A 1126997-nucleotide genomic window follows, 5' to 3' on the forward strand; every position below is an offset into this window, starting at 1 on the left:
CCCTTTGACCTATATCACTCCATTCCTCCTCTGCACCCCCTCCTAATCCCTGGCAACCACTACACTGCTGTTTCTATGAATATGGCTGTCTTTACATTCCACATTTAAGTGATATCATACACTATTTGTCCTTCTCTGTCTGACTTATTTCATTTAGCATAACATCCTCTGGGTCATCCATGTTGTTGCAAATGGCAGGATTTCCTGCTTTTTTTTTTTTTATGTTTGGATCATATTCCACTGTGTCTGTGTGTGTGTGTGTGTGTGTGTGTTTGTGTGAATATGTATGTATATACACCACATTTTCCTTATCCATTCATCCTTCAAAGGACATTTAGGTCATTTCCATATATTGGTGGTTGTGAATAATGCTGCAATGAACATGGGTGTCCAGCTATCTCTTCAAGATACGGACTTCAATTCCTTCAAATATATATAACCATGAGTGGGATTGCTGAACCATATGATAGTTCACTTTTAAATTTTTTGAGGAAGTGCCATACCGTTTTCTATACTGGCTGTACTAATTTACCTTCCCACCAATAGTGTATAAGGGTTCCCTTTTCCCCACATTCTTGCCAACATTTGTTATCACTTGTCTTTTCAGTAATAGCCATCCTAACGGGTGTGAGGTGATACCTCATTGTGGTTTTGGTTTGCTTGACGATCAGTGATGTTAAGCATCTTTCATCTACCGATTGGCATTCCATTTGTATGTCTTTGGGAAAATGTCTATTCAGGGCATTTGCCGACTTTTTACTGTATTATTTGCTTTTTTGCTATTGAGTTATATGAGGTTTATTAAATATATTTTGGACATTGAGCCCTTATCAGATATATGGCTCACAAGTATTTTCTCCTAGTCTATACCTTGTGTTTTCAGTTTATTGATTATTTTCTTTCCTATGCGGAAGCTCCTTATTTTCACTTTTGTTGCCTGTGCTTTTGGTTTCTTATCTAAGAAATTATTGTGATGACCAATGTCAAAGATCCTTTTACCCCTGTTTTCTTCTAGGAGTTTTATGGTTTCGGGTCTTATATTTAAGTTTCTGATCTATTGGTGAATGGTGGAAGACAGGGGTCCAGTTTCATGTTTTCACATCTAGATATCCAGTTTTCCCAGCATTTATTGAAGAGACTATCCTTTCCATTCTTTCCCTTGTGAATTCATGGTACCATTGTCAAAAATTAGTTGACCATATACATATGAGTTTATGTCTGGGCTCTCTGTTCTGTTCCAATAGTATCTCTTTTATGCCCCCTAACACTAACACACTGTTTTGATTACTATAGCCTTGTAATATAGCTTGAAATCAGAAAGTGTGATGCCTCAAGTTTTGTTCTTCTTTGTCAGGATTGCTTTGGTTATTCAGGGTCTTTTGTGGTTCCATAAAAATTTTAGGATAGTTTTTTCCTATTTCTGTAAAAATAGGAAAAAAAAATGCCATTGAAATTTTGATAAGGATGTACTGAATCTGTAGATCATTTTGAGTTGTATGGACATTTTTACAACAATAATACTTTAAATCCAAGAAAATAAGATATCTTTCTACTTATTTGTGTCTTCTTCTCCAATATATTTCATCACTGTCTTATAGTCTTCACTGTACAGGTCTTTAAACTCCTTGGTTAAATTTATTCCAAAGTATTTTATTATTTTTAATGCTATTGTAAATTAAATCGCTTTCTTAATTTCTCTCATTAAAATAGAAATGCAACTGATTTTTCTATGTTGATTTTGTGTTCTGTAACTTTACTGAATTCATTTATTAGTTCTAATAGGTTTTTTGGTGGAGTCTTTAGGATGTAACATATATAAAATCATGTCACCTGCAGAGAAAATTTTATTTTTCCTTTCTAATGTTGATGCCCTTTAGTTCTTTGTCTTGCCTAATTGCTATGGCTAGGACTTCCAGTACTACACTGAACAGAAATAGCATGTTTGCCTTTTTCCTAATTTTAGAGGAAAGGTTTTTAACTTTTCACCATTATGATGTTCACTGTGGTCTTGTCAAATAGGCCTGTATTATGGTGAGAAGCATTCCTTCTATACCTAATCTATTAAAAGTTTTTATCATGAAAAGATGTTAAATGGTGTCAAGTGCTTTTTCAGCACTTACTGAAATGTTCATATGATTTTATCCCTTGTTCTGTTAATGTTGTATGTCAGATTTATCAATTTACATATGTAGAGCCACCTTGTATTACAGGATGAATCCCACTTGATTATGGTGAATGGCCCTTTTAGTGTCTTCTCAAAATCAGTTTGCTGGGATTTTGATGAGAATTTTTACATCTATGTTTATCATGGATATTGACCTGTAATTTTCTTATAGTATCCTTGCCTTGGTGTCAGTGTAATACTGGTCTTGTAAAACCAATTTGGAAGTATTCCTTTCTCTTCAATTTTTTTGGAAGAGTTTGAAAAAGATTGGAATTAATTCTTCTTTAAATGTTTGGTAGAATTCACCTGCAAAGCCATATCATCTTGGGCTTTTATTTGTTAGGAAATTTTTAATTATTGAACATAAGGGTGTTTGATTTTAATGGAAGCATCCCTATAAAAAGGTGAGGAATGGGAAATAAAATTGAAATTATGATCAAGATGCTGTTATTTGAGGAATATCTATTCTGTGAATCAATGGAAACCAGAGATTCCTCTGATCCTACTGGCTTGCTGAAATCTCAAAGTATTGTCAGCCTCTTAAGTGACCCGCGAAAATGCAATTTAAGAGCAAAGGGAAGTTCATTTGGCCTGATGAAGGCACCACAATCCTAGGCACTGCCACAATCACACTATAAGGATGTGAGAAAGTCAGGCCGCAGAGAGCTTCAAGGAGGAGCCCAGCTTTGTGTTTTGTGTCTTTATTGTTCAAGTTAGGCAATTTCTGGTATTACCAGATTCCCAGCTGTGACTGAATTCCAGGCCTATGAAAGCATTATTGCTATTGTAACTGGGCAAAATTATCCATAATAATGACCAGCACTTGCTTGTGGCTTACAATGCCCTGGGCACTTCATATGCATCATCCTATATAATCCTTATATCAGTCTGTAAAGTAGGAACTACCGTAATTTTCACTCATTTTTTTTAAAGATTTTATTTATTTGTTCATGAGACACACACACACACACACACACACAGAGAGAGAGAGAGAGAGGCAGAGACACAGGCAGAGAGAGAAGCAGGCTCCATGCAGGGAGCCCGAAACTAGACTCGATCTCGGAACTACGGATCACACTCTGGGCTGAAGGCAGGTGCTAAACCACCAAGCCACTCAGGGATTCCCTTCACTTATTTATTTTTAATGAGGAAACTGAAGTTAGGCAAGTGCCTCTAAATCAGAAAGCCAGTAAACAACAGAGTTAGATTTGAAACCAGAGCTCACTCACTCCTGATCCTGGTCTATATTCAGGCAACAATTGGCACATGTGAAGAATGATCTGTGAGGTACATATCTATAAGACTTCACTGGCACCTGAGGCACCTGGGTGGCTCAGTCAGTTAAGTGTCTGACTCTTCATTTCAGCTCAGGTCACAATCTCAGGGTTGTGAGATCGAGCCCGACATTGGTCTTCACATTAAGCTTGGAGCCTGGTTAAAATTCTCTCCTTCCCCTTCTGTCACTCTGGGTTCATGCTCTTTCTCTCTCAAAACAAAACGAATGAACAAACAAAACAAAAAACTTCCCTGGTGCTAAGAACCTTTAGAAATGAAATAATTTCCCTAAGTAAATCTTCTCATTCCTCTTGAAAAACATGATTATTTTTTATTGCTATTATACAACAAACTACAACATGACGTAGAGAGAAGCAAACAGAATTCCCTTTGTTCCATCAGCCTCATAAATATTTCTTATGTTATTATACCAGCCAGAATTCTCTTTGTCCACAGACTGTACATTGATTTCTACCCAGCCTGGGCTGTCCCCTTTTCTTCTTTAATGCGAATCTTGGTCTTTCTCTTAGTCGCCATACATCTCTAAGCTAAGGAAACAAACATCTGAAGAAAGCTCATGGTTTCCATGATTCAGCATCTAAAAATCCTTCATGGCTTTGCTTTATTTAATACTTCCAACAATCTGCAAAGCCAACAGTGTCCTCTCCTTTCATGCACGAAGAAATTAGTCCAGTAGTATTGGGTATCATGGTTAATATCTCGGAGCCAGCCTAGGTGCCCACTGAGTCCATGTCCTTTGACGCCAAAGCCTGCTCTTTTTCTTTGCTTATTCTCCTTGCCCTTTCCACTGCTTCGGTACATTTCAAACATCAATGCCATAAAACCTAAAAAGGGAGGGGGAGTAGAAGGTCAAGACACAAAAGAAATGTTTTAAATAAAAATAAAATAGCTTTTCCTAGTTCTTCAAGGTCTTGGTAGAGCACTTACCCCAGTACCCCATAGCATTGGGACCACTGTTGTCATTCAGCTGAGGTCTCTGAGGATCCTTTCCCCTTGAATTAGCTAGACAGCTATGAATTCCGTGGGTTTGCATATGCGACTGGATGAACTGCTAAGGCCAATTGTACTGTCAATGGTTTGTCTATCAGACATTTGAGTCTGACATGGTGAAAAGCAGTCAGGAAGGTACAGACCCCGTCCCCCCGTGTTCAAACTGTGTAATGTTACACTGCCACCTTGTGGTTCCTTCATCACAAGCTCAAAAATGAAGCTGGGGCTTGACAAAACCAGTCATGGCAACCATAGATTTGGAACAGGGGCTGAAGAAGTGGAAGTTTGGGAGAGAGTACAGAAGAGATGTTCTAACTTGTCAGGGAAAATGTTAAGTCGTGTGTCATAAAATAATTTCCTGGTCAAGGGCACAGGACCTGGAGTTAGACAGACCATGGTTTAAACCTACCCACTAAATAACTCCTTCTTTGGGCCTTCTTCTTGTCTGTATAGTCAGAATAGTAATAATTTCTCAGGACTGCTATAAAAATTAAATAAGACAATGCATGCAGAGTGCTTGGCCTTGAGCCTGACACATGATAAGTTTTGCTGTTACTGTGGAGCCAAGACAAGAACCTCTCCAAAGCCCCAAAAAGGCCCTGCCTTCCCCATCACTCTTTCCTTTTCCACTCTGCTATTCTTTGGTGTGAGGCTTAACCATTTCACCTTTCTCCACCCTTGAAGCGTGACTTTGGAGGAATCAAGCAGAACACATTTCAAATATCATCTTAATCGGCTAGCAGTTTAATGGCCTTTTGCCAAGCCATGTAAACTGTCTGAGCCCAGATTTCCTCTCCTGTAAAATAGGGTGAATATTACTCATGTCTCCAGATTATAGAAAGAACTGGAAATAACATATATAAAGCATCCAGTTCAGTGTCTCACATAGTCGTTTTATTCTTCATGATTGTTATTATTGTCATTATTACCTTTATGCAGTCCAATTCCCCAATCTTTTCTCTGCCCTTCAAGAAGCAGCAAAATCTGCAAGCTCCTCTTAACCATCAAAGGTCCAGCAAATAATTGGAAGAGAAATAACTTTCTAATAATGTGCCTAATAATGCCGCTCCAATAAAACATTGTTCAAGGCATTTGTTCACATTTTGATGTTTCTGATATTGAACTGTACTTTATAATCAATAGCTACTTGTATACTTCTGTTTCTTCTCTCCAGTCCCCAACTCCCTCTCTTTTTGTTAAATCAGGATATATCTCATATTTGATGACAAATTAGGACTTAAGAATGTTAAATTTTGTTAAATCAGGATATATCTCATATTTGATGACAAATTAGGACTTAAGAATGTAAATGGATTCTGTTTTCACCCACTCCAATACCCAGAAGTCTAGATTTTTTATGACTTCTTGAATGTTCCTAGCCATAAGAATAGGAATTCCCAAACACACAATGTGGAGCCATGATGCTGAGGAAACAGGGAGGGGGGCCACCCAAAGGTCTCGCCCACCCAGCAGTATGACAATTCCCTTCCTTCAGAGTACGGAACAAGATTGGAACTCTTGCTTCTCCCACTTCTCCATATCCCAGAAACAAATGACAAGGCCTGAGCCCTCTAAACTCAGGTGGGAAAGATTTGGCTCTGTGTTCTGAATGTGCCCACATTTAATCACTCCCGGGCTACCTGACTTGGCAGCACAGATGCTAAACAATGAAACTGCCCGACCTTGCTCCCAGCAGGGAGCTGTACATCCAGTCACCAAAGAACAGCTGGGATCACTGCCTTGGTTTCTAATGAATGAGGACTTGTTGCATAATTGAAAACAAGCCTAACATGCTTCATTCATTAGTGTCAGAAGAAAGCAAGACAAAACAAAATATGTCCTGATGCTAACTTTTTAAAACCCCCTCTGGTCCATTTGCTTGCATGGAAACTAGCAGCCCATCATCTCCAGCCACTCCACAATTTGGCAATGACTTCTCCTTGGCCACCCCTTGACACTGAAGATAAAATGATCTTTGTAGCTGCTTCATTGGAAAGGTAACATTAGTGTAGTCAAATAACTAATAGGGATAAAGAAATAACTAAACATTTCACTCTGGCCTAAACAGGCTGTTTCAGCCACAGAGTACAGCGGGTAGGTCAGCCAACCAATACTTTTTGCTTGTTCTTTATAAAAAAAAAAAAAAAAAAAAAAAAAAAAAAAAAATGAAGTGAACTTGGACACACACCCTCAGGGCCCTAGAGAATGTGTTGGCAGCCAAACTGAGCTACGATCAGCAGCTGTGATAACTGAAGTGCTAATGGCTTACTCGTTCTTTTCTCTCCTTGATGCATTTCTCCTGAGGTTCATTCACACTATCAGTTGCCCAAGGCCCTTGAGAGGGAGAGACACCTAGTAAGACACAGGGAGGAGCCATCAAATAGCTTGCCACTAGCTGCCATCTTTACCTGAGCTAAATGGAAACTTTGACACCGACACACAGATTTTTTTGTGTGCAAGTCCCTTCTCAAGACAAGCCACTGACAGGCAATTATAGTGAGTGATCACAGCTGAGTTATTATGTCCAGTCACTGCCCCTCCTATCAGTAGCAAAGCTGAAGAGGGCTTGGTTTCAACTGAATAAAGATTTTTCTGAGAGAAGCCACTGCTGGGTTGCCTTCAACTCAACTGTGGGTCTGTGAGAAGTTTCCAACTCATGCATCCCCACAGCCAAAGTCAATCTCCAAAGAAAGCTTATAAAAGAGCTGGTCTAGAGAATGGCCTGCATTCTGGGCTATTCAAAGACAGGAAGACCAAAAAGACCTTAATCCCAAACAATTGAAAACCCTCTGGCTGAAGAGTACCAGACTGGAGAGGGTTAGCAGAAGGATCATGTAAGGCTTACAGAGACAAAAATAGTAAATCATTTATCTTCAAGGAATTAATCTCTCTTGTTGGACAGAGAATCTTACAAGATGAATTAACCATACTCCTAGCATCTTTTAACTCCCTTTCTTTCCCTAAAAGCATCAAGGAGGTAAGCCAGCTTACAACATTGCATATTTCATTTATTCAACAAATATTACCTGAGGTCCTACCACCTGCCAGGCATTCTGCAACAGTGAAGATGCTGAACAGTCCTAGTCTGCACAGAGTTTACAGTCTATCGCAGCTAGGTCATGCAGCAGTGAAGTAAACTGGAAAGAGCACTGGCCTCAGAGTCAAGGCATGTGAGGTTAAGATTAGGCTCTGCCATTGACCTTATATATGTGTCCATGAGCAAATCACATGGGTCTCCCCAACCCTTAGTGAAATGAGAGCTGTTTGTGAGTTGCCACATCATTTAATTTCTGTTGTGTTCAGAGCTCTGAGCATCTTGGAGACAGAGGTTTGTGGGAGCAAGCTGGCCACACAGATCTTCCACCCTCAACTTCGACCTCGGCATTTCTGCTTGCTTCTGGTTTAATACATCAGAGTTCAGAGTATTTGAGGGAAAAAAAATTTCAACAGCTAAAATGAAGTTTGAAAACTCTTGCCCTAAACAATATTAAAGTCTATTCCTATTCTGTGGTTTGTTTTCTCAAAATTCATGTTTTTGCTTATTCCAGCATACACCAGTCCTTTCATCTCTGGCAGATAAATCACCAAGGGAAATCTCTCTGAAAAAAGTTCCTCTCCTTGGAACACAGACTTCTCTCATGAATATTATCCTGCTACAACCTTGCATGGCTTGTTTGTCTCTTCTCCTGTCCCCACATTTCCTCTTCTCAGTCTTCAAATAGAAGTTCACCAATACATGGTCATCACTGGTATGATCAGCTCATTTCCTCTCAAAGTTAAGATACTTGACACCTTTCTCCTTGCATAAACTGCCATGTTTCCTATTTTAGCCAACATTATAGGCAGCTTGTCCTCCGTGGGGAAGATTTCGGTCTTGAGTGTTTGCTTGCTTATAGTCTCCCTTTTCCTCAGAAAGGATCCAAGGCAGTTTATATAAAATGGAATAAGAATGGAATGCATAAAATACAGAAGGTGGAATGAATAAAATACAAGATTGCATGACATCTTTAATTGATATCAAAATAATTTATATATACACAATTTAGAAAATATTCTTTTTTTTAAATATTCTGAACAGAATTTTAATAGTCCCACTTCCCAAAGCCAACTACTTTAAATCACTCAGCTATTTTTTTAAACCTTAGTCATTGCTTTCATATCTCTTAATAATATATCAATATTGCTATTTGTTGATTTTTACATTTTTTACCTGATCCATTGATTTCTGCTATTACGGATGAGGAGTTAACACTCACCTTCCCCATTTTCCCAAGGTAAGTGTGCCACTACTTTAGTTAAATCAATATACATTTTCTACTGTGCTGATTATGTATATATTGTTTCTGGAAAGGCCAAGCAGTTTGCTGAGCATGAAACTTAAATGGGAATCTAAAAGTAGAGAAATAAAGACTGGGGGAGGGGGGGAGAGAAAGAGCTAGAAATAAGATTTAAATGCATACTCTATATGAGTATTTCTCTGCTCCATGAATTAACCATCACTGAGATCATTCCCAGATTTATAATGTGCATAAAAATTACATTGTTAAAGTGCAGATCCTGATGCATTTAGACCTAAGTGGGACCTGAGATTCTTGCATTTCTAACAAGCTCCCAGGTGATGCCAATGGTGCCAGCCCACAAACTACGCTTTCAGTAAGAAGATCACCTCTGGGGATCCCTGGGTGGCGCAGCGGTTTGGCGCCTGCCTTTGGCCCAGGGCGCGATCCTGGAGACCCGGGATCGAATCCCACGTCGGGCTCCCGGTGCATGGAGCCTGCTTCTCCCTCGGCCTGTGTCTCTGCCTCTCTCTCTCTCTCTCTCTCTCTGTGACTATCATAAATAAATAAAAATTGAAAAAAAATATTTAAAAAAAAAAAAAAAGAAGATCACCTCTGATGACTTCCAGCTCTTCTCCACAGAGAGCCCTGAGCCTTTTCAATAATCTCAGTCTGTTCTGTTTTCTATGCTACAATGAGAGGCAACATGGCATTAGCCATAACTACTTACATGGTGGGAGGAACAGGTGTCCCATCTCTGTCTTGCCGATGGGAAATGTGTTGGCAGGTAAGGGACTCATGTGGAGCTAAATTGCAGAATTCTCTGATATAGAAAGAGTCTTTCAATTTCTGTCTTCTTTGCTCACAGGCTCAGATGACGTTTAAACACTTCAAAACAAGCTAAAGAGCATGTCTACCTTGAGTCTGATATAGGTCCAAGTTACTAGGGACCAACCATGCTTCCTGTGTCTTTTTTCTCATCCTTGCTTCTTTTCATTTCTCGAAGGTGCACTTTCTTTGTTCATACCCAACTGGGCTGCCAGCCTTCTGGAGACACAGGTTGATGGAAAAGATATCAAGAGACACCCTTGTCTCCTCGATTATGGCTGTCCTCCACCACCAAAGAAACTTCTTCTGAATATTCTTGGACAGAGGTACCTGTTGTTTATTACGCGGGTAAAAGCCAGGAGTATGCTGCAAATATTTTACAACTATCTGTCAAAAAACAGGCCCTGATTTGTAGCATTTGCTGATTGCCCTGGTGTAAATACTCCCACTCTAGCCAATTTCGAGCAACCAATGTGACTTTTCTGAACACAGAATTAGAAAGACATGAGCACACTTGGCTCTCACAAGCTGGTCCAGGCTGGCTCCTGCACATCACAAGGAAAGCCTGTAAGTTTAAAGACAGACAATTAAAGCTGTATATTCAGTAAAGATTTACAGTTGTTTTATCAACCGTCTCATCACCTCCCTTTACCACCAAATTAAGCTGACCTGGCAAGGTCTCTAACAGTTGATAATTTTTCTTTATTACCAAGCATTTGGCAGAAATTTTCCCACCACATAAAACTAGGCCCCTGGCCTATGGATAGCTTCAATAAATAGCTTTCTTTGTCTCCTGTTGAATTAGTGCCTGGGACCAGAGAAACAGAATTCCTTTCTTGATGGTTCCCATGCATTTGGTAACTGTCTGGAAGGGTGGAGAAAAAAATCTGCTTACTCATATGCTGAAATTAAAATTCAAAATCTTCTACTCAGCTTTCATTGTACAACTCAAGGAATTTATTTTGGACATTGCGAAGGTGTGTTGGAAATAAACACATTTATAAACTGAATTTGCTATCTGAAGGAAATTTGAGACAGAATTTTTACACAGGAACAAAAAGATCTTAAGGCTCTTGATCCACTGTATTTCAAAACTTTGTAAGTGATCAATTTCTACCAGTTTAAGAATAATTAGTTTAAACTGAAATTATAAACTTTAGGCCATATATCTATATTGACAGCTAGTAACAGTGATGGGAGCTCAAACATAGTTGCCCAAGAATAAATGGAAGGTGACTCTAAGAAGATTGCTAACTGGCTACAAATTATTCCCCTCCTTGGATAGCCATGTCCTTTGCAATATGACTTTGCAACTCCTCCCATCAACAGGTGAGGTTTACGTCTAGCTCTTGAACGTGAGCTGGCCTCACAACTTTTATAGCCCATGAGACTATGACAAAGGGCATGTGTGGTGCAAGACTAAGGCTCCAAGAGGCCTTACAGGAATTCCCACTTAAGGAACCTGGTACCGCATGAACAAACCCAGGTTAGCCTCCTGGGGGATAATAGACTGACTTCACGGAGTAAAGATGAACCCCAGGTGAGCCCCCTGCCCTCAGCCCAGCCAGACTTCTGCTGACCCAGCACCTAATCACACTTGAGCCCAGTCCAAATTGCTGAATGACAAAATCTTCTGCTAAAGGAAAGAGTGTTTATTTAAGCCACTAAGTTGTGTAGTGATTTCACAACTAAAACTATCACAATCACTTCTAGATTAGAGAAATCTCAAAAGGCACACACAGCAAAGTAATAGGTGGATTGTTTCTTTTTTGGGTGATGATTGAAATAAACTTGTAAAGGGACAATGTAAAAGGACATTAATGAGATAAATGGGGAAAATTAAAATGGAGTGAGTATTGAGGAATTATTGCCAATGTTGTGTGATGTAATAATGGCATTGTGCTTAGGTTAAAAAAATGTCCTTATCTCTTAGGGATATAAATATATACATATACACACATGTGTAATATATACATATGTATAATAAATACATACATATACACACCTATGCATATATGTACGCATAGAAATATTTAGGGGTAAAGAGCATTATGCTTGGAATTTGCTCCAGCAGAGCAAAGAGAGGGATGGCAGGGAATAGAAGAGATAAAATGGGCAAATGTTACAGTGTTAATGTTTGAGGGTTGAGGGTGACCACATGGCAGTTTCTTATACTATTTTCTCTACTTTTGCATATGTTTGAACATTTCCAAAATAGTTTTTAAAAATATTTCAGCTGGGAAGAGATTTTTAAGGTTGTTCCTGAGATTTTCCAAGTACCGGGAAAGAAAGCAATCACTGAATTGAATAGACCATATACTACAACCACTGGCCTGACTGCTCAGAGAAGCCCATATCATGATGTCACTATGGAAGCAGAAGGAATCAAGTAATGGACTTGGAGGTTAGATTAGCTGAAAAGCCGTGGTAAAAGTCAGACCCAAGAAAGTAAATCAGCTTACAACTGTAAATCCAAAATGCACTGAATGAAAATTACAAAGCTAATAGAGCAAAGACAAGGAAATTGGGTCTTCTGATTTTAGGTCTAATGTTTCCCACTGCAACACTGTCACTCCTTCACTTTATGACATTAAAGTGGCCACGAGTTGCAAGCAGGGCTCTTGAGGTTGCAAGTGAAAGAAATGCAACCTAAATTAGCTTATGTAATGAAAGGTTAACCACTACCTAGGTTAGTTAAGGTATTAATCGCTAGCTGCCTAGTAGTTAAACCCCCAAACATCAGTGTCTTCTCACAATGAATGTTTATTTTTAGCTCATGCCACTGTTCAAGGGTGGTGTTCTAGTCAGATGGCTATAGGATCCACCCTTTCCCTGAAGCTGCAGACTCTTACTCAATGACTAGGGACATGAAATGAAAGATCCCTCATGGGGTATGTTTATGGGCTAAGCCTGGAAATAGGTTATATGTGCTTCAACCACATTTGGTGAGAACTCCAGGCCATACTCAACTGCAAAGAGGTCTGGGAACCATAGTCTAGCTATGGTAAACTAGAGGAAGAAGAATTGGGTTTTGGTGAACATACTATAATTTCTGCACAAGTGGGCTTTATGCTTGGAAAGGCAGGAGTCCTACAGTAGCCACTACTGGGTCCAGGTCCCCCCCGCTGTGATGACAGGTCTCTCTCACATTCTCTTTTCCTATATTGTTTCTATCATGTTCCATCTCAGCTCTGCCTCATTCTGTCTGCTGTTTTTTGTTGTTTTGTTTGTCTACTGCAGGATGCTCGGGCATCACATTGCTTACAAATATAACTAGCAGGGCTGATGTAGGTACTGACTGTTCCTGCATATCACAATATGCAGTTTCAGCCATCCGTTGAAACATCATGGCTTCCAGTGGAGTCCCAGATGACAGAAATTGCAAATGTGACACTCAGGAAAAGCTGAAATAACATGGTCCCTCCCTCTTCATGCTCAGTTTTGTGGGCAGAAGAACATACACATAACCATAGAGAAAACAGAACAAGGTGGAGGGAGTTAAACTAGAATTATAAACGAGGTGCTCAAAGAATCCAGAAGAGAATACATGCATGGCCCAGAGTTGGAAGAACGTCCAAGAAAGGTGATTTCACTTTGCTTTACGGTAGGAAGGATGTTTAGGAAGAGGAGTCAGTGCACACAAAAGCACAGACCTGAGAGACCACGCACATTTGAAGGAGAAAATGCATGTGTTGGAAGCAAAAAGGCCACAGGGTAAGCAAACAGCAACAAACCTATAAGGGAGTCTAAGTACATCAGGTCTTATCCACCAAGCTCAAGACTTTGAATTTGTTTTCCCATAGACTCTCTCCTTGACCAACTCTAGCCAGGCTCTTCTGAGGCCTCTTCCCAGCTAGGCCTCAATCTGGCCCATGGAAATATGAACAAAACACTAACATAATCTCCAACAGCTCAAGGCTGCAGCCCTAGGATGACCCTAGTCCCTCTTAAGGTGCCTGCCTGAGAAAACTCAAGGCTGCCCAGAGAATTTATTGTTCCTTTCAGCCAAGCCCTGAAGGTAGAGCCCCTCCTTGTCCCTTAGCCTCCATGGGAGGGGAGGACCCTAAGTCCAATAAATGCTAATTAGCCAAACAAAGTGGGTTTCACACAGACCAACCCCCTTCCCACTTGTAATTTTTTATTTCCTTGACTCTACTGAGTCCCATAACCCCTTCCCTATTCCCTAAGTCTACCCTTAAGACACCCAGTCACCTCTGTATAAATCACACTTGAATTCATTTCACACTGGATTGTCTTCCCTGTGGTGGTAATATATACCGACTGCAATCTGTCCTCTCCACCTCACCTAGTATCCAGCCTTGTTTATCTTCCCCTGTTACCATATAGGTAATGGGGACTTTTGATTCAGAAAACAACCAAATGGTCTGCTTTGGGTTTTGTGGCTGTTCTTGCTTTATATCTAAGGGTAAGTAAGCTGATGGAGTGTAGCAGGCGATTTGGAGTGAGATGATACCAGACACCTGAAGCCCGGAGAGGAAGGTGATAGAAAATAGTGCAGGCAAGACAAGGTGAAGCCTGAGCTAAGTCTTTGTCAGTCAGGAAAGAAATGAGAACATTTTCTCAGTCAGGATTTGCAAAAGTTGGCTACTGACTGGACAAGGCCAATGAGACACAGAGGACCTGGAAAAGTAGCTGAAGCTTCCAGATGGAAATGTGTATGGAGAACACCATTGATTCGTTACTTCAAAAAGAAATATAATTTGTGTGAGCCATATTCCCACATGTTTAAGCTATAAGAAGAAAATTACCAAAGAAAATTCACGGCAAAGAAATTTGCGCATTGGAGGTTTTCAAACGATTATAGAACACAAGGCAAATTAAAATAGCAGGGATTACATCATGTGAATTTTGATTTCTAAATAGTACATTTGATGTTTCCCAATGAAAACCAAGGTCATAAATCAAGTCAATGACTTTGATATTGTTAAATATTCTAAATTTGGAGAGCTGGACACACACGCGCACACACGCACACACATGCACACATACGCACAGATACACAGAATGTTGTACCTTTAAATAAACCATTCATTTCCTTTTTGCATTGAAAATCCAGATTAAAAATTAAGGGAATCCAGAAAATTATGCTGTCTACTACCCTCAGTAGTTTTAGTTTGTAAATGTTTAACAAAAATAAATCACAAGACTAAACATTCAGTGGAGAATTTCTAAATGACACTAGTAGTAATGCACAAGAACTGGCTATGTTTTAAGAAACCCCTAGTAAAATTTTTAGGAAAAATGAGCCATATTTTTAAAATATTTACAAATATTGGGAACTAAAATTGAGAAAAGTGTCCAAAGTTGCCCTAATCCCTAGTCTTTTTGAAAAAGGATATAAAAGGCCTGATGTTTCCCCAGAGCCAACTAAATGTGGCAAAATTGAGCCCAGAGAAGAGAGCTGGAAACTAGAACACTTCTTTAAGACTATTCAGAAAGGGGCACTTGGGTGGCTCAGTTGGTTGAGCATATCGTGCTTGGCTTCAGTTCAGGTCATAGTCTCAGGGTCGTGAGATGGAACCCTGTGTCAGGCTTTGCACTCAGCGGAGAGTCTGCTTGAGATTCTCTCTCCCTCTCCTTCTGTCTCTCCCCCCATCGAGTGTACACTCTCTCTCCCTCTCTAAAATAAATAAATAACTTTTAAAAAGATTACTTAGAAAAAAGTAATTATGTCCTCATTTGTTCTGAAAATATTTTATATACTTTTAATAAAAATATGATACTTATACCATTAATTGACTTCACTTAATTATCAGTCCCAAAGGTTGGAAATGTAAGAAAATCCCCATCTTGGGGGGCTCCCCATTCCCTTGTTGTGGCTACTACTGTGCTTCCTTCACAGAAAAGGGAGAGAAGCAAACACTTTTCCTTCCAGCTTTGGGAAATCATCCTACACCATAGGCACAGCCCAAGATGGTTTCCTGCAGAACTGCAGGGCCGTGGTGGAAGGTGGGGAGGCCCCAAGAAAGCACTGGATCTGCCCTTCCAAGGCATGGATGGACAGTCTTGCCTCCACCCCCTACTATCCAAGAGACTCAGAGCGAATCACTGAAACCTTTTGTGCCTCTAAATGGCGAATTATTGTCTTTATTAGATCTTTGCTTCTGAGTGGATGTTTGAGGATGAAGTGAGATAATTCATGGGAAATAGGAAGTAGTAAATAAATAAAATAGGAAATAGGAAAGCAGAATGGATTCTTCAGTTGTTCTCATACTATCTGTAACATTATAAAGCTTGGAGAGAAGTGGGATGTATACTGTTGAAGCATAATGTCTGCTCCCTGAATCTTTCGTAAGTCCAAGAATTACACAGGCGATACCACTCAGCATGGTGTACTTATTCAATTTACAAGACAAGTATCACCAGAAGATCATTTTAGGATTTCATTTTTTTCTTCCAAAAATGAGTTTCTTTTCTTCTAGTAATACTGATTCGAGATCTCTATCATACAAAAATCACAAGGCCTATTATATGGGCCTGTGGTTATAATCTATTGAATGACAGAGGTTGTTCAGAGCATCCGTATTCTCAGTATCCCCACTCCTGAGAGGCAAAAGGATGTGGTGAAAAGAACAAGGTGTTTGGGTTCACACTTGCTTTAAATTTGCCTTGGCCACATGCTGTGTGCCCCTGCAACAATGATTTTACAGTCTCTCTGGGCTTTAGTTTCCTTATCTGTAAAACAGGAAGCAGAGGGAATTAATAGTTCAAAAGAACTCATGAAACTTTCTTGAGAATGATCTAGGAGATAAACATATTTGACAACTCCTGGGACATCAGTAATCATTATCATTTTGCTAATAGGAGTGTAATATCTACATAGCATAACATTCAATTCCCTCCCCTTCCATCTAAATTTGCATTCACTATATCTTCACATAAATTAAGGAATTTTAGTAGTTTTTTAATAGTCGTCACCTTTGTAGTTGCAAAAAACAAACGCTCGTTCATTTACTCTTCATTAAAGAACATGAGCAGGGCCTATGGGAGAGGGAATCAACATAGATTTGTTACACCAAACAATAAGCTCTGTCTCAATTCTAGAGAGAAGACCCCATTGTTGGGATGATATAGGCATTTGTAAAACCTCTTTAGTGTCTATTGAATCAGGCACGTGCAAATGTGCTTATGGCAGCAGGTAGTGGCCAAGCACACAGATTTGTGGGTCTTGAATAATGCTGTTTGCTTGTGATTTCAATGATGAAACATGTGATTCTGAAGACTTTTATTGCTCTATGACAACTCATCAAACATGGCCATAATAGCAATCAAGGTATAATAATAACTTTAGAGACACAATTTTTCATCCCACCTCATCTATATCTTAGATAGATCTCTTAGATCATTGCCTCCTCCTCTCCCTCCTGTCCAGTCCCCTCTCACAGAGGAGGACTTCATGTGCATGCCCAGGCTTTTTCTTTTCCTATTAAAGCCATATATTCAATCCTCTACCATACCTCTTCCATCCCTAGATCTATATCTTCTCTCCCCACAAAATAGACTTGAACCATGAAACCATCTGCTACCTAGAACCCCCTAGGCTGGTCAATTTTATTATCTGTGGTTACACATCATTTTGTGTCATGACCCTCCTCGTTGGATGAGATCACTGGCTCTTTTTGTCAGCCATCCCCAGGCTGACCCTCTGTTTACATATGATCCAGAGGCAGAGATTTGACTGTAGTGACAAGGATGGAGGGAAGGGTTGGTTTGGAGCCAAAGGTTGCTCAACTTGAGCACTTTCTCCAAACTAATTCCTTTTCCAAACTTATTAGGCAAATATGTTGACATAATTATTGTTAAGATGGACTAAGCATCGTCACAAAAAAGAATGTAAGGGAAGAACTGTAGACGGATGGTAGTTAACATTCCATCAAAAGGGGGTCCCTTTGGTGCTTGCTTTTCTGTCAATCATCAATGACCATCAGCCCTGGCCCCACTCTCAAGGCTGAGAGACCTGTGTTATTTGTGTGTTTCCTCCTCTGCTGTACGAACATGTCTCTGCTGTGTTTGATATTGGAATGAATTTTTAATTTTCAAAAACTCATCAAAATAAGATAAGATAAACTACATTTACATGCAGTTTGTTATGCTTGCTAAACACCTTTTTATCTTTAATACCTGTGTAGTGGGTATATGTCTCCTTATATTGATGAGGAAACTCAAGTACATGGTAGTGAAAGAATTTACTTAAAGTCGTGCCCATCATTAGAATCCCATCCCTGGACTGAAATTCCAGGTCTCTGGCAAACATAAGTTAGCTCCCAACTTATGTTGGGATTAACACAAGTTAATGGGTCTTCAATTATGAACTATATTAAAAGCGTCTAAAAGAAACCAGACTAAAGGCAAGTGAATATTTTAGGACTTTTCTATTATTATTTTCATTATTATTAATGACCCCCTGGCGGGATATTTTAGGATATTGATGAGCCTTGACCTTGGATGCCACACCATCATGCAATTATTAAGTGTCAGAAGAATTGATAGCCTTTAGAAAGTAACAGCAAGGCTGAAATTAACTCCTAGCCAGCATGCAGTTGACAGCTGCTGATGGATGAGAAGGAGTTCAAGAAAGATGTCGTTGCAAAGGACATCACATGTTCCTGCCCCCTGAATCTACCAAATCAACTTAATTTAGCTCAGATTAGCTTCTGCGCTTTCCCCACTATCACTTGAACTATGGTGATAGAAAGAAGTAAAAGCCTTTCCTTCTTCTTCCATTGATCACTGAACTGAAGGGTACTGATGTGTGGATTCCCTTGTTCAATATAAAGAATTGTTGAACTTGGAAGAGATTTCACAGCCAGTTGGAGTTCAGAAGGCTCCACTGTCTTCTGATTTTGTCAACATGATCTGAATGTTAAGTTAAAAACAAGTAATCCAAATAAAAATTCGGAAAGGGAAAAGGAGGGCAGGAAAAAAATGTCCTTTAACACAGGGAATTTTTTTTTTTTTTTTTTTTTTAGCTCTAGAAGACAAACAATTCCTGGAAGAGTGGGTTTTTTATATCAAAATTAGCTCTGGCCTTTGACTCCTTTGGCATATTCCTTCTGATGACTCTTTTAAATGGAACCTCTACCACTGTGGGGTGATTCTGAGCCCCATTCCTTGGCTACAAATCAGAGACTCTAGTCTCCAGCTCTTGGCACTTGAGCTGGCACTCCATTCCCATCCCTTCTGGCAATTCTCTACTAGATCTAACCTCTTTTGCAAAGCTAAAAACCCAAGGGATATTTTAGAAAAAACTTGCAACATTGGCCTGCAAAGGGCAGTGTGGTGCCATAAGCCCTGGCCAGGACACAAACAGAACCTGAAAAGACATTTAGCCAGAAAACCTCAACCACATAATCGTGAAGATGATTATGACCTTCTCAGGATGCCACATATTTCTTCTTTGGGGAGACTCTGGAAACTGTGGAGGAGGTGAAGTGTGCAGATAAAACCATCTTGCTGTTTAGAGATGCGGCTTCTTGCTGAGGTATTGGATGTGCCTGCCAGTGGTTAAAGGAGAAAGCAGTGCCCCGAACCAGACACAAAATAGGAAACTAAAGATGGAAAGTAATGCCCTCCAAGTGCCTGGACCCCTATGGCTCCTCGGGGAGCTGTGGTCCCCATTCTCCACGGCTCCCCCTGGGCACTGTGATCAGAATCACAGAGCAGAGAGGAGTCTCCGGACCCATAGTAGGAAAGTGAGCTTCCTGCAAGCATTCCGGGAGGCTGGGTCAGGGGGGAATGCAGGAGAGAAACTGGGAGCAGTTCCAGGGCTAGGGAGACCTGCCCATGGGAGTGGTGGTAACAGGAGCTTTCGAGAAGTTTGGTTCTCTTCTATCCTCCACCCCACTTAGACTCCCCACTTGAAGAGCTTCCTCACACTCTATTCTCTGGCCCTCATGTTTTCTACCATACTTTCAACCTCAGCAGACCCTCCTTGTCCCGCTTCCCTTGGTCATTCATCTCTTCCCTCTAGTTTGATGGTTGGGGGCTTGCTGGTCATTGTTCCAAGCCACCCAGGCCCCCTCTTCTAAGTTGTAGGAGTAATTAACTAAACACGTAAGTAAAGAAACTAGATCAGCCTTGATCTCAACCAGTCTCCAGATTTTAACTCTCCTGGTGAACAGGCCCCCCAAACCTGAGTGTTCAGGCCCAAGACTGTCCCACAGGCAGGTCCGCTGGCTGGGCTCTCTGGTCAACATCTCCACCTGAGTCCCTCTGAGCAAAGGGCACCCAGAGCCCCAGAGCCCCAGAGCCCCAGAGAGCCATCCTCAACCTACCTGTGCCTGTGCTCCTGACACAACACGATGATTACCGTCCATCCGTCAACTACACAAACACTCCAGCCACCTGTGATTCCTCAGTCTCCCCTGCCCCCAAATATCCACATAATTGTGAAACATCCTCTCCTTTGAATCCACCTTCTTCTCTCTCTCTCTCTCTCTGTGTGTGTGTGTGTGAACCGTCCCACAGTCACAGAACTCTCTACCTTTCCCTTGGGTACTGAACAACCTCCTTCTCAACCTGCATCTTTTCCTACCACCACACCTGCCAGTGTAGGATGAGCATTCAATTTATCATCCAGGATATTTATGAGTGAAAAGGGCTGTATTCATGATTGCCTCGGGACAACAGGTATAACCCTGGTCTATCCTGGGTATATGGTCACTGATCCTACTACATCCTTCTGACAGACTGACCCTCCAAAGGCTGAACTCTGGTACTGCACAGCCTGGATGAAAACCTGCACTAACTCACTGGTGCTTATCAAATGGATTCTTCTTCTTAACATAGCATTCAAGAACCTAGTGTTCAAAGCTCTGGCCCCAAAAAGAAATAAAAGAAAAAAAAAAAAAAGCTCTGGCCCCTGGGGCACCTCGGTGCTTCAGTCACTTAAGTGCTCAACTCTTGATTTCAGCTCAGGTCTTGATCTCAGGGTCCTGGACTATAGCTCTACATTGGGCTCTACCGTCAACCGGGAGTCTTCTTACACATTCTCTCTCCCTCTCTGGCCCTCCCCCTGCTCATGCAAGCTCTCTTTAAAATAAATAAATAAATCTTTAAAAAAATGCTCTGGCCCCAGCCCTCCAGCCCTCCACCCCGTGTTTTCTCACTACCTTTCTTCCTTCCCTGCCATTCCCACTAAACTCAGGAGCCTATGCTGTCCTCTCCCCAATGTTTGGCTTTTGCCTTTACCTTTGATAACTCCCCTCCCACTACTCCACTTCTTCCTAATATCCAACTCTTAGTGAGTTTTCAAGGTCCACTGTAAAGACCACCCCTTTTAGGAGGCCATTCCTACCATCAACATGGCAGCTCTGGAATCAAGCTGTCCGGGTTGAGATGGCAGCTCATCCACTTACAAGAAGTATGGCATCAGACAGCTTACCTCTGTCTTGTCCTCCTCATTTGTAAAAGCTCAGGGAGTTGTTATGGGATTAACTGAGTATATACTGAAAGGTGTTTAGGGTGGTATCTGACCCACAGAGGGTACCTCACAAATGTGGGCTCTCATCATGGCTTCCAAATCTACCTTTCCTGTGTAGGTGCAGAGCCCTGCTCTTTCTGGAGCCCCCAGAGGACCTCCAGCACATTCTACTCTGTCCTTCAGTGTTTTCCAAGATGAAATATGAAGAGTCTTCATAACAGTAAACAAAACAAAAGCAACAGAGATGGTACTTCATTGGTCCACCCCACCTGATGGGTAGGCCCTCCAAGTGGCCCATGTGACTCCCAAAGAGTAGTCAGAATTTTGGAGGAGGGGTCCCCTCCTGGACTTCACCATACTGGGAGATGGGGCCATAAGTGAATAACCCATCAGCAAATACAGCTGCCCTGAGCACTGTGCATGACAGGCATGGTGATGACAGGAAGCCCAAGAGAGTGACAACAGAGCTGAAGGAAGGTGAGGTAGGATAACAAGTGGACGTGGGAGGGGACAAGGAAATTCTCCACAGGGAGGGAAGCTTGTGTAAAAGTCCTGTGGCAGGAAGGACCACCTCATGTTCAGGTGGTCAGGGAGTGACAGCACTGAGAGCAAAGGACAGTGTGGAGTGAAGTGACAACAAAAAAACTGGGAACCCAGCCACCAGAGCCAAGCCTTGTGAGCCTTGTGGAAGAGATTTCACTTCATCCTGAGAGTAAGGGGAGTCACTGAGGGGTTCTGAGCAGGGACCTGGTGGCACACTGGTCTTCTGAAGCAGTTGCTCTGGCAAAAGCATGGAGGGTGGAGGGTCGTGCTAATCTAGAAAATGGACTTAATCAGAGGGAATCTGCTTCCCTTCTTATGAGACTTCCCGAAGGCTACAAATTGAACACACGTGGTGAATCTCTAGGGAGAGGGAGGGTTAAGATGCAGATTTTCATAAATCTGACCCTGGAACTCTATTTTTAATTCCTGCCATCTATTATCATCTCCTAAAATGTTGTTCCTGGGAACCCCAGTTTAGGAAACACTGATTAGGCTTATACTAGAATCCAGGCCGTGTATGTGAGCCCGAGGGCTCCCTCCGGGCAGGCTGACTCACTGGATTTTCCTCGTGGCCCTCAGCTGCCGGCTTCCCTTGCAGCATTTGTAAATGACGGTCCCAACCACACTATTATGAGGGCTATCGTCGTTATTTTTACTCTGAGTTACTATTGACTCAGAACTTGCTACAGGTGCTCGACTCGAAGGGTTTCACATATCTCATTTTTTCTTCATAGAGTCTCTCTGAACTGAGGGGATCTTTAGCAAGTGCAAATAAATTTCCATGTGGCTTTTTCGCAAAGACTACTGAAGCCACTCAACGACAACCTTAAATTCTTAGCAATTAAGTTCATCTACCTTATGTTCCTTTCCTATTTTCCTTTCTTCTTTTCAAAGTGGCAAGAGGGGAGGGGAGGTGGGGGCATTTTGAAACCATCAGCAAAACCATCCTCTGTAGCATCCTCTGCCCCTGTGAGGTGTGGCTTTTTGGTAACACTGTAATTATAATTATGACAAAGTTGAATGGCTAATTTTAGAAACTGTTTTTCCACAAAGCAGGAGTGAAATGACAGCTTGTTCACAGATGATGAGATGATTCAATATGCAAAGGACTTTTATTTGAGAACCGGGAGCTAGAAGATTTAATGATCAGATACTAAAATCCCTTTTCACCACCTGCCCAGCTGAGGCCCCTCCTGAAGCTCAAGTCCCCAGCAGGCAGGCAGCCCCCCTCCTGCACCTGGGGCTGCTCTCCCTCAGGCCTGGATGGGGAGCCCACCCCACCCTACCCCCGCTGTCCCCAGGGCTTGCAGTAACACCATCTGCCTCCAGGAGTCAGACCCGCTCTATATGCTCTAGAGAAAAGCACCACAGATCATTTAATCTCCAAATCTGGCCCAAATCGCCCCACAAGAGCTCTCCTGAGAAAGAGAGAGTTGGGACCCAATAAATGGATGCTTGCACCTTCATTCTTATCTTCACAAACACCTGGGCTGGTTCCCAGCAGCTGACTGAATGATGATCATGATAATTGGCAGAGCGGGGAAGGGGAGGCAAGGGGTGTTGAGAAGTGACACTAATATCTGTGTGAAATTAGTTTAAAAATGCAGATAAATAAAGATCAAACTGGCAGGTTTATTACTGATAACAGTTGGATGGAAAAATGCGACTTTAGGCTTCCCCCAAATGCCACCACCCCCACCTTGCAAAGAAGAATTTACCCCCCCAAAACCATACAGCTCCCCACAAACAAGACAGACTCTGCCTAGATGAGCTTTCAGTATAGTAACAAGCAAGTGGAAAAACTACTCCATGTGCAGAGGGAGATGAGTGTGCTGGGTTTCTCCCCACCCTCCCCCCACCCCCCCAGCCACCCTAGTCTTTCTAGGAAGGAGGAAGTGTAGGAACAGAGAGAAAGTGAAAATCTTCTTCTGGATCTTTTTATGTCTGGGAATTGGGGTAAAAATACCCAAAAAATCCCTCTACCAAGTCATGAAATGCAACATGTCCATTTTCCACAGACATAATCAGCATGAGAACCACAACAGTAAGGACCAACCCTTTATCTAGACTATGACCAAGCTCACATCAAGGACAGAGCTCACATCAACTCGGGGGGAGGGGGCAGTGCAGGTGCCAGTCCCCATTTTACTGGGACTTTGTGTAGTGGGACTTTGTGAGGCTAATTGACATGTAATTTACCCAGTTAGTAAGCCAGCACTCACCTTCATCTCGAACCTAGACCATTTTCAACCCCTTGGCTATGGTGCCCTGAAGTAAATCCAAAAGGTCTGATCTCCGTAAGAATCAGCAGTTCTAACAGAAATGCTCTTTGTCTGGAATTATCCACTATAAGATAAAGTTATCTAGAAGTGAGTGCTTCTGACTCCCAGGGGTCAAGAAAGCCCTTCAGTGGTTCGGGCCCATGTTAGACCTTGTGAAGCTGTGGGGCTGCTTCCCAGCTGCTTCCAGCAGAGATGCAATGCATCAGGGCCTGACAGCCTGCTGTGTCAGCTGCCCCCAACCACCAAGGACGTGACCTTCAGAGTTGGAATAAGAGCCAAGGGCTGGAGACATTACTTGCAGTAGCAGGATAGAAGTCCCACGTTTGCTTCATGTGGAATGTCTCAGAGGCCAATCCCATGAGGAGCCCATCTGGGCTCTCCTCCCTCCTTGAGCTCCCCTGCTATGTGATTTGGGGCGGGGGGGAACGTTTCCCCACTTTGTCACATTAAGCAAGAGGAGTATCCATAGGTGTAGCAGATGGGCTCTGAGGTGGCCCCTTGGTGAATCCGACCTCCTAGCACTCATGCCCTGATGTAATCCCCTCTTCCTGAGGGTGAGCTAGACCTAGCAACTCACTTCTGAGAAAGAAACACAGCAAGAGTGGTGAGGTGTTACATCCCAGATTAGGTTACAAGAAGACTGTGACCTCTGTCTTGGACACTCACCACCACCACCACCACCCCTGCCACCGTCCTGGTTCAGCTCACTCCAAGTGAAGCCAGCTGCTGTGTTATGAGCTGCCTAGCGAAAGGCCCACTTAGCAGGAACTGATCTAGCCAAGAGCCAGGAAGGAGTTGAGGCCACCAGCAACTGTGCAAGTGAGAGTGGAAGCACACACTCTTCCACTGGAGACTCAAGGTGATCACAGCCCTGCCCAACACTTTGATGGCAGCCTCTAGAGAGGCTTGGGTCAGAGGCTCCCCACTGGGCTGCCCCAGAAGTTTTTTTTTTTTTTTTTAAGATTTTATTTATTTATTCATGACAGACACAGAGAGAGAAAGAGGCAGAGACATAGGCAGAGGGAGAAGCAGGCTCCATGCAGGGAACCCGATATGGGATTCGATCTTGGGTCTCCAGGATCACACCCTGGGCTGAAGGCAGCCCTAAACCGCTGAGCCACCAGGGCTACTCTGCCCCAGAGTTTCCCACAGAAACTGTGAGATAATGAACATCTGTTTGTTTGTTTAAGATTTATTTATTTGAGAGAGAGAGAGAGCACACACACATGCAAGCAGGGGTGGGGAGGGGCAGAGGGAGAGACAATCTTTAGCAGACACCCCTCTGAGCACAGAGCCTGATGCAGGGCTCTGTCTCACAACCCCGAGATCGTGACCCGAGCTGACATCAAGAGTCAGTTGCTCAGCCAGCCGACTGAGCCACCCACGTGCCCCAATAAACATTTGTTTGAGATCACTAAATTGTGGGATAATTTGATTTACGATTGGGAGATACATCCATAATTGAGCACAAACGGTGACCCTAAATTCTTCCAAAAGATCCACCTTGTAATGCTCTTCTCCCTATAATGACCTGTGGGGGAACAGTGGAACTTTTGTAGGTCCCTGATACAGTGGGAAGTGGGACTTGGTGAGCTGAGCACTTATGATTTCAAGTATAAAAAGCTTTTGCTCCCTTATATGCCCTCTCTGTCTAGCCCAGCACCTGACTCTTCCAGAAGAGCAAATCATATCTCATGTCATCAGCTTCCTATCTAAGGACCTCTCCTGCATTATTAAATATCTTTTTTCTGTGTGTTTCTGTTCTATCTATACATAAGCATATATATGACATATTTTCCTTATATATTGACACAAACTGTCAGCTCAATTATAGGAATGAATGAACAGGACTGCATCAAAATCTACTGTATGCACTCAATAAAGATGTGAGTCTATCCACAGAGAAACTGCAGATTCACTGTGCTAAATGGTAAGTGCTGTAGTGAAAAAAAAGGAAGGAAAATTCCCTTCACTTTACTAAGTAGCAGTGGAGCAGGTTTGCATCATACGTGACAATGTATCTCCTAACCGAGTATGAAAACAGAAATCATTAAGTGTAATTTCATCACCAAATAGTTGAATCATTAAGACTTATTTTCAGCATCTGTGACTTTCCCATTATAACCACCTCTCCATGAATTTTATTTTCTTCATATAAAGAGATAATTTTTGCAGACAAATGCTCCCTTGCTCCCATTTGTTCAAACTCGACTCTCAAACTCTGAAAAGCTCATGGACACGTTTGGCGCTGGAAGAGAGAGAATTAGGATTCTTTGCAAATTAACCCTACTATGAAAGGGCAACTAAGGCTTCCATGGTGGGTCAGAGGGATGACCACCACCATGAACAAAGAATAAGATATTTCTGCTCTCATATCCACATACACACACGTGCACACACACACACAAGTACACACTCAATCTCTTCCCCTGAAGTAGTGATTTTTTTCCCAATTAATATTTGAACTGCAATAAGAATTTAGATCTCAGGGCATCATTGATTACTGTGGTGATGCTCAAGAGCTCCTGAAATACAAATGATTTTTCCAAAGCTGGATAGACTCTGTAATGCCAGAGGTAGCCCAACATCAACTTCCCCAGAGGAGAAAACAGATATAATATCTAGATTCACAGGGCAAATGAGGCACTGACTTTCATGCTTTAGGGATCACATTTGCACGTTCCAGAAAACAAGCATTGTGAACAAAACTGCCACCAGATTGACCCTTTTCTCATAATGCTTCGACTTCACGCAATTTCAGTCTCATTAGAGCCATCTATGCAAATAAGATGGAAAAACAGACCCTCCAGGTTCCCATTAAGAACCAGGGGACACAGTGTGGCTGCCAGTGGTGCTTGCTCACATGTAGCTGCTGGAGACGAGGGCTGGGACCAGGTGATGCTCTGGTTTCTTAGCTCTGCAATTCCTCTGCGCATAGGAGGCACTCCATAAATCCTTGTAGAGTGGGACAACTAAATTTCATTTTCACAAGCTAGGGATTAGAGCTAGTGTTTTTCCATTTTGCAGATGGGAAATCAGATTCATGGGAGGAAATGCCTCAAGTTAACATAGCTAGGAAATACAAAATCTGGAAATCAAATCTGGATCTTTTCACTTTTGAGGTCCTGCCTCTTTCTATCATGAAGTAAAATTGCTCCACAGATGGCATCATTATTTCTAGTATCGCATCAGAAGATCTTTTAGATGAACAAAAGGTACGTGAGCTTTGCCTTCCAGGAGGATGTCATTTAGGAAATAAAATAAGATCAGTATATAACTATTTGCTGCAACCTAAATGAGGTTGGCTTGAGCCACTTTCAAGGTTCAACGCCGGTCCCAGATTTTTGCCAGGTCCAGTGGGTGTGGTCACATCCAGGCTCTTGCTTTGCTGCCCACTATAGCTCACTTTGGTTCCACACTGCAACAGGCAGACAGACATATTCACAACCACACACCAAAAGAATGTCTGGTTATAACAGACTTTACTGAAGGGTTACAGAGGTAAGGTTAACATCTGGTGTGCGTTCCATTAAACTTGCAGCTTCAGGTTAGACATTAAGTTTCTCTGTTCTTAAGATGCCTTTTAGCCAACCAAGCATCCAGGAATTTTGGCCACTTGACCCCTGAGGAAATCCAGCCACAGTGCTTATCTGGCCACCTTCTTACTACCTTCGTACACATGCCCCTCTCGCTTCTCTATCCACTCTCTCCTTCCAATCATCTTTTCAAAAGCACAAGGCATTCATCTCATTGTCTCCTTCATTGGAGAATAACCATCACCTTTGTTCTCTGGACTCCTGCTGAAGGCAACACCACCTTTTCCTGCAAGTCCCTTAGCTGTGCATCTGTGGTTTTTCCTCCCTAAGAGTTATTCCAGGACCAGCTGTTAAAATAATCCACTAAATACCTTACTACAACTGTATTATTCCAAGGTTGACCTAAGAAGCTTAAGAAGATAAAACAGAATTTTTAGCTAGAAAGGAAAGGATCACTTCCGGTTATAGATACTGAAATCTGAAGGGAGGAGGTCGGATTGCAAAAGGTCATCCCCACGCAAAGGGGACAGCATAAGCAAAGAAGAGGCATGGTTATATCTGGGAAAGACACTTGTTCCAGGACCCAGGATTAAAGGGAGAGAAATGGGGAAAAAAGATGGGGAAAGCGTTCTGGAACCAGAGTGTGGAAGGGTTTGGAGAGATCGCAATTTCAATCTATAGGGAGCAAGAAGCTATTTTGGAGCAGGAAATTATTTTACAATCTCAGTGTGGGGATGAGAAATCGAGAAGATCATTTATCAGCACAGAAATAACTTTCCACAATAGCAAAGAAATGTGCATGTAGAATGAAGCAAAACCAGCATTCAGGTTCCAGATTTCTCCAGACCTGTCCCTTGACCCTTTAGGAAGCTCCTCAACTGTGATGACCAGAAGGCGAGCACTTTCTCACATCTGCCACTGTTGTCTGTCAACAGTGATCCTCTACTAAGAAAGATTTTTCCAGTGATAGTTTTCCTCCAATTTGGAAAAGAGCAAGGATCTCACCCCGGTGACAATCCTTCTGTGAATAGACTTTGACCAGGAGCAACCAGTTGTGAAGGTGTCTGAGGGCAGAGTATAACCTATTTGTACACCATTTGTGCAGACACTTTGGAGTTGGATGGATTTGAGATTAAACCTGGTTCTACTATTTACCAGCCATGTGACCATGAGCAGCTCAATTAACTTCTTCGTGAGGACAAGATACAATTGTAGCCTAGATTTAATGTGTGAGCCTTTGTCAGACTCATAGAAAGAATGTATGGAAAGTGTCTGGCACACATGAAATGCTCACCAAAGAAAAGCTCTCATCCTCATTGGCATCACCTTACTCTTCTCACTGCAAGATGCTGCAGAGTTGCGCCCTGTGTGTCTGGGTCTCTCCTACTGTACTCTCCTGGGCATCAGGATCCCCACACACATCCCCTTAGGGCCCTGCCTCGCCCTGGCCTTGCTGCTGATGAGACATGGCTGAGCCCAAGTCAGTTCAGCTTTCCGGGTCAGCAAACCCTTCTGTCCTCAGGCCCACCTCCTTTCTCTGTCCACACTCAAACCCTGCTTCTATCGGAAAGCCCTTCCACATCATCTGTGCTTGGCCAAATCCCAATGCTGCTGCATGCAGGATGCAGGGCAGGTGCAGGGAGGAGCAGTAAGACAAACGGGGCCCAGGGGTGCCCTCAAGGAACCCGCAAATTAGCAACAACCATGTCTTAGTCACCATACTGCCTCTGGATCCTGGCACAAAGTACCAACTCCACAATTGTTGTCACTATTGGTGTGGCTTTGGTTAATATTGGAATGCTTGCTAAACTGAGGTAGTAAATGAGTATTTACTTCCAATCCGGAGCTCTTTCATCACATGGAGCATAGTGAAAAGGCTACTGCAGATAGGCAAAGTATAAACCAAAAATGCGTTAATATAGGCTTTTACTGGGATATTTTAGGAGCACAATTTGATCAAAAGTACTGTGGCTGATGAACCAAATGTTAGAAGCAGAATAATCTCTGGTATGCTTATGGGAACTGAGTCTCAGAGATAAGACAGAAATGGGGGAGCACAGTCAGATACAAAATGATCCAAAAAATCTATGAAATAAATAATGAAAAATATTAATAATAAAGATCTAATACATAAATCCATAAAATTGAGCTTTTTTATGACTGTACATTCATTTTGTTTCTCGCAAACCAAAAGCCACTGTGTCTCACTATTTCTTTAGCTCAACAGGTGCTGTGGACTTACACAAGTCTATGCACTAAGACAGTTGTTTAATTCTGATGCAGATGACCCCTTTTGTTGCTCAGACCTCCACAGGATAGAAAATTCTTAAAAAACGGTCAAAGACAAAGCTGCCAGAATAAGTTTCACCATTAAGTTCTCTGGTATCACAGATAGTGGTTATAAGGTCCTCCAATGTCTTGGCTTACCTGAAAAAGGAATAAATGAGGATGCCTGAAATGCTGACTGATGAAGGAACAAGTCATAAAACATCATGGTGGTGTCATCCTCCTCAGCGACACTATGAACGGCTTTATAACGAGGGCTTGGCCAGTGATGGGGTTTGGTGAGAGCACTGAGCTCAGAGTCAGCATCCTGGATTTTAATGCCAGCATCATACCAGAAGCTAAATCATTTTGGGAAAATTATTTAATCTCACTGGGCTTTCTATCCATGACTGAAAAAATGAAGGAGTTTTTAACTGCTGACTCTCTACTCTCCTCCCAGCTTTTGATTCTTTGCTATCTATGGGGCCTAAGAAGTTAAGTCCCCTGAGAAACCTGTGCCAGAAGCAGCAGCTATTATCACCATATTTTCTGTGGTTTTCTCTTTGTTCTCAGCCAGCTGGAAATTTCTGAGACTGTTTTTGCTGCCGGCAGAAACCACGGGAAAGGAAGGAAGCACGCGTGGGAGTTTTGACCAAGGGCATCTAAAAGCTAAAAAATAAAATACGAGAAAAAAATAGATATAATGAGCCAGGATAACACAGCCATAGACCTTCTAATGAGACAATTGTATCTGAAAAACAGCAAAGTAAAACCACATTCAGAACCAAGGAAAACATGTGGGAACAATGAGTGGAGGATGCTTCCATTTCCCAAATCTCTGGGCAATGCCAATATCAGGAGATAACTGTTAGGGCCAAAACTTAGCCAAACTTAGCAAAGCTAACCTTACTTTATGGATCCACTGAACTAAAATTATTTGTGTATCTTGCAACAAATTCAAAAATACATGGTTCAGCTGACGAGAAAATGGGATGAACATCAAATTGATGCTTAAATATTGGGTCTTAAACATTTTGAAACCTAATCATTTGGGAGAATAGCAAGAGTTCACTTGAAATAATCCCAGAACTAAATAATATGAAGGATCTGTCCTGATAAATATCAAGACTTTATTCATATGGTCTTCCCAAATACAGTTTTAGATGAGAAGTGTATATGGTAGTGAGTGGTCATTGAGGTACAGCTGCTTTCTGGTATGAATAGGTTTGTTACACATGACAAAGAGGCCATTATTATGCCTTCTGACTTACAATTTCTGATGTCCTTCATTTAGCGACTGTTTATAGTACATTGATTAAGAGAAACAGAAGTCAGATAGGCTTATATTTGAATTATAGCTCTGCCATTCATTAGCTGAGAGTTGAGTGACATTTGGACAATGTACTTTACTTCTTGGAACTTCAACTTCTACATCTATACAACAAGGATATAATAATGCCTTCCTCATGGAGTTTGAGAAAAGGTTTAGAACAATACCTAAAATATAAAACATGAACAATAAACTGTTTTTTATCTTGTTATTGTTGTTGTTATGACCTACAGGTGCATGGTCCTGGAAGATTTTTTTTAAGTACTGAAAAGTTCTCTGCATATTCGTTTGTGAGTTTCCAGTGACTTAGAAGGGCTTAAACTTGTGGGCCCTGTATGAATTCAGAGTGGAGATGGTTGGAGGAAGCTGCTATGATCTACCAGGGCCAAGATTTTTCCTTCATCTAGGTAGTAAATAGTAGTAGCGACAAGCCATCATGCTAGCTGCTACTCTAGAAACAATGAAAAGACCTTTCTATGTAAACTGAGATTGTTAGCTATTTTCTTCCCTGGAGACATATGCTAAATCTTGTATGAATTGAAACCTAGCTAGACCTCGATCTTCCAATGGGTGCTTCCCTCATCCCATTATTGCCACCCTTAATGACCTGAGGACTGAGACCTAGGCCACACCCACAGGTATTCTTTGTATGGCATAGAAGTTTCTTGCTGACACATTACTGCTCCAGGATGTAGCTTCCCGAATGCCTGCAAAAGCAGATCTTCATTCTTACACAGCCCTAAGTGTTAGACGTTTTTATTTATTTAGAGCCAAAATGTACCTCTCTCTAAATTACAGCCTAATTCTAGTATGAAGCTATTCAGAATAAGACTACTACCACACAACAGTTGTTTAAGTGCAGGGAGGGAGTTCTCTTACACTGCCAGTTGTCTCTTATACAAGCTAAATATCTCCATTTCTTTTAACTACACCTTATTTCTATATTAACTATGACTCTTTGGGATATCTGTGATAGAAACCTAGCTAACCTGGCTTTTAAAGGGGAGAATTTACGACATAGCTGGGAAATTATAAGGGATTAGAATTGGCTTTATGTATCCCTATGCTTTATCTTCCTTGAGTTTACTTCACCTTTTGAGAAGCTGTTTCCAAATCATTGCAAATATGGCTGTGAGCGAAACCCAGTTGATGCCATCTTCATGGCATATGATTGAAGATCAAGCAGCATCTGCTTCTTTGAACCCCAGCCAAAGTCTTGATTGACCTGGATTGTAATGCTTGTCAACTACTAACCAATCACATGTAGCCAGAGTGATAAAGTGTTCTGACTGACCAGCCTTTGTTCTGTGTCAAGCAGAAGAGAGAAGGAAAGCAGCCCCACTCCAAAAAAAGAAAAAGGATACAAATGCCAAAAGTAGGGATAGAGGAAAACCACTCTCATTTAGCAATGTCTTGCTACAAGTTAGGTGACAACGACACCAACAGAGTCATGATTACATTTTTAAAAGCTTGCACAATGGTGCTTAAAGGTGTGAAATAATAAGGAATATATATATATTGGTTTCTGCCCCTGGTTTCTGACACAGAGCTCTTAAAACCCTTGTAACTACCCAAGCAATAGGGGTGCTTGGAACATCTTTCGTTCTAACATTTGGTCTTTGACCCAGGTTCCTGAAAGAGAACTCCTAAATCCCTTGGAATTTTCTAGGTGATAAGAATGTCTTTTGTTCTAATGAGGTGACTCTTGGTGGGCTCCAGAATAGCTCCTGGATGGGGTTGGTCATCAGAAAGACTAGCCATAATTAGCAGCCTGGAATGTTCAACTCCATCCTCTATTCTCTGAGGAGGAAAGAAGGGCCATCATTCCTAAGTTAAGGGCCTAATCTTTCCTAAGTTAATTTGATTGACCCTGTGAGATGAGTTTTTAATGATGCATAATAATCTATCATGGTGACGTATAAAGCCTCCATAGACATCCCTAAAGTAGAGGCTTGGAGAGCTCCCATGTATGTGCTAGGAAATTGATGTACCCCAACTCCACAGAGGAAGAAGCTCCTGTGCCCAGGACCCTTCCAGATCTCACCCAAGGAGAAGGTTGTGGGAACCTCAATTTGTAACCAATTGATCAAGAATACAGGGTACAACCTAGGACTTGTTATTGGTGTCTGAAGTGAGAACAGTCCTGTGGGACTGAGCACTTGACTCGTGGGACCTGATGCTTATTTCAGGTGGACCGTGTCTGAGCTGCACAGAGTTGCAGGACACCCAGCTGGTATCAGAGAATTGGTCGGCATGTGAAAAATTCACATATTTGGTTATAGGGAATTAGTATGAATAGTACCAGTGGTAGGAGAGAACAGTACTAATCCCATCTATAAAGGTCATGACCTAATCACTTTCCTGAGTCCTCACCTCCTATTACCACCATATTTGAGGGTTAGGATTCAACATATGGATTTGGGGGGGGTGGGGGGGACACATGCAGACTACAGCAGGACTTCACATATAATATTTTTTCACAGGGTAACATGTTTCTGTATTACTTATATACATTCAAAATGTATAAATATGTGTATGAGCATGTACACATACACATTCTTTTCAAAAATCTATAAAACATGATGAAAAGCTGCAGTTAGAAAGCGAATACATGAGAAACACATTTCCTTTTTCGTATGACTTTTAAACATTTTTAATATCTAAAATTAAAATATAATAAAGAAAAACTTAAGTCACTTTCAGGGTGTATCCGGTCATATACCCTCTTCTTGAATTTCAATCAGTGAAGGGGGTTGTCTTGTGTCATTTTGATCATTGTCCATTCTGTCAGCCTCCCCATCTATCATGAGACATTATAAATCTGATGAACAGAACTTCTAATCCATCATAAAAACATTTATAAAAATGTTGATTGATACAAAAACGTGTGGCCTTCTATATAGACTGCTCTCCACACTTATCAGGAAGAGTTTTTTTTTAGGGTACAATTTATCTCTGTTGAGATTCCTGAACTCCAGTTTTCCCCATGGTGCTCAGAAGATCTTTGCTTGATGCCATGTTAAAATTAAAGTATATTGCATACATATAAAAAATTCTCCTTATGTATGAAAAGCAGAAAATAAGAATATAAAGCATTTTTGGGGCACCTGGGTGGCTCAGTTGGTTAAGCATCTACCTTTGGCTCAGGTCATAATCTCAGGGTCCTGGGATTGAGCCCCACATCGGGCTCCCTGCTCAGTGGGAAGTCTGCTTATCTCTCTCTGTCTGCTCCTTCGGGTCCCACTCATGCACATTCATTCTCTCTCTAATAAATAAATAAAACCTTTAAAAAGAAGAAAAGAATATAAAACATTGTTTTTTCAGCCAGTGCCATGTGGACCCCTGGAATCTTTCCTAAGTTAATTTGATTGACCCTGTGAGATGAGTTTTTAATGATGCACAAAGGGTACTCCTAGGGTAAAACAAAATGAATAGCCACAAAATATAGTGATCTCAGCTAAAAGAAATAAGAAACAGAACTAAATAATTATAAGTGATTATTTAACTTTCTATATTAACATCAGCCTTGTACACTGACCATTCCCCAATAAATGTATTCACCACAGTATTTCATGCACAAATCAGTTTCTGATTATGATAATCCCTTTAATAATAACCTGAGAAATATTCTTGCATGAAAAGAAAAGAAAAAATAGAATCAGGTAAAGTGCTTTTTGTCATAAAAGTTTAAAAATGATTTTATTTTTATATAATGGCTGTCGGCTGTATAACAAAAAATATGCACATGTTGCATTTTGAAAAATGTTTCCATCCATATAGAATGCAACGGTAATATGATCCATCTCACAAAGTCCCTTTGCTTGAGAAAGATTCATGAGTGCCATTTGAGAAAAATTGGATCCACCTTCTTTCCATTTAGAAGTGACTCTGGCTTATGTAATAAACCACGTTTTTTTTCTCTCCACCCCCCATTTCCTTTGCTGTCCTCAGGAACATTTTCAGAAGATCAGAAGGTTTATGCCTCTCCATTTCTAGAGCTCCTGCTGCTTCTGCTTATTCACCTCCTGAAGTCTTAATTCTCTGTTTGTAACACCACAGTTGGCTACTGTGGAGATAATTTTGATGTAATCACACTAGAATTATGACTTGAGGACAGAGAACACAGAGACATGGATGAAATCTTACAATGGTTCCTAAATCACAACGAAAAACCAAAAACAGGATAATTTTCAACCAACTTATCTGTTCTAGCTTTACTACATTTTAAAATAAAATTCACAGACTCATTTTCCCCCCTAGTGGTCTCTTAAAAATCATTTCTAAGGTTATTATTGCAATCATTAACTTTTTCACAGCCAGAATTCTGACAAGGGAGGCAAACTCAGTCACTTTAAAAATGTCATTACTAAAAATTGGTTGAGTCAAACTGGATGAAATGTGCCAGGTAAACCAGGACTTCAGCGCCAGTCAGAAATGAATTTCACACCTAAATCTCATCCCCACTCTTTCCAAGGTAGATAATTTGCTGCTGGCTGAATCAACATCAGAAGAAATCCATTCATATAAGTCTAAGTGTTAATGTAAGCCGCTGTTGAACGTCAAAGTAAAATTCAAAGCAGCCCACACTACAATTAAATGGAAGAAGCAGACCCCACAGTGCCTCTGTCGGGTGTTGGCAAACACAGATGGGCTGGTACAGAGCCAAAGGCATAAGGAACAAGGAATTGTGAAATCATAGTTGCGACTACTTTTTGAGTTTCTGTGATGTGTAGTTGCTTGGTTTATTTCCACTTTTCCCCACTGGCTTCTATCTCTCAGAAACACCAAAATCATAGTTCAGATCAATATGATGTCAAATAGTAAAAAGGGGGCACCTGGGTGGCTCAGGTTGCGATACCAGGGTCCTAGGATCGAGTCCCGTATTGGGTTCCCTGCAGGGAGCCTGCTTCTCCCTCTGCCTATGTCTCTGCCTTTCTCTGAGTCCCTCATAAATAAATAAATAAAATCTCTTAAAAAAGAAAAAAGAAAAAAAAAGAGTAAAATGAAAGTATGGTGCAAGTGGTTGGGGATATATCTAGTATTGCTACATAAATAAAAAGTTAAATTATTTTGAAAAGAGTAATTTAAAAGACTGTGGTAGACACAGCCTAATGTGCCACCCCACAGGTCACACTCTTAATTAATCCTCTCCCTAAGAGAGCGGGTTGGAACAACATTTTGCTTCTAATCTACAGAATATGGCAAAGGTCATGGAACATCACTACAGTGTTCATGTTACAAGAAATCTACAAGACTCCACCTTTACCAAACTGGAGGGAAACACTGTCCTGCTGGCCCTGAAGAAGCAAGCAATGGTATGAACTGCCTATAGAAAGGAGCATGTGCCAGGGAATCATGGGTTCTAGAAAGGGAGAGCCTTAATTCTACAATTACAAGGGACTGAATTCTTCTTTCTTTAAAAAGATTTTATTTATTTATTTGAAAGAGAGGGCGAGCAGAGGGGCAGAAAGGGAGATTTCTCAGACACATTCTGTGCTAAGCACAGAGTCCAATGTGGGGCTCCACCTCATCACCCTGAGAAGAAATCAAGAGGTGGATACTAAACCAACTGAGCCACCCAAGTGCCTTCTGAATTCTTTCAATAACCACGTGAGATTAGAAGACCATAAACTCCAGAAAGGAAGGCAGCCAACCACCTTGATTATAGCTTTGTGAGACAATGAGAAGATTCGGATAAGCTGTGCTCAGACTTCTGACCCACAGGAAACTGTAAGATAATAAATATGTATTGTTTTGAGCCACTAAATTTATGGCAATTTGTTATGTAGTAATGGAAAACTAATACGGTGACCAAAATAATATTCACATTGGAAAACATCTGCATGACCACTTAAATTAAGGACTGGTGCCATCTACAGACCAGAAATCTACAGGATTTTATTCTCCAGATACAGTCTATGCAGTTCTGGATTTAAAAAAAAAAAAAATTATGAAAGCTGCCCTCTTCCTGAGAATAAGGTCTGGAAGTTAGGAAGAGGAATTAGTAGACCTAGAGCTATTACCTCTATACCAGTGAAGACCCATTTGTATCCAAAGAAAACATCACTGAAAGTGGCTTAACAATAAAGGAAATTTAATGACTTGGAAAAATGTAAATATAGAGAAATGTCTGCCTAGAATCTAACGAGGACAGATTCAGCTACTCAAAGATGTCACTAAATCCCAGTTTCGTTTTATTTTGTTTTTCTAAGAGCACTCTCTCTGCCTTGGTGTCAAATATGTCCTAAGACTAGTTCCTGCACCCCCATGGTCTCAAGACAGCTGACAACAGGTCCCAGGACTGCATGTCTCCTCTTTCAAATCCATCAGGAAAGGGAGTCTTTGTCCCAGTATCTCAGCAAAATTTCTGAGAGTCACATTGATTGGACAAGCTTAGCTCACATACCCATCTCCTAAACAATCTTTGATCTGGTTGTGGAGTAGAGGGGGTTAGTGTTAACCGAGTCATGTGTTCCACTTCTCAAGTTGGTCATGGAATAAGCATGATAGAAACACACAAAATCTAGATGCAAATCACAACTCTTTAGAAAGGGTCATAGAACATGGATCCAGAGAGGCTAGTAAAAAATGTCTACTACAATCCTAACTCAAAATGGTGAAGTCGGCATTGTCCTGAGACTCAAAAAAGAGGAGGACATTGGGAACTCATTGGGAAGCCCAGTACTTAGGACTCTCTCATCTCACCCCTTAAGTAGCATAGGGGCTACATGTGGGAAGGCCTCAGACTTTGTTCCTGCTAAAAGTCTCAGCAAGCAGAGTATTGGGCATAGAAGGAGCTATTGTCTTTGATTCCCACAATGGCGTGAAGCCTAAATGTTGGTTGTGAGTACAGCTGTGGCTCTAGATCCTTCTCCATGCCTTTTAGTCTTCAAAATCAGTAAGCAAGCAATCTGATGATTTAACTATATGTCATTTCTTTCTTTTTTTGTGTTTGTCATTTCTTCCTTCAAAACAAATTCTATTTGAGATATTTTGGCATAAACCCACCAATTATCAGAGCCTAGTTCAACTCTTCCATGGCCATAAATCAATGGCAAGCAAGTAAAAAATACCTCATAGGAACAGAAAATAGAATAAATACAGAACCCAGTAGAATTGTCTACAGGTTGTTAAGAATGAAGTAAAAATTTCTAAGATCAGTAGAGCTACCTTTCTCTAAAATAGAGTTATTTCAAGAAATAGAAAAATTAGAAATTATCTGACTTGTGATTCTTTGACTTTAATTTTTAGACCACAAGTGTACAATTGAATTCATCACATGCCTCAGTTCAGGAAACCTTGAATAATTTGTATTTCAACGTGATTCAAGAAACCTAGAGTCCACACCATGAAAATGGAAATGTTTAGAAAAAAAAATAATTTCACTGGAAATAGTCCTATGTATCTTAAAAGTGAAATTAACGCCAAAGCCATTATAGAAGTACTTAAAAGTAATTTAGACTCTGCAAAAAATAGAATAAGAAAAATAGTAAATGATGTCAAGAAATTCTCCCTAACTACAAGGGATAAGTTAAAAGCAATGAAAATAATGTACAGAGAAGATGAAATATCACAGCCAATAGATAATAGGTCTCCCTTGAAAAAAGAAAATTAAAAAAGAGAAATAATTGTTAAATAATATAGAAATATTTCTTACTTGGGAAAAGTATTTTGACTAATTGAGAGTACATACCAGATCCTAGGCAGAACTGAACCTACTTTGATATATGCTGTTTAAGCATTTCTAGCTTCAAATATAAAGAATCAATCTTTTTAAAATAAAAATACATAGAAATGAATTTATCAGTTGAAAAGATCACAAATAAATTTAAGAACAAAAAAGTATAAAATATCCTCCAAAGAGCCAATATTCCATTGGTCTCCTGTTTCAAATACTAATGACTGAAAATCATGTAAAAATGTCTATAGACCCTTTAGAGGAAAATATGTGCTGCAAGGATTCCATATCCAGGATTCATATGTGATGGCAAAATAAAGACAATCTCAGGTAGGAAACAGCTTCGAATGTGTACCGCCTAGCAAACTTCCTTAAATGAATAATTCAGAGAGATTGAGACATATCTAGGGGCATTGAGATTAATAATTTTAAACATGGTTCTCCAGGAGTTTTATAACCCTAAGACCTACAAGAAAACCCAACTAAGAATCTTAGCCTCTTTTCAAACACTAGGGGAAAAAATTTTTAGAAATTGGCTTATTTGAAGATACATATTAGCTAGTAAGTCACATAAATAAGTAAGTAAATCAGGATGTGAGCTCTCAGCACACACATACTTTTTTAAGGACACTTTGGACTCAAGCAGAACATGCATAGACAGAAAAATGCACATAGCACAAGGATACCAGTGAATGAATCTCTACAAAGACAACACACCCAGGTACCAGCGCCCAGATCAGGAAATTGAATATGAACATCCCCGAAGCCACACTCCAGCCTCTCCCCAAGGATAAGAACTACCATCCCAACTTGGAACACCCTAGATGAACTCTGCCCACTCTTGCTCTTTATATAAATGGAATCATAGAGCCTGGCTTCTTTCATTAAACATTATGTTTGGGATAAAAACAATTGCGCCTTTATTTTCGTAGGGGAACATATCAGGGTATTTGTTGATGATGGAGGTCCTATTTAAATAATTGACATCAGAGTTTTTCCAGTTTGGGGCCATTATTTGTAGTGTTTTGGGAGGAAATCAAACTACATACACAATGATAAATAGGAACCAATGGTAGCCTCAGAGGCACTGTAGGGACTGGCAGAGAATGTGGTGAACTGGATTCTGCTTGTCGCATCTGACACAGAAAACCCGTCCTCAGATCTACTCCTTTTCTATAGATATGGAAATGATCCAATATGGACATAGTGTTGCCAGATTGGTTAATAAAAATATATTTTTTAAAAAGCTTGCAATCCAAATTTTTCTGTAAAATCTCCTAATTTTTGATGTTGGATTAATTTTTTTTTTTTAAGCTAGAGGACCAATCAGGATGCCGCAGCTGGCAGCCTCAGATGTAGATATCCATGATAGAAGACTAGCTTGCTGGGCTTTAGACTTTGCATGAGGCACATCCCAGGTGACCTTGTCAACAACCAAAATTTATCCTGATCAAATAAGCCAGGCAGGAGGCAAAAGCATGCAAAAAGCTGCCCCCTCTGCAGTGTTGGAGAGAATCTTCATGGGCACAACTGAGCCGGAAAGGACCACCTTTGCTTTCAAGGCAATAGCTTCGAGGGTCCTGAAGGAGAGATAGATCTAAGGCCTGCCCATCCTGCAGAATGCCCCTTCCCCATCCCAAATTCCTCCCTGCTGCTCTTCTCCTTAGAGGTTGTGCTATTCCCACCCCCCACCCCCACCCCCAACGGTAATGACTTTGTGACCTTTCTGTAGACTCTTAATTTTCTTATAGAAATTACAACCAGAGGTTGGAAATTTGGGGATGGGGATCAAATATTCCATTATCATATCCCCCCTGGGGAGAGAGAGTTTTACAATCACGCATGCGTGAGGAGACTAGTAGATAAAGCACGACCTTCATTCCATAAACCAAAAGCTAAAAATGCTCTATTCATTTTTCTTTCTTCCTAAAATGAAACACATCATTTCTGGCCTTGACAAGAGCTCAGACTATTTCATACTGGCTTTTGATATCACATTTTTGGTTTGGTGGCAGTGGTGGATGGTAATGGTTGTAACAGAAGGAGGTCAGGTCATTTTCCAAAGTTCTAAGTAAATGATGTCCCAATAAGGCCAAAGTGGGAAGATTAAAGACTAACAGTAAGGTTATCATAAGGCCAAGTTATGTAAGTTAGACTCAGTTTTCCCTAAGGTAACATTTCTCAAATCTCTAACAAATGTAAGAATCCCCCAGGAGAGCATGCTAAACATGCTAAAACACAGACTTCCAGCCCCACCCCAGTGTTTCCAGTTCAAGAGGTGGGGGAAGAGAGGAATTTGCCTTTCTTTTCTCTTTTTTTTTTTTTTTTAATTTAATTTGCAACATATAGTATAACATTCAGGGCTCTCAGTTATCCCATCCCTCCACTCACTTCCCCTTTGACAACTCTCAGTTTGTTTCCCAGATTTAAGAGTCTCTCATGGTTTATCTTCTTCTCTAATTTTCCTCCATTCCCACCTTCCCTTACAGTTCCATGACCTGTTTCTTATATTCCACATATGAGTGAAACCATATGATAATTGTCTTTCTCTGACTGACTTATTTCACTCAGCATAATACCCTCTAGTTCCATCTACTTCAATGTAAGTGGTAGGTATTCATCCTTTCTGATGGCTGAGGAATATTCTAGTGTGGATAGATGATAGATAGATAGATAGATAGATAGATAGATAGATAGATAGATAGATAATATCTTCTTTATCCACTCATCTATCAAAGGACATCTTGGCTCCTTCCACAGTTTGGCTATCATGGAACATTGGGGTGCAGGTGCCCCTTGGTTTCACTACATCTGTATCTTTGGGGGTAAATACCTAGTAGTGCAATTGCTGGGTCATAGGGTAGTTCTAGTTCTAGATTTTTGAGGAACCTCCACACTGTTTTCCAGAGTGACTGCACCAGCTTGCATTCCACTATCAGTGTAAGAGGATTCCCCTTTATCTGCATCCTCATCAACATTTGTTGTTTCCTGTCTTAATTTTAGTCATTCTCACTGGGGTAAAGTGGCATCTCATTGTGGTTTTGATTTCTATTTCCCTGATGACAAGTGATGTGTAGTATTATTTCATGTGCCCGCTGGCCATGTGTATGTCTTCTTTGGAGAAATGTCTGTTCATGTCTTCTGCCCGTTTCGTGGCTAGATTGTTTTTTGCCAATGACATATCAGATAAAAAGCTAATATTCAAGATCTATAAAGAACTTATCAAACTAAACATCCCCCCAAAAAATTCAGAGGATTTGCCTTTCAAACAAGTTCCTAAGTGATGCTGATGCTACTGATCCAGGGACCTCACTCTGAGAACAACTGATCTACAGAAACCTCCACAAAAGTATCTGTAAAGAGTCTAAGCAATTTAAACTTATGTAAATTAGATGATTAGAGTTTGTTTGAATTTGTTTTTATAAAGATCCTGCAGAAATATGTCTTAGTATTGCATACATTCTTAGGTACTGTTCAAATGAGAATGCTGGTAGCTACAAATGTTTTTCCATTCCCACTTTAATTATTTGAAAATTAATGCACACAAATTTGTTCCCAAGTATAATGATCATTTCCTCTATTATTCAATGCTTATCAAAACAGCCCATTCATTAAACAGATCCACATAAACTACTTTAAGATGTGAGCAAAGTCAGGTTGAAAGGACTAATTCTCACAACTTTGAACAGCACAGAACTGTATCACAGAGTAATTGCTGATTATTATTGAACACCTGAAGGTAAGTAAAAAGCTACATTTGCATCATTTCCAAATTGGATCATCCATTGTTCAACAAAAACAAATCATTTTTCTTAGGCAGTCTTAGATTCCAAACTTTCTTCCTTTTAGGCTTTTTCAGAAACAACTAGAAAAGTCTCTAAGGAGGGGAGAGGCCAATTCCTTGTTTCAACTGGCCTCAAATTCCCCTGTACTTGGCTGGGAAAGTCCACTGTTAACAAGTGTGGAACCTTCCAAACCTTAGCCTGGCAGCTCACTCTGGATCTGCTGACTCCCTCCCTGGTCAGGACCCACCTGGATAATGCAGACCACCCCCCTGGTCTTAAAGGCAACATTCTGGGGCTGGCTGTGTTTCCCTCTCACACTTTCCACTTGCTTTAGATCCTGTTGCTACCAGCTTCTCTTGGTTCTGTCTTGCTGGCCTCTCCAGGTCTGAGAAGCATGGTGAAACATTAATATGTGTGATTTTAATTTCGAAGACGCTGAGATTGCTTTCCCAACAGTAAGTGGTGCTTGCTCAGGAGGTCAAAGGCTGGTAAATCTTTTTAAGGATCATTTACTGAGTTTGTCTCTTAAAGAACACAAAGGAGAAGTTTGTCCTACCTTTTCTGTTAACTTTTGATTCCTTACGAGCTCCATGGGAGTAATCTAAAGTCTAGGGAGGGCTGCCCCAGAACCTGGGTGTTATCCACTTAATGCCTGCAACTACCCAGCGAGTGAGAGAGAAACTCTGATGCCCTTCCATAAATGCAGCCTAGCAGCTGCCAGAAAACAATAACTTATCCTAAGTCACAGGCTAGCTGGTGGTGAGGTGGGGACAGCCAACAGGTAGGTTACTCCCAAGGCTATGCTCTCTCTTCTCCTCAAACTGTCTCCCAGAGACCTGCTGTATTTAAAGTGTCTCTGGTTCTGTGGTGAGTCATGCCAGCAGTTACTACTGCTTTTGTTCCAGTATTTGAAACACTGGCCAATCAATAATATTAATGACCCTTAAGTCATATCAGACATCAGGACTTCTACCAGCCACTAGGACTGGAAAGGAAGTCAACACAGTGCCCTAACTCCTCAAAGCAGGAGAAAGAAATCACAAGAACCAGGAGAAACCCAAGTAGTAAGGATTCTGATAGAACTTTTCTCCAAGTATCTATGGAATCATACCAAATTGCTTTAATAGAGTTGTTGCCTAAAACTTGGACTTGGTTATCAAGGAGAAAAAAAATTAAATTTCCTGGACGTGTATGTGTGTGAAAGTACCTGCAACTCTATTCCTCAACTCAGCCCTTTGTCTCTTGGGAGAATGAGGAACTGGCCCCTCCAATGCAGGACCTAATAAAAGACCTTATATCTCTGTTTTCATCAAAGGTCAGAATGGGCCTCTTCATTGTCCTCCAACAAAGCTGGTGTCAGCCTTTAAAGAAGCAGCCAGAAATTATCAATCTAAAACCAAAATCAGTTCAGGCCCACCTTAACTAAAATGTAAGTTTCTTAGCTCTTCTCTTGCCTCCAAAATCAGGATACATCATGCATTTTTGTTCTACATGTGAAGTTTTGTAGCCACTCAGCTCAAAATATTAAAGCTACCCAATATTAAGAATTGTCTAGGGGGATCCCTGGGTGGCGCAGCGGTTTGGCGCCTGCCTTTGGCCCAGGGCACGATCCTGGAGACCCGGGATCGAATCCCACGTCGGGCTCCCGGTGCATGGAGCCTGCTTCTCCCTCTGCCTGTGTCTCTGCCTCTCTCTCTCTCTCTCTCTCTCTCTGTGACTATCATAAATAAAAATTTAAAAAAAAGAATTGTCTATTGCTTTTGTTAGTAAGAGTTGAATTGATTTTAATTCATATCTGAGTAGCTCCTTGAACAACTCTCCAGTCTAAAATCTGGTATCTGTTAGTTTCATTTGATCTTAAACCAGATGAGAACCTGGGAGCAAATATAAGAGAATACGGGGTCACAGTATTGTCATGACCATGTCATAACATTGGACTCCTACTCCTTATTGGTGAGAGTAAACCTAAAAGCCTATGAATCCTGTCTATATGGGGTTCCTGGACTTCTATGCCTGAAGCATTCTGGAAGAAACAAAGGTGAGAGTGGCTGCCATAGGCAAGTATCCCAACTATGATGAGAAATAATGAATAAGAATTTGGGAATACATCAGTGGGAGGCCATTTAATGTGGGGTAAATAATCATATGCTGTAAAAATCTGTAACAGTTATTGTATTCTCCATAAAACTGCAGTAAACATAGTAAAAATCATTGCATGTCAACTAGTACAGTGAGTGATAATCAACATAAGGAGGCCAGGTCATCAAGAAAAGGCTTACTGCTGGGCAGTATTCTCTGTTATCAGGTTGAGAAAGTAAATAATACACTGCAGAAATAGGTCTCCTGAAGTGTTGTCAGCACAATTAAAATCATATAGCACTAAAGGAGAAATTATTAGCGATCCTTAAAATTTGGCAACCCGAATGTGTTCATTCCCAAAGCATTTCAGATTGCTGAGTCTTGCTCTAGAATTACAGACTGGCTAAAACTATTACTGGGGATCTCAGAATATGAGGTCAACTGCTGATGTTTGTTTCTGTAAACAAGCCAAACACAGTCTGAAACCATTTTCCACATTGCCCACGGCAAGGGAAGATGGTTATTACAACTAATCCACATCCCCACACCAGGTCTGTAAATAATTAAGGGTTAACGCTTATGGTAGCAGGATGAGTAAGGATCAATGCTATTCTACACACAACTACTTTCTTCATACGGGAAACTACAAAATCATGGAGTCACCATAAGTCACTGCCATGTGGCCACAGATCAAGTTGTCAAATGGTAGAATCAGCTTACCTTGAGCATGAAAAGAGCTTAATGTAATTCTGCATTGGTGAATCCTAGAAAACACTTCTAATCATGAGAAGTGGGGCATGTGGATGACACTGGATTTTTCTTTTCAAATTTGCAAGTTATTTTTCCAAAACACGAGGATGGATAAAATCTAGAATGCCTTTTGCAAAATACTTAGTAGCAGTATCTCTGAAAACATGTCTCATTCTGTAATTTAAACCTTGAGGGAAGGGGCTTTGTTCTTCTTCTTTTTATATCCTTATATCGCTGGAATACACCAAAGTACTACAGGAAGGAAGGAAGGAAGGAAGGAAGGAAGGAAGGAAGGAAGGAAGGAAGGAAGGGAGGGAGGAAGAAGAAAGAAAGAGAGAGAGAGAGAGAGAGAGAGAGAGAAAGAAAGAGAGAAAGAAAGAAAGAAAAGAAAGAAAGAAAGAAAGAAAGAAAGAAAGAAAGAAAGAAAGAAAGAAAGGAAAGAAAAGAAAGAAAGAAAGAAAATATTAATATATATTTGTCTTAAAATGGAATAATCAAAAAGGGATGAGCTTTGTGCCTTCCAAAAAGTATTGTAGGTCACTAAGGGTTTTTGTTTGTTTGTTTGTTTGTTTTATAAAGATTTATTTATTTGAGAGAGAAAGAGCACACATGAGCAGCAGGAGGGGCAGAGGGAGAGGGAGAGAGAGAATCCCAAGCAGACTCCCCAAGGAGCCCAATCTGGGGCTCAATCCCACGACCCTGAGATCATGACCTGAGCTGAAACCAAGATTTGGATGCTTAACCAACTGAGCTACCCAAGCGCCCCATTACTAAGGTTTTTAAAACACGTTTTGTTTCAACCTGGAAGGTATAATAAGTAAATAGTAAACAAACTTCAACATGCAAACTATTCGGCTGGGAAGGCTGAAATCACTTATGTTAATTATTCTCAAAACATAAAGGACACTAATGACAACCTATCTCCTGTACAAATTAGAGGTTTTCATGTGAAATTTCAGATGCCTTTTTTTTTTTCTTCACACTGGTCTCCCTCATTTGCAACAGACTGCACACTCTGCTCTTCCTCACTAAAGATACAACAACCTGCCTGTAACTATCCTCTGGGAAAGGACAAAGACATACCAGAGGAAAAACAGCACTTGGATTCAGAAAGTGAACAACCCCAGCATGGTCCAGAGAAGAGTAAGTCCAACAATGTCCCCTGGAAGCATCCAGTAATGGGGCCTTTTCTCTACACAGGGAAGATGGAGCCATCTGGCCCAGAGGTACAGACCTAAGGTTGTCCCCCTGAGAAGTCTGTCAAAGCAACACTGTGAGAACCAGAGGAACCTTCTCCACTTTGACCAACAAGCCCCGGGCTGCATCTTTACCTCTCCCACTTTGGAGAGATTAAGGGCAATGGCCTTGGGACTTCACACTTGCTGTCTCAGCAAAAGACCTTGGATATGCCCACCAGGAAGGAGCCTAGAAGCAAAGGAGCCTGTAGACTATCTATGTTACCTCTCCAAGAGTCCACCTGGAAGCCCAAAGAATTCTTCACACTCCCTATTGCGTTTGAGACTCCAATCAAGATGGCCTCTGACCCCAAAAGGGCCCTCAACACAACGGACTGATTTGAACCCCTTCTTGAGCTTCAAGCCCATCACTGAGCAGGCTCTTTTCCAGGCCTCTCTTCCAGAGAAAGGAGGCCACTGACCACCCAGCCCTGCCACGCAGCTCCCCCCCACCCCACCCCAGTCCTCAGGGAACACAGCTCCGAGCCTCCTGTGCTCATTCTGTGTACCACAGAGCAAGATACATCTCTGGGTTCCCATATTACCCCTCAGGCCAGGGCATCCTATGATGGGAGATGGCACAGGAAGTCACTGCCGAGGGGATACATACTTTTCAGGACACATTGGCTCCCAAGTAAAAGGGTACAGTAGTTTGCAGAAGAAGGAGAATGGAAGCCTAGCTCACTTTCTTCTTCTAGAGAAGGTCAGGTTAGCGACGGTCTGTCAGGCACTGGGTAGCAAAGGTGGCCGTCGTGCAAATCCATGCCATTTGAAGACAACCTGGTTTAAAGGCAGAGAAAGAACAAATTGTTCAAATTTCTAATCTTCTCCCCCTCCCCACCAAAAAAGAAAATATCTAAAGCATTTTAGCTAGGATGCTTAATTGTTCTCCTTTCCAGATGTCTGCTTTGGAATTTTGGGTGGACTTGAGCAAAACTAACCCGTGTGTTTTTAAAATTTATTTCTAGGAGAAGAATTGTATCCATGCACGTGTGTATGTCTTTATTTGCTCTGGTGCCATGAAAACTGCTCACTGTTTGCTTTTCCATCTCTGTTTCTGTCCTGACATAGCAGACCTGATGGCATATTAATCAAGGCACTTTGTTTTACAGCCCTCAAGTCACTTAACATTTATGGCTCAGAAAGTCTTAATTTCAAGAGTCTCCTTGAAGAGCACAGCGCTTTGCTGTGGCTTTTTGGGGCAAAGTATGACAGCCACATGCAGTCATGGTTTTCATTTTGAATTGCCAATGACTTGGCCCTGTGGCTTAATTAACATCCACTTAGTAATTGGTTTTGTTAGGTCAAGAAAATATAAAGGCCAGAAACATTCAACAGAGTTTCAAAGAGAACTTCAGAGGACAAGGATAAAAAGAACAAGACGTGCTGTTTCAATCTAGGCCAACCTTTCAAAAGGCCTCTCCTGACACCCAGGCCTTTAGTTAGGAAGCAGGTAGAGTGTGTCACTTCAGAAACCAGCCCTGACACTTGATGGGATGAGTGAGCACTGGGTATTATACTACAGGTTGGCAAACTGAATTTAAATAAAAAAGGAAAAACAGAACAGAGAAGAAAAAAAAAAGAAAGAAAAAAGAAAAGAGAAAAGAAAAGAAAAGAAAAAAAGAAAAAAGAAAAAAGAAGAGGAGAGGAGAGGAGAAGAGAGAAGAGAAGAGGAGAGGAGAGGAGAGGAGAGGAGAGGAGAGGAGAGGAGAGGAGAGGAGAGGAGAGGAGAGGAGAGGAGAGGAGGAGAGGAGAAGAGAGAGAAGAAGAGAAGAGAAGAGAAGAGAAGAGAAGAGAAGAGAAGAGAAGAGAAGAGAAGAGAAGAGAAGAGAAGAGAAAAAAGAAACAAAATGAAACGAAACGAAACCAGCCTGAATTTTCAGCATGGTCCTCAGTTTATAGCAGTGGATTCACCGTCCCTCCCAGGGATGAAGATCCTCTGTGGCAGCAAGGAAAAGATCCATGCTCAATTTCATCCACCCTACTCGCAAGATGGGTAGGAAAGCCCTAATTTCATTTGGAAAATCACAGAGAAAAATCTCAGGAAGTAGCCATTGTTTTATTACCAGACCTCAATCCTCAAGCACAAGTTTGCTGTTCAAGTAGGAAGAATGAGACCCATCTACGTAGTCTTTGTGGACTTTAACCCCCATTGACCTCAACGTGAAAACAAAGGCTGAGGACATTTACCAAGCCGCAGGAAAATGCAGATTATTATGGTAGTGTATCAGTTAGCTGTCGCTACTTGACAAACTACCCCAAACCTCAGTGGCTTAAAACAACAACCAGCTATTGTTTCATATATGTGTGTCTACTGGGTGTGAGTTGATGGAGGCTGGTCTCAGCTGGATAGTTCCACTCAGCATGTTCCTTAACTTTTTCATGGAAACAAAGGGCTACCCTAGGCATGTTCTTATTATGATGAAGGAAGAGGTTCATGAGGACAAGGAAGCCAGGAAGGCCTCTTGCAATACTGGGGTCAGTACTGCACCTAATTCTATTGGCCAAAGCAAATCATATGACTGAACCCAGGGACAGGAAGTTATGTGTCACCAACAGGGGGAGAGCACAGAAGTGTTACTTGGCAAAGGGTACGGATACCAAAGTTGATGAAGAATGGAATCATTAATACAAATCTACACGTGCAGACCGGAGTAAAGCTCAAAAATGATACCTAATTCAGACGTGTCAGAAAAAGGGAAAAAGAGAGTAACCTCAGAGGAAGATGGGGATGTTGTTTAGAGTCAATGGTGCAAAAATCTAACAGGATACTCAAGGTATTTTGTTCCTTAGCCTGAGAGCAGTTTGAAACCACTGAATGGATGGATATGATCAGATGGATACAGGATGGGCATGACATTTAGGTGAGAGCGGACTCCAGCAGAACAATTAGAACGGCCAGATACGAGAAGTTAGTAGGTTAGGCTCTGGTGAACACACTGGAGTTAGAAAAAGTATTCAGCTGAGGAGGTATTTAGGAGATAGAATCACCTAGACTTTGTGAATAGTAGACCGTTAGGGGTGAGAGGAAGGAAGGTGTCGAAAATGACTGACCTCCAAGCTTCTGGGTGGCTTCACTGGGTAGCACATAGTTCTGTTCACTGATTTGGTGACTTTGTGTGGGAGGGTGAGGGAGGGAAGGAAGGGTAGGTGGGGTCTAGGTCTCGACTTCAAGTTTGGGCATGTTGAATATGAGGACCTATGGATCATCAGAACGGAGATTTTGAGGGTGTAGTTGATGAGAGAAGCCATCAGGGATGGGGATACATACCTGAGAGTTTTTAATAAGGCGACGCTTTCTAGAGCAGGTGAAGTCTGTGTCCGGCTCTGATTATAGGATGGAGTTAGCAGACATACAGCTTAAGTGATGGGATGCGTCAGGCCATTCTGCAGAAGATGGCATGCAGGTAATTGTTTCTGACCGGCAGGATCTTTGCACGACTATAACAGAACTAGTCTTGGTAAATTCAAAGGCACAACTTGGTCCAAGGGCTTGAGGCTTTAAAAACACTCTGTGCAGTCCAGTATCATAATCACATATTACCAAATAGTAGAACGTTACCAAAAACAGGGAGTTAGACGGGAGGTAACCTGGACATCTTGGGTGTCCAGGGATGACCCTGAATTAGTCAATATTGTTTCTCCAGGACGTTCTGCAATACTTGGCGTGTGACAAGCAATGTTTGTGAATGAATACATGAAGGCCTGAGTAACTATAATCTGTGAATTAGCATGTTTGATAAACATTTATATATTATCACTAAAATGCAGCAGTTTTTCATCAGTCATAGACTACTCACTCTATACTTTTTTAATTCATGAATTTTTGGTAACCAGCTAAGCATCTGTGGCACAACGATCCTGTCTACCTGCATTTTTTTTTTTAGTTTCAGAGGTAGAATTTAGTGATTCATCAGTTGCAAATAACACCCAGTGTTCATCACATCATAACATCAAGTGCCCTCCTTAATGACTATGACCCCCTCCCAGCAACCCTCAGTCTGTTTCCTAGAGTTCAGCATCTGTTACAGTTTGCCTCCCTCTCTGTCTTCATCTCACCTTATTTTCCCCTGCCTTCCCCTATGTTCATCTGCCTTGTTTCTTAAATTCCACATATGAGTGAGATCATGTGGTATTTGTCTTTCTCTGACTGACTTACCTCACTTAGCATAATACCCTCTAGTTCCAACCACATCGTTGGTTGGAGCTGGCCAATGAGGCCCTGTGGACATCCATCTGCTTTTGTAAGTAGTTTCGTTGGAAAGCAGCCACAACCCTTTCATTTGAATACTGGCCTTGGGGGCTCTGACATCACTGAGGTAGAGCTGCAACACGGTCACTACAGACCGTAGGACCCACAAAGCTTCAAATATTAACTAGCTGGGGCAGCCCGGGTGGCTCAGCGGTTTAGCACCGCCTTCAGCCCAGGGCGTGATCCTGGAGTCCCGGGACCGAGTCCCACGTCGGGCTCCCTGCATGGAGCCTGCTTCTCCCTCTGCCTGTGTCTCTGCCTCTCTCTCTCTCTCTTTCTCTCTCTTTCTTTCTGTGTGTGTCTCTCTCATGAATGAATAAATAAAAAACTTTAAAAGAAAAAAAAATATTAACTAGCTGGTAGTAGACAGAAAAAGTTTGCTGACCCCCTAGTATATCAGAGAAGTGCTTGCCTCTGTGCCTACCGATCAGTCACAGTAAACCTTTTCTGCCTTGTAGAATAGACTCAAGTCCTTTTGCAAAAATACTGATTCTTCTTTTATTGTGGTGTTTTAACACATGGCCTGACAGTGGGGCAGGTTCCTGTAAGTGAGGAGGGCCCAATCTATGACACCCAGTTCTGAAATCAGCTCAGTGTTACGACCTTGATTCCAAGGTTCTCCTTGTGTTTTTCTTACTGTCATTCCCTCTCTCCCTCTGTAATATTCCTCTGAACTCACACTCACTCCAAATTTCTCCTATCACCAAAAAATGCCTTCTGGAAAAAAAAAGAATTTGTATAGTTCTTTCTTACTGAAGTGAGAAGGACTTAAGGCTTAAGAAATATCTGTGCTCATCTTTCTAAGTAAAACAGAGTATTTTTCCCTTTTAGCTTTCCCCACACCTTATACCAAACACTACTGCATTTCTTTTAAATTCCTCTGCTTCCAGAGTCAAGACTTTCCTGAGGGCAGGGACCACTTAAATACCTTTAAAACTCTAGAACCCATTACACAGCAAGAGTCTATCTCCAACAGTATTTATTAAAGGAAAAGATGGGTGGAGGAAGGGAGAAGGGCAGGCTGGCAGGCTGTTTGGCTTACAGTGCCATTATCAATCCCTGATTTATTTGCATTTTGACAGAAAACTGACTTGGAACCAAACAATGAAGCCGCGTTGGTGGGACTGCAAGCGTCAGGAAGCAAGCGGGGGAGATCTCGTGGGTAGGGAGACCTTTCCGGCACCCCCTTAAAATCTATAACAAAAAAACTCTGTTTCACTTCATTTTTTCAGTCTGCCCTGAAGCTGAAAAGGGACATGTACATCCCACGTCTAGGAAAACAAAGGCTAACTTCCTTCAAAATGTAGGAAGAAAGCTAAATATATTCAAATGGTGTAACATCATGAAAACCAAATGAGAGGTATTTTGAAAGTCACTTTAGAAGAAGAAAGAAGACAAAAACATTGAATGCCAGGAAGACATCCCCCCCATCCCGCACCCTCCCCCCAGCCAGATCTGAAGTGGTACAGCATAGTGTTAAGACCTATTGGAATCACACTTGCGGACATTCTCTCTCTTCCTCAGAACTCACACTCACTCCAAATTTCTCCTATCACCAAAATAAGCCTCCTGGAAAACAAAAACAAACAAACAAAAAATCTTTATAGTTCTTTCTTACTGAGGTGTGAAGAATTTAGGCTTGAACCTTACCTGTCTCTACTTCTCTCTGGCAACGTGGTCTCAGGTGCGGATCTCAACAGCTCTAAACCTCCAAGTCTTCATCTGTTGAAATGACGATGCAAATAGTACCATCTAATAGGCTTTTGATATGATCAAGAGAACAACTCAAATATTAGCTTTTTTTTTTTTTTTTTAAAGAAAGGATGTACTCATTCATTCATTCATTAAGCACTTCCTGTATTCGAGTCACCAACTTATCCTTTCTAAGCTATTCTGATTCCAGGGTGGGATGACCCATGCTTGCAGTTCATCTGAGGTGTCTGGACATCAGATTCAATATGATATTATATCCTCCACAGACTTTTATTTATTTAAAACCTGTTACACACCCAGCACTGTCTCTAAACCCTGGGTGACACCGGAGAGGGAGAACACTCCGTCCAGGCTCTTGTAGAGCTTGAGAACTTGTTAAGAAGGTATTAACTAGAGACTAATAAGTAACATATTGGTTGCTGAGTTTTTATTTATTTATTTATTTTTAGCTTTTTGGAAACATTTCACACTCCACAGCATCATATTTTACTGTATCACTTTCTTTTTTCTCCCAATGTTCTTGAGACATAATTGACGTAGAACGTGGTAGAAGTTTAAGGTGTATAATGAATATTGCAAAATGATCGCTGCAATAAATTTAGTTAACATCTATCACCCCTCATAGTTATAACTCTTTTCCCCTCTCATAGGATAGACAGCAGGCTGTTAATTCATCAAAAGAGGAGACTGTGGTCTCAGGGAGACGGGGCTGGACATGGCTGGAAGGTCGAGGATGGCCGGGCAGCTACCCTACACAGCAAGACCCGTGTGTGCTTCTTCCATTGACCTCAGCTCCTCTAGAGTGGAAGCTCCATGGAAGCAGGGCTCTTCTCTGTTTTGTTCACTTCCTATATTCCTAATGCCTAGAACACAGCCTGGCACATAGTAGATGTTCAATAAAAGTTGAAGCACAAAAGAAATCAATTGGTCACTTAGTGAGGTTAGGACAAGCCTGGTAGGGGAAAGTATATGGTCCCCCTTCATTTTGTGTATTTTCTCCTCCAGCTACTTACTTGTCTCCCTCCGCCTCCTTTTAACCCTCCCATTTTCCCAATCGGATCTATGTTTGTCTCTTAAATGTGCTCTGGGTGGGTAGGGATTTGCACAAGTATCATTTGATCCCCCTGGGCAGTATTTTGATTCTCATCCAGCAAAGACAGTAGCCTAAAAAGATGATGAGAGTAGGAGCGACGAGTACCAGCAGCGGCCCTGGGACCCAGAATCCATGTGTATTTGGTGACTGTCACTGACTAAGTCCTGGATGTCACAGCGTCGGGTATGCCCCACAGTGACGAGACTCCATAAGCTGCCTCTGTTCTGTGTTGAAACCGACTTGTCGGGGATGAGTGATGCAAACTCATCAACAAACTTGCTGTTTGTTCACTTACATTCATGAAGGGGCCACTAGGTAGCAGGCCCTGGGCCCTGACCTACAGGTTCCCCATCCTTGCTGCCTTCTCTGGATTCTAGAAAATGGGACATTTGGTAGAAAGTGGAACTAAAGATTACAGTCGCACATGCAAAGGAAAGTTCCCAATAATCTTTTGAGACTCCTAATGGCAAAATATGTCCCAGATTTCACCGAGAGGGCGACAGTTCCGTAACTGGAAAGTTTGCCATTTCTCTGTTGATTATTTTAAAAGGAGATTTTTTTTAAGACTGTTGCTGATTCTTAGTTTGCTCTTCTTATATAATCAACCCATAGTTGCGAGCAAGCATTCCAAATTACACTGTATCGCCTGCATAGACTAAAACACTGTGGTTCTTAAAATAGAATCCCTACCTTTTCTAGTCTCACAACTGCTGGAAAGCCACCTGCTGAAAAAGGTATATTTACCATGAATTTGACTGTCAGGCAAGGACTATCACATCTGAAAAATGAGGCCTCATGAGCTTGCCTGACAGGAAACCACCGGGCATCATTCATAGCAGGGCGAAGACTTAGATAATGCCTTACCCAAATTATTGTACTGTCAATAAGATTTTGACTCCTTTGAGACACACATGTCACTGTAGGACAGTTGCTAACCCCCAGAATCTCTAGCATTTTTCATTATTTTCCTTTAAAATGTACATCCAGGGATTAAAAGCCTTGGTTTAAGCCCACTGGAAAAAAAAATGCAAATGATGCATTAGTCATATTTCTAAAGGAGGAGCTTTAATTATTCATCTTCAAACATTTCTGCCAAGATAAAGGTCACCGTATAATTACTGCTCCCACCCACTGGCCACTGGCAGGGAAATTGATAGCAATGCTCCTAAATTCTTGATTCATAGATCACCAAAGACAGAAAGGGTCTCACCTGCAGTTGTCTTCCACATAAGGAAATTGAGTCCCAGGGAAGTGACATGCCAAGATGAAATGTAATAAAGGTCAGAGTTGGGAATCGGGGTCGTAAGTGGAGCGCCCCTGCCACTCACTTGTACTGCCCCCTTTATTAGTTTCCTATGGCTGCTGTAATAAATGGCCACCAACCAGGTGGCTTAACACACAGAGATTTACACTCTCATAGTTCTAGAGGCCCGAAATCCAAAATCGAGGAACTATCAGAGCTGTACTAATTCCAAAGTTTCTAGGCGAGGACCTTCCCTTGTTTCCTCAAGGTCTTCCTTCACTGTGGCTGCATTTAATCTCTGCCTCTGTCCTCAAACAACCTTCTCTACTCTCTGTGCCTCTTCCTGAGGTGTCGATGGATTTGGGGCACACCCAGATAAGCCAGAATAATGTCATCTCAAGCTCTTTCACTTACTGACATCTGCAAAAAGACTTACCCAAATAAGATCCTATGCACAGGTTCTAGGGAATAGGACATGAACCTATCTTTCTAGGAGCTTCCATTCAACCCACTCCACTTCCTCTTCTACCCAAAGCAGTCACCGTCATTATATCAATCTTAAAAAAACAAGCAAACTTAGTGCTCCCACATGGTCTGTAGTATCTTTTCTCCCTATTTATGTCTTATTAGAGACAGACTTGCATACTCGAACTTGCAATTCTGTCTCTGTCACTCAGCAGCCATGCAACCTTAAGTCGGTTGTTTATATAGCCTTCTCGTTGCTGCGGTTTTCTTGGCTCTGTAATGACAGCAGTGATTTCCACTTTATGGGATGTTTGTGAAAATCTGTGTGATAATGCATGTTAAAGTATTCTGGTGGTAAGTGCCAGCTGATTTTAAATGATAAAATATTTACCAAGACCCATCTATCCCTTACCACGTGTATACATTTGAGGTCCATGGGGGAGACACGTTTCCACCAGCCAAAAATTTTTCTGGCACCAACATGGAAGAGCAAGCTCATTGTTGAGTGTTGACACACGGGTGTGTGGCCTTCTCAGCAGTGGGGGGAGAATTCTCTGGATTCTCTACATTGTTGCTGTCCCAGGCCACACCACGGACATTTGGACCTTCAGCGAGGACAGAATAAGGAGACATTCTGGTACCGGGGAGGAGACAAGGTTATTCCAACAACTATGGGACTACTCTCTTCAAATATGACTGCCTGGAGCAACGCAACTCAGGGTTAGTGTGGTTGTGTTTGGGTTTAGGAATGGGGATGGAGAGGGATGGGCAGGAGGAGGCTGGCAAGCCCAAGCGGGCTGCAGAATCTGGGTCAGGTCTTGTCCACTGAGAACCTCTCAGGTCCAGAATTTTGTTCTGAAGCAAATAGGCAAAATAGCCAAGCATCAAACCAGCAAACAAAGAAGAAAAATGCATTTATCAAGGATATTTGTTTAGTTGTGCTTTTCCAAACAAATAAAGGCAGCATTAAGTTATACTGTGTTTATACAGAGACAGTGGGTTGCCAGCCACACCCCAAACACTTTTGCATTTATAGTTAGTCCATCTCCTAGCTTAACCTCCCTCTGAGAAATATAGGTATAAGAAACTTCTCTCCCCACCCCCCACACAGGATGCCACTGCCCTTCACATGTACCATTTTGTTTAGGGAAGGGAAATAAAAAAAAGTCTGTATTACAGTAATTGCTTCCAGTAGATAATCAGTCCAGAACTAGACACAAGGATCCTGCATGCATGCCATTTTTTTTATAAGAACTAATTACATTTGGAAGAGCAGAAATAATCATTGCAACCATTTGCATTAATGTCATTAATCCAGTGATCTGAATGAGCCTGGCGACACAGACATGGGGTTCTTTCCAGAGTGCCCAGAAATCTAGTCCACTGCCAGGCACGGGAGATGCAGGGCAGGTGTTCTCTACCAATTCATGTCTCTTCATGTCACTATATGCACATGATCTTCCTTACTGCTTTCCTGGGTCTTCATATCATCAAAACTGTGATACTTGATATTTTAATTAATCCATACCTTCTTATGAACATAAAAATGTCATGTCCACAAGATTCTATTATGCCCTTCCAGGGCCTTGCCCACCTTTCTGGAATGAGAACCACTGGGTTTTTAACATGAAAGCAACAGAGCCAAAGTCAAGACTCAAACCTTGTGCCAGCCATTGTCTTCCCTCTGCTCCATACAAACAAATTGAACTCCAAAACCTGGCCTATGTGCCCCTCAAATGGATGCTTCATGTCAGGTCATAAGGGGGTAGGGAAATAAGAGGATAAGGGTAAAGGAAATGGATAGAATAATTTAACCACCTCTAACAAGGGGGGGGACTGGTACTGCATGTTGCTAGATTGTAAATGCATGTGATTATTTATGACTTAGAATGGAAAAGCACCTTCATTTGAGGACTGTCTGTATATCATTCTATAGGTCAACTTGCTTATTCCTATAAGAAGCTTATTCGAATACCAGCTCTATGTCTAGCGCTAGGCGAGCTGCTTAGGTTCTATACTATGTGAGACACAGTATGAGTCTTCAGTGAAATTATTATAGAATAGAAAGACAAGGTGGGGGTGGAAGTGGGAGGGAGAGAGAGAGAGAGAGATGGCTCTTGCTGTGTGAATCAGAGCAGACTTCCGAAGGAAGAGTGTCCAAGTTGGAATTTAGAGATGAATGGGAGTTTGCCAAGCAAAGTGAAGGTAGGCAGGCAGATGGGAACTACCTGAGCCAAGGCATGGAGAGGCAAAGTACAGAGTAGCTTTTAAAGAACAGTGAGCAACTTGCTATTATCACCAAAGGACACATTCTGTGGGAGTTCGCATCAGGAACTGACAGTGATGACTCTGGGCATGTGAGGGTTTGGTTATGGTTTTATCTACTTAGCAAATGTTTATTGAGCTCTTACTAAACAGAGGGATTTACAACAGGAGCTAGGAGCTTAGGGTAAGGGAGGAGATGAGACATAAATCTGCAAAACTACCTTGTAAAGTAAGATACTCCTCACAAGAGAGGACAACATTAAAAGGATGTTTCATTCATTTATGCGCATCAAGAACGATGGATTAAATACCAAATGAGCACCAACCACATCAAGAAGTAACACAAGTTTCTTGCACTGAAGGAGCTGGCAATCTAGTGGAGTGAACAGATACATAAATAGAACATTATATCATAGCATATTCAGTAATCAACGTAATAGCATTTATTGACCGCTTACTAAATTCCAGACACTGATCTAAGTGTTCTATTGATTAACTTTGATAATCCTCATGCAATAGGTAAATATCATTATTGTCTACATTTCACAAATGGCAATGTCAGGTGCGGAGAGGTCATTAACTTGCTTGATCACAGCTAAGATTACAATCCAGACAATTTGACTCTGCATTCTCAACCATCACTCCGGAGAACTATGGACATACGGGAAGATAAGCCAGGCTAGATGTGCCCTCGGAGGACTAGTCTTTCTGTTTCCCCAGTAACGTACCCTCTCTGAGGTCTCCAGGGAATACAAAGATAGCTTACCGAATCTCAGGAAACTACAAAATACTAACACTTACCAGATTGTGAAACATCTAGAGTTCAAGCTCAAGGGTAAACCTTTCCCCCAGAACCCAACGAGGTTAACATTTCTCATTGTATTGTTGTAATTTTTCCAGTCCCCATCCAATTCAGGCCCATCTATTGCCTTAAATCCCAACTCTCTTATTAGATGCCTGTAGGGTCTTTCTCAAGAGAAGTATAAATTTGATGGGGAAGCCACTAACATTTCTTTTCAGGGGTCCTCTTGTGGGCTCGCAGTATTTTATGTTATCTAATGGATTTTTAATAGGACAGTGAAAAGTCCTGGCTGGATTTGCATGCTGTTCATTTCTTATGTGTCAGTCTCAATATTCTCTACCCAATGAAACTGGAATATATCTCCATTCAAATTACTGTAACTTTTCCATTTCCTACCTAATTCAGCCCTCTCTATCCTCATAACCACCACAAGCATTGGGTTGGCAAATAGCAAGACGGGGAGAGTTATAAGAAGTAACACTCTAATGATCTTATTATGAAACCTCATCATAAATAGGCAGAAAAAAAAAGAAAAGTCACAAGATGTCAGAATGCCAAAATATGACCTTTTTCTTGAAAAAGGAAGTCCAGGATGGGGAGATCTGTGTGAGTTAGAATAGTATTTGCCTGTAGATGACAAAATTCAACTAGAATAACCTAAACAAGTAAAGAGTATTTCCTTTTTTTTTTCTTTTTTAGAGAAAGAGAGAGAGAGAAAGAGAACAAGGAGGTTGGGGGAGGAAAGGTAGAGGGAAAGGGAAAGAGAGAAAGAATATTAAGCAGGATCTATGCTCAGAGCCCAATGTGGAGCTCGATCTCAGGACCCTGAGATCATGACCTGAGCTGAAATCAAGAGTCAGTCACTTAACCGACTGAGCCACCCAAGTACCCTGTAAAAGGGAATTCCTCTTGTAATATAAGCAGAGCCCAGGCCAGAGCAGATGTTAGCAGCCTGACAGGCTCCTTGAGTTTTTCTGTTCTGATGCTATCTTTGCAAAACCTCTGGTATCCTTTCAGATATCAAGGTATATTCCAGACAACAAGGAGGGCAAAGACCAAAAAGGAAGAAACTAGTCCACTAGGACACCTTCAAGAAAGTGTTTCCAGAAGCCACATCCAGCAGCTCCTGTTTGAAGCTCATTGCTACATTTGAGTCACATGGCCCCTGCTAGCTGCAGTCAGAGCAAGTGAGTGTGTTAATTCCGCACCTGCATGAGTGAGTGAAGCAGGGTTTTCATAGCCAGAAAAATGGAAAGCCCACATATTGGGTCAGCAGCCAGCAGGGTCTGCAACATTACACTAAAGTTTTCCGGCGAAAATAATAACGAGAGAGAAGAGCAGAGAAAGGGCAAATCAAAGTGGGTTTTAAAATTCAAGGGAACACAGATAATTAAATAAATATCAGCCTAAATTTATTTAAGTATTTTCCCTTTTAAATTACTTACCAGATGATCCATGGCACTAATCTCACAAGATGGGTGGGAGTTAGACAGGCTTGGGGAGGGCGAAACATTGCCAGCTAAGCCACCAAAGTGTGAGCTGTTTTGTGTCGAGATTATGATCCATTCCCTGTTTCCAGAAAATAAATTGCAAAGTAAGAAATACCAGGAAAATAAAGGGTTATCTGTGTATCTTAATAACATGTTTGTCGGGTACCAGATGAAGAGCCACTGAACCATCAGCATCGGGTATCAGATGAAGAGCCATTTGAAGCCAGGAGGGACCAGGTCACACATATGTTTTGGGTAGCTCGGATTGCAAGGGATGCTGGGGGCTGCATCACAGATCCTACTCACCTCTGATCCCAGTGTGCCTCACTGGAACATAATTTACACTGCTGTGTTCAAGGACTTTCTCCTGGTATCCTTCAGGGTCATAACACTTCAGGTATGTGTGTGTTGCCATTTCCAGGTGAGCTCCCCCATTTGAGGGTTAGTCAATAGCATGAACAGTCAATAAGTTTCAAGAGGTGTTGAGGAGGGGTGTGGGTGTCCTCACAGCCCTCCTGGGCCTGGAGCTTGGCGCGGCCTGCCCATCCTTGTAAGAAAGCGGGCATTAATCAGGCTGCTAGCAGTCACTTCCCCGTGCCCAGAGGTCTACCCAAGGACCCTCTATGTGCCAGCTCTAAGATCTCACTTTCCACCTCTTGACTACCAGTTCCTCGAGTGTAGGAGGAGTTTTGTGGTACTCCCCTGGGCTGGAGGTGCTCCCTGGGGCCCTTGTGGTGTTGGAGGGAGCTGCCAATTACCTGGGCCACACACTTGTGCTACTGAATTCAGGTCCCATTCACTCAGCCTTCTTGCATTGCATGCCCGCTACGGGATAGCTATCGTAACGAGGAGGGGAGGAGATCGTCAAAATATTTAGTAACTAGTAAAACATGTGCACTAACCAGCTCGAACCAATGTCTCACCAGTTGGTACAGGCACCGGTCATGAATTACTAGAACCAACTCAATACCAGTCTTGGAATCGGGCACTACCTCACAGAGTTGGAGAACTCTCATCATTGCTGTAACATCACCCCCACCTGACTCCTGGCCTTCAGGGTGGTGGCATGTGGAGGCAGAGGTCTTGGTGACAACAGATTCCTGCTAGAGCAGATTAGAGAGAGGCAGCTCCAGGGCTAAATCTGCATCTTCACCTCACTCGTGAAAGGTAAGAATAACTGTGCTATTCTGGGTACAACCTCCATGATTCTGAGGGTGAAGTTTGAAAGCTAAAGATTATCCTTCTGGTAGTTTTTTTAAAAGACTAAAAAAAAAAAAAAAAGATTGATTGATTGATTTGAAAGAGAGAGAGAGCATGAGCAAGAGGGGCAGAGGGAGAAGGGGAGAGAGAATCTAGAGCAGACTCCCTGTTGAGCGTAGAGCCTGATGTGGGACTCCATCCCAGGATCCTGAGACGGTGACCTGAGCCTAAATCAAGAGTCAGACGCTCAGTCAACTGCACCACCCAGGCACCTTCTTCTGGTCATTTTTAAACTGGTTTTGTTTTTTTAGCAGAGCCATTTTTGCAAAACTGTCCTTGTTTGGAAATCCAATCCAGGGGGTGGAAGCTGGGGTGGGCCCCACAGTCTCACCATCCCCAGAAGCCCTGGACCCTGAGCAACCTAGCTAGGAAACCACCAAGTGCACTCCCCATTCACAAAAGGGGGAAAGTGAGACTCAGAAAGAAGTGACCCAGCCACGGTGCTAACTGGTTCAAGTCAGACAAATGGAATCTAGGCTTCTGACCACTAGCCCTGGCAGGGCTAGCAAGGCGCTTGCAGGGGCAGCTGCAGGTTCTGTGTATGGGGTCCAGAAGCCACAAGTGAATAAATCACAGCTAACATTTGTTAGCTCCTCAGTCTTCAGGGATCCCTTTCACCCCCACTGTCTCACTGATACAATAATCCAAATGAATACCTACCATCTCATAGGACGTAATAACCCAAGTGAACCAACCCAGAGGAGTTAAGTGATCTACTCAAAGACAGGCCCCTAGAAACTAGAGCTTCCTCTGAACACAGCATAACCTTGATAGAAGTTAGTTAGTACATGTTTAGAGCAAATGTCATGTTTCCCAAAGGCTGGTGGTCCCAGAGCAGGAGCTTCCGTATTAACCTGGGAAATTGTCAGGAATGCAGGTTTGAGGCCCACCCCAGACCTTTTAAATTAGAAAGTTTAGGAGTGGAGCCCCTAAAACAGCAATTGGGTTTTTTTAACAAGCCTTCCAGGTGATGCTGATGACAACTAAAGTTTGAGAACCCCCATGCTAAGGAACAAGGTCGTATTTCTATCTCCCCTACAGTCCTACAGCTGCCCTGCGTTGGAGGAGCCCTCAGGAGAGCTGGTGGGAGATGCGCCCTTCCTGTGGGACCTGGGACCTGAGCAGTAATTGGCTCTGCCTGCATGTATGTCAGGAAGGAGCCCGGGAAAGTCTGCACCAGGCCCGGTGCTTCTAAATCCTACTAAGTATTCTTTGTCACATGCCTAGCATCATGGTAAATACCACATAGTAAAAGATGCGCAACATCCTGCACCTTACCTCTCTTCATCTCCTTCTGAAGAATAGATTTTGAATAGATTCCCCAAGTCCCAAAATCATGGTGCACGCAGTGCTTCCCAAGCTTTTTTTTTTTTTTTTTTTACTTTTTTTTGCTTCCCAAGCTTTGATGTGCAAATGCATCACCTAATGATACTGTTGGAATAGAGATTCCGACTCAGCAAAAGTGAATATTTAATACAGATAATAAGATTGCGGGTTCAGTAAAGACTTTAAATCTCCTTCTGAATGCTTGCGAATCTTTCCCAAGGCCCTAAACTTATCCCCAAAGTTAGAAAAGCAGAGAGAAATTGCTAAGATCGGAGACCCCAATTATTGCAGTTCAAATTGGACATAATAATTTACCACCAGGCATTTGGGGGCTGAGCGCCGTGAAAGCTGATTTGTCCCTAAGGGAGATTCCACCTAATATCCCCTTTAAAAAGATCAATAGGGTGGTCAGAACTGGCGGGATAATCAGCTAGACAGTTGCCTTTCAGGGTTCCAGGAGGAAAAGTCCCTGGAGCACATCCTTTGTAGTAAGTGCTGCTTGGGTAATTGCTTTCATTTGATGGGAGTGCTCCGCACAATCTCCTGATGAATTTAATAGAAAGGAGATAGACCCAGAAGACATCGTGTTATATATTGAGCCACGAGACCAGTTCATCTAAACCTGAGAGACAATTCCCAGATTTTTCTGACTAGCATTACAAGTTGATGCAAACGCCATTAAAAAAAAAAAAAATCAAGAGGCCCTAATCTAATCTCTGCTTTCTGAGAATCCCCAGAAATGTGTTACTGGATAATGACTTTCTTCACAACTTAAAGAAACTCCCAAGAACTGTTCGGATGGTAGCCAATAGCAATGAAAAGCCCCAGAATAAAGATGGGTAACACGTGTTGATGGCCCCCCTATTTCCAGGGCTTGCCTAACCACACCTGGGGATTATCATCACAATCTCCACGTATCAAGTTGGGTCATTGCAGATGCTGGCCTGCCTTCCGGTAGCCCAGTGTGACCACGACATTCTGTCTTAAAGGATTTAATGGACTTCTTTATCATATTTTATAAATTTCTCTCCAACTGATGGGGGAAAGAAAGCTAAACAATAATTGGGAAGCAGGACGATATCACCTCGAGGTAGCAATGGGATGCCAACTTTTAGGTTGTGATGTTGCTTTATTTGCTCATCTGCATAAATATAAATATTCATTCTGTGATGCTCCAGAGGAGCACTAAAGCAGGATAAATTCTGTTGGGCTCATTTGCGTCAAGCCCTGTAATGATCTGTCACCAGTTACTTGAAATATTCATGTATTTTCTTTCATTTCACTCAGCAGAATCCAAAAAGCCAAGATGGCCTTTCTCCAAGAGACAGGTGGTGAGTGTTGTGCATTGTCATGTTTGCTTTAAGAAAGCCTCGGTAGCTAAGGAAGTGAGAGATGGCTGAAGAGCCCCTTCATCCCACTTTATCTTTGCGTGATGGCAGATGGCACATGGAGTTTAAACAATATCATCACATCCACGGCAGTGGCTGCCAAACATGCCAAACGATGCCATTGCGTGCAGCGGAACATGCTGATTGCCAGTGGGTAATGAGCTCTGCAAAAAACCAAGCAATGCTAACATTGTGATGCTTGACAACTGCAAATTTATAACCTGATACAGCCTAGGAGGCGGCTCACTCGTTGAAGCAAGCTTGCACAAGGGTATGCCCGGTTTGCAGTCGACGCCGTGCGCATTGGGAACACTGAAAAATTAATGAGATATTATGGAAGCGAATTCCACAAATACACATCTATTTCTGGGAAAGCCAGTTGGACTTGTCCTAGTAGGTTTTTAAAATTCATTCTTGGTTCCATCCATTATTGAAGGGTTATAAATAGAAAGCGGTGAGCCTTGATTCTTTACCACCTAGGACAAGAGTTGGCGGCCAGCCGGCCTTCCCAGTGGGCACGCTTCACTGCTGTCTACACACCTGCAGCCGGCGGAGCAGTAGGGCCTCCTGGGTAGTGGCTGTGCCCCATTCTAGTACAAAAGTCTGCCCACATGGCCTCCAATCACTTTGTCATCTGTGGATACACACACATTGATTTTTTTTTTTTTTTAAGTCCTATAGCTAAATCCGAAGTCCTCTGAGGTTCCAGTCTATGCTGCTCTAATTACTGTTCTGTGACCTTGGCCAGATGAATCATCCTCCCTCGGCTTTGAGTCCTTCCCTCTAGAGGGGGGTGTGGTAATGGACCAGCCTCAGAAGGGGGTCCTGATGAGTAAATCAAACAATGTTTGTGGAGCTTGCCACAGAATGGGACATGTGGTAAACATGGCAATCTATCCTGGCCATAGTGTTGGTAGTATTACTTTAATTAGGATCTGGAGGGGATCCCTGGGTGGCTCAGCAGTTTAGCGCCACCTTCAGCCCAGGGCGTGATCCCAGGGTCCTGGAATCAAGTCCCACATCAGGCTCCCTGCATGGAGCCTGCTTCTCCCTCTGCCTGTGTCTCTGCCTCTCTATCTCTGTGTCTCTCATGAATAAATAAAATCTTTTTTAAAAAATAAAAATAATTAGGATCTGGAAAACTATTTGTTCTCATAACTGAATGCGTGGGTGACTCACATAATTTTTTTCAAGCATAAAAAAAAAATCTCATATAAGTGTCTTAGCTTGGACTGCTGTAACAAACTACCAACGACTGGAAGTCTAAATAACAAATACTTATTTCTGGAGGCTGGGGAAGTTCGAGATCAAGGAGGCAGCATTGTTGGGTTATGGTGAAGGCTCTCCTCCTGGCTTGTAGGTGGCCACCTTCTCGCTGCACCCTCACATGGCTGAGAGGGAGCACATTACTGTCTCTTCCTCTTTGTATAAGGGCCTAGATCCCAACCTGGGGGCCCCACCCCCATGATCTCATCTAAACCTGCTTACCTCCCAAAGGCCCCATCTCCAAATACCATCACATTTAGGGGTTAGAGCTCTAGCATATGGATCTGGGGAGGATACAAACATTCAGTTTGTAGGGACACAGTCTAAACATTACAAATGTTTAGATTCAAATCATAAACTACCGGTACAATTGTGACACCGTCGTCATCAACAATGACATGAGATGTTGCTCACCAGTCACTCTCATTTTGTCCCTGTTTAGAGACTCGATTTGACTATTTTCCTGGCAGATCTGAGACTGCTTTGCCTGGGCTCTTTCATCATATAAATGGGAGCAGGGAGAGTTACCAGGCAGGTGTGAGGTCCCAGGAGAAGGGGCATCTCCCACCAGCTTTCCTCCAGAGGAAGGAAGCTGTAAGAGCTGCCAAGGAGATAGAATGTGCTATCAGAAGGGAAAAACTTACCTAAGGAAGGGATACCCCTACAAGCACACTCCTATAAGATGACCCATCTATTTTTAGATTTTAGTAGCTCTATTATTCCTCCTAAAGAAGCAACATGTCCCACATGTGCCGGGTGACTGTATGTGCTAAGACACCAAGATGCCCATCACCAACTCATAATTGAGAAGGTTCGACTGGCATGTAAATTAGAAGAAAAAATGTGCTGAATAACTTGCACAGTGTTGGAGGTGGGTAGGCAGCGGTGGAGAATAATTAGTGGAATGACAAAACGTTTCAGCAAATGTTCTCAGTAATGAAGGGAAATTCATTTCTTGAACTCAATTTCTTGAAGGCTCATTTTCAAAAGGATACAATATTTCCTCCCTTTAAAATCAACCTGTCTACTTGCTCCTTCATCTTTTGAGGCTTATGTATCACCTAATTCACATCTCTATAAATGATAATCCACAGGAATATAACAAACATGCTGCTACATTGTAATGTCTTTCCCCAATCTATTACAGATTTTTCCTTTCTTACCATCCTTCCTTCTCTCCTTCATTTCTTCCCAACCATCAATAACAATATTAGGGATAAAAGCAAGCACATACGGGATGTTTCCAATGACCAGGCACTGATTCTGTTACATGCATTCCTATTCGTGCATGTCAGGGGTTACACATGTTGATTCATTAATTATTCCAACAACCCATCCAGGTCGGTAATGCTACTGTCCCCATTTTGCAAATGGGTAAGCCAAGGCTCAGAGAGGTGGATTGGCTTCTTGAGGTCGCATAGCTCTTATATGGTAAAATGGGGCCTTGTCCCCAGGGGTCCCACCGTCTGGCTCTGGTCTCAGTTCTGACATTGCCCCGCTTCTCCGCATGACCACCCCCGGACAAGCTTCTTTCCTTTCTCTCATCAGAGCTCTCAAAAGTCTTCCCCATTCTCACCAATTCAATGCCATCTTTGTCAACCACTCCAAAACGTATATATCCACGTATGTCCATTTTGCTGTAGTTCCATGGCACCAGTGGCCACTGCAAACTCCATCCCATCTACCTCTTAAGAGTTATTCAGTTTGAGACTCTAGAACTAACCTTGTCTTATTCCTTTTCTTTGTCCTGTATACCCTTTCAAATACACTTCAAATGCTTCTTATTGCGTCTCCTAGCCAATGCCACCATAGCAGAAGCAATAAGGCCTTGGAAAATGGGTCTCTTACTCTAAAGACTTAATGTGACCTCTGGAAGGACTGTCCCCTCCCTCCTCACTGGTATGTCCACAGAGCACTTTGGTCAGGAGGTTGGTCAGACCCATGGAAAGTAACAGTGAGTGCCCCTCAAGAGAGAGGGCTGGCGCCCACTTTCCCATAGCCCCAACACTGTTTCTATTGTCTCAGCTTCTTTATTTTCTAACTGGCTGCTGATTTTTAAAATTTCCACAACATGCACTCGCTATGGTTTCAGACATCAACAAAAGGCATATGTCCCAATTGCTGTAGGAGGTCTCCAGCTGGCTGCAAGATTCCTTTGCTACCGTGGAAGCTAATGAGCTTCTAACAGATTCCTTTCTCCAGTGCCATAACCCTACCAGAAATACCAGCCACAGCCCTTGAGCACATTCTAAAACTATTATATAGGTCTCCTTTCAGATGCACAGGGAACCATCTAACCACAGCAGCAGGAAACCCATGCCTTCTCTTGCTTATAACCTGTCAAGTTGAGTAACTTCCAGCAAACTGCTTGGATCCACTGGCCAGCACCATGCATCCGGCCTGGGGCTATAGAACAAGTTAAAAAATTATCTGTGATAAACACGTATTTGAAATGCAGCCAAGTTGACTTTAGAAAGACTCCCACATTGTTATGAGAGTTTCTTCCTGGTGAAATGAGCTCTTTCAGTGGCAATTCATGATCTTTCAGCAGAATACTGAATGAGTCAAAAAAAAAAAAAAAGTGAAAAGGTCACACCACATTAAGTTTAAAAACCAAGTTACAAAAGGATGTGTAAGTACAACACCGTTAAAAATTACTTATAAATACGATCAGAAAAATGCTTTCAGCAGTTATCTAGGCATAAAGAATATCGGTAACTTCGATTTTGTGCTTTTCTTTGTTTCTCAAATTTTCTGCAATAACTTTGTAATCAGATTTTTTTTAAGATTTTATTTATTTATTCATGAGAGACACAGAGAGAGAGGCAGGGACACAGGCAGATGGAGAAGCAGGCTCCCCGTAAGGAGCCCGATGTGGGGCTCCATCCCAGGACCTGGGGGTCACGCCCTGAGCCAAAGGCAGACAGACGCTCAACCACTGAGCAACCCAGGTCCTCCTGTAATCAGATTTTTAAAACTAATATTATTAAAAATAAAAATTACAACAAAAATAAGTGAGTGGTCCCATTCTAGTGAAACCAGAGTTTCTAGAATATTCTGGTATTCTGTGGCAGAGAATTATCATGTTGGGCAGCCTTTACCACTCAAGGCTTTATTTAGTCATCTGCTAAGTTGAGGACTTGAGCTAACACACTTGAGGCACCTCTGATGCTAACATGCTGTGATCCAGTATTTGGAAAAGTTAGGATGGAGAAGGACATTCCATCACCCCAGGGCGGGTGCTAGACCGCAGTTAGTACCTGACTGTCCTGAGCCTTGGATTTGTGTCTTTTCTCAGGTAAAACAAGACCTTTGGACTAGACATCCTGGCTTCTGTCCTCTGGGTCTGATACTCTGTGGTTCTGTGGGTCAGACTATGGCTCAGAAATGGCTTTTCACAAAATGTGCATGCAGTCTGTTCCCATACATCCTAGAGAATGAAGTGGAACATACTGAGGCTGCTAAAGCTGTGTCCTTAAAGAGTGCAGGCTTGAAAGTCCCGTTTCTAAAGATCTTTAAGCAAGGCCAAGACGAATCTAAGCACGTATCCCATCTGGAAGGCTCTCTGTCCTCTGTGAAGATTGCAGACCTCAGGGCCTGTGAGCTCCATGGCCCCAAGGTAGCTCATACCTTGTTTGCGGCCGCGGCAGGCCTTCTTTTTGTTGTTGTTGTTGTTGTTGCTGGTGTAGTCATTATTTTAAGTTGTCAAATTATTGCCTTGTTCATAATACGAGCAGAATGTGGGAGACAGAACCCGGTTGGCTCTCTCTGTTGCACACTGAAACCTAGGAAAGCTATTTTATCTTAACAAAGCCATGGCCAAGAGAACACTTGGGGGACCAGAAAGCCCCGTGCAAAATGTCAAAAGTTGCTACCATCATTCACCTTTCTGGGTCTTTTTTGATGAAACAACTTCTAAAGGTCTCTTTAAATGTTAAAACCCTTATTTCATGATTCTTCAAAAGTTAATTTCACAATTGCACTGCTGAGGATTTACCCCAAAGATACAGATGCAGTGAAACACCGGACCACATGCACTCTGATGTTTATAGCAGCAATGGCCACAATAGCCAAACTGTGGAAGGAGCTTCAGTGTCCATCGAAAGACGAATGGATAAAGAAGATGTGGTTTATGTATACAATGGAATATTACTCAGTCATTAGAAATGACAAATACCCACCATTTGCTTTGACATAGATGGACCTGTAGGGTATTTTTTTAATAACTTAATTTTTTATTGGTGTTCAATTTACCAACATACAAAATAACACCCAGGGCTCATCCCGTCAAGTGCCCCCCTCAGTGCCCGTCACCCATTCACCCCCACCCCCCCTCCCCTTCCACCACCCCTAGTTCGTTTCCCAGAGTTAGCAGTCTTTACGTTCTGTCTCCCTTTCTGATATTTCCCACACATTTCTTCTCCCTTCCCTTATATTCCCTTTCACTATTATTTATATTCCCCAAATGAATGAGAACATATAATGTTTGTCCTTCTCCGATTGACTTACTTCACTCAGCATAATATCCTCCAGTTCCATCCACATCTTCTTTATCCATTCATCTTTCGATGGACACCGAGGCTCCTTCCAGTTTGGCTATTGTGGACATTGCTGCTAGAAACATCGGGGTGCAGGTGTCCCGGCGTTTTATTGCATCTGAATCTTTGGGGTAAATCCCCAACAGTGCAATTGCTGGGTCGTAGGGCAGGTCTATTTTTAACTCTTTGAGGAACCTCCACACAGTTTTTCAGAGTGGCTGCACCAGTTCACATTCCCACCAACAGTGTAAGAGGGTTCCCTTTTCTCCGCATCCTCTCCAACATTTGTGGTTTCCTGCCTTGTTAATTTGCCCCATTCTCACTGGTGTGAGGTGGTATCTCATTGTGGTTTTGATTTGTATTTCCCTGATGGCAAGTGATGCGGAGCATTTTCTCATATGCATGTTGGCCATGTCTATGTCTTCCTCTGTGAGATTTCTGTTCATGTCTTTTGCCCATTTCATGATTGGATTGTTTGTTTCTTTGGTGTTGAGTTTAAGAAGTTCTTTATAGATCTTGGAAACTAGCCCTTTATCTGATATGTCATTTGCAAATATCTTCTCCCATTCTGTAGGTTGTCTTTTAGTTTTGTTGACTGTATCCTTTGCTGTGCAAAAGCTTCTTATCTTGATGAAGTAACAATAGTTCATTTTGCTTTTGTTTCTTTTGCCTTCGTGGATGTATCTTGCAAGAAGTTACTGTGGCCGAGTTCAAAAAGGGTGTTGCCTGTGTTCTCCTCCAGGATTTTGATGGAATCTTGTCTCACATTTAGATCTTTCATCCATTTTGAGTTTATCTTTGTGTATGGTGTAAGAGAATGGTCTAGTTTCATTCTTCTGCATGTGGATGTCCAATTTTGCCAGCACCATTTATTGAAGAGACTGTCTTTCTTCCAGTGGATAGTCTTTCCTCCTTTATGGAATATTAGTTGACCATAAAGTTGAGGGTCCACTTCTGGGTTCTCTATTCTGTTCCATTGATCTATGTGTCTGTTTTTGTGCCAGTACCACACTGTCTTGATGACCACAGCTTTGTAGTACAACCTGAAATCTGGCATTGTGATGCCCCCAGATATGGTTTTCTTTTTTAAAATTCCCCTGGCTATTCGGGGTCTTTTCTGATTCCACACAAATCTTAAAACAATTTGTTCTAACTCTCTGAAGAAAGTCCATGGTATTTTGATAGGGATTGCATTAAACGTGTAAATTGCCCTGGGTAACATTGACATTTTCACAATATTAATTCTGCCAATCCATGAGCATGGAATATTTTTCCATCTCTTTGTGTCTCCTCAATTTCTTTCAGAAGTGTTCTATAGTTTTTAGGGTATAGATCCTTTACCTCTTTGGTTAGATTTATTCCTAGGTATCTTATGCTTTTGGTGCAATTGTAAATGGGATTGACTCCTTAATTTCTCTTTCTTCAGTCTCATTGTTAGTGTATAGAAATGCCACTGACTTCTGGGCATTGATTTTGTATCCTGCCATGCTACCAAATTGCTGTATGAGTTCTAGCAATCTTGGGGTGGAGGCTTTTGGGTTTTCTATGTAGAATATCATGTCATCGGCAAAGAGGGAGAGTTTGACTTTTTCTTTGCCAATTTGAATGACTTTAATGTCTTTTTGTTGTCTGATTGCTGAGGCTAGGACTTCCAGTACTATGTTGAATAGCAGTGGTGAGAGTGGACATCCCTGTCTTGTTCCTGATCTTAGGGGAAAGGCTCCCAGTGCTTCCCCATTGAGAATGATATTTGCTGTGGGCTTTTCGTAGATGGCTTTTAAGATGTTGAGGAATGTTCCCTCTATCCCTACACTCTCAAGAGTTTTGATCAGGAATGGATGCTATATTTTGTCAAATGCCTTCTCTGCATCTAATGAGAGGATCATACGGTTCTTGGTTTTTCTCTTGCTGATATGATGATAAAAAAATCACATTGATTGTTTTACGAGTGTTGAACCAGCCTTGTGTCCCGGGGATAAATCCTACTTGGTCATGGTGAATAATTTTCTTAATGTATTGTTGGATCCTATTGGCTAGTATCTTGTTGAGAATTTTTGCATCCATGTTCATCAGGGATATTGGTCTGTAATTCTCCATTCTGGTGGGGTCTTTGTCTGGTTTTGGAATTAAGGTGATGCTGGCCTCATAGAACGAATTTGGAAGTACTCCATCTCTTTCTATCTTTCCAAACAGCTTTAGTAGAATAGGTATGGTTTCTTCTTTAAATGTTTGATAGAATTCCCCTGGGAAGCCATCTGGCCCTGGACTCTTGTGTCTTGGGAGGTTTTTGATGACTGCTTCAATTTCCTCCCTGGTTATTGGCCTGTTCAGGTTTTCTATTTCTTCCTGTTCCAGTTTTGGTAGTTTGTGGCTTTCCAGGAATGCATCCATTTCTTCTAGATTGCCTAATTTATTGGCATATAGCTGTTCATAATATGTTTTTAAAATCGTTTGTTATTTCCTTGGTGTTGGTAGTGATCTCTCCTTTCTCATTCATGATTTTATTAATTTGAGTCTTCTCTCTCTTCTTTTTAATAAGGCTGGCTAATGGTTTATCTATCTTACTAATTCTTTCAAAGAACCAACTCCTGGTTTTGTTGATCTGTTCCACAGTTCTTCTGGTCTCGATTTCGTTGAGTTCTGCTCGAATCTTTATTAACTCTTCTGCTGGGTGTAGGATCTATCTGCTGTTTTCTAGCTCCTTTATGTGTAAGATTAGCTTTTGTATTTGAGTTCTTTCCAGTTTTTGAATGGATGCTTGTATTGCGATGTATTTCCCCCTTAGGACTGCTTTTGCTGCGTCCCAAAGATTTTGAACGGTTGTATCTTCATTCTCATTAGTTTCCATGAATCTTTTTAATTCTTCCTTAATTTCCCGGTTGACCCTTTCATCTTTTAGCAGGATGGTCCTTAACCTCCACGTGTTTGAGGTCCTTCCAAACTTCTTGTTGTGATTTAGTTCTAATTTCAAGGCATTATGGTCTGAGAATATGCAGGGGATGATCCCAATCTTTTGGTATCGGTTCAGACCCGATTTGTGACCCAGTATGTGGTCTATTCTGGAGAAAGTTCCATATGCACTTGAGAAGAATGTGTATTTAGTTGAGTTTGGATGTAAAGTTCTGTAGGTATCTGTGAAATCCATCTGGTCCAGTGTATCATTTAAAGCTCTCGTTTCTTTGGAGATATTGTGCTTAGAAGACCTATTGAGGGTAGAAAGAGCTAGATTGAAGTCACCGAGTATAAGTGTATTATTATCTAAGTATTTCTTCACTTTGGTTATTAATTGATTGATATATTTGGCAGCTCCCACATTCGGGGCATATATATTGAGGATTGTTAAGTCCTCTTGTTGGATAGATCCTTTAAGTATGATATAGTGTCCCTCTTCATCTCTCACTACAGTCTTCGGGGTAAATTTTAGTTTATCTGATATAAGGATGGCTACCTCTGCTTTCTTTTGAGGACCATTTGAATGGTAAATGGTTCTCCAACCTTTTATTTTCAGGTTGTAGGTGTCCTTCTGTCTAAAATGAGTCTCTTGTAGACAGCAGATAGATGGGTCCTGCTTTTTTATCCAGTCTGAAATCCTGCGCCTTTTGATGGGGTCATTAAGCCTGTTCACGTTCAGAGTTACTATTGAAAGATATGAGTTTAGTGTCATCATGATAACTATCCAGTCCTTGTTTTTGTGGATTGTTCCACGGAACTTCTTCTTAAAGGGAAATTTTAAGAGTCCCCCTTAAAATTTCCTGCAGAGCTGGTTTGGAGGTCACATATTCTTTCAGTTGCTGCCTGTCTTGGAAGCTCTTTATCTCTCCTTCCATTTTGAATGAGAGCCTTGCTGGATAAAGTATTCTTGGCTGCATGTTCTTCTCATTTAGGACCCTGAATATATCCTGCCAGCCCTTTCTGGCCTGCCAGGTCTCTGTGGAGAGTTCTGTTGTTACCCTAATATTCCTCCCCATAAAAGTCAGGGATTTCTTGTCTCTTGCTGCTTTAAGGATCTTCTTTTTATCTTTGGAATTTGCAAGCTTCACTATTAAATGTCGAGGTGTTGAACGGTTTTTATTGATTTTAGGGGGGGATCTCTCTATTTCCTGGATCTGAATGCCTCTTTCCCTTCCCAGATTAGGAAAGTTTTCAGCTATGATTTGTTGAAATACATATTCTGGCCCTCTGGCCCTTTCGGCGCCCTCAGGAACCCCAATTAAACGTAGGTTTTTCTTCCTCAGGCTGTCGTTTATTTCCCTTAATCTGTCTTCATGGTCTTTTAATTGTTTGTCTCTTTTTTCCTCAGTTTCCCTCTTTGCCATCAACTTCTCTTCTATGTCACTCACTCTTTCTTCCACCTCGTTAACCCTCGTCGTTAGGACTTCTAGTTTGGATTGCATCTCATTCAATTGATTTTTAATTTCTGCCTGATTGGATCTAAATTCTCCAGTCATGAAGTCTCTTGAGTCCTTTATGCTTTTTTCTAGAGCCACCAGTAGCTGTATAATAGTGCTTCTGAATTGGCTTTCTGACATTGAATTGTAATCCAGTTTTTGTAACTCTGTGGGAGAGAGGACTGTTTCTGATTCTTTCTTTTGAGGTGAGGTTTTCCTTCTAGTCATTTTGCTTAGTGCAGAGTGGCCAAAAACAAGTTGTATTGGGAAAAGGAGCAAAAGAGAGGAGAGAAAGAAGGAAAGAAAAGAGAAAAAGAAAAAGAAGAAAAAAAGGAAAAAAAGAGAAGGAAAAGAGAAAGAAAAAAAGAAAGGGGAAAAAAAGGTGGGGGAAGCAATCAGAAATCAAAAAGAAAAAATAAAAACACGAGGGAGTATCTTCTGATTCTGTGTACTTTAAGTCCCTTGACTTCCCCTGGAACTTGTCCCATCTAGCTGGTCTTCTGGGGGAGGGGCCTGTTGTGCTGATTTGCAGGCGTTAGCAGTTGGGGGAGCTGCTCTGCCCCTGCCTGGTGCAGGGCTCAGTGGGGGTTGTTTACCCCGTGAGGCCCCAGGAGGAACAGCCCCAGTGGCGGGGCCAGCTCTGGAAACCTGGATTCAGCCCCCGCAGTAACCATGGAGCTCTCGGTCTGCAGGGCCTGGAGGCTCCGGGGCGGGGCCGCTGATCTGCTCAGCTCCGGGCAGGAGCGTCCTTGCTGTCCTGGGCCCTCCCGGCCTCTGCCCGTCCCGGGATAAGCCGGATCCTGGGCTGTGTCCCGGCGCCCTGTGCTCCGGATCCTGCGCTGGTGGATTCACGCTCCCGGCCGCGCAGCCCCCTCCGCACGGAGCCGCTTCCTCTGCCGGAGCTGCCGCCCGAGCCGCCCGAGCCCCCCGAGCTGCTCCTGGAACCGCGCAGCCCCCTCCGCGGAGCCGCCCCCGAGCCCCCCCCCGAGCTGCTCCGGGTCCTGCCGTGCGCTGCAGCCCTTAGGGAGCTCGGCGCACTCCCCCGGGGCGCAGGTCCCTGTTAGTGTCCCCGGGAGCCCGAGGGCATCCCCGCCCTCCTGGGTCCTGCTCCACCTCCCTGCGAGCCCCTTTCCGCCCAGGAAGGTCGGTGCAGCTCCTGCTTCTCCGGGACGGGGCTCTCCTGTCCTGGGGACACTCGCCCCGGCCTCAGCCCGGCTCCTCGCGGGGCCCCTCCCCCTCGGAGGCCTTTGTTTCTTTATTTCTTTTTCCCCGTCTTCCTACCTTGATAGAAGCGCGAACTCTTCTCACTGTAGCATTCCAGCTGGTCTCTCTTTAAATCTCAGGCCGAATTCGTAGATTTTCAGGATGATCTGAAGGTTATCTAGGTAATTTGGTGGGGACAGGTGACTTGGGGACCCTACTCTTCAGCCATCTTGCCCCTCCTTTTTTTTTTTCTTTTTTTTTTTAATTTATTTTTTATTGGTGTTCAATTTACTAACATACAGAATAACCCCCAGTGCCCGTCACCCATTCACTCCCACCCCCCGCCCTCCTCCCCTTCTACCACCCCTAGTTCGTTTCCCAGAGTTAGCAGTCTTTACGTTCTGTCTCCCTTTCGGATATTTCCCACACATTTCTTCCCCCTTCCCTTATATTCCCTTTCACTATTATTTATATTCCCCAAATGAATGAGAACATATAATGTTTGTCCTTCTCCGACTGACTTACTTCACTCAGCATAATACCCTCCAGTTCCATCCACGTTGAAGCAAATGGTGGGTATTTGTCATTTCTAATGGCTGAGGAATATTCCATTGTATACATAGACCACATCTTCTTTATCCATTCATCTTTCGATAGACACCAAGGCTCCTTCCACAGTTTGGCTATTGTGGACATTGCTGCTAGAAACATCGGGGTGCAGGTGTCCCGGCGTTTCATTGCATTGGTCTCTTTGGGGTAAATCCCCAGCAGTGCAATTGCTGGGTCGTAGGGCAGGTATATTTTTAACTGTTTGAGGAACCTCCACACAGTTTTCCAGAGTGGCTGCACCAGTTCACATTCCCACCAACAGTGTAAGAGGGTTCCCTTTTCTCCACATCCTCTCCAACATTGGTTGTTTCCTGTCTTGTTAATTTTCCCCATTCTCACTGGTGTGAGGTGGTATCTCATTGTGGTTTTGATTTGTATTTCCCTGATGGCAAGTGATGCGGAGCATTTTCTCATGTGCATGTTGGCCATGTCTATGTCTTCCTCTGTGAGATTTCTGTTCATGTCTTTTGCCCATTTCATGATTGGATTGTTTGTTTCTTTGGTGTTGAGTTTAAGAAGTTCTTTATAGATCTTGGAAACTAGCCCTTTATCTGATATGTCATTTGCAAATATCTTCTCCCATTCTGTAGGTTGTCTTTGAGTTTCCCTATCAAAATACCATGGACTTTCTTCAGAGAGTTAGAACAAATTGTTTTAAGATTTGTGTGGAATCAGAAAAGACCCCGAATAGCCAGGGGAATTTTAAAAAAGAAAACCATATCTGGGGGCATCACAATGCCAGATTTCAGGTTGTACTACAAAGCTGTGGTCATCAAGACAGTGTGGTACTGGCACAAAAACAGACACATAGATCAGTGGAACAGAATAGAGAATCCAGAAGTGGACCCTGAACTTTATGGGCAACTAATATTCGATAAAGGAGGAAAGACTATCCATTGGAAGAAAGACAGTCTCTTCAATAAATGGTGCTGGCAAAATTGGACATCCACATGCAGAAGAATGAAACTAGACCACTCTCTTGCACCATACACAAAGATAAACTCAAAATGGATGAAAGATCTAAATGTGAGACAAGATTCCATCAAAATCCTAGAGAAGAACACAGGCAACACCCTTTTTGAACTCGGCCATAGTAACTTCTTGCAAGATACATCCACGAAGGCAAAAGAAACAAAAGCAAAAATGAACTATTGGGACTTCATCAAGATAAGAAGCTTTTGCACAGCAAAGGATACAGTCATCTTGCCCCTCCTAAGGACCTGTAGGGTATTATGCTGAGTGAAGTAAGTCAGTCGGAGAAGGACAAACATTATATGCTCTCATTCATTTGGGGAATATAAAAAATAGTGAAAGGGGAAAGGAGAAAAAATGAGTGGGAAATATCAAAAAGGGAGACAGAACATGAGAGACTCCTAACTCTGGGAAACGAACAAGGGGTGGTGGAAAGGGAGGTGGATGGGGGGTGGGGGTGACTGGGTGACAGGCACTGAGGGGGGCACTTGATGGGATGAACATTGGGTATTATGCTATATGTTGGCAAATTGAACACCAATAAAAAATTAAAAATTAAAAAATTAAAAAAGTTAATTTCAACAAGCATTGCCAGTGGAACCTGGATTAGACTGCCCAGTTCTGGGTTTGGGGTTCTTTGAGGATAGTCTTGTTTTGTTTGTAATACACTGAGAAGGACTCATGAAATTCAGAAGTGTCATTCAAAACAACATCGATTTGGATTTCTTCTCATTTTAAACGAAAAACAATGTATGTAAATTGCAGCCCATGCTTGGCATCAAGTACAATTGGCATCTCAAAGGCACAGGGACTTATTTCTAACTTATATGTAAGTTCTGTCGTTTGAGTAGTTTGAGGAGCCACTAGTGAGAGGGATGCCAAGGGCCTGCAGTGGGAGACATGGTTTTGGGAATGGCCTGTTCCTGCCATTCTGCAAGCCAGCTCACCGGGGTAGACATGGTTTGTTCTCTCTTTCCTCCCACATTCATGGTGAAACCTGGAACGAAGTCCTGGAAACCCATCAAAAACTTCCCACCGACCAATTAGACTTGAGAAAGCATCAAGAGGCTGTGTGAGAGCTCTTCACAAGTGAATGCACTGATTTCTTGGGCCATTTATTAGTTCTTAAGACTGTGATGCTGGCTCTCAGTTTTGTAGTAGATGGAAAATATTAATTTGATTCTCTGGGGACTTATGGTCCCCTCCATGCTTAAAAAAAATGAAATTGGGGGAAGGGTCTCTTCTTTCAGGGGATCTTAAGAAAATTGCATGTATTGTTCATTTTTGTTTATCTGCTACTGAGTTGGCTCTTTGTTCTTTTTTAAAAACATGGCCTCGCAGGCACAGATGCCCGGGGCAACCATTCCTGGTGTGCGGTGGGGTTGGATGACACAGCATATTCCTGGCGTCTCCCGGGAGCTGGTGCCCCTGAGGTGGTGTGGGGCTGCAGCCCTGATCCAGGGCAGTTCTGGGCAGAGAATTCCCTCCAGGAAGAACCACAGGGCAAAGAATGGGAAGGGAGCAGTGGCCTTCCAAGGCCACAGGGAGCAGGAGCCACCTCACCACAAGGCTGCCTCTGCCCATAAGGCTTTTGAGCTCTGGCCACACTCTTACACAGGAACAACACTGTGTGGGGAGACGTGTGTTCAAGCTCTGGATCTGCCTATGACTTTGACCTTCAGAAAGTCTAGTCCTCCATTTCCTAAACCAGGGGTTGGCAGACATTTCCATAAAGGTCCAGACAGTAGATATTTTGGGCTTTGCAGGCCATGTGGTCCTTATTGCAACTACTTGGCTCTTCAGCCACAGAGCCAAAGAAGCTGCAATAGATAATTAGTTAAAAAAAAAAAAAAAGAGAGAGAGAGAGAAGAAAGAAGAGAAAAAAAAAGAAAGAAAAAAACAAAAGAAAAGAAAGAAAAAAATAAATAATGTGCATGGCTGTATTACATTAAAATATTATTTGGGTAGTAGTCTTGGTTGATCGCACAGGCTGTCATTTAACAACCCCTGGGCTAAGCTATAAAAGAGGGATGACAATCCCATCTCCGGCTATCTCATGACGTCCCATCACTGTGATGATCACATTGGTTTTCTTCAAAATCTAACCGGTCCTATACAAATGTCAGTTAATATCTTCTATAAGTAATATTGATTGTGTTGGTCACAATGTTAAGTACTTTACCAGCAAAATTTAAACCACAAAGACACTCAGGAAATTGAGATTTAGAGATGATACGTATCAGGATATGTAAAAAGAGTTTAAGTGATACAGGATGTTAGTGGCTCATGTGGGTGTACAGTCCACAGATGGGAGAGAGTTCAAGGTTGGTTCGACCAAGGGACTCAAAACCAATGACAGAATTTTTTTTTCCATCTCTTATCCCTGCCTTCCAGGGCGTCACCCTCATCCTATGTTGTAGTCACAGAGTGGCTGCTGCCCTTGAGGCCAGAAAGAGAGAGAGAAAGAGAGAGAGAGAGAAATCACAGCCAAAGTCTTGATTTTCATTCCAGTTGGACTGGCTTCAGTCACATGCCCTCTCCTGAACCAACTACTCTGATAAGGAAAGAAAGTGCTAATTGGTCTAAGGCAATCAAGACCCATCCCTAGGAGTAAGGCCATCTTGATACATGGCACATGCAAGGCATGGGGAAGATTAGACACTGAACTGAAAAGTAGAAGGTACAAGGGAAAGGGAGTACTGAAGCTGGGTGGTAGCCAATAGATGTTCACTATGGGGCACTAACCCCTGGCCTATATGTTACCTCCTTTGCCCAAATAAGCTGCCTAAGAATTTTTTAATTCCACTGCAAACTGCATAATCTTTTCAAACTAGCATTTTCTGTTTTTTTTTAATGCCAATTTGAGTTTATTTATTTTCAAATGTCCCAGTGTATTTAGAGTATATGTATCTCCCTTTGCACAGTCAATACAAGTTCCCCAAGTTACTTATATTTTGTAAGTCAAGTAGTAAAATAAGTATGCCAAAGGATTCAACATCTCTTTAAGTGGCAAAATTTTCTATAATGGAAAAAATATTATAGCAAAAATACTATTTCTTCTAAATGTTCCCGATTTATCTGTAGCAATGACTTCTGTTTCTTACGATTATGTTTTTTAAATACTTGGATATTGCCAGATTTCCAGACAACCAATACTCTAGGCATACCTCAGGGAGATTGTGGGTGCAGTTCCAGACCATTGCAATAATGTGAATATTGCAATAAAGCAAGTCAAATGAAATTTTGCTTTCCCAGTACATATAAAAGTTGCATTTACACTATGGTATAGTCAGTCTTTCCAGTATGCAATAGTATGTCTAAAAAATGATGGTCGTACCTTAATTTAAAAATACTTCATTGCTGAAAAATGTTAGCCACCATCTGAACTTTCAGTATGTCAAAATCCTGGGGTGCCTGGGTGGCTCAGTGGTTGAGCATCTGCCTTTGGCTCAGACCATGATCCTGAGGTCCTGGGATCCAGTCCCACGTCAGGCTCCCTGCATGGAGCCTACTTCTTCCTCTGCCTGTGTCTCTGCCTCTCTCTCTCTCTCTTTCTGTGTCTCTCATGAATAAATAAAAAAAAAGAACCCTGTTGCTGGCAGTGGGTCTTGCCTCAGTGTGGATGGCTGCTGACTGACCAGGATGGTGGTTGCTCAAGGCTGAAGTGGCTGTGGCAATTTCTTAAAATAAGGAAAAAATGAAGTTTGTCATATCAGTTGACTCTTCCTTTCACTTGAGCACGTAGAAGTCATTGTAAGATTATTCACAGGCCTCGTTTCACTATTGTTCTGTCTCAAGGAATAGGGAGGCCTGAGGAAAGCGAAGGAGAGAGATGGGAAACAGCTGGTTAGTGGAGCAGTCAGGACACACACACAATGCTTATTAGTTAAGTTCACCATCTTAAGTGGGTGTGGTTTGTGGAACCAGAAAACAATTACAATATAACATCAAAAATGATTGATCATGATCACCATAACCAATAAATAATAATGAAAACATTTGAAGTATGAGAATTATGAAAATGTGACACAGACATGAAGTGAGTCAATGCTTGGAAAACACACCAAAAGACCTGCCCCATGCAGGGTTGCCACAAACCTTCAATTTGTAAAAACTGGTATATCTATGAAGTGCAAGACTATGAGGGGTGTCTGTACATGGGATGTGAGGAAGCTCTAAGTCAGTGGTGCTCAAAATGGGGTCCCTAGACCAGCAGCATCAGAGTCACTTGGTAACCTGCTAAAAATGCATATTCTCAGGGTGTCTGGGTAGCTCAGTCAGTTAAGAATCCAACTCTTGATATCAATTCCAGTCTTGATCATGGGTTGAATTCAAGCCTTTCATTGGGCTCCACATTGGGCAGGGAGCCTACTTAAAAATATATATATATTCTCAGACCCCATCAGAGACCTACGAATCAGAAATTTGGGGAGTTGGCACTAATCTCTGACTTAACAAGGTTTCTAGGTGGTTCTGATGCAAGTTCTAGAAACATTCACTGCATTAATACATGGAAATGGAAACTAGAGAAGATTGGTGGTCTAGAGTTCTTTTCTTAGCACCTAAACTCCTTGAAATAATTGGTCCTTTTGAATACTTCATCATATTTATACAAAGTAGTCCTGTTTCCATAAGTTGATCTTGGGTGGCTGGGTGGCTCAGTCAGTTAAGCATCTGCCTTCTGCTCAGGTCATGATCCCAGGGTCCTGGGACTGAGCCTCACATCAGGCTCCTTGCTCAGTGGGGAATCTGCTTCTCTCTCAACCCTCTGTTCATGCTTTCTCTCAGTATCTCTCTCTCTCTCTCTCTCTCTCTCAAATAAATAAAATCTATAAAAGAAAGAATTATTAACAAGTTGATCTCTAGTTTATAGAATGAGGGCAGGTTATCTGTGAGAATTATAGTTCCTTCTTGACTTGTTCTAGTTTTCCTACTATATGAAAGCATCAGATCAAGTAATAATAACATAAAGACTGCCTTAATGTTTCATCAATATTTAATGGCTTTATCCAAATCTAAACATCTTCCCAGTTATCAGATATTAACTCATTAGTCCTCTATTTTTAATTTCCTGAATGTACAGGATATTTGGGTCTTTTCCAGAGGAAGGAATAAATGAGAACTCAATTTGAATGCTGTTTTGGTCTCAAGTTAATACCTTTGGCAAGAAGAGAAACTTTGAGATTTCTTTGGCCCCAGAAAGCCAAGAAGGCCCAGTTGAACAGATTCAGTGTTCAACAGGAATTGTGACCAACAGCAACTTTGAACAGAACAGCTCATTTCCCATATGTCCTATGGGGCTTAAATGTCATCTTTTGTATTTAGTAAAATTCTTAAACCTTGAAAATACTGATTTCTACATTGTTTTGTAAAGTTATACTCAGGAGCCTTATGTTTAATGTTCTCTCAAAGGGCAAGTTTCAAAATTGGAAAATAGAAAGTAATATGCATTTTTCTTAAAGATCTTCATGAATACATTAAAATATCTACCAACTCATGAATATCTCCTGGATGTAGATTTATGGAGACTTTTAGCAAACCTACAGGAGTAAGTCAGGTGAATCATAGTGGGAAGATTCCAGTAACTATGTTTTAAAATTCACCAGAGAATCATAAAAAATGTATGCTCATTCTATTCCTGTGGCTTATATTCTATATTCCGTCCCCATATAACCTCATGATCAGGAGTTTGGGTTAATAAGCAGGAAATCTAAATGTCTGTTGACGTCTTTCCAATAGATTGCAGATACTAGTGGGGGTTCGGTAACATTTTTCACCTTGCCATGGCCATTTAAAAAAGTAAACATAGCGCTTGCTTCATTAGCACAAAACTAGAGCCATGCAGAGAATATTAACATGGCCCCTGCACAACAATGACACACAAATTTGTGAAACGTTCCATATTTGTTTCTAGAATACACACTCTGGAACTTCTTCTAGAATATACTCATGAACCCATCTTGTTCACTGCTGTATCCAGGAGACCTAAAACAGTGCCTGGTATCTGGGAGGACTTACTAAATAACAAAAGACTCCTAACTCTGGGAAACGAACTAGGGGTGGTGGAAGGGGAGGAGGGCAGGGGATGGGGGTAAATGGGTTACGGGCACTGAGGGGGGCACTTGACAGGATGAGCACTGGGTGTTATTCTGTATGTTGGCAAATTGAACACCAATAAAAAATAAATTTATTATAAAAAATAATAATAAATAAATAAATAAATAACACTGAATATAGAATTTCCTCAATAAATAATGCTGAATACAAAAAAAAAAGTTAAACACATTCTTAAGATCTCCATCATCTTCATAAATATTTATTTTCACATAAATGTCCTTTTCTCACATATATTATAAATAAATAATATCTTTCCTCTAAAAAGGAAGAGAGATACCAACAAGAATCTAGTTATAAGAAAAACTTATAAGAAAATATATATTGGAGAGTGGAGAAAAGGAAGTCTTTGGATTTTGCCAAGTGATAAATTCAAAATGGAAAACATTTATAAGAGTGATATTCGAAGCTCATCAATTTTTTATTCCTTGCCCCTGGAAGTGTGCCTACTTCTTGTTTTCTTTCTCCCTGGCCCTAGACAAGCTTTGGTTTTGTGAACAGTCTTTTTGGCATCATCAAAGACTATGCCAAGCCTTCAGAGACCTCACTCCCATTGGATTTCATTTCTGTGCTCACGAAGGTGAAATCCTTGTGGGACTTCCCAGCTCCAGGCAATAAATTGACCCCCATCCTGGGAGGGTTGTTCACAGCTGCTTGATTTGAACTACTGCTTGATTTGTGCTACTATGCCTGAGAAAGTTCCACGCGCACCCTCCCACAAAGGAGACATCCTTTCCTCTGCCAGTAAACATTTTCAAAAATAACTTGCAGCTTCTGTTTGCCACTGTCACCTCTCCTGTGTGGGTTTTATTAACACAAAATTCTGCATGCATGGAAACTCCATTTCCAAGTCTGTTTTTTAAATTACTTCAACTTAAAGCAATATTCATGGCAACAGTTTGTGTAGGCTAATTACATGGTTCAATTATTCTTCTAACAAAGTACCAGGCTTGCAGAAAGGAACAAAATAAACCTTCACATCTATGAACATCCTTAATAAGACTTCTGTATGGAAGGAGAAGAGAAAAAGACCCGTACCTCTGGTATGATAAATGCTACTTATTTCCTGAATAAATATTGACCTCCACCCCCATTTTTTTTTTTTTTTTTTTTTACTTTGACCTTTTTAATCCAGTCCCATGCTCAGGGAGCAAGATTTAAATTTTTATAGGCCATTCAAAAAAAAACATAGATGGATTGATATTTATTGAGCACTTACTAAGTGCTCAGGTGTGGGGCTGAGACCCTGTACATGCTAATCTGCAAAATTAGACTCACTCCCTGCTTTGGGGGAGTTATCAGTCATGGGGGAGAAATCGATCCAATAATGACGTTATGATATAATCAAATTGAGATAAATACTGGGGAGGAAAGAACAGAGATATTATGAAGAAAGCTTCCAGGCTGGGGCAGATGGTGAGGTAGTGACATAGGAAATCCTTTGGGAGGAAATGATGCTCAAGGTAAGAGACGAAGGAGTATTTAATAAGGTGAAACAAGCATGAAATTAAGTGAAAGTAAGGAGATCCTTAGTAAAACTTTGAAAACAGATTTGACTAAGAAGTGCTCTGAAAAACAAGAGAAAGAACATAGTGTTGGGAATTAGATAAAAATCTCAGGATTTCTCAGTCCTTCAGAATATATTTAAATTTAGTTTTTAGTAAATAGTCTGGAGAAACATCGACTTCTCATCAAAACACATAAGTTGTATTCGTCTGCTCAGGCTGCTATAACAAAATATCGCAGAGTGGGCAGCTTTTAAACAACATAAATAAATTTCTCATAGTTCTAGAAGGTGGAAATCCAAGATCACGGTGCCAGCATAGTCAGGTGGCGGCCCTCTTCTGGTTCACAGATTTCCCATTGTATCCTCACAGGACAGAAGGAGCTAGAGAGCTCCCTGGAGCATCTTTTATCAGAGTGCTGATCCCATTCACAACGGCTCCACCCTCATGACCTAATCTCCCAAGGGAAGGGCCCCCCTCCTAACACTGTCACATTAGGGATTTGTATTTAACATATGAATTTGAGGGGACACAGATATTTAGGCCATGGCATTAAAGCCCTTATGGCCTGCTAAGCATGGGGCATTAATAGGCTCTCTCCTAAAAGTCTATAGTAAAACCCACATGTGAATGCTTCATATTGTATTACAAATGCGCAAAGATGGGTTGTAAAAGCTTTTCCTAAATTTAAATTGTCCTGTATCAATCAGGTTAAATTCATTTTTGTGCCACATTAACAACCTCCAAATCTCAGTGGCTGGGGGTCCTCGCTCTGGGACCCATGCGGAGGGAACAGCCACCATCTGGAGCGTTACCTGTGTTCATGGCAAAGACGTAAGAGAGGAGGGCAGAGTACTCACTGACTCATCAAGTTTCTGCCTGAAGCAACCCATGGCATGGCTGTTCACAGGGCAAAGGTCAAAGAGAGTCACACGGCCAAGCTGCCCCTCAGTGGAGTGGGTACCTATACTCCTCCCGGGCAAAGGGAACCGGTGAAGAGTAATACCCCGGTGCCTCATAAGAAGCCCACTGGGGGCAGACTGGGGCATTTGTTATTCACAGGTGAGTCATCTGTGCGAGTCACTGAGAAGAAGAAGGAGGTGTGGAGAGGTCAGATCATCTGGCCCAGGTCACAGAGCTTGTGGAACTGGATTTCTAAGACTAACTCTTCATGGTCTTAACAATTGCCTCTTGGTAATGACATCTGTCAAGGCTCTCAGTGCCCTCTGAGAAGTCCTGCTCTCTATTTCCAAGTCTTTCCTGCCCCCATATCAAAGCCCCCAACATGAAAATAAACTCGCATCATCATCTTTCAAATTACTTCTTGCTGGGGCACCCAGGTGGCTCAATCGGTTGAGCATCTGCCTTCATCTCAGGTCATGATCCCAGGGTTCTGGAATCAAGCCCCACATCAGGCTCCCTGCTCAGCGGGGAGCCTACTTCTCTCTCTCCCTCTGCCTGCTGCTCCCCCTACTTGTGCTCTCTCTCTCTCTGTGTCAAATAAATAAAACCTTAAAAAAAAAAAAAATCACTTCTTGCTGAAGCTGAAACGTAACCTTTCTCTCCAGAGTGTTTTGTCATCTGAGGTCCTGCCACAAAATATTTTCTGGGCTTCTGTTATCTCTGTCATTACTCTTGTCACTTCCTTTAGTGGCCTTATAGGCTGGGTCTGCTTTCTCTACTCACTGTAGTGGTGATGTTACCAGGAAGCACACGTACCTTCTTTCTCTCCCTCCATCACATTATGACACTGTTGGAAATCCCTGAATGGGACCCATGACTCATTATTTTAATCAATAAATCTATCAAGGAGCACATAGGGCTAGCAATGTGGCAGACACTATGGAATCCTGAAGAGAGCATCTGCCAGGAAGGAGGCAGATGCATTGGCCATGAGAGAAGGTAACTGTGATTCCAAAGAAACACTTTCCTGAGGGAGTGGCGTGTTGGGTGGTGTGCTCCATTTGACCCTCATATATGTGAACATATACATCCGGATGGGCCATCTGCCCTCTGCTAAAATAAATGTGAGATAGCTTACAAGTGTGAAGTCATTGCAGCAGGTTTAAGACACGATGAAAATTTTACAAGATAAAAGTAACAACATCTAACTCTTCATCAGATTTAACATGAGAACAATGCGGGGGGGGTGGGGGGCAAATTTAATGCTGTTATTTTTGGAAGCCAGCAGGAGAATCAAGTTTATGGATATTTTTGAGGACTAGCTGATGAAGAGGTAAATCACGTACTATCCATGCCAGCTTAACAACCACCAACATGAGCACTGAAATCAAAGGCAATGTTTGTGATCAGGAACCACGTGGGCTGTGTAGACCTCAACAAAGCATAAACAGAGGTAAAGGGTGAATTAAACTAAGCTGTCCAAAGTGAGATTTTCTTTAAGTATAGGAAGTGGGGGGGGGGGGGTGGCTTATTGAGGAGTTACCTGTTTGTTATGGGAATACCGTTTTTGTTTAAAAAGTGTTTATCACAAAGACTGCCTGTTGTCCACAGTCACAGCTCCCACCTGACAGTGGTGACTTTCTCATTTCCCGGCCCTAGCTAATGGTAAAGGTGAAGGGAGAAAGAATGTCTGTGCTCTCCTTGCTTCTGAATTTCCTTCTGTCCTGCTCTTTTTGCAGTAGCTCAGAGAGCCACCAGACCTATTGCCTCAATTACTCAGCCACATCTTTTATCTTGAGAGCCTGAGGCAAAGAGATGACTTTGGAATTTACTTCAAAGTCAAGTACCATTTCCTTTTATGTTTTCCCTAGGACTCTTTGGATGTAACAGGTTCTAAGAGTTATTACAGACCATGTAAAAGGGAAAGAAGAAAAACAAATGATCAATAATATCTTTTAATGACAAATCTGCTTTCCCTGTAAATAACTAGTCCACTGGACACTTAGGAATTGGCAGTGGTGCCCATCCGGAAACATTATATCATCTTTCCTAAAATTTGGGTAGGTAGGGCTTAAAAATGCTCTTTGTTCTTTGGTTTGTTTGTAGAAGAAATCGGTACATTGTGTGGCTTTGTGACCAGACATTTGGCTTTGGTAGGATTTGGCCCCAGGAAAGTCCTATTGCACAGAAGCCCGGAGCACCACTTAGATTGCAGTTTATGGGAATGGTGACCCCTAGAGCACCTCACACCTCACGGAGCACAAAGTTAGTGTTGCAGTGTTGCCCAGGGAGCTGTACAACATGGCAGCCAAGGGTCCTAAAGCAAGAAATTTCTGTAGGGGAACTTAAACATTTGCTAATAAGAATAACTGGAAAGATGGGAAGCCCGGGTGGCTCAGTGGTTTAGCACCACCTTCAGTCCAGGGCATGATCCTGGAGACCCGGGATCGAGTCCCACGTCGGGCTCCCTGCATGGAGCCTGCTTCTCCCTCTGCTTGTGTCTCTGCCTCTCTCTCTCTCTCTCTGTCTGTCTCTCTGTCTCTCATGAATAAATAAATAAAATCTTTAAAAACAACAACAACAAAATAACTGGAAAGAATTTTCCCTGACTTCCCTAATTCCTTTGATCCCTTCAGTATCATGCCAGAGCCCTTCTGTATGATCCAGAGAACATGGCCCAAGCCTTTCCAGAAAACAGCTCTTCCCTGCAGCTGTGAGAAGCCCCTGCCAGAGCACCATCTCAGAGGCATGGGAGGGAAGGTGGCCACGGGCCCGAAACACTTCGCTGTGAATCACTGCGCCTTTGCTGTGGTCCACGTGTGCCAGAAAGCCTGGGTGTGGCCTGGCCAAGATAAGAGAGATGATCTTTGGGAAGAGACTTGGCTCCATTTTTGTAGCTTCAGCCTTTCAGTGTTTAATTTGCTACTCAAACTAAAACCTCATTAGATTTCCAAACGTATAAATAATCCTGTGGCAAAAGTTTTCCCTGGAAGCTGATGGATTGGATTCCTGGCCAGGGCCCCAAACTGGCGAGAATCCAGGTCCATGTCTCTCCCTTCCAAGCTAGGGCAGAGATTAATTTAACCAAGCTCAGCCACTACTTTCAAGTAACTGTGGAAAACCCCATATCAACTGGCTTACATTTATCTGTGAAATGTATATAGCACCTGAGATATTTAAGGAAAAGAACTAGGGAGGGCCATGTCATAGTGGTAACATACAATACTCTCACAACGCGTAAGGCTTTACCAGGCACTTGCTCAAACATCTCTTAATCCTTAGCACAAAACTCTGAAGCTGATTACATTGTCTCCATATGTCCCTGAGGCTCAGAGAGATGATGTGACTCTATAAAGTCACATGGCCAGTAGATGGCAAAAAAGAACCTGGATAAAGGTCTCCAGGAAAAAAAAAAATTCAATGCTCCTTACACCACAATTATTTCTTAGTCCTCAAGGCAATTTCCCATTTCTGGGGAGCTGTTAGCATCATGAGACAAAGCTGAGGAATCAGGGGGAGGCTCTGGAGAAATGGGAGGTGCATCTGCCCTCCACAGCCCCACAGTACAGAACAAAAGGATCATCACTGATAGTTGATAATCATAGTATTAAAATATACAATAAATACAATAATTATACACATAGTGCTTATAACATGGAATAATTATAATACATAAGAAGAAGTAGTAATAATAATAAAGGTGAAAAGATGACTCCTTCTTGAACTCTTGCTATGGCCAGGCACTGTGCTGCATGCTGGGCATGCACCATCTCTTTGTCTGTACAATTCCCCTGTGAGCACTGACATTATCCCCATTTTCCAGGAATTTAGACAAATGAGGCAACTTGTTGGGAATTAGGGTCACTCTGGGCAGAGGGCAGGAACGATTCACACGCAGTCCTGTCTGAAGCAGACATGTGTTTTCCTTCTCTGCTTTGATCTACACAGCATGGTTAAAAAAAAAAAATAATAATAATAATAATAATAATAATAATAAATTTAAAAAATTAAACAGCGTGGTTGGAGAACTGAAATCTGTGTCATGCTATGGGCTCCCTGGAACCGGGAATGCACCTGGAGCCTGAATGCACTGGGATTTACCCTCTGTACCATGTGGGACTAGGCCTTATGGGTGTCTGTATGTGGTGGTGGTGGACACTGATGGGAGTTGAAGTCTCCTTGCTCTTTCTCAGACAGTTGAGATGAGACAGAGAAAGAGACTGGAAACTTGATGCGAGCTCTGTCCATAGGCTTCAACTAAACAATGGCTAAGAGCTCTACCTGCTGTAGACTGTTCTAGGCATTCGTGTAGATGAGCTCAAGACCCCTCAGCAACCTGACAAGACAGGCACTCCTGTTACTTGAATTTCACAGTCGAGTCCTAGGGAGCTTATGTAAATTTCCCAAGATTCCACAAGCACAGGCTGCCCAGCCCAATGCTACATCCCCCTCAAGACAGATTGATGAGAAGAATGTTTTTGTCTGGGGCTCTGAATTCCTGTCACTGTTCCCCTAAACACACTCGATACTTATTATAAAACAAAAGCAGGCTCTATTGATCTAGACTCATCCACGAAAAGGCCTTTTATGTCCAATCTTTCTTGACAGAAATGTTCTTTTCTTCCCTAATGCACCAAAAAAAAAAAAAAAAAAAAGAAAGAAAGAAAAGAAAGCCAATAGGGAGATGAAAGAAAAACTTATGGCTACTTTCAGAATCATCAAATATCTTTATTCTCTCTTCTGAGGCCTTTCAAAATTCTAAAAGCTTCCAATTATCCCTGCCTGGATCTTTGGCTAAATTGTTTACTACTGATGCTTCTTGCCCGACTGTTATCTGGGGGGTTCAGATGTTTTTACAGTCTCCCTGAATCCCAGTGGGTGCTGGCAGCCAGAGCTGTCCCCTGAGGTGTGGAAATCTGGGGCAATGACCCAGGGCTGTGTTTTGAGGAAATCCGTTACTGGGGCTCCCAACCACCCCAGCTGGAATGCAGCTGCCAGTGAGTCAGCATGGAAACCAGCCCTGAAGGCCACAGGTGAACCCCCCCACCACCACCACCACCAATGTCTTTTCTTTCCACTGATTCCACCCCCAGCCTTTCTGCACCTGGAGTCTCTGCTTCCTTCTCTATCCCTTACAGCCTTGATGAGAATCACAGCCGTCTTTGACCTGGCTGAGAACTTGGAGATGATCTAGTACCTTCCACTATTTCCCAAAAGAGGAATCTGGGATACGGAGAAGGGAGGGTGATCCCTCAGCAAGCCTTGAAGCCTGGATCCTAGAGCTCCATCCACCCCACACCCATGTGCTCACTTTCGTGACCTGCCATCTGTATGTGGCAAAGTGGAAAAGACTGTGTCTGCCCAAATTCCTGTGAGGAATGAGCACTGAATGTTTTCAGAAGAAATAATTTCAATAAAGCTGCTAATGTGGGTAGACGAGAACCCCACAGATATGGTCAAACTTTGAAAGACAGGTGCAAATTGCTAAGCATGAGGCTGGGCAAGAGAAGGGATAAGTTCAGCAGTGAGAGAAAGAGCTCTCTTTTCAGAGAAGGAAATGGAACCAGAAAAATGGTGGGGGGCTGTGGGCTGTATATTTGACCCCTCCCCTCAACCCAAAATCTTCAGTAAAATAAATGTTAAATAATAATTCATAATTCATAAAATGTTTTCCCTGAGTGGGTTTACGGTGGAAACCAACATAGGAAACTAACCAAAAGACTTAACTTGGCATTTGGCCCATGCTGTTCAAGAAAGAAGCAGTATGGGTACAAACAGAATCCCAGGGGCCAGAGAAATCCATTGGAATCTCAGTGCCCCTCAGCAAGTACGTGAATATCTACAGAAGGGCTTCGGACGTCCCTGGGCCATTGAGCCAATTGTACCCCCATCTCCAAAGTGCGAAGGTTGACATCTAGGCAGAAAGATGGGCTCAGCTATCTTTGGGGAGGCGAGAGGAGCCTCTACAGTATGCCTTGGGCCCTCCAGAGGCTGGCCCTGAAATGCCAGGGTCATGAGACAAAGGACTTAACTGGAAAGTGGAAAACAGGCAATAGCCTGGGGCAGGAAAAACATTTAGTTAAGGGTAGGACCCTTTTACAGCTCAACACAGGCGTGAGTGGGTGGGAGAAGGGAAGAGGAAGAGAACACATGTCCTTGATGGCACCTAGGTGCGTAGTAGCCAGAAATTTGGCTCCATGAATCATGTGTCACCAAAAAGCCAGGGCCCCTCCGTTCAAGACAGTGTCACGTTCAAAGAAACAGTCCAGTAGATGAAACAAATGGAAGAGCTATTCTCATGTTCGCTTGTGTTTCTCAAATACCTTTTATGGAATCCAGTGCATGAGCCATGGCAGTACTCACTAAGAGTACTGTCTCTGTCTCCCCAGTGCTTGCACACCCTGCAACTGCCTCTTGATCCAAGCTCTCTCTATTGAAAATTGTCTTTGTCTTTGCCTCTCCCCTCTCCTTGCTGCTCTGTATCAGGTAGATCAATTTAACCTCTTGGACTTGTGTTTTCCTTTTCCCTTCCTTACCCTGATTCTCAGCAACAAAAGAAACTCAAGGAACTGTCCCAACTAGCAAAACCCCTTGCTTTCCCATCTACCCTCCAGTGTTCATTCTCAGTTCTCCTAACTATGCATCACAATGAGCATGGGAGCAGAGCTGGTGAAACTAGAAGTCTCCCCCAAGGGCCAGAGAGAGGGAAGAAGCCAATGGGTGAGACTAAAGTCTTAAGTGAGAAGGGTAAACAAAGCTGGAGCCCGTATATTGATACATCTTATCACTGCCCCTGACCGGAACATGCATACTCTAGGACATTTAACAGATTTCAAGTATTTCCTGTGTATCAAAATCTTGATACATTTCCCTGCTTGGTGGAGTGCTGATGGCGGCTGCCTTCACCATCATTACTGGGAAAGCAAGACATCTGAACAAGGATTCTTTCATTTCTTTCATTGGCAAATAACAATGTCAGTCCCACAATAATACTTAACCACGTTTAAGGACCCCATTTTCAACCTTGAATTTGGCACCTGTAGATAGATGCTTGCTAATGACAGTTTAAGATGGAATTTTCAAAACCAAAGTCTAGGCCACAGGCTTATAAACTTGCCCACCAAGCTCACAGGTATATCATGTCATTACTGAATAAAGTCCCTAAGAGTTTCTTGCGTCCAGGCTTCTTGGTGCCTTGATAGGAGAAGTGATATTCTGATATATCTGCTTTTGTCTTCCACAGCGGTGAGAGCAAAAAGAACAGTGCAGCCAGCTTCACTGGCTGAGCTGCTGGTGGCTGCACTGCACAGGCTGACGTGGTACCTACCCTCTGTTATTGCAGTAGGAACTCTACAGAGAAAATCGTGATCGATGCCATCAAGGAAAAGGTGGAGAAGTCCATCAGTAAGTCCTTGAGACAGGTGCCCCAGAGCCCCTGAGTGAGCTTACTTAAAGGGATAGAGGGCTCTGTGGCTGCTGGGAACCAGGAGCACTTCCATCCTAGAAGCTAATTCCATTAACTTGAGGTCATGGCTCTCAGAAACATGGATTTGAGTCTGAGCGCATCGTATGCTCAGACACACAAAACAATGGGCTCCAGGCACACCCTGGCAGCCTCTATGAGAACACCAAGCTTGTGGAGAATGTGAGTCTGTCTCCAAGGCCTTCAAAAGTGAGTTCAGGCAGGAAAAGACCTACTTCCCAGATGACTGAAGGTGAAGGCGCTTTGTTTTTAACATCCATACTGAACCACACACAAAGTAAATGGGGGTAAACACCACAGGGAGCCTTTCTGGAGGATAAACTACATTCATTATATATATATATATATACATATATATATAATATAATATATATATATTTCTTTTTTTTTTTTTAAGGTCACTGAACTCCAGGGCCAATAACATTATGCTAATTGCAGTCTCAAGAACTAAAATTTGAGAATAGGAACTAAGCAAGCCCAACGATGACTTAAGTTAATTTGTGGATCTTTGTATAATTAAATTCAAATAAAGAAATCCATGACACATGCCCATAAACCAAGATTTCCTGGGAAGCATCCAAAAGGAACAACTCAAATTGACGATTATCAGCTCTACAGAAACAAAAAAAAATTTTTTTACAAGTTCTGAAGTAAAATAGCCATTCAATTGGGAGCTTCTTTTCTTCTTAAATTTTTTTGTTCAAATTCTAAAATGACCCAAGGAACTAGAATTGAGCTTCTTGATGAACAAGACAAAAACTCAGTTAAAGACAGATTAAAAAAAAAAAAAAAAACTTTTGAAGTCATTTTGGAGATTATTACCCATTTTGATAGGTTAGTGAGGAAGACAACAGTTCTCTTCTGGAGATTTCTCAATAAAATATGGGTCCTTGTCATTGAGGGAAGAGATTCCTGTGAGCTTCCTGTAAGTCTATGACTTTAAAGATGACGAATTCTCTAGAATTCCACCCACCATGTGATTCTATGAATCTATGATTTTTTTCATATTTCCAAAAATTATTTCAAAACTTCAATAGTAATATGTTTTGTAATTTTTAAAAAGATTTTATTTATTTATTTGAGAGAGAGAGAGTAAGAGAGAGCGGAGCAGGGGCAGAGGGAAAAGCAGACTCCCCGCTGAGCAGGGATCCCAGTGTGGGGCTCCATCCCAGGACCCTGGGATCATAACCTGAGCCGAAGACAGGTGCTTAACCGACTGAGCCACTCAGGTGCCCATAGTATGTTATTTTAAAATGTTGGAAAATTAATACATATCCTCAGAAGGTAAAATGAGTTCTTCTCAAAAAGCAATAATTATCCTTATCATGAAGTGGATGTAGGTTTTATAATTAGTACAAAAAGATATGTTTGTCCTTGTTCATCTGATTTTGTCCCTTCTAATTAAAGGCTGTATGGTTTACAGAATAAGATAAAGCTACCAAAGACTTTATTCATATTATTGAAATAAAAATGCACAATACATTGCCAACTTGCTGAATTACAATAGTTAAGCTTCGTTTTTCTCTGCAAGCGGCTGATTTCAAATTAGTGAGTTTTTCGAAGACATTTAAACAGCAAGCAATATGTTAAATGAACCTAAGATACGGTTTGTCTCCAGGGGCAGTCAGCTTCTCTAAATGATTACTATGGATCTTGGTTATATTTTGTGCTGTAATGTCACATGCATTTAAGACTATATTGATTGTGTCTTGTTTTTTCAGGGGATCTTGAAGGAAAGGTGAAGGCTTGACAATTTCCAAAAATGTCGACCTCTACAAGAGATTAGAGGGTGGCCTCCCCTTTGGGATAGAGATAAAAGATTTTTTGGGATGCCTGGGTGGCAGGGCATGATCCTGGAGTCCTGGGATCAAGTCCCACATCCAGGTCCCCACATGGAGTCTGCTTCTTCTCCCTCTGCCTGTGTCTCTGCTTCTCCGTGTCTCTCATGAATAAATAAAATCTTTTTTTAAAAAAAAAAAAGCACTTTTCATTCCAGAGGTACAAAAAAGATCAATTAAGACTTGTGTCCTTTTCTAGAAGTTTGTCATTTAAGTAGAAATTAATACACGAGTCTTAGAAAGTCCCCAGTTGTCCACTGGAATAAGAAATCGAGTTTTATGAACAAGAAGTGAAGCTTTCATCCATGTGACCTTGTATGTGGGAGGCTGACATTACCAGCCATTCTCGGGGTGGCCCTTCTGAGCAGTTTCCATTCTGTCCCATTCTCATGTCCACCTTCTAGCATTTCTGAGCGTCGCCCCCCTTCTAGCTATCTAGAATGCATTGCCCCAGCTCCTGGGATATATTCTCCTTCGATGACCAACAATCTCTCTCTGCTGTTCTCCCTTAACAAGTGCCTGAAACATTTTTAAGGAACACATGTGTGGCAGAAAACATCGTGTCACCAACCAAGAGACACTTTCTCTCCACAAGAAAATTAACTCCTGCAGGTAAAACACTGCTTCCTTTACCAACTCAACATCCTTGCTTGCTACCTTGTAGCTTGTCCAGTCATTGTGAACAGAAGCGTGGGAGGAATTGTATTTGCCTCTCTACGGCCAAGGCCATGGAAGCTGTGGAGCAGGGCCTCCTGGGGACTCTCACACCACTCTGGTATGATCAACGACTTCACATTGTGAAGGCCACAGTTTCTCCACTTTCTCTCTGTGCAATGAGATAGCCATGTCTATCTCACAGGTTGTTGATCAAATGAAATAATAGACAAAAAGAGCTTAGCTGGTGGTCTGGAACATGGCAAACACTGGGCGGCATCTGCTGCCATCTTGGTTTTACTCTCCCAGTAGGCAGGGCAACCATCCTGTTAGTGTTGGTCGGGCCCCGTTATGTTGTGCTACAGGTTGTGCTAGGTAGGTACCCTTGGAGGACAGGAAGCACAGCAAACCCCTGTCCCTGAGGTGGGGAAGCTCTGCCGCAGCGAGCAGACCTGCAGTGCAAGTTCAGAAAGGTGAAGAGTCTGTGAAGCTGGTGTACCTGACTGAGCAAGGCTGCATGTGGTCCATGGGGCTGCAGGCAGGCCTGAGGCCTTAGGAAGGCTGGAAGTCCCTGGAAGGATAGGTGGGATGACATCCCAGATAAAGAACAGAGCCGGAGGAAAGGATGGGAGGCAGAGAAGCCCCTGAGGATGTAGGTCCTGGCAGCTGGTGGTGTGGAGGCTGAGCCCCAGAGGCCGACTGCCAGCCTCACCTCCTGGCTGTGCCCGTTCTGCCTCTGTGACCCTCGGCCCCTTCCAGAAATCCTGCCGCCCTGTGCTCCCCTCCCTCTGTTGTGAGGATTCAATGAGCTAACGGATGGAGAGGTACTGGAAAGCATGGCTGGCACTGAGTCGGCACTCAATTAATGCCATCATGATCAGAAAGGGCTGCCAGACTGAAATAAGACTTGCAGTCATTCATTTACTCACTTCTGCACGAACTCCTCGACTGGCCCCCTGCTGCGTGTGAAGCCTCGTGGGACACGGGGTTGCCTATTTCCAGTATTTTGTCCAGGGAGGAGGTGCTGGGTGGTAACTCCTGATTGAATGCACATTGTTGAGAACCTGTGATATTTTAGGGTTTGCCCTAGATGTCAGGTTGGGACACAGTGGCCACCTGGCTACTGCTGACCAGGAAGGGTAGACGTGTGTCCAGCATTCTACATCAAGGGGCTGCTTCATGCATTTTCTCCTTCCAGTGAGTTATGCAGAGAAGTTACACTTAATCCCATGGTATAGACGAGGAATCTGTGGCTATAACCATGCTCAAGTTCACCTGGCATGTCAAACAGCAGAGACCAGGCCTGCGTCAGGCCGCCTCAGCATAGGTAGGCTTCCAGAATCACAGCAACTGGCTTGGCAGCCAAGTTGAGGGGCCCAGCCAGGAAACTGCTAACAACAAGAAGTTGAGTTCTTGGACAGGAATGATAGGTTTCCAATGCTGATGAAGAAAGAGTTACCAGAAGCAAAGCGCAAAAGGGCGCATAGAAGGAGACCAAAGTAGAGAGACCTTTACTTTGTGAGTGAAACTCCTCAGTGAAGCAGGGTGAGGTGAGAAGAGCCTGGGCCTGGGCTTCTCAACTGTTCCTTTCCCCGTAAGTCGTGCCCTGCCCACGTCCATTTGAAAAGATGACAATTTTGATTCTTTTAATTATTCGCCACTTCAAAAATAATTATACCACATCACAAAACCAAATCAAAGTAAGGAAGCAAAACAACTCTGCACTAAGACTGCCTTTCCCTACAAAATTGGCCTCCACTTGGCATTATCAGAGACTTTGATTCGCCCCCTGCTCTATCTGCCAACCCTGTGAGGTGTACCGGCCTATCCTAAACTGTCAGAAATGCACATAAATAGAATAAGATAAATGTGAGAGAGATTTCAAAGGTGAAGGCAGGAGGACTTGATGATTGATAAAAAGAGTCAACAGAAAATGAGTCGAAGACACCCTCAGGTGTTCTAATCCTTGTGCCTAAAAGGTTGGTTGAACAACACTGAGGATAGACAAGAAAGTGGGTCAGGGAGTCAGTTTTAGGATTCAAGTGTAGGTGAGAAGTCATGATGAGAAGTCATGTGGAAGCTGGATAAACATGCTCACGACCATCTCTCAGTGAAAAGCCATGTCAGATGTGCATTCACTCGTCACATGGGCTCGGGGTGCTTGCATGGAGTGTGGGGCGGAGGCTGGCTCTGCATCCCTGGGGAATGGCTTTTTCTGCACGGCCCAGCATGAGTCACCAGTGAGTCTACATTCTAACAGGTGGGAAGGGGAAGCGGGGACAGGAGATCAGAGCCCTGCTGTTTAAGGATGTGACCCAGAAGTTACACACTTTTGCGCATATCCATCTGTAGATTTAGTTGCTTGGCCATATTTAGCTACAAGGGAAGCTGGGAGGTGTAGTATTTATTGGAAGTGGACATGTACACACTGAAACTCAGAAACTCCACTACTACAAAGGGGGCGTGAATGGTTTTTGAGGGACAAGCAGCAAGCAGTCCTTGCAGCAGCTTGATTTGTGAAAATGAAAGTTTCTAGTAGTAATAGTTTAAAAAAATATTCAGGGACAATTCAAGATTGAATAAAATGTACACTGTCTCTCCATGCAAGTATGGAATCTTTCCTCTAAACTGACAAGAGGTGAGGAAATAGAAATGAACCCTTAATATTTTATCTATGACTTAACCTTAGCCCCACAGCTTCCTGGGATTTACAGTAAATGAGAAAGAGAAAAAAACAAAGAGAGAGAGAGAGAAAGAGCTTCTAGAATAATATTAAGTATTTTACTGATTTTTCTTATAGTTTCTTTAAACATCTGTTATGTCTACCTTGGAATGGATTGCCTTTTCCTCTGAAATTATTTACATTTAACCACTCCTATTTCTAATTTCCAGGGAAATCGAGTAGACTAGGGAAGGCTAATCCTCATTCTAATACTCGATTTCTCTTCTACTACTATCTCCTTCTTGGGGAAAAGTATAAAAGCCCACTTGCCTGACGTAACTATAAAAAGTGGTATTAGAAAAGTTTGTAAATCTAAAGCTACACAACGAATATTTAAACATGTACAGACACGTTGCAGAAGTTGGGAAACAACTTGGGAATGACTTTTTTTAAAAAAGATTTTATTTATTTATTCATGAGAAACAGAGAGAGAGAGAGAGGCAGGGACACAGGTAGAGAGAGAAGCAGGCTCCACGCAGGGAGGCCGATGCAGGACTCGATCCCAGGTCCCCAGGATCAGGCCCTTGGCTGAAGGCGATGCTAAACCGCTGAGCCACCCGGGCTGCCCAATGACTGTCTTAATCAGTGACGGCTGTCATAACAAAATACCACAGACGAGGCCACGTAAAGGACAGGACGTTATTCCTCTCAATTCTGGAGGCTGGAAGTCCATGATCAGGTCGCCAGCTGGTTAGGTTTGTGGTGAGGGCTCTCTTCTCAGCTTGCAGACGGCCTCCTTCTCAGTGGCCCCACGCGGCAGGGAGAGAGGCCTTTCTTGTGTATCCTCTTTCGATGGCTCTAATCCTATTGGATCAGGGCTCCACTCATATTTAATCTTCCTTACTTATTCCCAGTATAGCCACAGTGGAGGTCAGGGTTTCAACACAGGAGTTTGGGCGGCGGGAGGCACAATTCAGTTCACAGCAATAACAAAATGCCTTTTCTTTTTTTTTAGTCACGTGTACCTTTGCCAATGACCGCCCGGATGAGTCAAAAGGCCAAAATACTGCAAGTTCCATTAGTCGATAGATGTGGCCTAGGCTTAGCTGGAACCACCGCAAATACCATCCGCATTATCTTAGATCCACATGGAATGCATCACAAGTATAATGTCTTTAAAGTTGGAAGCCTGGGCTCACATCAAATCTCTGCTTTCGGCAGAAATCAATGCAACAGTAATGCAGTTTTCTGATCCGCATGATTGGAGCTTCCAGAGGTGTAAGCCTGGTGTGCCCTGATACCCACTCTGTCTTGTTTTCTAGGGGATTCTTTGATTGAAAAAAAAAAAAAAAACCTTTCTGCTTACTATTGCCAGATAGTAATTTTGCCTTTTTCCCCTCCTCGGGAAGCACAAGATTCCTAGTTGTTTATCTGTTTCTCTCCGATAATTTCCTCTTAGTTATAAAAGCGCCACAAAAAGGTAAAATGCTGTATTTCTAAATAAGTCTGCTAAATAAGGTTAGAGATATTCCTAAATAGGCTGTGTTAAAAATGCAAAGATTGTTCTACATCACATAGGTTTCACCCTCTAAAAGAAATAGAGGGGGACCCCTGGGTGGCTCAGCGGTTGAGTGTCTGCTTTTGGCTCAAGTCATGATCCTGGGGTCCAAGGGATCGAGTCCCACATCGAGCTCCCTGCATGGAGCCTGCTTCTGCTTCTGCCTATGTCTCTGCCTCTCATGAATAAATAAAATATTTTAAAAAAATAAATAATAAAAAATAAAATAAATAAAAGAAATAGAAATACATTCTTAGACTCTGTCTGTATACTTGTGAAATAAGTCTCAGAAGCCTAGACTTTTTGCCTGACCTGCCTAAGTAAGTGAAGCCAAACTCCTTTTGCCCATGTTGGCCTTCGTCTACCATCCACGGCGGTGTTATTGGTATCGTGATGAGCATCACTGCCTTCCAGATTGCCCACCAGAGCAAAAGCAGCCAGTGAGCGGAGCTGTGGGCGGGGGTTGAGGGGGGTCTCTAAACTTTCTCTTGTCTTGGGCTGAGGTGATCTTCACCCTCATTTTTTTTTCCTTTTTTTTTCACCCTCATTTTGATTTGAAAGTGCACACAGTCCCTGAGAGACGATGACCGGGGAGCCCTGGGCTCTCAGTGTCTACCTGTAGGTAAGAACTGCAGAAGCCAACTGAGGTATAGCTGGCATCGCAGAATGAGTCAACTCGGGGCTAAAGCCACAAAATCTCTCCTGAGAACGGGCATTTCTTCCATGACTGGAGTATCAGTGGTTACCGTTATGGTGGCTGTTACCATGCATGAGGCCGTGGGGTCTTGCGGTCCACTCAAGGCTTTCTGTTTAATGTTCCCCTTCATAGGGTGCTCCCCGAATGACATGTGTGAGTGGTCGCAGGAGTGGGGACTCCCCCAAGGCTCTTGGGCATCTGCCCCTCAGAGCAGGGAGGAGGGGCTGCAGTGTGTCATAGGCCCTCAGGGGCCTACTGTTGGTTCATCCCACTTCTTTACCAAATGACTCAGCCTTACACAGAGGTAAGATCATGAACTACTTTACATCTTTTAAGAACCAGAGCTTCTAGATGGCATGTTGGCTAGGTGAGCTAAATAATTTAGGGATCTTTACGTAGTAAAATAGATACCCATTAATCCATCTGTGAATAGCTGATCGGTGATGGGGAAGGAACTGGGAGCTGCAGGAAATTAGGAGTCGCAGTTTTGAGAGCTGGATGGCCTTCTTGTGTTTTAAACTACCCAGACTAGTGTGTGTGAATAAGTCGAGCTCTGAGAAATCGTCATCCCCTTCAAAAACCATGAGGCCAACACAGCTTGCCTCCACTTCAAATAGTGGCACAGATCAGAGCATGAGAATTACTGGCAGCCCACAGTAACCATATAATAAGATATGTTGGTTTCATGCTTCACAACTGGATTCCAAAATAAGGAATGTTGGGATGCCTGGTTGGCTCAGAGGTCGAGCGTCCTCCTTCTGCTCAGGGCGTGATCCTGGGGTCCTGGGATCGAGTCCCACATTGGGCTCCCTGCAGGGAGCCTACTTCTCCCTCTGCCTGTCTCTGCCTCTCTCTGTGTCTTTCATGAATAAATACATAAAATCTTAAAAAAAAAAAAGAAAAGGAATGTTATGTTTTAAATTCCTCTATTTTGTTTCCTCTTTGCTATTTGATGCACATTATACGTCATGCAAATCACAATCTTTGACACTCTTTTTTTTTCAATTGAGCATCTTATATTCAGCACCTTAAGTCATTCAATTATTTACAAGCCATAGGCATGGAATCTACTTAGAGTTTAGTGTTAGATTCCACGGACAGAGTTGGCCTAAAGGAGGCTCCCCTTTCTGACTCAACCAACAGAGTACTAGGGAGAGATACTGGAAATGAAAATCTTCCCAATGATGCAATGGAGACTTCAATGTTTCCCAGTTGTGAAGCATCACTCATTATTTATTCAGACAATGAAACTTGGGGATGGGGAACACTATGTATGTTAAAGCTTTAAATCGCTAGGTATTGGACGGAAATGCTTTCCAAGATCCAGAAAAAAAATAGCTGGAGTTCAAGCACTTATTTCTAAAAACTGATTTGGTTAAGGATGCACTTTAGGTATGTGCATCAGTAGTTACTTTCTACTTATTGCACTATTTTCTTCTTTACTTTCAGAAACGTGGAGGCTCCGACACTGGTTTGCTGTGTCCTTTGCTTACTCTTGAGCTGCAAACAGTCATAAAAGAGGGTGGTTCATGCCCATCTCACTAGACAGATTAGAGGACAAAAGTATTGATCTACTCCCCATGTCAGGTTTTCGTTTTTGTTTTTGTTTGTTTGTTTTGTTTTTTGTCTTTTTGTTTTGTTTTGTATCATCCAGCTTCTCTGTTTACCATCACAGAGTTTTGTAGGGTCCTTTTTTGGGGTAATAAGACATGAATCCAATTTAAATCTTCATAAAATACAATGCTGAGTTCCTAGGTGGCTGTCACTCACTCTATGGATTAGTTCTGGAGAAAGTTGGGCTTGGTTTCCAACGCGCGGATAATCCAGCTCTGCCGCTCCCTAGCTGCGTGACCATGAATTTTCTCCGCCACTTGTTTCTCTCGGTAAAATAGGAATATGGACCTCGGTGGGTGGTCAGGAGAAGGAAATGAAATGACGCCTGCAAAGCACTCCGTCAACTGTCGCCCAGTATTAGGATACCGCGGCCAGGGCTATTGCTGTTGGTGGAGAACTGAGGGCCCGCGGCGTGCCGTGCAAGCCTGAGACAGCGCAGTAGCCCGATGGAAGGAAACGTGCCAGAAACGAACCTGTGCACGCGGGCCCCAGACACGTCTGCACGCGCGTGGCTACGACAGAGACACAGGGTCAGCTCCACGGCCTCAAGCCTTCGCTGAGCGCCTCCGGACAACCGGGCACGCGGTGCGCAGCCCGCAGTTACACAGACAAACCAGGAACAGGCCCCGTTTGGGGGAACCCTCCAAACCATCAAACTCGACGGTAAGTCCTGCCGTGAGAGCCCCGAGACTCCGGAGACCGGAAGGCACCCCAGCTCCCGAGCGCCGGGTCCCGGCCTGGGCCTGGGTTCGGAAGGAAGCGGCGGCTCCTCCCGCCGGGGACGAGGCCCTGGGAGAGGCCGAGCCGCGCTGGCAGTGCGGGCGGGGAGCGGAGACGGCGCCGGGCCGGCCGGGCCCCGAGGCGCTGGGCAGCACCCGCGCTGCCTGCTGCTCGCTGCTCGCAGCGCCCCCGCCCGGCCCCGAGCGGCCACCGCACCGCTGGGGCGACCGCAGCCCGCGCAGGTGCCAACTCGCGCAGGGAGGCGCCTCGGCCGCAGAAGGGCCCCCCGCGGCGCCCGCGTCCGGACACGGGCCTTCCGCCCTCCGAGCTTCCCACTTCCAGTAAGATTCGCTGGCGGCGTGGAGGTCAGGCCACGGGGCCTCACGTCCGCATTGGCGGGAGCCACTTGCGGTGCACACAGAGCAGCGTGTGCCGCCGGCAGAGGGCGATCCCACAGAAGGCCTGAAAGCGGCGTCCCGGGGGCGCGGAGCCTCTGCCGGGAGGGGTCCTCCTCCGCGCGGTGCCGGTGCCGGTGCCGGTGCCGGTGCCGGTGCCGGTGCCGGGCAGAGCAGCGCAGGCGCAGACGGGCGAGGCGCTCCGAGGCACCTGTCCACGCGGGGAAGCGTCTCTGGCAGAGGCTACCTGGGGCGCGAGTCTTTCCTCGCACTACAGGGGCCTCAGCTAGAAGATGGTCGGGGGGCCCGGGGCGCAGCGGTTTAGCGCCGCCTTCGGCCCACGGCCTGATCCTGGAGACCCGGGATCGAGTCCCGCGTCGGGCTCCCTGCGTGGAGCCTGCTTCTCCCTCTGCCTGTGTCTCTGCCTCGCTCTCCGTGTCTCTCATGAATAAATGAATAAAATCTTAAAAAAAAAATGATACAGGGACTTGAGGGGAGGAAGCCGTCAGAACCCCGGGGGCAGGGGTGGCGGCTTAGGGTGAGGGCTCAGGTTACCCCACATCACGGATTACCTTGGGAGATGCATGTTGTTGTTATTTTTTTAATGAAAGCATCTTTTTTTAAAGCTATATGTCCACCATTTTATTTTCTGATGTTACTACCATCTCATTATATATATATATATATATATATATATATAATTTTTCCCCCCCATTCCTCTCATCTATTATTTCAACTGTTGAGACACGTAGTGCATGAAGCAAACCAGCGGCAGAATGAGAAAGAATAAGGAGCAAAAAAAGAAGAGATGGTGCTTCGGAGTGATTGACAACCCAGTTTCAAATCCTGGCCATGTCCTTTACAAGCCGGGTGAGCTTGAAAAAACTAAATCAGTTTCCTGGTTCCTAAGTAGAAACTAGAGGGCTTATTCGGTTGGTGTGTGGCTTAATTGACACAAAAAGGAGGAAAATACAGCCCAGTGCCCAGTACACAGAAAGGGCTTAATAAATGGTGTCAGTTATTATAATTATTATTACATTAGAATGTCAGGCAAGAAAAAGGGCAATTCTTGACCGCATATCTCCTCTCATTTTATTTTACAGGCCTAGCTGGACCGGTTCCCTATGCTTATAAAGTCCCCTGTGCCCATATTACAAATCAGACAGACAAGGGATGCCTTGAATAATTGGGAACTACAGTTGCAGTTTTTGAGGCGAATGGACTCCAAATCCAGCCAAGAACAACAACTTGATCTGTAAAGCCTCACTTGCTACGAGGAATTTATAAGGAGGAAAATCAGGGAGTAAAACAAACGCAGTCAGATCTTTTTTCCAGAAAGTCATTTTAATAGTCCTCTCAACCTCAGAAAAGCTGGACAGAATTTCATGACCTTAAGAGGCTTTGTTGTGTTAGAATTTAGGAATTAGGAGGCTTAGACCACTGCGTGGTACCTGTGATACTAGAATAGTTCTTGCAGTTAAGAAAATAAAAGTCTTGGGATCCCTGGGTGGCGCAGCGGTTTGGCGCCTGCCTTTGGCCCAGGGCGCGATCCTGGAGACCCGGGATCGAATCCCACATCAGGCTCCCGGTGCATGGAGCCTGCTTCTCCCTCTGCCTGTGTCTCTGCCTCTCTCTCTCTCTCTGTGACTATCATAAATAAATGAAAATTTAAAAAAAAATTAAAAAAAAAAAAAAAAGGAAAATAAAAGTCTTACATTCGCTTTGATACTGAAATGTGTCCCAGCCCGCTGGCGGGGAGTCTCAGTTAGACCCACACGTTTCATCAAATACAAATAAGACAGCGGACGAGCACCGGCTTAAGGCTCCGCTGGAATAAAGGCCGGTGCCACCTCCTCCACCCCTGAGGGCTACTTGATGTGACCCGAGGACCAGCCTGGCTTGTTTTTCTGTTTGTTCCTACACCTAAACTAACTGTATAGGCTGCAGAATTTTACTCCCTGTGTTGTATTAATAATTCAAGGAAGAAGCTTTCATTTTAAAAAGCTCCTGCTACCAAAAAAACAAAACAAGCGGGGGGGGGGGGGGGTTTGCTTTTCCCAGTATCTCCTGTCATTTTTCTAAGAGACCAGCTAGGAAATGACCCAACAGACTGCTTCTTTTGCAAGAGCAGAAACCACACCAACACTTCTTTTTGTTTGTTTCACATTTCACATAGTTTGGGAGAGGCTGAATTTGGAGTCAATTTTTTGGCCCTCAGATTTGGTATTTTTGCTACATCTTGTTTATAACCCTTGTTTTGCTGTGATTTCACTTTAAATACAAAAGTAACATTTTAAAAAGGAGTGGTGGAAATACAAGAAACAACAGCTACATACTTTTCCATATTTTTATTGTCTATATTTTACACACACACTATCCCCCTAACATGCTAAATTTCTTCTTAAAAGTGCCCATTTTCCACCAAGCCATAATTGCATTTCATAAAACCCCACTAGTCTTCAGCTAAGGAAGGAAGAAAGGGTTTTCATATTTAAATGAGCTCTATTTGGATATAGGTAGTGAAGTTTCAGCCTTTTTTTTTTTTTCAGATTTTTTTTTTTTTGTAATCTATATAAACCCACCACATTCATTAAAAACAAATACTCCAGGTTCTTACACTGAGGAACTGTTGGATTTCATATTAAATGATTTGTCTTTGTGATCTTTTTCTAGCACTTGGGCTGAGAAATTCTTGCCTTGCACAACGTGAAAACAGACATCAGCAGTGGATAGCAGCACTCTTATTACAAGCCCAAATGGAAAACATCAAAGGTTCTATTTGTTTTATAGAGTTTGATTCTTCAGATTTGACATAAGGAAAAAATCTCACTCCAGGCCTTTTAAATAATATTTAATGGGAAATCTTGTGTATTTCCTTCACCAGCTCTTGGGAAGGGCAGATGGTAAGAGGCAAAGGATGTGGACATCTAGTCCATATCATGCAAAGACATTTCAGGAGTTGATCATTTCCTTACACTTGCGTAGTTGACACAGCCGTCATCATGTCCAGGAGGACTAGAGGTTCAAGTGCTGCTTCTAAATTCTGCAGCTTAAATAGAACAATGGGGAAAGAACTGCTTTTACGCTGCATGATTGGCTTTGAAGGTGTTCCAATCAATTTCCAAAGTCCCGGTACACAAACAATGTGATGTCAGCTTAGATGAGGGGCCCCTGCCATAGTGACCTACCTTTGAAAATATGTCAATGGTGATACAGCTATGGAGGGGGTAAAGCAGCTGACTCTGGTATCTCTATCTCAGTCGTTTCCATTTTTGTCTTTCCCCAGGAAGGTTTTCATCATAGCAACAACATGGCCAGACAATTAATGCGGTATTGCATTACTCTTAATAACTCAATTTCCTGGGTCACCTCCCTTGGTCTGTTTTTCAAGTTACGCCACTTGTTAAGAACTATTTCCATACAAAATGGAAATTCAAGAAATTCAACTTTCAAACTTATCTATATTCTCGGCGCTCATTTTTCTAATTAGTCATCATTGACTATTACGGTTCCTTGATTACTCATAACTGTTTTTCCAACTACTATACCATACTCATTTAATCCATTTGCATTTTCATAGATGATTAGATATTTATGATATATTAGATTTAAGAAAGAAAATGGGAAATATGTAAATGTTCCTTAGTCTTCAGTTTTAAAGAGTAAATCAGTAAATACAAAGGTAAATATTAGTCCAAATATGTGAAAAATTCACATATTTTAACAGAAAACATGGATGGCACAAATAACAGCAGCAATCTCGTTTCATCAAGAATCAGGAAACCAAGAATCTATCTTTATTTACATTGCCTGCAGAATCCTCTGAAATTTAAGGATCTAAAACAAGTGGTGCACCTTTTTAGATATTAGGGATTAAGATACTCTTTCAAACCTTTGTAACACTTAATGATGGGTTAGAAGGAATTGTGCATCTTAAAAAAGTTCCAGAATTTGAGAATTTGAGCCAGGAAAATCCTCAGTATAGAGAAATAATGACCAACAAATGTGAACTATGAGGAATTTTTTGGCAGGCATATACTGATACCTAGAGTACCTTATAATGTTTTAGTAGGACTTGAGGGAAGCATGGTGCTATTTAAAATTTGTAAAGGGTGAAAGATCAGCTGAATGGAGCATCAGGAGGAAAGCAATGCCCACTGCTTGTGCTCAGTATGGACTCTAGCATCTCACTTTGTCTATGTCAAGAACGAAACCTAATTTCCTACACGGTTTGTACATCAGTCTTACTGCTTTGGAGTCCTCACATGCAATAATAATTCTGATGTATACTTTGCTCTCCTAACAAATTAAGCAATCAATAAGGTCTATATTTAATAGTCTTAAAATTCCTATTTGCCAACAGTTTCCTCATCTCAGGTATATTTTATAATAATACTCTAACTCAGAAATCCCTGATATTAAATTCCCTTATTTTAAGAAAAAAAAAAAGTATTTGTTCCAGTTTCATCAGATAGCAGTTTTACATGGGAGCTTTTCATAGAAATAGTTAAGATATCCTTCTCTGAACCTCATTTTTTGAAGATTGATGAAGTTTGTCATAAAACTACTTTCTGGTTTTGAGTGGTGTGTGTGTATGTGTGTGTGTTAGCACAGTATAGTCAAGTTTATTTGGCAGAAAGGACTTGAAACATCATTGGTATTTTTAGGAAGAAAGGCAGCTTGAATTATATTGTCATGGTGCAATATACTATTAACTGCATTTAAAAAACTAGTTCTTATAATCAGATTATATAAAAAAGAAATCCACATATTTCAACTTCAGGAATGCTAACTTTTGCAATTTCCAAAGTGGAAGTATTAAATTTATCAATTTGGGCTTTAAGTTTTAGAGGATGGAAAAGAGAGGATGATGCCTGAGGAAGTCACGTGCACAGTTAATTGAGGAAAACACAGATTTCACCACGTAAACCAGGCAGTATAAGAGCAGCATAAAGGGTAAAGCACTGCTAGAAGAGAGTGTCACACTCTCTGTATAATAATCTCAGATATTAGAATAAGTGGAAATAAGAGGGGGCAACCCTGGTGGCTCAGCGGTTTAGTGCCTGCCTTCAGACCAGGGCATGATCCTGGAGACCCAGGATTGAGTCCCATGTCAGGCTCCCTGCATGGAGCCCGCTTCTCCCTCTGCCTGTGTCTCTGCCTCTCTCTCTCTCTGCATCTCTCATGAAAAAATAAATAAAATCTTAAAAAAAAAAAAAAGAAGAGGAAGATCTGGAAAGCAATAACTACATTAATATTTAAGAATAAATGAGGGGTAAAAAAGGGCAAAGAACAGGGACTAGATTTCAAGTGAGTTCCTAGAGATGGAACCCAGATAAGACTGACAGCAATTACGAGCAGGAGAAAACAATATAGATTTATGCAAAGAAGATTTAGGAAGAAATTTCTGGCCAAAAAATAATATACATATTTTTTGAGAAAAAAAATCAACAATCATCTTACAAGAATTTTTAGATATAAGCCAACCCAAGAGGAAGGTAATGGACAGGGATGAGGCAATCTCTTGGAATTCCTTCCTAAAGTCCCGAGTCCACTAAGTGTGTATATATATATGTGTGTGTGTGTGTGTGTGTGTGTGTGTGTGTGTGTATGTGTGTGTGTGTGTATACATATATATATATATTTATATATATTTTTATAGCTATTTTCACCCTTAAATCTCAATCAAGGGAGAGAAAGACTGAGTAAATAAGCATCAAGATATAAAACAGCTTAAGAATACACTATATACAAAGAAATATTAGCATTTCTGTGTTCATCACAGCACTACTCACAATAGCCAAGAAGTGGAAGAAACCTTAATGTCCATCAATATGAATAGAAAAAGAAAATATGGTAGATACATACAATGAAATACTGTTTCAGCCTTCAAAAGAAGGAAATTCTGCAACTCGCAACAATACAGAAGAAACTTGGGCATTATGCTAAGGGAAATAAGAGTCACAGAAAGAGAAATACTGTGTGACTCTACTGACATGAAGTATCCAAAGTAGTCAGATTCAAAGCATCAGAGCAGACAGTGGTTTCCAAGGGAGGAGGAGAAGGGGATTTACCAATCAATGGCATAAAGTTTCAGTGAAGTGAGATGAGAAAGCTCTAAAGGTCTGCTGTACTATACAACTAAAAAGCTGTCAAAGAAGGTAGTGCTCATGTTAGGTATTCTTACCACAATAAAATTTTATAAAGAATCTGCTATATATGTAAACTGGAATTCTATAAAGCTCACAAAATAACATATCTAATATATAATCTAGTAAATTCTTTTTTTTTTTAATCTAGTAAGTTCTTAAAGATATACACATTAAACTCTTCAGAGGCAAGCACATTCGAGTAAAATGAAAGAACACTTCCAGAACTTTGGTTCCTGGGAAAAACACAATACAGAATGATGGCATCCTGAGCCCTCAGAAGTGTATCCTTAAATGGTCACCTGGGTACTAAACTTAGATAAACAATGAAAGACGGAATTACTTCGATATTGTGTAATATTTCTTTGTAGTTGTTAATTTTCCACAATAATGAATGGAAAGGGAATGAATGTCTCAAGCAAAATGGCTTTCGTAATTTCTCTTGAAATTATGAACTTACTATTCTAAGTTGAACATCAAAGCTTACCCACTCTCTACAATCCAAGGGCAAAGTTCTAACATTCTGTAAGTAAATACAAAATGGTTGCTGTTTTTTTTTTAATTTTTTTTTAATTTTTATTTATTTATGATAGTCACAGGGAGAGAGAGAGAAGGGCAGAGACATAGGCAGAGGGAGAAGCAGGCTCCATGCACCGGGAGCCCAATCCAATGTGGGATTTGATCCCGGGTCTCCAGGATCGTGCCCTGGGCCAAAGGCAGGCGCCAAACCACTGCACCACCCAGGGATCCCTGGTTGCTGTTTTATACTCTTTTTTAAATAGACAAAATAGGGATCCCTGGGTGGCTTAGTGGTTTAGCGCCTGCCTTTGGCCCAGGGCGTGATCCTGGAGACCCAGGATCGAATCCCACATCAGGCTCCCAGTGCATGGAGCCTGCTTCTCCCTCTGCCTGTGTCTCTGCCTCTCTCTCTCTCTGTGTCACTATCATAAATAAAAAATTTTAAAAAATAGACAAAATAATTTATAGTCACAGAATACATCTACTAGAAAGAAATGTTTTTTAATATCATCTTTAACAAATTAAAAAAAGCAACAATTCAATAAGGATCCTTCCATTGTTCTTTATACAGTTTTAAATGCTGTTGTGTAATTTATCAGTTATATTTATAATCAATAAACCTTCCACTCACTGAGTTTAGAAATTACTGTATTTACTGAGCTAAACTCTCTCACAAAATAAGGCACAACTACATGATCACAAGTAGTAAACACAATACAAATAATGAGTTCAAAACCTAAATGAAAAAATATTCATGCAAAAGTTTCTATAGAAACTATGAATATATGATCCAGTTCAAGGAAGTACAGAATGTCATATACATGACTGCATCATGTTACAATAAATTCATTACTTCTACACAGAAAGAACCTATTTCCAATTCTATTTTATACAATTTTACATAAATTTAGTAAGTTTATGCACAATATTCACATCTGCAACAATAACAAATTGATCATTAAAATTCAGGCAAAGGGCAATTAAAACACGATAATGTGTGGCACATTATAATTACAGAATACCATTCATCAAGCTCATGTCTAGGAATACTAAATTGATGGCACATTTAAATCTTATGGATCAAATCATCCATGGTTTTATAGCCAAAGTGCATTAAAAAAAATTGCTATAGTCAAATAGCTCATGAATATCAAAATATATGATCATAATTTGCTCTCCACTTAAAAGCTAAACATTTTTATGCAAATGCAAAGTTAAAAAAAAGTGGCTTCAAAGTTCTCAAAACTATAAAATAATCTTAAAGCCTTTCTAAGAGAGATGGGAAACTAACAAATTTGGCAGTTACTATGTGACATTACTGTGAGGAAACTATTACACTAGCTAATTCCACATTAAGAGGTAGTTGAACAAAATATTATTTGTACACTGCATTGAGGTCTTTGTGTTTGTTTCCCTCTTTTTTCTTCAAAATGAACTAATTCTATACCAGCATTTTTGTCTTCTTCCTATTAAAGGAAATCTATAGGTATAGTTTATGGTACACTAACCCAGCAAAACTTGACTTTAATTCACATTTCTGTGCTCGGGTTTGGAATTTACTAACGTGTGATGCCAACAGACTTTGCGTTTAGAGCCAAAAGCTCAGATATGCCAGCCCTAACTCACTGACAAATTGTACCAGCAAACATCTAAAATATAGAGCCAATAAGAACTCAAAGGATGACTTTTTATTAAAAGAAAAAGAAAATTCTGTTTCCAAAACACTTTAAATTCAGAGTTAATATGCAAAAAAAAGTCTTATTTCTAATATTATTAGTGTAGTAGACAATGGTAAATTATTCAGGATCTATAAAATGAGATCTAGTTTTCATTTAGCTAATCAAATGCATATGGTTTTATTTGTTGTCTTCCCCACAACATATTGTGAATATGTGGGTGGGGGACAAGACAGGGAAAACTCCTTCAGTGTACCCAATTAGGAGATGAAGTAAACAAATATTTGAATCTAGAATTCTCATGAATTTTTATGATCTTAAAAAAAAACAACAGTGCTATATCTATTTTTCCAACACAGAAAGTTTCTAAGTTTCATATTAAGTTTCTTATGTGTTAAAGTGTAGAATTAATACTATTTGAAAGGATTTATAAGTATATAAAAATGCATAAATAATTTTAGCTCAATTTATATTATCCAACTATTATTTTTAATAAAAAAACTCATTGTATTTCCTCTTTAAATAAGCTCAAGGATATTTGTTTATCCAAATCTAGGGACTCAATCAGGGTCCTTAATAACTACTGACAACAGGATTTACTTAAATGAACTTTTTTAAATAATTAAATGAATGTATGGCAATCTCTTTTAGTTCACAGATGTTACAGATAAAGCATAAACACAACTTTATTTCACCATGATATCTGAAAGCAAGTGTATATTATAAAATATTGTAAATGAAATATTAACTCCCATCCTTCCCCGCTATTATTACTAAATGATTACTCTGCACAAATGGATAACTTCACATTTTTTCTCTAGAAAGAATAAACCAATATTAATGACCTCTACAGATGTTTTCCAATTTGCCAAATTAATAAGATAATGATAAATTAAAGTTCAATTTCATTTTTCAGGATACAAATAAGCTAGCTTTTAATTACCCTTAATTAGCCATTTTCAGTTCTGATTATAACTTTGGGATTCCCAAATACATTTGTTTTTGGTGATATTCTATTCTCCACCTGTTACTTCGAGATAATTTCACAGCAATATTTTTGGGAAGTAAAAAGATTTACCAGCTGGTATGGAACCCCAAATTCAGAATCATTTTAAATTTAAGTTCACAACTTTCAAAAATGTTTCCCTGTTAGGTAAGAAAAATGTAAAGTAGAATATTTAATGTCTCCTTACCATTTGTATTTGTTTTCACAGATAAGACTAAAGCAGTATCAGTTATTGGCTTTAAGATGCAAAATTATAAATAGTGAAGCTGAGCTATGCTTGGAAAGGTTAAACCAAATAAAGGGGGAAAAATAGATTAAAAAAGCAAACTCAGATACCCAAAGAGGCTGGAGAGACAGTATGAGGCTAATCTCAGATTAAAATGGAAGTTTTTCCCACTTAAACTGAGAATAGAACCATTATACAATTTCTATTATTCATCCTCCAATTGGGGTGAGGGTGAGAAGTTTTATAGAATTCTTCATTGAGAATATGAGAGTTTAAAAATGAGATAGAAATAAGACAAAGAAAAAGAAAAATTAACCCTAATCTTTAAAATACAATCCCAGGATAACCATAAAGTAAGCAAACTGATTTTACAGAGGTTTCCAGAAAATCTACCCAAGAGAATTTAATCAATATTGTTAAAACGAAAACCATGTTCGAATTCATGGTTAATATATATTTCAACATAAACTGCATTTAGAACACTTGAGTGGTAAATTTATAACGTAACAATGCAATTGAGCTATGGATATATATATAAGAAAAACAGAAAGCTTTATAGTTCTGTGCATGACTTCACAAAGATTATTTAATATAATTAATGTGCTATTGTGCAACATATATGATGTGATAATACCGCCCATGTACATTTTTGTACACGAAATTTGGGAGAAAGAAGTAAGCTAAGGAAGTGTATTCATGTCATTTGTGAACAATGAAATTATATTTAAAAAAATACATTGCTATTTTCTGTCCAAAGTTTATTTACATTTCATTGGCTAATTCTAAACTTGGCATGAAAGCTGTTCCAGGGGTTAAAATGGAAAAAAGTGATGAAAGATGAGCCCAAGTCTCACAAAAATAGAAGAGTTTTTACTTGATAACATTCCAAAATATATGAATTCTAATTTGGTCTAATATTGCAACCACTGTCCAAATCAAATAGTAGTCCAAGACCTCTATTAAGTGCATTTATTAAAAATCTAATGTTAGTGTAATACTACTCTGACGTTGTGATAACCCATTATCCTTGCAAGTCATTGAAACATGCATCACAGACACGAACAGGCTTCTTGGAAGAAGGAGTTAAGGCATTTTTGGCTGAACACTCAGCACAGAAGATATTTCCACACTGTCTGCAGTGATGCTGTAAATGACAAAAATTAAACAATTTCAAGCATATGACTATACCAAAAGCATTATGAGACTACAAGAATACTGCAGACTGCACTGTGAAGGCATATTAACTTTCAAGTGATTAGTGTCTTATTTAATAATATTTCAATATGTCAAGTTATCCCTTAGTTATCTGAATGTTTCCTATTTATCAGATATTATGTTAAACATTTTATATGAAATTTATCATGGAATTCTCAAAAGTACCTTAAGAGGCATCTAAAAAGTGATAATAAAGCACTTCATTTTATCAGGTGAAAATCATTCCCATTTGCCAAGTATTTCAGGCATAATTTTGTCAAGGAGAATATAAACCTGAAATATCACAGGGTATTATTTAATTTTTTTTTAATATCTGCTTTTTCTTTAAAAGAACCCAATGATGACTAAAACATATGAGCTTAATACTGGCCCATTGGTTCAGAAAATGATTATTCCAGAGAGTAACCCAGTAGGAAGGCAACAACTAAATTTAAAACTAAAATATGCTGACCAGAAACTAGACTGTATAAAACTTAATGATTCTATACAGTTGCAAAGTAAATCAATAGAAAATATTTTTAATCTGTCAAATGCAAGATATTTTGATGATTAAGACATTAATTGATACTGAGAAATAAAATCCAGAACCATAGCAATATGAACAAAATCATTTACCCGTCTCACTGTTACTGAGAAGCCTTTCCCACAGGCCATACAGTTTTGTACTTCATTGTCTTCAGCCCATTTCCTATTTAACGCTTGTGTGTGTTTGATCTATTAAAAAACAAAACAAAACAAAACAAACAGCTGCCCATATATTATAATATTCAACATTTTAAAGACTGATGCATAATTTCTAATTGGGTGCCCAAGCTTTATAATTTTGACTTATAGGCACCACTGGATAGAATTTTAAAAATCAGAAATGCTTTGGTCAGCTTCCATTGTCAAAAGTTACTACATTCTTAAGTCCGAATGATATAAATAAATAAATAGATAGATAGATAGATAGATAGATAAATAAAGTAAATCAAATTTTAGTCCTCAAAGTCATTGGTAATTTCTAATCTTTAGCGATTTCCCATCCATGTTAATCTTTCAACCTTCCTCAGCACCAAGTCCATTGCTTCTTTAACACATAGTGACTCACCTATTCCTTGGTGTTTCTGAATTTTCCCAGTACTGAAAATTCATGAATGACAAGGCTTTCTAACTAATCCCAGGGGTCTCTCCGGCAAATTCTTTTTGCTTTTATTTAACTATCCATAACACCTACTGTGTGGTAGTATTGACAGTAACCATTCAAAAGTATTTATTAAATACAGGAGTTTGTTTGTTTGTTTTAAAGATTGAAAATATGCTTTTCACTAAGAGTTCATTCCAGTCTGAAAAACAGCCTCACATTACCAGATGACTTACTTGAAGGGATTGATTTTCTCTACCCAGTTCCTGCACCGCTGCAGTGGTATTATCCAGCTTTCTTTGCAATTCTAGGACTTTGGTTTGAAGTTTTTCTATTTCACCTTCTCCTTTAAGATATCTAGAACAGATTGCAAAGACATCATTAACTTTTTTTAATGATAAAGATCTTTCCAGAACATAGATGATAAACTACTTCAGTAATTTCAAATATAATACATTAATTTCAACCACCTGATTGTTTTAAGAGTTAAGTTTCTAAATAGCTACATAAACACCTGCAGGACATATATACTTTTCTTAAGATTCTTCCATTTTAAAAATTGTGGAAAAAGACCATCTTTTCATCACCAAGAATGGAAACAAACTAATTTTACTAGACATCAATCACCTTTCTAGTAGTGCTCTCCTTTCATCCTGATTATTCTGAACTGTAGCTTCCAGTACTGCAATTTCACCCCGTAAGTCATCTGTCTGTTTCTCGAGCTCACTGACTCTCCGTTGACTGGACTGCCACTCCTTCTTTACAGTGCCTAAGTTTTCATTTAATGCTGTAATCTGCATGGTAAGTTTAGCTTCGTTTTCTTCATGCTTCTTCATTCCTATTTCTTTTTCTTTTATTTCAGAATGCTGAGAAAAGAATAACAGAGGGAAAAGAAACCTATTACAAAAGTAATGCAAAATAAATTTATTTAGCTACTGAATTTAAAATATTGGCAACACAAATACTATTACTTATTTAGGAAAGAAGGCAGGATATATTTCATTTTACACTAATTAAATTGATTCCACAAGTATCTGTGACTCTGAACTGGTTCAAAGGCCATCATGCTGAAATGATGGTCAGCAAGCTTCTTACAAGAGCAATTAACATAAAGCAATTTGAGAATTTCCCTTTCTCACTAGAGCAGGGGAAGAACACATAGTTAGGGAGAGCAATGTGCTCTGGACACAAAGTCGGCATTTTCAGTCTCAAAATCCACATGCATCTTTTTCTCTATCAACCTGCCAAAACAAAAAAAACACAAAACAAAACAAAAATACAAATTCTTTAAATCATTGTGAACTTGAAATTGCAAATCTTCAACTAAAACATTCAGCACTCAAGTTATGTGGGGATATTTGGACTTAATTCAATAGAGGAAAGCCAGATGCTTCCCATGTTGGCATGCACAATTTAGGGAAGGAAAAGTAGACTTTGGTCATCAAAATTCCAAACTGAAGTTTCCGTTCTCCCTTATCAACCTTCACTTTGACCAAACAAATGAGTTTAGCGTTATTAGCATTCATGCCATTTACCTCAATCTACATAGCTGTGGATTTGTTTTCCTGGCACTAAAAGTCTTTTTATTTTTTTGAATTATGTTTAATTGAATTTTCACTTATATAAACCAAAATATAATAACAGACTAAAATATTTCCAATCACATATCAGCTCTTTGAACAAATCAGATCTTCTTTCTCAATCAAAAATTAAAATACTAGGTGAGAGCATTTAAATCCTAACTTCTAAGGAGAAAAATCCTCTTACTGGATTGACTTAACAAAATCAATTACAAAACACACTCCCACCATTAACTTACTGACCAGTTTAGCTTCCTTCTCAGTAAATTCTTTCTTGAGCTCATCTTCTTCCTTTTTCATCTGCTCTTTTAGCATTTGCTGGTTTCTCTTCTCCTGTTCAAGGGTGGCCTTCAGAGAATCTACTCTCCCTTGAAGCTCTAATTTCTGCTGAATCAAAAGTTGTTTGGCATCCTTGAGATTTGTTACCTCCTATTGAAAAAGGCCAAAAATAAATCATCCTTTATGGTAAACATTTCCAAGCATAGCTGATATTTATACAAGTTATCATAACAATATATATAATTTGAGTTTTAATCTCTTAGGAGATTCTTAAAGTTCAATATTTTAAGCAATTCGCTAAAAAGATGCAAGATTATTTACTTTCTGCTCAACAACCATTTTAATTCAAGTAATAACTTTACATGCATGTTTTGATTAAAATATGTGAAAAACTTCTACCTCTCTGTTTTCCCATTCTTCACTTAGCAAGTTTACTGGTCACCATCTTAGGCATCACACACTGTGTTAGGTTTTAAGAATATATATAAAGATGAATTATATACATTAATTGCTTTAAGGAAGTCACAGTGTGCAAGAACATAATGATATAAAGTGATAAATTATAAAGCAAAATATGTATATTGGTAGACATAAAAGGTAATGAGAGTGCTCAAGAGAGAATTTAACCTTTCTCTAAGAAAATTAGAAACATTTTACAAAGCAAATTATAGACAATTAGTTTTTTCAACTGGCAGCCTAGTGAAAATGTTCAAAATAGAAAGGGAAAATGTTCAAGACAGATTATTAAAAGATTTCAGGGAAGAAAAACAAATAAAAAAACAGTATTCCCTAAAAATCTTAATTCTAAACTCTTACATATTTTTAAGTTTACTATCTATAAGCATGATTTTCTAAATCAATATCTTTTTTATTTTATTTTCATTTTTTAGGTAGTCTCCTCATCTAGTACAGTTACTCTGCTTTATTCAGTAATCTGAAAACATAAGTAACATAGTTTCAATATACATATAGATAGACACTATTCAACAAAAGGGTGAGAGCATTGTCAAAACAACAAAACAATGTGTGGCATACAGTAAGTTCTCAGTAACATATTTATTTTTTATTTAAATGACAATACAGTACAGAGGAAAGAAAAATGATTATCTTAACATACCTTTATGCTTTCTTGCTTGTGGGACTTGAATTCTTCACTCAATTTAGCAATTTCTTTTTCCTGTCTACACTTAATTTCCTCTATCTCTGCCAATTTAGATTTTTCATTTGCTAGTTCTTTCTCTTTCAGTGACTGTAGAAAAATAATTTATTAAAAACTAATTTTAAAGTAAATACTTAACTGAAAATCAATGTAAGAAAATAACTGCTACTATTTAGGACACTGTCTCTGTCCCTTTCTACTTAAGTTAACTTGAGCAAACTACTTACCTTCACTTGCCTCTATGTCCTTATTTATACAATGTGAACAACAGTAAGATCTTTATAAGCATTAAATACTGTTAATACCATAAAATGAATAGTATCTAGCCAAAATAAGAACACTGCAAAATTTAGCCAAAACTACCATTCTTATTCTCTCATTAATGCTGTTATCACTATTACTATTATTACTAGCAATATCTTTATAAGGCACTAGTTAATAGTATTACATATTACCTAATTTAATATCTATACTAAATAGCTCTTTTTAATCCTCATTTGATAAGTAAAGGAACAAAGGGTTTAGAGTACATCTAAGGAGAGCTATTGAAGATAAAGGTGATGCCTATATCAGGTAAGAGATTTGACTAGATGATTTCTAAAGCCACTGCAACTCTCAGATTCTAGATTTAGTCAGAAAATAAAATAAATACCTTTTCTTTTTGAATATCTTGTAGTGTTTTACACTGCTCCTTCAACTGCTGTTCTTTCTTTGCAGAATCCTGCTCCAATGCAGCCTTGGCAGTTTTCAGTTCTTGAATCAATTTATTTTGGTTTCCAATTTGATTTCTGTTTGAAATCAAGTCCTCCTGTGCTAGAGAAAGCTTCTCTTCTACAGACTTTTAAAAACAATTTTCCCAAATTATTATATGTCTTTTTGTTTTTAGCAAATTTTAACAGAAATACAACAGCATAAGCACAGTAGAAAGCAAAATACTATAAAAAGATAGCTTCTTATACCCTTCAGTAAGATTACGCAAAAGAGAAAGAACACTAGACAACTCTTTTGCCTAAGGAAACAATTTTAGTATAAAACACTTAATAAAATTGAAGCAATTCCAAAACCTTTAGAAATAATCCATAAGTATTAAATATCAAATAAGAAGGGATCATATCAAACACCCTCAGGGCAGCTGGGGGAGAGAGAGAGGGAGAGAGAGAAGGAGGAAGAGGAAGAGGAAGAGGAAGAGGAAGAGGAAGAGGAAGAAGAAGAAGAAGAAGAAGAAGAAGAAGAAGAAGAAGAAATGGGAAGACATGAAAAACAATTTAAAAAGAGATGTATTTAAATGCTACATCTATATTACATATACATATATGTCTTACAGGATCTATGATGTCCCTTGACATGCTGAAATCTTTAATACATTTAAAAAAAAAGTTTTTTATTTTTGGGGAAAAAAAAGAAAAACTGTATTTCACGTCTACCAACCTGATCAAGTGAACCAAAAGAAAATCAACCAGACATCTGGGGCTCTATTTCTGACAAAGCCATTAGCCCAGCCTCTTAACTTCCAATCTATATGGTAGAAGTAGTGTTGTTAGTTAACAATGCCCATAGTTACTGACTCTTCTAAAGCTGAAATATTTTGTGAAGCCAAAGCTGGTGGAAAGGGCAAGCTTTCTGATCTATTATGTTCCATTTCAGGGTAGCTATGGCAACAAGTGGGTGATGGATGGTGGCAGGAACCTTGCCACTCTCAGTTGCAACTGTAAAGAATCATCAGGGAAGGAGAGGAACTCTAAGATGCTCTTCTACCATCTGGAAGAAGTTCATCTTTCTTATTCTGTAGACACAGTTCCTTTGAAAAAGAGGCAGAAGATAAAATCTAGGAAAGATCCCTGCTGGCTAGGCTTGGCTATTCAATGAAAAAAAAAATAGATAAAAAAATTTTAAATGAAGACCTTATTTAAGTAGTTTCTCAAGCTTTCTTAAGGAGAAAGTTTATTCCTTACAAATAAACCCAATTCAGAAGTCTTTCTAATAAAAATGAAATTTCAATTTCCAATGGCTTCCAATGAATACTAAAAAACCCTAAGGTTTCTAAGTCACTAGTCCTTTACTAATCAAGCAGCTAACCATTAACTGAGTGTGCTCCTTAGGTAAACAGGGAGGTAAGAGAGAGTCCTTGACTTAAAGAAGCTGACTCCATACCTGAAAAACAGAACCAGCATGTAAAATGGAACCTATACACACTAGGAGAGCATTTGCTATGCATCAAATGCACAGAAAAACAATGTGTGTGAGAGAACCTTGCCTGGAATGTGTTTACAGAAGCCTTCATGGTAAATGTGGGAACTGGCATAAGTATCACAAAGGGTGAGAGTGATTTCAAGTAAAAATAATACAATTTGACAAAGTCTAGCCCATACAGTCTATAGCAATTATTATTATCAACTAATAGAGGTCCTGATCTAACACTAACTACACCAAGGCTTGCTAAATACTAAGTTAACAGTACCCCCAATCTCTGCCCACAAGAATTCCAAACTGCCCATGGTATAAATGACATCCAATAGAATTTTAAATTCCCAAAATCCCAGTGACTAAATCTTTAAAATCAAGCTCAAAATCTGCACTCTTCTTTTCTGAAGATGCCTAGACATATTGCTCTTATCTCTGAATATTTGTCTCTGTCATTCAGTGATATACTGCCATGCCTTTTAAATATTCCTTTTATCTTTCTTGTTGCAGTCCATATTATTTTCATCTGCTCAGCATCTCTTCCTTTAAGGAACTCCCCTCTCCCACTCAATGTTTTGTGGACCTATCTTTAACCACCCTACTCCCACTGGAACAGGCAAATCCCTGAGTATATCAACTACCAACCTTGACCTTGAATACCACAATCACATTATAGCAGTGCAGTTAAAAAGGAATTTCTGCAGCATTCTGTGGTAACTACTGTTTCTTGCCTGCCCAACAATTTTTCCCTTTCTTCTTTCAAAATAAAACTTAAAATTCTAGTTATTGCTTTTTCTTGATGTCTGGTTAAATGACATAAGGAATGGTATAGGCTAATGGTTTATATTTAATTCTAAACTTACCAGGGTACAAAATATAAGTTAAATTCCACTTCTATCTCTCTTCAACAGTAAAGAATAGCACAGGGCATAGCCAACTTGAAATATCCAGTCAATAAGCATATAAGTATTTCATAAATAATCCAGCAGATGGGGCTAAAGGCATAGATCAGGCCAGCTTGTCTTCCATTCTACTGGTGTCTTGAAGTAGTACACTGTCAGCCCACAGATGGCAGCCTTGACTTAGGCAGGTGTCATGTAACAAAGTTCTCAATCTCTCCCTTTCTCACTTCCAAGCAACAAGATCATATAACATCAATGAAGCAAAAGAAAAATAATGGCTGATAACCATCTCTTATTCTGGTCCATAAATATCATCTGAAGTTCTCCAGGAATTCTTTTTTTTTTTTTTTTAAACTTCCTAAGTAGTTCAGATACTTCTCTTTTTGGATGCATTACTAATAGAATTCAGCAATATTCTATTTTATATTTAAAAATCCTAGCGAAATGATAACAAGAGTAAAGGGCTATGAATCAGAACTGGGATCTAATCATGGGTCTGTCATTGTGCAACTTTGGGCCTGCCACAAAGCACTCCAGGTCTTAGCCTCATCTGCAAAAGGAGGCTTTGGAATAGAGGATCTAGCCATGTCTCTTAATAGTTGAAAAACTCCTCAGTAGCCTTATTCCTCCACTTTCCCTTTTTGTCCAAACATTTCAATCTTTTGAATTTTTCTTTCATGTATAAAATTATTAGTATACAATGTAGTTTTCAAGCATAATAAAAAGAGCTGTTAGCTTAGTGAAAGAATACTGATCTAAGAGCTCTATGTCCTGTCACCAGGTTATGCTCTTGGGTAAATAATACAGCTCTATGAGAAAAAAATTAGTATGATTTCTATAGGACTTCTATAATCAATTATTAAACTTCATCTCTTTGATCAGCTAAACATCCTTCTAACTCATCTACATTCTCCATCCTTACTGTTTCTGCCATCACACATACCTGGATTATGCCATGTGTCCTCTCTAGTCTCCACACTCAGCCCTGTTGCTCCCAATCCATTCTTTATCCTCAGCCAGTCACTGACCTAACCTACAGATCCAAGCAAATCTTTTCTGTGGTCCCTCCTGCCTTTAGGGTAAAGTCCAAACTCTTCCACAGACCTTCCCTGCCTTTTAATAGTGTTACAAAGAAAAAAAATACCAATAATTTAAAACTACTAGAAAACAGAGCAATTGAGACACTCTCTAAATGTCAGGTGGTATTTTCTTCTTATAACAACTTGGCATGAGGAAAATTCTTTGACCCAAGTTTCCTATTTCTTTGTCAAATCATTAGTCACCACTGATTCCTGTGGTTCCATTGTGGCCTATCTGTATTTAGCCCTCCTGTTTCACCCGATCTCTCTCATTCATCTCTTCTGCTCCTTCCTCTTGAACTTTAAGCCCAGTGTAATCAATTCATACCTTCATTAATGGAATTTATGGAGAAAAGAAGATAATAGCCTCTTAACTAATCTCCCTACCTCTAGTTTATCCAGGTCCAATCCAGTAGTCCATAAACCTCTTCCAGGTTAAGTTGTCCAAAGTACTATTTTCTTCATTTTATTCCTGCTGAGACTCTTTATTTCCCCCCTCAAATATAAAGTCCAATCATCTCTGTTAAGCGTCTAAGATACTTCATGATTTTTTGATCCCAATCTTTTAAAACTTAACCACCAGACACAAAATAGCATGGTAGTCAACTGGTAACTGCCTCCTGGCTCTGGTCATTTCCCCTGCAGCACGTTTTCCCAAATGTGCCTAAGTGAAATGATCTTCCTCATGACTCTATATATTCAAATTCTATATATCCTTGAGAATCTGTTCAAGTCCTTTCTCCCTCATAAAGTCTTCCCTATAACAGCCTATAATAAAATATAGACATACTATATTTATATATAACATATAAATATCCTGTGATTTTCAACAAAATTTTTCAATAATGTACTTTAAATTAAACAAATAAAAAAAACTAAACAGGGAAGAAACAAAAAGCATAATACTTCACCATGACAAAAAAATAGAGAGAACTAAGCTGAATCTTCTGGGAGAGAACAAAAATGTTCCATTTATCTTAGAGAACTCATCCTTAATGCTACATAAAAACTATCCTTTTTGTATATCCTTCATTTTAACATGATATTTTAATCATTTTAACATGATATTTTAACTGATTAAAACAGTACTGTCAAGAACAAGGTTTCCATATATGTTTAGATAATTAGGGTTAAGTTTACTTTGAGCTAAATCTCTTAATTTTAATCATTAGACTTTCTGGTAGTCTTGAGAAGTTGACCAATATAAAAAACTAAAGTCAATACTGCCTGACAAACAACAGGAAAATGCTTGCGTTTTCACAAGTGGTTTACATTTTAAAACTCCTTGGATTTTTCCATCAGCAGTCCTTTTTAAAAGTTACCTTCTTCCATAGACAGCGGTCTTTAGATAAGCTAATAATGCAGTAATTAACATATTTCCAAATTATTTTATTATTACAGATGTTATTTTTAAATGCCTGTATTTACCTATACATTTTATAATATAAAACAATTTAAATTTTAAAAAGCATGTTACAAAAAAAAAAAAAGGCACGTTACTCCAAAAATAATAACAGAAAAGAAGCATCACATTCTATAAATACTAACATTCCCTTGCCCATCTGGCTCAAATCAACCATTTAATGAATGTCTATAAGCAACTTACTGAGTTTTTGTGATATATTTTACTATACCTTAAGATCTTGCCTGGTGGCAAGAAGCTCAGATTCCTTCCCATAGAAATCAGACTGAAGCTGCTTTAGATTATCCTGACTTTTTTCATAGGTATTTTGTAACACTGACATTTTTTCTTTCTCTGCTGTAAGTTCCTGGGCTGCTTGTGTGGACTGCTGCTGTAGTTTACTCTCAAGTTCTGTCTGGAACACACAATAGTTATTTAGAACAGTATGCATATCGAAAACCAGTTACAAATATAAAATGAAATCCACACAACTAAGAAGATTCCTGAGAACAAAGTAAACAGCATTTAGGTCCTAAAATTCTTATTTAATCAAGAGTAACTTACTTACTTATTACAAACTTAAAGTATGTACAAAATCCAAAATCTAACAAGTCCCGATTTAAAAACCAAAAAATAAAAAAGCATTAAGTAAAGAAAAAAAGTATTTCACTGGGTGATATCAATGTGTCGGGAGACTGAGAATAATAACCACATTCTGATAGAAGATGCAGTGCTAGATGCTTTAGAAGAGGATGTAATTTAAGGTTGAACTAAAGGAAATTTCTATATGAAAGAAATAAAAGAGTCATTACTGTGTTAAAGTCTATCATTTCTACTCCTTGAAATTCCAGAATAACTTGGGAAATTTTTACAGATTATCTTTATTAACAAGGCAGAAGGAAAGGAAAATCTTGCAAAGGTCTGACTTCTCTAAACTTGTCTTTAGTTTTTAAGATTCAGGAGATATGTACAAATATGACATACTTAAAATTTGTGTGCACATTAGGAAAATAAACACTTGGCTTTTAAAATAAAAACACTACTTCAATGCAACTTTTGTTAACCAATGACCAATGACCCTCCTGCTCCAAAATTCAATATTCATCATCTCCTTGTCCACATCTTACTTAACCTCCCAGTTGTATGGGAGGTTGAAATGGCAAATGATGTTCCCTCCTAGAAACATTTTTCAAGCTTGTTTTCAGGGCACCTATCTTATTGATCATTCCTTCTTAAAATCTTTTACTAGTTCTTTTGTTTGGTCTCTCAATATTGTAGAACCCCAGGGTTCTGTCCCTGTCCTTCTTTTATTCCATACATAGTCTCTTTCTAGAAGATCTCAACTACACTCATGGCTTTAAATATCATTTATTTACAACTGACTTCTGAATTATGTTTCTAGCCCTAACCTCTCTGCCTAAACTTTGGCCTCATTATGATCAAGTACTCCCTGACATCTCCATTTCAATGAGTGATAGATATCTATCTTAAGCAGAACTCTTGATCCTGACACTGCTTATCAAAAAGCTGCTACTTTTCCCCAATAAATATTATCAACTATGCACTTATATAAGCCACAAATGTAGTTATTCTTCTTTCCATCATCAAATGTAGTTGATTCTTCTTTCCATCATCTCTCATCATCTAATCAGCAAGTTCTGATGACTCAACTTCCAAAATATATTCCCAAATCATCTACTCACTCCTAACAACACTTCAGTTCATGCTATCATTATAACTGTCTGGACTACTACCAACACTTTTTCAGTGCCTTCTCTGCTTGCTCCTTTATCCCCCTGTAGTCAGACTGTACCATTTTCCGCTCAAAATTCTCCAACTGATTCTAATTATTCTTAGAACAAAGTTATCATTATTATTGTCTTATAATCTATAAATTTGCATGTATATGCTTTGGCCCCTGTCTACTTCTCTGAGCTCATTTCATATCATTCTTCTACTCTCCCACTATATTTAACCAATGTTGGTCTTCTATTTTTAGAAAATCCCAAGCTTGCTCTAGCTTAAGGTCTCTGCACTAGTTGTCCATCTGGACCTTTGTATACACAGCTCTTGTCTTTCATGTATCAGCTCAAATCTCTTCAGATTTGATTTCTTCTTTGATCACACAGTCTTTAGTAGGACTCTGTCCCATCACTGTCTTTCATATCACCCGCTTTAGTTTCTTCCCCAAAAAGTGTAAGCTCCATGAAAACAGTTTCCTTGTCTGTTCATGGCTGTATCTCCAACACCCAGAATTGTGCCATGGTATAAAATAGGTGCCTAGTAATATTTCTTAAATGAATAAATGACAAATAGATTGGAGGTGGAAAAGCCTGGGATGACTATTAATAAGCTATTCTAATAGCCTGGATAGAGAACAAAATAGCCTGGACTAAGATTGTGGTCATGGGAAATAAGAAAAGAGAATGGATTCAAGAGAGCTAGGAGGCCGACTGACAGGAGGTGGTGCTAATGCCTATGGAGGAAAGGGGGTTTGATCTCCCTATATGTTATCTCATAGAATCCCATGTCACCTCCTTTCCACTTCTTCCAACTTAGATTCTTTATGATGAATAATTCCTGGACTCTTTTTTCATCTTGAGAACTATATTGCTATTACACATTTTCTTTTATAGAATACTACTTCTTTGCTTTAACACTTTTCCCCCACAAATCTAGTTTTCTTTCTCTTTAATCTAATCTTCATGGCTTTCAACTAAGCCCTCTGCAAAATCTCAGTGACAACCTTTAATTAAAGGCCCTTTTGGGCTCATATTTGGGCTATCATTATCCTTACTCTGACAAACTCATTCATTCATTCATTCAAATAATTATTGATGGTTTATTTGTCAAAAGACACAGTTCTCTGACCCTAAGGAACTCAAAAATATTAGTGGGAAATTAAAGAAAAAAAGACATCAATTAAACAGTTTGACAGTTGCTTTAATAGAAGTAAACCCAAACTTCCAAAGGAGAATACAGGAAGGTCAGTCATTTACAATTTACCCTTCACAAACTGACCAGTTTTTGCTCTAAAATTGATCTGATCACATTCCATCCTTCTTAAAAATCTTTATTAATCCTCCAATATTAAAATTTTAAAGTGGAAATGACTATATATCATCTACTGTGATCTGATTTCATCCAATTCTATTGCCTTATCCCTCCCCTCACTTCTCCATTTACCATGTACTCCAAAAGCTAATGTTCTTTAATGACATTTTCTAAGTCTTACAAACATTGCTAATATTGTTTAGCTCCTTGAAATATCTAATTTCCTCTTTTTTAATGTTTTAAAATTATAATCATCTCCAAAGGCCCAGTTAAAATGCTAGCTCCCTAGAAAGCCAGTCAAAATTTCCATTAAGTTCTAATTTTTCTCATATTTCTGTTTAAGTTTGTTTCATTCTCCTTTATACATTAGTTTTTCCCTTACATACCTACTTCCTTATTAAATTATAAGCTACTTGAGAGTTAAGGGTGCTATCCTATTCATTCTGTATTCCCACAATAGATTTCAAATAAATTTAGTATAGGGGCCTTGACTTATTTGCAGGATCCTACTTACAGGATCCTTGATCAGTGGCTCCCAAACAATCATATATATCCAAAATATGTGTGTGGGTTTGTGTGTGTGGATTACATAAGTGCATACACATACATATCTAGATCCATTTAAACACTGTTTTTTTTTTTTTCTATTGCATTGTGGGACAGTTGTAACTTTGTCACAGACCATCACTGCATAGTCAATCATGCACACCGACATACTTCCATGTAATAGCAAACTATTTTGCTTACATACTGCACTGGGGACAGTCCTGCATATTTTAAATATGTTTTCTTAATCTTTACAACAACTCTATAACTCCATTTTATTTAGCCCAGAAAGATGATTCACTTCCTTATGACCATAAATCTAATGTGTGTCACACAAAATTTAAATTCAGATCTTGCCTAACTCCAAAATTTATCCTTCTTTCCATGCTACACAGCTCCCCAACAAAACCAAATTATACTTGCCTTTCAATGATTCTCTAGTTACTCTAAATTCAAAGTCTAATTTACATTGACTATCAACCCAACATTCCCCAAAATGCCATCCACCATCTATCCCAAAGTTAAAAAGTGTGCTTATTTTAGCATCCATACACTAACAGAAACTAATATAGCCATGGCTGAATGTTTGTGTCTCCCCAAAAAAAGTTCATGTTGAAGAAGTCCAGATCTACAATGTGATGGTTATTTGGAACTGTGACCTTTAGGAGGTCATCAGGTCATGGGAGTACAGCCCTCATGAATTAGTGATTAGGGATTAGTGTCCTTACAAAAAGAAACACAAGAAAGATTATCTCTCTTTCAGCCATATGAAGATACAGCAAGAAAGTATCTGTCTACAAACCAAGAAATGGGTCTTCACCAGACACCAGACATGCCAGTGTCATTATATTTGACTTCCCAGCCTACAAAATTGTGAGAAATAAACACACTGCTTACACCACCAAGTCTATGGTATTTTTGTTATAGCAATCCAAACTATGACATCTACCAATAAAAGCATTTCCTTTAAATGATTCTTTTTTTTAAGCTCTCATAATTCTTAAGGTGTAATCTAGTAAAGCCATGCAAAGTATAGGCAATATACATTAATCATAAATCTAAAAGAAATCATATTGTAACTAATAATTTAAGAAAATGTGCTAAAAATAGCTGGGTTTTATTTTTTTTAATTCATGAAGGTATGCTATAAAAATGAAGATCTAGGGAATACATAAATATGATATTAATAGATTGGGGGAAAAGAATTAACTCAAGATACCAAAGCATACAATAAATGTATTGTGATAATTATATCCTGACTTATGATTATATATAACACCAAAAATGCACAGGCAAATTTGTCTACTATTGTTTGTGTTATTAGAAAATTACTCTTTTGTAAAGAGAAATAGAAATAATTGACAGTTGTCAACATAAAATACCTATTTGCAAGGTTAATTTTTTTTCCTCTCATAATGTGATAGCCCACTCTTAATGACAGGACATATTTTGTTTGTTCTACATAAGAGAGATTTCACTTCTCAGGGCGCCTGGGTGACTCTGTCGGTTGGTTATACATCCAACTCTTGATTTCAGCTCAGGTCATGATCTCAGGGTTGCATGTGAGACAAGGTTGTGAGATGGAGCCCACATCAGGCTCCATGCTCAGTGCGGAGTCTGCTTGAGATTCCTTCCCTCTACTCATCCCCACCATTTCTCTCCCCTGCTCTTGCTCATATATTCTCTCTAATAAATAAATAAATCTTTAAAAAGAAGAAGAAAAGACTTCACTTCTCTCTTCTCCATTGACCAACTGGCAAGCACATACCAACAGTAATGAAAAGTTATTTTTGTTCAACTATTAAGTACAATCTATCTTGTCAACTCTTGGTACAGACAAGTACTAAAATATATTTAAGAATAAAAAATAGATGCTCAATAATAAATTAGAATAGTTGAGAAATGAAAACCAATAAGATGCAACTTGAAATATCAAACAATTTTAACCACATAAAACCTACACTCCTGAATTTTTTTAATATGTACCATTTTATGGGTTTTGTTCTTGATTATCTTCCCTTAATAAGGATAATTTTTAAATTCCTTTAAAATTTTCTAATGCACTAGAAATATTATATAAATTATTTCCATAACATTAAGTGTTAATTATATTGTTACATAAAAAGGTAATTTTAGGGCAGCCCCGGTGGCTCAGCACCACCTTCAGCCCAGGGTGGGATCCTGGAGATTGGGATCGAGTCCACATTGGGCTCCCTGTGTGGAGCCTGCTTCTCCCTCTGCCTGTGTCTCTGCCTCTCTCTCACTCTCTATGTCTCTCATGAATAATAAAAAAAAAAGGTAATTTTATATCAGATGATTAATTTGAAATAAAGATTATCTAAAAACATGGTTCTAGTGAATGGAAATCCAGACTTACATACTTAATTACATAATTAAGAGCTTTTATACATTAAAAAATACTTAGAAAAATTACTTAGAAAAATTTTGAACATATATAAATTTTTCTTTGCTGCAACTCATCTGTTATATTATGAACTGCAAAGATTTTCTTCCCATAAAAAGTAAACAAATATCGTATTACTACCTTCTGTGAAATAGCAGTTTTAACTTCTCCTTGGAGTGCTTCAATTTGCTTTTTCTTCTGTTCAGTCAATTGCTTCAGCTCATTTATGGTCCCCTGAAGTTGTTGTTCTTCTTTTTCCTTTTGTTTTAAAGTATTCTGGGCCTGTACAACTTGTCCTTGAACTGAATTGAGTTCCAACTTCAACTGATGAGAAGTCTAAAAGAAAATAAAACCTGTTTATTAGCATTCATCATTCAATCAAGACACGTTTACTGGGGACCTTCTAAATGCCAAGCACTACTCTAGGTAGAAACTACTAAGCCTGGTGGCCAAAGGTGACCAGTGGTAAATCAAAATACCAAACAAAAAAAAATCTCTGCCCTCATGAAGCTTTCCTAATTGACACTATTTGCTATTAGATAACATGCTGGATTAATTTTCAATATGTGTTTAACCTTACCTCCCTTTCTAACTTGTAAGTATATATTTGGTATATATTATATATAAAATAAAAAAATATATATAAATGAGCCAGAATAGTATAAACTTGTACTGTAGAAAACAGGAATATTGACATCAATCTTTAGATTTCTGGAATGTCTACTATCTTTCAAGAATATTCTCAAAATGCCAACTTAGCTTATTAGCCATGATTAATCAAAACGGATAGCTCCATATCAACTATGGCAAAAAAAAAAAATTTTTTTGGCAAATATGTTTAGTCTATGACTGATGATACTGAACTATACCATGTAATAGTTTCCTCATTCAGAGCTCTGGGGAATATTGTGCTACTACCTTGTTTTTATAATCTACTAGGATATAATTCTCAAAATTAGGTATCATACAGAAGTCACATTGAGGTTCTACTATGGTCAAAGTGAATTACAATGATCTCCTGCCCTTCCAGCCAAAGTCATGTTTCCATGTTTTATGCATTTTGCCTTATGAACTTAACTTGAGCATTTGACCATATTCAAAGTTAATTTTGAAAAGTTTCACTCCTAAATATGGTTGCTTCAGCTTATCTCCCACACAAAGGAAAATATTTTTGTGCAAAACAGGAGTCAGGTAGTGTAACAATGATGATTATTATAATATGATGACCAATGATAAACTGATAACTAACATTTGAGCCTTTATTTTGTTATGTTAAAGGTTCCAAGCACTTTGAAATATTTAAACCTATTTATCTCTTATTAATCCTATGGCATACTTTCTCAAAAAACAAGAAAGTTCTCAAATATACAACCTAACCTTACACCTAAAAGAGCTGGAGAAAGAACACCAAATAAAGCCTAAACTCAGCAAGAGAAGAGAGATAACAAAGATTAGAGCAGAAATCAATGAAATAGAAACCAAAAGAACAGTAGAACAGATCAATACAGCTAAAAGCTGGTTCTTTGAAAGAATTAATAAAACTGATAAACCCCTGACCAAACTTTACAAAAAAAAAAAAAGACCCAAATAAATAAAATCATATAAGAAAGAGGAGAGATCACAACCAATACCAAAGAAATACAATTATAAGAATATATTATGAGCAACTATATGCCAACAAATTAGACAATCAGAAGAAATGGATGCATTCCTAGAGATGTATAAACTACCAAAACTGCAGGATGCCTGGGTGGCTCAGTGATTGAGTGTCTGCCTTAGGCTCAGGGCATGATCCTGGAGTCCCAGGATTGAATCCCGCATCGGGCTCCCTGCATGGAGCCTGCTTCTCCCTCTGCCTATGCTCTGCCCCTCTCTCTCTGTGTCTCTCATGAATAAATGAATAAAATCTTTAAAAAAAATAAACAAATTACCAAAACTGAAACAAAAAGAAATAGAAAATCTGAACAGACCCCTAACCAGCAAGGAAACTGAAGCAGTAATCAAAAATCTCCCAACAAACAAGAGTCCAGGGCTGGATGGCTTCCCAGGGCAATTCTACCAAACATTTAAAGAAGAATTAATACCTATTCTTCTGGGGACGCCTGGTGGCTCAGTGGCTGAGCATCTGCCTTTGGCTCAGGCCGTGATCCTGGAGTCCCCGGATTGAGTCCTGTATCAGGCTCACTGCATAGAGCCTCCTTCTCCCTATGCCTGTTGTCTCTGCCTCTCTCTCTTTGTATCTCTTATGAATAAATAAATAAAATATTTAAAAACAATACCTATTTTTCTGAAGCTGTTTCAAAAAATAGAAATGAAAGGAAAACTTCCAAACTCTTTCTATGATGCCAGCATTACCTTGATCCCAAAACCAAAGACCTCACCAAAAAGGAGAATCACACACCAATATCCCTGATAAACATGGACACCAAAATTCTCATCAAAATACTAGCCAATAGGATCCAACAATTCATTAAAAAGATTATGCACCACGACCAACTGGGATTTATTCCTGGGCTGCAAGGGGGTCCAACATCCACAAATCAATCAATCTGATACACTAATAAATGTTTAGTTTAATAAAAGAAAGAACAAGAACCGTATGATTCTCTCAACATATAGATGCAGAAAATGCATTTGATAAAGTACAGCATCCTTTCTTAATTAAAACTCTTCACACTGTAGAGATAGAGTGAACATATCTCAATATCATAAAAGGCATACACAAGAAGCCCACAGTGAGTAACATTTTCAATGGGGAAAAACTGACAGCTTTTCAAGAATACAAGAACACATCAGGGATATCCACTATCACTGCTGCTGTTCAATACTGTACTAGAAGTCCTAGCCTGAGCAATCAGACAACAAAAATAACTAAAAAGCATCTGAATCTACAAAAAAGTCAAACTCTCACTCTTTGCAGATGACATGATACTCTATAAAGAAAACACAAAAGACTTGACCCCAAAATTGCTAGAAATCATACAGGAATTCAGGAAAGTGGAAGGATATAAAATCAATGCACAGAAATCAGTTGCATTCCTGTACACTAACGAGACAGAAGAAAGAGAAATTAAGGAGTCCATCTCATTTACAATTGCACCCCAAACCATAAGATATCTAAGGAATAAGCCTAACCAAAGAGGTAAAGGATCAGTACTCAGAAAACTATAGAACACTCATGAAGAAATTGAGGAAGACACAAAGAAATGGAAAAACATTACAAGCTCAGGGATTAGAAGAACAAATATTGTTAAAACGTCTATGCTACCTAGAGCAATCTATACATTCAATGCAATCGCTATCAAAATACCATCAAATTATTTCACAGAGATGGAACAATAATCCCAAAATGTATATGGAACCAGAAAAGACCCCAAATTGCCAAAGGATTGTTGAAAAATAAAAACTGGTGGCATCATAATTCTGGACTTCAAGCTCTATTACAAAGCTGCAATCATCAAAACAATATGGTACTGGCACAAAAACAGACATACAGATCAATGGAACAGAATATAGAACCCAGAAATAGACCCTCAACTCCATGATCAACTAATCTTTGACAAAGCAGGAAAGAAAATCCAATGGAAAAAAGTCTCTTCAACGAATGATACTGGGAAAACTGGACAGCTACATGTAGAAGAAAGAAACTGGACCATTTCCTCACACCATACACAAAAACAGACTCAAAATGAATGGAGATAGGAATCCATTAAAATCCCAGAGAAGGGATCCCTGGGTGGCACAGCAGTTTAGCGCCTGCCTTTGGCCCAGGGCGTGATCCTGGACACCCGGGATCGAATCCCACGTTGGGCTCCCGGTGCATGGAGCCTGCTTCTCCCTCTGCCTATGTCTCTGCCTCTCTCTGTGTGTGACTATCATAAATTAAAAAAAAAAAAAATCCCAGAGAAGAACACAGGCAGCAACTTCTTTGACCTCAGCTGCAGCAACTTCTTGCTAGACATGTCTTCAAAGGCAAGAGAAACAAAGGCAAAAATGAACTTATGGGACTTCATCAGGATAAAAAGCTTTTTGCACAGCAAAGGAAACAATTAACAAAACCAAAAGGCAACCGACAGAATGGGAGAAGATATTTGCAAATGACACATCAGATAAAGGGCTAGTATCCAAAATCTACAAAGAACTTATCAAATGCAACACCCAAAGAACAAATAATCAGATCAAGAAATGGGCAGAAAACATGAACATACATTTCTCTGAAGCAGTACACATGGCCAACAGTCACATAAGAAAATGCTCTACATCACCTGGCATCAGGGAAATACAAATCAAAACCACAATGAGATACCACTTATTCTAGTCAGAATAGCTAAAATTAACAAGTCAGGAAACAACAGATGTTGGCGATGATGCAGAGAAACAGGAACTCTCTTACATTGCTGGTGGGAATGCATGCTGGTGCAGCCACTCTGGAAAACAGTGTGGAGGCTCCTCAAGAAGTTAAAAATAGAGCTACCCTACGAACCAGCAATTGCATACTGGGTATTTACCCCAAAGATATTGATGTAGTGATCTGAAGGGGCACCTGCACCCCAATGTTTATAGCAGCAATGTCCACAATAGCCGAACTATGGAAAGAGCCCAGATGTCCATCGACAGATAAATGGATAAAGAGGGCGTGGTATATATACAATGGAATACTACTCAGCCATCAAAAAAATGAAATCTTGCCATTTGCAATGATGTGGTTAGAACCAGAAGATATTATGCTAAATGAAATAAGTCAATCAGAAAAGGCAATTTTTGCATGATCTCACACATATGTGGAATTTATGAAACAAAACAGTGGTTCATAGGGGAAGAGAGGAAAAAATAAAATGACAAAATCAGACAGGGAGACAAACCATAAGAGACTCTTAATCATAGGAAACAAAACTCAGAGTAGCTAGAGGGTAAGAGGTGAGGGGATAGGTAACTGAGTGATGGACATTAAGGAGGGCATGTGATATAATGAGCACCGGGTGTTATATATGACTAATGAATCACTGACCCCTACCTCTGAAACGAGTAATACATTGTATCTCAGTTAACTGAATTCAAATAGAATTTTTAAAAATTACAATAATCCTGTGGCATAGATTGTTATTAGCCCCATTTTACTGCTGAGGAAACAGGAGTACAGAGAGATTAAGCAATTTGCCTAAAACAAGGCAAAAGAACATACCTAGCAAATGGCACAGTCAGGATATAAATCTGGACAATCTGGATTCAGAGCTTGACACTAAGCCACTATAATTTTGCCACTTGATGACGGGTATCTAAAACACAGGTGGTCTCCTCTAAATCAACAACCAGACTACAATCACATAAAAGACTTCTGAGGTCTAGGTTTTGCTGCTTTAACAAACCAGATCTCTAGAAAAACTGTATTCCTAGACTCTAACTGCTAGAGGTAGGTCTTCAGAGAATAAGAATTATATATTATACCCATTTAGTTACTCATTTGCTTGCTTATTTTTGATGGATAGTAATAAAAGCATTAATCACAGAAAAAAACTATTGTTATACAACCATTAACATACCATTAAACCTAGACATCCATGAAATAAAGAGCCATTACAATGTTATTTCTATGGAAAGCCTATCAAGGTATTTTTCCCAATCATAATAATGTTCCTTAATCTAAATTATCTAGTTATAATTCTATAGTAAGTTGACTCAATTAACTTTATTAGTTATAATCCTTTATTTTGGGTCTTTTATTATAAACTATCTTAAAAAAATAAAAAAATAATAAAAAATAAAAAATAAATAAATAAACTATCTTAAATCTTTTTAGTAGTAGATAAAACATAAATGACAATTTTAAACTATTTTTGTGATCCATTACATTTCAGAGAAATAAACTTCCTTTGGCTTAAGTGTGAAATTATTTTGAAAATAGACTTTATTATTCTTCATATTTTATTTACAGAAAAAAATCTTACCTGCTTCTCTTTTTCAAGTGACTTCTTCAGTTCATTCTGTTCCTTAAGTGTATTCTCTGTCTGTACCTGAAGCTGATGCTTTAATTCTTTGCAAGTTTTTTCCTAAAAACAAATGAAAACTACATTATACAGAAAGTATTTGTAGTAAGTTTAAGAAGTTTGATTTATATGCTTAGTAAGATCCACACATGGAAATAAACTACAATCACTGATGGTTTAACATGGGATAGAATCATCCATTTCAGTTATACAACAGCCAAATATTATAGCAGTAAAGTAGAGGGACAGAAAAAGGTTAAGAGCTTCTATCATCAACCAGCACAACACTTTAGGAACCATATTTTTATGTCACACAATTAATTGTAATTAATTAACGTGTCATGCTATTTTAAAAGTAGGATAACGAGGGGCACCTGGGCTCAGTTGGTAGAACATGTGACTTGATTTCAGGGTACTGCATTCAAGCCCCATTTGGGCAGGGAGCTATTTTTTAAAAAGCTCATAAAAGTAAAACAACAATATTCAACCAAATGGAAGAAAGGAGGGATGCCTGGCTGGCTCAGTGGTTGAGCACCTGCCTTCAATCCAGGGCGTGATCCTTGGAGTCCTGGGATCAAGTCCCATATTGGGCTCCCTGCACGGAGCCTGCTTCTCCCTCTGCCTGTGTCTCTCATAAATAAATATATTTTTTTTAAAAAAATGGAAGAAAGGAAATTTTTGCAAAAGAAAGTGTTAAAATAAAGAATAATTACATATTACTAAATATGTGATTTATATTACATATAAATATGTTTACGTATACATATATATTATATACACATAAATTCACATAAAACAATCACAACTTAAGAGGAAAGATGTAAAGATAGGAAATATATTCTCCAAACAGAAAGGAACATAAAAGTAACCATACAAATATCATGTATTTTTTGTGCTACTAAATACTTTCACTGACTTTTATATTTAAAACAAGAGAATTTTACTTTTGCTGTTACTCTGTTATTCCATGTTAAAATCTTTTTTTTTTGAAGGTTGATTAATTTATTTTAGAGAGAGAGAGCAAAGAGTGAGTATGAGTAGGGGGAGGGGCACACAGAGAGAAACTCAAGCTGACTCCATGCTGAGCCCAACATGAGGCTCAATCCCAGGATCCCGAGGATCATGACCTGAGCCAAGACCAAGATGCTTAACCAACTGAGCCACTCAGGCGTCCATGGGATAAAATATTTCTGAGAATACAAGCCCTCATTAAGCATTTCCTGAAACTGTGTGACTTTTGTTTCATATAGTTTAAATATGTTTTATGGTATCTCTAAGACATGGTATTATCTAGAGTCTTAGAATATTCAGTAGAAAATTAGAAAGTTTCTAGTACCAGAATTAAAAGTCAACAAGGTCTTTCTGATCTTTTTGGTTTTTTTCAGGCAAGTGAATAACATTTGTACCAGCAGCTACATTCTCTGTGAAAATGTCTCTGTGTACAAATAGGCAGCTATCTCTCCCAAATCCATTGTAACACAATAGAGAAAAACTGTATATCCAACTAAAAGCTTCCTGGGCCTCTGGAAATTTTACACACAAACACTAATATCTTTTTCTCAGGTTAAGCAATCCCACTTTCCTTCCTCATAAGAATTATTTAAAATCACTTAAATGTAGGATAAAAAGTCAACAGTGGGTTTAAGAAGAAAAACCAGTATATTTTAAATAAAAATCACTTCTACCTAACGTAGTGAACATAAACAACTAACCAAATCTAATATAGCAGCTTTTCCTTTCTGATTTTCCTTTTCAAATTCACTTTTAGAGTTCTTCAAAGATTCAGAAACTTTTGAAAAATTCTCTTTTGTTGCAGAAAGCTCTGTCATTAGAGTTTCTTTCTCCATCTTCACTTTTTGTAGTTCTGCTGCTGCTGTCTGAATTTTGTTATTCAATTCCTTGTGCTGCATCTTTGCATCTTGACTTAAATTTTCAATTTCTCGTTTAAGGAGTTTTTTTTCTTCCTCTTGCTCGGTAAGCATTTGCTTAATATTTTCAAGGGCTTCAGATTTTTTCTGTAGATCCAACTTTGTACTGGATACTCTAAATATTTAAGAAATAAGTTTTTAAAATAATGCATAATTTAGCATTCTTAACTTAGCATTAAAAATTAATTGCTATTTTTAAATTAATAATTTTGTTTTAAAACTTTCTTGTGTAGTTCAGATGTAAAAATCATAATTTAATGTCATAAAACTGAAAATCCTTAAATCTGATCTGATCACTTAACAGATAAAGATGGTTTTCTTCAAGTTAAATAAATTAATGGTAAAGCCAAGACTATCTAAGACTCCTTACTTAATCCAGTCTTGTCTGTTGCAATGGATGCCCCCCAAATTGTACATATAGCAGAGCCTCTAGTCTACAATAGCCAGAAAAGGTTTTCCATGTACTTTAAAGAACCTATTCATTGTGTTAACCCCCACGCATATAGAGAACTTTGTCTTCTTCCTTGAAAATATAAAATACATTATGTCTCTTTATATATTAAGCTTCAAAACATGATTAACCCAGAAAAAAAACTAAAAAAAGAGAGAGATATTTCATTTCAAACATAGAGAAAAGACGAACTATTTACTTTAATTCTAGAGCCTAGCAGATTATACAAGAGACTTGTTATCTTTTGTCCCTTAACATAAGTTTTCTACACCTGAGTGAATAAGCTTCAAGAATAAGGAAATGAAGATACAGCTTTAAGAAAGTTAAAAACTGCTGCTGCTTTGATAAAAGGAATAAAATTACTCACCAAAAGAAAAAGACACAAAAAGAAAAAAGAAAAAAGAAAAAAGAAAAAGAAAAAGAAAAAGAAAAGAGAAACACATTTATTAAAGATCAACTATTTTTAAAGTGAAAATAAAACCAGATGCAAAGCAGTATTTCTGGAATGCATACTACTTCTGATATACTTTATACAATCAGTATAAATTTAATAATATGTTAAAGAGAGGTTGTTAAAAGATGTACTAGCCACATTGTGGAAGTTGGGTATTCATACAATACCAGAATTATATTTATACGCAACTCTAAAATTAGGACTTGATATATATAACTATGCTACCCCATAAATAATTATTATAAAATCATAAGACTATGTGAATCAAAGAAGGCAAAACAGAAATAAAGCCTTCTGTGTTCACTGTAAAACTAATTTTAAAAAGGGTCCTAAAGGAAATAATAAATCTACAATCATAGTTGGAAACTTAGCACTCCTTTCTCAGAAACTGACAGAACCACAGGGGGGAAAAAGGCAAGTATATTGAAAGTTAAACATTATCTGGAATGAATAAATCAAGGGAACAAAAAAATACAAAATAGGGAACCTGGTCAATGGTATTGTAATAGTGTTGTCTGGTGACAGATGGTAGCTACCATTGTGGTGAGCTTAGCAGAACACATAGAGATGCTGAATCACTATGCTATATACCTGAAACTAATGTAACATTGTGTGTCAACTATAGTCAAAAAAAAAAAAGAAAAAAAGAAAAAAACCTTTTTCTAAGTATTATTAATCACCTTGCCTAGTTGATATTTATAAAACACTTCATCCAACAGAGAATATACATTGGTACACATGGAAAATTAACCAAGATAAACCATACACTGGGTGATAAGACCATATGAAAAGTCTAAATTTTACAGAGTATGTTCTCTGTTCACAGTAGAATTAAATTAGACGTAACAGCTATCAAGAAAAGCTCCAAATACTTGGGAAGTAAACAACATACTTCTAAATACTCCATGTATCAAAGAATAAAATCACAAAGGATATTAGAAAGTACATTACACTATACACTAATGAAAATATATTTTAAGATCACAGTTGGAAGTAGAGTTGGATACACAGATGGAAGTGGGCTTGATAAAAGGGGAAACTTTACCCTGTTCTTTGGGCTGAGCCCTGGGATCAGGGGTAAAGTTTAGACAAACCCAGATGTGTTTACCTAGTCCTTTTTTCCAAGGTAGTACAGGAGAAATACAATATTCCACACAAAAAATAAAAATAAAACAAAACATTTCCATAAAGTATACAGACAAAAAAAAAAAAAGACTTTAGTATTAAAAGGTTTCCCTATCTCAACATGATAGGGAAGCCTAAGTGAGTTCTAAACATAAGATTAGAACATACAATAGAAATGGGCCCATTTACATTGAGCCCGTTAGAAATGGAAGCACCTTTGGGATTACAGGGCCTTGGGAAGAAGAACAAGAACCAACTTGGAAGTGATCTTCATGGACTGATGACTGGGTTCCAGAAGTAAATTAATTTAATTAAATTACTCAGGGGATGATATAAGGGATCACATGTGCTCCCCAAATACCTATGCACCCTAAACCATGATGCTAACAGTGAGAAGGAATGCCATACAATGCACTTCTATATCCTCAAAGTATCAGGACTTATTTCACTAGAAATAATACAAGAAATTTTTTTTATCATCACTCCCAAACAAAGACAAAAACCATAAAGGTGTCAAACAACTTAATTATCATCAATCTGATGGGTTTTTATTTCATTTCCCTAAAGGATATCTTTCCAAGGCTCTCAGCTTCCATTTTTACTACTGAGAGTCAAAAACCTTCATACCCTTGACACAGATCAAGTCTGTCAACTCAGAGTGGCCTATTTGGCCTTTAAAGGTAAAGTCTACTGAAATGTGACTAGTCATAAGCCCTCCTTTGAAGATATATCCAGATGAATGGAGTGGAACTGATTTTTATCCACCAAAATTCTGGTAAGTATGTGTCCACTGAAGATCTTATGGAAAGACCCAGTGCAAGCATCAAGAACAAGCTAAGCAAGAGACTAATTCTACCTTAGAAGTAAGAAAAGATGCTCCATCTCAGCACTTTTATAAAAATATGGGTTATGTCTGCAGGCACACACCCCTTCTGCCACCAAGGACATCTGAATTTTCATATATCACTGAATCTCTTAGATCCTAGTATCTTCTAAACTAACCTACCCTTATACTCAGAGTTGTCATAAGCCCATTAAGCACTTAGTGCAAATGGGAAAAGACAATCTTCCTCAAGGTAATTTATTCTATCTGTTGAAAAAGTGTCATGCTATACTACGACATATAATAATCACCTGCAGAAACCTGACAAACTACAAAGAGGGTGAGTAACTGAAAATGAAACAGATACTACAAAAGGTGAACAGTCACAGGGAAGCTTCCACATTAAAAAGCTATAAAAAGAAGAACAAACTGAAACCAAAGTCGACAGAAGAAAATACTAAAGAAAATATGAGAAATAAATGAAATAGAAAATTGACAAAATCAGGGATGCCTGCCTGGCTCAGTTGGTAGAGCATGCAACTCTTAATCTCCAGGTTGTGAGTTTTGAGCCCCTATTGGGCATGGAGCTTACTTAAAATAATTTTTAAAAATAAATAAAGTTCTAATCTAAAAAAATTTGACAAAATCAAAAGTTTTTTTTTATAAAATTGATAAACCCCAAGTTAGACTGATCAAGAAAAAGATAGAGAACATAAATTAACAGAGTAAATAATAAAGACATCACTACAGATACTACAGATCTTAAAAGTGTAATGATCTTACTGTACCAATAAATTTGAAGTTTAGATGAAATGGACAAATTTCTTCAAAGACACAAATTAGCAAAACTGACTCGAGTAAAATATTTGAAAACAGTTAATAGCTCTGTATCTATTAAATAAATAGAACTCCAAATTAAGAAACAACTCAGAGGGAACTTCAGGTCAGTTGATTCATTGATGAATTCAATAAAACACTTAAAAAATAAATTATACCTATCACAAACCCTTTCAGAAAGAAAGAAAACTGTCAATTTATTTTTAAGACCGACATAACCTTGATTCCAAAACTATGATGATGATATTAAAGAACACTGCAGACCAACAAATCCCCATGAATGCACAGAAAATTCTAAGCAAAGTATTATCAAGTCAAATACAGCAATATATGAAAAGAATAATACAAGATGATCAAGTGGGAATTATCCCAGGAAAGCAAGATTGGTTTACTATTTAAAAAAACAATCCATGTAATTTACCATATTAACAGAATAAAGGAGAAAAATCATATGATCAATAGATACAGAAAAAGAAGTTGACAAAAAAAGTTTTAACAAAACTAGTATGGATAGGAGTGCCCTCAATCTGATAAAGGAATCTAGGGAAAACAACAACAACAACAAAAAAAAAACACAGCTAACCTCAAAATGAATGATGAAATATTTCATGTTTCCTATCAAGGCCTGGGAACAATGCAAGAATATCCACTATCTTTTTATTCAAAAGTTCACTGTAGATGTCAGCTAACAGTAAATAAAAAAAAAAAAAACTTTTTAATGAACACAAAAGGCCTACAGATTGAAGAAAAAAAGAAGTAAAACTGTTGCTAATTCACAAACAGCAAAGCTATCCATTTAGAAAATTCTAAAAACTCTACAAAACAAAAATGTGAATTTAACAATGCTAAAGGTAGTAAGATTCAATTGCTTTTTTATACAAGCCACAAGAAATCAGAAAATTTTAAAAACAATTCCAATTACAATAAAATTGAAAAACATAAAATATTTAGGATTAAATTTAACAAAAGATATTTAGGATTCCTATTTTTAAAACAACAAAATGTTGATGAGAGATATTAAAGAAAACATAAATACTAAAGATATACCATGTTCATGGACTAGAAGACTCTGTATTCTTAAAACATTAATTCTCCCCAAATTGAATTACAGATTCATTGTAATTCCAATCAAAACCCAACAATTTATTTGTAGAAATGGATAAGTTAATATTAAAATTTATATGGAAAGCAATAAACTTAAAAGACTCAAGATAATCTTGAAAAACAATTAAGTTGGAGGGCTGATACAATATAACAAGACCTATACCACAAAGCTACAAAAATCAACATGCTGGCAGGATACCACACAGAACATAGACCAATGGAACTGAATAGAACCCATAAATAAACCTACATATACTAGGTAAACTGCTTTTGACAAAGGCACCAAAGGCCACTCATTGGGAGAAAGAAGTTTTATCAAAAAATGGTATTAGAACAACTTCATGATGAACGGGAAAAAAAGATGATCCTGGACCCCTATCTCATACTTCTTACAAAAATAAGTTCAGGGCAGATCCTATACTTAAATGTAAAAACTAAAACTATAAAATTTCCATAAGAGAATTCTTCATAAACCATGGGGATAGGCAGAAGTTTCTTAGAAAAGACACAAAACAGTAAACATAAAATAAAACAAATAAATTGAATTCAACCAGAATTAAAAATTTTTTTTTCACTGAAAGACACTACCAAAAAAACGTAAAGCAAAGCTGCTAGGAAATGTCTTGATAATCTAGCTGTCTGTCTGGTTAGCTGGCTGGTTATCTGGAAAAGGATTAGTATTTTGAATACACAAAGAATAGTAAGAAGATCCAATGAGAAAAAAATTTTAATAGGCAAAATAATTTACACTTCACAAATGAAGAAATGCAAATTAAGCCCACAATAAGATACCATTTAATATTCAATAAATAGCTAAAATTAAAAAACTAACAACACCAAATACTGGCAAGGATATGATGCAACTGAAACATTCCCAGTAGGAGTATAAAATGGTACAGACACTTTGGGAAAAAGTCTGGTAGTTTTTCATACAGTTAGTTAAGCATACATCTATCCCACCATGACTCTGAACTTTCACAAAAATGCTTATATAAGAATATTGACAGCACCTTTATCAAACAGACAAAAAATGCAAATAACCCAAAAAATACCCACCAACAAAAGACTAGATAAACAAATTATAGTATATTCATTCAATGGAACAATATTTATTCAACTACATGGATGAATTTTTAAAACAGTACAGTAAGTGAAAAAAAGCCAGTCACAAAAAAAAAACAAAACATACTATATGATTTCAATTCAAAACTACACAACATCAATGTATAGACACTGAAATCAGAACTATAGCATCTACAAGGTTTTGACTAGAACGGCACCCCAAGGAAACTCCATGAGTAATAAAAATTTTGTGGGGAAGGGGGCGCATATTATTACACTGAGTACACACTTAATAAAACTCAAACAAATTGTGTATGTGAGATCTGTGCATTTAATGGTATGTAAATTTTACTTCAATAATTTTTAAGGGAAGCCTGGGTGGCTCAATGGTTGAGCATCTGCCTTTGGCCCAGGGCATGATCCCGGTTCAGGGCTTGAGTCCACTTCAGGCTTCCTGTGGGGAGCCTGCTTCTCCCTCTGCCTATGTTTCTGCTTATCTCTGTGTCTCTCATGAATAAATAAATAATATCCTTAAAAATAATAATAATAATAATTTTTAAAAAGATAAACTGATTCTGGTGTTTTCCTTGTGCTCATAAATACAATCTATCAAGATGCATCACAAAGCTAAATAGAGTATTTCTTATTTTAAAAAAAGGTGGGATCCCTGGGTGGCGCAGCGGTTTGGCGCCTGCCTTTGGCCCAGGGCGCGATCCTGGAGACCCGGGATCGAATCCCACATCGGGCTCCCGGTGCATGAAGCCTGCTTCTCCCTCTGCCTGTGTCTCTGCCTCTCTCTCTCTCTGTAACTATCATAAATAAATAAAAATTTTAAAAAAATTAAAAATATTTAAAAAAAATAAAATAAAAAATAAAAAATAAAAAAAAATAAAAAAAGGTATACATTCCATATTTGGTATAGTCCCTCAAAGAGGAAGCCTGATTGTTCGTGGGTGATATATATAAATACTCCTCTATTTGTTACTTTCACATTAACTTATTCAAATCAGTGAATAACTCAGAACAATTGTTTTAACCCAGAGGAATGAGTACCACATTACTGTTGAAAAGAGACCAGATGACCCAAACTTTCAATCCTTTCTAGTGATAGTAAATTTAACCATATTATGACAGCTTTATTTTTCACTCATTCATATTAACATCAGAGTTTACAGAATCAACATAAGAAACATTTAATAAATCTTTAAGCACTGCAAAAGCAAAACTGAAACCGTAAGATTTTAATACTTAGTTTATAATCCTCTCCCTTAAAGTAGATTAGCTTACATTTCTTTCTCCATTTCAAGCTGTTTACTCAATTCTGTGACTCTAAGCTCTAAATCTGTATTCAGCTGTCTTTGTAGTTGTAGTTCCTGCAAAGCTTGTTCCTTGCTTCCTTTAACTTCAAGAGTATCAGCTTCTAGTTTCTATGGAAGAAATATAATACAGTAACCATTTTAATGCCAATAATTATCCATCTGTTATTAAATATAACATTTTTGTTTATATTTACATTGGTGTTGACAATAATAACCATACAATATTTATGATATAATAAAAACACATTTTTCCTTCCCAGCTATTACTGAGTAAAGGAACTATTTATTTTGGAATCTTTCAGAGGACCTACCAGCAGGCTTTATACATGACAGGCAGTCACTAAGTTTCTACTTTTAAACGTTAACTCTAAAGAGAATAAACTTAAAATAATTATATCTATTATTTGAATAAAAGTTATTAATTCAAGTATGAAAAAACTAGGTAACAGGTTTACACATGGGCCCACTTAAAACATATTATCCTTTATATTCAGTGAACAACACCAATGTAATTATAAATATCCAAAACTAAAATGTAGTTGTCATGTTATCCCTCCCGTTAACACCTATTGGCCCTAAATATAAAGTCAGTTAAATTCTTGGTTTTGCACCTTTAAGTTCTTGGTTTAGAGATGGCTGTTCTTCATAGTATAGTTTCTGTCTCATACACATACATATAGCTGTATTTTTACAAATTTACAAAATCAAGCTGTTAAGTATAAAGTTTAAATATTGATGAGCAAGGCATTTTCTTATACAGTTGTAATAGTTTTGCACCCTAAATATTGTATAAACCAACCTCTGTATCTGTGGCACTTACTCAACACTTATACTGGATATTTGATATAAACTGTAAAATTTTAAAACAGCTATATAAAACACATAGAATACTTCCTAAAATAATTACCAAATGTTAATCACATGAGACATTCTTGGTTCTAAATAACTACTTGTAGAAGATACCCGAAGAGAATTCTCATTAGATGCTTTTCAGTAAATGGTCTCTGTTCTTTTCAACCATTACAAAAAGTCATTTGTCATTACTATTATCACTGACCATAATGAAAAGAAAAAGAAATCCCTAAACAGAATTGTAAACATAAATCTTCTCCCATGTTGTATCAGTGTATGTGTGTGTATGTATATACGTAGTTCTACAGAAGTGTTTCATCTGATTGTGAAGATATAACTTACATATACATAGTCATTTGAGATATAGTTAATTAATAGTAGATCCCATTTAAAGGAAAAAGGACTGAGGTCAAATCCTCTTCTGAAAGGTCTAGTCATTTAATCTCTTTAGTAAATCAACACTTTCACTTGGAATCGTGTTAAAATAAGAAGTAGTTTACCACAGCATAAACTTATCATTAAACTAAAAACAAAATTCAAAAGGTATAAATTTTAAGTTTAAAAAAGGAAGAAGTCTGTCATATGTGAAATATATATTGGAATAGGAGCTAAAGAGATGGGAATGATGGAACAGAAGAGGCTTCATAACAACAAAATGATAAGTTTATATAATTAGAGTAGATCCCTGGTTGGTTGTTTCTTTGCAATAGTTAGTTACACATTACAAAGGAACTAGTATACATGTTAAAGCTGCCATTTGTAAAGCTACCCATTTAGTAGTTCTAACTCTACCAAGTTAGAACTAAAGATGGAATTCAAAAATAAAACTTGAATATTACATATAATTTAAAGTCTTATATCACAACTTCACTCGTGTTTACAAATTTTAAATCTTCAATTCCTTCTAGTTATCAGTTTCCATTACTACAGCAGCAGAAAATATAGGTAAATTTGATATCTTTTATACAAACCTTAATTTGACCTTCTAATTCTTCAGTTTTTTGTTCTAAAGAGAGGTGTTTCTCTTTATATTCTTTAAGATGACTTTCCAGCTGACTGCAATGTTCTTGCTTATCCTGCAACTTTGTAGTGACCTGATCCAACTGAGTAGTGATCTTAGATAACTCCTATAGACAAGCACAATTGAAGAAAACTTTAGTAATAGGAAGGTTTACTTTATTGTATGCCCAAATGTTTCATCAAAGTAAAATTGAAAATTCTAATTTTATTTAAGAAACTATTGGAGTAAGACTAGAAATAAGTCTAATAATGAATCAAAGGTTGTATTTACCAGTATAAAGGACCTGAACTGAAACTGCACACAGTAAGAGCTACCAAGTTTATATGCATAACCAGTCAATAACCTTTTCTAGAAAGAATTATTCTAGGAGCCAAAAGATATAACAATATTAAATAGGCTGATAATAAAGTAACGCTTTTATAATTGTTTTCAGTGTTCAAGATGCCATTTTAAAAAATAACATTTAAAAACAGTGACTACATATATGAAACTTGTTAATTTGTAATATCTAGAGGCACTGAAAGAACAAAATACAAATTACCAGTAGTAAATACCACCCATAAATAGTCACTATTAATGTTTTGATAATTTTCCTTTTAGTCTTTTCTGTTTCTTTGTCTTATACTTTTGAAACAGGAAGAGAATCTTGCTTTACATACTGCTTTATTTTAACCTTTAACATAAAAATGTATCATGAAATTGTGACATCATTTTCTAAAATATAATGATATTTGACTGCATAAATTTCTATTTTATTTGATCCAGATCATTTTTTAGCCAAATGTCCTGCATTAGATTCCTAGATTGCTATAAACTTTCTTCATTTTATTAACAGAAATGTGAAGAGCATCCTAAAAGCTATGACTTTTTTTTTTAAGATCTTACTTATTTATTCATGAAAGACACAGAGAGAGAGGCAGAGACACAGGCAGAGGGAGAAGCAGGTTCCCCGTGGAGATCCCAGTGCAGGACTCGATCCCAGGATCCCAGAATAACGCCCTGAGCCAAAGGCAGATGCTCAACCACTGAGCCACCCAGGCATCCCCTAAAAGCTAGGATTATTCCCTTAGGATAAAGAACTAAAAAGAGCTAAAGAATGAAAAATCCTAAAGTTCTTGAAAAATATTGCCAAACAGCTTTCCTTACCATCATTAAAAGGTTGAACTAACATAGCCAACCACCAGCAATGTATGAAGATGGCTTATTCTTTTACACCCTCTCCAAACCTTCTAGTGTTAAACACAGACATCTTACCTCAATAAGGGCATCTTCTGTTACTATACTAATTTACAATTGATTCTTAATGAACTTGAACATTTGCTAACATATATTTGATCATTTACTTTTTCTGTAGGTTTCCTTAATTCTTATCTAAGTGTTTTAAATAAAAGGATATTAAGCCCTTCATCAGACACATTTTAGAAAATGTTTTATTCTTCTGCTATGTGCTTTCAAACTTTGTTAGTGATATTTTGGGCAGAAAAATGTTAGACTTTTATGTGATTATTCTTATAAATACTCTTTCTATTACAGTTTCTAGCACTGACCTCGTGCTCAGAAAATAGACATATTTAGCAAAAATTTGAGTAAAGTTATAGAACATACATACACAGTAATTCTATGTACATAAAAATAGCAGTGTGTGTGTGTGTGTTGTGTGTATGTGTTTATATATAAACGTATACACATGTATTTATTCAATGCTTATAAAACTCTGGTATGATACATACAAAATTTAAGAGTAAACATTCCATCCAAGGAGCAAAATGGGATTAAAGCTTAGGGTAAAATATAGAAAACAAAGTTTTTAGTTTGTTCACTTAATATATTACTACACTGCTTTAAAAAAAAAATTAGACCAACAACCAGTGTTACCTGTAAAATAAGTATAAATTTTAAAACTTTCTGTCTGGTAAAACATGAAAAATATCTTTCAGTATTTTTATCTTGGCCCTAAAGTAGTAAGCTTTTATTTTATCAGCAGTATTGAGAAAAGTAACTTCTGCACTCCCTATAACCCTCCTTATTCTTACCCCCAAGGTAAAAGAGTAACTCTTACTGCAATGGAATACATGGTGGTACTCTTTTCCTGCTTCCAAGTGGTAAGTATATCCAAGTCATGGCCCAGATTACCTACTAAAAACAGGTGTGAAAGTCTGGCCCTCTTTCCCAATCATTGGCACTTGATGGAATGCAACAATTCAACAATTAGGAGTAGATACTTCAGCTCCACACCATGGCCTATACTAAAGAGTAATATAATATTAAGAAGCCCAACCACAGGTGCACACCAGTTAAGCTTTATCAAAAACAAAAATGAATTTTTATCTTCATCTGTCTGACTCCTGCATCCAACACTCAACTGATTCTGAAATCAGGGAGAAATTAAAGGGAAAAAGCAAGTTGATCAGGACATTAATAAAACTGAGAATCACTTTTATACATGTATGCAATTAATTCATCTAACAAAACATTACATTATCGGATGAAACTGCATCAGGTTTACCTACCTGCTGTTTATCTTGTAATGCATTTTGGGCTGTGTCCAAATGATTCTGAAGATCTGCTCTCTGAGCAGTTTTTGCTGCTTCTGCTGATAGCAGTAATTCAGTTTTGGCTTTAATCTGTAACAAAATTGACCAGTCATTTAATTCATATTTAGTTCTTGATTTCCCCTTGCTTGAATATACATTGCTTCTGTCACTAAATTATTTTAAAAACTAGGTCCTTTGGCAAAAAAAAAAAAAAAAAAAAAGTAAGGATTTAGACATTGAAAAATAAGTATGTGATAATCCCTCAAACAGGAATGAGTAGGAGAAAAGAGACTCCTAATAATGTTTGCATAAATGATGAAGTTTATCATGATATATAAGATGATATATATGCCCCTACATGACACCAAAACACATCTCCCTCTCTCTAATTGGACTCCAAATATTGGGTTAACATACAACTCATCTACAAATATATATCCTCTTCTTCCAAGTTATTAAGTATCCCTTATTATATTATTTTATATTTCTTATTTCCAATTGAATTATTTTCCTAATATAAAATCAAGGCTTAGAAATGTTTCTATAACCTTCTCTACTATAGTATAGAATGAGAAACCAACAATAAGAATGGAAAAATAAATACTTTAATTCCCATCCCATCATCACTGATTCATTGAACAAGACCTATATTGGCCTCTGAAAGAATGTATATTAAAATCATATAATAGTACATAAAAAGGGATTTTTTAATTAAACCTTTAAAATAAAATCTAAAAATCAAAGTCGAAAAGTTTTTAACACAGAAATATAATGGTACAATAGAAAATGACTTGAATTAAAAAAAAACAAAAACAAAAAACAAGGATTTCATGAAAAAAAAAAAAAAAAAGGAAAGAAAGAAAAGAAAAAAGATCGGGTGGTTTCAGATTAGATTGCCAGAAAACATAAAGAGCAAAAAAGGCAAACACAAAAGCTCAACAAACTGTCTAAACACAACCTTTATTTAATTCCTATTCCCAATGTCTTTCCACTAGTAAGTAAAGTAGAAAGAGGGAGAGGGAGGTGAAGATGAGGGACAAAGAAAGACACAAGGAGAGAGAAACAGAATTTATATTTGATGGCTTAAATAGAAGTTTTATTCAGACAAACTCACATTAAATTGCATAATTCAACATTACCTGTATGTCAAGCTGGGAGACCTTCTCCTTGCTCTCATTTAATTGACTATTCAATTCATTGACACTAGTTTCTAAAGAAAGAACACGGTCTTGTGCAGCTCGAAGATGTGCCTTCTGCTCTTGTACTTGGTCATGCAAATTCTCCTGGGCTTGTTTATGGCTTTCTGACTGATTCTTCAGCTTCTCTGTTAGTTGAGTTACCTATCGTATAAGCAAGACTCTAATTATGAAGGTCACAAATGATTTAATAAGAACTAAAAAACAAAACAAAACAAAAAAATTTAAGGACCATGAGAATATTAAAGTGCTTTATGATAAGTTATCTCATATTTTTTTTAATTTATTCACATCTTTCCAAAAATAAGCACTCAAAATTATAACAAATTCAGAGATTTTTATTATTTTTAAAACCACCTCTACAGAGCTATAATTCACATGAAATAAAATTCACCAAATTTAGTCGCACAGCTTGAGATTTAATAAATATATACACTCATTTAACCATTGCCACAGATGGAAAACATTTCGATTACCCCAAAAGGTTTACTTATGCCCCTTTGCAGTCAGTACTCTCTACTCATCTCTAGTCCCAATCACTGATCTAAATAATGAGTTCCTTATATATTCTGAATATTTCTGAATTGTCAGTTATATGTTTTGCAAATATTTTCTCTTAGTCTGTGCTTGGCTTTTACTTTTATCATGATAACTTTTGAAATGCAAGCAATTTTAATTTAGATGAAATCCAATTTATGTGATGTTTCTTTGGTGTACCTTGCTTAGAGTTCATTGAGTTTCTTGACTCTGTGGGTTCATTATTTTTAATCGAACTGAAATTTTTTTCAGCCATCATTTCAATAAATCTTTTTCTCCTCCCCATCCTTCTGTTACATCAATTATATGTATACTAGATTACATGATCCTGTCCCACAGGTCACTAAAGCATAGTTTTTTTGTTTTGGATTTTTGGTTTTTTTTTTGTTTTGTTTTGTTTTTTAGTCCAGCCTTTTTTTCTCTCTGTGCTTCATCTTGGACAGTTTCAATGGTTTGTCTTAATGTTCTCTACTGCTTTCTATTTGGTTAATTTATTAAGCCCATCCAATGAAGTTTCAATTATACGTTTCTATTTAATTCTTTTTTTATCATCTCTACTTCTATTTCCATTATTATAATTTTTCCCTTATAAGCATATTTTAAGAGCCATATATGTTTTCTTCTTCTTTGAACGTCAGCAATTTTTTGATATTTATGGAACAAGTCTTGATTTTGTTGTCGTCTTTCAAAAATACTTAATTTTGTTCTAGCAGGCAGTTAATATACATGAGGTTCAGCTGGATCCTTTTGAGGCTTGTTCTTATGCTTTATTAGGCCAGGTGTACACTAGCTTTTACCCTAGGGCAGTTTAGTTTCCTATGGTGTGACATTTCTGGGGTTTTACTAAATGTCCCCCAAGTGTTCAACTACGTCTTTATTCCCTTGCTGGAACCTGAGCATCTCCCAGTCCTGACCACGTCTCAGTTTGCAGCTTCCTAGTAACTGCTCACGGCCCAGCCTCACGGAATCCCACCGTGCCAATGCAAAGTGCTGCAGCCAGCTAAGGACCCAAGTGAATACCTCAGTAGACTGCTGGGGCTGCTCTCTCCCCTGGCCCCACCCCTCTCTGATAGTCTGTCCTGCACAGGTGAGGTGCCCCACCCTTTGTGAACTCGTCTCTCACCCCTGACTGCAGTGGGACTGCTGTGCTCCCTGGAACCCCCCAACCTGCACCACAGTCTGGAAAATGTCTCCAAGTCAGAAACTAGAATGGTCAAAAGGTTCACTTCCCTTGCTTCTCCTGAATCAAAGCCCCACACTGCTTATTGTACAGTATCTGGAAGCGGTGGTTTTACACACTTTTTCCCTACTTTTCTAGTCATTTATGGTGATAGGACCAAATAGGTATTTGTTACTCCAACAAGGCAGGAAGCTCAAGTAGATAGGTTTGTTTTTATTTATTCTCTTAAAAAGAATTAGAAAAGTGCCATTACCTATTGATGTTTTGTTTTACAATGGTCTCATTTAGATACTTATAACTCTCTTATTGGACAATTCTTCCAAAAAAGTAACTATAAATTCTTTCAGTTTGAAAATATATTAAGTAAAATTTTGTAAATTTCTCTTAAACTACATATAAGCAACTTACCAAAATTATTATTAGCTATGTATTTCACAGACATATAATGACCAAAATATAAGTAACTAGTAAGCCTGCATATTAACCAATACATAGTGACAACTAACAATTAGTACTTTCAGTTTATAAATATACGTTGTTATTCATTCTTTTTTCAAAACATCACAAAATGCCATGAGGCAAGAATGCACTGTTAATAACATCTCTAATTTTCTAATGAGCTGATGACAAGGTGAAATGATTTGCTTGTGGTCACACAGGTAAAAAGTTACATGCTGGGACATGAACTGAAACTTTGTCAGATTATGCTAACTTACTTTTACTACAATAGCAACTACCTCTAAGGTAAATGAGATGTTATTTGTCAAAAAAAAATAATACTTAAAAAGTACTAAAAATTACCAGAATGAAGAGTCATTTAAATAAAGCACTTAGTAAGATTTACAAACCCAATTTTAGAAACAGAATCATTTGTCATGCTTACTTGTTCCTGTAAGTTGTGGTTTTTTTCTTGTAACTGGTTAAGAACAGCAGTCTCTCCTTCACCAGCCTGAATTTTTGCATAAAGATCTTCTCTTTCTTTTTCTAGTAAGGAAATATTTTCTTTACTTTTCTGTAGTAAGGCTTCAAGGTTCTGGATCTTTTGGTCTTTATCACCAATTTGACGTAGTACTTGTTCTAAATCATTCTGTAAAGAAGTGAAAACTACTACCTTAAGGATAAAGAACTTAAAAAATTATTCCTCAACAAAATGATAATACATTTTACAACTCAAACTCTTAGTCTTACATTTTTTAGTTGCTCATTACATTTTAACATGGTAAACTTAAATAATTAGAACTATGTATTTAAAAATATAAATCTGTATTATTGATAATAAACTAGAATTTAACTAAAAACAAAAAAAACAACAAAAAAACCTTCAATTAGCCACATTCTTACTCTAACATTCGGTCCTACTGCCCACTATTATTCTTGTTTAACCCATTTCAGACCTATGAGACTCTCCTCATTCCTTAGCATACCAGGCACACTCCCACCTCAGGGCCTTTTTTTGCACTGTTTCTGCTATCTAGAAAGAATACCTTTCCCACAAAGTCACATGGCTCATCCCCTCTCCTTCAAATGTTTGTTCAAATGTCACTTAATCAGGCCTACCCTAACCATTACATTTAAAATTGCAGCCTTTCGGGGTGCCTGGGTGGCTCAGCAGTTAAGCATCTGATTCCTGATTTTGGCTCAGGTCATGATCTCAGGGTCTTGAGATTGAGCTCCACATTGCTGTGCTCAGCAGGAAGTCTGCTTCTCTCCTTCACCCTCTGCCCTTCCCCCTAACTCATGCATGCACCTGTTCACTCTTTCTCTAAAATAAATAAATCTTTAAAAAAATAAAATAAAATTCCAGCCTTTCCCAATACTCCTTCTCCTGAATGTTTTTTCCATATCCATAGCACTCATCTTTTAAAACACTAAATAATTTACTTATTTTTCATTTTTATTTGTCTTCCTCCACCCCCTCACTAAAATGTATGCTCCACAAGGTGAGGATGTTTGTCTGCTTTATTCATTGATGTATCCAAGATACATATGCTCTAAGATATTTGTTGAATGAAGTGAGAAATAAAGAACTGCACTCTAATACACACACTCAGGAAGGCTCACTTCAATATTCCAATAGGGCTCTTCTATTAATATATCAAAGGACCACTTCTTTTACTCTACCAAGGGCCTAAATGTTACACAGAGCAGGGTGCATTAGTCCGCACCCAGACAATGCCCATTAATATTCTGGAGCTATCTAACCCACAGCCTTTGGCTTGATCCAATCATTCTAAGACAGCCAGAGAGAACCTTTCCCTAGAATCAGGCCCTAACAAGCCCCTCTGCAAACCTTATAGTACACCACACTATCTTGCTCAAACAGAGTCAGCAACCACCAGGTACTCTCAATAATTTGCACCAGTATTGCACCATCTGAGACCACTTTCAAACATGTTTCTCATCTCCCTAAGTTTCAATTACAAAATGATGAAAGGCACCCTAACCTTTCTGTTCTTATTCTCTAACTCCTGCCACTAATGACCCCTTTTTCCACATCCCACTCATCATCTGGAACCACAGCTCCAGGCCTAAGCTTTTTTCCAAAACAGTCACTCTATTTCCAAGTCAGATGTGAAATTTGGTTCACTCTTTACAGATGATGATACCTCCTTAACACTATCAGATACATAAGGACCATTCTGCTAGGCAAGCAACAGAGATTGATTCCTTCCTGGTTTTTCACCCCAAAACTCTCCCCATCATGTAAAAACTTCATGCTGCTTTGAGGAATATGTCACTCATTTATTCTAACCTCTATTCTGTGTTGCTATCATCTATAAACCCCTACCTCATTCACTGAAGACTTGAGACCTGATTTAGTTTTTCTCTCAATCCCAATTTCTGCCAATTTCCTGGGAAACACAAAATACATAGAGAATTAAGAGCACAGCCTCAAATATTCATATCATCTTAATTCCTGGACCTTTACTCATCCTATTCAATCACTCACGCGTAGGATCTTGTAATCACTTGAAATTGTACCAGATGAAAAATTTCAACTCTCCTACTCTATGGCCACAACTTCCTGACCATGTTCCAACTTCATGACCTCATTTCTGTTCTTCAATGTCAAAGAGACATTGATCTCAATTTTCTTCTAGTGTATATAGCTTACATCTCATTTCTCTTTCTGAACCTAATATAATGGATATGGACTAACCTTAACTATTCTCTTAGCTATTCAACATTCTCCAATTGCTTTCACCTCCAAATTCCCAACACAGCCACCCAAAAAAAGGCCCAATCCTAGATCAATATTATAATCTATAATATTATAATCTGCTGACTCCATACCTACATTTCCAAGTACTGTTAGAGCAAAATCATAAATCTTCAAAGATTGCTGCCACTACAGCGTTCTAGAGTCCAACCTCCATTATACTTGTCAATCCTCTCACTTGACTAAGGTTCTCATTCTCAAATATTTGCCTCAGTAACTACTTAAAAGCCTCAAAATTCTCTCCAGATTCTTAATCTCTGCCTGCCTTTCATTAAACCATTACCATCGCCATCTTTATCCAAAAGAAAGGGAGAGGTGGGTGAAGTTTTAGGGGTGATGTGCCTTGATTTTCAATCCCCTTATCTATAAAAATAGGTAGATAGATCCGTATTTGTTTTCTCAAACTTCAAAGAATATCCTACAAAAGAAGATAAATTTTACCACCACCCATTGTTCCTATTACCTCACAGTTTTTTTTTTTACTTCATAGTTTTTCAATACCTTATTATTACTTCAGTCACCTTTCCTTCAATATGCTCAACCATTCCCTCTCTACCAGTCCCTTTGTCCTAGACTATAAACATGTTCGAGTATCTTTTTTTCTTTTTTCTTTTTTTTTTAAAGATTTATTTTTATTTATTTATGATAGACATAGAGAGAGAGAGAGAGAGAGAGAGAGAGAGAGGCAGAGACACAGGCAGAGGGAGAAGCAGGCTCCATGCCGGGAGCCTGACTCGGAACTCGATCCCGGGACTCCAGGATCGCGCCCTGGGCCAAAGGCAGGCGCGAAACCACTGAGCCACCCAGGAATCCCCCGAGTATCTTTTTTTCAAAAACGCTTCCCAGACCAAACTCCACTCATTTCTGCCCAGTTTTTATACAATTCATATTTAAATTTCAAAAGAAATTCAAATTCACTTTTCCAACTCCCCCATCTCTCATTTACTCATCAAAAAGCAGCTTGTTAAATTATGTTTAACAAGGTCAATGACTTATTAACATATAAGAATATATACTTACAACATACAATTACAGTTTAATGGACATTTTTCACTTATCATACTTGGCAATCCCCACTACACATCCACATTGGAAGCTGCTGATTACTCCCAACCTTTGACTCTCCTCACTCTTTTGACTTCCACTCTGCAGGTTCTCCTTAATTACTTTGATCATTCTCCTTCTTTGGGCTGTTCTTCCTCCATTCATCCATGCCATTAGGTGCTAGTATTTCCCAGAAGTTCTGTGTTACCAGTTATCTGTTCTCCTCATTACACTCCCTCCCCGGATGATCATATCTATTCTAATAATTCCATTTACTCCGTATATACTGATGTTTCTCACAGCTAATACATACATACATATATATATATACACACACACACACATATATATGTATGTATATATATATTAGCTCACAGCTATATATATATATACATACATATATATACAGCTAATACATACATATATATATAATACATACATATATATATGTATATATATTAGCTCACAGCTATATGTACAAATATAACATGGTTTTCTCCTCCAAGCTTTAAATAAATATATCCTATAGGTTCCTCAACCATGTCCAAACCTGAACTTATCATGGTGAAGTTTTAGCCAATGAAATGGGCATCTGTCTCACATCCACTCACACAGTGGATGACACCTCCATTTACCATGTACCCAGTGTTATCTATCTGGAAGTCATTCTCTCTCTCATTCCCTACTAATAATTCCCTAATTATTAAGTCCTACTTATTTTCTGCTCAAGTATTACTCAGATTTGCCCTATGACATCTTTTAACAATTGCTTGAAATAAGGACATTATTATTTTTCATCTAAACTACTGCATATATTTGTCTTTTGGCTGAACTCCTGCTTCAGAATATTCCCTCTGAAATCTACTTTTCACACAAACACAGCAATGACCTATTTAAAAATCAAATCTGGCTACAGCAGTTCTATCTTGAGACCTTCAATACCTTTCTATCTTCAAAGATAAATGTCGCCCAAGACCTTCTATAAAACTTACTCATGTCTAATGCTCTGGCCTCTACTCTAACTAATCTCTAAGTTATATTTTAAGCTTCAGCAAAACCTAAAAGTTTAGTTCATGTCAGCTTTAGTATCCTTGTCCTTTTAACTTCTATTTGGAACATACTCCTTACTATCATCATCTTCACGACCCAGAAACCATCTGCACATCCTTTGCAAAAGTGCAATCAAATTGTCACTTTTAAGAGGTTTCCAATGATTGCTCTTTTCCAGACTCTATCTCAGATAACTGCCCTCTGTGCTACCATAGTAATCTTCTATACATATATTCATCTATAACAACACTGATTACATCTCTTTAATTAATTTTAGGACTTTTAATGTTTCCATAATGAAACACTTTGCCTGGCCTCTTTGCCATCCTTTTCTTATTCTTCCCCAGAGAATGAGAATTTAACTAACTGAAAGTTTAGAATAAGGAACTAAAGCATGTTTAACTCAACCCCTTGCTCTCCCCTCAGTCTAAGAGACAACCTGCCTAAAGTTATTGAAAGCTTGTCATTTTCAGCTTGGTCTGTGACCAGATGAATAAATTTAACTCTGGGGTATACTATAAAAAAGCACACTTGGGGGTGCCTGAGTGGCTCAGTGGTTGAGTGTCTGCCTTCAGCTCAGGTCGTGATCCCAGGGTCCTGGAGCCTGCTTCTCCCTCTACCTATGTCTCATCACTTATACCCCTTTCTCATCACTCATACCACTCTAGTCACTGGCTTCCTGATATTCCTTAAACATGCTCCTGCCTTACAGCCTTTTAATGTACTGGTGCTCTCTCTGATATCCACATGTCTCACACCCCCCCTTTCTTCAGGCCTTTCATCTTCTCTGCCAATCTTATCTAACACTGCAGCACCCCTTCCAGCCTCCCAGATTCTTTCTACTCCCTGTCCCTTTTGCATCTCCATAGCACTTGTCACCATCTAACACTACATATTTTGCCTACTTACCTTGGCTTTTCTTTTGTCTCCCTCACTAAACTCCATGAGAGCAGATAGCTTTGTCTATTTCATTTGCTGCCATATCCACAAAATCATTTCCTTAGCCAAGTGTAGACATGAATACACATTTGTGACCCAATAAATGAAATAACAAGTAAATGAGTACAATATTTTTATCTCTATCCATCTGACTCCCATCCCACTCTCCAAACTCAGAAGGGTAAGATAGACAAGTTACTTACAGCCTCCTTTAAATTCCAACATTGTTTCTGTGTGCACATCATTAGACTGCCATTTTCTAGAAGGCAGGCACTGTGTCTTACTCATCTCTTTATTTTCAGTGCTTACCAGTGCCTGACATATATAGCTAAGTAATATTCAATGAATTAATGAAAGACTGAAGGGATAAATGAACATCAAATTCAAATTCATTTCAAACACTTGGGTACCCTCTTCCCCTCACTGTAACAAAACAAAAATTTTACTTCTTTCAATCTTCTAAGGTACACTATAGAATCTATATAAATTTAACCCAATCTCTTATATTTTCTATACCTACAATTCCAAAGTTCATATGATAGCTCTGAAGCAGGGAAAGATGGGACAAATAAATATCAAGTTCTACTGTAGAAAACACAAAATGTTCTTTTTTACTGGGCTAACTAAATCAGGAAATTTTATTTGCAGTTTTTAAATTTTTCAAATATGGTATTTTTAAACTAATAAGTAATAATTTATTTTGTATACATAATTTAAATATATTTTATTTAAATAAACTTAATAGGTAAATTTATTTAGTAAAGAAATTTAATAAAATTTAAATATTTTATATGAATATGTCTACTTATAATAAGTCTAGTTATAATTTTAAAATAGAAAATTTCAAAATAGCAATTGAAAGAAACAGAGTTTCGAATTATCCAGATACTGAAAACTATCAAAACTATTCACAATCAAGTTTTTTGCATTATACAGTTTTACCACAAAAAAAGAATAATGATTTGGTTAATTTCTGTTTAAAAGGCTAATATTTACCTGAGCTTCTCGAAGTTTTGCTGTAGTGCTTTGCTGAAGAGCTTGTTGTTCTTGATGCTGTTGCTTCATTTTATCTAATTGATGCTGCAATTCTGTAGAATTTGTTACTTTTTCCTTCAACTTAAAAAAAATGTAGACTGTCAGTTGACAATTTAAAGGCATAATGCTATCATTCATAAAGATCTGGCATTACTTTAATTCTCAAAATTCTCAAGTCTGAAGAAAAAAACCTAAATTCTGACAATATATAAAATCAACTTTAAAAGCAGTATCTATTACTTATAGAATCTTAATCTCATGATTATGAAAGCATTCTCTGGGAATAGACTCTAACCCTAAGAATAGAATTCTTTCCCCAGGTTGGCATTTAGTTTATTAATGCTTTTTGTATACTAATATGATCAAGGAATTGATTATATACAGATTTTTTGTAATAATAATCTAAACCATAGTATCAATATTAGTTTTATTTTTTTCCACAACATTATCACTGCTTACTAGAAAATAATGGGGTCATCTACCACAGCTAAGATTCTGAATCTAGAATAAAATCTATTGATGAAGTTACAGATTTTAATTCTCAATGTTTGTTCAATCCTAGTAAAAGAAATAATTTAACAATGATAACTTTTACTTTAACCAATAGTTACCATTTTTGGCAACACCTTTAATTAGGAGAGCATTCAATTTTATGCTTAAATTGTAAAAGTGAAAATTCTTAAATGTAAACTCAAAATTTATATGCACCCAATATGTGTCATTAAAGATCCTCACTGTGTTCCTGTTAAGCTGTTTTATTGGGAAGTTGTTCTTACTGGTTAGGAAGACTCCTCCCTTTCATCAGCCTCAAAAAGGTTGATCCCCAGAATCTATCTTGCCTAAAGCTAAAAAAGTAGTCTTCTTATAACACATTTTAGTTGAGAACTTTAGAGAATACAGTCACAGCAAAATGACTTAATACAGTTAATAATAAGTAAGATGTTTGTAGTGAGGAAAAATAAATGTCAATTTAAAGTTTAAAAAAAATGTCCAATTAAAGCTCTTGAAAAAAACTGAACCATAATAATACTTAAGATGCCTCTAATCTATCAATAAACTACTATAAACTCATTTGATGTGTTAGCTTACCTGTTCTTCTAAACGAGAAAGTTTGAGCTGTAGATCAGCCACTTGTTGTTCTTTATCCATCAATTTTTCACTTGAAAGTTGTCTCTGTTCCTTTAGCCTACCATGAGCTTCACCTAGTTGACGTTCTGTCTCCAGAAGTTTGCTATGTAACTTTTAAAAAGAAAATAGTTTGTATAGTACATATATACTATACATCATCCCCACATCACTAACACTACCTACCTACTTTCTTTTTTTTTAGATTTATTTATTTATTTATGATAGACATGAGAGAGAGAGAGAGAGAGAGAGAGAGAGAGGCAGAGACACAGGAGGAGGGAGAAGCAGGCTCCATGCCGGGAGCCCGACATGGGACTCGATCCCGGGACTCCAGGATCACGCCCTGGGCCAAAGGCAGACGCTAAACCGCTGAGCCACCCAGGGATCCCCACCACCTACCTACTTTCTAAACAATGTTTTCTTTTTACCAATATAAGTATAAATCTTAATTTTCATATACTTTGGAGGAACCTAAGATTCAACTGAATTTTAATCACATAAATTATGATGGATCACATAAAACTGTGATTAAACATCACAGCTTTAGGGTTTTTTTGTTATTCTAAACAACAACAACAACAACAACAACAACAACAAAATTACAGTGAACCAAAGGCTCTTATTTGGACTTGGGTGTTAGAAGCATTTGAGGAACCTAATAAATAAAATAATAATAATAAAATAATAATAAAATAAAATTTAAAAATCAAGATGCTCAGGGCACCTGGGTGGCTTAGCAGGTTAAGCTTCCAACTCTGGATCTCAGCCCAGGTCTTGGTTTCAGGGTTATGAGTCCAGTTAAAAAATAATTAATTAATTAATAAATAAATAAATAAATAAATAAATAAATATCGATCAATCAATCAACACACTCACACCTATTCCACAGTATTTTTTTTAATTTCAAGTGATTGTTTTTTCATAGTTATGTACCACCACAATTTACTTCCTAAATCTGAGTATTGAATAGAGCATATAGCAATCCCAAATCCTTGAACTGGCACATAATTTCCAAATAAAGGAGAAGAAAGACTATTTTTTAAAAAACCATTAGGTGGCTTCATTCATTAACTTTAAAATTGCCACCCCGTTAAAACTAAAGGAGAGATCTGTCCTAGAGCTAAGAACCATCACTTTCTCAAATTCTTTATTTTTCTCTAATAGTACCAGAAATCGTAGATCCATTTAAAAAAAGAAAAAAAGCTTGTATTAATTTCAGAAAAATTACTTCATGAGTGCTGGGAATATAGAATGAAAATGAACTGTATGATATTTTTTAAAGTTGCAAAACATTTAGCAAGGCTTACACATTAAGAGTGTTCCTACATACCAGCCTTATAACACATGCAAAGGCATGTGCCTCAGCAAAATTAAAAATTAATAACACCCTGTACAATTGCTTTCAATTAAAACTATTCATGTTAAATGTGAAAATATTAACATGTGTCATGTTTATACTTATATGTGCTACACATGCATATTTCTCCATAAAAATTCATATTTGGTCATGATCAAAGTTCTATCAGAAAAGTGGACACTCACTATTCTCTTATGCTGTGAAACAACCTGTGGCTATTAGAATATACTCTATCCTTAATAAAGAAAACTAATGTTAATTTTTTTATTTTATTTTTTTCTAAAGTTAATTTTTTTTTAATTTTTATTTATTTACTTATGATAGTCACAGAGAGAGAGAGAGGCAGAGACACAGGCAGAGGGAGAAGCAGGCTCCATGCACCGGGAGCCTGATATGGGATTCGATCCCGGGTCTCCAGGATCGCGCCCTGGGCCAAAGGCAGGCGCCAAACCACTGCGCCACCCAGGGATCCCTCTAAAGTTAATTTTTAAAATAAAACATGTTTTCATCTAACTAAAACAAGTCTAAGAGAATGCATTTATTTTAATCTTGTCCTTAGCCAGCACTCTGACATCTTTCTTCTTATGCCTCTTCTTAAAATGCAGTGGATTAGCTCTATAAAGTAAGTTTCAAACCTTCTCACTACAACAATTAGGCACAATTCTAATATGCAAAAGCAAAGGAGGCCTTCAAGGTAAACTCATTTTACAAGCACCTAGACTGTGTGATCTCTTACAAACTGGCATCACTCACATCTAGCGTCTTAAACTTGCTGGATAAGAATCTCCGCTGATGAAGAGGTACAAACTTTGGTTATAAAATAAGTCAGAGAGATGAAAAGTACAGCATAGCAAATGCAATCAATAATATCGTAATAAAACAGTAGAGTGCCAGATGGTGACTACACTTATCATGGTGAGCATTCATTAACATACAGATTTTGCCAAATCACTATGTCGTACACACACCAAAAAATAATAATAAAAGAATCTTCTGATATCATTGTTAATACACAGATAATCAGACTCCTTCCATGTAAGATTAGATTTAATACATTTAAGCTAAAGCCCAGAAATCCATGTTTTCATAACAACAATCAGATGATGTTCAGCTTCAGGAAACTTTAGAAATCCCTTGCCAAAAAGTAATACTTTGAAAAGGAGTAGTTTTCAAGCTCAACAGCACAGTACAGTTAATTACAGGGGAAACGTCTGAATATGCCAGTGCCCAGGACTATACAAGAGATTATGATTTAATTGGACCAAGGGAGGCCTTGATATTGCTAATTTTTTAAATCTCCTCAGGTAATTCTGACGTGCAGACAGAACCAAGAACCAACCAAATTAAAGAGCACTATTGCTCTGAAGTGAAGATTTACTAAAGGGATGAGAAAAAGGGATATGTACTATAAAGTCTCAAAAAAGGCCATCAAAGGGTAGGAGCAGGCCAAAAATCACTTAAACAATGATGCCTATACCATTGTAGAGTAAACATGTTAAAGAAAATGAGGTTAAATCAACAGTAAAAATAGTAAACACTGAAATTATTAATAGAATAGTCTACCCTATTTTGAGATACACATATATATGTATATACTCCATAATAAATTCAATTTGTACACCTATATATATAATTCTTTACTCATTATATTGCTAACAATATCTACTAAGTGCCAAACTCTATTCTAAATGCAAATATTAACTAAGGTGGGCTGGTGCTTAACAAAATCCATCAACACATGGGGTGCCTGGGTGGCTCAGTCAGTTAAGCCTCTGCCCTCGGCTCAGGTCATGATTCCAGGGAGCCTGCTTCTCCCTCTCCTTTTGCCACTCTATGTTCGTTCTCCCCCTCTCTCAAAATAAATAAATAAAACATTTAAATCAATCAATCAACCAATCAATCCACTATGCTATTCAAGATGCAGGTTAGATAATTTTTAAAAATTAAAATGATGACAATCTGGGATCCCTGGGTGGCGCAGCGGTTTAGCGCCTGCCTTTGGCCCAGGGCGCGATCCTGGAGACCCGGGATTGAATCCCATGTCAGGCTCCTGGTGCATGGAGCCTGCTTCTCCTTCTGCCTATACCTCTGCCTCTCTCTCTCGCTCTCTCTCTCTCTCTCTTTCTCTGTGTGTGACTATCATAAATAATAAATTTTAAAAAATAAAAAATAAATAAAAAATAAAATGATGACAATCTGATTTTAAATTACGTAACATCATTATTTACACATCTATGGCTATTTACACATTTGTGCTCATAGACACAAATATGAAGAATATAGGCTGCTTTGTCTTCTTTTGTTGACAGTTGCCAGCTATCTACTTTGTCACTACTGAAATCGGTGCTAAGGACACAATAGAGAGCAAAATAAACCCAGTTCATGCCTATACTCTTTAAGAATATAAAAAAAAAAAAAGGTTTAAGGTGAGATTTATTTCCATCCTTCTAATAAATATTTGCTGAAAGCCCTAAATACACAGGCTGACAGAGTATAAAATAAATTTCTCACATTAAGGAGTTATTAGTCCAAGGGGAATGGTAGACAACATGCAAGTAAACAAAAAACTAATTATACAATGTAGTGTTATAAAGAAGAATAAAAAAGCCTGCTGAAATAAAAAAGGGGTCCAAAATATATGGAAAACAAGCTATTTAAATGGAGCAGTCCTGAAGTTTTTATTGATGAAATGACACCTGAGCCAGCCTTTTGAAGAACCGAAGTCAAGGGCACACTAAGAAAAAAAAAACATGGGCAAAGGACCTAAGGCAGGAAAGTGCTTGGAGCATTGGTGTGTTTGAGGAACTAAAAGGAGATCAACATAGCTTAACAGTGGTAGGAGATGAGTTTGAAGACACAGTGTGGGCGATGCTACATGCAGAACTCACAAGCCAAAGTAAGATATCTGGATTAATTTCAAAGTGTAATGCAAAGCCACTGTAAGCAGACAAAGTGATATCCTTCATGTTTTAAAAAGATACCTCTGCTTCTTCATGGAAAACAGATTAAAGAGGTCAAGAGAAGGAAAACGTTACGAAGGCCAATAAAGTAGCTTAAATTAAGAGCAGGAGCAGTGTAGATGATGAAAAGTGTATGAGACATATTTTGAAGGAAGAATGCTTAAAGAAAGAAGATAAATGGTATCACTTGAAGGTCTTCAGTGTAACTTCTTTATTTATCACAGAATTGTGACTAAACCACTAATCACATGTTCAAGTCTTTATCTAAAAATATGTTTGAGTAGGTTCTCAAAAATTCCTCATGCTCCTCATCCCACTGACAACCAAATAAAGCCCAAATTCCTCGGCCTGCTATTCAAGACCCCACATAATAAGGTTCCAAATGCTCTTTCCAATCACAATAGTCCACTTCTATTACACACACTCTATATTAAGAGATATACTTTCCTAGTTCTTACAATACTTTCCTGACACTAGTTTACTCTCACTAATTCTTCCTCCTGGAAGATTCTCCTACCTCCAAACTTGTCAATATCTACAGAATATTCATTATTTCATGTACCACCTCTGTTTTACACAAAGCTTTTCCTGATCAAATAACTGGATAAAATAATCACACAAATGAAGTACTGTGGGGGAAGAAAACAAATGAGGAACTCTTCCAAATTCCTATCCTATATGGGATCATTTTATTATAATCCTCACATTCTTTCATATAGGATAGTTCTTGCCTTATCCTCAATGAGATTTCACAAAACCATTTAAGGTAAGTATGGTTTCCTTTTTTCAGTTCTACATCTCCCAACAAATAAAACATGATGTCTTTTGGAAACCATAAATGCCAAATTTTGTTTATGTGAAATGAACATCATATATCTAAGTTATTCACTAAAACATCTGCTGATTAACAATCAATGTGAATGGGGTACCCGGGTAGCTCAATTGGTTAAGTGTCTGACTCTTAATTTTCAGCTCAGGTCATGTTCTGAGGATCATGAGATCTAACCTCACATCAGGCCTTGTGCTTCATGCACAGTAGGTTTGAGATTCTTTCTCTCCCTCTCTTTCTTTGCCCCTTTTCAGCTCATACTTGCGTGCTCTAATAAATAAATAAATTTTAAAAAAAAAGCAATGTGCCAAGTAGTGAAAATAAAAAATGAGTAAGACATGGTCTTTGTACCCAAAGAGTTCAGAATCTAGTAAGGAAAGACACATAAGTTATGATAATATACTATACTGTGGCAAGTGAAACAATCAAAATATATACATGCTTAAGCCAACATTAGGAGGTCAAAGGAGGGAGAAATGGCAATGTTCAGAAAAGGACTTCTAGAAAAGTGACAAGTGAAGTAAGTGATGTGTTCAGCAAGGAGAAGAGGAATAAGAAAACTATCTCAGGCCAAGAGACAGAAGGACTGATGCCATAAAAACAAGGATCACTACCATTTAAGTGAAAATAGTTGAATGTTATCAAAAAAGTGGCTGAAGCCTTCAGTGTCCCCTAAATTTCCATTTTTCAATCAATTTTTAATGTTACCTATAAGAAATAAGAATACAGAATTTAAGTTTGATATTATTATAAAAATAGTTAAGACTAACATGGTTTTTGTTTTAAAATATCTAATTTTTATATTATTAGTTTAAGTTTAACCATAATTATATTTTGAAAATTTAGTAACAAGAAAAGAAAAAAGATAAGAATTTCTACAGTAAAGAATGATCAACAATTTGAATTAATTACAATGAACTAATATATGCTGAGTACCTCCCATGTGCCAGGCACCATCCTAAGTAATTTATAGGTTATTAACTCATAAACACTTCACAGGAATACTATATAATGAGGGCTAATATTTTTTTTCTCATTAAGGAAAACCGAAATTAAAGGAAATGAAATCTGACTCAAAACTATCAGTTGTGAAAATTAAGAGTCAATTTTTCTTAATTACAATATTTTTGTAATTTAAAATTGTATTAACACGATTAATTAATTGTATTTTTAATTTAAAAGTTAATTTTTTTAAATGACAGTATTTTTTTAAGAACTATATTATGGTCAAATAACTATCAAGCACACTAAGAAACCATAGGAGGAGTTACAATAAATAAAAGCAACATCTCTTACTTGATTAACTTCACTTTGGAGTTGTAACCCATGCTGGTCTTTTTCTTCTCTTTGCTGTTGTAGCTGTTTAAATTCAGCCTTAAGATGCTGGTACTTAGTCTCCACTTCTGATAATTCTTCTTTGAGCTTTTGTGTAGCTTCTCCCTTTTCACCTAGTTCTGCTTGTATTCTCTGCAGGGAGGTTTCAGATGCAGATAATCTTGACTGAAGTTGCTGACAATCTAGATCTTTTTGATGAAGGCTTGCTTGTATATTCTTTCTACTCACACATTCTTCATTATGTTTCTCCTCTAACTGAGTGAACTCCAGTTCTTTCTTCAGCAACTTTTCAGACAAATTCTGAAATATCAATGTAAAAATTTCCTTTGCTAATATTTGCAATTATTCTAATTATTCAATCTTTATAGCAGTACCATCAAAATTAGTCAAAACTGCAATATAAAAACAGCGAACATATTCTAGCCAAAAAGGATTAAATTATTGCATGCTAACTTATTTTATTTTTGGTCCACTTGGCTAAACTCTACTAATATAATTTAAGAATTACCAACAAAATTTTGACATAAAGTCAAACACTAAAATCTGCTGGATTTCTTAGGGTATGCAACATATTTTTATTCTACCATTTGAGTTAAATATTAAAACTACCTTCCACCATCAAAAATTATTTTGAATAACAATATCTAATGACAATTCTGATTTGGGGTGTTGTAATTTCATAGTTGATAAGAGCTTTAGCATATCAATATTATTCACTGTTCTGGTATGCAGATGCTACTGATTATTTTTGCTCTTCTTGCTAAACACTTTTTTAAGAGTCATAAGTTTAACTTAAATATCTTTTTAGTTACGTAAAAATAGTGATCTAAAAACAATTTACCCGTCTAATATTTTGTCATGTTACTAATATTTTTAAGTACAAAATATAAAAATGACGCCTCCTCAAAGATTTGGATCGACCAGTCTAATCAAATGTCAAAATCTGGTTTAAGTGGAGGTGTTACAACTAATACTGAATGTTTTAAGTCAATACACTTACACATAAGACATAGATCAGAATTTTGACTCAATTCTGTTAAGAAAGATAACTAAATAGGAAGTCACTATAAGCATCTGACAAGTCAATCTGTGTTAAGCGCCCAGACTGTTGGTTTTGGCTCAGGTTACAATCTCAAGGTTGTGGGATCAAGCCCCATAACATGCTCCAAGCTGGGTATCGATACTACTTAAGATTCTCTCCCTTTCCTTCTGTCCCTCCCCTCCTCTCTCTCTCTCTCTCTCTCAAAAAAAAAATAAATAAAATAATGATAATGATTAAAAATAAATGATTGTTAACTCTAATTCATTACACAATTGTCATTGGGTAAACAAAATTCATTCCTTCTAAATGTTCAGTTCTCTTGATTTCCTCATCAATTATTCACTCAACAGATTATCTCAGAGAAAATTTCCCTGTATTACTCCATTTTTCACTTTGTTACTTGCCCAGGTAATGAGAATGAATGCAAAAGGATGGCAATTCTTTAAAGTTTGCTGGTTTACAAAGGAGTTTCAGAGATCTCATCTCATTTGTTCTTCAAAAGAGCTTGGTGACAAAGAACAAACTGAACTACTATAAATTCCCGACATTTAATATTCTTTTATGCTCTTAGGTGTTCCCGTGCCTTTTGCATATCTAGCTCTCAAAATGAATTGCCATTAACCCCTCTGCCATGTGAAATGTTCCTTAGGATCCCTGAAGATTAAGCTAAAAAGTTGTCTTCTATAAAAGCCTTTCCTGATTTAGTAGGCAGTAAGTTGGGAAAACTTCCACCTTCATCTTGACCCAATGCTGTATCACACTTATCAAATAAAAACAAAAACAACAAACATTGAGGTGCTTACGAAAAGCCAGATACTGGTCTAAGCCTAAGGGCTTAGTATTAATTTATTTAAGACACATATCGCTCCTGAGATACAAGTGGGTAAAATATCATCTCTTAGCAGAAGAGGAAACAAACTTGGAGAGGGTGTCACAGTCAGTGGCAAAGTTGGGATTTAAACATGCCTTTGACCACTGTCCTGCAATATTCCTCAATATGCCACTTTGTAATACAGTAGTAACACACAGCAATAGAACTACTAGCCATAGCTGGCTCTTGCTTCAGACTATCAGCAACTTAATAATAGGACTGCTAGAAAGGGAAAAGTAATAAAAGATGGAAAAGGGGTGAGAGGTGAAACCCAAAAAATTACTCAGTCTCTTACAATGACCTATATTAGTAGCTTTAAGTAAGCATATGATTTTTCCAGAATTTATATAAAAATAATTAAACTGAGCTGCAGAATTGTTTAAATGTCAGAGTATGATTTTTATTAGAAACTAAGAAGGAAGTTTCTTCAATATTCCCCTTTTAAGGTTTCAAAAGCAGTTAATTACAAAACACTTATCTAATGCTGAAGATCTTGACAGTAGCATAAAAGCAATTATTTTTTCCATTCGCTGTATATTAAAATATTATCTATCCACCTTGATGCTGCTGAGCCACACACAAAAACAGCCCAAGGCATTTTATGAAATGGCCTTCATAAGACTATGTGCAAAGACTTCCAAATTCAAAATGTAGATATCACCACTGTCAACAATTATGGTTTGCCAAGGACACAGGGTAGGGAGGGGTGAAAGAGGCAAATTGTAAGGATAATAAGAAAAGGATGCATGTCTGTCCTTACTTTAACTGGTGAGCAAACCCTAAACAGGAAAACATTTTGGAAAAAAAAGTGAGGTCTTATAACTTATATAAGGATTATTAAGATTAATAGAAGATTCTATTATTCCCTAGTCAATAATATTCCAATTTTATCAGACTAAATCATCTTGATTTATATATTATTCATGAAATAGCCATAATACTTCCTTTAATAATACGTGTGTATGTATACATATATACAATTTGTGTTTCATTATCTGACTACACATTTGAGGCTATCAATGTCAAATCATGCCCTTTATTAACAGTTTAATGTTTTAAAATTGCATGACAAATGACACTGATCATAAGCATTCACATCATGTACATATCCTGGTCAGTTTCCGAAAAGTAGAACGTCAACTCTGATCTGAAAGGAATTAAAAATCAAACTGAGGGACAAAAATAAAACTAAATTTTATGTAGATGTCTTCTACATATAGCTTGACAGGAGAAAAAGGGAGGTGGAAGGGTAAATAGGTTTTAATAAGCCAGACAAAAAGATCAAGTCAGCATCAAGAATTGACAAAGAAATGAACAATGGTAAGCATATATTTTGTAAAATTATTTGAGATCACCTATTAAATTTGAACATGTGTGTAGCCTCCAATTCAGCAAATTTACTTGGAAGTACATAACAAAGAAATTTTTAACACAGATGCATGAGATTTGTATGTGAATGTTCATAGCTGCAATATTTATAAGAGCAAGGAAAAATAAAATCTATGTTAAAAAGCAGAGAAGTATGCATAGATCACTTCTACTGCATACCAAAGAATATAACTGTCACACAGAAGAGCATTAATAGTATCAAATTATAAGGTGAGCTAGTTGCTTTTTTCATGAAACACCATTTTTACTGGAAAGAGTAACAGACAAACCATTATATTTCAGACTTGGGTAAGAAAAGAACCTGTCACTTAAGAGAACAGAACTGATACTATAATAAATAATAAATATAGTATAATAATACAATTCAGCTTTCACATGAAGCTTAGACTTTTGGAAAACTTGTATCCATCACCATGAGCTTGACACTTCCTCCTACTTAAAGTCTATTCTAAGATTGACGGTGATATTGGCAAATGATACTGTTTTTATATGGTACAATGAAATCTGTCAATATTTGGAAGATCTGCACAACCAATATTTTCCACCTGACTAATGCATGATGTTATAAAATCATGCACCAGAAAGATCCACTCAAAATGCAAGAAAAACTACTAAATTTAATGTTACAAGTATAAAAATAGCATTGGTATGGTTTCAGACTCTCCGTTGTAACTAACTTTTGAGAAACTATGCCTTATCTAGTTTTGGTATAGTATCAGATAAAAATAGCTATATATCTGAAAAGGTTATTAAGATATTCCTCTTTCCAATTACATATCTATATGAGACTGAATTTTCTTCATACCTTTCAACCATATCACAACAGATGAAATGTAAAAGCAGATATGATAATCCATCTGTTCTAATACTAAGCCAGACATTAAAGAGGTTTGCAAAATATAAAATATTACCATTATTTTTTGTTTGGAAAATATGGTCATTAATATTTAAGAAGGTTCTTAAAATAAATACATATATATTTTTTAAATATATGTTTTAATCTTTAATGTACTAAGTACCCATAGATATAATCCAAAAAATCAAACCTCTTTGGGGTACCTGAGAATATGTAGCATTCCTGAGATCAAAAGTTTGAGAACTACTGGCCAATGGCACAAGCAACAAATTACTCTAAAACTTTGCAGGTAAAAATTATATCTATTATCTCACACAGTTTCTGAGGGTCAGGAATTCAGAAGAGCTTAGCTAGTGGTTCTTCCCCAGGGTTTCTCATGACATTGTGGTTAAGTTGTGGGCCAGAGCTATAGTCTGACAACTTGACAAGAATTGGCAGATCTTCTTCCAAGTTCGTTTATCTGACTGTTGGAAGGAGGCTCGAAGTTTATAGTCAATTTGTTTTTTTTCTCCCTCTACCATGTTCTTTTCTTTGGTGTTTCCTTTGTTATATTTCACCAAAATATTAGGTTCAAGCAAAGCCAACAAATTCACTCAGTAAAGTGTTTAATGACTCCCTACTTCCCCACCACCAAAAAAGTAAAAACATAAAGAAAAATACTAATCAATACCTGCCCTGCCCCCAAACTGTTATCTGTTGCTCATCTATAAAGAAACAAGGTGGGAAATATTAACATTACAAAATACAAAATAATGAACGAAGTTGAATGTCTCACATTCCCTGATTTCAAAACTTATTAAAAGCTACAATAGTCCAAACAGTATGGTACTGGCAAAAAGAAAGACATATAGGGGCTCCTGGGTGACTCAGTGGTTGAGCATCTGCCTTTGGCTCAGGTCATGATCCCAGGGTCCTGGGATGGAGCCTCTTATGGGGCTCCCTGCGGGGAGTCTGCTTCTCCCTCTGCCTAGGTCTCTGCCTCTCTCTCTGTGTCTCTCATGAATAAATAAAATCTTAAAAAAAAAAAAACAGACATATAGTATAAGGTATAAGGTATACTATCTGGTATAAGGATAGAGAGCCCATAAACACTCACTCACATACATGGTCTAATGATTTTTAACAATGGGTGCTCACTTTGGCAGCACATATACTAAAATTGGAACGATACAGAGAATATTATTATGGTCCCTGCACAAGGAATTTAAACAATGGTGTCAAAACCATAGGAAAGGACAAGTCTCTCAACAAAAGGTCCATATGCAAAAGAATGAGAGTAAATCCTTACCTTACTCTATTAAAAAAAAAAAAAGTCAAAATGAATCAAAGACCTAAACTTAAGACCTGAAACTATAAAACAATTAGAAGAAAACAGGGAAAAAGCCTCATGGCACTGGATTTGACAATTATTTCTTAAATATGACACTAAAAGCAAAAACAGAGAAACCGGATTATATCAAGTCAAAAACTCAGTGCATCAAAAGTGTGATTGTAATTTATAATAAGGAATATACATTTGGTTTTTCATTCTCATTTCTGGAAGAGCTCCAAAAACCCTTGGAAGTGATAAGAGCAAAGAAAATGTCTTCTGTTATTCATAGCAAAGCCCTTTCAACCACCAATGAGTTCATGTTAATGAAATGATTTTTTAAAAAGCCCCTAACTAAGGATGAGGGCTGATCACCGTGGCAATCAACCGGGATTAAAGGGCTAGAACTTTCAACTGGACCCCCACCACCAACTCCCAACTATCACCAAGACCTCGGGAGGAAAGAGGAGCTGGAAGTCGAATTAATCACCAATGGCAAATAATTTAATCAATCATGCCTATATAAGGAGGTCTCCTTAAAAACCCAAAGGGACAGGGTTTGGAGAGATTCTAGGTTGGTGAACACATAGAAAGCACCCAGAGAGAGCATGGAAGTTCCATGCCCCTTCTCACACAACTTACCCTAAGGATCTCTTCCATCTGGCTGCTCTTGAAGTACCATTTTTTAAATAAACCAGTAGTCTGGTAAGTAAAATGTTTTCCTGTGTTCTGTGAGTCACTCTAGCAAATTACTTAAAGAAAGGGTTGTAGGATGTAGGAGCCTCCTATCTACAGCCATTTGATGCAAAGTACAGATAACAAGATGGACTTTCAATGGGTGTTGGGGTAGGGGCACAGTCTTGTGGGACTAATCTCTTATACTGTGGGATCTGACACTATCTCCAAGTAAATGGTGTCAGAATTGAATTACATTGTATGACACCAACTGGTGTCACAGAACTGCTGTGTGGAGCACTCACACATCTGGTGTCAGAAGTAAAGGTATAATAATACGGTATTGAGATAGAGAAGACAAGACTTCTCAAGGAGAATTTTTTCTTTACAGAAGATGGCCCTGAATGGGTTGTTGTTCAAAAAGTGTAGAGTTTTAGTTCTGCAAGATGAAAAGAGTTCTGGAGATTGATTTCATAACAATGTGAAGGTCCTTAACACTTTTTTTTTTTTTAAAAGATTTTATTTATTTCTTATTTATTTATGATAGTCACACAGAGAGAGAGAGAGGCAGAGACATAGGCAGAGGGAGAAGCAGGCTCCATGCACCGGGAGCCCGACGTGGGACTCGATCCCGGGTCTCCAGGATCGCGCCCTGGGCCAAAGGCAGGCGCTAAACCGCTGCGCCACCCAGGGATCCCGGTCCTTAACACTTAAAACCAGAGTAAGTCACATTGTACTTGTGCCAATATATATGTAACACACACAAGATTAAACTTTAAGATACAAATTCAATTCACCACTATATGTAGTATTTAAATTCTTACCTGATTTTTCTGTGTTAATTCATTAAGTGAACTTTTAAGTTTTTGTAGTTCCTGCACATATACAGCAACTTCCTGGGGGCCTTTGGCAAGTTCACTCCTCAGCTGGCTTATTGTAGCCTGAAAGAAAAGAAAAGGAAGAAAAGGAAGAAAAGGAAGAAAAGGAAGAAAGGAAGGAAGGAAGGAAGGAAGGAAGGAAGGAAGGAAGGAAGGAAGGAAGGAAGGAAGGAAAGAAAAGAAAAAGAAAAAGAAAAAGAAAAGAAAAATGAAATTAGAGAAAACTAAAATGGAAAAGGAAATGGGAGCATCCAAAGGTTTTTAAGTTACACAGATTTTTGTCACTGTTGTTAAATTGAAATAATACTTAGAAGTTTCAACTCAGTTCTTTTTCCTACCACTCCTATAGCCACCCCACATGTCTGAAAATTAACTTTTAAAATTTATCCAAAATGCACTTCATTTATTTAATAATGCAAGAAATGAAGAGCTGGCATCCTACTTTATGTGTCTGAGTCAGCATCAAACTGTAAATTTGAATTTACTGGCTTTGAAGCTCTATACTTCAATCCTTCTGGATTTAAAGAAGATATGCAAGCTATTGCCTATATTTTCTCCCAATTTCTATCGGATAGTCTTTTCTTTTTACTTTAAAAACATGTTAAATAAATGCAAACATACCATACAGAATCACTTGGAAAGTTGGTAAATCATTTTGACTATAAAGTAAAGTCTTTGTCCAAAGAAGTTACATAGTTTTATTAGATAAAGTTTCATTAAGCTGGGTCACTCCATGATCAGGTATAATGGCTGGACATGAATTTGCTTTAATGCGTTTTAAAATGTTTTAATGAAATTAAGACAATGGTCTGATCATTTAAAAAATAACAGAAAACAAGCAAAGCTCTCGGAAATAGAAACTTCCTTTACGTGAGAGTTTCAAACAACTCGAGAGAAAGAGACTAAGTACTGTTTTTAAGTATGGTTTCCTGCAAGTGATATTAACAAAACAACTCTGTATTTCTAATACTGCTTATTGGCTTCACTTATTACATTCCCAAAATTACAATCATTTTTATTGTCTATATTCTTTATTATTAAATAAACTTCACATGAAAAATATAAATTTTTTAAACTTTTTTTTAACACATCAGTAGTTATCTGTATCAAATATTACAAATGAGTACTTTCATTTTCAAGGGAGAAACCTTAGAAGGCTATCAGTTTATCTTGACAATAATGCCAAGAGATCTTCTGGTACTCTTCTTTTGGAAATTCTTCCAGTATGTACAGCACTTTTTGTTTTTTTCAAAGGATTCTTGTTTTTTAAAAGGTATGTATCTTCATCCATGACAGTGCTTTGGCTTAAAGTTTTGGAAACCATCTAGTAAAGGAGATTAAGTAATTGAGCTGAATGATCAAACACTTGGACTTTTATTATTTTAATAGCCCTAAGTTAATGAAATTAGTTTTTTGAGTATTTTCCAAACTGGTTTAAAGTCAGTTAAAAGAGGTTTCAAAAATGTTTTTATGAATGACAGCGTGTCTAAGATATCTTCCTGGCCTGACTTTTTAAGGAAAATATTCATGTAAATAAACCAATTCTGATATGATGAAAAGCAATCTATCACACTGCTTTATAGTTACAGCTTATACAGCATGTTTCAATAATAACAACTGATATATATGTAATATGTTATATGTATATTATATACTTAAAAGAAAGAAATGCTGGGTTTGTTTTCGTTTTTAAGTTTTAAAATGTTTAAAACCCAGCATGGAGCTCAGCGTGGTGCTTGAACTCATGACCCTGACATCAAAACCTGAGCCAAGATCAATAGTCAGATGCTTAACTGACTGAACCACCCAGGCGCTCCAAAGAAGGAAATGTTTAAATATTTATTATTTTTAACTACATTCAAGTTAAAGGTATAACCTAATAACTTCTTTCTTAAACTGATCATGTAAACCTTTTTATTAATATTGGGAGTTTATTTCAATCTAACAACTTTGAATCTCAGATCATTTTCTATTAGTAGCATTACGGGATGTTAATAGAAATATTGGGAACAATTTGGCTATTTTAAATTACTATGTATCAAAGGATTTAGCAAAGTACATAACAAACAGAAATAACAGTATATATTAAGATGCAAATTATGAGTATATTCCATGATTCTGCATTTAAGTTTATAAGATGTAGTAAGCCAAGAGTAAGTAGTATCTTTCTAGTGTCTACCTTGCTGATTAACTCCAACATATAGAAAAAACAAGCAAAATGTAAAGCAAATATATCCAAAAATATTGTTATATTTTATGGTTTTTAGACACATTATGAGTTTATAATTTTAATACCTAAAGAATTAAACATTAGGTGTATCATTTATCCTTTGTACACTAAGTGTATTTATTTAACTAGAATTTTTTAAAAAGCAAGCATTTGAAATTTTTTATTTTACTCAAGGGTGGAAAAAAGAAAGATGTGGGAAGAATTTATACCAAAAGGTATATTTTAGTCATGGGCAAGGAGAGGAGGCGAGTGAATTACAAAACATTCACTTTCTCTGTTGTACATTATAAATCATTTTAATCTTTTACAATAAGCATGTATTATGCTTGTATGAGGGAAAAAATAAAAATTTTTAAAAAGTCAAAATTTGCAAGAAATGGATCTATTCCGGGCAGCCGCAGTGGCTCAGCGGTTTAGCGCCGCCTTCAGCCCAGGGCCTGATCCTGGAGACCCAGAATCGAGTCCCACATCAGGCTCCGTGCATGGAGCTTTCTTCTCCCTTTCTTCTTCTGTGTCTCTGCCTCTCTCTCTCTCTCCCTCTCTGTGTCTCTCATGAATAAATAAATAAAATCTTAAAAAAAAAAAAAAAAAGAAATAGATATATTCTTGTTCAAGTAGGACTATGGGTGAAACTCCAACAAAGATGGTTCTCCACACTGACTTTCCTCAGTGTATAACAGGCCAGACTCATCTGCCCCTTGAGGCTCTAAGTTACACTCCCTCTTCCTGGGAATGATTGCTCTCAATTCTTCACCCTGATTCTTGCTTACTTCTCACACACACCCTCTTTGAGAAGACCTTCCCTGATCCTTCTATCTAAAACTGTCCCACGTTATTGCCAGCTTCACTACTGCGCATACATACTCTGCTTTATTATTTTTTTCCCAGTTACCCCATCCCCCCACCCTTCTCCCTTTCAGCAACCCTCAGTTTGTTTCCTTTGATTAAGAATCTCTTATGGTTTGTCTGCCTGATTTCGTCTTGTTTTATTTTTCCCTCCCTTCTCCTATGATCCTGTTTTGTTTCTTAAATTCCACGTGAGTGAGATCATGTGAAAATTACCTTTTCTGATTGACTTATTTCACTAGGCATAATATCCTCTAGTTCCATCCATATCATTGCAAATGGCAAGATTTCATTTCTTTTGATAGCAGAGTAGAATTCCCATACACACACACACACACACACACACACACACACACACACACCACATCTTCTTTATCCATCTGTCAATAGACATCTGGGTTCTTCCCATCCATAGTTCGGCTACTGTGGACACTGCTGCTATAAACATGGGAGTGCATGTACCCCTTCAGATCACTACATTTGTATTTTGGGGGGTAAAACCCTAGTAGTGCAATTGCTGGCTCATAGGGTAGCTCTATTTTCACCTTTTTGAGGAACCTCCATACTGTTTTCCAGTGTAGCTGCACTAGCTTGCATTCCTACCAGCAGTGTAAAAGGGCTCCCCTTTCTCCACATCCTTGTTGTTTCCTGACTTGTTAATTTTCCTGCTTTATTTTTATTTATAGCCCTTAGCATTAACTGACTATCATGCTTTATTTATATACCGTCTAGCTTCTACAAAGAAATATAAGCTTTGGGGGATCCCTGGGTGGCTGGCTCAGCAGTTTAGCGCCTGCCTTTGGCCCAGGGCGCGATCCTGGAGTTCCGGGATCGAGTCCCATATCGGGCTCCCAGCATGGAGCCTGCTTCTCCCTCTGCCTGTGTCTCTGCCTCTCTCTCTCTCTATCATGAATAAATAAATAAAATCTTAAAAAAAAAAGAAAGAAAGAAAGAAAGAAAGAAAGAAATATAAGCTTTATGAGAGTAGGCACTCTTACTCTCTGTTGTATTCTCTATACCTAAAATAGTTGCTGACCCCAGACATTCAAAAAATACTCACTAAAGGAATGAGTAATTCGTCTCCAAGTTGTTAATAGATTTTTGTTCCCAGTATATCAGACCCAACAAAATAGTCTGCAATTCCCTGAAGCCATGTTATTGAATTCAACATTGGATCTTTACTCTTAAATCTTAAATTAAAAAATTAAGAAAGATATTTTGAGCAAACATCCTTCTAGTGCTTTAGAATAATTATTGCCCTAATACTATATTACTACTAATAATCATTTAAAGATGGTTGAAATTTGCCTGATTCAAAAAAATGAAAGTATCTTTGAAGTTCTGAGATTGCCTTAAAACACAAAATTGCCATATGACAATAGAAAGTTCTATGTATTACTAATATTAAAAACCTTCCAAAAACACATTACCTCAAGTTTAAGCATCTCCATTAGAAAGCAGAAAAAAAAATAATAAAATGATGGATGAAAGGTGGAAGACAAGACTGACAAAAAGTACACAATGAACATACAATACAAATGTCCAAACGTACTAAATCTGATCTCTGATATTTGCATGCTTTTAAAAGATACTTAAGTACTCTCTTTAATAATTATACATGAGTATAATCATTTTTGTTCCATCTTTATAAATACTTTAGTTTTTAAAATGAATTTACTTGGAATACAAATACAAATAAAATTCTTAAAAGATCATTTCCATTTAATACCAAATACAAGTTGATTATGGCTTTGATATTTTCAATAATGTAAATTTTTTAAAATAATACTTTTTTAACCCTTAAATCCTCAATTTCTGATCTATAACATAGCTATTTATAAAGTATTTTCAAATGCTTTGGAATGAGTTTTTTTATATGCTTTCTAAAATATCTGGACCAAAAAAGTGTCAATGATTCATGAGGTATATATAAATAAAGTAATGGAACACAAGAACATACTTAATAATGTAAATTAGATTATGCCTTCAGCCTTAATTAGAAATACCAAATAAATCATTACATTTTTATCTCCTTTAGCTCCTTTTAATGTATTTTGTTTCAGATACCAATATTTAGGTTCAATAAAGTAGTAATATATGAATTTTTTCATTCATAATTCACTAACAAATATGAGAATAAATAGGATTGAATTTTAATAAATTAGTAAAATATAGGTCAGATATTTCAAAAGTAAGCAGAAGCTAAAAACTAATGGAGTTATAAACAAATAAATGAAATGGAATATCTAGACATTAATTTTTTAATATGAAAATGGTATAAAACAAGTCAGAAGTATTTTAAGTTGTATTCAATATAAATATTACAACATACGATATGGCAAAATATAAAAAGTAGTAACAGTATTAGACCAAGATTAACAGCACAGATTTACTTCTAAGGCAATCATCAGACCACCCCATATGAGAGAGAACATGATAGGGACAGACTGCAAGCTTTGGAGAAGACCACAGTTCTAGTCCCAGTTTCCTAGTATGAGGGACATGAACTTAAACAAGTTATTGACCTTCATTGAGCCTCAGATTCCTAACATATAAAGCAAACATAATACTCCATTTGCAGGTTAAAAGAAACAAATGAGACCATATATTTAAAATACCTGGCATTGTATCCAGAACCTAGTGGTGCTCAAAAAGTAAGAGTTTGTTTCCAATAATAAATAATATTACTTTAACTCTTATGCTACTATTTAATAAAGTTGTTCAAAATACTTCAGTATAATGTGAGGTCTCAATCATTACATACCTATTAGCTAACTAAGAAGGGACTATTATCCTTGTTTTAAAAAAAATGTGATTTATTCAGCATGAATAAATCTCTTTATTTTAAAATTTATTTCAAAATACTTAAAAAGGTATGCCTGGGTGGCAGTGGTTGAGCATCTGCCTTTGCCTCAGGGCATGATCCCGAGGTCCTGGGATCAAGTCCCACATTCACAGGCTCCTTGCAGGGAGCCTGCTTCTCCCTCTGTCTCTGCCTCTCTCTGTGTCTTTCATGAATGAATAAATAAATAAATAAACAAACAAACACTTAAAAAGATAAATTTTAAGAAAATGTGAAAGATGTGAAGAATGGATTTCTACGCCATTTTTCTTTTCCAGAAACATCTTTCCAAGAGAAAAAAAAAAATCATTGTTTCCTGCAGGAAGACACTAAATCCTTTTCTCCCAAATCTTACTCTAGTTATACTTTTTCATCTTAAATGACCTCCTCATGACATATAATTTAATCTACATGAATAAAAATACAAATTTATAAAAATCTTCCATATTAAAGTAATTCTTAAATAAAATATTACTCAGAAATATTTTCCCACATATATTTTCCCAAAATGCAAGTAAATATATAAATTTATTCTCCTGTTCTAATTCTACTTCTTTAACAAGTATATTTAGAACTCCATATTCTCAGCAAGAATAGGTCAGAGAGGACTGCACTTTAAAATAGATGTATCATACAAGTGCCATTATTGTGATTCAATTTTAGTCACTCCATTACATTTGTTTTGAAATTTAAGGAATTCTTTAAACAAAAGAGAATATAATTTTTTAAAAATCAGAAAAATACTAGTGGGCAGGCAGATTTAATCAAAAGTAATTCTTATTAAGTACAGAAATAAATGACTCATTTCACCCAGATTGAAGTATTTCTGCTTTCACATTATCAGAATGGGATTTCTTCCTCATGAGACTTATCTGATTAAGGATCTCCTTGATTACATTATTAGAAGCTTTTAACTGGTTTCTGTAAGTTCATGAACTCTCTGAAATTGTTTTAAAAACTGTAGGGTTAGGTGTCATTGGGCTACAAAGATCAATTTTAGGAAATCTGCATCTGAAGTTCATAAACTTTGGGGATCCCTGGGTGGCGCAGCGGTTTAGCGCCTGCCTTTGGCCCAGGGCGCGATCCTGGAGACCCGGGATCGAGTCCCACGTCAGGCTCCCGGTGCATGGAGCCCGCTTCTCCCTCTGCCTGTGTCTCTGCCTCTCTCTCTCTCTCTCTCTGTGTGACTATCATAAATAAGTAAAAAAATTTAAAAAAAAAAAAATGAAGTTCATAAACTTTGAGGTCTGAGGTGTTAAGCACCATAAAGCTTCACATAGTTATGCATATTATAGCCATAAACTTTCACCACTCCCCCATTGACAAGATTCAGGAGGAAGTAAGACAAAGGACAACATGGTTATCTACAATATTGATATTCCATAGCTAATTATGTTACTAATTACGAATAGAGTGGCTTTTAGATCACCAGCTTAAAAGACGCTAGGAGAGAAATGCAAACTGAAATGTCATTATAATTCAGATTTTTAAAGTGAAAATGTGAAAAGCAGAGGTCCACATCACATAAGGGAGCTTCTTAAGAACTACAAATAATAGTTAATAAAATATTAATAGATAACAAAATATCCTCTGTAATATAGTAAAAAGGAAAAAGGTTAGCATTTTTAAGCAAATATATTTATTCCATATCCTAGAACTTGTCCTATACTGACATAATCATATCAAGGATTAACAGGCCAAAGTCAAGTCACATGACAAACAGCAGAAGAACTGAAAATGTTTATCCTGGAAGAAAAAGAACTGAGTAAATATGAACAGTCTTCAAATATCTCATGTGGAAAAAGGAACAATTTATTCTGTGTAATTCCTAAGAAGAACTGGAACTGGTGCATGTAAATTATAGGAAAACAAATGTCAAATCAATGGAATGGCTGACTTATGAAGAAAAATGCAACTCCCCTCCCCCACATACACACACCACCTAGTAAGAATTGGGAATCACCTATCAGATGCTATGAAGTGGAATCTTGAGTAAAGTGTTAGACTAGCTGATTTTTAAGATTTCCTTCAACAACGTAATTCAATAATTAACAAGGAAAAACAAGTCTACTAGAAATTAAGTTTTTCCTAAATACTTTTTCTGAACATTGGTAATACAAGTGTAAAAAATGAAATCATACCCATATCAAACTGAGATAAACTCAATTACCACTTATTGACTAGCTTGGGTCAAATTTAACTCTAAATATCATCTCTCCACAATATACATCATTTATTAAATAAAATAATACTCTTGTACATTCTTTGGATGTCTAGCTTCATAAAGCAAAGTTAAATATTGTCTCTCAGACTAGACTGACCATATACAAATATCAATCAGAACAAATGAAAGTCAAATCCTGTTTTGATAGATCACTCAGAAAAATCTCAAATGTTGGCTTTACTCAACAGTATATACTACCCAAGTTAACAACAATCACTTTTAGGCATACTGAGCTTATTTACCTCTGAGTTAACAAATTCTGCCTGTAACTTTTTACACTCATCTTTGAGTTTTTCAGATTCTTTCTCACGTTCCAATGTCATGTTGTCCATTAGCGTTTGAACCTGGACCAGTTCTTTCTTCAGCACAGCAACATCTTCTATACCAGGTCTCTGAAGCTGTAAAGCACATTGAAAATGAAAATAATCTTTGATATCAATTATTGCACTGCAAACATTGACGACTGATACCTTTCCCCCACAAGCCTCTCTACTTCCCAATATATGTCCTATTTAACAGTATTACCACTTAAGGTATAAAATAGCAAATTCATAATTTCCTTAGCATCTTATTTGCTTGTCGTTCCTTCACAAACTACACCCAATGGTCATAACAATCACTTGATAAATGTCACATTTTGAAGCATAAATACCTCATTTTCTATCCTAGGAAACTGGTAATAAAAATAAAGGAGCAGATGTAAGCATAATTAGGGTTTGCTGCAGGTTGATATGGTTGAGTTTGTTCATATATTTATTGAGTGCTTAATAAAGGACAGAAAGGAGTCAAGGACAGATTCAAGGTTGTTAGACATTGTGAGAATGTTGAAGATGTATGATACCAATGACAGAAATATGGTTGGGGAGAAAATATGATGACTTGATGCTTCACTTGTTGAATTTAAAATAAAAGCTACAAATGCAATCAGAAGTATCTTAATAAAAATTGATGGATTTATAAAACCAAAGTGCAGGGAATCAGTCAGGATCAGAGATGCAGATACAGAAATTAGCAAAAAGACAACATTAAGATAAAAACACCAAAAATGTTAAGATAATAAATTTTGTATCATAGATTCCATCTCTATGTAAAAAATCCTATTAGGATATGTGTAGAAGATAGAACTATAAAAATTTTTATTTTCTCCATTTCCTCCATACTTTCAAAATTTTTTCATTTTTAATTTACAAAATTATAAAAGTACATTCCAATAAATGGTTTCTAAATTACCAATTCAGTCTTCAGATCTTGAATTATAGTTGTTTCTTTGTTTAATTCTTCTGTCAGATGTGTCACTTTTTGTTCAGCAGCTTCTCGAAGACTCCTTTCTTCATCATATTTTGACTTAACATCTAATTACAGATAATTATATAAACATTAGTTTCATGACATTAACTCTAAGAAAGGACAATTTTACAAATTCCTGTATATTACCCAATTTATATCTACATATCATTGATTCAAATTCACATTCCTTAGATAACCATAAATATATACAATAAACTTTTACTTCTGATTAAATGAGATGAACTTAAACTAATCAAATGTTTTTGTCTACATAAATTCCACACAGCAGTTACTAATTAGCATTTTAATGTAGACTTAATCATGTAATTTTACCTAAAAGCATGCATTTTTTTAAAAAAAGTAATTGATTAGCATAACCAAATGTTAAATCTATATACGATGTAACTTCTTCAAAATGTTACTTGTTAATCTTTAAGCATACCCCTCCTCCAGAAAAATTCATCTTCTCTAAATTTCAAGAATTTTACAGGAAAAAATCAGTCCTTTGAAAGGAGGAGGTGAGAAGACAAATAATTTATATAGAAACTCTATTATTAAATTCCAGTAATCACCACCATAGTCTATAACAAATGCCTTATCACACTACAATACAATATGCTAAAATCAATGCCTTATTTCTAGGATATACAATGGCAGAAAGGTAACAAGACTGATTTATTGGCTAAAAAAATCTGATTCAATTTACCTGCAATTTCAGTAGCAAGTTGCGCTGCTTTCTGTTCAAATAAGTCTTTCATTTGCTTAATATTAAAATTTTCTGTTTGGGCTTCTTCTAATTGTTGTTCCAAAGACTGTAGTTCTACAAAAAAGTATCATTGTTATTCAAATACATAATTAATGCTAATTACATTTCTTAAATTGTTATTACTTATATCCTAATCATTGTAGTAAGTAAAGACAATCAACATAAAAAAAGACATGAATCATCCAGTTACAAAGAGTATCTCAACATTTTAAGAATTAAGCATATCTAATTCATTTAAATCATAAGTCATAATTTATAAACATATAAAACAAGTTAAATATTTAGCATAATGCCCAAATAATCTATAAATATTCATGTCAAGCTTATTTTGACTTCACATATTATTTTCTTATAACCATCAACTGACCAGAAAGAAATATACTCTGCCTCTCTAAATAAAATTTATTTTAATGAGAATGAAGTAAGAAATTGTTTAAAATCAAGGTCTTAAATAAAATAACTAAAATATGCAGTCAACTCCTAATACTTCATTCTCATAAAAAGATTTCAGAGAGAAAGTAAATAGAACAGCTAACCTCAAAATATAATTTTAATTATTCATTGAGCATTGCTTCAGTTGAAGTCAATTACAAAGATGCTAGTTTCGTCATTTTATTTCAAGAGAAAAAGAGTACATCACTCCTTAAAATAGATTTAACTTTTCATTAAACTGTATGAATGTAATATTCCAGGAGTCTATTTATAACTACAGAATATAATGAACTAAGAATACACTAAGATTTTTGTTGACTGATTAATTATGGAGTTCAAAGGTAATGCTCTAAACCTAAAATATGACTATTATTTTCACTGTTTTAAAGCCATAAAGTATAACCACAATTCAAATTCATGCAGCAGGCATTAGGAAAAAAGTCAAAAGTAAAAAAGAAGAATGAGCAAGAAGGAAAAAATAAAATAAAAGAAAAAATATCTGTTTTAAGTTACCTGCTGATGAGTCAGCCACCAATCCATCAGGTTTAGATTCCTCAATGAAAACAAAACATAAACAAACACATTAAAAGGAAAAGATAATACTGTTACCATTGTCAGTGTGAAAAAATCTCTAAAGCCACATTCTGTCAGGGAAGTAATAAGATTTTAATGAAATTTTGGTCAGTTCACAATCTTCCAAATTTCTAAACTACCATTAGGCAGACTGGCATAACAATCTAACTGCAGTTACTGCTTCTAAGAATTTTATATTAATATATATTTTATTATGGGTCTTGAAATAGCATCTTAAATTTCATAAATTCAGTAAAGTTTTTTTATTTTTTTATTATTATTATTTTTTAATGTGGACTCCACACTGGGCTTGAACTCATGACCCTGAGATCAAGACCTGAGCTGAGGTCAAGAGTTGAATGCTTAACCAACTAAGCTACCCAGGCACACCAATAAAGACTTAAAAATAACATAAATTATTATGAATTATAAACATAGATTCTAAAGCCAATACTTAAGTCAGCAGATAAGATTCATAATCCTATAAGGGTGCATGGGTGGCTCAGTCTGGTTAAGCATGGACTATTGGTTTCGGCTCAGGTCATGACCTCAGGGTCGCAGGACTAAGTCTCAAGGCAAGCCCTTCACTCAGTGAGATTTTTCTCTCTGCCCCTCCTCGTCAATCCCCCTAATCAATATATATATATTGATTTCTCTCTCTCAAATAAATAAGTAAATCTTTAAAAAAAATGTAAAAGATTCAATCCTATAACATAGAAGATTTGCAAAAGCTAAAATATGCCATAGAGTTATCCCTGGCATTAAAAGCACAAATATTTAATTCAGAATTATAAATCATCTTTTTAAAAGCAGAAATTGGGGCACCTGGGTGGCTCAGTTGGTTAAGAGTCTGCCTTCAGCTCAGGTCATAATCCCAGGATTCTGGGATAGAGTCCAGCATCGGGCTCCACGCTCAGCATGGAGTCTGCTTCTCCCTCACCCTCTCTCCCCTCTCCCTCCCTTCACTCTTGCTCTCTCTCTCATTATCTTTCTCTCTCTGCTGCTCCCCCCCTTGTGCTCTCTCACACTCTCTCTCTCTCTGTCAAATAAATAAAATATATAATAAAACAAAAAAGCATAAATAATATATTCCATAAAGTTAATTTATTATGCACATTAGGAATAAAACACTACACTGACTAGCCATTATTTCCATATTCTAAAGAATTATACATATCTGAAAGAGTTTAATAAGGCATTTCATAGTATATCTGCCTTTTTATTTTCCTACACATTAGATTTAGACATATTGGCTGATAAGAATCATCAATATTTAAATACATTTTCCCCCAAAAGTCAATTTCCTATACCAAGGCAATTTCACCATGCATTATGGAGAATTCATTTATTAAATGTGAAATAGTCATCCCAAATGTAGAAAACAGTTTCCTCTGTTTTCAGGTACAGAAAATAATACAGCATATGTTTCATGTTAATTGTTAATGCATCTATGTAAAACATGAGTAAATGAACCGTAAGTATGGTAGATTACTAAAAACTTCTTTTCACTTCAAATACAGAAGCTGAGTAGTAATAAGAATGTTACCTTGTTCTCATTTGGGGTTTTTTTTTAGTCCAAATGACAATTTTTGGTGAAAAAAAAACAAAAAAGGCAAAAAGCCTGAATTCACAATATACTAATATGCAAAGGGACCACTAATTATTTTATAAAAATATTACAACTATTATTGAAGGGTATCTGCTTTATTATTACAAATGAAAACTATGTTTGATAAAATTCATTATTCCATGATTCTTTAAGTAGCTGTTATATAAAAGCCAATATAATTTTAACATAAAAATCATAATTGGTTAAGGTTTTCTTTAGAAAATATGATAAACTATATACCAACAGAATCTTACCCTAAAAAAACCACTTTTGAGACCAATGATTTGGTTTTCCCATGTATTATTTTTATATAAAGCTGTGTGTGTCCGTACACACACACATATATAAGTATTTTTATTCTATTTTTTTAAAACCCAACATTGGTTAAAAAAAAAAAAAACCCTAAAATTGTTAATATAACCATTCCTCCAATTTTCAATCTGCACTAATGTAAACAAAAAAGTTAATAACTCTTTCCCTACTAGTAGACAATTTAGTGACTTCCAATTTGTCATAACACATGTTCTGAAGAGTTTCACTATTGTCTGAACCTTTATTTTTTAACCATTTAGGAATATTGTCAGAAAATTAGAATTAATGCAGCCTAGTATAAAAAAAACTCCACAGGTAATGGGATTCTTAATGGAACACCTTTAAGAAGTTACATATTAGCTTCCCAAATATTTGTTTGCATTCATTAGAATTACAAAAGACATACACTGTAAGCTATTAAATACAGTAAACTAGAAGTTACTTGTATCAGGCCACCTGCTTACAAAATGCATATTTTCGGGATCCCTGGGTGGCGCAGCGGTTTGGCGCCTGCCTTTGGCCCAGGGCGCGATCCTGGAGATCCGGGATCGAATCCCACGTCAGGCTCCCGGTACATGGAGCCTGCTTCTCCCTCTGCCTATGTCTCTGCCTCTCTCTCTCTCTCTCTCTCTCTGTGACTATCATAAATAAATTTAAAAAAATGCAAAATGCATATTTTCAACAACTAATAACACAACTTCTAATAAACAAACAACTAATAAACACACTTCAAGTATTTAAAAGCATTTACTTGCTGCTGGAGCCCTTGAAATTTTTCTAATTCTTTCTTTAATTCTTCTGAGTACCATTTTTCTTCCTAAGGAAAAAAAAAAAGATTTTTAATTTCAAGAGATTTATTATCTGAAACACTGAAAATAAACAAATATAATCATTGTTATTGTTACCTTAAGTGATGCCTGAAGGTCTTGGATCTCTTGTCTAAGTAGTGTTATATCATCTCTAAACATAAATTGGGGAAGAAAGAAATTAATAGCTAATGTTCTCTAACAACCTGGTCTCTTAATAAATCATGGCTAATGACTGTACATTAATATTCTAGTTTTCTCAATTTAAAAAAAAAACTGCCTTAGAATTTTACGTATAGAATTTTATGTATAACCCTTAGAAAAATACTTTTATTCCAAAAGCTCATTGTTTATAAATGGAAAAACACTTTATCATAGAAATGATATAATCATCAAGTACCTGAGCCAGAAACAAAATATCCCCCATTAATCTACCAATAATAAGGATCAATAGCTTCCTATTGCAGTTAGCATCCAATCTAAACTAATTAACAAGGACTATACAATCTATACAGTATAGTTCCTGCCTTAACACTACTCCTCACTCACTCAGCTCAGGCAACACTGATTTCTTTCTGTTCCTTGAGTCCTGTCAAACCTTCTCACATTCTATGCTCCTGACCTAAGAGTCAATGAGACAAAGAACAGTGAGCACACTACTCAAGGCCCTAACACAGGAAAGAGATCATATCACATGTGTTCATAACAGCATTATACTTCAAAGCGATTGTACTGTACCGCTTCAGAGCAAGAGCCTCTCCTCCATGACTTGAGTCATTACCAGCATCATGAACTACCTCATAGTGTTTGAAAAGTTCATCAGCAGATCCAAGGGATTTCATACACTGGGGACATATGAAACCCTACAGAAAGAGGCAGGAATAGGTTACAAAATGGTGTTTAATACTGTTAAGACAGCAATGTATGTATCACAAAATACAGTCAACTGTTACTACTTACACCAATGGTGCCATTAATAAATTGTAATTTAAGATGTTAGGCCCAAATTCTGGTACTGTGTAAAGGTACTAACTGCCTGCTCTGGTTGAAATTTATAAAACAAAAAGAAAACCTTTACAACCATCTTTTAAGTTGAATGAATCGATGGCTAGAATACAGAAGTCTAATTTGAGAAGTTAGTTTAATCTAGAAGACTAGTTGAAAAGATCTACCATCATATCTTCTCTCTCTCTTTCTAGATATCCCCCTTAGTAAAATAATATCTGCCCCAATCTACTTCATAGGAATGAGAACAAAAAAATTAAAACAGAAAGTATTCTGATCACTGAGGAAGAAGGTAATATAGTAAATAATTTAGAATTACTTCAGAATATTTACAATGATTGAGAAGCACTATAGTCAGTAAATTCCTTGCTAACCTAAGATTAACGCTGTAAAAGCCTAAAGTTAATAGTCCCATAAAATAGTACACATTTATAAATAATCTCAGAATTATACAGCTATGGCATACAAGGTCCTGCATGAGTATTCCCTCAATAACCTAACCACTCTGATGCCTGGACATCTCTCACTCTCTCCAACTATACTAACATTTCCACTCCTCTGACTTAACTATGTTCCCTAACATACCATGGTATTCCACATTTCAGGGCCTTTGCATATATACTGCTTTTTCCCTCCAGCACTATTCTTGGTAGCTTGTCAAGTTTCTACATTCACTATAATACACAACACAACAGAGCTTTCTACCCATGTTGGCTAGTGTAGTATTTTTGAACATACTCTCTATTTTCTACATTGAATATTTATTTCATAAAATAAAGTAACAACCAGCTGGCTCAGTCATTAGAACATGTGACTCTTGATCTCAGGGTCATGAGTTCAAGCCCCACATTGGGAGTGAAGCCTACTTCATATATATATAAAATATGAATGAACCTAACAGGGCAGAATTTGGCGCACACACACAAAAAAAAAACCAGAAGAGCTTTAACAGTTTGCAGATTATAAAACCTTCCAAGGACAGCCTGAGCATAATAATAAATGCTTTAAACAAGTAAAAACTAAAAAAAAATAAAAATTTCTCCTTCATTGGACGCTCACAAACAGCATATCATCATTTCTCATCTACATACATCACGAGGCAGAATCAAGGCTCGCGGCATCTTGGGGATACTGACATGCAGACAAACATGAGCAGACGATGAGATAACACAAGGATCCATAAAGAGCTATGGGAACACAGGAAAAGAGAACTCCACCTGTGCCTGTGGCAGGAGTTAATGCTTTATAAAAAATACACAGATATATAATGTATCTGTGTATATACACTGACTATGGGACACTGGAGTAAGGTACCTTTAAAGACTGAGTGGCAGTTACTTGTCAGAAATAAGAGAAAGGCATTCTAACAAAAGTGTGGAAGGAGGTTTGAAACATAGTCACGCTGCATTTGGGAAACTGGTGTATCCTGGTCACAGAGCCAGAGGGAAAAGGCAGAGGCACAACAGGTAAACGAATGCAATGATCTCCTATGAAACTCCTGAAATGAGCAAAGCTGGAAGTATTAACGATGTAACTCTGGACATCTGAATGATGCCATTAGGCCGTAGAGATCTTTGGTGCTCAGCACTGTCTTTTGGATGAATGAATATTCCCAGCCTATGTGCTAATCTAACTGATGTTATGCTCTTTCTTCAAAATCACCTATTATCTACCATCATGTTTTATAATGGTTCCACGTGATGCTTAACCTGTCATTCTTATAAGAAACTCCTATCCAATACTGTTGAGCTAACATGCCTTCATTGTAACAGTACATCAACCCCTATACTATTAAGCCTGTCATTTCTCTTTTGCATCTCAGCTTCTACTGGTAATTAGAAAGCAAATTATAGAATATTCCTGAGAATCCATATACCAGTTATACTATTTAATCTTTTTAAATCTATTTAATCTTTACAAGTTTGGCTTTTTGACTACTGTCTCTACTTCCAGATTTTGGCTCTAGATACCTAAGAATTGGAGAAAGCTAATGTCACATTAAGGTATGCCATACCTTCTTAGAGCTTCTAAATATTACCAGGTTAATACTCCAGAAAGAACTGATTCATCCCTAAAGAGAAATTTTAGAAATTCAGTAATATATATTTATTATAGAAATATTCCACCTAACTGAATATTCCATATGATTTACCTAAGTGAATTTTCCATGCTTAAATAACACTTTAATTTGGGGACATTTCTGATAAAAAGAAATCTTTCTAAAATACATATACTTTCTCACCTTCTTAAATAGATGATATTAAACTATTGTTTGATGTCTCAGAGACATAAATATTAATCACTGAATGGGTGGCTTCTACTTTATTAATTCTGGCCTCTTTAACTTCTATATCCACATTTTATAGTTTTTTCCTACACCCTGTTTTGTCTTTCCACAATCATTTCTTAAAATTATTCACATGCTCTAATAATGCCCACCTGATATAGATGAGAAGGATAAAGAAAAAAGTTTATTAAAACCACATCACTCATTTAAAATGACAGTAACATAAGCTCAGAATGAATATCTGAGGGATGTCTTATGAATAAAGTGCATGATCTTTATAGTTCATGAACTTTGTAATACTAATTCTGGATATTAAGAGACTGCTTCTCTATTTTTTTCTCAACCACCTCCAAGGGAACTAAAGTTAACTAGATCAATAACTTCCACAAAATGTAGACTACAAGAAAACACTAAAAACTGGCAGTTATATTTCCCTTAATCATTCCAAATTTCTCACCAACTTCCTCCCCCTCCACACACACACACACACACACACACACACACACACACACACACACACTGTACTTAAGATTAAAAACAGTAAGCCCCTCACTCTTAGCTTTCAGTTAGCTCTAATCCTTTCTCAGATACACTGCAGCTAAGAACCTGACTTGACACTTCTGGCATCCCTGTTATACCAAGTGTTCTTTCAATTAAAAAGAAAGTTCTTATTTAAGTAGGTGACGCTGTGTCTTTTCATTTTGGTTAACCCATAAAGAAGAAAACTTGACACACATGTTCTGAAAGGAAGACACTGGTGAAATGCGAAGGAGAATGCTAAGAATTTTTTATGCCTCTCTCCTTGCTTGCACCAGGTAACTAATTTAACTGGTATCCTCCTATAATGCGCCCATTTTCCCCGTAACCCTAGAAAATGTCCTGGTTTAACTGTTTCCCAGTGAAGTTTTTCTGGGGTTCCCCTCAAGTTGAATCACCACTGCATTCTTTTTGCAAATATTTATCACAGAAATTTCCTGGGATAGATATCATATCTTACTTACCTTTTTATCTCCTTTACCTACCAAAATACATGGTACATAAGTTCACTATTAATATGATAAATAAGTGTATGTCTGATAAAATATTTTTCTTATATATGTAATTGCCAGACGGAGAAACAAACTTTTTTTTCTTTCTGGGTACAAGAAGTTTCCTTCTTTTGTAAGATTTGCAAAAGAATGGGAAGAAAAAACTATGTTTCTTTTGTTTTTAGAATACTGCAACAATTTTCAAAGGAAAGAGATCATCTAAGAAATTTTTTCCAGTCTGCAAATGGGCAATAGTTCCCCTCACTGGCTTCCACCCTCAGCCTTAGATAAACCCCAGTCCCACACGCTACAGAGAAACATTTGGGTAATCCACTGTTAATGATGAGTAGTGCCATTCTGTCACCTTCCTCAAGTCCAGGGCGTCAAAACAAAGATTCAAAGAGTGGTAGATCCAGATTCTAATGCCATATATTTTCTCAAATAAACACAGTAGCAATTAATATGCAAAGTCCTCTTTCCATGTAAGAGTAAGGCATTTTAACCTAAAGCATTTTAAAACATTCATCAGCATTAACTAAATAATAAAGATATAACATACAGATGTTGAAATCAAATATCATCCACTCTATATTTCAAATTTCATGGCAAAATTTATGCAAAAATATTAACTTAAACTTTTATATTTATTTACAGATTCACAAAAAAGACAGCTGGAAAAAGTAAGAGCAACCCAACTTCCCAAGAGCCTGTTTTCCTTATTGAACCTTTCCTTAAGCATGCATAATTAAAGCAATCCATATTCCCTTTGTAGCATAAAAAGTTAAGCAACACCAAGGCAAGAAAAAACAAAGCTATTTTGAGCAACCCATAACCAAGCTGCTAAGGCAAAATACATAGGACCCACAGTAACACTGGAGTCATTAAGCAGTTCCTGTCCTCTTGTTTCATTTTCAGTGTGCACTTGCTGGTAATGCTCCGACAAATCAATAGCAGTTATACATCTTTTCATACATAATGGACAGATGAAACCCTGTGAAATAACAACTTTTAGGAGGATATACATAAAAAGTTATCTATAAATCAAAATACAGACAATGAAAACAGACACAATAGGAAAATAATTAATATATCTCTTTTTAGTATATGTAAGGGAAATTTTCACATAGTAACTATATAGAAAAAGTGAAAGATCTATCCAAAATAGGACAACTAAAACTAGTTTCCATTCTTTTGCTGGAAATTCCCATTGGTTCAATTTTATTATAGTTATCAGTTTCTTTAGTTGGAATATTAATTACTCTTTTTGTTTAGGACACTTTGTCCTTATTTATCTGAGAGCCATTATTGGCAAGTTAGCCTTTATTTTAGATCAAGAAATGATTGGCAGTTACAACAAACAGCTCTATGTGAGATAATGCTCTCAACAAAAAAAAGTTCTTAAAATGAAAGCAATTTTTAATCTTCACCATATTCCACTAGCCTAAGTCCCATTTTTGTCCACACTCATAATTCCCAATAGGGGACCCTTCCTTCTAAATGTATACACAAAACAAAATCATTTTCAGTCAATCTCCCAGATTCTCCATACCTAACAATAGCTCTACTTTAAAATGTGGGTTGCCACACTGATCTACAGTTTAAAGTAAATAAAATGAAGACTATAGTGAAGGATAAAGATTATAAAGCTGTGAGTTTTTGTGTCAAAAATAGATGTGGATTTGAGATTCGACCAATGCTGACGATATAACCTTAAGGAAATCACTTTACTTTACTAAATGTCAATTTCCTCATCTATAAAATGGGGCTAATGTTGGCACCTATTCCTCTAGAGTTACTGTGCGGTACATAAAATCCTTAGTGTAGTGCTTGCAACATTTTAAGTGTTCAATAAATATTGTCATTAGATGTGTGGTTAGAGAAGAAAGAAATGAAGTCAGAAGGACTGAAAGGCTAGAAGAAAAGACAGGAATTAAACACCTGAAATATTCAGCAAGGCCAAAAAAGTAATAAAAATATGAGAAGGTTTTTGAGGGGCTAGGTAGTCGTGGGAACATTTGGTCTTAACATCTCAAGTCAACTATTCTGCCCAGTAATAAGGTGGAAGGTACTGTTACGAACTTGAGTAGCTAGAAAAGAATAACATCAATAGCATTGAAAACTTATGAACTGGGAGGCTAGGGTGTTCCTTGAGTCACTAATGTCACTTAGGATAATAGCAAAGGAGACAATGACTATAAACAAAGTCCCAAGGTGGGAGGCAAGGCAGGGTAGCAGTTAAGAGCCAGGCCTGGGCTTGAATCCTGGATTCACACCACTCTTAGTAGCTTATAGGACCTTCAATTTCCTCTTCTGTGAAATGGAGTAATAGTAATACCTATTTCTTTGCCGGGGGGGTGGGGAGGGGGGTCCTCATGAGAATTAAATAATACATGCAACGTGTTTATCATAGCATCTGATACAAAGAAAACATTCAATAAATGTTAGCTATCATTATTATCATTATTCCTTTTGTTAACAACCCTTAAAGGAGATTAGCCAGGGGATGAAAGTGAGGAATATGAATTCTTTTTACTGAAAAAAGGGTTATGTTCAGGCAACCACAGTCCAAAGTGCTGGAAGTACAGAATAATAATTACTTAAAAGAACACATCAGTGCATTTATTTCTGCCATGATGGCTTTATGCTGCCTCTCAATTTACTGGTTTCTTCACCCTCAGCTTCCATGTACAATCATTCAATCTTTCATTCAAAAAGTATGTACTCAGTGTGATTATGAGTGTGATTCCAGCCATTATGCTTTGGTTCTGAGAACATAATTGTAAAATAAGGCAAAGCCCCATCCTCAGGAAGCTTACAGGCTTCTTGAAAAAGTTATGAAAGAAAATAAATTACATTTTAGACCCCGCTAACCAGAAAACCCTATTAGAACTGCCTTCAAAATATATTTAGAACCACAGGACCTCCACTGTCACCACTCTGAGCCAAGCCACGGTACCCTGCACATGGATCACTGCAATCGCTTTCCACAGTCCCTCTGCTTCTCTCCTCACCCCACTAACAGTTTACTTTCCACAGAGCAGCAAGAATGTATCCTATAAAAATGTAAATAAATTTTGTCACTTCCCTAGTCAGAACTCTCCAAGGGCTTCCCATCTCACCAGAAGTAAAAAACCTAAGTCTGCACAAAGGCCTCTGAGGCAGGCCCCTAAGGCCCTGCATGAGGTGAGCCTGATTACCTCACAGATCCAGTCTCTCCTCACTCACTGCGCCCCAACCACACCAGCCTCCCTGCTGCTTTTTCGACAGGCTAGGCTCCCACCTCAGAGACTTTCTACTTGCTCCACGCGAACAGAACAGAACACAGTGGTTCCAGGAACCACATGACTCATTTCCTCACTTCCTTCGGTTCTTCCTGGGCTATGCCTTCCCAGAGAAGTCTTCCCTACAATCCTATTTGAAATTGCAACAACCCAGAACACTTTCTATGCTTCCTTCCCTACTTTATTTTTCTAACACCAATCGTTTCCCTCTGTCCATTTTTTGTATGTTTTGGGGATTTTGCCTATTTCCACTTACTAGAACATCCTCTACCAGGATAAAAATTTTTGACTATTTTACTCACTGCCGTGTCTCTAGCATCCGGAATGATGTCTGACAACAATATATATTTGGTAAATAAATGAATCTTACAATAATAATCATTACCAAAGGATAGAAAATACAATTTCCCAGAAACACACAAAAGAAGCATCTATTCCACATGTGAATCTCAAGTACGGTTTACTGAAAAAGTAATTATCTGTAATGAGACCTAAAGGATAATCAGATGTTAACCAGACAAAAAAGCAAAAGGGCAGGTAAGGTATGGGGATCAGCATATAGAAGCCCAAAGATAAGAACAAATTTGGCACACCTTAAAAGCAGGAGTTCTGTATGCCTGGATCACAGAGCACAAAGAAATACAACCACACATATAAGGTCAACTGATTTCTCATAAAAGGGAAAATTTAAATCAATGGGAAAAGGTAATATTCTCAAAAAATAGTACTGAAATAACCATATAGAAAACTAGTTTCCATATCCATATGAAAAAAAGAGACCTCAAGCACTACCTCATACCATACACAATATTTTAAAATAAATCAGACTTAAATGTATACACTAAAATGATTTTTTAAAAAAATATCAGAAGCAAGCATAGCAGAAAGTCTTTGCAATCCTGGGGCGTAGGCAAAAAAAATTGTAGAAGGACCCAAAAAGCACTAACCAAAGAGAAAGGCTGACAAACTGGACTTGACCAAAATTCAAAACTTCTTCTCTTTGAAAAACACCATTAACAAAATGAAAAGCCACAGACAGAAAAAATATACACATCACATATATCTGATTATGGTGTAAAGTCCAAAATTATGGCCCAATACTATGCCCTGCTTTCTCAGGTGGTGATGGGAGAGCTTCAAATGGCCTAACTGCAAGTGCCCTTCCCACACTGCTCCCACAAAGAGCATCCTCTAGTCAAATACCCTACTCCTGGAGGTTTAGTCTGTAAAGTGCATGACTCTTGATCTCTGGGTTGTGAGTTCAAACCCCACATTAGATGTAGAGATTACTTAAAAAATAAAATCTTAAAAAAAAAAAAAAAAAAAAAACCTCCTCTTCACAGAGCCTGCTTATCCCTAAGTAGCAGGTTTCAGTTCCCTGCCAGCCCACAGAATAATTCAAACAAGCCAATGACAATCTCCTGCAGGAACCAAGGGGCACCCCATCCTCTTGATAATAAGATAAACCCTGCCTCTCACAGCCCGTGGTTGTTCATTTTGTTCCCAAGTTCAGTCCTCATATGGCTCTTCAAGGCATACAGTGTTCTCCTGGGCCATAAGTATATGTGGTTAGCAAACTGCTGTTGACTTCAACCTGTCCAGTGTCAGGCTAATTGTATGTTCAGCCATCCCTATAAGCCTACGACAGCCTTAACCAATAAGGATAAATAGGAGGCAATCAAAATATTGATAAAGGACTTATACCCAGAATAGATTAAAAAAAATATTTTTTATACTTCAAAAACAAAAAGATAAATGATCCAACTTTTAAATGATTAGACTTCAGGGATGCCTGGGTGGCTCAGTGGTTTAGTGCCTGCCTTGGACCCAGGGCGTGATCCTGGAGTTCTGTGTTCGAGTCCCACATCAAGCTCCTTGCAGGGAGTCTGCTTTTCCCTCTGCCTATGTCTCTGCCTCTCTCTGTGTCTCTCATAAATAAATAAATAAAATCTTTAAAAATAAATAAATAAATGAAATCGTTAGTTTTCCAGTTGCAGACAAAATGGAATAGATTGACTTGCCCCATTTCCTCCTGCTAGCTACACCTAACATCCCTAGACGTTATATATAAAACAAAAGAAACATAAGAAAATTCTGAAAGGTGATGAGAAGGTGGACCAGCTAAGCATCTCAGGATCCAAGGACTGACATAGTAATAAATACACTGGATTTTCTTTTGCCTCATATATTCCAGACTGGGTACTAGGGAAGCTGGCAACTAGGTACTAGGGACTAGTACCAGACTAGGTACTAGGGACACTTTAGTGAGCACTTACAAAAAGAGCCTTCCCTCTCCAGCTAAAGGACCAGGAAAATAAGTGAGTAGTTTCAGTGGGTACCAAGGATGGAAGTCAGACTAGAAAGGGATAAAGAGTGAACAAAGATGTTTGCTTCTGGCAATACATTAAACTAAATAGTCTGAACTATCATTCTGATGATAACAACTAAAGAAAAATTGGGGGTGCCTGGGTGGCTCAGTCCATCAAGCATCAAATTCTTGATTTTGGCTCAGGTCATGATCTCAGGGTCCTGTCAAACTCTGCACTCAGGGGGGAGTCTGCTTGAGATTCTCTCTCTCTCTGCTTCCCTCTGCCTCTCTTGAACTTCCTAGCCTCCAGAGCTCTGAGAAATAATAAGTGTTTGTTGTTTAAGTCACTCAGTTTATAGTACTTTTGTTACAACAGCCATATTAAGAAAACATTATATATCAATATATAACAAAATATAAAATATGACATAAATATGATATAAAGCAAAATATTGCTTTATTTCTATTTCTTTAAAGTCCTAAAATAAATAAATAAATAAATAAATAAATAAATAAATAAATAAATAAATAAATAATAAAGTCCTGAAGACCCAAGTGTCTGGGTGGCTCAGTCAGTTAAGTGTCTGACTCTCGATCTCAGCTCAGCTTTTGATCTCAAGGTAATGAGTTCAAGCCCTGCTCTAGGCTCCACGATGGACGTGGAGCCTTTGTAAAAAAAAAAATTAATTAATTTAAAAAATTAGTCCTGAAGACCATATTTCAAATTCCATATAGATGGCTAAGGGGACAAAGTTAAAAAATTGTTCAAAATGGGATGACAACCTTAAGGTAAAGGGGAAACAAACCTGAGAGAGAGAGGCTGATAGAGTTATCACCTGAGACCTTGACACTTATGTACCCTAGCACTGGGCATATGAACCTCTCTACAGCAGTATTTGTATGCTGATAGGAATAATTCATGACATAGGTAGAAACTAAAGTGGCAGGAGGGAAGGAGAGAGAAAATAAAATGAGAATGTGGAAAAGAAGAGAATCCAGAACACAAGAGAAAGGATTGAAATCTGATAGGAAAAGAGAACTATCTTTCATGTATTAAAGTAAGAGAGAATAAAGATGGATGCAAATAGCTTTGGTGACAAAACGATTGGTGTTCACCTAATATTTCCTAATATAGAAGATGCCTGAGGGAAGGTGGGATAGAGTAAGACACAAGAGAGATTTGAGGATAAAGAAGAAAGTAAAACTATCTCCGACAGTAGGAAAATAACACTAATAAGTAAATACAGCAAGACTACCAGGCACTGTTCACTACCCACTGGAGATTTTTTTGTTTTGTTTTGGCCTGACTGAGGTTAACAATTAAATTTGCTCTTAATAAAGTTCAACTGATACTTTTCTCTTAGCTCTCAGGGTCTTGTTAGATCTCATCATGGTTAATATCCATATATATGAAATCAGATGGCCAGAAAGAGACAAAACAGGGAAATGAGTGGATAGAGAGACAAACTCAGAAAGACAGAAGACAGACTCACCAACCAAGAGGTGCAGAAGGGGGAACACAGGAAAGGGGACTGGGTTAACAGTACAACTGGGCCCAGAAAGGGGCAACTGACAGAAATTGTCAGAGTAGAATGTGAGTACATCAATATCTTAGGGACAATATTATTGATGGCTTTTATGCTCTTCTTTTTCCTTTTCTTCTTTTTCTATAATGAGCAAATCTTGTTTGTCAAAAATAATAATAATAATAAAGCAAGGCTTTACTACTAAGGCTGACTTCTCCAAAAATTTGAGTTCTTTCTTAGATTTATTTACTTTCCTCATTAATTTTTAATAAACTTTGATAGATAGAAGCTGTTAAAAAATCATAAATGAAGACAGCAAATAATGTATAAACTTCATAGATAATCTCATTTTTCATTTTAGCTCAGTAGTCATGATAGTGCAAACACTAATCACCTGGTAATTTTTATAAACAGATTTTAAAATCTTCCTTAAGTTGAGATGACATTAACATTGAAGATAAATTCACAATTTAATTTTCAGTCTTAATATACACTTTCTCAGTCTTAAAACTAAATACCAGAATTTTTCTACAAGTGATTCAAAAGTCACATTCCAGTTTGTTAAGAAGGATGAGAATGTTTCCTACAATACAATTACTGACCATTACTCCAAATATCTGTTCATTTTCCCTTAAATAACACTAAATTGTTTTGCCAAATTATTTCCATACCTCTGAAGAGCTTTCATTATTGACATCTACTGTGTTTATAGGAGCTGCTGATGAATCTAAATCAGAACCTTGAGAGCCAACTCTCCCAGGAGTCTGAAACACAGAAAAAAAATCAAAGTAGATATTAATAATATATTCACAAACTATTTAATAACCTAAACAATAATCAGGGCTAGCCTTACACATAAAAGTAGATGTCCTCTCAATATAGTAACAAACTGTACTAGCAGCTATCCTTTATTGAAGACTATGCCTAATATAGCATCAAGATCTCTGCATGCATTCTCTCATTTTTAGTCTTTTTAAATTAATAAAAAGCTTATTTTTATATGTATTGCCTATAGTCTTCAACTCACTTTCACAGAACATTTTATTTAATCATAGTGCCATCTCTGAGAGACGCAGGACATATGTCACCTCTATACATGAGAAAAGAGATTCAAAGTAGCCCAAAGATTTCTCAAGACTGTACTGTTAACAAAAATCAGAAAAAACTAAAACGCTGATCTTCTGATTCCTCTTACATTGTTGTCTATTACACCAACTAAACTATAACATGAGGGTTGCTCAAAAGACCAACACAGATCATTCATGCCAATCATTACCAATTTGTCTTCAATACTTGATATTCCATTATCAAAAATACACAGTTTGGAGGATTAAAGTTCTTTTTTCTTTTTCTCCTGCAACACTTATCCTCTCACATAATTATTCATTAATACTTAGGTGTTACCATAAAGGAACTAAAAATCTAATAAAGTACTGGGCAAGAAGAAAGATTTGGAACACAACAACCAACTTAATAATCCTTAGCAAAAAACACTTATGGTACATACTTTCATCATTCTCACGTCACACAAAAGAGAACTTAGGTGTGGAAACTAAGTAATTTGCCCAAAATCACATGGCCAATCAATGAGAGAAAGGACTGTAACTCAAGCAGTCTGGCCCATAATCACTAAACCATACTGGTGATTTATGGACATTTCCACTGAAATGTACCTCAAGCACCCATGACTGAGAGCAATTCACTATACTTGTCTCAACACACAAACCTCCTATTCCTCACTATTAAATATTCAACACAGATGCCAAATAAGGAGGCAATGATACTTTGAAATTCACTAATTGAAATGATTATAAAAGCTACACAAAAAAATGAGAAAACATATACACTATAATTATGTATGGTGGCTCAGCGGTTGAGCATCTACCTTTGGCTCAGGGCGTGATCCCAGGGTCCTGGGATCAAGTATCGCATCGGGCTCCCTGCAGGAAGCCGCTTCTCCCTCTGCCCCTCTCTGCCTCTCTCTGTGTCTCTCATGAATAAATAAATAAAATCTTTTTGAAAAAAAATACATGGCAGCCCCAGTGGCGCAGCGGTTTAGCGCTGCCTGCAGCCCAGGATGTGATCCTGGAGACCCGGGATCGAGTCCTGCGTTGGGCTCCCTGCATGGAGCCTGCTTCTCCCTCTGCCTGTGTCTCTGCCTCTCTCTCTCTCTCTCTCTCTCTCTCTCTCTCTCTCTCTCTGTGTGTGTCTCTGTCTCTATGAATAAATAAATAAATAATATCTTTTTAAAAAATAAATAAAATAGAATAAAATTTAAAAAATACAATTATGTATAAAAACTATTTATAAGAAATTCAAAGGATATATATATATCCCAAAATACAAATAATGATTTCTGTAGCAAGACACAGTTATGGATATTTTGGCTTTTAGTTTTTCAGGCTTGGGTTTTGCTCATTTTTTTTTTTTTTTAGAATTTTAGATCCACAGTTAAATTATTTGTACACTGAAATTTTTCTTAATATTAAAAATAGTAAAAAAAATAAGTGGACCTTTGCAAAATGGATGATCCACATTCCTGTCATATTTTCCCAAAATGTAGTCTTCTTAAACTTTCTAAGCTTATCCAGAGTGTGGCTTTATTGTTTTCAGTTAAAATCCATAAAATTCTCATGTTTTAACTATTCTGTTAGCTACTCTCCTCTAAAAAACAAAGCAAGATTCTTTCCCAAAACAGCATGCTTTAGACATGAATTTATAAATAAATAAAAGCCAGCTATCTGGATTTAATGATACTCATGCACCTGGCAAAAAAAGTAGCTCAATGTTGAATAAGTCAAAGACCCTTTATATTACATACTTAATATAAAGAATTGTATAACACCAGAAATTCATTTTTGACCCATCAACATTTCAACAGCTTCATGCCACAATGGCTTTTAAAATTAGTGACCCCATTCTTAAAAGCACTGGAAACTAAAGCTGTATCTCCCAAGGATTACATTTTCCCCACATTTCTTTATCTTTTCTTTTTCCAGATTACAGGTGGCTTTTCATTTGAGATTTACCTTCCCTGTGAAGTAAGCAATTCAGAGATACATCTACATAATCCTATTATCCTCACCAAAAATACCTTTTCTTATATTTGCCTAAAATAGTCCTTGTCAACAGATCTAAGAAAGTCCAAGACAATGGGGAGTAAAAGGAAAAACAAGAGAGAAACTATCGATGCTTTTCATACCCATATTTTAAACACATTCTCCCTGACTGTTGCTAAATTGTCTAATAACTTCTTGTTCTGTTAAGTCACTAAAATCCCATTACTTCAATGAGAAGTCCAATTACAGTAATGATGACCCTGAACAAACAATCTAAAGCATTCTAACTTTTCTACTTATAAAAGTTTTACTTTGTGAAAACAAGAGGATAAGTATAATTTGTGCTAGGGGTGCCTGGGTGGCTCAGCTGATTTAAGTGTCTTTGGCTCAGGTCATGATCTCAGGGTTCTGCAACTGAGCCCCACATGGAGCTCCCTGCTCAGCGGGAAGCCTGTTTCTCCCTCTTCTCCTGTTCCCCCTGCTTGTTCTCTCTTGTTTCCTCTGTCAAATAAATAGATAAAATCTTTAAAAAAAAAAAAAAAAAAAGAATAATTTGTGCTAAAAATTTAAATAGGAGATAAATATCATCCAAATTATGTTTTTATAGAAAGTATTACCTAAATTTAGAAATCTTTTATAGTAACCAAAAAGTATGTAACACATTTGTTCATCTCCCTTGGAGTATCTAGCATTCTGTAAGGCTCTGGATGTCAAAAGGACATATAAGGAGACATATAAGGAGACATATAAGGAGACATATAAGGAGAGCATAAGAGAAACAAGGACCATGCCTTGGGGTAGACTAAAACCTGGCCGGAGAAACCAAACTAATGTAAACAAAAAGAAGTAGGAAACAACTTAAAAAATTTAAATGCTAAATGGAAGAGCTCTGAATGCAAGCAGAGTTCTGAGAAAAAATAAATCAATGCTACTTGCAATATTTGAAAAAAAGTTCATTCCTTGAAGGAAAAGTCATTTCAATTTTCAAAATTTAAGAACTTTTTGAAAACCTAACTGAATCTCAAGTTGGTGGTAAAACCAACCACATAGAAAATAATTATTTCAAATGATTTAAGAACTACATAGATAATACAAGGACAAAAATAACTGCTTTTAAAACACAGTAACATTCAATAATCTTATTAATGGTAATATCAGTACTGTTATATTAAAGCTATTTATGTATTTTTTAGGAAAAAATAACAATCAATGTTAAGAATCAAGATACTCAGTATTAGACAAAAAAGATATAAATTCATAGTATAACTATTTCATACTCTTAAATTTGAATTCATGTTTTGTTTTGCCATATATATGGATATAAATACTTCCTAGTTCTTATTACTTAAAAGCAATGACAACCCAGAAGCAATGAGCACCCTTAGAGCCCAAACCATTGTTATCTAAATAGTATTCCCCACTGAAAGGAACCAGGGCTTTTTGGAGAAATGGCTGATTTCAGCCTGGAGGAGAAATGTTACAAGATGAACCTGGGACATACTGTTGTGCCAAAAGCAAAGTAGCTAGTAAATACTAATCAGATCCTGTCAAAATGACAAGTCACTTTGAAGGCACTTCCAGTAGCTAAAGCAGGGCAATTTGCACATCAAAAAATTTCAGACTTCAACTGATTGAAACCTACTAAATATATATAAACCTATGAGTTCATAAAATATATTTAAAACTTCGTGAGTTCTCTTTCTTTAAGGACAGAAAAAGTCAAAAGACAAGCAAGGCTCATTCATCATTGCTAAAGTATGTTCCAATTCTTATCTGAAAATTAGTGTTTAAAGAAAAAGTATTAAACATTTACCCTGCCCTTCCAGAAATTCATGGTAACCAAATGGTCTGCTTGATGTTGAAAGTTCTTTTCAGGAAAATGTCAGTTAATGTATGCAGAAAAAAAGAAATATTTAGAAAATCATCATTTTGCAACTTGATAAAATCAGTCCTTTCCACATAAAGGACATAAAACCTTTCATGAATTTCCTCTTTCAAATAAGAAATTCTACTGTCCTTTAAATTCTATCATGTCTCTTATTTATACTCTTGTAACACTAACTCATAATATAAAGAAGAAAGTGCTATCTGTGTTAAATCATTACAATAATGACCCTCAATGAATCACCCCTATGTTTTAATGCCCTTGTAATTTTCTTGTGTAATTCCCTCCCACATGCACTCTGGCCACTAAACTCACTTTGGCTAATGGTAGAGGAGCAAATGAGATACAAGCAGACACTTGAAAAGTACTTGCACAATGGGATTTGCTCTCTTATTGATGGAAACTCTTCTGCTACAATAATATAAGCCCAGACTAACCTTAGACTTATGTGGCCCAACAAATACAATCAGCAATCTGAGTAAGTACCTTAGACTATCCATTCCAAACTGACAAATAACTCCTGCTTATATGAGTAACTTCAAGAGAGTCCAGTAGAACTACTCAGCCAAGCCTCCCAAAATTGCTGACCCACAAAATCTAGAGCAAACAAAATGGCGGTTAAGTCAAAGCCAAAGTTTGAGTATGGTTTATTATGCAACAGGTACAACTAGATATAGTAGATATAGTAGATGCAATGTGGTAGCTTCTCCACAAAACAGAAAAGGAACCTTTTTGAGGCTGGGGACCCTATACAGAATGAGGTACTCATCACAATTCCTAGTAAGGACACAATAAAAGTGTCTACTTGAATTTAATAGGACATCCAATAGTTTTAGCACATTTTTTAAAAAGGATTAATGTAACTACTCCAAGTTTACATCATTCTTTTTTTCATCTTTTCTTTTTTAACTGTTTAAGTTAAACAAGCAACTGGAAAACTAAATGACAATTGTCAATCTAGTTTTCAGGGCATTTGAGTAATATCAAGATGTTTTATTTTTTGACAGTAGTCATTGGTGGAAATAATGTTGGAAAACCAAGCCTCTCACACATTGTTAGTGGGAACATAACTAAACGCAAAAAAAATGTACATACTCTCTGACCTAGTACTTAGGAAATTACTCAGTGAAAAAGAGTACCACCTATACATGCACAAGCAAAAGTACCGCCTATATATGTACGAGCATGTTCACTGCAGTATTGTTTGTAACAGAAAAACTGGAAACAAAACTAAATGTCCTTCAACAGGGAACTAAATTTTGATAATTCATAGAATAGAATATAAAAGAAATAGTTCTGGGGCACCTGGGTGGCTCAGTTAATCAAGTGTCCAACCCTTGATTTCGGCTTAGGACATGATCTCAGCTCAGGCCATGATCTCAGGGTCATGAGATCAAGCTGCACATGGAGCTCCGTGCTAGGCATGGGGCCTGCTTAAGATACTCTCTCCCCTTCTCCTTCTGCCCCTCTCCCCCCCGACTCTGCCCACTTTCACATGCACTCTCTCTCTCTCTCAGAAAGAAAAGGAAAAAAAAAAAGTAATTCTCAAAGTGCTGGCACTTAAAAACTTCCAAACTATATTAAGTAAAAAAATTTCAAACTCATACAAAGAATAGATCATATTTTTATAATATTAATGGATATATCCATCAGAAAATTCTGGGAAAATACAAAGAAACTATTAGCAATGATTACTGGGGAGGGGACCCTCTACTCTTCATTTTATACCTTCTGTACTCCTCTAATTCTAACTCCTGGATATCAGCCTCAAACTCCACATAAAATTTGTGTCTTAAGTCCTTCCTGCTCATTCTAAGTCTTCAACCTTGAAAATGGTCACTAATACTCTTCGTTCTAATCTCCACTATAATTCTACCACCTTTAAACTTGTCTCATAATTCATTTTTGCTAATTACTTTTTTTTTGTCCTCAGATTTCCTTCTTATTTCTCTGTCTTCTTAAAACCGAATATATCCTGATCCATATCAAATCCTGAAGTAGAAGGCTTACTTAGACTTTTGCAATAATATGACCTAAAAAATTTATGGCACCAAATAACTCCATAGATGCTTCTCTATCCATCATAAAATCACACACAATATTAGTAAGCTTCTTGGAGCACCCAGCTGGCACAACAGGTAGAGCATGTAACTCTTGATCTCAGGTGTGGTAAGTTCAAGGCCCATACTGGGTAGGATTACTTTAAAGAAATAAATTAAGAAATAGCAAGCTTCTTTACCAATATACCACATTTAACTCTAACTTATTTATATCAGCTTTCAGCTGAGAACAATTCTTATTTTCTGAAATGTGAGCAATTTCGCCTAACCTAGAGCCATCCTACAACTTTAATGAGCAAGCAAATACAGCCACCCATGTTGTTAAATTATTAATACTAAACTGATTGTAATCCCTATTCAATTTGTCTTTCCAAGTAACTTCTAAGAGATTATCCCCCCTGTTGCAGCTAATTCCAACCCTCTCCAAAATATCTTGTGTTAATACACAACATACTTCTGCATCCTAAGTCTTTCTTGCCTGACCTACTGACACACAATACTACACTCTGCCAGAGAAGGGGGTCAGAAACATATACTTACCTAATATAACTAACTCTTGTTTTCAGCAGGGCCTATCAAGTGTTCCAAAAATAAAAGTCCACCTATATCCAGGAATAGTGATTCAGAATATAGAAGTTGGAGTCACATGGACCTGCATTCGACTTCTAGTTTACCCACTTAGAAGCTTTGTAGATTTATTTAACTTCTATAAGCCCAAACTCCCAGTTGTAAAGTAGAACTAATGTCAGCCTCATAGAACTCTTGTAAGGATTAAATGAAATGAAACATTTAAAATGTTTAAACCAGTGCCTAACATTTGATATACTACAAATAGTAGTCGCTCTCATCATTATTAAGACTAGAATCAAACTTGAAAAGTTGGAGAGCATCTCAGAAATTATGTTCCAGGGCACCCCTGGTGGCTCAACAGTTTAGCGCCGCCTGCAGCCCAGGGCGTGATCCTGGAGACCAGGGATCAAGTCCCTGGATCAGGCTCCCTACATGGAACCTGCTTCTCCCTCTGCCTGTGTCTCTGCCTCCTCTCCTCTCCTCTCTCTCTCTCTCTCTCTCTCTCGTATTCTCATGAATAAATAAATAAAATCTTTTAAAAAATAATTAAAAAAAAGAAATTATATTCCAATTGTATGACTTCATAGATGATGAAACTAAGCCCTAGAAAGCACATCTGGCTTAGTGGACAGACACCACTCTGCTCTCTAATGGTAAAGTTGCAATTAAAACTTAGGTTTCCCACATCCCAATTCAATATTCTTTCTAACCAAAATATTTCTTAGTCATCTGATATCCATCAAGACACTTAATTTCTCTAATCTCAACTTCTTTAATGATATACTACAGGGATAGATCATGGATCATGATCATGGATCCTTCTAGCTCTAAAATTCCCATTCCCTGATTCATTTGGGTCCTAAACTGGCTAATTTAAAAGCAAGTCCATAGAAACAGTCAACTATATTTCTAATCTCTATATATACTTATGGACATTTCAAAACTCTAAAACGTCTACCAGTTATTATTAATGGTTGCATGAAAATAATTTACCTCTCAAAAGCAGCCAGGTCAAAAAGAGAAAGAAAAGAAGAAAGGAAGAAGAGAAAGGAAGGAAGGAAGAAAGAAACAAAGAGCAGCCGAGTCAGTAAGTGATTGTGATTATTAAAACTATACATAAGTTATTAGTAACTTAATTGGGTTTGCAGACATCATATAGTTAAGTCAATACTAAGTAAAAGAGTAAGTTTTTTAACATTTACTATATTTTGAATATCTAATGCATAATTAAATATCTAACACATAGTTAAAATTGAGCTACATATGTGAAGCAAATTTAGAGTATTATGTGTTTTGATTCAACAAATATGGATAGGCAGACACAAAAATATACCAAAATAAGGGTTCATACTCTAGTTTGGAGAAGAAGCCACTTTTCATTTTTGAAGTTTTAAAATCTCTCAAAGGAACTGGGAATGGTGCTGATAATAAAACTTCCTAAACACAGCATCAATGGGCCATGCTCAAAATCCCAGCAAATGGTCTTACACAGCACTTTAGAATCTAACAGAAATTCTAATCTACTGGCTATGGATTCCTATTATAAAAGATATGTAGAGTATCAGTTTCAAAGAAGTAGAACACAAAGCTCATAAAAATTAAGATCTATCCTGAAAATAGTCATCATTTATAATATAAAAATCTCTAACAAAGACTATTCAAATAGATGACTTATAATTCGAGTTCCCAAGGAAACAGACTCTGAAACTCTGAAATCTGCAAGCAGGTTTATTGGGCAGTGCTCTCAAGAACACCTGTGTGAGCACAGGAGCAGCATGACTGAGCAGAAGGAGAAGATAAACAGCACTGATCAGCAACACAGTTGCCACAGCAGCCTCAGCTAATCCTAGCAAGAGTCCTGAAGCTAGATGGCCCTTCACAGAAGTCCCAAATCAAGGCAAGAAGATGATTCTTTGTATTCTCCACATTGAACAGTAATGAGGCTGCTTCCAAGAAAGGAGCAAAATCTTGCATGGGGCAGCTTTATTTTGTTAGGGCAACTCCCAGAAAAGGATGCAGCTTTATGCCATCAGCAGCCTTAACTCTAATCAGCTAGGGCAATGTGTTTCCATCCTGAAGGAAGATCTAAGTGCTGCATCAAAGCATCTACCACCATGAATGTACCTTACTTGCATCTGAGATACTCATAAAGGGCCATACACCAGAAGGGCAGGGGGTAGATCTCAGCAGAGAAGGAGACCTACTATCTTCTGGAACCTACTACACGCAAATGCCATGACAGTCACCTTACACAAGTTATCAAATTTTATCACTGAATCCTTGCTTCCTGAAGACAGTTTTTCTCAGCAAAGGTGCTAGAAAATAGGGTAAACATTATTTGGATTTGTTACATAACTCACTTAAAATGCTACTTTAGGGTTGGCAAATGATCTTCATTAGTAAAATCTTGGTACTGAAAATCTTGGTACTTTCTTGATTTTCAAATAACAGCTTTAACCTAAAAAGCACTTGAGAAATCACCTAAGGTAGCGCACTCACAGTGGACAGATAAGGAAAGTGAAGCCCAGAAAAACTCAATGATTTGCCAAAGAACGTGAACTCAAATCTCCTGATTCCAAATTACTGATTTCCCTATTTTGCCCTGGTGACTTTATACCTAAAAACTTAATAAAATCAAAACAACCCTGAGGCATGAATCTTATTGTAAAACTCAATACCAGCTTCTTCTGAATCATTTGCATTTTCAAAATCATGCGCATAAGAAACTTGAGTTTTATACTAGTTAAAGAAATGTCAGTTTGGTAGTCTGGCTAAATGAAATATTCTCTGTCTATTAATAGTAATAGCTAACATATAACCTCTCTGACAGGCAAGAATACCAAGCTCTCTGTCTACGTTATGTCATTTAATGCTTAAAACAATCTTTTGAATAAAGTCAAAGGGATTGCTTCCATGTAGCCAAGGGAGGGAAAATACAGTTAAAGAAGCTAAATAAGTTGTTAGCTAAGATTACAAATGTAATGCACAAAGCTGGAATTCCATCTGACTTCAAAGCTTGTGCTCTTAATGTTAAACTATCCACTATACTACACTTTTGCTTCTTTTCGATTTTCCTTCTCAGACCTACTCAAATTTCTGTGATGTACATGGTTTATTTTCATAACCAGAAACAAAATTTTATTTTCAAATATTTTTATTTTTAAAACTAGATTGCTTAAAATACTTAAAAGTTGCAAACAAATATGAGATTATATCAAAAAATAAAGTCCAATGATACTTGATAAAGTATCAACGAGACTCTAAAAACTTCTATATTAGCAGAGTTATGTAAAACTTAGCCATAAACTGAAATGAGGGGATAAAGGATGATTTTAAATTTCAATTACTGGTATAGTCTATGCAATACTTAAACAGATGTCAATGCAACTAAATTATTCATGTTATTGTACTAAATATGTCAATCAATCATAGCGTGGGCAAAAGCCATGTTTCCATCCTAAAGAAAGCTATCTTACCATACGCCATGTTGAAAACATAGTCCAAGATAGCCAGTTATATGACTCTGTGTCTATTGCCAACTGACCAAAGATGTGATCAGCTGGACCAAACAGCAGATATTTATAAGTTAGCTAGCAGCCTATAAAATGGCCCAGTAGAAAATTAACAAGGCAGGAAACAACAAATGTTGGAGAGGATGCGGAGAAAAGGGAACCCTCTTACACTGTTGGTGGGAATGTGAACTGGTGCAGCCACTCTGGAAAACTGTGTGGAGGTTCCTCAAACAGTTAAAAATATACCTGCCCTACGACCCAGCAATTGCACTGTTGGGGATTTACCCCAAAGATACAAATGCAATGAAACGCCGGGACACCTGCACCCCGATGTTTATAGCAGCAATGGCCACGATAGCCAAACTGTGGAAGGAGCCTCGGTGTCCAACGAAAGATGAATGGATAAAGAAGATGTGGTTTATGTATACAATGGAATATTACTCAGCTATTAGAAATGACAAATACCCACCATTTGCTTCAACGTGGATGGAACTGGAGGGTATTATGCTGAGTGAAGTAAGTCAGTCGGAGAAGGACAAACATTATATGTTCTCATTCATTTGGGGAATATAAATAATAGTGAAAGGGAATATAAGGGAAGGGAGAAGAAATGTGTGGGAAATATCAGAAAGGGAGACAGAACGTAAAGACTCCTAACTCTGGGAAACGAACTAGGGGTGGTAGAAGGGGAGGAGGGCGGGGGGTGGGAGTGAATGGGTGACGGGCACTGGGTGTTATTCTGTATGTTAGTAAATTGAACACCAATAAAAAAAAATAATAATAATAATAATAATGTGGATGACTATGTGCTGGACATAGTTCTACAAGCCAGTAATACAGTGATGACTAGAATGGCAACATCTCTATTCTTACGGAGCCTAACATTCTTGATCCAAAAACAGGCTAGGAAGCCCCGATCTAAAGCTTAAGGTAGCTTTGTTATCACTGTTTTCCTTGTATTCCAAAAAATGAATAATTACCCTACTTGATTGGTTTACAAATGAATATTTTCCAAGTCATTTATAAACATTACGAGGTTTTATTTGTTACCATTAAAGAAATAATAATGGGGAAAAAAAACAAAAAAAATAAAATAAAATAAAATGGCCCAGTAGCAAAAAAAGAAAAAGTGCCCAATGCCAAGAGTGAACTACTGCTGAGTTCCATGATTAGGCCTGTGAATTGCGATATATGAAAAGAAATGATTAATTAACACACAAACTGGCACTAAACAGATAAACAGTGTAATCATAAGGTAAAGTAAGAGTACATAAAAGTGTTCAGCAAATCAAAGCTATAACCTCACCAAAGTTTCAAAAGACCAAAGACTCTGAGTATGCAGAAGCTGTGAAGAAAAAAAAACTAGAATAGAGGGTAAGAAAATTAGCTGAAAGGTGAAACAAAAGTATTTAGATACAGGGAACACAAATATATTAAGAGTCACTGAGTCCTTTAACAGTTCAACTCTACAGTGAAAATCTATAAAGCCCAGTAGAGAAAGTCCCTGATAGCACTGCCATGGAGCCTTCAAAGCCTTCCAGTAAAAATGTCTGAGAGGATCAACCCCATATTAAATGTTTGGTTCTGAATTTCCATGAAATTCCATCTTTCTTACTGCTGAGCGCATCCTTATACTCACTACTATGCTACTTTTGAGCTAACCTGATGAATTCTTTATTCCTAGAATCAAATGAACTTAATCATAACTATTATCACTATTTCAGAGCCATGGTAAAGTTTATTTCTAGAAGAACAATGTGTAAATTGTATGTTTACACAACATTGTATGTTGTACCACAACTCCTAGAAGGAATAGTCCTAAGTATTATATGACCACACTCCACTTCCAACCTCAGTTGACTAAACCATCAATGAACGTCTTTGGCCATCCAGAGACCTAAGCATGATCCAACGAGAAAAGATGCAGAGGACATTTTAAAGTCTTCTCTTGGATTTTGGGAATTGAGACATTGGACCAATTGGTTATACAAAGCTAAGGTGAAAAGTATACAGAATTGAGCGGTCAGATGACCATCTGGGTCTTGAACACACTGAGTAAGCAGCAACAAGGAGGATGGTCGCAGAATCAGAGACAAGATGCCAGCAGTCTATGAAAGAGTAAAACAAAGAGAAGAAATGCCTCTGTCTCTAACAACATTCTCTTAAGTCCCAAGTGTACAGCAATTCTTGCTCAATGATCATTTTGAAACTTTATAATAAACCCCCCTTTCAACTTAAACTGATTGAGGAAGTTTATAATCCTTGAAAATAAAAATCATTTATCAGAATCTTGTCCAAGGATGACAAATTTCATTCATGTATTTAATATTTAATTAGTTTCTGCTTCCTCTATTCCATATTCCTCAGAAAGTAGTCTGTGCTCCTTGATTCTACTTCCTTACTTCCCAATTTGTCCCTGTGACTCTCCTAAAACTGAACTAGGTATGACTCAACTGTTCCATTCAATGTACACTTCTCAGTACTTACCTCTCTTCAAGATATGTATTTGTACATATCTTATACTTGCCTCCACTTGTCTCCTAAGTGCTGGACCTATATTTCCACCTACTTTATGAACATCTCCACTGGGATGGGCACTCGTCTAGCTCACATTCATCTTCCTTCCCAAACCTGTTCTTCTTCCCTCTCTATTCTTTACCTTAGTCCAATTCCACCACCCCCTCAGCTGCCCAAACTACTCAAAGGTCAATAAGCCCTATCAATTTTACATCTTAATTTTCTTGAAAATCATTCTTTCTCTATCCCTAAAGCCATTGTCTAACTTCAAGTTTTCTTCATCTCCTGAACTGAAAACTGAAGATCCAGAAATTGATACAATAGAGGGACTTCAAAATCTTCTTTTTTTTTTAAGAATTCCAAATGATTCTAATGTGCAACAATTTTAGGGGCGCCTGAATGGCTCAATTAGTTAAGCGTCTGACTTCGGCTCAGGTCATGATCCCAGGGTCTTGGGATTAAGCCCCACACCAGGCTCCCAGCTGGGTGGGGAGTCTGCTTCTCCCCCTCCCCCATCACACCTGGCTCATGCACACATGTGCTCTCTCTCCTCACTCTCTCTCAAATTAATAAATAAAATCCTTAATTAATTAATAATAATAATAATAATAATGCGCAGCAATTTTAGAACTAAAAAGTTATTATTTTCTAGCCAGTCTCTTCCCTAATGGAGCCACCCTCTCTACAGAGTCACCAAGTAGTCAACATATATTACTGAAAAACATCAAGCATCAAATACTAAGTTAGATTCTACACACTAAAAAAGAAAACAAAATACCTCCCCTAAGGGAGCTCAAGTCTATAGGGAAATGGTCAAATAAATAAATTACAAAAACAACATAAATTTTCTAGAGATCTGAACTCAACTACCATATACTAAATGTCTATTGAATGCTGGATACTGCAGTGAATGCTTCATGAACATTATTTAATCCTTCCACAACACTGTGAGATACATAATATCCTCAACTTACAGATAAAGCAAATTTCAAGCTTTTCAGAAAGCTTGAAATTTTGTACAAGATCTCACCCTCATAAATGGAGGAACACAGGCCTTAAATGATGGTCTAGTACCAAAAGCCTGTTCTAGTTAGTATGGGGATGTTTGGGGAGAAGAAAAAAAAAGTAATCAAAAAACTCCCAGAGTCACTTGAATTGAGCAATGTCTACAAATGAGGTAGGACAGTCTGAACAGAATAAAGCTCTTCTACAGAGGTATGAAAGAATGAGAGAATAGAGTAAGTTGTGAGAAACACAATTAGTGAGAATGGAAAGGTCAAGGGCATGTTCAGAGAGGTAGGTGAAGATGAGCCTAAAATCCTATAAAAGGACAGAGCTTTATGGGCCAAGTGTACCAAGGCAAAGAGTTTGGACATCTCCAAAGGGCAATGATTATTCATCAACATATTTTAGACAGAAGAGCGATACATTCAATTTACTTTTTATAAAGATTACCTACGAAAAATATTTTTGGAGGGTTTTCCTTATTACAAATTTGATAATTTAAAAACTTTCTGGGCAGCCTGGGTGGCTCAGCAGTTTGGTGCCTGCCTTTGGCCCAGGGCGTGATCCTGGAAACCAGGGATCAAGTCCCATGTCAGGCTCCCTGCATGGAGCCTGCTTCTCCCTCTGCCTGTGTCTCTGCCTGCCTCTCTCTCTCTCTGTGTCTCTCTTGAATAAATAAAATCTTTAAAAAAAAAAAAAAACTTTCCATGGCTCCTTACTGTATATAGTATAAAGTCCAAACCTCTTTCTGATCTCATCTCTTATAACTACTCCCATCCACATGCAGAAATATTCACAACTCTTCTAATGCTGTGCTAGACTGTTTCATGCTCTTACATTTCCTTGGTCCCTGTCTCTAAAGATGGCTTCTCTTCCTTGCTCCTCTTTGCTTATCACTTCCAGCCTCTGTAAGGTCCTCCACAATCTCCAGTCCAACAATCTCCCCCTAAACATTCCCTCACAGGATTAGTTACTTTTTCTTTTGTACTCACGAACTCTTCCTCTGGGTATCTATTAACACTTATCACATTATTTTGTAATTATTTAAGTATCTGTCTCCCCCATTAAAACTCCTTAAGAGTTTTTTCATCCCCAAACCCAGCAAAGTAAGTAGCACAGAATGCCCAATGGTGTGATGAATGTCTACACAAACATACACGCATGATTAAAAAAAAAAAAAAAAGTGATAAGAAAAGTATTCCTTAAAGAAATTTGGAGTATATAGTAATAATAATAAAATACCAACATTAGCAGCAGGTAACATTTACAGAGAGCTTACCATGTGCCAGATACTGTCAAAGACCTTGACAGGTACTCATTCAGTCAGTCCTTACAACAACAATCCTATGAGACAGGTACTATTATTATGATCATTTTAATGAGACACAGACAAATCAAGTAACGTGCCCAAAGTTACTCAGCTAGTAAATGGGATACAAATACCACCCCAGGACTATGGCCCCAGAGTTCAGGCTATTAACCACGAATCATACTGTCTCTTTGGCACAAGCAAAAGACCACCAGGATAAGAACAGAAAAAACTTAGTTCTAGCCCTGGTTCTTTTATACCTCAATCTCTATTCTTAAACACACTATAAATAAATCTACACAAAGAGAAAATAATTCCACATTTTAAAATTTAATAAATTAGTAGTAATTCCATCAAACTTAAATGTGTAACCAGACAGGGAAGCCTTCCCTAATATCTCAGTTTAGATCAGGGCCCTCTTGCTTTATGCTCGTGGATCTCCCCATGCCTTTGTGCTTCTTAAGACTCATTCATGTGACCAAAAAGCTATGGGATTCTCTGAACAGTTCCTCTTTCACGAAGCTTCACCACAGGGGTTTATGTCTCTTCACTCATCAGTGTATCCACAGCACACGGTGGGCCCATACTAGACATCTGAGGAATAGATATGCTTGAAAGGTCTTCTGGGGGTGTCTGGATGGCTCAGTCAGTTGAGCGTCCAACTCTTAATTTGGGCTCAAGGTTATGATCTCAGGGTTATGAGATGGAGTCCTACATAGGCTCCACATTCAGCATGGAGTCAGCTTAAGGATTTCTCTTCCTCTCCCTCTGTCCTTCCCCTTGCTTGCATACAGGTGTGTGTGTGCACACACCTCTCTTTCTCTCAAATAAATAAATCTTTAAAAAAAAAAAAAAGGTCTTCTTCCCTATTCATCATCCTTTTTTCTGTCACATTGTCATCATTCTAATGCAAATCATAATTTCTCAGAGCCTAAAATATTAAAATTTCTATCTGATCTCTGCCTATACTCCTTTACGGGTTGTTTGAGGTTTTTTTTTTTTTTAAAGAATTTATTTATTGGAGACAGAGAAAGAGCACGAATGGGGGAGGAACAGAGGGTGAAGGAGAGAGAAGCAGACCACTCACTGAGCAAGGAGCCCAATATGGGACACGATCCCAGGACTCTGGGATCATGATCATGACCTGAGCCAAAGGTAGACGCTTAACCAACTGAGCCACCCAGGCACTCCTCCCCTATGGTGTTAATGTATCACATGCAACTGACCAATTAATCTTCCTAAAAACAAACATTTTTAACTTCTACTTTGTGCCTAAAGAATACCAAGATGTCACCCCCAAAATATGCCACTTTGGCATATTGATTATTTTTAATTAAAGGCACTAAAGCAGCAGGTACACAAGAACACTCTGACCCTCTTTCTTCTTCCTGAAAGGAGATAAAATTCTCATGTGGAAAGCTCCCTCACTGTACAGGGAGAGAAAAAGTTATTCTCATCACCAAAGACAGAAAATTTGGGGCTGAGAAATCTGTATAAACAACCCTGTTAAACTAACCCTTATTATCTTGGCTACTTCTAACATTCGGTATGCAGGAGAGGCACAATTTCATCCACTTTCTTTGGGTGTCTGGCACCCGAATTCTGTAGAAAGACTTTAAACTCTCTTGTGAAGCTGCCCGTGTATATGTAAAAATTTAATAAAACGTGTATCCTTTCTCCTGTTAATCTGCTTTATATGTTTAATTCTTAGGTCCAGCCAGACACCCAAAGAAGGTAGTGGAAAATTTTGCCTCTCCTGCGTACCAAATATATTTCACTGCTTAATAAAATCTTATTGATTTCCTAATGCCTACAGAATAAAGTTCAAAATGTCAGATTTGTCTATTGAAATGAGAAGGAAAGCCACCCCAGACTTGGGTTTCTAATACCATTCCCTACTGTAAGAAATAAGGCTCCTCAGAGAAATGGCTAATTTCAGGGCTGGGAAAGAGTAAGGGATGAATACACTGTTATGCCAGAAAGTAAAGAAGGACTAAAAAAAAAAAAAAAGAAAGAAAGAAAAAAAAAATCATAGGACCATGTCAAAACATAGGAGCCACACTGAAAAGGCTCCCACTGTTCAAATATGAGCACCAAAATAATTAAATATTGTAATGAGTTATAAACCACTTTTAAAAATTGAAATTATGAGTCCACTCAAATAGAAAAGAAGAAAGGAAGCTGAGAGGGAGGAAAGAAGAACAGGAAAGCCAAGAATCACCTGGTAAAGGTGAAGGGAATGCCGGAGTGGAAAAATCATCATTTTGCAGTCATTACGGAGAAGACTAGATCGGGCAAGAATGAACAATGAATGCTAAATTAATGGCAAATTTTGGTAAGGGGCAAGATATGTACATGATCTTCTAGGTAGATGCTATTAACTGTAAAAGAAGAAAAAAATAATATTATATAATCAAAAAATTCGGCTACCCCCGACCTCTGACAAGGTAATCAAAATTAACGGCACCTACGGAGGACAGAAAGACATCATGGGCCTCCAGATGTGGTAAGGGTTAAGCTACTTGAGGCTTAGGACTGTATCTTATTCACTGCTGTGTCCCCAGTTTCTAGCACATAGCAAGTGTTATTAATATCTGTTTATTAAAAGGCAATATGATTCTCCTTCTGCCTGTGTCTTTGCCTCTCTCTGCCTCTCTCATAAATAAATAAAAATAAAATCTTAAAAAAAAAAGGCAATGTGCAAAGGAAGGAGGAAGGGCAGGGAAAAATGAACTTATTCCCAACTCTGCATCTTTGCTTATACTGTAACTCCTTCCTAAAAAGAAACTTTCTTCTCTAAGACCTCTCCTAAACACACACACATTCCTCAAAACCCCGTCTCATGCTCATTTTCTCCAAGAAGACTCCCCACTCACCCAGGTTCATTCTGATCTTTCCTTCTCTGTACCACTACAGCCTTCATTGTGTGTATCATTTTCGTTGGCACTTAATCGCATCCTTAAGGAAGGATATGATATTTTCCCCATATCTTCCACAGTGATTAGCATAGTGCCAATCATATTAATTTGAGTAGTGGGGAAAGGGCAACGAGGTGCCAGAAAAAGGGAAATGGACTGAGTTGGGAAAATCTGGCTCTTGTCTCAGTTTTGACATCTACTGTGTTGCCTTAGATAAATCAGTTAATCCATTTTTACTTCCTCATTTTTAAAATCAGAGAGGGACCTGTTGACTATAAAAGAAGCTGTTTGTTTCTACAATTCTAGAATAATTAAATCCATTTTTTCTTTAGCAATGGTATTTATATATGCCAGTGAAAAGAAATCTAATACACTAAATTACAGTAATTTCTTAAGAAATGGCAACAAAACTTACAAATTGCCTCAAGTAATAAATACTGATCATCTCTTCCTCTGACCATCAAGCACTTTATTTTTCCTTTTAGAGATCTTATTTTTAAGTAATCTCCACACTCAACGTGGAGCTGGAACCTGTAACCCAAAGATCAACAACAGCCAGCCAGGTGCCCCCACAGTCATCAAGCACTTTAAATTCATATTTCTCTTCAGAGGACCATTAAGCAAAACAGTCAATACATACATACTGGAGCTACCTTAATTTCTTTTTTTCTAATTCAGATCCTTTCAAGCCTCAGAAAGCCAACTTTTAGTAAGTTAATGGAAAGAAGAAGAAAAAGCAGCAGCAGCAGCAAATTTTGTCAAGTACCCTGGGACCTCATTGCAAACGTTCAAATACTGAGTTACAACTGATTGTAAGCATATTGTCCGTATCTTCTTTCAAAAACGCTTTTTAAAGGACACTATTCAGAAGAAAATAACAAAAGTTAAAAAGAAAAGGCCATCTAAAACAGAATATTAAAATAATGCAATATAATCCCAAAGCATGGAGACTATTTCAAACAAATCTCTAAATTAGCAATTTTTGTCTTAATCTTGTATCTTATTACCTCTGTTGAGAAATAAGATTTATCAGGGTGGGGTAAAATAAAACGGTTGCCATGTTACATAAAGATTCTAGTTATACTTGTTAGTAAATACACCTGTGGACTTAATAATAATAGTTTAGGTTCTAAACTAATAATACAAGTCACCAGATTTCTTTAAGGTTTTTATCAAAACACCCCTATTATATGCTGAGCAATAACAGTGAGCCATCTGCAAGATAAAGCTGAACTCCTCTGAAGGTAGTCTAAGTCCTCTAGGGATCCAGCCTCTACTACCCCGGCATCTTCATCTCCCACCTATCCCTGCACCTCATTTCACTTCCTAACCTTAATTGTTCACATTCCTCCTACCCTTTCAAGATGCCTTGGCATTTCGGTCTCCCTCTGCCTGACATGCCCCTCCCTCTTTGGAGCTGCGAATATGACCTCCTACTAGAAGCTTCTCCTGAGGATCCCAACACCCTCACACAGAGGCACCCAGGGCACACTTCTTCTATTACACAGCACTGTAATCACTGTTAAATGTCCACTTCCCCTACCTGGCTGTGAGTTTTAAAGGGAGGACCCATACCTTATAAACCATTTCCCAGTCCCTTGCATATGTCTGGTGACTACTGACACTCAATATAAATACACAAGGGGAAAAAGTAACTGTGAGAAACAATTCAAATTTCCCTATAAAAGAGTATACACACTTAACACAATGGTTCTCAATCAAGAGATATTTTTGGGGCAGCCCTGGTGGTGCAGCGGTTTAGCGCTGCCTGCAGCCTGGCGTGTGATCCTGGAGACCCGGGATCGAGTCCCACATCGGGCTCCCTGCATGGAGCCTGCTTCTCCCTCTGCCTGTCTCTGCCCCTCTCTCTGTCTCTATGAATAAATAAAATCTTAAAGTATATATATATATTTTTGGTTGTCACAAAAGGGGAAAGGGGTGGGGGGAGGGGTGGACTGCTAACCACATGAAGTGAGCAGAAGCCAGAGCATCATCTTAGAATGCAAAAGGACAGCCCCCCACAAAAAAAAAAGAACTATCCAGTCATAAAATATCAGTAGTGCCTTGGTTAAGAAAGTTGCCGGGCAGCCCCTGTGGCTCAGTGGTCTAGCGCCCCCTACAGTCCGGGGCGTGTCCTGGAGTCCCGGGATCCAGTCCCACTCAGACTCCTTGCATGGAGCCTGCTTCTCTCTCTGCCTGTGTCTCTGCCTCTCTCTCATGAATAAATCAATAAAATTAAAAAAAAAAAAAAGTCAACTGTCACCTGACTTATTCATATGTGATGATCGCATGTCACATCTCAGCAATGATCAGAATCCCAATTTTGCAGTTTCATTTGAAACTTCTATTAATAGTCGTGCATGCACCAACACATGGTCTTTATATAAGAACGGTCCTTAGACAACGGTAATGCTTAACAACATTAAACCACGAGGACGGGAAAGTATCCCGTATTTCCGAAAACTAGAACTACCAGAAGCTACTCTTTTTTTCAAAGTTTATTCATGTATGTTTTTTAATAACCTCTCCACCCAATGTGAGGCTCAAACTCGGGACTCCTAGGTCAAGAATGGCATTGCTTCTCCAATGAAGCCAGCCAGGCGCCCCTACCAGACGCCACTCCTGAGTCAGGAAACACTTCGTTTTATTTATCAACTTTAAAGCAAACCATAGGCAGACTAATTTTCAGATGTGCAACTATAGCGGAAACACAGTCTGAGGGATGAGGGGATAATCGGTTCCTCCAGGTTGGACTAGAAGGAAACCCTCTCCAAGTACCACAGGTAAATCATGCACACTCGTCTTTACTGCTGGACCCAGGAAGGGACGACAGGGGTAAAGGGCATGTCCTTGCTATTGCTAAAATCATCAGCTTATCAAGATTTCTGACAAAACCACTGCAAAAAAAAAAAAAAATCATCAGATGTCAATACAGGGCGGCAGATACAAAAGTTAACTATTTCTCCCCTGATGCACGACCAAGTCTCACATGACTTGACCATTTCACAAAGCTGTGCAGGAGCCAAGGACACTCCCTTTCCATATAGTGGATGACTCAACTGTCTTTGGCACATTCCTTGGCTAAATACTACAAATTCACTAATTTCTTCCGTCCTGTGAACCAGTAATCCTACTCCCTCAGTAACCAACTAATCAGTTTGCCCCAACTTTTCAATCGTTTACAGTTTGTCGCAGCTTCTCAGATTCCAAAAAAAAAAAAAGAAAAGAAAAGAAAAGCTATCCAAAACAAAACCTTGAGTGACAGCAACGCTTGTAGGAAATGATACTCTTCTTATTCTAGGAGTCGATCTCTAAACAACACACGTACAGCTTTCCCATGCTCTTGGCTTTACAGCTTCAGGTTTTTCCAGCTTTCCAGTAGGAACAGCGCTGGCAGAAAGTGACGGAGCGAGCGTTGAACACTAGACGAAGCGGACTGCGAATTTACTCTCGGAGAGCTCAAAAAAAAGGTACCGGGGCTGAGAGGGGGAAACGCATTTTTAATTGGGGGACGGAAAAAAAAAAAAAAGTTTCCAACAGTGAGTAATCTCCTCCTCCTCGGCGGGTTTCGCCAGGAAGTGTCGGGACCACGACTGGGCCCGAGCTAGGCCGGGCTTGGGCACGTTACCCCGCGAACCCGCGGCCCAGGGCGGCAGGTGCGCGCGAAGCCGGGCGGCGGAGGGGCCGGGCGCTCCCCGCCGGGCGAGGCACCGACTCGGGTCGGCAGCGGCGTCCCCGGGCCGGGGAGGAACGCGCCGCACCACACCCTCCCGCCCCGCCGCCCGCCGCGCGCCGCCCGCCGCGCTGACAGCCCCGCGGGGAGCGCGACGCCGGCCGGGCCTGGGCGCGCGGGGCCGCGGGGGCCTCGGCGGCCGCCCGGGCTCCGGCCCGCCCGCCCCGCCGCCCCGCCGCCGCCGCCGCCCGCCCTCCCCCGCGGCCCGCCCCCGGCGCCGACGGCCGAGGCCTAACCACCTCCCGGCTGCGGGGCCTACGGGAGGAAGGAGCCACCGCCTCGGCCCCTCAGCGCGGCGGCGGCGGCGGCGGCGGCGGCGGCGGCGGGCTCCGCTCACGTGCCGCCCCGCGGACGGCTGCACTCGCTTACCCTCTGCAGAATCCTCCTGAACATGGTTTAAACGCCGCCCGGGCCGCCGCGGTGACTCTCCGGACCCTGCGCGGGCCCCCTCACGACCCGGGGCTGCGCGAGCGGGGGACACGGAGTCGGGAAGGCACCCGGGAGGAGGCCGGGGCTAGGCGGTGGCGGCGGCCGCTCGGGCGGCCCCGACTTCCCCACAGGCGGCGACAGGGAGCGCGCGCCCGCCGGCCGGGCCGCCCCCGTAACTGACAGCCGGGCGGGCCGCCCGCCGCCGCCGCCGCCGCCGCCGCCACGCCCTCCCGGCCTGTCCGTCCGCGGGGGGCGGGGCCTCGAGGGGCCCGGCCCGGGCCTGCGGCCAATCGGAGGCGGCGGCGGCGTGGGCGGCCGCGTGACGGACAGGCGGCGGGACGCTGGCGCCGCCCCTCCTTCCGGCGGGCCGGGGGACGCCGCGGCGGCCGAGCGCACGCCCGCGCTCCGTCAGGGGCCGTGCCCGCGCGGCGGCCGCGAGCCCGCGGGGGGAGGCGGGCGGGGAGCCCCGGGCCCCGCGGGAGGAGGGCCCCGGGGAGGGTCCGCGCCGCCGGGTCAGGCTGGTCGGCTGGACCCTGCTCTTGACCGAGGCTGCACGGGACCCTCACTTCCGCGGCAAAGCAGGGAGTCGCGGACACGCTTCTCCCGTCCGCTGGGCTTCCCGCCTCGGCTTCGATCCCGGGTCTCCTTTCTGTCCTCCCTTCTCGCTGCTGATTTCGGCCAGAGAGAAAGTAAAGAAGCAGAAGGAAGGAGAGGGAGAAACGAATTTGAGTTGGCAAGAGAACTTTAGGGGCGTCCTTTTTGGATCGTCGCATCAGTCTGTAATCGGCGGAGGTCTCTAACCCCTTCTCCTTGGGAAGCCCCTGCGTGGCCCGACTCCCAAGGAATTTCAAGTCCTGTGCTGCTAACAGGCGTATCCACTGAAGCAACGTTAATGCGTCTGTTTCAGTAAAAAAAAAAAAAAAAAACAAAAAAAAGAGAGAGAGAAGAAGAAGGTCACAGATAAACAGGGCGTGTGGACTTCAAACTGACTTCCAGGCACCACGTCGTTACTTAGGTCCAAAAATCATAGCTGGGGTGGCTCGGTCCATGCAGCGTGGGACTGTGGATTTATTCTCAGGTCTGCGATCTCCGGGCAGTGGGAGAGCCCCGCCTGGGCTCCAGGCTGCGCAGAGTCGGCTTGAGAGTCTCTCTCTCTCTCTCCCTCAGCCCCTCCCTCCTCACATGGGCACCTGCCCGGCTCTCCGTCTCTCTAAAATATTTAGATCTTAAAAAAAAAAAAAAAAAATCACAGCTCCAGAGTCCCACCATTCTGCTAGCATTCACAAGCCAAGGTTCAGGAGCTTTACCCTGGGACGAAGAGGGAAGACTTTAATATTGTTTAAATAAGAAAGAGGGATCCCTGGGTGGCGCAGCGGTTTGGCGCCTGCCTTTGGCCCAGGGCGTGATCTAGTCCCACATCGGGCTCCTGGTGCATGGAGCCTGCTTCTCCCTCTGCCTGTGTCTCTGCCTCTCTCTCTCTCTCTGTGACTATCATAAATAAATAAATAAAATTTAAAAAAATAAATAAATAAGAAAGAAAAAAAGGAAGAAAAGAGAAGAAAGAAAGAAGAAAAAGAAAGGAAGGAGAAAGAAAGAAGAGAGAGAGGGAGGAAGGAGGGAGGGAGGAAGGAAGGAGGGAAGAAAAGAAAGAGGGAATAATGTAATTGGCCTTGCTGTGGGAGAGGGGGGAAACCTCAGGTCTACCCCAAGCAATGAATGGGATGCTTTTTTGCAAAGTACTTCCAGATTGTTTGAAAAGATGCAGCAAATATTTTCAAATGAGTTAATATAAAATGTTTTTGTAAAGTGTAAAGCCATTATTATATGGTGTGATATGTTTCTATTCCAGACATGTTCTGTTCTTTATTGTGTGTGTGTCCATAGTGCAGCAAAATAGTCATACCTACAACTAATACGTTATTAATCACCATTGATAATAGTGCACTTAAATATTTCCAGACAAACATAGCAAAGTGCAACTTTCCATCTTTCTAGACACAAGGTGCTTTATTTTCAGACAACATGGGAAATACTTTGACCAACATAGGGAGATAAAACTATGTGCCCTAATAAATATATAATTGGTCTCTGTTGCTGACACAGAGTTCCTAAGACCCTTGTAATTTCCTGATTGAACGGATGCTAGGAGCATCTTTTGTTCTAATATTTAATCTTTGACCCTGATTCCTGACACCAAAGCTTCTAAGACCCTTGGACTAGCCACAGTGATAAGAGTATATGCTAGTGAGATGACTGGTGGTTGGGGGTCCCTCAATAGTTTTAGGATGGAGGCTAATCTGCAGAAAGATCAAGGCATGATTAGAAGGTTGCAATTTTCAGGCCCACGATCCCTCCACCTCCAGGAGGAAAGAGGAGCTGGAAGAGTTAATCACTAATGGTCATTGATTTAATCAATCATGGCTGTTTATGCTATGGAACCTCCATAAAGATCCTAAACCATGAGGATTAGAGAGCTTCTAGGTTAGTGAACACATCAAGGTACTAGAAGGATGATGTGCTCAAAGAGAACAGGACAGTTCTGCACCCCTTCCCCCATATCTTGACCTATGCATCCCTTCTCTTTGGCTCTTCCTGAGTTGCATCTTTTATAACAAACCAGTGACAGTAAGAAAAGTGTTTCCCTAGGTTCTGTGAACTGTTATAGCAAATTTTCAAACCTGAGAAGGGTGTTGTGGGAACCCCCAATTTATAGCCAATTGGTTCAAAGCAAAGTTGCAACCTGGAACGTGTGACCAGTGTCTGAAGCGGGGGTTATCCTGCAGAACTGAGCCCTGACCCTGGAGGGTCTGCACTAACTCCAGGTGCTTAGTATCACAACTGAATTTAATTAGAGGACACCCAGTCGGTGTCCACAGAATTAGCAAATTACCTGCTGCAGAATAAAACCCCACACATTTGGGGTTAGAAGTATTATAAGTAGGGGCACCCAGCTGGCTCAGCCAGTAAAGCATATGACTCTTCATCTTCAGGTGGTGGGTTTGAGCCCCATATTGGTTGTAGAGATCCTTATAAATAAAAAATAGGGGCGCCCGGGTGGCTCAGTGGTTGAGCGTCTGCCTCTGGCTCAGGTCATGATCCTGGGATCCTGGGATCCTGGGATCGTGTCCCACATCGGCCTCTGGCCGGGAGCTTGCTTCTCCCTCTATGTCTCTGCCTCTCTCTCTCACGAATAAATAAATAAATCATTTTAAAAATTAAACAATTAGAAACTTTTTTTAAAAGTGTGTTGTAAGTAGAGATGGGAAACAGGTTTTCATTTTTTCTCCTTTAAAGTCATATTTGTCTCCCTTTTTTGTTTATTTTTCAAAAATTAATCTAGTTTAAAGCTGCTTATTAATGTCACATGCTAAGGCCTTCTACACTGGAATTCTCCTGTGGAATTTTTTGCCTAATAATATAAGACACTCTCATCTGTTCAGCTGGATGGCTTATTCAAAAGTTTGGGTGCTCCCCTGCAGCTTATGATATGACTGGAATAACACACTAGAGAACTTAATTGCTCAAAAGTAAATAAGCAGTGAGTGAGACATAATAATGTAAGAATACCCTTCACTAATTTAGCAGCTCCCACACATAACCGTTGTGCTTACCCTGCCTTGCCACTAATCCCCATCTGTTCAGCTCTTTACATTAATATTCCATTAATTCTTTGACTCCATCAAGACCTCCAGTTGATTGACTCCTCTCACCTTCTTACTATCAGCTGCTTCTAGAACCTCATTTCCATCAAAACCTAACTTCAAGTCCATGATCCAACTTGATAAGCGCCCATTCTTATGAATATGCTTAACTTCTTCACCTCTCTCTTCTTGGTCCGTTGTTTTCATCTAGCAGAACCCAAACCCAGCTCTCCATCCACTGTGTCTGCACAAGGGCAGCTGAATACCGTCAGCGGTGCACAGGTAAAGCGGGGGCTACGACACTTGTTTTACATTAATAACCACAGAGCTCAGACAGGCTCTCGACACTGTCTGGCAGCAATCTTATTTCCCTTTCCTGGTCTTCTTTCTCTTCTCTGGTCTTTCTTTGTCCAAAATGGCTTTTACACCCATGGTGGTTTCACTGTCTTACATCGCACTTTCTTCTTAGGCCACTCCAATCAACCAATCAAGCCTCCTTCTCAAAAATAAAATAAATAAAATAAAATAAAAGCCTCCTCACCTATTCGAATGAGACTGCTCATGTTGTCTAATCCCCGAACAACTTTATTGCTTTGGCTTTATTTGACCCTTGTTTACACCGAGAGCAGTTGACCACTCTTTCCTCAAATTATTTTAGTCTTTTTTTTTTTATTTTTTTTTTTTAATTTTGTTTTTTAATTTTTTTTTATTTATGATAGTCACAGAGAGAGAGAGAGAGGCAGAGACACAGGCAGAGGGAGAAGCAGGCTCCATGCACCGGGAGCCCGACGTGGGACTCGATCCCGGGTCTCCAGGATCATGCCCTGGGCCAAAGGCAGGCGCTAAACCGCTGCGCCACCCAGGGATCCCCAAATTATTTTAGTCTTTTGGCTTCCTTGACAATTCACTTTCTGGTTTTTCTCCTCAATGATCATTCCTTCTCAGACTCCTTTGACTTTTCTACTGCATAGCTTATTGTTCAAAACTCCCTGCTTTGTCTACAGTCCCTCTTTTTATCTGTCCCACAGAGCCTGGAAATGATTTCAACCAATCTCTTGGCTTTGAATTTCATCTGTCTGCCCAAGACCTCCAAGCCTATATCTCAACACTGACCTCTCCCCAGATTGCCAGACCTGCACAACAAACCATCTACACAGCTCTCCTTGGATGTCTCATGAGCATCTCTAACTTAACATGGCCCATACAAAGCTGTTTCATTTTTATTTTCGAAACTACTTCTCTGCCAGTTTGCCTGTCTCACTAGATACTACTACCAGGAATTTAGTTGGATCAAACCAAAAATCTTGGAGTTATCTTTGATTTCTCTCTTTTTCTCATCACTTCTCCTTCTTCCAGCCGATCCACCAGAAATCCTGATAAGTCTACCTCCAAAGTATATCCTAAATCTGTCACTTCTTTCCATTCTTTGCCTAGGCCATAGAGCCTTCATCTCTTGTCCAGACTACTGTAAAGGTTTCCTGGTTGGTCTCCCTGTCTTTACTTTGGCTTCCCTCTACTCCATAAACTACACAGCAGCAAAGAACAGCTTTTAAAAATGCAAATCAAATAATGTCACTGTCCTTAATTGAAGCTTCCCACCACAATCACAACTCCAAATACTTCATCCTGGCTCACATATCTTGTCTATCTGGCCCTGCCTCCTTCTCTGCTTCCCATTTATAGCACTCTCCCCTTGGTTCACTATGCCCCAGCCTCCTCAATCGCACTAAGGTCATTCCTGCCTTGTAGGAAATATTATTCCCTGACATCTTGTGGCTAACTTCATGGCATTCATATTGTACCTGAAAAGTGTCCTCAGGGGGCACCTGGCTGGATCAGTCAGAAGAGCATGTGACTCTTGATCTTGGGGTCATGAGTTCGGGTCCCACACTGGGTATAGAGATTACTAAAAAAATAAATAAACTCCAAAAAATCACCTCCTCAGAGATATATTCTCAAGGATCACCTTATTTGATGTGGTCTCCAAACCATCACATCACCCATTTTAATTCTCTGCATAGCAGAGCAAACTATCATTTCTGACTTTTTTATCTTTGTATTTATGTCCATCCAATAATAATATAAGTTCCCTGAGTGCAAGGACCTTGACTCTTTTTCACTGCTCTATCCTCAATAACTAAAACAGTGCTCAATAGATATTTGTGGAGGAAAGAAGGAAGGAAGGAAGCAAGCAAGCAAGGAAGCAAAGAAGAAAAGAAGGGCTGTTGTTTGTTTATGCCCCTACCCCAAATTCATACTTGCATCCTAACCCTTGAAGGTGATAGTAGTTAGGTGGGGGTCTTTGGGAGGTAATTAAGTCATGAAGGGAAAGCCCTCATGAATGTGATTAGTATTCTCATAAAAGAAACCATAGAGTTCTCTAGTCCCTTCCTCCATGTGAAGATTAATAATAAGTTTGCAATCCAAAAGGTGGTCCTCACTCAACCATGCTGGCACCCTGATCTCAGACTTCCAGCCTCCAGGACTATAAGCAATAAATTTCTAACACTTGATCTGTGGAATTTTGTTATAGCAGCTCAAGCTAAGATAGAAGGGCATATAACTACTTGTGTAACAGTTGCCTCAAAGAGTTCCTCAACTTAGTATCTTCCTACTTGTGAAGATATTACTCAAATCCAATGATCTTGAGAGCAATTTAATAATCTTTTGATCCTACTTGGTGATCTATTTTCTTTTCATTTAGTATGTATGTATGTTATGTGACTCTTGAAAATTTCCCACTATTTATGGGAAACAACTTATACCTGACCTTTAAGTTAGAACATTTTTCTTCTTTTTAATTTCACATGACAACCAAATAATTCATTTGCAATTAGAAGCAATTCTATGAGCAATCACAACACAATAAGCACAGTGCAGGTGATAACGTTGTATATGTAAGGCAAAAATAGTTTAGGAATTCTAAGGAAGGGCAGCCCTGGTGGCTCAGCGGTTTAGCGCAGCCTTTGGCCCAGGACCTGGTCCTGGGGACCTGGGATCGAGTCCTGTGTTGGGCTCCCTGCATGGAGCCTGCTTCTCCCTCTGCCTGTGTCTCTGCCTCTCTCTGTGTGTCTCTCATGAATAAATAAATAAAATCTTTAAAAAAAATCTATATTAAAAAAAAAGGAATTCTAAGGAATATACACAGGACTACTAACCATATATTTGGCATCAAGGAGATTTTTTTTTAGTAGATTTTTTTAACTTAATTGAATTGCTCACTTTTAACAAATTATATTAGCAGCACTGAACCAACTAATTGAAGCCTAGTATCAAGTTGTGCTTCTTTCAGCCCTTGAGGGCAGTAGGAAGAGGGAAGTAAAGGCAAGGACTTCAAAAGAGTGGGGAGATAATATGAATTCTCCAGAAATCACTACTGGTTTCCTCCATACTCTAGTTGACTTAATTAATCTCAAGAAAGGTATCAGGTCTTCACTGGCTTTCTTCAGAAGCAGCTTTAGTGAAGATCCAAAATAACAGTTAATGTTTTAAGATCTATTAAAAATACTGCCCTTAATATTTATGTGATAGGCTATAGCCAAGCCTATTGCATTTAAGTCACAAATTAGTGGAGTACAAAATAGACCATGGAATCATGCAGAGATGACACAAGAAAAATTTCCATCTGTGATAACAGGTGGACCTCTTGAGTCCTGAGATGGCCATCCCATCCAAAATGCATGGTTAGGATTTCTGACCTGGGAGACTTCTCATTCTGCCTAGATTTTCCAAAACCACACGTGTTGAGAACTAGACTAGCAATGGGGTCCAAGATAACTCATCTTTTTTATCTTGTGAATATTCTTTACATTGCCTATTTGAAAAAAAATTCAATAGTAAATCAAAGTGAAATTGGTATGAAGCTAAATCTAAGTCATCATTCTTATCAGCCTTCAAACTGAGAAAGCAATCTGTGGACTCCCTAACTGAACAGCTAACCAGATGCAATAAGGCACAAGGACTTCCATAAGAGATGGTGTGGATGCACTGTAGAACTCAGATACCTGAAGGTGTGTTCTCACAGGCTTCCAAAGCATGTGTGCGAAGTCAGGTGAAGTTATTTCATGAGTTTGGAAGAGAGATGTCATCCAAGCATTGGTCAGGGCTAGCATTTCCTTGGGTTTTCTCAGTCCAGTGTTTTTCTAAATTTGTTCCTTCAAATCCTATGTTCTCAGAGGATGAGGAGAAGCAATTGAGGCCCTACATTATTCACCCTTGCTTAAGCTCATGTAGTTTCACTTTTATCTGTTCTACATAATGGAATTCAGAGTAAGATTTATTTCAACAACAACCACACACACACACACACACAAAAAGGAATGTATCAATCAGGGGCCCAGAGGGAAAAATGTAATTGAAGATATTTTGAAGGAGGGCACTGTTTAAATAGATACAGTCAGAAGTTAAGAAAACCAGGAAGAAATGGGAAAGCACACCTAGGTTAGCAACAGCAGGAGCTACCACTGGTCCATCCCAACAAGGAGCAAGGGAGCCTTGGATTTGATGAGCAGATCCAGTTAGCCTCTAGAAGCTGAGCAATTAAGATCTCATGTTAAAAAGAAGCTGAGCTATCTTTCCTCTGGAAAAATGTTGGAAAATAAACTGGATTCTATATGTTCACATATACTAGGTCTAAATAATTAAAAGCAAAGAATCTGGCCTAGTACTAGACATGTCATCCATGTTGTCTACAACACTATCTAAATATCATACATGAGTGCATGGGGATCAGACGTTGGAAATTAATCCATGCCTACAAAGCTCTGATTCTTTCCATATACTACATTGAAGGTAATAATAAAAACAATGGTTAACATCTTAAAACTCTTCAATTAAAAAGTTCTGGAAGTGGATAGTGGGAATGGCTATACAATAATGTGAGTGTACTTTATGTCACTAAGGGTCCACTTAAGAATAATTAAAATGCTAGATTTTATGTTAGGTACATTTTACCACAATTTAAAAAGATGTGACAGTGAAAGCAAGGTGTTGGAATTGATGCTGGCAGGCCAGGTCTGAGGACCCAAAGTGGGTCCTGCAGGACCATCCAAGAGTGTCCTTGACTACATATAGGATAGAAATCAAATGTGGGGCACCTGGCTGGCTCAGTCAAGTAGAGTATGCAACTCTTACTCTCAGGGTCATGAGTTCAAGCCTCATACTGGGCCTAGAGCCTACTTAAAAATGCATAAAGAAATAAAAGTTAAGGATACAAATCAAATGTGGACCAGAAGGAAGTGAGAGAAGAGTTTATTAAAGATGTAGAGAGAGCATAGACATAGAGGGAATGTCCAGGAGACTTGTAAAGGAAAAGGAGAATGAGTCTCATCTTTGCTTGAGGTCTGGGGTTTTTACTGAGGATGATGGTCTGGTGTAGGTGTCCTTACAGGCATCCAGGAACTGGTCAAACAAGTCCTTGCTCAGGTGTCCTCCATAAGTCACTGATGCTCTGGAGTCAGGAGTCTTGGCATCAAGGTGTCTGGAGTCAATGGTCTTAGAAAACATACATGATGACTTCATCTTGTCAGCCCCTAGATACTATCTATTGTGCTGGAAGGCTCCAAGAAATCATAAACTCCTTGACCTTTATAAGGAGGACAAACATTAAGGCCTCTGTAAGGCAGAAGTGCAGGTCCTAGCGAGAACAGAAGCAGGAAAGAAGCAAGGAAAAAAAACAGTTTTTTTCACAGAGCCCCTCCAGTTTCCTTGTGTCAGAATGATGCAAGGAAGGAGTCATGAGCCAAGAAATATAGCGAGCCTCCAGAAGCTGGAAAAGGCAGGGAAACATTGTCTTGTTGAGTCTCTAGAGGGAACCATCCCTGAAGACACCTTGACTTAAAACCAATTGCAGACGTCTCACCTCTAGAACTGTAAGATAACATATCTGCACTGTTAAAAACAAAACCAAAAACAAACAACAAAAAGCCCCTCTCTTTTTAATGAACAATATGTCCATTGAATTTGGAATTTATTGATTGTGACACAGTGTAACAGTGTCACAGTGTAACTCACTTAACAGCCAATGTCTGTTAAGTGAGTTTTGAAAAATGAATGGAAGGAAGAAAGGAAGGAAGGAAAGGAAGAAGGACGGAAGGGAAGAATTATATTTCAGACCACTTGTTGGTAGTAAACTTACTGGGTATAGCCTCCAAAACACATAGCCTCTTTTTTCCCTGTGGTGATTTTAAAATATGCCTGAAAAAAAAATACATGTGAAAATTCTTTGACATTCCTCCCACCTTAAAAGGTAGACTCTAATTCTTCCCTTGAAGATGAGCAGGACTTCGTGAGTTGTTCCAAATGAATAGTTGCTGTATGACTTCTGAGACTAAAGTGTTTAACAAATACAAGTGGAATGTTTACTTGTTTGTTTGTTTGTTTTATGCGATTGTTAGCTCAATAAATCTTCCAAGAAGCTGCCTTCTTTGGAAAATGGTGTCATGAACTTGAAAGTGAAGCTTCTAGTCATGTACCAGAACTGTTCAACTTTGGAAGGACCTTACCTGAAGGTATACAGAAGAGTGACAGGTATTATTATTATTACCTACCTCCCATACCTTCTCAATAGGTCACCGGGCATTCTTATGGTTTCTATTACATATTATTTATTTGCTGGTGATCCCCAAATATGCAGTCTGTCTCTCTTCTAAATATGAAGCCAAGGGGTGCCTGGATGGCTCAGTTGGGTAAGCAACAGACTCTTGGTTTTGGCTCAGGTCATGATCTCAGGATGGTGCAATCAAAACCCAAGGAGGGCTCCACACTCAGCAGGGAGTATACTTGAAATTCTCTTTCTTTCTCTCTCTCCCTCTCTGTCCCTCCTCCCATTTGCGCACGCGCACACACACACACACACACACTCACTCTCTCTAAAATAAAATAGAATTCTTCAATAAATATGTAAATAATATGAAGCCCAAATATTTAACAGCCTACTGGACAAATGCACTTTGATTTACAGAACCCTCACATTCAGTTTGAAATGTCTAACCTCTAAAGTGACTCATCATCTGCCTCTTCTGCTCACCCTTCACTCAATTCCCTATGACCTCCAGGGTTCCTGTATCATTGCTGGCACCAGCATGCCCAAGCTAGAAACTGTCCTCTTTTTTTCTGTCCCTTTTTTACTTTTGTCCATATTCAATTAATCACCCACTCCCATAAATTCTACCTCACATCATCCCATTTTTCAACTCATTCCATTCTAATCTGAGATGCCAACTCATCTCTGTTTTGGGTCTTGCCTTCCTTTAATTCATTCTTGACACTGCAGCTGGAGTGATCTTTCTAAAGCAGAAATCTGATCAGCATTACTCCCTTGCTTAAAATTTCTCATGAGTTCCCCATCATTTTGAGGATAAAAATTCAAATCCCTTACTGTGGCTTCCATGGTCATCACATGCTCTTGCTCCAGCTACCCCTCTGTCCTTATCTCTTGACATTATTTCCTTTGCACTGGTACAACCCAGGCATACTGAATTATTGCAGTTTTCTGCTTCATTAGTCTTTTCTTTACTCTAAGCCATTACATATGCTACTCCATATGCCTGAAATGTTCCCTACATTCCTGAATGTTCCCTCCATAAGCCTGAAAAGTTCCCTACATTCCTGAATGTTCCCTCCATAAGCCTGAAAAGTTCCCTACATTCATCCTCCCTTTATCCAATTCCTACTTATGCCCAACTCTTGCCCCCCACCCAATACTCCCTAACTAAGCTACACAACCTATGTGCACCTCAGTTTTGTACCCAATCCTTTTACGGGAAAGAAAAGACTTTGGCCAACTCAAAACATTCTAGGCTACAGGACAAGTTTGTCCCTAAGGTACATCATTCAACTACCTCCTCTTGTTCTGATTGCAGAACACCCCCCACCCCACCCCCACCCCCAGAGTTTTCAATTATAATTGGCTTCCCAGGTAGTTTTGTCTGTAAAGGGGAAATGCACTGGTCCTGTTGATACAAGCATAACAATCCACATGAATATTTTATTGCCCATTGTAAATTAATAAAATGACATTTCAGTCTCAATGAGTGGGAAGAGTTTGCCTAGAGAAAACTTTACTTTCAATGTGCTGACAAAAGTTCAAGTTTTAAGCCTGCAAAGCAAAGATTCAGAGCTTGTACTATAGTGAATTTACCAATGCAAATGAACTTCCTGAGGTCTCTTGACAGCCAGTTGGCCTCCCTGGGCTGCATAATTAGAATGATGAGTTGCATAGAATTTAGACCTACCACACTTCAATCGCTGCCTTATGATTTGATAGAAACTCAGGGCTAGAAGATTCCAAACGCCATCTATTTAAGTAATATGTTGCTTAAGCCCATAGACAGCTTTTGAATAGTCTGAAAATCTAAAGTAGAATATCATAGTTGAGATTTAAATAAATGGTCCTTTATAATACCCTAATCTGAAAATGTCTTACCACAGAAATGGTGAGATGAGTGAGGAATGAGAGATGACAAAGTACTTTACTTTATTATTCATAGTTAAATTATTATTGTGTAAAAAATGTTTTGGGTGAAAAAGCAGCTCTCATACATACTTTCTCTCCTCTGTTATCTATTTGTACTTAAAAAAAAAATCAAAACAAAACAAACAAAAAAACCTGGGGCACCTGGGTGGCTCACTTAATTAAGCTCCTGACTCTTGGTTTTGGCTCAGGTCATGATCGCAGGGTCATGAGATTGAGCCCTGCATGGGGCTCCATGAGCAGGACAGAATCTGCTTGAGATTCTCTCTCTCCCTCTCCCTCTGCCCCTCCCTGGCATGCACTCTCGCTCTCTCACTCTCTCAAATAAATAAATAAATCTTTAAAGAATAAATTACATATAGTCTTGCTCTTATAGAATTTCCATTGGGTCATTTTCTGGAATTTCCATTTCTCTGCTGAGATCCCCTATCTGCCTATTCATTTTGAACCATATTTCACTTCAAGTGAAATTAGGAATATGGGTCATGGGATTGAGCCCTGTGTGGGGCTCCATGTTCAGTGGGGAGTCTGCTTGAGAGTCTCTCCCTCTCCCTCTTCCTCCCCACCCCACCCCTGTTTGTGCTTACGCTCATTCTCTCTCAAATAACTAAATACATTAATTAATTTAAAAAATCTTTTTTTAAAAAAGGCTTTCTTTTGTTAAAAGAGAAAAAAATCTATCTGATAACTCAGAGCAGTCACCTCATTCATGTTATCACTTCTAAAAATTTTGAAATATTTAATATCAACATCTTCAAGATGTTCAACATAAAAAACACATGGTACACTTTTAAAAAGAGTTTAAGGACAATGCTTGTTACAGGTTAGTTGGCTAAAAAATGAGATACCAAAAGATATTTCATTAGACAGATTTTAGTCAATATATAAAATGGACAAGCAAACCAATTAATCTGGTGAGAAAATTAGAGAAGAACTTTCAGAAAACACAGTCTCCTTTCTCTCTTTTTTACCATGTAGGTGAGGAAAAACTTTTCCTTGACCTTCTCAGCTTAAGTATCTGAGGATCTGCAAACTGAAGGAACAAAAGACAGGTTAACAGGAGAAAAGACAATTTTTATTGATGTTCATATGTATATGTGCATAAAGACTTCACGAAGAAGAAGAAGAAGAAGAAGAAGAAGGAGGAGGAGGAGGAGGAGGAGGAGGAGGAGGAGGAGGAGGAGGAGGAGGAGGGAGGAAGGGGAGAGGGAGGGGGAGGGGAAGGAGAAAGAGGAGAAGAGAAAGAAGAGAAAACCCCAAAGAAGTAGTTGGATTTGTGGGCATATATATCATTTTACCAAAGGGTGATATGTTGAGAAGTGACTAGACAAAGGAAAAAGAGTTTAGGTATTTCAGGCAGATAAATGATAGGAAAGTGACTGGTGTAGGGGCTGAGGGCAGGTTGCCCCCAAATGGGCTACTTTGGCATGCAGACTATTTCAAGCCAAAGGCAATCAAGACCCTGCAGGCTCAAGAGAAACTTTAACCCCTCCCTTAATCACATAGAAGAATCTAAATTGGAGGTCTTTCCTAGAATAAGGGTCATTAGCAGAGACACATGAAATCTGAGTCACCCATCTGTAGTCCCGGGCAAACATTTGTTTACCAAATATTTACTCTTTTTCATCTTCCTGTGAATGGAGTTACTTCCCTTTGAAGTCCCACACCCCTTCCCCCTCCTTCTTGGTTCAGAATGACAAACATACCTCGGTTTGCCTGACTGTCTTTGGAATTGCCATGTCTGTGTGGATTTCTTGTATATAACCCTGTTAAGTTTGATTTTCTTCTGCTAATCTGTCTCATGCTGACTTGATTCTTAGTCCAGTTGGAAGGCCCTTGAAAGGGACAGGAGTTCTTGCTCCCTGACACTAGCAAGTAGAAGTCTTACCCCTGAGTAGATGGGTGGAATGCTAACCCCTTTTATTTGGCAGTGTCCCATTCTAATCAGCTTTGCTCAAATAAACTCTTAAAATGTTTAATATGCCTCAGAGTTTATCTCTTAATGAGAAATAAGAATAGTTCTCCTCACCTGGTACAGGGGGGAGAAGCTTATGCCCTGCTTTTAGGCGGAAAGAGGGAGAGTAGAGAACTCTGTTATAAAGATGATTTAAGAAGACAGCTTAGGTTTTACCAACAAATGTTATTTAACCCTTCATGAAGTGGACATCTTCTTTCAGAGAACAGCAAAATGGGGCAGAAGGCAGGGGCACCTGGCTGGCTCAGTCAGAAGAGCATGCATCTCTTGATCCTGGGATTGTGAGTTCAAGCCCCACAATTGGTGTAGAGATTACTTAAATAAACAAAACTTAAAAAAAAAAATGAGGCAGAAGGCAAGAAGCTTTTGTAGGATAAAGAATGAAGAACAAGGAAGAGACAAATAGAAAATATCTGTTCAGCGGGGGCCACAGCATCAATTTCAGTGAGAAGGCCTCTAGTTGCCTTGGCCTTTGGGGATTGGTTGACTGGGTATAACTATGTTTCTCGTCAGGCTCCTACCACCAGAAAGGCTGTCTAAGCTTTGATTTGCCTATGTGGCAGCCCCCTTCCCTGCCCCCTGCAGGAGCAGCTACGTCTTGGGACCAGACATTTATTTTAACGAATCTTGATTCTATCTGCTGTTTCCCAACTGCCTTTACCTCAAAATAATTAACATGCCCAAGCAGCATATTCTGATCCCCTTCTATCTAAAACATCTCTTCCGAGGTGTGGAGCACGGTGGGGCCCAATTCACTTGAAATCCAGGTGGAAAATTTGTTCTATGGATAGCAGAATGTCACCCCAAAGTATACCTCTTTGGCATAAGGATTTTTTAGAGCTTCTCCTTTTGAGAAGTGGCTGACCCAGAAGCTGTGAAAACAGAATATAAGTTATCCTTTTGTAAAGAAACCTCTATAAGAGTGTCCTCTGTCAGTACCAGGAAGAGGGAATACCATCCTGGTTCCATCCCATAAATGCATCCCTGTCATCCCCCCAGCGACTGACCAATACAAAAGCTGAAGGTGGTTTTTTAAACTGGTGGCTTAGACTTCCCTGGGGAGTGGCCCATTTCTCCCTGGGTATCTCCCAGGTGTACATAAGGCATATACAATAATACACTATTTGGTTTTTTCTCCACATGATTTTTATTACAGGGTGTCTCAGCCAATAACTTGGAAGGGTAAATGCAAAGTTCTTTTTCCTCCTCTTATGGTTCACTCAACAACCTACTACATAGGGATCCCTGGGTGGCGCAGCGGTTTGGTGCCTGCCTTTGACCCAGGGTGCAATCCTGGAGACCTGGGATCGAGTCCCACGTCGGGCTCCCAAGCAGTGCATGGAGCCTGCTTCTCCCTCTGCCTATGTCTCTGCCTCTCTCTCTCTGTGTGTCTCTCATGAATAAATAAATAAAAAGAAACTTATTTAAAAAAAAAAAAACTGCTACATATAACACCACTGTGTTCTAGGATTTCTTATTCTTTTGTGGCTGAGGCTCTTGGTCACACTGCTGGGAAGAAGGGGGCACAGCATAGTTTATTGGGCGATAGCACAGGGTTCCAAAGAGAAAGGGGACTCCAGAGGGTTGCCTCAGAGTTTCTAAGTTTAGGAGTTTTTATGAGATTGTGAGTGAGCTATTTTCATCTGATTCACCCTCCATGGCTGTCACCTAATCAGGTTTTTGTCTACGTGCTCATCTACCTATCAGGTGGTTGGTTGTTTACGTGGGAAAGGGTGGAGGGCTCCTTCCAGGGTGGTGTAGAATTACAGGATGGGATCTTTTTCCTTTTAAGGGTAGTTTCCTCTTCAGAACGGTGTGGGGGACGCACTAGGCCCCGCCTGCCTTTCTTCCGACCATCTTCCATTAATTGCATTATAAAATCCAAGGATAAAATTTGTTTAAAAAACAAAATTCAGCTGAGTAAGTCGAATTTTAAAGATCTAATTGGCTTTATCCAATGATTCACGAATCAGCATCATCCCATCTAGGGAAGAGAAGGGAGCTCTCCACAAGTTGCACAAAATGAAAGTTTTTTTATGGGCCGGAAGGAGGGTGGGACAAGGAAATGTAGAGATGATTACTTGATGCAAGTTTACCTTCTCCTAGAGAGGAAGACAGGGGTTCTCCTCATACAGATTACCTCACTAGTACTGACCAGGAAATTCCAGACTGACTGGATTAAAATTCCACCTCTGGGAGAGGCAGGAACTGCCAATAGGGTAGGTATGAAGTCCCAGCAGGGCCTAGCAAAAGTGACTTTATTTGGGGCCCAATGTTTCTTTTAAAAAAATTTAAAGCTCACAATAAATAATTTCATCTTCTGGTGGGAAATAAGTGACAAAAAACATCTTCAAATCCTTTTATATGCTGAGGAAAAATTAAGATAGTATGCAACCAACTTAGTGGAGTAATTTGGAGTTGCAAAGTTTAAGCTGTTGTTATGTAAACTGAGATTTCTGTCCCTCAATTTTGGCAACTTCGTTGAATTTAAAATATGGTATGATGGAATAGAATAAAGGGATCTGTTGTATCTTCTGTTCTGACTTGGAAAGTTGAAGACACTTGGAAAGACCAAGCCATTTTTCAAATCTTAAGACATCTGGAAACACCAGGTCATTTTTAAGCCTGCATAGTATTTGCTGAACCTGCTTAGCAAGTTGGCTTGAATCATCCTGTCCATAGTTTCAAAGGAACTGTATCTATTTTTGTTTTCATTTTATTGTATTTCTTTTGGGGGGAAGGGTATTTTTTTCTGTTGTTTGGGAAATTATTAACTGCTAACGTTTGGCAGAAGTAGGTTTACTCATAAATCCTCTGAAGAAATGTTTCCCAGGTCGTTTCTTTGAGTAACAGTTAGTTTAGGAAGTTTCTTGTTCTTGCAAAAAAAAAAAAAAAAAAAAAAAGCACTGTTTGTTGTGACCTAGGTTTGACTAAAAACTAAAGTTGTAAACTGTTCCATTATACTATAGAATAAAGATAAAATATGGGGCTATTTTGGTGGGTAAGAATCCATTTTGATTTGAAAAAAGCTCTGCTAAGTAGAATTTTCCAATAGTGAGAAACATCATTCTAGTAAACGTTGCAAACATCCTGTATTGTTTTTAAAGTAATTTACATGACGATTTAAGTTGCAAAGGGTACTTGCTTGCTCTACATTACTTTGTACGGCCTGACTTTTCATTGCAAGGACAAAGTAACTCCACAGAAAGCTCACAGGTAACAAGAATTTACTAACACTGTTGAGAACTTCCTATGTTATTTCATTTATTCCTCACAATATTCCTATGAGACAGAGATGAAATAACTTTTCCAAACCAAGAAGTGGTTGAGCCAAGATTTTGAAGGCAGGCAGGCAGTCTAACTCCAGAGCCTGAACTATTAATAATTTCAAATACTTGAATGGCTAGTGGACTGATACAAAACACTATTAGAGTAAGCAATATTATTCTACAAGTTCAAATGTTTTATTTATTTACCTATTGCTAAATTAATTAAACATTGATGAGGTGGCTTTAATGCCTCAGCAGCCTACCCAAGAAAATCAAAACCTAAGCCTAAAATGCTTCAAGACTAAGAAATCAAAACCTAAGAACAACCAATCACAAGCAACCAAGTAGCCTTTTCCAAATAGGGCAAATACTTAGTCTGTAGCCAATCAAATAATTTCCTTGCTTTGCTCCTGCACCTTCTCTACAAGTCTTGTCCCCCAGCTCCTGATGGTGGAGTGCCACTAACCACTCCTCATTTGACATTGCCAAGTTTGAAGTGGATTTTTGCTTAAATAAAACTCAAAAAGTTTAATATGCCTCAGTTTATCTTTTAACATTCTATATATTTTTTAAAGATTTTATTTGTTATTTATTTACTTGAGAAAGGAACAGAGAGAGCATGAAGTCAAAAGGAGGGGGACAACCAGACTCCCTGCGGAGCGTGGAGCCCAACGTGAGCTTGAGGCAGGGTTTGATCCCTGAGACCATGACCTGAGCTGAGATGCTTAACCAGCTGAGCCATCCAGGTGCCCCGAAAACTATATAAATGTTTTTAAAACATTCTCATAACCTTTCATCCCTTATAACTGTATGGTCTTCATGGTCTCCATTTTAAATGCCTAATATTCCATCAACATTAGAATATTAAAAATCAGCCCACAAGATTTGTTTCTAGTTTTATTTTTTAACATATATATTTTGAAATATATGTATTTTTTAATTTTTTGTTTGCTCATTAAAAAGATGGTTGGCAAATCAGAGCTAAATATATCAATTTTTTTTGATGATATAGAATTTTCAGGAAGTTAAAAACTGTGATGCTCAGAATACAGATAGAGAGTCAAAGAGCTGTTTATCTTGTTAATGAGAGAGTGAGAAAGGTGATAAGCCACAGGGCATAGGACAAAATATTTCTAGTCACTGAGGGAAAAAATGCCGGAATAAGGTTACTAAATTACATAAAAACCGATTAACACCTCACAGGGCAATAAATCTAATCTTTGAGTTATAATCTCTTCTACCAGACATAAATCATTTGCATCTCTAGGGGACAAGGTTATTTGCATTGCAATCACTTAGGGATTATTTGCATCAATCACTCTCTGGTTTTCTACAATTAACCATCTACTCCTACAGTCATTTTTACCATTTGTCATTCTAATATTACATATTTTACCTATTTATCTTGTTTATTGTCTACTCTCCATTAGGATATTAAGGCAGAGTGTTTTCCACTTTTCTACATTACAGTATCCCCCAATACCTGAAACAGTGCCTGGTACATAATAGGGACTCAAAAACATGTGTTGAATGAATAAATGAGTAGAATCAAATTAGGATGTGGTTCTTTGGCTTTAAGAACACAAACCATTTTAAGAGGAAAAAATTGAAAAAATGTATAATAAATAGGCCCAAAGTAAATTAAAAAGTAAACTAAATTGTGGTTGAAGGATACTGAAGCCCTCAGTAGTGGTGCTTGAGTAGACGAAATTTCCTGTCCAACCTTCCATAGAGAGATTAATAGAAATGACATATGATGAGATAGAAAAACAAGCAGCATCTGTGGAGAAGAAATGTGTGTGTTCTCTGAAGAGGGCTGAGGTGGGGTAGAGGGGACACCAGATCCAGACTGTGAAATTTACTGAGATAATCCTACCTTGAGCAGCCACTCATTATTGAAGAGGACCAGAATATGCCACCCCAAAATGTGGCATGACCATCATTCTGAATTGAAGGCAATAAGAAACTATGGTCATGGGGGGAAAAAAACTCTCTGCCCTCCACCATCTAGCTAAAAGCAGGACAAACTTTGCCATCCATAAAGATGTCTCCTTCTGTACTGGAAAGGGAAAACAACTCTTAATCCTTGGGATTCTTAATCCTTGGAGACAGCTCAACTCTTACCAGACCAGAGACTGGATAAATACCTGAGGAATCTGCATGACAAATTTTGCAAAATACCATTATCTTCCATCTTTCTAGAAATTCAAATCTCTTTTCTCCTTTGTCTTGTCCCTTCTCCACAAATGTATTGTTCTTTGATAAAATGATATATAAGCCTTTGGGTCTGATCTCCTCACTTCATTTTTGTAAGGGCTCTCCATGTAAAAGAAACCTTCTCCTATTTAACCATCTTTGGTCATTTCAATTTGCAGGGCTCCAGGCACCAAACTTTAGAGAATAGAGGAAAAGCAATTTTCCTTGCCTATATTTTCCAGCCACTAATCCCCTTGCTGGCATCTACTGTGAAAATCAGGTAATATTTTTTGACATAATATTTTTAATGCTACCATCTAAATAACCTCAAATCATTTGATCAATAATATATTGTCAATCCAAAACATTTGATAATTATATGAAAAGAAGGAATTTATTGAGATAAATACAAGTTGATAATCATGTATAAACATTTTGTTGTCTCAATTATAGACTTTACTTCATGCCATAATAAGAAAATGTCTCTTAAATGATTCCTTGCATCCTCAAAAAATCCATACACATGGAATATTTCATTCAGTCTTTAGCATAAAAACTTGTAAAATCAAATTTCTAGTGTATAGACATCTACTAAAATAAGCTAGTAACTCCTATAGCTTTTTAAATGTTAATATTTTATGATATAATTTTATTTCTAGGTGTTACAATACACTTATGAGCTTTATAGCAGAGTTTTCAGGACCTTCTCTGTAAAGGGCCAGATAGTAAATATTTTAGGACTTGCCTGTCATATCATTCTGGGTCAACTACTCAGTTCTGCTATTGTAGTATGAAATAGCCATAGACAATACCTAAAGAAATGGGCATTGTGTTCTAATAAAACTTTATTTGTGGATACTACAGTTAGAATTTAACTTAGTTTTCATGTGTGATAAATATTCTTCCTTTAAAAAAACTATTTAATAATGTAAACACAATTCTCAGTTTGTAGCTGTACAAAAACAGGCAGCAGGTAAGATTTGACTCATGGGCTATAGTTTGCTGACACATAGTATTATAAAATTTATATATAATAGAAACAGTAAAGGAAGAAACAGTAAAGTAAACCTGGCTGGCTCAGTTGAAAAAGCATACAGTTCTTAATCTCAGGGTCATGAGTTCAAACCCCACATTGGGTGTAGAGATTACTTAAATAAATAAAAACTTAAAAAAAAAAAAAGTAAAGGAATATCTCTGAAGTCTTTTTGCATGCCCTTCCCCAAACACATACCTCACTATATATTTTTTACTTATTCCTTTTCTTTTCTTTATAATTTTACCACTCATGTGTAGGTATTCCTTAACAAAACATACATTTTTAGTCTTGCCTATAATTTACCTTTCTCTCAGTACAATTGTACTCTATCTAATCTCCTGTTTTCTGCTCTAATTTCAGGTTCTTTAATTCAAATATGCAAATGTATATAGCTGTGGTTTATTTTTTTCTCCTGTGCAGTATACCATTGGATAACTCTACCACAAAAGCAATGCCGTTAGTCCACATATGAGTTTTTCCCAAGTTTATGCTACTGTAAACAGTGCTGCTGTGAATATTCTCATTTTCTGAAGTACATATAAAAGAGCTTCTATAAAATACATGCCCAGGAGCAGAATTGTTGGTGTTTAAACAGCTGAGCCACTCAGGCGCCCCAATCCTGTTGAGATTTTAATTGATATTGATTTCAATCAACTTAGTATTGGGAGAACTAAATATTGACATCATTGAATCCTTCAATCCATAAATATGCTTTGTCTCTCCATTTATTTAGATCTTCTTTAATACCATTTGGTAAAGTCTTAACACTTCATTACAAAAGGATCTTACATGTCTTTGGTTAAAATTATTTCTAAATATATTTTTGTTGCATTTTCTGACTCTAGCTACTATATCAAAATGTAACTAAACTTTTATATTTTGAAATCAAATCTAATGATCCTGTTTAACCCTTTTATCCAATAATAAATGAGCAGATACATTTGTGGGTTTTTTTTTTGTTTTTTGTTTTTTTTTAGATTTATTTATGTATTTGAGAGAGCCAGGGCATGGAGGGTGGGGCAGAGGAGAAGGAGAAAGTCTCAAGCAGACTCTGTGCTAAGAATAGAGCCTGATGTGGGGCTGGATCTCATGACCCTGAGATCACAACCCTGAGATCATGACCTGAGATGAAACCAAGAATCAGATGCCTGACTAACTGCATCACCGAGGTGCCCTCATTTGTGTTTTCTTTAAAGGCTATCCTTTCCTTTATCAATAATGATAGTTTTCAAAACTTTATTTCCAGTCATTATTTCTTATTATCTTGTGGATTGCTTTGGATAAGACCTCCGTTGCAATGTTACATAGAAGCAGCAATAACAAGCAACCTAGTCTTGTTGATTTTAAAAGTATAACTTTAATATTTTACTATTAAAATATGTTGTTTTCTCTATACCTCTTTTCAAGTACTTATAATCAGGTTAAGATGGCTTTTTAAACCATGAACTGTTGCTGAAGTTTATTGAATTTTTTTTCTGTATCTATTGAGATGATTACATTGCCTTTAATCTCTTGATGTGGAAAATCACACTAGTTGATTTTCTTTCTTTTCTTATTTTGGGGGAGGGAGAGGGCCAGGGGAAAGGGAGAGAATCTTAAGTAGGCTAAGCCCCATCATGGCTTGTAGCAGGGTAGGGCTTGACTTCACAACCCAGAGATCATAACCTCAGCTGAAATCAAGAGTCCAACACTTCATAGACTGAGCCACGCAGGTGCCCAATACACTAGTTGATTTTCTAATGTTGAACCCATCCTGCATCTTTATAATCAGCTTGGCAAAATTCTATAGTCTTTATCTGTGTCTTTCTTATGGTATTCAGTTTTCTACAATTTGGTTTTAGGATTTGGCATTGGTGTTCATAAGTGCAAGGGCTTATAGATTGCATTTCTTATACTGAGATTGTCTATTTTTGATATCACCATTATACCCAGCTTCAGAAAATGAGGGGACTGTTTCTCATCATTTTCTATCTATTGAAAGTGTATTAGAACTCATTGATAAAGTACTCTGGGCTTAGTAGGTTTCTTTTCATGCATGGAAAGATGTTAAAATGCCAATTCAATTTTTTATTATTTTAACCACTTTCCCTTAATTTGTTCATTTGTGCATTCTTTCCTTCTAATTTCTGTTTAAATCATTTATTATTATTTCATTATTACACTCAATATAATATTGAATTAATATTGAATACAATATTGAATGTAACATATACAGTATGTTATTGAATAATATAATATTCAATATTATATCATTATTTCCTTTTCCCCCCACTATCTTTGGTTTTATTCTTTTTTTAAGGTTTATTTATTTATTTGAGAGAGAGACACATACACAGAAACAGAGACAGGGCAGAGAGAATCCCAAGAAGACTCTGTGCAAAGCATAACACAGGGCTTGATCTCATGACCCTGAGATCACAACCTGAGCCACAACCAAGGGTGAGGCACTCACCTAACTGTGACACCCAGGTGCCCCGATTTTATTCTTTTGATCTCTCTTCCTATTTCATAGATTATATTAGGGTAGCTCATTAACCTTTTAGTATACTTTTCTTTCTACTATAAGCACAAAGAATTATGCATTTTCCTCTAAGAATTCTTTTCCAGAATGTTTGATATGTATTTTTCTTACCATCCAAGTTTAAGTATTTTTAAATTTCCATTACAATTTCTTCTCTGAGACATGTGTTTCTTCAATAAGTATATTTATAACATTTCCAATCATGTAATATTTTTAAAAATCTTTTAACATGCATTTCTAATTCAATCACATTGTACTTAGGGACATGCTCTGCATATACCAGTTCCTTTTTTAAAAAAGATTTTATTTTTTCATTTTTGTCAGAAAGAGAGACAGAGAGAGTGTATGTCTGTGTGTGTGTGTGTGTGTGTGTGTGTGTGTGTGTGTGTGTATGTGTGAATGGGGAGGGACAGAGGGAGAGGGAGGGAATCTCAAGCAGACCCCACTCAGAATGTGGAGCCTGACTCAGGGCCAGATCCCACCACCATGGAATCATGACCCCAGTGGAAACCAAGAATCAAATGCTCAACTAATTGAGCCACCCAGGCACCTCTGCATATACCAGTTCTTTAAAAAGTTACTCAAACTTGTTTTTTAGCCTGGTAAGTTTTTACATAAATGTTTTATGGCAGGAGTGGATGTAATTCAGTTTTGGGGTATGGGGGTTTATTAGATAAGCTTATTAGTTGTATTTTTCAAATCTATATTTTTATCGGTATCTTTTATGATTGACCTATTGATTATTGATATAGATACATCAAAATCCCCATTATGGTAATGAATTTGCTGAATCTCCTTGCAGTCCTGGCAACTTGCACTTTAAGTATTTCAATGCTGTGCTATGGGGCCCATAGAACTTTGAATTATTGAATCTTAATTAAGTTAATCTTCTATCAATATGTTTATTCTTATCCCAGTAAAGCTTTTTGCTTTAAAATCTATTTTGCCTGATATGAACATAATCATGCTACCTTTGCATTGGTTAGTATTTGCTTATTATATATACATTTTTTACATCCTTTGACTTTTTGTCTTTCTCTCTTTTTTAACAGCTTAGGTAGTGATGCCCTGATACATGCTTAACAATTAGCTCTGGGGAGGAGGAGTGGAGTGGGATTTGTAGAATTTACTCATTTCTGTTGTGTCAATACTTCCACGTGGGTTGCAAGATAATATCCAGGACACCCAGTTAAATATGAACATCAGATAAATAAGGAATAATTCTTCATATAAATATGCCCCAAATATTGCATGGAACATGCTTATTTTTAAAAAGTATTTGCTGTTTATCTGAAACTCAAATTTAATTCGTTGTCCTGTATTTTTACGTGCTAAATCTGGCAACCCTACTCCCACCGATATATCATTGAATGAAAAATTGGGAAGAGATGTTTATCGTCAACTTGTTTTAAAATAACTTTTATTAAGATATCATTCACATATTATACAATTCACCCATTTAAATGGATAGTTCATCAATTTTAACATATTTGGACCTGTGCATCTGCCACCACTACAATCAATTTTCAAACATTTTCATCCACCCCAAAATGAAACCTTGTCCTTAACAACATTCACTAACCTCCAACCATCCGCCTGTCCCAGTCCTAGGCAACTGCTAATTTATTTTCCATCTTTATAGATTTGCCTCTTCTGGACATGTCACATAAATGGAATCATACAACATGCTTTGTGTATGTGTATGCGTTTATAAGACTGTCTTCTTTCGCTTAGTACATATTTTCAAGGTCCATATGTGTTGTATCATGGATCAGTACTTCATTTTCATTGTATTGCTGAATAATATTTCATTGTATGGATATACAACATTTATTTGTCCATTTATCAGTTGATGAACATTAATCAATGTTCCATTTTGGGCCAATTATGAATAATGCTGCTGTAACAGTCAGCTCTTGTGAGCTGATAAGAGCAAGCACAAGACAGCTCTAATACCTACCCTGGTTTTAGGTGGGTCTCTCAGAGACCGCATAGGGCCCTATATTATAATTGCCTAGTTGCCTGTCTCCTTCTAGCCAATCAGCTACACAGAGAGGGATTTTGCTCACTGCTGTACTTGTATTTCCTAATGCAGTTGCCTAATACTTGATGTTTATTGTAAGTATGAATGAAGTACAGTATGGTGGTCAGGAATGAAGAGTTTCTGAGTCATTTAAATCTCAGATATGCCACCTATGTAAATGTGGAAAAGATAGCAAGTTACTCAACTTTTCCAAGACCTGTTTTTTTTTGTTTGTTTTTTTCCTGGTAGAATGTGAAGGACATTCGCACCTCCTTTAATAGAATTTGGAGAGCATTCAGCATTTGCCTGGCATGTTTTCAATACTCAGTAATTTTCAATACTCAAATAGTTACTGTTACTTGTGTTAGACATTTATAACCCACGTGATTCTGTGATCTCCCAGTTCTTCAGCCACCATCATCCCGTGCACAAAATGTGACCTACTCTGGGGACTACCTTTGGCTTTGTCATCACCAAAGCTACTTCATTGCAGACAAACTAAACTCCCAAATCCCACTCTCTGATAACAGCCTTACTCAAGGAAATTGCATAACCAACACTGAGATTGTTCTTTAAAAAAAAAAAAAAAAGGCCAGTTTAGGAAGAAAATACTACCTAGTTGTTATATGCCTTTCTGTTCTGGTTAACAAGGTAGAATGTTTTCAGTATCTTGGAGATACACATTTATTTTGTGACTTTCATGTCTTTTGCCAATTTTCTACAAGTATGTTAATCTCTATCCTTTGGATTTGTAGGAGCTCTTTATAAATTAGGAATATTAATCCTTTGTCCAAGGTATATTTTATAGTTTATATTTTTCCAGTTTTGCATTCATCTTTTAGCTTTTCATGGCACTTAAACATACAGTTTTTCTTATTTCTAGGAAGTCAAAAATTTCAATATTTCCTATTAAAATTATACGATTTAGGATGTGAAATTCCCGCATTATTTTACACTCTGCCCACCCTGTTAAAACCACCAGTAATGATTTAGCATATTCTCAAAACACATGTATTTATCTTCAATGTGTATCACCAACTGTCTACTTTTTTCCTTTATTTTTTAAAGATTTTATTTATTTATTCATGACAGACAGAGAGAGAGAGAGAGGCAGAGACACAGGCAGAGGGAGAAGCAGGCTCCCTGCAGGGAGCCCAACGTGGGACTTGATCCCGGGGCTCCAGGATCACACCCCGGGCTGAAGGTGGAGCTAAACCTCTGAGCCACCAGGGCTGCCCTGTCTACTCTTTTCCATTTGTAATGCTGCCAACTGGTCCAGGCTTGCCTCTCTTCCTCTCCTTCCTCTCAAAATCATGTTCATATCACAGTCAGAATGGTCATATTTAAACATAAGTGACTTTTCTAAACATACGCTAGCATATAGGTCATTAACATACAGTGCATACATACTATTCTCACTTAACAATTTATATTGAACTTCCCTGTCTCCAAATGTTGCATGGGACATACTTATGTTTTTTTTTTTAAAGGCTTCCTTGTTCATCTGAAATTCAAATTTAATTGGGCATTGTATTTTTATTTACTAAATCTCACAGCCCTACTCCTGTCATTGATCCAAGGTGGCTGTTCCAGCTCTAGTTTTCTTTCAGCCACGGGAAGGAGGAGCATGTCTCCAATTCTATTAAGGGCAGAACCTAGACATGTCACATATTTTGCTTTTATCCCATGGTACCTAACTGAGTTACATGGTCTCATGGAGCTTCTACGGAGGCTAGGAAATGTAGTATTTAGCTGGGCAGGTAGTCAGCCAGCTAAAACCCTATTTCCATGAAAGAACGGAAGAATGGCTATTACAAAACAACTAGTGGTCTGACACAGATAACAATCCCTTTCATCACCAGATACAGTCACTAGAGGTACCAAATCCACTTCCCCATTCCAATCAATGGATGGGCATATGACCCAAACTGGGCCAAATCTTGAGCAAAGTGATACAGAGGCTTGAAATAATTCAAGTTCATTCATCCTGTTTGTAGTGACTTGAGGAATTTAAACATTATGGCTTTTTGTTACTCAGATCTCTACTAGAGTTTTCCTGGTTCCTGAGCTTGCCCTTAGTCAGCCTTCCTAGGTCCAGATTGTCCTTGGATGCTGTAAGATATCTTTTTTTTTTTTAAGATTTTATTTATTTATTTGAGAGAGACAGAGGTAGCGACAGAGAGCACAAGTAGGGAGGAGAGGGAGAAGCAGACTCCCCACTGAGCAGGGACCGATGCAGGGCTTGATCCCAGGACACTAAGATCAGGACCTGACCCAAAGACGTGCTTAACCGACTGAGCCACCCAGGCACCCCTGTAAGGTATCTGTTTTTTCCCCTTCAGTTATTGAAAATAAGTTTATGTGAGTTGCAATCATAGAACTCCAACTGATCAAAGGTAAAGTCTGGATGTATTCCAAAGTGAGGAGATATAAAACCAGTTCCCTACCTGAGGCTTTCTGCCTAAGCACATTTTCACTTCAGCATTGCAGTTTTCAGATATAAAGATAACAAGGCAGTTATAATATCAAAGATAGTAACTCAAACAGAGAACAGAGAAGTGAAAATTAAATCTAATTAAGCTAATATTAGCACTTACTCTGTGCCTCCTTGCAGACATTACTCATTTCTCTAATACTTGCATCAGCTCTGTGGTTTATTAAATTTTATATGTATTATCTCATTAAACCCTTTGCAGCAACAACAATAGGCATTATTACTATTATTCCCATTTTACAGAGGGGAAAATGGGGCTTAGAAAGTTAAGTGGCTTGCCTAACATCACATAATTGGTAACAGTTGCAGCCAGTATTCAAAACTAAGTTTAACACCTACTCTTAAACTTTTTACCATTCTGCTACAACACAGACCTTAAAAAGTAAAAATAAAAATATTTGATATCTAAAGATCTTTTTAACTTAATTTTTAACATTTTATTATACATTTTTTTATTTTTAGTTTAAAAAAAATGATTTATCTATTTATTTTAGAGAGAGAGTGCACAAGCAGGGGGAGGGGCAGGGGAGGATGAGAGAGATAGAAGAATACTTCCCACTGAGTGTGGAGCCCAATGTGAGGCTCTGCCCCGGGACCCCAAGATCATGACCTGAGCTGAAATCAGGAGTCAGATACCTAACTAACTGAGCCATGTAGGCACTCCATAGAAAGTTTTACAAAAATAGAATAGTATAATGAAGCATTAATGTACCCATCACCTAGCTTCAGGAATTGTTCCCATTCTACTATTTTTTCACTGATCCTTTTCTCAAATTCACACTTTATTTTCTTTTATCCTACAATATTTAAAAATGAATCCCAGACATCATATCTCGTCACCTATAAATATCTTAGAATGTTTCTTTCTTTTTTTTTTAAGATTTTATTTATTCATTCATGATAGAGAGAGAGAGAGAGAGAGGCAGAGACACAGGCAGACGGAGAAGCAGGCTCCATGCCGGCAGCCTGACACAGGACTCAATCCCGGGACTCCAGGATCACGCCCTGGACCAAAGGCAGGAACGAAACCACTGAGCCACCCAGGGATCCCCCAGAATGTTTCTATAGTGCATGAGAACTTAAAAATATAATAGCATTATCATGCCCTCCCAAATTCATAAAAGCTCCTCAATATATTTAATATCCAATGCAAGTTCAACTTTCCCTGATTGTCTCAGAAATGTCTTTTTACGGTTGTTCAAGTAAAAATTGAAGCACAGTGCACACGTTACATATCCAGGCATTCTCTTAGGTTTCTTTTAACTTATAACAATTCCTCTTCTTTATTCTTTTACACCATGTGTTTTTTGAAGATAAAAGGGATTTTGTCCTGTGGGATTCTTTTTTCTTCTTTTCACTTCAGATGGGTAAGGTGCCAATTATGTTGTGACAAGGTTTGAGCGAGGCACATCTCACATGGTGGCTGGATACGGAATCATGACACTTGTGAACAACAAAAGGTTCTGTCCTGTGGTGTTTCTAATATTCTGGAGTTGATGGATAGCAGCCCCCTGGTGTCATTAGCCAGTTTTCCATCTCCCATCTTTTTCATAACCTGCTAGTTAGTTCAAGAGGCTTGATTAAATTCAGGTTCAGAAATATTTTGTTGTTGTTTTGGTAAGAATACTTTATAGGTGGTATAGTAGCTTACTTTTTAAATAAATGGTGTGATTGCTCTATTCAATGTACTGAGTCAGTGATCATAAGCAGTAAACAGCTTTTCTTCTCCCACTTCTGCCTTCATTTTATTTTTAAAAAATATTTATTTATTTTATATATATAAAGAGAAAGAGCACATGAGTAGGGGGAAAGAGAGAGAGAGAGAGAGAGAGAGAGAGAATCTCCAGCAGACACCCTGCTGAGTACAGAGCCCAAAGCAGGGCTCAATCTCACCACCCTGAGATCATGACCTGAGCCACCATCAAGAGGCAGATGCTTAGCCAAGTGAGCCACCCAGCTACCCCAATTTTATCTTCTTTTTAAATTTTTAAGTTTTTACAAGTAATCTCTACACCCAACATGGGACTTGAGCTTATAACCCCAAGATCAAGAGTCACACACTCTACTGACTGAGCCAGCCTGGCGCCCCCTTCCCCCTCTGCCTTTAAACAAGATCTCCCTTCTCTGCCCCCAGTGACATTTCAGGCAGATCCCTTACCTTTAGGGTCCCTTTCAGATCGGGGAAGAGTCTCATTTTCAGCTATGGGAAATTCCAGTCCAATCTAAATTAACTTTAATTTTTCATCTAATTCAAATTTCCCTGTGTCTCTTATTATAGCATGGCCTGTCCTTTTATCTCATTTGGTAGACAGTCTCCATCTTGTCCCCTTGGTCCATGGAAAATGTTGCTCATTCTCACCCAGCTGAATGGTAGGACCCTCTGTCATCATCATTCAGCCACTAGGAGCAGTTCCAGCAGTCTCCAGTCTACTGTTTCTCCATACTCTTCAAACTCCAGGAGACCCTGGTCAAATTCTTCCCAGAACACACTTGTCTTCCACTACTGTAGCAGCACAGGCCAAATGTGCACATTCTTCCCGCCGGGCAAGCATCTGGCCAAGGAGTGAGAGTCCAGCATTCCTTTCTGGCTAGTACTCCCAGTTCTCTGAAGAGCTCTCTCACTCTGTCCCTCTTTTGGCTCTGGTAGAGGAGCAATGTCCCATGTGCACAGAGAAGAAATGCTACTGTGCTGTCTCCTCTTGGGAAGTCCCCCCAAAGATGCATCTGCCCAACTGAATCTTTGGCCTTCTCTGCTAATGGCTGTGGGAGAGATGGTTGCTGGACTGGAATGTTCCTCTCATGAGACCCATGTATGTGTGTTGAGAACCCTTCTTTAAAATGTGGGGCTACCTCTCACTCATAATCCACACCTCTGAGGCTGTATCTTCAATTCTTATCAACAGAAAAATCTCTATCTACATCCATGCAATCTATTAAGATTTACCCTCATCTTCACTTTATAAAGTAGTTTTCCTAAACGTAGCATATAGAATTTCCTACTTTATTTTAAGCTAAATGATTCAGGGGTGCCAGGGTGGCTCAGTTGGTTAAGCATCCAACTCTTCATTTCAGCTCAGGTCATGATCTTGAGGTTGTGAGATCAAGCCCGATGTTGAGCTCCAGGCTGGGCATGGAGTCTGCTTGAGATTCTTCCTCCCTCTTTTCCCACCCCCACCCCACCCCTCCTCTAAAAGAAATATAAAATGAAATGATTTAGATAAATTCTAACTTAAATAATATGCTCCATGATTATTTTTTTTCATGTGTCAGTGGGATGTTGGTGAACATCAAGCCTAAGTGCTAACAAATGTTTATTTTCTGTCCTTACTCAAGAAGACCTGGGTAGTATACTAAATACCAAAACAACAAAGCAAGGAAGGGACAGCAACAGAGGATGAGGAACCAGATTGACCGTGATACATCAGCTGAATTAAATACAGCCAGTCTTTTTAATATGTCACATGCAGAACTATATACTCATTGGATTCCCATTTTTATTAGATATAGCCTGTAGCCATTTTAACTGATGTATTAAGGTCTATGTGTGTGGTTTTTTTTTTTTAATTAGTGGGTTTAATTACAATTGCTGGGTGGAGAACTGCTTATTCCAGCCTTAACTAGATTTAGAATTAGGAAATAAAAAGTCTTACTGACTCACCGAAGAGTCAGCTGGGTACATTTTTATTCTGAATTCAAAGTAGGAATGAACCATAAACCAACCAAGAACTGCACGATAGTGAATTAGTATGTATCCTTAGATGAATGTGTGTGTGTGTGTGTGTGTGTGTGTGTGTGTGTGTAGGAGCAATTCTGTTACAGCAAATTGGATGCAATAAGGAGTTTTAACATGAATGAAAGATTTCTGGAGAAGACCTGATGTGCAAAGGGGGAAAAAGTAAGAGTTTAATAAAAATCATGTCATGGTAACCATTGAAAAAGCTGACAGCACATGAGTTGGAGAAAGGAATATTAAACATTTGGATTTTATGTTCCTGGCATCACGAATTCACTTTGTAACATACTTAACATTCCAGAATATCAAGCCATTGATCTCTTCTCTTAAAAATCCTTTACCAAATCATATGAATTAAATTACAAATATAGTTAAACACAAAAACATTACTAATGAATAGAAAGCAAATGTTCAAGGAATGTAACATAGAATGCATTTTTTTTTAAAAAAATATTTATTTGAGAGAGAGAGAGAGTTTGAGCAGAGTGGTGGGGCAGAGGCAGAGGAAGAAGCAGACTCCCCAGTGAGCAGGGAGCCCCACGTGGGGATCAATCTCCAGCACCCCAGGATCATGACCTGAGCCAAAGGTAACCTGAGCTCAACCAACTAAGCCACCCAGGTGCCCCCATGAAATACATTTTTACAGCAAACTTGAGGAAACAGAATTTCAGGACAAGGCAGCGTATTAGTCATTCTTTCTAGTTCTGTGTTGTGAAGGTTTCATAATTATTCTTTCGGTCTTCATCCAAGTCTCAGATCCCGACTGCAGAGGCAGCAATAGCCACAGTCCTGGGGCACGCCCTCCGCCCCCAAGCCTGTACCCTTCAGGTCCTCCCCTTCCTCCCCCTGTGCTTTGGCTGCCTGGTGCTGTCCACACCCCATTTCCCCCTTGTGGGGAACTCTTCAAGGACGCGAGGAGAGACCTCGTGAGGTTGCCTCATGGCCAAAGTAGCCCTCCCTCAGGGTGTTCCTTCCATTACTTTCTACAATCCCCCTGGACTGCACTTTTCACAGTGGTCATCAGGGTTTTCGTCCCCAGAACCCAGACTCCATGGTAAACACAGTCCACACTCATTCCTGACTCCCATCTGCTGTGTGCCAACACCGGCCTAACGCTGATCTGTGTTAGATACAACATTTTAGAATTAAACAAGAGAGATGTGCTCTTTGGATTTTGGAGGCGTGCCATCTCCTGAGGAAGAGAGTCTTACGTAAACCAACAGGAGAAAAACGGGAGAGTGCAATTTATGTTAGGAAGCAAGAATCCAGGGTGCCAGGGGCTGGAACAGCAGGAGAGGCAGACTCTGTGGCTTTAGCAGAGCTTCTCCGAGGAACCAGCGTTTAACCTGAGGCCCAGTATGGCTAGAGTGACTCCAGTTACTCAGGCTTGAGTGAGACGCACCAGTGTGTGGGAAATGGGGTTGGAATGGCCAGGCCAAGGAGGTGGGATGGAAGAGAATCCAGGAGGCTCAGAGGCCACATTAGGGATTTTGTATTTTGTTCTAAGTGTAAACCATCGAAGGTTTTAAGCAGGAGATTAATGTGATTTGTGTACTTGAGTGCCTTGTGTTTACTGGTTAGTATTGAATATTTACACATAAACAAATGAGTTAAATACACACAATGAATCCCTGATACAGTTCTATGCCATTTCAGGGTTTTACCAACTCCAGGCAATTAGATTAATCTGATACAGCTTGTTCTTAGGAAACATAAAGTGGGAACTTTTTGACTTTCAGCCACTCACCATTCATTTTTCTCTTTCTAGCAACAGTTTGTTTTATTTTCGGTAACACATCTCTCCATTGTGTACAATCTTGGTGGCCAGCTGTCCCTTGGCCAAGAGGCAGGTTCCAATGGAATCCCTCTCCCAGGACTTAGCATCTTTAGCAGAGTAACCGATGGGGGGGGCGGGGGGAGATGTTGAAGAACTTTGTTTCAGCCATGGCAAATTTTAAAGCACATATTCTGGGTTCCGTGTGTGCCCAGCTTCCTTGGTTCTTGTCCCAGTTTCAAGACGGAGTCTCCAGTCTCTCATTTTTCTTCCCAGTAAAAGTCCCACCAGTTCATCCACTTTTTTTTTTTTTTTCCTTAAAAAGGTCAGTGTTGGTTTCTGTCACTTGAAGAATCATAATGGAAGGAAAATCTATTTTAGTGTTAAGAGGAGATTGTATTTTGGTCTCAAGTTTTTAGAACGTTTCTTTGGATATGCAACTTGTTCATTTCCAATCTAATGTAAAGTTTAACCTTTTCTTTCACTTCTCACAACTGATTTTCATAGTTGGAATATATCTCCTGGGCTGAAAGATTTGAAATCTTTGAAAATAGTCAAGTTCTCTTTTTTTCCCCTCAAAGACAAAACTAGTTTATTGATGTAGTTTTGTCTTGGAAACCATTCTCTTTGCCTTCAAGACAGTTTTCCAAAATGCATTCCGCAAAATACTAGTGTCGATTATTACATAAATCTGGTTACAGTGAAGACTCTACCCTTCTCTTGGGGTCTCAAATGACACTGTAGCATCTTAAGCATAAAAAAATAAATCCTGCAGTAAAGAAATCGGAGTATTTTCCCAAATGTATCTGGTCATGCAAATGTTCTTCCTGCAAAATGTACTCAAGAACTAGCATTTTGTGGAACCCACTTTGAGAAGTGATGCTTTTGAAAATCAAAGCAAAAGTGAGGTTTTTTCATTTTCTTTGTGCCATCTGTTCCTGTTCCTTTGGCAGTAGGTTTATTCTTTTTCTTGTTTTTCCTGCCTTAAATACTCTTTGAACGTTCTTTTTGTTATTGTCCTTTTTAGAATTTTTAAAGGCCTCCATCCCTCCTAGCACACACTATTCTTTGGATTTATTCTAGAGATGTCCCTGAGATGCCGCTTAAAGTGAAGGCCCATCAAAGTGCTCTGAGAGTAGCCACAGGGTTCACATTTCATTTGTTTTATTTATTTTTCTGTGTGTGACTTTTCCAAGTGTCCCTAAAATTAGGAGTGATATGGTAGAAAGAAAGTGTAAACCATTGAAGGTTTTAAGCAGATTAATGTGATTTGTGTATAAGTGCCTTGTATTTACTGGTTAGTATTGAAATCAACATTCGGCCTAGGCATTCAGCCTGAATTTTATGCATGTGCACATGAAAACATGCCCATGAACATACACAAATACATATAATAGAAAAATCACAGTCCAATATGCAAGGTTTCCTTAAAGACATCCAGACTATTCAAGCTGAGATGAAAAAATACGGATCGAGAGTGAGCTATGGGGGCAGATCGTTGTTCTCCCAACTTGCCCTGATTGATCCAGTAAGAACATAAGAAGGAAAAGTGAGGGGCTCCAGAAAAGGCCACTTAGATGGGAGGAGGGGCAGGAGCCAAAGATTAGCAATGATGGCTTTGAGCTTGGTCCACGAGATGACGGCTAAGCAACCTGTGTCTTTCACTCTTCATTCACTTTACTAATTCGTTCAACTAATGTCATCCAGTACTCGTTCTGTAAAGACGTTCTGCTTGGTTCTTGCCTTCAAAACACTAACTGTTGCAAATGGCAAGATTTTTTTCTTTATGGCTGAGTAGTATTCCATTGTGTATTGTGTGCTGTGTGTGTGTGCGTATCACAGTGTCTTTATCCATTCATCAGTGGACACTTAGGTTGTATCCATATTTTAGCTATTGTAAATACGGCTGCAATGAACATAAGGGTACAGATATCTTTTCGCATTAGTGTTTTCATTTTCTTAAGACAAACACCTAGAAGTGAAATTGATGTATCATATGGTAGCTCTGTTTTTAATGTTTTGAGGAACCTCCATACTGTTTTCCATAGTGGCTGCACCGATTTACATTCTTACCATCAGCCCCTTTCTCCACATCCTTGCTAACACTTGTTATTTCTTGTGTTGTTGGTTTTAGCCATTCTGACAGGTGTGAGGTTATAGCTCACTGTGGTTTTGATTTGCATTTCCCTGATGATGAGTGATGCTGAGCACCTATTGTATCCCCGTTGGCCATTTGTATGCCTTCTTTGGAAAAATGTCTGTTCAGACCCTCTGCCCATTTTTTAAACAGATTATTTTTTTTTGTTATTGAGTTGTTTCAGTTCTTTACATATTTTGGATATTAATCTCTTATTGGATATATAATTTGCAAATATCTTGCCATTTGCAATAACATAAGTGAACTAAGTCAGAGAAAGACAAATACCATATGACTTCCATTATATGTGCAATCTAAAAAACAAAACAAAGAAACAAAACAAAACTCACAGACACAGAGAACGGATTGGTGGCTGCCACAGGGGAGGGGGATGGGCTAAAAGGGCGGGAGGAATCAAGAGGTACAAACTTACTGTTATAAATAAGTCATGGGGATATTATGTACTGCATGGCTACTATAGTCAGTAATATTGGACTGCATATTTGAAAGTTGCCAAGAAAGCAGAATGTTCTGCTTTCTTATCATAAGAAAAATATTTTTCTATAACTCCGTGTCAGGATGTATAGTAAATATTCTTATTGTGGCAATCACTTTATAATTTATACAAATATCGAGTCATTATGTTGTACACCTGGAACTAATAAATTTTTTTTGTCAATTACATTTTAATAAAAAAACTTACTGTCATGTTGTGTCACTGGGTACCTAAATAAAAATGTGCAATAGAATCTGCCAAGTGTTATGTTAGAAGTAAGAACAAAGTGCTTTTCTGCATTAAATTTCATATTTAGATTCATTCTATAATTTAAGCTTGTGTTATTCTAGAAATAAAGGATTTGTTTCATGAATGTGCTTTCAGTTTTTTCTACTCGCTCATGTTCATTCATGTTCACTGCTTTATATAGCATCATATTGCAAAATACAATACAAAATTTAAACTACCATAAAATTTGTTGCAAAGTCAAATATCCATCCTATTGATGAATGTTTGGGTAATTTTAATTTTTTTGCAATGCTACAATGCTGTTCTCATGGACACCTGATGCGTGTGAAATGCTCCTAAATTGTGGTTTTAACTTGGCATTTCCCTGACTGCCAATGAAGTTGAGCATCTTTCATTTGTTCATTGACCATTTGGGGTTCTAGAAATTCTTTTATACTTTATTTCCATAAAATATACTACAGGACTATCCCTTCAACACACCTTCAATGAGTATTGCAGACCCTACTTACCAGGGCAAAGTACTTTGGTTATCTCACATTAATATCTTTCAAGTTAGCTCCCTGAAGCCCAGTTTTACAAGGGAGTGGTTCTGAAAATAGCTGTTTTTCTGTAGACCCAATGTTTGTGATGTATTTAGTGGGCCCACTGAGTTATAACACTCCCCTAAATCTCACTATGGGGGTCTGGTTTGCCTTAATTTCCCTAAGAAGGAGATCCCAGCTCTGCTTTGCTGGAGCATTGCCAAGTCTCACCATTCCTCTTCTTGGGGGTCTAGAGACTCTCCACGGGCTCCTGAATTGCTGGCTGAGGTTCTGCTCTTAAAAAAAAAAAAAAAAAAAAAATTTGCAAGTATGATATTAGTTCCCTGCTATTTTGAAATGTCACCTGTGCCTGGAGACTTTTGCTGACACGATTGACCCCCTTAGGTATCAGCTCTGAGTGCAATCACATTTTTTATTCCTCCCCTTTGAACATTAACTTGGACCACTGGCCAGCATGTATGGGGGTCAGAGCCACAGCCAAATCATGTCCCTGAGCCTGGTTTCAGACTCCATTTCCTCCCCACCAGCCAGACTGAGGTCCCGCATGCCCTGAGGCTGACCATCTAGAGTATGACAATCTGTCCTTTTTCCTCAGTTATTAATGTCCCAATTAAATGTAATTGCTATTGATTTGTTCTTTTAAGCAAATAGAACTTATTTTGCTTCTGTGAAAGCTCCTTCTTCCAGGCCAGAAAATGGTGGGTAAGTCACAAATCTGTAAGAGAGAAAATGTTACTTGAATCCCTCATATCCTGTCTCCTCATGTGACTTATTTTTTTTTCTGTCTGGGACTCAAACATTTCAATCCAAGTTAGATACTTATTTAAAATAATTTGGGGGGGGGGGAATGCCGAGGGTGCCTCGATGGGTCATTTGGTTAAGTGCCCAACTCTTGGTTTTGGCTCAGGTCATGAAATTGGGGTTGCAGGATCAAGGGCTGTGCTCAGCACAGAATCTGCTTGAGACTGTCTCTCCTTCTCCTTCTGTCTCTCCCCTACCCCTGCCTGAACTCACAAACACCATCTCTGTCAAATAAATAAATAAATAAATAAATAAATAAATAAATAATATCTTTTAAAAAATAAAATAAAATCATTTTGGGGATGCTAGGCAAGAATGACTATTTAAATTGCAGCAAGAAGATAATCAAGTCTGATATTTCAATAGATTTCCATATTTTGGGTCAACGTTTTTCTTCTAATTTGGGTATGTGAAAGTACTGTGGCATTTAGTTTATAAAATAGGCCATTCACTAAGACAGTCATGTAGACAGAAAGTCCTGTGGAACATAACAGCTCGAGGAAGCAAGTGACTTTCTGCCAAGCTCACTGCAGGCACCCAAACATGGCCCAGTTCTGCACCAGAGAAGAAATAATAATTCTCTAACCCTGTGCCTCCTTCTTCTGTTATTATGCACAAAACTGTACCCCCAACTGCTCCCCTGCACTCCTCTTCCCCCACCCCTGCATTTCCGGGGCATGACCATACTGTTTGGTTTAATTTGTTTAAAAATACATCAGGCATATTCTAAAACTCTGAGAAAGGAAAAATACTGTTCCTTAAGAAATATTATTTTCTGTTGTGACTTGGAACAAATCATTTGCAAACTCAAAGTGTTTTTCATAATATATCTTAGAGAAAAAAATCAAGTTGCATTTTAGGAAGCATTTCAGAGAGAATTTTATCACCACAAATCATTAGTCATATTTTATTGCTTGGATAGTACAAATGAATAAGAAATATTTGTTCCTATAAACACATGAGAACATATTGCAAAAATGTTGATTTTAACTTGATTGCTCAACCCTAAAATGGGAGGGTTAGGTACATCTTTGAATTCTAGAAGTTTGGACAATGTGCTAAAAGGCATGAAAAGGTGAATGCTGGTTTTTGGGGTTTTTTTTTTTTTTTTGGTTCTTTTTTTCTTTTTTAAAGCTTATTTATTTATTTTTAGTAATCTCTACCCCCAACATGGGACTTGAACTCATAATCCTGAGATCAAGAGTCGCATGCTCTTTCTACTGAGCCAGCCAGATGTCCCAAGGTGAATCATTTTTAAAAAGCAAGTTCTGGAAGATTGAAAAATCTTTCTTCAGTTATTTTGCTATTCACTGGGTCGCCCTTATGTATGTAGCTACGAAGCTGTTGAGTGGTTATCGTCCTGACTACTGTTCCAATTCACCGTTTCCACAGAAAGGTGATGTTTCTTAAGTAGGGAGAATGGGATACGCAACTCACTCTGCCGAGCCTCCTGTCATACATACAGAAAAACGTGTATCCTCGGCTGGAAGGGGGACATCAATTTTATATATTGATCAAAATCTAGTAGCACACTGTGAAAATTCATGGAACACCACTGTGCCATGCACCCAGCTGCAGATACTGCCTTGGGTCTGCCTTAAAAACACAGCTTTCCCTGGGACACCTGGCTGGCTCAGTCAGTAGAGAATGTAATTCTCAATCAATCTCAGGGTTGTGAGTTCAAGACCCATGCTGGGTGTGGAGCCCACTTTAAAAAAAAAATTTTTTTTTTAAGCCAAAACAACAAAAACAACAACAAAAACACAGCTTTCCCTAGGTAAGGAGCACTGAGCTACATTTGTGGAGGAGGGTCTTGGGCTTGAGCAGGGCAGTGTTTGCAAAGTGTCATGGAAAACAGGTAAGTGTTACATGTGCATTCAGGTGGTTGCAGCAGTAACTAAAATAAAACCACATGATTCTTTTTTTTCAGTTCTCTTTAATCTTGAGCATATCAAAGACAATATGTCAGCTTGGTCCTCCTGAGGTTTTATCACCTCTCTTCTAAGGAGTGACACCCACAAAAGGAGCAAGGAGGTCTTAGATTCCGAGCGTTCAGTGGGCAATCTCATCTTGTTAGATTTGAACATGATTGGTTTTATGATTGCCTTCTATTTCCCTTTTTTAAAATTCAATTTGCCAACATAGTATAACACCCAGTGCTCATCCCATCATGTGCTGCCCTTCGTGCCCATCACCCAGTTGCCCCAAGCCCCCACCCATCTCTCCTCTAGCAACTATCAGTTTCTTTCCCATAGTTAAGAGTCTCTCCCATGGTTTGGTCTCCCTCTCTGATTTCCCATTCTGTTTTTCCCTCCCGTCTCCTATGATCTTCTGTGCTGTTTCTCATATCCTTCATATGAGTGAAACCGTAGGATAATTGTCTTTCTTTCTCCGATTGACTTATTTCATTCAGCCTGATACCCTCCAGTTCCATCCATGCCCATGTAATGGTAGGTATTCATCCTTTCTGATGGCTGAGGAATACTATTTCCTTATTTCTGACGGTTGGCCCTGGCTGCGTGGCACAGGGCCGAGGCCCAGGGCGGGGGCGCCCTCCCCTGGAGCAGGGCGAGGAGGCGGGAGGTGGTGGGAGCACACGGGCGGTCTGGCCATCACCTGAGCTCGGGAGTGACAGCCCACGGCTCTGCCAAGGTCTGTGTGTTCTAAGCAACTCAATCCAGGCAACACTCAGGAGAGGCGGTTGTACCCGGGCAGGAACGCCAGCAGGCAGCGAGGATTTGGGCCCTCGCAGGTGCCTGCACAGGGGCCTGTTACAATTGCCTCGTTTTCTGCTTTGCGCTCATGGATAAAATGCCCCCGGTTGGGGGGGGAGGGGGGCAGAGAAAGTCGTTCATTGTGGTGTCCCAGCACTGGGTATAGTACCTGTGACTTAAAACTATTCAACGTGGGGATCCCTGGGTCGCTCAGCGGTTTAGCACCCGCCTTTGGCCCAGCATGTGATCCCGGGGTCCTGGATCGAGCCCCACGTTAGGTTCCCTGCATGGAGCCTGCTTCTCCCTCTGCCTGTGTCTCTGCCTCTCTCTCTCTCTCTCTCTCTCTCCTCTGTCTCTGTCTCTCATGAATAAATAAAATCTTAAAAAAAATAAAACTATTCAACGTGCCTTTTGAGGAAACAGGAAAGAAAGGAAGGTAAAAGGAGGGGAGGAGGGAGGAGGAGTCAAAGTGAGAAGATGGAGAGGATGGGGTGTTTCGCTAATCCCTTGAGAGCAGGAGGGGAGGAAAACTGAGCTGAGAAAACTCTGGGGATGGAGTTTGTCCTCTTCCCTAGTCCTGAACACAAACAAGCCTCCGGGGAAATGGAGCATAGCTTTTGTGGATGCAGAACAGTAGAGCTCTAAAATAGCCCAAGAGTCACCCATGGAAGGACAGCCCTACTGGGGTCCTAACAGCAAATTTCCAGGCTTTGCTGTGATCTCCGAAGCAGAGAGCGAAAAAACTGTGCAGTGCTTTTTTTTTTTCACTTGCAGTGAGAAGTCACACCGAATGTGTACAGGCTGCTTTGTCATTTAACCTCAGAAAATAAAGATAGTACTCAGTTCTAGATCCTTTGGAAGCACAATGTATGGTACAGCTGTAACATAAACTGCTCAGCCGTCACAAGGTTGTCACATTCATGGGGCCTTTCCATTTGTCCGCTGTAATGAATGTGTTTGTCAACCTATCTTTTCATAACTGTGACTATCTCTTTAGGTTAAATTCCCAGAGGGAATTGTAGGGTAAAGTACATGCACACGCTCTGTGTGTGTGTGTACGCGTGTGTGCAGCCAAGCTGCCCTCAGAAATGATGAAAAAACTTTCACTCCTGATGCATGAGAGCACCTGCTACCAAGTGCTTGCTGAGACCACGTTGCATGTATCTTTATCAAGTGACCGATCTGATAGCTGAAAAATAAGTTTATTACTGTTTTGATCACCTGTTGTAGCTGTTAGTACTGCACACCAAATATTTCTGACTTTCCACTCCCTGATCACACAATAGGATTGAATTTCATGGCATTTGAGGTTAGGTGGACTGTTCTGGTCACTGAGTTGTGAATACACACCATACTGTATTATCACCTGGACTGAGTATTTCGTTTCCAGTGCAAGACCCTATAGAGCTGTCTCTCACTCAGGCTATTGGTTACCAGCAATAACATTCCAAAAACTGGCCCAGTTCAAATAATTGATTAACACGGCCATGCCATTTTAATCAATTCCATGAAACAAAGCCTCAAGCTAAATCATGAAAAATATGAGCAAAAAATAAACCTTGGTTGTATTAAGCCACTGTGATTTGGGGTTGAGCATTACTGTGGTATTACCTAGACCATCATGAATGATGCATTAAACATCTTAGATCTTACTGAAATTAGGCACACTTTCCTATACTTTTTGGCCACTTATGCTTCCTTTTTTGTGACATTTCTGTTCGTGTCAGCATATGTTAACTTTTTAAGCTTATGGTACTCAACCATACGTTTGGTCATGATTCCTACCATGCATGAAGGGAGAGTGACAAAGTCTGGATTACAACACAAAGCACAGGGCTACCACAACAGCCTTTTTAAAATTATTTTAAGTGACGTGTTTTCCTTTCAATGATAATGTCAAAACTTTAATATGAACATATTCGGATCATTCGAATGGCTGCTTTATAACTGAGGGATGCTATTTACTTTTATGACCCAAATGGTTTTGTACAGTGTCAAGTACCACTACTTGACACACAGACTAATAAATAAAGAACAAATGTGAACTCAAAACATAAATAATGCGTTTGCACCAATGAGGGACAAAATGATGTCCTGGCACAATGTCCACTTAAGATCAGAGGTGTCACAGCAGAATAAGTGGAGAAAACTGTGGGAGCACTGAATCATCACCGAGCCCTACATCAACACCAGCAGGATCAACTCAAAAGAGTCTGGCACAGCACTCAGTACTGTTTTTATGTTGCCACTTGTCTCAGTTATGATCAGTTGCTTGCAAACAACAGAAACAGATTCTGGCTAATTCAAGCAATAAAGAATTGATTGGAATAATACAAGAAAATGCAGGATCGACAGAGAAAACCAGTCTCAGAAAGAACCAAACCAGGACAGCTCCAAGGATCTCAGTACCAGGGATTCCTGGAAGAGGACATTTTGGAGGCTGCCAGCAAAATGATTCAGCTCTGGCCACCTTCCAACTGTGTGTCTTTATGTTCTGAACTCAAATTCCTGGGTTCATTTGGGTCATGTGCTCCTCATTTGCTGGTTGGAGTGGGGCAGGGAAGTCCTATGGGACTTCAAAATGCTCAAGTCATCCAGATATCTGATGAAAATAGAAGGTTATATGATCTCAAAGTAAGTGTGAGATGTCAGGGGTCATTCCTAGAGGGCTTGAGGGATTTACTCCCCCCGGTCAGGGGAGTGCATGAGGTCTCTTCCTTAATTTATTTCTTTTTCTTTTCTTTTAAGTAGGCTCCACGCCCAGCGTTGGAGTCCAGCGTGGGGCTTGAACTCACGACTCTGACAGCAAGACCCTGAGATCAAGACCTGAACAGCTGAAATCAAAAAGTCTGTCACTTAATTGACTGAGCCCCTCCACCCACCAGGTGCTCCAAAGCCTCTTCCTTACAAAGGCTTTTCCTTGTAAAGGAAAGGAAACCAATGAAAATCCAGGGAGGGATTCAGGAAGAACATAAATTACAAAAGAATAACCTGTTGACCTCAGGAGAATGAAAAAAGGACATGCTCCTTGGTGAAATGGATGGTGGAAAGGGGGGTGGATAGGCCTGTTTCTGGCTAGATGGGGCTTCATGAGGTCCTGTGTTGGAGTCACATTCAAAGAAACAGACCTCCAGGAAAATAAAATCAAATGAAAAGTAATTCTTTGCTTAGTTTTTTCATAAAATATTGAAGTTGGGGTATATTTTTAATATAAAGCAAAACTCTTTAAAATACACTTCAGACACCCTCTTATCACTGAGTTCTCTTGCGTGCTCTGCAGTGGCTTCCCCCAAATTCACGTTCTCTGCTGTCTCTCTCTGTTTCAGAAAGTTCTCCTGACACTTTTCCTCCATTTGCACCTCGGTTCACTATTATGGATATCAACCAAGCCTTCTTGGATTTTTTAGTTTTCTTACTTTACCCTATTTCCTCTGTTCTCTACAACAAAGAAGCACCTAGGCAGTGACCTAGAAACCAGTAGAGGGGGAGGCCAAAAAATGGGTGAGCCCTATAATTTAATAATTTCCCTGTAACATGAACTGTAGGTCACCAATATTTTTCATTTTTCTTTAACTCAAAATATTTGGTAATTTCCCTCATGACTTCCTTTTTTTTTTGCGCCACGGGTTATTTAGAAGTGTGTTGTTTAATCTGAAACTAATATAACATTGTATGTTAATTATGCTGAAATTAAAATTAAAAGAGAAAAACTTTTTTATTTTTATTTATTTTTAAAGATTTTATTTATTTATTCATGAGAGACACAGAGAGAGAGACAGAGACACAGGCAGAGGGAGAAACAGCCTCCATGCAGGGAGCCCGATGTGGGACTTGATCCCAGGATCTGGGATCACGCCCTGAGCCAAAGGCAGACGCTCAACCACTAAGCCACCCAGGCGTCCCAAGACAAACTTTTTAAAATTAAAATAAATTTAAAAAGAAGTGTGTTGTTTAATTTCCAAATATTTAAGGCTTCTCCAGATATCTTTCTGTTACTAATGTCTGGTGTATTTCTGCTATAGCTGAAAAGCATATTTTTATATTCTCTTTTGGTGAGCATTTTACAAAGTCAATTCAGTTGATCTTTAAATAAGTGCAGTTTACCTTCAAATAATATTATATCCTATAACAATATGGTCCTGATTCGTGCCTCCCATCTTTTGTGCTACCATGGTGCTAACATTTTACTTTACGTGTGCTGTATACAATTCTCTGGTGTTACTATTTTTGCTTTAATAAATCACCAGCCATTTTAGAAAAAATAGAGCTTAAAAATTTTTCATAATTTACCTTCATTTATGTCATTTCTAGCCCTATTGCTCTGTGCAGATCCAAGTTCCTGTCTGATATAATATCGCTTAAGAAATTCCTTTAAGATTCCCGAGTGTGCAGGACCACTTATAATTCATTCTTTCAGTGTTTGTTTGTTGAAAAAAGTCTTTATTTATCTTTCATTTTTGAAAGATATTTTTGACCATTTTGTTCTCCTGGTAAAGATGACACCCTCCCGCCCTCTGGCTTGCACAGCTTCTGACAAGAAGACTGCTGTAATTCTTTGATCCTCTGTAACCTGTCTTTTTTCTCTGGCTGCCTTAGAGATTTCTCTTTATCCTTGGTTTTCAGTAGTTGAGTAGGATGTGTCTAGGTGCTGGTTTTGTTTTGTTTGAGGAACAGCTGCCTCTTACAGTGATGCTTTTCAAACTGTTAGTGTGCATATGCATCGCCCAGGGATCCTGTTAAAATACAGACTTGATTCCATAGGCCTGTGACTTGGCTTGAGTGTCTGCATTTCTTCTTCTCCTTCTTCAGATTTTTATTTTTTTATTTGAGAGAGAGCCATCAAGAGAGAGTATGAGTTGGGGGAGAAGGAGAGAGAAGCAGACTCCCCACTGAGCAGGGAGCCTGATGCAGGGCTGATCCCAGGACTCTGGGATCATGACCTGAGCTGAGGGAAGATGCTTGACCAAGTGAGCCAGCCAGGCTCCCCAAGTGTTTGCATTTCTAACAAGCTACCAGGTGTAGGCAGTGTAGGCAAGGCATTGGCACACTAGTGGGGTAAAAGAGAGGAGAGGAAATTATGTGGTAGCAGTTTTGGATTTTTTTGCCTCTCACTGGTCAAATTCATCCAGTGGGGTGTTAATACCCATCCCCATCCCCCACCCCCCATAGTTCTGAGTGGTTATTATTGTCCTTCAGGCAGCCACTGAGGAAGGCTTGCCTGGTCGGCCCTGGGTGGGAAAGATGCTCCCACAGCTATGGAGGCCCAGAGCCCAGGAGGCCGAAGCAGCTGTGGGTAGTAGCAAGGGAGGAAAGGGTGGGAGCCACCCCAGGAGAGAAGTGCAGCAAAGTGGGGCAAACAGCACGTTCAGCGTACTTAGCACTGTCTGAAAAAAAATTCCTCTCTTTTCAGAACCTATATGTCAATCTTCTTTTTCTGGTCATGGGAGCGTGAGCTTCATGAAAGCAGGGGTCTCTCTGCTAGAGACTGTAACGGTGGTTAGCACCTTGCAGGCAGTCATAAATGTTGCCAGATGAATACACGTAATGGGAACTGAAGAATACAAGCTTCCCAAAATAAATTGGGGGCAAGAGAGACAGAAAGAGGAGTGGAGAAAGAGACTGTCTCTATTTAACCTCATCTTCCCTTCCCTGTTGAAGTGTTGCTCCAGATAATGGGAGGCAGCCACCAAATTCAAAGAGAAACAAAAGAACCAGTTTTTTTGGCTTTCATGCTGGCCGATTATTTCAGGGATTTTCATGAATAATTTTGACAAATGCGATTTTTTGCCTGAGGCCCTGGCATTAGAAATTTAACACTCTATTGTGAGATATGGTTTCTCCTACTTATGAAAAGATTGGCCTATAGAGGGTGCTAGTTCACTTCACAAAACCAAAATAAGTGCCTAAACTTTCACTGAGTCCTGGAAAGAGTTGACAAAGCAAGCGGGGAAGCAGCTTAGCAAGAGCTAATGAAATACTTAAATTTGCCGCATTTTGCTTCACAACCAAAGTTTAAGAAAAAAAGGAAAGCAGCCTGCGAAAAGGCCAGATGCATTCAGAGACCTCCACTGGGGAAAAGACGTGACACTGTTTTTCAAAAGCAAAGAAGAAAAGCCTAGCCAGGAGAAGCATCTAGAAGAAAATATTGTATGTACTGTGAAGGAAAACCTGAGGCTGGGAGAAGTTGCAAGTCCAAGAGGTGAGGCTGGCAGGCTTCTGCCAAATTCCATCCTGCACTTCATGCCCAGAAATGAGGACTTTAAGGCCTGGTGTGAGGTGTCTGTAGACTCTGTAAATGGGAGGTGTTCTTCTGACAGCTGTTGAACTAAGCACATCATTCCCGAAACTGATGCTGGTTTCAGTGCTCAGGAAGGATTAGAGGGAGGAAGAACCACTTGGGAGTTTTGAAATATGTTGTTGGTCACAGTAGACTTGATAGGAAGCACAAGTGAGACTGGTAGGAGGGAGAAACCTCTTCAGGGTTTAGATCTGCAAAGAAATCTTCAGAGAAGGAAATGGAACCTGCCAGTTTTCTTAGGAAAACTTTTGAACCCCGTAAACAAGCAGCAATGATCAAGGCAGCTTTGATGGCCCAGAGCTAAACTCAAGGTAGAGATTCTAGCCTTCATAGTCCAGTGATCAGACGCAAATTTTCTAGGAAAAGTTGGACTCAAAAAAATCCGTAAGAGTTGTGACACATGCTTATTATGTATGGTCCTTTCAACTGGTGACTGTCCTTGCTTTTGTCAGTTCAAGGTGGATTAGTCACTTTACTGTAACGTTCAATGGCTAAACTTTAAACCAAATCAATAAAGGACAAGGAATGAGTTTGCAAAAACAATCAGCCACCTCCCTCAATTTAATTGTAAAATCAATCAAATCTGTTTTTTTGGCCCCGTGTAGGGAAAACATCTATTTTACCAGTGAACAATTTCATTGATTGAGTGATTCACTTGGAAGACCTAACTACAGTCTAAGATTTAAGTCTTAAAGAAAAAGGTTTATCTTTCAAACACATTTTTTTTCAAGCTTCTGAAGTCAGCTTCTTTTCCCCTAAGGACTTACTCCATCTCAGATGTGCTTCTAACCTTTCTTTTGTGGTTACTTTTAATCATTAGCCATGTATTCAAGGTAGAAAATCTATTTAAATGCTTCAAAGTCCATGTAAGCCCACAAGCCTAAATACCAGCAAGTAAGGATGGAGAAGTACCAGTTATGGAGGTCCTACTGGGAGCCACTGTGTACTTTATCTTATTTTGAGCTCAAAACAACTAAATGAGAGAAGTACCATTTGCTTCGTGCCATGGTCATCAGTAAGCATTGAAGACCACAGACTGGGCAGGTAATGGAAATGAGCGAAGAAGCAGGTGAATTAAGAAGACTTGTTGCTCTTTGCAGAGACGCAAACAATGTTTCTGGCTCCTATTTTTCAAGGGAAGCTAGAATATTTATGTGAGTCTCCTGATTTTTAAAAACGGTGGTTACTAATTAAAAGAAATATTTCTGATACTGTGTGGATCAGATAAAGGAAATCTGGGGCTGAATCTGGCCCAGGAACTGCCATTTGGTTGTCTGGTGGTGGGGTAAAATATAAGGCTTGGGAAGGTGACAGGAAAGTGCTTCCCAGAGTCCAAGATTTTGATCAGTGAGGGACAAGCTCAACTAATCACTTCTGAGGCAAAAAGCAAGAATTTGATGGGGTCTATGTCTGGCTTTGTGATAGGTAAACAAGGGGGAGCTTCATGATCCTTACGGAAGTCAGGTGGAGAGGGCTGTTTCTTGCAGTAAGCCATTCTCCTGACACAAAAGAGTCTTTCTTCACCTTCAAGTAAAACTCAACATAGTCCAAACATAAGCATGAGATGGACAAAGGCTGAGGGTAAGATCATCAGACCCAAACTCAGTCAGTCCAAGGTCAACATTCCCCACAGGAAAAGAGGGAAGGAAGGAAGCTAGGACAATTTTAGTTCCTTGTGCAAAGGGGCAAGCCGTTGTAAATTCAGGACTGCTGGCCCCTGGGGGAACAGAGAAGCTGTCAAGGTTTGCTGGGGGCAGAAACGTGAGGAGTGACATCAGCTCCGCCAAAGTCCTATGAGCAGGCGCAGAACTGGCAGGTCATAGATCACTGGTCTCTGGTCCCCTAAATCCCTGGAAATGATTGGGAGCCACCTCAGAATCAAGAAGCCCAGAGAAAATGTGGGATAAAAAGACTCCTTGGGCTTCATTCACAGCCATCTCCATGGCCGTCTTGAGCCATCAAGTAACACTCCCCCAAATTCCAGGAATTAGTGACAGTGGTTTGAGCAAGGCAATAGTTTTTCTTTTCATTACCATTACCTTGTACCCTCACTCTGTCTCAGGTTCAGGTGACCTAGGAGATTACGTTTGCTGTGTTATGTTTGTATAAATGGTCACACTCTTTGTATGCAAGTTGGCCACTGGGAAAGACTCTTAAATTAACTTTTATTTCATCAGATCCTCCTCCTGTTTGACTTGATTTCATCCCAACCATTCAACTCAGGATTTATTGTCCTTGTCTTACGTTCTCAAGAATGGAGAACTGTCTTTGAAGTAGACATGAAAAGTGTAACCCCAAATAGACTACCCATATATCATTGGGAGTTTAAAAAAACAAACACAACAAAAATGCTCTCCAGTGTTCCAAGCATCCTAGGAGGTCTTCCCATTGTTTAAGCGAGTATAAATTGCTGTCATTCTAGTAAATAAGCTAACATCTGCTGTCCGGCTGGCAAAGGCCATTCTTAAAATCCGAGTACAGGGATCCCTGGGTGGCACAGCGGTTTGGCGCCTGCCTTTGGCCCAGAGCGCGATCCTGGAGACCTGGGATCGAATCCCACATCAGGTTCCCGGTGCATGGAGCCTGCTTCTCCCTCTGCCTATGTCTCTGCCTCTCTCTCTCTCTCTCTGTGACTATCATAAATAAATAAAAATTAAAAAAAAAATCCGAGTACACCCTCAACTAGAGTCATTAATGTCCAGGACAGCTCTGTCTCATAGTAATATAATGCAAAACACATGTCATTTTAAATGTAGTATGTTGTAGTAGTAGCCATGTTAAAAAACAAAAAAAGGTAGAAACCAGTGAAATTAAATGATCAATTTCACTTCAATTAGCCAAGTATATAAAAATATTATCATTCCAGCAGGTAATCAATATGAAAATTATTAATGAGATATTTTACATTCTTTTTTTTCTCATATTAAGTCTCTAGTGTGTATTTTACATTTATGGCACATCTTGATTAAGTTTTGTAACTGAAGGGAATCAGGACACGGCACCCCAAACTATGCCACTATGGTATAAGGATTATTTTGAAATAAAGGGGGTTGGGCATCAACAGATACTGGAAGGATTCTCTGCTCTTCTTTATCTGCCTAAAAGCCAAGGCACACATTTCCTTTTGTAAAGATGATCCCCTCCCTGTGCCAGGAAGGGAAGAACTACTGTTAATCACCGGAGATATGGAGATGAATTTGCAACAACAGGCCTTACTAAGATAACACTTATCTTCCATCAGTTCCCCCATATATTTGCTAGTCATTTCTCTATGACTTATCATCCCTTCAAGTCCAAAACCCTTTCCTCTGTTAAAATGGTATATGAGCCTCCAAGGCTAACCCCTTCTTTGAGATTCACTTCCTTTTATGAACTCCTGGGCACATAAATCATAATACAAATTCTATTGCCTTTTTATATTGCTAACCTGGCTTTTGTTAATTTATTTTGCAGGTCCCCCGTTACTGAACCTAAGAAGATGAAGATTTTATTTTTCAAGCACCCAATAGCCACATATGGCTGCAGTCGACAGTATTGGGCAGAGCAGGCCAAGGAGAATGATATGTAGTATTGTTCTAATCTATAACTTATTTCCAATCTATAATCTTTTTTTCTTATATAAAAACTATTCTTGTCAGGACTTCCCATGGATGCAGAAATTCAGTATCAACAACATTGCATTTTAGCAACTGGTAACAATGAATAGCTTAATTGAGGCTATAATATCTCACTTTTACATTCTTAGATGTTCTAGAGAATGAGAAAAAGGTCAATCCTTTCTTAGATTCCTTCATATTTTGGTCCTGGAAAAGCTGTTATTAATAGCTTACCAAAATGAAAAAAAAAACGTTAGTCTTAATTTAAAAATTATACGTGGTTTTAATTTAAAGACAAATAAAACAAGACTAATTCAAAGTAAGGATCAGATGCATACCTTGCTGGGATTTTCTATTATGTAATCAACTGTGGTTTCTAGCAGTGCTTTACTCTGGATCCAAGGTAGACAAACTCTTCAGAGCCCAAATAAAATAACCACATGTTCTGAAGTTAATTTAAAATATTCATTATTATGTTATAAATAGTATGATATTCCATCCAATGGCTTTAATTATTTCAGATCTTTGAAATAACAAATGGATTTGATTAAACTATAATTTGCTTTATTAAAATTGAATTGAGGGCATATGTTTTGGCATATCGATTATTTTTCCCAAAATGAAAGATGTTCCTTTTCTATTTCTGTATTTGTTGGTCTCATTTAAAATTTATACAAGCAGGATCCCTGGGTGGCTCAGCGGTTTAGCGCCTGCCTTCAGCCCAGGGCATGATCCTGGAGTTCCGGGATTGAGTCCCACGTTGGGTTCCCTGGATGGAGCCTGCTTCTCCCTCTGCCTGTGTCTCTACCTCTCTATCTGTGTCTCAGGAATAAATAAATAAAAATCTTAAAAATTTTTTTTAATAAAATACAATAAAATTTATACAAGCATACAACATCTAAAATCTAAGATTAGGATTAGGTGTAAAATCGCTGTGTCCTTGTCATTTTATTCTTCCCACTATAATGTACATCAGACATAAAGGTGAATTGCCCGGCCTTTCATCCTGCTTTTCTTCCTGGCAATGCTTTGTTTCAGCACTTGTCTCCTCTGCATGAAGAGTGCTGTGGCAGTGAAATGAAAATAATATTCCTTTTCCTTTAACTAGCCTATACCCCCAAAGAACATTGTTTTCATTGTACACTTTCTGGTGAAGGAGGAGATGAAAGTTCACCACGAATAGGCCTGGTTGGATTTATGGTGCTATCAATGAAATATTTCTGTGGTTTTTTTTTTAAAAGATATTTTTAAAATGTATTTATTTGGAGAGGGAGAGAGTGGAGGGGAGGGGCAGAGGGAGAGGTAGAGAGTGAAACCCAGCAGACTCCACAATGAGCACAGAACCTGAAACAGCTCGACCTCATGACCCTGAAACCAGACCTGAGCAGAAAGCAAGAGTCGGACACTCAACCGACTGTGCCACCCAGGTGCCCCTATCCATTAAATATTTGTAAATGAATGATCATATGAATGAGTAGATGAATGGATATAACCATAGCCCAGAATTTAACAACTGCCCACAAAACTGGTAGCAGGATCAATTCCAGGTTCCGGGAAGGCTCTGAAAGTCATCCACTGGCCTTGCCCAGTCTTTCAGGAGTACTTCATGATGACTATACTCTAGAAGATTGTACAAAGGTAAATCTGTAAAAGGTTGTGGGTGTTTTCAGCTGTTAGCACAATTTCTCAAAGGGCCTAAAGGCCTGATAAGATATTGTGCAACTCTGCACTCCTCACACTCAACCACATCACAAACACAAACTCCCTAGCAAGCTGCTATGCAGTTTAGCTGTTACCTGACCTACTTGCCTGAAAAAACTGGAACTGTCAAGAAATTGAGCATTTCCTTCGAGTGAGTCTACTGAAAGTCAAGCCAACCGCAATGTGAGGCTGCCAGCCTTTTTTCTATTCTGGCTTGATCTAAGGAGTTTTATAACCTGTAAACCACAGACCCCTACTCGAACCACGGCTTTGAAATCATGGCTGTGAACTTCTGGAAGTAATGTACCTCTTTTCTTTTTTCCATCTTTTCTGGGAAGAGCTTCTAGCGGATCTTTGAAAGAACCCCTGCTCTGAGCCAACACTCATAAACTGGGAAGAGAGGTGAAGCATTGTTATAATCAGTCAACAGAGAAGAACCCGTGGAGGCTTGGCTGCTAAGGCCCCTGCTCAGCTGCTTTGCATCAAGAGAACACACAATCCTGGCGTGGCATGTTACACATCAGCAATGGGATGGCTTTTGAAGCAGAGACCTCAGTTCACTCCATACAGAACTGTAAACCAGGGCTTTATTAACCAGAAATTTTAGCTATAAAGATCTTGCAGGAGTAGTATATCAAATGGCTGTGCCTGGGTCTCTGTGCCACAACTACACAGAGCTGGCAAATGAAGTTACAAGCATCATCTTTTGATAGAAACAGCAAAGGCGGAACTTGACCACAAGGTAACTGCTCTATCATACAGTGGAATTCGCTGCCTGTGAGGAATGGGTGAGGACACTCCTCTATAGATTAGGTTCAAAGTTTATCATGGTTATTGAACCAAAAAACCGTGGAGCAAAAAGAGCAACAGTTATATTCACTTTTTTTTATTCCAAATATTTACTGAGTTCACAAACAAGAGCAATTTCTTTCCCTGAGAAGTTTCATGTATCTGTCTTGGCCCATGTCCTGTTGATTAAAGACGCAGAGAATGAGAACATACTTTTTCAGCAAAATTAAGTTCAGTTGCACTTTTACTCCTATAATTTAATTGATATGAAAAGTTGCATGCTTTATTCTACATTAGCTAATAAAAGAGAAAATATTGAAGGGTGAATTATAATAGTATATGATTTACTCCAGGAATGTGAGGAAGGCTCTAAGATAGAAAGTTTAGCAATGTAATTCATGTTAATTGACCAAAGGACAGAAATCACATGCTTTTCTCTTATATATGCAGAAAATAATATTTAAATCAATTGTGAACTTTTGAAAAAGTTTGGTTAGAAAAGTAGGAATAGATAAAAAGTTTCCTAACCTGATAAGGCTATCCAGTAAAACTCAGCAGCAAATTTAATATTTATTGAAGAAAGAAACATTTCCTTTAAAGTTGAGAATTAAACTAGGGTGCCTTTTCTCACTCTTATTTTCCATGTGATACTGGAAGCCTTGGCCAACAAAATAAATCAAAAGAAAGAAAAAAAATATAAAGATGGAAAGGGCAGACAATCAAGAAATTCAGTTGTCCTTCTTTACAGATGATATAAATAGTCACAGAAAACCTGAAAAAGATTTAGTAGAAAACTACTGAAAATTATTGATGGAGCTCAGCAAAGGGTCTTGCTAACCTTCCCAACTGTATTAACCTAGGGATTAACCTAACACATAGGCACAAAATGTTGGAGAAATCTTTAAAATTCTATGAAAGTAATTTTTTTAACACCTTCATGTACATGCAAATCACCTGAGGATCTTGTCTAGAAAGCAGATTCTGATTCTCTAGTTTGGGGCAGGCCTAAGAGTTGGCATTTCAGAACCTCCCATGCAAGGCTCATGCAGCTGGGCCACAGACCATACTCTGGCTAGCAAAGTACTGAAACAGAGAATAAATCAAAATATAAGGCACACTCATGTGGAGAAAACTAATCATTGTAAAGATTCTAATTCTCTCCAAAACAATATGTGATTATAATATAATTCCCAATAAAATTTGGGATTAGAGAATGTTTGTTCAATTTACATGAAAAAAAATTACATTTTTTCCCAGAAAAAAAGAAAAACGGGGGGGGGGGAGGGAGAATTCCCTTACCATATGTTAAGATATAAAACCAAGGTAATTGAGATGCAATTTAGTAACAACACAGGAACAAATAATAAAATAACAGAATAGAATAGAGTCCAAAAACAAACCCCAGGATCTTGATCTGTGAGAGGTGACATCAAAACTTATTTGGGAAAAACAAAAACAAAAACACAACAACTTAGTCGGGAGAAGATAAATTGTTTAGTAAATGGTATGAAAAAAACCTGGCTTGCCAAATGGAGAAAACCAAAATTGAACACTACCTCACACACACACACACACACACACACACACACACAGCAAAAGACCTGCAATGGTCTATGTTTCTGGTTGGAATTGATCTAGGCCTTCTGATCCAGAGCCAAGAGCAGGGGCAAGACAAACCCTTTCAGGCAAGTTAGCTCCCCACAAGAACATATGAGATTTGCCACTTAACCTCCTTCATTTACTTTCTTTTGGCATCAGAACTTGTGGAAATTCCTCTGAGGTACTCACAATAAATCAATCCTTGGGTATGGTCTCAGTATACGATATTTTGAGTTTTCAAGATTTTTTTTATCTTCGTAAATATTTTATTGTGAAGTTGGAAAAAGCCACATTAGGAGCTGCTAGCCAGATGCAGGTTTAACTACACTCAGTGTCTTGATTATTGAGCCTAACACATTAGTACTTTGCCCCAACTTTGTATTGTCCTCAGATTTGATTTTCATCTCTTCTTGGTTTTCATTCAAGTTCATACTAAAAATATTTGAATAGATCAGGGTTGTGGAGAAAGGTCTCAGACAAATAGTTAAGAGATTTTCCTCAAAGCTGATATGGATCCATTGATTAATCAACAATGTGTGGAGTAAAACAACTTTCTTGTATCTCTACTCTGTCTATAGCTGAGGCCACTTGACTTGCACCAGTGGGTTTGGCCTCCCCATATGTATAAGAACAATCTTAGGAATTTGAAGATCCCCAGACTGAAACTAGAAGTCAGCACTGGGTCACGTTTTCTCCTAGTAAACTCCTGGTAGTGGCCCTCACTCAAGGTGTAACACACAACTAGGTTTCTGCTATGTGGCCTATTCTTAAATTACTGCCTTGATAAACTGCTTTTAAATTCCTCTTATTCTATGATTGGAGACCTTCTATTTTATCTATCTATCTATCTATCTATCTATCTATCTATCTATCTATCATCTATCTATCTGTTTAGTTTAAGTAGGCTCCACACCCAGTGTAGAGCCCAACATGAACGTGAAGCTTGACCTCATGATTCTGAGATCAAGAGTCAGATGCTTAACTGACTGTGTGTGCCACCCACCCAGGTGCCCTAAGATCTTCTATGTAAAAAAAAAAAAAAAAAAGTCAAATTTGAGATCTTTTCATCTACTTTCCCTAAATCCCCATACAAAGATGCCCCCCTCAACCCCTTGGTCCTAAACTCCAATATAAAAATGGGAACCCTGTAACCTGTGAATTTTTTGGTGGTGCCAGCTCTTGCCTGCTTCAGTTGAATTTCATTTTCATTGCACCTGATTCCCATGCACCATCCATCTTTTAGTATGCCTCACCATGTGCATTGGACGTTGTCAACCTCCTCCATGCTGATTGCTTGCCTGTGCCATCACCAGCTTATTACCTGTCATAGTACCTTTATTTTTTTAAGTTTATTTCGTTTTTTTAGTAATCTCTGTACCCAATGTGGGGCTCAAACTCATAACCCCAAGATCAAGAGTCACATGCTTTTCGAGCTGAGCCAGCCAGATGCCGCTATCATAGCATCCTTAAAATGTCATGACCTGCTGACCAGTCTTGTCTTCCTCCAGCATTTTGTCTTTTCTCCCAATATTTTCCCATCTTGGTGAGCAAGATATTATAAGCGATTTTACCTACTGTTTGCTGAAATCAAGTATTTGATGTCTATGATTTTCTCTGATATGTAATCTACTAATTCTATCAAAAAAAAATAAAAGATTTTAGTTTGGCACACTTGATCTCAGAGAATCCAAAGTAGATCCTACTGTTTGCCATTCCTTTCTCTGAATGCTTCATATAAATGTTCCATACTCTGGGATGACTTCTATATGAATATGGAGATTTGAATATCAGTCTTCAGCAAAATTCTAGACAACAAAACCACCAATTTATAGTCATCAATGTATAAACAATAGGAAAATATACTATCTCATTTAACAAGAAATCCTGGGGTAGCTTAGCTATTAGCTGATTGATTCAGTGACTCAGTAATATCATCCAAGACCCAGATTCTCTCTAAATCTCTCTCCTGCTATCAACACTATATGGATTTGTCCTTGGCTGGATCCCTTCACGGATACAAGGGAGCTTCCACAGCTCGAGTATCATGGCCAGCCAGAAATAACAACTACTTTTCCTATAAGCCTCCTTTTAGGAGCAAGGAAATCTTTCCCAGAAACCCCTTCTAGGGGCATCTGGGTGGCTCAGTCAGTTAAGCCTCTGCCTTTGGCTCAGGCTCAGGTCATGATCCCAGGAACCTGAATTGGACTCCTTACTCAGCAGGGAAGTCAACTTTTCCTTCTCCCCCTGCCCCTGCTCCTATGCTCTCTCTCTGTGTCTCTCCTTCTCACTCACTCCATCTCTCAAATCAATCAATAAATAAACAAATAAATAAATACAATCTTTAAAAAAAAAAGAAAGAAACTCCCTCTATAGCTGATATCTCATTACATTTTATTGCATAAAACTGGTCACTGGCCCTGCAAACCAATTGCTGGCAATCTCAGACTGATCAGAATTTAATCCTGACATGGAGGGAAAAGCGAGGCAGCCCCTTCAAATTGGCTCTTTTCAAGATAGAAGAAAGTGGGCAAAAGGCCTTGGCTAGGCAACCATACTGTGTGCTCCACACAGAAGGAATTACTCCCCGATTCGAAGGACAGGGATATAAAATAGCATGGATTTTTTCTATTCAAAATAGTTTAATGCAGGATCATGTCCAAAACAAAGGGGCTGATTAAGTTATCTCTAAAATTTCCTGCCAACAGTTTAGTGCCGGGATTCTGTTCTCATTGCTTCCACTGGAAACTGCTTGCAGTTTGGAACCGTGCGCATCAGCAGTGTTTGTGCTGCCAACAAAAGTCCATAGTTGCTGATCTGTGAGCATTTCCCCTAACAGCACATTTGTAGAAAACTGAGTCACAGGGATTCTAGATACTATGAATCCACTGCCTGAACAATTTTCTGAGTGCCTTACATCTTAGATACCAGCAGCTTCCCTGTAAATAAATAAACCATACTGAAACAATTAACATATAATGAGGAGTTGGGCAAAGCAGGTTTGGCTAACTGGTTTTTACTGGCAGGGTACCTTTTTATTTATTTGGAGCTGAAAGCAGGAGATTGTGTTAAATAAGGCAGCAAATTAAATGTGGATGTCAGTGCTGCAATAGGAGAAGGCTTTTGCAGAAAAGTAGACCTGACTCATTAAGTCACATGCAGAGTCATTACTGGGCTCCATGGTGAACTATTCACATGAAATGCAATCCATATGATGTCCACCTGAGCAATCCAAGTCCTTCCAGGGCTAACCAGAGTTTGGGGGTGGGAAGGAGAGAAAGTTATTTTTGTGGCACTCAAGGTATGATTACTTGTAGATCCATAAATTATCAGCCAAGGTTCTATCTTCTCTGGTGGTAAGAATAGAGCAGAGTAGCTGAATGCAAGTGACACCTGTAGGGGATCAGTCATCTGGACTCTGAGGAGCCAGAAAGAAGAGTTGAAGATAGTGTTGAGCTTTCCAATTGGGAGATTTTAGCAATATTGTTGAGTGATTGCTACATGACGAGTTCTATGCTAAGTGTCGAATAAGATTATTGCATCTCTTCTCCTGATGGTTCTATTAAGTTTAAGTACTACTGTTATTTCCATTTTACAACTAAAGAGACTGAGGCTTCGAGGAGTTAACTTAGTAAATAGCAAATGTGAGATTAAAATCAAGATCCTAACTCATCACTAACCTCTGCCTTTCTGGGTGAGGAGAGGAAAACAAAGAGATTCCATTTAGGCCTATTGAGTTGAAAGTGCTGGCAGTGTGTTCAATTGAAGATGTCCGGCAGGAAATGTGAAACTAAGTTTAGAGAAGGGTTTAGGATGGAGGCCACGTCTGGCAGTCATTTGCTGAGATGCACAAGTTAAAGTCATGAGCTTGACCTTGAATATCCTGAAACTTACTCAACTTTGCTCTGCAGGTATCTTTATGCATCTCAAACATCAGGCATTAACAATAACAACGAAATACAAAACCAAAAACTGATTGACCCATAGGCTCATTTTATTGGTCTCACTGATGCCCTGACTGCCTGTGTGACTTCGGGTGAGTCACTTGACCACTCTAAACATCTCTGTAAAATGAAGTCTCTTCTAGGACAAATGAGGGCCTGGATGTGAGAGAGGAAAAGAAGATCAATCCCAGAGTTACGTAGAGATGATTCATTGAATGCCAGAACATGAAAGTGAAGGAGAGATAGAAGAGGGGGAGAGCTTTGCTAGTCTAGACGTTAGGACAATCAGCACCATTACCCAAGGCAGGAAGGGAGGGAGTGGTGCCACAGATTTTTGGAAGGTTGATAATAACCTTTATTTAGGATATGAAAAATTTGAGGGGCTATGGTATTTCTTTGGACATTGATGAGCAAATTGCTGGGATTAGAAATATTTATTATATATACACTGAACACAGATTTGAAGTAAGAGGGCAGAGCCAGGTGACATTGAATAACCTTTCAGATCTCTTCAGTCTCTATGCCTCTCAGGCAATAGTCTCCATAGCAATGTGACTCAATCCATCTTGGATTGCCTCATAGTGGATCAGCTGGTTTCCACGCTCCACGACAAAGGACAAAGCACTGTCAATATTTTCTGAATGAGTGGCAATGTGGTCTAGGGTACTTCAGGTATTTTCCCATACCCTAGATTATTACATCTTCCCTCTATCTCCATACCCGTTTCTAATAAGCCCTGCTTTTTTCCCCGATCTTGATCTGCTTTCCTTTATTTTTTCACCCCCCAGGTGCTTGCTCCTTCTGTGGGTAGCTCATCATTATTCCATGCACCTTTTCTCCTCCATTGACTTCTGTTTCATTCATGCCCTTTCTTAAGTCCCATGAAAAGCCTCCTGCTTCCTTAATTACCAATCAAGGTCATTTTACCCTTCAATCTCTAGCATTCTTATCCTTATCTTGGATCTTTATCATCACCTTTAATAGCTAATTTGTCCAAGGCCTTGAATTACATGTTCTACATGCATTAGCTCATTTAATTGTTGTGATAATTCTATGTGGTAGGTTCTCTGTCCTGTTGCACAAGAAAAGGAACTGAGGTTTGAAACGATTCCATTACTTGCCCAAGTCCCACCATGAATGGGGGAGCAGGGACGGACCCAGATTGTTTACTGCCAGAGGCCAGATCTGACCACCACATGTTTCTGCCTTCTCCAGCCAGACTTGTGGTTTTTCTTTCTTATCTTTGCCAGTTTCATTCCACCTTTCTTGAGTGTTTTCCACATTTTCATTAAGATAATGAATACAACTATTTAAGCAACTAATCCTTATATATAGCTCTATAAAATCTCTGTAAGTTTCTTTCTCCTTATTGTTCCCAAACCCATCAGACCTACATATCATATTCTCTGAAATATGTACACAGAAGGCATCCATGTGCTTTCACATCATTTCCTTTCCTGCTCATTTCATTCTGATGAGATGAACAAAGAAGAAGGCTTTACCTAGTGGGGGAGAGAAGTGTGACAAAAGATGAGACCCACATCAAGACAGTGTGGTACTGGCACAAAAACAGACACATAGATCAGTGGAACAGAATAGAGAATCCAGAAGTGGACCCTGAACTTTATGGGCAACTAATATTCGATAAAGGAGGAAAGACTATCCATTGGAAGAAAGACAGTCTCTTCAATAAATGGTGCTGGGAAAATTGGACATCCACATGCAGAAGAATGAAACTAGACCACTCTCTTTCACCATACACAAAGATAAACTCAAAATGGATGAAAGATCTAAATGTGAGACAAGATTCCATCAAAATCCTAGAGAAGAACACAGGCAACACCCTGTTTGAACTCGGCCATAGTAACTTCTTACAAGATACATCCACGAAGGCAAAAGAAACAAAAGCAAAAATGAACTATTGGGACTTCATCAAGATAAGAAGCTTTTGCACAGCAAAGGATACAGTCAACAAAACTCAAAGACAACCTACAGAATGGGAGAAGATATTTGCAAATGACATATCAGACAAAGGGCTAGTTTCCAAGATCTATAAAGAACTTATTAAACTCAACACCAAAGAAACAAACAATCCAATCATGAAATGGGCAAAAGACATGAACAGAAATCTCACAGAGGAAGACATAGACATGGCCAACATGCATATGAGAAAATGCTCTGCATCACTTGCCATCAGGGAAATACAAATCAAAACCACAATGAGATACCACCTCACACTAGTGAGAATGGGGAAAATTAACAAGGCAGGAAACAACAAATGTTGGAGAGGATGCGGAGAAAAGGGAACCCTCTTACACTGTTGGTGGGAATGTGAACTGGTGCAGCCACTCTGGAAAACTGTGTGGAGGTTCCTCAAACAGTTAAAAATATACCTGCCCTACGACCCAGCAATTGCACTGTTGGGGATTTACCCCAAAGATACAAATGCAATGAAACGCCGGGACACCTGCACCCCGATGTTTCTAGCAGCAATGGCCATGATAGCCAAACTGTGGAAGGAGCCTCGGTGTCCAACGAAAGATGAATGGATAAAGAAGATGTGGTTTATGTATACAATGGAATATTACTCAGCTATTAGAAATGACAAATACCCACCATTTGCTTCAACGTGGATGGAACTGGAGGGTATTATGCTGAGTGAAGTAAGTCAGTCGGAGAAGGACAAACATTATATGTTCTCATTCATTTGGGGAATATAAATAATAGTGAAAGGGAAAATAAGGGAAGGGAGAAGAAATGTGTGGGAAATATCAGAAAGGGAGACAGAACGTAAAGACTGCTAACTCTGGGAAACGAACTAGGGGTGGTAGAAGGGGAGGAGGGCGGGGGGTGGGAGTGAATGGGTGACGGGCACTGGGTGTTATTCTGTATGTTAGTAAATTGAACACCAATAAAATATAAAAAAAAAAAAAAGATGAGACCCAGGTTTGCTTAAAAAAATAACAACGGCTTGTATGAGATACAAGATGTGTACACATAAAGCAATTAAATAAATGTAAACAAACTGAATGATTAGGTGTCCCGAAGAGAAATAAAAGCAGTACACGCTGTAGGAATCTGTTGGCGAAGACCTTCAGGCTGAGTGGGATTTGTGGGTGGAGGGGCAGGAAACAGAATGAAGATAGAAATTGGCATCTTCATCACTGACAACTATTTGTGAAGCATCCCCCCCAAGTGTTGGACATGAAATTAAAGTTATCAGGGGTGCCTGGGTGGCTCAGTCAGTTAAGCATCTGCCTTTGGCTCAGGTCATGACCCCAGGGTCCTGAGATGGAGCCCTGCATCCAGCTCCTTGCTCAGTGGGGAGTCTGCTTCTGCCTCTCCCTTCACGCCTCCCCCAGCTTGGGCTCTCAGGCTCTCTCTCTGTCAAATAAATAAATAAAATCTTTAAAAACATTAAAGTTATCAGGATAAAGAGATGTATAAGGTATTGTCTTTCTCCCAAATATTTGGTTTTTGAAGGCCTAAGAGATAGTGAAATAAACAGTACTACAAAGAGGCATGTAATCCACAGAACAAGAGCTTCAATCATTCTGAAAATGAAGGGAATCCACTTTCTGGGGAATGATAAGCCCAGGGGCTGAGGGTTGGCTGGTTTGTACGAAGCAAAGGATTCACTCATTGTAAGAATGAGAGCCTTCTCTAAGCCAGGCACTGAACACAATGGATGCTAAGAGCTCAGAGGCAACAGGAGGAACCCAGAACTCCAATGTGACATGTGGGGGCAGGATATGAGCAGAGGGGTATCTCTCCCACTCAGAGACATCAGAGACATCTTCCCGCCAGAGAAAGTGGCAGTGGGAGTCACAGGGGCCAGAATGGACAAGCAGAATGGAAAGCACAGGTGAGAAGATGTACTCGGTGTATAGAAAGAAAGAACAGAAACTACGGGTCATCCAGTGCTGCCATGAGAGCGTGAAGTACAAGACCAGGAGTGGTGAGACGACATAGAAAACACAGGCTGGACTGGAAGGGCCCAATGGTGAGTTTGCTATGATCATTGTTCTTGCAGTTCAGAGAAGAACTGGGCACTGGATATTCCAAGAAAACAGCCAAATTTGAAGCAGAGCCGCAGAAAATTTATCGGCACAGAAGAGCAAAAGATGCTGTTAATGGATGATTCAGTATTTTAAAGGGCTTTAAAAAGAAAAAAAAGGTGAGATTGCTCTGAAGTCTGATTTCAAAACCCAGTGTCTCCATCTGTATCTCCCACTTACCACTAATTCTGAATAGGTCTAGAGAACTCTGCACTTCCTCTTCTTCTCCCACTTTTTCTTCTCTATCACCAATTTGTTTTAAAGATTTTGTTTATTTATTCATGAGAGACACAGAGAAAAGGCAGAGACATAGGCAGATGGAGAAGCAGGCTCCATGCGGGGAGCCTGATGTGAACTCCGGGATCACGCCCTGAGCCAAAGGCAGAGGCTCAACTACTGAGTCACCCAGGTGTCCTTTTTTTTTTTTTTTAAGATTTATCAGCAACCCTTCTGTTCCTCTTGGGTCTTTGTCTATTCCATCCCCCGCCTCCCACACTGATCATGGACCATGGGTCATAATATGGAGAATGAAGAGCTAAATATGATTACTGCCCACCGAGTGCCTCCTGTGTCCCAGGCCTTGTCTTGGGCACTTTATTTATTTATTTATTTATTTATTTATTTATTTATTTATCTTGGGCACTTTAAAGCATTATTTCATTTAATCCTCCTAACAACAGTGAAAGGTGAGGGCCGCTGACAGGTGAAGAACACAGGGCACAGACAGGATGAATAACTGATCCAAATTCACACCACTAGTAATGGACAGTGGTAGGAGTCACATATGTTTTTCAAGTATGAATTTGAACCCACCTTTCTGATTCAAATAGTTGGTTTGAGGTGACTTCCCAATGCTGTTAGGATTAAAAACAAAAATCTTTGACGTGATTTACAAAGACTCACATGGCGATTCCTCTCTCCTCTTAAAACCATATGCAGAGAGCTGGCCTCCAGGGTCTAAGGTCCCAACCCCTCCCGTACACTATCCCTGGGTGTCAAAACAGTCAGTTTAAGTTCCTTTATGTACTACAAGTTATAAAACCTGCTCTGTGAGTTTCTGATATTAATTTACAGTTCTTTCTCACCAAGGAGATGTTCAGCAAACAAACGGAAGAGAGCCTTTCAAAGCGTGGTCCAGGGTGGTCTGGGTTCCTCACCCAGGTGTCCTGGACTTCAACAGTGTGCTCCTCCCTCCTCTGAGGCTATACTGGTCCTACTGGTCAGTAGAAGAAGACGGCCTCTGCAAATAGGGGCTCTCATCTATTTGCAGAAGAGTGGATGGTCTCTGGGCTGAACTTTGCCTTATCACTAAGTGGCTCTGAGAGCTTCCCATTGCCTGGTGCCCTTTCTCAGCCTGGCTTCCTCGTTGGTGCCAATACCACAGTCAGACTGTCATTTGTCATTTTCAAAGAGCTGCCTGCCTGAAAAAGCTGAGACTTCCATGCAAATGGTAGAAAAGACAATTCGCCAGTGTGTTAACTAGGACCCCACTGGTACTACTGCCCAATGTGATTTCTTAAACTTTCTCTCTTTACAATGTGTATCATTACTTCTTGTAAAGGATAGCTGGTGTGAAGGTCACAAGTTATTTGATGCCTTTAAATCTCATCCAAAGGTACTTTCCAGCCGAAAAATTCCACAATTCCAAGTGTGTATCAGTTTCACATCAGGCAGGATCTGAGGCTTGGTCAATATTGTTTTTTCCACAGTGAAACTGTGTAAGGCAGGAGATCTTACTTAAGCTAACAAATGTGTATCCTTCAAATGGAAGAATAAATAAAAGTGTAATTTGTGAATCTGCAAAGGGTTCTTTCCTGTTGGAAAATATTAACATTTTTCTATTCTTTAGTAAGAACTTGATACCTATGCAGAGTTTTAAATCAAAATGTCTGGGAATTTTGTGTCTTGCAGTCATTTTCTACAAGTTTATTTCCGATCTCCAAACCCAGTCTTCCTTCTCCAAATGTTCTTGAGGCTGTATTTGCATGTATTCATCATCATGGAGCTCTTGAGCTTCTTTCCAGCTCTTTTCTGGCCTCACCAGTATTTCTTATGTATTTCCTAAGTCATTATCTTCTACAAAGAAATCTCCACTAGATATGTCAATGTTTGAAAGTAGTTGATACCTATAGAAAATTTGCTTTCTGTTTACTTGATATAAGGACTGGCCCAAAAGTAAGACCTGACATCTTTTCATCTACTTATTTGTGGGGGAAAAAAATCAAATAACAATTAAGTTGTGATAACTGCAACGATATTGTATTTCAGTTGCCATAATCAAATTGTTTCTAAATATTAACAGGGAAAACTATAATGCAAGTAACTTTCGGAACACCCAAGTAATCCAAAGGGGAATGACTTTTCAAAAAATATAGGACACAACACTGCACATTGCAGTTTTCAGGCTGAGCAGAGAAACACTCACAAATTACCTCTTCCAATTTTGCTATTAAACAGATTGATATAAAACTACCTGCTGTGGGTGAAACAGTCAGCCTCTGCAAATGGTCTCATTCTGAAACTACAGGTGTCACGGAAATTGTGTTTTCCTTCTACAGCTCATTGAAATGGAGATGGGATGGAATGGAGTAAAGGGATCTGCTTTCTAATGAGGCAAAATAAGATTCATTTGAATTGGGGCATGGACTGAAATGAAGGGAAAATCCAATCAGTGCCTCATTTTTTTACATCCTTAGAAAGTCTTTGAGCAGCTGGGCAGAGCACAACTACACCCATGCTCAAAATGTCCCGAGTAAGATACAAAATTCATGAGGAAATTATTTTCAGTGTTCATGGGATGGCTCTCTTGCTTATATTATCAGTGTAGAGGGGAAAAAGGACTAACCTCAGAGGCATATTTTCATATTTTTCATCAACTTAGTTTCTTTGATACACACATAAGAAACCGCTCCAATCATCATAGAGTACATTTGGGAATCTTCACTATCCATAGGATTTATCTGACAGAAGCAAAAATATCAAAGCAAACACATACACAACAAATAAAAACAAGCTACAACAAAATCTTTATAATATAGGAATCAATAAAAAACAGATAGTCTGAAGAATTGTGATACATAATACTGTGTAGCTAGACTATAATCCTATTTCTACCACTGGTGTATATAAATTAATCTACTATTAGGATAGAAGAAAATGAAATTTTATATAACAGATTATGTGAAACACAAGCAGATGAAACCAGCCAAACATTCTGGGCTCTTAGTTTACACAGAATTCCCCTAATTTTGTCTATTTAATCCTCTTACATTTCATAATGAGAGCATTCTTAGGTTAGTGGTTCCCATACTTACATTTTTTAGGACAGAAAACTTCCAAAGCCATTGAGAGAGCTAACTAACATGGAATTGCCAAACGGTTCATTTTGCCAACAATAACAATAACAAAAAGCTACCATTTCCAACATTTCAGAAAGGAAAGGATATTTCAACACCAAAAATGTAGGAAGTTCCTAATTTCAGAACAAAAGAAAGGTCTTCCCAAGAAACACTATTTGTTAACCAGAGATAATTTTTAAAGGATACATTTATAATTTTATATAAATACAGCTGCATTTAAAAAAATACAGCATTTACAACATTACATTCTATTTTATGATACACTGTATGCTAGGTTTCCTTAGTACAAGTTTTCTATTAATTTGGTAGCACAGTATTATATTTGATATATTTGTATGTGATTGCACCCATGAGGATGGGCTGTAATATCCAGTTTGTTCTGCTGTTTCTTTTTTATCACTATGACAAAATTCTCTATCACATTGAAATGAGCAAAAATAAAGACATCAGTCTGAAGACTGTTGCGATCTATTTGAAATGATCTAGGCAAACTGCAAGGCTACAGAACAAGAGCCCCTATGTTCCCAAGCCTTTTCTTCCATTTTGCTCACGATGAGCAGATACGAAGCCCAGGGGCCCATAAGAAGTAAGCTGAGGATGCTCCCCACTTATTGCTCCTCTTTGTAAGACAAAACCATTACGGCCCTCCCTGCCTTATGGAGGGAAGATGGACATTTCTGCAAGGACAGGTAAAAACTTTGTCCCTGACCAGTGTTGGGAACAGCTGCTGTGGGCCATTTAGGCTTTGAATCTCTAAATGCCACATGGTCCAAAACAACCAATGGTCAGTGTGGTTGTAGGTTGAATTCACATCCCTCAGAAAGTACCTTTGCATCTGTAAGTTCCACGGAGTAGAAAAAGCTCTGGCTTTAGGGTTCAAGTCTCTATTCAACATTTAGCTGATTTCTTGATGTTTTTCTCATGCTGGGACTGGAGTTATGAGGTATCAGTAGGAAGAGCACACAGGTAAAGCGCTCTTCTTATCACATCCTATCAAGGGCACCTACTATCGACATAATTTTATCACTGTTGATAATTGACCTTGATCACCAGGCTGCAGTTGTGTTTGTTAGCTTTCTCCACTGTAAAGTTATTCTTTTTCCTCCTTTTCCATACCATACTGTTTGGAAGGAAGTCATCCTCTGTAGCCCACATTTGGGTGGGAAGATATGTACCCAGAGGGTGGAGTACCAAATATAAATTATTTTGAATTCTACATAAAAGATTTTTTGTCTATTTCCCTCCTTTTATGAATTTACTCAATTGTTTATTTCTATCAGTATGTAGTTACTATTTTATTTTAAATATTTTATTTATTTGAGAGTGAGAGAGCAAGAGGGAGAGGGGGAAGCAGACTCCCCACTGAGCAGACAGCCCAAAGCAGAGCTCAATTCCAGAGCCCTAAGATCATGACTTGAGCTAAAGGCAGATACTTAACCAACTGAACCACTCAGGTGGTTGTCACTATTGTCACCCCTGTTGTCACTATTTTAATTTTAATGGTTCTAATATGTGTAGAGTGATGGTCTTAATTTGCATTTCCCTTAATAGCTAATGATATTGAACATATTTTTAAGTGTTTATTTGCCATTCATAAATCCTCTCTGGTGAAAAGTCTCTGCATTTTTTTTTTTTTTTGCCAGTTTTCAAGTTAAAACTTTTTTTGAGGTTAAATTTGAGAGTTCTTTACATATTCTAGATACTGATCCTTTGTCAGATTTGTGACTTGCAAATATTTTTCCCAGTCTTTTGCATGTCTTTTCATTAACAATGTCGTTTGGGGGGTTCCTGGGTGGCTTGATCAGTTAAGTGTCTGCCTTCAGCTCAGATCATGATATTGGGGTCCTGGGAAGGAGCTCACGTTGGGCTCCCTGCTCAGTGGGGAGAGCCTGCTTCTCCCTCTCCATCTGCTGCTCTCCCTGCTTGTGCTCTCTCTTTCTCTCTCATGCCCTCTCTCAAATAAAGAAAATCTTTAAAAAACAGCAATATCTTTTGCAGAGCAAAAATTTTTAAATCTTGATCAAGTCCCATTTTTCAGGTTTTTTTTCTTTTATGGATCACACTTTTGATGTCATATCTAAGAACTCTTCACCAAGACTTGTATCCTAAATAGTTTCTTCTATGTCATCTTCTGAAAGTTGTATAGTTTTACATTTTACACTTAAATCTATGAGCCATTTTGAGTTAATTTTTTAATAAGATGCAAGATTTAGGTGAAAGTTTATTTTTTAATATCAATACCCACTGAGCCAAGAATATTTTTAAGAAAGTGCTATCAGTGGATATGGAGTCTAAGCTAGACAAGGAAGAAAATGAAGATGAGAAGGAGCCTCTCAGATCATTCTTTTTTTAAAGGTAGATTCTAATCAGGTAAACTAAACGTAGCTACAGAACAAGTCAGCTGATTATAGAAAGAAGGTAGTGATTGGAGATTTCAGAAAGGAAACAGTTATTGGTGGTGTGAGCAAAGGTCCAGGGGACCCCAAGAGGATAGATAACTGAGCTGGAGTGGAAGGGAGTGGTGGAGTTATGGAACTAGGTGGTCAGGGTGTAGAAAGGGTCACCTGGGAAAGCCACAGTCGCAGAAGGATGGCAGGGGTAGCGTGGAGAGGAAGTACATGGGTCCAGGGCTCAAGTATTTCTTGAATGAGCAGAAGTAAGAACAAGTCAAGGAAATGACAGGTGCCTTTTCTACTTCTCAGCTGCAAGGTTCAAGGGGCATGAGGAAATAAAGAGAGAGAGAGGAAGGAAGAAGGAAGGGAGGAGAAGGAAGGAAAGAAGAGAGAGAGAAAGAAAAGAAGGAAGGAAGGAAGGAAGGAAGGAAGATAGATTTCCTACCCTTCAAGAAGCTGTGGAGGAAGAAATGTCCTCAGGAGATTTCAGGGTTTCTGTTAAGGCAAACAGGTGAAGGGAATATTTGAAGAAAATAATCGTATTAGCTGATCACCAAGTGGGGAGCCAGACGGTAGCTTCAGAGTCCAGAAGTGCTGGCAGTGAGGAGTAGGCTTTGGGTCCGATTGAAGAGTAGAGCCCAAGTGACAGACTTGAACATCATGAAATTCTGGAGGACACACTGTTGCTGGACAAGGTCTGGAAGTCAAGGGAGAAAGTTCTAGGGGATCCTCAGAGAAGAGGGTGAGCAAATGTTTGGGTCACTAAGTGAGACAACTTCACGAAAGCACTTTGTTTATAAAATTGTATCTTAAAAAGCTGGAGGGTCATCTGGGTGTCCCAATGGTTGAGCATCTGCTTTTGGCTCAGGTCGTGATCCTGGGATCCTGGGATCAAGTCCCACGTAGGGCTCCCCGCGGGGAGCCTCCTTCTCCTTCTGCCTGTGTCTCTGCCTTTCTCTGTGTCTCTCATGAATAAATAAATAAAAATCTTTAAAAAAAATCTGGAAATTACTAACTGCAAGTTAGGTGGTAGAGGACACTATACAAAGCAAGTTAATACATTTGATTCTCATTGTCTAGAAATCACTTATTTATGATTATATTTACACACATACAGTATCTTAGAATAGTCATTGGCCTGGACATGATGATCCTATAGTTAGTCATAGAAGATAAATGTATGAACACACACACATACACAAACACAATGAGGCCAAAACCAGTAAATTTAGCAGCTATACAATGAACAACCAGACATTTCACAGATGGTGTGTTAAGGCCCTCGCTGGTTCAATCCATCTTCTCACTGGTTCCTGCCTCTTCCTCCTTTGTTCCATTTCCATTTTTCATCATGTTTTGACAGGTGAGGTTGCTCATGCAAAGGGATCCAACAAAAATATAGGAATGCCACCTTTGCCTCCTTATCCAGGACAAAGCAACCCTCCCTTTCCTCCTTGCTACAAAGCAGGCTACACACACACTCTGTCAGCACCCCTCCACTGAGCGGGATGACGAATGACGGGGGCACAATTGTTTTGCTTTGCAGGGAGGGAATCTGTGTGCGGTCAATAGGTCACCTGCCCTCTCTGCTCAGGATCAGCTCTCCACCCAAACCCCTGTGCATTTCAGCCTTAAAATGCTTCAAGTTCCAGCCAGCACAAACATGTCACAGCAAGAGGAACAGTGATTGTATTTGCACACGCAATTGGTTTAAGCATAGGCTTTGTTTGATCCTTAAATATATAAAAAAAAATTTTATTATTACATGATAGCCAAAGGAATTTAGCCTTTCATTTGTGGTTTCCCTACACTCAGTTAGATAAAGCCTTCTTTTTTTTTTTTTTAAGATTTTATTTATTTATTCATGAGAGACACAGAGATAGAAAGAGGCAGAGACATAGGCAGAGGGAGAAGCAGGCTCCATGCAGGGAGCCCGATGTGGGACTCGATCCCAGGACCCCAAGATCATGACCTGGGCAGGTGCTCAACCGCTGAGCCACCCGGGCTTCCCAAAGCCTTCTTTTCTGATAAGAGATGAGGGCCCATTGGGTTTTCTTCTTTTCCCTCATTTCTGGGGGGTGAGGGAAAGAACAACTCTTGTGTTATGCCAACTACAATAATAGGAAGGAGGCTTGGGGGACATGGAGGACAGAGAGAGAGAATCTCCTGGCATAGTAATGCAGAGAAACACACAACAGAGGTGACTAATATCTGTAAGAGGAAGATGTTTGTCTTGTAGATCCTTCACCCTGAGGCCATATCAGGTGAGCCCTTTCTGTTTTGACCCTCCAGTAGGCACAATAGCAGAGCCTTGAGTCCTCCCTCCATGGCCCAGCTCCATTGAGGGCTTGAGGGCTTGGGAAGCGAAGAGTCCAGAGATCACTGAGAGAGAGAAGGAGAACAAAGGGAGAGAGAAGAGAGGGAATGTTGCCTCCCACCTCCACTCCCTATTGCTCACCAAGGAGGAGGAATCCTCCAGACTAATTTCCACCAATGGAAAAAGCCCCAAAATGGCTTTGCACCATCCTCTGGACCCTATGTAAGTGTCTGCCTGATTATCAAAGAGCAGAGTTTTTTTTTCCTCTCCAACCATGATCTCTGTATTCATTTTCTATGCTACGTATCAAATTACCACAGACTTAAAATAACACACATTATCTCACAGTTCCTGTGGGTTAGGCTCTCACAACATTGCTGTCAAGGTGTTGGCCAGAGCTGGGGTCTCATCAGTGGCTTAAATGGGGAAAGATCTGTCTCTAAACTCCCTTGAGCTGTCAAATTTACTTCCTTGCCACTGTAGGAACCATGGCAACTTGCTCCTTCAAAGTCAGCAGAGAGAGAGATTCTAGTGTTAGTCTACTGGCAAGATGGTGTTTTATATAACCTGACATAATCACGAGGGTGACGTGCCATCATCTTTGCCATGTTCCCTCAGCTTGCTGCATGTCACAGGTCCTGCCTACACTCCAGGGGAAGGGATTATATGAGGGTGTGAACTCCTGGAGAGTTGTAGGGCCACCTTAGAGCTTGTCTGCCTCAGTCCTCCAGCCTTAGAAATTTAAGGGTGTGGCTAGGGAGGAACCATGGAATGAGGGAAGATATTTTAGATTTACACATATACTCACCCCCAAATAAAATGAATTTAGTAACTTTTCTTGGTGGCATGAGACTTTGCAACCATTCAGCCATGGATTCCAATCCCTGACCTATTGCTGAGTAATTGGCTAACCCTCCTAAACCTCAGTTTCCATCTTTAAAAATGGGAATAATGGTACCAACCTTTGGGTTAACTCTGAGAATTCATCGAGATAAACTAGATAAAACTCTTGGCACAAGAGAAGTGCTCAGAGAATGTGCATGACCATATCCAGGTACGAGGCCTGGATACCTTAAAAAAGGTAGAATTTGCACATGTTCTAGACACAGAGAACTTAATCCCCCAAAAGGGCGTGTCCCTCTGAGGCCTGAGAGGATTTGGCGCTGGTTTGCCTCGATGCTTCCCACAAAGCTGTGGTGTCCTCTACCCTCCTGGGTGGGTGGCTGTGCCAGGCGTCTGGAGCCAACTGTCCTGCATCTTCATCAATGGAACCAGTAAGCCTTTGCAAAGCTGGATGTAAGGTTCCCACAGATGTCCAAACTTCATAACTGGAATGCCTTAGGAGGGGCTGACCTCACTCCAGATGCCTCCATCTACACTGCATCTGGGCAGGAACTCTGGTCACACTCTACTGTTCTATCATAGGCTTCCTATTGGCCAGTCCTACTTAGTCCTTGCAACCCAGTTTGCCAGATGGGTTCACTTAATTGCTCACTCACTGAGCACTTACTCAACATCTACCATGTGCCAGGCACAGGGCTGGGTTTGGAGAAGGAATAGCAATGAACACCAAACCCTTGGCCCGTCAGCAATGCAGAGGCAAAGGCAAACCAAAAAAAACTACTTGTAGACTTTGGACCAGAATATACCTGACACCTCACACCAGTCCCTCGGTCTGTGAACATGGGATGTTCAGACTGGCCCCTCGCTTCTGCAGATTGTAGATCCACCAAGATTTGTACTTCTGGAATACAGTCTCACACCCCTTTTGTGTTTCTAGCTTTTGCTATAGTTATATGCTTCACCTGATCAGCAATGTTCATGCTAGCTGGAGTATTTTCTTTTAATCTCTTGATATATTTTAACTTTATTAGTATTACTGTTAGTGAGTGTGAGTATCAGTATGAGCATGAACACAGGGATGAGTGAGGTGTAAATGACTGGCAAGGCATGGCTGTGCACCTCTTGGACTGTGAGGGAGGCTGGTATGCACCTCATCATGCTGTTTCCTCTACTTGATGACATGTGTCGAATAACTCTTGTGAAATATTAAACACTTCATTTCTCTGTGAAAACAAACTTTTAAAAAGGATATCAGCTGGTGCCCATGATGCAAAGAGAAAAAGTTATGAGCTCTAAGGAAGTAATAGTTCTTAGCTAGAAAGTCATCAGAAATGTGGCATAAACATAGAGTGGGACTTTAAGCCGGCAGTGGCCAAGACTGCTGAAGTGAACAATCCACCACACATGTCATGGAAAATATGGTTTGTGAAACTATTTTAGAAAGTACTCCAGCTAGGGGCACCTGGGTGGCTCAGTCAGTTGGGTATCCCACTCTTGATCTCAGAGTGTGCATTGGGCTCCATGCTGGTCATGGAAACTAAGAAAGGAAGGAAGGAAGAAAGTCAGTTAACCTACTTAGTACTTTGTCCAAGGCCAGCCCTGGCTTCAAGCCCAAGGAGACAAAGCAAGATCAATAGCCACAAAATCCAATGGTTAGCCAGTCACCTGTACTTTAGGAGTATCAGTCACAGCCCAGTTCTGGATATGAGCAAATAAACGACAGCAGTGGATGTCTGTGCAGGAAGCTAATGTAGAATAATCAAGAACAAAGGAGAGTCAAAGGATGTAGGGTGACCTAGCTAGGAAGGACTAGGAAGCAGAGACAATCTTTCAGATAACTCTTTGAATTGAGGAATAAATGCCTTTCTTTGAGCAAGGCTTGTAATTCTGTGTGTTGAGGGTCCCCAACAATGACAGGGACTGATGGGTGTGCAGGGCACTAAATCAAAGACATAGTGGACTTGTGTTTACCCTGGGAAGGATGCTGGCCCGGCACAGGCCTTTGAAGCCACTCTTGCTCACGCAGATCATAATGCACTATGAAGTAATGTCTTCAAAGAAAAGGGGGACATTGAAATATACACGTCTAGCCAATTATTTCACTAAGGCACTTCAAAGAAACATTTCCTTTGATCATTCAGACTTCTCATTAATAATAAATGTGAATATATTACTCATAGAAATTACTCAGAGACCTCGGGCTAATGGAGGCTTCAGTTTGACCCACCAACCTGGGCAATGGCCGGGGATAAAGCAGGAAATGGCATACCGGCTGTAGAGCTTCCACAGGAAGTGACACATATCCCCCTACTCATACTTCAGTGGCCAGAGCAAGTCACACAGCCCAAGAAGCACAACCTTACCTATGCTTGATAAGGGTAGGTGGGACACCGACGATACCTGGTGAATAGCATTAATGGCTAACACAAAGGCCAAGTAAAAAATAGGTATTTTTAGGAGGTCAAATGAAGAAGTATATTCAAGAGAATAAGGCACTCATAAGTTTTATTACATTTCCACAATAATTTCTCAATGGAATAATCCCATAACAGCCTTAACATGAACATCACAACTACTAAGGGAAATAAGGTGTCCTGATCTGACAATATCACCAAGGAAAAATAATACCCCCCCCCAAAAAAAATGTGGAATTTATATAATTGGGACAAGAGCAATCTCTCATGTTTAGGAGGAAGATGAAACTATCCATCTGTCATTCTTGATCACTGGTGGACCTGCCAAGAAAAATTATTGTAGCACTCTGCAAAGGTAAACTAACAAAGTTTGGATGACTACTAACCTTTTTTTTTTTTTTAAGATTTTATTTATTTATTCATGGGAGACACACAAAGAGAAAAAAGGAGGGAGAGACACAGGGAGAGAGAGAAGCAGGCTCCACACAGGGAGCCTGATACAGGACTCGATCCTAGGTCTTCAGGATCAGGCCCTGTGCTGGAGGCTGCACTAAACCACTGAGCCACCTGGGCTGCCCGACCATTAACCCTCTCTCTTGAACTTGCTTATTATCTTGCTATTCTCTAAGTAATTTCAAAGTAAACTTCAGAGCAATTTATTGTATATCATCATATCTGGAGCTTCAAATAATCGGACAATGACCATTTTGTTTCATTCACTTATTACTTCATTCAACAGTTGTTTTGAGGGCCTAATGCATGCAGTATACTTCCCTAGATCTTAAGGATACAAGGATAAGACATAGTTCTTACCCTCAGGGCACTCACTGACAAATCTAATGTGGGAGAAAGATCGGGGATTAGAGAATTATCAAATATTATGTAAGAGCAGTTATAGAAATATGCACCACATATAAGAGAGAGCTTTTAGTCTTGGTATTTATTGAGACCATCACCTGCCTTGGAAGGGAGCAGTGAACCTGTGTGATCCATCCAATACCCAAGGCCCCCTCTTAAGAGTTGTGCAAGGTATTCATCACAAAACTCCAGGCTGCACTATCCCCTTGTAGGCTTCTTAGATTTGTATGGATGCCAGTAAGGTGTCTTGAGCTAGAGGTGCCTCTATTTCCCTCCAAAGTCATCATTTCGCCTAGCTACAGTGTTGCTAGAATCTAACCAACATTTAGTACTCTGTAGTATTTTCATTATAGGCTTACTCTTATTTTTAAAAAATTTATTATTATTATTATTATTATTATTGGCAGGGAGCCCAACCCAGGGGTTAAACTCATGACTCTGAGATCAAGACTGGAGCCAAGATCAAGAATTGGACACTGATCCACCCAGGTGCCTCTTCTTATTTTTATTGATATTGGTGTAATGGTAATCCCTAACTTGTTGATCATCTTTCCCCAATAATCATCGATTATACAACTAGTCTGACTAAGACTCTTCCAGCCACACTGGAAGTCCTAGATGAATGTAAGACACTATCCTTGACCTCAATCTTTTAAACTAACTGAAGAAAGACAAAAATACATAAATCTATTCAAGGTTAATAATCTCTAATCTGTGTAACACCAGTCTAAAAACAATCTGAGCTCTGAGAACCAAGAGATCAGCCTTAGATGACATTTCATTTTGAGCTGGAAGGATGTGGAATATTTGGACAGAGTAGGAGAAAGAGACTTATGAGAATTGTGTAATTCTGTCAATGTTCGTCCATTCCTTCCAGAGAAAACACCTCCAAGCATAGTCCGGGTGTAGAGATTAGCAGCTGCTTGTGTTAGAGCAAAGAGAGCAGCACAGCTGAGAAAGTTAGTTAGATGAACTGTGCTCATCTCCACCCCCACACTCACACCTGCTCTAGCTTCTTTCAATACATCTATTTACCTGTGTCATTCCCCCAAACTCTGCTTAGAGCAAGTCCTTCTCCTATTACCTTGTAGTGGTTAAGAACACGGGATACTCCATTGATTCTCAAAGCATGGTACCCAACAGCAACATGAGCAACACTGGGAACTTGTTAGAAATCCAAATCCCTGGGCCCTACTCCAGACCTAGTGAATCAGAAACCATGACTGAGTCCTGCAATCTGTGGTTCAACAAGCTCTCCTGGAGACTCTGATACACACTAAGGTTTGAGGAGCACTGGGCTCATCACGCATCCTGGCTTCAAGTTCTAGTACTCTTGGTACTTGCCAGCTCCGTGGCTTAGGTAGATAGTTCATTCTGCTGAATTTTAAAAAGTTAAAATAGTATCCACCGCTTTGGGGTCATTGTGAAGAATAAATGAGTTAATGCACGCAAAGCCATCAGCGTAATCTTTGGCAGTTAGGAAGCACTCAACAAAATAGTACATGATCACCTGGCAAGTCTTCCCCTTACTTTTAAGTGACGGTCTACTTTTAAGTAGTTTTCACACAGCAATATGGCTGGGAAATCATAGTTAGAGCTGTGCTTCTTCACTCCTTCTCTCTCTCTCTCTCTCTCTCTATATATATATATATATACACACATACATACATTTTAATTGCATAAACTTACCATGTTAACCACTTCAAGCATATAACTCAGTGACATTAAGTACATTTACATTTGTTAAGTACATTTACATTTGTTAAGTACATTTACATTTTTGTGCTATCGCCACATCCTCCAACTCCAGAACCTTTCTCATGTTCCCAGACAGAAACCCCAGACCAATCAGACACTACCTCCACACTCCCTCCTCCCCCTGCCCATGGCAACCACTGTGTTATGGGGAAAATCATGTAATATCTGTCCTTTTTTCTTTAGAATTTTTTTATGGATTTTATTTGTTTATTTGCAGTGGGGGAGAGAGCACTAGCAGGGAGGAGGGTAGAGAGAGATGCAGACTCACCTTTGAGCTGGGAGCCCAATGCGGGACTTGATCCAGGCTCCTGGGATCATGACCCAAGCCAAAGGCAGACACCCAACCATCTGAGCCACCCAGGTGCCTTTGATATTTGTCCTTTTTGTGACTGGTTTATTTCCCTCAGCACAGTGCCCTCAAGTTTCATACATGGTGTTGCATGGGTAGGGATTTCCTTCCTTTTTAAGGCTGAATAATATTCCATTCTATGTATATGCCACATTTTGCTTATCCATTCATCTGTTGGTGTACACGTCCACTGTCCCCATGTTTTGGCTATCGTGGACAGTGTTGCTGTGAATAAGGGGGTACAAATACCTCTTCAAGTTCCAGCTTAGAATTCTTGTGGGTATATACACAGAAGTGGAATTGCTGGCGGTCTACTAATCTGGACAGGTCCCCATCTAATAAAGATGGGCCTTACTTTCACTCTGTCTCCTCTGTCGAGCTGGTATGGCCATGGCTACCAGAGAGTCACATACCACCCACCTTCTGCATCCAGGAGGATGCTATAGGATTGCCTCATAGTCTTTAAAAGTTGAAACTGAGTGAGCTGGAGAGCTAGTCTTGCTCTAAAACATACCTCCTTGTATCCTACTCCATTTCATCAGAGTAAAGGGCTTTTCTGTCCTACCTATACAGTACTTAACGAGGAAATGTTATTTTCTCCCATCCCACTGGTGACAAGGATTTTAGAATAAAGAGAGGATTATAGGGTGGCCAGTCTGCAATGATAACTTATTTTTCCTCCAGTTGTTTCCAACCAAGCACACCGTGTCATTAACTTTGACTGTGGTCATCACTTTGGCTTCAGGTTTAATTTATTTTGACTAGGAATATTGTCCTGGGAAACACTACAATTTCCTGAAGAGACTGCAAATCAGCAGTCTTGCCTGAAATCATACATGGCCATTATCTTTCCTCTGCTTGAAAGATAGACAAAGGCAGTATGTTATTGTGAAGTGGGAGGTTTTCTTTATTTAGTGTCTGCCTTTTGGCTGAGCTATAAGGTAAGGCAATTAGATACCTAACACTTATAACAGATATGTTTAACTTCCCTGATATGTCCTGCAGAGGTTAAGCCAACACAAAGATAATAGACTTTAACTGGCAGTTAGGTGGTTCAGACTTCAAACCTTTTAGACTGTATAAATGATGATGGCGAGACAATAAACAATGTGCTCATTTACTGCTCAAAACCACCTTGAGCCAAAATATTTCATGTAGCATCATTCCTACCTGTGAGGTCCATAAGAAATGGGTACTAAACATTTTTTTATGCAAGGCTTTTAGTTTTTTTTTTTTTTTTTTTTTTTTGGTTAAGAATAAGCTAAATCAATGTGACCCCTCTAGGAGGCAGTGTTGCGTAGTGGAGAGGTGGTCTGACTCCCACATGGTTAGGTTTCTAGCAGTCTCTATTACCAGTTTATACGACCTTGAGCAAATTACTTAAATTGTTCACAGCTCAGTTTCTTCGCCTGAAAAGTCTAGACCCTAGTAGCATCTACAGGGTATTTCTTGTCATTCCAGAGTAAGTGACACCCAGGAAAGATCACTTCAAATGAATGCACCAAAATGTCATTGAAAACATAAGGTGTTTGGGAACATTTTCTTGGAAAATGATCTAAAAATTATACAGATTATAAAACTTACATTTAATGAAATCTAATGTTTTAGCTGTATCTTTATTTTCAGGGGAAAATAAAATCCCAGCAAACAAATCCCTTAGGAGGTTTCTGCTACATTTTTCAAGCAAAACTGTATGCGTAGCACTATACAATATCCTGCACTTCATATGTGACCTCAAAGGAACATTATCTGGCTCTGCAAAGCTATCCTGAATGTCATCGGTTTACAATGGTCTCTCGTGCTCCCTTGGTGTAGAGCCATGCTTTCAGAAGCCCTTGTCGTTATCCAGTCATTGTTTTCTTGAACTGTCAGCTGGTTACACCACCCAAATCTGCATTTGCCAACTGCTTTGAGACTCATTCTAGTAACTGCTGTATCACTTTCCTCAACCTCATGAAATCCTAAACGGCAAATTGTGCTTTCGCCTTTTACAATTCAGCTGTTTTATGGTTTCACTGTACAGTGTCATTGTAAATATCTAACAAGCAATGAGGCTATGAGCCACAAAGGGGACTGACCCACAGCCGTCTGCTAAAGTTAAACAGGAAGGGGTATTTGAACAGAGACTGATTTTAATAAATGGCAGCTCATTGTGACAATTTCTGCCTTCCTGACAGCTTTTAACTACAGAGATTTGGAAAATGAAATAAGGTTAGGAGAGACCCTAGGTTTCTCATTAAATTGCTGACCCACACCACATGCTCAGCCCAGCGCCTGGTGAATGGTATGTGCTTTAGTTGTTAAGAAATATTCTCATTATTTGCTTCAGAGGATCTCTGTGTTAACAAAGGTGTTAAAGGCATTTAAACACACTTTAATAATACAGGCTAGGAAGGTTATTTTCCTTATGTTAATTCCCCCTTTCCATCAATAAGTACCACACCTAGAATCTGTACGATAAAAGAATCTGTCACTCCCCAACCTACCTTCATTCTTTACCCTGCTTTCTCCGTATTTGTTTTTATCTTCTCTTAGTAACACTTATTGCCATCTGACAGGCCGTATATTTACATATCTGTGTTTTGTCTCTCTCCTGCCACTAGAATCTAAACTCCAGAGGACAAGGGCTTGGTGTGTTCTTTGGTGCATCCCCAGCACCAAGAACAGAGCCTGGCACATGGTAGGTGTTCAGTAAGTATTTGTTGACGGGATGGTGAATGGAAGATTCCTCTCATCCTCCCCAGTGCAGGGCCCCAGTGGCCAGGAGCCATCACAACAGTCCCATGGTAAGAGATCCTAGCGCACAATGGCCTGAAAGAGTCCCCGTTGGGAATTAAGAAGGGACACTGCATGGAGGTTCCAAGAAGCCCACCATGAATGAAAAGCTGTGGCTAGTCACAGAAATGCAGGTGCTCTCTGACTCTAGACCAAGACCCATCCTGATTCAATTCAGAGGGAACAGAGGAGAGTTCTCGGGGGCAAAGCAAGGAGCTTGGAATTCTCCCTTCTAAAAGGAAAAGAATTGTTTCTGGAAATAACTGGAAAGAACTCTCCTGTGAGGGTCAGGAAGTTTGTGTGCTGGTCTCATGTCTGACACTAAGTGGGTCTGTAACTCAGGAAGGTCATCTCAAATTCCCAGGGCTTTACCACTTCCTTGGTTAACATTGAAGTAATGATAGTTTTATATGTTGGGTTAAATAAAATATATCATTTAAATTAAGAGAGTGTGGCAGACTGTGGGTGTTGCAGGTGGAGGGGCATATGGGAATTCTCAGTACTTTCCACTCCATTTTGCTGTGAACCTAAAACATCTCTAAAAAATGTTAAATATATTAAAAACTTACATTGAAAGTCCTATTTCTTTTCTTTCTTTCTTTTTTTTTGCCTATTTCTTTTTATTTTCAAAATCATGACTACCAAAACACTTAAGATTATACATGTGATTACAGGTATGGCTTGTCGGATATTTCTGACAGGGCTGCTCTACAGTCTGAGAGAAGAAAGTATTTCTCTGATCAAACACTGCTTATTGCAACTCCCTGCCCATGTCATGAGGCTCATGATCAGAGGGGCCATATTCAGACTTCTTGTAGTGTACGGTATATAAAGACCCATTTAATTGGCATTTTCTAAATGTATTTGATCACGGACTCCATTTTCCACTGAGCGCCTACTCATACCTCTCAGTTCTGAGGAAGACATTTTGGAAATCAGTGCTCTAGATTTGCTGTAAATTCTTTTTGGATCCTAATAAATAATTTGTGAAATTATGGATCCGTCTATGTGGAAGGAAGCCACAGGTGAGTTTCCAAGATGCTTGTTCAGACAAGGGAGGGTTTTCGGGGAGAAGTCATGTTCTTCCCCAACAAGTCCTGGGAGGGATGGCCACTGAGTGCCTGCTGAAAAGGGAGACAAAGGTCCTGAGGCACAGAACTGGGTTACAGGATTGAGCAGGAGAAGGAAAGCTCAAGTGCGGAGGGTCTTCTCAAAGAGGAGCCTTGTGCTAACTCTACTCAGCTCTCTGCTGCTTGCTCTCCTTGATGCCCTCAAGAAATCGGCACCACAGGAAACATCAAACCCCAGGTAGGACATGCAGGCCGGAGCCCTCAAAGGAGTGGCTGGAGAGCTACAGAAGTTCCACAGTTGAAGGGACACATTATGTGTCAGGGAGGCAAACCCAGAGCGAGAAGGCTGGGCCGCCCCACACTTGCCACCCTCTTACCTCCAGGCCTCCAGGGAGCGGCTGAGGAGAAACCCTTCAGGGCTTATCTAGCAGATAAAGCAGACAAGCCACAGCCTGGAGCTTCTGACAGAGATTGCTGCGGGGGTGATAAGAAACCTATTTCTGGCGCCTGACATTTCTGCCTTGCTTCCAGACGGTGTCCCAAGTTGGGCTCTATATTGCCTAGGATTGCTGGGGTTCCATTACAAGTAGAAGTTTTTCCTGGATGAACCTCAAAAATCCGCCTGTTGCTCACCGACTTCTCCCTTGTTCTCTGTAGCTGCCTCGTAAAATGTGCTGCTTTTTATAAGCTCCAAGCATTTATTCTGAATTAACAGCTTTTACAACTTTATTTAAGTATAATTTATGTATAGTAAATTTCACCAATTTTAACTGTGAATGAATTTTAGTAAATGTATAGTCATGCCTCCACCACCATGATTACATTTTGGAATACTTCCATGACCCCCAAATTTTCTTTATGCCCCCTTGCACTCAATTCCCCTCCCTTCCCTCCCCCTACCCCAGCCTCAGGAAATCACTGGTATGCTGTGGCCACTATAGTTTTGCCCTTTCCAGAATTTCATGTAAATGGAATTATATAGAACAGTATTTGACATTTCTTTCTCGGCTTCTTGAGAAGGATGCTTTTGATATTTATCTGTGTTATTATTTCAGTACTTGGTCCCCTTCAGTTGTCAACATTCCATTATATACGACCATTTTCTTTTTTCTCTCTTTTTTTAATTCTTTTTAAATGGTCATTTGGATTGTTTCCAGTGTGGAATTATTACAAAATAATAATACTCTGAGCATTCATGTATAAGTTTTCTGTGGACAGATGTTTTTCTTTCTCTGAGGCAAATATCCAAGAGTGGAACTGCTGGGTCATCTGGTAAGTATATTCTAACATTTTAAGAAACTTCAGTTTGTGAAATTACTTTATCATTTTGCATACCCACCAGCTACATATGAGATTTCCAGTTGCTTCGTGTCCTCACCAACACTTGGTATTGTTAGTCTTTTCAATCTCTGCTATTCTAGTATGGGCACGGTAGTATCTCATTGTGGTTTTAAGTTGTATTGCTCTAATCACCAATGATGTTGAGACTCTCTTTGTGTGCCTTCTTACCACCCACATATTTTCCTTTGTGTGGTGTCTATTAAAATATTATTTCATTTTATTATGGGATTGTTTTATTATTATTGAGTTACAAGAGAACACTATATTATCTGGATACAAGTCCTTTTTCAAATATATGCCTTACAGATATTTTCTGTTAATTAATAGCTTTCCTTTCTCATTTCCTTATGTGTTTGGCAAGCTAATGGTTTTAGTCTTTTTGAAGTCCAATTTGCTAATTTTTCCTTATGGCTCAAGCTCTTTGTGTGCTACATAAGAAACTTTACCTGATCCCAGATCACAAAGATTTTCTCCTATGTTTTCTTCTAGAAAGTTTATGTTGTTAGCTCTTAGATTTAGGTCTACGATCTGTTTTAAAGTTTTGCATATGCTGTGAAGAATAAGTCAAGGTGCTTTTCTTAATCTAGAAATCCAGTTACGCCAGCATAATTTATTTACTCGTGATTAATTTACTCTTGCCTTACTCCACAGCTATCCTTACACCATCACCACACTGTCCTGATTATTGTAGCTTTTACAGTAAGTACTCAAATCAGACAGAATAAGTCCTCCAATTTTGTTCTTTTTAAAAATTGGTTTGACAATTCTAGATCCTTTGTGAATGCTGGTTTTGTTTGTTTGTTTGTTTGTTTGTTTGTTTTTTGTAATCTCTACACTTACCATGGGCTAGAACTCACAACCCCAACATCAATAATTGTATGCTCCACAACAGAGCCAGCCAGGTGTCCTAAAAGTGCTGCATTTTTAATAATGTTTAATGTCTGGAACATATAGCATAGATAATGCCATACAATTTTACAGACAAAGAAGCCACAGACATAAAAATATGGGTGACTTCACATGATGAAGTTGGGTTCCTATCTCTTTGTGGTCATATCTCATTTTCCTACTAGAATGTCAGTTCCACAAGAACAAAGACTGTGTATGCTTTCTTCACCTTCAAATCCCCAGTAAAACAGTGTTCATGGTAGGTTTCAACAACTATCTGTTGAACAAGAAAAGGAATTGGGGCCAAGAGAAATCGAGTAACTTGTTTCTGGTACCAAAGACAAGAGCAGGAACTGCAGGCAGAACTTCAGTTTCCAAACTGTTGATTTAATATTTTCCCATCACACAATATGCCTGTGGGAGACAGAAGAAGGAGAAAGGAGAAAAAAAAAGTGAATGACAGAGGAGGTAGATAAGAGCATTATTGGAGGAATTTTTTAAAAAGGTTTTAGTTTTGATACATCTCAGTCTATAGTCTGCAGCTCCCCGCCACTAAACGTTTACACATTTATTCTTTCTTTGAGACACTTTTTAAAATGCAGAGGAATATCCAGATGATTCATAGATCTAAAACCATAGCCTAAGCAGGACACATTTCCTTCCTGAGCATGGTGCTAGGAAAACAGAGAACAGATACACAAAGTCAGAAAGGATCCCTGGGGTCAGCAGCAGACAGACCCCAGCTAGACCATCCTGGACTGACAGTCCTATTTGGAAAGATCTTCAGGGAGCAGTATTTGGCAGGGTCCACAGCCCCCTCCCCAAACAATTTAATTCAGAAAGGGCTTCCATATTTTTAAAAAACCTTTAAACTATAGTTCTTGTTTTTAAACCTGGGAAACTAGGTGTAAAAAAAATAATAACAGCATGGTGTTAATCTGAGAAGGAAAGGAAGTGAACGGGATAAGGAATGGACAACTATCTAAATGCAGAGGTTGCTCTGACTCCACAGCCTCTAATTCATGTGGCATGTAATCTTCTTAAACAATGATTATAGATTCTAAATGTGCATTCGAAGGGGCTGGAATTGTCATTAATTACTCTGCAATATCCCGTTGACCAAATTCTTCCCTCAAGTAAATACATGTGGCTTCCACTAAAATTAATGGGTGTCACTTATAGGTAAGTGAAAGAATTTGGTTCTGTGACCTCACAAGGCACTGTGAAGACTGGGATTTATAAACAATGATTAAGGAAGATTTCTACCAGAAGCAGTCAGCAATAGGGAAGAAATGAAATGTCTTTATTTCAACTCAGTAAAAACAAAACAAAACAAAACCCAAAAATTTGTGTCTAGACTTTGTTCAGGGCAAGATGTTAGGTACTGCTGGGGGAATCCAAGCTAAGACATGGACGTCCTCCTTTGACCTGCTGCCAAATCCGCAGGGGAGAGGCCTGATCAACATCTCTTACATCTGGTTCATTTCCTCAATTCTCAGCTTTAAATGCTTAAACTCTCACTTTCTCCAGCTGAGATTAGGTCTTGCTGGTAAGACGCATCATGTTTGTAATGACTTGCTTAATGCCTATTTTCTCCTCCCACTCCAACAAGAGAGCGATCACATTTATCTTATCATGAAGTCTGGGGATATCTTGGTGAGGACAAAGGTTCTGGAGCCAGTAGCCTGTGTCCAAATCTCAGTTCTGTCACTCACTCTTTGTGTGACTTCGGGCAGAAGATGATTATTTTAGGCCTATAGAATATCAGAACTAGAAATAAAAATTCTCGGAGGTAGGTGACCCAATGATCCGCGTTCTAGACAGAACTAACTTTCTCTGGAGTGTAATTTTGAAGCTCCTTAATAGAGTTTTGACTACGTAAATCTTTCTCTTTCCTCTTGAGAAATGCCAGATGCAAATGTTATGCCTCACTACCACATCACCTTCCACCTGTCCTCCAGACAGTCAGCTTTAACTGTAGCACATTCCTACCTCAGGGCCTTTGCACTTATTGTTCCCTCCACCTAGAAGGCTCTTTCTCCAGAGAGCTATATGGCTCACTCCTCCAACTCATCCAGGTCCCTACTAAGTTAGCTCCTCCAATTACCCTTGCTAAAATAGCCTCTTCCCATCCAATCACTCTGCTCGCCTTTTTTAATACTATTCACCCTACCTGGCATCTATACATTAACTTATTTTACCCTTTTTTGTCCACTCGAATGTAAGTACTCTGAGGGCAGAGGTGCTGCTTTGGTCACTGCCATATCTCCAGCACATAGAACACTGTCGGATATATAGTAAGTGCTCAATAGCTAGTCAGTATAGAAGAAACAAATCTCAATCTTTTCTCATTGTGAGACACTCTACAGTGTTGTTCTCAGGCAGGGCACCCTCCCATGGGGGTATACAGACAATGGCAAATCTTAAAATTAGTTTCCTCACAAGTAAATAAACGGTGCCATTTCGCTTTAGATGGGAATGGGACATGGGATTCAGAAGCATTTGACAAACGTGTGAGTGATGAATTCAGCCATTTAAAGATCCCAAAGCTCATATGAGGGAAAATATCTTACAAGAAAATCAAATCAAATTTTAAAATTTTTTAAATATTTTATTTATTTATTCATGAAAGACACACAGAGAGAAAGAGGCAGAGACAGAAGCCGGCTCCCCAGAGGGAGCCCAATGTCGGACTCGATCCTGGGACCCCCGGATCACGACCTGACACTCAAACTCTAGCCACCCAGGTGCCCTCAAATATAAATTTTTAAATTTTATTTAGTAAAAAGAACCTTGATTTTCTTCTAGACTTCTACTCTGTAGGTCATATCCTGCTTTTCATTCTTTGCATCTCAACTTAGACAAAACTTCCCTCTTTAAAACTTTTCCATGACTGCTTCAAATTGGACTTATGTGCCCCCCATATGTCCCCATGGAACCCCAAACTTACCCTATAAAGGCTCTTAACACCATATATTGTAATTGCCTGTTTACTCATTTATATCCCTCATCCCATCTGCTGACCCCCGCCCCCTGTCCCCTGACACACTGTCACCTCTTCACCTCCTACCCCTGGGTCACAAGCTTCAGGAGAGACAAGCACAGGTTAGTTACCTTCACTGAGCAGTTTACATTCAGCACAAAATGTGTGAATAAAATTTGTGAGATCAACTAATCATATAAGTTCCACTTAAGAATAGGCACAGATAAATCATTATTTGTTTTAAATGGAAAATTTATAATGTACAGACTTTAATAATAAAAATGGTGGTGTGACTTTTCAGGCACAATTTTATTCTGGGTGCCTGTGGTTTGGAAGTCACGAGTGGTCAGTTCCAGGTCAGCATTGTTTTCTTGCCTTCCTCTGTATTACAAATCTGCCCATAGATAAAATTAGAAAACAGAAAAATTATAAAATCAGTGAGCACACATGCCAAAACAAAATTTATAATGTAGAGAAGGGAGAGAGGAATGTTCTGGAAGCCCTCAATAGTTCATGTTTCATACTCAGGGAGAAAGAACTTATAAAAAACCGAAGAAGTCATGATGTCACATGATGTCACAGCTCAAGAAGTCATGATGTCACTCGCTCCAATAATTGGCAATTGCCACTCCTGTGAACATCAGCAAGTCACTCACTGAAGGATGAAGCTCTGAAGAAGGAACTTTAGGCTGGATACCATTTCCAGCTGTATAATTCTCTCCCCTTCAAGAATACGGATCAAAGGCAGTAAGCAAGAAGAGCATTATTACAGAAGTGATCCTGAACCCTCTCCAGCTTATACAGAAATAGATAGCATTTGCCTACTTGGTACTTCTCAGTCTATCATGTCAATCATGGCGTGGAAAGTCAGGTCTGGAGCTATTGCTCCCCCTATAGTTTGACTGGGGACAGCTTAGGCAGGGCAAGTTTCTGGAGCCCATATATTCCACTCAATTCCAGATTATAATAAGAAAAAAACCCTCAGGAATGACAAAGACTACAGAAGCAAAAATTCAAAACAAATTTTAGTTAAATCAAGGATAGCGGCAACTGAAAAGCCTGATGGACTCAAGGCAGACTGAGGTGCGCTGATAACAAAGACCCTCCATGAATACAGTAGGAAGTCCAACTATCTGCTTGCACATGTGCACGTGCAATTAGAGTTTCCAACATTGACAAGTATTGCATATGAGCAAACTATCTTAGTGGAATATTCCACAAACTCAACAAAGATATGAATATGAATACCTAATTTTAGAAACTGTTAATAAACTCACTTATACACCAGCAGGTGAGCTGTAGTATATAATAATGAGCATCCAGGAACTCTCAAACAGGAAGGTCTTCCATTGTCTGATTCATTCATTCAATGCCCTCAGATGGATCCTTTTGGACCTTACATGAACCATGGGGTGTATCTTGAGAAACATTGCAATAGGACAATTACCCAATCAGCTATAAATTTTAGCTTCCAATACAGCCAACTGCTTGTGAGGATTAAAAAAATGAACAGGCCTGGGGAGCTTATAAATTAGTAGGCATTCAATAAATATTTAGAGGAATTGTGTATTGAGATCAAAGGAATGTAAATGACTAGTATTGTTGGAAATAATGAAAACATTTTCATTATGTGCAGTATTTCATGTGCAGTCTTGAGAATAAATGCAATCCTTTCTACACTCTGGTCTCCAGATTTATTTTACTGTACCTAGAACCCAGTGACCTGTATCAGTAAGTCATCCATTAACACGTGCAAGATAAATTGCAATGGGAATAGCATCTTGGTGACCAGGTATGAGTCTGCAGTTATAAAACAGGCCCAAAAAAAAATAAAAATAAAAAAAATAAAAATAAAAATAAAAAAAAAATAAAACAGGCCCAAAGTCTGGGTTTCCAGTTAATTTGGCAACAAGTGTGCATGAGCACAAACCATAATTTTATAATATGCTCAAGGCTTGGGAATTGGTGCCTCAGCTAATAAGTGGAAGTAGCTATAAAACACTGTGAGATTTGATTTAGCCTTTTACATCTTGTACACCTGCTATGAAAATATCTGCAGTAAAAGAAAATCAGATACAGTGAATAATTCACAACATGAATTCTCTTGTGTGGATGGGAGGTAAGTGGTGTTTGCCTTTGTCTCATTTTATATGGGAAAGTCTACAGCTATAGTAGAGTCTATACCATTCTAGAATGGCAAACTAGGGGCATCAGGGTGGCCTAGTTGGTTAAGCATCTGCCGTCAGCTCAGGTTATGATCCTGGGGTCCTGTGATTGAGCCCCACATCGGGCTCCCTGCTCAGCAGGGAGCCTGCTTCTCCTTCTCCCTCGCCTGCCACTCTGCCTACTTGTGTTCTCTCTCTCTCTCTCTTTCTGTCAAATAAATAAATACAATCTTTAAAAATAAGTAAATAAATAAAATGGCAAACTAAAGATTCTAAGCTAGCAATAGGTAGTGCAAGGTTGATGTAAATTTGGTGGTTGCCTAGAGTCTTACCAAACTGTATAGCGGGCTGGCTATAGGAAACTCTTTTCCTTGTCGTTGCCTTTTTTTTTTTTTTCTTTCTTTTGTCTGTGCAGGGTAAATAGATTATAAATTGTGTGATACCACAAAGCCTAAGAAAGAATGCAAGGCTACTGTTAGCATAATCTATCAGAGCATACCAGTTTTGCTTTTCTATCCAAAACCACTTGACCTGTGTCCTTGAACTTGATGCCCAGGACTTCATCTATTTTTTTCAGAGAACCTTGAAGGTCAGAGGACCACAGAATGAGAGAGGAGGCAGATAAATGAGTGTATTAATAATGGTTTTAGACTTTCTGTATCTTATGATATTTCAACATTTTGGGGACCTTATGGACCCAGGGGAGAGTGCCCCTGCCAGGGCTAGCTAATTCCTAAAGATAATATCTGATTAATGACCACAACTTTCATGTGCAAACTAATCAATCCTGAGTCCATATCCCCTAAGCATCTCCTTTATCTAACTCTCTCATGCACCAAGCCAATGTTTCTCTTCCCTAAATCATCTCATGGCCAGGCACCAGGAAACTAGAGACCTCCCTTATAATCTGAATGCCACAAGAATTATTCAAACTAGCCAATCTACTACTGACTCTGCCTTATCTTATCTTTTCTGCAGAAACCCCAAGAGTCGTTGGCCTAGGCTTTCCTGACCAAACCTGGTGCTCCTCTTGTGGCCGAATATGGCATGGCATTGCTCCCCAATCTGAGGAAATGTAAGTAATAAATTCTTTTCTCGATGGTATTGGCTTCTCTGTGTTGTCACTCAGTCACCTCCACAAATTAGAATCTCATGGCTACAAATGAGACCATGGGCTTTTGTAGTTATTCTCAGAGACAGAGACATGCTTGCATGGCCTCATATCTGACTCAGAAATGATCTACTCAAAAACAAAAACAAAAACAAAAACAAAACAAAACAAAACAAAAAAAGAAATGATCTACTTTCATAAAGACATCATGAATGACTATAATACATAGGCCAAAAAAAAACACAGGCCAGGATGGGAGCCAGGCCCTCTCTTCATCTCTGCCTATTTCCCATGTGGCCCGCTAATGCATGGGGAAGAACAATCTTATTGACTTTCTATCATGGCACTAAAGTCCAGAAAACTTGTGTAACCTACTGAAAAATGGAGGAGCACGGGTCTGTAGAGGAAGTGAAAAAGTAGAGCCCTGCTCTCCTGATTCCTCATATGGAGCCACCAATGATGATGATAGCTGTAAACATTTATTTACCTAGTGCCTAGCTCTGTGCCCAGTGTTTCACACATGTCATTTCATTGCACTCTCACAACAAAGCTATGAGGTAAGTACATTATCGTTTTAGAGATAAGAATTTAGAGATAGAGATCACTGGTCCAAGGGACCTGGGACCAGACAAACCAACCCTAAACCATAGTCTATGCTCTAAACCTCTACCCTATACTACATCTGTCAAGGCTGAACAAGGCTCCATCTCCCCCATGACACAGAATTCAAGGGCACAGTTCCTTTTGTGAATGAAACATCAGTCTGAAAACTTCAGCCCCTGGTTGGCATCTCCAACTGGCTAGTGGATGGTGCCATATTGCCTTCCAAACCAAACATACTTTTGATAGCTATTCACAAGCATGGCCAGCCTTAGCAACATTGTGAAATAGGCTACTGTCTTTAGTTGCAGTGATTGCTTTCCTTAGAATTCAGTGCTCTTGCTACCATTGCAGATGAACCAGATGACTCCACTTCCAGCATTGTCCTTTGTGGTCTGCGCTTTAGGTTCCAAATTATTTCCTTGTGTCTAAATCCATCAGAATTCCCCCTCTCCCCCCTTTTTCTAGATACATCAAGGGTTCTAGCTTCAAATGGACCTGGATTCTAATGCTAGCTGTACAGCTTTTAGCTGTGTGTCCTCCATCTCCATTTTCCTCATCTATAAAATTACCATGGTAGCATGGACTTCCTTAGCTCTTTTTATAAAGATAAAGATGATACACCATGTGCCCATAATGCATCATGTAATTGATGCTCTATAATGATATTTCGGTCTTGAAGAATTGTTCCCCAATTTTCACCTGTACTATTTCAATATAGAGCAATCACATTGGTTCCTAGAGCCACAAAAGTATCAGCCTCTTTATAGGGTGGACAGACTTCAGAAAGATGGCTTAATAAGCCAGCCATGAAAGTAAGCAGTGACCTAGCATACTTGCTAGGAATTCAAAAGAAATATAAGAAGTTCTGATAAAACTAGACAGTAGAACAAATTAAAATTAAGCAGTGGATCTAAGAAGAGAATGCAGTTTATGATTTTGCTAAATGTCTGCAGCTCTCATGTCATAAAATTCTAGAAAGAATGCTTTTAAATACATTCAGCAGAACTGATACAGGGAAAAGGCAGGAAGACAAGCATCATAAGGCAGAAGTCTTCATCTCTGCTCTGCTACTTATTGGCCATGTGATCTTGGGTATATCACGTGATCTCTATGGATGTCAATTTTCTTCTCTGTAAAATGAGAGTGTTGGACAAGATAGTCCTGGAGATTTCTTTCAGTTGTACCATTCTATGAGGTGATGAGTCTGACTCTACTATTGTACCTCCCCTTGTTCTCTGGAGATATTGTTACCACAATAATTACCATTGCCCCCAAGTAACATCACGTAGCAGAGTCTAGTCACGCACAGGAATTTCAGGCACTGTGACTGTGAATTCTAATCCCTTTTTGGTCACACCGCCATTGAATGACCTTGGGCAGGGCACGTAACTTCAGCTAACTGCCTCAGATGCCTCACCAGACAAAAACCTCCAGGGATTTACAGGATAAATTTCTCATTCCTTGTACTCCACAAGCTGCCCTCCAAATGCTTTTATAATACTTACCTTGGGACTATCCACGACAAATCATGAAATTAAGCTGATTCCCTGAATAATTTTCAATCATGATATGTCCCCACTTCCAACATAGAAGCCTATTTCTCCCTATTCAAACCAGAAATCATCTTTCAGGGGAAGCTAAATTTAAATAAAAACTTAAAAGGCTGAAAAATTGATCATTTTTGTGACAAACTCAAGGCTAAGAAGGAGAGCTAGTATACATTGTATGAACTAACCACCATGATGTCAATAGGCTGAAATAGAGAGTGGAAACCAAGGAGCGTTAATGCCAACCTTCAGCAAATATTTTTGGGCAGATGCATCTTATAATAGGATTGGTACTATAATCCCTTCCCTAAATTTAATGGACAAGAAGTTCAATATTTCTTTAATAATAATAAAATAATGGTAGCCATTTATTGTGCAAATATTATGTTTTACGGATTATGCCAAGGGCATTACACACCATGTCTGTTAGAATGTTTTCAGCTGTAAGTTAGAGTACCGAACTAAAATAGGTTAAGTAGTAAGAGTTTTCTGTCTTATAGCCATTGTTGGTGAAGTGGCTGTTTCCAGGGTTAGTTGATTAAGCAGCATAACAACATCACGGAGGATCCATCCTCCAACTCTGCCATTCTTGGCAGATGGGCAACGTCTCTCCTTGTGGTTGCACAATGGCTGCAATGATTCCAGGGGCCACACAGATATCTCAACATATAGAAGAGTGCACCTTCTACATCTTTCTATTGTTTAGGAAAGCCCTACCCTACAGTTTCCCTCACATCTTATTGTCGAGGATGAAATCACTTACCCGTACCTAAATCAATGGCAAGGGGAATGAGACTGCCAGTATCATCTTAAACCAATCATGATTCACCCCTGGCTCACCTTCCTTGAACACATCAGTGGGACCACCTTCCCATATAAACCTTTCCACAGCAAAGAAGAGAAGGATTGGACTAGGAAATGGCAATTGTGTAGATAATCAACAGTGTTTGCTATGCATATATTATTATTTTAATAAATCATCTTGAATTACTTATTATGCTTAGTTTGTAGATGATAAACTGAAGCTTAAAGAAGTCAAGTAAATTATCCAGAGTCACATACCTAGAAGTTGGGAAATCCTGTATTCTTAGTCACCATAAGTTCTGAAATTTCAATGTATGGGAAACACCAAGAGAGTTAATGAAAATGAGTCCAGAGTCCAGAACTCTACATCCAGAGATTCTGATCCAGTAGTCTAGGGTAGGAGCCCTCATTCTTCATTTTTAGCAATCTCAGATAATTTGATGCTGGGGATTTATGAATCACATTTTGAGAAAGAGAGAGAATGTGATTAGCTATCACTTGAGTGGAGATCTGATTTTTTTTTTAAAAAAAGCTCTGATTTTCTGGAAGCTCCAGACCCACCATCAAACAAAAGCTATTGTCTACACAGGCCAGGCTCCATATAATGTCTATGTCTGGCTCACTAATTTAGAAAGGATGTAGATAAAACATGAAGGTTCAAGAACCTCTAAAAGTTAGGTCTTCTAAGTAGCCATTGAAGAATTTGGGAAGGTTTAGAGTGGAAGATAGTCAACTCTTTCGCTTAGAGAAGAGAGGAAGCCATCATAAACCTTCAAATATTGGCTAGGCTGTCGCATGCAAAGGATGCTTAGAGGTAGAATCAATTATCAGAAATCATGAAGAGATTCATTTTGCTTTATTATAAGGAAAAACAGTCTAATAATAACATTATGCAACAATGCAAAGGACTCTGTCTCATTCAAGCAGAGGTGGGCTGACCTACATCTGTCACAGATATTGTAGAAGGGATTCCTCAATTAAAAGGAAGTTTAAGCAGATGGCTCCTAAAACAGACTGTGGTCCTCTAATCTCATTCTCCACAAACTGACTTGTGCTAGATTTTTACTATGATCATTTCTGCTGAACACCTTGAAGTGCAATTTAATTTTCTTAATGTTGGTTTTATTAATATAATTAATATAGAATTATTTTATTAACACAACATTAATATATTGGATTCACAAATATATTAGTATAACTTCTATCTTAAATTACATTTCTAGTTTAATTTCTAAATGTATAATTCATGGGCAGCCCAGGTGGCTCAGCGGTTTAGCGCCACCTTCAGCCCAGGGCATGATCCTGGAGACCCGGGATCGAGTCCTACATCGGGCTCCCTGCATGGAGCCTGCTTCTCCCTCTGCCTGTGCCTCTCTCTCTCTCTCTCTCTCTCTCTCTCTGTGTGTGTGTGTCTCATGAATAAAAAAAAATAAAATCTTTTTTTAAAAGTGTAATTCATTTAAAAATTTAAGTTAGTTGTTTAAAATGAAAAAAATTTAAATTTATAAGTATCCTGTTTTCCCAAGTTGATGGGACACATCTGGCCCTCTTTTGTTTCTTTGTGGCATCTAACCCATAACCATGCTTATCATAGACACTTAAAAAATAGTTGGTAAACGAAAAGGATGGTCTAGAATGGGGGGTGAGCCATCTAGATATAACACTGCACAAGATGAATATTGAGTAACTTGTAATATTTCTGCTCTTCTTACTACCATTCTTCCCTCTTTGGGCACTGAGCATTGTGGTTCTATTTGCAATATGTATCCTCCTCTCTCGTCGTCATTGATTGGGCCAGAAGTTAAAACAATTTATTATGAGGTAGATACACATAAAATGCAGACTCAGAAGCATGTTCCACTGAAGAAAAATGAAGCCAATGAGAGACAAAGAGTGAGTTCCTTGACTTCTCAACTCCTGGATCCCAAGTTCTTCCTGAGGATCAAGTGTAAATGTGCCTTTGGTCTCTGTGAGAAACCTCTGTGTCTTTATAAAATTCTTTCCTTCTTTTCTTCTTTTTTTCTTTTCCTCCTTCTCTTTTTTCCCTCCTTTCATCTTTTGCATTCTATGGAAGTTTAATTGGCTTTAGTTTATTTCAGCCAGAATCCTGAATCCAAATAAATTTGTCTCCAGCCTTGCTGTTGAGGTGACTGATGACAATACCCCATGTCCTGAAAACTCCAGGAAAGCTGAGAATTTAGAGAGCTCAGATAAAGAGAGAGCACCTGCATGCCACAAAATAGTTTGGAGAGTTGGAGATCAGAACTACTTCAGGCTGATTTCCTTACCACTCCAACCCTGAATCTGCAGGGGCACCAAAGCTTCTATGAAGACCTCACCGACAGACCACAAGTATCCTTATATCAAAAATTCCCCCCAACAGGAACAATGAGATAGGAAACAACCTATCAGTAAGGCAAGACTGCTCAAATGAGAGATGGGAATATTTGAGGTTATCTACAAACCCCTTGTTCCATAAAGAGTTTTTCCATATAACATTTTAGGTCTGCATAAGGCAATGCATCTAAAGTACAAACACATTTTACTATCTGTAAGGTACAATCAAAGGTGATTTTGAAATCACCTTCGTGAAATCACACAAATTTCAAAATCACCTTTATCAGGGTGTCTGGGTGGCTCAGTCAGTTAAGTGTCTGCCTTCAGCTCAGGTCATGATCTCAGGGTCCTGGGATGGAGCCCTGCATCCAGCTCCCTGCTCAGCAGAGAGCCTGCTTCTCCCTCTCCCTCTGCTGCTCCCTCCGCTTGTGTGTGCTCTCTTTCTCTGTCAAATAAATGAAGTCTTTAAAAATAAAAACAAAACCTTTATAAGTGAGAACTCACATGAACTTCGTATTTCAGTTTTGCGGCAAAATTGTTTCCCAGTATGCATGTGTTTTCCTTATTTTGTACCCCATGGCTATTAAGCAGAACATGTTGATGTCACATTGACATACTCACTAAAAAACAATGCCTGAACAAATCCAGGTGACACTCTTCCAAAAACCCCAGTTTCCATGTGAATGGAAAAGCAGCATTGGCTGTAAATGTGGGGCAGAGGGAGATAGGCAGTAGCAGAGTAGGCAGGGAAATCGTTGATAATTTTATGTTTTTCTCTCCTGCAATGAAGATGTCTCTCATGTTGGCCAAAGTTAGCAAATCATTAACACATGGGAGCTAAGGAAGACCTGCTGCTTTCTGGCTTTCCTATTCCTTAGTCTTACTTAAAGCCCAAGACACTTGGAGACCCTCTCCCATGGGTCCTTTTCATCCTCTTTGCTGCTTTTTGATTTTTTTCCCAGGTGTAGTCCCACCTGTGTTGAGTCTGTTTGGGTTCCCTTAGGAAAGGAATCACAACTCAATGATTTTCACATTGTAGATGGAAATCTCCCTGTTGCATATGGTTTAAGAAACAAAATTTTCAGTGTATTTTGCAATGATTGTCCCTATTCCTATAAAATTATTCCTCATTACTGCCTTGTGGATGCAAATTGGTTGCATGTATGAGTAAGTGCTTTTACTATGCAACACTTCTGATCAAATTTGGTCTAAGGAGTTGAGTTGGTTTGCCTTCATTTACTTTTTTTTTTTCTTTAAGATTTTATTTATTTATTGGGGAGAGAGAGACAGAGCACGAGCAGGGGGGAGGCACACAGGGAGGGGGAGAAGCTGACACCCCACTGAGCAGAGAACCCCATGTGGGGCTGTATCCCAGGACCCTGAGATCATGACCTGAGTTGAAGGCAGATGCTTAACCAACTGAACCACCCAGGTGCCCCTTGATTTACTTTTTTTTGGTTAAGAGAATTCAGGTTTTATCCCTGAAGTGATTTTTTTTAAGATTTTATTTATTTATTCATGAGAGACAGAGAGATAGAGATAGAGAGTGAGAGAGAGAGAGAGAGAGAGAGAGAGAGGCAGAGACACAGGCAGAGGTAGAAGCAGGCTCCATGCAAGGAGCCCGATGTGGGACTCGATTCCCGGACCCCAGGATCACACTCTGGGCCAAAGGCAGACACTCAACTGCTGAGCCACCCAGGCGTCCCTCTGAAGTGATCTTTATAAAATGTTTTTTTAAATCCAGAATCCTGTCAAGGTATAAGCACTGTAGTGGCATCATGTTTGAAAATTTTCTATTTCCATTATTTTTCTACAGTTATCAGCTGGCATTCTTTTGTATTCTCCCCTCCCCCACCATCATTATCCTTTTAGATGCTCAAATGGACCCAAGTTTGTCCAAAGGGAGCCAGTATAATATGATTTCTCTATCATTTTGATATTATCCCATTGGTCTTTGAGCATTTACTTTCCAGCACACATTAATCTAGGCTCACCTTGTACTTTTTCTGTCTCAGACCTAGAATCAGGTATTTCTCCAAGGAGCTCTGTTCTTTTTAATAAAAAATGATATTTAGAAACCAAGATCAAGCTTCTAGGTGTGCTCATTGCTGATGGGATGTAACTGTATATAAACCTTTCAGTACACAGAACTAAGGAATACATTTTTTTCAAGAAATCATGAGTTCTTATTGATACCTCCAATTCAAATGCAATATCATAGAACTCTTCCTCTCTTTCTCCTATTTTGTATTTTTATCTTCTCCCACAATGAGAACCTTAGTTTCCAAAAAGTTTAAGATATTTTATCATTTGCTATATGCTTCAATACACTCAAAATAATCTCAGTATTACTCACCAATACCACCACAAAAAAATCTAAGTAAAATGAAATATTTTTAATGGTTCTTTCTGTTCAAAGAATATATTCTGCAAAAGTGTATTAACAATGTGCCTGAATTAATTCCATATTTTTTCTGTAGCTCTACAATTTGATATGCAGTTAAGTTCATTTGTTTCTATTTAGATTCAGTTTTAATGCTTTCCCTGTTTACTCTTTGGAATTAATTTTGTTTTAAAACTATGTATAATTTTTACATGGTTCAAAAGCCAAACTATATAAAAAGATAAACTCAGAGAAATCTTATTCCCATTCTTATCCTTTCTCTTATCATTATCCCTCTAAAGTGGTTATTTTTATGAGTTTATAATTATCCTTAATATTTTTATTTTTACAAATCTCTTTTTATTATTACTTTTTATTTTGATATTTAAGGAGGTTTCTATTTTTACTGTAGTGGTTACCTTTATACTAATACTTTGTAATTTTTAATGGACATAATTCCCCATTTCCTTAAATCGGCTTCTAAAATTGGTTTAGATCTTTAAGTAGTATCTTCTGATTCCCACTTATTACCTACATGCCAATCAGTGGTTTCATATTACTTCCTCTTTTCCCTTTCTCTTCTCCAACATTTTCAGTTGCGCTATTTCTAATTTAGAAGACTCTGTAATATTTACAGGCTATTCTTCCCACTTTGTTCCAGTCTTAGACCTTGAGTTAAATATAGTTGGTGCTCATCAGTAGCACTTTTGTTGCTATTTCCTCAATCATCTCCCAGTGGGATGCAGTTAATCATCTAGCAGACTGCTTGGGATAAGATTGTGATTACATATACTTTGATTTCTTGCATGTTTAAAACTATTTGCCTATAATCGTGATATTTAATGGACAGCAGGGCTACATAACACAGCTGTGTTTTTAAAAGTGGAAATGGAGACCTTTCAAGTAATCAAAAAGCAAAGATTGGTTAAATAAATAAATTATGCTCTAACAGTCTTCATAATGGAACCCTGATCCATATGGCCATCATACATGCTATAACTCCTGTGGAAAAGTATGAAATGATATATAAGCCTGGAATGGCCAAATTTGCATTTGCTTTTAAGGTAGAAGGATGCTGTAAGTGTGTGTATGTAGCAAAAACCAGGTCAGAGATACATTTAAAAATTAGCAGTGATTTTCTCTGATTGATAGAATTATTGATGATTTTCACATTCTCCTTTGTGTGTTTTTTTTTTTTTGATTTTTCAAATTGTACCACTTGTGGGATTCAGTAAACAGTATTTTCTCTACAGAGAGAATACAGTATTTTTTAAAAAGCAAGGCAACGATCTAAAGTTTTCAAGGTTTATTTTTAATGTGTTGGTTTTAATCAATACCACAAGACAGGGTGTACCAAAGAAAGAGCAGCATGATCTAATTAGCAAGCTCAGGACAGTCTAGACTGGTCTCCGTGCTCTGCCATTGCTAAGTACTCAATCAATGTTGGCTGGTGATTCAGGAAACGAAAGTCAGTCAGTTCAGAGCAGAGCAATTTTGGGCAGCAGCATACTGCTTCTGAGTCAAGTCCTTGCCTCCCAGGATTGTGATGAGGATTAAATGAAGTAGTATATATGGAAAATTGTTGGTCTTGTGTCTATCACTTCATCTAGGAGGGAAATCTAGATTATTAGCACCTTATTCTCAATAAGTAATGGGGATGTATCCAGATTTACTTACTCTGAAGAATATAAAAACAAAATGGACAGATAGCCAGGAAAAACAAAACAAAATAAAACAAAAAGCCCAAGGCAGTCGATGAGAGTGTTATAGAGAAACTCCGAGAGGAAGAGAAAGCTTATAGAGCATACATAGAGGCAAAAGCAAGACAGAAACTGTTTAGAAATCATTAGACATTACAGGAGTTAGGGCTTCTAAGTAAGAGTGGAGGAAACCTGTGTCCCTAAATCACAACTGTGTTGTTATAATAAAAAGAAGTAAATGGAGTATACACCTGCTTTGTTAAGTATTCATTACAGGATAGTGAACTCATCACAGGTCTTCCAATGGCTTCCCCCATTGGAGCTGACCAAGAACAACACCCCAAGCAACTGAATTAGAATCTGAGTGTGTAATGCCAGGCCTAAAAGATTTTCTTTAAAAATCTCTTCAAGTGATTATGATGATTATCTGGGTTTAGGAGCCACTGGCCTATATACATGGCACCACCATCCATCTACTGGACAGTCTCAGAGTTAGTATTACAAGAACCCCCTCCTGGTACAAAAATCTCTCAAGAGATAAGCATTATGTGTTCTCCTTTCTGGACCTCAGTCTCTTGAAGACATTCTTGGTGAAGGATTCACTCCCTTAGAGATGGTCTTATACCATTATTTCCATCCATGACTGAAGACAAGACTTAGAGAAAAAAAATCACCCCTTGAACTTAATTTCCCATTAAAATGATGACCAACAGCCAGATTCTCTCTGACAGTGGAAACTGTTGAGGGGAGAAGACAAAGGCATACACATTGGTGAGGAAAGAGAATGAAAAACTTGAACATCTCAAGGACAATTCCTTTGGCTACTTCATCATTTGGTCCAATTAAGAAAGTCAGAAATAAATATGGATTTGATTTTATCTGATGGTTATTTAAGAGCTTTTGCTTATTTCTTTTTTACCTATTTTTGGTCCCCAGTTTTTAGAAGAGTCAAAATAAGATAATCTTCTGACAGTGATGTAATATTGCATTTCACCTGCTGAAAAACCAATCAATACTCCCATCGTGTTGATGTGTCATCCAATTTTGAGTGTTGCTACCTTGTTCTGGTTTAATCCTGATCTGTTACTTGTAAAATAAGGACATGCAAAGATAAAGGTAAAAACTTGAGTGTTCCTAAAAACCATTCACATTATAAAAATGTAAGAGAAAATATTTTTGCTCACAATCCTCAGTACACTGAGTGTACTCAGTGCTCTCCTGTATTCCTCATTATCTCTACCATCACATCCTTGGGATAGCCACCTCCCTTCAGCCCCAGACAGCTCACCTCGCCCATACACTGTGGATATTTTCTATTGTCTTGGCTTATCCTATTTCTAATAGGGGCCTTAGAAAGGATTTTCAGTTACTTGACTCCTCAATTAATATTCAAGTTACCAAAGTTACAAATTTAAAAACCTGAGTTTCATTGATTTCAGTTCAAACTACAGCTCTATTTATAAAACTAGTAAAATAAGAAAATCATTTTCAATTTTTTTCTGAGTTTCCAGAAACTCCATTTGACAGACTAAACTGCTCAAATAATCAGTTCCATCTGCAAATTTGATAAATTAGTCTTAATTTTAAACTGCATTTATAAAAGTAATATACTCAAATTTATTTTTACATGCTTCCAATGTCTTACAGGACAAATTTATAATCCTAACAAGCAAAAACTTCCCTAGTTACACTGTGGTGAGTATAGCATAAAGATTTTGATTCACTATGTTTTACATCTGAAACTAATGTAACACTGTTGTGTCAACTATACTCAAATTAAGAAATTAGAAACAAAAAACATCCCTGGCATTTAAGCCAGGGATACAACTGTAATCCAGTAAATTATTGCAACTGTAATTAAGTACAAAAAAAAATCATAAAGTTCTATTAAGCATTCTAGTTCAACATCTCTTATACTTTTTAATTTAAAGTCTCAAGATTACAAAGTTACCCATTTTATATTGAAATCACAAAGACAACCTTTTAGGGTAGGAATATGTTACATTCTCTTGAAATAGCAAACATACTGGTCCTTTTTAGAGAAGCCTAATTTGGATAGATGGAATTCAGCAACCCCCTAGCCTAGGCTGGATTCAACTAATCTCTTTACTGCCTGATTGAACTCTGCATTCTTTTCATATTCTTTTGTCCAACTCTGTCCCCAAAAGCCCCCATTTGTTTAAAAACCATCATGTTTTCTTTCTTTATTCCAAAATTTGACCAAATCATAGTTCTTCCTTAAGGTTGATGTACTAAGCCTAAAAATCCCTTTGAAATGCACATGTACTAACTTGGATGAAAATCACACCACTACTTTCATCCTCCCAACACCACCAACACCACACACACAGTGGTTTGGATTACTCAAGAAGAGGCACAATGAGGGAACAGGCTATTATGCAATGTGTTTCAATGTCTCCTAAAAACATTTTTTGTTGATATTTGTTTAGAATGCTTTGTGGAAAGAACACAGGCCTTTTTGTAAGCAGTTTTTGAAAGGCTCGTCTCCAAGGCAGTTACAAACTCAAGACATTGCTAGGAGAAATTCTGTTGTATGAAGACTGTTAGAGCTGGAAGGGGTCTTATGGGTCATTTGGTTCAACCCCATGAGGTACAGAAAAGAAAACTGAGCTCTGAAGAGAGAGAACAAAGGAGGGAGAAATGCCTTTACTGAATATCTTCTATGTTCCTGACACTGTGCAATTTAACCTTCAATTAAGATACATAGAATGGCCCTTAACAATCCTTTCGGACTCGCTTTCCCCCTAGGACACACTGTAGTGCCGCCATGCTCCTCACGTTCACCCATCTCCTGGTCCTGCATCCTAAGCACATAGATTGGCCTTCCCTGCCATTCAGTCAGTAGAAGTAATCTGCCATTTTCTATTTTGAATTTCTAACCCAGCCTCATCTGTACCCAAATACTTTGTGATCAGAAGCCCAATTTTGATGGCCTGAAAGGTATAAAAAGGAAGAAAGAAAGAAAGAAAGAAAGAAAGAAGAAAGAAAGAAAAAAGAAAAAAGAAAGAAAGAAAAAGGAGAGAGAGAGAGAAAGAGAGAGAGAGAGATGAATAGCTAGGGACTCTTCCCAGAAGTTTAGAGAAGGGGAAGAAGTAAGACTGGACAGAGCTGGGGTATGAGGGCAGGGTCCAGGGGAGAATGGAGAGAGCAGAGCAGATTCACAGGTGCACAAGTAGGGCATGCAGGAAATAATGGTCAGAGCAGGAGCCCAGAGAAGGAGGATGTGGGCACAGGTTGAATTACTAACTGGAAGGAAGGAAGGATACTTCATTCTCCAAAGCAGGAGGAATGAAGGGGGATTGCCATAAATACCTGCTGAGGATGTCGATGAGAAAACAGTTCAGGCAATCGCCCTAGGGTATGGGTTAAGGGGATGCAGGCTAAGTCGCACCGGGGATACAGACTGAGTGAACATGGAAGAACCTAAGCTCTAGACATCTCCATGAACTAACTAATGAGAGTAAGGACATGAATGAGCTGCAAGGATGCTGGAGTTTGAGATTTGGGGATGGGGCAGTTCTGAGGGATGGCACAGCAGGCAGGGCTTTGGAAAGACCAGCATGCCAAAGTAGAGGTCAGAGAAAAACCACTGGGCTTGAAGCCATGGATCAGTGAGTTAAGGGAGTCATCCTCGTGGACCCTGGCGTCACCCAGGGTTATGGGTGGCAGAATTTTTGGTGAGAGAAAGGTCATGAGTCTGCTGCCAAAATCTTTCATGACTACAGAGACTGATGAGCAGCCCCACATGATAGGGGTGACATAGGGATGAGGTGTGAGCCTCAAAGCCAAAGGGAATTTTATATGGGAGGGGTGGAATGGTAACCAGACAACAGCTTTGGAGATCAAGGCAGATACTGATTCCCAACTCCCAGCCTGAAGGACAGGACAGAGGGCAGGAGAGAGTGAGGCCCCTGCCCTTGAGCAGAATAAAGGGGGAGCAGGGAGCTCAGAAGACACTAAGTCTCAGCTGATGGCAGGAAACAGAAAAACATTTAGTAGAAATGTGAAGGATATAGAAATTCTGTTTATCACGGAAGAGAGTTTCAGAGGGCACAGTACAAAGTTGAATGGAGAGAGGCAGGAGAGAGGGAAAGCAAGCATTCTGGCATGATCTAAATAACAGGATAAAGACTAAGGATGAGAGGAACAGGAGGCAGAGAGACCCCCGGCCTCAGCTTACTAGCCATGTGATCTGAGGTGAGGTACGTGCTCTCTGTGTGCCTCAGTTTCACATTGTAAGTGAGGATAATGCTAGCACATACCCAATAAGGTTGGTACTATGAGAACTGAATACATTAATATATCAAAGTACTTAGAAAATTCATCAGCATATAGTCATAGAAGAAGCACTAGCTTTAGAAGGAAAAAGATTCCTACTCCACACTTTCATTCAAGTGATGGATATCTGGGTATATCAAACATGGAATGACACATCACTGCTTCCTACCACTTCTGTGAAACAAAAACCCAGCATGCAAAAAAGAAAAGAAAAGAAGGGAAAGAAAAGAAAAGAAAAGAAAAGAAAAGAAAAGAAAAGAAAAGAAAAGAAAAGAAAAGAAAAAAATCTGTCAGAGTCACTGATAAGATTCAATTTCTTGCAAACATATCTATGGTAATTAATCATTACCTGTCATTTTTAAAGATTTATTTATTTATTTATTTATTTATTTATTTATTTATTTATTTAAAAGAGAGAGCCCGGTGGGGAAAAGGGGTAGAGGGAGAGAGAGAATTCTAAGCAGACTCCCTGCTGAGCTCAGACCCACCCCCCCTGACCCCCTAAATGCAGGGCTCCATCCCATGATGCTGAAGTCATGACCTGAGCTAAAATAAAGAGTTGGACAGGCAGTGAGGAGGGCACTTGATGGGATGAACACTGAGTATTATACTATATGTTGACAAATTGAATTTAAATAAAAAAATGTAAAAAATAAAATAAAGAGTTGGAGGCTTAGCTGACTGAGCCACTCAGCACCCCTTTTCTGTCTCTTGAAAGGAAGAAGAGATGAAAAAGTTGCTTAAGGACACTAAGAATCTGGAGTTATAAATGTCTAAGATGGACTAAGGACCACCTTACATTTATAATCTCATAAAGCTCTAAGATGTCTAATAGTCATCTAGTATGTAACTCAACAACAAAAATTAGGTACCTCTTCTTAAAAAAAATGGGCAAAGGACTTGGATAGACATTTTTCCAAAGATGATATACAAACAGCCAGTAAGCAAATGAAAAGATGTTCTACATCACTAATCATCAGAGAAACACAAATCAAAACCACAAAGGGTTACACCTCACACCCACTAAGATGGCAACTACCAAAATGAAAACAAGAAGTAGTCTTAGTGCGGGTACAGAGAAATTGGAACTCATGTGTGCTGCTGGTGCAAATATAAACCTGCGGAGCCCCCGTGGGAAAAGGCATGATGGTTCTTCAAAACATTAAAAATAGAATTACCATATGATCCAGTGATCCTACTTTAAGGTATATATTTGAAAGAATTGAAAGCAGGGCCTCAAACAGATACCTGTACGCTCGTGTCGTAGCAGCATTACAACAGCCAAAAAGTGAAGCAACCCAAGTGTCTGTTGATAAGCGAATAGACAAACAAAATGTGGTATATGCATGCAATGACATGTTCAGCCTTTTTAAAAATATTTTTTTAAAGATCTTATTTATTTACTTTAATTTTATTTAGATTCAGTCTGCCAATGTAGAGTATAACACCCAGTGCTCATTTCCAAATTCAGAGAAACAAAAAGCAGAATGGTGGTTACCAGAGGCTGGGAGGAAGGGGGAAAGGGGAGTTGTTATTTAATGGCTATAGTTCAGTTTTCCAAGATGAAAAAGTTCTGGAAATATGTTTCACCACGATGTAAATATACTTAACATTACGGAGCTGCACACATTAAAAATGGTTATGGTGGTAAATTTTATGTTGTTTTTTACTACAATAATAATTTTATTAAAAAAAAAAAAGAGTCATCTAGTATTTCCCATCTCCCCAGTCCACTCTACTGTGGAATGAAAGGAAGCCCGGAGAAGGGAACCGAGTCATCCACAGTCACACAGTTCACAGAGGCAGAATAAGGACCAGAACCCAGGACTCTAACTGCAGCCACAGAGTTCCTGCTGTTTCACTGTGCTCTCCATGAGAGGTGCTGAGGTAGCGGAAAGATGACACACTTGATTTATCAGTAGTGACAGTGGCATTCCACTGAACCTGAAAAGGATAAAGATTCTATCTACCCAGTGCTTATAAATGCTCATGTGCCTGTGCCCTTTCTCCAAATTTCACCACAATTAATCAAACCAGCAGGTTTGAGAGGCCACACTGGATATCTCAAGACATCCAGCTTCTATCACTAGTCTGCAGCAGACCCAAAAGCAGATGAGAGCAGCTTTTCTGTTCCTGGGCTGTCCCCCTGTAATTTAGAAGTCCAGACAGTTACACTGGAAAACAGGAAGAAAAGCTCAGGGGCCCATTTAAAAACAAGCTCAGTGTGGGGTCTCCCGGGTCATGGAGTGAAGCTACTAGTTAAAACGTGCTACTCTGAAATGGGTTCGCTCACTCCTGTCTGGACTCAGACATTGGAGAGTTTTCCTTTAGCTCTTTATTCCAAATCCCATAAAGGAGACAATAGGAAAAGCTGGTCCCACCTCAAGAAGCAGAGATAAAAACCAGATCTTTGTGGGATTTTTTTTAGGGGTGATGTCAATAGGTGGCCTTCTATTTAATATCAGAAATTTCTGTTGTTTCCATGGAAACAATGAGTGTGGCTGAGAATCCCCATGGGATGTGGCTTGGTGATTCCAGAAATCTCCACAGTTTTAAAAGTGCCAGAGCTGAAAGCAAAGACCTCCCTCCCCTGTGCTTCTCTGGTCTCCTTGACACACAAACATCTCAAACATACAACACCTCTCCGAGCTCTCAGGTGTTAGGAAAATCCTTGCATCAATATATCTCATGATAAAGAACAAAATAAAACATTTTGGCAAGAACATTTCTAAAGATCTTTCCACTCCAGAAATATTTTTCTTTGTTTTGCTTTCAGCAACCAGAGTCTGAACAAGGATGCCTATAAAAAGCCTTCTGTGTTCCCCTAAGCGCTCTTAATGAATTGTCAGGAAGGATGGAATAAGATGGGGGTCAGAGAGTCAGAGCCCGTGCCAGATGCTGAGGCTGCCAGCTTGGCTTGGTGCACTGGTGGCAGCACTGGACGCCCTGTTCCCCCGCTTCTCCCATCGCCGTGGTCTCTGCCCATACTCCTTAAGGTAATTGGCTGTGCTCCTGGCTTGTCTTGCCTGTGTCTGCTAGTTATCGAACAAAGGGTGGAATTACTCCCATACCCAGTTTCGCAGATGCTCACAAGCATGGAGCCAAGGGATCAGCTGAAATAGAAGGGAGAATTGAGCTGAGAGGCACGGGTGACAAGACTTGGTCAAAGCTAAGCTGTCATTCCTACAAGACACACCTATCATGTAATAGCCAATGAGCTGCTCAGGAAGCGTCATGTGCCTCCTGTTTAGAGCTGACCCTGGGAAACAAGAACTTTCTTGAGATGGCATCAAGCATAAAAGCAGGGAGAAGAGCCCCAGGGCCCTGGATCCTCTGCAGCACCTTCCCCTGTTGTACAGATTGAAGTCAGGAGGCAAAAAGGCTTTGCTGCCTCTAGGTGTTCTCCCTCTTCCCCTTCTTTCCTCCACTATATGTATTTTTCCCCAAAATCCAAGTACTGTCTTTATAGCCTGAAGCTCTAAAGGAGCTGGCCTCCTGGTAAGACCTTCTCCCCCAAAATGAATGGTGGCAAATGCTTTCTCTGAGCTGAATGATGTCCACCTCTTGGATCATGGCTAGCTTTTGCAAACCAAAAGGGCCTGCAGAATGAGTGTGCATAGAGCCCCTGGAAAGAGAAACACAAATCTCTTATGACCAGAGGCCGTTAGTCTGTCTGAGACTCCTCTAGACATTCTGCCTTCAGGAGCTAATTCCAGAAGAATTTAAAAGATAATTCCTTACCACCATGTCCAAGGAAATCAGGATACAATATCCAAAGAAGACTGTCAAAATAGGGACACCAGAGGACAAGTAGATCTGAGGCTTAAGGAGAGTAGGGGTGTTAGAGGAAGGAAAGGACCAAGAGGAAGACTATTCCAAGTCAGCATGGAAAAGCCACAACTATCAGTTGGGGGAATGGAAGAGCAGAAAACCGATAGATGTTTTGAGGGACACAGGGAGGAAATCATTCCTCAGGCACAATATATGTGTTTAAGGGCTAGAGAGAGAACATATACAACACTGAGTGAAGATGTTGAATTTTCTTACCGACTGCTCCTTCGGAAGGTAGGGAAGGGAATTGCATCCATAGTTATGTCATCCTCTTTATTAAGATGAGGTTGAAAAAACAAACTTGGTCATTGAACCAAGACATTTCTTTTCCTTTTTTTTTTTTTTTTTTTTTTTTTTTGTATAAAGCTATATAATGGCTTGTACACGTAAGGAGAGGCCGCACAGTGTTACAGTCAGTATTGACTTGGGCATCTCCTCCTCTGCACAGTATTTATGAACCAAATCTGGGAGTCAGGGAGATGGTGAGGGAAGGAAACTGTCACAGAGAGAGCATCCACACTTCTCTAGGTACTGCTCTGCGGGCTTTATATTCAGGACCTTTGAACTCTTCTAAGTAGCCCTATAAGTAGCCATCTCCCCAACATCCCCACTTGGATGGCTAAAAGCATCTCAGACTCATCCCAAACTGAGTTTATGATCTTCCCCCAAACTCCTGTTCCACCCACAGTCTTCCCTAATCTAGCTGTTGGCAGCTCCATTCTTCTAGATGCCAAGTCCAAAGGCTTGGAGTCACACTTAACACTTCTATTGTTCTCTTACTCCATTCCCAATCTATTAAGAAATTCTGTTGGCTCTATGGTCAAAATGTAACCCAGAATGTCTCTCCTTTTCCCCACCTCCACTGCCACCAACTTGGTGCAGGCCACCCTCATGTCTCGCTCAGGTTGGTGCGATGGTCTCTTTGCTTCTACCCTTGCCATTTTACAATCTATTTTCACTGTAAAAGGCAAAGGTTGTTTTAATTTTTTTTTAATATGTGAATCAAATGACATCGCCCCACTCCTCAAAATCAGCCCACATCTTCCCTACTTTCCTCAGAGTAGAGTAGAGCCAACATATAGGGAAGTATACTGCTCCCACAATGGGTCTAGAATAAGGATGTGAAGTATATAATATGACGAGGGGTGAGGAATTGGGAGCAAGGGTTCAGTCTACCACTCACGATGATATTAGGTAGAACGTTACAATACGGCCATCTTTTAAGTACAAAATGATCAAATACTAACCATCCCATATGGTTCAATATAACATGAGCTGCAGAACTAGGATTTCAACAAGGCTTTTTGTCCAACAGCTACTAGAACTGCCTAGAAAGCAGCACAAACAAGTGATATGCCACAAAATGCAGATTTGCTAAGCACATAGGAAATGAAAACCATTTGTGATTGACTCTGAAATAGCATTTTGGTTCCCCTTAAGGAGAGTCGTGCTCCATTAGAATCAAGCCACTCAATAGAGTTTAAGAATTAATTGAAAATAAACCTTCAAACCTGAGTCCCAGTAATATTTTTCCCTGGAGAGTCAGAGGTATCATGCTCCCACTGGATGACTATTTTAAGTAGAGCATTAATTACATTTGAGACTTTGTGATAATTGTCCCTGTGGAGTAAGCTTCTCCTGCAGAAACACACCAATAGCACATCCTAATCAAAATTTCCTAGTGTGTTATTCTCTCTTCCCCTTTTCACCAGCTACACATACCTACCCACGAACCTGCTTTCTCTGCTTCCACTTTTGTTCGCCCCCATCTTCTTGGAATACATATCATCTAACTGACTAATTATCTTTCCCACCCCTACTTCCATCCCCATGTGGTCTGGCTTATACATCCCTGTAACACAGGACTTAACATGCTATTACAAAAACATGTAAGGATACACCTATTTCTCCCCTGGATTGTGAGAGTTCTTTGAGTGAAAGACTGTGTTCTATTTATTTATCTTTGCATCTCTAGTACCCAGCACCATGCTTGGCAAACAGTAGGGGCTAAGCAATATTTAACAAAGGAAAGAGAATATTAGAGCAGGCTAATCCCAAGTCCAGTAACAAAGCCTGGTTTCTGCAAAGACTCATGTAGGCTGCAGCAGATGTGCCTGGATGGTCAGCTGTCCTCCAGAAGGTAACTCAGGAATCCAGTCTTCTTCCAACTTGTGACACTGCCTTCTCCAGTATGTGGTCTCAAAGGGCATTGCAAGCAGGAAACAGGACATGGGGAAGCACAGTAGATACTATCTTGGCCCAAAGTGACACCGATGATTTCTGCCCCTATTCCATTGGTCAAAACTAGTCACATGGCACCACTTAGTCATGAGGAGGGGCTGGTCAGGCAAGAACTCACCCAATGGGAAGAGAGAGTGTGAGCCTTTTTCATAGTCAGCTAGCTGTTTCTGCCATGGGGAGAAAGAAGAGAGGGAGGCAGAAAGGAAGGGAGAACTTACTCAAAGCCTAAATTCATAAGCACTACCTGTTAAGCCCTGTTAAAGATTTCATTCAAAATTCCTGCCAACTGGACCCTTACAACCAGATGTAGAAAGCAGTTGAGCAATAAGCTCAGAAAGAACACGCTAAAAATGAAAAATCAAAATAAGAAAAAAACTCATGGCAGTTTCATGCTCAAGCATAGTTAAGAGGACAGCATGTTTCAGGAGTAGAAGACAAGGGTGTGTGTATATATGTGTGAATTCTGTGTCTCAACTTGAGAGAGAAAGGGAGAAGAGAATGTCGGGAAGCTTATGGGGCCCAGGAAGAAGCATCACCAAGGGATCGGACCTACCCTGAAAAAGACTTAGTCCTCAGTGTGGAAAGTAAACCAAAGAATTTGGAGGACATGAATAGGTAATGAATGAATCATGTTTGTCAGGATTTGGGAGTGGGTGATGAGGAGGAGGCCGCTACCCATCGGTAAAACAACCATTTTTCAAGAGACCGTATATATAAGAGAAGGTCTGGTGTCAGAAGCCAGGGGGTGATGAGGAGAGAAAAGACATCTGTGGTGGAAACTGATAGCTCTTCACCAAAATTCATTTCCTCTTCTTCCTGGCATACAGCCTCCCTTGCAGACTGGCATGACCATGTCAATGGAATATGAACAGAAATGACTTATGCCACTGTCAGACCTGGCCTATCAAATCCTCCCATGTGTACTCCTCTATGCTTTTTTTTTTTTTTTTTTTTTTTTTTGGTCTTCTAACAGCTGGTTGCAAATAGTAATGATGTTTCTATGAAGCCACAGATGTTTGTCATCATCCTGACCTCCCTTAAATAACACATTATAGAAGTGGAATATTTCTCCGCTTTCATGGCTATACTAGGATGGCCAGCAGACATGTGCCTTGCTATGTAGGAAAGCATATGCCATCTGCAGTAGGAGAGAATTAGACTAACACACAAGGAGTAGAGATAGACAGAAGGCAGAAAGTCCCAGATGGCTTGAGTTTCTTTCCAGTTTTTGAAACAGTGATTCCTAAAGCTTTCCTTTGAGCTGCTCTAGTAACTTTCCCAACTACAGGAATCAATTAACTTCCTTTTTCCTTTCTCTTTTGTGTCTACATTCACAGAGAAAAGTCAAGAGAAGCTCACTTCCAACCCTGCACACTCCACCACCCATACGAGACAAGGCTGAAGGCTCCATGGTTGAGTCTGGGATGCACCATAGTGTTCTGTCTCCATTCTTAAATTGAGTTTCCTCCACAGGAAATTCATCCTGCTTCAGAGTAAAGCAGTGAGAATGTTCCAGGGTGCTGTTGGGAGAAGCCACCTCTTCACTCCACCTGGGCCAGGCTAAGGTAGAATGGAATGTCAATAAAGGTCACTGAGTACATAGGCCATCCATTAGTGGTTTTTATTGGGATACTTTTTACTATGTCTTCTGTGCATGTAACATCTCTACTGAGAAACATTTCAAGGCTGAAAGATTCTTCTTATTTGCTGCTCATTTCACACCAATTTAACTGGATACCAACTCTGGTACATGATGACATACACCATCTCATTTAATGTTTGAAACTGCCCTGTAAGGAAGGTGTCATTATTTTGTACTGTGGTAAAATATACCTAATGTAAAATTTCCTGTGTTAATGCTTTTTGGGTGTACCATTCAGTGACATTAGTATCTTCATATTGCGCAATCATCACCACTACTTATCACCAGAAATTTCCCATCATCCCAAACTAAAACTCTGTACCCATAAAAAAATAATTCCAGGAACACCTGGATGACTCAGTCAGTTAAGTGTCCCATTCTTAATTTCAGCTCAGGTCATGATCCCACATTGGACTCCATGCTGAGCATGTCTGCTTGAGATTCTCTCTCTCTCTCTCCCTCCGTGCTCCCCAGCTCCCTGCTCATGCTCATGTGCACTCTCTGTCTCAAAAGAAAAACAAAAGCAAAAAACCACCCCCATTTCCATCTCCCCTGGGTGCTGGCAACCACCACCCTGCTTTCTGTCTCTATGAATTTGCTTATTCCAGATACCTCATGTAGTGGAATCACACAGCACTTGTGTTGCTTCCACCTTTTGAGTATTGTAAGCAATGCTGCTATAAACATTGGTGTACAAGTATCTTTTTGAGTCCCCACTTTCAAAACGGAATTGCTGGATCACACGGTAATTTTATTTTTAATTTTTTAAGAAATCACCAGACTGTCTTCCACAGCCACTATATCATTTTACACTCCCACCAGCAATGTACAAGAGTTCCAATTTCTCCACATCCTCAGAAGGTATTATTTTTTTAATCTTCATATTATAGTCAAGGAAACAGAAGTGGTAACTTCTTCACAATTATACAGCTACTAAGTAGTAGATCCCACACAAGAAGCTGAGATTCTTCAAGTCCATCATGCTTCTTGGCCCCACAGCTGCCTCAGACACAGAACAGCAAAAATAGAAGTCCATTGAAACCTAAAGCAAGTAGACCCATCTCTTAGGAAAGGATTTGTTTCTGGGAGTTACTACCGTCTCAGTTGTTCTTTTAATAATGACACCTCCGTGTACACAGCTGGGACTTCTTGGAATAGAAGTGTGTGTACTTCATTGATAAAAACCAATCCTTAGCAAAATTTCATTCCTTAGCAAACTTAGCAAAATTTCATTCCTTCACTCAACTGCTATGCATTCATTCATTCAATGAGTATTTGTTGGGTTCTGATTCGGTACTAAGTATGTTTTTAATGTCTGTGAACAGCTGTGCCAAGGTTCTTGCTCTCAGGGAACTCCAATTCTAGAGAAGGAGATAGGCAGTGCAAGGAAAAAAAATATAAACAGACCATTTCAGTGTTGTAAGTATACTGAAGGACATGAGTAGGGTAATGTGATAGAGGAACAAGGGATAGGAAAGGCAACTTTAGACAGCATGAGGCCTCTCTGAAAAAGATGACTTGTAAACTGAAACTAAAGTTGAGAAGGTACCAGACATGTGAAATCTGGTGTGAAACATGTGGGGCATGTGGAGTAGCAAATGCAAAGGCCCTAAGGTGCGAAAAAAAAAAAAAAAAAAAAGGCATGTTCTAAGAAAATAAGTATGTTAGTCTGGTGGGACCATGGAGACAGAGTTGGAGAGTAGAGGGAAATGTAGTCAGACTCCAGGTCTCCTGATGTTGTAGGACACCAGCACCAGATCAGATGGGTCTTATAATAATGATTGCTCATGTTTATTGAGCACTTGCTATATTTCAGATACTGCTCAAGCAATTTATGTGTATTAGTCATTTATTTAATCATCACAATAATCATAAAACTAAATATAATTATTATCCTCACTTTGCAGATGAGGAAACTGGACCAGAGAGGTTATGCAGCTTTCCCAAGGGGATCCATCTAGCAAGAGGTAGAACTTAGATTTAAAACCGGAAAATCTAGCTCTAGGATCTGAGGTCATAACCTCTCTGTTATACAGCCATCTTGTGATCAGTGCTTTGGATGTTATTCTAAGAACAAGACGTCACTGAAGGGCTTAAAGCAGAGAGGTGTCAGGATCAGTTTTATATTTTGAGGTGATCATACTGGTCACTGTATGGAGCAAAATGGGAGGCAGAGAGATGAGTTAGAGGCTGTTATGGAGGTCTAGGTAAGGGGTAATGATAGTGTGGATAAAGGAGATGATGAGAAGGAGGGACAAAAATAGACATCTCTGGGAAATCTTTTCAAAGTAGATCTGTAGGGGCTTGGTAATGATCTGGATGTAGAGGTGAAGAGAGGGGAGAAATTCAGGCTCAATGCCAGGGTACTGACTTAAGCAACTTGTTGGATGGAGATGTTTACTGAGCTGAGGGAAGAACAGGGTGTGGAGAGGATATGTGTTGGGTATTTGAATGTCTAGCATTTCCCTAACAATACCCCCATTTCTTGTTAAGGAACACCTCTTTCTTATGGGTGAAGTCAAACCAAGAGGTAGTATAATTATTTTTTTTAAGATTTTATTTATTTATTTATTTAACAGAGAGAGGGGAAGTGGCAGGCAGAGGGAGAAGGAGAAGCAGGCTCCCCCAAGGAGCAGGGACCCCGATGTAGGACTTGATTCCAGGATCCTAGTATCATGACCTGAGCCTGAAGCAAACACCTAACCGACCGAGCCACCCAGGCACCCAAGGTAGTGTAATTAGATATTCCACCCCTAGAATCTGAATCTTGAGCAGAAGAACAAAATTCAGCAACTCCAAGGGCAGCCTCCTAACAAAGATTTCCTCTGTAATGTAGTTATTGTGCTTGCAACTTCCTAAGCCCCAATTCTAGCCTCTGTCAATTCTTTGGGTCCCAAAGCCTTCCAGCACATTCTATCTGCCTAAGTTAGCCACCACCAGTTCTTGTTGCTTGTAACCAGAGGAAGTACAGGGTGGAGATAGGGTGGGGGCAGGGTGCTCTGAACTGAGAGATACATTCAGGACAAGTTGTTTGAGAGATCTGTGAGATATGTCAAGGAGGTTATTGCATTTATGCACCTGGAGTTGAGAATTGAGGTCTGGGATGGGGAAAGACATATTTGGGTGTTATCAATATGTAGAGGGCATAGTGTTGTCTAGCATAACGTCCCATGGTTTACTTTTGGGGAAATATTTTTCCTTCTTGTCTAGTAATCTTGATGTGGCTATTAATCAAAGAGGATGACTGCCGGTCAGGTAGCAAGCAGGATCCCAGGCCTGAACAATCGGCATATGCCATCCACATGGCCATGGTGATTCTTAAGAGATGCTCAAGTGAATTAGGCTGATTCAGTAAGAATTAGCTAAAGAATTTTTGATGGAACAATCAAGAGCAGAGAGTTCTCTTTCTGGCATGATTGCTAAACTGGTGCAATGCAAGCTTAGGGCTACCAGGACCTTTTTTTTTCTTTTTTTCTTTTTTTCTTTTTTACACCACCTTGGGGCCATAGCCTGATGAGAATGAGGTCAAGATGGCAGAAAACAGAGTCCAGTGATAAGAGAGACAGGAAACATGCTAATGCAACATTGAGGCTCTCTTACTCTGTCACTCCTGAAACGAACTTCACAATTATGTAAATTGATAAATTCTCATTTTGCTTCAGACAATTCTGTTGATCTCTTACTCACAGGCAAGTGATATCTGACAAGAAATGGCACTTAAAGCCCTGTACCTGGATAAGATTACACAGAAGAGCATAGATAGCAAGGAGGACTGACCTTCAAGACATTGAAATATTAAAGATTAAATAGAAGGGAAGCCAGCGGTTTGGTTAGATTATCTCTTGTCCTTGTTGACAAAAGGGACCAGAAAGGTAATATAATTCATTGTATTGCACAAAGAAAGCCTGTTGGTAGAAATTGATAATTTTTTTAACTGGGTGATAGTTATCAACTTATAGTTAAAAAATTTCCAAATTAAAAAATCCACTTATGATTTTTTTTTTAATTTTATGAATGCTACATCATTCCTGCATTCAAAGGACATCTCTTTGCTGGAGAGCTCTGTTGTAGCTGAGTCATGCCATCCAAGATAGCTCTGGCTACCTGCCTTTTCTCAGCATCCAACTTTCTGAGATGTGGAAATTCAGGGGGTTTGGCCAGGAAAAGACAGGCATATGTGGTCTTTTTGTAAATATGCATGAATTCTCTGTGGTTTTACTGCTTCAAAGACAGGGAGGATTTTGGACTCAGGCTCTGTTGGCCCCTGAATTCACTTTGGCTGAGACAGATTGGTGTCTGCCAACCCAACTCCCCTGTTCCTAACAGTAGCCAGACTGGCATCTTTGGCTTCAAAGGGTACTGTCCCAGTTCCTATGTCAACAGCAGGCTCTGCACCCAACTGATAATCTGAGCAAACTGAACAGAATTACGAGTGGTAGGATGATGAGTTCCACTCAACAGGGAGCTGAGACAACCACATGGACATCTTGGAGTGGGAAGCCAGTCTCAAGGAAAGGAGCAGAGAAATCACAGAGGTTCATGAGTGAAAGGGACTGAAGAAACAGATAACTAAAAGTCTACAACTAGGAGAAAAAAAGTTTAACCTTTTATGAGATATGAAAGATAAAGAGAAGCTCATTCTTTTGTAACACAGGAGACATAACGTGAATTTCAAGCCATCTTACTCTGGGTGGGTAGACTCTGACAAGTGGTCAGAGACAACCAGCTGTCTCATGACTTAAATACCTATCATTGACTCTGCAAATACAAGATCCATTGATAAACAGCCCAGTGAAGCATCCAAGCTCTCAGGCTCTGAAGCTCCACTGCTTGGGTTCATATCCTGGGTTCACCATTTGCTTTTTTAATGACTCTGAATCTCAGTCTCCTCAGCTAAAAAATGAGGATGACAATTTGAACCTGGAAAACATTATGCTAAGTGAAAAAACCCAGACACAAAAGGACTGACATTGTGTGCTTCCACTTAATATGCGGTAACTAGAATAAGTAAATCCATAGAGACAGAAAGTAGAATGGGGCTTAGCAGCATAGCAGGGGCCAGAGGGAGGAGAGAATAGGGAGTTAGTGTTTAATGAGTTTTTGTTTGGGATAATGAAAAAGTTCTGGAGATGGTTAGTGGTGATAGTTGCACAACATTGTGAATGTTCTAAATGTCACTGAATTGTACACTTAAAATTAACTAAAATGAAGAAAGTGATAACTATGGGAGGTGATGGGTATGTTACTTAGCTCGAGTGTAGTGATTATTTCCCAATGAATACATATATCAAAATATCAAGGTGTAACCTTAAATGTATACAGCCTTTGTCAATTATGTCCCAATAAAGCTGAAAAATGGTTAAAATGATAATTTTTATGTTAGGTATATTTTACCACAATTTTTAAAAAATAACACTGTTGCTGCAAACATAACATTGAGCAAAAATGTCACACCAGAGAGTCAGGGCTTTACGGTGTCAACGTGCAAAATTAAAAAATAAGCAGAAATCATCAGTAGAATGTGGTCACCACTGAGGGTGGTGGGGACTGGAAAGGAATTTCTAGGGGGGGCTGATAGTGCTCTGTCCTTTATCTGGGCATAGGTGACCTGAGTGGTTGCCTTTGTGAAAATGATTGAGGTGTCCCTCATGTCTGCAATTTTCTGTATGTATGCTAGACTTCAATAAAAAGGATCTTCCTCCCCTCAAAATGAGGATGACAATCCTACCCACCTCAGAAGGGTATTTTGGTATTCAATAGGTGAAATCATACAGTGCACTCAGAACAGTGCCTGGCATGTTGGGGGTGCCCTTCCGTCTTTAGTGGAAATACATAAAACCAAAAATGTTTCTACCTCTAGAAAGCTTTCTTGATGCCCTCCTACATTTGAGAGGCCAATCATTCCCTCCTTGTCCACACCTGCTAGGCTTCAAGATATTTTGCATTTGTTCCTCCAGATTCCTACCTCACCCCTGTGCTCTGCTTCTGGGTCCTGACCCACAGCGATGTGCCCCCCCTTGCCCTCTGGCTTCCTTCCAGTCATGTTGGACTATAGGGGTAGGAAATTGGAGGAAGGAGAGTGATGTTGATGTATTTATTCCTTTGGTGCCTTCCCTGTGGAGTCACTGTGGCCTGGCTGTATCCCTCGACCAAAGGCCACGCTGCTGTGGACCAGGCCTTTCTATCCAGCTCTCTTCCCCCAAGTTCTGGTCTCTGCTCTTTCCCACTGCCCTTTGGGCCTAGGAGTGGTAATGGTGCCCTATGATCGTTAGCCCAAAGATACTGCTCTACCCACCCTGGCAGTTTCTTACATGTTCTTATACACTGCTTAAACTATTATAAATCACCTTTTAAAAAATCTCCTCCAATTTTCCCAATTTTAGTGTGTCATCTACTTCTGCTGTGACCCTGCCTGCTTCCTACCCTCGTAGAGACCTATGGAAGGGCAGCCATGTATTTCACAGGAGCCCACTCAGGTAGGTCCGTGCTGACCAGATCAGTCACGAACACCTGCCCAAGTTGAACCAACCAGAGTCTCTCCTCTACAAATTTGGAATAAAGCCACAGAAACTGAGTGATTAAGCCAGAGGAGGACTTGAGCATTATAAGATCATTAGAGGCAGGAAGAGTCAGTGGCACGGCCACCCAAAGCCATGAGCAGCCTAAACCTACCACAGGATAGTTGAAAAAAATGGTCTATGGAGGGAACAGAGTCATTTGCTAACATTTTAAAGGCTTTTATATATTCAGAAATAAAATGTGTTTTAACAATGTACAAGAAATATAAAATCATCTCATGTAGATTTCCCAACTATTGAACTACGTCTCTCAAGTACCCAGAAATATTATTTCTACCAAAGTCATATAAAGGAGACTATGTCTAAATATTTACTGCTCAAAATGCAAGAATCCACCTGTTATGAAATCTTGTTAATATGTGCAGGGATGGAAATGGAGTGAGTAATGCTATTCAAGAAACTGTGGTTATCCATTAGTGCGATTTGAATTTAGATCACTAGCAAAATACAATGTAATAGAAAATATCCAAAAGCTTCGTGGTCCTAGGGGTAAATATTGCTTTGTGAAGCCTATTTTAGTGATACCTATACTGGACCACAATGTAAAAGATATTTCTACAGGGTCCAAAAAGTGTGAAAAATTCTGGTTTACTAAGCTCTGTAGTTCAGAAATTACTCTTGTATAGTATCAATGTCAGAGTAAGGAAAGGAAGAAAATACAATAGTGTTTTCACAAATAATTTTGCTAGCATCTATAAGACTCATGTGTTTTGAGCCTTAATAGGTTCTTCCACTGAAGATTTGAAAGTGGGGCTGGCCACCAAGTTACCAATTCATCTTCTTCCTTCCCCCTTTCTCTGTTTTGCAGATTGGAGAAGCTAAGAGCCATTTCAGGATCGTTATCATTCTGGTACATCCCCAGTTCCTGAAACATAAAAGGCTCTAAATAAGCTTTTGATACAGTTTTGAAAACTGATCTGTTCATAAAACCATTGTATCTACATCACTCAATGTTACAAATAAGGTTTTTACAAATTCCATGCATACACTCCTATAATTAAGCACTAATTAATTAATTTGTGGTGCTTTAATGTAGATTTTTTAATCTTTAATGTAGATTTCTTTAAAGACAACATTTTTAGGAGAGGGACTAAGGGCGAGGGAGAGAGAGAATCTTAAATAGACCCCATGCCTACACAGAGCCAGACATGGAGAACAATCTCACGACTCTGAAATCATGACCGGAGCCAAAATCAAGAGTCAGACGCTTAACTGACTAAGCCACCCAGGCACCCCAAAGACAGCATCTGTTTAAAATGAGCTATTGTGTACATTATTGTTACATTATTATTTTTGATTGTCACTTTAATTTTATACACTATTATGTATAATAATAACAGAGTCAATAGTGAGCTTCACTGGCTATAATGGGTTGAATTATGGTCCCCAAAGAATATTTCTACTTAGAACCTCGGAATGTGACCTTATTTGGAAAATGGGTCTTTGTAGATATTATGAAGATAAGGGTCCCTAGATAAGATCATTCTGAATTCAGGTGGGCCTTACATCTAATGACAAATGTCCTTATTAGAAACAGAAAAGAAGACACAGAGACACAGAAGGAAAGCTGCATGAACAAGAAGGCAGAGATTGGGGTTATGAAGGCCCAGACAAGGAATGCCAAGGGTTGTCAGGAGGCACCACAAGCTAGAAGACGGGCATGGAGCAGATTCTCCCTCAGAATCTCCATGGGGAGCCTGGCCCTGCCGATACCTTGATTTTGGACTTGTGGCCTTCAGAACTGTGAATGAATAAATATTTGTTGCCTTAAGCCATCAACTTTGTGGTAATTTGTTATGACAACCGTAGGAAATGAATAGACCAGCTGAATAACTTGCTAACAGTTTATAAGTTACACCAATTATAATTCTGGCCTCTTGGCTCTTGTTTAATTTACATCCTTCATTTAGAGAATGTTGGTGGGTCACCATTGCTGTGGTTTATTTTGAAATACAGTGTTATTTTTCTGTAGCCAATTAAATGCATAAGGTCACACAGTAACTACAAAGACTAGGCCATTGCTTGAATTTTTTTTAAGATTTTATTTATTTATTCATGAGTGACACACAGAGAGAGAGGCAGAGACACAGGCAGAGAGCCTGACATGGGACTCGATCCGAGGACTCCGGGATCACGCCTTTAGCCAAAGGCAGACATTCAGCCACTGAGCCACCCAGGTGTCCCGCTTGAATTTTTTTTTAGTCTTAGAAAGTTAAATAGGTTCAGAGATAAAATTGAAAAAAAATGGACTTTTATTTCAACTGAAAGGCAGAGTAGCAAAGCGACGAGGAACAAGGGATGGGGTCAAATAGTTCCAGATAGGAACCCTTTAACTAAGTGGATAAACTAGAATAAATTACTGAAATTCTCTAGGCTTCTCTTGTTCATTTGCAAAATAAGAACTCCCTGAAATATTATCATATAATTGAATGCAGGAGATATCACCTTGATAAAGTCTTAGCATTTCAGGAAAGGGAGTTCAGAATAGGATATTCTGGGATAGGATAGGGTTTGGAGGTCTTGGTTCAAGTGACTTCAAGTGAATATTTCAAGGAAGGAATTGCCCAGAATTGGGCTAAGATCCTGACATTATGGTTTAGGATCTGTGAGTACAGGGAGGTGAGGGCCTTAAAGCAAGTTTCGATGGGTAACCGTGCTTTGAGAACAAGAAATTTGTTCAGGGTGAACAGACTCTTATCTCAGATAAGTTATCTGCAGGAATTTCCTGAAACAAACAGAGAACTTATTTATTGGTTTATATTATTATCTTTCTCAGGCAAAGTTATAATGGAGCAAATAGCTAAGTCATATTGACACAGGGGGGTCTCAGTTCTAAGTCCAAATAGCTATGTCATGTTGACGGCCATTGTCACAGTTCCCAAGGTAGTGGACATCCACTTCTTGTGGTTGTGGTATGGAGCAGTTCTGAAGGCCACAAGCAAAATCATAGGGCAACAGTCCCTGCCATATCACCAGAACCAAATAAACAATAACCTGTTGTTATTATTATCATTACCTATTTTTATTTACTTAGAAAGAGAAGACAGATGTAGCTGGAAAAGTTTGACACCTCTCACGTTGTTCGTTGCCTTTTATAAGTAAGAAGCAAACCAATGGCTTTTAGTGTTCCTGTAATTCATGAACTATCACTAAGCTGCTAAAGTTGTTGGTAGAATTTGCATTTACGGAAATAAGGGGACAAAAAGGAATGAAAAGTGAGGGTGCCTTTTCTTTGTCGTAATTCTAGCGGGCTTTATATTTGCATTCCCCCAAGGACTCTAGAGTGATCAGCTCTTCACAAGAGCTTACTCTTGCACATGCAGAGGGGCATCCTAGATGATGCAGCACATTGAAGCAAAGGCTTTATGAGACTCAGGGGTCTCTGTTCACTTACCATGCCTAATGTCAGTTAATGAGTACAATTTTCTTGCCAGGGGGGAAACTATACCATACCTTCTGCTTCTGAACATACAAAGCTGAAAGGACTTCCTGAGAGTTTGTACTGGCTATAGACTCTACAGACAGCATCTGAGTCTCATCCTAAGGAACAGAAGATAACTGTTGTGCCCAAGATTGCGAATCCGAGAAACCACCAAGGAGCCGACACCAATGCAAGCGCACGAGGGTTTATTAGCAAGCTCGAGCTTGGGTCCGTCCAAGTGTGCCCGACACAGCGGAGCAGGGACTTGGACCCCGAAGTGGGTTACAGCTGTTTTTTTTATAGGCTGGTCTAGGGGATTTTCAGAAGGGGTAGAGGAATTTCTCAAGTTCTGTTTACATTTTGATATGGGGCTTTTGAGGCCATTGAGCTCTGTTCTCATTCTAATATGGGACTTTTTCTACCACGGGTGTGGGCTCTGTTGTCTTTCTGATATGGGATTACCTGCCGAGGACATTGAGGACATTCTGCAGTTTTTCCCATAAAGTTCAGCTCTCATTCACAGGGGCCTAAGATGGCTGCACTTGTGCTAATGCTAAACTTTAGGTGGGATGGCCTTGATTTTTCTTGGCCTCCACAATAACATGGCCAGATGCTGGCCTGACTCCAAAGATAGTGCTCAATAGTGCTCCCTCTGCTCTCTCCACTGAACCCTGGAGTGGTGTTCTAAAGACAAGAGGGACCACTGTGGTTCAGACTAATAACAGAATTGCGGATCTGAATGAGCAAAAATGCAATGCATAGACTGTGTTTTTAAAAATGAAATGGCAGGGACACCTGGGGATCTCAGTTGGTTGAGTGGCTGCCTCTTGGTTTCGGCTCACGTTGTGATCTCAGGGTCATGAGGTCCAGTCCTGCAACAAGCTCTGCATCAGGCTCCATGAAGAGCATGAAGACTGCTTAAGATTCTTTCCCCTTCCCTCTTCCTCCTCCTCTGCTCTTTCTCGCTAAAATAAAAATAATAATAACAACAAAAATGAAATGGTATATAATTTCCAAACCTACTGTGGGTTTAGGAACCAAGTAGTAGATGTACTTAGCTACTGATTAGATAATATGATATATAATTAGCATTTTTATATGCTTAATTGGTCTGAACATTTGCCCTATACCACTTTTACATTATTAATTTACTCAATCTGTTAAAGGGGTTTCCTAAGCTGTGACTTCATTTCAGTTTTGAATTCCAAATACTGGTATATTCTGGCTTAATAACTGAGTGCCTGTGGCTCAGGGTCTGGGGCCTTACTACTTAGATCTGCATCCCAGCCCAGCATTTTCTGACTGTGTGTCCCTGGCCAGATTACTTAACTTCTCTGTACCTGTTTTCCCAATAACAAAATGAAGATAATAATTACAGTTACCTCAGAGTGTATTTGGAGGATTTAAATGAGTTAATTCACTTGAAGTAATTAAAGAGTTCAATGTATAGTAAGTGTGTCATACATTTTAGCTCTAATTTCCTTGAAATTACCTATAGGAATTTTACCACGTGACATTCATAGCAGCATTGTCTTATGGGGTCAGTATCATGAGAAAAAATTCTGCAGTGCTTTTAGTTCAAACTCATGACTTTAGTGGCATTGCATTATGAAAAGAGCACTAGGCAAGAAGTTAAGAAATTCAGGCTTGAGGTCCAATGCAGCCATCGAACATGTGATCATGAATGCACCACTTCAACTCAGGATGGATCTGTTTCCTCAAAACAAAATAAATAAATAAGAGTGGTGGACTGACTACAACCTCTCTCTCTCTCTCTTTTTTTTTTAAGAGAGAGAAGGGCATGAGCTTTGGGGGTAGGGAGTGGAGGGGGAGGGGCAGAGGGAGAGAGAAAGAATCTTAAGCAGGCCCCACACCCAGCAGAGAAGGGAGGTGCTGGCTCGATGTCACGACCCTGAGATCATGATCTGACTTGAGCTGAAATCAAGGGTTAAATGCTTAAACCACTGAGCTACCCAGGTGCCCTTGACTGCACTTTTTTAAGGCTACACTGTGTGCTAGAAAGAACTCTGGAGCAAGAGTCTTTGGACTCTTTAAGCTCCAATTCTAGCACTTGTTGGGTGTAGAAATTTACAGCAAGTCACTTGACCTCCTGGAACCTCAGTTTCCACATCTGGGACAGATGTAATATTGGAAATATTCCCTGCCCCAGTTAGTGGTGAACATAAAATTAGGTAATGAAGAAAGTACTCTGTAAATTATAAAGCGCTAAATAAGTGTAAGGTTAATATCATTAAATTCTATCTAGTCTAATTTTTATACTATATCTTATTGTTTTCTGGGCACAGAAACAGCCAACTGAGTGGTTAAGTAACCGACGCTTGATTTCAGCTCAGATCATAATCTCAGGGTCGTGAGATCAAGTCTCATGTTGGGCTCTGCTCAGCCCGGAGTCTGCTTGTCCCTCTCCCTATGCTCTGCACCCCTCACTCTGCTCTCTCTCTCATAAATCAATCAATCAATTAATCAGTCAATCAATCTTACTGTTTTCCTATAGTCTTTTTATAAGTAGAATTCTACCTTAGAGCCAGACTATACACATATATTTTTTGGCATTCAGACCACCTACTATAGACAGCGTCTTCCCTTAGTTAAGATAACTGCTATAAAATTTCAATTTGCCCTTGGGTCATCATTCAAGCATGACTCCATGAGTCAAGAAATTAAAAATCATCTATTTCCCCTTCTTTGTGCAAATATCTCTGTGATGTAACCTAAGAAAAGACTTGCCTCGGTCTGTGTTTTTTTTTAATATTCTAAGGGAGCTGTTTTAAGTGAAGAGGATGAAGGGAGATTATCTTCATAAAGAAAAAGCACGTGCATACAGCCCCTGCGCACACACACACACACACACACACCCCAACACAAACTATATGTTCCAACCAGAAAAGCACTTTCCTGCTACCAAGTCCTTATTCATGCAATTCCTTCCACCTGGAATTTCTTTTCCTCCCATTTCTGCCTGTCCAGTCATTGCTAGCATTCAGGGCTTTATTAAAATCTCAGATTTCCAATGAGATGTATTGAGTTCTTTGCCCTATCAATAATCTTTCAGATACCTCCTCCTCTTTTTAAAGATGATAAAACTGACAAAAAAGATTAAATGATTTGTTCAGGTCACCTTTGTGGAATTTTCAGAAAAGTTTAACTCACATCTTTCTCTCCCTATACCCCAGGTATAGCTTCTCAAATCATTGTAGTCTTGAACCAATTTATATCCTCTTCACCAACCCAGTTCTCTTTTAACACACACATGATATCACATGTTGCCTTGCAATACAGGGCTCCTTGTGAATAGAGACCTCCTTACCCAGGGAGTAGTTCCCATAGAAAAGTAACCATTTTATTCTCCAAATCCCTCATAGCTTTCAGCACTTGTGTGCATCCAGCTAGGGTAAAGTTAGTATTTGTTGAACTGGAGTGGAATATCCCGAGGATATTTCCTACTACCTTTCCATGAATGAACTTGGTTTTGTATGCTTCCACTTTGATTCTCCCCTAAAGAAGATCTTCTGAAGGTATCAAAACCACCATGGCGTAGATGCAAGAGGTAGTGTAGATCCAAGGCCTACTGCTGACTTCTGCTGGCTCTGTAATCCTTAAATGCAAAGCTCTCCTCAGAAAGAACAAGGAATATTGGGCAATCCCTTCCAGACAGCATTTGGGAGTGAACCATCCTTGACATACCCCAAATTAACTGTGGTCTGAAGGCCCAAGGTCATTTGCAGCAGGATTTTAATGACTATCATTACTTCTCCCATTTCCACCCCCAATAAAAACCATCACCAACTTGATGGGATTATGCTCTGTTGTGCAGTGCCACAGAACTCCAGCATGAGACAGAGCATATGGTCTTTGCCAACAGCATTATTTATCAAAGGAAGATAAAAATCACAGTGGCGCCCTGCTTTTCACAGGAGGTAATAGCTTGGGGCAAGACACAGCTTCAGCTCAGCTTGGGTTTGCAAAGACACGGCCCCCATTTTCCCACAAAGCACTTCATAAAAGTGAAAATGGAACACATGCTGAATGGGATTTTCAGAATAATGAAAACCCTATAATTAGGAAGCCGTAGTTAAAATTATATTACCCCATAAGAGCGAAGCTTAGTAACAAGTTAATGCAATTACTAATTCAGCTTTTCTAGAGATAGAAGCAAACAGTGCAATTAAATCCTTAGTCTTTATTTTTGCAGGGGCTTAATGAAAGGGAAATAAATGAGCTGGATCCCCTTCTCCTTACCTCTGTCTCTGCTGTGCCATCAGGGGATAGGTTTCCCACCTCCTCTCCCCAATCCTGTCTGAAAAATAAAACAGGTCACCAGCTGGGAAATGGATTATGCCCCCACAACTTTGTACCTGGAATAGAAGCCCTCATTTTTGACAAAGATTGCCAAGAATTTTGCATCACTGGCAGCTTCCTTTTCCCTCATTAGCCTGCTTATTCTATTTAACAAAAGATTCTCTGTGTGCTGATTTGTATGTGAATGTCAATGCTCCCTGTATGCTTTTTTGTCCTGAACTCACCATCTTTATTGTTACTCTTCTCCCACACAAACCGGATTCACTCCAGACAAACGACAGACCCACAATCTCCCAAACACAGTTGTCACTTCTGATGACCTTTATGCATACCATTCTCTCTGCTTGCAGAGCCATTTTGGAGAAGGTACCGAATGACAGTGATTTCTCCTAGCTACCTACATTAGAGGACACTGATATAGTGACTGGCAGTCCACAAAGAAGACAGACGAGACGGTGGCTTAATTCTTTGATGTGAAGAAAAAGAGCCCAGAAACTCAGCTATCTACATGTAATTATAACCTTTAGTATCCAGTAGTACCAAGCCAAAACAGTCTGTGTTTGGACATGCATGATTGTAAATGAACAGCCAAATTTAGTAAATGGCACTTTAGTAAGTGGCCAATTCTGAACACAGAACAGGGACTTCTGGGTGACCATTTTGATTAATCTAACTCACATTTCTGGTTCAACAGAGGTGTTCAATGAAAAGCCTGAAAACTATGTAAGTGGGACTCAGACTTACCGGTTAATTTAGGTAAATCAACCTATATTTTACTGAATGTAAGGTACCATTGATCATAAGACACATCATTATTTAATGTATCATAGAGAAAAAAACAAAACAAAACAAATCACCGGGGCACCGGGTGGCTCAGCACGTTAGCATCTGCCTTTGGCTCAGGGTGTGATCCCAGGGTTTGGGGATTGAGTCCCGCATCAGGTTCCCTGCAGGGAGCCTGCTTCTCCCTCTGCCTGTGTCTGTGCCTCTCTCTGTGTCTCTCATGAATAAATAAATAAAATCTTAAAAAAAAAAGAGGCCAAAACACCAATTAAAGCATGACTCCCCATTTTCTTATTAGAAATCTTCATCTTTTGTTATATTAAATTTATTTGATACAAATAGGTATTTATTAAACAACATAGAACCACAATATGAACATCTATGCCAAGTTTCCATATGTACCACAACCATCATCATTATCTGTCATTGACCAACAGTGATTCTGATACCATCAATTGTATGATGCATCCTGATTTCAAAGTTGTTGAATTATAAGAAAATGGGCCCTTCAGCATTGATGAAATATGGTATCTATATTCTTTTGATGAGGATCTCATGAAATCAACAGCCTTTCCTCACTTTACATCAGTTCCAGCCCCAAGTGACATATGGATCTTGTCTGTGTCCTTGGAGTCTTCCTCTCCCTCTGTCTCCCCCTTCTTATGCTCCATGATGGTCCTCCCAGGACTACAACTCACACTGGCCTACTCCTTGGCCAGTTATTAAAGTTTAAGCTTTTTTTTTTTATTATTTTACTTTTCCAAAACTCCTTAATGCTTGCCATTGTCACTTTATTTCTGCCATTATTGCTCTTTATTTATTTTTCTTGAGCCTTTTTTTTTACATCAAGAAACAGTTCCTTTGATTAAAAAACCTGTAACTGTCCCTGATCTCTCCCAAGATGCTTTTTTTTTTTAATATTTTATTTATCTATTTATTTAAGAAAGAGAGTGCATGTACTTGCAAGCCAGGAGAGGTCCCAAGATGCTTTTAAGAGGTCTGCAAAGATCTGGGGTAGGAAAGAACAATGATCCAGGTGCTAGTTCAAAGACTGTCCCTCCCCCACTTCGAGGAACCACCTAAACACACCCTCTCTATTAGAGTACCTTTTTTTTTATTTAAATTTATTTTTTCTCTTACCGTTAGGCAGCATGATCAAAGGAACACGTTGTCCTTGGGCCTTCAGTGCAGAAAGGCCTTTAACTCCTTTCTGGCCAGCACCCCAGGTATTCAATGTCTTATGATCCCTCAGCCAGAGTGAGCAAGATTGCTGTATGCCATCTCACAGCCTCTCACACACACATGCCCGTAGGCTTACTGTTACTTTTTAAATTTACTTTGTTCCACCTTCAAAGAGGCTTTTAATATTCATGTTAACCTGGTTTCACCTGTATAGAAATGTTAGGGGACATGAGGGCATTCTGTGATGTGTCATGGTTCTAAATGTCCCTGAGGGTGGTCCTGACCCACTAAAAAGAAGTTTGCTTCAGAGCCCAACTTAAAATAGTTACTTCGAAAAAAATATATATATATTTACTTCGCTGGCTCCCTAACCTGAGGTGATCTTACTCTTCAATGACTAATGACAGAGCTACTCTTCCTATTCAATGTTTACATACAGTGGTGTGCAGGAAAACATTTCACAACTGGCTGGGGCTGAAGGGAGGAAATTTTGGTTTTGTCAATTTTGGTGGTGTAAATACTACCACTGTGGCTGATTTCGAGCCACCAACATGATGTCATTAAACTCAGTTGGGAATAGAACTAATAGTAAAATGTCGTAAAATGATTAGAAAGTAATGGGTTTTGACTATTAACTATCTTTGCTTTTAATATAGTTTCTTTTGTTATAAGTTTATATAATTTAATTTTTATTAATGCCTGTGTTTAGTAACCAGTTTATAAAACTCTGGGAAATTTAGCAATTGGCTCTTGTAAGCCAGAAGGAGCAGCTCCAACAAACATATTTAATTATATATGTAATAAAGTATATGCTACCTTGTATTGTTATTATTACTTTCATCTTTTATATACCCAACTAGGTTAAATTCTCTGCAATATGAGGCTATTTGTCTTATAGTTTTTATTTACTGTGCTGCTAAACACAGAAGGTAATTAAGCTCTAACATTAGTAATGATGTTAACTCATTGAAAATGTTATTGAAGGGCTATTAAAATCCACTAATAACAAAATCTTGGCTGTGCCCCAAATCCAACTCTGCCTGCAATCACATCTTTATCCCAAAAAGCTTATGAAATATGCTATCGAAAAAGAAATATTATCAGTGTAACTGAATCATCTTTGCCACCAACTATAAGATCATTTATTATTAAGAGCAGTGGTGACCAGTTTTGTTACTGATGCTGTTGAGAACACTGATCAACAGTCAATCACCAACAAGCAAGTCAGCCAACCCCTATTACTGTTGAAGATAGAGCTTTGCCGGAGAAAATTTTCTTGGGGTGGGCATCCCCTGTAGGGTAACCAAACTGACAAACTTCATAAACCAAATCCCCAAAAGTGATCATTCCCTTTATAATTTACACTTAAAAAGAATTAGCATACAACCCCAAATGCCAATGTATTATCAAATAGATACTATTGGTATCCTCACTGGAGACATAGTTTTCCAGCAACAATAATGTTGGTTTCAATTAACCAGGATCCTTCCTGTCCCAGAAATCAGATTAGCAATGAGAATGGCATTTGTTCAGTATTAAACCAGAAGATAGGAAATATAAAGGTCTTGAAAGATGCATACTCCAGGATACGAACAATACAAATAAATCATCTTGTTCTGCAATGGAGTAGATCTGTCTAAGCCCAAGACTATTAATATCTACCAAGCCATGTCTGTCATAGTTAGGAAGTATTGATAAAGTCTGTGAAAATTCTCTAGATATGTCACCAAAACCACAATTATCTCATGCCAGAGGAGTTACAATTTAATGAATTTTGGCTTTATATGCTACAGTTACATCGTAGACATAGCTGCCTGAGAATATGCCCCAGTCCAGGGTTGGCAAATACATAGCACAGACGCTGCCACCCACCCCTTCCCACACCATTGGCAGACAGCGTTAATTGATCACTACACTCTTCCTCCACTGGGTGCTCCTATTCTTCCCAACATGGTTCTATAGGATTTGCTGTAAATGAAGAATTAGGAAACAAGGCATGTAGAAAACCTTTTGCTGGAAGTGTAAGGGCAATCCATTATTTCAGGTTCATTTGGATGGTGCTGTTATCATAGAGTTAACCTTTTAAAAATCGTGTTGCCCATTGTTCCTCACTGTAAAAACCCCAAGGTGTAAAGTCAAGAGCTTTACATTGGCTTTGGCTTTCTTTGCCTCCAGCATTGCAATGGAGAGGTGGCATAGGTCTTTTTTTTTTTTTTTTTAAGATTTTATTTATTTATTTATTTGAAAGAGAGAGGGGAGGAGAGGCAGAGGGAGATTCAGACTTCCCACAGAGCAGGGAGCCCACACTCAGGACTCAATCTCAGGACTCATGACCTAAGCCGAAGGCAGACGTTCAACCTACTACCCAACCTGAGCTACCCAGATGCCCCATATGTCTTACTTTAAACAGACCAAATTATTCACCATTACTTTAGTCAGCAAATGTACATTTTACAAGTCTATTATTTAAGTTTTCTTGGCTTTTTTGCCACTACCACTAGAGGGCGCCATGGAAAGAGAAAGGAGGTAAAACTAAAGGGAAGCCATTTTTCTTTTCAGTGCCTTCACATATTGACTCTCCTTGACCTCCAGGTCAGGAACCCCTGACCTAACCTGCACTATGCCCTTGGATGCACCAAACAGCCAACTTTCCCCACGAACAGAAGCATCTCTTTTCACCTCTGTGTACCTGCCCTCTCCTCCAATCCCCATCACCTTATATTCATCTCAATCACTTTCCTGATCCGGTGTCTTTCCCCTCCCATTAGATTGTGACTTTCGAGGGCAAAGCTAGTCTTTGTGTCCCATGTCGTTGTCGTACCTAGCACACGGTCCTGTATATGCATTTGTGCATCACAATAGAGACCTAAAGTGCTGAAAGTCACAGGCCTCTCATTCAGGGTGAGAGAAATGAAAACCCTACCATCTCATTAAGTTGTGGCAAATTTTCCACAAGTACTTAGGGATGTGCTTGGGCCCCGCTCTCTAATTCTTCATAAATGAAACTATTCCTATATGGGCACTAGTCTTCAGCTTTTCTGCTGGGTAGAATTCAGCTTCTTAACTTTGCATCCCAAAGATCTGATATAGAGGGAATCTGAATGTTATTCACTCCGATGATGTAGTAGCTTTTCATTGACAGTCTCATGGAAAAGCTGGGGGAACAAGCTTCTGGCTGTCTCCCTTCTACCCCGCTGAAATTCTTAGATGTTCCCCCCCACACCGCCCCGCCCCCTGTTGACTTTAATTATGTTCTCCCAGTAGCCTTTTGAAATTGGGCAAGCTTCTGGGAGCATTTTGAAAGGCCCTGTGAGCTTCCTGGTCAGCATTTTCAATCTCTAATTATAACTTTGCATGATGGCTTCACTTAATACTTGTCAGGTGGGGTTGGGAGTAATTGATGGTTTGCAACTAAATCTTCAGTAACCACCATCAAGGTATTAGAGTTTAATTCCTCTTATGTTCTTAGAGAAGCTGCTAGAAGCAAAGAGGAAATTTATGCTATCCTCCATCCTAGGAAAACACAAGGACTTTATTAGAGCATAGTGAAATATTTATAGGAACTTTAGAGCTTGTGGGGCTCAGGGACTGAATTCACCTTACACTTTCATTGGCACTCTTGCTTCCAGGGAAATCTATCATGGGGTGGTCTGGATATGTCACTTTGGAAATCCTTTTTAAAAAAAAAAAAGATTTTATTTATTTATTCATGAGAGATACAGAGAGGCAGAGACACAGGCAGAGGGAGAAGCAGGCTCCCTGCGGGGAACCCGATGTGAGACTCAGTCCCAGGACCCTGGGATCACAACCTGAGTCACTCAATCAGTGAGCCACCCAGCCATCCCGGAGATCCTGCTTTTAATGAATAAATGATTACCGGTGTGTAGTTTTCTCTGGAAAGAACATTTTTCTCACCTACTGCCTTCATAAAAGAATTAAAGTGTACTAAAATATAGAATAGAAATAAAGGCACTATTTTGAAACAGAGATAAAAGCATTTTGACTGGAAAAAGGACCGTCAGTGATGTTACAGGATTTCTTTCATACAAAGAATAGGCTTAACATTTTGTTTAGAAATCAATTTTGTTTCTCAATCTTTCATTGTGAGTGTCTGTTTACCAAACTCTTATTATTATTTTTGGTTTCACTGTCTTCCCCTCACCTTCTCTTAATCCTTCCATGTTGCTTTGTTGGTATTTATTGCCCTTCTAGTAAGGCATCTCATTCCTTTCCATGCTGCCTCTTCCATCAAAGGTGAATTAAGGAAACTAAGGTAGCTTCCTTAGCCCATTCCACATGTTTCATCCATCCATCCACTCTTGTAAAGCATGTATTGTGGGTCAGCCATTGGCTAGATGGGGCAGGTACAAACACGAAGCAGTCTCCACTCTCTAGGGACGTTCAGTTTAGTGAGACTGGGAACCATTTCTGGCAGCATTACAAACCATATGAAATTTTTAAGCTATATTAAAATTCTCAGGGAGTATCATCATTTCTCCATGCTTGAGAGTTCTGATTAGCTGACACGTGTGTAATACTAACCTAGTGGACAAGATGTAACTATGATTCCTTGACCTGAATCTAGAAGCCCTCAGCATGCCAACAGCGCTGGGGAAGAGAGCTGAGGAAAGACTGGTACAAGTTTGGAACTTCTGCAAAGAACAGGCATCAGTTCAGAGAGAGTTCCACTTTCCTCCAGTTTGGCAGCTGTAGGTAAGATACCACGTTCCCAGGGATTAGGCTTTTCCCACAGCAGAGCTGTATCAACCTATTATAAGCTTACCTGGGATGATTCACATTCCCTCTCTTAACATTCTCCTGGCCAACTAGCTCGGTCTGGGATAAAGCTCAGGGCACATGGTGGGATTCTAACATCTAGCTGCAACATTGGTACACCAGCCCAATAAGAAACCACTGTTGTTATGAAGCAAATGATCCTTAATGCCAAAAAGTACAGTAAGATGTCAACTGAAACAGAGGCATACCTCCAAAGTAAAGAGCTTCAAAGAGCATTCCAGATTACACCTCATCCTTAAGCCTCTACTTGAAGTCAGCATCTATGTTCTGCTAATGATTGTTACATTAAAAGGCAGTCATTTAATGGGGCACTTTCCGTATTCAGAGTTAAGTTGCCTTCTACCATATGGCTTTGGGCATGAAATGATGAAACTGTAATGTCCAGAGCCCCTGCTGCTGAGTTGTTTAATGGTACTATGCATCATGAGCCCTGAGATGACAGGAAATCTGTTTTCAGCTTATATTCCCAGGGGAAAGTGAGTCCTTTTGGCTTACAGGGGTTTAAACCCTCTGATCACTGTGGTTTGCACACTCACTCTGACCCTGCATATAGCTGATAAATGAGATAGGCCTGACTCTCAGAGACAGGAACCTTCATTATGCAGCCTTTCTCAGGGTTTTCAAAAATAAAGAGAACAATCTGTAGTGACTAATAAAGCAAGAAGCAAGAGCAGAAGACCCACAAAGCCCTTGAAATAAGGACAATTAGGGGCACATGAAATGAGCTTCAGCCTAGAGCAGTGCAAAAGTCAATCCCTTGGCTAATGGAAATGGCTATCAGGCCTTGATCACAACTCATGTGCCTGGCACTCTGCCAAGAACTTTAGCATAGATCAGCTCATAATCTTCCCAACAGCCTCTATCAAGGACATATTATTATAATCCCCATTTTACTGATGGCAAAACCGCCTTAGAAGAGTTAAGTAAGTTGGGCAGCCCGGGTGGCTCAGCGGTTTAGTGCCACCTTCGGCCCAGGGCATGATCCTGGAGACCCGGGATCGAGTCCCACGTCGGGATCCCTGCATGGAGCCTGCTTCTCCCTCTGCCTGTGTCTCTGCCTCTTTCTCTCTCTGTGTTTCTCACGAATAAATAAATAAAATTAAGAAGAAGAATTAAGTAAGTTGACCGAGATCACAGCTAATTAGTGGTGGAGCTAAACTTCAAACTCAAGCCTGCTTGACTCCAGAGCCCAACTTTTTAACCACAATGGTGGTTGAACATTTCTGCCAGTTTCTGAGGTAAGAGTAATTAGGGGTGAACACCACTATGGTAATTTTTTAGTTCTTGGTTTCTAAATATGATTAGTAAATTATATATGATCCTCACTTCAATGGGCAGACTTAGTCATTTTCAACATATCCTTTTGTTGACTTCATAAAATCCAAGATCAAGGAGCCATTTTAAGTGCTACAGATGCCTGGTCCCTGACTATTATCAACAAGATTCTGGGACTCAGAAAGGGCAAAAACAGATAACTATCACCTGCTTAGAATTCCACCTTGATATGGCTTACACTTTCTCAATGTGACATTCATTACAGTAGTGTAAGTACTTTTAGGAATTTAACACAGTTCCTGTCCCCAAGGATCTTACACTCCTCCTGGGGAGCCTGGAGACAGAGAGTTCAGTAATACTCAAGAACATAAACAATTTAGGCCCTCACTGGCTCAGACAATACCAAAGACATGCAGAGAATCAAAAGACCTCAAAAGAAAGCCCTTGTTACTTTGCTAGGTGAATGACCAACTCATAGATCATCTTACCAGACTAAAATCAGAAAAGGAACTTTTGTTCATGTACTTTACTTGGCATGAATAAATCACTTAAAATCATAATCAATCTGAAACCTAGCATGCCTATGGTTGAAAGTCTTGTATAGCTTTAATAAGGCTTTAGGCACTGTACCAATCAATCCCTTTGGAATTTTTTTTTTCTAACTCTGAGAGTTAGAAAATTCTTACAAAAGACAGAAGCGCTGTCTCACCCTCAGTAAATAGGTTCTCTTACCTGATGGGCCCTGCTTCATTAACTTTTAACTGGTGTTTTTAATATTCAGTTTGTACTTTTAAACTTTTAAAGCCTTTATCAGATGTTCTTTGAAACCAAATGCATACCACTAAAATGCACGTTTCCAACGTGATCAGATTTCTTTTAAACTTATTCACAAAGACCTTGAGAGGACAAAGAATGTATTTAATGATAGGAACTAGCATGGCGCCAGTAATGAATGGTTCGGTTCTGCCAATAATACCCAAAACTAAAGCAATAATTTTTTAAAGCCTTGTTTTGCCTTAGCAATTTAAAATAAAGTATTTTCACATGTATTATCTTATTTAGTCCCTCTGACAACCACAGAGCCAAGCAGAGTGAGTTTTACTATCTCCATTTTAAAATTAATATGGTTCAGAGCCTTTAAATAATGGAGCCACACTTATGCAACAAATGTGTGACAGAGTCAGCACCAGAATTCAGGCTTCTTGGCTCCCAGCCCAATGCCATTTCAATTCAGGTATTTATATCAAACAATATAACTTCTATTCCTATGTGATCTCTGCAAGGACAGGTTGCAAGTCTTATCTGTCTTTTGATCCCTGGTGCCTGACTTGGGACAAGTAAGAGTTTGTGGGAGACCAGAAATAAAGACACTGTGCTAGGGTGTGTGCTTTTCACAATCACTATTACAAGTTTAGTCTGGTTGAGCTAAGACTAATAAGGCCAGAATTTTAGGGTCTAAATATGCATGAGACAATTAGCTTTCTTATATCCCATGGCCAAACAATTCCTAAACACAAGCAGTCATCTGACTAACCTATTCCAAGAGGGATCTGGTAAGTTAGCAGATAGCTTGGTCCAATTTATTTCCCTAAATCCATCCAACCATACTTGAGAGTGGAGACTAACTTCTCAGGAAACATCCTCACCTACAGTCTCTCCCAGGAAGATTCCAAGACAAGGCCTTATAGAGCAGTGGCCATGATCTGTTCCCAGTGACACCTCCCCTCATCCTGATTAAAGCTGGATTGTTGCTTGACCCAAAAACAGTCAACGGGGAGCCCAAAACCTTCGGGGTGTCCTGGCAAGAAGGCTCTGCCCCATTAGAAATTATGGGGACTTATAGGGCTGATCAAATATCCCTTATCAGGAATTCAAAGTGAAGATATAAGGAAAGAGTAACTTAGGAGCAAGAAGAAAGAGATTCAGAGGTAGAGACACATTGATGTTGGAGCCCCAGAGTGGGGAACATGGGAGACCTCCTACCTGGACTCTGGCCAGGGTTATAGAGCCAATGGCTGTCTTTTGAAGCCAGGAGTGGGTTTTCTTCCCTTCCAGGACAGTAGCTCCTTAGCTTTTTGGGATCTCGATCTTCTTGATAATCTGATGAAAGATATGGGTCCTTGTCTTAGAAAAATTTATCTACAAAAATTTAGGTCAATGATTGCACTTCACTTCAAGGAATTTCTTGATCCCCTGAAGTCCAACCTCAGATCCACTGAAAATCTGTGGACCATGTAGACTCTTGCTTAAATTGTTAGCTCATCTAAGATGCTATGGTATCACATGATCTCTGAAGTTCAGCATATAGTAGAGGGATTGGAATATAGTGAGTATTACATACATCTTGGTTGAATGAGTGAATAAATGAATGAGTGGATAAGTAAATAAATAAAAGAAGTATACTTTGGAATTCATACCCTGTTGACAACACATTGGGAGCATCCTTTTCCTTTCTTATGAAATACTTTTTTACCATAGCTGGGAAACGGCTGAAAGGAATACCTGTTACTTGTATATACCCACATGATGTTTAATATACCTAATGACATAGTTGATGGGCACACTATCACCTTCCACATCCAGAACTAGAAGGGCACTGTGCCTATCAGTATACCAATGAGAACTTATAATGTTATAGCCCACAAGGGTAGCACCACTTTTCTGGTAGATAAAAAAAATGAAAATTCACTATGTTTTCTACTTGAAATATATATATATATATATATATATATATATATATATATATATATAATAAGTTACTCTTTCCTTATATATATTATAATATATATAATATATATTAAGAAGTATTATATACTTTTTCTTAATATACAGCTTTAAAAACAATATTCACACTTTAATCTCTTTTCTGACTTTTGGGAGAAAAAACTAATTATTTTCAATAATCTGGTATTCAATTTTAGGTTGAACATCAGCTGGCTTCTCATTCAGACATTCAGACATATAAAGACAGAGAGAGGGGATCCTTGGGTGGCTCAGTGGTTTGGCGCCTGCCTTTGGCCCAGGGCATGATCCTGGAGCCCTGGGATCAAGTCCCATGTCGGGCTCCCGGCATGGAGCCTGCTTCTGCCTCCCTCCCTCCCTCTCTCTCTCTCTCTCTCTCTCTCTGTCTATCATAAATAAATAAATCTTTTTAAAAATAAATAAATAAAGACAGAGAGAGAAAAGCCTATTTTCCTTTGATTACTCTGGCTGGGTTTATTGCCCATCTAAATATTGACCAGAGTGTAAATTCTTTGAGGGTAAGACTATGCCACATAGCTTTGTATCTGCTCCTCTTGTCTACTGTCAATCTAAATGTACTACAAATTGAGATATTTCTATTAAATTTATATAGTGGTCCATAAAGTGGGGAGAAGAGATTTGCTTTTTGATTTGGAGAGGAAAACAAAGAGAAATACAGTAAAATGCAAAGATCTCAAATTTGTAGAAAGTATTTTGCAGTCATCATTTCAAACTCATTACATTCAAAAGTAAAATCTATCCTGTAGTTAATTATTTTTATATTTCTGAATCCTTTATCGTAAAACTTCTATGTAAAAAGCTTCACTTCAAGTTATCACTAAGTAAAATTGCAGGATGTAGCATACATCACATGTTTTCACATGAAGAGATTTTTTCCCCCTGTGGATCAAATACCCCTGTAGTGTAAGAAGAATGAAAAGTTCTATTCATTTGCAATGCACAACTTATGGATTCCAGTGGCACAAAATATTGTACTGTGCTTCCATCCAGGGAGCACATTCTCTCATTAACATATTTAAAGCCCACTAACAAGAAATCTATACTTGGTTTGTGGCATAGCTACTAAACTCAAAGACCTAATTTTTGCTAGCTCTATAGCTACTTAGCTTACTAGGCATAACATTTATTCTTTTATTATGATCTTCAAAATATGACTACTGTATTCAACATGTGCATGGGGTGAGGAGGAGTGAAGAAACCAATAGTTCCTGAATGTTCTTTATGTAACAGGGACTTTGCAAAGGTGACATCATCCTAAGAAATTATTTTTACACATTTTACAGACCAGGAAGTTGAGTTATAGAGAGGTTATAGTGCTTGTCTAAGGTCACACAGCCAGAAAACAACAGAGTCCGGATTTGAATTAGTACACTCTACCCTCAACGTTTAGGCCTTAGCCTTTTGCTACCTCCCCAACAGGGACCCAGGACAGGGAATGGTTGTTTGAATCACCTCCATTATTGCAAATCATCCATTAAGGACCAGTTCTGCTTAATAAGGTTAAAAGACAAAGACTCCAGCTCCCTGCTCTTACAGTTTTGAGCAATCACTTGAGTGGAGTATGATCCACATGTTGATCTTAGGTCCCACCTTTCCCTACTGTAGACAGGACCAGGAAGTATGGTAACTTTCTTCAGTCTAAGGAAAAACCAACAGGTCAGAACAAGGAGCTGCTCTGACCCAGCAGTGGCCTTGGAAGGCCAAGTTAAAGAATAGAAAGGCGTAACCTAAACCCAGAACTTGGCTCTCAGGTTTAAATACCTCACCATGTAACTTTGGCCATGGCATGCTGCAATAGCAGTGAGAGTTAGCTCCTGAGTTGAAGCTCAGATTCCATTTCTGCCTCCAGTAAGACTTTGCAGGGTGACCTTGGGCCAGACCCGTGACTTCAGTGTTCTCATCTTTGAGGTGAGGGGTCGCAATGCCTGCCTAGCATCCACCTTCTAAGTTGGTTTTTAAAGTAGAACTGACACAGCCTTGGAGCAGGCACCAGCACAGAACATAGCTCTCCCCATACACACAACAGAACTTGTACCGAAGGCTAGACTATCAGGCTCTATCCCTTAAGCAAGACCTTTGGGTAACCCGTACCTCCAGACCCCAAATCTTTACCAACAATCCCACATTCTTCCATCAATGTTCTTTGGTAGTTATAGATATTGTAGCACCACTGCTGTCCAAGATCAGAAGTTAAGAAGTTGAAAGGCTCCAGGAAGATGTGGTGTGTTGTCTCCACATCAAGTAAACAGCCTGGGGCATCGCTTTCTGACAGGTGACAACACTCATGGAGCACCAGTGAAGGAGCTGTGTTTACATGACACTTAATATCTTGAAAGACATTGGATCTATGGGGGTGCCCATATCCCAGTAACCCAACTCCCTGGACTTGGACCAGTGGTGAACTCAAGATGATCTCCACCATTTGCTTGGCTGTCACCACCTCCCCAACCTGCGAGAAATGGCTGATGGCTCCAGAGAATGACCCTAGCCTTTCAAAAAAAAAAAAAAAAAAAGGTATGTTACATGTTACCCAGCCGGTAGAAAAGGGACCTTTAAGAAAATGTGTCTAATGTTTGAAGGAAAAGTAGGGCAGCTTTTGAAATTATTTTCATAGTCTTTCAACTAGAGAAGTAAATTATGAGAACTAAGAGTTATAGACAGCAGGACAGGTAGCCAGACTGAGCTCTGTATTTCCTTGATTCTAACACCTGTTGGGGAGCACCTCATGGGGCCACTCTCCATGAGGCACATTATTAATATGCATTGTCTGAACTAATCCTCATGACAATCTATCATCCTCTGGCATGAACCAGCAATAGGACCTTGAGCCAACATTGACATCTCTTGGCTTGGTCCTCTTCTAATGCCAGGGTAGAATTATCAACATGTATGCTGAAATCCCCAAGGATTATGCCAAGAAATGGAAATAGAGAGGAAGACAGTGAGCCATGCTGAGGGCATAGATAACTATGATACAGACAGGGAGGAGGAGAGACAGTATAAATAAATGGGAGAATATCTAGGGAGAAACAGAAAGGCAAATTCAATAAGCACTTTCAAAGTATGAACCTCAAAACAAGTATCTTTCTTCCTTAGAGTATTACTGTTTTGCACCAGCTTAAGAAGCCTGACTACCTCCCTTCTGCTTCAGAAAATAGACAGGATAACAGGAAACAGTTTCAGATTCCACAGTGATTATAGCTACTTGAGTTTGACTTACCAAATACTGTCTCAAACAGATGGTATGTAACATTTGATTAAGGGCTTATCCTACAAGCCCAACAGGGAACATTTCTTCCCCTCTTAATATAGAAAAGATGCAGAGAGAAAAGGAAGTAAACTGACATCTTTGCTCATATTCCATGTATGTCAGTTGTGCTCAATGTCTGTGCCTTTCCTGAAATGAATCTGTGCTTATTATGCAAGTCGAGACCAACCTACATAATACACCATAGAATCTTGGTGAAGAAGGATACGGAAGATCACCTCATCAAGCCCATAAATGGAGACTGGGAAAGGTTAGCTGATGTTCCCAAGGCCATATTGTGGCAAATTTGGGACCAGGTCTTCTCACTCAGGGCCTGGTAGACACACTAGTCTTTATGTGTGCATAACATTCAATGCGGAGAAAACATACAAATTTGTCAGCACCATTATTACTAAATTAGCACCAATCTCTGATGAACAATTATCAGAACTTGAAGCTGATGGGTAATGCCATTCAAGTCCAGTTAATGAGCCAAAAGCTTGGTTCTTCAAAACACTTAACATTAATCGGCATTTGGCTTTGGTTTATGACAAGTGTTTTCAAAACATCACAGACAATTACAATATTCTTAGCTTTGTCTGGTGTAAATACAAAATGAAAGAAAGTCAGAATTTCGTAAATGACAGTCTCTAAAATGGAAATAATGAGTCCCACAGAGAAGGTACAATGTGTTCATCTTTCTAGAGGCCAAATGTAATTTGGGAACTAACGAGCTCACTGAGAGATTACAAAGGGTGAGCCTTCTGCTTGGCGAGGATGAAAAGGATCAGCCCCATAATGCAGTTAAAAAGGAATTACCCCAGGCTTCACGCCCATGTCCTGCTCCCAGGCACACCACCTACCCCTACGGTCAATAGCAGTGCCACAGAGGCAAGGGTTCCCCAGCAGCTAGTGGGAGAAGGAAGCAGCATGCTGAGAGGAATTAGAAACTCAACACATGGTAGGCTGGTGCTAGGAAAGTAGCAGAGGAGAGGAAGGCAGAAAGAAAAAAAGGTAGGAGGATAATACCTTAGCTCCAAGCTCCAGGATTCTAAGAAGAGTTCTTACATAATTTTGTTTACTGGGTTTCCAGGTTCTATGATCTGCCCATCTATCTACTATCTATCCATCTATCATTATAAGCTAAAACCCAATTGTGGTTCATGTTAGGTTTTCTGAACAACAGAGGATTGCTTCATTCACTGGCCTTAGCATTATTCACCAGCTAGTTTTGTATTAATAAATAGTGTGTTAATCAATTAACCTGTCCTTGTTTATCAGCCCATTAATAGCTAACATTTATTGAGAAGTTACTATGTACCAGAAAGAACACTAAATGCTTTCCCAGCATTATCTCATTTACTAATCACTGTGACCCTTTAACATGATAACAACAATTATAGTCACATTCAGGAATGTATTCAACACATATATTAAGCAGCTGTGAATGTGATGCAGTGTTCTAGGCATTGGGGACATATCAGTGAATGAAACAGGCAAAGTCCTTCCTCTCTCTTAGGTAACTTGTATCAATTAGGTATTGCTGCATAACAAATTTCTCCAAAGCTTACTGGCTAAAACAATTAGCATTTACTATTGCTCATAAGCATATGGGTTCCCTGATCTTGGCTGACTCACTCACGGATCTGTAACCATCTGGCAGGTTGGCTGGTCTGCAAGAACCTGCACTGGGAGGACTCCTCTCTATTCCATGAGGTTACCATCCTCCAGCAGCTATCCTGGTTGTGTTCTTTATGGAAAGGCAAGTGTTCCAAGAGACAGAGTGGAAATGTACCAGGCCTCTTGACATGTAGACTGAGAATTAGCACAGTATCTTCTAGCACATTCTATTGCCCAAAGAATGTCATAAGTCCAGCCCAGATTCAAAGATGGGAAAATGGAGTCCACTTCATGATAGGAAGAGTCACATTGGAAAACATGGATACAGAGAGGTCATTAATACCCTCCATCTCTGACATATGTAATCATGGCTGAAATAATGCTAAGGAATTCCTGAAAATAGTTCATTTGAGTCTCACAATAACCCTGTGAGTCAAGATCTACTATCAGTCTTTGTTTCCTAGATAAGGAAATTGAGGCCTAAAATGGTTAAAAAATTTGCCTAACACCTACAGATATTGCATGATGCAGTCAAGATTCAAACCCACGCCTGTAGTGCCTAAGCACCAAAACACTATGTGCTTCTCTCCAGCCTGGGCACTTAAAGAGAGAGAGAACGTATAAAAGGTGGCCAATACCTGAAAGGTCCTTCCACGCCTACTGGGGATACGTAACATAAATCCATGAAGAATCAGGAACAATATGTGCCACTAACTGAGCTTTGAAGGTCATGAACAGTGAACAGCAAATGGCATCCTCCTAACTTCTATGTAAAGAGGTTTCTGCATCTTCCTTGCTTATAGAATAAACTACAATTTCCCTAGAATGGTTTTTCTAACACATGGATTTATGTAGGTTAACATTTTGTTCAGCTGCAAGCAATAGAAAATCTGACTAAGAGTGATTTTTTACTCAAATAGGGATTTTTTTTTTCCATGCACAAGGCAGATAAGGGAAAGCAGTCCAGGGCTTCACTGGAGCTAGGTGATATCATTAAGGACCAGGATCTTTCTTTCTCCTCTGTTATCCTCTAAACATATCCTTTTTGCAGGTTGGAACGTATGGTCTCATGGTGCTAGGATGGCTGCTATACCCACAGGTAATTGTGAGTATTCCTAAGTAGGAAGGAGAAAGGAGAGGAAGCCTAAGGTGAGCAAACCAGCATACCCTGTCCACTTTTTAAATGTTTTCCCATGACCTCCACCAGATTATACTCTCTTTGGCCAGAAGTTGGTAATGCATAGCTGCAAGGGAAGCTGGGGAACCTGGTGTTTCGGTTTTCTAATTCCATGATATAGGAAAACAAGGCAGAATGAGGCTGTAACTGGTTTTTGAATGCCCCAGTGAACTGAAGCTGTCATTCCAAAGAGCACTTCAATCAATTGCTCTCCTGGCTCCCTTTTCTTCTAATGCCCTTCATGGACAGTGGAAATTCTCCTGTGACTTCCCTGATCCCCAGTGGCAGACATGACTTCTCTCAGGCTCCCTTAGTCCTTTCTCTCTGCTACTGTTGTGGCATTTAGCACTTTCTTTCATTGTTTGTCTAGTAGAATGTAAATTCTTCATGTCAGGGACCATGTCTTGATTTTTTTTTTCCACCTACAGCACCACACCACATGTAGCTCCTGGCACATGCAGACATCATGATGGGAAGGGATTTTGCACCATGACTCAGTGCACATGGACGATGACATGGACAGCCCCAATAATTTGAGGATTGTCAGGGGCAGATGACTGGTGCAATGGTGGTGCCATCAGTGATAACAGGACACTGATGAGCTCTGTTTCAGACTTGCTGAGTATGAGTTGATCACTAAACCCACAAACAGAAATTTGAAACAGGTTTCTGGTTTTAGGATAAAGGTCAGGATTTGAGTTATAGGTTTGAAACTTGTTGTCAAAAAGGAAGATTCAAAGCAGAAAGAGCTGAGGATTCCATCCACAGTCAGAGAAGACCATGAAGAAAGAAGAAGGAGTGAGCTCAAAAGAACAAGCAAATGTCAAAAGCAGACCTGGACAATGATGTAGGTCTGACATCACCAAGATTTTGCCAGAAAGGGAGCACTGGCTATGTGCTTATCCAAGTCGTCAGTGTGTCCTCATGAAGAACAATGGAGGCTAAACTTGAGCAACTATTTTCAGTCCAAACTCTAAATTTCATGATAGCTAAAGCACAAGAGACATGTGCTTCTGTGAAGCAATGAATAAACAAATGTGATTTCCTTACATGGAGAATAATAGAACTCCAACTGAAATTGGTTTGAAACTGGCTTATGTAAAAAGATAATTTATTGGCTCATGAAAGAGCAGGAATGGCTTTTGCTTCAGGCATGGCTGGATTCAGGGCCCAAGTAATGTCTTCAGGACCCATCTCTCATCTCTCTTCATTTCCTTTTTTTTTTTTTTAAGATTTTATTTATTCATGAGAGACACACAGAGAGAAAGAGGCAGATACACAGGCAGAGGGAGAAGCAGGCTCCATGCAGGGAGCCTGACGTGGGACTCGATTCTTTGTCTCCAGGATCACGCCCTGGGCTGAAGGTGGCGCTAAACCGCTGAGCCACCCGGGCTGCCCTCTCTTCATTTCTGATACTCTCTTAATGTTGGGCTCATTCTCCCTCAATGCAGATGACTTTCCCCATGCATCAAGCAAAGCCAACAGAAAGCAACCCTAGACTACAACATCTTTTTTTTTTTTTTTTAAGTAGGCTCCATGCCCAATGAGAAGCTTGAACTCATGACTCTGAGATCCTGAAATCAAAATCTGAGCTGAAATCAAGAGTCAGACACTTAACTGACTGAACCACCCAGGTGCCCCTGGTCTACAACATCTTTGCGGTCTTTGATTCCAAGACTGAGAAAGAGCTCTGCTCCCTCCCTAAGCTCCTAAATATCAAATCTCAAGGAGGAATCTGATGTGTCCTTCTAGGTTTTCTGCCTATTCTTAAGCAGAGGGAATGAATCATGCTGATTCTGATGGACTGGATTGAGGTCACACATTCACTTCTCTGGAAGTTTCGGGGTGGTGGGGGGGCTCTCCATTAAAAAGTAGTTCTGTTGGCAGAAAAGAAGAAGTGCTGGACAGACAAAAACAACAGAAGTCTTCTAAAGCCTGTTGCAAATAGGCTTTGACCATTTAGGCCTTGCTTCCTTCTTGTGATTCAGACACACAGAGCCTATTGATAATTCAACAGTGAAGATCTGCTTGACTCACTGCCCTGGCAGCCTACTTGCCTGTTTAGCTAGTAAACATCCTCTTTACCTCCACCCAGGCTCTCAGACATATCCCAGGAAGAGGAACTAAATGGAACCTTAGGCTAGTTGATCTCAAGGCTTGCTATTTTCAGGAACTGAATTCAGCCCCCGTTGCCTTATAATTACATCCATTTGGGATTCCATGTGGCTCTTCCCCAGGCCTCCCTGAGCTACAGCTTGGATTTCTACTCTATATAGTGTTTCTTCTGGGCCTGGGATATTACTTTATTCTCTCCTGGTATAATCCCCTTACTAAGTTGCCATGACTAATTTCTACTCTTTCACTACATAGCTACCTGTACGAGAGCTGTCTGCAGCTGGATACTGAACTCTGCTCACTTGGCAAGCCTTCTTTCTATTGCCCAATGGTTAGACCATCCCTATGCTATCTCTGGAGGCTGGTTCATACTCTGAGTCCCACCTCAATTATGGCAGCCACTAACATCCCTAAAAAAAGTTCCTCAGTCCCTAAATATAAGGAGTAATTGGACCACATGAAACAGCATTCTTGGAAGCATCCAAACTGTGTTTATTGCATTATAAACATTTGATCTTCCCCGTGGAACTATGCAGAAGTGGGAAGAATGCCCAATTCCCCTACTTTATTATCACACTCTGTCACCAGGCCTTTAAAGAGTTTATACTACTGAATATCAAGGTATTGAATCCCTCCTAAATCAAATCCTTTGGGCCTGAGCTTTTTTGCCCACAGAGTTCAGACCATGTTGTGGGATAACTACCACCTAGTTCCTTCCATCTCTCTCACATATATTTCAAGGGTCTTATATATAAAAATCTCTTCCCCTTCCTTCAGGAAAAGAGCCAAGAACTCATGCATCTTGGTGCATAGAAATAGACTCAATCAGATCTGCTCCATTAATTTTCTAACCATGCCTGGACATGAACTCCAGCAGAAGACTAGGCTTGGGTTTAGGTTGAAATCTCTGCAATAAGAAGAGGCATGTTAGTAGAAAACTCTTTCCCAATCTGGGTGTATACTATCAAAACATTCTTGGTATGTGTATTGGCTACCTGTCACACATCACTTAACAACCTCTCAGCCGTATCACCCACTACAGTCCCTGCTGTGGCACCAAGTTCCATATGGTCTTTGTCCATGGGTGTGATCTGAGAATATCTTCCCTGGGGCCCCCCTCACATGCTTTTCACATCCTCTCCCAGTATTCTCTTGTGCAAGATGCATTACACTATACTTAGGGAAAAATGCTCAACACTAACACATCACAACCTAGAAGTAAGAGGATAGTTAATGCCATGGAACAGAAGCTAATGAATATGTACTTCTCTCTTTTGTCTTCCAGGCAGGATTTTTTTTTAAGATAGATTTATTTATTTATTTATTTATTTATTTGTTTGTTTGTTTATTTATTTATGTATTTATTTGAGAGAGAGAGAGCGAGCATGAGCCGGAGGGGCAGAGGGAAAGGGAGAGAAAATTCCAAGCAGACTCCATGCTGAGTCCAAGCCCAATGCTGGGCTCCATCTTACTACCTTAACATCACAACCTGAGCTGAAACCAAGAGTCTGATGCTTAGTCAACTGCATCACCCAGGCATCCCCAGGCAGGAACTTTTGAGACACAATTCATAAGGCTCCTGAGAAGATTCCAGTGATATAGAACAGAAGTTGTCTGCAACAGCAGCCAAGCCAATAACTTATTCTTGTATTGATTTTCCCTTCTTCCCTGTCTCACATCCCTTGTTCCTTATTCCTCTCTGGGATCACTTTTCAAATAAAATATCTCAGGTGCAGGTTTCAGGGAAACCCAAGTTAAGAGATAAGTGTATCATGGCTTCGTGGTAACTGTCTAAAAGTGAGAATAAACCTTTGGTACGAAAAATTTAGTTTCAAATTCTGTCTAACTGTAACACCATAGACAAATTACTTAGTCACTCTGAGGTCCAATTTCCTCATCTTTAAAGTGGGGATAAGATGATAGACCCCATTGTATTTGTCTAAGTATTAAATTGGATAGTCTGCATGAGGAGCCAAGTAAGGATGGCTGCCACAGGGTAGCATTCAATCAATACTCATTCTCTTGCTTTTATTCTCAGCCTTTGCTCCTCATGGCTTTTTTTTTGAAATCAGACGTTGAAGGGTAGAAACAAAAATAGGCATAAGAAAGTTGTGCACAAAAAGAAAATACTTCAAATGTATATACATGGATGTATAAACATGGATGGATACATATATAGAATTCCATTAAACAACATTTAAAATTTGTGTACCTCGTATTAGTTATATTGTAATTTAAAATTTTTTTTTAAAATTGACACACAATGAAATGCGAACTAGGTTCTTTTGTCACAGCGGGAACTCTTTCCTTTAACAAGTTTTAAGTGAAAATGACCTTATTAATATATAAATATTTAAATATATGTGTATTATATATAAATATAAAATATATATTGTATATAATATATAACAAATATATTAGTCAATAAGAACATTTTTATTTAAAATATGTTAAACAACTCCTTCTCTGATGGAAGTATAAGTATTTAATAATAGATGTTAACATATGTTAATTATGTCAATAATAAACAACATAAAAACAATAATATATATGCATAAATATGTACATATAAACAAAGTGGTTATTATACCAACTATCTTATTTTTAATAAAGGATTTTGAATCTGAACTAATGAAAAGACAAATAAATCACTGGGATTAAATCAAGAAGACAATGTAGCCCCTTATGCCATCATTTAATTATACCGTGTATAGCAAGGTGTATACACCCAAGGTAGCTCTAAGCATCTAAAGGGCGAAAATTGCACTCTTGGAACACAGTTCAAATACCGATGAAATTATGCACAAGTGTAGAGGCAAGTCTCTAGATGCTGGAGAAATGGAGTCATAGTCTAATAGGCACAGCAGGGAGGATAACAACCATGGTAGGAGCTAGGGGCCTAGAGGAAGTCTCTCCAGGGCTAGGTCGGCTGGGTCACCAAATTGTACAATCAGGAGCCCCACAGGGGCTTTCCAGATCCCGCAGTGTGTGGCCAGACCCTGGGCTCCTGGCCACACAGGGGCACCAACATGCTGGCACTGTTAGCCCAAGACACACACCAACAATGGTGAGAGAATCACAGATGTGGGCGGGCAGTTCAGAGGTGCCAGGCTCTCTCCTCCCCCTCCCTGTTCCACACACTGGAGGAGCCTGAGCCCAGGAAAGGCTGGAGGGAAAAGAGAAGTTGTGAATCAGAATAAAAGTCAAACTATCTAGACCCAGCTTTTAAAAACTGCAGATTTCCACAACTGGCCCTAGATATTCCTTTTTTAAAATTTTTTTAAGGTTTTATTTATTTATTTGAGAGAGAGAGAGGGAAAGCATGAGCAGGGGGGAGAGGCAGAAGGAGACACAAACTCCCCATTGAGCAGGGAGCCCGTCATGGGGCTCTATCCCAGGACCCTGAGATCATGACCTGAGTTGAAGGCAGACGCTTAACCAACTGAGCCCCCCAGGTGCCCCCGCTCTAGACATTCTTGAGGGATAGAAAAAGGGACTAGACCTAGCACCACTGAAAGTACTGATTGGGGAAAAAAAATCCATTACATGTTTGTGCCCCCGATATGTCAAGATCCCTTAATTAACCACTTCCTAGGAAGTGATGGCAGAGCACAGGTAAATGGGATATTAAACACATACCTACATACCTACATATATGCATACATACATATAATACAAGAGATAAGATTCAAATAGTTTTTGAGTAGAATACAAATAGTTACCTTTACTGGGAGATTTCCATTAATCCATTTTATCCTCATGACAAATAGTACAGTATTCCCATTTCTCAGATAAGAAAACTGAGACTTCCAAGAGCTTTAAGTGAGTACCTCACACAGTGTGTAAGTGGCTAGCAAGTAGCTGTCTCTTTTAACCTCCTCTGATCGCATATCGTAAACCTGGAGTCATTAAATCAATCTAGTCTTGCTTTCTACCATCTTATTATCTAAATGTTTAAACTTAGCACCAGAAAAATGAAAGTACTTGACCAAAGTTGTTATTATTTGGTAACAGAGAAAAGATTCTAAATTTTAGCACAGTGCTTATAATAAAACTACTAAAAGAAAGGGGAAAAATGACAAATATGCTGATTAAAGCAAACTTTGGTTTTGAATAGCAACTGTCATCAACTTAAAAGATTACACAGAAGGTGGCTTTTCCTGTCAGCAGGGAATGCAGCGACCTTATAAAATTCTAACTTACTTGTGACATTCAAAGTCATCATTAACTTTTCCATTGTAGCACTGTAATATTGGGTGCATTCCCTGCACCTAGTGCTGTGACTGGCACATAGTACTCAATAAACATTTGCTGGATGGCTATTCAATATAAATATAATTAGCATAGCCTGGACAAAAGAAACAAGTTCTTTCTCTTCTAACATTGTGAAGATAATACTAATAAACAGATTCCCAATTCACACAAGTCCAACTGTAATTTGCATCTAGAGTTAGAAGAGTGCAAATGGGCTCATCTGGCATTTCTTCTGAGTCAGGTCATCATGATATCATGGCCAGTCACCAGATACCAGGCCAGATCTTCCAGGTCAATTTTTTCTCCATTTGTGTATTACTTGTTCCTTTGTATAAACTATATAATGTAACTACTAAAGTATATATATTATATTATATTTATGTATATGTTTACAATATATAATACATATATATTATAGTCCACGGGTTGATTCCCAGGCTTTCTTTACCCCCAGTGATGACAAGGGACAAGATGCTGCTCACCCCTTTCTTGCTGATGGACGCTGCTGAGAGGCCTATCAGGGAAACTTAGAAACTGAATGGGAGCTTTTGTTCTCTCCCTTCGGTTAAACTCTAACTCACTTCTCTCTCCCACCCAGCCAGTCTAGCTGTCTGCCCCAGGCAGTCTCTGCCAGCCAGGCCAGGCCCAATCTTGTTCTCTGAATGCTTGAAGTGGGGATGCCTAAAAGGAATTATTGCTCTCATTCCAAAGTTGCTTCATCTTCATGGGGAAAAATTTTTTTCAGAGAAAGGTAAATGCAGCCAATCTGAGAAATCTTAGTTGATTATTTACTATTTATTACTTAACCTTCAAAAGATTCTACTGGGGAAGGGAGGGCCAGTATTTATACAGTTCACAGCCCATGGAACTTCTTTTTCTCTGCATGATCACCTGAACTAAGCCAGTTAGCTTAAGCTTACATTCAAAGAGGCCAATTCTGTGACCCCCTTCATTTTCCAAAATGCCTCACAGTGGACATTTAAGGCAGCTGACTTGCTAACAAGCCTGAGGGCATGCAGTTTTTACATCGTTCCTGAATTACAGATGGAGCTTTGAAAATTAGCTTCCCTGTGCACATGACGATCCCTGGCTAATCTGTACAGCATATTAGGGAAACTGTCAGTATTGGGCTAAAGAAGACCTAATATAAAACCTTCTCAAAGTGGAACTACCAAAACTGAACTGTGAATTTTACTATTTTGGAATATGGTTCTGCCATTTTAGAGCATCATTTCATGGACTTGACTTTTCAGGCCCAGTCTTTGCTCAGATAAGAACTGCTCCATGTTAGAAATACTACTATTATTATTTATCTAAAGCAATTACTCAAATACCTAAATGCTGTTTGAAAAAAGTCAGGCAATACTACAGTGTAAAATCTCCTGCTGAGGGCTGTTACTTCAAAGGGTAGAGAGAACACCATCCACCATTCTTAGAGTCCTTAAAAAATATAGTAAGTAAAAGTGGAGCAGTTTATGCTACATAAAAAGCAAAGGCAGGCAGCCCCGGTGGCCCAGCGGTTTAGCGCCACCTTCGGCCAGGATGTGATCCTGGAGACCCAGGATAGAGTCCCACGTCAGGCTCCCTACATGGAGCCTGCTTCTTCCTCTGCCTATGTCTCTGCCTCTCTCTCTCTCTGTGTCTGTCATGAGTAAATTAAAAAAAAAAAAAAAAAGGCAAAGACAAAGATGACACATAGTAAGCAGACTTAAATAAATACCCAAAACGATAGTGCACTTTTTATTTTGACTGTGTTAGTTAGGAATAGCAACTGGATGCAAATAACAGGTACTAGGAGTGGCTAAAGCAAATCAGTGGTTTATTCTCATGTAAAACGAAAGTCTGAAGGTATGTGATCATTGGAGACCCAAGTTCTGTTTTTCTCTTTGCCATCCTTAACTTCATGAACCAACATGGCAGCTGAAATCCCAGCCATTTCATCCATGTCCCAGGAAAAAGGAGAAAGGGAAGAAAAGACAAAAAGAGTGTCCACCCATATTGTTGCCAGATTTGACCAATAAAATTGCTATACATTATGTGAATATACTTATATTAAAAATTATTCTTGGGACACCTAGGTGGCTCAGTGTTTGAGCATCTGCCTTTGGCTCAGGTGTGATCCTGGGGTCCTGGGATCGAGTCCCACATCAGGCTTCCCGCTGGGAGTCTGCTTCTCCCTCTGCCCATGTTTCTGCCTCTCTGTGTGTGTGTCTCTCATGAAAAAAATAAATAAAATCTTTTTAAAAAATAATTCTTTGTTTATCTGGAATTCAAATTTAACCTGGGCATCCTGCATTTTATGTGGCAACCCTGTCCATCTAACGACATCTCCTAGATCTCTTTGGCCATCCCCACTGCAAGGTCGTCTTTTAGCCAGGCACATTGCCACATTGGAGTCATTTTATTAAGGCAGAAATTGAAAGCAAACATTGTGTAGGGAGCTAACAGTCTTTGCGGGAGTGAAGGTGAGTCTGAGGAAAGGACAGGGTTCATCCATGCCCCACACCCTCCATGAAGCACTTCTTGACTGCATCACTTCATGGTCACTCTGGCCTCCGAAAGCATTATGACTCTTTTTGACTCAGTTTTGGACACAAAGTATGATATTAAATTTTTTAATTTTTAATTTTTTTTTAGTAATCTCTACACCCAAAGGGAGGCTTGAACTCACAATCCCAAGATCAAGCATTGCATGCTTTTCTGACTTAGGTACCCCACAAAGTATGATTTTTAAATAAATGTATAAGAATTGATATATTCAGGAGGCCATTGTCTTCTTCAAACAAGTCAGACACTAACAATACTGCCACACTTCAAAATAGTTTATTCAGATCCTGGTGAAGAAGAAGTCTTCCCTTACAATGAATACAGGAAGCTGCAGTGGCAGACAGGATCAAGGATGCCTTTGCAATTTGTTGTCTCTGAGTGGAAATGCTCAATAAATTCCATTCTACATCAAACTCATACTATTCCTTCCAAGAACTTCCTCCCACTACTGTAAGAACACAAGATTATCTTATAGAGAATGTCAACAGCTCTAGCCAGTGGGGGACAGGTCTGACAAAGCAGCTGGTTTAGGAAACTGGTTCTGGAAAGCTCAACGGCCTCTCATAACTGAATCAGCTGTGGCCTAATCCATCTCATTAAAATATGGTTTACACTGTGTTGCATCCTAAAGCAAAGATAGGGAACAATGAAAGGAAACAAACCCAAGTTAAAATTCTCTCTATGTTTCCCTTGAAAAACTCTAATTTGGGGATCCTTTTGCCCCATGATGACCATGTACAGTCTGTCACCACTATAAACCATGCTTCCAAGCCTTTCCCTGGTTCTTACCTGGACAGATTTAGGATGTTTTATAAAGATCAGTCTCTACTGCTAAATGACACTTAAGCACATCCAACCTGTCTGCAGGTCCCTTCCCAGGGTTAACTGTGTGGTCAGCAAGCTTGCAAAAGTAAGGATAAAATAATTTTTCTAAGGGGCGTCTGGGTGGCTCAGTGGTTGAGCATTTGCCTTTGGCTCAGTTCATGATCCCCAGGATCCTGGGATCGAGTCTTGCATCGGGCTCCCTGAAAGGAGCCTGCTTCTCACTCTACCTCTCTCTCTCTCATGAATAAGTAAAATCTTTTAAAAAATAATTTTTCTAAGATTGAATATTAATAACCATTTCCACAGTTCACTGCCTATCCTGGATGGTTGCTGGGCACACATCTCCACGTTTACTGATAACAGTAAACACCTTCCCCGTACACATTCAGCCTGGGGTTTAAGCACGTTCCACTCTGGGTTTGTCATATGCTCTTTTGATATTTATACTGCTCTCAGTCAGCTACTTGAGACTTAATAAAATTTGCCCCCAAGCTGTCCTGCAGGGAAAAACGACCTATCCAAGGGGAATGCTTTCCAACTTTATAACCTCTGACGATTGCCCAATAGTCCTCTGAAAAGGTTGCAGGCTTGGAGTGAGCGAAAGTCCAGGCTGCTTCCTGGCATTTAACAGCACTGAGTGCCTTAGTGTAAATAGAATTGTATCCCCTGCTTTCAGGGGTCCTATCCAGCCAATCTCTCCCACGGGTGAGCAAGTGTAGATGGCATGAGTCATGTGGAAATTCGGCCTCTGCTCAAGGTCAGAACTGGGTTCGTCAGGGATGATTTTACCAATCTTTTGGTTATTTCAGAAAGCAAGAAGAGAACGTCCATAGCAGGGCAAGAATGGATCTATGGGATGGAAATAATGAGCCATTTATAACCCAAAATGAGGCTGCCAGGAAAAACAAACAAAAAAAAGTACATTTTATCAGAGGCCGACGCTGCCCAAGGCTAGTGGGGTACAAGGTACTGAGTGTTCAGCTTCGTGGGCCAAGAGCTACAGTAAGTCATGCCCCCTGTGCTGCTCCTCTCCTGTCAGCCAGATCAAGCAGCCTTAACCACCTGGTGGAGAAGAGCTTTAGTGTTTTCTAAGTGTGTGCTGGGTGGATGCCTCACATTTTTGATAAAGATGTGGAGTCATGTTGCAACACTTAGCGGGTGCCTCTGCGTAAGAGTTGCGTAATCCCCGGAGGCACCCGGCCCCGCGCATCAGTGGGCGCTGGGAGCACATGGCTTATGTAATGCATGATCAGGCCCTTCCAGGTCCGTCCTCGGAGCCTCTGGAAGAATTTTCAGCCTCTGAACTTGGTCCTGCTTTCCAGCAGTTCTTTGCCCCAGAGGTACGTGGAGTGGCTCAGCTGTCAGCACCTGCCGGTGAGGTAGAGAAAACTGCCGCCCTGGCACCGGGACCACAGAGGCTGGCCCTGGTCCCCAGACAGCCCCGGCCTACCACACAGCACCCTATGGGGACGGAGGGTGAGGGCTTTTCATCTGACGGAGTCTAGGCCGGCAGGTTGAACTGGGGCTGCTCTGGCAGGTGGTGACAATGAAACAGAGTTCCCCAAAGTAAGGCGGCCTACTTCCATCAGGAGCCCCCTGAACTGTTTGCTCACAGCTCCTTTGTCTGGTGATTGGAAATCTGGCGCTGTGCTCTCCTCCTCCGCTCACCTGGAGCAGTTGTAAAGTAGGTCGGCTGCTTGTCTGATGCCCTCTCACCTCCAATCACTGTACTCATGCCTGCCTCCCTGCCTGGCTTCTGTTTCCATCCAGGCTTCCATTCACTCCACAGAGCCTGGGAGCGCCTGCTATGTGCCAGGTGCTGTGCCAAGCGCTGGACACCAGGCAGGGCTTTCACAACACCTGGTGGCCCCCTGGGGCACACTGGGCTCGGCCTACATGGGCCTTTTCTCCTGCGTGACTCTCAGGCCCGCCACATCTTTGAATTATCCTTCCCTCCATTCACCTCCCATGACTTCCTCTCTCCTCCCTTTGGGGAGTGGAACTATTTCTTTATAGTTGTGATTATGGTAATCTAACAAATTATTCTTATAAAAGTGTTGCTTTTGGTAATCACTGATTCCTCTCAGGAGTTTTTTCACGTTAAAAAGTGTTGATTTTAAGGCAGCCCGGGTGGCTCAGCAGTTTAGCACCACCTTCAGCCCAGGGCATTGCATGATCCTGGAGTCCTGGGATGGAGTCCCATATCGGGCTCCCTGCATGAAGCCGGCTTCTCCCTCTGCCTGTGTCTCTGCCTCTCTCTCTCTCTCTGTCTCTTATGAATAAATAAATAAAATCTTTAATTAATATTAATTAATTAATTTTTTAAAAAGTGTTGGTTTGAAGAAATGACACCTTCCATAAAATGAGCAATAGGTTACTTGGGGAATTTGAAACTAGAGGGCACAAGGGAGGAATATTGTCTGTGCAGATTCTTTCCAATTTTACCAGGAAACAAGTTGCCTCTTTCACACCTTCCCTTATTATTAGTGAGCTGTGTGTATGTGCAGTGTTCAAGGGAATAAATTCTGGAGCTGGACTGCTTGGGTTCAAATCCCAGCTCTGCATGTTCAAATTTTAGGAAAGTTATTGGATCTTGTTCCTTAATTTCCTCATGAAAAGACACATGGTAGAAAGAGCTAAGTACATCTCATAGGGTGGTTTAGAAATTAACATAAATTAGTATGCATGAAATTTTTATAATACTGGCATGCATCATAAACACACTATAAATATTAACTTTGATTTTTCTTGAGGCCAATTCTATCCATTCTATCTTTTTTTTTTTTTAAGATTCATCTATTTATTTGAGAGAGAGAGTGAGAGAGCAGCAGAGTGGACTTTTAAATAAAAGTGAGAGAGGCAGGGGGAGAGGGAGAGAGGGAATCCTGAGCAGACTCCCTGCTGAGGGTGGAGCTCAATGCTGAGCTCCATCCTATGACCTTGAGATCATGACCTGAGCTGAAACCAAGAGTCAGATGCTTAACCAACTGAACCACCTAGGTTCCTTTCTCCTTATAGTAGGATGTTCATACAAGCTGGTGCTTTTTAAAGAGAGGACCGCTTATTCTATTTCCTCATCTGAAAAACAGGAAGTACTGATTGAATGAGGATGTGGTGGCAGAGGATCAGTCAGGTGACCAGGTTCTGCTCTATGTGCTCCATTGGCTTCCTGACCTTGGACCATTCACTTAACCTCACTGCATCCCAGAGATTAGACTTGGTCTGCATTTTCCAAACTCAGAATAACTCAGATAACACCAGTGGAATTATTACCATGTGCCTGAACCACCTCTTTATATAAGTATGGATTTGATATTTTCCTTTAGTTAATCTTTAAATCAACTCACTTTCATTTGTAGCTGTGCAGTAAGTGCTAATACCCATATACTTGAAGGGTTTTATATACCTGTTCAGATTCTTCTAGTGCATGTTAGAATGTAATTACTTAATGGAATTTTTAAATGTGTATAACATCTAAGCCATCTTGCATCCTACCAATGATGTACACATACCATTTTAGGAAAATCTAGATTAAATTTTCACTATGGATCCAGCCAGTTCTAAAAACCTGTTGGGGATCCCTGGGTGGCGCAGCGGTTTGGCGCCTGCCTTTGGCCCAGGGCGCGATCCTGGAGACCCGGGATCGAATCCCACATCGGGCTCCCGGTGCATGGGGCCTGCTTCTCCCTCTGCCTATGTCTCTGCCTCTCTCTCTCTCTCTCTGTGACTATCATAAAAAAAAAAAAAAATTATAAAAACCTGTTACTGTTATATAACTTTCAAGTGGTTATTTAACTTTGGATGTGTTTCTTTATACCATTTACTTCCTTGAAGGCACAGATTATGGCTTATATCTCTTTGGGCAACTCGCACCTAGAAGAATGCTTGGTAAATTTTTTATTTTAAATTATAAATGCATATGGATGCATGCATATATACATACAAATACATCTGTCTCCTACTAAACCATTAGGTCACTACCAAAAATGCTCTTTTTTTTTCCACATCAGTATCAGTTCCTTGGGTGGTTGTTCACTAACTGAAGTAAAGTGTGTGGAACTCCAGGCCATGAGTGATGCTCAGGAGACGTTAGGTTCCCTGACTCCTTTCTCTCTTCCCGTGTCCTTTGCTTAGTGAGTAGCATTTGTCTGTGTGAAAAGTGAGACCTCTTCCTAAGGGGTTTAAAGCCCTAGCTTTTGTTGGGCCAGAGTAATTGTCCTCAACATCAACCCTAAAAGCGTCTGCCTTTGGCTCAGGGTGTGATCCCAGGGTCCTGGGACCCAATTCCACATTGGGCTCTTTGTGAGGAGCCTGCTTCTCCCTCTGCCTCTGTCTCTGCCTCTCTCTCTGTGTCTCTCATGAATAATTTTTTTTTCCATTCCCAGGACTAAAAACATCTGATCTAAGAAAGAAATTTTACTTCTAAATGCTAGTATTGAAGACATCTCAAGAAATTGCCTGGAGATCTACTGAAAGTTCCTCAGAAAAAAATCAGTGCACCCCCATCCATATCACGGCATAGTTCTGGGTTCATAGCTGGAGTGATTTCTCCACCCCCCAACATTTATTAAGCACCTTCTTGAGCCCTTTCTGTGTCCATGATCTTGGGAGATAAAAGTCTGAATAAGACTTCCAGATTCTGTGAGAGAAGGACAAACATTATATGGTCTCATTCATTTGGGGAATATAAAAAATAGTGAAAGCGAATAAAGGGGAAAGGAGAAAAAATGAGTGGGAAATACCAGAAAGGGAGACAGAACATGAGACTCCTAACTCTGGGAAACAAACAAGGGGTGGTAGAAAGGGAGGTGGGCGTGGGGTGGGGGTGACTGGGTGACGGGCACTGAGGGGGGCACTTGATGGGATGAGCACTGGGTGTTATTCTATATATTGGCAAATTGAACACCAATATAAATAAATAAATAAATAAATAAATAAATAAGAAAGAAAGAAAGAAAGAAAGAAAGAAAGAAAGAAAGAAAGAAAGAAAGAAAGAAAGAAAGAAAAAAAAAAGACTTCCCAGGTTGTGAAGAGACTAGCAGGCTGTGAGTGCCTTGAAGGCAAGGAAGAGGTCTCATGTCTCTTTGCGTCCCTGGGCCTTAGTAAAGCATACACACATGCTAGCTATCCATTAAGTATTTGCTCCATCAATGGACAAATGAATGAGGACAGCAGTCTAGCACTTAAGGAGCTTGGGCCTGTTTGAGAAGAGAGAAGACATAGACAGACGAAGTGCTAATTAACAATAAACCTAACATTACAAGGGATAACACAGGCTATTAAAGGTTAAATGTCAGAAACCTCCCCCAAAGCACCAAGTGTTGATTCAGCAGCAGGTCTCACAGAAAAATGTGTGCTGGCCACTCCTCTGTCCTTACCACTTTTCTGAACAGGAGCCCGACTTCAGAGGGAAGTCGTTAAGTTGCTGTCACATGACTGGCTTCTAAAGGCCACTGAGTTTATCAGCTCCTGGGAGTGAGCCAGGTATTAGTTAATGTAAAGAAACCAGTGGGTGTTTATCCTTCCAAGCATTCTTCATTCACTCACAGGCAAAGAAATGGAATGGTGTCTCTTTGAGAGGATGGAAATTGACAGCTAATGAGAAGTTAGGAGGCTTTAATTAATGTTTTGCGGGCTATAAGTCAGGGTAACCCTTCAATGGAAGGCCTTTCCCTGACTTCTGGGGAGAGGCTCTGGGCTTCCTACAGAGCTCTCTCTAGGATTCCAAACTGTCAGCATAAAAATAGCAGCCCAGACCAGTGTTCCTTATTATTCATTAGTTACTGAAATACTCTTCCTAAATATACACTTAATTGAAAGATGCCTTCTTCTGTAGTGTTTTAAGCCATCTTTAGTCTGTGAATCAGATCATAGATTTTAATCTATTTTATCGGGCACTGATTCCCCCAGCAGCAAAACCTTATATGGTAAAAAAATAAAAATAAAAAAAAAAAGGCATCTCCATTGAAATTCTTCTTTGATAAATGATTTGTGTACATGGCCAATAAAAATTTCATAGTGCAAAACAGTTTGGAGATAGAAAGTAAATTTTCATCCACCTTCGAAGCCCTGTGTTTTCCATAGAGGCATCACTATTAAATTTTTTGGTATCCTTTTTTTTTTTTTTTAAGATTTTATTTATTCATGGGAGACACAGAGAGAGGCAGAGACAAAGGCAGAGTGAGAAGCAGGCTCCTCACAAAAAGCCCAATGTGGAACTGGGTCCTAGGACCCTGGGATCACACCCTGAGCCGAAGGCAGACGCTCAACCACTGAGCAACCCAGGCACCCCTCTTGGGTATCTTCCAGAAATATTCTATGTATGTAAAAGCCTATATGCCTACATGCACACCCCCTTTTCTTGTACATCTTTCTCTGTTCCTCAGTGAAACTAAAGATAATTCAGAGTTTATGGTAAATCCATACAATTAGATTTACCTCTTTCAACAGCTGAACTATATTTCATTGTATGGATGTCCCAAAATTTATCCAACCCCCTACTGATAAACAAGTAAGTGATTTCCAAATTTTTTGCTCCCACAAAAATATTTGTGCACACATGTATGAACAGAACTATGAACCAGTGTCTTAAAGTACAATTGTAGAGTCCAAGGATATGTAGATTTCAATTCTGCTAGACATTGTCAAATAATGACACATGACTTTTGATGGGAATTGACAAAAGTAAGATATTTGCCCGTGCCAGAAATGAGAGTGAAGACAGTATTTTATTTTAAACTTTAAGAGCTCAGGCAAGCAGTACAGTTTTTTATGAAACTCATTTACCCACTACTCTTACTCACCTAAGCAGGCATGTGCACACACACACACACACACACACACACAGACATTCTTGTGACTCTATTCAAAATACACTGTGACAACAACTTACTAAATGAGGAACTTGCCAGAAGTTCCTTACCACCAAAATTGCGTGAGTATTGCAATGGGGTTAGCTCACTAATACCACACATTCTCCAGTTTGCTTTTCCTATGTTTACTACCCTTTGTGGCCCTGGTCATTTAGCAACACTAAATGCTTTTATTTTTCTTTTGTAACCAAACATTTGTTTATGACCTTGCCTCTTCCCTTCCTCCTCTGAAACACAGGCACATCATGTCTTTTCACCATGGTTTCTTCACAAAAGTAATCAGTCTTAAATGTCAAGTCAGGCTGATTATAGATGCATCCATGAAAAGGACTCTGTCACCATGGAACTTTGATTTATTTAATTTTCTATTACCTGTGGGGTAAGATGGTGAACAACCGTCCTGTATTCCTTTCAGCTGCCACTTCCTTCACTGGCTTCTTAATTTAAAAGAGACCCAGAACATTCTCCAGTTTCTTTAGTGTTTACCCAACCCACAGTCTCTGCTACAATCCCCAGCTGAGGCTCCTTTACTATTTGCTCTTGTAACATGAGAAACCATGTGGAGGTTTTGTGTTTGTTTTGTAACAAGCTGTGACCATTGTCTTTTCTCTGTCCCTGACCACAAACACAGAACCTTCCTGGTGACTACTGAAAATCTACATCTGACCAGGTCAAAATCAAATGAAGTCATTTCGTTTCTTTTGGTGACAGCCGATTCAATATATGTTCTGCTTACATTTAGAACAGGTTGTAAATTTTTAAAAATGGTTTAAAAGCCTTACTTCAAATATCTTGGGGCTCCATGGATCCATGAAATGATTTCTGTAATATGAGTAACCAATCAGCTTCATTTTTACATTTACCTCAGACTCAGTCTCAAGGAGCCAGAGATTATGAATAGAAAAAAAAAAAAAAAAAAAAGATTTTAACTCTCCAAGGAAGGGGCACCTGGGTGGCTCAGTGGTTGAGTGTCTGCCTTTGGCTCTGGTCGTGGTCCTAGGGTGCTGGGATCGAATCCTACATCGGGCTCCCTGCAGGGAGCCTGCTTCTCCCTCTGCCTATGTCTCCGCCTCTCTGTGTGTGTGTCTCATGAATAAATAAATAAATCTTTTTTAAAAAAATTAAATAAATAACTTTAAAAAACTCTGCAAGAAAGCAATTTCAATATCGTCATGCTGTGAGCCTTTTAAGCTCCTTATCCAGATAGCCCTGCTCTCTCAGAAAGCAATGACAAAAACTGATCTTCTGTATAAAAATAGAAGTAAAAGTAAGAGACCCACTGTACTCTGTTGACACTTTGTTAGTAAAACTTCCAATTCACCTGAGCTGGTCACCTGTCCACATGGGAGTTTGGAATCTGGTGCTGCTACTCTTCATCCTGCCATACGGTGTCACCAGAAAGCAGGACCCCAGGGACTTAGGAAGGGAGACCAGGATAGACAAGTGGAGCCACTACGCTATTCCAGACCAGGCTACAGAAACCTTAAAGAAAAGCCACAACAGCTAATCAAATGCTTCCACACAATGGAGTGGTTTCAAAATCAGTAAACATGATTGCCCCACTTTACCCTACACCAAAGACACAAATATACCTTTGGCAATGGACTTCTTAATATTGCATTCTATCTCTTTTTATTCAACAAGCATGTGTTAGGCATGTTTTACGTGCCAGGCTTTCGGCTAGGCGCTGTACAAAAACTAAAAAGCTCACTCTGTCCCATAGAGGGCAGTCATTAAATATTATGGAATGAATGAACAAATGCATGAATGAAGGAATAAAGTTTCAATAAATCCGGATACAGGAGAAAAAAAACAGATCAACAAATACAGAGTACATTGTTGTGAGTTACCAGTTCTACCCAGTATAGTAGAAAAAGGCCTCAGGCTTAAGGGGACAATTAAATGAATGATGGCCAGATGAATGAGGGAAGAAGAGGTCTTTAAAGTAGGTAAGTGAACAAGCATAGATGAGCAAAGGCTTAAAGCAGAGATCAACAAACTACAGCCCATGGATCAGTTCTAGCACACCATCTGTTTTGTAAATAAAGTTTTATTTGAACACGGCCATGCCTGGTCATTTACATTTTGTCTGTGGTTGCTTTCACATTACAACAGTAGCACCAAGTCATTGCAACAGAGACCGCAAGACCCAGAAAACCTGAAATCTTTAATATATGTCAGGGGCCTATAGGAAAGTCTCAAGGGCTGGAACTCAGGAGAACTCAAAGGGGCTCAGTGAGACATGAGACAGAAGGGATCAGACCCTGAGGGTTCTTCTATGCCATATTAAGAAGTTTGGTCTTGATCTTCAAGAAATGGGTAACAAGAGCAGTTTTCCATTTAGAAATGTTTCCTAAGTGTCAGGATAGATAAAAGAGATGCGAGATTGTAGTTTTCTAAACCTTACATCTCTGACAAATTCCTTGATTCAATAAACATCAGAAAGTTTAATGTTTGTCATGCATCTGGCTATAGGCTTGGCAAACAGAACCTGGTACACAGAGCCATTCAATCAATGTTTCTTGATTAAAGGAATTAAGGAAGGAATAAAGACAATATTTTAGTAGTGTCATTATTTAAGGCTTTCCTGAATAGGCTGCTTCTTCTATGAAAGCACTAGCTAAGATTCCTGCCGGTCTCCAGTTTCTATACCAGTAGACATTGAGACCCAGGCATGAGGAGGTTAATAGTGAACACAAGCCAGAGAGAAATTCCTTCCTTCATCTCTGGTGCCAACATCATCAAATACCAGTCACTGGCCAAACCTATGTTTATTCTGTGCCCTGTAGCCTAATGAGAGGGGATGAGAGAAGAAGCAGCTCAGCTAATAACTGTCATAAAAATAATATCTCTCAGTTCCATGTGGTATCTTTCGTTGGAAGACCTTGAATCATTTTTTTTTTCTCTTGTGTAACTATTATTTCCTATTTTATTTCCACTAAAGGAAAAGCCAAAGCATAGGGAGAGGTTGTGACTTGCCTAAGGTCACTGAGCAAGCCAGAATAGCAGTTTTTAAATGCTGGGAAGAGCTTCAGGATACGTGAAATTCAGTTTCCTTCTCCATCTAGAACAGGCCAGGTTCATGACTCAGTAAGGAACATAGCATTACCCAAGCTCAGGGTATCTTAAAAAAGGAGTTATGCGGGATCCCTGGGTGGCGCAGCGGTTTGGTGCCTGCCTTTGGCCCAGGGCGCGATCCTGGAGACCCGGGATCGAATCCCACATCGGGCTCCCGGTGTATGGAGCCTGCTTCTCCCTCTGCCTATGTCTCTGCCTCTCTCTCTCTCTGTGACTATCATAAATTTAAAAAAAAAAAAAAAAGGAGTTATGCTAGAGGAGATTCAGGGAACAAGGGTCTATGTCAAATATGTTTTCACTAATCACTCATTGTCCCTGCCCATTGAATTTTAACACCTATTACCAAAGTCCATTACAGATGAAGAAGAGTCCCTTCAAAGAAAAGCCACAACAGCTTTCCCAACAGGTCCAGCCTATGGGAGTGGAGGAATCTGGCTTGGGGCGTCCATCCTTTTTGACTATCCCCCAGCTGCCACTGCCCATGAGGTCCAAGACACCTTGTTCTTTTATTCACCAGAAGCCCATGCCGAGGGTAGCCACAGATTCCAGTTACTCTGCAATAACCCTGGCCTGACAAGATACTAATAAATAACCCTTTCATTCTAAAAAATGCCCTGATTTGGACCATAAATTAATTGTGTCATCATTCTAGCTCTGACCAACCAGGAAGCTTCTACACTCAATCTAAAAGCCTTTAGATACTTCCTCTAATCAGGATTATTTTAACTCAGACACTTTTATTTTTTAGACCTAGGATTTTTTTTAAACTTTAATTCTAGTGTAAATAACATGGTGTTATATTACTCTCAAGGATATAATATAGTTATTCAAAGATTCTGTACATTACTCAGTGCTCATCATAAGTGTACTCTTAATCCACTTCACCTGTTTCACCCATTGCCCCACCTACCTCTCCTGTAACTATCAATTTGTTCTCTGTAATTAAGAGCCTGTTTTTTTATGTCTTTTTTGTTTTGTTTGCTAAATTCCACATATGAATGAAATCGTATGGTATTTGTCTTTTTATTTGTCTGACTTTTTTCACTTCGCAGTTTATAATCTCTAGATCCATGTTGTTGCAAATGGCAAGATATTCTTTTTTATAGCTGAGTAATATTCTACTGTGTGCGTGTATACACACACACACACACACACACACACATAAAACATCTTCCTTATCCATTCATCTATTGACAGACATTTGGGTTGCTTCTATAATTCGGCTATTGTAAATAATGCTGCAAAAAACATTGGGGTGCATGATCCCTTCAAATTAGTGTTTTTTTATTCTTTGGGTAAATACCAGTAGTGGAATTGCTAGATCTTACAACAATTCTATTTTAATTTTTTGAGGAACCTCCATACTATTTTTCACAGTGGCTGCACCGGTATGTAACCCCACCAACAGTGCATAAGGGTTGTGCTCACTTCAGCAGCATATATGCTAAAAACAGTGGACAAGAGTTCCTGTTTCTCCATATCCTTGCCAACAATTCCTTGTGTCTTTTATTTTAGCCATTCTGATAGGCGTGAGGTGATATCTCATTGTGGTTTTGATTTGCATTTCCCTGTGATGAGTGATATTGAGCATCTCTCTATGAGTCTGTTGCCATCTGAATGTCTTCTTTCGAGAAATGTCTGTTCATGCCTTCTGCCCATTTTTAGTTGGATTATTTGGGTTTTTTGGTGTTGAGTTGTATCCATTCTTTATATATTTTGGATACTAAGCCTTTATGGGATATATCATTTACAAATATCTTCTCCCATTCTATAGGTTGTTCGTTAGTTTTGTTTTGATAGTTTCCTTTGCTGTGAAAAATAAACCAGTAGTTTATTTTTGCTTTTGTTTCCCTTGCCTCAGCAGACATATGTAGAAAAATGCTGCTATGGCTGATGTCGGAGACATTACTGCTGGGGCTCTCTTCTAGGATTCTTATGGTTTCAGATCCCACATTTAGGCCTTTAATCCATTTTGAGTTTATTTTTGTGTATGGTATAAGAAAATGGTTCAGTTTCATTTTTTTGCAGGTAGATGTCAAGTTTTTCCAATGCCATTGTTGAAGAGATTGTCTTTTTTCCATTGGATATTCTTTCCTGCTTTATCAAAGATTAACTGACCATTTAATTGCTGGCTTATTCCTGGGCTCTCTATTTTGTTCTATTGATCTGTGTCTAATTTTGTGCCAGTACCATAATGTTTTGATTACTACAACTATGGAGTTTATCTTTTGTAAGTTTTTATTTAAATTCCATTTAGTTAACAGTGTAATATTAGTTTCAGTTCTATAATTTAGAGATTCAATACTTAACATACAACACCCAGTGCTCCTCACAAGTGCACTCCTTAACCCCATCACCTATTTCACTCATTCCCCAACCCACCTCCCTTCTGGTAACCATCAGTTTGTTCTCTATAGTTAAGAGTCTGTTTCTTGGTTTGGTAGCCTATGACTTTACTGAATTCATTTCAGTTCTAGTAGTTTTTTGGTGGAGTCTTTAGGGTTTTCTATATATAGTATAATGTCATTTGCAAATAGTGAATGTTTTTACTTCTTCCTTACCAATTTGGATGTTTTTTATTTCTTTTTCTTATCTGATTGCTATAGCTAGGACTTTGAACTTAAGATGGACCCAAACTACCAGTTAGTTCAGGGATGTCCTCTTATGGGTGACCTAATCTCTACACAAATGTTTCTGGTAATAGAGTTTGCTGTATAGCCCACATAACAATTACTAATTGTTATAAATCATTTCCTTACCTTGTACCTTTCCATATTTTTCATATGTTGCTCTTTGCACTATTCTCAAGAAGCTAACAATCAACCTTCCTCACTGTTCCATAGACAGCCCCCAGAAGTCCTTTATTCTTTAGCCCAAATACCCTCCCCTCAATATCAGGAATAAATTCTAGCAGAGCTTTTAGAAATGTGGTTTCAGAGTCAGGCATACCTGGATTTAGTTCTGGGTCCTGTCACTCCCTCTGACAAACACTTAACTTCTTTGATTTAATTGTCCTTGTCTATATTTTCAACAAATATGAACTACATGAGTGAGGCACTGCTATACGTAACCATTGGCCATACCTCTTTCCTTCCTTCCTGTGGCACTCACTTACACATTCTTGAGTTACAAGACTCCCTCACTGCTAGAGGCGGGTGTGCAAATCAGTTCTGGACAACGAGGTGCCCCTAGAGGCACCAGCTGAAGTTTCTGAGAAAGCTTGTTGGAGGAGGCATATTCAGCTTGCATTCACCCTTTTAGTTTTTGCCACTTAGCCTTTGCCTTCTCCTTTCTTTCTGCCCCAAAATTGGTTTTGATGCACAAAGGAGAATTGCCATGTTGTAAACATGAGGAAGAAAGTCCCCAAAGAAGGACCCTGGGTTCTTGATGGCATCGTGAGGTCCCCATACCCACCCTGAAGTACTTGCTGCTAGACTTCTTATTCCATGAGAAAAATAAATCCCTCATTTGGTTAAGCCATTGAGGTTGGATTTCTGTTATTTGCAGTTAAGACAATCCTAAATAACACATACTTCAGAGAGTTGTTGTGAAAATAAAATAAGCTTATTACATTGCCTGGCACAAAGCAAATACACGTGAATGGTTTGTGATGATCACTATCATGAATATTATCATTATTAGCTATTGTCATTGGTCAATAGAGACAGGAGCAAGAACAGGTAGCAATGGCAATCCTACTGATCTCTAGTAGCACTAGTACAAAAATATCTGTGATCTCTCAAGCACATACACAAAAAGTCACTTGCAGATGTGTGGACAAGAAATGTCTCTGTTAGCAGCTCATGAAGCCAGTTCTTTAAACACTTGTCAGATCCCAGAAGCACAGAGAAATGAAATTCCACTTGAGAGCAAGCTCTTTCTGTCTTGGAGGACTTGCCTGATTTCCTTCCTGGAAGGAGAATCCATCGATAGTGTATAATGTATCCCCTGGAATTGTGGGCTTCTCTGAATGACAAAGCACAACACTTCAAGGATGTCATTATTTCACAGGAACCCAGTTTCTGCTAAGGAATCAAAGCCATGCCTAAAATCAGCTGACCACAGGGGCACAAGTTCAGATGCAGCTCTGGGAAACGTAACTAACTTCCATCACTTAACTGAACTGCCTGCCAAGATCAGACACACATGGGGCTTACTTGGAGTCCTCTAAGCCGTAGATCCATCCCACCCCCACATCCACTTTGAGTCTGCAGATATAGAGTGTGGGGAGTGAAAAAGAAAACAAAACAATCGCCGGTGGGTCTTGGAGTCAAGCAGACCTAGGGTTCAAATCTTAGCATGTCACTTACAAGTGGGGTAACTCTGGGCAATTATCCTTCCCTCAAGGTTCATTTCACAGGTTTACAGGGAATTAAAGGAAAAGATGTGTGTGACAGTGCCTGGCACAGAGTTGTCATTCATTTCCTTTCCTTCCCTAACAGTAGGATGGCCCTGGCTGACTTGCTTCATCCATCCCCACCCGAAGCTCAAGCAGTGGATCCAGCTCAGGTCACTGCCACCAAGTGCAGCATACTGTTTTCTGCCCTGTGCGTCATCATCCATGTTTTCAGGCCACACTTGGGGAGCCAAAGCCTTCCCCGAAGCTGAGGTCATAAAGCAGAAAAAGACAAAGCTCTGCTTTCAGAGAGCAGGTTGGCCGTGAGCAAAGCCATCTCTTTGTAGCCAACCTGCCCCCTGGGTATGGAAGGCCCAGGAAACCCAGCAGGAAAGAGCTGGCTCACTTGCTCTCCCACCCATCAGTCATTAAATGACCCATGGACAGAGCTAAGGAGTGGGGAGCTACTTCACCTAGTCTCCTCGTCCTCTGGACACAGCACTCTCATGCCCCAGCCTCACACAGGATGGAATATGACAGTCACAAGATTCACACTTCAAGCCATGAAGCATACTCTTCTTGCTACATCACCTGGCAGGTGTCCTTGACATCTGGCTTCACAGCTACAGTGGTGTACACAGCATTTTGCTTACCTCCATGTCATGGGAACTGCCACTAACATTTTCCCCGCTTTTCGTTTAAAATTGGCTTATCCCGGGATACCTTTCAAACAGGATTTATGGATATTGAGACTAGCTAGATATTTGCACATTCATTTCTCTGTAATTCCATAAGCTGGCAATATAAAATTATGCGGAAACTGGAAATTCAGGATCCATATATCACAGCTTAACACAAAATGTGCTTTGTCAAGAGGATAAGAACAGATAAACCACTAATAGCAAATAGCATTAACTGTATATGCCAGGATCTGGGCTCAGCACTTTACTTTCTATTATTATTATCCTCACTGAAAAATTGGGACATACTGAGGCATCTTGGTATATTCTAGATATTTATCTCTTGTAAATTTTAGGTATTATAAATCTTTTCTCATTCTGTCACCTTTTTACTAACTTTGCTTACTGTGTCTGTCCTTTAACAGATATTTTTAATTTTTTAAAACTTTCTTAAAGTTTTAATTTTTTAAATAATCTCTACACTCCATTTGCAGCTTAAAGTCACAACCCTGAGATCAAGAGTCACATGTTCTACCAACTGAGCCAGGCAAGTGCCCCAGATATTCTTTATTTTTAAAATGTAGGGATCCCTGGGTGGCTCAGCGGTTTAGTGCCTGCCTTCAGCCCAGGGCGTGATCCTGGAGTCCTGGGATCAAGTCTCGTGTCTGGTTCCCAGAGGGAGCCTACTTCTCCCTCTGACTGTGTCTCTGCCTCTCTCTCTCTCTCTCATAAATAAATAAAATCTTTTTAAAAATTGTCAATGTAGTCAAATAAAAAACAAAATAAAGTGCGGTCAAGTCTATTTCATTTTCTACTTATGGTTTGCATTTTGAGAATCTTTAATACTTCTAGTACCTTCTATTAGCTTTATAATTTTACTTTCACACTGAATTTCTCCTTTGTATATGCTTGAGATAGTGCACCAATCTATTTTTAATTCATACAATGAACTATTTCCCCACTACCAATAAGTGTTTTAGGTGATTCATCTTTTCTCTGTTGTTTTATGGTGCCATGTTTATTCTATAGCAGGTTCCCATGTAGAATAGAGTCCATTTCTGATTTTCTGTTCTTTTCCATACATTTATTTGGCTGTTCTTGCACCAGTTCCACAGTGGGAGAGTGAGTCCCTTCTTTTTGCTCTTCCTTTTCAAGATTGACTTAGGCATCATGAACTTTTGTTTTTTTTTTTTTGGCATCATGAACTTTTATTTCCTTGTAAAAGATTAGAATAAGTACATTGAAGTCCTTAAAAAAAACCTGGCCATAATTCTGACATTGAATTTATAGGTTAGTTTTAAGGGAATCGGATATATTGACACATCAAAGACATGGCAAATCTTTCCATTTATTCTGCTCTTCTTTTCAAATGTGTAACTGAGTTTTCAGTTCCCCCAGACAAGTCTTTTTGGGTTATTTCCTGCAGACTTTACAGTGTAAGAATTGTGTTTTCTTTTCTTCTGTTTTCTTTCTTTCTTTCTTTCTTTCTTTCTTTCTTTCTTTCTTTCTTTTTGGGTGTGATTTATTTTCTATTACATTTTCTAGATGGCTTTGCTAAAGTTGATAAAGACTAATAATTTTTTAAGACTGATCAGGTATTCACCATCCTTGCTGGTCTTTTGTTTTTGTTTGTTGATTAAATGTGTTAGTCCAATCTTTAGATCTCCCTTTCCTTTTTCCTCCTCCTCTTGTTTTGGCTGGAAACTTCAATGTGTAAAACAATTAACAGCTAACTGTTATTAAATGTAGAATATGTCTACATTTTCTTTTAAAATCACATGCATGGTTCATTACAGGTTTCAACAGCATCCATGCCTGTTGCACACCAAGGTGGTAGGAAGAACAATTGTTGGCCCATTTTACAGATAAGACTCTATTGTTGGGTTTGGGGGGAATCACATAATTAGAAGACTTAAAATGATTTAATTCAGTCATACACAAAGTGAATTTTTTTTTAAAGATTTTATTTATTTATTCATGAGAGACACAGAGAGAGAGAGAGAGAGGCAGAGACACAGGCAGAGGGAGAAGCAGGCTCCATGCAGGGAGCCCAAGGTGGGACTGGATCCCGGGTGTCCAGGATCACACCCTGGGCTGAAGGCGGTGCTAAACTGCTGAGCCACCCAGGCTGCCCCATGAAGTGAATTTTTTTAAAGACTTCTTTATTTGTTTGAGAGAGAGAGAGAGAGAGAGAGAAGGGGCAGAGGGGAAGGGAAAGAAATCTTCAGGAAGACTCCCTGCTGATCTAGGAGCCTGGCTCCCACCCCCATCCTCTGCCCCAACAGGGCTCAATCCCAGGACCCTGAGATCATGCCCTGAGCCAAAACCAAGACCAACAGTCAGATGCTTAACTGACTGAGCCACCCAGTCACCCCACACAAAGTGAATTTTTACTTAAATCTTTTACCATCTTGAAAAAGATAATCTGATATAATCCTATCATTTTTAAAGAAAGCTGTGCCAGCTGATTATTGAAGGTTTTAAACTTCTTCAAGGTTTAAGAGCCATATGTCCCAATTAGGACTGTAATTCTATTAGGAATTTGAGTGCATATGATGGCAAATAAGTCCGTTATTTAATCAATCTTTTATATTATCTGCCTATAGGTTTACATTGGGTCTCAATCCAGAAAGGATTTTAAAGTGTCTTATAATCTGTATCATATATAAGCTAAAATGAAATTTCTAATAAAGGATTGGGAATATACAGACTAAAAGGCAAAGCTTCTAAACTTGAGAAAAGAAGTGTTCATGATTAGCTAGAAACACATCTACTAACTCTACCAACTCTAACACTTTATTATTTCATAAAAATAGAGATCATATGTACCTACTATACCCATTTTATATGATCATCAGTTTAAAAAAAGAATTTGGGTCCTTACAACGGCAAAGCGGTCAGTTAATTTGGCCAGCTTAGGTAAATAAGTCAGTTCCATGGAACAGTGGGGAATGAGAGAGAAGTACTCAAGTTGATTTTTACTACTGCAATGAAGCTACAACTTTCACTTGGTTAGATTCATTCAAACACTGAAAAGCTGTCATAAAAATAATAAGGCTATTTTCATTTTCGGCAGGAAGAACTAAGTGATTCAGTCTTTTAATTGTACAAAAATGACAGACCTGTGAACAGGACTCATGAATTAAGCCTGAGTCTACTCTATTAGCTCTCTGTAATCAAGCCCCATGATTCGCCTGTGGAAATCAATGCTTCTTAAATGCATGGAATGATATCTCAGCAGACATACAAGCAGATGATTCCCACAGCCCCTTTATAAAACTAACCATCAGGAAGTAACAAGGGACTGCATTTGTTCCTGACAATCAGGGTATTTTTCTTCCCATTCCTTGCATTTCTACTTAGAGAATGTGTGAGAGAATGTCATTTCTCAATGCTGCTGGTATGGAATGTGCATGTTATGCTGCCTTTTGAAGGGAAGGGATGCCAGGCTGAAACAGTAAGAAAATATACATAAGGATGAAAAGGGATCAAAGAAGAAGAATTAAATATATAAGAAGAGGAAACCAGAAAACTGTAGTTGTCTTTCTTAAACACTGCTTTGCAAACTAGTAGTGAAATGCAAAATGTAGCCAAGCAGAAGGCTTCTATATCTATGAGCAAAATGAGGGGAAAGGAGTTGCTCCAAATCCATCATATTTGTTAGAATAACTGATTTCCCTTGAAATAGCACCTACTTTATAGCAAAATTTACTGTGAACTAGCTAATGAAAATTTTGTTTTATGGGAAATGAGGATTGTCAGAATAGGAGATTCTATTTTAAATCCTCAAGATTCTAAAATTGAGCTTTTAACAAACTAAGGGAAAATTTTTGCCCCAGTACAGGATCATCATCAAGGCAGTGATTTCTGCTTAGTCTCTTCTCATCGGCAGGAAGAAAAATAAAATCACCTCAACTGAAACTAATATAGTTTTCCATGGCAAAATATACCACTAGAGCTAATAATGTAGTGACAGTCTGTGTTCAATGAATTCTGTTTAAAAAATGCCTATGCTTGTAGGGACGCCTGGGTGGCTCAACAGGCTGAGCCTCTGTTTTTGGCAAAGGTTGTGATCCCAGAGTCCTGGGATTGAGTCCTGAAGTGGACTCCCCGCAGGGGGCCTACTTCTCCCTCTGCCTGCGTCTCTGCCTCTCTCTCTGGGTCTCTCATGAATAAATAAATAAAAATAATCTTTAACATTTTTTAAAAAATTCCTATGCTTGTTAAACACATGAACTGTATGAGTTTATATCTGGCCAACTCATGTCCCCACACCTGTTCATTCAGGCATTAGACCTAAGCACTTGTAAAGCAAGTGAATGTATCTGTACAGCAATGGGTAAAAATAAACTGAACTATTCTTGTAACATTATCAAAACGATCTGACCAAATAGAAGATTGTGTTTCATGGGATAAAGTGTTTAAATTAGATGTTTCCTCACGTTTTATGACTGGTTTGTCTTATTCACTGTGTATAAAATAGCTGACCTCCATTCCAGGAGCATGAGTAGCAATCAGATTTAATGCCATTTGCTCAGAGGCTCAAACACTGGTTTCATTGCCTCTGAGGCACAGCTTCCGAATGTGGCATTGTCACACAGAGACCCAATACTTGGTACATAACAGAGGATGAACATTTAATTCAATCAACACTGTATTAGCTCTGTGGGATAACCATTTAGACTTCAATGTCAGTTGACTCTTAGAAAATAAAGTTCAGAAAGTAAAGTTCACTTTATTACTCTTCTGGAGTAAGCTTAAATATGCTTATGTCTCTTCTCCTCCTCCTCCTCCTCTCTCTCTAGAAAAAAATCTTCACAAGAAGTTCCCAAGCACAGCCAATGACAAGAGCAACCATAGTATCATTTTCCAGCTTATTCATTATATTTTTGCCATACTGGCAATGGGCTCCTTAAAAATCTGGGTATGATTGATTAAATCATCATTCACAATTTTTCACATCTTTCCTATATTAAATTATTCATGCATAGTCCGTGTTATATGGCTCCGAAGTACCATCCGCTGTGGGGTAAAATATTTATCCCATCTCATTTATTTTGGGCATGGCCATAGAGCTTGCTTTAGCCAATGAAATGTTCCTGAACATGACAGGAGGTCTTAAATCAGCTTGTGTGTGCTTCTGCCATGCACTATGTACTATGAAAAGATAATGTTCCAGAAAACTATTGGTCAAAAGAAGGGGAGCAACACGTGAGGAAGACCTGAATTCTGGAGTTCAGCCAAGCCCAGCGAAATTGCGGCTGATTCATAGTTATATTGCTCATAGTTATATAAGACCCACGTCTTAGTAAAGAAGAAAGAAAGTAGAAGAAGTAAATGCTTATTATTTTAAGCCAGAGTTGTGGACGATTGGTTATGCCAAATTGTTGCAGCAAAATAGTCATCTCAGTGACTTAGCATATACTGTTCCCTCTACCACGGATACTCTTCCATGCCCTCTCTTTGTCTCATTAACTCCTATTCATGCTTCATATCTTAGTTTAAATGTCTTATATATGGGACAGATGTTGCAGACCAGATTAACTCTTCCTCTACATGCTGTATTTTTCCTACTGTAAGATTCATTACATTTATAATTATTTGGTCCATGTTATCCAACTAGAATATAAATATATCTTTGAGGGATAGGTCTCATTCATTGGTGTATTCCCAGCACACAGTACACAATGGCTAGCAGAGTGGATTCAATTAATATTTTTTTAAGGCCTGTGGTTCTGCTACTTATGGTAGGGTAATAAACTTAACTTTTTGGGTTTTAGTTTTCAGCAACTATAAAATGGACACAGTAATACTTATCTCTTAAGGCAGCTATGATTAAATAAATTACCCAATCAATTTAACATTTCAAGTATCTGACACAAAGGCAGATAGGAAGCATTTGGTAACTTACACTTTTTAATATGATAAAGATAAAGACATTTCCATGTTTTAAAAAGTGATTTTTCTATTTTTAATTTATTTTCTTTTTTTTTCTATTTTTTTCATTTTTTTCATTTTAGTGGGGGAAACCCTTGTTTTATTCTTTGGCCTCCCCCTTTCTTCTTCGAGATCACCTTCTCTCTGTCCCTCCCTCATTTAATCACCGCCACGTAAAGGAACTCCCGCTCCCCACCCCGCACATGTCCTTCCCCGGGGCCAAAAGAAGTAGGAGGCGGGACTGCAACTGCACCCACGGCAAAGGCAGCTTTTTACCCGGATACGCGGTGGCAGGAAAGCGACGCTGACGGTGGCTGTCCTGCTGCTTCTCCCCCACCCCCGCCCGCCCGACCTCTTCCGTTTCTCGCTCCTCCACCGAGACGCAAAAAGTGATTTTTTTAAAGTGATATTTTGGTAGAAAAGGAAAAAATTACATTGTGTCACTATGAATGATTGATTAATTTAAATGTTTTTAAATATGTTTATTTACCATAAGGTGAGTCCATTTTAAAAACAGTTTATGGGATCCCTGGGTGGCGCAGCGGTTTAGCGCCTGCCTTTGGCCCAGGGCGCGATCCTGGAGACGCAGGATCGAGTCCCACATCCGGCTCCCGGTGCATGGAGCCTGCTTCTCCCTCTGCCTGTGTCTCTGCCTCTCTCTCTCTCTCTCTCTCTCTCTCTGTGACTATCATAAATAAATAAATAAATAAATAAATAAATAAATAAATAAATAAATAATAAATAAAATAAAATAAAAACAGTTTAAAGGCAGCCCAGGTGGCTCAGTGGTTAGCGCCGCCTTCAGCCCAGGGCGCGATCCTGAAGACCCGGGATCGAGTCCCACATCGAGCTCCCTGCATGGAGCCTGCTTCTCCCTCTGCCTGTGTCTCTGCCTCTTTCTCTCTTTCTCTCTCTCCCTCACGAATAAATAAATAAAATCTTAAAAAAAAAAAAAAAAAAAAAACAAAGAGTTTAAGGTAGAATTTGGGTAAGAAGAAAAGATTTGCAATTGATACTTGGTTTATTTTAAACAATTGTCATTAAATGATTCCATCCTTTTAAAAAATAATCTTTTACCTTCCTATTTTTGAAAAATTTTTCAATCTTGAATTCATTATTCAGAGTCAGCATTTAGGTTTTTCAAAATGTTGTTCTTCATTTCTATAGGTATATTTGGCATCAGTGGGATATTATTTGATTTAAATCAATTTTTTCTTTTGCCAATAGCAACATATATCCATCATAGAAAATTAGAAAATGCAGATAATAAAGAAGGAAAATTTATTTCTGTAATCCCACCACCCCAAAGATAGCCACTGAATATCATTCCAAATATTTTTATTCATATAACTTTTTAAAAAACAAGATGGAATTGTGTTGTACATTACTCATTTGAGTTGCCTACTCACTTAATTATGAGTATCTTTCTATGCCAAAAATACTCATCCACACATCTTTACATTAATGGCCTTCCATCGCACAGAAATACCATCATTTACTTGAGCCTTCCCCTTGCCAGAAATTTTTTCTTTTTTTTTCTTTTTTTTAAACCATTACCAGCAATGCTTCTGTGAATGAGTGAAGAGATACAATGTAACATCAAAACCATTAGAAAATGGCATCCACTTACTGGTATCTGGGAGCTCAGAGCACAATAGATTATTATCCTGACCATAGTCTGTCTCTTTCCTTACATTTCTTATGAAGAGTCTGAGTCCATCAATGGAAGATGGTAAAGATGTATAGGTAGGCAAGATTGGGAACACATATAAGGAAGGACCTCTATTTCTGGTCTTAATAAAGAATGTGCAAACCAGAACCTATAGATTAACACATGATCAAAAACACTATAACGAAATGAGAGCCAATATTTGGATACGGGAATATTTCCTTATCCACAGCCATGGAATCCATATTTGTTTTGACAAACATTATTTTCCCCCAATCTGGTTGTTTGGTTTGATAAATCCTGTCAATCTCATTTTAGAGATGCGGGAGCTAAGGCAAAGAAAAGCTGACTAAAGTGTCCAAGATCCCACAAATTAGTGGCATAGCCAGGGTCTGAGCCCACGTGTCCTGGCCCACAGACAAGTGCTCTTTCAATGCTCTCATAGTTCTCTGGGACTGTGAATACTGGGAATTTCTAAGAATAGAGAAGAGGACACAATGTGGCAGAGAGCTTAGCAGAAATATAATGCTTCTGAGAGATGGCACGGAGACATCTGTTACCTACTTAGCATGGGTCTAACATCCTCAGTGAAAGGATAAGAAATATCTCTGTTCACCTCTCTAGGGCCATATGAGCATGACTGCTTAATGAGAAATTTATCCCTTAAAGAGCTTCAATATTCTCAAAAGAAACGTGCTGCTAAAAAGTGGAAATATTTTCTTTGCCTCCACTCACTGTGCAAATGACAGAAAGGAGATTTGGCTCAGGTTAAGGAATTATTGGAAGACAGGTAAGTTACCTAATAATGTTAGGACTACACTCCTAAATTCTTTGAATGGGGAGGGATCATGAGCCTCCATTGTACTTCACACACAATACAGTGAAAATTGTATGCAACACAAGCAGAATTGTTAATTAATGGGCTAAAGAGAAATGTTGGGGGAAGAAAGGATATGTTTCTGTTGTAAATGTTGTATTTTAACTTAAATAAATGTAAATGTATTCACCGAACTGGTGGAAGGTCTTGGCAACTTTCCTCACTATGAGTTCATTGGAAAGGTTCCAAAGTTCCTTTTTTTTTTTTTTTTTTTTACCTAAACCACACCAGTAAGATCTTATTTTTCACTTCCAATTTTTCTTTCCTTGTAGTGGGTGAGAACTTAAAAACAATCATGAGCAAAATACTGTAGATTTTTTAAGTTTTCTCAATCTTTTCCCATTAACTAATTTGTCATCAATGAGTCTTTTCAAATATCATTCCATTTAAATTAAATTTCATTTTAATACTTCTCTCTCTCCAGCCCTCTCTTCAGACTCCATTGTTACTGTAATATAAAAGTAAATTGTATAATTCAAATAACAAGTGAAACTTCTTCAGGAATAATTCTGAGTCTCTGAACACATGAAATTCAGCTCTTGGGAAAGAAGAGATGGCAAGGGTAGACGTGGGTTTGAACTACCAGTCACATCTTCACCAAGGAAATCAAAAGCACTGACTCCTCCTATTAGTCACTTAAGTAGGAACTTGGCTAAAAGAGCACTCATGATAGTTTTCACTAGTTAACTGTTGATATTCAGCATCTTCATGAACAATGCCTGTCATCTGTCCCAGGAGAAAGTTTAAATTACATCTGTCACATTTATACTCAAAGTTTTAAAATCTCATTCTCCTTACCCGCAACAAATTCCAAGTCTGTCAATTTGCCTATTTTAGCAGTAAGTTTGGGTTCACATATCACTCTTCTAAGTCCCTGAAAGATCCAATTTCTCACAAGGGCAGCCTCTTGAAATGGGAAAGAAGGATTGGATATTTTCTTCTGAGCACTTACAAACATCAGAAGCCTTCTTATTTTTTATTTTCTATTCTCATGATTAGAAGGTACATTCTGTGAGAGATGTGACCATCTGTCTCATCTACCTTTGGATTCTTGGCATACCTAGCATAGCGCCTGGTGCAGAGAAGCTACACAATACATATTGTTAAATGAGTGATTTGATCTGGCTGCCTCCAGTTTATACAACATAAACGTCTTCTACACTGACTTGATCTCATTTAATTACTAACATTTTTTCTTTTTAAAATAAATTTCTCCTGCAGTGCTTGGTTGGCTCAGTCAGTCAAGCATCTGGTTCTTGATTTTTAGCTCAGGTCATGATCTTGGGGTCATGAGATTGCGTGCTATATCCGTCTCTGCCCTGGGTGTGGAGCCTGCTTTAGATTCTCTCTCTTCCTCTCCTCCCTGCCCCTTCCCCCTCCCTTTCTAAAAATAAAATAAAATAAATTTCTCTACTGTTAAAACTTTTCTAATTATTTGGCAAAAATGCTGCCTGCAGAAGGCTAGATTTTAATCTTACATATATCAGAAAATTACTGTTGCTTCAGAAAATAAAAAGAGCATAGCACAACAACTAGAGGTGCATAATGGTTACATTCATGGGGTATACCAAGGGGTTTCATAATGGTCATTCAGACTCAGCCTTAATAAACAATCTTGTACATCTACAGTAACAGCAACCAGTCACTCACAAGGCAACATTGTCCCCAAGCCTAGCACACTTCATGTTACCTCTCATCCCATCCACAATTCCAAGACTATCATCAGAACATCTATTATGGGCCAAGACAGAACTGCCAAAAAATGAAGAAATAAAGAAAAAAATGGATTTCCTGTCTGGGATTTAAAATTTTGTTTTGTTTAAGTGAATGTTTTGTTCAAATACACTTAGATTTGTAACTGAAAAGAGGAAGCATGATGAAAGACATTTTTGTTAAAATAGATTGTTAAAAAAAATTATAGATGGAAAGAACAACTCATTTTAAGAGACAAAATGAAGCAATAGTCTCCTCAGAAGAAAGAAAAATGAAAGAAAGAAGAAAAAGAGAAAGTAAGTAATAATTATTTTTGTTTTGTCAATTAAAAAGATAGTTAAGATTTCACACTGGCCCCCACGGTGAGCATGGACCATGGGGTGAACATGAACCCCACAGGGGGAACATAGACACCCACAGGGGGCACATGGGCCCTATAGGGGGAACATGATTGTAATCTCCCTTCAAGCATTACCTTTCACAGCCTCCCAAGCTACAAAAACAGGGTTTGTCTGAAATCTTCCCTTATCTGCACATTCAGCCACTTAAAACCATTGAAAGCTACCTTTAAAATGTCCTGCAAGTTCAGCCCTTCTCCATCCCATTGACACTGATTCACTTAAACATTCTGAATAAAAATAGAACCTTAGGGGCACCTATTCAGGCTTTGGTCCCCATGCAATGGGCTATTACAACAGCCGTGAAAGGTATGCCCAAGAGTGGTCCCTGTGCCAATCCATCTCCATACTGCCACTAGACTTCCCTCTCACCCAAGTTTCTTGGCATTCACTTATGCTTCCAGATGGTTCAACTCATCTCTGAAGTCTCATCTCTTGTCCTCTTATAAGCACTCTAATGTTTTAGTATATGTGCTGCCGAAGCGAGCACAGCACTCTAATGTTTCAGGCACAATCAGGAAATAGTGGGCTCTATGTTTGAGTCTGAAGCTCAATGATTTACAAAATAGTGCTTATTTATTCTTAGTTGTTCTATAGTGAATATTGTGGTGCACCATCCATTGTCCTCTTCTCCTTGCCCCTTCAAGACCATCATGCCCATTCCTCCAACTTCTGGGAGCACTAGGTCACAGTTGAATCCCTGTCCAAAGAAGCTGTCTCACTCAAGCTTATATTCTCTCCTAGTCAACAGCCCACATTCAATGACTGATTGAAGCAGTACATTAAAGCCCAGATCTCTTGCCTTGATGAGGAAATAACTCTGAAGTGTTGTCCCAGCTCTGGAGCTTTCCATGGAATGGGCTATGCCTTCTGTTGTGACTAAATTGTAGTTCAACTTCTTTCTCCCAAGCCTGCTTCCCTCACTTCCAGGGAGCACTTCGCAATGAACTTCCTCTGTAGAAATCACAGGTTCAGAGTCTGTTTCCAGGAAACACAATGAAAAGAGAACTTATCTTTTTAAATTTAAAAAATATGTATTATTATTTCATAATTAGTGACTTTAATTTTAATTAATGTTTATACTTGAATATTAAACATTTTTAAAATTTCATGTTTCTTGGGCTTTTTTGTTTGTTTGGTTTTTTAAAAGATTTTATTTATGTATTTATTTGTTAGAGAGAGAGAGCCAGAAAGCACAAGCGAGCACAAGTGGGGGGGGGGGATGGGGAGGGGTGGAATAGCAAAGGGAGATGGAGAAGCAGGCTCCTGGCTCAGCAGGGAGCTTGACATGAGGCTCAATTCCAGGATCCTGGGATCATGACCTGAGCCAAGGGCAGATGCCCAACCAACTGAGCCGCCCAGGTTCTATTTTTATTCAGAATGTTTAAGTGAAAAGAAAAGATATCTATATCTTTAATATATATATCTTATATATAATATATATATTATATATATATAAGATATATAATATCTTATATATATTATATATATATATATATATATATATTCTTAAAAAAAAAAACACTATTAATCCTTATCCAGCTCCACTATCAGATATTGCTTAAAATGTTGGAGCCAGAATCTCAAATTTGGCTTTCTCATTTCCCAAGTTTATAACATTAGTAGGTTACATATTTCCTCTGTATCTCAGTTTCTTCATCTGTAAATTGGGGATGATAACAGTATGTTACTTGATGGGTTGTTGTAGAGATTAAATGAGTTATCATATATAAAGTATAAAGAATGATACCTAACCAAAAACGAGCACTTAAATTCATTAAGATAACATTAACTGCTATAACAAATAGAGCTAAAATGGTTTTCACTCATTGGTTCAAACACAATAGATATTTCTTCCTCATTTATGTAACATTCCAAGGTGTTCTTGGTCAGTTGGGGCAACTTTACATGACTTTGCAAGGACCTACATTAATGGATTCCCAATTATCTCCAATACATGGCTTCTCCATCCCTATTAGCTAGAAAAAGGAAAGAACACAGAGACGTGTGTATCGGAAATTCCTATGGGTCAGACTTGGAATTAGAACACATTATTTCTTCTCACATTCTATTGGCTAGAACATAATCACAAGGCCACACCTAACTACAAAGGAGCCTGGGAAATGTAGTCTAGAAAATGGATTTTAGTGACTGTGCAGAAAACTTTGCTAAAGTAATTATTATTATTGCTCTCATTTTTACCGACTTTCTAGTTTGAGGTCTCATCTTCATGCACCTGGCAAGTCACGAAAGCTTCCTCATTTGTCTTCCCCCAGACTGTTCCCCCAACCCAAATCCTTTCTCCACACCAAACCCAGACTTATTATCTAAAATCCAAACCTGGGGCAGCCCAGGTGGCTCAGCGGTTTAGCGCCGCCTTCAGCCCAGGGCGTGATCCTGGACACCCGGGATCCAGTCCCACCTTGGGCTCCCTGCATGGAGCCTGCTTCTCCCTCTGCCTCTCTCTCTCTCCTCTCTGTGTATTCTCATGAATAAATAAATAAAATATTTTAAAAATAAAATAAAATAAAATCCAAACCTGATCATCTCACTCACCCTCCCCCACCTCCCAACTTAATATCCTTCTGTGATTCCTCTTTGCCTCAGGATACAAAGTCCTTGCAGTCCCTCTAGGATACAGTCAACACACATCCCTTTGGTCTCATTTCTAGGCCCTCCTCATCTTGCAGCTGGTATTTTGTGATGGGACACTGTGGCCACTCCAGTGAATAAGGTAGAAGGACCCTGCCCTATAGACTTAACATTTTATGTGGTAACCAAAACTAGTAAACAAATAAATAGACAATATTAAGTAGTAAGTGAAGACAAATAAATGGTAAGGAAATTGAGAGTGGTAAGATAAATAGATAAATAAATAACATCTTAAATTTTACTGGCAAGGGAAAGCCATCCACAGAGAAATACACTGTAGACTTGCTCTTCACTAAAGTTACTCATGCCCTGCAACTGCATATTACAAAAGAGTTCTTATCGTTGACCTATACTTGTGTTCCTTTGAGCTTCTTTTATGACCGCTATTCAGGGAAACAATATAGAGCACTAAAGATTGCCTAATGTGCTATTTGTGGGGGATGTTGACAGAATAATATAATTTATTTTTGTCCACTGGGGAGTTAGAGTACAAAGGGCCCATTTCCCCCCTATGATCTTCTTTGCAAAAAAATTCAATGTAAAATATTTAATAAAATCAGGTTTTACTCAAATATATAAAAGTTTATTCTTTTTTAATAAAAAGGACAATGTTATTGTCACCTTAGTAGTTTTTTAAATGTTATATTTGTGATGTGCCTGTCACTTTACTCTATTTAGATTTTCAAATTCAGGAGATCTGAAGTTGAAGAATTTCTTATAGATGCTATTCATTTAATCAGGGTAAGCTGCTCGTACCTGACTTAGATCTTTAACGGTCAAACATGAGCATTTGCCATGATGTGACATCCACATAAAGCCATGAATTTCCTCTCAGAATCCTCTACTAAAAAACTGGAACTTTTAATTCATGATAGCGAAAGAAAGTTGCAAACAATCTAATTGTCAAATAGTTGGAGGATCTTTAAATAAAAATTAGAGTACGGTACTGTCATCAAAACTCAAATTTTTGTAAAATACTTAAGAGTATGGAAAAATAGGTGGGATATAAAAACCAAGTGAAGAGGGGGAAAGTAGAAGAGCATAAAGAATGTAATTGTGGGACACCTGAGTGGCTCAGTGGTTGAGCATCTGCCTTCAGCTCAGGTCATGACCCCAGGGTCCTGGGATCGAGTCCTGCATCAGGCTCCTTCATGGAGCCTACTTCTCCCTCTGCCTGTGTCTCTGCCTCTCTGTGTGTGTCTCTCATGAATAAATAACATAAAAAAAAAACACAAAAGAATGTAATTGTGTGAGTCAGTTTAGAAAACTCAAAATAACCTAAAAGAAGTCAGGAGCCTGGCAGTTCAGAGCTGGTAGGGTAGCTTTACAAAATTGTCAGAGACCCTGAGCCTTCTGTATTGCTACTCTCCTTTCCTTAGCAGATGACTTCCAAGCCATGGCTCAAGATGGCTGCTTAAACTCCATCTGTTATACCTACATTCCAGCTACCAAAGGAAGAAATAGGCAATAAGGGCATGCCTCTCACGGTAGACAGAAGAATGGCCTGCTAAAGATGCCCATGTCCCAGTCCCTGAAATGCATGAATATGTTACCTTAATGGAATAAGGGACTTTGAAGATATAACTAACTTAAGGATCTTGAGATGGGGAGTTTATCCCAGTTATCCAGGTGGGCCCAATATAATCAGAAGGATCCTTATGAAGGGCAGCAAAATGGTAAGAGTTAGAGAAGGAGATGTGACAGTGGAAGCAGAGGTCAGTGTGGCTCAGGGCCCAGATTTTGCCTCAATGTTTTCCTTTTTAAAAAATGGAAATATATATCCCAAAGGAAATAGGTTAATTAAGTTTTGCTAGAAGTCTTAGGTTGCAAAAATGGAGTCTCGATCCCAATGGTAATTACATAAGGTTAAGCAAGAGGAGGAAAGGTTATTTACAATATATCTGAATCTCACTCCATTAAGGAAGAAGTAAAGGATAAACTGTATATCTGTAGGGCCTGTAACCAAGGACGCATCCAGCATCAGCCCACACCCTTGTCTTTCTTTCTCCCCTCTGCTTTTCTCTGTTTCACTGCATTTTCTTCTACTGACAATGGACCTTATTCACATGATGAGAATCAAGGCAACAGGCATCCGTGGGTCACTTAGTCCAATTTAAAGATCATTCATTCATTTTCCATGTGTTTATTGAGCCCCTACCATGTGTCAGGCCAGTGAGGACAGACAAGTTCCTAGCCTCATTCTGGTAGCTGATACAGAAAACAAATACATAAACAAGATCCTTAGAGATCAGGATCGTGTTTGTCATTGTTCATTAGGTATGATGATTGAAATGTGCCGAGAGATGAAACACAGAATAACTGGGGAGACCACTGTATACTGGGTGGTCAGGGAAGGTTTCTCCAAAAAGCTGACACCTAGGACCCCAAAGAGAAATAAAGCAGACATAAGCATGATCCAGGGGACAGCAAAAGCCCCAACATAACTTCTCGAAGCAACAGAAGGAAGGCCAGCATACCTGGTGCCAAGTGAGCAAATGGGGATAGTAAAAGATGAAGCTAAGAGCAACATCCAACAGAGCTTCATGGATACATCTTGGTTTTTCTAGGAAAGTCCCCTTTACACCTGTTTCCCACCGTAAATGTTAAAAGCAATCTCAGGTTGGATTATAAATTTCAGTCACCTTGCATATGACGCTATAGGAGTCAGGATTTTCTCCTAAGAGAAATGGAAAGGCATTGAAAAGTTTTAAGCAAGGCAATGCAAAGATCTGATTAGTATTTAATGTCACTGGAAACCAGATAATGAGTTAATAAATGCAGTAAGTTAAATATATCTACACTTGGAGTAAAATAGAAATAAATATTGAGATAAAATTAAAATAGCTACAATTTGCAACTTAGCACAAGGCATAGATAGATATACCCTCGTCATTCTGATAAATATGGAGACCTTAAAACCACCACTCTGTTATTCTTCCTCCTTCTTTTAAACTCAGAAGCCCTTTCTGAGGCAGAACATAGCCCCAGCTGTCTGGGTCTCATAGCAACTTGGCAGCACAATGCTTCTAGGCTGAAATCCCAACTTCCATGGATTCATGCAGTTTTAGCCACAAATATTTACCTTACCTGGCTCCTGGGGCTAATTAAAAGGGTAAGGCTCCATTCCACTTGGCTCTCCCCTAAATTGCTTTCAGAGTCAGAAGCAGCTGCTGGACAAGAATGACAGCTCCATAATTCTTCTCTACATCTACACAGGACTCCCTCACAAATGTCATTTTCAAATTAGGAAAAGGGTCCATAACCATACCCTGCCCTTCCCACTCTCCTACTGGAGTTGAAATTGCATCTCCTTATAATGATTTCTCCTAGAAGCTGAAGTTATACTCAGAGCACATCTATCTTGCAGTTGTCTCTGGAAGAGAGAATCTCTGGATCAAATACTAAAAGCTTGTTATGCCAGTTATAACATAGTGTTCCATCACAAATATTTATTCTTATTATAAAAATTATACATGTTTATTATAGATTCAGGAAGGTGGGGGTTGCCTTGGTGGCTCAGTCAGTTAAGTGTCTGACCCTTTATCTCAGCTCAGGTTTTGATCTCAGCATCATGAGTTCAAGCCCTCCATTGGGCTCCAAGCTGGGCATAAAGCCTACATTTAAAAAAAAAAAAAAAAAGATTCAAGAAGGTGACAATTGAAAAGTGAATTTTTCCCTCTCTACTCCCTCAGCCCCTGTCACGGACCCAATGTCAGTTCTGGCCATTTTATATGCATATATATGCAAGTAGAGAAATATTTATTGGCATTTAAATAGGTCACCCTAAAGACATTAAGTGATTTCATGATATCAAGCAAGTCCTGATTTGATGAACCATGAAATGGAATCACATCACAGTTCCCTGGCAGGAAATGAAGACTCAGCTCTCCTTGCAAAGCACAATAGCTGAGTTAATTCTGGTTATAATTTAGAACAGGGTCAAGATACCAAATTCAGATCACCAGGCCCAGGAAGAAATCAAACAGGAAGTAAAGTGACAACTCTGAAAACAGACTCAGCGCTTGAGTAGCAGTTGAAAATAGATGGAGAAGCTGGAAATCAAGTCTGAGACAGGGCTCAGAGTGCAGGGTCTGGTCCAGAGAGGAGGAGAAGCACTAGGGCGTCTACTGTGGTCACTGGGGTGAAGGAAGTTAGCAGAGTCAGAGAAGCCAGAAAGACAAGATGGGGTTTTCATTAGAGGGAAAGGGGAGCTATTGCTGGGAAAACAGAACACATCCACAGAGTGAGAGGAGCAGAGAAAGGCATCTATCTGGGGAATTATGAGGCCAAGAAACATCGTGAGAGAGAGAGAGAAGTCGAGAGATGGAATCTCCCTCTGAAGGACTTTGAATAATTTCTAACAATATTATATGTTACCTTTCAGGTACTTCTCTTTTGTATTTTTTATGGTAGTAAAATATACATAACACCACTTTAACCATTTTTTAGTGTACAGTTCAGTGGCATTAAGTACATTATTCACATTGCTGTGCAATCATTACCAACATCCATCTCCGCAACTCTTTTCATTTTGCAAAAACTGAATCTCCATCCCCATTAAACCCCACTCCCCCAGCCCCTGGCAATCACTATTCTACTTTGTGTCTCTATGAATCTGATGACTCCAGGTACCTCATGTAGGTCAAATTATAAAATATTTGGCCTTTTACGACTGGCTTACTTCACTTAGCATAATGTCTTCAAGTTTCAGTCATTTTTTTTTTAAGATTTATTTGTTTTGAGAGACAGACAGACAGACAGACAGATGAGGAGGAGCAGAGGGAGAGGGAGAGAGAATCTCCAGCAGACTCCCTACTGAGCACTGAGCCCAACTCCCAGCTCCATCTCACAATCCTGAGATCATGACCTGAACTAAAACCACGAGTCAGATGCTCAATCAGCTGAGCCACCCAGGTGCTCCAAGGTTCATCCATGTTATTGAGTATGTCAGAATTTCCTTCCTTTTTAAAGCTGAATAATATCTATCTATCACAATAATATGTATCTTTATCTACTCATCCATTTATTCATGGACACTTGGGTTATTTCCACCATTTGGATATTGTCAATAATGCTGCTATGAATATGGGTATACTTTCAAGTATTTTTCTAAATAAAATATTTCAAGCCACCAAAGACAAACAGAATAGGTTTGTTTGTTATTTTTTCTGTGTTTTTCTTTAAGCAGAGAAGGGGATTCCTGAGGAAAAGAAAGCATGGATGAAAGTGTGGAATGGAGAAACATAGCTTGATCAATAAAGAGTAGGAGGCTCCATGGGGCAGCAGCCTGGAAGGAGGATAGAGTGAAAGGTGAGATAAGAAACATGAGCATGTCAGGGCATTGAAGTCTAAAAGTACAGAAAATAATGGAATATATTCACATCACCCAGTTGTATCATATCTCTGTATTTTGCCATATTTTCTTTAAAAAAAAGAAACATACAACATTCTGGATACAATTGATGCTCCCTGCACAAACCTCATCTCATTCTTTCATTCCCCTTCACAATGGCACTCACTTTCCTGAATTTCAAGTTTCTTTTTTCCATGTTTTATGATTTTACTATGTATATAAATCATGTGCTTTCATGCTTGCAAACTTTATTATATGAATGACATCATACTTTGTACACATCCTTTTCCAACTTTTTTCCCCATCAATATTATGTCATAGATATTTATCTAAATTATTTCATACTAATAATCCATTTTATGAATATTCTGCACTGTATTTTTATGCCATTACAAGCAGCAATACTACAATGAACATTCTTGGAAATTTTCCTTGCTATGTGAGACTTTAAGCTGTTCACCTAGATGTGGAATTGCTGGATTCTAGAGTAACATGCACCTTCAACTTTATTTGTAAAGTCAAATTGCTTTTCAATGAAGTGGTTGTATCAATTTATACTTCCACAAGCAGTATACAATTGTTTCCATTTTGCCCCATTCTTGCCAACAATAAATATTGTCAGATATCTACATTTTTAAAAAGTTGGTAAGATAGCATACTGGTTAAGAGCTGGATTTTTGAGCAATACTCTTGGTGTCCAGATCCTGGCTTTATTCCTTACTAATTGTATGAGTTTTGGTTCTCCTTTTCCCTCTCTGAAAGAGGAAATAGCTAGTAGTACCAACCTTATGCATTTATTGCAAGATTTAAGTGTGTTGACACATGGAAAACATATGGAAAAATGTATGGGCAGTGCTCAATAAATGTCAACCCTGTTTCAGGAATCTGAATTGGTCATTCAAGTTTTATCTTATGTGAACTTCTTATTCCTTTCCTTACCCTTTTCATATTGATTTGTAGGTATTCTTTAAATCTCCTGAGTAATAATCATATGTATTTATATGTTCCAAATACCTTCTTTCAGCCAGTGGCTTGTCACTTCAGTTTTTATGACCTATTTTGTCATGAAGATTTTTTGGGTTTGTTTTTTTCAATAATCCAAGTTTTATTAGAGAAAACCTTCTAGTCCCCACTTCTTTTCCATTCAATACTCCAATTTCGGCCAAAAAAGGATGTTAGGGTTAGGGAGGATATGAGTTAGATCCAAGATCTAACAATAAAATTGTCAAAGTAATTGTTATGAAGTTTTTAATCAGAATCTAGTCAAATATATCATCCCTTCTATTTTTGTTTCCTGTTTATTTTTTTTCCTGACTTTGTTCATAAAAATATTCTTTTTTTTTAATTTTGCTCGTTTTATTTATTTTTTTTAATTTTTATTTATTTATGATAGTCACAGAGAGAGAGAGAGAGAGGGGCAGAGACATAGGCAGAGGGAGAAGCAGGCTCCATGCACCGGGAGCCCGATGTGGGATTCGATCCCGGGTCTCCAGGATCGCGCCCTGGGCCAAAGGCAGGCGTCAAACCACTGCGCCACCCAGGGATCCCCATAAAAATATTCTTAAATATTTTCTTTTTCTGAAAGTTCTTGAAATTTGCTCTTCACATTTAGGATTTTAGGATTTAATCCACCTGGAATTTAATTTTGTTATTAGTGTTAAGAAAGGCATTTTTTTCTCTGACCACTTTTCCATATGCAAAAACAAATGCTTTGGTATCATTAATTGAATTTTCAGTGCCATTTCTTGCCTTTCTATATATATTTATATCTGGTTTTAGTCTTTCTGTTTTGCTTCATTATTCTATTGTTATTAATTATAATAATAATTTTGCCTGCATCAAATACATTAACACAAAACAGTACAATCATAATGTTGTAATTACTTACAATAGCTTTAATATTAATCCTGTCATTGCCACCTTGGTTAAGCTAATTCCTTTCCCCTTAAGGTTCTAGGTTCAAGTTGGCCAAGAAGAATTTGTATGAGACCTTGGCAGGTGGAGGTGAAGGGAGGCTGTTACTCTGTGAAAGTCTTCACAATTAGATGGATTGACTAACACATAGACATGGAAGTAATAGAAGAATTCGAGCTTGCCCTTGCTCTCTTCTGCTTTGCATTCAGCTTTTCTTCCCAATTGCTGGTATTACAGCTCAAGGTCTACTACCAGATCCTTGGCTAAGATCCAAAGACAAGGTGGCTGCACAAAAGCAGCAGTTTTGCATAGACTTCTCCATGTGCTCACCTCTACAGTACAACCTCAGCTGCTGGGCATGCTTGGCTTCTTGGATTTCCCTGTAATTTCTGGCTTGTCTACCCACACCAGTGCTCCTAGAGAAATAGATAAAGATTCTTCCTTGATCTTCCACCTTTTCATCCCAGACCTTCATTTTGCCAGCTCCTCCCATAGTTGTAAGGCCCACTTCTATTTGGTCATCACATTCATTCTGGCTTTGCTCTCTTGACTGAATTCCAACTGACACACTGAATATGGTAGAGTGAGCCTTCCCATTTGAGTCTTCTTCAAATTTCTTTCTCCTTTGCCCTTCCATCTGACTTTTTTTCTTTTAAGATTTTATTTATTTATTCATGAAAGCAAGAGAGAGAGGCAGAGGGAGAAACAGGTTCCCCACCAAGCAGGGGCCCAGATGCAAGATTCAATCTCTCAACCTTGGGATTGTGACCTGAGCTGAAGGCAGACACTTAACAGACACCCAGGCACCTCCCCCCCAAATGAACCCCCCCCTTATGACTTTTTGAATCATCTTATCAATATATCAAAAAAAAAATCAGTTGGGATTGTTTGAATTTATAATCTAGGAAGAACTGGTATTTTAAAAATAATATTTCATTTTTTAAAATTACTTATTGATGTATGGTAATATAAACTATTTTTATACTAATCCTGTATCTAGTAACTTGCAGATATCTTATATTCATTCTAATAGTTTGTATTTTCTCTTAGGTTCTATGAATGTAATACTGTTCTTATGAGTAGTGATATTTTGGGTTTTTTGTTTTTTGTTTTTTGTTTTTTTTCTTTTCCAATCTTCATGGCTTTTCTTTTCTTCTCTTATTGCCCTGACTGGGACCTTCAAATAGTGATTGGATGGAAATGGTGAAAATTGGCATCTTTTCCTAATCCTAATATTGAAGGAAATAATTCTAAAGTTTCACCAGTAAATATAATGCTTGCTACAAGTTTCTGAGAAGTATATTTGTTCAATTAAGATAATTCCCCCTACAGGGGTACCTGGGTGGCTCAGACAGTTAAGCATCCATCTCTTGGTTTCAGCTCATGTAATGAGCTCAGGCTTGTGAGACTGAGCCCCAAATCAAGTTCCATGCTCAGCACAGAGTCTGCTTGGGATTTTCTCTTTCCCTCTCCCTCCTCTCTGCCCTTCTCTGCTCACTTGTGCTCTCTCTCTCTCTCTAGTAAATAAATAAAATATTTTTTAAAAAAGATAATTCCCCCTACAAATAAAAAAAAAATCCCCAAATAACCCAATTAAAAAATAGTCAAAGACTTGAACAGATATTTCTCCAAAGAAGAAATACAAATGGCTGGCAAGCATATGAAAAGATGCTCAAGCTCACTAACTATCAGGGAAATGCAAATAAAATCCATAATGAGATATCATCTCACACCTGTTAAGATGGCTATTACCAAAAAAACAAAGGTAACAAGTATTGGCAAGGATGTAGAGAAATTGGAACCATTGTACACTCTTGGTGGAAACATGAAGTGGTGCAATCACTACAGAAAACACCATGGAGGTTCCTCAACAAATTAAAAATGGAACTATCATATGATTCAGACATCTCACTCCTGTGAGATATATATCCAGAAGAAATGAAATCAGGTTCTAATAGACTTATCTGTACTTCCATGCACATTATAGCATTATTCACATCAGCCAACATATGGAACAACCCAAATATCCATTGACAGGAGAATGGATAAATAAAATGTGGCATATTCATACAGTGGAATATTATTCAGGCTTAAAAAAGAAGTAAATCCTAACCTTTGCAACAACATAAATGAACCTGGAAGATATTATGTTAGGTGAATAAGTCAATAATAGCAGGATAAATACTCCCACAATTCCACTTATATAGAAGTGTGTTTAGAATGGTAGTTGCCAAGGGATGGGGAAAGGGGAAATGGAGAGATGTTCAATGAGCATAACATTACAGTTATACAAAATGTACAAGTTCTAGAGATCTGCTGTGCCACACAGTATTTATAATTAACAATATGGTTTGTGCACTTAAAAATTTGTTGAAAGGGAAAATCTCATGTGTTCTTATCACACACACACACACACAAAAAGCAAAGAGATTCAAAGAAACTTGGAGGCGATGGATATGTATAGTACCATGATTGTGGTGATACCAGAAGTGAATGTTTATGTCCAAACTAATCAAATTATATACATTAAATATGTGCAGCTTTTTAGTATATTGATTATATATACCTCAACAAAGCTGCAAAAATAAATAATTTTTTTAAATGTCAGGCTTAGGTAACAATGAAAGGGTAGGTTCTTGTTTTTACCAAGGAGAATCTGGGAAGAGATTTTCATTCTTAAAATGAAATTGAATTGAATGAAAAATGAATTTTTCCCTAAAATGGACAACATACATTTGATAGACTGATTAATGTCCAATATTCAGAATAATTTCAAGTTTTATGAAATAAATGTGTACCAAAAAAATTCCTTATTCGTATTTCCTGGGTTTTTTAAAATATGAGAGAGTATTACATTTTAACAAATTATTTTTCTGCCTCTATTAAGACAATTATTTCTCTTGCTCTTTCTCTTTTCAGTTGGTTAGTGTGGTAAATTATATTAATAGATTTTTCTAAGATTAAACCATCCTTGCTTTCTTGGGATAAACCCAACAGTGTATTGTTTTTGTTAATAAGTCACTGACTTTGCTGAATTTTATCAGAATTTATACCTTTTTATTTGGAAGCAAGTTAGGCTTATAATTTTCCCTACCATCCTTGTCTTATTTTGTATTCAAGTTTGTGCCATTCTAATAAAGCGAGTTTTGGGATATTTCTCTTCATACTCTATTTCTCTGGAAAAGCTCATAGTAGATTGGTACTATATGTTCTTGTAAATTTGGTAAGACTTGCCTGTAAGAAACTAACTGTACCTTACTTCATAATGTGGGTAGATTTAATCACTGATTTAATGTCTTTCAAGATCATAGGATATAGGTCATTTATTTCCTCGAGTCAGTTTTAATTGATTATAGTTTCCTAGAAAATTGACTATTTTGCATACTTCTTTTTTTTTAAGATTTTATTTCTTTATTCTTGAGACACACAGAGAGAATGGCAGAGACACAGGCAGAGGGAAAAGCAGGCTCCCTGCAGGGAGCCCCATAGGGGATTCAGTCCCAGGACCCAGGATCATGCCCTGAGCCGAAGGCAGACACTCAACCACTGAGACACCCAGGTGCCCCCACTTTGCATATTTCAAATTATCTGACATAAAGCTGTACATGATTTTCCCTTGTTACCTGTTTTAATTTCCAGTGTATTTGTGGTTATGTTGCTTTTCAATTCCTAATGTCAATATCATTTTGGATATCTTTTGAATGTAATGCCAGGATGAGACTGGCCCTAAGGAAGCCCAGTTTTAAATGAACTGTAATGGCCAATTCCTACAATAGCCCAGAGTCTGAAGTAGGAATAGAAATAGAAGGACCACTGGAACTATTTCCCTACAACTTCTGTCTACTGTCCCTAATTCCCCCCTATGAAATCACATAACCTCAAATGCATGCTTGTACACACTCCTTAGAAATTCATACCCTAGGGATGTCTGGGTATGAATAAATGAAATCTTTTAAAAAATTATGAAAACAAATTCATACCCTTGCATAAATGCAAAATGGTGGTGGTCTATTTTCCCTAAGTGCTCAGTCCATTCAAAGAACAGAAGACAATAACCTATCTCTCTTGAAATATATCTTCTACAGCTTAAGAATTCTCGGTTTTTCTAACAGTTACTCAAATACTCGATCATAAGCTGTTTGCTAGCCGCCTGCTTCTAGTGATCCAACCCAGTGTACTAGCATCCTAAACTGAATCCCCAGGTGTGGTTTGATCTAAACAAGTAGGATGAGTCCAGTAGGACGGGACCCCTCCGTTAGTGCTTCCTAAAATACATTGATCTTCTGTTCACTCCATCACACTACTGACTCATGTTAATGTTGCAGTCAACCAAACATTTGGGCTTTTTTTCACACATGCTGTTGAGGAATTTTTATTCCCAAGTGATATAGGAGCAAAACTCCATTATGTAATTCCCTACTCTACCAACTTACAAAGAGAATTTAAAGCTTATCTGGGCCATAAGCAAGTATCCTTGTAAGCAAGGATGGAGGAGCTAGCAGACAGTCCTGTCCTCAGCAATCTAGAGGAAGAGACCTTCCTTTATAAAGGAAGGCATGCCAGCTGGATTGGACCACAGTACAATTGCCAAGAACAGGAAAAGAAAAAGAGTGACCATTTATTAAGAACCTACTGGGGGCCAAATCCATGTTAGGTGCTTTATATATGTTATCTAAACTTTAATCCTCATAACAACACTAAATCAAGGGGTAAAGATGTAAATAAATGAATGCCAGATAAAAATATCCCCAATTTATTTATGAGGAAACAAGACTCAGAGCATGACTTGCACAAATGCTGAAAAGCAATGGACTCTAAAATCTGTGTAATTTCTTCCACAGAGCCAGCCAGGAGTGAATAAATGTGGGTGTAGGCATCAAGCAGCAAACAGCAAGGGCACTTGTGTAATGCTTTATAGTTTAATGAAGGAATTTCACCTACATTAACTCTTAATTTAATCCTCATAACATCCTCATGTGGTAGGCAGAGCAGGTGATACAATCTTTATTTTACAAGTAAAGATATCAGTATTCAGAGAATCAAGTGACCTATCCAAGGTCACCCAGCTAGCCAGTGAGGTTGCAGGGCAGACCTTGACCCCAGGCTCCCTGTCAGCAAGCGGCAGGTAAGCACCCCTCCTGGCTGCCCTATAGGGCAAGGAGGACATCAGCGGGCTGGAGCGAGTGCTCATTGCTGATGTGGATGTGCGTAAGGGAATAGCTCAAAAACCTAACCTTCCCAAGACAATGTAATACTCTGTTATTATTTTTTAATCATCTTGAGGCTTCAGAAGGCACAGGAGAAGGAAAGCCCTGGCTAATGGCAAAAGAAACAGAGAGCAGTTTAGGACAGAGAACATTGCTATTTCTTCTACACCAGGCAAGGCTGCTTTTTACTACTGACAACATTGATGTACTGGATTATTTTGGAGAAGGGGGCTGTAATTCTATCGACCAGTGAACTTATTGACTTTCATGTGATTTCTTCAGCAAAGCTAGAATCTTAAAAAAAACAACAAAAACAAAAAAACAAAAACAAAAAACCCTCAAAATGAAATCAACTGTGTTCATTTCATAATCCATTGAAGACATGTAAGTTTAACATCCGTCAGGTATCCTCAGAACATTTAGTGTAACCAGTTATTTAAACTCCACTTAAGTCAAGCACCATCTTATCCAAGCCCTCAAAATAGAAGTTTTGCCTGTTAATTGTTGATTCACTCGCTGGTAACTGGTTTCCCTGTGGTCTCAACTGAGACCAAATCCCCCCAACTGGGAGTTTTTCTTTTCCCTATGCCACCAATTCATGTCTATTGTCCTCTCTCAAGCTTGGCTGAGAAACTAGAGTTTTGTTTCTTCAACCAAGATGTTACAAAATCCTGGAGCAGAACCTGAGCTTTTCTGTAACTTTCTAAGCCTCACTGTGGCTCAAGTTCACCCAAGCACCTTAAAAGAACAAACAGATGGGGGCACCTGGGTGGCTCAGTCAGTTAAACATCTGATTATTGATTTCAGCTCAGGTCATGATCTCAGGGTCATTAGATGGATCCCAACATTGGGCTCTGCCTGCTAAGATTTTCCCTCTCTGTTTGCTCCCCCTTCTCCCCCCACCCCATGCTCTCTCTCTCTCTCTCTCTAAAAAAAAAAAGAAAAAAGAACTTACAGATGCCTGAAGTGCTCTCAGAAAGGATTCTGCTACAGAGAAATGTGTTAAACTACATAATGAGAATGCCATATCAGCATGTCAGCAAGATGCAAACTATGGAAAAAAGAGATGAAGGGAGAGCTTATAGATTCAAAGAGACTTTAGAGAACTGACAACCAATGTGACAGTTGAACTTAGTCGATTCCCATTTCAAACAAACACAAAACAACACAAACAAACAAAAACAAAAGAAAATTTGGGACATTTGGAAGATAACTGAAATTTTGAACATCATTTGGGTATTTGATGATTTCAAAGACCTTTTGCTATTTTCTGTTTGGATGTAATAATGGTATTGTGGGTTTTTTTTAAGAGTTGACATCTGATAGAGAAATTTACTGAAATATTTTGATAATATTTGAGACTAATGTGATGATAAAATAGTATGATGTCTAGAATTTCCTTCAAAAAGGAGTAAATAGAAACCTAGATGAAGCAAGACTGGCCATTAGTTGATAATTATTGCAGCTGGGTATAAGGTTAATGGGGGCAAGTGGGGTTTGTTATGCTTTTTTGGCCTACTTCAGTATATTTGTGAAAATTATAATAAAATTTTAATTCCCCTCGGTTTTTGAACTGTTGTATTTCTCCACCCCTCCCACAACCTTAACACACTCATATGCACATTCATATATAGAGACCACCTGTTCCAGTGTGAATTCAATGTTTATTCCCCAGAGGAGAAGAAAGGAGAGGTGGGAGTAAAGTACTTTTGTACTGCGTACAAATACAACACATTTTAGACTTTCTCATATGATTTGTACTAGCTCTAGACTGAGAGAAGAGCTGCTACGTCAAATCAATCCAGTTACCTCTAAAGACCAGTCTCCTCTCCTTTTAAATTAAAACAATTTGTTTCTTTCTTTTTAAACTGCCATGCCTATAATTTATGAGGTTTGTGTGTTTGTGTTTGTGTATGTGGGACCACCACATACATATGTGCAGACTGTGCACAGGACAAGGGTTTCAAATCCAGGAGGCATCCTGGACGTTGTCAATATTGCAGGTTTGCATTTTTATGATGACAACCATCTTGCAAGTAGTAATAAACATCTTGTAACAAAATCAGTATTTGATAACTTTTCAACAGATGGAAGCAAAAGTGTCTTAAGGTGAGGGCTCCTTTTCTCATTATGGACTTACATATGGGGTAGCAGTGGATTTGATCTGCGTGACTGCCTGAGTTTGAATTCCTCTTATATCATTCACTGACTTGATAATCTTCCTAAGTTCCTGAATGGCCCTGATCCTAAGTTTTCTTCATCTGTAAAATGGGAGGGTAAAATGGAGAAAATTGTTCAAAGTTTTAGATCCATATGAAACAGTGCCTGCTAATTTGTAAGCCCTCACTCAGTGTCAGAGGTTAGCTCTTATCATATCTACTCATACATATCTAATTTTCTGGGCGAGTGGGTGTGTGTCTGTGTGTGTGTGGTGTCGTTCCTAAATTCATTTAGTCAGTTATTGAAATGGACTTCCAGAGGACTGTGTCCAGTATTTTACTAACTTAGACTATTTTAAAAAGAGGACTTTTTTTTTTTTCCCCTAACCACCAAGTTTTGAAAGATGCTGTAAAGCTCAAGGTCCAGGTAAGCAGCCGGGGTTTATAAGTCTTTCTGCACACAGGAGCTATGTGCATATGCTGCTCAAGAGCTCTTTGAAGAAATATTCTGGGGTTTTTCCATCCTGCTAACTACTTGGCCAGTAAGCCTGTGATGGGAAAAGATCCAGTGGGAGTTGCCAGCCGCAAAAGGGGTATTACCCCACAGGCAGAATAGAGTCAAAATGCCTCAAGAGGTTAAAAGTCTATTTTTAAAAGGAAAGAACACAGAGTATGCCTTTAACTTGTGTTAAAAATAAACTCAGCTGCCTCCTTTACGCTTCCCACCCCCTCCCCCTGTCCTCCCATACCCTGTACTGCCCATAGGGAAGAAAGAGTACTAGTGTTTCATTTAGTTTCCCCACATGAGTGTTTCTTTTCTTTTCTTTTTTTTCATCTGTAGCCAAACATGAGCTACTTGGTTTTCAGTTCACAAAACAAATTGCATTCTCTCTCAAAATTTCCTCAGGGATCTGAAGGAAGCAGGTTGGATTATAATCTAGAATCGACCCATGTCAGGGGCTAAGGAAAAAATCCACACAGAGATAAACAAGATGGATCCCTGCCAGGTTTCCCTCGTGCCTGGGAAGTATCTGCAGGGGAGGTCATTCATGCAAGAGGGCCTTTCATGGAATGCTATTTAGTGTTGGGGTTTTAAGCACAGGCTTTTCCTGAGGCATGGATAGCCATAGAAACTCTGCGTTGCTGAGTTACTTTCAATAAATTCCATTAAACAACTACAAAAATCCTATAGATCAGATGTGCCAGTCTTTGTTCGCAAAAGAGCTGATCTATATAGAAGAAAAGCCGCTGTCTAGAGTGAATAATCGTGATTTCTTAATGTATGTAGATGGTAGAGGGGGATTTCAAGACCCCAATGAGAAGCAAAGATTTTGAAGAATAGAGAGACCCAGTTCTGCCTATATGTAGTACTGATATTTCATTGAGGGGAGAGGATGAGAGGTGAAGGGGTCACTGGGAACCTGTTTACTTAAAAAGATTTTTTTTTTTTTTAAAGAGACAGCCTTCAGTCCACATATAATGAAGGAAGAAGCAACAGAATTCATTTTAAGAAATAAAATTCTAGTCTCAGGTCAGCTTCTCCCTTGAAAGTGACCTCAGTGAAGCCATTAACTTCCCTACGGTTTCCTTTTTACAAAATGTAATCCTCACCTTCTTAGATCTATTCTTTAATAGGAATATTGCTGAGTTACAAACAGTTGACAAAAACAAAATACTGTATCAGAGCACTTAAACACGTTTAAAATCTTAGTACAAATGTGTACTGATTTAAACATCATTCAAAAGTGATGAAGTGATATTGATGCATATCTAGAAAGGTAGAAGGGAAATGTTATCAATAAAGGTTGAAGTTGGGCCAATTGTTTTGCATTTTTCATGAGAATGAAAAACTCCAGTGGGGGTATTAGCACCTACCCATATACACCTTGAAAACAGAGTAAAGGTAGAATGCCAAGTTCCTAGCCAGCAACGATCAGCCTCTGGGGCACTATGAAATTCTGGCAAGGGGTCTTCTACTCCATATGTTCAACAGACATTGTCCAAGACCCAGTGAAGACCTTGTTTTCACCATGTATATATGCAACTATTTTTCAAATGTATATAGATTGGTTGTGATTAATAAGATATAATTGATAAATTATAAATTCATTAATTTTGTTTCTGTATTATTAATAAAATAAAAACTCATTTTAAAACATTAGCAGAATCAAGTAGATTTTCAGCATGTGTTTTCTTTTCTTCAGCATTGATCATTGTGGATTTATTGGTATCAATCTATACTGATTAATTTGTATTAAATTGTATTTATTTGTATTGATCTACTTGCTGAAATAATTTCCTTTCCTTGATCTCACTGTATACTTTATCTATGTTTTACAAAAGCAAACGCTAAAATATAATAAGTATAATGGACAGGAGTGTATATAGCAAGCCCAGTGGTGTATACTAAAATATCAGGACTGCCTCACATCTGATACTTTTCATTTCAGCAAATACTACATCCTGGTCACTCACTATCATTTCTGATGATTCAATTATTGTTGAAATGTGTATGATTTTTTTGGTCATTTGTATATTTTTGCATTGAGACATAATGAACATATTATATTAGTTTTAGGTGTGTAGCATGATGATTAGATATTAGTATATACTATGAAATGATCACCATAGTAAGTTTAGTCAACATCTATCACCTCACATAGTTACAAATATTTTTCTTTTCTTTTCTTTTCTTTTTTTAAGGATTTTATTTACTTATTTGAGAGAAAGAGAGAGTGTGAGCAGGGTGGGTGCAGAGGGAGAGTCTTAAGCAGACTCCCCGCTGAGTGTGGAGCCCAATATGGGGCTTGATCTCACAACCCTGAGATCATGACCTGAGCCAAAAACTTAGTCACCCAGGCGCTCCACAAATTTTTGTTCTTGTGATGAAAACTTTTAAGATCTACTTCTTAACAACTTTCAAATATATGGTCCAGTATCATTAATTATCATCACCAGGCTGCACATTTCACCCCCAGAACTTACTTATCTTGTGACTGGAAGCTTGCAACTTTTGACGCCCCTCATCCATTTCAACTGCTTCCCAGCCCCTGCCTCTAGCAACCACTCAACATATATTTCTTAATCAACTAATTCTAAAATCACAGATCCTCTCAGGAACCCTGGAACTTAATATTTAACTTTGTGCCTTAAAAAGGCATCTGCTACATTAGTTCATTAAACAAGTAATGGGACAATGATGCTTGTCAGTAATTCAATGTACTGCACTAAAAGTGAAGAATCAAGTCTGAGATAAAAACTTTTGAGCCAGTATCTATTTATTTGTGTTGTTCCAGAAAGGACTAAGGATGGCATACAAAAATACATATAATTCAGCAAGATACAACCCATTAAATATAAAGGAGGGGGAAAAGACAAAGAAAATAGGCTAGAAAATGTGTGGCAGTAGTAAGGTTAGGATATAAAAGTCAGACAAAGGGAAAAGGGTACCATTAGCAGATACATAATTCATATTACTTGTTAAATAAATACACATTGGCTTCTTACAAGAAGACCAACTCTTTCAGCTGGCAAGATGAGAGAAAATTAAGGAAGAGCAGCATCCCCAAAGCATACTGTTGCAAATAGGTTAAAAACTAAAGCCAATATCCTCATGCCAAAATTTGAGTCCATAACTAAACCAGTAATGCTTAGTAACTAAGTCTTTCCAACTTTTGGTAGAAATTATCTTTGCCTTCTTATATGGGAAAAGTGATTTGCTTCCATCTCATACACCATATCAATTACACAGATAAAAACAGAAATAATGTGTCCTAGCAAGATATAATTCTCAGTCTTGTCTTACCTCCAGATGTGTTTCCAAATTATGATCTTTAAATGCCCTTGAGAACTCTCCAATGGTGACATTTTACCCCATTTTATTTTCTCTTACATTGTCCTGTTGCAATTTTCCCCATTCTGACTCTTAGCCTTGGCCACCCTGAGCACTCAGCGAGATGGAGAAATGGATGGCCTCTGGGAGGAGAGATTCAGAAGAAGACATCCCAAAACTACATGAAATGGCAAAGCTGGGACTCCTGGGAATACATTGTGGAGACAGCCTAAAATCAGTCCCTGAAGACAGGCTGGGCCTGCAACTCATGACTGGACACCTCACTGCTGACTGAGAAGTCCAAAAAACAAGTCTGGGAACCTTCCCCCTCCCTGGGCACTAACAAATCATCAATCCATTTAAAACTCATGAAGCACGGGGCACGTTGGTGGCTCAGTTGGTTAAGAGTCTGCCTTTGGCTCAGGTCATGATCTCAGGGTCCTGGGATGGAGCCCTGCATCTGGCTTCCTGCTCAACAGGGAGGCTGTTTGTCCCTCTCCCGCTGTCCCTACTCCCCACTCGTGCTCTCTCTTGCTCTGCTTTCTCTCAAATAAATAAATACAATCTTTCCAAAATAATTAATAAATAAATAAATAAATAAATAAATAAATAAATAAATAAATAAACTCATGACGCAGACATGCAGTGAGTACCTTCCAGGCACTGAGCTAGTGCTAGGGAAAGAGAAGCAAAAGGCCTATAGCCTATGCCACTACCTTCAGTCTAGCTGGAGAGTCTATTATATAAAAATTTCAATATGGTGGTTAAACACACAGGCTCTGGATCCAATTCCTGAGTCCTACTTCCATTTTTGCTATGTCATCTAGGACAAGTCAAATTTCTGGGGTTTCAGTTTTATCATCTGTAAAATGGAGATTTAAGTTATAGAGAAAAATCTTGGAATGGTACTGGGCATGGCTTCCACCCTCAGACCACTGTTTCCTCCTGAGATACTTGTCTCTGTCATGGGGACCAGAATTGACTTTGCATATGTTATTCCAGGCACTGTTCAAAGTATTTGACACATTTTAATTCATTTAATCTTTTTTATATCACTATACAGAGGATACTACTATTACCTGCTTTTCATACTTCTAAGGCATAGGGATTCAGTGCTTTGCCTAAGGCTCTCAGAGAGGCAATATGTATCAGTCCTTATGGATCACACACTCGGGACAAATTATCTGGGCCCTCCCTAGAAGTTGTGTGACATTGGGTGAATGTCACACAACTTCTCTGGGTCTGTCTCTTACCTGTTTGCTCTCAATCCATTCCCCATCTTCCCCATAACCTCTGAGAACTACATTTCAGCCACTGAGTGTCTGGTTAGCTCAGCCAATGAAAAGCACTGGTAGACCCTAATCTGTAAAGAGGAGAGAAATGTCAGGGTGTTTCATTCCCTCTGTTTGGGGTGGCAGCTCTGGCATGGCGGCAACTCTTCCCGGGTTCCAATTCCTTTTTTCCCCTTTGGATTCCAATTCCTGTTGGGCAGCCCCAGAACCTCAGCTCTGGTGACATCACCTCCCACTCCTGCACCCCACCCCCATCCTTGTGACTTACAGCAGCAGCCTCCTACTCTTGCTCCTTTCCAGGTTGCCTTGGCCACGTACTATCTGCCTTTTGTGCTCTTGCAGTACCCTTGTGGTGGAGCCCTGTATTGAATTTCCTCTGGCGAATTACTAGGGTAGCATCTGTTTTCCTAATGGACTGTGATGGATACATTTTGTGCTTCCACTTCTTCATCTGCTAAAGGCTAATTGTACCTACTTCAAAGGGTTGTGAAATTAAATGAGTGAATACATTTGAAGTGCTCTGAACAGGACCAGGAACATGGCAAGCAAGCAGCAGCTCTTCTGGAACACAGCCAAGGAACCAAATTCCCTTTCTAGGATCTTAGGAAGGAGATCCTGAAGCCTTAAAGGGATGAGATAGGTAGTAGTAAACCAGGAAAAGCAAAAGAGAAGTGTTTCAGCCAAAGGGATCAAACAGTTCCGTGGCCAAGAGGTAAGAGACAGCAGGTGTCTTTCTAAAAACCAGGAAAGGAAAAAGGTTCAGAAAGACAGGACCATGTGGACAGCACAAGGTGAGGGGAGAGTCTGGGAAGAAGAATGAGACTGGAAGGGACAACAGAGCCAGATCATGCCTTTTGATTAATGTTAAGGGTGTTCAATTTGTTTTCAAAAGGAGGCCATTAGACTGAAGTGGCTCTAAATGCCTGACATAAACAAACCAAAATCTAAGCCCATAAATGCCTCAAAGTTAAGAAATTGATATGAAGGACAGCCAATCACAAACAGCCAACTAGGCTTAAAGATATAGTCAAATAGAGGGATCCCTGGGTGGCACTGCGGTTTGGTGCCTGCCTTTGGCCCAGGGTGCGATCCTGGAGACCCGGGATCGAATCCCACGTTGGGCTCCTGGTGCATGGAGCCTGCTTCTCCCTCTGCCTGTGTCTCTGCCTCTCTCTCTCTGTGTGACTATCAAAAGTAAATAAAAATTTAAAAAAAAAAAGATATAGTCAAATAGCTTCCTTTCTTTTGCTTCTGCCCTTGCTCTGTGTTAAGTCTTTCTCCTGACTCCTATCAGTGGAGCGTTTCTAATCACTTCTAGTTCGGGATTCTATTCCAACTTGGATTTTTGCTCAAATAAACTTCAAAAACTTTTAATATGCTTCAGTCTATCCTTTAACAGGCTTTGACCTGAAGACAATAGGAAACCATTGGAGCATTTTAATTAGTGGAGTGACACAACTGACTTTATGATTTAGAGAGATTTCTTTAATTGCAACATAGGAAGTATATGGGGTGGGAAGGCAAAAAAACAGAGAGGCAGGAAGAGCTATTAAGAGACCATAGCATGTATCCGTTTAGGAAGCAATACCTTGGACTAGGTGGTGACATTCAGGAGGTAAGAGTGATGGGACAGTCATGGGACTGGAAGTGGTAGCCAAGGGAGAGGGAGGTATCAAAAAGGATGGCCAGGTCTCTGACCCAGGGAAATGCAAACAGCAAGCAGCGCAGCAGAGTTATGGTTTACACAACCCGCATCCAAACCCCCAGCTCTACGCACAACTAGCTGCTGAAACTGGGGCCAGGTACCAAATCACTCTATGCTTCAGATGTGTGGAATGGGGAAAATATCTGTACCTCCTGTGCTAGGCTCTCAAACAGGCAAAATGAGGTAAAGCATGTCAGATGCTTGGAATGAAGCCTGGACTATCATGAGCACAGTGAGTCCAGGTCACTATTAGAGACAAGGATCTCAAAAGAAGACATAATCTCAGGGGTGGGAGCATGATGAATTCAGATCAGTCATGCTGACCGTGAGACATTTATGGAACCAGACAAAGAGTCCTGGTCTAGAGATAAAGTGAGAACAGATTTATAGGGCACACTCGGGGGAATGTCAACATTTAAGTGACAATTTCAGAAAGACAAGCTGTGATACTGTGATTTATAACAAGAAATATATATTCAGTCATTGTTCTGTTCCTGATACAGACCCCCCCTAAAACCCTTCAAATTTTCTGTGATGAGAGTAATCAATGTGTCTTTTGTGATGTTAATGGGACATTTGGAAAGCACCTAAGGCTGGGAGCTGGTTGCAAGGGGAGTCAACAGTAGGATTTAAGTGTTAGAACTTTCCATCTCAACCCCAACCTTTGGGGAGGGTGGGTGGAGGGAGAGGTTGGTGGATGAATCAGTCGCCAACTGCCAATGATTTAATCAATCATGCCTGTGTAATGCAGCCTGCATAAATACCCAAAAATGATAAGGTTTGAAGGGCTTCCAGGTGGGTATACACATGAATGTGCTGAAAGAGGACATCAATCACCTCCATTTTGACCTCAATCTGTACTTTCTAATTGATTAAGTTCTTCTTTCCAGCTTATCTCTTAACTCAGGCAAACGATCCTTTGTGCAAAGCACCCTGTGATGGGAACCGAAACTACCCTTAAGCAGTAAGGACTAGCCTAAGCCAGCAAGACCCCAGAGTAATTGACCCCAAGACAATGATCCACCTGACCTTTATTGCCCACTTGCATGTACTCACTGACCTTTGTTTCACATTTTCTTTATATAAACCTAGAAGTATTTTCAGCATTTTGGAGACACTAGTCTACTGTCTTCCCAGCATTGGTCTCACTGAAATAACTCCCTTTCTTATTTCACCACCACTCATCCTTTTGCCTTTGGATTTTGTCAGCAGCACATGGCCGAACCTATTCTGCTTGGAACCCCCTATGTCAGGTGCTCTTGCACCTGCGTGCCCCGGATACAGTGCTGGAAGAGCGGTGCACCTGGAGAGGGCATGGAAGCTCTGCACCCCTTCCCACATACCTTGCCCTTGCATCTCTTCCATCTGGCCATTCCTGAGTTATAAACTCTTACAATAAACTAATAATCTAGTAAGTAAACTGTTTCTCTGAGTTCTATGAGACACTCTAGCAAATTAATTGAACCCAAGGAGGGAATTGTTGGAACCTCCAATCTATAGCCAGTCAGAAGCACAGGTAACAACCCGGGTTTGTGCCTGGCATCAGAAGTTGGAAAGCAGATGACTGTAGGACTGAACCCTTTCTTATAGAATCTCACACTATCTCCAGGTACATAATGTCAGAACTGAGTTGAACTGTTAGACACGTAGCTTGTCAAGAGACCTGCTGAGATGTGTGGGGAAGAAAACCCACATGCTGGAGTTGGTTCAAGAGTCATAGAGGCCTAAGAGGAGACTGAAGAAAAGCAGTCTGAAAAGTAGGAGCCAGCAGTGGCTGCAGTCCAGCTGTTAGGGGAAAAGAAAGACCATAAAAATAGCAGGAGCTGGGACTGAGAATTACTGGTGTGACTTGGGGTCTTCACTTATCCTCTCCAGCCAGGGATCATGTGACATGGTGGCAAGAAGCTTGCCTCAGTTGACCTGTAAAAGAGCAAACACCAGACATCCATGTCTGATATTCTGTGCTGACCTTGGTGACTAGAAATGACACAGTCCAATTTTTCTGGCCACTCCATTGAACCCCTTGAGCTTTATGTTCATGTGACAAACCACAAAGCAGATATTCCTACTGAGTACAAATAGCTGCTGTGATTGAGAACAAACATGAATGTAGGTATCTGCCTTCTCCTATAACACAAGGCCATCTGTAGGTTCCTCATCTCCTTTCCAAGGTTCAAATAACCATTTGAGTAATTGTAGCCTCACATTTTTGTTTTGTTTTGTTAAAGACTTTGATTCTAGAAGGTTGTTCATATGCTTTGTTTATTAAAATCCCAAGACCTGGCCCAAGGCCTCACTCCCAGGATTCTGATGACAATGCTAGCATTCTGTTAGCCCAGAAGAGGCCTTTGCCAGAGGACACCAGGGGGATTACTCTGATTCAATGCAGAAAGGTTGTGAAAGCGCTTTATATTCTTTCTAGCACAAGCAAAGGGAGTTGTTATTTTTATAATCATCATCAGAGCTTTCTACTACATTGTTTTGGGAAATAGTCATAAAAAAAAAAAGAGTACTTCTCTTTTGAATTCTACTACCCTCAAACTTTCATTAACACTCAATCCATTTTAGAAAAGTTCGGCATTAAGCTTCCTGCAGTGCTTTGGCACAGTAATACTTATGCATTTGGGATAACACAATAATTTCTTGCTTTAGAGGAAAAGAATTTCTCTGGTAAAATGAACCTTTTTGCCCTAAGATGGACCAGTTCTATTTCTCATTCCTCCATTCTCAAGGTTAGTTGGATTGCTGAACTCCCACACACTGAAAAGAAAGTATTAAACAGCATCCAAACCAGCGTGGAAGGGACATGGAGAGAAACCAGAACTAAGGCTGACCAGTCTGAAAGCTAGTAAATGCTATCAAATTAAAAACTTCCCATTTATCAATAGGTAACCAATAAAAAGGGAATATGCATGAGTTTTTTAAAGCTCCATGAAAAATGAAATGTATTAGCATAATTGACTTTATTATGCAGTGATAACATAAATGGCAATCCACTCTCGTAGAATATTAGTGTTGAAATTAGGAAATGGTAGCACATTCACACACAAGAGCTAATGGAAGCTCTAAATATACATTATAGTCCATCTGGACGACAAGAGCCTGCCTTAACACATTAACCAGAGGACCAAACCAGAGAAGGCAAACAGCTCTTAAAAATGCAAAAGAAAAAAGAGATTCACTTGGAATTTTATCTGGTAAAATATCAAGTCATAGAATCAAGTCATCTGTTTCATGGACTATTTTTATAACTCAGATGTTATTTTTGATGCTGTCTTTAGATGCATAAAAAGAGATTTTTCTCCCTCTAAACTTGAAAGAGTTTTGTCGAAGTAGGTACCTCACAACTTGTAAATGGCATTCAGTTGTTGAAAATAATTTTGATGATTTGGCTTTGACATTCCCTACATTTGTACAATAAACAGGGCTGCTGTTTCTATTCTTCCAAAGCCATTTAAACACTAGACCATGGGGACCAAGTCCTTTTAGCATTTTGCAAGAGTTATGCTTTGCACTAACTGAACAACAAGCTTATGTTTGCAAAACCAAATTTTTTTTCCAGTTTCGGCTCTGCTTATTAACAAAGTAGATATTTCTCAAGCCAACATTTCCTCTTTGTTTATGGTTGGAGATGTTGACCCACATGAAAAAACAAAATCCACTGATGAGCACAGAAAATTACCCCAACACAGAAATCTCTCTTTAAAACAATCCTGTGGCACACAAGTCATCATGATAACCAATGTACTCATAGAAAGTCAACAATGGCTATTTGCCGTTGATCCAGTTCCTCCATTTATGAGATTTTTGTAACATAAATAGATCAGAGAGTCTTGCAAAAAGTGTATTTATGGTTGAACTTTTATGCATTTCAGAATTTGTTTGGAGTACTGAGGCATGCTATCCTGAGTGTGTTGTTTTCTTTTGTGCAAACTCTGGTGAAAAATAAGAACAGTGAGCAGAATAAAGAAAATTTAATCCAGGCCCCGGGTTAATAAGGAAGATCACCTCTTGGCCTGGGGCCAGTGGGGCTTTAGTTCTCCTTGCTGGGCTCTCCAGGGAAACTAACCAAATATTAATCAGATCTGTAAACCTTCTACTTCAAAGCTTCCAGAGCCAGGGCACCTGGATGGCTCAATAGGTTAAGCTTCATACTTTTGGTTTCAGCTCCAGTCCTGGTCTCATGGGTTACAGGATCAAGTCCTGTGACAGGCGCGCACTAAGCAGGGAGTATGCCTGAAGATTCTTTCCCTCTGCCCCTCCCCACCACTAGCTCATGCTCCCTCTCTCAATCTCTCAAGTAAATAAATAAATCTTTAAAAAGATAAGTTTCCAGTGGCTCTTATTCACTCAAATAAAACTTCTGACCCTGGCCAACAAAACTCTACACAATCTAACCCCCTGCTCAGAATTTACCAGCCCTGACATGGGCTGAATTGTGTCCCCTCAAATTTATATGTTGAATTCCTAAACCTTAGTACCTCAGAATATGACCATTCTGGGTAATAAGGTATTTAAAGAAGTAATTAAGGTAACAGGAGATGACATGAGTGGGCCCTAATGCAATGCGACTGGTGTCCTTTTAAGGAAAGGAGATTAGAAGAAGGCCAGGCACAGACAAAAGACCATGTAAAGACAGAGGGAGAAGGTGGCCATCTATAAGGCAATGAGGGAGGCCTGAGGAGAAACCAACCCTGCTAACAACTTGATCTTGGACTTCTTGACTTCAGAACTTTGAAAAAATTAATATCTGTTACTTAAGCCAGCCAGGCTGTGATTCTTTGTTACAGCAGCCCTAACAAATAAATAGAAGCCCATTCTGTCTCCACAACTCCTCTGAGCTCCACCCATCCTTGGCTTCTTTCTATTTCTTTCAATATACCTGACCGGTTCCTACTGTAGATTCTTTGCACTAGCTGTGCCCTCCACCTGATTTTTGCATGGCTCCTTCTTGTTCTTCAGGTCTCAACTTAAATATCATATCCTCAAAGACTAGATAACTTAGAGTACTTCTCTCAATCTGACTTTCTTATCTTCTGTACCCCCTAATTAGCTCTGAGGACAGATACTATGTCTCTCTTCTTCACCACATCATCCCCAAGTCTTAGAACAGAGTTTGGCACTTGGTAGGAAACTCAGGAAATTTTTATTGGATAAATGAATGTTTGAATGAATGCATAACAACTGAACTTTTTTTTTAAGTCACTAAAATCAATTAATTGGTGTGAAAGGCCTGCCAAGAGGTAAAGATAACAATCAGTTAAGCCAAATTGAACTGGACTGAATTGAATTAGGCAAATGAAAAATGACCAATCTATAGAATTTGATTTCTAAAATTCCATTCTAATTCTCTGTGATCTAGTCTTGACAATGAAGTCTCTATCTCTCAAAAATAAAGCAAAGAGGGATCTATTAAGAGACAAGACTATCTGAAGATAGTTCCATCTGGAGAGAACAATTAGAAGAAAGGGTGCAAGGAAATGACTATCCACTGTGTTCCCTCTTGTACTGTTCAAAACTTTTATCAGTGCATATATAACCTTTAGAAAGAAGTTTTACAAAAGATAAAGCAGAGTTGAGTAATTACTTGCCTTAAGGATATAAATGAAACTCTGGCCATTTCCTCATCCACCCCAAACACATACCATCATGCCTGCTTCTGCCCCTTTGATCCTGTTGATAAGACTGGAAGGACCCCCACCCCCACCCCCTGCAACATCTCTTCCACAAGTTCTCTGTCAATTCAGAACCTCTAGTACATTCCTGTAGTAGGTGGATTTGAATTATGACTTTCCTTAACACATCTGTCTTAATCTGACCTTTGTGAAGGCAGAGACTCAGTCTTACTCATGTTAATAATCACACAACATTCAGCCCATGAAAGGGCTCCAGGGATACTTGGAGTAAATGCAGAGTACAGCTCTTTCCTAAAGACTGCAGCTGACCCATGCAACTCTTCATTCCTTTCCTGTGCTCCTCTAAGTTCTTATTAACTGATCCTCCAGTTGTAGCACTTGATAACTTACAGCATATCAAAAAGGGCAAAAGAGAGCACTAGATCAGTAAATACTTCACCAGGGGCCAAGGTTGAGGTGCATCCTACTTACCTGTCTTAATCCAAAAGGTGGGGGGATGGGGAGGAGCAGAGCTCTATTAAAGTCTTCTTTAAAAATTGAGATATAATTCACATACCATAAAATTCACTATTTTAAGGTATGCAATTCAGGAGTTTTTAGTATAATCATATTATGCGGCCATCATCACTATATAATTCCAGAGTACTTTCATCTCCAGAAAAAGAAGCTCATAGCCATTAGAAGTCACTACCAATTTCTCCTCTCCTATTGAGCCTTGGCAACCACTAATCTACTTTTTGTCTCCATGGATTTGCATGGATTTTCTGGACATTTCACATAGAATCATACAGTATGCAGCCCTTTGTTTTTCACTTCTTTTACTTAGCATAATGTTCTCAACGTTCATGCATGTTGTAGCATGTATCAATACATCATTCCTTTCTATGGTTGGGTAATATTCCACTATATAGATACAACAGTTATCTTTTAGTCAGTTGAAAGACATTTGGGTTGTTTTCACTTTGGGGCTATTAGAATAATGTTGCTATGAACATTCATGTACAAATTTTCATCTGAACATATATTTTCAATTGTCTTAGATTATATATTTAGGAGTGATATATTATGGGTCATAAACACATACAATAATAGCTTTGTGTTTAATTTGTTGAGGAATCCCTAAAGAGTTTCTATAACAGAGGTATCATTTTACATTTCCACCAGCAATATATGAGGGCAAGGCACTTGCTCTTAGAGATTAGATAATCCCAAAGAAGGAAGGACATTGTCCTTTATAGACATCTCAAGGTCAAAAGAGATAGAAAAGAGATGTTTTATTAGGGAGGGAGATGTTTTATTAGGGGAATGAATGGTTCACAAAGTCCTACTGACTCATTTTCTATCAACATTACCATGGCCTTGCTTAATTCACATTGTGACTATGTGTTTAGTCATAACACAAATAGCCTGGATGTCTATGGCATCTCTTTCCAAACAGTATAGTACCTTAAAGACATCATTTAATATGTATTGTTTTGTTTCCTATTCAGCTGGGAGAAATAGGTCTTCCTTTGCCTACTTAGCTTTATTTCTGGAAATGAGCTTTTCAAAAAAGCAGGAAGATCAGCCTTGCTTTAAACCATCAAGCTGCCTGAATGGATTTCATTCATTATTTCAGAATTTTTATTTAAACTTTAGGTTAAGGCAAATTTTATATGTCTAAAGACTTTTGGAAGTTAAAAAGACATAAGGGGTTCCATGTATGTATGTGCACGTGTCTGTGTGTACACATTTGTGCACACATGTGTGCCTGTGTGTATGTGGGCACCACAGAATGAGGTGCACATGCTGTCCATCAGGAATTATTAACTAACAGAAGGCCACCACTTACCCTGTGAATGGCAGCCAAAGTCTATACCAGCCACACTGGTAGATACGAAGTTTCTGAGCCTCCTTGAAAGAAAGCAACATTGAAAAAAAGAAAGAAAGAAAAGAAAGAAAAGAAAAGAAAAGAAAAGAAAAGAAAAGAAAAGAAAAGAAAAGAAAAGAAAAGAAAAGAAAAGAAAGAAAAGAAAAGAAAAGAAAGAAAAGAAAAGAAAAGAAAAGAAAAGAAAAGAAAAGAAAAGAAAAGAAAAGAAAGCAACATTGATTGTTAATAAAAATGATTCTGAATCTAAGGTTATATGTATGAAACTGATGAATGGAGTAACAACAAATGGAAGAAATATATTTATAAATGAAAGTGAACCTACATTTATTTCACTAAAATTGATTTTTTCTCTCGTCCTAGATTTCTCTATCACACTATTCAACTTCCCCAAAAGAGTCAGCACAAAGGCAAAAACACAACAAAACTCCCTCTCTGTTCATAAAACTCCTGTCCTAACTCCACGCCCTATATAAACATGCAAGCCTTTGCCCTGTGCCCTAAGGGGCAATCTCTCCAGACCTTGAACCTGAAGAGAGCCTATTTCCAAGGAGAGGGCATTCCATCCGCCCAACTTTCTCAGATCACGCAGCTCCTCTCCAAAGACAGGCAGCCACAGTGGCTCAGCTGATGTTGGCAGGTGCAACAGCACAGATAGAAGGGAAGAGAGATTAAGAGGGGAGGAGAATTCCCTGGAGCCAGGAGGCAGGAGTAGCAGGTGAGGCCAGCTGTCAATCAGCTGTCACTCAACAGCCTGACCAGCAATGCTCAATGCTCCCCTTCCTGAGACTGTGGAGAAGCGTTCTGAGTGGTATTCTAGGTTAGCTCCCCTCCAGTGTGTCAGCAGAGGCAGAGGCATCCTGTGATAAACTCTGAAATACAGAGGAGAAAGAAAAGCCACAGGAGGAGATTAGCCTGGCTCTGGACCCTCCCTCTCATCTCTAAGCCTCCATTTCTCTAGCTCTAAAGGAGGGTCAACGTGACATTTGAGAGAATACATGTAAGAGTGTTGCTACTAAATGAATGAAAAACACACTAACTCAAAGTTAGTAGCTCTAAAACTCAAGAGTCTATCAACACCACCTGGAGTGCCTGTTGAAACACAGATTACTGGCTTCACTCCCAGAGCTTCCATCCTTTAGGTCTGGAGTAAGGTCTGGGAGTTTGCATTTTTAACTTCCCAGGCCAGGGATGCTGATGGGAACCACACTGTGACCTCTAACTGTGAAAACGTAGGATAAACGTCAGCTAGAGTTATAATGCGAGATCATGAGGCATGTTCAGACTGAGCAGTAAAGAGGAAATAAAGTTATTGTCTAGAAAAGCAAGAAAGTATTAAGACATATACAAATATAAAACATATAGTGCTTAAGTTGACACTACTAGAATGTTGTCGTTTAGTCTTTAAAGTCAGAAAGACTAGGAATTCATCAGACAGACATTTTTTACCAACTCCTATCTTCCAACTTAACAGAAAGAGACCAAGCCCACCACTCTGGGGCTGGAGCTTTTTTGTCCTACCAAAGGGAGATGAATCTGAGGAAGACTTCTCTTCAGTCTCTCTGTCTGAGGGTAGCAATCTTAAACTCAGCCACCCTCTTCCCCTTCCAGATATCAGAGGGAGAAGCCTCTCAAGGCAGAGGGTGCCCTGGGACCCATCTCCCCTTTTTTGATGTTCTTGACCTTTTTGCATGGGGAGCTAAAAAGCTGGGCTGAGTAAAAAGGACTTTCCCCACAAAGCTTCCACAGACTCTGCTAACAAGTTCCTGAAAACCTACATGAACTGCTCAATGAATATGGTATATGTACGTGTGGTACAGCACATCCTGTGTCGGAAGTGATACTTTTCTGCTGGTGGCAACCCTTCTTTTGACCTTGGAGCTCGCTGAACAGCTAAAATCAGATGATATTTATATGTGGAACATGTGACATATTATGCCCTTTGGCTTAGTGACCCATATAGGAACCAAATGGAAGCCAGACTGAAAATCAACATCAAATTGTTCAAATAAATTCTACTTAAAGAATGGTGAGTTGGGGAAGTGAAAGAATTCTCCCTAGATTTGTTTACTGTGAAGTAAAAGGGAAGAACATTTTAACTGGTTTGAAATGACATCTGATGAAATGACATGGAAGGTGGTCAAACATCATCCTCTCACAATGGTTCTGATCCAGGTTAGTGCCTCTTTTCTCCTGCTACCTTCCCATTTTACTCACTAAAGAGCTTCTCATATGAGAGGCTAAGAAAAACCAACCAACATAAAGTCCAGTTTGAAAGTGAGTGCTAAAAACTTAACCATAATTAAGCTAAGCAATTCCCTCCTGAAAATTCATTGGAACCAACTCTAAGCATATAAATTATAAAATCCATAAAGTTATAAAGTTAAATATCTATAAAGTTATAAAATCTCCACTATCTCATTTTTCTATGTCCTTCCATCCAACTTCCTCCCATTCATCTCTCCTTCTTCCCTCCCTTTCTCTGTGAATCTCCTCCATTCTCTGTCTCTTACCCATATTTCTTATTTAATAAACCTATTTGCAAGAAAGGAAAGAATCTTGGATTAGTCATTCACACTTTAGTGTGAATTAAAGTCAGTGAGTCAACTCTCACAGGAATGAGGATTTCAAGCCATAGCTCTAATTGTAGAATGGCTGTTTTTGAACTCCTTAAGTTCTTTATGGAACAGCTAAATTCAAGGAAGAGAAGAACTGCTCAAATCTGCCTTTGCATAAATGCAGCCTTGATTCCAGTTTTGAGAAATGAGAGCCTTTGGCTGCCACTCCAAATTGGAAGTGAATTCAGATTAATTCACAGACACTGAGTGAGAATTATAATTTGTCCATTGGGGATTTGTTGGTTTCAAAACCTCCTCTTCTCTAGGCCTCAGAAACATCTATTTCTGATGGCCTGTGTCAGCCTTGTAGGATCTATTCTCACTCAACACCTGGTCTCTCCACTCTGGAAGCCCTTTCCCCCAGCAAGTTTTATTTAAAAGACCCAACATGAACTGCTTGGGCCAAATGTGGCTGAGAACCCTTCAACAAATGTTCTGCTCTGGTGAGCACTACCCTCAGAGCAGAAAGTTGATAGCGCTCTGACATATGGCTGGTCCCCTGGAGTCTCTCACTCCTCCCTCAGCCGGAAGAACTTCAAAACTCTGAGCCAGTGGAAAATTCAGTCTGTTCCAACCAAGAGAGACAAGTGTGCTCCCAAAATGAATACTGGTATTTGGAAATACCCTAGGATATTATAAATATAATCTTTCTGAGGTGTGAGTGTGTGTCAGAGAGAAAGAGATGGAGAGTGTGTATATATGTGTGCATGCACATGCGCATGCATGTATGATGACAGGAAGGGGAGAGCGTGAGCACAGGCCTAAAGCCAACAAGTATCAGTGTCAAGAACATGAGGTCAGGCATGGAGAAGAATGTCCACTATGTGCCCAATACTAAATTCAGAATTTTCTACTGCTTCTTTCCTGAAGAAATGGGAGAAGGGAATTAGAGAAAGGGGAGAAAAATGAGAAGAAATGAGAGAAAGAAAGAGAGATAAGATAAGCAGAGACAAGATGGAAAAAGTGGTGATGAGGACAGAAAAGAATAGGAAGTGGGGAGCCTTACGTAGAACAAAAGGCCTGGACTGAGAGAGACAATCAGGATGAAGAACTGCTGATCAATCACAGGTCCCACCATTAGTTACAAGTGATTCATTTCTGCCTTTATTATGTTTTTCCAACTATCAACTCTCCTATCCAAATGGCCCACCCCTCCCATAATGCTATGTCAAGGCTGATCTGCCATCCACAGGACCTTCTGTGACCTGCCAAATCAATGGGCTTGTCCTGCTGGGTCTTAGTCCCTTCTGTATCTCTGGACATGCTTGCCAAGCCTCTGGGGCTGAGGAATAGAATGAAGTGAAGTGAAGTGACCCCAGAAGAGAGCCCCTATGACCTTCACTGTTCTTTAACCAACTGAGCTGACCAGCCTGAAGAGGCAACAGGGCCCCAGCTCAGGGGCACTTAACCCTTTATGTCACATGGCTTTCATTGGCAGGCCGGCAAAACCTAAAGACATCTTCTCAGAATAGTGTTTTAAATATAAAAAACTATAAAAGAAAAAAACTATATTGTTATGGTTATCAGATATTTAAATAATATATCACAATAAGGGGGGCACTTGATGGGATGAGTACTGGGTGTTATTCTGTATGTTGGCAAATTGAACACCAATAAAAAATAAATTTATTATTAAAAAATATGTCACAATAATATTTGTACTCCTTTATCAATGCTTTAAATACTAAGATCTGATGAAGGGTCAAATAACTACTATCATTTCAAAGAGAAATGGGAGATGTTTTGAGATGTCTGCAACAACTATCAGGTGATATGAAAAGATCTGTGATCTCTATGGTGACAAAGTCACAATGTTAATACCACTGCAGTCTGTTGCCTGCATTCTTAACTAGAAGGAAAAGCTAGATATCAAGGAAAGTTTAGATGAAATAGAGATGCCTTTTTTCCCATTCAAAATCATGAACCAGAACAAAGGAAATAAAGGAGTCACTGATGATAATAACAAAGCAATATCTGCTACAAGAACAGCAAATATGGCTGCCATCTATGGAGACCCTTCTCTATATTGGGCTCTGTTCTAAATGCTTTTTATATATCATTTCCCTTTATTCTCACTCAGTTGAAGGTATCATTTTTCCATTTTATTTTTTTTTTAAGATTTTATTTATTTATTCATGAGAGACACACAGAGAGAGGCAGAGACATTGGCAGAGGGAGAAGCAGACTCCCTGTGGGGATCCTGATAAGGGACTCGATCCCAGGATCCCGGGAGCACCACCTGAGTCAAAGGTAGACGCTCAACCACTGAGCCACTCAAGCATCTCCATTTTTCCCATTTTATAGATGAGGAAACTGAGGCTTAGGGATTTTAGGGAACTTGTCCATGATCACAGGTGATGAGCAGTTGAGCCAAGAATGGAAGTAAGACTGGCTGCTGTCAACAGAGCCTACATTCACCAAGTCTCCTTGAGAAAAAGGAGTGCAGGGATGGGGAGAGAGAGAGAGAGAGATGAATGCTTAGAAGCGCTGCTTCCTTTTTCTCATCCACACACATTCTGCTGGTGTGAAATGGGAAGATAGGTGTTAGAAAGGATAAGAGCCTATAGATCACCAACAGCATCAAAAATCTTCTCAGAAACACTAAAAAGGAGGAACTATGCAGAAGAACTAGCTCTATCAGATAGTAATATACCACAAAGTCTCTATAATTAATATAGCACGGTAATGGCACATGAATAGACAGACAGATCACTTGAGCCTGGGTGGATCTTATTCTCTGTGCAGCCACAAATGTGATTCATAAAGCAGGTACAACCCCTGACTGAATCACATACTGGTTTCTCAATAAGACTCTGCCAGGTTTAAAGAAGGAAGGACAACCAATTTTTTTAAATGGTGTTCAAACAGAATCTGTTTCTGTTTAGGTCATCAGATAAGACTTGCACATCAATCAGTAAGTCACAAGACCAAAGTAAGCTTAATTTAATGCAACCCAGGACTGCAGTAGCTTTCTTCATAGTCACATCACATAGGTGACTCAAATTGGATTTATTTTCAAATAAAATCTATCAGCTTTTGTCATACATAGTATTGCTAAGCCATGTCACATCCTGAAAGTGTGCCATTGGTGTTTTGGTTGCAAATACAGTATCTTTCCTTTATCCCCATTAAATTTAATTCCATGGTCTCGTCACATCATGCAAACCCTTGACAGTCTATTTTTGTACCTTTTTGTTGTTATTAATGAGCGTATCCTAGTGAACATTGCTTCTTCTCCTTCACTAAGATTTCAACATTTTTCTAGAACCTGATGTGAGATAATCAAGAAAATATACAGCTTGCAGAATTTACCTCTCTCTTTCTTAAAAATCAGATGGGCAATTTGCGTGTCTTATCTTTCATCTTCTCTCCCATACCCACAACTTGTCATAATTTTTTCAATTCTGGAATATAATTCCTTTAGGCCAGCAAAATGGACTAGTTTGAACATGTGTTCTTTCACTCATCTTAAATGTTTACTTTCTTTTTATCAATGCTTGCTCGATACCTTTCAATTCAAGGACCATTCTACTTTGTATTTCCAGTGTATGTTGGATACTAACTGTGTTTGAGGCACTGAAAATTTGAAGACAAATATACTCCCTGACTTTTAGGAAGCTTTCAGCTTATTGGAGAAAACTGATGTGCAAACAGATAAATTATAATATGTGGCAATTAGGAGTCAAAATGGCTTATACAATAAGGAGAATCTGTTGACTCATGTAACTGAAAGGTCCAAGAGGTCAGACAGGTTTCAGGCATGGTTTGATTAGGGCTCCACCAATAGTTTGCTAGAAAGTATGTAACAACTGACTCTCTAGAGAACAAAGCCTTGATTTAAAGTGTTTGCCAATTTCCATGTTGTAAATATTCCCACCATGGCTTATTTCAAGCTACTAGCATAAAATCACTGAACACAGATTGGAAAGAGATGTGCACAATCACCTATGGCCCGATGTAGGCTAGTTTCAGCACACTATTGCCACCTTCATTTCTCTACAAGTTTCTTAATTCTTCCATCTTCCATATGCCAGTTTTGTCCTGATGATGCAACTAGCAACTGGGATTATACACTTTTTTGATGATGTCTAATGGAGGAGAACAAGTTTCTCTTCCTTTAACTATCAAAAAAATTCTGAACTCCCTGGAAATAATCATTGTACCCAAAGAATGTCACTCCCAACTGGCTTGGCCTTGGGTAATGTGTTTAAACAAGTAATAGTAACTACCTTCCAAGGCTCTTTACTTCACCTACCAAGTGCTCCTTATTGGATAGAACTGGCACCAAAATCACATAGGACAAGAAAATAGCTTGTTCCTATTTGTCCACTTTAGGGGTTATGCCAACAAGATTTTCCTTTCAGTTTGAAACTCTCATCCCCCATTGCTGGGAGGGATCATTGTTGATGGTTCATAAGTGAGTTCCTCAAGAGACATTGCTCTAGCCAAAAGGAGCTGTCTGCCCCTTTGGGAAAGAAACTGCCTCTAGTAGCTGGTCAATGGGTGGGTACAAAAGCCTGGCCCTGCCTCAATTCAGACCTCTCAGAAGGGACATCCCAGCTCCAGAGCTCCTGTGGAGGATCAGATGAAGCCTTTGCTGCAAATGCACAACAGGTCAACTTTTCCCACTGCTCCATTGGATTTCCCTCTCTCTGTTACATCCTTCCTTTATTACATCTGTTCCCCACTAACTCTCCTGCATGCAAATCTCAGTGTCTATTTTCAGGGAATACCATCTGCAATGCCCATCCCTGAACAGTCGCTGGGGTGTTCTAGATAAATCAAGGCTCATCATTGAAGGTGGAAGTGAGATCAGTCCCACTGACATCCACAGTTGTCCCGCTGTGGGGGAGGGTTTGAATGGATCTTAAGAGATACCAGCACTGTCTGCTACACAATACAACATGCTGAAGTGATGTAAAAGACATACAGACATTATCATAGTCCAAGAACGGCTATACTATAGATGCTAAGAAAAAAGAAAGCAGATCCTGACACACACAAATAATCACAGCTGGACCCGAATAGTATTACAAGCTCTCATAGCCAGGCCATTTTATTCTTTTGTTGGACATAAACAGTCTTACAGAACACCAACCTCAGATAAACTTACTCTGAACCATGATAAAGTGAAACAAAACAAGGTCACTGCATAATTTTGTCTCTGCAAAGACAAAAACAAGGTCACTGTGCCACCCATAAAACCCAATCATAGAATTGCCCTTGTTCTCTGGTGGTTTCCAATCTACAGCAAATTCTTGATTTCTTAGATCCTCCCCAAATCACCAAACCAAAATCCACATCTTATAATAAGTTCTGTGTAACACTGCTACGGAGATGCCCCCATGGAGGCATCTCCTACCTTGTTTCATTGCTGGCAGGTTCATGGTAGTCTTGGCTGAAGAGCACAACAGTACTCAATAAGCATGTGTGGGTGAATGACTGAGTATACAGGAGAGCCTTCATAGAGGAGGTGACCTTTGAGCTGATTCTTAAAGGATGGTTGGGCTTTTCCAGGCAAGTAGAATCAGAAAGAAGTCTTTCCAGGCAAAGGAAGTAGCATGTGCGAAAGTTGTAACACAAAAATGAGGACAATGAGTCCATGTGGGTGGCCTACGGGGTGAACTGGGAGGATGCTGGGACCAAATGTGCAGGTCCTTGAATGTCCATTTAATCCTGTAAACAGAGAGGACAGAGAAATTGTGGGTAAAGAACTCAAAATTTGAAAACTGTGAAAGGAGAATTACCTGAGTAGCCATAAACAATTTTTTCCCTAACCTTTCCTCTTGCCCCCAGCTTTTTTAAAAATATGGAATGGGGTGGGGAGAGAGGGAAAGATACTTGCTTTTGTTAAATCAAAATCACATATTTTGAGTTTTTCCAGTTTTCATAATCTTAACTTTAAGGTACATGCCTAGTAACATCAAGCCCTCTATTCCCTAATAATCATGAATTCTGAGATCTAAAATTTGGGCCCAACAGTGTAAATCCTGGTATGAATCCAAAAGCCCAAGAACCAAGAGCACAGATATCTGAGGGTAGGAGAAAGCAAAGAGCAAATTTGCCCTTCCTCTGCCTCTTTGCTCTACATGGGTGCTCACTCAATGGATTGGATGATGCCCACTTGCATAGCATAAGGTGATCTTTACTCAGTCTCCTGAATGAAATGCTAATCTCTCAGAGACATCCTCACAGATACAACCAGAAATAATGTTTTGCCAACCATGTGGATACCCCTTGGCTCAGTGAAGTTGGCATGTAAACTTAATCATCACACCTTGCCAATTGGTTGTGAGAGTAAAGTACTATATGTGTTTGTTAATTATAAGTCTTTTGAAAATGACAGATATCTGATAAATTGAAGTAGACTGAAATACCTTCAGTCTTATCAGTACTCCCTAACGCCAACCTAGACCACAATTACAGAGAATTTCATGAATATTTGGGAAGTCCATGTTTTCATATTTTTACTACATGTGTATCGACAAACCACACAAGCATTATTTTGTACATTTAGACATAAGTAGAATCACAATGTGTATCACTTTATGATGTGCTCAATATGTTTTGAGATCCAGTCTTTTTGTTAATATATGAAAAACTCTTATTATTCTGCCAGCAAACATGTATTATCTATTATCATTTTTATAATTATTTTTTAAGATTTATTTATTTATTTGAGAGAGAGTGTGTGCATAAGTGTGGGGGAGAGGCAGAGGAAGAAGGAGAGGCCCGACTCCCTGCTCAGCAAGGAGCGCAATGAGGGACCCCAGGATCATGACCTGAGCGAAAGCAGACACTTAACCAACTGAACCATCCATATGCCCCTATTTTCGTAATTATTAATATGTATATTTAGATCATTTCTTGTAATCACTTTATAGTAATTAAGCAGATTACACTATTTTTAATTTAGGTTACTTTCAATTTTTTGTGATTATAACAAAGAATACCCCATAGAATATCCTGAAACAAGTCATACTCACAAATACAAGTTTGTATTTACTTAAAAGTGGGTTATAAGGAGAATGCATTTTAAGTTTTGCTAGCTATTGTCAAATTGCTCCCTAAAATGTAACCATTAGTTCTCATAATCAATGTATGAGAATTCCTACTTTTCTAGATCTTTGCCAAACACTGTGTCAGATTTTTCAATCTGTTCACTAAGTGATATAGAACTTTTTTTCCCTACATTTACTGGCCATTTAAGGACTTGACCTTTCCTGGGGTCCCAGAACTGCTTGAGAATCTCCCTTAAAGAATGCACATGAGCACTTGCACACACTTTGTTATACGTATTGAGGGAATTCATAGACACCCTAAAGACCCTTGGAACCCCAAAAGGGTCAAATAATTTTAAGAAAGATTGTTTTAAAGGTTCCTGGATTCCCCATTAAAAATCCTATCTCTGCTTTCCAAAATGTTCCCTTTTCCCATAGCTATGAAATAAAGGATAAAGTCATTAATTTTAATATACAAAAGCTATAACTTGCCTTCAAACTGACACTGTTGCTACTTTTAAATCCCGAGTTACTACTGCAGGCAAACCCTGTGCTTCTAATCAACTAGGAGAGTGGGTGAAAGAATAAAGAAATGGAGTTACATGTAATGCAAAAAAAGACAAGAGGAAAGGAGAAAATTTAGGAAATTCTAAGTTATGCAGAAAATGGTACATAAAAAGTATCTACCTACTAAATATGAACAGCCTATGTTTGAAATGGCTTGTGTTACTAATTTAAATACATACGTAAGCTCATTTTTTTGTCTGTTAGATAGTTGTTTGTGTTTTGTTTTTTTTTAAGATTTTATTTATTCATGAGAGACATAGAGAGAGGCAGAGACATAGGCAGAGGGAGAAGCAGGCTCCCTGCAGGGAGCCCAGCGCAGGATTCCAGACTCTATCCCAGGACTCTAGGATCACACCCTGAGCGGAAGGCAGACACTCAACTGCTGAGCCACCCAGGCGTCCCTTTTGGATAGTTTTTTTAAACTTATTTTCATTGTTGTTATTAGATACTTTAAAGATTCTCTTGTGAAAAGCAGGAAATAAATTGTTTCCTCCCAGATCTAAATTCACATATGTGGCTACTACAAGATGAAGAAAATTGATTGCCTCAACTGCAAATAAGATACTTTCTGTTTAAAAACCCAGTACTAAGGAAGCCAGTACTAAAGAACTTGCAGAATATTCTGAGAGCAGTTAAGCATCCTTTTGGTATGAGAATGATGTTATTCTGATACATTTCTCCCCTTTCTTTTTCAGGCCAGCAGGTTTCAAGAGAGAGTTAATCCTTGTTTTTAACTAAGTCACACACAAATGCATTCCTCTTTGAGCTGTTCAAAGGCCAGCATCCTCTTGAACCTTTGGTCTAATTTGGTTCTATAAATGATGCCAGGAACAAGAATTAGGATCGGATTCTAGAACTTTAGAATGACTCACTGGTTAACTTTGGTCCAGCAACAATTGCAAAATGACTCAGTTGCTCTATGAAAGTGGGGCAGTGATGCTGGCTGCTTGCCTCACACAAAGAGATGCAGAAGAACCAGGGTTGGAGTAGGGGACAGGGAGGAGGCATTATGTGGGCGGGGAAGAGGAGGGTGCCAAGAAAGAACCAGAAGACCATGGAGGGGCCAACCTGACACAGAACTGAAGGAAATCTGTGAGTAGGGTGTTCTATAAACAGTGAGGGAAACTGAACCAAGCCAACCCCCTTCCCTTGTCTATCTGGAGACTAGCTTTCTACTTCCATGGGTAATTGATTGGGTTCAGAGTATAAATGATTGCCCAGGTTTTCTGAAACTTTCTGATGCTCATTATGTTGTTCCTTTGACCATATATTATTTCTCATATAGATTTTTCAATCTAGACTGTATGTTCATTAAAAATGGGAATTATGATTGACATATATGATTTACTTTATATATATATTATATATTATGTAATATATATATAAACTAAAATGCCTGGAACTCTCAATATAAATACTATGTGTGTTCAGTGCATGAATTCTTACAAAAGGAGTCAAACAAAACACACACATATATACAACCAGCATTTTCCCCCAGGATTCAAGCCAGACAAAAGAACAGGGTGCAGGGTTATAAATAAATAAATAAATAAATAAATAAATAAATAAATAAATAAGGTAAAATGCCTGGAACTCTCAATATAAATGCTATGTGTGTTCAGTGCATGAATTCTTACAAATGGAGTCAAACAAAATACACACATATACACACATATACACACACCAGCATTTTTCCCCAGGATTCAAGCCAGACAAAAGAACAAGGTGCAGGGTGCTACTGGGGAGACACTTCTACTCCCATATTCATTCCTGCCTTATTATTTATGATATAGTATAGAATTGCAGTAATACAGACCAAGTAACCATGACTCAAACAAAATGTTTATTTCTCTCTCATAATGTGACTGCCCCATAGTGTCCAAACTCGAGTTCCTCCCACCTTTCTTAGGGTGTTATTCCCATCTGCATAGTTCAGGTAGCCCACTGCAACATCCACATCCTGGTTGAGTAGGAAAAGAAAGGAAAGTACCTCTTTCCTTGAAAGAATACATCTCTTCCCAACCCTTTGGCTAGAACTTAGCCACATGACCATACATCTGCAAGGGAGATTGGGAAATGTAGTTCACATTTTGCGTAGCAAAGGTCCAACTAAAAATCAGCATCCTCAAGCATCCTTCTGTGGTATTTCTCATAAAAAGCCTAACTGGAATCTAATCATAAGGAAACATCAGACATACCCAAATTGAGAGTCATTCTACAAAACAAAAATTGGCCTGAACTCTTAAAAAATGACAAGGTCAAGAGAGACAAGGAAAGGGAAAACAATCATTCCCAATTAAAGTAAACTATAGAGATATAAAGGGAGTATGACTCTGGGTTGGATCCTGGGTCAGGAAAAAAATTATTATAAAGAATATTATTGAGACAATTGACAATATATGAATTTGAACTGTCAGTTAAATGTTAGTATGTATCAATGTTAAATTTTTTGATGTTATAATCGTATAGTGATTATATAAAAAATGTCTTTAAATACAAAAAGGGCTTTTTGTTAAATACAAAAAACAGGGTCTAGCAGTAAGAGGGCACAACTTGTTCTGAAATAATTCAGAAAATAAATAAATATATGTAAAAGAGAAAGAAAATGATAAAGCAAATGGGAAAGAGCACAAACAATTCATGATTGCATGTCAAAATAAACATTTAAAAACTTTTTAAAATAAATAAATAAATAAAAATTAGTGTTCTCTACCAAAAAAAAGGGGGGGGGATGAATATTGAGGTAATTAGCCATCTCTGTCACACTGTCCAGCATCAAAAAACAAAAGTAAAAAGATGCAGATTTCCCAAAATTGCTAGGAAAAAAGCCCCAGTGGACTCAGAAGTAGCTGGCACTAGCTGGTATCATGAGTATGACATGAGTATGCAGTCATTCCAGATGTTCATGCAGGGAAAAAACCATTCTCAACTTTGTATATTTTCCTTTTAAAAGCCTGTTCTTTCTTGATTAATCTTTGATACTCTCAAATTTCCTTTCCTACGTCAAATTTGGTTTGACATAGAGTTTTCATACTACAGATAGAATTTAATGTTTTTTGACCTCTAGGGCAGTAAAAACCCACTTTGATTACTGTGTATACAGGACAAGAAAATTAATGCATTTGGTAAGAAATTGGGGATAAAGTTGCATTTAAGTTGAAAAATAAGAGTAAAAAGCCAGTGAGCATGCCCAGAGTAGGCATGATCAGACAACCTTCTAGTCAAAAAACAAAATTAAAGTAACGATATAATAGTTAAAATCTAGTTTGCTTCCTTCCACTTGCTAGATGGGATGATGCCTGATTCACAAATTGCTTAATAAAGCCAAATAGATTTTCAAATTTAAAAAATGGTTAAAATCTATTGAGGACTTACTTTCTACCAACTGCTTTATCTGCATTATCTTATTTAGAAGCTAAAATTTTAAAAAGTTGAGGAGGGTAATACTATTGTTATCTTCATTTTCAGCGGAGGAAACTGAGCTTAAGAGAGTTAAGTGATTTGCCCGTATTGCCCAGCTACCAAGTGGCAGACCTGGACTTGAACTCAGGAATCTAACACTAGTATTGGTCTTTAACCACTGGGCATACTGCCATGCTGGTGGAATGGAGGACTGTGAGCAATGTCCCATGCAATCTTCCTGCCAACCATCACGTGCATAGCTATTGACCCTGTCAATCATTCTATCAGCAAAGTGAGGGTAAGGGATCTAAGCAAGAGAAAAAAAGTTCCAACTTTCAGTATTTAAGAAGTTATCTTAGAAAATTACAGCCTCCATAAAGCCTTTGGACAATGAAAAAAATCAGAAAAACTTTAAATATATTAAAAATAGTTCTACATTTGATAATTTTCTTCTGTGATTATTAGTGTTCATAAAATTAAGCTATTCCAAGTGTCAGATCTACAAACATTTCTTGTGTCACATTTGCTACTTTTGTAATTTATCATGTAATAATTGTTGGTGGAGAGTAGACTCCAGGAAGATATGTTCCTGGCTTTATTTCCAAATTCAGACTCCAGGAAGATATGTGCCTGGATTTATTTCCAAATTCAGAACAGAATGGGTGTCCAATAATTATTTATTGAGTGGACCGATGTTTTCCTTCAATATATCCCTTTAGCATTATTTGCAACCTATTAGAAATAGTTAATATAAATAGTATAATTATATTATCAGATGTTGCTGTGCTTCACAATTTGATACTAAGAACATGCACTATAAAAAGTTTTGCTTAATCCATGTTAACTTATCACAGGAATTTAATATCCCCCTGACTTGTGTGCGTCTGTGTTCTCTGTGGAATTTCATTTCTATTAATAAGTTTGTTTACTGGACTACATTTTGCCCCCAATGTTTTGTGTGGTTGGTTTTAAATTTGACACCAGGAGATACGAAGGAGTCAAGTCATTAAGATCTCAAGCTGTTTCAGAACATGGCAATTAAGCTCTAAGAAGAATGACCCCAGGACCCATCTGTCCTTAATAAATCCATTCTTAAAAAGAAATTCCTTCTCCTAGTTATATTGATTTCTCCCAGAAATTCCAGGTGAAAATTCCTGAATTATTTTACCCTGGAATTCTTATTCTTCATCACCTAAGCAGACAAGAGTCCTACTTCATATACGCAGATGCCACATGCCTGCTAAAAACTCAAAGGATTTTACTTCCTTAGGATTTTTTAATGGTTGCCCTCTCAAATGCATGTTTGTTTTATAGCTTCCTTTTTTTGAACAAGCCCTCTCTTCACATCTATCTCCTACTCCAGATTTTCAGCTGCAAAATTATAAAGAACCAAGGATTTCCCAAGTGAGAATTGGCCATAGGCTTAAGTATATCATGTGAGCCCTTAGTCTCTGAAAGGATAAAAGCACCAGTGTCCATGAGGTTGAACTGAGGGCTCCTCCCTGAACACTCACTGGAAGAAAACATGCAGATTGGCTAGCTGGTTTTCTTCCACAAACTTTTTCCCCCTCAATTTTTTATTTTGAAAGTTGTCTAACCTTTAGAAAAGTTGGAAGAACAGTTTAATGAATACCTATGAACCTCTCACAGAAGTTAAACCATTATCAGCTTTTTCCATGTTCTAAATATTCCAAAGAATATTTTATTTCTTTTTATACACCTATATACTTATAGATGTACTCATTTACATACTTTTTACTGAACCATTTGAAAGGAAGCTGCAGAAATGATAATACCTCACCCCTAAATATTTACACTGTATTGCCTAAAAAAATGAATATTCTCCTACATAGCCATAGTACCATTGTCATACCCAAGAAATTTATCATAAATTCAATAATATATAATTCATAGTCCACAATCAAATATCCCTAATTGTCCCATAATATGTTTTATAGTTAAGCTTTTTTCTTTTCTTTTTTTTTTTGAGAGGGAGGGCTCCCCATATTCATTCAAGGTTCACACATTGCATTCGGTTATCATGTATATTTAGTCTTTTTAATCTAAATTTACATACCTCCAGCCCTGCAGGACCTTTTTGTTTTGCTGTTTTTCAAGTTTTTTGAAGAATCCAGGGTAGCTGTCTTGTAGAACATACCATATACTGAGTTAATCTGATTGTTTCCTTGTGATTCAATTCCACGTAAGCAATTTTGGCAAGCATAATACATTGTGATGCTGTTCCCATGAACTTTGAACAAACTCCAGAACAAGGATTTTATCAAGGCCTGAGTGATCAGATTCAAAAGAGTACAGAGAAAGAATGAGATTTAATATATACTGCTTTTAACAGAAGAGTGAGATGTCCAAAGCAAAATGAAAGATGGGGAATCCAAGATTCGTGTCCAAGATTATTACTAACTTATGTATGTTTGAAAGGGGCCCTTGTCATATCAAACCTAACAATCTTTTGAAATCATCAGAACTGAAATTTGGTTAGGGTTGGCCTTTGTCCTTGCAAAGTGGATAATTACTAATTTGGTGCAATTTCAAGAAGGCCGGAGGCCACTCTGTCCCACTCAGCTACACTACCTCTATTGTATGAGCAATGATTCCCATCTACTATTATTAATCATCAAAGCTCTTTAATGAATAGCTACTATATGTCAGGCCTTGTACTTAGTGTCTTATTCATCTCTATCTTACAACAACCCGATGAGGTAAACATTATTATTCCCATGTTATAGATGAGAAACTGAGGCTTAGTGATATAACTTCATCAAGGGTCTAAGCAGCATACTTGAGATTTGAATCAAAATCTACCTCACTAACTAAAGTTCCATAATCCCATGTTCCTCCTGGTGCTCCTCTATTCCCCAATCTCACTTCATTCACCAAATAGCTTTGTCTTCTCTCTCTGGATCATACACTGCACTGAACATCCAATAGCAGCATTTTATGCAAATAGGTCTTTCTAGAAATTAAGATATTATTGTTTGTGCCATGTCTACTTTGTGCTAGGCTTCTTGCTGATTGCTCTTACACATTTCCTCTCCCCAAGATCCACATAAAGAAGGAGTGTATTAATAATGTCCCGTGGTCACTCAGCTACCAAATGGCAGAGTGGAGACCTAAACCAGATCTGACCAGAGACCCGAGCTCCCAACCAAGATACTTTTCTGCCTGGTTGTAGGATTAACATGGCAACCCTGAACAATACAATGGCTCCAAGACTTGCAAGTGGTAATAAAAGCCAAAACATAGATTCATTAAGCTCTGAACTCCTCTGCCCCCATGCTGCCAGGAGCACAACTCCAAAAGAGACTCCCTAGAACATTCCCTTAAATGGGCCATTGGCTTATCGGCTCTCATGAGTAAATCACTACACAAGGCTCCTCCCCCACAGAAAAAATATTAGTCCTCCTGTATTCAGCAAGAACCAGGAGCCAAGGTACCACTAACGGGAAGTACACATACATGCACTATCTCTATTTGAATTTCCTCCTACACAAGCACTTTAGGATGATTAGGTCTAATAAAAAGATGCTTCCCTGCAGCTATATAGAGCAAATGTCTCAAACTAAATCTCAGAACGCAGTCTGACTACAATTGCTATGCCTACAGCAAGCATATCTCAAGAAAGAAACAAACAAACAAAAACTCAGCTTAGCCAAATGCATCCAACATATTCTTCAGTGCTTTTACTGGGCAGGAAGTCCAGAAGGTGAGGTTGGGGTTACTTTCTAGGGTGCCTGCTTTATCCATATCCTGGTCTTTGACAACTGTGCCTCATCCATGACTCACCTCTCTATCACAGCTGACGGGACCTAGAAGGATGTCAGGAAAGGAGAGTGAGGCAAGAAAGGAAGGGAAGCAAATACAATCGTGCATTACAGAGCTGGCTTCTGCTTGGGATCAAGCATGACTGATTACTGCTCCATCTCCCAGGACCATTTTCTGACAGGCCGCATGGGTGAATGCATCTTAGAACTGGCTCCAAAGAGAGGAATAGGGAAGAATTTATCTACTGGCTCCCATTTCCCCATGGCTAAAGGTTTTCTCCTGAGGTGTGAATTCCTCCTCACTTCCCACTTGCTTTACACAGGCACTGAGCAGGTCAGCATCAATAGAGAATCCCCAGGGTGGAAGATGAGAGACACCTGGGAAACATGTCCATGTCAAGTTGCACCTACAGAAAGTCAATGGGAGCACACTCAGAACCAGCAACAGAGACAGAACAAATAAGTAGAGGCTCTTGGGGTAGATGGGTCTGAGAGCATCTGAAGCAGCTCATAAGAGGTGTCTTATAAAACATCCCTGTCCTCTCAGCACAATTCCAGGCTTGCCCACTAGACGTTTCTATATGAGTGTCTAATATTAAGCTTTACGTGGTCAAAAGAAAACTTTTTCTCCCTCCCTACTCCAACATGCTCCTCCTACATCCTCCCTTTTTTTTTGTTTTTTGTTTTTTGTTTTTTATTTATGATAGTCACAGAGAGAGAGAGAGAGAGAGAGAGAGAGAGAGAGAGACATAGGCAGAGGGAGAAGCAGGCTCCATGCACCGGGAGCCCGACGTGGGATTTGATCCCGGGTCTCCAGGATCGCGCCCTGGGCCAAAGGCAGGCGCTAAACTGCTGCGCCACCCAGGGATCCCCATCCTCCCTTTTTTGGCCAATAGCATCTTAATCCAACCAGTTGTTAAATTAAAAATCAAAGAGTTACCACTAGATCTTCTCATTTCCTTACTACATTACCAGTATTTTGTCCTGTTGGCTCTAGCTACAAAATATATCTGTTGCCATTCCCAATCCACTCACTTCTCTGTGTCCACACTATAACCAACCTAACCCATCAATCACCATATCCCAAGTGGGCTCTTCTGGACTAACTGGCCCTCCTGCTCTTTACCCCTCCACAATATAATCTCCAAACAGCTACAGCCAGAGTGAGCCCTTTTTTTTTTTTAAACATTTCATTATTAAAAAACAAAATTTCAAACATATACAAAAGTAGAAGTAATAATAGTAAATCAAACCCCAAATCAATGAGTATCCAATCATGGCCAATCTTGTTTCATTTAACCTCTAATTTTAAGGAAAATCTCAGATATCATATCATGTGATATATAATGATACGGTTTTATCTAAGTTTGCATCTCTTCAAAATAGGAACTTTAAAAGAAATAACCACGTTAAAGGAAAGATCAGTAAAACTTGCAAACAATTGTTTTAAAAACCCTAACTGCGTAACATTACAGAGTACTCTTTATAAAGGTAAAGCAGGTTACGTCAGTCACTTCCTTGCTGAAAACCTTCCAGTGGCTTCCAATCCTGCTTTGTATGAACAAAGCAAAACTCTTTATTAATGCCCAGAAGGTTTGACCTCCCATGACCCTTGCCTATGCCTCTGGTCCCATTCCCAGCCAGGCTCTCTCTGTCCACTGTATGCCAACCACACTGGCCTTCTTTGTGTTCTACAAATGTTCCATGCCCATTCCTCCCTGAGAGCCCTTAGTTGATCTCTCTGCCTAGAAGGCTCATCCCTGTCATCTTCCTACACTTGGCTCCTTCTTGTCATTGAGGTCTCAGCTTACATGAAACACCTCTTGTCACCAGTCTCAAGTAGCCACGCAGTCATTACCACATTACCCTCTTCTAATTCTCTCCATAGTCCTTTGCCCATGACATATCCGGTGTGCCCTGGACAGGTTTACCCTTATTGTCAAGTATGACTATTAATAGTATCTTGCTGGCTCTTAAATGTGGGCAACAGATTTTATGGTTACCTTATTTGGAAGAATCTTACTTTTGTTTGACTTTGGCTTGTTTATTGTCTATCTCCTCCTACAAGGACATATGCTCTTGGGGTGCCTGAGTGGCTCAGTCAATTAAGCATCTGCCTTCAGAGGTCATAATTCCAGGGTCCTGGGATCAAGCCTCATGTCTGGCTCCCTGATCAGTGTGGAGTCTGCTTCTCACTCTTCTCTCCCTCTGCCTGTCTCCCCACACTCATGTTCTCTTTCTCTCTGTCTCAAATAAATAAAATAAAATATTTAAAATAAAAAAAAAGGATATATGCTCTTTAGCACATATTCTCTGTGCCTTTGAGCTCTAATCTATTTCTCCACTGTATCCACAGTGCTTGGTACTTGGGAGGTCTGAGGAAGGAAGGAAGGAAGGAAGGAAGGAAGGAAGGAAGGAAGGAAGGAAGGAAGGAAGGAAGGAAGGAAAGAAAGGAAAGAAGGGAGGAAGGAAAGTAGGGAGGGAAGGAGGAAGTGGATGGGAGGGAAATCTCAGGCTCTGACTTTCCAGTTCCTGGTTCAACTCATTCTTTGTATTCTCTGTTTTTGGCTTCCATAATCTTCTATAAATGATCCTATTTTGCTTAACATAGAACAGATTTCTATGACTCACAACCAAGTAATCCCTGAGAGCTACTAATTTCTTTTAAGCAATTGTTCATTTTCTCCATTATAATATACTTTCTTCTGATCAGTTGTTAGGTTTAATTTAAAAAGAAAAAACTCTCATAGGAGCTATAGGTATGGATTGAATGATTATATACCCCCAAAGTTAATATATTGAAATCCTAACCCCCAGTGCAATGGTATTAGGAGATAGGGCCTTTGGAAGGTGAGTAGGTCATGAGGGTGGAGCCTTCATGAATAGGATTAGTGCCTGTATAATAGAGACCCAGAGAGCTCCCTTGTCACTCCTGCCATATTAGGACACAACAAGAAGACAGCTGTCTATGAACCACGAAGAGGGCTTTCACCAGAAACTTAATCTGCCAGCACTGTCATGGACTTCCCAGCCTCCAGAACAGTGATAAATAAATTTCTGTTGTTATAAGCCACCCAGTCTATGGTATTCTATTATGGCAGATAGAACTAAGATAGTCTTCCTTCTAAAACTAGGAAAATCCACAAAAAAGTATTTTCCTTAACCATAAGCCATTGAGAAGTTTGAAATTGCAAACAAGTGGTCTAAACAAAACTAATCACTTCTACTCCACAAACTATCATAAATATTAGTGATAATGGCAATAAAACTTCAGATCCTGATTATGCATGGGCCCATTTTTACAAAAACGTTTCAGTAAAATAGATAGTATGTCATCAAAACAGCAATAAATCCTTGAAATAAGACCCAGATTTTTTTTCACTCAAGCATGTAAAAAAAGCCCGTGCATGCCACTGCCTTCAGGTCACTCCATTTCAGGAAATTCATGCTTTAAATAATCACTGTAAAATTAAAGGCATTCTGTAAGGAAAAGAATGGTAGGAGTCTTTGTTCAGACAGAACAATATTAAAATCAAGCCTTGGTCTTGTTTTTTGTTTTGTTTTGTTTTGTTTTGTTTTGTTTTTTAACAGGAATGATGGGGGCTAGGTATTGCCCTGAACTTCAGATGATAGTTAATGATAGGAATGTTGATTTGTAGCATACAATATTAAGAAAAATTTAATAAACTCACTCCCCAAGTAATAGTAGCTCCCCAAGTATAGTAATAGAATAAAGAATGAGGTAACCACCTATTGGAGAGGACAACAAATTTCTACTGAAGAAATGTGCCTCAGACCACGTCTCCTTCAATCTCAGATCTACTGTCTTCCCTTAACAAAAAAAGAAAATGAGTTTTAGCAACCAAAAGAAAAACAGAGGGCCTCAGTATTGGCATATACACGTTTCTTTAGTGAGCCCACTCTCAGGAGAGCTAAGTGTTTTATTTGTATGAAAGGCACTATATATTCACTCATTTCATGAAAATTTATTGCCCTGATCTGTAATTTGGGTGTACAGTGGTGAGTAAAGTAGGCAAAACCTCTGCTTCATGGAGCTCACACTCTTGTGGTACCTTCAGAACTAACATTGCTCAAGTATCAGCCTATGTCACGCACCTTTTGAGGTAGCATGGCATAGACTTTGTTATCCATCAAAGAACCTGGGTTCAAATCCAGGCTTTATAACTTAGTAGCTCTGTGATCTCAGGCAAGTTACTTAATTTCCCTGTGCCTCAGTTTCCTCTTCTGTAACCTCATAGCTTTGTTGGGAAAATTAAATTACTATAGCAATTAACAGTGTAAAGCAATTAGATTAATACCTCACATAGAGTAAGCTATAGATGAGTTTGCCATTTCTATTATTATTACTGCAAAGGATGGGATTGATTTGGAATACTTAATCAATGAATGTTATATACCCAAACGTGCCTGACCAGTTAGTTTCCTGGTAGCCAGGCCCTTTTTCCTCCAGACAGGAATTAGGAAGTTTCTTATCTGGAAAAAAAAAATGAATGGCTCCAGAAAAAAGACCTCCACAGAATGGCATTTGGAAGTTTCCCAGCATTTGAGCCAACTCCCTGCCAATCACCCTAAAACAACTACCATCAGGCAGTAAGCCTCACCCAGGTCAGAAGCATTCCCTACTCTATTTTAATAATAGAGAGACCTTTAAAAATAGAGAGATGCCAGGAAAAACAAAGGGATAATGGCATCTCAGAGTAAATAAAAGATAGGAAACTCAAGAGGACTCTAATCTTCTGAAAGATTAAGGAAGATAATTGCATCCATAAAAGAGCATCAAAATGCTATGAAAAAAAAAAGAACATAGAACAAGAAAGAGTTCTTGTAAAATTAATAATAGAATTGCTAAAATTGAAAATTCAATAGAACAGTTAGAAAATAAAGAAAAATATATATATATATGTCAATCCTTCTCCCCCTACTCCAACAGCTGAAGCATAGAGTCTGTCTCCTCTAACCTCATTTCCCTGATATTTTTCAAATATCTTCTATTACATTACATTGGAATTCCCTTAACCAGTAAAGACATCTATAATCTTAAATCCCACAGTACATGAGGCTGGTAAATATCCAAAGAATGAAGGAAAGAATGAATGATTGATTGACGGCAGCAGTGAAGCCCCAGTGTCATGTTTGCCAGCCTCCTCTGCTCAGTTTATGCTGCCTCCTCTGGAATATTCTCTCTCTGCTCTGCATGGAAGAGATTTCTGGCAAAGTTTCATGAGCACATGAACATTAGACTTAAAATTACACAGACTGGCTTTTCCAGGTTCTGGTATGAAGTTTTTCCAGTGAGGCAAGAGTCATGTCTGTCAGAACACCTGTTGGCTTGCAATCCTGTTGTCACCATCAGCCAAAATGGTGACATCAATTTTTTTTTAATGGTTTTTGTCAACGTTGGTCTGAGAACATACCGGGTGAAAGGATAATGACTACTATTAAATTAATGATGATAATTAAACATCCATACAACAAGATGTAAAATAAAAGATAAAGATGGTTAGTAAAAAGAAAGGACAACATACATAAAAGATCGATCCAGGTCAAATATCTGATAGGGATCCCAGAAAGAAAAAGCAGAGAGCATAAAATTATTAAAAAATGAACTCAAGAAATTTTCCTAGAGCTCAAAGAACATGAATTTTCAGATCGAGAGAAATTAGCACAAAGGAAAAAAGCTAGACCAAAACACAGCATCATGAAACTCCAGAATACCAGACATAAAAGAAGAAATGTAATCTTTACCTCATACCATACACCAAAATTGATGCCAAGTAGATTATAGATTTAAACATGTAAGTCAAAACTTGAAATCTTTTAGAAAATTAGATAGCATAATATCTTTATGTCCTTATGATAAAGAAGTATTTTTTAAATAAGTCAGTATGTATATAACTTAAAAGAAAAAAGTGACACACTTGACTAAATTAAATATAAAACTTCTATTTCATCAGGGGAGACCATATCAAAGACTGCCTAAATGTTCACTTAACCTTTTTTCTTTTCCCTTTGTACACATAGTCAAACTGCATTTCTTAGCCTCACCTGCAACAAGATGTAGCCTTGTGACTGCATATTGGCCAATGGAATGCAATCATTTTGGACAAAATACTCTCCATCACTTTAAGGACATCAGCTTACAATATTTTCAGCATTTCTGAGGGTTCAAGACATATATTTATGAAGCCCTGGCTTTGAACTCAGCATGAAGACAGAGTATAGCCGGGAGGCAGTACTGCTTTGTGGTTAAGAACACCATTCTAGAGCCTCTCAGCTCTGCCAGCTACTAGCTGTGTACCTTGGGCAAGTTACTTCACTTTTCTGTGGCTCATTTCCTTCATTTATAAAACATGGGGCATAACAAGGAGAGAACCTATCACATGTAGGCATTGTAAAGTTTCAATAATATATAGTAAGTGTTCAAATATCTTCTATTACATTTTTTTGAGAGACGGAGAGAGAGAGAATGGGTATGAGTGGGGGAGGGGCAGAGGGAGAGAGAGAATCTTAAGCAGGCTCCATGCTTAGCATGAAGCCTAACATGGGGCTTGATCTCACAACCCTGAGACCATGACCTGAGCCAAAATCAAGAGTTGGATGCATAACTTGACTGAGCCACCCAGGTGCTGCTCTCCTGTTATATTTTTTAAAAGGATTTAATCCACTATATGAATGTCAAAACAGCAGGGAAAATATTATCCGAAGCACTAAGATGACTTTTTCTCTGTCTAGTGAGATACCTGACACATACTGGGTCCTCAACAAATTTTTTTGAATGAACAATTAAATGCATATGAGAGTAAGTAATAGTAACAAATGGACTTAAACAGGGTGGGCATGAGCCTCTCAGCACTATTCATCAATATTTTCTGGGTTTCTCAATCCCAGCTCATATTAGAATCACCGGGGAGCTTTCTTAAAACATCAATGACTGAACCCCATCAACAAGATCAATTGAATCAGAAATTCTGGGATAGGAAGCAAGCATTGGTTTTGTTTTTTGTTTTGTTTTGTTTTGTTTTAATATGGGTGATTCTGTTGTGCACCAGGTTGAGAATGATGGCTGTAACTAATTCTGAGTTGACTCCTTTCCTATTCCCCAAGGTAATGATTCCAAAACTCCCTTATTTCCTCAGGCCCCCAACTCTACCCCTGATCCTCTTATTCTTGGCAGATGGTTATTTTTCATCTTCTTTCCTGTATCTCATCTTTTACTCTATTCTTCCTTGCTCTTCCTATTTCAGGAGAATATGTGTATCCTCAGACTCACTCACTGCCTCCATTTTGCAGTTATCATACTGTGATATGGAGTAGACCATGCATCTGTCCACTCTCCAACTAGACAGTGAAAAGCAGGGTTTATTCATCTTTGTACTCTCACTGTGAAGAAAGGTGGTAGCATACTCCCTCAGGGGTCAGGGAAGAAAAGCCAATGCCCATCATGGAGGTAGGCACTTCATAAATGTCACTGAATGGAGAGGTGGGGCCTTTCTCTAGGCCTTGAAGGATAAGTAGGAATCAAAACAGAAGAGTGGAAATTTTATAACAGGCATAGAAAATAAAAACTAGGATATGGAATTCAGAACAGTAGCATTTAATTCTTCCTAGAACTTTCTAGAAACTATTGTCATGGAATACTAATTACACATACAAATAACTACTACTTCACACCAAAATTCCTCTGGTTGCAAATAAAATATGACTTTTGAAAGTACCCTGTCAAGAATAAAAGACAACATAAATGCAAGGATCCTGTTAAAAGAAAAAGAACACACAAGAAAGAGAAATCAGCAAAAAGCATCATTTTGTTTCAACAAGGAGATACAAGGCAACTCCTTCTCCTGTTCTTCAGTATCTACATCTATAAAATGGGGACAAGGCAGCCCCGGTGGCTCAGCGGTTTAGCGCCGCCTACAGCCCAGGGCGTGATCCTGGAGACCCGGAATCAAGTCCCACGTCAGGCTCCCTGCATGGAGCCTGCTTCTCTCACTGCCTGTGTCTCTGCCTCTCTCTCTCTCTCTCCTCTCTGTGTATTCTCATGAATAAATAAATAAAAATCTTTTAAAAATAAATAAAATGGGGACAATAAAGAATACTTCCCTTCATAGAACTGATGAGGTATATAAATGAGTCAATAAATATGAAAAAGAGGGCAGCCTGGCGCCGCCTTCAGCCCGGGGTGTGATCCTGGAGACCCAGGATCCAGTCCCACATCCGGCTCCCTGCATGGAGCCTGCTCCTTCCTCTGCCTCTCTCTCTCTCTCTCTCTCTCTCTCTCATGAATAAATAAATACAATCTTAAAAAATAAATAAATAAATACATACATAACATACATACATACATACATACATACATAAATAAATAAATAAATAAATAAATAAATAAATAAATAAACGATAAAGTAGCATCTGGTTTATATAAGCACAATAAATTGTTAGTTTTGGGTAATATTACAAATAAAATCCCATTATAATTTGCTAAAGATCATTACAACTATTCACTCCTGCTAAATAGCACTGTAATTAAACTGTCAACGAGGCTTGGAAACTCAAAGACAGCAATCAAATCACCCTTCTGGCCCTGTTGCCAGAGAAACTAAGCTCTCGGCTCCTTTAACTTTTCCTCATAGCTATTGTTTTCCCAACTTTTACTCATTGTCCCTTCCTCCACAGTCCTGAACCTCAGAGGGACAAGAGGGGCTGCCTTATATGAACCTGTTATCCCATATGTCCCATGTAATCCCCTGGTCCTTTTGGCACCCCAGATAATATCACCAGAGGTTTGTCTAATTCTGTTCATCTTCTTACAGGACAAAGTTGCCATGATCACTTTTATCTTTGTCTTTTATTTTATCAATAGTCATTCCTTTTTTTAAATTATTGAGATGTAAAAGCTTACCCTTTTTACTGTACTGTCTTATGAGGTTTTTTTTTTTTTAATTTTTATTTATTTATGATAGTCACAGAGAGAGAGAGAGAGAGGCAGAGACACAGGCAGAGGGAGAAGCAGGCTCCATGCACCGGGAGCCCGACGTGGGATTCGATCCCGGGTCTCCAGGATCGCGCCCTGGGCCAAAGGCAGGCGCCAAACTGCTGCGCCACCCAGGGATCCCCTTATGAGGTTTTACAAATATGTACAACTCTGTAACCACCGCCATGAAGACATACAGCATTTCAATTATCTCAAAAAGTTCCCTTATGTCCCTTTGTTGTCTCCATTTTCTGTTTTCTGCCCCTATAGTTTTGCTTTTTCTGGAAAGTCATATAAATAAAATCAGATGGTATAATTTTGACCTGTCTGAATCTTGATTCTCTTACTCAGTATGATGCATTTGAGATTCATCCATATTGCTGGCATGCATCAGAAGTGAGTTCCTTTATCGTTCAGTGGTTCCATTGTTTGGATGGGCTATAGTTTGTTTATCCATCCACCAGTTGAAGGACCTTGGGGTTCTTTCCAGTTTTCGGTGCTTATGAATAAAACTGCTATATACATTTGTATGTAGGTTTTTGTGTGAACATAAGTTTTCAATGTACTTGGGTAAAAATCTAAAAGTAGGATTACTGGGTCATATGATAAGTGCATTTCAATTTTATAGGAAACTGCCAAACTGTTTTCATTTTGCATTCCCATCAACAACAGATGAGAGCTCCAGTTGTTCTGTACCCTCATCAGCATGTGGTTATTGTCATATTTTATTTTATTTTACTTTATTTTTAACTGTCTTTTGTGTGTATAGCATCTCATTGTGGTTTTAATTTGCATTTCTCCAACCATGTAAAGCATCTTTTCATGTGCTTATTGGGCATTTGTACATTCTTAAAGTTTCTTTCCAAACCATTTGCCCATTTTTTTAAATTGTGGGGTTTTTCCTTATTTTGAGTTTTGAGAGTTCTTTATATATTCTAGATACAAGTCCTAAATTATATATAAATTTCCTGCTTACTTTTTTATCCTCTCCGGGGATTACATGCGATATTTCTGAGATGAGAATTGAGTAGCCCATAGCCGCTAGTCACAAGGGAGGCAGATGTTTATGGAAGAAGACAGGGAAGGCCTTGATTGTATCATAACCTGGAGATTTTTCACTCTGTTCATTCTATTCCATACAAGCTAGAACAATACTGAGGGCCTATGGAAAGGGGGAAGAAAGATACAAAATAACACAAATGTTTTCTAAAAGTGGGCCAAAACCAGTAAGGAAAGAGTTACTTTGGTACCGATTTCACTTAGAGATTGAACCAGGAGGTACCATTTTCATTCTTCCCTTTCTCTTAAAGCAAGGGCTCCCCCAACCTACTTTCCTTCTCCCCAGCTCCAATAGGACCCATCTGACTAGCTGAGCACTTGAGCCAGAATCAAAGGGGGAAAAGAGGTTGGTCCTGTGAGAAGGACACCATGGAAGAAGGAGAAGAGGAGTTCCTTGCTGCCCTTCAGGGAGCATGATTTTCCCCCTTGCAACATCATTTAGACTCCTAGTGTACATTTGATTAATAGTACGATTTTTAGGTAGGAAAGGCTCAGAGGTGGTAATCTCTTTGGGATTGCTGGTGGATCAGGATAGGGATGAAACTCTGTTTTCAAAGCTCTTCACAAGGTATTATAATTATCAATTATCCATATCAAACAAGAGAGCAAAGGTGAAGCTTTCCTCGAATACACTGTAATCCCACCCTCTAGCCATTAAGGAAGAGTTAGGAAGACAATGAGCCCAACTCCATATTTGTGTTTCCATTAATTCATCTTACACAGAGGAGAGGTAGACAGATGATAGATGATAGATAGATAGATGATAGATAGATAGATAATCACAGGCTTTTAACTCTTAAATAATTCTAGAATTTCTGATTCTGTATTATTTATTTGACCTGAGATATGTTGTGGTTTTGAAGCACACATAGCCTCTAAGGAAAAAAAAATACAAACTTCAAATTGCCTGACCTTTCTATGATAAACATAAGTAGTCAATCTGTCTTCATTTCCTTTCTCTTAAGAGATGTCAAAATAGACAATTAAATCCTAAACACAGAAGTGTAAATTCCTGTTGGCACAAATGATACCAAATGTGCTCCAGTAAGTCACTAAATGTCTCCACCCCTACAGCTCTTCTGTTGATCTCTATACTTTGGATTGAGTATTTCCTTAATTATTTCTATTTATGTAGGTCTGTTCCACATCATGGCATCCTATGTAAGATGAGTGGTTCTGAAAACACATCACCATGGATCATCGGTTATAATGAGAAGTAGATTAACCTAGGGGCGTGCCATCGGTAATCTGCCAAAGGCACAGTTGACAAAGTCCTCATCAGTCAGTAGTGATATAAATACCATCCTCCTTGGTGGATCATTTGCAATGTGTCTCTCAGAGCTAAATCAGCACTCTAATTGCAACATCAGTTATGGGGCCCTGCTCAGTGATGAGAGGGGCAAAGATATGAGGATGTTCTCAGCTGGAGCTATTTATACGTGCCACGTAGTCCCTAATTATCTAGTAGGGAGGGGATGGGAAGAGGCAGAAAGTTGACTTGACTAAAAATTGAATCTACCCAGCCCCACCCCCATATACCATTCTCACATGGAAAAATTCTAGGTTCTTCCTTTCTAAGAAAAAAGGGTATGAAATTCAAATCCTATGAGGATGTATGCAGTCTACTCAGTTGTCAACTGGTATTTCATTGCTAATATTCCTTTTAATGCATAAGTTCAAGATTCCAAAGGATTATAGAAAAAAAAATTCAAGTTTTATAAGCTCCAAATCAAATGAGCAGTCTTTGCAGAATATTCTTTTTATCTTTAAAGGTGAAAGTTGTAGAGTAGAAAATTTATTTGGTTATTTAAGAATTTTGGTCAATAAAAAAAAAATCCAGACTTCAACATGAAAACTTCCTGGAACATAACAATCATTAATTACATATCCATAAATTGATATATTAAATGCCAAAGACTCATTAGTAGAGGAAAAAAATACAGCACAGGAAAAATATCAAATATAAGGCACATTTGGGAAGATATAGCTATAATAATGACCATTTATTTAGCTCTTCTCTGTGTCAGAGACTGCTAAGAACCTTACCTATATTATCTCAATAAATTCTTCCTACAACTCAATAACAAATATTATTATTCACACATGTTGCTGATAAGGAAACTATGGGTCAGAAGGTTAATTGGTGCAAGTCACAAACTCTTTAAGTGGAAGTATCAAAATTCAAATTCCCATCTCACTCCAGGCTTTACACACAACTCTTTATTCTACCTATTTGGGTCAACCCAGCAGCCTATCCTGGTTTCCTATAATGTTACCTGACCTATTTAAGACTTTCATAGCAACTACTCTCCCTTGAAGCTCTTCTTCATGCATATTTAAGCTGCAAATATTTTAACTTTCTACTTGTATCTCAACTCAAACCCAATAATGAGATCATCTTTGGTCCAGCTCCTCTCTGCCAGGGCAAAGATTTTGCAGCAGGCCCCCCTCATAACATAGTGATGGCCCATAGTCAAGTACCTGGTCTTACTCCAATTAGCTGGAGTCTGGGAGGGCAGGAACAGCAGAAGAGGGAAGCCCCACCCTGTTCCCAGGGACTATGGGCCCATTCCCCTCAGCAGAAGCTGCAGAAACTTGGACTGATTTGGATGATACAAATGTGGTGAAAGGATTCAGAACATATCATTGTGAAGAGTTTTCTTTTCTGAACTCTCCCCCTCTGCATAAAAGCAGAACATCCCAAAAGAATTAAAACTGTGCTAAGTGCCCTCCTATAGCTGGAGATCAGCACCAGGGTAAGAAATCACCTAAACAGATATTGTTGATAACCTGTCATATCAATCTGTTCTTCCAAGGGCCCATTTATCTTCTCTAAAAGTCATTTCTTTCCCTTTTCCTCATTTTCTGCCCCTATGATGATGGATATAAGCCCCCAATTCTAACCATCTCCTTGGGTCACATTTTTCTGTGAATTCCCATGTACACAGATGAATAAAAAAATATTTTTTTCTCTTATTAATCCATCTTTTGTCAATTTAATTCATAGACTACAAACCCTGGACCAAGGAGAGTAGAGGAAAAGTTTTTCCACACCAATACGATAGTTTGAAACCATCAAAAACTACTGTAAAAGAATATTTAATGCCATAGAAAAAAATACACTATTTTCTAAGTTAACAAACTCAAATGTAGAGTTGGATTTTTTTTAATAAATACATACATTTGTATACATGCATTGAAAGTCTAAAAAAATGCTCACTAAATTGTTAACACAATTATCTTGAGGGAAAAGAGCAATTTTAACTATTTTATTTCATACTCTTTGAACCTATAATAATCGATTTGTATTACTTTTAATATTGAAAAATATGCAAATACTTTATTTTTGAAAAAATACTAATCTATGCATACCACTTGCAGAAGCTATATTAGTTTTAAGATTCATCCATAAAAATCAAGATGAACTTAAAAATTAACCTATGAAAAAATGTTCATTACTATATTAGCAAAATAAAATTTCAAAGAAAAGTCCAACAATACATTGAACAAATTAAATGATATCTATAAAACTGATATATTTTTAAAGATTTTATTTCTTTATTTGACAGAGAGAGAGCAAGAGAGCACAAGCAGGGGGAGCTGCAGAGGGAGAGGGAGAAGCAGGTTCCCACTGAGCAGTGAGCCCAACATGGGGCTCAATCCCAGGACCCCGGGATCATGACCTAAATTGAAGGCAGATGCCTAGCTGACTGAGCCACCCAGGTACCCCTAAAACTGATATTTTCAATCATAAACATTATTTCATGAAAAAAGATATGGCACGAAAACATCTGTACAATATACTAATTGGGAAAAATAAGTCACAAAACAATAAATTATAACATGACTTGTTTGATAATTAAAATGTACACAAAATACATTTATGTCCGGAAAATAATCTGAAGGAATTTAACAAAAAGTCAGTGGGATTATAGATGGTTTCTGTTTCTATGGGTTTTTTTTTTTTTTTAAGATTTATTTATTCTAGGGATCCCTGGGTGGCTCAGCGGTTTAGTGCCTGCCTTCACCCCAGGGCATGATCCTGGAGTCCTGGGATCGAATCCCACATCGGGCTCCCTGCATGGAGCCTGCTTCTTCCTCTGCCTGTGTCTCTGCCTCTCTCTCTCTCTCTGTCTCTCATGAATAAATAAATAAAATATAAAAAAAATAAAAAAAAATTATTTATTCTAGAAAGAGAGCACAAATGGAGAGAGAAATTCTCATGCAGACTCCTCATTGAGCGCAGAGCCCATCAGGGGCTATACCTCATGACCCTGAGATCATGGCCTGAGCCAAAACCAAGAGTTGGACACTTAACCAACTGTGCCACCCATTTCTACTTTTTTATATGTCTAGTTTTTATTATTATCTTACAATGAACCTGTATTGCATATGTAACTTTTAGAAAAAGAAGTTAGGGTTTTGGGTTTTATTTGGGGTTTCTATTTTGTTTAATGTAAATATTGATGGCATTGACTGGAATTTAGGACTTTTCTTCATTCCTTGCAATCTCACTAGGCTGCTTAGAGCATATGGAGAAAAGCATCAGTTTTTGAGGTTTTATAGTCATGATGCTTGACAAAACAAACTAGATTAATAAGTATACATCTTAACACAGACAGCAGAGGCAATTCCTTGATCACCATATAAAGTTTTCTTAATGAGTGTTACTGATTCATTATTCAGTGGCAGGTTGTCCCCAGAGGTTGGTTCTATTCTGATGCTACCACTAGAGTCCTGTTCTCCTCAGAACCACAATAACAAAATTTCTTTGAGAATTCCTATTTGCAAACTTGCCAGCATACTGGAAAGTGATGGAAATGCAGATAAACATTCTAATGCAGTCCATTATTTCATAGTAGCTGTAATCTAAAAATCATCCTAATAAAAATCATTGTCTTCTTCAAAATATTAAAAACAGACTTACCACATAATCCAGCAATGCCACTTCTGGGTACATACTCAAAAGAATTGAAAGCAGGGACTTGGACAGATGTTTGTACATCCATGTCCATAGTAGCATTTTTCACAATAGCCAAAAGGTAGAAGCAACTCAAGTGTCCACCCACGAATGAATATATATGCATATATGTGATGAAAAATGTATTTCATACTGTGGGTCAAGGACAAAAATGTTTGAAATCATCTGTGTTAAATCATATGTCCAGATATGGGAATTTGATTAAAAAAAGAATTATAAAGGAGTTAACCAATTTTTATTAATGTATCTCTAATAGTAATTAGCAAAACATGGTGGCATGCAAGCCCTTAGAGTTCCTACTTTACTACTGAACTAAAGTATACTTGTAATCTAAATAGTAAAGGATAAAAAAAATAGTAAAGGATATGCTTAGTCAATAAATAGTAGATGTCTTAAATATTTTATTCTACATAAGTAAACAAAGATTTTCATTACCCCTCTAGCACTTTAAATTTTTATCTTTGGTTGTTGATATGCCTATGAAAATCTTATCTTTTCAATTTCTTGACCCTTGACAAAGGTCAAGAAGAGACCCAGTAGGGAAAACATTGGAGGTCAGCTTTGGCTAAAGTGGACAGCCGATTGACATCAAGTGGAACAATGAATAATCATGTTAACAGATCTGATTTTCCAAGAGAAGCCAGGAATTTCTATTTTTATGTGAAACCTCATGTTTTTAAATGTTGGCAACCAATTCAAAATAATTTTAAGTACTTTAGGACACATAAAATGTGTCTTCAAGCAGTCCAGTTTATAAGTATTTGTTTCAGAAGTCCACTAGACAGGACTTAACAATTACGCTTCAGAGCCTCCCTAACTTCACCCCATTCTCACCTCCACCCCTCCATTACCCTGGAACTAATAGCTCTTTGATCCTATTTATTAGAGCAATTTTTATGTATCTTTATAGGGCCCATTACATTCTGTAAAAGTTTTGTTGTTGTTGTTTTTACATATCCATCTGCCTTGCTATAAAGATAATTATAATTTAATGTTGAACCCTGAGCTTGGTGTTCAGTTAGAATTTGAGGAAATCAACTTGAGCCCCAACCCTGACAGACACTGAATTCCTTGACCTCTTGGGCTCAGTTTTCATATCTAAAATGCAAGTTAATAATAATCACAGATAAAATGGGGCTGCATTACTATCTATAGCAATGGAGATACTATTGCTACAGTGAGATATTGGCAGTACAACCTTCCTTGAAGCCCTCAGGAAGAACCTTGGAGCACAGATGAAGTTTTTAAAAGTAAGTATGATAATAGGTGGAATATTGAGTGCTTACATGTGCCAGGCACTTCCTAGATGCTTTATGTGGTCCTCAAATCTTCATAACAACTCCGTAAGTTGCTTGTCATTATTTACATTTTAGTGGTAAAGAAAATAAGGCTTAGAGTGGTTGAACAGCACTTCTACTAAGTGGAAGAGCTGGAACTGAGATGTTCTACTTCAAAGCCACTATCTTGAGGATGCTCCTAATTTGCAATAGTGTAAAGTCTAAGAATGGGGTCTTTCCTTTAATCTCTTTGGTTCCTAAGGCAATAAGATAGACTTACATTCTCATGTCCTTTATATTCTTTTTATAGAGATGGATGTTTGCATTTGTTTATGAAAAAAAGAATCCATAGGTAGTGGCTAGACTGGATGGATGCTTGACCATAAGGACAGGGAAAGGGGCTGGCCAGAAAATTATTTTAAACAGATTTCTCTACGGAGACAGAGTTTGAAAAATGTTTTCACCAAAGGGAAGGAGAGAGCCAAGCAGAGTAGAACAGGTGCTTGCTCATGCCTCCTGGGCCCACTTACCCCAGCTGTGAATGGCATGATTACAGATGCTGTGTCACCAGCCAAGCAGGAACTGGGGCCAGGGTGACAACTATCCTGGGAAAGGTGGAGATGGCCCAAACTTCTGCCAAGTTCTTTATCTTGGTGATGGCAAGTCTTGCCATTCATTGTGGAAAGGTAAATATAAGAACCTAATAGTCGTCAGCTAATGTGGGTTTACTTTAACTAATGCAGTTCTTACTATGTTCTTATTTAAAGATTAATCCCTGGTGAATAGTCGGTTTTCTCTTGCACATTTTTAAAAATATTTATTTATTTATTTTAGAGAGACAGAGAAAGAGAATGACCAGAGGGGTTGCTAAAGGAGGGGAAGTAGACTGCCTGAGGTGGAGGGGCTCTATCCCAGTACCCTGAGATCATGACCTGTGCCAAAATCAAGAGTCAGACACAACCAACTGAGTCACCCAGATAGCCCTCTCTTGCACATTTTAAAAGTCCGTACCAGCATTATTCCCAGAGGAGACTGGGGAGCACCATTCTGCATGTAGTTTTTATCTCATTGCCATTATAACTCCTTACCATTTATTTCTAAATAACTGTATACAAGAAAAGGATATAAAACACTCTCAGAGACCTTTACAAATTCACACAAATTTGTCTGGGGCTTTTGGTTATTTAGTTTGTAAAGAGCTGTTTTCACAATCCAGAGCAGTGATATATGAATACAGTGGCAAACCCACAGTCACCTGGAAAGGCTTTGGGCAGATGACCTCCCTGAGGAGGAGCCAGCACTTGTATCCAAGTTTCTAGTTGCTAAAAATAGAAATAGTTGATGAGGGAGGGCCCTGCAGGGACATTTTGAGCAATGCTAAGGAGACAAAAATGATAAAAGCCATATTAAACCAGATGAGAATAGCAGGTGGGGCGTCAAGGGTGCCAGGGCCAAGAAGAAAGAATGTCCTTAGTCATAGGGCATGAGGTCAGAGGGACACCCTGGGGTGGCTTATTGGCCAGCCTTCAGTATCCCATGGAAAAAGCATGGGTTGCTCTAACCCACTGAGCAGATCTGTCTCCCCTAGGGAGCAAATACTTGCCCAGTAGTCCAGAGAGTGACCCACATTTTTTTTTTCATTTTTCCAGGAGTGAACATAGTAGTGCCCTAACAACTTGAAACCCAGCCTAGCTGACTGGCATCATGGGAGCTGACCAGTCTAGTTTTTGGAGGACATTCAACTCTGAACTGAGATTTCCTTGTTTTCCACTGGGCCAGTCCAGTGTGAGCCCATGCCCTGCATCTCCCATGGGTAAAATATAAAGAAAATAATTTGAAAAATCTGCTTCTGAATGTAAATATCCAGCAATTAGGAGAGAGCCTGTTGTTTTGGCTTACTTTGTCCTCAAGACAATCCTATGAGGGACATACCATTTCTTTTGCTGATAGATAACAAACCTAAACACAAAGGGGTTAAGTAATCTTCCCTAACACATCAATATTAAAAACAAAAAATCCTATATATCTCTAGAATCTAGATGCTTAGACACTGAGCGGTACTGTCTCCCAATGAGATAATACATGGAAAGTGCTTTGACAGTGCCCACCACATAGAAAGAGTTCAATAAATATTGGCTACTATTATTATTCTCCTTTAATATACAGACATTTATATTTTAGTTAAAATTATCAGTTGACTAAAAATTATTTAAAATAACATTTAATTACTTAAAATTATTAGGGGAGCCTGGATGGCTCAGTCACTTAAGTATCCAACTCTTGATTTCAGCTCTGGTAATGATCTCAGGATCCTGGGATCGAGCCCCGCATTGGGCTCCCTGCTCAGTCTGCTTGAGATTCTCTTTCTCCCTCTATTCCTGTCCCTCCTCTACACATGCTCACTCTATCACATTCTCTCAAGTAAATAAAATTTTTAAAGATTTTATTTGTTAATTTGAGAGAGAGAAGAGGGAGAGAGAAAGAGCACAAAAGGAGAGGGAGAAGCAGACTCTGGCTGAATGTGGGGCTCAATCCCAAGATCCTAGGATCATACCTGAGCTAAAGGCAGATGCTTAACCAGATGAGCCACCCAGGTGCCCCTCAAATAAATAAATCTTTAAAAAATATAACGGTTTATTAAAGTATATTCCCTGGGGACTTCTCCTAGAGCTAGGTAATATCTATGGTAACCAGTCACCAAGATGGTCCCCAATGGTCCCTGCCTCCTACTATTCATATCCTTGCCTTAGTCTTTCCCAAATTTTATCAAGTTTGACCTGTATGATCAATAGAATAAGGAGGAAGTGAAGAATGTCACTCTTAAGACAAGGTGATAAAAGACATTGTAGCTTTTGACTTTCTCTCTCTTAGATCCCTCAATCTGGGATAGGCTATAGACCATGTCGTGAGTAGCACTATGAAGACACCCCGCCCCCAGCAGAGAACCAAGGCCTCCTGCCAATAGCCATTTGAAAGCAGGATTATCCCCAGTCAAGCCTTCAGATGACAGCAAACCTGGCCAACATCGTGACAGCAACTTCATGAGACACCCTGAGCCAGAACCTTGAGCTAAGCCTCTCCAGGTTTCTTGGCTGTCAGAAACTATGTGAGATAATAACATTTTATTGTTCAAAGGTACTGCATTTGGGATCATTGTTATACAATAACACATAACTAATACATTATCTCCCCTAGAAATCTTTCACTGACCCCCAGCATTTTGGACCCTCTCTACCTATTCTGACACAAGTTTTCATTGTAGCTTTCCCTTCTAGACAACAAGCTCAAGGACAGGGACTAGTACTATCCCTGGTTCTTGCCATCTAACAACTAGGCTTGCTTTTATTCAACTAGTATTGGTTACTAAAGTTAATACTAAGTTTGTACCATCCAGGATCTTAGGCATGTCTTTTTTATTTATGCAGTAGAATTATATCAACTTTTAACAGAAGAGGCTAAGTAGTATGTAAAGCAGCAACATTCCTGTGCTTTCAAAACCACTGTGCCATTAGCCCAGAATATTTCTTCTTTTTTAAAAAAGATTTAACTTATTTATTCATGAGAGACACAGAGAGAGAGGCAGAGACACAGGAAGAGGGAGAAGCAGGCTCCCTATGGGGAGCCTGATGCCGGACCCAATCCCGGGACCCCATGATCATGGCCTGAGCCAAAGGCAGACGCTCAACCATTGAGTCACCCAGGTGCCCCCAGAATATCTCTTCTAAGTAATATCAAATACCTAGAAATAAAAACAGCTTACCAACGGAAAAGGTAAAATAATTTCCTAGAAAATACTGCCTGAGTTGGAGATTAAATTGAGAGTTGGGACTAAATTGGAGGTTGAATTTTTTAACTCATATTTAATTCACAGAAAACAACTTTATTGTTATTAAAGATACCAGTTCAATCTATGATATCTAAAGATATCAGTTCAACTCTCATCCTGTGGAGAGCAAATTCATCACTTTTTCTTTTTCTTTTTTTTTTTTTTTTTTTTTATTTATGATAGTCACACAGAGAGAGAGAGAGAGAGAGAGGCAGAGACACAGGCAGAGGGAGAAGCAGGCTCCATGCACCGGGAGCCCGACGTGGGATTCGATCCCGGGTCTCCAGGATTGCGCCTGGGGCCAAAGGCAGGCGCTAAACCGCTGCGCCACCCAGGGATCCCTCATCACTTTTTCTTAAAATGTAATATAAAATTTGAGTGATCATAACATTTCATGTTTTGTATTTGTAAAATAAGAAATGCCTTAAAGATATGTGAACTTCTTAAGTAAATAGAAAGCAGTCCACATCAATGCATCCTCCATCATGGTCATACCAAGAATTCACCACTTCTAGCATGTTTAGGAAACTAACAAAGGCCTACCTCATCATTTCAAAGTTGTCCTCTATCCTTGCTGCAAAATATGCTAAAATCCAACAAAGGAATAGATGCCATTTCTGTCAACATGTCTCCAGATGAAGTGTTTCAGCTCTGAATGATGTGAGGTTCATCTCTGTGCATTGACACAATACACATTCAAAGGTATATTTGGGAAGGAGGGAGAAGAAGGTGGGGATTTTGGCACAGAATAGTAACTCAACAATGATGAAGTTGTAGAATCCCACACAAAAAAACATCCTCAGGTTTATGTCCTGTTGCAGTCTGGCCTGGAGGACATATTTAAATAAAATAGATGAGTACTCAATATCTATGCAATAAGTTCAAGAATGAAGAGTGAGAATAGAAACTATCTCATGTACACAGCTTGGAAACTGAGAACTGAAGACTGGAACTATCTAACCATCCTTCTCTCCCAAACATATACACATGCACACACATATTACTTACTTACTACTTACTTTTTTTTTAGAGAGAGAGGGAGAGAATCTTAAGGAGGCTCCAAGGCTCCACCCCCCCGCCCAGAGCCTAACACAGGGCTTGATCTCACAACCCTGATATCATGACCTGAGCTGAAATCAAGAGTCAGATAATTAGCCAAATGGGCCACCCAGCTGCCCCATACACCCCTTACTTTCTACAATACACTAATAGAATTTTAATTGTTACTCCATTGTCTTTATTATCATGCCTTTACTAATCCAGGAGATTTTTGTCCAGGCAGACAATTTGTTCATTATAGGAATGTCTCAAAAAGACCCTTCACTTCTCCAATAAGAAGCACCAGCAGATAGTTAACACCCTAAAGATCTTCAAATCCCTCAATTCAAAATCCTTCTCATACTGTTTATAATCCTAAACTATTGTATCATTATCCTTACCCAATCAAGACTCCTCATTGGAAGGCAACTTTAAACCAAACTTTCAATTTGCAATAAAATCTAACCTTGCAAAAAATAAAAAAAAGAAAAAAAAAAAAAGAAAAAAATCTAACCTTGCCTTTTCCCCTAGAAGACATTACTGAAACTCTGTCTAGGTGATCATCTATCTGCCTTACCACAATAAACATGGTTTTATCACGTCAATAGATTGCACTGATGATATTTGGAGAGCCAGCACTTGGCAAGAGCTGAGTATGGGTCTAGCAATAAACTAAAAGGGTTGGAGACTAACATATGGCCTTTAACCTATTTTCCTTGTAGGGATAAGTAGCCCCCAATGTTTAAATAGTTCCACATCTAGATATTTACATTTCTGCCTATTCCACCATTTGCCACAGTATGTTCTGAGAGATGTTAAGAGATACTACTTTTGTTTAAAAGAAAAATGTTTCTGTGGTCAAACAATTAAAGAACTGCTGAGGATAAAACCCATTATTTCTTTACTGTAGGAATTCTCTCAGGGCCTTTAATATACTATTTGGTATCAAAAACATCCAAGGGGGAGTTATTAAAATACAGCCAAATGTATTTAAACGCTTTATCTTAAAGTAGCTCACTAAATTCCCACTGGATACCATAGGGATGATGGACGATTTTATCTAACCTTTCACCCTGCCTTTTATCCACAGATCACTACAAGACAATATGACCAGAAAGTAAAATAAATGACTGTAGTTATCTTAGAGCCCAGCATCAGCTCCAGGATAATTTCAGGGATGCCTTTAGCTATATAATGAAGATGATGAAGGAAATGGATCTTCCTGAGTCCCACCAGCTTGGGGTCTCTATGTCTTGAGCCATGCTTAGGTGGTTTCAGCCCTCTCCACAAAATGGAATGCCAGCTGTCCAACATCCTGCTGGGAGTTCCTCAAGGCTTGCCCACACTTACAAGTGACATATATCAACTGGCTAAATCTTCCATGTGGCTGATCTTTGCTCAAAGGTAGCCTCTCCTGGCATAGATTCCTCAAGGGGAGGAGGCATCTGGCACACTCTGCTTCACCAACAGCTAAAATCCTCATGTTGGTAATCTTTATTTTTCCATGCCTTCTACTGAGATCTCCACTTAAAGGACATCCCTTCAGTTAGCATATCCAGCTCTGATTTCCCTGTTTTGGGTTGAGAAGAGGAAATTAACTAACATTTACTGTTCATTTTCTACGTGCCTGACATGACATATGGCACTTTACATTCTTTTTTTTTAATAATAAATTTTTTATTGGTGTTCAATTTGCCAACATACAGAATAACACCCAGTGCTCATCCTGTCAAGTGCCCCCCTCAGTGCCCGCCACCCAGTCACCCCCACCCCCCGCCCTCCTCCCCTTCCACCACCCCTAGTTCATTTCCCAGAGTTAGGAGTCTTCCATGCTCTGTCTCCCTTTCTGATATTTCCTACCCATTTCTTCTCCCTTCTCCTCTATTCCCTTTCACTATTATCTATATTCCCCAAATGAATGAGACCATATAATGTTTGTCCTTTTCCGATTGACTTACTTCACTCAGCATAATACCCTCCAGTTCCATCCACATCGAAGCAAATGGTGGGTATTTGTCATTTCTAATGGTTGAGTAATATTCCATCATATACATAGACCACATCTTCTTTATCCATTGATCTTTCAATGGACACTGAGGCTCCTTCCACAGTTTGGCTATTGTGGACATTGCTGCTATAAACATGGGGGTGCAGGTGTCCCAGCGTTTCATTGCATCTGTATCTTTGGGGTAAGTCCCCAGCAGTGCAATTGCTGGGTCGTAGGGCAGATCTATTTTTAACTCTTTAAGGAACCTCCACACAATGAGATACCACCTCACACCAGTGAGAATGGGGAAAATTAACAAGGCAGGAAACCACAAATGTTGGAGAGGATGCGGAGAAAAGGGAACCTTCTTGCACTGTCGGTGGGAATGTGAAATGATGCAGCCACTCTGGCACTTTACATTCTTCCTCTCATGTAAGTCACACAACTATAAGAAATAATGAGTGCATGTTTATATCACCTTTATCATGTGCCAGTCACCGTCATGACTGCTTTACTTATTTTCAGTCACAATGCTCATAGCAACCCTGGGTGGTAGACAGTTACTATCCCCACTTTCTGGGGGGAAGACACTGAGGGATTGAAAGGTGAAGCAGTTAGTCCAAGATCACACAGGTGGTCAGTGGCAGGGCCAGAGTTGAACACAGTCCATATATCTAACCACACTACCATTATCCTCTATCTACCATATCTGCCCTACTAGATGTGAAAACCAAAGCTCAAAGAAATTAAGTGTCTTACTCAAAGGCGCATAGGAAGTGGCAGGACTGGGACCAGAATTTGTCTGCCTATAAGTCCTTATTTTTTCTTTAAACCAGCAGTTCTTAAAGCATGGTCCCCAAACCCTTGCATCAGTGTCAGATGAAAGCTTGTAGAAATGTAAGTCCTTGGGCCCTACCCCAGACCCATTGCTTCTGAAATTCTGCTGTGGGACCCAACAATCTCCAGATAATTGTGATGCAGTCTAAGGTTTGGGAAGCTCTGCTTTGCACTATGCTACCTTGAAGCTTGAGATCACCTTCAAGAGCTGGAGGAACTATGCTGTCCAGTGGTTAAAGGCTCTGAGAAGTTAAGAGAATGAGCAGACAACAGTAACTGCCTTGCTAGGAGAAAACTTGGATTAGACCCAGAATATTTCATTGCCTTATCAATAGCCAGGCCAGTGGTTGCTCTTTTTCCCCCTTATCTCTTCATGGAGCAGGAAAAGAATAGTCTGTGGTCCAGTCTGTGGTCAAGTCCTCTCCTTAGCTATCCTTTACCCTGCTGTTTGTTTCTCAGATACAGAAGTTGTCAATGCATTTCAGTTCAAAGTTTTGCCACTTTTGCCTGCCTACTCTGTCTGTTACTACTTGTGACACTTTTTGTCTTTCAGCCCCTTCCTCTTTGGGAGGAAACACTTCTGTGGCAACATGGTCAGCTGATATGCTGCCCTCTTCTTGGTACATGGTGCAATGAAAAAATTAAAAATAATTCTTGAAGCCCTCCTTTCTGACAGTGAAAGGAAAGGTTGGTAGCCCCCCACTGCCCAGCTGAGCCCAGAACAGGTGCTGGTAAGAACCAGGCAGCCAGAGGGTCAGCTGTCTGAGGAAGGAAACATTAGGAGAAAAAAGAAGAAGAAAAAAAATTCTTATAATTCTGAAACCAAACTTTTTTTCCTCTTTTGCTCCAAGGGTCAATTCAGTGGCTAAACTCATGCTTTCACCACCCACTGCTTCTCTTAAATATTTAAGATCTCAGCTTTCCCCTGAATCAAGCTGTTGTCAAGAGGTTCTATGTATATACAGGAGACAGAGCAATAAATTGATGTTTATAGAGGACAAAAGGAAGTCAAGGAATCTTTGATTGTTCAGGGTGGGAGCTTGAAAGGCCTTTGACACAAGACAAAGAATCTGTGGCCAATAGCTATACCACAGGGGAAAGGGAGGGAGCCATAGATTATGAGAAGAAGCAGCTAAACTGGCCCCAAGGTGCTTATTTGCAGTCATGTATCAAAAGCATACTACTTTTTAAAAAGCATTGTCCTTCCTTAACACAAATTAATGTGAGATCATTGTGTTTCTTTAGGCCATACATTTCAGTGCAAGGCCAATGTGGAGTGCTCTATTTTCATTTCCAGGCTGAGGGTGTGGGCCTCCTGTGGGAGAACATGCTGCATACTGACTACAGATGTGAGGAGAGTGTCCAAAAGCTACCCAAATCTCACTAATCTCTGTTCTTGCCTTCCGACGGTATCCAGAGATCTATTAGTCTGTTGGTTTCTTTTGTGTTTGACTTGGAATCTTGGTTTTTATTGGCCTACGTTGAGGCCAATTAATATCAGAAAGGGCACTACATTAAGAATCAGCAAGCCTGACCTGATTAACAAAAAAAGAGTATGTGCAGTGTTGAATATGGACATTAGATACAGGGAGAACATTCCCCAGCTGTGAGTCTCTAAATCCCAGTGGATTGTCTTGAGGGTTAAATGAGAAAAATGCATGTAATTGTCACCTGTTAGCTATGACTGTTCAATTCATATTCACTGGGAGTTTATGGGTGCCTGCCCCTGTGCTGGCAGGCCCCACAAGGTCACAACAGGGCTTTCTGTGGGGGCAGGCCTGGTTTGCACCATCACCAGCCTCACCCCTCAACCTGGGCCAGTGAATTTGGATAATCTCTGTAAGCTCCGAAACTTCAATATCTTCTCATCTAAAAAAATACATGTCTTTGGGGTTGGGGGTTGGGGGAATTGGGGGGGGGGGGCATGAGGAATAAGTGAAGGAGATCACCTGAAAGTTTCAAACTGCTATGCCTGTCTAGCAAAAGATAGCATCAAACTTTGTTATATGAGTAGAATACCTACTTCTAAACTTCTGATATTAATATTGGTTGAACTTTTACTGCTGTGATATAATAGAAAGAACCTCTGAATCAGGAATTAGACCAGAACTTAGGTCCTGGTTCTGCAATTCAGTCACTTATTAGCTGTGCAACTTTGAGCTAGTCACTTAACTTCCCCGGGCCTCAGTTTCGCTACCTAGGAACTAGGCTACCCTTGTCTACCCCACGTTGTTGAGAAGGGGCAGGATGGCTTCTCTCCTTCTTCTTGAATTGCTGCACCCTTCTTAACACCTAAAGACTATAATCTGGATTCCTCTCACCACCCTAAGTTTGCTGCCCACAAGTGTCCAGTTTGGTTTGTGCATGTTGTAGGAATGATAATTATAATGAAATTCATCATTTACTGGACACTTGATGCATGTGATTGTACATATAATAAAGCAAATAGTCCTTACTATTTATATATATAATATATATATTATATATATATTAATATATAATAAAGCAAAGAGTCCTTACAACTCTGCAAAGTAGAAATTACCCTTCTCAGTTTGGAGGCAGGCTCAGAGAGGTAATTGTATGTAAGTCACACAGCTAATAACCTGAGATTTTGACCAACACCTGAGTCCACACACTTAATTACTATTATTATCATGGTTCACTTATTTTGCATACTCCTTGGATGAAGAATGCAATGTACGTGGATGGAAGATCCCAAATCCTGACTCCTAAATCTTCATTTTAAACCACACAGAAAATATCTACCACACAATTTAAGTTTGATCAGCTTTCCCATCCTCAGTCCTCCAAAATAACTACCATTATAAAAAAAGTCATGTAATGAAATCTCAGCCTTAAAAGTTATAAAAAGTCTCCATCATAAATGACAGATAATGTTTCTATAATGAAATCTATTTTGGTTAGTTCTAAGGTTTTTTGAAAATATTTGATGTATAATATGCAACACACACAGAGTCCCCAAAGCTTTTTTTTTTTCCCCCACAAAAGCCACAGAGAAAAATTTTCCCAGGACCCGAGCTCAGGATATTCCTGATACCAGATGCTTCTACAAACTGGGCTGCTGTCAGTGATACAGATAAGCTGCCAAGAAGCCAGGCCATTTCCACTCCACATTTGGTCTGAGGCCAGAGTGTTGTCTTTCAGCATTTAGAAAGACCTCTCAGGGTGAGATGGACCAGCAATGACCACCTGTGACCATGTGGCCTGCAGGGTGGAGAAAAAAGGTAAAAACCCTTTGAAGGGCCAAGATCTTGTCTGCAAAAGCGGGAAAACTCTTTTTCCAATGCAAAAGCAGAACAGTCCAAACTAATTTTTACTTAAGGATGTAGAGAGTCCTGGTTCAACAGTCCAAGTCATGCTAATCAATTTCTGAGGAGGACTCTGTCCTAATGCTGCGGGCCTCATACAGCAAGCTCAGTTCTATAGGGTTGGTCACAGTGTGTTTATCTTGCATTATTCCCAAGTAAATCCCAAGGGATCTCATGATAAGCTTGGTAAAACTCCATGCTAGGGAGGCACATATGTGAGCATGCCACACTGACACGGTGTTGATCAAGAACATTGAAAAAGGAAATATATTCAAAGAATATGAAAGGAGAGGCTGCTTAATGTCTTTTCTTTACTAGATTTTACATTTACAGGCTTTTGTAGAAGGATATCCTTGGCCTCTAGTAAAGCATGGGGGTGAAGGCAATAGAAAGGGAAATGCCTAAAGTCATTGAAAGTCCCTAGTCCATTCATTCAACAACTGTTTAGGTGAGCCCACCATGTACCAGATAAGGTGCCATGTGCTGCAGATACAAATGACCAAGAAGGCATCACTCATAACCTCATGAAACTTGATATCTTGTAGAGGAGTCAGTCAACAATCAAATAACTGCATAAGTATATGCAAAATTGAAGCTGTGCTAGAGTGCTAAGAAGGAGTGGTCACAGTCTTTTGAGAAGTTAAGAAAATCTGACTTAAAGAGGTCAGTGAGGACTTCCCTGAGAAAGTAATGTTTCCATGAACATTACTTTAGATCTTCAATGAAGATCTAAAGGATGAGTAGACATCTGCCAGACAAAGTAACAGAGGTGAGAGTCTTGGCCAAGGGAATAGTAGACGCAAAGACTTTGTGTTGAGAGGGAGCCATCTTGGTAGGAAGGCAAAGAGATCTGACCCAAGTGTCACCAGAAAGGCCCACCAGCTCCTAAATACCTCTACACTCTGATGTCTAAATCCCACCATTATTAAGGTATGTTTTGCATTAAGATTGTTTTCTCCCTTAAAGTGCTCTTTTATGCTTAGAAGAATAGACTATTAAGGCAAGTGAATTATTTTATCTGATCAATTTTCTTCCTAACAGCACAGGTCATGGCCACAAGTCCTTGAAATTTGTGCAGGAGTTTGAATAGATGGTGTTAAAATACACACCCACATATTTTATAACACTTTGCTAGATGGTGCCAGCAATCAGGCATTTAATGAAGGGAGTTTCTATGAAACTTAAGGGGAAAACAAAGATTGTTAGAAACCCACTTTCTGAGTCCAGAGGGCAGCCAGTCAAGATTTTTAAGCTTGGGGCAGCCCCGGTGGCGCAGCGGTTTGGCGCCGCCTGCAGCCTGGGGTGTGATCCTGGAGACCTGGGATCGAGTCCCACATCGGGCTCCCTGCATGGAGCCTGCTTCTCCCTCTGCCTGTGTCTCTGCCTCTCTCTCTGTGTGTCTATGAATAAATAAATAAAATATTTTAAAAAAAATTTTTAAGCTTGAGTTTGAGGCATCTTTAAAAGGTGGAGTGTGGATAGCAGTACCCATTTGATTAATTTTCCTGGTTTGGAATTCGAATGCCTCTGGTGATGGCATTAGGGGGTCCAGTGAACTTTCTGAACAGTCCACACAGCAGAAGGCATGAAGGTTGCCTGTACATAATCTCTTGTGGTCATTTTTGTTTTTAGTTTATAGCAAGTCATCCAGCTTCAGCTTACAAGACTTTAGGAAACAGGCAATCTTTTTTTTTTTTTTTAACTTTTTTTTTCAATTACAGAAAAGGGCAGTCTTAGTTCCAAATTAGAAGAGAGAAAAAAATTAGAAACTAATTTGGAGGGTTGTAACCAGATATTAGAGCAAACTAAAAGTATTCAGGACTCAGTAAGGATTGACAAAATGTGCAAGATACAGCCCACATGGGTGCACTATAGTTTTCCACTGAAACAAAAAATAAAATCTAGGGGAATCCCTGGGTGGCTCAGCTGTTTAGCACCTGCCTTTGGCCCAGGGCATGATCCTGCAGTCCAGGGATCGAGTCCCGCATCAGGCTCCCGGCATGGAGCCTGCTTCACCCTCTGCCCATGTCTCTGCCTCTCTCTCTCTCTCTCTCTGTCTCTCTCTCTATGTCTATCATGAATGAATAAAAAAAAAATCTATAGTCACCCCCATTTCTTCATTTCAAAGATAATCAAAGTAAGACTAATTGTTTGTAAAGTAAGTCTGGTCTCGTTAATCTTGGCCTGATTATTTATATAAGTGCAACAAGAGCTTGCCGAGGCCCATTTTTGAGTTTGCTTTGCTGGAACTTTTCATTAGAATTTCTAGATCGGACTTTTAAAAGCCTCTCAAGACTAGGAAGCCAAGCCAAGAATTCACTACCATGTTTTGCCTGTAATACCTACTGACTTGGATGAATTCCTCTCTTCTCAGTATCCCCCAAATATCCTAATATTCTTCGGTCTGCCAAGAAGTGACCTTCCTTTCTTATCTGTAAGGTGGGGAATGCTGTAAGCCAGACACAGGCCAGCTTTTCTAAGTGGGGGCCTTAAAAGCACTGGCTCCTTAAAAGCAACCTTAGTTCCTTAAAGCTGTTGGGTCATATCTGATTTGATGTACCTCATTCTCAAATATGATATTCCAGTCAAAGCCTTGTCAACATTGTCAAAACCAATGTTTCTAATTGTGTCTTATTAAAAGAACAGATTCCTATTAAACTTAACACAACTAATTATATTGTCATGAAAATAAAAGTACTAAAAGTTTCCACATTCTGGAGGGATCAAGTAGGGAGAAAAGATAAGTATTTCAATTCTGTTTACATAGGTGTAATTTATCAGATTGCTGCAAGTTACAGATAGTTTGAAAGAAAGGGGTAAAAGGATTTCCTAAATCTGGAAAATATTAAAGAGCCAGCAATGTTTCAAACAAAAATTCACAGAAAACTTATAATCATCTTTATGAGTCCGTACATCCCATGAATTAATTCTTGTCTCGCTTATGAATCCATCAGCTTTTTCATTAGTTCTGTAAATTCCCAGTACAGTGGCAGAGTCTCAAAACTACTCAAAGGATACCATCAAGGAACATTCTGACCTATAGCTAGTCATAAACCCTTTCAGAGAAGAATCAGAGTAAGACCGTAATTGGGAATTTTTTTTAAAAAAGGCATAAAATATCCATGGTTAAAGTTCTGGTGAGAGTTCATTTGATAAGGAAAAATAGTTATTTTTGTGGCATACAACATTTTAACATAATAACTAGACAATGAAGATACTGCAAGTTTCTAAGAAGTCACACAATTTCTGTAATATCTATATTAGTAACATATGTGTCCATACACATATAACCTAAGAAGATTTATCATCATTTCTATTTGACAATGTTTCCCACATAATTTAACATGACAAGTAATTTTAATTAGCTTAACATCTCTCTTTTACAAAATGAGACAAAAATCCCTTGAGATTTTCCAGGAGTGCTCTGGGAAATCTCAGTTAGTTTTAAGTTTAAAACATTCTATTTAGACTTTGATTTTGAAAAACTGTCAAAAATATCAAAAGATTTGAACACTTGACTACATAGGATCGATCACAAGTCACTGTGAAACAATACTTAGTTATCCATTTAACCAAAGTGACAATTAAAAGACTTCAAAGGCAAATGTAGAAAGTTCTAGTTGTAAAAAAAAATCAGCTCTTTTAATATTGAGAATACTTGGTTTTCTTAAGTAGTCAAAGATCTGATAAAGGCAATATGAAGCACGGGACATTATTTTAGGACACAAAATCCTGATTGCCCAGGCAGATTACTTAAAAGGTAAGGAAAAATATTTTTTACAGTGTTTTATTAAGAGCAGACCAATAATCTAAGAAGACTTTATTTTAACAGAGAGAAAACCAAGTTCTAATTTTGTGTCAGTATACTAGTTAGTAACATGAAGGCTAATTTTTTTATAACCCATATAAATAAATCCACCCAATCTTGGCAAGCTCAGATCACCCAAGAAAAAATTCTTTTTCCAAGATTCCTTTCCTATTAACCTTCTAAAAAATTTTTTTTATATTCATTTAGTTTTTGTCCTACTCTTTCTTATTTCGAAGTCTGGAACAATTAGTCATTCTACTTTAGAACAAAATTTCTCTTTTTCCTTTAACAACAACAAGAAAAAAAAAAAACACTTCATACTTTCACTTACCAAAAACACATTTTACTTTCCTTGCACACAGAGCTGTTTTTTAATTTACTTTTATTATTTCTAGTAGATTCATTTACGCAATATGGATTAGAATTTTTAACCATTAGTAACCCTAGTTTTCAGTGAAAACCAGGAATCAGGTAATTGTGAACTGTAACATACTATCATTCTGTAGCAAATTATGAACACATTATTACATAATTTCTAGAGGCATATCTTTCTCATATTATAATCTTTCATGTTTATTAACAGATTCAAATACATTTAGCTTCTTTATCATGTATAAAAACAAGATGCCAAAAGTAGATAAACTTATGTTTGGCAATTAATGTTTCAATATTTTATCTTTCTTGGAAATGATGTAGATATTCAATGAATATCCATCATTTAACTGAATATAGTGCTAAAGTTTCAAGTTACCAAAAGATTTTTGCAACTATTTTTTTTCTTAATTCCAGTATAGGGACACCTGGGTGGCTCAGTGGTTAAGTGTTAGACTCTTGATTTTGACTCACGTCATGATCTCAGGGTTGTGAGATCAAGCCTTGCTTCAGGCTCTGAGCTGAGCCAGGGAGTCTGCTTGAGATTATCTCCCTCCATCTACCTCGGCCCGTCTCCCTCATCACCCCCCATGATCACATTTTCTCTCTCTTTCTCAAATAAATAATTTTTTAAAAATTCCAGTATAGTTAACATACAGTGTTATATTAGTTTTAGGTGTACAATATAGTGAGCCAACACTTCCATAAAATACCCATTGTTCATCACAAGTGCACTCCTTCATCCCCATCACCTATTTCACACACACCCCCACCACTCTCCCATCTGGTAACCTTCAGTTTGCTCTCTATAGTTAAGAGTCTCTTTCTTGGTTTGTCCCTCTTGGTCTCCTTTACTTATTTGTTTTGTTTATTAACTTCCACATATGAGTGAAATCATATGGTATTTTTCTCTCTGACTTATTTCACTTAGCATTATATTCTCTAGTTCCATCCATGTCATTGCAAATGGCAAGATGTCATTCTTTTTATGGCTTAATAATATTCCATTGTATATACATACCACATCTTCTTTATCCATTCATCTATCAAAGGACATGGGCTGCTTCCATAATATTCTTCATAATATTCTCTTATAGTTGTTTGTGTTTCTGTGATTATTTCTTTCATTTGTGATTTTGTTTTAGTTCTCTCTCTCTCTCTCTCTTTCTCTCTCTCGGAGTCCAGCTAGAAGTTTGTCAATTTTGTTGATCTTTTCAAAGAATAAGCTCCTGATTTAATTGATCTGTTCTATTGGTTTTTTAGTTTCTATATCATTTATTTCTGCTCTAATCTTTATTATTTCCTTCCTTCTACTGTTTTGGGGTTTTGTTTGTTGTTCTTTTTCTAGCTCCTTTAGGTGTAAGGTTAAGTTGTTTGAGACTTTTCTTGCTTTTTTTTTAACAGTTAATTTTTTTTTAAGATTTTATTTATTTATTCACGAGAGACACAGAGAGAGGCAGAGACATAGGCAGAGAGAGAAGCAGGCTCCATGCAGGGAGCCCGATGTGGGACTGGATCCTGGGACTCCAGGATCACACCCTGAGCTGAAAGCAGATGCTTTAACCGCTGAGCCACCCAGGTGTCCCAAGATTTTTCTTGCTTCTTGATGTAGGCCTGTATTGCTATGAACTTCCCTCTTAGAACAGCTTTTGCTGCACTACAAAGGTTCTGGACCATTGCATTTCCATTTTTGTTTGTTTCCATGTACTTTTTGGTTTCTTTATTGATTTCTTGATTGATCCATTCATTGTTTAGTAGCACTGTTATTTAACTTCCATGTATACATGGTCTTTCTAGATTTTTTCTTGTAGTTAATTTCTAGTTTCATAGCATTGTGGTCAGAAATACATAGTATGACTTCAATCTTTTTTTAATTTGTTGAGGTTTGTTTTGTGGCCTAATATGTGATCTATCCTGGAGAATGTTCCTGTGTACACTTGAAAAGAACCTATAGGGGTGCCAGGTGGCTCAGTTTGTTAAGCATCTGACTCTTTATATTGGCTCAGATCACAATCTCAGGGTCCTGGGATTGTGCACTGGGTGGGTCTCTATACTCAGTGAGGAGTCTGCTTGAGGATTCTCTCCCTCTTCCTCCACCCCTCCCCCACTCACATGTGCACACATGTTGCACACACTTTCTCTCTCAAGTAAGTAAATAAAATCTTTTTTAAAAAAGAAAGAAATAAAAGAATGTGCAGTCTGCTGTTTTAAGATGCAATGTTCTGAGTATACCTGTTAAATCTATCTGGTTCAGTGTGTTATTCAAAACACTGTTTTTCTTGTTGATTTTATGTTTGGATGATGTATCCATCAATGTAAGTGGGATGTTAAAGTCTCCTACTATTATTGTATTACTACCAATTAGTTTCTTTATGTTTTTCATTAACTGTTTCATATACTTGAGTGCTCCCATGTTAGGCACATAGTTACAATTGTTATAGCTTCTTGCTGGATTGATTCCTTTATTATTATACAGTCTCCTTCTTTGTCTCTTTTTACAGTCTTTGTTTAAAAGTCTATTTTTTCTATTACAAGTATTGATACTCTGGCTTTCTTTTGACATCCGTTTGAATGATAAATGCTTCTCCATCCTCTTACTTTCAATCTGCGGGTGTCTTTAGGTCTGAAATAAGTATCTTAAAGGCAGAATATAGATAGGTCTTGTTTTTTTACACACTGTGTCACACTATGTCTTTTGATTGGAACTTAATCCATTTGCATTCTAATTAACTATGAATACATATGAATTTGTTGCCATTTTGTTATTTGTTTTGTGGTTGTTTTTGTAGTTTTTCTCTGATCCTTTCTTCTTTTGCTCTCTTTCATGGTTTGCTGGTTTTCTTTAGTTATATTATAGTTGGATTCCTTTCTCTTTATTCTTTGCATATCTATTAGTGGTTTTTGATTTGCGGTTATCATTAGGTTCATATATATCATCTTTGGTTTTTACAACTATTTTTAAGTAGACATATTATAAAGCATAATTATTATTGAAAAGTTCATTTATAAACTTGTATCCCATTTACTTCTTTTTAATTCACTTGTTCCTATAATTATGCTTGAATTGCTCATGAAAATTTCATGAGACATTAAACAAAGCTAGCCATCATCAGGATGGTCAGACGTCTCCTGGGAGATGATGTGCCCAACCAGATAATATCGAAGGCGATCAGGTATCAAGGATGAGTAGCTCTAGTTAAACTGACTTATCAAGTTCTTGCTAAAACTAGATTTTACAAGGACATGCAGAGATGGGCCCCGGGAAGGTCCAGGAGACTGATTAAAGTCTGCTCAAGCAAAGTATCTTTGTTAGTGGGTTTACTTTAAAGAGGAAAAGAATATCAAAAATGGGAGAGGAGGGTGCCTGGCTGGCTCAGTTGGTTGAGTGTCTGCCTTTGGCTCAGGTCATGATGGGTCCTGGGATTAAGCCCTGCTTCGCCCTCTGCCTCTCCTCTCTCTCTGTCTCTCTCTCTCACACACACACACACACACACACATATCAATCAATCAATCTTTTAAAAAAATGGGAGAGGGCATCCCAGAGATAAAACTTTTTATTTTTCTAAATTTAACTCAAGACTATCTCTGCTAGAATTCATTAAAAGTCTGGCCCCCTGAAAATCATGTAACCTTTGCCCTCAGAGAGAGGTTATGAAGGCTCCAGGATAGTCTCAGCCTCTGAGAAAAGTCCATGAAAGGAAACAACCCAACAGAGGGAGGGAAGCATCACATTGTGAGAATGTCAGCAACTCATCATAATTTACCTAACCCTAGTCTTCCTCTCTAAATCACTTTTAGCTAGTCAATTATCCTTAAAGTTGTGTAACTGATGAAATACATTGATTTCAGCATTCTTTTCCTAGACTCTCATACATTTCAATCCCTTGGCACACGATCGGGCAGGTAAATTATTCTGGCTTTTCAGTCAGTGAAGCCTGGGTTCAAATCCTGACTCTTCAACTTAGCTCTGTGACCACAGGCAGGTTTTCTAACTGCCCTAAACTTAATTTTCTCAACTCTAAGCCTGGAGTCATTATTTTACCTAACCCACAAAGCCTCTTTGAAGGTGGGATAAAGTAATGCATCAAAGTGCTTAGCAAATTGTCTGTCATAGAGACCGCACTTAGTCAGTGGAAAACATGTGAAAAGAAGGGATAGGTGAGGGGACCTGGCAAAGTCTAGAAAGAGTGTATAATTCCGAAGAGATAGAAGTGCCATGGGTTCCACAGGATGGGTCAGCTAGGCAAAATGGTATACTTACCAAGTCTCAAAAGAAATTAAAAAGTCTTAGAGAAACTGGGCCTGAAAGCTATAGACACAGTGAAAAGTGCTGTATCCTTCTCTTGTTTTCTTTCCAGACATACAAACGAGATTACCAAGAGACAAGAAAGAAAAATGATGAGGGCCCCTAGGCATTGCAGCATGGATTCTGCCTGAAGAGGCCCTATGGTGCTGAAATAGAATTTAAGATTAAGACTTTTGACTAGGGCAGGACAGCTGCTTGGGGAACTTCCCAGCAGAGTGATGCTTAGAAAAACTGGTAAAAGCTTAAGTAAGTGGGAGTAAGTTAAAGAGCAGGACAAACAGAGCAAAGGATACTTACTATCTTCTTGCCAATTGTGAGCTGTAGACCATGAGACTGGCCTTGTTACAGATGGGATAATTTCTTGCCGGAAAGTTCTCTGCCCTTGTTGAGCTTGGCCTTGGGTACTCAATGTTCTCAGGCTTGGCATGGTTTTCTCCAGTAAGATTTTCTCTTTCTGGGGGAAAAAAAAAAAAAAAAGCAATACAGTACAAAAAAAAAAAAAAAAAAAAAGGAAACTATATAGTGAGAATGCCAGAGAATATCTGGGGATATGAATCATAGGGGAGAGAATTCCTGAATTTCTCTTTTCCCAACATTATTTTCATTAAGGAGAAAGAGATTTCCTTCTTGAGCCCCTGTGTCTACAATTCCTTAAAACACTTTCTTATGAAGTTCTTGCATGTGTTTCTTTTTTTTAATATATAGACATCCTGAACACCTGTTCCTTTCTCTGTGTGCCCCTTTCTCTCATGAGGCTGTGGGAAGAATTTCAACAGGCCCAGCCAACACAGATAATAACAACAGGACATTATGCCCTTGCAGCTTATGTAGTAGTAGCAATGCTTCCACTGAGTGGCCTGGATTCCTGCCTCCCTGAGGTGACTACAAAGGAATGAACAGAAAGCATCTGTAACATGCTCTGTACATCTCCACAGAGGGTAGTGCTAGCCTCAAGCATCCAAAAGGCCCACTGAGGAAACACGGCCAAATCTCCTAGTCAGGGTTACAGGAAACAGACCTATAAAGTAGAGGTGGCTATAAGTTTGCCAAGAAAGGAAATCATGCATACCACCTTTCAGGACCACTTAATGAACAGCAGATTTTAGGGCCCACTCATATACAGAAAAAAAAATAAATGGACAATAATAGTACAGAAAAATATTTTATGTTTCACTAGAAAACTATGTATCTCTTTCTACAGCACACTCTTCCAGGTTATGAGACTCTAGCATTATTCATTGGTTTTATTTCATAAAGCTTTGTAAGCATGTAGGTAACTGATAGATACGTAATTTCTATTCTGTCTGGTAATGATTTAACTAACCAACCCCACAGTCACCCTAACTGTCTTTGAAACTGGAAAAAAAGTTTTGTCTCCAATTTGCAATTCATCTCAACATTCCTTTACTTGTATAAATCTGTGTTGTTTTGACTTTTCCTTTGAAACAACTGTTATACATTGAACAACGTCCCCCCCCCAAAAAAAAATAATATTGAAGTCCTAACCCCAGTACATATGAATATGACCTTATTTGAAAAGATTATTTGTAAATGATCAAGTTAAGGTGACATCATAGGGTGGGTCTTAATCCAACATAACTGTGTCCTTATAAAAAATAAAAGGGGGGATGGGATTCTGACAGAAACAGAAAGACATTCATAGTGAATGCCATGTAAAGAGGAAGGCAGATACACAGATAATGCATCTAACAAACTAAGGAATGCCACAGATTTCCAGCAAATCACCAAAAGCTGGGAGAAAGGTATGGAACAGATTCTCCTACACAGCCCTCAGAAAAATCTAACTCCAATAACCTTGATCTCAGACTTCTAGCCTCCAGAAAGAACTGTGAAAGAATAAACCTGTTGTCTAAGCCACCCAGTTTGTGGTGCTTGACTATAGCAACCCCAGCAAACTAATATGTCAGTTATAATATCTGCTTAATTCCCTTGTATCATAGGAGTAAAATAAATTCTTTAAAACATGTTCATTTTATAATCTGTAGGCGAGTCATGAGTTTGTCTTTTTCTGGAAATGATAAGATAAATGGATCTCTTGCTGTCCCTCTCCATTCCTGAAAATTTCTCAGCCAGGTCTATCCCTGAATACTCTTTTCTCAATGAGTTATTAGGTTGCATAAAGGCATCACAATGTATCTCTTAGAAATGACTCATACTTGGAAACTTAACTAATCAAAATGGACTGTTCCCCCCTCCTTGTTCAGATGAATGGATGCAAAGGGAAGGAGCCCTGTCAGCTGCCAGGCTCTGGGCTGGGCACATGGCACTCTGAAAGATATTTTTTGAATGCCTACCCCAGTCATCCTACCTTCTCCAATGTTGGACCAGTAACGTTCACTTTTCCTCTCAAGCCTCAGGGAAAGGGACTCTATCTCAATTTCCCCAGGAAGAGAACCTGATTGGTCTGAGATTCTTATGATAGTTCCTATCCCCTTGCCAGTGATTGATGAGACATGGCTGGGAGGTAGGGGCAGAGGAAGATACTCTAAAAGGAAAGTTTTCATGCTTTTAAAAGGAGGTATGCAGGGAAAAGCACACCTTTTGGTGAGGGAGGGTCTACATGTGATGCCTGGAACTATGGCAACCACCTTGTATTCATGAGAGCAGCTACCCTAAGAACAAACTCTGTCACACTAACCATGGAAGGGTAGAAAGGACAATTCCTGGGTTCTTGATAACATCCAAGGTAACTTACCCAGAAGCACACATTAGACAAAACCTGTTTCCTACTCAAAATCTAGACCTATCCCTCTCTCCCATACCACTTACCTCCTCTATGTATATTATTAGTCAGTGAATAAAGGTAAATTTCTTATTGTTGTTTGTTTGTTTGCTTGTTTTTTTAAAGATTTTATTTATTCATAAAAGACACAGAGAGAGGCAGAGACACAGGCCAAGGAAGAAGCAGGCTCCCTGAGGGGAGCCTGATATGAGACTCCATCCTGGGACCTTGGGATCACGACCTGAGCCACCCAGGTTCTCCTGTTGTTTTTATCCTTTAAAATGTCTTAGGAGGCCATAGAATTTAGTGGTTAAGAGCAAACTGTGGTGTCAGGTGGACCTGGGTTTAAATCCTGCCTCTGTGTGACCTCAAGCAAGTCATTTAACCCTTTATGCCTCAATTTCCCCAAGTATATCATGGTTATAACAATTCCTATGCTATAAGGTTGTGATGAGGATTAAGTGAAACTACATATATAAAGGATTTATCACAGGTTCTAGCACATGATAGGCACATAGAAAAACTTGATGGTGTTTATGATTATTATTATTACTGTACTATGCAATATTACCCTACCTCTTCAAGAGGCAGCCAGCATTTTGAATGTAAAGACAGCATCTTGCTTCCCCTATACAGAGTGGTTTCATCAGTTGACTTCATATTCATTAGAGCCTCCCCTTTTCATGTGAAAACTGGGAGCTCCCTTTCTTCCTCCCCAGATAGCCACCTTCAAAGAAGCCCAACTTCCCAGAAGTGCCTCTCATTCCTTGGTGGAGCCTAGCCTGGTTTTGTATCTACTCACAAAGCTTTAAGGGAGCTTTGATGCTCACATGGCTACTTAGCAGGAGCAGAAAGATAAAACCTTACTTGCTCACTCTCTCCACAATAAGACCTTTGGCAATTTAGAGGGACACAGAGATAAAAGACTGGATTTTTTTTCTTTTCATTTTTCCTCCAAAAAACAAATGGTGGTTTGTCTTTATCAATCACTCCTTCAGAGCTACACCAGTATCAAAAAGCATGAAATCAGCAGAACACCAAGACAGGGGAGTTCTATCCCACCCAGTAGGGAATTTGCTTGCTTATAGGACAAACAGGAAAGGGAGGGGAGAGGGGAACTGTACATAAAGAGCATCTCACTGAGGTAACCTAAGCTCACATCCCCTACCCCATTCCCAAAAGTTTGTTTTCTTAACATTTACTCTATGCCACTTGAAGCTTGGCACACAGACAAAACAAGGACAGTGAGGGACACAGAGAAAGGAAAGCTCAACTTGTCTCATGGATAAATCTTGAGTTGATTTGACATCTCTTAGTCCAGGGAGCTTACTGTGCTGACAATGTGCAGGTCTCTGTATGTGGGGCATTCAGCTGGGACTCGCAAGTCTGGTGTTAAACTCTGCTCTAAGTCCACGTAACCATGTACAAATGGAGGAATGAGAATAGGCTACCTGCATAACAACAGGGCCAATTGTTTCTGGGATATATCCTATGTGGTCCTATACTATGTACCCAATATGACAACCATAGGATAGATGGGACTACTTTCCCCACTTACCAATATGAACACTGTAGCTTAGAGAGGTCAAGTCAGGTGTCCAATGTCACATCCTAAGAGGCAGAGGCAAGACTTAAACTCAGATCTGCACCAAAGTGTGTGTTCTTAACCAGATGTTATAAAGCTGCATTCCACACGGATTACGAGCACCCTCTAAAAATTGCCAAGCAATATAGCAAGGCATCTGTTATCCATTGAGTTGTGCCTTCGAAAAATGTTATGATAAAGTCCTGACCCCCAGTACCTGGAAAGTACTATTCAGGAATAGGGTCTTTTCAGATGTAATTAAGTAAAAATGAGGACATACAGGATCAGAGTGGGCCCTAATCCAATGGCTGGTGTCCTTAGAAGGAAGGGAAATTTGGATACACATACTCACACAGGGAAGAGAGCCATGTAAAGACAGAGGCAGAAATTGGTGATGCTGCCACAAGCCCAGGAATATCAAAGATTGCTGGAAACTGCCAGAAGCGAGGAGAAGGCAAAGAAGGATCATCCCCTACAGCCTTTGAGGGAAGATGGTTTGGCCAATATCTTGATTTTGGACATCTGGCCTCCAGAATTGTGAGAATAGATTTCTGTTGTCTTAAGCCACCAAGTTTGTGACACTTTGTTATGGTAGTGTTAGGGAACTAATATAACATCTGTCTTTGCGAGTTTACAGAAGAGGAGGGGGACGCAGCTGCAGGGAGGGGAGAGGAAGGCAAGACAATTTTCAGACAAATAATATGAAGATTATTTCTAGCATAGTGGCCTGGAGAGTGGGGCAAGGATGCTAGACATAAAAGAGAGGTGGTCAGAAGTGGGTGATGAAGGCAGGGAAATGAGGGGTTTAACTGAAGTAAAGAGATGAAAAGGAGAGAGGGGAGAATGGCAAGGAGTTTAACGGGTCAGCTCTTTGAGAGAAGACTTCAAGAAGGTTCTGGCATTCCCTGCCAGGGAGAGAAAGGATTGAGAAAGAGTAAAATGCTGCCAGAGTCTGCCCCGTGATCATGACCTTGCCCCATGCCACTGCCCCAGCCTTCTCACACCTCAACAGGGCTCTTACATCAGACTCCTCTTGAGTTACTACTCTCAGGGAACATGTAGTTAGCACTCACTAAGTGGCTGGTGCTAAAGGGTGGGGGGGCCTATGAGGACCAGAGAGCATCACGAAGGAACAAGGAACTAGGAGCTCATGATTTCTTCAACATGAACTGCTCTTCAAATCCCTCTCCCCAGTTGGCCTAGAAAGAATATACTTAGAACTCCCTTCCATTCCAACTTGGATGGGACATTAGCCTACCTCACTGGGCCCCAAACAACTTCTACAGCCTTTTATCATAATGCTTAGACATTATACTGTGTTTCTTCCTATATATATACATATACACAGAGATATGGATAAATAGGGAAGTAGAGAGATATGGACACATAGATATCTACCTAAGGTATAGCTATAAATAAAGATAGATGTAGAGATAGATAGATAGATAGATAGATAGATAGATAGATAGATAGACAGATATTATAGATACAATGGCTCCTCCATTAGTGTGAGCTTTTAAAAGGCAGTGTCCTATCCAAGTCTAACTCAAACAACAAAAAGTATTAAGAAATAGAGGAGGAGGGGCAAGATGGCGGAAGAGTAGGGTCTCCAAATCACCTGTCCCCACCAAATTACCTAGATAACCTTCAAATTATCCTGAAAATCTACGAATTCGGCCTGAGATTTAAAGAGAGACCAGCTGGAATACTACAGTGAGAAGAGTTCGCGCTTCTATCAAGGTAGGAAGACCAGGAAAAAGAAATAAAGAAACAAAAGGCCTCCAAGGGGGAGGGGCCCCGCGAGGAGCCGGGCTGAGGCCGGGGCGAGTGTCCCCAGGACAGGAGAGCCCCGTCCCGGAGAAGCAGGAGCTGCACCAACCTTCCCGGGCGGAAAGGGGCTCGCAGGGAGTTGGAGCAGGACCCCAGGAGGGCGAGGATGCCCTCAGGCTCCCTGGGACAGTAATAGAGGAACTGCGCGGAGCTCCCTAAAGGGCTGCAGGACACGGCTGGACCCGGGAGCAGCTCCGGGGCAGCTTGGGCAGAGGCTCCCTGCAGAGGGGGCTGCGCGGCTCCGGGAGCAGCTCGGAGGGGCTCCCGGCGTCAGCTCCGCAGAGAGGCGGCTGCGCGGGCGGGAGCGCGAATCCAACAGCACAGGCCCGGGAGCACAGGGCGCCGGGACACAGCCCAGGATCCGGCCTCCCCCCGGGACAGGCAGAGGCCGGGAGGGCCCAGGACAGCAAGGACGCTCCTGCCACGAGCTGAGCAGATCAGCGGCCCCACCCTGGAGCCTCCAGGCCCTGCAGACGGAGAGCTCTGTGGTTACTGCGGGGGCTGACTCCAGGGCTCCAGAGCTGGCCCCACCACTGCGGTTGTTCCTCCTGGGGCCTCACGGGGTAAACAACCCCCACTGAGCCCTGCACCAGGCAGGGGCAGAGCAGCTCCCCCAAGTGCTAACACCTGAAAATCAGCACAACAGGCCCCTCCCCCAGAAGACCCGCTAGACGGACAAGTTCCAGGGGAAGTCAAGGGACTTAAAGTACACAGAATCAGAAGATACTCCCTCGTGTTGGTTTTTTTTTTTTTTTTTTTTTTTTTTTTTTGCTTTTTGATTTGTTTGCTTCCCCCACCCCCTTTTTTTCCTTTCTTTTTCTTTCTCTTTTTCTTCTCTTTTGTTTCTTTTTTTTCTTCTTCCTTTTTTCTTTTTTCCTTTTCTCTTTTCTTTCCTTCTTTCTCTCCTCTCTTTTGCTCCTTTTCCCAATACAACTTGTTTTTGGCCACTCTGCACTGAGCAAAATGACTAGAAGGAAAACCTCACCTCAAAAGAAAGAATCAGAAACAGTCCTCTCTCCCACAGAGTTACAAAATCTGTATTACAATTCAATGTCAGAAAGCCAATTCAGGGAGGAGGGGCAAGAAGGCGGAAGAGTAGGGTCTCCTAATCACCTGTCCCCACCAAATTACCTAGAAAACCTTCAAATTATCCTGAAAATCTATGAATTCGGCCTGAGAATTAAAGACAGAACACCCAATGCTACAGTGAGAAGAGTTCGCGCTTCTATCAAGGTAGGAAGATGGGAAAAAAGAAATAAAGAAACAAAGGCTTCCAAGGGGGAGGGGCCCGGGAGGAGCCGGGCTGAGGCCGGGGCGAGTGTCCCCAGGACAGGAGAGCCCCGTCCCGGAGAAGCAGGAGCTGCACCAACCTTCCCGGGCGGAAAGGGGCTCGCGGGGAGTTGGAGCAGGACCCAGGAGGGCGGCGATGCCCTCGGGCTCCCTGGGACAGTAACAGAGCAACTGCGCGCCTAGGAGAGTGCGCCGAGCTCCCTAAGGGCTGCAGCGCTCACGGCGGGACCCGGAGCAGCTCGGAGGATTTCGGGCGGCGGCTCCGCGGAGGGGGCTGCGGGGCCTCGGGAGCAGCTCGGCTGGGCTCGGGCAGAGGAAGAGGCTCCGTGCGGAGGGGGCTGCGCGGTTCCAGGACCAGCTCGGAGGGGCTCGGGCCGCGGCTCCGCGGAGGGGGCTGCACGGCCGGGAGCGCGAATCCAACAGCGCAGGCTCCGGAGCACAGGGCGCCGGGACACAGCCCAGGATCCGGCCTCCCCCGGGACAGGCAGAGGCCGGGAGGGCCCAGGACAGCAAGGACGCTCCTGCCCCGAGCTGAGCAGATCAGTGGCCCCACCCCGGAGCCTCCAGGCCCTGCAGACGGAGAGCTCCGGAGTTCCTGCCGGAGCTGAATCCAGGTTTCCAGAGCTGGCCCCGCCACTGGGGCTGTTGCTCCTGGGGCCTCACGGGGTAAACAACCCCCACTGAGCCCTGCACCAGGCAGGGGCACAGCAGCTCCCCCAACTACTAACACCTGAAAATCAGCACAACAGGCCCCTCCCCCAGAAGACCCGCTAGACGGACAATTTCCAGGGGAAGCCAAGGGACTTAAAGTACACAGAATCAGAAGATACTCCCCCGTGGTTCTTTTTTTCTTTTCTTTTCTTTTCTTTTTTTTTTTGTTGTTGTTTTGTTTTGTTTTGTTTTGCTTTTTGATTTGTTTCCTTCCCCCACCCCCTTTTTTCCCTTTCTTTCTTTTTCTTTTTTCTTCTTTTTTTTTTAGTTTTTTTCTTCCTTTTTTTTCCCTCTTTCTTTTTTCTTTCCTTCTTTCTCTCTTCTCTTTTTCTCCTTTTCCCAATACAACTTGCTTTTGGCCACTCTGCACTGAGCAAAATGACTAGAAGGAAAACCTCACCTCAAAAGAAAGAATCAGAAACAGTCCTCTCTCCCACAGAGTTACAAAATCTGGATTACAATTCAATGTCAGAAAGCCAATTCAGAAGCACTATTATACAGCTACTGGTGGCTCTAGAAAAAAAGCATAAAGGACTCAAGAGACTTCATGACTGCAGAATTTAGAGCTAATCAGGCAGAAATTAAAAATCAATTGAATGAGATGCAATCCAAACTAGAAGTCCTAACGACGAGGGTTAACGAGGTGGAAGAACGAGTGAGTGACATAGAAGACAAGTTGATAGCAAAGAGGGAAACTGAGGAAAAAAGAGACAAACAATTAAAAGACCATGAAGATAGATTAAGGGAAATAAAAGACAGCCTGAGGAAGAAAAACTTACGTTTAATTGGTGTTCCTGAGGACGCCGAAAGGGACAGAGTTCAGGGACAGAATATGTATTTGAACAAATTCTAGCTGAAAACTTTCCTAATCTGGGAAGGGAAAGAGGCATTCAGATCCTGGAAATAGAGAGATCCCCCCCCTAAAATCAATAAAAACCGTTCAACACCTCGACATTTAATAGTGAAGCTTGCAAATTCCAAAGATAAAGAGAAGATCCTTAAAGCAGCAAGAGACAAGAAATCCCTGACTTTTATGGGGAGGAGTATTAGGGTAACAGCAGACCTCTCCACAGAGACCTGGCAGGCCAGAAAGGGCTGGCAGGATATATTCAGGGTCCTAAATGAGAAGAACATGCAACCAAGAATACTTTATCCAGCAAGGCTCTCATTCAAAATGGAAGGAGAGATAAAGAGCTTCCAAGACAGGCAGCAACTGAAAGAATATGTGACCTCCAAACCAGCTCTGCAAGAAATTTTAAGGGGGACTCTTAAAATTCCCCTTTAAGAAGAAGTTCAGTGGAGCAATCCACAAAAACAAGGACTGAATAGATATCATGATGACACTAAACTCATATCTCTCAATAGTAACTCTGAATGTGAACGGGCTTAATGACCCCATCAAAAGGCGCAGGATTTCAGACTGGATAAAAAAGCAGGACCCATCTATTTGCTGCCTACAAGAGACTCATTTTACACAGAAGGACACCTACAGCCTGAAAATAAAAGGTTGGAGAACCATTTACCATTCAAATGGTCCTCAAAAGAAAGCAGGGGTAGCCATCCTTATATCAGATAAACTAAAATTTACCCCAAAGACTGTAGTGAGAGATGAGAGAGACACTGTATCATACTTAAAGGATCTATCCAACAAGAGGACTTAACAATCCTCAATATATATGCCCCGAATGTGGGAGCTGCCAAATATATCAATGAATTAATAACCAAAGTGAAGAAATACTTAGATAATAATACACTTATACTCGGTGACTTCAATCTAGCTCTTTCTATACTCGAAAGGTCTTCTAAGTACAACATCTCCAAAGAAATGAGAGCTTTAAATGATACACACTGGACCAGATGGATTTCACAGATATCTACAGAACTTTACATCCAAACTCAACTGAATACACATTCTTCTCAAGTGCACATGGAACTTTCTCCAGAATAGACCACATTCTGGGTCACAAATCAGGTCTGAACCGATACCAAAAGATTGGGATCGTCCCCTGCATATTCTCAGACCATAATGCCTTGAAATTAGAACTAAATCACAACAAGAAGTTTGAAAGGACCTCAAACACGTGGAAGTTAAGGACCATCCTGCTAAAAGATGAAAGGGTCAACCAGGAAATTAAGGAAGAATTAAAGATTCATGGAAACTAATGAGAATGAAGATACAGGGATCCCTGGGTGGCGCAGCGGTTTAGCGCCTGCCTTTGGCCCAGGGCGCGATCCTGGAGACCCGGGATCAAATCCCACGTCGGGCTCCCGGTGCATGGAGCCTGCTTCTCCCTCTGCCTATGTCTCTGCCTCTCTCTCCCCCTCTCTGTGTGTGTGTGTGTGACTATCAAAAATAAATTTAAAAAAATTTAAAAAAAATAGAGAATGAAGACACAACCGTTCAAAATCTTTAGGATGCAGCAAAAGCAGTCCTAAGGGGGAAATACATTGCAATACAAGCATCCATTCAAAAACTGGAAAGAACTCAAATACAAAAGCTAACCTTACACATAAAGGAGCTAGAGAAAAAACATCAAATAGATCCTACACCCAGCAGAAGAAGAGAGTTAATAAAGATTCGAGCAGAACTCAACGAAATTGAGACCAGAAGAACTGTGGAACAGATCAACAGAACCAGGAGTTGGTTCTTTGAAAGAATTAATAAGATAGATAAACCATTAGCCAGCCTTATTAAAAAGAAGAGAGAGAAGACTCAAATTAATAAAATCATGAATGAGAAAGGAGAGATCACTACCAACACCAAGGAAATACAAACGATTTTAAAAACATATTATGAACAGCTATATGCCAATAAATTAAGCAATCTAGAAGAAATGGACGCATTCCTGGAAAGCCACAAACTACCAAAACTGGAACAGGAAGAAATAGAAAACCTGAACAGGCCAATAACCAGGGAGGAAATTGAAGCAGTCATCAAAAACCTCCCAAGATACAAGAGTCCAGGGCCAGATGGCTTCCCAGGGGAATTTTATCAAACGTTTAAAGAAGAAACCATACCTATTCTCCTAAAGCTGTTTGGAAAGATAGAAAGAGATGGAGTACTTCCAAATTCGTTCTATGAGGCCAGCATCACCTTAATTCCAAAACCAGACAAAGACCCCACCAAAAAGGAGAATTACAGACCAATATCCCTGATGAACATGGATGCAAAAATTCTCAACAAGATACTAGCCAATAGGATCCAACAGTACATTAAGAAAATTATTCACCATGACCAAGTAGGATTTATCCCTGGGACACAAGGCTGGTTCAACACCTGTAAAACAATCAATGTGATTCATCATATCAGCAAGAGAAAAACCAAGAACCATATGATCCTCTCATTAGATGCGGAGAAAGCATTTGACAAAATACAGCATCCATTCCTCATCAAAACTCTTGAGAGTGTAGGGATAGAGGGAACATTCCTCAGCATCTTAAAAGCCATCTATGAAAAGCCCACAGCAAATATCATTCTCAATGGGGAAGCACTGGGAGCCTTTCCCCTAAGATCAGGAACAAGACAGGGATGTCCACTCTTACCACTGCTATTCAACATAGTACTGGAAGTCCTAGCCTCAGCAATTAGACAATAAAAAGACATTAAAGGCATTCAAATTTACAAAGAAGTAGTCAAACTCTCCCTCTTCGCCAATGACATGATACTCCGTAGAAAACCCAAAAGCCCCCACCCCAAGATTGCTAGAACTCATACAGCAATTTGGTAGCATGGCAGGATACAAAATCAATGCCCAGAAATCAGTGGCATTTCTATACACTAACAATGAGACTGAAGAAAGAGAGATTAAGGAGTCAATCCCATTTACAATTGCACCAAAAGCATAAGATACCTAGGAATAAATCTAACCAAAGAGGTAAAGGATCTATACCCTAAAAACTATAGAACACTTCTGAAAGAAATTGAGGAAGACACAAAGAGATGGAAAAATATTCCATGCTCATGGATTGGCAGAATTAATATTGTGAAAATGTCAATGTTACCCAGGGCAATTTACACGTTTAATGCAATCCCTATCAAAATACCATCGACTTTCTTCAGAGAGTTAGAACAAATTATTTTAAGATTTGTGTGGAATCAGAAAAGACCCCGAATAGCCAGGGGAATTTTAAAAAAGAAAACCATATCTGGGGGCATCACAATGCCAGATTTCAGGTTGTACTACAAAGCTGTGGTCATCAAGACAGTGTGGTACTGGCACAAAAACAGACACATAGATCAATGGAACAGAATAGAGAACCCAGAAGTGGACCCTGAACTTTATGGTCAACTAATATTCGATAAAGGAGGAAAGACTATCCATTGGAATAAAGACAATCTCTTCAATAAATGGTGCTGGGAAAATTGGACATCCACATGCAGAAGAATGAAACTAGACCATTCTCTTACACCATACACAAAGATAAACTCAAAATGGATGAAAGATCTAAATGTGAGACAAGATTCCATGAAAATCCTAGAGGAGAACACAGGCAACACCCTTTTGGAACTCAGCCACAGTAACTTCTTGCAAGATACATCCACGAAGGCAAAAGAAACAAAAGCAAAAATGAACTATTGGGACTTCATCAAGATAAGAAGCTTTTGCACAGCAAAGGATACAGACAACAAAACTAAAAGACAACCTACAGAATGGGAGAAGCTATTTGCAAATGACGTATCAGATAAAGGGCTAGTTTCCAAGATCTATAAAGAACTTATTAAACTCAACACCAAAGAAACAATCCAATCATGAAATGGGTAAAAGACATGAACAGAAATCTCACAGAGGAAGACATAGACATGGCCAACATGCACATGAGAAAATGCTCTGCATCACTTGCCAGCAGGGAAATACAAATCAAAACACAATGAGATACCACCTCACACCAGTGAGAATGGGGAAAATTAACAAGGCAGGAAACCACAAATGTTGGAGAGGATGTGGAGAAAAGGGAACACTCTTACACTGTTGGTGGGAATGTGAACTGGTGCAGCCACTCTGGAAAACTGTGTGGAGGTTCCTCAAAGATTTAAAAATAGACCTGCCCTATGATCCAGCAATTGCACTATTGGGGATTTACCCCAAAGATACAGATGCAATGAAACACCGGGACACCTGCACCCCGATGTTTCTAGCAGCAATGTCCACAATAGCCAAACTGTGGAAGGAGCCTCGGTGTCCATCGAAAGATGAATGGATAAAGAAGATGTGGTTTATGTATACAATGGAATATTACTCAGTCATTAGAAACGACAAATACCCACCATTTGCTTCAACGTGGATGGAACTGGAGGGTATTATGCTGAGTGAAGTAAGTCAATCGGAGAAGGACAAACATTATATGTTCTCATTCATTTGGGGAATATAAATAATAGTGAAAGGGAATATAAGGGAAAGGAGAAGAAATGTGTGGGAAATATCAGAAAGGGAGACAGAACATAAAGACTCCTAACTCTGGGAAATGAACTAGGGGTGATGGAAGGGGAGGTGGGTGGGGGGTGGGGGTGAATGAGTGACGGGCACTGGGGGGGGGCACTTGACGGGATGAGCACTGGGTGTTATTCTGTATGTTGGTAAATTGAACACCAATGAAAAATAAATTTATTTTTAAAAAAAGAAATAGAAATTAGGCAAAGGACATAAATGCATGATTTACAAAATAAAAGAAATAGAAATGGTTCTCAATCACATGAAAAGATGCTTAAGTATAGTCATAGTAAGAGGAATGCAAGTTTAATCTAACTGAGAAGGCACATTTCACCTCTTAGACCAACATTTGTGTGACAAGATATTGAGTTGGGAGGTTGTGGAACACAAGAAGGCTCATATCTGCTCACAGGAATGACATAACCCGTAAAGAGGTCAATGAGGCAATATCTATCAAAATTATAATTATGTTTACCATTTGTCCAGCAATCCCACTTCCCGGAAGTACCTGTAGCATATCTCACAAATAGACCTGAAAACATAAAACTAGAGTACATGTGAGCATTTCTGTAACAAGAGATCTGAAGTAATTCAAGGGCCCTTCTCTAGAGAATTGGGAAAATAAATTGTTGTGCTTGAGAATTCCCATAAGAATGAGAAAAATGAAGAATATATTTGTATTTGCTTAATTTGCATTAAGAAACACTGGTTGCAACCATAAGAAACTAATGCATGTGGCTCCTTAGGTAGGAACAGAAGCAGATCGCTGGAGAGAGTAAGATTTCTCAAGGTATGGCTTTCACATCATGTTGATTCTTGAATTATGTAAATATATTGCATGGTCAAATGATAATAGTTTAAAAGAAGTATGTAATATTAATAAATAACCTGTAATATAGTATGTAATATATAGAAGGTAGAGTTAGTAGAACACTACATCTCTTTTGTACACTACAGGAAGGTCCATGGCGAAGAAATAAAAATGACTCAAAACTCAGAATAAAGTTTCAAAATAGCATTAAAAGTTACCTTTTACTAATTTCCCATAAGCCTAAAGAGGAGATCTGTTTTCCTAAAGAACAAAAAAACTGGGATAAACATATAAACACAGCCAAAAGCCCTTAAGCCCTCTGAAGGAAAAGTCCATTGGTCATTGTGGGAAGTTTCATATGCTCAGAACACAAGCTGCCTAACCACTCAATTCTTTCATTTTCCCCCTGACAATCTCATTGGAATTCCATTGATTTCCTATATTCAGCCTCTTCTAGCCATTTTTAGCCTCTTCCCCAAACCCAATATCCTCATGTCTTGAACTTTTCTAGATCTTTCCATATCATCCATCAAAGCCTTCCAAGATCTCTAGCTCAATACACCTTTCATACTTCTATTTAAAATCTAGATTGGCTGTCATAAGGATGTAATGCCTTGCCCAACCCAGGATACTATAACTCATTAAACCCCATAACAATCTCACAAGATAAAGACCATCATAATCTAGTTTATTAGCATTTTACAGATGAGAAATGGAAGCCTAGAGAGGTGGGGTGCTTTGTTCAAGGTTATGTGGTGTGGGGAGGTGGCACCAGGATGGAAACCCTAGTAGTTTGGCTTCAGAGCCTACTCTCACCATTGCTGTATCCCTAGGTGCCCCCAAAATACTTTTTGGCCTATAGATGTTTCCTTCTGCTTCACATCCCTCCATTCATGCATTCACTTGTCTATCAGACATCTATGGCCATCCATAGTATTCAAGGCACTGTGCTAGGTGAAGGGGATTCAGAGATTAAAGAGACAGTGGTCCTTGACTTTGAGAAGCTTGTAGTACAGAGAGAATAAACAGGTAAGCACACAACTTCATATACAGGAGATTCTGCAATGTGAGTCTACAAGAGGCCCCCCAACCCACCCACTTCTATATCTCTTTTGTTTTCCTCCCCTGAATAGGAAGTCTGCATCTGGTATCTTGTATCTATCACAACTGGAAAATCAAATCCATCAGGATTCTTCCAGGTAAAGTAAAGGGATCCAAACAGACTCACATGCTAACAACTATCCAATTTGGCCTTGGGGTGTGCTTTCCTATAGCCTTTATGGATGTCATTTCATATTGAAACAAGAACAAGAGAATTGTGTGGTTTTGCTTTTAGCTACAAGAATCAGTTTGAAAACAAAGGAGAAAGGAGACCTAGTTTGATAATACTTGTTACAACAGAACTCAGAGGCTTAAGCAGTAAAGAGCCCTGAGATCTTACCTGTTGCCCTTAAACGTCTTCTTCCTTATCACAGTCCAAAGGATTCATGTTCCTAACATCACTGTGCTAATTGAGAAAGGACAGCTTACTTACTATACATGCAGTTTTTCCCTGTGATCTGCTCAGTCTCCATGGGGCAAGAGTGACTGTCCAAGTTCCATCCCCCAAACAAGGCACCAAAACTAGTCACACAAACCTGGATTCAAAGCCAGACTCTGCCACTTAACTGAGAAATCATGAGTATAAACTTCCTCATCCAAAGAATGGGATTAATAGTGAAGATTTGGTAAGATAATACTTGCAGAGGCTCTAGCCTCAGGCATGACACAAATTCAAAGCCTTTTTGGGACACTCTCTTAACCAGAGTCACTGCCAACTTCTACATGCAAACCCATTGAGCTCAGTTCCTGAGCATTAGCTGTGGTTCCCTCTGCCTGAGAGACCTGTACTTATTTCTGCACCCATAGCCAGGGCTCTAGAGCTGCAGAGGAGCCGAGGACAAGATCTGAGGTCTGAGAAGAGAAGGGCTCAAAATAGACAGGGATTATCCAAGCTGCAATCACACAAGCTGGGGTTGGGGCTACACTCCAGACTGGGGATACAGACAGAGTACAGGGAGACCTGGGTGAAGGGAAATGCTGCAAGTTGGAGGCAACCTAGTGTCCCCAAAGACCTACCAAGTTGAACTATGGAGTGCAACACCAGCAAAGCAATAGCATCCAAAATATTACTTTGGAAAGGAATTACTATTTCCCAAAAAGTACTCAGGAAGTTACCTTGAGTGAAAAAAATCTGAATTTTATTGAACTGACCTACACTTGTGTATGGTTTGATATTGTTTTTAGTTTTAAATACATAGAGGAAAAGTGATGGTAGGGAATAGAAGATAGGCACCATATTCTTTCCTATGCTAATCTGACCTGTCCCATTAAATACCAAAAAGACCTCATCTTATATCATCTATGTCAGAACCCTACATTTGCCTACAGAGGTCAAACATATTAGAGAAATGAGCACCTGTGCCAGGTAAGGAAACTGGAACATAAATGCCCTAGCCAAGTGTTGCCATAGAGAAGCAGAGTCAGTTATTGCTAGATGGATTTTTTTTTAATATATATAGATTTATTTTAAGGAATTGGCTCTCACAATTATGGGGACTGGCAGTCCAATATTTGTAGGGCAGGCTGGAAATTCAGGTAATAGTTGATGTTGCCATCTTGAGTCTGAATTCAGCAGGGCACAAATTAACTGTTGATGATTACAATGTAAACATAATGCTAATGTTACTCAATCACCTTTAGACAAACACAATAATGACAAGAGGTTTAGTTTTCCTGGGGGTAGGAGTGGATTTATTGTCCTCTCATTCATTTATTGAGAATTTATTGCTCATTCATGAGGTCATATAAGTATTTATGTCTTTCTTCACCAATAGACTATGATGTTTCTCAAAGGGTTGCTCATATACCAGAGACATCAAAATATTCTGGAATTCCTTTTGAATATTCAGATTACTGACTACTCCTTATCTACTAAATCAGTAAATCTGTACTTTTAACAAGCACTCTCTTTTTTTTCTTGAGTATGCAAGCATTTAAAACCCACTGGACAGAAACTATTTTCTCATTTTGTCCTTCAGTGACCAACAAAGTCCCTAATAACTAGTGGGAGCTTAACAAATGTTGTTGAACAAATTAATAAGTACTGTCACTAGGTCATCCTTGGGTTCTCTTGTGATGTCTGTAAAAATCATAATGTTAAACTTATAATCTTGATCTCTTTGTTTTAGGTGATGACCAACTATTGTATAATCATCTATGTATGTGTCAGTTAACCCCACTAGACTAAAACATTTCGTTGCATTTTTGCCATTCTTGTATTCACAGGGCCTAGGCTAGTTACTGGTATAAGCCAGGTGCTCAATAAATATTTTTTGAATGAATAGATAGATGGATGAATGGACAGGTAAATAAAGCTACCTGAACTAGACCACCCACTGTCTTATTAGGTTGTGAAAATATTTTACTTGCTTGCCCCTGGGTTCCTCAACCTCTCTTTCAGTAATTCATAGTTGCTAAAGGTATTAAGAGTGTACCTAGAACCTCCACTTGCTATGGATTCAAGCATAGTTAAGAGTCTATAACAAAAAAAAAAAAAAGAGTCTATAACATATCATTTCTGTAGCATTAACTTTATCTCTTTTATCGCTTTCAGGAAAAAAATATATATATATCATGATACCCATAATTCAGAGTCATTCTATTTTGGAGATAACCTTGAATCCTCTTCAAAGTGTAAACAAAACTATTCATAAGCTTGAGTGCTTAAACTGTTACTATTACTGTTTTTTAATAAATTTTTCATGAAACTTCAAAACCAATCCTGTCCCAATACTGTTTTCAAGATATTCAAGTTAAGAATAACTGCTATAAACCACTTGACCTAAATCAGGTGGCAAAGATTTCTGTTTCTAGAATGACTAAAACTAGAATGACTGACAGTAACAAGTGTTGAAGATGTGGAGCAGCCTCATGTCTCATAAGTTGCTGGTGGGAAACTGGCACTTACTCAAGAGAAAAAGACTTGCACAAGAATGTTTTTTTTTAATTTTTTATTTATTTATGATAGTCACAGAGAGAGAGAGGCAGAGACATAGGCAGAGGGAGAAGCAGGCTCCATGCACCAGGAGCCTGATGTGGGTTTCGATCCCAGGTCTCCAGGATCGCGCCCTGGGCCAAAGGCAGGCGCCAAACCGCTGCGCCACCCAGGGATCCCCACAAGAATGTTTATAGCACATTTATCCATAATAGACCCAAACTGGAAGTGACAGACCTAAATATCTATCAGCAAGTGTGATGTCTGTACATAATGGGATAATGCTTACCAATAAAAAGGAGCAAACTGATAAAGCATGGACACATCTCAAAATAATTATCCTGAATGAAACCAGAGTATATTCTATACAATATTTAGAAAAGACAGAACTAATCTGTAGTGATAGAAATCAAAAGCATGACTGCCTCTGCAAAGAGCAGGTATGGACCAGAAAGGGACCACAAAGGAACTCTTCAGGTGAAAGAAATATTCTATAATTTGATTTGGCAATGAGTACATTTGTCAAAACAAACTGAATTGTTCATTTTTTATCTGTACATTTTTCTATATGTACAATATATCTCATTTATAAAATTTATGCTTCTACATTGGCCAGAAATATCAAAGTATGACTGATCTTTTATACATTATGGTTTCATTGTTGAGAAATTTTTCAGAAATCTGATTTTAGACAGCTATGATTCCAGTAGAGGTGTCACCCACATCTAGTGGGTCATTCTACAAAGGTGTTATAGAATAGTCAAATAGCATTCCAATATATAATTTACATAAGTGTCTGGCACCACTGTGGCTCTTCATATTGATTAGTTGATTTACACCTCACTTTTTTAAAATGTGCAGTGTGAATATTTAACAGATGAGAATCAAGGTCCAGATAGATCAAGTTTCTTGCCCAAGTTCACACAGTTAATAAGTGATGTCACCAGGACTCAAACCCAGATCCTAAGTATACACTCTTTCCTCTCCAATAAACAACACACGGGGGCACACACAGAGACCTGAATCACAACTCATAGATTTTTCCATTCTTTTATCATGAATCTGTGATAACAGCTCTTCCTGTGAAATTTTAAAATAAATAAATGAAGCCTTTATAAAGCACTCTAGAGGCCATGGAAAGTTTTAAATCATTGCCTGATTCGTCCTGCCTGGCTCCCATTCTCAAAGCTGTGTTTGCTTTGGAATCTAGAGACTGAAATAATCTACTGAGAGCAAATGAAAGAAGCCACAGAGCATTTGTTGGCCAAAAGACAAAGAGGGTGTTTCCTTCACTTTGTTTAAGTGTTAAAACAAAATTGTCTATTATTTTACACAATGAATTATTGTCAGCATCTTTAGAAGGGAAGCAGACACATTGATTGCATTTCAAATATAAAACTGTTAACTATTAGTGGAGGGAAAAGAGAGATGAGCTTTATTGCCTACAACCACTGTCTGCTCTTTCTAGCCATGGGCCTTAAGATATGGTTTCTTATTGAATTTTCCACTCTCATTAGTGGTTTTTAACAGTGAATTTCTAGATACCCGAGTCCAAACTAAGGCCAAGATTATTTAATTCTGAACTGTTATAAACCCCTAAGAATGTACCCAAAAATGCCAGGAAAAGTTCAAATGACCCACATGTATATAGTGAGATTAATATCCCACAGAAATGCCTCATTAAAGTAATGTCAAAACAATTCACTCAAATCTTTTCCTGGCAAAACATTAAATTTCTATGACAGAATAATATTGCATAGGTACCAAGACTAAAATGAGCTAAATAGCTTCTAATCAGATGACCAACTGATTAACTGATGAAGAAAAAAGAAAATATTATTACTATTGGAAAAGCCAGTTTCTGGTCCAATATACCTCCAATGCTACTGAAAATCATTTTGTGTCACCCACAGAAAGCCCTCACATATTTGGTCAACACAATGAGAAAGTGGTTTCCAACCTGGTTTTAAGTCCTAATCCTATTTTCCATGAAAAGTAGTTTGTACTTTAAAGAGCTCAGGATGATAATGCCTTTTTGGAAAAAATTTCATTCTGTGGCTGACTTTTTATTATAGATACAAACTATCTTAGATGTCAGCTATAAGCTGAAGCATCTTATTCCTCTCTTTGGCTTATGGAGCAAGGGAATAATAAAAGCATCTCTCCTGATCTTATAACCTGAGTTCCAACTAACAAAGAATATGATTCCCAGCACCATAAATAGTCTTATAAATCTTGCCTTTCCTAACAGACTGAACTTTTCCATTTTCTTAGATATTAGCAATAAAAATATCATGTATAAATGTCCTTAAGATTTGGGCAAGGCTGTCACAAGATTCAAAATACATGGTCCCTATAGACAATTGGTTTCTCATATGGTTAAAGGTGGTGAAGCAATTCTAGGAGTGCACAGGGAATAAAGAAGAAAGGTTCAGAATAATAGGGTAAAGCAGAATCAAGAAAATATCTTAGGTTTTTAAATGCATGATTTTTGTTATGCAGGCAGTTTCAAATAGAGTAATTTGAGCTGAAGTGTTTTTTTTTATTTTGGTTCTCCTTAGGGAAACATGCACAGCAGCAAAGGATCATGGAAAAGGCTGGGGGCAGGGGACTTGGATACAGAAGATTTCAATCCCAGTTCCATTCTTCCTAGCCGACAGAATTAAGCAATAAAAACAAATTGATAATAATAATAGCTAACAGTTATTGAAGCTTAAAGTGAGCCAGACCCTGGTCTAAGTGCTTTATGTGTATTAACTCACTTAATTCTATGAGATAGTGAAGTGTTCAGAAGGATGTGTACTGAGCTACACTGCTTGGCTTTTAAAACTCTCCCATTTACTTAGCTATATAATCCTAGACAAGTTGTTCATCTGCAGAATCATCATACAATGGCATCTATCTCCTAGACTGCTTCTGAGAATTAATGAACTAATACTAAGGTTAAGCATATAAAACACTGTTTGTTTGGCACAAAGCAGACACTCAGACAATGCTTGCTATTATTACTCCCATTTTACATTTAGGAAACTGAGACATAGAAAGTCTATTTGCTAAAGATACAATGATTAATATCTAACTAATGAACCTGTAATATTTGCCTTTGTAAATAATTCATACATAGTAGCTATTTTTCATCCTATAAAAAACAGAGGCCACTGTGAAAACAACTCTCTAATACTCAAAATTGTGCTTTGTCTAAAGTGAACACATGGAGCTCCAAGTGCAGATTTCTAATACAAAACATTTAAGTAGCTGTCAACTATTATCTTACCCCTCCTCTTGCATTCCTAATCATAAACCCAAAGCACATCAATAAATTTGCAGATTGAATGGTGACCTACATTCTGCATTAATTATCATAGTAAGGTACCGTTCCAGGAACAGTAGTGTATTGGTCTGTAAAATAGGCAACCCAAACTGACCCCCCCACCACTTTCAGGGTGAATTCTCCGCTCTCCAGATCCTGGCCTACTGACTAGAGAGCCTCAGGAACTTGATACTGAAAAAACACAGCCATGTCCTTAGGACAAATTCCCCTTAACCAAGCTTATCACCAAAATCCATGTTCAACACCAGAATGCCAAATGATTAATTACAAGGACATATAACACACCAAGGAAACCTGAGACTAGATTAGTTTACGGATGTATTCACTCCTTGTGAACCAATCTGCATGGAAACTGGATTATAATTAGAAGGCTACTTAATGAATACAGAACCAGTAAGAAGGCAGATTATGGCATCTCTAGTGTAATCAGAACTGAAGAGTTCATATTAGGGCTTGATGGGTCCAGTCCTTTGCTCTGCAGATAGCCCCTCCCAGACATAATTTAATTTAGTTTACCCTTCCTCTGAGGCTAATCCCCTTTCTGGAAGACTCATTCTTTCTTCATCTCTGAGAATAACTTTAAACCTGTTATAGTCAAGGCCTTGGGGCCTAGAAGGTATTCCATCCTTTTAGGTAATCTGCCTATATAATCTGACTCCTTTTATGTTGGTTTCACAGTTTAGCTCTCTTAGAAGGCAATTTTCTTTCCAAAGTTCAAAGCACATAGATAGATACATCACTATTTCTCCCAAATACCACCAGTAAGATAATTACCTTGCCTAGCATAAAATAAATCCTCCCAAAATGTAATGTCCTTCTTAATGCCTCCTTTTCATAGGTCAGTAACAGTTTTACCTCCCTTGGTGGCAGGTGGAAGTGTTCATGGGGACCCTGGCAGATCTAAGTTTCAATTCTTTTGTTTACTCATTTAACTTCTATTTACCAGGTGTCTATTATGTGCCAAGCACTGAGCAATGCACCGTGAATCAACAGGATGTAAAAAAGACACAGACTCTACCTGCCCAGATCTCTGAGCACTGTGAAACAGGTACTAATTATTGACTGCAATCCCACCAGGGAAGGGAAAATGACAAACTGAGAAAGTACCCTGGAGGGAAAAAAGAAATACAATTCCTTGAGAAAACTAATGAGCTGACCCAACTGGGAGGGTTAAAACCCCTTCCCTGAATAAACAAGATTTGAGTGGAGGTTGAAAAGAGTAACAGGCACTAATGGGGAGAGCAGAGAGCTTCCAGGAGGTTTGGGGGACAGAAAAAGCAGTTTCAGATAGAAACTGCACTGCAGAAGCCTTGAGGCTTTTGTGAGTAACAAGCAGCAAGGAGCATAAGAGGAATCTAAAGAAAGTCAAAGATATCCAGAGGGCAATGAGCCATTAGGCAAAGCAATCACAAGACAGGTGGTGCAAGTAGGAAGGATAGGTGGTCCTACTTAGGCAATACAGGACATGGCCAGCTGAAATACAGATTTTGATCCTTATCCTGGGGTGAAGACTTTTAAAGTCAGTTGATGATTCTTGATCAGATTTGCCCCTATAAAGATCACTCTCCCTACAGAGTGGAGAATCAGTTGGTGGGGCTATGACGGAGACTGGGGTATCAACTAGACAGGCAATCACAGTAGTCCAAGCAAGAGATGCTGGTTCCTCGGTGATTAGCAGAGATGGAGACAAATGGTTAGGACTGAGATACAGCAAAAATAAATATCCATTAACAGGCAAGGGGTAAGAAAAATTTGCCCCACTGTGTGGACATTACTACTCAGCGATGAAAAGGAATAGACTATAGTCACTAAAGTTCTGGGACAGAAACTTAGAGGTACAGCAAAGGAAACTGACAAAGAAAGGCACACAAGGGAACTTCTAGGGATGAAATCTAAATTGTGTTGGTAATTATATGGGCATACCAATTGGTCAAAATTCACCAAAATATATGTTTAAGTGGCTAAATTTTATTGTATGTGAAGTATATCTCAAAAGGGTTGACTTTTTAAGAAATCAATGTATCTAGCATCTTGGTTATTAAGAACATAGATTTTGGAATCATACAGACATGAGTTTGAACCCTAGTTCTATCATTGGTAACTGTGTTGCTCTAGGAAAGTCAATAAAATGGGGAGAGAGGTTGGCTGTTTTAAGGACCAAATCACCCAGTTTAGCACATTGCCAAATACAAAGGCAAGCTGGCCTATCATTCAAATTTCATTCTTTGACTCAGTAAGAGTAGTAGGTAAAACAATAAACATTTCTTGAGTGTGTAGGGGTTAGAACAAATCGCCCCAAGATGTGCCACTTTGGCATGGGAATTATTTTGAGCTAAGAACAATCAAGGCCCAAAAGATGCAGGAAGAAACTATGACCTTTCACCTAACTGCCTAAAAGAATTTAGATAGAGGACCTGCTTCAGGAAGAGAGTTATTACCATAGACAACTATAGTATAATATGAACTAGGCAGGATAGACAATAAGGAACTAGAAAGGCCTATTTGATCAAAGTCCTCTCTATGTCCTTCTCATGAACATTAAAGAGAGTAAATGTTTGGGGACATACAGAAGCAATGGGACATTGATTTAAGTTTAAGTTTTTTAAGTAAATCAAATTAAAACTATGAAGGAATTGACAGTATGGGCACTACTTAGATATCTCAAAAATGTGAGGAGGATTTGGAAATAACAAGTTGAGAAAGACTGGGCCAGCCCAAGTAGACAAGTGCTAGGACCCCAACATGCCAGGAAGTTAAGCCAGGGAGGCAGGGAGGATGCAGGCTGGGGCTCTAGCAAACTTAGCCTGAGAAGAGAGTTTACAGTCATGTCAATACTACCTCCCATTTGAGTGATATCATGACATCTAGAGACAAAACCTGGGCCTTGGAGAAGGAATAAAAATGGAGAAGAAAGAATGGCAAGAGGGAGAAGAATGGGGAGAAGATAGGAAGGGAGTTAGAGCAAATGATATAGATAGGGTATCTGTCAATGCCAGACCAGGCACCAGTGCTATTATTTTTCCACGCCAGTTAGGAGAGCTTTTGAGGGAAAGCCAAAACAGCTCAAAGCTTTCTTAGAATCTCTTTTCCTCCTAAAACTAAGGAGAACTAAGGAGAATCCAGCTGTTAAATTATCATTTTTAGAAACAAAAGAATTAAAATAATTAATCTTCTTGTACTTTCAACTTCACTCTGTCATTGTCACACATGGATTTTGGAGATGAGGCAAGACAATAATTATTCCTAGGAAAAAAAAAATGATGCTCTGCAAATTTAAATCCACTGCCTCCAACAGCAGGCACTGTATTTCTTAAGCAAAGTCTTTGCAGAGCAGCTGGATGGCACACATGATATATTCTTCTTAAACCCAGGACTGGTTTGTTTGTTTGTTTTCCTAGTCTCATATCCAAACTAATCCTTAGGGGATTTTTAAAAATGTTTATGGAATTTATTCTATGCCATGTTTTCCCTCCTGTTTCTCTCAGAGCTCCTAGCATGTTGTAACTTAAGATTTGGTCAAATTAACTTCTAAGCAAAGCCCCTAAATTCTACTTTGATACCTATACCACCATCATCCCCCAAACACACACTGTCTATACCCAGGTTCTCAGTAGAGATGTCCTAGAAAGTTCCTATATTTACTTTTGGAATGAAAGTTCCTATATTTCTATAAAAATTCCTATATTCCTTTATTTACCTATAGAAGGATCAAGAGGAAGGGAGGTCAAAAAGCCTTTTTAGGCCACAAATCAGTCTGTAGGATGGGAAGGCAGAAGAGTAGGAATAAAACAATGAGAAGTGGTCAAAGACAGGACCCAGGAGAAAGAAGTAGACAACCCACACCTATGGGTGAAATCTTTGGGGGAAGAAAAAAGGGCTTATAAACCAGGGAACTGTAGCATCACATTAGGTAGTTATGGAAAATGTTTGATTCAAAATGGACACTGCATGGTTTGCCAATTGAATCAGTAAATATATGAATGATTACCTAAGGTAGAGGGGCCATGGCAGTCTCAAGAAGAGAAAATAAGAGTTAATCATCCAAAAGCTTATCTTTATGCTTCTCCAGCCTCAGTCAAAGATGTGTTGAAGGACAGAGAATACATCAGGTATCTTAGCCCCATTGTCCAGACCCATGTATTAGATCAATATGAGACACGGCATCTCTCCTTCCACATTGTACAATAAAGATCATATAATCCCCAAAGGTCTTCTAAGATTAAAGAATCTGAAACTCACTAAAAGGAAAATAGGTGAGAATGCGATATGTAATAATTTCCATAAGTAAAAATGCTCTAAGAATTGGTCTGGTTATTATCATAGCATCCATTGTTTCAGGGAACTTTTATTGAGAGGTTACTACCCACTTTATGGTTGATACAGGACAGGAGTTTGGTCCTGAATTGAGGTGTGGCAAACAGAAAAACTGGGGGAGAGCCAGGAAACATGAATCTGAGCCCTGGCTCAGACAGTCAGTGACTTTGAGAAAGGGCATTCCAAGTAGAAAATAACTTGTGAACCATCCCGGAGAGATAAGAAATAGCAAATAAGTTCAAGAAATTACAAGAAGTATGGTGTTCAGCAAAAGCATCAGGTAGGCATGGCAAGAATTTAGGTTAATATATATTAAGTGCTCAGTAAGTATTTGTTTAATGAATGAATGAGAAGTAGGAACAGAATTCTCATATTCATTCTACGCTACAAACTTTGGTTTACCCCATAGGCAGTGGAGTACCAGCGGGAGAGAATTTACTCAGACTTAGGCTGTAGCTAGGTGCTATGCTGTATGGAAAATTAATGCAGGGGAAGTAAGAAATGAGACAGAATAGCTAATAGGCAATGGTCCTAGAAAGGGAGAAAAGCAAATGACTTGAAGAAATTACAGCTAAAAGAGTTAGCATTTGGCAAATGGTTAGATGAGGAGAGTAAGTAGAGGAAAACTTGAACCATGGGCTTTTAGGGTGATAAGTTGCTTGATAGTAGCATTGATTTTTATAGAAGGTGCATGAAGAACAAATGTAAAAGGTAAACTGATACATTTGACTTTAGATACATTGAGTGGAACATCCGGGTGGAAATAAACCATTTGAATTAATGAACATTAAAACAATAAATAAAAATTTAATAAACATTTATTGAGGCTTTCTCACAAGCCAAGAGGTGTTATAAGCCCCCTTACATATGTGAACTCATTTAATCACAACAGGCCCAGGAGGTATGGAAGGAAAACACGGGACAGAGAGTTTAAGTAACTTCCCAAAGCTCTCAAGCTGGTAAGTGGCAAAGTCAGACTCAAACTCAGAATGTCAGCTCCAAATCACACTCTCTCAACCTCTATGCAAAGGACATGTATTTGCCCTTTAATGAGGGCCCAGAGCCCTCACTCTATCTCTTCTTATAGAAATAGAACTCAAAAAATGATCAAATTACAGTAGTCATTCCACTGCCCTTATCCACAAGGGATATATTCAAGACCCCCAGTGGATGACCAAAACCATGGGTATCCACCATTGTATCCCTATGTATACAATGTTTTTTCCTATACATATATACCTATCATGAAGTTTATTTTATAAGTTAGGCACAGTAAGAGATTAACAACAATAATGAAACAATTAGAATAATACAGTTATTTGAGTGTGATCACTCTCCTACAAAATATCTTATTGTACTATATTCACCCTTCTTCTTGAGATGATATGAGTCGATAAAATGCCTATGTGATGAGATGAAGTGAAGGGAATGACAATAGCATCATGACATACTGTAAAGCTACTACTGACCTTCTGAAATACATGAGAAGGATGATCATCTGCTTCCTGGATTGCAGTTGAACACGGGTAACTGAAACTGCATAAAGGAAATCTGTGGTTAAGGGGGGACTACTGTAAAGTGATGATTTTATTTTTCAAGCACAAAATGTGAGAATTCCAACCATCATATTGAATAGTATTATTGGTGCTGATTTAGCACAGTCAAATCTCAACCTACATTTTAATGTACATCTAGTGTCCAAAGCAAACAAGGTATGTTATTTTTATATTCATTTGTCAAGTAATACTTCTTTATATAATTTACTTAGAGCAAATTAAATAGCATCTATCATTTGTTAAGTAGAGAAAAGATAAAATTGGTCTTTGTATGTATTATGAATATTACAGAACATATTAAAATATATTTCAATAAAATAATAATATACCTCTAAAATTGATTTTTTAGCTTAAAATATTTCTTTACTTTCTAATTACTTTGCAAAAATAATACAATGATTTTTTTAATTCCAAAGAGGGTTAATGAAATTATATATTACTATGAAATGGATTTGAGTTTTAAAAGGTCAGAAAAAAAATTTTTTAATAAAGTCAGGAACTACTGCTTAGCACCAAGGTATAATTTCTGCCGCTTTAGGACATGTTTCAGAACCAAGAGACCTCCATGAACAACTATAAAACAATAATAAAAAAATCTGAGACCTTTTCCATTTCAAGGTTTGTGGTAGAAGGTTCAGCTTTGACTTAAATACCTTACTATACAACTAAGCACTTAGGGACACAGCTCATGACTTCGTTCAGCTGATGAGCTACTCTGTTGGAAGCCAAGTGCTATTCTCATTTGGCTTTAATCCTTTGCAGATAAAGACATAGCTCTCTTTGAAAAGCAAGGTTTAATAGAAGGCACACAGGACACATTCTCAGAAATGGAAGAAAACACCTTTACTTCCTTCCCTACTTACCTAACATTCTGGAACTTACTTTAACTTCAACAGCAGCCAAAAAGAAAGGTCTTTTCTCTTCACCTTTGACTGATCCTTCCTTTTGCTTCCATGAATTTTCTCCTTCTTTCTGGCCATGGTATAAGGTTTTTTTCTCCCTGAGATTCAGCCCTCAAAGGAAAGCTGAATTCAGACAAGGTAATAGAGCAATCTAAAGAGCTCATTTGTGACTACAGAGCACTTTAAATATGGCTACAGTGACTGAGAAATTTGTTTCCATTGAATTTGATTTCAATTTACTTAACTTTAAAACTTACACTGAATTTAGTTGTTGATGAATTTCTGAGTATGTTTGGAACAACTTGGGTAGTTGAATCTATTTTTTTCAATGGTGAATTATTTGAAATGTAAATGCACAACAAGTATTTTCAATGAAAATTCAGTCTCCAAAATGAGATGTGCTGTAGGTGTTAAATATACACTAGATTTTGAAGATTTAGTACAAAAAATGTAAAATGTCTCATTAATAATTTTTTCATTAATAATTTTTATGTTGATTACATGTTGAAATGATAAGATTTTGGTTATAATGGACTCAATAATTTATATTATTAACAATAATTTAACATGTTTCTTTTACTTTTTTAATGTGGCTACTAGAACATTTTTTTTTTTTACTAGAACATTTTTTAAAGATTTATTGATTCATTCATTCATTCATTCATTTTTAGAGAGAGGAAGTAGAGGAACAGAGGGAGAGGGAGAAAGAATCTCAAGCAGATTCCCCACTGAACGTGGAACCTGATGTGGGGCTTGATCTGAGATCATGACCTGAGCCAAAACCAAGAGTCAGACACATAATTGTGCCACCCAGCACCCCTACTGAGACATTTTAAATTATGTATGTGGTTCATATTATTTCTAATTGCTGGTGCTAGTCTACAGCATGGGCTATGGTGTCAGAGAGAATCATCTCCCCCTATTTGCTGACTGTATGATATTAAACAAACTACTTAAATTCTTTAAGCTCATGTTTACTCATCTGTAAACTGGGGGACATTTTACTATTTTCTGAATAGGCCTGTAATGAATTTAATGTGAGGCAGTGATCAAAAAACTTACCAGAGAGCCCGGCTTATAGTATAATAGCCCATAAATATTCATTTTTATTATTGTTGTTGTTGTCATTTTTCTTCAACTATCATCCAAATATTTAGTCAAAGAGAGTCTCAAAGTAAGTGTTAGTCACCTATGGTTGACCAGTATCTCATGACTAGATAAAGTAACCTCATTTTCCAAAATAAAAATAGGAACTTAAGGTCAGATATAGGACTTTTTCTCACATTTTTAGTTTACTCACATGAAAGAAATCGCATTTTATAATTTGTGAATTTTTATTTAAAACAATAAAAGTGCTTGAAGCCAAGACTTCCCTTGAAAATCCAGGGCATGAGGCTTACTCCCAAAAAATATTGGTACACAATATCTTATAAAACCCAAACTCAGCAGTCCTCCATTTAGATTCAATTTTGAAGGTTAATGTTTTATTTATATCCATTTCTTTTTTGGGCCAAATAAAAGACCAAGTAAATAGTCTGTATTTACATTAGGAACTTCTGCTTCCAGACAAATGGAGATATGCATTTCCATATTCTTCCTACTAAGTAAAACTAAAAAATCTGGATCTTATATATAAAACAAATGTAAGACTCTGAAAGGTTTAAAGAAGAACAACCACTAGGGACCTTTCTAAGACACATAGTCAAACATCTGAAAACTAAAGACAAAGAAAAAATCTTGAAAGCAGAAAGAAATGACATTTTGCCTGTAGGGGAAATAATGATTCTAACAACAGCAAATTACTCATCAGAAATTATGGCGCCAATATCTTTCTGTCAATCCAGAATTCTGTACCCAAATGAAAATATCCTTCAAGAATGCAGGAAAAATTTATCCATTCTAAAATGAAGGAAAATTAAGAAAATTTGTCACCATCAGACATACCCCAAAACAATGCTAAAGGAAGTTCTCTAAATGTAAAGGAAATGATAAAAGAAGTAATCTAGAAGGAGGAAAGGAAGACCAAAAAAAGTAAAAATATGAATAGATACACTCCTTCTCGAGTTTTCTAAATTGCTTAACAATTAAAGCAAAAATGACAGCAGTCTGATATGATCCTAAATGTATGTAGATATATTTTTTAAAATAAATAAATGTATATAGATAGATTGTTTAAGGCACTTCTAAACAGGCAGGGTAAAAAGAGAGAAGGGGAGGTAAGATTTCTACACTTAAACTGATAAAATGTTAATACCAGGAGACTGTGATGTTAAATGTAATACTTAGAATAACCACTAAAAAAGCTATACAGAAAGATGCTCTCAAAGTAAAAAAGCAAAATTCTAAAAAATACTTGATAACCTATAGGAGGGTGGGGAAAAGATAACAGAGAAATAAATAAACAAACAACCAGAAAGGAAACAAAACAAATGGAAAACAGAAACCAAAATGGCAGACATGAGCTGTAACACATCAATGATTACGTTAAGTGTAAATGGTCTAATACAGCAATTAAAAAGATAAATTTGCAGAGTGGATTAAAATGCATGACCCAACTATATGCTATCTATAAGAAACTAATTTCAAAAACATTTGATGTAGGTAGGTTGAAAGTGGAAAGGTACAGAAAACATGCAAACATTAATCCAAAAAAACCAGGAGTGGCTATATTAATATCATATAAAGTAAACTTCAGAGCAAAGAAAATTATCAGAGATAATAATATTATTACATAATTATAAAAGGGTCAATCTACCAAGAAGACATAATTATCCTAAATGTGTATGTAACAGTTACCAAATAAATGAAGCAAAAACTGCCAGAACTGAAAGAATAGGCAAATCCAGAATTACAGTTGTAGACTTCAACACTCTTCTCTGAACAACTAATGGAACAACAAGGCACAAAACCATTAAGGATACAGAAGAACCCAATAACACTATTAACCAGACACAGAATCCAATTGACATTTAAAGAATAATCCACCTAACAATAGCAGAATACATGCATGGAACATATACTAAAAGAGACCATATCCTGAGTCATAAAACCTACCTTGACAAATGTAAAAGAATTGAAATTACACACAGTGTGTTCTCTAACTACATGCCATCAATTCAGAAACCAGTAACAGGGGATCCCTGAGTGGCTCAGCGGTTTGGCACCTGCCTTCGGCCCAGGACACCATCTTGGAGTCCCGGGATCGAGTCCCACATCAGGCTCCTGGCACGAGCCTGCTTCTCCCTCTGCCTGTGTCTCTGCCTCTCTCTCTCTCTCTCTCTCTCTCTCTCTCTCTCTATGTCTATCATGAGTAAATAAATAAAATCTTTTAAAAAATTGCTAAAATTTCTAAAAAAAGAAAGAAGAAAGAAAAGAAAAGAAAGAAAGAAAGAAAGAAAGAAAGAAAGAAAGAAAGAAAGAAAGAAAGAAAAAGAAAGAAAAAAAAAGAAAGAAACCAGTAACAGAAAGATAACAGGAAAATCTCCAAACACTTGGGAACTAAATATCATAATTCCAAATACCCCATGGGTCACAGGAAAATCTCGAGGGAAATGTTTTGGTTTGTTTTTTTAATTTTTTTTTATTGGAGTTCAATTTGCCAACATATAGCATAACACCCAGTGCTCATCCCGTCAAGTACCCCCCTCAGTGCCCCTCACCCCGTCACCCCCACCCCCCTTCCACCTCCCCGTCCACCACCCCTTGTTCGTTTCCCAGAGTTAGAAGTCTCTCATGTTTTATCACCCCCTCTGATATTTCCCACTCATTTTCTCTCCTTTCCCCTTTATTCCCTTTCACTATTTTTTTTATATTCCCCAAATGAATGAGAGCATACAATGTTTGTCCTCCGATTGACGTACTTCACTCAGCATAATATCCTCCAGTTCCATCCACATTGAAGCAAATGGTGGGTAGTTGTTGTTTCTAATGGCTGAGTAATATTCCATTGTATACATAGACCACAGCTTCTTTATCCATTCATCTTTCGATGGACACTGAGGCTCCTTCCAGTTTGGCTATTGTGGACATTGCTGCTATAAATATCGGGGTGCAGGTGTCCCAGTGTTTCACTGCATCTGTATCTTTGGGGTAAACCCCCAGCAGTGCAATTGCTGGATCGTAGGGCAGGTCTATTTTTAACTCTTTGAGGAACCTCCACACAGTTTTCCAGAGTGGCTGCACCAGTTCACATTCCCACCAACAGTGCAGGAGGGTTCCCCTTTCTCCACCTCCTCTCCAACATTTGTTGTTTCCCATCTTGTTAATTTTCCCCATTCTCACTGGTGTGAGGTGGTATCTCATTGTGGTTTTGATTTGTATTTCCCTGATGGCGAGTGATGCAGAGCATTTTCTCATGTGCTTGTTGGCCATGTCTATGTCTTCCTCTGTGAGATTTCTGTTCATGTCTTCTGCCCATTTCATGATTGGATTGTTTGTTTCTTTGCTGTTGAGTTTAATAAGTTCTTTATAGATCTTGGTTACTAGCCCTTTATCTGATACATCATTTGCAAATAGCTTCTCCCATTCTGTAGGTTGTCTTTTAGTTTTGTTGATTGTTTCTTCTGCTGTGCAGAAGCTTTTTTATCTTAAGTCCCAATAGTTCATTTTTGCTTTTGTTTCCCTTGCCTTCATAGATGTATCTTGCAAGAAGTTGCTGTGGCCAAGTTCAAAAAGGGTGTTGCCTGTGATCTCCTCTAGGATTTTGATGGATTCTTGTCTCATTTTTAGATCTTTCATCCATTTTGAGTTTATCTTTGTGTCTGGTGTAAGAGAACGGTCTACTTTCATTCTTCTGCACATGGATGTCCAATTTTCCCAGCACCATTTATTAAAGAGACTGTCCTTTTTCCAGCGGATAGTCTTTCCTGCTTTGTCGAATATTAGTTGACAATAGAGTTGAGGGCCCATTTCTGGATTCTCTATTCTGTTCCATTGATCTATGTGTCTGCTTTTGTGCCAGTACCATACTGTCTTGATGACCACAGCGTCGTAGTACAACCTGAAATCTGGCATTGTGATGCCCCCAGCTCTGGTTACCTTTTTTAATATTCCCCAGGCTATTTGGGGTCTTTTCTGATTCCACACAAATCTTAAGATTATTTGTTCCAACTCTGAAGAAAGTCCATGGTATTTTGATAGGGATTGCATTAAATATGTAAATTGCCCTGGGTAAGCATTGACATTTTCACAATATTAATTCTAATTAATAAAATCACGAATGAAAAAGGAGAGATCACAACCAATACCAAGGAAATACAAATGATTTTTTTTTTTTTACAAATGATTTTTAAAACATATTATGAGCAGCTATACACCAATAAATTAGGCAATCTAGAAGAAATGGATGCATTTCTGGAAAACCACAAACTACCAAAACTGGAACAAGAAGAAATAGAAAACCTGAACAGGCCTATCGATAACCTGGGAGGAAATTGAAGCAGTCATCAAAAACCTCCCACGACTCAAAAGTCCAGGGCCAGATGGCCTCCCTGGGGAATTCTATCAAACGTTTAAAGAAGAAACCATACCTATTCTACTAAAGCTGTTCTGAAAGATAGAAAGGGATGAAATACTTCCAAAATCATTCTATGAGGCCAGCATCACCTTAATTCCAAAACCAGACAAAGACCCCACCAAAAAGGAGAATTATAGACCAATATTCCTGATGAACACAGATCCAAAAATTCTCAACAAGATACTAGTCAATAGGATCCAACAGTACATTAAAAGATCATTCACCATAACCAAGTGGGATTTTTCCCTGGGATACAAGGCTGTTTCAACACTCATAAAGCAATCAATAGACAGATCATATCACCAAGAGAAAAAACAAGAACCATATGATCCTCTCAATAGATGCAGAGAAAGCATTTGACAAAATACAGCATCCATTCCTCATCAAAACTCTTCAGAGTGTAGGGATAGAGGGAACATTCCTCAGCATCTTAAAAGCCATCTACGAAAAGCCCACAGCAAATATCATTCTCAATTGGGAAACACTGGGAGCCTTTCCCCTAAGATCAGGAACATGACAGGGATGTCCACTCTCACCACTGCTATTCAACATAGTACTAGAAGTCCTAGCCTCAGCAATCAGGCAACAAAAAGAAATAAAAGGCATTCAAATTGGCAAAGAAGAAGTCAAACTCTCTCTCTCTTTGCAGATGACATGATACTGTACATAGAAAACCTAAAAGACTCCATCCCAAAATTGCTAGAACTCATACAGCAATTCAGCAGTGTGGCAGGATACAAAATCAATGCCCAGAAATCAGTGGCATTTCTATACACTAACAATGAGACTGAAGAAAGAGTCAATCCCATTTACAATTACACCCAAAAGCATAAAATACCTAGGAATAAATCTAACCAAAGAGGTAAAGGATCTATATCCTAAAAACTACAGAAGACTTCTGAAAGAAATCGAGGAAGACACAGAGAGATGGAAAAATATTCCATGCTCATAGATTGGGAAATGTTTTTAAAACACATGGAACTGGGGCACCTGGGCAGCTCAGTGGTTGAGCATCATTGCCTTTGGCTCAGGTTGTGATCCCAGGGCCCTGGGACTGAATCCTGCATCAGGCTTCCCACAGGGAGTCTGCTTCTCCCTCTGCCTATATCTCTGCCTCTCTCTGTGTCTCTCATGAATAAATAAATAAAATCTTTAAAAATAAGTAAGTTGAACTGAATGAAAATGAAAATAGAACATATCAAAATTTGTGGGAGACAGCTAATGCAGTGCCAAGGGGAAATTTGTAGTACTTATGCTAACATGAATAAAGAAGAAAAGTCTCAAATCAACAACCTAAGATCCTACCTCAAGACATTTTTTTAAAGCAAAATAAACCCAAAGAAAGCAGAAGGAAAAAATAAGAAGAGTAATCAATAAAATTGAAAACAAAAATAGAAATCACTAGAATAAAAAGTCAGCTCCTTTAGAAGACCAACTGACAAACCTCTAGCAATACTGATGAAGAATAAAAAGAGAAAAAATACAAATTATCAATATCAAGAATGAAATGGGATATTACTACAGACACTGTGGACATCCAAATAATAACAGAATGTTACAAACAATTCTACACATGCAAATTTGAGGACCTAGTTGAGATGGACCAATCCTACAAAAAGCACACACTACCACAACTTATACAATATGAAATCAATCATTTGATTAGCCCTGTTAACTATTAAAGAAATTGTATTTATAACTTTAACTGCTGAAAAAAAATCTCCAGGCTTGGATGGTTCCACTGGAGAATTCCATTAAACATTTAAAGAAAAATTAACACCAATTACACACAATCTCTTCAAAAAAATAGCAGATGAGGGAATAAATGGGTTATTCATTCATAACTTGTCTTCTTTGCTCCACTGCAGCTACCTCCTTTTAGTTCTGGAACACACAACATACCTTCTCCACTTAGAAGAACAAGTGCTACCACCTTTGCCTGGGATGCTCCCCAATCATGCTCCCAGATTCATGCCCACTCACCCAATGTCTCAGCTTACACAGCTCATGTGTTATTTCCTCAAGGCAGCCCAAAGTGGGAGAGGGTCCTGCCTTATGCACACATAGCCCCTGCTATGTTTTCTCTGTGGCATTTACTACAATTTTAGTTCATTATTTGCAACTAAATATCTAAGGTTCCCAAGACTTCTCCAACTAGTCTAGGCTATAAACTATAAACTATATGAGGACAGGATGCCAGACTGCTTCATTCACTCCTTAACTCTGGCTTGGAGTCTAATGCCTGGGATTCAGACCTCATTAGGTCAATATTTATTGAGTGAAAATACACTCAAGATCTTGCCGAGAAACAGAACCAATAGGATGTGTGCACACACACACATATTTATCTATCCATCTAGAGAGAGAGAGAGAGAGATTGGCACAGGATTATTAAGACTGATAAATCCCAAGATCTGCAGAGTAAGTCAGCAAGCTGGAGACCCAAGAAAGCCAATGGTAGAGTTCCAGTGCAAGTCAAAAGGCCAACAGACCCAAGACTTAGGAAGATGTTTCAGTTCAAGTCTGAAGGCAGGAAAAAGCCAATGTCCCGGTCCAAATGCAGTCAGGTTGGAAGAATTCTTTCTTCTTCAAAGGGTCAGACTTTTTGCTCTATTCAGGCCTTTAGCTGATTGGATGAAGCCCTACTACCTTAAAAAGGGCAAACTGTCTACCAATTTTTTTCTTTTTTTGGGTGGGGGGTGTCTACCAATTTAGAAGTTAATTTCATCCAAAACACTCTCACAGAAACATCAGAATGTTTGACCAAATATATGGATTCCTTGTGGCTCAGTCAAGTTGACATATAATTAACTATAGCATTGAGTTAATAATAACTGAATATTGAAAAAAAAGATTTGTTGTGTAACTAATCTATCAAGTATCACAGACTATTGTTAAAGTTTAATTTTTTTTTTTTTTGGCTGTAAAGTATACAGCACCTAATTCGTCAGTGAATTCATAGTCATTAGCTAGACTTTGGTCTTGAATGATAGATAACTATCATTAAGGGAACATTTTTCTTTGTATCTATTATCCCTAATCCTTCCAACAACCCTGTCAGGCTCAGAGAGGTTGTATAATATGTCCAAGACCACACAGCCAGATACTGGCAAAGATATGACAGGGACACCCAGGTGACTCAATTGGTTAAGCGTCTGCCTTCAGCTCAGGTCATGATCCCCAGTCCTGACATTGAGCCCCACTCAGGCTCCCTGCTCAGTGAGTTGCCTGCTTCCCCCTCTCCCTCTGCCACCCCTCCCCCTGCTTCTGCTCTCTTTCTCTCTCTCTCTCTCAAAATAAATAAAATAAAAAGATATGACAGAAACCCAAATTTGTCTTTATAGCTCAAGATTTCACCTACTTATAAGTGCTTCCCATTAAGAAAACACAGCCAATAGAATTTTCCAAAATTGAGCAACAATGTGTACCTTAGCCATTGTTTGAGCCAGTTATTTAAACTCCTCAGGATCCAGTTTCCTCATTTGTTAGAAAAGAGTAAAAGTGCCCTCCTTAAGGACCTGCTGGAGGATTAATGGAGCTAAGGACTGTAGAATTTATCATGATACCTCAATATAGTAGATGCTCAGTAAATGTTAACTTGTAGCAGCTGTTGCTCAAATTCCATTGGCTCGTACTAGCATCTGCTCTTGCAGGCTTCCAAACTCCTGTAAAAATCCTCCTGGAGTATTTCTGCTCCTGCATGTTCACAATTCAGTCCACTAGCCACAACTGCCTCATGGCACCCACAGTGCCCTTCCTTTCCATCATTGCTGACCCTCAATACCTGGCATACCCATACACACCATACACATTTTCTGCTACTCATAAAAGCAGCCCATTATGTTCCAGTGGTCCCCAGGACCTGACCAGGGTCGTTATCTAACACTGACACCAGACCATCCTTCTTTTTTCTTCCTCCTCTGAGCAGACTCTTTCAGTCTGAGCAACCCTTGAAGAGTGAGGAACAAGGAGAAAAAAAGCAGGGCTTGCTTCTCATAAAAAATTATCTTTTCTTCACTGTATATTCTTGTCCTAGATTAACTGACCATACAAGGGTGGGTTTATTTCTGGGCTCTCTATTCTATTCCATTGATCTATGTGTTTATTTTTGTGGAAACCTACCCTCTTATCTTTTGGGAAAAATTCCAAACTGGCTTCTCCCGGACTGATCTTGATAAATGTTCTGCTTTCCATACATGGCAGGGCAGGTGCTGGGGATTGTTTTCCAGCCATGGTGACAGATTTACAGTGGTTATCCACATCCTATCACCTGTTCCAAGGGCAGATCAAGAGAACATTTTTGACTATGACTGGCCAGGTTAGAATACAGGTTGAGACCAAGAAACAGCAGAAAACAGACCAAACAATAAGGAGGTTGAAACTTTGGCCTTTCTCAACAGGGTCCCTGGCCTCAGACTTTCACCTTTGCCATATGGCCACACTGTGCGTGGTTGGCAGTCAAACACAATGACCAAAATTTCAGGGTTAACCAATTGAGCTTCCTCGCTGCTATTTTGTTCCAATGGATTTCAAAACATTTTCAATTCTTATATACTCTGCAGAAAAATTTCCATACAAATAAAGTCTCTGAAAACCAATACATATCAATTCCTGGAATGAAAATATGAATTTACCTCTTAACAATAATCCATATGAAAAATAAAACAATAGCCATATTTAAGGGAAAGTATTGCCGGCAAGTTGGGCTCCCTAGGAAACAGAATCAGAGATGGAGACTTATATGCAAGAGGCTTACTGGGGAATGATCTAGGCATCAATACCTGTGTGGAAACAAAAGCTGCCAAATAAGGCAAAGGGAGAAATTGAGCTGCAATGTAGTCACAGCAAAGACCTCAACTGATCTCATTGGGAGCTCTGGAGCTGGGATGGCCCTGCACAGATGTCCCAAAATAAGGCAAGGAGGTTGAAACTTTCTACCCCACATCAGCCAGTCGTGGGATTTTAGCTGTTCCTAGGAAAAGGTCATGATCTTGAACTATGTGGCTTTTCAGGGTTGGGGGAGCAAGAGGACACAGGTGTGAGCTGTCTGGCGGTCACACTCCAGCTGCAGTCCTGAAGTGGGACATCTTAACCCAGTGCCTACCGCAATTAAGAACTACATATTTTTTCATTCTCTCCAGGGAAATGTATACGTACACCCACAGACAGTAAAGGCTACATCCTAAACAAAGAGTGAACTATTAAAAAAAGAAAGAAAGAAATCATGAACCATGCAACTTTTTTTAAAAAAAAAGATTTTATTTATTTATTCATGAGACACACAGAGAGAAAGAGAGGCAGAGACACAGGCAGAGGGAGCAGCAGGCTCTGTGCAGGGAGCTTGACGTGGGACTTGATCTGGGTCTCCAGGATCATGCCCTGGGCTGAAGGCGGCACTAAACTGCTGAGCCACCTGGGCTTCCCAACCATGGAACTTTTTACCAGAGGTAAGATTTTATGTTACTGCCTAGAAAATGTAGCATCTTATACTCAGCACAAAACTGATCCCTGCTTCTCCTCTGCCCCAAATTAAAAACAGCCCAACCCTGAATCTCATGCGAGTTACCCTTCTTCTTTCTGCCCCTACCTAGCACTTGACAATACTTTCAAAAACGCCAATGACTGCCAAATGAAATGAATTTCATACAAGAGAACCTACTACACTAACTCCATGTGACTCCTGCATATTAGTTTTTATATGATTGGCAATTGACAGAATGAACAGAGGAAGAAAAATTTTATATGGAAATCTTTTGGGGGGTGGTTTGGTTTTTTTTTGTTTTGTTTTGTTTTTTGTTTTTTTGAGAAAAAGAGAGTGCACATGTGCATGCATAAGCAGGGAGAGGCACAGGGAGAGGGAAGGAGAGAATCCTAAGTTGCATTCACACCCCATGTGGAGCCCAGCATGGGATCCAATCTCACAGACTGAGATTATGACCTGAGCCAAAATGAAGAGTTGGACACAACCAACTGAGCCACCCAGGTGTCCCTATATGGAAATGTTTATGAAAGACAAATGGTCTATTATTGGGTATGTCCTTTCAGCAGAGCTAAAAGGTCAAATTATTGTTTTATCATGCAGTCTTCATGCTCTGTGCATGCTACAGACTCCACAGAAGGATGATCCAATGGAAGGGAGAAATTGTTAGGACCCAGAAGAACTTCTACATCTCCTACTGAATGTTAAGAAACCATGTGTCTCTTCATTTAAAATGAGGAGAGTCAGCCTTTTATTCAGTTACAGTATGATCACTTAATTTTTTTTTTTTAGTATGATCACTTTAAATGACATTTTAAAATACGTAGTATAAATTTGGAGGGTGAGGAGCAGGGCTTGTTTCTCATAAGCAGTTTCCAAAAGTGGACAGATGAAATGTTGACCTGTCAAATGTCGACCCCAGGATAATGACTTCAGAGAAAGCTGTGGGGAAAGCGAGTTCTGGATGTACATCTATCTGTCTATCTGATAGTGATATCAATGGTCACACCCTGGAGAAGGTGGCTGAATGGCAGAACCCATTTGAGGTGTTTTCTCAAATCCCTTGACCTCATCCATCCACCCAGCCCCAGGTTAATTAACCTGACCACATTTCTAAGTCTAAATCTCCAGGGAAAATTCAAAAAGGAAGGAAGGAAGGAAGGAAGGAAGGAAGGAAGGAAGGAAGGAAGGAAGGAAGGAAGGAAGGAAGGAAGGAAGGAAGGAAGGAAGGGAGGGAAGGAACTCAAAGGTAGGGGAATAATGAAGTCATCATCAGGGTCCTGCATTTCTTTTTTCCTTGGATATAAGTGTAATATTGTTGGACCCTGGTCTGTGGGCTGAAAATGGCCAGGTTCTTCTGACCCTTCCAACCAATTTCTTACAGAGGCTTTATCCGATCTTTTGCACACAGTCCCAGGTATCTGTCTTCCTAAAGTAAACACATTCCTGAAAGGTTATATGTGAACACAATGTTTGTAGAACAAATAATACTTTTCCACTGACTTTCATTTCGATCTGAAAACACTGATCCATAGTGGGTTTTTTTTTTTTTAAATCATTGCTTCTAATCTCTTCTGACAAGTGAGTCATTCTAAAGTGAAGAATTCTTTTTAAAGTGAGCAATTGCCTCACCTATTTTGTTTTTGTCAAAAGAGGCATCTAAAGATGGCTTTCCCCTTTTGGTCCCAAAGGAGTCCAAACCTGAACTCATCCCCTTGCCTGCCACTGCCAGCCCAGACAATGCAAACTCCACTCTCTGTTTTGCTTAGTGCCCCACCTTGGCTGTATTGGTCTGCTAGGACTGCCATAATAATACCAACTGGGTGGCTTAAACAACAGAAATTTATTATCTCACAATTCTGGAGGTTAGACATCCAAGATCAAGATGTAGGCAGGACTGATTTCTTTGGAGGCCAATCTCTGTCACATATAGATGGCCATCTTTCCCCTGTGTCTTCACATGGTCTTCCCTCTGTGCTTCCCTATATCCAAAGTTCTTACAAGAACACCAGTCATAATGGATTAGGGCCTACCCATATGACCTCATTTTACCTAATTATCTCTTTAAATACAGTCACATTCTGAGGCACTGAGGTTAGGACTTCAACATCCATATGCTAGTTGAACACAATTTAGCCCAATAGCATTGACTACGTTAAAAAAAAACTAAATATCCTTCTGCACAAGAAGAGAGAGGAGAAAGATCATTTATAAATATCTTCCAAAGTTAAAAATTACTCAGTAAAAAAGTTAGCTTCTTTTGGGCATATCATCTCTTCCCTTCTCTGGATAACTATAATGCAGTGTTTCTCAAACTGGATGGTGCAGCAGAATCATCAGGAGTGCTGAGTAAACATAGATCACCTGCCCCACCCCTCAAGAGTCTCTTCTACAAGGCTTGGGGTGACCCTGAGAATTTGCGTTTCTAAAAGGGGTGCTGTGGACCACACATGGAGAACCACTGTAGGACTGCCATGCAATTATCAATATTATCTTACATCTCCCCTCCCAATGTAGCACTTTGATGGCATTCGTTCTCTTCTTTTTAAGATTGTATTTATTTATTTACTTATTTATTCATAAGAGAAAGAGAGAGAAATCACAAATGGGGTAGGGGTACAGGGAAGAGGGGTAAGCAGACTCTCTGCTAAGCAGGGTGCCCAACACGAGGCTTGATCCCAGGACCCTGGGATCATGACATGACCCGAAGGCAGACACTCAACCAACTGAGCCACCCAGGCACCCCAATGGCATTGTCTCTTGAGTACCTCCCAGCACACTGGAGTCTAGTAAGCAGAAGCAAGACCACTGTCCTTATTTTAGAGAGGAGGCAAGTCTGGCTCAGAGTGGTTCCAGGCTTGCTTGATGTTGCACAATTAATGGCAGAGTCATCTGTTAGTCTTGTTCTCTCCACTAACCTGCAAACACTAGGATCAGAGATGAAACAGAATGAAAGATAATTGCGTTTTTCTCAATATATAAAAATATCACTACTGGGGCACCTGGGTGGCTCAGTCAGTTAAGCATCTGCCTTCGGCTCAGGTTATGATCCCTGGGTCTTGGGATGGAGCCCTGAGTCTTTAGGCTCCCTGCTCAGCAGGGAGTCTGCTTTTCCCTCTCTCGCGCCCCAGCTCATGCTCATGCTCTCTCTCGCTAACTCTCTCACAAATAAATAAGTGAAATCTTTCAAAAATATAACACTACTAAGAATGATAATGGCTATTCTCTGCTAGGTGTTCATTATTTTCCAGGTATTTCACTTGTATTGTATAATTTACCTCATTCAACTCTAAGAAATAGGTACTATTATTAATGCCCACTTTACAGATAAGGAAATTGAGGCTCAAGTTAAACATATCCAACTTCACATAATAAATAATCAGTGAAGCATGGACACAAACCAGATGAGTCTGATCATGGAGCCTATTTTCTTAGACACTACTCTCATAGAAGGGGAATCAACAGCCTTCTCTAAATGTTCATTACCCCTTGGTCCCTGGTAATCTGTGTCAAGAGCTGGGCTTTGTGATGAGAATGGAGACTAGTAGAGAGAGTGAGCAGCTAACTGGTGCTAGAAAGCTGGTTGTCAAAGCTGGTGCTAGAGGAAGGCAGCTATGCCGCCCCAGGAAACGATGGATGGAAGCTAGGGGACACAGAAGGTCTGGAAACACCCTTGTCGCATACAAAGTTAACCAGGTGAGTAAGTTTTGCTCCAATTTTAATGAATCAAGTTTCCCTTACTTCTGAATGCTTGCTTAGTATCACACCCACCCCCTTTTCCTTGCTTGCAGTGTTAGTCTGCCTTTTTCCATAAGCTGTTTTCCTTTACCCACTGCTCCCAGTTCCTTTAAAGTTTCTGAGGGATAGGGGTTTTGAGAGCTACAAGGGCTACATGTGCATTTCACCTGCAGTAGCTTTTCTTCATTTTTCTCCTTCCTTCCCCATAAGAGACACCCAAGAGTTCATCGTTAGGTTAATAGGTAACCTCAGGCTTTGTGGATGGCCTGCCAGGTAAACACTTTATGTGGTTCCCATGACAAATCCCTTTTCAGATTCTATAAGTCTGCAACTCCTGTGCATATGGCATCCCTGTATCTCCTCTCTTGATTGCCCTCCTCCTAACAAAAGCTTCATTTGGCACAGATAAAGAGTTTATTTAATAAGAGGAAACTTTTTCTGTGCCTCCTCTAAGCCAGGAAGTGTACTAGTGATTTATATATACTGCTCCACCACTCTTTCCCAGCACATCCATGAGATTGGTATCATTTCCCCTTACAGAAGAGCAAGGACAGGGGTTACCTGACCCAGCCAGGCCACACAGCCTCTCCGTGGCAACACCAAAATGCAAACCTGGGGCTTCCTCACTCTGAAACCCATTTCTTTCCTCTATTTATCCTAAAGAGAAGTTGTTTCACCAGATACCACAAAGGTGACCCTGACTCCCACCACTACTCCTCTTGGGTGTTTTGGCATATTCTGTAGCCCCTCTTCTGGGCAGAAAGGAAAGCCCAAATCCTCAGGGACTTTACAATACCAGGGGATCATTCAACTCCTTCCAATTCAACAAGAACCTATTAACTATCGGTGCCTCACTTTGCACTGGAATCAACAGCTCTAGGGCTCATGGTCTGTAGGGAAGATAGGTGTTATGGACTGAATGTCTATATTCCTCAAAATTCTTATGTTGAAGCCCTAAGCAAAGTGAAGATATCTGAAGCAGAGGCTTTGGGGAACATGAGTGTAGATGAAGTCATGAAGGTGAGCCATCACAAGGCGATTAGTGCCCTTAGAAGAAGAGGAGCTCTCTCCTTGAGCACATGGGAGAGGTCAGGTAAACACACAGTGAGACGACAGCCATCTGCAAGCTGGACGGGAGCCCTTGTCAAGAACTGAGTCTGCTGGCACTCTCATCTTAAGCTTCCCAACCTCCAGAACTGTGATAAATAAATGTTAGTTGCTTAAGTCACCCAGTCTATGATGTTTTGTTCATAGAAGCCCTTGACTAAGACAAGACAAGACTGGGTCCTTGGGGCAGATATGGGAGCAGTGGATGAAAGGAGACCTCTCTGATGGACCGTTTGGAAGTATGCTAACTCTGGTAAAGTCCATTTAATTAAAGTAGAGAATTGTGTCACTTTCACCTGGGAAGTCATGCTCATCCTAGCCCTTTGCTAGGAAGTTAAAGAGGAAGTTCACAGGAGGAAAATAGTTGCTGACCACCCAGGAGAGCTCTCTCAGAGGGGTTTCTGAAATCTCTGTAATGTGTTTATTTAAAAACTAATAAAATGTCTTCTATGTTAATTACATATTAGTGAAAGAGTTCATCAAAATAAGGAATCAGCTGTTAAGTGTGATGTGTAAGATATCAGAGCCAGATTCCTGTGTTCAAATCCTGCCTCCACCATGTACCAGCTGTGTATCTTTGGGTAGACTGCCCAACCTCTCTGTGCCAAAGTGTCCTTAACCCTACAACAGGGATCACAAAAGTATCTACCTCATGGGGCTATCATAAGGATTAAATGAGTTAACACACATAAAGCTTTTATTTCTTTTTAAAGATTTCACTTATTTATTTTAGAAAAAGAGAAAGCCAGAGAGAGAGGGCACAAGCGAGGTGAGGGACAAAGGGAGAAGCAGACTCCCCACTAAGCAGGGAGCCTGGTGCAGAGCTTGATCCAGGGACTCCCGGGTCATGACCTGAGCCAAAGGCAGTCACTTAACTGACTGAGCCACCCAGGTACCCCCACATAAAGCTCTTAAAACAATGCTTGATACATAGGTGAATCTCAACATACATTATATGTGATATATGAATATATATGCATACAAAGAAATTATGTGCAGAGAATCTTTATAGTTATAGAAACAATATGAGCCAATGTTGTCCTTATCGTGCCTGTAGTCCGTCAGCTCTATTTTCTATGTAATGTGACATAGGTCCTATGTTTGACAATTTGATTCAGGTGATGGCCACCTGAGGGGTGTTATTAACCCTTTGTGTCACAAAATCATTTAAATCAAGGACCTAGAGGTAGAATAGCAAATTTGGAAAATGAGGACATGTGCCTCTTTTTTTTTTTTTTTTTTTTTTTTTTGCCTGTTCACTATTGGAGTTTGGCACAAAGAAATGTAATTCACTTTCCTGACAGTTCATGCTTCTTTTTTCCAGTGCACCCGTCAATGTGGTGGGCCTTGACCATGAGGGATGCATCAAGCCAGACTCCAGCCTAAGGAGCTCCTGACCTGGCAGTTGGCAACACAGCATACAACAACTGTAAGCTGTCTCAGTTGGTCCTAAGTGACGTGGAAACAGATGCATTCCCACAAGGAAAGATCAAAGTAAAGGATCAGGTGAAATCATATTCATACCCTTCATATATCCTTTTTTGATAGAGCACATACTCAATGTCAAGCATATGTCTAAGTACTTTACCCATATTAACTCACTTTAGCTTATAAGAAATCTTTGAGGAGATGCTAGTGTTCACCATTAAGTACAAGGTAAAATGTAAACTGTAAAATGTGATGAAAATATTTAGGCTTAACAAGTAACACTTAAAAGATAGAGCAACTGAATTCAGATACAATACTCTCATCCAAGCTCAGAATTATTTTTAAAAAAAAAAGTCATAATCTCACAAAAATGCCTTAAGTTTCACTCTACTTCTGAAGTGGATCATGGAAACCATGAAATCCAAGACCATTAAAAATAATTATAATTGGATTACTAGATAGAATTTCTTAAACATATACTGTGTTCCAAATTTGCATATGTTTAATATTTTTGCATAGCCTAGCACTGGAGAACAGACTCAACTCATACTGCTTTCGTATCTCAAGTTTGCATTTATTAGCTTTGGAACATTGGGAAAATTTCTTAACCTCTCCATGTCTAAATTTTCTAATCTGTAAAATGAGGATCATAATTATACCCACCTCATAGGGTTGTTGTAGAATTCATTAAGCTAATATATGTAAAACATTCAAAACAGTGCTAACCTTAGTAAGAGCAAGAGAAGTGTTTATTGTTATTAAAATCTCACAATAGCCTTGTTACTACATAGTTTTACACACGAGGAAATAGAGCTCTGCTGATTAAGGGTTAAGTCAACCTGCCCCAGGTGACCTGCTCAGTACTCCTGGTAGAGATTCAAACCTAGGTGTGTCAGATTCCAGACCTTGAGTTCTGAATGAGCCCACAGTGACCTTTACCGCCACTGTAGTAGAGGAAAGTCAAACACAAGCTGACGAAGACTGTTGTCTCTTGGAGCACAGTAAGCCCAAAACAAGGCCATTGCCCTGAGCATGCTCAGTTGCAACTCTCTGACCATGACCTTTGCCCATTTAAAGGGCCAATCCCAAGGCAGCCTAGGGTAAAGGGGTGAGACAAAAGCCTTTTGATAGGGATAGCAATGCAAAGGGGTCAAGACATCTCACCTGATTTTGGGGGGGGGGGCGTGTATCACCAGGGAATCAATGTTAAAGACTACTACAGTCAAGAACTAGAGCTCCCCAGCTTTTATAATCAAACAGCTGTGGTCACTGCTGGGATCAAAGTTCACTGCAGGCTGTTGAGATGCCCTGGCAACAAACTTCCACAGGCCATACACATCCCCTTCAGGATAAAGAAAAGATAGGACAGGATACCAAGGACATAGTCTGATTAAGAGATGAACAAACACAGGAAGATGGATTTAACACCTGACATTTCCATGCCTCTCTTTGACATTTGTGTTCCATGTCTTCTTAGAAAAGTTAATGATGCCTTACGAACTCCAAGTACTATCTTCCAAACAACCTTGGATTCTAGCCAATCACCAAAATGGAAGATACTCTCACATGAGACCAATTAAAATATATACACCAGTGGAAGAGAACTCCATTGATGTACAATTTCTGGTTTTATGATGACTTTTTTTTTTAAGATTTATTTACTTATTTTAGAGAGAAAGACTGAATGGGTGCATGCATTGGGGGAGGGGCAGAGGGAGAGAGAGAACCCTTAAGCAGATTCCTTGCTAAGCACAGAGCCTGCCACAGGGCTCAAGCCCATGACCCATGAGATCATGACCCCAGCCAAAATCAGAATCAGACACTCAAATAACTGAGCCACCCAGGCATCCCTCATGATGACATTAAAACAGAACAAAATTCATTAGACATATCTTTATTTTATCATTAAATATATCTGATATCTTTGTTGAAAATAGCATTTTGCAATTTTGTATTTATTTAAAAGTATGCTATTGTAACTTCAATAAATAAATGAATTTTGGATTAAAAAAAAAACAACACTCTAGGAAAGCAGTAGGTAAGAAGTAAGAGAGAGGCCCAGGAAACAGAAACAAAATAATTGCTATGAATCATGTTTTCATTAATCTCAAGGTGGAACAGAGGGGATACATCATGGCCTTGGGCCACTCAGAGGGACCTGAATTCAAATCCTAGCTCTGTCCATGTATGTGGCCTTAGGCAGGTTCCATGAGCCACCAAACCTTCTCTACAGAATGAAGATAACAATATTCAGCTCTGAGAGATTTCTGAGGAGTATATGAGATAATATATGACAAGTGCCTAATCTTAAGTATGACCCAGTCTTGGCCCAAAAATGTTACTTTTCTTCCTCCTATACCCCACTTCTTAAATATCCTTCCCTGTGGCAGAGTTAGTTAACCCATCCTTTTGTGGTACCCACAGTTGATTTGTTCCTCATAATTTTCATCCCTGGAATTTAGAGCAGCGATCAGGTGCGTGGTACACATCTGTTCATCCGGTCTTGGTTATGGTATAACCTATACGCCTACCATGAGCTCCTGGAGACAGGAACCATGTCAGCCAGCATCAGGTATTGTTGTGTTACTAGGTGTTGCCCCTCCTATTCTGGAAGGTACACAAACACATCAATCTTCAACAGCCAGACAAGTGAAACAAATCAGCTGAATTAAGAACAATAGTGGTAAAGTCTGTGACTAGCTGGACAGTATCCCCCTGCAGGCTCTCTGATTCAAATAAATAAAACATACTTTTCTGGCCAAAAAAAACCATCTGCCCACAGGATATACCCCTCTGGCCATAAATTTGCTACCATAAACAGAGATTTACATTCACAAGTATTTTCTTACACCTTATCTCATTTGATATGTCAGCAATCCTCTGAACTAATAAGCATTGTTGAGTTCATCTTACATGTATCTGCAGGAGGGAGAAACTAAGGCTCAAATTGAGTGATTTGTCCAAATCAAATATTGCTAGTTAGTGGCTGACCAGGGATTTGAATCCATCTTCTAACATCAAATTACACCACATACTGTCCTTGACATGCATCTTTTTTTAACCCCCATAGTTTTTCTAAAACAAAAACCAAATCCCATCAAAAGGTTAAACCTGTGTCAGATTTACACTCCAATGACTGCCATGAGTCATAGTCCATCTAGAACTGAGACAGGTGTCCTTAGAAACGGTGCCTTCTTTGCAACTGGAGGGACATATTTTATCTAGACTGTTCACCCTGGGAGTATGGTCAGGGGTGCCAGGCAGAGAGGTGCCAGGAAGAATGGCAAACAGGTTGATAGGAGGGACTCTGCACCCGAATAGTAATGAGGAACCAGGCTCCTTAAATCAATGTGAAGAATCTTTAAAGGAACTTGAGTTTGTAAATAGAGCAAGGAAAACAAGGTAAAATCTTAGTAACTAGAGTAGTACACATCTGATTTCTCCAGGCTGGTGTTGTCCAAGAGAAATAAAATGTGACCCACACACATAACTTTACATTTTCTAAGTAGTCACACTAAAAAAGTAAAATAAGAGGGACACCTGGGTGGCTAAGCAGTTAAGCACCTGTCCCTGGCTCAGGGAGTGATCCACAGTCCCAGGATCAAGTCCCACATCGGGATCCCTGCATGGAACCTGCTTCTCCCTCTGTCTGCATCTCTGCCTCTCTCTGTGTGTGTCTCATGAATAAATAAATAAAGTCTTAAAAAAATAAAAAGAAACAAGAGAAAATAATTTGAATAATACATTTTGTTTAACTCAATATATCCAAAATATTATTTTAACATGTAATCAATATAAAATTATTAATGAAATATTTTATATTCTTTTTTTTTCATAGTGTTTTGAAATCCAGTACATATTTTACATTCGCAGCTCAACTCAGTTGCACTGGCCATATTTCAAGTACTCAATAGCCACGTGGCTAATGGCTGCCATATTAGACAGTACATATCTAGGCCAAAGAAATTCCTAAAAGTCTCTATTTCTGGTGTAGTGGAAGTGAGTAATGCATTTGAAAGCCACATCTGACAGCATTCTCCAAGGCGACAGAGAGCCCTCATTTCTAATCTTGCTAGCTCAATTTCAAGACAGGTCTTTCAGAGCCACCTTCAAACTCTGCCACCACCTGGGGGACAGCTGTGTCAGTTTCCATCCAGTTGTTCTTCAAAGCCAATCAGAGGCCATTGTGTTTGGCAACCTGTTTTTGTCTTGCAACAGTGCAATCCACAGCATGTGCCCTTTCAAATACCTATTATTCTAGCTCTTTCTTCAGTGGTGCCATGACTGGCAGTGATTAGAGTGACATTTTTTATGTGCCTGAGTCCACAGAGCAATTACATAGTGTGAGTGGCATGGTGATTCAGAGGCTGTATGTAAAGACTAGAATTGCTACATTTGCATGTCTCTGAATAATGAGATTCCTATCTCCATTATATGGCAATGAGGTAGAAATTGATAGCATTATTAACTGTTTACACAGTAAGCACAATTTTCTATTCTCTCTCTCTCTTTCTCCAGCTGACTTCAAAGATGCTAAAAGCTAGACGAGGCAACCAGAGGCCATAAAGTTGCCCACACTGAGTCCCTCAGCAATTCTACCAAACAGTTTTGCATAACTAGAGATTTCCACACCTTATCAATAAAACTTCTGGCTGTCTCCCAGAAAGTACACACACAATACAATACAATACAATCTCATGGTTTCATAGGGGAAGACATTGCAGCATAGAGAGGTGAGCACAGAGGGAAAGAAGGCTAGAAGACAGAGGACTCCAACAAGAGCCACTCCTCCGAGTCTCATCCTCAGGAGCCTGGTGGTAGCTTTGGAATAACAGAGTCGCATCTTCCAGTCTAATTACATATTATACATTCTGGTCACACACCCCTTTTTCTGCTGAAGAGATGAAGAAACCAGCTGAAATTATAATTTGATTCCCCAAACACAAAGACCTTTTCAGTTGACTAGAAATGAGCCCTAACTAGCCACTGAATCAACAAACATCAATTTTTGCAGCAATAAAATAAATATGAGGGCAGATAGTTATGGTTATAGTCATTATAAAACAGAGAAAGAGAAAGCTGTGATTAAGTTTTTATACAGCTCTACCATAAAAATGAAACATTTTTCCATCAGCCATGTGACAGTGACATTTTTGATAGCAAGGGCAAGATCAAGGTAATAATATCCAAAGGGACTCTTCAAGAAAATAGATCATCAGTGTAGCAACCCACAGATGCATACCAGAGAGTTCTTCACTAGCAATATTGTGGTACGTAAGAAAGAAAAACTCACTTCAGTTAAATCTTTTATTTTTTTTTTAACTTCAGTTAAATCTTGACACAACAGTGCTTTAGCTGTGGAATAAACAACTGCAGACAACAGAAAGGTTAACTGCTCCTGCATAAAAGAGGAGATGGAGGGCAGCCGGGGTGGCTCAGCGGTTTAGCAGTGCCTTCAGCCCAGGGCCTGATCCTGGAGACCAGAGATCGAGTCCCACATCAGGCTCCCTACATGGAGCCTGCTTCTCCCTCTGCCTGTGTCTCTGCCTCTGTGTGTGTGTGTGTGTCTCTCATGAACAAATAAATAAAATCTTTTTTTAAAAAAAGAAATGGAGTAAGATTTGTCAAGTGTATGGTGGCATCAGCTTAACATTTGCCATAGTGAAATGAATGCATGAACAGCTGTGACACTGAATTCCATTAATAAACATGATGGTGAAATTGGCTGGGTTGAAGCATTATTATTTATCATATGCTAAAATGGACTATTTGTGATGTATCTTAAAAGTCCTGAGTATCTTAAAATAGCTAGAAGTGTCCATTACCTCCTTACTACATCAATAATCAAAGGTCTTGTCCTAGGAGTCAAAGCTGAAGGAGCTTCTGGATAGCACAAAGCACAAGAAAACCGGGACATATTCAACAGTGTGTAAAAGAGAGTGTGAAGTCCTTTGGATCTCCACTTAAACCTCGCTGGGTTCAAGGGGCCTTTCTCTGAGTCCACGGTTTCAATGAACTCCCCTCTTCTAAGTTACCATACTTCTATATGCTGTTTCATATAACATGTTCATTATATATGTACTTAGAGTCTATCTTCTCCATGAAGTATAGCAGGGCAAGTGCCTAGTTGTCTAACACTTCATTGATTCAAAAAGTACCTACAGAACACCTACTAAAAGCTAGGCACCATGTTAACTGCACAGGTCACAGCAAAGAACAAAACAATAAACAATAAGGAGCTGCCCTCCTGTAGCTTACATCCAAATAGGGATAAATAGACCATAAATAAACAAACAAGCTGATTTTTTATAATAATCTATGCTCTACACAAAGCAAAGGATAATGAGATAGAGAGCACATGCATGGGAAGCTGGTCTCTCCAAGGACATGGGATTAAGGAAATCTGAATGTTGGGAAGTTCTAGGGAAGGGCACTCCAGGCAGCCAGAAGGCAGGTGGAAAAGCCTTAAGATGGGAATAAGTCTCTATGGTTGGAATTGAGGGAGTGGGAGACAGAGTCAAGGAGGTAGATTGGGCAGGATCACATACTTGGCTCATAGCAAATACTCAATAAACATTTGTTGAATGAAACAACAACAACAACAACAACAAAAAAAAACATTTGTTGAATGAATGAGTAGGTACATGTCAGCTATAAGGGCAGGTGGCACAGGGTCAATGCTGCCTTGTGCAAAGGTGCAGGTGACCAGTATAGAAAAGTGGAAACTTGAAACTTCAAAAAAAAACACAGTGGGTGAGTAGGATGAGGGCTATGGACTTACAAAAAATAAAAATGAGATATTCAAGGCAATTTATAATAAACTCCAAAGTGCTGCAAAGGAATGTAGGGACAAACAAGTTAATTGCAGGCTGACATCATATGGGGCAGTTTCCTGAAGGCAGGAAGTGAGTTGGGCCTTGAATCATACATACACATTAGGTGGAATGAACAGGGAAAGCAGGGCATTGCAGGAAAATCAGTCTTATCATGTTATCCCAAAGGAATGACCACATTTCATTCTAGGACATGATGTCAGTCCATACTATGCTTGTCCCACGGGCAAGAGGGCAATTACATGCATGGAATGCAGAAACTGGCATCACAATTTCTTTAATTTAGACTCAGGTTGCTCCCTTGGAATTCACAGGCTCCAGCCCGAGTGGAAAATCACCTCCCTTCAACACAGAGTAAAACTAATGAGAGCCGTGGATCTATACGGTATATTTTAGTTCTCTCATTTTCCGGAAGCTCACTAGCCTGTTAGTCTTGTTGTGATGGTTTAGTTCCGTTTTAGCAGTTTGTTAATTAATCCCTTTTGAAAGTCATCCAGGCTAATGTAACATCATAAAACCTGTAACAGATGAGTCACAGTGCCACCACCCAACCAAAAGGCTTAAGCCAGAAACCAGGTGCCATCCTTTACTCCACCCTTGCTGTTGTTATCCCCATCTTGGGTCTAATCCATGAGGTCCCCATAAATTTAACTCTCAAATCCATCTTTCTGCCCCTTCCTCACCACCATTACCTTATTCAGCCCCTTGTCATCTCTTGCATGAACCCCACCTACTTGCAGCTTTTTCTAAACATTTGTCCCCACTCCCCATAACCTCTGGGTGACTGCTCACATATTCACCACCATATACATACACAGACTTCGTGATTTGTCTATTTTCCCATTTCATTTCCCTCCATGCCTCCTAAGCATTCCTAAGTTCAAAAAAAACAAGCTATTTACAGTTTTCCCAAAGCCCCATGCTGTTGGAAGGCTCTATGCCTTTGTGCTTGTAGTTCTCTCTGCCTAGAACACCCTTACCCACTGCTATATGGATGCCTCTGATTCATCCTTTAAGACTCAGCTCAAATATCACCTATTCTGTAAAGCTTCCCGTGATCACCATTGTATATTATTCAGGGTTCTCCAGAGAAACAGAAGCAATGGGATGTGAATAGAGAAAGAAAGAGGTTAATTTTAAGGAACTGGTCCATGGAATCGTGGAAACTGGCAAATCCAAAATATATAGGATTGTCAAGCTGCAGATCTAGAGAAGGGCAGGTGCTATAGTTCAAGCCCAAAGGCCATTGGCTGAAGACCCAGAAAGAGCCAATGTTGCAATTTGGAATGAGGCCATCTGCTGTAAAAGTCCCTTTTGCTTGGGAAAGGTCAGTCTTTTGCTATATTCAGGCTTTCACCTAATTGGATGAGACCTATCCACAACCCACACTATGGAGGGCAATCTACTTTACTCAATGCTAATTTCACCTAAAAATCCCCTCACAGAAACACCCAGAACATTTGGCCACGTATCTGGGCACCATGGAAGAGACAAACTGGCACATAAAATTAACCATCACAGGGATTCCTGGGTGGCTCAGCGGTTTAGCGCCTGCCTTTGGCTCAGGGCGTGATCCTGGAGTCTCGCGTCGGGGTCCTGGCATGGAGCTTGCTTCTCCCTCCTCCTGTGTCTCTGCCTCTCTCTCTCTCTCTCTCTGTCTATAATAAATAAATCTTTTTAAAAAATTAACAATCACAATCATGAGTAAGATCAGAGTTTTTCCTTCTGTGATTCTGCAGCATCTCAAAAAACAAAAACAAAAACAAAAGAAACCTCTATGGTAGCTTTTATTATTTTTCTTCAATTTTAAGTAGACACATCAATCTCACCTCTCATGGGAAGGGACCATGTACTAGTCATATCTATATCCCATTCTTAATACAGCATCAGTAAATACTTGTCAAATTAATTGACTAAGTGAATCCAGCAACTGCTTTTATATTGTTAGGACAACACTATACAAGCCTAATATCACCAGATCAGGAAATTATTGTTAGCCTTCCACAAAAGGAAATAAAAACAGAGTACAAAGAAGTCATTAACCTGACTTCCTACTGAGAGACCACAAATTCTAAGGGTCACTTAAAACTTTTTCTCCTCAATTGACAAGACACAAAAGATACCCTGGCTTCTTTTGGCTTTCTTGAGCAGTGGACAGACCATCCAGCTCCCACAACCACTGACCAACAGAAAGTTCCCTAGAGCAGTCAGAACTTGTATACCACTCTGACTCACTTGCTCATAAATGTCCCAGTCTCTTGGCCCAAAGCATTTATGGCATAATAACAGTCAAGAGACCATAATTCCAAGTGTGTGTCATAAACCTATTAGAACAAATTCTTACCATTATTTTGAAACCCTTGGATTCCAGATATGAAAGGTAAGAAATCTTCAACAGCCAAAACAATGTAAATCCATTCTAGAACAAAGAGGTCCTAGGATTTGGTGAGATGGGCTTCGCAATAAGGATTTTGTTAATAGCTACACTTCGGTGAGAATGTATTATGCTGTACGCGTTCCTCTAGATCAGTCTGTAGGCACCATCTTATTTCTTTCTTACAATAACCTCTAAGGTAGGTAACTATTTTAGCTACATTTTACAGATGAGGGAGGGCATTGAAACACAGAGATTAGGTAATGAGGTTAGGAAGCAGCTCAGTGGAACTTCAAACTCAGTCTGGCTCTAAAGCCCACAGTTACAATACAGTCCCCCTTAGAACACCTGAGAATCACAGGAGCAGATAAAGAGTAAATAAGAAGCTCTCAGAAAAGGCACCTTTTTCCTATCACATCTCTCTCAAGAGGTCTTTAGGATGTGCATCCCCACATCCCACCCATCACCACCACCCCATCTACTCTTGCAGCCTCATCTCCATGCTCTCCTTATCTACATTCCACACTTTAGCCAAAGTGAATGTGTTTTGGTCCCATTAACATCTCTTGCCTGCAAGGCATATACATGCTATTTCCTCTACCGGCAGCCCCCCTCATTCCTCCCCTTCTCTCCGTGGGCTCCTACAATCCACTCTAAAGTTCTCACAGACCTTATCACACTGTACAATAATTGCTTGCTTAATGGCCTGTCTCCTAACCGTGGCCTCCATGTGATAGTGATTAAATACAGGTCACCTAGCACATATCTGACATATGGTAGGCACTTAATAAACATTTAGTGGAAGGAGGAATATAAAAATGAATGAATGAAATAAATGCATATTATTTGCTTCTAGACAGGACACATTTAAGACATTCCCAAAAGAATCTCTTAAGATTTCATCAAAAATTGTGCCCTCCTGACAGCAATTGAAGAAGCCCCTAAATGTCTCTAGCTAAGAAAAGAGGCTCCAAGGACCAAGCACTAATGACCTCTGAAGTTTTCCTTCTCCCATTTTGATCTCTGAGCCCAAATATCTTTTATCAGATAGGAGCTGGGATACTTTTGAAGATAGCTAAAGCCTCAAAGCAAGACTTTTTTTTTTTTAAGATTTTATTTATTTATTCATGAGAGACAGAGAGAGAGGCAAAGACACAGGCAGAGAGAGAAGCAGGCTCCCTGTGGGGAGCCCAATGCGGGACTCGATCCCAGGGCCCCAGGATCATGACCTGAGCCAACGGCAGACACTCAGTCACTGAGCCACCCAGGTGTCCCTGTAAGCAAGACTCTTGATACTAATAGAAGATGAACTTAATCCTGAGTCACTTTTTAAAACAATGTCTGGGTGTGATCCAGCTTTAGGGTTATAAACATGTTGTCTGTTGTTCATTATATTTTCACAAGTAATGTTCCATCATTGCTAAACTATGCAAACAAGCTTTTCATGATTCCCCAAGAGCATTCCTTTCGTTATAGCACAGGATGTCATTTATGATAATAAATATTGGAAGATATTTTTTCATCTTGAATATAGACCCTTCCATCCTGGGACAGAAAGCTGTTAAGTCAGAGATATGTGCTTTGTGCGGCGAGGTAGGAACTACACTACATGACACTTGAGGTTTCCAATTCTTAACTTTCTAGGAGCCTGTGAAGTCATAAAGAAAGCATGTACATGCACCATTACTAAACAAATGTTATGAGCTGAATTGGGCCCCCCACAAATTCATATGTTGAAGTCCTAACCTCCAATACCTCAGAGGTACTACTTTTGTGCCTATTTTGGTGATAGGGCCTTTAAAGAGGTAATTATGTTAAAATAAGGATGTTAGGGTATGCCCTAATCCTGTGTGACTGGTGTTCTTATAAGAGGAAATCTGGACACAGACATGCACAAGAACAGAGGAAACACCAAGGGAGGATACAGTGAGACTACAGTGAGACAGCCATCTACAATCTCAGAAGAAACCAACTCTGTGCAGACCTTGGTCTTGGCCTTCCAGCCTTCAGAACTATAAGAAAAGCAATACTTGTTGTTTAAGCCACCCAGTCTGTAGTATTTTGTTATGGCAACCCTAACAAACTAATACAATAAATGATTAACAAATTTTAGAGCAATATTAGAATCCCAGTGCATGATGTGTTTTATCTGACATTTTGACTAAGAATTTTTGATTCTGCATTTGTAATACAAATATTTTAGTTAAGTAGTACTAACATTCATTAATTTTGGTTAAAAATAATTTGGGGGAAAAAATAATAATTTGGGGGGTGAATGTCATTAGGCCAGTTTTCTTAGTCCATTCTCTATGGAGATCAGCTAAACCACTTCCATTTTTTTGTTTTGTTTTGTTTTAAAGACTTTTATTTATTTATTTGAGATCAAGAGAGCAAGGAGAGACAGACAGAGAATGCATAAGCACGAGTTGGCAGGAGAGGGAGAGCGAGATGCTTAACAGACTGAGTCACTCAGGCGCACACAGGATTTTTTTATTTTAAATTTTGTTCAGCTAAAATCATTTTCATTGATTCTATTTTTATCAATAGTAGATAAAAATGGGGGCACCTGGGTGGCTCAATGGTTGAACATCTGCCTTTGGCTCAGGTCATGATCCTGGGGTCCTGGGATCAAGTCCTGCATCAGGCTCCCCACAGGGAGCCTGCCTCTCCCTCTGCCTATGTCTCTGCCTCTCTCTCTGTGTCTCTAATGAATAAATAAATCAAATATTTTTTTAAAATAGTAGATAAAAATGTGTTGAATCAGATCTTATCAACAAACATGTTTTGTCCAAATAAAATGCTATCAATTATAGCCTTTTATAAAGCTTTTGCTATGGCTATTATTTTTACTGAGGTCAAATTTCTCCAGGTCAGATGTTTTTGACAAAATTTGGTTCTTTTGTTAAGCTTAAAAGAAAAACATAACAGTCTTATGATTAGCACTGAGTAATATATGGAAGTATTGAATCACTATACTGCATACCTGAAATTAATATAATACTGTATGTTAACTATCCTGGAATGAAAATTTTAAAAATAGGGGTGCCTGGGTGGCATAGTAAGTTAAGCACCTGACTCTTGCTTTCAGCTCAGGTCCTGATCTCAGAGTCATGGGATCAAGCCCTGCTTCAGGCTCCCATCTCAGCAGGGAGTCTATTTGGGGCTCTCTCTCCCCTCCCTGCTCCTGCATGCATGCATGTGCACTCTCTCTAAAATAAATAAATAAATATTAATTAAATTTAATATTATTAAATATTAAAAGATTTATTTATTTATTTATTTGTTTGTTTGTTTACTTATGGAACAGAGGGAGAGGGACAACCACACTCTGTGCTGAGCATGATGGGCTAGATCTTACAACCCCAAAATCATGTCCAGAACCAAAAATCAGGAATTGGACACTTAACTGACCGAGCCACTCAGGCATCCCTAAAAAATATTTTTTAATAAAAAAAATAAAGCTTTTCAGTAAAAAATTAAGTAATAAAATACCTCCATGTTTAAATTAAAAATTATCCTATTGAGATTTAATTTGTGTACATAAAGTTTAAGAAGTATACACTTCACTGGTTTTTAGTGTATTTACAGCGTTATGCACTCATCACTACTGTCAAATTCCAGGACATTTTTATCATCTCAAAAAGACACTCTCCATGCCCCTAGCCTCTGGCAACCAGTATCTACCTTCTGTCTTATGGACTTGTCTATTCTGGACCATTTGTATAAATGGAATCGTGCAATACGTGACGTTTTGTATCTGGTTTCTTTTACTTAATGTCTTTGAGGTTCATCCATGTTAAAGCATGTCTCATGGGGGATCCCTGGGTGGCTCAGCAGTTTGGCACCTGCCTTTGGCCCGGGGCGCGATCCTGGAGTCCCAGGATCGAGTCCCGCATCGGGCTCCCGGCATGGAGCCTGCTTCTCTCTCTGTCTGTGTCTCTGCCTCTCTCTCTCTCTATCATAAATAAATAAATAAATAAATAAATAAATAAATAAATAAATAAATCTTTAAATAATAATAATAATAATAATAATAATAATAATAATAATAATAAAGCATGTCTCATTACTCTATTCCTTTTTATGGCCAAATAATATTTCATTATATGGATACACCATCTTTTGTTTATTCATCACTTAATGAACATCTGGGTAATTTCTACTTTTTGGCTATTATGAATAATGCTGCTATGAACCTTCATATACAAGTTTTTGTTTATTTGTTTCTTTTTATTTAATTTCTATTTGCCAAAATACATATATACACAAGTTTTTATATGGACATACGTTTTTGATACTCTTGTGTATATACCTAGGAGTGAAATTCTTAATCATATGGCAACTCTAGGCTTAACTTTTTAAGGAACTTCCAGACTGTATTCTAAATTGGCTGCATCATTCTACATTCCCATTAGCAATCTATGAGGGTTCTAATCTTCTCTAGATTTTAATTATCATTTACAATGTGCAGTTTTGGCTTTTTCAGATGTTTTGTGTTTATAGATAATACCACTGATATTCATTACAAAGTACAAAAATATGGTAGCTTACATTTATTCCTTAGCAAAGTCAAGGAAATTAGATATTCTAGGATATTTCTATTGTCCAGAATTGGTTCATTGCAGGGATGAGAAAACTATAACCCATGGGCCAAGTCCAGCCAGCTACGTTTTTGTTTGACCCACATGCTAAGAATATCTTTTACATTTATAAATGGTTGAAAAAAATAAAAAAAGAATAAAATTTTGAGGTACATTAAAATTATGTAAAATCCAGACAGTATTGACTATAAATAAAGTTTTATTGGAACATAGCCACACTCATGTATTTACATATCATCCATGATTCCTGGGAAGTTAGATAGTAGAGTTGAGCGATTGTGACAGAGACTGTCTGGTCCATGGGGCCTAAAATATTTACTATCTGGACCTTTACAGAAAAAAAGTCTACCATACTGCCAATCCAATTCATCTTTATTTTTCAGATCACATGGTGTTATGGGCAGCAACTGTCCAGATAGTTGTCAAAGATATAAAATTGACAGAGTAATTTTATATATGTTAAATATAATACTTTAAAAATCAGCTGTGTGTTTTATATGTTTCAGGAATTTTTAAATTTCATTTGTCCAGTAATTGATTTTTAAATCTTTTTTTTTCAATTTTTTATTTATTTATGATAGTCACACAGAGAGAGAGAGAGAGAGGCAGAGACATAGGCAGAGGGAGAAGCAGGCTCCATGCCGGGAGCCTGACGTGGGATTCGATCCCGGGTCTCCAGGATCGCGCCCTGGTCCAAAGGCAGGCACTAAACCGCTGCGCCACCCAGGGATCCCCAGTAATTGATTTTTATTGCACTTCATTAAAGTTTGCTCACAAATTGAAATTATTTTTTAAAAATTGGTCCTTTAACACAGCTTGAAAAGCAGTCAAATAATCAATGTCTTTAGAATCAAAGGACGTGTTGGGACATAGGCATCCCAAGGGCAGAGCTTTCATCTGCTTTGTGCACCTCTGTATGTCCCAGAACATAGACAGTGCTTCACATAATGCAATAAGTGCTCAATAAACACTAGAAAATGTATAAATCCAACACAACCTTCTTTCTAACTCCAATATCCCAAGATTTACCATTTTTCTAAATTTGTTCTTATTTTTAATTTACTTTTCAGAGACACTATACATAGCACAGAATCTGAAGCCAGGCCTGGGTTGAGATCCCAGCCTCCCCTTTCACTAGCCAGGCTACCTTGCGGCAAGCTATCCAACCTCCCTATAATTCTTCATCTATAAAACAGAGATAATAATAGTGTCTAAAGAGTTATCAGGATAGTCACCTAAGTTAATATATATAAATTATTTAGAAGGATACCTAGGACATAGTAAGAACTGCATAAATGTTAGCTATTATTATTACTGTACATATCTGTAAAGTATATATGCATGAAGTGGCCACAAAACTTTCTTCTATTAACTGCCCAAAATGGCATGCAGCATATTTCATCTTTTTTTTTTAATTTTTATTTATTTATGATAGTCACACAGAGAGAGAGAGAGAGGCAGAGACATAGGCAGAGGGAGAAGCAGGCTCCATGCACCGGCAGCCCGATGTGGGATTCGATCCCAGGTCTCCAGGATCGCGCCCTGGGCCAAAGGCAGGCATCAAACCACTGTGCCACCCAGGGATCCCATATTTCATCTTTCTGAAGTAAATGTATTTTATATTCCTGCCAAATATAAGATATAAGACTGTTTTTAAAAACAGTCTAGGTTAAGGTCACCAGATACTTCTGGCAGATGGTGAGGTAATTATCCATATATTCTTTTTCATGATTTTGTAAAGTATTTCTCAGAAATTCACTTAATATAATCCAAAATCTTAGTTTCCAGTAGATAAAGTGCAGCCCATGAATTGGTGCAAACACTGTGTAGAAGCTTCAGTTATGTCATTGTGCACACTACAACTACTCATCCCCAATCCTAAACAAACTTTAAAAAACACAAAATTTTTTCAGAGTTACTCTTAAGCCTGTGACTGCCTCTTCTTAGGTAGGTTTCTAGACACTGTGGTAACAGAAGCTACCCTTGGGAACAACTCTCTTTATAACTATATTTTGGTACAATATTCAGGGTTACTGGAAGAACTACAGCTTGACCAACTCCACAGAAAGTCTTGCTCTCCACAAACATTCTTATCATTCCATACTTCCTGCCTCTGGCTCTGGTCTGCCTTCAGCCTGCAATAAATCTCCCATCCACTGTCTACTAAGAATGGTAGACATCCTCCAAGACCAGATACTAATACCATTTCTGTAGCAACTTCTCAGATCCTTTGCACTCAGAACTAACAAGAACTACAAAACTCTGTGCTATCATTCTCGTTCAGTGCCTGTCTTGTCCACTAAGCTGACTCCAGAGCACCTACCAAAGTGCCTTGTAAATACTGAGTGGAAAAAGAACACCAAATAATATCCTCTAGGGAATTATTGATCAGTCATCAACAAGCTGGCATTTAGTTATTGGTCTTCTCCCACTATCTAAATACCATGAGGTCAGGAATGTTAACTGTCTTGCTTATTAGCCAGGGACTGGTACTAGTAGATGCTAAATAAATGTTGGTGGGAAAAATGGATGAATAAACGAATGAAGGAATGAATGAAGGAATGAATGAATGAGGGACCAAGACAGGGATAATCTTCATAAAGTAGAACCTTCTAATGTCTTAGTTAAGTTGACCTCATTTCTCTCCACATAAATGGATGGGGAGAATTTTCAAAATTGCTATTACTCTAGACTTCCAATAATCACGTTGTTCTTTCCCAAGATCAAAAGTAAGTCGGGATCCCTGGGTAGCGCAGCGGTTTGGCGCCTGCCTTTGGCCCAGGCGGCGATCCTGGAGACCCTGGATCGAATCCCACATCGGGCTCCCGGTGCATGGAGCCTGCTTCTCCCTCTGCCTGTGTCTCTGCCTCTCTCTCTCTCTCTGACTATCATAAATAAATAAAAATTAAAGAAAAGGATTTAAAAAAAAAAAAAGTAAGTCTTACATCATGGCGTCACACACAGCATACACAGCATACCGATATTGAACTAGGAGAGCAGGTTAAGGGACAGATTCATTATTTCTTTGCTTCCTTTAGACAATTTTAAGTCATCTTCTTTGTCAGAAGCAAATCTTCCAGTTGTCTAGGTTATTTCTCTTATGATTTTTTTCATGCTATTAGGATCATCCATTTTGTAACATTTAAGAGTCTCATCTACCTTGATGACAATAGTCTCCCCTGGATCAGGAATATCAGCAAGTCACAATACCCTGAGCAATCCTAGAGGCTCAGGCCTAAAGCATAAACACCAGCCACTGACTGAGGTTATCCAAAGGTCAGGGAGCAATGTAACCAATGTTACCAGCCAATTGTGTTTACTGCCCCTAATGGATGTGGGTATTAACTTCCCAGGGACCTGAGAGAAGAGATGCCAAGGAGGTAACTTGAATGTCACTTTGCCTACATATTCACTGACCGTGTTTAGTTAAACAGAGTGCTTGCTCATAATGACTAAGATTCTAGAATCATAGATATCACTATTAGAAAAGACCATAGAGATAGTTTAATCCATGGGTGGCAAACCCAAAGGCCTTTAGTGGCCAGATTGTTTAAGAAGATAGCACGTTGGGGCCTAAGGAGAACAGCAAACAAGAAGCTCTGCTGAAGAGGAGGGCAAGATGCTCAGCTCAAGCTGGCTGCTGCCAGCTGGTATCTAAGGTTCAATGTGCCTGATCTGGCTATATTTTTTCCCAAAAAAGATGATTGTTCAGATTTTCATGAGCTACTCTCAATTTTTAAAATTGTGGTACAATACGCATAATATAAAATTTACTATCTTAAGCATTAAGTGTTCAGTGATGCTTCATCATGAAGCATACATTCATGTTATGCAACTAGTGTCCACGAGTTTTTTCATTTTGTAAAATTGAAACTCTGTACTCATGAAACAATTCACCATTCCCCATTTCCCCCAGCTCCTGGTATCTACTATTCTACTCTTGGTCTCTACAAATTTGACAACTCTAGGTATCTTATATATGTGGAATCACACAGTATTTTCATTTTGCAACTTGTTTATTTCACTTAGCATAATATCCTCTAGGTTGATCCATGTGGTAGCATAGGTCAGAATTTCCTTCCCTATTCCATGTACGTATATGCCACAATTCTTTATCCATTCATCTATCTGTGGATACTTGGGTTACTTTCTCCTTTAAAAAAAAATTTATTTATTCATGAGAGACACAGAAAAAGAGGCATAGGCAGAGGGAGAAGTAGGCTCCCAACGGGAGCCTGATGCAAGACCCGATGCCAGGACCCCGAGATCATGACCTGAGCCAAAGGCAGATGCTCAAGCCACCCAGGTGCCCTGTTTTCTTCTTTTAATGAGTGTGAATAATGCTGCTATTAATATGATGTACAAATACCTCTTCAAGACTCTGTTTTTTAATTCTTTTTGAGTATATACCCAGAAGTGGAATTACAGGACTTTATGGTAATTCTTTTCTTTTTTTTTTTTTTTGAGGAACCTCCATACTCTTTTCCATAGTAACTTTTAAATGACTGACACTAGTGCAAATTTTGTAAAACAAATAAACAAAAAACAAAAAAGAAAAACATTATATAGCAAAATATATACTTTCAAGAAGTATATGACCCAAAGAACACCTTCATCTTACAGATGAAGAAACTAAAACTTGTATTATAAAGTTAACATGCCCATAGCTATACATGGCTGTCTAGTGCCTGAGACAGAACTAGAATAAGATACAAAACTGGAGGATATGTTCCTAATACAGACCATTGAAACATTTCTTAGAACACTCATCAGAGCCAAAACCTCTGATCTATCTGTAAGAGTTCCAACTTGCTAAAAATTCATGACTCGACTTGGTAACTTGTGGAGGAAAGGGGAAAAGCCAATAACCCAAAACATTCTCACAAAACAAAACAAAACAAAAAAAACAGGAAAAAAGGGAAAGAAAAGATAAATATGGAGGGTGATAGATGTGTTAACTAAATAAGAGGAATCCTTTCACAAATATGTACATATGTCAAATCATCACAATGAACACTTTAGCCATCTTATACTCAATTTGTCAATTGTACTTCAAAAATCTGGGGGGGAAAGGCAATAACTCAAGCTAAAAGCAACTTTCTCTGCCCACTGCTTCCTTCTTTTCTCTAGAGGCGGAAATAAGAGGGCTGGAGATCTATTCATTATCAGTTAACAATGGACAAAGAGAAGCCTGTCTGCTGCATTAGTCATTGCTTGGAGGTCCCCAACTTCTAGTTACACTCCTGCCTTCTACCCCTAAAGTGACTTCTCTTTGATGCCATTTCTGAAATGGAATGTGACCCTCTGGTTGGGCAGGGTTGAGGGCATGTGGAGAGCATAAATAGGATATTAGAACTGTAATTCTGCTTGGGTCTGATGTGTGGGTTCTCAAGAATAAATATGGCAAAAAAAAAAAAGAATAAATATGGCAATGAGAATTTGGAAAGGGTTATCATCTGGAGAGAAAAAACAAGGCACATTCTTAAAAAATGGCAAAGATGTGAAGATGCTCAACTTAGAAGAGGGGATGATGGCCTTTCTCTCCCTGGGACAGACACGCAATCTGACTTGCTGATTACTTAAGGAGTGGAGTGCCTCTGCCCCTAACTTGCCGTGTGGCTTGAGACAAAATCTTTGCCTCCCTCCATCTCAGTTTGTCTTTTCATAATAGTAGAGAAAAGTTACACAGATGTGGGGTTTTCTGTCTTACTGATTTGGCACTTCGGCATACTAAGTTTGACGTTAATCACATAGCCATGCCTCCTATCTTGCCTGGTGTCCCCTGTTCTACTAGCCTCTCTACCAATTTCAGCTGCCTGTGGTGGTTCAGGAATTGAGGGTTGGAGTAGAGTTAGAACAAAGGCAGTAGCAACTGTAATAAACTGAGGGACCTCATTCAAACTCCTTTGTTCCTAGAGACCAGTTTGAAATTGCTGGTTACCTGGAGCAAACCACCAGCAAGCAACTCCAAACTTTGATAGTGTTTGATGCTGGTATGAGAATGACTTCTTGCTGCTTCTCTCTTGGCTAGAGGTGGGGGTAATGCAAAGGAAAGTTTCAAAGGGTAGTCAGTATTTGAAAAGGCACTTGAGGGATCCTCAGATGCAACTGCTCACTACACCCAATAGCCTACTGCCAGCTGTATTATCCACACTCTAGGGTTGAGTACTGATGGTTTCCTGACACAACGATGATTTAAGCCAGTCTGAATGATGCCTTTTTAATACCAGAGCTGGAGCTGGCCTTGATCAGTCTCCTGTTCCCTTAATCATCCATTGTCTTCCATGGAATAAGCTCAGCAGAGTGTTTGGCAAGTGTTTGCTGTAGCCAGTGTGAAGCACCATTTGTTAGAAAGGCATGCCCATGTTTGCAAATGGTTTCACTTACATTGCCTAATACATCATCAGAATTCAGCCAGAAATGAGACTTTATTATAATCTCCTACATCAGGGCAAAGGCTGCTTGAATCTCACTCATCTTTGCATTCCCAGCATCTTGTACAGGGCCTGGCCCATAGTTAACTCCTGCTCAGCCTGCAGTTCACTCACTCATTATGAAGCTGATTGAGCTCACAGTGTGAATAAGGCACTGTCTCAGGAACTGGGGGGCAGCAAAAGCAAAGTACAAGACAAGTCAGGCCCTGCCCTCAGGGAACTTCTAGCCTAGAGGAGCATCACCTCCTGCAGGAAGCTTCCCTTTCCCCACTGTCTCTCCCTAATGCTCACTGAAGACCCAGTGTCCATTCACACTTGATCTTAGCCAAAAGGCCAAGAAGCGACGACCCCGTGTCCATTCAAAATACCACATTCACTACAGGGTACTATAATTACTTGTATGGATTTCTCAGGTACAGATACAGGACTGAATTACTTATCTTTGTAACCCTGCTCCCTAAAGCAGAGCAGCTCTGTACTCTAAGTCCCCTACAGGTCATGCTTGTTAATCACCAAACCCACACTTAGCCTCTGACTTCCACTAAGATGTGGAGTAGGAGACTTGCAGTGTGGAATGTAGAATGTTGCTCTCTTGGCTTGCTTATCCCTTGCACTAACCAGCTGCTTGGTAATTGCCTGTTTACTGACCTGGCTACTTTTCCAGATTATAAGTTCCGCAAGAAGGAGGAGCATACCTTAAGCAAGAACTATACTTTGTCCCAACACACAGGAATAAAAGCCCTTCATAAATGATTGTTAGATTGTTGAACACGTAAGCTGACTTAGGAATAACATGAGAGATGCTTAGATATAAAAATAACACCCAATTATACATATGGTGATAGCATCCTGAAGAGTAATTAGGATTATTCTAACATCTGTTAGAATCTGTTTTTGGAGTGATGGCAGTGGTTCTTAATTGACAGGAAAACCTTACTAGAGAGATACAAAAATCTGTTAACAGTTGAACCATTATGGTTTCCATTATCAGCTGATGTGGTGAAACACTTCAACCCATCTTCATTTAACTAATTCATCATACTAATGTAGTTTGTAGTTTCCTCTTTAAAATACACTGATTTGGGGATTCCCTGGGTGGCGCAGCGGTTTGGCGCCTGCCTTTGGCCCAGGGCACGATCCTGGAGACCCGGGATCGAGTCCCACATTGGGCTCCCGGTGCATGGAGCCTGCTTCTCCCTCTGCCTGTGTCTCTGCCTCTCTCTCTCTCTCTGTGACTATCATAAATAAATAAAAATTAAAAAATAAAATACACTGATTTTTCACCATATCCTCACTTAATGGGTGCAGTTGGAAGGGCCTCCATTTATCTGAATGTTTCTGCTCCCTTCAGCTCAGCTGTATGCGTTCCAAGATTCAGTGGACTTTGTTCTCGCTCCCATTTATGTCCATTGCATTTGCTATTATAATTTTGTAATTTGATTCAGTATTGCTGATGAAATAAGAATGTAAAACAAGTTGTTTTCATAAAAATTAGTTGAATGTATTGGGGAAAGTTGATAAAAATCTATCATTAAAAATATTGTCAGATTAGGTGTGAGTGGTAAACTCTAAAAGATTGGGGAGAGAAAAATCTACTAAGATCCTACCCTCAGAATTAGAAAATGTGGATAACACTTTATGGAAACAGTTTGTGGGGGAAAACAAAAAAGATGAAGTAAAACTTGAATCAGCTGACTCATATTGAGAGAAATCCTTAGTTTTAAGGCCTACAAAACCACAAATGAATGTACATTATGTCATGAATTATATTAAAAAATTAAGGTTCATAGGCATATTCTTTATGATCATAAACTTTGACAGAGACCTTTCAGTTTATGATTCCTGGGCTATGGATCTGAAAGAGATTTTCTTCTGTATATGATTCCTGGGCTATGGATCTGACAGAGATTTTCTTCTGTATATTGGATTATTCAAAGACTTCATCTGAAAATAACTGACCAGAAAGGCCCTTGTAATCCCAACCACCCTAGTGATGAGAGTAATATAGGATGGTTCTAGCCACATTTCAAGCTTCTCATTTTCTCTAACATCCTGAATAAGGCAGTGAATCTAACCAATTATAAGGTATTTAGATATCTGCTACCCTGTCTTTGTAAAAATGTTTTGTAGTCTGACATTATAATGAAAACAAAAAACAGAAGCGCTCTCTAAATCTTTTCAGAGAGGGGAAAATGTGGGGCAGGCACCTACGTGGCTCAGTTGGTGGAGGTCAGACTCTTGGTTTCCTCTCGGGTCATGATCTTAAGGTCGTGAGATGGAGCCCTGTGTGGGCTCCCATGCTCAGCAGGGAATCTGTTTGCAATTCTCTCTGTCTCTCCCCCTCCTCCCTCTGCCTCTCCTCCTACTCTCTCTCACTCTCTCTCTCTCCCAAATAAATAAGTAAATCTTTTTATAAAAGAAAAAAGAAAGAAATAAAAGGTAAAATGGGGAACTGACTTGTTGAACGCCTTCTGAGAGTAGTGGTTTTTCATATCTAATCTCATGTAATCATTAATACCCCGTGAGTTCGAGCTCACTAACCTCATTTTACAGATGAGGACACTAAGGCCCTGCAAGGTGAAACAAGGTCACACAGCCATTACTAGAGAAGTGGTATGTAACCCACTGTGAATCAATATACTTCCCAAGCCACCAAATTACTTCTGATGATTTGCCCCAGGTTTGACACCCAATTTTTTTTTTCTTCAGAAATAAAGCAGTATTATGGCTATGTAATGTGTTTCTTTCCAAGAAGCTCCAGCCACTTCAAGGGGATTTTTTTCAGTTCTATTGTTGGTATGTGTCCAAGCTGAGCAGCTCCCCTGCCCTCTTCCAAAGCTGGCTGAGGCTGCCTAGAATCTATAAAAAGCCCCTGTGTTAACACTATGCTATGTTTCAGCTACTCTAGAAACTCTCCAGGCTACCCTCCACTCTTCCACTTTTCTCTTTCTCATTCTTTCTGTTGTGAGTTTGAATTCTGTTCCCCCAAAAGATACTGAACTCCTGTGAATGTGACCTTAGTTAGAAATAGGATCCTTGCAGATAATCAAGTCAAAATGAGGTCATTAGGATGGGCCCTAATCCCATTTCACTGGCGTCCTTATAAAAATGGCAAATTTGGACAGAAACAGATACAGAGGGAAGACAATAGGAAGACTCCAGGAGAATGCCATCTACAAGCCAAGGAATACCTGAGGGTTTCAGAAACTAAAAGAGAGGCATGGAACTGATTCTCTGTCACATCCCTCAAAGGGAACTATCCCTGATGACACATTGATTTCATACTTCTGTACTCTAGAACTGTAAGATAATACATCTCTCTGGTTTTGTTGTTTTCCCAGTTTGTGGTGCCTTGGTATAAAAGCCCTAGGCCTCACCTCACCGCCCCCCTCCCCCTCTCTTATTCAGTTTCCATGGATTATAGCCTTGCCTGAATTATCTGGCTGTCTTGGTCAAGTTTTGGTTTCCTCAGGGATAGGGCCTCTTAGTCTCCTCCCCAACCTTGGAGAATATCCTCTCAGGGACACTTGCTCCTTCCCACTAACAATCCAAGTTCCCATCACACCAAGGTCCAACTCAGGCCCCCAGATGGGAAGGGCCATGCCAGGAGAAGCAAAATTGGGCAGTATTAGAACTGTCACCTGTTTTTTATTTTGATTTGTTTTTGTCAACTAAACAGAATTATAATGCATGGCAGACATTGCTATATAGAATGCCCCTTACTCACACAGGTTGATTATTACCATGGCTATTCCCTGCTGACCAAATACCTTCTATTTTGTATCCTATATTTTTATTAGATGATCAGACTCCAACAAGCCTTTCCCCGAAATCACCAGGGGAATCACAAAATTAATCAAAAACTGCAAAGTACCCATCAAGTTTCTGTCACAAAATACTTTGGTGTCAACTTGACTGAATCTCTCAGACATTCTAACTAAAGTCAGGAATGAAGTATAAATCATTGTCTCCATATCATATCATATTGAGTTTTAGTATTTAATAATTTATTATTTGAAAGATTCCTGAAGGGGAGTGGTTTTACTGCATCTTTCTAACAACACCAGAAATTCATACCCTTAGTTGTTTGAAATGTAACCATATACGACTCTAGTTTACTCAGTTATCAAATATTAATAAAGTACCTACAAAGTGAGGGGCACTTTTTTAGGTACAGTGGAAAACAAAATAAAGCCCTTGCCCTTTTGGAATTTATTATAGTCTAACATCAGAAGTCGATGAAAAATGAAAATATACAACTGAATCTCAAGTCATTATAAATAATATGGAGAAAAATGAAGCTAGAATTATTTGTTCAATACTGTCTTCCTTTCAGGTTATGACCTCTACAATGACAATGGCCATGACTGTCTCAGTGCTAGCTCACAGTAGGTCTTTGAGAATAGTTGGATGGCTGGATGAGGGGTGGGGAAGAATTAGGGATAATGGTGCAAGAAAAGCGTCCCAAAGAAAGCAAAACTTGAACCAAATCTTGAAGAGACTGTCAGGTCCAGAAAAGGGATTCCAAGCACAGAGACCAGCCTGGACAAATCATGAAGACAGGAAAGTCAAAGGACACCAAGACAATCTTTTGGTAGGACAAAAAACAAGAGGGATGGCCTCTGAGGCTGGAAAGTGTGGCAGGAGCCAAATGTTGATCTGTCTCATCCGCATATGTCAGCTCTTTCATTGCGGAAATCTGATGAGTTTATCAGACAGGTTCTAAAGGTCAGCAATGCTGAATGATTAGGGACATTGAAGTAGTTAAATGAGTTGTTGCCTAGAAACCTCATTTGGCACAAAAGCATCTTTTTTCCATGTGTTGCTTTGTTTCCACCCTGGGGGGTGTCAGATTCCGTGTCCTCCTTTGACTGAGAACCACAGACTGTCCTCCAGGCAGGCATAGGTGAGGCCACTCAAGTGGCCTGTTTGTCCAACTGCAAATGTGCTAATCCCAGATTCAAATCTGCTCTGCACGCCGCGCCTCACCACCACAAACCTGCTCCACTGGTTTATGCTAGCTTCTCCCAGAAAGGAGAAACATTTAGACACTGGTGGGGGGGGGTGGGGGGGGGGGAAGAATGCTCTGTGCTCTGCTGGTATTTAATGAGCCGCCCACAGAAAATGCAACCTACCATAGGTTGCTTTCTACCTTCCAATTCACAAAAGGAAGAGTGTCTTGATGAATTTTATTTACTTGGGAGCCCCCAAATTTAACTATACCCCTATTTATAATCATGTTAGTTTTTTCCCCTCTAAAGGAAACACATACACCCTCCAGAAAATATGGAAATTAGGAATATATATGGAAATACAGAAAATAAAGTTTAAATTACAGTAAAACAATCACTCACTTAGAACCATTGCCAATATTTGGGAGTATTCTAGTCTTTTTCCTTTTTTTTTATTTATTTATGATAGTCACACAGAGAGAGAGAGAGGAGCAGAGACATAGGCAGAGGGAGAAGCAGGCTCCATGCACCGGGAGCCCAACGTGGGATTTGATCCCGGGCCTCCAGGATCGCGCCCTGGGCCAAAGGCAGGCGCTAAACCACTGCGCCACCCAGGGATCCCTCTAGTCTTTTTTCTATGAACACACACACACACACACACACACACATAAATTCATCTCTTTAGCACCTGCAACAGTGTCTGAAACACCTTTGTGGTAATAATGTAAATAATGTAAATATCATTTATTATTATCATTTTATTTTTATACATTTAAAATAATAATTATATGCAGTATGGAATTTTGCTTTTAGAAATTTTGCTCAGTATGGTGGGTGTATTTTTCTATGCCACTTTTTTTTTAATATATTTTTTTAATTTTTTATTTATTTATGATAGTCACAGAGAGAGAGAGGCAGAGACATAGGCAGAGGGAGAAGCAGGCTCCATGCACCGGGAGCCCGATGTGGGATTCGATCCCAGGTCTCCAGGATCGCGCCCTGGGCCAAAGGCAGGCGCCAAACCGCTGCGCCACCCAGGGATCCCGCTATGCCACTTTTTTTATGCCACTTTTAAAGCATTTTTTATGAATGCACAGATACTACCGTATATGTGGACAATGCTGACCTGAACATCCGCACATAACCCTATATTTGTATCTCTGAAGATTTCCTTAGGCTAGATTCCTAACTGTAAAACTAATAGGTGAAATAGAATACACTTTTTAAGGCAGCTGGTGTCACCCAATGTTGATGAACTTTCCAGATTGAAGTGATTCTTCACATGGAAACCCAATCAGACCTCAGAGTGCTCTTGCAGTCTGTAAGCAGCTGCTTCCCCCTGCTGAAGGAATAACCCTCTTTGATGGTCTTTGGACCCATAAATCCTCTCACTTCCCAGATAGCCTCCCTTCCCCAGCATCCCTGGGCCATCCCTGTGCTGGCCCCCACTGGATCAAGCTCCAGCTCAGTTGTCCTGGTCCTCCACAAAGGCTCGAGGGTGAAATCTAATCTTTGGTATTGTGTTCCACTTAATTTTCACTTAAGGATTGTCTTGTTTTCCTATTTTGTTTAACCATCTCTATTCTAAACAAATTCTGTGTCATAAACCCATTGCTTTCTTTCTTTTTCCTGTACTGTGTCTAGTTTCTTTTTTAACAAAAAATATTTTATTTATTCATGAGATACACAGAGAGAGGCAGAGACAAAGGCAGAGAGAGAAGCAGGCTCCCCGCAGAGAGCCCAATGTGGGACTCAATCCCAGGACTCCAGGATCAAGCCCTGGGCGGAAGGCAGGTGCTCAACTGCTTAGCCACCTAGGCATCCCATGTCCAGTTTTAGTTGGGGATTGAAATGGGTAGCTTTATCTTCCTTTAGTACAATATAACTTGTACTTTAAAATATCATTTGAATTGTATTCTGGGTCTTCAGTGACACCACGATATATGTCATTCCAATTGCATTCATCAAACATGTGCATATTACTGTGCTGTGACCTGGAAAGGACTTTTTTTCTTTAAGGACTAAACATTTGCCTTACAGAATTCAGATGTCTTGACCCATGTGTGCTTGCCCTGGGAGTCTTTCTTTATTATCCTATTTATATCTACACCACCCCTTCCACCTCTACTTAATTCTTATCATAACAGTTGTCACCATCTCACCAACTATATATCTTACATGTTTCAGATGTCTCATCTACTAGAAGCACAACCATGACAAAACGGTTCGTTAATTAATTAATTAATTCAGTATTTTCTGACCACTTCCAAGTGTCTAGAATTGTGATAAGCATGGGATAGGAGATGACAAAAATGTCAAAGATTGCTTTCCAGGAGCTTACAATTGAATTAGAAACATCAAACAGTTAAGCAAAGATATGAAGCAGGTTCTAATCTTAAAATACAAAAATAAATGAGATAGGACAAAGTAGGTGTGCTTTGGAAAAAGTGGCAATAACAAACTATGGGATGTGAAGGTAAAAGCCAGTGAGGAGAAGATGAGGCTCAAATTCAGGTTGGAGCTTGATGAGGAATTTACAGTAGAAATGTTTGGTTCAATCTGTAAGTGGTGCAGGTTTCTGAGTGAGACAGTGGCATGATGAGACAGTTAATAAAGAGGACCAGTAGGCAAAGAGTGACAATGAAAACAATAGTAAGAGGCCAGACGAGGGGACACTAGTTGGGGAGGTAAAGGAAGCCAAGATGGGGAGGGACAAGAGGAAGGCAGGAAATGAGGACAGGTAGAGGGTGGAGGGGAGCACTGCAGAGGCACAGCTAAGGTACCCGCACCTCCAGTCAGGCAGCTCTCAGAATGTCGAGAACATTAACCACCCAAGAGGACCTCGTTTATGGGCTGCAAGAGACTGAGGCTGGCCACCTGAAAGGGACGGGAAGGGGTGGAAGATAGCATAAAGCACAGGATAAAGACAGCTGGGATATTCTATGCAAACTTAAACTGATTAACAGAGCCCAGATAAAGAGGAATAAAAATGAGAAGTGGGAAAAAATAAGAATTGCTATTTTAGATAAATCCCATATGGGTTATGCTCTTAATTTACTTAAAGCAGATGGCTGGACCTGGGACTGCCTAATTTATTACTGTCCTGCCATTCAGAGCCAGAGCCTTCCTTAGGTTTCTAAGCAACTCTGATGGGAAATGTCATATTGCATGAAATATTCTGATTAGACCATGTGACCCAAGCACATCCCACAGAAAATGATTCGAATACTCAAAATCACTTATCCTGGACCACAGCTGCCAGGTCTGTTCCCTCCCTGCTCACAGCAGATGGGTGGTTGGGCCTTCCCCTATTTGCAGGCAGTATGGTGGGAGTTCTAGGAATAAAAAAGACCAAAATAGAGGGTGGAAGAGGACTTGAAAGAAGTCTGAAATACCAGATTCTTTCTTGTTGTCCTATTACTTTCCAAAATTTTCTATAAGAGAAGGAAAGGGGCACCTGAGTGGCTCAGCGGTTGAGTGCTTGCCTTTGGCTCAGGATGTGATCCCAGGGTCCTGGGATCAAGTCCTGCATCAGGTTCCCCACAGAGAGCCTGCTTCTCTCTCTGCCTCTCTGTGTCTCTCATGAATAAATAAAAAAATTTTAAAAGAGGAGAGAGAAGGAAAGTAGCAAGGCATTTTTAAAAAGCATTCAAACTTCTCTGGCAATTAAGCAGGCTCTGAGTCAGCAAACTTATCTACTAAACTTGAATAACATTTAAGGTATCATGAAAGGATTGAAAAAGCATGGGCAGAATCAGGAGTGAGGCTGGTTTATGACCTAAAAAGGAGAGCACAATGATTTTTAAAAAGCTGTAATTAACATGTTTTAAGAGTCACCATGTGTCAGGTTCTATAGTAATTATCACTGAGGATCTAAGTTAGGTCCTACACCCAGGAAGTACGTTGTTTCAGACCAGTGCTATGGATCTGTCAGAGTGTATTAAGGGATTGGTCAGAAAGGTGAAGGGCCAAACTCTGTAAATGCCAGAATTGGAGAATGCAAGGTGCTTCCCTGTGGCATTTCTTTGGAGTAGAGCACAGTTCAGGCTAACAGAAGAAGGGACTACTTAGGGCAGAAGAGAACATTTGCCAAAAGCAGTGGGGTATCCTATATTGGATCTTGCAACAGAAAAAGGACATAAGGGAAATATGAAAAAAGTCTGGGGTTTAATTAATGGTACCGTATCTATATTGACTTCTTAGCAGTGATTAAGTTACCACAGTAATGTGAGTTGCAGGTAAGGGATATAGAGGAACTCTGTACCATCTTGTAACTTTTCTGTAAATCTGAAATTATTCTAAAATAAGATTAAAAAGTTAAATATTTTTAGAAAAAAAGAGTATTTGTGACATGTTTACAAACATTCTTCAGAACCATACTATTTTTTTTAAAGATTTTATTTCTAAGCAATCTCTACACTCAACATGGGGCTCAAACTTACAATCCCAAGATCAAGAGTCACACATTCCCCAACTGAACCAGCCGGGTACCCCAGAACAGTAGCATTTAAATGGAAATGGTAAGGGCAGCATTTTTGTGGCTGGTCATATTTCTTGGCAGACAAAATTACTCATAATGACAATCACAATGACTAACATTATGGAGCATTTATAATATCCAGCCTTCATCCAAAAGATGTTACACAAATGCTCACATGTCATCTTCAAGACAACACTTATGAACCAAGTAGGTGCTATTATTATCCTAACTTTCAGATTAGAAAAGCGCTTAGAACAGTGCCTAGACTCTGGTAGTCAAAAATTAGGGATTATTTTTATTTTTATTGTAGATGCTAAGAAACTGGGCAAGCCGAAGAACAACAGAGTAAAATTCAAATCAAACCCTAAAAGATTTCCAATTCCAGCCTTGTCATTCATTAATTCTATGGCTTGGGCAAATTTGAATAAACAAAAGAAAGTTAATATCAGGGAGTGGATTTAAAAATTTGTTGAGAAGGAGACCTGGGTGTCTCAGTATGTTAAGCCTCCAACTCTTGATTTTAGCTCAGGTCATGATCTCAGGGTTGTGAGATCAAACCCTGAGTCAGGCTCTGCACTGAGCATGGAGCCTGCTTAAGATTCTCCCTCTTCCTCTGCCCACACCCTGATCAAGTAAAAAAAAAGAAAATTTTGTTGAGAAATATCAAGTGTTGGTGAGGATGTGGATGGAAGGGAACCCTTGTGCACTGTAGGTGGGAATAAAAATTGGTACAGCCACTATGGAAAACAATATGGAGTTTCCTCAAAAAATTAAAAATGAAACTACTGTATTATCTAGTAATTCCACTCTTTTGGTGTTTTCCAAAGAAAATAAACACTAATTTGAAAATATTTATATATCCCTATGTTTACTGCAGCATTATCAACAATAGTCAATATAAGGAAGCAACCCATTGATAGATGAATGGATAAGGAAGAGATCATATATATATACACAATGGAATATTACATAGCCATAAAAAAGAATGAAATCTTGTCATTCGTGACAACATGACTAGACCTAGAGAGTATTGTGCTAAGTGGAATAAATCAGGGAAAGACAAATGCCATAAGATTTTGTTTATATGTGGAATCTGAAAAACAAAAGAAATGGACAGAAACAGATTCATAAATACAAAGAACAAACTAGTGGTTGTCAGAGGGCAGGTGGGTAGGAGGATGGGCAAAATAGGTGGAACAGGATTGAGAGGAATAAACTTCCAGTTATAAAATAACTCATGGGAATGAAAAGTACAAGCATAGGGAATACTGTCAATAAGATTGTAAAAACTTTATATGGTGACAAATGGTAACCACACTGATTGTGACAAGCATTTATAATGTATATAATTGCTGAATCACTATGTTGTACACCTGAAACTAATATGTCAACTATACTTCCATTAAAAAAATTTTTCACATAAAAATTTTTTAAATGAAAGTTTGTTGAAATTTCATATCATATCATCTCAATTTTAAAAGCAATTGTTATATATTTGAAAATTCTTGATTAAGTTAAATTGAATAATCTGAAAACACTGAGGCTATCACAGTGTTGTATTAGGGTAAAAAAAAATTCCACATATACCTTTCTTAAGAATCCTTGGACACATCTCCAAATACAAGAAGCAAATAAAAGTAAATGGAGACATTATGGGAAACAGCACCTAGTAAGCACAGGAGCCACTAGGAAAAGAATGCCTCCAGATCTCTTCAGATATCAAACGACTACAGATCATTGGACCAGGCAGATTCTCATAATGACAAGTGTTTCCTTCGGAGGGGAAAGTAGAAGAGGCAAATTATGAAGACAACCTTGTGATGACTGATGCTCAGGGTGAAAATGTCAGCAGGCAGACAGGGAAGTCTTGGTAGTCAGCAGCTTTTGCTCATCCACATTCATTTCAACCTCACTGGCCTTTATTTAATATTTTCTTAGTGTCAGAAATGACACTAAACTCTAGGAAGGATACAAAGGTGAAAAAAATAAAACAATGCCTAACTTCAGCATGTTTACTGCTAGTGATATATTTCACCAGAAGGAAACACAGCAAACATGCGGCATAGTAATACCTTGAATCTGAATGTCCACTCTACTCCTCACTCCACACCTGGCCCAAGTTGCAGACACTCTTTGGACCTCAGTAAGAATAATGGAATTCATTTTTGCCTGGGAAGATGGCTGTGAATCCTGAAAATGACATGTCTATAATATCTGACACAGAAGGTAAACAGGAGTCCCATCATAAATCCGTATCATTTTCCTTTTTTTAATCACAACAAAAAGAGAGATAAATCCCTTACACCCCTAGTCATCCAACTCTTCATTTTAAGCTAGATCTTGGTCTCAACTGACTAAAAAGGAAAGCCACAGCAGAAATGTTAAGAATTTCCAGCTTCAGAGACTGCAGGAGCCCAGGTTCACACAGTATAAAGATTACTGAGCTGGCTAGGGGTGGAGGTAGTTTAAGAATAGATGTTAGAGGGACTCCTGTGTGGCTCAGTGGTTGAGCATCTGCTTTCAGCTCAGGGCATGATCCTGGGGTCCGGGATTGAGTTCCACATTGGGCTCCTTGAGGGAGCCTGCTTCTCCCTCTGCCTGTGTCTCTGTGTCTCTCATGAATAAATAAAATCTTTAAAAAAAAAAAAAGAGTAGAGTTTAGAGCCTTACCACATTTTTATGTTACCCATCTGACCCTAAACTATCCTAAAAGATAGGGGTGTGAAGATCCAGACCATACATTGCTAACACAAAGCTGCTTAGAACCTGAAAAAGTAGCAAGGTACCTTCTCTAATCTATGTGCCCAGACATGGAGTCATTTTTAACTTGCATAAGAAATACAGAGCAGCCCAGGTGGCTCATCAATTTAGTGCCGCCTTCAGCCCAGGGCGTGATCCTGAAGACCTGGGATCAAGTCCCACATCAGGCTCCCTGCATGGAGCCTGCTTCTCCCTCTGCCTGTGTCTCTGCCTCTTTCTCTGTGTGTCTCTCATGAATAAATAAATAAAATCTTTAACCAAAAAGAAAGAAAGAAAGAAAGAAAGAAAGAAAGAAAGAAAGAAAGAAAGAAAGAAAGAAAGAAAGAAAGAAAGGAGGAAGGAAGGAAGGAAGGAAGGAAGGAAGGAAGGAAGGAAAGAAAGAAAGAAAGAAAGAAAGAAAGAAAGAAAGAAAGAAAGAAAGAAAGAAAGAAAGAAAGAAATACAGTAGCAGCAGCCTTAATCTTCTCCACCCCCATACCTGTGTAAAATGTGATACCCTTGCACTTCTTGGCTCAAAACAGATTGAGAAACAACAAAAACCCATCCCTGGAGTCATATAATTTATCCATTTATTCAACAAATATTTATTCAGCCCCTACTGTGTGCTCTGGAACATTTTCATCTCCCTACATGCCCGGGGCTGCCTCTAATCTCTCTAGTCTACCCTTGCTGGTACTGCAAACCTCTAGTTTATAATCTATTTACTGTTCCTTCACCAACATCTCACCTCCTGACATGCAGGTTAGCCACTGTTTTCTTCCAGAATAGAATATTGCTCTATTCTCTCCTGTCTCCCAGGCATTACCTCTTTCTTCATGGCTTAATTCAAAGCCCTTAATCCCTTCATTATTCAGCTCCTCTTGCTTCTCTGCCCAGGTATCCTATCACCAATATCTGCTCTCAACTTATCCACACCATAGCCCCCAAATAGAGCAAATGGGGCTGAAAGAATGGAACTCACTTGCCTGTGGTGATCCAAATTGTGAGCAAATTCAATAAATTCTGTAAAAATAGTAATAATAGCAATAATATCTAGCACTTGAGATGGAGATTAGGGACAGGTTACATTCATTAGTAAGGACTAAGTCCAAGGACTGACCATGGGACTAAGTACATGAGGTGGGGTGGGGCAAGGTCATTGGAGGAGGAGAATCTAAAGAAAGCCAAGACCAGATAATTAAAACATAACCTATGAGGATAAAACAATCATCAAGAAGTATGGCAGACACAGTGCAAGAGAGAAGGATATGGAGCTGAAATCTTAAGAAACAAGGGTGTATGTTAGAAGGAGGCAATAGAAAACTACCGGTCTGATGACTTGAGAGTCAGAATTGGTTAGGAGCACTGGGGGGGGAAGAGTTTTCTGGAAACAGTAATGAGGATAACTCCCATTCAGGCTGCTATAACAAAACTACATTAACTAAGTGGCTTATAAACAACTTTATTTCTTACTGGAAGTCCAAGATCAAGGCACTGGCAGATCCCGTGTCTGGTGAGAACTAGCTTCCTGGTTCATAGACAGCTATCTTCTCCTGTATCCTTATGAGGCAGAAGGGGCAAGGGAGCTCTCTCATCTCTGACAAGGGTACTAATCTCATTCAGAAGAGATTTACTCTCATGACCTAATCATCTCCCAAAGGCCCCACTTCCTAACATCACATTGGGGGTTAGGTTTCAACATATGAATTTGAGGGGAGACACAAACATTCAGTCTGCAGGACCCATGCTGCATATGGGCTTGTGATATGAAGAGCATGAGAGAGAAAAGCAATCAGTGTCCTTGGGAGAGCCAGGTCACCCCTATAGCAAGAAGCTGAAGACAACATTCAAGAAGTGAGGTAGAGAGGGGATGCTGTGAAGTCACTATAGAAGGGTTTCAGAAGTTGGGGAGGAGTGTGACATAGGGCCAGAAAAGGGGCATACAAGGCCATGTGGAGATCTGAGTCCAAAAGCTAAGAGATGACCTGGGGGACCAGAGCTGACATCATAAGGGGAGAGAGGCATGATGGGATTAACATAGGCTCCCAGGGCTGATAGCAGTGGCATAGCTGTGAGTGTTGGGGGCCAAGGAGTGAGGGTTTGCCACAAACACTCAGAGTTCTTGCCCACTGCAAATTCATAATCTGTTAAGGGAAACCCATACATACTGACAAAAAATGCACCCTAGATTACCTTTGGAATTCAGACTATGGATGCCTATAGGAAGGGCACCCAACTCAGACAAGGAAGATCAAGGAAAACTTGAGAGAGAGACAGAGAAAGAGAGAACATGGAAAAACAATTCCATAAAACTACTGGCACCACCAGAAAATAATTGAGATGCTTCTCCTATGGCAATGAGTGTACTACACTTGATCATAGCCAAAAGACCAAGAAGTGGTGCAATGAGACTTTGTATAAATGGACCATAAATTTAAAAGTAATGCAATATTTATATCATACTATCTGAATAGTCTTTGATCTTGCCAGAGTGAAATTTATTGCTTTTGGCTAGAGACCTTTGCAAGATTACAGAGCAAAGAGTAGATATAATATTATCTTTAATATAAGTTGTAAAATTCTAAATAGATGGAAGTTAGAGATTTTCTGAGGGTAAAAAGAAGGAAACATTTTAAAATTAAAAGTCTTATACCTTCATTCCTATCTCTCTATTACTTGAGATGTCTGAAATTACCTCCAGTATTTGAGGTGATGGCTAAAGGGAAAAAAAATAAATTGATGGAAACTTCCCTGACTCCCATATCTAAATTAGCCATACTCCTTTTATGTCAACATGTGTTAAGTGCTTAAATGTATCTTATGTAATCCTCATAACAAACTGAAAGATAATAATTTCCCTTTTACTAACAAAAAAATCTAATGCTTGGAAAGATAAAATAACTTGCCAGCATCCCACAGGGACCAGTTAAAGCAAATTTACAATTCTGTTAAAACAACTGCCTCTTCCCTTACACCATGACACAGTCACATTTTCAAGAGTTTTTCATTAAAAAAAAAAAAAAAACTAGTCACTAATTACACTTACCTCCTTCAGTACTTTCAAGGAAGAATTCCAGTTGATTATACCAGAAAAGCTTTTTACATAAAGTTGAATAAAATACAATGGAGAAGAATATCCCTCTCAGGAATTCTACTGATTACAGGCTAGCTTAGCAAAGTGAAGTCTAGTTGTGTTTAGTAGAAGAAATACATTGAGGAGAGGTTGACAAGTTTGGCCAGCCAGAAAACCCTAATGGGAACATTCATTATCACACCATAACTAGAGAGTTGGTGTTGAAAATTGGCTTAGTCTGCATACCATCCTCATTAAAAACAAACAAATTTTTAAAAAGGCATCAGTCATCAAAAAAAAAAAAATGAGATCTTGCCATTTACAATGATGTGGATGGAGCTAGAGGGTATTATGCTAATGAATTAAGTCAACCAGAGAAAGATAATTATCATATGATCTCACTCATATGTAGAATTTAAGAAACAAAACAGGATCATAGGGGAAGAGAGGAAAAAAATAAAACAAGACAAAATCAGAGAGGGAGACAAACCATAAGAAGGTTTCCTTAATCATAGGAAACAAACTGGAGGGGAGAAAGGTGGGGGGATGGGGTAACTGGGTGATGGGCATTAAGGAGGGCAGGTAAACGAACTAGGGGTGGTGGAAGGGGAGGAGGGCGCGGGGTGGGGGTGAATGGGTGATGGGCACTGAGGGAGGCACTTGACGGGATGAGCACTGGGTGTTATTCTGTATGTTGGCAAATTGAACACCAATAAAAAATAAATTTATTATTAAAATAATAATAATTTTAAAAAGGAGGGCAGGTGATGTCATGAGCACTGGGTATTATATAAGACTGATGAATCAATGACCTCTACCTCTGAAACCAGTAATACATTATATGTTAGTTTAAACTTTAAAAATAAATAAAGAGTTTAAGTTCCAGTATTGTTAAGAATGGGGAGAAATGAGCACTCATATCCAACTGTATGGTTAGAATAAGTTGTCACAGTCATTTTGGAAGGCAGCGAATTACGTTGCTCTGTATGTACTAGGGTAACATTGGGTGAGGGCAGCTATGTTCTATCTTGCTTGTTTTTATTTTGTTTAAATAGCATATTATGTATTCCATGTATTACACAAATAATAAAAACCAATAAAGTTTTTTAAGGGTAAATAAGAAAATTCAAATATATCTACATTTTAATAAATCAAGCTATTGGATTAATGTTCATCATTTAAAAAAGGCATCAGTCAACCCATGGAGATGGACTACTATTCAAATGTAGAGCATTTACTCATCTTAAATCTATGAGAACATGTTTTTGGGGTTTGGGGAGGCTTTTTTGTTTTGTTTTTGTGGGTTTCTTTTAAAGATTTTATTTATTCATGAAAGACGCAGAGAGAGAGGCAGAGACACAGGGAGCCTGATGCAGGACTCGATCCTAAGACCTGGGGATCAAGACCTGAGCAAAAGACATTCAACCAGCAAGGTTGAACCAGCAAGCCACCCAGGTGCCTCAAGAACATGTTTTAAAAACACAAAAAAGTTCAATCAGGATGATGAGACAACCATACATCAACCTCCATCAGAATTTATGGAATTCAGATAAAAAATCTACAGAGCCCTGGGGCACCTGGGTGGCTCAGTTAAGCATCTACTTTAGCCTGCTTCTCCTTCTGCCTCTGCCCCTCCCCTCACTTATATGCTACCACCCCACCCCTCACTCTCTCTCATCTCTCTCAAAAATAAAGTCTTAAAAAACATCTGCAGAGCCCTAATGCAAATCAGATGAACCCCAGGAATTTGTGAGACATAAACACCTAAATTAATTAAAAATTATTTATTAGTATTCTTTTGCATGGCTGTCCTATTATTTAAAATAATCCCCTGTATGTTTGGCATTTGGTTAGTTCTATTTTTCTCCAATGAAAATAATACTATAATTAATACCTTTGTACATATATTTTAACATAATTATTTGATTGTTTCCTTAGAATGAATTCCTAGAAATGCTGGGTCAAACCACAGACATATTTTTGAACCTTTTGTTACATACTGCCAAAATGCCCTCCACACATTTAGTTTGTTGAGATTTCTAGCTCAGTGAAAGGAAGGAAAGGAAGAGATTAGCTTCAGAATCCTGGATTTTAGCCCTAGGTTCACCATTTGTTAGCTATGTGACTTGGGCAAGTTACTTAACCTCTGTTTCTCTGTTTCCTTACCTATAAGTTGAGTATAATCAGTACTCTCCTCATAAAGTTGCTATTAAGAATGAATTAATGGGGGGATCCCTGGGTGGCTCAGCAGTTTAGCACCTGCTTTTGGCTCAGGGCATGATCCTGGATTTCCCTGACCAAGTCCCACATCAGGCTCCCTGTATGGAGCCTGCTTCTCCTTCTGTCTGTGTCTCTGCCTCTCTCTCTCTCATGAATAAATAAAATCTTTTAAAAAATAATGAATTAATGTATGTAAAGCTCTTAAAACAGAGACTGGCTTATAGTAAGCCTTACATAAATGTTCACTAATTCCTGGCTCTTAGACTTTGGGACTTGAAAAACCAATTTAAAAAAAAAAAAAAGAATTTAAGGGAATCAATATGACTTTGCCTGAAATTCCGAGTCCCTAAGGACCAAATCATTTGTGGAACACCAGGATTTGTTTTTGTTTTGTTTTGTTTTTTAAAGATTTTATTTATTTATTCATGAGAGAAACAGAAAGAGAGGCAGAGACATAGGCAGAGGGACAGGCAGACTCCTCATGGGGAGCCCAATGTGGGACTTAATCCCAAGACCCCAGGATCACAACCTGAGCGAAAGGTAGATGCTCAACCACTGAGCCACCCAGGTTCCCAATGGCCAGGATTTGAATTAACATCCAGCAAGACCTGAAAAAGAATACAGATATGCTTAGAGGAATCATGTGAGAATGAGAAATTGATCAAACCGCAATGATCTCCATCTTAAAAACAATTTGTTTGGGATGAACAATGAATGCTATAGCACTATTTGTTAACAGTTTCCTAAGTCATTTGTTAGTTGTCAGGCACATATTTATCAAATATCTAATTATAATAACTAGCATTTGGTGAGAATTCACTAGGTGCCTTATACTATACATTGCATTACCTCATTTCATCGTGACCATAATTCTTTAAGGGAGTATTCCTCTAAATTCCCTTTTAAAGGTGACAAACAGACCTAGAGAAGCCAAATCAAAGGTTGCTCTAAGCTTACAAGGTAGAACCAGAACATGAACCCAGTCCAGCTGATTCCAGAGGTCTGATTATTTAAAAAAAAAAAAATCCTATTTATTCATTTATTGGTGAGAAAGAACATCAGCGGTGGGTAGGGGGGTGCACAGAGGGAAAGAGACAAGTAGACTCTCCACTGAGCCTGGAGCCCAACATAGGGCCTGATCCCAGACCCTGAAATCATGACCTGGGGCACAAATCAGGTGCTAACCAACTGAGCCATTCAGGAGCCTCTAGAGGTCTTACTCTTGACCAGGGCATCACACTACCATTCCAGACCAACTTTATCATTCTTAAATGTTAAGGAGAAAATATAATGTTTCTACCTAATGAGAAAATAAAACATGTATTAGTCATCATTAGCAAGTATTCTGGAAGAGAACTAAACTAAAAGGAATCTTCCATCCCAGGCTAGGCTCCCTACTTAGTCTATTGCCCTTAGCAGATTCCAGCTTTGGCTTTCTCATCTCTTTTTTCTTTGGAATGAGTGATGTCTAAAGTTCTGTCAACCAAGGAATTTTTAGAGGTGAAAGGTTCAATTGATTTCTTTTTTCCTTAAACTGAAAGTTGGCCTCTAGTTAATAATTTAGGTGGGACATAGGGTGGGAATGGAAGACCACACTAAGAATCTTAAGTATTATTTTAGAAGATTATTTGGTATGTATTTATTTATTTATTTATTTATTTATTTAATTTATTTATTTATAAAGATTTACTTATTTATTTGAGAGAGAGAATGCATGAGGAGGGGGAGAGGCAGAGAGAGAGGGGGGAGAGAGAGAGAGAGAGAGAGAGAGAGAGAGAATCCCAAGCAGACTCCCTGCTGAGGGTAGAACCTGATGCAGGGTTCCATCCCAGAACCTTGAGATCATGACCTGGGCCAAAATCAAGAGTTGGATGCTTAAACAACCGAGCCACTCAGGTGCCCCAGATTATTTAGTTTTTAGTATTATGTAGATCATTTCTTTTATTAGTTATATATGTAGGAAGACCATAAAAATTACAGGCATATATAAAGAATAAATTTGTCTATGAATTATGGACTGTGAAGTCTTTCAGATTATATCTTACTTGCAAATTAACCAGTAAGCCTGCCACAGTCTTATGCATGCTGGTAAAGGACATGAGATTCCTGAGTCAGACACAAAGGATTTTATTACTCACATCAATGCTAGCAGCCAGAATATCAGCACTTTCTTGCACTGGTGGTTCCCAGAGTCTCAATCCCCACAAGGTGACATGAAAGGAGCCAGATAACATCTCCACACCTGGTTTGCATTACAGGAAAGGAATGCTGAATCTTTTATAATAGGCAGCAAATAAATCTGCTCCTTTGCTCCAGAAGAAGATAGTACCCCTATTTTCCAAGACTATTCACTACACAAACATCCTTGAAAGGATAGTCTAGAATGAATACAGTCAGTGCCTCTGCTTACAAGACAGGAAAAATGTGAGAGACCCATGGGAATTGTGTCCAACACAGACCATTCTGCTTATTAGAAGAATGCATGTTTGAAGACTGTATCATGCTCAGATATATAGATTCTTATAAATGTTATAGTGGCAACAAATTATTCACCAGGATCTTGGACTATTCCTTTTTTAAAAAGTATGTTTGTCATATTTTCTACAGATCCTAATGAGTCAGCAAAGACCTTAATAATAAAGTTTTAACACAATGTAAAGTTAACATGCTTTAAATATACAATGCAAGCATTTACACTAAGACTGCCAAAGGATCTCAATAAATAGCCATGCTGTTTTTAGGCTTTTTAAAAAGGTCTGAATCTGGGAATCTCTGGGGAGCTCAGCGATTGAGCATCTGCCTTCAGCGCAGAGTGTGATCCCAAGGTTCCCGGGATTGAGTCCTGCATCAGGCTCCCTGCAAATACCCTGCTTCTCCCTCTGTCTGTGTCTCTGCCTCCCTCTCTGTGTCTCTCATAAATAAATAAATTCTTTAAAATAAATAAATAAATAAGTCTGAATCTGATAATATTGAATCCCCATTTCCTCATTATCTCTAGTGAAAGACAAATTGAAAGCAGATTTCTTTTTAGAATCAGTTTTCTTACAAGAATACAAAATTTTGAGCCACAGTTCTTTCCCTATAATCCATCAACACTGTCTTTGCCCATAAAACTGCACTAGTTCCTTTTTCCCAATAGCTAATGGGATTCTGAGTCTCACAGAACCATCTTTTGATAATCAAAAGCTAATATAACAAGATTCAGAGATCTGTGTTCAAAAAATGTGTTTTAAGTATTTCTTTTGTCTGCTGTGATGCTAGGTAGTAGGCCCCAAGTTACAAAAATTGAACTTAAAAGCAAACCACTCTGTTCCCCATATCCACGACTTTATAGTTGAACTCAATGAAAACCATTTTCATTGCCTTTCCCCCCAGTTCCTTGAATGTTACTCTATGTCTTATAGTTCTCCATTTACTCCCACAAGCCAATTCTACACATCATTCATAAAACGAAACAGTAGCAAAGATTTGCTGCTTAAAAATGAGGACACATTATTGCCTTTTCCCCAAATTTATTTCATCCAGATATAAACACCCAAACACTGACAAAAAGATATGGAAAATGTGGTGTGACTGAGAACTGCATCCCATATATTGTTTTTTTAAATAATATTTGTGTGGTAGAGTACTTCATATCAGTATTTCTGCGGCTTTGGAAACACAGTGCTAGGAAATGTGAAATAAAATTTATTCTCCTAATTTCAGTAAGGCTTGCTCTGGCAAATGGCTAGAAATAAACTCAAAATGTGATTGAAAGCCAATTTTTGCTGTTTTAAAAATATAACATTCAATCAAATCAGAGGTTGGTTTCAAAAGAAACGTTCTTCTTTGAATGGCATAACACACACACACACATACACACACACATACACACACACACACACACACACAAAAATACATACTCCCTGGAGAATACTTAACAAAAGCTAAGCTCTAAAATTAAAGAATCTGTAGAAAATGCAGTGATGCACCTGAAAATCGTTTTCATTCTCTCCTCTGTGTAAGATTCAATTACACAGAAAGCAAACAAATGGAGCAAACAATGAAAATGGCACATGGGATTTTTTTTTTTTTTCAATTACTATAAACTGCACTCTCTAAAAGAGAAAGACCATTTATGCAGCAATTGCATCTAATGACAGGCATTGTTCTCCTGTCAGGCTATTTCTGATTTTTGGAGCCTCTTAACACTAAATCCACTGTTAATTCCTTTATAACAAGAAACTATTTTCTCCCCATAAATGTGAACCTAATAATATCACCCTTATCTTGATCCTTCTGTGAAAAAAAAAAAACACAAAAAAACCCTTAAAGCTTTGACAATACTAAAAAAAGACACAATACAGTATTTACATCTTTCTAGATATCTTTCATTGAGCCTATTGTGACCATTCTAAGGCAGCAAGAATGAAAAGTATGAAATTTCATTGCTTTAACTCAGTTCTAATGTATTGCTTTAGAATTAAAAAAAAAAGCTACTCTAATATATAAATGCAGCCCTTATAGAAATACAAAAACATCTATCTGCCAGATCAATCTTTTAGAAAATTAAAATACTAAAATTCTTCTTTGGAGTCCATTAAACAGCAATTTCTTCTTGTATTTAATAAGTGGGCAGCCCGGGTGGCTCAGCGGTTTAGCGCCGCCTTCGACCCAAGGCGTGATCCTGGAGACCCGGGATCAAGTCCCACGTCAGGCTCCCTGAATGGAGCCTGCTTCTCCCTCTGCCTGTGTCTCTGACTCTCTCTGTGTGTCTCTCATGAATAAATAAATAATATTTTTAAAATAATAATAAGTGGCTCAAGAACAATTAAAATTTTGCTCCAAAGACAGAAAAAACTAACAATACATTTCTTGATCATGTCTAGGAGAATGATAACAAGAGAGACTGTCTTAATTTTAAAATATTTTCTTAACAAATATCAATAAATACATATTTAATTATCTTTATATAACTACATTGTGTGTAAAGAATATATTTTATTAATATTAATATATATTTAATTCTCTAAATCATCATGTGAAAGGATTTCAATCTTAACTTGAACTGGAGGATATGAAATGAGGAATCTCATGCACATGCCCTCAGAAGAACAGACCTTAAGAACTGAGACACTGGGATCCCTGGGTGGCTCAGTGGTTTAGTCCCTGCCTTCCGCCCAGGGCGTGATCCTGGGGTCTCGGGATCCAGTCCCGCATTGGGCTCCCTGTGTGGAGCCTGTTTCTGTCTCTTCTCTGTGTGTGTGTGTGTGTGTGTGTGTGTGTGTGTGTGTGTGTCTCTTATGAATAAAAAAAAAAAAAAAAGAACTGAGGCACTGATTTCCCATAAACACCTGATTTACAGAAGATGAGGCTTATCTTCTTACCAATGAACATCCAACAGGAATCTCTCCCCATCTTCGAGGCAATAAACTAACTGGTTGGACTCTGGCTGGATGTCTCCCTCTCTGCATTCCTTGTTCATAAGTCTGCCCTAAACCTTCAACAGCCTTGCCTGTAGCTTGCCACAGCATGCATTTTCCAAATTGCAATTCCTCTACTATTTCCAAATAACCTCAATTTCTGGTAATTTGAGGTTGTCTCACTTTACCTCTTTATTTAGGTTGACATATATGTCACATACATGTCATTTTCCAAGGCTGTATCATCTGGGCTTGAACTGATAAGGCACATAAGATGTAAATGACTTACTACAGATGCCCTGCTCCTCCTACAAAGATTTAATTGCTTTACTAGGGAACAATCCCTGAGACAGAAGAAATGTAAATATCAGTGAAAAGCTGGTGGTGACATTTCAAGCTCTTCTGCCACATTCAAAACAAACTCCACCATCCACCTTCTTTCATGCCTCAAACAGTAATACCTACTGGTGAAAGCTGTGGAGTTCTACCTATATACACCTGAGGCTATGGACAACCAAATGCCAGACCTCACTACCTGCTGATCCTTTTTCTGGAGACAATGCAATATGGTGGAAAGAGCAATGGGCTTTGGAGTCAGACAAACCTGGGATCCAATGCATTTGCTAATATTGAGTCTTGGACTAGTTGCTTTATATATCCTTGAGTTTCAGGTGTCCTCATCTGTAAAATGGCGAAAATGAAACCAGTCTTCAGGATGATGTATGTAGAGTTGCAGACATGACAGTTATAGGTAGACATGAGGGAACCCTTCTGGTGGGGCAAGTAGGACAGGTTCCAATGTTTGAAGGAGTTAAAGTATTTGTGAGATCTCTGAAAACTTTGTCTTTAGACTAGTGCTGAACATCACTGTCAAGGGTGAGAACTGTGTTGTTCATACATTCATTTATTCATTGCATACACATTCACTGGGCTTCTTATCTAGGTTAGCAAGGAAGACAGACTCATGCATAACTAACTATAAGACACAGGTGCTAACACATAGGTAAGCTGAAGGAAGGGTTGGAAATGACAGTCTGCAAGGTCCCCAAAACAAGAGAGGACCTTTCAGGTGAAGTCACATATGGTCAGAGATGATTTAGCAGAAGGACACTGCAGGGGAGTTTCAGGGCCACCTAGGAATGGCTCATACTTGTCTCTCTAGGAATATGTAGTGGGGAGCAACTGCACCCTGTCTGGAGACCTGGAAGGTGGTCTTTCCATTGCCACTGTGGGAGGAACTCAGAAAGGAAGAGGCTTAGGAAGTAGATGCATTAAGGCCATAAGGGGTTCCAGGCTTCCTTCCAGACCAGCTAGACCTTCACAAAGTGAATGGCCTTCAACCCCATCAACTCAAGAGGGTGGTTTAGTTAGAAAGGAGAATCTGTGAGGGAGAAGAGAAGGTTTTCTGCTAATATATCCTATAATGAGGAGATCAGATTCACTATATATTTGACAGTACAAATAACCAGTCTAAAAGTTTCAAATATAAATTAGAGTAGGTTAATGAAAAATAAAGTGATGGCTGCTTCTCTTTTATACATTCCTGATTGTGTTGTTGATGATGATGATTTTAAAAATGTTAATAGCAGGGGATCCCTGGGTGGCGCAGCGGTTTGGCGCCTGCCTTTGGCCCAGGGTGCGATCCTGGAGACCCGGGATCGAATCCCATGTCGGGCTCCTGGTGCATGGAGCCTGATTCTCCCTCTGCCTATGTCTCTGCCTCTCTCTCTCTCTCTGTGTATGACTATCATAAATAAATAAAAATTAATAAAAAATTAAAAAAAAATAATAATAGCGGCTACAATATCCCGGGTATTTCCTATGTGTTAGGCAATGATTTAAGAAGCTATTATCCCCACTTACAAATGAGCAAACTGAAAAATTGAGAGATTAAGTAACCAGCTGAAGGCTACACAGACAGTGGTAGAGCTGTGTTTCAGACCCAAAATTGCTTCCAACTCCAGAATCTGCATTCTACCCTACTGCCTACATGCTTAATTCTGTCTCTAAATGACTCTGTGGACATTTCCCAAACAAGATCTTATCAAAGTGTTATTTATATTTATTAATCTCTATTATCATAAAGATTTTTACTAACATTTACTATAACAATGATAAATTTCTCTATCTTAAGAGTTTTAGGTCCCAAGGAGACCTTCAGGGTAAATTTAGCCAACACCCTCATTTCTACAAATAAGGAACTGAGCTATCCCACGTTCAACTGAGCTACAACTAAAACAGCAATGGTAATAAACCAATCAATCAATCAACAATGGTTCTCTGAAAAATGTTAGAAAAAAAGGAATCTCTTTGTATATACCTATTGATGATGATAATCAGAGTTTGAAAGAAAGTTGTGATATACTACCAAGATGGTATCAACTAATCCTGTGATTTGACACAAAAGGTTGGAATGTTTTCAAACCTCATTTACTAACTTTGTTGCTAGATAACTTGGCAAAAAGCAAGTGGCTTCCTAAACACTGGATATCTGGCTCTCCTTTAATCATTTTTAAAATATCTAAGGTATGTTCTGGGCTTAAACGTATCCTTAGAGGATTAATTTTTATTTAAAAACCTAGTCATCCAAAACTGAATTTAATTTTTTTCAAGCAGAAGTAAAACCTTTCTAAAAGTAACTGAAAACAAAAACACTGCCTGAAAAACAAAAACTAGGCAAAATCAATTATAGAATGAGGCTAATGTCAATCATTATGGAATAAGTCCATTGGCTAAAAGTAAAAGAGAGAAAATTTGGCTTATGGCTTTGTTCGTTGATTTATTTTTATACTCTTATCTTCAATAGGGCTATTTTTTCCATAACCAACTATTGATCATTTGGAAAATTAATTTTTTATGAAAAGACCATTTATTTCCACTGTAAAATAACAAAAGGAAAATGAAATCTTCCTCAGAAGAAAAATCCTTCAACCTCATTAATAATAAAAGAAATACAGATCAAAATGAAATACCAGGTTTATACTATGAAGCTGACTAATATCAAAGATTTTCCCCCCAATTCTCAACGTTGGTGAGGGTATGAGAAAACAAGTTTACATGTTATGACAATACCAAGAAATAAACTAAGGTAGTCTTTTTGGAGATCATTTGACAATATCCCTTTTAATGTCCATTTTTTTTAAGTACATTTATTTGACACAGCAACTCCACTTCCAGGAATGCAACCTCACATTGCTTCATATGCAGAGACTTGCCTATAATGACATTGATAAAAAGGATATTTATAAGAGCAAGGAAGGAAGAGAGAAAGGGAGGGAATTAAAGAAATTAAAATGTCCACTTATGAGAACTGGTCAAGTAAGTATGTGTACACCGCATTCAGAAAAAGTAAGATTTTTCCATTAAAAGTGATACTGCAGATAAATTTTTCTGAGGTGAAAATCATTCACATGTTACTAGATTTTAAAAAAATACAGGGGATCCCTGGGTGGCACGGCGGTTTGGCGCCTGCCTTTGGCCCAGGGCGCGATCCTGGAGACCCGGGATCAAATCCCATGTCGGGCTCCCAGTGCATGGAGCCTGCTTCTCCCTCTGCCTGTGTCTCTGCCTCTCTGTGTGTGTGTGTGTGACTATCATAAATAAATAAAAATTAAAAATAAAAATAAAAAATACAAAACTCTTTGTATTTGTCTGTTTCCATTTATATGAAGTTCAAGAACAGGCAAAACCAATCTAGCAATAGACAACAGGACAGAGGTTGGCTAGGAATAGAACAGGTAAAGAGAGTAGACTGATTTGAAAAGAGGTAAGGGAACTTTCTAGAGTGATGGAAATATTCTAATACTGGAATATGGCTTGACGGGGAGGAGAGGGACAGAATGGGTATACATTTGCCAAAATTCATCAAAATGTACCTTTAGCAACTATACATTCCATTCTATGTAAATTATACTTCAATTTGAATAAGGAAAAAAATAAATGTTTAACATAATTTATCATTAATAAAAATAATGTTTGTTTATGTACCTGCAGATAAGGATTTGGAGATGATTTTTGGGTGGGGAAATTGCAGAAACTTTTTTTTTTTACTGTGTTTCAATGAACCGCTCTTGTCCTTAATCTGGGTATCACCTCCCCCTTTCAAAAGGTAGTATGTGACTTACCCAAAGCATCACGGAGTCACGCCAGGTTTCAGAGTGCTCTACATTTCCATGAAGGGATACCACTGGAGTCCCACTCTTTGTGGAGGTCCTGATTCATAGTATGTGCTTACTGATGATTTGCCTCATTTTTCAGACAACTTCAAACGCCAAAGTTACACCAAGAATTTAGTCATTTTGAGGCATACTTTAAACAGATTTATAGAACCCAAATTCCTTTCAGGTCCAGAGGAGAAAACTTGAAATTACTGAAGGCAATGCAAATGCTGTGTGGCCTGAGAAGTAGCTATTCCTTTGCACATGTCCTGTTCAGCTTCTATGAATGGTTTTGCTGTTAGTTTCAACCCCAGAAGCAGCCTAACCTGAGCTCCACCCACTCCAGGAGGCCTATTACAGATAAGTCAGTCAGTGTTCTTGGGACAGGAAAGCTTTCTTTGCCAGGTGTGCTCATGGCCAAGGCTAGCTGTCCGCCATCTCTTGCTGGTAGCAGTTCATGTTCACATGCAGCCCACAAATCTCTGCAAGGGATGCTGGGTCATTAACCATGCAGGCACTATTACCTATTAACAATAACAGTGCAAACAACCATAGGGCAGTTAGTTGATGGGTGGAAGAGAGTGGCAATAGTCACAAGAAGATGAAACATAATTACATTCCTTTTCCTTAAAAACCCTGCAGGACAAATAGAAACTGACAACTACAGTAGGTGGGAACAAATGAGAAAGGAAATCTAGCTTTTCCTTGGGATACAGTCAAAGAAGTCAGTAACCAAACAGAGCTAAGGATAGTTCAACAACCCAACAACCTGGCTTGGTTCTAGACTGGGGGTGAAGCCAAATACCCAGAGCATCCATATCTCTAGCCCACTGAACAGCCTGCCAAAAATGGCCCACAGGGCCAGTCAGACTTACCAGGTCTCAAACTGAACATCCTTTCATTGCTCCCAACTTGTACTCCTTTTGCAAAGCCCACATCTCAGTAAATCACACTCGAATCTACCCCTTTACCAAATCAAGAACTTAGAAGCCATTAAAGCCTCCTCCATCATCTTCGACATACAATTATTTATTAGGTCCTGCAGATTCTACCTGCTAAATATTTTTTTTAATATTTTATTTATTTATTCATGAGAGAGAGAGAGAGGCAGAGACACAGGCAGAGGGAAAAGCAGGCTCCCTGCGGGAAGCCCCCGATACAGAACTCACTCCCAGGACCTTGGGATCACGGCCTGAGTAAAAGGTAGATGCTCAACCACTGAGCCACCCAGGCACTCCTAAATATTTTTCTGATTGGTCTTTCCTTCCAGGTCATGCCAGCTGTCACAAAACTCATTCTCCACTGTACTGCCTGAATAATCTTCCCAAAGTACAAATCTGATCATGTCATTGGCTTATTCTAGTACTTTCATGACTCTCCATTGCCTACCTAGAGGTTTCTTGAGACAATTTCAGATGTCTTCACTACTAGAGATTTAAATATGTGAAATCATGGAGTTCAATACAGCAAAGTCCGAGGCAGTATGGACCTGGAAAAGACCTGTCCCACTTAAAGGCATTCAGACCTGAAACTATTTTAAAATAGCTATGCCAGCCTAGTAAAATGATTTTCGAGGTCACTTTGATACTCCTGGTCCACACAGTAGAGTCTGAACTCCCTAACCTGCATCTAAGTCTGTGATATAGCTGATGCCTGCTTCTTTGGCCTCATCTTCAATTATTCTCAGCAAGCAGCTTTCGTTTTCCTGAAGAATCTTTTCACACAGTAGTGCCTTTGAACTTGACCTTCCCTTAGCCTGGGCCCCTCTTCTTTTTACTTTGCCTGATACTCTCATTTTAATACCTCTATTGCCAGCCTTCCTGGAGCCCTGGGGAGACCTGTACCCTGGACATACATCTCTTATAGTTCTTTCTCAGCTTGCAAATATTTATTTTTCTTCCATACTAGTTAGTACTTAAGGGACTTGTCTTATAATTGCACAAATTATATGTTACAAAAGAAACAGCAAAGGCAAGAGACAGCTTTCCTCCCCAACATTTTAAATAAGATTGAGAAAAATATTGTTTGCATCACAGAATACATTTTCAAAAAAATGTCTGGGTGTCCTTGGAGCTAATGGAGATTTGAAGAGGCCTCCAAATATGTACTATGCTATGTCCCTACGCAGTCTCTGCTCACCAAACCTTTACTGAATATGACATTGCAACAATCTTGTGTCAGAAAAACTGCTCTAGGTCTTGATCAGTTTCACAAAATGTTAATGGGGGTAATATTAATCATTACCATGAATTTTCAGTGTTCAAAAGAAAGAAAGGAAGAAGGATTCTGTTACATGCTCCAGTGCCTTTTTAAAAGTCACTCTAAGAAATAAAAGGGAACTTAACTCCACTCCCACAACTGGGTCACAAGATCCATTAGCTGAAGTAGTTGAGCGCTCAGTTACATGAAATAGCTCTATTTCTCAGAACTTGTCCAAAGGGATCTCCCCTGCCTGCAGAGATAGAAGTAAGGTAAAAAGAATCTTTTCTATACCTTTAAGTTTGACCTGCCCCATTTTTCTCTCTCTTCCTGTGATTTAAGCCATTGGGGAAGAATGGAAATAAAATGGGAAGTTCAAAAAGGAAGAGATCGTGAAGGCTGAAGGGGAAGGGGAAGGCAGTAGTGGGGGCTTACAAGGCATCTATGTCCGTTGTGACCAAGGTTAAATGAAATCAGCCACAAAGCTCCAATTAACCTCATCACTTCCTACTTTGCACACTAACAGACTGAGCTCTAGGCGTAACTTAAAATTGAGTAGTCTGGAGTGAACTCATTCATTATAAACCAGTTCCTCCCAGAGTATTACATACGTTTTTATCATTATTGTTGTCTTTGTTGGGATTTTAAGTGCTTTTATTCTTATTAGCCAATGTGAAAGCAATTTACTTAGTATTGGGCTGAAAAAAAAAAAAGCCCACAGATAGACTCCATTGTAATATAAAAATAAACATGCTTATGATAGAAAGTTGAAAAAATACAGCTAAGTGTAAGAAAAGGAAAAAGAACACCTATATTCAAAGATCTTTATATAATTGAGACCTTATTATATTTACTTTTAACAGTTAAAAAACTAACTCTGTAACAAGCTCATGCCTTGTTTTTAGAAACTAGTTTAGCATTGTTTTATAGCTACACAGTACTCTTGAAAGTAGATACGCTGTAATTTATATAATCTATTTACTAGAGATTTAGTTTTTATCAAACATATTTTGGATTAATAATATGGATTTAAATCTTTTAATAGCTCTCAATACCAGCTATAAGTAAATGAAACCTCTCCAAACAAGGTATAGGCAGCAGTAGGAGAACAGCTTAGGAAGCCCTTTAGTCATTGGTTTCCTTTAGCCAAGAAAAACAGGTAAAACATCACTGAATCATAAACAAAAGCAGGAAATACTCTGAAACTTCCTCAAGAATAATGTATTTCAAGGCGCCTGGGTGGCTCACTTGGTTAAGAGTCTGCCTTCAGCTCAGGTCACGATCTCAGGGTCCTGGGGTCGAGCCCCATTTTGGGCTCTCCACTCAGTGGCGAGTCTGCTTCCCTTTCTCCTTCTATCTCTATGATCTCTCTCACTTTCTCTCAAATAAATAAATAAAATCTTTAAAAAAAAAGAATAATGTATTTCATAAAACTATTGATTTGAAGGTGGGACCAATTTTAGGAAGACTGGAGAAAAGAGAGTAGTCTTGAAAAAAGAGCACAAATATATGAGAAGTGGTATAAAAACATGAAGTTGGGAAAAAGAAACCACAAGTTCTTAACATGACACTTGGCAGACTTTTCCATCCCTTAGGGCCTTTGATGGGGACTAGACACTGATAAGCTTGCCACAAGTCCTTAAATCTTAAAGAAACTTTTTTTTTAATTAATTTATTTGAGAGAGAGAGAGAGTGGGTGAGTGAAGAGAGAAGTAGAGGGAGAGAATCTCAAGCAGACTCCTCACTGAGCATAGAGTCTGAAGTAGGCTAAATCTCATAATCTGTGAGCCTCACTGAGCATAGAGTCTGAAGTAGGCTAAATCTCATAATCTGTAAGATCATGACCTGAGCCAAAAACCAAGAGTCATTTTTTTTAAGATTTTTTATTTATTTATTCATGAGAGAGACAGACATAGAGAGAGAGGCAGAGACACAGGCAGAGGGAGAAGCAGGCTCCATGCAGGGAGCCCGACGTGGGACTCAATCCCGGGTCACCAGGATCACGCCCTGGACTGAAGGCCGCACTAAACTGCTGAGCCACCAGGGCTGCCCCCAAGAGTCATTTAACCAACTGAGCCACCCAGGCGCCCTTTGGAGGAACACTTTCTTAAACAAAAGCTTTAAAAACCATTTGTTAACAGTGATCCTCTACCTACTCAAAGTGTCTTTTCACCAAATCATTCATCTTCTCCCATGCTCTCTAAACTTTACCAGAAACAAAGTAGGTAGCCAGAGAGGTTCTTTCACAGATTCAATATGGCTAGAATCACCACTGCGGAATGCTTTTATAGTGATATAGAATTTAGAGTCTTCTTAAAACCCTTTCCTTGGAACTTTGTGTCAATCTGGGGAAAATAAAATGCTATGTACCATTATACTTTCATTTGATTTTTTACTTAAATCAATTTTTTTTCTTAGAAAGCTATCTTTAAATTTTGAAATCACTCTACAAATCACTGCCCAACGTGTTTCCAATTATTTATTATCACAGTTTGTCTTCACAAAACCCAGAGAGATGGGTAGAGAAAGAATTATTAACTCTATTTCAGAGATAAGAAAACAGATGGAGAAAGTAAAGATGCTGTCACCAGAACCCAGATGTTTTGTATTTTGGCCCAGGATGTCTTCTCCTACAGACTGTCATAGAGGCTTTGGCAGACGGCATTGTTGGAGAGTCTATGGAGACATGACTTGTGCTTCTGTGATATCTCAAAGAAGTTTTGTACTTGTTTCAAACCTGACATATAAACCCTGAGTATTTTACTGAAGCATGTGTATCAATGTATTCTGTCTTAGAGCATCTCCAAGTTTCTTCATATGTGGATTGAAAAAGTTTCTTATTTAATTAATCCACAGATTAATAAACCAAAGATAATTTTAGCATTCATTTTTCCAAATAGTTAAAAGGGATAAAGATGAATCTTTACATACAGTAAAGTATTTGAAAAACCATGTTGTGATTTAAAATGACAAATAAAACTAGGAAATGCAAGTGTGTCTCTTAAAAGCAGAAAAATCTACACTATCTGTGGTTTAAATAAGTGAATATTTATCTTAACATTACCAAGCCCGGGATGCCTGAGTGGCTCAGCGGTTGAGCATCTGCCTTTGGCTCAGGGCATGATCCCGGGATCTCAGATCAAGTCCCATATTGGGCTCCTTGCATGGAGCCTGCTTCTCCCTTGGCCTATATCTCTGCCCCTCTCTGTGTCTCTCATGAATAAATAAATAAAATCTTTAAAAAAAATTACCAAGCCCTGTTGAAAAAGTAGAACAGTTCTTTCTTCTTTTCTTTCTTTACTTCTCTTTCTTGCCCACGGTCTTCCTTTTTTTTAATGGCTAGATATATAAAGGCTCAGCTCAGGGTAGCTCAGTCAGTTGTCTGCCTTCGGCTCAAGTCCTGATCCGGGGGTCCTGGGATCAAGCCCCCCATCAGGCTCCCTGCTCAGCAGGGAATCTGCTTCTCCTTCTCCCTCTGACCCTCATCTCCACTTGTGCTCTCTCTCTCTCTCTCGCAAATAAATAAATAAAATCTTTTAAAAAAGAGGGGGGACACCTGGATTGAGTGTGCCTTTGGCTCAGGATGTGATCCCAGGGTCTGGGGATCAAGTCCCATATCAGGGTCGCTGGGAGGAGCCTGCTTCTCTCTCTGCCTATGTCTCTGCCTCTCTTTCCATGTCTCTCATGAATAAATAAATAAAATCTTTAAAAAATAAAAATAATAAAGGCTCAGCCTAGAAAACTCATCAGTAGAAAATGCATCTATGTGTACATGTATGGCTATTTGCCTTTTTAAATAACGTGGCTTTTCTCTAAACCTGGAATGTAAAAGACTCTTGGAGAACATATAACTGAAATAGAACACATCTTCCATATATCATATTTTAATGTATTATTTTCTCTTTAAAAATGAAAGGAAAAATGATGTTAAAAGTTACTTTCATTAGGGATGAAGGGGTCTGTGTGTGTGCATGTATGTATACACATGTATATTTTTGTTGTTGAAGAGCAGTTTTCCAAGAGCCCTAAACTAGCCTGGATGTGGTTACAATTTAGCACTTGACGACATTGAGTTTAACTGGACTTGTATTGTTTCACGTTTCCTGAAAAGACTGCGGTATCTTGAGATTAAGAATTCTGTCTTCTATTTCTTTTGTATATTCCACAGTGCCCGCCCCAATGTTTATATTGAGTTTAAAGATGAAGCGCCTGGCTGGCTGAGTTGCCATTCCATCTTGGGGTTGTGAGTTAGAGCCCTATGTTGGATGTAGAGATTGCTTAAAAATAAATTCTTAAAAAGAAAAAAAATAAAGAAAGAAATTCACCCAATGTTCCATAAGAACCAATCCTACTGGGGATCGCTGGGTGGCGCAGCGGTTTGGCACCTGCCTTTGGCCCAGGGCGCGATCCTGGAGACCCGGGATCGAATCCCACGTCTGACTCCCGGTGCATGGAGCCTGCTTCTCCCTCTGCCTGTGTCTCTGCCTCTCTCTCTCTCTGTGTGTGACTATCATAAATAAATAAAAATTAAAAAAAAAGAACCAATCCTACTAACCATCCAATCTTTGAAATAAATTGTTCTCATTCTCTGTAAACTAGATGTTAATATTAACATTTTGTGGAACATCTTGACCCAATAATAATGTGCATTTATATCATACGATTGCAAATATTACTATTGTTACTATTATTAAAAAACAATGTTTTTGTGCTTGTTCTCTGGATATTTTAAGGCCTCAGACATAATTTTATAAGTGTAGTGAATAGGAGTAATAGAAAGCAGAGAAGTCCACTACCCTGAATCTCTATTAGAATTTTTTTAATATTTATTGATTTATTTGAGAGATAAAGTGAGCACACACATGTGCAGGGGGTGGGGTGGTGAGGGAGGAGTCAAGAGAGAGAATCTCAAGCAGACTCCTCGATGAGCGTGGAGCCTACCTTGGGGCTCCATCTGGCAACCCTGAGATTACAACTTGAGCCAAAATCAAGAGTTGGTGGCTTAACTAACTGAGCTACCCAGGGGCCCCCCTAGCAGATTGTTTCCCCTCTAGTAGATTGTTTATAAGAGTATGGAGGGACCCTTAGAATGGAAAGTTGGAGACATCACAGAGCTATCTGGGAGCTCAGACATATTAACTCATACCAGAATACAGCATCACTACTGGGAAACTTCTTGTCTCAGCCGAGTCTAAAATAATTCCTTTTTAAGCAATAGGTATTTACTAAAACTGCCTTTGTTGTATTCTTTCTGTTCCTCTTTCTTGGTTCCAGACAGTTTCTGTCTCTACATCTGATTTATAAGCTATGACCAGCTCGTGACTATAAGATCTTATTCTTGAACCCCATACTGGGATTGTTGACAGTGTTACCTGATTCCAACTTTGCCTCTAACTTCCTAACAACAAATCCAGACTCTTCTTGCCTTCATCTAGAATTTACAGGTAAATCCATATCATGTAGCAGTTCTTAATCCTTTTGAGAGATTTCTTGAAAATATATGAAAGCTATGAACTCATCCACTCCAAAAAAAAAAAAGTACACATATACACAAAGATTTGCCACAATTTCAAGAGGTTCACCATCCAACTGAAGCCACTTTCAAGGGGCTTCTGCTGGTAGTAACCTATAGTATTAAAAAAAACAAAAAACAAAAACAACTCATAAAACAATGCAATCTGTATAATCTAGGATACATTTTTATACCCACGAATGAATAACTTCCTTTCAACTTTCAGATAGAAAGGAGAAAGATAAACTCAGCTATCCAGAACCAAATTAATAAACTTACATGGTTCTTTCTAATCCTGATTAACTAAGTTTCTAAATAGTCACAAAAGTCCAAAGACCTCCTCTGTTTTAGTCATTACAAGTAGATATCAATAATTCTTGGTAGAGTTTGAGAAAAGCTAGTGCTTGTCTTTATCACTTCCAAGATTTTTCTTCTAAAAAATCACCAAGGTAATATAAGTACATTGAAGAAATGCTGGAAAGTGAGGAAAAGCATACATAAGAGTTTTATTTTTTTATTTTTTATTTTTTTAAAAAGAAAATGGAAGCCTGCTTTTATTGATGCACACATTGACGGACCTGTGATTGGAAGGGGTGGCGACATTAACATGACACTCGTGGTTAACGCAAGGGAAACATGAGGGCAGGAGATGGCTTTGCAGGGACATGATGCCTTCATAAGTTAGGGAAATGGAGTGCTAGCTGGCTGCCCTTTCATTTCATGTTCTTCACAAACTCCTCTCCCTTTTTGATGGAGGCCTTCAGCTCAGGGATGGCTTCTGCTATCATCTTCTCTTCAAAAGGGGAGATCTTGCCAATGCCTAGATTCTTCTCGATGCCCTTTTTCTCCAGCAGTAATGGTGTGGAGAAATAGTCACTGTCTGTGTCCTGGGATTTAACAAAGGAACATTCGACAATTCCTTCCTTCCCATTCACTGCATCCACAAGGGAGAAGACAAACCGGGCTCCAGCGTATGCCATGGACAGGGTGGCAGAGCCTGCTCCAGCTTTGGCCTTCACCACCTCCGTGCCGGCCTCCTGAATCTGCCCAGTGACGGCTGTCAGCTGGTCCTGGGGAAGGTCCACCTTGGGAGTGCACTGAGAGATCAGAGGGATAATGGTCTTCCCGGCATGACCACCAATGACAGGAACATTGGCTCGCGCGGGATCCAAACCCTTTAGTTCTGCAGTGAAAGTGTTGGCCCTGACAATGTCCAGGGTCGTCACCCCGAAGATTTTATTGGAGTCGTAAGCTCCGTGTTTCTTGAAAACCTCCGTTGCAATTGGGATGGTGGAGTTGACCGGATTTGAAATGGCGCAGATCACGGCTTCGGGGCAATGCTGGGCGCAGGCAGCAGTCAGGGTGTCCACAATTGAGGCATTGGTGTTGAACAGGTCATCCCGTGTCATGCCTGGTTTTCTTGGGACTCCGGCTGGAATAACCACCACATCGCAGCCTTTGAGGCAATCCGGCAGCTGCTCAGGTCCAAGGTAGCCTTTCACGGTTGCTCTGGTCTCGATGTGGCTCAGATCTGCGGCCACTCTGGGTGTATGAGCAATATCGTAGAGGGTCAGGCAGCTCACTATCTGCCTGATTCCTCCGGAAGCCCCAAGCACAGCTACTTTAGCATTGTTCTGGGCCGAGGTGCTGACGCTGCGGCGGAGAGAGGCACCGGCAGGGCGGGCAAGGGCGGAGAGCATGGTTGGTTGGAGCAAGCGGGGAGCTGAAGAGTAGGCGCAGGAGCCTGCGGCTGGCAGGTGACACCAACGACCTCCACACTGCACAGGGCCTCCCGGCTCCTACATAAGACTTTTAAATCATTTCTTTTGCCTTCGTGGATGTATCTTGCAAGAAGTTACTGTGGCCAAGTTCAAAAAGGGTGTTGCCTGTGTTCTCCTCTAGGATTTTGATGGAATCTTGTCTCACATTTAGATCTTTCATCCATTTTGAGTTTATCTTTGTGTATGGTGAAAGACAGTGGTCTAGTTTCATTCTTCTGCATGTGGATGTCCAATTTTCCCAGCACCATTTATTGAAGAGACTGTCTTTCTTCCAGGGGATAGTCTTTCCTCCTTTATCGAATATTAGTTGACCATAAAGTTGAGGGTCCACTTCTGGATTCTCTGTTCTGTTCCATTCATCTATGTGTCTGTTTTTGTGCCAGTACCACACTGTTTTGGTGACCACAGCTTTGTAATACAACCTGAAATCTGGCACTGTGATGCCCCCAGCTATGGTTTTCTTTTTTAAAATTCCCCTGGCTATTCGGGGTCTTTTCTGATTCCACACAAATCTTAAAATAATTTGTTCTAATTCTCTGAAGAAAGTTGATGGTATTTTGATAGGGAAAAGCAAAAGTGAACTATTGGGACTTCTTCAAGATAAGAAGCTTTTGCACAGCAAAGGATACAGTCAACAAAACTAAAAGACAACCTACAGAATGGGAGAAGATATTTGCAAATGACGTATCAGATAAAGGGCTAGTTTCCAAGATCTATAAAGAATTTATTAAACTCAACACCAAAGAAACAAACAATCCAATCATGAAATGGGCAAAAGACATGAACAGAAATCTCACAGAGGAAGACATAGACATGGCCAACATGCACATGAGAAAATGCTCCACATCACTGGCCATCAGGGAAATACAAATCAAAACCACAATGAGATACCACCTCACACCAGTGAGAATGGGGAAAATTAACAAGGCAGGAAACCACAAATGTTGGAGAGGATGCGGAGAAAAGGGAACCCTCTTGCACTGTTGGTGGGAATGTGAACTGGTGCAGCCACTCTGGAAAACTGTGTGGAGGTTCCCCAAAGAGTTAAAAATAGACCTGCCCTACGACCCAGCAATTGCACTGCTGGGGACTTACCCCAAAGATACAGATGCAATGAAACGCCGGGAAACCTGCACCCCAATGTTTATAGCAGCAATGTCCACAATAGCCACACTGTGGAAGGAGCCTCAGTGTCCATCGAAAGATGAATGGATAAAGAAGATGTGGTCTATGTATACAATGGAATATTACTCAGCCATTAGAAATGACAAATACCCACCATTTGCTTCAATGTGGATGGAACTGGAGGGTATTATGCTGAGTGAAATAATTGGAAAAGGACAAACATTATATGTTCTCATTCATTTGGGGAATATAAATAATAGTGAAAGGGAATATAAGGGAAGGCAGAAGAAATGGGTAGGAAATATCAGAAAAGGAGACAGAACATGAAGATCCTAACTCTGGGAAATGAACTAGGGGTGGTGGAAGGGGAGGAGGGCGGGGGGGGTAGGGGTGAATGGGTGATGGGCACTTGATGGGATGAGCACTGGGTGTTATTCTGTATGTTGGCAAATTGAACACCAATAAAAAATAAATTTATTTAAAAAAAGAGTGTTAAATCACTTGCAATCCTAACACCAAAGATACCTAATATTTTAATGTCCAAGTTTCCAGTCTTTTTAAATTCATATTTGTTATGCCAGAACACCTTTCCTTCAAGTTCAAGTTCTTCTTTTATATAAGAACTTGTTGTGCATTCAAAGACTTAGTTCAATCTTTGGGGGTCTAAGAAACTTTTAGGTTCTCTAAGACTTGCCCCAGGCCTATACATTTCTGGGCTCTGACTACAAATTCACCGGCCAGCCTCTTGATCTACACACAGTGTGAACTGTAGCTGAAGGCAAGGCATTTATCAGATTGCTATTGTGTCTTCTAGTTATTAGCTCTGCTGTCAATGTTTATCACTGTGGTAATTACAGTTTTGACATTCTACTGCCTGAGCTGAACACTTGGCTCCACTGCCATCTTCTAGTTTTGTGAACTGGACAAATTATATAACTCATCTGTGCCTCCGTGTTCTCATCTGTAAAATGGGCATGTTGGTGGAGACTAAATGAATTAACATCTATAAAGTATGAGGACACGGGGTATCATCTTGGAAGCGCTCAGGAGATGCTATTATTGTTATTCTATATATTGCATATATTCTTTATGTATTGTTATCATTTCCCATATTTTCTGGTTTGTTAGTTCTGCTCAGTCACTATTCGTCCAGTCACCTAGTCCACTATACTCTAGCAAACTCTCCCTAGACATAAATGATTTTACCTCAGAGCTTTTTTAAGTAGATTCATTTATTCATTTGATATTTTTTGAGAATGACTATGTGCAGGTCCTACAATCGGTCTTGGATACTGCAGAGGCCTCTACCCTCAAGTGTTTGGAATCTCTTGGGGGCAACAGATTAAAAAAAAGAAAATGAAAAGAATATTTGTAATACCAAGTGATGAGTGTGACCACAGAAAAAATACAGGGGACAGGGCAGACCTGGTGGCTCAGCGGTTTAGCACCGCCTTCATCCCGGGGCATGATCCTGGAGAACTGGGATCGAGTCCTATGTTGGGCTCCCTACATGGAGCCTGCTTCTCCCTCTGCCTGTGTCTCTGCCTCTTTCTCTCTCTCCTTCTCTGCATCTCTCATGAGTAAATAAATAAAATCTTTAAAAAGAAAGAAAGGAAGAAAAAGAAAGAAAAGAAAGAAAAGAAAAGAAAAGAAAAGAAAAAAGAAAGAAAAGAAAGAAAAGAAAAGAAAAGAAAAGAAAAGAAAAGAAAAGAAAAAAGAAAAGAAAAGAAAAGAAAAGAAAAAGAAATACAGGGGACAGAAACAGAGACTGCAACCAGACTTTGCAGGAGAGAGAAAATGCCTCCTAGAGGAAGGGACTCTAAATTGAGTCCTGAAGCAGGAGTTAGCCAAAGAGGGGTGAGAGCCAGAGAGAAAGGTTATGTTTGGAAAATAAAGGATTTGACTATGAGCTCTTAAGGTCCCTTCCAGTAAAAAACTATAGGACTCTGCTGTCTACCTGATATGGAAATCTACCTGACCCTTCCTGCTATGTCCAACGCTAGCCTAAGCACCTACAAAATGTCATTTTAGTTGGAGGCAGCAAACAGGATAGTTTTAGAGAAAGCATAAGCCTATTAATGCTCATTAAAGCAGCCATACTTTTTTCTTTTATATGTACAACTGATGTTTTCTCAATATTTGTCAAATGCTATAGAACTGTGGCTTTTAAAAAGTCCCCTCTTCCAATGAAATCACCAGCTCAAAGTCCCAGCTAAAGAGAAGTTCTACAGTCCTTTGTGTAGCTACCTGCTATAGACTGAATGTTTGCATTGCTTTAAAATTCCAACATTGAAATCCTAACCCACAATGTGATGGTGTTATAAAATGAGCCTTTAAGAGATGATTACATCACGAGGGCAGAGCCCACCAGAATGGGATTAGTGCCCTTACATGAGACTAAGGGGTGCTCCCTTGCCCTTTCCACCTTGTGAGGACACAAGGAACCAGGAAGCATCTATGAATGAGGAAGTGAGTTCTTAGTATATGCTGAATCTGCCAGCACCTTGATCTTGGACTTTCCAATTTCCAAAACTGTGAGAAATAAATGTCAGGTTCTGAGGACTGAGTTCATCATATTACTCACTTAGGGTAAATATATACATATAAATAATATATATTACCCTCAATATTAATATATTTATAATATATATATTTCACATGGAAATGACCATTAATTTGTTTCAATTTATGGAATAATATTGGTTACAACTTTTTGCATAGGTGAGTAATTTTGATGTCCTATTTTTTTTTTTATTTTACAAAAATACTGCATAATTTGCAAACTGCATTTTTGGTTATTCCAATCATTCTAGAATCTAATACTTGTATCATGAGTGTGTACAACTTCTAATAGTACAAAGGTTCATTTCCATGTCCCATGAAATATAAAACATTTCTCTTCTCCTCCTGTTTCCTTCTTCTCCTCCATTTTCCAAATGGCTTACAACTTCAACAACAATCAGCTCATAGCCTACCTAGTTTCCTCCATGCTCCCAACCCATCTTCCCTGCTCCAATAACCCAGATTATTTTGAAAGAAATCTCAGACATCATATCACTTCAGCTCTGAATATTTTAATATATATCTCTAAGAGGCAAGGAGTTCCCTTTTCAAATATCTTCATAGTCCCCCAAGATAACAACAGCTGCTTAGTATCATAAAATAGCGTTCACCTTCCCTTATTGCCCTATGTCTTTCTTCTTGTTTGTTTGTTTTAATCTATATTAAAACAAGGTCCATACATTACAATTGAGTAACATCTCTCTTATGGGCAAACATTCTTTTTTTAGGCTTTTTCCTCAAACGAAAATGAAGAATTGTGATGTAGCAAAAACAAGCAATTCTGAATGAAGCAGGAGTTTAAAATGCTGTCCTAAAGAAGGTGGTGAAAATGTCAAGTCACCGCCTTTGCCCAGGAGATAAGCACTTGGCATACACCTTTCCCTGAATGATAAAGAAGGAAAGTGGGAGCTGTGCTTCCCAGTAACATTTTTATTAGCCACCCAGAACTGTACATAAACATGATGCCTGTGAAACAAAGTGCTCTGCCATAAATAGTAATTGAGGAAATAGAAAATGAGTTGTAAGTCTGAAAATCATTTCTTTACTTCAATGAAAAAGAAGCTTATAAACGGGTAAACCAGTCTCTTTTAAAGTCTTGCTAATGCTGGTTGCACTAATCCTTTTAAGGGTTTCTAATCCTGAAGCTTTAGTTTAATTTAATTTATAGCTTTTGAATTTTCAGCTATTGCTTACTCCATTCTAATCTGTGCCTTTCATCACAAAAAGAAAATCACTTTAGATGACATGAAATTGTAACCAAGACTTCCACGTCCATTTTGCACTGTAAGAGCTTCTCTTACCATCCTACCTTAAACAAAGCTCCTTTTACATTTTTTTAAAGATTTATTTATTTACAATAGACAGAGAGAGAGAGAGAGAGAGAGGCAGAGACACAGGAGGAGGGAGAAGCAGGCTCCATGCCGGGAGCCCGATGTGGGACTCGATCCCGGGACTCCAGGATTGCGCCCTGGGCCAAAGGCAGGCACCAAAAGCCACCCAGGGATCCCCGTCCTTTTACATTTTAAAATGGAAAGAAATCCCAGTGTCAGAACACCATACAAAACAATCACTATGTAATAAAAGAGGCAAGACAAGCTTACAGTGATACAGTGCAGGAGTTAAGAATATGGGCTGTGAAGAGAAAAGGCTGTCCCTGTTTTTTTGCCTATAAAATGGGGACAATAAATAGTAGCTGTCTCATAATACTGCTATTGGGATCATTCAAGTGTGATCATGAAAAGCACACAGCACTGAATATCATTTAGTAATGACTATTATTATCACTGGAAAGACACAGGAAGGGATGATTTGTCATGATCAGTTTTACCTTGAGAGATAGAACTTACTTTATGGTAATATTGTGAGTCAGTTACCAAAGAAGGCAGCAAGCTCCCTGCACAGCACCCCTATTGCACTGCCTCCCATAAAAAGACCCAGGGAAAATAAGGACCCTGGGGAGGGAACGTTAGTTACCCTCTCTGATGGCTCCAAATATTTGAAAATAGTACAAGAAATGGTTCCGTGTGTAACAAGTTCTAGGTAAGATAATACTGTGCTAAGTGCACTAAACAGATTAACCTGAAATTGGACTCTGATCCCCAGGAAACAGGCCGGTGTAGCCCAGTCCTTACTGGCCCTGACGAGGAAAAACAACCTCATGTCTATCTCAACTGTGATCTGGCTGGATATGATCTAAGCTTTGAACGGTGCCTAAGCGCATTTCAGATGCATAATACCTGTTAGACAATACTAAGCAGGGAGCTTTGGGCTCAGGTGTGCACTCTGATACTGAGGAACAGACATAGGAAAATGAAGATCCAGCATTATAATTCGGCCTTTCTCTATTCCATCATTTAGTCAGACTAAAATTTCCTTTTCTCTCAGGTGTTTAAATAATTGCAAAAACTAACTCAATAAATAACAAAAAAGTAGGGGGTGGTAATTTGTATGATAGCATTCTTCCGTTCAAATCATTTGTTGCAAAATCCCTTTTAAAACCTTTTCCTCACAACTCCTAGCCCTTTGCAAGCACCAGCCCTCTGCATTATTCCTCTGCTCCTTGAGGAAACAGAGGAGGAGGAGAGGTCTCCAAAGAAAATTTTCTTGTTAATAATATCCTATGTTTAAATGCCTTAGAGCATTTAAATGCTTTAAAACACTCTCAGATCCACCGTGGTCTTGTACAAGATGGTATAAATGATACCATACCTGACAGGTGAGAAAAGTTATATATAGTGATTGGTGCAGGTGAGACCTGAACTGCAGATCTTTTCAACCAAATGCAACAATCTGGAACCTGAAGCAAGTGGCTGCACACTCATGCTCACCAGTTTCCTGTGCAGTTTTTCCTCCCTTCGGTGAGTCTGTTCCAGCCATCTTCCTCTTTCCTCTTCAATTCTGATTCATGCCTCACCTCATGTAATTACTAAATGGGAAAGATTTGAGTAGACCAATATCCAATCAACCAATATTCACTGAACACAAACTAGAAGCTAGACCTCTGAAGCAGAGGGAAAGTTCATCTTTATCATTTAAGACGACTATGGTGAGATTACTTCTTATCAATCTGAGCCAATTATCTTATAAAATAATATCTGCATACTAGCCAAAATGGAGTCCCTAGCTGGATGTATGCAGCCCCTGCTTATAAATCTGGAAATAAACTTCAAGCAGCTTCTATAAGAGAGCTAAGGCCCGGGAAATGTCTCTGCACAGACTGATAAGATTTCCAACTGTGCCTGGTAAAATCTCGTTTCTTAAATTACTTATTCGACATCAACTTAATCATACAAACTTGCATCTGCCTGGCCCTGGCGGTGAGAAGATGAAGTTAGATGCTCCCTCCACCCAACTGCAGCCACGTGGGCCTTTTCTCATTTCACCTTAACTCCTTCTCCCACAGGACCGAAGTCCTAGTTCCCTCTGCCTTGAAAGTTCAGCAGGCTCCTGGTGGCCTTAGGTCCTCCTCCTAGGGGCCTCGGCTCCCGACTTGCAGGTCTGGTCCTACCTCCCTGTGAAACCCTCCACCACCTTCAATCCTATTACCTTTGGAGTTTTACCTGTACTTGGGTGGTTGTTTGGTATTTGACTCTATCTGCTGCTCTCAGGTGCCTGGAAGCGCAGCAGCTGGCTTGAGACGCCGGTGCCAGGCACACAGTAGGCCCTCCAGGTACGAAAACCTTAGTCACAGGCGCCTGGAACTGGGTCGCCCAGGCTCCGCGGAGGGGGCAGGATGGGTTGGGTCCGCTTCCATACCACCTGGGGGCCTCCAGGCTCCTACCCTAACCCTCAGTGACACTCTCCAAATGTAAAGGCTGTTTGTCCCGAGGCCCCAGAAGACTTGAAGCCCCCAGGGAGCAGAAATCCTATCACACTTAGTGTTGTGGCCCCACCCCTCGCTGTGCCTGCTACTAAGCATGAAACACACGGGCAAATTACTTCGCAAATAGGATCCATGGCCAGTAGTAGTGAAGACATTGCGGAGGGTGGAACAAAGTGCAAGACGTTACTCACGGCTTCAAAGAAATATTTACGCTTGAACGGACTCACGAAAGAATACAAACGACTCCCTAACCAAAGATTTTTTTTTTAAGGGGGAAAAAAAAAAGGAAAAAGGAAATGTGCCTTCTCGCCTTCCTCTGGAAAACAAACGAAACGGCGAACGTCTTCCCTTCCCAGGCCTTCACCCTCTGGTGTCCCCGCACCTCACGGGCCAAGTCCGGGCGTCAGTCACGGCGGAGGCGGCCGGCGCTCCACGCCTCCGGGCATTGCCTGACCCGAGAGCAACTCCGGGAGGCTGTACGGCGTCAGACCGCCTCTCCGGGAGACGGTATTTCAGGTCTCCGCGGGGCAAGTAGCGGGGTTTACCGACAGGGAGGGGTCTCGGCCTCTCCTCACCCGCGGGCGTTGTGGGCCGCGCTGGGCGGCAGCCCCGGCCCTCTCGCTCTGAGGGACGCCCGCGGCCGCGCGGCCGAGGCCCCGCCCCCGCCGCCCCTCCCCCGCCGCAACGGTCCCGGCGCGCAGGCGCGCAGGCGCGCGAGGGGCCGGGAGCGCGCGGGGGGGCGGGGCTGCGCGGGCCCCCTTAAATAGAGGGGCGGTGGGGGCGGCGCGAAGCCTCGGCGGCGCTGCTGTCGGGACGCCGCGAGTTCTCTCAACTGTCTCCTTGCGGCGCGAGCCTCGAGCCTCGCTCTTCCCTCCGGCGGCGGCGGTGCCGGCGGCAGCAGCGGCAGCAGCGGCAGCAGGAGGGAGCGGAGGCGAGCGGGCGGCGGGCTCCATGGAGAGCGGCGGACGCCCGGGCAGAGGCGGCGCTTCCTCCCCGGCACCCGGGCTGCAGTGACCGGCGCTTGCGCCCTGCCCCGCGTCGAGGCGGCCGCCGGCTCCGGGACCGACCGGCCTCGCTGCCACTCGCCTCCCGACGCCCCTGTGCCCCGACTCGCCCGCGCCCCAACTCCCCGGCGGGGTGGCGGCGGCCGGGCCCCCGCGGCGGCGGCAGCAGGAGCAGGAGCAGGAGCCCGCCTCTATGATGAAGTTCAAGCCCAACCAGACGCGGACCTATGACCGCGAGGGCTTCAAGAAGCGGGCGGCGTGCCTGTGCTTCCGGAGCGAGCAGGAGGACGAGGTGAGGGCCGCCAGCGCGCTCCGGGCCCTCCGCGGCGGGGTGCGGGGCCGGGGGCGCGGGGTCCTCGCCCCTCCCCACTCGCGCGACCCTGCCTAAGGCTCCGGGGACGGGAGGGATGAGCAACCCCCCCCCCTCTTTCTCCCTCCCTCCCTCCCTTCCTCCCTCCCTCTCCCGCCCTCCTTCCTTCCTTCCTTCCTTTCTCTGGGTTGATAGAGGAGACAAAGGGGCTGGCCCAGCCCAGGGTTCTGCTGGGCCGTCTTGAGGACCCGAGGCCGAGGCGCCTCCTGGCCCGCGGGAAGGTCCCGGGCCGTGTAGGTCGCTTCTGGCGGGAGTCACCATCTTAACACTTGAATTGAAGGTAAAGCCAGATAAACCCCGAGTGCTAACAGAGGCGGCAGAAATGGCGAGTGTTGCAGCCCAAGCTCTTCTGCCTCTGTTACATTTTCCTTCCACGTTACGGCAGTTTGCGGTTTCGGATTAAATCTAGGGACGTTTGTGGAATAACAGCCAAACAGACCCCGTGCTTTAAAATAAAACCCCATTCGGTCTGATATATATATATATATATATATATATATATATATATATATATATATATATTTTTTTTTTTTTAGATCCCACTTTTTAGTGGATCCTTTAACTCGCAAGCTCTTGGGATGATCATACTTTTTTTTTTTTTTTTTTTTAAGGCCTCCTCTTTTAAAAGTTTTCTGACTGCAGAAAGATGGCTAGTGAAAAATGGGGAATAACGCCAGAGGGAGAAAGATGGACTAGAGGTGGTCAAAGTTGCCATTTTCAGAGCGTCATCTCTAGCTCTCAGCATATTTGTCAAGGCTTCTTTATTTTGCTGTGTTTGGCTTGACATCTGGAGAGGAGCAGCCTTTCTTGTTCTAAGAGTAAGCAGTCAAGTCACTCTTTAATGTACCCTCCTGCATTGAGTTGATAGGCCCTTGAGGTTTTCCTGGAGAGCAGTTTTTCCTCATTTCAGTCACATTTATTTAAGAGATGGTTCACTGTTTTAAATTCGCTTTAGGCAATAATAGTTGATTGGTAGCCATGAAAATCTTTTATAAGAGCATTGCCACTCCTAAAATGATTAGACAGGGGAAAAATTAACAGCCTTTCTGCTTCCATAACCAATTGTGTCCAATAAAATACCAGGCTAAACCTGGAGACGGGAATTTAATGGCTTCCTTATTGCTAATCCATGTAGTTAGGATGCATATGACATAGTGTACACTCAGCGTAGTTATTATAAGAAAAATCAAAGTGCTTCAAAACGGTGCTCTTCAAACTCTTGTTTTGCCTTTATTTTTTTGAAAGGAACCAAGCCTTTTAGTGCTCAGCTAGGAGCCTTTAAGTGTTAAGACTAAATTCTTGAGTTTTCAGAAGAAAGTGGCCTAGAGGTGCCTGGGTGGTTCAGCAGTTGAGCGCCAGCCTTTGGCTCAGGGCTTGATCCTGGAGTCCCACATAGGGCTCCCTGTGGGAGCCTGCTTCTGTGTCTCATGAATAAATAAAATCTTTAAAAAAAAAAAAGAAGAAGAAGAAGAAAAAGAAATAGGTCTATGTTTGTGACCTGGACTCACTTAGGAAAGCTTGAAAGTAGAAGGTGAAAGGGTTTTTTTGTTTGTTTGTTTTTTGTTTTTTTTTCTTTTTAGCATTTACAGAGTAACAGTCAATAAGCATTAAGTATTTTCTATTAAAAAAAGATTCTAGAAAATCATTGAGAGAAGTCCATGTTAGGAAAAAACAAACTTTGGATATAAAAGAATATAACCCAAAGTGATGAAGATAGGTCAGGGATCTTGTCTGGTTTCGTCACTATTGTGTAATCATCACTTTCTTAGTTGAGCCCTTACATACAATGTGTGGGGCCTGCCTGAAGACCTCTAAGTTTGTTACATTTAATCCTTTTAGGGCTGGTTTATAGGTGAAGAGACAGTTGCAAATACTTTGCCCAAATAACGTAATTAGGAAGTGGTAGAGTCAGAATTCAGGATCCAGTCCCTTCTGATGCTGGGCTTTTGGCACGGGGCTCCTTAGCAGTTGGGTGCATGCTGTTTGCTGAATGAGAGATTTTCAGAGGCTGAGCTTGGAAGCCTTTCTGGAAGTGATGACTTTGAAGTCTTGCCATAACCTGAACTTGGAATTCAGGCTTTGTAGAAAAGGAAAAAAAAAAAAAAAAAAAACAGTTCCCAGGGGAAAATATAGGAAATGGGAGGAAATTGAATGATCTGTATTGTGTTGAATGGTAAAGCCTGGAGAGTGCTTCAGAAATCATCTTAGTAGGTCAGTGCATTATTTTTGTGCTTGGAAATTGTTCCTATTGTAATAAATGCTATATTCCTAGCCTCCAGTCGAATCAAAAGACTACTGCCACTTAGATAAAATGAAGTAAGGAGCACTGGAGTGTTGGAGAAATCTGTTATGTAAAACTTGGTAAATCTGGTACAGTGCAGATTGAGAAACCAAATCAGAATATGCTCTAAGGGAAGGCTCTAGAATTCTTTTTTTTTTTTTTTTTTTTAGGCTCTAGAATTCTAAGTAAAAGCACAGCCAACTGTAATGTGTGGTTTATCTTAGGATATGTGTTTCTGTAGTTGTGTATATTTGGGGCTCTTTGTATTATATGATAGTTACTAAATGAACCCTATTAGCTTTCCTGGACATTTTGCTGTTTTGCTATGAATTTGTTCCCACTCTGTTGAAGTTACACTGGTAGCCTTCTAAGGATAGGATACAAAACACCCTGAATACACCTCTTTAGCTAATAGGTGACAATTTTTCCCCCTCCTGGATTAACAACACCTAGGTCCTGGTTGGAAGGTTTAAATGTATGCTTTATTTTAGGATGTAGTGTTTACAGAATGTAAATTGAAATAAAATAGTAATTGCTGCTGGGCCACAAAAAGTTACGCAGTGCTCCAATATGGTTCTCCTTGTACTGAAGAAATTCTCAGTAGCCCATAGTTGAGAACAGATTTTTTTAGTCAAGAAGGTTGTTCTAACAGCACAGTCTATATTCTTTTGGGGATGGTTTTTTTAATATTTGCCCCCTTTTTTTTGGTCCCTGTGAGGTAAATAATAAGCATTAGCATTTGTACAGGAAGAAATTAGGCAGCAGAAGTAACTTGTCCCAAGGTCACAAAAGCTGGCAGATAATTTTGAGCCCAGGTCCTTTATTTCTAAATCTCCTCTTCATTTGATCCTCTCTCCAGCTAGTTATTTCTGTAGGGAACGACTACCCTTAGTTCTGGCAGTTGGGCTTCCATACAAGCCCACAAATAAGCATCCCATAGAGTAGAGAAGATATTGTGTTTGTACAGTGAAAGAGGACAGTACATTCACAAAAGGTATCCCCCCCAAAAAATAGATTCTGTTGAACATATTTGCATATATGATAGTTTGAACAGTTGCAGAGATGGAAAGTAAGAAACATACTCTCTAGCAGGAGGATAGACAAATGACTGCTATAAAGGGAAATAAAGTGAGGGGAATGTACCATCACATGCTCCAGGATTAAGATCCACTGAGCTGGATTTCAGTCAGAGAGGAAGGACCAAGCATCAGAGAGCAAGTGTTGGGGCTATAGGTTAGTTGAGCTGCAACTTAGGATAGCATAGGACAGATAATGGTTGAAAAGAGCTCCTTGAATGTGAGATTGAGGAGTTGCTAGGCAAGAAAGGAACACTTAGTTATGAACAAGGAACATTTACATTTTAAATGTATTCAAGCTTGAGGATGATCTGGCAGCAAAATAGGATAGAGTGCTAAAAAGAGAAATAGAAATGACTTGATTCTGGGTGGAATCTAGGCACAGTTGTGAGTGAGGAACACTAACAAAACAGTCTTAAAGACTGCCCACTACTCTTCCATTTGGACTTAACTGCACTGATTAACTTTTCAGCTCCCTAAGCCAGGGGCTGCATTCTATACAGTCTAACTGCCAAATGTGTATTAACTAAATGTCTGAATTCTACAAAGTCATGCACTAAAATTAAGCCTTGGTAGGGAAAGCAGAACTCCAAAACCAGAGCCCTAATAAAAGCAATCTTAGTAATAAACAGTAGTCCAGGTAAATCTCTACTAATGTTTGTACACTTGGGATCAATAGGCAGACTGCTTATTACTTCTGTAGAAGTCCTTTTAGATTTAAGTCCTTGAAGATACTTGCTTCAAATGGAGACCACTTTTTAAAAAATTAAATAACTATCCAAAGGCAGCCTTTTCTTTTTTTAAGATTTTATCTATTCATGAGAGAGGCAGAGACTTAGAGGAAGAAGCAGGACCCCGGGTTATGGCCTAAGCCAAAGGCAGATGCTCAACCACTGAGCCACCCAGGCACCCCAGCCTTATCCAAACATAAGGAAATGTCATCTATGCCTGCAGCTCTCCCAAACCTAAAGGGCTTTATGGCCACTCAACCAGCCACTTCCTTCAAGGGAAGACCCTTTTATATAATTTGTATGTTTCAGGCTTTCGGTATATATCACTAAGGCTTTTTGTAACGTGTAAAAGAAAGCTTACCCATCACTTCAAAACATTGACATGCTAGGAGAAAATGCCATTATCAGCCCAACTTAGCATTCATCAGTCTACCAATCCCATACGGATGGTTCCTGACTTTGGTGGTTCAACTTGTGGTTTTTCAACTTTATGATGGTAGAAAAGTGATAAGCATTCAGTAGAACGAGTACCAAGAATTTTGAATTTTGACCTGTTTCTGAGCTAGCAAATCTAATTTGGGTTAAGCACATTTTTCCAAAATGAGCTGTTATTTCTGATCCTCCTATATAGCACTGTGGCTCTAGTCCAAAAAGTAGTACTAATTTGCTTAATAAGAGCAGTAGGTAGCTGGCTAATGGATACAATAATCATTGTTGTAACTTAAGGTCTTTTATTAAAATGTGTGCATTCTGGGTATTCCTAATATGCTGCTTGCTGGCCTAATTTTGGCTAAATGCCTATAATATAATTAACTGTGGTAGAGGTAGTTTTAACCATTCATTAATCCTGGTTCATAATAACGAAGAAAGAACAAAAACTCCAATACAGCTTCTAAATAGCTATAATTCACAAAATAAAACTTCATTCTTTGACTTAGGGATCACTTGGGGGATTCTCTGGATAGCAGTACACACCCCCTCCCACAAAAGAATTAGTCAGTTGTAATGACCAGTTGTTCCCAGAAGCAGGCTGTGACCAAGAGCAGTTATAAGGGTAAAAGCTGAAACACAAAGGATATTTGGGAGCTACTTGGTATATAGTGCTAAGAATTTCAAGTAACTGCATTATATAGACCTTGAACTGCATTTTTTAGTTTATAAGCTCTTACCCCCCAGTGAGGAGGACTTAACAGGTGATACAGGATATAGAATCTACACTGTAGATTACTCCAATTCATAGACAAACCTTTGCCCCGTAAGACTCAGGGCTGGTTCCAAATAGACCATTATTACTATACTATTGTTAAAGTGAGAAGTACTTACATTCCAAATGCTTAAAACATTGTTTAAGAAAAAGAAGTGTGAGAAATGGCTTAACAATGATAGGAGAATGGTGGTGTATTCTGATTAATTGTTCAATACATGGAAGGAGAGGTTGATGGTACAGTAGCAGGAATGCTTATATGAAGGTGGGCAGGTTGAATCAAGGAAATGTCTTCACTTTTCACTAGCAGTAATGGCTTTGAGGTTGAGTTTGTTTCAAGTCTAATTCTGCAGCCTGGTGTGTTGGCTCACCTCCTTTTTAAAAATCTTTCCTTTGGTCTCAGCTCTGGCTTATCTAGAAGGTTGGATGTCTGCTTTCATCTCTGTCACTTTGTCAGTAATGTGGCAGACTGTCATCTTGTTGGATAGACAAAATGTAATATACCTAGAAAGGTAGTTGAGAAGAATTTAAAACCTATGAACAGCCAGGTATGGATTTGTCAGCTATTGGTGTATCTTAACCGAATGAGATTTTATAACCTTTCTTTCTTACTTCAGTAATAATGTTTTTAGAGCATTAGTAAGCGTGCTAAAGCTATATTACAGATCTAGTAGATTGGGGATGTTGTACAAATGTTAGATGGCTTTTTCTTTTTTTAGGATACTGAATAATAATTTGTGGTTCTATATAGGTTTAGATTCTTGTAGTATGTAGGAGGGATTTTAATCTTCTTTGTCTCTACTTAATGCTATTCGGATTCACTTTTTATACCCTCGTAGGTAATCACCACCACCACTTTCCCCCTACATAACCCAACAAACATACAAATGTGGCCTTGACCCCATTTGAACTCCAGATGAAGTACTCTATGAGTAGGCAAATACATGGAAAACACTGTTTTCAAATTAGTTTCATCACCGAATTAATTTCATCAAATTTCTTAAGCTAGTAGTGTAGATGCTGATCATTTCTATACCAGAGGTATTAATTACTCCTTTGTTAAATTTATTAGATTTTGGAAAGATACATTTGAAGTTAATGGTTTTATCAATTAAATTTAATCATTTTGGAATGTCAAGGGACTCTTGTAATGATAAGTTCTGAGATTCTGCTAAATCATTTGTCCAAAACTATACAGATTGTTTTCATACTTTTCTAAGAAGTAATTTATGAAGGGAAATGTTGAAGCATACAGGGATTCCATGTCACTGACTTCTGGAAGACAAGTTTAGTCATATGTGAATGATGTCCTGTAGATGGCAGATTAAAGACTTGGTTTTAATTGGAAGCATAAGTGTTAGTTCAGAAAAGCAGACAGACTCTACTAATGGGTTTTCAACATTATTAACCTTATGTGATTTATCTCTTCAAGATTATCTTGAGACAAATGGGAATTATCATTGACCTAGATACATGACACTGAGTTTCATTTTTTTCAGGACTCAATCATTATGAATATCAATGGCTTTGAAACTCCCTGTTTACTAAATAAGGATGGACTTGTCCAGTAGTTAGGCCCTGCAGTGTCCTGTCCCATTGTGAAAGTAATCAAGGAAGTTGCTTAGGAGCATAGAATTGGGTAGTAAGAATTTCATCCAGGCAGTAAAAAGTAGATTATCTGTAACCGGCATGTAGTGACCAGGAAAAGAGACCTCTATCTCTGGAGTCAGAAAGAGTAGTTATGATTTACTTTTCCCTTAATGTTAGACATATGCTTTTATACAGTAAGCATTTTTGTTTTAACTTAAAAACTTAATTTGCTGGTCTCAATATAACTCAAAGCCTTGGAATACCAGAGATCCTCTGTAAGCTTCCTTTTTTAATAAAATAAAAAATGAAATCTGATTGCAGTTTCACTTTGTTTAAAGAATTTGAACTTTGAAGACTCTTACAGGCCCTTTCTGGATTTTTAAATTTTTTTCCAGTGTTTTATAGTACTCTCATCTGTATTTAATTTGATAGTAGTTTTTAATGACCCACCTTTAATTAATCTTTGCAAGTCTTTTTGATAATTCCTTTCTGCCTTCATTTCATCATTAACTCTCAATAATTATAAAACAAATACAAGTGGCAAAATTGGCAAAGGCCTAATTCTTGGTAAGCTGATTCAACTCGACTAGTGAGAAAGCAGAAGAGCCAGTAATAGCTAACAAGTGAGTGACGAGGCCAGGATTTAAGGTATTTAATTCTCATTAACCCTAAACAGCCCTACGGGGATGGGTGCTTGCTTTTACAGAGGATGACACTAGTGCACTGAAAGGTAGCCGAGCAGCCCTCGTTGTGTGCACCAGGAATGAAAGACACCTTGGTTGTCATCTGTACAGTTGCAAGACATCTTCAAGTTCAAGCCAGTGTTTTCTAATTCTTGCTATATTTGTTTATTCTCTTTAGTTTCTAATGTTGATATGTAAGCTCTGTTTGCTAATATTTAAGAAAGCTTAAATTTAAGGCTTACATTTCATTTCACCAAAATTGGTATATTTGGACTGGTGGTACCCTCAGTGTCAGCCATTAGTATTTGTCAGCTTAGATTTTATCAGCTGTTAATTTACAGTGCTTCCTCTGGATTTGCGGGGTTCTGCCAGTTTTTCATTCGAAAGAATGAAGCCAGTAGAAGCAACAGAGTCCCATCTGGATCAAGAATTAGAGAAATAGTGCACAGACCCCTTGAGCGTTGATTGGTCGCCGCTCTGCGATGGTGTGTCCAAAGGCCAAAATTTACTGCTTTGTTTTCAAATTGAGAGGATACCTGCCTGAATAGGTGTTCCCTTATCTTCCAGCTCAGTATCTTAGAGGTTTGGGGGAAAGGTGGCAGTTGCTGAACTATTTAACGTCAGTCTGGAACTTTCTAGTTGGGGAAGGTGGAGTTCCTGGCAGCCTCACACTGGCCTCCTCAGTGGGAGGCGAATCCTGTGCTGGCTGTGAACTCTCAATGCCAGCAGTTGCTCTAGTAGTAGGAAGGGAGCTGGGCAGATAGAACTACTGGCATGCATGTCAAAAAACCAGTACACACATCAGGGATTAAACTTTGCTCTGGGCTGATTGATTTATCTGGTGAAAATGTTTTACATTCGTGAAGGCAGTATACTAAGGTAATTTTGTAAATACTTCTGTTCGAGTTGGTTAAGACACCTGTTACTTCACAAACATCATTTGGTTATTTATCATAGCCTTTGTTGTTGCTTTAACTTGGGTGAATTTTAACCTAAGCTAGCCCACAAATTTTCATTTACTAAGATGAATATATAATTCTTATTTCAATTACTGTTAAAATAGTGAAACCTCTAGGGTACTCTGATAATGTAGTTCTTTTAAAAAGTGTTTGCACAGTTCACAGTTAATGCTACTCTTGATTGAGGTGTGTAGCCTTTTTCTGTAAAGGGTTAGATAATATTTTAGGCTTTGTGGGCCATGCTATCTCTGTCACAGATAGCCATCTCGGCTGCTTGCAGCATGAAAGCAGCCATAGGCAACACGTAAAAAATGAATGAGTGCAGCTGGATTCTCATAAAATTTTATTTATGAACACTGGAATTTGAATTTCATATAATTAAAAATATAAAAACCATTTTTAGCTCAAGACTGTACAAAAAGACTGTACAAAAAGAAGCAGCACACTGTAGCTTGCCAACCTTCTAGATCACATTATAGCTGCCTGTTATCAAAATAAGTGACTTTTGCTTGTTTATAGAAGTTTGGAATATGAAGGGTACCTTCTTCCATCTAATCATAAGGGTAAAAATAATAGGAACTTTATACTGAGTACTGGCTTTACATGAATTTCCCTATTCCTTTCTCAGTCTTGGTTATCTTTTAAGTATTCGTACATTTTATAGGTGAAGGAACAGGGTGACGTGCCTGGGGTCACATATCCTTAAATTTGGGAGAATAATAAGATTCTGTAACTCAAGAAACGGATATTACAACCACAAACCTAAGTGCATACAGCTCTGAGTGCATAAACCAAGACTAGGCTTCTATCTCTTGTTAGTCTCCAAGAATTGGAGAGCTTCACTAACTGGATCTGGTAGTTTCAGTGACTTCATTAGGTTCAGAAGACATAGTAACATCAGCATGTGATTGTTGAATTCTGAATTCCAAAATACGGTGTGTACAAAAGCTGTCAGCTGCTTTTCTCTGATAGAATGCACACCCCTCCTAATTGTAATGACACTGAAAGGCAGGTTACCTGGAAGGGCTTCCCAGCCCATGAGTGAGAGCCTGCAGGTGGTGTTGGTGTTTCTGGCTGTGGGTCTCCTTGGGCTTCAGGAGTGTACAGGTGTGCTCCTTCCTGCAGGTGCTGCTGGTGAGCAGCAGCCGGTACCCAGACCAATGGATTGTCCCTGGAGGAGGAATGGAGCCAGAGGAGGAGCCCGGAGGCGCTGCCGTGAGGGAGGTTTATGAAGAGGTGAGATGACCAGTAGTAGCTTGTTTGCTCTCCTTTCACACACACGGTTCTTTGAGGATTTACAGTATTCTGTGTGGCACTGCTACATGCACTGAGAGGCGGCAAAGCAAGTCACATGAGTGCTCTTTTTTGATTGTCTGGTAACAGCATTTTTAAGCAGGCAAGTACAACTAGCATTTTGCTAACCGGGTATTTTTTCTACCTGGTAAGTTAGAGCTAAAACCAATTCTGGGATGTCCCCCAGAATTGTATAACATGCAGTTTTATTTTTTTATTTATTTATTTTTTTTAACATGCAGTTTTATAACAGACAATAACCCAATCAGTGATCAATATATTAGTATGGTGGCCTTGTCTCAGAGCAAGGTTAATAATACACTGGAATGTGCTGTAACAATGCACAGAGACGTTAATCGTGCGCTAGAATTCTTGTTCAAATGAATAAGCAAATTGCTTTTATTTTACTCATTTTGTCTTAAACTTTAGTAAAACGAGATACACATAAGCACAAAAGCATACTACATAGCCTGGTTGTCTTATAACAGTTGATGATAGATACAATTTGGCTTTTACTCCAGGCAAAACACGCACAGGTTAAGTGCTGTAAAAGTTACTGAGCAAGTTAGATGGGAAGCAAATGCTAATGCACTCATTGGGTCTTGCTTGTTGTATAGTTAGAAAGGTTTCATAAAGATGGGTCTTGAAGAATGAGTAGCTTCCTGAGGAAGGAACACGTCCTAGATAGAGGAGGTAGCGGATACCATGTGTTAGTTGTGGTGTGAATTTGAATGGGCACACTAAAGCTCCCGTCAGTCAGTGACAGTACTGGGTAAACGTAATGAGGATTCTGCGGTCGAAGGATAACATAAAGAATTGCACCTCCTAAGCCATGTGAGAAAGGAAAGCAGGAAGACAGTCCTTTAAGAAGGGGATTTATCAGTTCATATAGAAAGTCTGTTTTCATTCATGAAGTTTGTCTCGAATCAGTAGAAAGTCTAATTTTTGGTCAGTCCCTGTCATTTCTTATAAAATAAATGACAATCTGATCAGTCAGAACTTGAACATGGAATAAATTAAGGCATGTTTTATAGCAAACCCCACAGGTCGTGGATCTTGGTATAGCCAAAAAAACTTCACAGAAGCAGGCTTGGTATGGGAGGACCTAGTGTACTTAGATCCAAGAGTTGAAAGACCCAGAAAATGACTCACGTAAATTTTCTTATGAAAGGTAACAATTTTACATTTTATCCTTTTTTAACAGGCTGGAGTCAAAGGAAAATTAGGCAGACTCCTGGGCATATTTGAGGTGAGTAACAAAAGTAATCCTGTCAGGTAATAGAATTAACCATTCTTTCCTAATCAGCCAGATACTCTGGCAACAACGTGAGCTAGACGTTTCTCTTAAGTGTCAGTAAACAAGTACGTTATAGGGAGGAGGAAAGTGAAAGTTACTTTCCTGTGCATCAGTTTTATACAGCATTATTACAGTAGTAATTACTTTCATATGACAGAACAGTGGAGCTGATACAGGAAGACCTATCTCTTGGTTCACTATATACTGTTTAAGCATAGACTTTTTAGAAGGTACAGTGTCCTCAGTATCCCCTCTAAGGGCTTAGGTCTCTTGTGGATACTGCCTGGAAATGGACTCACTGCCTTTAGCACATAACATTAGATGATAAATAATGACTTTATTCTTACAGGACTATATGAATGTTAAAAAAAACTCAGAATGAAGAATAGATGCTATAAAAGCATAGAATTCTCTTGTACAATCTGTTATACTAAAGGCAGAATGGAATTTGGAGAGGGAATCTGGAATTGGCAGGTAGTCTCTGGAAGGTAAGGGATCATGAGATACAGGCTGTTTCTTCATCCAGGAGTCAGACATAGATACATGGTATACCTGACACATTGTGACTTTTTCCCACCCCCCTCCTTCAGGATATTACTTAAGGGTTAGTTTAGTCCTTCTGGTAGAACCATAAAATTTTATTTTTAAGGCTTTTTACACAGGGGCGCCTAGGGGGCCTGGTCAGTTAAGTAGCTGACTCTTGAATTTGGCTCAGGTCATGACCTCAGGGTCATCAGGTGCTCAGCTCAGAAGTCTGCTTGGGATTTTTCTCCCTCTGCCCATACTTGCTCTCTCTTTCAATAAATAAATAAACGAACAAATTTTTTAGAAAAAGCTTTTTATGGAATTCAGAAATTTATTGTGCAACACTTGGTAAAATTGATGACTCCTAGAATACAGTTAAGTATTAACAGTAAAGTTCTTAAGTTAATATTCAAACTTTCCCAGAATTCAGCACTTGCTTTACCCTGTTGAATAGCACCATCTCCTGGTTAAGCTGAATAATATATTGAGAGTTTTTTGTAATGCAGAGTGGCTGTGGTACAAATAGCACACTGTCAATAAGCTGGCAAGATTTTTGAAGAAAACTTCTCACATTATAAGTAAAGTTTATATAATACAAGGTAATAGTATTGCCTTACAAATGCTATTTAAATTTCATAGAATCTGAACAGAAAATAGTAATCAATGTTCCTTTCCCCTTGGAAAATATAAGGGAAAATTAGAATTGTCCTGCCTGTTCACCTGGTGATTTCAGTCAGTTTGTGAACAAAGCAGTTTATAGTAGTTTTAAGAACATAAATTCTTAAAAATAAGGAACAGTAATGTTTTATGTGAGAGATGCCTCTCGTTTTTTGTTGTTCCCGTTCCTTACCAAAGACTTAATGCGCTATTTGAATTGAGTGTATTACTCAAGTTGTTTGTGGTGGAAAAACTCTGGCAACTATCAGGCCGCCTGCTGGCTCAGTCATTAGAGCTTGCAGCTCTTGGGGTTGCATTGGGTGTACTTTAAATAAATATATATATATTTTTTTAATCAGGCAATTATCTGAAGTCCTAGACTATAGTAAACAAGGCTAACTTTAATTGAATGAAAGGTGAGCCCCTTTGTCTTAAAACCAACTTGTGTTTAATTCTGAATCTAGAAAAAAATAAGGTGGCAGTTTTAATATGGTTAAAAATTGAGTCTGAATATTCCAGAAATAGGCTAACCCATTCTCAACCTTGGCTGTGCATAGTTCACCTGGATGCTTTTAAACTATCAATACGTATTTAATGTCTCTTAAACACATGCATTGAAATCAAAGTGTAAAAATTTACTATGGAGAGTTAATTGCAGCATTTTAAATGTCTTGCATTACATAAACTCCCCTCTATGCTGGGTTATACAGTTGGATTATACTTGCCTGTGTGCCACTCAGTACTATGACACAACTGAATCTCTCCCCTTAAAAATGTATAATGGCTAGCTCCTGGAAATTAAAATGCTTTTATTTTTATATTCAAGCAGAACCAAGACCGAAAGCATAGAACATATGTTTATGTTCTTACTGTCACTGAAATATTAGAAGATTGGGAAGATTCTGTTAATATAGGTAAGTTCCCTTTCCTTTTGCCATCTGGATTCTCTTAAGTACTACATACTTGTATACGATTTTCATCTCAAATTACTTTTGGCTACCTTTTTTAAGAGGATCAGTATGTATGTCCACATTTGAATTATCTTAAAACTCTTCCCCCACTCCAAAAAAACCAAAGTTATCTGTGGGGGGAGAGGGTGAAGGGCATTGTTAAAGTATATGGCCTACTTTTTAAAATTGACTTTATAGTGACCAATGTCCTACTACTTTCTAGGAAGGAAGAGAGAGTGGTTCAAAGTAGAAGATGCCATCAAAGTTCTCCAGTGTCATAAGCCTGTACATGCAGAGTATCTGGAAAAACTAAAGCTGGGTTGTTCTCCAACCAATGGAAATTCCACAGTCCCTTCCCTTCCAGATAACAACACCTTGTTTGTAACTGCTGCACAGACCTCTGGGTTACCATCCAGTATAAGATAGAGCGAGCTGGGAGGACTCCCATGTGCAGTCTATGGGGAGAAGTCTATTTTCCTTGGCAAACATCTGAATGACGCTTGCAAACTGTCTGAATTTGCCATGCAGGATTTTCAAACAATTTTGCATGTTTTTCAGATGTTTTCAAATCTCTTTAAAAAAAGTGTAAAATATTTTAATAAGCCAAAGCCATGTGGAATTTTTTTAGATGCCTTAACTGTGCCCCCCAACCCAACCCACCCACCCCCCAGTTTAGTTGTCATTTTTTTCACAGCATTTCATTCAGTTTTTTTGTCCATTTGACGTCAGTCTGTGGTTTTTGTCAGATCAGCTTCCTTGTTGGGCATATTTTCTCTAAATTATTTTCTCATCCCAACATTAACATAGTCAACAAATTCTTCTGTTGTGGAAATTTACAAAAATAATTCTTGATATTAAAGTCTATCCATCTGAAAAATTGTTTCATAGGATCACAGTTTTAATTCCTAAAGTCCAGATTTGGGCTGTTTCTGTATGGTCCAATAACTATTTTGACAAAGGACCTAATTTGCTATTTTCAGGAATTTGTCAACTCGTTTGTCTAAATTTTCACAACTGATGTCATTAGCTACATGATAATGGCCAGTTACCCCCTATAACTCAGTAGTCCTTTCTTTAACACAAAGTTTACCCATATACAGTTGGTGATTTTTAGAGGTATTATAAGAAAAACGCATGTAGTAAATACATCATCACGAAAAACCATATTCATGGGATTTGAGTTACCATGCTAAGTCACCAATTCCCTTTGTCTGTAATCTCTTTACACAGAATACTTGAGAACCAGAATTCCCTTGAGGTAAATTTCTTTTCAAAATAGATTTCCAGTTTTTTAATTTACTGACCCCTCTTTAGTTAAACTGGTTACCAGTAGTAACCACAGGATTAGAGTTTAACTTCAAATGCCCATCGGTGTGACTGCATCACAGTTGAGTAAAATGACCTTTTTGCTGTTCACCTGTTACAGATTTAGATTATTAGGCCACCTTAGAATGTCTCCTCTTTTATAGGTTGCCAATAAGGACTGTTTACCCTATAACTAACTATTGGGGGACTGGAACATACCTGAACTAAGAATTATTTTGTCCTCTTTATACTCACTTAGAATCCAGAATCCCATGGACAAACACATAGGTACCTTGTCTAACACTCCTGTACTTCTCCAACCAGCTCTGAAATGAGACAGGAGGACAAAACCTTTGAGTAAGCCATGGGGTGGGGGGCAAGTGAAAGATTCTGTATGTAGACGTGAGCCTTGTAAATATTGTAACTGGTGAGTATGGAGTAGAAAGTATCGTTGTACATTTGCTCTACAATTGTTAACCTTTAAAAATGTAATTGCTGCTAAAAAGTAGAGTGCTGTTACACTTGAGGAAAATTGGTGCCACTGTTTTGAAAGATCTTGTGCCATAAATGCAGCTGAACTAAATATAAATTAGTTCACAAATTAATGCTGTCAGAGGAATAAGTAGAAAAACTTTTAACCAATGACATTTCATTCTAAATTATGTAGTATGATCATCCAGAATTTTTATATTTTTTTCTTTGTACAGAGGTTATGCATCCTGGGTGTTTTTTAAAAAGGAAACATTTATAAATCCACAGGTTGACACTTTCAATCAATCTTCAATGGACTAAGGTTTTTTTTTTTCCTCAGTAATCTTTGAAGTTTCTTTGAATTATATACCTTAACACAGCAGAGAAACTGGATTTTGTATATAAAACTGTCCACCTGAAATGCTGTCACAAGTCTGGGGGAGGGGGGTATCTTGTACATGATATTCTTAGAGGTAATAATGCATGAACTTATTTTATAAACTCTTAGACTATGTATTTGACATGTAAAATATGTACAGTATTAATGTCAGCCATCTCTTAAAAGTGAGCCTATAAATATTGTTGTATAAATTTTTTTTTGGGGGGGGTCAAAAACATTTGGACTAAGTAGTGCCACTTGGGTCAGGATTTTCTTCAGTGCCATTTAGCAGACCAACTGTCTTTAGTCTATGCAACTAGCAAAAATCTGTATGAAGCAAGAGTACAGTTGTCACACTTTGAATTTCACACGAGGGATTCTTCACTTTTTCTGGAACCCAGTCTAGCAAAATTAGAGGAAAGGCCATAAGGAGATTTCTGTTAAGGAGAAAAAGCCTTCATTTTCAGGCTCAACAGCTGAGTCTACTACAGATAACAAATAGTGTCTACTATCTCAACCCTCCAAAGTTTACAGAGTGTTGGGACTCATTTGTGCTTTCTGTGGGGTAGATGGATATAATTGGGCAGCTAAATTTCAGTCCCATGTGCCTCCTAAATAAAAGAAATAACTAGGTTATAAGTTGACTTGCAGACACAAAGTAGCAGACTATTCTGAATATTTGTTTTTGGGGAGTTTTGTGTGTGTGTGTGTGTGTGTGTGTGTGTGTTTTAATAAACAGGTGAAATTTCCCAACCAGGCACATGCCATTCAATTTTGTCAATCAGTTGTATAAAGCAGCAGAACTGAAAGGGGGGCAGGGGGAATGACTGTTGTATATTCTAAATGGCTTTGCATGGTCTCATTTGAGATAATTGGTGTAAGAATCTTGACTTTTTTTTATATTTGGAAACCAAATAAAAATGGAAATAAATTACCTTTTTTTTTTAAACATAACTGAACATTGTCCAAATGGAAAACTTGTCTGGCATTCCACAGTAAAAATTGTACTCTTCTCCCACAGATGGTCATATACATAATCTCATATTTATACACTTCCCACATACGATCCTTACGAGTAGAATTAACTGGGTTAAAAGAAACTGTCCACCAGTAAAGTGTTGCCTTTACTCTCCCAAATGGATATTTTCTTATCAGATATGAGTCACATGGGGTCCTAGGATTGTCTTGTTAGTTCAGCTCTTCAATGGGTTTTATTTTTAATAATTTTCAAGAGCTCTTCCAGACTTTATTCTGTAAGTACTTTGCTGTAACATGTTGCAGATAACTATATTCTACAGTCACTTTATTATAGCTGTTGGAAAGGCTAACTGGGTAGTTACCTTGCTGTCATGTAGTTGATTCTGTCTCACATGAAGTTTTCAACTAACACTTTAAATTCCTGCACAACAATCAACATCTATCTACTTTATGCCCCGCATTGTTGCTCACAGCACAGAATAAGTTTCTGCTCTCAGGACAGGTGGCCCAGTCGGTTAAGTATCTGACTTAAGTTCAAATTATGATCTCAGGGTCCTGGGTTCAGGCTCCAAGCTCAGCAGGAAGTCAGCTTCTCCCTCTGTCCCCCCACCCCCACCCCGCTTGTGTTTCAGGACGTGTGGTCTCAAAATCTCTAAGAATAGCTTATATAGTCTAGTGCAGTAGAGAGAAGTGACCTCTCTAGATGTTTATACATCGTAACTCAAGGTGGTAGAACTTTTTTTTTAAGATTTTATTTATTCATGAGAGACACAGGCAGAGACACAGAGGGAGAAGCCGGCTCCATGCAGGGGCTCCATGCAGGGAATCCAACGTGGGACTCAATCCCCGGTCTCCAGGATCAAACCCTGGGCTGAGCGGCGCTAAACCGCTAAGCCACGGGGACTGCCCAGAACTTTTTCTTAACTTCCAGGCACCACCTTCAAAAGCAACATTTTATTTTAAAATGTGCCCCTCTCATCCCAAACATTTAGCATATTATTTTACATTGAGCTGTAGAACAAACATCAGGTTGAAAAGTGATGTCTACTTCCCCCCCTTATTTTTAATACCTTCCTGACTCCTGTATTGGCTAAATCATAACATTAAGGTGAAAAGGCCCTTAAGGCCTCTCCTGGCACATTATAGCAAAGACTCAAATTTATTCAAAGGCTCAAGTTGTCTTTTTGCCAGAAGCCAGTCTTAAATTCCTCTAACTACTCTCTGGACGTTGATTTCTGGGTGATTAAATACCACTGCCAGTATGGTAAATCTTAACTTCTTCTCAATTTTTAATCAAATTCATTTCTTAAATGAAAAGAATACTTCGACCATTAGTGTGTTATCAAGAACCTTAAAAACATCCCTTTTGATCAAATTATGCTAGGAATCCAAATCCGCTCCAGGAATGTGGACAAAGATTTATGTGCCAAGATTAAGCAACTAAAGTGAGACATGGAAATACCATGCTCACACCTAAAGGTGTAATGGTCAACTAATAATCCACGTAAAGGAATATTAAGCAGACACAAAATTTGACATTCAGGTCAGGTAAGGATCTGTGCATATAAATCAGTATGCCTTTTGGAGAAGGGCTAAATACTATCTAGCAAAATCTTAAGTGCATGTGAACCTTTTACCCAAGAGTTCTACTTCTGGGAATCTAGTCAACAGAACAAGTTGCACAATCAAAATATGGTTAAAGATGTACATTGCAGACTTTGTAAAACTGGCATCAATTTAAATGTTGCAAGTGGAATTAAAATTACAATCAATAGATACTATATGGATACCAAAGAAATGTAATGCCACAAGTGTAAAACAACGCATTTTAAAAAAGCACAACTATACAGCATTACCTGGTAAAGGTCACTTTTAAAAAAGGAACCTGTAGGATTTTTAAAAACTTGTATAATTAGGACACCTGGGTGGCTCAGCAGTTGAGCATCTGCCTTCAGCTCAGGGCGTGATCCCGTTGTCCTGGGATCGAGTCCCACGTTGGGCTCCCTGCATGGAGCCTGCTTCTCCCTCTGCCTACCTCTCTGCCTCCCTCTCTGTGTGTCTCATGAATAAGCAAAATCTTAAAAAAAAAAAACCCTGTAGAATATTAAAATTAGCATTCGAAGAAATTTTCAGTGTGGACACGTTCAATCTTGCATGGAAAAACTGGGCTTGATAAATGCTCGATCTGCATACTATCAATATGTACATATTAACAGGGAGAAAAGGAAACCTACATTACTTTTTAAGGGGGGGGGGCACAGTATTTGGTTCTAATACAAGAGCAGTGAATAATCACAGCCAAAGGGTTCAAGGGTAAAAACCTACAGTCCAAACCTTAACCCCCACCTGTCTTTGTACAGCTCACACACTTAGAACTTTATTTTCAGTGGTTGAACATATTTTGTGAAATGTGAAAATTCAAGTTTCAAAATAGCACAGCATGTCCCACCATTTAAAACTGTCTATGGATGTTTTCTCACCAACAGTGGCAGAGCTGAGTAACTTGGACAGACCCATGTACCACAAAGCCCCAAATATTTAGTTTTAGAAGGGAGAAGGGAAAAAAATGACTTTGGCCTTATTCATTCCCTTGGTTACTCATAGTCCTAATGCATCCTGCCAAAACAAGGAAAACAGTACCAAGTTCAAATCTAGTGCAACCAACCTACCCTATCTAGACTGCTTCTGACAACTCTAGAGTAGTCTATTCATGAATTTAAACCAGAATACTTTGTAAACTTGCTAGATAATAAAATTTAGTTGGGATTTACTAATCTAGATCATGGAACTTTCAAACAGGTCATTTGGTGGGTAAGAATGGATCAGAGCATGTAAAAAGGAAACCTGCTAGTTACCGTCTATAAATGAGATGAGGTTATCAATCTTTTCTTTAATTAGCACCACAAAATGTACTCCTAAATGACGAAAATTCATTTGTAGGGGCGCCTGGGTGCTCAATTGGTTAACCGTATGCCTTGGTCTCAGGTCATGATGGCAAGGGTCCTGGAATCTGGACCCACATCGCATTGGGCAACTTGATCAGCAGGGGGTCTGGTTCTCCCTCTTTGTCTGCTCCTACACCTGCTTATTCTCTTTCTCAGATAAATAAAAATCTTTAAAAAGAGCTTTCAATTGTTGCTCTGCTGCAAGACAATAAGCAAGGTCGAGATAGACAATTATTACTTTGCTTCTACAACCACATCAGAAACTGAAACAATTATATCAAGTCAGTAGAGGGTTGCTTGGCTGTGTAGCAAGTTTACATTCACACCTGAAATGCCAAAACAGGCACAGATGAAATGAGACCTGCTGAAGGATGGCGAAGATGTAACTGGGGGGAGAGAGGACAGGAACGGAACTCTTCATGCGGAATGCTGCACTTAACAGCATTGTTGTTGCCCAACTCCTAGTTTTGTAGCCAATGGGAACTTCACCCAATTTGTAACAAAGCTGTAGCAAAGCTAACTCCTGGAACAATCCTCCCAATTTCCAACATCAATGAGAAATGGAAATTAACACAGGGGCATACAGTTAAGGAAACAAAGTATCACCAAGCTGGGTGGAAGATTACAGATTTTTATTCTTTGTATTTCTTTCAAGTTATTACATTCAACATGTTTTGCTTTTGTGATCATCAAATCATTTAAAAAATAAACCCCTGAAATAATTCCTTAAACTAAGCAGCATGCTAAACAGCTAAATGAAATGTTACCCCCAGCCCAAAAATACATTATTCCAATGAGATATTACACTTTTCTTAAATCTACTGATGAATTAGCTGCCCTATAATCATGGCAATTTTGTTTTTTTTTTGTTTTTTGTTTTGTTTTTTGGCCAGCTTTTCCAGATAAGGCTACTTTGTTAAAACCTTTGCTACAAACAACTAACAAAAACTGATATGGTGAAAATAGCCAAAAAAGATTCCTGAACCATCAAATAGAAAAATAAAGCCAATTTCTATCATTCTTACAACACCACTAGTTACATCTCACTAACACTGTGTTTATGGCGTCTTGCAGGATACTAGATTTCCTCCTTGAACGGTGCTAAACCATAGCACCTGTGGCTTGTTTACATACCGATTTATTTAAGCTCATTTTTAAATGCTTCTGAAATTTTGTATTAAAGTATATTCTTGGTCTAGAGCAGGGTTTAAGTTCTACACATTTCAGATCTAAGATCTTACTAGGCAGGACCAAGAGAAAATACTGTGGGAACAAATCAAAACAGTAGACTACAAAACAGAAAATCAAATGAACAACATAAAGCTCCTGTCAGTGCCTCAGGATTTCAGAAAAGCTAACGGGCTGAACACATTTTCAAGAAGCCACTTACACATTCAGATTCTTTTCCTCTCCCCCAGGGCTTTTTTGCACCTGCTGTTCCTCCGGCTTGGAGGTGTTCATCAGGCTTGAATCCAGAAAAGCAGCCATTCCCAAATACTTCCCTCCCTTCTCCAGGACAGAGCTGAAACTGCAGTTTGTCTGCGCCCCTCCCCCACTAGAAGGTCCGCAGGAAAGACTAATCTCATTCACCTGGTCATCCCCAAGTGGTACAGTGTTGGGTACATAGAATACTTTCATTTGTCAAATTGTTTCCTTAAGCTTAGGGGTTATAAAATTAAAAGCTGATAAGGGAAGAGGGACTACATAAAGCAGCACGTGGACTGGAAGAGAACTCTAGCCACCTGGAGAGTCCCTGAACGAGGAGAGGGTGACAAGCTCTTATTTGGCCCCTGCGACCCAGCTCCTCCCAGAAGGTGCTATGCACTAAGGCTGGTCATGCCTGCAGTTGCCAGGTCTTCAGATGATTTAAGTTACCAGAATTCTGGAATTTTCTTCAAGTGAATCTCCTGGTTTTTAAAAATGTTGGCACTGAATTCAAAATGTTTTAACCAAACCACACTGTGTGGACCAAAGAAAATGGGCCCAAAAGCCAAAGGTCGCTGCCAGTTTTTGAAATCTACCCTGGACTCTCCCAGAGCCCCTTTACTCCTAAGCAAGTTCAGTCAACAAACTGGCCCACCGGTAGAGAAAGTCTTATCAAAACAATGAGGGCTCTTAACAAACTTAGAAAGGAAAAACCAGGATGCCAAAAAATCAGGAATTCACGTATTTGAAACAAAAACAGTTATTCCATTTTAGTACTTCTAGAACTCAAATTCAGTAGACATCAGAGTCTTACTCTAGACATTTTTGTGGTACAGTGGATTTAAATCTGGAATTTTAGGACTTAGAATACTAAGTGATCATCACAGGTAGTGCCACCTGCACTGAATAAAGCTGATCTCTACTGAACTGCTTGAGCGTTCATTTGGGCCCCAGAGTGCAACTCAATTCCCTTGGTTACAAGATACCCTCTACAGCACAAGAATTGTTATAAATAACAACTGCTCTTAAGAGCTTTAAATTTACAACATTAAGGTTATGAACAATTTTATTCTGAATTAAACTAACATTTGTTTCCAAGCAATGCATTTATTTGGAAGGATACCAGTTACCAGTCATCAAAAACTTTCATATGTTGAAAATGTAATTTAATAGATAATTCTTCATCTTACATAGGAGCACAATAAAATAATATACCACATTCTGAAGGAACTCCAGAAGTTATGAGAATCAAGAGTGGGGTAAATTCCGATGGGCTACAATATCCATTACCTTAAACTGCAAGAGACAAAAATTCCAACCCGCAGGTTAACACGTACATCCTTATGACTGGCTACACCGATGACTTACAATGACAAGGACCAGGAATTCGATATGGAGAAGGCAGGGAAAGAACAGTTTTTTGAGGGGAGCAACTCTCTCAATGCAGAAAAAATTACTATCAAACAATAGGAGCTCCCCTAGCAAATACTGAAGGATGAAAGTAAGAATCACTAACTGAGGATTTGATGCTCTCAGAGGAAGAAACCTTACAGATGACACTGACGTAAACTGGTTGCTTGAGATCTTGCCCCTCAGATCTATAAGGAATGCCTCAGCAAACCTCGAATGATTATCACATTGGTATTTCCTAAGAGCATGCACCAGTGGTTACACATGAAGTTTTCAGACAAGAACTAAGAAAAAGGTCATATCCCAAATGCCAGACACAAACAAATGTGGCACAACATGTAAGTCCTACACAAAGTCGGTCACAACTGCTGCTTTACTGTGACTCCCCTGTACAGTAAGTTTCAAAGATCATGGCAAGATACCAATGATCATCTAACTAATCAGACAACACAAACATATTTATTCAAAATTTTAGGAGGTAAAAAAAATAGCAGATACCGATGCTTTACGCATGCTCAGGGCCCACTTATAAATACTCCATTCAGTGATATCCTAACACAAGTTTGCATCAGTGGAAAAAAAACTGGCAAAATCCACCTCTTGCCATTCAACATGTCAGATGGTGAAGACCAAAACAGAATGTTCCATCAGTTTTAATTTTTAAATACGATTGTCACATTGGGAAAATGAAATAAACACAGTAAAATAAACTGTACAAAGGCAAAGTAGAATAACAAAAAATATTTTACTAAAACATAAGATTTACAGAAGTTTCCAGACAAGCCATACAAAATGGTCACAAGCTTTTTCTTGAAGGAAGGATTCTACACTTGACAGCAAAGTCACAATGTTATTAGTGAGGGCTGTGATGTTTGTTTAATGTTCCCATTTTGGTTCAAACAATCAAGCTTGTCCATCTACAGCGTCTAAATAAAGTTAGACTTGGCTAGAGAGCATATTCTAAAGAACTGGTTAGCTGCTTTTAACCGATGCAATTAGATCACCATAAAAAGGGGGAAAGGAGCCCATAGAATTAAAATAAAACTACCTCTCCCCCTCAAAAATAATAATAAAGAAAAACACCCACACCCCTGCAGCTAACCCTGACAACTACCTTCATTCACAGTGCTTTATACTTAAACCATGATGGGGGAAATGAATAAAAGCAGAAGAGGGGCCACTGCTTTTAAACGTTTCACAACAATCCAGATGGTACTTCTAGCCTCTGCTCATGCTTTACAACAGTGAATCAGGACAAGACATAGATTTGCTAATGTGCATTTAATCACCAAAGGACTGAAGATGTCTGGGCTTTTATTCTGTAATGTTTCTAAGACTGTGTCCATTAAATGCAAACAAAAAAGGAAGAAGTCTTGGCAGAACAGGAGAAGTGATGCACACTTGATGATCAGATCGGTTTTAAATATTATTCATGGCATATAGCCTAGTCCATGCTCTAGCTGTAGACAAAAACAAACGTGCAATTATTATTTCACTTAGTTCAATGTTACTTTCTAAACTCTATAAAAATAAAGCAGTATTATGTTAAATTCATGCCATTTTCTATCATCTGAATCAGACAAAAAGACTGTGTATATCTAATTACCAAAACACTACAATGTAATCCAGAAGTTCTACAAAATTCAGGATGAAAAGAGTTATCTTTTGCCTCCATTTCTAGATATGCTCTCCACTAATTTTGTTAAACTCTGTAACAGGAAGAAGCTTACTGATTTCAAATTCCCTAGCTATAAACTGACATAGTTTTATTAATCAGATGAATTACAAAAGCAGCTCAAAAGAGTTTAAAAGTTTTCCATTATCTTTATGTACTGCTAGATGAATGGTACACACTCAGTATTTGATAAACCAGGTATAGGTTACACAAGAGTTGAAGAGCTCCCAATTATAGGTTGCCTTTACATTTGGGGGGTCACAAAGGCCCTAAGATAGAGCTTAAATATCTGTTGTTAAGAGGTTCTACATACTAGAAGTGGATGACTTATCCCCCTTAATGTATTTTTTGTTTTTTGTTAAGACTCTAAAATAAGTTTTTTAAAAAGTAGTATATATTTGTTTTAAAAAGTAGAAGTGGTGCAAAGGAGAATGGATATTAAATACCTGTTTCTATGGCTTGGGCTTCGTTGGTCTTCCACTGCTCCGCTACATCATTTGCTAACGGATCATCTGGATTGGGAGCACTTAACAAAGCCTGGATCGATAGCAGAACTGTGCGGATCTGCAGTGCTGGGGACCACTTATCTATGAAGGCAACAGGCCCAGAATGATCAAGCATGAAACAACAGCCCCAGAACTACTGCATTTCATTCCCACAGATTTCTGTGGTCTTTATATAAGGCAAGTTTTCAATGTTCAGATTCTCAATATGGAATGCTTACGAAAAAAAGGAGAAATCTTTTTTTTTTTTTTTTTTTTTTTTTTAGAAATCTTAATAACATATTGATAAAGGTAACACTTACCTTTCAAAATATCTAAACATATTCTTCCCAACTTGTCTACATTAGGATGATAAATTTTGGTCATGAAACGTACTTTAGGGGCTGCCATTGGGTATTCTTCTGGAAGGAATAGTTCAAGTTTAAAAGTCCCTCCCTCAAAGGGGGAATCCTGGGGGCCAGCAATGACCACATGAAAATAACGGGCGTTGCTCTCATCTGGTTCTGCTTTAATGCCAGGAACCGGTTCTGCCAGCAAACGCTGGGTTTCCTATAACAGAAAAACATAATACATTTATGAAACATACGTTACTTTGCTAAACATCAAGTTAAAAATTAAGTTCACTTCTTGGAATTGGACTTAACAGAACATCTCCAATCTCCCCAAGGGTTTTTGTTTTATAAAACTCGAAGTTCAAAGAAAAGACTACTTAAATAATCCCAGTCACCTGAATGCAACTGCAAGTGAATACTGATGACATATACACTGCAGCTACAAACGTCTGAAAATATGTTGATAATAAAAATTAGACTAATGAAACCGATTTTATACTAAGAGAAGTGAAGAAGAGTGGTAAGGAGGAGACGAGAGAGAGAGAAGAGAAAAAAAGAAAATAACATATCTGGAACTACCAAAACCAAGCTGTTTAAAAAATAAAATTAGGGGCACGTAGCTGGCTCAGTCAGCAGAGCATGAAATTCTTGTCTTGGGGTTATGAATTCGAGCTCCATGTTGGGTGTGACGATTACTTAAAAATGAAATATTTTAATTATTTTTAAAAAGTAAAATTAGTTCTAAAAAGTTACTGAAAATCTTTCCTCTGAAAAACAGAAGAGAGAATGTAGGGGGGCCAATTGCCTGGGCACCTAAACAGGGCTAGAGAAATATATACAACCTGGACCCTTATCTGCTTCCCAACAACCATTAGTTCTCTTTTCAATCTTTCTCCTTTCTCTCTTCAAACCTCCAATATCTCTATCCTCACCTTCACTTTTGGCTGATGACTCTGCTTTCTATTTCACAAGAAAACAGACACTTCCTTAAATTTCCCACTGTAGCACCTGTATACCCACCTTCAACGGTGTGCCCATGTGCTTTGCCTGTCGTCCTGTGGATGAAATGGTTGTCACTCTTGGCTAAGACTGATCTCTCCTCCAAAACACTGGATCTTATCTTCTTCTCACCTATTCAAGCATCTTTTCTCTCCTGAGTCATCAGTTCCCCTTCTTCACTGGATCTTTCCCCAAACTCTACTAACTTGCTTTAATTTCTCCCCATAAAAGCAAAAAATAATCTTGACCTTACTCTTCCCCCACCCTCCACCAACAAAAGCTCCAATGCTTTGCTGCTCTTTAAAAGTTACCTCTATTTGCTTGTCTCCAATATTTGTCCTCCCCTATCTTGAACACAACTCTCCAATCCGGGTATAGCCATTAACCTGCCTGTTGAGGTCACAAGTGATTCCCACACAGTTAAATCAAATAGTCAATGCTTAATCTTCATCTTATTTGACCTAAATGTAACATCTTACCCAGTTGGTCTGCCCTCCTCCTTGCAAAACATCACCCAGCTTCCTGTAGCCAAGCTCTCCTGTCTCCTGACTCTTCCTACTTGTCTGGCTGCAAACTCCTTGCTGGTTCCTCCCTGACTCCTCAACACTGAAGTGCACCAGGGCTCTGTCCTAGGGCCTCTCTATCTATACGCTTCATAGTGATCCCATATTGTCCAATGAATCTAAATATTAAATGCACCCTGTATATGACCATCTCCCCAAATTCATATCCAGCACAGATCTTACCCCTGGATCATGCCTCTTCTATCCATAATGACCTGTTCAACAGCTCCTCTTGAGCGTCTAATAAGCATCCCAAACTTAGCATGACTTTCCTCACCCTCAACTTGTTCTTCCTTCAAAGCCTTCTTCATATCAGTTAACCATAAATCCATCCTTCCAACTGATCAAATCTTTTCCTTCATATCCCACCACATCTAACCTGATCGGCATATTTTGTTGGCTTGAATTTCAAAATCTGTTGGACTGCCTTCTTACCCCCTGCGGCTCCACTTCTCATCCAAGCCACCATCAGCTCTCAGCTGGCATACTGCAGTAGCCTCACTTTTGTTCTTCCTGCTTCTGACCTCATTCCCTAGCCCCCCTCCCCCTTAGGTCTGTGTTTCACGGACCTTTCAAAGTCCTTATAATGGCCCCCCAAGAAAAGGCTTTATATGATTCCCTCACTCTAGCTACTTTTATCACATCTTTAGCTATATTTCCCCCAACCTACTCCCATCGTGGCACTTTGCTCTAGCCAGATTAGCTGTTTTGTAATTTTCCAACCTGCCAGGCATACTCCTCCCTCAAAGGCTTTGCTCTTGCTTTTTTCCCCCTGAAATTTCTATCTGGTTTGCCCCCTCAGAACTCCTAAGATCTTCATTCAAATGTGTTTTCTCTGCAAGGCCTCCATAATGGAAACAAAAGCCCATTCCACCCTATCCCACACTGTCCCTATTCCTGTTCCCCAACTTTATCTCCATAGCGCTACAAACATATTACATATCTCACTTATTTTGTTCAGAATGGAAGTGCCATAAAAGGAGATTTGTAACTGTTTTATTTACTGCTATATCCTCAGCATTTGGAACCCTGCCCGGCACCACAGATGTTCAATAAATACTTGCTGAATTATGAATCTATTTGATGTTACAAACAAGTAATAAACTATCAGAATCGCATCTTTAACATTAAAGCAGTGTTATTCAAAGCAGGATGTGCACATCACAGGAGGAAGACAAAAGGATCCATTCAGGCATGGGAAGAAATAATCTAATTTCTATTTATAAACTTATTTTTAGCCCAAAATAGTTAACATACAATAAAAGAAACTGACAATACCATGTGTAATTTTATATATTAGTAATATACTTCTATGAATAGGCATGTGCAGTCGAAGTTTTAGAACACTGCTATATCTAAAGTTTTAGATATGAAAAACAATGAATAAGAATATTGTATTTACACTGCCTTCACTTAAGAAAAAACATACACCTTATACACCATTTCATTCTACAGTGTACAGGGCACATACTAAAAGAGATTTCCCTGTTATATACTGAAATAATCATAAGATGCAGATAAAAAATTAAACCCTTTCCCAAACTGTGTTAAACCCATAGCCATTTAAAGAAATATCTTCAGTACTTTAATTAGAGGCCAGTTTTTTTTTTCTTTTTGCTTTGGTTTAATCATGGCAATGCAAGGGAAAATGAGAAACTGAGCTGCTGTAAACTACTTTCAGCTAAATATTCTTTGGGTTCAAAGTAACACATTTTCAGAGCATTAAAAATCTCAAGAGGAGGGGCGCCTGGGTGGCTCAATCACTTAAGCATCTGCCTTTAGCTCAGGTCATGATCCCAGGGTCCAGGGTTCACACCCGGCATTGGGTTCCCTGCTCAGTGGGGAATCTGCTTTGCCCTCTCCCTCTGCCTCCCTCCCCACCCTCATATTCTCTTGCTCTCTCCCTCTCTCAAGTAAATAAAGTCTTTAAAAAAAAAAATCTCAAGAGGCAGTAATGAAGCCTCTCACTGTGGGAAGTCCTTCAACATGGAATTAGAAAAAAAAACAGCTGGCCTTCACTTTTAGCAAAAAAATAAAGATAATAAAAATATTAAGGATGAACAATAAGAATAAAAGAATAAGAAAAAAAAAACTGGATGGTACAATTCCTTGAATTCTGACCTCTCCTCATCTCCATCCTCCTATTGTTTTGCCCCAGGACTTAATATTTTTAGAAATCCATTAGGAGGGAGACTGGGGAAAAAAAGGCTGGGGTCTAGGAACCCCAAAACCCCACTCCCTGGTTACACAAAGTAGTAGCAGCTCTATACAAAACTATAAAAAGCTGCCAGAAGGGTTTCCAAGATCAGATCCCAAAATAGCCTCAAAATCACTTAGAACACATTGTCAGATTTGTCAGATTTAGCATTCCTTCCTCATCTTCAGTTCCCCCTCAAAATAAGAGTCTTTCTAAAAATTGTGTATCTTAAACATATCACATGGCCTAATCAATTGTAAGATCTAATCAGAACACATTCTAGAATAAGCTTTTAGGTGTGGAAAACCTTTTGAAATAGTTTTCATATGTTCTCAAGTTCTCATGGATTTTGATATAATAAACAGATGCATCATTATTTGACTACATGGCACTGACTTCCCAAACAAACCCACAGCATAAATCATGGGAGGAAAAATGAATAAAAACCAAACCAAATGGAACAAGTCTCATCCACAGAAGCTGAAGTCAATTTTTTTCCCGAAAAAGGCAAAAGTGGATAGGAAATAAAATCCTTCCTGCTATTACTCACACATGGTTAAGTATGAAACACCTTCTAGTTTTGTATTATCCTCTGGTAGAAAAACAGCGAAGTACAGTGGGGTTTCATCAAGTCTAGAAGTTACGGGTTCAAATTCCTACTGCATTGCTAACTTAACCATTACTTTGAGCAAATAATTTACACTGCTCTGAGCCTCAGCTGACTTATCTATATCATAATTAAGATTACCTCTCATGCAGAGTTGCTTTGAAGATCAAAAGAGATACTATAAAGACTTAACAAATAAGATCACATAAGAAGGTAGCAGCCACATACAACCAACTCAAAAAGAATGTAAGAACAAAGCACAATAACAAACTTTAAGATTAAATAGCAGTTTGTTTAAAAAAAAAAAACAGAATAACCGTTTGTTGCATTATGATCCTACTTGTTTAAATACTTTTAAAAGGAATTAAATAACATCAAATTGACCTACTCATCAATAGATCTACTGGGACTTGAAGAGCAAATTCCAGGATTATACCACAGTAAACTGTAGCCTTTGACTGTCGACTAAATTCCATTAACTAGGTCTTGTCCCATTTTAAAGTTCAATAACAACTTATGGTCACTATTAAGCAATCTAAGTTTTATTATACATTTTTTAAGGCAATGACTGAATTATGAACAGTAAAATTTTAGATAATAAATAGTATTCTTACAGAGTGGAGTGGCAGGGGCACCGGGGTGGCTCAGTTAGTTGAGCATCTTGATTTGGGCTCAAGTAAAGTCATGATCTCAGGGTCCTGAGATCTAGCCCCAGGTGGGGGCTCCACACTCAGCAGGGAATCTGCTTGAGAGTCTAGGCTCCCCCCCCCGGCCCCTCCCCCCTTCTAAGAAAGAGAGAGGCAATATGAGAAAAGTTGATCCAGTTAGTAACTTTTTTTTTTCAATTAGTAACTTTCTATATATACTTCCAACATATATCTACAGCAATTAGGATTTTCCCCATTTAGAATATTCTCTGGCAGCACCTAGGTGGCACAGTTAAGCAGTTAAGTGTATTCTCTGAAACACAAAAATGCAATGTATTACTAATAATGTTAATTGTGGATCTTTTAGATCATCTCACCCAAGAGCCATCTGACCATACTTGAAAACACTATCAATTTTGTTATCACAATCAGTCTTATCAAACTGAGAGATGCCTCAATGATGCTTACTCCATGTCTACTCCAATCTCTCTTAACTACATCTACAAGCAGTTCTAAAATATTAACAAACAGAGGCTCCTTTTTGGGGATTAGCGATACAGCAAAAGCCAAGTTTTCGATTGTAAACTACTTAAGGTCATCTACAACTTCATCATCTACAGTAAGTGGGCATTCAAAAAAAAATTTTTACCGTTTTTTGAGTGTTATGTCCCTATCATTTTATCCATGAGCCATGTGATTTTTACTGCACAATTCTGGTTAACACAATGAATTTTAGGAACACATAGATCTCATTATAACAGAACTGACTGTATTTATTCTGGCTGGGATTAGAAACAGAGACAAAACTGTGCTTAATTTCCCCACTACACCACATCCTTACAAAATCAGAAGTTCAGATAGAGGTGTGTACAGCATTTGATAAAAATGGGTGATGAATGTTTCTCTACAGCAGTGCTGCCCAACAGAAATATGAGCTGCAAATATATTAAATTTTCTGCTAGTCACATTAAAAAGTAAATAGTTAAAATATTTTATTTAATATATTCAAATAGCATCATTTCAACATGTAATCAATATAGAAATTAATATTTCATCTTTTTTTATCCAAAATCTTCAAAATCCAGTAATTTATAGTTATAATGTATCAATTTCAATAGCATCATTTCAACATGTAATCAATATAGAAATTAATACTTCATAATCTTTTTTCATCCAAAATCTTCAAAATCCAGTAATTTATACTTATAATGTATCAATTTAAACTAGCCACACCTCAACTGCTCAATAGCCACCTGGGGCTAGTAGCTACCATATAGGACAGTGAAACACAATCCTGTTATACTGTTACTCACAGATTATTAAAATAATTTGTTTCCTATAGTAAAATCTGGTAGAGAAACTTAAAAGTATCACCTTTTTCCCCTCAAAAAATTCTATACAAACAGTAATGTTACAACATCTGAATCACTAATAACAGGAATGTGGGTGCTACTGTTTGTTCCCGTCACAAGATTATGTCTGAAAATAATGATTTGTAGCAATTTCAAAAAAAACATAGTACAGACAGAAATTACTTAAAACAAGGCAACTATATGAAGAAATAAGGGTTAATCCCTTAAGAATCATTTTAATTTTTTTACAGTCCACACTACCCCCTAGTGGACAAAAGACATCACTTATTTCAACCCCTTTTCCTTTGCAAATGGCTCATAAATTATCTTACCCTAATTCACTAAATTTATTTTAAATGTTTATCCTAAAGTCAGATGAGAATAACAATTCAAGGCATATCCTCCACCTTCTTCTTTTTCTCCCTCTACTGCCACACACATAAACCTCACAATGTCCTTATCTGAAAAGAAGGAAAAATGGAAGAAGCTGTTTCAAACACTTAGGTACCAAGGATTAATAAACCCTGGGACGCCTGGGTGGCTCAGCAGTTGAGCCTCTCTGCCTTCGGCTCAGGGCGTGATCCTGGAGTCCTGGGATCAAGTCCCAAGTTGGGCTCCCTGCATGGAGCCTGCTTCTTCCTCTGCCTATGTCTCTGTCTCCCTCATGAATAAATAAATGAAATCTTTAAAAAAGGTGTGGGGGACTAATAAATCTTAAGATTTTAGACCAAGGTATCCCTTTAATGAAAAGCTTTATTTCTAGTTGGACTGACAAGCAGCAAGAAAGTACAGCTGACCCATGAACAACACAGGAGGTAGGGGCACCAACACCCTGCACAGTTGAAAATCTAAGCATAACTTTTGATCCCCCCCCCAAAAACTTACTTACTAATAGCCTACTGCTGACCAGAAGCCTTACCTATAAGGCAATTAACACATTTTTTATTTGTATTATATACCGTATTCTTACAATAAAGTAAGCTAAAGAACATGTTTTAAAAAAATCATAAGGAAGAGAAAGTACATTTAATACTACTGTACTGAATTTATCAAAAACAAAAAAAAATCCACGTACAAGTGGACTCGTGTAAGTGTATCCATGCAGTTCAAAGGCAACACACTCTTAGGGTCAACTGTACTCTGTATTCCACTTTGAGTAATAACATCCAAGAGATGGAGTAGAATGACCTGGGCTAGAAATCTGTTTTTTTTCCTCTCAACCCAAGACCAAATCAGTACTTCCACTAAGTTCAGTGAAAAGAAAAAGAAACTTGGAAGCCAGAAGGACTTCTGAAAAGCTAAGTATATTCAATCAACTTGTTTCTCAGGTCTGAATTAGTCTGGAAGCATCTCCCCTATACTTCCACAGTTTCCTGGGCATTACCACTACTCAATACAGCTAGGACAATAACTATTTGAAGATGCAAACTCCAGCTAGCATATAGTGGTGATCAAGTGCTAAACACATGCTTGTTCAAAGAATAAATGTATCCATGCTTAGGCACCACACAGAGCTGATATGCATTACTATACTTAACTGTGTTAGTGGGTAACTTCCACCCAGGAACAGCATTTAAAATTATTCCAATCACTGACAACAGACAAAAATCTGAAAATCGTACTAATAACAAAGCGTGCCACCAACAAGGAAAACCATTAGGCTGAATTCCTTGTCTACCACCCGCCCCCCCGATTCTTCAGTTCCACCAAACACATCAGGTTGTACTATAGTCTGTGCCCCCAACCCCACCCCCACACTACTCTTAAATTCCATAAGGGCAGGAACTCTGCAATTCTCAAGCACTGAGCTCAGATATGCAGAGAATCAGTAAAAAATCAAAAAATAACTGTGCCAAACAGTGACTCTACATGTATTATTAACTCACTTAATCTTCATACCCGTTTTACAAATGAGGGAAATGAGAAACTCAGAGTGACCACTTATAACCAAAGCTAGCAAGTGGCAGAGCCAAGATTGAAATCCAGGTAACTGGACTCAGTTTGGCTTCAAAGCCTGATTTCTTAATTTCAATGTTATCTACAAAGACAATTAACAATATGAACAGTACATCTCAAATGTTTGGCAGGACTGTAAATAGCACAGAAGTTAAGGAAGTTCTCTTTTCAGTCCTTCATAATCATGAAGAAGTGCTTCATTAAAGAGGTAATTTAAGCCACAATATCACTTTTTTTCTTTTCATCCTTTGGGACTGGCAATTGAAGAAGAATACAGTCTTAGCCACATAAATGAAGTAGAAAAAACTATGCTTTGCTTGACAGAAAAATTGGTATATGCCATTTTGACCTGGAATTACCTATTATATGGTAAGCTACTGTGTCTATTTCTGATATTACATGAAACCACTATGCTCTGAAATGCTGACTGTGAAATATGAATTTACTAACAATTGTTTATTTTGTACATGACATTGTCATGTCAACTAATTCACAGGAAGAATAAAATACAGTACACCTTTGTCTCCTAAGAATTTATTTCACTGTGGGCATAAAATAGACATAAAAGCCAGTTTTTGAAAGATGCATTTTCGAATGGGGTATATGTCAAGGTTTGTTTTTTGGGTTTTGTTTTTTTTTTATGTCAAGGTTTTTAAAGAAGGTACAGGTGTGATTAGGGATACTAATTACATGAACAACAGGAATAGACTGGGAGCACATTATGTTCTTGGTTATTCTAAAGACATTTTAAAAGTTTTCTGGAAAGATAACTTTACATCTCCATCTTTTTCCTGTTTTTTGAAAGATTTCTAAATATCGGTATCACAGTAAAGACAATGAAAAATACTCCCATCATAAAACATTCATGAAATTCTTGATGGTAAAAATATCCTTTGAATACCCAGCACTGTAATTTGTAGATTCATGAAAGTGAACATCTCCATTTTTTCCTTGGCTTCTGATTTCATAGACAATATAAACACTCCACTGCCTGGACTTTCTCTAGCACTGGCTCAAAAATTTAAAATATTCCTTTAATGATCTGAATAACATAACCAACCGTCCTTTTTTTTTTTTTTTTTTTCCCATCCTTCTGACTTAATGAATTCTGTGACTTAGGAATGATGTCTTAGAACTCTGAATAAAGAGACAATCTAGGGACGCCCAACTGGCTCAGTGGTTGAGCCTTCAGCCCAGGGTGTGATCCTGGAGTCCCAGGATCAAATCCCACATTGGGCTCCCTGCTGGGAGCCTGCTTCTCTCTCTGCCTGTGTCCCTGCCTCTCTCTGTCTCTCACGAATAAATAAAATCTTAAAAAAAAAAGAGAGAGAGAGAGAGAGAGACAATCTAGCTTACAGTAACACTTCATTGAGATTGCCTGCTGTTACAAGGTCCTTAAAGTACCATTAACAAATTCATCAAAAAGCTTTTTAAAAACTTGCGTATCTTAAATTCTGGGAAATATACAATTTAGTAGGTGGGGGAGGAAAGGTCTTCTGTATTCATATTGAATGAAAATAGGCAATTTTTTAAAATGCCTGTTTCTGTATAATGAAAACTAAAATTATGAGTGATGCATTAGCAAAAACCACTGAACTTGCACTTAAAACAGCATTTAAGTTAGAATTAATCTAGACTGTAGGTTTCTTTCATAAAATTTCAACTAGGTGAAGTTGATAATCCATTTTAAGGCCTTGATATGTGTAATTTCAGCCATCTGTCTACACATTTGCCTACTATTAAGCAATAGTAAAGTTTCCTCATTCATTCATATCTTCCCTCTCTCTCCTTAGTGTAATGTTGGAATTCGGAGCTTAAGAATGTCAAGGTTTGAAGTAATTGTTAGAAAATAGAAAAAGTTATCTACAGTCACACAGGATTATGCCTAGCAGCATAAGAAAAATGAGGTTCATAGTGGATGTTCGTCATTCCTTTATACTACCTGACAGGCAGACAGCCTTGTTGGGGAATAATGCCTCCCTCAACAGAAGCTTTAGTCTTAGAAAATTTCCTAACTTTCTACTGAGCATGTGAGACCTAGGCTAAATCAAAACCTGTATATACATCAAAGCTAAAATACAGAAGATCCATTATGGAGATAATAGCAATAGTTACCTCCAGACTACCACGGGAGAGGTTCTAGTACACAGCATCTCGTCTCCACCATGATGTGATTCTGAGCCTAATGTCTTTGGCACCCCTGAAGATTATGTGAGGTATCTAATAACTCAATAAATACTATTTCTACTTAAACTAGCCAAAGTTGACCTCCATTGCTTGCTAAAAATACAAAGGCTAAACTAGATAAAGAAGAAAGTGAAGAAAAAGTAAGAGTTAACAGACTAGGAGTTGGGGAGATGAAGAGGTTAAGAAGCTAAATATCTCTTTGGGATAAAATGAGGTCAAAGGAGAACATCAAAGTTGGCTAACCCCTTTATCAAAGAACTTCTATATAGTTGAACAGTCTTTAAAGAGGAAATTGATTTCACATTAAGAGAACTAACTTCAAATATATGGCCTGATATACCTACCAGGGAAAAAACTTGGAGCTAAAATATCTCTAATCCCAATTCTAACTGTATCAATTTGTTATACAACCATACACACTCATTTAACCTACCTAATCTTAAAATTTAGTCCCTTGAATATTTCAAAGGTTCTCTCTAGCACTAAATTGACTGAACATTTTATTATTGGAATGGGTTAAATCTTACTGTTATATGCTCCCTTCTACTAGAAGGTCCCCTTTTATAATTCTTTTCTTAAAAAAAAAATTGAGATAGAGCAGGGGGGAGGGGGCAGAGGGAGAGAGGTCCCAAGTAGACTCCATCCATGCCTAACATGGGGCTGAATCTCAAGACCCCAAGATCACAACCTGAGTTGAAACCAAGAGTCGGTCTCTGTCTCTCATGAATAAATAAATAAAATCTTTAAAAAGTGGGGGGAGTGGGGAGATCCCTGGGTGGCTCAGCGGTTTGGCACCTGCCTTTGGCCCAGGATGTGATCCTGGAGTCCCAGGATCGAGTCCCACATCGGGATCCCTGCATGGAGCATCCTTCTCCCTCTGCCTGTGTCTCTGCCTCTTTCTCTCTGTCTCTCATGAATAAATAAAGTCTTTAAAAAAAAAAAAAAAAAGAAACCAATAGTCAGGTGCTTAACCAACTGTGCCACCCAGGCACCCCTATAATGCTCTTTTAACTTTGTTATTACTGTTCACTATTCCTCCCTCCCTGTTGAAGGGAAGAAGTATTATGGACTATATCCCCAGCATCTACTCCAATGTTCAGTATCTAAAGAAAAAATTTGTTGCTAATGGTACCACCTGTTTTCCCCAAATTTTTCCCACCTGCTCATTAAAGAAAAATAGAATATCGACTTAAGTAGCTATACTCCTAATAACTAAAATCTAGTTAACATTTTAGTATGTTTATATTTATTCTGATAAAGACAACAGCTCTTAAAAGCAGTTTTAATACTTTTACATTCTTTTTAATCTACTGTGCCAGTGCACCCCACTCTCCTGGTTGTTTTACAGGTAAATTAATCAACATTCATTGCAAACTATGTGGCATAGTCACTTTTATTGGCCTACAAGCTAATGGCTACACTTGTACAACTACCATATATTACCTACTCAATCCTTGATTATAGTTACTTCAGGTTTCAAATGTGGTAATCACAACAAAATTTAAATGCTAAATGCCTGAGGTTTCCACTCATAGGAAAGGCCTATGCTTGTATTAATAGGTAAGATGGACGGAAGCAGAGCAGCTGAAATTTCAGTGATGCAAACAAAAACAAGTTATAGTTGGTCCAGATCTGCATTTTTTTAAATTTTTTTATTTATTTGTGATAGTCACACAGAGAGAGAGAGAGAGAGAGAGGCAGAGACACAGGCAGAGGGAGAAGCAGGCTCCATGCACCAGGAGCCCGACGTGGGATTTGATTCCGGGTCTCCAGGATCGCGCCCTGGGCCAAAGGCAGGCGCTAAACCGCTGCGCCACCCACGGATCCCCAGATTTGCATTCTCAATCCAATTGTGCCACTGACACAATTTTGTCCAAAATCCAAACCACAAGAAAAAATTATTTTTTCACACACTGCATACTAACTATGAGATAAATTAGGAAGCAATTTTGTCTCCCCCAAAATAAGCATCTTTCAGCAAGGCTGCCATAATGCACCACTCCAAGTGGGGCCCATTCACATCACAGTCTGTATGAATGGCACCCCCTGAAATTGTGCAGTGCAAAATTCCAAGTACTTTGGATTAAAGAATAAAACTTCAGTTTAGCAGCTATACAAATCAACATCATTGTCAAACTCATGGAAAATGGATTATGTGGTAATTCTAAGGAAATCAAAAGAGTAATTCCAATAAAATCAGATTATTTACCTCAAATATCCCATTTTCCTACCCACTGGTGCTAAATGGGCATTCATTGTGCTGTAAAAAAATCCATGCCCCATAAAGGTTATTCATTTTGTGTTATTCATTTATTGACACATAATTGACGAACACAAGTGTACCCACACTGAGATGATGATATTTATTCTTTCCAGATTTATAGTGAGCCAGCATCTTTGCAAAATCAGAAAACAGTAATAATATTATAAGTCTCAGTGTATTATGGCAGGCTCTCTTCTCTGCACTCTAACCCTCCCAACCACCTTAGAGCTAGATTAGTGTATTAAACAGAAAAAGGAAGATGTAGAGATCAAAAGGTCTGTATAAGCTAGTACTTAGCACAGCTACAAGTCAGGCCCAGAAAAATTTCCCCACATTCTGTGCTCCTCCACGCACACAACCCAAACAGCTCCCCATTCCCAAATTCCTTTTGCCCTTCTTCAAAATTAAGTAGATCTAAGGCATTTAAGACACTGAGCATTATTTTGCTTTGTGGGCAAAAATAGAAAAGTCAACTGTTTCTTGAGAGGTAAGCAACTGACAATGCTACTGACTAAAAAAGCAGTATTGTTGGGCAGTAGGGGTCGTGACCTTCTGCAGAAAGCTATCTCTTACACACTTTTCCCCCATACTGTCTGACTCCCCAGCTACATCAGTCCCTATAGGTCAAGGCCAGGGTGTAGGTTTGCAGCCTCAATACTGAGTACCACAAAGTGCCTCACATTCTACACCAGCTGAACGAACAAACAGATCTAACTACTTACTTACTACTCAAAGAAACCCCAGAGAGGAAAGAAAAACACTGAGAAGGTAAAGGGGAATTCAAGAACTTCCAAAAAGCATAGGCCCAGGGCTTGAAAGAGCCAGACAGTGGCCATAAATGGTGGGAATATGCAGAAAAAAAAGGATTTTTTTAAAGTTTTAAGCCCAATCTTCATGAACTATTTCACACTTTTGCTCAAAAACTTTGCCCTTGCTATTTTCGTTACAAGTTGTTCACTTAAAGGGCCAACACTAAGCACCAGAGTATCGGGCTTTTGCCCCGGTAGCCTCAATAATCTAATAATCATTTTTCTCAAGTTTAATAATGATCATTTGATAATAACTAGTTGACATATTAAAGATTCAGTCTTCTACCTCAAGGTTTTTGGAAGATTTTGAAATGAAATTGCTCATGAAAACGAGATTAGAGATTTTAATATTTCATACAGTATCAATCTGGTTCGAAAGTCTTATCTTAAGAGATCCAGTAGAAGTATATAAACTACTTAGCAAATACTCTTCTGTGATTTCAGAGGACTATTTTGTCCTGTGCCACTGACCCAGAGAAGAAAATGACCCAGACAACTCAGATTTTAATGTAACTGAAATAAGCACAAATTTACATACTAAGGCAGACATATGATAGAGGATCCGTATACAATAGTCCTGGGTCACATTCACCCACTTCATGTGGGACAACCAGAGTCTTGCAACAATATAATATGAATGCTGAACTTAGGGGCTTGCTAGCAGTGTGAACTAATATATTATGTAAAACTGCACCTAAACAAAAATAACAAAATCTCAAACAAAAATTACAAAATAACAGATTTAAATGGTCCAATAGTGGTTTTCTTGAGGAAAGCAATTAGATGAGGTGGGAGACACTTCAGCTGAGTATCCTTTTGTTGAATTTTGTGACATGTCCAAGTACTATTTACTAAAATTTATTTATTTTAAATAAAATCACTCAAGGAAATTGAATAAGCATTGTAAGTAACCATATTTTGAAAGTGACAATGTCTCATTACCAAGACAACCCTTAAAACTCAGAATACAGATGCCTGGGTGGCTCAGCAGTTGAGCATCTGCCTTTGGCTCAGGGCGTGATCCTGGAGTCCCAAGATCAAGCCCACATTGGGCTCCCTGCTTGGAGCCTGCTTCTCTCTCTGCCTCTGTCTCTGCCTCTGTCTCTCATGAATAAATAAATAAAATCTTAAAAAAAAAAAAACTCAGAATAGACAAAGATTTAAGAAAATGCTATTTATACTTACTGTTATGGAGAAAACTGACTCTCATATACATGGCTGGTGGGATTAGAAGCTAACCTAACCTTTAAAATTTCATGTCTTGGAATTTATCCCAAGGAAAAACTGTGAATGTGTTCAAAACCACAGCTCTGGAAATAATGATCACACCAAAGCTGATGGGAAAAAGATGTTGTAAAGGTAGTATGTAACACCAAAGAAAAATATCCTTCTACATAAGTGAAAACACACACTTCAAAACAGTACAATCTCTTGGTTAAGTGTTGTGCTGGGGTGGAATATTCCAAATCTTAACGAGATGGTGGTTTCATAGCTGTTGTGAAAACTTAAATGGTATACTTAAAATGGATGCATTACTTATATGTAAATTACGCCTTAATAAAGTTTATTTAAAAGGAAAAAAAAGTGTAGTGTAGGTCTTGAGCTTATTGAGGGCAAGAAGTGGGTCTTAATTTGGGTAGACAGGGCTCCTATTCACCTGAGCATTTGTTGATATTTAGAGGCAAGAGCTACACTGACCAGGCATTTGAGAATTTGAGCAGTGGAGCAATGCAGGAGGAAAGAACGTAGAGGAAAAACACCAAGAGCCAATGAGATGGCTTATGACCACTGGATGCTAAACTCCTAACTCACCAATAAAAATTAGTCAACTTGAAGAACACTTGCAACTACATAGTGCACTCTTTACAGAAACTGTTGAAAGGGCTGAACTGTGTGTTTGGGTTACAAAGCATATACACAATCCCAGAACCACAGACAAAAGAAAACCTCAAGACCTTGAAAAATGGCCAAACCTTGGGCAGGACACTGAATTTTCAGAAGCCAATTAATTAGAAAGCTAGATAAATTTAGTTAGAATTCCAAGGTGTAGGGATGACACCCGAATTAATCCTTAAAACTAACCTGGATGTTCACACATGTTGTTTCATTTAAGCCTCAGAACCACCTCCAGAAACGTACACAAGTGGCAGAATGTGGGCTAGAAAGAAGCACACTGCAGTCAAGGGTTCTTTTATAATTGACAGCTGGAACTTGGAATCCTCAGCCTCCAGCAGTGCTTTCCATCTTATACATTCACATCAGGTGAATGACAGAGTTACAACTACAAGTAGCATATCTGAGCTAAAAACAGAAAATGTTTCTTAATTTGTTCTAATAGTATACAAAGAAGTGTCCTCAGAGCTGATGCAGTCACCCAGGATGGGGCAAGGGTACACTCCTGAGGTACCATTTGCCTGTTTGTCCCCTCTGGTATTTTCTCTCCCTACTTTTCTTCTCTAACATCCTAGCTTGAACGAATATAATTCTGGTCTGTCCTGAGATCTGAAGGTTGGTCCAAAAAAAGAGGGGGAAAGATTCAACTGATGTGGAACAAAGGCATTTCTCAATGGCATACATTGCTTACTCAAAAAAAAAAAAAAAAAAAATCTGACCAACGGTGCGTATGTGGGAGGGGAGTTGCAGCAGAGGCCCCCTTACCCTAAGCTTAATCAAAACAAAAACATTTTCTAAAAATCTCAAAATCCCTAATTCAAGCCAAATACTGTCATATCTCTAGGGGTTTCTGCTCTTCCTTGTCCATCTTCAGCTGGCCCAGAAGGTCAGGCAGCTTTCTAGCTAAAACCTCTACACTGGGAAATTTCTCTGTGTCAGACGTAAAGTAACTGTCTCTCACCTATCCTACACTTTGTGATTCTGGAGTGGGATTCTGCAAACCACATTTGTGCTTTGCCAGGGACTCAGTATTAAACTGCAGATGAGAGGTGCTAAAGAGGAACTACAAGAGGAAACTTGCCTCTTCCAGGTTTCTCGTCTATCTGGGGTGCCTGTGAGAGCCCCATCCAACCTCCTTGCAGCACGTTCATTCAATTTGCAGTTCAGCCCACACTGAGAGGACCAGTGTAATCCTCATGTCCCTCAGAAGGGTGGGACCCTCTCTGGAGGACTGCATCCCAGTTGGGGTTCTGCATCCCAAATTCCTCAATTTTAATAATTTCAATCTTTTCTCTGTCTTCTTCCCAAACTTGGAAGGGGTAGCTGCTTCCTAGTCTACCTCCACAATACTTTAAAGCTCACTTCACCCTTTCAGCACCCAAGTTAACAACTTTATGTACATGACAGCTCCCACATGTTCATAGAACTGCCACAGTAAGGATAAGCCCAGCTGCATGCACACCACCTAGGACTACTACCCCAACCCTCCTTGCCCTCCACTCTGCAAAGGATAAAAGGACAGTTGGGAAGTAGAAGGCAGTTATGCCAGTTAAGGAAATGCCAGAGAGCTGGCAAGCATCTCAGGTCCCTAGATGTCTGGGAACCCAGCCACTTGAATTGTGCCATAACTAAAATTAAATAATCAAAATCAGGATTCAAAGAGTGGTTTACTCAAAAGCACTAATTCAAAAAAAATATATGCATCCCTATGTTTACTGCAGCATTTATACAACAGCCAAGATATGAAAGCAACCCAAGTATCCATCAATAGATGAATGGACAAAGAAGATGCAGTGTGTGTTTGTGTGTATATGTCATGGAATATTACTCAGCTACAAAAAAAAGGATGAGATCTTGCCATCTGAGACAACATGGGTGGACCTAGAGGGTATAACGTTAATTAAAGTAAGTCAGACTGAGAAAAACGAATACCATATAATTTCATTCATGTGAAATTAAAACAAAAACAAAAACAAAAAGCAGAAACAGACAGATAATACAGAGAATAAACTGCTGGTTGCCAGAAGGGATGAGCAAAATGGGTGAAGAGGAATGAGGGATACAGGCCTCCACTTACATAAGTCATGGGAATAAAGGTACAGCATAGAATATAGTCAATGGTACTATATAAATAGCAATGCCTGGTTACAGATGCTAGCTCTAGCTACACTTGTGAGCACAGCATAAGGTATAAACTTGACCAATTCAACTATGCTGTGACACCTGAGACTACTGTTATACTATTTGTCAAATATACTTCAATTTTTTAAAAAAGTGGTTTTACCGATATCAATACTAAGTTTCATAGACATTAGGACCAATATACCAAGATCTACCCTTCTTCACTTTTCAAAGTAGCAGACTACAGCTAGATGCTCTCCAGAGAACCATCTGATAATATACTCAAAGTAAGCCAGACCCAAGTGTGAATGACCCAAACAGAATTTCAAAATCTGGAAAGATTTCTGAGACTTCCAACTGCCAAACAACCAAATTCTCCCCAACCACACTTCTCCAGTACTCCTGACAGAAGACTTAGGGTACAGCAATTTTGCACACAGCTTACATAATACTTTGAGGCAACACTTTCACATATATGGGAGTCAAATGAATCTAAAGAAAAAGGTAACCTGGGATCCCTGGGTGGCGCAGCGGTTTGGCGCCTGCCTTTGGCCCAGGGCACGATCCTGGAGACCCGGGATCGAATCCCATGTCGGGCTCCCGATGCATGGAGCCTGCTTCTCCCTCTGCCTGTGTCTCTGCCTCTCTCTCTCTCTCTCTGTGACTATCATAAATAAATAAAAATTAAAAAAAAATGTTTATAAAAAAAAAAAAGAAAAAGGTAACCTACAGAAAACAAGATTAAGGAAAGGGACAATCCCTGCAATCTCCTTGCCAGAGGATATAAATATCCCTTCCCCATCTCTCTCACTTCCATCATAAAGCTTTTTCAATAGTGATAAGAACAAGACTCTTAATATTGAAGGAATTGGGCAACATTTCTGTACTTTGCAATCAATCACACTTTTTCAAGATATTTGTTTTCCAAAAGAAGCTATGGCTTTATGATATAAAAGAGAACAGTATGAAACATCCACAATTTTATAATTTTTTTATTTTTTAAAAAGATTTTGTTATTAACGAGAGAGGCATGGAGGGGCAGAGGGAGGAATAGAAAAACTTTGACCACTCAGCACAGAAACAATGCGGGGCTCAATCTCATGACCCCGAAATCATGACCTGAGCTGAAACCAAGAGTCAGACACTTAACAGACTGCACCACCCAGATGCCCACAGTTTTATAATTTTAAAGTGAATCTTTGGACTTGGAATGCAGCTTGTTTGGAGTCTTAAAAAATACAACCTTCTTTCTTCCTTTTTCTTAAATGTTATTGTGTTTCTACCCTCTCCCTCCGGCTCCTGCTCCAGCCATACATTTGCTTTCTTTTTACTAAAACAAAATATTTAAATTAAATCATTTTCTGACTACATATGCCAGCTAATGGCAAAATGAAGTGGCTGATATATACCAATCAGAAAGAATTAAGTATTTTTTTCAGTCTGCCATAAACAACAGAGGGAACGATCTATAACGAGCATAAAGAACAAAGGAGATATTAAACATACTAATACTTGTAATGTTTAATAAATTAACATCATAAATCATAACCAAAATTGGCTTGATGATTCAACTCAAGAAATAAAGGAGCACTTTGGAGTAAAGAATATTAAACCTGCTATAACTTGATTACTCGTAAATGGGAATATATCCTAATTTTACCTTCATTTTTTCATTGACGGCAGGCCTAAATAGCTGATTTTTTTAATACACACCTGTAGGGCATAGGGAACAAAAGCCTGCTCACCAACTAGGACTGGGTTCTTGGTTGTCAAGCCCAGCTGCATCCTACTACAGGAAAATCTGCTAAAGTAATCCCTACCATGATGGGGGGCAGCAACTGAATTTTCCAACACCTTTGTTTTACGGCCTTGTCATGGCTAATCCATTATCAATGAAGCAGTAGAAAATAATAAAAGCTAGTATTTATGTGTGTGAACCATCAGAGCAAGGGTCTATAGACTTTTTAAAAAGTATATATGGTGCTCAAAACTTTGACCCAGGCAGTGCCAAATATTTTATTTTTTTTCCAATGGTTACAAAGAGCAAATTAAAAAATAAGGAAATCAGCTTTAAAAAATAAGGAAATCCTTCCATTTGCGACAAGGAAATTTTGCTAAATAAGCCAAACACAGACAAATATGCATGATGATCTCACTTATGTGTGGAATCCTTAAAAACAAACAAAAAACAGTGGTTACCATAGGGGTTGAAAGGTGGAGATAAAGGGACGATGCTCATCAAAAAGTAAAATCTTTCAGTTATAAAATAAGTGCTGTAGACCTAATGTATCACATGTGACAGTTAATAATGCATTGCAACAAAAAAGAAAAAGGGAAGTAACAGATACAAGTTTGTGGTAATCATTTCAAAAGGCATACACATATCAAAATATCATGTTGTACACCCTAAATATATGTTTGTATTTGTCAAAAAAAATTTTAAGCTTCTTTTTCACTATAATTAATGACTCAACAATAGAACCAACATTTGTTTCCCAGAGTGCCTTAACAAGATCCCAGAAAATAAAGCAAATGACCTAAATTTTATCCCTGATTTTCTTTTCACAGAACCTGTAAAAATAACAATACAGTATTTCTAATTTTAAGCCACAACCTACTTGGTTTTTTTTTTTTATTTTATTTATTTATTCAACAGAGACACAGGCAGAGGGAGAAGCAGGCCCCATGTAGGGAGCCCGATGTGGGATTCGATCCAGGGTCTCTAGGATCATGCCCTGGGCCGAAGGTGGCGCCAAACCGCCGAGCCACTCAGGCTGCCCCACAACCTACTTGTTATTAAGAACGTAAAACAGTATTAACGCTCAAGGTTTTCCCAGGAGAGTAAAGGAAACAAACCCAACCAATACAGAACGCTGGGCAGTCACATTTGATGAGGGATGCTTCCCTGCAAACATGGCATAAATCAGAAGTTGGAAAATACACCATTTTGGCTAGTAAGCAGTATCCCTATCAGAAGTAATATAAACAAAAAAAAAAAAAAAAAAAAAAAAGTAATATAAACAAGGGGAGACAGGAAGAAGATGCCAATAAAAAGGCCAGCTTATAAGCCAAGTTAAAAAGTTTGAGCTTTAGGGACGCCTGGGTGGCTCAGTGGTTGAGCGTCTGCCATCGGCTCAGGACGTGATCCCAGAGTTCTGGGATCGAGTCCCACATCGGGCTCTTGCATGGGAGCCTGCTTCTCCTCCCTCTGCCTATGTCTCTGCCTCTGTGTCTCTCATGAATGAATAAACAAATAAAATCTTTAAAAAAAAGTTTGAAAAAAATAAATAAATAAAAATAAATAAAAGTTTGAACTTTACCCTATATACAATGGAAAGCCGTGTGATCATATCAATGTTTAATAATGTGATGGCATGGAAAACAGAAGGAGATGGGTGGGCAACAAGTGAAGACAGAGAGATGAGTTCTGAGATTACTGCAAAAACAATCAGGAGAGGATGAATAAGGGCCCACATACAAAGACAACTGGAATCAACGGGGGTGGGGGGGGGGCGCACTTACTAGCAAACTGAATGTGGAAGAGAAGCAAGGGGAGGGAAAAGGAGGAGTAAGTCTCAGGCAACTGGGTTAATGTTGATATAATAAAAAGAAGAAATACTAAAAGTGCTGACACACATGAGAGGAGACGGCAAAATGAATACATCCCATGGAAAAAAAAAAGGTTGATTTTAAAAATATCTGCAAGATATCTAAGTGGAGATAAAAAGTAGGCATTTGGAGATCTGAAATTCAGCACTAGAGTTTGGAAATCACTGATCAATGTGGACTGAAGCCAGGTAAGTAAATAAATCTTCAGAATATATAATGAAAAGGTCCAAGGTCAGAACCCCAGGAGAACATAAACATGTAATAGCTTTAAAACTATCAAAGCTGATAGGATACAGGTCTGCATATTAGTTATAATGGAAAACTATACATTTATTTCAGAATACTGCTAACTACTCAGCGTTTGTGCTTTGGTGGGGGGAGGTCAGGGGGTTGTTGCATAAGGGCCAGTTTAAACGCCAAAAGAGAAAGTTCTGGGATTACATCGATCCTGGCTTTTCCTCACTGTTTTAAATTTTGCCCAAAGGAATCATATAATTAAGTTTTAAAATAGGAATTAGAGGGGCACCTGGATGGCTCAGTCAGTTAAGCACCTGTTTTCGCTCGGGTCTTGATGCCATGGTCCTGGGATCAAGCCCTACACTGAGCTCCCTGCTTGGCAGGGAACCTGCTTCTCCTTCTGCCTGCTGCTCCCCCTGCCTGTGCTCTCTCCCTCAAATAAATAAACTCTTAAAAAATATATTTTTAACATAGAAAATTGAAATAATTGAGGACCAGGGAAAGTAAATGATTTGGCCAAGGCCACAAAGTTTCTTAGTCCTTGTGATAAGAATAAAAGTTAGTGCAGATCCTTAAACCATTATTCATCAGCATTTGCTTAATTTTCTCAGTGTCCAGCAATCAAGCCTAATCTTCAAAGATAAAGATTTACTACCACAAATTTTTTAAAAAATAATGGCTCACAAGGCTTAAGAATATTTCTTAAATGTTCTAAAGCAATGCAGGTTTCAAATGTGACTTAATTTTGAATAACTGATAGATTATCTAACAAAACTACAGCTTTGTTTCATTCACCATTGTCATTTCTTAAGTTACTTACTCAGAAAACTTCAGCTAAAAACTTTAAAAGGGAATAAAGTATTAATACATGCTATAATGTGAACCTTGGAAGACATGCTAATTGAAAGAAGCCAGATACAAAAAGCCCTGTATTATATGATTCCATTTATATGAAAAGTCCAAAATAGACAAAACCAGAAAGTTAAGCAGTTCTCAGGGGTTGAGGAACTTGGGGGGTACAGCAGTGCTAATGGCATAGTTTCTTTTCGGGGTGATGAAAATGTTCTGAAATTAGTGGTAATGGTTATACAACTTTGTGAATAATCAAAACCACTGAATTGTACTTTTTAAATGGATTAATTTTGTGGTATATGAGTTATATTTCAAAAAAAATAAATGAAGGATTTATGTTTTACTTCATATTCAGTTAAGATTTTAGCTATTTTATCTATGAATTGAAGACAGAAATAGCAAAAGAAAGTGAAGGGGGGGACACCTGGGTGGCTCATTGGTTGAGCATCTGCCTTTGGCTCAGGGTGTGATCTGGGGTCCCGAGATCGAGTCCCACATCAGGCTCCCTGCCTGGAGCCTGCTGCCTTCTCTGCCTGTGTCTCTGCTTCTCTGTCTCATAAATAAATAAAATCTTAAAAAAAAAAAAAAAAAAAAAGAAAATGAAGGGGAAAAAATCATCCACATTACTTGATTATAGCGTATAACACACTTGGTATATTTACTGAATTTTTATAATGAAGACACATTCATAAACTACACTTCTGAAGAAGAAAAGTTTTTCAAATTAAGACTGCATTTAAAGGGTCTGTGGTCCAAGCAAAGAAGTGCTGATTCATGTTACAGCTATGGCACTGCTCACTTATCTCTTCCTGGAGTTTGATGTGTCTAACCTGGAATGACATTTTACCCCCCACCTCACTTTTCTACTTAGCCTTCAAAATTCAGCTCCAAAGTCACCCCTCTAAAAATCTACCTTAAAACAATCTTGATGGTTTCCCCACCATGGACTGTCAGGTGTTGGTATTCCCATCGACATCTTTGCTTTCTACATATGAGAAGGTTACGGCTATGTGATTTTACTTGTGTCTCCCACATTCTAACCATCTTTGCATTGAAGCTGAGCATACAAGGCCATTGTTTCTGCAAGATGCACATAAAAATCATCTGGAGATCTTAAAATATAATTTTAAAAAACCTGGGCTGCTGTATGTCAAATGTATATGAATACCCCAGATAATTCTGTCGCACAAACATGAACTAAGCACTCAGATTATAGGGACACCTGGGTGGCTCAGTGGTTGAGCCTCTGCCTTTGGGGCAGGGCTAGATCCTGGAGCCCTGGGATCGAATCCCACGTCGGGCTCCCGGTGCATGGAGCCTGCTTCTCCCTCTGCCTGTGTCTCTGCCTCTCTCTCTCTCTCTCTCTCTGTGAGTATCATAAATAAATAAAAAAATAAAAATAAATAAAAATAAATTAACATTAGAGAGATTATACTCTGATGCAGCGATACCTCAAACATATTTTGCTGGTAAGAAACAGCAGGAAAGAAAGGAATAGCTGCTCCTTAGTTTCTTCTCACCTGAACGCCAAACTTCCCCAAATCAAAGGATCCAGGAGGGAATATACCACTCCAGGGACACCTGGATGGCTTCAGCAATTGAGATTCTGGCTCCCACTCAGGGCGTGATCCCCAGGACCCTGGGATCGAGTCCCACACCGGGCTCCCTGCAGGAAACCTGCTTCTCCCTCTGCCTATGTCTCTGCCTCTCTGTGTCTCTCATGAATAAATAAAATCTTTAAAAAAAAAGGAATATACTACTCCAGATCAAAGTTATTCCATCTTAAATGAAACTATTACTAAATGGAGACTCACTTGTGCAAAAGTCTCTAATTAAACTACAATAAGAAGACTTCTGATGAAAACCAAGAAAGCTAAGCACTTAGATTCTGTGATGAACATGTCTTTCCACGTCAATTTGTCCAAATGATAAAACATAAAATTACAAACGCTGACAGTTATTATCTACCAGCAGATAAGCTCTGGCACATTCCATCCCACATGAACTCCTAGGTTCACTCATCTCACAGCTCCACCAACCACTTAACCCTCTGTGCAGGTTTCCATATCTGTAATGCAAGGCTAATACTAATATCCAGAGCATAGAGTTGCTGTTAGAATTAAATAAGTTAATGTATGTAACATGCTTAGAACACTGCCTACCACATAGTAAATGCTCAATAAGAGATGTCTTCCTTACATAATAAAAACTGTATGATTCATCTCACTTTAGGAACAGTTGTCACACTGCACTGGTGAATGATTAATACACTAAGTCTGAATTTAACAACTCAAAATTCAACAATGCTTTCTTTGCCCAACAGTTTTTGATTCCAACTCTCCAAACTTAGTAATACTTCTTGATGGGACCTTAATAATCATGTAAGACACTACCCATCACACACATACTGGATTCCTGAAATATGCTTTACTTTTGTGCACTCTTTGTCTCTCTCTTTTTCTCCTTCCAGCTTTCCTATCTGCTATTCTATCTACCCAAAACTCATTTTCCCTCCTTCAACTTTAAAATCATTCCCTCATCCTTACTTTCCTTCATCCTCAGAACACAGTAAATCTCATGTGTATCTTCTCTCATAATACACCTCACTTTAATTTCTTGTTTCATGATTGAATTTTCCATTACATATGGATATGTCTTTCTTGTTCACCTGGCTTAGTCCTAAATACATATTATGCATCGAGCAAATGTCCACGTAACTGAATTGAAACATGTCTTAAGAATAGATTTAAAAAAGAAGGGGTAATAAAAAGGCAGGGAAATCGCAATTTCATAGTAGTATGAAATTTGGCCTTGGGCTCTTACTAGTAAAGTCACTTTTGTCCCTGCTCTATAGTAAGAGGAGAAGGGGGTGGTAATCCCAATTGTCCTTAAGGGTCATAAGAACACAGAAACCTTATGGGAATAACATTTTCCTTAGCATAAATTATTTTAAAAATCTAAAGTTGTAAAGAAATAAAGGCACCCATAGTCTCAAGACACAAAGATAACATCTGTTATGCCTCTTTCTAGTATTTTCCTGACAATGCCATCACTAGACTGTAAAGACTTTGAAAATAAAAACAGATTTGCCCAAAACTGACCAAATTACTGATCGAGGCATAATGAAAATCAAAGGAGTTTGAAAATCTGAACAGATTAGTCAAAAAGCAAAATATGTCAACATCAGATTCTGAAACCAAGGTCTAAAAGCACTTTGGGGGCACCAGTCTGGTAGAGCACATGACTTTTGATCTCAGGTTCATGAGTTCGAGACCCACATTGGGCATAAAGATTACTTATCAATAAATAAAATACAAGCACTTTAAATTATAACTGCATCCTAATCATTTAGAAACATCTGAATTATAGGCCAAATCAGAATAATAAAAATTTTGATTTCTAAGTATCCTTAGGGGATTTTAGAATGGCTACAACCAGAATTTTAAAAATATACAATACCCCAAAAAGTGTGATATAGCTCTTCAAAGAATGGATAATAAAGAAGTCTTTCTGTTGATTCACTGCGGGCTCTTTATCACTCATCCAGCTCTTCCAATCACACAATAGTGGTTTTTGCCACCAGAGATGCTAGGGCCAGTTCTCAAACTATGGGATTCTACATATTATCTAATTCACAAATTAAAGATAACTAACATTTCAAAAACAAAAACATCCCACTTACGAGGCATTTTTAGAAGTTGCTAAGATTTCAGGTGAAGTTAACTGATGCCCTATTATTTCATCTCTTTATATATCAATGCTGATGTCTTTCATATATACTTGCAAAGAAAATTTCAACTGAATGATTAAATACCAGTCCAATACATCTTTCATACAAAAAAACGAGTTTTTCCTGATTTAAAATTACTACATATATTATGCCTTTCAGATCTATGTTGTTTTTATAAAGTAAAATTATATAATAATTAGGCACCTACATCAAACTGATTACTACACTTGCAATGCCCAAAGCCCCTAGAAGATGCTACCCTCATTCCCTTGTTTCTGGTATTTATTTCTACAGTGCATAAATATCTATAACTCACAGTAACAGATTTAAATGTATGTTCACAATCCATACTACCTGACTCTGTAGCACAACTTATTTTCTTCTCAAAACCATTTACACACAAACCATCCTATAGAGTTTAGGGGAAAAAGCAAAGTTATCAACTTGTAGCAGAATCCTAGTCATCCAACTACTTTGACCTACATACTCATCAGAAAAAGAAAAAAATGGGCATTCTCTAATGTGTAAAACACTATGGCTGTAAGTGGTCACAGTATGAAAAAAGTACTTCTGCAAAGCAAATGCATAATATTTCTGATGCCATAATTAATTAGGATGGTAGATAGGAAATGTTTGGTAAATTGACAAAACTCAATTTCTATTGTGATACTTGATCATCCAGGACCAATCAAAGTACTTAACAAAGAGAAGCTTAAAAAAACTAACATTCAACTGCTATTTTTAATTTACTTTCAATTATGCCCACATTTCATAATCAAAACATTAGGCAGTAAATTAAACAGTATCCTTAGAGCCTGAAAATTTAATCACTACCAAAAGCAGTCCAGGAATTCTCAACTTAGAATCCATGGGGACCAAGAGCATTCAACAAATAAGCTTGTCAAGAACCTGAATCCCAGAAGTCATATGTAAAAAAATGCGGTTTATTATCCTAGAATGGTCAGAAAATTCTTTTTTTTTTAAGACTGATTTACTTATTCGATAGAGAGACTGCAGGGGGCGGGGGGAGGGGTGTGTATGTGCAGAGGGACAGAATCTCAAGCTGGCTCCCCACTGTGTGTGGAGCTGGAAGCAGGGCTCAACCCCAGGACCCTGGGATCACGACCTGAGCCAAACCAAGACTTGGATGCTTAACTAACTGAGCCACTTGGGTACCTTAGAAAATTCTTAAATTGGGACAACCAAAAAAGCCAAGAACCATACTATTTCTGGTCAAGTTTTTACTATAAGGGTTTATCAGTTTCCTTAGTATGTTTTAATTACATATAACAAGTCTATCCTAATCATTTAAGACTTTCATGCCTTTTTAAATGGGAAAAAAAAAACTACCAGTCAGACCTTCAAGGCTTTAAAATAAAATAACCCTAACCCCTAACCCTATCTGCATCATTTTCTTACTAAAAACTACCTTATGTACTAGGACAGAAATCAAATGAATGGCTTTTAAATTTTTTTTTTATTTTTTTATTTTTATTTATTTATGATAGTCACACAGAGAGAGAGAGAGAGAGAGAGGCAGAGACATATAGGCAGAGGGAGAAGCAGGCTCCATGCACCGGGAGCCCGACGTGGGATTCGATCCCAGGTCTCCAGGATCGCGCCCTGGGCCAAAGGCAGGCGCTAAACCGCTGCGCCACCCAGGGATCCCAAATGAATGGCTTTTAAATAGTGATAGGAAAAAAGTGATATCTGTATTTTTAAAAATCAAAACTATTAAAATAAAAGAGTATGTAGGAATCAAGTCTCAATTCCGAGTCAGACCATATAGAGTGTTTAAGAATCTGAAATAAACCTCACCAAACAGAAGAGTAAATTCTAGGAAAGCCTGGTGAAAATCTAATATCAGCAGGTTGGTTTGCCAGGTTTTAATCAAATATGTCAACTCCGGGCAGCCCAGGTGGCTCAGCGGTTTGGCGCCACCTTCGGCCCAGGGCCTGATTCTGGAGACCCGAGATCGAGTCCCACGTCGGGCTCCCTGCATGGAGCCTGCTTCTTCCTCTGTTTTTCTGCCTCTCTCTCTCTCTGTGTCTCTCTCATGAATAAATAAAATCTTAAAAAAAAATTGAAAAGACAAAACATCAGTTAATGTAACATGTAAACTGTAAATCTGAAATAAATTATTGACTAAGGTCACAACTATAGATCTCATTTATCTGTTCCCAAAGTAACGCTAATTCTTTATGACAAACACATTAGGGAGGACCTCTTATTTTACTTATTTTTTAACCTGTATGATTTTAAGCTTTAATTGCTCAGTCACTTTTAGAGCCTTAAAGAGCTCTGGCCCAGAAGAGAGGAAAAAAGCAAATTCTAAAAATTTTAGTAAATCATAGAACTGCCAAGATTCAGTATAACTCACACGTCTTCAAAATACCACTAACTATAGGACTATTCATCACAGCATTGTTTGTATAGAAAATTTTGGAGACAATCTAAAAGTCAGCAATAGGCAATTGGTTAAAATATGGTCTGACCACATGGTTCCACAAAGAATCCCTTTAAAAAAGGAGTCCCCTCAAAGATATATTGGTTGGGAGAGAGATAGATTACCGTATATGTACCAGGAGGAAGGGAACAGGCCAAACATATACATACTAAGTCTCTCTGGTCTTTCTGGAAGAAAACACGATTTTAAAAAGATGGCATCTGGGCAGGGAACTGGAATGATGGACAGATGAGAGAGTCTTAACTTTCTCTGTGTACATGTCAGAACCTTTCAAATGCTATGCTCCATGTATTTCCTATTAGACAAAATAAAAAATTGGAATTTTTAATGAATCAGAGATTAATTCAGCTCAGACACTGGTTTAGATGGAATATAATAACAACAAATTATGAAATAAAATAACTCCAAAAATTTTTTTAAATAAAAAAATAAAATAAAATAAAATAACTCTCCTAGGGACACCTAGGTGGCTCAGCAATTGAGCATCTGCCTTTGGCTCAGGGCGTGATCCCACGGTCCGGGGATCGAGTCCCACCATCAGGCTTCCTGCATGGAGTCTGCTTCTCCCTCTGCCTCTCTCTCTGTCTCTCATGAATAAATAAATGAATAATAATAAAAATAAAATATCTCTCCTAAAACTTTCTTCCAGAGACTGAAGCACATTCATTCATTTAATCAGTATTTCAGTGCCTACTACATCCTCTAGGTATTAGAGCAATGCCCAAGTCACCTAAGAATCTCTGCCTTCATGAAGCTTCAGTAGGAGCAGAGATAACAGTAAATAATAGAACTTCAAAGAGTGATAAGTGCTCTAAGGAGAAGAGGAAATGTGGGAATAAAGAGGAATTTTATGGGTGGGGGAGAGGAAAACTGTTTTGGGATAGTTAAGGCAGACTTTTTTAAGGGTGACGTGAGCCAAGAACTGAACATATACCAAAACAAGCAATGTAGTAAAGAGAGGGAAAGCCCTGTGACTGGAACAAACTTAGCTTCTTATTGTTCAGGGTAGAACAAACCAAGAGTGTGGCTGCGGTAGAGTGACTCAAGAAGAGTCATGCAAATAACCTTAGAGGTAAGCAGATACAAAGAAGGCCTTGTAACCGGAGAAAAAGTCAAAGATTTTATTCTATGTGTGATGGAGAACCTTTGTAGAGCTCCAAGGGGAATGACACATCTGTATTTTAAAAAGTAGCACTAGCTGCTGCTTATGAGGCTAACAGTAGGCTAGGCAACAAATGATGAACTGAACAGTGGTTTCAGAGATGGATAAATGTAGCTGATTAAGGACTTCTTTTTAAAAGTGGTGCCCTAGGGGCACCCGGGGTGGGGCTCAGCGGCCTTCCACCCAGGGCATGATCCTGGAGACCGCATCCCACATCAGGCTCCCTGCATGGAAGCCTGCTTCTCCCTCTGCCTGTGTCTCTCCCTCTCTGTGTATCTCTCATGAATAAATAATTTTTTAAATGAATAAATAAAAATCTTAAAAAAAAAGTGATGCCTTAGAGAATTTGCTAGTGGATTATGTATGGGAATCTGAGTGGGACAGTAAATAGGTGAATAGTAATTCAAAAAAATTATCTTACATTTGTATATTTAGTTATCAAAGCATATTTACATAATGTCATTTCATCATAACATATAGAAGCAAGGGGAAGTAACACTGGGTCAAGATCCGGTTCCGTCCCTTGCCACTTTTAAGCCTCGAAGAAAGTCATTTGAATACGTTTCTAGGGGATCCCTGGGTGGCGCAGCGGTTTGGTGCCTGCCTTTGGCCCAGGGCGCGATCCTGGAGACCCGGGATCGAATTCCACATCGGGCTCCCGGTGCATGGAGCCTGCTTCTCCCTCTGCCTGTGTCTCTGCCTCTCTCTCTCTCTCTCTCTCTCTGTGACTATCATAAATAAATAAAAATTAAAAAAAAAAAAAAGAATACGTTTCTCGGCTATAAAAGGTAGTCTACTTCACAAGATCAAGATCCAGAAGTTATCATATGGTTTAAGAATTTTGTAAATGGAGGGGCACCCGGCTGGCTCAGTTGGGAGTATGTGACTCTTGATGTCAGGGTTGTGGATTCAAGCCCCACATCGGATGTAAAGCTAACTTAAAAAAAAAAAAAATTTTGCAAGTGTAAATAATGACCATTTGGAGGTAAAAAGCATCCTATTAATAGCTGTCCAATGAAGGATGGTGTGCTCCTACAATTCAGAACAGTACAGCTACCTACCCTGTACCACCACCACATTCCACGTGGAACCCTATACCGTGATTGATAAAAAAGAGGCAAACTTTTTAAAAATTCTGATTAAAAACCATCTTCAAGTGCCTAGGTTATTCAGTCAGTTGCGCGTCCGACTCTTGGTTTATTTATCCTCAGGTCGTGATCTCATGGGTCGTGTGATGGAGCCCAGCCTGGGACTCCACGATCAGAAAGGAGATTGCTTGAGATTCTCTCCCTCTGACCCTCCCCTTGCTCGAGTGGCATACATTTTCTCAAATAAATAAATCTTTTAAAAAATGTCTTTTCACTGATTTTGGGAAAACATACACAATACAAGAAGGGCACTAGAAAACACATTATAGTCTTGTACTCTTTCCTAGGGATTGGAAATACAGTTCTTTTAAGCTAAGCTACCAAAGGCATCAAAGTAAAACCACCGAACTTTTTCAAGATAAAACCCAAATGAAGTCACCTTTTATTAAAGAGGTGCTATCAACAAGAGGCTGTAAAGTTAAGACCATATTATGAATTATCACCGTCTTGGTTAAAATAATAAAACGAAAATGCCTAGTGTAAGCTAAATTGTGTGCCAAATGAATGATGAGGACTTCAATTCACTGCCATAAATCATTTCTGTAACTTTATTAAACAAGGTTTCACAGAATTTATTTTTACGCGCAGAATCAAAACTGGAAAAAATGTCTTTAGTTCACTATGTATTTTGGGGAATTATTACGAATATCAATTTGTATTATGTGGTCGATAACCTAAACACAAGAAACAAAAATTTGAAGACAGCTGGTGTGCAGCTAGATCCTCCATCCCTCATTTTCAACTGGGGCCTCCATAAACATGATTGGGGCCCTGTGAAGAAAACCACATTGTAAGGCCCATCCAACACACACAGCAATTAAACCGCCTTGGACACAATCTGAGACAAACCCATAATACAACAAACTGTGCACTATGACACTTCACATTAGACTGCAGCACACAATGACAATCTATGCTGCTTCTCTAATTTCTAAGAATTTCTACCTTATAAAAAGTCTTATTTCTCCAGAGCAAGCAACTCTAGGTCAGAGACGTCCCCTCATTTCAGATACATTTGAGTGTAACTGTACGAAGCACACTACACAATACATCACCTGTTAAACGATCTTGGGCTTAGGATGCATCTCCCCCCACCCCCAAACTTTACAACAAGCCAGATTAAAAATACGTTCACCAGGTTACATCAAGGAAATGATGCTGCAATTCAGTCACTTTAACTCGCATATTAACACAAAGGTCCAACTAAAATCTTCATTAAAAATGACAAAAAAGGGATCCCTGGGTGGCGCAGCGGTTTGGTGCCCGCCTTTGGCCCAGGGCGCGATCCTGGAGACCCAGGATTGAATCCCACGTCGGGCTCCCAGTGCATGGAGCCTGCTTCTCCCTCTGCCTATGTCTCTGCCTCTCTCTCTCTCTCTCTCTCTCTCTGTGTGTGTGTGTGTGTGACTATCATAAATAAATAAAAATTTTAAAAAAATTAAAAATGACAAAAAATTTCAAGGTTTGTCTCGGTGTATTGCAAGAAATATCGCACATCTGAGGACCTGATATTACGTAAAGAATTTACAACAGCAGTACGTCGAATTTCCTATAGTTCTACACGTGTATTTGTTAAAAGTACAGCCTTCACAAAGAGCCGAAGAACAGTTAAAAGCGCGTAAAATCGAGAGGCAAAGGATTTCACCAAGTCCCTCAGACCTGCGCTGCCCCTCCCCCCCGCCCCAGTGTCGTGCTAAACTATTTCCTCTGAGGAGAAACAGCTCTCAAAAGAGTTTGCCAACCAGAGTAACATCACTTCACGGAGAGAACGAGCGGAAACATATTTAAAAGAGAGGTGATCACGAAAGCGAGGGCAGCAGGGCGCCGAGCCCAAGGTCCGCGGACCCCGGCTGCCGGCGGCGACATGTGGCTCCGGCGGCAGGACGCGCGGCCCTCCCGGAGCCGCCTCCCGGGGCACAGGGCCCCGCCCGGCCGCACTCCCCTGGTTCATTCATTCTGAACCCTGGGCTTCCGCACCCCCGCGCTCCCGCCCGGCCCGGGAGGAGGCTCCAGGGCCGAGGGGCTGCGTGGGGCCGCTACTCCCGCCCAGAGTCCGGGCCCCGCCGGGATTCGCGCGCGACCGCGGCCTCCTCCCGGGTGGTCCGAGAGGCCGCGGAGGCCCGCGCCGGCCCGCGCCCAGGGCCCCGCAACCCCGCGGCCCCACCCTCCGCCAGGGTGCGGGCCAGGCCTCCCCCGCCCGCGGCGCGGCCACCGGGCAGCCCCCGGGCCCCGCCGCCCGGCTGCCCCGCCGCGGCCGGAAGTCTCTCCGGAGCCCCCTCCCCAGCGCCTGGCTTCCCTCGCCGCCGCGGCCAGACCCTCTCCGCGCTGGCCTCGGGCCTCCCAGCGCGGGCCGCAGGCCCGAGGACGCGGGGAGCCGCGCCGCCCGGGGCCGCCGAGCGGCCGAGCGCAGAGCCGGGAGTCGGCCTGGGCGGTTACCTTGATAATCCTGCGGGGCAGCCCGGCCATCTTGTCAGATCCCGAGTTCGGCCTCTGCTCTCGACTCCCGCTCCGCTCGCCTCACGCACGAGTGGAAGTCCGGGGCTCCACTTCCGGGGGACGTTGCCGCGCCCGCCGCCGCCGCCGCCGCCGAGGCCCCTCGGGAAATGTAGTCCCTGCCTGTGCGCGGGCGGGCTTCCCTCAGAGCTGGCTCCCTCCCCCGCGCTCCCCGCCCCACAGCCCCGGCCTGCGGGTGGCGGAAGTGACGAGCCCCGGCGGGGCAGGGACCTGGGGGAGGCGGCGCGAGGCGGCGCGGGGCTCCGGCGCCCGTGGCCGAGCCCGCTGGGGTCGCGCGGCCGGCGCCCCGCAGGCCTCTTAGCCGCGGCCACGCCTGCGCCGGGGGCGACGTCACAGAGGCCCCGCGGCGGACGCAGCCCATTCATTCTCCGCCGTCGCTCTCGCTCCTTCAGCGTTTCTGCAGTTGCGCGCGGCCGCGGCGGGGGGCGGCTCCCTCGGAGGCAGGCGGGAGACCGAGACTCAGAGGCCAGACTCCTGAATGCGGGTCTCCCCGGGCGGAGAGTTTTGAATTTTGAATCGCACGTAAATCGGGCCCCTTCAGCCCCGAGAAGGCTGAAAGCAAGGGTTTGGAGAGAGAGTTGAGGGGACAGGGAGTCGGCTCCTGAAGGCAGAGCTGCTAGCCGGAGGCATGAGGCGCGAGCCCAGAGTAATCCCTGAGAGGACCCCCGTGGAGCGCAGGGCCCTGCCCGAAAATGGGATTGTTGGAGAAGCATTTTGAGGCGTTCTGGTGACTGCTGGTTGCTATGGGATAGGCTTTCCGCGGGTGTTACTTTACGTCATCTTCACAGAAGGTGTTTCCACAAATGAGGCTCAGAAACGTCAACTGACTTTTTCTAAGATCATGCAGGAGAAAATGGAGCTGGTTGTGACCCCGGGGCTGGTCTGCCAAAACAAGGACCCCTTAACTGCTTAACCGCGGTGTTTTCCCAGCACAGCTCAGACTGGATGGTGAGTAAAGGTGTGCCAGGTGTTGCGTTGGACGGTGAGACTACAGAGACGACCGTGACTGCCTTCCAGGCCAATGGAGAAGAGAGACGTAATTAATTACAGCCCAGTGTGTTAAGGGCTATAGTAGAGTTTGCTCCAAGGTGAGCCCAGAGAGGCATTAACTGATTGAAAAGTCAGAGAAAGCTTTCCCAAGGGAGAAGAGTTGCCCTCAAGGATGAATAAGAGTCTAACTGACCTAGTATCGAAGAGCATGTCAAGCATAGGAAATAGCCTGTAAATGGCATCGGACTACAAAAAAATATATTTTTTAAATAAATAAAGCACTTAATATATAAATATAGCAGTTTTAAAATGGAGACTATGAATGCAAGAAATCTAGTAAAAATTGAGAATATTATGTGCTGGGCACAATGCTGGATGATTACATGGATTATCTCATCTAAGTGTAAAGTTCATGAGGTGGGTTCTCTTATTACGACTGCTTTTGAGATGAGAAACCAAGCCTCAGAGGTAACAATAAGAACCTCACATAACCAAAAGTTTGAAATTAGTGGTTCTGTGATTAAAAGAATCTAGGGGAAAAATGACATTGGACAAGGATACCTTTGGAATATTTCAGAGAGGGCCCAGAATTCAGGAAGAAAGCAAAGTGAATATTAGAAGTGCACTGTTCCACTTACATATTGCCTAACAAAGCAGCTCATGCATACCATTTAAAATGACAACAATCATTTACTTCCCGCTGGAATCTGCAATTTGGGCAGAGCTTGGCAGGGAAGGCACATCCCTGCTCCATGCTGTGCTGTGTCAACCTGGGCAGCCTGACTGGGCCCAGATCCACTTCCAGGATAGCTCACGTAGCTGGCAAGTTGGTGCTGGCTATTAGTTTCTCTCCGAGTGGACCTCTCGCTGGAGCAGCTTTGGCTGTCTCACTACCTGGTAGCTGGGTTCCAAGAGCGAGTGTTCTAGCTAACAAAAACAGAACCTGAATCGTCTTTTTTTTTACCTAGCCTGGAAGTCACATAGCATCATTCCCACTATAATCTACTGGTTGACTAATCACAAAAACCCACCCAGTTTCAAAGGTATGGGGCATGGACTCCACCTCTTGAAAAGGGAGTGGAGAGATTCTAGAAACTAGCATAGGATGCCTGTGTTGGAAGATATGGCTGTGGCTAGCCTTCGAAAACAAACCATCACAGGTATGACATTTTTCACTATGCTTACAGCCAACTGCCTTAGTGTCATCTGCCTGTGACTCTTAAGTGCTGGTTAAAATAAGCATGCCTGGAGCCCCTTCCCTCAGAGATTCTAATTCTCTTATTCAGCGCTGAGACCTGGGAATGTGCATTTAAATATTACGAGTAATTTTGATCCTAAAATTTGAAAGTAAAGATTTTGAATAAACAGCAACAAAAATGTATAAACAAAAAAATGTCGCCATGTGCGTTCTTTTGGCTATTCTCTATTAGGACAGATAATGAGTATCACGTAAATTAAGAGTGAGGGCACTAGAGCTCTGGTCTAAGGTTTGAGAACTTACATTTGCTCATCTATCCTTCATTTTATTCACCTATAAACTATACATACTTCATGTGATTCTTGTGAAGTTTAAATAGAACACTACAGGGCAGCCCTGGTGGCTCAGTGGTTTAGCACCGCCTTCACTTCAGCCCAGGGCCTGATCCTGGAGACCCGGGATCGAGTCCCACATCAGGCTACCTGCATGGAGCCTGTGACTCTGCGCCTCTCTCTCTCTCTCTCTCTCTCTCTCTGTCTCTCATGAATAAACAAATAAAAAAATTTTTAAATCTTAAAAATAAATGAATAAATAAAACACTACATAGTACTTAGCAAGGACTATTATTTTTATATGCTAAAGTATATTTTTGCATGTCTCCTCTAGTCACTTTCCCATTCTTTCCTCCCTTGAGAACAACTCAGGCTATACTCATCTGGAAAATAAAATCTGAACTTCTGATTCATAAAAGTCCTGTAGAACAGGATATAGTCTTAGAAGGACAGGTTGCCACAGGATCAAGATGAGGTCCAAAGTTAGAAATCTAGTGGAGAATACTTACTGTAAAATATGGCTGAAACAAGGATATCCACCAAAGTAATTGAATCATTCCTTCAGGGGAGAGGTGTTGGGGATTGCAGAACAGAGGTAAAAGAAAGACATACCACTTACACTCTTGTACCTTTTAGATTTTGAACTGTGGGAATGTGTTACCTATTTAAAACATTAAATAATACACTAATATCAATAGTCTTAAGATATATTCAAAGTTCTTTCGGTGCTGATCGAGGATGATATACTATACACTCAAAACTCAGCAAAAAGCAGCTGGTCCATGATATTGAATAAGTTATAGCAACCAGATAGTGCCACTAAGCTGAATAGTGCTATGCGGAATTCTCAGCTAATTAATCTTCTGTGGCTTTTTGTCAGGCTTCACAACAATGTGTTGGGTTTTTTTTTTTTGTTTTGCTTTTTGGGGTCTTTTTCCAGCCTCTGCTCCTTCTAGGACTCAAACTGCAAGTGCCTTTACATTATGATATAGGAAGGGAACAAGCAAGAATGCTATACTGGAGGAATTCCAGGAATTCCACTCCATGCAAAGCTTTTACTCCCAGAACACTATTTATTGTATCCTGTTCCTTTACCACCCTCACCGCCACCTCCAAATATTCCAGATTTGATCCTTTGGTCTTTTTTTTTTTTTTTAATTTTTTTTTATTTATTTATGATAGTCACAGAGAGAGAGAGGCAGAGACACAGGCAGAGGGAGAAGCAGGCTCCATGCACCGGGAGCCCAACGTGGGATTCCATCCCGGGTCTCCAGGATCGCGCCCTGGGCCAAAGGCAGGCGCCAAACCACTGCGCCACCCAGGGATCCCAGATCCTTTGGTCTTATACTAGCAGATACATAGAACTATTTACCCTGCAGGTAATATCCTGAGACGTTTATACCTGAGCTCCTCAGCATTATGGATCTCTTCCATTTGGGTCACCAATGCACCCCAAGGCCTAGCTCAGGGCCTACTACAGGATAGTCCTCAAAAAACGTTTGTCGAGGGAATGAGCCAGTATCTACGGGGGGAAAATAAACACCTCTTTGAGAATAGGTCACGTAGATTCGTGATCAATAAGTGAATGCTTACAGAAAGCATAGGATGTTTATGTTCATCCCTAAACTTTCAACTTCCTGAAGGGCAACAGTTTTGTTTTTTTCAGAAACTGTCTTGCACTTTGCAGAGACAAAATATGGTAGATGAGTTTGGAAAATGGTAGGTTAACCACCCCTAATAGAGGCCCTGTTTCCATTCAGGAGCGGTAGTCATCAGGCGGAAGTATTTGTTTGCAAGGACCCCTATTGTTTCTTGCAGCATATGAAAACAGTTTTGTAGGCCATCAAGACAGGAGTATCTGAGAAGAGGGTTCCTGAACACTGACTCAGGGAGGAAGTGGGTGGGGGAGGAAGCAAAGGCTGCACACTGATTTAAAAGAAGAAAGAAAAAAAATGCCTGCTGCCTCATATTCAAGATGTCAATGCAAGTAGCAGAGCACTTATAGAGACTGTTAACCAACACAATGCCAGCCTGGGAGAAGGAGCTGAGTGGCATCATCCAGGGTCTTACGGACACTCTCAGGGTGAAAGGCATTAGGAAAGATGAGACCCAGAAACATCTGAGCAATAAGGTTTACCTTTGTTTGATGCTTTATGCTTTACAAAGCATTTTTGAATGTCCTCACCCATGGAGATTTAAGTGCATGCACCACTGGAGGCTTTGTGTAGAGCCCATCATTGACTCCCCCATGTCTCTCTAAAGGTAGATGGAGGGGGTATGCCTTTCTCTGGGCAATTTCCCAGTGGAAACTATTCCAGAGGATGGTGACTCAAAAGACATTTGGCCAGAAGCATGGCTGGAACAGAAACTCTGAAAGCAAGTTCTTTTCCCTGCAAATGTGTGCCACCCTTCCGGGCTCCCAAAGAATTGTTTGCATTCCATGACCTTGGGCTTCAGTCACTGCATAACTGGGCCTGTGATTGCACACTCAGCCTACCAGCTGAACTTTTCCTGCATTTCTCTCCACCTGGTATACCTTCACCTTTCTTCTTGCCCAGCCAGCACCTGTCTCTCTCACTGCTATTGGTTTCCCATATGCTTCCCAGTGGTGTTGCTTGCTTTCTGCAGAAACCACCCCCCTGGTTCCAGCATAATGAGAAATGTTTTGAAAACTGTTTTGCTTTCGATAACAATGACTTGGGGATCCAATAAACTCTGGAGCAGAGGTTTACAAACTTTGGAGGGTTAAACACCTCAGAGGCCGGTTAAACATACAGATGCAGGGGCCCCAGCCAAGGTCTTTGAGTGCAAGTCACAAGTCACAGGCCCCATGCATCTGTGTTTTTAACAAACTTCCCAGGCATAACTGGGAGCCCCAAAGCTTGAGAGTCACTGTCCGATATTATCTGATCTGCTTGAGAAAACAGTTGCAACAGCAATCTTGACTTATACTATTCTTGTTCTTGTTTTTCTAAATTCTTTTTGACCCCCAAACCCATATCTTTCCTTCTGCTTGTTCTAATTTTCTTGGTCCAGGTATTAGATATTTCAGATTGTGTTCAAGTTGGCCCAAGTGTTCAGTATTCCAGATTGTTGGGTTTTGAGGAGGCCAAGAAATAAAACCCCCTTTCCCTCCTGAAACTACAACCAATCGCAAGAGATGGAGATTGGAACATTGTTCTCATTACAAATAAAGTTGATTGGGGAACACAACTCTGAGTCTGCAGTGATTTGAGCTAACTCACTTTTCTCCAACCTGCTCTCCAGTTACAGGCATAGCCACCCAGTCATTTAGCACTGCAGGCCCCATAACCCAAGCCAGGGCAGAGCTGGGAATGCTGGAGAGTAGAAAACAGTCTGCTGAAGAAGAAGAAAGAGAAGGAGGAGGAGGAGTTGGGAGGGGAGGAAAAGGTGGAGGAGTAAGAGGAGGAAAAGAAGGAAGAGGAAGAAGGAGATAAAGGAAGAAGAAAGGAGGAGGAAGGAAATGAGAGAGAAAAGGAGGGAAAGAAAAGAAGAGACGAGGCTGAGCAGACCTAGCTCATTATTTTAAATTCACCAATCAGAAAACGTATTCCTCTTCGCTTCAGTCTACAAAACCTCTTGACATCTTCTTAACCTACTGCTTACTTTCAACTCCCCAGAGGCTGTCTCAGCCCACAGTCTGGCTAATTTCATTTCAGCTTTGAGTTTCCTGTGATCCGTCATACCTACACTCTAACACCCTAATTTTCACATCTGGGTGACTTCTCGCTCATGGTTTCCCACCTCATCTGCCCACTGGTCTCAGCTTCCTCTCCAAAACATCTTGCACAGTATGCTCTAACAAATGCTCACTCTGAGCTCCTTCACCATGCTGTGTACCCTTCTAAGGCAGGGAGCACCATATTATTCTTTCTCTGTGTTCAGCAGTAGCCTAATGCCTGACACATATTCCCTTCTTCCTGCCTTCCTGCCTTCCTTCATTCTCTACCTATTATGTACTAGACCCTCCCTAGGAGCCAGTTTTTTTTAATGAACTGAGTAGGATCTACAATCTTGAACTTACTTTCTAATATGGGAAACATATTTAAACAAACGAATATATTTTATGTGATAAGTTCTATAACCAAGATATAGAAGATACAATGAAGAGTATACAGAAGATACAGAGAAGGTTTCATCCATTCAATTATTTAATAAATGTTTGGGGATCCCTGGGTGGCGCAGCGGTTTGGCGCCTGCCTTTGGCCCAGGGCGCGATCCTGGAGACCCGGGATCGAATCCCACGTCGGGCTCCCGGTGCATGGAGCCTGCTTCTCCCTCTGCCTATGTCTCTATCTCTCTCTCTCTCTCTCTCTCTCTCTCTCTCTCTCTCTGTGTGTGACTATCATAAATAAATAAATAATTTAAAAAAAACAAAAAATAAATAAATGTTTAGTGAGTGCCTTTTAAGTACCAGGCACAGTACTAGTTTCTACAGGTAAATGATGAGCCAGATTAGACGTGGAACTGCCCTTATGGAGAACAGGTGCTGACATATATGAATGAAATCAATACAAGGTAAGTGTGAAATGTTATTTTAGTCAGAGTTCATGGTTGCAGGCATAGAAACTGACTCAGGCTAACAGAAAAGGCACACATTGGGAGGACCTTGGGTAGTTCATGTGATCACAGGGAAGGCTGCAGACCAGGCTCAGAAATACAGAGGGTGCTGGCATTCTAGAGCTGGGCAAGAAAGGGACCCACCTGGCCAGTTTTCTTTTGGACACTTCTCCCCTTCCCTCGCTCAGGTATCATGTTCCTGAGTCCAGAGCCTCTTGGATATCAAGAGCCATTTCCAACGAGGGTGGGCTGATGGACATGGTAGTCTGGGCGCTAACTACTTCAGACTGGCTTTCAACTGTTCCATCAGTTTTTAGCTCCCTCCTCATTCTCTCTTCCTAAATACTTGGTGCCCCCAATTATTTGAGCCTAGGTACAACCAGCAGACTTCACTTTGCTAAGTCGGGCCAATCCTGCATTGGCTGCTTTCCATCCTTGTTCTCATTGGTGTTTGGGGATGGTTTCTGAGAAAAAGGGCAAAAACATCTTTATGATGAAACAGGCAAGTTTGCGTCTTGAGGCAACTTTCCTGGAAAAGGAGATTATTCACAGATTAGTTTTTAATAAATGTTCAATTTATTGAAGTAACAATAACGTCTAACTCTTCCTTAAGCTTGCATGCTCAACTGCAAATCTTATTATTCTATTTGTAAGAGGAGCAAAAACGTTTTTAAAAATTAGGATCACAAGGGTTCCTGGGTGGCTCAGTTGGTTAAGCATCTGACCATTGATCTTGGCTCAAGTCCTGATCCTCAGGGTCATGAGTTCAAGCCCCATGTTTGGGTCCCTGCTGGGCTTGGAGCCTACTTAAAAAAAAAAGAAAAAAAAAAGGATCACAAAGCTAATCAACAGGCCACAAACCATATCTCATCGCACAAATTATCTTATATCTTCTAAATACTTAAATATAAATATGGCATACACATGTCTGTAAATGTATTATATTTTCAAATCTAACTGGAAACTAGTACAAATAGGTGGTTTGATATACTTTGTCATTTCTACACTTAATTCTAAATCTTTAAGGAACTAAAGTCATGTCCAAGGGAACCGTTATGGAACCGCCAAGTAATCTGAGATTACCTATAGAAGCAATTTGAGGGTGCCTTCTAGACTGGTTGTGAGGGTGAAGTTTGGAAGGACAGACTTCCGGGATCATCTTCTGAATGACCTGGAGGGAGAAGCAGAGCCCTCTTTTATGGTTGCTGTACCAATAGGAATTCCAAATCCATGCCCACCGAATAGGTTCATCTCACTGCTCTTGTCACTTGAATTCAGGTTAGACATTTACCTAATTCTTAGTGTAATTTGAGCCCCTAACCTCTTACCTAGGTTGTTTCACCATTTGATTTACCAACATGTTCAATAAAGCTACTTATTGCTTGAAATTATTCCGAATTATTTTCACATTCAATCAATATGGGAGAGTCGCATTGCTTATATTTAAGTGACATCCAATTGGATTCTGCACCAATCTCTGATTTTACAGTCACAACACTAAAGATGTGTTAATAACTTACTCTGATATGCTGCCAATTATCTCCCTTTTGCTCCTTCAGATCTACCCTTCACCTTGTCCACCCTGCTCTCTGCCCAGGAAGTTGATCTGAATGTCAGCCCTTCGTGGAGGGGGTTTGGGGAAGGGTGGAGAGGTCAGACTAATTAATAAACTGAGTCTAGTCCTGGAAGGTTCACCTTAGGCTGTCTATGCCCTTTGACAGAAAATTACTGCTCCTTTCAAGGTAGCAAACTATAGGATTCTCTCCTGGGATCCAGTAACTGCTCCCTCACTTTGTCCCTTCTGGTCCAGAAGGAACCCCCAGTGCTACTAATCCTGGATTATACTCCTCCTCCTCCTTGTAATTCTACTCACGCTTCTGTTAAGAATCCCTCTGTAAATAAATTCTTCTAGAATTATACCAGTTTGAGTATGTCATCTGTTTTCTGCTGTGACCCTAAGTGACATACCAGCTTAAAGCTAGAAATTATTATTGCCCATTTTAGACCATATTTTAAATTACATTCATTAAATGATTTCTGACAGTCAAAAGGGAAGGATTACATTTTAATGCCTAAGAAATAAGTAATCTCCTTGGACAAGATATTTATAAAAATTTATTATACGAATATTTACTAAGCACTTACAAGGTATAATTATTGCAAGCATTTATTGAGTGTTTATGACGTTTGCTAAGTATTTTATTTAGTTTTTTTTTATTTAATCCACTCAACAATTTTATACAGTAGGGAAGATCATTCTTATCCTCCTTTTATAAAGAATAAACTAAGACTTAAAAATATTCAGAAAATAAATTTTCCCAAATAACAGAGTTAGGAAATAAGAGAATCAAGATTGAAATTTAGGCAGAGAGAGTCTCAGAATCCCTTTATTAACCTCCACACTCTACTGTCTCCTCAATATTACACTATGCATATGAGATATACAGATAAGAAATAAGATGGGCCTATATACAAGAAGCCCAAGCTCTTATGGGTAGAAAAGACATAAATATAAAAATCATATTGAGCATTGATAAGAGAGCTTTTGAAGGAAAAGTAGTTTATAACTCATGGTCTATATTGTACTTATTATGGAAGCCCTTACTTTTTAACCAATACTGATGCTTTAGATATATTTTTCTTTTTTTTTTAAAGATTTTATTTATTCATGACACACACACACACACACACACACACACACACAGGCAGAGACCTAGACAGAGGCAGAAGCAGGCTCCCTGTGGGGACCCTGATGCAGGACTCGATCCCAGGACCCCAGGATCACAACCTGAGCCAAAGGCAGATGCTCAACCACTAAGCCACCCAGGTGCCCTTCTATTTTTCTTGACTCATTTATGACTCATAATTTGTACTTAAAAAAAATATTTATTTGAGAGAGAGAGAGTGCATGAGTAGGGGGAAGGGCAGAGGGAGAGGGAGGAAAGAAGCAGACTCCCCCTGAGCAGGGAGCACTACACTGGGGTTTGAGTTCAGAATCCTGAAATCCTGACCAGAGCCAAAGTCAAGAGTTGGAGGCTTACCCAGCAGAGCCAACCAGGAGCCTCCGGTTTATTTTCATTCTGTCATTTCAGGAAGGATTAGGCTCCACACTTAGTAAAAGAGGCATAAGGTAAAACTGACTTAAATAAGATAAAAGTTTACTTCTCTCTTTTATGAAATCCCTAAGTCAGAAATCTACGCACTGGGAAATCTGGTCCACAAAGTTATCAAAAACCCAGACTCCTTCTAGCTGACTGCTCCGTCATTGCAAAGTCAAGGCCCTCATCCTAGTGTTCTAAGGTAGTGACTACAATTATCTACACTCCAGGAGAAAGGATGGAGTAAGGGGCAGAGGGCATATCAGATGTCTTCAAGAAAAAACTCAAAGCTGCTACAAGACCCATTTACTCTCATCTCATCGGCCAGTTCTTAGTCACATAACCATACCTATGTTTACAAGGGATGCTAGGAAGCCTGTTTTTTTGTTTGTTTGTTTGTTTGTTTGTTTGTTTAAGCCTGGGGTTTTAAATTCTGAGCGGTCTTATAGCCAGACAAAGATTATGGGTTCAATTAATAAGGAGGAAAGGGAGAAAGAGATATTGGAGATTATCTAGCAGTTTCTGGTGGGATCCTTTATCAGTGTTTTTAAAGGTACACACGTCATCCAAGAAAGCGAAGCAAACACTTCCTAAGAAGAACACTAAATGCTTCCTAGGAAAACACGGTCTTGTGTTTGGGTTAAGTATGGCTCAAATAGGGGCACCTGGGTGGCTCAGTGGCTGGGTCAGGGTGTGATCCCGGGATTCTGGGATCGAGTTCTACATCGGGCTCCCTGCATGGAGCCTGCTTCTTCCTCTGCCTGTGTCTCTGCCTCTCTCTCTCTGTGTCCCTCATGAATAAATAAATAAATGTTTTCTTAAAAAAGTATGGCTCAGTCGGAGAAGGACAAACATTATATGTTCTCATTCATTTGGGGAATATAAATAATAGTGAAAGGGAATATAAGGGAAGGGGGAAGAAATGTGTGGGAAATATCAGAAAGGGAGACAGAACGTAAAGACTGCTAACTCTGGGAAACGAACTAGGGGTGGTGGAAGGGGAGGAGGGCGGGGGGTGGGAGTGAATGGGTGACGGGCACTGGGGGTTATTCTGTATGTTAGTAAATTGAACACCAATAAAAAATAAATTTAAAAAAAAAGTATGGCTCAAATAGATATAGTCTGTAAATATAAAACACATAATGCATCCAATAAATGTTAGCTATTATAGGCATAAGAAGAGATGAAAAGTGGCTAATTATACAGTGAAGTATTAGCAGTGATTATCTATTAGGTTTTGTTTTTTTAAATATGTGTTAGTATTTTTTTTAATATACATTTTCTATTTGGAAATGAGCATTGCACAGGTTAAGCTCAGAGGTGCTATTATCAGTAGTTCCTAGGGTCAAATCACAGTTCTACCATTTGTACCTTTGCATGACTTTGAACAAGTTCTTTCACTTCTCTTTGCTTCTCTAACTTCATTTGTATAACGACAGTCAACAATAATTATACCCACCTCAAAGGCCTATCAGAAGGAATAGAAAAAAAAAAAAAGCATGTAAAGTGTTTGAAGAATAATGTCTGGCGCATAGTAAGTGCTCAAAACTCTAGCCAATTTTATATAATAAAAAAAATAAAGGTTTTTAGAAAGATTATCCTTAATGGCTTGGCAGTTAAATTGCTCCAGTCTTTGATCTCTGATTTATATAAAAAATGACTTTATTCTGTGAAGTTATGGAAGGAAAATCAATCCGGTTTGCAGCTGAAGCCATTTGAAGCCAACTCCAAAGTCTTACAATTTTGTCTGTTTCATCATTTTACTAGCATGAATTTAAACTGCTTTTATGTAAGCCAATGTAAGCTATCACTGATGTTTCAAGTTTGTATTTTTGGGAATTATAGTTTTAAACTTGCTGGCATCACACTACTTTACAACATGCCTCCCTTAGCTACTCTCACACCACAGTCCCTTGGTTTTCACACTGTCTCTCTCCTTGCCACCTCTGAGAGGTCCTTGCTGGGTGTCCTCCTCCACGTGACCTCTAAATGTTGGAGTTCCCTGGGCCCATAGCTGGGGCCTTTTTCATTTTCTTTTTTTCCTATACCGTCTCCATATATATACTCAACATCCCCCTGACTTCAAAGCTTTATCTAGTCTAAATTCTATTCTGCAGACACATCTGTTCAACCACCTGCCTCATTTTATATTTCTATCATATCTCTAATTATATCTCAGTGATATCTCAAACTCAACAACACCCAAATGGAATTACTCATTTCCACCCTCATCAGAGCCGCCCCCCCCCACAACCTGCTCCTCTTTCAGTCTCCTATCTCCTGAGCCATACCACCTTCAAGCTAGTCATCAAAATATCTCCTGAGGTATCTTTCCTCTCCCTCAACTCCCACATCCAATCAATCTATCAGCAGGTTCAATCATTATTTCTACGTCCAATATGAATCTAGACACTCTGCCCTTCTCTTCATCTCATGGTTGAGATCTTCTATCATGTCACCACTCCTCACAAGTAAAGCCAGAGTAATGTTTTAAAAACATAAATCATGGGGTGCTTGAGTGGCTCAGTCAGTTAAGCATCTGCCTTTGGCTCAGGTCATGATCCCAGGGTCCTGGGATCAAACCCATGCTTGGGCTCAGTGGAGAGACTACTTCTCCCTCTCCCTTTGCCCCTCCCCCTGGCTTGTGCTCTCTCGCTCTCTCAAATTAATTAATTAATTAATTAAATCCTTTAAAATATGAGAATAAATAAGAATAAAAATCGTATCATGTCTCTCTTTTGGTGTTAGAATCCTTCAGGGACTCCCTACAGCATTTAGCATAACATCTATGCATATGGCCTCTGCCCTGATTCCACGTGATCACTACCAAGGTCTACAAAGCTCAACATAATGTGACTCCTATTCACCTCATCTCCTGCCAGTCTCCTCCACACTATACTCCAGTTCAGGGTAAACTACTTCTACCTGCTTTAGACTTTTAAGTCATTGTTTTTGGCTAGAACTGTCTCTTCTCTCTTTCCTGTGCATGTGGTTGGCTTCTTTCTGGTCTCAGCTTTGTCAGTTTTTCCTGGCTTCATAAAGTGAGTTTCCCTATCAGTCTTAGGTCCCCACTCAGTTCATAGCCATCAAGACAGGTCCTCTGGAGTTATCTTTGATCCATCCCTCTTCTGCATTGCATAGCGAATGTTTAACAAGTCTGGTTGATTGTTCATTCAAGTCTGTTTCTCCTCTCTGTCTCTTCCTACAACATAGTTCAGAAAGACATTACAAGACAGCTTTGAAGGACGGACAAGATTAGACAGGAGACACATGGGCCCTCAGTATGGGCTTCTATAGGAGCAAAGATCAGTAGCAGCACAAGCTTGGTATCTGTAAAAATAAGGAGAGACACCAAAGAAGCCTACATTTACTTTTCTTTACCGTGAACTTATAGTACATTCACTTATTTTCCTTATTAACCACTCAGGACTATGGCCTTTAAGTTTTTATTTATTTATTTATTTTTTTATTTTTTATTTATTTATGATAGTCACACACACAGAGAGAGAGAGAGAGAGAGAGAGAGAGAGGCAGAGACACAGGCAGAGGGAGAAGCAGGCTCCATGCACCGGGAGCCCAACATGGGACTTGATCCCGGGTCTCCAGGATCGCGCCCTGGGCCAAAGGCAGGCGCCAAACCACTGCACCACCCAGGGATCCCAAGTTTTTATTTTTGAAGTAGGCTCCACACCCAGTGTAGAACCCAAAACAAGGCTTGAATTCACAACCCTGAGATCAAGACCTGAGCTGAGATCAGGAGTCACCAAGTAACCAACTGAGCCACCCAGACCTCCCTGTGGCCCTTAACTTTTTGAGGAATTTATTGTCCCCCTTAAATACATGATAAAAGTTATGATTTTTTTTTTCAGAAAAGCGTAGATAGATACAAATGTTTGCACATCATTTGACAAAGGAATTCACAATCTAAGTGGCTGTTTCCACAGTCAATCATCTACTGTTGGGATCCCTGGGTGGCACAGTGGTTTGGCGCCTGCCTTTGGCCCAGGGCGCGATCCTGGAGAACCGGGATCGAATCCCACATCAGGCTCCCGGTGCATGGAGCCTGCTTCTCCCTCTGCCTGAGTCTCTGCCTCTCTCTCTCTCTCTCTGTGACTATCATAAATAAATAAAAAAAATAAAAAAAAATCATCTACTGTTTTGGATATCTGCAGTGTCACTTGTCTCATTCAGTCAACAAATATTGGAGGCCTACAATGCAGCCAGATGCAGTTCCAGATGTCAGGTTTCTATATGGTATAGAACATGATAGATACTTGTATCCTGCCTTCATAGAGCTTGCATTCTAGCATAAGAGACAGGCATTATACAAGGAAACAAATTATAATAGAGTGTTATGTAATGCCTTGTATTATGAAAACTAAAGGAGGGCAATGGGATAAGAACAGGACCATATCTTTTATTGATATAGTCCTCTCCAAGATGATATTTGAGCAAGACCTCTATAAAGTAAGGCAGCAGTCATGAGAAGAGGTGAGAGAAAAGCATTGCTGGCAGTGAGAATGGAAAAGTGCCAACAAAGGCCCAGGGGCCTTCTAAGGTTCAGGATTCTGCACGTTTTCTTCCTCCCATAATGAATAGTCAGCACAATTCTCAGAACACAGTTTTGGGCTTCCTGGTGGAAGGGCCTCCACACTTCCCTATATCAAACGTCAAATCCAACCTCACCCGCCTTCAGTGCTTCTCTGAAATTACCTCTTCACCCAGGAAACCTTAACTCGTTCAGCAAAAATCCATCTCGAGCCCCTCTAATTATTTGTATAAGCTTTAAAATAAGATAGTGCTTGTTACTTTCTAAGGATGTGTGCGTGGGGCAGAGATTTTGGGTTTGCGGTGGGGGTGGGGGGGCGGATTACGAGGCTAAAAGTTGAGGCAAACACCTGCTACTCAACTCGGAGGCAGGTTCGGTGGATCCCCGCCCTCGCGCTCCCACCCAGAGCTCTGGCAGCGGAGACTACATTTCCCAGAGCGCCCCGCGGGCCAGGGAGGCGCACGACGCGGTGTCCTCTGGGACCCGGATTGAGGTAAAATGGCGGGCTCGTGGTGGCGCTGACACAGGTAATTGCTGCCGTCTCCTCCTCCGGTCAAGGAGTTCCTAGAAGTGAGGCAGGTCCAGAAGCTTTCTGTGGAGGTGTCTATGTCTCCTCCCTGCCGTTCGCGGCAAGGTAAAGCCCCTGGTGTCCCCAGGCGCTGTCCGTATTGCGGGAGAGCTGGCGTACGGCCGTGCCCTTCCGGGGGCTGCCCTCCTGCCTGCGCGGTTCGCTCGGGGACTCCTCCAGCCCAACTCTTGACTCTGGCGCTGGGCGCTCGCCGCGAGCCTCCTGCTAGCCTGCTTCGGAAACCGCGGATCCTTCGAGGCTCTCCGAAGCTTCCGCTTTGGGGTTGACTTCTAGGCCACGGAATTCACTGTCAGAATCTCTCTCCCTGGAGCGGCGATCTTTCGGCTGGGTGTGCTTGCCCCAGATTGAGGGGACCCAATGCCCCCCTAGATATTGTGTTGCTTGGTTCGTGGTCAGCAGAGTGGTTATGTGTTCCACCCGGGCCACGTGTAAAGCGGCGGAACAGTGGGCAGGTAAACCGTTTGGCCTCTCGGAGCCTCGGTTCTCAGTGTATAAAACGGAGATGCCTACTTCACAGACTTGAGACAGAGCAAATGCTGTATAGGGAAACGGGGCGTCAGCTGTAAAAAGCACATTGTATGAACTCAGGGAAAGTAGTGCAAACGTACTGACCGTGCAGGGAATCGCCCCGCATAATTTAGTCTAGCAGATAAGACTGTTGGGGCCTACGCCCCAATTCCATATTTTTTTAAGTTAATTTTTTTTAAGACTTTATTTATTTATTCATGAGAGAGAGAGAGGCAGAGACACAGGCAGAGAGCGGGAGAAGCAGGCTCCATGCCGGGAGCCCGACGTGGGGCTCGATTCCGGGTCTCCAGGGTCACGCCCTGGGCTGAAGGTGGTGTTAAACCGCTGAGCCACCCGGGCTGCCCCCCAATTCCATTTTATCACGATGGGGGAAGGGCTCGAATAGTCATCGAGGCCAATTAAAAACCATGGATGTAGCAATGATTTTAAGTGATTTACTGACAAAAGCCACGGAGGTTGTGGTGGTGGTCCCCATTTTACCATGGAAGGAACAAAGGGTCATTCAGTTAACTTGCCCAAAGGTTCCCAGTTTATAAATGACTGACCCTAAAGTTCTTGGGAGCAAATAACTTCTATTTTGTACTTGAGTTTGTTCGCGAATAAAAATAAAGATACCTGTCATGATTAATAGAATAGAATGAAATGGTATGTGAGAAAGCACCTGGAAAGTTGAAAACCTTATACATGTATAAAAGAGTGAAATTTTACTTGGGACTGTAGAGTGTTTCTATGTGTTTCTCTATATCAGTGTTTAATAGGCAAAGGATAGGCCTTGTTTAGTATTCAATTAGAAACAATCCTACTTCAAGGGATGTAGTACGGTCTTGCATATGGCACCTGAGAGGCTGTACACAAACACATTAGCATTGTGAAGGAGGATGCTTCTCTAGCATGTGAGAGTGACTGTTTCTAAGGAGAATTATACATTTGCTGAGTGCTCACTAAATGGAAAGAACTACACTAGGTGCTGGGAAGTTTGCATTTATTATTTTTTTACATGAATTTTTAAATTTTATTTATTTTTTTATAATAAATTTATTTTTTATTGGTGTTCACTTTGCCAACATACAGAATAACACCCAGTGCTCATCCCCTCAAGTGCCCCCCTCAGTGCCCATCACCCACTCACCCCCACCCCCCGCCCTCCTCCCCTTCCACCACCCCTAGTTCGTTTCCCAGAGTTAGCAGTCTCTATGTTCTGTCTCCCTTTCTGATATTTCCCACACATTTCTTCTCCCTTCCCTTATATTCCCTTTCACTATTATTTATATTCCCCAAATGAATGAGAACATATAATGTTTGTCCTTCTCCGATTGACTTACTTCACTCAGCATAATACCCTCCAGTTCCATCCACGTTGAAGCAAATGGTGGGTATTTGTCGTTTCTAATGACTGAGTAATATTCCATTGTATACATAAACCACATCTTCTTTATCCATTCATCTTTCGATGGACACCGAGGCTCCTTCCACAGTTTGGCTATTGTGGACATTGCTGCTATAAACATCGGGGTGCAGGTGTCCCGACGTTTCATTGCATCTGAATCTTGGGTAAATCCCCAACAGTGCAATTGCTGGGTCATAGGGCAAGTCTTTTTTTAACTCTTTGAGGAACCTCCACACAGTTTTCCAGAGTGGCTGTACCAGTTCACATTCCCACCAACAGTGTAAGAGTGTTCCCTTTTCTCCGCATCCTCTCCAACATTTGTGGTTTCCTGCCTTGTTAATTTTCCCCATTCTCACTGTTGTGAGGTGGTATCTCATTGTGGTTTTGATTTGTATTTCCCTGATGGCAAGTGATGCGGAGCATTTTCTCATGTTCATGTTGGCCATGGCTATGTCTTCGTCTGTGAGATTTCTGTTCATGTCTTTTGCCCATTTCATGATTGGATTGTTTGTTTCTTTGGTGTTGAGTTTAATAAGTTCTTTATAGATCTTGGAAACTAGCCCTTTATCTGATACGTCATTTGCAAAAATCTTCTCCCATTCTGTAGGTTGTCTTTTAGTTTTGGAGGAGTTTGCATTTAACAAAAATAGTAATAGACCTAGTTCAGGGTTTTACGTCTTATATTTCAGAGATGTTCGTTGTCCTATATCACAAGGAAATGGAAAGGTGTTGAGTAGTTTTTCTCATGACTGTATAGTACTAGGTAGAGATTCCTATCTTGCTCTTGCAGTGTTCAATATATTGTATCACTTTCATTTATCATAGGTAGCACTAATTTTTCTTTATCTTTTATACAGGGATGAAAATAGATACGCGTGGAAGCAGAATTTAGAATCCGTCTCTTCAAATCATCTTTCACACCACCCAATAGTATCTTGATTCACCATGGCATTGGCAGCAGTAAAATGGGCAATATCAAACAGAACTGTCTGGAAACATTTATTTTCAATTCAAAGTGAGATTTTTTTTTTTAATGTTTAAAAAGAGGTTTAAAATTTTTAAAATATTACAGAAATCCACCTTCACTGTAGAAAATTTAAAGAATTTAGTATTAGGCAAAAAAAAAAAGTTTAGTTATTGTATATGCCTTTCTTTCTTTCTTTCTTTCTTTCGTTCGTTCGTTCTTTTCTTTCTTTCAAGATTTTATTTATTCATTCATGAGAGACACAGAGAGACAGAGACACAGGCAGGGCTGCCCTGTATATATGCCTTTAAGTAGCAGGAATGTGGGCAGCTCAGGTGACTCAGCGGTTTAGCACCGCCTTCAGCCCAGGGCATGATCCTGGAGACCTGGGATCCAGTCCCACATCAGGCTCCCTGCATGGAGCCTGCTTCTCCCTCTGCCTATGTCTCTGCCTCTCTCTCTGTGTCTCTCGTGAATAAATAAATAAAAATCTTAAAAAATAATAAATAAAAATAAATAAATAAATAGCAGGAATGTTTGCAGTAATGGAAAAGGAGAGAAAGTCTAAATGTCTATCAAAAGGGGGTGGACAAATTTTGGCACATGTTTATGAATATCATACAGCTGTTACCAACATGAAAAGATCTCTAATGAGAAAGAGTTAATTTAATTGTATTAAGAGTTAATTTATTGTATTATCCTATTTGTGCATTTAAAAGATGATCTACCACATACATGTGTGCATATATGTATAAATACAGAATGAAAGGTGTGGACCGAAAAGATTATCTGTATAGAGCACTAGTGAGATTTAGCTGAGGGCAAGTGAGGGATTGACAAAGAGGAATTTTCTCTGGTTTGAATCACTTAAATTTACTAAGTTTTCACATACTATTTTTTTTAGTTTTGAAAATTATCAAGTAAAGGCCAAATTTACAATTCCATCTTATAAAAATCATTGCTAATATTTTGGATTTCAGTAGGTATTTTCTATGTACTTAGCCATATGAAAGTATATATGTTTATGTTTAATATAAAATATATTTAATATATCATAATATGTAAAATATTTATGATTTATAGAGGCCCTTGACTGGCTCAGTTGGCAGAGCATGCAGCTCTCAGTCTCGGGGTCATGAATTCAAGCCCCCATTAAGCATGGCACCTACTTTTAAAAAAAAGAAATTTATAGTTTATGCAATATATAATTTGTACCTTTCTTTTCTTCTTTTGAGAGACACAGAGAGAGGCAGAGACATAGGCAGAGGGAGAAGCAGACTCCATGCAGGGATATCGACACGGGACTCGATCCTGGGACTCCAGGACCACATCCTGGGCCAAAGGCAGGCATCAAACCGCTGAGCCACCCAGGCACCCTGTACCTTTCTTTTCTTTTCTTTTTTTTTTTTTTTTATTTATGATAGTCACACAGAGAGAGAGAGAGAGACAGAGAGGCAGAGACATAGGCAGAGGGAGAAGGATGCTCCATGCACCGGGAGCCCGACGTGGGACTCGATCCCGGGTCTCCAGGATCGTGCCCTGGGACAAAGGCAGGCGCCAAACCGCTGCGCCACCCAGGGATCCCCTACCTTTCTTTTCTAAAGAAATGTACATGGTCTAATATTTTCTTCAAAGCCTACTGACACATTTGATAGTCAAAACATTGACCTATATAAATAAATAAATTAGTAAAATCTTATTTCCCAACCTGTCTTGCTTTCGCTGTCCCTTTCCTCTGTGAACTCCCTCCTTCCATTTCTGAAGCAGATATGGTTAGAGTATTATAATGAGTTTACTTTTTCTTCTTTTTATGCTAGCCTACTTTTTTTTACATGTCTCTGGCTGACCTTAATCTCTTCCTTCATGTTTCCTATTGCCATTTGTAATTGAATGTTTATTGAGTTGGGGAAAAGAGTTAAAGACAAAGATTAAAAAGTATAATTAAAAGTATAATTAACCAAGTAAAATGAAGGAGGAGATTGCTAAGAGACTTTGGGTATAAACTAAAATCAGGGGATGTCTGGGTAGCTCAGTCAGTTAAACACCCGACTCTTGATTTCGGCTTAGGTCATGATCTCAGGGTTGTGAGAGTGAGCCCTGCATCGGGCTCTGCTGAGTGTGGAGCCTAAAGATTCTCTCCTCCCCCTCCTTTCTGTCTCTCTCTCTCTCTCCCTCTTAAAAAAAAAAAATCAATGAAAACAAAACAAAATAATAGTCTGTTCTTGATTACTTAGGAGAGCATTTTTTGTTGAGAATTGGGAGAGGGACTTATGCTGCTTGTTCTCCTCTTTGCTCTGACTAGAACCCAGCCTCAAGGCTGATGGTAAATCATACATAATCTATTTTTCCCTAGTCCATGTCCTGAAATAGCTATTATCCCTCACAGAGATTAATCTGAAAACTAGTTAATCTGCCCCTGGATAAGTGAAAATTATCTATGTATACTTTACCTACTAGATTATGAATTTGTAGTGTCTAATTTATTTTGCTTTCTTCAGTACCTCTCATACATGGTAGGTGACAAATAAATGTTTGTGAACTGACTTGAATGGATTGGAGTTGTCAAAATATCTAGTTAACTAAGAATTAATTTAGATTATGCCAGAAAATTTTTCCATTATTACTCAATCATCCTAATATTCAGTGACTGCCTTTTTTCATCCCGAAGTCCCTTATTCCCCACAAATTCTATCATTACTATTATTGAAGGGAAAGTATTATTATTGATATTTATATGAAAAGGAAGAACATTAAGATTAGAGCGAAAGCAAAACCATGATTAAGGGAGAAAGTTCAGTGAGCAAAAATAAAAAGGCCTCCTTTATGCCAAAAGGAACATTTATTTTTTTAAAGATTTTATTTATTTTTTTGAGAGAGAGAAAAAGCATGAGCATGAGCCAGAGAAGAGGGAAAAGGAGAAGCAGAAGCAGACTCCGTGCTGAGCAGGGAGCCTGATGTGGGACTCAATCCCAGGACCCTAGGATTATGACCTGAGCTGAAAGCAGATGCCGTTTGAGTCACCAGGTCTAATTATAGTCTAATTATAATTATTCTAAATCTAATTATATTTAAAACCTCTGATATTTACCACATTTAGAGTTTTTCTTTGGATAAAATGCCAGATGAATATTTCTAATTGTACTAATTGTGAGGAACTTAGCATTTTAGAGGCAGTTCAGCCATCACTATTTTATTAGTAGCCACTGTAGGAGACAGAGTAATAATCAAGATGTGGTTTCTGGCCTTAAAGAACTTAACACTTGTAGGTGAAACAGACATCTATGGAAATAAGAAATATCTGGATTATGGCATAGAATGTAATGTATGTCATGAGAGTACAGACGATGTCTGCGTAAATACAGGGTAGAAAATTAACAGTTTTTTGTTGAACTGAAATACTGTTCTCTTGAGTTTTCCTTTTTTTTTTTTTAAAGATTTTATTTTATTTTATTTTTTTAATTTTATTTATTTATGATAGTCACACACACACAGAGAGAGAGGCAGAGACATAGGCAGAGGGAGAAACAGGCTCCATGCACGGGGAGCCCGACGTGGGATTCAATCCCGGGTCTCCAGGATCACGCCCTGGGCCAAAGGCAGGCGCTAAACCTCTGCGCCACCCAGGGTTCCCAGATTTTATTTATTTATTCACGAGAGACGTTGAGAGAGAGAGGCAGAGACACAGGCAGAGGGAGAAGCAGGCTTCATGCAGGGAGCCGGATATGGGACTCAATCCCTGGTTTCCAGGATCACGCCCTGGGCTGAAGGCGGTGCTAAACCACTGAGCCACCCAGGCTGCCCGAATTTTCCTGCCTGTTTTAAAATCACTTAATTCTGTGTGTCCTGCCTCTGCCACCTAACCCTGTTTCTTTGGTGAATTGTATATCACCTAGCTGGTTTATATTCAGAGAATACAAACTTCTTTTAATATTAATTTGTACATACTTGGGCAGCCCAGGTGGCTCAGCGGTTTCGCCGCCTTCAGGCCAGGGCATGATCCTGGAGACCCGGGATTGAGTCCTGCGTCGGGCTCCCTGCATGGAGCCTGCTTCTCCCTCTGCCTGTGTCTCTGCCTCTCTCTCTCTCTGTGTCTCTCATGAATGAATAAATAAATTCTTTAAAGAAAAGTTAATTTGTACATACTTAAGAAGATCCCCAACGGGGTCAATAAAATAAAATAGTTGTAAATGGTTTTAACATTATCATCTGATTTGTCTTGTTGAATACTCCTCTGTATTAGCACAGATAATTGATAATCAAATCTTTTGAGAGATGAAGTTAAATTTCTAATTCTTTATATTATATTATCTTACATCCACAGAATTTTGGATTGACATATTGTTGAGCAATCTTTTATGATAAAAGTGAGTTTTGTTAAGGCACTTTTTAAAATTTTTTTAAAAAATTTATTTATGATAGTCACACACACAGAGAGAGAGGTAGAGACATAGGCAGAGGGAGAAGCAGGCTCCATGTACCGGGAGCCCAACGTGGGATTTGATCCCGGGTCTCCAGGATTGCGCCCCGGGCCAAAGGCAGGCGCTAAACCGCTGTGCCACCCAGGGATCCCTGTTAAGGCACTTTTTATGTTTGGAGTAAGATTTTATGTTTAGACCTCTATATGCAGTCCTTGGGGAAAGGAGGAGTATACAAAGATGGAAAATATGTCTTATATTTTTGATACGTATAAATAACTGATGCAGAAAAAAAAAGACCACAAAAAAGGTAGTGATGTCAAATGAACCATCAGTTGGGGGATGTGTAGAATAGACCACTCTTCTCTGTGTTGGGAATTGTGGGGCAGGGAGGAGGAAAAAGAATTTCATGGAAGAGTAGCATTTGACTTTGAAGGATGAGTGGTATTTGAACAAAGTGGGGATTGCATTCCTACTGAGGAGCAAGAGGCTCAGTTGAGAGAAGTTGATCCTTGGCTTTAGCCAGCCTGTTCAGTAGTTTTCCTTATCCATAGGGAATATATTCCAAGATATCCAGTGAATGCCGGATACTTTGAATAGTACTGAACCCTATGTATACTGTGCTTTTTCATATACATGTACACCTGTGATAAACGTAACAGACACAGTAAGAGATTAACAACCATAATTAATAATAAAATAGGACAATTCTAATAATATACTATAATAAAAATTATGTAAATGAGATCTTTCTCAAAATACCTTATTGTCCTGTACTCACCCTTGTGATAATGTGAGATAAAATGTCCATGTGATGAGATGAAGCAAGGTGAATACCATAAGCATTGTGATATAGCATTACTCTACTGACCTGACACTATGTCAGAAGGAGGATCATCTGCTTTTTGACGGTGGTTCCCCTTGGGTAACTAAAACTGCAGAAAACAAAAACACAGATGTGGGAGGACTACTCTTTTCAAAACCATTTTTAACTATACTGAGCTACATTTAAATTTTTTTCTCTGTATTTAAAAGAACACTTTCTTTGAACATAGGAGAAATTTAAACTTAAAAAAGAAATTATGTCTCTTGAATTTGCAGGTATTCTAAAAAAGGAGACTATGCTTTGAAATGTGAGCATTTTGATTAAGAAGTTAAATTTGACAGTTTATTTTGTACTTCATCACTTAACACTTTCCCTTTGTGCACTGTGCACTTGGTCTCACAAAAATATTTATTTATTTTCACAAGTTTTTAGAATACCTAAATACTTCCCATATTTCTGTGGTCCTTAGCACTTGTAAGTCTCTGCAAGAAACAATATACTCATCCCTACCAACTCCTGCTTATTCCTCCATCCTTTAGAGCACCTTAGATGGAGAAGCCTCCTCCATCTTTACTGGAAAGGCTTTCTTAAACCTGTACAGTCCTATTTTGTAACCTGTGTGCCCTTTCCCAATGCTTACCCATCCTAACAGGGCTTGTCATTTATATTGGAATTATTTGTTTATTTCTCGTAAGACTTGTACCCTTTTTGAGAGCAAGGACTAGATCTTACTGAATTCCTGATCTCTAGCCCTGTTTCATAGTAGACACAATAAATAATGGTTGAATGAGTGAAAATAGCTTTACATTTATGCAAGAATGTATGTTCAAATTAACTAAATCCATTTTACTGCTTGGGGTTTTTGCAGATGGAGCTTTATATTGTTTTTGTCATAAATCTACGTATTCTCCTCTACCGGATGACTATAATTGGTATGTATTTAAATTCAATTGAAAAAAATAGCAGTCTGTTAGCTGTATCTGAAATTATTTAATTTTATTTCTTGTTTTGGTATTTTCTGCTTTCTTTTCTGATTATTCTTTCCTTAATTTTGTATTTAAAAATTATTTCAATGGCTTTATTTACACAGTATCTGGGCTCACAAATGTTTTAAATAAAAATCATTATCATTGTTTTTCAGTGAATCCTTAATTTGTTGTAAGACAGACATGCTGTTAGAAATGCTGTCTTTTATCCCAAAGCATTCTTTAGCCTTTTGGAAAAGTTCATTAGTTTTTATAGTTTTTTCCTCTTGGGGTTCATATCTATTAGCTTAAGCAGTTATTTATCTTATCTTTTGTTTGACATTGAATAATCCTAAATTACAAATAATTTAATTCAGTCACAACTTATTTGGTACTTATTTAATTCCAGTCACTATGCTAAGAATAAGGACTAGGAATAACATATGAATGAGATGCTTTTCTTCTTTGTAGTAGAGTCTAATGTACAGAAACTGAAACATGGGGATCCCTGGGTGGCTCAGCAGTTTAGCGCCTGCCTTCGGCCCAGGGCATGATCCTGGAAGCCTGGGATCAAGTTCCACATCGGGCTCCCTGCATGGAGCCTGCTTCTCCCTCTGCCTGTCTCTCTCTCTCTCTCTCTCTCTCTGTCTCTCTCTCTATCTCTGTGTGTGTATGTATCTCATGAATAAATAAATAAATAAAATCTTAAAAAAAAAAAAGAAACTGAAACATTTTCTTAAGCTACATTGTTTTTATTCCAAATATTAGTAAAAATGTATTTTTCTTCCCTTGACACTAGTTATTTTTTTGTTTTGTTTTGTTTTGTTTTTTGACACTAGTTTTAATGTGAATTTTAAATGTATATTTAGTAAGAAATAAGATGATGGTGAAATTAAACTAGGTAATAGTAACACTTTCTGAACCTGAAAAAATTGAGTCTTACAAGTGTATTATGTAAAACTCCATTCTTCACAAAAAAATACTTGATAGGTCAAAGGTTCAGTATAGCCATGTTATGCTATTTGATCTTAAAATCATGGTAAAACAACCTAATACCTTATCCCATGTTAGTTAAAATGCACTATTAGTGTTTAAGGTGATCTGGTTCAAATCTAGTTGGTATTGAAATCTTAGAAACTTAAATTTACAGACATCTAGAGAACCTGTAAGGTTAATGAAAGCCATAAGTTGTGTTCCTTAGAATGTATATGTTTTTAAGTATAATAGTAGTTGCAGAGTCTTTGAAAAATAGTCATGGTTAGTTGATACCTGAATAAGATCCAGCCAGAGTATTCCTGGAAAAAATATTTAAAGAAGTATTGCCCAAAATGTGTTTTTCTGAGGGATATTAATGGAGGGAAGAGATAGTATTCAGTAATTCCTAAATTTTGACTGCAGAACTCTTTTAATGGGAGGCTTCTTACTGCTGTACTGTTCTGCCAAAGACATTTGGAGAAAGCATTTGATCTAGAAAAAGTTCTCAGCTCTAGTCTTTATGATTGGAAATTCAGGTTATCCTTTGCCTGGAAGATTATGTACTTTGCCCATCTTTAATTTTAGTAATTCAACAAATTAATATAGTTCTTACAGCTTTTTGAAAGTAGTTTTTAAAAAATATTTTATTTATTAGAAAGAGCAGAGGTAGGAGGGGTAGGGGGAGAGGGAGAAGGAGATTCCTGCTGAGAAGGGAGCCTGACTCTGGGCTCCATGCCAGAACCCCGAGATCATGACCTGAGGTGAAGGCAGACACTTAACTGACTGGGCCACTGAGGCACCCCAAAGGTAGTTTCTAGATAAGGAAAAAAAGTTCTAATAATAGTGATGAGTAAACATGAAGATCCCTTCCAAAGATTTGGAAGTAGAGTCTATAAGTCTAAAAACAAATAGATAAAATAGTGAGTTATGCATTCGTGGCCTGTTGTGGTAGTTAAGCTGATACACTTTGTGAGACGTTCTGAGTTGTCTCCGATGATATGGGTACCAGGTTTGCCAATCCAGTGCCATACCATCTCTTCTCCAGGGATTTATGATTAATTAATTTTGTCTCTAAGAAACTCATTCTGCCTTGAATACAGTATAACTCTGTTTCTAAAACATTCTTTTTTAGCAAAGTAGAGCTTGCTTTGACATCTGACGGCAGGACGATAGTATGCTACCACCCTTCTGTGGACATTCCATATGAGCATACAAAAGTATGTATCAGAAAAATTTCTTGTAATTTATAATTTGCTGTTAGAAATATTCACATTTCTTTACAGTATCCAAAGAGAGTGGAATTGTTTGGTTTCCTTTTTTTGGTTTCGATTTTTTGTTTTGTTTTGTTTTTATTTTACTATTTCCATTTTCTTGTTTCTTTTTCATCTTCTTTCTTTAAAGGCTTTTTTTTTTAAGATTTTATTTATTTGACAGAGAGAACACAGGCAAGGGGAGCAACAGGCAGAACAGGCTTTCCCCCTGTTCTTTAATTACATTAGGTAACTCCTACTTCAGGGCCTTTTGTAGTTGCTCCTGCTTTTGCCTGGAATGCTTTTCCCTCGGAGACCTCATAGTTTATTTATTCCCTTTCTTTATTTGATAACTAGTGAATGACTCCTGCATTTAAAGTAGTACCCCTGCCCCTAGACTCCTTCCTATTGTCTTTTCTGAATAGCTTGTCTCATTTCTGGCACAATAGACATTTTCTTGTTTTCTTGTCTATCTCCCACCACTAAAATGTAAGCTCCATGAGGACAGGGCTCTGTGTTTTGTTCTCTGCTATAACCTTAGCATCTGGAATAACACTTTTACTTGTTAGGTGTACAGTAAATATATGTTGATTAAATGAATAAATTTGTTCCTACCTCTTTATACTTATGGCTTTTCTGTTTTAGGGCTAAGAGATATTCACATGGAGAAGCATGGAATTTTTTTTGTTTCTCAAGTAGTAAATTGTAGATTGGGCTGCACAATAACATTCTTGAAAACATGTTATTCTTAGAAGTTAGAATATAGTATGTTCTTTATGAATCTAGATTTATAAATCTCATGCAAGTACTATATGATAGTAAATAAAAACTTTCCAACATGACTTGAGTTTTAGTCTTGATTTTTTTCTTTTCTGAAAGAGGTAGCTACGGCTGCTACAACTCCAGTGGGCCCTTTAATTCTGTAGGCCTTAGAAAGCGTACTACATACAGAGATCCTGCAAATATAGAAATACCTACTGAGACTGGCTTTAAGAAAGTTAGGATGATTTGCATCTTTGATTTTCTGGTAATTTGAATCTAAAACATAAAGTTTTCCACAGATCCAGGTAAAAAGATCCTCCTTCTTTTGCCAAGTATATATTTTATGAAAAGTACAAATATTCTAAAAGTGTTTTTCTAGAATTTAGGATTTCTAGTTTAGGAAAATAAACATAATATGCTAGGGGAAAAATAATGACTTGGAAAGATTAAAATGTAAGGACTAGACTTCTTTTTAGTGGCTGATTTAGTGGAAAATTTCAAAAGTAAAATTTTGAAAATTCTTAAGAGAAGCAAGGGAAATTCAGAATGACAATCTGAATGTTTTTTAAACAAGACAGTTTTATTTTAGTTTTTCCTTTTTACTGAAATAGTCATGTATCCTTTGAAGTTTGATCAAGGAGATAAAAAAACTACCTAAAAATCAATTCTGAGTCAGCCAGAGGCTCTTGGTTTAGACTTTGACGAATCCATTAATTCTGATGTCTTTTATCTATGTGCCAAGAAAAGAAGTATTTTTAATCTATACAAAGCAGAGAGAATTTGTGATATATTAGAATTGAGCCTGCTTGGGAATAGGGAGAGAGATAATGGAACATTTATGAATACTTGAAAACAACTTTTGATAATACTATAAACATTTGATCTTTAGCAACAAGTATAGTGACCTAAAAGAGAGAAAACTATTGAGGCTCTAATCCTGTGTTTGCTAGACCTGAAGGTCTGAAAGTAACTTGCAAAGACACTAATTTTCTACTTTACATAGAAGTGATGATTTTTTTTTTATTTTTTAATTTTTTTTAGAAGTGATGATCTTTTAAAATTAAATGTCTAAGGAGAACTTTTTCTTTAAATTTCTATCACTTTTCTCCTATTTGAGGCCTCAAAGAAATCTTAGTAGCTACCTACCATTATTGAACTCTTAAGAGTGCGAGGGACAGCTAACCATACCATATATTATTATTTCATTTAATCTTCACCAAGCCCTTTTGGGTAGGTATTGTGCCTCTGACTTTACAGAAAGGGAAATTAAGAGCTTAAATAACTTGTCCAAGGTCACAGAACTAGTACATGACAGAATTAGAGACCAAAGCTCCAATTCTTAACCTCTTTGTTATACTGCTTCCTCATTACCTCCCACACTAAGTATTTCGATTTACCTCGCATTGTTACTTGTAAGTCTGACTTTGAAGGTCTTTCATAATCTGGTTTCTCAAGATCCATTTTTAGAGTTTATCTCTTTATTGTGTGTTCTTTCCTACTTTCCTTTCTCTAATATTTGCTATCCCTTGTAGAATGCATTCTGCACTCAGTGACAAGGCTCTGACTGGGCTCTTTTTCTGCCTGTCACTAATACCTTTGTTACTTTGCAATTCTGTAGTACTAAGCCAGTTGTGGCACCTTCATGTACTTATATATTGCTTCTAAAAGAAATTTTATTTTTTCGTGTATATATGCCAAATATAAGTATATCCTCTAATATTTAATAAAATGAGAGTATGTAGTAGTTGTCATTAATAGTATATGAATGTAAAGACATTTATGTTTGAATTGTTTTCTTTCTGATTATAAATTCAGATTTTCATTGTAATATAATACACATATACGGTATTTGTAAAGCAGGACAATGTTACCACCTTATGTTACATATATTATCATTTAATAACTAAAATATACAGGACACTTGACTTTCTAAGACAGTGATTAATCTTAAAGGCTTTGATGAGCTAATTACTGATGGGAACATGTTATATTACTCAGATGTGTTGGGGAGGAGATGAGATTTTTAGTAGTCGATGTCTTAAGGTGAAAAAGTACTCAAGTTTTCAGAAAGCATCATTTGGTGACATTTCATTCACCTAAAATGAAAACATTGAAATTAAAAAAAAAAGTTTCCTTTGGATATAAGAATTACCATTTTCATTTTATCTCACTTTAATGATAAGCAAAGTTAGAGAACTGTAAACTTAAAAAAATATTTTTAAAAGATTTTATTTATTTATTTAAGAGAGAGCACAAGTGGGGGGGGAAGGGCAGAGGGAGAAGCAGACTCCCCACTGAGCAGAAAGCCTGATGTGGAGCTTTATCCCAGGACCCCAGGATCATTACCTAAGCCCAAGGCAGATGCTTAACTGACTCAGCCACCCACCCAGGTACCCTGAGACTATAAACTTGTAAACTTGTAAGTTAAAAAATAATGGGTACAGCTTATAGTTTTGGGAAATAGAAATTATTATTAACATAATAAGTACTTTATTATCAGGGGAAATAACTTTTTTTTTTTAAAGATTTTATTTATTTATTCATGATAGTCACACAGAGAGAGGCAGAGAGGCAGAGACACAGGCAGAGGGAGAAGAAGGCTCCATGCACTGGGAGTCCGACATGGGACTTGATCCCGGGTCTCCAGGATCGCGCCCTGGGCCAAAGGCAGGCGCCAAACCGCTGCGCCACCCAGGGATCCCCGGGGGAAATAACATTAAATAAGAACTTTATTATTGGAAAATAAACTGAAAACTTAATATGAGAGGGAAAGTACTTATGATTCTTTTTTTTTATTTAGAGGAGGGAGAGTGAGAGGTTGGGGGAAAGAATCTTAAGCAGGCTCCATGCCCAGCGTGGAGGCTGATGCGAGGCTTGATCTTACAGTCCTGAGATCATGACCTGAGCCAAGATCAAGAATTGGATGTTTAACCAGCTGAGCCACCCACCCATGTGCCTGTGTTTCTGATTCTTTAATGAATAATGCAACTGAGTAAAATTCTGTTCTGAAAACTTACCCATCCTAAGGTACTATAATGAATTCTGGAGTGTGGTAATTGTTGTATTGTAAACTCAATCAAATGCTGGCTAACATTCCTACATTTTGATGCTGTTCATTACTGATGATTTTGTAGCCTATCCCTCGGCCAGATCCTGTGCATAATAATGAAGAAACACATGACCAAGTGCTGAAAACCAGACTAGAAGAAAAAAATGAACACTTTGAGCAAGGACTCATGATAGAACAACTTAGCAAAATGTTCTTTACTACTAAGCACCGTTGGTATCCTCGTGGACAGTAAGTTCTATTTTCTTTGACTCCCACTTGACAACTAAAAGAACATGTAACTTTTCCTCAATGGAGGTTATATTCTGCATGGGGAAGTTAACGCCCAATATGATCACCTACTAAATTGTATTTTTAAATGTACAAATAGTGCAGCCAAAATGAAATAGTACTTCTTTTTTCTTTTATTTTAGTGGGGAAATTTAACCAAAGTTTGCTTTTTTTTTTTTTTCCCAAAGCTTTCAGGGAATTTTACAGAAATTCTTGAAAATTTTTCTATTCTGTGATATAGTCAGTGTATTGTTTTTTTTCATCCTCCTGCCAAATATTGATCTTGTTCTTAGCCCATTTATCCAGTTATTTAACAGGTTTCAGGTTATTGTTATTAAAAAATGGGTACAGTAAATGTGCGGTGTATATTGTTCTCAGCTCTTTTAGAAACTAGTTGTCTCTGTTAGTACTCACATTTTATTACATGAAGTCTTACCTCTTATCTGACTCTGGCTTTTTTTTTTTTTTTTTTTTTTTAATTTTTATTTATTTATGATAGTCACAGAGAGAGAGAGAGGCGCAGAGACACAGGCAGAGGGAGAAGCAGGCTCCATGCACCGGGAGCCCGATGTGGGATTCGATCCCGGGTCTCCAGGATCGCGCCCTGGGCCAAAGGCAGGCGCCAAACCCCTACGCCACCCAGGGATCCCTGACTCTGGCTTTAATTATTTTTCTTCTTTTAATTCTTCTTTCTTTTATATCTGTCTTATTCCCTACCAGAAATGAAAGAGGACTATTTTTAATCGTTTATGTTTGAGCAGACTTTGTTCTTACTCAGTCAACCAGTAACTAAGCTCTTGGCTGGCACATTTCATGGCAGGACATGCTTATGGAATTAATGACTATACATTCATCCACCTGCTCTACTGAGTGTTGGGAGATAGAAAGTACAGTCCTTTCTTATAAGTTGTTTATAGTCAAGGAGAGAAGATAATACAGTAAATAAACAAAATCAAGTGATTGAGCCTAGAGAATGGTTAGGAGTTAGCCATGGGGAAAACAGAAAAGGCTCCGCAGGTAGAGAGAACAGGTTATCAGAGTATGCTGGGGAAATTGCAAGTAGGTCAGCTGAGATGGGACCCAGAATATGAGGAGGGAGTGAAGGGAGGGTCTTAATGAAGGATTTTGTGTTGTGCTGAGGTTAGATTTTACTTTCATTGTGAAATTTTAAGAAGAAAAGGTAATACATTTGAAAAATCATAAAGTGAGTTCTGTACTTGGGATACATGGAAGGTGTATATGGAAAGGTGATATATGGAAAGTTTGGAGTCAGAGGGACCTGCTTGGAAACTATTTAGTCTAGGTGACGTTTATTGAAGATGTAAATGAGAGGACCAATAATGAGAATAGAAAGGAGGAAAATAAAGGACTGTGATAAAAGGAGAAAATAAAAGAAGGAAGGAGGAAAAGAGAGAATTTTAATTAACAGCAGTAGGTCACTGACTAGGTGTGGGAAGAGACAGGCAGCCTCTCAAGTTTCAGACAGGTGTTTGGGTGGATGATGGTGCCGTTCATACATTTGGGGAAACAGGTTTGACAGGAATATGAACCCATTATTGGTCATGTTAAGTCTGAAGTGTCAGTGGATCCATCTGGTGAGGAGCAATTTTGAAAGCATATGGATGTATGGATCTGGAGACTGGTTTACTTATGTAGTTTCTTTTTAGAAGTACTCGCTTCCTTATCCTTGCTTAATATAGAGATTCTTCAGGGTTCTAGCCTCATACTTCATGTTCTCCTGAAATTCATTGTAAGAGCTTTAATTACATTCATTATATAAATGACATACAACTTGCTTCATTATACATTTTTTTATTCCTTGGTCTTATTCCCAGTATCATCGTCCTTAGAAATTTCAAAATAGATATCTGTCCAAAGTTTTAAATTCATTGTAACAAAAGCATAGGTCTTTTTCTGTTTTAAAAAAACTCCTCCTTTAATAATTCTTTTATAATAAAAGTGGTATTTCTGTAGCAATTTTCCAGGAAAAATATCTGCAGTTTTTTGGCTACCATGATGTCTTTTATCTTTTAATTTCTGCTACTATTTTATATCCTCTTCTTTGATTTTTCTTTCTTATTTAGTGCCCACTTTGTTTATGTATATGCTCTCTGGGTTTTTTCCTGTCTCTGTGATTATAATTCAGGGTATGTGGAAACAAATTAGCAAACCATTTCTTAGCCTCATATCTAAGTCATTACTGTATTCTGAGATTTCCATGATTCATAATATCATTCATGTTTTTTATTTTGTCTCATTATCCAGATATTTTTGTTCAAGCCCTATCTTGAAATTTTTCTGTAATGACTTTCAGTACTTGTTTTCTTCCTGCATGTTCTGTATTGCTACAGTCTTCTGCCTGCTGTTCATTTATAACCAAGTCACTGTAGTTATGAGTATGTAAAAGGGTCTTGAAGAGAACAAAATTGAAGGCAAGAAGACCATTAGGGAGTCTTAAAATCATGCATGTTATCCTTAGACTTTTATGTATAGTATACCTGTGTTTAATCTTATTTACTTATTTAATCTTATTACTGCTAATTAGCATTTGACTGCTAATTAATTTAATCTCTTTCTGTGTTTTGTCCCATCAGGATTACTAGGCAGTTGCAATTGTAAGCAGACTTTAATTAGGTGCAGTTGATTATCCCAGTAGCTCTCCTAGTAAAGAAATGAGCAGAACTCCAGATACTAGCTTACATATATAAAGAAAATTTTTACCTGTAGGCATTGTCCTTGTGATACATCATCTTTCAGAATTTTAGATAAGCTACAGTATGATCTTTAATCATTCAACAGGTATTTAATTGCTATGTAAATATTTATTTTGGATTAATGTAAGCCATTTTCAAGTGTTGATTTCTAGATGTCATAGAACTCTTCTTAAATATCAGGCAGTGTATAGAAGGATATTTTATTAAATATTTCACAATTTTTAAGTTATGACATCAAAAAACTGGGATCCATTCTGAATTAATTAATTTATGACAGATTTTATTTATTTATTCATGAGAGACACAGAGAGAGGCAGAGACATAGAGGGAAAAGCAGGCTCCTTGCAGAGATCCCGATGTGGGACTTGATCCCTGGACCCGGGATCACGCCCTAAGCTGAAGGCAGATGCTCAAACGCTGAGCCACCCAAGCGTCCCCCATTCTGAATTTAATAATTGGGATTATATAATATCTTTTTAAGTAAGTTTTTATTAACATACAAAATGCTGTTTAAAATATTTTTAAACAATGCAGTTAAATGTGAAATAGAGGGGCAGCCTGGGTGGCTCAGTGGTTTAGCGCCGCCTTCAGCCTGGGGCCTGATCCTGGAAACCCGGGATCGAGTCCCATGTCGGGCTCCCTTCATGGAGCCTGCTTCTCCCTCTGCCTTTGTCTCTGCCTCTCTCTCTCTGTCTCATGAATAAATAAATAAAATCTTTAAAAAAAAATAAATGTGAAATAGAAAGTTTCTTTATATTTATTCAATGCCCTGTGCCCCATATGATAAACACTGCTAAACTCCTCCTGTATGAGTAGATCTGTCTTATATTACACTTAATTTTGTGCTTTTTAAACTCCAATAAAGTAAAACTCTTTTCTGAATGTGCAACTTTTGTTTTAAAGGGGTCTGGGCTTACTCAAATCTTCTGTCTCCTAGTTACTAGCTATTTATTGAATCTTGCTATTTATTAAAGAAAATTTGCAGAAAAGGCAAGAAGACCATTAGAGAGTCTTAAAATCATACATGTTATCTTTAGACTTTTATAAAAAGAAATAATAATGCCTGGGGTGCCTGGGTGGCTCAGTCAGTTGGGTGGCTGCTTTAAGCCTGGATCATGGTCCCAGGGTCCTAGGATCAAGCCCCACGTCAAGCTTCCTGCTTCTCCCTCTGCAGCTCCCCCTGCTTGTGTTCTCTGTCTCTCTGTCTCAAATAAATAAAATCTTAAAAAAAAAATGCAAAGAAATAATGCCTAATTTGCCTGATGGCTTTAAAAAATTGATTAATTAATTCCAGTATAATTAATGCAGCATTATATTAGTTTATATTAGTTTAATTATATTAGTTTCAGGTGTATAATATAGTGATTCAACAATTTTATACATTACTCAGTGCTTATCATAATAGGTATACTCTTAATCCTCTTTCCCTATTTCTCCTGTCCCTCCACCCACCGCCCCTCTGGTAACCATCAATTTGTTCTCTATAGTTGAGTGTCTGGTTTTTTGTTTGTCTCTTTTTCTTTGTTCATTTGTTTTTTTCCTTAAAATCCACATGAGTGAAATCTATGGTATTTGTCTTTCTCTGATTATTTCACTTAGCAGTGTATATCCTCTAGAGCTATCCATGTTGTTGCAAATGGCAACATTTCATTCTTTTTTATGGTTGAGTAGTATTCCATCGGGGGAAAATATATATACACACACACATATGTGCCACATCTTCATCTATCAGTGGACACCTGTGTTGTTTTTTTGTTTTGGTTATTATAAATAATGCTACAGCAAACATAGGGGTGTGCGTATCTTTTCAAATTAGTGTTTTCATATTCTTTGGGTAAATTCTGCATGGTGGTTTTGAGATAAAATATAATCATGTAAGTTAAGGACCTGGCATATAGATAATGATAATATGGTAATGATAATTATTAATAATTGTTTCCTACTCATGGTTTTTCTCTTAACTCACTTTTTGAAGCATCTCTTTTTTTTTTAAGATTTTATTTATTTATTTGAGAGAGAGAGAGAGAGAGAACAGAGGAGAGAGGGAAAGGGAGAAGCAGGCTTCCTGCTGAGTAGGGAGCCTGATGGAGGGCTCAATCCCAGGACCCTGAGATAAGGACCTGAATCAAAGGCAGGCGCTAAACCAGAATCACGCCGTGGGTGGAAGGCAGGCGCTAAACTGCTGAGCCACCCAGGTGCCCCAAAGCATCTTTTCTGAGGTATAATTTGCATACCGAAAAATTTACCTTTTTTTTTTTTTTTAACCAGTTTTAAGTATATACTGTAATGAGTTTTGACAGATGTATACACAATTGGCTGTTTCATCACTTGAAAAGTTTTCTCATACTCTTTTGCAGTGAGTTTCATCCCCTTTAATCCCCATCCTAGGCAGTCATTGATTTCCTTCTTATCACTTTTTAGAACTTCATGAATTTCTAGAATTCCATGTTTTTCCCTTTCTAGAATTTTATGTAAATGGAATTATACAGTCTGTAGCCTTTTGTGTCTGGCTTCTTTCACTTAGTATAATGCTTTTGAGATTCATCTTTGTTGTTGTGTAGACCAATAGTTTATTCCTTTTTATTTCTGAATAATATTCTCTTGTATGGGTAGACCACAATTTGTTTATCTGTTCACCAGCTGATGGACATTTTGAATCTTTCCCGTGTGGGGCTGTTATGACTAAAGCTGCATAAATACTCAAGTACGAATCATCATTGACATATTTTCATTTCTCTTGGGTAAATACCTAGGGGTAGGATTAGTTGGTCATATGATAAGGACATGTTTAAATTCATAAGAAACTGTCAAAGTGGCTGAATGCTTTTTCATTCCCACCAGCAGTGTGTCACAGTTTCATTTGCTCCACATCCTTCCCAACACTTGTTATTAGTTCTTTTAACTTTAATCATTCTGTTGGGGGAATAGTAGTATTTCATTGTGGTTTAAATTTATGCTAATGATTTTGAACATCTTTTTTTTTTAAAGATTTTATTTATTTATTCATGAGAGAGAGAGAGAGAGGCACACACACACACACACACACACACACAGAGGCAGAGGCAGAGACACAGGCAGAGGGAGAAGCAGGCTGCATGCAGGAGCCTGACGTGGGACTCGATCCCAGGTCTCCAGGATCAGGCCCTAGGCTGAAGGTGGCGCTAACCGCGGAGTCACCCGGGCTGCCCTTGAGCATCTTTTCATGTAGTTATTGGCCTTTATACATTTGGGAGGTTTTTTTGGTTTTGTTTTTGTTTTTTTGGTGAAATATCTGTAAAAAGCTTTTGACTATTTTTAAAAAGCAGGTTCATTGTTTTATTAGTGTAAACTTGTAGATCAGAGTCCTTTGTGAGATATATGTCTTGCAAATATTTTCTCTCTGTACCTTGCTTTTCCATTTCTATTATTTATTTATTTATTTATTTTTAAAGATTTTATTTATTTATTCATGAGAGAGAGAGACAGAGACACAGGCAGAGAGAGAAGCAGGCTCCACGTAGGGAGCCTGACGTGGGACTCGATCCCGGGTCTCCAGGATCATGCCCTGGGCTGAAGGCAGGTGCTAAACTGCTGAGCCACCCAGGCTGCCCCATTTCTTTAATAGTGTCTTTTGAAGATAAAGATTTTTTATAATTTTCATTAAGTCCAATTTACAAATATTTCCTTTTAGTTCAGGCTTTTTACATTCTACTTAAGAAACCTTTGCCTGGGCAGCCCTGGTGGCTCAGCGGTTTAGCGCCGCCTTCAGCCCAGGGTGTGGAGACCCGGGATTGAATCCCACATCGGGCTCCCTGCACAGAACCTGCTTCTCCCTCTGCCTATGTGTCTGCCTCTCTCTGTGTCTTTTCTTTTATGAATGAAGAAATAAAATCTTAAAAAAATGTTTTCGTGTTGTGTTTTATATAATTTGCAGTATATGAATACATTTTACATTTTTGTTACACTTATTTGAAATATTTCATAATTTTATGCTATTATAAATAGTATTAGGTTTTTAATTTCAGTTTCCAAAGATTTGTTGTTTGTAATACAATTTTATTTGTTGTAGAAATATGATTGATTTTTGTTTATTGGTGGTGTTTCCTGTGATCTTGAGAGTAGCTTTTTAAATATATTCCTTAGTATTTTCTATATAGATGATCATGGTGTCATTGAGTAAAGACAATTTTACCTCATTTATATCTGTATGCTTTTTATTTTTTGCTTTATTGCACAGCTTAGAGTCTTAAGTACAATGTTGCATTAACAGTGTTGAGAATGGACATCGTTGCTTTTTTCCCCAGTTTTAGTGAGGGAAAGCAGTGAGTCTTTAAACATTAAGAGTGATACTTCTGGACAGCCTGGGTGGCTCAGCAGTTTAGCGCTGCCTTGAGCCCGGGGTGTGATCCTGGAGACCCGGGATCGAATCCTGCGTCAGGCTTCCAGCATGGAGCCTGCTTCTCTCTCTGCCTCTGTGTCTCTAGTGAATAAATAAATAAAATCTTAAAAAAAAAAAAAAGTGATGTTTCTATGTGGGTCTTTTTATAGATGCCCTTTCTCAGGTTGAAAAATCCCTCTATTCCTGGTGTGAAGAGTTTTTATCATGAATGGATGTTGAATTTTGTTAGATGCTTTTTTCTGTATTCATTAAAATGATCATATGGTTTTTCTTATTTAGTCATGTGGTTAATTATATTGAATGACTTCAAATGTTGTACCAACCTTTTGTTCCTGGGCTAAACTTCACTTGGTCACGATATATTATTTTGTGTGTGTGTGTTGTTTGGATTTAATTGCTTAAATTTTGTTGTAGAATTTTTACATCTTTATTATGGGCATTAGTCTATAGGTTTATAATATCTTTGTCTGGTTTTGGTTTCAGAGTAAAGCTTGCAACATAGAGTAGATTTGGTACTATTTCCTTCTCTTCAGTTTTCGGAAAGAGTATGTGTAGAATGGATATTACTTCTTTTTTTTTCTAAAGACCTTATTTATTCATGAGAAACACAGAGAGAGAGAGGCAGAGACACAGGCAGAGAGAGAAGCAGGCTCCATGCAGGGAGCCTGATGTGGGACTCAATCCCGGGTCTCCAGGATCAGGCCCTGGGCTGAAGGCGGTGCTAAACCACTGAGCCACCTGGGCTGCCCTGGATATTGCTTCTTAATATTGGAATTTACCAGTGAAAGCCATCTGGGTCTGAAATTTTCTTTGTGGAAAGATTTTTAACTGCAAATTCAACTTTTGTATTCAATAGTTAGGACTATTCAATTTATGTCTTCTTGAGGGAGCTTTGATACTTTGTATCAAATCCCTTCAAGGATTTACCCATTTTACCTAAATTGTTGCATTTATTTGTACATAGTTTGTGATATTCCTTAATTATCCTTTAAGTATTTTCATAATCTGTAGCCGTATCATCTCTCTTATTTCTGGTGTTATTTTGTTGATATTTTTTAAGAACCAATTTTGGTTTAACTGATTCTCTCTGTTGTTTTTCTGTTTTTATTATTATTTTAAGTAGGCTGTACACTGAGGCTTTGAACTCACAATGCTGAGATCAAGACCTGAGCTGATCAAGACTTGGATGCATAACCAACTGAGCCACCCAGGCACCACAGTTTTCTATTTTTGTTCCTTGTTATTTCCTTCCTTCTGCTTACTTGGGCTTTAATTTGTTCCTTTTCTAGTTTAAGGCTTATTGTTTAAAAACTTGTCTCCTTTTTAGTTTTTAATGTTATAAATTCCCCCTTAAGTACTGCTTTAGCTGCATCCCACAGATTTTGATGTTTTCACTTCCATTCAGTTCAAAATGTTTTCTGATTTCCCTTGTGATTTCTTCTTTTACCTATGGATTACTTAGCAGTGAGTTAATTTCTAAATATCTAAAAAAATTTTCAGATACCTTTCTGTACTGATTTCGGCTTAATTCTGTTATAATCACAAAGCATACTTTGTAGGATTTCAGTCTTTAAATTGATTAAAATTCAGAGGTGCCTGGCTGGCTCAGTCAATAGGAGCCTAAGACTCTTGATCTCAAGGTTGTGAGTTCAAGCCCCATGTTGGGTGTAGATATTATGCTCAACCACTGAGCCACCCAGGCATCCTGATTATGGTCTTTCTTGATGAATATTTCATATACAGTTGGAAAATAGGTGTATATTCTGCTATTATTGATGGTAGTGTTCTAAAAATATGAATTAGGTCTACTTGTTTAAGTTTTCTAGACCCTCACTAATTTTCTGTTTAATCAATTATTATTAGAGGAACATTGAAGTCTATATTTTATACTTAATGGATTTTTCTATTTCTCGTCCTAATTCTGTGTTCATAAATTTTGAAGTTCTATTGATAGTTGTACATATATTTATTATCGTTATATTTTCTTTTTTTTTTAAAGCCACCTGCACGATCCAGTTTATTTTTTAATTTTTTTTTTTTAATTTTTATTTATTTATGATAGTCACAGAGAGAGAGAGAGGCAGAGACATAGGCAGAGGGAGAAGCAGGCTCCATGCACCGGGAGCCCGATGTGGGATTCGATCCTGGGTCTCCAGGACGCCCTGGGCTGAAAGCAGGCGCCAAACCGCTGCGCCACCCAGGGATCCCATATTATCGTTATATTTTCTTGATGAATTGACACCTTTATCTTTATTGAAGTCTTCTTGTTATTGCTGCTAATATCTCTTTTTCTGAAATATAATTTGTCTAGTACTACTAGAGCCTATCTAGCCTTCTTTTGATTGGTGTTTTCTTTTTTTTTTTAATTTATTTTTTATTGGTGTTCAATTTACTAACATACAGAATAACCCCCAGTGCCCGTCACCCATTCACTCCCACCCTTGATTGGTGTTTACATGATCTTTCTATTTCTGTTTTTTACTTTTAACCTATCGGTGTCTTTATATTTCAGTGGGTTTCTTACAAGTAGAATATAATTGGATTTTGCTTTTTTGTCCAATTTGACTTTTCATTTTAGTACCAAGCCATCTTAAATGCTGTTTCCTTTGATTTTCAGTGCTTTCATTCTTCGGCCATTTGCTTTTAGCTTACTTTCTTCTTTAAATTTAATTTGATTATAGTCATTTTGAATAGCTATTATTTCTCTTAGCCCAACCATATGTAACTATAGGTGGCTAGATATCTGTTAATGTTATACTTATATTTGTGTGTAATTTTTTGTTTATATCTACCACTCTAGATTATTCTCTTATCATCAGGATTGCATCTTTTGTTCTGTAGTTTTCCACATGATCTCTGATACAGTGTGTGGGTGCTCAGTTGCTGTCTGATGAAATATTATCTTACCTAATTATTATTGTTTTTAAAGATTTTATTTATTTAGTTCATGAGAGACACAGAGAAAGAGAGAGGCAGAGACATAGGCAGAGGGAGAAGCAGGCTCCATGCAGGGAGCCCAATGGGAGACTCAATCCTGGAACTCTGGGATCACACCCTGAGCCAAAGGCAGATGCTTAACCACTGAGCCACCCAGGCATCCCATGAAATACTATCTTACCTAATTGTCTTTACAGGTTCTTGAAGGTGTTCAGTTTTTCTTTGAAATGTACTTTATTGGGATGGTCACTGATGAATTTCTCAGTAATTCTTAGAAGTTTTATCCTAGAGTTTACCTATCAAATTATGTGACTTTATTCAATTTCATTTTTATTTAGGAAGGTCTCAGGTAGAGTAAGATGTTCTTTATTATCAAATTCTTAATCAAGGTCAGTAAAGTTTTTATGATACAAAGGTGTTTCCTCACTTCATTCAGTCCTGAACCATGCATTTAATTATCAACCTCACCCAGTGTGGATGGGCTGGAAGTATAAGTAGTATGACTGTACAGAACTGATGCTGAAATAGCCCAGTGGCCAATAAACACTGATGATTTGATTAGGTCAAGTCTGGGAATCTAAAGTTAATATTATTACTATTTATGAATTGCTTTTTGCCTTTTCCTAATCCTCTCAATCTTAGTTACTTTGGGATGGCAATTCAAAGAGTCTTAGATTTGGGCTTTGTGAGAGTGGGTGCTAGGGCTGTGTTGAAGTTTTAGTGTGAAAGGTGGTGATGAGGAAACTCAGGACATTGGATTTGGGGTTAAATTTAACTTTTAGTTCCTTATCTTCTGCCTTTGCCTGAATGACTATTTTTACATTCAGTTATGCAGAGGTTAATTTCAAAAGATGACCTATGTAACCATGCAGTTCCTGCTTCTTCCTGTTTGATGATATTGCAGGTACGAAAACAAATTAGCTTAGCCATGATGTTATATTTACTGAAGTCATGGGGCTTTGAATATATTTTTCAAAATGTACCCCTTACGCGAATCCATTTTTTTTTTCATATTGACAACAACAATTTGTGTTAGATAGCCCTTTTGTAAATAGTTGTTAAGGACATGATTCTGAGTTGTTCTGCCCTCCGCAGCAGCCCCTGAGGTTTCTCCCATTGGCCTTTAGAGTCGCCAGCACTCAGGAAGCAAGTATGTCATGCCCTTAGTTGTGAGCCTTTGTGTACAAGCTGTTTTTCCTTTCTTCAGTCTTCCTCAGTTGGCATGAAAAAAATCAAAGTAATGATGCTTTCCTTCCATTATAATTTTTTCCAGAACACGTCATTTTAGCAATATAACAGTCCCTAATGGTTGTGTCTGAGTTTTCTGGTACTTTTCTCATTAATTAAACCATAATAACTTAATTGAAACTCTTTTTATGTATCCAAAGTTCATATACTATCTTGGTTTCTCCTACTGATTCCTTTTCATCTCTTTTACCTCTAAATTTTGGAGTGCCCAAGGAGCAGTTCTCCTCTTTCCTTTCTCATTTTCTAGGACAGTGCCCTCATCCAGTCTCATGGTTTTATATACCTTTCACGTGCTGATGGCTCCCAATCCTATCTCTGGTCAAGACCTGTCCCCTGACCTCCAGACCTGTATATCTATCCAGCTACTTACATGACACGTCTTATGGGCATCCCTGACTTAATATTGTCTCCTGAAGGTCTCACACAAACAAGATTCTCCTGGCGCCTTCCCTATCTCAGTTAATGCTAGCTCCAGTCTTCTAGTGGCTTGAGCCAGAAACCTTGGTGCCATTCTTAATTCATTTCTCACACCCAACATCTGGTCTATCAGCAAATCCTATTAGCTCTGTCTCCCAGAATGTATCCACATTTGACCATTTATCACTATTCCTTTTGCCACCATCCTGGTCCATGCCACCATCTTTTGCCTTGGTTTATTGAAGTCACTTCCTAACTGGTCTCCCAGCTTCTGCTTTACTTCTCTACAGTTTGTTCTTAGCATATTACCAAAGTAATACTGTTAAAAACTTCCCTCAGTTCTTATAATTTTTCTGTTGAAAACCTTCCAGTGGTTTCCCATCTTACTCAAAAAAGCTAAAGGCCATAACTGTTACCTACAAGAACCTGTGTGGTCTGATCCTCTGTTACCTCTCCACTCTCATTTCCTATCATTCTCCTCTTAGTTCACTCTGTTCCAGCCACATGGCCTTTTGGCTGTTCCATGAACATTCCTTTCTTTTAAAGCCCTTATATTGCTGTTCACTCTACATAGAATTCTCTTCCTACTAGTATCAGCAAAGCTAGTTTTCTCACTTCCTTTGGGTTTTTATTCCCTGAAGTCGTCCCTGGTCAACTTACTGGTTTTCCTCTCTCCTACACTGAAATGTAAGAATTCTTAGCACTTAGAAGTAGTCCCTGGCACATAGTAGATGCTCACACATCTACAAATTAATAAGTGAATGGGTAAATGATGTGATTCTCATTATACCTCTTAAAAAAAAGGTGTTAAGCTAACATAGCTCTACTAGGTGTAAAGTTATATTGAAGAAAATAAGGATGGAAGGACTGAAAGAAGCCTGGATGGAAAGATTTGGAAAATAATTTTAAACTTCTTGAAATGTAACAATGCTATAAATGTATGAACAGCAGTACTATTTTATTTAAATAACTACTTGTTTTTCCCGGGGGCCACAAAAATTAGTTACTCCCATCAGTAGGAAAGAGATTTGACTATCCAGCTGGATAGCTGCAGTGTGACAGGAGATAAAGTTCTGCTTTGGATTAAGAACTGTGGACAAATATTTCAGATATCATTGAGTCATTGTGTAATTTAAGAAGGGTAAGTAACTATGTGTTTTGGATTCCAGGAATAGTCTCAGTTTAACTCTTCTCTTAATTATTAATAGGGTGGGGTTTTAATTATCTCAAGGGTCTGAGTCTGATGATAAGTTATAAGGGTACCATATAATTAAGGTGTTTGCTTCTGGCTAGTGATTGATTATAGCAGATACTGAAATTCATGCATGATATTGAAATTCATGCGAAGATAGTGTGACTTCGCGAGCCCCTATTCTGGTGACTAGCTGCGAGAGCACGTTTCAAGGTTACACTAATAAGACTTTGATGATCTGGCACATAACTGGAACCCTTAAGAAAATGGTAATTTTCTATAATTTTTTTTATGCCAGTATAAGTAGAGGTAGAAAAGTTTATGTAAATTATATTATGCTATATGTATTATTCTACAAGTTAATGTTTTGTGTTATTGTATATAGATGTACTTCATTTTTTTAAGTTATTTACTGTTTTGCCAATTTTCAAAAAATCAGTATCAAAAAACAATGTGTAGGAGAGTTGCCTTATAAAACCATAAGATAAGCAAAAAAGAATGCTTTCAGTATCTTAATCACAAGTAAATAGCATGAGGTACATGTGTGTTACCATTTATCGTATAGAAATCGTTACATTGAATTTCCACATTAGCAAAAAAAGTAAAAACTCAGACCAACTTGCCAAAATCTGGCCTTACGGGAATTTTTGAAGAGAAGTCATCACAATAAACATGTGTACTCTGTGTAGAAATTCTCTTAAATCAATAAAGAAAATAAGGAAATGCAAAGAACCAAAAAAGAAAAATCCTCCCTGGTAAATCACTCAAAGTCAGTGATTGCTAACAATGTGTTTTATTTCTCTTTTTATATCTGTCATAAGTTTTATTTGTATATTTTTACATGGCTTTAATCATACTGTATATATACATTTACATCCTGTATCTCCCCCTCCCCAATTAATGTTTAATATTTTAGTAGTAAGATAGTTAATATTTTAACTATTTCTCTATATAGTTTAGAATAGATTTCCAGAAGAATTACTAGATCAAAAGCTTTGGCTTTAAAAATATTTTTTGATATATATTGCTATACTACTTTTCATAAGTATTGTACTAGTTAATACTTTAGTTGGGTCTGATGTTTATTTCATCATACCTGTGCTTGGGTTGGGCATTTATGATTTTTAAAAAATTTGTGATTGCAAAAACAAAATTCTCTCACTGTTTTAATTTGCATTTGTTCCACTTTTTGTGACATACATTTTTCTGTAAACATATTAGTTGTATCCTGTTATATATTAAAACATGATTTGGCAGCTTACAAAACCTCCATTTAGGGGAAAATATCCCCTTATAAATAAAACTTTAATAAAGCATGTTCAGCATATTTATGATGTGCTCTTTCTTTACTATAAAGACAATTATTAGTTTTTTTTTTTTTAAGTTTTATTTTTTATTTATTTGAGAGAGAGAGAGAGAGTGAGCACAAGCCAGGAGCAGGGGCAGAGGGAGAGGGAAAAGCCATCTCCTCGCTGAGCTGGGAGCCTGTTGCTGGTCTTGATTCCAGGACCTTGAGATCTTGACTTAAGCCAAAGGCAGATGCTTAACTGACTTAGCCATCTGGGCGCCCCAAGACAATTATTAGTTTTAATTAAAGATCAATTATCCAGGTTAGTATATTGAAATTGACCTCAAGAGTGGCAAAAAAAAAAAAAAAAATTTTCCAAAATGCTTATTTAGTAGAAAACAATTTTCACAGTCGGGAAATGTGGCTTCTTACTAAGAAATATTTAAATATTTATCTTGGATATATCTAGCAGCATACACACACACACACATATATTAGGTTTCTTTTATTTCACTGAGTACTAATGAACAACAAACTAATCACAGAAATTTGATACTTTTTTTAGAAACACATTTACTAAAATAATATCTTAAATATTTTCTTCTTTTCAAGGTATCATAGACGTCGTAGGAAACTGGATCCTCCAAAAGACAGATGATACTGAGGTTTTCAGGAATCAAAAAGATGTTATCTTGTGTCTCATTTGCCATTTGAGAAACGCAATTGAGTATTTTCACTAATATGTTATATAGCAAAATAATAATAAAATGTCTTTTCATATGTTAGAATGTGTATTTCTTTATATATAATAGGGAATTGTGGATTTGACATTCTTATTTACAGAAACCTATTTCATCTTTGCTTTTGAGATATTAAGGTCTACCATTTATTTTTATGTGTCTAGTGTGATTAAGTATTTATACATAATCAGTCATATATTGTTAGTAGTATAAATATGATTAATAGAAATGTGCATGGTTCTCCTTCTCAAGGAGATTTTCAAATAGCTTTTGAAAAGAAACGCATGAAGTCCACCCAGAAAATAAATGTTACAATTCTTTGTTGTGGCTTCTAGGAAATTATTAAATTACTGTTGACTCTTGAACAACATGAGTTTGAATTATGTGGGTCCACCTATACACAGATTTTTTCATAAATGAATAAATGAATAAATAAATATAAAGTCCAGTACTGTAGTTGTATTTTCTCTTTCTTAAGATTTTTCTTTCTTTAAGATTTTATTTATTTATTTGACATAAACAGAGAACACAGGCAGGGGGAATGGCAGAGGGAGAAGGAGAAGCAGGTTCCTTGCTAAGCAGAAAGTCCATCTCAAGACCTTAGGGTCATGACCTGAGCCAAAGGCAGGCGCTTCATCTACTGAGCCATCCAGGCACTCCTCTTTCTTATGATTTTCTTAGTAACATTTTCTTTTCTCTAGCTTTATTGTAAGAATACAATGTAAGATAACATGTAAGATAATATGTTAATTGACTATGTTAATCAGTAAGGCTACCAGTCAAGAGTAGGACATAAGTTAATTTTTTGGGAAGTCAAAGTTATACATGGATTTTTTACTGCATGGGGGGTTGGTATCCCTAACCCCCTTGTTTAAGGGTCAACTGTTATTACATTTTAATTAGATCTACTGTCTGCGAAGTCCTTTATATACATCATTATTAAATTCTCACAATAATCCTTTATTTTTTTAAGATTTTGTTTATTCCTGAGAGACATAGGCAGAGGGAGAAGCGGCTCCATGCAGGGAGCCCAATGTGGGACTCGATCCCGGGACTCCAGGATCACGCCATGGGCGGAAGGCAGGCACTAAACCACTGAGCCACCCAGGTGTCCCTCACAATAATCCTTTAAAGGAAGAGCATCGTCCCCATTTTACAGGTAAAGCCAAGTGACTTGAATCCTACCTACTTAGCAAGTGGGAGAGCCAGAATCCAAATGGTCTGGCCCCAGAGCTTTTTTACAGTGCATTATTGTGGCAAAAGGGTATTTTCCTCACCCAAGAATGTACTTTCCTAGAAAGAATATAATTTGTTTTGATATTTTTTTCCTGGTCATTTAAAAAGTTCTACTAGCTTCAGAACACATGCTGCTCTGGGTTAAAATGTTAATATCCCTAAATTAGTATTATAAATTAATGTTAATAGATTATTCTGTTGTTGATTGTCACTACCACCTTATATGTGATCCTAAATGCCCCTGTGATTTCAATTTAGGAAGTAAAGAATCTTTTAAGAAGAAAAGTGCTTTATTCAAAATTGTAAAATATTTGTGTTATTTAAAAATTTGATGGGAAAAATTACTTCAGTGAAGTGAAATTGAATGAAATTCATTGAAATGAAGTTTTCATTTCATTTAAAGTCTGTTTAATCTAGTTATTTATTTATGAATGAATGAATGAATGAGAGACACAGAGGCAGAGACAGGCAGAGGGAGAAGCAGGCTCCATGCAGGAAGCCCGACATGAGACTCAATCCCGGGACTCCGGGATCACACCCTGAGCCAAAGGCAGACGTTCAACCCCTGAGCCACCCAGGTGTACCTAATCTAGTTCTTTTAATAAAGGCACTCTAGCTGAAGTTTTAAGTATTTAGTAAATGTAAGGAATATAAATAGGAAAGTGTAAAGGAAATCATAATGGCCACCTTCTGATACCAAAAGGAAATGTTTTTAAGTAGCTTACTTTTTTCATTAATACATTAATTTTGGGGGAAAGATTAAAGCAAAACAAGTTGTAGAACTTAATCAAATATTTACCAACTATGTTTAATGACACTGAAAAATGGTTAAAATTTTTTTTAGGTTGAATTACACCCAAATTTTTACAAAAATTGAGATATGCCACATTTTAAAAGGAAGAAAAAAATAATTAATTAAATAAGAAATTTTTTCTAAGTTCAAGGATGTACTAAATAGAAATTGTTCAACTCTAAGATTCCCGAACCACACATCTACATGTCAATGCTTTGACGAATTTGACTTCAATCTTTTTTTTTTTTTTTTAATTTATTTATGATAGTCACAGAGAGAGAGAGAGAGAGAGGCAGAGACACTGGCAGAGGGAGAAGCAGGCTCCATGCACCGAAAGCCCGACGTGGGATTCGATCCCGGGTCTCCAGGATTGCGCCCTGGGCCAAAGGCAGGCGCCAAACCGCTGTGCCACCCAGGGATCCCGACTTCAATCTTATTCTACTGGAAATACAGATGAATACTGTAGTTGCTGGAATTTGGTTTTCATGGATTACTATTATTTAATTTTGCTAAATAAGTACCTATTCCATCACCACCATGACCTCTTTTCTGCTTCTTCCATTCCCTGCAACCTTAGGGGTAATAACTATGTACCATCACTAACATTTTATTAAATGTCCACTTATTTGTTTCTTTTTCCATGAAATTTAAAAACTACATAAAAGGTGGAATGGCCCCTTTAAATAGAATTAATTTAGCTTCATGAAAAATTCACTACCCTAAGTGTTTTGTTTGTTTTTTGTTTTTACTACCCAGTTCTTGTGTGTCCATTGGTGAGGTGGATTAACTGCACACCTCATTGATGAAAAGCACTGTCAGTGAAACCACCAGAGGGCACTCTCACATAGTGTTCAATTCAAGTGTTGCTCACCCAAGGGTAGTAACTTACTGTGCTTAATTACCAGAGAATATTTGGATGTTCTTTAGGTAAGAATAACTAGTAGAATAAATAGCAGTAGTGAACTTATGTGTTGAAATATTTTGAGGCCATTATTCATTCTGTTGATCTATTCAAGCATTTACCAACCCCCTAATACATAGGAATAGGTATTGTACTTTTTGCTCGGCCAATAACAAAAAAAGATCCCTTCTTAAGGATGACAGTATCTACTTCACTAGTATCTACTGAGCTACTTAATTTCCGTAATCATGTTTTTAAACATGAACATAATATATCATTTTTTTAAATTAAAAAGTAAATAGAAAATAAACATTACCCATTATTAATACCTTGTAAAGATAACACTAAAATTTTTGCTTTCTTTCTTCCCTTTTATTTCACTGCATATTTCAGAAAATAAAAGTATTAATTATTCATGCTATTTTATAACTTGATTTTTTCATCTAATATAATTAAATTTTTTTGCCATATCATTAAATACTCTCTTAACAATGCATATTATTGTATAAGCTGATTGTCAGAATTAACTGCCTAATTTTAGACATAATCATTGTTTCTGTTTGTCCCCTATTATAAATAATGCTGTTAACATCTTAGTGGGTACTTCTACTTTTTTGTAAAAGACTATTTTGAGGGGCACCTGGGTGGCACAGTTGGTTGTGTCCAACTCTTGGTTTCAGCTCAGGTCATGACCTCAGAGTCTGTGCTCAGGGCAGAATCTGCTTAAGAATCACTGCCTCAGGGGACCTGGGTGGCTCAGTAGTTGAGAGTCTGCCTTCAGCTCAGGTCGTGATCCTGGGGTCTTGGGATCAAGTCCCCCATAAGCTCCCCAAGGGGAGCCTGCTTTTCCCTCTGCCTATGTCTCTAACTTCTCTCTGTGTCTCTCATGAATAAATAAATAAAATCTTTAAAAATAAATAGCTCACTGCCTCTCCTTCTGCCCCTCCCCCCAAATAAATAAATCTTTAAAAAAAAGATTTTAGTTTTTATTTTTATTTTTTTTTAAGATTTTAGTTTTTAGAACAGTTTTAAGTTCACAGCAAAATTGAATGAAAAGTACAGATATTTCCCATATCCCCACATATGCATAGCTCCTCCCCCCTTATGAGTATCACCCACCAGATGATACATTTGTTATAGCTGATGTACCTACATTGACACATCATCACCCAGAGTTCATAGTTTACATTAGGGTTCACTCTTGGTATTATGCATTCTATGGGTTTTGACAAATACAGAATGGCGTATATCTACCATTATATATCTATTAGCATACTGTCATTGCCTTAAAAAATCCCTAAAAATGGTGTCTGCCTATTCATCCTCTTTCCCTTCCTAACCCCTAGAAACCACTGATCTTTCTTGTCTTCATGGTTTTGCCTTTCCCATAATGTTATATGTTAGAGTCATGCAGAATGCAGCAGATTGGCTTCTTTCACTTACTAGTATGTCTTTTCATATCTTGATAGCTCATTTCTTTCTAGTGCTGAAAAATACTCCGTTGTCCACACTTTATCCATTCACCTTCTGAAGGGTATAGATCTACTGAAGGGTATATTGGTAGCTCCCAAATTTGAGAATTATAAATAAAGCCGCTATAAACATCTGTATATAGGTATGGACATACATTTTCAACTCCTTTGAATAAATGCCAAGGAGCATAATTATGGATCGTAAGGTAAGAATATGTTTGGTTTGTAAAAAACTGCCAAGCTTGCTTCCAAAATGGCTGGATCATTCTGTATTCCCACCAACAGTGACTAAGAGTTCTCACTGCTCCACATCCTCAACCAGCATTTGGTGATGTCAGTGTTTTTGGATTTTGGCCATTCTAATAGCTGTGTAGTGGTATCTAATTGTTTTAATTTGCAGTTCCTTGATATATTGCCTGTGGAGCATCTTCTCATATGTCTGTTTGCCATCTGTGTATCTTCTTTGGTGAAGTGTCTATTGTTAAGGTCTTTGGCCCATTTTTCAATCAGGTGGTTTTCTTATTGTTGAGTTTTAAGAGTTCTCTGTATATTTTGTATATCAGTCTTCTATCAGATAGGTGTCTTGCATATATTTTCTCCCAGTCTACGGCTTGCCTTTTCATTTTCTTCACAGTGTCTTTACAGAGAAGGAAAATTTAATTTTCATTAGGTCTAACTTATCAATGTTTTCTTTCATGGATCACGCCTTTGATGTATCTAAAAAGTTATCCCCAAAGGTCATGTAAATTTTCTCCTAGTTTTATATTTTATAGTTTTGCATTTTAAATTTAGGTCTGATGTGTGTGTGTGTGTGTGTGTGTGTGTGTGTGTGATTTTGAGTTAAATTTTATGAAGGATGAAAGGTCTGTGTCTAGATTCATTTTTTTGCATGTGGATGTTGGTTGTTCTAGCTCCATTTATTGAAAAGACTATCTTTGCTTCATTGTATTGAATTTACTCCCTTGTCAAAGATCAGTTGACTGTATTTATGTAGGTCTATTTTTAGGCTCTTCTGTTAAAATATTTTGTGTATTTGTTAACTATGTAGCACAGTCTCTTGATAACTGTAGCTTTACAGTAAGGTTTGAAATAAGATAGTGTCAGTCCTCTAACTTTGTTCTTCTTCAAAACTGGTGGATTACATTAATTGATTTTTTGAAGTTGAACTACTCTTATACACCTGGCATGAATCCCATTTGATCACGGTGTATAAATTCTCTTTCATACCTTTTTTTAGGATTTGATTTACTAATATTTTGTTGAGGACTTTTCCATCTACATTCATTTTACATATTGGCTTGTAGTTTTCTAGTAATTTCTTTGTCTGGTTTTGGTATTAGGGTAATGCTGGTCTCATGGAATGAATTAGGAAGTATTCCCTCTGTCTTCTGAGAAAGATTGTAGAGAATTGGTATTATTTCTCCCTTAAATGTTTGGTAGAATTCACATCTGGACCTGGTACTTGATGTTCTGGAAGGTTATTATTGATGCAATTTCTTTAATAGAATCAGGCTTATTTAATTAGTCAATTTCTTGTGTGAATTTTGCAGATTGTGTCTTTTAAAGAATTGGTCCACTTCATCTAAGTTATCTGTGGGTTTACAGTTATTTATGGGAATTGTATAATGTCTCCTCTTCCATTTCTAATATCAGCAGTTTGTGTCTTCTCTTTTGTCTAAGTAAGCCTGACCTAGCGACTTATTAATTTTTATTCATCTTTACAAAGAACCGACTTTTGGTCTTATTAGTTTTTTCTATCAATTTCCTATTTTCAATTTCATTGATTTCTACTCTAGTTCTTACTATTTCTTTTCTTCTGCTTACTTTGGATTTAATTTGCTCTTCTTTTTCTTGTTCCCTAAGGTGGAAATTTAGATGGATGATTTTAGATCTTTCTCTTTTTCTAACACATATGTTCAATGCTAAAATTTCCCTTTAAGCATAGCTTACTTTGCACCCCACAAATTTTGATAAGTTGTGTTTTGTTTTCATGTAGTGTAAAATACTGCTTAATTTCTCTGGATATTTCTTCTTTGACTCATGTTATTTAGCAGTGTGTTATTTAATCTTCAAGTATTTTGAGATTTTCCAGCTGTTTTTCTGTAAATGATTTCTAGTTTAATTCCATTGTGGTCTGAGAGCAGACATTGTATGATTTCTATTTTAAATTTGGTAAGTTATGTTGTATGGCCCAGATTGTGGTCTATATTAGTGAATGTTCCATGTGAACTTGAGAAGAATATGTATTCTGTTGTTGGTTGAAGTAATCTATAGATGTCCATTGTATCTAGTTGATTGATGATGATGTTGAGTTTAGCTATGATTTCCTGCCTGCTGGATCTGTCCATTTCTGATGGAGGGGATAAAAGTTTGCAATTATAATACTGCATTCATCTATTTCTCCTTGCAGTTTTATCAGTTTTTGCTTCACGTATTTTGGCATTCTGTTGTTACGTGCGTAGACATTAATGGTTGTTATGTTCTCTAGAAAAATTACCCTTTTATCATTATGTAATACTCTTCTTTTCCCTGATAGGGTTCTTTGCTCTGAAGTTTGCTCTGTCTGAAATGGATATAGCTACTCCTGCTTTCTTTTGAATACTATTAGTATAATATCTTTCTCTCTCTCCTTTTATTTTTAATCCATGTGTATTTTCACATTGTAAATGGGTTTCTTATAGATAACATAGAATTAAGTCCTGTTTTTTATCTACTCTGACAATCTCTTTTATTTTTATTTATCTATTTTTTTTTAAAGATTTTATTTATTCATGAGAGACACAAAGAGAGAGGCAGGGACACAGGCAGAGGGAGAAGCAGGCTCCCTGCAGGGAGCCCGATGTGGGACTGGATCCCCAGACCCCGGGATCATGCCCTGAGCCGAAGGCAGACGCTCAACCACTGAGCCGCCCAGGCTTCCCAATCTGTGTCTTTTAATTGATGCACTTGGACCATTGACATTCAAAGTGATTATTGATATAGTTGGATTGTTATCTACTATATTTGCTACTGTTTCTGTTGTTGCCCTTGTTTCTATTTTCATTTTTTACTTTTTCTGCTTTTTTGTGGTTTTGGTTTTTATATGATTCTGTTTCTCTCCTTTCCTTTCTTAGCACACCTATTATTTTTTTTTTTCTTAAGGCCTTCCTACATGCCCTGTTGTAATATACTTCTTTTTTAAAAATATTTTTTGGTGGTTGCTCTAGAGTGGCTGCATATGTACATTTGCAACTAAGCCAAGTCCACTTTCAAGTAACACTATATTGCTCCTGGGTAGTGCAAGGACCTTATAATAACAAAGTAATCCTAATTCCTCCCTTTTGTCTCATATCATTGCTGTCATTTATTTCTCATACATAAGCATATACATATAATCAGATAACACTGTTGCATTTTTTTTTAAAGATTTTTTTTTTTATTTTTAAGTAATCTCTACCCCCAACATGGGGGTCAGACTCACAGCATGAAGATCAAGAGTTGCATGCTCCACTGACTGAGCCAGCCAGGTGCCCCGTTGCTATTTTTTAAACAAACTGTTATGTTAGATCAGGAAAGAATAAGAAAAATTTAAAGTTTGTATTGTACCTTCACTTATCCTTCTCCATTGCTCTTTCTGTTTGTAGATCTGAGTTTTTCACCTATATCATTTTCCTCTTTCTCTAAAGAACTTTTAATATTGTTTTTGCTAGACAAGTCTATTGGCAACAAATTCTTTAAATTTTTGTTTGAGAAAGTTTTTATTTCTCCTTCAGTTTTGAAGGATAATGTAGCGGTACAGAATTCTAGGTTGGTAGGGGTCTTTTGCTCTCAGTGCTTTCAATATTTCCTTCCATTCTCTTCTTGCCTCCATGGCATCTGAATGAAGTTAGATACTATTCTTACTCCAGAGCACTTGATCAAAGTTTTGTTTTCTGTTTTTTTTTTTTTAAGATTTTACTTATTTATTCATGAGAGAGAGAGAGAAAGGCAGAGGGAGAAGCAGGCTCCAAGTGGAGCAGAGAGCCCAATGTGGGACTCTATCCCAGGACCCTGGGATCATGACTGAGCCACTTAGGCATCCCTTGATCGAAGTTTTTAATTAAGCATTTTTGTGCATGTGATTATTTGATAAATACCCATCGTATCTACTGGACTATAAATACTATAACTTGCATCCCTAACTGGCTATGTACACACTGTGTTCCTGCTGCTTAACGTGGCCTGTACCACAAGCATATGATTTTATAAAAGAATTACTCTAATGCAGAGGATTGTAACTTAAGAATTTCACAAATGGGATTTGGGGTTAGGGGTTATCTATAAAACCCCTGAAGTTGTGTAGAATTTTGAGAATATATATCTTATGTTTTCCTGGGAATAGAATCTATAGTTTTCAGTTCATTAAAGGCTATATCACATCATGCCTTAGTTCTTACTTACTTGCCTGCACCAAGTACATAACTAGTACTGGAATGGTATTGTTGTGCAAGATAGAAAGTGATTTCCACACATTCCAAGAAAGCAACGGTAGTTAGGGCCCAAGCGTTTTTTAAGAATGGAAGAAAACAAGACATCATAGGCCTTCGTTTTGGAAGGCTTTAGCAATGTGCACAAACCCTGACTTAAGGAATAGTTTTCCAGTTTCAGATATGTATTTTTCGATTTCCAGAAATGAGTCAACTTGAATATCAGTGCATAAACACAGGAGGTTAGCTAGCAGAAGGCGTAAATAAATGTCTCCATGGCCTATAGTCAAAGGGAATGATTTTTTAGATATTTTTTCTCAGAAGTTCAAAATGACTTGCTAATATTCTTAGCAAAATAATTTGTAAATATTGCCCCAATTACAGTTGGACCATTAGCCCCCTACTATTTTCTAATGTGCTGTTTAACCTTACGTAAGAATACATAATGTGCTTTCTAGTTTTGAACAAAGACATCTGCTTTGATTTAATAACATCACCTCATATTTATATTGCATCTTCCTGTAGGAAGCCTAAAATGCTTCATAGTTGTGATTGCCTAAATTCTTACAACGTTGCTTGTAAATTAGTGCATTTTTAGATGGAGGAACTGAGGCAGAGTTGCACAATTATGTCTGGAAATTGCAAGTAGAATCTGAGTCAGTCTTTAATTCAGCAAGATTATATTTTCTTTTGGATAATCTCTTCAGGCATCTAATTATTTCACCAAATTTTATTAAGCACCTATAGAGTTTAAGCCACAGTGTATTCAAAGATGAGACCTCATTCCTGATTAACAAAATATCAGACCTTCCCTCCTTTCCTTTCTGGTCAGAATTCACTTCTTCCTTCTCCATTATCCAAAACACATTGAATTACTAATCACGTTCTTTAATTTGTCTTGAATTTGAGCAAAATTTGTGGTTAGTAACATGGTCAGTATGACAATTTTAATTAATCCCGTTGGTCTTTTTCATCATTGCGGCCCAGCTATAACTACCATCAGTAGGATCATAGTAGATGAAACAGTAGACCTAAAAGACACCTTTAAGATGATTTTGGGGTACATGCTTTGATTTAATGGATAGGAGAACTGAGATTCAATAAGACTAATTGACTTGCCCAAGATCCCATCATGGCAAAACCAACCAATGTCTTTTTTAAACATTGAGGATATTTTTATATGTATATTTATGCATACATATAACGATGAAATTTGCCTGCTTCAACAGATATGCTTATTGGTTTACTAGTAGAGCTTCAACAACTGGTCCTGTCTGATAATATTTGCCAATTTCCATGGTATAAATAATCCCATCATGGCTGATTTAATCTAGGAACACTTTAACAACTGGCTCACAAAATTTCTGAAAATTTAATAATTAGATTGCTATGAACCAGCTCTGGCATGCTACTAGATGTGCCCCTGAAATCATACATTTACTATTAAAACATTATATCATTTTCTTATTCTGGTTATCCATTCAGAGACACTCTACCTGATTTTCTGATTAATATTTTCAGGGGAAATAAATTATTCTTTACACGTCAGCTTTAACCTTCACTTTCAGGATTTTTTTGTTTTTGTAGGATTTTTTTTTTTTAAGTATTTAATGACTTGATAAGTACTTAAAACTATTTGCAAGGTCTGTCTCAAGAGAACTTTGCATGAACCCTTGAATATCAGTTACCTATTTGCTAAGTTACAAGTCACCCCAAATACTTATTAGCTTAAAACCATAACCCTATATTTAGTTTACAGTTTTGGGTAAATCTTGTCTAGTCAGGCCTGGCTTGTTCACACATGGCTTCAGGATTTTCAAGGGTACAAGATGGGAAACTGTAAGGTCCCTTAAGGCCTAGACTTCAAACTGAACAACATTACTTCCACAAGTCCATCCCAGGTTCAGGGAGTGGGGAAGTAGACCCTAACTTTTGAAGGAAGAAACAACAGATACTGTGGCCATTCCATTCCTTTACTGATTTTGGGGAGTGTTTAGATTGTTATATCTATGAGACAGAGCTGAATGCACAGATATGATTGGCCCTCAGTCAAAAGTTGATTAGAGTTTCTTTTCCAATGTTAAAAGAAATTCATAACCTTTACTTATAAACCATCTCTACTTGATAATATACTCAGTAATTGACAATTTCCTTATCAGTTTAATTCATATATTTTAACAGTGTCTCTTCTGCACATACTAACTAGTTAGTAAGAATTGAGGTGGAGGAAGAGCTAAATAATAAGGCAGTATGCCTGCCTAACAATTGGAGACCAAGATAAGACATTAAGTAATCAATTGATAAATTTTATACCATCATTCAAGTTCAGGAAAAGAAGCAGTCACTGGAGATTATATTAGTTGGGAAAGAGTTCTTCATAGAGAACCATTTTTTAAATCTACTCTGTTGAGGTATAATTTATATACATTAAATGCACACATTTTAAATGTGTGGCTTGATGACCTTTAACAAATATACATTCATGTAACTATCATCATAATCAAGATAGAAAACATTTTTATCTTTCCCCAAAATTATCTCATGTCCCTTTTGCTGTCAATTTTCCCCAATTCCTGGGCCTAGACATAGTGATAAGTGCAAAACCAAAAGATGGCTTTCAAAGAAAGTTTAGTGAATTTAAAAATCTGAAAAAAAGCGGACATTCAATTTTATAAATAAACTAATGCTTTATAGGCTCTTTATAAAGTAAGCAACTTTAGCTTGTTAAAACTAATATGTACGTATGTCATTTTCAAGGCATTAGTGAAAAACTGCATCAGAAATTCTTAATGTTGGGAGAATCTGTGGCAAAAAAGGTAGTTTGTCACTTATCAACAACCTAACAACTTGAAATATTTGAGTAGATTAACTCATAGAATGAATAAAGCTAATTATTTTTCTCTGCAACCTTATTGATGGATATGAGTGTACAGCTGTTGCTAATATGGCAATTCTTTTAGTTTGTGTGCTTTTGGAATATGATAGTAATATGAAGGACGAATTCTTTTTTCAGCTTCATTGCTGATAAACATAATTAACTCTAAACAACAGAAAGCTCTGAAAAATTATATTGTCAATGAACATGGCTTGAGGTTTTGTATAAGAATACAATTGGCTATGTAGTGGCAACGACAAGAAAACGTTCTGGAGTAGTTACCGAAATTAAGGACCTTGACCCAGAACAAGTGGTATGTTCACTTCTTCTTTGAGAAAGTCTTGGTCAACTGAACTAAACAGTGTGCTTAGTAACTTGGTGAAGATAATAAATTATGTAAAGACTAATGCATTAAATTCAAGATTATTCTTTTTTTACTATATGATAATATGGAAGACAATCATAACTGTGATGGCATACTGAGATATGATGATAATCTAGCAGGAGAGTTCTTTTGAGCATATTAGCATCACTGCAAGAGACCAGTTTGGTCTCAAAATGTAAATTGGCCAACTAGAGTTATTAATTTTTTTGATATCTTCAGAATTCTTCCATGCGAGGCAGAATGCAACATGTTTTTCAATGGCAGATTAAATTGAAGAGGACAGCAAAAGGTAGAAGTTTGGAATAATAGGATTTCTATAGACTGTTATTACATGTTCCATAATTTAACAATTCCCAATGAAGTAGGTGATTATCTTATCAAACCCTTATGAATCTGATAGAATGCTTTGAATTTTATTTTCCATTAAAAGAATGTCTAGATACAGCCAATTCATGAATATAGAATCTTTTTATTTCATCTAAAAAAATTGATTTAAACTTAATTATAAACTTACAGGGTACTTTGTTCTAACTGGCAAGTAGTAAAGAATTGAAAATGAATTTTGAAAATAGTGCATCACTCATTCACTTCATTTTGATGAATTTTTTTTTAAGATTTTATTTATTCATGAGAGAGAAAGAGAGAGGCAGAGACACAGGGAGAGGGAGAAGCAGGAACCATGCAGGGAGCCTGATGTGGGACTCGATCCTGGGTCTCCAGGATCACGCCCTGGGCTGAAGGTGGTGCTAAACCACTGAGCCACCCAAGCTGCCCCATTCACTTCATTTTGGACAAAGTTAAAAATGAATAGTCTGAGCATGCGGAAATTATTTTAAAACCTCTTTTTTCCATTTTCATCATCATCCCTTTGTAAATACAGTTCTTTCTTATGAATGATATTAAAGCAACACATAGAAGCAGTTTACATATACATAATTCCCTGAAAGTAGTATTGTCAATCCAACCTGGGTTAGATATTTTAATAAGAAATACACTACTTGGTTAGCCCGGGTGGCTCAGTGGTTTAGTGCTGCCTTCAGCCCGGGGTGTGGTCTTTGGTTCAGTTCTGGAGACCCGGGATCCAGCCCATGTCAGGCTCCCTGCATGGAATGGAGCCTGCTTCTCCCTCTGCCTATGTCTCTGCCTCTCTGTGTCTCTCATGAATAAATAAATAAAATCTTAAAAAAAAAAAAAAAGAAACTTCTGATCCTACCTCATTTGTCCTGTTGAGATGTGTTGAGATCTCAATCATAGAATTCCCCTTCTTTCTGACAGCATCCAACCTAGAATAGGCCTCTGCTCCCTTAGACCCTCTCTCCAATTGCTCAAGCAAATAGCAAATCCTGTAATGGGTTCTTTCTAATGCTCTCGTACTGTGTTCCATGGTTCCTTGTGTTGTCTGTTCTTCCCTGCAATGAGTCATAAGTCATAAGCTCACCTGCTTCAACTAGAGATGTGTTCCAGGTTGTCTCTAGCTGAAAGAGATTAAGCATAATCTCCGAGGGCAGCCCCGGTGGCTCAGCAGTTTAGTGCTGCCCAGGGTGTGATCCTGGAGACCTGGGATCGAGTCCCACATCAGGCTCCCTGCATGGAGCCTGCTTCTCCCTCTGCCTGTGTCTGCTTCTCTCTCTCCTCTCTGTGTATCCTCATGAATAAATAAATAAAATCTTAAAAAAAAAAAAAAGAATAATCTCGGAGTTTCTTGCTTAGACAATCAGGTGTTGGGAGTAGTAGTAATAGAAATAAAGAATACTAGATGAGAGGAAGGTAAAGTCTTCAATTTTTAACAGGCTATCTTTGAGATAATAGTGGTTCAAGCTTTGCAGAGAAATCCAGGAGGCTTTTAGTTGTATATGTGGCTCTGGGGCTCAAAAGAGATGGCTGTGCTGCATGTATCTATATTTCATCTCTACCCATACATAAGTATACCCAGAAATATATATTTGAGGGTTATTATTTATATAATAATTGAAGCAATGGGGTTAGCTAAGCTGAGGACAGAACCCCAAGGAACCCCTATATTTATGAGGTAAGCAGAAAATGAGATACCCAGAAAAGACTCTTAGGAGAAGCTGCCATTGAGAAAAGAGAATTAGAAGTAGAAAAAGACCAGATGTTAACGAAGGAAGAAGTTTCAAGAAGGAGAATGAAATTAGTAGTTTTATATACCGCTAAGAAGTCAAGTGACATAAGGAGCCCTTCAAGCCATCTGACATGTCCCAACATTTTTTGAGTACTCTTTACTTTCTGGCACAATAAGATGTTTCAGGCTCCTCTTATTCTTCCCTGCCCTAGCCCTCGCATCAGCCATTTGTCTAAGGACTCCTATTAACTTTGAATGGAAAATGGTATTTAGAAACCATGGTCAGGGGGACTTTTCCTTTTAAAGCACTTGTCTGTGAAGGCCTACAGCTATATGGTGATCACATGAGGCAATGGAAGGTCAGAGAGAAGGGGAAACTTGGCTTAAGTAAATATAAGCAAAGCAGAGGTCTGATTATCAGACCTGAAGCTTAAGGTCAGAAACAAGATAAGGATGATTTGACCTTGAGTCCCAGAGTAGCACATAGAACTCCAAAGGTTAGGATTCATTTTAGAAATCTGGGTGAAGCTCTGCCTCTCAATATGCATTAAGTGAGGCCATCTGCAAAGCTTGGGCACCAAAGCAAAGACTGAAGCCACCTGTAAAATATTTGGGTTATCTCCTGTGTCAAGCATTTGATCCTGGAATGTGTTGTAATCGTCTCTACTTAGTAAAGTGATAATTATGTTTATTAACTTTAATATTCTTTATCATTAAGAAAAGAATTAGATGTTTGGTAAAACATATCCAGTTTTGTGGACCACATATTCCAACCCTCTTTCCTCTAGAAAATGTCCATTTTTCCTACCACAAACATCTGTAGGGGATCCCAACTGGCTGAAGTTTATTGGACTAAAGATGAGTAACCACATCAAGTAGGGCTGATCAAAATACTGTGTTTGGGTCCTAAGTGAGCTGATGACCTAAACCAGACCAATGAGAATCCTTCCTCAGGATCTGAAAAGCTGATACTGGGAAAGACGCTTACTCCTTCTCTCAGACAGAGAAGTGGAGCATCAGTATGTTTGTGGCATAATTCCCAGGAAAAAGCCAGCACAAGAGCCACAGAAAGAAGAAAGAAGACTCCAGGTGGCATTTGAAACTCTGATCCCTTGTCTAAGAGGCCCAGGTGTGCTTTTGCTATCTCAGAAGTGGTGAGCCTTCCAACACAGATTCCTTTTTGCCTTAAGCTACTTTTGGCTTGAGTTTCACTTTTCACCAAAAGAGAGAGGCCTCACTCAATACAATGACTTCAAATAAGTCTGGTTTGAATTTAAACTGTCAAGAGCTTATTACTTCATTTATATTGTCAAAGGCTAATTTCACTTTCTCCCTTTTAGAATTGAAGTATATTAACAGGAATCTGTTGGGGGCACCTGGGTGGCTCAGTCGGTTAAGCATCTGCCTTCGGCTCAGGTCATGATCTCAGGGCCCTGGGATGGAGCCTCGCATCAGACTCCCTGCTCAGCGTGGAGTCTGCTTCTTTCTCTCCCTTGGCCCCTCCTCTTGTTTGTACTCTCTCTCTTGTAAATAAATAAAACCTTTAAAAACTACAGTGTTAGTTTCAGGTGTACAATATAAGGATTCAACAATTCTACCCATTTCTTAGTGCTCATCAAGGTGAGTGTACTCTTGATCTCCTTTACCTATTTGACTCTGCTTCCCACCTACCTCCCCTCTGGCAACTACCAGTTTGTTCTCTGTATTTAATAGCCTGTTTCTTGGTTTATCTCTTTTTAAGTTTGTTTGCTTTTTCCTTAAATTCTACATATGAAAAAAAAAATTCTACATATGAGTGAAATCATATGGTATTTGTTTTTCTCTGACTTATTTCACTTAGTATTATACCCTCTAGGTCCATCCATGTTATTACAAATGGCAAGAGCTTATTCTTTTTTATGCCTTGTAATTTTTTTTATGCCTGAGTAAAATTCCGTTATGTAAATAACTCACATCTTTATCCATTCATCTATCACTGGACATGTAGGTTGCTTCCATATCTTGGCTATTATAAATAATGCTACAATAAACATAGGGGTACATGTATCTTTTCAACTTAGTGTTTTTGTTATCTTTGAGTAAATACCCAGCAGTAGAATTACTGTATCATAGGGTAGCTCTAATTTTAACCTTTTGAGTAGACTCCATACTGTTTTCTATAGTGGCTGCACTAGTTTGCATTCCCATCAAAGTGGATGGAGGGTTCCTTTTTCTCCATATCCTTGTCGACATTTTTATTTCTTATGTTTTTGATTTTAGTTATTATGACAGGTACAAGGTGATATCTCATTGTGGTTTTGATTTGCATTTCCCTGGTGATGAGTGATGTTAAGCATCTTTTCATGCATTGGTTGGCCATCTGGATGTCTTCTTTGGGAAAATGTCTGTTCGGGTCCTCTGCCCATTTTTTAATTGGATCATTTGTTTTTTTTGGTGTTGCATTGTATAAGTTCTTTATATATTTCCAATATTAACCCGTTATTGGATATACCATTTGCAAATATCTTCTTTCACTCAGTAGGTTCTTTTTGTTTTGTTGATAGTTTCCTTTGCTCTGCAAAAGCCTGTTGTTTTGATGTAGTCCCAATAATGTATTTTTGCTTTTGTTTCCCTTGCTGAGGAGACAAATCTAGAAAAATGTTTCTATGGCCGATGTCAAAGAAATTATTGCCTATATTTTCTGGGAGTTTTATGGTTTTGGGTCTCACATTTAGGCCTATAAATCCTTTATCCTTTAAATCCTCTAAAATAAAGTTAACTTCATTTTGATGAGCATCTCAAACATCAAACCCAAATGGTAGGAAATAAAGTGACCATGAGGGGCTATTGCGTTTTTCCTAATAAAAATGACAGTTGTTCAAAATGATTTTCCCCCTATTTATGCCTAATATTAGAACATCTATCCCAGGTAGTCTCCCAAGGATCTTTTTCTTATTAACAACCTTACTTTAAATTGTATTTCCATTCATTATTTTCCCCATCACATTATTGTACTGAATGTATATTATCTTATTACTTTATTTAATCTTGCATTTCTAAAGCAACAAGAAATAAGTGATTTGAAAAAGAAAGTATGTTTACTTTCTTATCATTCTTCCCTTTAGTTACAAACAATCTACCAAGCACTTCCTCAAGCTTACACTTTCTGTAACAAAGAGTCATTTCTACAGGGTTTTACTGTTTACTCTTTCAGCTTTTCTAGTCCTTAAGGCTGGGTAGAAACCTTAATCCTTGTGTTTATCCAGACATTTGCTGAGTTCAAGGACAGCTACCCAAGTTAGTTAATGGCTTTGTTCTTTAAAAAGAATCCGATTTTGGTTCGATGCTTATAATCATTCAATGTATCCAATGCTGTGTTAGTCATTTCATTCCATAGTTTTTCTTTGCCTACCCCTCCTTAACAGAATTAGCCTCTAGTTTTCTTGTGGGGATTTACCTTTTCCCTACTCTGGGTCTGAGAGGTCTCAATGCATTCTGATCCTTGTAGCAAGAGTGGAGCCATGACCCAGGCCCAAGGCAACCTGCACATGTGTTCCTGAGGTAGGTACATGACCTAAAGCAGTACAGTATGAGGATATTTCAAGATTTCTATGAATGCCACCAGCAAATATATTTTTCCTCTCTCCTGGATATGAACTTAAGTGTCTATGAGACTGGCATTTCTGCAGCCATCTCATGAACATGAAAGGATTGTCTGTCTGAGAATGGAGTCAACCTAAAAGACATGGAGCCAAAAAATGGAGAAAGAGAAACCCAGGCCTCATTACTTGAATCAAAAATTAACTTTTTGCTCAAGCCCATATGAATGAATCTTTCTGTTACTTATAAGCAGAAGAATCTTAACCGATGTAATAATGATCATGTAAAATTCACTTGAATGCAAGAGGAAAAATTAGATAAGTACATATATGTCTGAGTTTTTTTTAGAGCAATATCTGAGAGGCAAATGAAAACTAAGTGTCCATTGGTCATTTCAGCTTGTCTTGTATACTTGCCAAAATTAATCATCTAGAAAAGAGAGTAAAGCATAAGAAACTAGGCTCTGAGTATTCTAAAAAATCCAACCAATTGCTTGGGATATCCTGAGTTTAAGAGATATAGCCCAGTCCCATAACAATGCATTATAATGAGAACGGTCCTGAGTAGTGATCATGAGGCACCAGAAAGCCACAGTTATCAGAAAGAGTCATAGGCTCCACAGATGAAACTGGAGGTATTATGCTCAGCGAAATAAGTCAGAGAAAGACAAATACCATATGACTTCACTCGTATGTGGAATTTAAGAAACAAAACAGATTAACATAAGGGAAGGGAAGGAAAAGTAAAATAAGATGAAAACAGAGAGGGAGGGGATCCCTGGGTGGCGCAGCAGTTTAGCGCTTGCCTTTGGCCCAGGGCGTGATCCTGGAGACCCGGGATCGAATCCCACGTCGGGCTCCCAGTGCATGGAGCCTGCTTCTCCCTCTGCCTGTGTCTCTGCCTCTCTCTCTCTCTCTGTGTGACTATCATAAATAAATAAAAATAAAAATGAAAAAAAGAAAACGGAGAGGGAGGCAAACCATAAAAGACTCAACTCTAGGAAACAAACTGAGGGTTGCTGGAGGGGAGGGATGGGGTAACTGGGTGATGGGCATTAAGGAGGGCACTTGAAGTAATAAGTACTGGGTGTTGTATGCAACTGATGAATCACTAAATGCTACCTCTGAAACTAATAACACGCTATGGGTTAATTAAATTGAATTTAAATAAAAAACTAAAAAAAAAAGAGTCATAGACTCATAGGATTTTAGATCTGGGGGAGTTAAAATCACCTACTACTTAGTAATAAATGGACTCAAGCCATTTTCAACAATGTGAATTGAAATACATGGTTTAAGTTAATCCTTAAATAACTGAAAATTGAGGATGCCTGGGTGGCTCAGCAGTTGAGGTCTGCCTTTAGCTTAGGGCCTGATCCTAGGTCCTGAGATGGGTCTTACACTGGGCTCCCTGTGGGGAGCCTGCTTCTCCCTCTGCCTGTGTCTCTGCCTCTCTCTGTGTGTCTCTCATGAATAAATAAATAACTGAAAATTTAAATATATGAAGGCAATAGCTTTCCAGTCTCTTTTACTGACTAAAGCTCTACAGTACAGAGGAATTTTTTTTTTAAAGATTTCATTTATTTATTTGAGAGAGAATGAGCATGAGCAAGGGGAGGGGGAGGGGGCGAGGGAGGGGCAGACTCCCGGCTGAGCACTGGGCCCGATGATGATGATGATGATGATGATGATGATGATGATGATAACGACGACAATGATGCCACCACCACTACCACTGAGATCATGACCTGGGCTGAAGTCAGATGCTTAACTGACTGAGCCACCCAGGTTCTCTTATAGAGTACAGGGGAATTTTATCATGGTTGAGCCTCTTCAGGTCTTGAAGGACATAGAAGTTTTTAACAAAGAACCTCTGCCTCTTTTTCTCCATCCTATAATTCATATAGTGGGATGAATCTTCTACTTTTCAAAGTAATCTTGAGGAATGTCATACATTTTGATTCATATTATCTGGGAAGAAGGATGTGGAGGAGAAAATAAAAGAAATTTAGAGTTAGCAGATTTTCATTTGCATCCTAGTCCTGTCCATACCGTGTGAGCTATTAGATCAAGCCCCATGAGGGCATGACCCAGATCTGTCTTAATTCATTGATGTACACCTAATGCCATCCTGTGCCATAATGTATATATAATTGTGCCAGTGTGTATAATAAGTGCTCAGTAGGTTTTTGTTAAATTAATATCTAGATTTAGCATGATTCCCTTAACCTTTCTTTTTTTAAATTTTTTTAAAAGATTTTATTTATTTATTATTATTATTTTTTAAATAGTGCTATGTTCTTTTTTTTTTTTCTTTTTAAAGATTTTATTTATTTATTCATGAGATACAGAGAGGCAGAGATGCAGGAAGAGGGAGAAGCAGGCTAAATGCAGGGAGCCCGATGTGGGACTCCATCCTGTGACTCCAGGATCATGCTCTGGGCTGAAGGCAGTGCTAAACCACTGAGCCACCCAGGCTGCCCAAGATTTTATTTATTTATTCATGAGAAACACAGGGAGAGAGGCAGAGACACAGGCAGAGGGAGAAGCAGGCTCCCTGCAGGGATCCCAATGCAACTCGATCCCAGGACCTCAGGATCACAACCAGAGCCAAAGGCAGATGCTCAACCACTGAGCCACTCAGGTGCCCCTTCCCTTAACCTTTCTATATTAGTTGGTCTAACCAGTACAACCACCACAAAACATCAGTGCCTGGACACAATAAAAGTTTATATCTTGCTCCCATTACAGTCTAATTTGTGTCAATGAATGGGAAAAAACATCTCTGCTCCACAGTCATTCAGGGAGCCCAGGCTCCTGCCAAGTGGTGGCTTCATCATCCTTGGGGGCCTCGGATCCTCTACGGGATCCCATGCATCAGATGGTAGGCAAAGGAGAAGAGTGAATGTGAGGAAGAGAGAATTGTTTGCCAGGTTTTAGTCAATCTGAAAAGTGTGCGGGTGGGAGATGGGAGTAGGGGGACGGGGTAGGGGTAGGAGGCTTTTGCCACACTCCATTGGCCAGAACTCAGTTCTTTGCTGGCTCACTGTATCAACTGCAAGAGAGCTGAGAACTGAGGTGGCATGTCCTAGAAGAGGAGACACTAAAGTATTGATGAGAACTAGCTTTCTCTGCACCACTCTCTGAGCCCCAACTTTCCTTCTGAAAGAAAAAAATAATAACTGCTATTTGCCAGCACTTTATGAGGATTTAATGAGGCAGTAAATGTGGAGATGCTTGGTGAACTGCTAATCAAATGTTAGTTATGAACATTCCTGGGTAATTTTGTCCCTTTGGCTCTGCACTTCATCTGTGAAATGTGTAGGCTGATATGCTTTCTGAGAATCCTTTCCAACTCTGAAACACTTAGACTCTGTGGTTCTCTTAAACCTTCATCAAGCAGATGCCTCTCTGACTTTGTATCGGAGCCTTAGGATTCTACACATGATTCTACAACCCAGTCCTTCTGCCCCCAGGCCCTCTCCCATTGCTGTAATATTGCCCATGTTCTTCTGGAGACATAACCTGATACTCATCTCATTTCAATTCCTTCTAACTATGGAAAAAAGATTATTTTTGCCTTCCTATTGCATCAACCAGTTCCAGCCTGCTAGATTTCTTAATCTCAGAGGAAAAATTGTAGATGTAGGGAAGAGAACCTAAGAAAGCATTTGACAGATTTGAAATATTTAAACAAACACAATTACTTTAATCCTGTCCTGAAAGATCCTATGTAATAGAGATCTGGTTCAACCTATTTCCTTTGTCTGTGGTTTCCTTAGTTCTCTTAGCTCAGTTTTCCAGCTTTTTTTCTCCAGCTGAATTCCCTTTGCCATTTATTGACAGCTGCTTTGCACAATTCCTGGGGGATATCAGCAAGAGGAGTTCTGAATTCTCCTATTTAAAGGCTGATGCATTGATGTTCAAGAGTATTCTGGCCCTTTCTTATCCATCTCCAGACCACGGCCAGGGGGCTCTTATCACATTACAAATCTCATGTCATTCTTGAGCTTAAAACATTTTATTATATGTATTGTACTTTTTTTAAAAAAGTATCTTATTTATTTATTCATGAGAGACCCAGAGAGAGAGGCAGAGACAGACAGAGGGAGAAGCCGACTCCCTGCAGGGAGCCTGATGCAGGACTCAATCCCAGGACCCCGGGATCATGACCCCAGCCAAAGGGAGACGCTCAACCACTGAGCCACCCGGGTGCCCTTGTATTGTACTTAAAAAAACAAAAAACAAAAAACAAAAAACCTAACTTTGATATATATATTATACAAATAACACAATGCACAGATGTTCAGTACAGTTTGAGGAGTTTTGGTAATTGGATATGCCTGTGAAGTCACCACCCCAAACAACATATAAAGCATTTCTTTTTCATTTCTTTTTACCTCAGAAACTTCCCTTACTCTCTTTTCCCTGTCATTGGCCCCTGCCTGACCTCCATGCCCAGAGGCAACCGCTTTCTGATTTTTATCACCATGGATTTGTTTTGCCTGGTTTTGAATTTGCTACAAATATAATGACAAAGTGGACTGTTTTGTATCTGACTATTGTTAATTAATGTAAGTATTTTGAGAGTGTTCCATGTTGTTGTGTTCATGCCTTTACAGTAAGTATGACTATTGCCCCAATTTCTTTATCCATTCTTTTGTTGATAGACATTTGGATTGTTTCCAGTTTCAGGCTATTTTAAGGCTGCTATGACTATCCAGTGCTTTTGAGGACATAAGTTGTCATTTCTCCTGGGTAAATAACTAAGAGTGGAATTGTCGAGTAATATGGGATTCAACAATCTTCTTTTTTTTTTTTTAAAGATTTTATTTATTTATTCATGAGAGACACAAAGAGAGGCAGAGACATGGGCAGAGGGAGACACAGACTGCTGATGGGGAACCTGATGCAAGACTCAATCTCAGGACCCCGGGATCGCAACCTGAGCCAAAGGCAGACGCTCAACCACTGAGCCACCCAGACGTCCCTGGGCTTCAACAATCTAAAGACCCCAGTTAGGATGTAGACCGAACTCCCTGCACGGCCCTTATCACACCTCTGGAGTCCGCACGCTCCCCCTTCTTCTCACTCTCCGAGCTTCAGTCCCTCTGTCCATGTTCTTCCCTCTGCCAGAAACACACTTTCTTCCCACAACTGCCTACCTTCCCCATTAAGGTCATTTCTTATCATAGCATTCATGGTTTGTGTTCTCGATGTGCTGGCACTCTATATGCATGGGCACGATCGTTTGTTTACTATTTCTCTTTGTTCAGGAGCAAGCTCTGTGAGGGCAGGTTATCTGCCCATTTTACTCACACAGTGCCCCCCCAGCCTAGTTTCTAGCATGTACTAAACATTCAGTACCTCACTGATGGGTGAAAGAATGATGGTCATTCTTCACCCACCACAGGTTCTGTTCTCCACTTTGGTAAAACCCCTTTTGGTCAGTCAGAGAAGAAAAGTCTGCCTTTGTCAGAGATTTTTCTACAGCCTGGACTCAATCAGAGGTGGGAAAAACCCAGGCAGTCAATGACTTTTAGGCTGCCTGGCTTTCAGGAAAGAGAAAAGCTTGAATTTCCATCTTAATAGCTCTTGTCCTAAGCAGACTGCTCACAGGAGCTTCTGATACAAATAAAACACAAGGCCACACAGTTAGCAAATATTCCACCTTGAACTAGACCAAAGGAGACTTGCTCCTGGTTTTGTTTGTCTCCCCAAGTTTTTCTTCTTAAGCACCGTGTACTGGGAAAATTCTCAAGATGGTACTGGTTTTCTTAGAAAGCAGAAATTGTTCTTGAGACGGAATAAAGTTATTCCAGAAACTATTAGAGGACAAACTGCTAAGCAATGAAATTTACTTCTATGTTGAAAAGAACCCCTGCGAGGTATTCTTATCATTTAACTTGCCAGAGCAGAGATGCTGATGAGCTAGGGAGGCTCATTTACCCACTGTGCTGTTATTGTGAGCAAAGCTATTGGAGAATGTATTTGGCTACACATTGTTGCTCCCCAAAAGCCCCAAAAGGAACAGTAATGAAGATGATTACTATAATCTTGCATACCTTTGCACGATTCTGTATTTCTCATAGATGATTTTCTCCCCAGGCTGACCTCTTATCTGCCTGGAGGAATAATAATGAACATATGAGTATATGGATACTTTCCCTTTTTAAGTGTTTTTCCTTTGCAAAAAAGAATGCAGAAATGAGACCCTTAAAAGATGAGTGTGGTCCAGAAAGGACGGGAGGTGTTTAATAACCTGATTATTTTTATTGTCATCCAGGAATAAAATTATTTTAGGAATCAGCAAACCTCTATAGAAGGAATAGAATATGCTCTCCTGTTTTCAGATAGCAATGGGTGATTCTTCAGTTGAAAAGGATTTGGGGAAGTCAAAAGTGATAATATGCTTTGGAAAGTCTACCAGAAGTATTTATCAAGAAACTTAAGTGTTCACACCCTTCGATCGAGTAACTCCACTTGTAGATATTTTCCTGTGGAATTAATCATAGATATGGACAAGTATCTATTACAAGGAAGATCATTGCTGCATTACTTATAATAAGGAGAAATTGGAGATGATCTAAATGTTTAACAAAAAGAGAGTGGCCAAATAAACTCTGGAGCCTGCTTGTTATAAAATATTATGATATTAAATCATGTTTGCAAAGAGATTTAATAACATGGGAAAATTCTCTTAGTGAAAGAAGTACCTAGAATAGAGCCTGAAATATTGCAGGCACTCAGTAAATATTTGTTCAATCAATACATGAATGGATTACTGCCAGAAAAATGAAGGTTAACATTTTTAAGAACTATAGGTAGGGCTAACATGTCTGGAAAGGGATTTCAGTGGGGGAGAGAAGATAAAAACAGTTCTCCCCCCTAAAAAAAAGGAAAGAAAGAGAAGAAAAGACCAACCAAAAACTTGATCTTGAATATAGGCCAATGGAAAAGGCTTTCTTCCAAGACATTTTAGGTGGAAATGGAGTCCATTTGCAATACTGGAGGTGCTTTCCTCTAAAGTGAGATTCTGTTAACTTAATAGCTCTTGAGCACTCTTTCCATGTGCTAAAAATTTTGCTGAGAGGTTAGTTTGAGGAACTTTTCTAATTTAAAAGAATCTCATCCTTTTACTGTTTTATTAGGTGAAGAGTTAGAGATATTTTTACCTCATTAAACAGTCTCGATTCCCAAGACCCAGACCGAGCACCTGCCGCACAAGCCTGTTTCTTACACTTGCCCTCTAAGGTTAAAGCTGGCAGCTGTGAGCATTCTTGAAAGTGTTTGCCTTATACATTTAAGCTCATTTTTAAAAACTGGCTCATTGCCATTCTGCACTCCAGCTTGTGGTACTTAAATAGGAGATTCAACTGAAGCAGATATAAAAAAAATGTGTTGTGGTAGGTAGTGGGCGATGATGGAGAGAGACTCCAGAAAGAAAACCAACAAAGATACATGAGTTGGAAACCATACTCTAAGCCAAGGGCTGCACTTGTTAAGTGGAAATTAGGGGTACACCTACAACAGGAATGTTTCAAAACTAAGATCAGGACAGAACCATCATCGACATCCAAAGTCACCCCGAGGGGTATGTGAGTTCTGAAGTAGCTTACATGTGCTTCACTGTGTGGGAAGACTCAGCTCTGGGAAGTAGGAGAAAGCATGATCATTTTAGAAACCCTCTTTAAGAAAATAATACAACTTTAGGATAAAAATACTGTAACAAGGAGACACAACAGTACTTAAGAAACATTTAAATACATCCACCAAACCCTACAATGTGTATCCCCAAGCCAACTCTTCCGTTAGCTAGATCCCATAACATCCAAGGCCCCCCTTCAGAGCTCTCTGACCAAAGGGAGATTGTGCAGAAAGGAAAATCAGAGAGCAAAGACAGAGGTATTAACTGTTGATAAAATACTTAATTCTGCAAATTTCAGAAAAACACATGCCCTGGTGAACACATTCTTAGGACTCCTTCTAGGACCTTGACAAGTTAGCAGGCCTTGAAACTCAAGCTTCACTAACTTTGAGATAAATTCTCCCCTGACCATGCCCCACTCCTAGCATTTTTCTGCAGATGAAATCAGACCAAAGTTAAAGGCAGACAAAGGTATGAGTAGAAGGCAAAAATGATAGAAAGTTCCAGTTGGGGACTCATCACATATATTCTTATTCCTTTTGCAATAACGAGCTCTCAGGTCGGGAGATGACACAGGACAGGTTAGGTCTTCTGGAAGGTACATAAAGGAGTCTTGGGGCTGATGATCAGGCCTCCAGATCTAAGCATTCACACAAACTGGAAAGCAAGGCTGTTTCAACCCCCCAGTGGAGAAGAGAAAGTGACTTAGGAGGGTGGGGTGGGTAACTTAGAGGTAATATTGCTGGGAGACAGTGTGCCTTGTCCAGATGCCTCGAATGCTCTTGCCTGGGCACTGGAGTTCCCTCCAGGCTGGCAAACAGGAAACCTGTACTGAGTTTCTCAGTAGAGAAGGCTGTGCATATGAAAACACAACACAACACAAAACAAAAAAACACAAGGCCGATTTTGGGCTGAACCTTAAGTGCTCGGGCCAGCCACAGGGTTAGGGATGAGTGGTTGATGGAGGGTTGATGAAGGACATGCTTGCAGCTCCAGGAATCCCACAGGCACCAATAGCAGAAGCAGTGAGAGCACTGAGGATTGGTGTTGGGTGGGTGGGAGTATGTGAGGGGATGTAGAGAGAGCCCATGCATAGGAAATAAAATCAGGCCATTTAGGCATTTGGGTAAATTAAAAATATAAGCTTATTAAACAATGCATATTTTTTAAGCACACACAGAAACAAAAGGATGCAAATTAGGTACCTTAGAAGGGCTGCCTATGGGAGAGGGTTAGAAGTAAAAAGGAGGGTTAAAAAGGAACACACTACTCACTCACTCAGTCCATAATAAACAAGAGAGGGACCATGAAAACAAACCAACGAAACAGTCCAACAATGGGACGCCTGGGGGGCTCAGTCGGTTAAGTGTCTGCTGTTGGCTCGGGTCATGATCCTGGGGTCCTGGGATGAGTCCCACATTGGTTTCCCTGCTCATCGGAGAGTCTGCTTCTCCCTCTGTGCTCTCTCTCTCTCTCAAACAAATATCTTAGAAAAAAAACCCCAGTCCAATACAATGAGAGAATGTCAATTTTTTTTTTTTTTTTCAAAATGGGGAGATTCCCAATAGTAACATTTGGTGAGATCTACATAGAGCAGTTTCAGACTCAGTGGTTCCAAGGTTGTGGGGTCTTAAGAAACAAGGGCTCCCTCTCATGTAGGAGGATGGAAGGGATATTTTAAAAATCTGCTTTGTAGTTTTTGGGGAAAAAAATGATACATGATTTTGTGTTTTTTTAAAAAATGCAAATAATACAGATTATTAAATGAATTAATCCATGTAAAATACTTAAAAAAGATGCCTGGCACATAATAAGCCCCCAAGAGTTACAAAAATAACCTGAAATCCCACCATCCAGAGATAAGCACATTTAAGATTTTGGTAAATGTCTTTTTCTAGGAAATATATCAATTTACTTACTCCATTGCACATAAATAAAATCAGACTATGTGATGTTCTGAAACCTGCTTTTTTACACAACATCATACTATAAGATCACTTCATGTTTGGAATATAGACTATCCTCACTGTTTCCAAAGTCTAAGGTTTATTCTATAATTTACTTAATCTGCTCACCATCTGTGGACATTGAAGCTGCTTCCAGTTGTTGTTGTCTTTATCATTATATGTAACATTTCTGGCCCATCTACGTGTACCTACCTCTTTGTACTTGTTTGAATATTCTCTCAGCGTAAGCTCCTAGAAGTGGAATTGTGGGGTCAAAGGGTATGCATGGTTAACATTTCAATACTACCAAACTACCCACCGGAGAAGTTTTGGTGTCTCTGCCTCCAGCACTGGTGTACAGGTATCCCATTCTCTCTCAACAAAAGATGCAGTTCTTTCCAATCTCTGGATACCTACTGGGTGAAAAATAGCTTATTGTCAATTATATTTGCTTCTTTGTTATTAATGCAATGGTTAATTTTATGTGTCAGTTTGGCTAGGTTGGGGGACCTTGGTGGCTCAGTCAGTTAGGTGTCTGCCTTCAGCTCAGGTCCTAATCCCAGGACCTTGAGTCAGGCTCTCTGCTCCGCGTGGAGTCTACTTCTTTCCTCTCCCTCTGCCTGCCACTCCCCCTGCTTGTGTTCCCTCTTTCTCTCTCTGTCAAATAAATAGATAAAATCTTTTTTAAAAATCTGGCTAGGCTATGGTGCCGCTTTTTGTCAAACACCAGTCTAGGTGCTGCTGTGAATGCATATTTTAGAGGAGATCAACATTTAAACCAGTGGATATTGAGTAAAGCTGACTACCCTCCATGATGTGGGCGGGCCTTATCCAATCTGTCAACTGATTGAAGGCTGTCAGTTGACAGCCTTCAGAGAAAAGACTTCAGTCAACTTCCTGGGTCTCCAGCCTGCTGTCCTGCCCTGCATGTTTTGGACTTGCCTGTCCCCACAATGGCATGAGCCAATTCCTTAAAATAAAGTTCTATTTTCTAAATATACACATGCCCTATTTCCCCCCCCCTCTGGAGAACCCTGACTTATATAACTAGTGAGGTTGCCTCATTCAACTGTTCATTAGCCATCTGTGTTTCTTTTCTCTTCTTTTTTCTTCCTTTTCTTTCTTTCTTTTTCTTTCTTTCTTTCTCCCTTTCTTTCTTTCTCCTTCCTTTCTCCCTCCCTCCCTCCCTCCCTCCCTCCCTCTCTCTCTCTCTCTTTCTTCTTTCTTTCTTTCTTTCTTTCTTTCTTTCTTTCTTTCTTTCTTTCTTTCTTTCTTTCTTTCTTCTTTCTTTCTTTCTTTCTTTCTTTCAAAATGATCTCAATGCCCTGTGCCTGGATCTTTCTTATTCCCTCTGCCATGCCTGTCATGAGGCAGTATGACCTAGGGCCCCAAAGTGGTGGGTTCTGCGTATATGCCCTGATTTTCTGACTCGGGACTTATACTTCAAGTGATTTAATATAAATAAATAGTCTGAATAAATAAAGCCAAGTAACTGAGAATGCTGCTTAGTTAAGAACTTAAAAACCAGTTCCTCCATCTATCAGTTAACAACTGAATTTCCTGTTGTTTCTTTTCCCCCCTCGTAGTGGCTGACGTCATCACAGCCGTGTAAAAGAACAATTGCCTACAGCAATGGAAGTTCTGTGACGGCTCTGGGATTACAAAAGCTGGTAAGGAAATTTGCTATCAGTACTTACTATCAGAAATTACAAAGAAAATTAATTTTAAACATTCTGGGAGAGGAGATGGTCAATGAAAGTAGAATTTTTTTCATGATTTATTCTACAAAGAAAGCCTGTCTCCAACCAGTTACAGAATGCCCTAGTACTTCAGGGTACTAAATAGGACTGGTGTAAGAGATAGATAGTCCTATGTTAGTGGATAAGTATCTGTGCCAAAATGGTGACTGTCTTCATTTTGGATAGGCTGGTGCCTAGATTATTTTTCAAGCACCACACCCACCCTGAGAAAGCTTAGAAATTTCCTCCTTTCTATGTCTTAGGTCAAATCTCCAAAGTGGGGTAGCCCCTCCATCACCATCGCCCCTGTTAGAATGGAAGCAGGATGTATTAGTTTCCAATGGCTGCTATAACAAATTACCACCAGCTGTGGTGGTGTGGGGGTGGGGAGTGCTTAAAACAACAGAAATTGGGGATCCCTGGGTGGCTCAGTGGTTTAGTGCCTGCCTTCTGCCCAGGGCATGATCCTGGAGTCCTGGGATCGAGTCCCGGGATCAAATCCCACATCGGACTCCCTGCATGGAGCTTGCCTCTCCCTCTGCCTGTGTCTCTGCCTCTCTCTCTCTTTCTCTCTCTCATGAATAAATAATAAAATTAAAAAAAATAAAACAACAGAAATTTATTTTCTCCTGGTTCTGGAGGCCAGAAGTCCCAAATCAGGGTGTCAGGAGGTTTGGGCTTGGAAATCACACCTGCACTGTGCTAATTGGGAGGGGCAGCTGCTGCAAAGAAGCTCAATGGTGTGTTATCATGTGCAGCTGAGCAGGCTTAGACACCAGTCGAACATTGTGGGGAAGACACTGAGTTCAATTTGGACATGCTGTGTTGTGACGCAGCTGGTGCAACACCCAAGTGTGATGTCCCCTGTCTCTGAAATTTGGTAGCAGGTGTATCATTTATAATGTTAGCAAGAACACTCTCAGTGGAATGTGGGGCACAGGGACTAGCAAATGGAATTGAGGAATGGATTGGAATTGAGGAAAGTCAAAGCAGGACTGGTCAGAAGCCAGAGAATTAATTAGGGTCTGTTTGGGAACATACTCAGCTCCAAGGACAGTGTTGCACAGACAGAGGACCAGAGGCAAGGCCCTAAAATCAGTACTTCTTAAAGGCGGGTACCTAGACCAGCAGCATCAGGCATCTGGGAACTTTCTAGAAAAGCAAAATCTGGGCAGCCCCGGTGGCTCAGTGGTTTAGTGTCGCCTTTGGCTTTCGGTGTGATCCTAGAGAACTGGGATCGAGTCCCATGTCGGGCTCCCTACATGGAGTCTGCTTCTCCCTCTGCCTGTGTCTCTGCCTCTCTCTCTGTCTGCCATTAATAAATAAATAAAATAAAATCTTAAAAAAAAAAAAAAAGAAAAGCAAAATCTGAGGACCCATGCAAGACCTACTGAATCAAAAACTCTAGGGTGGAGCCCCAAAGTCTGTGTTTAACAAGCCCCCTGGGCGATCCTGGTGCAGTTTAACGTTTGAGAACGTTGGTCTCAGGAGCCCGGGAGAACACAGTCTGACAGAGCTACTGGCCATCTGTCTCAGGGAGGCCTATGTGCGTGTGGTTAACATGCTCGCTCCAGCTGGGCTTGCTTGGAAGCAGAGTCTAGTTTAGGGTGAGGGGGAGTAGGAGTTTTGGGCCCAAGGGCATGAATTTTTGTAAAGCAAGCCAATGAGAGAATGATTCTTTTCTGGGGCAGGATCCCTGATGCTTGAGCATGAAATACACCTGTTCTGATCGTTCAAGCAGATCAGCAATCTGACATCTTTCCACTCCTCTGAGCAACACCAGAGTAAGCAGCTTGCTTGAAGGATGGGGCTGGTGTTTGGCTGAAGCTGTCACAAAGTGGCATTTCTCACGATATTTGCAGAGCCCCTGGGAAATGTTAACCAGAAACTTGGTTTGCTCTTTGACTTCAGTCTTTATGGTTGAAAACCTTTATAAAATGAATCTGTCTTTTTGCCACTTAGGGACTAGAACAATATCTAAAGCAGCCACGTTGTGAAAGATTTGTTATCTTTACAATCCAGAGTGGGTTTAAGATGAGCTCTCTGATATTATCACTCTTACTCTTGCATTCTGATTTGTTTCCTTGGAAGGGAGAGATTGGGTCGCATGGAGCTTCTGCTGACTGTGGGGATTTGGGTGTGACCCCCACCCCACGTTATCTATGGCACACTCTGTTACATGTGTCTGCATCAGATTTTCCCTTAATAGCCGCACATGAAAGTCATCTGTCCAGTGGGCAGATAACAGGAAGTATGGCACAGTGTAAACAAATGAGGGCAGAGCTGGTTTAGTTTAGGGTTTTATCTTCCAAATCTAGAACTATGACAGCACCCAGTAAACATCGTTGAATGAATGAAGGAACATGGTTATTAGAATTGGATTTGGGATCATTTTGGCATCTCTAGGTCTAAGGATCGGCAGTCTGAGTATGAATCCTCACTTTCTGGGCCCGTACATTTAGCATGAATAGACAGGACTGGATACATAATTTGTGGGGACCAGTGCAAAATGAAAATTTAGAGCTCCTTGTTCAAAAAGTATTAAAAACTTGGAGACAGTGACAGCAGGGCATTAAACCAAGTATGGGGTCCTTCTGAATGTGGGGCCCTGTGCTCCTGCATGAGGTCCATGAAGTCAGACCTACAGGCAGGAGATGAAATGAAATCTTAGTAATCCTGAGAACTTCTGGAAATAGCTTTCAGAAAATTTTTGCGGAAATCCTTGAAATAACCACTTCCTGCAGTTTTCTCTTTTTTCACAAAAGAAGAGGGAAATATCAAAATGGAAGGTGTCAGTGATAGGATCCAGTCTTTGCCATGTTGCTCAATAGTGCCCCCCCACCCCTTACTGGAGAGAGCAGAGTATATTTACCCATGCACTGATGGTGGACTTGGCATATGACTTGTTTTGGCCAGTGGAATATATTAGTGGACATGAGATAAGCAGAGACTTTAAATGTGTTCCTGTAGTTTGGCTTGGCCCCTGTTGTCCTGTCCTCCACCATGGGAAGAACTGTCCTGGGTACCTTCTGGTCCAAGGAAAATGAAAGAAATGTGGAGTGGACCTGATCCCAATCTGCAGCCCAAAGCAGAGCTATCCCAGCAGCCCTATGGACCTGGTAGGAAGAAAAAGAAATTCGTCTGATATGCCACAGAGAATTTGGAGTCATTTGTTACATGGTGTCCACACAGCAGAAGCCCAACTAGTAACATGTCCTCCAAGTGGATCCTAGCAAACAGATATTTTACTGCATTTTAAAAAACTTTCAGGATGCTGAGAATGACAAAGAGGCTAAAGAGGAGTCCAAATGCTGAACACTGGTGTTCAATCCTGATGCTCAAATCAAGCCAGCAAGTACTAAACAAAGTACTAAATGGTGCTAAGCTGGATAGCATTAAAGGGACCTTATGCTAGTTCTCTTTGTTTTTTAGACATTAAGTACCATATAGTAGCTTCCTGAAGATGCTGCAAGAGGAAGAGGCCTCATTATTTTAGTAACACTCGTCCCAGGTTTTGGTGAAGGTGGGCACAGCAGCTACTGGCTCGTGAGCCCCAGCAGCAGGGAGGATTGTCAATACCTAACAGCCAGTACAGAAAGGGCAGAGGCCCCACTGCTGAGCCACCTTTGCAGCAGATGAGCTATGATCCACAATTTGAGGGGGTGGTAAGGAGGCCCCCTCTTTTCCAAGAATCCCGGTAAAGTCCCAAACCCATCCTTTGAGTCAGGGTTGTTGGGTTGGACTAATTCAAGATATGTGATCCAAGAGTGAAAAGAGGAGGTTTCCTGTGGGAGGTACCACCCCAGAGGGGGTCGATCCCTTAACCCTGAGAAACCAAGACTAGGTTACGTGGCACGGAGGAATTAAGGTAACCAGTCAGCTCCTTAAACTAGGGAGATTACGCAGGTAAACCCAATACAATCAACAGGGTCGTAAGTGGAAGAAGGAGGCAGAAGAGGGGCAACCAGACAGGTGGTAGCACAAAAAGGATGCGACCTGATGTTGCTGGCTTTGAAGATGGAGGAGCACAACCAGAGGCCTAGGAATGCAGGCATCTCTAGAAACTGGAAAAGGCAAAGGGACAGATTGTCCTTGAGGGCTTCCCAGAGAAATTCAGCCCTACTGACACCTTGACTTTAGTTTGGTGAGATCTATTTTGGACAGCTGACCTCCCGAATGGCAAGATAATAAATTTGTGTTGTTTTAAGCCACCAAGTTAATGGTCATTTGTTACAGCAACAACAGAAAACGAATACATTCCCCAACAGGAAACTAGAGTGCTCTTACCAAGATGAGGGGGAAATGCTGGGCTGGCAAACAACCAGAACAGATGTGTACCTCAGCCTGGGTCTCTGGTCTTGTTCTGTGGCTCTCTCGGTGTCTTCCCAGGGGAGCAGAACAGACAGGACTTTACAAAGTGTTGCTGATAGCAGCCTGCACCTGTTCCACAAAGCCAAAGCTCATGGTACCCATAAACAAGAGCAGAAAAGCCTAAGAGTGTTACCTCCAAAGGCGTCTTACATGGACTTGAAGCCTGTTCCTTCACTGACTGGCTGGTGACCTCAGGCAAGTTACTTAACCTCTCTGTGTCTCAGTAAAAAGAAGATGATAAATATCTATCTGATCGAGGCTTTATGAAGATTGATGCTGATACATATAACTAGTAGCATCATGGCTGGCATATGTTTAACACTCAAATGTTATTAGTTGCTGGTACGACTAACACTACTTGATGGTATGTGGTGATCTCTCACCCTTGGGTTTAGAGCCACAACGTGTGAGGTCAAGGTTGGCTCTGTCACTTAGAACCTCTATGCTTGGGATCCCTGGGTGGCACAGCGGTTTGGCGCCTACCTTTGGCCCAGGGCGTGATCCTGGAGACCCGGGATCGAATCCCACTCGGGCTCCTGGTGCATGGAGCCTGCTTCTCCCTCTGCCTATGTCTCTGCCTCTCTCTCTTTCTCTCTCTGTGACTATCATAAGTAAATAAAATTTTTAAAAAATTTTTTAATTAAAAAAAAATTAAAAAAAAAAAGAACCTCTATGCTTAGGCAAATCACTTAACATCTATCAGGCCCAGTTTTTTCACGTGTAAAATGATGATATTATGTAGGTGCCGCCAAAGCGAGTGCCATATAATGATATTAGAGTTCCCTCCCTCATAGAGTTGTGATGGGGGCATTAATCAGTAAAGTCCTAGAACAAGGCCTGACAGATCCAATAAATGTTATCTGTCATCACCACCGTTAGCCGTCGCACAGGGTCACCATCACTCTGGGTGATTAATAACTAAACAACCACCACCATCAAGTCAGTGGCCCCAAGTCAGGACCTTGAAGACCTTTTAGGTCAGGAGGAACTGTGGTCTCCACACCCTGAGAATCACCCAAGCATTACCCCCTCCTCTGCCAGGAGGTTACCTCATGGTAGTGCCTGGGCGAGATGCACGTAAGATATATAAAAAGGAAGGAACATGGACAACTTAGTTGTCAGAAACACACCGGCTTGTCAACGGGATACAGAGAGCCCAGGTTGTACTTGCCTGTGGCCTCTGATTCCGTGCTTTTTACACTTTGTAACATCCTAACAACAATGTTCGTAACAACATTAGGTTGAAGAACCTTGTCAGTGTCCCCTTCAAGGCTAGCCACTCAATAATACCAAGAATTCCCATTTTGGTAGATAATGACAAGACATAAGACAGCTTGGTAGTAAACAAGCAAATCATTTCATGGCAACATCTGATTTAATCAAAACATTCTGGTTCTCCCTCCTCTGAACCCATTGGAATGAACCAATCCAATTGGAAAAAAATATTTGTTTTATCTTTGCCACATTTATTTGCTTTTAGGGACTATTTAACTTGATCGGGCAGGGAAGTTGGAAAGAACAAAAATACTCGAGGCACGGAGCCGCCTTGTCTGTGTCTGGCACTGGGCGGAACTGGCCTGGAGGTATTTCCACAGGGGCCTGTTCTCCAGCCGTTTCTCGAAATCCTCTCCCCTCTTTCTCGAATCCTCTGTCTTCCCGGGGAGAATCAAACCACTTGTGTGCCAGGTTTTGCGGGTGGGCATGCAGAATGGCAATTAGAGAAAACAAGTCGGTAACTTAACAGTTCTGTCCAGCCATGTGAATGAGCCCAAACTAGGAAATACACAAAATTTCTCGACAATCGTGTATGTGTGAGGAGTGGCACAAGTGGCACAGGAAGGCAAAGATAAATTAGATCGGGATTTAATCCCAAGGAAGGCCCGGTCAAAATTCACATAAAAGACATGGGAATACCTGTGAGGAGCTGAAAGCTGCAGGTGTGCTCTAGATTGGAGTCTGCGGAAGCAGCACTAAGTGCAGGGCTTTTGTGTGACTGCTTTATTGACAAAGAGTTTTGGGGGCAAAACTGTTGAAGATATGAGTGAAATGGGGCCGGGCAGGGGAGAAGCCGGGCAAAGAGGTGGGTGCAGCCTCAGCCCGATCCCACCAGGATCTCAGAAGGATGCTTGCTGCTGCCTCTGATATGATAAAGAATATGTGTCTGGCACAGAGCTCCTCAAACCCTTAGAAATGATTATCTTTTGTTTTTATTTGCAGATGAGATGAGTCCTGGGGGGCCGGGGGGTGGGGCTAGCAGGCTTCAGGATGGGAGCTGGTCTGCAGAAAAGGCAGTCACACGCGTAGAGGGTTAGAACTTTCCACCCTGCTCCCCCACCTATGGGGAGGGCACAGGGGCAAGAGATGGAGGTCAGGCACCAATGGCCAACGATTGACTCAATGATGCCTATGGAACAAAACCTCCGCAGAACCCCTGAACCATGAGGTTTGAGGAGCTTCTGGGCTGGTGAACACATCTACCTACCCTTAACCTGAGAAGCTCCTGCTCTAGGGAGCCTTTCAGATCTCACCCTGTGTACCTCACCATCTGGCTGTTCATTTGCATCCTCTACAATAAACTGTAATAGTAAGTGGAGCAGTTTCTGAAGCTCTGGGAGTTGTCCTAGTAAATTATCGGACCCCGGTGGGGGACATCATGGGAGCCCCCAAATTTGTAGTCAGTTAGGCAGAAGTGCCTGTCACTTGGGGGCCTCACTTGCAGCTGGCATCTGGAGTGGGGGCAATCTTGTAGGACTGAGCTCTTTCACTTGTAGGATCTCATGTTAACTAACCCCAGGTATAGATATAGTATTAGGATTGAATTGAATCATGGGACACCCAGTTGGTGTTGGAGGATTGGCTGGTGTTAGGCAAAAGCCACGTATTTGGTGTCAGGAGTGGAGTCACAAAACACGACACAGTATGACAAAGTTGTTCCAGCTTGCAGTAAGGGGCTGGGGGAGTGTAGAATAACCTCCCAGATATTCCTGGGCAAGGAGGCTCCTGTAAGTCAAGGGCAAGTGTGCAGGGAAGGGTACGGTTGTAAACCCAGAGTGTCCAATCCTTGCAGCTAGGCCTGCCAGTGGGGCAAAGGGAATCTGGACAGAACGCAATAGTACCAATTATAAAGTTGCATTCCAAGGAAGAAAGGAAAGTGTTGGTGGAAATTCCCATGGGATGTGAGCTTATTTCCCTGAAATCAATAGGAGGCTGTCATTCAAATGGTAGTTTTTCCCTCCAAAATAAAAGAGGTTCCATGGAACAATCATCCAGGATGCTCCTGCCTCAAGATTCCAGTAAGACATAAGATGAGTGTATTAGGGTTCTCCAGAGAAACAGTAGCACTAGAAGATAGATGTGTAAGTCTGCCCAGATGGGTATGGAGGCTGAGAAGCCTCACACTCTGCTGTCTGTAACCTGGAGACCAGGAAAGCCACCGGGGTAATTCAGTCCCAAGTCCAAAGGCCCGAGGAAGGGGGTTGGGATACGAGATGGTTCTGAGTCCCAGGAGAAAGTGGACGTCCCAGCTGAGGCAGAGAGCAAATTCTCCTTTCCTCTGCCTTTTTGTTCTGTTTGGGCGCTCAACAGATTCCACAATGCCCGCCCACATGAGAGGTGGAGGGTGATCTTCTTCACTAGGTCTACCCACACTGATCTCTTTGGGAAACACTCTCACAGGCCCACCAAGGAAGAATGTTTTATCAGGTATCTGGGTGTTTCTCTGCCCGGTCAAGTCGACCTATACGATCCAACCATCACAGTGATGCAGTGCAAAACGTTTAGGGCAGAGTTGACGCGATGGGTATCTAAACACCTAGGAGGCTCCAAGGTGTTCTGGAGGGCTCCTAGAATTAAAAATTAAGCCATAAATGAGGGTTTTTTTTTTTTTTAAGATTTTATTTATTAATGAGAGATACAGAGAGAGAGGCAGAGACACGGGCAGAGAGACAGAAGCAGGCTTCATGCAGAGAGCCCGACTGGATCCCGAGTCTCCAGTATCACACCCTAGGCCAAAGGCAGGCACCAAACTGCTGAGCCACCCAGGCGTCCCAAAAAAAAATGAGGTTTAAAATGAAGTCCTGATCGAACTCCAACAAAAATAAAAAATAAATAAAATTTAAAAAATAAAATAAAATGAAGTCCTGGTATAGGAGGTGAGACTATCATCCTTCATAGAAAAACAAAACCTTGAGCACTTACTATGTGTCAGGTGCTGTGACTTTTTGGCCCAAGCTTTACAATTTATGAAGAAATAATCTTCATAGGCACCGTCTTACTTACCTCTCACCACATTCTTATGAGGGAGGATTATCTCTACTTCAGGACACTGAGATCCAGAGAGTTAAGCAACTTGCTAATGGTCACTCAGCAAGTGAGTGGGGTTTGGAATCCAGGAGTTATTTATTCAGAGTAGGACAAATAAGCCCTGGGGATGGAGATCCAATTCTCACTGCCACTCTGTCCTATTCCTTCAGGAGGGAATGGAAACGTGCCACTTTCTTTAATCTAGACCAGATTACAACTTCCAGAAGCACAAGACCGCAGCATGGGGGTGTCACAAAAGATACTCCCAGAGTGAACTGCCTCATCAGGGGCACCCTGTTGTTCACCGTGGTGTGTCCTCACCTCAGTAGCTATCCAGGAAAATCATATACCATGCACACAAGAAAGAGCCACTAGAAGAAGGGGTGAGGTAGGGTGTAGAATCATTTTGGGAGGTGAGGGGGTGGGAGGGTTCCCAGGCCACAGGTCATCTCAGGGTGAGATAAATCAGTAAGGAGGATTCCAGGGTTGTGTCTAGAGTATGGCTCCTAGAAATAAAATGAATAATAAATTGAAATCTTTCTGGAGCTGTCCTGAGAGGCAGGAGCCCCTTCTTCAGGCCTTAGAGCAGCTTTGCTGGAGAGTGTTTTGACCATCGTGTCCCTGCACGTTAGCCTGGTGTGGGTACACGATGTTTCTGAGTTTGCCTGCCCTGCCCTCTCTTCCCTGCCAGATAGGAGCTGCCAGCTCAAGTACAACCTCCTCACCTCAAATCAATTCTGCAAACATTTATGGAACATCTTTTCTTTGCTGGGCAGCATGCTGAATAGCTGTTGTTTATTAGCACTCTTCTTAGAACGTTGACTTCAAGCAAGTCACTTGGCTCTCTGGATTTTAGCTTTCTAATCTGTGAAATATGATAATAATAGGGCCTTCCTTGAGTAATAAGCTCTACCTACAATTGTGAAGTCTAAATGAGCTACGATATCAGGGAGCGTGCAACTCTTGATCTCAGGCTTGTGGGTTTGAGCCCCATGCTGGGTATAGAGATTGGTTAAAAATAAAATCTCTTAATTTTTTTAAAAGAGTTAATATATCAAAACACTTAGGTACTCTCTATCTAACAGGCATTCTTCTAATAAACATTAGCCTGTATTTTTATTACTGCTGTTAGTGATATTGCTACTCAGACAAAATGTGGTCTTTGGTTTATGGAATTTAAGGCTAGTGGGGAACACAAGTAATTATAATGAAGTGGTGGGTGTTAATGTACCCAGAAGTAGAGATGCTGTGGGAACATTCAGGAGGCGTCCCCAGGCTTGGGTGGTTCTGGAAGGTTCCCCAAGGGAAATATGGCTTAGCTGAGACCTGAAGTATGATTAAGAGGTCAGTGAAATTAAAGGTGAGAAAAGGCCCTAGCAATGTACAGTCATAGAATTGGCAGGTGAGAAAGGGAAGGCTTAGTGGAGAAGGCGGGACATAGGAACAAGGTCATATACACCTGGTAAGCTGACAGAAGGAGTTTGGACTTGATCAAAAATGGAGAAGACACAGGTCTTGCCCTTGAGTGGCTTCTACTGAGGCAGGAAAGATGAACATGAAACAGATACTCTCTTTTTTTGGATTATTTAATATCATGTGAGAGTAGAAAGGAAGGGCCCCCAATGCTGCCTGTGGCAGGGGAGGAAAAACCAATGGGAAAAGTCAAGGTCAAACACCCAGATCACCACGAACAAGCATCACATGGGAGCACTTCCTCTTTCCAAGCGTGCCCTTTGGCCTGGCTTCCCAGGTTCTGGTGGTGTAACATCCCCCACCAAGTCAGAAACTTTAATGTGATCCCCAAAGCCACTTTCTCTGCCCCTCACATTCAGCCAATGTCCAAGGCTCACTGGGTTGCTGCCCCTAATGCTGAGACCTCTAATTGCCCCAAGTGAGGGACTTGATCATATGTCGAGGGATGATTTCAACAACCAGTTGAAATCGGTTTGCCCTGATCAAATTCAGCTTCCCTATCACGACCACCAGAGTGATCTCTGCAACACGTAACTCCAGGCACTTCTCTCCCTGGGTCAAAACGATTCAGTCTCTACAGAATCTTGCTCTACCTGCACTCTGCCCACTTGCAGAACTATCAGGGGCTAAGATTAACATTGGTAAACGACTTCAGCCTCTATGGGAGAACGCGAGAGTGCTAGTTTTGTTTTTTATTTGTTTATTTTTATTTTTAAAAATTGAGATATAATTGACATATAATGTCTAAGTTTAGGGTAGAAACGTGTTGATTTGATACATTTATATATTGCAACATGATTATCACCCCTGTCCCATGTTATTTCTTTTTTGCCGTGATAGCATTTAAGATCTAGTAAGAGTGATATTTTTCAACCTGTTTTTGTACTAAAGGTAAGTCATTATCTTTTCTCACCTGTAATTTCACTAACCCTGAACTATTCTCTTTCTTGAATCACCTGAATTAAGGTGGTGGTTGGGATGGGTGTGTGTGTGTGTGTGTGTGTGTGTGTGTGTGTCTAGACCTTTAAGTTGTAGAGATTTAAAAAAAAAATCCTTAACTTTCTTATTTGTCTTTCTAGGGTGAGCCCTGTACCAGTGCCAAAATGTGGGTTAGAGGGAAGAAAGGTTATTCAGTGATGGAATCTTCCAGGTACAGTGACTTCTTAGACTGAATAATGTAAGATTTTTATTTATTTTTATTTTTTATTTATTTTTATTTTTTATTTATGATAGTCACACAGAGAGAGAGAGAGAGAGAGGCAGAGACATAGGCAGAGGGAGAAGCAGGCTCCATGCACCGGGAGCCCGACGTGGGATTCGATCCCGGGTCTCCAGGATTGCGCTCTGGGTCAAAGGCAGGCGCTAAACCGCTGCGCCACCCAGGGATCCCATAATGTAAGATTTTTAGTGTTTCCTCCTTTTTTTGTTCCTCTCCAAGTTGTCATTTTTCATATCTTTCTTTTTTAAGATTTTATTTATTGATGAGAGAGAGAGTACATGCACGCACAAGCAGGGGATAGGGAGAAGCAGGTTCCCCACTGAGCAGGGAGCCTGGTGAGGGGCTTGATCCCCGAGCCCTGGGATCATGACCTGAGCCGAAGGTGGACGCTTAACTGACTGAGCCACCAGGTACCCCTCAGTTTTACCTTTTTAAGACTCATGTTTTTTGGGGGGAATAGTTTACATAAAATAAAATTTACTCCCTTAGATTGTATTGTTCAACACATTTTGTCAATTGTATACAGTCACATAATTACTGCCTTAATCAAGATATAAAATCTTTCTACCAACTCCAAAAGTCTCCTCATGCTCTCGTATGGTCTGCTCACCCACTCCCATTTCCTGGCAAGATTTGATCTGTTTTCCAGAAAGTCATGTAAATGGAATCCTAGAATATGTGGCCTTTTGTGCCTGGCTTCTCATACTTAACATATTGCTCTTGAGACTAATTCATATTGTTGCACGTGTCAGCAGTTTGCTTTTTTCTTTATTTTTTAAATTACTGAGCATTATCCTATGGTCTGGTTGTACTGTGATTTTTTAAATCTATTTATCTATTGCTAAACATTTGGGCTGTTTCCAGTCTTTAGCTATTATGACTAAGATTGTTATAAATATTCATGTACAGACCTTTGTGTGGTCATACAAAATCATTTCTCTTGCATAAATACCTGGGGGTGGTATTGCTGTTAAGCATAACAAGTGTATGTTTGATTTTATAAGAAACCACTAAGTTGTTTTAAAGTGGGTTTACCATTTTCTGTTCTCACCAGCAATCTGAGAGTTTCAGTTGCTTCATATGCCTGCCAATGTTTGGTAATGTCAATCTTTTAAATTTTAGACATTCTAGTGGGTGTGCAATGGTATTTTATCATGTTTTAGTTTAGAGTTCTCTAAATTCATAACTTGAATTTTTAATGAATTGAATTGAATTCTTATTGAATTGAATTAACTCTAATTGAATTGAATTATTCTAAATTGAATAACTTGAATGCTTAATGAATTTGTCACTTATACATATTCTGGGATGAAAGTGTTTAAATATTTTGATCACTTTTTAGTAGGATTTTTATATTTTTCTCATTGAGTTGTAAAGGTTCTTTAGGAGTATTCTTGGATCTAAAATACCTATTATCAGATATAAAATTTTCTGATAATTTTCCAAGTCTGTGGTTTTAAAAAATTTTTTAACATTATCTTTTTTAAAACAGTTTTATTGAGATATATTCACATTATCTTTTGAAGAGGAGAAAAATTTCATTTTGATGAAATCCAATGCATCAGTTTTTTCTCACTGTTTATGATGTTTGTGTCCTAAGAAAACTTTGCCTGACCCAAGGTAACAAGACTTTTTTCCTATATTTTGTCAGAAGTTTTATAGTTTTGTCTCTTACATTTAAGTCTATTATTCATTTAAAATTAATGTTTGTGTATGGTGTGAAGTAAGGGTTAAGGTTCACTTTTTTGGTGTGTGGATGTCTAATTGTTCCAGCACCATTTGTCGAAAAACTATCCTTTCTTCATTGAATTACCTGGGCAGTTTCATTCAAAATCATTTGACTATACTTCAGTAGATCTCTTTCTGGACTCTCTAGTCTATTCCCCTGATCTGTATGTCCGCCTTTATATTTTTTAAAGATTGTATTTATTTATTCATGAGAGACACAGAGAGAGAGAGGCAGAGACACAGGCAGAGGGAGAAGCAGGCCCCATGCAGGGAGCCTGATGTGGGACTCGATCCCCGGTCTCCAGGATCACGCCCTGGGCTGAAGGCGGCACTAAACCACTGAGCCATCTGGGCTGCCCTGGAATCTATTTCTTTTCTTTTCTTTTTTTTTTTTGAATCTATTTCTTAAATGGAGATAGCACTATACAGATTATCCACTTCTTCCGAGTTGGATTTGGTAGCTGGTGTTTTATTCTTTTGCAGCAGTCATTTTGTGTGAGACCTTGTCATGTTACAACTGTCTTGTGATTTCCCAGCTGCCATCATTGATATTTATTTATTCATCCCATCTTTATCTACTATGCCATCTTATTATGCCATCATTATTTTTGTCCATGTAATAGCTGGAATCAAGAGATTACAATATAATTTATCTGGTTGACAATGAGCATGTGGCAGGGGGAACTATAGTGGCAGTACAGAAGGCATGGTAGACCCTGGGCTAAAAATACCATGTCATGAAAGACAAGGATTGGCCTGATGATTTTGTTAGACAAATTTGCCGCTTTTAAGTATTGTTTTAAAAATGGGAAGGGAAAGAAAGGGAGAACTTGAAATAAAAGTCTTCTCGGCAGCATTGGAAAAGCCAAAAGGAAAAATGACAGAACCTACCAGCGTGATGTTCATAGAGTTATTTCTAAATAGAATTAAAAAAAATTTATAAGAAATAAGACTTCCCCCTTTTATGTTTATTTTAGAATTGTTGGCATATACTGAAATATAACAATTTCTTGATTGGGAATGTTTTAAAACAAAACAAAGGAAACCAACTTTCCCCCTTAACTCTTTATCGCTTGCTTTTGTTCAAATATTATAAATAACCTTTGAAAATATGACAGCCATATTTGTTGAAATAGCACTTTCAATGATTTGAATGACCTACTTAAAAAGCAACTTACCAAAAAAATTTAAAAAAAGCAACTTACCCTCCAAGCTACTTTTGCACTTAAAATGTTTTCTTTGTTCATATTAAACCCTATACTGTTTTCCTAAGGACAATTTGTTTACAAGTACTGTATAACCTACTTTGACTTAATTTATTCACATGCAAGCTGGCATTTTTTTCTACCACTGTCAAAGTGTTATAAGAATAAAATTATGTGTGTGCTGTAATATATTGATGAGGAGAGATTTAAGCCATCATATACAGACAAATGGAAGATATTATATTGCTTTCTGTTATGTCAGGGCATGACCATTGTAATTTGAATGTGCTAGGTTAGCGGAAAAGGACTATATATGTGATCGGCTAGCCTTTCAATGTGTGGTGTATATGGACATTGTCTTGTGGTTCATAGAGGTGGTGATTATTTGTGCTATTCAGAGCTTGCCTTTTGTAGTTCTGCCACGTGCCTTAGGTTAAAGTTAGTCTCATCCGTGATTGCCAATCTCCAGATTGGTTCACTGGGTGCTGGTGCTTCTCAGAATTCCATGACTAAGCCAGGAGTGGTGTTTGTTATTTACTAGCAGGTATTTCTTCTGACTGCTCTGCTTACCACATCATCATTCAGGGCCTTGACCTTTGCAAATTTCTCAGGAAAGTCAAACATACCTAGGCCACCCAGGCTTAGGTCTAATAACACCATCAATTGCTCTTTGGGAGGTCATGGAACAAGGGCTCAGAGGATGATCTGAATGAGAAGGAAACATAATTGCTCATCGACTCCAAATTTTTCATGAGGAAACAAGAATCCAGAGAAGTTAAGGGGCTTGATCATGATCCCCTCTCTAGAGAAGCCTTTCTGGACTTTCCAGGGTGGTTTGCAGTGGTGCTTCCTAGTGGTTTGCAAAACCAGTCTGTGCATTTCTCCATGACTTTTAACCCTTTGTTAGAATGAATTGTCAGTGGTGTCTCTCTCACTAAACTGAGACCCTCCCACTTTTTAAAAAAATATATTTTATTTATTTATTCATGAGAAACAGAGAGCGAGAAAAGCAGAGACATAGGCAGAGGGAGAAGCAGGCTCCCCACAGGGAGCTTGATGTGGGACTCAATCCCTAGACTCCAGGATCATGCCCTGAGCTGAAGACAGATGCTCAACTGCTTAGCCACCCAGGAGTCCCGAAACTGAGACCCCCTTAAGAGTGAGCTGAGTTATATTGTCTACAAGACCTGGAACAAGTACTCGTGAATGTTTCTTAAGAGGAGGAGTCTCTCACAGGCTGTCTACTGAGTACCATAGATGTGAGGTCAGGCTCCAAGAGACTAAGGAGAAATTCTAAAACAGCCAAGTTCCTCTTGGTAGCTGACCAGAGTCTAAAGGCTCAGCCACAGATTAGGGTAAGAAGCATATCTAACTGGGGAAGATGAGAACTCAAGGCACCCAGGCCAGAAAGAAGGTAGTAAAAGTGTTTCAGTTCCTTTACTTGAATTCGATCCATTCATTCCTTCAATAACTTTATCCTGGGTAGCTACTATCCAGGGGCTTCTTTAGGCACTGGGGGCATAGTAGTGATTACACACAGTCCCTGCTTATGTTCCAATGGGACAGAGATACAAAACAATTGACAAAAACCATTATAATGTCAGGCAATAGTTAAATGCTGAGATGGAAAGTAAAGCAGGAGAAAGAAATGGTCACTGGTAAGAAAGGGGAAGCCTCTCTGAGCCAAGACCTGAGCAAAGTGAGGGAGTGATTCCATGAGAATATTGGGGAAAGTACAAAGGCCTTGAGGCAGGGCTTGGTATGTTTGAGAAACAAGGAGGCCAGAGGATTAGGATATCATGAGGGAGAAGAAAGAAGACAAAGAAAATTATTCTGCACTAGTGAAATAATGTCTTCTCTGGTACCAAAGTCATATGACTGATGATCCTCCGACTATATAGGCCAATTGCAACAGAGTCCCTCCCATACAATGCTGGAGGCAGACTTTTTTCTTTAGAGCAGTACTTCAATGGAGGCTACCTTAGGACAGGGCTCTCACCAGCGGTCAAGAGGACTCTCAGGATTCATAGTTGGCCTTCAGATTGTTAACTGATCCGCTGAATCTGTGCTTCCAGAACATTTTTCTTCAGAGAAAGTCTTAGATAGAGCCTGTACACAAATGCCTGGGCCACAGAGGAACATAGAGTGAAATAGGTCAGGTATGAGAACCTGGCCACACTTTGCTTTTTACACACAGAGGAGTATGTTTCACTTCTACAGAGAAATAAGATCTCTCCCATTTGTCTCGAAATATCTAGTCTTTGGATCTTTTATTTCCCTACTTCTGTTAGAGACTTGGGTCCAGAGAAATACTTCTCTTTGGATCTTTTATTTCCCTACTTCTGTTAGAGACTTGGGTCCAGAGAAATACTTCTCCAACACAAGAGAAACAACAAATGCAAGGGTGATGACAAATGGCAAGTAATGTTCGGTGTTGGGGAGACCACAGGTGATGGTGAAGACTGTAGTGAACAGGGGGATTACAGTGAATGTGCCTTCCACAGGGGCACACTGCCTTGAAGGAATGGGATCCAGTGTTGACAGAGTTTAGGGTTGGTTAAGAGAAAGCAGAAACCTGGATCACTTTAGGGGTGAAATCTCCAGAATTTTAATTTGATTCACATTTTTAAAAAAAGAATCCTGGCACACCAATCTTAATAGCCTGAGGGATCAAATGTAGCCCGTAGGCAGGTGGTTTGTTAACTCTGGCCTGTATATTTTTATCAGAATTTCTGAGATATCTGTTACTTTATATTAACAACTATTGTCCTAGAACATGACTTCCCTCAACTTCTGTGCATAGAAAGACCAAGGGCATGGCCATCTCCCACGTTCTTGGGTCCTAGAAGTCTAGGGGAAAGCCATCTGCCCGGCTTTTCCCTCTGCAATCCCCGAAGCCAGCCAGGACACCAGGGAGTGTCCTCCATTATGGGGCTGGAGCAAGCAGGACATTGTAAAAGGGAACTGGTATTGAGAAGCAGCAGAGAAGTGAGAGATGCTCATCATATGGAAGATAGCTCTGTTCTTCATCTTCTCAAGTCTCTATTCCACTCCCTCCCACAGATCCCTCCCTATCCAACTCACTACACCCCGTGACAGTGTCTTTGATTACAAATTGCAGAAATCCAAATCTAACTACATAGGGAAGGATTAACGCATTGGCTCTGTCCGGTATCTGATTAGTCCAAGGGTAGTGCAGCTTCAGGCATATTGGAGTCAAGTACTTAAGAATCTCTCCCTCTCACTCAAACCTGAGCTCTCCTTTCTTCTCTGTTGCTTTCATCCTTTGATGGCCTCCTCCACAGTAGAAAAGTCGGCTTACATGGTCATTATGACTGCTCATCATCTCAGAAGGGGAGGGATCATTCATTCCTCTTACAGCACCTTACATCAGATCCTAACAAAATAATCTGCTTGGGCTGTGATACTGGACAAACCCTGTGGCCAAGAGAATAAGACACTTCTATTGACTAGGTATGACTGGGTCCGTGTTCTCCAGTGGAGTGGATTTCAGAATCACAGGGATTCATGAGGATGGTGCATGTGTGTGTGTGTGTGTGTGTGTGTGTGTGTGTGTGTGTGTGTGAGATGGTGGTTGTGGTGGTGATGGTGACATGGCAAAGTTTAAAAGAGATAGTGTCCAATTAAAAGCGCACTTTTTAAAAAAGATTTTATTTATTCATTTGAGAGAGAGAGAGAGAAAGCACGAGCAGAGGGAAGGGCAGAGGAAGAGGGAGAAGCAGACTCCCCACCAAGCTAGGAACCCAATAGGGCTCCATCCCGGGACCCTAAGATCATGACCTGGATCCCAAGATCTTGACCTGAGCTGAAGGCAGACACAACCATCTGAGCCACCCAGGTGCCCCCTAAAAGTGCTCACAGGTATTCCAGACACAAAAGCCAACAATCATCTTATAGCTTCCTCCACCCCTAAAACAAAAACTAAAACACTCTCTGCACCTAGGCAAAAGCTCAGTGTGGAGCACCTGTCAATTCCAATATTAGAACATCTGCATGGCAAATCAAGAACATCCAGTTTGACTTTGGCACACAGAGATTCCAAGCCTTGGCAATCCCTCAATGCAGGCAACAGAAGAAACTCCCAGCTTTGTGAAAATCACTCTCCCTTCCCTCTTCTGTGGAATGACAGTTCCCCACTGCAGCCATGCACCTGCCCCACTGAACGTAACAGATATGAGATATAGATTTTTACCAAATTCAGTCGTGTAGCAAGTGGTAGCACAGCGGGGATCCATGGCCGGCCGTTTAACGTTAAAGCCACCCTGCTAAAGCACCACTCACCCATCCATTCCCCCATTCACCAGTCCTGTGGAATGCCTGCTAAATGCTGGGGACTATTTGGAGGAGCCAAGATATAGCTGCGAACAATGCAAAGACAAATACATGTCCTCATGAAGCTTACATTCGAGTGAAAAAGAGAGAAAACCAGACCAATAAATAAAAAAATAAACTAGGTTAGATAGTGATCGGCATTAAGGAGAAAACTAGAGCAGGGAAGAGAGAGGAATGTGTGTGTGGGCAGGTTGATTTTGAAGAGGGTGGTTAGGCAAGGTCTCTCTAAGAAGGTGGCACTGAATAAAGGTCTGAAGAGGTGAGGGTGCAAACCATGCAGATATCTGAAGGAAGAGCATGGTGGATCAAGGAGATAGCATAGAAGGCTCTGAGGAAGGAGCAAGGGTAGTAGGTCTTGGAAACAGCAAGGAGTCCGATGTGTCTTAAGTAGTGATCAAGGAACAGAGCAGCAGGGGATGAGATCGGGGAGGTAAATGCAACCAGACCTTGTAGGCCGTTGTGAGTGGCTACTCAGATATTGTCATTCCGTCTGGTGTGATGCAGCCATTTGGACTGGAGCAGAGGAGGGACATGCCATGACTTGGTTTAAACAGGCTCACTCTCTGTCAGGAAGAGTCCATTCAAGGGACAAGGGTGCCAGGAAGAGGCTGCAGCAGTAAGCCAGGCTGAGACTAGTAAACCAGGCTTGGACTGGTGTGTGGTGGAAATGTGGCAAGGGCTTCAATTCTGGGCTTATTGTGAAATCAGAGTCAAAGAATTGGCCAACACATGGGATGTGGGATGTGTGAAAAGGAGCAGTCAAGATGACTTTTGGGCTGTTAGCCAGAGCAACTGGAGACCAGATATGACATTTTTCAGAGATGGGGGGAGAATGAAGGAGGAATTGCTTTTGGTTTTTTCTTAAAAGGGGTTGTTTTAAGAAATTATCGGGTCTCAGTTTGGGACACGTTAAACCAGGGATGTCTATTAGACATGTGAAAGGCAATGCTGAGTGGCAGTTCTGGGAGTCCAGGAGAGAGACCCAACAGTACTGGGGTCATAAATTCTACAACTGCACTCTATTCCCTGAGAGTAGCCGAAGACCCTGATCCACATGCAATTTTGGAAAGTGATAACTATATCAAAAATACTGGAAATGTATCAAGGAAAATCAAATTTTAAAATTCACCCATATCCCGCCACCCTAGAAACAGCGGCTTTCATTTCTCCACATTTTCTTCTGTTTTGCCCGGAGCCATACATAATGTTATAATGTTGTAGTCATAACATAGTTACAATTTCATATTCTCTTTTTTTTTCACTTAACATGGCCCTATAAATATTTTCCTAAGATGCTCCCATATGTGTTTCCTGGGGATTAAAAAGACGAACAAAATGCTGGGCGTCCCTGGGAAACATTTCAGAAACAAAAGTCAAAATCTTACTTTGCTACGAAGTTTGGTGCCCCTATAGCTGGCATTATGCTTATTGTAATTTTTAAAAAAGATTTTATATATTCATTCATGATAGACATAGAGAGAGAGAGGCAGAGACACAGGCAGAGGGAGAAGCAGGCCCCATGCCGGGAGCCCGACGCAGGACTCGATCTCGGAACCCCAGGATAACGCCCCCAGCCAAAGGCAGGCGCTGAACTGCCAAGCCACCCAGGGATCCCCTCTTGTCGTAATTTTTAAAAAATATTTATTTATTTATTTTTTTATGATAGTCACAGAGAGAGAGGCAGAGACACAGGCAGAGGGAGAAGCAGGCTCCATGCACCGGGAGCCCGATGTGGGATTCGATCCTGGGTCTCCAGGATCGCGCCCCGGGCCAAAGGCAGGCGCCAAACCGCTGTGCCACCCAGGGATCCCCGTAATTTTTAATGGATACTGTCTGTGGAATGACTCTGAGCTCCAACCTGAATGACAAGAGCTGGCCACACACCCAATCCGGGAAGGGCATTCCAGGAGGAGGGAAAAGTGTGTGCAAAACAGGGAATAGCACATGTTAGGAGGCAACAGGAAATCACATGAAGGAAGGTTGCTGGAAGATTCAGCTGACAAATAGAAATTTATTTTCTCTTCGTAAAATGCTTAAAATCTTTTAAACTACAGAACCCTTTGTTTGGGATTCTCTACCAAGGAATAAGAAGCCATATGGAATAATTTAGAACATAGTGAACCCTAGTAGATGACTAGTGGTTCTTAAAGGTTCTGGGCCTCAGACTATACACACAAACTCTCCATGGAATCTGATTTATTCATTCATCTCAGTCCCTGAGCCAGGACTGGGTCCAGTCCCTTTCTTTTATTAAAAAAAAAAAAAAAAAAAGGCCGAGTGTCCAAAGACAGTAAATGACTTGGGCAAAATCATTTAGCTGCTTTACGGAGTTTCAACTAGGGCTGAATCAGCCCCGCCCTCCACCTGGAAGACTCTAAAAAAACAAAACTGGATTCCATGCATAGGACTCTGACGTCGCCAAAGCCCTTTGTTAGCTGGAAGATGCCCCCCTCACTTCCTGGCTCGCTTGCCTGTCGTCTGCATAGTTATTTACTCAAAAGCAGGAAAATTGTTGAGAAAACCATTGCTCCCGGACTCCTGGCCCAGAAGGCAGGAAGCTGGCCTCCGTTTCCTCTCGGGGCCGGCAGGGGGCGCACCAGGCAAGGCTCGCGAGACGCGCCTCCCCCTTCCTCGCCCAACTTCCCCTTAGCCCCTGCTTCAACAGAAAGTGGCCATTGACCTTTCAAGCTTTTGAGCAGTGATGCAATAGAATAGTATTTCAAAGAAAAATGGTTATCGAAATTTGGGATCCGGTTTTCCCGTGAGTGTTAATGGTTTAAAAAAAAATAGGTCACATTTAAAGTAGGTCACATTTTGGAGGCGGACGTGCAGGCCAGGTGCTGAGTTCCAACGGAGACCAGGTGGCCTCCGACCCGGTGGGAGGAGGTGAGGGTCTCCGCGCAGGGAAGTGACGGGATCTGAACGAATTCCCGGTGCCTGGGCGCCAGGCCTGCGGGGAACCGCCGGGACTACAGCTCTCGGGGCTGCAGCGCCGGGCCGCCCGGCACCGCGGGGGCGCGCAGGTGAGGGCGCCGGGCCCCGCCGCGGGCGCAGGTGAGCCGGGCTGCGGGCGGGAAGGAGCGGAGGAGCCGGCGGAGGAGCGGCGGCGGCGGGGAGGAGGAGCCCGGCGGGGCCGCGGGAGACCGGGAGCCGGAGCGCCTGGGGGAGGAGCCGCTCTCCGCCAGCGCCGCTTAAGGAGGCGCCGCGCTCCGCCCGCCGCCTTCGAGGACCTGGGCGCCCGCACCGCCGCCCGCCCGCTCCCTCCGGCGCGCGGGGCCTGCAAGGGGGCCGCTGTCGCTCCACTAACGTGCCGGAGAGCGAGGGGGCCGCCGCCGAGGGCGCCCGGTCTCCCCCCACGCGGCTCACAGCACGTGCAGGGGAGAGGAGGGCGCTCGGAGACACGGCGCCCCGCGGAGCCCTCGCGCGGAGCGGCCGGAGGCGGGCGGGGTCCCCGGCGGCCCCGCACCGGGCGCCCCCGCACCGGGCGCCCTGAGCCCGCCTCCCCTGAAGCCTGCGCATTCGCGCCGGAGCCTCTTTAAAGCAGAAGCGGGGGCCGCGGTCACGTGAGGCGGATTCCTGGAAAGTTCCTGGAAAGCGGCCTCCGCAGCAGCCGGGCGGGGCGCGGGGGGGGGGGGGGGCGCGGACCGGGAGGGAGGCGGGGAGCGAGGGAGGCGCGCGGGGCCGGGAAGTCGCGCGCACACCCCGCTCCGGGGACAGACGTTTAACTCTTGCCATGTCTCGCCGCCCGACCGCGGCTCGCGGGCCTTGGGCTTCCCCTGAAGCATGAGCCTCCCCGCCCGCCGCTCCCGGCGCTGCGCGGGCCGCGGACAGGGCGCCCCGGGGCCCCGCGCGCACAGCCTCAGGACCCCCCGCGCCGGCAGCCGGGGCGCCGGAGGAGCTCGGCCGGGGGCTGGCGGCAGGTACGGGTCCGGGGAGCGCGAGGGCTCCTCCCCGAGGGGGGTCGCCGGGGAGGGCAGGCGGGGCGCGGCCGCGAGCGCGGGCGGCCTGGGCTGCGCCGCTCCCGAGCGCCGGAGAGTCCGAGGCGCGGCTCTGCCCGCGGCCGCCCCTGCCGCCGGCTCGCGGGGCTCCTTCTAGGCGACGGGAAGTCTCCGGAGTTTCCTCCCCCGCCCCAAACTGCCATCCCAATTAATAATCCTCCTAATAACCTGATCCGCCGCTCCTCCCCACCCGCCTGCCTCCCTCCCGCCCTAGCTCCTGCCTCCTCCTTTCTTCTTCCCACCTCCTTGGCCGCGGCCGGCAGGGGAAGCCGGCGGCCGCCCCGGGTGGGGACTTCGGAGCCCGGGGCTTCCAGGCGAGGGTCCCACCCCCGCGCCTTGGTTTGCGCTCCGCGCCGAGAGCTCGGGCCGCCGCACAGCGCATCCCCCGGCATCGGGTTCCCAAGTTAAAAGTCCACGGGGGAACCTCGGGCGGACACCCTTCCTCTCCCGGGCCCCTCCCGGCGCCCCCGCCCATGTCCGCCGGGGAGGCCGCCTGCTGTGGAGGCGGCGGCCGAGGCCGAGGCCGAGGCCGAGGCCGAGGTAAGGGCCCGGCGTGGGGCGGCCGCGGCCGGGGATGCGGCTCCGAGCCCCCGCGAGGGCTGCGCGCCGGGGCCGATTCCTCGACAGCGCCCGCGGCGGCGGCGGCCGCGCACTGGGCCCGGGAGCGGCGCCCCCGCCTCTGCCGGACCGGGGCGCTGGGGGGCGGGGGGCGAGGGGCGAGGCGGCCTCCGCGCGGCGTGCGTCCGCTCCGGCCCCGGGCGCCCCGGGCTGGCGGCTCAGGGTGCTGGGTCCCGGGTCCCGGAGCCCCGGGCGGCGCGGATTGAGAGCTAGGGAGTGCCGCCCGGGGGATCGCTCCGGTCCTTCACGGGTTTTCCTTTTGTCCTTCCCCAGGCCCGTTTAGCCGCCCTGCCCGCAGGTGCCCAGGCTCGGTGGCCCGCGCGCTCCGCTGGTAGCCCCGGGCGGGAAGACACCCTGTTCCCACCCTCCTCCCGTCCCTCCCCACCCCTCCCCTCCCCTCCCCCTCCCCCTCGGCAGCTCCTGGGTCTTGGGTCCCTGCTCTGCTCTTTATCCTTTCTCCACAGCTGCGCCGGGCGGGTCCCTGGATGCTGGGGGTTAAATGGTGCAGGAGCAAAGACGCGGAGGAGTCCCCGGGATTTTCCACGTCTCTGCCTCCCCACCCACACCCCAGCCGCGGGGTCCGGTCTGGACTGACCAAACCCCATACTTTCTTTTTTGCAGGCAAACTGTGGGTGACCGCGCTTGCGGGGGACTTGGCCATCCGTGCACTGGGACCTGGGGAGGAAGAACCAGAAGCACCCCAACCTCCCCGCCTCCAGCATTTCGGATCCCCCGCAGGGACTCGTTTCGGGGACCCCTCTGACTCCCAGGAAGGACGTGTGTCCCCCTCTGACCCCGGCGCGGGCGGCCACCTGTCTTTGCCGCGGTGACCCCGCTCCCATGACCCTGCGGTGCCTCGAGCCCTCCGGGAATGGCGCGGAAGGGACGCCGAGCCAGTGGGGGCCCGCGGGGCCCGCGGAGGAGCCGACCCCCGAGGCGGCGCGTTTGGCGAAGGCCCTGCGGGAGCTCAGCCACACAGGTAGGAGCCGGCCCCTCGGCGCGGGCGGGAGCGGCCGCAGTGGGCGCCGAGGACCGGCTGGAGCGGCGGCCCCTCGCCTCCCGTGGCCGCCTCGGGGCGGGGCGCGGGGGCGGCGGGAGGATGCCCGCTCGGCCCGGGTCGCGGTCCCCGGCGACGCGAGAGGACCGCGGCCCTCGAGGGACTCGGAGGCCCAGGGGCGGGCAGGGCGCGAGAAGCGCTTCTTGGAAGCGGCCTCGCGGGGCGCTGGGACCGCCCGGGGGTCGGCACGCGGCCTCGAACCCGGGGGAAGTGCCAGGCGCCTCCCTTCCCGCGGGGACCAGGGCGCGAGTGGCCGCATCCGGCTCCCGAGCGGAGCAGCCGCGGCAGCCCGGGGTCCTGGCGGCCAAGTGGCCGGGACCGACCGACTGCGGCGCCGCGGAGCGGGGGGGGCCCGGGGCAGCGCGCCCCTGCTGTGGGTGCCCGGGGCAGCCCGGCGCTGCGCGGGGCCCGCTGTCGCCTCCCGGCGTCTGAACCAAGGAAGGATCGGGCTGGGGTGGGGTGGGGGGAATAATCCGGCGGACCACCGAAGCTTTCAAAATCTGGATCCTAAAAGCTTACGTTTGGGGCAAAGTTGAAGTTTTGGTAGCTCTAGGGAGAGGGAAGAGTCCCTCGCAGTTCCGGTCTTTGCCGCCCCACAGGCTTTCGCTCAGCGCCGAGGGCCGCGGATGGCAGGTATCGGAGCAATGGGGTGGGGGTGGGGGTGGGGGGTGAGGGTGAGCGTGAGGGTGAGCGTGAGGGTGAGGGTGAGCGTGAGGGTGAGGGTGAGCACACTGCTCAGACTCCCTGTGCAGAAGCTCTCGGAGGAGTCCCTGTTGAGGACCGGCCGGAGCCGGGCTGGCGCGGGCCGATGCAGCCGGGACGCTGGGGGACCGCCGGGGGTGATCGGATTCGGACTAGGGCAAAGTCCAAGAGTGGCCAATTGTAAACTTGAAGCACTAGTTATCAGTTGGGGCTTCCCTCATTTCTCAATGACTGTTGATAAGGTAGTTGTAATCAAAGCAACAAACAGGAGCTGTTGTACCGGAACTGCACTTGGAAAAGGCGTAAACAGCAGTGCTCTCCAAGGGCTTTGAACAGATCTGGGCAGGAGGAGGGTGGACACCAACCTTCCAATTAAGTTCTTTCTGTTTTTACCCCGTTGGAATTACTGGAGTTGGGTTTTGCACTTTTGTGACGGCATGGCTTTTGTTTCTAACTTCTGATTTACTTCTGACTTAGTTTGATTTTACTTGAAGGGTGCTCAGAAGCATCGCCCTTTGTCAGCCGGTGTGTCATATTGCAAATGTTTTTTTGTTTCATTAGGAGAAAAAAATCTTCAGATGATTTAAAGAACAGCCACCAAAAGTTACTTCTTAAAACAGAAAACTGGCTCTCAGTTTGCATTCATAAAAGAAAATGGGCCCACATTCTCATTAAATTTCTCCCAAAAGTATTTATGGTAGTCTCGGGTAGACTTTTCACTCACACGCTTGTACTTAGAGCTGGAAAAATTGTTGCCAAGTATTTGCCCTATTTTAAAAATTCTTGATAATAACTATTTTACCCTCTTTTCTTTTTCCTTTTGATCAAAAACCCCAGGTTGGTACTGGGGAAATATGACTGTTAATGAAGCCAAAGAGAAATTAAAAGAGGCACCAGAAGGAACTTTCTTGATTAGAGATAGCTCGCATTCAGACTACCTACTAACAATATCTGTTAAAACATCAGCTGGACCAACTAATCTGCGAATCGAGTACCAAGATGGGAAATTCAGATTGGACTCTATCATATGTGTCAAGTCCAAGCTTAAACAATTTGACAGTGTGGTTCATCTGATCGACTACTATGTTCAGATGTGCAAGGATAAGCGGACAGGCCCAGAAGCCCCCCGGAACGGCACTGTTCACCTTTATCTGACCAAACCGCTCTACACGTCAGCACCACCTCTCCAACATCTCTGTAGACTCACCATTAACAAATGTACCGGTACCATCTGGGGACTGCCTTTACCAACAAGACTAAAAGATTACTTGGAAGAATATAAATTCCAGGTATAAGTGTTTCTCTTTTTCTAACCATGCCTCATATAGAGTATCTCCGAATGCAGCTATGTAAAAGAGAACCAAAACTTGAGTGACTGCTCTGGATAACTACTCGGAATTCTAAAAACAGCTGAAGCCAATCTAATTCAAACGTGTGACGAGGTAGCTAGGTATTTAAAGTTCCCCCGAATATTTTTCACCCGAGTGATGCTTATCTTCCTAAGGCTAACCAGGACCAGTTGATCCTTTTGAGTTAAAAACAAAATGTCGTGAGTAAAGGCTGAAGGAACATTTGATCAGAATGCCTTGCCTTTCTGAGGTTCCTCTCTATTAGGTTGAAGGTGCAAGGCCCCGTAGTAGGGGAAGAACTGGACATAGGAGTACTGAAGAAGTGGAAGGAACCCAACTGGCCCAGGCTTAGCTTCAATTTTAGATGCCTGGTGATCAGAGCCTCCTGTAGGACATTTTCTCTTTTTGCATTCTTGATGTACCTAGGAGTTTTGTTAAACAGATCTGCTTGTGAGTATTTATCCTTCGTTTTATGCAATTAATCAAATCAACCAAAAAAGTGACCATGAAATCCCATATTTGACTTTTTACTACATGTATGAACTCTTCTGATGTGAATGAGTACTGTAGTAATCCGTTTTAAGGTAGCCTTATTTTAGAAACATTTCAAACTGGTGCACACAGAAAAGACTCTGTCTTTTCCTTTAAGGCTAAAAGACAAGAATGTCATGCTCTACAGGTGCAACTCAATCCCTGTTAATAAAACCTTGTAGATACAGACATTTGATTCTTTTAAGTAGCTGTGTCCCAACCTGTTGCCATTGACTTTTTTAGAAATGGCTGTAGAAATTTCCAAGTTATCCTTGAATTGTCTAACCATGGACATCAGCAGTTGTCTCCCTTCTACCATGTAGAATATTTTGACTTAATTTTCTTCCAGATATAGGGGGATACCTGCCTGTTTTTTTTCAAAGTGTTTATTTACTGCTGTTACTATTTGATTAGAATGTATTAAATAAAAAAAAAACTTGACTTTTACAAGTTGCACTTATTACTTTGAATTGTAGAGAACGTACACGTTCATGGTAATAGACAGTTGCCATAAAAACTTGCGTCTCGTGACATAAGCCAGATATTCAGCAGGAGCTAGGACATTACCTACCGGCCTCTGAAGTTCTGGGCCGCATTGGCCCTTTGCATTTTGGGAAGCCTGATGTGTAGAAAGTACAAGTACGGTCTAGTACAAATTGAGTGGGCATGACACGAATGCCCTGTGTGCTTCCGAAAATATGGTTTAGAAACTACAAAAATTGTGACACGTCCTAGTCTTTTATGGATTGAGTAGACATAATATAAAATAAAAATTAGCAGTTTTATGGCTATTTATTTCCTGTCACACAGTATCTCATGACTGTTGTGGATGTGCCTCTAAATTTTAGAGTCCAGACAGTATTCATTTTGCCACCTCAAAAAAAAAAAATGTCCTGCATAGTTACATACTATGGTGTGTTACTGGGAAAGCAAACACCATAGATCATGAGTATGCCCCAAGTGAATTAGAAAATTGGGTTATAAATTAGAGTGAAATCTGCTGGTCGCATGTCATGAAATTATTTGTATTTTCATGAAGCTCTTGAACAGCTTTGTGCCTGGAAGGAAAACGTAACTGCATGTCTAAACAGCAGAGTCCAACACAAAAAGATCTCTAGGTGTGCCTTAGGAGGAATCTGTAGCCTAAAATTTAAAGATGAGCTATATTCTTGGGGTCTGGTCTGTAATGGGGACCTTTTCATTAGGACGTTTAGATCCTGTGCTTTATTATTTATCCCTTTTCCCCACTAACAACAGCTGTTTGGGGGATGGGGGGATGTTTGAGTTTTCCGGCAAAACTTCCACAGGATCAGTGGCAGGGGCTTTGGATTTAAGGTCTTTTGCATTTCTGTTCTGATTCAAACTCTGATAACTTCTCACTGCTGAGAAGTTGGTGGGGTCCTGTGTTACTACTAGCAGGTGGCTAGCTATGCAAAAACCAGAGGCTAGCAGAGACCTTTCTGGAGCGGGCTGTGGAACTATTGCCTTACATTTCAGTCTTCTAGTTCCAAGAGCGTTGTAAGCATCAGGAGACCGTCTTTTTTCAGGCAGGAGTGTGGGGATTGTTTTCACTGTGTTTTCTATTGTTGGGTTTGTTTGTTTGTTTGTTTTAAATAATTACTAACACTGTCTATTGAGTTTATTGTGTGCCAAGTTTTCACTCAGCATGCATTATCTCAATCTTCCCACCGACCAAATGAGCAAAGTTCCGTGATTACAGGAGGTGCATCTTCTGATTTGTAGTGCGGGAGGCATTCCAGGAACATACTAGCCCTTTTTATTCCTGGAGAGGAATTACGAAGAGCAAATTGCTGCTATTTCTACATTGATCCAGACGAACAAGTTAGAACAGGCTATAAAAGGAACCCTCAGCCCTTTTTACTGCTGCCTCAACGGGAAAAGTATGGATACCTTAATTAACATACTCTGTGGATTCCACTCACTTTGGCCCCAGTGGGGTTTTTTTTTCCTGGTGTGGAGATAAGTCAGGAGAGGGTTAACCTGTCCTTTTTGGTTGCTGGTAAATGTTGCCAGTTCCCAGTTGTTGGTAGCCCCATTGGAACCAAAAAAGTTAGGATGTACACTTGACTAAATTATCCTCAGCAGAGCCAGGAAAAGTAGCCAGTATCCTCTCCCTATGGTGGGAGCTTTGGGGCATTAGTGGGGGTGGAATGTATTATCTTTGTTACTGTATTGAAGGATACTCAGAACTTCTCTATCTCCATGGACTTAAAATATTTTGATGTGAGTTTCCACTCTGAGCAGATTTGAGGCGGTGGCGTTTTTTCTATCCCATCATAGTGGGCTCTAGGGACTGCTTTTTAGGGACTGGGGTTTTTTTAGAGCTTTGGGCAGTGGAGAAAAAGGCAGTTTAGCTTAGAAGCTGAGAGTTTTTTCTTGGCATGTCAGTAAGAAAGTCTTGACTTCATAGTAATTATGTAATCCAAATAGGTAACAGAATGGGACAGTTGTTTGGAGTGTTTATTTTCTTGGGAAGGATTTTTTCTGCTTTTAGAAAATTGTACCCTGGTAGGAGGGTAGGAGACAGAGACGTCATCAAATAATCCCAGGGATGGAATGTCCTGAGACCAGGCCGTGCCCTTCTCCGTTTAGGCACAGGATAGTGGGGGTTGAGAGACTGTGTGGTTCCATCTAACAGCTGGGCTGAGGCCTGGCCTGTCTTGTCTCTTGTCTCCAGGAGCAGGGTCTCCGTGAGCAGGTCTCCATTCTAATGCTTTGGAGCAAAAAGGCTGACATTCATTCTAGGCCTTTCATTTGACCAAGAGGCCTGTAACCACTCCCAATTTTTTATTTCCTAGAATTTTAAAGCTTGGAAGCACTTTTCAGATCCTCTATTTTAGTTCCGACATTTTACTGAAGAAGAGTCTCAGACCCAGGGAAGTCAGGAGATTTGTGTGTATGCGTGAACACGCACACAAACAAGCAACTTGGCAAATCGATTGCAGAGTTGGTATTTGAGCCCAGATGGTCTACGGTCGGCTTTAGTCTTTGTAAAAGCTGCACCCTTAGCGCCCTATGTGTGAATTGTCAGGATTCCTCTTTGCTACCTTGCAAGCCCCACGGTGCTTTTAACATCACATTTTTCTTCCCCTGAAAGTTGAGAGAGCCTTTGGAATGCTGGGTGGGATAATCCCAGTTCTTGGCTCCTTCCACCCCACCCTGGAGGAGGAAGCTCCTGCTGGTGCTCTTGAGGCCTTGGTTCACATGAGAATTCTGCGTTAATTTTAACTCCTGCTACGTCTCTAATCTATTTGCTGTTTTAAAACCGAAAACCTGCCATCCACGCAGGGTTATGATCTCATTTGTGCCTCTGCCAGATGTGACTCACAGCCGTGGGTGCTCGGGTGACTCCCCACCCTCCTGTCCTCACCAGTGGAGCCCATTCTCTCTGTTGCCCGCACACGGGCATAATGACACAGTTAATTCCTGCCTTACTTTCTCCCTGTTGTGCCATCAGTTTGCCCTTTTAGCTCATCTGACGCAGCTCTGCCCCGGCCTTATTTACTCCAGTGAAAGAGGGCAATTATATTCTCCTTGAGCTGGGTAATCCAGTGATTGAGAATACTTGAAGGTTAAATCTGTCTCCAGTCTCTCTCAATTCCTTTCAGGCTGTGAAGCAAGGAGCCAGTGCTCCCCCCGCCCCCCCCCCCCCCCCCCCCCGCAAAGCCACACTTTTGCTGTGTGCATGTTCTGTTTTGTTTTGTTTTTATTTTTAAGGTAAAGCATCAGAGGCTCTTTCTTTACTGTTGGATTGCACTTCATTTGAATGGAATAGAAATACCCTCTCCATCCCCCCTTCTGCTCACTTCCCTAAGAATGAGAATGAGTGAGCCTGCGATGGTTGTCTGGTTTTCTCTACTCCTGCGTAGGTAGATTTTCTCACGAATTCTCACCTTCACGTAATTTTTTTTTAAAGATTTAATTTATTTATTTGGGAGAGAGAGGGAGAACAAGCAGGGAAACAGCAGAGGCAGAGGCAGGCTCCCCACTGAGTAGGGAGCCCAACAGGGGGCTTGATCCTGGGACCCCGGGATCATGACCTGAGCCGAAGGCAGATGCTTAACCAACTAGCCACCCAGATGCCCCTCACACTTCATGTATTTTTGATTTTTCTAATTCTTCATCTCTGTGGCTTGAGTTCAGGTTCCTTAACTTTACTAACTGTAACTACTAACCAACAGCCTCCGAAAGCCCTGAAATCCCAAGTGCCCGGGACAGTAAGGAAGCTGAAATCACAGAGTGAAGCTAGATGTTTCTTCCTCACTGCTTCAGGAGCCTCAGATCCGACATGTCCCAGAGAATGGGGTTCCCATCCGCAGACATTTCCCCGAGCCGAGCAGAAAGGGCCCTTAGAGACCACTGCCTCTCTGAGCTGCCTCCTCAGGGAGCGGGAGCACAGTCTGTGTAGCCCCATCCCTCGCGTGGTGCCCCCTCAGTAGAAATGCAGGGAAGGGAAGGCAGGCCAGAGCGCTAGTGAGAGGGAAGGAACCGCTGCCAGCTGCCTTCCTCTTCTCTGGAAGCATAAATACCACCCAAGGAGCCCCTTTCCTGTGGGAGAGAGAGTGAGACTTCATCACAGAACTTCATAAAACTTTTCTAAGTCTCCCCAGTTTCCAACCATGTAAAGATACAAATTTTATGGTTTGCTAAACGGCTTCCCCTCGTTAGTGTGCTATGCTTTTTCCTGTTTAGCTTTGGGGTCCAGAAAGTGGCTGTGATCTCTTAACACTCAGAAAAATATTTTCGATGTTGTTTGTACCCAGAGCAAGTCCCACGTTAACATCCCCTCTGCCGTCTTGATGAATGTGACCTTTCTTAGGTTTCCAACAGAGCTGCTTTCTCCCCATTTCTGTTTTCCGGACTGTGGCCATCAAGTTGGGATTTGGTCAGAAAATGGGTTTGTATCTTGCACATTCGATGAGGGCATCTGCTTTCACTTATCTGCAGTAATACGGGGCAGAGAGAATGGGGATAATAGAAACCCATAAACACATTCTAGCTAATGGATTTGACTTCCTATTCAATCTCCTTTGCTAGAACTACTGACAGAAAAATCAGCTGCTTCTCTGATCTCTCATTTTATTCCCCCCCCCCAACCAAGTCCATCAGGCAACGGGGATGTTAATAAAGGACCTAGTGGCAAAAAGGTGGCAGGTATGAGGAAGGGAAGGGGGCTGGAGAACACCGGGCCCGCCCAGGGCTCCTGAGAGCCCCATGTTAAAGCACTGTCGTGCCTGCTTGTCGGCTGTGCCGGTTCCCCACGCCCGACTCGGGTCCCGGAGGCAGGTGACCCTCGTTCTGATGTAAGGTCAGATGGTCCACAGGAGCCGACCACGACGTCACAACGTCTGTGTGGCTCACTTTGCTTCACCTGCTCACATAGGCATCTTCTCTCCCATCACCACCAGAAGGGTGAGCACAGTATAAGATATTTTGAGAGAGAAAAAAGGCCACCCTCCCAATCAACTTTTATTACAGTATATGGTGCTTGTTCTGCGCCGCTGCTCATCTCTTACGGTGCCTGGCTTATAAATTAGGGGCACCTGGGTGGCTTGGTCGTGGAAGTGTCAGCCTTCAGCTCAGGTTGTGATCCCGGGGTCCTGGGATCGAGCCCTGCGTTGGGCTCCCTGCTCAGCGGGGAATCTGCTTCTCCCTCTTCCTCTGCCCCTGCCCCGTGTTCATGCTCGCTTTCTAATAAAATCTTTAAAAAATAAGAATAAAAATAAATAAATGTTATCATAGGTATGTAGGTATAGAAAGAAACAGTATACGTGGGGTTTGGTATTACCCGTGTTTCAGGTGTCCACTCGGGCTCTTGGAATGCATCCCCCATGGAGAAGGGGGCCCATTATACTTAGGGATTTCGGGAGCTAAATCATTATGGGTAAATCATGGGCAGATTGAAATTAGCCACGGTGGGAATAGTTGCACCACAGAAATTGGCAGACACAAAAAATTAGGCTTTTTTCCCCCTCCCTGGATGTCTGGTTTAACAACCTCTTATGGGGGTATTACGTCCTCTATAACTGAGACCTCTCTAGGGTGAGATCAGTTTATTTGTGTCCTCCCTTGTAACTAGTTCAGTGTTGAGATAATAGGAATGAACAAATTGAGGAATGCATTAACAAAATAAACGTGCGGGGTTCCTCAGTGGCTCAGTCTGCCTTTGGCTCAGGTCAAGATCTTAGGGTGCTGGGATGGAGCCCCGCATCGTGGTCAGGCTCCCTGCTCAGCACCGAGTCTGCTTCTCCCTCTGCCTCCCCCTCCCTGCTCATGTGCTCTCTCTTTCTCTCTCAAATAAATAAATGGAATCTTAAAAAAAAAAAAAAAAAAAATCTATGTACCAGTCCTACATTGAACTACATTGCTTCCTGGCCAGTCTCTTGATTCAGTATCTTTTCCTAGTGACACAGTAGTGTCTGCAGATATTCTTGTAGAGTTAGGATGGGAGGAACAGGACATTCTCAAAGCCCTGTGACTAACATTTAAATACCATTTTCAGCTCTAACAGATCAGGGTCTCTTTTTCGCTTCTAACTTCATTCATTCACTGATTCATTTCATTATTTAGTTTCCTTCCTCCTTTCTTCCCTCCATCCCTTCTCAACCTGCTTTCCTCTTTCTCCCCTTTATTGCATGCCTGCTGTATTATTCATGAGGAATACAAGAGAATAAAAAACTGTTCTTGCATGACTGAACTCTTATAGCTCAGGGGAAGAGATGGAGAGGAGAGGAAGGAACACTTAGTAAACAATCTCGTATGTTCTGTGGCTTGCACTGTCAGTCCATTTAATCTTTGCAACAGACTAGAAAGGTATATATTTCCCCACGTGTTTAACGTGAAACTGACGCTTGTAAAAAGAACATAGCTTAACCAGGAACTGGTGAGATCATGACTTGAACCCAGGTTTTTTTGGGCTCTGAAGCCTAGATCTGTGTCTCGCTATCCCACATTGCCTCGGAGCTTAAATTCTCCCAAGGGTTTATTGTCAAATGCCACGCAAAAGGCAATAATAGTTACATGTGGACACAGTGCCATCACCCTGCCTTGAGGGGTTTGAGGAGACCTCGGAGGAAGGTGCCTTGAGTCTGCTCATTAAAGGGTAGCAAGGAGTCTTTAGACTCCCTCAGTGAGAAAGGTGTTTCTCTGAAAGTGGGAGAGGAGAGTAGGGAGCGAGTTGGGGTAGATCTTGTAGATCTTGATAGGTTGGAATTTATCTGGAGGGCAATGGATAAAAGCTTTTTTTTTTTTTTTAAGATTTTATTTATTCATGAGAGAGGAGAGACAGAGACACAGGCAGAGGGAGAAGCAGGTTCCATGCAGGGAGCCTGATGTGGGACTCGATCCCAGGACTCCAGGATCACGTCCTGGGCTGAAGGCGCTAAGCCGCTGAGGCACCCAGCTGCCTAGATAAAACTTTTAAATGGGGAGTAAGGATATCATCCCTCTGGAGCCCCTTTGGAAAACATCCTGGACCGGGCAGGGGTGGAGTTATGGGGACTGGGTAGGTGTGGGGAGGGGAGGAGACAAGATGGGGAGAAGATGGGGAGGGGTGCAGATGTCAACCCTCTTCCTTGCCTGCAGTGCCCTGGCGCTGGGGCCTGAGGGCCTGCAGATGCCTCCCTCTCCCTCTCTCTCTCCCTCTTCCTCCTCTCCCCCTCTCTGTCTCTCCCTCTCTCCCTCTCCCTCGGGTGGCTGGCTTCCATACCCGGCAAGTTGGGGGACTTGCCATTCCAGTCTCAGGAAGAAGGAAGGCGGTGCAGTAGTGGGAACTGCCACTGTAATTGGGGTGCAGGACTGCAAGGCTCAGGGGGTCCCCAACATGCCAAGTTCGACCCCTCACCGCTGACAAAATCCAAAGGTGAAGAGAAAGGTGGCGAAGCAAGAAGGGGATTTGCTTCCTTGAGGCCAACACCACGGCCAGGACAGCGGCCTAACGTCTCAAAGACTGCCTTCAGAGTGCCGAGAACAAGAAGGCTTGCAGGTCTCTAGAAGGAAAATATGGGAGAAAGGTCAGTAGGTACACGTGCATGGGCAGCAGAAGTCAGGCCGAGCGAGCGTTGTCTTGCGGCCCATCACGCGGTGTCCTTCTGGTCCTTAACTGTTCGGGGGTTGTTTCTGTTCCCATCACAGGACCCGTTGCCTGCAAGGTCTTTGGCTGAGTTCAGAGATAAGCTGGAAAGAACGTAATCAATTAGAAAGTGTGGGTGGAGGTCAAGATGCAGTAGCTTTCAGGACTGGCAAAACTTGGGACCCATTTCTGGTCGCTTGACCTGAGACCAAACACTGAATCTCTTAGGGCCTCTGTGTCATCTGGAAAATGAGAAGCTTGGCACCTTCCTGCTTTTTGATTCCTTCCAGGGACACACCCCAAGTGCGTAGATGTGAGCACAGTCTCTCTCCCAGTGGGGTGGGAGCAGCCCCAGGAGAGGCGAGCTCCTCATCTCTGTGGAGTCTCAGTTTCAACATAAATTATAGTGTAGATTTTACCTCTGCACATCATCATATATTTCATTTATTTTGAAAAAAATATATAATAACTTCCTTTTAACCGTGGACTTTTTCACAGCTGGAGTCGACTGATTCCATTTTTATCCTGGTCAGTTAGAAGCATTGTATGTTTTCACCTGGCTGTCAGTCTTTGAGGGGACCCTGTCATCAACAACTTTGAATTTGGGGCTTTGGATCTTGGTTGTGATGGAGAAACAGGAATGATGTGTGTCTTCTATGACCGCACTAACTCTTTGGATACATTTTCTATATCAAGGGACCTGGACGGCTATCTTTGCTCCCGGACCAATGTCAGAGATGTGCTCCTAGAAAATCGTGGGCAAAGGATGTGTTTTCACAAGTCATTTTCCCACCTACGTAGATTATTCTCTTTTTTGATTGATCCTCAGTGGACAAGGAAACCACTGGCCTTTATTTTTCCTTTTGTCAAGCAGTTCAGTCAAAATAGGAAGAAAAAAAGGAAGGAAAAAGCAAAAGAAAAAACCTGCAAAATACTATTAGAATCTTGGATTCTTTGGTAACATGAAAAGAATCTTGGAGTATGATTGATCCTGCCCCAATCTATCCATCTTGCACATTTGGATTTTCCTGCATCTGTTTTAAAGTGGGGCACACCTTTGATCTTGATAGCCTAGGAAGAAGGGGGTGTGCAGCTGCCACAGGCGGGAGTACATCAGGGGGCTCAGTAATGATTGAGTGCTCCCATAAGATGCAGCTTGAAACTGCACTTAGTAGGCCAGGGGATTTGTTATGGTCAGGGTATGCGGATGAGGTGGCCCTTCCCTCATAAGCCAACTCTTGGGTTTCCAGGGGACTGGAAAAAGCTAGAACATTTAGCCCTGCACTTGATGCTTTACAGATAGGACCTCATTTAGGGCTCCCAACAAACCTTTGAAGTAGATACTGTTTTTATCTCTATTTTAGAGATAAGGAGATGGACACATGGAGGGATTTAGTGCCTTAAGAGGCAGAGCTAAGATTTGAACTCAAGCCAGTATGATTCCCAAATCCATGCTTTTATTCACTCTTCCATCCTTTTTCTGCAAGCTTCCAAATGCTGTTAAGCTCTAAGGGCTCCAGCCAGCATGTACCTCAATGATGTACGTGAGGCCATGTAGCTTCTAGTCACAGGTAGTTAATAGCAAGAAAGCTAGGACCCTGTCTGCCCGATTTGTAATTAGGGCATTTTTGGGTCTTTCATCAACAAGATATGCCCAAGCCCTGAGCACCAACTGGGGAAGATCAGAGGCTCTACACCTTCTTCTCCCTTTTTCTATTCTCCTTTAGGTCTCTATCTCGGGGCAGCCATAACACATGGTCTCATCCCTCTCATCCTTCCCTTTTCTCTGGAGGTGAACGAGATGAATAACATGTCAGTCATAAGAAGCTAGGTTATGCTGCAAAACAAACGACCCCACGCTCTCAGTGGCACAAAACAGCGACGGTTTCTATCTAACAGATCTCTCTGCACAGACCTGTCTGTGACACCCCTCAGGTGTCACAAGGGGGACTTCTAAGTCATTTTAGAACCCAGGCTGCCAAAGCAGTCACCTCCTAAAATGTGGCTGGGATGCCGAACCAGTGGGAAAGGAGAAAGCCAAGGATCTCTTGTTGGTGTTTAAATGCCCTGTCAACTTCTCTCCACTCATCTGCCAGCACTCTGCAGAATGGTGCCACCCAGACACGAGGGGGCCAGGGAGTCCGGCCCTCCCCTGTGCCCAGGAGGGGGAGAAAACCAGAAATATTTGGTGAGCAACAATAATAACCCAACATATACCAAGCCATATAAAGCTTGCTCCCTTGTTTTTTTGTGTTTTTTTTTTTTTTTTTTTTTTTTTTCTATTTTGGCTAATTTGACCTCAGGTAACCTTTATAGGACACACATAGCCTCTTGAATTCCATTCCTCCTTCCCCTTTGTCTTCCAAAAGTTTTTTCAAGTACTGCAAAATAGCTTCTCTCTTTCCTTTGTGTGAGCCAAAAGGAAACAGTCTTCAGTCTTGAAGTGAAATTATACATACTAAAGAGCCGGGGCTACCAACCTCAGAAGCTCCCCAAGTCACCAGGAGTTCCTGCTGATCTTCATAAATCTCTCTCTGGACTTCCTCACCCTGCTAAAATTAAACCTGTCTTTTCTCCAATGTCAATATTCAGGATAAATGGTGTTCACGTTCACTCCTCCTGCTTACTGTTTTGTTTAATTGGCTATATGACAATAGCACTGAACCGTATTTCCATCGAACATGGAGACATTCAGGCCCATGACAAATCAAGTGGACTTTGTGAGAAAATTGGACACTTTCTTACTAATTTTAACTCACTTCTGAGGGAAACTGTATTCTAAATTCCAGAGAGTGGGTTTGCAAACCTTGTTTTAGAATGCACCCTCTTTCCAGCGTGAGTCTTTTTCTGTAGCATCCTTATCATAGTCTATACTAGAATAAATGCTGTGTGTTAATGGACAACTAAACTCTGCTGCATTCATCAGTTAATAGCTTTGAAATATTAGCATATGTACACGTACTTGATTTAAAATTTTATGAACACAATTTTTCCTTCATTCTCCATTTTTTTTCCTGCATTCACCCAGCTCAGGAACTGTAGCATTATCTCTGACTTCTTTCTTTCTTTCTTTCTTCTTTCTTTCTTTCTTTCTTTCTTTCTTTCTTTCTTTCTTTCTTTCTTTCTTTCTTTCTCTTTCTTTCTTTCTCTTCTTTCTCTTTCTTTCTCTCTCTTTCTTCTTTCTTTCTTTCTTTCTTTCTTTCTTTCTTTCTTTCTTTCTTTCTTTCTTTCTTTCTTTCTTTCATTTTATTTATTCATGAGAGAGACACACACACAGAGGCAGACACACAGGCAGAGGGAGAAGCAGGACCCATGCAGGGAGCCCGACACGGGACTCTATCCTGGGTCTCCAGGGTCACGCCCTGGGCTGAAGGCGGCGCTAAACCACGAGCCACCAGGGCTGCCCCTCCCTCTTTATATTTATCTTTCTCATTTATTTAGTCCTTCGTTCACTCAGTTGTTCATCAGGTATTTACTGAGCATCGGATGGTGCCAGGCAATAGGGAAGGTCCAGCAGAAGGTTCAAAAACACAGTCTCTGCCTCCAAGGGATTCTGGGTGGTGGCGAGACACCCAAGCCAGCAACTACAGGGCAGTAAGAGAATCCCCACAGTGAGGTATGTACAATGGGCAGTGGAAGCAGAGAAGAAACACCTGGGTTTGCTTGAAGACACCAGGGAAGGTAGCAGGGAGGAGGCAGCTTTTGACCTGGCCCTGACAGTAAGGGTTGGCCGAGCGCAAGCAGAGGGAGGGACTTCCAAGAGTTGGGAGAGGAGCCCAAGTTGGTGAGCAAAGAACAGAGCACCAAGGATGTTGTTTGCCTTTCAGAAATATTTGCATTTTCCCTCAGGCAGTGAGGGAAGCTATGGAAGACTTGGACCTGGAGAATGATAGCATCAGATGTGGTGGCAATGTGGACGCTGGTCTGGAGGGGCATGCCCCTAGACGTCAAGGCTTCTTAATCTAGCCCCTGGGCTTGCAAGAGATCCCTGGATAGAATGCTTGGGATCTGTGAACTTGGATAGGAAGATTTAAAAATGACATTGTTTTTGTCAGTAATGTCTAACTGAAATCAAGCATTTCCTTCACGTATCAATCTAGGCAACAGATCACAGTAGAACCAGCCGAAGACATGAGTTTACCACCAAGAGAAATCAGGTGTTTTCATATTACATGTATTATATGTTATATAGATATCGCATCTCAGTTGCTGCAGGTGTCTCAAGATACCCTTTACATTTTTCACTAAAGTGAAATTAGTGTAGCCATTTGAGACCCACAGCGACATCTTGTCATTCAACACACTAATAAAGAACATATGTTATTATGTCACAATTTTAAAAAATTTGTTATGTCCATTTTAATAGAAGTCATCTTTTGTGAGCTGCAAAACTTTATAATTATATAATTAAAATTATAATCATTATAATTTAATGGTGCATTAAAAATGCATATGATTTAAAGGCAATGTTCCGAGAAGGGGTCCAGAGTCCCTTGCTGGGACTTGACCAGTCCCACCTGGTCAAAAAAGGTCAGAACTCAAATACCAGAGGAAGGAGATTGTGAAGGGGTTCGTTCAGCCTGAAGCAGTGGTGGGGAGGAGGGGAAGGAGGAAGAATTTGTGAGAGATTCTACAGACAGCAGGGTACTTGTTGATAGATGGGGGGACCTAAAGGCAGAGGGACAGATCTACACGCACCCTACTTCCGCCATCAGGTTTCTGGCTAGAGCAGAATTCTTCCTATTGCTTGTCACACCCGTCCCTTCCTTTCCACCCCTAATGTTGCTCAACTCTCAAACCTTTATTAATGCCATACATGTGGCAAGGTTTTAAGAAAATAAAGCAGTGCAGAAAGACATAATGAAAAATAACTACCCCTCGGTCCCCCTCCTCTCCACCTGCCAATCCTACAGTCCTTTGAACCTTTGCGGTGTTATCCTCTCTAACTACATGGCAAATTCTCTGCAGGAAGGTGCCCTGTAATCCCCACTGTGTTTTTCATGTTAGATGTTGAATGAAGGATAGGTTCCCAAGGCATTTCTTCCTTTGAGGTCACCGTGTACATCATCTATGCCATACTCTAGTTGCGCACATTTTATGGACCGTGTCATTCTAGGAAATTGGCCTTTTTACCTAAATTCCCATGTTTTCTGTCATTTGACTTCATATAAAATAACACAGAATGTGCAAATAAAAATTTCATTACTCGGGCGTTCTGGTTGTTTCTGTGAAAGTGAGTTTAGTGTGACAGTGAGTTGAATAATCCTACCTAATCTCAAACCAGAAATTGAGAAGGCAGATTTGAAATTTGCACCCATCCCTCCACGTGGGAAGGGGAGGGGGTGTTGTTACTTGGCTTGGTAGTGGAGGTTGATTCCGGTGTCGGTGTCCTTGTAGACTGCAGATAGAGTTGCAGCTGAGCATTTGGTTGGCGGGCTGAAATTCCTCACTATGCTTCTTGTGAGGTCCAGCAATGTATAGTTTTGTGGTCTGATGTATTTTGATGGTTGCCAGATAAAATTGATGTCTGGCGCTTTTTCTAAGAAAAACACATTTAGATGTTTCCAAGTTGATTTGTAGGAATTTAGTGTTATTAGAATTTTGTGGCAGAACTTTTTCTCAAGTGGCAGAAGAAATAAAGGAACTTTAGTTTTGAGGGCTGTTAACAGCACGTTCCATTAGTTGCCAAAGCTGAGAAAGTTGACAAGGTACTGGATTGTTAATATGGATTTATGGCAAAAATAAGCAACTATCTGGACTTTTAAGAGTTACTGATGCAGTAAAATACAGTTTTAGCTACTGATCCTAGATGAGCCCCTAAATTTTTAGACCCCCCCCCCTTATTTTCTAGATAATGTTTCTCAACCCAATAACTAGAGAGACTACTTTGGGGTTAATCTTGAGATGTGTTTGCTTACTGTTCCTGTTTTTTTGAGGGAGGGAGAGCAGGGTTTGGGAGAGAAGGACTATGGAAAAGTTAGCCCTCCAATTTGTACATGAAAATCACAGTCCTTTTCTTCATCTGTGAAGAGCAAGTTAGAGCCGATTAGCGCAGAAGTTAAGAGATAGTACCTGAGAATGCAAGGAGTTAATTTTTCTTTAAACATACTGGCTTCTCCCTCAACACTGACTGGCTGGGTAACAAGTTTTTACTTGTTGGCACTGCCGTGAAGCCTCACAACACTCTGGGAGCAAAGTGACTTTTTTTTTTTAATGTATTATTCAAATATAATCACGGTGGAGGAAATTTTCATATTTGGAAGACCTATTTAGGCCAGAGACCTTCAAAACCCAACCCCCCCCCCCCCCCAAGACATTTAATGAGCAGGTTCATGAAAACATCAGAAGAGACAACTCGGGGGAGAATAAGGGGGTAAACACCGACCCTCGCCGCGACAGGCTGACTGCGATTTCTGTGCAGGACTCGCCCCGTAGATATTTCTAGGAACCAGCCAGAGGAGCGCGAAAAAAGACGGGGAGAAGGAAGTGTGTGTGTGTGTCCGTCTGTCTGTCTGCGGGAGGAGGAAGCTCGGCGGCGATGCTGTGCCTGCTCTGTTCCCGGGAGCTTCCGAGCCCGGGGGCTGCAGGGCCGGCGCGCTCCGGGCCCCTCGTGCACCGGGCTCCGGCGCGATCCCGCCGGGCGCCGCCGAAGGATCCAGAACGCGTCCCTGGTGCGGAGCCTGCTGCTTGCAGCGCGGAGCTCGGTACCCCCCCCTCCCCCCGCCTCCCGGGGCTCCCGCTGCTCCTGCGGGACCGGAGCCCCGCAGCCGCCCGCCCAGCACCGAGCGCCCAGCGCCCAGCGCCCAGCACCGAGCGCCCAGCACCGAGCGCCCAGCACCCAGCGCAGCGCGCGTCCGAGCCCAAGGGCTGCGGCTGCGGCTGCGGCGCGGGGCCTTGAGAGGCGAGGCGGTGCCTCCCGGCCCCTGCACCTAACGGGTTAACCTGGGCTCAGCCTCGGCCGTCCTGCCCGGCGGGCAGGGGGCTCCCGGGGGCTACGGGAGCGTGGGTTCCCCTACGTGGCCGCCTTAGCCAGTTCTTGATTATGCCGAAAGCAGCACCGTGGTTGGTGTGACCAGGATTAGAAATCGAATCGCTTCGGAGGCATAGGAAGTGAAACGTAAAATTGCCAGCCTCCTCTCCAGAGGTCACCATGGTTAAAAGCTGCCTTTTTTGTCCTTCCAGAATTGTAAAACGCAAGCCAAGCATATATTTAAGTCGGTTCTTTAAAAGGCACAGATAGTATATATTATGCCTGCTGCTCTGCTGTTGGATTTTTCTTTTCTTTTTTCTTTTCTTTTCTTTTCTTTCTTTTCTTTTCTTTTCTTTCTTTCTCTTTTCTTTTCCTTTCTTTTTTCTTTTCTTTTCTTTCTTTTTTTTAATTTTAATATCTAGGATCTCTCCATATCTGTATGGCATGGCTTCATAGCTCTTGTAACAGAAAGCTCAACCACATTGCTTTTGACATCTGCACAATATTCCATCCTAGGACTGCACCATCCCTGATTGAATGGATCCCTTTCCAGTGGGTACAATTAAGATTGTCTCCAATTTTCTGCTATTATAATGATGCAGGGAAAAAATCTCTATGTCAACATTGCCCTGTGCTTATGGGAATATATATGTTGAGTGTATTTCTAGCAGTGGAATTTTAGGGCCAAAGCATTATGTGCATTAACATTTTAGTAGATATTTCCAAATCATATTCCAAAAGGGTTGCACCAATTAATATTTCAGGCTTAAGTAACTTACAGTCTTCTCACTTATAAGCACATTTGAGGATTTTACTTTAAATATTGTTAATTTTTAAACAGCATTATTTAGTATTGAGACCAAATGAGCTTGTTCATTTGCTAATTAAATGACCTGGAAGTTAAATTTCCATTCCAGAAATTATGTCTCTGGTATGTTTAGTGCTCTGCCCCGGGGCCTTTAGAACCAGCCAGAGGCCTGGCCCAGCACCCAGTTTGAGAACCTCAGACCCAGTCTGACCAGAGACATCCAGAGCTAGGGAGCACGCACATGGTTTCATGCTGTGCCTGTAGCTCCAGTTAAAACAACAGACTGTCTTGAGAAATCTTAGGGCAGAATCAGAGAAACTCTTTTTTTTTTTTTCTTTTTTAATGTGTCACAATATCACCTTCGATTAGTTCTGTTCAAAAGACATTGACTAAGCACAGCCATGGTACAAAGTTCCTTCTGAGACAAGCCTGTCGTCCCTCCTCTCTATCCTCTTACCAGTTTTCTCTCTTCTTGCTTTCCCTTGTATTTGTTTCTCTGCATGCCAGCCACTTACCCTCTTCGCACCCACTGGTAATACCAGAGAACCGGACAACTGATTGCTTTCCTGCAACTAATAAGTGGTTCTGGAGAGGGAAATAATTTTGAGTGTGGTTCTGACCACAGTGATGTGACTCTGTATCTTGATTCTACAAAACCCCTTTTCCCCGCCATGGGGTATTTGCTCTTCTTATGACTTCAAATGCCTAAAGTGGTCCACCGACACAGAAATACTTCATTTCTTATTTTTAATTTAAGGTTTTGATAGTTAAAACCTATTACAGATGAAACCAAGATATAACCAGATACCCAGATACAAGCCATGATTAAAAAAACTTGTGGTTCAAGTTGCTATTAAGTTGGTATGTAAGTCTTCACTGTAGCACCCCAAAATACCTTTTAGATCATAGCCGACTCTTTGGGAATCACAGAATTTTCACACGTGTTTTGTTTCTGTTTTTTTTTTTTTTTTCCACAAACAACATGCTTATTTGGAAAATGACCCCTTTGAAACACAACTCACTTGCCCTCAAAAGTCATCTTAAACAAAGACACAGTCACATCAGAATAGGATCTAGGTGTCAGCAAGAAGGAAAAACAAACAAACTGAACTACATTAAAATAACTTTCCCATTTCAGGTCTGAGCCTCTGTGGCTCTGTAAGCAACTCCACCACCATACAGAGACTTATGCCTTAAAATAAAGGAAATAAACCAACAGGCATAGAAAGCCTCCCTAATTAAAACTCCTAATTTCAAACTCTTAATTTCCCAGCAACACATTGGAAGCCAGCAGGAAGAGAGAGGAGGTGAAATGTGTTGTTCCAATGTTGTCCCTAAATAGAATGTTCTTTACAACTGGCAGGAAGCACCTGGGAGATTATTTGCTTTGGAAATTTGGAAATAAATTGTTTTGAAATAAGAAGGGAGAAATAAATTGGGTTCTAAGGTTGGATGCTTTTAACATTTTCACATACATACATTTTTATAATATGAATTCTGAGGGCAATGGATTCAAATTAATAATATATTTAAATTTAAGGAGAGATGCAGAGACTGCTAGGATAGGAAATTGAGATAGGAAATTTTAGCTAAATTGCATCTCCTTCTCTCATTTTGACTAAAATTGACCTTCAATATTATAGTACTTTCATTTTTACAACTCTTTACATATTCTGTAAAAAAGCTTAAAAGTGAAACAAAGATGTTTCTTAACTATTATAATTCCTACTGTCCAACTCTTACAACTTTTTAAGTCCAAGAAGACTTTAGAAGATATTCTTTACCAAATCTATCCTTTATTTAACAATTTACTGATAGAGTTGATGTGATTTTTTTCCATTTTTATTTTCCATAAGAAGAAATAATCTGGTTCCTTTTATTATTTTTATCTTGCTTCTTTATATGTAATTCTATTTTTATTTTGTAGTTAATGTGAAATTAATTCATTGTAGTGAATTCTGTTGCTCTGAGAGCTGATAATATGAATACATATTTGCTCACATTGCTAGAAAGAATGTTACATAAGGGAGTTGGTGGAAGAATATGAGCTCTCGAACACTGGGAGTTAAGGGAAAAATTAGTACTTGTAGGTCATTAATATTTTTGTTTTAAATAAAAATTAAAAAAGAATCTCACCATTATGTAACCAGTACTTTAAGCAAATTTTACTACATTCTGCTACTATGTCAAATTGAATAAGCCAACCAGAAACACAGACTAAAAATTCTTCTTGTCAGCAATACTTTAAAAGTAGAGATTTATTGAGGGTTCTTTTATTACCTTGACTTCATTACTTTTGCAAAATATTTGATGGGTATTAAACTTAGATTTACTAGTGTACTTAAAACCTTGTCAAAATGAAACAAGCACTTTTTGTCATAAGTATTATTGATTTAAAAGCATTTGTGAGGGGTATGGCTATGCTTTTGGAATCTCACTCATTGCTGAAAATAAAATATGCTCAACCTTTTTTTTTTCTTTTTATAATAGACACATATTTTACTGATTCCAAGTAACTTTAGGAAAACTTCACATATTTTTACTAATTTTTGTGATTTAGTTCTAAAAATGAGTTGTATTTTAGATTGCTCCCTTTTTTAGCTACCTGATTTATGTATTTCTGCAGACACGGAGCAGACCCTGTCACTATAAATTCATTTGAAAGACCAGTTCTTTCTACAATTCTTTGTTGTTCTGATTTCAGAATTTCAAGTGGGTTTGTTGTCAACTTTAATGTACCTTTTGAGAATAAATTGAGTCTCCAATTTCTTACGTGTGTGTGTGTGTGTGTGTGTGTGTGTGTGTGTGCTTCTGGAGCTGGAATGCTCTTCTTCCGCCAACTGAAAGTGGAGCCCGATCCTTCTCTTCTCAGAGACTCAATCGCTTTTCAGTAGTTTTAAATTTAGTTCGTGACCAAAGGAAAAGAAGTGCCCTCATTTTTCTTTTTAATTTTGAACAGCCACAATCTATAGTCTTGCAATAGCCTTTGGGAACTTGAAGCATAAGGCTATTTTTGGCTTTGTGTCTGGTCAACCTGATAGGGTCTATATTCTTTTGGCATTGAATGTGTGATTATGTCCTATTGTAGTCTGTGGGTTTACACAAACAAAATAAGTCATTTTATTTTCTATTCTTTTCCTTTTTTCTTCTGGTTGAGTCTCCCAACTACTTTCTAATAACAAATAGAGGGTGTAGGCAGTTAAGGTACTTTGCCTCACTCCTGTCTTCATCCCCTATCTCTACTTATCCACAACTTACTGTTTCTCCATAACAACCTTTACACTTCACCCAACACAAAAAGTGGTTATATGGTTGGACGGCATCATGCAAAGGAGGGTCCTAGGGACAAATAGTGAACATATTTGGATTTATTTCACAGTTAATAGGCTGTGTTTCTTGACTTTTAACTGCACTTTTACTGTGCTATGTGCCAAGTTTTATGCCAAGCACTTTGCATGCATTATTTGATTTGAACACCATATGTGGCATATATTGACACTGTCCCCATTTTGCAGAAGAGGAAACTGAGGCTTAAAGAGTTTGAAGTAGAAGGCCATCCCTTTACTAAGTGATGGAGTTGGGATTTGAGGCAAGTTTATCCTGTTTTAATATCTGGGATCTGCAACTATGCTATGCAGCCTGAGTTGCTCACTAGGAAGTCAGTGTTAGATCAGCATCCTAAGGAAGGGCTACATTTGTTGATTTGATTATTCAAAGAAAACTGCAGCTTCTGTAGACCTCCCTGTCCTGTCCCATACATCACCTACCAAAAATGGCTTTTCTTTTTCAGGGCCTTACTTGTCTCATCTGTCAAATAGAAATTATATTGTTGGGTGGGCTACATATTTCCCTTTTTATAAAAAATAACTATGAATTCACAGAAGTTGTGAAGGTAGCACAGAGAGGGCCAGAGAGGACCTGTATACCCTTCACCCAGTTTCCCCTGATGATTACATCTTATGTAACTGTAGCAGACGCAGACCACAAAACTGATGTTGGTATAAAGTGTATGATTCTATGTGATTTCATTACCTGTAGGTCATAACCAGTACCAGGAGCAGGATAAAGAACTTTTCAGTTACCACCAAGAGCTCCTATTTGTTTTTTGTTTTTTTTTTAAATTTTTTATTTATTATTTATAATAGTCACAGAGAGAGAGAGAGAGGCAGAGACACAGGCAGAGGGAGAAGCAGGCTCCATGCCGGGAGCCCGACGTGGGATTCGATCCCGGGTCTCCAGGATCACGCCCTGGGCCAAAGGCAGGCGCCAAACCGCTGCGCCACCCAGGGATCCCCAAGAGCTCCTATTTGTAAGCACTTCCTCCATGCTCCCTTTCGAAACCCTGACAACTACTAATTTGTTCTCTATCTCTGTCATTTTGTCATTTCAAATCTCTTTGAAGCACATAATTGTGTTTTCATTATGAACTATCTTAGGAAAGCACAATACTTATATATACTCAGATTTAACAACACAGATTTAATAAACGTTGTGTTGTATTTCTTTCACAACTTAAAAAAAGTCAGATTGATTTTAAAGCATTTTTGTTCCACTCTCCAATCCTATTGACTTCCTACCCTTCATAGAAATAAACTCTACCTCAGTTATTATCCATGGATTTCTCTTACTCTACATAACTAGGTGCCAGTAACATAATACAGTGTAGTTTTGTGTGTTTTAAAAATTTACATGAAGAAATCAAAATATTTATTGAGCGCCTACTATGTGCTAGGCACTGTTCTAGACCCTGAGGATACAATGGTGAATAAGGCAAAACCCTTCTCCCAAATGTGTAATTGTATGAATAAATGAGATTATTGTGGGTATTTGTAAATGTATGAAGATGATGAAATAGGATATTGTGGTTCAGATTGGCAGGGGATAGGGGAATGAGCGGGTTGGTAGGGCACTGAGGAAAGGCCTTGCTGAAGATACTAAATTTAAAATCAAAACCTAAATATAAGAAACAGTATGTCAAAGAGAAGAAACAACAAACAAGTGCTGATGCCCTCACATAGGAATGAGTTTGGTGCATACACGGAAGAGCAAGACTCACACAGAGGCTGGGGTAATGCGAACACAGGGAGCACCAAGGGAGAGGAGGTGGGAAGTGGGTAGAGGGGAGCTGGAAAGGCCAAGAAGACCTTGGTAAGGGATTTGGATTTTATTAAGGCTGCTGTGGAAAGCCATTGAAAGGCATAAGCAGGGATGTGCCATAGTTGCAATGTAGAAGATGGCGTAAGGGACAACAATGGGAAGCAATAAGGCTGTTGTAGTTTTTCAGGGAAGAGGTAAGTCAGAAGGATGGTGATGCCTTCAAATAAGATGAAAAGGCTTGGTATCACTTTCTCCTCCTGCAATCTGCCTTTAGGATTTGACATCATATTTCAAGATTTACTTATATCGATACTTTTAGATAAAGTTAATTCATTTTAACCGCTGTGTATATCCTATTCTATGAGTATACCAAGTTTTCTCTGTTTATTCTCTTGTTAATAGACTTTAAAGGTATATCTGTTTCTACTATACACAATTCTTCCCAAAGCATCCTACTATATGGGTTCTTATGAATAGGATACCAGACTTTCTCTGGGATACACATCTGGCAGGCAATAGAATTACTGAGCTCTGTGAGTACGCCCATTATCAACTTTGTACAAAACTGTTCTCCAAAGAGATTGTACCAATTTATACTCACTAACTGTGTATGAGAATTTCCATTTCCCCATATCCTCAACATTTGGTATTGTGCTTTTAACCATTGCCAATCTGATGGATATGAAATGGAGGGCCATTGTCATAATTTACATTTCCTGATCACTAGCTACTATGTTTCTTGGCCCTTCAGATCTCTTTTCTGGGAATTCCTTCTTCCTAGCCTATACCTACTTTCTTTCCCATTGAGCTGTTTTCTTATTGATGTGTAGGAGTTCTTTATATATTCTGGATAATAATACCTTGTTGGGTTTTATGCAATGAAAACATCTTTCTTGGGGTTTTTGTTTTTTTTTGTTTTTTTTTTTTTAATTTTTATTTATTTATGATAGTCACACACAGAGAGAGAGAGAGGCAGAGACATAGGCAGAGGGAGAAGCAGGCTCCATGCACCAGGAGCCTGATGTGGGATTTGATCCCGGGTCTCCAGGATCGCGCCCTGGGCCAAAGGCAGGCGCTAAACCGCTGCGCCACCCAGGGATCCCTGTTTTTGTTTTTTAAAGATTTATTTATTTGAGAGAGCTCGAAAGCAGAGGGGCAGAGGGAGAGAAGCAGACTCCGCACTGCGCAGGGAACCTGACTTGAGGCTTGATGCCACAACCCTGAGATCATGACCTGAGCTAAAATCAAGAGTCAGCTGCCCAATCAGCTGAGCCACCCAGGCACCCCTCTAGGGTTTTATAGATTAAAATATTTTCTTCTGGGGCACCTGGGTGCCTCAGTTGGTTGAGTGTCTGCCTTCGGCTCACCTCTATTTTAATTACTGAATTGATGTGGAAATTAAGTTTGTGAACAAAGGGAAGTATGGATTTCTTAAAAAAAAATTCCAAAGAGAAAATGAACTGACTCAGCACCATGTATTGAATAGTCTTATCCTTTCCTCGCTGATTTGTAATGTTATCTCTTTCATATATCAAGTTTTCCCATAAGTGTGAGTCTCTTTGTGGGCTCTCTATTCTGTTTTGTTGTTCTATTTGTCTGTCTCTACACCAATGCCATCCTTTTGAAATACCTGTAGCTTTCTAATTGCCTTGCTGTCTAGTGTGGTGAGCTGTTTTTCTTTATTATTCTGAGTTATCTTGGGCATTTTTGGTTCTTTACTCTGATATGAACTTGTGGATCAACTTGTCAAATGCCATAAGGGAAAAACATATGGGTTTTAAGTAATTGCAGAGAATTTACAGATTAATTTGGACATAATAGCCATCTTGGAGTCTTCCTATCCCATACGTGAATGTGGCATATCCTTTCATTTACTTAGGTTTTTTATGTGATTCAATCAAGCATTACTCCATAACAACTTTCTATTTCCTTTGTTAGACATGTTTATAAGTTCCCCAAGTTTTTGTTAATGGAATCTTGTTTTTGTTTCTTAATTATATCTTTTGTTAGTTGGGATATGGTGTTACTATTGATTTTTTAATATTCATTCATTTGTATCCATCAACCTTTGTGATTCTAATAGTTTGAAGACACTTTTAGATTTTTTTTGTGTGTGTGGACAGTCATATTGTCCATAAATAATTATTTTATTAGTTTTTCAATTAGCCAGCATTTTAGATAGTTCCTTAAGTCCCTTCCATACTGTAAGATCTATGATTCCATTCAGTGCTTTTGTGTCTATGTGTAGGTGAAAATAAAGCATGGGTACTCATTCTCCCTACGTTATATAATATCTTGATATACTATACAACAATGTTTCTTTATTCTTGCCTCCTATTCTCTTCTCTACTGAATTTATTAGGTAATTTTTAGCAAAATTTGAGAACAAAAATAAAATATAATTTAGAAGATCTTCAAGAGAGATTGGACATCATTCATCCCTTGCGATAACTGCTATAGACTCAGACAAATGCTACATATATTACAGATTGCAAGACATGGGCCAAGAAGAAACGAAAAAGAGAAAATGATGTCAATTTTCAATATTAGTAGAACATATACACATATACATACATACCGTGTGTGTGTGTGTGCGTGTATATGAAGTCATATGAGTTATACAACATACTGAAATGAGAACATATTTTCTACAATCTGAAACATCAAATCCAGGAAATGGATCCAGTTTCTAATTAAGATTCTAAGGTCATATGACAAGTCTTTAAGAGACTTTGGGAGGTATTATTTCTGGAGACGAGCCCCTACTCTTTGATGGGTCCCTTGAACCAGGAGTAGTTCAAGTTTGGATGGTCTTCAACTCTTAGGAGGATTTTTTTTTTTAAGATTTTATTTATTTATTTGAGAGAGAGATTGGGAGAGAGCACGGAGAGCACACCAGCACAAACGGGGGAGAGGGAGAAGCAGGCTCCCTGGAGAGCTGGGAACCCGACATGGGGCTCGATCCCAGAACCCTGGGATCATGACCTGAGCCAAAGGCAGACACTTAACCAACTGTGCCACCCGGTGCCCCTCTTAGGAGGATTATAGTCAGGATAATCCACAGGGTGAGTCACTGCAAAACTCCCCTTAACTGCTCAGCTCTTAGGAAAAGAAGAGGCTCTTTTTTCCCTCAGAGCCCTGGATTCTATAATTCACTAAGTCATTGCCCTGGCATTACATGGGGTGGTGGTAGTAAGACAAGGAACACAGAAAGCCAGGGAACTCACACAACTGGCAGCCAGGTCGTCACCTGGGTCTTCTGTGATGTCTGCAGCTTCCTGTATGAAACAGGAAGGGCAAGAGGTCTGCTTCTCTTGGAAAGTCTTCTGCAGAGGCTTAGCCTATAGAAATTTGCTGGGCCTGCTTTTCTGGGTTGTCCAAACCTCCCTGGAATAAAGTCCGGTCAGGATGTGGTCTGAACTGAGAGGCTGTTACCAGTCCACTTAGGCTACCACCGAATCTACATGGTCAGAGACCGAGTCATAGCTGTTCCCCGAAGCTATGAGAGTAAACACTGCCTCCTATTTTTAGTAGTTCCCTGCTTGCAAAAATAGCTCGAAATCCAGACCTTTGAGTCTCAGCAGCCTCCAGCTTAACAGGCCAGCCCATGGTAACCACCACCTCAACAACGACAATACCAGCTGCCACTAACATTTACCTGGAGTCACTATGCGCAGGTATTGCCTGAAGTGCACTCGTGCATTATCTCGTTTTATCTGCACACAGACAGTCATTGTTATCATCTCTGTTTTCTAAGTGAGAAAACCAAGATTCAGAAATGTTAGGCCAGCTGCCCTAAGTCACACAGTCCTGAACCGAAATCAGTCCAGCCAGACACCACGATCTATGTTTCTGACCACTTCTTAGTCCTGCCTTCCCACATTCCACAACAGCCTCTGTGGTGGGATGTTTCTTCCGTGGGATCTGGTCCAGGTTCTTCAGAGAACTTTAGTTGATAATTGGATTCAAGTGAAATAATCAAGAAATTATGTCCATCTCTATGGGAGATATTAAATGCCATTCTTCTTGTTTTATTATTTTTTAAAAACTATTGGGCTCACAAAGTTACCTTATTCTCATCATGTTCTCTTTTTACAGAGAAGCCTAAGTATTTTCCCAACACACCGTTATTTGGGGTAATTGCTTGACAGTTTGAAGGGTACCCAGAAGCTGTGGAGAACGTGGTCTTAAAAGGGCCAATGAAACCATCAGAGTATGAGCAAGCTCCAAGGGTGGAACCAGAAACGTGGCTGCCTGTTCCTTGTTGACTGTTTTCACAGAAAAATCACATCCCGGATCTTGTGTTGACTGAGATGATTGGCATGCATTATCAGAGTAGCTGCACATGGAAAATTTCTGACTTAAATCAATTATCTTATGCAAGTAGCATATGGAAAACAAAGTGTTGGTTTGGTTACGAAATAAAAGTTCAGGGAACACCCCATGGAGACAGTATACTTATTTCTAATTTGCCAGCTCTCAGAGGGAAAACACTGTGGCACTGGCCGTTTCCTGGTGAGTCCTCATTGGGTGTACGCATTATAAAATCTCCACTAATTATGTGGCGAGGTCGAGTGGCGGGTGGTGTCCTCACAGAATGCCTGCTCTGGGAGTTCTAAGAGTCAAACCTTTTTGCTTGCAGAAACCTACTTGAAACTAGCTTAAACAAAAATAAATTAGTAATAATAACATTTGCATATGCATGATGGGTATACATCGTGCACGTGTGTATTACATACACATATACGTATATCCATAGATATATGAAATAACGTAAACGGGACAAGAGTTTTTACTCTGAGGTTACAAGGTTGTCTCATGAAATCCAAGGATCTGGTGTTGGGGGCTTTGGGAGAGACCAGAATGCCTTGGGTCCTGGGCAGCTGTCCTCTCAGGCACCTCCTCTCTGGGACCCAGGACTCCTTGTCCCTGCTTCTCCACATTCTCTTTCCTCTTCTTCTTCCCTGTGAGTTAGCTCCATCTGCTTCTCTGTGCACCACTGCCTCACATCTCACAATGTCATCTGTCCTCAGCTTAAGTAATCAAAAGGCCCTGACTCTGTACTTCAAATCCAAATTTTGGGGCAGAGAATGTAACCGACCCAACCCAGGTCAGGTCAGCAAGCCCCGTGGTCAGCTCTGGCCTGGAAGATGGAACACTTGAGCTCAAACATGGCCCTAGGGGGCTATGCGGGTGTGAGAGGGGCCAGCTTCCAAATACATTCTGTTCTTTCCATTCTTCTGACCACAGAGATTCTCAACAAGAAGTTGAATTTTTGTCACCGTGACTCCTCTAATAATGGGGGAAAGTGTGAGGAGTAGATGCTATCCTTGCACAAATAGGCCATATATCAGTAAAATGTGGGGAATGCCTATTTTAAAGAATTGATGACTCCAATAATCTGCATTTTGATTCCTCAGACCAAGAAGAAATGATTCATTTTATCCTGATCCAGTATTTTTATGTTTAAAAGAGTTTTATTGGTCATCTATCAAAATCAACTGTAATAACTATAAAAAAGAAGTCATTTCATCAGATATAGTATTTTATAGGCAGTTATGCCTATCATACACTTGAATTGAATGTTTTAAGGAAAGCTTATTCTTGGGTATTTTAGAAGGTTAAACTTAGGGACCCCTGGTGGCTCAGTTGGTTAAGTGTCTGCCTTCAGCTCAGGTCATGATCCTGGAGTCTTAGGATCAAGCCCTGAGTGAGTTCTCTGCTCAGTAGGAGGCTGTTTCTCCCTCTCCCCCTTGTGCCTCCTGTTATCTCTCACTCTCAAACAAATAAAATCTTTTAAAGAAAAGGTTAAACTTACATTTGTAAAGTGATTAGTTAGCTATTAACATATCAGCTGAGGGGATCCCTGGGTGGCTCAGCGGTTTGGCGCCTACCTCTGGCCCAGGGCGCGATCCTGGAGTCCTGGGATCGAGTCCCGCGTCGGGCTCCCGGCATGGAGCCTGCTTCTCCCTCCTCCTGTATCTCTACCTCTCTTTCTCTCTATGTCTATCATAAATAAATAAACAAATCTTAAAAAAAAAAATATCAGCTGAGTAAGTTCAGAATATTTGCATTTTTAAAAAATTGACTGCTCGCACATATGTAGGATAAAATGTTTCAGAAATGACCAAACATCCCCCTGTGCCACTACTGCTACTCCCAACCTGAGTGGTCTTGGTGATTTTATATGTCAATACAACTTCTGAGTAGTTCATTTAAATTCTCCTACTTTTTATTTAAAATTATGTTTATAATTCAAACAAATAAAAAACAGAATAGGGACTGCCTGGGTGGCTCTGTGGTTGAGCATCGGACTTCAGCTCAGGGTGTGATCCTGGGGTCCTGGGATCGAGTCCCACCTCGGGCTCCCTGCAGGGAGCCTGCTTCTCCCTCTGCTTGTGTCTCTGCCTCTTTCTCTGTGTCTCTCATGAATAATTAGATAAAATCTTAAAAAAAAACAAACCCAGAATAATATGATACCAATGCCTCCTCCACATTTAAAAAGGATGATTGTTGTGGCATTGTTTTTTTATACTCTGCCAAATGAGATAACTGCCAAGTGTTAATGTATATAAATAACATACAAGATTAAAAATTATCTGAAGTTATACTATATATTTTTTATGGATACATATACTTATTAAGACATAAATATACAATGGGGAGGATACTCCACTACTTGTGAAGGGTCAATATGTATTGGAGATTTGATGGGTAAAATCTGGGGCTTCAACCATATCTGTGATACTTTATTTTAAGAAATCATCTAAAGCCAAATATGGAAAATGCAAACAATGATTGATTCTCGGAGGTTTTCAGGATAAGGCATATGGTGAGACAATTTGCCTTTTTAAGTAGAAGCTGGTCCCTTAGAAATGGTTTTCCTTCCCCTCAGGCCCATTTGTAATTACTAAATAGGAATTACATGAAATGCCCATGAGTAGATGTCCTTTGTAAGCATATCCACTGTATGACTGTTACTTGAGTCAGAGAATGGAATAAAGGATAGAAAGAGAGATGTGCTGCACCCTGGGTACCTCTGGATTTTATTCTAATTGTCTGAGGCTCTTCTGAGGGGTGATAGATGTCGAATTCATATCATCATAGCTGGCATTTGTTGCAAGTTTTATAATGTCTGTCACTTGCCAAACATTTTACATGAGATATTAGTTAGGATACAATTTTGTTGACCATAACAGAGACCCAAAGTAACAGTGACTTAAACAAGATCTAATTTTTTAAAGATTTTATTTATTTACTTGAGAAAGAGTGGAGAGAGCACAGAGGGAGAGGGAAAAGCAGACTCCCCACTGAGCAGGGAGCCCCACGCGACTCGATCCCAGGACCCCAAGATCATGACCTGAGCCGAAGGCAGATGTTTAACCAACTGAGCCACCCAGGCATCTCAAATGAGATATAGTTTTATTTGTCACTCATGTAACAATCTGGACATAAGCAGTCCATGGCTGATATGATGGCTCCATGAAGCTCAAGGATCCAAGTTCCTGGGATGCCTGTGTGGCTTAGTGGTTGGGGTCTGCCTTCAGCTCAGGGCATGATCCCGGGATCCTGGGATGGAGTCCCACGTCGGGTATTCGGCGAGGAGCCTGCTTCTCCCTCTGCCTGTGTCTCTGCCTCTGTCTCCGTGTCTCTCATGAATAAGTAAATAAAATCTTAGAAAAAAAGAATCCAAGTTCCTCTTGTTGCTCTACTATTCCTACATTATTGCTCTTACACTCATAGTCTATGATGGTTCTTGGCTCTCTCACTAGTTGCTCATTTTCCCTGGCCAGAGTTGAACCACATGAACACACCTAGCTGCAAGGGATGCTGGGAAATGTAATCTTTGTTCTGTACAGCCATGTAGGGCAGCTGTAAATATTGGGGTTTCTATTCCTATAGAAGATGAGGAGATTCGCAGGGTGGGAGGCCTTAAGCAGTCTGGGCCACAGTGGATATTTTCTATTTTAACTTCACAACAACATTAGGAGTCAAGCCCAAATCGGCCCACTTAACACTTGAGAAGGAGATTAGATTATCTGCTGACGGTCACACAGCTAGTACATTACGGAGCTGGGTGTGGCTGTATCCTTGTTTATACATTTGCATCGAGTTTGCTGAGAAGTTCTAATACTAGGAACTGAGCTGGGAATTCTCAGCTTCCTGGGGACTGCCACACCTCATCCGTGTTTGCTTGATTTCATCACACCATTTAAAACAATCATCCAGGAAGGAGTTGTGTGGCCCGTGCTTTAGAGTTGAAAGCAAGCACACCTTTAGTTTTGTCCGAGGTATTCTGTGATATTCTGTGACCTTTAGTGAGTGTTTGGGTGTTGTCCAATCAGAACTGGGAACACATACCGGGGAAATGTTATTCTTTACTTTGATTCAGGTTATTCCTGGCTTCTGGCTAGGTTAGAAAATGTGCCTCTAATATCTTTCTAATAAAAGGAAATGCTTTAATAAAATATGTATTCTAACACCTTTTTTTCTGAGCCCAATGTTAAGACTATGGACTGTCACCTAAACATTAAATAAAAAGTAACAATATTCAGGGCACCCGGGTGGCGCAGTTTGTTAAGTACCGACTCTTGGTTTCCACTCAGGTCCTGGTCTCAGGACTCATGAGATCAAGCCCACGTTGGGCTCCATGACTCAGTGGGGAGTAGGCTTGAAGGTTCTCTCCCTCTGCTCCTCCCCCTACTTATACGGGACATGCTTTCTCTCTATTAATAAATCTTTCTTTAAAAAGTAGCAACTTTTCAAGATGCCTGGATGGCTCAGTGATTGAATGTCTGCCTTCAGCTCAGGTCGTGATCCTGGGGTCCAGGATCGAGTCCCACATTAGGTTTCCTGCAGGGAGCCTGCTTCTCCCTCTGCCTCTGTGTGTGTGTGTGTGTGTGTGTGTGTGGTGAATAAATAAATAAAATCTGAAAAAAAAAAGCAAATTTTCTAGAAGCGATTTTATTTTAAGGAGAAAGAAGTAGCATTGAAACCAGATGTTGCTTTTTTAACAACATCATCCAACTACCAGCATCTTCCATGTGACAAAATTTGGCAGGTGACCCCTTTCTTTCACCCAGATCACAATTTCCAAGAGTTGGCATGTGCCAAAAACAAAATTTCAAAAGGGAAACCTGGTTCCTGAAAGTTCACATCTGACATCATTCAAGCTCAAGCTGGATCAGAAGGATAGAGCCTAGACAAGGTGTGCAATCACACCTGTTTGTAGAGCTCTGCTTTTAGAGGTGTTAAAAGTTGAAGTCTTTATATGGTTCAGAACCAGGGTCAGGTCAGGATTAGAGTAAGGCAAGTGTGGCATTCACTTCTGGCAGCAAAATTTACCGAGGTGTCAAAAAACTTAGCACAAGGGGTGCCTGGATGGCTCAGCTGTGTAAGCGTCTGCCTTCAGCTCATGTCACGATCCTGGGGTATCTAGATTGAGCCCCACATCGGGCTCCCTGATTAGGGAAGAGCCTGCTTCTCCCTTTGCCCCTCACCTTGCTTGTGCTCCCTCTGTCTCTTCCTCTCTCCCTCAAATGAATTAAAAAAAAAAAGAATAGCACAAGATAAACAATATTTTAAAGCAAACTTTGAAAATAAAATAAATGCAAAATAAATTCATAATCAACAAACATCAAAATTTTAAATAAAGACAGGTTGTTGTTTGTGTTGCCACACTGCATTGTGTCATGGGAACAGCTATTTCCAATCAGCCCCACGTTCCTGGCCCCGAGCTCCTCAGATCCCACCAGGCAGGTTTACGAGGGTTGACAATATGTAGAACAGATGGGGCAATGAATGTGGGGTTTTTATATAGGGTCATGGATTTTTTTTTTCTTATAGAGCTTTTATTAACTTTTCTTACCTGGTTCAAAATATTTGGAGGATATTTTGATGAGCGCATATAGGAGTGCACATTTTCCCTTTGTCCTAGGCTCCAGGATGGCTCCACAGGGCATGGTTGGTTCAGGACTTCTGGGAACCCTGCTCTTCATGCTAAGTGAACCGTTGCTAGAGGAGCTCTAAACTCCTGCGAGACCTAACGGTTCCTTCTCTGAGACCATTTGGCTAAACGTATGACTGCTGTGCATTAGATCACCATGTCACAAATGCCCTTAGCCTTTTACACTTACACTGGGTAGGAGCCTGTGCTTAGTTTGTCTGTCTGTCTAGCCACGCATTAATACCATCTAACTTCCACTGGAAACCCCCTGATCCCCATCCCCCGCAATCCTTCCCTTCATAAATTCCGTTCCTCTCCTTCTCTCCCTTTCTCACCCTGATTCTCATTTATTGTTTTGCATGTGGAAATTTATGTCACATCCGTCTCCCCTGCTACAATGCAGGCTCCATGAGGGCAGGGAGCGTACCTGCCTGGCTTGTTACTCTTCCCCCAGGACCTACTGTAGTGTCTACATGCTGTGAGGACTTATACAGACTTTTTAATGGGTAAATGAATTTATGAGTAGTTGACCTGCATTATCCAATTTGAAGTAAAGCTTCAGGTGCTTAATAAATGTTATTGATAATGATGCTACAGGATTTTTTTTTTTTTTTGAAAAATCAAGAATACCTTCAAATGTCAATGAAATGAGTCTCCTTTTCTCTTTTTTGAGTTAGGTCTTGAATAAGTAAGTGTTCCTCCTACCTGACAACTCCTCTTACCTGTCAAGCCATTTTTTGCAATATCTGGAAGGCCAGTATCGCAAAGGCAGTTTGACTTAGTGGAAAGAACACTGGGTTGGGAAATTAGGAAGCCTGAGTGTGAAGTGTGAACTCTAAAAGAGAAGGGGATGCTTGTGGTAGGATGGACTGGGTTTCCCTGCAAACAGTCAAGCGGGCCTCATTCTTGTTCCGTGGTAAGTCTTAGGCCATAGGTATGTTCCTGAAGCTGAATTCCCTGTTTTCTGTAGGTCTGCCCTGCCTACTGGTTAAATCTGACCATGAAGATAGCAGAGGGATCTTCACATCAGAGCCTACCCCCATCCACTCTATCATTGTGCAGCCAGCAAAGCCTCTATGCCCCAGTTCACTGTCTTCTCTGAGGGTCTACTCTTTGGGACTTCTGGATAGTTTCAGAGGAATCTAGAAGCTACCTCCTTGAGGAGGACAGTGGATCAAAATGTTTGGCTAACTCACATCATGCTTTTGCTGTAGGCACCAAACCGGGCAAGGAGTCTTCTCAGGTTGGAAGAGGCAGGATAGTGAGAAAAAGAGCCCTGGCTCTGGAGTCAGACAGACTGGACTCTAGTCCCAGAATGACATTCATTCACTAGCCAGGTAGTTTCAGTTTGACACTGAGAGTGTGAAAGAGAATAACAGTAATACTCTATCAGTCAGAACTCTGGGTTACACACAACAAACACCTAACTCAAATGAGCTTAAATGGGTGTAAATGGCATAAATGGGAATCAACCAGCAGGGCTTATCTGGATGATTTCCTATAAGCCCCAAAAGGGTGGGTTATAGCTGGATCTCAGTGACAGATGGAACCAGGGTCTGCAACATGGTTAGGGTACTTCTCTTCTTGTCCCTACGTGGAAAGACTATAGTTCCTAAGGAGCGGTGGTTCTTCCAGTGATGGGCAATGTGGCCTCCTATTTCACAGCTTCTCCACCAGAGGAAGTTTGCTTCTCTTCCCTGCGATCTCATTTGAAAAATCCTGGGAAGGATCTAATTGGCCTAAGTTGGATCACATGCTGACTGTTGGACCAGACAGCTTTGGCAAGGGTGGGTGGTTTACTGTGATTGACAGCCTTCAGTAGAGGCACAGGTTGGAGGGGCCTGGCTCAGTTGATTAGGCATTGCACTCTTGATCTCAGCTCAGGTCTTGATCCCAGGGTCATGAGTTCAAGCCCTGGGTCATGGAACCTACTTTAAAAAAAAAAAAAAGCACATGTTGGAGTTGGTGGAAGGGTAGTCCTCAGAAGAAGGGGGGTTGCTTTCCCTGTAAAATGCAGACATACCAGGCAGACTGAATCATAGATGTCTACCACATATATTAGTTCAGGGTTGTTGGTGAGGATTAGAGATAATGGATATAAAGCATGAGTTGGGAAATGCTGCTGATGGGAAGGAGTGGTATCTCAGCTTCCCTGGATACTCGGGCTTCACATTTAGGGCTATTATATCTCATAGAAAGAAATACACTTTCTTCTTTGTTCTTCTTTCCGACCTCAGGACAATCATTGTAATAGACTCTTACAAGACCTAAAAAGGTTATGTTTGCTCAAGGACATACAATTAGTGGTACATGAGGCCTAGACCCAACCCTCAAGGCTCCCAATCCATAGTCTCCTTTTTGTACACCATGTGGTGATTAAGAGTGCTGGCACAAAAGCCAGCTTGCCTAGCTTTAAAGCTCAGCTTCTCTTACTGTGTGGCATTGGGTAAGTTCCTAAACCTCTCTGAGCTTCAGAGATTCCCTCTGCAGAGTCATTACCAGGATTAAATGAATTCAATATGGGTATATTGGTGATGATGATTATTCCATTTCCAGAAACTGTCACCTGCGCCTCCTGCCTTGGAGCGGGTCACCTCCAAGCGTGTCTGGGGACGTGCCAGGCATTGCGGTGGGGCTGCAGGCTGGTTCTCCTAGGCACTGAGATTGGAGGGGGAGCAGCAGTTCAAATCACCTCGGGCGGTGCAGCCCCCAGTGGCTCAGCGGTTTAGTGGCGCCTTCAGCCCAGGGCCTGATCCTGGAGACCCAGGATCGAGTCCCACGTCGGGCTCCCTGCATGGAGCCTGTTTCTCCCTCTGCCTGTGTCTCTGCCTCTCTCTCTCTGTCTCTCATGAATAAGTAAATAGATTCTTAAGAAAAAAAAACAAAACAACAAATCACCTTGGGCTCCGAGTGAAGAATGAAGGCGTCACCTCTCTGTCTCCACCCCAGAGGTAGCATAGTATTAAACAGTTTTTAAAATAAACATTTTCCCAGCAGAATAGTGCATCATGAACCACTAATGCTGCAAGGCTTTCACTGACCTCACAGGGGACACGCAGCAAAAAACCTAAACTCCCTGTGTCCTCTTCTCCTTTGAAAGAGGGCTGTGGCAGTGCCTGGGATGCCATGAACAGCCCAGGCTTGGGAATCAGACAGGCCAGGGTTCTAATCCCGCTGTTGCCGTGGGTTAGCTATGTGACTTATGCAAGGTACTGGGCCCTCTCTCGTGTCTAGATTGAGAACAGTGTCCATATCCCACCTTGTGGGGCTGGGAGAGGCGTCCCTGGAAGGCAGGCAGAGTGCTTAACACACAGCGTGCTTGGTAGATGAGGCTGTCAGCGAAAGAGCGTCACGTGATGTGTATGTGTTGGAGGACACACAAAATCACTGAGCGAGTGGCAAGTCTTCTTTTTATAAAATAAAGGCAACCTGCATGTACGTTTTCTCATGATTACGCTACCTCTTAATTTTGCAGAAGGCTTAATTGGATGGATCTTTGGGTAAGAGATTTCCACTTGATTTTTAAAACCATACAAGAAAATATACTCTTACAAAGGGTCGAGAAGTATCTTCTGTAGTTACGTGAAAGGCTGCTGGGCTAATTCTGACAACAGAAGCAAAGAGAAACCCTCCCAGAGCAGCGAATGATTCTCCCCCTGGTTCCAGAGGAGGAGAAGGTTCCACATTTATCCACCAGAATCAGGCTGTGTGCTTCTATGAACCACGACGTTGGCGATGGGCTGGCTCTGGGCAAGGGGTAGCTTCTCAAAAACAGAATTTGAGACATTCTCTCAACTTGCCTTTGCACCTTTCATATCCCTCACCTGCAGGGTCCCCTCAACCCTGCCAGGGTCCTGCAGCACAAGGAGCAACCTGCCGAAGGCTCAGGTCCCCTACTTCCAGGTAATCCCCGCTTGCAAAATCCTCTTGAATGCTTCAGAAAGTTCCTCTCTACTGCAGAGAAAATGACTCTCTGGAGAGGGCAGTGCTTCCTAACGTAGCGGGTAATATCTTGATGAGATATGCTGGTCAGGATAGGCTAGAGTGAGCCCCGAAACCTGGGGCAGCACAGAAAGGTTGTTTTTTTGCCCTCCCACCCCGGGTCCACTGCGGGTCCGATGGGTCTCTGGGGTAGCTTCTGAGAGGGACAGAAGCGGCTTGCAGCAGGTGACCCCCCTTCGGGGCTCCCAGGTCACTGTGACAGGGAAGGCGTGGGAAATGCACTCACTGGGAAATGCTACACATCACTCACATTCATGAGTCCGCTCAGAACCAGGTCTCACCGACCCACCTAATTTTAAGGAGACTGGGAAGTGTAACTCTCCCAAGGACCCAGAAAAGACAGAATAAGCTATGAAAGGACAGGAATCTCTGCTGCAGTATTTTCCTTTTCAGATACAGGGACCCTGGCTGTTGGATCGGGGCTCCTTGTGAGAAAAATCTGAAGGAGGCTTGAAAATCAGAGCAGAAGGAAATATGGAGAGCCACTAGGGAAAGGGGAAAGTTTCTTTTCTTTTCTTTTCTTTTCTTTCTTTTTTCTTTTTTTCTTTTCCTTTCCTTTCCTTTCTTTTCTTTTTAAGATTTCATTTATTTATTCATGAGAGATGCAGAGAGAGAGAGAGAGAGAGAGGCAGAGACACAGGCAGAGGGAGGAGCAGACTCCCTGTGGGGAACCCGATGCAGGACTCGATCCCAGGACCCCAGGACCCCAGGATCACACTCTGAACTGAAGGCAGACGCTCAGCCGCTGAGCCACCTGGGGCCCCGGAAAGTATTTTGTTAAGAATGCTGAGTACCTCCCTGTTTGGGGCACAAGGCTCCTTAACGTAACAAGGGAATTTCGAGAGCCAAAACCGCTTGACAGTGGAGGCCGTGGAGGCAGCGAGCTGAAATGCACCTGCTCCCCAGGTTCGGCCACCTGCTCCCGGCCTTGTATCTTCTTCCCTCATCCTGGGACCACGCTGCCATGTGCCACCTTCATAACTCTCTCGGGATGATCAGTATTAAAGTATTTTTTCTTTCAATAACTTACTTTCTGTAAATAAAAGGCACTTTATATCTCTGTCTTCGTGAGAATCCATTTCGTGAAAATCATTTACCATGGATAGAAGGTACTCGTAGGAACAAAGACAACGTCAGAGGCTAGATTGGTGGAAAGGCCTGGCCAGCTCTCCACCTGAGTGGCTTGCGCGGAATCAGACGGGTGCAAAGACGATGATGCAGGCTGAGGTCAATAGTTCAGGGGTGGCCTCTCTGTCCCGATGCCTGGGTTCCAGTTCCAGGACCACATCACCTACCAGCTGTGTGGCCTTTGTGCCTCGGTTTCCTCATCTGCGGACCTGAGGACGATAATATTGCCTACTCTGGCTCCAGGAAAAGCCTGTAACAGGGTCTGGCATGTGGTAAGGGCTACATCTTAAGCACGAGCAATTTTTGGTATAATTTCTTACCGTGTGATGTCTTGTTTAATTCGCCTCCTCTACCTGCTAAAATCACCTCCCCTAGCCCGTGAAATTCTCTCTCATTCGCTGCTGAGATGCTTCCCACGCTCCGAGACCCCTCCATCCATGAGCCAGCACAGACTCTGCACAGTGACACCCCCGAGCCACCAGCCCTTGGGCTGACTTGGCCATCCTGTCTGCAGGCTCCCGGCTTGTGTCCACCTCGGGCTCCCAGGTGAGGGTAGAAACGCCTGCCTTTAGAAGATGCTGTAGGATCCAACAGGTGAAATAGGCTCTCTCCAAAAGTCAGGACTCAAACAGACGTTGGATGGATGTTGGTTCACCAAACAAAGGCGGGAGCAGGTGGCCGAACCTGGGGAGCTGGTGCATTTCAGCTCACTGCCTCCATGGCCTCCATTCTCAAATGTTTTATGCACACACACACGTATAATCACATGGATCCTTTCCAATTAAGAAAAAAATAATCAGGAAGTGATTTTTGCCTTGCAGAGTCTATTATTTCAACAAATGTCGGACCATCAGATGTAGAAACCAGAGCTACATTATTACTTACCCGCCAAAAAATATTTCTAAGAATCCTTTCATTATGCTGTATTATGGGCTGTCTCAAGAGTCCTATTTGATTGAGTCTATGTTTCAGCAAAGTTTACTTGGTTTCTGCAGTCCTCAAGATGCAGCGTGGCTAAATGAACACAGGAATGAACCAAATTAATGTTTTGTTGAATTCTGTTGCAATGGTCAGTGCTATTATGTATAAATTCGGTAAAACATGCTTTGGTGTTCCGTTTATATAGATTGTGTTCCTTCTTGGTTCCCACAAAGGAGCCTAGTTGAGCTTTCTTCTCCGTGTCCTTACAATTCCTCTCTGGGCTTGGAGAATTTGCTAGTTTGTTCTCTGCCCCACCGCTTGGCTGCGGCTTTGACTCAGTACCCAGTCAGGCCTGTCATTCCTGGCTTCATATGGCTCCAGGAAATGATGTGTTTTTTTTTTTTTTAATCTTAAGAGACACTAGAAGGACGCTGGAAGCAAAATCTACCTCATGGGGTTGTCATGAAGTTAAAAGAGAAGAAGCACCTAAAATGTGGAACATGGTACCTGGCATGGGTGAGTGCTCAACCACAAATGGTCCCATTTTACATTCAGAGAAGCTCCCTGTCTTGGTTCCCTTCTCTCTCCCTCCCAACCCCAGGCTCTGTAGGTCTGCTTCCCCAAATCTAGGTTGCAGTTTTTCAGGGTACTATGTACCTCTCTTTGTAGCACCAATCACCGCACCATTATATTTTCTCCCTGTGATGATGTTATGGTGGGCTCCCTCCCCACCAGCCTTCACGGCCTTAGCTCTGGTGGGCCTCGCAGATCTGCCTCTAGCGTGAAAGGCTGTTCGTATTTCTGCTGCTAGAAGTGTGGCCCTCAGCTGCCAGCCCCAGTGGCCTGGCCCCAGCTGAAGAGAGCTGCCCCTTCCAATGACTGGTCTACATGGGGGTACGTAGGCTTGGCCTTCTCATGCATCTGGGGCCAGCTCTGGAAGGCTGTCCCATCTTTAGAACCCCTCGCGGGGCTGGCCCAAGCTTCTCTTGAGACAGTTTCATATTTTTATGGCATCCTGGCACTCCTGGATGGCACAACTTGCACTGCTGTCCCCTCTGCAAATGGAAGAAGTACATTGTTGTTGCCAATTCTGTGTGTTCTCAGAGCCTATGGTAGTCCCTGGTACCAGTAGGATTTCAGTAAATGTTTGTGGGGTGAATGAATGAATAAATGAATGATAATAGCATCGCTAGTAATTTGTTTTATGTTTCACTCCCTCTCCTTTCTTCAAAGGGAATATGACTTTTATCTGGAAATTTCTTGACTTTCTACCTAGGGGCTCTATTGACTTGTTCCCCCTTCTCTTCTTCTTCCCTCTCCTTCCACTTTGGGTTTCTTTTCCTCTGACCCACCCCCTTTCTAAAATCCCTGCCTAGTGATACCCGGTTGTCACTGAGGAGGGAAGAGGAAGCCTTGGGAAAGCAGCTGAGAGAGGGTGATGGGAAGCAGCTAAATTAGTTTAGAGGCCAGTTTAGTAACTCCAGCTTTTCTATCAGGAGCCAGTGTGGAGCCCTGTGAAAGAGGCTCATGCCAAGAAACAGAGCAAATCAATATCCGAAGGCTCTGCTAATTGCATGGCTGTCAGAAGGTATTTTCTCATTTTGAATGAAAAGAAAGGGCCTTTTAAGACAACAAAGCTCTTGTACAAGTAGAAAAAAACTGAGAACTTGCATTTGAGTCCACGTGAAAAATGGCCTCTTTGTTACTCATTTCTCATCCTCGTGGAAAGCCTAGGCAGCGATATTTTATGTTCTGCTCCCCACCAGCTTTTTAGTTTTGTTTTGTTTGGGGCTTTTTTCCATTCCTCCTAGAGAGAGCCCTGGATTCAAGTTAGAAGACTGGGTTCGAGACCTGGCTCTGCTGCTTTAGCCACAGGGCAGCGGCTCCCACCTTCGTCCCTGGTCTGCAGGTGCACGTTTGGTGGGCAGCTCACAGGACTGGAGGCTGAGAAGCTCAGGTGAGACGATGGATATGAACAGGATTTGAAAATAGCATGACTCTAAGGAGCAATTGTCATTGTCACTGTCATATAATCTTCAGTGAACCAGAGCTTGAAAGTCGAAGCTGGTACCCCCTTCCCCCAAATGCACTTCAAAGCCAAATATAAAAGTTTTTAGGATACATTTTTCTCACTTTGCGTGATGTTTAGCAAAAGTCCTCGTGGTTATTAGCCCACACAATGACAAATTGACTGTCCTTAGAGTGCACCGAAGGTGTCAGGCTCCTGTGTAAACAGCCACTTTTCCTGTATTCACTATTTCATGACAGAGTCGGGAAGCCACCTGGTCTTGAGACCAGGGTTTTGGGTTGATCAGATTCACCTGATTATTTTCACAGATCAGTTAATACTTTTCCCTGGTTCTCTCCTGTCCAAGGTAACCCTGGTGCTCAGGTGCACATCTGCTTTTCCTCCAGATACACGACGCTCCGAGGACTTATGCCATAAGGAATCATCTCCCCGCGAGCCTAGGCGTGCAGGGAATCCATGATTCCCTTTGTGTAGGGCAATTTTCTGCAGAAAATTGGACTTTCTCCATCCTACAGAAGGAAGACCGATGAGGTTCTTTGAGCAGTCGGCAGAGGGTCCCAGGTCTGCCCCTTTAAAACTGGTAGATTATAAAATCCTTATACTATCTGGGGTCTGCAGAGATCTCAAGTTGTCTTCCAGTCAGATGTGGGATCTCAGGGAGTGGAGTGTGGTCAAATGTTCAGCATGAGATTTATGGATCATTCATAACCATGTTGGGGACAGGAATGGGCTTTTTAAGTCTTTGTTTCAGGTGCTGGCATTTTTCTGATGAGTGAGCTTTATATTACACGTGGAAAAGGGTGAAGCGTGACTAAACAAACATGCACAACACAAAAATGACAAAAGCAAGTGGACAGATACTGCACACGACGTCCCTTGGCCATTAAGATGGCCTGATTGTAGACTTCTTGCAGACAGCAACCTGGTCTTGGGTCTCTCGGATCCACATGATACTAGTAGGTTCTCTGTAAATATGAGGTGTTACTCTCCTGCTGACATCTTGCAATAGCTCCCAGGGCCTCCACCAGAACATCCAGTCTTCTTGGTTTGGTCCTTCAGTTCCCTCATGGTCAGGCCTGGCCTCCCCTCTTGCCATTGCCTGGAGAAGCTCCACGCAGCAGCTGCGCAGAGCGACCGTAGCGCATGCCTACTTGGGTACATTTGTAGATGCTCTCTCTCTGCTCTTCTCAGTCATGCTAACTTCTCTCTTTCCAGACCCTGTTCAGGATCCTCACCTTCGGGTCCAAGTCTCTGACTAGCCCCTCATCTCTTCATGCCCTTAACCTTGTCTCTACAGGTTGGGTGCCCCTTATCTGAGTCTTATGATCCTGCCACAGCCCTTGACATTCTAAATTGCTAACAGTGGGTTCTGTGTCTCTGCCTACTTCAAGACTGTTAGTCCTAGGGGACAGGGGCTATACCTTGTTCACGTTCATTTTCAAAACAAATTTTGCCTGCTTCCCTATTTAGATGCTGGGGTTGGGGGAGTGGGGTTGGGGATGTCAAAGGGACTAGAAGCAGATTCACCTGGGCTTTTCTTCTAGAGTAATGAGAACGCCTTTTGGTCTGGGCCTGGGGGGTGCTGCTGGGGGTGCAGACTGGAAAGGCAAGGACAGAAGTCAAGATATTACCATTTTACTCTTAACATGTCATGAATGCCCTAAGGTTTGGGAATACTGAGCTGCAGAACAGCCACGGTCACAACAAATTAACATTCTCTACACCCAGCACTACTGATGTGACTGTGCCAGGCCGTGTCTGTTGAGGGGAATCCAGGCAAGCAGCTACGCCACTGTGACATGCTAATGAAATTGCTTCACACTTTGGGGTAATTTGGTTTCTAGTCTCTGAGGTCAGATCTTCATCACAAGGCCCAAGAAGCATGAATTAAAATTGAGAGTCTGTCCCTGGTGGGGACAGCATAGTGGCCACACACCAGGATTGGGATTTTTCGAGGTCAGCTTCATCCTACTAATGGAATTCTCTTCTCTGCATTCATATAAAAAGCAAAAGTAAACTATGGTGTTAGAAAGCGGGACGATTTCTTGGTATGGCTGCCTTTGGGGGGTGGGCCGGGAGGGGCTTGGAGAGGACATGAGAGAGGTTCCCGGAGTGTTGTGGTCTTAAACCTGTTAAACCGGTTAAAATGGTTACATGGAGATGTTCAGTTGGTGAAAATCTATTGAGCTGTGTTCTTATGGGTGGTGTACTTTTCTGTGTGTGTGGTGTTGTATTTCAATAAAGACATTACACTGTGTTATATGCCGGTCATTGTAGGCAGGCATTTGCTGCGGGGGTCTCCGAAATGAAATGGCATGAGGCCACTGAAGTTATGTGGTGATTCCATTCTCTTGTAAGGTGGGCATACACATGATCCAGAGTATGTTCATATTAATTTTAAAGTATATGACAAAAATGAATATACAAATCAAAAAAAGTATAGTAGAGTGCTCACCATCCTCCAGGGACCCAGGAGGGAAAAACCAGAGTGTTATGATACCTCAGAATCGTAAATGGACCTCAAAACCCTTCATGTCTCTCCACTTGGACTGCCACCACTCTCGTTCCAGCCACCGGGAACTGTAGGCTGGACTGTGGCAATAACCTCCCCCTCTCACTGATAAATAATCCACAGTCCACACAGGAAAAGACTATAGCCATAAAAGAAACAAGGGCAGCCCCGGTGTCGCAGAGGTTTAGCACCGTCTTCGGTCCAGGGTGTGATCCTGGGGACTCGGGATGGAGTCCCACATCGGGTTCCCTGCATGGAGCCTGCTTCTCTCTCTGCCTGTGTCTCTGCCTCTCTCTCTCTCTCTCTCTCTCTCTCTGTGTGTGTGTGTTTCTATGAGTAAATAAATAAAATCTTAAAAAAAAAAAAAAACCCAACTCAAATAACTCCCCTATGTGAAGGCCCTCCAAGAATTCCTAATAGTCTTAAAGCCCAAATCCCAGCATGCCCACCATTGACTGGTCCCTTCTGCATCCATGACCATCCTCCCCGCACTCTCTCCCATCTCACCAATTTCCAGCCTTCCTGGTCTCTGTTCATTCTCCCAGCACTTCCGTGCTTGTCCTTACCCTAAAGCCTTTATATATGTACATCTGCCTGAAGAGGGGTCTCCCAGACTTTGGGATTGCTGGCTCTCCCTCAGCCTTTATGTCTCTCTCAGCACAGATGTCACCCCCTCAAGTAGCCTCTCTCAACCATTCTGCAATCATGTTACCTTACTTAGTTTTCTTCACGGTACCCGTGGCTATCTTGTTTGTATAGTTGTTTCCCAGAATGAACACCCCAAGAGGGCAAGGATTCATCTGCCTTCTTCACCCTTTCCACCAGTGAGTGTCCCAGTAAGCAGTGGATGGCAAACTCAAAAAAGCATATAACCAAAAATAATTTAACAAAAGGACCATGTACAGAAATGTGGGCAGGGCTAAGGGGACCAGTGAGGCACAGGGAGGCTCCCAGGGAAAGCCATCCCGGCCCCTAGGCCTGATGGGGTAAGACGAGAGGGCTCTCTGTTCCCTACTTTATCTGTGAAGTGGAAATCATAGCTCTGTCTCTCTGTGACGTGCTTGTAAGACTTGGTTACACATGAGGACTAGATTGGTAAAGCAAGCGGAATGCTGCCCAGGACATACGAAGTGCCATATGAGTGTCTGCTATTATTATTACTGATCTGATTTTAAACTCACTTAATTTAGTTCCTACAACTCTCTGAGGTAGATCAGGGGTTGAAAATTGTCCACCTATGGGCCGACCTTAACTTCCAAATGTGTTTTGTTTGGCTTGCACATATTTCTTTAATTTGAGCCAACATTAAAAAATCTGGAGGTTTTTTTTTTTTTTTTTTAAATCTGGAGTTTTATATAAAAATCTGAAGTCCTGGCTGCTCCTGAGGACTCCTGGTCTGGCAGCAACCGGCAGGAGCTGCATGCTGCCCACTTCTTCAGGGGAGGAATGCACTCTGCAGCACGATACAGTGGGATGAAACGGATACCCAGCTAACAGTCACTTCAAGCAGAGCTTGTAACCTCAGTCAAGTCCCAGGTAAGGTAGTTCCAGCGTTGATACTGTGGCATAAAAATGTAGAGGAAGTCCAAAATTTGGGCACCCCCCACCATGCTGCTCACCCAACGCTGATGCTCCCTGCCTCTCCACTCTGGGATCTTCAAGCACGTCAGCCATGGTGTTCCTCCTCATTTCTACCAATATCCCAAAGGCTTATATGTCACATGGAAGCACACAAACGTCCAGAAGAGGAGAGGATACCTTTACATTGGTTTCTTTATCTTATAAGGGAAAATCTTTAAAGAAAAAAAAAAAAAAAAACCCAGCTAACTCCCCTCCACCCCCAACATCCCCACCCCCCAGCTCACAAGTGTTCAGGATGGATCATATTACCAATACCCTTGTGGCCAGGGAGCACGGCTCGCACTTCCTGCTGTTCTAAGTGGGAAGGCAGGATCTGCCTGCAGGAAAGAAGAGACAACATTGGCGAGAAGGCTACCAAGAATGCCAGGTACAGCTCACCTAGTAATTACTCAAGTGCCTACACCCAGCTCCCACCACTTACTAAGCTACCTGTGGGCAACCGAATTTGTGATTCCTTTTTTTTTTTTTTTTAAGATTTTATTTATTTATTCATGAGAGACACAGAGAGAGAGAGAGAGAGAGGCAGAGACACAGGCAGAGGGAGAAGCAGGCTCCATGCAGGGAGCCGGATGTGGGGAGCCGGATATGGGATTCAATCCCCAGTCTCCAGGATCACGCCCTGGGCAGAAGGTGGCACCAAACCACTGAGCCACCCAGGCTGCCTCGAATTTGTGATTCTTAAGGAAGATTTTTCCCCCCATTTTACCGGTAAACTGAAGCTCATAAAGAATATATAATTCACCCAAAGTGATACAACTAATACAGGGTTGGAATACTGCTTGCCACATAATGAGCATCCAACAAATGACAGCTACTAAATTTTCTGTCTTGTGGGAGGGTGGAGGCCTGATTAATTTAGGAAAGGTTTTATTGTTGACGTTAGTTATTGTTTTAAATCACTTTGAGTTCTTTAGAAAGGAGCCCTACAGAGGTTGAAAGTGGCATGATGACTTTGCTGTTTAGAGTTTGAAACTCAATTAAGATATTTACTCCTACCTGAATAATCAACAGCACCAAGCCATCTTTATTGTGTCTCTAGGTACACACCTAAGATGCCATTTAAGATACTATCCAGGGGCATGGGCATAACCTTCCAGGTAGTCATCACCCAAACAAGTCTGGAGGGCATTGTTTTGTATGAGAATAACAGAGCAGGGCATGAATAGCTGCAGACATCAGAGATTGTTAGAATTTCTTAGCAGGGCTTGCATGCCATTTCATAAACCAAGGAGGAAAAGCTGTAGTAAGTAGAAGCTTTATAGGTAAAATTGTTCCTGATTCCATGCTAAAGACGGAACCCCAAAACAAGACCCAACAGGAGGTTTCTTGGTGATTAGAACCTTCTTGAGTTTGCAATGACAGTGACAGATGCTTCTTATCGTTCTTTTCCAATTGTATCATTCTTTTCCAACTACCTTTACAACAAGCAGGCCAGAGCCCAGTCCTTCACTAATCCCCTGAGATCAACCTTTTAAAATTCTCAGTAGCAAGTGAAGGTCCCACTCTTCCCCACCTCTGATGTTGTTTTCAGATCCCTTCACTGCTGGCATTTGCTCTTACTGGTTATTTCCCATGCTGAATCATTCACCGGCTCTCTGGCCATCTCCTGGGGGAGCCAAATAGTTTAAAACATCCTCAGTGACTCATGTAGCCTTACTAGTTCTTTTATTTATTTAATTTTTTTGTGGATGTGTCACACACACATACAAAATAAGACTCTAAAAAATAGAGTTCTGTTTACTCAGTCATAGAGTAGCAAATCTCTGCTTTCTCCGTGCATGTCTTCACTTGTAGCTTCCTAGTTCGTATAATTGGCGTAAACCTTGGATTATTAATCTTTAACCAAGTCCCAGGTTTAACCAAGAGTATTAAATTCAGGATTCAGCTTCACAAAGGTTAAGAATTCCTTGATGAAAAAGAAGGGCATATCATTATTCTTTTGCCCATCGGATCAGTTGCTTTGCTACCTTCAGCTCTTCTGGCATCAAAACCCTGTGTGTGAAATCATTTGGTAATGAGACTAACAGAGTCAGCGGTGCAATCCTTTTTTATTATTTAAAAAAGTCCCTGAAAATATAAGATGCTCAGTAACTAAAAGGAAAAGGCCTGATGAAAGCGATAAGAGACATGAGAGGCACCCAGGGTGGACACTGCTGCAAATACTTAGCCCTGCTGTTAAACTGTTCTGTGGGACTTGGCTCTTTACAGCTTGAGATCATTGCTTAAGTCTTTGTAGGGAGCATTTAAAGTAAAGTGAGCCTCTTTTTGCTTATCCCACAGCTGCCATTTTGCCTTAACAGCATATTCCTTGAAGCCTTCTTAAGGCAATGTCGGGCTCTAATGCAGATACATCTTTGCAGACTATGCTCCGTCCTAACTCCTTAGTGTGGTACCCCTCTCCAGCCTAATCTTGCTGACTTGCCTCCACCCCCACTGAAACCTCCCGACACACTCTGCGATCCCGGTGTACCCAACTCATCACACAATTACCAAGTGGGCCCAATGCCTTACACATCAGAGTTTTGAACATGCTACCCCTTCCTAGAATGCTCTTCTCTACTTCCTCTGCTTGGAGAACACCTATTTGTCTTTCAACATCCAACATCAAGCATTTAAAAAAAAAATTTCTCTGGCCTCTCCACCTCTCCAAATTGCACCAGAGCTTTGGATCCAGCACTGTACCTTGTATGCACCTCTGGTACAGCAATTGCTCTCTCGATCTCAATGTCAGTCTCCCTTGTATCCAGAGGCAATCACTTATCTATACTTCGCCTCTAGAGATTTGGCTATTCTGGGCATTTCATATAAATGGAATCATATGATATATCATTCTGCAGCCCTTTGCGTCTGGCTTCTTTCACTTAGAATATTGTCAAGATTTATCCACATTATACTATATCAGTACTTCATCCCTTTTTATGGCTGAAATATTCCATTGCATGAATATACTGCATTTAATTTATCACCGGTTGATGGACATTAGGGTTGTTTCCACTTTTTGGCTGTCATGAATAATACTGATGCAAACATTTGTATACTTCTTCATGCGGACATTCTCATGCATGAGAATGCATTTCATTTCTCTTGCTAGTATACCTAGGTGTAAAATTCCTGGGTCGTGTGGTAACTCTGTGTTTAAACTCTTTAGGAACTTTTAGACTTTTTTCCAAGGGGCCTACATCAGTTTATATCCCCACCAGCAATGTATTAGATCTCCAAATTCTCCACATCCTCACACACAATTATTATTATCTGCCTTTTTGATTATAGCTGTCTTTGCAGGTTTGAAGTGGTATCTCATTGTAGTTTTGATTTGTATTTCCTTTTTTTTTTTTTAAATTTTTTTTTTTTACATTTTTATTTATTTGTGATAGTCACAGAGAGAGAGAGAGAAGCAGAGACACAGGCAGAGGGAGAAGCAGGCTCCATGCACTGGGAGCCCGACGTGGGATTCGATCCCGGGTCTCCAGGATCGCGCCCTGGGCCAAAGGCAGGCGCCAAACCGCTGCGCCATCCAGGGATCCCGATTTGTATTTCCTTGATGGTTAATAAAGTTGAACATCTTTTCATCTATTTATTGACTATTTACATATCTGCTTTGGAGAAATGCCCATTCAGATCCTTGGCCTATTTATAACTGGTTTATCTGTCTTTTTGTTATTGCATTGTCAAAGTTCTTTATATATTTCAAATACAATTTATTTATTAGATATATGAATTCCAAATGTTTCCTCCCATTCTATGAGTTGTCTTTCCACTTTCCTGATAGTGGCCTTTGAAGCATGAAAGTTTCAAATTTTGGTGAAGTCCAATTTATCTATATTTTCTTTTGTGGCTATGCTTTTGGTGTTATATCTAAGAAATCACTGCCTAATCCAAGATAATGATGATTTCCACCTATAGTGTCTTCCAAGGGTTTTATCTCTCTCTCTTTTTTTAAAGATTTATCTATTTATTTTAGGAAGAAAGAGAGAGTGGGGGTGAGGAGGGGGAGGGGGTAGAGGGAAAAGGACAGAGAGAATCTCAAGCAGACTCCCTATTGGGCATGGGGCCTGATGTGGGGCTGGATCTTACAACCCTGAGATCACGACCTGAGCTGAAATCAAGAGTCAGCTGCTTACCTGACTGAGCCACTCAGGCATCCTGGGTTCTTATATTTTAGAGGTTTTTGATCCATTTCAGTTAGTTTTTGTAAATGGTGTAAGATAAAGGTCCTCTTTCCTTCATGTGAATATCTAGTTGTTCCAGTACCGTCTGTTGAAGGAATTATTCTTCCTCCATCCAATTGTTTGGGCACCTCGTTGAAATTAAATTGACTATAATTGTAAGGATTTCAGATTCTCAATTCTATTCTGTTGGTCTGTATATCTGTTCTTGTACCAATAATCACACTACCTTGCTTACTGTAGTTTGCATGGTCTTATAATTGAGAAGTGTGAATTTTCCAACTTCATTCTATTTCAGGGTTGTTTTGGTTTTTCTGGTCCCCTTGAACTTCTATATGAATTTTAGAACCAGCTTATCAAGTTTTGCAGAGGTGAGCTAGAATCTCAAAAGGGATTGCACTTAATCTGTGGATCAATTGGATTAAAATTGCCATATCCAACAGTATTGTCCTTTGATCAATGAGCATGGGATGTCTTTCCATTTATTTAGATCTTCTTTAATTTCTTTCAGCAGTATTTTATAAATTTCAGGCTATCTACTTTGTACTTCCTTTGTTAAATTTATTCCTGAGTATTTTGTTCCTTTTGATGCTATTATAAATGGAATCATTTTCTTGATTTCTTTTTTTTTTTAAAGAATTTATTTATTAATGAGACAGAGAGAGAGAGAGAGAGAAAGGCAGAGACACAGGCAGAGGGAGAAGCAGGCTCCATGCAGGGAGCTCGACATGGGACTCCATTTCAGGACTCCAGGATCGTGCCCTGGGCCGAAGGCAGGCACTAAACCTCTGAGCCACCAGGGATCCCCATTTTCTTGATTTCATTTTCAAATTGCTCATTTCAAGAATACAGAAATACAATTGACTTTTATATCTGATACTCTATCTTACAACTTTGCTGAACTCAATTTTTAGTTCTAATAATTTTTAGTGGATTCCTTAGGATTTTCTACATATGATTATGTCATTTGCAAATATAGTTTTACTTCTTCCTTTCCCATATGAATGCTTTTATTTTTTTCCCCTTGCCTAATTGCCTGATTCATTGCAGTAGAATGTTCAATACAAGTGAGAATGGACATCCTTGTCTTGTTCCTGGTCTTAGGGAGAAAACATTCAGTCTTTCACCATTAAATGTCATGTTAGCTGTAGGTTTTTCATAGATGCCTTTTGTTAGCTAGAGAGTTTCTATTCTTAGTTTATGGAGTATTTTTTCAACTAATGAAAGGGTGTTGGATTTTGTCAAATGTTTGTCTGTATTTTTGCATCTATATTCATAAAGGATATATTAGTCTATAGTTTTCTTTTGTGTTATATCTTTGTCTGGTTTCCAGGTCATACTGGCCTCATAGAATGAGTTGGGAACTATTTCCTCCTTTTCTATTTTGTGGAAGACTTTGTGAAGAATTGGTATTGATTCTTTAAATATTTGTAGAATTCAGGGAGGGACACCTGGGTGGTTCAGTTGATTAAGTGTCTGCCTTTGGCTCAGGTCATGATCACAGGGACCTGGGATCCAGCCCCTTGTCACTTGGCTCTCTGATCAGCAGGGAGTCTGCTTCTCCCTCCCTCTGCCGCTCCCCCCTGCTTGTGCACACACTCTCTCTCAAAGAAACAAATACAATCTTTAAAAAATATATTTGTAGGGATCCCTGGGTGGCGCAGCGCTTTGGCGCCTGCCTTTGGCCCAGGGCGCGATCCCAGAGACCCGGGATCGAGTCCCACCTCGGGCTCCCGGTGCATGGAGCCTGCTTCTCCCTCTGCCTGTGTCTCTGTCTCTCTCTCTCTCTCTGTGTGTGACTATCATAAATAAATTAAAAAAAAATTTTTTTTAAATTAAAAAAAATATATTTGTAGAATTCACCAGTGAAGCCATCTGTATGTGGGGTTTTCTGTGGGTAGTTTTAAAATTACTAAATGTTTTAAAACATGTGTTTTATTATCATTCAAGCATGGTAAGGCTCTTAGATCAAGAGGTAATTGCCAGGGATCCCTGGGTGGTGCAGCGGTTTGGCGCCTGCCTTTGGCCCAGGGCGCGATCCTGGAGACCCGGGATCGAATCCCACGTCGGGCTCCCGGTGCATGGAGCCTGCTTCTCCCTCTGCCTGTGTCTCTGCCTCTCTCTCTCTCTGTGACTATCATAAATAAATAAAAATTAAAAAAAAAAAAAAGAGGTAATTGCCATTGAAAAGATAGTTTGTTACTCACAGTTCACAAGGTCTTACACACAAGGGAAAACAACAGGGTCAATCAGGAGACAAAGAGATCAAGGTAAACACATTGGCAGGAACTTTTTTAATGGTTTCCATGGAAGGCAGTGTAAGGAGGTTTAGGATTGGCTAATTTGAATAATTTTAGAAGGCTCTGGGGCATAGGGGTTGTTCCTAGTTGCCTGGTAACTGGACCTGGGGTGATTAGGGCAGGGAAATAGTGGCCCAGAGTATAAGAGCCCAATAGCAGAGATGGTAGAGGCACGGACTTTGGATTTGTTAGTTTGCATATGAAAGGTGCACTCACAGGTGAGTAAGTTATTATCTGTAAGGACTGGCTAATTTGGAAGGGGCATTCTCTCTAGGTACCACAGGGCTCCAGATTATCAAAGCATCAGAAATACAGAAAATAAAAATGCATGGTTAAGGGGTGCCTGGGTGGCTCAGTCAGTTAAGCGTTTACCTTTGGCTCAGGTCCTGATCCTGGAGTCCTGGGATCGAGCCCCACGTTGGGCTCCCTGCTCAGTGGGGAGCCTGCTTCTCCCTCTCTCTGCTGCTCCCCCTGCTTGTAAGTACTCTCTCTTTCTCAAACAATAAAACCTTTCTTTAAAAAATACATGATTAATACACAAATTCAATCTCTTTATTATAGGACTATTTGGATTTTCTATTTCCTCTTGAATCAATTTTGTAATTTGTGTTTGTGAAATGTATCCATTTCATCTACATTCAGTAGTTGGTAGTATTTTCTTATAGTACTTTTTTATTTTTCTAATGCTGGTAGCAATGTCCCCCTTTTCACTCCTAATTTTAGTAATTTAAGCCTTCTCTCTTTTTTTATTGGTTAGTCTAGCTAATTATTGGCCAATGTGGTTGATCTTCTTAAAGAACCAACTCCTGGTTTTGTTGATTTTCTCTATTGTTTTTGTATTCTCTATCTCTATTAATTTCCACTGTAATCTTAGTTATTTCTCTCCTTCTACTTGGTTTGGATTTAGTTTGTTTTGCTTTTTCCAGTGTCTTAAGATATAAGTTTGGGGTACAGCTTTGAGATGTGGTTTCCCCCCTTTCCAATATGGGTGATTATAGCTATAAATCCCTCTGTAAAGCACTGCTTTAGCTGCCACCCATAAATGTTAGGCTTTCATTTTCATTCTTCTGAAAATATTGGTTTTCCCTTGTGATTTCTTCTTTGACTTATTTAAAACATGTTGTTCCATTTCCATATATTTGTCAATTTTACTAAAATTCTGTTACTCTTTCTAGTATGGGTTTCTATTTTTATTCCATTTATGGTCAGAGAACATATTTTGTATGATTTCAATCTTTTTTACATTTATTAAGACTAATATAGGGATCCCTGGGGGCGCAGTGGTTTGACGCCTGCCTTTGGCCCAGGGCGTGATCCTGGAGACCCGGGATCGAATCCCACATGGGGCTCCCGGTGCATGGAGCCTGCTTCTCCCTCTGCCTGTGTCTCTGCCTCTCTCTCTCTGTGTGTGTGACTATCATAAATAAATAAAAATTAAAAAAAAAAGACTAATATATATCCTGGAGAATGTTCCATGATGCACATGAGAAGAATGTAGTCTACTATTGTTGAAGTTTTCTATAGATGTTAGGCATAGATGATTTATAGAGCTGTTCAAGAGTCCCATTTCCTTGTTGATCTTCTGTCTAGTTCTATCAATTATTGAAAGAAGGGTATTGAAGTCTCCAACCATTAGTGTTGAATTATCTATTTCCTTGTTCAATTCTGTCAATTTTTGCTTTGTGTTTTTTGGAGGCTGTGTTAAGTGCAAAAATATGTTTATATTTTTATTTTTTATATTTATATTTATAATTTTATTATTATATCTTCCTGGTGAATTGATTCTGTAATCATTATACTACACCCGTCTGTATCTCTATTAACATTGTTTTTGGTTTTAAAATCTATTTTGTCTGATATTAGCCATTCCAGCTTTCTTATGGTTGTCATTCACATGGTATTTATTTTTCTATCCTTTTACTTTCATTCTATTTGTATCTTTGAATCTTATGTGTGTCTCTTGCAGACAGCAGGTATTTGGATCTTGTTCTTTTAATTCTTTCTGACAATCTCTTCCTTTTGATTGGATTGTTTGATCTATTCACGTTTACTGTTATTATTGAAATTGTTGGATTCATGTCTGACATTTTCCTTTCTTTCCTGACTCATGTCTTCTTTGTTCCTTTAGTCTCCTTTATTGCTTTCTTTTGCATTAAATGTTTATTTTCTAGTTTAACTTTTTAATTCCTCTAATGATTTTCCTCACCACATTTTTCGATTTATCTTCTTAGTTGTTACCCTCAGTCTTAGCATATATACTTTAGCTTATCAGAATAGACTTAAGATTTATACAAACAATTATAATGACAAATAGAAAATTTATTCCTACGTATCTCTATTACCCTTTTCCCCTTTCTTGTGCTATTATTGTGTTACATATTTACATGCATCTAATATATGTGTATGTATATATTTTATACATTTTATATATGTGTATATGTATATCCTTTTGTCTCTCAACTTCTATAAAAGATATGAGTTTATAAAATAATAATTATAATGTATTGTTGAGTTTGTAGCATATATAAATATTATTTATATGTACATATGTAATATATACATATATGCATTATAAAGAATATGTTTATACTACAAGAATATATTTATAGAGTTTATTATATTAACCATCTTATTTATCCTTTCTGGTTCTCTTCATCTCTTTGTGGATGTGAGGTACCATCTGATGTCGTTTCTTTACTCTAGTACAAAGTTTTTCCCACTTATCTCCTCTGTTGCTGTCCAATGGTTTCTCTCTTTCTATATATATATAGAATGTATATGTACATATAGTTTTATACAATTTCTTTTTTTTTTTTTTTTTAATTTTATTTATTTATGATAGTCACATAGAGAGAGAGAGAGAGGCAGAGACATAGGCAGAGGGAGAAGCAGGCTCCATGCACCGGGAGCCTGACGTGGGATTCGATCCGGGGTCTCCAGGATCGCGCCCTGGGCCAAAGGCAGGCGCCAAACCGCTGCGCCACCCAGGGATCCCTACAATTTCTTTTAAAATAAGTTAAGAGAAGGTCACCTGGCTGGCTCAATCAGAAAAGCATATGACTCTTGATCTCATGGTCTTAAGTTCAAGCCCCATGTTCGGCCTGGAGCCTACTTTAAAAAAAAAAAATTAAATAAATAATAAGAGAAGAAATATACATTTATCCTCCTTACAATTACCTGCGTTAATTGCCTTCTCTGCTTCTCTTAGTGTTTTGTGCATGGAATCAAATTATTCTGTAAGGTTACTTGCTTTCAGCTTAAATAATTTCCTTTGGTGTTCCTGGTAAAGGGAGCCTATATTTTTTGCATTGAATCTTTGTTGTTGCTGCTGCTGTTTTCACTTGATAATGTCCCATGTTATTTCCTGTCAACTCTTCCTCAGAAAGCATAACTTATTATGCCTACATGATATTCCATGGCTAACACACATCTCACCATTCTCCTAAGGGATTATTTTCAACTTATCATTGTAATGAATGATGCTATCATCATCACCGCACCCCAAGACCTGACAGCTCCCCAGTGCAAGTACATATTGCCAAATATGATGAAAGTGAAAAATGTAAATTTTTTAAAATGTCTTTATATACACATCCTTTAGGAAACATTGTTTTTTAAAATATACAATTCATCTGAGAATATATTTATATCCAAAACGATTCAGACAACACAAAGTCCCCTTTATAGAGCATCTGCATCTCCTTCTAGACATAATCCTTTTTATTGGCTTGGTGTATATACCTTTTCATGTATTTGTCTATGTATTTATAAATACATGCTCAGACACGCACACACAGGGATAGAGACACAGAGACAGAGAGAATATGTTTTTTGTTTGGGTGATGGTTTTAGTTTTACATCATGGGAGCATTCTGTATGTCCTGTTGTTTGTCTTGTTTTCTTTGTCACTTAACATATGTCTGGGGGATCTTTCTGTTTAATAATTTGAATTTATTTTTTTAACAGCCACGTAGAATTTCAGAGTCATTTAACCAACATTTGTTGAGTCCCTGCTGTGTGGCAGGCCCTGGGGATGCTGAGACTATGTTCTCATGGAGCTTTACTGTTCCCAGTATGGATGTACCAAATTTAGTATTCCTGTTTTGATGAATGTGTAGATTTCTTTCCTAAAGACAGGTGCTTAGGAAAGGAATTACTTAGTCACAACTTATGAAAATTTAAAAGTCTCTTGACATGGAGTTTGAAATTGTTTTCCAGTAAATAGGACCAATTTATATTCCCAAGAGGAGTGTATGAGTGTGCTAGCTTGCTTATTTAGTAGATGGAAAATTTCAGTTTTAATTTGCATTTTTATATTGCTACTAAGAATGTTTTTTCACGTTTATTAGCCAATTGTATATTCTTTGTGAAAGAATTTTTTTGCCCAACTCTTAGAAAGGCTTATTTTCCTATTTCATAACTATTTAATATACTGTAGATATTCTTCTTTTGTAGTTTTTGTTGCAAATATTCTTTCCTATTTATTTTTGGTGTCTGATTTTTCTAATATCTCCTTGTTGGATAAAATGAGTTTTCAAAGATTTTATTTTCATGAAGTCAATGCATCCATTTTTTCCCCTTATGATATTTCTTTTACTGGATTTATGCTTACAAAGTCCTTCCCCAAATTAAGATACAAGAAATGATCATACTTTATTTAGCTATTTGGTTTCATTTAACATTAATCTTTTTAATCCACCTGAAAAAATTATTGTAGGGAGTGAAGAAGGATTGGATTTTATTATTTTCCCTCCAAACTATCCTCACACAAGTTCTTAAATGGCTCTTTCTTTGCTCATTATATCTGATATTAGAGAACTCTGTCTCCATTCATACACGTGAGACTCATCTCTTAATTTACATTTTTCACTTTCATCATATTTGGCAATATGTACTTGCACTGGGAAGCTGTCAGGTCTTGGGGTGCGGTGGGGTCAGGTCCTGGGAGGGGGCAGATCTCCTTCCCCAGGTCGGAGACTTCCTTGCCTCCCACTCTCAGTCCCCTAGTACAAGCTTGAGCAATGTTGGCTGTCTCCTGCTTATGGCACAGGGGGCAGGTCACCTGTCTCCTGGGGAACCTCATCCCTTCTGCCCTACATTCAAGCCTTTTTCCAAGAGCTTTTCTCTCCCAGGGGAGGGGAAGCAGGCAGGAGAGCAGGAGGGCCTACCTAGTGCTGGCCGGTCCACCTGCACCTGTTGTTTGCTTCTCCTCACACAGCCAGCTCCAAGGCCACCTGCCAATGTGTTACCCTGCCCACCAGCTGGCACTGCAGAGCTGGTGCTGCTGCTTTTCTCTGTTTCTAGTGGCATCAGGCAGGCAAAAATCCACCCAGGGTATTGTGAGAAGAAGCCAACTCCTCAAAAAATCCTCTCTTCTTCTGACTGGCCTCATTCTGCCAAGAGTTTCTCACAGTGTTTACATGAGTTCCACAGACCACACAGGCCTCTCGGGGTCTGGTGGCTCCACACTCATGCCCCACTGCTCGCCTGATCCAGGCCCCAGGACTTCTTGTTCTTCAAGGCACCAGATACGCTCCCTCCCAAAGTCCTTGCACGTCTGCATTTTACTCCTCTGTCTGGAGGAGTCTTCTGCCTGCCGGGATGACTTCCTTGCCTCCTTCAATTTCTGCTCAATGCAGGCTTCCCTGGGCATGCCCCCCGCCCCCCACAGGCCTGGTGGCTTGCCATCTTGCTGGGGCCCAACATGCTCCAGATAACACAGTGTCGAACTGTTCAACTGCCCCTTCCACCACCAATCCCATTGAGATTTCTCTTAGGATGGAGAGTCTTAGGTATTTGATGAGAGGTTGCATTGAGCATGACTTTGGACAGCCATTTTACATGAGAAGGACTGTCTCACTGAAGGAATGTGATAGGTGTGTTCATTTCCCAGAGCTGCCGCTCCCAAGAACCACAGATAAGGTGGCTTAAAACAACAGAAATTTGTTCTCTCACAGTTCTGGAGGCCAGACGTCTGAAATCAGTGCCAGCAGGGCCATGCTCTCTCTGAAGGGAAGATCGCCTCTTTCTAGCTTCTGGTGGTAGCCTGTAATCCTTGGTGCTCCTTGGCTCATAGCTGCTCCATTCCAAACCCTGCCTCCCTTCTCATGAGGCCGCCTTCCCCACTGTGTGTATGTCTGTGTCCTGATTTCCTGCTTATAACGATACCAGGCACTGGATGAGGGCCCACATAGTCAGTAGGATTTCACGTTTAGGAAAGATTTATCTTCAAATCTGGTAACATTTACAGATTTCTGGTGAACATGAATTTGAGAGTGGGAACACGAGGGGCACTGTTCAACCCGGTACAGAGAGTCTTTGTCTTTTTCATGTCTTTGTGGCTGTTGGGAACCAGATACATACATATATTTTTTTAACCATCATAGTCTTGAACTGGTAATTACTACAAAAGGAATGCTTTACGGATAGTGGAAGTGGGAGACCCCACCAGATTTCTGCTGAGCAATCCTGTTAGCAGACTTGAAATTCCTACCAGGAGAATCTGTAACGGGTTGTTAATAAACACAGGGCCATCATCGGTATCCTGCAGGGGATTTGTTCTTTTGTCCTCATCTGTTCGCTGATAACTATGTATTATTTGATCAGATAAATTCTCTTCTAACTTGGCACATCGAAGTGACTTTCTGGGCTTCCTGGAAAGGACAAGTATAATAATTTTGATGTGAGCTGTTAAGAGAGTTCAGGATTAGGTGGGACAGACCCTGGAGCACGAAGGTGACACTACAGGTGATGAATGTGGCAACAGTGGGAGGAGGGATTCTGAGAGGAGGGGTTGTCCGCATTTCAGTTTCTACAGCCATTCGTTCTGCCTCCAGGCAGAGAGAGGAACCCGGTGAGTAATGGTGAAAATACATGCTCTGCTGGACTCTGACACTTAGCTATTGACCTCTGGGCAAGCATCTTATTGTCATTGAGCCTCAGTGTCCTCATCTGGAAAATGGGGCCATAATACCTCAGAATGTTGTAGTTAGAAGTTTATGAGATGGGCAGCCCTGGTGGCCTGGTGGTTTAGCGCCGCCTTCAGCCCAGGGTGTGATCCTGGAGACCCAGGATCGAGTCCCATGTCTGGCTCCCTGCATGGAGACTGCTTCTCCCTCTGCCTGTGTCTCTGCCTCTCTCTCTCTCTCTCTGTGTCTGTCATGAATAAATAAATAAAATCTTAAAAAAAAAAGTTTATGAGATGATGTATATAAACAGAGTTTCAAGCACCATGCTCGGTCTATAATTGGTGTTTAATAAATGTTAGTTCCTTCCCCAAAATACTTCTTGGTCATTTCTGCTTCCACTGGAAATTAAAAACATGGGGCAAGAGAACAGAGGCTCTAACTTTCAGGGAATGTGAATGTCTGCATATTCCATTTACAATTCTTTTTCTTTTTTTAGATTTCTTTTATGTATTCATGAGAGATACAGAGAGAAGCAGAGACACAGGCAGAGGGAGAAGCAGGCTCCATGCAGGGAGCCCCACGCGGGACTCGACCCCGGGACCCCGTGGTCACGCCCTGAGCGGAAGGTACACGCTCAACAACTGAGCCACCCAGGGGTCCTTGGATCAAATTTTCTTTCTGAATTCCCAGCACAGCCTCTGTAAAACTGGGAAGGAGCTAAGGAAGTCCGCTGTTTTTGGACTCTCCTCTCTGCACCCTTCATTTCGTTCACAGCTACCCTTCCTCCCGCTGACATCTGGAGGCCCTTACTCCACAATGCAAGGATCCTGAGGAAGCTCATAAAAACCCCTTATCCTAAGAAGTTAGGAGTGTGATTTCCTTCCTCCTGGAGGTTCTTACACACAGTGGAGAGGAGAGAGAGCTCAGCTTTGGAGTTGGAAGGTCCTGACTGTCCAGGTTGCCACAGGCAATTGATATAATTTTCTTGAGACTCTGTTTCTTCATCAACAAAATGAGAACGGTAATAATTGTTATCCTCCAGGCTTGATGTAAAAATTGAATGAGACTGAGAGTGGTCATAATGCTTTGTGATCTGAAAAGTGTTGTGATTATTTATTAGTCTTTTCCTTGGGTTGTAAATAAAGACCAACTGAGCAAGCCTGAGGAAGGGATATTGGGTTTGACTAATGAGGCCTCAGATAAGGCAAGATTGAGGGGTTGTGGGAAATGAAGAGAGTCTCTCTCTCCCTTTTAACAGATCCTTCCAGTGCTGACCAATATCTGGTTCTGCTCTCCTTCAGAGACAGGAAGTGAAGTTCTGTTTCCTAGCCCTCCTGGCATCTCGATTGAACTACCTGAGTTCTGCCCAATGGATCATGGAGAGAAGCGATATACCCCTCTTGTAGACCTGGTTACAAAATGTCCCGTGTGATTCTTCTGTTCTCTCTCTTCATGACTGGGATGGGATGGGATGATGCCAGGGGGATCTTGAAACTACCAGATTGTGGAGACACTACATGGAATGAAAGAGCCTGGGTCCTGGAATCACCACCTGGAGAGAGCTGTGCCAGAGAGCTGCAAACCAACAGCACTAACAGTGGACTTTGTGTGAGCAAGAAATAAACTTTCATTGTGTTTATTTAGCCACAGAGATTTGGGACAGTTTCTTATAGTAGTCTTCCCTACTACACCATACCTTGAGCTTGCTTCCCCCTATCACCCCCCCACCCCCCATCATCTGTCTCTCTTGTTGTGTACCAGCTTTCTCTGCTTTCTTATTCATGAGGGAAATTGGCCACCAGCAATAGCAACCAAGGTGACCTCTCTTCCATTCAAGAGAACAGCTTGTTGGCAACTAAAAACATTTATTTCATGTTTCAAATTCCTTTGAGAGAACTGGGTTAAGTCCAGCTCAAAACAGGTGTCAATCTCTGAACCATCAATCTAGGATATCTGTGGGATAAGGAGGGGTAATTTCCAGAAAAGTGGTGCTTGGCAGCCACTCAAATCATGTTTACCCAGTGCCCCATACTTGCTGTTAATGTGTTTGGTGGTTTTTTAAAAAAGATTTTTATTTATTTATTTATTTATTTATTTATTTATTTATTTATTTATTTTAGTAAGCAGGAGATAATATCCAACAGACTCTGCGCTGAGCACAGAGCCTGACAGGGCTCGATCCCAGAACCTTGAGATCATGACCTGAGCTGAAACTGAGCCACCCAGGTGCCCCACTGTTAACCTTTTTGAAAAGCAACATGGGCAGAGCAGAGACAAACTCTTTTTCTTATATACTTCCAAAGAATGAATCTCTAAGGATTTGTTTGGCTTCTCAGTCATCAGGTAACTAATTTACTTATTGGGGCTGGGTAGCCTTTCCGAGCTGCCCTCAAACTATGCAATGTGACAATATCGCCCTTCCAGAGTGGTGAGGCTGCAGTGTTCTGGCCTGTGGGCTACACCAGACATGCAGGCCATGAGAACATCTGCAGTAGGTGAAGGGTGGGAATCATTTTCTTGTGCATTGGACTTCAAGCGTGACGCAGGAAGTCCACAAAGTGATCTCAGGATGGTGCTGCAATGTATAGTAGAAAAAATAGAAGTTTGATTCTCCCAAAAGCATACAACAAATATCACAAAACAAAAAAGTAGCACAGAAATGTCTGCTTTTCCATGGAAATAATTTTCTATATCATTGTCAGATCCCACTGCCTAAAAGATAAAAGTCAAGATTCAAAGCTTGCTTTGCAAGGCCCTTTGGGAGAGGCTCTCCCCAGTGTGATCTCCCACTGGGTCCTATCACATGCTCCATCCACAGCCTCTAAGCGGGTTAAACTATGAGTATTTCCCTGAAAAGGCCATGTTCCCCAAAGGCTCAGTTTTCAGGCTCTGCTCCGCTTCTCCCTCTGCTTGAAATATCCTTTCTCCCTTATGAGCAAAGAATCCTGGCTGATATCAGAACTCAGCTCCAGCACACCTTTCAGGACTAGCACACTTAGAATTACAGTTAGGCTGTGTCTTCTTTGTGCTCTGTTACAACACCTACCGATGCTTTTTTTTTTTTTTAATATCTTTTTCCCTCTAATTGCAATAATCAAAAAAACCCTAACATTGCGAACTTTGGAAAATAAACACCAAAAAAGAAAAAGAAAAGAAAAATCTCCCATCATCTCACCCTCCAGGAGGTATGTATGTATAATACACACACACACACGTCACATACATATACATAATTTCCAAAACTTTTTGATTTTGTACTTGTCTTTCTTGACAACACAGCATAAGGAATTTCTTATTCATCTGCAATATAATTTTGAATGAATATGTCATACCGTATGGGTGGATGTCCTATACTTGATTTAACAAAACTTATTGTTAGATGTTTATGACTATTTCTAATTTTCATTACAGTAAATAATTCTACCATGAGCAGCCCTGGATGTAAACCATTGCATACCTCTGATGATTTCTTTAGGATAAAGACCTAGAAATATAGTTGCTAGGTCCAGGGGTATGCAAACAGGATCCAAAGGCAAGAAATCAATGATAGTTACTGTCTTGGGTAGCCTTCTCAGAAAGTGGAAAATATTCCTAGGAACCCTCCCTTCCCCTTCCCAGAAGATTTCTCCCTATGTCTGACAGACAAAATTGTATCACATGCATATGTAGAAACCAGGTGCTGGCAAGGGTAGCAAGATCATGTGATTGGCTTAGACCATCCAGATGTATCCTATCACATCCAATACCTCAGAAAAAATGCCTTTTAAAAAATTTTTATTTTGAGAGAGAGAGAGAGAATCTTAAGCAGGCTCCATGCTTAGCGCAGAGCCAAACCTGATCTCACAACCCTGAGATCATGACCCGAGCTGAAATCAAGTCAGTCACTTAGCCACCCAGGTGCCCCTTGCTTTTTGTTATTAAGGAAAATTTGAGAGTAGTTGTCTTATAGGAGCCAAGTTACCTCCTTACTTGGAATAGGATATTCACATGTTTAAAAGTCTTTTCATTTTGTTTTGAGAGAGAGAGAGAGAATGGAAGAGAGAGTGTATGAGCAGGGTTGGGGGGGGGCAGAGGGAGAGAGAGAATCTTAAGCAGGCTCCACTCCCAGCACAGAGCCTGCTGGGGCCTGTCGTGGGGCTTGATCTTAAGACCCTGAGATCATGACCTGAGCCAAAATCAAGAGTCAGATGCCTAATCAACCAAGCCACCTAAGAGCCCCCTTAAAAGGCTTTTCTAATTTGATGGTGACAGATAGTTCCCTATTGTCATTCTATGTCTTTGATTACTAATGGGAATGAACATTTTTCAAGTATTTATTGTCATTGTATTTCTACTGTGATTTGCTCAATCACATTATTTCATAAACTACACCTAGATACATGTCCTTTTAAAAGTGACTTTTATTTTCTGAACCCTGAAGAGCCCAAGGCTGTGTGTCTGCATACAGTGTGGCTGTGTGTATTGCAGTAATAAGTAAGATTAGGGGGAAGAGTGGGTCACAGTGCACACGACCTCTAAAGACTGGAAAGTTATGGGTTAGAGAATTCAGGCAGCTTGGGAATGGAATAAGAGATTTCTCCAGAATAAGTCAGGCAGTCAAGTCCAAAGCTCAGCTTACTTTCTATTAGTTCAATATACTTTCCATTGGCTAGCTTTTGAGTCAGTTTTACAGTGACCATTACAATGTCATCATTATTTAAGCAGAAGATGCTTTGAGGGGCTATGGAGGAAAAAACTCCTCATCTGGAGGAAAAAAAGCAACCGACTAATTACAGATTTGTTCATCTTGACAGTGAGCCTTATGTTAATGAGTCCTTGTATAATTCTCATCCAGTTTTATGAGATTGAATTTGCAGTTGGGAGAAATTCTCATGGTCTCTTAAGACTGGACTTACAGAACTCTGGACAGCAATAGCAAGAAGTATCAGTCTATTGCTGAAGAACTAATATGGTGAGTCATTGGTTTGAATCCTAGGTTTATGGGAACTGAGTAAACATGTATGTATGTGTGTGTGTGGTGGTGGTGGGGGCCTTCTGAAAGCTTGTTTTGGCAATGGGAGGCTTGGAAGTTTATCTTTCAAACAGGAGCTTCAAATTCTGAATGAGGAAAGTGTACAGTTTTTTATTTCATGATTTAAAATAAAAAAAGAATCCTCTTCGTTTCAGGACAAAAATTCAGAATTGCCTTTCACGGAGCCTTAAATAAATGAACCATGTCTCCTTTTATAATGTGGTTTATGATGCCCATCAACACAATGTTGAACAGCATCATCTCCCAGATAATGAATAATTATGCACCCCTTGGTGCAATAAACAACTACCTGGTTATGTTAACATAACCAACCTTTATGTGGAAACAGTTATTTAGATTTGTAATTATTGCTAATTCTATTAAATTGATTTTTACAACAATTTATCTAGATCTAACGCTAACAATTTACACTTACGGTAGGATTTTTTTTTAAACCATAGGAAATGAACATATCAAATCACTTTTTCTTTGCCTTACTGAGATTTTTCAATAATTAAAACATTGAAATGACTTTTGCATGAAGGAGATGTGGACCACTCAAGGGCTGTGTAATTGATTATGAAATTCTGTAATTGAATGCAAAATTCTATAATTCTCCATTATCTAGACATGAGAGCAATCGATGACAAGCTGATGAGAATTATGAAGTGAATTACCAAGTGTTAAGTGTTAAAATCCATTGGCACTCAGATGTGGAAGAGATTTTAGAAACACATCGCCAGGAAAAAAGCCATACAGTTCTGCAACCATTGTCCTCTCCCTGCCTCGCCCAGAGGTGAGACCCTGGGCTGGGTAGTAGCCCCAGAGCCTATACTCAGTCTGCTCATTTTGCGATAATGTTCACAGGTGGAGTATGAAGTGAGGACTGATATTATGGACTGTATATTTGTGTCTACCCCCCTTCCAATCCCAAATTTGTATGTGGAAGCCCTCACATCCATGGTGGTGGTATTTGGAGGCGGGACCTTTAGGAAGTAATTGGAATTTACTTAGGTCTTGAATGTTGGCCTTCATGATGGGATTAGGGTCCTTACAAGAAGAGACATCAGAACTCAGTCTTTGTCATGTGAGGACACAGTAAAGAGGTGGCCAGGAAGAGGGATCTTACTAGGTATCAAGTTGGCCAGAACCTTGACCTTGGACTTCTCAACCTCCAGATAGGTGAGAAATTAATGTCTGTTGTTCAAGGCACCCAGTATATGGTCCTTTCTTATGGTAGCCCAAGTTAAGACAGATTGAGATCTAGGCTTTAGCGGATTTGATAAATAAATTGGATTTCTCAGGTGTATTGTCTCATGACTATACCTTATTTGGTATCAATTTCTTTCCTCATCTTTATGAGGAGCCGCATCACAATTCATCAGCAATTATGGAATATGAAATTTAGCCTCATTATTTTATTGCATGTTTATTAAGCATATACTAATATAGCCACTCTGGCCTTAAGCTTTGGATAGGATACAAAGGTGAATAAGTGCCAGTCACTACGATTGGGAATCTAACAGCTCACACCTGAGTCATAAAAATAAGAATAACTGACAATGGGGGACTAAAACAAGTGCCTAGGGAACCCAAGGAAGACAAACTTCCGGAAGCCTCTGAGAAGGCTTTCAAGAGGGGTGACTTATGAGTCTCACTGAGTAATAAAAATGCATGTGGAAATTAATATTAACACTCTAATATTTAGACTATAAACTATGAAACATTTTAAACATACACAAAACACAGAAAATACTATAACAGACTCTGTGTATCCACAACCCAAGTGAGTAAATATATACATATAGAATGTATTTTCAAAATGCACATCAAATTTGCCATCTTCTGGTAAGCATAAGTATTTGAGATTTATGCACATTTAGATAGGTTGATTTCCCACTTTTTTGGGAGGGGCAGTATCCATGTAAAAAACTTTAAGAAACATATCTCATGTGCACTTGAAAAGCATTCTGTAGTTTAGATGCTTAGAATTGGGGCTTTCAAACAGCATTTTATAAATCTTATTTATTTATGTATTTATTTATGTATTTATGTATTTATGTATTTATTTATTTATGAGAGAGAGAAAGCATGACAGAGCATGAGCGGGGCAGGGAGGGACAGGGGGAGAGGAAGAAGCAGACTCCCTGCTGAGCAGGGAACCCAATGTGGGGCTGGATCCCAGGACCCTGGGAGCATGACCTGAGCCAAAGGTAGATGCTTACCTGACTGAACCACCCAGGTGCCCCTCAGAATTTAAAGAAAGTTTAGTCGTTTCAAGAAAGTTGTTCTAACCTAGGAAGTTGGTTCATTACTTGAACACAAACTGCTGTATAAACCTTGCCAGTAACAGCATAATATAATACAGTCATTATTTACTGGGACTTGCTGTGTTCCAGGCACTGTTGTGTGTGGTTTATATGAATTACTTCTTTTACCATAGTTTCACCATTCTTTCTTTTTTTTTTTTTAAATTTCAATGTTATTTGTGTAACAAAAATTTGTCGCTAGGGGATTTTTAATTTTTTTAAAGGTTTTATTTATTTATTCATGATAGACAGAGAGAGAGAGAGAGAGAGGCAGAGACAGGCAGAGAGAGAAGCAGGCTCCATGCAGGGAGTCCGACGTGGGACTCGATCCCGGGACTCCAGGATCATGCCCTGGACCAAAGGCAGGCGCCAAACCGCTGAGCCACCCAAGGATCCCCGAGGATTTTTAATGAAGTCTAACATCTATTTTGCTTACATGGATCATGTTTTTAAAAATGACTTGTAAAAAATGTATAACATAGAACTATTATAACCATCTTTAAATGTACAGCTCAGTAATGTTAACTATATGCACAATGTGGTACAACAAATCTCTAGAATCTTTTTTAAAAAAATATTTTATTTATTTATTTGAGAGAGAGAGAGAGAGAGGGAGCACAAGTGGGAGGAGGGGCAGAGGGAGAGGGAGAAGCAGACTCCCGGCTGAGCAGGGAGCCCCATGCAGCGCTGGATCCCAGGACCCCAGGATCACGACCTGAGATGAAGGCAGATGCTTAATCAACTGAGCCACCCAGGCACCACTAGAATCTTTTCATCTTGCAAAACTAAAATTCTACATACAATGAACAACTCCCCATTTTCCTCTCCTGGTGACCACATTCTACTTTCTGTTTCTATGTATTTGACTACTTGATACCTCATGTAAGTGGGGTCATACAGATTTGTCTTTCTGTGACTGACACATTTTACTTAGCATAATGTCCTCATAGTTCATCATGTTGTAGTATATGACAGGGTTTCCTTCTTTTTAAAGGCTGAATAATATGACATTGTATGTAAATACCACCTTTTGTTTATCCGTTCATTCAGTGTTGGACATTTGGGTTGCTTCCTCCTCTTTTCTATTGTGAATAAAGCTGTCATGAACATGGATGTAAACATATCTCTTCAAGATCCTGTTTTCAGTTCCTTCGGATATATACCCAGAAGTAGGACTGCTGGATCATTTGGTAATTTTATTTTTAATTTTTGAAGAACCTCCATACTGTTTTCTGTAGCAGCTGAACCATTTTACATTCTCACCAACAGTGCATGAGGGTGCCAATTTCTCTACATCCTCACCAACACTTGTTATTTCTGTTTTTTTTTTGATGTTTTGCCATCCTAATGGGTATGAGGTATGATATCTCATTTGGTTTTGGTTTACATTTTGTTCATCATTACTGACTTTGGGCACTTTTTTAAAAAAGATTTATTTATTTATTTATGATAGACATAGAGAGAGAGAGAGAGAGAGAGAGGCAGAGACACAGGAGGAGGGAGAAGCAGGCTCCATGCTGGGAGCCTGACTTGGGACTCAATCCCGGTACTCCAGGATCGTGCCCTGGGCCAAAGGCAGGCGCTAAACCGCTGAGCCACCCAGGGATCCCTGGGCACTTTTTTTATATGCTTGTTGGCTATTTGTGTATCGTCTTTGGAGAAACATCTGTTAAAGTCTTTTGATCATTTTAAATGGAATTATTTGTTTATTTTGTTGTTGAGTTTTAGGAGTTCCTTATATATCCTGGGTATTAACTGTTTGTAAATTATATGGTTTACAAATATTTCCTCCCATTCCATAGGCTGCCTTTTCACTCTCTTGATGATTTCCTTGCTTGTAGAAGAAACCCACTGGGTGCCTATGAGAGTTCTTATTTCAGTGTATCCCAGACAGTGCTGGATAATGTCAGATTTTTTCATTCTTGTCCCTTGTACTTTATAGACCCTGAAAGCCTCAGAACTTGGACAGAAACAGTTCTGGAATTCAGGATTCCTTGTTCCTAACCCAAGGCTCAGTAGTCGTTTAAATATTAACCATTTATGCTTTTTTATCTCTACTTCCTACAAATTTTTCAGATATTTTAAGATAATTGACAAAATTGTAGGCCTAGCATTTGGGTTTGCCCTGGTAAGCCCCCTTAATCTGTCTGGCAGGGAGGTGATGTAGCCATTCTTACCTTCTATTTCAAAAGCTTTCTGCAAAACATAACTACTTATCTTCTTATGTTTGTCTACATTTATATGGGAAATAGGGGCAAAGTGTTGGGGGTAGAATGATACACCATTATTTAGAGAGTTGGAGCACTTTCAGACACAGCTGGAGATAAAATTCAAGGAATAATTAAGATGAAAAAGTTCATCAGGATAGGTCCACAGTGTGGTTGATGCAATCAAAGAGAAAGGTTGTTTGGACAGAAATACTGAACAATTCAAATCCGGAAGGCCGATGTGATTCTGCTGTTACAAAAACATGGGGTGTGCATTTGTAGGTCAACATACTACTCACTTTTGTGCAAATCAGGCATCACTCTACAGAACTCATGGTTCAAAGATAATATACAAAGAGATCCTTCTTCCATTACTTTTGTCTCAGGAGACTTTCATTTGGCTGAAAGGGCTGAAAAGATAGGTATTCCCAATGGTTTATAAGCATGAATTAGAGCTCAGGTCTTTTCCCTGAGGAAGTAGGAATTAGGCCCTGCATTTATGAGTAATGCAGAGGGATGCCAGGAGAAAGGGCAGCATGATGGGTGAGTCTCTATCTAACCACACTCCACCAAGCTTTCCTTTACTTAACCTAGACCTGGGTTTGTTTACTCACAAACTAATTAACCTTAGTGTCCTCATCTGAAAATGAGGATAATAATCATCCCGACTTCACGGGACTGTTGTGACCATTAAAAGAGATAATGCATTTGAAGTGCCCAGCATGTAGGAAGCACTTGATAAAAGCCAGCTCCTATTAGTTTCTACCCTTTCTGAATGCCTAAAAGGCTTTCAGTGGAGTGCCTCATAATTTAGTAGCTAATTGCATACTGTCTTATATAGTTTGCTACTGTTTCTTCCAAGTTAATCATCTTTCTTATGCAACATAAATTTCATGGAGACGCTGTCTTCATAATATCTAGATCTGCTCCTTTTACAGAATGTGTCCACAGATATTCTTTTATGCATCTTTTGAATTTCCTACTTGTTCAGCTCCAGCTGAACATGGACAAGGCGGTCTACAACATGTATTAACTGATTGATGGCTCTTTGTCAGAAAGATGAATCCCTCCAGAGGTTACTTCAGGGATTGTGAATTATAAAGCTTCACTTTGAAGAAAGAGTAAAGAGCACTTAAACATCTTAAAAGAGAGCTTCTCAACTTGAGAATTTTTGGTCTGTTAGATTAAATACAAAATGACTATTAATCCTTTTTCATGGGAGCACTCTGGTATAAAGTTAAAAAGTACCTATGGCACACTGTCCCTGTTTGAAGAGGAAAACACAATGCTGTAATGGTACATGAAGCCCATTGCTAAGCAACGGAACCAGGTCTGGCCTGCTCTGGAGTGAAAATCCTTTGTTCTGCCTGATGAAGAATTATTAAATGGAAAGTGCTTAATAAAATCTTACTTGCAACAATAACACTCATTATTTTTCAGAGCACTAATCAGCAGTTGATAACTAATTTTCACAGGAGGCTCTGACAAAAGCTTGCATTTTCTGTTCCCTAAATGAAGGAGTTCAGCAAGGTTATGGATATTCATTTTTGTGGAAGGTATAGATCTGTGTTTTAGGGGTTTTTTTTGTTGTTGTTTTTTGTTTGTGTGTATGTGTGTGCTTGTGTGTTTTAGGTATAATCCAGGACTGTAAAAATCCATCTCAACACCCGGATGGCTCAGTGGTTGAGCGTCTGCCTCAGAGCATCTGCATCAGGTTGTGATCCAGGGATCCTGGGATCATGTCCCGTGTCAGGCTCCCTCTGGGGAGCCTGCTTCTCCCCCTGCCTACGTCTCTGCCTCTGTGTGTCTCTCATGAATATATAAATTAAAATCTTAAAAAAAATCCAACTCAAGTAAATTCAATTCCAGTGAATCTTGATGCAGAAATACTTGTTGGTGTAATCTAACAAGGGTTTCTAGACAGCATCACCTGGGAACTTGTTAGAAATGCAAATTCCTGAGCCCCATCCCCACCCTCTGAATAAGAAACCCAGGCAGCAGGGCCCAGCACTCTGCAGTTAGTAGCACACCTGGTGATTCTGATGCCCATTAAAATTTGATAACCACAGACCTAGAGGGTTAGGATTACCGTGTGAGACACATCGAAGTAGATAGTAAAGGGCTAAGTTCAGTTTGGTACAAGTAGACCATCTCCAACAACTGTTGAACTATCGAGCCACTTTGAACTGTGGAAGAAATTAATTCAGAAAGTTATCATAGAGGGGAAAAAAAGTGTGTGTCATGGAAGAGATTTTTCTAGGAAGCCAGCACTTAACTTCCTGATGAAATTGGAGCCATTTATAAACAACTTCACCTGTTGCATCTATGGACAATCAGTTTTCAAAGAGATCATTTATTGAGAATATATAGTAATTTCTTTGGTTTTCTCCCACTAGAGACATTAAGGTGAAATGATGTCCATTGCTTATGACAACGGAGACTGGTAACCTGAAAAGTTTTAAGTAAATCAAAATATGAAGTCTAGAAAAAAAATATGTGCATATCCATATCATAAACTTGGCAACATTTTGAAAGTTTGAAATAGGGGCTTCTGGGTGGCTCAGTTAATGAGTGTCTGCCTTCAGCTTAGGTCTTGATCTCAGGATCCTGGGATCAAGCCCTGTGTTGAGCAACCTGCTCAGTGGGGAATCTGCTTCTCCCTCTCCTTCTGCCTCCTCCCCCCAAATAAATAATTTTTTTTAAAAAAGGAAGTTTGAAATAATGGGCATTAATTTAGGCAAAATGACTGACAAGCCCATTGCTCAGCTACATATTGCAAATTAAATTTGGTAAATGATGTAATTTCATTCTATCAGTTACCAGCCCTGCAATCAGGAGTCACTTTACTTCTCCTGTGCCTCCCATTCTAGTTTTGTGAAATAAGGGCCATTTCTTAGTTCCTTTCCAGGTCCAGAAATCTGCAATTGAATGAGACTGCACATTCTGTGAAATAGCTCATATTTTTCCTCAGAATATGCCCTAGCTCACTTGACTTCTATGAGAACACAATCCTTTTGTATAGCAAAAGAACATCTATCTTCAGACTACTGAGTCTTAGAAAGCACATAATAATTGTTGTAGGTTTGCAGAAGGTTCATACGTTAAATAATGAGCTGACTCTGGTAAATGCTGTTTTGGATAATGTCTTCCTGTGCTTGCAGGATGTGCCTCCTAGGAAGAATGTTTTGAGGGAAGGCAACCCTTGCTCTCCATGTGCTGTCAAGATGAACTGCAACCTTCCGGGAGAGATCCATGGGCTCTAAATTGAAGCTAAGCTGCCACTGTTGGGTGAATATTTCCAGGGAACCTGGCCAAGCTGAAGGGAGCAAAGTATCAATAGAGCAGTAATTAGGTCTTAGGACTTTGGGATAAGACTGACTTATATTTGAATCCTAGCTTTGCCACTTAGCTAGTTATACCTACTTCATAAGATTGTGCAAGAATTGAAAAAAGCTAAATAAGATGATATGTATAAAGAATGGCCCCAATTCCTGGAAGTAAATGTTCAATAATTATTAGCTTAAAAAATTAAAATTAGTGCTTGTTGAGGGAAATTGGATCAATCAAACTGGGTCTTGGTGAATATGTTATTTTACATAAAAACATGTGTTGTTTTGCATTCTGTTTATTCTTACTGTAAAGTTGTGTCTTATTGGCTATTTGATTCACTGACTTCTTAATTCAGGAACTATTTAGGGGCATCTGGTGAGCTCAGTGGGTAGACCGTACGACTCTTGATTTCAGGGTCATAGTTTGACCCCCACATTGGGCATGGAGAACTAAAAAATAATAAAGTAAAAGAACTATTTATTGAGCATCTATTATGTGTCAGATTTCTTTGTAGATGTTGGAAACACAGCAGCAAACAAGATGCAAATGTCCTTGCTCTTATGGATATGCATGTTAATGAGGAGAGACCGAAAGTGAAAGAAACAAGTAGGAAGCAATTAATAACAAACAAGAAAATTTACTGATAGTGATAAATGCTAAGGAAAAGATGAAACAAGGTGATGTGATAGAGTCTGAGGGAGCAGTTCTAGATCAGGTGTTCAGGAGAGGCCTCCCTAGAGAAGTGGCATTTAAGGTGTCATCTGAATAACAAGATGGAGCAAAGTTCTAGATGATGAGGAAGATGGAGAGGGATGTGATTGGGTTTGGAGATGTGGCGAGAGAATCAACAGGATTCATTGATGGGTTGGATGGGAGGTATGAGGAAAAGAGAGGAATCAAACATGACTCCTATGGCCTTGGCTAAATGGGGTAGTGGTGCCATCTACAGAAATCGAGCAGGTTGGAGATGATGTGGCTGAGGATGATGTTTAAGAAGAATCAGAAGTCTGGATTTGAACAAATTGAGTTGCCTGTTGAACTCTGAATGGAGTTTTCAAGCAAACAACCGAGTACAGGAAACCAGAGTTAAACATTTAGGGTTTTTTTCCTTAGATAATATTTAATGGAGTGAGCTGGAGGAGTGTACTTAGGGAAATGAATAGAGTTAGAAAAGAGAAGAGGTTGTAGGAGTATTCTTAAAATGTCAGGTACTTATGACTCATAACAAAACTTTAGAATAATAATATATAACTCTTGTAGAATTATCCACATAAAAATGAACTGAAAGGACTTTTTGACTTTCTTACATTCTTTAATATATATAAATGGGGACCAAAAAGAAGTCTGATTGTAATACACTGGTCTTATAAGTATTCATTTGACCCATATTTTTGAGTGCCTATTGCAGGCACCATTTTATGTACTATGTATAAAATGAAATCAAAAGAACTAGTTATGTTGTTGGCCAAACATATTTACTGAACACATGCTGTGTTCATAGTACTAGATGATTTGATAGAGACCACAAAAATGGAAAATCAGTTCTCTGTTCCCAAGAGAAGACAGTCTAAAGCTGCCACTCAAGAGGAGAACCTCTCAAAAGTCATGAGGAAAGTGTGTTTCCTTTTCCTTCTGCCTATCTGATGTTCTTAGGCCATTGTCTATTGGGAGATCTATGTGGGCCAAATGAATTTGGTGAAGTAGGCTATTGTCTAAAACTCATTTTGTCATTGGGAGAACTTCCATGGGCAGACAGAAGCTCATTTCAGTCCATTTCATACTTGTAGTTGACTGGTACTCCAAGCATCCCCAGCATTCAAATCCTCATTATCCAGGGAGAAGAGACATAAAGAATCCATCTAATGGCGGATTTCTTTCCCCTGTTAAATTAAACACAGTCTCCTTGAAGAACAGCTCTAATGCTTCAATATTAATATCCACTATTTGTTCAAAATTCTATACTTCCTGTATAGTTAGTGGATGAGTTGGAAGTATGCCCACTTATCAGTGCAAATGGGAAGGAAGAGAAGTACCTCTTCTGGGCTAATGGTTAAATTTGCCTTAAGATGCAACTGAATGTTTTGGCAGATTGTTGTCAAAAAGAACAGCCTGACATCAATTATGTGGAAATGAAAATCATTATATCTAGTAGTCATTGTCTAATTTTTAAATGGACTTTATGAGGTAAACCCAGTTAAAAGCTTAGTTCATTCAAATACTTGGTACCTTTACTGATAAATCATCCTGGCAGATGATGATTGAAGTTCTGCTTGGAAAGAAACACTCTGTAAGATCCATGTGAAGGTTTTCTTTTCTTTTTTCTTTTTTTTTTTTTTTTTGGTGGTCAGTGTGGCCAATTGGTAATGGAAATACTTAGGGTTTTGAGGGGGAAGCGGGGTCAAATAATTTCTTGGTGCTTTATGATGTCAAATTCTGTTGTCTCAGCCAAACACTTGGCTATATGCTTAAACAGTTTAAAATGTGTGGTGGTATTGTTCCTTGAGAAACACCTTGACCCTTTTCCTTGAGGCCAGCATAGTTTGCTTCTATGTCATTTTCCTTGAACAAGAATAGAAGGTTGGTTACTAAATTGTTCATCATGGAATGTTTAACTTAACATTTAACTTAACATTAACATAAGTTAATCACTTATGTCTGCTATCCAAAGTGTATGGATTTCTCTTCCATCAATGGTACATGATGTGAGCCCAGTAGATACTCAGCAGAGAACGTAGCTATTAAGTTTTGCCATTCAGAAGACTTAGATTTGGTTGTTAGCTAGTACTTGACAGTCTAAATGGCATTCATTATTCATGTACTAGTTTCTTTAAGTCATTGCATTTAGTTATATCACCAGAAAGGCAGACCTAGATGTATTATCTTCTGCTTTATGTTGGGTAATACCAGGAAGGTACATTTGAACAACATTTTGGTATCTTGTACAAAATAACACAGGGAAATCATGGTATTAATTGATCTAATGTTCCTTATATAAAGAATCAGATGATAAATTCCTGCTTGCAACCAGCATTGGAGAAATGTTAGTCTTTTTAGATTACAGTGTATTTTCTGAGATGGGAACTGCACACTACAAATGGTTTTTTCTTTTTATCATGAATATTATGAAACTCAGAACTTATTTTAGCATGCCCTAATATCTTTAGGTATCCTATTACCTTAAAGTCTTACTGGCTTCTTATCCATATTTTAAATGTGTACAGTACAGTTTTATAACTACTTTAAGTTTTTGAAGAAAACTAAGAGAGTTCACCTCCTTTAAGAGGCTTTCTCTGGAGAATCAGTTGAAATCAACTCTCCTCCCCTAGCTCCCTGACCAGTTTTTCTTATCAAAGCACTCTTCACCATTGTAATTGTAATGTACAATATACTGTTGTACAATTGTATTATCATATTGCATTATTGTATAATTATAATTATGTTGTATTATTGTATAATACAATAAATACAATGATTATTTTTGTTTGTTTGTTTCCTCTAGACTCTAAGGTTCATTAAGACAGAGATCATATCTCTTTCAGTATGTTAGCCCTAGCCAGTCCTAGCACACAGTAAGTGGGTTCAATAAAAACTTGTCAAATTCTGAATAAATTGTAGCAATCCTAGTACTATCAATCACTAAAGTCTTATACTACTTCAAACATCTGGAAATGTTGTTGGGATATTATATCAGTACACAATAATTTGCATAATAATGTATTTGGCTCCTTTAAAGATTATTTGTTTGAAAGAGAGAGAGAGAGAGAGAGAGCGAGCACATAGGAGCAGGGGGAGGGGCAACTAGGAGAAGAGGGGAGAGAAGCTGACTCCTTGCTGAGTGGGGAGCCTGATGCAGGACTCAATCTCATGAACCTGAGATTATAACCTGAACTGAAACCAAGAGTCAGATGCTTAACTGACTGAGCCACCCAAGTACCGTTATTTGACTCTTTTAAAAGATTTTATAATTTAGGTTTTTATAAACTGTCTCAGAATTTTTGCAATAAGCCATAATTAACCTAAAATCAAAACAAAATATTAGAGAACTTGAGGAATCATCAGAGTTCATAACTTAGTAAAAGAATAATTAATTAGTACATATGATTCAGGTAATATTACTTACAGCATAATACCTTTATCAAGAGTTATACAGAAAAAAAAAAAAAAAAAAAAAAAAAAAAAAAAGAGTTATACAGAAAGAGGGGCTAGCATGGCTGAATATTCCAAGTATAGTTTTAGGATTTACAGTTACAGAGATAGATGCCTGTATTTCCTTTGACAAATACTGTTTTTAAATCTTTTTGGGTGGCCGGGAGAGTAATGGGGAAGAGAAGCTATATGAGATTCCTACTGCATGTTCAGAAAATAGCAAATGTGAAACAGGGAATAAGAATTCAGGTCCAGAAGTCTTCATACCTACCTGACGATGGGCACATCCTTCACCATCTTCCTTTTCTACTTCTTTCCTCCTTTTCTCTCCTATCCCTTTATTCTTTTCTTCCTTTAGTTGTCAAATCCTTAGTCTTCTCCAATCTGTGAGTTTCATGACTTTTTAATAGTAATTGTCAGATATTTTGTGGAAGGTGTCCCAATTTGGGTTCATATGATGTTTCAGTGGATCTTAGCCAAAAGGCCGAGAAGCGATAATACGATGTTTCCTCATGAAAACACTGAGATTATGAATTTTGGGGAAGGATAACCCAGAGGTGATATGCCTTTTTTGTCACATCATATTGGGGCACATGATGTCAATACGATTTACTTCTGGTGATGTTAAGCTTGATCATTTGGTCCAGGTAGTGTCTGCTATGTTTCTCTGCTATAAAGGTTTTTTTCTCCCTTTCTATACTCTATTGGTCAGAACTGTGTGACTTTTTGTACTCAGCTTTACTGAGATATAATTGACAAATAAAATTTGCTTACATTTATGTGATATTTTGATATATCTATACATTGTAAATTGATTACCACAATCAACCTTGTTAACATATCTATCATGTCACATAGCTATCATTTTATGTGTGGTCAGAACATTTAAGATCTACTCTCTTAGCAAATTTCAAGTATGCAATATACTATTAATGATAGCCACACACTCTACATTAGATCTCCAAAACTTATTCATTCTGTACAACTCAAACTTAGTAGCCTTTGACCAACATCTCCTTACTTTCCCCACCCGCAGCTCCTGGCAACCACCCTTACACTTTCTGCTTTTATGAGTTTGAGTTTTTCAGATTTCACATATAAGTGAGATCATGCAGTATTTGTCTTTCTGTATCTGGCTTATTCTGGCTTATTTCACTTAGCATAATATCCTCCATATTCATCCATGACAAGATTTCTTTCTATCTCTCCCCCCCACCTTTTTTTGTTAAGATTATTTTTTAGAGCAGTTCAAGGTTTACAGCAAAATTGAAGGAAAGGTATAGAGATTTACCGTGTACTCTTTGCCCCACACATGTATAGAATTCCCCATTTTCATCATCCTCTAGCAGAGTGATATAATTGATGACCCTACATTGGCACATCATAATCGCCCAACGTTTATAACTTACCTTTGGGTTCACTCTTGGTGTTCTACATTCCTTGGGTTTGGACAAATGTATAATGACATGTATCCATCATTATGGTGTCATACAGAGTATTTTTTCTGCCCTAAAAATCCTGTGACTCCCCTAGTGATACTTGCCCCCCCAATCTGATGGCAAGCACTGATCTTTTTACTGTCTCTATAGTTTTTGTCTTTCCTAGAATGTCATATAGTCAGGACATACAGTATGCAGCCTTTTTTGATTGGCTTCTTTCACTTAGTAATATGCATTTAAGGTTCCCTCATATCTTCTCATTCTTGATAACTCATTTTTTTTTTTAAAGATTTTATTTATTCATGAGAGACAGAGAGGCAGAGACACAGGCAGACGGAGAAGCAGGCTCCATGCAGGGAGCTTGACGTGGGACTTGATCCCCGGTTTCTAGGCCACGCCCTGGGCTGAAGGCAGCACTAAACTGCTGAGCCACCCCGGGCTGCCCTCATTTATTTTTGGTGGGGGGATGAATCATATTCTACTCTCTGGATGTGTGACAGTAAAAATGTCCATTCACCTACTGAAGGACATCTTGGTTGCTTCCAAATTTGCCAATTATGAATAAAGCTGCTAAGAATATTTGTGTCAGGTTTTTGTGTGAATATGTTTTCAACTCCTTTGAGTAAATTCCAAGGAGGACATTGCTGGATCATATGATAAGAGTATATTTAGTTTTGTAAAAAACTGCCAAACTGTCTCCCAAAGTAGCTCTTCTGTTGTGCATTTTCACTAGCAATGAAGGAGAGTTCCTGTTGCTCAACATCTTTACCAGCATTCAGTGTTGTCAGAGTTCTGGGTTTTGGTCATTCTAATAGGTGTGATTTTTGTGGGACCCAAGGAATGTAACAAAAATCCCCTACCCCTGGACAAGCAGAGCAGGACTAACTCCATTTTGTGCTACACCCGCCATCTCCTGTATAACCCCCACAGGACCTGCTTATTGCTTAAGGCGCTGCCCCACCCTAGTCAACCGCTGGGCACACCCTTACCGGAAACCAGCTCATATAGGAATGCGGAACCCCTAACCGCCAAAGAATGTAAACCCCGCCTTTTGCCCGCCAAACCTGCGAGCCAATTCTGACCAGTGATAGGCTAGTTCAAACGGTCACTATAGGGTAAATTGTAACTCAGCTGGCCACCTGCGTGTGGATCGACATGACCATGTGTGTGTTATAATCTCATTGGGCACTGGCCCCTATAAAACTGCTTCGCCTCTTAACCTTGGAGTCCAAGTCCCTGCTCCGCTGTGTTTGGTACACTTGGACCCAAGCTCGAGCTTGTTAATAAACCCTCGTGCTTGCATTGGTGTCGCCTCCTCGGTGGTTTCTCGGATTCGCAATCTTGGGCACAAAAATTTTCTTCTTTAAGGGCCAAATATATGTATATTTGTAATATATGTAGTTATGCACGCACATATACATATAATCTCACATTTTCTTTATTCATTTACCAATGGACATTTAGGTAGATTCCTTATCTTGGCTATTGTGTATAATGCTGCAATGAACTAGGAAATGAAGGTATCTGTGTCAGATACTGATTTCATTTCCTTTGAATCTATACTCAGAAATGGGATTGCTGGATCATGACAGTTCTACTTTTAATTTTTTTAGGAATCTTCATGCTGTTTTCGATATGACTGTACCAATAGAAGTGTGTGACTTTTTTTAAATCGAGTTTGAGAGTTATTTTACTTAGTTAATGGGATTTATTGAAACTATCTTTTTGTTAAATTTTCTAATTTTTTAAAAAAGGTTTTTTAAAATTTATTCATGATACACACACACACACACACACACACACACACACAGACAGAGGGAGAAGCAGGCTCCATGCAGGCAGCCCGATGCGGGACTCAATCCCGGGACTCCAGGATCATGCCTTGAGCCAAAGGCCAGATGTGCTTAACTGCTGAGCCACCCAGGCGATTTTCTAATTTTAGAATTTTCTAATTTTATTGTGAGATGGTGGAGTACATAGTTTGTATGATATTGATTTTTTTTTAATTTATCAAGGTTTCTCCATAACTTAATTTGTGATCTATTTCTGTAACTGTTTCAAGTGTGCTTGAAAAGAATCTGTTTTTCCCCATAGCTTAATTTCCACATTCATGAAACAGGAAGAACCAAAAATGTCTGACTCCTTTGATTTTTGCTTTGAAGGTTGCAGGACTAAAGACCAAAGAAGAAGACAGAAAAATACATTTGACTCTTTGTTCTGCATGTTAACAATGGGTATGTCTTGACACAAGTAAACATGGTAGGGGAAAGAGAAAAAGGGAAATATCTGTCCTTCCTGAAAATAGATTTGTTACCACTGGGTAACAGGTGCTTAATCCTCTGCGGGGGCACATTTCCAGCCTACAGAGAAGGAATAAACAGAGTGGAAGGAGTAATCATCTGTGATAGTGTTTCTGATCTGTGTTTGACTTTTCAGTCCGCTTGCCTTAGATATTCATTTGAGTGAAGCTGAACCTTTGGTCTGCTGCTCAGAGAAGTATCATTGTATGCTAATGTGGGGTGGCAATCCTGCAGTCAGCTGACTGAGGTCAGTTGACTAGTTCAATTACAAAGCCAGCCTAGTTGCTTAGAGGGTAGCATGAATGCTCATCTAACTTTGCCACATGAAGAGGAATTTAATAATCAAGGGCTTCTCTCTATGAATTTAAGTCAGATCCTTAACAGCTAACCTCTTAGGTTGCTCAATATCTGGATTCCATGCCCCTCAGCTCCTGCACGAATGGTCTCTTGCTGCCTTTGACTCTCTTCTCTGTGAACTCTTGTGGAACTCACTGTTTGCTCACTACCTCTGCTGCACGTCATCGTTAATATCTCCTTCCAGTTCCCAGAAGATCTCAAGCCTTTCCAAATAGAACAAGACATTAGGAAGTGTTTTAAACTAGGTAGTTTTATATGGGTGTGCTTTGTGCCATTTGTTTCAACTTTGGTTTTTGTTTGAAAATTACCAAAGTTTATAGTTGGAAAAATTACACCCAAAAGTCTGCTGTAACCTCAGCTATTGCCAGTGTTGCAAGAGGTCTGCACTTCATCTGGATGAAGGCAGAGAATGTTGCTAATGCCTGCCTGTCCACGTACAAAAGCTAAATCTTGCCCAGGAAAGGAACAGCAGTTCCAGAGGAGAAAAAAGAAAAAAAAAAAAGAAAAAAAAGAAAAAAAAGGGAGAAAGATTGTGAAGAGAGTACTAGGAGCTCAGAGTATCAAGTGAGAAGTGGCACCTGAATGATCTGCCAATATTCCGGCTGTCGTTAGAGCAACCAATGCTTCACCATATGCGACTGTGGGGTAGATACTGTGTACTGGAAAGGGCATGAAATTAGAAGGACCTGGTTAGAATTCAGGTTTTGCTATATATTAGCTGTGAAAGTTTGGCTGGGATATTTGACCACTTTGATTCCACAAGTCTTCACATCTGTAAAATGCTGATAATAATACTTGCCACCCATGTAAAGAAATGGTCACTACTGGTATAATAAAATAGTATATTGTATAGCAACACTTCAGACTGGTCACAAAAATGAGAAGGCTTTGAGGAGGGAGGTTTAGAACGGTTTTCCACTGATCTGCTTACAAAGATCTTCTCATCTTCCACCAGAGGGGTTCGTTGAGGAAACCCGGGTAGTGTCTAGTGTCGGGCCGCGGGACGGGCCTCAAGATGGCGGCCGAGGCCCGCAGCCCGCAGCCCGCAGCGCCGCGGAAGCCTGCACGCCTCGCCCTCGGCCGCGCGCTCCCAACCTCCCACCTTCCGCCCGCTCTGCCATCTTTGATTTCTCCGTCGATCGATCGTCGGGAAAGCTCACAATCTGGTGCCGAAACCCGGGGGGAGATGGAGACCTCACCTGGGTGACGGACGGCTGACTCCTCTCCCGGCCAGGACCACCAGCGGCCTCCTGCCCCGCGGGGTGTGGGGGAGCTCGCCGTCCGCGGTCGTCCTCGCTCTGCGGAAGGAAACGGCAGCTGCGTCAGAGCCGCTGCGTCAGAGCCCCGGCCGTCGCGACACGGCCTGCGCCCCCGTGGCCCCCACCCGGGCCGGCTCCCAGGCGATCTGGAGCGGTCCTCTTCCCCGCGGCGGCCTCTGATTCTCTTCCCTAATTCCGAGGACGAACCGGGATCCCGGGTTTTGACCTTGGAATTGCCCAACCAGGACTATGGGAAACACCCAGTCCAGGATTGGTCTGAAAACTCCATTGGGCTGCCTACGGGCTAACCTTGACGTCTTGGGGTTCTCCCATGACCTGAGGAGGCGTCGCCTTACCCATTGTTGTACGGGAGCCTGGCCTCAATACCAATTAGACAACCGGTCCCGAAGGCCTCCAGAGGGAACTTTCGATTACCAAATTCTTATGGATCTTGATAACCTTTGCAGACACCAAGGCAAATGGTCCGAGGTTCCTTACATACAAGCTTCCTGGGATCTGCGCTCCTGGCCCTCCCTCCGCCCTCGATGTTCGCCTACCCAAGTCCTACTTGCCCGTACCCCACCTCCCGACATACCTCCTACCAACCCCAAGGACCTCGACTCTTACTCCCCTTCTCCCCTTTCCGAAAGCCCGGAGAACCTCACATCCTCCCACCGCTTGGGGCCAGCGGCTCCTCCACCTCCCCCTTACCCTGAACCCAACGCTGTCCCTCCTACTCCTTCCCCTCCGGCTCCCCCACCTCCTCGACCTCCCCTCCGGTCGCCGCCGGCCCAGATCTCACCAGACACCGTCGGGCCTTGTCTGCCCCTTGCGGGAGGAGCTGAAAAACGGCTGGGCTCTTTCTCTGCCAGCCCAGGTAACTACATCAAAGAATTTCAGTGTTTAGCTCAGGCCTGTGACCTTACATGGCACCACCTACCTGTGGTGCAGACCACGACTCTCACTCCTGAAGAGAGAGCGCAGTCGGCAGCGGCGCGGGAACACGCCGACCAGGCCCGTCTCCCGGCCTCACGATGCCCGTGGGCGCCCCGGCGGATCCCGGAGGCAGATCCTGGCAGTGGATCCCAGCGGCGGATCCCGGATGGGATTACCAGGCCGGCCAGGAGGGCCGCGGACGCCGGGACCGCATGGGGCAATGCCTCCTGGCGGGCATGAGGGCGGCCTCAAACAAGGTGGTCAATTATGACAAACTGCGAGAAATCGTTGAGAACCCCGATGAGAACCCTCCCGTGTTTCTAAATAGACTTAGGGAAGCCTTAACCCAATAACCCAATTAGATCCGCCTCCACGTGGAGGAGACCCTGAATCGGTGAATCCGGCTTTCCGACTACTGGGTGTGGAGGACGACTGACAGCGCCCAGACTCGGACACCCTACTCACCCATGCCAAGCCCAGGGTTACGCTCCAGGTAGCGGGTAAGTCCATATCCTTCTTGCTGGACACGGGGGTGACCTATTCTGTCCTGCCCTCCTATTCGGGACCTAGTCACCCCTCCCCAGTGATGGTGATGGGAACTGATGGCACCTCCTCCAGTCCTAGGTCAACCCCGCCCCTCACTTGTAGCTTGGACGGGTTCCCTTTTGCTCACTCTTCCCTTATCATTCCCTCTTGCCCGGTGTCCCTTCTTGGAAGGGACATTCTCCATAAACTCAGGGCCACTATACGACTCTCCCCCTCTCCCACCACCTCTAGCCACCTTACTCTTCCCCTTCTGGTGTCCCCCTGGTCTGGGATACCTCCAAGCCAGTTGTGGTGTCACACCATCAACCTATAAAAATCAGACTCAAAGACCAATCTACCTATCCAGCCCGTCCTCAGTTCCCCATCTCCCTGACACACCTATAAGGATTTAAGTTCATCATAGACCGCCTCAAACAACAGGGGCTCCTCATACCTCATCAGCTCGCCCTGTAATACCCCTATCCTCCCCTTAAGGAAGCCCACTGGGGCTTATCGCCTCGTTCAGGACCAGGAGTGTTGACCTGGGTGGCGCCTGGGGCTGGAGGTATCGGGGCCTCAGTCAACTTCTATTATAAGCTTTCCCAGGAACTTAACGATGACATGGAATGGATCACCGACTCTCTTAACAGCCCTACAGACCCAACTCTCTAGCCTGGCAGCAGTGGCCCTCCAAAACAGGTGGACTTTAGACCTCCTCACAGCTGAAAAAGGAGGAACATGTCTATTCCTCAATGAAGAGTGCTGCTACTATATCAATCAATCGGGTATTGTCACCACCAAAATCCAGGAACTCCAGGACCGCATCCAGTCATGACAGCAGGGTGCCACTGCTTGGGACCTCTTCCCTAATACATGGATGACTTGGCTTTTTCCCTTGGCTGGCCCCCTATGTGCCATAATCATCCTAATTTCCTTTGCGTCATCCGATTTGTGTCATCCGATTTTTGTGTCATCCGATTTTTGCAGGGAAAGCTCCAAGAAATCGCCCGGGTGTCAGTCAACCAACTCCTTTTACACCCCTACACTCGCCTGCCCACCTCCGACAAGCCCTACGACACCCTTATGTCAGCAGGAAGCAGCCAGATCTGAGTCGCCCCATATAACAACAACAACAAAAAAGGATCGGAATGTTGGCCTGGCGAGACTGGGGACCTCAAAATAGCCGACTTGAGGCTAGCAACCTCCCAACAACCCCGCCCTACCCCATCTTATAAGCCTGCACACTTCCCCCTTTGGGCGCAACTTCCCTGACTCTGAATCACCCAACCTCGCCCGGCAGCACTTCCTATTAAAGCAGGCTCGAACCCACTGCCGGGCTCTGCCATCTTTAATTTCTCCGCTGATCATCGGGAAACCTAACATCTAGAAATAGCGATATTTGAGTTTTTTTTTTTCCTGTTACCATAAACCAATTCTTAGCAGGTCTATGACTTTCTGCATATAGCACCAAACTGATTTAAAGTGAATCAATGAATGTGTTTATATGCCTTATTTCATAAAGGAATTCAGGAATGACCCTCCTTTTGATATTCTGGTATCTCTCTATATTTGGATCATGCATTTTTCTTGTCTTCTGAATGAAAAATGTGGTGAAATCAGCAGGTCACCAGCCAGCATCAGCTGCTCTCTTTTTAGAATGTCTTTCTGTGCTTTAGAAGCCAGAACTCTCCAAACCACATGCTCCAGACAGCGTTGCTGCAAATGTTCTCCATGTGAAATAGCTGTCACCAATTGCATGCATCAAAGTAAGCTTTGCAGGTGCTTTTTTGATGCTGCTGGAAAATACAGGTCTGGAGACCTTGGCTTTTCTGCAGCAGTGTTTCAATGACCAGTCACTTACTCTGTTGGTGTTGACAAGAGGTTGGGACTGTGGAGTGGTGGCTTCCGCTCCTCCTTCCTGATTGTGGCCGTGAGTCAGTCAGGCAGTGCTGTTTAGGCCTCTTCCAGCCTTTCTAATGACTGTGAATGTCCCCAATTTACCATGACAAATCCCTTTCTTTCTAGAGTAGCTAGCTGGTTGCTGCAACGGGAACTCTGTGATATAAAATGATATAAACGACCCTGCATTTTAGTGGAGGGAAACAGATGACAGGTGACAGATCAATACTTGAGTAAAAGTTTTAATAAGAGGTTGATAACGTACCACAGATAAAAACAAAGTTTGAAAAGGGATGGGGAATGCAGGAGATTAATGTTGCAATTTTAAATAGATTGGTCAGGAAAGGTTTCGTAGATAAGGCGACTTTTGAGACTTATCTATCAGGTCAGTTGTGTGCAACGCCCTGCTGGAGATCCTGTCTTAAAATACTCCCTTAGATAAACCCCTACGGGGATCCCTTGGTGGCGCAGCGGTTTGGCGCCTGCCTTTGGCCCAGGGCGCGATCCTGGAGACCCGGGATCGAATCCCACGTCGGGCTCCCGGTGCATGGAGCCTGCTTCTCTCTCTGCCTCTCTTTCTTTCTCTCTCTCTCTCTGTGACTATCATAAATAAATAAAAAATTAAAAAAAAAAAAAAACCCTACGTGACTTACTTAACTGTTTTCCATTTCCAGGAGGCGATATTGTTTACCCGCAATAAATATGGCGGAAAAAAGCTTCAGTCCCCCACACTTGGGCCCGCTCAGCAAACATGGAGACAGCACTTCCTGTGTTTGCCCTCAACAAAGATGGCGACAGCACTTCCTGTGTTTGCCCTCAACAGAGATGGCGACAGCACTTCCTGTGTTTGCCCTCAACAAAGATGGCGACAGCACTTCCTGTTGAGGGGCTTCGCCTTCAACAAAGATGGTACTTATGGTACAGGTTCCTTAACAGCCTGGATTCCGGTTGCGGTTTTTTTTTTTTTTTTTTTTTTTCCTTTAAATACATGTGTTTGCAGACGTAAGTAACAGGAAACCAGAAACCCCGTATCCATTTTTTTCTCGAAGGCCCCGCACCGTGGCCTCTGCGGCCTCGGCCCCGCGTGGCTTCCCCGCCCACCTAACTTGCGGCGTTTGCGAGCCGGGCCCGGGTTGGGGAGGCGGTGGCGGTGCTGGGGGGGCCAGCGCCCCCTTCCATCCGTTCTGAAGATCATTCCCTGCTCAGGTTGCCCCGAAAATCCCTCCTAGTTCTTCCTGTTGGTAATACAGCAGGACTTGAGGTGGCAAGGAGGGAACTGAGGGCTCTAGACGGGCGTGGGCGGCCGCCAGCGCACGCCGTCCCCTCCCCCGTCGCTACCTCCCCCTACCCCCACCCCCACGGAGCCCCCCCTGTGCCGCCCCCCGACCCCTCCCCCCTCCCCCGCTGCTTCGCCTTCGAAGCCTGGGCACCGGCGCCCCGAGACCCGGCGGCGGGCCTGGCTACTGACCACGGCTGCAGTGGGGGGAAATCCCCAATAAGCGTCCCTCCCACGTGCGGTCCTGGCGGTGGTGCCATAGAGATGCGGAACGCCTAGGGGGAGGGGTGCCGCGACCACCCGGGAGGCGCCCCGCAGAGCACACCTAGAGGTGACGGGGCGGGGGCTTTGCTCCCAGGGGCGGAGGACCTTACAGGGCTCGGTACCTGCGGGCCTCGCGCCCACGCCCACTGCGCTGCGGGCTGAGCAGAAGCCGGTCCGAAGGCCGCCTGCGGTATATCTGATGAAGTCGACGTTAAAGGAAAGCCGCTGGTTCTTGTTAGTATGTTAAAATGAAACGCTGCTCTGTAATTCTCAGATCAAAATTGCTTTTAAGCAGGGTCCGTGGCCCAGTTTTTTCCAAACGTCCTTATCAAGCAAGGAATCCAGCGAGGACCCCATTGTGTGGAAAGCAAAATTAGAAAAGATGATTCATATTCAGGGTTGGTCATTATGCTCAGAAATATTCAAGATTACTTTGATTTGGCTTAACGGCCATATGCTAAACACCACGGCCTGGCACTCCGCCAAGATTCCTAGACGTACCTGACCTTAAGGAGTTTGCCTTTAGGAGGGTTGGTCAGCTTCCTGGAATCTGAGCTACTATTTCATGTCTTCCCAGGGAGAAATGGAAGCTAGAGACAAGCAAGTGCTTCGCTCCCTTCGCCTGGAGCTGGGTGCAGAAGTACTGGTGGAGGGACTGGTTCTTCAATATCTTTACCAGGAAGGGGTCTTGACAGAAAACCACCTTCAAGAAATCAAAGCTCAAGCCACAGGCCTTCGGAAAACAATGCTGCTGCTGGATATCCTACCTTCTAGAGGTCCTAAAGCATTTGATGCATTCCTAGATTCCCTGCAGGAATTTCCCTGGGTTAGGGAGAAGCTGGAGAAGGCAAGGGAAGAAGCCATAACTGAGCTCCCTGCAGGTAGGCCTGAAAAGATCACTTCTGACCAGCTGCAGAATTGTGGAAACTATGTCCTTTGGATGTGAAGTTGGGGTTTTAGGTGAGCAGTGGGTAAGGAGTTTGGCGTGAAGGCACATGGTGTTGGAGGCTGAGGAGGAGGAGGTGGAATTAGGAATGGTAGAGCCGGGGATCCCTGGGTGGCTCAGTGATTTAGCGCCTGCCTTGGGCCCAGGGCGCGATCCTGGAGTCCCGGGATCAAGTCCCGCGTCGGCCTGCTTCTCCCTCTGCCGTTCTCTCTCTCTCTACGTCTATCATGAATAAATAAATAAAATATAAAAAAAAAAAAAAAAAAAGGAAGTGTAGAGCCATGATGCAGAGGGTGAGGAGGGAGGTCACAGAATACATTTAGAAATGCTTCCAGGGAAACTTGGCAAGTCACTTGGGAGGCATGTTCTCATCTGAGAGCCAGGTCATATCTCAGCTCTTGGCATCGGGAGCCATTTGGAAAGTACAGATGGGAAAGCAGGCATCAGGCTACCGATAACGGATTTGTGGGGTGCCAGAGCTGCCGGCTGGGAAAGGTCAGCTTCATGAAGGAGGAGACAGTCTCTAGGAAGGCATGCCTTGCACCTGTTCCCTAGGCCAAAGGGGATTATTTAGAGAGCTGGTTAAGTTTTTAAAGGTTATTGATTGAAAGTCATTCTTTTTAGTTTGGCTTTGTTCAGACACCCAGAGTATTTAATATTATAAGAATAGTAGTTTGGAGAGGGTCTGTTTTGATTTTAAAGAAAGTTGAAAGCAATGGAAAAGAGAAACAATCCTGATGCTACTGGCCTGACTTGTAGCAGGAAGAAGATATGATGTGAGACTGCTTTCCCTCTTAACACTTCCATGACTTACTGTTTTCCAAAGCTTGAGGAGCAGAGAACTGAATTGCCAAAAAAACCCAAACCAAACCAAAACAAAAACCCACCCCCAAAACAAAACAAAACAAAAAAACAACAAAAAAAAACCAACCCCCAAACCTCCAAAGTATAAATAACATAAATTAGTTTAAAAAGAAATAAGTAAAATAAAAAAATAAAAAATTGAAAGTTAACTTGCAAATTTTTAATAGTTAGGAAATAAACATTTTCCGGAGTTTTTGAAAGTAGTGATAGTTAGAACTCCTCCGGGACAGTGGTTCTCAGACTTTGTTGTTGCAGTTTTAAAAATACCAACATAGGGATCCCTGGGTGGCGCAGCGGTTTGGCGCCTGCCTTTGGCCCAGGGCGCGATCCTGGAGACCCGGGATCGAATCCCATGTCGGGCTCCCGGTGCATGGAGCCTGCTTCTCCCTCTGCCTGTGTCTCTGCCTCTCTCTCTCTCTCTGTGACTATCATAAATAAATAAAAATTAAAAAAAAAAAAAAAAATAAAAATACCAACATAACTGGTTAAAAAACAACTACCAGTAATAAAAGACCAATTTTATTATTTTTGCCCCATGGACCTCATATTTTGTTTTATTTTGAATGATTTTTCAGACTGCAGGTACTAACTAATCATGATGAATTCTTCTATTTTTATTAATGACATATGTCTGAATATCTGCTCTGCATGAGATAACCACTTAACTTAGGAGGGCTTGGTTAAACCCCAGTGGAAAAAACAAACATATTTTCATTTCCTAGCATGGCTGAATTTCAGGTAAATGTATGTGTTAGGCTTTTTGAAATACTGAAAATAGCTGTCCTTTCAGAGCCACAGGAATTCAAGTGTCCTTACAAAATTAAATACTCCAGGTATGTGAACAAATCCAAACGAAAGTATCTAAGACGTTTCTACCAGTTTACTGAAAACAGAATAAATATTGTGGAACTGGGGACATGTTAAGAGAAGTATTAGGGTATTCAGTGTCTTTTCCTGGTGTTTAACTTAGAGATGCCTCTTGGCACCAGATAGTTGGAAACAACAAAACAAGCGAACCGAAACCCCGTTACTACCAAAATATTTCATTTAATTTTACAATCATTTTGGGTGATGTAACCAGTTCTGTTCTATGTTGTTCATAAAGGTGTGACTCCATTTTCATTTCTTCAAGATTTATTTAGAGAACAAGAAGAAATTGTGATTTTTTTTTTTTTTTTTTTTTACCAAATGGTGAAAGTTATACAGAAGTTGAGGGAAAAATAATTTTTTTTTAGGTAAGCAGAATGAAACAGTATAACGTGAGAAAAAATTGAGTGTGTCTGTGTGAAAAATATTAATTTGTTCTGTGGAAGTGTTCAAATGGAACGATAGGTTGGCTACTGTACAAATTATGTACTCTTAATTGTTTTACTTTACATTTTGTCGAGTAACACAGCTATTGAAAAATGTTTGAAGAGAGAGTTGATTGACATGTATCAGCAATGATAATCACAAAATCTTACTTTTAAAATAACTTAATTATTGAGTATTTTATGTAAGATCATAAAATACAAGTAAGGTATGGTGAATAATGGTGTAGCAAACACCTGTCTCCCCATCACTCAAATTAAAAAAGAAATATTACCATTGCCTTTGAGAACCTTGGGTGTTCCTCCTCAGTCCGAGCTCAGCTTCAACACCCACTTACTGGTAAATCCTGAATTTGAAGTTTATCATTCCCTTCTTCATGTTGTAGTTTCCTCTCTCATAAAAATCACTTTTAAAATCCACATATGTTATGGAAAATCTGCAATACCTTAAATTTTAGCAAGGTATATAAAGATATAATTAAAAAATATATAATGTGTGGGGGAGAATAAGGGATGGAGGAAACGATTCATTTATTAATCTTTTTGGAAATGATATATTTTAAAGGAGTTAGTTAACAGCCTTCTCTTATTTGGGACCTTAAACTTTCAGTGTTTAAATTAATTAAGTGGATGGTGATATTTAAATTCTAAAATTCATTGGGACTTAATTAATTGAAAACCTAATTTTTTTTTTTTTTTTAAATCCTGGAAAGTGTATCAGAGTTGAGATGCCTTCAACTTAATGTTCCTGTAAAAAATGCAGATAGAACCAGAGGTCTATTTCTCAGGACCCTGTGCTTCTCCAGTTGTGAGAAAGTAGTTTTAATAAGCTTTTAAAAAGTCCATTTAAATTTTTGTAAAGGCAATTTTGAGTTTTGAGGAACTAAACTGTAGGAAAATGTGATGCTTATATATTATGTGTATATATTAACATTGTCTGATCTTTTACTCACTTTGATTGTCATTATTAATTAATTTGTATAGATTTGGTGGTCTCCTCCTGGGAGGCTTGAGAACAAATGGGCAGGAATGGCTTTCTCTTTGGCCAAGAGGCTGAAACTTCTCCAAGGATTAACTGATTTCATTTTCTTAAGAACCGTTCTTGTCTTGGGCTTCTCAGAGAATCCTGGTTTCCCTTTTGCTTAATTTCTGTGTTATGCTTGTAAATTTTGAGTTGTCCTCAAAAGGCCATATTTGGTGATTGATCCTAGTTAGTTGCTTCAAATTTATATTCTAGATGTAAATTTTAGGGAAGAATTTAGTTGTATCTTAATCCTCTCTGATCTCTTAAAGCCTATCCTCAGCATATCCCAAAACATAAAAAAACACTTTAAACCTTTGATTCTTTCTTAGTCTACCTAGCTGATGGGTCTTCCTATTTCTGTTTAAAAAAAATGTCTAAGATGTTAATGAATATTTGATTTTGTGTTTTTCTCACAGTATGAGGACCCATATTTTAGAGGAGAAATTCTGGCAATAAAATTATTTAATCCAGCTTGGCACCATGGAAGGGATACTTCATAGTGTGTCCCTTGCTGGCTAAGACTGCAGAGCAGACAGCAGATCAGCTGGCTGTCCTCTCTGGGCTCCTGTCTGGTCTTTTAGGAGATGAGAACAGTGCTGAGTGTGGGTGTAGGCAGCCTGTGCCTGCCTGCCTGGCTTTCTACTGCTCATGGCCCTGTCTGCTGACTTGCTCTCTCTAGGGCCTGAGCTAATCTGGGTCTGGAAAGGAGGTTGGTGGCAGCCCCAGTCTTACCAGCTGGTGGGACTTAGCCTAAGGCATGGTGGGAGTGACTCCTGGGCCCCAGGACTCCCAGCCCTGTTTGGGGGACTGGGGTTCTGTTATGTTTCTCACTTACCAGCCAGCCTGGCAATGTTTCCTTTAACTCCAGTCTTACATTAGGTTTAGGAGGTTTTTGTATCCCCCTCCTGCCCCCCCCGCCCAGGCTAGATTCTGGCTTTACATCCCCCTAGCCACTGGGAAGGATGAAGGACAGATGTCTTGGAACACAGCTCAGTGCCTCATATGTTAGCATCAGATGCCTCAACTCTTTAGCCTCCTGAGGCTATTTGCTTTGGCTTTGCCTGTTGAGTGGGTCCTCACTGTGGACCCAATGCCCTGGCTCTAGCTGCCCTCACTGGTGCAGGATGCAGGGCTGGTCTGTATTCCCTCTATCCAAGGGCTCCAGGCTCAGCCTATCCCTTTTGGAGCTGGCCTTGTATGACTGTGCGGAGGTGCATCACCTACTCACTCAAGATCTACTCTGGTACTCAGATGTATATTTGGATGCGTCTGAAGTTACTGAAGCAATAATGGCAAAAATCTCAGGGATTGTAATAGGTTTACTGGAGAGATTTCTAGCCGAGGATTCTCCAGTCATACCATGAATTGGCCCTATTCTGCATACAGTAGATTCGGTGTTGATCTCAGCTTATCTAGCTTATGGTCTGCTCAGGCACTTGCACTGTGGCTGAGTGGATTTCACTTTGTGGCATCCTGTATCCTCAAGAGGCTATGGTGGGTCAGCATCCATGGTAAGACCAGACCCTTTCCTGCGGTGAGGGCCAAGGCCACAGAGAGCCCCAGCAGAACTATCGTGTAGTGCCTGAGGGCCAACTAGATAGATAGCAGGCTATCTATATGACTTGGTAATAAAGATCAACCGAGGGGATTCATTCATTCATTGAAGAAATGTTGAATATTGACATTACGTGCTAGGGTATTTTGGGAAACAAAGCCCTGCCCTTCTAGAGCTCACTGATGTACTATAGTCTGATGGAGATAGACAGGAAGCAAGCGAGTGACTTACAGTGCTACGAAGAAAAAGCAGTAGTGGTGAGGAAGGGCTCCGCATGTTGTGCAGGGCAGTCAGAGAAAGCCTCTCTGCTGTGAGGATGTGGAGCAGAGACCCGAATTCTGCAACAGAGTGGGTACTTGGAGGAAGAACGTTTCTGATAGAGGGGACTGCAGATGCACAGGAGCTCCAGTAGGAGCTCTCCGTGATAGTTTGGCTGGAGCCCAGGTGCTGTGGCTAATAACCATCCTCACGGAGAGATGACTCACACTGCACGCAGCAAAGGCCCGTTTGTTGCTGTGCTTCACAAAATGTGAGATGTGTGCACAGCCATGATCTTGGGTGGTTCTCAAAATGATTTTAGATGAAATGTGACTGTGGAAGTGAATCACATGGTAGGAGTCATTTCCGTTTTCTTTCTGTTTCAATCCTGATGACATCCAGGTGAAAGTCTCCGTTTGCCATAGCATCTCTCTTGACACTTGCCAGTTTTTCTTTTTAACAGAGAGAAAAAGTTCCTTATGCCTAAAGCTTTCTGCAGACAACAGTATTTAGCTGGAATTGAGTTGTGTTGCCTTCTTTCCCTTGTATTAATCTAATGGTTTCCTTCCATTTATGGCAAGTGAAACTGTTTTCTATTTATGAAGTTACTTTTTGAAAATATGTTGCTTTTATTTAAGTAAAAATGAGTCACATAAAGAAAAATACTATGAAAATAATGGTAAGAAGATGTGGCAAAAATTGTCAAGATGCTTTTCATGCATTTTCTCATTTGAAAAGACAGGAGTTGGGGCAGGAGCAATCCCCTGGTTGCATAGTTGGGGAAGGAAGTCTCCAGCTCTAGTTCAGATAGAAAATGGTGCCAAATTAAAGGTACTTCATTGTTTTACTCATTCAGATTATGCATAGTGGCTGGGAATTGGTTAAATTTATTAGTAGAGTGCCAGAATGACTTAACTTTATGTTTTCTAAATTATAAATATGTTCATTTGCTAATATACCAGAGTTAGCAAGATGGAGACATATTCCAGTATTCCAGAATTTTAGCCATGAGGGATTCACAGATCATCTAATTTTTCTCCGAGAAAGCTAAGGCCTATGGAGATTTAGTCAAGTTGCCCATGATTACATAACTAGTTAATGTAATTTATTGCTGAACTAGAATCCAGGCCTCCTAGCTCTTGATTTAGGATTTTTTCTGCTATGCAATCTTGGCTTCCCACTGGGTTTAAAATGGAATCGTATTATGCTGTAGTGTTAATAATTGAAATGAGCTTTTAGAACATTGTACTAATGCTTTTTTTGTTTTAAGAGGAAAATTTTCAAGGGCTTTTAGAGGTATACTGAGATAAGATTTTGCTAAAATATTTTATTTTTATTAATGCTAATTTTAATCTTTTAAGAGGAAATTTTGATAGTTCAGTACTGCATTTTATCAGAAGATTCCACTCCTCCCCCCTTCTACAAGGCTGACATAAAGGAAGAGCAGAATACTTTTATCGAGTACTTATGGGACTGATGAAATAATGCATCTGTTGGCAGCTAATTGTAGTTCTTTCTAGGAATAGCAAATCATGTGACAGGCCTCTCCCCAGCAGGGATGCCTCCATTTCACTTTAAAAAATAGATTTAAAAAAAGAAAAAAATGGATTTAATATTCTTTTCTCTTAGAAATTCTCACTGTGACTTTTTTCTCCCTCCTGTGGTTGTATGGGCCACTTAGCTCCATCAATCACCCTATTGACTCTTGTGGTTGATTTTGCTTAGTGTTTCTCAACCCTGGCTTTAAAAAAACTGCTGATCCCTAAACTTTGACCCAGGCCAATTCATGCCAAAATCTGTGGAGGTGTGTGATCCAGTGATATTAAGACACATGCAGACATGAACAAACACACGTACACATATGTATGTGTACCCGTGTGTGGGTGCAAACACAGGCCCATGCAGCAACAGCTCATGAAGTTATTTTAAGGTGCAGCCAGGGTTGAGAACTGTTAAATCTGACCAGCTGGTTAGGCACATGGCTTTTTTGTCACTTGTTGCTCCCCAAGTATGAGCTTCCCAAAGTTGTGTACTTGATTGAAGAGTTGTTCTTGTTTTTTTGGTGAGGTGAATTGGAAAGGTGTGGGAATGGAGCTACAGAAGGATATGTAGTCTTGTTTTGATTCTGTGATCACAAGTGTTTTTAATTCTTTGAATTTCTTTTTTTTTTTTTACATTTTTTAAAATTTAAATTCAATTTGCCAACATGTAGTGTAACACCCAGTGCTCATCCCATCAAGTGCCCTCTTTATTGCCGTCCCCCAAGTCTTTGAATTTCTTGAACGTATTGCTCAAGAATGTTTCAGAATCTCAGACCCCACAGAGATGTGATTCTACTACCAACGCTAAAATCCACTAGAGCTCTGTGGGGATACATGGGCTTGATGTACACAGAACAACATTGACTGTGGTGTTTTGAATTAGCAGATAAATTTGGATTTGGGGGAATTATTTTCATTGCATATTCACATTGTTAGGTAATTACAAACCATCTGGAATACTTTGTGCTTTATAGATCAAGCTGTCCAAATGGAGACAGAACCTGCCAGTGGAGAATGAGTTGGATGCTGCCCTCAGATACAGAGTGAGCTAAGATGGCTTGAGGATGGATGAAAGGAGAAGAGAGACAAAGTTGGGAATGGCTTAGCCAATAAAATAACTATCATAATATTTATTGGTGGCTTTACTTTGTGCCAGGTGCTGCTCTAGGTCCTTAATTCACTTAATCCTGGCAATAACTTGGTGAGGCAGGTGGTATCATTACTGCTGCTGCACAGATGAGAAATCAGATGTTCCGATCACTTGTTCAAGGTCATACAACCTAGTAGAGACAAATTTGGAATCCAGGTACTTCAAAGCCTGCTAATCATAGCCTATGAAAACATTTTCAAGATGTGCTTTTCTTTCTGCTACTCCTCACAACCCGTGGCTGCTCCAGAACCCATCATTTACCAGCCCCTGGTAGTCTTCCCTCTCCTATTCCAGTCACTCCCAGACATACAGCCCAAGAGGCTTTAATGTCTTTCTCTTTCTTGCCTGTTGTCAGAAGACTAAATTCTGGTTGGCATCTCTCTCTCCCCCATCTCTTTTTTTTATTCTTTTTTGGAGGGCAAGGTCTAATAGGAGACCATATGGGGTCAAGGAACAGAGCTCCTGGGTTGCTGCTATCCCAACTTGCTACCTTGAGAGTAGAAGAAAACTAAATCTTCTTGGCTGTGATTAGGAGATAGTGTGTTGGCTCTCCTGGTACCAGAATCAGGTTCCACTTTGGCAGCTCTTAAATTTTGCTGTCGAAAGTCAAAAGCCATCAGTTTTAATAACCAGCTCTTCTGGTGGCACAACTTCAGAGTTTAACCATACACTTAGCAAGGTGGCTTTCTCTTTACGGGTGTAGTTCAAACTTGTAGGCTGTTGTTGGAGCTAGCTGCAGGAATGTTTGCCTTTGCTTAATTTTAATAGGCAGCTGTGTTTATACTTGTTCCTCAGTTTGAACAGTGAGGAGTAGATGTATATGATTCTTTGGAGGACTTTTTCCCCAGAGGAAAAAAAGGGTACATTGTGCTTTTCCAAACAGTAAATTTTAATTGAGAAGGAAATGTGACCTCTAAAAGAAGTTTAGTCCTAGGCTTTATTTTTGTTAATGTTATAAAAGAAATCTTAACTCCTTGTAAGAAGTGCCAAGTTGACAATTCCTGGAAATGTTCATGTTCTATTTATGCTCAGCACCATAGCAGAGAGGGTGGTGACGCTGCTACCAAAATAATACTGCTGAGATGTAGTAAGTAGGTAAAGGAGAGCTTTGTGGTTTCATAACCTAAATATAAGACTTTTAAAGCATCTCTCAGTTCCACCATTTGTGTATAAGGTGTATGGGTGCCGAGTGGTAATGACCGCATTGTTATGGCATCTGCTGGGACCTGCCCTGTTGGAAGAACTGTAGAAGGGTAGAGCTGGAAGGGACCTCAGAGACCCCCACTGTACAGGTGAGGAAACTCAAGGATGTAAGTAAGTCTAATAGCATGTATGTGGGCTCTTTAGTTCAAGCAATAGACCTCTTGCTAACATAGGCAAAAATGGGAATTTCTCTTAACATATACTGGGCTGTTCACAACCTTGAAGGAATTGCTAAAATGTCAGGGCTCAGTAAGCCAGGAATGAGGCAACTCTGGGGATCTCTGGCCATTGGTGACCATCTCCAGCTGAGTTCCTTCACTGAACCTTCTCTCAAGATTCAGGGTCTGATGGCCTAGGTTGAGTCATGAGCCCTTCCTTTAGGACACCAGAGTTACCTGGAGTGGGGAAGGGACAGATCTAAAAGGAAGAGGTGAAAGCCAATTAAGAGATGTCCACTATACCATAGCACTCCCCTTGTTTTTATATTGAACAAGTAAGTTCCACACTTGTGAGCCTGGAAAAACAAACAAACAAACAAAAAAACAATAGCCCTTTTAGAAGGAGAATATTTCACATTTTAGTACAGCAAGGCCCAGGTTGAAGGCCAGAGGCGGTAGGAAAAATAGAGGAGAGCAGTTTTTATAGCAGAATAGGTCTTCTGAAACCTTTCCAAAATGAGAAGATATTGGAGGAAAAAACAGATTGAGAATGTTGAAGTCAAGAGGTAGAGTTTGGATTGGGTTCAAGCCTCAAGGCTTTACATACATACATAAACTCACTTTATCCTCATAGACCTTTGAGGTCAGTACTATTACTATCATTTGCATTTTATACATGAAGATATTAGATGAATTGCCCAAGGTCACATAACTTGAGAGTAGAAGAGCTGAGATTTGAACATTGACAGTCTGGTCCTCTAGCCTATGCTTAATTGCTAGGCTCTTCCGTCCCTAAAACCGGTTCTTGGTTCTTAAAGAACAGCTTCTTTACCTTTTACCTTTCTTCCCTTGGGTCCCTCACATGTAGCCAGTATTTTCATTGTGTTTTTAAAAATAGTTTACCAAATGGGAGGTTAACCAAAATACCAAAGAAGATAAAAAATATTTTCTAAGAAATGTGATTAGACAAAATAAAGATTCTGAATGAGGTTGACATGGCAGTTTTTGTTTGTGGAGTCATTTTTTCTCTTCCCTTTCAGTTTCTTTTTATTCTGAATCAGCCCTTTGATGGTGTTATGGACAATTGTCCTTTATCGGGTTGGGCCTCTCGTATTTGAGCTCTTTTATTCTTTTGTGTGCCAGTCAGAATCCATTTAGGAGACAAAACCCACCCAGTAATGTGAACAAAGAAAATTTCATATAAAGAATTATTAACTAGTGAAAGGTTAATTATGGTTAACTGCTGAAGGGGTGAAGAGGTCTCTAAGGAATACAGGAATAGCAGATGGAAGAAGCTACTTTCTCTAGGGCTGAAGGAGTGTCCAGATTGATTTGCAAGAGGCTCTTCCCCATCCTCAAGACTGAGTTTCAGTCCTCTTTGAAGATGATGTGACTGCCACATGAATATGTGGCTTGCTGGCGGCCAGTGAACTTGCCCGAGGGTACCTGCTCGAGCTGGTGTATAAGAGCAGCCCACTGGGTTGAGAATTTTGGTAGAGTACATGGGTGAACCTGAGCTGATCCTTAGAAGTCTACTGAGTGGCAGGGAACTTCCATGGAGAGGAAGCACCTTTGAGTTTCCCAAATGCCACTGGCAGTATACTTTACAAAGGATAAAGCATCCCAAGCCTAGTGAAAAGCCCCTTCCTCTGGTGTAGCCTTTCAGTGACCCTCCAGTGCCCTCTTTTGATGAAAACCAACACTGCACCATCTGGCAAAGGAGAAATGTTCGGATCCCAGGGTCCGAACCTGGGGTCACAAAGCAGGGCAAAGAGGGTGAATTTAGAGCTCAGAATTTATGCATTGCTACTTGGTGCACCTCATCTGTAAAATGATGATAGTACATAATTCCCAGAGTAGTTCTGAGAACCTGATTTATCCATTCATTTATTTAGCCAACATTTATTGAGCGTGTACCATTGCTGGCTGTCCTGCTAAAGCTGTGAGATTATGGTTGTCATTGTCTATGTTTGTTTGTTTGTTTGTCTCTGAAAATAGCCTGTGATCATCTCTAAGGCAAAGACTGTTTCTACTTCTGTGCCTGCAGAACCTAGCTAGCATAGTGCTAGATACTCATTAGTCCTCACATGCTTATTGAATGAATGGAAACCAGGACTATGAAGGTGAACGTAAAGATGGAATCATACCATCAAGGAGTTTAAATTATAGTTGGGGAAAGGTAGAGGCAAACAAAATATAATGTGGTATTCTAGCTATCTTTTGTGGCTTACAGTAACAGTCATTTATTTTTACATGAATGTGCAGTTTGGGCAGGGCTCAGAAGAGGGCACCTCATTTCTGCTCCACCTGGTGTCAGGTGGGGTGGCTTAACTGGGGGTGGAGGAGCCATTTCCCAGATGTGTCACTCATATTTCTGGTAAATTTTTGGTTCCTCTCCACGTAGGCCTTTCTGCAGGTGCCTGGGGGTTCCTTACAGTATGGTGGTTGAGTTTCAAGATGCAGGAAGTAGAAGGTGCGGGTTTCTTAAGGCCTGGGCCCAGACACTGACATAGCATTAACTTCGCACTATATTCTTTGGTTAAGCTGTCCCAGAGCCCAGATTCAAGGACATCACAGAAACCTCACATTTTCTTGTGAAGTATGTCAATCATATAGGGGCCTTATAGCACTTATCAGATGTAGTGACTTAAAGTATATATATTTGTTATCATAAATGGAAACTTAGCTGCTATACATGAAAATGACTTATAAATTAATAACAAATGTTCTTACCATTTTAACAAAACATATGTTTTAAAAAGTGAAGATAGCTCTTTTTTTTCTCCCAAATATAAATGCAAGACATATGTATTGTTTGAAAAGGAAAGACTCTAGAAAGATACCAAGAAAATGGAAGTCACCCATACATAATCTTATTGCCCAGAGATAACCATAGTTTATAACAAATAAGTAGTGAAATGCAGTATTTGGGTTTTTACTCTAGGACATTTAGAAGCTCTCTCTTTCCTGAACTCCAGTCATTTCCAGAAAGTTATTATTTACTTGATACCAACACTTAAATCTGGAATTTCTCACATGATGCCAAATAAAGAATAAAATTCAGAAGGCTGTATGTGTGTGTGAAAAAAAATACATGTATACACACACACACTTTTCTTTAGAGAGTAAAACTTTCTGAATCAACTTGAAGTAGTCTTTTCAAATTACTAAGGCTAGCCACTGGTTGTCTCATTTCAGTTAGCAGGAGGTGGGGGCGGGGTGCACTGGACTTAAATGACCTTCTCCAATTACTCTTTAAGAACTATGAGGAATATTTTTCATTCTGTTTAAAGTATTTTTCTGTTTATCTTTCTATTAGTATTCTATTTCAAAGTGTTTCACTAGGATATTATATAACCTGATTTCTTTCCTAAGTCTCCTGCTTGTATGCTTTTAAATATTAGGTTTCTAAATCTTTAGTTTTTCCGGAGCCGTTCTACTATAGGTGATGAAGCCTTTGCCTGTGGCATTTTAAGATCTTTTTATATACCCTCAAGTTGATGAGATTTGTAAATATGTGAGTGTTCTGGATAGTAGATTAGATGTTTTCCCTCTTGCACTTGGAAAGACATTCTTCATAACTTTTTTCACTAAATTGTGGAGTATATTTCAAAGAAACTGTTAAAACCTTTGGTGGAATAATCATATCTCATACCTCTCCTTATGAACCAGAATAAGCACTCAGGTTTGATTTCTTCTGAGGCCCCATTGGTTGCATTGTCTTCCCTCTGTGGGCATCTCGTCCCTCTACTTATTACCAGAGTAAGCACAGTGTAGGAGGGACTGTATAAATCAGAGGAAAGAGTGGATATGAGAAGTTCTGAAAGTTTTTTTCCTGCATTATTTTAGCAGGCGTTTCTCAACTTTCTACTGTTTGCTGTGAGTTAGGTATGGAAATTAATAAAGTATAATCTTGGCCCTCAGGTTGTTCCAAATAAATGAGATGATACATGCAAAGTGCTTAGGACAGAGCCTGGCATCTATTAAACGTTCAGTGAATGTGAGTTGTTGTCATTATTATCGTTAGAGGTAACTGAAGAGTTGTGACAGAAAGGTATGTGCAGGGACAGGGCGGCTCCACCTAGCCTGTGGTAAGATGGAACTGGGGAGGGCTGTAGAGAAGGCACATGCCTTATGTTGAGTGAAGAAGGGAGTTCATTAGGAAGACAGAGGGGAAGGGCATTCTAGGCAGAGGTAACAAAGCCTAGGGGACCAGGGGAGGGGGCAACATCAAAAATGAAAGAGAGTAGCCCCCCATGCCCGATGCTGCCAAGACGGCAAGTGGCAAACCGAAAAATGCCACTGGACTTAACCAAAGGTAAAGGTCACTGGTCCTGTTTTTCCTCCTGTCCCTCATCCCCTATTTCTCAGCTTCTTATTCTGCTTGCCTCTTCAGTGTTTGTCTTCTCTGGAGTTGTTTTCACTGGCGCTGTTCTTCTAGGACAGAGTCCCATCTGCATGCCTGGTCTGATGACCACCTCAGTGAGAGCTGCTTCTAGATCGCTCTCTCATGCCCAGAGATAGCTGCCCTTCAGGCTTTTACCTTAACTCAACAGGGCCAGAAGAAAATTTCTGATTGTTCACAGCAAACATCCTTTTCCTCAATGATATTTATTTTCTCCAGTTCAAAAATATATTCCTATTCAAATAACCAGAAGAAAGCGGTGTTTTTTTGTTTGGTTTAGTTTTTTTTTTTTTTTTTTTTTCTTTGAAAGCACTTACCTCACATATCATCACATCACATCTTTCTTGAAGCTTTGTGTACCCCTTTCATGGCTGGCTGAGAAACCCCCTTTCTGTGTTTCCAGAGCACCAGGGGAATATTTCTCTTATGGCATATCCATACCACGTTAGAGTTTTGTCCTCAAGTAGACTATGAGTTCATTGAAGGCAAGAACATAGCTTTCCATCCTTATAGACTCAGAACCTAGCAATTGCCAAACATCTACTGGCCAATAAATACTGGTTGAGTGTATGAATCCGTGGTGGCCTTATTTGCTCCCCACCACCTTTCTCTTAGTGTCCAAGCACCATAACTGTTCATAGTAGTCTGCTTGGATTGTTGTAATAAAAAATCCAGAATATCCATCCAGACCAGGTGACTTAAACAACCGAAATGTATTTTCTCATAGTCCCAGAGGCTGGAAGTCTGACATCAAGGTGTCAACAGGTTTGGTTTCTTCTGAGGCCCCATTGGTTGCAGATGGTGGCCCTCCTGCTGCCTCTTCACCTGTCTTCCCTCTGTGGGCATGCATTACTGGTGTCTCTCCATGTGTCCTAACAGCCTCCTCTTAGAAGGATACCAGTTATATTGGATTAGGGGCAGCCTAATGGCTTCATTTTAACTTACTAAACTCCAAATATAGTTGCATACCTAGGTATTAGGGATTAGGGCTTCCAGATAGGACTTTTGGAGGCACAGTTCAGTCATACATTATTATGATAGTTTCTTTTTTAACTTTGTCAGCTTTCCTGGATAGTAAGCAGAACTCTTTGGTTCTTGATCCTCTAAGAAAGTGATTCTTTGGCATTTCTTAGGGGTTGCTATTTAATGTTTGCTGGGTGCCAGCCTTTGGCCATTCATTTCACCAAACTTAAAACAGAGTTTGTTCTGGTTTCTGTGCAATGCAGTTTTTAACCTGTCTGGTCATCAGACCATTTTATCAGCATTATCATTAACTGTTGTAATAACGACATCTCATATGGGAGGTGTTCTTTACCTCCTCACTGGTGAAAATTCTGCTTGTGGAGGTACATGTAAGGTATAGGAGTGGGTACAGCAGTCAGAACCCTTGAAGTCCATCTCTGTCCAGGGCCTAATCTTTTGAAAGATGAGGGAAATTCTAAGACTGAAGATTTGAGGTCTTCACGATTGGCCCCTTTGAATTGATATTTTTAGGAATGCTGCATAAAAATAAAACAAAATGAAAATCATCCTCTCCAAAAGGCACATACCCCAACAGACTTGTAACGACAGATTTGCTCTTACCTGCTAACAGAATAATTTTATATATACAGTAGACTGGGTTCTTAAATTCTAGGGTCCTCCATTAATCTGCATTTTTATGATGTTCAGCTTTCTTATAGTTTAGTCTATAGCCCCTCCGCTGGGCTACTCGCTAGCTGACTTCCCTTTTGCCCCTTCATTTCCCACAGATGACCTAGAAACTTGGCTTCCTGCTTCTTTTTTCATCCCTCTCCCTTACCTCTCAAGCTTTCACTGCCTTTGCTTGGGTTTCTCTTCCCTCCATCTACAGGCCCCTGATTTCTCATGGGTATCCCTTCTTCCTCCTCTGTTCATCTTCTGTTACTTTCCCCTTTCCTTCCTCCACAATTTTCTCCTTTTAGAAGCAAGTTGAAGTTTCTAAGCTAATTTTGACTTTTCTCTGCCACCTTGCCTTTGGTATAAAGCAAGGATTGGCAAACTGTGGTCAAGTCCCTGTGGTCCATAGTGGGTCTACTATCCGTTTTTATGTGGCCTGTGAGCTAAGAATTTACCTTTTTATTTATTTATTTTTTATTTTTTATTTTTTTTAAAGATTTTTTATTTATTCATTCATGAGACACACACACACACAGAGAGAGAGAGAGAGAGATGAGAGGCAGACACACAGGCAGAGGGAGAAGCAGGCTCCATGCAGGGAGCCTGACTTGGGACTCGGCCCCGGGACTCTAGGATCACGCCCTGGGCCAAAGGCAGGGGCTACCGCTGAGCCACCCAGGGATCCCCAGAATTTACCTTTTTAAAGGGTTGGGACAAAAACAAGGCCAAAGAAGACTATTTCATGACATGTGAAAATTATATAAATGAGATTCGAATTTTCTTTCTTTCTTTTTTTTTTTTTTAAGATTTTATTTATTCATGAAAGGCAGAGAGAGAGAGAGAGAGAGAGAGAGAGAGGGAGAGACACAGGCAGAGGGAGAAGCAGGCTCCATGCTAGGAGCCTGATGCAGGACTTGATCCTGGGACTCCAGGATCACGCCCTGGGCCAAAGGCAGGTGCCAAACCGCTGAGCCACCCAGGGATGCCCCAAGATTCGAATTTTCTTGTCTATAAGTAAAGTTTTATTGGAACACAGCCATGCTTATTTGTTTCTGTGTTGTCTGTGTCTGCTCTCACACTATACCAGCAGAGTTCAATAGTTGCAGTAGAGACTATGGCTCACAAAGTCTGAAAAATATTTATAATCTGGGCCCCACACTTCGGATAAAGAGTTAGAAAGGCTGGAGAACAGCTTTCCATGACAGGAATCAGCTTTGTTTACCTTTCTTTTCTTGGTACTTACCAGAGTGCTGGCTTAAAGCTAATGGTTAGTTCTAAAATTGTTTTGAGAGTCAAAAGCGGTGAGGCCTTTTCTTCAGGGCAAACTTTTCCTGTGAAAGTATGTTATTATCTCTGCCATTTCTTTTGAATTAAATTTTGCCACAAGAGATTTGTCATCCTAGGGCCATTCAACCTTTTCTTTCATTTCTAAAGTTGTCCATAAGGGAAAAAGAATTATGTCCAACCAAACAGATAAAACTCCTTTGTACTTTGCACATTCACACGAGGATTTAATATCAGCTTATCCCATATACTTACTCATGGTTTAGTCTCAAAACATTTAAATATTGGGGTGATGAGATAATGTTAGCATTTAAGTACTAACCACAAAAAGAGTTAAGCAAGGTTTGCCAAAGTCATGAGCATTGGCTTTTGTTCTCATCCATTAGGTATTTTGTGTATTTTGTATAACCCCCTATCTTGTCTTTTTTTTCACCTCCATTAAAGGAAATCATTTACCATTGAAACTCAAACCTCCTGACAGGTAATGCCAAGTAAGGGTAAGAAATTTCTTCCCATTCCTGAGATAGCCATTTTGCTATTCAGAAATGTGGCTGTATGAGGTTTCTCAATCTGAGGCATTTGTTTTTTTTTTTTTTTTTTTTTGAGGCATTTGTTAACAATACATTTTGAGTGTTCACAGAGTGCTATGAGCTGTGAAAGGCATCAAAGTGATTACATCAGAAATAGAAAGTAAAGCCCTTGTCCTTCAAGGAGTTAGTAGTCTTTATGGCAAGAGAGGGGTGACATGCCTGTGGATTTTTGAACATTTAACAGAGGCCTGCAGAGAAATACCAGTGAATGGAGCGTTACCAGAGCATGCAGCATGAAGGAATGATCTCAGTGGGGAGGAGGGGAAAAGTAGGGAATGATTGTAGGGTGACTCTGTGTTGTAGGGAAGGTAGTCATGATTACTAGGAAAGAAGCCAGTCCATACAAAGTAGATGCTGAGTACTTCTTCCTAGATACCTTCCCAGGATGCTTTGCTGGAACATTAAACCCATCATGTTGCAAGTGGAAGGACTTTTTGCCCAATAAATCCAGCTTGTCCTGCCTTTAGTAATGTGTCATCAGTGTCATTTTGTTTTCTGAATTATGTACCTGCCCTTTACAATGTAGGTCCTTAAATGGGTTCTGTGAGGGGAAGGACAGTAAATTGTTTGGCTCAAATGGAGAATTGATGTGTTTAGAAAAGGAGAGAGTGAGAGAGGTAAGAGAGATGAACTGATGGATGATCTATGTCTAGGCATTGGTTTGGGCTCGAAAAGGTAGGGGAGCAAGCCTTAAATGTGAGGAAACTGGCCTAGGGAGAGAGAGCATCACTCCCATCTGCTATCTTCTGGGGGTGACTTCAGCTGCCCCATACTTTCCAGATTTCTCCAGATTTTAGCTGAGTTAGAGACTTTCATTCTGCTTCTCATTTTAACTTAAAGTTGTCTTCAGGTTGGTGCTGTTAGGCTCAATAGTGATAGACTTTGGGGGGAAACTGAGAATCCCATGTCCAGGTGGTATGTGACTATGACTCTGCATGGCATGATGCTCAACCCTGCAGTTTCTCTTGTGAGAGGGAAATAGCTCAACTGCTCTGTGAAGCTCTGTGCTCTTTCAGGGTCTTCTTGCCTCAGGGCTCCTGAGAGCCTTGTTCACACTGTGCCACCACCCCTAATCTGTTATCTTCATGTCTTTTGTCCTTCCACTACTCCCTACAAAACAAACAAGCGAACAGAAGCCCTGTAACTCTTTCCATGCAAAAGCAGTGCACTTTATAGGTGCTGTGGTGAGCCTGTGGATGGGGACATGGCTGTTGGTTGTTTGGCATTGCCAATAGTTCTTGAGGGAGTGGTGGCTCTGGATAAATGAGATAAAATGAGAAGCTCCATTCTGATTCATTTCACAAATGGTTTAAATTATTTGTTATTTTGTTCAATTCACTTGGGAAATGAAAACACATAAAATAGATATTTTAATTGTTTTTAGAACAGTGTTTCACACCTACTATAGATTCCCAGAACCAGCCAAATGCAGATTCTGGCTCCAAGGTTGCTGATTACATGCTGTGTTCTCAAGGACAGAAGTGAACACATCCACGGATGCTTACCACCTTCAAAAGGGGCAAAAAAGCAATTTCTCTTTACAAAGTAAAAGACCCAAACAAAACAAAAACAAAAAAACAGGTGCCATAAAGAAAACAGGTACCAATCAGGTATTCCTTTTTTTTTTTCCCCTTTCTTAAATTCCTTTTAATTTAGAGATTTGAGTAAAAATTGTCATATACTCAAAAAAAAAATGAGGAATCAGTTGATCTAGGCTCAGATATTGGCTGTTTCTCACTGGTTCTGTGTCCTTGGACAAGATATTTTTTTAAATAAATTTTTACTTTGAAGTAATTTAAGACAAGAAGTTGCAGAAGTAGTACAGAGAGTTCTCAGGTACCTTTCACTCAGCCGCCCCCCATATAACCATAATAATACATTGTCAACCAGCACACTCACATTGATACTATTAACTTGAAAATGACCTTACTGGGATAGTTTTAACATGTTTTTATTTTTTTTTATTTTTTTAAAATTTTTATTTATTTGTGATAGTCACAGAGAGAGAGAGAGAATGAGGCAGAGACACAGGCAGAGGGAGAAGCAGGCTCCATGCACCGGGAGCCCGATGTGGGATTCGATCCCGGGTCTCCAGGATCGCGCCCTGGGCCAAAGGCAGGCGCCAAACCGCTGTGCCACCCAGGGATCCCTTAACATGTTTTTAAAGTGTGTGTGTGTTCTATGAAATTCTATCACATGTAGGTTCATGTATGCTTTTGATTTTTAATGCACACAGAATTATTTTGAGTTGTGTGAATAATTAGGTAATATTCTTTTTTTTTTTTTAAGGTTTATTTATTTATTTATTCATGAGAGACAGAGAGGGAGAGAGAGAGAGAGACAGAGACAGAGACACAGGCAGAGGGAGAAGCAGGCTCCGTGCAGGAAGCCTGATGTGGGACTTGATCCTGGATTTCCAGGATCAGGCCCTGGGGTGAAGGCGATGCTAAACCACTGAGCCACCAGGGCTGCCCCTCAAGGTAATATTCTTGATTAAAAGACTTCTGGATTAGGACGTAGAAGGTCAGTTTCTAATTCCAGTTGTCCCAATTGGAGAGGAAATGGGGGCACCAACCCATGGCTCCAGCTGAAAACCTAGGAATCTGGCTTGCTTTTAGTCTTTTGCCATATCAACCCTTGTCTCCAACATCTGACCCATTAGCTAACCTTCTAAAATATTCCTTAGATCTGTCTACTTATTTCCTTCCCTTACCAGGAGTATTGCAGTGGCACCCACATGCACTCCCTATACAGCCCACTGTCCACACAGCAGTGAGAACCATCTTTTAAAAACACAGTATTCAAAAAAATAAAAAAATAAAAATAAAAAAATAGTATTCCTCTTCGTAAACCCTTCTCCTGTGGCTTCCTGTTGCACTGAGATGAAGTCCGTGCATAAGGCCCTTGTGATTGCAAACTCCTGCTGCTGTAGTCACATGGACTCTGGTACAGTTTTCTGTCCTCACCGGTGTGCTTCAGCTGTGCCAGCCTTCTGCTGGCCAGGCTCCTTCCTGCTAAGCCCTTTGTTCAGCTCTTCCCTTGTCTCATGTGCCCAGCTCCTGGCTTTGTTGTAATAATTAGATCCTTCTGGTAATTTAGGTAACAGGCCTCTTCAGCAAGGCCCACCCGGTCAGTCCAAATTAGACCCCTCCCAAGTCCCTTTTCATCATGTTCATGTCCTTTCTGTTTTCTCTCCTCCATAGCTGTTCACAACTATCTGAATTTGTCCCCTGTGCTTGATTGGATCTCTTTTTTACTTGACCAGTCCGTTAGCCATCCTTAGACTGTGAGCTCACTGAGAAGTGAGAGTGGCCGTACTGGCTGCTCCACCCTGTGTGCCTGGTACCTGCCTCATGGGAGGCATCAGTAATTATTTTTTTGAGTAGCTGCATCAATGGGTGCAGTGATGCTGGTAATCACAGAGGTTCTTGAAACAAAAAATTACTTGATCAAATGAAATAATTCGATGTTTAAAATCATTAAATTTTTTCCATATTTGGGACTCTGAGGAAAACATGATTAAATTCCTATATGCTGTAGATCCCCTTTTATGTACCTGAGTATTAACAACAGGCCTTTTACTGAGCCAGGGCCATTTGAGGTGGGAAAGGTAGGTCCTCAGTACCCTGCTGACAGGCTGCTGTCTGTCTGAATATGTCAGGCCAAGTTAGTTATTTGAAGAAGTAAATTTGAAGTATATTCATTTCCCCCATCAGTGGTACTTTGGCTGAAGAAGACCACAGACCAGATTTTAACTTTCTTGGTAATACAGAAGGTGCAAAAAACTTAGTATCATGTGGCTTGACATTTAGCCAAACTTATTTTCATTATTAAACCAAACACATTCCTTTTCTTTCACATGTAATTAAGGGCTCCCAAGGCTGGAAGACACGGAGCTGCTAATGTTCTCACTGAAGTGAAAAGAGCATGTTTTATGGCCTCTGCTACATTTCTTAAATTCCTGTTTAACTTTCATTTTATTGATAACCAAAATGGCACCGTGTTTACTTTAGATGGCATTACCAGCTACTTGTGCCTTTTAAGCAGTTTCAGAAATGTCATGCTGTGTAGGAATATAGATGCATGTGTTTTTAGGCATGTGCGATGCTGACTTAATGATTTACTGCTGCTGAAGGAGTGGTTTGTGTGTGAAGAAAATCATTGGTCTTACATTAAGTATTTCTATCCAAGGTTAATACATTTTCTCTAATTAAAATCTGGAAGTTCTCTTTTGAAAAATGCGTGTACCCATATAGCTTCTAGTGATGTGAATGTTGACCTTTGGTTCCTTTTGTTATGATTTTACTGTTCTTGTTAATAATTATTCTTTAAGCAATTACATGTTTATAAATCTGGAAGGTGATATTTTCTGTTAAAAAAGCATTTTGCCTTTTTCACATTTCACATCTAGCTTGTAGGGTGTTTTTTTAGAACTTATTTTCTTTTGTTGATTTTAAAAAATGGCATGCCAGTGGTGATTATGAATTCGTATTATGAAAAATGTGAGTGGTGGAATATGATTAGACATACAACAGGGTAGTGGTTTATGTGAGAAATTGATACTCTAGAGCATTTACTACCAAAATTTGTTCTCTTTGTGTTACCCCTTCTCCCTGTCCTTGGGATCACCTATGGTTCTGTATTTTTTTTTTGAAGAGCCAAACTTGCTTGAAGAAGATAGTGGGGGAGAAGTAGGAGTGGGAGCGTATAAAATGAGCAGGCTGTTTTCCCAGAAGCCTCTCACTTCTAGAGTCTGAAATGACTACTGTAGGGGAAGAGTGATACTCATACTGATGGGGGTGAAAATACCTGCCCATTTTGAGGAGCTTTTGTTTTCATAATATAACTTCTCTGCACAAACAAAAGGATGTTCTAAAGGAGAAGGACCGTTTGCATTGAGTGTTTTCCATTCTGGTAGTGTCTGAGAATAATTTTCAGAGATTCCTAATTTTGCATGTAATCATTGCTTAGCAGTTGGATCTTTTTATCTTTATGGTAGAATTGTGCATTTAATTTCTGTTTTAAGTCCTACCCATGTTTTTAAGTAGTATTAATACTGTTCACCCTTGAACAAGATTGGGGTTAGTGGTGCAGATCCTGTGCATAGTCAGAAGTCTGCAAATAGCTTGACTCCCCCAGAACTTACCTACTATTAGTCTGCTGTTGACTGAAAGCCTTACCAATCACATAGTCAATTAATACATATTTTTATATATTTTTTTTTAATTTTATTTATTTATTCATGAGAGACACAGAGGCAGACATAGGCAGAGGGAGAAGCAGGCTCCATGCAGGGAGCCCGATGTGGAACTTGATCCCAGGACTCCAAGATCACGTCCTGAGCCAAAGGCAGGCGCCCAACCACCGAGCCACCCAGGCGTCCCTATTTTATGTTTTATATACTATATGCTGTATATTGTATTCTTATAGTAAGGTAAGTTAAAGAAAGTGTTACTAAGAAAATCGTAAGGAACACCAAAGATTGCCAGCAACACTCGAAGCTAAAAGAAAGAAATGGAACAGATTCTTCCCTAGAGCCTTTGAAGAGTGCATGGCAGTGCTAACACCTTGATTTTGGACTTCTAGCCTCCAGAACTGTGACAGGATAAGTTTCTGTTGTTTTAAGCAATCCAGTTTCTAATAATTTGTTATGGTAGCCTTAGGAAACTAATATAGGGTGGGTAGAGCAGGGATTGGCTGGAAAGAAGCATTAGGGCACTCTGGGGGGTGAAGGAAATGTTCTATATTTTGATAGGGGTTTGGGTTACATCAATGTATACATTTGCTGCAACTCATTTAATAGTATATTTGAGATTTGTGCATGTTACTGTATGTAAGGTTTACTTCAAGAACAAAAAGTACCGTAAATAAGCATTGAATTCTAGTTATTAATATGCATGCTGAAGCATGTAGGGGTGAAGTGTACTGATGTCTGCAACTTATAATTGGTGGGCGGAAGGTTGGACAGATATGTGATAAAGCAAACATAGCAAAATGTTAACCACTGTAGAATCTAGTTGGTGGCTGTTTGGTGTTTGTTTGCCCTACAGTTCTACAGTTCTTTTAACTTTCTTATATGTTTGAAAGTTTTCATAATAACATGATGGAGAAAAAACAAAAAAGAGAAAACCATAAGGCAGAGAAAACACATTTTTAGTACTGTACTGTGTTAACTGAGAAAAAAATTGTGTAAGTAGATCCATGTAGTTAAAAAATATGTTGTTCAAGGGTCAACTACTGTAAATTGTTTCCTTACCTGTTGGGTGACTAAGTAAAATATATAGAATTTGCCTAATAGCATAATTCTGTGACCTGTATAATCCAAATGGATGCTGTGGCTTTTGTGTTGGATGCATTTTAGGTAACTTTTCTTGGCCTGCAATTTTAGTAGTAAGATTGATTCAGGGTACTCATTCAAAGTCACCTACTTTATCTTCCTCATGTTTATGAGTCAAATCTCTAGGAAGAGTAGTTCTTTGGACATAGGACAAATCTTAGACTGTGAATATCATTTTTATAAATAATTGAGGGAAAGGTACCTTTGTGAGTGGTGATGGTCTATGATTATTTTTTTTTAATAAAAAAAATCTATTTTTGGATAACAAAGTGCCCTCAAATTTGGCAGATTCAAACAACCATTTTATTGTGTAGGTTAAGAATTCAGGAAGGATTCAGTTGTGTGGTTTGTCTTTGATCCATGTGATGTCAGTTGTGGTGCCTGGGGCTGGAGGCTTCACTTCTAAGACGGCTTCTTCACTCCTACATCTGTTGCCTGGGCTGGGGTGGCTGACTCTTGATGCTGGTTCTTGGCAGGAGACTCAGCTGGGGCTGTAGGTTTGAGCACTGACACATAGTCTCTCCAATGTGCTTGCGTTACTCACAGCATGGCAACTGGGTTTCCAGAGGGAGTGTTCCCAAAAGGTGTAGATAGAAACTTTAAGGCTCAAGGCTTCTTATGACCTAAACGCATAAGTTCCAGAACACTACTTCTCCCACATTTTATTGGTCAAATAAGTCACTAACACCAATCTAGACTCAAGGTGAGGGGAATTATCCTCCACCTTTCATTAGAAGGAACAGCAAAGAATTCGAGGCTATCCTTAATGGCTGGTGATAGGATCACATCAGGATTGAATTTACTTAATAGCAAATTTTGCCATCCTGAGGTTCAAATGGCTTAAAGTGCAAGTACTAATATGTAGTTGCTTTTAAGGGGACCCCATCCCAAATGGTACAGCCTTCATTTAAATAAAAACTCTGATGTGATTCATCCCAGTCATTTAATGGATGACTGTATCTCAAAATATCTAGAAAGATGTCAGTCCTCTGAGTCATAGTACAAACTGATTTGTTGAAAGAGTTCAAAGGAATCATAGATCTTAGAGCTGGAAAGTACTCCGGGGGATTACATCATCATTATCACCTTCCAAAAAAGATTTATTGAGCACCATGTAGGTGCCAGGCCCTGGAAATGCAGAGAAGAATATGACACAATTCTTGCCTTTAAAACATAGTTGAGGAAATAGGACTGATGCATAAGAAGATGAATAGAAATCCATGGAATATAGACTGAGTGGCAAATAAAAGGACAGGTGATATGTGAACAGGAAGAAGTGATCAGTAGAGACTCTTGGGGCTCAGTTGGGGGCTGGGAAAGGGCATAAGAAGAGAGGCTTCCCATTACACTGAAAACAAAATCCAGAGTTGTTGGTCATTAGCTCTGAGTCCCTATGTAGACTTAATTCCTGCTTCTTCTCTGATCTCCTTTTCTACCTCTCTTTTCCTTACTCACTGGCCTCCTTCCTTGAATGTGCAGGCATTTCAGGACTTTTGCACTTGCTCATTCCTCTGCCTGGAATGCTCTTTCCCCAGATGGTCCCAGGTTTGCTTCCTGACTTCAATCAGATTTCAGGTCAAATATGCCCTCTTCAAGCCTTCTCTGACCACTTACCCACCTGCTTCCTATCCTTCATCACTGTTTATCTTCATGAAGGTAGGGCCATTGTCTGCATTGTTCTTTATTGTATCCTCAGTACCTAGAACAGTGCCGGCAAATAGTTGGTGCCCAATAAAAATGGTTGAATGAATAAATAAGTAAGCAAATGTTGAATTTGAATTAGGCAAAGGATTTAGCAAAATGGAGGACAGATGATATTGCTGAATGCCTGAAAGGTAGAGTGAAAGAGAAGCGAAAGCATATATGACAGATTCTTAGATCACTTGTTTTTAACAGCCTGACCTCAGGGGTCCTCATTTTACAACTTTGGATCCTGCAAACCTCCTTCTTCATAGCTTCTTCATGTGGTGAGCTCTACAATAGGGTTTGCACGGGGAGTGTTTCACCCGGACTAGAATAGCTGTGTTATTCCAGGGTCTCAGTTGTCAGAGAACTCACCATTCCTGAAAAATACTGTGTACTATAGTGTGTCTTTGTCTTTGCTTCTGTTCATATTTCTATCTGGAATATCCTGCTTTTGGTCTTGACCTATTGAAATTCCACATGAATGATCTCTTTCCTCCATTGTACTTAATAGTTATGTTATTTGATTATCAAATAAGCATATTCTGCATCACCTGGAAATATGTGTGTACATATAGTTCTTTCACTTTAACTCTTGGCAGATACATAAAGAGATTTTTAATGTGTTAAATTTACTTGAATATGAGAAATGAGAATACTTCAGCCCCTAAGGTAAAATGACTACATATGCCTAGAAATTGGGAGAGGCACTGCTAAATTCCCAGAAATGAAACAGTAATAAAGTATCTACATTGGTGGGCTTCTCTGGTTGGTTTGATCTGTTTACCTTTCTCAGATGACATGCATGATTTGCAAAGGGCCTGTAGAATCAATGACTTACACATTTTTATATCAGGTGACTATTGCTATGTAACATACTACCCCAAAATTTAGTGGCTTAAAACAATAACAGTTTATTATTTTTCACAGTTTTGTAAGTTGGCTGGGCTCAGCTGAGTGGTTCTTTTGCTCCACATGGGCCAGTTAGTGTCACTAATGCAGCAGGTGATTGCAGTTGCAGAGCCTGGCTGGGCCTGGAATGTCTAAGAAAGCTTCATTCACATGTCTCATGTTGGCTATAGACAGGAACATCTTTGCTCTTCTCCATTAAGGCTCATTTCCTCTGGCATCTAGACCAGTCTCTTTATAGCATGGTCTCTGGATTCCGAGTGTGTGAATATGGCAGCTGCTGCTTCTCTTGAGATCCAGATTTGGAATTGGCACAGCATCCCTTCCAACACATTTTATTGTTCAAAGTGAGTCACAAGACCAGCCCACCAAGAGGGGTTGGGTCACACTGCATGTAACAGGGATGTGAGGAATTATGAGTGGTGATATTTGCAGATAGTACATATCAGCATGCTTAGATATTTAATAGTATTATCGTTTCAGTGCAAAGTAGAGTAACACTAGTGAAGTCACAGGTCTTTGAGTATTATTTGAACCCCCTTGTTTGTTTGTTTGTTTATTTATTTATTATTTATGATAGTCACAGAGAGAGAGGCAGAGACATAGGCAGAGGGAGAAGCAGGCTCCATGCACCGGGAGCCTGACATGGGACTCGATCCCGGGTTTCCAGGATCGCGCTCTGGGCCAAAGGCAGGCACTAAACTGCTGCGCCACCCAGGGATCCCGAACCCCCTTGTTTTTGAATTATGAATTGTTTATAGAAAGAAGTGTTGTGAACATTTTGGGCTTACTTGAGTAGCAGCTGGAGATCATTGACTGTGTTGCCCTTGTTTCCTGCATTACTTGCCATTTATATTGTGTTGTGCACGTTTCCTTGGTCTGGGCGGAGAGGTTGGAATCAGAAGCCAAACCTCTGACAGGTGGTCCTAGACTCTTCTCTAGTTCTCAGTGTAACCTAGAGCAAGTGACTCCCATCTGCAGGGCAGAAAAGCACAGGCCAAGAAGCAAAAAGCAACATGCCTGTTGCTCTAGGCTGATACTATACTCTTAACAGATGGCAAAGGAAAACTTGAACTACTCAACTGCTGTTTGGCTTCTACCTTCTCTGTACTAACTGGTTTCTCTGATTCCATTCTTGCCACCTACAGCTCATTTCCTACAGAGCAACCAGAGTGATCTTTTAAAAATGTCAATCAGATCCTGTCCTTCCTCAGCTTAAAATATACCAGTGAGTTTCTGTTGTACTTATAATAAAATACAGACTCCTTATCATAAATTGACTCTTGCTCCCACTGTTTACACTTCACCTCCTCCAACTCTCCCCTCCGTCTTTATACTTCAGGTCACTTTTTTGGTTCTTCCTATTCCTAGAGCCTCTTAGGTTTATCCTGCTAGGTTCATCCTGTCTTAGGGCCTTTTACTTGTTCCTTTCTCTCTGGAACACTCTGCCTCTAGATCTTTGTGTGGCTGGTGCTTCATTCCAGGCCCAGCCTGGATGACCTTGGAGAGACCAGTCCTGATCTCCCAGACTGTAGTGGTGCACCTGGCACTCTCCCTCAGTTCCTTTGTTCTGTTCTTTCTGGCACTGAACCTCTGTTTCTCAGTTTTCTCCTTTATAAAATGGGATTGATAATAACAGTACATACTTCATAGAGTTATGAGGATTAAATTAGTATTTAGAAGGCTGTTGGGCACATGATATGCTCTCAAATGTTAGCTGTGTTATTATGTCATTCTTTACCACCTGAAATTGCCCTACTTATTTATTTGCTTGTTTATTGACTTTTACCCTTTACTAAAGTATCAACTCTTTGCCAGTTGGTACTGCCTTTGTCTGTTTTATTCATGTCCCATTTCTATTCCCATTGTATCGACATACACAGTAGACCTTCCATAAATACTTATAAAATGGATAAATGAAAGGCAGGAATGGTCATCCTGAACAAGCCAGAAAAATCCTTGATAACATGAAATTAAAGCTTGAGAAACTTGAATGGATAGGACAAGTTGGTTTAATTGCTCAAAACAAGTTTAAGATTTTTGATCTAGAAGAATTCTATTCCAGGATACTGAAAGAACTTGGGGATAATTTATTATTAAATATTATTTCATAGAATTTTGAAGAATGGAAAAATGTTAGAATTATGAAGATAGGTAAATGTAGTCCTGATTTTCAGTAGTGAGGAATATGGTTCAAAAACCAGAGACAGTACGGGAGTGTTATGCTCCTTGTGGGCAGGGTTCTAGAATGGATTATGTAAAGGATGGTTTGTGAATGCTTAGAACAGCATTGTTTTGTGGGAAAGTGGGGCACCCTTAGAGAAAAGAGGCCTAGAAAAATAGTTTTGTTTAGTTTTCCAAGTCACCACTTAGTTTGGTGGCAGACTCAAGATAAAAATAAAGAACTCCTGATTCTTTTCCTTTTTTTTTTTTTTTAATTAATTTATTTGTGATAGTCACAGAGAGGGAGAGAGAGAGGCAGAGACACAGGCAGAGGGAGAAGCAGGCTCCATGCACCGGGAGCCCGACATGGGATTCGATCCCGGGTCTCCAGGATCGCGCCCTGGGCCAAAGGCAGGCGCCAAACTGCTGCGCCACCCAGGGATCCCTCCTGATTCTTTTCCAGTAGTACTTTCAAACGAGGATCATAGAGCTCCTCAAATTTTAAACAAAACAAAATATTTTCTATGTTGTTATTTTGAGGATAAGCTAAAAAAGAAAAAAAAAAGCCACTTTTGAAGGCTTTTTGAAGGCTCAGTTGGGGAACACTGACCCCAGGAAGTTCAAGGACATGTTCTCAGAGGTCCATGAGATTTAATTCCCTTTCTTCTCCTTTAAAAGAAGTTTGTGCAGTACTCCAGGCTGAGGAACTTGATACTATATTTTGCCAATTTATTTGATTAACTGAACACTGCCTATTGTTCATCTACAGAAAATAGTATGTTTTTCCACTAGACCTGTGAAAACATGATAACTCCAAATTGATATGTCCTGAAAATTGAAAAATGCATACTGGATTCAAATGCTTACTGAATTTTAGTGCAAAAAAGTGATGTAAAAATATCTAATCATTATTTTATTTTGAGTATCTGTTGAAATGATATTTTTGATATATTGGGTTACATAAAATTCATTACAAAAATTAATTTCATCCTGGGGGCACCTGGGTGGCTCAGTCAGTTAGGCATCTACCTTTGGCTTGAGTCATGATCTCTGGGTCCTGGGATCAAGCCCTGTGTTGGGCTCCTTACTCAGCGAGGAGTCTGCTTTTCCCTTCTCCCTCTGCTCTGCCCCCCCCCCACTTGTACTCTCTCTCTCAAATAACTAACTAAATAAAATCTTTAAAAAATTTAATTTAATTTCATCTTGTCTTTCTTTAAATTCTAGAGAATTTAAAATTGTTATGTGGTGGCTTGCATTATTGGATGGTGAGCCATTAGAACTTGTTGTCTCTCTCAGAAGGAAGGGTTGAAGGAATTGGTTTTCCTTGTGGAAGCAAGATAGCTGCATCTGTAAGGCTGGAGGTTAGTGGGAAGTGGCAGCTGCTGATGGATTTGTCACTTTCATCAGGAAAAGCAGTAGTCTTCCCAGAAATCCCTAGCACATTTCTTCTTTGTTTTATTGGCTGAAAGTGTCACATGGCCACTCCTTGCTGCAGGAGAAGCTGCACAGTGAATGTTCTTCTAGCCTCTAGAATGGAGACAGTACAAGAGGAAGAGTCTAGCAATGATAGTTGTGTTAGCCCAAAGAATAGGGGGTGCCCTGCTTAAGTTGAGTTTTATAAAACAACTCCTATTTAGAGATGGACTAACTGAGGACCAGAGACATTCTGGCCTTTGATTCTTATATAAATTACTTGTAGGGTAAGAGTGAGACTTCTCTTTACCTCCTTCTACCTTTCTCACTTCATTAGCAAGAAGAGTGTATTCCTGAAAAATGATAGGGCATGTTGGTATGATTGTCAATTTTGCATCTTTTAACCTTTGGTTTGGACGTTTTATGTTACTACAAAGGAATTTTCAGTCATCTTATCTGATGAGGAACAGACTTATAATTTTTATGTTAATCTCCTTATTAACTTGTTGTAATTCCCTATGAGTGTTCTATGTGCTTTTTTAACCAGTGGCCCATTATGGGTATTCTAATGTATGAACAATGTATGTCTAAGAGTAAAACAATTTGAAACCACTGTGATTACTGGCAGTGTTCATCCGAGTTTCTAATTGTCACCACCTGCTGTACATGCTCCTTAGATATGCATATGCATGTTCTCAAACCATTCTGCTTTGAAGAAAAATAAATGTTGATTGACTAAAAAAAATACAAATCAAACCGGATGCCAGTACTGCCTTTAAAGATTCCAGGCCCTCACCCCAACATACCCTGCCCCACTCCTCCCAACAGATTCCCTTGGGAATAACTTTGGGAAATGGTGGCAGTTTGCGATGGTATTTATAGGAGCATGAAAATGAGAGGTTGGAAAATATAAGAAATTCAAGTTTTGCCAAAGAGAATTGATTTGTGGAGTAATGTAGTACAGAATGGGTTTGGTGTGTTTTCATGGAAAGAATTCAAAACAGATGGTCTCTGACAGAATTTTTCAACTTTATGATGGTGTGAAGCCTGCACACATTCAGCAGAAACTGTACTTCAGATTATAAGTTGTGAGCTCTTCCCAGGCTAGCAGTACACAGCTCAACCCTCTCTAGTGACTCTGGGCAGCAGCAATGAGCCACAGCTCCCAGTCCTCACAACTCTCTGCACCTATACACCTATTCTATTTCTCACTTTCAGTCCAGTATTCAATAAATTATGTGAGCTATTCAACAATTTCTTATAAAGTAGGCCTTGTGTGAGATGACCTTGCCCAGCTGTAGGCAAACGTAAGTGCTCCGGGCAGTTGAGGTAGGTGAGGCTAAGCTGTGATGTTCAGCAGGGTGGATGTATTGAATGCATTTTTGATTTATGTTATTTTCAACTTATGATGAGTTTTTCAGGAAGTAACCTCATTGTAAGTTGAGGAAGATCTGTATTTATTTATTTTATTTATTTATTTATTTTTTTATTTTATTATTTTATTTTTAAAAGATTTTATTTATTCATGAGAGACACAGAGAGAGGCAGAGACACAGGCAGAGGGAGAAGCAGGCCCCATGCAGGGAGCCTGATGCAGGACTCAATCCTTGGACTCCAGGATCACACCCTGGGTGGAAGGCAGGCACTAAACCACTGAGCCACCCAGGGATCCCCAAAATCTGTATTTTAGATAGTAGGTGTCCATTGTGGGTTGAAAAGCTAGGGACATCTATTTTGACCATTTAGCGGTCAGAGAATTTGAAAAGGAAACTAGTGGGGGTTGTGGAATGCTCTCTTAGTGTATTCATCATTGGGCTTTATAGTATATGCCTCTCTGTCAATCCTCAAAACCTCTCCCTCTGAGGTAGGTATTTTTCCCACTTTGCAGAGAAGGAAGCTCAGCGAGATGAACTTTTCCAAGCGCTCAAAGCACATATTATGATGCTGTTATTGAAACACAGAGCTGACTTTAAGACCTGTGATTCTCCTACTGAGTTGGTCTGAATGTTTGCAAAGTCTGCAGCTGAAATTGTTTTTGTAGTTAATGTTCTTGAACTGGTAACAAGTAAATAGTTTATTTAATAATCTCTCAAATTGATTGGACTTATTTATTTGAGGCCATGTACTTGGGTCAATTAATGTATTATTTTTTTTAAGATTTTATTTATTTATTAGAGATACAGAGAATGAGAGAGAGACAGAGACAGAGACAGAGACAGAGACACAGGCAGAGGAAGAAGCAGGCTCCATGCAGGGAGCCCGACGTGGGACTCGATCCCAGGTCTCCAGGATCACACCCTGGGCTGAAGGCGGCGCTAAACCGCTAAGCCACCGGGGCTGCCCAATAAATGTATTTTTTACATTTAACTACACATTTGATTTTTTTCAACCAGCCTTGCTTTTTGTAGTAGGGAACCAAAATTTACTCGTACTCTTTTTGGAGGGGTGCCTCTCTTATCAGGCACAAATCTTACTCAGAAAAATACATGTTACGACAGCTAAAGCACGAAGAACTACAAGCTGTTTTTCCTTATTCTTTCCTCCTGTGAATCTTACCAGGTTAAAATTTGGTTTTCATTGCAGGAAAGAACAAATGGGGCAACTTTGTGAAATGAGGCATTTGAAACAGGAGTACTCTAGCATACAAGTTAGTAGAAAGGAATAGAGCTGTTGCTGAAGAGGTAGGAAGGTCTGTTGTAAATGAGAGTGATCTTTGGCATTCGGCCATCTCAGTTTCACGATAACACGGAGAAAAGCAGGAACCTTGGAATTGTTTTTCTTTGTATTCCATTCCTGGATAATTACCAACTATACTAAGATTTTGAAAGGTCCTTTTATTTTGTGATTGCATCTTTTAGCAACAGCTCTTATTATCCTATTATGCAATTTGTCTCATTTATGATGCTCAGGTGGGAAAACTTTCAGCTTCAGCAATTGAAAAGATCACAACTATGAGCATTTTGTGGTTCTTTTGCTTGTTTTGCTGTTGAGCAAGCAGAGTTCAAGACAGGTGAATTCCTTCCAGATGTGCTTTTGAGTAACTGGACAGATCCCTGGGGTCTCTTCAGGAATAATACAAGTGACTGTGTATTCTCTCACTCTTCCTCCATACACAGCTTCCTGTGGTCACTCTGCTAAGGGTTCTGTAGCTATGGGATGATTCCACAGTTCATACTGAACCAAGGAGGAGAGGTAAATAGTTCATCCAAGCAATCAATCCCTGAGCTTGGCTAGGTCTGCTTATTTGGTACCCAAACCTGTCACTGTCTAGCAGACACACAGCAATTTTGCTTTCATTTGCTTTGTTACCATGTTAGACATGAAATGGAACCATTTTCTCTAGAACATAATATCCTTGTGTAGAAATAAATATAGGTTGTAAGTAGTTGAGAGCTGGACCCATTAGTAACTGAAACTGTAATGACTCAATTTGACACTGATGGCCTTTTCCTGAGGTCGAGGAGGGGGGTATGGGAAGTGTGGCTCCTTGATCCACAGTGTTCAGTGTCCAGCTTAGTGATAGGCAGCCAGGGTTGCTGAGCCAGCAGGTGAAGCCAGCAAGTTGAAGGGATTTGCTGCCACGTTTAGACATGGAAGATGGGGCATACTCAGCTCTGTATTAATGGCATTTATTAGTTCTGGAGGGTTTAGTGCAGCTTCTAGATGTGCCTATTCATTTGCGAGGCCTATTCAAGGGGGAAATTGGGGCCCACCTGAGGGATCAGGGGTCAGATCTTTGGGAAGTTTTTCCCAGCAATACCCTCTGTTCATGGAAGAGGACTTTGTGTTGTTCTCTTGGGCTCTCCTCTAACATAGAGCTTATGCTGCTATAGTATAACTTCTCTGTGTCCTTGTTTACTTCACTCTCTAGAGTATGAACCCTTGAGGACAGGTATAGTTTGCATACTTAGTGCCTAGTACATGTTATATGTTCAATAAATGTTATAATAATGAAATGATGATATTCAGCTGCTTTCTTCCACATGGTCCTCCATCCATTCCAAGGAAAAGAAGTATATCAGAAATTCTACCAGTTATGCACGACTAGTATCAGAACTAATGAAACATAGTAGTATGGACATGAACAGTTGAAAAATAAAGGTGATCACAAATACGTAGTAATTGCACAGAGCCTAGATGATGAAGATTATTTCCAAACTTGACTGAGCCATATAAAGGAACACTTGAATAAATGGAGAAACATCATGTTCTTTGGTGAGAAGTGTTAATATAGTAAATATATCAGTATTTTTCTTGTCCACATTAATCTAAAATTTGAAGCAATTCCAACAAAAATTACAGTAGGATTATTGTTCTGTGGAATTTGATAGAATAATTTTAAAATTCAGAAAAATATTGTTTGAGACTAGGGAAGAATGATAAATGGGCGATTATATCTCATCAGATTTTAAAATACTATAAAAGATAGTAAATAAAAAATAAAATAGCATTTAAACTCAGGGACTAGAGGTCAGTATAACCTGGATACCAAAATGTGACAAAGACATTGTAAGAAAAAAATCAGGCTTCACTAACATAGATGCAAAAATCCTTAACAAAATATTAACAAGTTGAACAAACAGAAAAATGCTAATGAATCATTACTAATTGGGGTTTATCCCAGAAATTCAAAATTGGCTTAATATTTGAAAGTCAGTGTACTTTATCATAGTAACAGAATAAAAGAGAATTTAGAATGGCATAGCTACAATAGGAAGTCTAAAGCAGGCTTGGGTGTATATAGAAACCTAGTACAGGCCCACAATTTTTTATTTGAAATGTTTGGGGCCAGCCATGTTTCAGAATTCAGGGTTTTTTTTTTTTTTTTTTAAGATGTTATTTATTTATTTGTTTGTTTGTTTGAGAGAGCGGGGCGAGGGGGGATGCGGGGATGCGGGGAGGAGGGTGCAAGCCAGGGGAGGGGCAGAGGGAGAAGAAAATCTCAAGCCAACTCCTCTCTGAGCATGGAGCCCAATACAGGGACTTGATCTCACAATCCGGAGATCATGACCAGAGCTGAAGCCAAGAGTTAAATGCTTAACCAACTGGACCACCCAGGCACCCCCAGAATTCAGGGTTTTTAGCAATATCTCATTGTCTTGTACCTGTTTATGTCCATAGCCAAATTGATTAATAGTGCACTAAAAAGAATAAAGACTAGAAATAGCCTCAACATTGGCTTAGATCAGGCTTTGCTACCAAATGAGTTTTGGCACCAATCTTTATTATTTTTTTAATTTAAATTAACATATAATATATTATTAGTTTCAAGAAGTAGAGGTCAGTGATTCATCAGACTTATATAACATCCAGTGCTCATTACATCACGTGCCTTCCTTAATGTTCATCACCCAGATACCCCATCCCCCACTCCCCTCCCCTCCAGCAACCCTCAGTTTGTTTCCTATGGCTAAGAGTCTCTTATGATTTGTCTCCCTCTCTGATTTTATCTTGTTTTATTTTTTCCTCTCTTCCCCTGTGATCCTGTGTTTTGTTTCTTAAATTACACTGATGAGTGAGATTGTATAATTGTCTTTCTCTGACTGACTTATTTTGCTTGGCATAATACCCTCTGGTTTCGTCCACGTTGTTGCGAGTGGCAAGATTTTATTTTTTGATGGCTGAGTAGTATTCCATTGTCTATGTGTGTGTGTGTGTGTGTATATATATATATATACACACATACACACCACATCTTCTTCATTCATCTGTTGATGGACATCTGGGCTCTTTCCATAGTTTGGCTATTGTGGACATTACTGCTATAAATGTTGGATCACTACATTTAGATACCTAGTAGTGCAATTGTTGGGTCATAGGGTAGCTCTATTTTTAACTTTCTGAGGAACCTCCAAACTGTTTGGAGAATGGCTGCACCAGCTTGAATTCCCACCAACAGTGTAAGAGGGTTCCCCTTTCTCCGCATCCTCGCCAACATCTGTCATTTCCTGACTTGTTAATTTTAGCCAGTCTGACTGGTGTGAGGTAGTATCTCATTGTGGTTTTGATTTGTACTTCCCTGATGCCAAGTGATGTTGAGTGTCTTTTCATGTGTCTGTTGGCCATTTGTATGTCTTTGCAGAAATGTCTGTTTGTATCTAATACTCATTTCTTGATTGGATTATTTGTCCTTTGGGTGTTGAGTTTGTAAGTTCTTTATAGATTTTGCTGGCATCAGTTTTTTAAAAAACAGATAAAAAGTTCTTTGTTTTCAGAGCTGTATGATTTCTGGATCTCAGGTAAGGAATAATCAACTTTTTGACATTAAGATGGCATTTCAAATTGGTAATGAAAGGATTTTTGAAAGGTGGTAGTATTACATAGTAGTCATTTGAGGGAAAAAAGATAAAGTTAAATCCCTACTTTGTAGCAAAATTAACTACTTATGATTAAATATTTTACTGTTAAAAAATTGAAGTCTATAAAAGAAGTAGAATAAAATATATACCTAATCTTTATTTATGGTCTTGTGATAGTGGAGCTCTTTGGAAGTATGACACCAATGGCAGAAACTAAAGAATTAAAAAAAGAAAAAGATTAGATTTAACTATGTGAAGGTTAACTTCTATATAACAGAGAACCCCATAAATAAAGTTTATAACTAATGCCAACATGGGAAAAATGTTGGCAACATATGTGGCAGCCAAAGAGTTATTATTGCTCATAATTTATAATGAGCTCTTAAAGATTAATAAACAACAAATGAATCCTCTAGCACAAAAATGGATCAGGGATATGAAAAGGCAGTTAGCAGGAGAAGAAATATAAATGGCTGCTAATACACTACTACTACTCTGTTGACAATTATGATGACTACAACTAGCAGCCACCATTTACCGAGTGTTTATTGTGTGTTAGGCACTGGGCTTTACATAATGCTTCAGACAATACTGAGAGTTACTCACAATTTGCAAAGGAGAGAGAGTCCAATTTAGAGAGTTCAGGCAGCTTGTCCTAGGTCACACATTTAGCAGGGCTTCTGTAACCTAGGACTGTTTGCCTCCAAAGCTCTCACTCTTCAGTAAACACTGACTTACTGCCTTTTTATCAATACACTTATGAAAAGAAAATGCAAATGAAAGCAACCTAAAGTTACCATTTGTTTTGTCTATCAGATTGGCAATGGGTTAAAAAGAAAACTTATTGCTAGGAAAGGTCAGGATACAGAGAAATCTGTACTCTCTTCTGTAGTTGGTGGGAATGTTAATTGACATGATTGATCTTTCTGGAAGGCAATTTGGCAATATGGTATCAAGAGCCACATCCTTTGACATAGTATTTCTATTTCTAGGAAATTTGTTGGAAGGGACTGATTTGTATTGTTTATTAAAACCCAAGGTTGAAAGAAACTTACTTGTCCATCAGTGGAACACTGGTTAATTAAATCAGTTATGGGAGAATTGAACATGTAGAGCTGTATTTATTAATTTTTGAATATTGTCCCTGATTTACTACTGGATGGAAAATAAAACAAAGCCTGTTGCAAAATAGACCATGTGGCGAAACCCTATATTTGAGAAACTCAGTGTTTATATACCCATACATGCCAAGAAAAAAGTCTGGGACATGGTGTTGACAGTGGTGTAATTATAAGTGATTTATTTTCTTCTTTATATTTTTCTGCAGTTTTTATTGATTTCTTTTTGCTATACAAATATATACTCTGGTTTTTAAAAAGTATATAAAAATACTTATTATAATTTTCCCATACTCATGGAACATTCCAGCTTGAAGATTAAATACAAAATTTGGGGATATCATCCAGATATGTATATTTACTTTGCTTTTGTTATGGAGTATACTTCCTGTACTTATATTTTACTCTTTGAGAGTTGGCATAGGTGAAAGTTTACATATACACATGATTTCCCACATGTTTTTCCAAGAATTGCCAGACTTCTTTATCACTGATTGGGTTTAAAGTAATGGTATGCCGGCTATTTGATTTACAAATCCAGTCGGTGTGAAATTGATGTGAGTAAACTCAGTAGATATAGGGGAGTCCTATTCATGCTTGACCAGTCAGTAGATCAGCAAGGTCAGGTTTCTCTATTGGCTGACACTTTTTTTTTAAACTTAAAAACATTTTTTTTTTTTTTTATTAAGTAATCTGTACACACAACATAGGGCTCAACTCCTAACCCTGAGATCGAGTCACATGCTCCACCGACTGAACCAGCCAGGTGTCCCGGGTTGACATCTTAATAACAAATGGAATTTTAAAGAATAGTCTTAAATATAGCTGAAAGAGTCCTGACCAAGGAGTCTCCTGGTTTAGAAAAGTCCTGTTTCTGATAGGGAGATAGTCATGTTGGGAATATCATTAAGAGGCTTGATACATAACCTAGAATGTATTATGCAATTCTGAAAGCTGATATTTTGTGTGGTATGTGGGCAATTTACACAGTGACTATGAACATCTTCCTAACCACTCCATATTGTTTAATGATGAGAATTGTAGACTAAATAACTAGTGTACATTTAGCTGGTATCCTTGAAGATTTGGATGTGGAGATAGGAGTTAATCTGGTAGTTTAAGATATAGATTTTTAACTTGTTTATCAATGAAAAAGGAAAACACTTGTAATGGAAATGCTGGTTGTAGATAGTTCCAAAGGCCAACTGGGGCAACAGAACAAGGTGACAGTCACCAAGAACGTGGTTAATAATGGGCTCTTAGAGACAGTGTCTTAATGCAGTAGTTATCTTGAATAATCTTTAAAATGGCTTATTGACTTTGTTCTTCTATTTGACATTCTCTTTCAAAGGAGTGCGTGTCACACTGATCACATTTGAAAGTGGAACTCTTATGTAGCAGTTAAGAGGGTGCATTTTGGAGTCAGGCAGACCTGAGTTAAAAATCCAGTCTCTACTATGTAGCAGTGGTTTTACTTTTAGAAAGTTACTTAGTCTCTCAGGCTTCAGTTTCTTCATCTCAAAAGTACCAACATTACAGGGTTGTTGAGGCCATTAAAGGAGAGAATTTTTGTGAATAGTTAAGTAGCATCTGGTACATAGTAAATGCTCAGGTTGCTCATATATAGTTCATTCTTTTTTTACAGCAGTTTTATAATGAGTGATATAATGGAAAGAATGTGTACTGTATTATATAAAAGACGCAGATTTGAACCCTGGCTATGCCTCTTAATAACCCTGTAATCTTGGGCAAGTCACTTATGCTCTGAGCCCTAATTTTCTACCCTGTGAAATGGGGTCAGTAGTGCTTACCTTGTCAGACTAGAATGCTTACCTTGTGGGGACTATAGGCTAAGTATCAAACTATGTTTGCAGTAAAGTAGGTATTCAATGAATGATTACTATTACCATTGTTATAAAGCTAATAAATATCAAAAGAACATGTCAAGGCTTTTTATATTATCCCTCTCGTCTTTGTTTTTTACCTTTTTATTGTAATTCTTTAAGAAATTGGATGCACATGGCCAAGACTATGCAATACAGGAAAAGTTTAAGAAGTTATATAAAAATTTATTGTAGTAGTACATTTGGTAAATAGAGTAAGAAACTGAAGTGATGGTTGTATTAGTAGAGGAGGATGTATACACAGGGCCTGGCTTTGGGGTCCTTCTCAGGAGCCAGTCTCTCAGGAGGAAGAAGCAGGGAGGGCAGAGGTTTCATTTCTCTCAGTCATCCTCTCTTACTACACTGCAGAAGTGGATGTCACAGGTTCCTAGTCCTGTGCTGGCTGGCCCGCTGGTCAGTTCTCTAGGATAGTTGCTGGAGGTATGCAGACACTGAGGGAGGGCCTGGCTGGTTGGCAGGCATTTGTGATGTTGTGCCATTTAGTTCCCCTATGGGCTTCATCCACACCATGTGGGCTTCATTTACACATGGTACCTCTTGCTTCATATTTGCACAGTATGGTGCTCAGTTGATCCATTTGTCTGCTTGTCCTTCCTCCCATCTACCCTTTGGGTGCTAATAATAGCAGTGAACAAAACATAAAATCCTCACCTTAAGGAGCTGACATTTTAGAGATTTCAAGCATTCTTAAATGTATGATCTCATGTGGTTGCTTTATTTATTCATAATTATTGAAGCATAGTTGACACACAATGTTATTATTAGTTTCAGGTGTACAACATAGTGATTTGACAATTCTATATATTATTCAGTGTTCACCACAATAAGTGTCATCACCATATTATACAATGTTATTACAATATTATTGACCATATTCCCTAGTACTTTTCATCTCCATGACGTCTTCATTTTGTAACTGGAAGTTTGTACCTCTTAATCCTCTTTGCCTATTTTGCCTATACCCCCAGTCCTCTTCACTCTGGCAACCATCAGTTCTCTGTATTTATGATCTCTTACTGTTTTTTTTTTTTTTTTTGCTTGTTTGTTTGTTTTGTTTTTTTAGATCTCACTTAAAGTGTAGTCATATAATATCTGTCTTTCTCTGACTTATTTCACTTAGCAGAATACCCTCTAGGTCTGTACATGTTGTTGCAAATGGCAAATCTCATTCTTTTTTTTATGACTGAGTTAATATTCAATTATATATCTCTGTCTCTCTCACATCTTCTTTATTCATCTATCCATGGAAACTTGGGTTGCTTCCATAACTGTTTATTGTAAATAATGCATTTGCTTTTTATAATAAGTATGTGAATTTGGATTTTGGAATTTTATTTTGACAATAAATAACCTACCCAGGGTAATAGTGCTATGATTAGAACCCATTATTTTTTGTTCTTAGTTTAGCCCCCTTTATTCTATGACACTCTACTTTCTATTCTAAATATGTTTTCTATCATCAAAATACTTTTTCACACCATTTGCTTTTTTCTAATACATCAATCACAGGTAGCCAAGGGAATTTGAAAGAACATTAAATGAGTTCAGTGGACTTGCTTTAATCTTTGTTCCTGTTGCTATTTGGGTGAAACTTGAAATCCACCCCCCACCCCCACCCCAAAAAAAAAGGTAGCCTGCCGTGCCCTGCATCGGCTGGCTGTGCCAACTTCACAGCTTTAACCTGGGATGCTTTCCCTCTTATTACCTGTCTTCTAGACACATTAGCCTTCCTTCCTCACTTCAGAAGCATTGTGTTCTTTCCAGATTCAGGCCTTTGCACATGCTGTTCCCTCTGCTTAGAACACTCTTCTCTATTCCCCTTCCTGTCTTCATCTTCATCAAGCTTCATTCTATTCATAGATTTCAGCTTTAGTGCCTCTTCTAAGGGGAGGTCCTCCCCATCCCCCGGCCCAGGTCCAGTCCTTGCCATATATTCTTTCTCACAGCATGCTGGTTTTCCTTCATCACATGCTAATCCCAAACCATGGGTTTATTTACTGACTTCCTCCCCTCTTGGAATGACTAGAAGATAGGTTTCATGAGGACAGGAATCCTGGTTGTCTAATTCCCACTACTGTCTCCTCAGCTAGCACTGGGCCTTATAGCAGATGCTCCAAAAATATGTGAGCAAACAGATGAGTGATTACTCTAGCAGCATGGGACTGAGAGCAGCACAAGCAAATTGAAATTGAAATTATGGTTTGTTCAGTTTCGCTTCCCTCCAAAATATGATTGTAGCAATGAAGGCAGCTTATAAAATGGTGGAGGTTTCTCATGTTTTACTCATGTTTAAAATAAAGAATGGGAGAGAAACTATGAAGATTTGGAAAGTTAGTAGAGTGGTGGTAAAAAGTGACAAAGGGGGAAAACAAAACCCAATCCAGAGTCTGGGGGAAAAGAGAATAAATCAAGTTATTTGTTTTTGTGTCTGTTTCCCACTAAACTGTGAGCAGTTCGGAGTCAAGTACCAGAACTTGTTTGTGTTTATGTCCTCACAGAAAATGAAGTGTTTGGCTCAGAGTAGCTGTGGAATAAATGTTAAATGAATGCATGAAAAAAAGAAAAAAAGAAAGGGTGATATACCTCTTACCTTTTGAAGCTGACTTCTCATGTTCTTACTGCTGATATTAGAAATAGGAATAGTATGGTTTATGGAAAGAATACTGGATTTAGAACCAGAGAGACCTCGGTTGAAAACTGCTTTGAAAATGAGAATAAGTATGCCTACCAAGTGGGCTTGTTGGGAGGTTGGTAGATAGATGATGTATAAAATGCTTAGCAAGTGCCAGGCATATATACTATATACTATATATAGTAGGTCCTCAAGAGATTTTTAGCTCCCCTGTTCTGCTTCTCCCTTTGGTCTACTCTCAGAAAGGCTTTTGAAGAATATGGTATATAATTGTTAAAAGAGAGAAAGAGAATCTCAAGGCAGAATCATAGCAACAGAGCTATGATGTGGATCAGTACACAGCACTTGTGTTTGTCAAAGCAAGCATGACCCTGAGAGGCTTAAACAGCAGGGCAGCACATTGTGTCGGAATTGGGGAATAATGTTCCTATTATTCTTGTCCATGGTCAGCCTATTACTAGAAAAGAGAGACCAACTGATTTATAAAGTCCTTCAGTTCAAAACTTTGTTTTGACCCCCATCTTTTCTGTTATTCCCATCTTTTCTTACAAATATCACCTCAACCCGGTTCTTCCTCAGATTATTTCTTCTGTTTTCTTTTCTTTTTTTGTAAAGATTCTATTTATTTATTTGACAGCGGGAGAGCACAAGCAGGGGGAGACGCAGGGAGAGGGAGAGAGAGAAGCAGGCTTCGCATGGAGCAGGGAGCCCAATGTGGGGTTCCATCCCAGAACTCTGGGATCATGACCCGAGCCAAAGGCACATGCTCAACTGACTGAACTACCCAGGTGCCCTTCCTGTTTTTAATAGTAGTTTTATTCTGTTCTTGACAGTCAATTCTTTTATTTTCATCAATGCCAATTCAAATAGTTAATGGGTTGGATGGAGGGTGTGTTAAATGTTGATGGATCCACTGATTTCCTTCAGTTCTACACTGATTTCCTTTAGGATGTGACTAAAGGAATAATTGGTAAGCCAGTTATTCTCCAGTAACCCAGCTCCTCATGCCCCTTATCTAATTATTTTTTTCCCTCATCTAATTATTATACAGAGGACAAGGAAGTGTGAAGTGTGGTGAGAGTTTTTTGTTTTTTTCCTCTAAGATAGAGCAAGAACAAGTGGCTTCAGACAATAACATGATAGACATGGGATCAACAACAGAGTCTATGTGAACCTTGTTCTAGGGTCATTATGGTTGAAAACTGGAAGTCATTTTACAGCCACATCAATTTAGTTCTCTTTTTAAAAAATTTAATTTACATTTAATTTTAATTTAACTTAATTTTGTTTATTTGGTGCAAAATATGCAAGGCACCAGAGATATAATCAGTTTCTTAAGGATTGTGAGTGCAGCAAGGAAGATGGACACATGAACACACATGGTACTGTCTGAGATGGGTAGTACAGATGTTCCAGCAACAAAGGAGGCAGTGATGACTTATGACTGGGACAGGTGAGGGATGGGGGCATAGGCTAGCTGTTGAAGAATGAACTAGAGTTTGCTATGTGGACAAGGTGGAAGAGGGTATTTTAAGTAGAGGAAATAGCAGGTGGAGAGACAGATGTAGGCTAGTATGGTGTGTGTATAGGGAACTCCAAGTAATTAGATATCGCTAGATTGTTAAGTATAAAGGCTGTTGTGCAGTCTGGCAATACAAGCTAGGTTATAGAGTTTCCTTTTTTTTGGAGTCTTAAAAAAATCAAAGCATTCGCATCTGCTTGGGATGGTTCAAGTAGTAATTTTTGCCAGAGGTAGAGGCTGTACCATATGTGTCAGACATAAGTTCAGTGACTATTACATAAACATTGAAGTCGTATTAATTTAAAGAAAGGACTCAAACTTTGCACTTTACTCTGCTGTTCTCGTGTGTGCAGTTTTCAAGGCACCTAATAACTAAGGCAGTCTGTTGTATGGAACTCTGCTCCCTTTTGGTGAGACAAATGCATTTGTAAAAAGCAGTACAAATTTAGTGTCAACCTTCCTCCATTGGAAGGGTGGTTTCTTTGGAGCAGAGGTAGTTCCCCATGGAATCAGTGTTAAGAGTTAGAAGAAAAATGGAGGGTGGCTTCTCCTTATCTATCCTTGGCGGCATAGGAGGGAAAAGGAACATCAGCCATGCTGCCTCTCACAGCCTTCCCAGGCTCAGGAACTGGGTTGTCATTCCATAGTTCCAAGCCCTGGAGCAGGACTGCTTGCTGTGCTTGCAGTTGCATGCTTTTTATGGAACAGGGAATGTTGTTTAGGGAATTTAGGCAGCTGGAACCTGCCGCATTAGCAATTTGGACCAAGGAAGAGTTTCAGAGTGAGAAAATAAAGCTCATTATATAATTTCACTGGGTATTTAGGAGGCCGAGAGAGGAGGGGATGACAGTATTAAGAAGGCAGGCAGGAGTGTTTCGTAAACAGCTCCCTCTCTATTCACTTTTACTGTAAGAGCTGGGTTTAAATAGGGTGATCACGTGGCCCACTTTGAAAAGGGCAGTCATGTTCTTCTGGTGTTTCTTAGCTGTTTTGTCAGTTGGATCAAAACAAGAGTACTGCTCATTTTTTGCAGGGTTAGAGGAAAAAGGAAGGGCTGGCAGAAGAATGGGGTGGGAAGCTGAAGAGAGGAGAGGCCAGAAGTGTCAGGCTGTGGGGACAAGGACCTGAAGAAGGCCTGGTGGCCTCAGAGATGGAACCTGGAACTCTGCCTTTTTGAAGCCTGCTGACGATCTCATCTTAATGTAGCATTTTGTGGAATCTTCCACGAGATGTAGTTGCCAACTTCAGCCTTCCTCGAGAATAGAGCCTGCTTAACTTTGTTCTGAGGTCTGCCTGAAAGAGCTGGCAAAGCTGGCCCCCTCCTTAGAACCAGGATAGCTAGCGCCCATATGAAGTGAAAGTCCTCTCTCTACTAAGGAGACATGCTTAGTACTTCACACCTGCCCCCGCAACCCCCTGCCAAAAAAAAAAAAAAAAAAAAAAAAAAAAAAAAAAAAAAATCCCACCAAAACCCCACTAGCCCTCAGCAAAAACCAAAGTCGTCAGGGTACCCTTTGGCTATTCTCTTTTGTGCATAAAGTGTCAGTCTCCTGTTTTATCTTCATAAACAAGAGAAATTTTTCTTTCCAGAAAATTACATGAGATAGGAAGGACCAAATTCTCAAACAGAATCAAAGTCATTAGTAAGTCAGGGAGTTTGGCTTAAAAAAAGGGGGGGGAAGAAAAGAAAAAAGAGAATGTGCTCTCCTTGGCCTTAAAATGTATCTTAAGGGGAACTCATTTAGGTTATGGGTGGTTTCTTTTTCTTTCTTTCTTTCTTTCTTTCTTTCTTTCTTTCTTTCTTTCTTTCTTTCTTTCTTCTTTTCCTTTTTTTTTCTTTTTTGATCATACAGTAGAAAAGTTTGATTTTGAAAGGCTACAGGGAGCTTGGGAATAGCGACTTTTATATTCTTTTTTTTTTCCTTCTTCTCATAGCAAAACAGATACCTAACTGTAGAGACACTTGAACTGAGTATTCTGATTGATTTTGACAATGGTCAGGACATAGTGGGGAGTGTGGTGTCATGGGGTGAATAGCTGCCCTAATGAAGAACCAGGCTGGCTGTACTTTCTTTCCATCTTTCTCCTATACTCAAATGTGAAGGCTTTGAGCAGTAGTTAATGTAGCCTCTTCTTAAAAAAATTTTTTACTCTGCCTATTTCCAACAGTTTTTTTTTTTTTTAATAATTTTATTTTTTTTTAAATTGAGTAGTAATGATAGGCACGCAGTGTGAGAGAGAGGAGGCAGAGACACAGGCAGAGGGAGAAGCAGGCTCCATGCACCAGGAGCCCAACATGGGATTCGATCCCGGGTCTCCAGGATCGCGCCCTGGGCCAAAGGCAGGCGCCAAACCGCTGCGCCACCCAGGGATCCCTATTTCCAACAGTTTTGATGTTGGTACCCACTTATCTTAATAGAACATAAATGTTGAAAGTATATAACATATCATTTAAAATCAAATACAATGTATCACTTAGGTTTTATTAAAGTACTCTGTTTTTAGGGTATGTGGTGGGCTAAATTGGCCTAACCTACTGAGATTTTAGATTATCTAACTTTTATTGGCATTATAAGATTTCTTTAAAAAATAAGAGCTGGGGGCAGCCTGGGTGGCTCAGCGGTTTAGCGCCATCTTCAGCCCGGGATGTGATCCTGGAGACCCAGGATCCAGCCCTGCATCGGGCTCCCTGCATGGAGCCCCTGCTTCTCCCTCTGCCTCTCTCTCTCTCTCTCTGTGTTTCTCATGAATAAATAAATAAAATCTTAAATATAAATAAATAAATAAATAAGAACTGTTAAGATTAAATATCAATATCATATAAATCTTCCTAGGAAAAGAGAATGAAAAGCTGTCTTTTGAGAATCAAAATCAAGGCTGTCTCCTACTGTTGGTAATTTCTATTATCTTGATTCTCAGAGCTGTGACAATGTCCATGAATTTCAAGAATTCAGAAAGATAAATAAAAATAAAACTTGGAGTTTTGACATGGGGAAAGGGAAAGATCCTGAAACTTCTCATCTGTTTTTAAATTAGTCATTCTCATCTTAAAAATAGAAAAAATTGGAAATTTATTTTTTATATCTTAAGAAAAAAATGCAGTTGTACTTTTGAATTAAATGCAAAGACCCGTATTTTATAGATGAACATTAATAATCATTGTGGAGGCTACTAATTGCAACTCTGTTTTTGATTTGTTGTAAATATGCCTTTAATTTTCTTTCTCATTACTAGTCACCTTCTTTAATTACAAGAGGGCTTTCATTAAAACACTTGAATCATTTATTTTGAAGCATCTGACTTTAGAAAACGTTTACTGATTGTTATAGCATAAAATAGGAACATTTTAATTTAAGGGTACAAATCATAAACTAAAACTATACTTGGAAGTTTGGCCAAAGATACAAAAATATATAGAAGGAAAAGTATATTTAATTAATACTGTGCACATTTTTACAACAGAGCATATGACATTTGGATTTAGAGTTTTAACTATAATAACCTCATCTGTTTAGTAATGATTTTTAAAATAGGGGGAAAAAAATCTACCAAAGCCAACCAAAGCTTTTAAACTTGGTTGAGCTGAAATTAGATAGCAAAACAGGATAATTAGGATAGCTTTTTTAAAATCAACATCTATATATTTCTTCTTTTAACATTTCACTTAAATGTAAAGAAACCCCAGAAATGAAAGACCCATTAGCTGTGCGAAAGGAATTCTGAGGGTTATGAGCTATCTATATAGTTTTCTATGGCATGAAGATTGTTCTGCTTTTTCAAAAAATAATTTTGGAGGGGGGTAGTTAAAATTTGCTAATCTTCTTCCATAATGCATTTAACAAAGGTTTTAGTGTAATAACAACACTTTTTTAAAAGGAGCTAAGTCAATCCATGTTTGTTTGCAGTCATTTTTGTTTTAGTGTTGCTGTGATTGATACATAAAAATTAGATAGATTGGAATATATTTCTGTGAAAGCGATAGTCTTAACAACAGTACCTACCTAGAAAATGTGGGAGTCACACCGGATCAGTTATAATCAGTTTGAAATTCCTGGTCTTCTTTTTTAAAGCCAGTGTTGGCTAATAGCATTGTGTAGCAAGTTATTTATTCTTGTCATGGCCTGTTTAGTTATTTTTGCATACCTATAGCTATTTCCTAATAGTTAGAAATAAATCTATTTGTGTTATTAAAAAAAAAGTATGTACGGATGATAATTTTGTTGTGTGAAATACTTAATACCTGTTAAAAGCTGTCTGAGTTGACTTTCGGTTTTAAAACTTCTCTGTAGTTTGGTGACTCCTGCAAAGATTCTGGATTTCTCCGTGACCTGCCAGCTAAATAATTTTTGCAGTATTTTCCTTTTCTTTTTTTATAAACATTTAAAAATTTTACTTGCTTTTCCGTAAGTCCAACTACTAAGTTAGAAAGCACTGAAGTTACTATAAAATTGCCCTTTATTTTTTTCATACATCAGGGAGGAATGATATATTTTGTATATCCCCTGTGAGCTGTTAAAACAGAAATACTTGGGGCTGCTGTTCTCATGGAGTGGTATACTTGCCTTGCTACAGATGAAATGATTTTGTCTGACTGCCTTGCTTTCAAATAAATGAGTTTTGATGCTTCCACGCTTAGGGAAAGATGTTTAATTTTCTATTTGTTGAGAGTACCTTGTAATGTGGTTCTCCCCCATCTCATGCTTCCAAGTTTGGGATAAGCATAGAAACCTTTTAGGACTACACAAGTAACTGTTTTTATTAGAAAGCAAGACCCATGTAAAATAGTGGCCAAGGATTATGAGTCCTCCCTTAAAGGTTATCAAGAAAAAAAGTTAAAATGTCAAAGATGATGCTGTGACAATAAAAACTTTATTTCTTCTGTAAACCCTGGTATCTCACAGGAGGCCTAAGATCTTATTCTCAGCTATCAAAAATGTTTAAATATGAAAGTAAAGGTGATGTGGAGGTCGGAAGTGGGCCCACCGTTCTTAAGGTATGTGGTTATTAATCTTGGTTTGAATTGACAAATTCTATAGGATGAGATTAATTTGCAGATTAGGTTGATGGAGTTTAGTGCTTGGGGTTTCAAATGAAGGAGGCTGATGAAACGTTACTCATAAAACTTTCTGCTTCTGTTTTTGACTCTGAAAATGCTATTAGATACTTCTACTCTTTCTTGTGCCTCTAGCTGTGGTTGAAGTAAACAAGCTTAGAAATCAAACATATTACTTCTTTGTAAAATAAGGGGCTGAACTGTGCCCTTTCTAGGCAGTTTCCAGAGACACGAGTCTCCGATTCTGAACTCTTATTACTCAGTTCTGTGCTCCACTTTTTACTCTGAAAGCCCTGATTTTTGTTATCTGATTTGCAAGTCAATGTTATGGAAAGTTCTCTATTGTAATGCAAAAAAATCGCAGCTTCAGGTCCTAGCTGATATCAATGACCCCCTTGGAAAGAAAAATCGTTTAAAAAGATGGCAAACTTTGCTTTCATGTTAACCCAAACCAAGTTCTCAAGCAGTGTCTGGCTCTGCCGGGTAATCCAATCTATTTTAACACAAAGATTTTCCAAGAAGGCAGGAAACAGTCCAGGGGAAGGCTTTCAGGCATCTGCTGTTTTGTTTCCAGATCCCTTGTGTTAATTTAATGTTTCTAGGGAACCGGGCTCTTTCTTTTTTCTCAGAACGCCTTCTCTAGGAACTGGTGAGCGCGGTGGCGCTGCGCAAACAGCAGATAAGCCGAGAGCTTGGCTCAGGGCTCCCGGCAGTCCAGTGCAGCCTCGTTTGGGAGGCAGCTAGTCACCCCGCAGGCCCAAGGGCGCCCTGGGTGTGATCGGGGGTGACTGGGCAGTTCTCCCCGTTCTCGGCATATTACGCTGAGGCAGCGCCTGGGGTAACAGAGGTATACTTGAAAGACATGTTTATTTGCATTTGTCCCTTTTGGCCTTGGTGAAAGGTAAATATGGAATGATTGGCTCGCCCCCATTCTGCCAAAACCAGGGCAACTCAGCCAATCTCAAGGAAACAAACCAAACTTAACACGAACCTGAGTGAAATGTGAACCTTGCATAAACCCTTGCATCTGTGATGAAGGAGAATACAGGGAAAATTGGCATTCCTTCCAATAGCCGGCTGCCCATCTTCAGTAAATTAGCAATCACAGGTTGCCAGGGAACTTCTTGCTGTTGTGTGATGAGCAGGTCCTGCAGATTTCGTTTTGAAGGGGCAGCCTGTGCTAGTAAAGTCAGGTGTTCGGGCACTCAGGAACATTAACACGTTGTGTTCTGGGTCGCTTCTCATCAGGGAAGCTTCGCCGCGTCTCCCATTCTCACCTTCCACCCTCGGAACCAGAGGGATGCAGCCAGACTTCACTTTTGAAAAAGAATTCCACAGAATCAAAAATAAAAGGCTGTCATTTAAAATAGTTTCGTTTTTGTATACTTGTGTATGTTGCTCCGATTTAGAAACTTAGAATGCCAATAATTTATGTTGCTGGGAGAATGGCCCTGTCCACCTCAGTGGTAAAGTTTAATGTGTTCATGTGCCTGTTCTGTACAAGACTAGCACCTTAACCAGTACCCTTATAATGCCATATTCTTGTAGCAGCCCATAGAACTATGTTACTAAGTGGATGGAATCACAGAATTTTGCATTTGGAGCATAGAGGTCATTCAGGCCAATAATTTTTCTATGGAATTGTACTAATCTTATAACATTTCTGACTGCTTTTTGAGGCAGTCCATTCGTGGCTACAGAGCTCTGATAATTAGAATATTATTCCTTATATTAAATTGAATCCCTGTATAATTAAAATAAGTCAGGATATGTCTCTAAAATCAACTGATTAGTAACCTTAATTACACAGCAAAGTCCCTTCACAACAGTACCTCATCTAGTGCTTGATTGAATCATTAGGGAATGGAAATCTTGGGAGACATCTTTAGAATTCTGTTTAGCACACCCTTCTAGGTACAGCATACCTGTGATGGTAATAGTCATAATACATCATTTTAATCATTTTAAAGAAATTTTAAGCATCTTAAGTCTCAGAATTTTGCAAGGTAAAATTAAAATTTAAAAAGGCCAGTAATATGAAATAGTGCTTAAGAATTTTTAGAGGTTTAATGCAACATTCCCCTGTCAGTTTTTTTGTTTTGTTTTGTTTGTTTTTAAACTCAGATTTTTGTGTTGCAATCCAAAAAGAATTCTTGGATCTGTGTTGTCAGAATCCAATTTTGGATAAGGAACCAGGTTCCCTGACCTGGCTGCCACTTACTCATGCCTAAGATGTGCTGGACTATGTGCTATGACTTCTGTTCGTAGGGCGCATATGGCCTCCTAAAAAAGGAGTTTACCTTTTTTACTTCTTATAGAACTTCATGGTTCTTACAACTTGGGCTGGGGGAGGGCAGGCCTACATTATGTACCCTAATTTACTATTTATGAATGCTTATTACCATTTGTTAGTTAAATTCTAATTTTCCCCTCTAGAAAAAATTTAACTAGACAACTCTTCAGAAGTATGGATGATACAGGGAAAAATTCAAATGCTTTGGAATGAGTGAAAAGAAAATAAAAGGTTAATCACCAGAGGCAGCCCTAGAACAGAAAGTGTCCAGCTCTTAGGGGTTTTATGAATACTCTTTGGGACATCCCCATCTTTTAGTAGCTCCATTGTCTTCCAGTAATTCCAGCAAGTAGGGGGCCTGGTGCAAGGAGAGGGTATTTCATAATCTCAGGCTCAGATGTGGTGCTGTGGGAAGGAACTGTGGTCTGGGAATACAGAATAGTGAGAGAGTATGAATGCTGAGACTTGAAACTCTTGCCTCCCCAGTTTTTGGGGTAAAATGATGGTCAAGTCTTAACCACATATCTTGGGTGACTATATATATTTTTGAAACATGCAACATTGCTTAGATGCTCTTTTTTGCTTTCCCTAATTTATGGTTATTTGCATATAATGAATGATGGCCATGGCATTTTGATAGAGAAGGTTTTTTTTTTTAAAGATTTATTTATTTATTCATGAGGGACACAGACTGAGAGAGATAGAGAGAGAGACAAAGACATAGGCAGAGGGAGAAACAGGCTCCCTGCAGGGAGCCTGATGCAGGACTAGATCCTGGATCCCGGGATCATTGCCTGAGCCAAAGGCAGGTGCCCAACCGCTGAGCCACCCAGGCATCCTGGTAGAGAAGGTTTTAATTATGGCTCAGTATTCATGCAATTAATTAAGTAGAATGATTTAGAATTCTGTTATTACTGAAGTCTTTATAGCTGGGAGTAAATGGATCCATGCCAGTACGTTATTAAGTATACAATTACTTACTTCCTTATTTACCCAAACTCCACCTTATTAAGAGAAGATTTTGAGGAAATTTACACATACAAACACACCCACTACCTCCACTAATACCACTACCACCATACTACATTAAATAAAGATATGAAGAAATTGAGCTAAAGGAAAATAGGAGAAAAATAACAAGGCCAGTATGGGTAGGGTTAATACAAAGAACATACAGTATAAAATTCTATACAGGTGCTGGAACTAGGCTATAAATTTTGCTCTGGTTTTTCTACCAAACAAAATGGGAGAAAAATAATCAGATGATTTTCACATTCATAAGATGATTATAAGAAGATTGGAATTTTGCTTTGAACATATTTTGAGTTGAAAAGGGCATTTATTGCTTTCCTTCTGCTAGAAAGGTAAACTTTGACTGTCAATAAAAGTCATAAAAACATAATTTTGGCAGAAATATAAATGAACAGAATGATAGAATGGACACAACAGGTTTCTCGTATTACCTCTTTTTTCTTTGGTCTATGTTCTAATATTCCAACACTCTCCTCAGTGGATAGAGAGGTTCAAGAAGATTGGCCATATTTTTTGGAAGCTGAAGACTTCTTGAAGATTGTGTGGGAATGGAAAGCAGAATCTGATTTTTTTTTTTTTTTTTTTTGCAGGATGGAAACCTTTTATCCTGACAAATTTTTCTTTATTGTATACTTCTATATAGTTTCCAACCCATTAATTAGTAGTTTCCCAAAAATTCATTTTCAAATTGCTTGTTTGAAATTAATATATTTTCCTTAAGAAATGATGTTGTCTGTGACCTAATTTCAGACTTACGATGAACCCAAAATTCAAAGAGGTTAAATCTGAGTAAATATAGGTCTACAGTTCTGTATTCAAAACCTTTGAGGCTGGATTTTGCGGACTCTGGATTTTTTTTTTAAAGGATAATATTGTGCATATACCAGTTATTACATAGCACTATAGTGTGGCCTGGAGTAGGATCTTATAATCAAACACATTAATACTTTTGCACTGTAACTGATGAATATTCACACTTAGTGGGATAAATAAGAACTATAAATAACCTCGTGTCATTTCAGGTCAGGATTTGTCGCCAAATGAATTCAGGCCAAATGAGTTCAGGTCAGGTCAGGTTTTGCTGCCAAATGAGTTATGAAAAAACTTAAGGTTTTCAGAGTGTTTTGGATTTCAGATTAGTGGATCTCTATTATCCTTCTTCTTTTTAATAAAAAGGCCATTGGTATTATAAACCCTAAACACAAGGTAATGTAATTTTATGGAAAAATGTGTTGAATTCCAATTAAGGAAGCCAGTAAGCCATTACTCTGTTGTGGCCTTGCAGCAAGAAGTGAAGTGTTGCCATCATGCTGGAGTTAGAGCAGAAATGCTCTCTCACGTATCACAGGGGAAGCTCATGTAAGGCAGGTGAAGGTGCAAGGCCAAGGGTGATGTGGGGGGTGGCACTGGTAAGAAGCATCAGGGGACAGTGGGGAGAGCAGAGGTGGGGGATTTTCTTTCTCTTCCCTTATTCATTTCTCTACTCTCCTCCCCAACTTTTCCTTTCCTCTTAATGTTAGATCAGGGAGCAAGGCAGTGATGTCAGGATGGCCTTTCCCCTCCTCTCTACTATCCTTTCCCCCAGGACTGCCAGTAAAGACACCAGATGATGCCAGAAATATATAACTTTTACAGGTAGTTAAACTTAGGTTTAGATCTTGACTCTGCTACCCTATAGCCGTATGACTTTAAGTGGTTTATGCAACTTGTAAAATAGAAAAAAAATATCCAATCTGCTTTCCTAGGGTGGTTGAAAAGATTTTAGATTCTAAGGTCAATGTGATGTTATTACGTGAAAATGCCTCACAAAGGATGGGCGTTCAGTTAATAGTAGTATCAATCAGCATTGTTGTCCCCTCTCATACCTTCCAGTAATCCACACCCACCCACCCCACCCCCGCCTCCAACCCTGGCTGAGGTGCAGGGAGCCAGCACCCAGGTGGAGATGCTGGGCATCTAGAAACAGGGGAGGGGGAGAAGCTTCTCAGGTGAGGAGTATGGCAGCTGTGATCTGCAAAGGCATGAAGGCCCCAAAGTATAGGCATCTGTATCTCACCTGACCAGGATATCCAGTCCCTCTTTAGAGCCTGATCTTGGTAAACCTTCAGACTTGGAAACTTCTGGAAAGAGAACAATCTGTAGGCTCTTCTGAGGTTGGAACCAGATGTCTCTGGGGCTTACCTGAAGCTATTTGCAGCTATGAGGGTTGATACTGCCTCATGGGTCAGGGCCTAGTAGGAGTAGCAGTAGGACCTTCCAAGAAGCCACAAGAAGTTGCACCACTATTCTAGGGCTTTGACATGGGCCCTGTTTGGTGGTATTCTAGTTCTTCATATTGACTATATGCATTCTTGCAATATTAAGTGCTTAGTATATGTTAGGTACTGTTCTGGGCATATAATGGGTAATGATGTAAACAAAATCCCTGCTGTCATGGAAACAAATGAGGGTACTAGGTTAGAAGATAATGAGATGTAGGTGGGTAGGTGGGTGGGTGAGGGCTCCTTGAGAAGGAGGGAAGGTTTCTCTGAGAAGGTGATATTGAAGTTGGGTTCTGAAGGATGGGCAGTGTTAGCTATGCCAGGAAAATCCTAGATAAAGGGCCAGCAAGTTTGAAGGACCTAAGATGGGGAGGAACCTGCTGTTTCCTAGATCTTCAGGAGCCATATTGGAGTTTCATGACCAAAGAGGAGAGAGGATCAGGGATGGAGAGAAAGACAGGCTGGGGCCAGACCTTGCTAAGCCTTGTAAGCTCTGAACAGAAGTATGGATTTCAGAAGAACAGGAAACTCCAGAAGGTTTTGACACTGGGAAAGGACGTGGTTTGTATGAGTCCACTTTGCCTCTCAAGTGAACATATTAAAAGCTGGCATGGTGTTAGCCTCTTTTGCTAATATTCCAGTATTTCCCTCATCTTTAACTCAAATATAAATACTTTTTAAAAATATTTTATTATTAATAGAGAGAGAATTAGAGAGGCAGTGACACAGGCAGAGGGAGAAGCAGGCTCCATGCAGGGAGCCTGACGCAGGACTCGATCCCAGGACTCCAGGACCACGCCCCGGGCCAAAGGCAGGTGCCAAACCACTGAGCCACCTGGGGATCCCTCAAATATAAATAATTTGAAGCTATTTGTCCCTCTTTATTTTTTAGATTTTTCTATTCAGATCCAATTAACGGTTGTCATTAAATTGCTTTTTGGTAAAAGAATGCATGAGCAGTCGCTTCTGTAATATTGAGCAATTCTCCTATTACCTGTTTTTCTTTTCTTCCTACCATGGATTCTGTCTGTTTATTGTCCACCACACCCATCCTTTCTCTTTTCCTCCCGTGGTTTTACAGGTGTGATAATTTTTTTGTGTTTGTCATTTCTCTCAGGACCTTTGGGGCCTTCTCTCTTGGCTACGCTAATTCAAGTATAGAATTTGGTTCAGCATAACAGACCTAATTAATATAGGTCCTTGTGCATGATAGGTACTCACTAAGGTTTTGTTAGGTGAATGAATAAACAGCTGGATCTACTGGGCTTTTGTGATGAACATGAAGAAGAATATGTCATGTTTATGTCCTTAAGCAGACTGTTGTCTAAGCAGGGCCACTTCAGGACCAAACATCATTGTTTGGCATAGGACCCTAATAATGGGAGGTAAATACAATGTGGATAGGAACTTTGGGGTATAAATGTGACAGCTGAACCTCAGATCTAGCCTCTGTTCTGGCTTTTTAATTAGGTGGGTTTTTCAGGGAGAAAAGTATGGACAATCAGGATTTTGTTCAGGTGAAGGAAAATGTTCTCTGAAGCTTGGTAATAAAATAATAAAAGTATAACCTTTTTTAAAAAAATAAAGATTTTATTTATTTATTCATAGAGACACACACACACACACAGAGAGAGAGAGAGAGAGAGAGAGAGAGAGAGAGAGAGGGGCAGAGACACAGGCAGAGGGAGAAGCAGGCTCCATGCAGGGAGACTGACGTGGTATTTGATTCCGGGACTCCAGAATCACACCCTGGGCCAAAGGCAGGTGCTTAACCACTGAGCCACCCAGGGATCCCCTATCTACTCTTAATTAGTACTGACACTCTGTTAACGTTAAAAGTCAATTTATAGAAAATTGTTATGATACAAATGATTTCTCTCAGGTAAAAGAGATGATCCTAGGAGTTATGTTTTATTGCTCAGTAGAACCTTAACTGGTTTTGTATTTAATTTAGCCATCTTGATCCAGTATTCTTTTTTTAAATTTTTTTTTTTTTTAAAGATTTTGTTTATTTATTCATGAGACAGAGAGAGAGAGGCAGAGGGAGAAACAGGCAGAGGGAGAAGCAGGCTTCACGCAGGGAGCCCTACATGGGACTCGATCCTGGGTCTCCAGGATCATGCACTGGACTGAAGGCGGTGCTAAACCACTGAGCCACCAGAGCTGCCCCAGTATTCTTTTTTTTTTTTAAATTCACTATAACAGTTTCTTTGCCATCTTGCTGTTTTCCTCATTAATGAGTTACATTAAATCTCTGACATGTGTATATATTTGTACGTGAAGTATATTTTTAGCCTTTTAAAAATCATATTTTGACGTTTGTATTCGGTGCTGTCTGTAGACCTCAATGTACACGTCACTCTCCATATTTCCTCATTATATGCCACCATGTAGCTTCTGATTGGGAACATCATAGATGTCACAATAAGGGGAATTATAGTGTGATATATAGGCAAAAATTTTGCTTATAGTAGAGCTGTATGTTGAGAGGTTCTTTGAGGGTATCTGCCCCTGTACAAGTTCAGTGTAAATAATCTTCATGAATTGTGGCCAGTTTCAGGGAAAGTGCTCATTGAACTGACCTGGGAATGGGCCTGTATTTACTGTACTGTATCTTATATGATAGCAAAGGAAATAACTAAGCAAACTTGAGAGTCCTTGCACATATACAGTCTTGCTTTTTGTTGTTGTTGTTTCAACATAATTATAGGAAAAAGTGGATTCTGAGTTGTTTACCATAGTTTCTAGATCAAAAGTATAGGAAGTCACTAAAATCTCCCCAGTTGCATTTTGAAGTTCAGCACTGCTTAGTGTTTATCTCCTTAAAGGTTCTTTGCCTACAGTGAGGGGGTGCTGTCACCAACTGGTGCTGTTTTCATAGCCTCTCTGTCTAACCTGAAAGTTCAGTTGAAGTCACTGTTAACTGCAACCTATGTATGTGGTCTGCCTTGTTAAAAACCTAAGGAAGGGGGCAGCCCCGGTGGCTCAGCGGTTTAGCGCCGCCTGCAGCCCGGGGTGTGATCCTGGAGACCCAGGATCGAGTCCCACGTCAGGCTCCCTGCATGGAGCCTGCTTCTCCCTCTGCCTGTGTCTCTACCTCTCTCTCTCCTCTCTGTGTATTCTCATGAATAAATAAATAAAATCTTAAAAAAAAAAAAAAACTTAAGGAAGTTTGTTTGAACAGATGACACAGGAAGAGAAAAACTAAGGAAATAAAATGTTCATTTGGTACCTTTTGGTAATGTTAACTTCTCCATCACTTCACAAGGGAATCCTAGAACTGATCTCAGGGTTCTAGAATAATGCTTTATATAATTGATTTGAAATTCTTACCTTTGACTGCTCCTCTCAGGATAGCTCTGGAATTTGAATCTCCTTTCCAGAGCTTTATTCTCATCTTCAACAGTTTTTGTTTCTTTTTTCTACACTGATTCACTTGAGGATGTTTATATACCTGCTTTGCTAGGGACCATGCTATTTTATGCCTGTTTACTCAACATCATTCTCAGTAGGGCTCCTTTGCACTCTCAGAGGTATCCCTGTTTTTATGGTAAACTATATGGTCACCCTACTTTACCCTGGTTAGATGTGGTTAAGGCTTATTAACCCAGATCTTGTTTGCTTGCTTTAGACTCTTGGCTTCTTCTTTTTTTTTTTTTTCCCTTCATGTTGCAGAAGCTACAAAGAGTCAACAACCAAATGAATGTGTTTTCCCAAATCATTCTACTCTCATTTATTTATTCATACCTCATAGTAAGTAGACTTATTGAGTACTACTATGTTCCCAACATTGTTCTTTCCTAGGATGACTCAGTTCTCACAACAATCTTACGAGACAGGTACTGTATGTTTTTATCCTCATTTTACAGGACTGGACAGATGAATAACTTGTCTTTAATCACACAATGGGGAGCATACCTTTGAAACCAGTTAGTTTTGAGTTCGTGCTGTTGACTATGAATATATGTGTATTGTTTATTCAAATATAGGTAATAGCTGGATCTAGGATGAATTGATAGTGGATATTGAATGGGTTCATTTGTCAGCTAGCAACTTAACATTATAAAGTTGTATATTAGTTATCTATTTCTATATAACAAATTACCCCCAAATCCAGCAGCTTAAAACGGTAAGCATCTATTATTTCACAAATTTTCTTTTGGTCAGGGATTTGGAAGTGCCGTAGCTGAATAGCTCAAGCTTGGGATCTCTCATGACATCTCAAGATGTCATCTGGGATTGGAGTGATTTCAAGGCTAGCATGTAGCATGGAGCTGGAGAATACATTTCAAAGATGGTGTATGTAAGTGCCTAGCACTTTTTTTTTTTTAAGATTTTATTTATTTGAGAGAGAGCGAGAGCACCACCAGAGAGCACAAATGGAGGGAATGGTAGAGGAAGAAGGGAGAAGGAGAAGCAGGTTCTCCATCAAGCAGACAGGCTTGATTCCAGGACCCTGAGATCATGACCTGAGCTGAAGGCAGATACTTAACTAACTGAGTCACCCAGGTGCCCCACATTAGACTTTTTGATTGTAATGTAAGTGCCTGGCATTAAATTTTTGATTGTTGAGCATCTACCTCAATGACTTGCATCTTGAATCAACGTATTTCCAGCTGTATAACACAGCTACTAGCAAAACAACTATGTAAGGAACCAGGCTGTCCCCAACCATGAAGTTCCCCTTTTAGAAAGACATTTCCCTCAATCAGGGAAGTGTTGGGGCCCAAGTAATTGGGCCCAGGGGATGCCTTCTTCATCCATACTGTCACTGTCAATAGGCTGAGACTGACACAGCAACTCACATGGGGCTGGGTGTTGGCAGATCTCACTTCCTTTCCATTTGAGCTCCTTCATAAGCTGCTTGAGTGTCCTCAGAACATGGAGGCCAACTTCCCCTAGAGCAAGCAGTCCTACAGAGTAGGGTGGAAGCCAAGAATGTCTCTTATGACTTAGTCTTGGAAGTCACGCTCTTCTGTCATTTTGGGAATATCTTATTGGTTACACAATTCCAATGGATTGGGGTGAATGACAGGGGAGGGTGAAGCAGGGCTTTGCTGAAGGTTTTTAGGTGGCATTCCAAAGTATAGTTAGCATTAAGGACTGAGGATGGTGACTATCTAGTTAACTCATAATATAGAGATCCTTTGCGTTCACCTCTAAGGCCTTTCTTTCTATTTTAGGCTTGTTAAGGATATCAGCCATGTTAATATTAAAGGCAGGGATTTTAGGTTGTGATAGTGGTCACTGAGGAATTTTGATATCTTGTTTTGCTAACTACTGACACCCTATCTCCTGTTAAGTTTTAAGGAGAAATAGACTGGTCAGATTAACTCTGTGTGTTTAGACAATGAGAGGCAGAGTTCCCTGTGGATTAGTGGGTTAGCAGACATGAGACATTTGGACATAGACTTGTACTAAGGGCTGTAGCTTTTACATATGTTCGGACAAAGATATGCTCTAACCAGTTAGGACAAAGGCTATATCTGTTGGTGAAAAGTATGTAGCTCCTGAATTGGCTTTATCCCTCACAAACGAGTGGTGGGCTTATGAGGCCATATCTCAGAGGAGTCCAGCATTTCCTCTGTGCAGGTGTTTATCTCCTCTTGATTTGGAAGGGCCTCCATCTGTGTCCTAATTTCATTCTGTACCCTACATGACAATGAAGGCCTAGGGCAGAGCTGACATAAGGTGTTTATTTCAAGACCTTTCTGGTTTACTGCTGTATCCCCAGCATCTAAAACAAGGCCTGATCTATGACAGATGGTTGATAAATATTTTTTGAATGAAGAAAGGCAAAGTCTTCCTAAGTAGTAGGCAGACTTCGTACATAGGAGTAGAAGAGGGAAGAGTAGTCTAAAGAGGAAATGGGTCCAGTGGGAAAAAGCTGATGAAAACATGCCAGACAGGCATATAATCACAACCTCTTAGCTTGTCAGGTATCCAGGGAACTTCCAAGTAGAGATAACACATGGCCTCCCTGCCTTCATCCATCCTGGGATCCCTCACTCCTCCAGCACACCTGTAGGTGGGAAGCTTGTGCACCCTCTTGAGATGAGCACACCACTGACCAAAAAAACCTCAACTTAAACAAGATTAGTTTCTTTGCCAATCATCAATTTTGTTTACTTTATTACCACCATCATGGAGGAATGACTTTTTCATCTGGGGGTAAATGAATTGTAACTTTTTAAGCACCATCACTTAAAACTATTGCAATTGTTTTGTTGGAGAATTTACTAAATTACTAAAACATGGTAGATTTCCTCATCATTTTTTTTGTTATTTTTAAGGATTTTATTTGTTTATTAGAGAGAGAGCATGAGCATAAGCAAGGGGAGTGGCAGAGGGAGAGGGAGAAGCAAACTCCCCGTTGAGCAGGAGTCTGATGTAGGACTCAATCCCAGAACCTTGGGATCATGATCTTCATGAGTTGAAGGTAGCTGCTTAACCAACTGAGCCACTCAGGTACCCTCCCCATCCTCTTAATGAAGTATTTGGAATACCATCTAATGTTTTCCTGTTATTTGATGATCAGTTTGGAAATATGGTGCTGTAATAAAGTGATATATTAAGGTCTACTCCAGGTGGACTTATTCCATGACACCAATTACCATATATATTACTGTTGTCGTTGTTTTTAATTCTCATGACCATTTTTCATAGTTTTGCTATCTCCTCCTCTCTGACAGGCTATTAGTGTTCACTTTCTGATACTGCCACATGCCTACCTCAAGAGCTCCAGTCGCCAACAATATATCCTCTCTTGTTATATGTAGGAAAGTAGATGACTGGAGTTACTACTTTTGTGTAAAATATGAGGGTACTTTAACATGGGGACTTTGTGGTATCTATGAGTCTCCTTTTCTATTTCTGTAACCTCTGGTTCTTTTTAGTTAGTATTTTAGAAAGTTGGGCTCCTTAGACATGTGGCTTCTGGATAAGTGAGGTATTAATGACTCTTGTAATTTTTTTGCTCCAAAGTTTGAAAGTAGTAAGGTATCACTACCAAGAATGTGCTAATTTGGGGGACCAATTTTCTTAGCCAATTTTCATCAGAGCTTGAGAAAGAGAAAACAACCATAGGATGATGTGCATCCAGTCTATTCCTACAGGAGAAAAAGGATAAGGAGGAGGAGGAAGGGATGAGAAAATGTGCAAGGGAGTGTCATGTTCTAGTGGATAGTATTGAAAGATTTGTCTGGCTTTGGAGTGGAAAAATAGATTGTTGAGGATCAGGGAGGCCAGTCAAGAGTCCATGGCAGTTGTCCAAGTGAGGGATCATGGTGACTAGACAGGTGTGGAAGTGGTGCAGTAGCAAAGGGTGGTTGGATTTAGTATGTAATTGAGGTAGAGCAGATAATATGGTACACTACTTCTTTTATTAGAGTTTAGTAATGTGTGTTCATACCATACATTCGTGTTTGCTAAGGAGTTAGTGTTATCAGTTAATCCTCATTGCTACTATTATTACCATAGTTGATTTGCTCCAAAAGTTTTATTACCAAATAAAGAATGAAGACCAGTCACTAGCCTGTGGACAGGCATCCAGATGTTTGAGATTAGAATCTAGAATTTGGTTCTGAAGATTTATCAGAACATATGTTTAGAAATGAACTTGAGATTTTTTTGCTCCTTGTAATTCTTATTTTATAATTTATCAAACAAAGATAATTTGGGGGCTTGTCTAGAAACTACAATTTTTAAGGAAGGAAACACAAATCTCCAAATCAACAACTTAAATATTTCTCATAGGATACTAAGAAACATAATTTATAGTTTAACTCATTTCTTTTAGTTAAATCTTTTGTGGATCTTTTGTAGTTCATGGCAGCTTTATTTATTTATTTATTTTAAAGTATTTATTTTAGAGAGATAGCGAGCACACACAAGTGGAAGCAGGGACAGATTGAGAGAGAGAGAGAGAGAGAGAGAGAGAGAGAAGCAGACTCTCTGCTGTGTGTAGAGCCCCACTCAGGGCTGCATCTGAGGACACTGAGATCATGACCTGAGTTGAAATCAAGAAAGTCAAGAGTTAAACACTCAATCAACTGAGCCACCCAGGTGCCCCAATGGCAGCTTTAAATAGAATAAGATCATCTCAATGTTTCGGTGTTTGAGATGCAGTTGAACTTTTTTACATTTGGCATTGTTCAAATTATTTGATTTGTTGTTAATTTGATTTACATGATTTTATCATTATTTTTGGATTTTGTAGATTTTGATGTGATACCACTTTATATCAATTTATATTCAAGAGCTTCATTAAGATCCTGGGAGTATGGGGATCCCTGGATGGCTCAGCGATTTAGCACCTGCCTTTGGCCCAGGGCGTGATCCTGGAGTCCGAGGATTGAGTCCCACATCAGGCTCCCTGCATGGAGGCTGCTTCTCCCTCTGCCTGTGTCTCTGCCTCTCTCTCTTTCTGTGTCTTTCATGAATAAATAAATAAAATCCTTAAAAAAAAAAGATCCTGTTTTAGTTTAACTCCCAAGTATCCAGTTTTATTATTTTATTACAAGAAAGAAAATATGGAACCTTTAGGCTGGGACTGTTCACAGCTCAGAAATCAGATAAGTTCTTCTAATCATTTTGTAACTATTGATTTGTTGTGCTTTTATAGCACCTTGTTTCTTCTGAGCTATCTTTACAGGTTTCTGGGAATTCAAGGGCTAAGAAACATTCTACTAAGAATTTGAAATACCAAAGCATTTAATTTTGTGGGAGTGTACAGTGTTTATTACTTCTTAAGTTTCGAGGACCAGCAGAATGGAGAACTGTATTGTGTTACACAACATGCAATATGATAAGTATGTTTACTTTTATTGCACTTGATGTAACTGGACTGGAAAAAAACCAAAGAAATAATAACTGTTGATATAATCTTGCCTAGGAGGTGGGGGGAGGGCACAGGGAATGGGGAGAATTGCACAAGAAGAGAAGAAATCTTTTACAGTTAAAAAGTTGCATAGATGAATGAATAGTAAAACATTTATTTAGCTTCTCCAAACATTTATAGACTTCCTCTGTATTTTTTTGCTTAGGTACTTGATAAAGGGGGAAAACATTCCTCTTGAGTTCTTTGGCTGAAAAACTGATTCCATTATTTTGTTCTCTGAAGCTCTTCATCTTCCATGTTAGTCACCAGAGAATACTATTTGGCTATTTTGAAATCATTTCTGTTTCCAACTTAGCTTGCACTTTGCCCACTGAAAGCCTTTCTTCATCTCTTCTTCCTTTTCCTTTGCCCCACTGCTCGCTTTATTACCATCTCTTTTCCTATAGCCAAGAAAGGACCTTGTTAAGCATGATTTTCTCTTTTATGAACGGACTTAAAAAAATCCCTTTGGTACAATATATTCACAGGCACGCTCCCTCTGATCCCAGAAAAAACAAGCAACAGGAAGTAGAGGAAAACACGCAGCTCAACTCAACACAGATAGAAAAAAGTGGCCAAAGGAAAATGTGAGAACAACAAAGACTGTTCATTTGATTTCCAGGAATGGAAAGCATTGGTTGTCTACTCTTTTCAAAGTAAACTTTGATTTAGAGCTGACTGCCTGGTTAGTTACTCCCCTGGATGCTAAGGAGGGGCAGCTACCCTTTTTGGGCTTTCAAGGCCAAGTCTGTTAATTGTAGATATTACAGGCTAGCCCACCCCCGAGAGAAGTGGACAACAGTAGTCATTTGTCCATTTGGGCCCCAAGGTAAAAGCAGCACAAGGGTGTAGGGAGGATTTTCATTTGAAATGAAAAGAAGGTAGAAAAGAGGTTAGGGGAAAAAATACAGAAATGTTGGCCAAAAATATTGCAGTTAGAAGAAAACTGTTACCTTACTAATCTGTGTGTTATATTCATGTTCCCTATAATTCCTTCTGTTCTTATCTTTTTCTTATGATTTCCTGATTTCCTTCCCTTTTGTTCTCTCCTTTTTTTCTCTCTCTCTTCCTTCTTCCCATCCTCTCTCCTAATCCTTTCTTTTATCCTTTTTTTTTTTAAGATTTTATTTATTTATTTATTTATTCATGAGAGAGAGAGGGAGGCAGAGACACAGGCAGAGGGAGAAGCAGGCTCCATGCAGGGAGCTCGATGCGGGACTCCATCCCTGGTCTCCAGGATCAGGCCCTGGGTTGAAGGCAGCACTAAACCGCTGAGCCACCCAGGCTGCCCTCTTTGATCCTTCTTTTTTGAGCTTTTAATATGGTGCCGTGGTGGAAACAAAGATGCTTAAGAACAAATCTAGCTTGGTTGATGACAAATTCACACACAAATGACTAATACCAGGTACTCCAAGGAGAATATACTACTAGAGAGATAGAAGACAAAGTTCCATGGTGGATCTAAGAAAAATGACTTCATCAACTTGTGGAGACTAATACTTAGACGTGATTTTTTTTTTTTTTTTAAGATTTAATTTATTTGTTCATGAGACACAGAGAGGCAGGCTCCATGCAGGGAGCCCGATGTGGGACTCGATCCCAGGACCCCAGGATCATGGCCTGAGCCGATGGCAGACGTTCAACTACTGAGCTACCCAGGTGTCCCTAGACATGATTTTTTTTCTTTCTTTCATTCATTCATTCATTCACTCACTCACTCACTGACACCTTCCTCCTGCCCCATATACAAGTATTCTACCAGGAACTGAGGGGACAGTGTAATAGTGGTGACAAGGCAGGTATGGTTACTGCATCCTAGAAGCTTATATGCTAATGAATGTGTAATAAAGAGACAGCAGATAAGCCTATAAAGAGTAAATACAGGGCAGCCCAGGTGGCTCAGTGGTTTGGCGCCGCCTTCAGCCCGGGGTGTGATCCTTGGGACCCAGGATTGAGTCCCACATCGGGCTCCCTGCATGGAGCCTGCTTCTCCCTCTGCCTGTGTCTCTCTCTCTCTCTGTCTCTCTCTGTGTATATCTCTCATGAATAAATAAATAAAATCTTAAAAAAAAAAAAAGTAAATACAGGTTGTGAAATGGGCTGTGAAGAGAATAAATACTCTTTGCAGTGGCAGCAAAGGAGAAAGCTGCCTTCTAGGGTAGGCTGGGAAGGCTCCTGGTGGAGGGGACTATTTCAGGAAACATCTGAAGGATGAGAGGAAGCCAGCCTTGGAGTGCCAAGAGAGGAGTGTCCTAGTCAGAAGGAGAAGTAAATACAAAGGGGTCAGTGCCCTGAGGGGAAGAGTGAGCCACTCTGCCGAACTGGCAGGAGTCAGGATGGCTGGGGTGAGCAAGGTAGGAGTGTCCAGGATGAGATCCAAGAGGGAGGTAGGCCTGGAGCCATAGGGACTTGAGGTTGTAGGCACAGTGGGAAACCTTTGGAAGGGAGTGGGATTTTACGTTTTAAAGTTCCATCTGTTTGCTGTATGGAGAATACATTTTAGGGGACCAGAGTGAAAGCATGGAAATTACAATACAATCTATACTAAAGGGGAAAAAATAGGTTATGAAAGTTCAGTGATTAAGAAGTGTATTATGAATACGATAATACTTTATCTGGACTTTTAAGAATGGTTGGAGTTTTGACAGAGATTTGGAGAGAAGGGAATTTCTAGAGCCAGAGGAAGGATGATGAAGGTATGGAGGATGAGAGACATGAAGCAAGTCTGGAAGAGGGCCAAGCTACTTAGTATGACTGGAGCGGGGAGTGTATATAAGGGAAGGAAAATGGACCTTCTGCCTTATAATAGAAGGTCTTGAATTCCAGGCCTCAGTTTTAGGAGTTTGGCTAATATACTTAGAAGACCAGTTTTTTTTTTTTAAATATTTTTAAAATTTATTTATTCAGAGAGCGAGAGAGAGGCAGAGACACAGGCAGAGGGAGAAGCAGGCTCCATGCAGGGAGCCCGATGCAGGACTCAATCCTGGGTCTCCAGGATCACACCCCGGGCCGCAGGCGGCGCCAAACTGCTGCACCACTGGGGCTGCCCGAAGACCAGTTGTTTATTTTATTTAGGCATTTTTCATTTGCTGTGAGAAGTCTTCCTAGCTCTTGCTTTTGTTTTGTAGAAAAATTAACCAGATTAGCAGTTCTTATTATCTGTCTTTAGAACCTAAGATGTCTGAGTTGTTAGGCTCTTTATATTCTCTGCCCTACCCTGTAGTCACTGGCCCTGAGTAGCTCACCACTCACAGTGTATCACAACAGAGCCCAGATATAGGATGCTGGCTTCTCAGTAGAAACTTACATTGGAGGGTCCATATCTCTGGTGGTTTGTTTATTTCATTAATTCAGCAGGCACCCATTGAGCACTAGCATGGCTGTAGGTCCTGTTTCTCTTAGGCAAGTGTGACGGGCTCCCTGCTTTCCATATTACTTTCTGTTTTCTACTAGTTTCCTTAGTGATGATTCAGGGATACCATGCACTGTGATAGGCAGCATTCACCAAGGTTGGGAAGGCCTCCCTGAGGCAGTGACATTTGAGCTGAAAGCTGTGATGATTAAGGGGAAGATTTGCCCAATAGGTGATCCGGTGGCACACAGGCTGTAAGGCTGAGCTGGGTGCATGAGAGAGGGAGGAGAGGAGGCTGCTTGCTGTGTTTGGGATTCAGGGAACGAGGTGAGAAGTGCTGGGAGAAGAGACTGGACAGGTCAGCAGGGTCTTAGCCCTGCCTGCACATTTGTAGTGCCCCAGCTGGCTCAGGCCACACCCTAGGATCTTTGTGGTGGGATTCAGGCATCAACATTTTAAAAAAGGTCCCTAGGCAACTCTAACGTGAATTTGGTTTTTTCCTGATTGTACTGGGAAGCATTTGGTGAAGAGTGATAGTGTCAGATTGTCATTCTTTAAAAGATCACTTTGAGGCTGTGTATAGTGTGAAGAGAGGAAAAAGGTAAAGGGTATCATCGGGAAGATGAGCTAGGAGGTTCTAGTCATGTTCTAGGCAAGAGATGATGCTGGCTTGTACTAAGGTGGCGTTGGAGGCCACGGTGAGCATTGGTTACTTTGAGGAAGTGGGAAGTGGGGCTAAGAGAGAAGTCAAGGATGACTCCTAGTTTTGGGGCCTGAGCAGTTGGATTGGTAGAGTGGCTGTTAATGGATTAGGGGCAGTGAAGGGAAGACAGCTTTGGTGGGACAGGGAGAGGGTAGAGGGATCAGTTGACCTGGACTTTCATCCCCTTCTCTTTGTCCTCATGTCACTTTTTACAACACTTTAAGTTCATATTCCCAGTATAGCACCGTTAGGTTGATTGCCTGATATGGACTCTCAGATTTTCAGCAAAATTCTCTATGTGACCAAATTGGTCTTAAGAGCACCAGTTCCACTTTGTCACAAATAAGAAGAAGGAAGATTCTTAGAAATTTCCCCAATTTTAATTCTCTATTGCTCAGTATGCTTTGGACCCTGATGTATTTCTTGCTGATTTTCAGAAAAATTCTGTCATGCTTTCATATAAAGGAGGGGCAGATGAATACTGTGAAATCAAAAAATTGCAGTGTTTTTTGGAGGATGAATTTTGCTTTCCTGCCATCTTCTGTGTTTTTGTTTCTTAATAACATGAAAGCAAGTACTACCCTACTGCAATAGAAACCTAAAACAAAGACCCAACTCAGCAGGAAGTAAAAGCCCAATAATATTACTTAAAATAAATTTGAAAAGATTAATAATTTGAAAGCTTTTTTTAAGCTCAAGAAAGAATTCATTGTCCATTGTCTTTTTTTTTTCTTTTTTAAAGATTTATTTATTTAGAGGGAGAGAGAGAGAGTGTCAGTGAATGGGAGGACAGGCAGAGGGAGATAGAATCTCAAGCAGACTCTTCGCTGGGTGTGGAGCCCAATTGTGGGCCTCGATCACATGACCTTGAAATTGTGACCTAAGCCGAAACCAAGAGTTGGATGCTTGACTGACTGTACCACTCACTGCACCCCTGGATTTATTGTCTTTGAAGTGATAGCCTGCCTCAACCAGGTTCCATCATGATACATTCTGAATAAAGATAACCTGAAAATGGTGTGATCAATTGTAACTACTACTCTCATTATGTCAGGCAAGTGATTAATCAGTAAATATTTATTGCTATTATTTCTGAGGTGAGGCTGAGAGCAATAAAGAAGCAGAAGGCTTGTTCTTTGCTTTTACGGGATTTGCAGTCTATTGGAGAAATATGCCTGACTGACTTACTGGTTTTTCCTTCGTCCTCCCCTTCCTTGTTCCCTCCCTCCCTTCCTATCTTCCTTCCCTCCCCAAGAGTAGCCAATGAGGTGAGAATCTGTGACTCTTCTGTTTTGGAGTTAGCACTCAGTGATTCCAGAATGATGTATCTGGGCATGGGTCAAGACCAATGCAGATTTCTAGACAGTTATCTTTTTTTGGGGTATTTTATTTTATTTATTTTACTTATTTATTTTATTTTATTTTATATTTTATTTTATTTTATTTATTTTATTTATTTTATTTTTATTTTAATCATGATAAGTATACTCTTTAATCCCCATCACCTATTTCACCCATCACCTCTCTCCTTCCCCTCTGGTAACCATCAGTTTGTTTTCTATAGCTAAGAGTCTGTTTCTTGATTTATTCTCTTTTTTTTCCTTTGCTAATTTGTTTTGTTAGATTCCACATGTGAGTGAGATCATATGGTATTTGTCTTTCTCTGACTTATTTCCCTTAGCATTATACCATCTAGCTCTATCTATGGTGTTGCAAATGGCAAGATTTCAGTCAGTCTTATGGCTGAATAATATTCCATTGAATATATATATACCACATCTTTATCCATTCATCTGTTTATGGACACATGGGCTACTTCTATCATTTGGGTATTGTGAATAATGCTGCAATAAACATATGGGTGCATGTATCCCTTTGAATTAGTGTTTTTGTATTTTTGGGGGGTATATACTCAGTAGTATGATTATTGGATTGTTGGGTAGTTCTATTTTTAATTTTTTGAGGAACTTCTGTACTGTTTTCCATAGTGGCTGCAAGAGTTTATATTCCCACCAACAGGGTTAGAGGGTTCCTTTTTCTCCACATTCTCTCTAATGCCTGTTGTTTCTTGTGTTGCTGATTTTAGCTATTCCGAAAGGTGTGAAGTGGTATATCAGTGTAATTTTGATTTGTATTTCTCTGATGATGAGTGATATTGAACATCTTTTCACACATCTATTTGCCATCTATGTATCTTCTTTGGAACAATGTCTGTTCATGTCTTCTGCCTATTTTTAAACTGGATTATTTGTTCTGTAGGTGTTGAGTTGAATCAGTTCTTTATATGTTTTGGATACTAACCCTTTACTAGGTATGTCATTTGCAAATATCTTTTCCTATTCAGTGGGTTGCCTTGTAGTTTTGTTGATTGTTTCCTTTGCTGTGTGGTGTTTCCTTTGCTGTGTGGAAGCTTTTTATGTTGTTGTAGTCCCAATACGTCATTTTTGCATTTACTTCCCTTGCCTCATGAGGCATATCTAGAAAAATGTTATGTCCAATGTCAGAGAGATTACTGCCTGTCTGCCTTGAAGGATTTTTGTGGTTTCAGGTCTCACATTGAGGTCTTAATCCATTTTAAGTTTATTTTTTTGTGTATGGTGAAAGAAAGTGGTCCAGTTTCATTCTTTTGCATGTGGCTGTCCAGTTTTCCCAATGCTATTATTGAAGAGACTGTCTTTTTTCCCATTGTATGTTCATTCCTCCTTCGTTGAAGATTAATTGACCACATAATTGTGGGTATTATATTGATCTATGTGTTTATTTTTATGCCAGTACCATACTGTTTTAATTATCACCACCTTGTAATATAACTTGGAATTTGGAACTGTGATATCTCCAGTTTTAGTTTTCTTTTTCAAGATTGGTTTGGCTACTGGAGGCCTTTTGTGGTTCCACATAAGTTTTAGAATTGTTAGTTCTAGTTGCTGTTGGTATTTTGATAGGGATTACGTTAAATCTCTAGACTGGGGGGATCCCTGATGGCTCAGAGGTTTAGTGCCTGCCTTCGGCCCAGGGCATAGTCCCGGAGTCCTGGGATCGAGTCCCACATCGGGCTCCCTGCATGGAGCCTGCTTCTCCCTCTGCCTATGTCTCTGCCTCTCTCTCTGCCTCTCTCTGTGTATCTCATAAATAAATAAATAAAAATCTTTAAAAAAATCTCTAGATTGCTTTGGGTAGTATAGACATTTTAACAATATTTGTTCTAACTAATCAGCATGGAATGTCTTTCCATTTCTTTGCATCATCGTCAATTTCTTTCCTCAGCGTTTTATAGTTCTCAGACTACAGGTATTTTACCTATTTGGGTAAGTTTATTCCTAGATATTTTATTGTTTTTGGTGTAATTGTAAGTGGGATTGTTTTCTTCATTTCACTTTCTGCTGTTTCATTGTTAGGGAATAGGAATGCAACAGATTTCTGTACATTGATTTTGTATCCTGCAACTTTATTGAATTCATTTATCAGTTCCATCAGTTTTTTTTGGTGGAGTCTTCAGGGTTTTTTTTTTTTTATATATATATGGCATCATATCATCTGCAAATAGTGAGAGTTTTACTTCTTTCTTGCCAATTTGAATGCTTTTTATTTCTTTATGTTATCAAATTGTTATGGCTTGGACTTCCAGTACTATGTTGAATAAAAGCGGGAGTGGACATCCTTGCCTTGTTCCTGACCTTAGGGGAAAAGCTCTCAGTTTTTTACTACTGAGTATGATGGTTATGCTTGACTTTCTTGAATGAGGTAACTATTTGAGGTGTAATTGGGAGCTAAATTATGGAGATGAGAATAGTGGACATTTACAGAAAGGGGAGGCCAGCCAGAAAGAGCCATGAGGTCAGTGAAAGCCTTATAGGCCATAGGGCTTGGCTCTCAAATGTTTGCTTCAATCAAGGTGGAAGTTAAGATGGACCTTAAATGATACAGAGAACTTTATTTAATTTTGTGTTAATAGTTAACATTTCACTTATTTTGAACTGCCAGCAGGCACACAAGTCATACATGCCGAAGGTCTCCTTCCTACTCCTGTTCCTAGTCCCTTGTCCCCTATCCAGAGGCAGTGCTCTGAGTCCTTTCTCAACAGGCTCTTTCAGAGATCATGTAATACTTTCTCACACATAGGTAGCATTTCTTATTTGAATTGAAATAGTTATATTTTTTAAATGTATCCCTTCCCAGGTGCTAAAATAGTAAAGAACATGTGAGCTAAACAAAACAAAACAAAACAAAAGAAACCCAACAAATTATTTTCCTGTTGGGAGGCCCCCTGCTGTGCTGGTCTGATTTATTGGTGGTGAGCAACACATGCATGATATTTGCTGGAATGTTGGTAGCTGCAAAGTTAGCAACTGTGAACCCTGCACTGCTTGGAGAATGACGATAATATTGTCTTGAATGTCATGCTGTGCTTGAAAGTCATGATGATTTTCTCTAATCTGCACTACAACTCCACCAAGTGGGCCTTTTCCTTCTTTTGCAGATGAGAAAGCTGAGACCCAGGCCACCCAGCAATAAATAGGAGGTACAGTTAAGGTCTGAACTGACTTGAGCTGGAGTCACTGCTGTCTTACTTTATTCTGTGGCTTTAAGTTCTGAGACATTGATGTGAACTTGTGGTGACCCAAGAGGAAAAAAAATGAGTGCAAGCTTTGCTCTTCTCTATTAAAAAAAATCTGCTAACAGGAAAAGGGCAGATTCACAGCTCTGGTATAGGGGGTATAAGTCAAGGCAGTGTATCTGTCTGTCTATCTATCTATCTACATATATATATTTTTAATGTAGATAAACCACCTCTCTCACTTTGAGTATTTGAACCTTAGATTATGGAGAGTCTTATGGATGATAAATAAATACTTCTAATTCTAATTAGCATTTTGGATTCAAGTTTAGAAAGTCTTTCTATATTTTACTTTTTGTCCAACATCTCCCTTGACAAAAGATTGTTACCCACTTTTATTTTTATTTTATTTTATTAGATTTCATTTGTTTAAGAGAGAGAGAGAGAGAGAGAGAGAGAGAGCCTGCACAAAAAGGGGGAGGGGCAGAGGGAGAAGTAGACTACCTGCTGAGCAGGGAGACCCATGTGGAGCTGGATCCCAGAACTCCAGGACCATGACCTGAGCCAAAGGCAGGTGCTAAACTGACTGAGCCACCCAGGTACCCCTTTTAGCCACTTTAAAAGGCAAAAAATAAATAAATAAATAAAAAAATTGGGAGGACAATCCTCTTCTACTGTTTGTTTTGGTTTTGTTCTGCATTGGGAAATTTTTAATAGTGTGCTTTTGTGTAACTGTGGTCCCAAGCTGCACGCACAAAGCTAATACTGTGGCAGAAGGTGATGCCAGGCTCCACTGACTGCAGCATTTCAGCAGTGATGTGTGAGTTAGTGGCTTGTTCCATCTGGTGGATTTTACAGCCTGAGGCTGGAAAGAGAGCTCCAGGTGGCAGATATTTGACAGGCTATTTTTATTTGTTTAGGGGAGGCTGAGTAAGTCTAGTTAAAGAACATGGACTCTGAGTTTGAATCCTAGATCTTCCACTTAACTAATCATGGAATCTTGGGCAAATTATACCCACGCAATGGAGAATAGACTGGAATGGCTCCCTCACAGCTTTAAGTGAGTAAATGAATATAAATAAAACACTTAGAACAGTGTTTAACTCAACTAAAGTAAGCATACCCTTGGCTACTGTCACTGTTTTGTTAGTCCCACCCCATTTTCTAGTCTCTCGTCCACCTTTTCTCATGTCTGGAATATGAATGCAACATCCATAGCTTCCATATGGGACCTTGAGGGAGAGGTCTAAAGAACATTAGATTCACTGCTTCTCAAAGTGTCGAGACGTTCACCCCAGTGTCTCTTGCTTACTTGTGGTCTTGTTAAATGAAAGAAATGTGCCTTATTTCTTTTGGTTGCTCCATTATTTCTACAGCACAGAAGGAGAGAGAAAATATGACCTGTGCAGGGTGTTTTGAGAAGTTCGGTATGGTTAGCAGGCAGAGTGTGAGGGGCAGAGTGTGAGATGACACTGGAGCCATTTGCATGGCTTAGATTTTGAAGGGTTTTATAAACCACATTATGGATTTAGGATTTTATTCCTGCTGAGTTATTTTAATCGGGGGATCAGACATGATCAGGATTTTGGCTTAAGAAAAATCACTCTGGCCACTCTGTGAACAATGAATTAGAAATGAGAAGATTGGAAGCAGGGAGACCTGTTTGAAGGCTATTACAGTAATTCCAGTGAGTGGTGATTAAGGCAGTAGGGATGGAGGGAAATGACAGAGTCCTAGAAATGTTTAGGGATAAAAAAGAGGGAGAAGAAAGCCTGGAGTAACTTGGGAATTTCTGGTTTGTGTGACGGGTTGGATGGTGGTGTTCTTCAATGACAAATGACATAAGAGATGGTGCTTCTTAGTCTTTTTTATCAATGGGTTTAATAAAGTCATCTTGGAGTTTCAAATATCACATTTCTTCCTGCTCCTTCTTGTGTCCCCATCCCTTTTTTTTCTTTCTTATTAGTTTTTCATGGAAGGAGGGTTTGAGTCTCAGTTGCTCAAGAAATTCACCTTCATGCTAGGAAAGTGTCTGTGGCAGGCTTAGAGGAATTTTCTTCCTAATTGTAGAATTATTTGTGATATTTTGTAAGCAGTAGTATTATTTTTTGACTATAGGGAATGGAATGGAGGTCATTAGTATATAAAAACTTTTATCTTTCTTAATCTTTTGTTGTGATTTTATGTGCAATTCTTTCTATGAATATGGTGAAAAGGATAAATACCACATATAAATGAAAGGCATCCTTCCAATTTTGCATTATTTGGGAAAGAAATCCCCATGGACAATGAATGTAAGGGATCAACAAATGTTTCTGATTCAGAAATTAAGATATAGCTGAATGGACATCTTAAATTTTGAGATGGTTATAAATTGGAAATATAAGATTTAGTCTAGGTCCAATCTAGAGAATGAAAAAGGCTCAATATTTTTGAAATTATTAATGATTAGATCGTCAGCTTGATATACTTGAAGATAAACATCATTTTAGTGCTAACTGCCTGCTTCTCAGGAAGTAAAGAGCTTTTTGAACAGTTATTTGGGGAGAGGTCAAGAGGGAATTGCTGTGTTTTTTTTTTGTTGTTGTTGTTTTTAATGAAGGTTTAAATTAGTAATAATAGTAATAATAATGTCTTATATTTCTATAGCACTTTCCAGTTTACACTGCTCTTTAAAATGTGTGATTTGTTTCACCTTCTGTGAAGTAGGTAGGGAAAATATCTCCATTTTAGAGACAAGGAAGCTGAGACCCATGGTTTACCTCAGGTCATTTGATTCCTAGAGCAGTACTTTTTCCAGTAAACACCAATATTCCCTGTGCCTTACAGTGGTATTCGCAGTGTGGCCGTGTGGTGAAGGGGAGCCTATTATGGAGGGTGAGGGAATGAATGGTTTCCTGGGGGTGCTTTCACTGATTGCCTTAGAAATTTGTGATATAAAAAACACAGTTCCAAGCATACATATGAATGGAAACAAAAAGAATTATTATTATATAGCTGGGAAAGTATATATACTTTAAGTATGTGTATAAAGTATATACATACTTCCTGGTAGAAATTGGGAGATAGGCATTTTTTGTCTGGTGCCTCTGCATTGATCCTGGGTATATAGCCCTGTGCAGTGGGTAAGTACTCCTGCTTCAATTTAAAACTTCTTCTCTATTTACATTTTCCTATAGGACTCATGAATGCAAGCCACCTTGACTATCAAATGGGGGCTTGTTCCTTGAGTCAGCCATAAAAGTTGGGGCACTCAATGAGTAGAGAAGCTCCTTCCAGGGAAATACTAGTGACTCGGTTTTATTGTTGGGAAGAGCCTGAGGGAGGAGGAGGAAGTGCCCACTGGACACTTTTGGACTCCAGGAAGGATTGCAGTTAGCCCCTATAAGCATGCTAATTAGAAGCTGATCCTCAGGCAGCAGCAGCTCCTGGAATGTTAGCCATAGTCCTTCCAGTGAAAACTAGGAGAGGGCATTTTTGCCTGTTCTGTCTGTGTTGAGCCCTAGGGGTATAGCCATAGTGAGTGCTCAGGGATGCCTATTAAAAACTGCTTCTTTGTTTGCTACAGTCCTGTGGCACTCAGGAATGTAAGCTCTGTTGGCTATCAGAGATTAGGTAGTCTGGGGGCCTGTCTCAGGTGGCAGTCCCAAAAGCTGGGGTGCCAGACAAGTGTTCAAGCTTTCTCTGGAGAGGTGCAGGTGACTTGGTTTTATCATTGGACTGGGCCAGAGAGTGAAGGTAGGGAAGGGTTCCCGCCAGCTCCCCCAGGCTCTAAAGTGGATTGCAGCCAGCCCCTAGATGCATGCCAAATGGAAGTCAGACCCTCAGGCAGCAGCTTGTAAAGTATGCACACAAATCTCTACTAGGTAAAGACTGAGTGATGGATGTTTTTGTCTAATTTCTCTGCAATGAACCCTTGGGGGATAGCCTGGGTGAGTGCTTACGTGCCCAGTAAGAACTACTTCTTTGTTTTCTATAATCTTATGAGTCTCATAGATGCAAGACCTTTTGGCTTTCAGAGCAAGGCATTTGGGAGACTGTCCCTTGGGTGAGAGTCTTAAAAGTTGGGGCACTAGATGTGTGGTCCAAACCCTTCATTCCTCAGGGAGAAGCTGGGAGTTGGAAGTTCCCTTCCTGATTACATGGCACAATGTTGGGGGTGGGATTATGGCAAGATGTGTCTCAGCCTTTTGTGCCTGTTTTATTTTATTATTTTTTTTTAAAAAGATTTATTTATTTATTTATTTATTTATTCATGAGAGACACACAGAGAGAGAGAGATGCGGAGACATAGGCAGAGGGAGAAGCAGGCTCCAAGCAGGAAGCTCGATGTGGGATTCAATCCCGGGACTCCAGGATCATGTCCTGAGCAGAAGGCAGGCGCTCAAAGGCTGAGCCACCCAGGTGTCCCTTTTTGTGCTTATTTTAATGTGGGAATTTTCTCACTTGCCTGATCTGTAGGTGTCACTCAGCTAATTTCTGGATTTTTCTCAGAGGGCATCATTATGTGCAGCTGAATTTTTGGTGTGTCTGTGGGAGGAGGGAAGTTCAGGAGCCTTCTATGTTGCCATCTTGGTCCCTCCCTCTTGTTTCTGTTTTTTAAGATAATATTTATGAAGACTTACTGTGTGTGAGGCATTATGCTTCAGCTTTAGATCCTATATTATTACATTAATTCCCATAGCAGTAGCTGCTTGCAGTAGGTGATATGATCCCTATTTTACAGAAAAGAAACCAAAGTTTTAGAGGGGAGGCATGGCCAAGGATGTACAGTTAGCAAATGACAGAGCTGGAGTTTCAATTGATCTGTTTGATGTAATAGCTCAAATCATCACATTTCACACTCACTTAGAGGAGAGCAGACTTCAGGTCATCTATTTTCTCCAAATCCCACCAGTTTTCTTAAAGTGGTCTCATAACAAGCTTTTTATGACTTGAAAAAAATGTATGAATACAAGTCTCTTGAAGAAATACACAAGCAAATTAAATTAAACATTATTTTAATCCAGATAAACCAGTATTAACATTTTGGAATAGATAGTCTGTATTTCTTAGACAAAGACTTAAATATAGAAGCGCTCTTAAGGCTAAAAGCACTCTACTAACAAATGTCTCTTTAGTGTACCCAAAATTGTATGCTTACTAAAAGTCTTTTGTGTTTTTTCTTAGTTCTGTTCATACCAGTTGCATTTACTATTGCAATTATGTAATCTAAATATTACATAAACCAATGAAATATGGGTATAAAAATAGAGCAGTTTTCTCCACTAAAATTAGGTTGAATGCTTTAGCAAATTGTGATCAAGACCGATCCTGAAATAGTTGCTCTGGAATTCATAGCGGGTGGAATAACTGTAAAAGATTTGAGAAGAAATGTTAAAAGCCATGAAGGATTCCATATTCATAATACTTCACAAGTGTATTTACATTTTTGTTCCATGTTAACAAAACTGAAAATGAAAATAGAGAAGATGGATTATGGATATGATTTATGCAGGAAAGATGATGTGGAATTCTAGCAAGCAATACTCAAGTCCTTAGCTTTAAGTGAAAAAATGAGATGTTTTAGGCAGCAGGTGGTGTTTTGTTTTTGTTTTTTTTTAATGAATCTTCATTTTCACTAGCTTTTGAAATCAAGCAATTAACTTCTACTCCTAGATATGTTAGATAAGAATGCTTCTATATGTCTCAAAAGGTGAATTAGATATAATTTACTAAGCTACTTTTTTCCATTTTATATATTATGGGCATATTTCCAAGACAGTAAATACAGATTAAAATATTTAATGGCAGTATAACAAATGTTCAGGAAAGTGCACAGATCCTAAATGATTGCAGAGCAAACACATTTTATAACCCCCACGTAGGTCAAGAAACATTTGTAGTACCCCAGGAGCCCTCCACAGCCTCCTCTTCCCCACCAGACATAACTGCCATTGTGACTTCTAACACTGTAGTGACTGTTTTTAAACTATGTAAAAGAAGCATATGTAGTTTTTTGATTTTGACTTTTTTCTCTACTTTTGTTTGTGAGTTTCATCCATGTTTTTAAGCAGTATTATTATTTGTTCATTCACTGTGGCTGTTGAATATTTTTTCATTGAAATGAAATACTAAAATATTTACTTACTCAGTTGTTGATAGCCTTTGGGGTTGTTTCTAGTTTTGGAGTACTATGAAAAATGTTGCTATGAACATTCTTGGACATGGCTTTTGGTATACATGAGAAGGTTTTAATTCTTGTTGTTTGTTTGTATGCCTAGGAATGGAGTTAGTGGGTCCCAGGATGTATTTGTGTTCAACTTTAAGGTATACTGCCAAAGTGCTTGCACCTATCTACACCCCACATAGGTGAGTTTCTCTTGCTCCATATCTTTGGCAACACTTGGTATTGTCAGTTATATTGATTAATCTGATAGGTGTATGGTAGTATCTTGTGATTTTAATTTGCATTTTCCTGATAACTAATAAGGTTGAACACTTTTTCATGTATTTATTGGCCATTTGGGTATCTTTGGCAGGGATGGAGGAGGTTTAAAGTGCTTCTTTAGGTTTCTTGCCCTTTTTTTCTATAGGATTGCCAGACTTTTTCTTACTTATTTGTACTTCATATATTCTAGATATAAGTTTCTTTGTTCATTACATGTGTTAAAAATATACTCCCACCCCACAAGAAAAATCTTCTCCTACTCTTGGTTTCCTTTTCTTTCTTTTTTAATAGAGGTTAGTGGAAGTTTCTAATTTAATTTACCAATTCCTCTTTAATATTAGTGATTTTTGAGTCCTACTTAAGAAATCTTTGCTTTGTCTCGAGCCCAGAGCCCTGAAGATATATATCCTCCTGTGTTATCTTACATCAGCTTTATTGTTTTACTTTTCATAGTTAGATCTACAGTTCACTTAGATTTAATTTATGTCTATGGTGGGAAGTTAGATTTGTTTAATTTCGTAGCATGTTGGTATCCAGTTGATCAAGTAGCATTTACCAAAAAGATCATCCATTCTCCATTGCTTGGCAGTGTTATCATTTTCATGAATTAAATATCTGTATATGCACAGATCCAGTTCTGGAATTTGTCTTCTCTTCTATTGGTGTATTTCTTTTGTGCTAATATAAGTTTTGATTACTGTAGCTTAATAAAGTGGAGTTTAAGTCCCCTTTGTACCAACTGCTGATGATATTCTTTAGTTCTTTACATTTCCAAATAAAGCTTAGATCCAGTTTATTGATTTCTACAAACATACACAGAGTCTACTAACACTTCAGGGATTTTGATCAAGGTTGCTTTGAATTAAGAAAGGTAATATAAGAAAAAAGATTTCTTTGGATTTATAGATCAATTGCTTTGAAAGTCAAATCTATAGAATTGACTTCTTTGTAATATTGAGCCTTACAGTTCATATGCATGGAAGATCTTCCCATTTGGTCTTTACTTCACTCAGTGTTTCATATTTTAATTATTTGGCTTTATAATTCTTTTCAATGGCTATAGGATCTTGTGGGTAACGTCAAAATTTATTTAATAAATAACTTTATGTTGTAAACTTAGATTATCTCTATTTTTCTCACCGTTATAAATGGTATGACTATAAACATTCATGTGTATATATATTTTAATACCTTTTTATTTCCTTATAATTAACTTCTCAAACTATGAAACTGGAACACTGAGATTTAGCTTCCCCTGCAAATTGTACCATTTTAAGCTCTCACCCGCTGTTATAATAGTTTCTAAACTTGTCAACCTAGGGAATTAGTGATTTTTAAAAATATTTTTCAGTTTGATGAGAAAAAATAATAACTCGTTGTTCCTTAAATTTGCATTTTTTATCGCTAGTGGGATTGAGTAAGCCATTTGTAGGTCTTTGTGAGTGGCTTCTTCTTAGCTTTTGCATATTTTCTGTCTTTTTTTTTTTTTTTTAATCTTTAGGTAAAACCCTTTGTCCCATATATTCACAAAATATGAGTCTGTACAACAAATGAGTTAACCAGCATCCTTTTGTTACTTGAATGGGCCTTTGCTGAAGAGCAAAAAGAAAACCCTATTTCACTTTGTGATTATTCTCCAAATCTCTGTGTCCTTTACATACTTAGTAATATCTTAGCAATAATGTGTGTAGTAGTGATAATGGGAGAGCTTGGTTCTTGTTTCACAGAGTCGAAGAATGAATCTGGTGGACAAAGGAGAGTAAAATGTTAGAAGTTTTTTAAGTGAGGATACAGAGAAAGCTTTCAGAAGTGAGATGGGTCCCGATAGGGTTGCCACTGAGGGCTTGTAGTGGCAATCTTTTATTGAGAATTGACTGGGAAACTTGTGGCCTTGAGATTCTTGTGTCATCTTGGTTTGAATTAGGACTGATGATAACATCTTTAATGGCTTACTTCTTTTTTGGGGTCTGGTTATTCTTTTGGTCACAGATGACTGTCATAACTGCTCCCCCCACCCCACACACACACACATGCCTAGGGCAGGGTGGTCTGGCTTGCTCCCTCTCTCTGGTTTCCTTACACCTCAGCATTTTTGGGATTTCTATGAGTCTGATTCTGTGGCCCCCTACCTAGCCCTGCCTAGCTCTGTTTGTCCCTAACTCACACCTCCCCCTGGAATAGTAACCCTAACTGCTGTTAGGGAATGGAACAATGACCGCTCTGGCTTCTTCAGGCTAAAAAAGAGATGGTATGAGGGGACAGCAATCAGAGTATTTTCAGGGGTCAGTCAAGAGGTCCACAGTATGCTCCCTGGGATCATGATGGGCAGCAAAAGGTACATTCATCAGCACATGCAAAAGGATAAACATAAAATAAGTATTAGACCCCAAATTTTGATTACATTTCTTAAATAATATCTCCAGTTACCTGTTTTGTCAAATAGATCATTGGATATCTTTATCTTTTTTAATTGATCACAAATGTCACCTATTACTTGGGACACTTTGCGAGAATTATCTGTAATGCTGAAACAACATATGAAGAAACTCTTCACACCCCAAATGGTGTAGCAATAATAGACAGTCAATAGTGGTACGGTTCTTCAGAAGTCCCTCTCTGACTTGACTTAATTCTTCGTTGAGTGTATCCAGTTGCTTGGGAAGTATTATTAGAGTCTTGGAGCAAGCATACTATTTTGCCTATTTTATATCACTGTCCTGTCTAAAGTCCTGCAAGTCCCATAGTGAGCTTTGAGGCTCTTGTAACCATGAAGGCAATTGTATGCTTGGCTGTAGCCTTTGTTTGCAATTGTACCTTAGAGGTGACTTTTAGGATAAATATGACTAAGGGAAAAACCATCAAGAAGCCCTCTTTGTTTGAGGGCTAGCCTGGACAGTATTATAATTACAAGGAATCATTTGCAAGTGGAAGAAAACTTGTCTCAAGAGATAAGTATATCCCCAAGTACATCATTCAATCCAATCATTAAGTGGGGTCATCCATTATCTTCACGTCCATAGTTAACCCATGCAGGGGGATATGCTCTGGTGTTAAAGGAGCAATTTTGTCATCCTAAGCCATATGGAATTGGTCAGCGTGCTAGTTGAGTTATACAACTTGCTGGGGAATTCCATATTTGTTGTTTAAATAATCATATACCCATGGAGTCCTGTTATTATTTCCATAGAATAAAAAGCATAAAGATTATCTTGTACATGAGCCATTGTGTAGAGATAGAAAGGCTATTTCTCTGAATTTTACCTCAAGTAGTCTAAGTTTGGCAAACAACATTCATATAAAGAGGATCAAAGCTATAATTGAACATCCACAAAGATGTGTTATTGAAACATAGTTTTTCTCTATGATAACCCTTATTTTTAAATCAGAGGTAGCCAAATCAGGATGACCTGTCTGCAAAAGGTCCACTTTTAACAAACTTGGCCTCATTATTTACATAAGCTCAGTAAGAATAATGATTGCTAATATAGATCTTTTAGAATCTGCTTTGCTGGAATTTTTAATAAGGAATCTTTAGGTTGAGCTTTTAGTAGCCTTTCCAGGCCAGAAGCCAAGCCAAGTATTTGCCATCATGCCTATAATACCTATAGATTTGGGCAGATTCCTCTTCTTGAGGTCATCAAAGTATCCTGAGTTTCCTGCACCTGCCAGAAAGTGACATTCTTTACTCACCTGGTAAGGCTGCTGGTAACTCTGTGAGCGAGGTATCAGGCCAACATTTCCAAGTGGCTTTATGGCTCCAGATTTCATAAACTCAACCTTAGTTTCTTAAAGCTGTTTGGTCATACCTGAGTCTATGCGTGTGTCTCAAATATGACATTCCAGTCAAAGCCTTGGTAAAATAACCAATATTTCCAATGATGTCCTGTTATAAGAACAGATTCTTATTGAACTTATGCAAATGACTATGACTGCCATGGAGAAAGAATACTTACGGAGACCTTTTGAATTTTAGAGGGTTCAAGTAGAGAGAAAAGTTAATGTTATAATTGGTTTACAAATGAATAGTTTACCACATTTCTGTAAGTCATAGATATCTTAAGTTTTCTTAATCTGGGAGAGAAAATGATCATCTTTTGAAGTAACTTAATTTATAAAATATACAGCTTCACATAGTTCTGAGTCTGTGGTTTGTGGGTTTGTACTTATTTGCATTACTCCTTTAAAAAGAAATGTTAAAAAATTGAAGCTGATGTTCTTTGTGACAATTCAGAGTGTGTTTATGGTATATTGGCTTCTAGGGCACTAAGCTTCTGTCTCCAGTATTGACAGTCTTTGTGAGCTCATTAGCCACTGTTCTGGTAAAAGCCATTTTGATCTGTGATGAGGGTACTACATTAAAAGGGCATTGATGTTGAAAATCTACACTTTGGTCCATTCATTAAAATGCATTCTTCACAAAAAAGCAATATGAATTTGCAATGTGAAGGATAACATTTCTTTTTAAAACTCTTGAAACCAGGTAATTTAATTATGTCTCTGCCATAGCCTTTTATCTTCCTCTGCAAAGGAACTCTGTCTCCTCTGACACCTCATATTGGAAGCTGCTCTTCTTATCCTCAGAATTAATTAACATGCAAATACTTGTCTAGAAATGTGGAAACACTGCTTTTCAATTAGCATTTAAATGTCATTCTTAATGATGTCAAATTGACTCTTTTAAGGGAGAATTAAAGTGATATAGTTATCTCTTGATTTGGTATTTCTGGTTATTTGGTCTTATTGGGAACTTTAATCTTCTATTGTTCATAGGCCAAATTGAGTCAGATACAAGACCATACTTGACTGCAGCAAAACCAAGCTATGGCCTTCTATTTCCTATGGTTTCTAGATAGGCCTACTTGCCATATCCTGCACTGCTACTCAGTAACATGTTTATTTGTGTTGGAGTAGCACCTGCAGGAACTGTTAGCATCAAGTCCAAGGTACCCAGGAGCAAGCAGGGGTGTAGGGGAGCTTTGGTAGCAAATGTGTGATCAAGAATAAAGAGGGTGGACTTTGGAGTTAGAGATCCAAATAGGTTCAAATCTTGCCTGTGTCACTTTGAAGCTATGCGACCTTGACATATTGCTTCCATTCTCTGAGATTCAATTTCTTCATCAGTAAAATGTAAATAGTATTATCTACTGCTCAGATTGTTGGGAGGGTTAAAGGTGATCATGTATATAAGGTATTTCATAGGGAGAGTAGACCATCTGCTGTAACAAAGAACCCCCAAATCTCAGTGGTTTAACTTCGCTTATTTCCTGCTTGGGAGGGAGTGCATTGCTCCATGCAGACATTCAGTGACCCAGACTTCTTTCATCCAGTTACCCTGACATTCCCTATGGCCTTGGAACCCTTTATTGGATCATCTGTCTCTGGCTGGCAGGCGAGGGCAGGTCATGAGCCTGAGGATTGAGCAGAAGGCTCTATGGGCCAGGTTAGGGTTGGTGCATCTCACTTGCACTCATTTCTCACTGGCCAGAACTCTATTCCAAAGACACACCTACTTTCAAGTTAGCCCATGAAATGTGTGTATCAGGAAGAAAACAAAATGGGTTTGTTTGGTGAACACATAGTCCTCCACTACAAGTACACAGTAACATTTGTTGAGTAAATGGAAGAAAGAATGAATTCTGTTTATTTTCTTTTCCATAGACTCCTAAAGTATTAGAGCTGATAGAGAGCCTTAGCAGTGATAAAGTTTTACTCTCTATTTCTTTAGATGAGGAGTCTGAAGACCTGGGGAATTTAAGGGCCTATCTAGCTATTAATGACAGGACTAGAACCTATTTCTCTGAAATCCTGCTATTTGTTCTGCACTTAATTATTTGAAACATCATTCTTTATTTTCTGCCATAGGATTTCCCTTGCCTTTTGGCATATGAAGATGGAGATTTAAAAAATATTTTATTCTGGTCATTATTGGTAGACTTCAGTTTTCTTTGGAAGGAGAAATTTGGTACTTTAGGGTAGTGGGATATATGCTATAGAGGTTAGAGCCTCCATAACCTTGTCAGTATTTTGTACTGAGAGTGAGAATTAATCTTCACTCACCCACGTGTGTGTTTGAACAATCTTTCTTTAGCCGCCTCCTATGTGTATCAAATTATGCAAGGCAGTACGGATGGAGCAGTGATTAAGACAGAAATATTCACAGCCTAAGGAAGGTGTCAAATATTTAAACAATAATTACTATATAAAATGAGAGTGCAGTGGAAGCAATAAGGTAGAAGTGACCAGCTGATGGGGTGGGAGGGAGAGGGAATAAGGGACATGTTTCATGGAGGAAGCAGGTATTTGAATTGAATCTTAAAGAATGGGTTCATTTATTGGGAGTTTGATCTGCTCTGAAACATTCACATTTGTATTTCTGTAATCTGTGTAGGTAACTTTGGCTGGTGGTGATTATACACTGGAAAAAATGAGGAGAAAATCCCAAATAGATAAAAATCCTGATCAAATCTCTTGTATAAAATGAGCATTTAGCACTTATATTTACCATTTATTTATCATCTTGTCAAGTTTTTACAAGTAAATAATCACATTAACTTTTGGATATGGTCAATCACTGTCAACAAATATTTTATTGTGAGCTAGCAAGTTCTTGATACCATCCTTCTAGGCCCAATGCACAATTTTTGGTTCGGTAAAGACCCTTAACAGAGTTTGTAGAGGCAAGGGTAAGATGCATGAAATACCAGAAAACTGAATCAGTGTGAGGAGGGGACACACACACACTTCAGGGACTGTGCAAATGTGTATATAGGTTTGGATTTGGGAGTTGGTATTTGAACATTTACTTTTTTTTTTTGAACATTTACTCTTATAGAAAGAATTCAAGTTGTACAAAAAGGATATAAAATACTAAGGTAATTGTCCCTCTTCCCCAAACCTTTGATTCTCATGAAAATAGATGTATCTTTCTAGACGTTTTATGTGGACAAAGAAGCACGCACAGTTATATCCTCTTTTATGTGAGTGGACTCATTTAATACATGCATTTTTCTGTAACTCTCGATGTAGGACAGCTTTTCATACTACTGTGTAGTTCTACCTTATTATTATTAATCAGTGGCATAGTCATCCAGTGTACTGCTTTTTCATGATTGTTATTGAACAATCTTTAAGGTTTTTTTTTTTTTCCTTAACCCTCAGGGAACATCTTTGTAGCCACCCGTGGACTTCTTGTAGAGGGATTTTTTGGTAGGTATTTGCAGTGGAGTTCCTAGATCAAAGAGTACATGTCTTTAAAAGTTTGACAGATATTGGTGAATTGTCCTCCAAAAAGGCTATACTTGCTTTCATTCTATCCATGGTGTATGTGAATTTTTCCCAAATATTTTTCTTTTTAAAGAGGATCCTGGACTTTGGGTCAGAGAAGAAGAGGCAAAGAGGAGAGAGTCTACTAAAAATAAGTGGTGGCCAAGAGAAATGAAAACACGTTCACATGAAGATTTGTATGTAGCAGCATTATTCATAACAGTCAAGAAGTGGAAACAACCCAAATGTCCATTGACTGCTGAATAGATCAGCAAAAAGTCATATACACACACAATGGAATATTATTCATCAATAAAAGGAATAAGGTACTAATATATTCTTTTTTTTAAATTTTTTTTTTTTAATTTTTATTTATTTATGATAGTCACAGAGAGAGAAAGAGAGGCAGAGACACAGGCAGAGAGAAGCAGGCTCCATGTACCGGGAGCCCGACGTGGGAATCGATCCTGGGTCTCCAGGATCATGCCCTAGGCCAAAGGCAGGCGCCAAACCGCTGCGCCACCCAGGGATCCCGGTACTAATATATTCTATAATGTAGGTGAACCTTGAAAGCATTTTGCTAAGTGAAGGAAGCCAGTCACAAACACCATACATATTTATATAAAATGTCCTGAATAGGCAAATCGATAGAGGCAGAGGGTATATTACTGGTACTTAGGGTGGGGAGGTGGGGGCAGGGAAGATTTGGGAAGTACAAGGTCTCTTTTTGGGGTGATGAAATAGTCTACAAGTAGATTTTACTGATGGCTGCACAACTCTGTGAGTATACCAGAAACCACTGACTCGCATATTTTAAATGGGTGCATTTTATGGTATGTGAATTATTTATCAGTAAAGCTGTTGAAAAAATGAGTGGTGGCAGAATTTGTGGAAAGGGCTGGAAAGGATGATGATGTGGCTTTATCATGGGCTTATGGGACAGGCAGGAAGACAGTGCTGTAGCCATGTGGCAGGGAGTTGGCATGGGGAAGCAATTTCTCTGGACCATCCTGAGTTGTGTTCAGGTGGCTGATGATAGCCTAACAGAGGTAGAGGTGGGGTTTCTCCACGAGCAGAATGGAGACAAGGGGCAATGAATGCCATGCCCTCGTCAGGGTGAGAATGGGGAGTAGTACAGTGAATTACTGACTCCTTGTCCTTATTCACTCCTTCGAATACACAGAAGATACTGTTCTCCTGGAAGGTAGTAATAGTTTCCTTTGCTGACCTAGAAATGCCTGCTGTGCTCCAGCATTTGGAAAAGGAAGGTCAGAGAGAGGAAGCTGAGCTCATCTGCTGAGTCAAGGAGAAGGGGAGGAAGGCCCAGGGTCACAAAGGACTATGAGGCCTTCCTTTGTGAGTAAGAGCAACTAGTCCATTTTAAATTCAGCAGTTAAGCCTTTTCTACATAGTAGAAGTAACTGTTCTTTTGGAATGTGTTCGCTAGCAAATATCATAAGAATGTTTAAAAGGAAATTGTGATTTTAAGTGGCCTCTGAGTTGTACTGATTGATAAAATTTAAGCTTAAGGGAAAGAGGGTTAAACGTACAGTAAACACTGAAAGTTAAAGGCAAATCAACATACTTTTCTGTGAAAGCCCAGTTTTCCTTGTCATCGGGGCTTTTTTTTTTTTTTTTTTTTTTAATCTGCTCTTTACTTCTCCTAGTTCCCCATCATTGTGGCTCTGTAGTACAGACTAGATTAAACTGTAACATCCAGAACCATTTTAGTTTCAAGTCTAAAGTTAGCATCAGAAAGAACTGATGGTTCCATTTTGGAGGTTAATCTTTTTGGGTGGCTGCTACTGTTTTACCAACAGTTTGCTTTAGAAGCCCAGGACAGCACATGCCATCAGGATTGACTTAGTGGCAAAATTATTTTTTAACAGGCAGAAGTGTGGAGCCTCCCCATCTGGCGAAGGCAGGTGGTGCTGGTGGTGAAAGAATTCACTCAAGGCAGAACAAAGGAGATGGAAATTTCTTGAATATCCCACAAGGGAGCTGTGGGCAGGACAGCAAAACAGAGACTGCCCTGATACAGTGGTGGGGAACTTGTATTTAAAGGAGGAAGGTGAGGAGGTGTGGGAACATATGGAATTCCCCTTTTTTGGTACCTGTGTCCAGGTGTACATAACCCACTGGTCAGTTAGGGCTTATGGATTTTGGAGGTAGGTCACCTGTATTTAGCCCCACGGGGTTGGGTCACTGTGGGCCCTTCTTCAGTACTCAGGAACAACTTCTGTTGTTCAAGCTGGTTGCTTAAAAGAGCCTCTGCAAGAAGGCCCTTCACTATTTGGAGCATGCTTTATTCTCCAAAACTTCATTTGAGAAGATACCATAAACGTGAAACTATTAGCCTTTGTGCTTGATTAGGATAAACAGGAATCTTACCCACTTTTCCGCCTTTACAAGAAATCACTTTTCTTCGATTTTATGTTGACTTGCTAAAGAACCCTTAGCATTGAGAGAAACTTTGCTTGGTGGTTCAGAGCATAAAGGAAAGGAAGAGAGTGATTTTGGCACATGCACCCTAGTTGAATAACTGGTAGATATTTTTATATGTATTTCTATTCTTAGTCTGTGGCCTGTAGTTAACTAGGGAGTAACTAACCTCAGTGATACTTATCAGACTTGGAGATCTTAATATATCAATATCCAGACCTCTGGAGGAACCTAAGTATGTTTAGCTGATTATTGAAAAGCAAACCCTCTTCTTAGGGAATTCCTGCTCATTCAGTAAACAAAGAATAAAATTTTGACAGATTAAACTGTGAGATAATTAAAATTGCTCTTTATTTCTGTTAGCTAAATCTTAGCTACTACACATAGCCACACAGAGTTTTTGCTTGGTTTTGGTGTGTTTTACTTTTTGGGTTGTTTCTCTTAAATACATTTTAAAGGTAATCAGTTATGGCACATATTAGAATTCTTCCTTGTATGCTTGTGGTAGGATTCTGGGAGTTGCAGTGGATTTACAGGAAAATTCAAGAATGTAAGAAATTAGATGTCAATTATAACTCAATTTTAAAAAATAACAAAAAAACACAAAACAAAAAGAATATAAAAGCAAGGTTTCTACCATTTACTGAGTTGGGGATATAAACTTTCATCTGTTGCTAGTCCCCTAAAAATTGTGAGTGTGAACTGTCATGACTTAACTTCAAAGCACAGCTTGCTGTCTTGGCAGTGGCACCAAAACATTTTCATTCTGCCTGAACAGCCATCATAGTTGAGTATAGACAAGCGAATAAGAGCCTAACTTTTCTAGTTGGTGATACTGCACAAACTTAGATTTAATGAAATGTCAAAATTGCCACAAGCCAAGATACAGTCATTGATGAGGGCTTAAACTTTCTCGGGGTCTTTCTGTCATTTTCTTTTTTTAAACCACAGATGGAGGAAGTGAGGGTATAGAAATATTACTGTGAACTTCGTTCTAACCAACTGTGACTGGAGTAGAATTGATTAAAACCTCGGGAGGGAGTGACCATGATTGTATTGTTTTGTAACTGCAAAAGAAAGGAGAGTTGGTTATAGCCAAATAGTTAATGGTGATTTCAGGAAAATATTGAGAAAGGGTAGGTATTTTTCAATGTCCAGAGCCTTGAAAAGAGGGCACTACAAAAAGAGAAAAAGGGAGAAAGAAAGAGACATAGAAAGAAAGGAACATCATTGAGGGTAGAATCACACTTTTTTTTTTTTTTTTGGATGAAGAAGAAAAAGGGAGGGGCCCACTCTAAGAACAAGGAAGTTTTTAGTGAGCTTGGATTCTAAGAGAACATGTACCCAAAGACAAGCACATGCTCAAGTACAAATTCAGAAGAGTGGCATAAAACTAGTAAGAAACTATCTGCAGTGCTCAAATTCAGACAGTTGAGGCTGGAGAGAATGCCAAATACAACAGAAAAGGGCTCTTTAAAAAAGCTGTGTTCAAAACAAGAAGAACAAGTAAAGGCTAAGCTCGTTGCTCGAGGCAGATGGAATAATGTTAACATGACGAAAAGCAGACCTACTCAACTATTTGGCTTCTCTTTCTCTATCAAAGAGTGATCTTCAAGCTGGAATGTGTAATATAAACATAGTTCAGAATAAATTGAAGCACACAAGATTGGGGATGATAATGACAGTTATGACTATAGTTTGTTGAGTTTCTATTCATAACTGAGTACTAGGAAGGAGAACTTAGTTACTTTTCCCCCTAGTACTTATAGCAGCTGTGCACGGTAGGTATTGTTGTCAACCCTATTTTATAGGCAAGAACGCTGAGGCTCAGGCAGATTTTAATAACAAGCCTGAAGCGCCATAGCCACTAGCTTAGATTCAGTCCCACACCTGACTAGCTTCAAAGTCTGGCTCTTTTTTTTTTTTTTTTTTTTTAAAGTCTGGCTCTTTTGATTGGAGTCTTTAACTCCTGTGCCTATCAGCACCAAACTGTCTTAAACATAAGAATTGTGTCTTCAGCTTCGTAATATCATAAGACACATAAACAAAGAATACCCGGTAGATGTTAGTTAAAGCCATAATGTATAATTGCAGGGAAACAAGGAAAATGGAATATCAAAATGATAAAAAACAGAAAAAGACTGTCTTGATTTCTTTTTTAAAGATTTATTTTGGGCAATCTCTAACCAATTGCTTGTTATTGATCCTTGAGATTGTGCTATGTAAGCAAATAGTTGTAAATAAAAGTAAGGATCCTCAGGAGGTGGCATAGGTTCACAAAGCAGGCCAAATTAGACTCTTCTCTTCTTCCCTTCCTTTGTTCCTTGTTATTTTTTCTTTAAGATTTTTTTTTTTTTACTTATTTGAGAGAGCGAGAGAGATAGTGAGGAAGGGGTAGAGGGAGAGGGAGAGAGAATCTCAAGCTGACTACCTGCTGAGCACAAAGCCCCACTTGGGGCTCGATCTTACAGCTTTGAGATCATGACCTGAGCTGAAATGAAGAGTGGGATGCCCAGCTGAGCCACTGAGGTGCCCCTCTTCCTTGTTATTTAACTGATAACCCTATCATCTGAAAGAGGATTCCATATAGCTTATAAGCAAGTTGAATTAATCTAGGCTCAGTTGGGTAGATTCATATTTCATTGAACTACTTTATGCAGATTATTGAATTTAGATAGGCTTTATTGGAATCAAAATACCATGTTAATGGCATTCCCTCTGTATATCCATATAGCTATACCGGAAAAGGAAATGGAATTTTTTGGCCTGACTTGTTCATGGTAAACCCCTGGTAGTTCCTGGTATTTATTGCCTTCTAAGTGATTATGAATTATCTATGTCAGAATTCCTCAAGCTGTTATCTGAAGAACTCTAAAGATGCTGGAAAAGTTAATAGGTGTCATCTCCTGAGAGCACAGTTTGGGAAATGCTGATCTGTGTAATAATTTGTTGTTAAATTTTGCTAGGGGTAGGCATTAAGTTCATTGAGCTATGATTTAGGGAATCAGACTCATCCATTCTTTTCAAAATATGGATTGTTTGCTCTCTCTTTAATTTTTCAGAGTATTCCACATCTTTACACATATCTGACAGTAAATTTAGCATCCCAAATAGGATTTATCTTGGCTTAGTAACTTGAACTTCTTTAAAGGAGTTAGGCATATTCTTTCTTGCTTTGGGCTTTAATCTCTATTTATACTTTACTTTTTGAGATTTGAGGAGGAATTAGACATAGTATGTATAGTGTCCAATAGCTTGAGGTAGGGGCAGTAATTTGAAGTTACATATAGAGAGATTTCACATCAATATAAGGAAGTGCAGTCTAATAATTTGGAAGGTTCAAGCAGATATTATATTATATTTGTTAGAGATATAAAAAGGAGATTCATACACTGGATGGATGTTAGAGAAGATGACCTTCTGACTCTAAGATTCTACGATTACAGACACGTGTTTTATACGTAGTCAAAAATAGGATAGCTCTTGGGTACTGTCAAAATCTTGGAAATCAGACTATTTTGTTGTACCATTATTATCCAAGGAAAGCATGTGCAGTTTCCTTTTTTGAAGAGAAATTACTGCCTTGGTTATTCAAAGGGGATGGATGATTGGACAGTGGATCTATTTTACAGGCCTTCCAGTTTATTCCAGTAAAATGATTGGTTATCACCACTGCCTGCTCTTTGAATAGCACTATTTTAAGTGTTTTTAAATTAATCTTCAAAGAAGAGTAGTCAGATTTCGGTTAGGAAATTGCATGTAACCCGATTGTGCTGTGTTAAAACTCTGCAGAAGCTTGAAATAAAATGAAATTAATCTTGCCCTATCGGTAGATTAGAAGCAATGCTTGTGAAATTTTTGCCAGGACAAAGAGCTGCGGTGTTCACTTTTTCAAAACAAGCAGTGGTTCTTTGCAGATAGTTCATTTTGCACAATAATGAATAAATTAGTAACGGGATTAACAGGATTGTATTTTATTGTTGAAATAAAGCATTGTCAGAAGTTATAGCTAGCTGGTATTCAGGACCAGATGGAGTGAATTTAGTGGCAATATCAGCCTTTTAAGAATGTTTAACAGATTGCCCCCCAGATAAACAAGCAAACAGAAAAACCCTTGTTTTCTTAATCAAGTGCATATAAAATATTTTCTATCCCCAACCCCGAAAAGAATGTGACAGGGAATAGTTTTATGATGTTTAGTGTATGCTTGGGGCTTAACAATATGAAATGAACAAGGGACTGCTAAATTTTGCCTGTTGAATAACATGCACAACGAATAATGTTGGGGTAACCATTATATGGTCTTGCTTGACAAACTTATGCGACACTGATTATGATAGGTATTGATCGTTACAAAATCTTTTATAGGATTTTCGTCACCGTTGCCACCATGTTCCTAAGTACTTCATAGTATGAGTATTGTCAGTATTTTTGGAATATCTCACACATGCCAAGCATATAATATATATAGTATATATCTAATCATGTATAATGCTCTCAGTTAAAAAAAAAAAACAAAACACTGTACTGGTATAGAAACAAAGATACAGAGAACTATGTTACACATGTTCACATGGAAATGAAGAGAAAGTGCCAGGTTTCAACCCAGTCATCCCCGGTTCTAAATCTCACATTCCTTCTGTTACACTATGCAGCATCCCTTGATTGTGCCCCATCTTTGCTCTTTTATTCTCTGACATCCCTGTCTCCCTCACCTGCTATTCCCTCACCCAAAACACAGACGAGGTGGCTCCTTGGCATACCACTTTTCAAAGGATACTGAAACTGTGCTCATCCTATATGATATCCCCAGTGTTCACTCCTGTTTAACTCTTTGGTCAACATCAGACCATTTCCCATTTCGCTTATCAGACCTACTTAGTCTTTGTGTCTCCTGTTACTTTCAGAACAGGTCTGAGCACTATGGAAGAATTCTTTCTACCAGGCCAACTGTGCTGTTCTCCTTCAATATAACTTGAAAACAGGGTAACTCTCCCTGTTTTCTGCCAGAGAGGCAGCATTAAGTGGTGGTTGAGATCATGGGCTCTAGAGTCAGAATGCCAGGGTTCAGATGCTGACTTTTGCTTCTCCCTGGCTATATGATAAATTGGATAAATTACCCCAGTGTCTCAGCTTTCTCACTTGGAAAGGGAATATGAAAAAGTACCACCATCACAGAATTGTTGATTGTGGATTTAATCCACAAAAAATCCTTAAAGTAAAAAACCCATAGTCAAATACTCAATACATGTCAAGTGATATTTTGAAGAAAGGCCAAGAGCCTCACTCATACTTTAAGGCTCATTCCCAAAGTGCTTGGGTTTTCCTGATCTTTTGATTTTTCTTTTTTCTTTTTAAAAAAGATTTTATTTATTTGCAAAAGAAAGAGAGCATATGAGCAAGGGGTGGGTCCGAAGGAGAAGGTCAAGCAGACTTCCTGCTGAGAGAGGAGTTCCATGAGGCCCAATACCAGCACCCTGAGGTCATGACTCCAGCTAAAGTCACATGCTTAACCAACTGAACCACCCAGCTCCCCCTGAACTTTCGATTTCTGTTTATTCCTCCTTTCCCTCTGCCCTCCTGTGCCCTGCCTGTTCCTCCAGTCTGTGTCAGTCTGTGACATTGTCTTTGTCCACTCCTAAGCCTGCACCTCACTTCCACCAGCACCCACTGTCTGGTCTGGGTTCATCTTCCTTGTCTACTTCTGTCAGCTGGCCTCCCTTACAGAGCTTTAAGAGCCTTCAAAAGTCCCTTTCCCTTTGTGAAACCTTTCTTACTAAGAGGGAGAAAAGTAAATAATCCCCTTGCTTGTACCTTTTCTGAACATACCACCTCACCTCACCAAAACACAGTACCACTGTGAAGTGTGTTTGTGAAATTCAAATCATTTTATTTCACTCTTTGCTCTGTACCTGAGTGTGTGCTTGGAAGATCAGCATTCATTTAGGAAGAGGTACTTGTTTCTGTTTGTGTCTGTTCTAAGCCCACAGCTCACAGAGAAATAGGGGCTCTGACTTCATAGGCTGCTCAGTGGCATCTCCGTCTATGAAGAATAAATTCCTGATTTGGAGAAGAGGCCATTTAAAATCAATTATCCACCAAGAACCTAACTCCTAACATGCATTCTGAAAATGGATGTTTAATGCTTTACTCAGATTCAGCAGTTGAAAGGTCATCTAAAGCTTTCTCATCTTGCATCAGGGATATTTAAGTTTCTTTGAATCATCAGTAGATGTTAACTAAAGATTTTTTTCCCTCAGGGTAGATATAGAAAATACCCAGTGCTTCTTCCCAGTCATCCCTCTCTTCCTTTGAAAGCTTTCATATATGCCCCTGTGTATTGTTTGACCATACCTTGCACTTCAAGCCCTGTATTGCAGGAATGACTTTCATAGTCACATGGTAGGAACTGTTCTGGATCCTTAAGAAAAAAACTGCTACTGAATAGGTCATAGTCTTCTCCTTTGGAAAGATGATGAAAATTGTAGTGGTTCTGCCTGTTATTAAAAAATAAACAGACTCTGAACCTGTCTGTAATTATTGGCTTTATAGAACCAGACTGAAAGTACACCATGCACTAAATTATGGCAGAACGAATTCTTCTGTAGGGCATTATGGTAGTTGGGCTTTTCTTTCCTTCTTTGTGTGTCTCAATACTGGCAATGATTTCTGAGGCATCAAGCATTTTCCACCTTTGTATAAAATTAATCAAAGGCAGACTCTTAGTGGCCTTGAGTTATTTTTTTCTGTCTGTTGGATCAGATCCTTGTCGTGACTGCATTATGGTGTCCTGGACAGAGGTGAGGTGGGTATTCCTGAAGAGCAGTGTGTATTCTATAAAGAATGCATTTTGGCTGCATTCAACTGGCCAACTTCTTTTACATGAACCTTGATGAATGAATCAATGAAGGAATGCGGGCATTTAGGGAAAATTGTGTGTCTTTAAGATTAATTTTGTAAGTAAGGATGTTTGCTAATGGAGAAGATGGGAACAGATGCCTTGAGCAGATGCCCTTCCTCTTACTGGATGTTAACATTTTAATTTTACCTTAGTTTTCAAACTGATCTCTCAAACGTAATTGTATTTGAACTACCTAGCAATCCTGTGAAGTTGGTAGCGAAGGTATTTATTATCTCTAACATACAAGGAATCATTCCCAAAGAAACCAGGGCTGATCATATCAGCTCTGATCTCCTGACTGAACCCAGATGACAGTCTTTCCATTCTAAGTACAGTGGTTTCCCCACTAGATCAGGGAGTCTCACACTTGATTATTCAGAAGGACTGGGGTTAGGCTGAGAAATTCGTATTTTTTGCCACATACCCCAGGAGACAAGGTGATGCAGGTGTGTGGTGGACCACACTTTAAAGAACTCTACTCTATGCCATATTGTATCTTGGTAAGTGTAATTGCATTGAAAATACCATTTTTAAGATGGCATGTTTAACTTAGGTTTGAAAAGTTCATTTAAATGTTGTGTCAGAAATCCACAGTGATACAGACACAGATTGTTCGTAATAGCTAAAGACTAGAAACCTTCCAACTATCTATCGATAGGGAAATGGTTGAATAGCCAAATGGTATGTTCATAAAGAGGAATAATGTCCATTATAAGAAGGAACAAGGAAAACCTCTACATCTTGCCATGAAGTAATCTTTAGGATCTACCGTTAAGTGATACAAATAAAATGGAAAAAATATTTGTGGAGTATGCTACTTGCAGCGCAAGAAGAAAGGGAAGTAAAACATATTTATAATAAATAATAATATAGAAATATTAATATAGTAAAATAATATTTATGTATATACATCTATAAACACACACATGCACAGCCTGTACTTTAGGGTAAATTTTTTTTTTTTTTAATTTTCCCATGGAGGGTATTTGAGCATACTTGATGACAAGGAGGCTCCACATCTGAAAGAAAACATTGGGCCTCATGGTGGGGAAGTGGGGTTTTTGCTGGGAGGTAAGACGTGATAGGGGCAGCAGGAACTCCATCTCCCAGTCATGGAACTGCTTGACTGCCAGATGGTGGCACTTGCTGCCTGCAGTCTCCTCTCCCTTCATTATCTGGATTGATTGGGCCCAGGCATGGTGCCGGGTGCCCATGGCTTGGTGGCGCTGGGTGACAGCGCCTGCAGTGGTCAGGTCCCCATACTCCTTGTGCATGCCGTGGGTGCTGCTGCAGCCGGGTACCCACATTCTTCACCTATGGAGGGGACTTTCTCCAACACCTGTGTATAGTAGACAATTTCCCCTGAAGGCTTCATCTTCTTCAGCTGAGACACAAAGTACCAGAAGTGGAACTTAGCAATAACATGATTAGGAGCAAGGATGCGTGGGTGGTGCATGGACAGAGTGTGGCATTTGGGGGTGGGCAGGCAGCGCCCCACCTTGTTCTCCACCTTGTTCTCTCGCTCTTGCTGCCACCCGAAAGGAAGTGCCAAAATAGGTTCTTTATAGAGATTCCAGCTAATAAGTGCAGAAGGGTGCTAGAAATAGATAACTACTATTTTGCAATGTTTAATGAAATAATGGAGCTAGGCAACAATCGTTAATGGATGGTGAAATCTGAAGTGAAATTGGAGCTTTGTAATTGAGAATCAGCTTGACAACATTTGAACCCACTGGTCACTAAAAGTAGAATAGTCAGACATATTACTCCTGATGTGATCTGACTGAAGAGAACAGCACCACTTATGCAGTATTCTGCCCACGTCCCTTCTGCATGAGTTTGAACCAGAATCTCATCAAGGTTCAGTATCTACCTACTAGTTTACAGGAAATACAAGGGTTGGAGGAACATGCTAAATACCACTACTAGGGTACCAATCAGCCAAGTCCTGAGTGTGGGGAGTTCTACAAAACAAATGACCCGATTTCTTCAAGCAAATACATATATGGAAAAAAGTAGGGAGGGGGATAGTTTTAAGTTAAAAAACTTAAGAGACCTGTAAACCAAATGCCATGTATAAATCTTGTTTGGAACTTGATTTGAACAAAAATAATGTCAAATTACCTTTCTTGTTTTAAACAATAGGAGAAAATGAAACACAAGCCTATTATATGTTATTAAGAAATTACTGATAACTTTATTCCATGTATTAGATCTTGTTTGGAACTTAATTTGAACAAAAATAATATAAAAGTACCCTTTTTTAAAAATTTTATTTATTCACAAAAGACACAGAGAGAGAGGCAGAGACACAGAGGGAGAAGCAGTCTCCATGCAGGGAGCCTGATGTGGGACTTGATCCCAGGACCCCGGGATCACACCCTGAACCAAAGGCAGATGCTCAATCGCTGAGCCACCCAGGCGTCCCCCTTTCTATTTTTTTAAACGATAGGAGAGAATGAAACACAGCTCTTAAGTGTTATTAAGAAGTTATTGATAACTTTATTGATCTAATGGTATTGTGATTAAGTCTTTACCTACAGAAGCACTTACTATTGAATTGATATGATGCCTAAGATTTTCTTTCTTTCTTTCTTTTTTTAAGATTTTATTTATTTGTTCATGACAAACAGAGATGGGGGGGGGCAGAGACACAGGCAGAGGGAGAAGCAGGCTCCACGCAGGGAGCCTGATGTGGGGACTCGATCCTGGGACTCCAGGATCACACCCTGGGCTAAAGGCAGGCGCTGTACTGCTGAGCCACCCAGGGATCCCCAAGATTTTCTTTAAATATACTCCAGCAAAAGAAAAAAAAGTGTTTAGGGAAGTAGGTGAAATCAGAATGGTGGGTGTAATGGTTTGTTGATGTGTCATGGTGGTTCTTTACAATTTTCTCTCTACTTTGTTGTATATGGAAAATCTGCATAATAAGGAAGATCAAGTTGTACTATTTTTTAGAGGCCAAATCCTGGCAAATGGGCTGGATTATAGCTACTATTTGTATAACCCAAGCAGGATCATGGCTACTCACTCCCTTTTCTCCTGTCTCCCTGCCTTTTAGCATTTCTTTCATTCCTTCTGCTTCGACTGTTGTTTACTCAGCCACATTTTGTCCCAGGCACCACTGTGGTGCTACCAAGCCTTCTAACTATTCAGATGAGGAAACTGAAATGTGGGGAGCTGACATTTCTTGTCCACAAACCCACATATGTCTGTCACCCAAATCTTAGTTTTTATGCATTATTTCAAGTTGCTTCCCAGAAATAGTCCTTTGATTTTATAGTCTTTCTATTTCTATTTTTAATTTTGTTTATGGATAAATTTTAAACACTGAGTAAGTAAGGATAAATCAAATACAGTAGCATCTGTGTATTCCTTGTGTATGAGAAAGATGCAAGGTATCTTTCTGATTGTAATAATTACAAAGACCTAATTAAAGGCAAAGCAGTGATGGGATTGTAATATGTAGCAACTTTCTTCATACCTGTAAAGAAATAAACCTCTATAAATTGTAACTTAAAGCCACAAAATAAGGTATTTTAATGCTTGTTCTTCTGTTCTTCAACAGCAATATTTGATATCTTTTTACTAGAAATGGAGGCCAGAGAAAAATGGCTGATTTCATTTCTCTTGTGTTTGCAAAAATACTTTTAGGATTATCCCAATAAAGAAACTCTCTAAAGCAAACAAATAAATCCTGAACTTCCCCCTGAGCCATGATTTACTTTACTCTCTTGCAAAATTATTTTGGCCTTTGTAAGACCCAGGTGTGCCCACGGGCATGTGCAGCCATGTCATTGTCATCTGTCATGTGTGATACTGTAGATGTAAGAAGTAGCAGTCATCAGTCAGGGAATGATAGCAAAGCCACATCACTGAACTCCTGCTGCAGGGCATGCATGAATCATACCTCCTGCTCTATAAGATTTAGTGTGACTTTTCCAAACACCTGCAGTGTGGTACTTCATGGCCAGTCCCACATTATTTATGCCCTAGAGATGTCTGACTGGAATCTTAGGAAATTGTGTTAATGAGTTTGACATTGTTGTTTCCTTCAGTAATCAAAGCATAAATACAGTCAAGCTAAATGACAACATTTTACTCCTACCTGGGGCATGCCAGTGAACACATCAAAAATGCATAAATAATAAATAATAAATATTGACTCTCACTGTATGCCAGAAGCTGCACAAGGTCCTTTAAATACCTATTAATGTTTAACCCTCTCAGTGATCCTGTTTTAAAGCTGAGGTGAATAGCTGAAGCACAGAGAGGTTAAATGATTTGCCCAAGGTTGCACACCTAGTAAATGGCAGAGCTGTGCTCTCAACTCAGTCATTCTGAGTCCTCAGCCTTTGCTGTCTAACTACTGTGCAGTCTCAGGGCACTGGCAGAAAGTAATCCCACCCAGATCCCCACTGCCATGACTTGCCCCTTTACAGACATTAGGGCACATTAAAAACTTGGGTTATACGCCAGAGCTTCACTTTATGGTTTTACAGATATCTGAAGCTAAGCAGAAAAGAGATGAAGAAATTGATAAAGCACATGTGGCAAATCTTTGGTATTTGATATTAGATAGACAAAGTTGATAGTTGATATTAGAAAACAGGGTTCCAGAGTGATTTACTGTCCAGCGGGAAAGCCAATTGGCCTGGCTACTTTGCCAAGGCAGTTAAGGAACATAAGAATGGATATTCATTCATGATTATTAGAAAGAAATTAGGTCAGAAATGAAATGAAAACAAATGGCAAAGAAATATCATTTTGGTATAAATAAAACAATTTCTCCTGCTTAGTAAAAGGAGTGTGCCTATTCTTTCCTGATTCATTAGAGAAGCATGGAACCAGCGTACTTTGAAATCCTAAAATCTCTTTAGGCCCAACTCATTATTAATGTGGTATACTTTCCTCAAAAGAGTGATATTTTTACAACTGCTATTTCTGGCTTCAGTCACATATAGAAACATTGGAATGAGTCCAATATGGTGTTTTGCTTTTTTTAAAAAAAATAGAAACTGTATTTGATAATGCATATGCTACAAACACTTCTAAAAATAATTTGCAGTTGGCAAGCTGTTTCTTTAGTATTTTTTTCCTGGCCCAGAAGAGGAAGCTTTAAAAATTCAAATTTGATCAACTTAGTACCTTTGAGAGTAAGGAAAAGAAACTTTGCCAGCTTATATGATTGGAATATGCTTTAGTATTTATGTAATAATTGAGAATGACTCAAACTGATTTTCTCTGGCTAACATCAGAAGTAAAAAATTTAAAAATTAAAATTGTGTCTCCTCCAGAGGGTAGTACGCTTGAGTCACTGACTGGTATCCTCTTCCTCATCTTCTAGTCCTTGACCTATGAGTTAGAAGGCAAGGATGCTTCTCTGGAGCTTCCTTTATACCTTCTTTTACCCTTCAGTATTCAGCCACAACTGCTGTTGGCAGCTCCTGGCAGAACAGGAAAGAATGCCAAGGAGTGGATCTATAAAAGCATAGTGATTTGTTCATAGGAGCCCTTTGGTGAATGAAAGAAAATAGATTTGAAGTCTTGGCAGTACCAGCATTAAAAATGCAAGCTCATGATAATATCAAACAATTTTGGAAGAATAGTGAAACCCCACTTCACAGGTCATTAACTCAGATACATGCTTGGCTACCAAAGAGAAGCTGGGTAGCTGGGCAGACAAGATTAAGAACATTAGAGATCTAGTCCTATTGCTTGTGACCATGAACCAGTCACTTAACTCTTTGGCCTTAGATTCTGTATAAAAGGCTTATATTTGATCTCACTGATTATATTCTGTTTCATCCAAATGGTGTGATTTTAAGTTCCTGCGGGGAATCCAGGTAAAATGAGACAGTGGAATGTTAGCTTTGGGTTTTGCCTTAAAAGGAAATGTTGGCAAGGCAACAGGAAATAGGGGTCACAGACTCAGAGGCTGTGCAGGCAAATGAGTGAAGTGAATGTGATATAGGGGAAGTACATATCCATATTTTATATAAGACTCCATGTTTTTAAACATTGACAAGTCTTATTTTTTTAATACCCAAAAGTTGAATTGCTGGATCATGTGGTTCTATTTTATGTATGTATGTATATATATATTTAGTCAATTTGTCAGTTTTTATTTCAATTCCATTTAACATACAGCACAGTATTAGTTTCAGGTGTACAATTTAGTGATTGAACACTTATATTCAGCACCTGGTACTCATCGCAACAAGTGCCATCCTTAATCCCCATCACCTATTTCACCCATCCTCACACCCAAACACTGACAAGTCTCATTTTTATCAAATCACTGTTGTTGGTTACAACAACAGCTGGCTGGACAATGGGCCTTTTGCTTTTTAGACTTCTGGGATAGACTCCATATTTAAGAGGTAAAGGAGGGTTTTGGGTTCTGACAAACCTGAGTTTGAACCTTGGCTCTGCCCTCTAATAAATATGTTAACTTGTACATATGTCTGTATTTAACTTCTTAAAGTTTCAGGTTTCTTTATCTATAGAGATGAGAATGGCAGTACCTTTTTTGTTGGATTTCCTAAAGATTACATGTAGCACAATACTTAACACATAGTAGGCACATTCTAAATGTTAATTCCATTACCACTGCCCTGGTGGTAGATCTTCTATAATTTTCTCATTTCTCATTCATGGCCAGTTGTTCAACATTTAGAAAGGAATGATAGATGCCAGTGCTTTTTCATAGATTCTGAAATCTCTTCAACCTACATTTCAGTTGTTTAAAAATAGAGATTTCATCTTTAAAAGACCTAATTTAGAAGGATATGTTTTCTATTTGTCAGTGGACATAGGAGGCAGTAAAATCAAATAGATGGTTACTCTGAAAAACCACTTTTGACAGTGAGGAAACAATACGGCATTTCCTCCTCAGGAAAAAAGTCTAGTAGCGTGGAGATCCTGCTGTGACTGATAATTTCATAGTTTGATTATTCCCAAGGAAAATCTATTTTGAAAAGAATCTGCTACATGCCCTACTATGTGCAGGGCACTATTCCAAGGGAATAATATAAAGATAACCAAGACCTAATGGACTTGTCATATACAAGACTATCGTGGCAGATTACAGTGTGTACAGAACTGTGTTCACCTTGAGAGGCTACACAGATCCTCCAGTGATGTGCTGTTGTTCAAAGTATCCTTGAAGTCTTCCTTTAGAATTTGCCTTTACAGCCCTTGGTGCATTTTGCTGACAAATTTTTACACTGATGGTATTCATTCTTAGAGAAGGTAGATTTGATTTGGGAGGCGGGCCAAGAACTCTTCATGACTAAGTCTGCTACGTAGGTGGTGGTCAGACTGGCTAGAGTAATTTTTGGTTAGAAATGAGTCAGGACCATAAAGTAATGTAAGTGTTCATGTATGTCACATAAACTGATCATAAAGGTAAAGACAGTTGAAAGAGAGGCATTCTGCAGGTTTTTGGCTCAAAAAGCAGTATCACTGGAATATATTTGTAGCTTCCCAACAGAATTGCTTGGAAAGGAATGGTGCTCATTGTCCATGTGTTATAGGATGTCTGCTTAAAGAGCCTTGTACTTACTTACCTCTTAGCAAACTGAGTTTTGTTTTTTTTTTTTTCCTGTAAAATAGTATAGCATTCTGTGAAGCTCCGGGATAGATTTCCCCTAAGAATATGAACAAATTATATCCTTTCTCAGAAGACTTTAGTGAACAGAAATACATGCTTATACTAAGTTCTTTAAAACTCTCTGAACTAGAAAGGATTGCCTCATTGTTGACCATAATTATTCTGCCATGATTTGGGGATGAATAAATTTCCTGTCAGAGTGTTTTAACAGTAGAATTAAAGAATTCTGTGTTGTGGCCTGTTGACCTGATTCATTCATTCCATGGATATCTTTTGAGGCTGAATATATGCCAGGCATTATTAGGCACTTACAGTGATGATGGTGATGATAGATACGTTTTACCTCAAGGAAGCCTGATATGCAAGAATACAAAATTTTTCAAAAACTAACTTAATAAAAAAAAAAAACTAACTTAATAGTGTTATCAATTATCCTACTTTTTCCTTAAAGGATAATTTGGTGTTTCATGAAGTGCTGAGCCTCTCTGGTACATTTGAAATATTGCTCCTCTTAGGACCATTGGAATATGCATATACTCTTGAGGAAATACACCGCTGCCGTGGCACCTGGTCACCATGTGTGTGGTCCCTCAGGCCCAAGGACTGATCTCAGAGCACCCCTTAGCCAAATGTGTCATAGAGCCCTTCTTAGAATGATGTCGTTGGTTATTAGGGGAGCCTATGAGGCTCTGAGTTTGTCATGTTCTGTTACCTCTTGAGGATGCTGTCTGGGGAAGGAGAAGTAGCAATGGTGCTGGAATCAGAAGGCGATGCTTTCCAGTCCCAGCTCTGCTCTCCTCAGCAGTCAGTTGATCTACCTAAGCCTCAATTTCTAACCTTCCAGAGGAGGTCAGTAACCCTGTTTATTCCCAGCATTCTTGTGGGGCAGGAGGCTGGGTGTGGGCAAGCATTGTGGGATGTTAGTCCTTTTGACTGTCATTGTCCGGATAATGAAGCCTCGGCTGCACTGAGAAGCAGCTCTGTCCCTTGGAGTCCCCGACGCTTTGTCTCACAGCTCTTAGCTCTTCTGTCTTCTTCCTCCTATGGGTCACTTGTGTATTCTGTCCTCAGTAACCAAGTTTTCAAAGTCAGAGACTATGGTGGTGGATGCCTCCCCCCACGACCCCTGACCTGCTTCGCAGGCTGACAGAAACGTCTTACTTCTCAGAGTGGCCACACTTTTTGTCTGAGAATCTGAGTCCTCCAAGCAGAGTCTCAGAAGTATTTGGTGTAGTCATCTTTTTTTCAGAGTATGGTTACTTTATCTCCAGAAAATTACTTGGGAAGCTGAAGCCTCCAGAGCAGTCATTCCATCTTTCTTGAGGGAGTGCCATATGTCCCCTTGATATAGTCACCTCTGCGAGAACACGAATGAACCAGAAGTCATAGTATTTGGCTTTCAGTCATTTATGATTTTAGAGATAGGGCATAAGATGATAGATTGGTTTAGGAGATCCAGGGGATGACTAAGGAACACATGCAAAGTAATAGTGTTAAGTACACATTTTAGGTTTTGGTTAAAGAAAGTTCTTTTAAAATCATGGAGGTTTAAAAATTGAAAGCAGGTCAGTGGCTACTAGGGATGAGGGCTATGGGTATGGTGGGAGGAAGGGATGACGAGGGCAGGCAAAGACTTTAGGCAATGGTGGATATAGATAGGTATTATCTTGGTTGTGGTGATTGTTTCACAGATGTATACATATGTCAGATCCTATCAAATTCCACACTTAATATGTGGTTTATTGTATGTCAAGTACACATTAATAAAGTTGTTAAAAACTGTATAGCTTCATCATCTGGAAGGAGGATAATGTGAAAAGAGGTGTTTGTTACAGAAAATAGCATTTTAGAAAGAAAAAACAAACACAGTTCAAATTCTTTGTGCGGTTTTTCTTTTTTCTTCTTTGATAAATTCTCGGTTTGGAGGCTTTAATTGGATATCTCACAACTGGAAAAGTAGTCTGAACTCTTTAAAGTTCATTTGAATTTGTGATCTAGGTAGCAGACCTGGTTTTAGAAAATTGTGTGCATATGTTGCTTTTGTGAATTGAATACCAGCCCCTCTCCTCGCCCTTGGGACCTTGTCACCTAATGGAATTTTGCAGGAACTCCTAAACAATGTGAGCCCTGGCCTGAGGTCCTGGAGTCAAGGATGTTGTCTGCTCTGTTACTCAAGGTCACAAAGTCCACTTGAAAAATTTCTTGTGGAGCTCAGCTGCAGGAAGAGCTTTGCCTCTCTGGATGAAAATAGTAGGTATTATCCTTTCTGATGACTGTAATGGATGCTATTTCTTTCTTCTCATTGGCCCCCAAGAAACTCAGAGGTAAACCTGAAGCTTAGCTATAACAACTGTGGTCTGTATAAGTGTATTTATATTTTCATTGGTCTTGAATCTCTATTTTATTTACATTTTCCTGGCTTGGACTATAGTTTTTGAATATTGGTAACTTTACGTTCTTGATGGAAGTCCCCCAAAATCCTTTTTGTAGTGACTCAGGGAATGCAATCTGTGGCTTAATCCACTAACTTTTCTTTGGCAAGGGACATTTGTGCTAGAAAAACCAAAGATGATGGTAACTTTGAAAAACTAACATGGTTCTTCAAGTTTAAGCATGCTCGGCATTCAGGTTTGCCCTTGACCTTAGGAATGGCCTCCCTAGGTCTCAAATTTTGACTAGGTTTGAATTCATTATGAATAATAATCATATTTTATAGCTCCCTAGCAAGAAAAAGAAATCATTTAATTAACAGTGATTATTGAGTATTAGCATCTCCTCCAAGATGTAAAATGTTACACACACACTCTCTTTCTGGTCACACAAAGTGAATCCCTCCTTCTCCTCTTCTTCCCTTTCTTTGCTCAAACATTGGGGTCTCTGCTACCCACAGGAGCTGTTGTAGAAAAAATTTAGGTTAAATGAAACAACTATGTTTCAAAATAGAACCAACTGCTGAAAATTGTGCTGATAGATTTTTTTTTTTAATTTCAAGACCAGCTTCCAAAATAAGCTTGATGGTGTTCTAGACTGCTTGATTTTTTTTACTTAGCTTTCTTACTCTGCCTAAATTTCCAGTAATTAGAACTTCTGATAAAAACTTTCTTTTAAGAATAGAAATACTTCTGAGACTCTTAAGATGTTAATAGCTATATTTACAAGTCATTGTAAATTTTTTAAAAGCACTTTTTTCTCCTTACACCTAGCTGGGGGTAGAAGGTCCTAGAGAAAGAATTCACTTTTGAAGAATTGGCCTGGCGAATATTACAGTAAAGGTCTTAGGACAAAACAAAGGTACTTGGGGGCTTGGAGAACATATAGGTAGGAAGTAGGAGAGGCTTGTAGGAATGAGTGAGAGGACACGCAGGCCCTTGTCCACCTACCTGTTTTATAATGTGCTCTAAGGCTGGCCCAGATTTTATGAAAGGACCCTTCTCTTTTCTCTGCGTTGTACATCAAAGAGTTCCAAGACCTGGAATTCAGATAGATTTGGTAATAAAGCTTGCCACCATTTATGCTATTATATCTGTCACTTATATAGATTTTGCGGTATGTTTTACTGATCTTCATAGAACCCGGTATGTTTTACTGTTTACTGTGTCATAAACAGTAACACTGATAGTAGTTGTTGTAGCAGGAATAGTAGTAATATTTTCTGTGTTAAAAATAGAACTTAGTATGTGCCAAGTATTATCCCAGTTATGGATGCTCCCTCATTTAAAGATACAAGTTGTCACTGTTTTTGTGAGTTGCACAGTTTGAGCATTATAAGTGTTGTACTATTATTATCCCCATTTTACAGATGATGAAACTAAGGAACAGAAAAGTTGTATAACTGAGCTTCCCAAGGTCACACAGCTACGAAGTAGCAAAGTCTTGATTTGAACCTTGAGTATTGAGATCCAGTTTGTGATCTTAACTGCTATGCTGTTTCAACAGGATTGAGGTTTTCCACAACTGGAATAAAATTATAAAGTCCCCTTCAGTTCATGGAAGTTAACACTATATAGAATTTTCTAGATTTTAAATTTTGTGTCTCAAATCTTTGTACTGGATACCACAGTGAAAGAACAAATGGCAAGTTAATATCAATAATACAAGTATGCATCACTATATACTGAGGATTTACCCAAACAACCCACAAGAGACTGAAGTGTTGCTGATGAAGGTAAGTAATTTGTCATCAGAAAGCAAGAATAGAAGAATTGCAAACCATAAACAACTCAAGACATGCATGGGTGATTAGAGTATAATTCCTTCAATTTATAGAAATCCCAATCGTATGTATATGTTCTGCAACAGTAGTAGGAATTGTGTGGCAGTCCATCTATTTGTCTCATCTCTCTGTTCCCACTCTAGTCCAAAGGTCTAACATCTTCCACTGGACTGCCATATTGCCTCCTGACCCGTCTCTCTGCTTCCACGCTCACCCCTGCAGTCTGCCAGAGGTAGCAGCCAGAGAAGTTATTTAAAACCTAAATGTCATTCTCCTACTTAAAATCCTCCATTGGCTTCCCACTGCACTTAGAAGAAAACCCAAACTCCATGACACAGCTCCTGCCTATATCTATCCCTTATCTCCTACATTCTCCCATGGTTCACTACTGCAGTCACACTGGTCCCTATTTTGTTCTTCAGATATACCAAGTGGGTGTTGAACCTCAAGGTCTTTTCAGTTCTCTTCTCTCTTGCTGGCATATAGATCACTTTATAAAACTGGCTTTTTCTCATTAGTTAGGCCTCAGCTCAATAAGAGCTGAGAGGGATTTTCCCTAACTACCCTAACCAAAGTGCCCACAGAGTCCTGGTTTATATTCCTGCCCATAGCCTGTTTTCTTTGAATTCCTAGAAAAGCATGCTTGTGCTTGTGCTTTTTTTTTTTGGCCCCTGGTCTGTAAACTCCAGAAGAGCAGATTCCTTATCTGTCTTGTGTGTACAGTCTCCCCAGTACCTAGAACAATATCTGGAACACATAGGAGGTTAATACCTAACTGCATGAAGGAACAAATGAATGATTTTTGTTTCTGATTCAGGATCAAAGAACTTTGCTCCCAAGGACTAATCTATACAGTCTTATCCCATACTTCTTCCTCCATCCTCTGTCCCCTGCTCATTTGGACTCTGTGCTTATGTACTGTGTAAATGCTTTTTCAACATTTTTAAGCAAGTTAAAGACATACTGTGTGGGGGTTTTGTCATCTCCATTAGTCAGATTCTGTTAGGGGCCCCATCCACAAGGGTCTTGTCTAATGTCCCAATTTCTTGGAAAGACAGTAATATTTCATAGTTGTTCACATGTCCTCTTCTCCAGTAGTAGTTGAACTTCTCACCATTCATCTGCAGAGCTGGAACCCTTCCCAGTTTGAGCAAACAACTGAGGTCCACCAGCTCCATTTGCTCTTTGATCTGTGACAGTCTTGTTTCTTCTTATCTTTCTTTGCTTGTCTTTAGTTGTCAGTTTGTTCTTTCCTTCTCCCCCATTTTTCCTTTCATGTAGCAAACAACTTAATAATTTCTAGTTTAGTAAGATCAACTGCTAGAAAGGCCCTTTCCCAGTTTTATTTATATAATTAAAAACTCTGTTTAAGTCTTAATTTTAATGTGATAATTGAACAACCTTCTAGAACATGATTAGGGCAAGTGCATTGTTATCAATTTGGCTGTTAGACTGGGATAGGCTAGGGCTGACACAGGGATTTGAACAAGTATGAATCTTCTCTGAGGAAAGCATAAGGAAATCTCTGACCACAGTGAAATCCTTGGTCATGTCTCAGAATAGGTTAGTACTTTGAGAATCATCTACACAGGTGATAAATTGGAATCAACAGATTTTATCTATTTATCTAATGGGTATAATCATAGCTATGTGTGTTTACTTGATAGAGAGCTTGGGTAAGCTTGTTTTCAAGGACTTTTGGGTTCTTTCTCAAAGAATTTTTGTCTTAAGGATAAGCTTGAGAGAAAAACCAGGCTATTGGGATTTTCTTTTCTGCCATAGCTAACAGTTTTGTTACTGATATTCTTTTGCATGTAAATAGAAGTCTGTTCTTTTGCCAAGATCATTCTTTATGAACTACCATGTAAGACATCTGAATAATACTTATAATATCTTCTAAATATTAAGTATTTACTTGTGGATCTGTGAAAACATTTCTGGGACTGGACCTTTCCTTGTCAAGCTTATAACTTTTCTAAGGGGTTTTTACTCACAGTCCCTGTTTCCTAAGATCTTAGGGTTAATAGGGCTGGCTCTTTGACATTAATAATTTTCATTTTGCTGGTTCTTGCCCCTTGCAAATCTCTCCCTCACCTTTGGCATGTCTCACATGCTCACAAGCAGCTTAGGCCTAAGGTTGTGTGACATGTCCTGGTACCACCTCTGTGGTTTGCACTGGCCACTGCTGGATCTGCTTGACACTCTTGCTGCTTCTGCTAAGATCAGCCCCTCCTCTTACATACAGATGTTAGGAGCTGGGGAAAAGGGAAATACTATTACCTGAACAGCTGGCAGCAGAATTTGCTTATGAAGGAAATAATCTTGGGGAAAACACCTTGATGAATGCTTGAGGAAGAACATGAGGCCCCAAAGGACTGGATGTTGGCAGAACTACTCTGCATGAGGTCAAGGGGAAGCATTTATTGATTGTTTATAGAGCAAGAAGGTTATGTGTAAGAACAAAAGAGAAGAGAGGGTAGGGTAGAGGGTCAGGGTACCAGCTAAGTGCAGAAGATTGTGGAGAGGACCTTAATGGCACCATTCCATGGGATCCCCCAACTTCTCTGTGAAGTCTGCTGGGTTTGTATGTGTCCCGCATGGAGGTGTCTTTCAGGAGGTGAACCTGGAGATGCAGACATCCACATCTAGGTGCAGGGCAGTAAGGAGACACATCCATGCAGTTGGGAGCACAGGAAATAAGGGAGGCCCTGAGAACATAATCTCACCAAAATGTTGAGAAAGGCCTTTGGTTTCCAGAGGCTAGCATTGATGGAGGTTTGAACCAATTTTCCCTACATCTTGAAGGGCAGCGAGAGCCCCAGCTAACACCTGAGTTCCATCTGGAAGGTACCTGGCATCCATCTGTCCGAAGAATTTTAACACCACTGCAATAGGTAGCTCAGCTGCTAATGTTGTATTTTATGTGTGCTCGACATGTTTCCTTATATGTAATTCTGTTAAAAATTTTTTCATTGCACAAAGGATATTATAATGTATAACTGTGTACCCAGAACGACATTAAAAACCAAGACAGGGATCCCTGAGTGGCTGCAGCGGTTTGGCGCCTGCCTTTGGCCCAGGCGCGATCCTGTAGACCCGGGATCGAATCCCACGTCGGGCTCCCGGTGCATGGAGCCTGCTTCTCCCTCTGCCTGTGTCTCTGCCTCTCTCTCTCTCTCTCTCTCTGTGTGACTATCATAAATAAAGAAAAAAAAAAAAAAACCAAGACAAAGGAACACAGTCAGCCAAATGTGCATGGAATATGTGGCAGACAGGAGGTCAGGATGGGGCTGTGTGAGTAAAAGTCCAGTAGGAGTCAACCACTGTTTTTTTTTTTTAAGAGATTTTATTTATTTATGAGAGACACAGGCAGAGGGAGAAGCAGGCTCCATGCAGGGAGCCTGATGTGGGACTTGATCCCGGGACTCTAAGATCACACCCTGGGCCAGAGGCAGGCACTAAACCCCTGAGCCACCCAGGGATCCCCTAGTCAACCACTGTTTTTAAGCAGCTTTTACAATTGAGCTCACAGTTTCTGCACCCTGTGAATCAGCTGGTTTTGTTTTTCCAGTCCAGTAGCATCTTTCAGGCTTTGGGTAATTGATTAAGGGGAACCAATAAAGTTTTGCTCAAGACCAGAAACACATCCATAAGGCCTCAGTTAAAGTATCACTCCCTCAGCTCCCTCGCCAAGCTTCATCGAGCGCCCCCACCCTTCCCTGGTACATGCACTTACTCTCTCCTCCCTGGTCCTACGGCACTTTGTGCATTCCTCAGTTTTTACACCTGGCATATGATTTGTAATTGGTCATATGTATTTTCTTTGTTTCCCGGGAGATGATAACTTCCCTGAAGGCAGTTACTCACCTTGTTACTCACTTTTATTTTGGTCGTTCAGTGAGCAAAGTGATTCTAGGACGGATTGGTCTTAACTGTCCACGACTAATTGAGTTAGTGGTACGTGCTAATAATGGTCTTCAGACTCTTGATACTGAACTTACTTGTATTGCTGAACACTGTAAAAATTTAACAGCCTTGGGCCTCAGTGAGTGTGAAGTCAGCTGCAGTGCATTCATTGAATTTGTAAGACTGTGGGAAAAGACTAATGCAGCTCTCTGTAATGGAAGAGGTTTTGATCCCTGATGATGAGGATAGCCTTGATAAAATTCACACGGAAGTGTCCAAATACCTGGGAAGAATATGGTTCCCTGATGTTCTGCCTGTCTGGTAATTGGCTACTAAAGATTCTTAAAATTTTTTAAAAAATCGTTAAAGATTAGCTTCTTTCTTTCTATGCAAATATACATGTTAAGATACATTGCTGAAATACTTTAGGGTAAGGTATCATTTGCAAACTATCTTCATCAATTACAGCAGAAAACTATGGAAAAATGTAAGAAATTTAAAAAGGCAGAAATTTCTATAAACAGGGCATTGACCCTATATTGTGGAATAGGTAGTTGATAGGCTAAAAACTATACGTGATTTGTAGATGAGTCCTTCAGCCTTCATTGAAGGCATATTTTAGCTTGCTAAATAAATTTATCATATTGAGCTTTGGATCCCTAAATGCGACATTTATAGCTTTATACTGCTTTAACTGCTCCTCTTTCATCTTGCTATTTCATATGTTTTACAAGATATGTAGTATTAAAATCAGACCCTGGGGCTGACTTACCTGTACTTAATTTTTAGCACAATATAAGATCATATTATAACTCAGTAAACAATTTCTAATACCAAAAAAAAAATGTGAAGGCAGGAAACTGTGTCTTGTCTGTGTGTGGTGGCTCCCCACAAATATTTGCTTAGTGAATGTTGTTGGGGACATGAGTAGACTTATACTAGAAGCAGAAGTGTTTTTATTTTTTCCCAGGTATGGAGAGTGAGTGAAGAGGCAGAGCGAGAAATTAAGAGCAGTGGTGCTAATATTAACAAATCTGTCAGTCACTGTTCTAAGCATTCCATGGATTAACTCATTTAATCCTTGTAATGACCCTATAAGATAGCAATTGTTATCACCAGCCCCTCCCTTCATTCTATAGGGGAAGAAACTGAGACACAGAGAGCTCAAGTGACTTGCCCAAAGTCACACAGCGAGTAGGTGGCAGTTGGGATCTGAACTCCACAGGCTGGGCTTTTAATGGTTATTCTTCCTTTCTAAGGTTGGGAGACACTGAGAGCCCAGATCCAAGACATGTGAAATCTGCCGAGTCGCAGATGTACTGTATTATTATTGTACTATTGCTGTGTTAAGGTAATTACTATGACTATAATGGTAATTTTACTATTGCTATAATATTACTAAAGAGTTACACTGACCATGTGGCTGCGTCCCTTCTCCACCCATCCCCTACAGATGTACGACTGCTGGACTCTCAGCTGGGACAGGTGAGTTACAAAAGGCAGGGCAAGGAAGACTGAGGAATTTTTCTCTGTGGTCCTGGGAAAATTTGTCCATGTCAGCCTCCAGATCATCCTGTCTGGTAACCTGGCTCTCTAGGCATGGGGCCCATCCCCCCTACAGCCTGTGGAAGAGAAAGGAATTCCAGACACAGAGTTCTGAGCAAATAGAGTGAGGGTCAGGGAGAGGGGCCATGTATTCTGACCTGTTTGTGTTTGGCATCCTTATCTTAATATGAGGGACTTGAACTACAGTATTCTTTCTCAAATCAGGGCCTAAAGACCAAGGGGATCTAACAGTCCTATGAGAAGTAGGTATTTTTAATGTGAACATTAACCAAAAAATTAATACTGCCTTATTCAGGGTCATTTCTAATGGACCCCCTGTCTCTTGATTTCGGTTTCTGAAGTTGTGTTGGTCACCGTGCCTATGATAGGAGCAAGTATCGGTCACCTATAGCATCAGCCTTTTTGAAATACATGTTATAGCTTGGCACACACAGCCATGTGATATACAGCAGCCAAATGCTTCCTGAAATGTCATATACCCTTTCTACCCAGGAAGTACCCTGTTGTTCCTCCACCGTCCCGGCTAGTCATGACCATGACTTCAGTTAGAGGGGTCACAGTGTTGAGCAGTGAGCATATCTAGGCTGCTATGTTCTTTTGCAGTAGAAAGTTTCCACTGAAGACATTTTACAGTATAAATCTTCAGTGTTTTCAGTTAATTAATAAATTGAGTCTTTCACTTGAGATCGTGGAAACAAAACAAAGGTATGAAATAATGACTGTTTTGTTCTGGATTACTGAGAAAAATACACAGGTGATTTAATCGTGGATCAGAATTACACCCCAAGAAAAGGCCAAATCAGAGTCTCTGCTGTAGGGACAGAGGTTGTGCCACCGGCCTATAAGCGGCTACAAGACAGCCTGTACCACAGCATCTGGGGCCCTGTTTATGAGCCTGTCTTTGAATCTAGCAGTTTACAATTTATTAGCAGGAAATATAACAAGTAGTTATTTTTTCATTAAACTTAAAATCTTTGTTTTATTTATTTTGGGACCACTGTTAAAGTGGGTATATCATTTAACTTGTACCATTTCACACCTTCTAGATTTGGGTGATTTTATTCTTGTGGTGGTGTTTAGTATGTTTTTCCTTCCCTTCTATTTCCTATAAGCTGAGTAGTTGGATCTAGAGGCTTGATTAAATTTAGGCTAAATATTCAAGTGATACTGTATGCTTTCAAGTGTATCACATCAAGAGGTGCTGAAAGGTTGGCAGTCCCATTTGTAATGTATGGAAGCCACCTCTCCATCGTGTTTGCTCACCCACTACTGTTTGTGAGAAAGAAAAGAAATATGTACTGTATTTGAACCAATTTAATAAATATAGTTTCTCTCTTAAAGCCATTTTCACATCCACCTTTTGGCACGAAGTATCTAAAACCATCGAAAGAATTGTAAGTGCCTTGCCTTGCCAATAGACTGTTAACAAGTCTTAACTCAGGAGATCTGTCTCCCCTGGCATTCTGAGAAGCAGAAGTCTCAGATTACTTCCAGCTGAAATGGAAGATAAACAAAACAAAAACTCATCTGTGGTTGGCAGAATAAGGTTCCCCCCCTCCCTGGCCCCCCAATGTACACATCTTAACCTGAGGACCTGGGATTATGTACCTTATATGGCAAAAGGGACTTTGATTAAGGGCACTGATTTTGAGATGAAGGGATTATCCTGGATTATCCTGGATTATCTAGTTGGACCCAATCTAATCACATGAAAAAAAAAAAAGGCAAAGGGAGGCAGAAGAGTGGTTTGGAAAGATGTGACTGGGAGGATTTGATCTACTATTGCAGTCTTTGGAGGTGGAGAAAGGGGCCATGAGCCCAGGAATGTGGGCAGTCTCTAGGAGCTGGAAGAGGCAAGGGAATGGAATTTCTCCCAGAGATTCCAAAGAAGAACACAGCCTAGCTGATGCCTTGTTTTTTTTTTAGCTCAGTGAGACTTATGATCTACATAACTGTAAGATAATAAACCATAAGATAAAGAAATGTTGTTCTAAATCATGAAGTCTGTGGCCATTTACTATGGGAGCAATAGAAAACTCATACCAAAAAGCACTTGAGCTTTTCTCCCTATCTATAACATATCTATTTGTATGTCCCTCTGTCCATCCATCCACCCATCAATCTATCCATCTCTCTATCTCTGTACAATAGATACACTTAATGATCCTTAAGGCCTAGTATTTATCTCTAGAAACTTGGGTGCTTAATGAATGCATTTTGACAAGAGTGACATCAATGAGGATATTCCTTAGCAGCTGAAATATATTCAGGCTGGTAAAATGATGCCAGACATTCAAGGGGAAATGCAAACATTTAGTCAGACCTGTGTATGACTCAGATATCTGGATGTTGAGATTGTATAGCTAGGTGTAGACCAGCTACAGCTGAGGGGAGCTTTTTAGTTTTCATCTGGATACCTGGCCAGCACTGACACATCCAGACTATGTGAGATCTGGCTGGAACTAATGGAGTTCCCCTGTGGCAGAAGAACAATGAAATGTGGCCCTGGATGTCTGCTAAACTCATGGGGCTTTTATCTGGATGAACCCTGAATGTTGTGGTCAGGCCCTTGGGCAACTAATGCCATTGAGATTTTCTTTCCTTCTAAATCACCACCCTCCTTTATTGTTGAAATGTGGCTACCTGGTTCATCTCTCAATTAGGGTGTCACCCTTCTAAGTCACACCAGGCAAACAGTAGGAAAATAAAACCTCATGGCTGGGCTGAGGGGAGGGGGGAACGAGAGGAGAGGGAGCAAGCACACAGCTAGGAACCAAGAAATGAATGAAAGTCTCATAGGTTTTGGATCTTGTCTTCTTTCGGCCAGGGATTCAGTTTCGACCTTGCTTTAACCTCCTTGATCCTTAATTTCCCAGACTCTAAAAGGTGATTAATAGTACCAGCCACACAGAGGTGGGGAGAACTAATAAATGGTAGTTAAGGATGATGAGTAAGCCACATATAACAGCTACTGCTTTTAAGATTTCTTAGAATATATTCAAGTTGCTTTTGTTTTAAGGACTGTGATGAGTTCAATAAGTCATCTCTGACATGGGTACCAGTTATCTTTTTGTGCTAAAGATTCTTAAAGCTGCAGGAATTTCTTTGCCAGAGCTGTAAAGCAGTTCTGAAGATCAAATCGTGTCGTCGTTGTGCATAGGAATTTGAGGTTTGTCTCCCTTACCCTACATGGAATCCTGTGATATGGGTATCAGCCTTACACTGAAGTTACTTGAGGTCCAAAAGATCTAAGTCGTTTTTTTTCTTAACAAATATGAGATGTAACTGAAGTAACAAGAAATGGGAAATTATTAAAGAAATTACTTTTTTTAAAAAAAGATTTTATTTATTTACTCATGAGAGAGAAAGAGAGAGAGGCAGAGATGCGGGTAGAGGGAGAAGCAGGCTCCATGTAGGGAGCCCGATGTGGGACTCGATCTGGGGTCTCCAGGATCATGCCCTGGGCTGAAGGTGGCACTAAACCGCTGAGCCACCTGGGCTGCCCTAAAGAAATTGCTTTGAAAGGGGCATATATATATGTATATGTATATATATATATATTCTAAATCATTGTTTTATTTTTATTAAAAATGTTAATAGGGATCCCTGGGTGGCGCAGCGGTTTAGCGCCTGCCTTTGGCCCAGGGTGCGATCCTGGAGACCGGGGATCGAATCCCACATCGGGCTCCCGGTGCATGGAGCCTGCTTCTCCCTCTGCCTATGTCTCTGCCTCTCTCTCTCTCTGTGTGTGATTATCATAAATAAATAAATAAATAAATAAATAATAATAAAATAAAAATTTTAATAAATTATATTTATTAAAAAGATTTTACATTACTTTATAGTCCGTTTCCCCTTTTGCTTTTTTGAGCTAGTCTTCAGATCCTGTTTGCAGAACACACTCTTCTCCTCTCCAATACATTGAGTTACTCAGTGGAGAGGAACAACACAGTGTATGATATATATGTCATATATATATATAAGCTAAATAATGTAGGAAGATGCCTCACAAATTCCCTGAAGAAAGATATATTAGCAAGACTCCTAGAAATCTGTATTAATTTGTTATGTGAAATTAGGACATTAAAACCATATCTACCTGCACACTGCCCATACCTTGTACCCCGGGCAGCAGGCTGCTGCTTGGCCAAGGAACAGTGTATAGCAAGTGCCTTTATGATAATATGTCTGCCAGAGGGAAAGAGGAGAACATGGATCATATTAACACTGCGAAGTACTCAGTTCCTTCTGAAATTACCCAGAATTGCTTGGCCGGACAAAGTACAGTAAGCCCCTGAAGGATGCTGTGGTTTCTCTGGCCTGATAGAGGAAAGAACACTGTGTGTGTGAGTTGCTGTCTCCTTAGACATTGGCAATGGCAGCATGCCTGGTAATGAACTGATTAGCTATTTCAACATATTTTCTTGCCTTGGGAAATTTTCCAGGTCCACCTCTGTTTTCTTTCAGCTGCCAAAAATGTCAGTTACCATCAGACAGGTGTAGCTGACCATTTTAAGAAACAAAAGCTGCGGACTGACACACTGTCATTCTTTGTCCTCTGGTGGTTTGAACACTAACGAAGTGCCTTCTATCCATTAGGTGAGCACTTCTGCTTCTCTTCTGCTCCCCCACTCCACCCCTTGCATGTTTTTGCTGAGAAATGCTGTGAATGCAAAGCACAGTAGTTGCTTTATCCCGGGGTATGACATAAATGTTTATAAAAGATCAAGGTCAGACTTTTGGATTGCTGACAGTTTCACCATACAGGCCAGATTATTTTTAAATAGTGGTTAGTGCCTGAAGATAGTCATCTGAGACTCCTTCCTATCCTAAATGATATGTAAAATAAGAAATATTTTGTTGAGTGCTGGAAGTTCGAGAAGGATGCTGTCCATGTGTCAGAAACATGAAGGAGTTTCTGATAGATGTAGGGCAGCTGGTTCCTGAGAATTCATTTCCAGCTCAACTTCACAAAACAGAAGCATTGCCTTGAGAGAAGTCACTGATCTTCTAACTTCTTTGCTGGATAGCCCCTTTAAGGATTTTTATAAGGTGTACTTTGGTTTTTAGCTTGACATCTAAACGTATTCATCATTTTTTAAAAATAGAAGGTAGAAAACAATTACGTGGTTTAAGTTGGACAAAGGTGAAGATTGACCATGCATGGAATAAATTATTTCATGACATGATCTGATAAAATAGGTTTTAATGTCCTCACTGAATAATATATTAAATCTGAAAGGAATCAGTAAAAAAGATATGTAGACTATACCCAGCACATCTGGTGGTTCCAGATTTTTTTTTAAACATTTCAATTACTTTAAAATAATCCACATCACTACTGTGATTACTTTATTCTGGATTCAGAACTTCCCAACACTGACCAAGTTCACCCCTGCAGACCTGTTTAGAGGACAGAGTGAAACAGAAAAACCTAAAGTTCCCCCAAACCAATATTTGGAATCGTAGAGGGTGGTTCACCATAGTGAGATTTGAGATCCATGAATAGTATTACTTTCTTTTGTCAAGTGGGAGAAAAAAATATTGTCAGTGCTGAGAAGCTGTCAGACGATTTTAGAAAAGAGTACATATGGAAGCAGATGATATAAGAACTCATTTCCATAAAACTATCCCTTTGGAAAGTCCATTTGAAGAGTACTGGCATAGAGGCTGCTGGAATTCATCATGTACCTGATGTAGTCCATGTGTGCTAAGAGGGATATGGAAGGGGCAGTAAGGCAGACTGAGGGGAAGAATAGGGATGCTCCCTTTAGATCAGTTTTGATGCTGTGGGTCAGGTCTGTTTGAAGGTGTGCTAAACTCATTTTGGGTGCAGGCAGTTACCTCCAACACAAGGTGACAGAAGACGTGGAGGAGAGTCCCCAAAGTAGCAGACTCAGCCCTGTAAGTTTGTTCAGTCTGCTAGATGTAAATAGTCCTCCAGCTTATGATCTGAGGCATTTATTGCATGTCTACTGCATGCCAAGCATTGTCTTAGGTACCAGAGATACTCTGGTGATGAAAGCAGATAATGTTTTATACATTTGTGAAGGTGAGGAGAGTGAGATGTAGAGACCGAGAAATACATCTATGAGAATGTGTGAGATAGAGATAATGCCATGAAAATAATCACCTGTGTGATATGACTGGAATAGTGACTTTAGCTTGGTTGGTCCAAAATAGCTTCTCAGAGGAAATGGTGTTTAAGTTAAGACCTGAAGTCATCCACAGGGGCACCTGGGTGGCTCTGTGGTTGAGCATCTGACTTTGGCTCAGGGTGTGATCCCAGGGTCCGGGATCAAGTCCCACATCAGGCTCCCTGTGAGGAGCCTGCTTCTCCCTCTGCCTATGTTTCTGCCTCTCTCTGTGTGTCTCTCATGAATAAATAAATAAAATCTTTAAAGAAAACCAAAGTCATCCACAAAAAGATCAAAATCAGTACATCCAAAATCAAGAAATATTTATTGGGTGCTTGGTATATGCCACACCCTTATTAGGTGCTCAGTTTATACTGAAAAACAGGCAAAGATCTTTGCCTGGGTATCTTATATTCTACCCTAGGTAGGAGGGGGACACACAATAAATAACAAGTATTATAAATAAGTACATTATATGGTATATCAGAAGGTGGTGAGATACACAAACAAAAGATATAAAACAGTCTAGGGAAAACAGGTAACATGGGAACAGAATGTAAGGGTAATTTGAGTGCTTGGGATAGGCATCACTGAGCAGTTACCTGTGAGTGCAGACCTGAAAGAGGTGAAGGAATTAGCTGTATATAAGGGACTATATAGAGGAGAGCTAGAGCAAAGGCCCTAGGTCGCAATCATGGCTGACATGTGTGAAAAACAGCAAGAGTATGGCTATAGCAGAGTGAATAAGGGGGGCTTAGTATTAGGGGATCAGAGATGTCACCAGAGGCAGGCCATCTAAGCCTTATAGGTCCCTGGGAGGAGTCTGTGTTTTCACTCTGAGCAAATTGGAGATCCATTTCAGGATTTTGAGCCAACTTTGATTTCAGCAGGGTTACTGTGGCTGCTGTGTGAAGAACAAATATTTAGGATTAAGAGTGAAGAGGACCAAATTTAGCAAGCCAAATAATCCAGGTGGGAGGTAAAGATGGTTTGGAGTAGGCATGTTGGAGTGGAAATGGTAGATGTGATTGGATTCTGGATGTATATTGAAGGTAGAGGCAGTATGATCTCCCATCACATTAGACTAGGATGTGGGATAAAGAGAAGACACAAGTATAATTCCAAGGTTTTGGCATCAGTAAGTGGAAAATGGAATCATATCAGTGGAGATAGGAAGGCTGTTGTGGAGCAGGTTTTGAATTGAAGATTAGGGGTAAGCATAGAGGCACAAGGAAATTTTTTTATTCTGTTATTTATATGTTAAAAAGTGTTCCTGAATTTTATACATCGAAAAATTCATCTGGGGCTTAAGTAGTTTATGATTTTAAAAATGGAGAAGTGGCAAAAATGGGGGTAGAGAGGCAAAGGAAATAGAAGGGAGAAAAGGCATTATACAGATACTGTTTTGCTTAGGTTAGTATATAAATATACTCTAACGAGGTGCCTGAAACAGTTGAGCATCCAACTCTTGATTTCAATTCAGGTTATGATACCAGGGTCATGAGATAAAGCCCTGCATTGAGCTCCATGCTCAGCAGGGAGTCTGTTTGAGGTTCTCTCTCTCCCTCCTTCCCTCTCCATCTGTCCCTCCTTCCTGCACATGCACACACATGCACTCTCTCTCTCCCTCTCAAATAAATAAATAAATCTTTAATAAATAAATATACTCTTAGCTATGTATTAAAAGTTCTAAGTTAAATGTGTTTTTAAAATTTATCAGGATAAAAATAGAATATATACTTTTAAGAAAAGGGGTGAGAAAAGTGATAAATTATTTCACTAAAAGTCAGGAAGGAAAAAGAAAGAAATGACAAAATATGGTATGTAAAAACTGAATGCAATGAGTCAAAGAAGTCAGTCTGAGAAATGGGTAGGGGGTAATACCATTTACTGACATGAGGAAGGCTGGGCAGGGGAGTTTGTGTTAAGAACTTGATTTGGTGTAGAGAGAGAGAGAAATCTGATTTGGTCATGTTAAATTTAAGATTCCTATTTGACATCCCAGTCACATCAAATACTTAAATACATGTCTGAAACTTAGATAAGAGATCTTCACCAGAGGTTTATATCTAAGAGTCATTAGCAAATGAATGAGTCCATCCATCCATCCACGGGCAATGATGATGATGATGATGGTAATGATGGTGATGATGGCTGCTACCATTTGTGGAGTACTTAAGAATAAAAATTTTGGAGAAGTAGATCTCCTATGCTGATGGAAGTATTGCAGCACTGGGAATCCTGGCAATTTGATAACTTGATACTGCTGGTCTTGCTCTTGGGAAGAAGGGGGTAGGGGCTGGGGTTCGTGATGATTAAAGATCTCAAGGCATCCTGTTTATCCCCTAAGTGTTGAGACATTCAGGAATAGAAGGCTCAGAACTTGGTGGGACTCTTTAGTCTGAAGATTTGTAACTTTCTTCCAAGTCAAGAATTTTAAAAATAGTATTCTTTTGGCTATTTCCTGTCCTCCATTCTAGCTGTCCTCTTCTAACTTCTGTTAGGTGGATATTAGAACTTCTAAATCTTTTCTCCATATCTCTCAACTTTTCTTTCATACCATCCATCTTTGTCATTTTGAGCTACATTCTTCCAGAGTGGAAGAAGACTCGTTTGTCAGTCTTTCAGCTCTCAAATTTTTTGCTTCCACTATGTCTATTCTGCTCTTGGTTTTATTTCAATAAACATTTTTTTATTCTCAAGTTTTATAGTCAGTTCATCTTTTTTTTTTATGAATCTGATATATTCTTGAGTCTCTTTGATATTATATATTTGTTTTAACTGAGAGATACCAGGTATACTGAACATTAAATCTTTTAGGGTTTTTGTTTGCTTTCAAGGCTATTTAGCAATACATTTGTAAAGTGTGGAGACTGCATTGTAGTGACCAAATATAAAGGCAGGTGGCAGAAATACTATTTTAGAATTTGATTCAGATTTTATAGTAATTTTGTTTATAGAACTCAGAAAGAAGTGGTAAGAGATGTATCTCTTTATTTCCCAGATTAGATTAAATACAGCAAAATTCTGTTTTCTTAGCGCTGTCAGCGAGAATAAAATTTAATCTCAAGCTATACTAAAGAATCCTGACAAACACAGGAAACTGTGAGATTAAGGCATGGTATAACAAGTGGGCTGACCTAGAAAAAGTTTTTTGCTTTTGGGAAAGTAGGTATTTAAACTAACTTATAGTGGTCAAACTTGTTTTTCCCACGCAAGGTTGATATATTCCAGGAAGCCAGTAATTAAATACAGTAGCATTGTTTGCCCACTTATTTTAGTGACTTAAATGTTTAGAATTTTGGAAACTTTAATGTTTCTCTGAAATATTTGTGTTGGGGTCATTAAAGTTGGGTTTTACAACTTTGGTTTTTACTGTTCGGTTTTTACTGTTAGACCTTTTGGTATTAACTTGATGCTTCCTATCATCTTAAAGAATATAATTGCTAGCTGTTGATTAAGACAATAAGATTATTTAATGAGGCTCTTTGATTTGTGTCGGTATAGAAGAAATATGATTTCTGAGGCCTGTATTCTACTTTGAGAGAAGCTAGAATACAAGTAGAGTTGGCTGGGTCTTAGATAACCCACCCAAAGCAGCCCAGAGAGCCACAGGGCACAGGGTTGAACACAGCCATAGTCTTTTAGATGGCACAGGCATCAAGATGGGGATCATTTAAAAGCATAGAAAGCAGAAACACAGAGCATGGACCTGGATAAAACTGGAATGGGAATAGACAAATCCAGATCCAAGGAAAGAAAGGACTGTGAAAATCGGACTGACCTTTGCTTTTAGTGATTTCCAGGCACAGATGTGTGAGTTAGTTATCTGGGCTTAATAGTACAGGTATGCTGTGTAAAAACTGAAGAATTAAGACATATAACTGTTTACTTCTGTTCTATGTAAATAGAACAGTCCCCCTAGATAATATCAGTTTTAATAACAGAATAGGACCCAGAAACTTTTGTAGTCTCGTGTGGTCTTTCAAGAAAATGAAGATGAAATAAGAAAGTATATATTTGCTATCTAAAAATGTTTTCTGAATTTGATACAATGCAGTGCACAGTCTCTAGGGCTGAACATGTCATCTCTTCATTATCTAAGTTCTAAATATGTCATAGCCCCATAATTTGGCAACTAAGTTTTTAAAAAACTTTTAAAAGCTCAGTGTTAACAATGACAGTTGGCTCGTTTCCAAGTTCCATCGTGGAAGTAGATCACCAAACTCAGAAAAGAATATATCTAATATTATAGCTAATACAAGTTATTTTATTTATACATTTATTAATTAAAGTTGCTATTTTTTATCAATCATTCATTCATTCCTGTGACAAGTTTTTGGGGGAGGAGTGGGAAAACTAGGAAATACAGCAGTCCCTCCTTATCCATGGAGAATATATTCCCAGGCCCCAACGGATGCCTGAGGCTACAGATAGTCTTGAACCCTGTCTATGCTGTTTTTTCCTATACATACTATAAAGTTAAATTTATAAATTTGGCACAGTCAGAGATTAAGAACAACTAATAGAACAGAACAACATACTGTAATAAAAATTATGTGAATGTAGTCTGTCTCTCAAAATTCCTTATTTCAGTTCCTTTTTTTTAAGATTATATTTATTTATTTGAGAGAGACAGAGCATGAGCAGGGGGAGGGGCAGAGGGAGAAGCAGGCTCTCTGCTGAGCAGGGAGCCCGATATGGGGCTTGATGTGGGGCTTGATCCCAGGACCCCAAGGTCATGGCCTGAGCCAAAGGCAGACACTTAACTGAGTGAGCCACCCAGGCACCCCTACCCTTCTTCTTGAGATGATGTGAGAGGATGGAATGCCTACAGGAGGGATGCAGGGAGATAAATGACACAGACATTGTGACCTAGTGTTAGGCTACTATTGACAGTATGTGAGAAGGATCGTCTGCTTCCAGACCACAGTTAACCATAGGTAACTGAAACCATGGAAAGCAAAACCATGGTTAAGGTGGGACTAGCTGATTTAGACAAATGATTCAAGTTTAGTCACAAAGGGAAGGGGGAAGGCATTTTGCCTGGCCCTTAATTAAGTATTCAGTTCCTTGGGGAAATGATATGCCATTGTAGATTTGTTTGATTTTATTGTATCTTGAAATTATTCACCTCCCCTTCTTTCCAACACTGTTCCTACCCAGTTTCTCAAGGAGGGCAGTGAGACTAGGAGGTACTGGCAAGTGACAGTGTTTTGGATTGCTCTCCATTGTATCCTTTCAGTTCAGCTCTTTGTGACTTTAGTCCCAAAGACTAAAGACATTCCCAGTCCCTCATCTGTAAGTGAACTAATGTTATTAAAGAGCTGAACACCATGAATCCATACTTAATGCTTCTCCGAAGTTTTCTCTGAAGAACTCCTACCTCAGACTAACCATGTTCCCAGGAAGATCTGGGAAGGTAGACTGTAGTAGCTTATCTCAAGCACAGAATCTCTGTGCTTTTTTTAGTATACTTTTTTTCCCACTTCTATTCCAAAATATATTCATATTTGTTTTAACATAAAAATGTTTATCATTTAATAAAATCAATCCTCCAGTAAAATGCACCATATTTATCTTGTTGCTTGCACACTGGTTTTAGTTTTACTCTAGGGGGTGGTTCTGCCTCAGTTTGAGGAACTGGATGTACTTGAAAGAACATTGGGTTGGGGATGGAAGTATTTGGGCAGCCCTGTGTTTCCCATAAAATAGCTGTGTGACCTTGGGAAAATCATTTAAAGCTATGGGTTTCCATTTTCCTCTATATTAACAAGGAGAGGTAAGCCATCAGATTGTGTAATCAAAGTTCCTTCCTCCTGTCATTCGGTAACAACAAAGAATCTGGAATGACAGACCCATCCCCATAGGACCTAAGCGGTTACACATCATCAACCATGAGATCCAGTTTGTGTAACTTGCTGCCCCTCTCCTCTTTACTACTTCCTGACTACAGTAAAGACTTTTGATTCTCGGGGATCCCTGGGTGGCTCAGCGGTTTGGCGCCTGCCTTTGGCCCGGGGCGCAATCCTGGAGTCCCGGGATCGAGTCCCACATCGGGCTCCTGGCATGGAGCCTGTCTCTGCCTCTCTCTCTCTCTCTCTCTCTCTCTCTCTATGTCTATCATAAATAAATAAATCTTTAAAAAAAAGAAAGGCTTTTGATTCTCAAATGCTTAACGAATGAGTGGGCATCTTGGGATAGTTAGTTTATACATTCATCTTTCCCTTTCCTACCTGGTTGGAAATATGAATTAAGTCCATAGCCCTCCCTTGACAACTAAAATGAGCATAAAGTTTTCATGAATTTAGTATGCTTTCATATTCAAGTTTCATCCCTTCCCTTCAACCTGTATCCTCCCTGACAGAAGTCTAACTTCTATCTAACTGTCAGCCAAAGAAATATTCTCCTGTAACCTCTACCAAAAGTCCAAAAGTTATATAAACTTTTTAAAGAAATGATTGCCAGCAAAGGGCAGTGCTTCTAGGATTGTCCAAATTGCTGTGTAAAGCACACTCTCTAAATTAACCAGATCATATTATCCATGAGAACAAGCTTCACTCTTCTTCTTAAGCTTCTTAGCTGTTTCTCTAGGCTGTACCAAATTGTGCTTCCTTTTAAAGTGGGACATACTGTGCCCATTTGAGAGCTGGTGTGACTAATGTAGCCGGAATTCCTAAAAAGAAAAAGAGAAGGAACTGAAATGCTTTAAGAATAGGGAATTTCGTTAGGCTCTTTGCAGAATACAGTATGGGTGATAATGTGGAAATATTATCCCCCACCTTATATGTAGTGGCATGGGCTCTGCCTCAAAGTCATACTAAGTAAGTGACAGAGCTAGGCCTCAAACCTAAGGCTGGCCATAGCCCCTGCTTTGCCCAACCATCCCTGCCTGTCACTCTTCCCTAACACCTACACTGTATATTGTGGTGATCAATTAGCTAATATACAGGTGTATCTGGATTTCTGCTTGAGAATTAGGAATATCTCATATCACAGTTCAAACATGCAATGTAAGGGACACCTGGATGGCATTTTGATCTCAGCTCAGGTCATGATTCAGGGTCTTGGGATTGAGCACTGTGTTGGGCTCCATGCTGAGCATGGAATCTGCTTGGGATTCTTTCTCTCTCTCTTTCCAAAAAAAAAAAAAAAAAAAGCAATGTAAAACTCCCTTGTCTTGAGCTAAAAATACAGTTACTAAATCCCTTAGCTTATGGGTCTTAAGTTTTTTTCTGTCAAAACAACTTACAAATGGCAGCCAGTGACATTTTCTCCCCATCTTGCATCCTAGAATAGCCAGCTGCTGGTGTTCTAGATCTTTGAAAAATACTTTAAATTCAGAAACTGGATGCTGGGGCTTTTGGTTAGTATTTGCATTACTGAAAGTGCTTTTATGGAGTGATAATGCAAAGGTTAATGATGGCAAACTCTATCTACAGCTGGAGGTGTACTAAGGTATGGTGCCGCTGACCCCCTGCCCTCCTCCCTGCTCACAGGCCTTGAAGCCCATCCCTAGAGCTGTGAGGAGGCAAATTAGACTTGCGTCATCAGACATTTCCTTGATGTTTGGCTTTCGACTCAGGACAGGGATGTGAATACTTGTAGTAGGAACTGGCTACATACTCATACATGTACCATTGAAGGACCCCTGCTTTGGCTGAATGTTTGGTTTGCTCAGAGATGTAGCATGGTATAGTAGAAAGATCACCAGCTTTAAAGCCAAACCACTCAAATTTGAACCCCAACATTAGCCCTTACTCTGCTGTTTGACTTTGGGCAAATTATTTAACCTCTTGGAATCTCAGTTTTCCCTTCTGAGTAACAAGCATAAAATACATACATTGAAGGACTGCTAAAAGATTAAATAATAAGAAAACAAAATAGTTATAGCTACTTTGGGAGACAGTTTGGCAGTTTCCTAAGCAGCTAAACATAGTCTTACCACATGATCTAGAAGCCCTGCTCCTAGATATCTACCCAAGTGAGTTGAAAACTTAAGTCCACACAAAAACCTTGCACACTAGTGTTTATAGCAGCTTTATTTGTAATTTACCAAAGAACTGGAAGCGAGGCAGCCCCGGTGGCTCAACGGTTTAGCACCGCCTTCAGTCCAGGGCATGATCCTGGAGACCTGGGATGGAGTCCCACATCAGTCTTCCTGCATGGAGCCTGCTTCTCCCTCTGCCTGTGTCTCTGCCTCTCTCTCTCTCTCTGTATCTCTCATGAATAAATAAATAAAATCTTAAAAAAAAAAAAAAAACTGGAAGCGACCAAGATGCCTTTCAATAATTGAATGGATAAACTGTGGTATATGCATGTGATGGAATATTTTTCAGCAATAAAAAACAAATGAGCTATCAAGTCATGAGAAGACATGGTAGAAATATATGCATGCAGCTGAGTGAAGGAAGCCAGTCTGAAAAGGCTACATACTGTGTATGATTCGAACTGTATGGCATACTGGAAAAGGCAAAACTATAGAGACAGCATAAAAAGATCAGTGGTAAGGGTTTGAGGTAAAGGGCTGAGGGATGAGTAGATGAAGGACAGGGGATTTTTAGGGCAGTAAAACTATTTTGTATGATACTGTAATGGTGGATCAATGGCATTATGCTCTTATCAAAACTCATAGAATGCACAATGCAAAGACTGAACCCTAATATAAATTGTGGACTTCGATAAGCAAATAAAGTTTCTCTAAAAAGATCAAACAAGAGGATATATGTCAACTACTAACTAGTACATGCTAGGCTCTAATGGTAGATGCTATTTTTATTCTTATTTTAAATTCTAATAATGTCATTGAGTCATAGTTTCTGTTTGGGTTAGATGTATCAATTTTAGCTAAAAGTGATATTTAAAAATCTAGGTGGTTACCAAACGAGAATTAGTTGTGTTTTATAATTATGAATTGGTTCAAAGAAATGTCATGTTTTCTCCCCTGTCACTCATCCTATGCAAAGTTAATGATTTGTTGCCGAATCCAAGGAAAGCAAACTGTGGCTCAGGCATGAGTTTCATTGAGTTTTATTTCAGTCCATGAATTACAGTTGGTGTAAAATTTGAGTCTGGATTTACTTAGTTATAATGCAATTGCAGTAGAAGGAGCCTTGAGTTGATTTTACCATATCCTGTGTTGTTATGTAAAATACTAACGTTAATCAAGAACTGCCCTGATACAATATCCTTATTTGTCTTGCATGAAGTTTCTCCTCTTTATAAGTTTTTTTTGTATGGTTCAAATTAGTGTGGGAAGAATAGACAGGAAATATAAGTTTAAGTGACACATGTTAATCATAAAAGAACTATATGACAAAGCATTAAAATTTTAATTTTAATTTTGCCAACATCTGATAGAATAGAAGGGATTGTATAATTAAATAAGAACTAATGCCTGTTCTGTAACTGGAACTCGAGTGTGTCAGAGTCTCTTTCCTTTTTTCGTTAGATGCTAAGAATCTAGCCATGCAAAAAATGTCTGAAGTAGCCAAATATCACAGAACTTAAATCCAACACAACAGTGCAGAGAAGTCGTCAAGAACATGCAATAAATAGTCTTTGGGCTTTTACAAAGTGCTAAAACTAAATGTTACATTTATGTCCTTATCCTCTACCTCTTTCTTTCTTGGCAGCTTTTCTTGGCTCATTTCAGAGACATGGAATTGCAAGCAATCAGGGGAAGATGGGACAGACACTTTGTCTCTTTTCTTTCCTTTTCTTTCTCCTTTACACATGTGTGCCTTTATACCTTCTCTCACATATACATTATCCATGCCTGTTGGAAAAATCTTAATGACCAGTCTAGTTGGTTTCTTTTGTCCTACCTCTGTACTTATTTTAGGTGAGGTCTCTGGCTCATGTACTGGAGTCTGTATGACAGATTATCCCAAAGTCAAAGGGACTTCGGTGGTCCAAGTGTCAGCAACAAGGGTACTTGCTGGCATGATTTGGGCTTGCTTTGGGATATGTGGATATTGGGGATCCACTGGCCTATGGAAGGGTATAGAGCTGAACCAGGGCGGGAAGCAGGATAAGTTCAGAACTACCCATGAAAGAGAAAGAATATATGCTTGAACAAAAGGTATTTCTGGGGACTGTGAGAGCAGATTGTAGTTCAGGGCAGACTAGCAGCACCCTCTACCCCACCTGAGGGTGTCACAGAAAAGGAGTGGGCTTGGAGCCAGAGAATACGGCCTGCAGACCAAATGTGCAGGTCGAGGGTGGGAAAGGTAGGGGAAGCAAGGGCAATAGTCAGGTGGCTTGTTGGTTTCTCAGCTGCCTGCTGACTCTCTGCTGAGTCAGTGCCAGCCACACAGTACAAGCCATACTTTGGTGCTGGCTGTACACATACTGTTTCCTCCTAACTCCTGTCATTCAAACAGGATCTAGTTTCCTGGCATGAGCAAATTGTTCCCACTGAGTACACACACTCTGCTGTGAGCAAGGCAAGGCAAATCCTCGGAGGAACCAAAAGGATTTCTCACTCTGAGATAAGGAGGGAGATGGAGAGGGGCTGACTTCACCTTCTGTTTATGCAGGTTTTGGATGAAGTGAGTTGAGCCCACACTTCTCCCACAGTAAACAAAGTTCAAGTGGGTTTACCCAGTAGAAATCTAGTCTGACTGTCACTTGACTTGTCTAATGGATCTAAATATTTAACCTACCCTCATCATGAATCCTAGAGTCATGTGTAAGTGCTAATGACCAAGGCTCCGAAAGCAAACACTGCAACTGGAGTCAGAAATGTTGCAACTAGTACAACTGCTGTGACGTCCTAGAAACTTTTGAGTACGCCAGAGGAAATAAGCCTAAAACCATGGAACTGGCAGCCAGGAGGCCTGGGCTCTCCAACTTAGTCTGAACCTCTGGGTCTCTTCTGTCAAATGAGGACACGGGGCAAAGCATCTCAGGGGACAAGTCATTTTTCTGTCTTGTAGCCTGACACAACCAACAGGGATTCATGAACTTAGCCGCATGAATTGTGAAACCTAAGTTCGTGGTTCTGTTCATTCTGTGATAGTGTGTTGGTGCAACAGTTTCTTCAAGATAGAAAATGAATTTCCCATTACTGCATCTACTCTCTGTGCCTCCCCCCACCACATTTTATTCAAATTATGCCAGTGATTAAAAAGTTTGGCCTCTCAGTGTTTCTCTACAGAGACTAGAATCACCACCCCCTTGGGTGCTTTTAGCAGTCTGTCTCTTAGAGGTCACAGTGATTGGGGGTGAGGTGCTTGTGATATTTGATGGGCAGCAATAGAGCCATTGAATTATTATTATACTCTGGACAGTCCTGCAAAGTCAAGAATGATCCCACAACCTGCAATGCTCTCATCTATTCTGCCAGATAATAAGAGAACGTAACTTTGTTTTACACACAGATATATAATATTTTTCATGTTTGAAAATATACACTGAATTTTCTAGGAATATGTATAAATAGAAGTAAGATTGTACTTTGTTGTCTTCAAAACTTAACCAAGAATCACTTGTTTCAGAAAAATCAGGTCACCAGTAACAGACACTAATGATCTTTGAGTACCAGAACAGCATACTGTATTGCATGTAATGGAATAGTCTGTATTGTAAAGGTCACATTATGGTGACTCTAACAGGTGGATGTATCTGAGGCTTCACTGCTTTTTTAGAGCAGTCATGCAAGGTATTTATATATTGAAATACTTATTATTTATAGAAGTTATTTCCTTTTCATTGCTCCTTTGTATTATAATTTACAAACTATATTATTTTTAAAAACATGTGTATTGGTGGGTTATTTTATATCAGATTGATAAATACAGCACTACGAGCCACAATGTAAGCCACAAATGTAATTCTAGATTTTCTAATAGCTACATTTAAAAAAGTAAAGAGAACGTATAAATAGTCCAATACTTTGTTTACCAAATATGCCCAAAGTATTATCATTTCAATGTGAAAGGAATAGCAAACAATTTTTTTTTAAGATTTCATTTATTCATGAGAAACAGAGGCAGAGACATAAGTAGGGGGAGAAGCAGGCTCCCCATGGGGAGCCCAATGTGGAACTTGATCCCAGGACCCCGGGATCATGACCTGAGTCAAAGGCAGGCATGACCACTGAGCCACCCAGGTGCCCAGAAGCAATTACTAATGACATATTTTACTCTTTATTTCATACTAGGACTTCCAGATCCAATGTGTACTTCACATAGCACACTTCAGTTTGTTTGAGGCTCCTTCCACACATGGCTAGTGGCTTCTGTGTTGGACAAGGCAGGTCTAGTGACATGGCTTTCAGTGCTCTTCCAGCCTCTGTGCAGTTCAGCTTTCCAGGTGTTCCCATCCATGACTTCGCATTATTCCATGCCATGATTTCCGCCTAGACCATGCCCTCCTGTGACGTGACCTTGGTGGGGCACAGGGGCACTGCCGCAGCATTTACCAGCCTCCACCCGTTCTATGCTAGAGCCAAAGGCCCTGAATGTACGGACGGTTTCTCCGAGTCTTGCTCACACTGTTCAGTGTGCTAGGGTACCAGCCCCAGAAGGGAGGACTAATGATCTGGAAGCAGAGGTCTGGATTTAGAGAAGTGGTTGAGTGGCAAGAACTGAAGGGCTCAGAACTATAGAACTTTACTACAGAATTTCACAGATTTATTATTTTTTGAGTAATTTCTTCTTTTCTTTTCATCTTCATCTGCTCATTCGGCTCACTTACAGAATGCACATACAAAGGGAATCGGACCAGGTGATTTTCTGAGGCCCTTCCCTGTCCATGGTACTGCCCCCTAATTTGGAAGGGGGTCCATCAGAGCTTCTGACCTGGTCCCTCCAAGGACTGCCAACTCCCAACCAGGTCTTCCTGGCCCTCTGGTATTTGAAATGTGTTTCCATAATGCCTAAGAGCTGTGTTCAGGGATGTATGTGTAGAGGGTGGTGTGGAAGGTATGGGGGGCAGAGAATGTGGAGCCTGGCTGGGCAAAGTGCTTTACTTATGTTGGCCTACTGAATCAGTAGGACAGCGGTTTGAGGTACATGCTATAGTTATCCTCATTTTTCACAAAAGGAAGTATGGGCAAAAGAGGTTAACTAACTTGCCCCAGGACGCAGGAACTGTCCTCATTACATTTTTTAAGCTGCCAGGCAGAATTTTTTCTTTTTTTTTCTTTTTCTTTTTTTTATAATAAATTTATTTTTTATTGGTGTTCAATTTACCAACATACAGAATAACACCCAGTGCTCATCCCGTCAAGTGCTCCCCTCAGTGCCCGTCACCTATTCACCCCCACCCCCCGCCCTCCTCCCCTTCCACCACCCCTAGTTTGTTTCCCAGAGTTAGGAGTCTTTATGTTCTGTCTCCCCAGAATTTTTTTCTTGGCATTAAGCTGCCTGCCCCTTCCTACTCATCTTTCTTTTCCGTGACATATTCCCTCCGCTATCCCCAAACGTGCTTCAGGCGAGGAACCCCTCATAAAACAAGTTAGGGGCTTCTAATTCACCATATGTGACCCTCAGACTTCTAAACTGGTTTTCCATTTGATGGCTCAGGTTCCTTTTTTAAGAAGCTCAAGCTGGGAATGTGTGACATTGAACTTTTGTCAGGACATTGTTCAGCCTATTTGCCTGTCATCTCCTGGGAATCCAGACCAAGGAACAGCTGCTGCGGTTACTATAAAGCCTGAGGGGTTTATAGGAAGAAAAGCTGCTCCCCAAGGCCAAGAGAGGGCTGTCTGGCCACTCAGGTAGGGCCTTGTAGATGGCAAAGCTTTGCCAGGATCCCCCCCTCTTCAGATCTGTTCTTCAGCTTTGCAAATCAAGGGTGGGACCCTTGTTGGAATGGAACAGGCTAGGAGAGGGTGTGGGAGAAACTGACTCATAACACCCGGTCTTAGGAGAGACTAATGTGTAAATCAAAGTACCTGTTCATTAGTGTGCTGGAAGAAAAATTTCTCCTAAAAGGACTCATATTTATGTTTGCAGGTCAGCATATTTTTATTTCCACAGAAAGCCTTGTGTGAGCAGCCAGGGTTTTATCAGAAGGTTGTTTCACACACTTGGAATCAGAACTAGGAGAGTTAGATTATTGTTGAAAAGTTTCAGTATTTATTATTAAAGAGGAGGTGATGCAAAATGGCATTTAGTGAAAAAGGTCAGCCTCTCTTCCTAGGCCTGGCCCCTTGTCCTCAGCCACTTCCTCAGAGGCAGCACATATTCCCAGTTTCTTTCATAGGTTAGATCATCTGAGGCCTGTATTTCCCAAATAGGGATATGCCTGATGCACAGGCCAGGCATTTTTTTTTCTAGTTGTATATAAAATTAAATCTCATCAGACGTACTTCCCACATTTCGCATGTATGAGGAACCAGTGCATCCTTTCATGTGAGCATTGTCAAACAAATGGAAAGAAGAAATTAAACGGCAGCCTGGCATTGATGGTTGGCAGAGCTCTGAAGCCTGCCTTCGCAGGTGCAGACACATCCACAAAAGTAACCGCAGTGGAAATAAGAACCGTCCTCTCATTTCCTGAGTCAGTCTCAGGAAAGGGGGATGAAATGAGACTTGCAGTTACGTTTACAATTTTAGCCTTTAGGTTCAGTAAGGACCCGTATTTGGTCCACTTCACTTCTATAACCAAAGCCACTGGGTCTGGATATAGACACTGGGCCACTGTGTTGTCTTCTGGGTAGTCTCCCTTCCTGGATCAATTTTTTCTTGACCTATCAGAGCGTGGGAGGTGAGAAGCAGTAGAAATGTTAGAGGCCCCTTGGGGGAGGGACACACAGGGTTTGCTGAGTAGCAAGACCTGCACTCTCAGGGGGGATGGGGTTGGGGGGCAAGGGTGAGCCAGGAGCTGCCTAGCGACAGCACAAAGGAGCATTCCCAGGCCCCTGGCAGGGAGCAGACAGACGGTGGGTATTCTCTCGCTGTCCGCATGTCTGGGGAACAGGGCAGAAAAGGAAACCATAGAGTGAGAGAGGCGAAGGGGGGGCTCTGCCCCACTGTCTTGAAGGGGGCAGCAACCCTGTCCCAGGAAAACACCCCACGAGGACAGGGCAGGACCAAACACCTTGTGAGAGGTGGTCCGGCCCCAGAACAGCTGTGCGGTACACATAGTCATGTCCCGTGGTGCAGCCAAGGTGCCCTCCAGCTTCCATGCCCTGACCTGGAGACAACACTGGAGAAGGTCTGCAGCAAGAGGGAACAATTAGCCAATTCATGATGTTGACATCTCTAGCCACACGATAAGGTCTTTCCCCTTAATTAGGGCTGTGACAGATAGAAATATATTCCCAGCCAACTCTTCTTATCCACAGGGGCAGACCTATTATCCTGACTCGGTCTGGCCCTGTCCTTATTTGAGGGCTTACCTTGTGTGCGCACACTTGGCAGCTTTGTAAAGGACTCGGAAAGAATAAACACAGGGCCTGCTTCCTGCCCTTCGTCTAGAAGAGAAGACTCATTCATATACATGGTCCATGCCAGCAAACTTCAGTGGTTCAAGAGCAGGAAAATAAAACTAATGGGGGGTGTCTAGAAACCAGTTCATGTGACAAAAATAAAGTGAATAAGGGATCCAGGCACCAGTTCAAGTGAGGAACCAGGAGTATTTAGTGTGGAATAAAAGAAGCCATGGACACTATCTCAGAGGTTTGAGAGGCAGTAAGACTTAACATGTGGTAGGTGAAAGCCAAATTGCCTGAATCTCAAATTCTGACGAAGGCACTTACCACCTGCATGACTTTGGGCAAGTTTTCACGTCTCTGTGCTTCTCTTTCTCCATTTAAGAAAGAGGGGACGTCATGGTACCTACCTCATCTGGCTGATTCAAGAACTGAGCAGGTTGCTATATAGTTAGCAGTCTGTAAGGGTTTGAGGCTGCATCTAAGAAGGCAGGGAACAGATGGTGCATTGCACCAGGTAACCAAAGCAGAATCAGTGGTGGAAAATCGGCCTGAATATATACATTACCTTCTTTTATTTTTTTTTAAAGATTTTATCTATTTATTCATAAGACAACACACAAGAGAGAGAGAGAGAGAGAGAGAGAGAGAGGCAAAGACACAGGCAGAGGGAGAAGCAGGCCCCATGCTGGGAGCCCAATGCGGGACTCGATCCCGGGTCTCCAGGATCATGCCCTGGGCCGAAGGCAGGCACCAAACCGCTGAGCCACCCAGGGATCCCCCATTACCTTCTTTTAAATTAGAGTTACCCCACATGGGACCTTGGGAAATAACAAAGAAAACTCTAGCGTTTGAATGGGTTTATTCTCTAACCCAAGCTCATTTGAGGTCTGTGTATCTGTCTAGTTACCTGCTTCACATTTCCACTGAGATATCTCCCAGGCATCTTCTTTTTAACATGTTCAGACTTCATCTCTGGATCCTGCTTTTACCTGCTTCTCCTTCAGCTCTTCTCCATTTCAGTACCAGCTGTGGCAAATACCAGCTACCCAGCCTTTCCACATAGAAACTGGACAGTCACTTATCCTTGATGCCTCTGTCTTGGTCCTTATGTTTAATCAGTCAACAACAGATGTCCATTCCACCTCTTTGGAGAAAAAATAGAGTCCCTCTACTTTTCTCCATAGTCACTGCCTAGTGACTGGTTTCTACTTCAACGATTCATTCTCTCTCCCCTGCAGTAACACTCCCACTGGCCTACTGATTTTACCTCTGTCCCCAGGCCAGAGAGCCCACAGAGCAGCTTGGTGTAGAAAAAAGCATACTGTCCACCTAACATGATGCAGCTGGGGCCAGGCCTTTATAAGCAGACCGAGGCTGGATTTCACCCCTCATTTGCTCCCTGGGCTGGTGCCCTTGTGCCTCAACACCTGCTCAACCATGTGCACTGGCTCTTCTTTCCAGTTCCTTCTTCCAAACAGAGTGATTTTTTAAAATGTAAATTGGATCACACCACACTTCTTTCCAATATCACCCCTACCCCCAGTCTTTCATGGCTTTGTGTTGCCCTAAATCAAATCTGGGTTCCATCTGCAATGATATAGTAATGTCCATCATTTGAATATATTTAATTGGTATTAATAGCCATTAACCAGATAAGAGATTTTACTGTGAAAACTAGCTCTGGGGTAGATCAGGGACTATTAGCTCTAAGAGAGAAATGAGAGGCCCTCTGCCTACTACAGAGGCCATAGACTGAACATGTAAGGGCTGGAGCCAGCCTGTAGACAGGCTGTTTAAAAACAATATTTAGTTGACCCTAATTGAAAATTGAGATTTCATCTGAAATAGGGATTCTTGGCTTCTCCTTAAAGTTTAGAAGATGTGGAGACATTGGGTCCTCCCCGTCCCAGGGTGATAGATGATGCTGAGCACCCTAGTGTTGTGCCCAAGATTGCGAATCCAAGAAACCACCAAGGAGCCGACACGCAAACATACAAACGCACGAGGGTTTATTAGCAAGCTCGAGCTTGGGTCCAAGTATACCCGATACAGCGGAGCAGGGACTTGGACGCTGAGGTGGGTTCCAGCTTAGTTTTATGGGCTGGTCTAGGGGACCTCCAGAAGGAGTGGAGGAATTTCTCAAGTTCTGTTTACATTCTGATATGGGGCTTTCAAGGGCATTGAGCTCTGTTCTCATTCTGATAGGGGACTTTCTGCCATGGGGCTTGAGCTCTGTTTTCATTCTAATATGGGGCTTTCTAGGGCGTTAAGCTGTTTTTTTCCTGTAACTGAAGTAAGGTAAAGTTCAGCGCTTATTCACAGGGGCCTGAGATGGCTGTACTTGTGCTAACGCTGAACTTAAGGTGGAATGGCCTTAATTTTCTCGGCCTCCACACGTAGCTCCCACTGCTCCATATTTTGTACTGATTTGTGACCCCTAGAGGCCCTGGCAGATACTTGCCTTTACAGCCCCTAAATTCATTCAGTGCCTGCATTTGACAGGAAGGAAGCTGAGGCTAGAAGGGTCGTGTGCCAGTCTCCCAAGTCTTATACTGGATCTTGAACCATCTTGTGGCTTCTGCTGTCGCTACTAAATCACAACTGCCTCTCAGTTGAAGACTGAAAAGAAACATACTATGCCACTTGGTTAATTATTCTTTCTGCTGTGATTGCTAGCCAATGTGTCCTTTAGTTGTTTTGCTTATATCTGTAGTAACATGAAAATTAGCACAGACAGTCTGGAGGACCAGGATGGTGTTCTATGAATATCACCTACGCTGCATGAGACTGTAGCCCAAATAAGCAAAGTAGAGAAATAGGGAGGATTGGAAAGAACAGGGAAAATAAAATCTGGAGAGTTTTTGAGAAGGGAACAGCCTCTTCCTTGTGGGGTTGCAGAAAGCCAGCTGGGTTGCCACCTTTCCCAGAATGTGGAAATCGAGATGTAGACAGCAATGAGTCAGTCAGTGGCAGGAAAAGGACCAGAGAGCAAATCTTTGGGCTCCGTGTCCCATACCATGCTGTCGCACCCTGAAAATTACCACGGACAGATCAATTGCTGCAAAAAGGGAAATTGGCAGTTTACCTTGGCAAATGATGGCTTTGGCCAATCAAGAGGAACTTGGATGAAACCTAGCCTCAGAGCCTTGAGTCCGATAAAGTCTTCTTGTGTTCTTTAGGGAAAGAGATCACATCATACATAGGGAAATTAGCCATGACAGCCAGCAGATCCTGCTGGATACTCTTTGTCCCACAGTGAATTATTGCCATAAAGCTGCCATGAAGCTATTCTGAGTCCCGAGTGACATAACACATCATCCTCATGGCAACTCTGGGCTGCTTTTTCCTAAGCTACAAAGAGGCAGGCTGTGCACAAGGAGGTAAATGGAATGACAGGACGTATCTCCAAAGTGACAGGACGTATCTCCAAAGGCAAGCTGGGACAGAGGGGCTGGTGGGGGAGTGTTGGTGTAACATGCTTTCACCTTCTGGGCTTTGTCTCGCTTGTATTATTCTCTTTTTTGTTTCCCATTGAAGTCTAAAAATGTTTAATGGTACTTAATTATACTTTTATCTTTATTCAAGTGTATCTGGGAATTTTTGCATACATTAACACTCTCTTATGATTAAGCCAAGGCAATTAGAATATTTTATCAGTACGAGAAATATTTTCCTCTAGACATAGATGTAGAAATCAAATCCTCTCTTTCAAATCTCTGAGCCATTGCTCAACGAGGAAATCAGATTTATGATTTCATAGTTATCTCCTTTTGATGCAAATGAAATGTGCTCATTGAAGACTAGGCTCACATTGTTGATTTCATTTCTGGAATCCCTGGGGCTTTTATCTGTTTCCATAAACACTATACTAAAAAAGTGAGTAATGGATCAATAACTAACACCAGGTGAGGTAGGTGGGGAAGACGAGTGAATAGATATTAAAGTGATAGATATTAAGAGTACACGTATGTATCCTGATGAGGACTGGGTGATGCGTAGAATTGCTAAATCACTATATTGTACACCTGAAACTAATATATCACTGTAAACTATGCTGGAATTAAAATAAAAAATAACTAATACCATCTCCGTCCCCTCCCTTCTCTTAGGCAAAAGTAGTTTTCAAAATTCAGTCTAAATTACTTCCACTAATGACGTATTTCCATTGGTTGGATCAACAAGAGTAAAAATACATTTCTTTTTCTATGAAGAATTCCTCTGCCACCAAGTTCTTTTCGGCTTAAGAATGTTCCTTCTTTACAATACCTCCTCAGTTCAGGCATTTGCTTTATTCATTTGAAGTGTGAATCTGTTGCTATTCTCCTCTGTCTTAACTTGTCTCTTTAGAAGCGAGGCCTTTTTCTTTGCATGGGGTTTCTGGCAGGAGTGGTGGTGAAGGATTGCATTAAAAGTGCGACTGGGGGGGGGGGGGGGCGGGGCGTAGAAGTAGGTAATGAGAGAGAGAGCGGTTGGGAAGGGTGGATTGCCCCAGGAGAAAGAAGCAGGGCTGTTGGAAAGGAGTGGCCCGAAGAGACCCTGCTATAAAGGGCTGCCATCACAAAACCCCAGCTGCACAAGTCTGGGAAATTATCAAATAGCAGAGAGCCTGCTGTCCAAGCAGCTTCGGAGCAACTGCTTTGTGCAGTATAAATACTGAGTTGCGGAGAACACAGTGACCCACACTGACAAAAATAATGAAATGGATGGCGATTCCCCAGTGGTTGGCAATTTGCTTTTTACCATGTTCCAAAACACTGGCTCCAGTTGGGTGAGTGTTGTGTTTTTGTTTGTGCTATCCTGCACTGATGGTTCCTGGAAACTCTCATGTGAGTCTCTGACTTCTGGTGCAGGTTCTCAGGCAGCATCACCCTACCTCCAGGTCACTGTTGTGACACACCCTGGGTCTCATTTTCAGTGTCTCAGCATACTTTCCAATGCTTCCAGTAATTGATTGTGCAAAACACAAAACCAAAAGCAGATGGGACATATGTAGATAAGCTGTTTTGTTTTTCATCCCTATAATCTCCTAGGTTTGATAGCACTTCAATTTTCTAACCATAAAAGCTGTTTCTATGCTCTTTGGAACACACACACACAAAATGCTGCCAGTAAGTAAGCTAAAAGAATATTACATGCGGTTTTCTGTTGTTGTTTGAGTTTTTTCTTTTCTCTCCCTTTCTTTCTTTCTTTCTTTCTTTCTTTCTTTCTTTCTTTCTTTCTTTCTTTCTTTCTTTCTTCTTCTTTCTTTCTTTCTTTCTTTCTTTCTTTCTTTCTTTCTTTCTTTCTTTCTTTTCTTCTTTTCTTTCTTTCTTTCTTTCTTTCTTTCTTTCTTTCTTCTTTCTTTCTGTACCTTGCTGCTGGAGAAAGAAATTCAAAAAAATTACTTGGAGTGTGTTTGCCAGAGCTCAGATTACTTATGGAACTATTGTGTCAACACTGAAGAATACTTTAGAATGTCATATCATAGTTGAGGTTAAAACCTCGCCTTCTACTGAAGGTGCTCACTTTGGGAAGTCTCGGTATTCCTTTGCCAAAATTTTAGATGCTGGTTGTGGTGTCTGTATCTCCTGCGTTGGTGAGGGGAGGCCGTTCTGTCTAAGAAATGTGACTTACTGGCAGGAGGTGACAGCTGCCACTAAGACAAATAGAACATGTTGGTGGGGACACTTGACAGGAAGTGTTCCTTTGGACCCACTCATCTTGTTGTCACGTAAATGCTCACATTGTCTTTTCAGTCAGATAAACATTACCAGGGGCTTGTTTTACATCAACCATGTATTATATATTAAATAAATATTTATTATTTACATTATATTATTTATTAAAATACACCTTCCCCTGACACTAAGGCCATAAAATGAGTAATTTCTTCTCTGCTAACAATCTCCACATTGGCTCTGGGCTCAACCATTTAATAGGTGTCTCTGGGTATCTGGACAGTTTGGGAACTATATTTGAACCAGTACAAAATTACTGCCCAGCAGTCTTTCTTTCTCAAAGGATTTGTCGACACTCATCTTCTCATCAGATGAGACAGCAGAGCACAGAGACTCATTGGGAGAGCAGATCCCAGAGCCAGACAGACCAGGGTTTGAAACTAGGCTGTCGCTTCTTAGGCTGGGTGATTAGGAGAAAGTCATTCAGCTTCTCCTAATATTAACCTTCTTTATAGAAAGAAAACCATGATAACACCTGTCCCATGATGATGGCTTTAATAGTATTTTCATTACCTTTCCTCTTCTGTTTTAAAGTGATCCAGGGAGGGAATGCACTGACATGAGAACTTTCTGAAACCACCCAGGGCTGTATTTGAAACCACTGATAAGCTTGGAGTGGGGCATTTGTCACAGTAGTCATAGTGGAAAGTGAAATGACTTATCTTGCTTCTCTGTTATCCACCCAGTAGCTAGGAGGGGAAATAGGGAGGCCAGGAGAACCTCTTTGGTGCAGCTTTTTCTCAGCCCCTTCCTGGAAGAGAGAGAGCCGTTACAGCAAGGAAGAGTAAGCACGTTGTCAGGTACATTTCTCCCCACCTCTCAGACCCTTCCCTGCCCAGGGCCCCAGCCACATAGGACAGCAGCCAGCCGTGGCCTCCCTCCTCCTCCATCCTGCCCCGTGGTATTGTTTTTCCCATTGATAAAAGCAGAGTTCCTTTGAAATGACCAAATTAGTGAGGCGAATGCATCCCCAGCATCTGACACGTATTTATGGAGCTCTGTGTTTTTATGTTCTGTTCTGCCTTAAATGCATAAATGGAAGGGTTCATTGTCTTCAGGAAAATCTGAAAGCCAAGAACTTACTAACAGGCTTCACACCTGCCTCTGTGAGGAACTTCTGAAGCCAGAGATATTTTTTGTAACTGAGGTCCATCTGTTGCACAGATTTTTAATTCAGATCTATTTTTCCTTCTCAAGCCAAGGCTGAGAGAGCAGCCAATTTTGTGGAAAGATCTCTTTAATATGAAACGAATAAAACTATCAATGCTAAATAAAATGGACCACTGTGAAACTTGGGTTAAACCCCATAGGGAAGAGGATGTGCGATTAACTGCATTATATAACAAGACCGCCTGTAATAGCTGGCACCGTTCTCTTTGTTGTTCCAAGGGAGAAGCAGCCAAGGCTGGGGCCAGAGCACATGATATTATTTTAAAGTGCTGCAGCCTCTGGAATTTTTCCTCAGAGAGATGTCTGGAATCAGAGTTTTCCTTTGATTTATGGTTGCTTTAAATGTTTAACACTTTTTACATTTTCAAAGCTACATCCTCTGCTTCCAGCACCTAGGGGTATATTTCTGTTGCTTTGAAAGATCATTTTCAAATGGGAAGTTTTCAAATTATGCAAAAAGGAGGTTTTACAGTACAGAGTGTTTGAGTGATTTTAAGTGGATAAAAGGGATGAGTATGTAAAGGTAGGGTCCCCAGAGCCTTTTTTCTTGGCTACTTGTGATGACCCAATAGAGAGAGGGGCTAGCTGGAGAGAAAAGGATTTCCAGAGTGGCAGCACATTCACTTAGGAAACATCCTTGGGCCAGACTGTCCTTGAACCTCAGAGAATTCGCCATCAGGTATGGTTGATAAGAAAGCATTTAGGTTGAGCCATGTGAGATTGCCATTTTTAGGTCAGAAATGGTAGAACATTGGCAGTTTCACATGGCTCAACTTAATGGCTAGATGATAACTATACACAGTGACAAAGGCTGCAGTGGGGTCAGTGGGCAGTGCTATGGGAAAGTCTAGGAAAGAGGACCTAATACAGTGATGTGGGGTTAGGGGACAAGAAGGAGACAGCATATCTGAGTGTTGTTCCATTGTTTCGGTTTTGTTTTGTTTTTTTAGACAAATCATTTTATTGAGGTATAATTGGCGTACAGTAAACTGCACATATTCTTAGTGTATAATTTGATGAGTTCTGACACATATATATACCCACGAAATCATCACTACAACCAAATAACATATCACCCCCCAAAATATCCTCATTTTCCTCTGCCCCATCCCCAGGCAAACACGCTCTCTGTTATTAGTTTCATTTTATAGAATGTTCTAAAAATGAACATATACAATACTCTTTCTTGCCTGGCTTCTTTCACTCAGCACAGTTATTTTTAGATTCGTTCATGTTGAGTGTATATCAATATTTCCTCTCTTTTTGTTACAGAATAGTATTTCATTGTGCAGATATACCAGAGTTTGTTTTTTCACTTGTTGGTGTTTTTCCACTGTTGATAGACACTTGTATTGTTAGCTCTTACAAATAAGTCTGCTGTGAACATTCACGTACAAGTCTTTGTATGGACACAGGCTTTGCTTTCTCTTTGATAAACACCTAGGAGTGGAATTGCTGGGTTTTGTGGTAGGTATATTTAACTTTTTAAGAGACTGCCATACTGGTTTCCGGAGTGGTTATCCCATTATATGTTCCCACCAGCAGGGCCTGAAAGTTTGAATTCTTTCACATCCTTTCCAACATTGTATATGTCTTAATTTTCAGCATTTTAATAGGCATATAGTGGTATCTCACTGTGGTTTTCATTTGCATGTCATTGACTAACGATGTCGGGCACTTTTCATGTATTTATTTGCCATCTCTATATCTTTTTAGCTAAAGTGTCTGCTCAGATCTTCGGCATTTTTAAATTGGGTTGTTTTCTTATTAAGTTTAGAGAATTCTTTGTACTGTATGTAAGTCCTTTGCAAGATGTATAACTTGCAAATGTTTTCTTCCGATCTGTAGTTTGTCATTTCATTTTCTTAGTAGTACCTTCCAAAGAACAGAAGTTTTACATTTTGATGACATCTTGTTTTCTTATGGGTCTTGCTTTTGGTGTCATTTCTAAGAAATCTTTACCTAAGCTAATGTTGCACATGTTCTCCAGCTAATGTTTTCTTCAGGAAGTTAATATAGTTACAGGTTTTTCATTGGGGACTCTGACCCATTTTGAGTTAAAATTAGTATATGGCACGAAGTGTAGATTGAAGTTCTTTTCCTTTTCACTTGTGCATCTATATAGCTGATTGTTTCCCCATCATTTGTGGAAAAGACTCTCCTTTCTCTGCTGGATTACCTATGCACCTGTGTTGAAAATTTATCGTTCATATAGGTGTAGATCTGTTTCTGGACTTTAGGCCATCACATTGATCTATTTCTCTGTCTTTTCACAAATTTCACACTTTCTTCATTTCTTTAAGAATGAGTCTTGAAATCAAGTAGTGTAATTCTCCAACTTTGTTCTTTTTCGAAATTATTTTAGCTATTGTAGTTCCTTCACATCTCTGTATAAGTTTTAGAATTAGCTTGTCAATTCCTATTTAAAAATATGCTGGGATTTTGATTGAAAGTGATTTCGATTGAGAGTTGTTGGGCTCTCATGGGGCTGTGTCCATGGAAGGAAGGTATTCAAACATCACTTTTATATCTGAACAACTTGAATGTTGAGACCAGTACAGAATTTAAAAAATTTTCCACAGTCTCACTTCCAAGTTTATTGAAAACCCACCTGTGCAAAATGGTGTTATTCAGTGCCAAAGGATACAAAGAAAAAGAAAATGTTCTAATTCTGGTCTTTATTTCCTATAAATTTACCCTTAAAAAAAAAATCTCCTCCCAGAGGCAGAGAATAAGACAATTATCTCAGGCAGTTTTTCACCCCTGGGAAAAGATCACAGATAATTGGGAGGATCTGTGCTTTCTGGAGAGAGAAAGCTCCCTTTTGCTATGCTCTCTTCTTTCCCCCAATGGCTACAGGCTCATTCACCAATTGTAGCCTGTTGCTTGGTACTGGAGTCACAAATCAAACACCTGTAGGGCCTGAGCCATCCCAGACAAAGGAGAGCAGCCTAGCCACTGGGCTTTCACATGCATTGTGGGAGAGAGTTTATGTTGGGGGGTAACCAGCATGAGGATGACTCTGCTCAACTGACAAGCAAAGCCACAAATCTGGAATTTTGTGAAAGCTCCCAATTTTCAAATGCTGTCTGTGTAGTTTTTTGAACAGTGTAGGCCAAATGGAACACATCTGTGGGCCAAATTAAGTCCATTGGCTACCAGTGCGCAGCTTCTGATGGATGGACATTTTTATTTGCTTTCAGGGTCACCTCTATCATCAGGTCCCTAAAGGATTTATTTCAACAATTGCTTATTGAGTACTCATGTTGTGCTAGGAAGTGCTCAGTGCCCAGGAAATTGATTGGTGGTGGGAAGGATCCTTTCTGCCCCTGTGGTCAAGGGGCTCCTGCTCTATCTAGTGTGGGGCTTAGATGCAGCATAGACATTCTAGTGCCACCTCCCATTCTCTCCTGCATCTGCTCCTCTGCTGTATTCTCACTGTCCCTCATTTCAGGCTTCCTGGAAGGGCATGGTTGATGATACTTGGAAGAGTTCTGAAAGGCTTCTCTGAGGAGGTGACATATGAGTTAATTATTGAATAGAGACTAGAAATTAGCCAGCTGAATGTACACTAGAACAATGTTCATCAGATTTCTGTTTGCTACCTATTTGTGGAACGTGAGATCAATTTAATGGTTGAATCAGGATTAAAATAAAATAGGATATCATATACTAAAGGTAAGTATTTTTTGTTTTGTTAAACTTTTCATTCAGTATTGCACACACATACCTGCTTCTGATACATGTATTTTTTGTAAAATAAATTTTTGGTTAAAAAACAGAAATGTAGTCTGGAAGATTTTCCAGTTTTTGAGAGTAACAAGGAGATTAAAAGAATCTTTAATGATGACCCCATGTTATTTCTGAGATCTTTTCATAAATTGTTAACTTCAGCTGCTGACTTCCAAGTATAAGTAGACACTGAATACCTACTAGGATAGGCATCTAAAGATCACTCTTTGGTGCTTCTTCACCAGGGAATTGTGAGAATGAGCAAGTGACCTGAATTCCTCTGATTTTATTTCCTGAGTTATTTTCCTGGTGAAATAAATGAAATAGTCTAGATGGGTAGTTTTCATGCCCAAAGTTCCATGGAAGTGCTTTTGGCATACTGCAAACAATTTGCATAAATAGCTAAATTTGCACCCTGCTGTATCATTAGGCACTAAAAAGCACCCACCAGCATAGTAGGCCTCAATTAATATTTGCTGAATCAACATATCTGTTTTCAGACTACCATTCCATTTTATGTGAAGTTAGGCATCTTTGAGTTAATCGATAAAAATTTCACAGTAAGTTTCACTTTAGGCACAAACTTTGAAGTCATGCAATTCCTAGAAAATTAGAATTTTGTCAAAAACCACAAAGTTCTGAAGCCAAGCGGAATGATCTTTGTGCATAGCTCTTGGTACATGGCAGTGCTCCTGTGCTTTGCCAGGGTAGTCTGGCATTATGCGAGCTGTTTGGAATGTGTCCCCTGTATAATGTACAACTCCTCCATACATTTTTAAAAGCTAAGGTCTTAAAGGATATTTCTTAGGAGCTGTTAGTACGAGACACATACTAGGTCCTCACAGTGAATAAGACACACACACAGTTTCTGTCTTAGTAAAACTCATAGTTCACTGTGGCAGATGCCAGATGCCCTCCACTGATGTCATGTGTGCTTGCACGTGAATGTCTTTGGGTAGACCCTGCATCAGGGTCCCTATAATGTCTGAGACTCAGAGGTCCGCATCTCTGTCCATATAATGTGCTTAGATCATTCATTGGGAAGTGGTCTAATGCTAGTTCTGTGAGACTGTCATCTTTCTTGTTTCTGACTCTAAACTCACGTGATTTTTTTGGTTTGTTTGTATGTGTGTGTTGTGCGTGTGCTAGGTTCCTACTGCATTTGCAGGCAATTAAGACATCTGAATCTCTCCTCCTGAACTGCATTTTAAGACAAGCTGAAAACATTCTGTACCTTTATACTTGATTTTCTGAGCTTGAGGGGATGTCACATTTATCCCAACACAAAAGAAATCTTGTTAGTATCATTCCATCAATCCAAACTATTTTAATTCTTGATTATGTTAATCACCACATTCATAGTCTCTTCCGACTGTGGGAAGACAGCCGTTTAAAAAACCTACCTTCTCTCCCTCTGCCTCCGTTGCTGGTAAGAGGACTGAAAGTTTCACTTTTAAGATTATTGTTGTGTCATAGCTTTGAAAGATTTTGCTTGGCAAATTGACATGATCTTCACCTCCTTTTATTTCTTTGGTCTTATCACTAAGCGGTTCAACCCAGTGGAACTCCATCAAATAAATGTACTTTTGATGTCTGGAGCCAGCTGTCTGTAAGCACTCATTAGTGATCTTATCCTTCTTCTAGGCAGGTTTAGTGCTGATAAGGAAAGCATATCTATCAGAGGTGTTATTTTATAATTTATAATATACAATCAAAGCTTCTTAAATTAACTCTCTTTACTCTTTACTGCCAGGCACTAGCCGCAAAGATAATATCAAGGGACCCTAGGGGCAGCTTGTTGGGTATCAGTTTAAATGTTGATGTTTTGATCTTGAAGACTAAAATTGAGTTACAGATATTTCTAAACAATTTTGAAAATTTTTAAGAACAGTCACATGTGGGAAATAATGTGATTAATGGGTGCATTTTGGCTATTTAGAAAAGGGGAAAACTCAGAATTCATATCTGTATAATGGAACGTTCATATAAAGGAATCTTTAAAGTCATTTGCTTATCGCCTGTGAAAAAGCAGCGCTGTCATTAATGTTGAGACTTTGCCTTCGTGACTTACGCACTCTGGATACTCTACAAGGCACTTTGGAATTTTGTCTCTCAACAACAACACTCTTTTTAATTTCAAAAGGTAGTTTTTAAGCATGTTTCGATAAGCCAAGTAATTTTTGCCACCTGCCAGTAAATTTGTAACTTAGAAATACTAGAAACAGGGCTGCATTATGACTTGCATGGGCTGGAGGCACTCTTGCCTTTGTGACCCCTTCCTCCATAAGAAAATATTAAAAATGATGTTTTGTGACTGTTGCTATAAAGATGAATATATTATTATGTATTCAAACATTGTCTTTGACCTAAAGCTCATGTTTTCTTCTCATTTTAAAATAAAACATTTTCATGGGCTTCAAAAAGTATTGTGGGCTCTCATGGGCTCTCTCATCCCTGTCCCCACTGTGCCTAATGGATAAATGGGCTCTGATGATTAGAAGTTATCATTTTTCCTTTTCAGTTTATTAATTGTTCTTTTTTGTGTTTAGTGTCCATATTTTTAAATAGGAAAAAAAAACCTTCATTTCTGTAGAGCATCTCTTTTAAACTCAACAAACAGCTGTATATTTGGTGGGAATGACCTGTATCAACCCTGACATTTATCAACAGCTATCCTGAATGAGATACAGAAGACTTTTAAAGAAATTGGCAAGACAGAAATGTATGTCCTTTACATGTTAACCGATCAAACCAGCTACATGGCCTGAAGCTATCAGCATTTACCCATTTTATAATTTCAAACAGGATATAATGATCATGAAATACCACATTTTCTATTCCTTTAATTCCCCTTCCTTTCCTATAGCAATGTAAAGCTTCGTTTATCTCTTTTTTTACTGTCTAGTGATTTTAAGACTTAACAATAGAAGGTAAAGTGTTATTTATCATTCATTCATATTCTAATAATGATTCTGCTATGTTTATAAAAATGATACATGTTCATTATAAAGAATCCAAGGAGTGCAGAAAAGTATAAAGATCACAAATCCTATCACTTAGAAATAAGCCTCAAAAAAAAGTGTGCATCCTGTTGGACATCTCTTTAAGCATGGATGGGAAAATGTATGGATAGGTGGATGAAAGGAAGAAAGGAAGAAAGAAAAGAAAAAATGCTTTTAGAAAAGTAGGAATATATGATACATGCTGATTTTTACATTTAATTTTATTTAAATTTAACTAAAGTAAAAGAAAGTAAGTGAATACAAATAAATTACTGTAAATTGAATAAAGAGATTTTTTTCATGGTTAGAAATGTTTTTTTCTTCTGTGGTTAAGAGATGATAAAGAACTTGTTTTGTTTTTCTTTTCCCCCATTAATGTTTCTTGGTAGACATTAGTGCTCTTCACCCAGGTCTCTCCGCATCCTGAGATGGAGGAGAATCCTATTTCCTCACTCTCTTCAAGTTAGGTAGGACCTTGTGACTGACTTGCTTTAGTCACAAAATGGGAATGGAAGTGAGCAGAAGGTCACTTGTGGATTGCTGTGTTTGATTGCCCGATCTCTTATCTCTTTTCTTTGCATCTTATTGAGCATGGATGCCCAAGTGAATGGGAGAAGTATGGTATCAATGCAGCAGAGAATGCAGAACCAGCTCCTGGATGTACTGTACTGAAGAGCTAGGCGGGCCTACAGTGGTGGGCGTGTGAGAGAGAAATGAAATCTTATTCTCTTAAGTCACTGCGATTTAGGGCTTCTTTCCTACCATAGAGAACAGTCTGTCCTGACTGCTGCCATCTCCATTTTAGAGAAGTGTTGATTTCCTCTCTACTGTGATAGATGAGGTCCTTCATAGTCCTCATTTCTCTCCAAATACTTTAAATTCTGCCTTTTATCTCTGTTTACCTTAAGTCTTTCCTGAATATAGATAAATTTAAATCATGTTAATTCTATGCTTTGGTGTTTCCAATTTATTTATGAATTTCATGATGCTGTTTTGGTCCTCAGTTTATCATTTTTATATAAGCTTATTTTTAAAAAATTTTACTTAAATTCAATTAATATACAATGTATTTTTTATTTCCTAGGTAGAGGTCAGTGATTCAGCAGACTTATATAACACCCATTATGTCATGTGCCCTCCTTCATGTCCATCACCCAGTTACCTCATCCCCCCACCCTCATCCTCTCCAGCTGAAGCAGGAGAGCCAGGTTCTTGTCTCATGAAGTCAAAGAATGAATCTCATGGACAAAGGAGTGAGTAAAGCTGTAGAGTTTTATTAAGCTAGGAAACAGAGAAAGCTCTCAGGAGTGAGAGGGGTCCCCACAGGGCTGCCACTGGGGGCTTGTAGGGTGGATCTTTTATTGAAAGCTAACCAAGGAACCTAAATCCTTTTATCATCTTTATTGATAGCACCATTGAGTAAGAACTAGAGATAACATCTTTAATGGCCCATTTCCCTTTTAGGGTCTAGTATTTCTCTGTTGGTCCTGAGTAGAGTAGCTGTTATAACCAGACCCCACCTCTGACACCTGGGACAAGATGGTCTGGTTTGTTTATCTCTGATTTCCTTTCATCTCCACATTTTTGCGATTTTTTGTGAGCTTGATTCCATGGCCCCCTACCTAACCCTCCCTCCCCAGCCCTGCCTGTCCCTTACTCAACACGGATGCTCTGCTCCAAGAAGCCTTCAGGGACCCAAACTCCTTCTGTCTTGTTTCTCTGCTATGTTTGACCTCTATTCTTAAGGTCATGGTCCTCTCAGGGTCCAAGATGGTTGCCCCAGTTCCATGAGGAAGGAGGAAAAGGTAACGAAGAGGGGCAAAGGGTAGGGAGTAGGTGATTTACAAAGAAGGCTCCCAGATTGTGACTCATGCACCTCCAAGTCATTGGACACAACTTAGTGGCCCTTGCAAGGAAGGTGGGACACGCAGCTCTTATGTTGGGGAGCCATGTGCCCAGCTAATGACCGGAAATTCTGTTACTAGCAGTCCTGGCCGTAGAGCCTGACTTCGGGCGTCAACATCTAATTTTGCCGGTAAATGTAAAACGCCCTGAAAGTTTTTCCTCGGTATATCACAAATCCCCCTCACTGCCACAGGCTTTAGTAATTTCTCACCTTGAATTAATGCAACAGCCTCTCTCTGTTGCCAGGGTGATCAGCCCAAGATGCAAATTTAAGCAGATCAGCCCTCTGCTTGAAATGTCCTGGTGGATCCCTATTGCCTTGAAAGAAAACATCAACTCTGGAATAAGACGGAAAGTCCGTCACACTGGAGTCTTCTGTGTGCTCATGACTTTCCCCCACAGTCCGGGCACAGTAGAGGGCAGGCAGTTGCCAGGATGTTCCCTTGCTACTCCTCTGTCTAGAATATTTTCTCCTCCAATCTTGGCAACTGGCCAACTTCTGTAGAATTTTGCTGAGGCTAATCTTCATCGGGAAACCTTTGCCGATTCTGTGTCCTACACCCCTGCCATCTCCTCGTTCCCCCTCCCTCCCCTTACCTCCACACAGCAAAGCCAGACCTATTCAAAGAACAGGATGCCGTTGCCTGGGTAACAACCAGTGCCAGCCAGTGGTTGAATCACCAGCCACATCTGCAGTGGGACTTCTGGTAGCGGATCTCTGGTTGGCCCTGTTGGCCACACCCTTTCTCCAAAGACTCTCCCTCTCCTTGGACATGCCTGGCTCTCCCTTTCTGTTTCTTCCTACCGTGCTCACCCTGGAATGTTGATGTCTCTAGAGATCAGTGTTTGGTCTTGTTATAACACATAATTCCCCAAGATTCTTCATCCCCCTTTATGACTTCACGTGCCACGCAGAGTTCTAAATCTCTATTTCCAGATTAGATTTCTCTTCAGAGCGTTGGATGTGAATATCTAGCTACTACTAAACACGTGAGATAGGGAGGAGGAAGTCCAAACAAGGAAGTGGTGCACCTTCACCCTCATATCTCCTCCATTATGTCCCTGGTAGGACCGGCACGCTCTGAAGTCATCTTGTTTATGTGCCTGTTTATTGTTTGCAAGTGTATGGCCTCCTTCCCAGGCTTGCTCACTTTTGTCGTGACTAAAAGGATGGCTGCCACATGTGTAGTAGGTGCTCTACAAATATGTGATAGATGAACAGAAATAGGAAGGAAGGAAAACTATCACCAGACCCCACCAGACACTGTTGTTCAATATTTGGATTGTTGTTTGGTTTATTGAGGCCTTTACCGACTTGAGTAAATATAATATGGTAACAAGGTTGGCATGTTCCATAATAGATAGGCCACAGATGCGAGCATTCACATCAACTCTTTCACCCCACACCTCATCCCACATACACCACAAGCTCTGGGAGTGAAAAAATAACTTTCCTTGAGAGAGGCTCCGTATCTCACTTGCCTGAGTCAGCTTCAAGGCAAAATAATACTGTGATTTGGGTTTTCTCCAGGGCTGTAAAACTCTTGATGAATGCATCTGTGCATCCATGCAACCTTTTTTAAGGTTCACGTTCCTGCTGGCTGTGTGGGTGTGCAGTGGACATTTCTGATACACTACTGATAAACCCAGGTGTGACCAAAGGCTTACCTCCAGAGAGGTTACCTTTCTTCTTTCTTGTGCCTTTCTCTTCACGATCACAGAAGATCTCCTAGGCTATATGAGCAGGAAGTGCTGGCTAGCTCACGAGTGCTGAGAGAAATCAGCCCCATCATCATCAAGGTTTCGGCTGCATGTTGTAAAATGGAAAAGCTTTCAAGGAAGTATAAAAAATTATGTGTGTGTATATATATATAATGTATATATATACATATATATATATGTGTAATTTACTTTTTAAAAGGATTTTATGTATTTACTTGACAGCACAAGCAGGGAGCAGCAGTAGGCAGAGGGAGAGGGAAGAGCAGGCTCCCTGTGGGGGAGGGATCCCAGTGTGGGACTCGATCCCAGGATCCCAGGGATCATCACCTGAGCAGAGGCAGACGCTTAACCAACTGAGCTACCCAGACACCCTATATATTTGTTTTAAAAATATATCTGAAATAACCGAAATGGCCATTGACAGGTAATAGATAAACACGATGTGGCTTGTACTCCTAGTGAAATGTTACTTGGCCTCTTAGAAGAACGAAGTTTTGACACAGGCTATGACAGGGGTGAACTTTGAAGACATTACATGAGGCAAAACAAAACCAATACAAAAGAAAACATATTTGATAATTCTCCTTATGTGAGGTGCTCAGAATGGTCAAGTTCATAGAAGCAGAGAGTAGACAGTGGTTACCAGGGGCTGGGGGTCAGCAGGGACTGGGAGCCGATTGTTGGGTATTGAGTCGGGGGTGATGACAAGGCCTGGAGACGGATGATGTGTTCAGCATAACAGCGTGCATGTACCTCATGCTACTAGGCTGTAGGTCTAAAGTGGCTAAGATGGTAAAGTTTATACTATGTATATTTTACCACAACAAAAAAATGTATGTCAGAATGTTTTTTCAAATGTGTCTCTTACTTGTCTACTGTTACTCCAACAGATTTCAGGAATTGTACTCGAATTGCTTTTTTTTATTTAAAAAAATGACTTTATGTATTTATTTGACAGGCAGAGAGCACAAGTGGGGGGAACACCAGAGAGAGAGGGAGAAGCAGGCTCCCTGTCGAGGAGGGAGCCTGACACGGGACTCGATCCCAGGACCCCTGGATCGTGACCTGAGCCAAAGGCAGATGCTAACTGACCAAGCCACCCAGACACCCTTGAATTGCTTTTTTCGTATGTGCTATAAATTTGTTTTCTTCAGAGTGCCAATAAGTCCCAAACCTCCTCAGGAAAAGGTGTATATGTGCGCGCGTGTGTGTGTGAGTGAGTGAGTGTGAGGGGATCGAGGTCATAACCATGTGTATAGATGGAGCCAAGGTATTAGAAACTGAGGTAGAAAAGTCGCCTAGCTGCTGGCTTCTCTCTTTGCTTCTTCTGTGTGGAGATTTTGTAGAAAATTGTATATGTCCTATTTCAAAAATTCAAAGTCTAAGGCACATCCTAACTCTGTAAGTTTCAAGTGTAGAAGTTTAGGTAAAAGCAGAAGTATGAGCATTTGTCACCCACATGACTGTGGAAGTGAAGTTCATTCATTTCGAAAATATTTACGAGCACACGACGTGTTAGGCTCTGGGGACAGAACATGTTTTTGGCACAACCCCTCCAGTTCTCTAAGCAGGACTAGCTACATCATTTGTGGGGCCCTGCACAAAATGCAGGTGCAGAGCCTGTTGGAGCAGGATGAAGAATTGCAAGGTGACGGCAGCAGAGCACTAAGCCAGGCTCGGGCCCTTCCAAGTGCAGGAGGGGGGTGGCCAAGGGCTAGCGCCCTGCAGAGTGTCATGGCAGTGCTCGGGTCAGTCTGTGCCCAGCATGGGGACGGCAGGGCCCTGAGCACGGAAGCTTCTCACTGCTGTATTATACTGCACCTCGCTTTGGTTTAAGGAAATCTCTGGTGTCCTTATATCTCAGGACTTTGGGGATTTTTGTGAGCCTGATTCTGTGGCCTCCTCCCTATCTCTCAGCCTCGCCCTGCCTTCCCCTTTTGTCAGGGACCTTCAGTTGGTTTCCTAGGATTAAGAGTCTCTTATGGTTTGTCTCCCTCTCTGATTTTGTCTTATTTTTTCTTCTCTTCCCCTGTGATCCTCTGTTTTGTCTCTTAAATTCCACCCATGAGTGACAAGCTGCTTTTATTATTTTTAAAAATATTTTATTTATTTACTCATGAGAGACACAGAGAGAGAGAGAGGCAGAGACACAGGCAGAGGGAGAAGCAGGCTCCATGCACGAAGCCCAATGTGGGACTTGATCTCAGGACCCCATGATCACGTCCTGGGCCAAAGGCACACACGAAACCACTGAGCCACCCAGGGATCCCCGAGAAGCTCCTTTTAAAATCTTATTTTGTTATTGGACTATCTGATTATTATTATTATTATTGTTTTACTGTATTCATGTTCCTATTATACTCTTATTAAGTTGTTTTATGACAGAAGACTTTCTCTTACTTTGGGGAACTATGGATTTTTGGGTTTTTATGTCAGGTTTTTTGTTTGTTTGTTTTTTACATAATGTTCCCTTTGTAAATCTCTTGTCACTCTAGTGTGTTACCCATTTGCCATCATATCATTCCATCTTGCTCATTATGGAGCAGCTGGGTTCTGCCTTTGGTGCTCTGATATTACTGGGGTGATTTCTCCTCTGTGACCCCTTGTGGACTGGCTGTTTCCTTCCCTTGAACTTAAGGACACATGTGGGCAAAAGACTCAGGGCAGGGGTGAGCACAGCTGAGTTGTTTGTTGCAATGTTTAACACCTGTGTCCAGCGGTCCTTTGTGGGCCCTCATGAAATGCCTTGTGACTTCTGTTCAGGGTAGCCAGGTCTTGTTCACATTTCTGAGTTACCATCCTCAGTCTACTGAAGTCAGAAGAGAAAAAAATAACACTTAATTCATTCCCCTCCAGATTTGGGAATATTAGAGTGAACCTCTCAGTTAAGTTTGTTGGATAATCTGTACAGACTCAGGGAATCAGGAATTAGAGTGTGGTTCTGCCATCTTTTTTTTTGTCGACCTATTTTTTATTATTTTTTTTTGTTCATTTCCTTAAGTATTAGAGAGGATGAAGACTGGAATCAGCCTCAGTTTGCTGTATTTATCCAGAAAACATCTTGGAATCTGTCTAACTCTCTTCAAATTAAACATGGGTGTGGTCCAGTTCAGTATGGAGAGTGGGTAGCTGCCTACACTTAACCTTGACAATATTTTACTATTAGGGAGTCATACTCCTTTTTCATTTTCTATTCAGTCCCAGATTATGCAGCGTAATTTCTTTGGTTTGAGTGCTAAGAACCTAAAGGTGGGAGCATTTGGTAACACCCTAGCCATAGAGTAGGAAGCAGAGCTAAGTGAATATATCGTAATTGTAATGGATCATTGATTTTAATTGCTTTATTTGTCCAACAACATTCATTTATATGTAGTGACTGCTTACTATCTGGTAGGTATAATTTTAGGTGCCTGGGATACATCATTGAACAAAAGCAACAAAGCTTTCCTGCCTGTGAGAAGCTTACATTCTAGAAGAGATGGGATGAGTGTGTAGGGTGAGGAGGATGGCAACAAAAAATACAGTGCATCTGTGAAATATATGTATCAGAAAGTAGTACGTAAATAAGGGAGATCACAGAGTGGAATGGGTGTTGTGATTAAGAACAGGGTGGTCAATTGGGGGGCTCTGTTTGATAGGAGTCATATTTGATGGAGAAAGACAGTGGAAGAATGTTCCACTGAGGGACCGGCTAGTGCAAGACCCTAAGGTTCCAAGCTGGCTGGTGGTTTCAAGGAGCAGGATGAATGACAGGTGGATGGAGTTGACTCAGATCTGTGCAAGTATGTGAGAAAAATTAATGGTACAGAAAATTGTAACAAACTTTTGAAGTTTTTGTACTATTTTGAAAAAAATTGATTTTACCAATATTCACTGAGGTTTTGATGTTTTTGTTTTTGTTTACTGTAGGGAGGATAAGTTTCCATCAGTGATCGTTTTTTAGCAGAACAGATTAGCAAAAACTATGATTAAAACCTCAGAAGTCTTTGTTCTGTCTAGAAGACATATAGGGAAAAGCAATGCAACAATAAATGAATAATTGTTCCCTAATGAGAAGTCAAAAAAGATCTGTAGAAAATACAATTGCTTTGTTAAAAAAAAAAAAAAGATAATATAACATGATAACATGTTATATCTAAATGAGGCTTTGGCAATCATCTGGTTTTACTTTTTACAAATGAGAAAACGATCTGAGGAAATTTAAATGCCTTACCCCAAGTTATATGGCTAGTTGATGGCAGATTCAAATTTAGATAAGAACCACGCCTGCTAATTCTTAGCCCAGAGCTGTGGCCACCCTACATCCTGCCTTTTATTTCAGTGAAAACTCAATTATTGCTAATAGTTTTGTTGTTGACCTTCCATGGACTTGATAGTCAAATCAAGTTTTCCATTACAATAAGTATGATTTACTTGTATTTTGCAACACAGCCTTGTTATTTGGAGTGGGTAATCACTTCATCATCCTGGAATCAGGTTTTAGAAAGACTTAGTTCTCCACCTTTCTGTGAGGACCACATTGTTCTACTCACAACAAGTAGTTCTAATTAGTTTTCTTTTCAAGGTGCTTTTCTTTCATTTCCAGGCAGCCAGTCCCTCAGCCAAAGGGATTTCTCTTCTGAGCCGCTGCACTCCGGGACTAGGGTCCCTGGGAGGTGGCCGGTCAGGTTGGCTTTCTGTCTGCAGCATCCCCAACCCCTCCGTTCCTGTCCCTCCCATAACAAACCGTTCTTTCTCTCTCAAATACATTCTGTCATTTGTGGTGTTTTCACTCCTGGTGTTGTCTTGAAATACATATTTTTAATTTTGCATTGGTATAAGTCTCCTTTTTCTTATGTTTTTGCTTTATCCTAACTGTCCAGCATTTCCTCTGTACTCCTTCTTGTTTGTCTCTTCCCCTAGTAATGAGCTCCAAGACTGCTTCTAGCTCCTTTCTTCCCACAGCATTACCTGATGTAGACAGCCTAGAGATTCCAGTTCACGAATCTGTGTGAGGATTTTTCTGGGATCTAGAAACCCCCAAACAGGAGAACTGGGTTATAAAGCATATGTATACTTCCTAGCACAAATAATGCAACTTTGTATAAACAACCCTCTACATGTCCCTTATGGGACTTTTTTCAGAGTTTTTCTTAGATACATGGACATAGGAGCAAGATTATACATACACCACATTCCAATGGACCCACATGCCCACTGGCTTATAGAATGGCTGGCCAGTCTTCATTCCCACCAGCCCTGAACATAGTTCCTACATCTCCACAACTCTGCCAAAACGGTATGGTCTAGATTTCTAGGTACATAAAGGGATTTATTATTATTATTATTTCCATTGTTATTTCTTAAATTTCTGTGTTTGAGCATCTCTCTCTCTCTCTCTCTCTCTCTCTCTCTTTTAGTTTCCTCTAATTTGAGTTACCTTGTCATACCTTCATCCATTTTTTCTGTGGAGGAGGTTATCTTTCTCCTCTTGGTTTCAGGAGTACCATATAAGTCCAGATAGTCTTGCCTCCTGGTCTTATATATTAACAAGTATCTTTGTCCATTCTGCTCTGTCATCTTGAATGATGATCTCTTCACTGAGCAGAAATCTTTGATTTTGAGGTAAAAAAATTTCATCTTTTGGGGATTCGTTTAAAAAGATACTTCCCACTACAGGTCATGAAGGTACTCTTCACTATTTTTATTTACTTCGTAGTTTTACCTTTTATGTTTGTACCTTTATCCACACAGACTCCATCACATTTTATGGTATGATGTAAAAGTACAGTTTTACTTTTCTTTGTATAGCTAGTTTTCCCCAGTTTGGAAAAAGCCTCTCCTTTCCCTATTATAAAATTTTAATTGTTATTACAAGAATTGTCATGTTTGTATTATAATAATGTTATCCTACCCAGAGCACAAATGACTCTCCATTTATACAGATCTTGCTGTGTCTTTTAATTAATGCTTAAAATTTTTCCCACTGAGGTCTTGTGTGATCTTTGCTAATTTAATTTCTAGATACTTTATAGTTTTTATTGTTTCTTTTATTTTTTATCATATTTTGTGTTTGGTTGGTTTTTGTTTTAAGTTATCTGGCAATTTTACTCAACCCTCTTAACTGTTCTAATGGATTAACCTTTTTTGAAAAAGATTTATCTGTTTATTTGAGGAGGGGAGGGCAGGGGCAGAAGGAGAACAAGAGAGAGTCTCAAGTAGACTCCTTACTCAGTGTGGAGTCCACCATGGGGCTCCATCTCACAACCCTGAGACCATGACTCAGGCCAAAACCTAGTTGGATGCTTAACCAAATATACTACCCAGGTGCCCCCTCTAATGGATGATCTATTGATCCTGGACTTTTCTTTACATATTAGATTGAATAATCTGAAAATAGTGATAGTTCTGTCTCTTCCCTTCAAATGCTTATACCTAACTTCTTTTTTTTCTTTATAGCTCTGGTTAAATGTAATGGTGACATTGGGCATCCTTGTTTTGTTTCTGTCCTTAAAAGGAAAATGTTTACAAGCTACCTATTAAATCATATGCTATTGAAGGCTTTTACAATCTTTACCATGTTAAGTGGGTTCCCCATATTCCTAATTTTTAAAGAAATCTTTTTAAGAAATCATGAATACATGTCAAATTTTATGAACTACTTTTTTGCATCTATTAAGATGATAGTGACTTACCTCTTTTGGACTATTGATATGTTGAATAAATTGATCTTGTGATATTAAAATTATTTAATCCTGGGATAAATTCTACTCATTCACAATATCTATTTTAAATAGATTTTTTTTTACTCAGTTAATATTTAGGATTTTTACATCTAAAATAATAATTGAAAAGAACCTGTAATTTTTCTTTTCTTGTATTCTCCTTATCCCGTTTGGAACAAAAAATAAAGCAGCCTAATAAAATAGGCTATAGAGCTTTTGTTATTTTTCTATTTCCTAGAACAGTTTATAGAAGATAGGAAATTAAATGTTTCATAAACATTTGATAGAGCTCACCTATAAAACTGTCTGGGCTTAGGGCTCTTTAGCAGGGGAAGGCTTTGATTGCCATTTTAATGTATTTAATACTTAGGTCTATTTTAGTTTTCTATTTTTTCCTGCACTAATTTTGGCATTTTATATATATATATATATTTTTTTAAACATCTTAAATTTTTAATCCTTTCTTTACAGGTTACCTAGACCACTTTTGATTAAGAAAACCGTGTAGAAAGTTAGTAGCTACCACAGGCAAACACCAGGCGGTGGCACGTGTCAATTTTCCTGCTTTGCGGGGTGTCTGAATACGCTGCTCGGGGTCTCCGCTCATGCTCGCTGGAATCGGTGGTGGCAGAGTTTAGTCCACAGGTCACTTCTCCCCATATTTCTTTGTAAACTCTTCAGCGTTCTTACAGAATTTTTTACGGTCCTTAGAGTATTTTTCAGCTAGGTCAGCCCGAAGTGGGTGCTTGGGCTGAGGGTCCTTCACCAGTGCTATGAGGGATTACTTGGTTGGTTTTGGTTGTTGGCTTCCAGTTTTCAGCACTAATTGCTGGCAGACAGACCTGCCCCTTTTCATCGATGTTTAGGTGATAGATCTTTGTTTTAAATGTGATCTTCGGTGGTTTGAATGGGTACTTTGCTGGAAAGTTGATTTTGATTCTGAAGGCCCCCTTATCATATGGAGGGTTGTCAGGAACAATAAGCCCTTGCCAAGTCAATAAATTAGCTTCATCAACCTGGATGTTACGGAAGTTTTTCATTCCACATTTGCGGATTTCTTCCGGAGATAGATAGATATATCTATCTATCTCCCAGTGTCAATTCATCTAGATTTTAAAAATGTATTAGTATACTTGTGAGTGTTTATAGATTATTGTTCAGCAAATTTTCACTCCTGCGGCCCTGTGAGAAGATTTAATACCCTGTCCTATTGGTTTTGGGCTTGGCCAAAACTCAACCTGCAGAGGCCTTACATGTAAGAGGCCTTACATGTCCTTGAGGCAGGGGTTGTTAGCCTTTTGCTCCTAAAACATGGCTACACTAGAAAGGGACAGTCTCTTAGCTCAAGTTTTTTCTGGTCCAGCAGACCTAAAGCACATGATACTTCTATCAGTGATAGTGGTTAATAGCAGTAGAGAGTTGGGAAAGATGCTATATTACCAAATTCTGCAAAGGAACATATATAGTTTTTAAAAGTGCAACCCCATGTCCAACCAAGTCACTGTTACTTACATATGTAACATATGTACTTATACTTACATATGTACTTACATCTCAGTAACTGGGTGGCTCAGTTGGTTAAACATCTGCCTTCAGCTCAGGTCATGATCCTGGGGTCCTGGGATTGATCCCTGTGCAGGACTCTCTGCTCAGTGGGGAGCCTGCTTCTCCCTTTGCCCCTCTCCCCCACTTGTATTCTCGCTCATGTTCTCTCTCTCTCTCTCTCTCTCTCTCTCTCAAGTAAGTAAGTAAAATATTTTTTAAAAGAATTTTATAATTAAAATCCTTTCTGTTATTGTAGATTCCTGAGCATAGATTTAGTTGAATCTCCTAGCAACTGCTTATGGGTCAGCTGTGCCTTTCCTTTACTCCATAATCTTCAGTCTATGAATTGTGCTTTTGAATCCTGTATAGTTTCTCTTTTTTAGGTCAGTATTAAGGTTCCCACATATTATAGAATATAGATCAAAAGGGGGCAGTCGACCAGACAGGAAGCTGGACTTGCGGACCTTCCTTCACTTGGAGATTGTACACTCAGCCAAAATAGACCAGAGAGTGCTGTCTGCATGAAGATTTGTTGGAAGAAATGACTTCTTTTTCTAGAACAAATAAAGTCAGAAGCATATAGCTAGTGGAGATTGTGAACTGGAAACTTGACTTGGAGGAACTTCTTGTGTTAAGAATATGATTCTGTTTTTTTCCCCACCCTTCCCCCATGATCCTCTGTTTTGTTTTTTAAATTCCACATATGAGTGAAATCATATGATAATTGTCTTTTCTTAAATCTAGGAAACAAACTGAGGGTTGCTGGAGGGCAGGAGTAACTGAGTGATGGGCATGAAGGAGGGCATGTGATGTAATGAGCACTGGGTGTTATATGCAACTGATAATCACTGAACTCTACCTCTAAAACTAATAATATACTATATGACAATTGAATTTAAATAAAATAAAAATTTAAAGAAAGATATGATTGTTACTGTACATTGAGTTCCATATTGTGCTCACCAAGGGGGTAAAGATTGGAGAAAGAGGGCAAGAAGTAGAAGACATGATCTCTGTTCATAAGGAGCTTGGGAGACAGAAACATCCTTCAAGAAACAAAAAGTTAAGTATGAATCTTAAACCTGACCGTATATGCAATAGGAATTGGAAAAGGAGATTAATTAAGTATGAATGAGAGAGGAGGAGATGGTTAGAGATGTAATGACCACAGAGATGGGAGGGTACAAAGGGAAATGGGGAGTGGGGCATTTATTCCTTCAAATGAATGGCTTCATTATGGTAGATGGATTTGTTAGAGAATGCTGTTTTGTTTGAAACATGGGAGTTTTAACTTAGAATGGGATTAAAGAGTTGCATAAAAAATTTAGGATCTGTATAAGAGAGAAATTCTGTAAGTATAGAGGGAGCTATTTAAAACTAGTGGATACTTATGTCGTAGTATCTGGTGGTTCTTAAGCAGGCACAATTGTGCCTCACCCCAGGGTATGTGGACTTGCGTGCTCAGGCTGGGGTGTTACTAGCACGTAGGAAGTGCAGGCCACAAATGCTAAAGACCCTGCCATACACTGGACAGCTCTGCCCTAAATGCCTGTGATGCCCTTGTTGAGAAATACCAGACTTCCCACACTTCATTTGGGTTCTATTTGTATAGCTTTTGCTATATCTTTGTACCACCTGTACTGCTAATTTATTGCTCTTATTTAACTTTACTTTTTATTTAAAAATTTACTTTTTTATTACTTTGTCATTCTATATCTGCTTTTTAACATTTATTTACTTATCTTAATTCTCGGAGTCGTAAGTTTGAAATGTTATTTATGCTTTTTAATTGTATTAAAATAGATACATGACTATTCTAATACAGAATGTTCACCCATATATCACCTGATTTCATATTGTACACTGCTAGTGGTATACACATCAAGCTCTGAGAAATAGTGGCCAGATGGTCACAGTGGATTAATTTATAGCCTGACCTGATGTTATGTGGTATATATCCTTAGATGTTGACACTAAAGCCTTAGGACTCTCATTTTTTAAGTAACGTCATATTCAGTAGAATTCATGAGTTGGAAGGGCCTCATGAGGATACTTTTCCTGCTAGAGGTCAGACAGCACAAACAGCTGTTATTATCTCTTCATGTGTGTAATGTCTCCATGGAAGGGCTTGATGTGCTCTTGGCTGAATAGCACTTCTGTGCCAGTTATCTTTGCTCCAGCCTGTGTCCACAGACTGCTGGCCATCTCCCAGTTATGTGGCAGTATTCCCAAGGGATATATGACCCTGAAAGTGTGGAGCAATGAGAGCAAATACTGCCCTCACTCCCAAATAATTGGCCCAAAGCCTATGTTGAATTAATAGTTGGCCAGGAATCAGAAAGATGACGGAGTAGCAGAATCACGGAGGCTCCCTCCCCAACACCCAATGAACTGAACCAAAAAGCAGTTAAAAACAAAAACATATGCCAGCTGCAACCAAACAAAACAAAACAAAACAAAGCCAGTCACAACTTTTATGCCAATGTGCTTTGAAAAGTGGCAGGCACTTTTCAAAAAAAGGAAACACCCCACCCTGACCCTGCAGAAGCAATCCTGGGAAAAGAAGAGAAGGATACAAAATCCTAAGGACCCCTGCTAATTCAAATCAGTATGAAAAGAAGCTGGTGGAGGAGATGAGTAGATGGCCTCAGTAAATGTCAGGAGACATCCTCAGTAGAGGCAGAAAGGCAACTCAGGGCAGGCCATTTTGTGCTGAGCTACAAAAACTAGACCACAGGAGTGAGTGTGTCCTGGCTAGGGAGAGGAGGCTCTGGTATAAGACATTTTCATTGGCTTCCAAAAGAGAGCTGTACCCTGGACCCCCAGCAAGGGCAGGCCTGGTGTGTTCTAGCTCTCTTCTGTGGCAAAACGCATAGCAAGCATCAACCAACCACAAATTGTAGCTCAGAGGAAGAAAGTGTCAAGTATACATTGGCTTACTATAAGACAGCAAACAGTCCTGAATAGAGATGCTCATGTTAAATGTGCGCAGTATGAGGATGTGTCATGACAACTATGCGAAAATGCTATAGCAGAAAAAATGAACATAGCTTGCAAAAAGTAAACATGCAACCTATTGGGCCTGAACAGAAACCCAGTGCAAGAAAACTCAGCCTCACAAGTATTTCGTGCTATAGGAGACCTCAGGATCAATTCAGTGGAAATAAAAACTCAATGTAGTTTATGATAAAACAACAGTGAGACTTTTAATTTTAATTTTTTAAATTTTTTAAATTATTTTTTATTTTTAATTGTGGTAAAATACATATAGAATTTACCATCTTTTCCATTTTTAGGTATACAGTTCAGGAGTATTAAGTACATTCACATTGCGCAGCCAACCTCCAGAACTCTTTTCATCTTGCAAAACTGACTACCCATTAAAACAATTCCCCATTCCCTCCATCCTCTCTCCTGGTAACCACCATTCTTTCCATCTCAATGAATTTGACTACTACAGGTGCCTCTTAAGAGCAGGATCATAGAAGTCTTGTCTTTTTGTAACTGGCTTATTTCACTTAGCATAATGTCTTCAAGTCTCACCTGTGTTGTAGCATGAGTCAGAATGTTTTCCTTTTTAAGACTGAATAATATTCTGTTTTTAAACTTATTTATTTAAATTCAGTTTACCAACATATAGTATAACACCCAGTGCTCATCCCATCAAGTGCCCTCCTCAGTGCCTGTCACCCAGTCACACAATCCCCCCACCCATCTCCCCTTCTGCAACCTTTTGTCTGTTTCCCAGAGTTAGGAGTCTCAAATGATTTGTCTCCCTCTCTAATTTTCCCCACTCAGATCCCTTCCTTTACCTTTCACTATTTCTTATATTCCACATATGAGTGAAACCATATGATGATTGTCCTTCTCCAATTGACTTATTTCACTCAGCATAATACCCTCCAGTTCCATCCACTTCGAAGCAAGTGGTGGGTATTCGTCCTTTCTGATGGCTGGGTAATATTCCATTGTACGTTTAGGCCATATCTTCTTTATCCATTCATCTGTCCAGGGACATCATGACTCTTTCGACAGTTTGATTATTGTGGACATTGCTGCTATGAACACTGCTTGTAGTGGCATTCCACTACAGTATCTTTGGGGTAAATACCCAGTAGTGCAATTGCTGGGCCATAGAGTAGCTCTATTTTTAACTTCTTGAAGAACCTCCACACAGTTTTCCAGAGTGGTTGTACCAGTTTGCATTCCCACCAACAGTGCACGAAGGTTCCCCCTTCTCCACATCCTCTCCAACATTTGTTGTTTCCTGTCTTGTTAATTTTTAGCCATACTCACTGGTGTGAGCCATACACACTCACTCATTGTGAGGTGGTATCTCATTGTGGTTTTGATTTGCATTTTCCTGATGGCAAGTGATGTGGAGCATTTTTCTCATGTGCTTATTGCCATGTGTATGTCTTCTTTGGAGAAATGTTTGTTCATGTCTTCTGCCTATTTCATAACTGAATTGTTTGTTTCTTGGGTGTTGAGTTTGATAAGTTCTTTATAGATTTTGGATACTAGCCCTTTATCTGATATGTCATTTGTAAATATCTTCTCCCATCCTTTAGGTTGCCTTTTAGTTTTGTGCCAGTGTACTTTGAAGAGTGGAAGCTATTTATCTTGGTAAAGTCCCAGTAGTTCATTTTTGCTTTTGTTTCACTTGCCTTCATAGATGTATCTTGCAAGAAGTTGCTGTGGCCAAATTCAAAAAGGTTGTTGCCTGTGTTCTCCTCTAGGGTTTTGATGGATTCTTGTCTCACACTTAGATCTTTTGACCATTTTTGAATTTATCTTTGTGTGTGGTGTAAGAGGATGGTCCAGTTTCATTCTTCTGCACGTGGCTGTCCAATTTTCCCAACACCATTTATTGAAAAGACTGTCCTTTTTCCAGTAGGATATTCTTTCCTGCTTTGTTGAATATTAGTTGACCATAGAGTTGAGGGTCCGTTTCTGGGTTCTCTATTCTGTTCCATTGATCTATGTGTCTCTTTTTGTGCCAGTACCATACTGTCTTTATGATCCCAGGTTTGTATAAGACTGAATAATATTCTAATGTATAGTATACCACATTTTGTTTCTCTTCCATCCCTTGATAGACACCTGGGTTGCTTCCACTTTTTGGCTACTGGAAATAGTGCTGCTATGAAGATGGGTATAGAAATATCTCTTTGAATCACTGCTTCAATCCTTTTGGGTATATGGCCCAGAAGTAGAATTGGTAGGTCATATGATAATTCCATTTTTAGTTGTTTGAGGAGTCACCATACTCTTCTGTAGCAGCCATGCCATTTTATATCCTCACCAACACTTGTTATTTTCTGGAGTTTTTTGACAGTAGCCATCCTAATAGATCTGAGTTGGAATGGGAGTTTTAAAAGATAGACTGAAGAGGGGTGCCAGCGTGGCCCAGTTGGTAAGCATCTGACTATTGATTTTGGTTCAGGTCATGATCTCAAGGTTGTGAGATCAAGCCACATTGGGCTCTGTGCTCAGAGGGAGTCAGCTTGGGATTCTCTCCGTCTCCCGCTGCCCCTCCTGCTCTCTCTAAAAAAATAAATGAATAAATCTTAAAAAAAAAGATTGAAGAGCCAAGAAAAGAATTTGAGGGAAACAAAACCCTTATAATATGAGATTTTACCAGGAAAAAAAAAAAAACCAGCATAAGCATAACCATCAAATGAATAGAAAAAGGCATGAGATGATCACAGGAAAGGAGTAAAGTAATAAAGCAGAAAATGATAGTCATGGTGATGGGGAAAGGCATCCAGCATCTGGAACAGAAAAAGAATGCAGAAATACAACCCAGGAAAATTTTTCTGAAAGAGAGGAAGAGCTAAGTCTTTGGTCAGAAGATCATCTTGAAAACAGATAGAGAATGACCAAGACCTATCCTGATCTAAAGCTTTCTCTCTCCCCTTCTCTGCCTCTTGCCCCCTGCTCGCATGCATGCATTCTCTTCTTGCTAAAAAAACAGACAAACAAAAATGATATAGGCAAGAAAAATCATGAGATACGAGGAAAGGAAGAGGAAATGTCAAGTGTTAATTATAGAGTGTTAATGTGAAAATACATGGTTTATGTCTTAAATTTTCATATATTTTTTATTGGCATTAAATCGTGTGTGTGTGTGCGTGTGTTTTGGTGGTGGTGTTTGAATATTTAACTATAGGTCAGAAAGCCATTTAGTACCCCATCTGTTTCTTTTTTTTTTTCCTGTTATATTCAAACAAAATTAAATAACCCTTATGAGAAAAAAAGCAATTAATACAGAATACGTGCATGAAGAGATGTCCAGAATGATATTCACCAACTCTAAGTACATATTGGATAACTTGTTTTTTCTTTTGTACTTTTTTATGTTGCTTGAATTTTTTAATGAACCTGCATAAAAGTGCCCATATTTTTATACAAGCCATAAAATCATTACTGTTAATATAAAATATTGGTCAGTAGTAGCATCATTATTTCAGTTGTTTCCTAATCATTTTTTAAAAATTACAGTCTTGACAAACACCAGAAAGAACCCTTGTCAGTATTTTTTAAACTTGTGCCTAAGATATTTGCAACTGCTTTGGGATAAAAGGCACGTACAGTGAAAACAGCTATTCCGATCGGGTGCTTTTTGCCTTCTTATTGAATTCATAAGTCTAAACAATGAGCTGCTGAGTGTGAAGTGGGATTGACTCGGATTCCCATGATGCTGGTGACAGAGAATGTAGCACAAGTGTAGTGCTGTTGTACACATGACTGTACCAGGAGTATGAAAACCTCACTTCTAGTTCTGGCCTAACCAATAAGCAGCACCAGAATTTTGAATGTTTAGCGTCCTTCTCAATCTCTGCACTTTTGCTACACTGAACTTCTTAAAAAAAAAAAAAAAAGATTTTATTTATTCACGAGAGAGAGAGAAAGAGAGAGAGCAGACAGACAGACAGAGAGAGAGAGGCGGAGACACAGGCAGAGGGAGAAGCAGGCTCCGTGCAGGGAGCCCGATGTGGATCTCGATCCGGGGACTCCAGGATCACGCCCTGGGCTGAAGGCAGGCGCTAAACTGCAGAGCCACCCAGGGATCCCTGAACTTCTTTCTTTTCTTGAATTTGCTGTGATCTTCTGCTTCCAGGCCTTTGCACAGGCAATTTCCTTTGCTGAGGGCATGCTTCCTTACCTTTCCATTCATTGGATTCTTTCTCACATTCAGGGTTTAGCTTTAACCTCCTTCCTCTAGAAGGCTGTCTGCATTGTAACTGATGGTACTTCTTACTGGATATGCCTGGCACATCTGTAGGCAGTCACTCAGTGTCATGGTTCCTCAGCAGACTGGCCTCGGGGAGACTGGGATCTAGAAAGTGCAAGGTCAGGTTCCCTCATTGCCCTTCTACAGCATGTGCTGTCTCTCCCTTTGCTGGGCCCAGGGTGGTAACTCTCATCCTGCTACCTCATGGCCTCTGAGTTTCATTTTTTTCTCATCAGGCCTCTTTGGTTCTGCTTCTGTTAGAGACTGCAGCGTTTCTTGGTAATGTTCGAGTTTATCAGCAGAGAGTAGCTGTCCTGGTTAGCCCATTATCTTCCAGCACTAGCCATTCCTGCAGGAGAGAGCGCCACCCCAGTGCCAGAGGGAACTGGGGCCCAGGCTGTCATTCTTCATTCTCTTGGAACCCCCTGCCTGGCCTCTCTGTTGAAAGAGATGATAGTGAGAAAAGCATGTTATAAAGCTGTGCCATATAATGCCAAACATATGTTTTATACATAAAAGACAAAATCAAATTGTTATCACTAAGTTTCTCTTGTGGGGTTCCCAGTTATTTTTATTTTCTTGTTTTCACATTTTCTGTAATAAACATTTCCAAAGATGCTAAATGGTATTTTGTAAGCTCCTGTATGTGACCTTTTACTGAGCAGCCCCCAAGAAGACTAGGAAAAGTTGGCCCTACCATATGAAGCTTTGTGCTCTTCTCCCCACAATTTCCATTTCTGCCCCCATCTGATGTGTTTGTTTGCTCTTTTCACCCTCGTATCTTTCTTTTTCCCAGATGACTGGATGACTGGTTTCCCCCCGCACATCCTCAACAGCTCACCATCAGACCGGCAGATTAACCAGCTGGCCCAGAGGCTGGGCCCCGAGTGGGAGCCCTGTGGTGCTGGCTCTGGGACTGTCCCAGACAGATATCTACCGCTGTAAGGCCAACCACCCCCACAACGTGCAGTCGCAGATGGTGGAGGCCTTCATCCGCTGGAGGCAGCGCTATGGGAAGCAGGCCACCTTCTGGAGCTTATACAGAGGCCTCCAGGCTGTGGAGGTAGACCCCTCGGTGCTCCAGGACATGTTGGAATGACCCCTGCATGCTCCACGTCATCCTGTGGTTGGGGGAGTGTGTCCCCAAGTTGTGTGTGCAGAATCTTAACTTTCTCCAAGGGCAGGTGGTTTGGGGGGGTTTTGGGGGTCTTTTCTTTTTAATGAACTTTAGATGAAAGGAGAAAATAGGATTTCTGGTATACATTACTTGAAAGGTCAGATTACTCAGTAGCTCTCCCACATTGACTTGACAATTCATTGTTTTTAACTGCTTAAAGATTGCATTGTTTTAATTGTGCAGGTTTTTAATTGTGTGGGTGCCTTTTAATAAACTGGTAAATCATAATGGCTCAAAAAAAATTACTGTGTTATCACATTACATGTAGGTGTCCTGTATATAAAGCATGCACTTCTATATTGCTTGGGAACTGACCTATGGATTTTGCTATTAATGGGGATGATCATAAAAAGTTAATTTGCTACATATAATATGGCCCTTTCGTCACATAGGATTGTTTGTTTTTTCTCATTCCTGTAGTGCATAGATTAAGAGTGTCAAATAACGTAGTTATTTTTTTGAAACAGAATTACTAGTAATAACAAAATGGTAGTGTCAAATAACGTAGTTATTTTTTTGAAACAGAATTACTAGTAATAACAAAATGGTTATTTTCTCTAGTTCAGATAAATTGCTCAGGCAGGGTGTCTACATTAAATTCAAGACAGTGAGGCTCCCTGCAAGACCAGTTCAAGTACCAGCATGCATACCTGAGCCCTTCATCTTTAAAAGATTGCTTAAGAAAATCCTGTGCCGTTTATTTAAAGAATTTATTTGGGGAACAAAGGAAGATGTGGTCTTTCCATTGGGGTAGTCATGATTGAAGTGTTATGTTCCTAAGGAGTATGATTTAGTCTTCTGTCTTTTATTAATGACACTTGCTATTTGTCAAATGCTTTACTGTTTTCAAGGCTTTTCATATATGTGGTCTCATTTGAGCCTCACAAAATTCCTGTGAAGTGGTTGAGCAAGAGAGGTGAGCCTCCTTCTGTAGTGAGATCAAGTGATTTTTCTGGGGGTGAATTGTCTAGAATGTCCAATGTCTTTGGAGCACTTCTCCTTTCCAACTGCTCCATGCTGATTCTCCTCCTCTGTCTCACATGCTCCTTGAAGAAGCTTGAGTCCTGCTCTCCTCCTGCTAGCAGCATTGCCTTGGACAAGTTGCTCCTCTTCTCTAACCCTCTACAAATGAGGACATGAGCGTCCCCTCCTCCAAGGTTTTTGTGATAATTAAAAGAATGTCTGCCAAGGGTTCATCTAGTGCCTGGTCTTTAGCTCCCAGGAAATGGTAGCTGCTAATTTGCTGCTGTGGCTGCATGTGGCTAAAGTTCAGAGGCAAAGCTGAATAGTGGCTAAAGCTGAAGAGACTGCAGGAGGAAGTGCTGTTACCATGTTTCCTGCTAAGCTTTAACATGTGATATAATTTACTGACTCTCCCATGGGTCCAATCAACAGAGAGGGAGAGATAAACATTCCCACTCTGTGATCTGTTCTTCTGAATAACTGGGGAGTCTATTTCCTAATCCTAACCAAACTCAGGTCTTTTTCAAAGGGAAAAAAACTATACTTTTTACCTCTCTCTATTCCAGGACAAGCATATAGAATGGTAGAGTTGAATATGAAGTGGGTGCTCAAAAAGGTGACAGTGGCATGTCGATTGCATTCTCTCAGATGTCTGGCAACCATATTCCCTTTACTGAAAAAAGATCAATTACTTTTTACAGTTCAACAAACAGTTCAAAATGATGGTCTTCTGGCCTCATAAGTTCTAATTTTCCATTTTGTAGCCCAGCCATTAATTCATTGTCTTGTAAAATGTATAGACTTCTGGCCCCATCACTGAGCTAGTGATAGCCTGTACTTCTCTGGCATCTTCAGCCAATTGCCTGTCATTCTGAACCTTGGACTTGTACATTGCTATTTGCCCCCCTGAGTTTGCTAATAGAGAGTTGCTTGGACTTTTGTTCTCACCACTTTTATAGCCACGTGAGTAAGGCTGGGCTTTGCTGCATCTGACTAAATGGCATTTTAGAAGTGGATCTGATGATTAGCTAGTTCAATTTCCCACCATTTGCTTGGAATCAGAATCTATCATGTACAAAGACACTTCAGTGCTTTGTGAGCAGCGAAGGACAATTTGTGATGGACTGGCCCATCCGGGGCTGCCAGGGTCATTAGAGAGCTCTGACTTGCTGCCCTTAATGAGCAGCGTGTCTCCACCATCAAACGGCAGCTGCACCTGCTGGGCCTGCTCACATTCTGGCAGAAAACTTGCAGAATGCAAGAACAGAGCATCTTAGTCACTACCTTGTTTCTGCCTCTGGGTGTGGAAAGTGATGCTGAATGGCATCTGCCCACCTCCCAGGAGAATCAGGTAGGTGATGTGCCTACAAGGAAGGAGTCTATGTGTTTTTGCATGGGAGAAGATTCTACAGTTCCAGAGGCTCCCTACCCCCAACAGAATTCTGGATGAGTACAGTGCAGTGGCAGAGCACTTGCCAGCACTGACCAAGAAAATATAAAATCCACTTTGGTTTGAGATGCACATGCACATGCATTCATGAGTATGCCCTCTTACTTTTTAAAAACTATAACTTTTATGAGATTTTTAGTACAAAAATAGTGCATGCTCATTATAGCAGTTTAAAAAATACTAATGAGGAAGAATAAAAAATTAAAAATTACTCCTACTTCTGTTTTCCAAAGATAACCACTGTGACATCCCACTTTTAATCTTTACCCTTAGTTACTTTCCTAGGGCTACATATTCTTTTTATGATGAAAATAGGATTGTATCAAATCAACTATAACTATAATAAGAGTTAAAGGATACACAACAGATGTAGGTATCACAATCCTAGTTTACAAAACATACTGTAAAGCTGTAGTAATCAAAAGTATGGTTCTGACACAAAAACAGACACATGGGTCAATGGAACAGAATCAAGAGCCCAGAAACAAACCTAAACATACATGGTCAATCAAGCCGCAATAGAGGAGGCAAGAATATGTAATGGGGAAAAGACAGTCTCTTCAACAAATGATCCTGGGAAAAACTGGATAGTTACATACAAAAGAATTAAAATGGAACATTCTCTCACACCATTCACAAAAATAATCTCAAAATGGATTAAAGACCTAAATATGAGACCTAAAACCATAAAACTCCTAAAAGACACAGGCAGTAATATCTTAGACATTAATCTTAGCAATGTATTTATGGATATGTTTCCTCAGGCAAGGGAAGCACAAGCAAAAATAAACTATTGAGACTACACCAAACTAAAAAGCTTCTGCACAGCAAAAGAAGCCATTAACAAGACAAAAAGGCAACGTACTGAATGGGAGAAAAATATTTGCAAAAGATATATCTGCTAAGAGGTTAATATCCTAAATATATAAAGAACTCATATAACTCAACACCAGAAAAATAATCCAATTTAAAAGTGGACAGAAGACCTTAACAGACATTTTTCCAAAGAAGACATCCAGATGGCCAACAGACACATGAAAAGATGCTCAACATCACTCATCATCAGGGAAATGCAAATCCAAACCACAATGAGCTATCACCTCACACCTGTCAGACTAGCTAGTATAAAAAAGACCAGAAATAACAAGTACTGGTGAGATTGTGGAGAAAAGGAAACCCTTGTACACTGTTGGTGGGAATGAAAATTGGTGCAGCCACTGTGGAAAACAGTATGGAGATTCCTAAAAAAAAAAAAAAAAAAAGTATCATACAATCTAGTAATTCCACTTCCAGAAATTTACCCAGAGAAAATGAAAACCCTAATTTGAAAAGCTATCTGCACCCCTCTGTTTATTGCAGCATTATTTACAGTAGCCAAGATATGGAAGCAACCTAAGTGTCCATCGATAGATGAATGGATAAAGAAGATGTGGCATACGTATTCAATGGAATATTCCTCAGCTATTAAAAAAGAATGAAATCTTGCCATTTGTGACAACATAGATGAAATTTGAGGGTATTATGCCAAGTGAAAGAAATCCGACAGAAAAAGACAAGCACCATATGATTTCACTTATATGTGGAATCTAAAAAATAAGACAATAAACAAAATAAAATAATAACAGACTGATACATACAGAAAAGAAAATGTTGGTTATGGAGTGTGGGGACAGGATGGGTTGGAAGGGCCAGTGAAATAGATGAGAGGGATTAAGAAGTGCCAATTTCTAGTTATAAAATACATAACTCATGAGGATGCAATGTACAGCATAGGGAACATAATAATATTGTAAAAACTTTGTATGATGACATATGTAAACTAGATTTATCATAGGGATGAGTTCATAATGTGTAAAAATATCAAATCACTATGATGTGCACCTGAAACTAATAGGATATTGTATGTCAATTATACTTCAATAAAAATATGGGATTGTATTATATGTGCTGTTTTACAGTTTGCTTCTTTTATTTAACATATAGCTGTCTTTCCATATCATTAAAGCTTTTTCCATACCAGTGATTTTCATTGTCCTTTGTGTTTGGAGCACACTTTCAAGTCCTGTAATTTTCAGCAGCATGTTTAAAGAAATTAAGAGACTCTAGCTACTGAATTTGTAAGAATGTCTTTTGCTGTCAAAACATTGGCCGTTATCCTGCTATTTGCTTGACGCCTCCCCCCCTTTAGAACCATGTCATTGCTTGAGTAGAGCTGTTTGCTGCTCCTGCTACCGTACACTCATATCCCGAAAAAGCAAAGTTGAGCACTTTCCCATAAACATTCTGGGCTTAATCTGAGCTTTATATTTATTCCTCACAGCCGGAAGCCCTCCACTGTTCTGTGTGACCCACTCAGCTCAGTGTTCCAGTTCTACCAGCGTGTGTGTTCTGGTGGGCAGCAATATTGTGCTGCTCTGGAATTGGTGTGTGTGGCTATTGCCCTACACCATCATGTTTAGCAGTGGCATTCTGTGCCAGTGTACGCACGTGTCATCATTTGTTAACCACTTTCCTATTACATGAGATGGATCTTTAAGTGGTTTATTGCTTTGTCACTTTTACAAACAGTGATGTGATCAGGGGAGTTCCTTGTTAAATATTTACATTCACCAGAAGTTACAATGAGATGGATCCCTCTTTTGTTTAGCTCCAGACATATTTAAATTTTATTATCAATTAGTTTTATTAAATAACAAACCACCCCAACATGTGTTGGCTTAAAACCTACTTAACAATTCTGGGAGCCAGCTGGACTGTCCCGATCTGGGTCAACTCAGCTAATCTCTGCTGGACATCCATGCATCTGGGGTCAGCTAGTGGGCTGGCTGAGGCCAGATGATCAGGAGAGCCTCACTACATGCCTGGTAAGTGGCGTGTTGCTGCCTGCAGCAACAGAGGTGTCTCAGTTATACATCTCTACTCATAAAGTTTGCCTTGCCTTCTTCACTTGACAGTGGTGGCCACGGTCCCATGGGCAGCAAGAGCAAACCTCAGTGTGCAAGCACTTTTCAGGCCTCTGTTTGCATCCCTTTTCTTGATATTTGGTTGGCTGAAGCGAGTCCTAAAGCCAGCCCACCCAGAGTCAATGTGGGAGGGCACTACCAAAGGGCATTGGAGAGGAAGTGGAATAATTTAGGTACATTTTTTTGCCATCTACTACAGCCAATATTTTAAAATTGAGATTTCTGGGTCCTATTGAAAAACAAAGTTTGGCTATTCTCGATCCCCCTTGTCACATGGCAATAATGGGCAGACACATTGCAGAGTCCACCATCCTTACCTTCTCATCCAGCTCCTCTCCCTGTTGCTTTACCTACTCAGCCCCCACAGATACTTATATTTATGGCCTCTAGGGATATAGCAAGGAAGACTCTTAAGATACGCTCCTAGAGGTATTGTCCAGTTTAAAGTTGTGCATATTTTGAAAAACTACAATGACTTTCTAAAACTTTAAAAAATTTTGAAAACAATTTTTGCTTGAGCAAAACACAATGGGTTGGTTTTATTTATTTATTTTTTAATGGGTTGGTTTTAAATGCCAGTTAATTCCCCCAAACTTCAGTGGTCCCTGAGGAAGTTCTTGCTGGGGCACACGTACATACACATGAACACACACACCACCACCACACACACACAAACAACTGAGGCAGTAAAAAGAGTCTCTCTTCATCCCTTTCTCTGGAGAATTCCCCAGAAGTGGTAGTTTTGGAAACAGACTCCTCTCATTCAGCTCTTCAGCAGACACTTATTGAGAAGCTACTATAAGCCAGTCACTGCAAAAAGATGACTGATAAATACACAGTTCTCCAGGAACTTACTGTTTGGCCGATGAGACTAACGTGGATTGGATCTCCAATAACAATAAGACATGATAAGGTCTGTGCCAGAGTGCCTATGTGCCCAGTCTATGGGAACACAGAGGAGAAAGAATTCATTCTGCCTTGATTCAGAGGTGGGAGGTATGGGGAATATTTGCATGAGGCTCCCTCACTTGGACACATTTCTGTGCCATTTTCCTCATATATAAAATAGGTAAGATAACCATACCCACCTACAGTTACAGCAAGGATCCCATGAGATAAAAGCTTCTAACAGTGTCAGGTATGGAAAAACATTTTGCTAAATAATTGAGCTGAATTATTTTAGCTACCAGGGTTTTTCTTATACTCCTCACCCTTCCAGGGCCCTAAGAAGTGTGAGGGTCAAAATCACCTTTTCCTGCTGTGATTTACAGTATAGAATTAGAAAGTGCACAGTCCTTCAGTACTTTTACCAGGACTCTAAAAATTAGGATTATGAACTGGTAGGCACACTTCAGAGGATATTCAGAATTGGGATGGGATTCTGATCTAACACATGACTGTCATTAAATGAATCCCTGCATACATTGAGCTACCAATTTGTGTAAGCTAACCAGAGCTTTAAAGATAAATGAGACCCAAATCATGTCCTGTAGGATCTCAGCCTGTTGGGGAGACCAACATCACAGCCAGCAATTATGACACCATTTGGCCAGCACAGAAGAGGGAGCAATTAAGTTGGCCACAGAGGAGGTGGCACTTCAACTGGGCTTTTGTGCATTCTGCCCAACTTTTATTTATTTATTTTTTCTTCCCAAGTTTTAGTAAGTTGGTCCCTTTGTGGGACACTAATGCTTATGGACACCAGAATTCCACTTTATTTGATATCCAGTTTGACAAATAGCACTTCTTGCCATGAGTCTACAAGATGCTTCCATGGTGCTGTCTCAAAGCAATTTAGAAGCAAAGGGAATCTTATTTATAGACTAAGTGGCCAGTATTAACCAATTCTGTACATTGAGACAACAAGACATTGAGAAATATGGTTTATCCACAGTGGAATTGGATCGGGCTTCAGATTTTAGAGATCTGAAGGTGTATTTGGGGGTTCTTTGTACCATTCCTACCCCTTAGTTCTTCCTCTGAAAGGCCCACAGATTAAAATTAGATGTTGCTGGCATACAGGGAATGTTTTTAATATAATAACTGCCTGTTTACTTCTAAGAATCATAAACAGAGCTTAGAAGAACAGGGATGTCTATCTTGTTGGCATTTACTGTTTTTGTAGGAAAATTAAAGTATCACAAAGACACAGTTCATTGAGCCAGTTAAGCCTTGTTTGTTAAAATTATGCAAAATATATGGCAATAATTCTGAAAGCTAGTATTAATTCAAAACATAGGCCATGAAATCCAGGTTTGAGCACTTAAGAAGAAAAAAATAGACCCAACGTCTTGATAATATTTATATGTCTTCATTTCATTTTCACATTCTGTCTCTGGCCAGTGCTGTTTTTAGTGTCAGGTTACATTCCTAATGGAGAATATTTGTGGAAAATATTTGCCCCCATTTGTACATTGAAATTTTAACACCCAAAGTTGATTGTCTCAGGAGGTGGAGCTTTCGGAGGTGCTTGGGTCGCCGAGGTGGAGCCTTCATGAAGAGACCCCACAGAGATTCCCAGCTCTTTCCTCTAAGCGAGGATACCCCAACTTTGAATCAGAAGAGATTCTAGAACATGACCATGCTGGTGCCTTGCTCTTGAACTTCCCAGCTTCCAGAATTGTGAGCAGTAAGGTTTTGTTGTTTATAAGCTACCCAGTCTGTGCTTTTTTGTTATAGCAGCACAAACTGAGACAATATCAAATGGATTAGATCAAATAATTATTCTTTCTTTTGGTGCCACATGACCGACTCCTTGTCAGTTTCTAGGAGATTATTTCATCAGGACTTTGCTGATACCACAGTCTTTGGCATGACTTACCAGCTCATTGCTGATCCCAGGAAAAGACTGAGTGCCTACAAATGAAGTAAGTAAGTCCATTCATAGACTCATTGTGAACTTAGTGCCTCTGGCTGTCATGGCCAAGAATGAGGGGCAGCTGTCTAGGGAATAGTTCTTTGAAGGCTCAGAGTATCTGTGATAGGTGGTGGTTCTTACTCATTTAGGGGGTATAGATCCCTTTAAGAATGTGAGAAGGCTGTGGAATCTGCAGGAAGAATGAAGGCTTCTTTGTGGCATCATTCTTTTAAAAAATGCACATGTATACACCCACGCACACAACACTTGGCATTTAATTTTTAGGAGAGTCCCACTACATCTGAATCGAGTTCACTCACCCCAAGAACCTGAAGTCTGTAGGGTCCCTGGCATCAGACTTCATCAGCATCTAGGCCTAATTAGTCACATTTTGGTTTTGTAGAGTATTTAGAAGACTTGTGTTTAACAGAATGAAGCTAAATGTTTCTGTGGATTTCACTAGCATGTAATTCCTGGTATGAAGGGCTAACCATGTTATTGGAAGAAAGGTGAAACCATTTGTCTAAACCCTGATCTTTATATAGCAGGTCACAGATCTTCTGCCCTATGGGAAGGCAGGCAGGTGGTTATCATGGACCCACCTCTTGGGAAGGTGAGAGCTTGCAGACATGCAATGTATGACAATCTCTAGGTTCTAAGAGCTTTCTGTCTCCACCCCATCTCTTTAGAACCAGGGATCCTAGACAGAAGAGGACTGAGACTTTTGTGTCCAGTATATTGGGAATAATTGATATCAGTGTGAAATTATATAGAGTCTCATCTACTTTATATACTGGGAAATTATTTCCGACAGTATCTTTTTGTCCAGCCATCTGCTTGAATCAAGTTTCTGCCAGCCTCTGGAAGAAGTAATTATCCCTGCTCTGAAACTGAACTCCATGCTGGCTTTCTGCTGAGGGAGTGGACCCTTTGGTTGTCTGTTTTCTATTGTCAAGAGTTCTTTTGTCACTTACTATTGTCAGCTGCTGATTTTCCAACAAACACTATCTTTGAAGCTAAAAATAAACCCTCCCAACACAAGTCCTCTCTTTATGATAGTGTGAAAGCAAAATAGGACGGTCAGTTGTGGGTATAATTTTATTCTGGCTATTGCAATAGAGTGAACATTTATTAAGGAGAAATATCTCAAAGAAAAAGAAGGAGGCCTGAGTTTTATAGAGGCAAGTAAATAGGGGGTCATCCACAAGTCTTATGGGAATCATGAGGAAGGGTAGAGGTGGATCTTATCTCAGAATTTGGGAAGGCTGAGTTGTCCTTTGTGGTGGTTAGCTATTTTTTGGAACCCAAAAGGGTGGGGGGATTTCTCAACCATCACTGCTTTCAGAGAGCACAAAGTTCAGACAAAGTTCAAAGTTGTCAGAAGTCATATCTTTTTAAGAGCCTAAAGCAAATTTGGAAGAAAAAATTGTTTTTGTAAGGTTTGGGGATGAGGTAAAATCAAAATTCTGGCATCTTGACTGCCTGTTCTATAAAAGACACTTAAGCTATCTCCTTATTTAATTTGGGTAAAGGAAAATGAATGGCCTACATGACCAAAGCAAAAAAAAATTTTTAACAAAAAAAAAAAAAAAAAAGGAAACAAAGCTATTATGATTTTGCTAGAGACACACAGAACCCATGGAGCAATTTTCAATTGCACCAATCATGGCAACTCTGTGACTTAACAAAAATTCATTCAACATATATTTTTTTAGCACCTGCTATATGCCAGGCATGTATAGAGATGCTGAGCATACAGCAGTTAATGTACCAGTCCAAAACTTCCCCCTCATGGAACTCCTTACTATGGAGAAAAAGAATGCACAAAGGTACAGTGAGAGCCAGAGGAAGGAGCAGTACGGTTTTTAAAAAGGTTGGTCAGAGGTTTCCATAAGAAGATGGCAGGAGTAAAAGCCTGAGGAAGTGAGGGAGGGAGCCATGCTGAGGCCTGAGGGAACCTTTTAGGTGGAGAGAAAAGCATAATGTGAAGGCCTGAGATGGGCACTTGCCAGATGTTTTCAAGAAATAGCAAGGAGGTCAGAGTGGCTTGAGTGCAGTGGGCAAGAGGGCATATAGTAGGGGCGGAGGCCAGAGAGTCGTGGGAAGCCGAGAATAGACAGTCTGATAGGCCATTGTAATCACATTGGCTTTCACGTAGGTTGACATGGGAAGCCACCGGTTGGCTTTTGGTAGAGGCATAATATTGTCTATTTTTCAAAGGATCACTCTAGGTAACATTTTAAGAGGGCTGAGGGTTACTGCAGGGTTACTGACAACTGCATTCTTGAGAAGATGGGAGCTCAGATCAAGATGGTCATGGTGAAGTGTAGTGAATGTGTGATATGCTGCTGGGCTCCCCTTCAGGAATGAAAGATCTATTCCTCCAGCAGCTGGGAGGTCTCCAGCTCATGGCCTATGGCTGTCAGCCCTCTTAGAATTGCCTGCTCTGAAGACAGCCATGGTGCCCAATGGCATTCCCCCTTCCCAGGGCAGCCTGCATCCAGTGGCCTGTCAGTAAGGGGTAGAAATGCCTGGCCCCTCACCTCAGTTCAAGACAATCCCCAAGGGTTGTTCCAGCTCAGAACTCCATGTGGAATCAGTGAAGGCCTTCGCTGTGACCAGGTCACAGCCTAACTTTTCCTTCCACCCAAGCCTGTTTGCTTCCCTTCGTCAGGCATTGTTGATCCCAGGGACACTCCCTAGTAACCTTCCGGCCCACTTAGCTCCATCTCAGAATCAGCCTCCAGAGGGACACAACCTGTGACATGCAGAAGGGTAGTGGTGGTCAGGTTCTGAGTATATTTTGAAGGTAGAGCCAAGTGGATTTGCTGATGGACTGGATGTGATGTTAAAAGAAAAAAAATAGGATGGAATCACTATTAACTGATATGAGATATGTGATAATCACTATTAACTGATATGAGAAAGACTATGGGAAAGACAGGGGCTTGGGGGGCTGGTGAGGAAGGTAGGGAATATAATAGAAATATAAATAAATAAAAAGATTCATGTAGGTAAACGGTCAAATTCCATTTCCAGGAGGACATTCTTAACTCTGACTTTGAATACTCCCAACATTAGACAGTTTTAGATAGCCTCTACTGTAGTAGACATTTCATTTAATTTGGGGAATGTGAGAGCAATTAAATATAGAAAGTGTGAATACATATTTTCAACCATTACACAATGGTTGCTAATTCATGGAGACAGAGAAAGTCTAAGTAGTTTTAGAAGGGAACAAAGCCAGCTATTGGCACATCCACCAGGATATGTATCAAGACTTGTTTTTTTTTTTTCTATAAGGCCCTTATAATTCATAAAACAGTAACAGGCTTCCCATGAGAAGTTGGAAAGAAGTAAAACTGCTTACACACTGTATATATCACACACCCAGACAATAATCCCAAAGCAACATGGTAGTAATCACAATGACATGACACCACCTTGTACAGATACAACTCTCGGACAATTCTAGTAAAAAGAAAGTCTTCTGTAGGGCACAGTAGATGGAACATGAATCTTGAACTAGGGCTTGACAGAGTCTGGAGGAGCTGGAAAGGCTAGGGAGGGGTTTTTCTAGAGGAAGGAGGAATGTGAGAGAAGGCCCAGAGGTGAGGCTAGATAAGACAGAGACTAGGAGCAGTTGTGATAAGGCTGCCTCCCAGGAAGATTTCATCAATTGGGTAAAGCGGGGCAAGTCAGCGAACTATTAAAACCAGGCAAAGAGTTTGGATTTCTCCTTTTTGGTCACCAAGGGAATGGAAGAAATTTTCTTAAAACGTCTGTTAAGGTGCCAACACACATTGTGAATCTCCAAGATGGAAATGGGCAGTATTTCCCAAACTTATTTGACATTGGAAGCTTTTTTTCCACAATACCACCTGTTACCATCTTTGGGAAGATTTATTCTCCAGGTACATTGAGGCAGACAACACCCAAACATGGAGTGTGCTGAGAAAACCGTTGGCTCAAAGCTGCCAAGAGTAAAAATAACCAAGATTTGTAAAGGGCAGGGACAGTATCTTGGGTGGTGTACAAACAACAATAATTTATTCTCACCCTCTTACTATTCATCCTCACTGTTCACAGCACTTTATGGTCACTTGGAAAGAGATTTGTGGTTCTCTGGGACCTTCTTTTCCTGCCTTGCTGATTGATAAGCCTGTCACATTTTGTAATCGGATGATCCCAGTGTTCTTGCAAGATGCCTTCCTGGCTTGCTGCCTCCTCGATAGGTTGTACTGCCTGTTCTCCAGCAGGCAGTGGGCACTTTCTCTGGTCATTGTCAGATGCCAGGTGGTACCTGTCAGACAAGCAGGAAGGAACTGCCCTTGCCCCATAACAGCAGCCCCAAGCCAGAAGGCTCTGTCGACAGCCCCAGGCCTTCATTGTCTGTCCCCACTCTTGCCAGGGCTTCCCATGTGTTTGCTGTCTTCCCGCTCAGGTTCTCATTTGCTTACTCTGGTGCCTCTCACTGTAAGCCACTTGGAAATTGAACTTGACTTTTTCTTCTCCTCCTCTTATATTTTAGAAATATCTGAAAATAGCTGTTTTTTTCCCTCTCTTGTTTTGTTTCTAATGGAGCCTCCAGCAAGTCTTTAGAAGTAGTTCCCACTGGGGGGTGGTACCACACACACACACACACACACACACACACACACCAGCCCTTTACCATGTGGCATTTGGAAGTGTTTGGGGGCATTTTGAGGGGCTCGTCCCATGTTTGGGGGGTACTCTTGCCTTTTTGTGAGTGGGGGCTGCACATAGTAAGCATTCAGCAGTGTGGGAGGTCACCCTACACAATGAACAGCTGCCTTGCCCCAATTGCCAGTGATGTCCCCAATGAGAATCCCTGTATGTTTCCCAAACTGTGGTCATTTGAGGCCACTTTGATAATTTTTAGTATCAAATTACCACCTGTGCCATTATTAGTTTATTTTTTTATTTTTAAAATATTTCATTTATTTATTCACAAGAGACCCAGATAGAGAGGCAGAGACATAGACAGAGGGAGAAGCAGGCTCCATGCAGGGAGCCAGATGTGAGACTTGATCCCGGGACTCCAGGATCTCACCCTGGGTCGAAGGCAGATGCTCAACGGCTGAGCCACCCAGGCATCCCGTCATTATTGGTTTAATATTTTTTCTTTGACTTAACTTACTTAAAAAAAAAAATCTTTCAGCAATAGTATGTTTGAAATAATGGGTCGATGTTTATATGTTTTACAGTACACATAGAAATAAATACCCAACACCTCATACAAAAGATTCTTCGTCGGTGATACGCATATGAAGTTTGGGAAATACTGGGTCCTTTTTACACCTGTTGGGTTTTTGACGGGAGCATTATCCGGACGCCCTACTCTCCTCTGAACTATGAAGGTTTAAACAAGTGCAAGTGATGGACTCCTTAGTATGGACCTTATAAGGGCAAGGGCCACATCCCATGCTTAGCATTCCATATAGATCATTTCTTTTATATAAGGAAGAAGTCTGTTCCACTGGCAAGATAAACCCAAGCATTCTTGACCTACGTCTGCTATCTCTTTGCTGGATGAAAAGTCCTAGGATAAAAGTGAGGCTTACTTGGCATTTGCCTCCTTGGATTGTCAGCTCCCTGAGGGCAGACCTGCATCTTGTGACTCCACCTATCCTAATGCAAAGTCTGGCACAAACTTCATGATTCATGAGTCTTAGTGAATGAATGAAAATGTGAACAAATGAATGTATGCTTACCTGTCACCACTAGACAATGAGGCACTGAAAATGTTACCGTCACTGAGTAAAAAAGTCCCGTGTACATGTTCCTTGGGCAAGTTCTGTGATTTCTCTGCTTTAGTTTCATCACCCCTGAAATAGGGATAATATAGTACCAACCTCACAGCACTGACATGAGGAGTCACTGAGAACGGATTTGTGAAGTGCTTAGAGCAGTGTCAGGCATAGAATAAATGTTATAGAAATATTCGATGGCCAACAAATGGTATCTATCTTGTACTTACTTAGGTTTCCAGTATTTGTGGAAATAAAGAATCAGGGTGGCCTGGGTGGCTCAGTGGTTTAGCGCCGTCTTCAGCCCAGGGCGTGATCCTGACGATCCGGGATCGAGTCCCATGTCAGGCTCCCTGCATGGAGCCTGCTTCTCCCTCTGCCTGTGCCTGTGCCTCTCTCTCTCTCTCTCTCTCTCTCATGAATAAATAATCTTAAAAAATAAAATCAACAAATGCGGGGTCACAACGTTTCTACACTTCACATCCTGGATGCTGAGCAGTTCCCAAGGGCAGTACAGATACTGAAGCAGAGCATCCCAGGCCCTGGTGAGGGGTCCTGCTGCAGTCCTGAGCACAGAAAGAACTCTCTGGAACAGGTGACCAGGGTGATGTGCCCCTTATCCCTACCTCATTACAGGTTGCACAGAAGCTGTGTCCTGGTCTTTGCTTAAGGCAATGCTAGAACATATCCAATTAACTAAATTCTTGCTCTGGCTCAATGGACACATTCTGCAGGAACACCACATTCACATACATTGAGCCCAGAGTGTGGAAGGGGAGACAAAGGAGAGGAAGCAGTGTGCTGACAGAGCTTCTATGATGAACTAGACACAGGGAAGGTGGTCCCAAGTGTTGTGTGTCACTTCATCCTCTGACAACCTTGAGAGCCAGGATTTTAGCCTTACTTCCCTTATTTTACAGGTCAGAAACCTGGTGCTCCAAGCAATTACCTAACCCGGCCAAGGTCATTCACTAAAATAGATAGCAGTACCAAAACTTTGAACTCAGGCCCATCTGAGTTATTTTTTTTAATAAACCCCTGGGGTACAGCTGAGGCTTCAGAATGGCCAGGTCAGCCTCATACTAAAATGTTTCCAGCCCACCTGCTGAATCTTTAGTGTCAGCACCCTTCTCCCCCTCCTTATTACAGAGATTAAGTGAGCAATGTTCATGAAATAGGTGTGCTTTAACAGCTCCCGCTGCGACAGCCATCAAATCACGTGATGTAGCAGCAAAGTGAGGTTGCAGTTACCACTCATGGGATTTCATCAAAAGCCAAGATAATCCTAGCTGAGACAGTCTGCAGGCAGGGCACGGCTTGAGTGTGAATAGAGCATTTGTGTCATTGGCTGAAGGAAAAGTACTCTATTCATAACCTTCTCCTGATAGCCTTTTGCATGAAAAAATGTAGGAAAAGCCAGCTTCTCAGCAAGAAGGGGCCTGTTCCCGTTCTCTGAGCATGGGGATTCCACATTACATTCCTGGCAACCCTGCTTTTAGATAAATGGTTTAAATTTTCTTTCTCCCACAATTATGGGGACAGTACTAAGGAGTTGTCTTAGTAACTGAGTGTACTGGGGAGTATTCTGACTTGATCTAGCTGAATGAAATCTGAGTTCCTCCTTGACTTCACTAAAGAACCTCTTTGCTCTCTGTTCTCACCCCAAAGCCTTCCTTCTGCCTCTAGGAGGTAGACTCCAAAACTCCATCCAAAGTGAAATGTCATTCATCTACTCTACCTTCTGAGGACTAATCCTCTTGACCCTTATAGCTGTGACTGCATCGGGCCTTCCAAACAGCTTATTTGCTTGAATCCCCACAGGATTGAGAAATGACCTATCATCTAAATTTGTTAATTCCAGCAAAGGTTATGTGAAGTTTGATATTGGTCAATCTAAAGTTTGGGCTCCATGTAACCATCTGAGGCATTCCCTTCCTGGTCCCATTCACCGTGAACTAAACAGATCTCCAAGCACGGTGGCCTCCCTTGCAGTGCAGGGCTTGCTCAGGCAGTAATGGCCCCAGTATTCAAGACTCATGGTGAGTGCTTCAGGCACAAACCCATGTGTATGCGTCTTTACCTCTCCAGTCTCCAGGCATAGTTGGCATCTCTAAGAACCTCTTCCCTCCCATGTCCAGGCTGTTGGCGTCCCACATCAAGGCACCACAGTTTCCTCTTCTTCAGGCTCTACATCTCACATGCCACCTCAAACTTTCCTGCTCTTACTTGGTTCTTTCATTCATTCACTCATTCATTCATTCAACAAGCTCTGTTTTGTAGTACCTATGACATGCCAAGCACTGGGGAGGGATAGGATAGTGAACTAAACAAGCATACATCCTCTCCTCATGGAGCTTACAATCTAGTGAAAAGTTACAACAAATGATAAGAAGGAAAAGATCAGTGAGCTATGGGAGCATACTGGAAGGAGGCCCACTCTCACCTGGAGGGCAGAAGGTTCCTGTGAGGATGCTCTGATTGCCTACTCTCTGCCTCACTTACCTCAGGCCTGGTCCTGGAGTTCCCTCATAAGTTAGCCTTCCATTTTGATGGCTCAGTTGGACCATTTATTTTGCTTTCAAGTTTTTCTCTCCAAGATGCCACCTCTCAGTAATGCCCCTTTATTCTATGAACAATAGCCAAAGATGACAGGGTAAAGGCTATCAAAGATTTTTTTACAAATGCTGGTCAGTGACTATAGAAATGAGGAGAAAGAAGTTGACATGAGACACAACAGCTTGTGGCCTGGAAACATTACTATAAATTCAAAGTGCTAGTTCTACAGCACTGGTAATGAGGTGCCATTTCCTCTGCCCTGGCCCTTCACCATACTCAGGTAGGATATACTGTGCCAGGCTCTACATCCAGGTCCCCAATATTCTAAGAGGTGATATCATATAATATTATTTCATTTGCCTTTAGTTTGTATAGGACTTAGCCTAAGAGTGTTGTTTTATTTTTTCACTAATTCAAAATAAATATTTAAGCCAATGTGTCAGGTGCTATGCAAGTGCATTGGAGGGGGTTATGGTGACAAGACATGAATAGCACCTTGTTCAATGCAGCTCATCACCATTGTCACCAAATTAAATGAACATATCAGGACATCAGTGGAGGAGCTGCTACACTGAAGGGGTGTCATATTGAGGCCAATTCAATGGCCCAAACTTTACAAAAGCCACAATCAATGCTGCCAGCATAGGGTGTTGGCAGGAACTCCAGAACTTTCCACCTGCTTTTCAGTCACTTGTTATTTCATTTTTACTTTCATTGAAGTAATGTGATTCTATAAATAGTCAAATAATCTTATGCAACTGAGTACAAAGAACATCTCTTGACCATCCACTTCCCTCATTTAAAAGTCCACCAGGATAACTACTTCAATTTATTTAGCATTTCATTATAGATTTACCATATCTCCTAATAGCTGCTACCCCTTGATTTTTTTTATGGCAATTATATTGAGATATAATTCATGTACCATGAAATTCACCCTTTTAAATAATTATGCAATTCATTGATTTTTTAGTATATTCACAGAGTTATGCCACCATCATCACTATGTAATTTTAGAACATTTTCAATACCTGAAAAGAAGCACTGAACACATTAACAGTCACTCCCTATTCCCTCTGCCCCTAGTCTCAAAAACCACTAATCCATTTCTCTATGGATTTGCCTATTGTGCACATTTCATATAATGGAATCATGCAATATGTGGTCTTTGTGTCTGGCTTCTTTCACTTAGAGTAATGTTTTCAGAGGTCATTCATGTTGTAGCATATTTATTCCTTTTTGTAGTTGAGTGATATTCCATTGTAAGGATATATCATTTTTTATTTATCCATTCAATATTTGATGGATGTTTGGGTTATTTCTATTTTTTGGCAATTGTGAAAAAAGCTGTTACAAACATCTGTATACAGGTTTTTGTGTGGACATGTTTTTATTTCTGTTAGGTTCATACCTAAGAGTGGAATTGCCAGCCACTGATTTTTCAAGCTTTGGGCATTATCTACTGGCTTCTCACTGTGGAGTCACTGTGAAGACATCTTACCTTCCAATACTACCTCTCTCCCATATACACACTTCCTATCTTTCAGTCTCCCAATGTTTATAGCATAATTTTGATTGGATTAGTATTAACATGATAATATAAATGTTAAAATATGTTTCATTTTCCTTAGGGAACTTTTGGTTTTACCTGGAGTTATTTGTCTTATTTTCTATGTATTTATCACCAATTCATCCTTAAACTCACCCTCAGGAGCTTCAGCTCTTCTCAGATATTCATATGCATTAGGCATTCTATCAATTTCATCATCCCAGCTTTCTCTGAGTCTTCTGACTTGCTCTAATCTAGATTAGTTGTTCTTTAGACCTGTAGCATGGCTGTTATCCTGACATTTCCCTTTAATAATATGTAGGGGATTTCTTTCATGTCTCTCTTGTGTTAGGTTCCTTTTGTCATAGATCGTTTATCGTTTTCTTTCTTGTTTCACTCCCGTATTTTTGTGGAATAGGTCCTCCAGTTGCATCCTGAGAACATTACATAGTGAGTATATTGTTTCAGAACTTGCCTATCTGAAAAGGCCTTATATTATTTAATTATTGCTATTTTTTTATTTTAATTTTTGCTACTTTCAATTGATATAAAATTCTATAACATTCACTTTTTTCTGCAGAACTTTTCTAGTTTCCATGTTTGCTATTGAATGATCAAAGCCATTCTGATTATTTTGTCAGAATCTAACCAGTATTTTACTCTCTAAAAGCTTTTAGAATTTTCTCTTTGACCCAGTATTCTTCAATTTAAGGAAATGATGTATTTTGACTAATAAACCTTATTCATTTTGCTGGACACTTGATGGGCTCTTTTTATTTGACAGTAGCATTCAGTTCTAAGAATTTTTCTTGAACTATTTCTTTAGTGATTTGATTTCCTCCATTTTCTTAGTATTTTTTCCTCTTTCTATGATGTACATTATTTGGATATTGAACTTCCTGATTTTGTTCTTAAATGTTCTGATTTCTTCCCTCCTATTTTCTGTCATTTTGTTATCCTTTAGAAATTTTTGTCAAATTTTTCTTCCAAAATTTTTATTTTATTTTTTAAATTAAATTTTTTTTTTTTTTACTTTTTAGAGAGAGAGTGAAAGAGTGCTGGGGGGAGGGTAAAGGAAGAGCGGGAGAATCTCGAGGCAGGACTCTGTCTTGCAGCCCTGAGATCATGACCTAAACCCGAAATCGAGAGTCTGATGCTCAACCAACTGAGCCACAGGTACTCAAATTTTTTTTACAACTTTTTAATTGGATTTTTAGTTTATGCTATATTTTTACATTTCTAAGACTTCTTTTGTTTTATGAGTGTACCTTTTAAAACATCATTCTACTACTTCATATTTTAAATATATCTTTTTAGTTCTCTGATAAGTTTCCATCTTATTATTTAATTTGTTTTCTTCAAATTTATTTGGTATTTTTGTTTTAAATCTCTGTTTTTCACATTTGAGGCTTCCTTCAAATGTGTGGTGATCCTTGGGTATTCATTTACATTTAAAATTGGGGCACTAAAAAGCTTAATGACATTGTGAGCGGACCACAGATCACATGTTGAGAGATCAGACTGGGCTGCTTAAATGGATAACCCTAGTGTCAGTATCTTTAGATCTTTCCTTTGGCTTGTCAGATGGCTTTTTGGAGAACTGTCTTATATCCTGCACAGTATTATGGGAACCAAGTGATGGAAGAGGGCTAGGAGCTATAGGGGAGGGTCTTAATATTTAGTATTTTTAACACTTCTATTTTCAAAATTGTTACATTCCTCAACTGTGCCATGTGTCCCCCATCTCAGAGACCTATTTTACTCTCTCCAGGGTATAAACCCCATTTTTTGCTGAGGTAGAAAGAGAGGGAGTCACCTGGCTGCACAAAGTAATGAAAAGAATTTTTGCTTGGGAGAGGGGTGTGTCTAGCCCTTAAATTTCTGTCCTCCCCTTTATCCGCAAATTACAAACTCCTATTGCTTGTAATTCTTGATACTTTTGGCTTCTATATAGGAAAATGGGCTACTTTTTAGCTTGCTTACTTAGGAATTAGCTTTCCTGGGTCTGTTAGGTAGGTTATCTTTCCTCCTGTTTTTTTAACTTATGTTTTCTAGCTATCATTTCCCCTCCAATTCTCTGTTTCTCTTGAGTTTATATCTTTTTAAGATGTACCTTTATGTCAGTTAGTGGGAATCCAGAGAAAGTACAGGAAAATGTGATTGTTTAGTTTTCTAATTTTAAAGGGCTTTGTACTCTTCCTTTACATGTATTTTACTGAGAAAATGCCCCAGTATGTAATTTGCTCTCTTAATGATTAATTTTTAAAGGTAAGGAGGACAAGGAAGCTACAGCAGTAATTTTGAAGGCATATTAAAGCATTTCTTACTGACAAAGTTGGCAAAACTGTTGCGGGTTAAAATGAAATCGCAGTGACCTTAGTTCACAAAGACAAAGCTATTTTAAATTTTGAGGCATGAAGTAAATTGTGAAAGTAAATGAGGGACTGTGAAGGGAATGAGGTCAATTGTGAATATTCATGGTGGAGCAGCATTGGGGAATAAAGCTCTGGACCAGGTTGGACTGGGAATGATGTTTTACAGGCATTCAGAGGAAGCACGTCTGGAAGATCCAATTTGTTTTTGAGGGTAGCCCAGAAGCTAGCACTGATTGTCCTATTCAAAGGAAAGGCAAGACTGAGAACTGATGTTGGAAAATTGGATGAGGCAATAGCTCAGAATCAAGATTGAGAACAGAAAAAGAGGGCTAGATACTTCCCCTTTTGTGAAGTGCCATATGCATAGTTAATATTATGGGAGAGATTTAAAAGATTAATAATGTCCAATGTTTTTAAAAAGTCATAAAGAAACAAGCATTCTCATATACTGTTGGAGAGTATATATTGATATAGCCTTTATTAGAGAACAATTGGTAATTATATGTTAAAATTTTAAATGTGAATTTACTTTGATTTATCAATTCCACTCCTAAGATAGTGACTCTGTAGGAAAGACCAAAAAATTAATGTATAAAGATGTTTATTACATCATTGCTTGTAATAGAGAAAGCTAGAAAATGACCAAAATGCACATCAGTAGAGGATTGTTTAAATTCATAATGTTGAAGACCTGCATTGAGCTCTTGTGGTTCATTCTTCATAAAGAGTAGCATTCAAAAGAAAGTAATTTAGTGTCTTTCAAAGAACATTGAAAGAGGTCTAACTCATAACTCATAGTTTCATTTAAGTTTATTCTTGTTATATGGCCTTATAGTTGAATACTTAGAGCACCATATGTCACGCAAAATAAGGTCAGTTAATATATATTGGCACCTAACAATATCTGAAATATGTTATTCTATTTTAAAAGTCTTATAGAATATATGGCATGATCTATTTTATGTTTGAAAGATTATAAAGGTTTCCAGTTTCAAGTATTGGCACAGTGGTTTGGATCAGACCAAACCTCTCACTGATAATAATTATAAACTCTGCTTATCAATCTACTTCAAGGCACTAGAGAAGGACTGCAAACAGACATAAAGTAGAGGAGATACAGTCCACATTTAACTGGCTTCCCCCCCTCCCTGCCCCACAGACATGGAGCAGTCTGTAGGACACAGACTTACTGGACTAAAGAGTTAGAGGACTGAGTACAAGGATGCCAGAGCAATAGTAAATTAAAGGGGGAAGGGAAATCCCAGAAGGTTAGGAATAATAGTGGGGGAGCCCCCAGATCTATGTACAAAATCTTCTCAGAACCTTGGCTGACTCTTCAACTGCAAATCCTCAGGGCAAGACTCCGAGGAGCATAGTAGAAAAGAAGAGCTGGACTGTTGAAAGAACTGAGCAGAGATATCATCAGCTGCCTGGTGCTGGGGAGACTAAGTTTGAAGTTAAAGCCTACCAAATTAGAGGGGCTAGAGAAATGTCTCTTGCATTCCTAGAATATGCCAGAAGCATCATGCTTCGAGACCGCATCCTAGAACTATGAGCTATATCCTAGGACTAAGGGCAAAAAATAAAGTATAATTCATTTAATAAAACCTAGAAACAAACCTGCAAAGGATTAAGATTACCCACAGGACATTTAGCTGCTTCCTGGAACAAAACCCAATATTCACCAGAGGAAGATAACAGAATTTAGAGTTCCCACAATGTATCATTTACAATGTCCAGTATACAATAAAAACTACCAGACATACAAAGAAGCAGAAAAATATGCCCCATAATAAATAGATTTCCAAAACCCCCAGAAAACAAAAGGAGACCCACAGACAACAGAATTGTTGGAATTAGCATAAAAGATTTTAAAGTTACTATTATAAATATGTTAAAGAATTTACAGGAAAAAAAATGGATATAATTTGTGAACACATGGAGATTTAAGAAAGATATGAAATGCTAAAAAGGGAGGAACCGTATGGAAATCATAAAACTGAAAAGTACAATATCTGAAATAATAAAATACAATACTGAAAAATTATTGGATGGGATTAATAGTGTGAATATCACAGAAGAAAAGATCAGGGAACTTGGAGAAAAGTCAACAAAAATCACCAAACAGAAGGAGAAAAAATTGAATAAAAAACCCCACTAACCTTAGAAAGAGAGGAGAGAATTAATGGGGCAAAGAATATTTAAGGAAATTTTGGCTGAAATTTTTCTAAGAAGCCCAGTAAACCCCAAGCAGAAAAAAACAGAAAGAAATCCATTATCAAGGCACATTATTGTTAAATGGCTAAAAACTGAGGATAAAGCAAAATATCTTCAAAAGAGCCATCATATGTATGAGACTGTAGAAAGAATAACGGAAGGTTGTTCACCAGCAATGATGAATGGGGTGGGGGTGGAGGCAGGAATTCCTAGACCTTCTCTCCAGGAAAACAATTTAACTTAAGAAAATACCTTTTTAAATACATCATTCCAAGTCTCTGGGAATTGTCCCAAGGGCAAAAAGCATACAGCAAATAGAGAAATATTTATTCAAGAAAATCTACTAAATCTTGGCAAGAACAGCAAGAGTCTGTGGCACTTGAGCCACCACAGCTTCATTACCCTATCTCTCCCCAGACCTGCTCATGGAAGCTTTACGGTGGACATGTGCCACTAAGATGGGAGGCCCCCTTCCGTGAGCTTCCAGTCTGGGGCTCTGGCTTCACCCTTGGAAGGCGGCAGACTGCCAGCTTTTCAAAAATCCTCCTCAGCCCCATGTTGCTAGAGTTCTATTCCAGACAGGTATGGCAGAGAAAACCAAGTCTTGCTTCCTCCATCTAGACCCCCACTGATAGTGCTTAACCGACTGAGCCACCCAGTAGCCCAGGCCTGTTGTTTTTACTGTCATAGGCATTTGTCAGAATTCATTGAACTGTAACAATTAAGATCTGTGCATTGCTGTATCAGTTTTTTAAATTAGAAGGGAAAAAAAGTCATTAGTATCGCACTGAATTTGTTGATTTACCTGAAGATATTTGCATTTTACAGTACTGAATCTTCCTAGCCAAGAAAGTGGTATTCTACGCAGGTATTGCTAGTGGCCTCCCATTATCCATCCTCTCTCTCCTTCCTCCTTTGAAACAGAACTCTGATTTTCAGCTCAACCTACATTGCCATAAAGAATAAAAGGCTAAATTTCCAGCTTCTCTTGCTCTAAGTATGAGCATGGGACAAAGATCTGGCTAATGAGATGTAAGTGAAGTATTGAATGGGATCTGAGGGTTCTCCTTAAAAGATGTTACCTCAGTTGTGAGTGTCCACTTGCCCTTGCTACTCTCTGGAATATGGAAATGATGGGTGGAATTCTAGCAGCTCTTTTGCACTATCTGATGACTTGAAGAAGGTCATTCAGGCCTCAAGATGACAGAACAGAAAGTTAGGAGACAACAGAACAGAAGAACACTGTTCCTCTTATACCAGTCCTGAACTATCTATTAGGCTTATTTTATGTAAGAAACAACTCCTTTTGTTCAAGCCACTGTTGCTTTGAGTTTTCCTATTATATACAAGCAAACTTGATACAAATCTTCCTATTTATTTTTAAGCCTTCTTATATGAAATAGTTATTTATTCATTTATCCATCTATCTATCTATCTAGAAGTCATTTTTGTTCATGAAATATATGCCCGTTAAAGTTCATTTAAGTTTAAATCACACCACTTATAGCCTTTCTTGTTCTTTCAATCATGTATATACTGTAAAGCCTTCTGAGTGGAGGGAAAGTAATTCTATATATCTAGCAGCTAATGGTGTTTCAACTGGAGAAATGACTTTAATTTAGTTGTAACTGAAAAGCTCCAGAAAGCTTTTTACTTCCATTCTGGTATGTATTCTGAATCCTTGCACATGTGAAATGTCTTTACTTTGCCTACTCACTTAAAAGCCAACATAGCTGGTAGATTCAAAATCCTATTTCTTTAAAGTGTGTAGGCATTCCATTGTTGTCCAGTATTCAATAGTAAAAATGGAATGTTTATTACCAATCTAACCCTGTGTCCTTATAGGAAAGTATTTCCACCCTTTCCCACCATTGAATGCTAAGGATTTTCTCTTTTATGTTTGCATTCAGAAATATTGGTGGAGTATAGCTGTGTGCCTCTCCTTTCAGTATTCTTGCTGACACAGCAGGACCAGAATTGTTGTTGTTGTGTTTTTTTTTTTTTTTTTAATTTAACCTTAAGAACTTGAGTATTTATTTAGCCTGGGTGAATATTTTTCTATTAATGGCTTCCTATCATCCTGTCTATGATGTCTTAAATTCCTATTAAACAGGTTTTATTTCCCCCCCTTTGGGATTTTCTGTATTTTGTTTTCCTCATAATTTCTTTCTCTGACTTTTTGCTTTATATTCTGGGGGAAATATCTTGATTTGATCTTCCAAATCATGAGTTCTCTTTTCAGTAACCATTCTGTAATTAATCCCTGGCATTCAGTTTTATGATTTATTAATCAAATTTTTAATTGTTTAGATGTCTCTATTTTTCTCTGATGGCTACTTTTCCTATGGTAGCTTACTCTTATTTTACGTTGCAGTATCCATTGTATCTCAGATACTTAATAAAATATTTTCACAGTTGTCTTAGGCTTCCTGCATTTGCTCTTTCCTCAGAGGTTAGTTTGTCACTGATTCAGTTTTTAGGCCTCAGGTTTGGTCCAAAAATCTGGTGATTCTGGGTTTTTCATTTTCATATACAAATTGATCAGTATTGATAACTAGTTTCATTTTCTGGGCAATTGTCGAGGTTACCTTCCAATATCCCTTGCTAGGCCTGCCCTCCAAATGTGACGACTGATGGTGGCCAATGTGCTGTGCTCTAAGGTTAATGGGAAGGGGGGATAGGCCAGCACGTTGATGGCACTTCTCAAATAAGCAAGTAGGGAAAGTTACCCCCCCACCTCACTTGGAACACATCAGGAGATTTCACATCTGGTCCAAGTTGCCTTTCCTTAACTAACAGTTCAGTAACTTTTATATCATGCCCTTCTGTTCTCTCTGGCCCTGATCCTCATTTATGAGTCCCTATGGCTGGTCCTTTACTCAAGGGCCTGGGGCATGCACCATAACTAGCTCTTCTCTGTGCACCTTGGGGTGGGGGGCAAGTTCCAGCTAAGCATCCCACAATAGACTTCTATCCTCGCCTGCTGACCTTGAACTTACTATTATCTTAAAACCATATAGTCGTATTTAACAGTCACTGTTGAATACCTGTTCTGTGCCAGGAGCTATACAAAGGAGAGACAACACAGTCATGACTAAGGCTGATGATCATTTGTCCTGAGGAAGCTTATAGGCTATTTCTCATCCAGCAGCCCCCTTCTTCAGTTATGTTTCTGAGCAATCTGGTATTTTTGTTAGTCTGCTACCACCCAGAAACTCTTCCATTTCTACTCAGCCAGCATTTTCTAGGGAATGCCTAGGACTTAGTCTTATTTTATGTGTCTTAGTTTGCTGGGATTTGGGAGGAAGGAGAAGTAGTCATTTTGGCTCAGTCCACCATCCTAAACTAGTCACCTTTCTACAAGTGGAGGAGGGATGGCTAGTAGAGTTGAGATACTCTGTGACCAAGGAGCAAAGTAGATAGTTTCCACGTTCCATAGAAAGGCTTTGAATAGAGTTATTTTTTCACTGTGTCTGGCTCTGGCATTGGGGCCTCTGGAGACTGGAGGAAGAAGTTACAGAGTTCTCATCAGATTCTAATGTTAGGAAGCAAGCCTAGGGGTGAAACTGTGCAACTTGATGTCTAACATCCTTCATGATCACCTTAACAACTGTGACCTTAAAAATATGGTTGAGAATGCACCACTTTTAGAGCACAAGAACAGAAAAGCATCTGATCCCCCTAAGATCCCTTATATATCCCTGACCACCTTTCTCCCAAGCTATGCTTCGAAAGAAGAAGCTTTTCCCAATACTCTACAAATTTTGTTTTATTCTCTGATATCTGGAGACCAGCCAGGCATGTGGAGTCTTTAGGTCTCCTTTGGGACCCAGATCTCTTTATGCCTTTCAATTACTCTGTAGCTTTTATAGAAAACTCTATTTTCAGAGTCAGTATTGATTCTAGTTGACCTCTGTTGATAAGTCCCCTCTCTCTTACTGGTTTCAGTAGATTTGTTTTTGTTAGAACCAAACTGAATAATAGGCTACTTTCCCAGAAATAAGGACAAGAACCTTACTAGGTGACTTGTTTAGCCACTCTTAGGCAAACACCAAATTGAATATTTAGCAATTTCTGTTTTGAAGCTGGGGGGAGGGGGAAAGGGCCCAAGGAAGCTAACTCCCAGTTCCAAGAAAGTATAAACATTATTCATGCACTTTATCTTAGATGATTATCATTTTAACCAATTGCTGCATGGTCAACATCAGATACCTCTTACCACATGGAGGTGACAAAGTCAATCCATTGGCCTGTCTGCCCCAAAGCAACAGAGATCTTGTCTTCTGGTGATGATTTAAGGAAGCCCAAGTCATCCTTGCAAAGAGGAAGTGAAAAAGGATTCAAACAGCACTTTTTTGGCAGCAACAATGGCTCTGTGGCTGTTCTCTTTTAACAGAGAAAACATCATGGCTGATAAATATGTCAGAGCTCTTTAGAGACAGTGTCCCATCTTATGTGTGTTCTGCAGTGCTCAAAAAAAGGGAAGCTGGTCTTTTGTGGCTCCCAAAAAAGAGTGTTTTTCTTCTCCTCTTTTTGTTTGTTGCACATCTAAATCCCAGAATCATCTAGGAAGAGGAAGAAGGTGAAGACTTTGAAAAGGATTGAATCTCTCATTACTAAAGTAATATGGCACTCCACATATACAGATGCTGGCATGTAAGGAACAGAAGGTACTATTTGTCTTACTGGATCATAATTTAGATATTTGACTTATGTAGAGAAGCCTTGTATTGTAGCCAATATGTATTACATAAAGTTACCCCTGACACTAATCCTCAAAAACTGGATAAATGGAACTGTGCTCTGGAAATGCTCTGACAAAATGGCTCTCTAGGAGATCTCCCAGGAAGATAAGAGAACACTTTACCATATACCAAAGAAATAGTATATTATATGTACACATACATACGTAAATTTTCATATAGAGGTTTCACTGTTTCCAGAATTTTCTTAGATTCATCATGAATATAATGTTTATTTATATCTCTTCCTTCCTGTTTTTATTCTTAATCCATCTCTAAAATAAATTTGGTACTTTTCTGAATTAAAGATTTTTAACTTTATGGTATCCACATGTAAATCAACTGATTGACTTGAGAAGACTGCTTTGTCTTTGGGGAAGGGGAAGGAGTACACAGAAATATAGGAGATTTCTTGGGCCTTTGGCTCAATGTTAGCTCAATTCTGAGAATCTAGATTTAGGAGACAAACAAAATGTTGGACTGGCCCCTGTGGTTTCCCCTCCATCTTCTCACTTCTTAGAGGTCTACTCAGTCTTTAGAATTAACATCTGTCAATCTCAGGAGACTATATAATTAAGTAAAAACAGACCCAAGTGGCAACAGCAAGGGACTTGGAATTAATACATCTTGGCAGCCAAAATATTTAGCTTAGTAAGTATAATTTGATTAACATTGGATATAATTTAATTAGGCTTATGGATAAAGAAGGGAAACAATAAAGTTCTCTATTGTGAAGAAGGGATTAACTCTAGGATACAGACTAGAACTAAAAGCATGAGGCCAAATTTGGAGACAGAGTGGAAACCCTTATTTAAGTTCAGGAGATTTCTTGTCTTTTACTTCCACCCACAGACTTCTTCAGTGATCTTTAATGTCTACAAAATCCAGTATGGATTGCTACATTTGACTTTTACTGAAAAACATTCAAACTTTACACTTTTGAATTAAAATATGAATGTTAGGGGAATCTGGGTGGCTTAGTTGGTTAAATGTCTGACTCTTGATTTTGGTTCAGGTTATGATCTCAGGGTTGTGAGATCGAGCCCCGTGTTGGGCTCTGTGCTGAGCATGGAGCCTGTTTGAGATTCTCACTCTCCCGATACCTCTGCCCTCCCCTCTCAAAAAACAATAATAATAAAATAAAATGTGATATGATGAGATAAATAAAAATGTTATTCAGCCTAATGGAGAAGGAAATTCTGGCCTTTGTGACAACATGGTTGGACCTGGAGGACCTGATGCTAAGCAAAATAAGCCAATCACAGAAGGACAAATACTGTGTGATTCCACTTATATAAGGTCTCTAAAGTAGTCAAATTCATAGAAGCAGAGAATATAATAGTGGTTTGCAGGGGCCAGAGGGAGGGGGAAATGAGTTGTTTTTCAATGGGTATAAAGTCTCAGTTATACTAGATGAATCAATTCTAGGGATCTACTGTATTTATGGCATTATGCACTTCAAAATCTGTTAGGAGGGTAGATATCATGATAAGTGTTCTTATCATAAAAACAAACAAAACAACAACAACCACAAAGGGACAGAAGAAGGCTTTGGGAGGTGTGTTGGATGTGTCTAGGACCTTGACTGTGATGATGGTATCATGTGTGTTTACATAGGTCCAAACTCACCAAAATGCACACCTTAAATATGTGCACTTCTTTATATAGAAATTATATGTCAATAAAATTGTTAAAAAAATTGATACTTGGGGCATTCTAGATGGTTCAGTTGGTTTAGTGTCTGACTCTTGGTTTCAGCTCAGGTCATGATCTTGCGGTCCTGGAATCAAGGACTCTGGGTCAGGGTCTGCACTCAGTGGGGATTCTGCTTGAGATTCTCTCCCTCTCCCTCTGCTCCACCCCCTGCTCATGCTCTCTCTCTCTCTCTAAAGAAAATAAATAAATCTTTTTAAAAAAATGGACACTTGAACAAAAGGAAAAATAAATAAAATATTAGGTATTGCTATAAACTAAATTTCCTTCCATTCTTTATTCAAAAAACATTTATTGAGAGCCTACCATATGCCCGGTACTGTGTTAGGCACTAAGGATTCAGAATCAAGGAAGAAATGTCCATCCCTGGCTTCAAGGAGCCAGGGAAATTCAGATAAGCATTCAAATAAAGCTAATGAAATATAATGGATGCTACTTGCCATGGGTCATGGGGGCAGAAAAAGAAGAGGAGTAAGTCCTAGGAAGGAATCACAGAGGCTTCTTCATAGGGCTTCTCAAGACATGGTAGCGGCTTTCCACAGAGCAAATGATCCGAGAGAGAGAGAGAGAACAACCAAGACAGAAGCCAGGGGGTTCTTTATAACTAGTTCAAAAGTTACATACCATCACTTATGCCATATTCTATTGGTCACATAGATCAACCTTGGTACAAGGTGAGAGGGAACTATAAAAGAAGTAGGAGCTCACTGAGGACTGTCATGGAGACTGGCTACCACAGTTCTCTAGAAAGAGATAGGCAGAGAACATGAATCAAATAAGAAAGTATTGCTTTTTATTAATCAAGCCATCAACCAATAATGCCCATTACAGGTATTGATTTAAAATGAATAGAAGCACATGGCTTAGACCTTGAAGCCTAACAGAACCTCTTACTCCTTCCTGAATCTAAATTTTGGGATCTTAGTACCCTCTAGAAGGATGTCTGGGGTAAAGATACAAAATGACAGAGAAAAATAATATGACTAGTAATTTGACTAATCTCTCTGGGCATTTACAGAGAGGAGGCAAAGAGGAAGAAAGAGGGCTGAGTCCACATGCCTACTCAGCTGCATAAAATAACAAAGAAAGAGAACAACCCTGCCCTGGTTCCAGACTCCAACCACTCAAATTAGCAAGTCCTCTTCCCTTGGGTTGGGGTCAGGAGGCTAAGAAGAGGTAAGATGACAAGAAGGAAGGAATTGAAAATTCCCTTTTCCTATACTGAAGGTAATGTTGTTCTCTCATTCATATGCGGAAATTGAAATGTGGAAAGATTAACTGAAATTTCATGCAGCCTATTTCCAAGAAGTTGTGAAAGAAGATCCCAACTTTTAAATTCAGCCATAGTGGTCATATTGGGTCCAAGATACCATACTGAACTTGTGATGTACTCCATTTTTTTAAAAAGCATTTCTTCTGTATCATAGGTATTTGGGTTATACCTTAAAGTAACCAAAGATACACATTCAAGAAATAGAAACATAGGAGGGAACCTGGAATGTCATTTATTGCTACCTGTTTTTTGTAGAAGGAAGGAAATTGACATCTCAAGAGTTAATAGTTGGGAATGGGGCTTAGGTCTTTTTCATTCCCAGTCTGGTGCCTTTTCCTCTATGGCACTATGAAGAGGTTCCTGAATATATGCTTCCTCTGAGACTGGTCCCTCATCTCCAGCTGTGCAAGAGGGGAGCAGAGTATGGTAGAAAGAGTTCTGATCTTGGAATCAGAATCCTCAGGTTAAGTACCAGCTGCATTTTAAGTATGCATGATCTAAGCACACTCTCCTTAGTTTCTTCTTCTGAAAAACAGGTAGAGCAATATTTGCCAACCTGTTAGGATGGTTGTAGGGATGAAAGGAGATATGATTTATGAGAGATCTCTGTAGCGTATAGATGCTAGGCAAAGGTTAGGAATCAGTATTTGGGAATCTAAATCTATAAGGTGTCCAACTGCTAAGCTAAAATGGCCATGCCCCAGGCTTCTTACATTTCACTGCCCCTAGAATTTTTTTTGACTCTCCATCCTGAGGCGTTGCATCCGCTCTTTCTTGCATGATTTTGTCTCCACTGATGGTGGTCCAGCTGAATTCTGGACCCAGTGTTTAAATACTGAGAGAAGTCAGTGATTCGGTTTGCTATGTGGGATGAGGTTTTCCCCTCTCCACAACCACAAGAAGGAGTAGAGCATGTGAGTACTACTTCGGAAGGAAAAAAGCAAAAAATCTTATCACTTAATAGGGGCCTTAAAAGCTTTAGCTTCTTGGGTGAGTATGGATATTGAGACAGACTGGCAAGTGCTCCTGCTAACAGTAGAGATTTATTATCATAGAAAATTATTTCAGTCCACAGAGATTCCATAGGGACCAGTGTATGGTCATGGTTATAATTAATAGCAGAACTGTTAGGGAAGGACATTAGCGTTTATGCAGTGCTTCCCACACTCAAGGCAGAGAGTAAGGAGCGAGACTGGCATCATTCTTGTTTTCCAGAGGAGAAAGATAAAGTTCAGAGAGGTTAGATAGTTGGTCCAAGGTCACAAGCTTATAAATGTGGAGTTAAGACTGGAATCCAGGTCTTTGCACTTCCTATAGTCTCACACCAGGGAGGATGCAAAGCATTTTGAATCTATTATTTACCTATGTTTGAAATAAGATATGAGTGGAGGAACACAATAACTGAGATAGCTTAACCAATTGCCCAGAGTTTGGAAACGTCAGGTAAAAGGGAGGTCAAAACACTGATTAAAAATTAAAAGTAAAAGCTTCACGCTTCTCCTGCCCCTTGACACCAAACACAGATACACTTCTAATGACAGCTCTTTTTCTGACATTGTCACCAGGGGGAGATTTCAACTTCAGGGCCATTGATGAGTGGAGGGTATGGAAACAACAAAACACAGAGGACTTAAAACAAGGGTTTGAAGCCACTCAGGAAGTTCTCAAATACAGGGATTTATTTTGGTTCACAGCTTTAAAAAAAAAAAAATCCAAATTATGTGGACTTCTAGGAAGCAGGGAAGTTAGCAAATTGCCAAGGCATTAATAGTCAGTTCTTGGTACTGTGAGAGCACAGTCTGACTTGTATGTCTGACTGAAATATTTTCCTTAGCAAGCATAGTCTTTCGTGGTAGTATTCTTTTTTTTTTTTAATTTTTATTTATTTATGATAGTCACAGAGAGAGAGAGAGAGAGAGAGAGAGAGAGGCAGAGACTCAGGCGGAGGGAGAAGCAGGCTCCACGCACCGGGAGCCCGACGTGGGATTCGATCCCGGGTCTCCAGGATCGCGCCCTGGGCCAAAGGCAGGTGCTAAACCGCTGCACCACCCAGGGTTCCCTCGTGGTAGTATTCTTAATGTTTGTGCTAAAAGGTGACTCATGCTTTTGGTAGTCTGTTCACTTCAGTCAGAAAAATAAGAATTTATTGAGCACATACTGTGTGCCTGGCTGGTTATGATCTAGGTTCAAGGGATAAAAATGTAAACAGAATAGAATACATGCTAACTTTCATGAAGTTTGCAGCCTGATGGGAAAAGCAGCTAAGTCAACAACAAGGAACTGTAACATGTGCATTAGAATAGGAGTTAATATGAAAGTAGGACAAGGTGCTGTGGAAATGCAATAGGGAGAATAGGGAGGTATCTAACTCAGTCTTGGAAAGTCAGTGAAACCTTCCTGGATAAAGTGCCATCTAAGCTGAGGTCCAAAGGATGAATAGGAGTTAGTGGGAATAGATTAGTCAGGGCTCACAAGAGAAACAGAATATATGTATATTTGTTATAAGAATTATATATTTTTTTAATATATAATTTATATATAAAATAAGAATTGGCTCACATAATTATGGAGGCCAAGAATAAAGTTATGGAGAACCAGGAAAGCTGGTGGTATAATTCATTCTGAGTCCAAAGGCTTGAGAACCAGGGGAGCCAAAGGTATAGTCCCAACTCAAGCAGACAGCAAATTCATCCTTCCTTCACTTTTTTGTTCTATTCGGACACTCAATGAATTGGAGAAGGGAGATCTTTACTCACTCTGCTGATTCAATAGATCATTTCTTCCAGAAACACTCTCACAAGTATACCCAGAAGTACTGTTTTACCAGTTATCTGGGCATCCCTGAGCCGGGAGGGATGTTTAAAGGTGACACATAAAATTGACCATCACGGGGGGTATATATTTAGCAGATGGAGAAACTATGTGCAAAGGGGTGGAGGTGGAGTGTGGATTGTGTTTGGGGAACTGAAAGAGATGTAGTTTGGCTGTAGTGCTGAGACCAGAGGTGGCTGGAAATATGAGCGGGTGCTAACCTTGCATACCATGGTCAAGAGTTAGCACTTTATCCTAAGAAAAATGGGAAACCATCAAAGGGATTTAAGCATGACATAAGATGATCATACTATGTTCTAGGATAATCATCATTCTGTGTGCATGTATTTTGGAAAGATCTATTTGGTGATTTGGAATATGAGACACAGGATGGGGGACAAGACCAGAGGCAGGGTAACCAATAGGTGGTAATTGTAGTCATCCAGGTCAGAGATGGGAGGGTCTAGTTCAGGGTCACACCATTAGAGCTAGAGAGAAGTAGATTGAAGAGCTCCTTACATTGATTGACCATGAGGAATGAGGTAGGAAGCAGTCAAGGATGGTTCCCAAATTTCTGGGAAGTATGGATGGGGATGCCAGCTCCTGAGCTAGAATGCTGCTGAAGGAGCAGGTTTCAGAGAGATGTGGAGGAGCTTCCTTTGGGGAGTTGCCGGAAGCCTGTATGGGATGCCTAAGTGGAGCTGTTCTATATAGAGTAAGAACTATGGGTTGGAATCTCAGGAGAGAAATCTGAACAGTTTCTGGATTTCTTTGAGTCATTGGCAAATGAATGGTAGTCGAAGCCAAGGCTACAATCACATTGTTAAGTCCAGCTTCAGCAGTCCTGTCTTCAGAGAAGGTCGAGAAACTCCCACCTTCTCTTGGTTTGCCCTTATCAGAGCATATACATGCAATTCAGACAGACGTCCATTCTCAAGTCACTTTATGTGTTTACAGTAGTCTCCCTGTGTCCCTAGGACTACTGGGTAAGTTATGTAGAGAGATGCAACGCACACTTTATATGTGTCCAAGGTCCTGAAGCTCCAAACTGTGGCGGAGCTCAGCTCTGGTTCCTCTCTGTGCTCTTCCCACTACACCCAACTGCTTTCAGGTCACCCTTCCCGAAACTCTCTAAAGAATACACTCAATTCCCAGACAGCCATGATGGCCTGAAATTCATGACAACCCATGAAGGGCTTCCCCTAAGAGAAACACGGGGACAGCCTCTCCCAGGCTCCTGTGTCCTTACCCCACCCCCCTTATCCTCACTGTAGCACTCCCTATCCTGCGTTTAGCTTCAGCAGTTTCAGACTGCCCCTCTCTACCCTCAGCAGGTCTTGGCTCCGTGGCTCCTGGTTTCTAGACACATGGCCGACCATTCACTGGTTATAAGAGGCAGCCCGACCAGCACCCACACGCTCAAAGGTGGGAAGAGAAAGCTTTCCTGCTGGTCTAGGAGAACATGGTAAGTGGAGAAGAGATAAAAAAGAAATCATTTGGGCTTGGGGCTTTGCTTTGTTTTTGTTTCTCAACAGTGGAATTCTTTTTCCCAAAGAATGTTTGAATGGGAGCCCAATTTATAAAATGGTTTAAAGAAAAAAAAAAAAAAAAAAAAAGGAGCTGCTCTAATAGAAGCAGGAACCCTGGGGGCTAAGCCAGCCATCTCACCCCACACGCACTCAGCCAGGCCCTTTGCCCAGTGGCTCTGAGGCTTCTTGGAACACTTTTGAAAAAGTCATTCAGTCCACGCCCTCAGGATGCTGGAAGATACAGAAGAATGAGAGCCTGGGTTTTCTAGTCAAACTACCCTGGTCTGAGTCTGGCCACTGCTGCCTATTAGTTGTGTGATTTGGGATAAGTTATTTCAATTTTCCAAGCCTCCTGTTCATCATCTGTAAAATGGGGGATAGTAAGTATAGAATGGCTGTGAGGGTTGAAACAGAAAAAACATCTCAAGCCCTGAGTACTGTGCTCAGCATTTAGCATATTCTCAACAAACAGGTATTATTGTTATTGTTAGTTGTCAAACATTTGGATTTTTCAAGACGAGCTGGAAATTTGGATTTTTTAAAAATATTTTTAATTCGTTTATTTGAGAGAGAGTGAGTGAGAGCACAAGCAGGGGGAGAGGGAACAGAGAGAGACGCAGAAGCAGTCTCCCTGCTGAGCAGGGAGCCTGTGGTGGGGCTCCATCCTGGAACCCTGAGCTGAAGGCAAAAGCTTAACCGACTGGGCCAACCAGGTGCCACGAAATTAGATTTTTAAAGACAGGCTAGCAATTTGTGGGGCTTTTTTGTGAGACTCTCCCAACTTTTTTTAATGTTGGCAAGTAATTGATTTTTTAAAAATTGGTCTGAGCTAAATAAGATGCCGTCCAGCAGTCAGTTTGGGGCCACTGGAGTGACTAGTCAATACGCCGCTGTACATGGTGGGTTCTATGTGTGATTAGGTGTGTACGAGGCCTCAGATAGATGAGGCCTTATTGTCCTCCAGCAGGAGGCTGAGGCTGAGTGGCCTGGGGGGCGAGAGAGGCCCATAGCTGTGCGTGGATCTGTGGGCAGGGGGTTGTAGGTTGTGGTGGCTAGTACAGATTAGCCCCAGTCCTCTGGCTGTGGGGTGGATGGATGTTTCTGGGTATGGCGGGAACATTCTCTCCCCTGGCCTGCCATGGTGGTACAAAGATTCACAAAAGAAAGGCTGATCCCAGCTCTTCCTGGTTGCACTGCACACAGAGGAGTTTTTATGCGGACCCAGCCTTAACTTGAAATATTGATGTTTTGTTTATCATGGATTTTTTTTTGCATTAACTTTAAATTTTTAAAGTTATTACATTAAAATATACTTATGCCAGTTACTGAGTTTTTGGGTGTCCCCTCAAACTTTGTGCCCAAGGCTAGCACCTCACTCTCCTCACCCTAAGTCCCCACCCTAAATCCCAGCCCAGCTGTGGTGTAGGGGTTTGTCCGTGTCAGGCTGTCTGTCCGAGGCAAGTGCTTGGAGCAGGTGGACTCTCGGGAATGCAGACTGGTTCTGATTGTAGCCAAAGCAAACAGTCTCTAAGAAACAAAGCTACCGGAAAAGAGGAGGGGAGGAGCAACACATTCCACAGGCAAACAGGAACTATTTCCAGAAGATTTATTCTTTTGGATTCTTGGCATTTCTTCTTTCTCCCATTCTTTAGTAAGGAAACGCATGGACTGATTTCCAGGGGATCAACTGTGACTTGCACCTCCCCAAGCTTGCAAACAGCCCTCCCCTTTGTTCCATTATGAAAGGTACAGAGATTCCATTCAGAGGAGTTCAGCTGTTCAAGGAGAAAACTATTTCCCCTGAAGCATCTCTCCTCTGAGGCTTCCATGAAATCCCAGCCCTGAGTCTGGAACTGCCTGTGGAGCCCAGCCCTTGGGGCTTCTAGGTCAGAACAAGATCTCAGGGAGCCGGGTCAGTCTGGGAAGCCACAGGCCCGTGAACCATGTGGTAGTGCAAGTGGACCTCTGCTTGCTCGGGGCAGGCAGAGCCACTAGGGACACTGTCCCCTCTGTGGGGGGCGGGGGAGCTGCAGGGACCCTCCATCCACTCTCGGAAATCCCACCTGACTTTGACCTACCTGAAGGACAAGGCCTGGAAGTTTGATGGAATCAGTAGGAGTTCTAGATGAGTTCAACTGTTTCAGAAACAGAGAAAAAGAGACCAAGAGATTGAACTTTGTACCTTCCACCCAACTTGAGAAATCAGACATTACCGATATGAATCAAAGTCCCCTTAAACAATTTAAATGTCTACCCTCGATAGAATGGATGTACAGGCATGTTCTAGAATAGTCCACAGCAGGTAAATCAAATGAATCAGAGCTATGTGTGTCATCACAGACAAATCTTAAATATATTGTTGCCCTTGATTCTTACCATGGTTGTTTCCTGGGAAACTGGAACTGACTTGCCCTGAGAGCTCTCAGCTCAGGACAGGACCTGAGTGTCCCCACTTTCTTCTCTTCCTTTTCTTTCTCCTTCCTTTCCTATATTCTACCACCCCCCTCAATTCTCTTCTCTTGCCTCCTCCAATCTTGAGTTATAGTCTTCCTGCCTCTCCCATTTCTCTCCTTTCCTTTCCTTTCCTTTTCTCTTAATGGGAGAAGCCTGGGGTAGGGGTGTGAGAATGCAGGGATATGTGTGTGTGTGTGTGTGTGTGTACACACATACAGATTACTTTATGGTGAATCCATCATTTTCTCTCCTTTCCTCACCCAAAATGTTCCCCATTGACCACCACTGCAATCACCAGTATCATTGCTCTACTTTCTGTTGTCATTTCAAGAACACCTTAGGTTAGGGTCTATCAAATGTGCTTGTGAACAAGGTTTTACTTAGTCCTAACCCCCACGCTCACCCCTGTGAGGAAGGTGTGACCAATATGAAGACCACTTTATAAGCCAGAACCAGACCTCAGAGGCTGGGGCCATGCTCAAGGCCATGTAGCTGTGGCTGCTGTTCTGTCCCTGACTCTGAGTCTGGGTCCCTTTGGTTACCCTGCTGCGCTGAGACCCTCTAAAGCCACAAGACCACTTGAAGTCAAGTGCTGGTTATTGGAGACACACTATGTTTCTGAAACCAAACCCTGTCCTTAAATTCTGATATTTTGTTCATCATGGATTTGCGGGGGGGGGGGGGGGGGGGCATTAATTTTGAGTTTTTTGAAATAGGGCATCAAGATATTTATATTATTTATGTGATGGCTGGGGTTGTTCGTTGCGCTTAAATTTTCCACCAGAGGTGATACCTCCCTCTGCGCACCCCCCCACCCCAGCCCTGTCTTTACCTCGTTCCCAAACTGCACTGTGTCTGGTTTTAATGAGGTCAGCATGTGCCAGTTGGTTTTATAACAGTGCCACCTGACCACCTTTTCTGACCCTTCTCCATTAGTTTGGTTCAGAGTCTCACTTCCCCAAGTTCCCTTCTGGGAATCCTGGCTGATCAGAGTGATTCCGTAGAAGCCAGTGGGTACCTTCATCCTTGCTGCAGGGACAGCAAGGCCCCAGAAAGAGAAGGCCTGCTTTCGTGCACAGGGCCCTTGATGTCAGTGGTTGCCCAGTGCTTTGAGCTAGATGGAATAATGAAGTCTTTTTCTGGGAAAGGACTATTTGGGAATAAACTTCCGTGGGTACCTCCTCCTGTGCCTGCTACTCCTACTCGCAACTGTTAGCCTTTAGGGAAATAGAAGGAACAGCCTCATCAGGGTTTTTCCTAGAAAAGCCTTTTGATAGCCCCATTATGGAAAACGGAGCTGTTTCTGTTTTCTTTGATTAATCTCATTGTCTTGTCTCTGAAAGCAAATGTGGCCTTGGGTCTTCCAAGGTACACAGCCACAAAGGAAGGGCTGTGGCTCCCTGGAGTTTGACAAGGACCCCAAGACTGGGGGAGCCGGGGAGGGAGGGTAGGGGGGTACATGTGTGGCCCTGTCCTCAAGGACTTGGCTCTTTGAGGAAGGTCAGGTTACCCTTTTCCTTCGTGTTTTTCTGCCAGTGCGAACAGGAGAAATATTAGCTTTTAAAGATTTCTTTATAGTTCCTTGAAAGCTGGTGGGATGAAGTCAGCCAGAGAATTATATAACAGTAAAGCTCATTTAAAGCAACAGTGTCTTTCTATAGGGCTGTAGCATCTCATTTCTCAAATTTTTCACTAGTTACTAAGAGAAAGGTACTAATTTTGTGAAAAAAAAAAATAGAAGGGGACCCCATCACACACTCCCACTTCCTTACTCTACTCTGTCACAGGAGGATGTAAATGCTAGGGTGTTGATTAAAACAAACAGTAGAAATCTTCCTTCAAGGAAGGCAAAAGGAAATCTACATTCATTAACCTCAGGCAGCCATAGCATTCTTAATCTTATTTGAATTCAGAAGGAAAAAAAAAATAAAGAGGAAAGCTTTCTAAAGCACTTGGTTTTAATTTAAGAGTCTTGGGGATTTTATAAATATTCAACCCTTTTCTCCTTTTGAAGGGAGCCAGTCCCTTTGCGGTAGGGAAGGGCTCAAGCATTAGCTATCCTGCTGCTACGCTGTTTTACGTGGCACCTTCTACCTCTCGGACTGCGGGATGGTGCATTACTCGACTCCTCTCCACACTCCCTGCATTTGCTCTTCTCTTTCTTCCCGTTTTAGAGGCAAGGAAACTGAGGCCCAAGGGTTCTGTGACTGGCCAGGCATCACACAGCTCAGCTGGAGGCCAGATTCTGAGACTGTCTCTGTCTTCACTGGCATCACCCCAGAGCGCCCGCATATCCTTTCCTGTGCGCACAGGGTGACCCGGTCGCAGGTAGTTTGGGTTGTCACAACTGGGGGAGGCGGCCACGGGTCAGGCGCTACTGGCGTTCGGTGGATGGAGGCCAAGCATGTTGCCAAAGGGGCTAGAACACAAGGCTCCGGTGAAGCCGGGCCGGGCATCGCGGCCGAGCGCGGGCCCTGCCGGCGGCCTGGGGGCGCCGCGGCTGCGAGTGTCCCCGCCGGCTGCTCGGGCCCGCGGGGCGCCCGCCGGGCTGATGGGGTTTCTGACTTCGAGTCACCGGCGTCGGTCTCCAGTGAGCAGCGAGCCCGCGGGCGGCGCCCCGGCCCGGAGCCCCGGCCCCAGCTCCGCGGAGGCCCCCCCGCCCGCCCGCCCTCCCGGGGCCTGGGGCTCGCGGCCGGGAGACGCCGCGGAGCGCGCCCCGCGACCCGGCCGCCCCGCCGAGGACGGCCGATTGAACATTTCCAGGAACGGCGCTGCCAAGCCCGTCAACTGCTTTCTTGGAAATTCACTCGGGGAGGATGGCGGGCCTCCAGCCGGCGGCGCCGAAAGCCCGGCCCGGAGCGCCGGGGACCGGCCCGCAGCGGGGCCGACGCCGCCCCTGGGCCCCGAGCCGCCCGCGCGCGCAGCCGGGGCCGAGGTCACGCTGTCGCCCGCCCGCGGGACCCCGCGGGACCCCGCGGCCTTTGCACGCCCTCGCACGCCCTCGCACGCCCTCGCACGCCCGCCCTGCTGCCCGGACGGCGGCCGGCCGCGGGCGGGAGGCGGCCGGGACGGGGGAGGCGGCCGCGAGGGGGCGCAGCCTCACCCCGCGCGGAGCCAAAGGAGCGGCGGGAAGCGGGCGCTGCGCCCCGGCCATCCTCAAGATACGGCAATAGGAGATCTAGGAGATGGGAAGGAAAACCTGGCAACTCAGCCTCCTCCTCCTCCTCCTCCCCCACCGCAGACCTGACCTTTTCCCTTGCAGAGACCAGACCTTCCTGCTGAAGTCCGCCCCCTCCCCTGCCCTCTGCGCTCCAGCCTTCCCCAACCCTTGGGTGGCCCAGGAAGGGCAGCTGCCCTGCGAGGAAAGCAGCTCCGAGATGTGAGCACCAGACAGAACCTCTCTGCTGCCTGGGGTGTCCAGACAGTACTGGTTACTCACTTTTTTTTTTCTTTCAATTACAAGAGACTTAAAAAGCTTATCATGGAGCAGGTAGGGAACATCTTTCTATTTCCAAGAACCACTGGCTCACAGGACACATGTTATTTTAGGATCACACCGGGCTTCAGCTAGTTGGGGATAGGGCTGCCAGACAGGAGATCAGATGCCTAGTTAAATTTAACTTACAGGAAGACAACAATTTTTTTTTTTGGTGTAAATATGCCCCAAATATTATTTGCTGTTTATCTGAAATTCAGATTTACCTGGGCATCATGTATTTTTATTTATTAAACGTGACCATTCTGTTTGGGGGATACATTGACATACTTAGGTTAATAACAGGGAACATTCGGCATGTGTGAAAAACCATACTGGTTGAGAGACCAGGAAGGGAAGGAGGAGGGTAGTAAAGAAGGAAGGAGAGAGAAAGGTCAGGGGGAAAAGGGAGATATACAGTGGGAGGGAGAAAAAGATCTAAGTGAAACAGAAATAGGAAGTGTTGAGAGAGAAAACCGGGAATGTTTCTGAAGGGCCTGAAATGGTTGATAGATTGCGATTGTTCCACACTACGTCATTTCCCTGGGAAATGTTGCTCCTTTGGCTAACCACTGTTCTGGATATTTTGCTGCTTTGCTCTATCAAGTAAAACCAATGGCGGCCGCTAGAGAGAAGCGAATGCTGGCCCCCTAAGCGAGGGCGGCAGCAGCTGGGCCGGTGTTACCCTGGGGTCAGGTTGAAACCAAACCTAAGGCAGTAAGTAGCCTACCCCAAGACCTCAACACCCGCACCCACATTGCTGTCCTTAGTGGGGTGTGGATTTGGAAATAATTGTGATTGAAATAATAAAATGGAACCAGTTGCCATAATTTTGAGACATTTGATGATGATTCATAAAACCCTTCAGTAAGTAGCTTCTCTTGCCTCAGGGTCCAAGTGGTGAGAAGCAGGGCACACATGTGGACAACAGACTTTTTTGAATCATTAATACCCTCGTTCTCTGACCTACAGATGGGAGGTCAGGTTGGCTTAACCCGAAGAGAAAAGAAGCCTTGGTAGGCTTCTAGGGGGACGAGGGATCCAGGCTTCACAGGAGAAGCTGTGGTGGGGTGGTGGTGGTAAGGAGGTGGACCCTCCCTCAGGGCTCCCCATCACATATGTAACCCCGGGGAATTGACAAAGGGCTGCCCCTGGTTACCTGGGCTGCACTATTAGATGTGTGACATCAGAACAAGAGAATAGATCTTCCCATAAATTCCAATGGGGAGGGAGCAGGTGAGACTGACCAAATGTTCTACCTTCCTATGACTCATTCCAGACACAGGCTCAGGCTGTGTCCTTGTGGGACATTGTCCTTTCAACAACAGGTAAAATTTACTGAGTATGTACTCTGGGCCAGGTGGGTGGGAGTGGGGGGTGCTTTATATACATTATCCCAAATGACCCACCCCATTGTAGGTTTTATATATATCACTATGTTCCTAATTTAAGAGACATCATGACTGCAAAAAGTTCAGGTGTTGTCTCAAATTCAGTCGATTAGGGAGTGTTGGGGCTGAGGTTTGCCTCAAGCCTGCCTGACTTCCAGCTCACGGTTCATCACTGTCCCTACCGTCGGAGCGAGGGTTCACATCCCAGCTCCATTACTTACTAGCTGTGTGGCCTGGGACAAGTTATTAATCTCTCTGTGCATCTGTTTCATTGTCTCTAAAATGGGGATAAAATGGTACCTACCTTACGGAGCTGCTGTCAAGGTTGAAGGCATTGGTATGTGTCAAGCACTTAAAACCAGTACTTGACATCCCTGACTGCATCCAACCCTTGAACAATCCTGTGAGGCAGCCAATGCTATTATCCTTATTTACCTATGAGGAAACTGAGGCCCAGAGGGGCTCATTAACTTGGTCAAGGAACGTGGGAGAGCTGAGACCTAATCCCAGACAGAAGAATGCGTAGCCCAAACTTCTAGATTCCACCTCCTGTCTGTAGGCCGTTATGGATTCTTTGCACAGCTTCTGTGTCTTATGGTTGGGATGTGGCGCCAGCAGCGTTTTCACATACTTACACTCATGAGTGAGGCATGGGATCTACCTTACAGCCACCAAATACTGAACCTTCATAATCCAATTACTCAGAAGATGTCTTTTTTTTTTTTTTTTTCTTTTCTGAGTTTGCTCTCGATCAACTGTATGTTGGTAATGACTCATGGTAAGACGAGGCAGGCAAGGCGAGGCTGCAGTAACAAGTAAGGCCCTCAAGGGCTTTACCACAACAGAGGTTTCTTTCTCCCTTACAGAAAGCCCAAGGATACTTTCTTGCATGTGTTGGCTTTGTGGTGCCACATGAGGCTTTCCTGGTCACAGCCAAATAAGCAGGAGGAAGCCGAGGAAGCACTCCTATTAACTGCCTCTGTCTGGCTTGACACGTGTCTCTGGTATTCCCAGTCCACTGGGCAGAGAAGTCACACGGGCCCAGGCACCACAAGGAAAGGAGTAACGGGCCCCAGCTACCTCTACCTCAGTGACCAAACCCAGCTCGTGACCCCAAGTTAAGGACAACTGCTAGCAATTTTATTGGCCAGGTCATGAGCATACTTTTCTCATTCATGACAGTTGTATGTTTTGAAATTTCTTTATTTGGTCATTCAATAAATATTTATTGAGTGTTCCCTTTCTTATTTCTTTAGTGTTCCTAAAAGCCAAACACTTTTAGGCTTGGGAAGTATGTCAGTTATGTCAGTAAATGAAGCAGAACAAAACCACCATCTTCTCAGAACTACCAGTCCAGTAGGAAATGGAGGAAGATGGATTATTAACCCCAAAAATAAGAAAGCAAGGTAATAGGCATCCGTTTGTGCAATGGAGAAAGAGAAAACAGGGAAGAGGTATCAGGGTATGAGTGTGGTGTGTTGGCACATTGAGGGGGTACTTTCAAACAGGAAGTCTGGGGAGGGCCTTCCTGAGAAGGTGACATTTGAGCAGATATCTAAAGAATGCAAGAGAGCTCTGGAGTAAAAGTATTCTGGGAAGAGGAAGTAACTGGTGCAAAGGCCTTGAGGCAGGAGAGTGCCTGGCACATCAGAGGATGTCAGTGTGGCTGAGGTAGGGAGCAGTAGCAGACAAGATCTGGAAGGGGACACGGGTGGGCCCTCCAGAGCTCTGAGGGCCTTGTGACCTGTGTAAGGACTTGACTTTTCCTCCTGCTTTAAAACCTTCATTGCCTTCTTCTTGCCTTCAGGACTTGGTTCTGCCTCCTCCCACACCTCCCAGCACACCTGCCTTACTCCTCTCAGTCCCCTACAGCAGTTGGTCTCAAACTGGGAGGGGGGAGGGGAGCGTCAGGATACCAAGGGGGATTAAAGCTGGATTGCTGTGGTCTGTCCTCAGAGTCTCAGTGCTGGGGCTCAAGAGCCTACCTGCATGTCTAACAGGATCCCAGGTGACAGTGCTGCTGCCCTCACAAGGCCACACTCTGGTCTGGTCCAACAAGCTCCCTCTTGCTCTTGTGGGTGCCTGGACAGTGCCGACCACATAATTTGTGAGGCCCAACACAGAATGAATACAGGCTCCCCGTTCGAAAAGTAGGAAAGAAAGGACGGTGAGAAGTAAAATATAAAGCTTTTCCTTTAAAATATTTTGTTACTTATAAAATATAGCAAGGGTAGCCATGATAGATAGTAACAATATACATTTTTTAATGGCCAAAACCTATTTTAATGTCATAATTTTTTATAATATGATAAATAATATGGATTAATATGATATCCAGATTTTTTTTCTGGTTTGCTTTCCTACATATTCATTCACTAGGTCATAAACATTGTTACTTTCAGCAACTTCATTTTCAACTCACGCAAGGGGAAGTAATGTTAGTGGCCAGTGGTAAATGCAAGGTCACAAAAATGTTTTGATAAATTTAGTTTCAGCAGTTGAAATCAAATCTACAGATGCGACTGTGACAGGGGCAGCATATTTTATAGGCCACGATAATACTGGGATACATTTTCCATAAATTATTTTGAAATACAAGTTTTAGTACAACTGGAGGTGATGATGCCTGTGGAACTGTTTTTCTAAAAAGAATTAACTCTTCCTGCAAATCATTTTTATGTTCTAATTTAATATATAAATTTATATTATTTATAAATAATAAATACTCTTTGCAGAGTATTTATATTATTGAACTCATGTTAATGATATGATTTTTTTCTATACAAATTTATATTTTATTTCCTCTGACAATACCTGCAGCTTGTGGAGGTCATACAAGAAACCAAACAGCAGCTTCATGATTTTTATACAATTCAGAATGCCCCCTTATGCATTCTATCACTGTATCTTCAAATACAAGGAAAATTAATTTTAAAATTGTCTTCCTTGTTATTGTTGGTTTATCTGAAACTTTATATGAAGGTAGAAGTCTGTTCTGTTGACTGGGACAATCTTTAAAATTGATTTCCATATCTAAGCCCAGGGATATTTGGTTTGCAATGTCACAACAGTTTTCAAAACTAGAAATTCTAAATTCTTGGAAGAATTTGAACAGCTCCCTAATGTCCCTTATTGCAATGTCTGTGCAAACATTTACTCTGTAATAATTTGCCAGCAGTTCCTGTCCTGGTAGTCAGAGTAGAGTTAATATTTGCAGGGGCTCCAGGGACAGGCTCTGAGGACAGACAGGCAAGCCAGTCTTCCGGGGTGGCTCCCAGTGTGGCCCCTCAGGGCAACCCTTCGGCTGCCACCGCATCTGCTACTGTTGCTGTTGCCATGAACCAGTCTGGGCCCAGGTCCCCAGCAGGGCCACCCCTCAGAACCCCTCGGGGCTCTGGACAGCCCCTCAGAGTGCACACTCTCATCAGACAGCCAGGCCAGCCACTTGCACTGCCCCCTGCCACCTATGTAGGCTTGAGTCTGCCCCTGTGTACACTAGCACCTGGCACAGAGCCTCTTTGTATACACTTGCTCCATGGGCCCTTCTAACTTTATGAGTTCAAAAATAAAAATTATCAGGAATTTCAAGACTGTGACAACAGAGCCTTAAACCCAACATAGCATCCCTTCTGAGTAGGTCCTGTGTCACTGGACAGGTTGTACACCCGTGAAGCTTGGCCTACTCCTAGACCAAGAGACTTATGCTAGCTTTGCCCACAGACCACATTGTACTGTAGTATTCTCTTACCGTGTGCATCTTATATTATTTAATGTCTGTTTTCCCCAGATCAGGGTCAGCAAACCATGACCCACTGCCCAAATCCAGCCTGCTGCCTGCTTTCGTGATCTAGTTTTGCCACAACACCAGGGCACTCATTTGTGCCTCTATTGCCTATGGCTACTTTTCTATTACCAGGCCAGCACTGAGTAATGCAACAAGGAATGTTTGGCCCACAAAGCCTAAAAAATTTGTTATCTGTTCTCTATAGAATGTTGTTGATGCCTGCACCATACTGTAAAATTCCTGAAAGCAGGAATCATGTCTGTCTAGAACAGTGCCTGGGATATAGAAAACTCAGTTAAAAAAAGAACAAAGAACCAAACAAAATGAATATGTGAAGAGCATAGTATGTTTTAATAAATTTAGTTTATCTTTAAAAAATTATGAAAATTTTGTTTGACTTCATTTTTTTTTTGTTTTTATATAAAAATTATGTTTAAAATTACTTACCATACTGTGAAATGGACTCTCCAGCAAAGTGTGAGGTCCCCTGGACATCTTGCTACACATCTCAATCTGAAGAAGCACAGGCCCTGAATATCATTCATCATTTAATAAATATTTATTGAGCAAGAGCACAGGGCTAGGCAATATGACAAGAATGACACTAATTCATACTTAGGTCTTCCTGGTAGAACTGTAGAGCCTACCGGCCAAAGGAGAAAAAAGTAACAAACATGTGTTCTACACAAATGCAAATATGTAACTGTATGATAAAAAAAAAAAGTTAAGTATAGAAGGAAACTTCTGTATCAATGCTTTGGGCTTTCAGAATCAGGACACATTCCCTTTTGCTGTGGAATCAGGAGAGGCTTCTTGCCAGTCATTCTGTATGGTCTCCGATCCAATCCCTGTCCTGCACTTTGCTCTGTAGCACAAGGAGCTCGCTCCCGCGAGCTACATTTCTCTGGCCATTCTGCCAACTGGCTGCAGCTAGTGGCAGTGAGTGGGAGGCCATAAAGACGGGCGGGCTGGGGGAAAGGAAAAGCCAGGCTATTTCTGCCTTCTCTCTCAGCCTCTTTTCTACTTGTACATGGTAAAAACAACCATATGTTTTCACAGGGGTTGTTGTTGTTGTTTTTAAAGATTTTATTTAGTTATTCGTGAGACACAGAGAGAGAAAGAGAGAGAGAGAGGCAGAGACACAGGCAGAGGGAGAAGCAGGCTCCATGCAGGGAGCCCGACATGGGACTCAATCCCAGGACTCCAGGATCAGGCTCTGGGCTGAAGGCTGCACTAAACCACTGAGCTACCTGGGCTGCCCTGTTGTTGTTGTTTTAATGAGAATTAAATTGGTGTGCAAAATGTTTAGGCCAGGAGCTGGTATGTATAACAAACCTTCAAAGAATAGGGCTACTATTGCTTTTAGCCTTGCTTAGGTAAGTAGGAAAGAGTGTGGTGATCAATTAGTGATGTCTGCTAAGAGTGAAGCAGGGAGAGTAGTGCTATGGGAGATGATTATTTACTAACCCTGAGATTTTGGAGCTGTAGGAGAGCTACATTTATCTCTTTGTGGAGATAGATTTGTTGGGCTCTGGCAAGGGGACCAACAGACTCTTGTAAGGTATTGAGAGAAACCTAAGAACTGGAACAGTGACATCAAAAGTAGGCAGAGACAATACATGAGAAAGAACAGATCTGGGAGACAAGATTATGGACTCATTTTTGAACAACAGTGTTGGGCTCTTACCACTTGCAAAAAACCCAAAACAAAAGAACCACAAACCAGTGATACACTTGAGGATACCTCAGGAGATGGGGCTTTTTGATAGAGACACATTTATATGTGGTGAGTTAGCTAAGAAAACCATCTCAGCAGTGACACATTCAGGCCTCATGAAGGACTGGAAAACCGTTCGGGGAAACCCTAGCAGCTCTGGTTATTGGAGTATGGTCTCCTCCAAAGAGGAGAAGCCATTGTTCTGTACTTAGCAATTCTTCCCTGCTCAAGGCACCCTCTGTTTCTGCTACCCTCTCTTCCAGTTTTCTTCTTCCCACCTATGTCTGTGCTTATGTTCTCTGAGTGTTGCATTCAACTCGTTCCAGCGGGGCTGCGTGCTCCGCCCAGGTCACCTCACAGTCTCTTGAGGTCCAGCCCGTATCAGATGTCCTTGACCAGCATCGTGGTTGTGGTTGGCACGGTGGTCACCCAATGCAAAACGTGAAGACCCACCTTTCTCAGAAGGCGCTATGTCACCGGTTTCATGGCCAGTCTGGTGTTGATGTGATGAGTGAGTTGGAGATGCCCCTGATCTGGGTGAAGCTGAAGGGTAAGATCGGGTTGTGGGGGAGAGCATTGAGGATACTTAATGGCTCCTAATAGTCTATGTCTCATATGAATTTGATTATTCCAGATCAAAATCTGTCCAAGGTTTAGGGCAAAGACATCAGAAATTATTTATGAAAAAGATAGTTGTTTTAATGGAACCCAGGAAATTAGACATATTTGGAGGGAGGGATTTTCTTACCATTCTTTATAGGGACTTGACTGGTTTCTTAGAGGAACAACTTAGAAATTGGTTTGGAAGGGTGAGTGTGGTGGGGTTCAGGTTTTCTTACTGCCCTGAGAGCAATAAGAAACAAAACAAATGAAACAACCCAACCCTCTGTGATTCTTCCCAGAACTCTTTAAATCCAAGATATCCATCTTCATGTTGGAACCTGAGGGACCCAGAGCTTGCAACATACATATCCCAAGGATAAGCTGATCCAAACTTATTTATACCAGTTGCTTTAAAAACAAAGAGAGGAAGAAAAAAAGGAAGAAGAAAGAGAAAGAGAAGACAAAAAATTAAAAGAAAACAATGTTTTGAAAATCTATGTTGCTAGAAACAGATGCAACTGTGAAGAGCCAGGTGGCTGCTTGCTCTTAAAAATCCCAGGTGAGGACAAACAGGACAATTCTTTATTCAACAACACTGGGGAGGAAGTCTGTGTGGTTTTCTTTTAATCCTTGAGGGAGAAGCACCCCAACATGAAAAGTCTTTTCTGAAGACAAATTAAAAATAATAAATGTCACAACACAGTTTAAGAAGTGGAAAACCTTTAAATGAAAGAAAAATAGCCAGTACCCTATCCTCTCAACAAACCCCCTTATTCTATAAGTGTTTTTATCATCCTTATTCACAGACATATGTAATTTTGAGGTCATTCTCAATGGAAGCTCTTGGACTCACCCAGCAGAACCTTTGAGCCTGAATGCTGCCTCTAGCACTTGCAATCTAGGCAAGCTACTTGAACTCTCTGGGCCTCAGTTTTCTTGTCTGAGCAGTGGGGATGATAATAGTAGCTACCCGAGGATTAAGAGACACCTATGGAGCGCCTGGTTCGATGCCTGGCACCCACTCAATCCAGTTGTAACTGCTATGACTACTCATCATTAACATAAGACAGCTTTGTAACCCCAGGTTAGCGGGAGCAGGGCCGCTTAGCAGGTGAAGTCTGTGCCAACCTCCCCATTTTTTCTCTTTCCCACAGTGCTATGATCCTGAGTCTACCCCCCACCCCCGATCTAACCCAAGATGAAAGGAGTAACACATGTTATTAAGTAAGTACCCAGTGCGTGCTGGAAGGACCCATACTAAGACTTGGGAAAACATAGCAATGATGCCAGCTGGTCCCACTGAGAAGTCGCAGCGCTCCAGCGCTATGCCGAGGGCTTCCTGGGCATAGGCTGAACCAGCGCCCAGAAGGTGGCTGGGATGACTTTCATTCAGTTGAGGAATGTGCATCTCAGGAAAGTTACTGCTCGGGGATGAGGTGTCCCCAGAATTCCTATGTTGAAGCCCTAACCCCCCAAACCTCAGAATGTGACTGCATTTGTAGGTAGGCCCTTCAGAGAGGTGCTTCAATTAAAATTAGGGTTGGACTCTAATCCAATCTGAGGAGTGGACTGATAAGAGGAGATCTGGGTCAGGGATGCATGCACACAGGGAAAGGCCATGTGAGGACACAGCAAGAAAGTGGCCCTGTCCCAACTGAGGAGAGAGGCCTCAGAGGAAACCAGCCGACACCTTGATCTTGGATTCCAGCCGCCAGAACTGTGAAAAAATAGTATCTGTTGTTGAAGCCACCCGGTCTGTGGTATTTTACTATGGCAGCCCCAGCAGACAAATACAGTTACATAACTTTTAAGAGCTTAGGGGACACTCAGCCTTAAGAAGGAAGGACATTCTGAGACATCCTACAACACAGATGAACCTTGAGGACATGGCGCTAAGTGGAATAAGCCAGTCATAAAAGGACAAATACTCTGTGACTCCACTCAGATGTGGTATCTAGAGCAATCAAATTCATAGAGACAGAAGAAAAATGGTTCTGCCAGGGGCAGGGGCAGGAAGAATGGGGAGTTATTGTTTAATGAGTATAGAGTTTCAGTTTTGCAAGATGAAAAGAGTTCTGGAGATTGGGAGTGGTGATCGTTGCCAACAGTGCAAACGTACTTCACGCCACTGAACTATTCACTTGAAAAATGGCTAGAACGGTAAATTTTACCACATGAATATTTTACACAATAAAAACATCATTAAAAAAAAAAGCTTGGGATCCCTGGGTGGCGCAGCGGTTTAGTGCCTGCCTTCGGCCCAGGGCGTGATCCTGGAGTCCTGGGATCGAGTCCCACATCGGGCTCCCTACATGGAGTCTGCTTCTCTCTCTGCCTGTGTCTCTGCCTCTCTCTGTGTCTCTCATGAATAAATAAATAAAATCTTAAAAAAAAAAAAAAAGCTCAGGGGGCTCCTAGTCTTCCAAAAGTTGGGTCTCACTGGGATTTTGGCTAATTGCAATTGGAGAGATGAATGAAGGGAGCTGGAGGAGGAGGAGGGAGGGGGGGGCTAACTTTTTCAGCCCTGTCAGAAATGTGCCAGCGTCCCCAGAGGAAAGCTGCATGCCCCACGGCTCTCCCACGCCAGAATCATAATGCACACCCGGGATCCTCACCCTGATGATAGAGGAGATCATGATTTCTAAGTGTGAGGGTCAATGCCCTGAGGTGGTTGGGTTTTTTTCCCCCCTTTTAATGCCTTTTTCTTCTCGTTTCCCAACATCTCCCGGGCCTACTCTTTAGCATGCACAGGAAGAAAACACATCCTCAGTGGTGGTCAAAGTACATTTGCCCAAAGCAACAACAAATCCCAACAGCCTTTCCTGATGGCGTGGGTTTCCCGCCAAACCTAAGACCTGAGGAGTTTGGGCCCTTGGGATCTGCACGCCAGCTTGATTTGGGTTGAACAATCGGGACCTCGCTGGGGAGCCCCATAGCTCCTCACCCCAGAGGCTGCGATGCAGGCTCTGTCTCCCTGGGTCTGCACCCTGCCTTGACCTCCAGGTGTGCCATGTTCTTCCTCCGGGACCCGTGAATAAAGAACCTCTACTTCAATGTCTCCTGTGGCTTGCCATCTGCCATCCTCTGCTCCATTTAACAAATGCTAATTTAACAAAGTCAGAGCATGAGGCCAGACCCAGACTGAGGGACGTCCTCCAACATGACCGGCCTTGAAATCTTCAGAAGATTGCAAGCCTCGTGAAAGAAAAACCAAGGAAGGACTAAAGCGGTTCCAGACTGGGGGAGACAAGACACAACCAACTGTAACTCAGTTCTGGGCTGAATGGTTTCACCATAAAGGACATGATTGGGACAACTGGGACTATTTGAATGGGGGCGGAGGATTAGACTGTGGTGGAACAGCAGCATTCACTGCCTGACTTGCATGGTTGAACTGAGGTTCTGTGGAACAATGTCCTTGATGGAAGGAACCCGTGCTGACGTTTTTGGGGGTGATGTGCCTTCAGATTGGCAGTTTTCTACCAAATCTTCAGGGAAAAGATCATTCTTTGTACTGTTCTCCAGCTCTTCCATGAGTGTATGTTTGCCTCAAAAGAAAAAAGAAAGGAAACAGTATCGTGTTTGGTTGGGAGGGAGGCCATGGTCACTGAGCCTGTTTTTCAGGTGGTTTTAAGTACAAGCCTGAGAACTTCGAGTTCAAAAAAGCTTGATCTTGAATCACCTCTTTGAGAACTCCTATAGGGACATTGGTGGCAGTTGGATGGAAGGATATCAGATGAACAAGTTTATACATAATCTATGGCCAAGACCTGTGATGATTTCATGTGTGAACTTTAGTGGGGTGTGTGTGTGTGTGTAGGATCAGAAACTTCTTTTAGTGCAAAACACACAGTCCAAACTATTTATGACCTTACCAACTTAAGAATATCCTTCTACAACATCATTTTTAAAGGTTAACTAGTAAATTTACCATTGAATGTGAATCTTAATTTCGTTTACTAATCCCTGCTGAGGTTGGATTTGACATTTCTTCCTCCACTCTCCATGCCTTGGATTTTTGGCTTGTATTTTGCCTGAATGTGAAAGGGGGGAAAAAAGGGATCACTTGCCAGGTTCTTTCTGGGTGGATTTGTGTTGTTTCCTGCTTTCCCACAAATAGAATAGGGCTGTCAGGAGGAAGTTTCCGAGAGTGTTTAAGATGACACATCTCAACAGACAAGTTGGGCTCAAGTGCTGACTCTCCTCTGACCAGCTGTGTGAGGTTAGGCACATTAACCTCTATCTCTGGGCCTGAGTTTCCTCATCTGTAAGGTGGAGGAGAAATGAATAGTATCCATCTCACAGGGTCATTGAGGTCTTCATAAGCTGTCGGTAGCTGATGCACAATAAGGGGCTGTTGGTGTTGATCATTGCTAATACTATGAAGAAACATAAGCAGCAACTTTTGAGGTCTGCAGAAAGCTAGAAAGACATCAAGTTGGGCAATCTCCTCCCCAGGAAAGGAAATAGTCCTGTGTTGGTGGCGAGAAGTAATTATGATGGAAAAAACATTTTCCAAGGTCTGGAGCTGACGTGTACTCCTTGTGACATTTTAATCTCTGAGTAATAGATTCCATTGCCTGTGGAGCTGTGATTTTTCAGTTTATTGCTTTTTCCCTTCTCTCCTCAAACCTGGATTCCTCCTCCTCTCGGCTGCAGCTTGTCTCCAGCAACTATGAACTGTTTCTGGACAGTCCCCATTCTGGAGCCAGTTACTTTACTCAACTCAGGCGAGGAAGCCTGAAGCCCCAGTGCAGCACACTGGCCTCCTTGAGGAGAGGAGGGGACCAACCACATGCTCCATGCTCCTTCTGTCGTGTCACCTTTCATGCTGGTGACAACATGCAGGGCAGATACTGCCCTGGGACAACCTCCGCTCTAGGGTTGGGCAGGCCGGGGGTGGGGTCCGTGCGTGGACTTCCAAGTTGGGGAGCCTCGCTCTGATTGCATCATTCACACATTCACTGTGACACCTTGAGTGAGTTACTAGCTTCTCTGAGGCTCCGTTTCTTTCTCTCTAAAAGAATGCTGGCCTTAGAGGGTTGTTTGGAAGTTTGAATTAAATCACATATATAAAGTATATGATGTAGCTCCCAGAGCACGGATCATGCTCACTAAATGAATTAGCATTGCTGTTTTCTTTAGAGTTGAAAACCCTGAGCCTCAGAGTAATTGTAATTCTTATTGGATTTTGCAGGTAAGGAAACCTCGCTACACCTTAGGGCTTTTCCCACTGCACATAGTGGCTTGCCCCTCTGGCCAAGACTATCATTCCCGTGCTTTTGAGAGTAGTAAAAATTTTAGATGGGCACAAGGACTCCATTTCTCAGCATCCCATGTGGCTAGATATGGCCACATGACTAGTTTGGCAAGTAAAATGTGCCTGGAAGTGATATGAAGCTTCCAGATTGGGTGGTACAAGGAAGTAGCTTGCTTTCCCTCACCTCTTTCTCTCTTGAAATGACTACATGGACTTTTACATCAGAAGGATATAAACTTCTAGGTTGTGTAAGCCATTGTATTTTGGGTCTCTTTGTTACAGCAGCCAAACCTGCGTAGAGAGGGAGCAGCCTGTTAATAGTAATAGGATTCTGGCTAGGAGTCCAGAGACCTAGGTTTCCTGGCCCTGCCCCTTGTTTGCCACACACAACAAAAATATTCACTCATGTCTTCATCTTCCAGCATTTAGGTAGCAACTGCACTAGACATTAGTAAGACAGAGATAAATAGGACACAGCCCAGAGACGATAGACTCTACCTGCAGTCTTGATGCTGTTATGCATGTTAATCCTCTATAGTCTCTAATAGAGGATACAGATTCAGTTCCAGATGTAGCCCAGGGCCCTTAGGTAACTTCTCCATGGGTTCCAAACCTTCTATGGGTTCCAAAATGGGGTCCAAATCTATTTACATACTTATAAAAATGCTCAAAACTATCATAACTTAATAGTTGCAAGTTCTTGGCAAGATACCAAACATCAGCTCTGATGGTTCATTGTCAAGTGAACATAATGGTACACAGAGGATTACGTGAGAAAACACATGTAGGTACTTAGCACAACATCTGACACTTGGGAGACACTCAATGAGTGATGATGACGGTGTAAGCTTGACTCCTGGCAGCTCTGTAAAGTGGGCTGTGGTCTAAGCTGGCCAAAAGAGGCCCTTTGAAGGGTGCTTATTACTGTTACTCTGCTCTCCAGAGCTGCCATGAGGCTAAAATGAAGTTGTGTGGGTTTTATTATTATTATTTTTTAAGATTTTATTTATTTATTTGTCAGAGCAGGAGAGAGAGAAGCAGCCTTCCTGCTGAGCAGGAGCCCAATGCAGGCTCCATGCAGGGCTCCATCCCAGGACCCTGGGATCATGACTTGAGCCAAAGGCAGATGCTTAACTGACTGAGCCACCCAGGTGCCCAGAGGTTGTATGTTAAAACACTTTTCCAGAAGGGTGATGTGGTATGTGGGGTGAAGTCTTTGTCAACATTCAAACCTGCATTTCATGCTACCTGCCTTCATGTCTCAGACTACTTTCCTGTCCGTGCCAAAATCTCATCTGATGACTGCTGCTGCATTGCAATTCTTTGGTGTTCTTTCTGAGAGTTTAGGTTAATTGACTGACGATCACATAGTCCCTATGTCTATTGGGTTGGTCAACATACAGGCACAATTAATCAGAATTCAGGAAAAGAAAAAGCTTCAATCTAATCATTATAGTATATATGGCCTCTCTACATTTGAATATTCATAACAAGTGACCAATTTTTGAGTTCTAGAATGCTCAGTCTCAATACAAGTTACCTTGAACCATAAATACATATATATAGAGAGAGATTCTACAAAGTAATGATCATTACCCTCACTTTATAAGTGATGATATGGTGATTCAGAATGATCATGTAACTTTTCCTGGAGGCGAGGTCTACCTAGAGGCAGGTCTAACCATGAAGCTAATAAAGTTTAAGCTCAGACCTCTCACTTACATGAGCCTCTTACAAGACCTGGTATTAATTTCGAATTCATGCTTTTGTAATTCTTTTTCTTCAAGAGCTCCCCAGATTATATAGTCTTTAAGCCCTATAAAATCTAGATCTGTCCCTATAGGGTCACAGAGATGCTAAATACTGGAGCTAGAATTTGAACAGTAGTCGTTTGGGATTTCAACTGAGTTTAAATTGACTATAACAGGGATGCCTGGGTGGCTCAGTGGTTTAGCGCCCGCCATTGGCCCAGGGTGAGGATCGAGTCCCACATCCGGCTCCCTGCATGGAGCCTGCTTCTTCCTCTGCCTATGTCTCTGTCTCTCTCTCTCTCAATCTCTCTGTCTCTCATGAATGGATAAATAAAATCTTTTTTAAAAAATTCACTGTAACAGTTCACTGTAATTTATTAAAATAGTAGTACCGACATGTAACTATGCCAATAGATCATTATTGGTCTATAAGATTAGGATTGGACTCTCCCAGTGATTGCCCAAATGATATGCTGGATAAAGTTTATAAGGCCAATTTATTGATATCAGCACTTCCTAGGACTGTCCAAGGCACTACGCAGTGATAATGACCATAGTATTTCGGTTTTACAGAACATATTCCCTCTGACATGCAGTGATTGCATCCATTTTTCTTAGGGAACAGAATCATCGATTCCATTTTACAATTGCTAGTTGAGCCACAGAAGCAAACATCTTAACAAGAGAACCAAATAGATGATGAGGGAAGTGGTCATGAGCACATATATGAGACACACCTCTGGGAATTCCCAGATATGACTCAGTGATGTGCTGAAGGTACAGAGCAGCTTGCCTTTAAGATGTAATTCTTCACCTGACTCCACTCTGTCTGCAGCCTGAAAACTTCCAACTGATCTCGTTCCTTCCCTCAGATCTTCCAGCCTCAGATTTCTTCATTGCTCTCCTCTGAACACTCACTTTCAGAACCGAGGATCAGGCATTGCAGAGGGATGTGGAAAAGGGGAGATGGTCCCTCTCATCCAAAGGTATGGGAATGTGAAGATGGGAAAAGATGCATGTGGCCACTTTTTGCCTCCTGTGATAACTCAGGTCATTGTTGACAATCAAGCTGAATGCTAGCATTACAACACTAATCTCCTCTTTGGGGAGGTTAGCCTGAGAACTTGTGGGATTCTCTCTCTCTCTCTCATCTACTTCCACTGAGTCTATCCTGCCTAACAATCTCCATGCATGTCTTAAATCACCTCCAGAGTTTCATTTACTAAAGAAAAACAAAGACACCTTGAAGTTTCTGATTTCCCCTGATTCAATGCTGGGAAAAGTGCCATCTCCACACCGTCACTATCAGGGTCTGACCTTGTATTATCAGTAAAATGTGACATAAGAACAGTGAAAGCTATGCCTCACATTCAAAATAAATCATGTGGTCTCAGAGATATGGAGATGTCATTTTTTATTATCACCTGAGAGTAGAGGAGATAAGACTAGTTCTGATTTTCTAGGAAAGCAGGGTGAAATTGGGTAAGGAGATTGGCAAAGAACAAGTCAAAGCATCCAAGTTCTGTGCCAAATCCTGATGTAGGAAAGACATTAGGGTTCGAAGCCAACGGCCAAGAAAGAATTCTTGAGATGTCTTTGGTGCAAAAAGGTGATTTTGTTAAAGCACAGAGACAAGACCTGTGGGCAGAAAGCTGCACCAGGGTCATGAGCAGGGGCCCATTATATACTTTCAAGTTGGGAGGGGGTTAGGGATAGCATAAGTCTCTAAGGAATTTTGGAAGCAAGGTTTCTAGGACCTTGAGGGGGGCTAGTTATTGTTGAGAAAAGGTCATTTATTACCATCTAATAAAACTTGAGTCATGAGACCCTTCAGATGTATATCGGTGGGACATGTGCTTGGGGGATGATTGCCAATACGTATCTTGGGGGATTTAAAGATAAAGAAGTTTCTAAAGGAATTTTTATATGTTAAAGTAGACTTACAGGATCCTGGTGGTCAGGCTAAGATTGCCTTTTGCCTTTAGCAAAGTATGAACATCGAGGCAGTTGAGTCTAAAGGAAGGTCACTCTGCCTGTTTCAAGGACTTATCAATGGGCTGTAGGTAGTCAGGAAATTTAGTAATTTTTCTTCGGCCTTGTTTCTCACATCACCAACTCTAAGCTTGGCAAGGGCATATCAAGAAAAGGCAGATATGCTTGAGGTGGGCAACAGGTGGGGATCCCGTGAGGGCATTTGAGGTGGCAACAGCTCCTCCCTGCCTAGTCCAGGAGTCCCATGGAGATCCACCAATGGAGGCAGTGTTGCTCCCTCCTTCAGAATCTGAGACAGAGCTGTTCTATAATGTGGCATTTTCCAGAACAGCTTCCAGGGGCTGACTTCTATTTTGAGAAGAAGGCTTTGAAATTCTGAACCATCTTTATTATAGATAGACCAACAATCTTTGTTACTCACCTCTTTAACATTAAGAATGTTATCAATTAATGTAGACACACAGGGAAAAATTAAGATAAGTTTATAACAAAAAGAAATAGTCTCTTGTCCTACTTCTCCTTACCTGGTCCCCTTTGTCCAGAGACCATTTCTCTTTTTAAATTTTAAAGCTTTACTCATTTATTTAGTTTTATTATGGTTCTTATTGCTAATTTGCTATATCGTTCTTTCATGATTTGTCAGCTTTACACTTTTTACACTGACTTCTTGTTAAGAGGTGAAAGTTCTGCTCACTAGGTCCCTCCTCTAATCCCCCCTCCCTTTACATATTCACATCACTATTTTCAGTTCCAGCTTTTGTAATTTAAAACACTGTCATTGAATTTCTATTTATCTTATTATGTCTTACCAGTTGAAACCAATTCTTGCTAAGTTATGCACAAATTGAATTGGGTGTTAGTGGGGAGGACAGATACCCATAGAATCAAAGAAGCTGAAGAGTCAGGCTTCAGAAAAGCCACAAATAGGGAGTGTTCTGGGAATCTAAGGTTGTTCTGAGAATTAATGCATGGTCTCTTTAGGGCACTACCCAATGTGAATTGACGGAGATTCTCAATTTACCAGGAAGACAAAGTCTGAATGGCTTATACTGGACCACATGCTTACCCATTGGCTAAAGAGTATAGGACGTGTGGATTGACAATCTCACTAAGACTCCATGTGTTGGGAGGAGAAATGACCCAAAGAAAAAATTGAGATGCTATTGCTAGAAGATGGGGGTAAGGATGCTGAGTGCCATACTCCTTGCTTTGTAAGATACTATTTAGTATGTAGTCATCCTTTCCTTGCTGTAACCTCCCCCGCTCCACTTCCTAAGTTTCTCATCTGAATTTGTGGCTTTACAGTAACAAGAGTCATAATATCTACAGTCTTTGTTGTACAGGCTTTGTCTTTTGCTGGTTTTAAAAACTGAAAATCATTAAACAGTCTTTACCGTATTATTTTTCTGGAGGAAGAGTAATGCGCCATGATAACGTTCATCTCAGTTTTTTTTTTCCTGGAATTTCTAATTGCCGCAATTTTTGTATTTTCTACCTTTATCATCGGCTTATGTTCCTAAAATGTCTCCAGCACAGTATCTAGTTTATAGACATCCTATTCCCTCTAGAGACCTCCGCTGGGCACTCTCCATTTGCCTCCTGTAATTGAGACTGATTGCCTTCTGAGACCGATGATTAGCTGGTGTTTTCCTTACCTTCCGTTCTCTAAATTGGACACACCATTCCCTGGATCTTAGGACTTCCTCTTTCTCAATTTACTTCCTCATTTTACTGGAGCACATCTTCTCTAGTAACTCTCATGTGAACAATGCATAGGCAAACTTCCTGAGTCTTGCATATAAAAAAAAAATCTATTTTGCCATTATTATTTAACAACATTTTGTTTGGGATAGAATTCAGGTCAAAGACCATTTTTTCTTCACTTTGAAGGTGCTGTTCCATTTTCTTTCAGTACCCCGGTGGTGGTGTGCCAGACTGTTTCTTTCTCGATCCTTTGTAGACACTTTTTTTCTCTTTCTAAAGTTTTTAGGGTCTTTATCTTTGGTGCTCTGACATGTCTTGGAGATGTGTCGGGGGGGTGTGTTTTAAAATTCAGACCTTTCGGTGTAGAAATTCTTTTCCTTTGTCTTGGGAAATAAATTGGTATTATCTCTTTCTCTCCTTTTTCTCCATTTTCTCTCTCTCTCTCTCTCTCTCTCTCTCTTTTTAAGCTCTTAATGATCGGATCTTGGATTTTCTGCACTGATTCTTCAGGGTAATTTTTTTTCTCTCTCTCAGATTTTAAGGAACTCCTACCAAGTGAAGGAGACAATGGTGCTGTGAAGCATGGTGCATATGGTTGGATGGCTCACTCAGCACCTTCCAGCTTGTCTTCCTCTGCTACACAGACTGGAAGGGTAAAACTTTGTTTTGTAGACCACTTGCTGCTGGTGCCCAGGCACATGGCCTGTGTTCTTCCAATCGCATGTACTAGCACAAGTGGAGGCAGAAATGATCAACATGAGGTAGCAGCCAGACACCACAAGGTTTAGTCTTCTGATGAGAAGAGCTGTAGAGGTGTCTAGTTGTGAGGTGGCTGTCACGGTGCCTGTCTCCTCAGGTCTCCTTTGGGCCATCAGAGCCCAAAGGATCAGCAGCAGTTGCTGCCATTCTTCTTCCTCAAGCAGCTATGGGATCGGGCTCTTCCCTCGCTATTATTTCTACCTAGGTAGCTTTGAGACCTGGTTCTTGATCCTGCTTCAAAATTTTGGGAGCTCCTCAATATCCTGTAACAAATCTCTTTCTGCTGGAACCAGCCAGAGTGGGTTTTGTTGTTTGCATATAGAACCCTTGACGTCTGTGTGGTGTGTGCTGGATACCATGGCAGGAGAGACAAAGAGGACTTCCCCTACCTAAAATGAAAAACGATTTTGTAGGATGAATGGTAACTGAGGAGAGACTTTTAGGATGAGTAGAAGTTTACTGAATGGACAGAGGTAGAAAAAGATTTCAGACTGAGGCACAAAAGTGAGAGAGCTCATACATATTCATTTACCATTTATTCATTTATTAAATATTCATGAATACACATTATGTTCTAGGTCCTGGGCTAGATGCTAGGCATCCAACAGTGAGTAAGAAGATAATCATGAGGGCAGCCCCGGTGGTGCAGTGGTTTAGCGCTGCCTGCAGCCCAGGGTGATCCTGGAGACTTGGGATCAAGTCCCACATCAGGCTCCCTGCATGGAGCCTGCTTCTCCCTCTGCCTGTGTCTCTGCCTCTCTCTCTCTCTCTATCTCTGTCTCTCATGAATAAATAAATAAAATCCTTTTTTTTTTAAAGAAGATAATCATGATTCTTGCCCACGGGATGTTTATATATTTTCAAATTGTGCAATTTAGATATGAAGGTGACAATAAGCAAATTGTGTGTCCCTTTTACATTAAGTACTCGCCTCTTGGGAGGTGAAGGGGAATATTCTTTCTTACCTGCCTTCTTACGAGTAAGTACTGGTGAGATAATCCTTAGAATGCTGGGCATAGTTGGTTCTATCCAGGTGAAAATGATGACCCTTTTCTGAATAAATTGAATAGTCTTGTCTATCTTACTTGACCCACATCCCAAGTTATGTGTGTTGGTGCTGCAGAAAATCAGAGCTAGAGGGATGCCTGGGTGGCTCAGTGGTTGAGCATCTGCCTTAGGCTTAGGGCGTGATCCCGGGGTTCTGTTCCACATTGGGCTTTCCCAGGGAGGCTGCTTTTCCCTCTGCTTATGTTTCTGCCTCTCTCTCTGTGTCTCATGAATAAATATTCGAGATGCCCATTACCATTGCAGGCTTTGTGTCTTGGACTCCAAATGGCCAAGCCCAGTCATGGCATGACAGGTTCCCAAGGACAACACATGATAATTGGGGCTGATGCTCTGAGATCCAAGGAAATCCGCTGCCAGCCACTTTCTGTGTAATAATGATCTCTTTACCTGGAAGGCTTGATGCGTTGGCTACGTTTTGGATTCATTAATGACATGAAAGATAACGTTCCTTCCTGATTTTATATTATTGTCTATAATACCAAATTCCATCCTTGCTTTTCCTGGACTTTTTCCCTTCTGGGAACTGGCACAGTCCCATGTTCATTAAATTATGGGAACTGGTGGAGAGCCAATGGCAATGGCAATCCAAGAGGCAAATTCGAGATTCCAATAGCCAGTTGCAGAATCAAATTTTCAAAGATTTCATTGCTAGGACATTTTGTGAAACTGGTCTATAATAATAATAGTAGTAGTTAACATTTAAAGAATGCTTTTTATGTGCCAGTAGCTATGATAAGTATTTATATGCATTCTTACCCATAATCTCTACAACATCACCATGACATAAGTCTTTGTATTGTTGCCATTTTAAGATGATGAGGTTGGGGGTGGTTAAGTAGCTTGTTCAAACCAGGTCAGTTAATAAGTGCCAGAGCCAAGATTAGAACCCAGGACAGTGAAAGTGACAGCCTGAGCTCAGAAACCACTTTACTCCATTGTCTCTCTTGGAGAGTAGGGGGTTTTGTTCTAATAATCTGTCTCTATTTGACATTCTTCCTCACTCCTGGGATAGAGTTTGAACAAAACTAAGATTTTCTTAAGCCGAAGGTTTGAAGAAATTATGAATTGAACTTAGTCCAATTAGTTTCATGCATAGGCATAACCTAAAACGAAACATTGCCAGCTCCTCCTCTGATTGGTCTGACTAGCATAAATTTTGCATAAATTGTAAAATTTATAACTCTAAAATATGCAGAATTTATGCCTCTAAAATAGTTTGGATTTTAACTCAATATAATGAAAGAAAATGCCGTAGAGCATTCTTAAAATTTTAATTGCGAATATATATCCTCTCTGAAGTACCATAATGTTACAAGATGATGTTTTACAGTGCTCCGTGATAACCCATTGGTGTTGCTACTATTTTTAAGACATACATTTATTTCCAAGATGTTCAAATGGCATATTACAGAAACTCAGCTGGATTTTGATCTTTAAAAATCTGGAAATGACGGAAATGGTTTTCTGGATTTAAGTGAGAACATCCTTACTGCTAAAACAGCCCCTTAATTAGATTCATTTCTAGAACTGCTTTACTAACACATGCAAATGATATAAACGTGTTGCTAAACCATCTGCAGATGATTTAGCCTCCCGCCCCCGGTAATCACCCAGGGGCCTCAATAGTGGTCTTCGGAACAAGTGTCATTCAATTCTGCACCTCCTTCATATTTAGCATAGCAGTGTCCTGCTCATTGAAATGGGTTCCTAGTTCTTGAAACTGAAGGCTTTTTAGCAGTAGTGAGTGCATCTTGAAAACTGAGAGCTTTAGCTTCCTGGTGAAAAATGGCTGATTTTCTCCTCTGTCTTATTTGGCAAAACAGGCAGTTGCAAGAATCTGAAACAAAGTGACAGACTACTGAAATCACAGACTCTGACAAGTCGAGAAGTGCAGTGTCATCCAAGCCAAACCTCTTCTACAATCTCTGAAAGATGCTCATCTTCTGGCTGAATAGTCCACTGAAAAGATACTCACCATCCCACTGACACAGTTCCAGCCAGCGTTTATGGAGCACCTGCTGCGTGCCAAGCTCTGTTCCCCTGGCCCCTGGCCCCGTGGAGTCTATGGTCTGAGGCAGGGGGGAAGGTGAGTGAGCAAGTAGCTATAGTTACATGTGGGCTGTTTTAGTTGCCCCCTGTTGTTGAAGGAGGTTATTCCCAACCTGGGGTGGGAGGGATAACTGAACACATGCCACACAACACTGGACAGGGGAGGTTGTCACGTATACTCACAGCCCGGGGGAAGAGGACACCTCATGCCCGTGAGGTGTTGCACTGCAAGATGGAGCAAATCGTCTGGGCTGTGAGAGTCAAGCTTTGCAGTATCAAGAAGGTGGGGTACCCTTGGTTCCTGCAAGAGGATGTGACTGGCTTGTCTGAATAATTCCATGAGGTGGCAGGGAACTGAAGCCCACTGGTCAGAGAAGAGCAGGAACTGCACCTGGGCCATGGAATACGGAGGCTCGCTTGGCTGCAGGGGCAGAGTAGGGGTGGGGGGGGCTGGCAGGTGGGCCATCTGAGGCCCTCTCCATTGCACCAGATGCCGGGGCAGCATGTACTGATGAGCATCCAACTCGGGCCCTACACAAGAGGACACTCTGAGGTGGGACGATTAAAACAGGGCTTGGGGTAGGTGAGGTCAGGGACAGGCATTCCTGAGAAAGGAACATTTATTTTTATTTTTTTAAAGATTGTATTTATTCATGATAGACAGAGAGAGAGAAAGAGAGAGAAGCAGAGAGAAAAGCAGGCTCCATGCCAGGAGCCGGACTCGGGACTCCATCCCAGACTCCAGGATCACGCCCCGGGCCAAAGGCAGGTGCTGAACCGCTGAGCCTCCTGGGGATCCCAGAAAGGAACATTTAAACTGAGACCCGAAGAATGAGTTGGAATTAAACATCCCCCAGGTGAGTTTGAGTGGAGTGTGCAGAGGGAATGGCGTGGGCACACTAGGGTGAGTCTAGAGCCCAGGTTGTGTATATGGGAGGGTGGGGGGTACAGAGGGAGACTGGGAGAAGTTAACCCAACTGGACTGGGCATGTGTGAAGAAAGGGCAGTGTGAGATTAAATGGGAGAGAGTCCGGGGGTCCGTCACACGGAGCCTACCCATCCACAGCGTCAGACAGGTAACCTCAAGGAACCGTAGGAAGGTCACACAACAGGGTGCTGCAGGCTGAGAGCCTCCATCCACGTGGGAGAGCCCTACTCAGCTCCTGACGGTTCTTGCCATGGGAGGGCGTGTGCCCAGTGTTAGCAGAGGCACTGATTTTCCGAGGGAAGCCTTACATTTTGATTTGTACACGAGATTTTTAAAATTATAAACATTGGCTTTCCTTGAAATTCACAAAATTTCATGTGTGAGCCAAACGAGACCTATCATCCTACAGGCTTCTGGTTTGCAACCTCTAATGAAAAGCCTTGAAAGCCAGGAGGAAGAGTTTATGTTTTACCCCCAGAGCATTGGGGAGCTATTGCAGAGCTTTGGAAGAGATAAGGGCAGGATTGCACTTGTATTTTTAGAAGGATGGCACTTCCTGAAGGCCAGATGGGAAGCTAAGATGGCAGTCTCCACGCCTGGCCTGGGGAAGTGTCTGTGAAGATGGAGAGAAGTTGTTTTCATTCAAGAAACATGCAGGAGGCAGAAGCGATAGGACATGGATGTTGGAGGGAAGGAATCAGGCTTCTGACCTATCGCATTATCAGGTAGTTATTAGAAATAACCTTCTTGGGATCCCTGGGTGGCGCAGCGGTTTATTGCCTGCCTTTGGCCCAGGGCGCGATCCTGTAGACCTGGGATCAAATCCCATGTTGAGCTCCCAGTGCATGGAGCACAGCCTCTGCCTGTGTCTCTGCCTCTCTCTCTCTCTGACTATCATAAATAAATAAAAATTAAAAAAAAAAAGAAATAACCTTCTTATAGCTTCTAGATATTGAAAGCCATCAAAGACTTGCCCTGCATCTTCTAATTACTCCATACATGGAGGCTGAGGCGGGGAGTAGTTAATGGCATGGAAAAGGCAAAATGCTTTCAGCCTAGAACTTTTAAACCAGAACAAAATATGATGGGGGGGGGGGGGCAATTAATGTACTTCCCCAGCCATAGGCCAAGATTTAAATGAATTTTCATTTTCTGAGTTCTCACAAAGTGATTCAGGGGCTAGGTTATCCCAGCAGCTTGCTGGGTGCCATGGGGATTACAGACCGTAATTAGAAATGTACATAGTATATGATTCACCTAGTATGGTTAATTTAATTTCTTATCAGATGTTCATATGAAACTGAGTGAGGCTGGTAGGTTCTGATTGAAACTAAATGCCACTAATTTAGCCATTTCTCTACATTTTAAGGAGTTTGGAATTCAATGCGATTGCTTCCTCTTGATAAATGCCCTTAATAACATTTAGATTTTTACCCTCAGAATCAAATGCTGTCAGTTATTTCAACCTCTCAAGCTCAGATAAATAAGATAGCTAGTGTCCTGCTTGGATGAAGGAGGGAAAGTACCTTAAATGTAATCTCTTTGAACTGCAAAGTCCCAAATTGTGAAGGACAAAAGCCAGGTTAGCAGATATAAATGGCAGGTCCTCTGCAAAGAAGGTTCTGGGAGGTTTTCTAGAAAGATCAGAATCCCAGATATTTACAAAAGAGGAGGAAGGATGAAAGATAGTCCAGAGGACACAAGAGATCCTTAGCTTGCCCAGACTCTGCATGAAAACCAAACACACGTCAGTGGAATCTCCTTCATGCTCAGAATGAAATGGAATAAACTCTGAATGCTGATTCTTCTTCAGTTTTCTTATTTTATTCTGCTGTTTTTTCCTAACAAAATAAGCCCATTGTAGAAAATAAGAAAATTGTTCATTATGAAAAACTAGAAAAGAAGATATACTTAGGGGGGAAAAAAGGAAAGAAGGAGAGAAGAAAAGAGAGACGGAGGGAGAAAGAGACTGACTCAGGAGTTGTACCCCCCAGAAGTAACCTCTATGAATGCTGGGTATACATCTTTTCAGGGTTTTTTAGTGGATCCACATATCCTTAATTTTTTCCCCCAAGAATGGAATTCTACTCAATAGGTTAGAAGAATATCAGCCAACCCCCAGAGCTAACTTAATTTATATCCTAAGCCTCCATTTTCTTGGGGGCTGGGGGTGGGGACAGAATGTCTCAGCTCTGTCTCCTTGCTGGCTTCACTCCTGTGGCCAGATGCAGGGCTGGGGCATCCGGCATCCCTCGGCCAGTGCTCACTGACCGCATGGCCATGTCCCTGCCTCTGATTCTCCACCCCGAGGTGCTCAGTTGTTGGTACACACAGGGTGCGGCTGAGCCCGCCTTGTTCTCACTCCCGATTGCCCAGGGCTCCCTTCATTTCAGCTGTGGCTGTGCCTCTCTTGGGTCCTGCTCAGCTGCCAGAAATTCAGGGAGCCTGTCTGAGGGGCCCAGTTGATTGCCTGCTACTCTCAGACATATGGGTCAATTCAGCAGGGCCCAGGACGTGTCCCCTGGTTACGCAAGCCTCCTCCCACACGTACATATCCCTGGGCCATTTCTATTCCCTGCTGTGCCACCTCCCCACCCTGTGCCCGGGAAGAAAATGCAGGCTCCTCTTTGCCAGAGAGTCCTACAAACGTTCATGTACTCTTGATTTCCCTGCTTAGTTTATCCCTCCCTCTACCCAGCATCTGAAGAACATTTAGAAGTTTTCCTCCTTCTCAAGGGATCTTCCAAATCTGTTGTGCATGCTCTGGTTTTTGTCGTCTTGTTATTCCTTGTTATTCAAAAGTTATTAACTTTTGAAAGAAAAAGTCAGGCGAGGGTCCCATGGGTCCCATTTTCTTTCTCCTGCTGTTCAATTCCCGCTGCACAGGCAAAAAGTCAAAACAGCCTCACTTGAAGGGTGGAGGGGCCTTGGGGTGAAATATCAGGAAGGTGAAAGAATGCCAGCCACAGTTTTAGAGTCGGGTCACACTACTCATGCTTAGGGGACCCAAGGTCCTGATCTTTCCCAACAGCCTGGGAGGTGGCTCCTATGGGACAGGAGCTTTCTAAGAGGAGGCATGGGTGCGTGTGGAGTGCCCCTTAGCTGTGCTTTCTATCCATGTCCTGTGGTTCATGGTCTCACCCCGTTGGAGGCAAACACAAAGGGGCTTCCAGGTCCTGGGCCTTGACCCTTGAGCACAGAACAAAAGTATCCATCATGAAGCACTGAGTTTTCTTATCTCACCTCCCACCCACTGTGTGGCCAGAGGTGGCAGGGGGTGCAGAGAAAGAGGATATCCTTGAAGGGCTATAATCTCCTGGTGGGAAATGTACTTTCTAACTGCCATGGAAATAGGATTCATGTAACCCCTGCAGCCAGGTTCCCATTTATTTCCCTGACTCGGAAACATAGGCTGGAGAATCTTATCTTCTGCCCCAGAAGGGGACCGTGATCAGGGCTTGGTAATGCTCCAGCCTTGAAGCAGAAGCCACAGCCTTGAGATCGTGCCAAGGCAGAAAATGAAATATTGATGACTCTTCTCAGGAACATCTCTCTAGATGTTTAGCTTTGCCCCAAAGTCTGAGCTTCTCTCCACCGGCACCACACATGGAAATCCAGGAGAGCCACGTGGGTAAGAATTCTCATCCTTCTGCTGGTTTTCTTCTGCTGGAGGGAGTGGGGTGTGCCAGTGGGCCCCATCCTGGTGGTCAGAAACTGTAGAGAAAGAAAAATAAATTTCCCTTTACCCTTTGCTGGGAATGGTTGGCTGAGATCCCTTTATGTGCAGGGCACCTTGTAAAAGGATGAGTGTATCTGGGTGGGAAGTCCTCAGCTGTGGCTGCTGTGATTGAAGATGCTCTTTGGTAAGCTTAATCTGCTTGTTCAGCCTTAAAACAAAATTGGACTCACCTAAAGCGTCATGCTGCCTCCGCCCCCCGCTAGCCCAGCGGAAGTCTACCAGGTCTGGTTTCCAAGTCGGACCCGGTCCAGAGAAAGGAACGCTCAAATGAGTCTGGAAGCTCCTGACGTGAGAGCTGCGGAGGATCCTAGAGGGACTTCCCTGCCCCGTCCTGAGGCAGCAGCGACAGCAGTGACAGCAGCCACAGCAGCCACAGCAGTGACAGCGGGCTGCAGGGGCTCAGCAGGTACCCACGTTTGCTTCCTCCTACATGTTGCCTGGCGTCTCCATTCCATCCTCTGACACCAGAGCTGTTCAAGATAAACCGAGGCACACTACAAATGCGACGAGTTTATCCGAGCGAAAATTCCATCAGAATCGGGCAGCATCCAATCCAGCAGAGAGAAAGGAGCTTCGAGCTGCTGTACAAACGGAAAGCAGGCAGATGGGAGCAGGAGCAGGAGCAGGGAAGTTACACCAGGCAGAAAACCAAGTGGCTTATTGCAAAGTCTTTTGGCTTTAGGGGATGGCAGGGGTCTATCAGGCAGGTTACTTAAATAACACTGTTTGGGTGAGCCCTGGTGGTTTCGGTTTGCATTCCTGGGATTGATTCTTTGTGCTGAAGTCTTGGTTTGGTGATGTGGGCCTTAGCATCAACATCTCCAGTTTGGGCCTATTGTCTTGTTTTTGGCGGTTCTTACATATGATTGTTTTGGAGGCCCTAAATTATTGGCTCCTTTGTATTCTTATAAATCATTTTTCATCTCCTCAGATGCCCTTTCCAAACATCTATTGGTTTATTGTTTTGGGAACAAAAAATTACGATCCGTGTAGTGGCTGTTTAATGCAGATTCAGAGTCATTTGTCAGAAGATCAGAGCTTTTTGGGGCTAAGCAGCAGATAGATCAAAGGAAATCCTTATTTCACGTCTCATTTGGTATGACTTATCTTTAAATGTCAGAAAATGGACGTTTGGAATTTGTGTTAGCATAAAAGTACTCTCCTACCTCTGAGAAAACAAGCTGTCCAGCCACCAATATGCCAAGCAATGGAGTGGGGTGCGAATGGCAAAGCCTGGGATCTTCCTTGTGCCCTGTAGTGATCCTTATTTACTGCCCCAGTGACTGTGTTCTAGTGTGTTCTCTGTGCCAGGCATGTGCTGAATGCTGGCAACACAGAGATGAGTGGAGATGAGTGAGTCCCTGTCCTCCTAGGGCCTGCATTCGTGTGAATGATTACCCTGAACCATAGGGCATCTTACAACCTGGCAGGCAGATAGAGAGCAGGGTGGAGGGACGCTCACCCGGCCTGGAAACCCCATAAGGCCTCAGTGAATGAACAGCTGGAGGACAATCAGGAGTGAATGGGAAGATCCTACCGTGGAGCAGCAGGTACCCTAGAAAGGACACGGGGAGAGTATGGTTCCTGGTAGGAAGTTGCATGGGAGTTTAGTCTGGCTGGAACAAAGAATGTAAGATGACATTGCCAGGAAGAGATGACCCAGGGGAAGCAGCATCCAGGTGACACAGGGCCTTGGGAGCCAGGGCTGAATCTGTCCTATACTCTAAGAACCATGGGAAACCATTGGGGGTATTTTAGGTAGGAGACTCACGTGATTAGATTTGTGTGTTTGAAGAGTCCCAGGAGGGGACTGGTGAAAGTGTGTGTGTGGGTAAATCTGAAAATCTCTCTGTGAGCCTGTTCTCTCTCTTTACAGCAAGTTATTACTCGTATAAGGAAAATATGTAAGTGTGCATGTGCACGGAACATCTCTGGAAAGACAAAAAGCAAGGCACAATGGTTGCCTCCCAGAAGGGAATGGAGGCAAGAGGGACAGTTTGCTTGCACCTTTTGACACTTTCTGTGGCCGTGTTGTCCAATTCAAAAGAATTGTATTAAATCTGGTTATTCCAAAAGCATGCTTTAAAGGGGATGGAGTCCAGTTCCCAAGGTCAGATGAATGGAAGCACTTCTTCTGCATTTTCCCTGATAGCTGGGCATCAGTGTCCAAACACTTTCAGGACTGAGACTTCAAGCATCTAAAATTCAATCTGACACTGAGCTAAAGTCCATGTTCCTAGAAAGCTGCTCCTTCCACTCCCCAACCCACTTGCCCTATGTGGGTGCTCGTTCTTTTCTTGCAGTACAGAGCAAGCCTCTTCCTCTCACTCTTTAAAACATTTGCAGAAGGCTGTTACAGTTTTCCATAATTGGAGGTCACAAGCAAAAGCAACCCGAACCGGCAGGTAGTATAAAAGAGGGAATCAGCTAAGACAAAGCGGCCGGTGCACTCCCTCCCCTGGAGACAAGGGCACAATGGAAGTGGTACGCACTGAGCCCAGGAGACTCAGCGAGGCAGCAGCTGTTGTCCAAGAAAATACTGCCATGTAGGAAAGAGGGCCAGATGCTGCCACAATTCCCAGGGAGCAGCAGAAACTGATAAATCTTTTTGAGGTACTTCAACTTTAAAATGTTGACAGCTACATATTTTTTTTTGAACACTGCAGACCAGACAAAATGTATATACAGCTGGGCGGGGCCCGTAGGCCATCAGTTTACAGTGTGTCCTGTCATCTTTCCTCTAGGTAGCATGAGAATTTCTCTTTTTGTTGTATAATGGTTGGATTTGTAATTAGGATGCTTGTGAAGTTACCATTATCCAAATTCGCCTATTTCTCGAGTTTTCTTTGAGCATTAGAAGTAGGAGGAGTCAGGCAGCTGAGTTCCAGCCCCATGGAAAGCACCAGATGATCACGTGGAAGCCATAAAAGTACTTTTTCGTATGGTTGCATTTCCTATCTGTGCAAGGAGAAGAAGAAGACCTGGATCCCAATGGGGCTGCTTTACAGACTGTTCTCAATGGATTTCCCTTCTTTGCTCCTGAGCTTCAAAATGTTCTAGAGGTTGGAGATCTAAGATCAGGGTGCTAGGTGATTGGGTGGGGCCTCTTTTCTGGGTCTCAGATTCTGCCCTGTATCCTTACCAGGTGGAAGGTCAAGGCTGCTTTCTCTTTTCATTAGTCCTCCTCCAACTTGATTGCTTTCAGCTGGGGTATCGAACCAGGGCTCTTGGATAAGATGAGCCATCACAGGCTTCCTGCTACCGATTAGGGGCTGAGCACCTGTTTATGAGATTGTGATACACTGTTAGTAGCAGTGGGCATATTACTAAACCATGCCCGTGCAGGTGTTTTGCCAAAACGACCTGTAGAGCACTGCGATTGGCTGTTGCCCTCCTGAGAAATCCTTTCGGACAAGACTTGTCCCTTCCTTTCACCCCTCCTTTTCTTCTCCTCTGGTTCTGGAGAGTTCACCAGCCCAGGGGCAATGTGGGCAACGTTGGTGGGTGGGACCTCCAGCCTCCAGTCTTATCCTGCCTCTCTCATCCGTCTTCTTTTCCACTTCCCCTCATCTCTCCAGGCACCTCGCCCCGGCAGGCCTCCCAGCTCTACCTGTTAACAGGAGTCTTCAATGATGATTTAGAGCATCCCTCCCTTCCCCACTCCTACTTGCCCTTCTCTCTCCTGTTAATCCTTGTTAAGGTTGGGTAAAAAACCAGCAATTGCAGCAATGGTAGTTCTTTTTCTGCCATACAGAGTAAGCCTCTTCCTCTCTCTCGTCTTTAAAGCATTTGCAGAGGCTACTGTGGTTTTCCATAGTCAGAGGTTACGAACAAAAACAAATGCATTGCAAATTCCTAGAAGAGACAGCAGTAATGTAGCAGGCAAGGAAAACGACAGTATCGACTGAACCATGGGGACAAGGCAACAGCAGAAACCAAGAGGAGCAGTGGCAGTTGGACTATAGCAGTAGCCACAGAAGAAGGGAGTAAGTCTTACTAGGGAGCTCCAGAATAAAGGGAAGAGGCTTGGGGTGCTTATAATCTCAATTATCTCATGGCACTGAGGCTCAGGGTCACTCACATTGTGACTCTTGGCAATGCTTTCAGTCATTTATTTATTTTTTCATTCAATAGAAATTTGTCTGCATATATTTTATGTGTGCACAGTAAATGAGTTGGCCTAGGCCAGGAGTCTTTCCTGTAAAGGGCCAGAAAGTAAATATTTTAGCCTTTGTGGGCCATATGGTTTCTGTGATATTGTGATTTATATTAAATATATTTTTGGTCTTCGTCCCCCTTCCTGGCACAGAGCTCCTACAACCCCTGGAATTTTCTATGATGAAAGCAACAAGTATTTTGTTATATCAGTGAAGTGACTTTTATACCTCACCTAAGGATGGAAGCTCATTGCCAGTGAAGCCAGCCGTGTGATTAAAAGGTTGGAACTTTCTGTTCCAATCTCTAACCTTCAGAAGGACTGGAGTTTCAGTTCAGTCACCAATGGCCATGATTTTATCAATAATTCCTATATAAATATAATGAAGCCTCCATAAAAACCTAAAAGGATGGAGTTTGGAGAGCTTCTGGGTTGGTGAACACGTGGGGATTTGAGGAAAGTGGCATGTCCAGAGGGCACGTTCTATGCCCCTTCCTATATACCTTGCCCTGTGTCTCTCTTCTATCTGGCTATTACCGAGTTATAACTTTTTATAGTAAACTGGTAATCCAGTAATGTTTCTCTGAGTTCTGTGTCTCCAGCAAATTAACACAAGGAGGCTTTGGAACCTCTAATCTAAAGCTGGTCAGTGAGCAGCACAGGTGACAACCTGGACTTGTGAGTGGCATCTGAAGTGGGAGTTGTCTTGTTGGACTGGGCCTTTAACTGGGGGATCTGATGTTTTCTTCAGGTAGTGAGGAACTGAACTGAATGATAGGGCACCCAGTTGGTGTCAGAGGATTGTTTGGTGTTCACACACACACATCGATTGGTATGTTTCTTAATTTCTCTCACAGTACTCTTCTCTGCCATTATAGCACATAAACGGCCATAGACAATAAATAAATAAATAAATGTTTGCTTATTCCATGTATTCCAATAAAACTTGATCTGTAGAAACAAGGGGTGGGCCAGATTTGATCCATGATCCATTAATCTTACTAACCCTTGGCTTAGAGAAAATAGATTGCTAGTTACTCTTTTTGTCTCTCCAAATCCACTCTATACCTTTTTTTTTTCATTCTGTTCTCTATGCCAAGATGCTTGCTTCTGTGGACTGTCACCCCAGCTCCTTGCCCTCTGGCTTTTGGTTAGGATTGACAATGGGAGGCCCTAGAAGCATATCGGGGTTGGGAGAGAGGTTGGAGGAATGTAGTTTCTCTACTCCCTCCCTTCTGGGCTATGCTTTGGTAATGGCTGTGTTCCTTTACATGTTGGCATAGCTCTGACTAGTTGTTCAAACCCAGGGACTATGCCTTTTACCCAATCCCAGTAACAGCTCCCTTCCTTGGCCCTTCAGCCCAAGGGGTGGTAGTGGTTTCCCACTGTTCTTAGTTCTGGGCACTTCTCCATCCCCTGTATTCCTTACCATTGTCCATACCTCATGTGTGGTCCCTTCATTAAATGCTCTTCAATGTTCCCTTCAAGTGTGCTATCTTTTCCCCACAGAACAGTGTCTGAGTATGCCCTTAGAGGGGACATAGACTGTTTTTAGATATAACAGTATTGGTTACAACCTCAGATCCAGGATGCTACATGTAATCTACACGTGGCCAATCGGAGCACCAAATCACCCAAGCCACAGTAATCGGTTCCAGAATGTTCACATGAACCAAGTTGTTACAGTTGGAGGGAATAATGATACTTATGTAGAAACTACCAGAAAGTGCTGTCTATTCCCCTGGATTTGAGTCTGGGAAAGTAGGAATTTGGAGCTTCCTGTAGCTATTTTATGAAGCCTGAGGACAAGGTCTAACACTAAAGAAGGCAAAGTCCAGAGGTAACCTCATTTGAGTCACTGGAAACAGATCTGTTCATCGATGTTTTTGTCAAGGAGACAGTAAAATTCCTTTTTTTTTCTTGTTAAGACCGTTTAAGTTGAAATTTCTGCCACTGGCATCCAATAGCATAACTTATTAAAAAAAAAACTCTGTGACTACATTATACAAATATTATATTTACTGATACCTAAGTAGAAAAAGTCCTCTTTCATGTCTGGTTTAGATGTACACTAATACAGCATAGTGAAACCCACACTGGATTTTAGTAGTGATAAAAGCTAAAGAGTTGGTTAGCCATCAGCACACTTCCAAAGGGGAATGACAGGAGTGTAGTAGCATCTTGGTGGTTATTGCCTCTCCTACTAGAAAGAAAGCTCCCAAGCCATAGTCTCACCTACTTGGATGCTTCACAATAGCAAAGAGAGAAAACTCATCTGAATGAATGGGCAGATTGGTGCTATCATTGGCAAGACAATGAGTTACAGCCTGGTGTTTTTTAACAGTTATAAACAAATTATGAATTTGTGCCAGTAACCAAAATAGAGACAACTGGGCATAATAAACATTAAGTCTCAAAAGAGATCATCTAACCAATAACCTAAAATATCTTTTGTGGACTCCAACGGTGTTAATTATACTAAATAATACTAAGAATTTGTTGAGTGAATGTCAGCCTCGTGCAGTACAAGGATGGCAGATAGTTTTCACTTCTTGTGCCAATTGTGGTTGTGGCTGCTCAGATTATGTTGAGAACAGCTGTAAAGCCAAATCTGGGCTCAACAAGAATGAGTACCATAGTCAGTTTAAGGTCTCTTCTGCAGAAGTGGAAGAAAGGAGTACAGAAGGTACTTGTCACCCTTGAGAGTTGAAAAGTGAATCTAGGGTGAGAAGGAGTAGATTTGTGGTAAGTCACTTCCAATCCATGTGCCTTGGTTTACTCAAATTCTTAAAATAAGGGAGCTGATCCAAATAACTTATGTCTCCCCCTTGTTTTTCTTATTTATTTATCCATATTTTTTTTGTTGGCTTATGCCTAGCAGCAATGGATGCAATTTGTCCCTGTGTTTGTGGTGATCTCCCATCTTACGTATAGAAGCCAAAATCTGGTTTCTCACCCTCTTATGTACCAAGAGTGCCACCATGGAATGTGGGTCCACCAATCAGACCTATCTATGTTGACTTTGTTTGAAAGCTGGTGGTGGCAAGAGGCCGGCTCTGCGCAGAATCCATCTGGCAAGGACAAAGGCCACTTTGTTGAAGCTGCAGACTCAGAGGAGCTGGTGGTAATGTCTAGTGGTGGGCTGTGATGGCAGCTGCAGTTAGGGAGCCTCTGAAGGTATCATTGAGGAAGCTCTGCAGCCCAGGTAGTGGTGTTGTTGCTGGCATCTTCCAATGCTTCATCTTTGGGCCTCCTTTAGGAAATTTATCTGTTTAATTCTCTTTACAATAAAATCCTTTTACTGCTGAAATGAGCCAGAGTGGATTTCTTTGTTGTCGAGGAGTTTAAAAACTTATGATCAGGATTGAATGCCTTCAAATAGACATTTTTCTCCTTTTAAAGATGAAAAAAAGTCTTTTATGAATTATAAATAGTATGCTTAGCTAATAGTTTACAAAATGTATTTTGTTACAGTTATCAGCAGGATAATTACTGCAGATGGAAAAATACATGTCATAAAGGGATGTCTCACTTTTTCTTCATTAAGTACGCTGGATAAATGTAATTCTTTCAGTGTTTATGGTTCACAGTTTTACACTGAGAGAAAGACCCTCCTCTTAATCATTGCTAGTGTGATTTTCAAGAGTTTATAGGAACACTTTGGTTAGGTTTCTATTGCTTATTAAATTTTCTAATGATCAGAACTAAATATTTCATGATGGTAGATGGCCACAGCAGAGACTCACTTAACTAATTGTCTTTGCAAGTGTTTATTTAGAGGCTTTGAAACTTACTCTCCAAACAGTGTGTATAAGAAAGACCACATTGCTTTATTTTCTTTAATCAATTGAAATTTCACTTTACTCTCTAGCCTACCATACTATTGAAAAATGGGTGTTTAGAAGTCATGTCTCAAAGTAGGCTAAGGAAGCTTTACCTCCTCCATATTATCCATCAACAAGCTGTCCTCCCATTCTTTGAAAGAGATGATAGATATTTTCTTGATGTTTCATGCAAAAGTGGTATTCATCTGAAAATTCAGGCTCCTTCCTTGGAATCTGGCTTGCTCTTAAGCTCTTCCAGTGTTGACATTTTGGAGTCTAAATATTAGGGATTTCTTCCTCCCTTAGTCTTCCTAGCCCTTTCTCCCCTAGGGACTTAAAAAACTCCTAGGGTCTTATAGGAAAACTTAGGAACAAAAACTTACTGGATACAACTCATAGTTCCAGCCATAACAGAAAAATAGGTATCAGATTTCCTTTTTACTTTAAACAATTATAATGTTGGACAAAATGTATGGAGCAGTGGTGGACATTAGATGATAGGCAATAAAGGGGTATAATCTTTAAGAGAAGAAAAATGCATAAGATGAACTTCCCATTCATCCCTATGAAAAATACAGTGTGTGAAAAAAAAATCTGCCTGGGGCTATGTTGTAAACCAAGGCACAGAGAAATGGAGTCTGAACAGAAAAACAATGGTTTTTCTGGGTAGAGAAAAGTAGATCAGAATTTAGGGATGCAGAGGCTATTAGAATTTTCAGGGTAGAACACCTGAGAGAAGAGAGGCCCCAAAATGATGGGGATCTCCTTGAGTCTTGGCTGGGCACTAAACTATATATGTTTAGGATGAGGCTTTAAGAGGCCTGACAGAGAACAACTATTTTTGAAGTGTAAATTGGGAATTCCAGAGATATTTTAGCTGTGATAAACCAGAGAGTGAACTTCACTAAAATCCCACAGCAATTAGTTGATACTCTAGAATAATCAAATGTTAGGAATATGCCACTCTAGCCCTAGAGTAAGAACAACTTTACACTTGCCCTAACAAAATCTAAAACCAAACCTTGACAAAACCCTGGCTAAGCTGCAAATGAAGTAACTGCCATGCAGGAAAAAAAATATCACTTGTTAAAGGAAAATACTCAATGAAATAACATCCCTAAGTCAAGCACACAGTAACAAATTACTAGATATACAAGGAAGCGGGAAAATGTGTTACATATTCAGGAGAAAAAATAGTCCATTGAAACAGATCCAGAGTTGACAGAGATGTTAGAATTAATGGCCCAGGATTTTGAAACAACTTTTATAAACATATTCAAGGTTTTAAAAGAAAATATGGACATTATGTGTGGACAGAAGAGGAACTAAAACAAGGTTATAGAAATCATGAAAAGAAATGTCAATTGTCAGAGTGAAAAATACAGTATATGAAATAAATTCACTGAATGGGTTTAATAGATTTGACATTGCAGAAGAAAAGGTCAGTAAACTTGAAGACAGATCAAAAGAAATTATCCAAAAATTTTAAAGCATTTAAAAAATTATCTTAACCTTAGTGATCATAGGACCATATCAGGAAGTTTAATATTTATAATTGTGGTCCCTGAGAAGCCTTAAAAATCTCAATAAATTCCAAGTATGATAAACACCAGAAAACTGCATCTAGTCCTATCATAGTCCACTTGCTGAGAACAATGACAAAATTCTTATAGGAGGGAAATATCACCTACAGGAGAATGATAGTAAACTTAAGAATTTCCTGTCAAAATCCCTGCAAACCAGAAGACTGTAGAATAACAATTAAAGGTCCAAGAGGAGGAGGGATATCCTGTCAAACTACGAGTCTATATTCAGCAAAAATATCCTTAAAAATGAGGTTAAAAATAAAGACATGCCTATACAAACAAATGCTGAAAGAATTCATTACATTAAACCACAGCACAAGAAATGTAAGCATAAACCCATCAACCTGAAATGAAATAGTAACAATCAGAAAGGTGGGGCTCTATGGAGGAATGAAGAGCACCAGAAGTGGTGAATACACAAACAAACATATAACTTACTTATATGTAAATTTACTTAAAAGACAATTGACTATTTGAAGTGGAAGTAATAACGAGGGAGTTTATAACAAGCATAAGTGAAACATAATAGCAGAAAAGGCAGAGGAAGTTAAGAGAAATATATAAATATACTACATATATGTGAGGTAGTGTAATATTAATTCGTAGTAGACTATAATAAATTAACAATGCATATTGTAGTTCCTCCTAAAAAAAAAGATAGAGCTAAAAGCCAATAGAGGAGATAAAATGGGATACTAAGAGGTACTTGTGTAACCCAAATGAAGGCAACAAAGAAGGAATAAACAAAAAAGGACATATGCATCAAATAGAACACAAATAGCAAAATGATTAGAGCCAAATGCAATGGTATCATCTACATTACATCGTCTACATTACCTGTAGATGGGCTACACACTACAACAGAAAGGTAGAGATTGTCGAGCTAGGTAAAAACAGCATCCAACTGTGTTGCATAGAGAGCTACACGTTAAGCATAAAGGTACAGATTGCGTAGACGTGAAGTTACGAAAAAAGGTGTCCCATACAAATATGTATTCAAATATTCATTCACAAGAAAGCTATAATGGCTAGACTAATATCAGACAAAGTATATTTCAGAGCAAAGAATATTACCAGAGATAAGCAGGGACATTTCATAATGGGGTCAATTTATCAAGAATAATAATTCTAAATGTGCATATACTTAATAAAGCGTTTCAAAATATGTGAAGCAAAAACTGACACACTGAAAGGGCTCAGTAGATAAATCCAGTCATGGTAAGAAATTTGAACACCTTTCTCTAAGTACCTGATGGAAAACTGACACACAAAAAAATTAGTAAGTTTCCAGAAGACCTGAACAATACTGTTTAATTGACTTTTATAGAACACTGTGCTTAAAAACTGCAGAATACACATTATTTGCAAATGCACATGGGACAGATAACACCACAATAGAGTATATGCTGGGCCATCAAACATTCATTTCATTTCATTTCATTTCATTTCATTAAATTTCAAAGGATTTAAGAGTTTAATTCTCTGATCATATAGAATTAAGTTACAAATTAGTAATAAAAAGATATCTGAAAATCTCCCAAATCCTTAGAAACCAACACATTTCTAAATAACTCATGAGTCAAAAAGAAATCATAAGAAAAAATCAAAAATATTTCAAGCTAAATAATAGAACATATGGAAATGTGTGGGATGCAGCAGAGCAGGGATAGAAGAAAATGTATAATTTTAAATACTTTATTAGAAAAGAAGAAATGCCACTTTAAAATCAGTGCCCTAAACTTCTACTTTAAAAGCCTAAAAAAGAAAAAGGACAAAGTAAACCCAAAGTAATCGGATGAGAGAAAGTAAGAACAGAAGCCAGAAAGAACAGAAAGTAATGAAATAGGTAAGACAAACAATAGAGAAAATAAAAAATTGTTTCTTTAAAAAGATTAATGATGTTGATATATCCCTAGCAAGACTGATCAGGAAAAAAAATAAACACAAACTGTTAATACTAAGAATGAATGAGGGAATACCAGCTCAGCTATTTCAGACAGTAAAGGATGATATAGTAATTGTATGAGAAATTTATTCTAATAAATTTGAAAATTTAGATGCGAACAAATCTCTTAAAAGACAAAAATACTGATCCACAAAAATAGAAAGTTTGATTAACTAAAAATTATAATTTATATAATATAGTATGTAAGTTTGTCTTATATAATATAATTAATAACAATAATTAATACAATAATTAAAATCTATATAGTTCCATATCTGTTAAAGAAGTTGAATTTATAGTTGAAACCTTCCCAATAAGGAAATCCTAGGCCAGTTCCTCTGGTAAATTCATCAAACATTTAAGGAAGAAGTAATATCTATCTTAGATAAACTCTTCTAGAAAATAGAAAAAAAATGAATACTTTACAACTCATTTTATGAGACCAGCATAACCCTGACACAAAAACCTGATAAGGACATTATAAGAAATGAAAATTACAGAGCAATATTCTTCATAAACATAGATGCAAAAATCCTTAACAAAAACATTAGCAAATAAAGTCTAGTCTACAGAAAAGAATATATTCTGACCAAGCGTTTTTTTTCCAGGAATGCAAAGTCAGTTTAACATTTAAAAACTAATTAATAAAATCACTGTTTTAACAGAATAAAGAAAAAAATACAATAATCTTAATATAGAAAAAGCATTTGATGAAATTTCAACACCCATTCATCATAGAAATTCTAGGCAAACTATGAATAGAAAGAAAATATGATAAAGCCCTTTCACAAAAACCCCAGCATGAATATGAATTAAGTTTGTTAGAATGTTCATAGCATCCTTATACATAACAGCCTCAATTTGGAAACTACCCTAATGTCCACCAACAAAATAATTAAGATACAAATTGTGGTCTATTCACACAATGGAATACCACTGAGCAATAAAAAAGAATGAATTACTGATACATGTAAGAACATCGATGAGTCCTAAAACACTGTGATAGTAGAATATACAAGGCACAACATTGTACATACTGTATTACTGTATGCTCCCATTTAGATGAAGTCATAAACAAAACTATGTTGACAGAAAACAAAACAGTAGTTTTCTCATGGGTGTTGGGATTAACTGAGTAAAGGCATGAGGAAATTTTCCAGGGTAAATGAAGTGTTCTCTATCTGGATAGGAGTGTGAAAATATGGATTATGGGAGTATATGCGCTTGTCAAAACTCATTAAACTGTACATTTAAGTAAGATCTGCCCATTCCATTGCATACAAATTATAGCTCAATAAATCAGGAGGAAAATCTTTACTGGATTTACCTCAGATCTTTGGTCTACATTCATTTTCCAAGGCCATGTGGTCATAAGAAAGTAAAAAGTTTTAATATCACACCAGAAAAAAAAAATCTCTCTGATACCATCTGTAGGTGATTTCTAAGAAAACACTAATGTCTGGGTCACAAGCCTGGAGACAAATCAATTGGACTAGACATTGCTTTTTGGTTTGGTTTGGTTTTGGTTTTGCTTTGTTTTTTGTTAAAGCAAAAAGAAACACCAAAACACCTTCCCAAGGTGATTCTAATATGCAACCAGGATTGAGAATCACCACTTTAGATGTTGTCACCCACCCGGGGCACTGGAGGGAACAGTAGCTTAATTTTCACTCTTTATGGAACTCTTGGCTGAGGCTCTCCCAACCTCTATTAGCCGTTGTCCTACCGGAGAAACTGAACCACTTAGGATTTGAAACAGGAAACATAATGCAGGGAATTGCTTACCCACATGCATGATGGGAGAACTAAGAAGCCAATAGAAGACAGACAACCCTGAGATTAGAAACAGCAGGAAGTTGCTAGAAAAAATGCAATGTTTCAGTTCAAACAGCCTAGCAAGAAGAGTTTCCTCTTCCTTAAGACAGGATCAAATTTTTTTTTTTTTTTTTTTTTGCTATCCAGGCCTTCAACCGATTGGATGAGGCCCACCCACATTAGGGAGTACAATCTGCTTTCTTCTGTCTACAAATGTTAATCTCCTCCAGAAACATCCTTAGAGACACACCCAGAATAATGTTGGACCAAATGTCTGGGCACCCTGTAGCCAGTCAAGTCAACACATAAAATTAATCATCATGGTTTCCCAGAGAAAAGAACTTGGAGTTGTCCCTGACTTCTCTCTTTTATATCCTATATCAAATCAATTAGCAAATTCCAATGGCTCTACCTTCAAAATATGACTGGAATTTGACCATATTTCATCACCTCTACCACTGCCATCCTCATCCAATACCACTATTATCTATTGTCTGGATGATAGCGATAAATGCCCCTCATCTACTATTACCCTGTGTCCCCTTTTCCATACTTTTTTAAAAAGGGATTTCTTTATTTGAGAGAGAGAGAGAGTATGTGGGGTTGTGGTACAGAGGGAGAGGGAGAGGATCTTCAAGCAGACTCCCTGCTGAGTGCAGAGCCCGACCCTGAGATCACAGCCTGAGCAGAAACCAAGAGTCTGATGCTTAATGGATTGTTCCCCCAATTTCCCCCCCTTTGCTATCTATCCTTACTCCAGCAGATGATGAAAGTGAAATGTGTCAGCTGCTGGCAGTCCAGTGTAAACTCCTCTAATGACTTGTCAGATCCTATTGAATAAAAATATCTCCCTGCTACCTCACTCATTCTCTCTCTTCCCATTCTCCCCATTGCTCATGCCACTCATTGCTCTTCCCATTCTCCCTATTGCTTACTCACTCTGGCCATTTTGCTCACACATGCCAGCACATTCATCTCCAAGCCTTTGCACATGCTTCTTCTCAGATCCACTTATACCTCACTACCTCTTACCTTCTGTAGTTCTCTGTTTAGCTCCAAGGATACCTTATTTAAAATAGCACACTCCAAGGGGACACCTGAGTGGCTCAGTCACTTGAGCTTCTGACTCTTGATTTCAACTCAGGTCATGATCTCAAAGGTCATGAGACTGAGCCCTGCACCCAATGTGGAGCCTGCTTGAGATCCTCTCTCTTTCCCTTTCCTTCTGCCCCTTCCCTGCTCACATGCTCGCTCTCTCTCTGTCTCTCAAAAAAAAAAAAAAAAAAAAAAAAAAAGAGAAAGAAAACACATTCCATTGCCTTTGGCTATTACTGTCTGCCTCCATCCTCTGAATTATTTTTCTTTATAGAGCCAATAATGGTATTTAGAACAGCATGTGGCACATAGGCAAGCTAATTAATTAAGGTCAGAAACCAGTCAAAGCTGGTTGGCTTCACCATTTTGTAAAATGGTTACCATGACAAGTTGCTGACTTGATGCAATAATCATTGAATTTCCCTTGAGGTAGCAAATTACTGCCCTATACACAATTATAAACCACAATACTCTACTAATTTTTTCTTCCGTGCCAGGATTTGAGGAGTATAGATATTATGAAAGCCTCAAACAAAGGAAATAGAGAGTGGAAGAAAATGCTCCTCAGATACCAGTCTTGAAATTGCTGGTATCTATATCTCAAACCTAAAGGTACAGTCACCAGTGGGACCTGTGGGGCCAGTCTTCCCGTCATAGGAGATGGGTAGTGAGAGTTGTCTTCATTTCCCCACTGAGCTTGAAGGAGGTGCCATTATAGTGTACCTACAACAGTGACAGCTATTGCTTAATGAGACTCTACTGCTTGCAAAATACTCTGTTAAGTATTTTTAACTCCTTTATCCTCATTACACCCTTAGGAATGATATATTTCCTTGTTTTATAGGATCAGAAACTGAGACTCAAAAAGTTACGTCCCTTTCTCAGGTCACACACTAGAAAAAGTGAAGACAGGATTCCAACACAAATGTGTGTGATTCCATAACCTGCAGAACTCATGGTTCTTTTCCAAAATGTAGAACTATTTCTTCTCATTGTAAAATTGCATTTCTTGAGGATGCTGTGAGTCTTTGATCTCTTTTGTTCTAGATATTTTTATTAACATTACTGAGGACCTTTCCCTAAGGAATCATGGTCTTCTTGGCATAAGATAGAGAGGATGGATACAGCCTGACTAGTGCAGTCATAGAAGACTTCATTAGTTCCAGGGACACTTGGGTGGATCAATCAGTTAAACAATTGACTCTTAATTTCGGTTCAGGTCATGACCTCAAGGTCATGAGTTCAAGCACTTTGTCAGGCTCCAGGCTCAGCGGGGAATCAACTGGAGATTTTCTCCTTCTCTTTCTCCCCCACCCCCTGACCACATACTCTCTCTCTCAAATAAATACATCTTTAAAAAAATTATTTAGCTCCATAAGGGCAGCCCCATACCATGTGATATGCAGTACATGTGGCTTATGACATAGACTCGGAGGCCATGTGATGTCACAAGCTCAAGTCAGAGTGAATTCTCATAGCACTTTTTATAGGTGGAGCCTATTTAGATGTCTTTTCATAATTTTCTACTCAATCTGGCCCCCTTCTTAACATCCTCCTAATTTATACTCCAAAGTCAGCATTGAGGCCATTGTGGATAGAAATGATCTCCTCAAGAATGAAAACGTAACATTTGTCCCAGTTTGGAGATGTTTGTCTCTGTCGGGCAGGTCTCCTGTGGTGATATTATCTTAAGTGCCCTCAGCCTCTTGCTACACACAGCCTCCAGTCATTGCCCTGGAAAAGCCCCAGATGGATCCCGAGGCTCCAGAGGTCTCAGCTGCAAGGGCATTATTTAGAATGTCCTGGGTCTTCTTCAACATTGAGTGAACTCCCAATTTTATGTAAATCCTAAAAATTCCAGCTCTGTCTATATAAGCATACTATGATCACAACAAAACGTTTTGGAGAAAAGGAATTTGGCTTCTTAAAAAATGATCAGAGTACCTTCTAGCAGAGCTAAGGGAAGGCAATCTCATGCAGGATGGATTGGTTATCAACCTTAGTCCTTTATGCTCACTCCATTTGCATTTGAGGAGTTCCATTTTTTTTTTAAATCTCCACAAGAGTTGTTTTGATCTTTCTGTGGATTGCACAGTAGACATTTCCTCTCCCAGTAATTTGAAGAGTGGAATTGGATTATGATTCCCTCCTGATTCTGGCCAATGGCTTCTGCTGACGACAGCTAGTCTGTTGGCTCAGCTTTTGTATAGTCTTTTGGGTTTTGATAGAGATATGCTGACAATCGACATCTTTCTATTTTCTGAAGGATGTTAACTTTGCTTATACCACTCCCCAGATTTAGGTGGATCTGTTCTCTGTTTTAATTGCTGCATTCATGAAATCTTGTCATTATCATTTCTTTGACCTCTGCACAATTCGTTGATATTTGACTGTAGTAGCTGCCAAAGTTCTGGCTCATGCTTTACTTGTTCCCTGACTGTACCATCCTGAGACTCCTGGCTGCCCTTCCCATTTGTCTGCAAGGATGGGCTTGCCAAGGTGCTATGTCTTATTTCAAGGATTTTTGTTTTTCAGTTTCTCTGTAAGTTTCATGTTAACCTGTTACTTGATCAGTTTCATTGCTTCTCTTTATCTGAAGATTATTATTATTTTTTTAAATATCCTACTAGTTGGAAGCTCACTATCTTAGGACTATCACATTTCAGGTAGAAATCAGATTCTGGCTTGGTGCTTTGGCATATTTCTTATAAATCCTTCTATTTCCCCTTCCCTCAATGACTTCTTCAGTTGATATCATACTTGGGCTGGTTGCCCCAGGACATGGGAGAGGTTGGATATGATGACACTAAGCAAGCATCCCTAGGCCATATTGAGTTGTAGAATGACAGAATGTTAAAGCTAGAAGGATTGGTTAGTTCAACTTCCCTCCCAATGTAAGACGTTATTCTACAGTACAGCATCCATAATTCCCTCCTCTGCTTGAATCCTTTAAGCTGGGAAAATTCATTAGTTAGCTAGATAAAATTACTCCCTTCTAATTATTGGAATTGTTTTCTCTCTTACTGAATTGAACTCTGTGTTCCTCAACTTCCTCCTGTTAGTTCTAGGTCTGCTCTCTGGAGTGATATGGAAAAAAGTATAATAGTCATTGTCTATAAGGTAGTGAGTCCTTGCAAGGTTCTATACCAAGTCTTTTGAACACTGTAATAATCAGGGTTCTTTAGACAGAAGTCAACTCTGGCTAACTGTATTAGTTTTCTTTTACTACATGATAAATTATCCCCAAACTGAGGGGCTTAAGAAAATAAACTTTAATTACCTCACAGTTTCTGTAAGTCAGGAGGAATTCCAAAGCAACTTTATGAGTGATTCTGGATCAAGGTTTCTCTTGGGTTGTAGCCAAGGTATTAGCTGGGCTTAAATCATCTGAAGGCTTGACTGGGGCTGAGAAATCTACTTCTAAGCTCCCTCGCATAGCTGATGGCAAGAGCCCACAGTTCTTTGCCGTGTGGACCCTCCCCCCCCCCATTTGGCAGCTCCAGTATAGCAGTTGGACTCTTCTGAGAGAGTGACTTAGACAAACAGAGAGACAAAGACAGTGAAGGAAGCTACAGTCCTTTAATGACCTGATCTCTGAAGTCATTGATGAGTTTTTAACATCTATATTTATTTTAATAGTTTTTAACATCTATATTTATTTTAATCTGATGGTTAAAATGAGGTTAACATCATTAATAGAGTTTTTAACATCTATATTTATTTTAATCTGATGGTTAAAATGAGGTTTCTGGGTGGAGGGAGACTGATGATTCAGTCTAAAATATTTTAATGGCAGTTCCTGTTTTCCCATTTCCCCTTTGGGATGACAAGGTAAGAGGCAGTGGACCCCGCACACATGAGGGAGCATCCGTACCACAGGAGAATGATGAAATTATGAATGTCAAAGCTTATGTGGGAGCTAGAACATTTACCATACTCTCCTTCAGAGAAAGGGAGAGAGAACTTGGAATTTAATCTTCCTAATCATCCCCCTACCCAGCAATGTAAGCATCTGGCGTGAGAGAAGAAAATAAAGATTTTATTATCTTCTCAAGAGGAGTAGATGGCGCCACCACAAAGGGGACAAGTGGCATCAGTCTAGCTCCCTGAAAATGGAAAGAGCGAATGGATGTGGGGAAAAAATGAGATATCTCTCTTTTAGCCCTCCTAAATTATGAGGAGCTCCCAGTTGTAGAATTTAGACCAGAGTTAGGAGTCAGGTTAGGCTCCGACTGGCATAGGGAAGGTGGAGGGCTGAATCGCAGTTACAGAACTTCAGTGCCTGAAGCCTGAAGCAGAGGCAGAGATAGGCTCACATTTAAAGCTGCTACAAGCCTTTTAAGCATTTGGAGTTAGTTACCATGGAACACGACACTCAAATTCTTCATCATTCAGTGGCCTTTCTCCAGCCACTCTCTGTTTCATCAAAGTCCCAACTGTGTGGTATTTAATGCTCCAGGCATAGTATGTCCAGCAAAGAGAACAGTGGGGCCATTAAATACATCCAGAAACAGTGCCTGAGGTGCTTGTTTGTGGGATGAATAAAACAAAAGAAGATTGTCATCTTCTTGGGTGGGGATTGAGTAATATCTCTGGGATTCATAGCAACATATCCAGTTTAGTTAAGGTCACCATTTATTGGACACTTTTCTATCCCTAGGCCACTGAGCTAGTTTGGGGGATGCAGACATGAACATCATGTATCTCTTGGCAGTTAAAGATCTCACATCCTTGACTCTCAACTCCTCCATCCAGCCTCTCCACCAGTCCAACCACCTCAACTCCACATGCACACTTGGAATTCATCCAGTCCTCCCCCTCTCCACCATCATCTTCCATGTCCAGGCCACCATCACTGGAACACTTTTGACAGGTCTCCTCCTGCTTACACTCCTGTTTCATTCCAATTCTGTCTTCCCCACTGCCTCCAGAGCATACTTTAAAAATTTTAAATTTTAATATGTTATACGCAATATAAATAAAGATCACTCTCCTGCATAAAAAGTCTTCCATTGCTACTTAATTGAGTTTGAATAAAATTCAAACTCCCTACCAGGGCCCCCAAGGTTCTGTGGGATCTGGTGTTTGCCTCTGCTGTACCATCTCTTTCTACTTGCCTCTTGTTCACTGTGTCGCAACCATACTAGTCTGCAGTGCCTAGAGTTCTCCGATGTTACATGTCTTTCATGCCTCAGGACCTTTGGATGTGCCCGCTCTCAGACAGAAGGCTCTCCCTCGTGCCTGCCACCACCCTAATACACATCCTTGCCCTGTTCTTTGCATGACTGGGTCCATTTCACCTTCCAGGCCTCCCTTAAGCATCCTATTTATACCATCTTATTCTCCAATCAAGGCACCATTTGTTTCCACTGGCGAATGCATCCCAAGTTATAATTATATGTTGCTTACTCATTTATAAGCCTTCTTTCTCCACCAGATTAAAAGAACTTTGGGAGAAGAGACTATACTTTGTTGTCACTGTGTGTCTGGGACTTAGCACATGCCTTCCTGGCCAACAGTAGCAGGTTCTTAACAAATAATAGTTAAATGAATGTTTATTTGAACCATCATTTACATAATTTAATAAAGAGGTTATTAATTGGGAAGCATGATACCCTTCTACATTTTTGTGAGGACTAAATATATTCTTGTGAAGGATAAATGAGATATGTAAAAGCATTTAATATAGTGTGTATTGTCCCTCTCTCCCTCCCTCCTTCCCTTCCTTTCTTCTTTCCTCTCTTCCTTCCTTCTGGTGCTAAGAAAAACATGGAACTCTTGACTACCATTTTCTCTCCCTGCCTCTCTTCTCTACTTATGGACGTTGACTGTGAAGAGATTTTATCCCCTAAAGAAATTCTCTCCTTTAAAGGACATTGAAATATAGAGGCAAGAGGTTTTAAATGATCTTTTAAAACCATCTGCAAAGAGCATTGCTCTGCAAAAGTGTTCAGGCCTCCCTATACCTCTGAGAGATTCCTAGACAAAGTTGCCATCTGGAATGCCTAATTCATTCTCAAGAACCAAGGCACAGACCATACCAGAAGTAAATTTAGAAATAACAACAGTCACAACTAGTGCTTAATGAGCTCTTACATGTACAGGCTCTGTGCTAAGCACTTTACCTGCCTCCTTTCATTTAATCGGCCAGCAACCTGAAGAGGAATGTACTGTGATTACCCCACTTTACAAGGGAGAATATGGGGCTTAGCAAAGATTCTAAAGCAGGCCTGTCTGACTCCAGAACTCTCTGGCAATTTCCTGAGTGGGTTCCCAGTTTTTATTCTTCTCTTCCTGTTTTGTACTCTAACTTGGCCCGAGTCAATGCCTCACCCTCTCTCGGAACAGCCTTTCAGGTTTCTGTGTGACAGCCAGCCTGGAGAAGTGTACCTAGTTCTGTTGTGAATTGTCCCTGCTTCCTAACTTCCCACATGGCCTTCCCAGTTGTCCCTTCTTGTAGATTACTCCACATTTCAAAGATTAATATTGCTAAAACATATTTTTGTACATATCACCTCAACTCGAAAGGTTTTATGGATTCTCCTGGCATTCGAGATGTTGGTTCTGATTCTCCCTTTCACTGGTGGTGTGTCACTGGGCAAGGTAATGAATTTCTCTGAGTTTCTGTTTCCTTCTAAAATGAAGAGGATTGGAATTACTCTATAAGGTCATTAAAGTTGGATAAGATTCTCTGTCACTCTGAACAGGCTAGGTTGTGCTCTTATGATAAATGGTCTCTAAAACACTGTGGTTTTGTCCGCAATCCTGTTGTATCCTTACCCCATGCCTATCATCTTTACTTCGAGGCTCCAGCTGGTGGAGCAGCCTTTATCTGAAGTGTTGGTAGATGTGGGCCGGTGAATATGGGTGATTAGTCATATAATCTCCCAGATAATGTAGAGGCCAGGCACTGGCACACAGTGGTATGTGCTGACTAACGCTTTCTCCTCAGTGTGTACCCTCAAGTGGAAAGTGGGCCACACTGACATCTACACTTTATGTACGGATGTGTGGAGTTTAGATGCTAACCATTTTGCCATCCACTTTCAGTGGATGTGTTCTTTTGAATAAATTCTTTACGTCTCCTGGCTTCATAATCTGGGTGGGTTACTATATCCATTTCCTGGGGCAGCCATAACAAATTACCACAAACTTGGTAGCCTAGAACTACAGAAATTTATTCTGTCACAGTGCTGGAGGTCAGAAGTTTAAAATCAGGATATTGGCAGGGCCAGTCTCTCCACAGTTTCTAGGGGGAAACTCTGTTCTTTGTTTCTTCCAGCTTCTGGTGGCAGTCAGCATTCCGTGACATGTGACCACTTCACTCCGACCTCCACCTCCACAGTCACATTGACGCCTCCCGTTCTGTGTGTTCCCTGTGTTTCCTAAAAAGACACTTGTCATTGGACTTAGTGCCCATCTGGACTATCCAGGATGATCTCATCTCATGATCCTTAAATTAATCCCATCTTCAAAATCCTTTGTCAGATAAGGTCACTTTCACAGGTTTCAGGAATTCAGATGTGGACACATCTTATGGGGCGGCCACCATTCAAGTCACTCTAGTTACCAAGTGAGTTCAACACTCAGTTGTTTTTTACTGTTTTGGGATGAGGTTGATCTTACACATAACCTTCTTTCAGTGATCAAGTGTTTTATATAAATCCAGAACTCAGTGAAAAGATTTGTTTCCACCATAACACTTTGTATCTCTGAGCAATTGCACAAATGTCATAAGGCAAAAAAATTAAAAAATAAAAAAAGAATAATTATGTTAAAAACAAAGTACCCTCTTTTCCCCCTGCCCCAGGATTGATACTTCATTAGGTGTAACTCTTTTTTGCTGAGATTAATCATACAGACTATGTTGATGTTTCTAGGAGTTCTCCATATAAAAAAGGTCATTTTTTTTTTTTTTTTTTTTTTTTTTGCCTTTGACTAAAATAGAAAATTTCTACCTAACTCTGGGTTGACCGAGGTCTTCTGTGAAATTCTCTGTACAGTCTCTGGACATGAAACACAAAGTCTTGATAGGAGATATTCTATGGTTAAAGAAAGTAATTATAATTTCAAAGGACTTGACCTATAATTAGTTACATTTTTAAATGAATTATATTTGCTTTACAGCTTTTTGGGAAGAATTAAATGTAATTTGTATTCCTTAGGGGCAAAAGATCAACTTCTTCATGTATATATTTCTTTTTTTCTAGTACTTGATCATAGTTAATGAAGCACATTTTCCTCTTCACATAAATTCTTATTCTTGGTGTAAAAATATATTGACATATGCTGCTCCTTCTATATCAAGTGTACATGATAAAGGAAGAGAAAGAAAGAAAGAGAGTAGTAACTTGTCATGGAAATGAGTTAATACAAAGCTGGTGGTTTGAGCTATCCTTTGAGATGCTCAGAGGGGGAGTAGAAAGGATGACAACATCTTTATCACAGTGAAGCCAAAATCCTTAGAGAAATACTGACAAATATCTGAGAAAATTTTTGTCCCCTCTCTCTGTCCCCTTCACATAAGTATTCAGCCGTTGAGCCTCTGCTGGTCTAGCAGAACTAGACAAGGTCCCAAGAGTTTTTACCTCTTCTGAGTATGGCATGACCAAGTAGAATCAGCATTCAGTCTCTGTGTTTCTTGCATAGGTAAAACTCTCGACTCTCTTTTAGATAAAAGATCAAACATAGAGGCATTTACATCAGGTCCCCTTCATGCCCTGCAATTAGATAGGCTGCATAACTTCCAATGATGCCCCCCTTTCTGGGAATGCTCCTAAATCACAGAGTTGTCCCCCCATGGCCATTTCTGGACCACTTACCCTGACTCCAAACCATTAGATACCATTAGATAGACTTCCAGCCCCTGGTTCAAGGTAGGACCTAACTCAGTTTAGCCAGTCATGGTCATTTGTCCTTCTGATCTTGGTTGATTGGTCCAGGAGTAGCCATCCAAGCCAAACCAGACCAATCAGGATCATCCCCCAGAACTTTTCAAGCTGGAACTAAGAGAAGACCATTGGCTACATTTTGGAGGTAAAGGTATAAGATATGAGCTCTGGCACCTCAAAGTGGCCATGTTGTACACCTCTTCAAAGAAGTCCTTTTAAGAGAATGAAGTGTAAAAAAAAAAAAAAAAAAAAAAGAATGAAGTGTATAGAGTGGCAGATGAGAGATGGAGAAAAAGTTTACCAACAGAGCTCAGTTCTCCAATTTAGTTGTCCCCAAGGTCAGGCCGCACTTCCAACCTTTCCACTGTTATGAGAATCTATTTCTAATAAGTTCCCATAGCTTGACCAGGGTATTTAGAGACAGGTTTCTATCCCTGGAAATCATAAGAGTCCTAACTAATATACTTCTCCCCTTTTGTGTTGTGATTAAAAGTGTTCCTCAGTCAAGACCTATGCTTCTCAGGAGATGTTAGGGGCTTGGATGACCCAAACTAATGAAGTCACAAAGCCCTTAAAATATTGGTACACTATGTGAGGTTGGGGGGGTCAGGAGTTCATTAGTGAGAATATCTGTTTTGAACAGTTTACTCAGATCTGCTGAAGACCACATCATGGATTAAACACAACACCCCTGAAAGTTGCAGACTTAAAAAAAAAAAAAGTCACCTATGTCAAATGCAGTCTTTTGCCTCTACAGAGTTCTTTATATCTTTTCTATCTCCTACTGTATTTTTACATCCACTATCATATTTTACCTCTGAGGAGCTCTTAGAGGTGAGTTAGCCAAATGTCACCATTACTCATGTGAACAGGGGGAGGCAACTGCATTCCAGGAGGATTAAGTGTTTTGTCCAAGTCTGCTGAGTTAGTCCACTGAAAAAACCAGCCTAAAAATTGGATTTCCTGACTCTCAGAACTTTATCCCTGCTCTACCCACATTTGACAGAAAACAAATGAGCCTTGTGGCTTTGTCTTCTAGTTCTGAATCTAAGGAACAGAGAAAGGGGGCCTGGGAAATGCCCCTCCAGCTGGCAGATGTAACAAAGATCATTGTGGGACATGGGGGGCAAGGCTCATTTTGCTGCCTTCTCACAGAGTGGAATGGGAGAATTAGATGCACATTGTTAATTGCAGTCTAATGGAATAGATTAAGAGCAATGTGGGCTAAAGCTGAGGAGGACAGTCTGAGCAGAGGAAAAGCAAAAAGTGTGTTTCTACAATCCGATTTATGTCTCAGAGAGGATGATATCATGGCCAGGACCATTTTCCAAATTGGAGGAAGGGATTTCTCCTTGCCAGGGCTTGGCAGGCTCCTAAAAGGCAGAAGTTTGCAGAAATTACTTGGCTATCTTCTTGGTCAACTACATTTCCCCTTCAAACAGGTGGGAATCAGAGAGAGGGCTAGGGTTTCCCAATGGTTCTTCCCAGCCACATCCCTGGAAAAAGGAACCACTGAGACTCCATTAGCAGCACAAGGAAACATAGTCAGAGGGTACCTTCCACCAGAGATGAAAACCAAGTGGATCTAGGACTATACCCTGAGGCTCCTTTTTCTAGCTCAGGGTCCTGAGAGAAGAAAGAAGCTTTGTTAACAGTATTTGACTACAGGACCCCCAAACTTTGGAAATGGGACTATCTTCTGAGTGCTAAACCCTAACACCAATATATTTTGAATTACGTGTAAAAAGTCAATGGAAAAAGACATAATGGCTTCCAGGGCCATAGGGATGGTTTGGAGCTGGAGGTGGAGTGGTGCAAAGGGAAGTGGTGGTGGTGATGGTCAAGCATGGAAACAGAGGCAGCAAATACAGAGATAAATTTTAGTGGTGTTCAAACCCTATACCAAGAGGAAGGAGCCTTAGCCAATGATTTTGAGGATATGATACCATTTCTAATGGTAGATGTATCTAATCGTTGTACTTTGAGTCTTCACATCCTATCTGTAAGACTACCCCTGTGTGAGGCGAGTGCACGAGGTTAGCTTGCCCCGCTGCTATAAAACTTTAGCTTCTCTAATTCCCTCTGAAGTGATGTCACAGTCAATGCGCAATCTCCTGATTATCACCTAGCTTCTGTAGGGAAGTGATATATTGATCCTAGAGACTTCAGCCTTGGTCCTTCTAAAAGGTAGTTTATCATGAAAAGCAAATAACCTGGCATTCTAATTTTTTATATCAGCCCCTTGAACATCATTAGCATGAGCTTGCCCTGGAAGATGAACTGTATGGTACTGTATGGTATGCTGACAAAATCAACTTTTGAGCTTCCCAGACTAATTATCTGTCTGTGGCTGATTATAAATTTGTAAAATAATACATGACACCCTCTCAGGTCATTTGGCAGACAGACAAACAAGCCTTTTCATGGTGGGGTACCCTGGCATTGCTGTTTGGCTAAGAAAACACATTTTGAACTTTAACACACCCTTTTTGAGGGGGAAATAGTACAGCAAGGTAAAAATAGAGTCTTGGTCATGGAGGGTGGGAGGAACATACAAGCCTTAAGGTGGTGCTGCAGATGTTCACGGGATGAGTGTGCTGACCACAAGAATGTGCCTCACAGACCTCTAACCACAGGGGAGTAGCTTTGCTCTCAAATCCATGTGGTATTTACACAGAGGCCACAGTTCCCATGGGCTGCTCCCCGCCAGTGACTAAGCACAGTGGCAATACGAAGGCAGGCCCCTTCCTGGGAGATGGGGGACTCCTCTGATGGCTGATGGTGGCCTGAGAACTCCCCGACAGCCTTGCCAAACCTTCTTTAGATTGCATGGCAGTCTAGCACGCTTCCATCCAAACCTCTTTCCCATTCTTCACTCGGGGTCAGATTTTCATCATGCTCCTTACACACAAGAAGAGTTTTGTCTTGGTATCCGTTTCTCAAATGCCTTAGATGAACATGGTGTGGAATGTACACAGTCAGGAAAGCAATGACACGTTCCTACTGGGATCCTCTGAGCAGACTTTAATACAGGAATTAGCTTCAAAGGGTCTAGAGAAACCATAAGGGGAACGTAAAGTTGCTCGGGCCCATGAGGGACTGTTCCCCATCTTAGGCCCAAGGGAGGAAGAAGGGGAGCTGTCACTAGATTTCAGAGAACAAGGGGCTGCGGAGAGAGGCCTACCTTCTCAGAGCTGGAAGCGGTACAAGGGAGGCAGCCTCCTGCAGGCCCCTAACCCAGGGAGCTAAAGGAAGGGATACTCCTGCTTCACTGTCCTCCCCCACTCTGATCTCTTGCTGGTGCTGCCATTGTCCCAACTTGACAGCTGCAGGGACCGTGGGCCTGTTGATGCAGTCCCTTGATGTCCGTGTCATGCATCCTGCAGCCGGAGGATGAAGAAGGAGAGTGGATCTAGAAAGGCGAGAGGGACATCCAGCCCTCTGACAAGGCGAGAAGGACATCCAGCCCGCAAACAATACTGAGCTTCTGTGTGGCAGCAGCAAGCCTTCTCTCTGGGCTTCCCTGTAGCAGAAATGGCAAAAGGGAGCCCCAACCTGGCAAAATTAAAGTGCTCTGGTGCCACTTCCCTCAGCATCTCTTAGCCTCAAACTCCCCCATGTGGTAGCTTCATCCTCTGCCTTGAAGGCTGATAACCCTATCCATTTCTGGTATCTCGGCTAGTCCTCAAAATGTCCAGAGATAGAAAAGGCTATCTCTTCTCTTGTGCTTCAGTTAGGCATGAGGGAACCTTTCTAAAACTCCCCCAGGAGAACCCTCTAGCATACATGACTACTCAGAACATGCTGGGAGTTCTGTTAGGAAGGAGGAAGGGGGCTACTACCTCTATTTTTCTACAAAACAAATGGCATGTTCTTTCTAATGCATAAATCTCATCTAATGCATAAATATCATCTCCTGATTAGAATCCTTCAATGGCTTGGGGTGCCTGGGTGGCTCAGTGGTTGAGCATCTAACTCAATTTCGGCTCAGGCCATGATCCCAGGGTGGTGAAATTGAGCCCCACATCAAGCTCCATGCTGGGTATAGAGCCAGCTTAAGATTCTCTCTCTCCCTCTTCTTCTGCCCCTCCACCACCTCTCTCCTTGTCTAAAAAAAGAAAAAAAAATCTTTCAGGGGCTCTCACTACTTTCATGCAAAAGTTCCTATTTTTTGTTTGGACATACAAGGCCCTTTATACTATGGCTCATCTACTTTCCCAGCCTCATTTCTCAGACTGCCCCTCTATCCTGTGGTCCTACTAGAACACTTCCATTTATACAATAAGCCAGGATCTCCCCTCTATCGCTTGCTTCTGGGTGTCTGCTGTGTGTTCTGTCTGGGGATCACTGCTTCTTAGCAGACTTCCTCTGCCCTTACTGTGTGTCTATAGCACTTGTACTTTCCCCTATGGTGTCTGGCTATATTCAGATGACCGACCAGGAGTCTCTCCTCCTGGGCTCTGTGCGCCAAGAGGGAGAAGTCTGTGCCTACTGTAAGGATCTGTCTGGTGGCCTAAGAGCTCAGGTCCTAGCATCAGATAGCCTGGATTCGGCTCCTGGCTTCGCTACTCCCAGCTAGTGACCTTGGGCAAGTAATTTAGATCTTCTGGTCTGTTTCCTCATCTGTAAAGCAGAAAAAATAATAGGAAAGACTTGATAAGGGTCAACTGAGAGGATTCCTATATGGCATGGAGCACATATTGGCTGCATCCCAAAAGAACAGGAATTAGTATTTGTTCTTCATGAGCTTTTGCTGGTTTCTGCAGTTCATATTCTCTTGTTCCAAATGCTCCTGGAGCCTCCTGCTCTAGAATCTGGCCTGGATCAGCTCCATTCTCACTAGGCTCTCATTGCAAGACCCATCTGCTTCCTCTTTTAAAAAATGGTTCCCTACCTTTGGTTGTCTCAAGTTTTCTGTCATCTCCTCAATTTCTCTGATCTTCAGGAAGATTATGCCGAGCAGTTTGGTCATCTCATTGCGAAATGCCTGATGATGTGCATGTGCTTTTTAATATGTTCCTTATGGAAGTCACTCCTTTTAGGAGTCAGTTGATTGGTGCAGATGTCATAACAAAGACCCCAAATCACAGTGAATTAGAAAAGATAGATGTCCTCCAACAGGGAGCCTGTTACCCTCTGTCACAGCCCAAGTGTTAGCAGTCCTGGACTCCTGTGGCAGCATCAAGGACTCCAAACCTTCCATCATGCTACTATTTCATCTCGAAAGTTGCCCTTGCCCGCTTGGTTCAGATGGCTTATCACATCAACTCACATGCCACCTAGGCGGCAGAAAGGATGAAAAAAGGAGCAAGGCACATAACCTTCTTTTAAAAAATACAACCCTGAACTTACAGATGTCATTTCTATTTATATTCCATTGGCAAGGGCTTGTAGACTTGGGCATCCAGCAGCAAAGGAGACTCACAAATGTAGTTTCCCCACGAGCTGTAACAAACCCAGCTAACGACGCGCTGCTCTAGTTCTGACGGAGGGAAGCGGATGGACTGAGGGACAGTCTCTGCCATACTTCAACACGGCTTCCTTTCTGTATCCCTGAAGGACCCCTCTGTTCTCTCAGATCTGAAACTAGGGAGCCATTTCTTCTTTTTCCATTTCTTTTATATTTGCTCACAAAATGTCACTTCTTTCATATTTTAATCAATTCTATTTTATGTCTTAAAATATTTTTATCCGTTTCTTCCTATTTTCTATTGCCATCCAAATACAGCCTCTCATGAGTCCTTGGTTTTATTCTCATCAGCCCCATCCAGAGGTCCAAACTGATCATCTTTCATCTGCTGACTGCTTGTCAGGAAAGGTAATAGTCAAACTGTCTCCACTGGCAAATGGCATTGAACATAGTTTTCTATTGCCCTCCTTACAGTTGCCTATTGGGACAGATCTTCTGACCTGTTGGTCCCTCCCCAGCAGGGGATAAGGAATCACTGATTCCGCGTCTGGGACCTTCTGCCCACATCCTGCTAATTCCCCATGACCCTGGCTCAGCCCCCCTCCCTCCCAGAGAAGTGTGGTGCACCAGTTTATATAATTTATTTCACCCCCTTTTGAAAGATATGTTTTCCCATTTTGTCAATTCTTGACCAAACTACAAGAGTCTTTTAGCTTGTTTCTCTGAAAACACCCTGTCTGCCTCTAATCCATTCTATGCAAAGCCAAGTTAATCCTTAAAACACTGATTTCATTTTTAAAAAACTCTTCTACTTTAAAATTTTTAAGTGGTAGGTCATTTATCATAGCAGGGATAGCAAATGTGTGTTTCCTTGTTCAAGGCCAACCTCACTAATCAAGATGCTGTGTTCTGCTCAACCTAGATGAAGCTGTAGAATCCTTTTCCACAGTTGGTGCTACCAAATTGATTGGAACTTGCATGTGAGATAAATCCTATTTATCACCCCTAGCCTACAAAATTATTTCCAAAGGTTGGGCATTGAGTGTCCTTCATCTCTGAATATTTATTGTGTGCACTCAAATTTTTCTGTTCAATATATGTAAACCTTGTTCCCTTAAATAGTCCATAAGTTCCTCATTCTGTTTTTGTTTTTGTTTTTTCATTAAATGTCTGGGTTCTGCTCACAGAGTTGAGGCAGATACTGTTTGTAGGCATTCTCAGGTCAAAGAGGAGATGTTAAAGGTGCTGAAGGCTGAGCTGATGGATGATAGAAATGAGGCCAGAAGGAAAATCTAACTCTCATCAAAAAAGGTAGCAGGGGGGGAAAAAAAGGCAGCGGGAGGCTGTAATTTAAAAACTGGTGCCAGGTGTGAGATCTAAGGAGCAAGGCAAGGTCACAAATGGAAAAGCCAGAGGATAGGAAGCAAGTCAGGTTGCAAAGTGCAAATTGGGACAAATGATTCAGAGGTAAGATTGTGGAAATGCCTCTGGGAATTATCAGACCTGCCTCTGTGCAGGACCAGCCATTAACAGAACCATGTATATAATATGCACTAATACATAAGTAAACAAAAACGTAAATCAAAATAATGCTGTGTGATCCTCTGTTGAAATGCTATGTTGAACAAGAAATATCCATAGTTTCTCTCAGTCTCCTATCCCAGTTTTACACAAAAACATTGGCAACTTTTAAATTATTGGTATCTCCCTAGATGACTTTAGTATTGTATTTAAGCCAGAATGGAAAAAGGTATCTCTCGGTACATGCTCTAGAAATAAAGCAGACCTTGAAAAAAGTGCCAGATGGAAACAAGAAAGACTCCACCCCAGGGACTTTTGCACATTAGATCCCCAGGAAGCCTTTGTTGCCCCTCTGCTCCTGCCAAGGTGGAGGGACAGGCTTCTTGCTGCAGCTGCCTTTGCAAAAATTAATGTCTTGCTCCTGCCAAGAAAGCAGGTGACAAGCTCAGCAGCTCTCCTTTGGTTTGTTTTTCCATGGCAGGAACATGTGCCCCCCCCCCCCCCTAGCAGGCGTTTGTTTGTGTAATCAATAGGACGGCAAAAGCAAAGGCAAGGAGAGGAAGGTGAGTCAGGAAGGAAAAAGTGGCACCTGGGAGCCGAAGAAAACACCAAAAAGCCAGATGATGGAAACAAGGCCAGCTAGCGTTCACTCACGTTAATGAGAGCAAGTTGACTCATGCAACCCTGAGAATAGTGAAGATTGTTTGCATATATACGATGACTCATCTGATGTATAAGTCAAGCCACCAACTATAATTAATCTTGTACATTAAGACAAATTTGAGCATTTTGAACATGAGCTAATGAGATTGACCTGTATGATCATGCAGCACTTCTAGCTGGGTGTGTTGAAGACACGGAGGAATCTGAGGGTGCCCTTGGGAAGTGCTCTCCTTTGTGGCCGGCAGTCTCACCCATCTGATGCTTCACGTGCGGCGTGGACATCGACAGTAGGTTGAGCTGGATGGTACTTGCCCTACCACACTGCCCTCAAGTTCTCCTTTATTTGCAGTGCTACAACATCCTCTGGAACACAAGGACTATGACGTATGCCTGTGGTTCTTTCCAGTTTGCAGTGGATTTTCATACCGATGTGGAATTTAGCACGCTAGAGTGACTGACTGCTGGTTGTTGCCATCCAAATTGGTAGTGGACGGGGGCGTCTGGGTGGCTCAGTCAGTTAAGCAGTCAGCTCTTGATTTTGGCTCAGCTCATGATCACAGGGTCCCAGGATTGAACCCCGAGTTGGGCTCCATGCTCCGCAGGGAGTCGGCTTGAGGATTCTCTCCCCGCCCCCCCGTTTGCCCCACCCCCTGTTCTCTCTCTCTCTCTCAAAAAATACATCTTAAAAAAAAATTGGTGGTAGACATTTGTTGGGTTTTGGCAGGCCAGCATCTATTGCATTATTCCCCTGGTAATAGCACCTGATTCCTTGAAGATTCATTCTTTTCCATTGGAGGCAGCTTGGTAAGACTACAATCAAGGTGTCCTGCTCTTTCTCAACTAAGGAACAAGCACATGACCCATGCCACTCATGGACTCCTTGCCCACACTCTTGATTTTGGCCAGGATGACAAATAGCTCAAAAAAAGAGTAGATCAGTAGATTAAATCTGTCCGGCAGTAGCTCCCAGGAAAGAAAGCCAGGTGTTCTTGACACCCCAAGATCTATAAGGTTGCTCTGGTGCCAGGCTTGGTTCTCCAGCTATTCTGAATTTGGTGCTCTGAGTCTCTTCTTTCCACTATTCCATATCCTTCCCCAAATCTCCATTTTTTTGAGTGTAGGTTGGCAAGAGCTGATTTCTGCTGCTCGTAACCAAAGACCCCTAATTGACAAAATTCATGTACCCAGAGTTTCTACTACAGATATTAAAGGGAATGGAGATGATTAGTAAACCTAGCAAACCGATGACATGGATGTTGGTTAAGAAAATGTCTATGTATTTTACAAGGCTCATTACACCAAATCTTCTCTTCGTATCAGCCATGTCTTGAAGTTTCTCTTCTGATTAACTTGTTTATTTCAAATCCTTTATCAAATATTTCCCAAAGTATAATAAATGAGCGATATATCACCTGAAACCTTGCTTATCCACAAATATAATATCTTCCACCCTGACAGCTCTTGTAAGGGTAGGGAAGGGGGACTGGTGGTATTTTGTTTTCTTAGAATATATGAGGTATGTATTTGACTATCAGGGAGTAAAAAGAAAAGCAATCCTCGTGGAAGAGAAAAACATAGCAAAACACCCAAAAACAGTGGAGAAAGGAAAATAATCATATATTTTATTCAATCAAAGTCACTATCAATTCTGAAACACTCTATGTACCACTAAGGAAGGGGAAAAAATGCTACCAATCACTTATGGCACCTCATCCTAACGTCAGAGATGTTGTAAAAAGTGCAAGAAAAAGTTTTCTAAAGTGATGACTTTTGGTAATAAAAATGGCAAATAAATGTATGGAGCTCTAACTACATGATGGCCTCTGTTCTAAGTGTTTCACATACATTAATTCATTGAATCCTAATAGTTTGATGAGATAGTATGATGCATTAACACAACTAATGTCCATAGTTAGCCGAACAGATGGCTTAGGCTTAATGTAAATTCAAAGTGAAATTATTAAGGATTTTATTCGAGCCAACAAATTTGTGTTTTAATCAAAGCAACAATTAAAATTAGGTGGGAAAATACTGCTCTGAATTTTCTCTTATGAGATTAATGTCTAGGATGTAACCTTGTCTCATGCTCAAAAATTCATTCTTAGTTTTATTTCAATCTCTGTAATTAAGAAAATATGCCATTGTTTCTAATCCTTGCTATGAATCTTAAAAGGCCCTTGGGCCAAAAGCAATAAATATTTTGTTTAATTCCCTATCTCTAGCCCTGGTTGTGTACGATTGAAAAACAATGTTACTCAGCAATTCTTTAAAGCTATTTTGTGGAATACTGGTGTGGAGATGTTGTGTTATAACCTGAAAAAGAAAATCCCAGGGCTTAGGAAGCCAGTCTCAACATGGTGAACATTCAAAGAAACTCAATCCAATAATCAGGCGTGATCACTATCTTTCCCTTACTTGCATTTCTCAAAAAATGCTAAAAGATCCGGTTCATAATTCACAACATCATTTCTTAAATATTTCTTTTCCTCATTCTTCTCCCAAAATCATCATGCATCTCGAGGTTCCCTAAGACTCTTCTTTCCCCATTTCTTACATTCAACTCCCTCTCATAAACTATTCTGGGCACCTCTACCTTTATAGGATCTCCTCTTTTTGTCCTCTCTCCCTTTCTTTCAATTATTTACAATTTATTTTCAGAAAACCCAGCTCCATCTGTTGCCATCATCTCCTTCAGGTACTCTGGGTCTTCCACCCTCTGAACAGATGGGTTTGTATAGGAAGGACCATGAGGTAAATACTACGTTAAAGGAGAGATGCCTTTAAGAAGTTTGCATAGGGGCACCTGGGTGGCTCAGCAGTTGAGTATCTGCCTTCGGCTCAGGGCATGATCCCAGGGTCCAAGGAGTCCCCCACAGGGAGCCTGCTTCTCCCTCTGCCTGTGTCTCTGCCTCTTTCTGGGTCTCTCATGAACAAATAAAATCTTTTTTTTTAAATTTTTATTTATTTATGATAGTCACAGAGAGAGAGAGAGAGAGAGAGAGAGAGGCAGAGACACAGGCAGAGGGAGAAGCAGGCTCCATGCACAGGGAGCTCGACGTGGGACTCGATTCCGGGTCTCCAGGATTGCGCCCTGGGCCAAAGGCAGGCGCTAAACCGCAGCGCCACCCAGGGATCCCATGAACAAATAAAATCTTATGGAAAAAAAAAGTTTGCATAGAGTATGCGGGTAAGGAAAGATGGAGAACATTTCCTTCTATGGTAATGATATTTTGGGGTTTTATTTTTTTTAAATGTACTATGGTCACTTAGGGTGGTAAATATTAGGTACCTCTTGGAGATTTACAATCACATTAGCATATTGAAGACTGCGGAGTCTTACAGTAAAGAAGCCTATTTATTTTTGTTTTATCCAGTGCTTCTGAAATGTACTTAAAAATCTTCTTTCTTTCCCCCACTGCTTCCCACATGCATACATAAGTACCCATGGAATGCCATTTGGGCAAAGTGGCCTTAAATTATTAAAAAAAAAAAAGGTAATTGAAGATACACATATATATAGAATGGTAGGACAGATATTTCAATGAGAAGAGCAACAGTTTTATTGTGATCTGTGCTTTTCACAACATGTGGAAAGTAGTGCCACGTTGCCTCTCACCTTGCAGTTATGATAAGATAACTTAGCCAGAACAGTCACCAACTGAGTCTGTCTAACCAATATTTACACAGATACCAGTTGCAAAACTGGTTCTGGACAACAGCTGTCCTTGAATTTCATTTTGCCAAGATGTTTTGTGTTATTTCCTCCCCAAGTATCTTGATTTACCTTGGACAGCAGCCACCTCCTCAAGCTAATGCTGGATATTAGCCCGTTAGCGGTTACAGAAGTTTAATGTCCCTGGGTATGGAGAGCATGATTAGATCATGGATGGGCTTGTCCATAGCTGGAGGTAATATGTACCTGGATGTCTGAGCAAGTTTCTATGTGGGATCATCTGGAAAAGATTAGAAAATAGCAAAATAGCACCTGAGGCCACACATGCTCACTTGGGAATCCAAAGCATTCATAGATTCAGGGAGAGGGGCAAGAGCTGATGGATTATTTGCAAACTGGTGAGGTTTTAGCTGGATCTGACAACATTGGAGATTTTCCTATACAAAGGTGTAGAAGACCCATCATTAATTTAAAAAAAGACAAGAGAGAAACAATTCTTAGGCAATCTAGGAAGCAGACTTGAATATTATGACTCTTTTATTCCCTGCTTTACTTTGAACCATTGTTATCTGGAGCAATGCTGGAGGCCAGGATGTAAACCCATGTCACTACTTGGGGCTTGTAATTTGTTTAAGATTTGCACCAAGTCGGTATAAATGACTGTGTTCACTAACATTTCCACCTGAAATTCTCTGGGAGTCCTTGCACCTCTTTAAGAAATACGCATCTACAAACTTATTCAACTTACACAAAATTTGGAAAAAAGCATGTCTCTAAACATAGGCTATGGGCTATTATGTTATATCCATATATGGTAATCATTAGTGCTATCTCAAAATGTTTTCAGTTCTCCTTTTGAACACGTGGTAGGATTACATCTCTTTGCCTGCATTATGTTAGTGAGGCCACATGACTAGCTTTAGCAAGGAAATGTCAAAGCAAAGACCATGTCACTTCCAAGCAGAAACTTGAAGGACCTATTGGTAATTTTCTATGGTCATTTTTCCTTCTGTCCGAATCCCGGAGTGAGCACAGTACGGAACAGAGCTCCTAGCTGACCCAAAACAGGCACCCAGAGTGAGCAAGAAATAAAAACATTATGGTTTTAAGTCACTGAGCCTGGGGAGTGTTTACCACCGCAGCTTAACCCAGCCTATTCTGGCTGTTAAACCACACAACGAAACTCTAGACAGTCCACAAAAATCACAGAGCAGAAAAATATTAAATAAGAAGAAGATATACACATCAGATATTAAGTAAAAAAAAATACAAGTTTTGACAAACTTGTATTCAGTCACTGCAAAATATATATGAAATGAGGCTTCCTCGAGTAGATAGGATCTTTGGAATTTTGAAGTTGGAAAACATTTTTTTTTTAAGATTTTATTTGGGATGCCTGGGGGGCCCAGTCGGTTAAGCCCAATGTGGGGCTCAGTCCCAGGACCGAGGGATCATGACCTGAGCCAAAAGCAGACCCTTAACCGACTGGGCCTCCCAGGTGCCCCAAAGTTGGAAAACATTCTATTAAATTGACACTTTTGTAGGTAGAGACCAAAAGCTGACCTTTGGGTTTACCTACCTTTGCGGGGACACCTTTAGATTTGGATACTTAAAGCAGCTAAACATTGATTTTCCTTGAATACAAAAATCATTCCTCTTTTTTTTGGGGGGGGGGGGGCTGTCAAGAGGGCATTGGACGTCTCCTCCAAGAGATGGAATGCTCAGCTCTCAAAGTGTCCCCAGATGCACCGTCCCGCTGACAGGGCAGGAGAAGTACACGTAGGCCAGGCCTGCACCATCTCACCTCAGCGCTCTCCCTGAGGACAAAAGAGGATGACAACACAGAAGAGCTCGCTGCTGAAAGCTTTTCTCTGAGAACATAAGCAATCCCAACAGGGTAAAAGAGAAAATAATTATCTGGAAAGGCTATAATTAATAGAGGCAGCTCTAACCTTTGTTCTACTATGAGGATGTCGGCGCTAAGACATCACCCAAGACCTAGTGCTCTGTCTACAAGAAAGATTTGTCCGTAGGTATGAGAGTCTGTGCTCACCACACCGAGGAGGGCGTTCCCTCTAAGGCAGCCGCCAAGGACCCCCCAGAATTCAGCAGGGGTCCTGTGGCTCTGTCTTCTTGCTATTACCAAATTAGCCCTCTCTGTCCTGTCCCCCAAAGAACCCATTGCCGGGTCTGGGGCACATCAAACAAATGCAAAATGATTTCCTCAAATCTGAGACTCTAGAGCAAAAATATTTAAAATGCAACTTGGAGAATCCATGTGGCTAAGCTGTGTGAAGGGTGCAGGTGGGGGGTGTTCAGGGCTGGGCCCGCACTGATGCTGCTGGTGTGTAGGCAAGGTGGGGGGTTGTTTGCCAGAGAAGCCTCCATCCAAGGGAGTGCCCACAGGGCGGCCAAGAGCTTACATATGGAGGTGGGAGGGGAAATCCATATTTTAGGGATTTTTTTTTTTCCCCTCACAGACAAGTGACATTTTTTCTAACATCTATTCTGCGAGCGAAAGGGGGAGGGACATATGTCAGTGTTAAGTGCTTGGAAGAGGAATTATGGAGCAACACTACCCACTTATCTCAGCTCCATGAAAGATTGTAGGGTTTGGACTATTTCTGGCCGCATGTGAGTATCTGAAAAAAGCGGAAGTCAGAGTGGCTAAGTGGAGTGGGCATTTCATGCATTTGGAGATTCACCTGTCGTAGAGTCTAGACGCCCCCCTGGGAGGGTGAGGGAACATAGTACTCTGCGATGACCTTCACTCTTGCAAGAGGAGAGGCAAAGTCCTTCTGGGAGACCCTGAAGCCCAAGGGTCCTAGTAGCTCCTGATGAAAGCACCAAGAGCAAAGTGGAAAGTGCAGAGATCTGGTGTCAGGCCTCACCTGGGAGAGGGGCAGCCGGAGCCCTGAGACACTTGAAGGCCCCCACTGCCCCCTAGCGCCGCAGATTTTCTTCCCTGGGCCACCTGGAGACAGTAATTCAGTGTCTCTGGGCCTCTGCGGCTCTTTCATTTAGCAAGCAGGCTAAATGTTCCACAACCCGAACAGCTAACACTCAGGGAGGATGGCCTAGGTGCCAGGAACCTAGAAGAAATATTTGATTCATTTATTCTGCTTGGCAGCCCCAGGAGGTAGTAGTTTTAGTAGATTGCATTGATTCTAAGATGGCAATTTTTTCTTTCCTATCCTAACATTCTGTTCTCAGAATGCAATCCATGAGAAAACATATAAATCAGGACCTGATTGATACTTTTATTTTTTTATTATATTTTTTTTCTGATTGATACTTTTAATTCTTTCCTAGTGGCACGTAGATTGGTGATATGTTAGATGCAGTGAGGAAACCGAGGCCCAGGTGGGCTAAGTACTGCCTAAGATCAGACAGCTAGAAAGTGGGCTTTAATCCAAGAGGTTTTAGCATGGACTTTCTTGTAATGAGCTCAATCTCCTGATTCCCCCCCTTACTAGCTGTGTGGCCTTGGGCAAATTCTTAACCTCTCTGGGCCTCAGTTTTTTCACCTGTCAAATGGTGATAATAATAGTCACTGCTTCATAGGATGGTAATGGGGTTTAAACAAGCTCATACATGTAAAGGTCTTAAGAGAGCCTAACGTATGATGAGTCCAATAAAGTTTCGCTATTAGCTTTAATTATTACAAAGAGGAAACCAGCATCACTTGCTATGAAGAGAAGGCGGTCAGAAAAAAGGACAGAACCAGGAAAAGAATACGTTCCCTGGCATATCCCTAAAATTGGCTTGGCCCCAGGATAGATGTGTTTCCCATTTTTGGGAAAATGTGTTTTTCTTGCCCCTAAAACTGAAGGATGAGATACAAGTGAAATGGGGGAATAAGCTGATGGGGGTGGTCATTACAGATGAGAGAGAAGGGACTCAGGGAACGGACAGTGGGGCCGAGGGTGTGCTCACAGAAGGGGGCATGGCCTCTGTGCTTGGGCTGCACGAACTAGTGGTGGGGTTCCTGACAGGTGCTAGAATGTGCTTTGGTTCTGCAGATGGCAATCCACCAGTAAGTCATAAAATCAATGGGGGGCGGGGGGGTGTCACAACCAGCGCCTTTAGAAATGCAAGAGGGAAAAAATATATAAAAAATTTAAAAAAAGGAAATGAAAGGGGGAAGGGAGATGATCACAAGGCAAGGCAAGTATCAGAGGATTGGGTGTAATAATGAGCATTGTTTTATGAAACTTGGGTTTCAGTTAAGAACAAATAGGTGGGTGTAATGCATTTTTTTTTTTTAGGATTTTATTTATTTATTCATGATAGAGAGGCAGAGACACAGGCAGAAGGAGAAGCAGGCTTCCTGTGGGAAGCCCAATGTGGGACTCTATCCCAGGTCCTGGGATCACTCCCTGAGCCGAAGGCAGATGCTCCACCTCTGAGCCACCCAGGTGCCCCATCCCCCTTTCCTTCTAAGGCCATGCGACACTGTCCTACTCAGGCCATGTGAACTTGTGTGTCTCCAACTTAGTTTTATCTTTTAGGTAAAATAATGACTCTTATTTATCAGTTAACAGCATCAGGAGACCCCACAGGAAAAAGCAGTGAAAGCTTATCAGTCTATAAAATTAGAGGTTATTGGCCCATCTTGCAAAAGGTGAATAAAATATGGACATTGGCAGATTCAGAATAGGGTCACTAAAATCCTCCTAAGACTAAAGAAGGTAACAAACCTGTGGACATCACTGAGCATGACAAAGGCCTCATGTGCGAGAATTCCCATAGTGGAGGCCTTTGAAATGTAGCCACTGTTTCTAAGCCTGTGTCGTCTGTAATTCAACCATTGTGTGATGATTACTTTTTGGTCACTAGTACATAATTAACCTCCTCTCATTCACTATTTATACCTCTATTGATATGAAACAGGAAAAAAAACCTTAACTTCCAGAAAATATTCCTTGCTTTTTTATTTATAAGAAAAAATTGATTTTTATGTAAGCATTTAAAAATGTCCCTGTGTGGATAGGAATCTCATTACTGAATATGTTGAGAAATGAGTGTATTACTTCTTAGGTCTTGTGAGAAAGCTAGACTGGAGTCGGCAGCAGGCTGGAGAAAAGGTTGGCCAAATCCCTGGATTCTAGATAGTGAGTTGCTTCCAGTCTTGGGCTGTTGGCCCCAGGAGCTGAGCTGGGAGGTGACACCATGCTCCTCACCACCGTTTCTGGAATTCCCCACTTGTAAGCTCGTTTGGTGCCTGTAGCACAATCTCTGGGATTTCTTTGGAGGTTACAACCTTTGTCCTTTGAGGATGTGTTTACTTTTCTTGAAATGGCCAGAAGTCTATTGGAGTCAGGTAGGGTGAATCGAGTCAAGCGGGTTAAAACAAGCTATGGGTTTGAAGTGACGGCCTTTCTCCTCTAGCTCATAAGCAGACCCTGTAGGAATGAGCCAGCAGTTCAGGAAAGGTCCATGGAACATGGTCCAGGGAGAGCGGGAGGGAATAACTAAGGAAAATATTAATCTTAATGGCGTGCAGCCAGGAGTAGAGCTTCTAGGGTTAACATCACCTTTTCGTGTATTTGACTTTAAGGTTTATCAACAAGGGGAAAATGAAAGGAAGGCATGCATTTCTGTTTCCTGTGATGAAAGCCAAATTCTAGCACGACCCCAAATTCTAGAACTGAGAGCCAGAAGGCTCTCCCAATGGTGTTCCATTCTGTGGGTGACTCCTCCTCCTCCTCCCCCTCCTCTCCCCCTCCCCCTCCCCCCCCCTCCTCCTCCGCTTCTTCCTCCCCAGTATTGAAGAAATCATTAACCCAAACCAGGGGAAGGGCATTGGAAGAAGACAAGGAAAATTCAGTCCTTCTCTGTTGACATAAGTCACCCATGATGTCGAAAGGGAAGAATTAGAAAACAGGGATGAAAAAATAAAAACCTGGCACCAAGAGATAAAGCCTATTAATATGTTTTGGTGTATCTCCTTCAAAATGTTTACATATCCTCAGTATGCATAAATGTGTATTGATATGTGTACATATATATGCACATAAAATGTATTTTCCTCCCAGATGGTATAGCTTTGCTTTCTCTTAAATAAAACGTATTTTACACATCAGCATAATTTTAGATTGTTACTTTGCAGGATTTTTCACAAATGGATGATAATTTATTTAAACCAAATCTTAATCTTGGTCTAAATCTTTACATTTTTTTACTGGTTTTTCCTGTTTATGCATAACATATAAGGTATCCCTACTTAGTCAAATAGCTCTAAGCATTTGTCCAATTTCTTCTTACCAACGATGAAGAAAAGTCTATTGCTTTTTCCCCCTAATAGAAATTGAAGATAGTCATTGCCAACAAAAACAAAAACAAAAAACAAAAAAAGAATTTTTTTTTCAAGCAATACATTGAAGAAAAAACTAGAAGTCACCTGAAATCCACCTTTTGGAGAGAATGACTATTAGCATTTGAGTGACATCCTGTCCTGTAGCTCTTTATGCGTTATGTACACATAGGTATAATTTTACCTATCTGTGCACATACACACATGTACACACAGTGTAAGGAGGCATTTTTCAAGGGATTGGTGATATATAATCCTCTGTATCGTAACCGTACATGTAATGGAAATTCCTGCAGGTCAAGTAGCATGTATAGATCATTAAGTTTTAATTCTCGCATAATAGTCTCCTGTAAGGATCATCATAATTCATTCAGCTATTCTTTTATTAATGGACTTTTGATTACCTACCAGCTTTTTATTATTAGAAATAATGCTGCAATAATCATCCTTGAATATATATACACTTATGTACTAGAGCATTTACTTCTACAATATAGAATCCCAGGGGTGAGATTGCTGGGTTGAATTGTATATGCATTGGAAATTTTTAATAGAGATCATGAATTGCCTTTCCCCATTTCCACCCGTGCTGAGAGTGCCCTTGCCCTGCTCCCATCTCTGCTAATAATAGGTGCTATTACACTTTTATTTTTGCTACTCTGACGGGTATTATCATGGCAATTTTAATTTCCATTTCTCTGCCTACTGAGGGAAGGTTGAGCATTTTATCATACTTGCTCTTCTGTCGATTGCTTATTCATACCTCCTACCCATTTTGCTACCAGGTTGATTATCTTTATCTTATAAATTGTGATCCTTCACAATTTCATTTAGTACAGATAGTAAATTCAAAGCTACCATTTGAATTTAAAATATTTTCCCTAACTTGTTTGTGACTTTGATTTTGTATCTCTTGCACTATAAATAACACCTTAAACCTTTAATACCTTAATATTTTCTGTATGTGTAATATATATTTCATATACATATATGTCATGTATATATATCACATATCTTAGTTTAAAAGATTTATCCAATATTTCTCCAATTCATATGTGTACTGAAAGTACTCTAACTTTTCGTTTTTAATTTCTACTCTTTAATCCATCAGGAATTTATTTTTGGAATTAATGTAAATGAGAGTCCTCAAATTTATTTTCTTCTAGAAGTATATCCAATTGTGATGAGACTATTAATTAAATTGCTTCACAATAAAATACACACCAGTACATGTGCACACACACACACACACACACACACTGAAACCTAATTTTGAGCTCTCATTTTTTTTTAAAGATTTTATTTAAAACAAATAAGAGAGACAGAAAGAGAACCAGTGCACAAGCAGGGGAAGGAGCAGAGGGAGAGGGAGGAGCAGACTCCCTCCTGAGCAGGGAGCATGATGTGGGACTCGATCCCAGAACCCTGGGATCATGACCTGAGCTCAAGGCAGACACTTAACCAACTGAGCCACCTGGGCACCCTGAGCTCTCTGATTTGAATTGATTTTTTGGTACAGTACTAAGTCACTACTGTACTTTTTTTTTTCATTATAGTGGCTCTTGAGTACTTTTAATATAACATTTTAATGCTGCCATTCTTTATTCATCAGCTTAAGAGCATTTTATCCAATTAAAAATAACATTGGGATTCTACTGGGGTTGCACTAAATTTCTATACTATCTTCAGGAGAATAGATTTTTTTTTAATAATAAAGAGTATTCCTTTTCAAGAACATAGTATAGACTTCAATTTGTTCAGATCATATTTTTGCCCTCTAGTATGATTTTTAAAACACAAATCCTGTTCCTTTCTCGTATAATGCATTCTAAACTCATATTTGTCAGTGCCATGAGTGGAATGTTTTCCTCATTTCCATTTTCACACGCATGCTGCTCATATAGTAAAAGCTAATAATTAAATATATTTTATTTTGTAGCCACTAGTTTATCAAATTCTTTTATTCTACTTGTGGTTTTAGTAGACTTTCTTGGTGACAACAGGTATGAAATATTATCAGCAAAAAATTTCACCTCTTTCAATAAATATTGAAATATAAATATATAGTGCATTTTATGTTTATTGCATCCTCTAGACTCTCCAGACAATATTAAATAATAATGGTGATAGTGAGCATTCCTGTCTTGTTCTCGATTTTAATGGAAACAGCTTTAATCACATGAATACAAATCTATTAGTCACATCTTACTAGTTAGCTTATGCTGCAGCAAAGCAACTCAAAAATATTGGAGCCTTGAGCAACACAAGTCTATTTTTAGCTCACATTACTTACTGGCTGCTGAAGGTTGTAGTCCTGTTCAAGAAGTCTTTTTCTCTTTTCTTTTCTTTCTTTCTTTCTTTCTTTCTTTCTTTCTTTCTTTCTTTCTTTCTTTCTTTCTTTCCTTCTTTCTTTCTTCTTCTCCTTCCTTCCTTCCTTCCTTCCTTCCTTCCTTCCTTCCTTCCTTCCTTCCTTCCTTCCTTCCTTCCTTCCTTCCTTCCTTTTTAAAGACTGATTGATTGATTTGTGAGAAACACACAGAGAGAGGCAGAGACATAGGCAGAGGGAGAAGCAGGCACCCTACAAAGAGCCGGATGGGGGACTCGATCCCAGGACCCAGGATCATGACCTGAGCCAAAGGCAGACGCTCAACCACTGAGCCACCCGGGTGTCCCAGGAAGTCTTTCTTTCTGATCTAAACTAAAGGTAGAGTATCCATCTGGGATCTGCTATTTTGTGAAAGAAGAAAAAGAGTAATGGCCATACCATGAGATGATCCTTAATACATCTGCCCAGGAGGGACATACATTGCTTCCACTCACTTTCATAGGCCAAGGCAGTCACAAGGCCGAGCCCAATGTCAGTGTTGTAGAGGGAGGCCAGCAAATAACTGGAACTGTAATACAATCTGCTGAGGTCTGCCCCCCGGGTCAAAAATATTTTTTTCTCCTTTCATTCACAAGATAAAAATATCTGTTTTTCCCCCAAGAGAAACCCTTAAAATGTCCTAGCCAGTTCTGAGTGACGAGACCATTCAAGATTTTATGATAGTCCCTATATCATATTTGGATGTGGCTCCTCTTGATCTTGAAACCAAAAATAAAAAAAAATAAAAAAGATAAAAAAAGAATGTACCCTCTACTACTCCCAACACACAACGGTAGAAAACAGAGGGAGAAAGAATGGAAGGTACACAGCAGTCACCAATGCCTGGCAATTCTGAAATTCCACAAAGGAAACACTGTGAGGACGTCAAATCCTGGATAAAAAGGAGAATTTCTTGATTAGTCCTACTCTCTGCTTTCCATTGTTTTGGTCACCGTTTTCCATTTGAGAGGCCCTGTTCCCTCAGGGGTCTTTCTATTTCCATTATTTCTCTTGATCATTCTTAAAGGATATCAGAGATTATGTCCTCCCTTGGGGCTCGGCACCCTTTTTTCTCTTACTTTGTTTTCTGCCCATAGAAGCTTGGAGATCCCAGCCACGGTAGGTTGGTAACTCTTTTAGCAATCTAGCTTTCCCAAAAATGTTGCCCAATTTTCTGGTGACTTTATTTGGAGTAATTTGAGCTTATAGACTTCTGTGGGAATAGTCATTCTCCGCTGAGCCATCCTTTCCAACTGTGTGCTACCTTCACTGGTTCAGACGCTTTCACCGAAGGCTTGATGGCCCCGTCTTGATTTGGTTCTTGTCACACAGCTATCTCACCTGGCCCTTGCTACTCAGAGTGCTTCTCAATTTGATTGTAAACCGGTTGGAGATAATGAACAGTTCCATTTTCGAATCATGCTTGCAAGTCAGCCAGTTCTTTCCTGAGTTTATCTCCTCCTTGTAATCATTTGTTACACCCAGACAATAGCCACCAGTACATACTAGTAGCATTTTATTCTCAAACTTTTCATTTAATTCATAAGCTCATTCGGTACATTCTCTGCCTTGGGAGACACAATTGGCAATAATTCTGACAATGTTTGGCCACTACATCACACAGACCATCTTTCCAGCCTCCTGACAATTTTTTTTTACCATAACTGCCTGGCCCTGAAAGCCAATTCCCTATATTTTAGGTTTTCTTTGTTGATTGCTATTTTTGTTTTGTTTGTCTGCTTTGGGCATCATTCCATTCCTGGTGGTAACTTCCATATTATTTAGATTTTGCTACGTTATGTTGTGATAATAACCCCAAAACCTCAGTGGCTTACAACAAACGACAAAGTTTGTTTTTTGTTTTTTGTTTTTTTTTTTTTTTACTTCCTAATAGATAGGCTGTGGGCGAGCTGTGGCTCTGTCCTTTTGTCTTCTTATTCTAGGATTCAGGCTAAGGATCCAGCTTTCCACTGACATTTGCTATTTTTGTAACAGGGAAAATAGCAATGGTCAATTCATACAGGGGTTCTGTATCATCCATCCATTATCATGCTCCATGCAACAGCTCCACAGTGACATTATTCACTCCCTCTCATATTCATCGACCAAAGCAAATAAAATGGCTAAACCCTGGCCCCATGATGTCACAATGTCAGTGGGGCAGGGAAAAATAATCCTTTTGCATGAAAGGTGACAAATAATTAAGAACAAGAGTGCAGTCTACCATAGCCCTTCACCATTTAGATTTATATTTGGTGCTAATTTTCCAGGCATAATCTTTGTCATAATCTGAGTGGTTTCCTTCTATTCCTATTTTACTCTGTGTGTGTATGTGTGTGTGTGTGTGTGTGTGTGTGTGTATTTTATGGAATACTTGCTGGATTTATCCAAAGCCTTTCTAGCATCTATTGACATGAAGGAATGTTTTTTCTCCTTTAATTTACTGATGTAATATTTACCAATTTTCCCATATTTAACTATGCTTAAATTTCTAGAATAGACTGTACTTGATAACTATGGACTATTCTCTTCATAGTCCAATGACTCCTATTTAATAAAATGTCCAATGTTTGCTTGTGTATTTATTAGGTAATTAGTTGATAATCTTTTCTGGTTCAATTTTAGGCTTGGTTATTAAATTATGCTTGCTTCATAATGTGAATTGGGAAGTTTTTAACCTTTATTTTTATGGATTACAGTAGTTTATTGAAATTATCTATTCTTTAAATCTGTCTAGAACTCAGGTTTGAAATGATCTGATCCTGATGACTTTTAAAAAAATCATTTATTAACCATCTATCCAAACATTTCTGGGATAATAGACGTATTAACGTTTTCTACTCTTTCGGTCACTTTTGGGAACTCAAAATTTATAAGAAAATCCTTTGTTTATTGTAGGTTCTCAAATATGTTGTAAAGAGTTGCATGCACATTATAATCTTATTTGCTTATTTTGTATCTGTGATTATGTTTCTTTATTCATTCCAAATTTGTACATTTTCACTCTTTTTTATAATCATACTTGTGAGTCACGTACTTATTTTCTTGATTAAGGTAGCTCTTGAGTTTAGTTCTCCTTTTACTATAATTTTGCTTTCTGATTAAGTAATTTCAGCTTTTGTCTTTATTCATTTTTGGTTTGCTTTCTAATGTCTTAAGAAAAGCACTACCTTTTTGCAAATGTTTTATCTTCTTAAATAACAGATTATTGCAGCTATAGATTCTTCTTTAGCAGTCTCTCATTTCTTCTGTTACAAACAGACTCATTTTCATTACTTTCTTGGTAATTTAGGATAACAGTTTTATCACTGTCCCATATCTTTTATCTTCAGATTCATTAAAATTATATATTCCCTTTATGGTTCATCTCAGGTACTCCCATGATTTAAGCTACTACTTTTAAACCGATGGCTTCCAAATTTCCCAGAAGCTACAGGCTCAGATATCTAACTTGCCTCATGAACATAACCAGCTCAGTCTGCTTGACCTTGTCAACATTTCTTTGAATTAACAATAAGCATATTTTTTTCACCACAATAACTATATTTATTTGTACCACTATCCGTGTAGTTGTTCAAGCTACAAAGTTAGGATTCATCCTCGACCCCTCCCTACTCCTCATGCCCATATCCAAACACCAAATCCCGATTATTTTATCTTTCAAATAGTTTGCCTCCATCCCATCTTCTCCATCTCTGCTGTTGCTGCCCCAGTTTCAACCCTCATCATCTACACCAGATTATTACAAAGGTGTGCAACTTTCTTCTTTCTGTTACCAGCCCCATCACACCCCAAACATACCCTACAAAAACTCAAGATTAATTTATCTAAAATATGAATCTCACCATATGGTATCCTCACTTAAATACCCTTCAGTGTTCTCCATTTCTTTCTCTTTTTTTAAAGATTTTATTTATTTATTCATGAGAGATACAGAGAGAGAGGCAGAGACATAGAGGGAGAAGCAGGCTTCCAGTGGGAACCCAATACAGACTCAATCCCAGAACCCTGGGATCATGACCTGAGCCAAAGGCAGACACTCAATCACTGAGCCACCCAGGTGCCCCCAGTGTTCCCCATTTCTTACACAAACTCAACATAGCCCATAAGGCACTACATATCCTCACCTAAAGAGAAAAGCAGGAAACACACTAATCACTTAGTATGAATCAGGTAAAGAATTCCTGAATTACTGACCCTTTATATTTAATGAGATCCGGAGGGCACTGGGTGGAGAAAAAGACTAATACTTATTCTTTGCCTACTGTGAACCAAGTCATGTGCTAAGGTTTTATCATCTCATTTAATCATTATCACATGCTTGTGAGATGGACAGTCAGGAATGCTTCCAGCTGCAAGAATTAGAATATCTTACACATGGGAACTTCAACCACAGAGGCAGTTAATTTTTTCATGTTGCATTAAATCTAGAAGATGATTCTATTTTTCCATTCTGTCATATCTAGCATCTTGACTTTTCATCTTTTTTTTAAAGATTTTATTTATTTATTTGAGAGAGAGAGCACGCACAAGGGAAGCAGCAGAGGCAGAGGGAGAAGCAGAAGGAGGCCCCCTGTTGAGCAGGGAACCAACAATGCGGGCCTCCAGGCAGGGGCTCCCTCTCATGACCTGAACCCAAGGCAGATGCTTAACTGACGGAGCACCGCAGGTGTCCCCTTGCCTTTTCATCCTTATCTTGTTTCCACATAAATGCTACTAAAGCCCCAGGTTTCAGAGAGAAAAAGGAAAAGAGGGGACACCGGTGAGCAATTCCTTTGAGCCCATCCCCTTTAAAAGGAAGCAAGGGCAGCCCCGGTGGTGCAGCGGTTTGGCGCTGCCTGCGGCCCGGGGTGTGATCCTGGAGACCCTGGATCGAGTCCCACGTCAGGCTCTCTGTATGATGCCTGCTTCTCCCTCTGTCTGTGTCTCTGCCTCTCTCTGTCTCTATGAATAAATAAACAAAAAATCTTTAAAAAAGAAAGCAAAAAATTCCCCCCAAAACCCCTAAAAGGTTTCTACTTACACCTCACTAGCCACCACGGGTCACCCAGCTACTTCTATCCTCAAGGGAGATGAGAGAGCATGAGTTTAGGGAAGACGGGCCCAGGATAGTGGCTCCACATATCTCATTATCTCCGATTTGCAGGGAGGTTAAGGTTGCTCAAAGTCCCTACTGTTGGTAAGTGTGGATTCTGGGTGAGGAATTGAGTTTTGTTTCCAAAGTCGGTGCTGTCTTCTCTATACTAGTACTGTCTCTCCATATACTCTAACAGTAGAATTTCAGATATTTAGACATGGTTAAGGGACATTGCTTGGCACCTGCTTTTTTCCCAAAATCACACCACAATATGTTCTCAGGAATTGGACAGAACCACCCTAGAATGTTCCAGAGATGAAACCACCCTCCTGCCTCTTTGATGAAGCCACAGGTAAACTGTTCCTTTCATAAATGGAAACACTAGGGACTACGCTGAGACTGTTTTAGATTAGCTCCAAAGTGTAGTACTTAAAAAGAAATCACACTCAGAGTACTGAAACCTGTATAGCACACTTCTCTAGCCTTTCCGCTCCCCAGTTAAGAATCCTTATCAAATTTCATCATCTGGTTGTGAATAAGGTTCTGAACACAGTCATCATGACCTTTGGACATTTCACTTGGTCTAATGAATAGCTTGTAAAACTTGTAACTTAACTAGTAATGAAGGTTAAATCTTCTCTAATATACAAAAGAAAAAAATTTTAAATACCTAAGAAGCAGGTCCATTTCAACAAGGAATTTCTAAGGAGGGAGAATCTGTATATGAAAATTTGTATCTTAAGCTCCTTTCATCTTGCTTTAACAAATGACAAGCCACAAGGCAATAGTCCAGTTTTTTGCCTTTGTATGGCTAGGATGCAAATGTTTATTAGTTATTGTGCAATCACTGTGACATCACCATGGAAAGATGATGACTTTAGGTCATAAGTGGAAGAAGTATACATAAGGAGCACAAACATAAAATGTGTACTAATTCTAACTCCAGGGGAAATCATTCTTCCTGTCAGTGATTTCCAGTTCCACCTGCTGAAAACTGACTGTCTATAAAAAATGAAGCTGCAGGCAACTTAACCTTCAAGGTTACCAAAAAAGTTCTCAGAAATCTGTAGATGGGATTTTTTTCCCCCATATCTCAAATCTTTTCTTGAAGCAAAGTAATCTTAGTCATTAAAATGGACGAAAAAGACCTGCATCCATCAACAAAGGCTGGATAATCAAGAATATTCCTGCCATTCTTGGAGCACCATTAGGTTACAAATGACTGCATTGTTTCCAGTCTTACTAATAGTTTTAATGACGTCCTCATTTTTCTTTCAAACTTAGACAATTTTCCTATGATGGAAGCATATTACTATTGGAGAAATAAAATACCTTGCATAAACATTTTCAGCTTCGAATAGGGGACAACCATTTCCTTACCCATTTTTTTCTCCCCAAATCATTTGAAAGACTGGAGTTTCTGTTGTTGCACAATTTTTCGATTGAGAAAAACGTTAGAATATACAATTAAAACAGGCATATATATAACATGTAAAATCTTGAGACTCTGTAACGTATGGTATGGGGATGAAAGAAACACAACATTACAGAAGCAAATCCCGCAGCATTTTTCAAACTTAGTTTATGCCACAACAAAATGTTGCTATAGAAACACTAAATCCCCAACAGAATTCCTGGAAGTTAAAGATCTGCCTTCCAGATGCTGACTTGCTTGCTTGTTAAATAAAACAGCATTTATCGCATGAGAGATTTTATCTTAAGACACACTATAAAATTACCTGGGACTTCTAGTGCAGGGCTCACAGTGGGGAGAAAAATCTTAATATAGTAAGAATGGTTCGTCTGGTAGATGTCTCAGGAACTGGGATACAGTACCTATCGGCCTGATTGTTTTTTGCTGTCCTCATCAACACTCCATCTAAAGAAGTAGCTCTAAAATAGGATTGGCCTTTAATGACCAGATGATGGAAAATCACCCTCTGTTAATAAAATTGTTCATCCACTTTCAGCAGGTCAAGTCTTCCTGAACACCAGTAAGGAAATCACATTTTCCTGTAGACAGTTTGGGGGTGCTCTTTAAGAGTGATTTTCCCCAAGTAATTATACAGCAGTTTGCTCTCACAAAACGAACCGACTGATTAATTAGGAAGCAGCTAAATGAGTTCTTTAAAAATGTCTAAAATGTTTGTCTTCTTTTCCTAATCCTCTTCAATCAAACTGACAGTTTTTTTTAATCCTCTTAAATAGTGAATGCATAACAATTATGTTGGAACTCAAAGAATTATCACGGCCTTAAATCCCTTAAAGAAGAGATTTTAAATCATATAGAAGAGGATTCCTCTATTCACGGTTTATGGCTGGCAGATGCTCCCCCTCTGTCCCCTAGCAGACACCACCCACTTCTCTGGCTTCCTCTCATCCCTTTGTTTTACCTCATTTGATGGCTTTGACTTCTATGGGAGAAAACCAGTCCGTCTCCACTGAGGCATCTGTCCTCAGGATGTGAGCTCAGCCTTCCACTGAGATAATCACTTCCTTCCTTGACAGCCCTTACTCACAGTCACAAAATATCCAACTTTTAATGTATAAAAATACATGTATATAAATACATTATAAAAATAATGTCTCATGCCCTTTAAAAGGGAGGAGGAGCCCCACTCCTGAAGAGTGAATTGTATATAGTGACTTTCTTCCCAAAAGGACAGAAGAGGAACTTTATAGTGGAGAAAGCTGATAAATTCTACTTCAAGCCAGGTGATCAAGGTCAACATCAATAATCTTAAAGCACATTAATAGTTCATACTTTTGATATGACGTGATGAAAAATGGCACTGTACCTCTGTGGTCTTCCTCTCCAAAGCCTATAAACCTTTGCAATCATGAGAAAAACATCAGATACATCCCAAGAATTGGGGCATCTCGTGATGTGTATAACCAGTGCTCTTCAGAACCATCAAGGCAATCAAAAACAGGGACTCCTAGAAACTGTCACAGCCAAGAGGAACCTGAGACAACATAATGACCAAATGTACAGTTGTTTCCTGGGGCAGAAACAGTACATTAGGTAAAAACTAAGGAAATCTGAGGAAACTATGGACTTTTGTCAAGAATAATGTATTGATATTCATTTGTTCATTGTAACGCATGTACCCACAGTATTGAGAGACTTTAATAATAGGGAAACTATGTGCCAGCTGGTAAATCTCTGTACTAACAGCTCATTTTTTTTTTGTCAATGTGAAACTTCTATAAATGAGCCCTATTAATAAAAATAAAGGAGAGATAGGAATGGTTGAAGTACGTATGTGGCTAATGAGGTATAAAAGCCTGAGGTTTGCTATCACTGAGCTTGGGTACCACAGTGGAGCTCTGGGAGGGATGCAAAGCACAAAGCTCCCCTGGGAGGTCTGGCCTGGCTGAGGGGGACTGGCCTCAGGTGAGAAGAACCACGTGTACTTCGTCTCTGTAACTCCATGCCCAGCTCAGCACCTCAACATGCACCAATGGTCATCACATAGCCACCATGGAACTAACACCGCGTAAGTCCTTTTGGTACATGAGCTCATCAACCTGATTGTACAGATGAGGGAAACTGAGGCATGTGGAGTAGTTAAGTAGCTTACCCAAAGACACACAGATAGTAAATGGCAGAGCCAGCATTTGAACTCAGGCAGTTTGACTTCAGAGTACCCTACTATGCACTACCACCAGCAGACATGCAGCAAATGCTGGCAACATGAAATGATTTTCTGTTGTCACATTACATTTCGGGGTGAATCATTTACTTTGAACATTTGAAATTTCCAAACTATGTTTGGTAGACCCAGTTGATCCTCAGCATCGGATTTATAGTTCTTGGGTTTGGCTGCAGGAAGGAGTCACTAAAAGTCCATGACGTAGAGCAATTTTAATACTGCTGAGACATGAAGCAGAATCACGCTGCTGTGAGGCAGGATTGTGGAATTCAGTTTAATAGCAGTCATTTATTTTGGAGGGTTTCCAAATCGAATCCCTACAGACCTGGGTCCTCAGATCTGACTCCTTGGCTGCAGCCTTTAGCAGGTCAGCATCCTGCTGGAGGGATCCACCTCCGTGGGAGGGTGTAGAGGTGATAGTAATGACAAACACGTACATGGATTTCTTACCATAATGCTTTATTGACACACTAAGGTATTGGCTGCACAGTCATTAAATAGATACGGGCTCTAACTGAACACATCACCAGATGCTTTTCCTATATGTTTAGACATCATGATTTCCCCCAGGACAGCCCAGCTTATGGCTGTTATCCCCACATAATTTTTAACAGCGCCCTCTTTTGCTCTCAAAGTGCCCATTTAAATAACTTGCACAGCCACCATATCTATAATACAGAAATGATGTGCTACTCCCAAGCTAAAAACTCTAGAGACCATACCAACTGCTATTCTAATATGTCTGTGACAGCTGGGCCTCTTGTTCCTAGAGCTTTGGTAGAGTGAACTCAACTGAAAAAAAAAGTTATTGTGAAAGAGATCATGGTTTTCAGGGGTGTGATTATTCACTCATTCCATGGAGGTCATGGTTTTGCAACTTTGAGAAATTTCAACTACATTTCTTTTGCAATCAAAGACTGTAACTATTACCAAAAGCACATTGGTTTACAAAGAAATATACTTTGTGATCATCACTTGAGCTCCAAAATTGAGATGGTTGCCTTTAAGAAGTGACAGATGGCATGATCCTCCATGAGGATGGTCAGCATGGCCACATGTGATGCTACACTGAGCATCAAGCATCAATGGCTAGCCTGCTGGAACAGGGCCAAGGGCAGGAAATGCTTTAGTTTAACCCCAATTGTCATTTAAATTTGTTCACAGGTCTCATACCTAGTGACCTACATCCTAAATTTCTTTTCAGGGCTAATATACCTTGTGTTACACTGAGCGTACAAAAATTGATAGTTCCCCTCCAATCAACTAGCAACATAAACGTCTTCTATAATTCTTTACATTTCTCTTCCATATGAATCATTTTGCTCTGTGCATCTCTTTATCATTTGCAAAGTTAGCAAACTCACTGAAAATGATGGGGTTTTACTTCTAAAATCTTTTAAGGTAAGTGTGTCAGCTTTTAATTCCTATGATTTGCTTTCTCTCAAGAATTTTAAAATTTGTTGTAAAATTCTC

At 40.0% G+C, this 1126997-nt stretch overlaps 8 protein-coding genes, 9 long non-coding RNA genes, 1 other non-coding gene and 4 pseudogenes across 55 annotated transcripts; 11 read left to right on the forward strand and 11 right to left on the reverse strand.

Moving 5' to 3' along the window:
- Nucleotides 1-29807: 29807 nt before the first annotated feature.
- Nucleotides 29808-107215, forward strand: PLEKHG7 (pleckstrin homology and RhoGEF domain containing G7). The gene is given in 26 exon segments (XM_049094250.1): nt 29808-29923; nt 30198-30263; nt 46281-46389; nt 46447-47184; nt 60472-60503; nt 60505-60593; nt 63681-63718; nt 68565-68658; nt 77739-77887; nt 82217-82321; nt 83347-83448; nt 85128-85207; nt 87016-87056; nt 87059-87114; nt 92520-92553; nt 92556-92612; nt 92615-92680; nt 94481-94502; nt 94504-94596; nt 95262-95394; nt 98929-99093; nt 101618-101699; nt 101702-101755; nt 105571-105666; nt 106623-106659; nt 106661-107215. Coding segments are annotated over 26 exon segments (2724 nt in total). The 3' UTR covers nt 106731-107215.
- Nucleotides 82565-82662, forward strand: LOC112654916 (U6 spliceosomal RNA; annotated as a pseudogene).
- A 2832-nt stretch (nt 107216-110047) lies between the features above and the next one.
- Nucleotides 110048-521728, reverse strand: EEA1 (early endosome antigen 1). 5 transcript variants are annotated; one of them, XM_049093901.1, is made up of 33 exons: nt 521586-521728; nt 510960-511026; nt 483708-483864; nt 399414-399589; nt 346407-346460; nt 199755-199847; nt 188387-188511; nt 187748-187802; nt 187594-187659; nt 184862-184901; nt 183857-183970; nt 183094-183215; nt 182106-182261; nt 173668-173784; nt 166663-167001; nt 160182-160331; nt 159054-159173; nt 152688-152891; nt 150031-150231; nt 148868-148981; nt 146308-146463; nt 144453-144592; nt 137094-137424; nt 135343-135444; nt 129539-129733; nt 123626-123808; nt 118482-118667; nt 117788-117919; nt 116635-116820; nt 115439-115677; nt 115048-115168; nt 114304-114402; nt 110048-113617 (listed from the first exon to the last, which is right to left on the reverse strand). In XM_049093901.1, exons 1-33 carry the CDS (start codon nt 521723-521725, stop codon nt 113495-113497), a joined length of 4803 nt encoding a protein of 1600 aa, XP_048949858.1. In that variant the 5' UTR covers nt 521726-521728; the 3' UTR covers nt 110048-113494. The 5 variants fall into 5 exon arrangements, with proteins under 5 accessions (XP_048949858.1, XP_048949859.1, XP_025295338.3 ...); XM_049093902.1 differs by lacking the exons at nt 399414-399589; nt 510960-511026; nt 521586-521728 and adding exons at nt 192834-192959; nt 420982-421091 and having other exon boundaries at nt 346407-346464; nt 483708-483837; XM_025439553.3 differs by lacking the exons at nt 346407-346460; nt 399414-399589; nt 483708-483864; nt 510960-511026; nt 521586-521728 and adding exons at nt 192834-192959; nt 222021-222274.
- On the forward strand, nt 171989-172061 carry LOC112654918 (U6 spliceosomal RNA; annotated as a pseudogene).
- Nucleotides 232115-265313, forward strand: LOC118350718 (uncharacterized). The gene is made up of 3 exons (XR_007402167.1): nt 232115-232249; nt 241814-241914; nt 264906-265313. It is a non-coding gene; the product is annotated as an uncharacterized LOC118350718 (long non-coding RNA).
- LOC112654938 (small nucleolar RNA U13) lies at nt 251066-251171 on the reverse strand. The gene has a single exon (XR_003133480.1). It is a non-coding gene; the product is annotated as a small nucleolar RNA U13 (small nucleolar RNA).
- A 60870-nt stretch (nt 521729-582598) lies between the features above and the next one.
- Nucleotides 582599-587019, reverse strand: LOC112654398 (malate dehydrogenase, mitochondrial-like). The gene has a single exon (XM_025438886.3). The coding sequence runs from the start codon at nt 585889-585891 to the stop codon at nt 584905-584907; it is 987 nt and encodes a 328-aa protein (XP_025294671.3). The 5' UTR covers nt 585892-587019; the 3' UTR covers nt 582599-584904.
- Nucleotides 587020-594534: 7515 nt separating this feature from the next.
- Nucleotides 594535-611211, forward strand: NUDT4 (nudix hydrolase 4). Of its 3 annotated transcripts, none has more exons than XM_025438868.3 (5): nt 594535-594778; nt 604506-604616; nt 605878-605922; nt 607979-608066; nt 608326-611211. In XM_025438868.3, exons 1-5 carry the CDS (start codon nt 594680-594682, stop codon nt 608526-608528), a joined length of 546 nt encoding a protein of 181 aa, XP_025294653.1. In that variant the 5' UTR covers nt 594535-594679; the 3' UTR covers nt 608529-611211. The 3 variants fall into 3 exon arrangements, with proteins under 3 accessions (XP_025294653.1, XP_025294654.1, XP_035555067.1); XM_025438869.3 differs by having other exon boundaries at nt 607982-608066; XM_035699174.2 differs by lacking the exon at nt 594535-594778 and adding an exon at nt 595005-595136.
- Nucleotides 611212-618277: 7066 nt separating this feature from the next.
- UBE2N (ubiquitin conjugating enzyme E2 N) lies at nt 618278-652993 on the reverse strand. The gene is made up of 4 exons (XM_025438793.3): nt 652761-652993; nt 619496-619742; nt 619137-619277; nt 618278-618475 (listed from the first exon to the last, which is right to left on the reverse strand). The coding sequence occupies exons 1-4, from the start codon at nt 652788-652790 to the stop codon at nt 618435-618437; spliced, it is 459 nt and encodes a 152-aa protein (XP_025294578.1). The 5' UTR covers nt 652791-652993; the 3' UTR covers nt 618278-618434.
- Nucleotides 652994-668003: 15010 nt separating this feature from the next.
- MRPL42 (mitochondrial ribosomal protein L42) lies at nt 668004-698946 on the forward strand. Of its 6 annotated transcripts, none has more exons than XM_025438778.3 (6): nt 668004-668113; nt 670948-671105; nt 677164-677227; nt 679368-679452; nt 683382-683545; nt 698371-698946. In XM_025438778.3, exons 2-6 carry the CDS (start codon nt 671036-671038, stop codon nt 698414-698416), a joined length of 429 nt encoding a protein of 142 aa, XP_025294563.1. In that variant the 5' UTR covers nt 668004-668113; nt 670948-671035; the 3' UTR covers nt 698417-698946. The 6 variants fall into 6 exon arrangements, with proteins under 6 accessions (XP_025294563.1, XP_048949872.1, XP_048949870.1 ...); XM_049093915.1 differs by having other exon boundaries at nt 668048-668079; XM_049093913.1 differs by having other exon boundaries at nt 668073-668220.
- Nucleotides 698947-699099: 153 nt separating this feature from the next.
- SOCS2 (suppressor of cytokine signaling 2) lies at nt 699100-754955 on the forward strand. Of its 10 annotated transcripts, XM_049093910.1 has the most exons (6): nt 699100-699657; nt 727447-727530; nt 738825-738895; nt 738979-739140; nt 751488-751845; nt 753463-754955. In XM_049093910.1, exons 5-6 carry the CDS (start codon nt 751707-751709, stop codon nt 753918-753920), a joined length of 597 nt encoding a protein of 198 aa, XP_048949867.1. In that variant the 5' UTR covers nt 699100-699657; nt 727447-727530; nt 738825-738895; nt 738979-739140; nt 751488-751706; the 3' UTR covers nt 753921-754955. The 10 variants fall into 10 exon arrangements, with proteins under 10 accessions (XP_048949867.1, XP_048949868.1, XP_025294555.1 ...); XM_049093911.1 differs by lacking the exon at nt 738979-739140; XM_025438770.3 differs by lacking the exons at nt 699100-699657; nt 727447-727530; nt 738825-738895; nt 738979-739140 and adding an exon at nt 748889-749011.
- Nucleotides 754956-791829: 36874 nt separating this feature from the next.
- On the forward strand, nt 791830-827359 carry LOC112654867 (uncharacterized). The gene is made up of 6 exons (XR_007402180.1): nt 791830-791985; nt 811522-812633; nt 813146-814210; nt 815860-815976; nt 816665-816832; nt 823714-827359. It is a non-coding gene; the product is annotated as an uncharacterized LOC112654867 (long non-coding RNA).
- On the reverse strand, nt 797338-822860 carry LOC125752507 (uncharacterized). The gene is made up of 3 exons (XR_007402182.1): nt 822642-822860; nt 797901-797968; nt 797338-797569 (listed from the first exon to the last, which is right to left on the reverse strand). It is a non-coding gene; the product is annotated as an uncharacterized LOC125752507 (long non-coding RNA).
- LOC125752505 (uncharacterized) lies at nt 825624-838643 on the reverse strand. Of its 3 annotated transcripts, XR_007402177.1 has the most exons (5): nt 838406-838643; nt 833324-833422; nt 828300-828412; nt 826109-826441; nt 825624-825762 (listed from the first exon to the last, which is right to left on the reverse strand). It is a non-coding gene; the product is annotated as an uncharacterized LOC125752505 (long non-coding RNA). The 3 variants fall into 3 exon arrangements; XR_007402179.1 differs by lacking the exons at nt 833324-833422; nt 838406-838643 and adding an exon at nt 829438-829470; XR_007402178.1 differs by lacking the exons at nt 833324-833422; nt 838406-838643 and adding an exon at nt 829320-829442.
- On the forward strand, nt 833396-1010444 carry CRADD (CASP2 and RIPK1 domain containing adaptor with death domain). The gene is given in 5 exon segments (XM_025439530.3): nt 833396-834819; nt 837418-837661; nt 838861-839164; nt 1005708-1005805; nt 1005807-1010444. Coding segments are annotated over 4 exon segments (618 nt in total). The 5' UTR covers nt 833396-834819; nt 837418-837649; the 3' UTR covers nt 1006011-1010444.
- Nucleotides 888235-892909, reverse strand: LOC125752506 (uncharacterized). Its single transcript, XR_007402181.1, has 2 exons — nt 892624-892909; nt 888235-888558 (listed from the first exon to the last, which is right to left on the reverse strand). It is a non-coding gene; the product is annotated as an uncharacterized LOC125752506 (long non-coding RNA).
- LOC112654269 (60S ribosomal protein L18a-like) lies at nt 933029-939595 on the reverse strand (annotated as a pseudogene).
- LOC112654864 (uncharacterized) lies at nt 970771-988577 on the reverse strand. 9 transcript variants are annotated; one of them, XR_007402173.1, is made up of 9 exons: nt 988301-988575; nt 987915-988021; nt 984200-984452; nt 978408-978645; nt 977310-977534; nt 973085-975350; nt 972142-972216; nt 971841-971959; nt 970779-971490 (listed from the first exon to the last, which is right to left on the reverse strand). It is a non-coding gene; the product is annotated as an uncharacterized LOC112654864 (long non-coding RNA). The 9 variants fall into 9 exon arrangements; XR_007402171.1 differs by having other exon boundaries at nt 970773-971490; nt 972142-975350; nt 988301-988576; XR_007402170.1 differs by having other exon boundaries at nt 970774-971490; nt 971841-974796; nt 975263-975350; nt 988301-988576.
- LOC112654270 (ubiquitin-conjugating enzyme E2 L3-like) lies at nt 996764-997187 on the reverse strand (annotated as a pseudogene).
- Nucleotides 1010445-1013048: 2604 nt separating the features above from the next.
- Nucleotides 1013049-1040740, forward strand: LOC118350769 (uncharacterized). Its single transcript, XR_004805234.2, has 5 exons — nt 1013049-1013125; nt 1013913-1014086; nt 1014234-1014331; nt 1036263-1036420; nt 1040660-1040740. It is a non-coding gene; the product is annotated as an uncharacterized LOC118350769 (long non-coding RNA).
- Nucleotides 1040741-1047769: 7029 nt separating this feature from the next.
- On the forward strand, nt 1047770-1081000 carry LOC112654538 (uncharacterized). 8 transcript variants are annotated; one of them, XR_007402189.1, is made up of 12 exons: nt 1047770-1048114; nt 1049044-1049328; nt 1049434-1049583; nt 1053942-1054228; nt 1054581-1054840; nt 1055436-1055505; nt 1061911-1062069; nt 1062165-1062278; nt 1064266-1064463; nt 1068639-1068901; nt 1069525-1073423; nt 1073735-1081000. It is a non-coding gene; the product is annotated as an uncharacterized LOC112654538 (long non-coding RNA). The 8 variants fall into 8 exon arrangements; XR_007402186.1 differs by lacking the exon at nt 1064266-1064463 and having other exon boundaries at nt 1047771-1048114; XR_007402185.1 differs by lacking the exon at nt 1061911-1062069 and having other exon boundaries at nt 1047771-1048114.
- Nucleotides 1073370-1104797, reverse strand: LOC118350768 (uncharacterized). The gene is made up of 3 exons (XR_004805233.2): nt 1104589-1104797; nt 1076674-1076811; nt 1073370-1073506 (listed from the first exon to the last, which is right to left on the reverse strand). It is a non-coding gene; the product is annotated as an uncharacterized LOC118350768 (long non-coding RNA).
- Between the last annotated feature and the right edge of the window lie 22200 nt (nt 1104798-1126997).

This window comes from Canis lupus, chromosome 15 (assembly GCF_003254725.2).
Source record: "Canis lupus dingo isolate Sandy chromosome 15, ASM325472v2, whole genome shotgun sequence".
NCBI lineage: Eukaryota > Metazoa > Chordata > Mammalia > Carnivora > Canidae > Canis > Canis lupus.

Coding starts and splice junctions, on each gene's coding strand:
- EEA1 (XM_049093901.1), bottom strand. CDS start 521,725: ATGTGGATAACCACTGTAAATCTGTCACCATGGCTGGAAAACAATCCC. Junction 137,425..144,452: donor CTTGAAATGGAGAAAGAAAT/GTAAGCTAATCT, acceptor TTAAATATTTAG/AGTATCCAGTACAAAGTTGG. Junction 118,668..123,625: donor CCACCAGGCAAGATCTTAAG/GTATAGTAAAAT, acceptor TGTTTTTAAAAG/TCTGTAGAAGAGAAGCTTTC.
- LOC112654398 (XM_025438886.3), bottom strand. CDS start 585,891: ATGCTCTCCGCCCTTGCCCGCCCTGCCGGTGCCTCTCTCCGCCGCAGC.
- NUDT4 (XM_025438868.3), top strand. CDS start 594,680: ATGATGAAGTTCAAGCCCAACCAGACGCGGACCTATGACCGCGAGGGC. Junction 594,779..604,505: donor GGAGCGAGCAGGAGGACGAG/GTGAGGGCCGCC, acceptor TCCTTCCTGCAG/GTGCTGCTGGTGAGCAGCAG. Junction 604,617..605,877: donor TGAGGGAGGTTTATGAAGAG/GTGAGATGACCA, acceptor CTTTTTTAACAG/GCTGGAGTCAAAGGAAAATT.
- UBE2N (XM_025438793.3), bottom strand. CDS start 652,790: ATGGCCGGGCTGCCCCGCAGGATTATCAAG. Junction 619,278..619,495: donor ATGTTTAGATATTTTGAAAG/GTAAGTGTTACC, acceptor TTGCCTTCATAG/ATAAGTGGTCCCCAGCACTG. Junction 618,476..619,136: donor AGCCCAAGCCATAGAAACAG/GTATTTAATATC, acceptor TTTTGTCTACAG/CTAGAGCATGGACTAGGCTA.
- MRPL42 (XM_025438778.3), top strand. CDS start 671,036: ATGGCATTGGCAGCAGTAAAATGGGCAATATCAAACAGAACTGTCTGG. Junction 679,453..683,381: donor TTCCATATGAGCATACAAAA/GTATGTATCAGA, acceptor ATGATTTTGTAG/CCTATCCCTCGGCCAGATCC. Junction 683,546..698,370: donor CGTTGGTATCCTCGTGGACA/GTAAGTTCTATT, acceptor CTTCTTTTCAAG/GTATCATAGACGTCGTAGGA.
- SOCS2 (XM_049093910.1), top strand. CDS start 751,707: ATGACCCTGCGGTGCCTCGAGCCCTCCGGGAATGGCGCGGAAGGGACG. Junction 751,846..753,462: donor GCGGGAGCTCAGCCACACAG/GTAGGAGCCGGC, acceptor CAAAAACCCCAG/GTTGGTACTGGGGAAATATG.